This window comes from Hemitrygon akajei, chromosome 14 (assembly GCF_048418815.1).
Source record: "Hemitrygon akajei chromosome 14, sHemAka1.3, whole genome shotgun sequence".
Taxonomy (NCBI): domain Eukaryota; kingdom Metazoa; phylum Chordata; class Chondrichthyes; order Myliobatiformes; family Dasyatidae; genus Hemitrygon; species Hemitrygon akajei.
In genome coordinates, this window is record NC_133137.1 from 46,212,915 (window position 1) to 47,366,347 (window position 1,153,433).

Here is a 1,153,433-nt window from a genome sequence, read left to right on the forward strand (position 1 = left end):
GTACACCTCTATCATGTCTCCTCTCATCCTCCTGCTCTCCAAAGAGTAAAGCCCTAGCTCCTGTCCCGTCCCTCAGCCCAGATAATGAAACTGGAACTACTATCACTTCACACAACAATAACTACAACGTTTTAAAAATCTGCCGAAGCTGGAAATCTTAAATAAAAGAAGAAAACGTTAGAAACACTCAACGGGGCAGACAGTATCAGTGGAGAGAGAATAAATATTTATTTACCATAAACACCCGAGATTCTGCAGATGCTGGAAAGCCAGCCTATCACACTCAAAATGCTGAAGGAACTCAGTAGGTCAGGCAGCATTTATGGAGAAGATTTAAACAACTGACCTTTCGGGCCAAGACCCTCAGAATTTTCCCCCACTTCCCAACTCACTCCTCTGCCCCAAACAACAATAAAAGGTTTCACAACTCGCTAGGCATTGAGAGAACTACTCACGTCCGAGCAAGCGTCCTTGGTAACCTTTGATTTTCTTGCAGGGATACCTAAGCTTGCAGCAGCTGTAGAAGCGTTTCATGAACATCATCAGGTGCCAGAGTGGGAAAACTTTCCAAGGGGGCTCGGTGGGGGCGGTGGTAACAGTGACCCGGTACTGGACGCTTCCGGAGAACGGCGTATAGGTGCTGGGCGCCGCCGACCAGGTCTCACTTGGCTTGGAGCAGTGAAGGTGACTCCGACCGTCGACGGTCTCCCGCCTACCCATCCGCTTGCCTTCCTCCACGTCCATCTCCAGGCTGCCGCTGAGGAAATTGTAGAATATGTCCTCGTCTTCCAACGAGGAGGATCTGGAATGCCTTCTGGAGCTGCGGGGGAGCGCACAGAGGACATGTAGGAGGGTAAACAGGAGACAGAGGGTGATGGTAGATCGGTGCATGGTTGTAAATCGATCCGGAGCCGCTCCTGGAACTGAAGCCTTTGTGTGGTCCTTGAGTCTTAAGGGGCAGGCTGCCGTCTGCGGTCTTCAAGCAGCACATTAATTCTGGTGCCAGCTGGGGCTCCGAGGGTATGCCTCGCTTTGTGCTTTATTCACCCTTGTGAAAAGAGATTTGCCTATGAATGGGAAGAGAAAACTCCAATGAGATTAAAGCGCCACAATGACACGGACATGAGGCAGGTCCAACATGCGCCATCGGGCCACCTTAAAACGGGTCTTTATAAATAAACTGGGCAGTTAAGGAATAATTTTCTTGACTTTTAGGATTTGAGGAAGACTCTGAGGAGCTGATTCGGTTCCGACTGAGGTTAGTTTATTGCCACCACATACACCGGCTGCAATGAAATTCCCTATTCGTGTGAATTCATGGTAATAATAAATACCCCCTGCAACGAACCAAAAGCAACCAAACTGCAGGAAACATACAAATATAGTTTGAGGTATTGCAAATAGAAATGTTAAGGAGGCAATAATGGATGAGGTAGAACTAAAGAAATGAATCCGAATTTAAGGTTCCCAAGTGTGGCAGCGCCACTGGGAAGGCGATAGGAGCAGAATTAGGCCATTTGTGTCAGGTCTATCCACGGTCCTTGTTCCCCCCATTGAGCCAGTTACCTTGTTCTATGTTCAGTTAAGTATCTGTTCTCTCCCTGTTCTGTGGCTCCTCCTGACACATTGTTAATAAAGTTATCGCTCACTGATATATTGTCGCCACTGTTCTGCACTTGGGTCAGACCTCCTCTACGTTATCTGACCATTCAGCCCATCGAGTCTGCCCCAGTAATAACGTGAAAGAGATAGTTGGTTCAGGAATCTGATTAGCAGTGAGGATGAAGCTGTCCTTGATTCTGGTCATCCAGGCTTCATGAGAGAACATGAAGAAGGGCCAGGGTGTTGGCATTCTTGATGACACCATTACCCTTCCTAAGGGCCAGGGTGTTGGCATTCTTGATGACACCATTACCCTTCCTAAGGGCCAGGGTGTTGGCATTCTTGATGATACCATTACCCTTCCTAAGGGCCAGGGTGTTGGCATTCTTGATGATACCATTATCCACAGGGCACCACTGAACGCCACAGGAGATCCTTTCTCCCTGTGGCCATAAGACTCTACAACTCCTCCTCTGAGTATAGAAGTATCTGGTTTTATTGCACGAATGTATTTTGCACTATTTCTCTTTAATGCACATTGTGTATTTTTTCATACACCAATGCTTTCATTTTGTATTTAAAAGTATATATTTCTGACTGAGCAACCTTGCAACAATAATTTCCTTTGGTATAAATAGAAGTTTTATCTTATCTTGTCCTTCCTGGTGCAGGTTGACTGGATGGAAGAAACTTGTTAACATGTGATGTGATGTAAATAATTAAGTTATTTACCACTCGTTGCATGTTTTGCTTTCCAGTTGCCACACCAGGCAGAGATAGAGCCCAACAGGATACTTCCTATAGTGCACCTGTCGAGGTTTGAGAGCTAAGCGGTCTGAGAAGGTGTCACATCAGTGTGGAGGGAGCAGGAGAGGCTGCTGGCGATGTGGGAACTTGATGCTGTTGACCATGTCTACAGCAGTACTGTTAATGAGGACAGCATTGTGTTCACCTACCTCCATCCCCCCACCCGCCATCCTAACATTGAATGTCAGACTCTCCCATAAAAGGCCAGGAGGTGGCTGGTGGGATGGATGTACAGGGTGGGATGTTGCTGCTGCTATTATGCTGGGATGTTTAGTGCTTCAGAAACACACATCAGTCCTCATCAAGCAGTCAGCAAAAGGATGAGTAACATGGTAGTGTAGCATAACATTCGATGCCAGCGATCTGGGTTCAATTCTCACAGCTGCCTCTAAGGAGTTTGTATGTTCTCCCCATCATTGTGTACTCTGGTTTCCTCCCACATTCTAAAGACATATGGGTTAGCTGGTCATTAAGTCACATGGATGTAACTGGGTGGAAGAGCCTGTTTTGGTACTATATCACTAACTTCAAATTCCTGGGTGTCAGCATCTCTGAAGATCCATCCTGAGCCCAACATATTGAAGCCGTCATGAAGAGGTCATGCCAGCAGCTGTATTTCATTTGGAGTTTGAGATTTGGTATGTCACCAAAGACTTGCACATTTCTGCAGATGTACCATGTATCACTCTTGGAGTTGCATCACTGTCTGGTACGGAGCTGATACACAAGAAAATCTGCAGCTGCTGGTAAATGAGGAATGCAGGATCAGCAAAAGCTACAGAAAGTTGTAAAATTAGTCAGCTCCATCATGGCTATGAGCGTCCTCACAATTGAAGGCATCTTCAAAGGGCGATGTCTCATCAAGTCAAGTCAAGTCACTTTTTATTGTCATTTCAACCATAACTGCTGGTACAGTACACAATAAAAACAAGACAATGTTTTTCAGGACCATGGTGCTACATGAACAATACAAAAACTACATTGAACTATGTAAACCAACACAAAAACTACACTAGACTACAGACCTACCCAGGACTGCATAAAGTACACAGAACAGTGCAGGCATTACAATAAATAATAAACAAGACAATAGGCACAGCAGAGTTTGGTAAACCGATGGCTTGGGGGAAAATCTGTTACATAAATAAACAGCTGAATGGCGGTGTCCAGGATTCCGTTGGTTTTTGTACTCCCGCCGAGTATTTCGTTGCCACAGATGTAGTCCAACTTAATGTCCATTAGAGAGCAGAATGGACGGGACAGCTAGCCGGCTAGGGCCTGCTTTACTCCTGGCACAGACTCCTACTTGCTTGCTGCGCTTCTGCTTCCTTGCACACTGCTTACGACGTCCCCAACTCTGGCCACCAGCATCAGGCAACTCTGAGGACTGCAGGCCGGATTCCTTCAGCAAGCCGAGGTCATGCAATCTAACCAGCAGATTTTCATGAAGGTTTGTTTTTGGGCGATCTCTGTATTGTACCAGTATCTGGCGACGGTAGTCACTCTGTTATCCACTGCCCTAAACCCTAATTGTACCTTAAAATTAAATTTAAAAAACTAAATTAAAGTAGCACTAGGTCAGAAAGGCCACTACTGTCATGTGCCACGCTGCCTGCTGGCCTCATGAAGGTGGGCGTTCATTCTTAAGGACCCTCACCATCCAGGACATGCCCTCTTCTCATTACTACCATCAGGGAGGAGGTGCAAGAGTCTGAAGAGACACATTCAACATTTGAGGAACAGCTTTTCCCCTTTGCTATCAGATTTCTAAATAGACCAGAAGCTCATGAATGCTACCTCACTATGCTGCTCTCTTTTTCACTACTACTTACTTTTTATATGTCTCATTGTAATGTATAGTAATGGTTTTATTTATTGCACTGTACTTCTGCTGCAAAACACAGGGTTAGATGTGACTGTAGAGTGAAGGACTCTCTCTCTCTCTCTCTCTCTAGCAGTCAGTATTGTTCTGTGCTCCTGCTGCTGCAAAAATAAATGAATAGTCTCACTCAACTCAACACTGAACTGGTTCTATAACCTATCAACTCCCATTCAAGGACTTTACAACTCATGTTCTCAGTATTATTTATGTTATTACTGATGTTGGCGTAGAGATGCGTCTCTACCAAAGGAGTTGTAAGGCGCTCCTCCCCTTCACTAACCTGCAGGTCACGCTTGGGCAAGGTGTAGCACCTGCTTATTCTTATCCTCATCACCTGTTCAGGGTCATGTGAAGCCATGGGAGCTAGTGGTAGACATCACAAGTCCTGGTTACGTGACCAGGCAGACAATCTCTGAAGTGTATTGATAATGGCTGTGGTCACCCGTCTTGTAAAGACTCTGCCCAGAAGAAGGCACTGGCAAACCACTTCTGTAGAAAAATTTGCCAAGAATGATCATGGTCACGAGACCATGATCGCCTGCGTCATATGACATGGCATATAACGATAATTATTATTTGCTTTTTTGTTTGCAGTTTGTTGTCTTTTGCACAGTGGTTGCTTGTCAGTATTTTGATGTGTGTAGTTTTTCATTGATTCTATTATATTTCTTTATTCTTCTGTGAATGCCTGCAAGAAAATGAATCTCAGGGTAGTATATGCTAACATATGCAAACTTTTAATATAAATTTACTTGGATCTTTTTGAACTTTTGAAAACTCATTTTCATAGTATTTCTGATACACAAGAAAATCTGCAGCTGCTGGTAAACGAGGAATGCAGACAAAATTATGCAGGAACTCAGCAGGTCAGGCAGCATCTGTGGAAAGAAGTAAGCAGTCGACTTTTTGGGGTCCAGACCCTTCATCAGGACTGGAAAAAAACCTCTCATGTTTTACTTACAGCCCTGATGAATGGTCTCGGCACAAAACATTGACTGCTTACTCTTTTCCATAGATGCTGCCTGGCCTGCTGAGTTCCTTCAGCACTTTGTGTGTGTTCCAGAGATTGCTGAGCACTGGGGCAGTAAAGCAATTGCACTAAATGTTTTTACACAGATGCACTACTGGGGGTGCTGTTAGAAGTGGATGCATTAGGGATAATTAAAAGACTCTTAGAGGGGTATGTGGATGAAAGAAAAATGGGGCATTATATGGGAGTGAAGTGTTAGATTGATCCTGGAGTACATTAAAAGGATCTGTATTCTGTTATATCCTGGTGAAGCCCAGAATGAACATTAGGTTTAGGTGTCAGCTGATCATCCTGCCAGTGACACCTTCTGTCACTTTACTTGCTGTTTAAAAAGAGACTACTGTGATGTTAATTGAGTGGATTGTATGGTCCCACCTTTTCAAATGAAACAAGAATGAAGTATGATGAACAATAACCCTACAGGACTTAATGTCATGTAATTGAGAACTGTTAAACTAATTGCCTCTTCAGTCACGGTAATACACCTCTGTTACTTCTAAGAACAGGTTTGTACAGTATCACATTTGAAGGTCTCAATCATGTTTTGGAGCCTCGTCCACAATATGTCCCAGCTCGAGATATCCTGGATCCCATTCTAATTATTTTATCAAGCACACTTCAGAATAAAAGTCCACATGTGCAGTCATTGAGCGAAATCTGACCCTGGCCTTGCTGTTGAAACATAGACAAACACTGAAGGTGGAGGAGGCCATTCACCCAATCAGTCCATGCTGGCCACTTTATTACGTACACCTGTACGTTAATGCAAATATCTAATTAACCAATCATGTGGTAGCAACTCAATGCATAAAAGCATGTAGATAAAAGGTTCAGGCCAAACATCAGAATAGGGAAGAAATGTGATCTAAGTGACTTTGATCACGGAATGATAGTTGGTGCCAGAAACTGCTGGTTTCCTGGGTTTTTCCACACAACAGTGTTTAGAGTTTACCGACAATGGTGTAAGAAACAAAAACATCCAGTGAGTGGCAGATCTGCAGGCAAAAATGCCTTGTTAATGACAGAGGTCAGAGGAGAATGGCCAGGCTGGCTCAAACTGACAGGAAGGTGATAGTAAATCAAATAACCACATGTTACAACAGTGGTGTGCAGGAAAGCATCTCTGAATGTACAACAAGTTGAACCTTGAAGTGGATGGGCTACAGTAGCAGAAGACCACAAACTTACACTCAGTGGCCACTTTATTGGGTGTGGGAGGTACGGGATGTGGGAAGTACAGAAGGTATGGGGGTATAGGAAGTACAGGGGGTAGTGGAGGTACAGGGGGTATAGGGGGTACGGGGAGGTACAGGATGTACGGGAGATACAGGGAGTAGGGGAGGTACAGGGGGTACGGGGAGCTACAGGGGGTATGGAGAGGTACAGGGGGTATGGGAAGTATGAGAGTTACAGGAGGTACAGGGGGTAGGGGAAGTATGGGAGGTCTAATAAAATGATCACTGAGTTGAGGTGATATTTCGCCCTTAAGGTGGTAAACCCAGCATCAGTGCCAGGTAAAACAAACATGGTAGGATGGTTGAGTAGTATCTGTAGGAATAAAAGGAAGTATTAAAGATTTGCATTGAGACCCTATGTTAGGGTGTCAGTGTGGGGGAATGTTGAGACTGACTGACAGAAGCTGTACATAACTGAATCACCAAGGCTATGAACCTATTGCAGGCAGGTGGGATCAGTATATAGTCAATGAGTGGAATGACTGTGGTGACAGGTTTGTATGATTATTTCACTATAATGTGACTCTGGATGTCGTCTAGGACACATTCTCCACAAGCTTCTCAGTCCTGTGTTTCAGCAGTGCCTTTTCAATGGTGCTGTGACCCCTTTGGTCACAAAGGTGTTGGTCTCGTAGACTCCAGTGTGCTCTGGATTCAAAATATTTACTCCTTGAGAAACCAATCCAAGTGGACAAAGAAGCGGAGATTAATTGTCACGGTGTTACTTGGGTGGAGTGACATTAGTTATCATTTGTGACAGACTGGGAATGAAGATGAACTCTATTAGATTTTAGCTGTAATTTATGGAGAGATGTCCAGCAGCTAATACAAACTTCTACAGGTGTCCTGTAGAAAGTATCCAGAATGGTTACATCAATTCAAGTGCACAGTAAGCAAAAGAACTTCAGAGTGTAGTGGACTCAGCCCAATACATCACAGGTACATCCCTCCCCAACAGCACTAGTGTCTAGAGGATGTGCTGGCTCAGAAGGCTACATCTGTCCTGAAAGATCCCCACACCTGGACCATGCCATCTTCTTGTGGTTAGCATTGGGTGGGAGATACAGAAGCCTTAAGTTCCACGCAGTCAGGCTCAAGAAAAGAACTAACACGAGGAAATCTGCAGATGCTGGAAATTCAAACAACAACACACACAAAATGCTGGTAGAACATAGCAGGCTAGGCAGCATCTATAGGGAGAAGCGCTGTTGACGTTTCGGGCCGAAATATCGACAGCGCTTCTCCCTATAGATGCTGCCTGGCCTGCTGTGTTCTACCAGCATTTTGTGTGTGTTGTTGTTTCAAGAAAAGAACCATTTGGTTCTTGAATCAAACTGCATAATCCTAATTATTTCCTCAGAATGTTAACATCATGACCACTTCGCACTACAATGGACTTTGATTTTTTTTTATAGTTCTGATTTTATAGTGTGTAATTTATGTTTTTATTATGAATGTTGTTTCCTGGGATTGTGTCCTGTGAATTTTTCATTACACCCAAGCTTGTAAATATAATAATAAACCCGATTTTGGACTTAGATGCACCCTCAAGGCAGTTTAGACAAGTTTTGAAAGGGCTAATGAGATATTAATCCAGAATTAGGAACCTTCATTGATGTTTTATTTCTGAAGGCTCTCAAGCTCCTCCATAAATTGCATGTAGGTGAGCCAGTCCTGGCTAGAATCCAAAGGATTTTGACAGTCAAAGGGAACTGGCTGACATGGGATGAGTTCTGCATGTTCATATTGACCAGGATAAGAAAGAGTCTTCCAAACCAATATTTAGCTCTTGCTTATCTTTAAAATATGTTCTTAAATGCAGATGCTGGAAATTAGAAAATAAAAAGAAAATATTGGAAATACTCAGCAGGTTAGGCAGCATCAAGAAAGGGAGTAGAGATAGCCCAGGAAATGATAGGCCAGCGAGTCTTACTTCAGTGGTTGGTAAATTGATGGAGAAGATCCTGAGAGGCAGGATTTATGTGGTACAGGGGGTACGGGGAGGTATAGGGGGTATGAGAGGTATGGGAGATGTCTAATAAAGTGGTCACTGAGTTGAGAAGATGTTTTGCCCTTAAGTGCTAAACCCAGCATCAGTGCAGGTAAAGCAAACATGGTAGGATGGTTAAGTAGCATCTGTAGGGATCCCCTATTCCTGCGGAGGATCAGAGGGATCTTGGGGTCTGAGTCCATAGGACGCTGAAAGCAGGTTGACCCTGAGGTTAAGAAAGCATATAGTGCATTGGCCTTCATCAACCATGGGACTGAGCTTAGGAGCCGAGAGGTAATGTTGCAGCTATATAGGACCCTGGTCAGACCCCACTTGGAGAACTGTGCTCAGTTCTGGTCACCTCACTACAGGAAGGACATGGAAACCATAGAAAGGGTTCAAAGGAGATTTACATGGATGTTGCCTGGATTGGGGAGCATGCCTTATGAGAATAGATTGAGTGAACTTGGCCTTTTTTTCTTTGAGCAGCGGAGGATGAGAAGTGACCTATAGAGATGTATTGTATAAGGTGTTCAGAGGCATTGATCATGTGGATAGCCAGAGGCTTTTTCCCAGGGCTGAAATGGCTAACATGAGGGGGCATAGTTTTAAGGTGCTTGGAAGTAGGTACAGAGGAGATGTCAAGGGTAAGTTTCTTTACGCAGAGAGTGGTGAGTGCGTGAAATGAGCTGCTGGTGATGGTGGTGGAGGCAGATACAATAGGGTCTTTTAAGAGGCTCCTGGATAGGTACATGGAGCTCAGAAAAATAGAGGGCTATGGGTAACCCTAGGTAATTTCTAATGTAAGGACATGTTCGGCACAGCATTGTGGGCTGAAGGGCCTGTATTGTGCTGTAGGTTTTCTATGTTCTATGTTTTTAACTAGTTCTGGTGAGGGAAAACTCATTGATGTGAAATATTTCTCTCTCTCTCTCCCCCCCCCCCACCCCCAGTAACCTCCTGACCTGCTGAGAACATTTTTAACATTAAATTCAGTGTTCTAGCAGCTTTTTTGCTTCCATTTAGCACAGTACAGCAGAAACTGTTCTTCTCAAGTATGTCTATGACTGTAAAGCACTCCAAAAAATCCAGAGGCCAGCCAGTTGCTAGTTAATGCAAGTCATTCTCTCTCGGAGATAATTAGGCAGGTACTGGAAATCTGCAGAGAAACAAAAAAAAACAAGAAAAAGAGGAGAGATTTGACAAAAGTAGACAAAATTATGATGAGTATAGATAGGGTAAATGGAAACAGCCTTTTTCCACCGAGGCTGAGTGAGACTACAACTAGAGGTCATGGGTTAAGGGTGAGAAGTGAATAATTAAAGGGAATCTGAAAGGTTGTGAGAGCATGGAACAGGCTAGTGGAAGAGGTCGATGCGGGTTTGATTGCAACATTTAAGAGAGGTTTGCATGAGTACACAGATGGGAGGAATATGGTCCAGGTATGGGTTGATGGAATTAGGCAGAATAACAGTTCAGCATGGACTAGATGGGCCAAAAGGCCTGCTTACATGCTGTAGTGCTTTAAAACTCGCATGTTTTCAGCATCCAAAAATTTTGTGCTTAGGGTTACAGTTATATAGCAAATAGCATAGAAACAGGCCCTTCAGTCCATCACTTCTATGCTAATAACACATAGGGTTAGAATCATACAGCTACAGCACCTATAAAAAGTATTTGCCCACCTTGGAGGTTTACTTGTTTTATTGTTTTCCCACATCGAATCACAGTGGATTTAATTTGGCTTTTTTGACACTGAGCAACAGATTCTTTCGTGACAAAATGAAACCAGATCTCTACAAAGTGATCTAAATTAATTACAAATATAAAACACAATACAATTGATCGCATAAGTATTCACCTCCACCCCCCCCCCCTTAATATGACACAGCAAATCATCATCACTGGTGCAGCCATCCTAGACTTCCTATAGGATTTCCAACAGGTGGTCAGGATGGGCTCCCTCCCCAGGGTTGAGTTTTGAGTCCCCTCCTCCACTCCCTTTACACCCACAACTGTACTGCCACACACAGCTCCAATCTGCTGATCAAATTTGCAGAAGACATGACTTTGATCGGCCTTATTTCTAGCAGTGATGAGACAGCCTACAGAGGAGAGGTTGACAGCCTGACACAGTGGTGCCAAGATAACAACCTCTCCCTCAGTGTCCAAAAAACAAAAGAGCTGATTGTGGATTACAGGAGGAATGGAGACAGGTCCTCCCCGATCAACATCAAGGAAGTTCCTTGGTATACACATTGCCGATGATCTCACCTGGACCGTACACACTGGCTTTGTGGCAAGTAAAGCACAACAGTGTCTGTTCCACCTGAGGTACTGAAGAAGTTCAGCATGAGCCCCCAAATCCTGCAGACCTTCAACAGGGCCACCACTGAGAGCATCCTGACTGGCTGTATCACTGCCTGATACAAGAACTGCACCAACCTTGATCGCTGGACACTGCAAAGAGTGGTACAGACAGCTCAGTGCATCTGTGGATGTGAACTTCCCTCTATTGAGGACATTTACAGCAGCAGGTACTTAAAGAAGGCCTGGAAGATCATTGGGGACACCAGTCACCCCAACAATCAACTGTTTCATCTGCTTCTGTCTGGCAAATAGTACCACAGCATTAAAGCCAGGACCAACAGGCTATGGGACAGCTTCTTTCTACAAGCCAGTAGACATAAATTCACATGTCTGTACAGTCATAACAGAAAGAATTTTACCCCTTCATGTTGTGGGATGGATGTAAGATTTAAATAAATAAATTCCAAATTCAATTGGTATTAAAAGTCACTTAATTAGTTAAATGGAGATCACCTGTGTGCAGTCAAGGTGTTTCAATTGATTGTAGTAAAAATACACCTGTACCTGGAAGGTCCAACTGCTTGAGTCAATATCCTACCAAAAACTACACCATGAAGACAAAAGAACACTCTGAACAACTCAACAAAAAGGTTATTGGAAATCACAAGTCAGGAGATGGTACAAGAAAATTTCCAAGTCACTGAATATCCCTTAGAAACACAGTTAAGTTAATTATCAAGAAATGGAAAGAATATGGCGCAGCTGTAAATCTGCCTCGAGCAGGCCATCCTCAAAAACTAAGACCATAAAACATAGGAGCAGAATCAGGCTATCTGGTCCATTGAGTCTGCTCCACCATTCAATCAGATCCAGCTTATCAAATTTCTCCTGTGACGGGGTACTGAATTACCCCTATGAACTGTGCTTCTGAAAAGAGAGAGGGAGTTGTTGTTCAACACCAGACACGTTATTAAGAGAGAGAGAAGCGAAGACTGCTCGGAGATGGTGTTGTGGTTTCTCTGCAAGCATGTTTACACTTTTGCAAGGCCACTGTCAGCTTCTGTATTCTTACAGAGAGAGAAGGGAGGAACTGTTCAATGGACAGCTGGTGTTCAGCATGGTGAGATAAATAGGTCAGCTGATGGACCTACAGACACATGGTTTTAGACACTGAATGAGCTTTGTTGTGCCCACAGAAAAAGTGGGTTTTGGTGGATCGATCAGGCAGATTGATCAGTGGGTCTCGCAGTGTGAAAGGGTGTGACCGGTGGGGAGTTTGTCGTGTGTCCAACCCTCACCTGGGTTGATAATTCCACCATGGAAGAACTGTCCTCTTACAGTTGGTGACTGTAAGTTTTGGGAACAGGAGGATGACATGGAGGATCGGCATCAGCATCGACATTGGCATTGGAAGATAAACCAACATTCTAACTCTCCATCTCTCTCTCTCCAACTCTACTCAAACCACATTCCAGAACTGAACTATATATATACACATATATAATGGAAGACTCAGACTCCAGGTGTGTCCATTTTTGCTGGTTCTTTTTTCTTTTTTAACCTGTTACGGGGTACGTAACACTCATAATAACACCGGCCTTCCCATCCGGGCTACATCCTTGTGATAAACTAAATAAAGTCTGCAGGTGCTGAAAATCCAAAGCAAAACACACAAAATGCTGGAAGAACTTATGTGGTCAGGCAGCCTCTATGGAAATGAATAAGCAGTGAGCAGTTTCAAGTTCCTGGGTGACAATATCTCAGAGGGATCTATCCTGGACTCAACATTTTGAAGCAGCTCCAAAGAAGGCATGGCAGTGGCTATATTTCATTAGGAGTTTGAGGAGTTTGGTATGTCACCAAAGACACTTTCAAACTTCTACAGATGTACCGTGGAGAGCATTCTAACTGTCTGCATCACCGTCTGGTATGGGTGGGGGTGGGGCTACTACTTGGGATTGAAATAAACTACAGAGAGTAGTAAACTCAGTCAGCACCACCATGTGCACTAGCCTCTGTAGTACAGAAACATAGAAAACTTACAGCAATACAGGTCATTCTGTATTGTGCCGAAAGCTGTGCCGAACATGTCCCTACCTTAGAAATCACTAGGCTAACCCATAGCCCTCTATTTTTCTAAGCTCCATGTACCTATCCAAAAGTCTCTTAGAAGACCCTATCATATCCACCTCCACCACCGTTGCCAGCAGCCCATTCCACGCATTTACCACTCTCTGAGTAAAAAACTTACCCCTGACATCTCCTCTGTACCTACTCCCCAGCACCTTAAACCTGTGTCCACTTGTGGCAACCATTTTAGCCCTGGGAAAAAGCCTCTGACTATCCACACGATCAATGCCTCTCATCATCTTATACACCTTTATCAAGTCACCTCTCATCTTCCATCACTCCAAGGAGAAAAGGCTGAGTTCACTCAACCTGTTTTCATAAGGCATGCTCCCCAATCCAGGCAACATCCTTGTAAATCTCCTCTGCACCCTTTCTATGGCTTCTACATCCTTCCTGTAGGCATCCTTCCTGTGAGGCAACCGGAACTGAACACAGTACTCCAAGTGGGGTCTGACCAGGGTCCTATATAGCTGCAACATTACATCTCGGCTCCTAAATTCAATTCCACGATTGATGAAGGCCAATACACCGTACATCTTCTTAACCACAGAGTCAACCTGTGCAGCTGCTTTGAGCGTCCTATGGACTCGGACCCCAAGATCCCTCTGATCCTCCACACTGCCAAGAGTCTTACCATTAATACTATATTCTGTCATCATATTTGACCTACAAAAATGAACCACTTCACACTTAACTGGGTTGAACTCCTTCTGCCACTTCTCAGCCCAGTTTTGCATCCTATCAATGTCCCACTGTAACCTCTGACAGCCCTCCACACTATCCACAACACCTCCAACCTTTGTGTCATCAGCAAACTAACTAACCCATCCCTCCACTTCCTCATCTAGGTCATTTATAAAAATCACAAAGAGTAAGGGTCCCAGAAGAGATCCCTGAGGCACACCACTGGTGACCGACCTCCATGCAGAATATGACCCGCCTACAACCACTCTTTGCCTTTTGTGGGCAAGCCATTTCTGGATCCACAAAGCAATGTCTCCTTGGATCCCATGCCTCCTTACTTTCTCAATAAGCCTTGCATAGAGTACCTTATCAAATGCTTGCTGAAATCCATATACACTACATCTACTGCTCTACCTTCATCAATGTGTTTAGTCACTTCCTCAGAAAAATTCTATCAGGCTCGTAAGGCACAACCTGCTCTTGAAAAAGCCATGCTGACTATTCTTAATCATATTATACCTCTCCAAATGTTCATAAATCCTGCCTCTCAGGATCTTCTCCATAAACTTACCAACCACTGAAGTAAGACTCACTGGTCTATAATTTCCTGGGCTATCTCTACACACTTTCTTGAATAAAGGAACAACATCTGCAACTCTCCAATCCTCCGGAACCTCTCCCATTGATGATTTAAAGGGAGGAGGCTTTTCTGTGCATTACTTCTCAGAATCAAATCACTCAATTGGGTGACATGAAAATCAATCTTCTGGAATTTATTTGATTATATGTTAATTTATTTGTGGGAATATTACTTTGTGTTGTGTGTGAGTTATATGTATGGTGTTGTGCATCTTGCTCCGAAGGAATATTGTTTCATTTGGCAGTATACGTGTATGTGGTTGATGATAATGAACTTGATGAAAATTTTGTTTTGCAGCAGCAATACAGTACAAAAACATAAAATTACCATAAATTACAATAAATAAACAAAAATAAATCGTGCAATAAAAAGAATCCAAATCAGATTTAATATCAGACAGCAGTACTTGCAAAGCATAATAATAAAAAATGTAAATTACAGTAAATATTTATATTAAATTAAATAAGTAGTGCAAAAAGAGAAAAAAGAAAACAAAAGGTAGTGAGATAATGTTCATGGATTCAATGTCCATTCAGAAATCAGATGACAGAAGGGAAGAAGCTGTTCCTGAATCATTGAGTGTGTGCCTTCAGGCTCCTGTACCTCCTCTTTGATGGTAACAATGAGAAGAGGGCATGTCCTGGGTGATGGGGGTCCTTAATGATGGATGCCACCTTTTTGAGGCATTGTGCTTTGAAGATGTCCTGGATGCTTGGATTAATGGTAGTGTGTCCAGACGTTCATGTATCTGAGGATGGAGGGGAAGAAGCTGTTTCTGAGGCACTGAGTGTGGATCTTCAAGCTGCTGTACCTCCACCCTAGGTAAGTCCATAAGATATAGGAGCAGAATTAGGCCATTTGTCCCATCAAGTCTGCTCCATGGCTGATCCATTTCCCTCTCAGCCCCAGTCTTCTGCCTTCTCCCCATATCCCTTCATGCCCTGACTAATCGAGAATCTATCAACCTCTGCCTTAAATATACCCACTGAATTGATCTCTACTGCCACCTGTGGCAACAAATTCCACTCTCTGGCTAAATAAATTCAATAGTTTCAAGAGTTTCATTTAATATCATAGAAATGTATACAATATAAATCCTGAAATTCTTATTCTTTGCAGACATTCTCCTTATCTCCATTCTAAAAGGATGTTCCTCTGTTCTGTGGCTGTGTCCTCTGGTCTTGGTCTCTCCCACCCTCGGAAGCATCCTCTTCACATCCACTCTGTCGAGGCTTTTCAACATTTGATAGGTTTCAATGAGGTCACACCTCATTCTTCTGAATTCTAGTGAATTCAGTCCCAGAGCCATCAAACGCTCTTTCTATACAAACCTTTCAATATGGAATCAATTTCGTGAACCTTCTTTGTACTCTCTCCAATGTCAGCACATCCCTTCTTAGATAAGGGGCCCCAAACTGCTCACAATACTCCAAGTGAGGCATCACCAGTGCTTTATAAAAAGCACATGACATCTTTACTTTTTTATTCTAGTCCTCTGAAATAATTTAATAAATAATTTGTTTCAATTTAATTTAATAATTTAATTTAATAAATAATATTTTAGCCTTCTCACCACTCTGCAAATTAACCTTTAGAGAATCCTGCATGAGGATTTGTACCTCAGATTTTTGAATTTTCTCTCCATTTAGAAAAGTGCATGACTATGTACTTCTTGACACTGTATTCAGTCTGCCTCTTCTTTGCCCATTCTCCTAATCAGTCTCCTTTTGCAGCCTCTCTACTTCCTCAAAACTACCTGTCCTCCACCTATCTTTATATTGTCTACAATCTTGGCAACAAAGCCATCAATTTCATCATCCAAATCATCGACATACAATGTAAAAAGAATCCGTTCCAACACAAACCCCTCTGGAACACCATTAGTCACCAGCAGCCAATCAGAAAAAGCTCCCTTTATTCCCACTTTTTACCTCCTGCCAATCAGCCACTGCTTTATCCATGCTAGAATCTTTCCTGTAAAACCATGGGTTAAGCAGCCTCATGTGTGTCACCTTGTCAACGGCCTTCTGAAAATCCAAGTACACAACATTAGCCTTTGTCTATCCTGCTTGTTATTTCTTCAAAGAATTCCAACAAACTTGTCAGGGAAGATTTTGCCTTGAGGAAACCATGCTGACTACTGCCTATTTTACCATGTGTCTCCCAGTATCCTAAAACTACATCCTTAACAATTGACTCCAGCATCTTCCCAACCACTGAGGTCAGACTAATTGGCCTATAATTTCCTTTCCTCTACTTTTCTCCCTTCTTGAAGAGTAGAGTGACATTTGCTATTTTCCGGTCTTCTTGAATGTTTCTTGAAAGATCATTACTAATGCCTCCACAATCTCTTCAGCCACTTCAATCAGAACCCTAGGGTATACACCATCTGGTCCAGTTGACTACCTACCTTCAGATCTTTCAGTTTCCCAAGAACGTTCTCTCTAGTAAAGGTAACTTCACACAGTTCATGAACCCTGACACCTGGCACTTCCATCATACCGCTAGTGTCTTCCACATCTCCTTGCTAGGAGTTTCACTACATATGCCTCTATTTGTAACCCAGCTACAACATTTTCAGCACTATCACTCTGGCTCCCATCCCCCTGCTGAATTAGTTTAAACCTACCTGAACAATTCTAGCCAACCTGCCCGTGAGGATATTGGACCCCCTCAGGTCTGTCATAGTACATATGTCATATATACAACCCTGAGATTGATTTTCTTCCAGACATTCACAGTAGATACAAGGAAGTTCAACGTTCAAACTAAATTTATTATCAAAGTACATATATGTCACCATGTACAACCCCGAGACACATTTCCTCATGCATAAGATGATGAGAGGCATTGATCGTGTGGATAGTGTCATGACCTCAGCCCCCTCCTTCAAAAGAATCGCAAGATCGCTATTAATTCAGGTCTTGGACCCAGGAAATGAGAGACAATGCCACGGAGTTGACCATTGTTCTCAGAGGCACCTGTGTGAATTGCAACTCTATAGTACGTGCTAGATATCAGGGACAGGGACACCCTCAGGCAATGTGGTGTGGGGATGGCCTCACCCTACCTTGATTGACATTTACAAATCTTGCCAGCCATGATAAAAAGGAGACTGCTGGAGGCGGTACTCCAGCGACGCACCAGACGGAGACACCATCGCTCATCGCTCCCGTAAGGACGGGAAGCTGTTCGGGAGCCACGTGTGTTCTGGTTCCCCTAGCTAGGGAATTGAGTGGCTGATAACCCCGAAAAGGATTTCGGACTGACAACGAGGAACTCCTGTTCTCGATCTCACGCTTTGAATCCAGAAGGCTGGCAAGTTTATTTTCTCTATCCAACCCGTGAACACGCAGCGGTCCCTCAAGCGGCAAAAAGCATCCATGAACTGGCGAGACTTTTATATTTCAATTGGACAAATCGTTCAACCCCTAGACAATGATAGAGCTCATTTTTGATTGATTATTACTACACCTATGCTTTAGATTGAGTTTTGACGATGTATATGATCTGAATGTTTTGTATTAACCATACGTTTGTGCCCCTTTATAAATAAAACGGTTGAAAATAGTAGCACCAGGCTCAGCAGACCCATCTATCTTTGCTGATAAGTCACCCGGTTACTGGGGAACGTAACAATAGTCAGAGGCTTTTCCCCAGGGCTGAAGTGGCTGCCACAAGAGGACACAGGTTTAAGGTGCTGGGGAGTAGGTGCAGAGGAGATGTCAGGGGTAAGTTTTTTACTCAGAGAGTGGTAAGTGCGTGGAATGGGCTGCCGGCAATGGTGGTGGAGGCGGATACGATAGGGTCTTTTAAGAGACTTTTGTATAAGTACATGGAGCTTAGAAAAACAGAGGGCTATGGGTAAGCCTAGTAATTTCTAAGGTAGGAACATGTTCGGCACAACTTTGTGGGCCAAAGGGCCTGTATTGTGCTGTAGGTTTTCTATGTTCTATGTTTCTATGAAACTCATTTTCATGTGGGCATTCACAGCAAATACAAGAAACACAATAAAATCAATGAAAGGCCACACAACAGGACAGACAAACAACCAATGTAGAAAAGTCAATAAACTGTGCAAATAAAACAGGAAGTACAAAATAATAAATAAAATAAGCAATAAATATTGAGAACATGAGATTAAAATTCCTTGATAGCGAGTCCATAAGGTGTGAGGACAGTTCAGTGATGGGGACTGGTTGAGTGGAATTATCCCCTCTGACCAAGAGCCTGATGGTTGAGGGGTAACTGTTCCTGAACCTAGTGGTCTGAGTCTGGAGGTCCCTGCAACTTCTTCCTGATGGCAACACAACAGAATATAGTCAATGATAAAATAAACACAAAGATGGATAAACAAAAATGTTCAAAAGAAGGCAAAAAAAGATAATTTGCTTGCTTTTATTGTTTGAATGATTTGTTTTTTTCCCCAGCATGTTTGCTGTTTGACAGTCTTTTTTTAGCAGATTCTATTGTGTTTCTTTGTTTTGTGCTGCCTGTAAGGAGATGAATCACAAGGTTGTATAAAGTATGCATACTTTGATAATAAATTTTCTTTGAACTTAATAAAAAGAGATGAAGAGTCCTTGAAAGTGAGTCAATTGGTTGTGGGAGCATTTCAAAGTGAAGTTCAGTGAAGTTATTTCCTTTGGGTCAAGAGCTTGAGGTTCTTGTACCTTTTTCCTGATGGCAGCAGCTAGAAGAGAGCATATCCTGGGTGGTGGAGTTCCTGATGATGGATGCTTTCCTGCAACATAGTTTCATGCAGATGTGCTCAGTGGTTCGGAGGGCTTTAACCATGATGGACTGGGTTGTATCCACTACTTTTTGCAGGATTTTCTGTTCAAGGGCATTGGTTCTTCCGTAGCAGGCTATGATGCAGCCAGCTAATTTACCCTCCACTACTCTATAGAAGTTTGTCAAAGTTTTAGATGTCATGCCGAATCTGCACAAACTCCTAAGGAAGTAGAGGTGCTCCTGTGCTTTCTTTGTAATTGCTCATACGTGCTGGGCCCAGGACAGATCCTCCGAAGTAATAACACATAGGAATTTAAAGTTGCCGACCCTCTCCACCTCTGATCCTCTGATGAGGACTCTCTTGTGGTCCTCTGGTTTCCTTCTTCTGAAGTCTACAATCAGTTTGTTGGTGTTGCTGACACTGAGACTACAGCCTACTTTATCATGTGCCTCCAAGTACCTGTGACCTCATCCTTCATTATCGACTCCAACATCTTCCCAACCACTGAGGTCAGACTAACTGGCCTATAATTTCCTTTCTTCTGCCTCTCTCCCTTCTTGAAGAGTGAAGGGACATCTGCAATTTTCCAGTCTTCCAGAACCATTCCAGAATCTAGTGATTCTTGAAAGATCACTATTAATGTCTCCATGATCTCTTCAGACAGCTCTTCAGAACCCTGAGGTGTAGTCTATCTGGCCCAGGTGACTTATCTACCTTCAGACCTATTAGGTTCTCAAGCAACTTCTCCGTCGTAATGGCAACGTCATACATTTCCGACCCCGACACTCTTGAACCTCTGGCATACAGTTAGTGTCTTCCACAGTGAAGATTGGTGCAAATTAGTTATTCAGTTTTTCCACCGTTTGTCCCAACAGCATTGTTTTCCAGCTGTCCAATGTCTCCTCTTACCTCTTACACTCTATGTATCCTCTTTAATATCATTGGCTAACTTACCTCTGTATTTCCTCTTTTCCTTCTTAATTACTTTATTAGTTGCCTTCTGTTGGTTTTTAAAAGCTTCCCAAAACTCCAACTTCCCACTAATTTTTGCTCTGTTGTATGTCCCCTCTTTGGCTTTTATGTAGTTGATTTCTCTAGTCAGCCACAGTTGTGTCATCCTGTCTTTGGAATGCTTCTTCCTCTTTGGGATAGATATATCCTGTGCCTTCCAAATTACTCCCAGAAACTTCAGCCATTACTACTCTGCCATCATTCCTGCCAATGTTCTTTTCCAATCAATTTTTACCAGCTCCACTCTCATTCCTCTGTAATTACTATATGGAATCCTAGGTAATTTCTAAAGTAAGTACATGTTCGGCACAGCATTGTATTATGCTGTAGGTTTTCTGTGTTTCTATGTTTTTATTATCTTTACTCCGCTCTAGTACTGATACATCTGACTTTAACTTCTCCTTCTCAAATTTCAGGGTGAAGTCAATCATATTATGATTACACATTCACCAATTCTGGTTCATTGCACAACAACAAATCCAGAATAGCTGATCCCCTAGTGGGCTCGTCCATGAGCTGCTCTAAAAAGCCATTTCCTAAGCATTCTAGAAACTCCCCCTCTTGTGATCCAGCACCAACCTTATTTTCTCACCCTACCCACACACTGACATCTCCTACGACTATCATAACATTGTGCTTTTGGCATACATGTTCTATCTTTTGTTGTAATTTGTAGAGCACTGTTTGGGAGTCTGTATATAACTCATCAGACTCTTTTTACCTTTAGCACTACCCACAACAATTCAACATCTTTCAACCCTATGTCACCTCTTTCTAAAGATTTGATTTCAATTTTACCAATCCCCTCTGCATGTCCTTTCGATACAATGTACATTAAGCTCCCAACAATAATCTTCTTTCAGCCACAATACAGTGTTGCCCACAATGTCATACTGTAACTGTGCTACATCTACCTTATTCCATATACTGTGCACATTCAAATATAATACTTTCAGTCCTGTATGTGCTCCTTTTGATTTTGTCCACCTTTTCCATTGCAACTCATCCTGTTGACTGCAGTTTTGCCCTGTTGTCAGCTTCTCCTTGCTGGTATTCTCACTACACACTCCCTCTGTAAACCAACTACCCCATCCTCAGCACTATCACTAGCCACGTGAGGACAATATGAGTGAGGTTGATGTTCTAGAGCATGTTGATATTAAGGGAAAAGAGGTGTTAAAATACATTAAGACAGATAAGTCCCCTTATAGAATATTCCTCAGGCTGCTCCACGAAGTGAGGGAAGACATTGCTGAGCCTCTGACTGGGATCTTTATGTCCTCGTTGTCCATGGGAATGGTACCGGAGGATTGGAGGGAAGCGAATGTTGCCCCTTGTTCAAAAAAGGTTGTAGTGACAGTCCAGGTAATTATAGACCAGTGAGCCTTACGTCTGTGGTGGGAAAGCTTTTGGAAAAGATTCTTAGAGATAGGATCTATGGGCATTTAGAGAATCATGGACTGATCAGGGACAGTCAGCATGGCTTTGTGAAGGGCAGATCGTGTTTAACAAACCTGATAGAGTTCTTTGAGGAGGTGACCAGGCATATAGATGAGGGTAGTGTAGTGGATATGATTTACATGGATTTTAGTAAGGCATTTGACAAGGTTCCACATGGTAGGCTTTTCAGAAAGTCAAGAAGACATGAGATCCAGGGAAGTTTGGCCAGGTGGGTTCAGAATTGGCTTGCCTGCAGAAAGCAGAGGCTCATGATGGAGGGAGTACATTTAGGCCAGTTAGAAGAGTGGGCTGAAAGATGGCAGATGGAGTTTAATGCTGTGAGGTGCTACATTTTGGTAGGACTAATCAAAATAGGACATACATGGTAGGGCATTGAAGAATGCAGTAGAACAGAGTGATCTAGGAATAATAGTGCATAGTTCCCTGAAGGTGGAATCTCATGTGGATAGAGTGGTGAAGAAAGCTTTTGGTATGCTGGCCTTTATAAATCAGAGCATTGAGTACAGGAGTTGGGATGTAATGTTAAAATTGTATAAGCCATTGGTAAGGCCGAATTTGGAGTATTGTGTACAGTTCTGGTCACCGAATTACAGGAAAGATGTCAACCAAATAGAGAGAGTACAGAGAAGATTTACTAGAATGTTACCTGGGTTTCAGCACCTAAGTTACAGAGAAAGGTTGAACAAGTTAGGTCTTTATTCTTTGGAGTGTAGAAGGTTGAGGGGGGACTTGATAGAGGTATTTAAAATTATGAGGGGGATAGATAGAGTTGTCGTGGATAGGTTTTTTCCATTGAGAGTAGGGGAGATTCAAACAAGAGGACATGAGTTGAGAGTTAAGGGGCAAAAGTTTAAGGGGGAACTTCTTTACTCAGAGAGTGGTAGACGTGTGGAATGAGCTTCCAGTAGAAGTGGTAGAGGCAGGTTCGATCCTGTCATTTAAAGTAAAATTGGATAGGTATATGGACAGGAAAGGAATGGAGGGTTATGGGCTGAGTGCAGGTCAGTGGGACTAGGTGAGAGTAAGAGTTCAGCACGGACTAGAAGGGCTGAGATGGCCTGTTTCTGTGCTGTAATTGTTATATGTTTGTATGGTTATATGGATGGGACGGTTGTGACTACTGGTGATCCACAAGGATCGGTTCTGGGACCTCTACTTTTTGTGATTTTTATTAATGACCTGGATGTGGAGATAGAAGGGTGGGTTGGCAAGTTTGCAGATGACACAAAGGTTGGTGGTGTTGTGGATAGTGTAGAGGATTGTCGAAGATTGCAGAGAGACATTGATAGGATGAAGAAGTGGGCTGAGAAGTGGCAGATGAAGTTCAACCCGGAGAAGTGTGAGGTGGTACACTTTGGAAGGACAAACTCCAAGGCAGAGTACAAAGTAAATGGCAGGATACTTGGTAACATGGAGGAGCAGAGGGATCTGGGGGTACATGTCCACAGATCCCTGAAAGTTGCCTCACAGGTAGATAGGGTAGTTAAGAAAGCTTATGGGGTGTTAGCTTTCATAAGTCGAGGGATAGAGTTTAAGAGTCGTGAGGTAATGATGCATCTCTATAAAACTCTAGTTAGGCCACACTTGGAATACTGTGTCCATTTCTGGTCACCTCACTATAGGAAGGAAGTGGAAGCTTTGGAAAGGGAACAAAGGAGATTTACCAGGATGCTGCCTGGTTTAGAGAGTATGCATTAACATCAGAGATTAAGGGAGCTAGGGCTTTACTCTTTGGAGAGAAGGAGGATGAGAGGAGACATGATAGAGGTATACAAGATATTAAGAGGAATAGATAGTGTGAACAGCCAGTGCCTCTTCCCCAGGGCACCACTGCTCAATACAAGAGAACATGGCTTTAAGGTAAGGGGAGGGAAGTTCAAGGGGGATATTAGAGGAAGGCTTTTTACTCAGAGAGTGGTTGGTGCATGGAATGCACTGCCTGAGTCACTGGTGGAGGCAGGTACACTAGTGAAATTTAAGATACTAGACAGGTAAATGGAGGAATTTAAGGTGGGGGGTTATATGGGAGGCAGGGTTTAAGTGTTGGTACAACATTGTGGGCCGAAGGGCCTGTACTGTTCTATGTTTTATGTCTCAGATGGTGATGGTCCTTCTGGGGGCACCATCTCTTGAGGTTTGCCTCACTGATGTGGTGGGGTGTTCCCAGTATAGAGCTGGCTGTGTCTACAACTCTCTGCAATGTCCTTGGCATTACATTGAAAATGACCACAGAATGCCGGAAGGAAAAGGAGGTTGTTGGAAAAATTTCCCATACATTTTTTTGTCAAGAACATAAGCACACTCATTAGAAGGCTCCTGGTGTGTGGTATTGTCGTCTAAGTAGTCATTCGCACTCTGTTTGAGGCCTAATGGGCCATTCACACCAGTGTCTGTTTGAATAACCTGGTATTGTGCTGCAATTTCAACAGCAAAGGCAATGGTATGTACTTACAGAATGCTTCTTGCAAAGTCGCACCAAGATCACATTAAATCCCTCAACCCACAGGGTAAAGGCAGCTCTGTAGAAGTCAACAGGCCCAATAAGAAAAAAAGTTTATCTGGTGCATTCTGTGGTCATGCTGCAAATTATTTTTCCCTTGTTCACTGTGACCAAAGAGAAAAAACTAAAATTAAATACAAAGGAACTCACATTTCTAGAGAAAGAGAAAATCCTGGAAGCCATAATCACAGGGGATTCTGTAGAAGCTAAATGCAGAGTTATAGAACACAAAGGCACAGAAACAGGCCCTTCAGCCCATCTAGTCCATGCAAAATATACAATTTTGAGCAACACAGACTAAATGCCAAAGGAACACAACAGTGATGGAGGGGTAAAAAAGAACTGCCAATACTCCTGAACCTGATGAAGGGTGTTGACCTGAAACGTCAACTGTTTATATCGCTCTATCAATGCTACCTAACTTGGTGAATTCCTTCAGGGTTTTGTGTGTGCTGAATCTGGGAAATGATTTGCAGATTACGCACAATTTTCAATATTTAAAAAAAATGATCACAGTGAAAAAATGCTGCAAGCAATTAACATAACAGAAATGTGTGGGAAGAAAGTAAGTTATAATTTCTACTCTTACTTAAAAGGATGACTCCCAAATGTACACAGAAGAGAATTGGAAACTGAGCTGAGTCCAGTGACATTCGACTAGATGGCAAGCAAGAATGCAGTTTAAAACTAACAGCATCTATTAACACAAAATAAAAAGTCTTCAAAAGCATTTTAAATTAATTGTATCTAAGAAAAGAATCCAACTAGCCTTGTATTTTTGGGTGGGGCAGAGAGTTGTCACTGATCACAGAGTCACAAAGTCTGGAATTCTCACCAGCAGGTTTGAAAAGAGGAATGCACAGAAAACTTCCCTTAAATACCTGCTCAGATTCCAAGAATCAGAATCAATTTATTGTCACTGACATATGTTGTGAAATTTGTTGTGTTCTTTTCAGCAGCAGTACAGTGCAATGCGTATAAAATTAGTATAAGTTAATATAGCACTATTGAATTTTTGTATTAAATATAGTAATATAAATTGTCACAAAATTAATGTAAATGAATAAATAGACAAGCAAACAACCAAATAAATAAATAGTGCATAAAGAGAACAAAATAGTGATTTAGTGTTGTTTATTGTTCATTCAGTAATCTGATGGCAAAGGGTAAGGAACCTCCCCCCAATGGTAGGAACGAGAAGAGGGCATGACCTGGATGGTGAGGGCTCCTCATGATAGATGCCACCTTCATGAACCATTGCTCCCCATGGTCTGTCCATTCACAAATTCCTAAACAGTGCAAAAGGCCTAAATTAACTGGGCAAACACGAGGAAATCTGCAGATGCTGGAAATTCAAGCAATACACTCAAAATACTGGTGGAACACAGCAGGTCAGAAAGCATCTATAAGGAGAAGCACTGTCAACGTTTTGGGCCGAGACCCTTCGTCAGGACTAACTGAAAGGAAAGATAGTAAGAGATTTTGAAAGTAGTAGGGGGAGGGGAAATGCAAAATTAACTGTTATCAGTTTCAACCTCTAATCACTACTTTACTGAAAATATCATAACAATTTTCTCCCCTTTCCTGAGGGCACTGCTTCCTAATTCAGATATGAATCCATGGACTGTTATCCCTCTGGCTGTCACATGTGTTCATAGTTCATGAAAGAGCAAAGTTAGACATTTACTGTTCTGAGCAAAATTGAACATATGATGCGTGATTGATAAGTTTGTGGCCTAGCATAAAAGGAGATGAGTTATACAGCTCTCGTTACATGCATGTGCAGCTCAACTCTTTGAGTGATTATGCAGAAAGTTTGAAGTTAATAACTTTTGTGGTATTTCTGTTTCAGATAATTGAAAATTGCAAGTAAGCACTGTCTGAGAAAATGGACCATAGGCCACGAATCAATCACCCCTCGTATTTGCAATATTGTGTGTGGCTCTGGCTGCCTTATCTAAGAAAGGATGTGCTGGCACAAGATTGATCACAGGAATGAAAGGGTTAATGTATGAGGAGCAGCTGATGGTTCTGGCTATGTACTTATTGGAGTTTAGAAGGAGAAGAGGGGGGAATCTCATTGAAACCTATCAAGTATTGAAAGGCCTTGATAGAGTGTATGTGGAGACAATATTTACTATAGTGGGACAGTGGTCTAGGATCAGGTTGCACAGCCTCATAATAAAAAGAAGTCCATTTAGAACAGAGGTGAGGAGGAATTTCTTTAGCCAGAGGTGGTGAATCTTTGGAATTCATTGACACAGACAGCCGTGGAGGCCAAGCCATTGGATATATTTAAAATGGAAGTTGATAGGTTCTTGATCAGTCAGAGAGTCAAAAGTCAAGGGAAGAAGGCAGAGGGATGGTGTTGAGAGGGATAATCAAATGGTAGAGCAGACTTATATAACCATATAACAACTACAGCATGGAAACAGGCCATCTCGGCCCTTCTAGTGTTATGATCCCAGCCCCCTCCTTTGTGAGAATTGCAAGAGCCCTAGTGAAGGGGGGGGGGTCAATGACCCAAGAGAAGAGAGAGATACGTGCGGTGTCCCTCGTTTCACGGCAAGGCAAAAGCTGGCGACTGTGGTCATTGTCTCGTGGAGACACCTTTGTGAATTGGGAACTGTACTACGTGTATACCCTCGGGGCAATGTGGGTGGAGAGATGGAGAGAGATTGCATCATCCAAACCTGATTGACATCTGAGACCCCGTGAGCTCAGATAAAAGAGGGGTTGTAAAGACGGCCCCCCAGACGCACCAGAAGACACGCTAGAAATCCTGTGACAGCGTTTAATAGCGACAGCCGGTGAGGAGGTTCGTGTGCGTCTTTTCCTTGCCTGGGATTGGCGACTTCACCACGAAGTAACGGCTTTAGCTACAGGAGAGGCCACGAGTGAACGGCCACCCCCCAACGAGACTCCGACGGATCGAACTCCTAAAGGTTGGAAAAAACCCGCCGGGTAACTGTTTCATTCAAGCTCTATCTCTCTCTCTCTAACAAATGTGCACCACCGCGACCCCCCAAAAGACGGCAGCTGGTGGAACTGCAGTGAACACAAGAGACTTTTAGATATACAGCGGACAATATATATATTACCCCTAGACAACGATAGAGCTTATTTCTTATTGATTATTACTATACCTGCGCTTTAGATTGAGTATTGATGACGTATGTTATCTGAATGTTTGTATTAACCTTACTTTTGTGCCCCTTTATAAATAAAAACGTTTAAAAATGGTACCATCAGACTTCAGCGGACCTCTCTATCTTTGCTGGTAAGTGATCCAGTTACGGGATACGTAACAATGTGGGGCCTTGTCTCAAGATTTAAAACCAAATTGGGAGGGCAGTGAATTGGGTTTGTAAGTAAAAAAAAAATTTGGATCTGGTACGCGGGTAGCCAGATAGGAAACCAGCAAAGATGAACGTGGATGATTTTATGAAAAACCCGACTGTGGAGGCGCTAGAGGCGGCCACCAAATCAGACTTGTTAAATTTGGCGAAGGGATTGGACCTCACAGAAGTGAGGTCGTCCATGAAAAAGCGGTAGGTGCGAGGGGCCATAACTTGGTATTACATTGGGAAGAATGTGTTCGAAGCTGAGGTATTGGAAAATATCCCTGAAAAAGTACCAGCTAGTGGGATGGATCAGCTAGAGTTGGAGAAATTAAGGTTGGAACATGAATTTAAAATAAAGCAGCTGGAAGCGGCTGAGAGAGAGAAAGAATGGGCTGAGAGAGAGAAAGAACGGGCTGAGAGAGAGAAAGAAAGGGAGCAGGCGTTCCAACTAAAGGGGTTAGAGGTGAAAAAAGAGCAGGACCAAACTGAAAAGCAAAGACAGCATGAAATTCAGCTAAAAGAGCTAGAAGTAGCCGAGAAAGAGAGGGAACGAGCCAAGAACGAGAGGGAACGAGCTGAAAAACAAAGAGAGTATGAGGAGAAACGAGAACAGAGGGAACATGACTTGGAGATGGAGAAGTTAAAGAAAGAGCGAAGAGATCTAGGGTTAGATCGAGACGAGAGGTTTAATGTTAGTCGGGAGTTGAGGGTAGTACCTCCATTCGAAGAGTCGGATGTTGATAGTTATTTCTTGCTTTTTGAAAAGGTGGCAGTAAATCAAAAGTGGCCCAAAGAGCAGTGGGTGGCGTTGTTACAAAGTGTGTTAAAGGGGAAGGCACAACGAGCATATGCGGCATTGGCCGTCGAGGAAGGGGAAGCGGAGAATTATGCCAAAGTAAAGGAGGCCATTCTCCGGAGTTACGAGCTAGTACCTGAAGCTTATAGACAAAGGTTCAGAAATTTACGGAAAGGGTGGAATCAAACGTATACCGAGCTAGCCTAAGAAAAGGGTGTGCTCTTAGACCATTGGTGCACCGCGGAACAGGTGGACGGGGATTATGGGCATATCAGGGAGTTATTTCTGATTGAGGAATTAAAAGGGTGTGTTCCGGAGGAGATCCGGATGTATTTGAATGAGAAGGCGAATAAGTCCATCTCAGAAATTGCTAGGTTCGCAGATGAATATGCCCTAACCCACAGGACAAAGTTTTCCTCGCCACATGGTTACCCGAGAGACCATGGGAACGACCGAGGAAGTCCGCCGGCTGAGGCAGAGGTCCCGCCGGGAGCTAGTGGTAAGGTTGAGGGGGAAAGGCCAGGCAGCCCGAGATTTCCGGGCTTGACCTGTTTTAATTGTGGGAAGGGAGGACATATTGCCTCTAGGTGCTTTGCTCCGAGAAAGGAGCCAGAAAAAGGGAAAGCAGCGGTCCCTATCGGGTGTGCCGTGGTAATCAGAAAATCGACAAGAGGGTCCCGGGTAGACAGAGTACGAGAGGGGTCAGAGACTTGGCTGTCACCCGGAACCGTGTCCGTGAAGGGGGGAGACCCACCCATTCCCGTCCGAATCTGGCGAGACACCGGGGCGGAGCTGTCGTTGATCCGCCGTGAGATACTAGATTTCGGTCAGAGAAGGGGAATGGTCGCCGTGAAGGGGATAGGTACAAGCATAGAAATGGTGCCCCTACATCAGGTAATTATGGATTGTGAGCTAGTATCTGGACCAGTCGAAATGGGGGTGCCATCAGAGTTCCCGAGAACTGACACGGACGTCCTCCTCGGAAATGATTTAGCCGGGGGGCAGGTTTGGACAAGGCTGACACGGCCCAAACAGCCTGTGAGGATTGCAGCCCCGCCCCTCGCATCTCCAGCCTGTACCACAGGCGCGAGCACGTGGTACTGAACCTAGTAAGGGAGCTCAGAAAACGTCTGAGGTATTTGATTCAGTTGAAAAGTAATGCAGTCCCTGTGGGTCAGATGGACTGGGTTCAGTGAAGACAGGGTTAACCCTGGTAATTGGGGGAAGGGAGGGTTCCCAGGTGTTGGTACACAAAAGGGGTGGTGAACCTTAAAGTGGAACTCGACCCTGGGGGAATAAACATTATTACTGAAGGGAACGGGAAGTTTGTAGTTCTCAAATCGAATGAAGAAAATTTAAAGTTTAGATTGGTGTCAGAAGAAGCAACCAAGCTACAGAAACGAGGGCTTGGGAACGTGGTGCCTGTGCATCGATTACAGGTTGATTTGGAATGTAAAGGTGCCCCACACGCTGTTGTTATTCAAGAGAGCGCTGTGAAAAAGCCGAAATTTAAATGCAGCCTGAGGGAAAGGTTCGAATTGAAACCCATCAGCCTGCATGGTCTTGACAAAAGGGCTAGCTACCTGTGTAACATTAAAGAATTGGGTGGAAATTCACACGATGATTTAAGTTTGGGACACGGTGTTGAGAGAATAACCCTTATGGAATGGAAAGGCGGGAGAGTACCTCGCCAAATTACCCAGGTCCCCCACGTAGGAACTCACCGGAAAAGAGGTGACGGCTAATGGGGGCGCCATTTTTTAAATAGAAAAACCAGCTGTACGGGATTTTGACAAAGCATGTGAATAACAAAGACAACCCCCTTAGAACCCTGCCTGTTGAAATCTGATGCTACCAGCCTTTAGTCAGGGACAAGATGTTACCACATTAAAGGAAGTGCCACTGTAATCGTTAACTGTTTAGACGCTGAAAAATGTATGACGGTACAGCTCTGTAGTTAAAAGCAAAGCTTTTGTACTATGTTAAATCCTAAAACCCTGTAAGACTCTGTACCACTCCGTTTTAACCGCTGGTAAAAACGTTTTTAAGAGGGGAGGTGTTATGATCCCAGCCCCCTCCTTTGTGAGAATCGCAAGAGCCCTAGTGAAGGGGGGTTCAATGACCCAAGAGAAGAGAGAGATACGTGCGGTGTCTCTCGTTTCACGGCAAGGCAAAAGCTGGCGACTGTGGTCATTGTCTCGTGGAGACACCTTTGTGAATTGGGAACTGTACTACGTGTATACCCTCGGGGCAACGTGGGTGGAGAGATGGAGAGAGATTGCATCATCCCAACCTGATTGACATCTGAGACCCCGTGAGCTCAGATAAAAGAGGGGTTGTAAAGACGGCCCCCCAGACGCACCAGAAGACACGCTAGAAATCCTGTGACAGCGTTTAATAGCGACAGCCGGTGAGGAGGTTTGTGTGCGCCTTTTCCTTGCCTGGGATTGGCGACTTCACCACGAAGTAACGGCTTTAGCTACAGGAGAGGCCACGAGTGAACGGCCACCCCCCAACGAGACTCCGACGGATCGAACTCCTAAAGGTTGGAAAAAACCCGCCGGGTAACTGTTTCATTCAAGCTCTATCTCTCTCTCTCTAACAAATGTGCACCACCGCGACCCCCCAAAAGACGGCAGCTGGTGGAACTGCAGTGAACACAAGAGACTTTTAGATATACAGCAGACAATATATATATTACCCCTAGACAACGATAGAGCTTATTTCTTATTGATTATTACTATACCTGCGCTTTAGATTGAGTATTGACGACGTATGTTATCTGAATGTTTGTATTAACCTTACTTTTGTGCCCCTTTATAAATAAAAACGTTTAAAAATGGTACCATCAGACTTCAGCGGACCTCTCTATCTTTGCTGGTAAGTGATCCAGTTACGGGATACGTAACACTAGTCCATGCCGAATGCTTACTCTCACCTAGTTCCACTGACCCGCACTCAGCCCATAACCCTCCATTCCTTTCCTGTCCATATACCTATCCAATTTTTCTTTAAATGACAGTACCGAACCTGCCTCTACCACTTCTACTGGAAGCTCATTCCACATTCCACACAGCTACCACTCTCTGAGTAAAGAAATTCCCCCTTGTGTTACCCTAAAATTTTGCCCCCTAACTCTCAACTCATGTCCTCTTGTTTGAAACTTGATGGGCTGAATGGCCTAATTCGGCTGCCATGTCTTATGGCTTCATGGTTTGACAGAGAGCAAGTTAAACCTGAAATTGCAAACTTGGCAAAGTAAAATCATTCGAGACAGATCTTAGTAAAGTGGGAAAGTTAAGCCTTTAGCCTTGGTACATTCAGTATTGTCTTTTTTCTATGTTTTAATAAGCACCACTTTAATTTGCAAATAGAATCGATTTTGTATTTCTTATTCAGACAATTTTGCTTTCTTCTGCTGTATTGAGATTGTAATGAGGAGTCATGAGTGGATAACGTGATCTCGAGTTACTCACTACCTTGATTACAGACACAAGAGAGTTCAGATGCTGGAATCTGGAGCAACAACCAATCTGCTGGAGGAAATCAACAGGTCAAGCAGCATTTCTGAGAGGAGAAGTTTTACCAATGCTTTGGGTGAAAAGGCAGAAACTTGAATGAAGTGGGAGGAGATGATCTAATCCAGAATTTGGTTAGGTTGGGTTTTGATTCTGAATGTTCAGTGTGAATTTGTGTTTGGAGAGAAGATGCAGTTTCAAATCTATAGCATTTTAATTAAAAAATGGTCCAGGGGTCCAGGAGCCTGAGGACACACACTCAAAATTTAAGGACAGGACAGCTCCACCATTCTGAATGGTCCATGAACACTACCCCGTTAATCCTATTTTGAATAATTATTTTGTAATTTTTATGTCTTGCGCTGTAATGCTGACACAACAAATTAAGTTCACCGATGACACAACTATTGTCAGAATTTAGATGGTGATGAGGAGACATACAGGAGTGAGGCAGATCAGCTGGTTGAGTGGAATCACACAGTAACCTTGCTCTCAGTGTTAGGTAGACTGGAGGGTAATGTAACTGGGAGAAATGTACATAATTCACAACCACTGACATTGAGTTAGGGTTTCACTTTAAGAGGCTGCCTGATGTGATGACGTTATTACATAAAGGGTTTTAGTATGTTTTTGTTGTGTAGGTTTTGGAGTTTAATAAACTGTGTTACGGGTTTCATTAAATATAAAACGCCTCACTTGATTTTATTTGCTAAAACTTACATTGGTGACCCTGGTTCTTCAGGACGATTCCTGAGTTATTGAACATATCGGCCAACACAGTTGCTTTGAAACTGCTGGAATTTGGGGAACAAAATGCCGTTCCTCGGTTTGTACAAGCTGAGGGCCAGTTTGCTCTGCGAGGAATCACTACTGATGATACCAAATTCTACTATGTGGTAACATTGCTCGGCAATTCCATGGCTGTGAAGGTGGTGAGTCTACTTGAACACCCACCTACCGATCGCTGAAAAGTCACCTTTTACAGACAGTTGGACTATCAGAGTCTGAGTGTGTCAAATAGTTGCTCTCCTTACATGTCATTGGCGATGCTAGGTCTTCAGAACTAATGGACCACATGCAGTCTCTTCTGGGAAATCACCATCCTTGTTTTATTTTTACTCTTCATATTGCAAATGTCTGATCAAGTTCACATAGCCTTCACTAATGCACCTATGAAGTACTATAGGGAGCTTGCTAAAATGGCTCATAGTTAGCCAGGGAGCAGTGTATCATTCTTCCTCCTTTCTCTACCTCAATAAGCCTGGTCAGCAAGGCCCTCACCATAAGGACATCTGCAGCTGCGGAACAGACAGCACTGGGTCTGATTTTACCACGCTTGCTTTGATATGAATGCTAGGAAATGCCAACTGTCTTGCAACTTTGACCATGCCAGGGTATTAAGACATCAGAGGTCTGTGAACACCATGGGTTCCAGCTGCCAGGGTCGTCTACTGTTCATTACAGACACCCTTTCAAGGCGACATTTCCCGTGTGACACAGGTGCTCAAATGAGTGTGCTACCAGCATCACCTATTGATGAAAAAGTAGAGAGTGACAAAGCCTCACTGGAAGTTGCCAATGGCAGCAGGATCCAGACTTAGGGACATGATGGGTTACACTCTGCTTCAGTGGGCGATGTTACACATGGGACTTCCTCCTGGCTAAAGTGGCTAGAGCTCTGCCCAGTGAAGACTTCCTGTGTGCCCAAGGACTGTGAGTCGATCTTAAGACTTGCTGGCTTGTGGATGTCAAGGACTTTGGGTCGTTACCCTGCCTCCCCAGTAAGATGCCCACAATGACTGTCAAGTGCATGCACCACCACATGTGAGCTTACTCGACTGCTGAGTGAATTCCCAAGCCAACATTCTCCACTACAATCATAAACAATCAAGCACCACATTCCCACAACTGGCTCACAGTTCCATGCCTGCGCGTGTAGACTGGACTCAGAAAACCGCGAAGGCTGAGTTTACCAACATGGAAAGATTCAGAATGGGAAAAGGGAACCAGCCCACCAAGATTTGAAGTATTCTATTGCTGTCATGACATGACCACGAGTATGTCAATACACCTCTGGACAAGCCAGAGATACCTGCTGTTTCTCCAACCATGGAACACAGGAGCCGAGCCAGGCTCCGAGCTCTTGACAGGCTCACAATGCCAGTTTTAGTGAATGCTGGGGGAGGGGGGGGGGGCTGTGTAGGGTAATGTAATCAGGAGAAATGTACATAATTTACAGATATCGACATTGAATTGGGGTGTCACTCTAAGAGGCTGGTCTATGTGATGACATTATTACATAAACAGTTTTAGTACATTTTTGTGTTTAGGTTTTGGAGTTCAATAAAACAAAAGGTTTCATCAAACAAAATATACCTCACTTTGTTTTATTTGCAAAAAACCTACAAGACCAAAGAATTGATTGTGGTCTTCAGGAAGGGGAAGACGAGGGAACACACACCAGTCCTCATGGAGGGATCGGAAGAGGAAAGGGTGAGCAGTTTCAAGTTCCTGGGTGTCAACATCTCTTAAGATCTATCCAGGGCCCAACATATTGATGTACTTACATCAATGGTTATACTTGAATAGGAGTTTGAAGAGATGCTGGAGGAACTCTGCAGGTCGGATATCATCTATGCAAAGGAGTAAACAGTTGACATTTCAGGTTGAAACCCTTCATCAGGATTCCAACTGATCACCTTTACTGACTTTGAAATTTATACATATCTTCACCCATCTCAATGTGTAGACCCGATTCCCTGCTAAACAAAAATAAAACTAAATGATAACAAAATTAGATCCAGATAAACTATGGGGAGAAACATTCAGGGGAGCTTAAATAGACTGATGAAAGGAAAATATAGCTGCAGATAGGTTAATCAAAGGTTCGTGTAGGTGGAACTGCCCATGCAAACCTGGGGGTGATTGGCTAATTTCACTGTCAATCAAATCAGAAGGCCACATTCCTGCAAGCAACAGATATATTTTATTAACACAAGAGATTCTGCAGATGCTGGAAATTCAGAGTAACACACACAGAATGCCTGAGGAACTCAGCAGGCCAGGCAACAACTCAGAATCAGATTTATTATCACCAAATTGTGTTGTGAAATTTGTTACAGCAGCAGCAGTTCAATGCAATACATAATATAGAAGAAAATAAATAAATCAATTGCAGTATATGTATATTGAATAGATTAAAAATCATGCAAAAACAGAAATAATATATATTTAAAAAGTGAGGCAGTGTTCATGGGTTCAATGTCCATTTAGGAATTGGATGGCAGAGGGGAAGAAGCTGCTCCTGAATCGCTGAGTGTGTGCCTTCAGGCTTCTGTACCTCCTACCTGATGGTAACAGTGAGAAAAGGGCATGCTCTGGGTGCTGGAAGTCCTTAATAATGGACGCTGCCTTTCTGAGACACTGCTACTTGAAGATGTCCTGGGTACTTAGTAGGCTAGTACCTAAGAAAGAGAACAGTCAATGTTTCAGGCCGAGACCCTTCAGCAGGACTGTACTCCTTTATATACCGGTAGATGCTGTCTGGCCTGCTGAGTTCCTCCAGCAATTTGTGTGTCCAAAGTGCATGTCTTCCCTCTGCACAGGTTTCTGAGGCACAGAGCTCCCTCTGCACAGGTTTCTGAGGCACAGAGCTCCCTCTGCACAGGTTTCTGAGGCACAGCTCCCTCTGCACAGGTTTCCAAAGCACAGAGCTTCTTCCCTCTGCACAGGTTTCCAAAACGCATAGCTCCCTCTGCATAGGGTTCTGAAGCACACAGCTTTTTTCTGAACAGTAGGTTTCCAAAGTGCTTCATTTCACTCTGCACAGATTTCTGAAGCACATAGCTTCTTTCTGCACAGTTTTCCAAAGTACATAGCTTCCCTCTGCACAGCAGGTTTCTGAAATGCACAGCTTCTCTCAGCACAGTTTTCCCAAGGGCAGTTTCCTCTGCACAGGAAATTGCTGAAACAAATAGCTCCCTCTGCACAGCAGGTTTCTGAAGTGCATGGTTTCCCTCTGCAGGTTTCTGAAGCACACAGCTTCCCTCAGCATAGTTTTCTGAAGCGCATTGTTCCCTCGGCACCGGAGTTTACTGAACCACATAGCTTCTCTCTGCACAACAGCTATTCAAAGCACATACCTTTCCTCTACAGGTTTCTGAAGCACAATGCTTCCATTAGCACCATTTTCCAAAGCTTATCGTTTCCCTCTGCAGAGCAGGTTTCGAAGAGCATGTCTTCTCTCTGCACAGGAGGTTGCTGAAGTCCATCGTTTCCCTCTGCAGAGGAGTTCGCTGAAGTACGTAGATTCCCTCTGCACAGGTTTCTAAAGCACATAGCTTCTTTCTACACAGCAGGTTTCCAATGTGCATTGGTTTCTTCTGAAGTGCATAGATTCCCTCTGCACAAGGCATTTCTGAAGTGCAAGACATCCCTTGCACAGATTTCCAAAGCACATGACTTCTGTCTGCACAGCAGTTTCTCAAAGCGCATAGCTTTGCTCTGCTCAGCAGGTTTCCAAGGCACATAGATTCCTCTTGTACAGGTTTCCAGAGCACATGGCTGCCCTCTGCATAGCAGGGTTCTGAAGTGCACGGCAGCCCTCACACAGCTTGTTTGTGAAGTGTATAGGTTTCCTCTGCACAGGTTTCCAAAGCGTAAGGCTGCTGTCTGCACAGCAGGTATACAAAGCGCATAGCTTCCTCCTGCTCTGCACATTTCCAAGGTGCAGAACCTCCCTCTGCACAGCAAGTATCCAAAACAATTTTGCATTTTTGAGATAAAAATGTAATGGAAATATTCAGGGAACACACACCAAATGCAGGACAATTTGTTTGCTAAATTCAATGTCTCATTGCCTGTCAGCTTGTAGTTTCCATTGACTTTTAAAGCCTGTATTATGAATGGCAATTGATATTGCAAGTAAGGAATTCAAACATACTCAGTTTGTTAAATAGTCAATATCTGTACCTGCTTGTCAATTCTGTACAAAAATGGCATTTCATTTCTCTGTTCAGACTCCAAAACAATGGGGTGATTGGGTCAGGCTATTCTTGTGCCTGATTGAGATTGTGTGATTGAGGAATGGGACCAAGCTTTCAAAGTCCAGTTAATCAGCAAAGACATTCTTATGCTACCGCTGTCTGCTTCATTCAATACTTTCCCATTAACAGATGTGAAAATCCTGAACTGTTTAGTGACTACAATGAGGATTCCTTGTTAACAGTTGATAATAATACCATACTTCTGCCCACCTGACTGTGCAGTGGAAACACTCCAACTGGAGCTCAACACATTCATATTATTTTCTGTCTTGTCATGTAGACATATATTCCTTGCTGGGTCAGTGCACTGGCCTTCCTGTCTCAGGCTGATATTAGAACATTAAGCAGAATACAGACCCTTCGGCCCTCAATGTTATGTATGCCTATATAAACCTGTTCAAAGTTCACAGCAAATTTATCATAAGACCATAAGACATAGGGAATAATCTGGCCCATCGAGTCTGCTCCATTATTTCATCATGGCTGAAACATTTCTCCTCTCAGCCCTAATCTCCTACCTTCTCCACATATCCTTTCATTCCCTGACCAATCAAGAATCTATCAACCTTTGCCTTAATATATGTACAGACTTGGCCTCCACAGCTGCCTTTGGCAACAAATTCCACAGATTCACCACTCTCTGGCTAAAGAAATTCCTCCTCATCTCTATTCTAAAAGAACGCCCCCCTCTATTCTGAGGCTATGTCCTCTAATCTTAGGCTCTCCCACCATAGGAAACATCCTCTCCACATCCAGTCTATCAAGACCATTCATCATTTGATCGGTTTCAGTGAGGCCACCTCTCATTCTTCTCAATACAAGCCCAGAGCCATCAAACACTCTCCATGTGACAAACCATTCAATCCTGGAATCATTTCCATGAACCTCCTTTGAAACCCTCTCCAGTTTCAGCACACCCTTTCTAAGATAGGGGGCCCAAACCTGCTCACAATACTCCAAGCGAGGCCTCACCAGTGCTTTATAAAGTCTCAACATTACATCCTTGCTTTCATTCCTCTTGAAATGAATGCTAATATCTTATTTGCCTTCCTCACCAAAGACTCAACCTGCAAATTTTAGCAAATAATCAACCCTTTCATTTCTTCTAACAAAGTGCATGACCATGCACTTCCCAACACCGTATTTCATCTGCCATTTCTTTGCCTATTCTCCTAATCTGTCTAGGTCCATAAGACATAGGAGCAGAATTAGGCCATTCAGCCCATCGAGTCTGCACTGCCATTCCATCACAGCTATTCCTAGATCCCACTCAACCTCATATACCTGCCTTCTCATCATGTCCTTTTATGCCCTGACTGATCAGGATATGGTCAACTTCTGCCTTAAATATACCCAAGGACTTAGGCTCCACCGCAGTCTGTGGCAGAGCATTCCACAGATTCACCACTCCAACATAGGAACTATCCTCTCCACATCCACATCCACCCATCTAGTCCTTTCAATATTCAACATTTAGAAGAATGAGATCCACCTGCATTCTTTTAAATTCCACTGAGAACAGGCCTAAAGCTGCCAAACGCTCCTCACATGTTAACCCTTTCATCCCCAGAATCATCCTCGTGAACTTACTCTGGACTTCTGGACTCTCCCCAATAACAGCACATCCTTCTGAGATATGGGGCCAAAACTATTGACAATACTCTGTGTGGCCTGACTAGTGTCTTAAAAAGACTCAGCATTATCTCCTTGTTTTCATATTCTATTCCCCTTGAAATAAATGCCAACATTGCATTTGGCATCTTTACCAGAGACTCAACCTGTAAATTAACCTTCTGGGAGACTTGCACAAGGACCCTGAAGTCCCTCTGCACCTCTGATGTTTGAACCTTCTCCACTTTTAAATAACATCCGCACCATTGTTCCTTTTACCAAAATGCATTCTCATACATTTCCCAACACTGTATTACCATAAGACACTATTTTGGTCATTCTTCCAATTTGTCTAAGTCCTGCTGCAATCTCATTGCTTCCTTAACACTACCTACTCCTCCACCTATCTTTGTAATTTATTTTTTATTGAAGTTCATCATCAAACAAACATTTCCATAAGATGTATTTCAGACATTGTACATATATATCATATAATCATATATATCACAAATCTCCACATAGTAGTTATCTGAGGTATACACTTATAGAAAAGAGTGGAAAGAAAAAACAAGCAAAAGGAAAGAACTATGTACAAGTAGGGAGTGATCTTTTTTTTTAACAACAGATTCATTGATTTGTGAGAATAAAATCAGGCCTATGAGGCATTATGTAGTTAAACCATTTTTCCCAGTATGAATCAAATTGTTCCAGCTTATGGTTAACAGATGCTGTTATCTTATCCATTTTGTTAATGTCCATTGTAATTTCCATCCATGTATTTAAAGTTGGGCTCTCCTGTGATAACCATTTCCTAGTAAGAGTCTTTTTACCAGCCACCAGCAGTATATTCATTAAATGTTTATCTCTTTTCAACCATTCTTGGGGTATATATCCAAAATATATGGTCTTACTCTCCAAGGGTATTTCACATTTAAAGATGTCTTGTAGGGCCTTGTGTATCCCCCTCCAATAGTTTTTGATAACAGGGCAGTCCCAAAAAATATGATAATGATTTGCATTTTGATTTCCACAATTTCTCCAGCAAACAGGGAGGTTACTATCATAATGGGATTTTTGAGAGGGTGTAATAAAATATCTTATCAAGTTTTTCCATCCAAACTCCCTCCATTTCTGTGAACTGGTACACTTCCATTGATATCTCCATATTGTTGTCCATTCTTCCTCAGATATAATTATCCCTTTTTCCTTCTCCCATTTTGTTTTAATGTATGAAGTCGAATGTGTTTTAAGATTTGACAACCCGTCATACATGCTTGAAATGATTCTACTACCATTATCTGAATTATATGCTTTTCCAAAGAGCTCTATCAAGCATGTATTTGCCTTGGTTACATTTTTAAGCGTCTTATTAACATATTGTCGCATCTGTAAATACCGATAAAAATCTTGTATCATACGCAAAACCATCAATTCCATTATCCAAGTCATTGTCAAATACCTTCATATCATCAGCAAACTTTGCAACAAGGGCATCAATTCCATTATTCAAATCATTGGCATATAACATAAAAAGAATCGGTTCCAACATGGACCCCTGTGGAATACCAGCAGCCAGCCCGATAAGGCTCTCTTTATTGCCACTCTTTGCCTCCTGCCAAGCAGCTACTGCTTTATCCATGCTAGAATTTTTCCTGTAGTATCATGGGCTCATAGCTTGCTTGGCAGCCTCAGGTGTGGCACTTTATCAAAGGGTTTCTGAAAATCTAACTACCTAACATCAATGAATTCTCCTTTGTCTATCCTGCTTGTTATTTCATCAAATAATTCCTAGATTTGTCAGGGAAGATTTTCCCTTGAGGAAACTGACTATGCTGACTATGGCCTATTTTATTATGTGTCTATGTTAAAACCACATCCTTAATAATCAACTCTGGTACCTTCCCAACCACTGAGGTCAGACTAGCCGTCTCATAGTTTCCTTTCTTCTGCCTCTCCCTCTTCTTGAAAAGTGGAGTGACATTTGCAATTTTCCAGTCTTCCAGAATCAGATGTTTCTTGAAAGACCATTACTAATGCCTCCACAATCTCTTCAGCCACCTCTTACAGAACTCTGGGGTGTACACCATCTGGTCCAGCTGACTACCTACCTTCAGATCTTTCAGATTCCCAAGAACTTTCTCTGTAGTGATGGTAACTTCACACACTTCATTTCTGTCTTTAATATCTCTTTTTTTCCTTTTAGGGTTTTTTTTGAAAACCCTGACCTGGAGCTACATGCTGACTTCAGTTCTTTGCAGAAATGGGACCCGCTCTCAGGGCCTCACAACCAGCTGCTTTTTGATTGCCAAGAATGAGGCCTGGAAGAATGGCACACCTTCAGGTTGTCGGATTTTCGTGGCTCTGGAGGCGGACACGTTCAAGGTTGGTGCTGCGGCCTGATGCGTTGTGGGAGATTGAAGATTGAAAGCAGTGAGCTGGCTGCTGGCTGTGTGCCCAGAGACCCGAGTTCTTTGGGCACAGATCTTGGAAAAAAGATGCAACAGACTGTTAACACCATAAAATGGCAATTTGTTTTGTTATGTCTACCCTCTTGCTGTGAAACAGGAACACTTTTTTTCCCATATAAGGGAGAGAAAGCCTGTGGTATGCAGAATTACCAGGTGAACGAGTAGTCTTTGGGGTACTGCAAGTCTTATTGATGCTCGGTGGAGGGTGCAGATGCTTTTTTGCTGGTGGTGGGGGAGGGGGTCATCACTTTGCTGCTGCCTACGAATGGGAGGGGGGAACTGGGGGTGTCTTTGGGGTTCTAACATTTAACTGTCATTCATTTTTTGGGGCACTCTGTTTTTGTGGATGTTTGCGAAGAAAAAGCATTTCATGATGTATACATTTCTCTGACATTAAATGTACCTATTGAAATCTACCTATTGATTCATGCCCCTAACACCTGGAACTTCCACCAGACTGCTAGTGTCTTCCACAGTCTCCTTGCTAGGAGGTGCACTCCGAAATAATAACACCTAGAAATTTAAAGCTGCTGACCCTCTCCACCTCTGTTCTTCTGATGAGGACTGGCTCATCGTCCTCTGATTTCCTTTTCCTGAAGTCTGCAATCAGTTCATTGGTCTTGCTGACACTGAGTAAAATTCTTTTACCTGAAGAAATTAACCTACACCCTGAGAGTGGCCTCATCTTTACACAAAAGGAGGCCATGGACCACTCAACACATTGAATGGTAATGGGAATTGGTACTAACCTGGATGTTCTGCTTTTGCTGGTTGGAACAAAGCTGCTCGACGAAGCGGTCCCCAAGTTATGAAAGGTCTCACCAGTGTAGAGAGGCCACACCGGGAGCACCGGACACTAGACAACCCCAGCAGATTCGCAAGTGAAACGTGGTCTCACCTGGGAGGACTGTTAGGGGCCCTGAATAGAGGTGAGGGAAGAGGTGAATGGACACTTAGTCTGCTTACAGGAATAACTGCTGAGAGGGACAAATGGACAAGGGAATCCTGGAGGGAGCAATCCCTGCGGAAAGTGAGCGGGGGGGGGGGGAGGTGGAGGTAAAAATATGTTTAGCAGTAGGATCCTTTTGGAGATGGCGTAAGTTGTGCAGAATAATGTGTTGGATGCAGAGGCTGATGGATTGGTAGGTAAGGACAAGAGGAAATCTATCACTGTTTAGGAAGCAGGAAGATGGGGTGAGGGTGGATGTTCCAGAACTGGAGGAGGTGCATGTGAGGGCAGCATCAATAGTAAGGGAGGGAAACCCCATTCTTTGGAACAGGAAGCCCGTCCTCAGAACAGATGTAGCAGAGTCAAAGGAACTGAGAAAATGGAACAGCAATTTTACAGGAGACAGGGTGGGAAGAGGTATTGTCAAAACAACCTTGGGACTCAGTAGATTATAAAAGATGTTGGTTGACAGTTTGTTTTCAGAGATGGAGAAAGCAAGATAGAGAAAGGGCAGGGAGTCCCCAGAGATGGACCAAGTGAATTTAAGGGCAGGGAGGAAGGTGGGGGCAAAATTAATAAGCTTGCTGATGGAGATTGTAGAGATGTTGTTGCCTAAAGATAGCAAAAAGGAAGAAAAAAGTCAGGTAGTTCATTGTCCATTCAAAAATCTGATGGCAGAGGGGAAGAAGCTATTCCTGAAATGTTATGTAGCTTCAGGCTCCTGTACCTCCTCTTTGATGGTAGCAATGAGAAAAGGGCCTGTCCTAGGTGATGGGGGTCCTTAATGACAGATGTTGCCTTTTGAAGATCTCCATGTCATGCTGGGATGGCTGGTGCTTTTAATGGAGTTGGCTGAGTTTACAACTTCCTGCAGCTTTTTCCAATCATGTGCAGTGGCCCCTCCATACCAGATGGTGATAGTCTTCACAGTACATCCGTAGAAATTTGAGACCCTTTGGTGACATACCAAGTCTCCTAATGAAATATACGCACTGTCATCAATATGTTGGGCGCAGGATAGATCCTCAGAGATGTTGACATTCAGGACTTGACACTATTCACCTTTTCTGCCACTGATCCCTTGATGTTAGTTTTTGCATTGGAGGAAGTAATGGCCTGCAAGCCCTGCATGACCTGACATGCATCTCCAGCTTCAATTAGAATGAGTTTGTTGCTCTTAAAACGGCCTGCTCTATATCATACCTGGACATATAGTTCTGGATCATTTGTCTTGAATGCCATAGATCTACCCTATCCTGGGTCCAACATATTGACCTATCCTTTAGCAGACAATGAATCTCCTGGTTCATCTGCAGCTTTTGGTCTGAAAGTGAGTTCATAGATTGTGGAATCAGTTCAGAATTGAGGTGAGTGAAGTTATCCCCGCTGATTTGGGAGGCTGATGGTTGATGGGTAATAAGTGTTCCTGAACCTCATAGAGTGGGATCTAAGGCTCTCACAACCAATCTAACCCTTCACTTCCTACACAGCCATAACCTTCCATTTTTTTCTTACATCCTTGTGCTTATCTAAGAGTCTTTTAGATGTCCCTATGGTATCAACATCTATACCACCCTTTGCAGTGCAGTCTAAGCACCCACCATTCTCTGTAAAAAAAAAACCTGTGACATCTCCCCTAAACTTTCCTCCACTCACCTTCAATGGATGTTCTCTGGTATTGGCCATTACTGCCCTGGGAAAAAGTTGTTGGTGTCCACTCTATCTATGCCTCTCATAATCTTGTACGCCTCTCATCTTTGGTCACTCAAAAGAGAAAATCCCTAGCTCACTCGAACTTTTACCATAAAACATACTCTCTAATCCAGGCAGCATCCTAGTAAACCAAACACAATATTCCAAGGGAAGACAATATTCAAAGTGAGGCCTAACTAGAGATTTTTAGAGCTATTACCTCGCGGCTCTTGAACTCAGCCTCTGACCAATGAAAGCCACCTCATCAATTTGCGTGCTGACTTTGTGAGGGAGCTATGGATGTGGACCCCAAGATCCCTCTGTTCACCCCATTAAAAAGCCTGTACTGTGCCTCCAAGTTCAACCTTACAAAGTGTATCGCTTCACTCTGGATTGTACCCCATTTGCCAGTTCTCTGCCTGACTCTTGTCTACATCCTGTCTACATCCCACTGTAACCTACACTCTATGACCACTTTATTAGGTACACTTGCTTGTTAATACAAATATTTAATCAGCCAATCATATGGCAGCAATTCAATGTATAAAAAACATGCAGAGATGGTCAGGAGGTTCAGTTGTTGTTCAGACCAAACAGAGTGGAATCTAAGTGACTTTGACTGTGGAATGATTGTTGATGCCGGAAGGGGTGGTTTACTAAAGTTGTTGTGGGCAGGTTTACTAGAGCTGTTTGGAGTGATTTAAACTAATATGGCAGGGGTTTGGGAACAAGGATGATAGAGATGAGGATGAGCCAGCAGGTTTACAAGTAGATGATGGATGTAAAATGAATATAAGGAAGGACAACCCAATGACTGGGCACAACTGCAGACAGAGCAAAGAGTTAAGTTGTACCACAGAGGCAAGATTCATTAGGGTGAAGAATGCAGGACTGAAAGTGCTGTATTTAAATATACGTAGCATTTGGAATAAGGTGGATGAACTTGTGGCACAATTAAAGATTGGTCAGTATGATGTTGTGGGCATCACTGAGTCATGGCTGAAAGAAGGCCATATTTGGGAGCTTAACCTCAAAGGATACACTCAGATTTGAAAGGACAGGCAGGAATGCATAGGCAATGGTGTTGCTCTGTTGCCAAGAGATGGAATTACATCTTTACAAAGATGACATAGGATCAGAGAATGTTGAATTTTTGAGGGTGGAGTTAACATACTGCAAGGGTGAAAAACCATTGTGGGAATCATATAGTATATAGGCATCTAAATAGCAGCCAAGATGTGGGGTTGAGATTGCAAAGGGATTTGGAAAAAGCATGTAATAAGGATAATGGCACAATTGTAATGGGGACTTCAATATGCAAGAGGATTGGGAAAATCAGGTTAGTGTCTGATCGCAGGAGAGGGAGATTGTTGAATGCCTAAGAGATAGCTTTTTAGAGCGATGGGTCTATTCAGGGAAAGGCCATCTTAGACTGGGTGTTGTGTAATAATCCAGATCTTATTAGGGAGCTTAACATAAAGGAACCCTGAGGAACCCTGATCATAATATGGCAGAATTCATACTTCAATTTGAAAGGAAGAAGCACAAGACCATTGGAATTTGGCTATTCAGCCTATCAAGTCTGCTCCACCATTCCATCATGGCTGATCCTGGATCTCACTCAACACCATACACCTGCCTTCTTGCCATATCCTCTGATGCCCTGACTGATCAGGAAATGATCAACTTCTGCCTTAAAGATACCCACAGACTTGGCCTCCACTGCAGTCTGTGGCAGAGCACTCCCTGGCTAAAAAAAAATTCTCCTTACCTCTGTTCTCTCAATATTGAGGCTATGGCCTCTAGTTCTAGATACTCCACCACAGGAAACATTTTCTTCACATCCACCCTATCTAGTCCTTTCAACGTTCAGTAGGTTTGAATGAGATCCCCACTGCATGCCCAGGTGGATTGGAGGGGGATACCGGTGGTGATGACAGCACAGCAGAAATGGCTGAAGTCCCTGGGAATAGTTCACAAGGCACAGGATAGATATGTCCCACAGATGTTGAGTTAAGGGGCAAAAATTTAGGGGTAACACGAGGGGGAACTTCTTTACTCTGACAGTGGTAGCTGTGTGGAACGAGCTTCCAGTAGCAGTGGTAGAGGCAGGTTCGATTTTGTCATTTTAAAAAAAATTGATAGGTACATGGACAGGAAAGGAATGGAAGGTTATAGGTTGAGTGCAGGTCGGTGGGACTAGGTGAGAGTAAGCGTTTGGCACGGACTAGAAGGGCTGAGATGGCCTGTTTCCGTGCTGTAATTGTTATATGTTATATGGAAATAGGTTGTTCTTAAATGGCAGGGATAGGCAACTGTGGCTGTCTAGGGAAGTTAAAGATGACAAAAAAGCCAAGGAGAGGGCATATAAGATAGCAAAAGTGAGTGGGAAGTTGGATGATGGGGAAGCTTTAAAATTCCAACAATTGGCAACTAAAATAGCTATAAGAAGGGAAAAGATGAAATATGAGGGCAAATCATCCAATAATATAAAGTAGATACTAAAAGTTTTTTCAGTTATATAAAGAGTAAGAGGGAGGTGAGAGTTGATATTGAACCACTGGAAAATGATGATGGTGAGGTAGTAATTGGGGACGAAGAAATGGCAGATTACCTTCATGGGTACTTTGCATCTGTCTTCACTGTGGAAGACACTAGCAGTGTGCCAGAGGTCCGTGAGTGTCAGGGAGCAGGAGTGAGTGCCTTTGCTATTACAAAGGAAAAGGTGCTGGGCAAGCTCAAAAGGTCTTGAAGTGGATAAGTCACCTGGACCAGATGGACAACATCCCAGAGTTCAGAGAGAGGTTACTGAAGAGATAACTTTTGCATTGGTCATGAACTTTCAAGAATCACTTGATTCTGGCATGTTCTCAGAGGACTGGAAAATTGCAAATGTCACTCCACTCTTTAAGAAGGAAGGCAACAGAAAGGAAATTATAGGCCAGTTAATGTAACCTCAGTAGTTGGGAAAGTGTTGGAGTCTATTATGAAGGATGAGATTTTGGGGTGCTTGGAGACTAATGATAAAATAAATCAAAGTCAGCATGGTTTCAGTGAATGGAAATTTTGCCTGTTAAATCTATTAGAGTTATTTGAGAAAATACCAAACAGGGTGGACAAAGGAGAGGCAGTGATTGTCATTTATTTGGATTTTCAGAAGGCGTTTGATAAGGTGCCATACATGAGGCTGCTTAACAAGGTGAAATCCTATGGCGTTATAGGAAAGATACTGTTATAGATAGCGGAATGGCTGATAGGCAGGAGGCAGTGAGTGGGAATAAAAGGGGCCTTTTCTGTTTGGCTGCCAGTGACTAGTGGTGTTCCTCAGGGGTCAGTATTGGGACCGCTACTTTTCACATTGTTTGTCAATGATTTAGGTAATGGAATTGATGAGTTCGTGGCAAAGTTTACAAATGATACAAAGATAGGTGAAGGGGCTGAGGAGGCAATGCATTTGCAGCAGGACTGAGACAAATTGGAAGAATGGGTGAAAAACTGGCAGATGGAATATAGTGTTGGGAAATGTATAATACATTCTGGTAAAAGAAACAATAGTGTAAACTATTATCTGAATGGGGAGAAAATTCAAACATTAGAGGTGCAGAGGGACTTGCGAGCCCTCGTACATGTCTCCCAGAAGGTTAATTTACAGGTTAGTCTGTTGTAAGGAAGGCAAATGTAATGTTAGCATTTATTTCAAGGTGAATAAAATACAAAAGCAAGGAGATAATTTTGAGGCTTTATAAGACACTAGTCAGGCTGCACTTGGAGTATTGTCAACAGTTTTGGGCTCCATATCTCAGAAAGGATGTGTTGTCATTGGAGAGAGTCCAGAGGAGGTTCACAAAGATGATTTTAGGAATGAAGGGGTTAACATAAGAGGAGCATTTGGCAGGTTTGGGCCTGTTCTCACTGGAATTTAGAAGAATGCAGGTGGATCTCATTGAAACCTACCAAATGTTGTAAGGACTAGATAAGGTGGATGTGGAAAGGATGTTTCCTATGGTGGGGTATCCAGAACTAGAGGACACAGCCTCAAAATTGAAGGGCGACCTTTTAGAACAGAGGTAAAGAGGCTCACACATGAAACGCTACAGGAACTCAGCTGACCAGGCAGTATCTATGGAAAAACGTACAGTCAGCGTTTCGAGCTGTACTTTTTTCCATAGATGATGCTTGGCTTGCTGAGTTCCTGCCGTATTTTGTGTGTGTTGCTTGGATGTCCAGCATCTGCAGATTTTCTCGTTTGTGAGAGGTAAGGAGGAATATTTTTAGCCAGAGAGTAGTTAATTTGTGGAATGCTCCACCACAGACTACAGTGGAGACCAAGTCTGCGGGTATATTTAAAGTGGAAGCTGATCGGTCAGGGAATCAAAGGATATGGTGAGAAGGGAGGTGCATGAGGTTGAGTGGGATCTGGGATTAGTCATGATGGAATGCTGCGGCAGATTTGATGGGCTGGATGGCCTAATTCTGCTTCAGTGTGAAAAGGGGCGGTTTGAGCATCTCAGATACTGCTGATCCTCTGGGATTTTCGTGCATAAAAGTCTCTAGACTTTACGAAGAATGATGAGAGAACCAAAAAAAAAATCCAGTGAGTGCAGTTCAGTGGATAAAAATTCCTTGTGAATGAGAAAGACCAGAGGAGAATGTGTTACGTACCCCATAACTGGGTCACTTACCAGCAAAGATAGAGAGGTCCGTTGAAGTCTGATATTTTTAACAGTATTTATTGATAGAAATACACAAAAATAATATCAATGCAAACACACAGATAATATACGTCGTCAATACTAAATCTAAAAGCGCAGGTATAATAATAATCAATAAGAAATAGCTCTATCGTTGTCTAGGGGATAATGTATTGTCCGATGGAAATATAAAAGTCACTTTAGTTCAGTCAAGCTGTAGGCTGCAGCCTTTGGTTGGAGAGAAAGATGGGCTAAAACTTGCCCATTCCTTTTATGATGTCAATCCTTCGAGAGTCGTTGGGAGTTGATTTCCCCGTTGTTAGCAAAAAACCGTTCTTCCGTGGTAAAGGCCACCGATTCCGGGGCAAATGGAAATGGACACACGTGGCCTTCCACTGGTTTTTGCTATTACGGGATCGCTAGCATTTCTTCTGGTGCGTCTGAGGGGCTGTTCCCCCAGACCCTCTTTTTATCCTGACTCACAGGGTCGCAGATGTCAATCAGGTTGGGATGATGCAATCCCTCCACCAACCTCCCCCTCGGTTCATTGCCTGGGGGGGGGGGGGCTTTGATGCATCGTGCTGGATGCAATACACAAGTCCGTCTCCAAGAGACAATAGCTGGTATCAATGGGTCCGCCTTTCGGAGGCCAGGACACATTCCAACCCTTTTGTGGATTCTGCATGTCTTTCTCTCATTTCCTGTGTCCCCTGAACTGACTTAATAGTGATCTTGCGATTCTCACAAAGGAGGGGGCTACCCCGCACCCTTCGGCCCCTCAGAGCTGTGGCACATTCGTAACAAATGGCCAGTCTGGTTCAAGCGGACAGGAAAAGTGTCTGCAACCCAGATAATCACATTACAACAGTGGTGTGCAGAAGAGCATCACACAACACATCAAACCTTGAAGTGGATGCGCTACAGCGACAGGAGACCAGGAATTCAGTAGCGACTTAGGAGATAGCTCATAAAGTAGCCACCAAGTGTCTAACGACCAGCTGCAATATCCACAACCCCTGCGACCTTCATGCCATCTTCTGATGTACTAACCTCAACTTTGACCATAGCTTGTCTTTCAAAAATATCATTCCCTCCAAACTTATCACCAAGTTCCAATCCCTGTGGCACACCACTGAAAACAGGCCAGTGTTGTTTTCTTCTTAGCAAAAGGAGCCGAAGGGAAGTCTGAGCTAAGGTATATAAGATATACAAGAGACCTAGACAAGGCAAACAGAAAGGACCTGCTTCCCTTAACAGACTAGCTATGAGAGTGACACTGGGTCAATTAGTATGACTAAAAGGAATGCATGGAATTTTTTTCCAATCCAAAATCTATGACCAGTATGAAAGGATGGTAGATGAAGAGTAGCTTTATGAGCCATAACTTACAGGTCTCTGAATGGAGAACTTGGAAACAGGTTTAACCTAATTAGTTTTTTTTTTTGGCTGCATAAAATGTTTGGCTAAATGAACTCTCCTCTGTGCCATAAGTTAACAGAATTAGAAAACTACAACTCAAATAGCTTTTGCATAGGTGGAGGGGACACCCAGAACATTGACATGCCAACTCTTCTAGAACTGCTCATCTGCTTTATGATAGGGAAGAAAACGCCAGTACACAGGCTCTCAACAGGCTGCAGAGGGTTGTGGACTCAGCCAGCTCCATCATGGGCACATCTCTCTCCACTATTGAGAACTTCAAGAGATGGTATCTCAAAAATATGGCATCCATTACTAATTCTCTCATCATCTGGGGCATGTCCTCTTGTTGTTACCACCATCAGGCAGGAGCCTGAAGACCTACACCCAATGATTCAAATACAGCTTTTTCCCCTCTGCCATTAGATTTGATGAACATTTCCTCATTATTCCTTTTTCTTGTTCTATTTATTTGGCAATTGTTAATAATGTTATGTGTTTACATTGTACTGCTGCTGCAAACCAAGAAGTTTCAAGTTGAGTCACTGATAATAAACCTGACTGATTCTAAAAGTTGAAATTGGCTCCATAAAAACTTGCTAGTTCTTTTTCAGAAACTTTTCAATGCATACAATTAATTTCAGAATAAATATTTCAGAAGTGTGAATGTGGGACAGAACACTTACCTTTGAAATGACACAAGTAAATGAAGACCACATCTTGTATATTCCTTTGTGAAGGTCGCATCTTTGAAACATCTCAAGATATTCTCCATTCTCCTCATTCTAAAGTGTGATCCGCTCTCACAAAACCCATTTCTAACTTGTGAGTCAGTAAATCTCATACTCTCTCAATCAGAAAAACACTTTCTTTTTTCTCCTGTGAGTTGTTTCAGATTCAGATTAGTTTTCAGATGTACATTGAAATGTGTTAATTTATGTAAACAACCAACAGAAAGGGGGCAGCCCTCAAATGTCATCACACATTCTGTGTCAACAGCATAGCCACAATGCTCAGCTGAACAACACAGAACACCCCAAACAACAACAAAATAAGCCCCTTTCCTCCCTCCCTCCCACATAAATGGTCAGTTGTTCAGTGTCCAGCCTCCAAGACTCCAGGCTTTGGTCATCGGACTTCGATTGACCTTCTGGCTCTGATGTTCGGTACTACCATTTCTTATTGTAAATTGTTATCGTAATCATTACTTTTGTCCCTGCATCTTGGGAACAAGTGAAAACAATGAACTGTCCACACAAGCAACAATGAATGGGATGCTTGCCAAGGCAAGAGTCAGGAGGTTACGTTACAACTTTGTGAAACTTTGGTTAGAGTACATCTGCATTAATTTCAGGCCGTCGCATTCTAGAAAAGATGTGGAGGCTTTGGGCAAGGCACAGAAAGATGCTGCCTGGAGAAAAGGGCATGTGCTCGAAGAGATTGCACAAACTAGGATTGTTTTCACTGAAGTAGTGGAGCTAAGGGGAGACCTGAGAGAACTTTATAAACTTATTGAAGACAGAGATATGTAGGAGCCATTTTTTCAAAATGTCTAAGGATGGTGGGGGGAGGGTGATGTGGGTATGCACTTAAAGTGAAAGGAGAAAAGTTGAAAGGAGATGGGTAGGGGGAAGTTCCCTATGACAGTGAAAGCTCAACTGACCAACACAAAACTGGACAGCAAGTATAACTTTCATCCCTAATAAATGCAAGACAGAGGAATATTAACCTTAGGCTAAGGTAAACCTTGACTGAGAGAAAGAAAGACACAGCAATAAAACTTAATGTCTGATTTATTTCTTCAGATCTTGCACCAGCACAATTCCATGTGTACACATGCAACACATTAGCTATCATATATAGTAAAGTGCATCAATAGAAGTAATTTACCCCAAGGTTTGGGGCAATCTTATGGCCAGATTGCACAACCAAAATGACTAGGCCAGTGGAGGTAAGCATACTTACGAAAATAACAGTTCGTCATATGGAAATGTCAGACTCACAGGAGTAGGCAAGCATCACATTGCATTGTGAAGAGCACAGATGTTAAACTGAATTCTGTGGCATTGCATTAATTCCTTTTAGACGCAAGTTCACATAATGCTAATTCACTGGTGGCACAAATAGAAAAGTAATACTTTACTACATTTGTAATCGAAGTAGATAACTGCAGCACTACAAGTTAAGTTCACGTGGTACAAAGAGCCTAGGCTTGGTTACAGCTGAATTAAGAAGATAGTTTCTCCTTATCAGGCAGCTCTTTAAAGTTCCAATCAAATTCAATTAAGTTTCATTCAAGCATAAATCTCCCATTCACAGCTGCCAAAAATTCAGTACAGCAGTTGACCTCTTTACTATCTTTTGATGGGACAATCTTGTTCAGAGTTCACTAGGACAGGCAAAGCTCTAAGTATTTAACATGGACATGGTGATGGGAAGTTGTTTGCAGTTCTTCTCTATACTTGCACAGGGTTCTGTGCTTTACAGTGATAGCGTGAAACCTGAAGCTGGTATCAAGCTCCTTTCACTACAGTCTCAACTTCTTCGCGCACTGCTCACAAGTGGAAAAGTAATCTTCCAAATTCTGTAAACCATTTAGCTCCTTTGATTATACAAAAGGAATAAAAACATAATTCTGGATTACTCATTTAATCCCAACGTACATTGATAAATAAAAATATAATGGCCCCAAATGAGTATTCTTCAGATCCAAGAAGCAAGTTTTGTTTCATTAATTAATTAGTTAAAAAAATAAATGTAAACCTGTTGAATTTTTGAAACTCAATGATGATCTTTTTGTTCATTCCTATTACTGTGGCAATGCATTTAATAATTTTCCAATCAATAAATAGGTCAATGAGAATATAGTTATTTTCTCATGAAGCATTTGCATTGCAAAAATAATTGTGATAATCTCAATACTTTCTAATGACGTCCCTTCTTTTATACCTAGGATTCTCTGTATGACCTATTCATCTGTCATTTTCCCTGATGAAAACAGTTTTGTGTGTTATTTTCCTTTAATCCATTCAATTTTTTTGAATATAAAACTAATACTTTATAATTTATATGTTGTTTTTCACTGCAAAATACATTAAAATTGCTGAGGTACAGAAGCGAGACAGTAAGCAGTCTGTGAGAAATGGCAAACTGATCTAGAAACTCCGAATCAGAGGAGTTTTTAACATGCTCAATAAGGTTTCTAATCCACTCAACCCACAATCCCAGGAATTTCTTTGGAAAATTCTTGTACAGCTGTTGTGTTTTTCCAACTCAATACCCACCCACTCCCACCCAACCCTGCCAAAATGAACACTGACAACCAGACGAATTGGGCCAGAAAACCCTTCACAGTGCCTAACCTGGATTATGTCTGTTAGAGGAGACAGCTTAAAATCAAGATAATACACAGCTCAGAAAACACCGTGCTACTGGCTGCAACCCAGTGTGACAGAAATCAAATCGGCTGCACACCCTACCTCACTGACTGGTGGAAAGAAAAGGAATTTGAGGGTGATTTACTTTGTTAAAAAAAATAAATCCGAAGCAATACACAAATAAATCTTGGACTTTTGTTTCTCCATCTAACCATTAACACGACAATGCGTGCAATTTCAGCAAATAAAGCTTATATTTTCCTTATTTTGCCCACTTATTTCTTTCTAATGAAATGAGAAGGGGCAGCAGGTCCAATGATCCAAAAGCCCTCATTCTGTCCAGTGCTCCGTTCCTTCCGAGGTCTGCCACTCAGGAGGAAGAATAAAACAGGGTTGAGTGGAGTCAGCGGGCCGGAGAGAAGATGAAGTCTAGAGCTTGGCGCTCGGTGGCTGCAACATTCGGGTGCCACAAGTCAATCATGAAGACAACCCGTGGACCATCTTCAGCTGAACCTGCAACCACAAAGAACGCTGTCAGGACTAGGTCTGACATTTCTTGGTTTGTCAGAAGATAAAGTATGGCGGCTGTCCAATGAGCTCTCATTTTGTACAACCAAAAGACTTTAGACCATATACATAGATAAAGAAGCAGAATCAGGCCATTTGGCCCATTGAGTACGGGCCTCCATCCCATCTTGGATGATTTTATTATCCCTGACAACTCCATTCTCCTGCCATCTCCCAGTAACCTTCGACACCCTGACTGCTCAAGAATCTATTAATCTCCACTTTAAATTGTTGGCGAGAAAGAACTACAGTCTACAAATTAGTGAATTCAAATGAGTCAAGGACAGTGGAAGCAGATAGACCAATTGTCTTTATTATTGCCATGAGGGAGGAGATGGAGGCTGCCATTTTATGAAGATACTGTGTTCTCCATTTTGTGAGTCAGTCACTTGGCTTGATCAGTGTTTGAAATTTGACACAGTGATGCCTCAGATAATCTACTGAACTTGGGATCATTTCCAAATAAGAAGTTATTTATGAGGTGTTCTTTGATTAGATATAACATTCAGGTTTATGAATGCTGGTCTGTGTGATTCAAGCTGGTTGCTAAGTGAGAACAAAGAGCCATAAATTACAGATTGTCATTTGCTGGGAAGAAGATAATAACTGGATGCTGGCCTGGACCAGTGCCAATAAAAAGGTGTTAATGGTCAGACAACTGACCTGTAGCCAATGACACTAGTATGCACTACTTGAAATTATATAAAAGTAGATGCTTCAAGTGTGCTGGCAGCAGTAACTCTGTAGGAGACCAACTACTGTGGATGTGAGGTGCCCCACAGATATATGGAGATTCAAAAATAAACTATGAGGAACATGTGGCCAGCAGCAGGAACCCCTTTTTAACTTGTATTATATTTTCTGTTAGAAAGATAGAAAACCTACAATACAATACAGGCCCTTTGGCCCACAAAGTTGTACCAAACATGTCCCTACCTTAGACATTACTAGACTTCTCCATAGCCCTCTATTTTTCTAAGCTCTATGTATCTATCCAAAAGTCTCTTAAAAGACCCTATCGTATCTGCCTCCACCACTGTTGCCGGCAGCCCATTCTGCGCATTCACCACTCTGTGCGTAAAAAACTTAACCCTGACATTTCCTCTGTACCTACTCCCAAGCACCTTAAACCTGTGCCCTCTTATGGCAGCCATTTCAGCCCTGGGAAAAAGCCTCTGACTATCCGCACAGTCAATGCCTCTCATCATCTTATACACCTCTATCGGGTCACCTCTCATCCTCTGTCGCTCCAAGGAGAAAAGGCCGAGTTCACTCAACCTATTCTCATAAGGCATGCTCCCCAATCCAGGCAACATCCTTGTAAATCTCCTCTGCACCCTTTCTATGGTTTCCATATCCTTCCTGTACTGAGGCGACCAGAACTGAGCACAGTACTCCAAGTGGGGTCTGACCAGGGTCCTATTACCTGCAATATTACCTCTCAGCTCCTAAATTCAGTTCCATGATTGATGAAGGCCAATACACCATATGCTTTCTTAACCACAGAGTCAACCTGCGCAGTTGCTTTGAGCGTCCTATGGACTCGGACCCCAAGATCCCTCTGATCCCCCACACTGCCATGAGTCTTACCATTAATACTATATTCTGTCATCATATTTGACCTACCAAAATGAACCACTTCACACTTATCTGGGTTGAACTCCATCTGTTCTTTGATTGTTCGTGGAAGGTCATCACACAGGTATTGGTTGTGTAAGTTCAGGTGTTCTTCCATCGGTAAGTACAGATTCTCTCTGTGCTTCACTGATCATTATTACAAGGAGTGATTCTTGTAACAAAATATACCCAGTGGCTTGGCCTCCACAGGCATCTGTGACAATGAATTCTGTAGATTCACCACACTTTGGCTAAAGTAATCTTCTTCATCTCTATTGTAAAGGGACATCCCTATATTCTGAGACTGTACCCTCTGGTCCACTCTGCCTACGACTTTCAATATTCAATTAGTTTCATTGAGACACCCTCTCATTCTTCTTAACTCCAGCAAGTACAAGCCCAAAGCCATCAAATGTTCTTCATATGGCAACCCTTTCACTCCCAGATTCATTCTCCTGAATCTCCTCTGGATCTTCTCCAATGCCAGCACATCCTTTGTTAGACAAGGGGCTCAAAACTGCTCACACTGCTCCAAGTGTGGTCTGACCAATGCCTTATTGACCCAAGCAGCTACAGTAAACAGGATCCCACTTCCAATCATTACCCAGAAACTTGTATTGGGAAGTATGCTTGTGTTAATGAGGAGGCAGGAAAGGATGAGAGAACGTATATAATGAGGAAAGCCTCTTACTATATAGGTGGACCCTGGTATATTTCTCAAATGAATCTCAAGGGGTAAAGGTAAAGACATTCAATAATTCAGATTTATTCCATATCCCATTTAAACACTTTTTTTCTGGATTGAAGTTTGGAAAGTCCTCTTGTCCTTTATGTCTTTATCTTAATTATTTATAACATAGAGCACAGAAACAACCCATTTACCAATTATATTCCACCTGAGATTCCTCCAACTCTGTCAGATGGATTAAGAACATAGAACATTACGTATAGATCCTTCGGCTCATGATGTTATGCTGACCTTCTACCCTGCTTTAAGATCAATCTAACCCTCCCTCCTACATAGCCCTCCATTTTTCTATCATCCATGTGCCTATCTAAAGACTGTCTTAAATGTCCCTAATGTACCTGCTGCTACTACCACCCTGGCATCCAAGCACCCACAGTTCTCTGTATATAAAAAAACTCAACGATACTAAATTTACTGAAAATTCACTGAACAATTACACACATGCAGGTGATTATAAAAATTATAAGTAGACACAGGAAAATTAAACTACAAGAAAAATACTAATTCTACACTGTACTCCAAAGGCTCTTTGCACAGATTGTCCCTGTGGGATAAGAGCCAGATGATGACTAAACCCCACTTCTCACTCACTCCAACATGGAACTGGCACTCAACAGCCATCAGCACAGAGACCCTAGCGGGTTTGAAATACGAGAGGGTGAATTTAAGTATGAGAAGTTAGTGAAACTGTGATCTTTAACTACAGTCTTACCTCCATGGAATGCTGTGTGAAGGAAGGAATCATCAAATAGCAAACATCGCCCTTCTGCCCAGCACTGGGGCTCTCCCCCTACCACCAGTTCACAGTTGCTGGGAACCTTCAAACCTGGAACAGCAGGAGACCACACTTACAATGAACATTCAGACAAGCATTGCCAAGGAAAACAAGACATAATCTTAAATCTGTTAAGTATGGTAGGTGCTGCCTGCTAACCAACACTATACCTGAATATACACGTTGCTTTATTGCTTACATGCACCGTACTTATTGGTACACTTTATTAATTCTACAGTGTTTCATTAAATCATGAACATGCTGCAAGAAAATGAATCGGAAGGTAGTGTTCAAAGGTTCATTTTATTATCATAGTGTGTATGCACAATACAACTCTGAGATTTGTCTTCTCCAGATAGCCATAAAAATACAGAAAACCATAGAAGTAGCTGAAAGAAAGACAAATCCCTTTCACCCTCTAGTTGCAATCCCAGCGCCACATGAAAAGAAAAAGAAACAGAAACATGCAACCTTCCCCCACCTGCCCCCCCCATCCCTGTCTCACACAAAAACTAAAAAATCACCCACATGGAGAAACAACAGCAAAAACATGTGTATATGTACTTTAATAAACTTACTTTCCTGTAATGTGACTTCTATCTCAATGCACTGAGTAATGATTTGATCTGCATGAACAGTAGGCAAGACAAGCAGTTTATTGTAATTTGGGACACGTGACAAGAATAAACCAGTACCATTAGGTTCTTAATAGAATCTGTGTTTGTGACATACTGAACAAAATAATCAAATTTAAAACCAGGAAATGTGTAATGCTTGGCACATGAGCATCATCAAACACCCAAGGTCCTTGAATGATTTTCTTCTGTTTCCCTGCAGAAACTGTGTACAGTAAGTCCCAGGTTATAACAACACTGTTCCTGAGTATTGTTCATAATATGAAGTCAGCCAGTTGGAAATGAACAAACACAGTGTGAAGGAGACGATTGTGGAAACTGTGGTGAAGGGAGAGAACACGAGTCCAGCAAGAGAGATCACTAGCCGGTCTCACTGACTCAGTGCATGAGCAAATGACTCAGCTCCACATGGCCTCATCCAGCCCTTGATTGCTGCGACTCTGGGGAGCTGGTGTGGAGGGAGGGCAAGGAAGAAATGCCCTGTTCTCACCCAGCACAAGATTCCCCCACAAGCAGTTGTCAAATCCATTCCGATCTATTCCATGGTGTCCCAGGCGCTTGTTCATGGGTAGGGGGCACTTATTACCTGTGCCTCCAGTATTGTTTGTCTTTATTTCAAATTTCCAGCATCAATAGCTTTTAAGTCTGTACCGTGATTAGAATCCTCAGTCAGTTTACCAAAAACCAAGATTTACAGCAGTGATCCATGGCAAAGTATTGCGTCTACTACAAAACTTCTAAATCTACCTGTTCTGAATTACTGCCACTGTAATCTGCAGCCTGTAATTTCCCTTTAACTAATGAACTGTGTTAATGAACTAGTGATTTCAAGACCTTCTGAAGAACTTGGCAGATGTAACTCTCAAGCATGCAGGTATGGGAACTTTAAGCAGACCTTTAGTACAGCTCCATGGCTAGAAGAAAGGAGGAGGGGAGGACTCCAAGCTAGGCTGAGACGCAGAGGATTGAGACTCCTTCTACCCAGCATCTTATTAGCAAATGTACAGTCGCTGGAGAACAAGACTGAAGGCCCAAGAGCAAGATTGCTGTATCACAGAGAAATGAGAAATTGCTGTGTTTGATGTTTTGCAGAGAAAAACTCCAAACATGCTGGATTTGGCGATCAGACCCGAGGGCTTCTCAATACATCAGATAGACTGGACTGGTGATTTGGAGAAAGCAAAAGATGGGGGTTTGCGTTTCATGATAAAGTCTCAGTGGTGCTTGGACACAGTGGTCTTGGTCTTGTCACAGTCTTCTTCCCCCAACTTTAAATCTAATGATTAAGTACTGACCGTTCTACTTACCAACAGAGTTCTCTTCAGTGATCCTGATTGCAGCTTACATATGGTGATGTTAACTAGTTATTCGAGACATTGAATGCTGCCATCACCAAACTAGAAACAGCCCACCTGATGCATTTTAAATCATAGTCGGCCACTTCAATCAAGCTTGTTTGAAGAAATCTCCGCCCAGTTATCATCAGTATATAACCTGCAGCACCAGAGGTCCCAACATGCTAGACCGCATACTACCGTTCCATGCTTGGACTGCAATTTAGTAAATCTGATCACTTGGCTGTCCTTTTCCTAGCTGCATACAGTATAGGGAGAGGCTAAAGAGCAAGGCTCCAAAGTTGAGGACAACAATGAGGTGGTCACGGAAGGCAAAGGAGCGGCTACAGGATTGCCTTGCGTCAGTGGACTGGGTTGTGTTCAAGCACCCAGAGGACCTTAAGAAATACCCCATGATTGTCACTGATTTCATTAAAATGGTCATGGATGAGTGTGGCCCCACAAAATCATTCAGTCTTCCTGAACCAGAAGCTGTGGATGAACCATGAAATTCACAATCTGCTGAGGGCCAGAACAGTGACATTCAGGTCTGGTGACTTAAGTAAGGTAAAAGAGGTCAAAGTGTGACCTCCAGAAAGCCATTTCATACTCAAAGTGGTAATTCCAGACCAAACATGAGTCACTGGGGGATACTCACCCCCAGGGCTTGAACGCTATTACTTCTTACAAAGTAACATCAAGCAAAATAGATGACAACAAGTCTTCACTCCCATATGAGCTCAATACCTCCTAAGCTTGCTTTGACTGCCAAAACATGGAGGAACCTTCATGAACTTCCACAGCCCCCGATGACCCGGTGATTTCAGTATTCAAGGCTAACATGTGAGCATCCTTCATTCAGGAGGGTGAACCCATAGAAAACAATCAGCTCACATGGGGTACCTGGCTGAGTACTAAAGAACTGTGCTAATCAACTGGCTGGAGTGCTTACTAGTATCTTTAACCTCTTACTTTAGTAGTCTGAGGTACCTGCCTGCTTCAAGCAAGCTTCAGTTATACAGGTGCCTGTGAAGAACGTGGTAACCTGCCTCAATGACTATTGCCCAGTAGCACTTACATCCACTGTGAAGAAGTGCTTTGAGAGGTTGGCGAAAACACATCAACTCCTGTCTAAGAAGTGACTTGGATCTGCTCCTGTTTGCCTATTGGCACAGCAGATGCTATTTCATTGGATCTTCACTCAACCCTAGAACACCTGGACAGCGCAGATCAGGATGCTTTTTATTAACTACAATTTGGCGTTCAATACCATCATCCCCTCAAAACCAATTGATAAGCTTCAAGACTTGGATTGGGAACATCATCTCCTCCACAATCTACATCAGTATAGGAGCATCACAAGGCTGTGTGCTTAGCCCCATGCTCTACTCACGTTATATTTATGACCGTGCAGTTAAGCACAGCTCCAATACCATATTTAAGTGTGCCGACGACACCACTGAGCTGATCTATTGGTTTCAGGAGGAGGAAACTGGAGGACAATGAGCCAGTCCTCACTAAGCATTCAGAGGTAGAGAGTGTCATCAGCTTTAAATTCCTTGGTGTTATCATTTCAGAGGATTTGAACTGGGCTTAGCACGGCGGCACCTGTACTTCCTTAGAAGTTTGTGAAGATTCAGCATGACAAACATCTATAGATGTGTGTCAGGTATATTGAATGGTTGTATCATGGGCCAGTAGAGAAACACCAAAGCACTTGAATGGAAAATCCTACAAGTAGTGGATACTCCAAAAATAAGCCTGTTATAGTGATAAAGGCCTTTGTGAGTGATTATGGTGAGAAACACTTTGGATTCTTCTTCCATCTCCATCTGTAGGTAGGCCTCCACTAAGTCTACTGTGCTGAGGTGCGTCCCTCCAGAAAGGTTTGCAAAGGTATCCTCTACCCTGGGCAATAAGGTATTGACCTACTTCCAGTAAAATCACCACAGATCCTGACAGATACATTTCTTTTGGCTACTGAGACCACATGGCTCCACTCAACCTTGGAAAGAATTCCTTCGGCCTCCATGCAATCTAGTTCACTGGCTACTTTATCACAAATGGTATAAGGAACTGAACTGGCTTTGTAAAACTTTGATGTGGCATTTTCCTTTATCACTATTTTATCCTTGATATATTTGAGTTTTATGGTGGCATCCTTGAACACTGTTGTGGCATTATCCAGTATCTTTCTTAATTCACTTCCAGTTGACTCTATTTGTGGCATGCAAATGATGGATGGATCTCCAATCAAGTTGTAGTTGTCTCCGCCAATCGTGACCCCACAATGCTGGCCCTCTTGCTTTTACCACGTAAAAACTCAATGTGCCCTGTCAGTTGCTGTTATGAATGTCATTCCCACAGCAGTTATCTTTTCTCCAGTATAAGTTCTCTGTTGTATATCAGCAGTGCTTCAGTTAGGAGACATTTTTGAATGTACTCCTGTAGAATTTCACAAACTAAATAATCTCACAGTGCAACATTAATAAGCCCGTTACTGAACTGGCAATGCTTGGACAATCTCTTTAATTCAGCCACACAAACAAAAGGACTCCCTTTCCTTTTGATTCTACTTAGGAAACCTAAAGCATTCTGCAATCAACAATGGTTTCAGTTCTAACTGTTTGTGCATTACTTTCATGATATCAGCAAAATTTATTTCAGCTGTTTTGGTTGAAACAGTTAAACTTCTAAGCAAACTATATATTTTCCCACTAATTACACTTAACAACACTGGCACTTACTTCGTATTAGCTATTTCATTTGCTTCAAAATGCTGCTCAGTTTGTTCAGTATACATAAACAGTTATCCCTTGTGCAATCAAATGTGTCTATCTTCCTGATGTAGTCAGCCATTTCTGCTTTGTTTTGTTATTTATTATCATTATTGTCACTCAGAACTCACTGTTTATGAACCCGTGAATTTTTTTCAACAATATTTTTATTTTTAAAAATAAACAGAGCATGGTATAAAAGAGGATTGTACAGTGTATAACAAATGTATCAAATGTACAGTTCACATTTATGAAAGAGATGCACCCATAGTACAAACATGCTTTATTGCCCCACCACTCCCAGTCCCCAACTCCAAGCCATCAATGCACTGGCAAAAAGGTTTAAACAGAACCTTTGTGTTCCCACAAAGCTGCATTGGTATAGAGAAGGTGTATTTTACTAATACATAGGCTGTTGTATGATAACAAATTTGAGTCCGAAGAGTTTTACCGGAAAATGCTGAAAGTCAGGGATTTATGTACTGAGAAAAGGGAGAAAGAATGGACCTTTAGTCTGGCTGGGAATTTTGGAAATATTTAAGAAAGGGTCCCCACACCTTTTGGAACTTCATTTCCAAATTGAGGATTGAATAGTGGATCTTCTCAAGGTATAGACTGGACATGATGTCCCTGAGCCACTGAGCGTGGGTGGGTGGGGCAGCATCCCTCCACCTGAGCAAAACTGCATGCCTGGCCAGCAGAGAAGCAAAAGACAGTGTGTGACGTTTAGTCGGACTTAGGTGCATGTCCCCCTCTCCGGAGGTGCCAAAAAGAGCAATCAAAGTGTTGGGTTCCAAATTATAATTAAGTATTTGGGATAGAGTTTGGAAAAAATCTTTTCAGTATTTTTCCAAACTAGGGCATGTCCAGTACATATGAATAAGGGAAGCCTCGCCCCTTTTGCATTTGTCGCAACAGGGATTAACATCTGGGTAAATGCGAAATAATTTAGTTTTAGACATATGTGTACGACCTTGAACTGTAACAGGCAGTGGCGGGCACATAAACAGGTTGAGTTAACTAATTTGAGGACTTCATCCCATACCTCAACCGACATTGAAAAGTTTAAATCTTGCTCCCAGGCAGTTTTAATTTTGTCAAGAGAGGCTTACCTCAGAGCCACCAGCTTGTCGCAGATAAAAGATATTAGACCTTTGTGCAATGGATTCATACAGAGAAAACATATCAATGACGTTTGTGCCGGGTGTCTCAGGGAAGTTTGGTATCAGAGGGAGGATAAAATGTCTAATTTGCAAATATCTAAAGAAATGAGTGTTGGGTAGATTAAACTTTGCAGACAGATGTTCAAATGATGCAAAGCAGTTGTCTAAAAAAAATCTTTAAAAGTGTTTGATGTCCTTTCTGTACTAGTCTTGAAATGTTGAATCATGTATAGAAGGCTGGAAGAGATGATTATGTAGAATAGGACTTGAAAGGCCATGGAGGCCACTATGCTTTCTTAACTGAGCCCACACTCTCTGGGTGTGCCTGATAACAGGATTAACAATTGGTTCAGACATGTGAAAAGGGAGTGCAGATCCAAGAAGTGCAGAGATGGAAACATTCTTAGTAGAGTTCAGCTCCATTGTCACCCATATTGGGTAGTCGGATTGATTATAAAAATGAGACAAAAAGATGAGACAATGAATGTTAGCCTCCCAGTAGTATAGGTGGAAATTGGGCAGAACCATGCCCCCAACGCTTCTACATTTTTGAAGATGAACTTTATTCAGTCAAGGATGCTTGCCCTTCTATAGGTAGGATGATATGACTGAGTCTAGCGAGTCAAAAAAGGCTTTAGGAATGAAAATTGGTATAGATTGAAAAAAGTATAAAAACTTAGGAAAGATGTTCATTTTGACAATGTTGATTTGGCCCATCAGGGTCATGGATAGGGGTGATCACTGTGCTAGACTGTTTTGCTTGATTTAACAAATTAATAAAGTTTTGAACCCATGAATTTCATCCATTTTCTGCCTTCCTTTTAAACTCAACCATCTCTTTCCTCCTTCTGAAGAAAAACAACATACTGTGCTTTTTTAAAAAACTTAAACATCATCACTGTGCTTCAACAAGTAGGGTTCATTTTAAAATTTACTCTTCACTACTGGTATGTTTTGTAACTCCAAAACATAAAACTATATGTAAAAAAAACATGGGACCCCAGGGATAAACGTATTTATACCATTTAGTGAGGTGCAGAAATATGTGGTGGAATATTGATGTAAGCCATTCATGCACTTACATATAACCCATAACGGATTATGTAAACATTAGGCTTTACAATTCTACCGCCAGGACTTAAGAACTTTTTAAAAGCTATTATTAATGCTTTTTGAGATAGTGATTTAGATGCATATCATATTTTTTACTGAGTTAAGTATTGTATGTAATTAGTTTTGCTACAACAAGTGTATGGGACATTGGAAAAAAAGTTGAATTTCCCCATGGGGATGAATAAAGTATCTATCTATCTATCTATCTATCAAATAAAGAATGCTTAATCAAACTGTATAATATAGACACACACACACACGTACAATATTACTCAAATATTAGTGAACTATTAAAATACACAACACTATACAGCCCAGTCCATCATGGATGAAGCCCTCTCTTCCATAGCTGGCTGGTGGCACAGTGGCATCAGCGCCGGACTTTGGAGTGAAGGCTCCCAAGTTCGAATCCAGCTGGCTCCCTTGCATGCTTTCCATCCATGCTGGATTGAGCGTCGAGCTAGCAACTCGGCCTCGTAAAAACAAGAAAGCCTGCTAAAAAAACGCTGTCATGATGGCACCCTGATAACTCCACTCGGAGTTAAGGGCTTTCTTCTTCTTCTTCTCTACTATCACACCTACATGGAGCGTTGTCACAGGAAAACAGCATCCATCATCAAGGACCCCAACTATCCAGACAATCCTCTCTTTTCACTGTCATCAGGAAGGAGGTACAGGAGCCTCGAGACCCATATCATCAGGTTCAGGAATAGTTACGACCCCTCAACCATCAGGCTCTTGAACCAAAGGGGATAACTTCACTCGCTGCATCACTGAACTATTCCCATAAGCTATAGATTCACTTTCAAGCACTCTTCATCTCAAGTTCTCAATATTTATCACTTATTTTTTCTCTTTATCTAGTTTTAGGATTTAAGAGAAGATCTGATGACATTTTAGGTCATAGTTATGCAGAAATAGAGAAAACTCTACAGCGTTCACAAACTTCCTTGCACCACTTTATGTCACCTTATACTACCCTGAGGTTAATTTCTTTTGCAGGTTTTCACAGTAGAATGTAGAAATACAAGAAAATCAATGAAAAACTATACACAACCAATGTGGAAAAGACAAACTGTGTAAATATGAAAAAAACTATTGATATTATTCTAATACGACAAATTTTAGAAAATACTACGTACACTCAAACACTTTGATTAACACTACCTAGGACAGAAGGAAGAGCAATAATAGACATAAAATTACAAACAGTCAGATAAAACTTCTAAGGATATATTTTCATCAACGAAAATAGAATTTACCATGACATGTGATCATATGCAATTCTGATAAGAAGTTCACACCACCAAACTTAACTGAAAGCAGAACCCAGAAAAATGAAGAAATTATTATTATGGAAGGAAAAGTTAACCAATGGAAGAGTATGACCCTCCATGTAAGACACCCCAACAATCTGAGCAGATGTTAACAAGGAAGCGTCAAACGCCTGGCTCAGAGTTGAAGACTTCTTCCAAGAAACAGAGGGGTTCCTTGTGGCAATATAGGGCCAAGCGGTTAACACAAAAAAATTATCAAAAATAAATAATAAAAGACCAACAAATTCAATACAATAAATGCAGAAAATGCCAAGAGAAACCAGAAACAATCCAACACATTACAGGCTCCTGCAGCAGTTTAACTCAATCTGATCACTTACACAGGCACAATCAAGTGGCAAGCACTGAAGGGCCTGTATTGTGCTGTAGGTTTTCCATTCACCAAAATCTTGCTTTAAAACAAAACTCATAAAAGACAACACACACAAAATGCTGGAGGAACTCAGCAGGCCAGGGAGTATCTACGGAAAAGAGTACAGTTGACATTTTGGGCTGAAACCCTTCGGCAAGACTGCAGAAAAAAAGCTGAAGAGTAGATTTTTGTATTGCTCAATTTCCAGCATCACCAGATTTTTTCTTTTTTGTACATGTTTGTACTCTTAAAAGACACCATACTTACTATAAATACAAGCCTGATGCAGTTTTAGTGTCAGAATCCCACAAATTATATTACAACATCCATTATTACAGATAGGACAATCCATAATAACCGCACAGATATAATAATACAGGATAAACAAGTATACAAGGATACAGCTTAATTAATAGATATTGCCATTCCAAACACATACAGAAATTGATGTGAAAAATACCAGAAGTATGCTGAATTAAAGGAGGATTTTGAAAGACTCTGGAACATGAACAGGGTATACATTGGGCCTATACAGCAACATTTATGTAAATCTTGAGAAAGTCACAATTAAACAGCACCAGAACAGTCAGAAAGTCCTTAGCAACTGAAAAATGAGTGTGCTTGGCTATGTCCATACCTCAGGTTTTAACAGCCTGAGCTGAGAAAAAAAATAATATTGAGAACATGAGTTGCAAAGTCTTTGAAAGCGAGTCTATAGGTTGTGGAGCCAGTTCAGGACAAGGTGTGAAGTTATTCACAACGGTTCAGAGGCCTGATGGTTAAGGGGTAATATCTGTTCCTGAACCTGGTAGTCTGGGACCTAGGACTCCTGTACTGCCTGAAGACACAAATTCAATGTTTCAGCAACAGCTTCTGCTCCTCTGCCATCAGATTTCTGAATGGACAGTGAGTCTATCCATGAATACTATTTCAGTATTTCTGCTCTCTTATTGCATTATTTCTTTATTTTTTGCAGCATTTCTTATTGTAATTTATAGTTTTTTTTGTTACGTATTGCATTGTACTGCTGTCTCAAAACAACAAATTTCACAACATATGTCAGTGGTATTAAATAAAAACACAAAATGCTGGCAGAACTCAGCAGGCCAGACAGCATCTATGGGAGGAGGTAGTTACGACGTTTTGGGCCGAAACCCTTAATCAGGAGTGAAGTAACATGGGATGGTCAAGGGGGGGATAAGAAGTGGGGGGAGGGATAAAGTAGAGAGCTAGGAAGTGATAGGTTGGAGGGAAATGAGCTAGGGGGAAGGTGGAGAATTATGGGTAATAAAAGAGAAAGAAAGGTAGGGCTGGGGGGAGATTATAATGAGGGGGGAAAAAAGAGAGAGAAAGAGAACCAGACTAAAATAATAGATAGGGATGGGGTAAGGGGGGGGGGCAGGGGTATCAACGGAGGTCTGTGAGTTGGATGTTCATACCAGCAGGTAGGAGGCTACCCAGGCGGGAGATAAGGTATTGCTCCATTGACCTGCGTGTGGCCTCATCTTGACGGTAGAGGAGGCCATGGACTGACATGTCGGAGTGGGAGTGGTCTGTGGAATTGAAGCGTGTGGCCACAGGGAGATCCCGCCACTGCTGGAGGACCGAGCGCCGGTGTTCGGCGAAACGGTCTCCCAGTCTGCGGCGGGTCTCCCCAATGTATAAATGGCCACATCGGGAGCACCGGATACAGTATATCACCCCAGATGACTCGCAGGTGAAGTGGTGCCTCACCTGAAAGGACTGTCGGGGGCCTGGGATGGGGGCTACACCTGCCCCCACACTTCTTCCCTCACTACCATCCTAGGCCCCAGACAGTCCTTTCAGGTGAGGCACCACTTCACCTGCGAGTCATCTGGGGTGATATACTGTATCCGGTGCTCCCGATGTGGCCATTTATACATTGGGGAGACCCGCCGCAGACTGGGAGACCGTTTCGCCGAACACCGGCGCTCTGTCCTCCAGCAGTGGCGGGATCTCCCTGTGGCCACACGCTTCAATTCCACAGACCACTCCCACTCCGACATGTCTGTCCATGGCCTCCTCTACTGTCAAGATGAGGCCGCGCGCAGGTCAATGGAGCAATACCTTATCTCCCGCCTGGGTAGCCTCCTACCTGCCGGCATGAACATCCAACTCACAGACCTCCGTTGATACCCCTGCCCCTCCCCTTACCCCCATCCCTATCTATTATTTCTGTCTGGTTCTCTTTCTCTCTCTTTTTCCCCCCTCACTATAATCTGCCCCCAGCCCTACCTTTCTTTCTCTTTTATTTCCCATAATTCTCCATCTTCCCCCCTAGCCCATTTCCCTCCAACCTATCACTTCCTAGCTCTCTACTTTATCCCTCCCCCCACTTCTTATCCCCCCTTGACCATCCCATGTTACTTCGCTCCTGATGAAGGGTTTTGGCCCGAAACGTCGTCACTACCTCCTCCCATTGATGCCGTCTGGCCTGCTGAGTTCTGCCAGCATTTTGTGTTTTTATTTATTTCTAGCATCTGCAGATTCACTCGTGCTGTCAGTGGTATTAAACTTGATTCTGGTTCATTCTGCAGGCCTTTTGTCCCCTCACCTTCACGCTAACCACTCTGCTTTATTTCCAGCCTTCCATAACATTTTTAAAAATGATTCAAAGATTAGCTCTTTTTGTCACATGTACATCAAAGTATTCAACTGCACATTAAAGTGTGTTGGTTGCATCAAATCAGTGAGGATTGTATAAAGGGCTGTCCACCAGCGTCAGCACGCTTCTAGTGCCAATGTAACATGCTCGCTTAACATAGCACTTTAAATGCTGATTTAGAAGTTGTGAGGGTACCTGGCCCACCCTGCACCCAGAGCAGTGTGATTTAATCTCCCACCAACCCTGGTGAAAATATTTAACCCCTCACTCAACATCTCCAGAATTGCTCCAAAAGTCCCCATTCTAATCCCGTCTCTCATCTGAAGACTCTGCAGTCTGGTTTTTATACTCCTCTGCCAAATCTTTGGGTTGAACTCCTGTTTGAAGTATGACCAAATATTGGGCCAAGTCCGGGAGATTTTCTAAAGGCCTATCTTGATTTCTCAGAGCAGTTCTACGGAAATTCTCACCAGTCATAGGCCAACTCACTTGGTTTCCATCAATCCTTGGAGAACTACATAAATTCCAGAGAAGTGCCCATATCTAGATCCTTTTCCTTTCTTTTTCAATCTCTTTATTATTATTAATAATATTATGAGCAAAATACAATTGATATATTAATAAAGGGATTACAAACATACAAATTCCCATTACACATGAAAGAATACATAAGCAATGATTACAGTATAAATGAGTTTTCCCAAAACATGGACCATACAGTATATGTATGAACAAGGTAAATCTAGGTATTTCATAATATATGATATAAAAAAACAGAAAAAAGAAAAAGAAAATGATTGCAAAATTGACTTAACTACTAATCTAATAACTAATGAAGAAGAAAAAAGAAGCAAAAAAAAGAAAAAAAAGAAAAACTAAAAAGGAAAAAAAAGGGCTGTTTATAATATCTCACAAGAATACATAATCATCAGTGTCGTCAACTCCGATCCTCTCAACATAAATAAGATTAAAGCTGGAAAATCCAATAAGCTTGGAACAGGGTCATATTACATCATATGAAAATATTGAATAAATGGTCTCCATATCTCTTCAAATTTAATAGAAGTATCGAATACACCACTTCTAATTTTTTCTAAATTTAAACATAACAGTTTGAGAAAGCCAATGAAATACAGTGGGAGGATTAATTTCCTTCCAATTCAACAAAATAGATCTTCTAGCCATCAAAGTGAGAAATGCAATCATTCGACAGGCGGAAGAAGATAAATGAAGTGAGTCCATCATTGGTAAACCAAAAATTGCGGTAATAGGATGGGGTTGTAAATCGATGTTCAATACCGCAGAGATAATATTAAAAATATCTTTCCAATATTTTTTCAAAAGTGGATATGACCAAAACATATGAGTTGAAGACGCGATTTCAAATTGACATCTATCACAAATAGGGTTTATATAAGAATAAAAATGAGCTAATTTATCCTTGGACATATGTACGACCTTAAATTGTATTAATGAATGTTTAGCACATATAGATGATGTATTAACTAATTGAAGAATTCTATCCCAATTCTCAATAGGAATAATAAGATTAAGCTCTCTTTCCCAATCATTTTTTGTCTTATAAAGGGGTTCTGAACATATCTTCATAATTATATTATAAAGTTTTGATATAAGCCCTTTTTGAAAAGGGTTTAATTCGAACAAACTCTCCAAAATATCTGAAGAGACAAGATTTGGAAACGTGGGAAGTACCGTACTTAAAAAATGCCTAACCTGTAAATATCTAAAAAAATGAAATCTAGGCAAATTATATTTATTAGATAATTGCTCAAAAGACATAAAACAATTGTCCGAAAATAAATCAGAAAATCTTAGTAAACCCTTAGTTTTCCAAGCCAAAAAAGCTTGATCTATAATTGAAGGGTGGAAAAAACAATTAGATACAATAGGAATATTTAAAACGAATTGAGTCAACCCGAAAAATTTCTGAAATTGAAACCATATACGTAAGGAATATTTAACTATCGGGTTGTCAATTCGTTTCGGCAATTTAGAAAGAGCAAAAGGGAGAGAAGTCCCTAAAATAGAACCCAGAGCATAACCTGGTACTGATTTAATTTCCAAACTCACCCAATGAGGGCCAAAAGAACCATCCCAGTCTTTCAACCAACATAACAAATATCTAATATTAACTGCCCAATAATAAAATCTGAAATTACGTAATGCCAACCCACCTTTCTTCTTTGTCTTCTGTAAGTATATTTTACCTAACCTGGGATTTTTATTCTGCCATATATATGAGGAAATTTTTGAATCAACATTAGTAAAAAAAGATTTCGGAATAAAAATTGGTACCGCTTGAAAAATATATAAAAACTTAGGTAAAATAACCATCTTAATAGCATTAATCCTACCTATCAGAGATAAAGATAATGGTGACCACTTAGTAAACAAGCCTTTAATCTGATCAATTAAGGGTAAAAAATTAAACCTAAATAATTCTTTATGGTTTTTTGTGATTTTAATCCCTAAGTAAGTAAAAGAGTCATTAACTAATTTAAAAGGTAAATTTCCATAACTTGGGACCTGTCTATTCAAAGGAAACAATTCACTCTTATTAAGATTTAACTTATACCCAGAAAACTCACTAAATTGAGCCAACAATGATAGAACTGCTGGAATAGATTTCTCAGGGTTAGAAATGAATAATAATAAATCATCTGCATACAAAGATACCTTATGAATATCTGTCCCACGATTAATACCCAAAATATCCTGTGATTCTCTGATAGCAATTGCCAAAGGTTCTAAAGCAATGTTAAATAGTAATGGGCTAAGAGGACAACCTTGTCTAGTGTCCCGAAATAAACGAAAAAAGGGAGATCTTTGATTATTAGTAAACACCGAGGCTACTGGAGTGTGATAAATCAGTTTAATCCAAAAAATGAATGTCGGACTAAAATTAAACTTCTCCAACACATAAAATAAGTAAGGCCATTCAACTCTATCAAATGCTTTCTCCGCATCTAATGAAATAACACATTCTGAAGTGCTATGTGAAGGAGTATAAACAATATTCAGTAATCTCCTAACATTGAAAAAAGAATAGCGATTTTTAATAAAACCGGTTTGATCTTCCGAAATAATTTGGGGTAATACCTTCTCCAGCCTGGAAGCCAGTAACTCGGAAAAGATCTTGGAGTCCACATTCAATAAAGATATTGGTCTATAGGATGCACAGTCAGTAAGGTCTTTATCTTTCTTCAGTATTAAAGAAATGGAAGCTCTATAAAAAGATTGTGGCAAATTCCCCAATCTAATTGCTTCTTCAAAAACCCTGCATAACCAAGGAGAAAGAGTAGCGGAAAAACATTTAAAAAATTCTACTGTATACCCATCTGGACCTGGTGCTTTCCCAGAATTCATTGAGGAAATAACCCCTTTAATTTCTGCATCCGTAATCGAAGTATCTAATATTGAAAGATCATCGGATGATAATTTTGGAAAATTCTATTTCCCAAGGAAATCACACATGGTATTATGATCCTGAGGGAATTCAGATTGATACAGGGAGGTATAAAAGTCTTGAAATGGCTTATTTTTCTCATCATGGTTAACTGTCAAATCCCCATTCTGCTGACGAATCTTAGTGATTTGACGTTTAACCAAAACATTCTTCAACTGACTAGCTAACAGTTTATCTGATTTATCACTATGTATATAAAAATCAGATCTGGTTTTCATTAATTGATTTTCAATCGGAGATGTAAGTAATAAACTATGTTCCATTTGAAGTTCAACCCTTTATTTATAAAGCTCCTTACTAGGAGTGATCGAATATTTCTTGTCAATCTCTTTAATTTTATCAACCAATAAAAGAGTTTCCTTCTTAATGCGTTTTCTCAGACCAACAGAGTAAGAAATAATCTGTCCACGTATATACGCTTTAAAAGTGTCCCAAAGTGTTCCGCAAGAAATATCATCCGTGGAATTAGTTGAAAAGAAGAAATCGATCTGCTCCTTCATAAATTTAATAAAGTCCGGACCTTGCAATAAGGTAGAGTGAAATCGCCATTGTCTAACATTAGAAGCTGTATCCATAAATTTAATAGAAAGTTTTAATGGAGCATGGTCAGAGAGAGCTATAATATCATAATTACAACCAATTACCGAAGGAATAAAACAAGAGTCAATAAAAAAATAATCAATTCTCGAATAGGAATGATAAACATGTGAGAAAAAAGAAAACTCTTTGTCGTTAGGATGCCGAAATCTCCAAATGTCAAAAATTCCATTATCAGTCAAAAAGGAGTTAATACAAGTGGCTGACTTATTGGGTAAAGTCTGAATAGATATAGATTTGTCCATCAAAGGATTTAAACAACAATTAAAGTCACCACCCATTATTAACTTATATTCATTTAGATTAGGTAAAGAAGTAAATAAGGACTTAAAAAAATCAGGACAATCCACATTTGGAGCATAAACATTAACCATAGCAACCTTTTTATTACAAAGTAAACCCGTAATTAACAAAAATCTACCATTCGGATCTGAAAAGATATCGTGTTGAACAAATGCAATAGAGGAGTCAATAAAAATTGAAACTCCCTTAACTTTGGCATTCGAATTTGAATGATACTGTTGACCCCGCCAAGACCTAAAAAAGCGATATTTGTCCTCCTTCCTCACATGAGTTTCTTGTACAAAAATGATATGAGCATTAAGTCTTTGGAATACTTTGAAAATCTTCTTTCGTTTAATCGGATGGTTTAAACCATTAGTATTCCAAGACACAAAATTAATGGTCTGAGCCATGCTTCTAAAGTCAACCCTTTGGTATAGAAAAGGTTAACCAAATTATAAACTCATGCACCCGGAAGAGGAACAAAAATAAAGAGCGGACCCGGAAGTGACGACATCGTAGACATATTTGTAGTTCAGAAACAGCCCAAATGAAAAAACTAAAACAAACTGGTAAAAGAAAAATAAAATTAGAAAACAGACCATCCCCCACCCCCACAAGAAAAAGAAAAAAAAGCCAAAATATGGCTAGAAAAAGGAAAAAATGAGACTAATTCTACCCCCATATCAGCGGAAGACCACTCTGTATATAAAGGATATATATTAAAAAAACCACCCCGACTTTAAAATTATAATCACTAAACTAAAAACCACGCTTCTTAATATACTTAGTTGTAAAAAAAAAGAATATAATCACTAAAAGCTTATAAATCGGGTTATAACCCAAACAAATCAAGAAATATTTAAACTATGATAAGCGATGCATTATAGGAAGAAGACGAGAAAAGAAAAAATAACACCATCTTAAACAAAACCAAGAATATTTTTCCAAAAAACCACCATCTTAATAAAAAAAAGAATTTCCCTTCGAAAGGTTAAAAATATACCTTCGAGGGAACAAAAATAATAGTCAAAAATATAGTATAATGGTTAAAGTGTATAAAACAGAGCGATTAATATATCGAAAACACACTTTAACTTAAATATAAAGTATAGGATAAACCTACACCAATAACCAGAGACTAACCCTGGTTTAAGGAATCAAAAACCATCTTACACGATCAGAATCACTCATTTATTAGGGATTAGTGTCTATGGCTGTAGGGAAGTTCTCCTCCAGATACTTTCTCGCTTCAGATGTTGAAAGGAAAACCTGGCGTGGAGCATTCGACGGAGAGATTCTAAGCTTCGCAGGGTATAAGAGCACAGGTTTTAGATTTTTCTCATAACATTCAGACATCAGAGGTTTAAAAAGAAGCCTTTTCTTCATAACTTCAGGACTAAAATCTTCAACCAAACGGAAGTGGTACTCTTGAAATTTAATCATTCCAGCCCGCCGAGCCACACGAATAAGTTGTTCTTTGTCGTGTACACAGTGAAACCGGACAATTACAACCGAGGGTTTAGCTGGAGCACTTGATGAACGATGCCAAATTCTATGTGCTCGATCGAGTAACGGGGGATTCTCTGGGAAAACCGACGGGAACGCATCTTTTAAAAGATGAGCAAAATATTTTGAAGGATCGCCTTTTTCTATGCCGTCTGGGAGACCAAGTATACGTAGGTTCTGTCTTCTGGACCGATTCTCAAAGTCGACACTCTTGGCTTTAAGTGTTTCCACCAGCTTAATGGTCGAAATTAAATCCTGTTGCAATTTTTCAATTGTCAAATCTCGTTTCCGAGCTTCTTCTTGCAGAGACGCAATAAGAACTTGCTGCTGGTTAATTACTGAATCCGTCTTAACCATATAATCTTGAAAGGCCTTTATATCTTGTTTAAAAACTTGTTGTAGTTCATCGAATTTTTTATCCAAAACCTCCATAAACAGTTCATAAGTTAATTCAGTGCGTTGCGGTTGAGCTTGCTTCTTTCCATTACCGTTCGGGTTACGCCCCGGTTCTCGTCCTTTAGATCTAAGAGCCATTTCTGTTTGCATATCTTCAAAAATTCACAATAAACTCTTAACGATAAGCCCAAGAAAATAGCAAGAATCTTTTGGTGTAGGTAAAAATAAGTTGAATAAGGGTGATCAAAGGTTAAAAAAAGTAAAGGTTATGGAGCGAATCTAAAACAGTACTCACTCCATGAGCATCTCCCGCTGAATCTCTAGATACTTTTCCCCATCCCATTTTTACCTCGTTGGTGTGGACAGTATGTTACTGACAGTTGCAGAGATTAAGTCATTGTACATACTTAAAGTGGAGGTTGATTAGTTCTTGATTAGTCAAAGGTTACAGGGAGAAGACAGGAGAATGGGGTGTGAGAGAAAATGTATTAGTCATGATTAAATGGCAGAACAGACTTGATGGGCCAAATGATCCAGTTCACTCCTATCACATACATGGTAAATGGTAGGGGATTGAAGAATGCAGAGTGATCTAGGAATAATGGTGCATAGTTCCCTGAAGGTGGAATCTCATGTGGATAGGGTGGTGGAGAAAGCTTTTGGTACGCTGGCCTTTATAAATCAGAGCATTGAGTACAGGAGCTGGGATGTAATGTTAAAATTGTACAAGCCATTGGTAAGGCCAAATTTGGAGTATTGTGTACAGTTCTGGTCACTGAATTATAGGAAAGATGTCAACAAAATAGAGAGAGTACAGAGAAGATTTACTAGAATGTTACCTGGGTTTCCGCACCTAAGTTACAGGGAAAGGTTGAACAAGTTAGGTCTTTATTCTTTGAAGCGTAGAAGGTTGAGGGGGGTCTTGATAGAGGTATTTAAAATTATGAAGGGGATAGATAGAGTTGACGTGGATAGGCTTTTTCCATTGAGAGTAGAGGAGATTCAAACAAGAGGACATGAGTTGAGAGTTAGGGGGCAAAAGTTTAAGGGTAACACGAGGGGGAATTTCTTTACTCGGAGAGTGGTAGCTGTGTGGAACAAGCTTCCAGTAGAAGTGGTAGAGGCAGGTTTGGGATTGTCATTTAAAGTAAAATTGGATAGGTATATGGACAGGAAAGGAATGGAGGGTTATGGGCTGAGTGCGGGCCAGTGGGACTAGGTGAGAGTAAGCGTTCGGCACAGACTAGAAGGGCCGAGATGGCCTGTTTCCGTGCTGTAATTGTTATATGGTCTTATGGTCATAAAAGTTATTATTAGTATTCAGAAAGGCACAAATTGACCAAGGGAAGTCAGTGTGATTTAATTAACAGAAAGTTGGGCCTGACTAGCTGAAGGATTATTTTTAAGAAGAGTTTTAATGAGGGTTGTGCTTACAGGAATTTTAGCAAGGCATTTGTCCAAACATATCAAAAAGTAACTGGCCATAGGATTCAAGGGAAAATGGAAATTGGGTTAAAACTGGACTCAGGGATGAAAATCAAAAATACTGGTTGAAAAGCATTTTATTGACTGGAAAGCTATAAGGAGTGGGGTTCAGAAGTTTGAACTTAGTATATGAATGTTTTGAATTGAAATACAAGATTAGAATTAAGAAGGTTGTCACTGATAACAAAAGCTGCAGTGTGGTTAACTGTGAAGAGGAAGACATCAATGAACTGGGTGTAGCAGGCACACAAGCGGCAAACAACAGTGCAAGGTCATACATTTAGAGAGAGCAACAAAGCAAAGGAATACACAATAAATGCCAGGTCACTCAGAAATCTAAATGAAGAGAGGATCATTGATGTACAAGCTTACACATCCTTGCAGGACAAGGCTAAAGCAGATACTTGCATGCTCTATCTCAACCAACAAGAGTTGAGAGGGGAAATGTTAGGCTTGAAGTACCAAAAGCATTAGACAGCCTGTCTGTGATACTGGTCACCATGCTCCCTCTGAGGATGTTGATGAAACAGTACCCGGTGGAGAACCTGAACAGCAGGGTCACAAAGCAAAAAGATTTTTTATTCTCCATAATGACTTACATAATTGGTTAGAAATGTGCTTGGTGGTCAGTTAAAAAGACTTAATTGAAATGATAAAGTCAAAATGCTTGAAATGAATGGTGAAAATCGTTGGATGCCATCTTAGTTATCTTTGTGAAGGAAAGCATCCCATTCCCTCCCAATATTACATGGAGAATGTGCAGACCAACAAGTCACAATTGATAAGGCTTTTCGTCACTGCACATTTAAATTACAACTTCTTAATCCAAGATACAAGGTTGTTTATGGTCTTTCTTCAGTACACAGGTATAAAGGAGAACAAAATGATTGTTAGTCCAGATCTAATTCAGCATAAAATAAAACACAATAAGCATAAAGTACACAACAAATATAAAAGCAATCCTGTAAAACACTATGCATTGAGTGTGGCCATATTTAAATAAGACTAGCTTATATACATACGGAGCCCACTTCTTCGGCAAGAATTCCCCACCCTGAACCAGTTATCCCTTTTCCCGTCTCCAACCCTCCTCCTCTTTTGGATATCCCGTGCTGATTCCCTGCCTGCCCTGGATCTTTTCATCTCTAATTGCAAATGAGACATCAAATGGCTCAACTTCAGTACTCCTCTCTCCTCGAACTTTACTCTCTCTGAATGCACGGCCCTCCATTCTCTCTGCACCAATCTCACCTCTCTATCGAACCCACAGACAAAGGGGATGCTGCTGCAGTGTGGCAGACTGACCTCTACCTTGCTTTACCTTACTCTCTGACACCTCCTCATACTTACCCCTCAAAGAAAACTGAAGACCATCAGAAAACTGTCTACGACACCATCACTGACCACATCAACTCTGGAGAACTCCCACTGATTGCCATCAAACTTATAGCTCCCTTACCCCACACTGCTTACTTTTACTGTTACGTACCAGCAGCAACAGATCACAAAATGAGTCAGGCTTTAATGTTAAAACCAGTATCTTTATTAGTATCTACTCATAATTTAGAAAATTAAACAAAATAAACAGAAGGTGTGTGTGTGTGTGTCCCAAACAGTTAAGCTTAGGAATAGTTCTGAAAGTCATAAGATGGCAAACTAGAAAAAGTCCAGTAATCCACAGAATAAATGAAGGGAGAGATTTGTAAATCCACGTTAAAATGTAGAGAGGAGACAATTACGAAGAATTCCACAGATTCCACGCTGGAACTATCCCAACAGTGAGTCATGGAATATCCCTTCGCACAAGTGGTTACCACTTAACACATCCGAATTCAGGTAAGAGTTAACGAAAGTGGCCACCACAGGATACTCCAACAAAATCCACGTATGGATCATACGAAGTGACAGTCATACATCCAATGTGCACCATGTGCTGTTAATCAACCCAATCTTGGGCATGGTAAAGTATCAGACTTTACCCATTGTTGCAGCAAACTACTGCCAGCAGCTTGCAGTCCAAACTTCCACTCTCTCTCTCTACTGAAAATATCAGTGGTCTGTCACAGCGTGTTATACTGATGTCATAGTCTCGCATCATCCAAGTGTCTTAAAGTGACACCCACAGTATGAAACCGTGGTCACGTAACACATCCCCCCAAAAAGGGAAAATTTTGATCAGTAAGAGCAAAAATTTAACTGCAAACTACAGTATGTGGAACAACACATATACAGTTACCATACAGCATACTACAAACTAATACAACATATTGCAGAAGCGTATACAAATAGTAAATTCCACTGCACTATTAAAACAATACATAGCAAGCTTAACATCTGGAATGACAATCGGCAATGATTGCCTTTAATATGAGTTATCATGCGATCATACTCCTGAAAAATCAAGCCCTATTGTTGAATTGGAGCTTCCTTAACCATTTTTCTTAACCATGCCCTGACCTACAACATAATCAAGACATGTCACAGTAGCATGGCCAAATTCACTCTTAGCTAAGTTAACTGTAAGGCTGGCCTTTAAAAGCCTGTCAAATAGGTTTTCCCATGGGTTTCCCATGTGTCATTTCCTTTGACCAAATCATCAATATAGGCATCTGTGTGTTCTAACCCTTGAATTATAGAATTAATCATTTTCTGGAATGTTTCGGCACCATTTTTCATTCCAAATGGCAAAACATTGCATTCATACAATCCAGAAGATGTTACAAATGCAGAAATTTCTCTACCTCTATCTGTCAATACCAATACCCTTATAACAGATCAATCTTTGTAAGAAACTTAAGCCTTTCCAACTTTGTCTACACAATAATCCACTCTGGGGATGGGGTAAGCATCTGTTTTTGTTACAGCATTCACCTTCCTGTAATCAGTGCAAAACCTGATACTACCATCTGGTTTAGGCACTATAACACAAGGTGAGCTCCAACCTGAAGCAGAATGCTTAATAATACCATTTTCCAACATATACTCAATTTCTTGTTCAACGAGTCTACATTTTTCAATATTCATGCATTATGGATGTTGTTTTATAGGTTTGGCATCATACTCCAACAAAATCCATGTATGAATCATACGAAGTGACAGTCACACATCTAATGTGCACCATGTGCCGTTAATCAACGCAATCTTGGGCATGGGGAAGTATCAGACTTTACCCATTGTTGCAGCAAACTACTGCCAGCAGCTTGCAGTCCAAACTTCCACTCTCTCTCTCAACTGAAAATCTCAGCGGTCTGTCGCAGCTTGTTATACTGGCATCATAGTCCTGCCTCATCCAAGCATTTTAAAGTGACACCCACAGTACAAAACCATGGTCACGTAACATTAACTCCTACCAAAGATCCATAAAATAGACTTGCTGGGTAAACCCATTGTCTGACTGCTCCTTGCTCCCCTGAACTTGTGTCCTCCTATCTCAATTCCTTTCTATTTCTCTTGGTTCTGTCCCTTCCCATTTATATCCACAATACTTCTCATATTCTCAATCTCCTCACTAACTTTTAATTCCCTGCCCCTGACTGCCTTATTTTCACCCTGGATGTCCAGTCCCTAAACACCTCTACCCCCATCAAGAAGGACTTAAAGCTCTTCATTTCTTTCTCAATAAAAACAACCAACCAGTTCCCTCCACCACCCCGCTTCCATCTGGCAAAACTAGTCCTCACCCTCAATAATCTCTCCTTCAGCTCCTCCCACTTTTTCCAGATTTGAGGGGTAGACATGGGCACCCATATGCCTGCCTTTTCATTGCCTATGTAGAACAGTCCATGTTCCAAGCCTTTCCTGGTAATGCTCCTCCACTATTCCTCCATTACATCAACAACTGCACTGGTGCAGCTCATTAATTTCATCAACTTTGCCCCCAACTTCTGCCCTGTGCTTAAATTTTGATCCATTTCTGACACCTCCATCCCCTTTCTCAGTCTCTCTGTATCCATCTCTGGAGACAAACTTTCACCTAAAGTTATTTATAAATCTACCCATTCCTACAGCTATCTTGACTATACCTGAACAAGATAGCAGTAGAAATTGTGGTGGCATTAGGAATAATCTTTCAAAAATCATTGGACTCTGGCTTGGTGCCAGAGGACTAGAAAATTGCAAATGTCACTCCACATTTTAAGAAAGGAGGAAGGCAGCAGAAAGGAAATTAAACACCAGTTAGCCTGACTTCAGTGGTTGGGAATATGTTGGAGTCAGTTGTTAAGGATGAGGTTATGGAGTATTGTTGATACAAGACAAGATAGGACAAAGTCAGCATGGTTTCCTTAAAGGAAAATCTTGTCTGACAAACCTGCTGGAATTGTTTGAGGAGATTACACATAGGACAGATAAAGGAGGAGTAGTGGATTTTGTATAATTGGACTTTTAGAAGGCCTTTGACAAGGTGCCACACATGAGGTTGCTTACCAAGTTAAGAGCCCAAGGTATTACAGGAAAGTTACCTGTCAAGTCTGGTTAGAGCATTGGCTGATTAGTAGGAGGCAGCGAGTGGGAATAAAAGGATCCCTTTCTGATTGGCTGCCAGTGACTAGCGGTTTTCCACAGAGGTTGGGACTGCTTTTTATACTGTACATAAATGATTTAGATGATGGAATAGATGGCTTTGGTGCCAAGCTTTCAAATGATATGAAGACTGATGGAGGGGCAGCTGGAATTGAGGATACAGGTAGGCTGCAGAAGGACTCAGATAGATTAGGAGAATGGGCAAGAAAATGGCAAATGAAATGCAATGTTGGAAAATACATGCTCATGCATTTTGGTAGAAGAAATAAATGTGCAGAGTATTTTCTTAATGGGGAGAAAATCCAAAAATTTGAGGTGCAAAGAGACTTGGGAATCCTTGTGCAGAACACCCTAGAGGTTAACCTGCAGGTAGAGTCAGTGGTGAGGAAGGCAAATGCAATGATAGTGTTTATTTCAAGCGGTCTAGAATACAAGAGCAGGGATGTGATGTTGAGGCTTTATAAAGCACTGGTGAGGCCTCACCTTGAGTACTGTGATCAGTTCTGGGCTCCACAACTAAGAAAAGATGTGTTGGCTTGCAAAGTGTCAGAGGGCGTTCACAAGGATGATTCTGGGACGGAAAGGTTTATCACACGAGGAATGTTTGATAGCTCTGTGTATGTACTCGCTGGAATTTAGAAGGATGAGGGAGGACTTACTGAAAGCTTTTGAATGTTGAAAAGCCTAGACAGAGTAGGTATGGAAAGGATGTTTCCTATGGTGGGGGACAAGAGGGCATGTCATCAGGATAAAGGAGCTTCCATTTAAGATAGAGATGTGGAGAAATAGCTTTATCCAGAGGGTGGTGAATTTATGGAATTTATTAACAGAAGCAGCTGTGGAGGCCAGGCCGTTGGGTGAATTTAAGGCAGAGTTTGATAGGTTCTTGATTGGGCATAGATCCTATCTGGGGAGAAGGTGGGGAGTGGGGCTGAGGAGTGGGAAAAAAAGGAACAGCCATGATTGAATGGCGGAGCAGACTCAAAGCGCCAAATGGCCTAATTCTACTCCTGTCTTATGGTCTATACCTCTTCCCACCCTGTCTCCTGTAAAAATGTTATTCTGTTTTTGCAGTTCCTTCTTCTCCACATCTGTTCCCAGGATGAGGCTTTCCTTACCAGGACATCAGAGATGTCCTCCTTCTTCAAAGAACAGGATTTCCCTTCCTCCACTGTTGATGCTGCCCTCACCCACATCTCCTCAATTTCCTGGACATCAGCACTCACCCCATCTTCCCCCTGCCATAGCCAGCAATAGAGTTCCCTTTGTCCTTACTACCACCTTATGAGCCTCCGCATCCAATATATTATTCTCTGTAACTTTCATCGTCTCTGAAAGAATCCTACTACCAAACACATCTTTTCATCCCCATCTCCACTCAATGCTTTCTGCAGAGATCACTCCCTCCGCGATTCCCTTATCTGTTCATCCTTCCTGGCACATATTCCTGCAAGCAACCAAAGTACAGGTTGACCTTCACTAATCCGCCTACCTGTTCGGGTTCTGACTAATCCGGTTCCTTCGATAATCCGGCACTGATTTCAAATTTCCCAGGCCACCGTACCAATCTGTTGCTCATTGTTTTGGTTGTGCTAGATCTGTTCACATGTTGGTGTGTTCTGTAAGCACAGACAGGCGATTCCTGCTTGTTTTCCTGCATTTATTAATATCATTTGTGTGAGGCGCGGCTGCCCGGCACCTGTCCATCTCACCCACCAGTGGCGGGGGAACTGTCACGCACTGGGTCACGCCTTCTCGCCTGCATGCCGGCCGGCAGTTGTGTACTTCCCTTCGGTGTTGCCTGGCCGGCACTCTGTTCTCTTCTGCCCACGATCTCAGATCAGATGTGGCGACCCGCTGAATTTAAGCATATTACTAAGCGGAGGTAAACAAACTAATGAGGATTTCCTCAGCAACTGCAAGTGAAGAGGGAAGAGCCCAGTGCCAAATCCCCGGCCGCCTGGCATCTGCGTGAACTGTGGCATATAGAAGACCTCCTTTTTCTGACTTCTGCTTCTGCTCACCCAGCTGTGTTGCCACCATCAACAGTTCTTGAAGTTCTTGTTGTGCCAGTTTCAGCACCAGTTCCTGATGCTTCACTCGTTTTTCAAGATGAAGATGTTGATGATCCTGACAACCCCACACTTGCAGATATGTAACTTTGCCTGAAGGTATATTAAACATCTCACTTTAGAAGCAGAAGTGCTCTACTAAGTTAATTCCTGTACATTTACCTGTACCTTTTATTTTATCTGTGCTGTACAGTATTTTACTTTATTAAAATTTCACTTGCTATTGATTTAATATTTTTGTTTCATTATTATCTAACTTGTACTGATTTACATGATATTTTATAGGTATGATGAGGCCGTTAGCTATTGCTTAATGTAATCCTTCTGTAATTCTGCATTTTCACTAATCTAGCACTCATCAGGTCCCAATGGTGCCGGATTATAGAAGGTTGACCTGTATTACACCTGCCCATTCAACTCCATTCAGGGCCCTAAACGTCCTGATGAAGCGTCTCAGCCTGAAACGTTGACTGTTTGTTTCCACGGATGCTGCCCGACCTGCTGAGTTCCTCCAGCAGGTACGTGTTGCTTTGACCCCAGCATCTACAGAGTATTTTGTGTTTAGGACCCTCAACAGTCCTTCCAGGTGAAGCAACACTTCTGGCTGTGAATCTGCAAGCATTGCTGATTGTACCCACTGCCCCCGGTGTGGCCTGCTCTACATTGCTGAACACCTTCGTTCCATCCACTGCAAGTGGGACTTGCTGGTAGCCAAACATTTTAATTCCGATTCCGATTCCAACATGTCGGTCCATGGCCTCCTTTTGTGCCACCCTCAGGGTGGAGGAGTAACACCTTATATTCTGTCTGGGTAGCCTCCAACCTGATGTCACAAATATTGATTTCTCCTTCTGGTAAAAGAAAATTGCCTCTCCTTCCCATCTTTGGGGCAAAGTTAAGATGGCACTAAATGATGCCACTGATTACATCTTCGGAGACAGTTTTATTTCTATCTTTAATATCTCTTCTTTTCCTTTTCAGGTTGTGGGGGTCCTTTTGAAGTCCCTGACCTGGCGTTCCACTCTGACTTTGTTTTTTTGTGGAAGTAGGACCTGCTCTTAGGGCCTCACGACCGGCTGCTTTTTGATATCCCAAGGACATGGCCTAGAAGACTAGCATGCCTTCAGGGTTCTGGGATTTGGTGGCTCAGAGGATGTGGTGATTCTAGGCCAGTGTCCCTGTCTGACATATCGCGGGAGAACACAGAACATCAGTGAGCTAGCTGCTGCTGGGGATTGTGTGACCGGAGAGCTGTGCCTTTTTGGTGCCGACTCTCTGGGCGCAGAGCTCAGAATAAGTGACGCAACAGACTTTTAACATCGTAATTCAGTGAGTTGTTTGTTATGTCTCCCCTTTCGCTGTGAAACGGGGACACTTCTTTTTCCCTATTAGGTATGTTATTGGGTGAATGAGTAGTGTTTGGAGTACTGCAAGTCTGTGTCTTTATTGATGCTTTGCTGCATGCTTGAGTGCTCAGTGGAGGGTGCTGATGCTTTTTTGCTGGGGGGGGGTTATTGCTTTGCTGCTGCTTGTGCGGGGAGGGGGAATGTTGGGGGAAGGTTTGGGGCTCTAACATTTTAACTGTCATTCATTCTTTGGGGCACTCCTCTTTTTTTATGGATGTCTGCAAAGAAAAAGAATTTTAGGATGTATATTGCATAAATTTCTCTGACATTAAATGCACCGATTGAAACCTATTCCCTGCTCTGGCCTCTAACCTCTTCTCACCTGCCTGTCATCTCTCCCTGGGTCCCCTCCTCCTTCCCGTTCTCCAGTGGTCCACTCTCCTCTCCTATCAGATTCTTTCTTCTTCAGCCCTTGTCCTTTCCTACCCTCCTGGCTGCCTTCCTTCCTCTCTCCCCCCCCCCCACCCCAACCTTTTTACTCTGGCAACTTCCTCTTCCCTTTCCAGATCTGAAGAAAGGATCTCAGCTGGAAACGTCAACTGTTTGTTCATTTCCACAGATGCTGCCTGACCTGCTGAGTTCCTCCAGTACTTTGTGTGTGTGGCTTATGTACACAGACTGATTGTACGTACATACTGATGGTAGATACAGGAGCATCTGTACACAAGGTGACTCTGTGGAAATGATAACATGACAAAGTGACTCTTGGCAAGAGGAATTCTTCTAGTTAGCAGCAGGGCGTGTGAAAATAGCACAGTGACTGTATCAGAGTAGTACGAGGTGTGGAGTGGAGTGTCTGGTGCCACCCTCTCCTTCACCATTCCCCATTCCCATTTCCCTCTTTCACCTTATCTCCTTACCAGCCCTCTGGCACTCCTACCCCTTCCTTTTCTTCCACGGACTTCTATCCTCTCCTATCAGATTCCCCCTCCTCCAGCCCTTTATCTCTTTCACCAATCAATTTCCCAGTTGTTCACTTCACTCCTCCCTCTCTCCCGGTTTCACCTATCTTGTATTTCTTCCTCCCCTTCTCCCACCTTCTTACTCTGACCTCATCTCTTTCTCCAGTCCTGACAAAGGGTCTTGGCCCAAAACATTGACTGTTTACTCTTTTCAACAGATGCTGCCTGGCCTGCTGAGTACCTCCAGCATTTTGTGTGTGTTACTTGGATTTCCAACATCTCCAGATTTTTCTCTTGTTCGTGATGTAGATGGTGGTGGGTTAGAAAGTGGAGATACTGCTTGGGGAAAGTAACTGGTTTTGAGTCTGGTGGTCCTGATGTGGATGCTGCGTAGCCTCCTACCTAATGGGAGTCAGACAAACAGTCCATAAACAGGATGTGTGGGATCCTTGCTGGCTTTTAACAGCACATTCCGATGTATACTGTTTGTCCTTGATGAACTCTGATTCACAATTACTTGTCCATTCAGTAATCCAGAATGATACCTCATTGCTTCAGGGATCAGCCAACAGCTGATACCAGCACAGCAGTGAAAATTCAGAGGTCACCAAGCCTCAATCAATAGTTCAAAAAAAGCAGATAAACACAAAGATAAAATATTGACACAAACAGGTTTATACACAAAGTAGACACAATTGATCCTGACAAATGCAGATAACAGTTTGGTTCAATATTAGACTTCTGTTAAAGTATATGGATTTAAATCCATGAGGTGAAAAAAAGAAAGTTTCCACTGGATGAAAGTTTGACACAACATTTAGCTTGCTCCTTGTGAAATTCAGCAGCTATCAGCCCAACACTAATAAGTAGTTTCAGTCAGAAACAATACAGAAGACAGCTGAGATGAATGAGAAATGGAAAGATAATAGATTTTTGCTCTGAACACAGTGGGAGTATGTGTGAAGGCACTAGATTCCTGTTTTGAACACGGTGGGAGTACATGGGAAGACACTAGACTCTTGTTCTGGACATGGTGGGAGTATGTGGGAAGACACTAGATTGCTGTTCTGAACATGGTGGGAGTACGTGGGAAGTCACTAAATTCTTGTTCTGAACATGGTGGGAGTACTTGGGAAGACTCTAGATTCCTGTTCTCAACACAGTGGGAGTACGTGCGAAGACACTAGATTCCTGTTCTGAACACGGTGGGAGTGCGTGGGAAGGTATTAGATTCTTGTTCTGGACATGGTGGGAGTACGTGGGAAGACATTAGATTCTTGTTCTGGACACAGTGGCAGTACATGGGAAGAATTTTGTTGTGGTGATTACCTTATCTCAATAAAGGGAGACTCTACACCAACAGTTCAACCCCTCCCCCCCCCACACACACACACCCTGCACCCTCAATGCACACTTTGTACCATTGGTTGGGGAAGAAATGGAGTGGATGACTTAAGAAGTCTCTAATGAAGAATGCATATAAAGGCTTGAGCTGAGGAAAGAAAGTGCCACAATTACAATGGCTGCCAATATTCATTACCAAAACCCACCACGCGAAGACTAACCCAGTCCTTTTAAAGCCTGTTGATTCTGGGTCAGATGAATTTTCACAGAAACCAGTGCAGGTAAAGGGTCCCTGGCTCACTACATCTGTGCCAAATTAAACAAATCCCATCTGCATATACGAAGTCTATGTTCCTTCACCCCCCAGCCTGTTTATATGTATGTCTAAATATCTCTTAAATGCTGCCACCAGCTCTCCTTGCAGCAGTTTCTGGGCACCTGCCACTTTGGGTAAAGAGAAAAAATTGCCTTGCATACCTCCTTTAAACTTGTCACCTCTCATCTTAAATCTATGCCCACTGGTACTTGCATCTCCAGCCTGGGAAAAAGATGCTTTCTACCCATTTTATATACATCGAATAAGTCACCTTTCAGCCTTTGATGCTCCAGAGAAAATAGCTTGAGTTTGTCCAACCTGATAGCACATATACTCTATCCAGACAGCATCATGGAGAAGCTCTTTTGTACCCCCTTAAAAACTTGCTCATCCTTTCCGTAATGTGGTGATCAGAACTGTTCAGATTGAAGTTGTTTGCTGGTAATGATATTATGAAATAAATGATAAATGCTGGAAAATGGAAATGAGGCAAAACTGGCCACAATCGAATTGGCATAATATACTCAATGGGATGATTAGGCTCCATCGGACCGGGGGACCAGACTTGCAGAAAAGGCTCTATTGGACTATAAGGCTCTATTTATATAGAATCAATAGTGAATACTCTTGTGAGCAGAAATATTCTTAAAGCTTTAAATGTTTAGCTTTATTTGTCACATGTACATCAAAACATACAGTGAAATGCACTGTGGGTCATATCAAATCAGTGAGCAGTGAGGATAGTGCTGGGCAGCCCACAAGCATTGCCACGCTTCTGATGTCAATACAGCAAACACACATTCTGTGGAGCCCGATGGAGCCTGTGCTCCGATCCAATTGGGCCCGTTCCCCCAGTCCGATAAGGCCTATTCCCCCAGTCCAATAGAACCTGTTTGAATAGTCTGATTGAGCCTAAGCAGTATGTGAAAGGAAACCAAAGCACTCAGAAGAAACCATGTGATCAGAGATCGATTCCCGCTGCAGTCTGACCATTCACCCCATGACCACAAGGGTTTCCTTTGGTGCTCTGGTTTCTTCTCACATTCCAAAGACATATGGGTTAAGGTTAGCAAGTTACGGGCACGCTACGTTAGTACTGAAAGCATGACAATGCGGTTTCCGGTGACGTCATCGTCGAGAATGGCAGCTTAAGTCACTAGCTCCTCCGGAAAAACGCGTATTAAGCCCCATTAACCCGTCAAATATAATATTTTTCAAAAAATATTTGAACTGAAAAGAGGGGCAAGAATGGGGAAAAAGAATGGAAATTTAAAAAATGACACTGTGGAGCCTCGTCTGAGAGGAGTGCAGCGAGCGGCTCTCCGACTTGACTGCGTGCTAGCGAGGCGGCTGCTGGGCCTCGTTCAGATGAATCGGCGAATATCTTCGAAATTCTGAAAGAGATAAGGGAGTTCCGGAAAGAAATAGAGCAGCAGCTCCGTGATATTAAGGCAGAGCTCGCCAGTGTTAATCAAAAAATAGTGGTGGCAGAGACTCGCATTGAGAAGGTGGAAGATCACGTTCAAAACGTGGAACGGATATTAAGCAAGACAATAAAAATAATACATCACCAAGAAGGTAAACTGCTTGACCTGGAGGGAAGATCACGGCGGAAAAATATCAGAATCTACAACGTTCCCAAAAGAGCGGAGGGCTCATCAATGATGGAGTTTGTCGGAAAGTTACTGCGGGACATGCTGGAGCTTCCCCCGGCTATGAAGCTGGAAGTCGAAAGAGCCCACCGCGCGTTAGTCCCAAAACCTACCCAGGATAGAAAGCCACGCTCAATAATAATTAAATTCCTTCGGTACAGCACCAAGGCGGAGATTCTACAAAGGGCCTGGGGTAAGAAGAGAGTGTTTTTAGAGGATAAATTAATATACTTCGACCAAGATTACCCCCCCCGCGGTCCTCCAGAAATGCAAAGAATACTCCGAAGTAAAGCGAGTATTAAAGCAAAATAAAATTAGATTTCAAACTCCGTACCCTGCTAAACTTCGAGTGTTATATGACAACGGGACGCGGTTGTACCAGACAGTGGAAGAGGTGACTACAGACATGAAGGCCAGAGGGTTGCCCATCAGCATGACCAAAACGAAGGAAAGCCTGGCTGAGGATTTGTCCCGCTCAGCTTGGGAAATAGTGCGAGAAACGAGAAGGCAGGAGATGGGAGGAGGCTGAGAGAAACATATCAGGAAGAGACCGGGAGTTTCCCAAAGACAGTCCTCACCCCCTTCAGAAGAGTCATAAGGTTTGGCTAACTTTAAAAATATTGAGAACCCAAACAGAAGCAAAAGTACACAGTGATATACCTATCTCGTGAAATACTTATTATAATGTGGATTTTATATTACTTAGTTGTTATTCTTTCTTTGCTCACTTACTCCTTTTCCCCCAAAATGGGAATATATGTGTGTGTGTGTGTGTGTGTGTGTGTGTGTGTGTGTGTGTGTGTGTGTGTGTGTGTGTGTGTGTGTGTGTGTGTGTGTGTGTGTGTGTGTGTGTGTGTGTGTGTGTGTGTGTGTGTGTGTGTGTGTATATATGAGGAGTACACAGGGAAATCTTTTCTGTGTAATGGATTTGTTCACTGACTTTTATGAATACTGCAATGGGGGTCCTCAACTCACAAGTAGGAGGGGTTATCCCCCACAGCTAGACATTTCCTCTAGCTCAACGCAGGGTCATTTACTAGAGACCTCAGCCTTGGAATCACACGTTCGTTGCCATTTTGTTATTATTTGAGTTTCTTGGTTCTTATTTGTTCAGGGATTAGATCGATTAAGTTTTATTCTAATTTCAATGATACATTGACAGATAAATACAGATGACTAAGGACAAGATAAAATTCATTTCTTTTAATGTAAATGGACTATTAAATCCAATCAAACATAAGAGAATTTTATCCAAAATGAAAAAAGAACAAGCCCATGTAGTATATTTACAGGAAACTCATTTAATGAGCATAAAAAACTAAAGAGAATGGGCTTCACTAATCTGCTTTTCTCTTCATATAAATCAGGACATAGGAGAGGAGTTGCTATTCTTATCTCAAGTAAGCTAAATTTTGAAAAAATATTCAAAATGGGAGATAAAGAAGGCAGATATATTCTGGTAAGGGGGAATATAGACGGCAATTTAGTTACTCTGTTGAATATATATGCACACCCGGGAAGTGATATTGGTTTCTTTCAGAAAATTACTGATATTATGGTAACGGAAACAGAAGGTCTCCTGATATGTGGGGGAGACTTAAATTTACAATTACAACCAAAGTTAGACTCTTCCAATAGAAAAACCTATGAAACAAAATCTTTACATAAGGAAGTTAATACACTTTTTGAGGATGTTGGTTTAATTGATATATGGAGGGACCTTTTCCCTGACAGAAGGGATTACACTCATTATTCTGCTCCCCATTCTGTATATACAAGAATAGACTATTTCATAACATTTGGAAAAGACAAAGACAAAATAAACACCTGTGGAATTGGGACAATAGATGTAAGTGACCATGCACCTATATATTTATCTGTTGATTTTGACCTACAACCAAAGAATACTATTTGGAAACTAAATTCAAGTCTACTCAATGATCCGTACTTTAAGGAACAAATTAAAAAAAGAAATTGGTCTCTACTTAGAATTCAATGATAATGGAGAGGTTTCACCAGGGATACTCTGAAGGCGGTCTTAAGAGGGAAAATTATAGCAATATCTTCATATAAGAAAAAAATAAGGAATAAAACATTAGAGGAATTACAAAATAGGCTGAAGGAACTAGAGAAAAAAACACAAATTGAATTTGGTACAGGATACATTAGGGGAAATTAAAAGAATTAGGAATGAAATAAATAATTTGGCGACACAAGAAATCAGGAAAAACGTAATGTTTCTGAAACAGAGACATTATGAAAGTGGATCGAAATCTATGAAAATACTGGCGTGGAAACTGAAAAAAAAGATAGCAGAAAATACAATTCATAGAATTAGGGACCCAGAACGAAAATGATAAAAAATAAGCTAAGTGAAATTCAAGAAGCTTTTGAAGTGTTTTACAAAACGCTATATTCCAAAGTTCCAGGGGGAAGCATAACCCAAATTGACACCTTCTTGAATTCTCTAGAGTTACCCACTTTAAGCAAAGAACAAAATAGAACGATGACTGCTGACATAACTGAAGTTGAATTAAAAACTGCAATTAGTAGGCTTAAATTAAGCAAGTCACCAGGATCAAATGGGTATATGGCAGAGTGGTACAAAGAATTTAAAAATGAGTTAATTCCTGTTTTACTCCCCACACTGAACTGGGCTCTAAAAAAGGCACAAATGCCACCCAGCTGGAAGGAAGTGATAATCTCAGCTATACCGAAAGAAGGCAAGGATAAAATGGAATGCGGGTCATTTAGACCAATATCCGTTCTTAATCTAGGTTATAGGTTACTTACCTCCATCATGGCCAAACGATTAGAGGAGTTTCTACCCATACTGATACATAACGATCAGACAGGTTTTATACGACAACGCCAGACTCAAGACAATATACAAAGGACACTTCACATTATGGATCATATACAAAAAAATAAAATCGAAGCAATAGTGATAAGCGTGGACATTGAAAAAGCATTTGATTCGGTTAACTGGAATTTTCTTTACAGAGTTTTACATAGATTTGGTTTCCAAGACACAATTATTAAAACTATACAGACACTATATGACAATCCTACTGCTAGGATTAAAATAAATGGATATTTATCAAATAGTCTTACCCTAGAAAGGGGCATGAGACAGGGTTGTGCATGGTCATCACTACTCTTCGCGTTATATCTGGAACCATTAGCTCAATACATCAGACAAAATAAAGATATCAGGGGAATGACTATTAAAGGGACAAAGCATAAATTGGCTTGTTATGCGGATGACATTTTAATCTATCTAGGGCAACCAACATACTCTTTACCTAAGTTGATGCAAGACTTTGAACAATATGGTCAATTATCAGGATACAAGATCAACACAGATGAAACCCAATTATTTTCATATTACTATAGCCCACCAAAAGAAATTGAAAGTCGGTACCCCTGGGCATGGCACACAGCGAGTCTTTCAAATATTTGGGCATCATTATGCCAAAAGATTTGGCAAAATTATCAGAATGTAATTATCAGCCTTTATATAAAAAAAATTAAGGAAGATGTGGCAAGATGGAGCCTGATTCCTTTTTTCAGTCTCAGTTCAAGGATCGAGTCTATTAAAATGAATATACTGCCCAGAGTGTTATATCTCTTTCAGACCCTACCAATAGAGATTAATCAAAATCAATTCAATGAATGGAACGAGATGCTATCAAGGTATATTTGGCAGGGTAAAAGGCCTAAAGTTCGTCTCAAAACTTTGCAATTAGCAAAGGAAAAGGGGGGGATGGGGCTTGCCTTCTCTTAGAGATTATTATTTTGTAGCACAGTTGAGAGCTGTGATATGTTGGTGCAACGCATCATATGACGCTCAATTGAAAAACATTAAGGAGCAGGTACTTCCCATCCCCATACAAGCAATTTTGGCTGATAACAACCTGCAAAGGTACATAAATACTATTGATAACCCATGGGTGAAATTGACTCTTAAAATATGGAAAACTACTATAAAAGAATGTAATCTAGAGCAGGGGTTCCCAACCTGGGGTGCCCACACCCCCTGGGGGTGCGAGACAGTATTTCAGGGGGTGAGACAAAGAGTGGCTTGTGACCTTGAGTGACAAGTCACGAGTCACACTCAGCCAGCTGCCAGTGTGCCTTGAGAAGTGGTAGTAACGTTTGTCCCAAGCACACTCCAATCTCCCGCTGCCCGAGTCAGCGTTGAGGATTCTCATCAGTGTTACCTGGGAAGTTATACATCAGAGTTGAGGAGTCTCATCAATGTTAGCTGGAAGGTTACATCTCAGAGTTAAAAATCATCTCATAATGCCAAAATCTTTATACATCCCGAATCAACCATCGAGTAACGTTAAAACCAAACCCACAGACAGTAGGTAAATTATTCAATTATAACATTTAAAAAAGCTGCATTTTGATAAAAAGCAGCTGAAGTCATTCATTCGTATTTGTCTCAATCCACTAAAGAAGTTTTTGAATTTCAAAGATTTTTTTTCTTGAATCGTTGATAATTTTGAATTGTGTTAGTTGAGGAGGTATCATGGTTAGCACTGAGGACTTTGAATCGTGTGATGGGAGTTCATATCTCCGGTAATCATCGGAAATAGGTGTGTAAATTCAGTAGAGAGTAGCCTAATAAGTCGCGTCGCGTCCCCATAGCATTTCTACCTGACGATTTATCTTGACGTAACCGCAGATAATATCATAATATAATATTCTAAAGTGTACTTCTCACGATATTTTGCTATAGGCGTATCTGGTTGAGTAAAGCGGTCATCCCTGACTTAGTCAGATAGTTTTTCTCATATTAGCTCATATTTTTCTCTTTACCCTTAACCCTTCATCATGTCAAAAAGAAGGAAATGGAATGATGACTATGTGTGCTTTGGTTTCACTTGCACAACAGGAAATGATGGCTTGCAAAAACCCCAGTGCATTCTTTGTAGAGTTGTGTTTTCCAATTCAAATCTGAAACCATCCAAGCTTCAAGAGCACTTCAAGAACAAGCATGGTGTTGACGGACATGATGTTGGGTCATTGAAAATCAAAAGAGCTCGTTTTAATTCACAAAGAACTCTTCCAAAATTGTTAAAAAAAACCCACTACTTCTTGCTTCATACTAAGTGGCATACAAAGTGGCCAAATCCAAGAAGCCCAATACATTTCAAGCCACGTGCACTGGAAATGGCAACAATTATCCTGGGCAAAGAAGCAAGAAAAAAAATTTGAACAGGTGCCTATCAAATAATGTCATTCACAACCGAATCAGTGGTTTGAGTGAAGATATTTTGGACCAAGTCATCTCAGATGTCAGAGCTAGTCCTCTTAAAATCTCTATTCAGCTGGATGAATCAACTGATGTCTCCATTTGTAGTCAACTCATCACATTAGTGAGGTATGTCAATGATGGTGCTGTGAAGGAAGATTTCCTGTTTTATAAAGATCTGAAAACAAACAACTGCAAAGGATGTGATGCAGCTGGTGAAAGACTTTTTTTGCCAAACATGATTTAGATATCAAAGTCATTAGTTCTGTGTGCATTGACGGGCACCTGCAATGTTTAGAAATAAATCTGGTTTTTCTGCATTGATGAAAAAGGAGATTCCAGACTTGCAAGTTACCCATTGTTTTCTTCATCGGCATGCTTTGGCATCAGAAACACTGCCTCCAAATTTGAAGAAAGTCCTTGATACTTGTGTGAAGACCATCAACTGGATCAGGGGGCGTGCTTTGAACCATCGTATCTTCAAATCATTTTGTGAGGATCTGGGAAGCGAGCATTCAGTTTTGCTTTTCCACACAGAAGTCTGTTGGTTGTCACGAGGACAAGCTTTAACCCGCTTCTTTGAACTGCGGGAAGAAATCAAAGATTTTCTGGAAGAGTGTGAATGTGATCTGGTTGGGGCAATGGAATCACAGGAATTCACCCAAATGCTGGCTTACTTGGTTGATATTTTCACTCGTATGAATGACCTGAGTGTTTCTCTTCAAGGAAAAGGGATAAACATATTGAAGGCTTGTGAAAAGTTGACTGCCTTCAAAGAAAAGTTACGTCTTTGGTGTTGAAGGATGGAAAGAGGCAGTCTTTCAAATTTTCCTACTGTGCGTGAAGAAATTGTGGCTCATTTGGAAATGCTGTCAGAATCGTTTGATGGATATTTTGCTGCTAGAGACCTGAAGAATTCAGAAGAATGGATCATGAATCCATATTCCTACAATTTGCAGAAAATGTCAGATGATGAAGAGCCGAAGGAAGATCTTACTGATTTGCGGACAAATCGAGCTCTTGAAATGTAATTTGAAAGCAAGACTTTGGAGGAGTTTTAGTGTGCAGCACTGGATATGTTCCCAAGACTTGGTGGAAAAGCACTCCGTGTCCTCATTCCATTTGCAACAAAATACTTGTGTAAATCTGGATTCAGTTCTCTTTTGTCAATCAAGACAAAATCTAGGAATCGCCTGAATCCACAGGCAGACCTGCGGATCGCAGTCAGCAAGGAAGTTCCACGTTTTGACAGAATCATGAATGAGAAGCAAGAGCAAAGAAGTCATTGAATTTTACATTCACATTTGGGATTGATTTTACTGTTTACAAATTTTTCTGAATAAATTAGAATCTAATTGCTCAATTTATATTTGCATTTTATGCACTGAGTTAAAAGCTTATTTTTTAAGTTCAATTTGTTCACCCGCAGTATTGTATGTGGATCAATTTGTGGTTCAAAAATTAGAAAATAGACTTCTTCATCTTCAAATGTGGTATACTTTTGTAGGGGGTGCGAACATTAATCAAATATTTCCTAGGGGTGTGGGGCATAGAAAAGGTTGGGAACCACTGATCTAGAGGGAGATATTGCTATTCTTAAAAGCAAAGAGATAATGCTGAGCCCTTATAAGACACTAGTCAAACCACACTTAGAACATTATCAACAGTTTTGCGCCCCATATCTCAGAAACAATGTGTTGTCTTTGGACAGAGTCCAGAGGAGGTTCATGAGGATGATTTCAGGAATGAAGGGGTTAACCTATGAGGAGCATTTGGTAGCTTTGGACCTGTACTCACTGGAAATTAGAGGAATGCATGGGGATCTCATTGAAACCTACTGAATGTTGAAAGGACTAGATAAGGTGGATGTGGAGAGGTTATTTCCTATGGCGGGGTATCCAGAACTGGAAGGAACAATCTCAAAATTGAGGGGTGACCTTTTCGAACAGAGGTAAGAAGGAATTCTTTTAGCCAGAATGCACTGAATCTGTGGAATTCTCTGCCACAGACTGCGGCCAAGTCTGTCGGTATATTTAAAATGGAAGTTGATAGTTTCCTGATTGGTCAGGGCATCAAAGGATGTGGCGAGAATCATCCTGGTGTATGCAGTTGAGTGGGATCTTGGATCAGTCATGATGGAACGGTGAAGCAGACTCGATGAGCTGAATGGCCAAAATCTGCTCCTATGTTTTATGGTCTCATGGGGGGTGGGGGTTGAAGTAAGAAGCGGGAAGGGGGTAGGTGGAAGAGGTAAAAGGCTAAAGAAGAAGGACAGTGGACCATGGAATAAAGAGGAGGAGGAGAACTATAATTCCTTTATAGCATGGTAGCATAGTGGTTAGTACACTTTGCAGTATCCTGGTTTAAATCCCTCCACTGATGTACGTTCTCCCTGTGACCACATGGGTTTCCACCCACATTCCAAAGATTACCAGTTGGTAGATTAATTGGTTATTGTAAATTGTCTTGTGATTAGGCTAGGATTTAATTGGGGGATTGCTAGAAGGCTCGGCTCAATGGGTCAGTAGCCTATTCAGTACTCTATAATATAAAACATATAAACTTGACGGAGATGATAGATAGGTGAGGGGAAGAGAAGAGCAACCAGAGAGGAGAGTTGGAGAAATCGATGTTCATGCCATCAGTCTGGAGGCTACTCAGACGTTTTATGAGATGCTAGTCCTCCAGACTGAGTTTGGGTGCTATGGCCAGATATGCCATTCCCATTTAAAATGGGAACGGGAAGCTAAATTGAAATGGGCAGCCCCAGATGATCCTGTTGTTTGTTGTGGCAGACGGAGCAAAGGTACTTGATAGAGGAGACCTCAATCACCAAAGTACAGAAGACTACACTGAGAGCTCTGGATGCAGTAGACAGCGACAGACTCGCAGGTGAATTGTTGCTTCAACTGGAAGGACTGTTTCAGGCCCTGAATGACAGCAAGGGAGGGGGGAGGTGTAGGGAGACTTGTCATGCTTGCAGGGTTAAGTGCCAGAAGGGAGATCAATGGGGAGGGATGTATGGACAAGGGTGTCACGCCCAGACAGATTCCTACAGAAAGTGGGTCATCGAGCACGTCTTTCCCTCTCCAATATATTCTGTCTGTTGTTTAAGATTTCCAGTATCTGCAGAATTTCTTGTGTTTAAGTCTAAATTCCATTAAGTAGTAATAATAAAACAGCCCTGTAGCTCAGCAGATAGTGTTGCTGCATCATTGTTCAAACAACCTGGGTTTGATTCATTTCTGTTGGTGTCTCCATAGAGTTTGAAAGTTCTCCCTGTAACTATGTGGGTTTTCCCTGGATACCCTACTGTTCTCCCACATCCTTAGAGAAGGTGGATGATGGGAGAGATGGTGCGCATGTGAGATAAACGGGATCCAGGGAAAACGCTCGGCATGTGAGACAATGACAGGGTGATGGTGGGCAGGTGAGACGAATGGGTGACGGTGGGCTGGTGAGACGGTGATAGGGTGATGATGGGCAGGTAAGACGACAGGGTGATGGTGGGCAGGTGAGACGACAGGGTAATGATGGGCAGGTGAGACGGTGACAGGGTGATGGTGGGCAGGTGAGGCAAAGACAGGGTAGTGGGTACATATGATGTGTGACAGGGTGGTGAAGAGACAGATGAGATGCTGGGGAATGACAGAGTGGGGAGAAATGTAATTTCTAGACTGTTTGGAGAGTGAGCACAGATCAATAGAAAAAAGTATTATGAAGTGGAGGTCTGCAGAATTGGAAGCAGTATTTTGGCTTGGGCAGGATCTCAAAATGTTAAAATGCCAAAAATATTAAGCAAGTCAGGTGTCAGAACTGTATTAATAAAAGCTCATCAAATTGAAGCATTAACATTAGCCAAAAGATACTGCCTAAACTGCTCAGAATCTCCAGCATTTTTCTGTTTTCATTACGGAGATTTTATAAGGTGTTGGTCAGATCTCACTCAGAGTATTATAGAACATAGAATAGTACAGCACATTACAAACCCTTCTGCCCACAATGCTGTGCCGACCCTCAAACCCTGCCTCCCATATAACCCCCACCTTAAATTCCTCCATATACCTGTCTAGTAGTCTCTTAAACTTCACTAGTGTATCTGCCTCCACCACTGACTCAGGCAGTGCATTCCACGCACCAACCACTCTCTGAGTGAAAAACCTTCCTCTAATATCCCCCTTGAACTTCCCTCCCCTTACCTTAAAGCCATGTCCTCTTGTATTGAGCAGTGGTGCCCTGGGGAAGAAGCGCTGGCTGTTCACGCTATCTATTCCTCTCAATGTCTTGTACACCTCTATCATGTCTCCTCTCATCCTCCTTCTCTCCAAAGAGTAAAGCCCTAGCTCCCTTAATCTCTGATCATAATCCATACTCTCTAAACCTGGCAGTATCCTGGTAAATCTCCTCTGTACCCTTTCCAATGCTTCCACATCCTTCCTATAGTGAGGCGACCAGAACTAGACACAGTACTACAAGTGTGGCCTAACCAGAGTTTTATAGAGCTGCATCATTACCTTGTGACTCTTAAACTCTATCCCTCGACTTATGAAAGCTAACACCCCATAAGCTTTCTTAACTACCCTATCTACCTGTGAGGCAACTTACAGGGATCTGTGGATATGTACCCCCAGATCCCTCTGCTCCTCCATACTACCAAGTATCCTGCCATTTACTTTGTACTCTGCCTTGGAGTTTGTCCTTCCAAAGTGTACCACCTCACACTTCTCCTGGTTGAACTCCATCTGCCACTTCTCAGCCCACTTCTGGATCCTATCAATGTCTCTCTGCAATCTTTGACAATCCTCTACACTATCTACAACACCGCCAACCTTTGTGTCATCTGCAAACTTGCCAACCCAACCTTCTACCCCCACATCCAGGTCGTTAATAAAAATCACGAAAAGTAGATGTCCCAGAACAGATCCTTGTGGGACACCACTCCAATATGAATGTACTCCCTCCACCATGGCCTCTGCCTTCTGCAGGCAAGCCAATTCTGAATCCACCTGGCCAAACTTCCCTGGATCCCATGCCTTCTGACTTTCTGAATAAGCCTACTGTGTGGAACCTTGTCAAATGCCTTACTAAAATCCATGTAGATCACATCCACTGCACTACCCTCATCTATATGCCTGGTCACCTCCTCAAAGAACTCTATCAGGCTTGTTTGACACGATCTGCCCTTCACAAAGCCATGCTGACTGTCCCTGATCAGACCATGATTCTCTGAATGCCCATAGATCCTATCTCTAAGAATCTTTTCCAACATCTTTCTCACCACAGACGTAAGGCTCACTGGTCTATAATTACCTGGACTATCCCTACTACCTTTTTTGAACAAGGGGACAACATTTGCCTCCCTCCAACCCTCCGGTACCATTCCCGTAGACATCGAGGACATAAGGATCCTAGCCAGAGGCTCAGCAATCTCTTCCCTCGCCTCGTGGAGCAGTCTGGGGAATATTCCATCAGGTCCTGGGGGCTTATCCATCGTAATGTATTTTAACAACTCCAACACCTCCTCTCCCTTAATTACAACATGGTCCAGAATATCAACCTCACTCATATTGTCCTCATCGTCATCAAGTTCCCTCTCATTGGTGAATACCAAAGAGAAGTACTCATTGAGGACCTCGCTCACTTCCACAGCCTCCAGGCACATCTTACCACCTTTATCTCTAATCGGTCCTACCTTCACTCCTGTCATCCTTTTGTTCTTCACATAATTGAAGAATGCCTTGGGGTTTTCCCTTACCCTATTCGCCAAGGCCTTCTCATGCCCATTTCTTGCTCTTCTCAGCCCCTTCTTAAGCTCCTTTCTTGCTACCCTATATTCCTCAATAGACCCATCTGATCCTTGCTTCATAAACCTCATGTATGCTGCATTCTTCCACCTGACTAGATTTTCCACCTCACTTGTCACCCATGGTTCCTTCACCCTACCATTCCTTATCTTCCTCACTGGGACAAATTTATCTCTAACATCCTGCAAGAGATCCTTAAACAATGACCACATGTCCATAGTACATTTCCCTGCAAAAACATCATCCCAATTCACACCCACAAGTTCTAGCCTTATAGCCTCATAATTTGTCCTTCCCCAATTAAAAATTTACCTGTCCTCTCTCATTCTATCCTTTTCCATGATAATGCTAAAGGCCAGTGAGCAGTAGTCACTGTCCCCCAGATGCTCACCCACTGAGAGATCTGTGACCTGACCCAGTTTGTTACCCAATACTAGATCTAGTATGGCATTCCCCCTAGATACTGTGACAGGAATCCGTCCTGGACACACTTAACAAACTCTGCTCCATCCAAACCCTTGGAACTAATCAGGTGCCAATCAATATTAGGGAAGTTAAAGTCACCCATGATAACAACCCTGTTATTTTTGCACTTTTCCAAAATCTGCCTCCCAATCTGCTCCTCGGTATCTCTGCTGCTACCAGGGGGCCTATAGAATACCCCCAGTAGAGTAACTGCTCACTTCCTGTTCCTGACTTCCAAGTCCTGCTACATTACCCACCCTTTCTGTAGCTGTAATAGTATCCCTGATCAGTAATGCCACCCCTCCTCCCCTTCCCCACCTCTCTATCCCTTTTAAAGCACTGAAATCCAGGAATATTGAGAATCCATTCCTGCCCTGGTGCCAGCTAAGTCTCTGTAATGGCCACTACATCATAATTCCATGTATATATCCAAGCTCTCAGTTCATCACCTTTGTTCCTGATACTTCTTGCATTGAAGTACATACACTTTAGCCCTTCTACCTTACTACCCTTCATTCTGCTTCTCTTTCCTCAAAGCCTCTCTATATGTTAGATCTGGCTTTACTCCATGCACTCCTTTCACTGCTCTATCGCTCCGGGTCCCATCCCCCTTGCAAATTAGTTTAAACCCTCCCGAACCATGTTTGCAAACCTACCTGCAAAGATATTGATCCCCCTCGAGTTCAGGTGCAACCCATCCAATCTGTACAGGTCCCACCTTCCCCAGAAGAGATCCCAATGGTTCAAAAATCTAAAACCCTGCCCCCTGCACCAACTCCTCAGCCACGCATTCAACTGCCATCTCCTCCAATTCCTACCATCGCTATCACGTAGCGATCCTGAGATCCAGGATTCCACGCAGCAATCCTGAGAACGCCACCCTTGAGGTCCTGTTCTTCAGCCTTCTGCCTAGTTCCTGAAACTCACACTTCAGGACTTCATCCCTCTTCCTGCCTATGTCGTTGGTACCAACATGTATCATGACTTCTGGTTGCTTTCCCTCTCATACCAGGATGTTGTGCACCTGGTCAGAGACATCCTGGACCCTGGCACCCAGGAGGGTGTCCTTCTCACATCCACAGAATCTCCTATCTGCTCCCCTGACTAGAGTCTCTAATGACGACAGTTCTCCAATTCTCTGTCCCACCCTTCTGCACCACAGGGTCAGACTCAGTGCCAGAGGCCCTGCCACCATGGCTCACAGCTGGTTGGTCATCCCCGCCAACATTATCCAGGACAGTAAACTTATTATTCAGGGGAATGGCTACGGGGTGCTCTGCACTACCTCTCCTCTCCTTTGCTTTCTCCCCTCTGACTGTCACCCAACGACCCGCTTCAGGCAGCCTAGGTATGACTACCTCCCTGTAGCTCTCATCTATGATTGCCTCATTCTTTTTATTTATTTATTAAATTTTTAGAAAATTACAAAGAATAAATGTAATGATAAGATAGTAAGAGAGAGAAAAAATAATATTAACCCTCCCCCCTTCCCCTTAACCCTTATCTAAAGAAAGAAAAGAAAGAAAGAAAGAAAGAAGAGAAAGATTGCCTGGATATCGGAGGATCCCCACATGCTCCATGGAGTTCAAAATAATTTTAATTTTAATTTTTACTTTCCCCAATTACTTTATAATTTTATCTTCAAAGGACCTATGTATTTAATCCTATCTTTTGTAGGTATGGGAGCCAAATTTTCAAAAATATATCATATTCATTTCTTAGATTGTATGTAATTTTTTCAAGTGGAATACAACTATATATTTCATTATTCCAACGATCCATAGTTAAATATAAATCAGATTTCCAAGTAACTGCGATAACTTTTTTGGCTACTGCCAATGCAATTTTTATAAATTTTTTCTGATACTTATTCAATTTAAGTTTCGGTATTGTCCCTTCAATGTCTCCTAATAAAAATAATATTGGACTACGTGGGAGTTGTACTCCAGTAATTTGTTCCAATAAAAGTCTTAGATTTATCCAAAATGATTGAATTTTAAAACAAGACCAAGTAGAATGTAAAAAAGTACCAATTTCTTGATTACATTGAAAACATTGGTCAGACATATTTGAATTTAGTCTATTTATTTTCTGTGGTGTTATATATAACTGATGAAAAAAATCAATTTCCATCAATTTTAATATTCAGATCAGATTCCCATTTTTTTCTTGATTTATGAATTCCTGATTTAATTGTCTGTTTTTGAATCAAATTGTACATACAGGATGTAAATTTTTAAATTTTTCCTTTTTGAATTAATATTTCTATTTCATTAGGTTTTGGCATCAACATTGTTTGACCCAGCTTTTCTCGTAAATAAGCCTTTAATTGAAAATAACAGAAAAGAGAGTTGTTTGATATTTTATATTTATTTTTTAATTGATCAAACGACATCAATATACCTCCTTCAAAACAATCACCTATATATTTAATCCCCTTTTGGAACCAATTATGTAAAAGTTTATTATCCATTGTAAAAGGAATAAGCCTATTTTGAATTAAAGTTCTTTTTGCTAATAAAGATTTCTTTATCTCATCGTCCATATTTACCTTATTCCATAAATCAATCAAGTGTCTTAATATAGGAGATTCTTTTTTTTTTCCGTATCCATTTGGAATCCCATTTATATATAAAATCTTCTGGTATGTTTTCTCCTATCTTATCTAATTCTATTCTAATCCATGCCGGTTTTTCTTCATCAAAAAAAGACGGAATAAATCTAAGTTGATTTGCTTTATAATAATTCTTAAAATTTGGAAGTTGTAACCCTCCTAAATCAAATTTACATGTCAATTTTTCCAATGATATTCTTGACATCTTTCCTTTCCAAAGAAATTTCCTTACATATTTATTCAGTTCTTGAAAAAACTTCTGAGGCAATTGTATTGGTAAAGTTTGGAATAAATATTGCAATCTAGGAAATATATTCATTTTTACAGCATTAACTCTACCTATTAATGTTATTGGTAACATCATCCATTTATCAAGATCCTCTTTTTTTTAATAATGGCAAATAATTTTGTTTATATAAATTTTTTACATCATTATCAACTCTCATACCTAAATATGTTATCCCATTTATTGACCATCGAAATTGAGTTACTAATTGACATTGATTATAATTTCCTTTGGTAAGGGGTAAAATTTCACTTTTATCCCTATTTACTTTATACCCTGATACTTTCCCATATTCTTCCAATCTAAAAGATAGTCTTTGCAAAGATTGCAATGGGTTTGTTAAATAAATCAAAACATCATCAGCAAATAAATTAATCTTATATTCTTCTTGATTAACTCTAAAGCCCCCAATGTCTGAATCTGTTCTAATTAATTCAGCTAAAGGTTCTATTGCCGATACAAATAAAGCAGGTGATAATGGGTAGCCTTGTCTGGTTGACCTCGTTAAGCAAAATGGTGTTGAAATCTGACCATTTGTAACTACTTTAGCTTGAGGATTAGTATTTAAGGTTTTAATCCATTGTATAAAAGATTTTCCTAACTCATATTTTTCCAATACCTTAAATAAAAAATCCCATTCCAATCTATCAAATGCTTTTTCTGCATCCAAAGCAACTGCCACACTCATTTCCTCTCTTTTTTGTGCCAAATGAATTATACTAAGTAACCGGGTTATATTATCCACTGATTGATTGTTTTTAACAAAACCTGTTTGATCCATATGTATTAATTTTGGTCAATATTTAGATATTCTATTAGATAAAATTTTTGTTATTATTTTATAATCTGTATTCAACAAAGAAATAGGCCTATATGATGTTGGTTTTAAAGGATCTCTATCTTTTTTTGGCAATACAGTTATGATCGCTGTTAAAAAAGACTGTGGGAGTTTATGCATTCTTTCCACTTGATATATTAAGTCCATAAAAGGAGGAATTAATAAATCTTTAAATTTTTTTATAAAATTCAGGAGGAAAACCATCTTCTTCTGGGGATTTATTACTCTGAAGTGATCCTAAAGCTTCTTCAACCTCTTTTAATGTAAAGGGCATATCTAATCCTTTCTGTTCTTCCAAATTTAATTTTGGAAGGGTTATTTGTGATAAAAATTTATCTATCTCAGCAATCTTATTTTGTGATTCTGATTGATATAGTTCAGTATAAAAAATTTTTAAAGTTTCATTAATTTCTAAAGGTTTATAAGTAACCTTATTTGCACTTGTTCTCATTGCATTTATTGTTTTAGAAGCCTGTTCTGTTTTCAGCTGCCAAGCAAGAATCTTATGTGATCTTTCACCTAATTCATAATATTTCTGTTTAGTTCTCATAATTACTTTTTCTGTACGATATGTCTGGAGTGTATTATATTGTAATTTTTTATTAACAAGTTGTCTTCGTTTTTCTTCTGTCATATATCTTTGAGATTCTTTTTCTAACTTTATGATATCTTTTTCCAATTGATCTATTTCTGCCATGTATTCCTTCTTAATTTTAGATGTATAACTTATAATCTGACCCCTTAAATATGCTTTCATCGCTTCCCATAATACAATTTTATCCTCAACTGAATGTAAATTTATATCCAAAAAAAATTGAATCTTTTTTCATAAAATCACAAAAATCTTGACGTTTTAATAACATTTATGCCATTAGGCTTTACAATTCTACCGCCAGGACTTAAGAACTTTTTAAAAGCTATTATTAATGCTTTTTGAGATTGTGATTTAGATGCATATCATATTTTTTACTGAGTTAAGTATTGTATGTAATTAGTTTTGCTACAACAAGTGTATGGGACATTGGAAAAAGTTGAATTTCCCCATGGGGATGAATAAAGTATCTATCTATCTATCTATCTATCTATCATTGAATTAAATCTCCATCTATAGATCGATTCCTCCTTATCCATCATTATCATTGTCATTATCAAGGGGGAATGATCTGACAGTATTCTTGCTTTATATTCCACACTTTTCACTCTATCCTGAATATTTTTTGATAATAAAAAAAATCAATCCTTGAGTAAGTTTTATGTCTATTTGAATAAAATGAATAGTCTCTTTCTCTTGGATTAATTTTTCTCCATACATCAATCAGGTTTAAATCTTACATTAATGATAAAGTTAGTTTTATTACTTTTGATTTTGTAGCAACTTTAGTTGACCTATCCAAAACTGGATCTAAACAAAAATTAAAGTCTCCACCTATTAATATTTTATCATGTGCATCAGCCAAGTTCAAAAAAACTTCTTGTATGAATTTTGCAACATTTTCATTTGGTGCATAAATGTTCATAAGAGTCCATAATTCTGAAAAAATTTGACAATGTATAATCACATATCTCCCCACAGAATCAATTACTACATTTTGTATTTTAATTGGTAAAGTTTTATTAACCAAAATTGCAACTCCTCTCGATTTTGAATTAAATGAAGCTGCAATGACATTTCCAACCCAATCTCTCTTTAATTTCTTATGTTCTGTTTCTGTTAAATGTGTTTCTTGTAGAAAAGCTATATCTCCTTTCATTTTCTTAATATGTGTTAAAACTCTTTTTCTTTTCACAGGTCCATTAAGTCCATTAACATTAAAACTTTAAAAATTAAGTAAATTAATCATTCATAATAATTAAACTCCTTCCGCCTCTTCAGAAGATCGTAACTTATGTCTGGATAAAAAAAAAACTCTTTTCCCCTTCTATCATCAATGGCCCATTTCTCTTTTTAGCACCTTGAGTAGCTGCCTTCAAGATCATTTCTTTATCTTGGTACCTTAAGCATTTGATCAAAATTGATCTTGGATTTTGATCTTGTTGAGGTTTTGGTCTTAAAGCTCTGTGTACTCTTTCAATTTCAATTACTTGACTTCCTTCTTTCATTTCCAAAATTTTCGGAATCCATTCTTGGAAGAATTTTATTGGATTTTCTCCCTCTGTACCTTCTATAAGACCAACGATTTTAATATTATTTTGTCTACTAGAGTTTTCAAGCGCATCTATTTTTTCCAACATCCGTTTTCTTTCTGTTGTCCAGGCAAGATTATTGTCTTCTATTTTATCTATTCATTCAGTGTTTTCTTCCATTTTTACTTCCATCTCTTTAACTTTATTATCCATCTTCTTTTGTTTTTCCACATTATCGAATGTAATCTGCATCCTTCTTATATCTGTTCTTATAGCTTTTAATTAATTTATCATATATATCAGGATATCTCTTATGTCTCCTTTAATCTCCTCCTTTTCCTCTCCTTCTTCTTCATCTGTGTTTCCCAAAGAATCTGATTCCACTTCCAATTCACTTCCAATTTCACTTCCAGCTGTAGTTGGGATTTGTAGTTTTGTTAATATCTGTTCATGCATACTTGTTTCTTCGCACATGCGTTGTTCTTGCCGTTTCTTCTTAGAGACTGCTGACATTGCCGCAACTTCCTGTCCCGCACCATCAGAAGTGCCATGCACTTCTCCAGGAGGAGATCCAATTTGAGTACGAGGCTTCGCCGAGACGGTTAGGCCTTTTTCCCCGCCGACTTGCGCAGTCTTCGAAGTAGTAGCTTTCTTTTTTTTCGGTTTTGGAGCCATATCTAAAAATAATCCTGAGTTGCTTATAAATAGTTTCTAGTAGGTATTTGTTAACTCTTCTTCACTTAAACCCTATTTCAATACTTTTTACGAGGGAGCTGGATTCTCAACGTCTCGACCCTACGTCATCACGTGGTGCCCCCCCGACTGCCTCATTCTTATGAGTTGAAGGTCATCCAGCTGCTACTCCAGATTCCTCACACAGTCTTCCAGATTGCCCAGCCGCATGCACTTCTGGTAGATGTGACTCTGCAGGAGAGGGGAGTTCCCCCAAGACTGCCACATCTCACAGGAGAGGCACATCACCGTCTCAGGAGGCATTGTAAAGACTAACTGGGAACAAGCTCGTCCACCGCCTCTTCTCGTCAAAGCCTCAAATCTCCACTCCTTCACTGGCCGCTTTCCAAAGCTGAGTGGTTTATGAGTGGTTTTGTCTCTTTATCTGAGAAAGGGTCTGCTGGCACTGGAGACGGTCCAACGGAGGATCACAAGAATGATCCCAGAGGAAAAGGGTTAACATAAGAGAAGTTTTTGGAGGCTCTGGGCCTGTACTCACAGGATTTTGGAAAAATGAGGAGGGATCTCACTGAAACCTATTGAATATTGAAAGACCCAGATAGAGTGAATGTTTCCTATAGTGGGGGGGGGGGGGTCTAGCACCAGTGGGCACAACCTCAGAATGGAGGAACATCCATTCAGATGAGGAGGAATTTCTTTAGCCAGAGGGTGATGAATCTGTGGAATTCATTGCCAGAGACGGCTGTGGAGGCCAAGTCATTGGGTGTATTTTTAAGTGAAGGTTGATAGTTTCTTGATTAATAAGGCTGTCAAAAATTAAGGGAAGGAGACAGGAAAATGGGGTTGAGAGGGAAAATCAAGCAGCCACAATTGAATGGAAGTACAGACTCGACAGGCTAAATGGTCTAATTCTGCTCTTACATCTTGATTTCTATCATCTGCAACAGTTTATTTTATTAGGTTATTTAGGAGATTGGTTAGAATAGAGGTCGAGTTGAAGTAGGATTATTTGGGATGTTCTCTGAAATCAAGGATGTACTGGAATTTTCACCAGTAGCTTTGACAGAAGAGAAATCTGTGACTGCTGAGCACACCAAATAATTCTAAAGATGGATGCAGGAGATGGGTATTGACTAAATTAGATCAAGAAACGAAGTTCCTGAGGCAAATATTATTTAATGTAGGAAACTAAGAATTTATTCGTTCTGTACAGAAGGAAGGTTGGTCAAAGTATTATATAAAAATGCTAAGTAGGTGAATATGCACAAAGATATAAGGAGCTATAGTACAGAAATCAAGTGCTGGCCTATAAATAGCTTTATAGACAGAAATAAATAGCTTGCCCAACATTGTACCTTTTTACTAGAGGGTTAGAAGCCAAAGGACATCGTTACTGCTGGACAGAGCTCTTGTTAGATCCCATCTATGGAGATTCATGCCTGTGCAGTGCTGCTCAGGGAGGATGTATTTATTATTGCCTCTTCTCATTACTATGACAATGTAGGAGGTACAGGAGCCTGAAGAAGTGCACTCAACATTTTAGGAACAGTTTCTTCCCCTCAGCAATCAGATCACTGTTCAGTCCATGACTTGTGATTTTGCTCTCGCTTTGCACTATTTTATATATACTTTACTGTAACTTACAGGAAGTTTTTAATGCATTGCACTGTATTTCAGGAAATATGTCAGTGATAATAAACCTGATTCTGAAGTATTAGCCCTGGACAAAGTGCAGTGCAGATTCACCAGAATGATCATCAGCCTGAAAAGGTATGAATGAGACCAATGGCAGTTTGCATTAACGGAGTATAAAGGTTCAGGGGGTGGGGGGAAATCCACTGAAGTGCTCAGTATGAACAAGTTTTGATATGGTTGATAAAGACTACTTCCTTTGGTGAGAGGTTCATAAACAAAAGTGAACAAAGCTCAGAATTAAAGCTAAGCAGTTGAAGGGTGATTAAACATAGTGTAATGAAAATGTAGAATTTTTGTTAATATCAGTGGAGATTAAGTCAAATGAAAATTTCTGGATGAGGGAGAGGATTCAGTTAGACAAGGGTAACAAGGTAACAAAAACCAAGGTGAGTAGATGGGAGCACAAAGATGTAGATGGGAGTACATGCTCTAACTCAGGGGTTCCCAGTGGACCAATACCAGTAAGCAAGGGGTCTGTTGACCTGAAGTTGGGAAACCCTGCTCTAACTGAATGACAAAGTACTCATGTCTGAAAACACAGATTGTTTTGCCTTACAAAACAAAAAACTTGAAGGGTTGGAGCAAATGTAGAGTATGTTGTAGGGAGCCTGTACGTACTGAAAACTGAAATCATCTGGAGTGAACAATTCTGTGTGTGCTTCAAACACAATTCTGCACACCTTACATAACTGTAAACATTTATTATAAATAATCTTATTTATTTTACATGTTACATCAGAATAGTTATTCAGTATTCAAAATGCTTATCTCGTTGTTCTAATGCCATGGTCTTTTGAGATCATTGGGTCCACTTTTGTTTTCTATGGTAACTTGTACTGCAGATCTATCTTTGCAACCATAAGATCACAAGAGCAGAAATAAGCCACTTGGCCATTCCATCATGGCTGCTTTATTACCCCTCTCAACCCCATTCTCCTTCCTTCTCCCTGTAACCTTTGACGACTTTATGAATCAAGAATCTATCAACCTCCACTTTAAACATACCCAATGATTTGGCCCCCACAGCCGTTCATGACAATGAATTCCACAGATACACTACTCTCTGGCTTAAGAATTCCTCCTCATCTCTGTTCTAAAGGAATGCCCATGTATTCTGAGACTGTGGCTCCTGGTGCTAGACTCCCCCACTGTAGGAAACATCATCTCCACATCCACTCTATCTAGACTTTTCAATATTTGATAGGTTTCAACGAGGTTCCCCCCTCATTTTATTAAACTATAGTGAGTACAGGCCCAGAACCATCAAAAGTTCCTCATTCATTAATCCTTTCACTCCCAGGATCATTCTCGTGAACCTCCTTTGGACCCGTTCCACTGCCAGCATATTCTTCTTTAGGATAAGGGGCCGAAAACCTCATGAGGTAGCATAGTTAGTGCTGTCATCACACAACCCCAGAAATACTTGTACTATCTGGGTGAAGCTTTTCATTGCACCTTGGCCTCACTTGACTTATGTATAAGATAATAAATTCAACTCAGTTTGAGGTTACACATTCTCTCTGTGAATCCATGCTTCGTTTCCTCCCACATCCCAAAACTGTGTCTGCAAATTGCATCTAGTGTAGGTGGGTGGCAAGAGAATCACAGACTGGCACGAGAAAGGGAATCAGTTACAGGCAAAACAAACAGCAGAAGAGGGATTATGTAACCAGGCATTACTCGATGTGGCAAACAGATTCCTTCTGTCATTTGAAAATATGCGGAATAAAATGCAAGCATTTTTGCTGAACTAATGGCAATAAATTATTGCCACTGCACAGTTGATGCAGAATGGCCAGGTTAATTTTAACTATTACTGACAACAAGAGAAGTAAATAAATTAGAGGTTGAACAGAGAAGAAAGCAAAGAGCAAAGGAGAATGAGAGAAATCAATGGTTCAGTTTAATATCAGAGAATGTATCCACTATACAACCCGAAATTCTTACTGTTCATGGACATCCACAAAACAAGAAACCCCATAGAATGAATGACAGAAACATGAGAACCCCAAACCCAGTGACACAGAGGGTAAAAGGAATGTAAGTGAATGAATGGGATGGAAGGATACATGGAATGTGAGTAGAAAGAGGGTAAAAGACAGAGGATAAAAGGAATGTAGGTGAATGAATGGGGATGGAAGGATACATACACTGTGAATATAAAGAGGAAAACAAAAGAAAGAACCTCATGCATAGTGCTTAACATAACACTATTACAGGCCCAATGATCCAGGTTCAATTCCTACTGCTGTCTGAAAGGAGTTTCTACATTCTCCCCTTCACCATACGGGAGGGTGGGTTAATTGGTCACTTGGCTGTAATTGAGCAACAGGGGCATGTCGAGCTGGAAGGGCTGGTTACTGTGCTGCATCTTTAAAGAAAATAAAACCCTGAAGGAATACAAGAAGATGAGAGCAAAAAAGAAAAAACAGAGGAGCACACAAATGGACATATTCTTCTACAAAGAGAGGAAGGCAAGATGGTGACACCAGAGGATAAAAGAGTTGAGGTGGCACAGGTTATGAGAAAATGAGGGAGGGGGACACAGGAATGTGCACATAGATGAAGAAGCAACTGCATCCAGTTCAAACATCATGAGAAAAGAAAGATATAGAATGATATAGACTGAAGATGGAGAGGAAAGAAAATGTCCAGAAAGAAAATAAACATATAGTAACAGCCTACTGACAGACACAGCACCTGCACAAAGGACTATGCACGAGGATGGATAAGAAAGGTTTAGGAAGATCAAGTCAAAGAAGATTTGATAAAAGAGATAGAAAAGGTTAAAAATGGGTTACAAAGTAGCAGATATGTAAAATAAAGTGGGATACGGAAGATAAAGAGAGAGGCAGAGTGTCACAACCCAGGTAGTGCAGTGGTTAATGTAAAACTATTACAGTGCCAGCAATCCACCACTGTAAGGAGTTCGTACTTTCTCTCCGTGGCTCCAGGTACTCCGGTTTCCTTCCATAGTCCAAAGACGTATGGGTTATTCATTGATCACGTGTGTAATTGGGCAGCATGGGGGAGTCCGGTTTCCTCCCACAGTCCAAAGACGTACGGGTTAGTCATTGATCACGTGTGTAATTGGGCAGCATGGGCTTGTTGGACTGGAAGGGCCTGTTATCAGGCAGTATCTAAAATTAAATAATATATTGGTAATGATCTCCTGGGAAAGCTCAACTGAGGTTAGGCAGGTTAAGATTATTGGACTGCCACTCACCTCTCAGATCATTTCCCATTGGTGTAATTAAACAGGACAGCCAATACTACAGAATGCATTTCCTGATGGCAGTTCTCAGAGTAGGAAGGGACAGATTCAGACTGCTGCAGGTTTGTGATATGAGCAACATTTTCACAAGGTCTGGCTGCAATGTCTTCCTTTGTATTTCACTTAAACAGTGATAGGACTGCTGGCACAGAAAGTGAATAACTGTAAACAAGTAGCACGTTTTAGCCAATATCCTCCAACTCGAGTGCTGAACAGCAGGTCTCATAGGAACTGCCTTTTGCTACTTCACCCACATCAGAGATTTTAGCAGTCCTTTCAACTAACTTCAAACTTATACTCATCTGACATCACTAATTTCCTTTCAAGAATCCATATTGGCCAAGGTTGCCCTCTTCACCCTAACATGAGTCATCATCATCATCAGATGAGCTTTGACTACCATGGCCCACACACTCCTGTTTCAGGTCAAGTGGATCAATTCATTGGTATTCATTTCCAGTTCTGTGGCTGCTGTCTCCATCATCATTTGTCTTTGCCTTCCACTTGCTTTCTTCCATTCAATCTTTCCCATAATTACCGTGCATTCTAACTCCTCTTTCCTAATCACATGTCCAATGAAGTTACGTTGCCTTTTCATAATCTCATACATTATTTCTCTTTTTGTGCTTGCTCCGTTCATGACATCATCGCTCAATATTCATTTTGTCCATGATATTCTTTGCATCCTCCTCAAAAACCACATCTCTGCTGCTTCAATTAGTTTCCTCATGTTACTAGATATTGCCCAACATTCTGAGCCATATAACATAACTGGATAAATGTAACATTTCGGTACTCTGAGCGGGTTGTTGTGCCTAGTTTAGCATTGCTCAGTATACTCTTCATTCTCTTTTGTCATCCCTATTCTTTTTTGATGCCCATGTCGCATCTGCCATCTGATGTCATCCAGCTTCCTAAGTAGCAAAAGTTCTGTACTTGTTTTATGTCTTCCCCATTTATTCTCAGCCTGCAGATAGGATTCTCCTTTTTGGATCTGTCTTTTTGCAATTGATAGACAGACCCATTTTTGCACTTTCTTCAACAACTATATCAATTAAGTTTTGTACTTCTTCCTCCGTACTTGCAATTAACACAGTGTCACCAGCATATCTGAAATTACTGATGTTTTCACAGCCAATTTTGATTCCCAATTACTCTTATGTTTTGTAATATTGTTTCACTATACACATTCAACCAACTGCGAATCGGGAAAACCCGGAAGTTCTCTCTCCAGCACTCGTTGTTTGAGCATTGTTCACCTTGAGTCTTGTGTTGTGAGCAGGAGGAAGGAGTTTAAGGCTAGTAAGAGATGGCTAGCTAGCTATGTAAAGCGCTACAGCCTCAAGAACTTAAAGATCACGGGAGAATCCCAGAAGAGCTACAATGGTTGTGTCTGTACTGAACGTGTGTAGGCTTTTTTTAATTGTCATTATTCCCTAAACAATACAGCATAACAACTATTTACATAGCATTTACATTGTATTAGGTATTACAAGTAATCTAGAGATGATTTAAAGTATACAGGAGGATGTGCGTAGGTTATATGCAAATACTATGCCATTTTATATAAGGGACTTGTGGATCCGCATTTTTTGGTATCCACGGGGGGGGGGGGGGGGTCCTGGAACCAGTCCCCCATGGATAAGGAGGGCCAACTGTATCCCATTTCTTGTACCTTTGTCTTTCACAAAACCACATTGTTCATCACCTATTTCAGCTTGTATCTTACTTTTAGCTCTTGTCATCAAAATTCTTAGAAGTATCTTGGTGATATGACTCATTAAACTTATGGTCCTATGTAATTCATATTCTATTGCTCCAGGTTTCTTAGGAAGAGTGATAAATATAGATTTTTTTCATCTCTTCTGGTATTATTCCAGTCTCATAAATGTCATTGATTAAATCAGTAAGTTTTTCAATTCCATAATCTTCAAGGGTGATAATTTGTTCTATTACTAATTCATCAGGACCTTTCCTTTCTTCATCTTATTTATTGCATTACGAACTTCAGATTTTAAAATACTTGGACCTTTAATGCTTTTCTTAATTTCTGGTTTTTCGCCTTGATCATCTTTAAAAAAATTCCTGAATATACTCAGTACATCTGTTCATAATCTCATCTTTTTCCATGATAATGGTACTGTCCTTTGCTTTCAAACATCCACCTGAAGAACAGAGGAGCTTTTTACCAGTGATATTCTTGATTTGTTGATGTAACTTTTTTGGATCAGTAATAGGGATTCTTTCTAGTTGCTCATATTCCTGGTTTAACCATTCTTCTTTGGCTTTTTGACATAAGCTTTTAACTTTTTTTTATCTAAGGACTCATATGCTATAGGATTTGCTTTCTTCCATTAGATTTTTGATTTCATCTGTCATCCATTTGTTCTTTGTACTTCTTAAAAACAAGATTATAGGGTGCAGTGTTGTTCCAGCTGCTATCCCGAGTCGTCCCTGAGGCGATGGCATGAACTGCAGCAGGTCGAGGTTGTTCATCACCAAGTACTGGATGGTGGAACAGGTTAACGTTAAGATGGAGTGTCAATTAAGCTCCTGATCGCTATTATTTAGTAGATCACTGTATAAAACATTAACTCAGTGAGCTACTGAACACACCAGCTTCTTGTTTCTAGCATAAATCCCTTCAAATTTGCTGTCACGCAAATTATTGAATGACTTTCACCTGATATTTTGTTCTGAACGTGTCTACCAATGATATAACTATTTGGTACTCATTTTCAAGACTATTATTTTATAAATTGTGACAATTACATTACGAACATTATTCTTTAAGCAAAGGTATAAACATATATCAACAAACAAGAAACAAAGCCCATGAGATCATAAGACATGGGAGCCGAATTAGGCCATTCGACCTATTGAGTCTGATCCATTCCATCATGACTGATTTATTATCCCTCTCAACCCCATTCTCCTACTAACACTCCGTAACCTTTGACACTTTTACTAATCAAGAACCTATCAACCTTCTCTGCTTTAAATATACCCAATGACTTGGTTTCCACTGCTGTCCGTGACAATGAATTCCATAGAATCCCCACCATCTGGCTAAAGAAATTCCTCCTCATCTCTGTTCTAAATGGATGTTCCTCTGAGATTATGACCTCAGGTCCCAGACTCCTCCACTATAGGAAACATCCTCTTCATGTCCCCCCTATCTGGGCCTTTCAATACTCAATAGGTTTCAATGAGATCCCGCCTGCATTTTTCTAAACTCCAGTGAGTAAAGGCGCAGGGCCTTAAGCTCTCTACAGATTAACCCTTTCATTCCCAGGATCATTCTTGTGCACCTTCTCTGAACCCTCTCCAATGCCAGCACATCTATTTTTCAGATAAGGGGCCCAAAACTGTTAACAATGCTCCGTGTGGTTGAACCAATGCCTTATAAAGCCTCAGTATTATATCCTTGTTTTCATATTCTAATTCTCTTAAAATGAATGCAAGTAGTTCTATATCTTTGTAATAGGTAGCATAAGGCACTTCAGAATACCCAGACTAGATGGTGACCCTGGTAAATCGCTCCAACACTTTATTCACGGAAGACCAGAGCTGCATTATTACAATTACATGACCACTAGCCTCCTGAATTCAATTAACCTTTACTAACGAGAGGAAGTTGCTACACTATATAGTAGCTGGCTTGTACATGGTAAGTTCTCACAACCAGAAATTGGTAATGAGCAGACGAGATAAATACTGATCCTGAATGAGTCCCAATGCGTCAGCCCAGAATTTATAACAAGGGGGTCAGGAAAACAGGCAAGTCAAGCAGATGGAAATAGATGACTGATACTTCAATGTGGGACCCTTCACCTGGAGTGAAAGCATATGATCTCCTTCTACCTTTTGATCCAGATGCAAGACCTGGAGTGGAAGCATATGATCTCCCCTCTACCTTTTGGTCCAGATGAAGGATCTTGACCCAAAATGTCCCTCCATGGATTCTGCCTGACCTGCTAAACTCCTCCAACAACATGTTTTCGTTCGTTCCAAATTTCAGCATCTGCAGTCTCTTGTCTTCCATGACACCCCCTTTGATATTGAAGAAGGCGTTAAAGAGAAAAGAGAAGCCATACCAGTACTGCCCGCCACACAAAGCAACAATTACGTCAAAAATCGAGTACTCACACACCTAAATGGCAGCGGATCCGGACGTTTGTGGGTCCGTAGTGTTCGGTGATGAGTGTTTCTGGACTCAAAACAGAGAAACAGGCATTCCCAAAGACATTATTACTGATGAAAGTGCGAAGACTGCCTAGTAATCGATACGTCCGAGGGCACCTTCTGCAATTACTGGGAAGGCAGATGCCCTGGTTAACCAGATAGAAGGTGAACCAATCGCCTCTTGGGGTGGTATTAACCTTCCAGCCCTGTGGAAGGCTGCAGTTTGAGAATGCCTTGAAAATCAATTCAAATTCAGCCAGGATGGTTTGGTAGTTCCGCTCCAGTAGCTCTACGTCATGCTTCTGGGCGTCTCGTGAAAAATATGGAGTCGTGGGTAGGTCAGGCAGGAAGAAAACTTCTGGTTTCTGGATGGAAGGTCTAGTGTTCAAGTATCGGCTCTGCTCCCGAATTCCCTTGTGGATCCGTCCCATTCCTGACCACGAGTAGTGCTTGGCATACTCCTGTAGATTGTGATACAGTTTCTGATTGCGTCCCTCGTTATGGGTGCACCTTATGCAATCGGCGGATTGACAGCATGTGTAACCATTCTGCAACCCATTTATGTCAGCATTCTGCATGATGGCATTCACTGGTGTGTGACTGCGGGGCTGCTCACTGCCTACATGGTAGCAATACCACACAAAGAGCCCCAAAACACAGGCAAAGGTGGTCACAGCCGTTACGTCACACTCCCGCACTGCGTACAAGCTTGCCAGCACCAAATCTTTAATGCGGTCCAGTGTCAGGTCCCAGTCTGTCAACCACTCAACGAACATGTTCATAAGATTCGTATTAGATCGGTGTAGCAAGGCAATGTTGTCAGCCTTCGACTTGTGCACAGGCACCCACACCATGCAGTGTTAGGAAGTGGAAGAAAAGCAGCTGTGGTCTAATCGACAGGCAAAGATGGCATTTTGGCTCCCAAGCACTGTACTGGCAGCCTGGACACATTTAGTCTGTCTGCTCGTCTCACAGAACAAACACATAACCACAATCCTCTTGCTGCATAGGAGAGGAACCAGCTAGCCTCGATTTAGATTGCTGTATTGGAGCATCTGGATATAAATCAGCATTGCTAAAGCCTCAGGTCCTACAAACAAGAGCACAGAGACAAGACATGTACTCATTAGTTCTGTAATATACTGGATTCAGAGAATATTACAAACAATTCTGGCATTTAAACATTGTTTTATGTCAACCTTTTGCCAGTGCATGTCTGGAATGATTTTGCAAAAATGGAATGCCGAGCAAGAGAAAATAAATAACAGAACAACCCAGTAAAACAAAATCATCTTTGTGAAGCAGTATCTTGAAAACGAAGTATAAGAAAGGATGTAAAGTTGGCTAAAATAGTATGTAGGTAAAGAATTAACAAATTCATTTTGTCTTGTTTGAAATTAACTAAAAACTGAAAGCTTCAAACACAAGAGGGCAATTTGAAAGACCATTAGTATACAGGTTAAGACAATGAATCACAAGTAGACTCCAATACTATTCAGTTTTTTCAAAAGGCATCAGATTACTTTTTCAGGAAGATTCTTGTATAATTTGCATTCTAACAACTTAATGTTAAACTTAAAGACGCAAGTTTGTTAAGTGTCATTTAAATGTAAAGGAGAACAAAATAATTGTTACTCTGGATTGGACGCAGCATAAAAAAAATAAAGAACAAACTAATTAAAAAACATGATAAATATAAATGCACATGTAACGCTCTGTAAAGTTTCCCTGCCAATGGAATGGTTTCTCTGTAGCAGCAGTGTATAGGTTATGACTAGAGATAACAGGGCTTTGGAATGCGCACCATCAAAATGAGAAACATGTTGCTTCTTTCTTGTGCGTCTGAGAGAAGGTTTTCGGGGGCTTTTGGTCAGCGGAAGATGGAGAGAAGATGCCAGAATGGAGAGGTCGTAGACTGCAGGACTGAGTGGATGTGGAATGGGGTTGAGACTTGACTATGCCCGGGGGGAAATTGATGGAGAACAAATGGACAGGAAATTGTGAGCTTCAACATGCGCAATAGACTATTTAATTAAAATGGGCCCTTTTCTTTTGTTTTCTTTACTAACCCTCTTGTCAAATTAAGAACTATAAAGCTAAACTGTTTAATTGCATAAGGTGTACTGTTTGTTATTTTGTGCTACTGATTTGTAACAGGGGAAAACATCACACAGCATCCACACAAAGAGATTTCACAAGTTTGGAGGGCCGGAGAGTGTCTTTCCCTAGACTAAGGCAGTGCACCAAACCTGGGGGTTACACACAAAATAGCTTACATACACAAAGTGATGCTAGGTACAGGAGTATCTGTACATAAAGTGACTAAGAGGAGTGGTGGTGGGGTGGGATATGCTGAGGCGGGTTAGTGGGTGGAGGTGTTGATTAGCCTTACTAATATGGTGGTAATGGAGGGGTGGTGGTGGAGGGGTGGGTTACACTTTGATGAGAAAAAAATATACCAGTGAAATAACCATCAAGAGAAAGCCTCTCTAAAGAATGACAAAGATGCCTTATATCAAGAACTTTAAAATTAGGAAGGAGGAGTGAACCCAAATGAAGTGAATGTACAAACATATGTGCTCAACCCACTGAGTTCCTATAGCAGTGTGTTATTTTGTGCAGCATCAGATCTGGAGTAAGTAACAATTATTTCACTCTCTTTTATGCTACAGACTGTTTTTCACTCCAGACTGCAGCATCTGCAGTTTTGTGTGTAACTGTATGTGCAGTTAGAAGGATTGTAACTCGAACTCCAGATTCTCTCCTTCACCCCCTTATAACCATATAACTATTATAGCATGGAAACAGGCCATCTTGGCCCTTCTAGTCTGTGCCAAACACTTACTCTCACCTAATCCCACTGACCCGCACTCAGCCCATAACCCTCCATTCTTTTCCTGTCCATATACCTATCTAATTTTGCTTTAAATGACAATACCGAACCTGCCTCTACCACTTCTACTGGAAGCTCATTCTACACAGCTACCACTCTCTGAGTAAAGAAATTCCCCCTCATGTTATCCTTAAACTTTTGCCCCCTAACTCTCAACTCATGTCCTCTTGTTTGATCTCCCCTACTCTCAATGGAAAAAGCCGATCCACGTCAACTCTATCTATCCCCTTCATAATTTTAATTACCTCTATCAAGTCCCCCTCAGCCTTCTACGCTCCAAAGAATAAAGACCTAACTTGTTCAATCTTTCCCTGTAACTTAGGTGCTGAAACCCAGCACCTTCTAGTAAATCTTCTCTGTACTCTCTCTATTTTGTTGACATCTTTCCTGTAATTTGGTGACCACAACTGTACACAATACTCCAAATTCGGCCTTACCAATGCCTTGTACAATTTTAACATTACATCCCAACTCCTATACTCAATGCTCTGATTTATAAAGGCCAACATACCAAAAGCACCACCCTATCCACATGAGATTCCACCTTCAGGGAACTACGCACCATTATTCCTAGATCACTTTGTTCTACTGCATTCTTCAATGCCCTACCATTTACCATGTATGTCCTATTTGGATTATTCCTACCAAAATGTAGCACCTCACACTTATCAGCATTAAACTCCATCTGCCATCATTCAGCCCACTCTTCTAACTGGCCTAAATCTCTCCGCAAGCTTTGAAAACCTACTTCATTATCCACACCACCACCTACCTTAGTATCATCTGCATACTTACTAATCCAATTTACCACCCCATCATCCAGATCATTAATGTATATGACAAACAACATTGGACCCAGTACAGATCCTGGAGGCACACCATTAGTCACCGGCCTCCAACCTGACAAACAGTTATCCACCACTACTCTCTGGCATCTTCCATCCAGCCACTGTTGAATCCATTTTACTACTTCAATATTAATACCTAACGATTGACACACACAAAATGCTGGTGGAACACAGCAGGCTAGGCAGCATCTGTAGGGAGAAGCGCTGTTGATGTTTTGGGCTGAGACCCTCTGTCAGGACTAACCGAAAGGAAAGATAGTAAGAGATTTGAAAGAAGTGGGGGGAGGGGGAAATGCGAAATGATAGGAGAAGACCGGAAGGGGTGGGATGAAGCTAGAGCTGGAAAGGTGATTGGCGAAAGTGATACAGAGCTGGAGAAGGGAAAGGATCATGGGACGGGATGGCCTCGGAGAAATAAAGGAGGGGGGGAGGAAACACCAGAGGGAGATGGTAGAACAGGCAAACAACTACCGGTAAATATGTAAGGGATGGGGTAAGAAGGGGAGGGGGGGCATTAACGGAAGCTAGAGAAGTCAAATGTTCATGCCATCAGGTTGGAGGCTACCCAAGTCGGTATATAAGGTGCTGTTCCTCCAACCTGAGTTTGGATTCATTTTGACAGTAGAGAATGCCATGGATAGACATATCAGAATGGGAACGGGATGGTGGAATTAAAATGTGTGGCCACTGGGAGATCCCTGCTTTTTCTGGCGGACCAAGCGGTAGGTGTTCAGTGGAAACGGTCTCCCAGTCTGCATCGAGTCCTCACCAATATATAAAAGGCCACACCGGGAGCACCGGACGCAGTATACCACACCAGCCGACTCACTGGCGAAGTGTCGCCTCACCTGGAAGGACTGTCTGGGGCCCTGAATGGTGGTGAGGGATGGAAGTGTAAGGGGCAGGTGTAGCACTTGTTCCGTTTACAAGGATAAGTGCCAGGAGGGGAGGTCGGTGGGAAGGGATGGGGGGGGGGGGGAACGAGTGGACAAGGGAGATGTGTAGGGAGCAAATCCCTGCGAGAACCAGAAGGGGGGGGGGGGGAGGGAAAAATGTGCTTGGTAGTGGGATCCCGTTGGAGGTGGCGGAAGTTACGGAGAATTATATGTTGGACCTGGAGGCTGGTGGGGTGTGGTAGGTAAGGACAAGGGGAACCCTATCCCGAGTGGGGTGGCGGGTGGATGGGGGTGGAGGGCAGATGTGCGGGAAATGGGAGAGATGCGTTTGAGAGCAGAGTTGATGGTGGACGAAGGGAAGCCCCTTTGTTAAAAAAGGAAGACATCCTCCTTCGTCCTGGAATGAAAAGGCCTCATCCTGAGAGCAGATGCGGCGGAGACGGAGGAATTGTGAGAAGGGGATAGCATTTTTGCAAGAGACAGGGTGGGAAGAGGAATAGTCCAGGTAGCTGTGAGAGTCTGTAGGCTTATAGTAGATATCAGTAGATAGGCCGTCTCTAGAGATGGAGACAGAAAGATCAAGAAAGGGGAGGGAGGTGTTGGAAATGGACCAGGTAAATTTGAGGGCAGGGTGAAAGTTGGCGGCAAAGTTAATGAAAGTCGACGAGCTCAGCATGCATGCAGGAGGGCAGCGCCAATGTAGTCATCGATGTAGCGAAGGAAAAGAGGGGGATGGATACCCGTATAGACTTGGAACATGGCCTGCTTCCACAAAGCCAACAAAAAGGCAGGCATAACTGGGACCCATACAGGTGCCCATGACTACACCCTTGGTTTGGAGGAAGTGGGGAGGAGCCAAAGGAGAAATTATTGAGAGTAAGAACTAATTCCGCTAGACGGAGGAGAGTGGTGGTAGAGGGGAATTGGTTAGGTCTGGAATCCAAAAAATCCATGTTGTCTGATTAGGAACAGTCAACATGGATTTGTGTGTGGAAAGTCATGTTTGACAAAATCTTATTGAATTCTTTGAAGAGGGTAACTAGGAAAGTTAACGAGGGTAAAGCAGTGGATGTTGTCTATATGGACTTTCAGTAAGGCCTTTGACAAGGTTCCACACAGAAGTTTTAGCTAGGAAGGTTCAATTGTTAGGTATTAATATTGAAGTAGTAAAATGGATTCAACAGTGGCTGGATGGGAGATGCCAGAGAGTAGTGGTGGATAACTGTTTGTCAGGTGGAGGCCGGGTGACTAGTGGTGTGCCTCAGGGATCTGTACTGGGTCCAATGTTGTTTGTCATATACATTAATGATCTGGATGATGGGGTGGTAAATTGGATTAGTAAGTGGTACAGATGATACTAAGATAGGTGGCGTTGTGGATAATGAAGTAGGGTTTCAAAGCTTGCAGAGAGATTTAGGCCAGTTAGAAGAGTGGGCTGAAAGATGACAGATGGAGTTTAATGCTGATAAGTGTGAGTTCCTACATTTTGGTAGGACTAATTAAAATAGGACATACATGGTAAATGGTAGGGCATTGAAGAATGCAGTAGAACAGAGTGATCTAGGAATAATGGTGCATAGTTCCCTGAAGGTGGAATCTCATGTGGATAGGGTGGGTGAAGAAAGCTTTTGGTATGCTGGCCTTTACAAATCAGAGCATTGAGCCTCCTCTACTGTCAGGTTGAAGCCACACTCAGGTTGGAGGAACAACACCTTATATACCGGCTCCAACCTGATGGCATGAAACATTGACTTCTCTAACTTCCGTTAATGCCCCTCCTCCCTTCTTACCCCCATCCCTGATATATTTAGATTTTTCCCCCTCCTTTTTTTCTCTCTCTCTGCCCATCACTATCTGCCTGTTCTCCCATCTCCCTCTGGTGTCCCCTCCCCCTTTCTTTCTCCCAAGGCCTCCCGTCCCATGTCCTTTCCCTTCTCCAGCTCTGGTATCCCTTTTGCCAATCACCTTTCCAGCTCTCAGCTTCACCCCTACCACCTCCGGTCTTCTCCTATCAGTTCACATTTTCCCCTCCCCCTCCTACTTTCAAATCTACTTACTATCTTTCCTTGTGGTTAGTCCTGACAAAGAGTCTTGGCCCGAAACGTCGACAGCGCTTCTCCCTATAGATGCTGCCTGGCCTGCTGTGTTCCACCAGCATTTTGTGTGTGTTTGTTGTTTGAATTTCCAGCAGCTGCAGATTTCCTCGTGTTTGACCTAACGATTGAACCTTCCTAAACTAACCTTCCGTGCGGAACCTTGTCAAAGGCCTTACTGAAGTACATATAGACAACATCCACTGCTTTACTCTCGTCAACTTCCTCGTAACCTCTTCAAAAATTCAATAAGATCTGTCAAGCATGACCTTCCACGCACAAATCCATGTTGACTGTTTCCTAATCAGACCCTGTCTATCCAAATATATATACCATCTCTAAGAATACTTTCCATTAATTTATCCACCACTGACGTCAAACTTACAGGCTATAATTGCTAGGTTTACTCTTAGAACCCTTTTTTAACAATGGAACCACATGAACAATATGCCAATCCCTCCGGCACCATCCCCGTTTCTAATGACATTTGAAATATTTCTGTCAGAGCCCCTGCTATTTCTACACTAACCTCCCTCAAAGGTCCTAGGGAATATCCTGTTAGGACCCGGGTGATTTATACAATCTTTATATTCCTTAAAAGTGCTATATACACTTTTATATTCCTTAAAAGTGCTAGTACTTCCTCCTCTTTAATCATCATAGTTTCCATAACTTCCCTACTCATTTCCCTTACCTTACACAATTCAATATCCTTCTCCTTTGTGAATACCGAAGAAAAGAAATTGTTCAAAATCTCCCCCATCTCTTTTGGCTCCACACATAGCTGTCCACTCTGATTCTCTAAGGGACCAATTTTATCCCTCACTATCCTTTTGCTATTAATACAACCCTTCGGATTTATTTTCACCTTACTTGCCAAAGCAACCTCGTATCTTCTTTTAGCTTGTCTAATTCTTTCTTAAGATTCTTCTTACATTCTTTATATTCCTCAAGCACCTCATTTACTCTATGCTGCCTATATTTATTGCAGATATCTCTCTTTTTCCTAACCAAGTTTCCAATATCCCTTGAAAACCATGGCTTTCTCAAACTTTTAACCTTTCCTTTCAACCTAACAGGAACATAAAGATTCTGTACCCTCAAAATTTCACCTTTAAATGACTGCCATTTCTTTATTACATCCTTCCCCATAAAACAAATTGTCCCAATCCACTCCTTCTAAATCCTTTCGTAACTCCTCAAAGTTAGCCTTTCTCCAATCAAAAAATCTCAACCCTGGGTCCAGTCCTATCCTTCTCCATGATTATATTTAAACTAATGGCATTGTGATCACTGGACCCGAAGTGCTCCCCAACACATACTTCCGTCACCTGACCTATTTCATTCCCTAACAGAAGATCCAATACTACCCCTTCTCTAGTTGGTACCTCTATGTATTGCTGCAAAATACTATCCTGCACACATTTTACAAACTCCAAACCATCTATCCCTTTTACAGTATGGGCTTCCCAGTCTATGTGTGGAAAATTAAAATTAAAATCTCCCACAATGCCTTGTCTATCTTAAATGGATGCCCTCTTAATTTTAAACACTGACCCCCAAGTTCTATATTCTCCCACTAGAGGAAACATCCTCTCCACATCCACTCTATCAAAAACCCTGAGGATTAAGTCTGCTCTCACTCTTCCAAAGTCTATAGATACAAATCCAAACCTTCCCTGTGAAACAACAAGCTCATTTCAGATACCACTGAGTAAAGGTTATTTTCTGCTGGAGCATCTTATCAAATTGCTTCTTGAAATTTAGGTATGGTACATCCACTAGTTCCCTCTTTATCCACAGCCTTGATGAAGGGTCTTGGCCCGAAATGCCAACTCTTTATTCTTTTCCTGACCTGCTGAGTTCCTCCAGCATTTTGTGTGCTGCTCTAGATTTCCAGCATCTGCAGAATCTCTTGTGTTTACCTCATTATGCACAGCATGTTATCTCTTCACAAAACTCTTGAAATGAGTCAGAAGTTTTCCTTTTCACATATTAAGTCAACTCTGCTGGAGTAGGTTGAATTTTTTTTTAGCTACTCTGTTATAATGTTTTTTAATAATAGCTTTTAACATTTTCCCTTTGACAAATATTAAGCTAAATAACCTGAAGTTTCCTGTTTTTCTCACTCCCTCTTTTCAAGAGATTATATACCAATTTGTCACTAACAGCTCACCCAATGCTCAGGGAAGCCCCATCCAGCTCAAAACAGATCACTTCATCTCCAATCTAAACATTCACTCCTCCCACCACTTTTTGCAGTATAGCTCGAGCAAACACAATCTGCAAAATACAACAGAACTTGCCATGGCTTCTTTCGCACTGTCTTTCAAACCTGTGATCTAGAAGGGAGCACTATTACCTACAGATTCCAAGTCACAACCTCATAACATTGCTTTTCCTTAATTGCTGGGATAAAAATCCTGAAGCCCTTAACTAATTGTTCTTTAGATATAGATAAGCAGCATTTCAGATGTATAAAGAATGGATCAGATCTTTGAAGAAGCCCAAAAGGAAAATACTTGGATGCATAAACAGAGTTTATACTTATTGATTTATAACAGCCATTTTAAAATTTCTGTTCCTGAGGTGTAAATCAACTGTTGGACACACAATATCAAAACAGAAAGTGCTGGAATGCTTAGAAAGTCAGCACTATTACAGGCAATGATTCCACTTCCAAAACCAATGATCAGTATTTTCCTGGTTTAATTTACACGAGCATCACTTGAAGTGTCACTTTCAGTTCTGAAAGGTCACCTGAAACACTACATCTGTTTCTCTTTCTGCATGTTATTTTTCAACATGCTATCCCATCCTCCTCACACCCTGATGAAATGGGTTAATTCATCAGAGGCCATAGATCACACTATGCTAAGTAGAATGAACGCTGTGAACTTGACCCTTTCCTTTATTAAAAGCAGAAAAATCTTACAGTCCAGAAAATTTTCCTTATTTATAGACAGCAAGTGTAGTATGAAACTATGCAGACAATAATCCAACATAAGCATTCAAAAATCAGAAAGAATAATTCTTGGCCCAGTTACAATTGGCACTTGAGAACAAATTTGGCCTGTTTTGAAAATGTGTTGATATCCACATAACCCTGTCTTGGTAATGTTGAATATGGACTATTCTTGACAAGAGAAAATCTACAGATGCTGGAAATTCAAGCAACACACACAAAATACTGGAGCAACTCAGCAGGCCAGGCAGCGTTTATGGAAAGGAGTATAGTTGATGTTTCGAGCCAAGCCCTGAAGGATTCTGGCCTGAAATATCAACTCTATTCTTTTTCCACAGATTCTGCCTGGCCTTCTAAGATCCTCCAGCATTTTGTGTGTGTGGCAAGGACTATTATTGGCTAGGATGGTGGGAAGAACTTCAAAATAGCTATCATGGAATCCTTCATGTCCCCTTACTTAATGTTATTGGTCCATGGCATAAAAAAGGTTGGGAATTCCTGCTCTAGCAGTTTGTTTTTTTTTGCTGCCAGTTTAAAATATTGATCCCTCAAACTTCTGAGAATATTACCCACTGGGCTATGGCCATCACTAGTTTGGACAGTGTGCAACTTGGAGAAGTTCCCATATATAGTGACATTCCCAGACATTTGCTGTCTTCTGGGAAATGCAGATTGTTAGATTAGGGCTTGGTGCAAGATAAACAATTGCAGTAAGAGCTTGCTAATTTGATGTACTGCTGAAGGAAGGGATGTATTTTTTTCAAGCCTTGCTAGGCTTCCAATCATGACAGCTGCTTTATCACAGGTAGCCTTAAGCTTCTTTGAATTTGTTTAATCTGAACTCATAACCTGATTTATACCTCAAACAACAGGCAGGATTTGAGGAGTCAGAAGATACACCTTTTCCAGGAAAATCAGTTGGAAATACCTAAGGTTACATCAATAAAGATACCTAATTCTTTACATTCTGAATCTGAAAACCGTACACTCGCTGACTTCAAAAATTCGTTATAGAACAGAATTCTCAAAATGTATCTGTTTAGGGAGGCTTACAAGATAATCACACTTGAGAAAGAGGGGATTAAAGAGATCTGGGGAAACTGTAGCACCAGATAACTAGTATGGGAGGAGACCAGCAAAGAGACTAACATTCACTATGATTTATTTGGGCTCAACAGTCTAGTTCAGCAGAGTGGGTTCCATGTAAACCTAGCTACTATTCATCCAGTTTTTGAACTTTGATGAACCAGCTGATCATGTTTTGGTTACAGAGGACTGAAAACTCCAAAATCTCCACCCAGTTTGGAAACCCAAGTAACTGTTGGAAACTGGATTCAAGAACTGCCTTGTTTCATATTTTAATTTCTACCACTATAATATGTAAATATTTACTGAGCCAATGAAGTACTTTGTCTCCCATCTGAACATTTTATATAGCTTTGCATTTCATATTTTTAATACCTGTATCATCCCCAATTCTTTCCTTTGCTTCTCCTTCAGATACCGATTCAGATTCCCATTTATTTACCACACGTACATTGAAAGACATAGTGAAACGCATTGTGTGTGTTAAGGATCTGCTGGGAGCAGCTGCAAGTGTCTCCACACATTCCAGCGCCAACATAACATGTCCACAATGTTCAGCAGAACAACACATTCAGCAACAACAAGCCTCTTTTCCACTCTCCCAACCCTATGCTCCTTTCTATAAAATGCTTCTGATTATATGCAATTTCTACTGCTTCTGGCAATGAGTTAGGTTATGAACTTCACAGGATAAGCACTGTTCTCACTTAACACTGGAACAGGCTCAAGGAGTTTGATGTCTTAAACCTGTTTCTATTTCTTCTCTTCCAATTCACTCATTTTATTGGTTCTCAGATGTTACTGATGTGATGAGCATTTTCCACCTTACAAGCACATTATTTGTTCACAGAACAGCAGAGGGTATGTCCTGACAAAATATGACAGGATGCCTTTCCAAAAACTCTGACTTGGCACCACTCACTGTCATGAAATGAGGCACATCTCTTTTCAGCCCTCACAGGATATATGCTAATAAGCTTCAAATTCATTGAAAGAATAAAGTTGAAAACTTAAGGTGATTGGACCTAAATGGATCATACTGAAGCTTATTTTCTTCACAGGTCTCCTTATTATAGGAAGGAAGTGGAAGCTTTAGAGAGGGTGTAGAGGAGATTTACCAGGATGCTGCCTGGGTTAGAGAACATGTCTTATGAGAAAAAGTTGAGCGAGCTAGGACAAAGGAAGGAGAGATGACTTGATAGAGGTGCAGAAGACAAGAGGCATTGACGGAATGTAGAGCCTGTGCCTTTTTCCCAGGGTGCACTGGCAAATACGAGATGACATAATTTTGAGTGTTTGGAGTAAAGTACAGGGTGGACATTAGAGGTTTTTTTGTTCTGCACAGTGGTGAGTGCACGGAAAGCTCTGCCGGGGTAGAGGTACAGACAATAGGGAGGTTTAACAGACTCTTAGATAGTCACATGGATCACAGAAAAATGGACAGCTATGTGGAAGGAAAGCATTTAATTGAATTTGAAATAGAAAGGAAGAAAGATTGGCTTTATTTGTCACATGTACATCAAAACATCAGAATATACAATGAAATGCATCGTTTACTTCAATGACCAAAACAGTTTGATGAGGTGTCAGGGCAGCCCACAAGCTTCACCACACTTTTGGCACCAACAGTACACGCCCTCAATTTACTAATCCTAACTTGTACTTCTCTTGAAATGTGGGAGGAAACCAAAGCATTCAGAGGAAACCCACAGTCACGGGGAGGTTTAAAGGTCGGCACAACATCATGGGCCGAAGGGCTTGAACAGCACTGTAAAAAAACATACTATTTAACAACAGGATGACACTTTGAAGATCGTAACACTGACTGCTTGTGCAAATTAAAACATCAATTATTGTGAATGAAGACGGGCTGTTCTAATTTGTCTTGCGGTACTGCAATACCCAGTACTTATAGTGGCAGTATGTAATCTGCGAAGGTAAAAAAACAAAAGATACCTCATCTTTAAAGATACAGATTGCTGACTAGTTAATAACCTCTTATGAGAACAAAGAAAGACTGTCTGGAGTCTCTGGGCATCACTGGTTCATAAGAATACTTAGCAAGTCCTGTGAATACAGGATCATCTTGAATGGCGAACATTCTATTTTGTTAAGACAAATAATGGACCATATATCTATACAGGCAGTCCCTGAGTTATGAACGTCCGACTTACGAACAACTCGTACTTACGAATGGAGGGAGGAGAACATCATCCGCCATTTTAAGTCCAATCACGACGCCTTCCACCATTTTAAGTCGTTGCCGTTAACACTGTTGAGTGTGTAACTTTGCATTTGGCTTAAATATTTCTTAGCAAGATTCACTCTGATTCCCCCCCCCCCCCCACTTTCCAGTCAGCACAGCCCCTACTTGTCCCATTTAATCTGTCTCAGTGTGCGTGAACTTTAGGACCCAGGGTAGCAGAGGACCTGCCGCCCACTGCTGCTGCTGCTGAATCCGCAGTTTTCTGTTCCGTTGACGGAAAACGATTGCGATTGAAAATAAAGTGGAAATAATAAAGCGATCGGAAAGAGGTGAAACGCCATCAGTCATTGGAAAAGCGTTAGGCTACAGTCCGTCAACGATTGGAACAATTTTAAAGGATATAGGTAAAGGTTAAAGTGGGAATAATGGAGCATGTGAAAGGCCCTGCCCTGTTGAAAGCTACAATTATTACTAGGCAATGCAGTGGTTTAATTATTGAAATACATACATTTCTTATATGCATAGAAAGGTAAAATATATACTATATACTAAGACAAACGTTTGACTAACTGACACTAAATAATACCGGATTACCTGTTCCGACTTACGTACAAATCCGACTTAAAGACGGACTCAGGAACGGAACTCGTTCGTAACCCGGGGACTGCCTGTATGCACCTCAGCTCCACCTGAGGAATTATATGCAGACTTAAAAGGGCTAGAACCTAACTGACTTCTTGGCAGCTTGACAAGTCGTTCTGTGAGAATAATGTATAAACAAAGAAGTGTTTGTTCCATGAGAAGCTTCTTAGGCTATGTCCATACTAGACCGGATAATTTTGAAAAAGTCAGTTTTGCATAAAAAAATAGGCGTCCACACTATGCGTTTAAAAAAATATCTCTGTCAACATTAAAATGGATATTTCTGCTAATCTCCTCCGACTGTGCATGCGCAGGACACATCTACCGAAAACAAGAGATGTTTGGTGTCGAATCTTGCTGTGAAAGTGCGCGTTTGTGCAGTTACAGACTAGAAAAACTTAAACAACGGACAGCTGTTGGCTCTCGCGCAGGAGGACTTAAAAGTAAAAAAAAACAAATACTGGAGCGTATGGAGGCAACCGACAGGGAGGTCACGGACAGTATGACCTGGTTGACAACGAACACTGAAAAACTGATGAACTCTGTTGATTTAATAAAGCCCCTTGTTAAATGTATAAAGCATGTCTGCATCAGTATTATCTTGTATTTCCACACAATGTTACATTAGGCTGCTACACATCTATTGTCAGAGAAGTACTTGCATAAATAGGTAAACCACCCTCATACGAGCAAGGACAGAAAGTAGGGCAAAGTGAGTATACTTATTTATTCAGTAAGTTATGGGTCAAAGTATTTGGTGAGTACATTTCTAACTCTTCTGGCTTCAGTCTTGTTGTCATCTGTTCTGAAATTGTTAGGTTGTGTTCAAGAAAACAATGAAATGGTGCGCTGCTGTCACCATCTGTTCTGGCACGTCATGACAGTGTTTTTAGATTTCTCCGCTTACCCTGTCCACACTGCTCCAGCCAAGCGGTGTTTTTAAAATTACACACTCTGGAGAGCATTTCTGAAAATCTCGAGTTTCGGGGGACAAAAACGCCGTTTTAGTGTGGATGGAGGGTAAAAACAAAGAGAAAAAGCTTCGGTTATGGATTTATCCAGTGTAGTGTGAACATAGCCTGAGTCTACCCTTATCTGTATGTGGTAACAATGTACATCAATAGCTCCAAACATCTTCTGGGCTCACTTGACTGCATATTTTCTCAAACTCGGTGAGCAGAGGCTCTGTGTTGCCAACTGAGAACACAAGCTTGCTAATAAACAGTATGTACTTTTAAGTAAACTGTGTTTGACAGTTATTCTCTGGGTCTGAACCTAAATAGTTTCCGGTAGAGAGGCAGATTAACATCTTGGTGCTGTGAGCAGGGTCCCAGTATATGGTAGACCCCTCGCCAAAACAGAATAAGTTAGGGTGAATCAGAGACGAACAGGCCCACAAGGTAAGGTTTAACGTTGGTTCCTTTCTGCTCTCTGACGACTCTGTTCGATCTCTCATTTTGGCGGTTAACAACCACTAACAGGACCCAAAGGGAATAGCAAATCAAGACAGTCAGTTCATGTCCCCTGGAATAGTGAATCAAGACGGACAGTGTGAGTCCTCCAGAATAGTGAATCAAGACTGGCGGTTCATGTCCCCCAAAAGAGATTAAAAAGATTTTGAACAATTTCTTTTCTTCAGTATTCACTAAGGAGAAGGATTCTGAATTGTGTAAGGTAAGGGAAACAAGTAGAGAAGTTATGGAAACTATGATGATTAAAGAGGAGGAAGTACTAGCACTTTTAAGGAATATAAAAGTGAATAAATCACCGGGTCCTGACAGGATATTCCCTAGGACCTTGAGTGAAGTTAGTGTAGAAATAGCAGGGGCTCTGACAGAAATATTTCAAATGTAATTAGAAACAGGGATGGTGCCGGAGGATTGGCATATTGCTCATGTGGTTCCATTATTTAAAAAGGGTTCTAAGAGTAAACCTAGCAATTATAGGCCTGTAAGTTTGACGTCAGTGGTGGGTAAATTAATGGAAAGTATTCTAAGAGACGGTATATATAATTACCTGGATAGACAGGGTCTGATTAGGAACAGTCAACATGGATTTGTGCGTGGAAGGTCATGTTTGACAAATCTTATTGAATTTTTTGAAGAGGTAATGAGGAAAGTTGACAAGGGTAAAGCAGTGGATGTTGTCTATATGGACTTCAGTAAGGCCTTTGACAAGGTTCCATATGGAAGATTAGTTAGGAAGGCTCAATCGTTAGGTATTAATATTGAAGTAGTAAAATAGATTCAACAGTGGCTGGATGGGAGATGCCAGAGAGTAGTGGCGGATAACTGTTTGTCAGGTTGGAGGCCGGTGACTAGTGGTGTGCCTCAGGGATCTGTACTGGGTCCAATGTTGATTGTCATATACATTAATGATCTGGATGATGGGGTGGTAAATTGGATTAGTAAGTATGCAGATGATACTAAGACAGGTGGCGTTGTGGATAATGAAGTAGGCTTTCAAAGCTTGCAGTGAGATTTAGGCCAGTTAGAAGAGTTGGCTGAAAGATGGCAGATGGAGTTTAATGCTGATAAGTGTGAGATGCTACATTTTGGTAGGAATAATCAAAATAGGATATACATGGTAAATGGTAGAGCATTGAAGAATGTAGTAGAACCGAATGATCTAGGAATAATGTTGCATAGTTCCCTGAAGGTGGAATCTCATGTGGATAGGGTCGTGAAGAAAGCTTTTGGTATGCTGGCCTTTATAAATCAGAGCATTGAGTATCAGAGTTGGGATGTAATGTTGAAATTGTATAAGACATTGGTAAGGCCAAATTTGGAGTATTGTGTACAGTTCTGGTCACCGAATTATAGGAAAGATGTCAACAAAATAGAGAGAGTACACAAAAGATTTACTAGAATGTTACCTGGGTTTCCGCACCTAAGTTACAGGGAAAGGTTGAACAAGTTAGGTCTTTATTCTTTGAAGCGTAGAAGGTTGAGGGGGGACTTGATAAAGGTATTTAAAATTATGAAGGGGATAGATAGAGTTGACGTGGATAGGCTTTTTCCATTGAGAGTAGGGGAAATTCAAATAAGAGTTCATGAGTTGAGAGTTGAGGGCAAAAGTTTAGGGGTAACACGAGGGGGAATTTCTTTACTCGGAGAGTGGTAGCTATGTGGAACGAGCTTTCAATAGAAGTGATAGAGGTAGGTTTGATATTGTCATTTAAAGTAAAATTGGATAGGTCTATGGACAGGAAAGGAATGGAATGGAGGGTTATGGGCTGAGTGTAGGTCGGTGGGACTAGGTGAGAGTAAGCATTCGGTACAGACTAGAAAGGCTAAGATGGCCTGTTTCCGTGCTGTAATTGTTATATGGCTATATGGTTAATGGTGAATCAAGACAGGTGGTTCAAGTCCCCCGGAATAGTGAATCAAGATGGGTGGTTCTTGTCCCCCAGAATAGTAAATCAAGACGGGCAGTTCGAGTCCCCCAGAACAGTGAATCAAGATGGGTGGTTCGAGTCTCCCGGAATAATTGGGAAGTTTGAGTCTTCTCGTAAGTGAAGATGGGTGGTTCGAATCCCCCAGAATATGATGGGTGCGTGCTTAGACAAAGTGGGGGGGAATAGACCGTTACAGAAAATAATAGATGAATATCCAGACAATGAAAAGAAACTGAGACTATTGTCTAAACATTTGGGAAAAGACTACTGGCCTGCAGGAGGTACATTTGATTAAAATTTAATACAGCAGGTGGAAGAGAGAATATGGAAAGGGAAGGCAGGGAAAGAGTATGGTCGGCTGATTGGCCTACGGCAACAAGAGGCAGAAATAAAAGATAGACATAAACTAAATTGTTGGACTGATAACGCTAAGCAAAGAGGGTTAGACGTACATGATAAAAGAGGCAATCCTAGGGGTTGGCAAGAGTTGAGACTGATTTGTGAAGAATGGGATTAGGGACAGAAACAGACAAAGGAGACAGAGAAAGAAACTGTATCAGAGACAAAACATACTGGTCCTGGAAGTATAAATAAAGGGAAAATGGAAACTGAAAATAAAAATAATTCTGGGGTACCCCACCTCTATCCAGACATTACAACCGATTCCCTAAATGATACTGATAATTAGTAATGGGTAAGGCAACCTAATAATCCCGCCGTACTACCCACAACTGTGTCGGCACCTGTTTAACCACGGTCCAGTTCCCCAACCCCATATGGTTCTCGCCCTGGTGCCTCAATCACCATCTCGACAGCCATTGCATCACCACTGACCAATGCAGTTCCTGCAGAACAGTTGGGAAGCCCAATACCTGTTTCTGACCACACGCACAGTCAGACTGGACCTCTCCTGCAGTGGACCCCTGAGCAAGGGTCATTGGTTTTACCAGGACCAATACAGACTCAGTATCAATTGCCCATGAGGACTGTTCCTAACCCACAAGCCAGAATGGCGGAACAAGAACCTACTATGCAAATCCATAAACCCTGGACCCCTTCCAAACTCTGTGGTACACTGAATGCCGCCACTGACAAGAAGGTCAACCCCCAAGGGTTCTGTAGTTATTTAAGAACTGTCCTGACTATTTATTCCGCTAACTCCTGAGATTTATTCCCTTTGGCTATAGCCATCCTTACTCCTACTAATCAGACACAATTCACCATTTGACCTGGACATGGCAACTACGACCAGTTAATCGCGACCAGGCAAACCGAACCGCGGACGATTGAAAATACATTGAACGTCTTGTCCCACATTCTGGCCCCCTCCACAGATGTAACGAAGGTCTTAGAGTGTAAACCGGGGAAAGATGAGACCTCGATGATTTCCTAGAACACTTTAATGACATTTATTCTGCACGATCGGGAGATCCACTGTATGCAGCAGGGAACCAGCCCCCACAGTACTGTGCTCTCCTCCTCCATGCCTCACCCAGCAAGGTGGCCGACAAGGTTAAATCCAACAATATGAACTGGTCAGAATCCACTTAAGCTTCAGAAAGCCATTTTAAATTAGATAGTAGTTTGCAAAGACAAAGTATTTCTAAGAAAGCATTATATCAGATAAAGAAGTACGTTATTTATCATTGTAGCTGTATGAACAATTTGTGGCCTTGTCAGAAAGAAGTGTCTCATTCAGTCTTTCAAAACAAACCACAGAGGTCATCTAAAGGGAAAAAGTTCACTTAAATTTTAGTACATAACATTTCAGTGGGTGGCAAGAGCAATCTTCTATATTTAAATGTTTGTTTTTTTCACTTGTGAGGAAAGGTTGATTTTTGATTTTGTCCAATTCTGAACAAATATAAGGACACTACATGAGGTCCTGCTTCAGAACCCCCTTCTCCATTTTTTCCCCTGTTCTACTGTGAACCCAGCTACCTTTTTAGAATGCCCTCCTGAGAGTCCAGAGTGACCACCCCATGATTGTGCAACAATAAATCACCAACTGACAGAAGTCTGACCTGACATGACTGACATCCCCCTTGCTAATCCAGACTTAGTCTTCTATGTAGATGGGAGCTTCTTTATAGACAACCAAGGCCGGTGTTATACAGGCTATGCTGTTGTTTCCGACATAGAAACTGTGGAGTCTGCTTCCTTTCTTTCTCCTCACTCAGCGCAGCAAACTGAACTCTTTGCACTCACTAGAGCATGCATCCTAGCTACTGGGAAATCAGCCAACATTTTAACAGACTCTAGATATGCCTTTGGAGTCACTCATGACTTCAGGCAACTTTGAAAAGCTAGGGCTTATGTCACCTCCTCTGGTACGGCCATGACTTGAACAATTTACATCGACAACCTCTTGTCTGCCATCTGTCTTCCTTCACAATTGGCCATTATTAAATACCCTGCACACACTAAAGGTACTACTGAGATTGATCATGGAAACAACAGAGCTGATTCAGCTGTGAAACAAGCTGCCCTTAGTGCAGCACTGATTGTTCCCCAAATGACAAATTGCCGGGGAAAAACTGAACCCCCATTTCCGAATCGAAGGGTATGCCTGGAATTGAAGATACAAACATAGAAAACCTACAGCACAATACAGGCCCTTTGGCTCACAAAGCTGTGCTGAATGTGTCCTTACCTGAGAAATTGCCTAGGGTTACCCATAGCCCTGTATTTTTCTGAGCTCCATATCCCTGTCCAGGAGTCCTAAAAGACTCTATCTTATCCGCCTCCACCACTGTTGCTGGCAGCCCATTCCAAGCACTCACCACTCTGTGTAAAAAACTTACTCCTGAAGTAGTACCTACTTCCAAGCCCCTTAAACCTGTGTCCTCTCATGCTAGCCATTTCAGCCCTGGGAAAAAGCCTCTGACTATCCACACGATCAATGCCTCTCATCATCTTATACACCTCTATCAGGTCACCTCTCATCCTCTGTCGCTCCAAGGAAAAAAAGGCTGAGTTCACTTAACCTATTCTCATAAGGCATGCTTCCCAATCCAAGCAACATCCTTGTAAATCTCCTCTGCACCCTTTCTATGGTTTCCACATCCTTCCTATAGTGAAGCGACCAGAACTGAGCACAGTACTCCAAGTGGGGTCTGACCAAGGTCCTACATAGCTGAAACATTACCTCTTGGCCCTTAAACTCAATCCCATGTTTGATGAAGGCCAATGCACCATATGCTTTCTTAACCACAGGGTCAACCTGCACAGCAGCCTTGAGCCTTTATTTTGAAACTTTGAGCAGGTTAGCAATGTTATGAACATTGATCACATTGCACTAAAATGGACTTCCGAGTTTTGTTCTAATTGTGATGTTCTTGTAAAAATTTATATTATTTACGTGTATAGTTTACGCTTTTCTTGTGAATACTGCCTACATGATGTTTTGTTGCTATGATGCCGTGACAAGTTAGTTTTTCATTGCACCTGTGCATTCATGTACTTGTGCAGATGACAATAAACTTGACTTTGATCAGAAGACAATCCAGAATACCCTTTCTTGCTTATTTTAATGTAGCTACATTTGGCGTCAATGTTATTCCTAGCCAGAGCACAACAACTTATATAATTACCACCATTATACTTGAGCCTAGTGACAACCTGTAACCTGCATGGCTTTATGAAAATCAAACAGCATGTAATTATCCTTCACTCACTGCATTTTCTGCAGAAGTCAGCCTATTCTTACTAATGAAGGCTGCTGTCATTTTGGTTTTCAGTCTACTTCCTTCAGTTTTTCAAGACTCCTGAGCAAACTGTTTCATGTGACACAGGCATATGCTCGGTCCTGATTGTCGATAGGCTGAAAAAAAATTGTCAATAAGAACAGAAGCCCTCTGTTGGTTGTGGTCAACTATGGATGTTACCATGGTTGTCTACATTGTTGGTGCAGTGTCACAAGGCAGTATGCAAGCCAGAACAGTACAATATTGAGAGCAAGCTGTTACCCATGCAGCAGACTTCTCCTCTCCATGCAATGGCATCACCACGATCACACAGATCACAGATCAGATCATCAGTAATGCCCTGACTAGAAGCAAAGAGAGGTGTTCTTGACATGATTTCCTGCTATCGAGAACTGCTTCAAGAGAGGAGCAAAGGGAGACAAATCTTGATGTCCACTTGAAGAAAAAGCCAAAGGCTAAAGAGTTCTCATAGTTGGTCTCTCTAAGATTTAATCACCATCTGCTTCCCTCCACTGATGCTGCGGTGTTAATGCTATGATGGGGTGTTGCTCCACTGACGTACAGGTTACTCCACAAATTAATGTGTATACATAAAATATCATACATCTTGGGTTTGATTTTATAAAATCAGGCACCTATGTCCATTTACCTCCTCAGCATTAAGCTTGGTCTGAGTGCATCTACCACTTTCTCTGGCATCTTGGTACTGCAGCATTATAACTATTAGCCATTCTTAGAGTACATCTATTATAATTGTTCCATGCACTTAAATCTAAATTGTCTAACTTATTGAATTCTCTGATTTCCTATCAATTTTATAAAGACAACCCTTTGATCTCACAGTCTACATTTTCATTGCCCTTGGATCTCATATCTACCTGCACTGCACTTTCTCTGTACGTGTAGCATCTGTTATTGCTTTTACCTTTGTACAACATTGATGAACACCATAAGACCATAAGATATAGGAGCAGAATTAGGCTATTTTGGCTCATCAAGTCTACTCCACCGTGGCATCATGGCTGATCCAATTTTCCTCTCAGCCCCAATCTCCTGCGTTCCCCATGATTCCCTTCATGCCCTGACCAATCAAGGATCTATCCATCTCGCCCTTAAATATACTTAAGACTCAGCCTTCACAGCTGCCTGTGGCAATGAATACCACAGATATATTGCACTCTGGCTAAAGAAATTCCTCCTCAGTTCTATTCTAAAAGGACACCCCTCTGTTCTGAGACTGTGTCCTCTGTTCATAGACACTCGCACCATAGAAAACATCCTCTCTATCAAGGCCTTTCACCATCTGATAGGTTTCAGTTAGGACACACCTCATTCTCCCAAATTCCAGTGAATACAGGCCCAGAGCCACCAAACATATGACAAGCCGTTTAATCTTCTAATCATTTTCGTGAACCTCCTTTGAACCCCCTCCAGTTTTAGTACATTATTTCTAAGGTAATGGGACCAAAATTGCTCACAATATACCAAGTAAGATCTCACAGTGCTTTATAAAGTCTCAATATTTTGTCCTTGCTTTTAGATTCTAGTCCTCTTGAAATGAATGCTAACATCGCATTTGCCTTCCTCACCACTGACTCAAACTGCAAATTAACCTTTAGGGAATCCTGCATAAGGACTCCCAAATCCCTTTTTGCCTCAGATTTTTGTATTTCCTTTCCACTTAGACAAAAACCAACCCGTTCATTTCTTCTACCAAAGTGCATGACCATACACATCCCGACACTGTATTCCATCTGCCACTTCTTTGCCCATTCTCCTAATCTGTCTAAGTCCTTCTGTAGCCTCCCTATTTCCTCAAAGATACCTGCCCCTCCACCCATCTTCATATCGTCTGCTAACTTTGCAACAAAGCCATCAATTCCATTACCCAAATCATTGGCATATAATGTAAAAAGAGTCAATCCCAACACAGACACCTATGGAACACCACTAGACACTGGCATCCACCTGGCAGCTCCCTTTATTCCCACTCTTTGTCTCCAGCCAATTGACCACTGCTTTATCCACGCTGGAATCTTCCCTGTAATACCATGGGCTCATAGAGGCTTAATGTGTGGTACCTTGTCAAAGGCCTTCTGAACTGTCCAAGTGTACAACATCAACAAATTCCCCTTTGTCTATCCTGTTTGTTATTTTTTCAAAGAATTCCAACAGATTTGTCAGGCAAGATTTTCCTTTGAGGAAACCATGCTCACTATGGCCTATTTTAGCATGTGCCTCCAAGTAACCTGAAACCACATCCTTAATAATCGACTCCAACATCCTCCCAACTATGGAGGTCAGACTAACTGGCCTACAATTTCCTTTCTTCTGCCTCTCTCCCTTCTTGAAGAGTGGAATGACATTTGCAATTTTCCAGTCTTCCTAAACCATTCCAGAATCTAGTGATTTTTGAAAGATCATTACTAATGCCTCCACAATGTCATCAGCCACCTCATTCACCATCTGATCCAGGTGACTTAAGTACCTTCAGACCTTTTAGCTTCACAAGAATCTTGTCTCTAGTTATGGTAACTTCAAACCTTCATGATCTCTGACACCTGGAACTTCCACCATACTGCTAGTGTCTTCCACAGTGAAGACTGATACAAAATATTTATTCAGTTCATCAGCCATTTCGTTGTCCCCCATTACCACCTGTCCAGCATCATTTTCCAGCGGTCTGATATCCACTCTTGCCTCTCTTTTACACTTTATGTATCTGAAGAAACTATTGGTATCATCTTTAATATTATTGGTTAGCTTACAATTCATATTCCATCTTTACCTTCTTAATGATTTTTTTAGTTATCTTCTGTTGGTATTTAAAAACTTCCCAATCCTCTAACTTCCCACAAATTTTTCCTTTATTCTATGCCCTCTCTTAGGCTTTAATGTTGGCTTTGACTTCCTTTGTTAGCCATGGTTGTGCCATCTTACTTTCAGAATACTTCTTCCTTTTTGGGATGTATATTCAGTCCCTTCCGAATTGCTTCCATAAATTCCAGTCACTGCTGCTTTGCCATCATCTCCGCCAATGTTCTTTTCCAATCAATTCTGGCCAACTCCTCTCTCATGCCTCTGTAATTCCCTTTACTCCACTGTAATACTGATACATCTGACAAATTTCAGGGTGAATTCAATCATGTGATCACTTGCCCCGAAGGGTTCTTTTACCATATTCTCTCTAATCAATTCTGGTTAATTGCAAAACATCCAATCCAAAACAGCTGATCCCCTAGTGGGCTCAACCACAAGCTGCTCTAAAAAGCAATCTCGTAGGGATTCTAGAAATTATCCCTCTTGTGATCTCCCAGCAACTGGATTTTCCCAATCAACCTGCATATTGAAATCCTCCATTAGCATTGCAATATTGTCTTTTTGGCATGCATTTATTTCCCATTGTAACTTTAGAGTACAGTCGGCCTTCCTTATCTGCAGGGGATTTGTTCCGGGACCCCTCGTGGATACCAAAATTCACGGATCCTCAAGTCCCTTATTCAACCTGTCTCAATCTGGTGGACCTTAGGACCCAGCGGAACCCCAGACCTTATTTAACCTGTCTCAGAGCGGTGGACATTAGGACCCGGCGTCAGAGCTCTGAATGTGCAGTGTTTCTGTTCACAAAAATAATCACGATCACGATTGAAAATAAAGTGGAAATAATAAAGCGATCGGAAAGAGGTGAAACGCCATCGGTCATTGGAAAAGCGTTAGGCTAGGTTGGTCAACGATCGGAACAATTTTAAAGGATAAAGTGAGAAAGGCTCTGCCCCGATGAAAGCTACAATTATTACTAAGCAACGCAGTGGTTTAATTATTAGGTTTTGGGGTTTTGAGTTTTAGATCATCCACATCAACCCAGCATGGTGGAGAGTGCACTAGGGAGCGATCTGTCCCGAGTCCTGAGAATTTCCGTTCCCAAGCCTGGCGCTGAAACATACGTTCTTAAGTGCTTTATATGCATAGAAAGATAAAATATATACTATATACTAAGACAAACGTTTGACTAACTGATGCTAAATAATACCAAATGTACCTGTTCCGACTTACTTAGTAAGAGAACTTCCGATTTTTTTCGATTCAGATGCACGATAACCCACACACATCCTCCCATATACTTTAAATCATCTCTAGATTACTTATAATACCTAATACAATGTAAATGCTATGTAAAATGGTTGTTATACTGCATTGTTTAGGAAATAATGACAAGAAAAAAAAGACTGTACATGCTTGAACAACAAGTGCTGCAAGAGCACTTCCGGGTTTTCACGATTCGCAGTTGGTTGAATTCGCGCATGTGGAATCCGCGGATAAGGAGGGCCGACTGTATATACTATTGCTTGGGGGTCTGTATACAACTCCCATCAGGAGTTCTTTAGCTTTATCCACAACAATTTAACACCTATAAGTCACCTCTTTCTAATGATTTAATTTCATTTTTTTTAACCACTGAAGCCACGCTACCCCTCTGCCTTCCTGCCTATCCTTTCAATACAATGTGTACCCTTGGACATAAAGGTCCCAGCTATAGTCTTCTTTCATCCATGATTCAGTGATGCCTATTTCACACATGTCAATCTGCAACTGTGCTACAAGTTCATCTAACTTATTCTATATGCATTCAAATATAACACCTTCAGTCTTGTACTTACCCTTTTCAATTTTGTCTGCATCTTACATTGCAAATCATCTTATTGACTGCAATTTTGCCCTATCATCAGCCTCTCCTTGCTAGGAGCCTCACTACATGTTGATTCGAATATTGCGCAGATGTAATAGGAGCATAGGGCTCTCAGATTATTAACAGTAATGTTAACTGTCAACTGCATATATAAAATTGCTTCTCTGTAGTGTTAATAATGAAATAGCTTCTCTGTATGTTAACTGATGAAGTAACGCTCTGTTTAGCCGAAATGTTTGGGTCATAATTATAGATAACGGAGGAACTAACCAATGGAAGCTATGTTATTCTATCTGTATGTGTGGGAACCTGAGTCAGTGTGTGGGCTTTTCGGGAGGAGATCCGAAGAGGAAGGATGTGCTGGACGCACCCTGGTCGACCACCATGGTTGGTCCCAGGTGGCGGGTCAAGGAGGTCAGAGGAGATCGAAGGGTGGAAAGAAGACTCCGTTAATTGAGCTCCAATGGTTGTGCACAAATTGGTTGAACTCTGATAAGTTTGGCGCCTTTTTCTTTCCTTTTATATTGTATCTCTATTAATTACATAGTTCCAGTTAAGATTTATAAAGTGTAATCTGTAAATCATACATTATGTGCTGTCTGATATTTTATGTGTGAGTTTGTACCAGTGTGCATTACACAGCCTCTACGCAAATGTGAGACACGGTTTGGTGGGCGGACAGGGTTTCCCATAGACAAACATGAGCTGATCATTGAGCATTACAGAAGCATTCCTGGGCAGGTCCAGCAAAGATATTTAAAAACCCAGTCTCTATAAAAGAGAGGTACTGCCTAGTGGAGCAGTCATCGTCGGTGTAGTCTGAGGCAGCGAAATAAGGCTTTGAATAGGGGGAATGTCTACATCAGACAGTGGAGAGCATCCTTATGGCCGTCCCCCTGAACAATAAGTACTCCATTTTGAGTACTGGAAGCAACAGCAATCATGCCTCTCACACTGTGTCTGGCCCTGCGGTTCAGAATGGGATGGAACGGAAGAGGATGGCAGCAGAAAGTCTATAGTCAGGGTGGCAGACAGGCAATTCTGTGGATGCAAAAAGGAAACACAGATGGTAGTTTGCCTCCTAGATGCCAGGGTCCACGATGTTTCCGGACACGTCCACAATATCCTGAAAAGGGAGGGTGAGCAGCCAGAAGTCGTGGTACGCATTGGTACCGACGACACAGGTAGAAAAGGGGAGGAGGTCCTGATTAAGGAATCCAGGGAGTTAGGAAAGAAACTGAGAAGCAGGACCTCATAGGTAGTAACCTTGGGATTGCTGTGCCATGCAACAGTGAGGAAGAATAGAATGAGCTGGCAGTTAAATGTGTGGCTCAAGAATTGGAGCAGGGGCAGTGATTCAGAATTCCAGATAACTGGGATCTCTTCTGGGGCAGGTGGGACCTGTACAAAAGGGATCATTTGCACTTGAATCCGAGGGTTACCAATATTCTTGTGGGCAGGTTTACTAGAGCTGTTGGGAGTGATTTAAACTAATATGGTGTGGATGGGAATCAGTATGATAGGGCTGAGGATGAGCCAGCAGGTTTACAAATACATGATGGGTGTAACATGAATGAAAGGAAGGACAAACCAATGACTGGGTATAAATGCAGACAGAGCAGAGTTAAATTGTACCACAGAGGCAAAATTCAAAAGGGCAAAGAATGCAGGACTGCAAGTGATGTATTTAAATGCACATCACATTTGGAATAAGGTGGACAAACTCGTGGCACAATTACAGATTGGTCAGTATGACGTTTGGGCGTCACTGAGTTGTGACTGAAAGAAGGCCATAGTTGGGAATTTAACATCAAAGAATATACTTTGTATTGAAAGGGCAGGCAGGAAGGCCTAGGTGGTGGTGTGGGTCTGTTGGTAAGAGATGGAATTACATCTTTAGAAAGAAGTGACATAGTGTCAGAGAACGCTGAATCTTCGTGGGTGGAGTTAAGAAAATGCAAGGGGGAAAAAAACATTATGGGATTCATATATAGGCCGCCAAATAGTAGCCACTATGTGGGGGTGATATTGCAAAGCGAGCTGGAAAAGGCATTTAATAAGGGTAATGACACAATTGTAATGGGGGACTTTAGTATGGAAGCAGATTGGGAAAATCTAGTTGGTGTCAGATCGCAAGCGAGGGAATGTGTTGAATGCCTATGAGACGGCTTTTTAGAGCAGTTTATTGTTTGAGCCTACGCAGGGAAAGGATATCTTAGATTGGGTGTTGTGTAGTAACCCATATCTTATTAGGGAGCTTAATGTAAAGGAACCTTAAGACAGTGACAACAATATGATAAAATTCATACTGCAATTTGAGAGGGAGAAGCAAAACTCACACGTATCAGTATTGCAATGGGATAAAGGGAATTACAGAGGTATGAGAGAGGAGCTTGCCTGGGTGGATTAGAGGAGGATACTGGCAGGGATGAAGGCAGAATAGAGATGGCTGAAGTTTCTTGGAATAGTTCACAAGACACAGGATAGATATGTCCCACAGAAGAAGTTGTTCTGAAATGGCAGGGATAGGCAACTATGGTTAACAAGGAAAGTTACAACTACGTCGACTCAGGCCTGGAGGGCCGGCGTTGGGCATGATGATGGACTTCCTCTCCCTCTCCCTCATCAGTGTGTTCAGTTCATCTACATTAACCGCGCTGTTATCTTCTAGGAACGTGTTGACCATGGTCTTGGGAGGGCACCCAGGGTTCACCCTCCCATGTGATGACTAGGTTGGCAGGTAGCTCAGGGTGATGTAGACAGTGTCCCGCTAATTGCAGTCTTCTCGCCTCAGTAGGTCGTCATGGAGCTTGTCGTTCATCATGTGCTGTTGCCAACTCATGTCAAGAGCCACCCAGAGCATTCGTTTATAACAACCATCTAGTGACTTTCACATGGTCTTGGTGAGTGTTCACGTCTCGCATCCGTATGTGAGAATGGACTCTATGACTGCTATGAAGATCATCTCTTTGAGCCCTCTGGTCAGGTTTGACCTCCAGACTTCCTTCATGTCATTTACAGCCCTCCACACCAGCACCTTCTGTATCTTTATGTCCTTCTCTGAACTCATCATTCTTGATCTGAGGTACTTGAAGTCTAAGACTTTCTTAATGGTATCATTCATTTCGGTCTTGAGAATATCTTCGTCGTAGTTGAACGCCATGTACTCTGTCTTCTTAGAGTTTAGGTGAAGTCCAACTTTATTGCACTCAATTTCCACTTTTGTCAGTAGCTGCTGTGCTTCCTCCATCTAGTCAGAGAGCAGGACTATGTCATCTGCAAAATTGAGATCTGTGAGCATAACTAGTCTGACCCTTTTGGTTTGTCCTGGTTTCATGGTAAAACCAAGCTTGTTATGATCTTTGGTAGCTTGACGTAGAGTGTAATCAAGGATGATTATAAAGATGTAGGGTGCCAGAGTGTCTCCTTGCAGCACACCAGCTAGGAGCTCAAACACTGTTGTTTCTCCTTCTGGTGACACAACTTTCGCCATGGTCTTGGTATAGATAGACTCTATTGCTCTCAGTGGACGGTCTGGCACTCTGTAAGCTTTCAGGATCTTCAGCATTTTAACTTGGTGAATGGAGTCAAAAGCTTTGCAAAAATCGATAAAAGTAAGCACAGCTGGTAGGTTGTTCTTCTTGACTTCCTTGACGATTCTGCGGAGAGCAAGTATTTGCATTATTGTTGTGAGCTTCTGCCGAAAACCATTCTGATTGAATCTTAGCTTAGGGTCAATGGTGGTACAGGGATTTGGGGACAGGGACGATGTTTGAGAGTTCTGGTTTGACGCCTTTCATCAGTGCCGTATTAAACATGTCCAGCAAGATGTCATCCAGGTCGCAGTTCTTACGGACATCTGGTGGTACCCCATCTGGTCCAGTGCTTCTGCCCTGTTTGAGTGCATATTTGACCTTCTTCAGTTCGTCAATGGTGAATGGGCCATCATTGATGTCGACTTGCGTTAGTCGTGGGTATATCCTCTTCTTCTTCCGTGATTGTTGGAGGGCTTCCCAGAAGGTTTTTGAAGTGGGTAAAACATGTCTGGACACAGTCCTCTACTGCTTTACCACTTATTTGACCTGATGGGGACTTCTTCCATCTGCTGATCTCGTTGACCAGGCGCCATACTTCTCTGTGCTGCTTGTCTTCATTAGCAGCTTCTACCCCTCTAATCCTCTCAGCTAGTTCCTCTTCCTTCAGTCCGTCGTAGGTGGCAAAAAGATTCTTCTTTGCTGTTTTGAACTGGTCTCTTAGCTCTTCTGTTTTGCTCCTTCTAAGTTCAGCATGACACGCATTGACCACACTCCTTGCTGCGACGTCAGGATGTTTCGAGATCCGGCTTTTTTTGATTCACTTCACAGTACGCAGACTCTTTGTTGCATCTATGTGTGCGTCTATGAGCTGTTGATAGCGGTCGGTGGCAGTCTCTTCCTCCTCCCTCTCCAGTGGGCCGAAGCGAATTCTCACTTCCACAGTGTACTGGGCTTGAAGAATAGGTTGTGAGGAGAATGCCTTCCAGTCTATCTTCTCCTTGGGACCTGTGGCTTTGGGTTGCTGCAGGCTCAGTCTCACTTGCATTGACACTACTCTGTGGTCAGAACTGACTGAGTTGAAGGTGCTGTAGGCTTCTGTGTTGATCACACAATTACGCCATTTTGTTCTAATGAGGATGTAGTCCTGGGGATCCAAAAACACCGTCATGTACACCCAGACAAAGAGATAAGGTTCGCAGAGGTAGAGGGGATGCACCTCATCACCTTGTCCGCGTGGAGAGAGTCAACGATGATGTCAGCACAAGGCAGAGTAGAGCTGATGTTGAACCGCAAGGCGAAGAAGGCACTAAGGGGCGTAGTTTCAGTCAGTGACAGAATCCTTATTGCGGTTTAATGATCACTCATCAATATCGTGAAAATCCTCTGGTGCAGGTTCGAGGAGTTCGGTGGCCTCGACGGTTGCCTGTACTACCATCAGTGGCTTAGCCGGCAGCAGATCCCCTAACGAGGCCATCATGCGGTTCAAAATATATTTGACAATGGCAATACAGACAAAAATCGCTATAATGGCCGTCAGCGCGTAGATAGCCCCATTGATCAACCAGTCCTTCCAAGCGCTTAGTACCCAATCCCCCCATCTTGCCCAACCTGTTTCTTCCTTAATGGATCCTAACTGTTCATCTATTTTGTTCATGTACCGTGTTATGTTGGCAGTAGTATCGTCTAGCCCCATTATGCATTTGTCCTTTACGATAGCACAGAGCCCTCCCTCCCTGGTGAGGAGGTAATCAAGTACATAGCGGTTTTGCTTGGAGAAGAGCCGCAGTTGGTTAAGGCTGTCAGTTATGAGTCTTAATGCTCTCCTGGTGGCGTTCCCAAGGCTCATGAGACTACAGGCCAGATAGTTCCGATTGTGGGCTGCCATAGTGGCTCCTGATGCTCCCAAAGAGAAAAAGCCAGCTGCCCCGTATCCGGCCACCTGACCTGCGGTGAGGGTAGTCAGGACTTGGTAATCTGCACAAAATTCTTGGGAGACCTCTCTCTTGTACCTCCCAGACGGGCAGGACAAGGGACCACGGTGGGGAGGAAGGTGCCATAGGCCACCAAGGAAGGGTAAGGGTACTCCAGGAAGTTGGTAGCAATGCCGTTATAGAAGAAAAAAAATACCCTGGGAGGGTATACATGGTCTCAGTGCAACCTTTACCCTTTAGGTTTTTGTCGTCGCTCCACTGCCCCACACCGGCAGAGGGGTACACTCATTTGGTACCCCTGCAATAGTCAGGTAGTGGGAATACATGATCATTGATCAGGAGGTGGGTGCGGTTCCCCTCCCCACAAAGGAGTTGCACCCCCTGGGTCAGGGGCTGGCACTTTGTCTCATGGCAAGAGCAAGATATCCTTAAGGGGTCCTTGGTGGGGCGACACTCCCTTTTCCTACAGGGCTTGGAGAGGCAGGTGACATTATTCGAGACATACACGTCTGAACATCCCCACCCTGTTCCAAAGTAGCAGTTCTCATATACTCGGTCACCCTTCGGGGGTTTGGGATTCCCCTCCCACCAGAGATCTTCTTTCATCCACGGGAGGAGTCGAATGGCCCTTATATGATCTGACCACTTAATGATGGACAGGGGAACTAGGCAGTCCACGACAGGGGCCTTGGAAGAGTCATAGCTGAGTTCCACCCTCTTTCCCACAAGCAATGTTTCACTGACGGGGGCGCATCAGAAGGGTTGATCGGCACGATCCCAGTGCGGGAAAATGGTGAACAGCGAGGAGACACTGGCAGGGTGGGGATAGCAAACAATGGCTGTAGTTCCATACAGTTGTTTGTGCACGTTTTGGAAATAGTTCTCACTTATAAATCCCGAGGGAGGTCTTCCAAGGGTGGGGCCTTTGGGGAAAATCCAATCCCTTTTCCGCCTTAAAATGTCCTCCTTCGATCTCTTTAGGGGGTGTTGTTCCTCGTCTAGAGTGTCCCGCAAACACTTCCCCTTGTGTAACAGGCCCCTTAATCGACCCTCTGCCCGATTTCTCTTGCAAGTAAAGTTGAACCTGCAATTCTGGTCCCCACAGGGACGGGCCCAATAGTTCCTTTTGCCTAGGACCAGTTGACGGTCCGGGTGTGTAAGTCTCCCAGTACAATAATTAACCCTGGTTACATTCCATTTCTCCAATTGGCCTTCATCATCGTCACAGACCAGGACATCTTGGCTGCAAAGATGGTATACTCTACTGTTCTTCCCCGAATGGCATCAATAGACCCGTCCCTCGACCTTTACCCTATACTCCACTATCCCTAAAAGAATATAGATAACCAACAGCATCCTACCTTCCATTACCAGAGTACAATTTCAAGGACGTGGCACCACAAGGAAGAAAAGGAATTTAAACACACAACAGTTCAATCAAGTCCGTTTATCAGTCCCTTCATTTATCTGTGGTTTCTAGCGAGTCCGGGGTCCAGCGCTTGCAGTCGCTCAGATGAATCCAACGTTCTTGTCCTTTCACTTTGACAGCAGAGGGGGTCTGCAGGAGGACCTGGTATGGTCCTTTCCACCGGGGTCCCAGCTTGGGTTGATCCCAGTTCCTTATCAGCACCCAGTCTCCTGGTTCTGCTCCCTGCCACTCGCCTTCTCTGTCAGGGACAGGTCTTGAGGCTTCCTTCACCTGAGTGTGTAGAGACTTAAGAGACAAAGTTAAAAGCTGAAGGTAACACTGCAATTTCTCGCCCATCATTTGTAAATCTACTTGCACTGGCGGGGGGGTTTTGGTCACTGCCCCACGGGGTTCCATTTGGGTGTCCGTAAACTATTTCAGCAGCAGTTAACCCGGTACCGGTTTGAGGTGTAATGCGCATGTGATACAGTGCCAGGGGAAGGACTTTAAGCCAATTTAGTCCTGTTTCAAGGGTCAATTTAGTTAATTTATCCTTCAGGATGCCGTTTGTACGTTCCAAGATTCCTGCGGCTCGGAGGTGATGGGCACAGTGGAATTGTTGTTCAATCTTTAGTATTTCACAAAGTTCTTTGTTTACTTTCCCAATGAAGTGCAGACCTTTATCAGATGAGAGTCTTTGTGGGATACCAAAACGAGGAATAACTTCTTTCAGCAGTATTCACACTACCGTGGAAGCCTTGTTCGTTGTAGGGAAGGCTTCAATCCATTTACTGAAGACGTCAATTATAACAGTACCTGTAACAATTCACCTTAGGTAACTCAATAAAGTCTCGTCCCCCCCTTCTACACGTACCCCTTACCCTCTCCACATGTGGGGTAAATGTAGCAAAATATATAGACAGGACCAGGGAGAGAATACGTCATTGGGGAAGTGTAGCAGGACAGAGAACAGGTAACTAAAATAGAATGCCAGACAGGACATGGAAACCACAAGGAAAGGGGAACCTTGCCACCACAAGACAATGTGTTTGGCAAAGTATCTGAGCTATATACCTATTTCGAGTGTTTTGCTTGTGTCTGTACTTTTTCCAAGTATTTCGCTTGCGTCTATGCTCATTCCGAGTATTTCGCGTGCTTAGCTATGCAATAGCCAATCAATCGATGAATTTGAATCGGTAACCATATTGGCGAATGTAGTACCCCGCTTTTGACCTTTATAAACCGACAAATTGGGAGTTGGCTATCTTACGCCTGAAGTGCGTGTGGCTGCGAACTCCTCTCTGAATAAAAACCGCTTCAGAGGTAATTTCGTGTCTCTGGTGTTTTTCCTCAACTGAGCAGGTTAATAATTTCAATTGAACAGCGGAATTTGACTGAAACCTGGCGACCTCTGTCATCATCTGTTACTCCCTGCACAACTGCAGCAAAGAGAAGGAGGTGGAGACCTTCTACAGTAAACTTCACGAAGCTGTTACTTCACCAATAACTTGCTGGCTGTGCACGGCAATTTTAAGGCCCAGGTCGGACTGGAAAATGTTCCATACTCATACCACGACTTTACCAACAGAAATGGACAATACCTAGTTGATTTCATCCAGGAACACAGTCTCATTGCCGCCAACACTCAATTCAAGAAGCGAGCTGGTAAACTGTGGACATACGAAAATAGAGCTTCCCTCAACAGGAAATATCTCGACTACGTCCTCGTAAGGAAAGTTAAGGACTGCATAAAAGACAAGGAAAGGGCATATAAGGCAGCAAAGGTGAGTGGGAAGTTGGATGATTTGAAAGTTTTTAAAATCCAACAAAAGGCAACTAAAAAAGCTCTAAAAAGGGAAAAGATGAAAGATGAGGTAGACTAGCCAATAATATAAAGTAGGATAACAAAAGTTTTTTTCAGTTCTATAAAGAGTAAAAGGGAGGACAGTTGATATTGGACCACTGAAAGATGATGCTGGTGAGGTAGTAATAGGGGACAAAGAAACGGCAGGTGAATTTATTAAGTTCTTTACATCAGTTTTCACTGTGGAAGACACTAGCAGTGTGCCAAAGGTCCGTGAGTGTCAGGGAGCAGGAGTGAGCACCTTTGCTATTACAAACAAAAAGTGCTAGACAAATTCAAAGATCTTAAGGTAGATAAGTCACCTTGACCAGATAAACTACATCCTAGCGTCCTGAGAGAGGTTGCTGAAGAGATAATGGATGTATTAGTCATGATCTTTCAAGAATCACTTGATTCTGACATGGTCATGGAGGACTGGAAGATTGCAAACGGCACTCCACTCTAGGGGAGGAAGGCAAAAGAAAGGAAATTACAGGCCAGTTAGCCTAACCTCAGTGGTTGGGAAATTGTTGGAGTCTATTGTTTAAAGGATGAGGTTTTGGGGTACTTGGAGACTAATGATAAAATATGTCAAAGTCAGCATGGTTTCTGTCAAGGGAAATCTTGCCTGATAAATCTGTTAAGAGTTCTTTGAGGAAGTAACAAGCGGGGTGGACAAAGCAGAGGCAGTGGATGTCATTCACTTGGATTTTCAGAAGTCATTTGATAAAGTGCCACACGTGAGGCTGCTTAACAAGACAAAACCCTATGGCATTACAGGAAAGATACTGGCAAGGACAGTGGAATGGCTGACAGGCACGAGGTAGCGGGTAGGAATAAAAACAGCCTTTTTTGAGTCTGTGGTAACAAAGGCAAATTCAATGTTAGCATTTATTTCAAGGGCAATAGAATATAAAATTGAGGAGATAATGCTGTGCCTTTATAAGACACTAGTCAGGCCTCACTTGGAGTACTGTCAAGGAAGTGTTGTCAATGGAGAGAGTCCAGAGAAGGTTCACGAGGATGATTCCGGGAATGAAGAGATTAACATACGAGGAACGTTTAGCAGCTTTGGACCTGTACTCACTGGAATTCATTGAAACCTACTGAATGTTAAAAGGATGAGATAGGGTGGATGTGGAGAGGATGCTTCCTCTGGTGGGGATATCCAGAACTAGAAGTCACAGCTTCAAAATTGGCGTGGCCAAGTGGTTAAGGCTTTCGACTAGCGATCTGAAGGTCGTTAGTTCAAGCCTCAGCCAAGGCAGCTTGTGTGTCCTTGAACAAAGCACTTAACCACACACTGCTGTTGCATGTTTATAGCCCAGTGGTGGCAGTTGGTGCAGTAAGAGGGGTCACCTTTTAGAACAGAAGTAAGGAGGAATGTTTTTAGCCAGAGGGTAGTGAATCTGTGGAATGCTCTGCTACAGACTGCGGTGGAGGCCAAGTCCATGGGTATATTTAAGGTGGAAGTTAACTATTTCCTGATCAGTTAGGGCATCAAAAGATATGGCGAGAAGGCAGGTGTATGGAGTAGAGTGGCATCCGGGATCAGCCATGATCGAATGGTGGGGCAGACTTGATGGGCTGAATGGCCTAATTCTGCTCCTATGTTTTGTGGTCTAGTCTCCCCACAATGCCTCTGTTTGTGAGCCAAGTACCTGATCTTCAGCACTATCACTCCAGTTCCCATCCCCCTGACAAATTAGTTTAAAACCAACCCAAACAAGTCCAGCCAACCTGCCCACAAGGATATTGTACCCCCTTGGGTTCAGCTGTAACTCATCCCTTTTGTACAGGTTGCACCTTCCCCAAAAGAGATCCAAATGATCCATAAATCTGAGCTCCTGCCCCTGCACCAGTTCCTCAGCCACATATTCACCTGCTGAACCATCCTATTCTTACTCTCAGTGGCAGGTGGAACCAGCAGAAATCTAGAGATTACTACCTTGGATGGAAGTCTTGTACCCTGGAGGTCCTGTTTCTCAGCTTTCTACCTAGCTCCCTAACATCTCTCTTCTCTGTCCACCAATGTCATTGGTGCCAATATGTACCAAAACTTCTGGCTGCTCACCCTCACCCTTGAGAATGCCATGGATCAGAGGCATCCCTGATCCTGGCGCTTGAGAGACAACATACCCTCCGGGTGTCTCTATCCTGCCCACAGAACCTCATCTCTGTCCCTCTGATTAAATAATCTCCTATCAACACTGCAGTCCACTTCACCTTCACTTCACCTTCACTTCACCTCAGACCCAGTCACTGTGGCTCCTCCCTGGTAGGTTATCCCCCTCAATAGTATTTAAACATGTATACTTATTGAGGGGAACAGCCACAGATGTACTCTGGACTGCCTGTGCATTTCCCCTCCTTCTCCTGACAATCACCCAGTTAACAATCTCCTGTAACCCAGGGGTGACTACCTCCCTGTAGCACCTGTCTATCACCTCCTCATTCTCCCATATGAGTTGAAGGTTATTGAGCTGCAGCTCCAGTTCCTTAATACTTTCTCTCAGAAGCTGTAGTTCAGTGCACTTGGAACAGATTTGTTTATCTGAGAGACTGGAAGTGTCCCAGACTTCTCACATCCCACACACAGTACAGGACACTGCCCCTGGAACCATTCTGACTATACTCTGCACTGATCAATGAGGAATAAACAAATAAGAACAGAGAGAGCTACTTAGAAGACAATCTACCTCATCCAACCTGATGAGCCAAGGCCGCTCTAAAGACTGGCACACTCACAAAAATGTCCACTCCACTTGCACCTGTATTACTTGTATTTCCCCTTCCTAATCAATCCATCCCTTTTGCTCACGAACGAGAGAAGGGGCAGATGCTGGAAATCCGAACAGCACACACAAAACGCTGGAGGAACTCAGCAGGCCAGACAGCATCTAGGAAAAGTGTACAGTTGATGCTTTGGGCATGACTATTTTTAAAATTTTAAGCGTTGACCTGACTGAAAGGTATCGCTTTTTATGCAATGCTTCTTGCTGATTGGTCGCTCCTCATCTCAGCAAGGCTGCCGCAAAACTCTGCCTTTGAAATGTCAATCACCCCGTGCATTGTCCAATTTACAGGCACTTTGAAATAATCCCTATGGATAGCATGCAAAGCAAAGTTCTTTACTGTACACTGGACACTTGGGATGTCACCATAGACTCTTGCAAATTTCTACAGATGTACCGTGAAGAGCATTCTAACAGGTTGCATCATCTATATGGGGAGCAGGGGGCACTGCAAGGATTGGTAAAAGCAGCAGAGTGTTGCAAAATTAGCTCCATCACAGGCACCAGCCATCCCCCCGCACTATTGAAAGCAATGTCTCAAAAAAGCAGAATCCATCATTAAGGACCCCACCACCAAGGGTTTCTCACTGATACCATCAAGCAGGTGGTACAGGAGCCTGCAGACATACTCTCAATATTTTAAAACAACTTCTTTCCCTCCAACAGATTTCTACCTCACTTATTTTTTTTCTTCTTTTCTCTTTTTGCACTATTATTTTTAATATATATTTCTTATTATAATTTATAGCTTTTTATTGTGTATTGCAGTGTGCTGCTGCCACAAAACAACATATTTCACGGCATATGACAGTGATATCAAACCTGATTCTGATAATAAACAAATGGCTAAGTATGTGGGCACTTGACGATGACTGATACACATTCCATTCACAGTTCACGTGGGCATATGACCACGACAGATACACAATTCATTCACAGTTCACGTGGGCCTTTGACCATGACAGATACACACTTTAATCACAGTTCACGTGGGCACCTGATCATCATGACAGATACCCACTTCAATCATAGTTCATGACAAGAGTCAACTCAACAATGAAGATCGAATTTAAAAATCAAATTCCAGTTAAGCAGTGTAAGTTTAAATATTACTCAATGGATAATACATTGCTATTCACATTTCTGTGGTAATTTTGCTGTCATGTTGTCTTTCCTTTAATTTTTTTTCTCTCCTCCCCAGTGGATTCAGATTTTACCCCGACAGCCCTTAGAATCTCAGCTATGTGGCTAATCCTCAACTGTAATTTCAGACAAATAATATTGACAGAGTTCAGCAACACAAGTTGGAACTAGTTCGCAAACCAGGCATCATAAACAGACAGAAAGGCTGTTCACTTTTCCGGCCACTGACTTTTTAAATATATATCAGATTTGTAGACCCGCTGATGTCATAAAAAAATGTTTTATTTCACACATCCACAGTATTTTGGTTTTGACCTTTGATCAGAATAGCATCTTTTGAGGAATGAAAGGTCATTGATCTAAAAACATTATCTCTCTCTAGATACTGACTGTCCTATCCCCGCTGAGGATTTCAACACATACACCAGCTGCAGTATTTTCCTTTAATTTTGGTAGAGCAAGGTGGTGGGGATAGGGAAGTGGGGCAGGAGTTATTCACAACCCTAATGCTTTTCAAGCATGACTAAAGAGGGTTCTGAACAAGAATCCTAGGCAGAAATCCCCTTTGCGTCAACTACCCGTCAAGGAATGCACTGATACAGGCGATCCCAACAAAAAACACTAGAGACATATCAACATTTAATATCGACATCTATAAAACTCTCTACAGTAGATCTGCAAATTGAATTCATTCCTGCATAATAAGCCATTCTAAAAGAGGCTTGATAATTTGAAAATTAATATCACACGCTTTTCTGCAAATAAACTGTTATTCATTTGCACAACGCTTTAACGGCCCACTGGTCTGTTGGCAGCATTGCACCTGCCCCAGTAGCAAGTCTAGCCAAACACTGCCAAGGGGGAATAAAACACGCACCTGGTTCCCTCTGACACACTCATAATACACGGGGAATTAAAATAATAAAGCGCAACGTCATGCTCAACCCCCTTTTGCAGGTGAGGTGACCGATCAGGCCCGAGTTTGCAGTCTCTGACCCTGCATTAACGTGACACAAGCAGAACAGCAAATATCAAAGCAAACTCAGTCATCGCTCGGCTGCCGCTACACGTCTCCAACAAGTCCCGGTCCACCTTCCCTCCCCGATGCAGAGACACGATGCCCACCTGAACAATGCCAACGACCCGATTCATTAATCTGCAGCTTCCTCTCGCCAGCCAGCCAGCCAGCCAGCCGTGACGTCATGGCGCCGCTCGGCCCATCCGACCAGATCCCCGTGATGTAAACGCGTCGTTCGCACCACCCAGCGGCTTCGCTTGACGCGGTGACGTCAGGCAGGTTTCCTCGACTACGTGATGAAGTCCTCCCTGGAGATTCACGGCCAGACTCCCTCTCTCCCGTAGCCATTTATCAGATTTCCCTCAAAAACCTCTACAAGTTTGGTTAGATACCAAGCTGTGCTAATCAGTCCATGTCTATCCACTCCCTTAGAATAACTTATAATAACTTCCCACTACTGATATTAGGCTCACTGGCCTATAATTTCCTGGTTTATTTTTAAAGCCTTTTTTAAACAGCAGAACAACTTCAGATGTCTGATTGCCTGGCACCTCACCTGTGGCTAATATCTCTGCTAGGTCCCCAGACATCCCACCCTGCAAAACTTCATTTCAGGGAAGTAGCACCACCACCCCTGCCCCCCGCAACCCCGCCCGGTCGACCTCCAAGGGTGTATGTGTAGAAGACATTTAATTATGAAAGAACACAACAATTTATTTGATCAGATATTGAAACTATTTACACACACACACATTCCTTGTTGAGTATTTTGCTAGCAGTCTCAATGCTAATAGCTAAATGCTAATGCAAATTGCTTTTCTATTTCTTTTACAAACTTTCCTTGTACTGTGGCTTGCAAGGACTTCCAGGACTTCCAAGTGGAGCTGTTCTCTTGCATCTGCCTTGATCATATTTGGAAATCTCTCTGCCAAAGTCAAAGTCTGCTCTGGATTCACCTCATCTTGGCTCTCTGTATTGATCACTGACAGATTTTTCAAGATCTGGTCTCTCATTGGGAACTTCTCCAAGATTTTTTGAAAGATCCTGACGTAGAATGTTCTGGCATCTTTGAAGAACTGCTTTGTCTTGTAAGGGGGGTGGGGGGATCTCTTGTGCTTCCTCGCTTAGCAACTGCCTCTTTGCCAGGTGTCCAATAAAAAGCTCTTCATCTAGGCAGTGAATTTCAGAGTTGCTCACATCTATCTCCTGAACGTTCTGTTCCCTCAATACTCAAATGAACGAATGACACTTGCCTGTTAAACTCACCTCAACATGTCTTTTACAGTCATTTAACCCACCATGGGCAATAGAAAAGTCACAGTTACAAACAGTGCAGCAAGAAACACTGTCATTATTTTTGACCCCTATTAGGCAGGGGTACACCTTAGTGTAGTCTGGGGTGAAGTACATTTTATAATTTCTTTGTTTGGAACAGTCTGCCATGGCGCTGTAGGACACTAAACTGAACTGATGGACAATGAAGGAGAGAGAGCGAGAGGTTGACTGTAAAGCCCACCACAGAGAAAACTGATAGGTCTACTCAGCACAAAGAGAGACCAATTAGGATGCTCTCCCTGTCACCCTCTCGCTACGTCTGTCACTCGCTCTATCTGTCTCTGTCTCTGTCTCTCTCCTTCTTGCTCACTTGCTCTCAAAAAATCAATTTCTGGGATATTGTATATAATTTGTGGGCATCAGGGAGCCCGCTATCAGTATGAGGGAGACTCCCGGAACTTCTGGGAGAGGTGGGATGTCTGGGTCCCTGGCAACTTCTTCACTTGTCAAGCTCTGGGGATTTATCCACTGTAATTTACAGCAAACACTGCTGTAATCGGTACAGAATTCATGAAGTTGATGCTGTTTTGCCTTACTTCTGTAGATACTTTGTCCACTGTCCAATACTGATGCAAAAAAAAAACTGTATTTAAGAGCTTTTAGTTCCACACATGGATTACCATTCTGATCTTCCAGAGGACAAATTTTGTCCCTTGCAATCCTTTTGCTCATAGAAGCCCTTAGGATTCTCATTAGATGGTTGCCTCTCTGATTGGAGGGCTGTTGACAAGTGCTGTGCCGCAGGGATCGTTGCTGGGCTCTTTGTTGTTTGACATCTATATCAATGATGTGGATGATAATGTGGTTAACTGAATCAGCAAATCTGCACATGACACCAAGATTGAGGGTGTAGTGGACAGTAAGAAAGGCTCTCAGGGCTTGCAGCTGGATCTGGATCAGCTGAAAAAATGAACTTAAAATGTCGGATGTAATTTAATGCAGACAAGTGAGAGGTGTTGCATTTTGGGAAGACCTACCAGAATAGGTTTTACACTGTGAGTGGTTGGGCACTGAGGAGTGTGATAGAACAAAGGGATCTGCGAATACACATTCATAATTTATTGAAAGTGATGTCACAGGTAGATAGGGTTGTAAAGAAAGCTTTAGGCACATTGGCCTTCATAGATCAAAGTACTGAGTACAGAGTTGGGATGTTATGTTGAAGTTGTATAAGACATTGGTGAGGGCTAATTTGGAGTATTGTGTATATTTTAGGAAAGATGTAAATATGGTTGAAAGAGCACAGAGAAATTTTTCAAGGATGTTGCCAGGTCTGGAGGACCTGAGTTAAAAGGAAAGATTGAATAGTTTAGAACTTAATTTCCTAGAATTAGAGGAGTGAGAAGAGATTTGAAAGAGGTATACAAAATTATGAGGTAAATGCAAGCAGGCTTTTTCCACTGAGATTGGGTGGGACTACAACTAGAAGTCATGGGTTAAGAGTGAAAGGTGATTGGCTAATAAAAAAAAAGAAAGAGTGAAAGGTGAAATATTTAAGGGAAACATGAGAGGAAACTTCTTCACTCAGAGGGTGGTGAAAATGTGGAATGAGTGGTGGATGCCATTTTAATTTCAATGTTTCAGAGGTGGTAGGGGAATGGAGGGCTATGGTTCCATTGCAGGTCAATGGGAATAGGCAGTTTAAATGGTCTAGCACTGACTAGATGGGCCAAGGGGGCTGTTTCTGTGCTGTAGCTTTCTATGATTCTATCCAGGGACAGGAAGCCAAATGGAATGCTGGCTTTACTACAAGCAGACAAGAATAGGGATGAAATTCTATAGTGTCATGGTAAGACCACACTTGGGATTTTACCCCAGAGCTTCCATCACCTTGCCTAAAGATGAACATTTACTAAGTGTGCTTCTGGGATTACAGATGTGATTTGAAGAGCTATTAAGTAAGGTGAGAGTAGAAGGCAGCTGGTGACCTAATGATGTCTCTGGAATTGTACTTGATGTAGTTCAGAAGGATGAGGGATTGCAACTACTCAATGCTAAAGCACCTGGATAGAGTGAATGTGGAGAGGAAGTTTCACAATCGTTTAATGCCATTTCCAGTTCACAAATGTAAAGGGGAATGGATCACCATAATAAAAAACACAATAAATATGAACACACACATATATATAATGCTGGACATTAAGCACTTCAAGAACTGCAGGTCTACTCCATCAGTGAACTGCTCATTGGCGGAGGAGCTAGAAGAGCTGGTATTGGTGTGACCATATTATTGCCTGCTACAGGAAGGCACTGTAGAGTGTGTGACTGCAAGATCCTGTCGGATCCTTTATATTACGTAAAATGCTGTAAGCCCGTTTCCCTTGTTTACTGGTGAAACAGACAGTGGTGAAGCTGTGTGGTCTCAGTTGTACTTAGGACTAGGCCTCAAGCCGTGGGGTTTCCTGTTGTAGCAGTCCAGGAGAGGAGGTGCCAGAGAAGATGTAGCACAGTGTTTATGCTGAGTTGGGGGCAATCCCCTCCCGTTGATGCTGCCCTCCTGTGTTTGATTGGTGGAATAATAATCTGGATTGCGTGCATACAGACATTCGTCTATGGACTAGTGAGAACTGCTGGTTCTTGCTGATAACACACATGCGCCATCAACTTCCATCATGTCAATCAGGGACTTGGGCTATATATGTGTTTTTGTGTGTTACTGTATGTTTACTTGCTATCTTAAATGTGCTATGTGTGCCTCGTGCTGTGTTTGACTGTTGATACTCTATTTTGCCCCTTGGCCCCAGAGTAACACTGTTCAGTTTGGCTGTATTCATTGGTATTCATGTATGGTTCAATGACAATTAAACTTGAACCTGATTGTATGCCCATAAAGTGGCACTAGACATTAGTGGTCCTGGCAGAGATGCTACATAGGCTCCTCCCTGGTAGGAGTGGGCCAAACAGTCTGTGATCAGTGTGGGTGGGACCTTTATGATGCTATTGGCCCATATTTGGGAATTTTCTCTATATGTGTCCTTGATGGCAGGTAGGCTGGTGCCAGTGATGCATTGGGCAGTTTTGACTACCAGTTGTAGAGCTTTGCTGTGCACTGCAGAGCAATTTGCGTACTATGCAGTTTGTTAGGATGCTCTCTACTGTGCATCTGTAGAATGATGTGAGTATGGATATGCGTAGCCCGGCTCTCCTCAGCCTTCTCAGAAAGTAGAGGTGTTGGTGAGCTTTCCTGATTATGTAGGATGTGTTCTGCGACCATGAGAGTAGAGTCCAGGGTCTGAGGAAATGGCCGCAGAATAAAGGGACATCCCTTTAACTGAGATGGGGAAAAATTTCTTCAACCAGGCAGTTAATGTTATCTATTATTCTGGTTAGCCCACCCAACCTCCCTCTATAGAGTCATAGAAAAGTACAGCACAAAACAGGCCCTTTGGCCCATTTAGTATATGCCAAAACCATTTAAATTGCCTACTCCAATCAACCTGCATGGGGACCATAGCTCTCCATATCCCTACTATCCATGTACCTATCTAAACTTTGCTTAAATATTGAAATCAAGCTCGCATTACCACTTGTGCTGGCAACTCATTTCACACTCTCATGACTCTCTGAGTGAAGCAGTTTCTCCTTATTCCCCTTAAAGTTTTTACTTTTCATCCTTAATCCATGACCTCTGGTTGTCATCCTACCCAACCTCCTTGGAAAAAGTCTGTTTGCAGTTACCCTATCTATATCTCTCATAATTTTGTATTTCTCTATCAAATCTCCTCTGAACCTTCTATATTCTAAGGAATAAAGTCCTCATCTATTCAATCTTTCCTTATAACTCAAGTCTCCAGACCGAGCACTGTCCTTGTAAATTTTCTCTGTATTAAATCCCTTCCGTACCAGATGCAGCAATCCAGATTGACAGGTTTACTATACACCGTCAGGATAGATCTATAGAAGCTCTCAAAAGCAGAGGTGGAGGAGTATGCCTCATAATCAGCTCCCCTTGATGCACAAATATATCAGTGCTGTCCCAATTCTGCTCACCAGACCTGGAATATCTTGCCCTCAATTTTACCTACCACGGGAGTTTACCGGGATCATTTTGGTAGCAGTATACATTTCACTGCAGGCCAATGTCAATCAGGCTTTAGATTGTCTGAGCAATGGGATCAACATACATGAAACAACCTTCACCATTATTTTGGGGGATTTTAACCAGGCCAGTCTGAAAAAAATCACTGAACAATTACCATCAACAGATCACTTACAATACCAGAGGAAACAACACCCTGGACCATTGCTACACCACCATCAAGAATCATCTGATGACCCTGTGATCTCTGACTCAGAGGCTGATGTCAGACTGTCTTTAAAGAGAGTGAACCCTCGCAAAGCAGAAGATCCCGATGGAGTACCTGGTAAGGCACTGAAAACTTGTACCAACCAACTGATGGGAGTATTCAAGGACATTTTCAACCTCTCACTGCTATGGGCAGAAGCTCCCACTTGCTTCAAAATGGAACAATTATACCAGTGCCTAAGAAGAATAATGTGAGCTGCCTTAATGACTACTGCCCGGTAGCACTCACATCTACAGTGATGAAATGCTTTGAGAGGTTGGTCATGACTAGACTGAACTCCTGCCTCGGCAAGGACCTGGACCCATTGCAATTTACCTATTACCACAATAGGTCAACAGCAGATGCAATCTCAATGGATCTCCACGTGGCTTTAGACCACCTGGACAATACAAACACCTATGTCAGGATGCTGTTCATCAACTATAGCTCAACATTTAACGTCATCATTCCCACAATCTTGATTAATGTTACAGAAACTGGGTCTCTGTAGCTCCCTCTGCAATAGGATCCTCGACTTTCTAACTGGAAGACTACAATCTGTGGGATTAGTGATAATATCTCCTCCTCACTGATGATCAACACTGGCGCACCTCAGGGATATGTGATTAGCCCACTGCCTATACCCGTGACTGTATAGCTATACTCTCTATACCCGTGACTGTATGGCTAGGCATAGCTCAAATACCATCTATAAATTTGCTGATGATACAACCATTGTTGGTAGAATCTCAGATGGAGGTGAGATATGCCAACTGGTGGAGTGGCTTACAGGAGCAAGATATGTCAACTAGTGGAGTGGTGTTGCAGCAACAACCTTGCACTCAGTGTCAGTAAGATGAAAGAGCTGCTTGTGGACTTCAGGAAAGGTAAGATGAAGGAGCACATACCAATCCTCATAGAGGGATCAGAAGTGGAGAGAGTGAACAGTTTCAAGTTTCTGGGTGTCAAGATCTCTGAGGACCTAACCTGATCCCAACATATTGATGTAGTCATAAAGAAGGCAAGACAGCAGCTATACTTCATTAGGAGTTTGAAGAGATTTGGAATGTCAACAATTCACTCAAAAATTTCTATAGATGTAATGTGGAGCATTCTGACAGGCTGCATCACTGTCTGGTATGGGGGGGGGGGGTGGTTGGGGGGGGCTACTGCACAGAACCAAAAGAAGCTGCAGAGAGTTGTAAATTTAGTTGGCTCTATCTTGGGTGCTAGCCTACAAAGTACCCAGGACATCTTCAAGGTGCGGTGTCTCACATAGGCAGCATCCATTATTAAAGACCTCCAGCACCCAGGGCATGCCCTTTTCTGATTATTACCATCAGGTAGGAGATACAGAAGCCTGAAGGCACACACTCAGCGATTCAGGAACAGCTTCTTCCCCTCTGCCATTTGTTTTCCTCAGGGATTGCTCCCTCCATGATTCTGCTGTACATCCATTCCTCCCTACTAATCTAACACTAAAGAGGTAATGCTGAGCAAACTTGTGGGTCTGAAGATAGGAAAGTCCCCTGGTCCTGATGGAATGCATCAGGATGAAAGAAATGGCAGAAGTTATAGTAGAGCCTTTGGTGATAATTTACAAAAATTCTTTGGACTCTGGGCAGGTCCCAGCAGACTGAAAGATGGTGAATATCACGCCACTGTTCAAAAAAGGATGTAGGCAAAAGGCAGGTAACTATAGGCCAGTTAGTTTAACATCTGTAGTTGGGAAAATACTTGAAACTATCATTAAAGAAGAAATAGCGAGGCATCTGGAAAGAAATGGATCCGTCAGGCAGACACAGCATGGGTTCAGCAAAGGCAGGTCCTGTTTGACAAACTTGATGAAATTATTTGAGGATATAACGAGTGCAGTAGATAGAGGGGAACAGATGGACGTTATTTACTTGGATTTCCAGAAGGCGTTCGATGAGGTGTACATAAAAGACTTATCTTTAAGATAAGGACACATAGAGTTGGGGATGATGTATTAGCGTAGATAGAGGATTGGTTAACTAATAGAAAGCAGCGAGTTGGGATACATGGGTATACTCTGGTTGGCAATCAGTGGTGAGTGGTGTGCCGCAGGGGTTGGTGCTGGGCCTACAACTGTTCATGATATACATTAATGATCTGGAAGAGGAAACTGAGTGTAGTTTATCTAAGTTTGCTAATGACACTAAATTGAGTGAACAAGCAAATTGACAAGCAGAAGATATGGAGAGTCTGCAGAGAGATATAGATAGGTTAAGTGAGTGGGCAAGAGTCTGGCAAATGGAGTACAATGTTGGTAAATGCGAGATCATCTACTTTGGAAGGAAAAATGGAAGATCAGATTATTATTTAAATGGTTATGCTGCAACTGTACAGGGTACTGCTGAGGCCACACCTGGAGTACTGCATGCAGTTCTGGTCTCCTTACTTGAAGAAGGATATACTGGCTTTAGATGCAGTGCAGAGGAGGTTCATCAGGTTGATTCCAAAGATGAGGGGTTAGACTATGACGAGAGATTGAGTCGCCTGGGACTGTACTCAGAGAGAGGAGATCTTATAGAAGCATACAAAATTACAAAAAGGTATAGATAAGATTGAGGCAGGAAAGTTGTTTCCACTGGTAGGTGAGGCTAGAACTAAAGGACATAGCCCTAAGATTCATGGGAGTAGATTTTGGATGGAGATGAGGAGGAATTGCTTTTCCCAGAGAGTGGTGAATCTGTGGAATTCTCTGCACAATGAAGTGGTGGAGGCTACCTCAGTAAATATATTTCAGACAAGATTGGGGATATACTTTTGCATAGTAGGAGTATTAAGGGTTATGGGGAAAAGGCAGGTGGGTGGAAATGAGTCCACGGCCAGATCAGCCATAATCTTATTGAATGGCAGAGCAGGTGCAATGGGCCAGATGGCCTACTCCTGCTCATATTTCTTATGTTCTTATCTCCCTCCCGGCATTTATCCCCATGAGCAGCCCAAGTGCTACACTGCCCATTCATCTCCTTCAGGGATCCCTCACCTCCATTCAGGGATCCAAACAGTCCTTCCAGGTGAGGCAGCACTTCACCTGTGAATCTGCTGGGGTTGTATATTGTGTCCAGTGCTCTTGATGTGACATCCGATGAGACCTGCCATAAATTGGGCGACCAATTTTTCGAGTATCTCCATGCTATCCACCAAAAGCGGAGCTTCCCGGTGGCCAAACATTTTAATTCTGATCCCCATTCCTGTACCAACTTGTTGGTCCATGGCCTCCCCTCGTGCCAGGATAAGGCTACCTTCAGGATGGAAGAACAACACTTTATATCCTGTCTGGGTAGCCTCTTACCTGATGACATGAATATCATTTTCTCCTTCCGGTAAATTTTTTTCCCTCCCCCTCCTCTTTTCTTCTATTTCCCACTCTGGCCTTTTACCTCTTCTCACTTCCCCTTGGGTCCCATCCTCTTTCCCTTTCTCCTCTGGTCTGCTCTCATCTCTATCAAATTCCTTCTTCTCCAGCCCTTGATCTTTCCCTCCTACCTGGCCTCCCCTTTCACCTTCTAGCTTGTCCTCCTTTCCCAACCCTCACCTTTTTATTCTGGCGTCTTTCCCCTTCCTTCTCAATCCTGATGAAGAGTCTCTACCTGAAATGTCAACTGTACTCATTCCCATAGATGCTGCCTGATCTGCTGAGTTCCTCCAGCATTTAGTGTGTGTTACTTTGGATTTCCAGCATCTGCAGAATCTCCCGTGTTTATAATTAGCTATGTTTGTATATTTTCATAATCTTTTGCACTGTTTTCAGATTCAAGTCTTTCCCTGTCAAGTTTCACACAACAGACAGGTCAACACCAACCTGTAAGCTTCTGCCTCTTTCCTGGTTGCAGAAGACTACTGAGTTTACACTATTCTCTGACAATTCTCAAATGTTTTTATTTGAACATCTTTCCAAGTAATTTAGAAACAGGCCACAATGCAATTTAAAATTGAATTCAGGGATAGTAAGTTGACTCACTCATTAGTTGGGACTGAGGACCTTTATAATAACTTTTTATTTTTATTTAGTTAGAGATTAAACAGGATAAGAGGCCCTCCTGGCCCAATGAGCCTGTGCTGGACAATTACACCCATGTGACCAATTAACCCACTAATTTGTGCATCTTTGGAATGTGACAGGAAAGCCACTTGGTCCTTACAGAGAGCAACAGAACTGAACCTGTGTTGCTGACACTGTAGTGGTGTTACACTAACCACTATGCTTATTAATCCCATTTTCAATCAGATTAAAGGAACTGCATCAGGCAATTATCCAATACTGTATAAGCCACACTTGGAGTATAAAGTCCAGTTCTAGTTTCTAACATCTGGAAGAGTTTGAAGATCTTACAGAGGATGCACAGAAATGAAGGATCTTAGACATGAGGTTAGAGTGGAGAACCTGCAGTTACTTTCCCCTGGAAAATTGAAAAGCAATACTGAAATAAGTTATGTAGGCAGAAGCTGTTTGCACTGACAGGGCACTACAAACAGACCTTTTGGCCCATCAAGTCCAAGTTGAATTATTATGCTGCCTAGTCCCACTGATTGGCACTCGGAATATACTCTTCCCATCCATGTACTGACCTAAATTGATCTTAAATGTTGCAATCAAACCCTTATCCATCACTTTCACTGGCAGCTTGTGTATCACTCTCAACACTCTCTAAGTGAAGATGTTCTCCCTCATGTTCTCCCTAAAGAAGAAATTTGCAGACGACACAAAGGTTGATGGTGTTGTAGGGGAAGACAATGCTCTCTTCTCCAGGATCAGGAACAGTTATCCTACAACCATCAGGTATGAAACTTCACTCATCCAAACACTGAACTGATTCTGCAACCTACAGACTCACTTTCAAGGACTCGACAACTCATGTTCTCTGTATTATTTTTATTTTATTTGCACAGTTTGTCTTCTTTTGCACATTGGTTGTTTGTGTAAAGTTTTTGTGAATTCTATGGGGTTCTTTATTTTTCTGTAAGTGCCTGCGAGAAAGTAAACCTCAATGTTGTATGCAGTGACATATATGGGCTTAAGACCATAAGACCATGAGACATAGGAGGAGAATTAGGCCATTCAGCCCATCAAGTCAGCTCCACCATTTCACCATGGCTGATCTTGGCTCTGCCTTCTCAAATATCCATTGATGCCCTGACCGATCTGGGCACTGATAATAAATTTACTTTGACTTTGATAATGCTACCTGTTGGTGCTGGTTCATATAGACTAAATTTCCATTTCACTGCTGGAGGACTGCCTCGGAGAGGGCGTAAAAGATCCCTGACATTACTTTGAAGAAGAGTTCAATTTTTTCACCTGGTCCTATATTTATTACCAAACCAGGGGTATCATTATAATAATTTGTGATAATTGCTGTACTTTATTCTTTGGCATGTAGGAGAATAAGAGGTAATGTTGAAGAGGTGTAAAAAGTCATGAAGGGCATACATACCAGCTTTTCCCCAGGGTTGAGGATTCAAGAACTGGAGAGGTAGAGTGGAGAGATTTACTGGGAACCTGAGGGGGCAACCTCTTCACGTAGACAGTGGTCTGTACGTGGAAGGAGTTGCCAGAGGCTGGCTTATTAACAACATTTAACAGACACTTGGATTTGTGCATGGATAACAAAGATCTTGGGGTCCACGTCTATAGATAACTCAAAGCTGTCATGTGTGCAAGTTGATAGGGTGGTTAAGGAGGGTATTAAAGTTGGCTTGCATTAGTCAGCAATTGAGTTCAATGACCTTGAGGTAATGTTGCAGCTCTATAAGACTCTGATTAGACCTGAAGGACTGTTAGCTTCCAGTTGCCTCATTATAGGAAGGATTTGGAAGCTCTAGAGAGGGTGCAGAGGAGATTTACCAGGATACTGTTTGGATTAGAGAGCATGTCCTACCAGGAAAGGTTGAGTGATCTAGAACTTTTCTCTTTGGTGCAAAGGAGGATGACAGGTGTCCAAGATAATAAGAGGCATAAATAGAGTGGACAGCCAGAGACTTTAATCGAGGGCATTCTTGTAAAGTGATTGGAAGAGAGTATAGAGGGGGTGTCAAAAGTTTGTCTTTTACACAGAGAGTGGTGGGTGCGTGGAGCACGCTGCCAAGAGTGGCGATGAAGGTGGATATATTAGGGACATTCAAGAGACTCTTAGGTAGGCGTATTGGTGAAAGAAAGATGGAGGGCTGTGTGGGGAGGATAGCTTTAGACTGATTTAGAAGTAGGTTAAGAGGTCAGCAACGCACCTTGGTCAAGCCCTTTTTTGGGAAACAGAGAGTCAAATGAAATTAACCTCAGTGTAAGTACGTATAACCCATTTATCATTACGCAGATTGGTAAAGGGATGGATATCTTGCTGACTGCAGACTAAATACTATGGCCAATATCTTTGAGATGACACCTTAATCAAATGGAGGATTGATGCACATGAGGGGTACCAGATCTGTAAGTTAGGTTCCAGTGGACTAGAACTACAACACACCGATAACATAGAACAGTACAGCAGAGTACAGATGCTTCAGCCACCATGTTGTGCTGATCGCTAAACCTACTCCAGGATCAATCTAATATTTCCCACCTGTCTGGTCCTCTATTTTTCATTCATCCATGTGCATAAATGTCCCTAATATATTTGTCTCTTCCACCATCCATGGTTGTGCACTTGCAATCTCTGTATAACATAACATTCAGTACTGCTAGTATCACACCATATACTTTCCTCCAGCCACCTTAGAATTATGTCCTTGCATATTAGCGATTTCCACCCTGGGAGAAAGGTGCTGGCTGTCACATCTGTCTATGCTTCTCATTATCTTGTACACCTCTATTGAGTCACCTCTCATCCTCCTTCACTCCAAAGAGAAAATACCTAGCTCAACCCTTCCTCATAAGACATGCTCTCTAACCTAGGCAGCATTCTGGTAAATCTCCTTTGCTTGTTCCCTAAGGCTTCCATATTTTTCCTGTAAAGGGGCAACGAGTGTGGTCTAACTCGGATACTATTTTGAGAATGGCCCTTTACCCTGACTGTCAGATATCACAACCTCAGCAAATTAATTCTCCACCAGAGCATCATCACATCCACTTCTGGCAGTGGATCCTGAATAACGTCCAGCTACAGGACTGCCAATTGCTTTGCTTTCCATAACTCAGCAATTTAGGTTAATTGCCAGTCATACAAAGAGCAAAAATACTGTATAGGCAAGATAAATGTAAGAGATTCTGCAAAAGCTGGAAATCCAGTATAACAGACACAAAATACTGGAGGAACACAGCTTTGGCCTGAAATGTTGACTGTTTCTCCACAGAATCCTGATGAAGGGTCTCAACTTAGAATTTTGACTGTTTCCCTTCATAGATACTTGAACAGCTGAGTTTTTTCAGCATTTTGTGTGTGTTATACAAGAATAAATCATGCAAAGCCTTTTCATTTGTAGGCAATGCTTTAAGCAGTGTACACTTACATTATTAAAACCAATATCACTGTTGCTACTCAGGGGGCCATCTGTGGTGATACACTAATATAATATTTAAGGAGGTTCCTCACTTGGCACAACCCATCTTAGTCCATTAGCAGAAGAAACATAGAAAACATGGAAACATAGAAATCCTACAGCACAATACAGGTCCTTCGGCCCACAATATTGTGTCAAACATGTACTTACCTTAGAAATTACTTTAGGTTACCCATAGACCTCTATTTTACTAAGCTCCATGTACCCATTCAGGAGTGTCTTAAAAGAGCCTATCGTACCTGCTTCCACCATAGTCGCCGGCAGCCCATTCCACGCACTCACCATTCTCTGCAGAAAACCTTACCCCTGACGTCTCCTCTGTACCTACTTCCAAGCATCTTAAAACTGTACCCTCTCGTGTTGGCCATTTCACCCTGGGAAAAAGCCTATCCACACAATCAATGCGTCTCATCATCTTATACACCTCTATCAAGTCACCTGGCATCCTCCACTTCTGTAAGGAAAAAGGCCAAGTACACTCAACCTATTCTCATAAAGCATGCTCTCCAATCCAGGTAACATCCTTGTAAATCTCCTCTGTACCCTTTCTGCAGTTTCCACATTCTTCCTGTAGTGAGGTGACCAGAACTGAGCACAGTACTCCAAGTGAGGTCTGACCAGGGTCCTATATAGCTGTAACATTATCTCTTGGCTCCTAAATTCAATCCCACAATTGAAGAAGGCCAATGCACCATATGCCTTCTTAACCACAGAGTCAACCTGCATAGCAGCTTTGAGTGTCCTATAGACTCAGACCCCAAGATCCCTCTGATCCTCCACACTGCCAAGAGTCTTACCATTAATACTATATATTCTGCCATCATATTTGACCTACCAAAATGAACCACCTCACACTTATCTGGGTTGAACTCCATCTGCCACTTCTCAGCCCATTTTTGCATCCTATCAATGTCCCACTGTAACGTCTGACAGCCTTCAACACTATCCACAACACCACCAACCTTTGTGTCATCAGCAAATTTACTAACACATCCTTCCACTTCCTCATCCAGGTCATTAAAAAAAATCATGAAAAGAAGGTGTCCCAGAACAGATCCTTGAGGCACACCACTGGTCACCGACCTCCATGCAGAATATGACCTGACTATAACCACCCTTTGCCTTCTGTGGGCAAGCCAGTTCTGAATCCACAAAGCAATGTCCCCTTGGATCCTATGCCTCCTTACTTTCTCAATAAGCCCTGCATGGGGTACCTTATCAAATGCCTTGCTAAAAGCCATATACACTACATCTACTGCTCTAACTTCATCAATGTGTTGAGTCACATCCTCAAAAAATTCTATCGGGCTCATAAGGCACGACCTGCCTTTGACAAAACCATGCTGACTATTCCTAATCATATTATGCCTCTCCAAATGTTCATAAATCCTGCCTCCCAGAATCTTTTCTGTCATGGTCCTGACCATTAATTCCCCATATTCTCCTAATTCCCTTTGATTGCAGCACACCTGATTCTCATCTAAACCTGCAGCATAAATTTCCCAGCTTTGTATCCACTCATTGCCAGATCATTGTTTTAGCCAGTGTGGTAATTCATGTTCCCGGCCCCTTAGGATTGTGTATTCTGTATCAAGGTTTACCTGTGTAACTCAGTGTCTCCGTGTCAAGATAAGTATTGCCTGCCGTTTGCCTTTCTATTTGCCGTTCAGTTCAACAACGCTCTGTGTCAAGATAAGTGTTGCCTGCCTTTCTGGTTGCTGTTCAACTCCAGCAATGCTTCGTGTCAAGTTCCAGCCACGCTCATGCCCTTGTCTGCATCCTAACTCTATCTCCGTGCCAGTGTCCTGCGTTTGGGTTTGCCCGGTCCGTGCAACAGAGCGATCTGGCCACCATGGACCCAGCGGACGCAAACACCCTTCAACAAACCCTCGTCAGCCAGGTTACTCTACTGGGACAGCATAACAAACTCCTCCGGGAGGTCATCTGTTCTCTGTCTGCTCACGTCACACAGATCGGTAACCAGGTGGACCGTGTTTCACCGTGTTTCATTTCACTGAAACCACTCCTGGAACCCAGCCTAGCCAGCCCAGACGTAGCGGCAACTCCCCAGGTGTCACCAGCACCCCCGCCCAGAGAGCCTCACGTACTTGAGCCGGAGCACTACGTTGGAGATGTGGGGAAGTGCCAGGTCTTCCTCCTTCAGTACTCCCTAGTGTTTGAACAGCCGTTGTCAACCTACTCCACAGATAAGTCAAAGATTGCTTGTATCATGGAGTTGCAGCGGAGAAGTGCATTAGTGTGGGCCAAAGCAGTTTGAGACAACCAGCCGGGTATCTGGTCTTTTTTCGCCACTTTTATCGCAGAAATGAGAAAGATTTTTGACCACCCAGTCGCTGGTAAAGACGCCACCAAACGCCTACTCATTCTCCACCAGGGTTCCCGCAGTGTTACCGAATATTCTGTAGAGTTCCAGACGTTAGCGGCCGACTCGGTGTGGAACGATGAGGCACTACAGGGGTTTTTTGGGAATTGGCTCAGTGACCTGGTGAAGGACGAGTTGGCGGCAAGAGACAACACCGACAGCCTGGATTCCCTGATCTCCCTAGCCACCAGGTTGGACAATCGCCTCCGAGAACGCCATAGAGAAATAACTAGTCGCCCACCACCTTTGGCCACTTCTCGGCACTCATTACCACCTCCCGCCAGAACAAGCCTCTCTCCTCCTCCTGCACTCCGAGTAGCTCCCAGCCCTGCCGTTTCCACCGCCCCGGGAGAGGAACTCATGCAGCTGGGACCGCCTTTCTCCCGCTGAACAACTCCGGAGACTGAGAGCGGGTGAGTGTCTACATTGCAACCAGTCCGGCCACTTCCTTGCTACCTGCCCCCTTCGGCCAAAAAGGGAAGGCTCACCAGTAGCAGGGATCCCTGGTGAGCCAGACAAACAACATTCCCTTTCGTCCCCCGACCCCGGATGCAGCTTCAAGCCACTCTGTTACAACCAACAGTCCTTGCCTCTGTTAGCACTAGTGGACTCTGGAAAAGAGGGAAACTTCTTGGATTAAAACTTGGCCTTCCAAGCCGGAATTCCTCGAGAGCCATTGTGTACCCCCCTGGACACCCGGGCACTGGACTGTAGACTCCTGGCCCGAGTCACGCACCGCACGGAACCCCTGCTTCTCCTTCTCTCCGGAAACCATCGGGAACAAGTATGATTCAATTTAATTTCCTCTCCTCAAGCCCCTATAGTTCTCGGCCACCTCTGGTTAAGCCGTCATAACCCCCACATCGACTGGGCCACCAGGAAGATGGTCAGCTGGAGCTTGTTCTACCATTCCTCTTGCCTGCAATCAGCCCTTCCCCCAGTGTGACCTCATCCGCCTCTGAGCCCCCTGACTTGTCCACGGTTCCCGTGTAGGGGATCACGCTCTGGGAGAAGTGTTTAGCAAGCAACGGGCCCTTTATCTCTACATCGCCCTTACGATTGCACAATTGACCTTCTTCCCGGAGCCTCATTACCCACCAGTTGGCTGTACAACCTGTCGCTACCCGAAATAGAAGCTATGGAGACGTACAGTACATAAATGACTCCCTCGCGGATGACACCTCATCTTCCCCTGTAGGTGTTGGTTTCTTCTTTATGGGGAAGAAAGACGGCTCTCTGTGCCCATGCATCGACTACCGTGGCCTGAACAACATTACCATAAAGAATAAGTATCCGCTGCCCCTTATCAACTCCGTATTCGAGCCCCTTCATGGAGCCACAGTTTTTTCTAAATTGGACTTGTGGAATGCTTATCACCTGGTCAGGATAAGAGAGGGAGATGAATGGAAGACAGCTTTTAACACTCCCCTCAGTCATTTTGAATACCTGGTGATGCCTTTTGGCTTGACCAATGCTCCGCAGTGTTCCAGGCTCTGGTCAATGACGTCCTTAGGGACTTTATTAACCATTTTGATTTTGTTTATTTGGACGACATCCTAATCTTCTCCCATAATCTCCAGGAGCACACCCATGTCCGCCAGGTTCTTCAGAGGCTTTTGGAGAACAAGCTATTTGTTAAGGCAGAAAAGTGCGAGTTCCATGCCTGTTCCGTCAGTTTCCTGTGGTACATCATTCAGAGCGGGCAGGTGAGGGCGGATCCCGAAAAGATCTGGGCGGTGGCTGAGTGGCCCAAACCCACGATGCTTAAACAACTCCAGGGATTTCTGGGGTTCGCCAGCTTCTACTGTCGCTTCATTAAGGACTACAGCCCCTCACTCAGCTCCCCTCTCCTGCGACCCCCCTTCCACTGGACCCCGGAAGCAGACTCGGCCTTCTCGGAGCTGAAGAGGCGTTTCACCTCTGCTCCCATCCTGGTCCAACCTGACCTCTCTCGCCAGTTCATTGTGGAGGTAGATGCCTCCGACTCTGGGGTGGGAGCAGTTCTCTTTCAACGTTCCGTCCCAGACCGAAAGCTCCGTCTCTGCGCCGCCTTCTCTTGCCGTCAATCCCATGCTGAACGGAACTACGACGTTGGGAACCGGGAGTTGCTGGCTGTCAAACTCACCTTGGAGGAGTGGAGGCACTGGCTGGAGGGAGCAGAACACCCATTCATTGTCTGGACAGACCATAAGAACCTGGCATACATTCAGACAGCTCAACGCCTTAACTCTTGCCAAGCCCATTGGGCACTTTTTTTTGGCCATTTCAATTTCACTCTTGCCTACCGTCCTGGTTCCAAGAACGTGAAGTCAGATGCTCTCTCTTGTCAATACGTCTCTGACGAGGACCCTTCCAATCCTGATACCATCCTTCTACCATACTGCGTTGTGGCTGTCCTCACCTGGGGAGATCGCATCCATAGTTAGAGGCTCAACGGACTCAATCTGACCCAGGCAATGGACACCCCAGTCGCCTCTTCGTGCCTGACTCTTTCCGTTCTCAGGTTCTCCAGTGGGGGCTTACTTCTTGGTTGGCCTGCCAACCTGGAATCAGTCGAACTCTGTCCCTTCTGAAGTGACATTTCTGGTGGCCCACCATGGATACAGACACTTGCTCCTTCGTCTCTGCCCGTACTGTGTGTGCCCACGGAAAAGCCTCCCATCGGCTACCTGCTGGGCTGCTTCATCCCGTACATGTCCCTGGCCGCGCTTGGTCCCACATTGCTCTGGATTTCGTCACTGGACTACCCCTTTCACATGATAACAGCTGTACTCACCGTGGTGGACCGTTTCTCTAAAGCCGTGCGCTTCATAGCCCTTCCCAAGCTCCCTACAGCCTGTGAAACAGCCGATCTCCTTGTCCATCACGTCTTCTGCCTTCACGGAATTCCCTCTGACATTGTTTCTGACCGGGGCCCCCAGTTCATCTCCCAAGTCTGGAACTTTTTCTGTCAAGCCCTCAGAGCTTAGTAAGTCCGTCTTCCGGTTTCCATCCGCAGACTAATGGCCAAACGAAGCGAGCAAATCAGGATTTGGAAGCAGCACTGCGCTGCATTTCCACCAGTAACCTGTCATCCTGGAGCACCCATCTCACTTGGGTGGAGTATGCCTACAATTCCCTGGTCAGCGCCGCCACCAGAATGTCTCCATTCGAATGCTCCCTAGGCTATCAACCCCCTCTGTTTCCCGCCCACGAAGACAACATCGCTGTGCCTTCATTTCAGGCCCATCTCCGCTGGTGGCGCAAGGTCTGGAAGGTTGCATGCTCGGCCCTGCTCCACTCTGCTGACCGCAACCAGAGTACCGCCGATCGCCACCGCATTCCAGCACCTGACTATCAGCCTGGTCAGAAGGTTTGGCTCTCTTAAAGAGACATAGAGGGATGTCTCTTTAACTGAAACCAAGAAACTCGCCCCTTGTTACATTGGACCATTTGAATTCGAGAGCATCATCAACCCCTCGGTGGTCAAACTCAAACTACTCAGATCCATGCACGTTCATCCCATGTTCCACGTCTCTCAACTGAAACCTGTATCTGTCAGCGCTTTGTGCCCTCCTGCTGAGCCTCCTCCACCTGCCCGGGTCATTGACGATTACTCAGCTTACACCGTCCAGTGAATACTGGATGTGCGCCGCCGAGGCAGGAGTCTTCAGTACCTCGTCGATTGAGGGATACGGTCCTGAGGCTCCATCTTGGACTTTTCCATCATTGGAGATTTCCATCGCGACAATCCGGGCAAGGCTGGAGGCTCCTGTTTGGGGGGGGGGGGGGGTTACTATCACATTCCCGATTGTTAATTCCCCATATTCTCCTAATTCCCTTTGATTGCGGCACCTGCTTCTCATCTAAACCTGCAGCATAAATTTCCCAGCTTTGCATCCACTCATCGCCAGATCATTGTTTTAGCCAGTATGGTAATTCACGTTCCCTGCTGCTTAGGATTGTGTATTTTAAGTTTTACTTCTGTACCGAGGTTTACCTGTGCAACTCTGTCTTTCCGTGTCAAGATAATTATTGCCTGCCGTTTGCCTTTCCATTTGCCGTTCAACTCCAGCAAAGCTTCGTGTGAGCTCCAGCCACGCTCATGCCCTCGTGTGTATCCTAACTCTATCTCCGTGCCAGTGCCTGCGTTTGTATTCGCCTGTTCCGTGCAACACTTTTCCATCAACTTACCAACCACTGAAGTAAGACTCACTGGTCTATAATTTCCTGGGCTATTTCTACTTCCTTTCTTGAATAACAGAACAACATCTGCAATCCTCTAATCCTCTGGAACCTCTCCCATCCCCATTGATGATGCAAAGATCACTGTCAGAGGCTCAGCAATCTTCTCCCTCCTCTCCCAAGGTAGCCAAGGTACATCTCGTCTGGCTTTGGTGACTTATCCAACTTGATATTTTCCAAAAGTTCCAGCACATCCTCTTTATGTCAAAATGCTCAACTTTTCAATCTGCTGTAAATCATCCCTACAATCGCCAAGGTCCTTTTCTGTAGCAAAGTATTCATTAAGTATCTCTGCTATCTCCTCTGGTTTCATACACACTTTTCCACTGTCACACTTGATTGGTCCTATTCTGTCATGTCTTATCCTCTTGCTCTTCACATACTTGTAGAATGCCTTGAGGCTTAATCTTGTTCGCCAAGGCCTTCTCATGGCCCCTTCTGGCTCTCCTAATTTCATTTTTAAGCTCCTTCCTGCTAACCTTATAATCTTCTAGATCTCTATCATTACCTAGTTTTTTGAACCTTTCATAAGCTTTTCTTTTCTCCTTGACTAGATTTTCAAAGGCCTTTGTACAGCATGGTTCCTGTACCTTACCATCCTTTCCCTATCTCATTGGAACGTACCTATGCAGTACGCCACACAAATATTCCCTGAACATTTGCCACATTTCTGCCATACATTTCCCTGAGAACATCTGTTCCCAATTTATGCTTCCAAGTTCCTGCATGATAGCTTCATATTTCCCCTTACTCCAATTAAACGTTTTCCTAACTTGTCTGTTCCTATTCCTCTCCAATACTATGGTAAAGGAGATAGAACTGTGATCACTACCTCCAAAATGCTCTCCCACTGAGACTTGACATCTGACCAGGTTCATTTCCCAATACCAGATCAAGTACAGCCTCTCCTCTTGTAGGTTTATCAACATACTGTGTCAAGAAACCTTCCTGAACACATCTAACAAACTCCACCCCATCTAAACCCCACTCTAGGGAGATGCCAAATCAACATTTGGGAAATTAAAATCTCCCACCCCAACCCTGTTATTATTACTCCTTTCCAGAATGTGTCTCCCTATCTGCTTCTTGATGTCCCTGTTACTATTGGGTGGTCTATTAAAAGACACCCAGTAGAGTTATTAACCCCTTCCTGTTCCTAACTTCCACCCATAGGGTCTAGACTGATCTTTTTTAACTGGTTAGAGGAAGAAGCCATCTTACCAGATATTAACGTTCATACCTCTCTGGACTCCTGGCCTTCATAACACACTGAGTAGTATCACGTGAGCACTTTCTGATAAACTGAACCCTTGAACCATTGATATATGTTGAGATTCCAAACAGAGTCCATGAATGTGTTTAAGAATAACTTCAATTGAATCTTGGTCAATTGTGTTTCACATGTAACATAAATATTGGAATTTCACTTTGTTCTCTTTGTAAAAGACTTAGCTATTAAACTTTGGGTGACATCAGGAATCCAAAAGTAATTTGTAGTGAACCATTGACTATATTGTTTCTTACAGAGGGATAATGAATCAGCCATGATGGAATGGTGGAACAGAGTTGATGGGCTGAATGGCTCAATTCTGCTCCAGTGTCCTGTGGTCTTATTACACCAATGACTGGATTCTAATGCTCTGGAAGGGTGTTCAATAATTTAGTGTAGAAAACCTGCCCTAACAGCCTACCTATTCTCAGCTAACCCCACTGTTGCTCACATTATGTGGGGAAATAGCAGCAAAGTTCCACAGAAATGACGACTTGGGATTGCTCTGTAAGCACAGAGGTCTTGAAGATGCTATCCATGAATTGCAATAATCTCCCGATTGTGCTCAAGTGTTGGCCAGGAGTTGGGAAAATCTCCCAACAGTTGGGGTGTTCAACACAAACTCTGCCAAGAGTAATTGTGCTGCAGGTAAAACATTTTTGCTCATTGGAACTTGGAAAGAAAATGCTGCATGAGAGGCAAGTCTGAAGTGACTGCCATTTTTTGTGTTGCCCTTTTAAATATCTTTAATTGGGGTTTTCCCACCAGTGAGATTAGCTTTATGTGTCACATGTACATCAAGACATACAGTGAAATGCATCATTTGCGTCAATGACCAATACAGTCTGAGGTTTGTGCTGGGGCAACCCACAAGTGTTGCTCGCCTTCCGGCGTTAACATAGCATTATGGTAATGTTGAAAATTTTGGTTGAGTAACATTTCTAATTTTTCTAATAACATGTTCTTAAGAGTTTAATTTTAGTAGTTTGGAATGTTTCTAGATGTCACAGACAATTGGGAACCTTCATAGTTTTCAACAGTGACAACTGGTTAAGATAGTTCAAAGTAAAATATATTATCAGAGTACATACAGAGATTCTTTTCCTGCTGGCATACTTAACAAATTTTATAGAACAGTAACTGTATACTGTAAACATCAGGAACTATGAACAAACTGTGGACATGCAGATATAAATAAATAATGAAAATGAAGTAATAATATAGCAGAGACCTTAAATGACCCTTTTTTTCAAGAGCCTGATGGTTGAGGGGTAGTAACTGTTCTTGAACCTGGTGGTGTGAGTTCTGAGGAACCTGTACCTCCTAACTGATGGCAGCAGTGAGAAAAGTGCATGATCTAGGTGGTGAGGATCTTTGATGATGGATGCTAAGCTTCTATGGCAAGGTTTCATATGGATATGCTCAAAGATTGAGAGGGTTTTACCTGTGATGTACTGAGCTGATTCCACTACCTTTTGTAGGATTTTCCGTTCAAAGGTATTGGTGTTCCCATACTAGGCTGTAATGCAGCCAGTCAGCACACTTTCCCACCACACGTCAATAGAAGATTGCCGAGGTGTCAGGGCAAGTGTAGTACTTGTTCCTCCTCAGTGATAAGTGCCAGGAGGAAGATCAGTGGGGAGGGATGAATGGACGTGGGTGTCACGTAGGGAGCAGAAAGTGGGGGGAGGGAAAGATGTGTTTGGTGTTGGGATCCTGTTGCAGATAGCAGAAGTTCTGGAGAATTATCTGCTGGATGTGGAAGCTGGTGGCACCATTCATCCCTCCCTACTCTCCCTGCTGGCACTTACCCTTGCAAGCAGAACAAATACCCTTACACCTGCCCCTACACCTCCTCCCTCACTTCCACTAAGGGCCCCAAACAGTCCTTCCAGGTGAGGTGACACTTCACCTGTCAGTCTATTGGGGACATATACTGTGTCCAGTGCTCATGGTGTATCCTGTTGTATGTCTGTGAGACCCAACATAGATTGGGAGACCACTCTGCCGAGCATCTACACTCCGTGCACCAGAAAAAGCGGGATCTCCCAGCGGCCACCCATTTTAATTCCACTTCCCATTCCCATTCCAATATGTCAATCCATGGCCTCCTCTACTGTCATGATGAGGCAACACTCAGGTTGGAGGAACAACACCTTACATTCCGTCTGGATAGCCTTCATCCTGATGGCATGAACATCGATTTCTCAAACTTCTGGTAATGCCCTCTGCCCTCCTTCACCATTTTCCATCCCCTTTTCCCTCTTTCACCTTATCTCCTTGCCTGCCCGTCTTCCATGGCCTTCTGTTCTCTCTTATCAGACTCCCCCCTTCTCCAGCCCTGTATCTCTTTCACCAATCAATTTCTCAGCTCTTTACTTCACCCCTCCATTTCCTGGTTTCACCTATCATCTTGTTACTCTCTCCCCTCCCTCACCTTTAAAATCTGCTCATCCTTTTTTCTCCAATCCTTCCGAAGCAACTCAGCCTGAAATGTCGACTCTACTTTATTCCATTGATGCTGCCCAGCTTGCTGAGACCCTCCAGCAGTTTGGATGTAATTTTGCAGTCCGTTGTTAAGAGGAAATTTACATACTGCAGATTGCAATGAAAATAGTTCAAAAGGAGTATACTTAAGAGGAAAACTGGTACAATTTCCTGCTGCCCGCAGAGAGTTGTCAATGTTCACTGGTGCTAAGAGGACTTAAACTGGCCAGCTGACAACATGTTTTGCCGAGTAAGCAGGCTTGTTTTTGCATCTCGCATGAATATCACCAGAATTGAGAAAGAGATCCTGTTGTCCTTGCCCAACCCTGTGCGACTTCAGACCGCCCAACGTGGTTCATGCTTAATTGCCTATACAGTTCAGAGGCAATTAGCGATGGTCAATAAATTCTGACGTCAAGAATGCCACAACCTCCTGACTTGATAATGAGTTTAAAACATTGTGGCCCAGTGCCAAAGTCCAAGGGTGAACATTTGGAGAATTGGATTTTATGAAGAAACCATCTTTTTGACACGTCTAGCCGTTCTGTACAAACTTTACTGTATCACCTCTAAAACTATGGTGGAGGGACATAAGGAGAGAAGTGGTTCATGCTTATCATTTTCCTGTTATATGTTATTCATTCTTATCTTGACAGTTGACTTGTGATGGTGAGGATAGTGCTGACAATGATAGAGAAGTCCTCCAAATCTGCCCCCACTGTCCTGGGGATGTCTTGCTATCAGGAAGTTTAGCTGCCTTTGATGCAGTAAGCACCTGATAGCAGGTTAAGAGCTGGAGATAGCTCTTTTCTGTAAATCCAATCAACACCACAGACACCGGAAGTGTGAAATAGGAAACAGCAAATTCTGGAAATGCTCAGCCCCACTCTCCCACATAACATTTCAATTGAACTTGTAGCACAGCCTCAGAATTTGTGTGTCAGTGCTCAAGCTTCTGAAACAGGAACATACAAAATGCAGATTCAGAAGCAAGGGAGAGAGAACTTATTATAAAAAAAGGTGTCTGTTCATAGAGTTTTACAGCAAGGAAACAGACCATCGGCCCAATTCATTCATGCTGATTAATGGGCATTCCTAAGCTTGAATCATTTGCCTGCATTTGGCCTATTCTCTCTAAACCAGGGGTTCCCAACCTGGGATCCATGGACCTCTTGCTTAATGATATTGGTCCATAAAAGGCTGGGAACCCCTGTACTAAACCTTTCCTATTCAAGAACCTGCCCTATGTCTTTAAAATGTTGTTGAGGTATCCACCTCTGTCAGCTACTCCATATCCCCATCACCATCTGCATGGAAAATCTTACCTCTTAGGTCCCGTTTAAATCTGTTCCCTCCCACCTTAAACCTATGCCCCCAAGTTTTAGATTCCACTTAGCTGGAGAAAATGATACCGACAGTCTACCATTTCTATGACCCTCATGATTTTATAAACCTATGTAAGAGTACTCCTCAGCTTTTGCCCTGGGAAAACACCCTGAGCCTTGTGAATCCTTTCTCAAGTTAATCACATTTCTTCACAACAGCACATGATCTTCAAGCACGGTCTCGCCAGCATCCTATACAGCTGTAATGTGATGTCTCAGCTCTTGTACTGATGCCTCATTCAATTAAGTCAAGCATAGCTACACTTACTCTTGTAGCCTTAGGCAACCTTCTATCACATCATCATTTTTGTTGTCATCTGCAAAATTACTAATCATGCTCTCTAATTTCTTATCCAAATAGTTAATATATGCGACAGACAGTAGGAAACCCAGCACAGATCCCTATGGCACACCACGGTCACAGGCCTCCTATTTGAAAAATTATTCCCCTTTGATTTTTACCACCAAACCAATTCTATATCCAACTGGCTAGCTCACCCTGGATCCCGTGTGATCTCAACTTTCAGAACATCTACCAAGTAGACCTTGTCTAAAACATTGGTAAAGGCTCCAGAGACACTCCTCACCAAACCTCCAGGTCACGAATTCAAAAACATGAAATGATGAAAAGAGGCGGAAGTTCATTCAATTAGGCCCTTTTGACCAAACACCTATATTAAATTTGTAATGAATTTCCAATAAAATGTATACTGAATTTTGATAGCTGATCATTGTGGAGATGAAGACAGTCGCTCTCTCAGTTGTAATGTAGTGTAACTCACCCAGTGTCATCATGAACATCGATGAAGACAGTCACTCTCTCTATGGTTGTGAGATGTAACTGACCCTGTGTCCATCAGTTACATCGATGACGACAGTAGCTCTCTCTGTGACTAGCGAGGTAACTCACACTGTGTCCATCACTAACATCGATGAAGACAGTAACATTCTCTCTGTGACTAGCGAGTTAACTCACCCTGTGCCCATCACTAACATCGATGAAGACAATAACTGTCTCTGGGACTTTTAGATGTAACTCACCTTGTGACTATGACTAACATTGATGAAGACAGTAACTCTCACTGTGGTTGTGGGAAATAATTCAGTCTCTGTCCATCTGTAACAACGATGAAGATTGTAACTCTATGTGTTTTTAGGGTGTAACTTGCCCTGTGTCCATTATTAACATCGATGAAGAATGTAACCTTCTCTGTGGATATCCGGTGTAACTCATCCTCTGTGCATCACAAATGTCGATTAAGACAGTAACTCTCTCTGTAGTTGTGGGATGTAACTCACTGGGTGTCCATCACTTACATCAATGAAAACAATAACTTCCCCTCTGGTTGTGGGATGTAACTCACCATGTGTCCATCACTTACATTGATGTCAACAGTAGATCTCTCTTGTGACTATGTGAGCTAACTCACCCTGTGTCCATCACTAACGTCGATGAAGACATTAAACCTCTGGGTTTGTGGGATGTAACTCACCCTGTGTCCATCACTAACATCGATGAAGACACTATCTCTCTCTTTGGTTGTGTGATGTAACTCACCCTGTGTCTACAACTAACTTCGATGAAGACAGTAACTTTCACTGTGGTTGTAGGATATAACTCACTCTCTGTCCATCACTAACATTGATGAAGACTGTAACTCTTTTTGTTGTTGTGGGGTGTAACCCACCCTATGTGCATCACAAATGTCGATGAAGACAGTAACTCTGCCTCTGGTTGTGGGATGTAACTCACCATGTGTCCATCACATACATTGATGTCGACAGTAGTTCCCTCTGTGACTATGGGAGGTACCAGACACTGTATCTATCACAAATATCGATAAAGACAGTAACTCTCTCTCTGGTTGTGGGACGTAACTCACCCTATGGCCATCACTAACGTCGATGAAGACAGTCGCTGTCTCAGTCGTACTGTGGTGTAACTCACTCAGTGTCCATCACGAACATCGATGAAGTCAGTAACTCTCTCTGTAACCATGGGATGTAACTCACCCAGTGTCTATCACGTACATTGATGAAGACAGTCACTCTCTCTGTGATTTTGAGATGTAACTCACTTTGTGTCCATCACTTACATCGGAGTGGACAGTAGCTCTCTCTTTGACTATGGGAGGAAACACACACAAATATCGATAAAGACAGTAACTCTCTTTCTGATTGTGGGATGTAACTCACCGTATGGCCATCACTAACGTCAATGAAGACAGTCGCTCTCTCAGTCATACTGTGGTGTAACTCACCCAGTGTCCATCATGAACATCGATGTAGAAAGTCACTCTCTGTGTGGTTGTGAGATGTAACTTACCCTGTGTCTACAACTAACTTTGATGATAGCAATAACTTTCACTGTGGTTGTAGGATATTGCTCACTCTCTGTCCATCACTAACACTGATGAAGACTAACTCTTTTTGTGGTTGTGGGGTGTAATTCACCCTGTGTGCATCACAAATGTTGAATAAGACAGTAACTCTATCTGTAGTTGTGGGATGTAACTCACCATGTGTCTATCACTTACATCGATGTCGACAGTAGCTCTCTCTGTGACTATGGGAGGTACCAGACACTGTATCTATCACAAAATCGATAAAGACAGTAACTCCCTCTGGTTTTGGGACGTAACTCACCGTATGGCCATCACTAACGTTGATGAAGACAGTCGCTGTCTCAGTCGTACTGTGGTGTAACTCACTCAGTGTCCATCATGAACATCGATGAAGACAGTCACTCTTTCTGTGAATTTGAGATATAACTCACCTTGTGTCCATCACTTACGTCAATGTCAACAGTAGCTCTCTCTGTGACCATGGGAGGTAACTCACCCTGTAACCATCACTAACACCGATGAAGACAGTAAACATCTGGGATTGTGGGATATAACTCATCCTGTGTCCATCACTAATATTGATGAAGACAATAACTGTCTTTGTGGTTGAGGGATATAACTCACTCTCTGTCCATCACTAACATTGAAGAAGACGGTAACTTTCTCTGTGATTGTGGAATATAACTCACCATGTGTCCATCACTAATATTGCTGAAGTCACTAACTCTCTCTGTGACCATGGGATGTAACTCACCCTGTGTCCATCACTAACATCGATGAAGACAGCAACACTCTCTCTGGTTGTGGGATTTAACTCACCCTGTGTCCATCAGTAACATCGATGAAGACAATAACTGTCTCTGTGGTTGAGGGATTCATACAGTCCAGAAGGTGTTACAAATGCAGAGATTCTTCGGGCTCTCTCAGTCAATAGAACACACCAATACCCTTTTAACTGGTCAATTTTTGTAAGGAATTTAGCCTCTCTAACCTTATCAATATAATCATCCACTCATGGGATAGGGTAACCATCTGTATTTGTCACTGCATTTACTTTCGTATAATTGGTAGAAAATCTCACATTACTATCAGACTTGGGCATGATAACACAAGGTGAGGCCCAATCAGATGTTGATGGCCTAATAATACCATTTTCCAGCATGTATTCAATCTCTTGCTCAGCCAATTTACTCTTTTCTAAATTTATCCTGTAGGCGTGTGCTTAATTGGGTCAGCTTGACCTCCATTCACATCATGCACAGTGGCGGTGGTTTGTTTGGGCACATCGGGAAATAAATCCTCATACTCAAGAAGTAACCTTTTCAATTGTTTTCAATTGTTCATGGCTGAAGACATGGTGCAGGAACGAGGGCTTCAGATTTATAGATAATTGGGCAGTTTTCCAGAGAAGGTGGGACCTGTTCCGGCAGGATGGTTTACATCTGAATTGGAGGGGGACAAGTATTCTTGCAGGTAGATTTGCTAGAGAGGCTCCAGTGGATTTAAACTAGATATGAGGGGGGAGAGGAACCAGAGTGTAGGGACAGATATATGGGAGAAGGAAGAAAAAGAAGACAGTAAAGCTCTATAGACTGTTAGAGATAAACAGAGAGGAAGAGGTAAAGAATTTCTTAAATGCATTTACTTAAATTCTTAATTCTTAGCATTCTTAAATGCAATGCTAGGAGCATTGTAAGAAAGGTGGATGAGCTTAGAGCATGGATTGATACCTGGAAATATGATGTTGTAGCTATTAGTGAAACATGGTTGCAGGAGGGGTGTGATTGGCAACTAAATATTCCTGGATTTTGTTGCTTCAGGTTTGATAGAATCGGAGGGACAAGAGGGGGAGTTGTTGCATTGCTTGTCAGAGAAAATATTACAGCGGTGCTCTGGCAGGATAGATTAGAGAGCTCATCTAGGGAGGCTATTTGGGTGGAATTGAGGAATGGGAAATGTGTAGTAACACTTATAGGGGTGTATTATAGACCACCTAATGGGGAGCGAGAATTGGAGGGGCAAATTTGCAAGGAGATAGCAGATAGTTGTAGTAAGCACAGGTTGTGATTGTAGGAGATATTAATTTTCCACATAGACTGGGAAGCCCATACTGTAAAAGGGCTGGATGGTTTGGAGTTTGTAAAAAGTGTGCAGGATAGTTTTTTGCAGCAATACATAGAGGTACCAACTAGAGAAGGGCAGTGTTGGATCTTCTGTTAGGGAATGAAATAGATCAGGTGACGGAGGTATGTGTTGGGGAGCACTTCAGATCCAGTGATCACAATGCCATTAGTTTCAATATAATTATGGAGAAGGATAGGACTGGACCCAGGGTTGAGATTTTTGATTGGAGAAAGGCTAACTTTGAGGAGGTGCAAAAGGATTTAGAAAGAGTGGATTGGGACAATTTGTTTTATGGGAAGGATGTCATAGAAAATGGCAGTTATTTAAAGGTGAAATTTTGAGGGTACAGAATCTTTATGTTCTTGTTAGGTTGAAAGGAAAGATTAAAAGTTTGAGAGAGCCATGGTTTTCAAGGGATATTGGAAACTTGGTTAGGAAAAAGAGAGATATCTATAATAAATATAGGCAGCATGGAGTAAATGAGGTTCTCGAGGAATATAAAGAATGTAAAAAGAATCTTAAGAAAGAAATTAGAAAAGCTAAAAGAAGATATGAGGTTGCTTTGGCAAGTAAGGTGAAAATAAACCCAAAGGGTTTCTACAGTTATATTAATAGCAAAAGGATAGTGAGGGATAAAATTGGCCCCTTAGAGAATCAAAGTGGACAGCTATGTGTGGAGCCGTAAGAGATGGGGGAGATTTTGAACAATTTCTTTTCTTCAGTATTCACAAAGGAGAAGGATATTGAATTGTGTAAGGTAAGGGAAACAAGTAGGGAAGTTATGGAAACTATGGTGATTAAAGAGGAGGAAGTACTGGTGCTTTTAAGGAATATAAAAGTGGATAAATCTCCGGGTCCTGACAATATATTCCCTAGGACCTTGAGGGAGATTGGTGTAGAAATAGCAGGGGCTCTGACAGAAATATTTCAAATGTCATTAGAAATGGGGATGGTGCCGGAGGATTGGCGTATTGCTCATGTGGTTCCATTGTTTAAAAAGGGTTCTAAGAGTAAACCCAACAATTATAGGCCTGTCAGCTTGACATCAGTGGTGGGTAAGTTAATGGAAAGTATTCTAAGAGATGGTATATATAATTATCTGGATAGACAGGGTCTGATTAGGAACAGTCAACATGGATTTGTGCGTGGAAGGTCATGTTTGACAAATCTTACTGAATTTTTTGAAGAGTTTGAGAGGAAAGTTGACGAGGGTAAAGCAGTGGATGTTGTCTATATGGACTTCAGTATGTCCTTTGACAAGCTTCCACATGGAAGGTTAGTTTGGTAGGTTCAATCATTAGGTATTAATATTGAAGTAGAAGTAGTAAAATGGATTCAACAATGGCTTGATAGGAGATGTCAGAGATTAGTGGTGGATAACTGTTTGCCAGGTTGCAGGCTGGTGACTAGTGGTGTGCCTCAGGGATCTGTACTGGGTCCAATGTTGTTTGTCATATACGTTAATGATCTGGATGATGGGGTGGTAAATTGGATTAGTAAGTATGCAGATGATACTAAGGTTGTGGACAATGAAGTAGGTTTTCAAAGTTTGCAGAGAGATTTAGGCCAGTTAGAAGAGTGGGCTGTACGATGGCAGATGGCGTTTAATGCTGATAAGTGTGAGGTTCTACATTTTGGTAGGACTAATCAAAATAGGATATACATGGTAAATGGTAGGGCATTGAAGAATGCAGTAGAACAGAGTGATCTAGGAATAATGGTGCGTAGTTCCCTGAAGGTGGAATCTCATGTGGATAGGGTGGTGCTTTTGGTATGTTGGCCTTTATAAATCAGAGCATTGAGTATAGGAGTTGGGATGTGATGTTAAAATTGTACAAGGCATTGGTAAGGCTGAATTTGGAGTATTGTGTACAGTTCTGGTCACCAAATTATAGGAAAGAGGTCAACAAAATAGAGAGAGTACAGAGAAGATTTACTAGAAGGTGCTGGGTGCCACTTCACCTACTCATACTCATTGGTTACATGATGTTATGTCTTGCTTAAATTTAGAGAAGTCTCGCTGTTCAATTTCTGAACCTAGACAAGATTTTCCAACATTATGGGGACCATTTTTGAATTACTTTCAAAATCTTTGATTTGCTATTAGGCACAGATGTTGGCTAATAATATGTTTTACTATATGTTAATGATCTTTTCCTTTTCTTTTTTTTAACCAGACGGCTGTTTTTTGTTTCTGGTAGTGGGTTTAGAACTTTAGATTTTTTGTGTAATAAAATTATTTCTTTTCAATTTTATGTTTAAATTTAATAATTACACCTCATATGTGATTTTAAAATATTGTAATCGATATATATTATATATCTTACTGTACCCTGTATTCTTTTATGTAAGAAACTAATAAAAATATTGAAAAAGAAAAGAAAAAACACTGTTTATTAGTAACTACTTAATATAGTGACTTAAACCAGGTAAGTTAAAAGTTAGTAGGGTTATGCATATATATGTGGGTGAATATAGTTCCCAAACTCATTCAAGCTCAAGTGGTAAGATTTAAAGTCTTACGATGATTCTGTAAGAAAGTTCAGTTCAATGCATGGAGTTGGTGGGGGGGAGAGAGAGAGGTATTTGTAAGCAAGGTGAAATCCACAATAGGAAAAGGACAAATAAACAGGTGTCAACAACACACACAAAATGCTGGTAGAACACAGCAGGCCAGGCAGCATCTATAGGGAGAAGCGCTGTCGACTTTTCGGGCCGAGACCCTTCGTCAGGACTCAGGTGTCATTGGTCTTCCATCTTCGGACTCCGAATCCACTCTCAAATTAACCAAAAGTAGCTTATCACATAAGAGTATTGTCTTCGAGGGAAAAGTACCACCCAGGCAAGGGTAAACACACCGGTAGCCTCCACAGGGTCAGTACTTCTACACACAGTGATAACAACTGATCGATTTCCCTGATTGATCCGCAATCCACCCTTGTGGGCATTCGAAAGTTTCACCCAGTGACTTTTCTATTACTGGCTTCGTTTTCATTGACCATTTGTCTTAATCGATGTTCCACTCTGTGTGCTCGCGAGAGTCATCTGACCTTGCTTAAATAAACATGCTGCGAAGCATCTGTAAACATCAACTGCCCATCATATAACTCCACCTCTCTCACCATAGCAACCCAGAAGCAGGCAGCAGTACTGTAGGCAGCTTCTCTCTCTCTCTTTTAAAGGCACAGTCCATGTCCGTCAGAAGACAGAACTCCCTCTGTGACTATGGGATGTAACTCACCATTTGTCAATCACTAACATCAATGAAGACAATAACTCTCTCTGTGGTTGTGGGATGTAATTCACTCTGTGTCCATCACTAACATCGATGAAGACAGTAGGTCTCTCTGTGGTTGTGGAATGTAACTCACCTTGTGTCCATCACTAACCGATGAAGACAGTAGGTCTCTCTGTGGTTGTGGAATGTAACTCACCTTGTGCCCATCACTAACATCGATGAAGACAGTAAGTCTCTCTGTGGTTGTGGAATGTAACTCACCTTGTGCCCATCACTAACATCGATGAAGACAGTAGGTCTCTCTGTGGTTGTGGAATGTAACTCACCTTGTGCCCATCACTAACACTAACAAAGATAATAGCTAAATGCTGGGTAAAATGAGTTCATTCTATTGTACATCACTTGCTGTCAACCATGGCAAATCACAAAGCCAAAGGTTTTAGCTGTAAGATGCTATCCAAACTGATGCAATGTTACCAGGAAAAGGTCATTTCTGGAGAAATTTCAATAAGAAGAGCTTTTTGAGTTGCAAGGATTTGAGAAAATAAGGAAAAGACAGAGTGGGGAGAGCAGAAATCTGTTAAAGGCAATTGGTTAATTGGGCTTCCAGTCTACCCCTATTGCTTGAAACATAGAAAACGTCAGTATAATACAGGCCTTTTGGTTCACAAAGTTGTGCCGAACATGTCCCTACATGTATTACCATAATATATAGATAATCGTGGATTCATTCCGTGTTTTGGAGCATGATGTACGGTCAATGTATGCTTTATTTTTTATTTCAATCAGCGATATATACATCCATATTACAGGCCATGCATGGAGAAACCCTTGCTATGACACATCCATTGATTCCGATTAATGCATAAAGCTAAATTGCTGCTAAGCCCTTTAGGATTTATAGAAAACACATGTACTGGAACACACAGTAAAATTCTCACACTAGGAATGGAAAGTCATACCCACAGAAAGTGAATCGCATTCGTGCAGAAATTCAAGTTCCACTTCCATCCAATCTTAATTTATGTTTGCTCTTATGCTGTAAGGAATATAACATAAACTAGCAAAGGTTGAATAATTATGTTTCAGTAAAAGAAACACTCTCAGGCAAGGATATCACACAATTTATTGCCCAATTAGAAAAGTGTCAATCATCGGAACTTTATAAATGATCATGGCAAAATGTGGCAGCCGTAAAAGGAGAGAGGCTGGTCGTGTTAACAGAAGGCATGAATAACAACAGCAAGACAACAATTATGAAACAGAACTTGCATTTACTGTATATGGCACTTTTCACATTAGATCAAAGCACTTTACAGACAACAAAGTACTTTTTAAAGTATAATCCTCTGTAGGAAACACAGCAGCTGATTTGCACACAGCAAGCTCCCACAGATTTCAATGTGTTAATCTAATTTGAAAGAGTGTAGGAATTTGCTTCTATGAAATAATTTGGCATCCTTAAACTTATTGAACTTCACAGGCTCCCATGTGTGTAAAATTCTGCTTGAGTAAACTGTTACCAATAATTGGTCTAATCCACGTTATATTGTGGTCTTCCTGGTTCCTAGAAATCTAAGCAACTCACTTTCTTTACATCAAGTGTTCTGGCCATTCCCGTACAAGGTAGGATGGTTGGATTCAAAACTCCTGTTACTTTAAGATGTGGAATTGTATTGTGCTGAAACACATAGATCTTTTTGAGAGGTGTGCACCTCCATATGTCTTTTTACTGCATTAGAGCAGGATGAACATGGTCAACATGCATCTTGGCAGCACTTTGATAACTAACCCATTTTTCACACAAGTGGGGAATTATGTTGGAACATAGATGGATCATAAACCATCCTGACCTCTGCTGCTTGATATTAGGCAATTATAGAGCCTGGATTTATTTTCCTGCTTATAAAGGGCAGTGACCCAGTATCAGGTAGGAGGAACCTTTATACCCAAGTACAGTATGATGTAGAAGGGGGGGCTTTAGGAAAGAGTCACCCATAATTGAAGTGAGTGGTGGGAGATTCAGGATCAGAGAACACATTGTGGGAGTGCTATTGCTGCATCTGGACCCTCCCCAGATGCGGAGTCACTGGAACGTATGGCAGGCAAGGGTGGACGTTGGGCCAATTGCACCTGTGACAGCCAAAAATGGACCTTAATAATCCCAGTTCCCAGCTTTTAGTCCCTAGCTCATAGGTTTTGACTCTTCAAATATTCTTTTGGTAACAAAGTAAAAAACAACAATCAAAACTATAACATGAGGAAATCTGCAGATGCTGGAAATTCAAGCAACACACACAAAATGCTGTTGGAATGCAGCAGGCCAGGCAGCATATAGGAAGAAGTACAGTTGACGTTTCGAGCCGAGACCCTTCGTCAGGACTAACTGAAAGAAAAGATAGTAAGAGATTTGAAAGTAGGAAGGGGAGGGAGAGATCCGAAATGATAGGAGAAGACAGGAGGGGGTGGAGTGAAGCTAAGAGCTGGAAAGATGATTGGCAAAAGGGACACAGAGCTGGAGAAGGCAAAGGATCATGGGATGGGAGGCCTAGGGAGAAAGCAAGGGGGAGGGGAGTACCAGAGGGACATGGAGAACAGAGAGAGGAAAAAAAGGGGGTGGGGGAAAATAAGGAATGGGATAAGAAGAGGAGGAGGGGCATTAATAGAAGCTAGAGAAATTAATGTTCATGCCATCAGGTTGGAGGCTACCCAGACGGAATATAAGGTGTTATTCCTCCAACCTGAATGTGGCTTCATCTTAACAGTAGAGGAGGCCATGGATAGACATATCAGAATGGGAATAGGACGTGGGATTAAAATGTGTGGCCACTGGGAGATCCTGCTTTCTTTGGTGGACAGAGCGTAGGTGTTCAGTGAAATGGTCTCCCAGTCTACGTCGGGTCTCACCAATATGTAAAAGGTGCACTAGGAGCACCGGACGCAGTATACCACACCAGCCGACTCACAGGTGAAATGATGCCTCACCTGGAAGGACTGTCTGGGGCCCTTAATGGTGTTGAGGGAGGAAGTATACAGGCAGGTGTAGCACTTGTTCTGCTTACAAGGATAAGTGCCAGGAGGGAGATCGGTGGGAAGGGATGGGGGGGATGTATGGACAAGGGAGTTGCATAGGGAGCGATCCCTGCGGAAAGCAGGAAGGCGGGGGAGGGAAAGATGTGCTTGGGAGTGGGATCCCATTGGAGGTGGTGGAAGTTACAGAAAATTATATGTTGGACCCAGAGGCTGGTGGGGTGGTAGGTGAGGACAAGGGGAACCCTATCCCGAGTGGGGTGGCGGGCGGATGGGGTGAGAGCAGATGTGTGTAGGGAGAGATGCATTTGAGATCAAAGTTGATGGTGGAAGAAGGGAAGCCCCTTTGTTTAAAAAAGGAAGACATCTCCTTTGTCCTGGAATGAAAACTATTTTGGGCAACACACACAAAATGCTGCAGTAACTCAGCAGGCCAGGCAATATCGATGGAAAAAAGTGCAGTTGATGTTTCGGGCCAAAACCCTTCAGCAGGAAGCCTTCATCAGATACCCTCCAACTTGATGGCAACTATTTTGGAATACTTCTCAACCCTGTTGATGGGTAATATGGAGATTAGGCCTTAATGACTCCTTGAGAAGTTAATATACACATTTAAAGGACTCTTTAACTCTTTAAAGGACTAAGGACCAGGCAGGTGAAAACTCTGTTTAGGTTGCATTTGGAATATTCATTCAGTTCTGGTCTTCCTATTTAGGAAAGATTTGAGGGCTCTGGAGAGAATGCAGAAAAGGTTCAACAAGACACTACCTGGATTAGAGGGCGGATGGAATGAGCTAGGATTGGACAAACTATGATGTTTCATCTAGAGTGGTGAAGTTATACAATTATTGGAGGCATATCTTTTTTAAGACAAGCAGTATCTTTTTTTCCGATGGTTGAAATGGCCAATAATAAAGGCCATTTAAAGTGAAAGGGGTAAAGTTCAAAGTTGGCAAGTTTTTCAAAGTAGAGAACTGACCAATCAAAAAAGTCTACTGAAGACAGTTTAAACTGTCAACATTTCTGGTGAGCCCACATAGAAACATAGAAAACCTACAGCACAATACAGGCCCTTCAGCTCACAAAGCTGTGTTGAACATGTCGATACCTTAGAAATTACCTAGGGTTACCCATAGCCCTCTATTTTTCTGAGATCCATGTACCTGTCCAGGAGTCTCTTAAAAGACCCTATCGTATCCGCCTCAACCATTGTTGCCGGTAGCCCATTCCATACACTCACTACTCTCTGAGTAAAAAACTTACCCCTGACATCTCCTCTGTGTGTACTTCCAAGCACCTTAAACCTGTGCCCTCTCGTGTTAGCCATTTCAGTCCTGGGAAAAAGCCATATCTGACTGTAAATTGGATTAGACATTGGCTCAATGGAAGAAGCCAGAGAGTGGTAGTGGAGGATTGCTTCTCTGAGTGGAGGCCTGTGACTAGTGGTGTGCCACAGCGATCAGTGCTGGGTTCATTGTTATTGGTCATCTACATGAATGATCTGGATGATAATGCGGTAAATTGGATCAGCAAATTTGCTGATGATACAAAGGTTGGAGGTGTAATGGACAGTGAGGAAGGTTTTCAAAGCTTGCAGAGGGATTTGGACCAGCTGGAAAAATAGGCTGACAAATGACAGATGGAGTTTAATACAGACAACTGTAAGGTATTGCACTTTGGAAGGACAAACCAAGGTAGAACATACAAGTAAATGGTAGGGCACTGAGAAGTGCAGTAGAACAGAGGGATCTGGGAGTACAGATACGTAATTCCCTAAAAGTGGCGTCACAGGTAGATAGAGTTGTAAAGAGAGCTTTTGGCACATTGGCCTTTATAAATCAAAGTACTGAGTATAAGAGTTGGAATGTTATGGTGAGGTTGTATAAGACATTGATGAGGCTGAATTTGGAGTATTGTGTGCAGTTTTGGTCATCTAGTTACAGGAAGGATATTAATAAGGTTGAAAGAGTGCAGAGAAGGTTTACAAGGATGTTGCCGGGACTTGAGAAACTGAGATACAGAGAAAGGTTGAATAGGTTAGGACTTTATTAGACTTTATTAGCGTAGAAGAATGAGGGGAGATTTGATAGAGGTGTATAAAATTATGATCGGTATAGATAAAGCATGCAGGCTTTTTCCACTGAGTCTAGAGGAGAAAAAAAAACAGAGGACATGGGTTAAGGGTGAAAAGGGAAAAGTTTAAAGGGAACATTGGGGGAGCTTCTTCACGCAGAGAGTAGTGGGAGTGTGGATGAGCTGCCAGTTGAAGTGGTGAACGCAGGCTCACTTTTAACATTTAAGAAAAACGGGCAGGTACATGGATGAGAGGGGTATGGAGGGATATGGTCTAGGTGCAGGTCTGTGGGACTAGGCAGAAAAATGGTCTGGCACAGCCAAGAAGGGCCAAAAGTCCTGTTTCTGTGCTGTAATGTTCTGTGGTTCTATGGTTCTAACAGGGAATTATTTTAACAATATCGATCCCGGTGTTTTATTCAGTTGTGGAAGGTTAACCCATCTTTCTAAGCAGAGCTCTCTGATTCTTCCTTTAACTATACATTTCTTGAGGAGTCTCTCATGCCATGTTACAACATCTAGAGGTCTAATCTCACAGTAAAACCTGTAAGTGTTAGTCAGCAGGATGAATTGAACAATACTGCTGTGCCTGTTCCAATCCTCGGCTACCTACCTTTATGGGCACAGTCTGCAAGTGAGAATGGGGCTGATGCCACTCCACCTCCCCAGTGTAGAGACCCTAACTCATGCCTACTCTCAGCTCATTAGAACCTGGATCAAAATCAAACCCGTTTCTCAACTGTACGGTTCCTCTTACAGCATAAACTTGCTTCCTCGACAATGCATGTCAAACTGCATTGCTTTAATACCAATACCACTCAACATGAGGAGAAATTTATTTTGTGAAAGGATGCTGAGTGGAATTCATTGCCTCAGATGGTTTTGGAGGCCAAGGAATTGAGTATATTTAATACAGAGATTGATAGATTCTTGACGACTCAGGGTATCAGTGGTTATGGGGAGAAGGCAGGAGAATAGGGTTAAGTTGGAAAATAAATCAGCCATGATGGAATGGCAGAGTATACTTGATGGGCTGAATGGCTTAATTCTGCTTCTATATCTTATTACAAGAACTATCAATGCATTTTGTAACAGACCACAATACTTTATCGGAGCAGAATTCTCCAAGGTGAAACTTTATCTGCAGAATAAAACTCTTCCACAGCAAATAGTGGAGGCAAGTTTGAAAAATCTTTCCCTATTTAGGTCTGCTGGTGGTATGTGTGTTGCTTATGTTTGGAGCACGTATGAAAACAGAGTTGCCAATGCTACGGGCATGTACAGCAAGAATATACATGCACAGATGCACATCACATCATATCACATCAGATGCCTTTTCATTAATAAACATACACAGATATACAGTACATGCATGTGTACACATGTATGTGCCTGTACATACATAAATATATATACAGGGAAACTACGTACACCAATGGTGTACAGTTAGGCATAAAGGAGACATCTGGAAAATATTTGTCAAGCAATTCTCCCATTAGAAAGACCATGTAGCAATGTAGGGGCTGACATAGCTCAGTCAGTTCCTCTATTTTTGTCATTTAATCTGATCATGTGTGATCTGTGACCTAACTCTATAACACCAGCCTTCCCCTTTCCTTGAATGCCTTTGGTTTGCAAAATGCCTTGAATCACAGATTTAACAATTCAATCAACAAAGACAAACGGAAGCACAAGGGATTTTGCGATGCTGGAAACCTTATACAACATGCACAGAATGCTGGAAGAACTCAGCAAGTTGGGCAGCACCTGTGGAGAGGAAATTAACAATCAAAGGTTTGGTCTTGATGAATGATCTTGGCCTGAAAGATTGAATGTTTATAGATGCTGCCTGACCTATTGAGTTCCTCCAGCGTTTGTGTGTGTTGAATAAAGTCAAATAGATGTCTGTTCTCAATTTGAACATTAATAGAGACAAATGTTCGCATCCAGTACCTGAAACAGAATATGTTATCAAAATATTCACGGAAGAAATAAATGGATTAAAATTTCCTAGTTTCCTTTGTAATGGTGAACTATTGACTTGGATCATCTCCATTCAAAGCCACTCTTGTGACATTAAGTGCAGCTTCCATGTGTCTGGAGTGTCATATTACCCAAAGGCTGGTTTGTATAGATCAAGGATTCCCAAACTGGGTCCACGGACCCTTTGCTTAATGGCATTGGTCCATGGCTTAAAGAAGGTTGGGAACTCCTGGTATAGATTCATTCCACATCACACCCAACCCCCACCTCGATTTCAACATCTCCAATCATTGCTATTAAACTCAACAGAACTTCTCCAGAACAGAGGAAAGCTACAGGAGCCACACACAGTATTTTTACATAGTACCTGTGGCCGTTTGGTAGCACTAACCTTGTTATATAGTAAGTGTCAATATGTTGAACTGTGCTTCCAAAATTAAAGTCAATGTAATGAACGTCAGTGGCAAGGTATAATGCATTAATGCTATTTATTTATGTTGAGGTTTAGCACAGTAACTGGCCCTTTTGGACCAATGAGCCCGCAGTGTCCAGTTGCACCCATGGGACCAATTAACCTAGTGCTCTATATGACTTAGAATGTGACCCAGACAGTCACGAGGAGGACATACAAACTCCTTACAGACAACAGCTGAATTGAACCTGGGTCACCGGCACTGTAAGGCGTAATGCTACGGTGCTGTTTTGAATACCAAGCTACTTATACAGTGCGCTTAGTGTGACCAAATAGACAGTAATATCAATGAAACTGATATTTTAAGTGGACGTGGAGGGAATTGCTTTGTCCAAAAATAAATTGCTGAACATTATTTTGGTCTAGTCTGGTTTGATTCTGAATAATTTGAGGAGTTGTCCCACGCTGAGATGCAAGGCTTATTTACAGATGGATACATTACGCTTAGGGGAGCATCCCGGTCGAGAAGGTCAGTGATTGCTACTCTGGATTGGAAAGCATGGAGAAGTGCCATTCTCTGGGTCAGTACTGGCGAGGTTCTGGCAGTTTTGTAGAATCTCATCCTCTGGCCTCCCGTTCTGGTTCATATGGAAACTTCATATTCTCTAGTGTCCTGGAATGAGAAGAAGGAACAAGGATAGGACAATGAGAATGGTGCTCTTTTCATCTTTCTCAGCCACAATGACAAAAGTTGTCAAAGGTTCAAAGTTCAAAGTAAACAAGGTTGTCAAAGTATGTGTACCACATACAACATTGAGATTCATTTTCTTGCAGGCACCACAGGAAAGTAAAGAAGTACACTGGAATCTATGAAAAACCATACATAACAAATGCAGAGTCCCTGACAGTGAGTTCAGTGCTGAGGCAAGAGAAGCCACCTACACATGTCCAGGAGCCTGATGGTTACAGGGCACAACTGTTCCTGAACCTGGTGCCATGGGACCCAAGACTCCTGCAGCTCTCTCCTGACAGTTGTAGTGAGATGAAAGGGAGACGGGTCAAATGCAGGCAGACAGGATGAGCTCAGGTGGATGATCTTGCCTGGCATGGAGTAATGGTCTGAGCACTGGTTTATTTTCTGCTCTCAGGCCTTGATACTTTAGAACCATAGAACATTACAGCACAGAAACAGGCCTTTTGGCCCTTCTTGGCTGTGCCGAACCATTTTTCTGCCTAGTCCCACTGACCTGCACCTGGGCCATATCCCTCCAAACCCCTCTCATCCATATACCTGTCCAAGTTTTTCTTAAATGTCAAAAGTGAGCCCGCATTCACCACTTCATCTGGCAGCTCATTCCACACTCCCACCACTCTCTGTGTGAAGAAGTCCCCCCAATGTTCCCTTTAAATTTTTCCCCCTTCACCCTTAACCCATGACCTCTGGTTTTTTTCTCCCCTGGCCTCAGTGGAAAAAGCCTATTCACTCTATCTATACCCATCATAATTTTATACACCTCTATCAAATCACCCCTCATTCTCCTACGCTCCCGGGAATGAAGTCTTAACCTATTCAACCTTTGTCTGTAACTCAGTTTTTCAAGTCCCGGCAACATCCTTGTAAACCTTCTCTGCACTCTTTCAACCTTATTAATATCCTTCCTGTAATTAGGTGACCAAAACTGCACACAATACTCCAAATTCGGTCTCACCAATGTCTTATACAACCTCACCATTATATTCCAACTCTTATACTCAATACTTTGATTTATAAAGGCCAATGTACCAAAAGCTCTCTTTACAACCCTATCTACTTGTGAAGCCACTTTTAGGGAATTATGTATCTGTACTCCCAGATCCCTCTGTTCTACTGCACTCCTCAGTGTCCTACCATTTACCTTGTATGTTCCACCTTGGTTTGACCTTCCGAAGTGCAATACCTTACACTTGTCTGCATTAAACTCCATCTGCCATTTTTCAGCCCATTTCTCCAACTGGTCCAAATCCCTCTGCAAGCTTTGAAAACCTTCCTCACTGTCCACTACACCTCCAATCTCTGTATCATCAGCACATTTGCTGATCAAATTTGCCACATTATCATCCAGATCATTGATATAGATGACAAATAACAATGGACCCAGCACTGATCCCTGTGGCACACCAGTAGTCACAGGCCTCCACTCAGAGTAGCAATCCTCCACTACCACTCTCTGGCTTCTTCCATTGAGCCAATGTCTAATCCAATTTACTACCTCTCCATGTATACCTAGAGAATGAATCTTCCTAACTAACCTCCCATGCGGGACTTTGTCAAAGGCCTTACTGAAGTCCATGTATACAACTTCCACTGTCTTCCCTTCATCCACTTTCCTGGTAACTTCCTTGAAAAACTCTAATAGATTGGTTAAACCTGACCTACCACGCACAAAGCCTGGTTTAATCTGGCTTAAGTCCACCCTGGTGCTCTCTCTTCCAGTAATGGCCATACAAGCACTCCTGAGAGAATGCTATACCAACCTCAAACTATTGATGTAACTACCGTTAAGGCAATGGCCAAAGAAAAACAGAGGTGAGATGAAGAGATCTTACTTTACATGGCAAGTTGTTTTGATCTAGAATACACTGAACAAGAGTTTTGGTAATAGACTCTAAAATGATTTCAAAGTATACTGTGCAGAGAAGATTTACTAGAATATTGTCTGGATTAGTGGACTTTAGTTAGATGAATGTTGGTAACAGACCTTAAAATGATTTGAAAGTATACTGTGCAGATGAAATTTACCAAAATATTGCCTGGGTTAGTGGACTTTAGTTAGATGAGTGTTGGTAACAGACCTTAAAATGATTTGAAAGTATACTGTGCAGATGAAATTTACCAAAATATTGCCTGGATTAGTGGACTTTAGTTAGATGAAGAGATGTGACAGAGTATACTTGATTTTCTCAGGAACATCTGGTAAATTTGAAGAGCTTGAGAAGCAAAGGAGGCTGAGGGGTGATCTAACTGAGATCTATAAAAATTGTGAAGCATAGATAGTCAGAGTCTTTTTCCCATGATGGAGGTACTAAAAATAAGAGTGCAAAGATTTAAAGTGAGAGGAAGGAATTTTTGAAGTTTACTTTTTACACAGTGGCTGATGTTGGAGGATATGCTCAAGTCAGATACAACCACTGTGTTTAAGAGGCATATTGAGTGGGACTTGGACAAGGAAGGATACATATCTAATATAGGCAAATTGGATCAATGGAGATTGGTAAAAAGGATGCACCATGGAATGATGGGCTGAAAGGCCTTTTCCTGTGCTATCCAGCTCAGCACTGTATGGCAAAAGCAAGCTGGATGAAGTGGGGAGATTCTCTAACCTCTGAGGAAGGAACAGGGGAAATCATTGGGTAGCTACAACACAGAGCTGGCACAGACATATTAGCCAAATGACTTGCTCCTGTGCTGTATCCAGTGTGATTCAGAGTTATTAATGAAATGGAACTTACTGTGCTCACATGTTCTGCCCTTATGTGTACTATGTGTAACATTGTAGAAGGTGGTCATCCTTTTAGAATGGTTAATCAAGGTGCTTGTCCAGGTGGAATCTTCCATGTTCGAAACTGTTCGATGAGAACCTGGGGACTCTATGAGCACAACATTGGCAGTAATGTTTGGAACCTGTTTCATTATTCAGTCAGATCACATCTTCTAGTTCCCTGAATATCCAAAATCCTGTCAATCTCTGTCTTAAATATACTCAGTGATTGAGCATCCCCAACTCTTGGTGTCAAGCAATGCCTCCTTAGCCCAGTCCTACATAGATATCCCACGATTTTGAGACTCTTTTGATCCTGACACTTCTCAAGCTGAAGTCTATCACGACTGACCACAATCCCATTCTCACAGTGTTGAAGAATGTACATGTTCTCATAATCTAGTCAGGTGCAATGTGTTTTCTTTCTCTAGCTAAGAGTATCATGATAGATGACCCTAAATCATCTTCTTGTTTCACTTAGCTCAGAGCAGATGCTGGAATGGGGACTTTCTCCAAGCTTTATAATTGATGATGGCCTTGGAATTGTATTTAACCACTAAGCCATTCAAGGATCGTTATGAAATGAATTTGCAACATTGTCAAAGTCAAAGTATGTAGATGTCACCACATACTACTTTAAGATTCATTCACTTACAGACATTTACAGGAAATTAAAGAAATACAATAGAATATATAACCATATAACAATTACAGCATGGAAACAGGCCATCCTGGCCCTTCTAGTCTGTGCTGAACGTTTACTCTCACCTAGTCCCACCTACCTGCACTCAGCCCATAACCCTCCATTCCTCTCTTGTCCAAATACCTATCCAATTTTTTTTTAAATGACAAAATCAAACCTACCTCTACCACTTTTACTGGAAGCTCATTCCACACAGCTACCACTCTCTGAGTAAAGAAATTCCCCCTCCTGTTACCCCTAAACTTTTGCCCCTTATGAAAACCTACGTAAACAAAGACTGACAAACAGCCAACATGGAAAAGAAGACATTATGCAAAAATAAATAATTAATACTGAGAACATGAATTCTTGAAAAAGTCCATTGGTTCTGGAATCAGTTCACTGTTGAGGTGAGTGAAGTTCAGGAGCCTGAAGGCTGACGGGTAGTTTCTGCTCCTGTAACTATTGCTGTGGGACCCAAGGCTCTTGCTTGATGGTATAGTGAGAAGACAGCGTGGCCTGAATTGTGGGCTCCTCGATGATGGATGCTGCTTCCTTGTGGCAGCGTTCCTTGTAGATTTGCACACTGGAGGGGAGGGCTTTGCCTTTGATGGACTGGGCCCTAACAACCACTTTCTCTTGACTTTTTCATGCCTGGGCATTGGCATCAAAGTGACATTGATTAATTGGGTGGAGAGATTTACCTTTGCCTGCTGGCTGTAAATGGGCACAAGAGTTTTGGCCAATGGTCATATTCATTTCTGTGGACTTCAGTGAAATCAAATGAGGCATTGAATGTAACTGATGGTGAATAATCTTGCATCCATCAGCAAAATGACCAAAGATAAATTACTCTCCATAATCTCCTGCTGTCGTTTCTTGTGAAATACTGGTAGACAACTGACCAACTGGTTCATGTTCATTCTTGAGTGAATCAGAGCCACCACTGTTATTATCGACAGGAATAAACAGTTGACATTTTGTGCCAAGGTCCTTCATCAGGACTAGCCTGAAATGTTCACTGTTTGTTCCTCTTCATAGATACTGCCTGACCTGCTGAGTTCCTCCAGCATTTTATGTGTGTTGCTCTGGATTTCCAGTGACATAGATACTGTCTGACCTTCTGAGTTCTCCCAGTATTTTGCATTTGTTACTCTGAATTTCCAGTATATAGATACTGTCTGATGAGCTGAGATCCTCCAGAATTTTGTGTGTGTTACTCTAGATTTCCAGCTACCGATACTGCATGATCTGCTGAGATCTGACAGAATTTTGTGTTTGTTACTCTGCATTTCCAGCATCTGCAGAATTTCTTGTGTTTATGATTTACTGCTCCACTTTTCTGGCTCTTATTTTCTTGGAAAAACTTCTTAACTTATTTGCACATGTTGTTATGAAACTGTCCATCATAAAAGCAATCAATTTGGGCCATTCCTGTTGTTTTATTAAGATAATTGCTTTAATTTCTTTAATTGCATATGTAGGTTTCTCAGTACCAGTAACTGTAGTATTAACTGTTCAGGCTAACAAAATAGCTTCTCTGTATTGTTATAATGAAATGGCTTCTCTGTAACGTTACTTAATGTTGTAATGGGTTTCTGTATCTGGAATGTTTGGGTTATAATTGCAGATAAGGGGGGAACTAACCGATGGAGAATTGTTATGCTATCTTGTATGTGTGAGTTGAGCGGGAGTTTGTGGTCCTTTTCGGGAGGCGAGCGAGGAGGACAGATGTGTGAGGAGTAGACAGCGGTTCCAGGGTGGCGGATACTGGACTTCGGTGGTTTGGATGGTGGCCAAAGGCTTGGAAGGTCGTTGTGGATGGAACCGGAGGCGTGAGCGTATTAAAATATTATGTGCACAAACTGATAAACTTAATGATTTGCCACCGTTAGGTTATCTGTTTCTACTAACCCATCACTAAGACATAACTAAGGAGAACTATAAAGTTGCAATTGTTTACTCACCTTTGGTGTATTGTCTGATATTTGTGTTGCGAGCGTGTACTGGGGGGGGCATTACATTGTATTTACACCGAAGTATTGCACTATTGGCGGAGCGACGGCAGTTCACCCTAGGCAAACGGATGCTACACATACAACATCTGGCCACTTGACTTGCCCATTGCCAGCCCACCAACCTTTTCCATCTCCAAATCTTCTTCCACATTCCCCATTTAGAATATAGACTCAAACAATTCTTGAACCAACCCCTCCCCCACGTAAGTGGTAGAAACAGGTTACATACTCCTGTCTCATAGATGGGATTGTCAAAGGCCGTTTCCACAGTAATTTGACTGTAGGGGTGAGAGGACATCAGAGGCAGACGCAGGTTTGAGTGATATCTGCACCTAGAATAGAGTGAGAGAAAGAAAAGTTGAATGATGATAGTTGTAAATGCAACTATATGCCTGGTCTTTGGTGATGTGTAGAGCAGTATGAGAGAGCACCATTGTTTGCAGTTTCATTCTCCAGAGAACAAGTTACCACAGACTGCATGAAAAAAAATGATTCTGTACTCATCAGTCTTTACAGTAAACAGTATGACAGATTTATGCTCAATCTCCTGACAACAATTATGATTCATTCATCCTTCATGAATTGATTATGGGATTAGAAAAATCAGGTTGGTATCAGATTTCAAGGGAGGGAATTTGTTGAGTGCCTATGAGATGGCTTTTTAGAGCAGCTTGAGTCTACTTGGGGAAAGGTTATTTTAGCCTTGGTGTTGTGGAATAAGGCACATCTAATTAGGTGTTGGCGTGTGGCCAAGTGGTTAAGGCATTGGTGATCTGGTGATCTGTAGGTCGCTAGTTCGAGCCTCAGCTAAGGCAGAGTGTTGTGTCCTTGAGCAAGGCACTTAACTACACATTGCTCTGCGACGATACCAGTGCCAAGCTGTATCGGTCCTTGCCCTTCCCTTGGACAACATCGGTAGCATGGAGAGGGGAGACTTGCAGCATGGGCAACTGCCGGTCTCCCATACAACCCTGCCCAGGCCTGCACCCTGGAAACTTTACAAGGTGCAAATCCAGAGATTAATGGATGTCTATAAGGAGCTGAACGTAAAGAAACCCCTCAGAGGCAGTGTTTGAGTGTTCTCCCTCTCTGCATTTGAGAGGGAGAAGCATGTCACATGTAGGTGATTTGGAGGGGGATAAGTCACATCCAGGTGAATTGGAGGGGGATACCAAGAGGGGATGATGGCAGAGTAGAGATTGGTGAAGTTTCTGAGAATAGCTCACAAGGCGCAGGATAGATATGTCCCACAGAAGAATTCATTCTCAAATGGCAGGGGGAGACAACCATGGCTGACAAGGAAAGGGCATATAAGAGTGGGAAGGTGGATGATAGGGAAGCTTTTGAAATATAAAAAAGGCAACTAAAGAAGCTATAAGAAGGGAAAAGATGAAATATGAGGGCAGACTAGCCAATAAAATAGAGCAGGATAACAAAGGCTTTTTCAGTTATATAAAGACTAAAAGGGAGGTGGGAGTTGATATTGGACCACTGGAAAATGATGCTTGTGAGGTAGTAATGGGGGACAAGGAAATAGCATATGAACTTAATAGGTACTTTGCATCTGTCTTTACTGTGGAAGATACTAGCAGTGTGCCAGAGGTCCATGAGTGTCAGGGAGCAGGAGTGAGTGCCATTGCTATTATAAAGGAAAAAAGTACTAGGCAAACTCAAATGTCTTAAGGTGGATAAGTCACCTGGATCAGATGGACTACATCCCAGAGTCCTGAGAGAGGTTGCTGAATAAATAATGGATGCATTAGACCATAAAACACAGGAGCAGAATTAGGCCATTCAGCCCATCGAGTCTGCTCTACCTTTCCATCTTGGCTGATCCTGGATCCCACTCAACTGCCATACACCTGCTTTCTCACTATATCTGATGCCCTGACCAACCAGGAAACGATCAACTTCCACCTTAAATATACCCATGGACTTGGCCTCCACCATAGTCTGTGGCAGAGCATTTCACAGATTCACTACTCTGGCTGAAAAAAAACCTTCCTTAACTCTGTTTTAAAAGATCACCCCTCAGATTTGAGACAGTGCCCTCTAGTTCTGGATACCTCCAACATAGGAAACATCCTCTCCACATCCACCCTACCTAGTCTTTTCAATATTCATTAGGTTTCAATGAGATTCCCCCTGCATTCTTCTAAATTCCAGTGAGTACAGGCCCAAAGCTGCCAAATGATCCTCATATGTTAACCCCTTCATTCCCAGAATAATCCTTGTGAACCTCATCTGGACTCTCTCCAATGACAACACATTCTTTCTGAGATATGGACCACAAAACTGTTGACAATACTCCAAGTATGGCCTGACTAGTGTCCTATAAAGTCTCAGCATTATCTCCCTGTTTTTATATTCAATTCCCCTTGAAATAAATGCCAACATTGCATTTGCCATCTTTAGCACAGACTCAACCTGTAAATTAACTTTCTGAGAGTCTTGCATAAAGACTTCTAAGTCCTTCTGCACCTCTGATGTTTGAATTTTCTTCCCATTTAGATAATAGTCTGCACTATTGTTCTCTTTACCAAGATGCATTATTGTACATTTCCTAACACTGTATTCCATCTGCCACTTTTCTGCCCATTCTTCCAATTTGTCTAAATCCTGCTACAAACACATTGCTTCCTCAGCAGTACCTACACCTCCACCTATCTTTGTATCATCCACAAACTTTGCCACAAAGCCACTGATTCTACTATCTAAATCAGTGACACATAATGTGAAAAGTAGCGGTCCCAATACTGACCCGAGGAACACTACTGGTCACTGACAACCAACCAGAAAAGGCCCCTTTTATTTGCACTCACTGCCTCCTACCTGCCAGGCATTGCTCTATCCATGCCAGTATCTTTCCTGTAACACCATAGGATTTTATCTAATTATAGTGACATTTGCAATTTTCCAGTCCTCCTCGGCCTTGCCAGTATCAATTGATTCTCAAAAGATCAAGCAGGATTCCTGTTTGCGTTTTCTAGAGAGTTCCAAAGGATTACAGTTGCTTACCTGGTGACGTAAATGTAGGTGCTTCCCAACAGAATGGAGATGATGAGGATTGGGATGAATATTGCCAGAGCCATGTTTCCACCATCCATTGGTCTTTCAGCAGCTTCCTCTGCTGCTGAGAGTGGGAAAAGGTAACAGGAAAATAACTTTTTATCTTAAAGCTCCCTCAGCCCGATGCCTATGCAGTGATGGCCCTTCCACCTCCCCGATTTTCCTTCCCTCTTTTCCTGAAGATGCTGAGTCCCCTCTTTGTCAGTCAAATTGCCCTTTTTAATGAACAAGCTCTGAATATGACACTTCTCACTTTGAAGGAAGATGACCTCAGTGTGACTTTAAGTACACAAAATGCTGGAAGAACTCAACTGGCCAGGTAGCATCAGGTCAGAAATGGACATTTTGGGCCAGGACCTTTCTTCAGGACTGTTTTTCTCTAAGTGTCCTTTGCTATTTTATTTCCCTTTTCACAGAAAAAATTGTTTAAGATACATAAACGTGAGATTCTGCAGATGCTTGAACCTTAATGAATTTAACTAATATTATTTTCTGCTAGTATCAGCCAATGGAGATATTGACCAATATATGTACTGTCCAGTTTTCTATTCTGTCAATTTGATTGGACAAAAGCACCACATTTGGCCAAGCAGTTTTCCCAACTCCGCACAGAAAGTACATCAAAACGAGGTCTTGTCTGCACTTAACTAAATACCCAGTAAACCATTAGCTCCTTTCCAACTCAACCATGTTACCACTGAGTTCAAGTGCAACATGGGGGCAAAAAGAAAATGGGGTAATATATACTGGATTGAAGGTACTATATTTGAATAAACATGATATACAGAATAAGGTAGATGATCTTGTAGGACAGTTAGGAGATTGTAAGGTATTATGTTGTGAGAATCACTGAGTTGTGTGAAAGAAGATCATAGTTGGGAGCTTAACATCCAAGGATACACACTTCGTTGATAGGACAGACAGGTTGGGATGGCTGTTGGTAAAAAATTAAATCATATCCTTATAAAGAGGTGACATAGGATCGAAAGATGTAGAATCCTTGTGGGTAGAGTTAAGAAACTGCAAAGGAAAGAAGACCATGATGGGAGTTATATACAGATCTCCAAACAATAGCCAAGATGTGGGGTATAAATTACAAGGCAAGTGAACAAGGGCAATTTTGCAATCATCACTGGGGATTTCAATATGCAGGCAGATTGGAAAAATGAGGTTGGAGGTAATTTTTAGAATGCCCACAAGATGCTTTTTAGAGCAGCTTGTGGTTGAGTTCACTGGGGAAAGACAATTCTGGATTGGATGTTATGTAATGAACCAAATTTAATTAGAGAGCTTAAAATAAAGGAACTCTTAAGAGAGAGTGGTCATAATATGATAAAATTCACCTGTAGTTTGAGAAGAAGCTAAAAATAGATGTATCAGTATTACAGTGGAGTAAGGGGAATTACAGAGGCATAAGAGAGGAGCTGACCAAAGTTGATTGGAAGGGGACACTAGAAGGGATGATGTCACAAAAGCAATGGCTGGAGTTTCTGGGAGTAATTTGGAAGGCGCAGGATAGTTACATCCCAAAGATGAAGTATTCTAAAGGGAAGATGAAGTAACCGTAGCTAACAAGAGAAGTCAAAGCCAACATAAAAGCCTAAAAGAGGGCATATAACATAGCAAAAAAAAAGGGAATTTAGAGGATTGAGAAGCTTTTAGAAACCAACAGAAGCCAACTAGAAAAAACAATAAAGAGAGAAAAGATTAAATATAAAGGTAAACTAGTCAATAATATAAACAAGGATACAAAAAGATTTTTTAGATATATCAAGAGTAGAAGAGGGTTGAGAGTGGATATTGGATCACTGGAAAATGACACTAGAGTGGCAATATTGGGGGACAATGAAAGAGCAGATAGACTTAATTAGATTTTTTTGTGTCAGTTTTCATTGTGGAAGACACTACTAAGGAGAAGGTTCTTGAGAAGCTGAAAGGTCTGAAGTCCATAAGACCACAGGACTTTTATGGAAAGTCAATTATGGAAAACTCTGAACATCCTCTACATAGCACCATCCAGAGACAGAGAAGCAGTTTCAGCGACAGGTTACTATCGATGCAATGCTCCTCAGACAGGATGAAGAGGTCAATACTCCCCAATGCCATTAGGCTTTACAATTCAACCGCCAGGACTTAAGAACTTTTTAAAAGCTATTATTAATGCTTTTTGAGATAGTGATTTAGATGCATATCATATTTTTTTACTGAGTTAAGTATTGTATGTAATTAGTTTTGCTACAACAAGTGTATGGGACATTGGAAAAAAGTTGAATTTCCCCATGGGGATGAATAAAGTATCTATCTATCTAGGACATAGCAGCAGAATTAAGCAATCTGGCCCATTGATTTTGCTCCACCATTGGAACATGTCCGATTTATTGTCCCTCTCAACCCCATTGTCCTGCCTTCTTCCTGTAAACTTTGACACCCTGACTATCAATCTCCACTTTATATACACACAATGATGGCCTCCATAGCTATCTGTTGCAAAAAATTCCACAGATTCACCACCCTCTGACCAAAGAAATTCCTCCTCATCACTGTTCTACATGGACATTGCTCTTTTAAAAGCTATTTATTAATGCTTTTTGAGAGGGTGATTTTAGATGCATATTTATATTGAGTTAAGTATTGTATGTAATTAGTTTTGCTACAATAAGTGTATGGGACATTGGAAAAATGTTGAATTTCCCCATGGGGATGAATAAAGTATCTATCTATCTATCTATCTATCTATTCTGAAGCTGTGCACTCTGGCCCTAGACTCCCTGACTATAGGAAATGTCCTCCCCACATTCACTCTGTCTAGACCTTTCAATATTCAATAGATTTCAATGAGATTCCCTCTTATTCTTCTAAACTGCAGTGAGTACAGGCCCAGAGCCATCAAACACTTCTCAAATGATAAATGTTTCAACCTGGAATCATTTTCGTGATCTTCCATTGGACCCTCTCCAATGCCAGCACATTTTTCTTAGATAAAGGGCTTAAAACTGCTCACAATACTCCAAGTGCAGTCTGACCAGTGCTTTATAAAACCTCAGTATCACATCCTTGCTCTCCTATTCTACTCCTCTCAAAGTGAATGCTAACATTGCATTTGCCTTCCTTACTACCAATTCAACCTGCAAATTAACCTTTATGGAAAGCTGCACGAGGACTCCCAAGTCCTTTTGCACCTTAGATTTTTGAATGTTCTCTCCATTTAGAAAATAATCTGCCTTGTTCTGTATACTGTGTTCATTCAAATATAACTTGTTCAGTCCTGTATTCATCACCCTTTTTGACTTTGCCCCCCTGTTTCACTTCAAATCATCCCACTGACTGTAATGTTTCCTGTCATCTGCCTGTTCTTCCTCACAGTCTCAAGACACATTGCATCTACTTGTATATCAAGTGCTCCATCCTCAGCCCTATCAATTCGGTTTCCATCCCCTTGTCGTTAGTTTAAACTCTCCTCAACAGCTCTAGCTAACAAGCCCTCAAGTCATGCTTCTTCCCATGGTTCCAAAAGAGGCAGTTGAAGATTGTGGAAGCATTTGGAATGATTTTTCAAGAATCACTAGATTCTGGAATGGTTCTGGAGGACTGGAAAATTGCAGATGTCACTTTACTCTTTAAGAAGGGAGGGGACAAAATAAAGGAAATTTTTGGCCAATTAGCAAATGTCAGTGGTTGAGAAGATGTTGGAGTCCATTACTAAGGATGAGATTTCAGGGTACTTGGAAGAAGATGATAAAATAGTCCAAAGTCAGCATGGTTTCCTGAAGGGAGGGAACCTAGTGGATGAATTGTGTGTAATTGGGTGGTGCAGTCTCAATGGGCTGGAAGGGCCACTTACTGTGCTGAACCTCTAAATAAAATAAAATATTTCTTTCATCCACAACTTTTTGATCAACACATACACGCACCAAAAAGAAAATGCAGGAGGAACTCAGCAGGCCAGCCAGCAACTGTGGAAAAGAGTAAACAGTTGATGTTTTGGGCCAAAACACATGATTTCCAGCATCTGCAGTTTTTCCTCTTGATTGTCATGTTGTACCAGTCTTGAGAGACCTTGATATGAGCACCAAATTTCCATTGGTTGGGAACAGGAGTAGGGCAATTGAACTCTTAAGCCTGATCTGCCTTTCAGTCAGATCCTGGGAGATCAACTCTGCATTTCTCTCTACCCTTGCGTGCTCGCTGTCTCTGCCTCTCTCAGATATATTAAAAGAATCAAGTTCCAGCACCCTTTGAGGAAGAGCATTCTATAGACTCACAATCCACTGAGAGATTAAAAAATCAGTTCATCTCTGTATTAACTCATCATCATTAAGTAGCTCTGATTCTAGACTCTATCACAAGGAAGATAAGTTCTGCTGGTCAATTGTCTGATCTAGAAGTAGTTCTGGAGTAGCACCGAGAGGCCTTTACTCTGGGTCCAGTAACTGAAGTGTGTGATCCTGGTGTCACCTTAGAAAGCTCCAATCTCCATCCAAACCATTTTGTATTTCCTCACAACCATTCCTAGATTGTTGGCCTTAATCTGTTGTTGAACCTTCTCATTGTCATCCAACATTTGCAGTTTAAACACTGCCATCAACTCACCTTCCAAAGAGTGCTCGAAGCCATACTGAGCAGCTGAAAATAAAGAAAAAGAGTTTTCTTTTGCAAATGAATGTTCTTAAAGTAGTTGTACAAATTAGTACTCATCAGAATAATCATGTAAATTTAATATTGCGGAGTTAGACAAGATTGTGGTCATATACAATTCTCCAGTTTTACCTGAGGGTCCAGTATAGTGATAGAATCATACAGCACTATAGCTCAGAAACAGGCCCTTCAGTCCATCTAGTGTTGGCCTTCTGCCTATTCCTATCGACCTAAAATCTATCGAGGCTTTTCAATATTCAGTAGGTTTCAATGAGACCCTCCTCCCTTATTCTTCTAAACTCCAGTGATTACAGGCCCAGAGCCTTCAAGCCTTGTTTATGTTAACCCTTTCATTCCTGGGATCATTCTCAAGAACCTCCTCTGGATCCTCTCCAATGCCAATAAATCCTTTCTTAAACATGGGACCCAAAATTGCTCACAATACACCAATATGGTCCGACCAATGTCTTATAAAGCCTCAGCATCACATCCTTGTTTTTGCGTTCTAGTTCTTTCGAACTGAATGCTAACAGTGCATTTGCCTTCCTTACTAACTACTCAACCTGCAAATTAGCTTTCAGGGAATCCTGCACAAAGATTCCCAAGTCCCTTTGCACCCTAAGTGTAGTGGAACTATACCTGGATTTTCTTGGAGCCTACAGTAGTTCTCCAGTCCCACTAGACATTAACTTTCCAGCCACTTTAGAAATTGAAATGCAGTACCTTGTCAAAAGCCACTTAGCTTTTGATTTATTGTGGATATATTAGTGTAGGGAACTTACGATGAGAATGAACAACATCACAGATTATATACATTATAATGAAATACAAGATTATATACATTATAATGCAGGGCACTGATGTTGTATATAATTTGTGCCAGGCAAGAGAATGGACAGTGCAATGCAGGACATTGTAGAAGAAAGAATGGGGCCAGGAAATGAAAGTGTTGTAGGGAACTTACGATGAGAATGAACAACATCACAGATTATATACATTATAATGCAGGGCACTGATGTTGTATATAATTTGTGCCAGGCAAGAGAATGGACAGTGCAATACAGGACATTGTAGAAGAAAGAATGGGGCCAGGAAATGAAAGTGTTAAGAACACTTAGATTAGTACAGCACAGGAACAGTTAATTTGGGGTCCTGGGATTGCTGAGGCAGCGTGGATCAAAGGACCAAATAAGCCTACTCTGTGTTCTATCACTACGTAAATAAATAAAGTCCCGGATATACTTGCCTTTACTACCACCCCAGGCACCCGCCATTCTCTGTGTAAAAACCTTGCCCCTCACACCTCCTTCAAAATGACCCATCTCAGCTTAAATGCATGCCCTCTGCTATTAACACATTACCACCCTGGGAAAAAGATACTGCCTGTCTCCTCGATCTATGCCTCTTATAAACCTCTATCAGATCTCCCCTCGGCTTCTGCCATCCCGGAGGAAACAACCCAAGCTTTTTCAACCTTTCATTATAGCACATGCCCTCTAATCCAGGTAATATCCTGGTAAACCTCTCTCTCTCGGAAGCCTCAATATCACCATATAACCATATAACAATCACAGCACGGAAACAGGCCATTCCGGCCCTCCTAGTCCGTGCCGAACTCTTAATCTCACCTAGTCCCACCTACCCGCACTCAGCCCATAACCCTCCACTCCTTTCCTATCCATATACCTATCCAATTTTACCTTAAATGACACAACTGAACTGGCCTCTACTACTTCTACAGGAAGCTCATTCCACACAGCTATCACTCTCTGAGTAAAGAAATACCCCCTCGTGTTTCCCTTAAACTTTTGCCCCCTAACTCTCAAATCATGTCCTCTCGTTTGAATCTCCCCTACTCTCAATGGAAACAGCCTATTCACGTCAACTCTATCTATCCCTCTCAACATTTTAAATACCTCGATCAAATCCCCCCTCAACCTTCTACGCTCCAATGAATAGAGACCTAACTTGTTCAACCTTTCTCTGTAACTTAAGTGCTGAAACCCTGGTAACATCCTAGTAAATCGTCTCTGCACTCTCTCTAATTTATTGATATCTTTCCTATAATTCGGTGACCAGAACTGTACACAATATTCCAAATTTGGCCTTACCAATGCCTTGTACAATTTTAACATTACATCCCAACTTCTGTACTCAATGCTCTGATTTATAAAGGCCAGCGTTCCAAAAGCCTTCTTCACCACCCTATCTACATGAGACTCCACCTTCAGGGAACTATGCACTGTTATTCCTAGATCTCTCTGTTCCACTGCATTCCTCAATGCCCTACCATTTACCCTGTATGTTCTATTTGGATTATTCCTGCCAAAATGTAGAACCTCACACTTCTCAGCATTAAACTCCATCTGCCAACGTTCAGCCCATTCTTCTAACCGGCATAAATCTCCCTGCAAGCTTTGAAAACCCACCTCATTATCCACAACACCTCCTACCTTAGTATCATCAGCATACTTACTAATCCAATTTACCACCCCATCATCCAGATCATTTATGTATATTACAAACAACATTGGGCCCAAAACAGATCCCTGAGGCACCCCGCTAGTCACCGGCCTCCATCCCGATAAACAATTATCCACCACTACTCTCTGGCATCTCCCATCTAGCCACTGTTGAATCCATTTTATTACTCCAGCATTAATACCTAACGACTGAACCTTCTTAACTAACCTTCCATGTGGAACTTTGTCAAAGGCCTTGCTGAAGTCCATATAGACTACATCCACTGCCTTACCCTCGTCAACATTCCTCGTAACTACTTCAAAAAATTCAATAAGGTTTGTCAAACATGACCTTCCACGCACAAATCCATGCTGGCTACTCCTAATCAGATCCTGTCTATCCAGATAATTATAAATACTATCTCTAAGAATACTTTCCATTAATTTACCCACCACTGATGTCAAACTGACAGGTCTATAATTGCCAGGCTTACTTCTAGAACCCTTTTTAAACAATGGAACCACATGAGCAATACGCCAATCCTCCGGCACAATCCCTGTTTCTAATGACATCTGAAAGATCTCCGTCAGAGCTCCTGCTATCTCTACACAAACTTCCCTCAAGGTCCTGGGGAATATCCGGTCAGGACCCGGAGATTTATCCACTTTTAAATTTCTTAAAAGCGCCAGTACTTCCACCTCTTTAATTGTCATAGGTTCCATAACTTCCTTACTTGTTTCCCACACCTTACACCATTCAATATCCTTCTCCTTAGTGAATACCGAAGAGAAGAAATCGTTCAAAATCTCTCCCATCTCCCTCGGCTCCACACATAGCTGACCACCCTGATTCTCTAAGGGACCAATTTTATCCCTCACTATCCTCTTGCTTTTAATATAACTGTAGAAGCCTTTCGGATTTACTTCCACCTTATTTGCCAAACCAAACTCGTAACTTCCCATAATGGAGTGAACACCTATACTGGGGTGACCAGAACTGCATGCAATACTCCAGATGCAGCCTAACTAGAGTTTAAAAACAAATGAAGTGAAAAATGTACTGACTAGAAATATCTCTAATTAAAGGTTGGAAAGCTCTTGCAAGAGGTGCAGAATATAAAGTATGATTTTGGCATTATTGTGTAGCTTTGAGGAACAGTAAATGGAAGTTATCGAGGCAACAGTAAAGGTGCAACTTGAATTATGAATGGACATGGGCTCATCACTCACTAAAGCCAAGAAGTTTGTATTTGCCCAAGAACACTTCAGAGTTATGAAGGAATTCAATAGCACAAATGTGTTATGGAGTCACAGAGTTACAGAACACTGCAGCATAGAACAGGCCCTTTGGCCCATCTGGTCCATGCCGGATTGTTATTCTGCTTTCTCCCATTGACCCACATCTGGACTGTAGCCTTCCATACCCCTTCCATCCATGTACTTATCCAAACTTCTCTTAAATGTTAAAATGGAACCCACATCGGAGTGAAGAAGACCCCTTGTGTTGCCCTTAAACATTTCACTTCTCATCCACAACCCATGACCTCTAGGTGTAGCCTGCTTGCATTTACCCTCTCTATAACCTTCATAATTTCAGATACCTCTATCAAATCTTCCCCCTTTCTCCCTAGCGTCCATTCTCTGTGCTGTGTGTGTATACAAGAGAATGGACCGTTCAATGTCAATACAAAACAAAAAAATCATATTTCCACACAAATATATTCTGTTTATTTCCTTTCATGGTTATCTTGCAGTTTGCCAGTAATAATGGCAAAGCAAAATGTAAGCTAACCTTGTAATGAAATAAACAGAAAAACTTTAAGCCTCTTTAAGTGAAGGATGATGAGCACTTGGAATTCACTGGCATACAGCTGCTGATGTAGGGCCTTTCAATCCTTTCATAAGGCACTCGTGCTGAAACGTTCTCAGATAATGTAGTGTTGCTGGCAGTTACTCAAGGGAGCAGTTTTTGGAAAACTGGTTATACATATAAAACGTTATTGAGCATCAGTGAGGTTCCCAGTGAGTGCAGAACCAGGACATATAAAGTGTGGCTAAACAGACTGAGCTTAGAAAGAGCTAAAACCTTTACTACTAAAAATGCAATGCCACAATTAACATTAAAAACCTGAGGAGGAATTGTAGGATAGAGAGAGTAGCGTAGCGGTTAGTGCCAGTGACCTGGGTTCAATTCCCTGTAAAGGATTTATACACTCTCCCCATGACTATATGGGTTTCTCCACATGCTCCATTTGCTCCCACATTCCAAAGGCATGAGTATAATTGGGCGGTGGGGGTTGGTGGGACCGGAAGAGCCTGTTACCATGCTGTATCTCAGTAAAATGAACACATAAATAAGGTAAGAAGGAGGTAAGTTCAAGCTTTACATTGTAAAGGTTGTGGGACTTGAAATCCTGGATGATCAAACTCAAGAACTGGAATGAAGAGGGATGAAAGGAGACTTGATAGCGGTGCACAAGTTGTACAAGAAGATAGAGTGGACAGTCAGAGACATTTTCCCAGGACAGACATGGATAATACAAGAGGGCATAATTTAAGGTGAATGGAGGAAAGTATAGGGGGAGGGAACCGTCAGAGGTAGTTTTTTTCACAGAAATGTGGGTGTGTGGAAGATACTGGCAAGGGAAGTAGTAGAGGCAGATACATTAGGTGCATTTAAGAAATTCTTAGGCATATGATGATAGCAAAATGGAGAACTATGTAGTAGGGAAGAGTGAGATTGATCTTAGAGTAGGTATAAGTTTGGCACAACATCATAGGCTGAAGGGCCTGTACTGTGCTATAAAGTTCTATATTCTAGTTTAAGAACAGCTTCATCCCCACTGCTATCAGACTTGTGAATCTGTCACCTCTTTGACCTCCCCTTCCTGCTAGCACTGTAACATTCTCAAACCTTTAATTCTATCTCTCTTGGTTGCTCTCTATTTTGTACTGCCTCACTTTGCTCTGTTCCTTTGTTTTGTGATTATCGCTGACTCTCAAATCAATTGTGATTATCAAAAAACATTGAATTTGTTTATCGGCATGTTATCTGCACCCCGTTACTCTGTGGGCTTCAGGCCAGTAAGGAATTTCTTTGCATCACTAGTGGATAAGATAAGAAACTAATCTAAATGTGATATTCATATAGTTCTCCAGGCTCTGCACAGAGTCCCAGACTGATCTAGACATCCCATTCCTGGGATCTCACACAGCCACACCTCCCACCACTCCAAAATCTCTGGGGAACATGGATCACTCCATTCACCTGGGGAAGAACCATCTTTGCCAGCAAGAGGTCCTACAACTTCACTAACTCAAAAAATGTTAAGGAAATTTACCCCTTTAAGATGAACATCAGACATAGGAGCAGAATTAGGTTATTCAGCTCATTGAGCTGGCTCTGCCATTTGATCACGGCTGGTTTATTTTCCCTCCCAATTCCAGTAATACTACACTACTTGGGGGATAAAAATTGGTCAGGATATCAGAAAGAACTTCCAGGCTTTTCTTGGATAAAGTTTTACATCTGAGAGAAGACAAAGAGCCCAAGTTTAATGTCTTGACTGTAAGATTGTACCTCTGGCAGTGAATTACACCTGCAGTACACAGTGAACTAGATGGTCTGCCCACATACTTGTATGGTTTTATTGTCCGCAGTGTAATGTTAGGGACATTATCTGCACCTAAGCAGTGAATTGCAATCTCAGGTATTTCCAGTGTAATAACTTCTTACACTGTTTAAAGATGTTTTTAAGAAAACATTCTTTTAGACCATAAGATATAGGAGCAGAACTAGGCCATTTGGCCCATCAAGTCTGCTCTGCCATTTCATCATGGCTGATCCAGTTTTTCTCTCAGCCCCAATCTCCTGCTTTCTCCCAGTATCCTTTCATGCCCTGACCAATCAAGAATTTATCAACCTCTGCCTTAATAAAAATTTGTCCTCCACAGCCACCTGTGGCAATGAATTCCACAGATTCACCACTCTCTGGCTAAAGAATTTTTTCCTCATCTCCATTCTAAAAGGATGTCCCTCTATTCTGTGGCTCTGTCCTCTGGTCTTAGACTCTCCCACCACAGGAAACATCCTCTCCACATCCACTCTATCAAGGAATTTCACTGTTCAATAGGTTTAAATGAGGTCACTGTCTCATTCTTCTGAATTCCAGTGAATACAGGCCCAGAGCTATCAAACACTCTTCATATGACAAGCCATTCAATCCTGGAATCATTTTTGTGAACCTCCTTTGAACCCCCTCCAGTGTCAAGATGAGGAGCCCAAAACTGCTCACAATACTCCAAATGAGGCCTCACTAGTGCTTTATAAAGTCTCAACATTACATCCTTGCTTTCATATTCTGGTTATCTTGAAATGAAAGCATTTGCCTGCCTCACCACAGACTCAACCTGCAAATAAACCTTTAGGGAATCCTACAGAAGGACACCAGGGCCCTTTGTGCCTCAGGTTTTTGAATTTTCTCTCCATTTAGAAAATAGAAACATAGAAAACCTACAGAACAATACAGGTCCTTCAGCTCACAAAGCTGTGCTGAACAGGTCCTTACCTGAGAAATTACCTAGGATTAACCATAGCCCTCTATTTTTCTGAGCTCCATGTACCTGTCCAGGAGTCTCTTAAAAGATCCTATCGTATCTGCCTCCACCACCATTCCTGGCAGCCTATTCCACGCACTCACCACTTTTTGCGTAAAAAACTTACCCCTGACATCTCCTCTGTACCTAATTCCAAGCATCTTAAAACTGTGCCCTCTCGTGTTAGCCATTTCAGCCCTGGGAAAAAGCCTCTGACTACCCACACAATAAATGCCTCTCATCATCTTGTACATCTCTATCAGGTCATCTCTCAACCTTCGTCACTCCAAGGAAAAAAGGTTGAGTTTGCTCAACCTATTCTCATAAGGCATGCTCCCCAATCCAGGCAACATCCTTGTGAATCTCCTTTGCACCCTTTCTATGGTTTCCACATCCTTCCTATAGTGAGGTGACCATAGATAAAATATTCAACCATTTCATTTCTTCTACCAAAGTGCATGGTCATACACTTTTTGATACTGTATTCCATCTGCCATTTCTTTGCCCATTCAGGAGAATCTGTATAAGTCCTTCTGTAGCCTCTCTACTTCCTCAGAATTAAATGCCCCCATGCCTATCTTCATATTGTCTGCAAATTTTGTAACAAAGCCATCAATTCCAGCATCCAAATCATTGGCATATGATAGAAAAAGAATCGGTCCCAACACAGACCCCTATGGAACGCCACTAGTTACTGGTGTCCAACCAGAAAAGTCTCACTTTATTCCCACTCTTTGTCTCCTGCCATGCTTTATCCATGCTGGAATCTTCCCTGTAATACCATGGGCTCAAAACTTGTTAAGCAGCCTCAGATATGGTTGATGCAAGTGCACAACATCAACTGATTCTCCTTTGTCTATCCTGCTTTTTATTTCTTCAAAGAATTCCAACGGATTTGTCAGGCAAGATTTTCCCTTGAGGAGACCACGCTGACTGGGGCTTATTTTATGAGACCTCATCCTTTATAATTGACTCCAATATCTTCCCAGCCACTGAGATCAGACAATCTGGCCTATAATTTCCTTTCTTCTGCCTCTCTCCCTTCTTGAAGAGTGGAGAGATATTTGCAATTTTCCAGTCTTACAGAACTGTTCTAGAATCTAGTTATTTTTGAAAGATCATTACTAATGCATAATCATTAATGATTAATGAGTTAATCATAACTTTACTGGGTGTTTTTTATAGGCCACCCAATAGTAACTGGGATATCAAGGAACAGATAGGAAAACAGATCCTAGAAAGGTGTAATAATAACAGAGTTGTTGTGATGGGAGATTTTAATTTCCCAAATATCGATTGGCATCTCCCTAGAGCAAGGGATTTAGATGGGGTGGAGTTTGTTAGGTGTGTTCAGGAAGGTTTCTTGTCACAATATGTAGATAAGTCTACAAGAGAAGAGGCTGTACTTGATTTGGTATTGGGAAATGAACCTGGTCAGGTGTCAGATTTCTCAGTGGGAAAACATTTTGGAGATAGTGATCATTATTCTGTCTCCTTTACAATAGCATTAGAAAGAGATAGGAACAGACAAACAGCCTTTTCTCCTTGGAGCGAAGGAGGATGAGAGGTGACCTGATAGAGGTGTATAAGATGATGAAAGGCATTGATCGTGTGGATAGTCAGAGGCTTTTTCCCAGGGCTGAAATGGTTGTCACAAGAGGACACAGGTTTAATGTGCTGGGGAGTAGGTACAGAGGAGATGTCAGGGGTAAGTTTTTTACTCAGAGAGTGGTGAATGTGTGGAATGGGCTGCCAGCAATGGTGGTGGAGTCAGATATGATAGGGTCTTTTAAGAGGCTTTTGGATAGGTACATGGAGCTTAGTAAAATAGAGGGTTATAGGTAAGCTTAGTAATTTCTAAGGTAGTGACATGTTCAGAGGCACTTTGGCCCACAAAGAAACTTCTAGTATCCTCTTTAATATTATTGGCTAATTTACTTTTGTATTCCAGCTTTACCTTCTTAATGACTTTTTAGTTGCCTTCTGTTCATATTTAAAAGCTTCCCAGTCTTCCAGCTTCCCATTATTTTTGCTCTATTTATGCACTCTCTTTGGCTTTTATGTTGGCTTTGACTTCTCTTGTTAGCCATGGCTGTGTCATCTTGCTTTTAGAATATACCTTCTTCTCTGGGATGTATATATCCTGTGCCTTGTGAATTCCTTTCAGAAATTTCAGTCTCTGCTGTCATCCCTGCTAGTGTCCTTTTCCAATCAATTCTGGCCAGCTCCTCTCTCATGCCTCTGAAATCCCCTTTATCCCACTATAATACTGATACATCTGAGTTTAGTTTCTTCTTCTCAAATTTCAGCGTGAATTCTATCATATTATGATCACTTTTCCCTGAGGGTTCTTTTACCTTAAGCTCTCTAATCAATGTTGGTTCATTGCAAAACACCCAATCCAGAATAGTTGATCCTGTAGTGGGCTCAATCATGAGCTGCTCTAAAAACCCATCTTGTAGGCACTCTAGAAATCTGCGCCCCCCCCCCCCCCCCCCTGCCCCCTGGAATCCAGCACCAACCCGATTTTCCCAAATCTACCTGCATATCAAAATCCTTCATGACTATTGTAACTTTGCCCTTTTGTCATGCACTTTCTATCTCCCATTGTAATTTGTAGACCTCATCCTTACTACTGTTACCCTTGCAGTTCCTTAGCTCTATCCACAATGATCCAACTCCTTCCGACCATGTCACCTTTTTCTAATAATTTGATATAATTTTTTACCAACAGAGCAATGTCACCCCCTCTGCCTTCCTGCCTCTTCTTTCGATACAATGTGTAAGGAGAAACTTGGACATTAAGCTCCCAGCTATAATCTTCTTTCAGTGATGTCTACAACATCATACCTGCCAATCTGTAACCATGTTCATCTACATTATTCCTTATACTGTGTGCATTCATATATCACATTTTCAGTCCTGTGTTCACCCTTTTCAATTTTGTTCATCTTTTATGTTGCAACTCATCCTGTTGACTGCAATTTTGCCCTGTCAACAACTTCTCCTCACTACACATTGCCTGTTTGTAAACCAGCTACCTCATCTTCAGCACTATTATCCACCTTTTCTACAATATTTCTTGCATTGAAATGTATGCACCTCAGGACACTAGTCACACCTTTTGATTCATATCTTTGTCTGAGGTCTTACCAACATCTGCCTCCACTAACTGTTCTGGCACTCTGGTTCGAATACCCCTACAACTTTAGTTTAAACCCAACTGCTCAGCATTAACAAACTTTCCCACTAGGATATTAGTCCCCCCTCCAGTTCAGGTGCAAACCGTCCCTTCTGTACAGGGCCACCTTCCCTGGAAGAGAGCCTAATGATCTAAAAATCTTATGCCCTCTCTCCTCCACCAACTCCTTAGCCACATGTTAAACTGCATAATCTTCCTAGTTCTGGCCTCACTGGCACGTGGCATGGGTAGCAATCCTGAGATCACAACACTGGAGGTCCTGCCATTTAACTTAGAACCTAATTCCTTGAACTTTCTATGCAGAACCTTGTCACTCATCCTACCCATGTCATTGGTACCGACATGGACCATGACTTCTGGCTGTTCATCCTCCCACATAAGAATGCCGAGGACACAGTCTGAGATATCCCAGGCCCTGGCACCCAAGAGGCAACATACCATCCAGGAATCTCATTCTTGCCCACAGAACCTCCTGTTCACTGCCCTAACTAACAAATTGCCTCTCACTACGGTGTGCCTCTTCTCCCCGCCTTCCCTTCTGAGTCGTAGAGACAGACTCAGTGCCAGAAACCTGGCTGCTGTGACTTTCTCTTTTGGGTCAACCCCTCCCCCCTCCAACAGTGGGGTACCTGGATAGAGCTAACTGTTTGTGAGGTTTAAAGGCTCTCATCCATTTCCCTAAGCTGCAGGCTCTTCAGAGTTGGCTGCTGGGGTGTATTACACACCCTTCAGCTTGGTGGGTTGGTTTAGAAGGAGCACAGTTCACATTGGCTTCTGCATGAATTAACATTGAGTTATCACCATGAACAGCATGCCAGCTTCCTTCCACTGGCACAGATCAAAGGTGTGTAGTAGTTGGCGTAACACTATTACAGCACCAGTGACCTGTGTATGGAGTTTGTATATTCTCACTGTAACTACATGAGTATCCTCATGGCTGCACACTGGTTTCCTCCCACATTCCAAAGACATGGCTTAACTGGTCACCAGGGTACAACTGGGCTTGTTTGGGCCTGAAGGGCCTATTACTGTGCTGTATCTCTACAGGAAATAAATAGACTCATGCTCAGAATAAATACTCACCTCCTTTCCACCCACATACAGTGAAGCACCAGTTTGTACGCTGCATATAGTGCCTGATTTCTGTGCAGACTCTCGGAGCTGTGGGGCAAATCTGCTGATCTCACTTCTTGTGGTGCAAAGGCTGGCATCCACAGCCAGCTGGGAATATGCTGGAACTTCCCAGCATTGCTCTGAGGGTGGTTCAAAATTTGGACCTTACCTTTACATGAAGGCAGTGGCCCACTCCAGTGGGATGGGTGGGCAATGATGCACCTGATAGTAACCTCTCCAACCAGTTCAAAGCCTTCGTAACACATGAAAGTCAACGTCTCGCCTGGCAGATACAGACGCTTATATAGAATCTGGTAGCCATTTTCTGGTAGTCCTGGGTTTTCACATGCTACTGACTCCTCAGCTGAAAGAAATCAGAAATCAGACATTACGGGGAAGGAGAATATTAACCTGCATTTAGACAGCAGTTTTCAGGTCAACACTATTAAGCTCAAAAATGATCTGATGTTCTGGAACAGATACCAGTACAGCGCAGTCCACGATGTTGTGCTGACCTTTTCACCTGCCCTAAGATCGATCTAACACTTCCCTCCATGTGCGTAAGAGTCTCTTAAATATCCCTAATCTACAGTATCTACCTCTACCACCATTCCTGGCAGTGTGTTCCACGCACCCACCATCATCTATGTAACAAAACTTACTTCTGGCATCCCCTCCACACTTTACTCCTACCTCTTCAAAATCGCCAATCTCTGGGTGCTGCAGTAGTGCTGCACTACTCTGCTACCTCTCAGAATGTATGTCTGAAGATTATTCATTTCTTGTTTGGGATTTGTGTGTCACTGGCAAAACCATCAATTATTTCCTCCCCTTAATCGTTCTCAGGAAGCTCCCTTTTTGACTTGTAGCATTCCCTCTGGGGAAGATGCCCCCACAGAGACGTTAGAGAGGGAGCTCCGAATATAAGCCTAACAACAATGAAGGAACAATGATATATTTGGAAGTCAGAACGGTGTGCAACTTATTTCATTACAACGTAGAAGGAGGCTATTCAGCCCATTGAGTCCCTACTGGTTCTCAGAAGAGAGCTATTAACCAATTTCCCAACTTGCTTACCTTATGCCCTAATACTTTCAACACCCACAAGAAAAGGCTAAGTCACCTTGGCCATTTATCCTACATCTTTGGGATGTGGGAGGGCAGTCACAGGGAAAGTGTGCACAGGCCACGCACGCAGTACCCAGGGTCAGGATTGAACTGGGTCACTGGAGCTTGCTGTACTAGGGTTATTCCTGTGCCATGCTGTACTAGGGTTATTCCTGAAGGTGTTGTTTCCTTGCATCTGAGGACCTTGTTCTTTTGTGACATTATGGAAATTTATATGTACAAATGAACAAAGGAATCTTGAGGACCATGTCCATACCCCCCTCAAAATTGCCATGCAAGTTGATACGGTGGTTAAGTAGATGTGTGGTGTGTTGGCTTTTGTACATCAGGGGATTGAGTTCAAGAGCTGTAAGGTCATTTTGCAGCTCCATAAAATCCTGGTTAGACCACACTTGGAATATTGTGTTCAATTCTGGTCACCTCTTTATAGGAAGAATGTGAAAGCTTACGAGAGAATGCAGAGGAGATTTACCAGGATGCACCTGGATTAGAGAGCATGTCTTATGGGATAGTTTGAGTAGCTAGAGCTTTTCTCTTTGGAATGAAGGAGCATGAGAACTGACAGCCAGGGACATTTTCCCAGGGTGGAAATAGTTAATATAAGATGATTGAAGGAAACTATAGGGGGGATAGTAGAAGTAGATACATTAGGGAAAGTTAAGACAGTTTCAGATAGTCACATGGATGAAAGAAAAATGAAGGGCTATTTGAGAGGGAAAGGTTAGATAGATCTTGGAGTACATTAAGAGGTCTGAGTCCATTGGACGCTCAAAGCAGCTGCACAGGTTGACTCTGTGGTTAAGAGGGCGTATGGTGTATCGGCCTTCATCGATCGTGGAATTGCATTTAGGAGCTGAGAGGTAATGATGTAGGACCCTGGTCAGACCACACTTGGAGTACTGTGCTCATTTCTGGTCACCTTACTACAGGAAGGATGTGGAAGCCATAGAAAGGGTGCAGAGGAAATTTACAAGGATGTTGCCTGGATTGGGGAGCATGCCTTATGAGACTAGGTTGAGTGAACTTGGCCTTTTCTGCTTGGAGTGAAGGAGGATGAGAGGTGACCTGATAAAGGTGTACAAGATGATGAGAGGCATTGATCATGTGGATAGTCAGAGGCTTTTTCCCAGGGCTGAAATGGTTGCCACAGGAGGACACAGGTTTAAGGTGCTGGGGAGTAGGTACAGAGGAGATGTCAGGGGTAAGTATTTTAACTCAGAGAGTGGTGAGTGCATGGAATGGGCTGCCAGCAACAGTGGTGGAGGTGGATACGATAGAGGCTTTTAAGATAGGTACATGGAGCTTAGTAAAATTGACGGCTATAGGTAAGCCTAGTAATTTCTAAGGTAGTGACATGTTCAGCACAACCTTGTGGGCTGTAGGGCCTGTATTGTGCTGTAGGTTTTCTATGTTTCTATGTAAGAGGTTGGCATAACATTGTGGGCCAAAGGGCCTGTTCTATGTTCTATTGATTTGCTTCGCACTTCACTGGTTATTGTGGATGATCCATCAATCACTGCGAAAAGTTACACCCTTTCAGTTTCAAAGACCTTAACTCATTTAGAAAGGAATATGTTTAGATCTCTGATCCAGCAACCTCCTAGTCTACTATCCAAATTTGAGGTGAAGTGAGTCATTCCATAGCCCCTCAAATCCAAAGGCTTCACAACATTAGCTATCAGGAATGACAGGGAATAACAAGACCCTTGTCTACTTCACTCACCACAATCTGCTCTGCCATCTGGACACTCCCATCACAACTATGGGTGTGAAATCTGAATAACGGGGCTGAGCCACAGCACTGAGAGCACGATGCCACCTGGCGGTAAAAGCTACCTCCCTGCTGCTCTGTCTGATCGAGAGCTGAATCTGCTGTGTACAGGGGTCAGAGTAGTGATCTTTGCACTCATTTTTCATTTTTGTTTCATGATTGGGTAAATGAGTTTCAGTAAAGATGTAGAGGAAAAGGCTGATGATGGTAAGAAGGGGTTTTGGTAATGAACAGACTAAAGTATTGAGAGATGTCCAGCTGTGTCTAACTATCATCCTCTTTTACTTCCATTAGGGCTTAAGGTTCTTTTGCTATCTGATGTGCAGAGGAGTGGCTGCCAAAGAACAGTGTAGAACAATGTAGAACAGTGTAGAATTGTGTAGAACAGTGCAGAACAGTGTAGAACAGTGCAGAACAGTGTAGAACAGTGTAGAATTGTGTAGAACAGTGCAGAACAGTGTAGAATTGTGCAGAACAGTGCAGAACAGTGTAGAACAGTGCAGAACAGTGTAGAATTGTGTAGAACAGTGCAGAACAGTGTAGAATTGTGTAGAACCGTGTAGAACAGTGCAGAACAGTGTAGACCAGTGTAGAATTGTGTAGAACAGTGTAGAACAGTGTGAAACAGCGTGGAACTGTGTAGAACATTGTAGAACAGGGTAGAACAATGTAGAAAAATGCACAATCTAAGTGAGTGTTCCATATCAAAGACTCCTTAGATACAGTGCAGAACAGCCCCTTCCAGGATAATGAGCCGTTTCACCCAGCAACCCATCTATTTAACCCAAGCCTAATCACAGGGCAATTTACAATTTCACTCTTAAATTTGAGAAGGAGAAACTAAAGTCAGATGTATCAGTATTACAGTGGAGTAAAGGGAACTACAGAGGCATGAGAATGGTTCTGGACGTCTGGAAAATTGCAAATGTCACCTCACTTTTCAAGAAGGGAGCGAGGCAGAGGGAAGGAAATTATAGGCCAGTTAGTCTGACCTCAGTGGTTGGGAATATATTGGGGTCAATTGTTAAGGATGTAATTTCAGGGTACTTGGAGGCACATGGTAAAAAAGTCTGTAGTTAGAATGGTTTCCTCAAGGGAAAATTGGGAGGAGGACTATTCAGCTGTGACCGTGGGGAAATGTGTATGGAACTGGAGGAAATAGCAGAGGTCTTAATGAATACTTTACTTCAGTATTCACTATGGAAAAGGATCTTGGTGATTGTAGTGATGAATAGCAGGGGACTGAAAAGCTTGAGCACATAGATATTAAGAAAGAGGATGTGCTGGAGCTTTGAGAAAGCATCAAGTTGGATAAGTCACCGGGACCAGATGAGATGTACCCAGGGCTACAGTGGGAGGCAAGGGAAGAGATTGCTGAGCCTCTGGCGATGATCTTTACATCATCAGTGGAGACGGGAGAGGTTCCCGAGGATTGAAGGGTTGCGGATGTTGTTCTCTTATTCAAGAAAGAGAGTAGAGATAGCCCAGGAAATTATAGACCAGTGAGTCTTACTTCAGTGGTTGGTAAGTTGATGGAGAAGATTCTGAGAGGTAGGATTTATGAGCATTTGAAGAGGTATAATAGTCAGCATGGCTTTCTAAAGGGCAGGTCATGCCTTATGAGCCTGATTGAATTTTTTGAGGATGTGACTAAACACATTGATGAAGGAAGAGCAGTAGATGTAATGTATATGGATCTCAGCAAGGCATTTGATAAGGTACACCATGCAAGGCTTATTGAGAAAGTAAGGAGGCATGGGATCCAAGGGGACATTGCTTTGTGGATCCAGAACTGGCTTGCCCACAGAAGGCAAAGAGTGGATGTAGACGGGTCATATTTTGCATGGAGGTTGGTGACTAGTGGTGTGGCTCAGGGATCTGTTCTGGGACCCTTACTCTTCATGATTTTTATAAATGACCTGGATGAGGAAGTGGTGGGATGGGTTAGTAAGTTTGCTGATGACACAAAGGTTGGGGGTGTTGTGGATAGTGTGGAGGGCTGTCAGAGTTTACAGCGGCACATTGATAGGATTCAAAACTGGGCTGAGAAGTGGCAGATGGAGTTCAACCCAGATAAGTGTGAAGTGGTTCATTTTGGTAGGTCAAATATGATGACAGAATATAGTATTAATGGTAAGACTCTTGGCAGAGTGGAGGATCAGAGGGATCTTGGGGTCCAAGTCCACAGGTCAAAGCAGCTGTGCACGTTGACTCTGTGGTTAAGAAGACATATGGTGTATTGGCCTTCTTAGTCGTGGAATTGAATTTAGGATCTGAGAGGTAATGTTGCAGCTGGTCAGACCCCACTTGGAGTACTGTGCTCAGTTCTGGTCGCCTCACTACAGGAAGGATGTGAAAATCATAGAAAGGGTGCAGAGGAGATTTACAAGGATGTTGCCTGGATTGGGGAGCATGCCTTATGAAAACAGGTTGAGTGAACTCAGCCTTTTCTCCTTGGAGTAACGGAGAATGAGATAGAGGTGTACAAGATGATGAGAGGCATTGATCATGTGGATAGTCAGAGGCTTTTTCCCAGGGCTGAAATGGCTGCCACAAGAGGGTACAGGTTTAAGATACTTGGCAGTAGGTACAGAGGAGATGTCAGGGGTAAGTTTTTTAACGCAGAGATTGGCGAGTGCGTGGAATGGGCTGCCAGCAATGGCGGTGGAGGCGGATATGGTAGGGTCTTTTAAGAGACTTTTGGATCGGTACATGGAGCTTAGAAAAATAGAGGGCTATGGGTAACCCTATTAATTTCTAGGGTAGGGACATGTTCGGCACAACTTTGTGGGCTGAAAGGCCTGTATTGTGCTGTAGGTTTTATATGTTTCTTTGTAAAATGCGGGAATAAAGGAAGCCTTTTCTGGTTGGTTGCCACTTACCAGCAATGCTACCATTCATTTCAAGAGGACTAGAATATAAAAACAAAGATGTAATGTTGAGACTTTATACAGCACTGGTGAGGCCTCATTTGGAGTATTGTGAGCAGATTTGGGGCCCTTATCTTAAAAAGGATATGCTGAAACTGGAGATGGTTTAAAGGAGGTTCACGAAAATTATTCTGGGTCACATGAAGAACATTTGTTGGCTCTGGGCCTGTACTCACTGGAATTCAGAAGAATGAGGAGTGACCTCATTGAAACCTATCGTATCATGAAAGGATGTGGATGTGAAGAGGATGTTTCCTATGGTGGGACAGTGTAAGACCAGAGGACACAGCTTGAGAATAGAGTGGCATCCTTTTAGAATGGAGATGAAGAGGAATTGTTTTAGCCAGACAGAGGTGAATCTGTGGAATTTGTTGCCACAGGCAGCTGTGGAGGTCAAGTCTTTATGCATATTTAAGGCAGAGGCTGATAGATTCTTGATTGTTCAGGACATGAAGGGATATGGGGAGAAGGCAGGAGACTGGGGCTGAGAGGAACTTTGGATCAGCCATGATAGAATGGCGGAACAGACTGGCCTCATTCCACTCCTATATCTTATGGATTAATCACTATGTTATGTGTAGGTCTGGTATCCATTAGACCATAAGATATAGAAGCAGAATTAGGCCATTCAGCCCATCGAGTCTGCTCCACTATTCCATCATGGATGATATATATTCCTCTCAACCTCTTCCTCCTGCCCTCTCTCCATTACCTTTGGCAACCTTATTAACCAAGAACTTAACAACGTCCACTTTAAATATACCCAATTACTTGTCCCCTACAACACACACAAAATGCTGGTGGAACACAGCAGGCCAGGCAGCATCTATAGGGAGAAACGTCGACAGCGCTTCTCCCTATAGATGCTGCCTGGCCTGCTGTGTTCCTCCAGCTTCTCTGTATAGATGCTGCCTGGCCTGCTGTGTTCCACCAGCATTTTGTGTGTGTTGTTTGAATTTCCAGCATCTGCAGATTTCCTTGTGTTTACTTGTCCCCCACAGCTGTTTGTGGCAATGAATTCCACAGATTCACCACTCTCTGGCTAAAGAAATTCCTTCTAAGTGCTGGTCTAAAGGGATGTCCCTCTATTCTGAGGATGTGCCCTCTGGTCCTAGTCTCCCCCATTATATGCAACCTTCTCTTCACGTCCACTCTATCTAGGCCTTTCAATATTCAATAGGTTTCAATGAAATGCCCCCTCATTCTTCCAAACTCCAGCTAGTACAAGCCCAGAAACATCAAACGCTCCTCATACGTTATGCACCTCATTCCCAGGATCATACTTGAGATCCTCCTCTGGACCCTCTCTGATGCCAGGGCATTCTTTCTTAGATAAGGGGCCCCAAAATGCTTGCAATGCCCCAAATGCCATCTGAACAATGCCTCATAAAGCCTTAGCATTACGTCCTTGTTTTTATATTCTAGTCCTCTCAAAATTAATGCTAACATTGCACTTGCATCTCACTAGCTAAGGAAAATATACCTATCACCAGGTGTGCATTATTGGTGAATTCCTGCAATGGGCATTGGCCTGTGAGAAAAAGGTTAACCAGACTAGGCATCTATACAGTACTCTGGAATTTAGAGGAATGAGGAATGAGTTCATCGAAAGATGCAACATTCTCACAACCCTGACAGATGGAATGGGCTGGCTGGGGTGTCAGGAATCAAGGGGTCACTCTCAAGTAAAGGGGTCTGTTGTTCAGGGATGAGAAGAAATTTCTACGTCCAGAGGGTGGCAAATTTTCTTGGATTAAGTTGCTTAGTATATTCATGTTAGAAGCTGATGGAGATTGAGGAAATCAAGTAAAGTGGAACAAAATGGTAGAATTTTCAAGAAGGGCTGAATGGCCTCCTGTTTCTAGCCCTTATGGTGCAGTTGTTTTAGGTGATTGCAGAAAACATGAGAGATTCTGCAGGTGCTGGAAATCTTCAGCAACTCACAAAAATTCAGCAAGTCAGGCAGCATCTATGGAGGGGCATAAACAGTCAATGTTTTGAGCTGGGGTGCTGAAATGTTTCAGACTGTTTGGGGACCTGAATGGTGATGAAGGAGGTTCTGTAGGGGCAAGTTGCCCCGCTTGCAGGGATAAGTGCCTTCCTTGCTTTCTGAATTCGTCTGAACAATACAGTATTAGGTCTCCCTCTAACGACCTTTTAACATGCAATTCTATTCAGGCGCCAGGAGATGGCAGCAAGTAGCTTTTCAGGAACAGCAACTGCATCAAAAGCATCACTTCCTGCTCATTCCATAATTGTCTATTTCTAGTTGCTGCGGCTTAATCCTTGGTTATTGCTGGATTCTTTTGTGCTGGGCACACATCACAGGCATTTGTATGAGAAAGAGGGGCAAGCTTGCAGTTATACAACACAGATCACATTCTTTCCTGAAGTCATCACAGTGTTGTAATATAAGAATCTTGTTTATGTACAGCAGGTCCCCAAACAGAGGTGTGATAATGAGCTGTCAATTTGCCTTTTGTGGTGATTTTCAATGATTAAAAAGTATTGACTGGCCGACAGGATAGAGCACCCTGTTCCCCTCCCAATCTTTGTACCCATTTGACACAAGAGACTCGATCTCCCCTTAACATCCCCTCTGCCTGTGGGTCCTTCCAGCAGTGAGCACTCCCTCACAATGGAATTGGACTGCCAGACTCAGGCCCAGATCTCCTAGCTATTGACTGAATCCAGCGTATATCCATTTGATGTTCTGGTCTCAGATACCACTTCCCAATGGAGAGGAGAAGGGAAGATGATAAAATGACACACACGACATGCAAAAGAAACTCAACAAGTCAGGCAGTTTATATAGAGGGGAATAAACAGTTGATGTTCTGGGTCAAACCCCTTCATCAGGACTGGAAAGGAATTCACATTTCACCCCCCTCCCCCACACACCCATCTTTCCCCCCACCTTGTCTCACCTATTACCTGCCAGCTTGTACTCATTCCCTCCCCCACCTTCTCATTCTGGCTTCTTCCCACTTCTTTTCCAGTCCTTATGAAGGGTCTCAGACCAAAATGTCAACTACGGTACTTATTCATTTCCATGATGCTGTCTGACCTGCTGAGTTTCTCCTGCACTATGTGTGTGTTGCTTAGGATTTAGCATCTGCAAAATCCTTTGTGTTTATGAAATGAAACACGAATTGAAATGATCTTAATACCAATTAACCCAATAGCAAGAACGGAGGTGATGTTTCACTACCAGATGAACTCAATGCCTTCTATGCCCACTTTGAAAGGGAGAACTCAACTACAGCTGTAAAGATCCCTAAGCACCTGATGACCCTGTGATCTCTGTCTCAGAGGCTGATGTTGGGCTGTCTTTAAAGAGGGTGAACCTTCGCAAGGCAGAAGGTCCCAATGGAGTACCTGGTAAGGCTCTGAAAACCAGTGCCAACCAACTGGCGGGAGTATTCAAGGACATTTTCAACCTCTCACTGCTGTGGGTGGAAGTTCCCACTTGCTTCAAAAAGACAACAATTATACCAGTGCTTAAGAAGAGTAATGTGAGCTGCCTTAATCACTATCACCCAGTAGCACTCACACCTACAGTGATGAAATGCTTTGAGACGTTGTTCATGACTAGAATGAACTCCTGTCTCAGCAAGAACCTGGACCCATTGCAATTTGCCTATCACCACAATAGGTAAATGGTAGATGCAATCTCAATGTCACTTCTCAGCCTTAGATTAGACTATAGCTCAGCATTTAATACCATCATTCCCACAATCTCGACTGAGAAGTTACAGAACCTGGGCCTCTATACCTCCCTCTGCAATTGGATCCTTGACTTCCTAACCAGAAAACCACAATCTGTGCTGATTGGTGATAATATCTCCTCCTTGCTAATGATCAACACTGGTGCACCTCAGGGGTGTGTGCTTAGCCCACTGCTCTACTCTCTCTATACCCATGACTGTGTGGCTAGGCATAGCTCAAATACCATCTATAAATTTGCTGATGATTCAACCATTGTTGGTAGAATCTCAGGTGGTGACGAGAGGGCGTACAAGAGTGAGATATGCCAGCTAGTGGAGTGGTGCCACAGAAACAACCTTGTATTCAACATCAGTAAGATGAAAGACTGATTGTGGACTTCAGGAAGGGTAAGATGAAGGAACACATATCAATCCTTATAGAGGGATCAGAAGTGGAGAGAGTGAGCAGTTTCAAGTTCCTGGGTGTCAAGATCTCTGAGGATCTAACCTGGTCCCAACATATCGATGCAGTTATAAAGAAGGCAAAACAGCGACTATACTTCATTAGGAGTTTGAAGAGATTTGGTATGACAATGAATACACTCAAAAACTTCTATAGATGTACCATGGAGAGCATTCTGACAGGCTGCATCACTGTCTGTTAAGTGGGGGGGGGGGGGCTACTGCACAGGACTGAAAGAAGCTGAAGAGGGCTGTAAATTTAGTTGGCTCTTTCTTGGGTACTAGCCTACAAAGTGCCAAGGGCATCTTCAAGGAGTGGTGTCTCAGAAAGGCAGTGTCCATTATTAAGGACCTCCAGCACCCAGGGCTGTTACTGTTACTGTTACTTTTCTCACTGTTACCATCAGGTAGGAGGTACAGAAGCCTGAAGGCACACACTCAGCGATTCAGGAACTGCTTCTTCCCATCTGCCATCAGATTCCTAAATGGACATTGAACCTATGAACACTACCTCACTTTTTTATATATATTTTTTTGTTTTTTTTTGCATGAGTTTTAATCAGTTCAATATACGTATACTGTAAATGATTTACTTATTTATTGTTATTTTTTCCTCTTCTATGTTATGTATTGCATTGAATTGTTGCTGCTAAGTTAACAGATTTCACAACACATGCCTGTGATAAACCTGATTCTGATTCTGGTACAGTTGACCCTCCTTATCCGGGGGGGTGGGGGATTGGTTCTGGGACCCCTCGCGGATACCAAAATTCGCAGATGCTTAAGACCCTTATTCAACCTGTCTCAATGCGTTGGGCCTTAGGACCCAGCGGAACCCCAGACCTGTCACAGTGCGGTGGACATTAAGACCTGGCGGTAGAGATCTGAATCTGCAGTGTTTTTGTTCGTGAAAATAATCACGATTGAAAATAAAGTGGAAATAATAAAGCGATTTGAACAATTTTAAAGGATAAAGTGAGAAAGGCTCTGCCTCGATGAAAGCTACAATTATTACTAAGCAACGCAGTGGTTTAATTATTGGGTTTTGGGTTTTTGATCCTCCACATCAACCCGGCATGGTAGAGAACGCACTGGGGAGTGGTCTGTCCCGAGTTCCGAGAAATTCCGTTCCCGAGCCTGGCGCTGAAACATACGTTCTTAAGTGTTTTATATGCATAGAAAGGTAAAATATATACTATACACTAAGGCAAACGTTTGACTAACTGACGCTAAATACCGGATGTACCTGTTCCGACTTACTTAGTAAGAGAACTTCCGATTTTTTCCGACCCTGATCCACGATAACCCATGCACATCCTCCCGTATACTTCAAGTCATCACTAGATTACTTATAATACCTAATACAATGTAAATGCTATGTAAAATGGTTGTTATACTGCATTGTTTAGGGAAGAATGACAAGAAAAAAAAGTTTGTACATGCTCGAACAACAAATGCTGGAAGAGCATTTCTGGGTTTTCGCGATTTGCGGTTGGTTGAATTCGCGCATGCGGAATTCGCAGATAAGGAGGGCCGACTGTATGTTTATGTATCCTATCATTCTTCTACCTTTGTGTCTAGAAAGATTTAGTTAACATATCAGACTTCTGAATGTAATATCTTGTCTTGTTTATTGTACTGTCATAGGACCATAAAATACAGGGACATAATTAGGCCATTCAGCCCATCAATTCTGCTCTGCTGTTCGATCTTTGCCGATTTATTTTCCCCTTCAACTTCATTCTCCTGCCTTCTCCTTGTAACCTTTGACACCCTGACTAATTAAGAAATTAGGTGTCTCTGCTTCAATTATACCTAATGATTTGGCCTCTGCAACCACTGTGGCAATGCATTTCACAGCCCTCTGGTCCTTGACTCTCCCACTATTGGAAACATCCTCTCCACATCCACTCTATCTGGACCTTTTAATATTAGGTAGGTTTCAATGAGATTCTCCTTCATTCTTCTAAACTCCAGTGAGCCCTACTGTAATCTCTTCATACACTAACTCTTCTGGACTCTTTCCAAAGGCAGCACATCCTTTCCTAGATATGGAGCCCAAAACTGCTCACACTACTCCAGGTGCTATCTGACCAGTGCCTTATAAAGCCTCAGCATTACATTCTTGCTTTTACATTCTAGTCCTCTGGAAATGAATGCTAACATTGTGTTTGCCTCCCTTACCACAGACTCAACCTTTAGGGAATCCTACACTAGTGCCTTTGCACTTCCGATTTCTGAATTTACTTTCTGTTTAGGAAATAGTCTACGCCTTTATTCCTTCTACTGAAGTGCAGACACATGCACTTTCCTACACTGTATTCAATCTGCCACTTCTTTGCCCATTCTGCTAATCTATTCAAGTCCTTCTGCAAACTCCCTGCTCCTCCACCTATCTTTGTACCATCCACAAATCTCTTCCCCTCTCTGGTCTCATGTTCTGCACACATATAGCTTTCAGGGCTGAAAATGTTCTTGCTGTCAGAGAAATGGTACAACTCTAGTCTGCCTGCCCTCTAAACACCCAGTTCACCAGAAGTTCAGGCCAAAAAGTGACATTGTTTGCATAATACTAACCAGTTGACTTAGAATCTTTTAAAAATTTAACGACACAGATTTAGAGTTGTAATCCTAAATCATCTGGTTTACATACCAGTGGGCGACTATAATCAATCGCTTGTGATACTGCATGATGCCATCTCCGAACAAGAAACAGTCCATCCCGAAGCATTTCGGATCATAGTCTGAGTCTTCAATCAAGTTTGTTTGAAGAAAACCCAGCACAATGACCACCAGCATATAACCTGTGGCACCAGAGGTCCCAATACACTAGACCACTGTTACACTAAGACCACTGTTACCATTCCTTTCCCAGACCACATTTTGGTAAATCAGGTTGTCCTTTCCTATCTGCATACAGGCAGAGACTAAAGTACAAAGCTCCAGACATTAAGACAACAAAGAGGTGGTTGCGGGAGGCAGGGAAGTGGTTACAGGATTGCTGTGAGTCAATGGACTGGGCCACGTTCAAGCACTAATCTAGAGATCGGAATGAATACACCAGGGTTGTAATGGACTTCATTAAAACAGCTGTAGATGTGCTTGTCCCCACTAAGTCACTCAGAATCTTCCCCAATCAGAAACCCTGGATGAACCATGAGATCAGAAATCTGCTGAGCACCAGATCAGAGGTATTCAAGTCTGGAAACTAAGAAAGTTACAAGAGGGACAGGTTCGATCTCCAAAAAGCCATCTCATGGGTGAGGTGGAAATTCCGTAGCAAACTTGAATCAATGAGGGACGCTCCACAGTTGTGGCAGGGCTTCGATGCCATCACCTCTTCTAAAGTTAAATCAATCGACGTGGGAAACAGCAGGGCTTTGCTTCAATTCCTTCTACAGTCACTTTAACCACCAGAAACCATTGCAAACTCCCACATTCCCCAATGATTCTATGATTTTAGTCTCTGAAGCCAAAGAGCAGGCTGCCTCCAGAATCCATAGAGGGCATCTGGATGGGATGGAGTACTTGGCCAGTATTAAAGACCTGTGCTGATGAACTGGTTGCTGTGTTCACTGAGATCTTTACCCTCTCACTTCGGCAGTGTGGGGTACCCACCTACTTCAGGTGCCCAAGAAGAGATTGGTTACCGGCCTCAATGACTATTGTCCAGTTGCACTTACATCCACAGTGATGAAGTGTTTGGGAGGTAGCTGATGAAACATATCAGCTCCTGCCTGAGAGGCGACTTCAATCTGCTCCAATTTGCCTAGCAGGGCAACAGGTCTACCATCTCTTTGGCTCTTCACTCAACCCTGGAACATCTGGACAGCAAAGTTGCATACACCAGGATGCTTGGTATTCAATATCATCGTCCCCTTAAAACTAATCAATAAGCTCTAAGACCTTGGCCTCAATGCCTCCTTGTGTAATTGGATCCTCAATTTCCTTTCTTATAGATCCCAGTCAGTTTAGATTGGCAAAAACATCTCCTATATGATTTCCACAGCACAGGAGCACCATAAGGCTGTGTGCATGGCCTCCCGCTCTACTTGTTTTACACCTGTGACTGCGTGGCTAAGTACAGCTCTAATGACATATATGTTTGCTGATGACATCACTGCTGTGGGTTGAATCAATGGTGGTGATGAATCAGCATAGAGGTGGGTGATTGAAAATCTGGCAGAGTGGTGTCATAACAACAATCTCTCACTCAATGTCAGCAAGTCCAAGGAACTGATCGTAGACTTCAGGAGAAGGAAACCAGAGGTCCATGAGCCATTTCTCATTGGAGGATCAGAGGTAGAGAGGACGAGCAACTTTAAATTCCTAAGTGTTTCTATTTTAGAAGACTTGTGCTGGGCTCAGTTTCAAGCACAATTACGAAGAAAGGACGGCAGCACCTCTACTTCCTTAAGAGTTTTCAGAGATTCAGCATGACGTCTAAAACTTTGACAAACTTCTATAGGTGTGGAGTGGAGAGTATACTGACTGGCTGCATCATAGCCTGGTATGGAAACACCGATGCCCTTGAATGGAAAAGCCTTCAAAAGATAGTAGATATAGCCCAGATCATCACAGGGAAATCCGTCCCAACTACTGAGCATATCAACATGAAACACTGTTGTAGGAAAACAGCGTCCATCATTCGGGACCCCCTCCACTCAGGACATGTTCTCTTCTCACTGCTGCCATCAGGTAGAAAGTACAAGAACCTCAGGACTCACGCCACCAGGTTCAAGAACAGTTACTAATCCTTAACCATCAGGCTCTTGAATAAAAGCGGTTAACTTTACTCAATTTTGCTTGCCCCATCATTGAAATGTTCCCATAACCTATAATCTAACTTCCAAGAATTTAACTTCAAGAATTCAAGAATTTATGATTTAACTTCCATAGAAGCTAGGTTATTTATCCAGTCTTTATAGACTTAATTTATAGAACAGCAGTATAATAAAGATTGGATATAGTTTGTGCAGAGCATAAATTCTTGTAGAGACCAGACTTTCCCAGTGCAATGGCTATGTAATTAGCACACTGGCAAATGGGTGCTTAGTCTTTAGCGTGACACTGTTACAGCTCAGGTGCTCCATAGTTCAGAGTTCAAATCTGGCTTAGTCTATAAGGAGTTTGTGTGCTCTCCCGTGACAGAGTGGGTTTCCTCCAAGTGCTCTAGTTTCCTCTCAGAGTCCAAAGGTGTGCCGGTTAGTGGGCTAATTGTCCAGTGGCTAGGGTACAATAGGTGGGCGGCTGGGTAGAAGGGGCTTTTTCTGCACTGAATCTCTAAATAAAGAAAGTCAACTGTCTGTAAGCTTGCCACGGGCACATTGACAGTTACATTTTTACCAAAAGGCTCTGAAGAAGAGCTCTGTTGCCTTTGGGAGCATCCTCAGTAGTGAAAAGTACAACAGTTTCCCTTTTAAATGAGTAAAGGTGAGAGGCCCAGTAGTTACTTCACACTGCACATTCTGATACCATATATATCGTGATGCTGGTTGTCTCACAGCACTTCAATTCACCAATAATTTCTGTATTATCTTTGCCACATCATGTGAGTAAATGCTTCATGAGTAACACACACAGTATGGAGGAACCCAGCAGGTCAGGTAACGTCTGTGGAGAGGAATGAACAGCTCAAATTTCAGTCAAAGGAATTGACTGAAGAAGACCAATTCTGACGAAGGGTCTCGGCCAAAAATATTGACTGTTTATTCTTTTCCATAGATACTGTGTGATCTGCTGGGTTCCTCCAGCACTCTGAGTGTGTTACTCAAGGTATCCGGCATGAAAGATTTATGAATGCTCTCTCTGGGGGTGTTAAGTGATTTTATGTATCGATGCTGTAACGTACACCAGTTTCCTGTGAGTCTCCAGCTAGGGTCTCAGTGCTATTGAGCATTAAGCAGTGTGTGAGATCAATCTAGCTATGAGTCTGTCCATCAACGTGCACAGGTTACAAAACATACAATCTCTTTGTTTCCTAGAGTACCAGGAAATCAACAAGATCTTAATGATAAGAATCATTGTAAAAAGAGATGCTGAAAGGCATAAATAAAGCTCTTGATTCTTGTCATAGTCCTGGACTTGCTCAACTCCTTGAGCTAATTAAATACTTTAGACAGGTAGTCACTGCTGCAAATTTATCAACCTGTTGAAAGAGGCAGTATCTACCTGACACAGATTATCAGCGTCTACCCGACACAGATTATCATTGAATACCTAACAGAGATTATCAGTGCTATAGAAAAGAATTGCAGCAAGTATAGAGGTTCATTGAAACCTCAGACAAAATTGTTGAGGTGGCTGCAGTTTCAGACAGAGTGGGGTGGGGTTTTTTAAAAAGTTCAAAGCTTTTGTGCTAGGAATGGTGAAGAATGCTTTGTTGAACAGGATGGATGGCATTTTCTCCATTTATGTAATAACTTTAATGTAGCCTGAAGCACCTGAATGGAGCAACATCAATCACCATCATATTGGCTGTGAGGTACAGCAACAAAAGACTGCTTGTAAAAGTGAATGCGAGGACCAATGCCCAGCTGGATGAATGGAAGACCAAAAAGAAAAGAGCTAATGGGGATATGTAAACAGAATGAGAAAAGCAAGAGGGGAGATTAGATTGTAAAGGGGGCAATAGAAGGATCATTAAGAGAATACCCCAGAGAATTAAATGCACCTTCCCAGGATTAAGATGCACGAACTAGAGAGAAGGAAAAGAGAAAAGAATGAGGAGCATGATATAAGTGCCACAGGAAAGGAAAAGGATTAACGGCATCCAATTTTCTGAGAAAGAAGCAAATTCAGAAACAAGAAGAAGAAAGTGGAAAGCAAGAAAAAGAAAGACACAAAGCTTTAAGAGGAGCAGATAGAGAGAAAGAACTTGAGTGAGAATGAGAAAGGTGTGAAAGAGAAAAGGAACATGAGAAAGAAAAAGAGTGGGAACGAGAGTGTTGGCAGGATCAAGGCCATGAGCGAGACTGAGAAAGGAATTGTATGTGGAATAATGCAAGACAAAAAAGCCAGGACTGGGAGAGAAGCAAGGATTGATATCGATCCAGAGAGAAAAGCTGACAAAAGGAGAAGAAAGGTGTTCCCAGCTGTCAGAACTACTTCAAGCAGTCTCACAGTCAACTCCTACAACATAAGGTCAAAGAATGTTGAATCTTTGTGGGTGGAGTTACAAAACTGCAAGGGTGAAAAACCATTATGGGAATCATATATAGGCTTCCAAATAGTAGCCACTATGTGGAGTTGAGATTGCAAAAGGAGCTGGAAAAGGCACGTAATAATAATACTGACACAATTGTGATGTGGGACTTCAGGTTGGTGTCAGATTGCAAGAGAGTGTATTTATTGCATGCCTATGAGATGGCTATTTAGGGCAGCTTATGCGTGACCCTATCAGGGAAAGGCCATCTTAGATTGGGTGTTGCCTAGTAACCCAGACCTTATTATGGAGCTTAATGTAAAGGAACCTTTAGGAGACTGTAATCATAACATGATTAAATTCATACTGCAGTTTGAGAGGGAGAAGCATAACTCATATGTATTTGTATCACAATGGAATAAAGGGAATTACAGAGGCATGAGAGAGGAGCTTGCCCAGGTGGATTGGAGGAGAATGCTGGCGGGGATGATGGCAGAACAAAAATGGCTAAAGTTTCTGGAAATAGTTCATATGTCACAAGGGGATGTGGAGACTGGACCCAAATGCAGGACACAGGCACTGAAGTACTAGGGGCAGGACAGGAAAAACTAAAAGATAGAACAAGATGGGGAGACCGTGGTATGCAAAGGTGATCCTGGGGTTCAGAGAGATCATGGCAAAGGCAGGACCCGGGAGTTCATTGTAAAGGCAGGACCTAGGAGTTCATGGCAAAGGCAGGTCCTTGGCTAGGATAAAGGATGGGTCTATGGGACAAGGAATGCTGGGAGGATAGCCCCCTGGGCGGGCCGCATTACTTCTGGGCAGGGCCCAGCCTCCCTGGCAGGAACACAGTGGCCTGGGCAGGTCGCAGGGCACCTGGGCAGGATGCAGGGCACAACCCACCAGAAGCAAGGGGTAGGAAAGGGTCAGAGTCCCCCGCCGGGCAACGGCAGTCCGGCCTGCTTACCCAACAGAGGCAAGGGATTGGAAGGGAAATCGGTCCAGGGTGACTACAAGAATAGACTTACAGAACTAGATGATTAACAGTGGGTACTCCAAGCTGGGGTCAAAACAGGATAGCCAGGCAAACAGTATAATAGCGTGAACAGGACAACCTCCCCAACTAGACTCAGTCCCAGAGCCCCTTATATATACCTGCCAGCTGATAGGCATCAGGTGCGCCTCCTTAAGCCAAGTTGATCCTATTTGGGCTTAAGGGTGAAAGGAGGAACGGCTACAAGACCTGAAGTCCGGAGTCCGTGGACCCGATCAAGTCCCGGAATGCGGGCTCCAGACCGGACCATAACATCATAAGACACAGAAGAAGTTGTTCTCAAATGGCAGGGGTAGACAACCGTGGCTGACAAGGGAAGTTAAGGACTGCATAAAAGCCAAGGAAAGGACATATAAGGTTGCAAAAGTGAGTGGGAAGTTGGATGATTGGGGAGCTTTTAAAATCCAACAAAAGGCAATTGAAAAAGCTGTAAGAGGGGAAAAGATGCAATATGAGGGCAATCTAGTCAATAATATAAAGCAGGATACTAATAGTTTTCTTCTGTTATATAAAGAGTAAAAGACAGGTACTGTAATTGTAGTTGATATTGGACCACTGGAAAATGCTGCTGGTGAAGTAGTAATGGGGGACAATGAAATGGCAGTGTGCCAAAGGTCCATAGGTGTCAGGGAGCAGGAGTGAGTGTCATTGCTATTACAAAGGATGAAGTGCGAGGAAAACACAAAGGTCTTAAGTCACCTGGGTCAGATGGACTACATCCCAGAGTCCTGAGAGAGGTTGTTGAACAGATAACAGAGTCATTGGTCATGATCTTTCAAGAATCACTTGACTCTGGCATGGTCCCAGAGGACTGGAAGATTGCAAATATTACTCCAAGCAAATGTTACTCGAAGCAAGAGGCTGAGAGTGAAGGAGTAAAGGAATCTTGGAGAGAAGTCATTTTTTTTTACACTGCTCGGGGAGAAGAGGCTAGACTGCACAGGCGCGTGACATAGAGTGCCAAAGGTTTTAAAAAAAGGCCACCATATACAGTGGGTAGCGGAGTGAGAGGGAGCAGAAAGGGACGGCTTTGGCTCAACCGACTTTGGAGTGAACAGGCAGAGGCGAGAGTAGAGAGAATGCCAGGCAGGATGTTGGAATGCTCCTCTTGCAGGATGTGTAAAGTCAGGGAGACCTCCGGTCTTCCTGACAACGACACCTGCAAGAAGTGTATCCAGCTGCAGCTCCTAACAAACCACGTTAAGGAACTGGAGCAGGAGCTGGATGACCTCCAGATCATTTGGAAGAACGAGGAGTTTATAGACAGTAGTTTCAGGGAGGTGGTTACGCCAAAGGAGCAGGGAACAGGTAATTGAGTTACCATCAGGCGAGGGAAGGAGAAAGGGCAGGCAGAGCAGGGTTCCCCTGAGGCCATTCCCCTCAACAACAAGTATACTGATTTGGATACTGTTGGAGGGGATGACTTACTTGGGCACTGAGTCTGGTTCTGCAGTGCAGAAGGGAGGGGGGAAGAAGAGGAGAGTGGTAGTGATATGGGACTCAATAGTTAAAGGTACAGACAGGAGGTTGTGTGATCGTGACAGAGACTCCCAGATGGTTTGTTGCCTCCCGGGTGCCTGGGCCAGGGATGTCTCTGATCATGTGCACAGCATTCAGAAGTGGGAGGGTGATCAGCCAGATGTCAAAGTACACATCAGTACCAATGATGTAGGAAGATAGAGTGAAGAGGTCCTGAAGAGTGAGTATAGAGAGCTTGGTAGGAAGTTAAAAAGCAGGACCTCAAGGTTGGTAATCTCAGGACTGCTACCTCTGCCACGTGCCAGTGAGGGTAAGAATAGGATGCTCTGGAGGATGAACACATGGCTGAGGAACTGGTACAGGGGGCAGGGTTTCAGATTTCAGGATCATTGGGACCTCTTCTGGGGAAGATGGGACCTATATAAGAGAGACGGGTTACACCTGAACTATAAGGGGACCAATATCCTTGCAGGGAGGTTTGTTAGTGCTATTTAAGCTAGATTTGCAGGGGGATGGGAACCAGAGTGCCAGAGCAGATAGTGGATCAGGGGTGAAAATAAATGATATTAAAAGTTCATGCAAAGTCACAAATAGAAGCGTTGTGTGTGGTGGTAATAATCTTCTGAGGTGTGTCTATTTCAATGCGAGGAGTATTGTGGGGAAGGCTGATGAGCTGAGGGTGTGGATTGACACATGGAATTACGATATTATAGCCATTAGTGAAATTTGTTTATAGGAAGGTCAGGACTGGCAGCTTAATGTTCCAGGTTTCCGATGTTTCAGACATGATAGAGGCAGAGGAATGAAGGGTTGGGGGGGGGGGGGGGGTGGCATTGCTAGTCAGGGAAAATGTTACAGCAGTGCTCAGGCAGGATAGATTAGAGGGCTTGTCCACCAAGGCCATATGGGTGGAGCTGAGAAACAGGAAAGGTATGACCACATTAATGGGGTTGTATTATAGACCACCCAAGTCAGTGAGAATTGGAGGAGCAAATCTGCAGAGAGATAGCAGACAACTGCAGGAAACATAAAGTTGTGATAGTAGGGAATTTTAATTTTCCACATATTGTTTGGGACTCCCATACTGTTAAAGGTCTAGATGGGTTAGAGTTTGTAAAATGTGTTCAGGAAAGTTTTCTAAATCAATATTCCCTGAAGGTGGAATCTCATGTGGATAGGGTGGTGAAGAAAGCTTAGGTATATGGACAGGAAAGGAATGGAGGGTTATGGGCTGAGTGCGGGTCAGTGGTGAGAGTAAGCGTTCGGCATGGACTAGAAGGGCTGAGGTGGCCTGTTTCCGTGCTGTAATTGTTATATGGTTATAATATATAGAGGGACCAACTAGAGAGGATGCAATATTAGATCTTCTATTAGGAAATGAGTTAGGACAGGTGACGGAAGTGTGTGTAGGGGAACACTTTGGTTCCGGTGATCATAACACCAATAGTTTCAAATTGATCATGGATAAAGATAGATCTGGTCCTTAGGTTGAGGTACTAAACTGGAAAAAGGCCAAATTTGAAGAAATGAAAAAGGATGCGTGGATTGGGACAGGTTGTTCTCTGGCAAGGATGTGATTGGTAAGTGGGAGGATTTCAAAGGAGAAATTTTGAGAGTGCAGAGTTTGTATGTTTCTGTCAGGATTAAAGGCAAAGTGAATAAGAATAAGGAACCTTGGTTCTCAAGGGATATTGGAACTGTGACAAAGAAGAAGAGAGAGATGTATAACATGTATAGGAAACAGTGAGCAAATAAGGTGCTTGACTAGTATAAAAAGTGCAAAAAAATACTTAAGAAAGAAATCAGGAGGGCTAAAAGAAGACATGAGGTAGCTTTGGCAGTGAAGGTAAAGGATAATTCAAAGAGCTTCTACAGGTATATTAAGAGCAAAAGGATAGTAAGGGATAAAATTGGTCCTCTTGAAGATCAGAGTGGTCGGCTATGTATGGAACCAAAAGAAATGGGGGAGATCTTAAATGTTTTTTTTGCGTCTGTATTTACTAAGGAAACTGGCATGGAGTCAATGGAAATAAGGCAAACAAGTAGTGAGGTCATGGAACCTATACAGATTGAAGAGGAGGAGGTGCTTACTATCTTAAGGCAAATCAGAGTAGATAAACCCCCAGGACCTGACAGGGTATTCCTGTGGACCTTGAAGGAGACTAGTGTTGAAATTGCAGGGGCCTTGGCAGATATATTTAAAATGTCGGTATCCATGTGTGAGGTGACGGAGGATTGGAGGATAGCTCATGTTGTTCCGTTGTTTAAAAAAGGCTCTAAAAGTAATCTGGGAAATTATAGGATGGTAAATTTGATGTCAGTAGTAGGTAAATTATTGGAAGGAGTACTAACAGTTAGGATCTACAAGTATTTGGATAGACAGGGACTTAACAGGGAGAGTCAACATGGCTTTGTGCGTGGTAGGTCATGTTTAACAAATCTATTAGAGGTTTTTGAGGTTACCTGGAAAGTGGATGAAAAGAAGGCAGTGAATGTTGTCTACATGGACTTCAGTAAGGCCTTTGACAAGGTCCCGCATGGGAGGTTAGCTAGGAAGATTCAGTCGCTATGGTGAGGTAGTAAATTGGATTAGATATTGGCTCAATGGGAGAAGCCAGAGTATGGTAGTGGAGGATTGCTTGTCTGAGTGGAGGCCTGTGACTAGTGACTGAGCCTTACGTCTGTGGTGGGAAAGCTGTTGGAAAAGATTCTTAGAGATAGGATCTATGGGCATTTAGAGAATCATGGTCTGATCAGGGACAGTCAGCATTGCTTTGTGAAGGGCAGATCATGCCTAACAAGCCTGATAGAGTTCTTTGAGGAGGTGACCAGGCAGATAGATGAGGGTAGTGCAGTGGATGTGATCTACATGGATTTTAGTAAGGCATTTGACAAGGTTCCACACGGTAGGCTTATTCAGAAAGTCAGAAGGCATGGGATCCAGGGAAGTTTAGCCAGGTGGATTCAGAATTGGCTTGCCTGCAGAAGGCAGAGGGTCGTGGTGGAGGCAGTACATTCAGATTGGAGGGTTGTGACTAGTGGTGTCTCACAAGGATCTGTTCTGGGACCTCTACTTTTTGTGATTTTTATTAATGACCTGGATGTGGGGGTAGAAGGGTGGGTTGGCAAGTTTGTAGACAACACAAAGGTTGGTGGTGTTGTAGATAGTCTAGAGGATTATCGAAGATTGCAGAGAGACATTGATAGGATGCAGAAGTGGGCTGAGAGGTGGCAGATGGAGTTCAACATGGAGAAGTGTGAGGTGGTACATTTTGGAAGGACAAACTCTAAGGCAGAGTACAAAGTAAATGGCAGGATACTTGGAAGTGTGGAGGAGCAGAGGGATCTGGGGGTACATGTCCACAGATCCCTGAAAGTTGCCTCACAGGTAGATAGGGTAGTTAAGAAAGCTTATGGGGTGTTAGCTTTTATAAGTCGAGGGATAGCGTTTAAGAGACGCGATGTAATGATGCAGCTCTATAAAACTTTAGTTAGGCCACACTTGGAGTACTGTGTCCAGTTCTGGTTGCCTCACTATAGGAAGGATATGGAAGCATTGGAAAGGGTACAGAGGAGATTTACCAGGATGCTGCCTGGTTTAGAGAGTATGGATTATGATCAGAGATTAAGGGAGCTAGGGCTTTACTCTTTGGAGAGAAGGAGGATGAGAGGAGACATGATAGAGGTGTACAAGATATTAAGAGGAATAGACAGAATGGACAGCCAACACCTCTTCCCCAGGGCACCACTGCTCAGTACAAGAGGACATGGCTTTAAGGTAAGGGGAGGGAAGTTCAAGGGGGATATTAGAGGAAGGTTTTTCAGTCAGAGAGTGGTTGGTGCATGGAATGCACTACCTGAGTCAGTGGTGGAGGCAGATACACTAGTGAAGTTTAAGAGACTACTAGACAAGTATACTGAGGAATTTAAGGTGGGGGGTTATATGGGAGGCAGGGTTTGAGGGTCGGCACAACATTGTGGGCCGAAGGGCCTGTAATGTGCTGTACTATTCTATGTTCTAGTGGTGTGCCACAGTGATCAGTGCTGGGTCTATTGTTATTTGTCATCTTTATCAATGATCTGGATGATAATGTGGTGAACTGGATCAGCAAATTTGCTGTTGATACAAAAATTGGAGGTGTAGTGGCCAGTGAGGAAGGTTTTCAAAGCTTGCAGAGGGATCTGGACCAGCTGGAAAAGTGGGCTGAAAAATGGCAGATGGAGTTTAATACAGACAAGTGTGAGGTATTGCCCTTTGGAAGGTCAAACCAAGGTAGAACATACAAGGTAAATGGTAGGGCACTGAGGAGTGCAGTAGAACAGAGGGATCTGGGAGTACAGATACATAATTCCCTAAAAGTTGTGTCACAGGTAGATAGGGTCGTAAAGAGAGCTTTTGGTACATTGGCCTTTATAAATCAAAGTATTGAGTATAAGAGTTGGAATGTTATGGTGAGCTTGTATAAAGGATTGGTGAGGCTGAATTTGGAGTATTGTGTGCAGTTTTGGTTACCAAATTACAGGAAGGATATTAATAATGTTGAAAAAGTGCAGAGAAGGTTTACAAGGATGTTGCCGGGACTTGAGAAACTGAGTTACAGAGAAAATTTAAATAGGTTAGGACTTTACTGTCTGGAGCGCAGAAGAATGAGGGGAGATTTGATAGAGATATATAACATTATGATGGGTATAGATAGAGTGAATGTAAGCAGTCTTTTTCCACTGAGGCTAGGGGAGAAAAAAAACAGAGGTCATGGGTTAAAGGTGAAGGGGGAAAAGTTTAAAGGGAGCATTAGGGGGGGCTTCTTCACACAGAGAGTGGTGGGAGTGTGGAATGAGCTGCCAGATGAACTGGTAAATGCAGGCTCAATTTTAACATTTAAGAAACACTTGGACAGGTACATGGATGAGAGGTGTATGGAGGGATACGGGCTAGGTGCAGGTCAGTGGGACTAGGCAGAAAAATGGTTCAGCACAGTCAAGAAGGGTCAAAAGGCCTGTTTCTGTGCTCTAATGTTCTATGGTTCACTTTTTAAGAAGGGAGGAAGGGAAAAGAAAGCCTAACCTCAGTGGTTGGGAAAGTGTTGGAGTCTATTATTAAGGAAAAAGTCAGCATGGTTTCTGGAAAGGGAAATCTTGCCTGACAAATCTGTTAGAGTTCTTTGAGGAAGTAACAAGCAGGGTGGACAAAGGAGAGGCAGTGATTGTCATTTACTTGGATTTTCAGAAGGCATTTGATAAGGTGCCTGTTGTTACAGGAAAGATACTGGCATGGATAGTGGAATGGCTGACAGGCAAAGAGGGCCTTTTCTGGTTGGTTGCCAGTGATGTGGTGTTCCTCAAGGGTCAGTATTGGGATCACTACTTTTCACATTGTTTGTTAATGATTTGTTAATGATTTAGATAATGGAATTGATGAGTTTGTGGCAAAGTTTTCAGATGATACTGTTATGAGTGATGAACAGACCTGATGGTCAATGGGGTGCAGAGTTAACCCTTCCTAACCCCCCTCCTGAGAACTATGAACTATTGATGTTGCTATGCTGCTCATGAGAGAGAGAGATGAAACACAGGCAAGAACATCTGCTACAGATAAGAGGGACTGTTGATTTACTGTATTTTGACTCTTCCTGGATTATTTACCTTCCACTACAAGGACTGTACTTTGCTTGTTAACATTCCTCAGGAGATAGCAGGAGTGACCTGATTTGATGGACACGGTCATTCAGAGTTGATGGATAGCTGAGTGGGGATAAAAAGACAGGTCTGGAGAGACACCTTCAGACACACCAGTGGACACTGACCGAGTGTTGGGAACCCACAGGAAGGTGGGGGCTTCGGAGACCGAATCAGGAGATCGGTCAGTAAAGCTCACAGTGTTACAGCAGGGTCGGTGGGGACTTGTGTGTGTGTCCACTCATGCCAGAGTGACGAGTCCACCACAGAAGAACGGTCTAGCTGAAGACCACTGGGGTCATAACTGAATGGCCACAACGACACGACGGATTAAGAAAGCCACAAAAGGTTTGCCTGCCGCAGCTGTTGCTGTTACATCTCGCTCGCTCGCTCTCTCTCTCTCCAATGATTTCAATACAACAACCATAACCACCTCAGCATTTTTGAACTGAACTCTGTACTTTCCTATGACAATTCATTTTCCCCTAGACATCGATAGAGCTTGTTTATTATTGATTATTATTATTCCTACACTTTTAGGTTTATTACTGCTAACTTGTTTTATATGTATATTTGCATTTTTGATATTGTATGGTGTAGTTTACTAATAAACAGCTTTAGTTTGGTACCACCAGACTCCAACGGATTCTTCTTTCTCTGTTGGTCAGACACCCAGTTACGGGGTATGTAACAATACAAAGATAGGTGGAGAGGTAGGTAGTGCTGAGGAAGCAATGTGATTGCAGCAGGACTTAGACAGATTGGAAGAATGGGCAAAAAAGTGGCATATGGAATACAGTGTTCGGAAATGTATGATAATGCATTTTGTTAACAGGAACAATAGTGCACAGTATTATCTAAATGGGGAGAAGGTTCAAACCTCAGAGGTGCAGAGGGACTTAGGAGTCCTTGTGCAAGACTCCAAGAAGGTTAATTTACAGATTGAGTCTGTGGCAAATGCAATGTTGCCATTTATTTCAAGGGGAATAGAATATAAAAGTAAGGAGATAATGTTGAGACTTCATAAGATGCTAGACAGTCCGCGCTTGGAGTATTGTGTCCTGATGAAGCTCTCAGCCCAAAACTTCGACTGTACTCTTTTTCATAGATACTGTCTGGTCTGCTGAGTTCCTCCACCATTTTCTGTGTGTTTCTTGGATTAACAGCATCTGCAGATTTTCTCTTATTTGTACTTAAGAGTATTGTGAACAGTTTTGGGCCCCAAACCTCAGAAAAGAAGTGTTGTTATTGGAGAGAGTCCAGAGGAAGTTCACAAGGATGATTCTGGGAATGAAGGGTTTAACATATGAGGAGCATTTGGCAGCTTTGGGCTTGTACTCACTGGAACTTAGAAGAATGTGGGAGGATCTCACTGAAATCTACTGAATTTTGAAAGGACTAAATAGAGAGAATGTGGAGAGGATGTTTCCTCTGGTGGGGGTATCCAGAACTAGAGGGCACAGCCTCAATATTGAGTGGTGACCTTTTAGAACAGAGATAAGGAGGAATATTTTGAGCCAGGGAGTAGTGAATCTGTGGAATACTCTGCCACAGACTGCAATGGAGGCCAGTCCATGTGTATATTTAAGGTGGAAGTTATTCATTTTCCGATCTGTCAGGGCATCAAAGGATATGGTGAGAAGGGGTTGAGTGGCATCTGGGATCAGCCATGATGGAATGGCAGAGCAGACTTGATGGGCTGAATGGCCTAATTCTGCTCCCGTATCTTATGGTTTTACCATGGAGGAGGCCCCAGACCATGAGATTGTTTCACAGCCGCAAGTCTCACCCGCCAAACAGAGTGACCTTCCTTGCCTGGAAAGATGTTATCCCACAGGAAGCTGCAGAGAGCAGTTGACTCAGCCCAATGCATTATGGACATGTCCATTCCCATTACTGGCAGTATCAACAGGAGACACTGCCTCAGGAAGGTGACACCTACCATGAAAGATCCTCACTATGCCACTGCTCACTGCTAGCATTGGGCAGGAGGTACAAAGCCTGAAGTCCCACACCACCAGGTTTAAGGACAACTATTTTCCTTCAACCAGTTGGTTCTTGAACTTGCTGTTAAAACTCTAAACCCCAGTGCAGTTTAGCATCACTTACCACTGATCACTTTGCTCTGAAATTGACTGGTTTTGTTCTAATTGTGTTTTTTTTGTAAAAATTTGAGTATGATTTTTGTTCAAATTGTGCTTATTGTGAATGTTGCTTCTATGACGTTGTGTGCCTGTGATGCAGCTGGAAGGTTTTCATTGCACACAAAGACTTTTCCAGATCATAATAGACTTGACTTCGACCTTGAAATTTTTTCATTCCATGTGTTAGATGCTACTTCTGAAAGTCTTCCTGAACCTCCTTTGACTTACGTGCACAGTGTGGTAGTTTTGATGTCCATAACGGGGTGCCTGTCTCTCGGCTGTAGCAGGTCACCAGTGCGTTTCCATCCAATATATATCCTGGATCACAGCTGAACTGTATTGTGGACCCCACCAGTAACTTGGTGTCTGAAATCGTACGACTGGCATGTTTCACTTCTCCAGGGTCTGTGCAGTACATTACTAGAGAGAGAGAGAGAGAGAGAGAGAGAGTGAGAGAGAGAGAGAGAGAGAGAGAGAGAGAGAGAGAGAGAGAGAGAGAGAGAGAGAGAGAAGGGGAGAAAGAGAGAAGGGGAGAAAAGGAGAGGGAGACGTGGGAGAAAGAGAGAGAGGGGGGAGAGAGAAGCAGAGAGAGAAGGGGAGAGAGAGAGGGAAGGGGAGAGAGTGGAAACAAGTGTCAGAGGGAGGATGAGAGAAACAGAGTGGGCAAGTATTGGAGAGGAAGAGGGAGGGAGAGGGAGTGATGGAGAGGGAAAAAAAGTAGAGTGTGTGAGACAAAAATAGAGAGAGAGAGAGAGAGAGAGAGAGAGAGCGAGTGCAATGGAGAGGAAAATAGAGGAGAGATTAGAGGTAAAGATATTATTCCATGCAGTACTGTTTGCATTTTTATGGCAATCTTCATACTGTCAGAACAAAAGGATCTTTGTGCTTCACAATAAACAAGGCAGGTTTTTATACCATCTTTGTTGTAGGAAGCATGGTAGCCGAATTTAAACAGAACAAATGAAGGGCTTAAGACCATAAGATATCGGAGCAGAATTAGGCTATTTGGCCCATGACTGATCCAATTTTCCTCTCAGCCCAAACTTAATGCCTTCTCCCCATATCCCTTCATGCCCTGACTGATCAAGAATCTATCAACCTCTGCCTTAAACATACATAAAACTCCACAGTTGCCTGTGGCAATTGAATTCCACAGATTAACCACTCTCTGGCTAAAGAAATTTCTCCTCATTTCCATTCTGAAAGGACATCCCACTATTCTGAAGCTGTGTTCTCTGGTTTTAGACTCTCCCACCATAGCAAGCATCTTCTCCACATCCACTCCATCAAGGTCTTTCACTATTTGATAGGTTTCAATGAGGTCACCCCTCATTCTTCTGAATACTAGTGAATACAGGCCCAGAGAATCAGCATTGTTGCAGTGTGTAGAGTGGGCAGCATTGACCTGGGTCAGAGCTATCCTTCAGCTGATCTCAGATTTTTTAACTATCACCATATTGTTGTTCATGGTGGCATGTAGAGTCATCGAGAAGTACAGCACAGAAACAGGCCCAGCCCATTTAGTCCATGCTGAAAACCTACTCCTGATGACCTGCACCAGGAACATATTCCTCCATATCCCTACTATGCATATACCTTTCTAAACTTCCTTACACCTTGAAATCGAGCTCCCATGGACCACACTCTCACAGCACTCTGAGTGAAGAAGTTTCCCTTCATGTTCCCCTTAAACTTCTCACCTTTCACCCTTAACTGTGATCACTATTACAGTGGAGTAAAGAGAAATACAGAGGCATGAGAGAGAAGTGGTCAGAATTGACTGGACAACAACACTGGCAGGGATGACAGCAGAGCAGCAATGGCTGGAATTTCTGGAAGCAACTCGGTAGGCACAGGATATATACATCCCAAAGAGAAAGAAGTACTCTGAAGGAAAGCTTACATAATGGGGGCTAACAAGAGAAATCAAAGCCAACATAAAAGCCAAAGAGAGGGCATATAATAGAGCAAAAATTAGTGAGAAGTTAGGGTATTGGGAAGCTTTTAAAAAACAGCAGGAGGCAACTAAAAAGAGTCATTAAGAAGGTAAAGATGGAATTTGAAAATAAGCTAGCCAATAATATTAAAGAGGATTTCTGAAGTTTCTTCAGATACATGAAGTGTAAAAGAGAGGCGAGAGTAGATATCGGACCACTGGAAAACGATGCTGGAGAAGTAGTAATGGAGGACAAGGATATGGTGGATGAACTAACTAAGTATTTTATGTCAGTCTTCACTGTGGAAGACACTAGCAGTATGGTGGAAGTTACAGGAGTCAGAGATCATGAAGTTATCATTTCTAGGGAGATGGTTCTTGGGAAACTGAAAGGTCTGAAGGTAGATAAGTCACCTGGACCAGATGGTGTACACCCCAGAGTTCTGAAAGAGGTGGCTGTAGAGATAGTGTTGGCATTAGTAATGATCTTTCAAGTAACACTTAATTCTGGTATGGTTCTGGAATACTGGAAAATTGCAAAATGATAAAGTAGGCAATAATCAGAATGGTTTCCTCAAGGGAAAATCTTGCCTGACAACTCTGTGTCACACAAAGCTGCCTAATTAGCTATGAGCCCATGGCTTTTCAGGTAAGATTCTAGCATGAATAAAGAGTGGGAAATAAGGGAGGTTTTTCATGTTGGCTGCTGGTGACTGGTGGTGTTCCACAGGGGTCTGTGTTGGTACCATTTCTCAATGATTTGGATGATAGAATTGATGGCTTTGCTGCAAAGTTTGCAGACAATATGAAGATAGGCTGAGGAACAGGTAGTTTTGAGGAAGTAGAGAAGCTACAGAAGGACAGACAGATTAGGAGAATGGGCAAAGAAGTGGCAGGTGGAATACAATGTCCGGAAGTGTATGGTCATGCATTTCAGTAGAAGAAATGAAAGAGCTGACTATTTTCTAAATGGAGGCAAAATACAAAAAAAACTGAGGTGCAAAGGGTCTTGGGAGTTCTTGTGCAGGATTCCCTGAAGGTTAATTTTCATGTTGAGTTTGTAGTGAGGAAGGCAAATGCAATGTTAGCATTCATTTCAAGAGGACTAGAATATAAAAACAAGGATGTAATGTTGAGAATTTATAAAGCAGTGGTGAGGCCTCACTTTGGAGTATTGTGAGCAGCTTTGGGCCCCTCATCTTTAGAAAGGATGTCCTAATACTGGAGAGGGTTCAAAGGAGTTTCACAAAAAAGATTCCAGGATTGAATGTCTTGTCTGATGGCTCCAGGCCTGTATTCACTGGAATTCAGAAGAATGTAAGGATGACCTCATTGAAACCTATTGAACGGTGAAAGGCCTTGATAGAGTGGATGTGGAGAGGATGTTTCCTTTGATAGGAGAGTCAAAGACTAGAGAACACAGCCTCAGAATAAATGGATGTCCATTTAGAATGGAGATGAGGAGGAATTTCTTTAGCCAGAGAATGATGAATCTGGAATTTGTTGCTACGCGTTGCTGTGGAGGCTAAGTAACTGGGCATGCCTAAGGCAGAAGTTGATCGATTCTTGATAGGTCAGGCATGACAGGATATGGTGAGAAGGCAGGAGATTGGGGCTGAGAAGGAAAATGGATTAGCCATGATGAAGTGGCCAAGCAGACTGGATGGGCCAAATGGCCTAATACAGCTCTTTTGTCTTATTCTAGGCTGAAGAGCCTTTTTTGTTGCATCACTCCCTGACCTCAGCTGCAGACATGGTGTAATTCTATCTTCCCACCCAATTCAGAGTCAATTATGAAGTTCTCTTTGTAGTGCTTGTCTTTCCCTAAGCTTAGACCATATGACCATATGCAAAGGAGCAGAATTAGCCTTTTTGGCCCATCAGCTCTGCTCTCCCATTCCAGCACGGCTAACTTATTTCCCATTCAACCCCATTCTCCTCCCTTCTCACCATATTCTTTGATGCCATAACTACTTAAGAACCTATCAACCACTTTAAATATACCCAATGACATGGCCTCTGCAGCTGCCTGTGGCAATGACTTCTGGATATTCACAGTCATCTGGCTAAGGAAATCCCTCCTCATCACTGTTCTAAGGGACGTCCTTCTGTACTTCTTATTTGAGTCTGTTCCCTCTGGTCCTAGACTCTCCCACTATGGAATACCACAGAATTACCATCCCCTGGCTAAAGAAAGTCCTCCTTATCTCTGTTCTAAATGTATTTTAGTTTATTCAGAGGCTATGCCCTCTGGTTCTAGTCTCCCTCACTACTGGAAACATCCTCTTCATATACATTCTTTCAACATTCAATAGGCTGCAATGAGAAAACTCCTCATTATTCTAAACTCCAGGAAGTACATCAATCTCTCCTCATACATTAACCACTTCATTCCCAGGATCAATTTCGTGAACCTCCTCTGAACTCTTTCATCTACTCCCACCCAGACCTATCCATGGCTTCCCGCACTCTCCCAACAAGGTGCAATGTCAGCCTGAGGGCCAACATCTTCAGTCTGAGCATTTTGCACTTTCTGGACTCAATATTGAATTCAACAATTTCAGGTAACTGCTTCTGTTTGTATCCATACTGGCCAGCTCTACTGTAGTTTATTCATCTGTAAGATTTACCCAGTTATCTCTCTCTACAGGTACTGCTTGACATGTTGAGCATTTATGACTGTAAAATGAATTTCAGAGCTTTTACTTGTCTGTTTGTGTGTCTCTCTCCCTTGTGTCTTACTCTGTTTCTCTGCCTGTCTCTGTTTCTTTCTCAGTCTCTGTCTCTCTCTCTTTCTCTCTGTATCTCTCTGTCTGTGTGTGTGTCTCCTTTTCTGTCTCTAGGTGTCTCCATGTCTCACTGTGCCTCTCTTTCTCTGTGTGTCTCTCTTTTTCTCTCTTCTTCGTATCTCTCTGTTTGTCTCTGTCTCTGTGCCCCTCATTCTCGCTCTCTCTCTTTCTCTCTATCTCTCTCTTTATCTGTATCTCTCTCCGTTTGTCTCTGTCTCTGTGTCTCTCACTCACTTTCTCTTTCTCTCTCTCTCTGCTTGTCTCTGTCTCTGTGCCCCTCATTCCCTTTGTCTTTCTTTCTCTTTCTGTCTCTATCTCTCTCTACCTGTATCTCCCTTTCCTGACCTGCAGAGTGTTTTTAACATTTTCTGCTTTTATTTCAGATTTCCACCATTAGCATTGTTATTCATTTTCAGTCTCTTTAGAGTCTACTCCAACAATCCATTTCATTACTGTCCAAGTCTCAGTCATGTCACCTTTAAATCCCAGGGTGCTGAGACCTATTTAACTCAATCTTTCCTCAAATGACAATTTCCCCATCAAATTATAGTATGAGATACATCCATTTGCAAGCAAGTCAAGGGTAAAACATCCTGGCAGGGGGCAATTCACTCAGTAAAAGCCCATCTCTGCATGTTATTAACATACATTGTTATTTCCTTATGACTTCCTAGATTGGCTGTAGTCTGTGAATGCGAAAAACCAGCTGGAACGGTTTTCATAGACATTATCTGTTTTCATTTTCTTTCGTTTAGAGATACATTGTGGAACAGCCTCTGACGGCCCAACAAGCCATGCCGCCTAGCAACCCAACTATTTAACTCTAATCTAATCTCAGGAAATTTACAATGACCAAAGACTGGTACATCTTTGGACTGTAGGAGGAAACCGGAGCAACCAGAGGAAACCTACACAGTCACGGAAAGAACATACAAACTCCTGATGTCAGAACTGAACTCAGAACTGTGATGCACCAAGCTATAATAATGTCATGCAAACTGCGCCAGCTCCACAATGCCTTCAACATCACGGTATGTTGAAAGATTGGAGAGACTGCGCTTGTATACACTGGAATTTAGAAGGATGAGAGGGGATCGGATTGAAACATATAAGATTATTAAGGGATTGGACACGCTAGAGGCAGGAAACATGTTCCCGATGTTGGGGGAGTCCAAAACCAGAGGCCACAGTTTAAGAATAAAGGGTAGGCCATTTAGAACAGAGTTCAGGTAAAACCTTTTCACCCAGAGAGTTGTGGATCTATGGAATGCTCTGCCTCAGAAGGCAATGTAGGCCAATACTCTGGATGCTTTCAAAAAAGAGTTAGATAGAGCTCTTATAGATAGTGGAGTCAAGGGATATGGGGAGGAGGCAAGAATGGGGTACTGATTGTGGATGATCAGCCGTAATCATATTCGAAGGTCCGACTAGCCTACTCCTGCACCTATTGTCTATGGTCTATTGTCTATTGTCACACTGACCGTGACACCATCATGATCCCTTCAACGTCACACAGTCCGCAACACTGCCAAAATGCCTTCAACGACACACTAACCATGACAACGCCATAATACCTTCAAAGTCACAGTAACCGTGACACCACCATGATCCCTTCAACATCAGAGTAACCATGACACTGCCATGATGCCTGCAATTTTATACCGACCATGACACCGTCAGGATGCCTTCAATGTTATACTGACCGTGACACCGTCATGATGCCTTCAATGTTATACTGACCGTGACACCACAATGATGCCTTCAATGTTATATTGACCGTGACATCGCCATGATGCCTTCAATGTCATACTGACCGTGACATGGCCATGATGTCTTCAATGTCATACTGACCGTGACGTGGCCATGATGCCTGCAATGTCATACTGACCGTGACACAGTCATGATGCCTTCAATGTTATACTGACCGTGACATGGCCATGATGTCTTCAATGTCATACTGACCGTGACACTGCCATGATATCTTCAATGTGATACTGACCGTGACACCGTCATGATGCGTTCAATGTCATACTGACCGTGACACCGTCATGATGCCTTCAATGTCATACTGACCGTGACATGGCCATGATGCCCTCAATGTCATACTGACCGTGACACCATCATGATGCCTCCAATGTCATACAGACATTGACACCGTCATGATGCCTTCAATGTCATACTGACTGTGACACCACTATGACGCCTTCAATGTTATACTGACCGTGACACCGTCATGATGCCTTCAATGTCATACTGACCGTGACATGGCTATGATGCCTTCAATGTCATACTGACCGTGACATGGCCATGATGTCTTCAATGTTATACTGACTGCGACAACGCCATGATGCCTACAACGTCGTGGTAACCATGACACCGACATGATGTCTTCAACGTCACACTGACTGTGACCCACCACGATGCCTTCAACATCATACTGACCGTGACATGGCCATGATGCCTTCAACATCACACTGACCACGACACCACCATGATGCCAACAATGTTATACTGACAGTGACACCGTCATGATGCCTACAATGCTATACTGAGTGTGACACCGCCAAGATGCCTACAATATTATATTGACCGTGACACTGCCATGATGAGTTCAATGTCATACTGAATGTGACACCACCATGATGCCTTCAACATCATACTGACCGTGACACCGTCATGATGAGTTCAATGTCATACTGAATGTGACACCACCATGATGCCTTCAACATCATACTGACCGTGACATGGCCATGATGCCTTCAACATCACACTGACCACGACACCACCATGATGCCGTCGATGTCATACTGAACGTGAAACCACCATGATGCCTTCAATGTTATACAAACCGTGACACCAGCATGATGCCTACAATGTTATACTGACCGTGACACCGTCATGATGCCTACAATGTTATACAGACCGTGACACCACCTTGATGCCTACAATGTTATACTGACCGTGACACCGTCATGATGCCTACAATGTTATACTGACCGTGACACCACCATGATGCCTACAATGTTATACTGACCGTGACACCACCATGATGCCTTCAATGTCATACTGACCATGACACCGTCAGGATGCCTTCAATGTCATACTGACCGTGACATGGCCATGATGTCTTCAATGTCATACTGACCGTGACACCATCATGATGCCTTCAATGTCATACTGACCGTGACACCGCCATGATGCCTTCAATGTCATACTGACCGTGACACCGCCATGATGCCTTCAATGTTATACAGACCGTGACACCAGCATGATGCCTACAATGTTATACTGACCGTGACACCACCTTGATGCCTACAACGTTATACTGACCGTGACACCGTCATGATGCCTTCAATGTCATACTGACCGTGACACCGCCATGATGCCTTCAATGTTATACTGACCGTGACACCAGCATGATGCCTACAATGTTATACTGACCGTGACACCGTCATGATGCCTACAATGTTATACAGACCGTGACACCACCTTGATGCCTACAACGTTATACTGACCGTGACACCACCATGATGCCTACAATGTTATACTGACCGTGACACCGTCATGATGCCTACAATGTTATACTGACCGTGACACCACCATGATGCCTCAATGTCATACTGACCATGACACCGTCAGGATGCCTTCAATGTCATACTGACCGTGACACCATCATGATGCCTTCAATGTCATACTGACCGTGACACCGCCATGATGCCTTCAATGTCATACTGACCGTGACATGGCCATGATGTCTTCAATGTCATACTGACCGTGACACCATCATGATGCCTTCAATGTCATACTGACATTGACACCGTCATGATGCCTTCACTGTCATACTGACCGTGACACCGTCATGATGCCTTCAATGTCATACTGACATTGACACCGTCATGATGCCTTCAATGTCATACTGACCGTGACACCATCATGATGCCTTCAATGTCATACTGACCGTGACACCATCATGATGCCTTCAATGTCATACTGACATTGACACCGTCATGATGCCTTCAATGTTATACTGACCGTGACACCACCATGATGCCTACAATGTTATACTGACCGTGACACCACCATGATGCCTACAATGTTATACTGACCGTGACACTGCCATGATGTCTTCAATGTGATACTGACCGTGACACCGTCATGATGCCTACAATGTTATACTGACCGTGACATGGCCATGATGCCTTCAATGTCATACTGACCGTGACACCATCATGATGCCGTCAATGTTATACTGACCGTGACACCATCATGATGCCTTCAATGTCATACTGACCGTGACATGGCTATGATGCCTTCAATGTCATACTGACCGTGACACCGTCATGATGCCTTCAATGTTATACTGACCGTGACACCGTCATGATGCCTTCGATGTCATACTGACCGTGACATGGCCATGATGCCTTCAATGTTATACTGACCGTGACACCGTCATGATGCCTTCAATGTCATACTGACCGTGACATGGCTATGATGCCTTCAATGTCATACTGACCGTGACACCGTCATGATGCCTTCAATGTTATACTGACCGTGACACCGTCATGATGCCTTCGATGTCATACTGACCGTGACACCATCATGATGCCTACAATGTTATACTGACCGTGACACCGTCATGATGCCTTCAATGTTATACTGACCATGACACCACCATGATGCCTACAATGTCATACTGACCGTGACATGGCCATGATGCCTTCAATGTTATACTGACCGTGACACCACCATGATGCCTACAATGTTATACTGACCGTGACACCGCCATGATGCCTTCAATGTCATACTGACCGTGACACCGTCATGATGCCTTCAATGTCATACTGACATTGACACCGTCATGATGCCTTCAATGTCATACTGACCGTGACACCGTCATGATGCCTTCAATGTCATACTGACCGTGACACCATCATGATGCCTTCAATGTCATACTGACATTGACACCGTCATGATGCCTTCAATGTCATACTGACCGTGACACCATCATGATGCCTTCAATGTCATACTGTCCGTGACACCATCATGATGCCTACAATGTTATACTGACCGTGACACCACCATGATGCCTACAATGTTATACTGACCGTGACACCACCAAGTTGCCTATAATATTATACTGACCGAGACACTGACATGAAGTCTTCAATGTGATACTGACCGTGACACCACCAAGATGCCTACAATGTTATACTGACCGTGACACCGTCATGATGCCTACAATGTTATACAGACCGTGACACCACCTTGATGCCTACAACGTTATACTGACTGTGACACCATCATGATGCCTTCAATGTTATACTGACCGTGACACCATCATGATGCCTTCAATGTCATACTGACCGTGACATGGCTATGATGCCTTCAATGTCATACTGACTGTGACACCGTCATGATGCCTTCAATGTTATACTGACCGTGACACCGTCATGATGCCTTCGATGTCATACTGACCATGACATGGCCATGATGCCTTCAATGTTACACTGACCGTGACACCACCATGATGCCTACAATGTTATACTGACATTGACACCGTCATGATGCCTTCAATGTCATACTGACCGTGACACCATCATGATGCCTTCAATGTCATACTGACCGTGACACCGTCATGATGCCTTCAATGTTATACTGACCGTGACACCACCATGATGCCTACAATGTTATACTGACCGTGACACCACCATGATGCCTACAATGTTATACTGACCGTGACACCACCAAGTTGCCTACAATATTATACTGACCGTGACACTGCCATGATGTCTTCAATGTGATACTGACCGTGACACCGTCATGATGCCTACAATGTTATACTGACCGTGACATGGCCATGATGCCTTCAATGTCATACTGACCGTGACACCATCATGATGCCGTCAATGTTATACTGACCGTGACACCATCATGATGCCTTCAATGTCATACTGACCGTGACATGGCTATGATGCCTTCAATGTCATACTGACCGTGACACCGTCATGATGCCTTCAATGTTATACTGACCGTGACACCGTCATGATGCCTTCGATGTCATACTGACCGTGACATGGCCATGATGCCTTCAATGTTATACTGACCGTGACACCACCATGATGCCTACAATGTTATACTGACCGTGACACAGCCATGATGCCTTCAATGTTATACTGACCGTGACACCATCATGATGCCTACAATGTTATACTGACCGTGACACCGTCATGATGCCTTCAATGTTATACTGACCATGACACCACCATGATGCCTACAATGTCATACTGACCGTGACATGGCCATGATGCCTTCAATGTTATACTGACCGTGACACCACCATGATGCCTACAATGTTATACTGACCGTGACACCGCCATGATGCCTTCAATGTCATACTGACCGTGACACCGTCATGATGCCTTCAATGTCATACTGACATTGACACCGTCATGATGCCTTCAATGTCATACTGACCGTGACACCGTCATGATGCCTTCAATGTCATACTGACCGTGACACCATCATGATGCCTTCAATGTCATACTGACCGTGACACCATCATGATGCCTTCAATGTCATACTGACATTGACACCGTCATGATGCCTTCAATGTCATACTGACCGTGACACCATCATGATGCCTTCAATGTCATACTGTCCGTGACACCGTCATGATGCCTACAATGTTATACTGACCGTGACACCACCATGATGCCTACAATGTTATACTGACCGTGACACCACCAAGTTGCCTATAATATTATACTGACCGAGACACTGACATGAAGTCTTCAATGTGATACTGACCGTGACACCACCAAGATGCCTACAATGTTATACTGACCGTGACACCGTCATGATGCCTACAATGTTATACAGACCGTGACACCACCATGATGCCTTCAATGTTATACTGACTGTGACACCATCATGATGCCTTCAATGTTATACTGACCGTGACACCATCATGATGCCTTCAATGTCATACTGACCGTGACATGGCTATGATGCCTTCAATGTCATACTGACTGTGACACCGTCATGATGCCTTCAATGTTATACTGACCGTGACACCGTCATGATGCCTTCTATGTCATACTGACCGTGACATGGCCATGATGCCTTCAATGTTACACTGACCGTGACACCACCATGATGCCTACAATGTTATACTGACCGTGACACAGCCATGATGCCTTCAATGTTATACTGACCGTGACACCATCATGATGCCTACAATGTTATACTGACCGTGACACCGTCATGATGCCTTCAATGTTATACTGACCGTGACACCACCATGATTTCTACAATGTCATACCGACCGTGACATGGCCATGATGCCTTCAATGTTATACTGACCGTGACACCACCATGATGCCTACAATTTTATACTGACCGTGACACCGCCATGATGCCTTCAATGTCATACTGACCGTGACACCGTCATGATGCCTTCGATGTCATACTGACCGTGACATGGCCATGATGCCTTCAATGTTGTACTGACTGTGACACCACCATGATGCCTACAATGTTATACTGACCGTGACACAGCCATGATGCCTTCAATGTTATACTGACCGTGACACCATCATGATGCCTACAATGTTATACTGACCGTGACACCGTCATGATGCCTTCAATGTTATACTGACCGTGACACCACCATGATGCCTACAATGTTATACTGAGCTTGACACCGTCATGATGCCTACAATGTTAAACTGACTGTGACACCACCATGATGCCTACAATGTTATACTGACCGTGAAACCGCCATGATGCCTACAATGTTATACTGACCGTGACACCGTCATGATGCCTTCAATGTCATACTGACCGTGACACCGTCATGATGCCTTCAATGTCATACTGACCGTGACACCGCCATGATGCCTTCAATGTTATACTAACCGTGACACCAGCATGATGCCTACAATGTTATACTGACCGTGACACCAACATGATGCCTACAATGTTATACAGACCGTGACACCACCTTGATGCCTACAACGTTATACTGACCGTGACACCGTCATGATGCCTTCAATGTCATACTGACCGTGACACCGCCATGATGCCTTCAATGTTATACTGACCGTGACACCAGCATGATGCCTACAATGTTATACTGACCGTGACACCGTCATGATGCCTACAATGTTATACAGACCGTGACACCACCTTGATGCCTACAACGTTATACTGACCGTGACACCACCATGATGCCTACAATGTTATACTGACCGTGACACCGTCATGATGCCTACAATGTTATACTGACCGTGACACCACCATGATGCCTTCAATGTCATACTGACCATGACACCGTCAGGATGCCTTCAATGTTATACTGACCGTGACACCGCCATGATGCCTTCAATGTCATACTGACCGTGACATGGCCATGATGTCTTCAATGTCATACTGACCGTGACACCATCATGATGCCTTCAATGTCATACTGACATTGACACCGTCATGATGCCTTCACTGTCATACTGACCGTGACACCGTCATGATGCCTTCAATGTCATACTGACCGTGACACCAGCATGATGCCTACAATGTTATACTGACCGTGACACCGTCATGATGCCTACAACGTTATACTGACCGTGACACCACCATGATGCCTACAATGTTATACTGACCGTGACACCGTCATGATGCCTACAATGTTATACTGACCGTGACACCACCATGATGCCTTCAATGTCATACTGACCATGACACCGTCAGGATGCCTTCAATGTCATACTGACCGTGACATGGCCATGATGTCTTCAATGTCATACTGACCGTGACATGGCTATGATGCCTTCAATGTCATACTGACCGTGACACCGTCATGATGCCTTCAATGTTATACTGACCGTGACACCGTCATGATGCCTTCGATGTCATACTGACCGTGACATGGCCATGATGCCTTCCATGTTATACTGACCGTGACACCACCATGATGCCTACAATGTTATACTGACCGTGACACCACCATGATGCCTTCAATGTCATACTGACCATGACACCGTCAGGATGCCTTCAATGTTATACTGACCGTGACACCGCCATGATGCCTTCAATGTCATACTGACCGTGACACCGCCATGATGCCTTCAATGTCATACTGACCGTGACATGGCCATGATGTCTTCAATGTCATACTGACCGTGACACCATCATGATGCCTTCAATGTCATACTGACATTGACACCGTCATGATGCCTTCACTGTCATACTGACCGTGACACCGTCATGATGCCTTCAATGTCATACTGACCGTGACACCAGCATGATGCCTACAATGTTATACTGACCGTGACACCGTCATGATGCCTACAATGTTATACAGACCGTGACACCACCTTGATGCCTACAACGTTATACTGACCGTGACACCACCATGATGCCTACAATGTTATACTGACCGTGACACCGTCATGATGCCTACAATGTTATACTGACCGTGACACCACCATGATGCCTTCAATGTCATACTGACCATGACACCGTCAGGATGCCTTCAATGTCATACTGACCGTGACACCATCATGATGCCGTCAATGTTATACTGACCGTGACACCATCATGATGCCGTCAATGTTATACTGACATTGACACCGTCATGATGCCTTCACTGTCATACTGACCGTGACACCGTCATGATGCCTTCAATGTCATACTGACATTGACACCGTCATGATGCCTTCAATGTCATACTGACCGTGACACCATCATGATGCCTTCAATGTCATACTGACCATGACACCATCATGATGCCTTCAATGTCATACTGACATTGACACCGTCATGATGCCTTCAATGTTATACTGACCGTGACACCACCATGATGCCTACAATGTTATACTGACCGTGACACCACCATGATGCCTACAATGTTATACTGACCGTGACACCACCAAGTTGCCTACAATATTATACTGACCGTGACACTGCCATGATGTCTTCAATGTGATACTGACCGTGACACCGTCATGATGCCTACAATGTTATACTGACCGTGACATGGCCATGATGCCCTCAATGTCATACTGACCGTGACACCATCATGATGCCGTCAATGTTATACTGACCGTGACACCATCATGATGCCTTCAATGTCATACTGACCGTGACATGGCTATGATGCCTTCAATGTCATACTGACCGTGACACCGTCATGATGCCTTCAATGTTATACTGACCGTGACACCGTCATGATGCCTTCGATGTCATACTGACCGTGACATGGCCATGATGCCTTCCATGTTATACTGACCGTGACACCACCATGATGCCTACAATGTTATACTGACCGTGACACAGCCATGATGCCTTCAATGTTATACTGACCGTGACACCATCATGATGCCTACAATGTTATACTGACCGTGACACCGTCATGATGCCTTCAATGTTATACTGACCGTGACACCGTCATGATGCCTTCAATGTCATACTGACATTGACACCGTCATGATGCCTTCAATGTCATACTGACCGTGACACCGTCATGATGCCTTCAATGTCATACTGACCGTGACACCGTCATGATGCCTTCAATGTCATACTGACCGTGACACCATCATGATGCCTTCAATGTCATACTGACCGTGACACCATCATGATGCCTTCAATGTCATACTGACATTGACACCGTCATGATGCCTTCAATGTCATACTGACCGTGACACCATCATGATGCCTTCAATGTCATACTGTCCGTGACACCATCATGATGCCTACAATGTTATACTGACCGTGACACCACCATGATGCCTACAATGTTATACTGACCGTGACACCACCAAGTTGCCTATAATATTTTACTGACCGAGACACGGACATGAAGTCTTCAATGTGATACTGACCGTGACACCACCATGATGCCTACAATGTTATACTGACCGTGACACCTCCATGATGCCTTCAATGTCATACTGACCGTGACACCGTCATGATGCCTTCAATGTCATACTGACATTGACACCGTCATGATGCCTTCAATGTCATACTGACCGTGACACCGTCATGATGCCTTCAATGTCATACTGACCGTGACACCATCATGATGCCTTCAATGTCATACTGACCGTGACACCATCATGATGCCTTCAATGTCATACTGACATTGACACCGTCATGATGCCTTCAATGTCATACTGACCGTGACACCATCATGATGCCTTCAATGTCATACTGTCCGTGACACCATCATGATGCCTACAATGTTATACTGACCGTGACACCACCATGATGCCTACAATGTTATACTGACCGTGACACCACCAAGTTGCCTATAATATTATACTGACCGAGACACTGACATGAAGTCTTCAATGTGATACTGACCGTGACACCACCAAGATGCCTACAATGTTATACTGACCGTGACACCGTCATGATGCCTACAATGTTATACAGACCGTGACACCACCATGATGCCTTCAATGTTATACTGACTGTGACACCATCATGATGCCCTCAATGTCATACTGACCGTGACACCATCATGATGCCGTCAATGTTATACTGACCGTGACACCATCATGATGCCTTCAATGTCATACTGACCGTGACATGGCTATGATGCCTTCAATGTCATACTGACCGTGACACCGTCATGATGCCTTCAATGTTATACTGACCGTGACACCGTCATGATGCCTTCGATGTCATACTGACCGTGACATGGCCATGATGCCTTCCATGTTATACTGACCGTGACACCACCATGATGCCTACAATGTTATACTGACCGTGACACAGCCATGATGCCTTCAATGTTATACTGACCGTGACACCATCATGATGCCTACAATGTTATACTGACCGTGACACCGTCATGATGCCTTCAATGTTATACTGACCATGACACCACCATGATGCCTACAATGTCATACTGACCGTGACATGGCCATGATGCCTTCAATGTTGTACTGACCGTGACACCACCATGATGCCTACAATGTTATACTGACCGTGACACCGCCATGATGCCTTCAATGTCATACTGACCGTGACACCGTCATGATGCCTTCAATGTCATACTGACATTGACACCGTCATGATGCCTTCAATGTCATACTGACCGTGACACCGTCATGATGCCTTCAATGTCATACTGACCGTGACACCGTCATGATGCCTTCAATGTCATACTGACCGTGACACCATCATGATGCCTTCAATGTCATACTGACCGTGACACCATCATGATGCCTTCAATGTCATACTGACATTGACACCGTCATGAAGCCTTCAATGTCATACTGACCGTGACACCATCATGATGCCTTCAATGTCATACTGTCCGTGACACCATCATGATGCCTACAATGTTATACAGACCGTGACACCACCATGATGCCTACAATGTTATACTGACCGTGACACCACCAAGTTGCCTATAATATTATACTGACCGAGACACGGACATGAAGTCTTCAATGTGATACTGACCGTGACACCACCAGGATGCCTACAATGTTATACTGACCGTGACACCGTCATGATGCCTACAATGTTATACAGACCGTGTCACCACCATGATGCCTTCAATGTTATACTGACTGTGACACCATCATGATGCCTTCAATGTTATACTGACCGTGACACCATCATGATGCCTTCAATGTCATACTGACCGTGACATGGCTATGATGCCTTCAATGTCATACTGACTGTGACACCGTCATGATGCCTTCAATGTTATACTGACCGTGACACCGTCATGATGCCTTCGATGTCATACTGACCGTGACATGGCCATGATGCCTTCAATGTTACACTGACCGTGACACCACCATGATGCCTACAATGTTATACTGACCGTGACACAGCCATGATTCCTTCAATGTTATACTGACCGTGACACCATCATGATGCCTACAATGTTATACTGACCGTGACACCGTCATGATGCCTTCAATGTTATACTGACCGTGACACCACCATGATGCCTACAATGTCATACTGACCGTGACATGGCCATGATGCCTACAATTTTATACTGACCGTGACACCGCCATGATGTCTTCAATGTCATACTGACCGTGACACCGTCATGATGCCTTCGATGTCATACTGACCGTGACATGGCCATGATGCCTTCAATGTTATACTGACCGTGACACCACCATGATGCCTACAATGTTATACTGACCGTGACACAGCCATGATGCCTTCAATGTTATACTGACCGTGACACCATCATGATGCCTACAATGTTATACTGACCGTGACACCGTCATGATGCCTTCAATGTTATACTGACCGTGACACCACCATGATGCCTACAATGTTATACTGAGCGTGACACCGTCATGATGCCTACAATGTTAAACTGACCGTGACACCACCATGATGCCTACAATGTTATACTGACCGTGAAACCGCCATGATGCCTACAATGTTATACTGACCGTGACACCGTCATGATGCCTTCAATGTCATACTGACCGTGACACCGTCATGATGCCTTCAATGTCATACTGACCATGACATGGCAATGATGCCTTCAATGTCATACTGACCGTGACACCATCATGATGCCTTCAATGTCATACTGACATTGACACCGTCATGATGCCTTCAATGTCATACTGACCGTGACACCGTCATGATGCCTTCAATGTTATACTGACCGTGACACCACCATGATGCCTACAATGTTATACTGACCGTGACACCACCATGATGCCTACAATGTTATACTGACCATGACACCGTCATGATGCCGACAATATTATACTGACCGTGACACTGCCATGATGTCTTCAATGTGATAATGACCGTGACACCGTCATGATGCCTTCAATGTCATACTCATCGTTACACCGTCATGATGCCTTCAATGTCATACTGACCGTGACATGGCCATGATGCCTTCAATGTCATACTGACCGTGACACCATCATGATGCCGTCAATGTCATACTGACATTGACACCGTCATGATGCCTTCAATGTCATACTGACCGTGACACCACCATGATGCCTTCAAAGTCATACTGACCGTGACACCGTCATGATGTGTACAATGTTATACTGAACGTGACACCGTCATGATGCCTTTGATGTCATACTGACCGTGACATGGCCATGATGCCTTCAATGTTATACTGACTGTGACACCACCATGATGCCTACAATGTTATACTGACCGTGACACCACCAAGTTGCCTACAATATTATACTGACCGAGACACTGCCATGATGTCTTCAATGTGATACTGACTGTGACACTATCATGATGCCTTCAATGTTATACTGACCGTGACACCGTCATGATGCCTTCAATGTCATACTGACCGTGACATGGCCATGATGCCTTCAATGTTATACTGACCATGACACCGCCATGATGCCTTCAATGTTATACTGACCATGACACCGTCATGATGCCTTCAATGTCATACTGACCGTGACACCGTCATGATGCCTTCGATGTCATACTGACCATGACATGGCCATGATGACTTCAATGTTATACTGACCGTGACACCATCATGATGCCTTCAATGTCATACTGACCGTGACACCATCATGATGCCTTCAATGTCATACTGACCGTGACATGGCTATGATGCCTTCAATGTCATACTGACTGTGACACCGTCATGATACCTTCAATGTTATACTGACCATGACACCGTCATGATGCCTTCGATGTCATACTGACCGTGACATGGCCATGATGCCTTCAATGTTACACTGACCGTGACACCACCATGATGCCTACAATGTTATACTGACCGTGACACAGCCATGATGCCTTCAATGTTATACTGACCGTGACACCATCATGATGCCTACAATGTTATACTGACCGTGACACCGTCATGATGCCTTCAATGTTATACTGACCGTGACACCACCATGATGCCTACAATGTCATACTGACCGTGACATGGCCATGATGCCTACAATTTTATACTGACCGTGACACCGCCATGATGCCTTCAATGTCATACTGACCGTGACACCGTCATGATGCCTTCGATGTCATACTGACCGTGACATGGCCATGATGCCTTCAATGTTATACTGACCGTGACACCACCATGATGCCTACAATGTTATACTGACCGTGACACAGCCATGATGCCTTCAATGTTATACTGACCGTGACACCATCATGATGCCTACAATGTTATACTGACCGTGACACCGTCATGATGCCTTCAATGTTATACTGACCGTGACACCACCATGATGCCTACAATGTTATACTGAGCGTGACACCGTCATGATGCCTACAATGTTAAACTGACCGTGACACCACCATGATGCCTACAATGTTATACTGACCGTGAAACCGCCATGATGCCTACAATGTTATACTGACCGTGACACCGTCATGATGCCTTCAATGTCATACTGACCGTGACACCGTCATGATGCCTTCAATGTCATACTGACCATGAGATGGCAATGATGCCTTCAATGTCATACTGACCGTGACACCATCATGATGCCTTCAATGTCATACTGACATTGACACCGTCATGATGCCTTCAATGTCATATTGACCGTGACACCGTCATGATGCCTTCAATGTTATACTGACCGTGACACCACCATGATGCCTACAATGTTATACTGACCGTGACACCACCATGATGCCTACAATGTTATACTGACCATGACACCGTCATGATGCCGACAATATTATACTGACCGTGACACTGCCATGATGTCTTCAATGTGATAATGACCGTGACACCGTCATGATGCCTTCAATGTCATACTCATCGTTACACCGTCATGATGCCTTCAATGTCATACTGACCGTGACACCATCATGATGCCGTCAATGTCATACTGACATTGACACCGTCATGATGCCTTCAATGTCATACTGACCGTGACACCACCATGATGCCTTCAAAGTCATACTGACCGTGACACCGTCATGATTTGTACAATGTTATACTGAACGTGACACCGTCATGATGCCTTTGATGTCATACTGACCGTGACATGGCCATGATGCCTTCAATGTTATACTGACCGTGACACCACCATGATGCCTACAATGTTATACTGACCGTGACACCACCAAGTTGCCTACAATATTATACTGACCGAGACACTGCCATGATGTCTTCAATGTGATACTGACTGTGACACTATCATGATGCCTTCAATGTTATACTGACCGTGACACCGTCATGATGCCTTCAATGTCATACTGACCGTGACATGGCCATGATGCCTTCAATGTTATACTGAACATGACACCGCCATGATGCCTTCAATGTTATACTGACCGTGACACCGTCATGATGCCTTCAATGTCATACTGACCGTGACACCGTCATGATGCCTTCGATGTCATACTGACCATGACATGGCCATGATGACTTCAATGTTATACTGTCCGTGACACCGCCATGATGCCTTCAATGTTATACTGACCGTGACACCAGCATGATGCCTACAATGTTATACTGACCGTGACACCGTCATGATGCCTACAATGTTATACACACCGTGACACCACCTGGATGCCTACAACGTTATACTGACCGTGACACCGTCATGATGCCTTCAATGTCATACTGACCGTGACACCGTCATGCTGCCTTCAATGTTATACTGACCGTGACACCAGCATGATGCCTACAATGTTATACTGACAGTGACACCGTCATGATGCCTACAATGTTATATAGACCGTGACACCACCTTGATGCCTACAACGTTATACTGACCGTGACACTGTCATGATGCCTACAATGTTATACTGACCGTGACACCACCATGATGCCTACAATGTTATACTGACCGTGACACCACCATGATGCCTTCAATGTCATACTGACCATGACACCGTCAGGATGCCTTCAATGTCATACTGACCGTGACATGGCCATGATGTCTTCAATGTTATACTGACCGTGACACCATCATGATGCCTTCAATATCATACTGACCGTGACACCGCCATGATGCCTTCAATGTCATACTGACCGTGACATGGCCATGATGTCTTCAATGTCATACTGACCGTGACACCATCATGATGCCTTCAATGTCATACTGACCGTGACACCATCATGATGCCTTCAATGTCATACTGACATTGACACCGTCATGATGCGTTCACTGTCATACTGACCGTGACACCGTCATGATGCCTACAATGTTATACTGACCGTGACACCATCATGATGCCTTCAATGTCATACTGACATTGACAGCGTCATGATGCCTTCAATGTTATACTGACCGTGACACCACCATGATGCCTACAATATTATACTGACCATGACACCACCATGATGCCTACAATGGTATACTGACCGTGACACCGTCATGATGCCTACAATGTTATACTGACCGTGACACCACCAAGTTGCCTACAATATTATACTGACCGTGTCACTGCCATGATGTCTTCAATGTGATACTGACCGTGACACCGTCATGATGCCTTCGATGTCATACTGACCGTGACATGGCCATGATGCCTTCAATGTTACACTGACCGTGACACCACCATGATGCCTTCAATGTCATACTGACCGTGACACCATCATGATGCCTTCAATGTCATACTGACATTGACACCGTCATGATGCCTTCAATGTCATACTGACCTTGACACCATCATGATGCCTTCAATGTCATACTGTCCGTTACACCATCATGATGCCTACAATGTTATACTGACCGTGACACCACCATGATGCCTACAATGTTATACTGACCGTGACACCACCAAGTTGCCTATAATATTATACTGACCGAGACACTGACATGAAGTCTTCAATGTGATACTGACCGTGACACCACCTTGATGCCTACAATGTTATACTGACCGTGACACCACCATGATGCCTACAATGTTATACTGACCGTGACACCACCATGATGCCTTCAATGTCATACTGACCATGACACCGTCAGGATGCCTTCAATGTCATACTGACCGTGACATGGCCATGATGTCTTCAATGTTATACTGACCGTGACACCATCATGATGCCTTCAATATCATACTGACCGTGACACCGCCATGATGCCTTCAATGTCATACTGACCGTGACATGGCCATGATGTCTTCAATGTCATACTGACCGTGACACCATCATGATGCCTTCAATGTCATACTGACCGTGACACCATCATGATGCCTTCAATGTCATACTGACATTGACACCGTCATGATGCGTTCACTGTCATACTGACCGTGACACCGTCATGATGCCTACAATGTTATACTGACCGTGACACCATCATGATGCCTTCAATGTCATACTGACATTGACAGCGTCATGATGCCTTCAATGTTATACTGACCGTGACACCACCATGAAGCCTACAATGTTATACTGACCATGACACCACCATGATGCCTACAATGGTATACTGACCGTGACACCGTCATGATGCCTACAATGTTATACTGACCGTGACACCACCAAGTTGCCTACAATATTATACTGACCGTGACACTGCCATGATGTCTTCAATGTGATACTGACCGTGACACCGTCATGATGCCTTCGATGTCATACTGACCGTGACACCACCATGATGCCTTCAATGTCATACTGACCGTGACACCATCATGATTCCTTCAATGTCATACTGACCGTGACACCATCATGATGCCTTCAATGTCATACTGACATTGACACCGTCATGATGCCTTCAATGTCATACTGACCGTGACACCATCATGATGCCTTCAATGTCATACTGTCCGTGACACCATCATGATGCCTACAATGTTATACTGACCGTGACACCACCATGATGCCTACAATGTTATACTGACCGTGACACCACCAAGTTGCCTATAATATTATACTGACCGAGACACTGACATGAAGTCTTCAATGTGATACTGACCGTGACACCACCTTGATGCCTACAATGTTATACTGACCGTGACACCGTAATGATGCCTACAATGTTATACAGACCGTGACACCACCATGATGCCTTCAATGTTATACTGACTGTGACACCATCATGATGCCTTCAATGTTATACTGACCGTGACACCATCATGATGCCTTCAATGTCATACTGACCGTGACATGGCTATGATGCCTTCAATGTCATACTGACTGTGACACCGTCATGATGCCTTCAATGTTATACTGACCGTGACACCGTCATGATGCCTTCGATGTCATACTGACCGTGACATGGCCATGATGCCTTCAATGTTACACTGACCGTGACACCACCATGATGCCTACAATGTTATACTGACCGTGACACAGCCATGATGCCTTCAATGTTATACTGACCGTGACACCATCATGATGCCTACAATGTTATACTGACCGTGACACCGTCATGATGCCTTCGATGTCATACTGACCGTGACATGGCCATGATGCCTTCAATGTTACACTGACCGTGACACCACCATGATGCCTTCAATGTCATACTGACCGTGACACCATCATGATGCCTTCAATGTCATACTGACATTGACACCGTCATGATGCCTTCAATGTCATACTGACCTTGACACCATCATGATGCCTTCAATGTCATACTGTCCGTTACACCATCATGATGCCTACAATGTTATACTGACCGTGACACCACCATGATGCCTACAATGTTATACTGACCGTGACACCACCAAGTTGCCTATAATATTATACTGACCGAGACACTGACATGAAGTCTTCAATGTGATACTGACCGTGACACCACCTTGATGCCTACAATGTTATACTGACCGTGACACCACCATGATGCCTACAATGTTATACTGACCGTGACACCACCATGATGCCTTCAATGTCATACTGACCATGACACCGTCAGGATGCCTTCAATGTCATACTGACCGTGACATGGCCATGATGTCTTCAATGTTATACTGACCGTGACACCATGATGATGCCTTCAATATCATACTGACCGTGACACCGCCATGATGCCTTCAATGTCATACTGACCGTGACATGGCCATGATGTCTTCAATGTCATACTGACCGTGACACCATCATGATGCCTTCAATGTCATACTGACCGTGACACCATCATGATGCCTTCAATGTCATACTGACATTGACACCGTCATGATGCGTTCACTGTCATACTGACCGTGACACCGTCATGATGCCTACAATGTTATACTGACCGTGACACCATCATGATGCCTTCAATGTCATACTGACATTGACAGCGTCATGATGCCTTCAATGTTATACTGACCGTGACACCACCATGAAGCCTACAATGTTATACTGACCATGACACCACCATGATGCCTACAATGGTATACTGACCGTGACACCGTCATGATGCCTACAATGTTATACTGACCGTGACACCACCAAGTTGCCTACAATATTATACTGACCGTGACACTGCCATGATGTCTTCAATGTGATACTGACCGTGACACCGTCATGATGCCTTCGATGTCATACTGACCGTGACACCACCATGATGCCTTCAATGTCATACTGACCGTGACACCATCATGATTCCTTCAATGTCATACTGACCGTGACACCATCATGATGCCTTCAATGTCATACTGACATTGACACCGTCATGATGCCTTCAATGTCATACTGACCGTGACACCATCATGATGCCTTCAATGTCATACTGTCCGTGACACCATCATGATGCCTACAATGTTATACTGACCGTGACACCACCATGATGCCTACAATGTTATACTGACCGTGACACCACCAAGTTGCCTATAATATTATACTGACCGAGACACTGACATGAAGTCTTCAATGTGATACTGACCGTGACACCACCTTGATGCCTACAATGTTATACTGACCGTGACACCGTAATGATGCCTACAATGTTATACAGACCGTGACACCACCATGATGCCTTCAATGTTATACTGACTGTGACACCATCATGATGCCTTCAATGTTATACTGACCGTGACACCATCATGATGCCTTCAATGTCATACTGACCGTGACATGGCTATGATGCCTTCAATGTCATACTGACTGTGACACCGTCATGATGCCTTCAATGTTATACTGACCGTGACACCGTCATGATGCCTTCGATGTCATACTGACCGTGACATGGCCATGATGCCTTCAATGTTACACTGACCGTGACACCACCATGATGCCTACAATGTTATACTGACCGTGACACAGCCATGATGCCTTCAATGTTATACTGACCGTGACACCATCATGATGCCTACAATGTTATACTGACCGTGACACCGTCATGATGCCTTCAATGTTATACTGACCGTGACACCACCATGATGCCTACAATGTTATACTGAGCGTGACACCGTCATGATGCCTACAATGTTAAACTGACCGTGACACCACCATGATGCCTACAATGTTATACTGACCGTGAAACCGCCATGATGCCTACAATGTTATACTGACCGTGACACCGTCATGATGCCTTCAATGTCATACTGACCGTGACACCGTCATGATGCCTTCAATGTCATACTGACCGTGACACCGCCATGATGCCTTCAATGTTATACTGACCGTGACACCAGCATGATGCCTACAATGTTATACTGACCGTGACACCACCATGATGCCTACAATGTTATACAGACCGTGACACCACCTTGATGCCTACAACGTTATACTGACCGTGACACCGTCATGATGCCTTCAATGTCATACTGACCGTGACACCGCCATGATGCCTTCAATGTTATACTGTCCGTGACACCAGCATGATGCCTACAATGTTATACTGACCGTGACACCGTCATGATGCCTACAATGTTATACAGACCGTGACACCACCTTGATGCCTACAAAGTTATACTGACCGTGACACCACCATGATGCCTACAATGTTATACTGACCATGACACCGTCAGGATGCCTTCAATGTCATACTGACCGTGACATGGCCATGATGTCTTCAATGTCATACTGACCGTGACACCATCATGATGCCTTCAATGTCATACTGACCGTGACACCGCCATGATGCCTTCAATGTCATACTGACCGTGACACCGCCATGATGCCTTCAATGTCATACTGACCGTGACATGGCCATGATGTCTTCAATGTCATACTGACCGTGACACCATCATGATGCCTTCAATGTCATACTGACATTGACACCGTCATGATGCCTTCACTGTCATACTGACCGTGACACCGTCATGATGCCTTCAATGTCATACTGACATTGACACCGTCATGATGCCTTCAATGTCATACTGACCGTGACACCATCATGATGCCTTCAATGTCATACTGACCATGACACCATCATGATGCCTTCAATGTCATACTGACATTGACACCGTCATGATGCCTTCAATGTTATACTGACCGTGACACCACCATGATGCCTACAATGTTATACTGACCGTGACACCACCATGATGCCTACAATGTTATACTGACCGTGACACCACCAAGTTGCCTACAATATTATACTGACCGTGACACTGCCATGATGTCTTCAATGTGATACTGACCGTGACACCGTCATGATGCCTACAATGTTATACTGACCGTGACATGGCCATGATGCCCTCAATGTCATACTGACCGTGACACCATCATGATGCCGTCAATGTTATACTGACCGTGACACCATCATGATGCCTTCAATGTCATACTGACCGTGACATGGCTATGATGCCTTCAATGTCATACTGACCGTGACACCGTCATCATGCCTTCAATGTTATACTGACCGTGACACCGTCATGATGCCTTCGATGTCATACTGACCGTGACATGGCCATGATGCCTTCAATGTTATACTGACCGTGACACCACCATGATGCCTACAATGTTATACTGACCGTGACACAGCCATGATGCCTTCAATGTTATACTGACCGTGACACCATCATGATGCCTACAATGTTATACTGACCGTGACACCGTCATGATGCCTTCAATGTTATACTGACCATGACACCACCATGATGCCTACAATGTCATACTGACCGTGACATGGCCATGATGCCTTCAATGTTATACTGACCGTGACACCACCATGATGCCTACAATGTTATACTGACCGTGACACCGCCATGATGCCTTCAATGTCATACTGACCGTGACACCGTCATGATGCCTTCAATGTCATACTGACCGTGACACCATCATGATGCCTTCAATGTCATACTGACCGTGACACCATCATGATGCCTTCAATGTCATACTGACATTGACACCGTCATGATGCCTTCAATGTCATACTGACCGTGACACCATCATGATGCCTTCAATGTTATACTGACCGTGACACCATCATGATGCCTTCAATGTCATACTGACATTGACACCGTCATGATGCCTTCAATGTCATACTGACCGTGACACCATCATGATGCCTTCAATGTCATACTGACATTGACACCGTCATGATGCCTTCAATGTCATACTGACCGTGACACCACCATGATGCCTACAATGTTATACAGACCGTGACACCACCTTGATGCCTACAACGTTATACTGACCGTGACACCGTCATGATGCCTTCAATGTCATACTGACCGTGACACCGCCATGATGCCTTCAATGTTATACTGACCGTGACACCAGCATGATGCCTACAATGTTATACTGACCGTGACACCGTCATGATGCCTACAATGTTATACAGACCGTGACACCACCTTGATGCCTACAACGTTATACTGACCGTGACACCACCATGATGCCTACAATGTTATACTGACCATGACACCGTCAGGATGCCTTCAATGTCATACTGACCGTGACATGGCCATGATGTCTTCAATGTCATACTGACCGTGACACCATCATGATGCCTTCAATGTCATACTGACCGTGACACCGCCATGATGCCTTCAATGTCATACTGACCGTGACACCGCCATGATGCCTTCAATGTCATACTGACCGTGACATGGCCATGATGTCTTCAATGTCATACTGACCGTGACACCATCATGATGCCTTCAATGTCATACTGACATTGACACCGTCATGATGCCTTCACTGTCATACTGACCGTGACACCGTCATGATGCCTTCAATGTCATACTGACATTGACACCGTCATGATGCCTTCAATGTCATACTGACCGTGACACCATCATGATGCCTTCAATGTCATACTGACCATGACACCATCATGATGCCTTCAATGTCATACTGACATTGACACCGTCATGATGCCTTCAATGTTATACTGACCGTGACACCACCATGATGCCTACAATGTTATACTGACCGTGACACCACCATGATGCCTACAATGTTATACAGACCGTGACACCACCTTGATGCCTACAACGTTATACTGACCGTGACACCGTCATGATGCCTTCAATGTCATACTGACCGTGACACCGCCATGATGCCTTCAATGTTATACTGTCCGTGACACCAGCATGATGCCTACAATGTTATACTGACCGTGACACCGTCATGATGCCTACAATGTTATACAGACCGTGACACCACCTTGATGCCTACAAAGTTATACTGACCGTGACACCACCATGATGCCTACAATGTTATACTGACCATGACACCGTCAGGATGCCTTCAATGTCATACTGACCGTGACATGGCCATGATGTCTTCAATGTCATACTGACCGTGACACCATCATGATGCCTTCAATGTCATACTGACCGTGACACCGCCATGATGCCTTCAATGTCATACTGACCGTGACACCGCCATGATGCCTTCAATGTCATACTGACCGTGACATGGCCATGATGTCTTCAATGTCATACTGACCGTGACACCATCATGATGCCTTCAATGTCATACTGACATTGACACCGTCATGATGCCTTCACTGTCATACTGACCGTGACACCGTCATGATGCCTTCAATGTCATACTGACATTGACACCGTCATGATGCCTTCAATGTCATACTGACCGTGACACCATCATGATGCCTTCAATGTCATACTGACCATGACACCATCATGATGCCTTCAATGTCATACTGACATTGACACCGTCATGATGCCTTCAATGTTATACTGACCGTGACACCACCATGATGCCTACAATGTTATACTGACCGTGACACCACCATGATGCCTACAATGTTATACTGACCGTGACACCACCAAGTTGCCTACAATATTATACTGACCGTGACACTGCCATGATGTCTTCAATGTGATACTGACCGTGACACCGTCATGATGCCTACAATGTTATACTGACCGTGACATGGCCATGATGCCCTCAATGTCATACTGACCGTGACACCATCATGATGCCGTCAATGTTATACTGACCGTGACACCATCATGATGCCTTCAATGTCATACTGACCGTGACATGGCTATGATGCCTTCAATGTCATACTGACCGTGACACCGTCATCATGCCTTCAATGTTATACTGACCGTGACACCGTCATGATGCCTTCGATGTCATACTGACCGTGACATGGCCATGATGCCTTCAATGTTATACTGACCGTGACACCACCATGATGCCTACAATGTTATACTGACCGTGACACAGCCATGATGCCTTCAATGTTATACTGACCGTGACACCATCATGATGCCTACAATGTTATACTGACCGTGACACCGTCATGATGCCTTCAATGTTATACTGACCATGACACCACCATGATGCCTACAATGTCATACTGACCGTGACATGGCCATGATGCCTTCAATGTTATACTGACCGTGACACCACCATGATGCCTACAATGTTATACTGACCGTGACACCGCCATGATGCCTTCAATGTCATACTGACCGTGACACCGTCATGATGCCTTCAATGTCATACTGACCGTGACACCATCATGATGCCTTCAATGTCATACTGACCGTGACACCATCATGATGCCTTCAATGTCATACTGACATTGACACCGTCATGATGCCTTCAATGTCATACTGACCGTGACACCATCATGATGCCTTCAATGTTATACTGACCGTGACACCATCATGATGCCTTCAATGTCATACTGACATTGACACCGTCATGATGCCTTCAATGTCATACTGACCGTGACACCATCATGATGCCTTCAATGTCATACTGACATTGACACCGTCATGATGCCTTCAATGTCATACTGACCGTGACACCACCATGATGCCTACAATGTTATACAGACCGTGACACCACCTTGATGCCTACAACGTTATACTGACCGTGACACCGTCATGATGCCTTCAATGTCATACTGACCGTGACACCGCCATGATGCCTTCAATGTTATACTGACCGTGACACCAGCATGATGCCTACAATGTTATACTGACCGTGACACCGTCATGATGCCTACAATGTTATACAGACCGTGACACCACCTTGATGCCTACAACGTTATACTGACCGTGACACCACCATGATGCCTACAATGTTATACTGACCATGACACCGTCAGGATGCCTTCAATGTCATACTGACCGTGACATGGCCATGATGTCTTCAATGTCATACTGACCGTGACACCATCATGATGCCTTCAATGTCATACTGACCGTGACACCGCCATGATGCCTTCAATGTCATACTGACCGTGACACCGCCATGATGCCTTCAATGTCATACTGACCGTGACATGGCCATGATGTCTTCAATGTCATACTGACCGTGACACCATCATGATGCCTTCAATGTCATACTGACATTGACACCGTCATGATGCCTTCACTGTCATACTGACCGTGACACCGTCATGATGCCTTCAATGTCATACTGACATTGACACCGTCATGATGCCTTCAATGTCATACTGACCGTGACACCATCATGATGCCTTCAATGTCATACTGACCATGACACCATCATGATGCCTTCAATGTCATACTGACATTGACACCGTCATGATGCCTTCAATGTTATACTGACCGTGACACCACCATGATGCCTACAATGTTATACTGACCGTGACACCACCATGATGCCTACAATGTTATACTGACCGTGACACCACCAAGTTGCCTACAATATTATACTGACCGTGACACTGCCATGATGTCTTCAATGTGATACTGACCGTGACACCGTCATGATGCCTACAATGTTATACTGACCGTGACATGGCCATGATGCCCTCAATGTCATACTGACCGTGACACCATCATGATGCCGTCAATGTTATACTGACCGTGACACCATCATGATGCCTTCAATGTCATACTGACCGTGACATGGCTATGATGCCTTCAATGTCATACTGACCGTGACACCGTCATCATGCCTTCAATGTTATACTGACCGTGACACCGTCATGATGCCTTCGATGTCATACTGACCGTGACATGGCCATGATGCCTTCAATGTTATACTGACCGTGACACCACCATGATGCCTACAATGTTATACTGACCGTGACACAGCCATGATGCCTTCAATGTTATACTGACCGTGACACCATCATGATGCCTACAATGTTATACTGACCGTGACACCGTCATGATGCCTTCAATGTTATACTGACCATGACACCACCATGATGCCTACAATGTCATACTGACCGTGACATGGCCATGATGCCTTCAATGTTATACTGACCGTGACACCACCATGATGCCTACAATGTTATACTGACCGTGACACCGCCATGATGCCTTCAATGTCATACTGACCGTGACACCGTCATGATGCCTTCAATGTCATACTGACCGTGACACCATCATGATGCCTTCAATGTCATACTGACCGTGACACCATCATGATGCCTTCAATGTCATACTGACATTGACACCGTCATGATGCCTTCAATGTCATACTGACCGTGACACCATCATGATGCCTTCAATGTTATACTGACCGTGACACCATCATGATGCCTTCAATGTCATACTGACATTGACACCGTCATGATGCCTTCAATGTCATACTGACCGTGACACCATCATGATGCCTTCAATGTCATACTGACATTGACACCGTCATGATGCCTTCAATGTCATACTGACCGTGACACCATCATGATGCCTTCAATGTCATACTGACCGTGACACCATCATGATGCCTTCAATGTCATACTGACATTGACACCGTCATGATGCCTTCAATGTCATACTGACCGTGACACCATCATGATGCCTACAATGTTATACTGACCGTGACACCACCATGATGCCTACAATGTTATACTGACCGTGACACCACCAAGTTGCCTATAATATTATACTGACCGAGACACTGACATGAAGTCTTCAATGTGATACTGACCGTGACACCGTCATGATGCCTACAATGTTATACTGACCGTGACACCGTCATGATGCCTACAATGTTATACAGACCGTGACACCACCATGATGCCTTCAATGTTATACTGACTGTGACACCATCATGATGCCTTCAATGTTATACTGACCGTGACACCATCATGATGCCTTCAATGTCATACTGACCGTGACACCGCCATGATGCCTTCAATGTTATACTGACCGTGACACCAGCATGATGCCTACAATGTTATACTGACCGTGACACCACCATGATGCCTACAATGTTATACAGACCGTGACACCACCTTGATGCCTACAACGTTATACTGACCGTGACACCGTCATGATGCCTTCAATGTCATACTGACCGTGACACCGCCATGATGCCTTCAATGTTATACTGTCCGTGACACCAGCATGATGCCTACAATGTTATACTGACCGTGACACCGTCATGATGCCTACAATGTTATACAGACCGTGACACCACCTTGATGCCTACAAAGTTATACTGACCGTGACACCACCATGATGCCTACAATGTTATACTGACCATGACACCGTCAGGATGCCTTCAATGTCATACTGACCGTGACATGGCCATGATGTCTTCAATGTCATACTGACCGTGACACCATCATGATGCCTTCAATGTCATACTGACCGTGACACCGCCATGATGCCTTCAATGTCATACTGACCGTGACACCGCCATGATGCCTTCAATGTCATACTGACCGTGACATGGCCATGATGTCTTCAATGTCATACTGACCGTGACACCATCATGATGCCTTCAATGTCATACTGACATTGACACCGTCATGATGCCTTCACTGTCATACTGACCGTGACACCGTCATGATGCCTTCAATGTCATACTGACATTGACACCGTCATGATGCCTTCAATGTCATACTGACCGTGACACCATCATGATGCCTTCAATGTCATACTGACCATGACACCATCATGATGCCTTCAATGTCATACTGACATTGACACCGTCATGATGCCTTCAATGTTATACTGACCGTGACACCACCATGATGCCTACAATGTTATACTGACCGTGACACCACCATGATGCCTACAATGTTATACTGACCGTGACACCACCAAGTTGCCTACAATATTATACTGACCGTGACACTGCCATGATGTCTTCAATGTGATACTGACCGTGACACCGTCATGATGCCTACAATGTTATACTGACCGTGACATGGCCATGATGCCCTCAATGTCATACTGACCGTGACACCATCATGATGCCGTCAATGTTATACTGACCGTGACACCATCATGATGCCTTCAATGTCATACTGACCGTGACATGGCTATGATGCCTTCAATGTCATACTGACCGTGACACCGTCATCATGCCTTCAATGTTATACTGACCGTGACACCGTCATGATGCCTTCGATGTCATACTGACCGTGACATGGCCATGATGCCTTCAATGTTATACTGACCGTGACACCACCATGATGCCTACAATGTTATACTGACCGTGACACAGCCATGATGCCTTCAATGTTATACTGACCGTGACACCATCATGATGCCTACAATGTTATACTGACCGTGACACCGTCATGATGCCTTCAATGTTATACTGACCATGACACCACCATGATGCCTACAATGTCATACTGACCGTGACATGGCCATGATGCCTTCAATGTTATACTGACCGTGACACCACCATGATGCCTACAATGTTATACTGACCGTGACACCGCCATGATGCCTTCAATGTCATACTGACCGTGACACCGTCATGATGCCTTCAATGTCATACTGACCGTGACACCATCATGATGCCTTCAATGTCATACTGACCGTGACACCATCATGATGCCTTCAATGTCATACTGACATTGACACCGTCATGATGCCTTCAATGTCATACTGACCGTGACACCATCATGATGCCTTCAATGTTATACTGACCGTGACACCATCATGATGCCTTCAATGTCATACTGACATTGACACCGTCATGATGCCTTCAATGTCATACTGACCGTGACACCATCATGATGCCTTCAATGTCATACTGACATTGACACCGTCATGATGCCTTCAATGTCATACTGACCGTGACACCACCATGATGCCTACAATGTTATACAGACCGTGACACCACCTTGATGCCTACAACGTTATACTGACCGTGACACCGTCATGATGCCTTCAATGTCATACTGACCGTGACACCGCCATGATGCCTTCAATGTTATACTGACCGTGACACCAGCATGATGCCTACAATGTTATACTGACCGTGACACCGTCATGATGCCTACAATGTTATACAGACCGTGACACCACCTTGATGCCTACAACGTTATACTGACCGTGACACCACCATGATGCCTACAATGTTATACTGACCATGACACCGTCAGGATGCCTTCAATGTCATACTGACCGTGACATGGCCATGATGTCTTCAATGTCATACTGACCGTGACACCATCATGATGCCTTCAATGTCATACTGACCGTGACACCGCCATGATGCCTTCAATGTCATACTGACCGTGACACCGCCATGATGCCTTCAATGTCATACTGACCGTGACATGGCCATGATGTCTTCAATGTCATACTGACCGTGACACCATCATGATGCCTTCAATGTCATACTGACATTGACACCGTCATGATGCCTTCACTGTCATACTGACCGTGACACCGTCATGATGCCTTCAATGTCATACTGACATTGACACCGTCATGATGCCTTCAATGTCATACTGACCGTGACACCATCATGATGCCTTCAATGTCATACTGACCATGACACCATCATGATGCCTTCAATGTCATACTGACATTGACACCGTCATGATGCCTTCAATGTTATACTGACCGTGACACCACCATGATGCCTACAATGTTATACAGACCGTGACACCACCATGATGCCTACAATGTTATACAGACCGTGACACCACCTTGATGCCTACAACGTTATACTGACCGTGACACCGTCATGATGCCTTCAATGTCATACTGACCGTGACACCGCCATGATGCCTTCAATGTTATACTGTCCGTGACACCAGCATGATGCCTACAATGTTATACTGACCGTGACACCGTCATGATGCCTACAATGTTATACAGACCGTGACACCACCTTGATGCCTACAAAGTTATACTGACCGTGACACCACCATGATGCCTACAATGTTATACTGACCATGACACCGTCAGGATGCCTTCAATGTCATACTGACCGTGACATGGCCATGATGTCTTCAATGTCATACTGACCGTGACACCATCATGATGCCTTCAATGTCATACTGACCGTGACACCGCCATGATGCCTTCAATGTCATACTGACCGTGACACCGCCATGATGCCTTCAATGTCATACTGACCGTGACATGGCCATGATGTCTTCAATGTCATACTGACCGTGACACCATCATGATGCCTTCAATGTCATACTGACATTGACACCGTCATGATGCCTTCACTGTCATACTGACCGTGACACCGTCATGATGCCTTCAATGTCATACTGACATTGACACCGTCATGATGCCTTCAATGTCATACTGACCGTGACACCATCATGATGCCTTCAATGTCATACTGACCATGACACCATCATGATGCCTTCAATGTCATACTGACATTGACACCGTCATGATGCCTTCAATGTTATACTGACCGTGACACCACCATGATGCCTACAATGTTATACTGACCGTGACACCACCATGATGCCTACAATGTTATACTGACCGTGACACCACCAAGTTGCCTACAATATTATACTGACCGTGACACTGCCATGATGTCTTCAATGTGATACTGACCGTGACACCGTCATGATGCCTACAATGTTATACTGACCGTGACATGGCCATGATGCCCTCAATGTCATACTGACCGTGACACCATCATGATGCCGTCAATGTTATACTGACCGTGACACCATCATGATGCCTTCAATGTCATACTGACCGTGACATGGCTATGATGCCTTCAATGTCATACTGACCGTGACACCGTCATCATGCCTTCAATGTTATACTGACCGTGACATCGTCATGATGCCTTCGATGTCATACTGACCGTGACATGGCCATGATGCCTTCAATGTTATACTGACCGTGACACCACCATGATGCCTACAATGTTATACTGACCGTGACACAGCCATGATGCCTTCAATGTTATACTGACCGTGACACCATCATGATGCCTACAATGTTATACTGACCGTGACACCGTCATGATGCCTTCAATGTTATACTGACCATGACACCACCATGATGCCTACAATGTCATACTGACCGTGACATGGCCATGATGCCTTCAATGTTATACTGACCGTGACACCACCATGATGCCTACAATGTTATACTGACCGTGACACCGCCATGATGCCTTCAATGTCATACTGACCGTGACACCGTCATGATGCCTTCAATGTCATACTGACCGTGACACCATCATGATGCCTTCAATGTCATACTGACCGTGACACCATCATGATGCCTTCAATGTCATACTGACATTGACACCGTCATGATGCCTTCAATGTCATACTGACCGTGACACCATCATGATGCCTTCAATGTTATACTGACCGTGACACCATCATGATGCCTTCAATGTCATACTGACATTGACACCGTCATGATGCCTTCAATGTCATACTGACCGTGACACCATCATGATGCCTTCAATGTCATACTGACATTGACACCGTCATGATGCCTTCAATGTCATACTGACCGTGACACCACCATGATGCCTACAATGTTATACAGACCGTGACACCACCTTGATGCCTACAACGTTATACTGACCGTGACACCGTCATGATGCCTTCAATGTCATACTGACCGTGACACCGCCATGATGCCTTCAATGTTATACTGACCGTGACACCAGCATGATGCCTACAATGTTATACTGACCGTGACACCGTCATGATGCCTACAATGTTATACAGACCGTGACACCACCTTGATGCCTACAACGTTATACTGACCGTGACACCACCATGATGCCTACAATGTTATACTGACCATGACACCGTCAGGATGCCTTCAATGTCATACTGACCGTGACATGGCCATGATGTCTTCAATGTCATACTGACCGTGACACCATCATGATGCCTTCAATGTCATACTGACCGTGACACCGCCATGATGCCTTCAATGTCATACTGACCGTGACACCATCATGATGCCTTCAATGTCATACTGACCGTGACACCATCATGATGCCTTCAATGTCATACTGACATTGACACCGTCATGATGCGTTCACTGTCATACTGACCGTGACACCGCCATGATGCCTTCAATGTTATACTGACCGTGACACCAGCATGATGCCTACAATGTTATACTGACCGTGACACCACCATGATGCCTACAATGTTATACAGACCGTGACACCACCTTGATGCCTACAACGTTATACTGACCGTGACACCGTCATGATGCCTTCAATGTCATACTGACCGTGACACCGCCATGATGCCTTCAATGTTATACTGACCGTGACACCAGCATGATGCCTACAATGTTATACTGACCGTGACACCGTCATGATGCCTACAATGTTATACAGATCGTGACACCACCTTGATGCCTACAACGTTATACTGACCGTGACACCACCATGATGCCTACAATGTTATACTGACCGTGACACCGTCATGATGCCTACAATGTTATACTGACCGTGACACCACCATGATGCCTTCAATGTCATACTGACCATGACACCGTCAGGATGCCTTCAATGTCATACTGACCGTGACATGGCCATGATGTCTTCAATGTCATACTGACCGTGACACCATCATGATGCCTTCAATGTCATACTGACCGTGACACCGCCATGATGCCTTCAATGTCATACTGACCGTGACACCGCCATGATGCCTTCAATGTCATACTGACCGTGACATGGCCATGATGTCTTCAATGTCATACTGACCGTGACACCATCATGATGCCTTCAATGTCATACTGACATTGACACCGTCATGATGCCTTCACTGTCATACTGACCGTGACACCGTCATGATGCCTTCAATGTCATACTGACATTGACACCGTCATGATGCCTTCAATGTCATACTGACCGTGACACCATCATGATGCCTTCAATGTCATACTGACCATGACACCATCATGATGCCTTCAATGTCATACTGACATTGACACCGTCATGATGCCTTCAATGTTATACTGACCGTGACACCACCATGATGCCTACAATGTTATACTGACCGTGACACCACCATGATGCCTACAATGTTATACTGACCGTGACACCACCAAGTTGCCTACAATATTATACTGACCGTGACACTGCCATGATGTCTTCAATGTGATACTGACCGTGACACCGTCATGATGCCTACAATGTTATACTGACCGTGACATGGCCATGATGCCCTCAATGTCATACTGACCGTGACACCATCATGATGCCGTCAATGTTATACTGACCGTGACACCATCATGATGCCTTCAATGTCATACTGACCGTGACATGGCTATGATGCCTTCAATGTCATACTGACCGTGACACCGTCATCATGCCTTCAATGTTATACTGACCGTGACACCGTCATGATGCCTTCGATGTCATACTGACCGTGACATGGCCATGATGCCTTCAATGTTATACTGACCGTGACACCACCATGATGCCTACAATGTTATACTGACCGTGGCACAGCCATGATGCCTTCAATGTTATACTGACCGTGACACCATCATGATGCCTACAATGTTATACTGACCGTGACACCGTCATGATGCCTTCAATGTTATACTGACCATGACACCACCATGATGCCTACAATGTCATACTGACCGTGACATGGCCATGATGCCTTCAATGTTATACTGACCGTGACACCACCATGATGCCTACAATGTTATACTGACCGTGACACCGCCATGATGCCTTCAATGTCATACTGACCGTGACACCGTCATGATGCCTTCAATGTCATACTGACCGTGACACCATCATGATGCCTTCAATGTCATACTGACCGTGACACCATCATGATGCCTTCAATGTCATACTGACATTGACACCGTCATGATGCCTTCAATGTCATACTGACCGTGACACCATCATGATGCCTTCAATGTCATACTGACCGTGACACCATCATGATGCCTTCAATGTCATACTGACATTGACACCATCATGATGCCTTCGATGTCATATTGACATTGACGCCGCCATGGTGCCTACAATGTCATACTGACCGTGACACCGTCATGATGCCTTCAATGTTATACTGACCGTGACACCGTCATGATGCCTTCAATGTTATACTGACCGTGACACCGTCATGATGCCTTCAAAGTTATACTGACCATGACACCATCATGATGCCTTCAATGTTATACTGACCGTGACACCGTCATGATGCCTTCAATGTCATACTGACCATGACATGGCCATGATGCCTTCAATGTTATACTGACCATGACACCACCATGATGCCTACAATGTTATACTGACCGTGACACCGTCATGATGCCTACAATATTATACTGACCGTGACACTGCCATGATGTCTTCAATGTGATAATGACCGTGACACCGTCATGATGCCTTTAATGTCATACTCATCGTTACACCGTCATGATGCCTTCAATGTCATACTGACCGTGACATGGCCATGATGTCTTCAATGTAATACTGACCGTGACACCGTCATGATGCCTTCAAAGTGATACTGACCGTGACACCGTCATGATGTGTACAATGTTATACTGACCGTGACACCAGCATGATGCCTACAATGTTATACTGACCGTGACACCGTCATGATGCCTACAATGTTATACAGACCGTGACACCACCTTGATGCCTACAACGTTATACTGACCGTGACACTGTCATGATGCCTACAATGTTATACTGACCGTGACACCACCATGATGCCTACAATGTTATACTGACCGTGACACCATCATGATGCCTTCAATGTCATACTGACCGTGACACCACCTTGATGCCTACAATGTTATACTGACCGTGACACCGTAATGATGCCTACAATGTTATACAGACCGTGACACCACCATGATGCCTTCAATGTTATACTGACCGTGACACCATCATGATGCCTTCAATGTCATACTGACCGTGACATGGCTATGATGCCTTCAATGTCATACTGACTGTGACACCGTCATGATGCCTTCAATGTTATACTGACCGTGACACCGTCATGATGCCTTCGATGTCATACTGACCGTGACATGGCCATGATGCCTTCAATGTTACACTGACCGTGACACCACCATGATGCCTACAATGTTATACTGACCGTGACACAGCCATGATGCCTTCAATGTTATACTGACCGTGACACCATCATGATGCCTACAATGTTATACTGACCGTGACACCGTCATGATGCCTTCAATGTTATACTGACCGTGACACCACCATGATTTCTACAATGTCATACTGACCGTGACATGGCCATGATGCCTTCAATGTTATACTGACCGTGACACCGTCATGATGTGTACAATGTTATACTGAACGTGACACCGTCATGATGCCTTTGATGTCATACTGACCGTGACATGGCCATGATGCCTTCAATGTTATACTGACCGTGACACCACCATGATGCCTTCAATGTTATACTGACCCTGACATCGTCATGATGCCTTCAATGTCATACTGACCGTGACACCACCATGATGCCTTCAATGTTATACTGACCGTGACACCGTCATGATGCCTTCAATGTTATACTGACCGTGACACCGTCGTGATGCCTTCAGTGTCATACTGATCGTGACATGGCTATGATGCCTTCAATGTTATACTGACCATGACACCATCATGATGCCTTCAATGTCATATTGACATTGACACCGTCATGATGCCTTCAATGTCATACTGACCGTGACACCGTCATGATGCCTTCAATGTTATACTGACCGTGACACCGTCATGATGCCTTCAATGTTATACTGACCGTGACACCGTCATGAAGCCTTCAATGTTATACTGACCATGACACCGTCGTGATGCCTTCATTGTCATACTGATCGTGACATGGCTATGATGCCTTCAATGTTATACTGACCGTGACACCATCATGATGCCTTCGATGTCATATTGACATTGACGCCGCCATGGTGCCTACAATGTCATACTGACCGTGACACCGTCATGATGCCTTCAATGTTATACTGACCGTGACACCGTCATGATGCCTTCAATGTTATACTGACCGTGACACCGTCATGATGCCTTCAAAGTTATACTGACCATGACACCATCATGATGCCTTCAATGTTATACTGACCGTGACACCGTCATGATGCCTTCAATGTCATACTGACCATGACATGGCCATGATGCCTTCAATGTTATACTGACCATGACACCACCATGATGCCTACAATGTTATACTGACCGTGACACCGTCATGATGCCTACAATATTATACTGACCGTGACACTGCCATGATGTCTTCAATGTGATAATGACCGTGACACCGTCATGATGCCTTTAATGTCATACTCATCGTTACACCGTCATGATGCCTTCAATGTCATACTGACCGTGACATGGCCATGATGTCTTCAATGTAATACTGACCGTGACACCGTCATGATGCCTTCAAAGTCATACTGACCGTGACACCGTCATGATGTGTACAATGTTATACTGACCGTGACACCAGCATGATGCCTACAATGTTATACTGACCGTGACACCGTCATGATGCCTACAATGTTATACAGACCGTGACACCACCTTGATGCCTACAACGTTATACTGACTGTGACACTGTCATGATGCCTACAATGTTATACTGACCGTGACACCACCATGATGCCTACAATGTTATACTGACCGTGACACCACCATGATGCCTTCAATGTCATACTGACCGTGACATGGCCATGATGTCTTCAATGTCATACTGACCGTGACACCATCATGATGCCTTCAATGTCATACTGACCGTGACACCATCATGATGCCTTCAATGTCATACTGACATTGACACCGTCATGATGCGTTCACTGTCATACTGACCGTGACACCGCCATGATGCCTTCAATGTTATACTGACCGTGACACCAGCATGATGCCTACAATGTTATACTGACCGTGACACCACCATGATGCCTACAATGTTATACAGACCGTGACACCACCTTGATGCCTACAACGTTATACTGACCGTGACACCGTCATGATGCCTTCAATGTCATACTGACCGTGACACCGCCATGATGCCTTCAATGTTATACTGACCGTGACACCAGCATGATGCCTACAATGTTATACTGACCGTGACACCGTCATGATGCCTACAATGTTATACAGACCGTGACACCACCTTGATGCCTACAACGTTATACTGACCGTGACACCACCATGATGCCTACAATGTTATACTGACCGTGACACCGTCATGATGCCTACAATGTTATTCTGACCGTGACACCACCATGATGCCTTCAATGTCATACTGACCATGACACCGTCAGGATGCCTTCAATGTCATACTGACCGTGACATGGCCATGATGTCTTCAATGTCATACTGACCGTGACACCATCATGATGCCTTCAATGTCATACTGACCGTGACACCGCCATGATGCCTTCAATGTCATACTGACCGTGACACCGCCATGATGCCTTCAATGTCATACTGACCGTGACATGGCCATGATGTCTTCAATGTCATACTGACCGTGACACCATCATGATGCCTTCAATGTCATACTGACATTGACACCGTCATGATGCCTTCACTGTCATACTGACCGTGACACCGTCATGATGCCTTCAATGTCATACTGACATTGACACCGTCATGATGCCTTCAATGTCATACTGACCGTGACACCATCATGATGCCTTCAATGTCATACTGACCATGACACCATCATGATGCCTTCAATGTCATACTGACATTGACACCGTCATGATGCCTTCAATGTTATACTGACCGTGACACCACCATGATGCCTACAATGTTATACTGACCGTGACACCACCATGATGCCTACAATGTTATACTGACCGTGACACCACCAAGTTGCCTACAATATTATACTGACCGTGACATTGCCATGATGTCTTCAATGTGATACTGACCGTGACACCGTCATGATGCCTACAATGTTATACTGACCGTGACATGGCCATGATGCCCTCAATGTCATACTGACCGTGACACCATCATGATGCCGTCAATGTTATACTGACCGTGACACCATCATGATGCCTTCAATGTCATACTGACCGTGACATGGCTATGATGCCTTCAATGTCATACTGACCGTGACACCGTCATCATGCCTTCAATGTTATACTGACCGTGACACCGTCATGATGCCTTCGATGTCATACTGACCGTGACATGGCCATGATGCCTTCAATGTTATACTGACCGTGACACCACCATGATGCCTACAATGTTATACTGACCGTGGCACAGCCATGATGCCTTCAATGTTATACTGACCGTGACACCATCATGATGCCTACAATGTTATACTGACCGTGACACCGTCATGATGCCTTCAATGTTATACTGACCATGACACCACCATGATGCCTACAATGTCATACTGACCGTGACATGGCCATGATGCCTTCAATGTTATACTGACCGTGACACCACCATGATGCCTACAATGTTATACTGACCGTGACACCGCCATGATGCCTTCAATGTCATACTGACCGTGACACCGTCATGATGCCTTCAATGTCATACTGACCGTGACACCATCATGATGCCTTCAATGTCATACTGACCGTGACACCATCATGATGCCTTCAATGTCATACTGACATTGACACCGTCATGATGCCTTCAATGTCATACTGACCGTGACACCATCATGATGCCTTCAATGTCATACTGACCGTGACACCATCATGATGCCTTCAATGTCATACTGACATTGACACCATCATGATGCCTTCGATGTCATATTGACATTGACGCCGCCATGGTGCCTACAATGTCATACTGACCGTGACACCGTCATGATGCCTTCAATGTTATACTGACCGTGACACCGTCATGATGCCTTCAAAGTTATACTGACCATGACACCATCATGATGTCTTCAATGTTATACTGACCGTGACACCGTCATGATGCCTTCAATGTCATACTGACCATGACATGGCCATGATGCCTTCAATGTTATACTGACCATGACACCACCATGATGCCTACAATGTTATACTGACCGTGACACCGTCATGATGCCTACAATATTATACTGACCGTGACACTGCCATGATGTCTTCAATGTGATAATGACCGTGACACCGTCATGATGCCTTTAATGTCATACTCATCGTTACACCGTCATGATGCCTTCAATGTCATACTGACCGTGACATGGCCATGATGTCTTCAATGTAATACTGACCGTGACACCGTCATGATGCCTTCAAAGTCATACTGACCGTGACACCGTCATGATGTGTACAATGTTATACTGACCGTGACACCAGCATGATGCCTACAATGTTATACTGACCGTGACACCGTCATGATGCCTACAATGTTATACAGACCGTGACACCACCTTGATGCCTACAACGTTATACTGACCGTGACACTGTCATGATGCCTACAATGTTATACTGACCGTGACACCACCATGATGCCTACAATGTTATACTGACCGTGACACCACCATGATGCCTTCAATGTCATACTGACCGTGACATGGCCATGATGTCTTCAATGTCATACTGACCGTGACACCATCATGATGCCTTCAATGTCATACTGACCGTGACACCATCATGATGCCTTCAATGTCATACTGACATTGACACCGTCATGATGCGTTCACTGTCATACTGACCGTGACACCGTCATGATGCCTACAATGTTATACTGACCGTGACACCATCATGATGCCTTCAATGTCATACTGACATTGACAGCGTCATGATGCCTTCAATGTTATACTGACCGTGACACCACCATGATGCCTACAATGTTATACTGACCATGACACCACCATGATGCCTACAATGTTATACTGACCGTGACACCGTCATGATGCCTACAATGTTATACTGACCGTGACACCACCAAGTTGCCTACAATATTATACTGACCGTGACACTGCCATGATGTCTTCAATGTGATACTGACCGTGACACCGTCATGATGCCTTCGATGTCATACTGACCGTGACATGGCCATGATGCCTTCAATGTTACACTGACCGTGACACCACCATGATGCCTTCAATGTCATACTGACCGTGACACCATCATGATGCCTTCAATGTCATACTGACCGTGACACCATCATGATGCCTTCAATGTCATACTGACATTGACACCGTCATGATGCCTTCAATGTCATACTGACCGTGACACCATCATGATGCCTTCAATGTCATACTGACATTGACACCGTCATGATGCCTTCAATGTTATACTGACCGTGACACCACCATGATGCCTACAATGTTATACTGACCGTGACACCACCAAGTTGCCTACAATATTATACTGACCGTGACACTGCCATGATGTCTTCAATGTGATACTGACCGTGACACCGTCATGATGCCTACAATGTTATACTGACCGTGACATGGCCATGATGCCCTCAATGTCATACTGACCGTGACACCATCATGATGCCGTCAATGTTATACTGACCGTGACACCATCATGATGCCTTCAATGTCATACTGACCGTGACATGGCTATGATGCCTTCAATGTCATACTGACCGTGACACCGTCATCATGCCTTCAATGTTATACTGACCGTGACACCGTCATGATGCCTTCGATGTCATACTGACCGTGACATGGCCATGATGCCTTCAATGTTATACTGACCGTGACACCACCATGATGCCTACAATGTTATACTGACCGTGGCACAGCCATGATGCCTTCAATGTTATACTGACCGTGACACCATCATGATGCCTACAATGTTATACTGACCGTGACACCGTCATGATGCCTTCAATGTTATACTGACCATGACACCACCATGATGCCTACAATGTCATACTGACCGTGACATGGCCATGATGCCTTCAATGTTATACTGACCGTGACACCACCATGATGCCTACAATGTTATACTGACCGTGACACCGCCATGATGCCTTCAATGTCATACTGACCGTGACACCGTCATGATGCCTTCAATGTCATACTGACCGTGACACCATCATGATGCCTTCAATGTCATACTGACCGTGACACCATCATGATGCCTTCAATGTCATACTGACATTGACACCGTCATGATGCCTTCAATGTCATACTGACCGTGACACCATCATGATGCCTTCAATGTCATACTGACCGTGACACCATCATGATGCCTTCAATGTCATACTGACATTGACACCATCATGATGCCTTCGATGTCATATTGACATTGACGCCGCCATGGTGCCTACAATGTCATACTGACCGTGACACCGTCATGATGCCTTCAATGTTATACTGACCGTGACACCGTCATGATGCCTTCAAAGTTATACTGACCATGACACCATCATGATGCCTTCAATGTTATACTGACCGTGACACCGTCATGATGCCTTCAATGTCATACTGACCATGACATGGCCATGATGCCTTCAATGTTATACTGACCATGACACCACCATGATGCCTACAATGTTATACTGACCGTGACACCGTCATGATGCCTACAATATTATACTGACCGTGACACTGCCATGATGTCTTCAATGTGATAATGACCGTGACACCGTCATGATGCCTTTAATGTCATACTCATCGTTACACTGTCATGATGCCTTCAATGTCATACTGACCGTGACATGGCCATGATGTCTTCAATGTAATACTGACCGTGACACCGTCATGATGCCTTCAAAGTCATACTGACCGTGACACCGTCATGATGTGTACAATGTTATACTGACCGTGACACCAGCATGATGCCTACAATGTTATACTGACCGTGACACCGTCATGATGCCTACAATGTTATACAGACCGTGACACCACCTTGATGCCTACAACGTTATACTGACCGTGACACTGTCATGATGCCTACAATGTTATACTGACCGTGACACCACCATGATGCCTACAATGTTATACTGACCGTGACACCACCATGATGCCTTCAATGTCATACTGACCGTGACATGGCCATGATGTCTTCAATGTCATACTGACCGTGACACCATCATGATGCCTTCAATGTCATACTGACCGTGACACCATCATGATGCCTTCAATGTCATACTGACATTGACACCGTCATGATTCGTTCACTGTCATACTGACCGTGACACCGTCATGATGCCTACAATGTTATACTGACCGTGACACCATCATGATGTCTTCAATGTCATACTGACATTGACAGCGTCATGATGCCTTCAATGTTATACTGACCGTGACACCACCATGATGCCTACAATGTTATACTGACCATGACACCACCATGATGCCTACAATGTTATACTGACCGTGACACCGTCATGATGCCTACAATGTTATACTGACCGTGACACCACCAAGTTGCCTACAATATTATACTGACCGTGACACTGCCATGATGTCTTCAATGTGATACTGACCGTGACACCGTCATGATGCCTTCGATGTCATACTGACCGTGACATGGCCATGATGCCTTCAATGTTACACTGACCGTGACACCACCATGATGCCTTCAATGTCATACTGACCGTGACACCATCATGATGCCTTCAATGTCATACTGACCGTGACACCATCATGATGCCTTCAATGTCATACTGACATTGACACCGTCATGATGCCTTCAATGTCATACTGACCGTGACACCATCATGATGCCTTCAATGTCATACTGTCCGTGACACCATCATGATGCCTACAATGTTATACTGACCGTGACACCACCATGATGCCTACAATGTTATACTGACCGTGACACCACCAAGTTGCCTATAATATTATACTGACCGAGACACTGACATGAATTCTTCAATGTGATACTGACCGTGACACCACCTTGATGCCTACAATGTTATACTGACCGTGACACCGTAATGATGCCTACAATGTTATACAGACCGTGACACCACCATGATGCCTTCAATGTTATACTGACCGTGACACCATCATGATGCCTTCAATGTCATACTGACCGTGACATGGCTATGATGCCTTCAATGTCATACTGACTGTGACACCGTCATGATGCCTTCAATGTTATACTGACCGTGACACCGTCATGATGCCTTCGATGTCATACTGACCGTGACATGGCCATGATGCCTTCAATGTTACACTGACCGAGACACCACCATGATGCCTACAATGTTATACTGACCGTGACACAGCCATGATGCCTTCAATGTTATACTGACCGTGACACCATCATGATGCCTACAATGTTATACTGACCGTGACACCGTCATGATGCCTTCAATGTTATACTGACCGTGACACCACCATGATTTCTACAATGTCATACTGACCGTGACATGGCCATGATGCCTTCAATGTTATACTGACCGTGACACCACCATGATGCCTACAATTTTATACTGACCGTGACACCGCCATGATGCCTTCAATGTCATACTGACCGTGACACCGTCATGATGCCTTCGATGTCATACTGACCGTGACATGGCCATGATGCCTTCAATGTTATACTGACCGTGACACCACCATGATGCCTACAATGTTATACTGACCGTGACACAGCCATGATGCCTTCAATGTTATACTGACCGTGACACCATCATGATGCCTACAATGTTATACTGACCGTGACACAGTCATGATGCCTTCAATGTTATACTGACCGTGACACCAGCATGATGCCTACAATGTTATACTGACCGTGACACCACCATGATGCCTACAATGTTATACAGACCGTGACACCACCTTGATGCCTACAACGTTATACTGACCGTGACACCGTCATGATGCCTTCAATGTCATACTGACCGTGACACCGCCATGATGCCTTCAATGTTATACTGACCGTGACACCAGCATGATGCCTACAATGTTATACTGACCGTGACACCGTCATGATGCCTACAATGTTATACAGACCGTGACACCACCTTGATGCCTACAACGTTATACTGACCGTGACACCACCATGATGCCTACAATGTTATACTGACCGTGACACCGTCATGATGCCTACAATGTTATACTGACCGTGACACCACCATGATGCCTTCAATGTCATACTGACCATGACACCGTCAGGATGCCTTCAATGTCATACTGACCGTGACATGGCCATGATGTCTTCAATGTCATACTGACCGTGACACCATCATGATGCCTTCAATGTCATACTGACCGTGACACCGCCATGATGCCTTCAATGTCATACTGACCGTGACACCGCCATGATGCCTTCAATGTCATACTGACATTGACACCGTCATGATGCCTTCAATGTCATACTGACCGTGACACCGTCATGATGCCTTCAATGTTATACTGACCGTGACACCACCATGATGCCTACAATGTTATACTGACCATGACACCGTCATGATGCCGACAATATTATACTGACCGTGACACTGCCATGATGTCTTCAATGTGATAATGACCGTGACACCGTCATGATGCCTTCAATGTCATACTCATCGTTACACCGTCATGATGCCTTCAATGTCATACTGACCGTGACATGGCCATGATGCCTTCAATGTCATACTGACCGTGACACCATCATGATGCCGTCAATGTCATACTGACATTGACACCGTCATGATGCCTTCAATGTCATACTGACCGTGACACCACCATGATGCCTTCAAAGTCATACTGACCGTGACACCGTCATGATGTGTACAATGTTATACTGAACGTGACACCGTCATGATGCCTTTGATGTCATACTGACCGTGACATGGCCATGATGCCTTCAATGTTATACTGACCGTGACACCACCATGATGCCTTCAATGTTATACTGACCCTGACATCGTCATGATGCCTTCAATGTCATACTGACCGTGACACCACCATGATGCCTTCAATGTCATACTGACCGTGACACCTCCATGATGCCTTCAATGTTATACTGACCGTGACACCGTCATGATGCCTTCAATGTTATACTGACCGTGACACCGTCGTGATGCCTTCAGTGTCATACTGATCGTGACATAGCTATGATGCCTTCAATGTTATACTGACCGTGACACCATCATGATGCCTTCAATGTCATATTGACATTGACACCGTCATGATGCCTTCAATGTCATACTGACCGTGACACCGTCATGATGCCTTCAATGTTATACTGACCGTGACACCGTCATGATGCCTTCAATGTTATACTGACCGTGACACCGTCATGATGCCTTCAATGTTATACTGACCATGACACCGTCGTGATGCCTTCATTGTCATACTGATCGTGACATGGCTATGATGCCTTCAATGTTATACTGACCGTGACACCATCATGATGCCTTTGATGTCATATTGACATTGACGCCGCCATGGTGCCTACAATGTCATACTGACCGTGACACCGTCATGATGCCTTCAATGTTATACTGACCGTGACACCGTCATGATGCCTTCAAAGTTATACTGACCATGACACCATCCTGATGCCTTCAATGTTATACTGACCGTGACACCGTCATGATGCCTTCAATGTCATACTGACCATGACATGGCCATGATGCCTTCAATGTTATACTGACCATGACACCGCCATGATGCCTTCAATGTCATACTGACCGTGACACCGTCATGATGCCTTCAATGTCATACTGACCGTGACACCGTCATGATGCCTTCGATGTCATACTGACCATGACATGGCCATGATGACTTCAATGTTATACTGACCGTGACACCGCCATGATGCCTTCAATGTTATACTGACCGTGACACCAGCATGATGCCTACAATGTTATACTGACCGTGACACCGTCATGATGCCTACAATGTTATACAGACCGTGACACCACCTGGATGCCTACAACGTTATACTGACCGTGACACCGTCATGATGCCTTCAATGTCATACTGACCGTGACACCGTCATGCTGCCTTCAATGTTATACTGACTGTGACACCACCATGATGCCTACAATGTTATACTGACCGTGACACCACCATGATGCCTACAATGTTATACTGACCGTGACACCGTCATGATGCCTACAATATTATACTGACCGTGACACTGCCATGATGTCTTCAATGTGATAATGACCGTGACACCGTCATGATGCCTTCAATGTCATACTCATCGTTACACCGTCATGATGCCTTCAATGTCATACTGACCGTGACATGGCCATGATGTCTTCAATGTTATACTGACCGTGACACCGTCATGATGTGTACAATGTTATACTGACCGTGACACCAGCATGATGCCTACAATGTTATACTGACCGTGACACCGTCATGATGCCTACAATGTTATACAGACCGTGACACCACCTTGATGCCTACAACGTTATACTGACCGTGACACTGTCATGATGCCTACAATGTTATACTGACCGTGACACCACCATGATGCCTACAATGTTATACTGACCGTGACACCACCATGATGCCTTCAATGTCATACTGACCATGACACCGTCAGGATGCCTTCAATGTCATACTGACCGTGACATGGCCATGATGTCTTCAATGTTATACTGACTGTGACACCATCATGATGCCTTCAATGTCATACTGACCGTGACACCGCCATGATGCCTTCAATGTCATACTGACCGTGACACCGTCATGATGCCTTCAATGTCATACTGACCGTGACATGGCCATGATGTCTTCAATGTTATACTGACCGTGACACCATCATGATGCCTTCAATGTCATACTGACCGTGACACCGCCATGATGCCTTCAATGTCATACTGACCGTGACACCGCCATGATGCCTTCAATGTCATACTGACCGTGACATGGCCATGATGTCTTCAATGTTATACTGACCGTGACACCGTCATGATGTGTACAATGTTATACTGACCGTGACACCAGCATGATGCCTACAATGTTATACTGACCGTGACACCGTCATGATGCCTACAATGTTATACAGACCGTGACACCACCTTGATGCCTACAACGTTATACTGACCGTGACACTGTCATGATGCCTACAATGTTATACTGACCGTGACACCACCATGATGCCTACAATGTTATACTGACCGTGACACCACCATTATGCCTTCAATGTCATACTGACCATGACACCGTCAGGATGCCTTCAATGTCATACTGACCGTGACATGGCCATGATGTCTTCAATGTTATACTGACCGTGACACCATCATGATGCCTTCAATGTCATACTGACCGTGACACCGCCATGATGCCTTCAATGTCATACTGACCGTGACATGGCCATGATGTCTTCAATGTCATACTGACCGTGACACCATCATGATGCCTTCAATGTCATACTGACCGTGACACCATCATGATGCCTTCAATGTCATACTGACATTGACACCGTCATGATGCGTTCACTGTCATACTGACCGTGACACCGTCATGATGCCTACAATGTTATACTGACCGTGACACCATCATGATGCCTTCAATGTCATACTGACATTGACAGCGTCATGATGCCTTCAATGTTATACTGACCGTGACACCACCATGATGCCTACAATGTTATACTGACCATGACACCACCATGATGCCTACAATGTTATACTGACCGTGACACCGTCATGATGCCTACAATGTTATACTGACCGTGACACCACCAAGTTGCCTACAATATTATACTGACCGTGACACTGCCATGATGTCTTCAATGTGATACTGACCGTGACACCGTCATGATGCCTACAATGTTATACTGACCGTGACATGGCCATGATGCCTTCAATGTCATACTGACCGTGACACCATCATGATGCCGTCAATGTTATACTGACCGTGACACCATCATGATGCCTTCAATGTCATACTGACCGTGACATGGCTATGATGCCTTCAATGTCATACTGACCGTGACACCATCATGATGCCTTCAATGTTATACTGACCGTGACACCGTCCTGATGTGTACAATGTTATACTGAACGTGACACCGTCATGATGCCTTTGATGTCATACTGACCGTGACATGGCCATGATGCCTTCAATGTTATACTGACCGTGACACCACCATGATGCCTACAATGTTATACTGACCGTGACACCACCAAGTTGCCTACAATATTATACTGACCGAGACACTGCCATGATGTCTTCAATGTGATACTGACTGTGACACTATCATGATGCCTTCAATGTCATACTGACCCTGACATCGTCATGATGCATTCAATGTCATACTGACCGTGACACCACCATGATGCCTTCAATGTTATACTGACCGTAACACCGTCATGATGCCTTCAATGTCATACTGACCGTAACACCGTCATGATGCCTTTAATGTTATACTGACCGTGACACCGTCGTGATGCCTTCAGTGTCATACTGATCGTGACATGGCCATGATGCCTTCAATGTTATACTGACCGTGACACCACCATGATGCCTTCAATGTTATACTGACCCTGACATCGTCATGATGCCTTCAATGTCATACTGACCGTGACACCTCCATGATGCCTTCAATGTTATACTGACCGTGACACCTCCATGATGCCTTCAATGTTATACTGACCGTGACACCGTCATGATGCCTTCAATGTTATACTGACCGTGACACCGTCGTGATGCCTTCAGTGTCATACTGATCGTGACATGGCTATGATGCCTTCAATGTTTTACTGACCGTGACACCATCATGATGCCTTCAATGTCATATTGACATTGACACCGTCATGATGCCTTCAATGTCATACTGACCGTGACACCGTCATGATGCCTTCAATGTTATACTGACCGTGACACCGTCATGATGCCTTCAATGTTATACTGACCGTGACACTGTCATGATGCCTTCAATGTTATACTGACCATGACACCGTCGTGATGCCTTCATTGTCATACTGATCGTGACATGGCTATGATGCCTTCAATGTTATACTGACCGTGACACCATCATGATGCCTTCGATGTCATATTGACATTGACGCCGCCATGGTGCCTACAATGTCATACTGACCGTGACACCGTCATGATGCCTTCACTGTTATACTGACCGTGACACCGTCATGATGCCTTCAATGTTATTCTGACCGTGACACCGTCATGATGCCTTCAAAGTTATACTGACCATGACACCATCATGATGCCTTCAATGTTATACTGACCGTGACACCGTCATGATGCCTTCAATGTCATACTGACCATGACATGGCCATGATGCCTTCAATGTTATACTGACCATGACACCGCCATGATGCCTTCAATGTCATACTGACCGTGACACCGTCATGATGCCTTCAATGTCATACTGACCGTGACACCGTCATGATGCCTTTGATGTCATACTGACCATGACATGGCCATGATGACTTCAATGTTATACTGACCGTGACACCGCCATGATGCCTTCAATGTTATACTGACCGTGACACCAGCATGATGCCTACAATGTTATACTGACCGCGACACCGTCATGATGCCTACAATGTTATACAGACCGTGACACCACCTGGATGCCTACAACGTTATACTGACCGTGACACCGTCATGATGCCTTCAATGTCATACTGACCGTGACACCGTCATGCTGCCTTCAATGTTATACTGACTGTGACACCACCATGATGCCTACAATGTTATACTGACCGTGACACCACCATGATGCCTACAATGTTATACTGACCGTGACACCGTCATGATGCCTACAATATTATACTGACCGTGACACTGCCATGATGTCTTCAATGTGATAATGACCGTGACACCGTCATGATGCCTTCAATGTCATACTCATCGTTACACCGTCAGGATGCCTTCAATGTCATACTGACCGTGACATGGCCATGATGTCTTCAATGTTATACTGACCGTGACACCATCATGATGCCTTCAATGTCATACTGACCGTGACACCGCCATGATGCCTTCAATGTCATACTGACCGTGACATGGCCATGATGTCTTCAATGTCATACTGACCGTGACACCATCATGATGCCTTCAATGTCATACTGACCGTGACACCATCATGATGCCTTCAATGTCATACTGACATTGACACCGTCATGATGCGTTCACTGTCATACTGACCGTGACACCGTCATGATGCCTACAATGTTATACTGACCGTGACACCATCATGATGCCTTCAATGTCATACTGACATTGACAGCGTCATGATGCCTTCAATGTTATACTGACCGTGACACCACCATGATGCCTACAATGTTATACTGACCATGACACCACCATGATGCCTACAATGTTATACTGACCGTGACACCGTCATGATGCCTACAATGTTATACTGACCGTGACACCACCAAGTTGCCTACAATATTATACTGACCGTGACACTGCCATGATGTCTTCAATGTGATACTGACCGTGACACCGTCATGATGCCTACAATGTTATACTGACCGTGACATGGCCATGATGCCTTCAATGTCATACTGACCGTGACACCATCATGATGCCGTCAATGTTATACTGACCGTGACACCATCATGATGCCTTCAATGTCATACTGACCGTGACATGGCTATGATGCCTTCAATGTCATACTGACCGTGACACCATCATGATGCCTTCAATGTTATACTGACCGTGACACCGTCCTGATGTGTACAATGTTATACTGAACGTGACACCGTCATGATGCCTTTGATGTCATACTGACCGTGACATGGCCATGATGCCTTCAATGTTATACTGACCGTGACACCACCATGATGCCTACAATGTTATACTGACCGTGACACCACCAAGTTGCCTACAATATTATACTGACCGAGACACTGCCATGATGTCTTCAATGTGATACTGACTGTGACACTATCATGATGCCTTCAATGTCATACTGACCCTGACATCGTCATGATGCATTCAATGTCATACTGACCGTGACACCACCATGATGCCTTCAATGTTATACTGACCGTAACACCGTCATGATGCCTTCAATGTCATACTGACCGTAACACCGTCATGATGCCTTTAATGTTATACTGACCGTGACACCGTCGTGATGCCTTCAGTGTCATACTGATCGTGACATGGCCATGATGCCTTCAATGTTATACTGACCGTGACACCACCATGATGCCTTCAATGTTATACTGACCCTGACATCGTCATGATGCCTTCAATGTCATACTGACCGTGACACCTCCATGATGCCTTCAATGTTATACTGACCGTGACACCTCCATGATGCCTTCAATGTTATACTGACCGTGACACCGTCATGATGCCTTCAATGTTATACTGACCGTGACACCGTCGTGATGCCTTCAGTGTCATACTGATCGTGACATGGCTATGATGCCTTCAATGTTTTACTGACCGTGACACCATCATGATGCCTTCAATGTCATATTGACATTGACACCGTCATGATGCCTTCAATGTCATACTGACCGTGACACCGTCATGATGCCTTCAATGTTATACTGACCGTGACACCGTCATGATGCCTTCAATGTTATACTGACCGTGACACTGTCATGATGCCTTCAATGTTATACTGACCATGACACCGTCGTGATGCCTTCATTGTCATACTGATCGTGACATGGCTATGATGCCTTCAATGTTATACTGACCGTGACACCATCATGATGCCTTCGATGTCATATTGACATTGACGCCGCCATGGTGCCTACAATGTCATACTGACCGTGACACCGTCATGATGCCTTCACTGTTATACTGACCGTGACACCGTCATGATGCCTTCAATGTTATTCTGACCGTGACACCGTCATGATGCCTTCAAAGTTATACTGACCATGACACCATCATGATGCCTTCAATGTTATACTGACCGTGACACCGTCATGATGCCTTCAATGTCATACTGACCATGACATGGCCATGATGCCTTCAATGTTATACTGACCATGACACCGCCATGATGCCTTCAATGTCATACTGACCGTGACACCGTCATGATGCCTTCAATGTCATACTGACCGTGACACCGTCATGATGCCTTTGATGTCATACTGACCATGACATGGCCATGATGACTTCAATGTTATACTGACCGTGACACCGCCATGATGCCTTCAATGTTATACTGACCGTGACACCAGCATGATGCCTACAATGTTATACTGACCGCGACACCGTCATGATGCCTACAATGTTATACAGACCGTGACACCACCTGGATGCCTACAACGTTATACTGACCGTGACACCGTCATGATGCCTTCAATGTCATACTGACCGTGACACCGTCATGCTGCCTTCAATGTTATACTGACTGTGACACCACCATGATGCCTACAATGTTATACTGACCGTGACACCACCATGATGCCTACAATGTTATACTGACCGTGACACCGTCATGATGCCTACAATATTATACTGACCGTGACACTGCCATGATGTCTTCAATGTGATAATGACCGTGACACCGTCATGATGCCTTCAATGTCATACTCATCGTTACACCGTCATGATGCCTTCAATGTCATACTGACCGTGACACTGTCATGATGCCTACAATGTTATACTGACCGTGACACCACCATGATGCCTACAATGTTATACTGACCGTGACACCACCATGATGCCTTCAATGTCATACTGACCATGACACCGTCAGGATGCCTTCAATGTCATACTGACCGTGACATGGCCATGATGTCTTCAATGTTATACTGACCGTGACACCATCATGATGCCTTCAATGTCATACTGACCGTGACACCGCCATGATGCCTTCAATGTCATACTGACCGTGACACCGTCATGATGCCTTCAATGTCATACTGACCGTGACATGGCCATGATGTCTTCAATGTTATACTGACCGTGACACCATCATGATGCCTTCAATGTCATACTCACCGTGACACCGCCATGATGCCTTCAATGTCATACTGACCGTGACACCGCCATGATGCCTTCAATGTCATACTGACCGTGACATGGCCATGATGTCTTCAATGTTATACTGACCGTGACACCGTCATGATGTGTACAATGTTATACTGACCGTGACACCAGCATGATGCCTACAATGTTATACTGACCGTGACACCGTCATGATGCCTACAATGTTATACAGACCGTGACACCACCTTGATGCCTACAACGTTATACTGACCGTGACACTGTCATGATGCCTACAATGTTATACTGACCGTGACACCACCATGATGCCTACAATGTTATACTGACCGTGACACCACCATTATGCCTTCAATGTCATACTGACCATGACACCGTCAGGATGCCTTCAATGTCATACTGACCGTGACATGGCCATGATGTCTTCAATGTTATACTGACCGTGACACCATCATGATGCCTTCAATGTCATACTGACCGTGACACCGCCATGATGCCTTCAATGTCATACTGACCGTGACATGGCCATGATGTCTTCAATGTCATACTGACCGTGACACCATCATGATGCCTTCAATGTCATACTGACCGTGACACCATCATGATGCCTTCAATGTCATACTGACATTGACACCGTCATGATGCGTTCACTGTCATACTGACCGTGACACCGTCATGATGCCTACAATGTTATACTGACCGTGACACCATCATGATGCCTTCAATGTCATACTGACATTGACAGCGTCATGATGCCTTCAATGTTATACTGACCGTGACACCACCATGATGCCTACAATGTTATACTGACCATGACACCACCATGATGCCTACAATGTTATACTGACCGTGACACCGTCATGATGCCTACAATGTTATACTGACCGTGACACCGTCATGATGCCTACAATGTTATACTGACCGTGACATGGCCATGATGCCTTCAATGTCATACTGACCGTGACACCATCATGATGCCGTCAATGTTATACTGACCGTGACACCATCATGATGCCTTCAATGTCATACTGACCGTGACATGGCTATGATGCCTTCAATGTCATACTGACCGTGACACCGTCATGATGCCTTCAATGTTATACTGACCGTGACACCGTCCTGATGTGTACAATGTTATACTGAACGTGACACCGTCATGATGCCTTTGATGTCATACTGACCGTGACATGGCCATGATGCCTTCAATGTTATACTGACCGTGACACCACCATGATGCCTACAATGTTATACTGACCGTGACACCACCAAGTTGCCTACAATATTATACTGACCGAGACACTGCCATGATGTCTTCAATGTGATACTGACTGTGACACTATCATGATGCCTTCAATGTCATACTGACCCTGACATCGTCATGATGCATTCAATGTCATACTGACCGTGACACCACCATGATGCCTTCAATGTTATACTGACCGTAACACCGTCATGATGCCTTCAATGTCATACTGACCGTAACACCGTCATGATGCCTTTAATGTTATACTGACCGTGACACCGTCGTGATGCCTTCAGTGTCATACTGATCGTGACATGGCCATGATGCCTTCAATGTTATACTGACCGTGACACCACCATGATGCCTTCAATGTTATACTGACCCTGACATCGTCATGATGCCTTCAATGTCATACTGACCGTGACACCTCCATGATGCCTTCAATGTTATACTGACCGTGACACCTCCATGATGCCTTCAATGTTATACTGACCGTGACACCGTCATGATGCCTTCAATGTTATACTGACCGTGACACCGTCGTGATGCCTTCAGTGTCATACTGATCGTGACATGGCTATGATGCCTTCAATGTTTTACTGACCGTGACACCATCATGATGCCTTCAATGTCATATTGACATTGACACCGTCATGATGCCTTCAATGTCATACTGACCGTGACACCGTCATGATGCCTTCAATGTTATACTGACCGTGACACCGTCATGATGCCTTCAATGTTATACTGACCGTGACACCGTCATGATGCCTTCAATGTTATACTGACCATGACACCGTCGTGATGCCTTCATTGTCATACTGATCGTGACATGGCTATGATGCCTTCAATGTTATACTGACCGTGACACCATCATGATGCCTTCGATGTCATATTGACATTGACGCCGCCATGGTGCCTACAATGTCATACTGACCGTGACACCGTCATGATGCCTTCACTGTTATACTGACCGTGACACCGTCATGATGCCTTCAATGTTATACTGACCGTGACACCGTCATGATGCCTTCAAAGTTATACTGACCATGACACCATCATGATGCCTTCAATGTTATACTGACCGTGACACCGTCATGATGCCTTCAATGTCATACTGACCATGACATGGCCATGATGCCTTCAATGTTATACTGACCATGACACCGCCATGATGCCTTCAATGTCATACTGACCGTGACACCGTCATGATGCCTTCAATGTCATACTGACCGTGACACCGTCATGATGCCTTTGATGTCATACTGACCATGACATGGCCATGATGACTTCAATGTTATACTGACCGTGACACCGCCATGATGCCTTCAATGTTATACTGACCGTGACACCAGCATGATGCCTACAATGTTATACTGACCGCGACACCGTCATGATGCCTACAATGTTATACAGACCGTGACACCACCTGGATGCCTACAACGTTATACTGACCGTGACACCGTCATGATGCCTTCAATGTCATACTGACCGTGACACCGTCATGCTGCCTTCAATGTTATACTGACTGTGACACCACCATGATGCCTACAATGTTATACTGACCGTGACACCACCATGATGCCTACAATGTTATACTGACCGTGACACCGTCATGATGCCTAAAATATTATACTGACCGTGACACTGCCATGATGTCTTCAATGTGATAATGACCGTGACACCGTCATGATGCCTTCAATGTCATACTCATCGTTACACCGTCATGATGCCTTCAATGTCATACTGACCGTGACATGGCCATGATGTCTTCAATGTTATACTGACCGTGACACCGTCATGATGCCTTCAAAGTCATACTGACCGTGACACCGTCATGATGTGTACAATGTTATACTGACCGTGACACCAGCATGATGCCTACAATGTTATACTGACCGTGACACCGTCATGATGCCTACAATGTTATACAGACCGTGACACCACCTTGATGCCTACAACGTTATACTGACCGTGACACTGTCATGATGCCTACAATGTTATACTGACCGTGACACCACCATGATGCCTACAATGTTATACTGACCGTGACACCACCATGATGCCTTCAACGTCATTCTGACCATGACACCATCAGGATGCCTTCAATGTCATACTGACCGTGACATGGCCATGATGTCTTCAATGTTATACTGACCGTGACACCATCATGATGCCTTCAATGTCATACTGACCGTGACAGCGCCATGATGCCTTCAATGTCATACTGACCGTGACATGGCCATGATGTCTTCAATGTCATACTGACCGTGACACCATCATGATGCCTTCAATGTCATACTGACCGTGACACCATCATGATGCCTTCAATGTCATACTGACATTGACACCGTCATGATGCGTTCACTGTCATACTGACCGTGACACCGTCATGATGCCTACAATGTTATACTGACCGTGACACCATCATGATGCCTTCAATGTCATACTGACATTGACAGCGTCATGATGCCTTCAATGTTATACTGACCGTGACACCACCATGATGCCTACAATGTTATACTGACCATGACACCACCATGATGCCTACAATGTTATACTGACCGTGACACCGTCATGATGCCTACAATGTTATACTGACCGTGACACCACCAAGTTGCCTACAATATTATACTGACCGTGACACTGCCATGATGTCTTCAATGTGATACTGACCGTGACACCGTCATGATGCCTACAATGTTATACTGACCGTGACATGGCCATGATGCCTTCAATGTCATACTGACCGTGACACCATCATGATGCCGTCAATGTTATACTGACCGTGACACCATCATGATGCCTTCAATGTCATACTGACCGTGACATGGCTATGATGCCTTCAATGTCATACTGACCTTGACACCGTCATGATGCCTTCAAAGTCATACTGACCGTGACACCGTCCTGATGTGTACAATGTTATACTGAACGTGACACCGTCATGATGCCTTTGATGTCATACTGACCGTGACATGGCCATGAGGCCTTCAATGTTATACTGACCGTGACACCACCATGATGCCTACAATGTTATACTGACCGTGACACCACCAAGTTGCCTACAATATTATACTGACCGAGACACTGCCATGATGTCTTCAATGTGATACTGACTGTGACACTATCATGATGCCTTCAATGTCATACTGACCCTGACATCGTCATGATGCATTCAATGTCATACTGACCGTGACACCACCATGATGCCTTCAATGTTATACTGACCGTGACACCGTCATGATGCCTTCAATGTCATACTGACCGTGACACCGTCATGATGCCTTCAATGTCATACTGACCGTAACACCGTCATGATGCCTTTAATGTTATACTGACCGTGACACCGTCGTGATGCCTTCAGTGTCATACTGATCGTGACATGGCTATGATGCCTTCAATGTTATACTGACTGTGACACCATCATGATGCCTTCAATGTCATACTGACCGTGACACCGCCATGATGCCTTCAATGTTATACTGACCGTGACACCGCCATGATTCCTTCAATGTTATACTGACCGTGACACCATCATGATGCCTTCAATGCCATACTGACCGTGACATGGCCATGATGTCTTCAATGTCATACTGACTGCGACATGGCCAGGCCTTCAATGTTATATTGATCGTGACAGCATCATGATGCCTTCAATGTCATACTGACCGCGACATGGCCACGATGCCTTCAATGTTATATTGACTGTGACACCGTCATGATGCCTTCGATGTCATACTGACCGCGACACCACCATGATGCCTTCAACACTACGGTAACTGCGACACCGCCATGATGTCTCCAAAGTCACGGTATCCGTGAAACCACCATGATGCCTGCAATGTCATACTGACCCCAACACTGCCATGTCGTCTTCAACATCATATGGTAACGGTGACACCGTCATGTCGCCTTCAACTTCATACTGACCCTAACACCGTCATGTCGCCTTCAACATCATACTGACCCCAACACGGCCATGTCGCCTTCAACATCATACTGACCCCAACACGGCCATGATGCCTTCAACATTACACTAACCGCGACACCGTCATGTCGCCTTCAACTTCATACTGACCCTAACACAGCCATGATGCCTTCAACATCATACTGACCCCAACACGGCCATGATGCCTTCAACATTACACTAACCGCGACACCGTCATGTCGCCTTCAACTTCATACTGACCCCAACACCGTCATGTTGCCTTCAGCATCATACTGACCGCGACACAGCCACGATGACTTCAATTTCATACTGACTGTGACATGGCCATAATGTCTTCAATGTTATACTGACTGCGACACCGTCATGATGCCTTCAATGTTATACTGACCGTGACATGGCCATGATGTCTTCAATGTTATACTGACTGCGACACCGTCATGATGCCTTCAATGTTATACTGACCCTGACATCGTCATGATGCCTTCAATGTCATACTGACCGTGACACCACCATGATGCCTTCAATGTCATACTGACCGTGACACCTCCATGATGCCTTCAATGTTATACTGACCGTGACACCGTCATGATGCCTTCAATGTTATACTGACCGTGACACCGTCGTGATGCCTTCAGTGTCATACTGATCGTGACATGGCTATGATGCCTTCAATGTTATACTGACCGTGACACCATCATGATGCCTTCAATGTCATATTGACATTGACACCGTCATTATGCCTTCAATGTCATACTGACCGTGACACCGTCATGATGCCTTCAATGTTATACTGACCGTGACACCGTCGTGATGCCTTCAGTGTCATACTGATCGTGACATGGCTATGATGCCTTCAATGTTATACTGACCGTCACACCATCATGATGCCTTCAATGTAATATTGACATTGACACCGTCATGATGCCTTCAATGTCATACTGACCGTGACACCGTCATGATGCCTTCAATGTTATACTGACCGTGACACCGTCATGATGCCTTCAATGTTATACTGACCGTGACACCATCATGATGCCTTCAATGTCATATTGACATTGACACCGTCATGATGCCTTCAATGTCATACTGACCGTGACACCGTCATGATGCCTTCAATGTTATACTGACCGTGACACCGTCATGATGCCTTCAATGTTATACTGACCATGACACCGTCGTGATGCCTTCATTGTCATACTGATCGTGACATGGCTATGATGCCTTCAATGTTATACTGACCGTGACACCATCATGATGCCTTCAATGTCATATTGACATTGACGCCGCCATGGTGCCTACAATGTCATACTGACCGTGACACCGTCATGATGCCTTCAATGCCATACTGACCGTGAGATGGCCATGATGTCTTCAATGTTATACTGACTGCGACACCGCCATGATGCCTACAACGTCTTAGTAACCATGACACCATCATGATGCCTTCAATGTCATACTGACCGTGACATGGCTATGATGCCTTCAATGTCATACTGACGGTGACACCACCACGATGCCTTCAATGTCATACTGACCATGACACTGTCATGATGCCTTCAATGTCATACTGACTGTGACACCACCATGATGCCTTCAATGTCATACTGACCGTGACACCACCACGATGCCTTCAATGTCATACTGACCGTGACGCCACCATGATGCCTACAATGTTATACTGACCGTGACACCGTCATGATGCTTTCAATGTCATACTGACAACGACATTGCCACGATGCCTTCAACGTCATACTGACCGCGACACCGCCATGATGCCTTCAATGTCATACTGACCACGAAATTGCCACGATGCCTTCAATGTCATATTGACCGCGACACTGTCATGATGCCTTCAATGTCATACGGACCATGTCACCGTCATGATGCCTTCAATGTCATACTGACTGCGACATGGCCAGGCCTTCAATGTTATATTGATCGTGACAGCGTCATGATGCCTTCAATGTCATACTGACCGCGACATGGCCACGATGCCTTCAATGTTATATTGACTGTGACACCGTCATGATGCCTTCGATGTCATACTGACCGCGACACCACCATGATGCCTTCAACACTACGGTAACTGCGACACCGCCATGATGTCTCCAAAGTCACGGTATCCGTGAAACCACCATGATGCCTGCAATGTCATACTGACCCCGACACTGCCATGTCGTCTTCAACATCATATGGTAACGGTGACACCGTCATGTCGCCTTCAACATCATACTGACCCCAACACGGCCATGTCGCCTTCAACATCATACTGACCCCAACACGGCCATGATGCCTTCAACATTACACTAACCGCGACACCGTCATGTCGCCTTCAACTTCATACTGACCCTAACACAGTCATGATGCCTTCAACATCATACTGACCCCAACACGGCCATGATGCCTTCAACATTACACTAACTGCGACACCGTCATGTCGCCTTCAACTTCATACTGACCCTAACACAGCCATGATGCCTTCAACATCATACTGACCCCAACACGGCCATGATGCCTTCAACATTACACTAACCGCGACACCGTCATGTCGCCTTCAACTTCATACTGACCGCGACACAGCCACGATGCCTTCAATTTCATACTGACCGTGACATGGCCATGATGCCTTCAATGTTATACTGACCCTGACATCGTCATGATGCCTTCAATGTCATACTGACCGTGACACCACCATGATGCCTTCAATGTTATACTGACCGTAACACCGTCATGATGCCTTTAATGTTATACTGACCGTGACACCACCATGATGCCTTCAATGTTATACTGACCCTGACATCGTCATGATGCCTTCAATGTCATACTGACCATGACACCACCATGATGCCTTCAATGTTATACTGACCGTAACAACGTCATGATGCCTTCAATGTCATACTGACCATAACACCGTCATGATGCCTTTAATGTTATACTGACCGTGACACCGTCGTGATGCCTTCAGTGTCATACTGATCGTGACATGGGTATGATGCCTTCAATGTTATACTGACTGTGACACCATCATGATGCCTTCAATGTCATATTGACATTGACACCGTCATGATGCCTTCAATGTCATACTGACCGTAACACCGTCATGATGCCTTTAATGTTATACTGACCGTGACACCGTCGTGATGCCTTCAGTGTCATACTGATCGTGACATGGGTATGATGCCTTCAATGTTATACTGACTGTGACACCATCATGATGCCTTCAATGTCATACTGACCGTGACACCGTCATGATGCCTTCAATGTTATACTGACCGTGACGGCATCATGATGCCTTCAATGTCATACTGACCGTGACATGGCTATGATGCCTTCAATGTCATACTGACGGTGACACCACCACGATGCCTTCAATGTCATACTGACCGTGACACCACCACGATGCCTTCAATGTCATACTGACCGTGACACCACCATGATGCCTACAATGTTATACTGACCGTGACGGCATCATGATGCCTTCAATGTCATACTGACCGTGACATGGCTATGATGCCTTCAATGTCATACTGATGGTGACACCACCACGATGCCTTCAATGTCATACTGACCGTGACGCCACCATGATGCCTACAATGTTATACTGACCGTGATACCGTCATGATGCCTTCAATGTCATACTGACCGTGACACCGTCATGATGTGTACAATGTTATACTGACCGTGACAGCATCATGATGCCTTCAATGTCATACTGACATTGACACCGTCATGATGCGTTCAATGTCATACTGACCGTGACACCGTCATGATGCCTTCAATGTTATACTGACCGTGACACCGCCATGGTGCCTACAATGTCATACTGACCGTGACACCGTCATGATGCCTTCAATGTCATACTGACCGTGACACCGTCATGATGCCTTCAATGCCATACTGACCGTGACATGGCCATGATGTCTTCAATGTTATACTGACTGCGACACCGCCATGATGCCTACAACGTCTTGGTAACCATGACACCGACATGATGTCTTCAACGTCACACTGAATGTGACACCACCATGATGCCTTCAACATCATACTCACCGTGACATGGCCATGATGCCTTCAACATCACACTGATCACGACACAACCATTATGCCTTCAATGTCATACTGACCGTGACATGGCCATGATGCCTTCAACATTACACTAACTGCGACACCGTCATGTCGCCTTCAACTTCATACTGACCCTAACACAGCCATGATGCCTTCAACATCATACTGACCCCAACACCGTCATGTCGCCTTCAACATCATACTGACCCCAACACGGCCATGATGTCTTCAACATTACACTAACCGCGACACCGTCATGTCGCCTTCAACTTCATACTGACCCTAACACAGCCATGATGCCTTCAACATCATACTGACCCCAACACCGTCATGATGTCTTCAACGTCATACTGACCGCAACACCGCCATGATGCCTTCAACATCATACTGACCGCGACACCGCCATGATGTGTTCAACATCATACTGACCGCGACACCGCCATGATGTCTTCAACGTCATACTGACCGCGACACCGTCATGATGCCTTCAACATCATACTGACCGCGACACCGCCATGATGTCTTCAACGTCATACTGACCGCAACACCGCCATGATGCCTTCAACATCATACTGACCGCGACACCGTCATGATGCCTTCAACATCATACTGACCGTGACACCACCATGATGCCTACAATGTTATACTGACCGTGACACCACCAAGTTGCCTACAATATTATACTGACCGAGACACTGCCATGATGTCTTCAATGTGATACTGACTGTGACACTATCATGATGCCTTCAATGTCATACTGACCCTGACATCGTCATGATGCATTCAATGTCATACTGACCGTGACACCACCATGATGCCTTCAATGTTATACTGACCGTGACACCGTCATGATGCCTTCAATGTCATACTGACCGTGACACCGTCATGATGCCTTCAATGTCATACTGACCGTAACACCGTCATGATGCCTTTAATGTTATACTGACCGTGACACCGTCGTGATGCCTTCAGTGTCATACTGATCGTGACATGGCTATGATGCCTTCAATGTTATACTGACTGTGACACCATCATGATGCCTTCAATGTCATACTGACCGTGACACCGCCATGATGCCTTCAATGTTATACTGACCGTGACACCGCCATGATTCCTTCAATGTTATACTGACCGTGACACCATCATGATGCCTTCAATGCCATACTGACCGTGACATGGCCATGATGTCTTCAATGTCATACTGACTGCGACATGGCCAGGCCTTCAATGTTATATTGATCGTGACAGCATCATGATGCCTTCAATGTCATACTGACCGCGACATGGCCACGATGCCTTCAATGTTATATTGACTGTGACACCGTCATGATGCCTTCGATGTCATACTGACCGCGACACCACCATGATGCCTTCAACACTACGGTAACTGCGACACCGCCATGATGTCTCCAAAGTCACGGTATCCGTGAAACCACCATGATGCCTGCAATGTCATACTGACCCCAACACTGCCATGTCGTCTTCAACATCATATGGTAACGGTGACACCGTCATGTCGCCTTCAACTTCATACTGACCCTAACACCGTCATGTCGCCTTCAACATCATACTGACCCCAACACGGCCATGTCGCCTTCAACATCATACTGACCCCAACACGGCCATGATGCCTTCAACATTACACTAACCGCGACACCGTCATGTCGCCTTCAACTTCATACTGACCCTAACACAGCCATGATGCCTTCAACATCATACTGACCCCAACACGGCCATGATGCCTTCAACATTACACTAACCGCGACACCGTCATGTCGCCTTCAACTTCATACTGACCCCAACACCGTCATGTTGCCTTCAGCATCATACTGACCGCGACACAGCCACGATGACTTCAATTTCATACTGACTGTGACATGGCCATAATGTCTTCAATGTTATACTGACTGCGACACCGTCATGATGCCTTCAATGTTATACTGACCGTGACATGGCCATGATGTCTTCAATGTTATACTGACTGCGACACCGTCATGATGCCTTCAATGTTATACTGACCCTGACATCGTCATGATGCCTTCAATGTCATACTGACCGTGACACCACCATGATGCCTTCAATGTCATACTGACCGTGACACCTCCATGATGCCTTCAATGTTATACTGACCGTGACACCGTCATGATGCCTTCAATGTTATACTGACCGTGACACCGTCGTGATGCCTTCAGTGTCATACTGATCGTGACATGGCTATGATGCCTTCAATGTTATACTGACCGTGACACCATCATGATGCCTTCAATGTCATATTGACATTGACACCGTCATTATGCCTTCAATGTCATACTGACCGTGACACCGTCATGATGCCTTCAATGTTATACTGACCGTGACACCGTCGTGATGCCTTCAGTGTCATACTGATCGTGACATGGCTATGATGCCTTCAATGTTATACTGACCGTCACACCATCATGATGCCTTCAATGTAATATTGACATTGACACCGTCATGATGCCTTCAATGTCATACTGACCGTGACACCGTCATGATGCCTTCAATGTTATACTGACCGTGACACCGTCATGATGCCTTCAATGTTATACTGACCGTGACACCATCATGATGCCTTCAATGTCATATTGACATTGACACCGTCATGATGCCTTCAATGTCATACTGACCGTGACACCGTCATGATGCCTTCAATGTTATACTGACCGTGACACCGTCATGATGCCTTCAATGTTATACTGACCATGACACCGTCGTGATGCCTTCATTGTCATACTGATCGTGACATGGCTATGATGCCTTCAATGTTATACTGACCGTGACACCATCATGATGCCTTCAATGTCATATTGACATTGACGCCGCCATGGTGCCTACAATGTCATACTGACCGTGACACCGTCATGATGCCTTCAATGCCATACTGACCGTGAGATGGCCATGATGTCTTCAATGTTATACTGACTGCGACACCGCCATGATGCCTACAACGTCTTAGTAACCATGACACCATCATGATGCCTTCAATGTCATACTGACCGTGACATGGCTATGATGCCTTCAATGTCATACTGACGGTGACACCACCACGATGCCTTCAATGTCATACTGACCATGACACTGTCATGATGCCTTCAATGTCATACTGACTGTGACACCACCATGATGCCTTCAATGTCATACTGACCGTGACACCACCACGATGCCTTCAATGTCATACTGACCGTGACGCCACCATGATGCCTACAATGTTATACTGACCGTGACACCGTCATGATGCTTTCAATGTCATACTGACAATGACATTGCCACGATGCCTTCAACGTCATACTGACCGCGACACCGCCATGATGCCTTCAATGTCATACTGACCACGAAATTGCCACGATGCCTTCAATGTCATATTGACCGCGACACTGTCATGATGCCTTCAATGTCATACGGACCATGTCACCGTCATGATGCCTTCAATGTCATACTGACTGCGACATGGCCAGGCCTTCAATGTTATATTGATCGTGACAGCGTCATGATGCCTTCAATGTCATACTGACCGCGACATGGCCACGATGCCTTCAATTTTATATTGACTGTGACACCGTCATGATGCCTTCGATGTCATACTGACCGCGACACCACCATGATGCCTTCAACACTACGGTAACTGCGACACCGCCATGATGTCTCCAAAGTCACGGTATCCGTGAAACCACCATGATGCCTGCAATGTCATACTGACCCCGACACTGCCATGTCGTCTTCAACATCATATGGTAACGGTGACACCGTCATGTCGCCTTCAACATCATACTGACCCCAACACGGCCATGTCGCCTTCAACATCATACTGACCCCAACACGGCCATGATGCCTTCAACATTACACTAACCGCGACACCGTCATGTCGCCTTCAACTTCATACTGACCCTAACACAGTCATGATGCCTTCAACATCATACTGACCCCAACACGGCCATGATGCCTTCAACATTACACTAACTGCGACACCGTCATGTCGCCTTCAACTTCATACTGACCCTAACACAGCCATGATGCCTTCAACATCATACTGACCCCAACACGGCCATGATGCCTTCAACATTACACTAACCGCGACACCGTCATGTCGCCTTCAACTTCATACTGACCGCGACACAGCCACGATGCCTTCAATTTCATACTGACCGTGACATGGCCATGATGCCTTCAATGTTATACTGACCCTGACATCGTCATGATGCCTTCAATGTCATACTGACCGTGACACCACCATGATGCCTTCAATGTTATACTGACCGTAACACCGTCATGATGCCTTTAATGTTATACTGACCGTGACACCACCATGATGCCTTCAATGTTATACTGACCCTGACATCGTCATGATGCCTTCAATGTCATACTGACCATGACACCACCATGATGCCTTCAATGTTATACTGACCGTAACAACGTCATGATGCCTTCAATGTCATACTGACCATAACACCGTCATGATGCCTTTAATGTTATACTGACCGTGACACCGTCGTGATGCCTTCAGTGTCATACTGATCGTGACATGGGTATGATGCCTTCAATGTTATACTGACTGTGACACCATCATGATGCCTTCAATGTCATATTGACATTGACACCGTCATGATGCCTTCAATGTCATACTGACCGTAACACCGTCATGATGCCTTTAATGTTATACTGACCGTGACACCGTCGTGATGCCTTCAGTGTCATACTGATCGTGACATGGGTATGATGCCTTCAATGTTATACTGACTGTGACACCATCATGATGCCTTCAATGTCATACTGACCGTGACACCGTCATGATGCCTTCAATGTTATACTGACCGTGACGGCATCATGATGCCTTCAATGTCATACTGACCGTGACATGGCTATGATGCCTTCAATGTCATACTGACGGTGACACCACCACGATGCCTTCAATGTCATACTGACCGTGACACCACCACGATGCCTTCAATGTCATACTGACCGTGACACCACCATGATGCCTACAATGTTATACTGACCGTGACGGCATCATGATGCCTTCAATGTCATACTGACCGTGACATGGCTATGATGCCTTCAATGTCATACTGATGGTGACACCACCACGATGCCTTCAATGTCATACTGACCGTGACGCCACCATGATGCCTACAATGTTATACTGACCGTGATACCGTCATGATGCCTTCAATGTCATACTGACCGTGACACCGTCATGATGTGTACAATGTTATACTGACCGTGACAGCATCATGATGCCTTCAATGTCATACTGACATTGACACCGTCATGATGCGTTCAATGTCATACTGACCGTGACACCGTCATGATGCCTTCAATGTTATACTGACCGTGACACCGCCATGGTGCCTACAATGTCATACTGACCGTGACACCGTCATGATGCCTTCAATGTCATACTGACCGTGACACCGTCATGATGCCTTCAATGCCATACTGACCGTGACATGGCCATGATGTCTTCAATGTTATACTGACTGCGACACCGCCATGATGCCTACAACGTCTTGGTAACCATGACACCGACATGATGTCTTCAACGTCACACTGAATGTGACACCACCATGATGCCTTCAACATCATACTCACCGTGACATGGCCATGATGCCTTCAACATCACACTGATCACGACACAACCATTATGCCTTCAATGTCATACTGACCGTGACATGGCCATGATGCCTTCAACATTACACTAACTGCGACACCGTCATGTCGCCTTCAACTTCATACTGACCCTAACACAGCCATGATGCCTTCAACATCATACTGACCCCAACACCGTCATGTCGCCTTCAACATCATACTGACCCCAACACGGCCATGATGTCTTCAACATTACACTAACCGCGACACCGTCATGTCGCCTTCAACTTCATACTGACCCTAACACAGCCATGATGCCTTCAACATCATACTGACCCCAACACCGTCATGATGTCTTCAACGTCATACTGACCGCAACACCGCCATGATGCCTTCAACATCATACTGACCGCGACACCGCCATGATGTGTTCAACATCATACTGACCGCGACACCGCCATGATGTCTTCAACGTCATACTGACCGCGACACCGTCATGATGCCTTCAACATCATACTGACCGCGACACCGCCATGATGTCTTCAACGTCATACTGACCGCAACACCGCCATGATGCCTTCAACATCATACTGACCGCGACACCGTCATGATGCCTTCAACATCATACTGACCGCGACACCGCCATGATGTCTTCAACGTCATACTGACCTCGACACCGTCATGATGCCTTCAACATCATACTGACCGCGACACCGCCATGATGTCTTCAACGTCATACTGACCGCGACACCGTCATGATGCCTTCAACGTCATACTGACAACGACATTGCCACGATGCCTTGAATTTCATACTGACCGTGACATGGCCATGATGTCTTCAATGTTATACTGACCCTGACATCGTCATGATGCCTTCAATGTTATACTGACCGTGACACCGTCGTGATGCCTTCAGTGTCATACTGACCCTAACACAGCCATGATGCCTTCAACATCATACTGACCCCAACACCGTCATGTCGCCTTCAACATCATACTGACCCCAACACGGCCATCATGCCTTCAACATTACACTAACTGCGACACCGTCATGTCGCCTTCAACTTCATACTGACCCTAACACAGCCATGATGCCTTCAACATCATACTGACTCCAACACGGCCATGATGCCTTCAACATTACACTAACTGCGACAACGCCATGATGCCTTCGTTAATTTATACTGAACCATGTAATATTTCAAAATGACTGTTGGCAGCGCCAGTAGACACATCTACAGCCATTCTAGACTCATCAGTCCAGTGTGCCATTGTGATGGGCACAGGACTTGCCTTCTAGATAGAGACACAGGGTCATACAGCAAGGAAACAGACACTTCAGTACTAATGCTCCATTTTGGCTAAGATAGTCCCATCTGCCAGTGTTCGACAGAATAGTGGTTAGTGTAATGCTTTACAGTGTCAGCTCTAAGATCAGGGTTTGATTCCTGCTGCTATCTGTAAGGTAATTGTACATTCTCCCCATGATTGTGTGACTTTCCTCTGGGGGCTCTGGCTTCCTCCCATTTTCGAAACACATATGGTTAGGGTCAGTGAACTGTGGACATGCTGTATTGGTGCCGGATGTGTAACCACCCTTGTGGGCTGCCCAGCACAATCCTCGCTGATTTTACCAGACTCAGATGGTGCATTTCACTGTATCTCTTGACGTACATGTGACAAATAAAGCCAATCTTTAATCTTTTGCTATTTTGCTATAATACCATTTTGCTATTCAGGTACGTGACCAAAGGGAAAGACATAAAGATTATCATTGTTTGTTACGTGCACAGCGAAACATCGAATGACACAATGAAATGTGTCACTTACATCATCGACCAGCTCCATCCCACGGTTGTTCTGGGCAGCCTGCGAGTGTCACCACACTTCTGGTGCCAACATAGCATGCCCATAACTTACTAATATGAACCCTACATCTTTTGGAATGTGGGAAGAAACAGGGGCACCCGGAGAAAACCCACAATGTACAAACTCCTAATAATCAGCAGCAGGAATAGAACCTTGATCTTTCAGCTGCCACTGCAGAGCGTTGTGCTAACCACTACGCTACCATGCCACCCAAATGTTGTAATACCATTTACTGGCCTGTGTCATACTAACTAGGCTGGTGGGGTGGAGATAAGTCTCTACCAAAGGAGATGTAAGGTGTTCCTTCCCTCTGCTAGCCTGCAGGTCTCCCTTGGGCAACGTGGAGCACCTGTATAGCCCCTACCCCCAAAAAGGGTCACGTGAACCCATGAGAGCAGGTGGTGGATGGTCATAGAGAGGCTGGTAATAATCACAAGTCCTGGTTATGCGACCACTGATGCCGGCAGAAAATCTCTGAGGAGTATCGATCTTGGCTGGCGTCACCCGTCTTGTAAAGACACTGCCCAGAAGAAGGCAATGGCAAACCACTTCTGTTGAAAAATTTTCCAAGACCAATCAAGGCCAGGAAAGACCTGATCGTACACATCATATGACACAGCACATAATGAATTGACCCTTTTCATAAAGGATCTATCCTTCTCATTCTTGGATGTTCTGCCAGGTCTACCAACTGGAAGCCACGCACTGTATGAGCAGTTCACATTAAACTTGCTGAAACATATGCTTGTGTTATCAATCACATTTACATTGGCTGTCTCCATGTCAGAATGATGGATTGCTTGTGGAGTCTGAATAATAATTCAGTGTGGATATGGCTCAAATCATACCTTCTTGGCACAGAAATTAGTTTTGTTTGGAAAGAAAAAGGGAGCAGGAGATAATATCTGTGATGATTCTTCTGTCAAAAACCTTTCCAGTTTTGGTCTGAAATGTATCTCTACCCAATGATCCGTAAAGTATTTGTCATAAGCCTAACGCTGGGTTACAGTTCGCAGCACTGCACACCTTATTTTAAAAATGTGCATCCACCTACGCTCTGATAAAAATACAGATGTGTAAGTTGCCCTTGATCCATGATTGTGTAAATGAACATGAAGGTGATTATTTATTCAGGAGCTTTAACTGTACTGTTACTACATTGGAAATAAAAATACGGTCAAGATTGCAGTGTGTAGCAAATCTGTGCACTTTTCCACGTCACAATCAGATTATATTATAGCACTGAAGGAGGCTATTTGGCCCATTGTGTCCTTACTGACTAAAAGAGACAGTTTCCCACTTCCCTGCTCAGTTCATAACCCAGCAGGTTACTGATCTAGAAGTGAAGAGGGCTTCTGCCTCTAACACTCTTTCAATACAGAGGTTTTGTAGCCCTCACTGTTCATTGAGGTGAAACTCAATTTACCTCAACAGCCCATTTAACTCTGCGACTTGGCTATTTCTGCTTCCAATAGGGTCATTCCCTATTGAGGGAAATTTATCTTTCCAGTTCATCCGATCCAAGCCAAGCCTAATCTGTAGGAGTCCATTGATGGAGATAGATGGGAATGCAGTGGATGAGTTATTGATCATTAGAAATCTGGACCATTGATCCCAGGACTTGAGCCCAATCCTTGCAATGGCAACAAATTCAAGTAATTGGATAACTTTATAATGTGCTGCCAGGGATGGTGCTAGAACCAGATACATTAGGGATATTTAAGAGACTCTTAGAAAGGTGTGTGGATGAATGGAGGGCTATGTGGGAGGAAAGGGTTGGATTGATCTTAGAAACATAGAAAACATACAGCACAATTTAGGCCCTTCGGCCCACAAAGCTGTGCCGAACATGTCCCTACCTTAGACCTACCTAGTCTTTACCCGTAGTCCTCTGTTTTTCTAAACTCTGTGTAGCCATCCAGGAGTCTCTTAAAAGACCCTATTGTTTCCGCCTCCACCACCTCTGCCAGCAGCCCATTCCACGCACTCACCATTCTCTGCGTAAAAAACTTACCCCTGACACCTCTTCTGTATCTACTTCCAAGTACCTTCAAACTATGCCTTCTCGTGCTAGCATCGCTGTACTGTTCTACATTTAAAAACTTTGGCTGGTGCTCCAGCAACTTAACCACTATGTCAATGTACAGTTCTGTTAATGGACTTGTATAGAGTATCTCATGCTAGATAAGGAAACAGCAGTACAAGTTGGCCAGCAGCCCATCAAGCCTGCCTTGTCATTCAATACAATCATGGTTGATCTCTGCTGGGTCTCAACTCCTCTTCAGCACCAGTTCACCATAACACTCAGTTTCCCCAGCATTCAAATATTTATCTGTCTCTACCGTAAATACATTAAATCATTCAGACCCCAGCAGAGAACTCTCGAGACTGACGACCGTCTGAGAGAAATTGTTTCAACAAACCACAGTTCATGGCTTGTTATTTTGCAGCTGTGTCCTCTTGTTCATGACTCTCCCAACACAGAGCTGAGCCACAGAGCACTACAGCATGAAACAGACCCATTTAGCCCATGCTGACCTGACCTACTACCCGGACTATATCCCTCCAAACTCTCCCATACATGTACCTATCCAAGTTTCTCTTAAATGTTACAATTGAACCCATATCTAGCACATCTGCTGTCAACTAGTTCCACACTCAGTCCACTTTCTGCATGGAAAAACTGCCCCTCTTATTGCCCTTAGATATTTCACCTTCCACCCTAAACCTATGTCCTCTAGCTCTAATCTCACCAGTGGAAACATCTCACCATCCGTCCTAACAAGCTGCCTCAGGATCTTTTATGTTTAACTAAACGCTCTCGTCTTTCTCAGGGATCGAACCCAATACAGATATTCTCTACTGGTTCTCCTTTCCTGACAAATATATCTATGGCTGATGCCGAGCAGATTGTATTCAGTCTTAACAGTAGAATATTCAATTCACTTTGAATATAAAATTGACATTGTATTCAAAATGAATTGAATACTCTACTGACATTATATTCAAAATGAACAATGTACCTCACTGACATTGCATTCAAAATGACTGTATACTCTGCTGACATTGTATTCAAAATGACTTTTGTAACACCCTGGGAAAAGTTTCACTGCTAACGTAATAGTCTTTCTGTAGAAGCAGTATTTGGGTTATGGTTAGAGATAACGGGTGCTTTGGAATGTGAGCTGTCCAATGACAGGAGGGTGTTTTCATGCTGTGTGCCTGACACTAGGTTGATCTGGGTCCTTTCTTTGGCAGGAGAGGAAGAGAGAAGATACTGGGGGGAGGAGATTATAAGTCTCAATCCAGAGCAGAGCCATGATCCGACGAAGGGCAGAGAGATTGAATGAGGATCGGCGAAGGGGAAACCGTGAGATCCAACTTGTGCACATTAGACAGTCACATTAAAATGGACCCTTTTCTTTGTTTGCTTTTTCTTCACTAACCCAGTAGACAATTAAGAATTATAAAATTAAATTGTTTAATTGTACGTGGTGTTCTGTATGTTATTTCCTTGTACTGATTTGTAACAGGAAATTTGTAAGAGGATAACAAATCACACATTATCCACACAAGCAGGAGGTATTGCACTGATGTTGTACTCAGAATGGCTGTGTAATGTACTGACATTGTATTCAGAATGACTGTATACTGTACTGACACTGTATTCAGAACAACTGTACTGACGTTGAATTCAGAATGAGTGTACTGTACTGACATTGTGTTCAGAATAACTGTGTACTTTACTGACATTATATTCTAAGTGACTGTATACTGTATTGACATTGTATTCAAAATGACTTTACTGTACTGACTTAGTATTCAGAATGACTGTATACTGTACTGACATTATATTCTGAATGACTGTACTGTACTGTTGTTTTATTCAGAATGACTGTACTGTACTAAAGTTGTATTCAGAATGACTGTGTACTGTACTGACATTCTATTCAAAATGAACTATATACTGTGCTGACATTGTATTCAGAATGACTGTACTGTACTGACATTGTATTCAGAATGAGTATACTGTACTCATGTTGCATTCAGAATGACTGTGTACTGTTATGACATAGTATTCAGAACGACTGTACTGCACTAACATTGTATTCAGAATGACTGTATACTGTACTGACATTGTATTTGGAAAGACTGTGTACTGTACTGACTTTATATTCAAAATGACAGTATACTGTATTGACATTGTATTCAGAATGACTTTACTATACTGACCTATTCAGAATGACTGTATACTGTACTGACATTGTATTCAAACTGAACTCTCTACTGTATTGATATTGTATTCAGAATGACTGCACTGTACAGCTACTACATTCAGAATGACTGTATTCTGTACTGACATTGTATTAAGAATTTCTGTACTGTACCGACGTTGTAGTCAGAATGACTGTACTGACATTGTATTCAGAACAACTGTGTACTGTATTGATGTTATATTCAGAATGACTGTAATGTACTGACATTGTATTCAGAATGACTGTATACTGTACTGACATTGTATTTCGAATGACTGTGTACTGTACTGACTTCATATTTAAAATAACTATACTGTATTGACATTGTATTCAGAATGACTGTATACTGTCTTGACATTGTAATCAGAATGACTGTATACTGCACTGATTTTGTATTCAGAATGACTGTATACTGTACTGACACTGTATTCAGAATGACTGTATTGTCCTGACATTGTATTCAGAATGTCTGTGTACTGTACTCATGTTGTATTCAGAATGACTGTATTGTACTGACATTGTATTCAGAAAGACTGGACTGTACTGACTTTGTATTCAGAATGACTGTGCAGTGTACTGACTGTATTCAGAATGACTGTATACTGTACTGACATTGTATTCAGAATGACTCTAGTGTACTTAATTTGTTTTCAAAATGAACTGTACTTTAGACTCCATAAGCAATTCATAATTTTTTGTACATGATCAAGAGGTGCACTCAGTGTGGATCCTGTACCTAATAAAATGGCCACTGAAGGTATGTTTCTGGTCTTCTGCTGCTGAAGCCTATCCACTTCAAGGTATGACATCTTGTGCATTTGGAGATGCTCTTCTGCACAGCATGGTTATCTGTGCTGCTGTCACCTTAATGGCAGGTTGAACGGGCCTGGCCATCCCACTCTCACCTCTCACATTAACACTTCCAGTTGGGCGGCATGTATATCACTGAGAGATGATCTGAGAGCCTTCTCCATTGCTCCTCCTCTATGATTTTATCTGATCTGCTGGAGACTCACAACTGCTTGATAGGTCAGATGATATTGCAGAGGGAGAGTGGTGAGAGGAGGGCCTCACAGACCAGCTGTTTATGAATCTTGATTGGTCAGGGCAGGAAGAGATACGGGGAGAGGGCAGGAAGAGATATGGGGAGAGGGCAGGGTGGGATATGGGGAGAGGGCTGGAAGGGATACGGGGAGAGGGTTGAAAGAGATACGAGTGAGGGCAGGGTGGGATACGGGGAGAGGGCAGGAAGAGATGCGGGGAGAGGGTAGGGTGGGATATTGGGAGAGGGCAGGGTGGGATATGGGGCGAGGGCAGGATGGGATATGAGGAGAGGGCAGTATGGGATCTGGGATACATCTCAGCTTGAATATGTACCGGGGCAATCTGCACATGTCATTGTGCTTCTGGCTCCAAAAGAGCAGGCCCACAACCTACTAACCCTAATCCGTACATCTTTGGAATGTGGGAGAAAAGTAGAGCACCCAGCAGGAAACCCACGCAGTCACAGAGAGAACATGCACAGTACAGGCCATTCAGCCCACAATGTTGTGCCAGCCTCTTAACCTACTCCAGGAACCCTTCATGGAAACCTTGCTTAATGGTACTGGTCCCTGGCATAAAAAAAAGAATGGAACCCCTGATCTAACCCTTCCCTCCCATATCGTCCTCCACTTTCTTTCATCCACGTTTCCTAAATGTCCTGAACATAACTGCCTCTACCACCCCACTCCCACATCATCTTCCATGGTCTAGCACTCTCTGTGCAAAGGACCTACATATGACATTCTCCCTGTACATTCCTTATAATTATTCGCTCTTGTATTAGCTATTTTCATCCTAGGAAAAATGCACTGGCTGCTCACTTGATCTATGCTCCTTATCATCTTGTACATCTCTATCGTCACCTCTCATCCTCCTTCATTCCCAAGAGAAAAACCCTAGCTCACTAAACCTCTCCTCATAAGACATGCTCTCTAATTCAGACAGTATCCTGGTAAATCTCCTCTGCACCCTCTCTAAATCTTCCACACCCTTCCTATAATGAAGCAACTAAAATTATATTTCTACATTACTTTAACTAACCTTTACCTTAACAATAGATCACTTACTTTTCTCACAGAAAGGAGGATCATTGCTCCAAGTGAGATCCCACTGGCAGGTGAGGGTGTCGCTTCCTAGGATGTCATACCCTGGGTCACACTGATAAGTTATCAAGGTTCCTCGGACCATTTCTCTGTGGGAAGTGGTTTTCCAGCCATTGGGAATCTCAGGAAGGTCTGAGCAGGTGTCATTCCGTGAGACCTCTGTAAGAAGAGAAAACAAAGATTAGAATTGGAACCCAAAAGGCTTAGTCATTGAAGAAACCATCCTTACACAATACAGCACAGTAAGATGACATTTGGCCCATCTGGTTCAGACCAGAACAGTCCTATTGCTCATGTTCCTCCTCTCATTGTTTGAACACAGCACATTACAGCACAATACAGGCCCTTTGGCCCATCATGTTGTGCTGACCTCTTAACCTACTGGAAGATCAATTTAACTGTTCCCCACACAGCTCTCCATTTTTCTTTCATTGTTTTGCCTGTAGCCTTGTATTGATATTCCCTCTCACACACATCAATTCCCCTTTGATTCTTTGGTTACTACTTACGCTCAGGAGTGACTTAGAGCAGCCATTTAGCTTACCACTACGTCTTTCTGGGAGAGGACTGGAGCACCCATTGGAAAGAAACACCATCACAAGAACAGCATGCAAACTGCACGGGGCGGACCCGGATCAAACCTGGTCTTTGGAACATAGAGCCTGCAGTGCTAACATCTGGGTGGTGTCATAGTCCAGATAGACCACCCTCCTTGTCCCTTTGCCAATTTCCTGTGTTAACAACTGGACTATCACACCACCTGGCCTGTCCCATCGACAATAGCCAGTGCTAACATTGGCCTATCACACCACCCTTCCTGTCCCATTGCCAATGTTGCTGAGGTTCTGTACTGGGATGTGAATGTGGATGGACTATGTACCATCCCATTAACACCACCTCACCACTTTTGCTCTCTTTTTTGCACTGATTATTTAATTTGATTTTAATCTATATTTATCATAGAAAACCTACAGCACAATGCAGGTCCTTCAGCCCACAAACGTACATTGTAACATACAACATTTTTATGTCTTGTCCTATATTGCTGCCACAGAACAACCGATTTTATGACATACTGCACGCCAGTGATCAGCAGCCTGATTCTGTACCCGCACTGTGTCAGTACCAGGGATTGATCCCCGATGGTTGAGGTGTAATAAGTGATGTTTCTGAATGTGGTGGTGTGGGTCCTGAGGCTCCTGTACCTCCTTTCTAATGACAGCAGCAAGAAGAGAGCATCGCCCAGATAATAGATGCTGCTTTCCTGTGACAACAGCCCTTATAGATGAGCAGTGTGCTGGGGAGGGCTTTTCCTGTAATGGGCTGGGCTACATTCATCACTTTTCCTGCACAGGACTTTAAAGGCTGTCCTTTAAATGAACCATAGAACCATAGAACACTACAGCACAGTACAGGCCCTTCAGCCCTCCATGTTGTGCTGACCCATATAATCCTTAAAAAAAGTACTAAACCCTTTGTGTAAAAAACTTGCTCCTGATGTCTCCTCTAAACTTCCTTCCCTTAATTTTGTATATATGCCCTCTGGTGTTTGCTATTGGTGCCCTGGGAAACAGGTACTGACTATCCACCCTATCTATGCCTCTCATAATCTTGTAGACCTCTATCAAGTCCCCTCTCATTCTTCTACGTTCCAAAGAGAAAAGTCCAAGCTCTGCTAACTTTGCTTCATATGACTTGTTCTCCAAACCAGGCAACATCCTGGTAAATCTCCTCTGCACCCTCTCCATAGCTTACACATCCTTCTTATAATGTGACCAGAATTGAACACAATTGAAGGTCACATTCTGGGGTAACTTGTACATAGTCCGTGCAAAGCAAGGCAACTTGACTGAGAAAGGGAGTGAGATAAAGAACTGGCAGGGTGCTTTCCTGCTGATTACCATTTTCTGTCAGGAAAGGGTTGTACCAAGTCTCGTGTGAAGTTCAGTGAAGCAAACCACACGTGGAAGTGGCGGAGAGCCAACACGCCTGCTGGATCTTTCTCCAGCAGTGTCTCCAGGAGAGGAGGGAAGGAAAACAAGGATGCTATAGGAAGGGCAATGCAAAGCAGCGGGTGTCTGGCTGTGTTTCTGAAGCTGTAATTTAGTCCTCTGGCTTCATTCCTTCTCATTCATCACTCAGAATTCACTGCGCATGTTTATATCAGAGAAGCCAAGGCTAAATTAGAATCTTACTCATCATTGCCAACAAATTCACTGTCCTGTAATTATCCCGTTTAAAAATCTGCATCAATTATTTAATTTAATTGAAGCCCTAAGATGTGTTTATATACTGTATTTAGGTTATTGCTGCTGCGATTGTGTTAAAATACTCAGCTGACAGGAAAACGGACAGTTCCAATTACTAAGTGAGGAAAATCTCTCAGGGAACCACATATTATACACAAACGACAGTCTCAACAAAGAAATAATTTTGTTTTCTGCAGTCTTCTCCCTGACGTCTTTTGGAAGAAGCAACACAGAAGAGGACAATGTCCATGTGTGGGGATCTTTGGAAGTACAGAGAAAATACAAGCAGTAATGGAAGGAGGTCATTCAGCCCATCAAACTGGCCTCACAATTCAGCATCAGGTTGCTCTGAACACAGGAGACACTGCAGATGCTGGAAATTTGGGGCAATGCACACACAAATGCTGGAGGGACTCAGCAGGCCGGATAGTGTTGATGGAGGGGAATAATTTGTTCACATTTCGGGCCAAGGCCCTTCATCAGGACTCAGCTTGGAGCTTGAAATAGCCTTATTTGTCACATGTATATCAATACATACAGTGAAATGCATTGTTTGCATCCACAACCAACACAGTCTGAGGATTGTGCTGGGGGCAGCCTGCAAATGTTGCCATGCTTAAGGCTCCAACATAGCATGCCCACAACTTACAGACCTTAACCTATACATCTTTGGAATGTGGAAGGATACCCACATGGTCACAGGGAAAATGTATAAACTCCTACAGACAGAGTTGGAAACTGAATTCCAATTGCTGGTATAGTAAAGTGTAATGCTAGCCACTACACTACCGTGGCCACCCACTATGCCACAGCTCCACTTTCCTCTAGGTATTCAATTTTCTCCAAAAGGCTCCAACACTCTCTCCTGCCTCTAACACACCAAAACTCTTATATTCAAATGCCTTCCAATTCCTTTCTATAGCTTGAAGAAGGAAAGACAAACAGCTGAGGGACCTCAGTGAGTCAGGCTGTGACTATGGAGACAAAGGAATAGTCAGCTCGTGCCTATCTGTCAATAATCTTTCTGATCATCTTCCGATCACACACACACACACACAAGACAAAGGAGCAGAAGTAGGCCATTTGGCCCATCAAGTCTGCTCCGCCACTCCACCATGAGCTAAAGTATTCTCCCATCTAGTTCCAATTTCTGGCTTTTTTCCCACATCCCTTGATACCCTGACTAATTAGATACCTGTCAATCTCCTCCTTAAAAACCCTCAATGATTGGGTCTCCACAGCTGTATGTGGCAACGAATTCCATAAATCCATGACCCTCTGGCTGAAAAAAATTCTCCTCATCTCTATTTTAAATGGGTACCCTCTAATTCTAAGACTGTGACCTCTTGTCCTGGACTCACCCATCAAGGGAAACAGCCTTTCCACATCTACTCTGTCCAACCCTTTCAACATTTGAAATGTTTCTATGCGATCCCCTCTCATTCTTCTATACAATCCAAGAGCCAACAAATGCTCCTCATATGTTAGTCCCTGCATTCCAGGAATCATCCTTGTGAATCTTCTCTGAACTCTCTCCAACATCATTACATTCCATCTAAGATAGGGGGCCCAAAACTGCACACAGTATTCCAAATGGGGTCTCACCAGTGCCCCATAGAGCCTCATCAACACCTCCTTACTCTTGTACACTATTCCTCTTGAAATAAATGCCAACATAGCATTCGCTTTCCTTACTGCCGATCCAACCTGGTGGTTAACCTTTAGGGTATCCTGCACGAGGACCCCCAAGTCCCTTTGCACTTCTGATTTTTGAATTTTCTCCCCATCTAACCTGCTGCCTAACTTGTTCAGTTCTTCCGGCAGTTTGATTTTTTTTAGCTCTGGATTCCAGCATTAGCAATGTCTGTGTCCCTCGTTTATAATTATATCTGCCCTAACACAGGAGATTCTGTGGATGTGAATGGAACACCCGGATAGCATATTGCCTCCCAGGTGCCAGGGTCAGGGATGTCTCGGATCATGTCCACAACATTTTGGAGGGTGGGGGGGGGGCGCTGCCAGATGTCTTGGTACACATTGGTACCAATGGAATAGGAAGGAAAAGCAAAGAGGCCCGAAAAGAAAATCTAGAGAGCTAGGTAGAAAACTGAGAAGTGCTACCTTCCGGGTAGTAACTTCTGGCTTGCTGCCTGTGCCACACGCCAGTGAGGGTAGCAACAGGATGATTTGGCAGATAAATGCGTGGCTGAGAAGCTGGTGCAGGGGGCAGGGCTTCAGGTTCTTGGATTATTGGGATCTCTTCTGGGCGATGTATGACCTGTTCCACCTGACGTGTTGCACCTGAACTCGAGGGGAACCAATATTCTCACGGGCAGGTTTGTTAGAGTTGTAGGGAGGGTTTAAACTAATTTGGCAGGGGGATGGGAACCAGAGTGAAGGGACTCAGGATAGGCCAGATTGTAAAAAAACAAAGATAGCATGCAATCAGACTGTCAGGAAAGGCAGGCAGATGATAGAAAATAATTGCAGCCAACAGGGTGAGCATCAGTGCATTAGGGATGCAGAATCAAAAAGGGTGGCAAACACAATACTCAAAGTGTTATATCTCAATGCACAGAGTATAAGAAATAAAGTGGGTGATCTTGTTGCACTTTGTACAGATTATTGGCTATGATGTTGTGGCCATCACTGGAACATGGCTGAAGGATGGTTGTAGTCAGTAGCTGAATGTCCAAGGTTACACAGTGTATTGAAGGGATAGGAAGGTAGGCAGAGGGGATGATGTGGCTCTACTGGTAAAGAAAGTCATCATATCAGTAGAAAGATGTGACATCGGATCGGAAGATGTTGAATCCTTGTGGCTTGAGTTAAGAAACTGCAAGGGTAGAAGGACCCTGATGGCAGTTATATACAGGCCTCGAAACAGTTGCTGGGATGTAGACCACAGATTACAGAGGGAAATAGAAAAGGCGTGTCAAAAGAGCAATGTTATGATAGTCATGGAAGATGAAATTAAATCATTAGAAAGAGGTGACATATGGTCAGAAGGTAATGAATCATAACAAGGAAATGGCTGATGAACTGAATCAGTCTTCACTGTGGAAAATACTGGCAGTATGGTGGAATTCTAAGGTATCAGGGATCATGAAGTCTGTGAAGTTGCTTTACAAAGAAGGTTAGAAACATAGAAAACCTACAGCATAATACAGGTCCTTCAGCCCACAAAGCTGTGCCGAACATTTCAGGTTCTTGGGAAACTGAAAGGTCTGAAGGTAGATAAGTCATATGGGAGAGATGGTCTGTACCCCAAAGATCTAAAAGAGGTGGCTGAAGAGATTGTGGAGGCATTAGTCATGACCTTTCAAGAATCACTAGATTCTGGAATGGTTCTAAAAGACCGGAAAATTGCAAATGTCACTCCATTCTTCAAGAAGGGACAGAGGCAGAAGAAAGGAAATTCTAGGCCAGTTAGTCTGACCTCAGTAGTTGAGAAGACATTGGAGTCAATTTTTAAGGATGTGGTTTCGGGGTACTTGGAGGCACATGATAAAATCAGCTGTAGTCAGCATGGTTTCCTCAAGGGAGAATCTTGCCTGACAAATCTGTTGGAATTCTTTGAAGAAATAACAAGCAGGATAGACAAAGGACAATTGACTGATGTTCTATACTTGGTTTTTTAGAAGGCCTTTGACAAGGTGCCATGCATGAGATGCTTAACAAGTTATGAGCCCATGATATTACAGGGAAGATTCTAGCATGGATAAAACAAAGAGTGGAAACAAAGGGAGCATTTTCTGGTTGGCTACTGGTGACTAGTGGTGTTCCACAAGGGTCTGTATTGGGATAGCTTCTTTTCATGTTATATGCTTATGATTTGCATGCTGGAATTGATGGGTTTGTTGCAAAGTTTGAAGATGATAGAAAAATAGTTTGAGGGGCAGGTAGCTTTGAGGAAGCAGAGCGGTTACAGAAGAACTTGGACAGGTTAAGAGAATGGGCAAAGAAATGGCAGATGGAATGTAGTGTCCAGAAGTGTATGGTCATGCACTTTGATAGAAGAAATGAAAGGGTTGACTATTTTCTAAATGGAGAGAAAATACAAAAAACTGAAGTGCAAAGGGATTTGGGGTCCTTGTGCAGGATTCCCTAAAGGTTAACTTGCAAGTTGAGTCTGTGGTGAGGAAGGCAAATGTGATTTTCGAAAAAGACTAGGATGTAAAAGTAAGGATGTATTGTTGAGACTGGTGAAGCCTCACTTGCAGTATTGTGAGTAGTTTTGGGCCCCTTATCTTAGAAAGGATGCACCAAAACTAGAGAAGGTCAAAGGAGGCTCACAGAAATTATTCCATGTCTGAATGAAGAGCAATTGATGGCCCTGGGCTGGTATTAACTGGAATTCTGAAGAATGAGGGGTGACCTCATTTGAAATATTCCAAATGGTGAAAGGCCTCGATAAAGTGGATGCGGAGAGGACATTTTCTATGGTGGGAGAGTGTAACGAGGACACTGCCTCAGAATAGAAGAAAGAAATCCTCATCCTTGTGAACCTCCCCTGGACTCCCTCCAATGAGAACACATCCATTCTGAGATAAGGGGCCCAAAACTGTTGACAAGACTCCAAGTGCAGCCTGATTAGTGTTTTATAAAGCTTCAGATATCTCATTGTTGTATTCTATTCCCCTCAAAATAAATGCCAACATTGCATTTGTCTTCTTTACCAGACTCAACCTGTGAATTAACCTTCTGAGAATCTTGCATGAGGATTCCTTCATCCCTTTGCATCTCTAATGTTTGAATTTTCTCCCCATTTAGATAATAACCTGCACTATTGTTTCTTTTATCAAATGTATTTTATATATCCCAACACTGTGTCATAAGGGGAAAGGAGGCTGGACCCAAGTGCAGGACACAGGCACTAGGGGCAGGACAGGAACAACTAAACAATAGACAAGATGTGGTGACCACAGTGTGCACGAGGGATGTGACATTTAAGGTGATTCTGGGGTTCTGGAAGAATCTTAGAGTTCAGGCAAGGCAGGATCTCAGAGTTCACTGGGCAGGCCACATAACTCCTAGGCAGGGCCCAGGCCTTCCAGGCAGGAACACAGAGGCCAGAGCAGGTCACAGGGCACCTGGGTAGGTTGCAGAGCACAACCCACCAGCAAGGGATGGAAAGATGGAAAGGGGCAGAGTCCCTCACCAGACAACAGCAAAAGGGGCAGAGTCCCTCACCAGACAACAGCAGTCCAGCCAGGCTTGCCTGACAGAGACAAGGGATAGGAAGGAAACTAGGTCCAGGGTGACTGCCAGACTTACTCAAAGAACTCATCTTTAACCAGGGGCACTCCAAACCAGAGGATCAAGATAAGCAGAACAACCCCCAACTCCACTCAGTCCCAGAGCCCCCTATATACACCGCCAGCCGATGGGCATCAGGTGCGCCTCCTTGAGCCCCAACAAGCCACGATGATCCACAGGTGTGACTACTTGGGCTCAAGGGTGAAAGGAGGGACGGCTACAAGACCCGGTGTCCGGAGTCTGTGGACCGGATCAAGAACCGGAATGCGGGCTCCAGACCCGACCATAACACACTGTATTCCATCTGCCACATTTTTGCCCATTCTTCCAATCTAAGTCCTGCTGCAATCACATTGCTTCCTCAGCCTTACCTATCCCTCCACCTATCTTGGTATCATCCATAAACTTTGCCACAAACCCATCAACGCCATTATCTAAATCATTGACAAACAATGTGAAAAGTAGCGATCCCAGTACTGACCCCTGAGGAACACAACTAGTCACTGGCAGTCAAGCAGAAAAGGCCCCCTATATTCCCACTCGATGCCCCCTGCCTGTCAGCCATTCTGTTACCCATGTCAGTATCTTCCTGTAACGCCATAGGATTTTATCTTGTTAAGCAGCTTCATGTGAGGCACCTTATTAAATACCTCCTGAAAATCTAAGTAAATGACATCCACTGCCTCTCCTTTGTCTACCCTGCTTGTTACTTCCTCGAAGAACTCTAACAGATTTGTCAGGCAAGATTTCCCTTCACAGAAACCATGCTGACTTTGACTTATTTTATAATTAGTCTCCAAGTACCCTGAAACCTCATCTTTAATATTGGACTGCAACACTTTCCCAGCCACTGAGGTTAGGCTATTTGGCCTATAATTTCCCTCCTTTTGTTTCTCCCTTCTTAAAAACTGGAGTGACATTTGCAATCTTCCAGTCCTCTGGGAGCAAATCAGAATCAAATGATTCTTGAAAGATCATGACCAATGCATCTGCTATTTCTTCAGCAACCTCTCTCAGGACTTTGGGATGTGGTCCATCTGGTTCAGGTGACTTATCCACCTTAGGACCTTTAATTTTGCCAAGCACTTTTTCCTTAGTAATAGCAATGGGATTCACTCCTGCTCCCTGACACCCACAGACCTCTGGCACACAGCTAGTGTCTTCCACAGTAAAGACTAAATCAAAATACTTATTAAGTTCATCTGCCATTTCTTTGTCCCACATTACTACCTCACCAGCATAATTTTCCAGTGGTCCAATATCAACTCTCAGCTCCCTTTTATTCTTTATATAACTGGAAAACTTTTAGTATCATGCTCTACATTATCTGTCGTGGTCCGCGTTCCGGTTTGCGGTCCGCGGGCTCCGGACTCCGGGTCCTCCGGCTGTCCCTTGTTTCGGTTGGACTAAACCATAAACACCTGATGCTCATCTTGTTGGCTGGGAATATAAGTGGCCATAATATAATTGACTGTGGTGGTGGGTTGTTGTCTTGTCAAGTTTCCCTGGTGAGAGTCTTATGGAGTAAATGGCTGGTATGACCACTTGTCATCTTTAGGCTGTATTGGAGAACCATTGCTTCTTGGAGCCTTGCTATCAGTAGTTGGAGTTGTCATTGTGGTATGGATTTGGCCATTTCCTGTGCCAGCTGGGTGGCTATCAGTTACTCTGAACTAGGTAGGGACTTGGACTGTAGCCAACCAAGGTTGTTGGCTGTAATGGTTACTTGGAGCAGCCCTGATGCAGAGGTGAAACTGTCTGTCATTCTTTGGTGTTTATCTCTTCCTGCCCTTGCTCTGTGGGGAAAGTCAGGCTGCACTGCTGTTGCCCTGTGGGGGGAATCTGTCTTGTATTTGCCTCCATTAGGTAAGTCTGGCTGTTCTGCTGTTGTCCTGTCCCACCTTGGTGTGGAGTGAAAGTTGAGTCCTGGCTTGTTGAAGGAGAAGTCCTGGCTTTATGTTTATGTATAGTTGCTAGTCTGCCTCAAGACCCCAGGTCCCTAGCCAAGCCTAGTCATGTCTTTGCCTGGTTTTGGGGGTCCAAGCCTGAGGCAAGACCCAGGTTCTGGGTCCTTGTCCAGTCTTGGGCTTGGAGTCCACCCCAGGCTCCTTACTCCCAGTCCCTTGTCCTGGTCATACTTCCCTAGCCAAGTTCTGTCTTGTTCCTAGTACTGCAGTGTCTGCATACTGCATTTGGGTCCTGATACAACACTCCTGTATGACATTATTGGCTAATTTGCCCTGATGTTTCATCTTTTAGCTTTTTTAGTTGCCTCTAAAAATTCAGTAATTTTAAAAGTTACTGAATTATCCAACTTCCCACTAACTTTTGCTTCCTTAGCTTTTATGCAGTCCTTTACTTCCTTTGTCAGCCACACTTGCCTAGCCCTGCCATTTGAGAACAACTATTTCCTGTGCCTTGTGAAAAATTCCCAGAAATTTCAGCCACGTCTGTTCTGCCATCAGCCTCACCAGTGTCCCCTCCTATCCATATAACAATTACAGCACGGAAACAGGCTATCTCAGCCCTTCTAGTCTGTGCTGAACACTTACTTTCACCTAGTCCCACCGACCTGCACTCAACCCATAACCCTCCATTCCTTTCTTGTCCATATAACTATCCAATTTTACTTTAAATGACAATATCGAACCTGCCTCTACCACTTCTACTGGAAGCTTGTTCCACACAGCTACTCTCTGAGTAAAGAAGTTCCCCCTTGTGTTACCCCTAAACTTTTGCCCCCTAACTCTCAACTCGTCCTCTTGTTTGAATCTCCCCTGCTCTCAGTGGAAAAAGCCTATTCACGTCAACTCTATCTATCCCCCTCATAATTTTAAATACCTCTATCGTCCCCCCTCAACCTTCTGTGCTCCAAAGAATAAAGACCTAACTTGTTCAACCTTTCTCTGTAACTCAGATGCTGAAACCTAGGTTAACATTCTAGTAAGTCTTCTCTGTACTCTATTTTGTTGACATCTTTCCTGTAATTCTGTGACCAGAATTGTACACAGTACTCCAAATTCGGCCTTACCAATGCCTTGTACAATTTGAATATTACATCCCAACTCCTATACTCAATGCTCTGATTTATAAAGGCCAACATACCAAAAGCTTTCTTCACCACCCTATCCACATGAGATTCCACCTTCAGGGAACTATGCACCATTATTCCTAGATCACTCTGTTCTACTGCATTCTTCAATGCCCTACCATTTACCATGTATGTCCTATTTTGATTAGTCCTACCAAAATGTAGCATCTCACATTTATCAGCATTGAACTCCATTTGCCATCGTTCAGCCCACTCTTCTAACTGGTCTAAATCTCGCTGCAAGCTTTGAAAACCTACTTCATTATCCATAACACCACCTATCTTGGTATCATCTGCATACTTACTAATCCAATTTACCACCCCATCATCCAGATCATTAATGTATATGACAAACAACATTGGACCCAGTACAGATCCCTGAGGCACACTACTAGTCACCGACAAACAGTTATCCACCATTACTCTCTGGCATCTCCCATCCAGCCACTGTTGAATCCATTTTACTACTTCAATAATAATACCTAACGATTGAACCTTCCTAACTAACCTTCCGTGTGGAACCTTGTCAAAAGCCTTACTGAAGTCCATATAGACAACATCCACTGCTTTACCCTTGGCAACTTTCCACGTAAGCTCTTCAAAAAATTCAATAAGATTTGTCAAACATGACCTTCCACGCACAAATCCATGTTGACTATTCCTAATCAGACCCTGTCTATCCAGATAATTATATATACCATCTCTAAGAATACTTTCCATTAATTTACCCACCACTGACGTCAAACTGACAGGCCTATAATTGCTAGGTTTACTCTTAGAATCCTTTTTAAACAATGAAACCACATGAGCAATATGCCAATCCTCCAGCACCATCCCTGTTTCTAATGACATTTGAAATATTTCTGTCAGAGCCCCTGCTATTTCTACACTAACTTCCCTTAAGGTCCTAGGGAATATCCTGTCAGGACCTGGAGATTTATCTACTTTTATATTCCTTAAAAGCACCAGTACTAATTCCTCTTTAATCGTCATAGTTTCCATAACTTCCCTACTTGTTTCCCTTACTTTACACAATTCAATATCCTTCTTGGTGAATACAGAAGAAAAGAAATTGTTCAAAATTTCCCCCATCTCTTTCGGCTCCACACATAGCTGTCCACTCTGATTCTCTAAGGGACCAATTTTATCCCTCACTATCTTTTTGTTATTAATATAACTGTAGAAACCCTTTGGATTTATTTTCACCTTACTTGCCAAAGCAACCTTGTATTGTTTAGCTTTTCTAATTAAGATTCTTCTTACATTCTTTATGTTCCTTGAGCACCTCATTTACTCCATGCTGCCTATATTTATTGTAGATATCTTTTCCTAACCAAGTTTCCAATATCCCTTGAAACCCATGGCTCTCTCAAACTGTTAACCTTTCCTTTCAACCTAACAGGAACATAAAGATTCTGTACCCTCAAAATTTCACCTTTAAATGACATCCATTTCTCTATTACATCCTTCCCATAAAACAAATTATCCCAATCCTATTACAAACGTAATACTTCACATCATTATTCCCCTTGTATTATTTTCAAAACCAAATATTGTTTCAAGGTTAGCACATTCAACTACAGATTCTCCTCACAAACCGGGCTAATTGGAATCTGTCAATAAACCTAAAACTAGGTGTGGCTCTGTTGGTAAAGAATGGCATCAGATCAGTAGAAAGATGTGACATCGGATCAGAAGATGTTGAATCCTTGTGGGTTGAGTTAAGAAATGGCAAGGGTAAAAGAACCCTCATGGCAGTTATATACAGGCCTCAAAACAGTAGTTGGGATGTGGACCACAGATTACAACAGGAAATAGAAAAGGCTTGTTGAAAGGGCAATGTTATGATAGTCATGGGAGATTTTAACATGCTGGCCGATTGGGAAAATCAGGTTTGGAATGGATCTCAAGAGTGAATTTGTTGAATGCCTACAAGATGGCTTTTTAGAGCAGTTTGTCATTGAGCCTACTAGGGGATCAGCTGTAATGGATTGGGTGTTAGATAAAGAACTGGAAGCAATTAGGGAGCTTGAGGTAATGGAACCCTTAGGAGTCAGTGAACACAATATGATTGAGCTCAAGTTAAAATTTGATGGCTAGGATGTAAAGTTTGATGCAGCTATATTTCAGTGGAGTAAAGTAAATTACAGTGGCATGAGAGAGGAGTTGGCAAAAGTAGATTGGAAGGAGATGTTGGCAGGGATGACAGCAGAGCAGCAATGGCTTGAGTTTCTGGGACAAATGAGGAAGGTGCAGGATAGATGTATTCCAAAAACAAAGAAATATTCAAATGGTGAAATAGTACATCAATGGCTGACAAGGAAAGTCAAAGCTAATGTAAAAGCAAAAGAGGGCATACAACAAAGCAAAAATTAGTGGGAAGATAGAGGATTGAGAAGCTTTTAAAAACCTACAGAAAGCAACTAAAAGAATCATTAGGAGGCAAAAGATGAAATATGAAAGCAAGTAAATATGTGAGGGAAGAGAAGTGAGACCAGTTACTATTACAAGGGAGAAGGTGCACAAAAAGCAGAAAGACCTAAAGGTAATTAAGTCAATGGGACCAAATGAACTGCACCTTTGGGTTCTAAAAGAGGTAGCAGTAGAGATTGTGGAGACATTAGTAATGATCTTTCAAGAATTATTGGACTCTGACATGGTTCTTGAGGACTGGAAAATTGCAAAGGTCATTCCATTCTTTAAGAAAGGAGGGACGCAGCAGAAAGGAAATTATAGACCAATTAGCCTGACTTCAGTGGCTGGGAAGATGTTTGAGCCAGTTAAGGATAAGGTTATGGAGTACTTTGTGACAAAGGACAAGATAGGACAAAGTCGGTATGGTTTCCTTAAGTTTTGTCTGATGAACCTGTTGGAATTCTTTGAGGAGTTTACAAGTAGTTTAGATAAAGGGAATGGAGTGGATGTTGTATATTTGGACTTTCAAATGGCCTTTGACAAGATGCCACACATGAGGCTGCTTATGAAGTTAAGAGCCCATAGTATTACAGGAAGGTTACTAACATGGTTAGAACATTGGCTGATTGTTAGGAGGCAATGAGTGAGAATAAAAGGATCATTTTCTAGTTGGCTGCCAGTGACTAGTGGTGTTCTACAGGGATCAGTGTTGGGACTGCTTTTTATGCTGTATATCAATGATTTAGATGATAGAATAGATGGCTTTGTTGCCAAGTTTGCAGATATGAAGATTGGTGGAGGGGCAGGTAGTGTTGAAGAAATAGGAAAGCTGCAGAAGGACTTCGACAGATTAGGAGAATGGGCAAGAAAGTGGTAAATGAAATATAATGTTGGAAAATGCATGGTCATGCACTTTGGTTGTAGAAATAAATGTGCAGACTATTTTCTAAATTGGGAGACAATCCAAAAATCTGAGATGCAAGTGGACTTGGGAGTCATTGTGCAGAACACACTGAAGGTTAACTTGCAGGTTGAGTTGGTGGTGAGGAAGGCAAATGCAATGTTAGCATTCATTTCAAGGGGTCTAGATTACAAGAGTAGGGATGTAATGCTGAGGCTTTATAAGGCACTGGTGAGGCCTCACCTTGAGTATTGTGAATAGTTTTGGGTTCCATATCTTAAAAAAAGGATGTGCTGGCATTGGAAAAGGTTCAGAGGAGGTTCACAAGTATGATTCTGTGAATGTAAGGGTATCATACGAGGGACGTTTAATGGCTCTGTAGCTGTGCTCACTGGAATTTAGGAGGATAAGGGGGGATTTCATTGAAACTTTTTGAATGTTGCAAGGCTTAGACGGAGTCAATGTAGAAATTCCCAAGGTGGGAGATTCTAGGACAAGAGGGCACAGCCTCAGGATGGAGGGGCATTCATTTACAACAGAGATGCAAAGAAATTTCTTTAGCCAGAGGGTGGTGATGTTGAGGAATTTTTTGCCACTGGCAGCTGTGGAGGCCAGGTTGTTGGGTCTATTTAAGGCAGAGATCGAAAGGTTGTTGATAGGTCGTGACATCAAACGTTACAGGGAGAAGTCCAGGGAGTGGGGCTGAGGAGGAGAAAAAAGGATCAGCCATAATTGAATGGTGGTGTAGACTTGATGGGCCAAATGGCCTAATTCTGCTCTTGTATCTTATGATCATATATGTTACAATAATAATGCAATTTATGCATTTTTGCTGGTGGGGGGGAGTTGTTGCTTTGCTGCTGCTCATGTGTGGGAGGAGGGAGCTGGAAGGGCTTTGGAGTTCTAACATTTAACTGTCATTCATTCTTTGGGGCACTGCTCTGTTTTCGTGGATGTTTGTGAAGAAAAAGAATTTCAGGATGTATATTGTATACATTTCTCTGACATTAAATGTACCGATTGACCTATTGAATTCACTGTAAAATTTCTTTGGCCATTCTTCTTCCTCAAATACCTTGGCTAAGTTTAGTTAAACAATTAATAAACAATGCACCGTTGCACCCTTTCATACCAAAAAGTCTTTTGATATAATCTGAATTTTAACACTGTAGTTTGACAATGCTGTGTAATTGCTCTGCAGTCAGTAGTCCTAAACACCATAGTATAGTGGTTAGCACAATGCTTTACAGTATCAATGACCCAAGTTCATTGTACATTCTCCCTTTGACTGCACAGGTTTCTTCTGGGTGCTCCAGTTTCCTCCCACAGTTCAAAGATGTACCAGTTGGTAGGTTAATTGGTCATTGTAAATAGTCCTGTGATAAGGCTCGGGTTAAATTGGAGATTGCTGGGAGGTGCAGCTCGAAGGGCCAGAAGTGCTTCTTCTGTATCTTAATAAATAAATCAACACGCACAAGTGACTTACAAAATCATTTAGAGGGTTGAACTTTAAGGCAAAGTACAAGGTTAACGGTAGGGTTCTTGGCAGTGTGGAGAAAGTGATCTTGGGGTCCATGTTCATTGATCCACAAAGTTGCCATGCAAGTTGATAAGGTGGTCAAGAGGGTTAATAGTGTGTTGGCCTTCATTAGTCAGAGGATTGAGTTCAAGAGCCATGAGATAATGTTGCAGCTCAATAAAACCCTGGTTAGACCACTCTTAGAGTATTGTGTTCAGTACTTGTTACCTTACTGTATGATGTGGAACCTTTAGAGAGGGTGTAGAGGAGATTTGGATTAGAGATCATGGAAAGGTTGAGTGAGCTAGGACTTTTCAATTTGGAGTGAGAGGATGAAAGGTGACTCAATAGAAGTGTATTCGATTAAAAGAGGCATAGATAGAATGGACAACAGAGACTTTTGTCCCAGGGCAGTGATGGCTAATATTAGGGTGCATTAATTTTAAGGTGATTGGAGGAAAATATTGGTGAAGGAGGGAATGCAGAGGTAGATCTTTCACACAGTGCAGTGGGTGCATGGTGATGGTAGAGGAAGATACATTAGGGACATTTATGTGATTCTTGGATAGATAGGTGGATAAAACAAATATGGAGGGTTACATGGGGGGGAAGGGTTAGATTGATCTTGGAGTAGGTTAAAAGGCTGACACAATATTGTGGGCCAAAGGAGCTGTACTGTTTTGTGTTCTCTACATCTGAAATATATTCCACTAATTTCAATCTGTAAATTCAGAGGCAGTCACTTTGTGTGATAGAGCTCAGATACGAGAACTCAATTTCTCTACAATCTTTTCCCTGACTTTGCCTCCTGTTATAACCCATCTTGCTTCGTACACCATCAGCGGTCTACCCTTCCTTCAGTACCACTTCTCATCCCTTAGTATTCCCTGCATGACCTTTGGGTTCATTTTGTAATGAAGCAACATAGGCCATTTAGCCAAAACTGGAGTCCTCACTTACAATGCAGTTATTGTGCCAAAATTAATTTCTGTTTCTCCAAAAGCAGCTTTTTACGCACCATAGTAATTCATGATAAATCCTTGGCCCTTCCCAAAAATCAAGCCAGCTGGATCGGAATGGAATCGGACGGTGAGATCGGAAGTGGTGGAGTAAACCTTCAACGGGGCATTGCTACCGACGAATTGACCGAGAATCCTCATGGTTAAGTCGTCTCCGTCGTAAAGGGATAATATGTCACTGTTGGTGAGGTTCAGGCTGTATAATGGGATGGAAAGAAAACAATAATTAATATTCCTCATTCTGTTAGATCAATTATTTATTTAGTGTTTTTTTAGAGATATCTTGGAACAGGCCCTCCTGGCCCAAAGAACTGCACCGCCCAGCGGGAACAGGCCCTTCCGGCCCAATAAACCACACCGCCCAGCGGGAACAGGCCCTTCCAGCCCAATAAACCACTCCGCCCAGCAGGAACAGGCCCTTCCAGCCCAATAAACCACACCACCCAGCGGGAACCAGTCCTCCCAGCCCATTAAATCACACCACCCAGTGGGAACAGGCCCTCCGAGCCCAATAAACCACACAGCCCAGCGGGAACAGGCGTTTCCAGCACAATAAATCACACTGGCCAGCAGTAACTGGCTCTTCTGGCCCAATAAATCTCACTGCCCAGCCTGGGAACAAGCCCTTCCGGTTTAATAAACCACACTGTACAGCAGGAACAAGACTTTCTGGCCCAACGTGCCACACCGGCCAGCAACTCGCCTATTAAACACTAGCCTAATTCAATTCAATCACAGGTCAATTTACAATGGCCAATTAATCTACCAACCAGAACATTTTTGGAATGTAGGAGGAAACCCATATGGTTCACAGGGAGAACATACCTTGAAGATTTCTTACAGATGGTGCCAGAACTGAACTCCAAACTCCACTGCAATATCATTGTATTAGCTGCTATGCTACCATGGCAACCCAGTAAATGATTTCCCTGAAATTGTTGCAGCTCACCAGGGTGTTGTCCTATGCCCAGACCTCAGGCCTTTTGCCCAGTGTAGCACATCCTAAGCTGCAGTTTGTATTTTGGTGTTGCCAAGACAGCAATATTGTATTACAAAATCTCCTAAAAGTGTAACTCTTGAGGGTGTAATATTAGTTTGATTATTGTTCCTAACACCAGCATACAGCATTTGTGAATTTAGCATAAGTTCTGAATGAATCATTTGGATAACCAGGGGTTTTTTGCTGGGGCTGAGATGACTAACAAGATGGGGCATAGTTTTAAGTTACTTGGAAGTAGGTTCAAGGGGTATGTCAGAGGTAAATTTTTCACATAGAGAGTGGTGGGTGCGTGGAGTGCTCTGCCAGTGAAGGTGGTAGAGGCGGATACAATAGGGCTTTTGAAGAGACTATGGATAAGTGCACGTAGCTTAGAAAAATAGAGGGCTGTGCTGTAGGGAAATTCTAGACAGTTTCTAGAGTAGGTTATATGGTCAGCACAACATTGTGGGCCGAAGGGCCTGCAGTGTGCTGTAGATTTCTGTTTCTATAAATCAGTTTATTGATAATTTAAAGAGCACACATTGGTATTGTAACAGATTCACACTAAGTAGAGAAATGCTGTTTGGAAGGAGCCCTTGTTGTCTTAGTATCTGTGTAGACGTAAGGCTAGTCTCATTGTACAGAAGCTGGGCAGACAGTAATAATATTAAAGCATCATGGCTAAAGGAGGAGGAATCTGATGGGAGGGGACAGAGGCTATGGAAGAAAGGGAAAGAGGAGGGGGATGAGAGGGAGGTAATGGGCAGGAGAGACAGAGAGAAGGGGTAAAAGGGGTAACCAAACCTATCAGATTCCTTCGTCTTCAGCCCTTTACCCCTTTAACTTATCCACTTATAGCTTCTTTCCTCATTCCCCCCCACCTGATCTCACCTATCACTTGTCAGCTTGTAATCGGTTCCCTTGTCTCCCCCCAACCCCTTCTGCTTCTGCTCCCTTCCCTTGCAGTCCTGATGAAGGTCTCGCCTGAATGTTGACTCTTTATTCCCCTTCATTGACGCTGCCTGACTTGCTGAGTCAGAAACATAGAAAACCTACAGTACAATACAGGCCCTTTGGCCCACAATGCTGTGCTGAACATGTCCTCACTTTAGCTGGAGTTCCTCCAGCATCCTGTGCATGTTGCTCGAGTCTTCCAGCAGCTGCAGAATCTCTTGTGTTTCTGAGTGCTGAGACACAGTGCTTTGCAAATAGGGAGCCTGGAATGGGAAGTTAGTGGGCCCAACACCAGGTTATATGAAAGCTGTTTGGGAAGATAAAACCATAAGATACAGGAGCAGAACTAGGCCATTTGGCCCATCATGTCTGCTCCACCATTTCATCATGGCTGATCCAACTTTCCTCTCAGCCCCAATCTCCTGCCTTCTCCCTGTAACCCTTCATGCCCCGACCAATCAAGAATCTATCAACCTCTGCCTTAATATACATGAAGACACTGCCTCCACAGCTTCCTGTGGTAACAAATTCCACAGATTCACCACTCTCTGGCTGGAGATCCCTGAGGCATAACAGCGAGGTTGGGAATCAGTGGGTGACAAGCCCAGGGATAGGGATGATAGCTAATCAGACATTTGTGGGTGTTGGGGTGGTTGGGCTGAGGAAGGATTAGCATTCAGCTGTTAGAGGTTTGTATTGATTTGGAGTGGTGAGTTGAGGCAGGTGAGGCCGTGTTCATGGGCCAGAGTCACAGAGTCAGCGGGGGGCGGGGGGGGGGTTGCCCGAGTGAGAACAAGACAAATACATTACTTAAAGCCTTAAGGTGGACCTTAGATGCTGCCTGGGACCTGTTGAAGAAATGTTGAGTCAGAAACATTGAGAAGGCAGATGTCTGTCAACAAGGCCATGTTAATCTCAACATTACACATGTGCAGGCAGAAATCCCAATGATCTAAAGCACAGGATAGCAAAAGGCTGCAGAGAGCTACAGACTCAGTCCTCCCCATCATAGGCACAACCTTCCCCACCATGGGCACAACCCTCTCCACCATTGAGGACATCTTCAAAAGATGGTGCCTTGGGGAGGAGGTATCTGTTATTAAGGACATTCACTTTCTGGAACTTGCCTACTTCCTGTAACTACCATCAAGAATGAGGTACAGGAGGCTGAAGACCCACACAAAATATTTTAGAAACCACATCTTCCTCACGAACATCAGATTTCTGAACAGTCCATGAATTCATGAACAGTACCTCGATATTCCTCTTTACGCTATTGATTTACTTTAGTTTTTATTGTAACTTAGTCATTTTTGTGCTGCAATATACTGCTACCACAAAACAAATTTCATGAGATACATCAGGACTGATGCATATGATGTACAGTATGTGTGTGAGTAGGCCAGTGTTGTAGTAGGAAAGTAAGGTTTTGGTTCATTGAGGCCTTCGTGAGGAGAGATGTAGGCCATGGGTAGATTATTATTAATTTCTTTCTTTCTCGTTGCATGTATAGGGCAGTGGGGCTGCCAGACAGGATACTAGAGCTCTCCTCTTGCAAGATGTCAAGGTCACTGGACATCTCCCTGACTTCCCACATCTTCCCAAATGATCTGGAGTACCTCTAGTTCCAGCTCTACTTCCTTAATGAGTTCTGTTAAAAACTGAAGCTGGATGCATTTCTTACTAACAGAACTCATTAAGGAAGTAGAGCTAGAACTAGAGGTACTCCAGATCATTTGGGTGGCTGAGGGATTGACGGACATAGAGTCTGAGAGTTTTTATCACATTGGCCTTCACAATCAATTTACTGAATACAGGAGCAGATGTTATGTTAAAATTTACAAATCATTGGTGAGGACTAACTTGGAGTATTGTGTCCAGTTTTGGTAACCTACCTAAAGGAAAGATGTAAATAATATTGAAAGAGTATAAGAACATTTACAAAGATGATGCCCGGACTTGAGGTCCTGAATTATAAGAAAAAGTTGAATAAGTTAGGACTTTATTCCTTAGAACATAGAAAATTTAGAGGAAACTTGATAAAGGTATTCAAAATTATGAGAGGTATAGATGGGGCAAATGTGGGCAGGCTTTTTCTTGAGGTTGGGTGAGATTAGAATCAGAGTTCAAGGGTTATGGGTGAAAGGTGAAATGTTTAAGGGGAACATGAGAAGGAACTTGTCACTCAGAGGGTTATGAGAGTGTGGAATGAGCTGCCAGCAGAAGTAGTGAATGCAGGATTGATTTCAACATTTAGTGAAATTTTGACAGGTACATGGAGGGAGAGGTATGGTGAACTATGGTCCAGGTGCAGGTGGATGGGACGAGGTAGATTAATATTTCAACACAGACTAGATGAGCCAAAGGGCTTGCTTTTATGCTGTAATGTTCTATGACTCTAATAAACCTGATACTGTTTCTGATCACTGGGTATGTTTGGGCTGTGTTAACTTTGAGGCTGATCAAAAGATCAAAAAGGAAAAAATATTGACTTTGGAACCAGTTCAAGGAAATCACTGATTTGTCCTGACATTTGTTTTTTTATTGAGTTAATTTAATGATACTCTGCATATTGTGGCTTTCTGTGGTCCAATTTCATGGCGATGAACAATGAGGCAAAATTTACAGTCTTCATCATGAGATAGGATCACAAGGAAAATACTGTAATCATAATTCCTTTCCTAAATACACTCAGACTAAAAATCAGGATAGAAATCTGAATTCCCACATTGCTTTAATTAATTTCAGCATCATTTCTCATCTCAGCCGACAAAGTTTCGGACTGTGTTAATATAATGGAATGCAGTGTTGATTGATAGGAGAGAGAACTTCTGTATTTGTCAGTTTTCTTATCAACACAGTTCTCTATCAAAGATGGCACTGTTGCTCAACAGATCATGCACAACTCCTTACAACATTGGATGTAAGAACAAAGTCAACGTAAGGAGCTCGTATGTTCTTCCCATGACTGTTAAATGGCTGTATTAAGGCCTGGTATGGGAACACCAATGCCTTTGAATGGAATATCCTACAAAAAATGAAGGATTTGCACCAGTACATGGGTAAAGCCCTCCCAACCGTAGAGCACATCTAACTGAAACTGTGAAACTGAAACCATGATCAGAGATCCCCACTGGCCAGGCAGTCTTCTCACTGCTCCCATCAGATAGAAGGTACAAGAGCCTCAGGACTCACACAACCAGGTTCAAGAACAGTTACTACCCCCTCAACCATCAGGCTCTTGAACAAAAGGGGGTAACTACACTCATTCTTTGCCTGGTGCTCCCACAACCGATGTCTTTTTAAGGACCCTTTAGCTTGTTACGCCATACTTGTTGCTTATTGCTATCTATCTATATTTGCATTTGCACAGGTTTTCGTTTTTTGATCAGAATCAGGTTTATTATCAGTGGCATGTGACGTGAAACTTGTTAACTTAGCAGCAGCAGCAGTTCAATGCAATACATAATCTAGCAGAGAGAGAAAAAATAATTAAAAAAAAACATAATAAATAAGTAAATCAATTATGTATATTGAATAGTTTTTTAAAAAATGTGCAAAAAACAGATACTGTATATTAAAAAAGTGAGGTGTCCAAGGGTTCAATGTCTATTTAGGAATTAGATGGCAGAGGGGAAGAATCTGTTCCTGAATCGCTGAGTGTGTGCCTTCAGACTTCTGTATCTCCTACCTGATGGTTAACAGTGAGAAAAAGGCATGCCCTGGGTGCTGGAGGTCCTTAATAATAGATGCTGCCTTTCTGAAACACTGCTCCCTAAAAATGTTGTGGGTACTTTGTAGGCTTGTGCCCAAGATGGAGCTGACTAAATTTACAACCTTCTGCAGCTTCTTTCGGTCCTGCGCAGTAACCCCTCCATACCAGACAGTGATGCAGCCTGTCAGAATGCTCTCCATGGTACAACTATCGAAATTTTTGGGTGTATTTGTTGACATGCCAAATGTCTTCAAACTCCTAATAAAGTGTAGCCATTGTCTTGCCTTCTTTATGACTACATCAATATGATGGGACCAGGTTAGATCCTCAGATTTTGACACCGAGTTGCTCACTCTCTCTACTTCTGATCCCTCTGAGGATTTGGTATGTGTTCCTTCATCTTACTTTTCCTAAAGTCCACAATCAACTCTTTTGTCTCATTGATGTTGAGTGCCAGGTTGTTGCTGCAGCACTATTCAACTAGTTAGCATATCTCACTCCTGTACACCCTCTCGTCATGACCTGAGATTCTACCAACAATGGTTGTATCATCAGCAAATTTGTAGATGGTATTTGAGCAATGGCTAGCCACAGCTCAAATGCATATACAGAGAGTAGAGCAGTGGGCTAAGCACACACCTGAGGTGCGCCAGTATTGATGGTCAGCGAAGAGGATATGTTATCACCAATCTGCACAGACTGTGGTCTTCCGGTTAGGAAGTCGAGGATCCAATTGCAGAGTGAGGTACGGAGGCCCAGGTTCTGCAACTTCTCAATCAGGGTTGTGGGAATGATGATATTAAATGCTGAGCTATAGTTGATGAACAGCATCCTGATGTAGGTGTTTGTGTTGTCTAGGTGATCTAAAGCTGTGTGGAGAGCCATTGAGATTGCTCCTGCCATTGACCTATTGTGGTGATAGGTAAATTACAATGGGTCCAGGTCCTTGCTGAAGCAGGAGTTCAGTCTAGTCCTAACCAACCTCTCAAAGCATTTCATCACCATTGATGTGAGTGCTACCAGGTGATAGTCATTAAGGCAGCCCATATTATTCTTCTTTGGCACTGGTGTAATGGTTGCCTTTTTGAAGCAAGTGGGAACTTCTGCCCTGTAGCAGTGAGTGGTTGAAAATGTCCTTGAATACTCCTGCTAGTTGGTTGGCACGTTTTCAGAGCCTTACCAGGTACTCCATCGGGACCTTCCACCTTTGAGGGTGCAAAGACAGCCTAACATCGGCCTCTGAGATGGAGATCACAGGGTCATCAGGTGCAGCAGGGATCTTCACAGCTGTAGTTGTGTTCTCCCTTTCAAAGCATGCATAGAAGGTGTTGAGCTTATCTGGTAGTGAAGCATCGCTGCCATTCATACTATTAGGTTTTGCTTTGTAGGAATTAATGTCTTGCAGACCCTGCCAGAGTTGCTGTGCATCTGGTATCACCTCCAACCTTGTTCAAAATTGTCCTTTCACACTTGAAATAGCCCTCTGCAAATCATAGCTGGTTTTCTGGTACAGGCCTGGGTTGCCAGACTTGAATGTCACAGATCTAGCCTTCAGCAGATGACGTACTTCCTGGTTCATCAACGTCTTTTGGTTTGGGAATGTACAGTAAGTCTTTGTAGCTGCACACTCATCTACACAGGTTTTAATGAAGTCGGTAACAACTGCATCATACTCATCCAGCTTCGAAGATGAATCCCTGAATACAGTCCAGTCTATTGATTCAAAGCAGTCCTGTAAGTGCTCCTGTGCCTCCCTGGTTCATACTTCCGTGGTCCTCACTGCTGGTGCTGGTGCTGGTCCTCACTTCAGTCTCTGCCTATACTCAGGGAGTAAAGTACAGCCAGGTGTTCAGACTTCTGGAAGTGAGGGCGTGGAATAGCACGGTAGGCATTCTTCATGGGGTGTAACAATGGTCCAGTGTGTTGTTTCCTCTGGTATTGCAAGTAATCTGTGGATGGTAATTGCTTAGTGATTTTTTCACACTGGCCTTGTTAAAATTGCCCAAAATGATGGTGAAGACGTTAGGGTGCGCTGTTTCATGCATGTTGATCCCATTACTCAGATCATTTAAAGCCTGATTGGCATTGGCCTGAGGTGGAATGTATACTGCTACCAGAATGACCCTGAGAACTCCCGTGGTAGGTAAAAAGGACAACACTTTACTACAAGATATTCCAGGTCTGGTGAGCAGAATTGGGACAGCACTGATATATTTGTTCACCCGTCAATCCCATCAATCTGAATCGCTGCATCTGGTACAGAAGGGGTTAACCAGGATTCTGTGAAACAAAGGATACATGTGGTCCTAATGTCCCTCTGATTCAGCACCCTGGCTCTGAAATCATCGATTTCATTCATCAGAGGCTGCACATTCGCCAGCAAGATAGTCAGTATTGGAAGTTTAAAACCCTGTTTCCTTAAATGCACTAGTAATTCTGATCTTCACCCATGCTTCCACCAAGGTGTCCTCCAAGGGCACTTCCAACCACAATCAGTGTTGTTTCCGTCGGTTTTAAGTAGCCATAGTTTGTTTAAATGCATTAAGACATCTTTGTTGACTGTACTGACCTTGGAAGCAGTTGTGCTTTTTAGCTGTAAGAGGCTGAAAAGGGAATATTTAATTGTATCCATTGAGATTACTGCTGCTACTCAAGTCGCACCTAGGTGCCCCGGCTCCTGTTTATAGTTACTGCTCTATAGATTTGCTAAGTATGCCTGCAGAAAAAAGAATCTCAGGCTTGTATGTGGTGACATGTACGTACACTGATAATAAATTTTACTTTGAACTTTGACTCTCACACTCCAGTACCCTTCGCTCTGGGTCTCGCGCCCCAGTACCCTTCGCTCTGGGTCTCGCGCCCCAGTACCCTTCGCTCTGGGTCTCGCGCCCCAGTACCCTTCACTCTGGGTCTCTAACACTTTGGCTCTTTATTAAGAATTTATTTCTTTATTTCTGCTTACCATTTGGTCGTGTTCTAAGGTATTTATCTTCAAGGACAAGCACCTTTTCTCACCAAGCTGGAGTAAAATTTCATTGAATTGTCTCTTGCTTGTTTCCTGAGCTTTAATTCTGTTCCTCATTCTTTCCAAATGCTCACATGGAAGAACAATTTCCCTGCTACTCGCCCTGAAGTTATTACCTGTCGGTTTGAATGCATGTGATCCACTTCTGATCTCAGAGGATATCATGGTAGCCAGTGGTTAGTGTGACACTGTTACAGCTTGAGGCATTCCAGTGCTTGTGGTTCAATTCTGACCATAAGATATAGGAGCAGAATTAGGCCATTCAGCCCATTGAGTCTGTTCTGCTGTTCTATCATGGCTGATTTCGGATCCCACTCAGCTCCAGACACCTGCCTTCTCACCATAACCTTTGATGCCCTGACTGATCAGGAAACTATCAACTTCCACCTTAAATATACCCATGGACTTGGCCTCCACTGCAGTCTGTGGCAGAGCATTCCACAGACTCACTACTCTCTGGCTAAAAAAAAAAATCTCCTTACCTCTGTCCTGAAAGGTCACCACTCAATTTTGAGGCTGTGCCCTCTAGTTCTGAATACCCCCACCAGAGGAAACATCCTCTCCACATCCACCCTATCTCGTCCTTTCAACATTCGGTAGGTTTCAATGAGATACCCACGCATTCTTCTAGATTCCAGTGAGTATATAGCACCTCTGATGTTTGAACCTTCTCCTCATTTAGATGATAGTCTGCACTTTTGTTCCTGTTAACAAAATGTATTATCATACATTTCCCAACATTATTCCATCTGCCACTTTTTTGCCCATTCTTCCAATTTGTCTTGCTGCAATTGCATTGCTTCCTCAGCACTACCTACGTCTCCATCTATCTTTGTATCATCCGCAAACTTTGCCACAAACCCATCAGTTCCATTATCTAAATCATTTTCAATTTGAAAAGCAGTAGTTACAATACTGACCCCTGAAGAACACTACTAGTCATTGGCAGCCGACCAGAAAAGGCCCCCTTTATTCCCACTCGTTGCATCCTGCCTGTCAGCCACTTCTCTATCCATGCCAGTATCTTTCCTTTAACGCCATAGGATTTTATCTTGTTAAGCAGCCTCAAGTGCAGCACCTTATCAAATGCCTTCTGAAAATCCAAGTAAATGACATCCACTGCAGGGACACTGACCTTCGATCCACTCATCTCCAGAGCCCCGAGATCCTAGGCAAGCTGAACTCTTAGGCTGAGCCCTTGGCATGCCACTTGTGAAAGCCCGAGAGTGGGTCCCATAGTAAGCCACAGGAATTCAACACCATCATAATCATCCCTTTGCAGTAACACTGCTCCTGCAGCTTCATCACTGGCATCCACAGCTATGGAAAATGGCTTTGTGAAGTCAGCTGACCTGAGCACAGGTTGGTGACATAAGATGGCCTTCAATTGATCAAATACCTCCTGACAAGGCTCCGTCCAAACAAATTTTTCACCCTTCTACGGGAGGTTAGTCAATGGGAGAGCAACATCAGCAAAGTTCTTACAGAAGTTGCGGTAATATCTGACCATTCCCAGGAATCTTCTAAGAGCCTTTCTACCGGTTGGAATGGGAACCTCAGAAATTGCCTGAAATTTTGCCTGAACAGGAGCCAACCTGCCTTGACCTACATAACCAAGATAGGTCACAGTGGCATGGCCAAATTCACTCTTAGCTAAGTTAACAGTAAGGTTGGCCTTTGAGAGCCTGTCAAACAGCTTCTCCACTGCAGAGATATGGGTTTCCCATGTGTCATTTCCTGTGATTAAATGATCAAAATATGCATCTGTGTGTTTTAATCCTTAATTTACAGAATTACTCATTCTCTGGAATGTTCCTGGAGCATTTTTCATTCTGAATGGCAAAACATTGTACTCATACAACCCAGAAGGGTTTATAAATGCAGAAATTTTTCTATCTCTATCTGTTAATGGAATACCCTTTTAACAGATTGATCTTTGTAAGAAACTAAACCTTTTCAACCTAGTCTACACAGTCATCCACTCTGGGGATGGGATAAGCATCTGTTTTTGTTATAGCACTCACCTTCCTGCAATCAGTGCAAAACCTGATACTACCATCTGGTTTAGGTACACAAGGTGAACTCCAATCTGAAGCAGAATGCTTAATGTTACGTACCTGTGACACGTGACAGTGGTGTACTTGTCACGTGACAGGTGTTGAAGCTATACTGGACTTGAGGTAATGGTCTTGTGATGGTGGAGTGATGTCATTTTCCCACCAGTAGAGATCATGTGACAGTTTTTTTTAACAGGGTATAAAAGGAGGAGCCCTCCCTGTGAGGAGGGGCAGTTCGTGGCTGGATTTGCCATGTTGACTTCATGCCACTGCGTGCTTTAATGTTATGACGCAGCTTAGTTGGAAGATGAAGTTTTATTTAATGCCTAAAGTTTAAAAGGTCATTGCCAGCAGCTTCTGTATAATACTGCTAGTTGAGAATCAGTGGAGAGTGAAGATCGGAGTTCGGGAGTTAAAAGATCGAGGAGAATCGATTTCGACGGTGAAGCAGGTTCGACCTTGTTTGATTCCTATTCGGAAGGAATTCATTGACTGTTCTCATGTTAATCCCTGTGAAATAGCAGAAAGGATTGGGAACAGTTCTGTAAAGGAAAGGTCAGTGCCTTTAAGCCGTTTCATTTGTCCATCTACGTAAATTCTACGTGGGAAAAGTTCGATTTTGGGAACCGAAGCAACACGACGTGAAAGAGAATTTAAATCGTCTTAAAAAGTCTCTCCCTTAAATGGACTGTGAGCATTTTGAACTTTTGCAATACTACTTTGAAGAACTGTTTTTGCAACATCGCTTTAAGAACTGTTTAAGCTTCATTGCTTCAAGAACTGTTTAAGCTGCTGCACAGCAGCTGATTTTCGGTTACGTTAGTGATTTGTTTACTTTTGGGGGGTTTGTTTTCAGTGTTTAATAAACGTGTTATTTGTTATAAAAACCCCTGCCTAACTCATATATCTATTGTTGCTGAATCCGTAACATTAATAATACCATTTTCCAACATATACTCAATTTCTTGTTTAGCAAGTTCACATTTTTCAATATTCATGCAATATGGATGCTGCTTTATGGACTTAGCATTTCCGACATCTACATCATGTGAGGCGACCATGGTTCTTTTTGGGACAGCAGGGAACAAATCCCTAAATTTAATGATCAACTGCTTCATCTGCTGCCACTGCTGTGGCTGTAAATGAGCCAATTTCTTATTAAGGTTTTCCAAAACAGTTGAATTTGTCAGTCTAGTTGAAATAATGTTTGGTTTAAAATAAACCTCAGGTGAATCAGCTACTCCGTTCCCAGCAAGGTCAGACTCATTGTTACTGACAACAATGGTCACAATTGCTGTTTGCTTTTCAAAATATGGTTTTGACATGTTTATGTAACAGAGCTGTGTTGATCTTTGTTGATCCAGTATTTTGACTACATAATCCACATCATTAACTTTAGACACAATCTCAAAAGGACCATAGCTTGTAGTGGATTTGTCTGCATTGGAAACAAAACAACCACTTTATCACCCACCTGGAATGATCTCATTCTAGCTTGTTTATCATACCAACTCTTCATTCTGTTCTGAGCAAATTGTAAATTTTCCCTTGCTAAACTGCAGGCTTTTTGCAATCTGTTCTTGAATTTTAGAACATAGTCTATTAAACTAATATGCATATCATTGTTACGCCACTGTCCCTTTAATAATGCCAAAGGTCCTCAGACAAAGGGGCTTAAGCCTAGGGACACTTGTACTGACTCCCTTACTGCAAATAAAAGCAAGTGAACTCCCTCATCCCAATCCTTCTCATTTTCAATACAGTATGTCTTAATCATGGTTTTGAGGGTAGAATGAAATCTCTAAGACCCCTTGTGATTCTGGATGGTACGCAGATGACATAATCTGTTTGGCGCCCAGCTCATAAACTACTCGCTGAAATAATCCTGACATAAAATTACTTCCTTGATCAGATTGAATTTCTTTAGGCAAACCAAATAAAGTGAAAAATTTCATGAGAGCCTTTGACACAGTTTTAGCCTTTATATTCCTGAGAGGTATGGCTTCTGGAAATCTAGATGTGGTACACATGATGGTTAGTAAATACTAATAGTTAGCCAACACAATCTACAATAACTTTAGAAAAGGGTTCATCAAATAAAGGAATAGGCTGCAGTGGGGCCACAGGGGTGACTTGATTAGGTTTACCCACAACCTGACAAGTGTGACAAGTTCTGCAAAATGTCGCAACAACTTTCCTCAAACCAGGCCAGAAGAGTTGTTTCAAAATATTATTCACAGTTTTATTCACACCTAGATGATGTTGTTGTTGTTCGTCCTTCGGATTCGAAGACGACCACGACTTCTGTCAGGTGGAGGGTTTGTGACTGTGAGGTGACTGGTGAGGCCAATCTGGGCCCTGAAAACTTGCCCACATGTGGGACACATGAGGGTAGGTGCTGCAGTGGAAGTGGAGGTACCTCGAGCCTTGCGTGCGGCGCGTTTCCTCTGAGCCTCTGTGGTGCGTCTGATTTCTGCTGCATACGCTCCTTTAGTGGTCCTGCTCCACCAGGTTGGGCAGTCCAGAGCAAGCGATTCCCAGCTACTGGGATTGATGTTGAGGTCATTGAGGGACACTTTGAGGCAGTCTTTGAAACGTTTCTTCTGCCCTCCAACTGAGCGCTTGCCCTGGCTCAGCTCTCCATACAGCAGCTGTTTTGGTAGTCGACTGTCAGACATCCTGACGACATGGCCAGCCCATCTGGCTTGGGCTTTCTGTAGGAGGGTGTAGACGCTGTGGGTGCTAGCCCGCTCCAGGACCTCCGTGTCTGGGACTTTGTCCTGCCATCGTACGTGGAGAAGTCTGCGGAGGCAGCTCAAGTGGAAGTGGTTGAGCTGTTTAGCGTGTCTGCTGTAGACAGTCCAGGTCTTGTTGGCAAAGAGGAGGGTGGTGAGAACCACTGCTCAGTAGACCTTCAGCTTGGTGGTAAGGCTGAGTCCTCTCCGCTCCCATACATTCTCATGGAGTCTCCCAAAGGCGGCACTGGCTTTGGCAGTTCTGTTGCTGATCTCTGCATCTATGCTCACCACTCGTGATAGAGTACTGCCCAGATAAGTAAAGCTGCTGACTGCCATTAGCCTCTGCCCCTTTACTGTGATGTGTGGTTCCTGGTAGTGCTTTCCGGGTGCGGGCTGGTACATAACTTTGGTCTTTTTGGTGCTGATTGTAAGTCCAAAGTTGTCACAGGCTTGTGAGAAGCAGTCCATTTCTCGCTGCATCTTCTGCTCTGTGCTGGCGTTGAGGGCGCAATCATCAGCGAATAAGAGGTCTCTGACGACGGTCTCCTTTACCTTTGTAACAGCCTGTAGATGCCGGAGGTTGAATAGCCCACCGCCGGTCCTGTATCTGACGTGTATACCATCCTGACAATCGCGGAAGGCATCATTCAGCATAGCAGAGAAGACCATGCTAAAGAGTGTAGGGGCGAGAACGCATCCTTGCTTCACACCGTTCATCACTGGGAAGGCTTCTGACTCATCACCATCATCCAAAACTTTCACCATCATGCCATCGTGGAACTGCCGAACAATCGTGATGAACTTGCTAGGGCAGCCAGACTTCTCCATTATCTTCCATAAGCCATCTCTGCTGACCGTAGCAAATGCTGTCGTCAGATCGACGAAGGTCATAAAGAGGTCGCTGTGCTGCTCCTGACATTTTTCCTAGAGTTGGCGTGCAGCAAATATCATGTTGACAGTTCCTTGCCCTGCACGGAAGCCACACTGGCTTTCTGGGAGGAGACTTTGCTCAAGGTGTTGGAGAAGGCGATTAAGCAGGATGCGAGCCAAGATCTTCCCAGCTATGGACAGGAGGGAGATGCCTCGGTGATTGTCACAAGACTGGTGGTTGCCTTTCCTCTTATAGATGTGGACTATGCTGGCATCTTTCAACTGTTGCGGGACCTTTCCTTCGTTCCACATAGACTGGAAGAGCTCAGTCAGCTTCTACATCATGAATGTGCCTCCTGCTTTGTAGACTTCAGCAGGGATTGCATCTGATCCTGGTGCTTTGCTACAAGAAAGTTGCCTGATGGCTTTTCTGACTTCTTCTTCTGTGGGGAGGTTGTCAAGGTCCAGGTTGATCTCCACCCGAGGTAGGCGAGCAATGGCCTCATCATTGATTTCGGCAGGGCGGTTGAGGACCTGGTTGAAGTGTTCAGCCCATCTCTCCAAAATCTGCTTTTTCTCTGTCAGCAGCCGAGTCCCATCTGCACTGAGGAGGGGGGAGGAGCCAGAGGAATGAGGTCCATACATAGCCTTCAAAGCGTCGTAGAAACACTTGGTGTCATGACTGTCTGCGTAGCCCTGGATCTCATCGGCCTTATTGCTGAAACAGACATCCTGCATCTCACGGAGTTTCTTCTGCACTTTCTGTCTTGCACTGGTGAAGGCATCTATCTTTGCTTGTGATGTGGGATTGTTCTAGTGCGCTCTGAACAGTTGGTGTTTCTCTGACAACAGTGCCTGTATCTCCTCGTCATTCTCATTGAACCAGTCTTGATGTCTACGGATCGCTGGTCTGAGATGTTCGACAGCGGTAGAGTAGACAGCATCTCTGAAAGCCGTCCATTGCTCTTCATTGCTGGTGTGGTCATCCTGGGGTGTGTCAAGCAGCCTGCTATCTAGGTCTTCACGAAATTCTTCTGCAACTACGCTGCTCTTCAGCTTGGAGACATTGAGCCTCTTTGCAGTCTTCTGACCTTGGGGTCTTCTCACAGGCAGGATGCGAAGTTTAAACTTGGACACTATGAGTCGATGATCTGTCCAGCAGTCAGCACCGCACATGGCCTTTGTCACTCTCACATCTTCCCAGTCCGTCTTTCTGGTGATGACATAGTCGATCAGATGCCAGTGCCTAGAGTGTGGATGCATCTAAGATGTCTTGTTACGGGTAGGGAGGCGGAATAGGGTGTTGGTGATGACAAGGTCATGGAAAGCACATGTCTTGAGGAGCAGCAGGCCATTGCTGTTACTCTTGCCAATACCATGTCTTCCAATAATCCTTTCCCAGGTCTGGTAATCTGTCCCCACTGTGGCGTTAAAGTCCCTGAGGACAATAAACTTCTCTGACTGTGGGACTGCTGCTATGAGGGCGTCAAGTTCTTCATAGAATTTATCTTTGATGTCATCTGGGTTGGTCATTGTTGGGGCATATGCACTGATCAGCGTTGCACTCCTCTTATTGCCAAGTGGGAGCCGAAGCGTCATCAGGCGATCATTCATGCCCTCTGGAAGCTTGGCAAGTTTACGAGCGAGGTGGGATTGGATGGCAAATCCAACACCATCCTCTCGTCATTCAGTGCTGCTGCGACTGCTCCAGAAGAAGGTGTACCCACCACCATGTTCTGTAAGCTGGCCCTTGTCTGCTAGGCGTGTTTCGCTGAGTGCTGCAATGTCCACGTTATAGCGGGCTAGTTCTTTGGCGACCAGTGCTGTTCTTCTTTCTGGTCTGACAGCCTTGGTGATGTCAAGCAGAGTTCGCACGTTCCACGTGCTAAGGTTGAGCACCTTCACTTTCATCTTCTTTGTAGTTCGACCGCTGACTGGGATCCCTGCCAGCCGCGGTGTGCTGGCCAGGGTAAGATGAAGCAGGCTATGTTTGAGGCACCTTTTCTAGCCCCTTCCTCCATGGAGGTGAGCAGAGCGATTCCTAAAGAGGACTGGTCAGACACTCGGGAGCTGCCAAACTCCACTGCTGCTTCATTCCAGTGGAGAACGACCCAATGCCCTGGGCCGCCTGTGTGCAGGTTTGTGACTACAGCTTCCAGTGTATCCATACCTGCTGCTTTGCCACTCGCCCATTGCCACAGGACTTGAAGTTTTTAGCGGAATGGGTTTGGAGTCGTGACTTGCGTTTGACTTGGATTAAAGTGAGGGAGAGTTGCGCAAATCGTCAGCCTCACTCTCTCATCCCGACCCATCTGTATCCAGTTGCAAGACAGAGTCGAGACGGCTGGAGATAAGTCGGGATGCAGTGGATGGCCAGCAGTGCCCTACATGTCTCACTGTGCCCTGATTGCGCTCCACAACGCTTTGCTGGGTCCGCCTTTCTACTCGTTGGACCGCCAAGTGGTGGTCTCTTCCACGTAGTCCGCCAAATTCAGACTTTGCATGTATAGGTAGACAAGCCCTAACTCACCGAGGGTTTGAGGCCCATCGACTACCCTTACCAGGTTTTGCCGGCCAGTCGATGCCGTTGCCCGGGGTATGGGCGCAGTTGCATGCAAACAGCTACGAGGAACCACTGGTGAGAGCTGAGTGTCAGGTGAGGATCAATGCAGATGAACTACTCAGAAGAGTATGACATGTTCCCCATCAGAGGTACTACCTCTCCCTGACACCCCATACACACCTAGATAGCCACCCAAAGGCATACTATGGGCCAAAGTTAAAATTTCATTCCTGTAGACTTTAGGAACTACAACCTGGTGAACAATTGTCCACTCCTCACGTGCAGGAGTATCAGATGGTCTCCACTTCCTCATTAACACTTCATCTTTGAAATAATATTGTACTGGTACTTTCTCAATCTCATCACCTGGGAAAGCTTTTTCTCTCCAAGTTGCAATTTCAGTGTCTCTGGTCTGTTCTGCTATAAACTCCTTCCTGGACAAAGACAAATTTTTAGAGTCAGACCTAATACAAGGATCCTGCTCAACAGTGAAGGCAGGAAAGTCCCTGACAAATCATCAAAACCTAAATCCTGTCTCGGGCCATCATGGGTAGCAGAACCATGCTGCACAGAACCATCCACATTGGCAAGTTTCTTGGCCATACCTCGAGTTACTGCTCAGGATGGATACATTTTAGAATCCATCTTTAGATCATCAGTGATTGGCTTAGTCATCAGCTGCACTGCAAGGACAACTCTGCCACCTGCTAGGTCATTCCCTAACAACAAAGAAATACTTTCCATAGGTAACCTGGGTCGTAGTCCTATTTTAACAGATCCTGAAACTACTCTGACTTTAAAATTACCTTGTGCAGAGGCACAGAAACAATGTCGTCCCCAATACCTTTAATAAGATTTACCTCACTGGTGGCAGTCTCATCACTAGACCTTAAAACATTGCCTAACAAAAGTGACTGAGATGCCCCAGCATCTCAAAGAATTTTCACTGTTACTGGATGTGACCCCTCATTCCCTGACACAAACCCATCTGACATAAAAAGAAGGAATTCTTTTCTAACCAGGCCAGATGTCTCAGCCTTTGACAGAACTTCATCAGAATGTTCGGAAACCTGTGGGTTCACAGGTGTATCAAAGTGCTGAATACAGGCAACTGGAACTGCCTCCTTTTCCTCCTTCTTCAGGAGGAAACAATTAGCCATAACATGACCGGGTTTCCTGCAATAGTGACAAGTACGACCAGAATGCTTCTCCTTTAATTGCTTCCCTTCATCCTTACTTTTGTCACTCATCCCAGATTTAATTTCTGGTTTACCCTGACTATCCATGCTACTCTTTTGGAAGGTCTTACTTGGGGTAAACTTAACCTTGTGGGTTAGGGCAAACTCATATGCTGATCTAGCAGATTCTTGCAATGTGGCAGCATCCTTCTCATCTAAGTATGTCGTTATGTCATTATGGACACACCTTTTAAATTCCTCAATTAAAACCAATTCTTTCATGTTGTTAAAATCACCATCCATATTTTTAGATGTGCACCATCGCTCAAAACACACAGACTTCTCATTAGCAAATTCCACAAGTCTGGTTCACAGATTTCTTAATGATTCTAAACCTTTGCCTATAGGCTTCTGGAGCCAATTCATAGGCTTTAAGCACAGCCTGCTTCACTGTCTCATAATTAGCTGCTTCATCAACTGATAAGGCAGAATAAGCCTGTTGAGCCTTACCCTTAATTACACTTTGTAAGAGAAGAGACCAACCCTTTTTCACCACTGTAGACTCTGAGTAACTTTCTCAAAATGCTGGAAGTATTTATCAACATCAGCCTCATCAAATGGAGGGACCAGTTTAACTTCACGACTGGCAACAAATGGTACAAACAGTTCCCTAGAGCCAGAAGTTTGCCTCTCGAGCCTTAACCTCTCTATCTCTATCTCAAACTGTCTTTGTTTGTCTCTTTCTCTTTTCACAGCCTCTAATTTAAATCTCTCTAACTTCATTTGTTCCAGTCATAACTGGATTTCAAGTTTACTTTCAGGAAACCTCTCTAACACCTCCTCCAACACCTCCTCCTCAAATTCCTCCTTAGCTATATAGTGCTCAGTTATTTTCCTCTGAATCTCTGGCATTCTCAAAGACCGCATTACCTCAGTAAGGTCCAGCTCTTTAGCAATGGCCAACAAGTCATCCGTTTTGGCATTCTCTAATGCCCAAATGGCTGGTGATGCCAGAAATCCCCGTACATCCATTGCTGCTGGTTTCCTCACATAAGTCAATCAAAAGGGAAATACCCAATCAGATCAATAATTAATCAATCAATAAGCTCTGATCTTGTTCATGTCGCAAACAAGCCCCCAATCTTGTTATGATTTTGTAATGCACCAGCAGCAATGGATCACAAACTGAGTCAGGTTTTGATGTTCAAACCATTATCTTTATTGGTGTCTACTCAATATGTAAAAGATTAAACTGAATAAACAGAAGTTAACAGTGTTTGTGTGGTTCCCAAACTGTCAAGCTCAAGAATAATTCTTAAAGTCTTAAGATGGTAAAGTAGAAAGGTCCAGTAATCCACAAATAAATGACAGGCGAGAGATTTTTAATCCAGGGTAAAATGTAGAGTGAAGGTGATTATGTCGAATTCCACAAGTTCCCCACTGGATAAACAGAATAACAGTCGCCAATAATCTTATCTGCCAAATCCTTCCAAAATCCATGTCGAAATATCACCAGGTGACAGTCACAGGAATATCACTTCTTCAAATGGCTACCACATAACACCCCAAAACACCCTAATTCCAGGTAAGAGCCAACAACAGTGGTACCACAGGATACTCCAACAAATCGACACATATGGATTATATGAAGTGACAGTCACACATCCACTGTGCACTGTGTGCCAATGAACAATCCAATCTTTTGGGCATTGGAGAGTTCCAAACCATGGCAGTGACAAGCTGAAGTTCCAACAGCCTGTCTCTCTCTCGCTCTCTCTCTCCTTACTGAGCAGCAGCAGTTGGCCGCAGCTTGTCATACTGACAGCATAGTCCCGCCTTATCCAAGCGTCTCTTAAAGTGGCAGTCCACAGTGAACGAAACCTGTGGTCTCGTAACAAGAGTATTGGAATAGAATGAGATGTAGGATAAATGTGTGGCTGAGGGATTGGAGCAGGGGACAGGGATTCTGGATCATTGGGACCTCTTTTGGGGCAGGAGTGACCTGTACAAAAAGGACGGGTTGCACCTGAATCCCAGGGGGACCAATATCCTGGCAGGGAGGTTTAAACTAGGTTTGTTGGGGGGTGGGAACCAAACTGAAGAGACAGATGAAGAGGCGGTTGGCTCACAAATAGAGAAAGCTTGGAGACATTGTGAGAGGGAGGATAGGCAGGTGATAGAGAAGGGATGCACTCAGACGGATGGTTTGAGATGAAAGGAGTATTATGAACGAAGCGGATGAGCTTAGAGTGTGGATCAGTACTTGGAGCTATGATGTTGTGGCCATTACAGAGACTTGGATGGCTCAGGGGCAGGAATGGTTACTTTGAGTGCCAGGCTTTAGATGTTTCAGAAAGGAAAGGGAGGAAGGCAAAAGAGCTGGGGACGTGGCACTGTTGATCAGAGAAAGTGTCATTGCTGCAGAAAAGGAGGAAGGCATGGAGGGATTGTCTACGGAGTGGGTGGAGATTAGGAACAGGAAGTGGCCAATAATTCTAATGGGTGGTTTTTATAGACCACCCAATAGTAACAGGGAAATTGAGGAGCAGATAGGGAGACAGATTCTGAAAAGTCGTAATAATAACATGGTTGTTGTGGTGGGAGATTCTAATTTCCCAATATTAGACCATAAGACCATAAGACTAAGAAGCAGAAGCTGGTCATTCAGCCCATTGAGTCTGCTCTGCCATTTTATCATGCGCTGATCCATTCTCCCATTTAGTCCCACTCCCCCGCCATCTCACCATAACCTTTGATGCCCTGGCTACTCAGATACCTATCAATCTCTGCCTTAAATACATCCAATGACTTGGCATCCGCTGCTGCCCGTGGCAACAAATTCCATAGATTCACCACCCTCTGGCTAAAAAATTTCTTCGCATCTCTGTTCTGAATGGGCGCCCTTCAATCCTTAAGTCACGTCCTCTCGTAAAAGACTCCCCCACCATGGGAAACAACTTTGCCACATCCACTCTGTCCCTGCCTTTCAACATTCAAAATGTTTCAATGAGCTGACCCCTCATTCTTCTAAACTCCAAGGAGTACAGTCCAAGAGCAGTCAAACATTCCTCATATGTTAATCCTTTAATTCCCAGAATCATTCTAGTGAATGTTCTCTGAACCGTCTCCAACGTCAGTACATCGCTTCTTAAATAAAGAGCCCAAAACTGCACACAATACTCCAAGTGAGGTCTTACCAGTGCCTTATAGAGCCTCAACATCACAAACCTGCTTCTATACTCTATTCCTCTAGAAATGAATGCCAACATTGCATTCGCCTTTTTCACCCCTGACTCAACCTGGAGGTTAACATTAAGGGTATCCTGCACGAAGACTCCTGAGTCCTGTTGCATCTCAGAACTTTGAATTATCTCCCTATTTAAATAATAGTCTGCCCATTTATTTCTTCTACTAAAGTGCATGAACATACACTTTCCAACATTATATTTCTTTTGCCACTTCTTTGCCCATTCTCCCAATCTATCCAAGTCTGTCTGCACACTTTCTGTTTCCCCAGCACTACTGGCCCCTCCACTTATCTTTGTATCATCAGCAAACCTAGCCACAAAGCTATCAATTCCATAATCAGAACTGTTGATATATAACGTAAAAAGAAGCCGCCACAACACGAGCCCCTGTGGAACACCACTGGTAACTGGCAGCCAACCAGAATGGGATTCCTTTATTCCCACTCTCTGTTTCCTGCCAATCAACCAACACTCTGTCCGTGCATGTAACTTTCCCTTAATTCCATGGGCTCTTATCTTGTTTAGCAGCCTCATGTGCGGCACCTTGTCAAAGGCCTTCTGAAAATCCAAATACACAATAACCACTGCATCTCCCTTGTCTAGCCTACTTGTAATTTCCTCAAAAAATCACAATAGGTTTGTCAGGCAGGATTTTCCTTCAAGGAAACCATGCTGAGTTCTGCTTATCTTGTCATATGCCTCCAGGTACTCAATAACCTCATCCTTGACAATCGACTCCAACAACTTCCCAACCATCGATGTCAAGTTAACAAGTCTATAATTTCCTTTTTGCTTCCTTGCCCCCTTCTTAAATAGCGGAGTGACATTTGCAATCTTCCAGTCCTCTGGAACCATGCCAGAATCTATTGACTTTTGAAAGATCATTGCTAATGCCTCTGCAATCTCCACAGCTACTTCCTTCAGAACACAAGGGTGCATTCCATCTGGTCTGGGAGATTTATCTACCCTTAGAATATTCAGCTTCCTGAGTACTTTCTCTGTCGTAATTTTGACTGCACACACTCCTCTTCCCTGACACCCTTGAGTGTCCAGTATACTGCTGATGTCTTCCTCAGTGAAGACTGATGCAAAATATTTGTTCAGTTCCTCCGCCATCTCCTTATCTCCCATTACAATTTCTCTAGCATCATTTTCTATCGGTCCTATATCTACTCTCACCTGTCTTTTATTCTTTATATACTTGAAAAAGCTTTTAGTATCCTCTTTGATATTATTTGCTAGTTTCCTTTCATAGTTCATCTTTTCCCTCTTAATGACCTTCTTAGTTTCCTTTTGTAAGCTTTTAAAAACTTCCCAATCCTCTGTCTTCCCTCTAATTTTTGCTTCCTTGTATGCCCTCTCCTTTGCTTTTACTTTGGCTTTGGCTTCTCTTGTTAGCCACGGTTGCATCCTTTTTCCATTTGAAAATTTCTTCTTTTTTGGAATATATCTGTCTTGCACCTTCCTCACTTCTCGCATAAACTCCAGCCACTGCTGCCCTGCCATCCTTCCCGCTAATGTCCCTTTCTAGTCAACTTTGGCCAGTTCCTCTTTCATGCCACTGTAATTTCCTTTACTCCACTGAAATACCGACACATCGGATTTCGGCTTCCCTTTCTCAAATTTTACAGTGAACTCAATCATGTTATGATCACTGCCTCCTAAGGGTTCCTTCACCTCAATCTCTCTAATCACCTCTGGTTCATTACACAATACCCAATCCAGTACAGCTGATCCCCTAGTGGGCTCAACAACAAGCTGTTCTAAAAAGTCATCTCATAAACATTCTACAAATTCTCTCTCTTGAGATCCAGTGCTGACCTGATTTTCCCAATCCACTCTCATGTTAAAATCCCCCACAATTATCAAACCATAGAACCATAGAACATTACAGCAGAGAAACAGGCCCTTCTTGGCTGTGCCGAAACATTTTTCTGCCTAGTCCCACTGACCTGCACCTGGCCCATATCCCTCCATACACTTCTCATCCATGTACCTGCCCAAGTTTTTCTTAAATGTTAAAAGTGAGCCTGCGTTGACCACTTCAACTGGCAGCTCATTTCACACTCCCACTACTCTATGTGTGAAGAAGCTCCCCTAATGTTCCCTTTAAACTTTTTCCTTTTCATCTTTAACCCATGTCCTCTGTTTTTTTTTTTCTCCCCTAGCCTCAGTGGAAAAAGCCTGCTTGCATTTACTCTATCTATACCCATCATAATTTTATACACCTCTATCAAATCTCCCCTCATTCTTCTATGCTCCAGGGAATAAAATCTTAACCTATTGAACCTTTCTCTGTAACTCAGTTTCTCAAGTCCTGGCAACTTCCTTTTAAACCTTCTCTGCACTCCTTCAACTTTATTAGATAGATAGATAGATAGATAGATAGATAGATAGATAGATAGATAGATACTTTATTCATCCCCATGGGGAAATTCAACTTTTTTCCGATGTCCCATACACTTGTTGTAGCAAAACTAATTACATACAATACTTAACTCAGTAAAAAATATGATATGCATCTAAATCACTATCTCAAAAAGCATTAATAATAGCTTTTAAAAAGTTCTTAAGTCCTGGCGGTTGAATTGTAAAGCCTAATGGCATTGGGGAGTATTGACCTCTTCATCCTGTCTGAGGAGCATTGCATCGATAGTAACCTGTCGCTGAAACTGCTTCTCTGTCTCTGGATGGTGCTATGTAGAGGATGTTCAGAGTTTTCCATAATTGACCGTAGCCTACTCAGCGCCCTTTGCTCAGCTACCGATGTTAAACTCTCCAGTACTTTGCCCACGACAGAGCCCGCCTTCCTTACCAGCTTATTAAGACGTGAGGCGTCCCTCTTCTTAATGCTTCCTCCCCAACACGCCACCACAAAGAAGAGGGCGCTCTCCACAACTGACCTATAGAACATCTTCAGCATCTCACTACAGACATTGAATGACGCCAACCTTCTAAGGAAGTACAGTCGACTCTGTGCCTTCCTGCACAAGGCATCTGTGTTGGCAGTCCAGTCTAGCTTCTCGTCTAACTGTACTCCCAGATACTTGTAGGTCTTAACCTGCTCCACACATTCTCCATTAATGATCACTGGCTCCATATGAGGCCTAGATCTCCTAAAGTCCACCACCATCTCCTTGGTCTTGGTGATATTGAGACGCAGGTAGTTTGAGTTGCACCATATCACAAAGTCCTGTATCAGTTTCCTATACTCCTCCTCCTGTCCATTCCTGACACACCCCACTATGGCCGTGTCATCAGCGAACTTCTGCACATGGCAGGACTCCGAGTTATATTGGAAGTCTGATGTGTACAGGGTGAACAGGACCGGAGAGAGTACGGTTCCCTGCGGCGCTCCTGTGCTGCTGACCACCGTGTCAGACCTTCCTGTAATTCGATGACCAAAACTAAACACAATACTCCAAATTCCGCCTTACCAATGTCTTATACAATCTCACCATAACATTCCAACTCTTATACTCAAATGAGTTCTTATACATCAAGTGAGCCATCCAGGTTCTCCGAATAAATAACTTTGAAACTAATTGTCTGTGGAGGTGGCCATCTGATGAGAATAACACTGTCCTTCTGGCAAGCCTTTTCTATTTCCTGTTGTAATTTGTAGTCCACATCACTGCAGCTGTTAGGAGGCCTGTATATAACTGCCATCAGGTTCCTTTTACCCCTGATTCTGCACCTTCCGATCGTATGTCACCTCTTTCTAATGATTTAATATAATTTCTTACCAATAAATCCAAACCACCTCCTCTGCCTACCTGCCTATCCTTCCGATACATCGTGTATCCTTGGACATTCAGCTCCCTGAGACATGCATCCTTTAGCCATGTCTCAGTGATGGCCACAATATCATACCTGCCAATCTGTAGCTGTATGACAAGATCATCCACCTTATTCCTTATGTTGCATGCTTTTAAGTATAATACCTTAAGTTCAGTATTTGGTACTTTTTTGCTTTGATTGCACTGCAACTTTATTGCACTGCAACTCATCCCAATGGCTGCAAATTTGCCCCATCACCTCCCTGTCCTTCCTGACATCTTTACTGCTCACTATCTTAGGTTTATTTCTGTTTTCCCCACTGTTATTGATTGGCATCTCCCTAGGGTGAGGGGCTTAGATGGGGTGGAGTTTGTTAGGTGTGTTCAGGAAAGTTTCTTGACACAATATGCAGATAAGACTACAAGAGGAGAGACTGGAGTTGATCTGGAATTGGGAAATGAACCTAGTCAGGTATCAGGTCTCTCAGTGAGAGAGCATTTTGGAGATAGTGATCACAATTCTATCTCCTTTACCATAGCGTTGCAGAGGGATAGGAACAGACAATTTAGGAAAGTGTTTAATTGTAGTAAGGGAGAATAAGAGGCTATCAGGCAGGAACTTGGAAGCATAAACTGGGAACAGATGTTCTCAGGGAAATGTACAGAAGAAATGTTGCAGATGTTCAGAGGATATTTGTGTGGGGTTCTGAATAGATACGTTCCAATGAGACAGGGAAAGGATGATAGGGTACAGGAACCGTGGTGTACAAAGGCTATTGTAAATCTAGACAAGAATAAAAGAAGATCTTACAAAAGGTTCAAAAAACTAGGCAATGATTGAGATCAAGAAGATTATAGACTATCAGGAAGGACCTTAAGAATGAAATAAGGAGAGCCAGAAGGGGTCATGAGAAGGCCTTTGTGAACAGGATTAAGAAAAATCCCAAGGCATTCTGCAAGTATGTGAAGAACAAGAGGTTAAGATGTGAGAGAATAGGACCAATTCAGTGTGACAGTGGCAAAGTGTGTATGGAACCAGTGGAGACAACTGAGGTATTTAATGAATACTTTGCTTCACTATTCACTATGGAAAAGAATCTTGGCAATTGTAGGGATGACTTGCAGTGGACTGAAAAGCTTGAGCATATAGATATTAAAAAAGAGGATGTGCTGGAGCTTTTGGAAAGCATCAAGTTGGATAAGTTACTGGAACTGGATGAGATGTACCCCAGGTTACTATGGGAAGCGGGGTGGAGATTGCTGAGCCTCTGGCGATGATCTTTGCATCATCAGGACAGGTTCCGGAGGATTGGAGCGCTGTGGATGTTGTTCCATTATTCAAGAACGGGAGTAGGGATAGCCCAGGAAATTATAGACCAGTGAGTCTTACTTCAGCAGTTGGTAAGTTGATGGAGAAGATCCTGAGAGGCAGGATTTATGAACATTTGGAAAGCAAATGTAAAGCAAAGGCAGGTTGTGCTTTACGATCCTGATTGAATTTTTTGAGGATGTGACGAAACACATCAATGAAAGTAGAGCAGTAGATGTAGTGTATATGGATTTCAGCAAGGCATTTGATAAGATACCCCATGCAAGGCTTATTGAGAAAGTAATGAGGCATGAGATCCAAGGGGACATTGCATTGTGGATCCAGAACTGGTTTGCCCACAGAAGGCAAAGAGTGGTTGTAAATGGGTCATATTCTGCATTGAGGCCTGTCACCAATGGTGTGCCTCAGGGATCTGTTCTGGGAGCCCTGTTCTTTGTGATTTTTATAAATGACCTGGATGAAGAAATGGGAGGGATGGGTTAGTAAATTTTCTGATGACATAAAGGTTGGGGGTGTTGTGGTTAGTGCAGAGGGCTGTCAGAGGTTATAGTGGGACATTGACAGGATGCAAAACTGGGCTGAGAAATGGCAGATGGAGTTCAATCCAGGTAATTGTGAAGTGGTTCATTTTTGTAGGTCAAATATGATGGCAGAATATAGTATTAATGGTAAGTGTGGAGGATCAGAGGGATCTTGGGGTCCGAGTCCATAGGACACTCAAAGCAGGTTGACTCTGTGGTTAAGAAGGCATACGGTGCATTGGCCTTCATCGACCGTGGCTTTGAGTTTAGGAACCAAGAGATAATGTTGCAGCTGTACAGGAGCCAGGTCAGAACCCACTTGGAGTACTGTGCTCAGTACTGGTCGCCTCACTACAGGAAGGATGTGGAGACCTTAGAAAGGGTGCAAAGGAGATTTCCAAAGATGTTGCCTGGATTGGGGAGCATGCCTTATGAGAATAGGTTGAGTGAACTTGGTGTTTTTTCCTTGGAGCGACGGAGGATGAGAGGCGACCTGTTATAGGTGTGTAAGATTATGAGAGGCATTGATTGTGTGAATAGTCAGAGGTTTTATCCCAGGGCTGAAATGGCTAGCATGAGAGGTCACAGTTTTAAGGTGCTTGGAAGTAGGTACAGAGGAGATATTAGGGGTAAGGTTTTTATGCAGAGAGTGGTGAGTGTGTGGAATGGGCTGCTGGCAACGATGGTAGAGGCAGATGCGATAGGGTCTTTAACGAGACTCATGGAGCTTAGAAAAATAGAAGGCTTTGGGTAACCCTAGGCAATTTCTAAGGTAAGGACATGTTCAGCACAGCTTTGTAGGCCAAAGGGCCTGTATTGTGCTGTAGGTTTTCTATGTTTCTATATTTCTATGAATTTTGGGATGATACGGCACAGATTGACAGGTGAATTCAGCTGAGTGAAGTGACTTCCTAACAACCTGGCTTCTTCATCATCAGGCTGAATGACCAACCAGGTCGAAATCTGTCTTTCTGTGTGCAATAATCTGTGTGTCTGTCCTTCTCTGGAACTCACCATATTTTGTTTCCAATTTTGAGTACTGATGTTGAGGAGGCAAACACCAGCAAACACCCTGATGCTAGTCTATTTTTTATTTCCAATTTTCTGCCTCTGTTCTTTGGTTTCTAATACCTGCAGGAAAATGAGAGTAAATTTTTTGAAAATGCCGTGTATACATTTGGAACTGTGACAGCTGGCCTCAGTATGATCTTTCAGTGGGAGTGATCTTTGCAGATTCTGAGTGAATGGAAACCCTCATGAACAGTGATAGATTGCTGTGCTACAGCTTCCTGTTAGACTGAATAGCCAGTGAAACACAACACAGGGCAGAAATAAAAACTGAAAATACAGCAAACACTCAGCAGGCCAGACAGCAACAGAGTCAAAGACCTTTTGTTCATTCTGTTTCTTTCCACAGATACTGCCTGACCCACTGAGTTTTTCCTGCGTTTTCTGTTTTTTTTACCTCAGATTTCAAGCATCTGCAATTTTTTTCTGATTTCCATTTTAATTATCAGAAGCAACAATCATCTAACAAAACAATTATAGCTGAAGAACTCATTTCAACAATTTCCAATACAGCCTTCTTACCCGAGGGAACCTGAAATTCTATATTTTCAAATGCATTATGACATTATTCTGTAATCTTTGCTGAGTAGAAAAATGTAAACTCTAGGGGCTGCAGATGGTGGAATCGGGAGTGAAAAAATCAAGTTGCTGGAGGAACTCAGTAAGACAGGCAGCATCTGTGGAGGGAAGTGGACAGTGGAAGTTTCAGGCTGAGGCCCTTCATCTGAATTGTCTATTTCCCTCTGTGGATACTGGCTGACCTGCTATATTCCTCCAGTGTCTTGTTTTTTTTTGCTGTCATCTCCCCTGGTTTATAAACCTTCCCAGATATCTGTGCTTCTCCAATTCTGACACATTTAACACCTCATTGGGTCCACCAATGGATGCTAAATCCCATATCTTTATAAACAGATGTCATTGCAGCACTTTGAGGAAGAGCTGGGAGGAATAATATTTGTTCCTTGGTCAGAGTCAATATTACTACTAAGTTTATATGGTCACTGTAACACCGGTCACATTTCCACATAATGCAGTGGTGATGCCACAGGATAATTCTCCCAATGGCACCAAACTGCTTTGAGGCTTCCTTACTTATGATAGGTGAGCTCATTGCAGGAAATACTCACAGCTGAACATCAAGCAGTATACGCTTGTCCTCGCCAACGTGAATCCTCCAGATGCAGTCTTCCCCTTCATCGTACGGCTGTGGCCAGTTTGGTGAGAGAATGACTCCGCTCTGGGTGCTCAGTTCTCCACCACACAGAGCTAAAGAAAGGCAGAGGAGAGTGGAACTAGAACTGAGAACGGACTCATCCACCGACCAACCAATTCACAGACAACCCGATAATACAAAGCTGCTTACAAAGTCGAATACACCTAAGTGACACTGCCCCAATGTCACTTTATGTACATAGAATGACTCTTTGTATATATGCTAGTCTTATGTATATACAGCCACATTCAAACATTGTGTTTATAGGATTGCTCTTCTATTAGTTGTGCTTTTTATATTACATTGAATCTGAAGCAAGAATCATTTCATTCTGACTTACACATGTGCTGAAGAAGATTATAAGACTATAGATCAATAAGATATAGGAGATGAATTAGGCTACTTGGAGAGTCTACACTGTCATTCCATCATGGCTGATTTATTATCCCTCTCAAATCCATTCTCCTTGTAACCTTTGACACCTGACTAACCAAGAATCACCAATTTAATATACCCAACAACTTGGCCTCCACAGCCATCTGTGCCAATGAATTCCACAGATTCACCACCCTCTGGCTAAAGAAATATCTTCTCATCTCTGTTCTAAATAGATGTCCTCCAATTCTGAGGCTGTGCCCTCTGGTCCTAGACTCACCCACTATAAGAAACATCCTCACTCCATCCACTCTATCTAGTCCTTTCAATATTCAATAGGTTTCAATGAAATCCCCCTCATTCTTCTGAATTTGAGTGAATACTAGCCCAGAGCCTTCAATCACAACTCATTTCAAACTTGGCCACAAAGCTGTCAATTCTGTCATCCGCGCAACACACACAAAATGCTGGAGGAACTTAGCAGGCCCGTCGATGTATCGGGCCGACACTGTTCTATCATCTTAATCATTGACATACAACGTCAAAAGAAACAGTCTCAAAACCAAACCCTGCAGAACGCCACTAGTCATTGGCAGCCATTCCCAATAGACCCCCTTTAGTCATACGCTTTGCCTCCTGCCAGTCAGTCCATCTTCTATCCATGTTAGCATCTTTCCAGTTTTCATCCTCGCCATATACAAATTATTTGTTGAGTAACGTGTAGAGTCATATAATCTGAGACCAGGACCTTCAGCCGAGCTAATCCATGCTTATGTTTGCTTGCTGTGAGTCTAATCACTATGTCATAGGCGGAAGCAGCATGATGGTAAACACATGGGGGCTTCCACTTACCTCTACAGAGTGGTTCTGTCCCATTCCAGTAGGGTTCCCTGATGTCGATGCACTCAATGACGGGTGAGCCATGTTCCATGGTGTAACCAGGATCACAGGAGAACTCCACCACTGCCCCGACACTATACGAGGGATTAGTTGTTGTGAAGTTCCCATTCTGCATGTATGGCTCAAAGCAGTGTCCACGCTCAAAGGCTGAGCAAATGCAAAGCACGACACATTCAAAGTAAATTCATTACCAAAATAAGTATTATTACCATGAGATACATTTTCTTGCAGTCAAATACAGGGAAAAATACAATAGAATGTTACATATAGGACATAAACCAACTAAGACCATTGTGCAAAAGAAAACAAACTACAAATAAAAACTGTATGGAAAATAAGAGTTGCAAAGACTTCTTGAAAGTGAGTCTGTAGGTTGTGGAATCGGTTCAGTGCTGAGGTGAGTGAAGTTATCCAGGCTGGTTCAGGAGTCTGATGGTTGAAGGGTAGTAACTGTTGCTGAACCTGGTGGTGAGGAACCTGAGGCTCCTGTACCTCATGCCCAATGGAAGTAGTGAGACAAGGGCATGGCATGGATGGTGGGAAACTTTGATGATGGATGCTGCTTTCTTGTGGCAGTGCTTCGTGTAAGTGCACTCAGTGGTGGGGAGGGCTTTGCCTGTGATGGACTGGACTGCATCCACCACTTTCTGCTGGAGTTGATGCAACCCATTACGATTCTTTCCATGGTGCATCTATAGCAGTTTGTCAAAGTTTTTGGTGTCTTACTTAGTTTAAGAGAAGAATAGTTACAATTATCAAGAATCTCAAATAAAAAGCACAGGAAAAGGACGACTTGCCCATTAATAGCACCTGCACAAATTCAAAATGTCCAAGAATACTTGAGTGGCACAGAACAGAAGTCTCCTCGGCAGCAAAAGAAGTGAGCCTGGTAATTTATGCACAGTTAGCTTCCAAATGCAGCAGTGTAATGATCTGCTTTTCAGTCATATTAATCAAGGAATAAGTAATTGATTGAGGAATAAATGTCAGCTGGAATATCAGAGGGAACAAACTTTTGTCCTATCTGAACCTCATGATCAGCTCCAAATTTTCATGCTGATAGAATTCCTTCTGATGAGGAATGGTGTCAGGCAGAGGTCCTGGTATTGGTCTCTGCAGATCAAGAAATTAAACGAGCAAAGAATCACAGTGCTGTACTGTTGGATGTGTCACCTTTGTTCCAGACCAAGTTTTCTGCCCTCTCTGGGCAGTATGTTAATTTAGAACACAAGAGATTCTGCAGATGCTGTAAATCTGTAGTAACACACACGAAATGCTGGAGGAACTCAGCAAGTCAGAAAGCATCTATAGAGTGGAATAAACAGACAAAGTTTTGGGCCAAAACCCTTGATCAGGACCTCTACAAGTTATACTACAATGGTTTCAAATACATTTATTTCATTTTTCAAGACTTAGTGACATTGTAGTAATATTTTCACACTGTTATTCCAACAGGGGGGTGAAGCTTAGGAGATGATGGCACCTAATGGCGACTCCTTTGCTTGCATCTTTGGAAACAGCTCTACTTCTACCTTTAATATCTCAATTTTTCCCTTTCAGGGTTCTTCTGAAGACCCTGACCTGGAGTTATATGCTGACTTTGGTTCTTTGCAGGAATGGGACCCACTCTCGGAGTCTCACGACTGGCCGCTTTTCGATGTAGAAAGGATGTGACCCAGAAGACTAGCATGCCTTCAGGGTTTTGGGATTTTGTGGCTCTGGAGGCAGGCAGGAAATTGGTGTGTCATGGGAGATGGAAGATCGTAAGCAGTGAGCTGGCTGCTGGTTGTGTGCACAGAGACCCAAGTTCTTTGGGCACAGAGCTCGGAAAAAGTGACACAACGGACTTCTAACATTGTAAATCAGCAAGTTGTTATATCTCCCCCCCGTCGTGAAATGGAGACACCTCTTTTTCCCTTATTAGGGAGGGAGAGAGCCTGTGGTATGTTGAATACCAGAAGAACCAGTAGTCTTTGAGAAACTGCAAGTCTGTGTCTTTGCTGTTGCTTTGCTGCACGCTTGAGTGCTCGGTGGCGGGCGCTGATGCTTCTTTTGCTGGTGGGGGAGGGGGGATCATTGCTTTGCTGCTGCTTGTGTGTGGGAGGAGGGAGCTGAGGACGGCTTTGGGGTTCTAACATTTAACTGGCATTCATTCTTTGGGGTACTCCTTTATTTTCGTGGATGTTTGTGAGGAAAAAGAATTTCAGGATGTATATTGTATACATTTCTCTGACATTAAATGTACCTATTGAAACCTTGGGATGACTCTGAATCCCATCTCTTACACTACACTACACTACACCATCCACTTTTGCACCCATCTCCCCAGATGTAATGAAGGGTTGGTGGAAGGCAGAGAGAAACTTTTCTCCCATTTGCTGGATTCCTTCCTTACCCTATTAACATAGGATTTAAACTGGAAGATTATGAAATACCTTCGTATCGAATGTTGAAACCACCTGCTGTCAGCATTTCATCAGAGGTGAACTCAACCTGGACAAGGTGGCCATTCGTAATCAAACCTTCGATTGGGAAGTACTCATTCCTTAGGGAATCATACAACACTGTCGAGGAGGTACTGTCTCCACTGTGTCTACTGTGTCCACTCGCGATGACAAGCCTAATCAGAAACAGAGAAAACAAAGCAAATGTCCAATGAAATGGAATCAAGAAGAAGCTGGAGTTATTCTGCAAAGATCAGTTCAAAATTCAAAGTTGAACGTAAGATTATTATCATAGAACACTCATGTCACCACATTCTACCCTGAGATTCATTTTCTTGTGGCATCCACAGTTGAATCAATGGCAAAAATAGAATCAATGAAAAACTACACACAAAGACAGACAAACAACCAACGTGCAAAAGACAAACTGTGCAAATACAAAAAACACAATTAATAACAAATAAATAATACTGAGAACATGATTGGTAGAGTCCTTGAAAGTAAGCTCATAGATTGTGGAATCAGTTCAGAGTTGAGGTCAGTGAAGTTACCTGATAAAGAAAGTTAGAAACATAGAAAACCTACAGCACAATACAGGCCCTTCGGCCCACAATGCTGTGCCGAACATGTACTTACTTTAGAAATTATCTAGGGTTAACCATAGCCCTCTATTTTTCCAAGCTCCATGTACCTATCTAAAAGTCTCTTAAAAGATCCTATCGTATTCGCCTCCACCACCGTCGCCTGCAACTCATTCCACACACTCACCACTCTCTGAGTAAAAGACTTACCCCTGACATCTCCTCTGTACCTACTTCCAAGCACCTTAAACCCATGTCCTCTTGTGGCAACCATTTCAGCCCTGGAAAAAAGCCTCTGACTATCCACACGATCAATGCCTCTCATCATCTTGTACACCTTTATCATGTCACCTCTAATCATCCATCACTCCAAGGAGAAAACGCCAAATTCACTCAACCTATTCTCATAGGGCATGCTCCCCAATCCAGGCAACATCCCTATAAATCTCCTCTGCACACTTTCTATTGTTTCCACATCCTTCCTGTAGTGAGGTGACCAGAACTGAGCACAGTACTCCAAGTGGGGTCTGGCCAGGGTCCTATATAGCTGCAACATTACCTCTTGCCTCCTAAACTCAATCACATGGTTGATGAAGGCCAGTGCACCATATGTCTTCTTAACCACGGAGTCAACCTGCGTAGCAGCTTTGAGTGTCCTATAGACTCGGACCCCAAGATCCCTCTGATCCTCCACACTGCCAAGAGTCTTACCATTAATGCTATATTTTGCCATCATATTTGACCTACCAAAAACAGCGACTTCACACTTATCTGGTTGAACCCCATCTGCCACTTCTCAGCGCTGTTTTGCATCCTATTGATATCCCGTTGTAACCTCTGACAGCCCTCCACACTATCCACAACACCCCCAACCTTTGTGTCATCAGCAAACTTACTAACCCATCCCTCTACTTCCTCATCCAGGTCATTTATAAAAGTCACGAAGAGAAGGGGTCCCAGAACTGATCCCTGAGGCACACCACTGGTCACCGACCTCCATGCAGAATATGACCCGTCTATAACCAGTCTTTGCCTTCTGTTGACAAGCCAGTTCTGGATCCATAAAGCAATGTCCCCTTGGATCCCATGCCTCCTTACTTTCTCAATAAGCCTTGCATGGTGTACCTTATCAAATGCCTTGCTGAAATGCATATACACTACATCTACTGCTCTACCTTCATCAATGTGTTTAGTCACATCCTCAAATAATTCAATCAGGCTCGTGAGGCTCGACCTGTCTTTGATAAAGTGATACTGACTATTCCTAATCGTATTATACCTCTCCAAATGTTCATAAATCCTGCCTCTCAGAATCTTCTCCATCAACTTACCAACCACTGAAGTAAGACTCATTGGTTTATAATTTCCTGGGCTTTCTCTACTTCCTTTCTTGACTAAGGGAACAACATCCAGAACCTCTTCCATCCCCATTGATGATGTAAAGATCATCACCAGAGGCTCAGCAATCTCCTCTCTCTCCTCCACAGTAGCCTGGGGTATATCTTGTCCAGTCCCGGTGACTTACCCAGCTAGATGCTTTCCAAAAGCTCCAGCACATCCTCTTTCTTAATATCTACATGCTCAAGCTTTTCAATCTGCTGCAAGTCATCACTACAATCACTAAGATCCTTTTCCATAGTAAATACTGAAGTAAAGTATTCATTAAGTACCTCTGCTGCTTCCTCTGGTTCCATACACTGTTTCCCACTGTCACACATGATCGGTCCTATTCTTTCACGTATTATCCTCTTGCTCTTCACATACTTATAGAATGCCTTGGGGTTTTCCTTATTCCTGCCCGCCAAGGCCTTCTCATGGCCCCTACTAGCTCTCCTAGTTTCCTTTTTAAGCTTCTTCCTATTAGCCTTATAATCTTTTAGATCTCTAACATTTCCTAGCTCTCTGAACCTTTCGTAAGCTTTTCTTTTCTTCTTGACTAGATTTATTACAGCTTTTGTATACCATGGTTCCTGTACCCTACCATAACTTCCCTTCTCATTGGAATGTACCTATGCAGAACTCCACACAAATATCCCTTGAACATTTGTCACATTTCCTCCATACTTTTCCCTGAGAACATCTGTTCCCAATTTAAGCTTCCAATTCCCTGTCTGACAGCCTCATAATTCCCCTTACTCCAATTAAACACGTTTTCTAACTTGTCTGTTCCTATCGCTCTCCAATGTTCTTGTAAAGGAGATAGAATTGTGATCACTATCTCCAAAATGCTCTCCCACTGAGAGATTTGACAGCTGACCAGGTTCATTTCCCAATACCAAATCAAGTACAGTCTCTCCTCTTGTAGGCTTATCTACATATTGTGTCAAAAAACCTTCCTGAACACACCTAATAAACTCCACCCCATCTAAACCCCTTGCTTTAAGGAGATGTCAATCGATATTTGGGAAATTAAAATCTCCCATCATGACAACTCTGTTATTTTCAGGATCTGTTTCTCTATCTGCTCCTCGATATCCCTGTTACTATTGGGCGGCCTATAAAAAACACCCAATGGAGTTATTGACCCCTTCCTGTTCCTAACCTCCACCCACAGAGACTGCAGACAATCCCTCCATGAAATCCACCTTTTCTGCAGCCATGACACTATCTCTGATCAATAGTGCCACGGACCCACCTCTTTTGCCTCCCTCCCTGTCCTTTCTGAAACATCTAAAGCCCGACACTTGAAGTAACCATTCCTGTTCTGAGCCATCCAAGTCTCTGTAATGGCCACCACATCATAGCTCCAAGTACTGATCCTGATATTAATCATTCTGTTCTGTCCTGGTTCCAAAATTGGTGTCCTCTGATTATAAAACGTGAAACTATTTCTCCTTATTTAACATATCAGACATTTAATATTCTTCTCTAGGTTCTCCAGCCTTTCCAGGGAATTGATGTCTTTGATGCCATCTAGCAAACTCCTGCTGAGATCCTTACCCTTTTTTCGGTGATCAACTGCGCTCTCCTATCAGATTCCTTCTTCTTCAGTCTTTTACCTCTTCCACCTATCAGCTCCCACATTCTTACTTCCACCCATACCCCATCAAACTGCTTTCACCTTTCACATGCCGGCTTGCACTCTTTCACCTCCAGCCCAACCCCACCTTCCTATTCTGGCTTCTGACCCTTTCCATTTCAGTTCTAGTGAAGGGTCTTCGCCTGAAACATTGACTGTTTATTACTGTCTATAGAAGATGCCTGACCTGCTGAGTTACTTCACTATGTTGTGTGTGTATAATGCACCAGATTTCCAGCATCTGGAGAATCACACGTGTTTCTGAGGTTTCCTACTGGGTGAAATTAGGCTAGTGGCTGGTGAGGGTTGCGGTGAGTGTTGTCTATGGCCAACTGTTTTATTCATCATTTCCTGTGCGTGGCAACACGTTTTGTCCTCTGTCGCCTGTCTGTGGCAAAACGTTTTTTCCTCTGTCTCCTCTGTGTGGCAACACGTTTGGTCCTCTGTCTCCTGTCTGTGGCAACACATTTGGTCCTCTGTCTCCTGTGTGTGGCACCACTTTTTGTACTCTGTCGCCTGTCTGTGGCAACACGTTTTGTCCTCTGTCGCCTGTCTGTGGCAACATGTTTTGTACTCTCTCTGTGGCAACACGTTTTGACCTCTGTCGCCTGTCTGTGGCAACACATTTTGTACTCTGTCTCCTGTCTGTGGCAACACGTTTTGTCCTCTGTCGCATGTCTGTGGCGACACATTTTGTCCTCTGTCGCCTGTCTGTGGCAACATGTTTTGTACTCTGTCTCCTGTCTGTGGCAACACGTTTTGACCTCTGTCGCCTGTCTGTGGCAACACATTTTGTACTCTGTCTCCTGTCTGTGGCAACACGTTTTGTACTCTGTCTCCTGTCAGTGGCAACATGTTTTGTCCTCTGTCTCCTGTCTGTGGCAACACGTTTTGTCCTCTGTCGCCTGTCTGTGGCAACACATTTGGTCCTCTGTCTCCTGTCTGTGGCAAAACGTTTTGTACTCTGTCTCCTGTCTGTGGCAACACGTTTTGTCCTCTGTCGCCTGTCTGTGGCAACACATTTGGTCCTCTGTCTCCTGTCTGTGGCAACACGTTTTGTACTCTGTCTCCTGTCTGTGGCAACACGTTTTGTCCTCTGTCTCCTGTCTGTGGCAACACATTTGGTCCTCTGTCTCCTGTCTGTGGCAACATGTTTTGTACTCTGTCGACTGTCTGTGGCAACACGTTTTGTCCTCTGCCGCCTGTCTGTGGCAACACGTTTTGTCCTCTGTCTCCTGTCTGTGGCAACACGTTTTGTACTCTGTCTCTTGTGTGTGGCAATACATTTTGTCCTCTGTTGCCTGTCTGTGGCGACACGTTTTGAACTCTGTCTCATCTGTGGCAACACGTTTTGTCCTCTGTTGCCTGTCTGTGGCAACACATTTTGTACTCTGTCTCCAGTCTGTGGCAACACGTTTTGTCCTCTGTCGCCTGTCTGTGGCAAGACGTTTTGTCCTCTGTCTCCTGTCTGTGGCAACACATTTGGTCCTCTGTCTCCAGTCTGTGGCAAGACGTTTTGTCCTCTGTTGCCTGTCTGTGGCAACACGTTTTGTACTCTGTCTCCTGTCTGTGGCAACACGTTTTGTCCTCTGTCGCCTGTCTGTGGCAACACGTTTTGTCCTCTGTCTCCTGTCTGTGGCAACACATTTGGTCCTCTGTCTCCAGTCTGTGGCAAGACGTTTTGTCCTCTGTTGCCTGTCTGTGGCAACACGTTTTGTACTCTGTCTCCTGTCTGTGGCAATACATTTTGTCCTCTGTTGCCTGTCTGTGGCAACACGTTTTGTACTCTGTCTCCTGTCTGAGGCAACAGGTTTTGTACTCTGTCGCCTGTCTGTGGCAACACGTTTTGTACTCTGTCTCCTGTCTGTGGCAACACGTTTTGTCCTCTGTCGCCTGTCTGTGGCAACACATTTGGTCCTCTGTCTCCTGTGTGTGGCAACACGTTTTGTCCTCTGTCGCCTGTCTGTGGCACCATGTTTTGTCCTCTGTCGCCTGTCTGTGGCAACACATTTGGTCCTCTGTCTCCTGTGTGTGGCAACACGTTTTGTACTCTGTCTCCTGACTGTGGCAACACATTTTGTCCTCTGTCGCCTGTCTGTGGCAACACATTTGGTCCTCTGTCTCCTGTGTGTGGCAACACATTTTGTCCTCTGTCGCCTGTCTGTGGCACCATGTTTTGTACTCTGTCTCCTGTGTGTGGCACCACGTTTTGTACTCTGTCGCCTGTCTGTGGCAACACGTTTTGTACTCTATCTCCTGTCTGTGGCAACACGTTTTGTCCTCTGTCGCCTGTGTGTGGCAACACGTTTTGTCCTCTGTCGCCTGTCTGTGGCAACACATTTTGTCCTCTGTCGCCTGTCTGTGGCTACACGTTTTGTACTCTGTCTCCTGTCTGTGGCAACACGTTTTGTCCTCTGTCGCCTGTCTGTGGCAACACATTGTGTACTCTGTCTCCTGTCTGTGGCAACACGTTTTGTACTCTGTCTCCTGTGTGTGGCACCACGTTTTGTACTCCGTCGCCTGTCTGTGGCAACATGTTTTGTACTCTGTCTCCTGACTGTGGCAACACGTTTTGACCTCAGTCGCCTGTGTGTGGCAACACATTTTGTACTCTGTCTCCTGTCTGTGGCAACACGTTTTGTCCTCTGTCGCATGTCTGTGGCGACACATTTTGTCCTCTGTCGCCTGTCTGTGGCAACATGTTTTGTACTCTGTCTCCTGTCTGTGGCAACACGTTTTGACCTCTGTCGCCTGTCTGTGGCAACACATTTTGTACTCTGTCTCCTGTCTGTGGCAACACGTTTTGTACTCTGTCTCCTGTCAGTGGCAACATGTTTTGTCCTCTGTCTCCTGTCTGTGGCAACACGTTTTGTCCTCTGTCGCCTGTCTGTGACAACACATTTGGTCCTCTGTCTCCTGTCTGTGGCAAAACGTTTTGTACTCTGTCTCCTGTCTGTGGCAACACGTTTTGTCCTCTGTCGCCTGTCTGTGGCAACACATTTGGTCCTCTGTCTCCTGTCTGTGGCAACACGTTTTGTACTCTGTCTCCTGTCTGTGGCAACACGTTTTGTCCTCTGTCTCCTGTCTGTGGCAACACATTTGGTCCTCTGTCTCCTGTCTGTGGCAACATGTTTTGTAGTCTGTCGACTGTCTGTGGCAACACGTTTTGTCCTCTGCCGCCTGTCTGTGGCAACCCGTTTTGTCCTCTGTCTCCTGTCTGTGGCAACATGTTTTGTCCTCTGTTGCCTGTCTGTGTCAACACGTTTTGTACTCTGTCTCTTGTGTGTGGCAATACATTTTGTCCTCTGTCGCCTGTCTGTGGCAACACATTTGGTCCTCTGTCTCCTGTCTGTGGCAACACGTTTTGTACTCTGTCGACTGACTGTGGCAACACATTTTGTACTCTGTCTCCAGTGTGTGGCAACACGTTTTGTCCTCTGTCGCCTGTCTGTGGCAAGACGTTTTGTCCTCTGTCTCCTGTCTGTGGCAACACATTTGGTCCTCTGTCTCCAGTCTGTGGCAAGACGTTTTGTCCTCTGTTGCCTGTCTGTGGCAACACGTTTTGTCCTCTGTCTCCTGTCTGTGGCAACACATTTGGTCCTCTGTCGCCTGTCTGTGGCAACACGTTTTGTCCTCTGTCTCCTGTCTGTGGCAACACATTTGGTCCTCTGTCTCCAGTCTGTGGCAAGACGTTTTGTCCTCTGTTGCCTGTCTGTGGCAACACGTTTTGTACTCTGTCTCCTGTCTGTGGCAACACATTTTGTCCTCTGTCGCCTGTCTGTGGCAACACATTTGGTCCTCTGTCTCCTGTGTGTGGCAACACATTTTGTCCTCTGTCGCCTGTCTGTGGCACCATGTTTTGTACTCTGTCGCCTGTCTGTGGCAACACGTTTTGTACTCTATCTCCTGTCTGTGGCAACACGTTTTGTCCTCTGTCGCCTGTCTGTGGCAACACATTTTGTCCTCTGTTGCCTGTCTGTGGCAACACGTTTTGTACTCTGTCTCCTGTCTGTGGCAACACGTTTTGTCCTCTGTCGCATGTCTGTGGCGACACATTTTGTCCTCTGTCGCCTGTCTGTGGCAACATGTTTTGTACTCTGTCTCCTGTCTGTGGCAACACGTTTTGACCTCTGTCGCCTGTCTGTGGCAACACATTTTGTACTCTGTCTCCTGTCTGTGGCAAAACGTTTTGTACTCTGTCTCCTGTCAGTGGCAACATGTTTTGTCCTCTGTCTCCTGTCTGTGGCAACACGTTTTGTCCTCTGTCGCCTGTCTGTGGCAACACATTTGGTCCTCTGTCTCCTGTCTGTGGCAAAACGTTTTGTACTCTGTCTCCTGTCTGTGGCAACACGTTTTGTCCTCTGTCGCCTGTCTGTGGCAACACATTTGGTCCTCTGTCTCCTGTCTGTGGCAACATGTTTTGTACTCTGTCGACTGTCTGTGGCAACACGTTTTGTCCTCTGCCGCCTGTCTGTGGCAACACGTTTTGTCCTCTGTCTCCTGTCTGTGGCAACACGTTTTGTACTCTGTCTCTTGTGTGTGGCAATACATTTTGTCCTCTGTTGCCTGTCTGTGGCGACACGTTTTGTACTCTGTCTCATCTGTGGCAACACGTTTTGTCCTCTGTTGCCTGTCTGTGGCAACACATTTTGTACTCTGTCTCCAGTCTGTGGCAACACGTTTTGTCCTCTGTCGCCTGTCTGTGGCAAGACGTTTTGTCCTCTGTCTCCTGTCTGTGGCAACACATTTGGTCCTCTGTCTCCAGTCTGTGGCAAGACGTTTTGTCCTCTGTTGCCTGTCTGTGGCAACACGTTTTGTACTCTGTCTCCTGTCTGTGGCAACACGTTTTGTCCTCTGTCGCCTGTCTGTGGCAACACGTTTTGTCCTCTGTCTCCTGTCTGTGGCAACACATTTGGTCCTCTGTCTCCAGTCTGTGGCAAGACGTTTTGTCCTCTGTTGCCTGTCTGTGGCAACACGTTTTGTACTCTGTCTCCTGTCTGTGGCAACACATTTGGTCCTCTGTCTCCTGTGTGTGGCAACACGTTTTGTCCTCTGTCGCCTGTCTGTGGCACCATGTTTTGTCCTCTGTCGCCTGTCTGTGGCAACACATTTGGTCCTCTGTCTCCTGTGTGTGGCAACACGTTTTGTACTCTGTCTCCTGTCTGTGGCAACACATTTTGTCCTCTGTCGCCTGTCTGTGGCAACACATTTGGTCCTCTGTCTCCTGTGTGTGGCAACACATTTTGTCCTCTGTCGCCTGTCTGTGGCACCATGTTTTGTACTCTGTCTCCTGTGTGTGGCACCATGTTTTGTGCTCTGTCGCCTGTCTGTGGCAACACGTTTTGTACTCTATCTCCTGTCTGTGGCAACACGTTTTGTCCTCTGTTGCCTGTCTGTGGCAACACGTTTTGTCCTCTGTCGCCTGTCTGTGGCAACACCTTTTTGTACTCTATCTCCTGTCTGTGGCAACACGTTTTGTCCTCTGTCGCCTGTCTGTGGCAACACATTTTGTCCTCTGTCGCCTGTCTGTGGCAACACGTTTTGTACTCTGTCTCCTGTCTGTGGCAACACGTTTTGTCCTCTGTCGCCTGTCTGTGGCAACACATTGTGTACTCTGTCTCCTGTCTGTGGCAACACGTTTTGTACTCTGTCTCCTGTGTGTGGCACCACGTTTTGTACTCCGTCGCCTGTCTGTGGCAACATGTTTTGTACTCTGTCTCCTGTCTGTGGCAACACGTTTTGACCTCTGTCGCCTGTCTGTGGCAACACATTTTGTACTCTGTCTCCTGTCTGTGGCAACACGTTTTGTCCTCTGTCGCATGTCTGTGGCGACACATTTTGTCCTCTGTCGCCTGTCTGTGGCAACATGTTTTGTACTCTGTCTCCTGTCTGTGGCAACACGTTTTGACCTCTGTCGCCTGTCTGTGGCAACACATTTTGTACTCTGTCTCCTGTCTGTGGCAACACGTTTTGTACTCTGTCTCCTGTCAGTGGCAACATGTTTTGTCCTCTGTCTCCTGTCTGTGGCAACACGTTTTGTCCTCTGTCGCCTGTCTGTGGCAACACATTTGGTCCTCTGTCTCCTGTCTGTGGCAAAACGTTTTGTACTCTGTCTCCTGTCTGTGGCAACACGTTTTGTCCTCTGTCGCCTGTCTGTGGCAACACATTTGGTCCTCTGTCTCCTGTCTGTGGCAACACGTTTTGTACTCTGTCTCCTGTCTGTGGCAACACGTTTTGTCCTCTGTCTCCTGTCTGTGGCAACACATTTGGTCCTCTGTCTCCTGTCTGTGGCAACATGTTTTGTAGTCTGTCGACTGTCTGTGGCAACACGTTTTGTCCTCTGCCGCCTGTCTGTGGCAACCCGTTTTGTCCTCTGTCTCCTGTCTGTGGCAACATGTTTTGTCCTCTGTTGCCTGTCTGTGGCAACACGTTTTGTACTCTGTCTCTTGTGTGTGGCAATACATTTTGTCCTCTGTCGCCTGTCTGTGGCAACACATTTGGTCCTCTGTCTCCTGTCTGTGGCAACACGTTTTGTACTCTGTCGACTGTCTGTGGCAACACATTTTGTACTCTGTCTCCAGTGTGTGGCAACACGTTTTGTCCTCTGTCGCCTGTCTGTGGCAACACATTTGGTCCTCTGTCTCCAGTCTGTGGCAAGACGTTTTGTCCTCTGTTGCCTGTCTGTGGCAACACGTTTTGTACTCTGTCTCCTGTCTGTGGCAACACGTTTTGTCCTCTGTCGCCTGTCTGTGGCAACACGTTTTGTCCTCTGTCTCCTGTCTGTGGCAACACATTTGGTCCTCTGTCTCCAGTCTGTGGCAAGACGTTTTGTCCTCTGTTGCCTGTCTGTGGCACCATGTTTTGTACTCTGTCGCCTGTCTGTGGCAACACGTTTTGTACTCTATCTCCTGTCTGTGGCAACACGTTTTGTCCTCTGTCGCCTGTCTGTGGCAACACATTTTGTCCTCTGTTGCCTGTCTGTGGCAACACGTTTTGTACTCTGTCTCTTGTCTGAGGCAACAGGTTTTGTACTCTGTCACCTGTCTGTGGCAACACGTTTTGTACTCTGTCTCCTGTCTGTGGCAACACGTTTTGTCCTCTGTCGCCTGTCTGTGGCAACAGATTTGGTCCTCTGTCTCCTGTGTGTGGCAACACGTTTTGTCCTCTGTCGCCTGTCTGTGGCACCACGTTTTGTACTCTGTCGCCTGTCTGTGGCAACACGTTTTGTACTCTATCTCCTGTCTGTGGCAACACGTTTTGTCCTCTGTCGCCTGTCTGTGGCAACACATTTTGTCCTCTGTCGCCTGTCTGTGGCAACACGTTTTGTACTCTGTCTCCTGTCTGTGGCAACACGTTTTGTCCTCTGTCGCCTGTCTGTGGCAACACATTGTGTACTCTGTCTCCTGTCTGTGGCAACACGTTTTGTACTCTGTCTCCTGTCTGTGGCAACATGTTTTGTCCTCTGTCGCCTGTCTGTGGCAACACCTTTTTGTACTCTATCTCCTGTCTGTGGCAACACGTTTTGTCCTCTGTCGCCTGTCTGTGGCAACACATTTTGTCCTCTGTCGCCTGTCTGTGGCTACACGTTTTGTACTCTGTCTCCTGTCTGTGGCAACACGTTTTGTCCTCTGTCGCCAGTCTGTGGCAACACATTGTGTACTCTGTCTCCTGTCTGTGGCAACACGTTTTGTACTCTGTCTCCTGTGTGTGGCACCACGTTTTGTACTCCGTCGCCTGTCTGTGGCAACATGTTTTGTACTCTGTCTCCTGTCTGTGGCAACACGTTTTGACCTCTGTCGCCTGTCTGTGGCAACACATTTTGTACTCTGTCTCCTGTCTGTGGCAACACGTTTTGTCCTCTGTCGCATGTCTGTGGCGACACATTTTGTCCTCTGTCGCCTGTCTGTGGCAACATGTTTTGTACTCTGTCTCCTGTCTGTGGCAACACGTTTTGACCTCTGTCGCCTGTCTGTGGCAACACATTTTGTACTCTGTCTCCTGTCTGTGGCAACACGTTTTGTACTCTGTCTCCTGTCAGTGGCAACATGTTTTGTCCTCTGTCTCCTGTCTGTGGCAACACGTTTTGTCCTCTGTCGCCTGTCTGTGGCAACACATTTGGTCCTCTGTCTCCTGTCTGTGGCAAAACGTTTTGTACTCTGTCTCCTGTCTGTGGCAACACGTTTTGTCCTCTGTCGCCTGTCTGTGGCAACACATTTGGTCCTCTGTCTCCTGTCTGTGGCAACACGTTTTGTACTCTGTCTCCTGTCTGTGGCAACACGTTTTGTCCTCTGTCTCCTGTCTGTGGCAACACATTTGGTCCTCTGTCTCCTGTCTGTGGCAACATGTTTTGTAGTCTGTCGACTGTCTGTGGCAACACGTTTTGTCCTCTGCCGCCTGTCTGTGGCAACCCGTTTTGTCCTCTGTCTCCTGTCTGTGGCAACATGTTTTGTCCTCTGTTGCCTGTCTGTGGCAACACGTTTTGTACTCTGTCTCTTGTGTGTGGCAATACATTTTGTCCTCTGTCGCCTGTCTGTGGCAACACATTTGGTCCTCTGTCTCCTGTCTGTGGCAACACGTTTTGTACTCTGTCGACTGTCTGTGGCAACACATTTTGTACTCTGTCTCCAGTGTGTGGCAACACGTTTTGTCCTCTGTCGCCTGTCTGTGGCAAGACGTTTTGTCCTCTGTCTCCTGTCTGTGGCAACACATTTGGTCCTCTGTCTCCAGTCTGTGGCAAGACGTTTTGTCCTCTGTTGCCTGTATGTGGCAACACGTTTTGTACTCTGTCTCCTGTCTGTGGCAACACGTTTTGTCCTCTGTCGCCTGTCTGTGGCAACACGTTTTGTCCTCTGTCTCCTGTCTGTGGCAACACATTTGGTCCTCTGTCTCCAGTCTGTGGCAAGACGTTTTGTCCTCTGTTGCCTGTCTGTGGCAACACGTTTTGTACTCTGTCTCCTGTCTGTGGCAACACATTTTGTCCTCTGTCGCCTGTCTGTGGCAACACATTTGGTCCTCTGTCTCCTGTGTGTGGCAACACATTTTGTCCTCTGTCGCCTGTCTGTGGCACCATGTTTTGTACTCTGTCGCCTGTCTGTGGCAACACGTTTTGTACTCTATCTCCTGTCTGTGGCAACACGTTTTGTCCTCTGTCGCCTGTCTGTGGCAACACATTTTGTCCTCTGTTGCCTGTCTGTGGCAACAAGTTTTGTACTCTGTCTCCTGTCTGTGGCAACACGTTTTGTCCTCTGTCGCATGTCTGTGGCGACACATTTTGTCCTCTGTCGCCTGTCTGTGGCAACATGTTTTGTACTCTGTCTCCTGTCTGTGGCAACACGTTTTGACCTCTGTCGCCTGTCTGTGGCAACACATTTTGTACTCTGTCTCCTGTCAGTGGCAACATGTTTTGTCCTCTGTCTCCTGTCTGTGGCAACACGTTTTGTCCTCTGTCGCCTGTCTGTGGCAACACATTTGGTCCTCTGTCTCCTGTCTGTGGCAAAACGTTTTGTACTCTGTCTCCAGTCTGTGGCAAGACGTTTTGTCCTCTGTTTCCTGTCTGTGGCAACACGTTTTGTACTCTGTCTCCTGTCTGTGGCAACACGTTTTGTCCTCTGTCGCCTGTCTGTGGCAACACGTTTTGTCCTCTGTCTCCTGTCTGTGGCAACACATTTGGTCCTCTGTCTCCAGTCTGTGGCAAGACGTTTTGTCCTCTGTTGCCTGTCTGTGGCAACACGTTTTGTACTCTGTCTCCTGTCTGTGGCAACACATTTTGTCCTCTGTCGCCTGTCTGTGGCAACACATTTGGTCCTCTGTCTCCTGTGTGTGGCAACACATTTTGTCCTCTGTCGCCTGTCTGTGGCACCATGTTTTGTACTCTGTCGCCTGTCTGTGGCAACACGTTTTGTACTCTATCTCCTGTCTGTGGCAACACGTTTTGTCCTCTGTCGCCTGTCTGTGGCAACACATTTTGTCCTCTGTTGCCTGTCTGTGGCAACACGTTTTGTACTCTGTCTCCTGTCTGTGGCAACACGTTTTGTCCTCTGTCGCATGTCTGTGGCGACACATTTTGTCCTCTGTCGCCTGTCTGTGGCAACATGTTTTGTACTCTGTCTCCTGTCTGTGGCAACACGTTTTGACCTCTGTCGCCTGTCTGTGGCAACACATTTTGTACTCTGTCTCCTGTCTGTGGCAACACGTTTTGTACTCTGTCTCCTGTCAGTGGCAACATGTTTTGTCCTCTGTCTCCTGTCTGTGGCAACACGTTTTGTCCTCTGTCGCCTGTCTGTGGCAACACATTTGGTCCTCTGTCTCCTGTCTGTGGCAAAACGTTTTGTACTCTGTCTCCTGTCTGTGGCAACACGTTTTGTCCTCTGTCGCCTGTCTGTGGCAACACATTTGGTCCTCTGTCTCCTGTCTGTGGCAACACGTTTTGTACTCTGTCACCTGTCTGTGGCAACACGTTTTGTCCTCTGTCTCCTGTCTGTGGCAACACAGTTGGTGCTCTGTCTCCTGTCTGTGGCAACATGTTTTGTACTCTGTCGACTGTCTGTGGCAACACGTTTTGTCCTCTGCCGCCTGTCTGTGGCAACACGTTTTGTCCTCTGTCTCCTGTCTGTGGCAACACGTTTTGTACTCTGTCTCTTGTGTGTGGCAATACATTTTGTCCTCTGTTGCCTGTCTGTGGCGACACGTTTTGTACTCTGTCTCATCTGTGGCAACACGTTTTGTCCTCTGTTGCCTGTCTGTGGCAACACATTTTGTACTCTGTCTCCAGTCTGTGGCAACACGTTTTGTCCTCTGTCGCCTGTCTGTGGCAAGACGTTTTGTCCTCTGTCTCCTGTCTGTGGCAACACATTTGGTCCTCTGTCTCCAGTCTGTGGCAAGACGTTTTGTCCTCTGTTGCCTGTCTGTGGCAACACGTTTTGTACTCTGTCTCCTGTCTGTGGCAACACGTTTTGTCCTCTGTCGCCTGTCTGTGGCAACACGTTTTGTCCTCTGTTGCCTGTCTGTGGCAACACGTTTTGTACTCTGTCTCCTGTCTGTGGCAACACATTTTGTCCTCTGTCGCCTGTCTGTGGCAACACATTTGGTCCTCTGTCTCCTGTGTGTGGCAACACATTTTGTCCTCTGTCGCCTGTCTGTGGCACCATGTTTTGTACTCTGTCTCCTGTGTGTGGCAACACGTTTTGTCCTCTGTCGCCTGTCTGTGGCAATACATTTTGTCCTCTGTTGCCTGTCTGTGGCAACACGTTTTGTACTCTGTCTCCTGTCTGAGGCAACAGGTTTTGTACTCTGTCGCCTGTCTGTGGCAACACGTTTTGTACTCTGTCTCCTGTCTGAGGCAACACGTTTTGTCCTCTGTCGCCTGTCTGTGGCAACACATTTGGTCCTCTGTCTCCTGTGTGTGGCAACACGTTTTGTCCTCTGTCGCCTGTCTGTGGCACCATGTTTTGTCCTCTGTCGCCTGTCTGTGGCAACATGTTTTGTACTCTGTCTCCTGTGTGTGGCAACACGTTTTGTACTCTGTCTCCTGTCTGTGGCAACACATTTTGTCCTCTGTCGCCTGTCTGTGGCAACACATTTGGTCCTCTGTCTCCTGTGTGTGGCAACACATTTTGTCCTCTGTCGCCTGTCTGTGGCACCATGTTTTGTACTCTGTCTCCTGTGTGTGGCACCACGTTTTGTACTCTGTCGCCTGTCTGTGGCAACACGTTTTGTACTCTATCTCCTGTCTGTGGCAACACGTTTTGTCCTCTGTCGCCTGTCTGTGGCAACACGTTTTGTCCTCTGTCGCCTGTCTGTGGCAACACCTTTTTGTACTCTATCTCCTGTCTGTGGCAACACGTTTTGTCCTCTGTCGCCTGTCTGTGGCAACACATTTTGTCCTCTGTCGCCTGTCTGTGGCAACACGTTTTGTACTCTGTCTCCTGTCTGTGGCAACACGTTTTGTCCTCTGTCGCCTGTCTGTGGCAACACATTGTGTACTCTGTCTCCTGTCTGTGGCAACACGTTTTGTACTCTGTCTCCTGTGTGTGGCACCACGTTTTGTACTCCGTCGCCTGTCTGTGGCAACATGTTTTGTACTCTGTCTCCTGTCTGTGGCAACACGTTTTGACCTCTGTCGGCTGTCTGTGGCAACACATTTTGTACTCTGTCTCCTGTCTGTGGCAACACGTTTTGTCCTCTGTCGCATGTCTGTGGCGACACATTTTGTCCTCTGTCGCCTGTCTGTGGCAACATGTTTTGTACTCTGTCTCCTGTCTGTGGCAACACGTTTTGACCTCTGTCGCCTGTCTGTGGCAACACATTTTGTACTCTGTCTCCTGTCTGTGGCAACACGTTTTGTACTCTGTCTCCTGTCAGTGGCAACATGTTTTGTCCTCTGTCTCCTGTCTGTGGCAACACGTTTTGTCCTCTGTCGCCTGTCTGTGGCAACACATTTGGTCCTCTGTCTCCTGTCTGTGGCAAAACGTTTTGTACTCTGTCTCCTGTCTGTGGCAACACGTTTTGTCCTGTGTCGCCTGTCTGTGGCAACACATTTGGTCCTCTGTCTCCTGTCTGTGGCAACACGTTTTGTACTCTGTCTCCTGTCTGTGGCAACACGTTTTGTCCTCTGTCTCCTGTCTGTGGCAACACATTTGGTCCTCTGTCTCCTGTCTGTGGCAACACGTTTTGTACTCTGTCGACTGTCTGTGGCAACACATTTTGTACTCTGTCTCCAGTGTGTGGCAACACGTTTTGTCCTCTGTCGCCTGTCTGTGGCAAGACGTTTTGTCCTCTGTCTCCTGTCTGTGGCAACACATTTGGTCCTCTGTCTCCAGTCTGTGGCAAGACGTTTTGTCCTCTGTTGCCTGTCTGTGGCAACACGTTTTGTACTCTGTCTCCTGTCTGTGGCAACACGTTTTGTCCTCTGTCGCCTGTCTGTGGCAACACGTTTTGTCCTCTGTCTCCTGTCTGTGGCAACACATTTGGTCCTCTGTCTCCAGTCTGTGGCAAGACGTTTTGTCCTCTGTTGCCTGTCTGTGGCAACACGTTTTGTACTCTGTCTCCTGTCTGTGGCAACACATTTTGTCCTCTGTCGCCTGTCTGTGGCAACACATTTGGTCCTCTGTCTCCTGTGTGTGGCAACACATTTTGTCCTCTGTCGCCTGTCTGTGGCACCATGTTTTGTACTCTGTCGCCTGTCTGTGGCAACACGTTTTGTACTCTATCTCCTGTCTGTGGCAACACGTTTTGTCCTCTGTCGCCTGTCTGTGGCAACACATTTTGTCCTCTGTTGCCTGTCTGTGGCAACACGTTTTGTACTCTGTCTCCTGTCTGAGGCAACAGGTTTTGTACTCTGTCACCTGTCTGTGGCAACACGTTTTGTACTCTGTCTCCTGTCTGTGGCAACACGTTTTGTCCTCTGTCGCCTGTCTGTGGCAACACATTTGGTCCTCTGTCTCCTGTGTGTGGCAACACGTTTTGTCCTCTGTCGCCTGTCTGTGGCACCACGTTTTGTACTCTGTCGCCTGTCTGTGGCAACACGTTTTGTACTCTATCTCCTGTCTGTGGCAACACGTTTTGTCCTCTGTCGCCTGTCTGTGGCAACACATTTTGTCCTCTGTCGCCTGTCTGTGGCAACACGTTTTGTACTCTGTCTCCTGTCTGTGGCAACACGTTTTGTCCTCTGTCGCCTGTCTGTGGCAACACATTGTGTACTCTGTCTCCTGTCTGTGGCAACACGTTTTGACCTCTGTCGCCTGTCTGTGGCAACACATTTTGTACTCTGTCTCCTGTCTGTGGCAACACGTTTTGTCCTCTGTCGCATGTCTGTGGCGACACATTTTGTCCTCTGTCGCCTGTCTGTGGCAACATGTTTTGTACTCTGTCTCCTGTCTGTGGCAACACGTTTTGACCTCTGTCGCCTGTCTGTGGCAACACATTTTGTACTCTGTCTCCTGTCTGTGGCAACACGTTTTGTACTCTGTCTCCTGTCAGTGGCAACATGTTTTGTCCTCTGTCTCCTGTCTGTGGCAACACGTTTTGTCCTCTGTCGCCTGTCTGTGGCAACACATTTGGTCCTCTGTCTCCTGTCTGTGGCAAAACGTTTTGTACTCTGTCTCCTGTCTGTGGCAACACGTTTTGTCCTCTGTCGCCTGTCTGTGGCAACACATTTGGTCCTCTGTCTCCTGTCTGTGGCAACATGTTTTGTCCTCTGTCGCCTGTCTGTGGCAACACCTTTTTGTACTCTATCTCCTGTCTGTGGCAACACGTTTTGTCCTCTGTCGCCTGTCTGTGGCAACACATTTTGTCCTCTGTCGCCTGTCTGTGGCTACACGTTTTGTACTCTGTCTCCTGTCTGTGGCAACACGTTTTGTCCTCTGTCGCCAGTCTGTGGCAACACATTGTGTACTCTGTCTCCTGTCTGTGGCAACACGTTTTGTACTCTGTCTCCTGTGTGTGGCACCACGTTTTGTACTCCGTCGCCTGTCTGTGGCAACATGTTTTGTACTCTGTCTCCTGTCTGTGGCAACACGTTTTGACCTCTGTCGCCTGTCTGTGGCAACACATTTTGTACTCTGTCTCCTGTCTGTGGCAACACGTTTTGTCCTCTGTCGCATGTCTGTGGCGACACATTTTGTCCTCTGTCGCCTGTCTGTGGCAACATGTTTTGTACTCTGTCTCCTGTCTGTGGCAACACGTTTTGACCTCTGTCGCCTGTCTGTGGCAACACATTTTGTACTCTGTCTCCTGTCTGTGGCAACACGTTTTGTACTCTGTCTCCTGTCAGTGGCAACATGTTTTGTCCTCTGTCTCCTGTCTGTGGCAACACGTTTTGTCCTCTGTCGCCTGTCTGTGGCAACACATTTGGTCCTCTGTCTCCTGTCTGTGGCAAAACGTTTTGTACTCTGTCTCCTGTCTGTGGCAACACGTTTTGTCCTCTGTCGCCTGTCTGTGGCAACACATTTGGTCCTCTGTCTCCTGTCTGTGGCAACACGTTTTGTACTCTGTCTCCTGTCTGTGGCAACACGTTTTGTCCTCTGTCTCCTGTCTGTGGCAACACATTTGGTCCTCTGTCTCCTGTCTGTGGCAACATGTTTTGTAGTCTGTCGACTGTCTGTGGCAACACGTTTTGTCCTCTGCCGCCTGTCTGTGGCAACCCGTTTTGTCCTCTGTCTCCTGTCTGTGGCAACATGTTTTGTCCTCTGTTGCCTGTCTGTGGCAACACGTTTTGTACTCTGTCTCTTGTGTGTGGCAATACATTTTGTCCTCTGTCGCCTGTCTGTGGCAACACATTTGGTCCTCTGTCTCCTGTCTGTGGCAACACGTTTTGTACTCTGTCGACTGTCTGTGGCAACACATTTTGTACTCTGTCTCCAGTGTGTGGCAACACGTTTTGTCCTCTGTCGCCTGTCTGTGGCAAGACGTTTTGTCCTCTGTCTCCTGTCTGTGGCAACACATTTGGTCCTCTGTCTCCAGTCTGTGGCAAGACGTTTTGTCCTCTGTTGCCTGTCTGTGGCAACACGTTTTGTAATCTGTCTCCTGTCTGTGGCAACACGTTTTGTCCTCTGTCGCCTGTCTGTGGCAACACGTTTTGTCCTCTGTCTCCTGTCTGTGGCAACACATTTGGTCCTCTGTCTCCAGTCTGTGGCAAGACGTTTTGTCCTCTGTTGCCTGTCTGTGGCAACACGTTTTGTACTCTGTCTCCTGTCTGTGGCAACACATTTTGTCCTCTGTCGCCTGTCTGTGGCAACACATTTGGTCCTCTGTCTCCTGTGTGTGGCAACACATTTTGTCCTCTGTCGCCTGTCTGTGGCACCATGTTTTGTACTCTGTCGCCTGTCTGTGGCAACACGTTTTGTACTCTATCTCCTGTCTGTGGCAACACGTTTTGTCCTCTGTCGCCTGTCTGTGGCAACACATTTTGTCCTCTGTTGCCTGTCTGTGGCAACAAGTTTTGTACTCTGTCTCCTGTCTGTGGCAACACGTTTTGTCCTCTGTCGCATGTCTGTGGCGACACATTTTGTCCTCTGTCGCCTGTCTGTGGCAACATGTTTTGTACTCTGTCTCCTGTCTGTGGCAACACGTTTTGTCCTCTGTCGCCTGTCTGTGGCAACACATTTGGTCCTCTGTCTCCTGTGTGTGGCAACACGTTTTGTCCTCTGTCGCCTGTCTGTGGCACCATGTTTTGTCCTCTGTCGCCTGTCTGTGGCAACACATTTGGTCCTCTGTCTCCTGTGTGTGGCAACACGTTTTGTACTCTGTCTCCTGTCTGTGGCAACACATTTTGTCCTCTGTCGCCTGTCTGTGGCAACACATTTGGTCCTCTGTCTCCTGTGTGTGGCAACACATTTTGTCCTCTGTCGCCTGTCTGTGGCACCATGTTTTGTACTCTGTCTCCTGTGTGTGGCACCATGTTTTGTGCTCTGTCGCCTGTCTGTGGCAACACGTTTTGTACTCTATCTCCTGTCTGTGGCAACACGTTTTGTCCTCTGTTGCCTGTCTGTGGCAACACGTTTTGTCCTCTGTCGCCTGTCTGTGGCAACACCTTTTTGTACTCTATCTCCTGTCTGTGGCAACACGTTTTGTCCTCTGTCGCCTGTCTGTGGCAACACATTTTGTCCTCTGTCGCCTGTCTGTGGCAACACGTTTTGTACTCTGTCTCCTGTCTGTGGCAACACGTTTTGTCCTCTGTCGCCTGTCTGTGGCAACACATTGTGTACTCTGTCTCCTGTCTGTGGCAACACGTTTTGTACTCTGTCTCCTGTGTGTGGCACCACGTTTTGTACTCCGTCGCCTGTCTGTGGCAACATGTTTTGTACTCTGTCTCCTGTCTGTGGCAACACGTTTTGACCTCTGTCGCCTGTCTGTGGCAACACATTTTGTACTCTGTCTCCTGTCTGTGGCAACACGTTTTGTCCTCTGTCGCATGTCTGTGGCGACACATTTTGTCCTCTGTCGCCTGTCTGTGGCAACATGTTTTGTACTCTGTCTCCTGTCTGTGGCAACACGTTTTGACCTCTGTCGCCTGTCTGTGGCAACACATTTTGTACTCTGTCTCCTGTCTGTGGCAACACGTTTTGTACTCTGTCTCCTGTCAGTGGCAACATGTTTTGTCCTCTGTCTCCTGTCTGTGGCAACACGTTTTGTCCTCTGTCGCCTGTCTGTGGCAACACATTTGGTCCTCTGTCTCCTGTCTGTGGCAAAACGTTTTGTACTCTGTCTCCTGTCTGTGGCAACACGTTTTGTCCTCTGTCGCCTGTCTGTGGCAACACATTTGGTCCTCTGTCTCCTGTCTGTGGCAACACGTTTTGTACTCTGTCTCCTGTCTGTGGCAACACGTTTTGTCCTCTGTCTCCTGTCTGTGGCAACACATTTGGTCCTCTGTCTCCTGTCTGTGGCAACATGTTTTGTAGTCTGTCGACTGTCTGTGGCAACACGTTTTGTCCTCTGCCGCCTGTCTGTGGCAACCCGTTTTGTCCTCTGTCTCCTGTCTGTGGCAACATGTTTTGTCCTCTGTTGCCTGTCTGTGGCAACACGTTTTGTACTCTGTCTCTTGTGTGTGGCAATACATTTTGTCCTCTGTCGCCTGTCTGTGGCAACACATTTGGTCCTCTGTCTCCTGTCTGTGGCAACACGTTTTGTACTCTGTCGACTGTCTGTGGCAACACATTTTGTACTCTGTCTCCAGTGTGTGGCAACACGTTTTGTCCTCTGTCGCCTGTCTGTGGCAACACATTTGGTCCTCTGTCTCCAGTCTGTGGCAAGACGTTTTGTCCTCTGTTGCCTGTCTGTGGCAACACGTTTTGTACTCTGTCTCCTGTCTGTGGCAACACGTTTTGTCCTCTGTCGCCTGTCTGTGGCAACACGTTTTGTCCTCTGTCTCCTGTCTGTGGCAACACATTTGGTCCTCTGTCTCCAGTCTGTGGCAAGACGTTTTGTCCTCTGTTGCCTGTCTGTGGCACCATGTTTTGTACTCTGTCGCCTGTCTGTGGCAACACGTTTTGTACTCTATCTCCTGTCTGTGGCAACACGTTTTGTCCTCTGTCGCCTGTCTGTGGCAACACATTTTGTCCTCTGTTGCCTGTCTGTGGGAACACGTTTTGTACTCTGTCTCTTGTCTGAGGCAACAGGTTTTGTACTCTGTCACCTGTCTGTGGCAACACGTTTTGTACTCTGTCTCCTGTCTGTGGCAACACGTTTTGTCCTCTGTCGCCTGTCTGTGGCAACACATTTGGTCCTCTGTCTCCTGTGTGTGGCAACACGTTTTGTCCTCTGTCGCCTGTCTGTGGCACCACGTTTTGTACTCTGTCGCCTGTCTGTGGCAACACGTTTTGTACTCTATCTCCTGTCTGTGGCAACACGTTTTGTCCTCTGTCGCCTGTCTGTGGCAACACATTTTGTCCTCTGTCGCCTGTCTGTGGCAACACGTTTTGTACTCTGTCTCCTGTCTGTGGCAACACGTTTTGTCCTCTGTCGCCTGTCTGTGGCAACACATTGTGTACTCTGTCTCCTGTCTGTGGCAACACGTTTTGTACTCTGTCTCCTGTCTGTGGCAACATGTTTTGTCCTCTGTCGCCTGTCTGTGGCAACACCTTTTTGTACTCTATCTCCTGTCTGTGGCAACACGTTTTGTCCTCTGTCGCCTGTCTGTGGCAACACATTTTGTCCTCTGTCGCCTGTCTGTGGCTACACGTTTTGTACTCTGTCTCCTGTCTGTGGCAACACGTTTTGTCCTCTGTCGCCAGTCTGTGGCAACACATTGTGTACTCTGTCTCCTGTCTGTGGCAACACGTTTTGTACTCTGTCTCCTGTGTGTGGCACCACGTTTTGTACTCCGTCGCCTGTCTGTGGCAACAAGTTTTGTACTCTGTCTCCTGTCTGTGGCAACACGTTTTGTCCTCTGTCGCATGTCTGTGGCGACACATTTTGTCCTCTGTCGCCTGTCTGTGGCAACATGTTTTGTACTCTGTCTCCTGTCTGTGGCAACACGTTTTGACCTCTGTCGCCTGTCTGTGGCAACACATTTTGTACTCTGTCTCCTGTCAGTGGCAACATGTTTTGTCCTCTGTCTCCTGTCTGTGGCAACACGTTTTGTCCTCTGTCGCCTGTCTGTGGCAACACATTTGGTCCTCTGTCTCCTGTCTGTGGCAAAACGTTTTGTACTCTGTCTCCAGTCTGTGGCAAGACGTTTTGTCCTCTGTTTCCTGTCTGTGGCAACACGTTTTGTACTCTGTCTCCTGTCTGTGGCAACACGTTTTGTCCTCTGTCGCCTGTCTGTGGCAACACGTTTTGTCCTCTGTCTCCTGTCTGTGGCAACACATTTGGTCCTCTGTCTCCAGTCTGTGGCAAGACGTTTTGTCCTCTGTTGCCTGTCTGTGGCAACACGTTTTGTACTCTGTCTCCTGTCTGTGGCAACACATTTTGTCCTCTGTCGCCTGTCTGTGGCAACACATTTGGTCCTCTGTCTCCTGTGTGTGGCAACACATTTTGTCCTCTGTCGCCTGTCTGTGGCACCATGTTTTGTACTCTGTCGCCTGTCTGTGGCAACACGTTTTGTACTCTATCTCCTGTCTGTGGCAACACGTTTTGTCCTCTGTCGCCTGTCTGTGGCAACACATTTTGTCCTCTGTTGCCTGTCTGTGGCAACACGTTTTGTACTCTGTCTCCTGTCTGTGGCAACACGTTTTGTCCTCTGTCGCATGTCTGTGGCGACACATTTTGTCCTCTGTCGCCTGTCTGTGGCAACATGTTTTGTACTCTGTCTCCTGTCTGTGGCAACACGTTTTGACCTCTGTCGCCTGTCTGTGGCAACACATTTTGTACTCTGTCTCCTGTCTGTGGCAACACGTTTTGTACTCTGTCTCCTGTCTGTGGCAACATGTTTTGTCCTCTGTCGCCTGTCTGTGGCAACACCTTTTTGTACTCTATCTCCTGTCTGTGGCAACACGTTTTGTCCTCTGTCGCCTGTCTGTGGCAACACATTTTGTCCTCTGTCGCCTGTCTGTGGCTACACGTTTTGTACTCTGTCTCCTGTCTGTGGCAACACGTTTTGTCCTCTGTCGCCAGTCTGTGGCAACACATTGTGTACTCTGTCTCCTGTCTGTGGCAACACGTTTTGTACTCTGTCTCCTGTGTGTGGCACCACGTTTTGTACTCCGTCGCCTGTCTGTGGCAACAAGTTTTGTACTCTGTCTCCTGTCTGTGGCAACACGTTTTGTCCTCTGTCGCATGTCTGTGGCGACACATTTTGTCCTCTGTCGCCTGTCTGTGGCAACATGTTTTGTACTCTGTCTCCTGTCTGTGGCAACACGTTTTGACCTCTGTCGCCTGTCTGTGGCAACACATTTTGTACTCTGTCTCCTGTCAGTGGCAACATGTTTTGTCCTCTGTCTCCTGTCTGTGGCAACACGTTTTGTCCTCTGTCGCCTGTCTGTGGCAACACATTTGGTCCTCTGTCTCCTGTCTGTGGCAAAACGTTTTGTACTCTGTCTCCAGTCTGTGGCAAGACGTTTTGTCCTCTGTTTCCTGTCTGTGGCAACACGTTTTGTACTCTGTCTCCTGTCTGTGGCAACACGTTTTGTCCTCTGTCGCCTGTCTGTGGCAACACGTTTTGTCCTCTGTCTCCTGTCTGTGGCAACACATTTGGTCCTCTGTCTCCAGTCTGTGGCAAGACGTTTTGTCCTCTGTTGCCTGTCTGTGGCAACACGTTTTGTACTCTGTCTCCTGTCTGTGGCAACACATTTTGTCCTCTGTCGCCTGTCTGTGGCAACACATTTGGTCCTCTGTCTCCTGTGTGTGGCAACACATTTTGTCCTCTGTCGCCTGTCTGTGGCACCATGTTTTGTACTCTGTCGCCTGTCTGTGGCAACACGTTTTGTACTCTATCTCCTGTCTGTGGCAACACGTTTTGTCCTCTGTCGCCTGTCTGTGGCAACACATTTTGTCCTCTGTTGCCTGTCTGTGGCAACACGTTTTGTACTCTGTCTCCTGTCTGTGGCAACACGTTTTGTCCTCTGTCGCATGTCTGTGGCGACACATTTTGTCCTCTGTCGCCTGTCTGTGGCAACATGTTTTGTACTCTGTCTCCTGTCTGTGGCAACACGTTTTGACCTCTGTCGCCTGTCTGTGGCAACACATTTTGTACTCTGTCTCCTGTCTGTGGCAACACGTTTTGTACTCTGTCTCCTGTCAGTGGCAACATGTTTTGTCCTCTGTCTCCTGTCTGTGGCAACACGTTTTGTCCTCTGTCGCCTGTCTGTGGCAACACATTTGGTCCTCTGTCTCCTGTCTGTGGCAAAACGTTTTGTACTCTGTCTCCTGTCTGTGGCAACACGTTTTGTCCTCTGTCGCCTGTCTGTGGCAACACATTTGGTCCTCTGTCTCCTGTCTGTGGCAACACGTTTTGTACTCTGTCACCTGTCTGTGGCAACACGTTTTGTCCTCTGTCTCCTGTCTGTGGCAACACAGTTGGTGCTCTGTCTCCTGTCTGTGGCAACATGTTTTGTACTCTGTCGACTGTCTGTGGCAACACGTTTTGTCCTCTGCCGCCTGTCTGTGGCAACACGTTTTGTCCTCTGTCTCCTGTCTGTGGCAACACGTTTTGTACTCTGTCTCTTGTGTGTGGCAATACATTTTGTCCTCTGTTGCCTGTCTGTGGCGACACGTTTTGTACTCTGTCTCATCTGTGGCAACACGTTTTGTCCTCTGTTGCCTGTCTGTGGCAACACATTTTGTACTCTGTCTCCAGTCTGTGGCAACACGTTTTGTCCTCTGTCGCCTGTCTGTGGCAAGACGTTTTGTCCTCTGTCTCCTGTCTGTGGCAACACATTTGGTCCTCTGTCTCCAGTCTGTGGCAAGACGTTTTGTCCTCTGTTGCCTGTCTGTGGCAACACGTTTTGTACTCTGTCTCCTGTCTGTGGCAACACGTTTTGTCCTCTGTCGCCTGTCTGTGGCAACACGTTTTGTCCTCTGTTGCCTGTCTGTGGCAACACGTTTTGTACTCTGTCTCCTGTCTGTGGCAACACATTTTGTCCTCTGTCGCCTGTCTGTGGCAACACATTTGGTCCTCTGTCTCCTGTGTGTGGCAACACATTTTGTCCTCTGTCGCCTGTCTGTGGCACCATGTTTTGTACTCTGTCTCCTGTGTGTGGCAACACGTTTTGTCCTCTGTCGCCTGTCTGTGGCAATACATTTTGTCCTCTGTTGCCTGTCTGTGGCAACACGTTTTGTACTCTGTCTCCTGTCTGAGGCAACAGGTTTTGTACTCTGTCGCCTGTCTGTGGCAACACGTTTTGTACTCTGTCTCCTGTCTGAGGCAACACGTTTTGTCCTCTGTCGCCTGTCTGTGGCAACACATTTGGTCCTCTGTCTCCTGTGTGTGGCAACACGTTTTGTCCTCTGTCGCCTGTCTGTGGCACCTTGTTTTGTCCTCTGTCGCCTGTCTGTGGCAACATGTTTTGTACTCTGTCTCCTGTGTGTGGCAACACGTTTTGTACTCTGTCTCCTGTCTGTGGCAACACATTTTGTCCTCTGTCGCCTGTCTGTGGCAACACATTTGGTCCTCTGTCTCCTGTGTGTGGCAACACATTTTGTCCTCTGTCGCCTGTCTGTGGCACCATGTTTTGTACTCTGTCTCCTGTGTGTGGCACCACGTTTTGTACTCTGTCGCCTGTCTGTGGCAACACGTTTTGTACTCTATCTCCTGTCTGTGGCAACACGTTTTGTCCTCTGTCGCCTGTCTGTGGCAACACGTTTTGTCCTCTGTCGCCTGTCTGTGGCAACACCTTTTTGTACTCTATCTCCTGTCTGTGGCAACACGTTTTGTCCTCTGTCGCCTGTCTGTGGCAACACATTTTGTCCTCTGTCGCCTGTCTGTGGCAACACGTTTTGTACTCTGTCTCCTGTCTGTGGCAACACGTTTTGTCCTCTGTCGCCTGTCTGTGGCAACACATTGTGTACTCTGTCTCCTGTCTGTGGCAACACGTTTTGTACTCTGTCTCCTGTGTGTGGCACCACGTTTTGTACTCCGTCGCCTGTCTGTGGCAACATGTTTTGTACTCTGTCTCCTGTCTGTGGCAACACGTTTTGACCTCTGTCGCCTGTCTGTGGCAACACATTTTGTACTCTGTCTCCTGTCTGTGGCAACACGTTTTGTCCTCTGTCGCATGTCTGTGGCGACACATTTTGTCCTCTGTCGCCTGTCTGTGGCAACATGTTTTGTACTCTGTCTCCTGTCTGTGGCAACACGTTTTGACCTCTGTCGCCTGTCTGTGGCAACACATTTTGTACTCTGTCTCCTGTCTGTGGCAACACGTTTTGTACTCTGTCTCCTGTCAGTGGCAACATGTTTTGTCCTCTGTCTCCTGTCTGTGGCAACACGTTTTGTCCTCTGTCGCCTGTCTGTGGCAACACATTTGGTCCTCTGTCTCCTGTCTGTGGCAAAACGTTTTGTACTCTGTCTCCTGTCTGTGGCAACACGTTTTGTCCTGTGTCGCCTGTCTGTGGCAACACATTTGGTCCTCTGTCTCCTGTCTGTGGCAACACGTTTTGTACTCTGTCTCCTGTCTGTGGCAACACGTTTTGTCCTCTGTCTCCTGTCTGTGGCAACACATTTGGTCCTCTGTCTCCTGTCTGTGGCAACACGTTTTGTACTCTGTCGACTGTCTGTGGCAACACATTTTGTACTCTGTCTCCAGTGTGTGGCAACACGTTTTGTCCTCTGTCGCCTGTCTGTGGCAAGACGTTTTGTCCTCTGTCTCCTGTCTGTGGCAACACATTTGGTCCTCTGTCTCCAGTCTGTGGCAAGACGTTTTGTCCTCTGTTGCCTGTCTGTGGCAACACGTTTTGTACTCTGTCTCCTGTCTGTGGCAACACGTTTTGTCCTCTGTCGCCTGTCTGTGGCAACACGTTTTGTCCTCTGTCTCCTGTCTGTGGCAACACATTTGGTCCTCTGTCTCCAGTCTGTGGCAAGACGTTTTGTCCTCTGTTGCCTGTCTGTGGCAACACGTTTTGTACTCTGTCTCCTGTCTGTGGCAACACATTTTGTCCTCTGTCGCCTGTCTGTGGCAACACATTTGGTCCTCTGTCTCCTGTGTGTGGCAACACATTTTGTCCTCTGTCGCCTGTCTGTGGCACCATGTTTTGTACTCTGTCGCCTGTCTGTGGCAACACGTTTTGTACTCTATCTCCTGTCTGTGGCAACACGTTTTGTCCTCTGTCGCCTGTCTGTGGCAACACATTTTGTCCTCTGTTGCCTGTCTGTGGCAACACGTTTTGTACTCTGTCTCCTGTCTGAGGCAACAGGTTTTGTACTCTGTCACCTGTCTGTGGCAACACGTTTTGTACTCTGTCTCCTGTCTGTGGCAACACGTTTTGTCCTCTGTCGCCTGTCTGTGGCAACACATTTGGTCCTCTGTCTCCTGTGTGTGGCAACACGTTTTGTCCTCTGTCGCCTGTCTGTGGCACCACGTTTTGTACTCTGTCGCCTGTCTGTGGCAACACGTTTTGTACTCTATCTCCTGTCTGTGGCAACACGTTTTGTCCTCTGTCGCCTGTCTGTGGCAACACATTTTGTCCTCTGTCGCCTGTCTGTGGCAACACGTTTTGTACTCTGTCTCCTGTCTGTGGCAACACGTTTTGTCCTCTGTCGCCTGTCTGTGGCAACACATTGTGTACTCTGTCTCCTGTCTGTGGCAACACGTTTTGACCTCTGTCGCCTGTCTGTGGCAACACATTTTGTACTCTGTCTCCTGTCTGTGGCAACACGTTTTGTCCTCTGTCGCATGTCTGTGGCGACACATTTTGTCCTCTGTCGCCTGTCTGTGGCAACATGTTTTGTACTCTGTCTCCTGTCTGTGGCAACACGTTTTGACCTCTGTCGCCTGTCTGTGGCAACACATTTTGTACTCTGTCTCCTGTCTGTGGCAACACGTTTTGTACTCTGTCTCCTGTCAGTGGCAACATGTTTTGTCCTCTGTCTCCTGTCTGTGGCAACACGTTTTGTCCTCTGTCGCCTGTCTGTGGCAACACATTTGGTCCTCTGTCTCCTGTCTGTGGCAAAACGTTTTGTACTCTGTCTCCTGTCTGTGGCAACACGTTTTGTCCTCTGTCGCCTGTCTGTGGCAACACATTTGGTCCTCTGTCTCCTGTCTGTGGCAACATGTTTTGTCCTCTGTCGCCTGTCTGTGGCAACACCTTTTTGTACTCTATCTCCTGTCTGTGGCAACACGTTTTGTCCTCTGTCGCCTGTCTGTGGCAACACATTTTGTCCTCTGTCGCCTGTCTGTGGCTACACGTTTTGTACTCTGTCTCCTGTCTGTGGCAACACGTTTTGTCCTCTGTCGCCAGTCTGTGGCAACACATTGTGTACTCTGTCTCCTGTCTGTGGCAACACGTTTTGTACTCTGTCTCCTGTGTGTGGCACCACGTTTTGTACTCCGTCGCCTGTCTGTGGCAACATGTTTTGTACTCTGTCTCCTGTCTGTGGCAACACGTTTTGACCTCTGTCGCCTGTCTGTGGCAACACATTTTGTACTCTGTCTCCTGTCTGTGGCAACACGTTTTGTCCTCTGTCGCATGTCTGTGGCGACACATTTTGTCCTCTGTCGCCTGTCTGTGGCAACATGTTTTGTACTCTGTCTCCTGTCTGTGGCAACACGTTTTGACCTCTGTCGCCTGTCTGTGGCAACACATTTTGTACTCTGTCTCCTGTCTGTGGCAACACGTTTTGTACTCTGTCTCCTGTCAGTGGCAACATGTTTTGTCCTCTGTCTCCTGTCTGTGGCAACACGTTTTGTCCTCTGTCGCCTGTCTGTGGCAACACATTTGGTCCTCTGTCTCCTGTCTGTGGCAAAACGTTTTGTACTCTGTCTCCTGTCTGTGGCAACACGTTTTGTCCTCTGTCGCCTGTCTGTGGCAACACATTTGGTCCTCTGTCTCCTGTCTGTGGCAACACGTTTTGTACTCTGTCTCCTGTCTGTGGCAACACGTTTTGTCCTCTGTCTCCTGTCTGTGGCAACACATTTGGTCCTCTGTCTCCTGTCTGTGGCAACATGTTTTGTAGTCTGTCGACTGTCTGTGGCAACACGTTTTGTCCTCTGCCGCCTGTCTGTGGCAACCCGTTTTGTCCTCTGTCTCCTGTCTGTGGCAACATGTTTTGTCCTCTGTTGCCTGTCTGTGGCAACACGTTTTGTACTCTGTCGCCTGTCTGTGGCAACACGTTTTGTACTCTATCTCCTGTCTGTGGCAACACGTTTTGTCCTCTGTCTCCTGTCTGTGGCAACACGTTTTGACCTCTGTCGCCTGTCTGTGGCAACACATTTTGTACTCTGTCTCCTGTCTGTGGCAACACGTTTTGTCCTCTGTCGCATGTCTGTGGCGACACATTTTGTCCTCTGTCGCCTGTCTGTGGCAACATGTTTTGTACTCTGTCTCCTGTCTGTGGCAACACGTTTTGACCTCTGTCGCCTGTCTGTGGCAACACATTTTGTACTCTGTCTCCTGTCTGTGGCAACACGTTTTGTACTCTGTCTCCTGTCAGTGGCAACATGTTTTGTCCTCTGTCTCCTGTCTGTGGCAACACGTTTTGTCCTCTGTCGCCTGTCTGTGGCAACACATTTGGTCCTCTGTCTCCTGTCTGTGGCAAAACGTTTTGTACTCTGTCTCCTGTCTGTGGCAACACGTTTTGTCCTCTGTCGCCTGTCTGTGGCAACACATTTGGTCCTCTGTCTCCTGTCTGTGGCAACACGTTTTGTACTCTGTCTCCTGTCTGTGGCAACACGTTTTGTCCTCTGTCTCCTGTCTGTGGCAACACATTTGGTCCTCTGTCTCCTGTCTGTGGCAACATGTTTTGTAGTCTGTCGACTGTCTGTGGCAACACGTTTTGTCCTCTGCCGCCTGTCTGTGGCAACCCGTTTTGTCCTCTGTCTCCTGTCTGTGGCAACATGTTTTGTCCTCTGTTGCCTGTCTGTGGCAACACGTTTTGTACTCTGTCTCTTGTGTGTGGCAATACATTTTGTCCTCTGTCGCCTGTCTGTGGCAACACATTTGGTCCTCTGTCTCCTGTCTGTGGCAACACGTTTTGTACTCTGTCGACTGTCTGTGGCAACACATTTTGTACTCTGTCTCCAGTGTGTGGCAACACGTTTTGTCCTCTGTCGCCTGTCTGTGGCAAGACGTTTTGTCCTCTGTCTCCTGTCTGTGGCAACACATTTGGTCCTCTGTCTCCAGTCTGTGGCAAGACGTTTTGTCCTCTGTTGCCTGTCTGTGGCAACACGTTTTGTAATCTGTCTCCTGTCTGTGGCAACACGTTTTGTCCTCTGTCGCCTGTCTGTGGCAACACGTTTTGTCCTCTGTCTCCTGTCTGTGGCAACACATTTGGTCCTCTGTCTCCAGTCTGTGGCAAGACGTTTTGTCCTCTGTTGCCTGTCTGTGGCAACACGTTTTGTACTCTGTCTCCTGTCTGTGGCAACACATTTTGTCCTCTGTCGCCTGTCTGTGGCAACACATTTGGTCCTCTGTCTCCTGTGTGTGGCAACACATTTTGTCCTCTGTCGCCTGTCTGTGGCACCATGTTTTGTACTCTGTCGCCTGTCTGTGGCAACACGTTTTGTACTCTATCTCCTGTCTGTGGCAACACGTTTTGTCCTCTGTCGCCTGTCTGTGGCAACACATTTTGTCCTCTGTTGCCTGTCTGTGGCAACAAGTTTTGTACTCTGTCTCCTGTCTGTGGCAACACGTTTTGTCCTCTGTCGCATGTCTGTGGCGACACATTTTGTCCTCTGTCGCCTGTCTGTGGCAACATGTTTTGTACTCTGTCTCCTGTCTGTGGCAACACGTTTTGACCTCTGTCGCCTGTCTGTGGCAACACATTTTGTACTCTGTCTCCTGTCAGTGGCAACATGTTTTGTCCTCTGTCTCCTGTCTGTGGCAACACGTTTTGTCCTCTGTCGCCTGTCTGTGGCAACACATTTGGTCCTCTGTCTCCTGTCTGTGGCAAAACGTTTTGTACTCTGTCTCCAGTCTGTGGCAAGACGTTTTGTCCTCTGTTTCCTGTCTGTGGCAACACGTTTTGTACTCTGTCTCCTGTCTGTGGCAACACGTTTTGTCCTCTGTCGCCTGTCTGTGGCAACACGTTTTGTCCTCTGTCTCCTGTCTGTGGCAACACATTTGGTCCTCTGTCTCCAGTCTGTGGCAAGACGTTTTGTCCTCTGTTGCCTGTCTGTGGCAACACGTTTTGTACTCTGTCTCCTGTCTGTGGCAACACATTTTGTCCTCTGTCGCCTGTCTGTGGCAACACATTTGGTCCTCTGTCTCCTGTGTGTGGCAACACATTTTGTCCTCTGTCGCCTGTCTGTGGCACCATGTTTTGTACTCTGTCGCCTGTCTGTGGCAACACGTTTTGTACTCTATCTCCTGTCTGTGGCAACACGTTTTGTCCTCTGTCGCCTGTCTGTGGCAACACATTTTGACCTCTGTTGCCTGTCTGTGGCAACACGTTTTGTACTCTGTCTCCTGTCTGTGGCAACACGTTTTGTCCTCTGTCGCATGTCTGTGGCGACACATTTTGTCCTCTGTCGCCTGTCTGTGGCAACATGTTTTGTACTCTGTCTCCTGTCTGTGGCAACACGTTTTGACCTCTGTCGCCTGTCTGTGGCAACACATTTTGTACTCTGTCTCCTGTCTGTGGCAACACGTTTTGTACTCTGTCTCCTGTCAGTGGCAACATGTTTTGTCCTCTGTCTCCTGTCTGTGGCAACACGTTTTGTCCTCTGTCGCCTGTCTGTGGCAACACATTTGGTCCTCTGTCTCCTGTCTGTGGCAAAACGTTTTGTACTCTGTCTCCTGTCTGTGGCAACACGTTTTGTCCTCTGTCGCCTGTCTGTGGCAACACATTTGGTCCTCTGTCTCCTGTCTGTGGCAACACGTTTTGTACTCTGTCACCTGTCTGTGGCAACACGTTTTGTCCTCTGTCTCCTGTCTGTGGCAACACAGTTGGTGCTCTGTCTCCTGTCTGTGGCAACATGTTTTGTACTCTGTCGACTGTCTGTGGCAACACGTTTTGTCCTCTGCCGCCTGTCTGTGGCAACACGTTTTGTCCTCTGTCTCCTGTCTGTGGCAACACGTTTTGTACTCTGTCTCTTGTGTGTGGCAATACATTTTGTCCTCTGTTGCCTGTCTGTGGCGACACGTTTTGTACTCTGTCTCATCTGTGGCAACACGTTTTGTCCTCTGTTGCCTGTCTGTGGCAACACATTTTGTACTCTGTCTCCAGTCTGTGGCAACACGTTTTGTCCTCTGTCGCCTGTCTGTGGCAAGACGTTTTGTCCTCTGTCTCCTGTCTGTGGCAACACATTTGGTCCTCTGTCTCCAGTCTGTGGCAAGACGTTTTGTCCTCTGTTGCCTGTCTGTGGCAACACGTTTTGTACTCTGTCTCCTGTCTGTGGCAACACGTTTTGTCCTCTGTCGCCTGTCTGTGGCAACACGTTTTGTCCTCTGTCTCCTGTCTGTGGCAACACATTTGGTCCTCTGTCTCCAGTCTGTGGCAAGACGTTTTGTCCTCTGTTGCCTGTCTGTGGCAACACGTTTTGTACTCTGTCTCCTGTCTGTGGCAACACATTTTGTCCTCTGTCGCCTGTCTGTGGCAACACATTTGGTCCTCTGTCTCCTGTGTGTGGCAACACATTTTGTCCTCTGTCGCCTGTCTGTGGCACCATGTTTTGTACTCTGTCTCCTGTGTGTGGCAACACGTTTTGTCCTCTGTCGCCTGTCTGTGGCAATACATTTTGTCCTCTGTTGCCTGTCTGTGGCAACACGTTTTGTACTCTGTCTCCTGTCTGAGGCAACAGGTTTTGTACTCTGTCGCCTGTCTGTGGCAACACGTTTTGTACTCTGTCTCCTGTCTGAGGCAACACGTTTTGTCCTCTGTCGCCTGTCTGTGGCAACACATTTGGTCCTCTGTCTCCTGTGTGTGGCAACACGTTTTGTCCTCTGTCGCCTGTCTGTGGCACCATGTTTTGTCCTCTGTCGCCTGTCTGTGGCAACATGTTTTGTACTCTGTCTCCTGTGTGTGGCAACACGTTTTGTACTCTGTCTCCTGTCTGTGGCAACACATTTTGTCCTCTGTCGCCTGTCTGTGGCAACACATTTGGTCCTCTGTCTCCTGTGTGTGGCAACACATTTTGTCCTCTGTCGCCTGTCTGTGGCACCATGTTTTGTACTCTGTCTCCTGTGTGTGGCACCACGTTTTGTACTCTGTCGCCTGTCTGTGGCAACACGTTTTGTACTCTATCTCCTGTCTGTGGCAACACGTTTTGTCCTCTGTCGCCTGTCTGTGGCAACACGTTTTGTCCTCTGTCGCCTGTCTGTGGCAACACCTTTTTGTACTCTATCTCCTGTCTGTGGCAACACGTTTTGTCCTCTGTCGCCTGTCTGTGGCAACACATTTTGTCCTCTGTCGCCTGTCTGTGGCAACACGTTTTGTACTCTGTCTCCTGTCTGTGGCAACACGTTTTGTCCTCTGTCGCCTGTCTGTGGCAACACATTGTGTACTCTGTCTCCTGTCTGTGGCAACACGTTTTGTACTCTGTCTCCTGTGTGTGGCACCACGTTTTGTACTCCGTCGCCTGTCTGTGGCAACATGTTTTGTACTCTGTCTCCTGTCTGTGGCAACACGTTTTGACCTCTGTCGCCTGTCTGTGGCAACACATTTTGTACTCTGTCTCCTGTCTGTGGCAACACGTTTTGTCCTCTGTCGCATGTCTGTGGCGACACATTTTGTCCTCTGTCGCCTGTCTGTGGCAACATGTTTTGTACTCTGTCTCCTGTCTGTGGCAACACGTTTTGACCTCTGTCGCCTGTCTGTGGCAACACATTTTGTACTCTGTCTCCTGTCTGTGGCAACACGTTTTGTACTCTGTCTCCTGTCAGTGGCAACATGTTTTGTCCTCTGTCTCCTGTCTGTGGCAACACGTTTTGTCCTCTGTCGCCTGTCTGTGGCAACACATTTGGTCCTCTGTCTCCTGTCTGTGGCAAAACGTTTTGTACTCTGTCTCCTGTCTGTGGCAACACGTTTTGTCCTGTGTCGCCTGTCTGTGGCAACACATTTGGTCCTCTGTCTCCTGTCTGTGGCAACACGTTTTGTACTCTGTCTCCTGTCTGTGGCAACACGTTTTGTCCTCTGTCTCCTGTCTGTGGCAACACATTTGGTCCTCTGTCTCCTGTCTGTGGCAACACGTTTTGTACTCTGTCGACTGTCTGTGGCAACACATTTTGTACTCTGTCTCCAGTGTGTGGCAACACGTTTTGTCCTCTGTCGCCTGTCTGTGGCAAGACGTTTTGTCCTCTGTCTCCTGTCTGTGGCAACACATTTGGTCCTCTGTCTCCAGTCTGTGGCAAGACGTTTTGTCCTCTGTTGCCTGTCTGTGGCAACACGTTTTGTACTCTGTCTCCTGTCTGTGGCAACACGTTTTGTCCTCTGTCGCCTGTCTGTGGCAACACGTTTTGTCCTCTGTCTCCTGTCTGTGGCAACACATTTGGTCCTCTGTCTCCAGTCTGTGGCAAGACGTTTTGTCCTCTGTTGCCTGTCTGTGGCAACACGTTTTGTACTCTGTCTCCTGTCTGTGGCAACACATTTTGTCCTCTGTCGCCTGTCTGTGGCAACACATTTGGTCCTCTGTCTCCTGTGTGTGGCAACACATTTTGTCCTCTGTCGCCTGTCTGTGGCACCATGTTTTGTACTCTGTCGCCTGTCTGTGGCAACACGTTTTGTACTCTATCTCCTGTCTGTGGCAACACGTTTTGTCCTCTGTCGCCTGTCTGTGGCAACACATTTTGTCCTCTGTTGCCTGTCTGTGGCAACACGTTTTGTACTCTGTCTCCTGTCTGAGGCAACAGGTTTTGTACTCTGTCACCTGTCTGTGGCAACACGTTTTGTACTCTGTCTCCTGTCTGTGGCAACACGTTTTGTCCTCTGTCGCCTGTCTGTGGCAACACATTTGGTCCTCTGTCTCCTGTGTGTGGCAACACGTTTTGTCCTCTGTCGCCTGTCTGTGGCACCACGTTTTGTACTCTGTCGCCTGTCTGTGGCAACACGTTTTGTACTCTATCTCCTGTCTGTGGCAACACGTTTTGTCCTCTGTCGCCTGTCTGTGGCAACACATTTTGTCCTCTGTCGCCTGTCTGTGGCAACACGTTTTGTACTCTGTCTCCTGTCTGTGGCAACACGTTTTGTCCTCTGTCGCCTGTCTGTGGCAACACATTGTGTACTCTGTCTCCTGTCTGTGGCAACACGTTTTGACCTCTGTCGCCTGTCTGTGGCAACACATTTTGTACTCTGTCTCCTGTCTGTGGCAACACGTTTTGTCCTCTGTCGCATGTCTGTGGCGACACATTTTGTCCTCTGTCGCCTGTCTGTGGCAACACATTTTGTACTCTGTCTCCTGTCTGTGGCAACACGTTTTGTACTCTGTCTCCTGTCAGTGGCAACATGTTTTGTCCTCTGTCTCCTGTCTGTGGCAACACGTTTTGTCCTCTGTCGCCTGTCTGTGGCAACACATTTGGTCCTCTGTCTCCTGTCTGTGGCAAAACGTTTTGTACTCTGTCTCCTGTCTGTGGCAACATGTTTTGTCCTCTGTCGCCTGTCTGTGGCAACACATTTGGTCCTCTGTCTCCTGTCTGTGGCAACACGTTTTGTACTCTGTCTCCTGTCTGTGGCAACGCGTTTTGTCCTCTGTCTCCTGTCTGTGGCAACACATTTGGTCCTCTGTCTCCTGTCTGTGGCAACATGTTTTGTAGTCTGTCGACTGTCTGTGGCAACACGTTTTGTCCTCTGCCGCCTGTCTGTGGCAACCCGTTTTGTCCTCTGTCTCCTGTCTGTGGCAACATGTTTTGTCCTCTGTTGCCTGTCTGTGGCAACACGTTTTGTACTCTGTCTCTTGTGTGTGGCAATACATTTTGTCCTCTGTCGCCTGTCTGTGGCAACACATTTGGTCCTCTGTCTCCTGTCTGTGGCAACACGTTTTGTACTCTGTCGACTGTCTGTGGCAACACATTTTGTACTCTGTCTCCAGTGTGTGGCAACACGTTTTGACCTCTGTCGCCTGTCTGTGGCAAGACGTTTTGTCCTCTGTCTCCTGTCTGTGGCAACACATTTGGTCCTCTGTCTCCAGTCTGTGGCAAGACGTTTTGTCCTCTGTTGCCTGTCTGTGGCAACACGTTTTGTACTCTGTCTCCTGTCTGTGGCAACACGTTTTGTCCTCTGTCGCCTGTCTGTGGCAACACGTTTTGTCCTCTGTCTCCTGTCTGTGGCAACACATTTGGTCCTCTGTCTCCAGTCTGTGGCAAGACGTTTTGTCCTCCGTTGCCTGTCTGTGGCAACACGTTTTGTACTCTGTCTCCTGTCTGTGGCAACACATTTTGTCCTCTGTCGCCTGTCTGTGGCAACACATTTGGTCCTCTGTCTCCTGTGTGTGGCAACACATTTTGTCCTCCGTCGTCTGTCTGTGGCAACACGTTTTGTACTCTGTCTCCTGTCTGTGGCAACACGTTTTGTCCTCTGTCGCCTGTCTGTGGCAACACGTTTTGTCCTCTGTCTCCTGTCTGTGGCAACACATTTGGTCCTCTGTCTCCAGTCTGTGGCAAGACGTTTTGTCCTCTGTTGCCTGTCTGTGGCAACACGTTTTGTACTCTGTCTCCTGTCTGTGGCAACACATTTTGTCCTCTGTCGCCGGTCTGTGGCAACACATTTGGTCCTCTGTCTCCTGTGTGTGGCAACACATTTTGTCCTCTGTCGCCTGTCTGTGGCACCATGTTTTGTCCTCTGTCGCCTGTCTGTGGCAACATGTTTTGTACTCTGTCTCCTGTGTGTGGCAACACGTTTTGTACTCTGTCTCCTGTCTGTGGCAACAAATTTTGTCCTCTGTCGCCTGTCTGTGGCAACACATTTGGTCCTCTGTCTCCTGTGTGTGGCAACACATTTTGTCCTCTGTCGCCTGTCTGTGGCACCATGTTTTGTACTCTGTCTCCTGTGTGTGGCACCACGTTTTGTACTCTGTCGCCTGTCTGTGGCAACACGTTTTGTACTCTATCTCCTGTCTGTGGCAACACGTTTTGTCCTCTGTCGCCTGTCTGTGGCAACACGTTTTGTCCTCTGTCGCCTGTCTGTGGCAACACCTTTTTGTACTCTATCTCCTGTCTGTGGCAACACGTTTTGTCCTCTGTCGCCTGTCTGTGGCAACACATTTTGTCCTCTGTCGCCTGTCTGTGGCAACACGTTTTGTACTCTGTCTCCTGTCTGTGGCAACACGTTTTGTCCTCTGTCGCCTGTCTGTGGCAACACATTGTGTACTCTGTCTCCTGTCTGTGGCAACACGTTTTGTACTCTGTCTCCTGTGTGTGGCACCACGTTTTGTACTCCGTCGCCTGTCTGTGGCAACATGTTTTGTACTCTGTCTCCTGTCTGTGGCAACACGTTTTGACCTCTGTCGCCTGTCTGTGGCAACACATTTTGTACTCTGTCTCCTGTCTGTGGCAACACGTTTTGTCCTCTGTCGCATGTCTGTGGCGACACATTTTGTCCTCTGTCGCCTGTCTGTGGCAACATGTTTTGTACTCTGTCTCCTGTCTGTGGCAACACGTTTTGACCTCTGTCGCCTGTCTGTGGCAACACATTTTGTACTCTGTCTCCTGTCTGTGGCAACACGTTTTGTACTCTGTCTCCTGTCAGTGGCAACATGTTTTGTCCTCTGTCTTCTGTCTGTGGCAACACGTTTTGTCCTCTGTCGCCTGTCTGTGGCAACACATTTGGTCCTCTGTCTCCTGTCTGTGGCAAAACGTTTTGTACTCTGTCTCCTGTCTGTGGCAACACGTTTTGTCCTCTGTCGCCTGTCTGTGGCAACACATTTGGTCCTCTGTCTCCTGTCTGTGGCAACACGTTTTGTACTCTGTCTCCTGTCTGTGGCAACACGTTTTGTCCTCTGTCTCCTGTCTGTGGCAACACATTTGGTCCTCTGTCTCCTGTCTGTGGCAACACGTTTTGTACTCTGTCGACTGTCTGTGGCAACACATTTTGTACTCTGTCTCCAGTGTGTGGCAACACGTTTTGTCCTCTGTCGCCTGTCTGTGGCAAGACGTTTTGTCCTCTGTCTCCTGTCTGTGGCAACACATTTGGTCCTCTGTCTCCAGTCTGTGGCAAGACGTTTTGTCCTCTGTTGCCTGTCTGTGGCAACACGTTTTGTACTCTGTCTCCTGTCTGTGGCAACACGTTTTGTCCTCTGTCGCCTGTCTGTGGCAACACGTTTTGTCCTCTGTCTCCTGTCTGTGGCAACACATTTGGTCCTCTGTCTCCAGTCTGTGGCAAGACGTTTTGTCCTCTGTTGCCTGTCTGTGGCAACACGTTTTGTACTCTGTCTCCTGTCTGTGGCAACACATTTTGTCCTCTGTCGCCTGTCTGTGGCAACACATTTGGTCCTCTGTCTCCTGTGTGTGGCAACACATTTTGTCCTCTGTCGCCTGTCTGTGGCACCATGTTTTGTACTCTGTCGCCTGTCTGTGGCAACACGTTTTGTACTCTATCTCCTGTCTGTGGCAACACGTTTTGTCCTCTGTCGCCTGTCTGTGGCAACACATTTTGTCCTCTGTTGCCTGTCTGTGGCAACACGTTTTGTACTCTGTCTCCTGTCTGAGGCAACAGGTTTTGTACTCTGTCACCTGTCTGTGGCAACACGTTTTGTACTCTGTCTCCTGTCTGTGGCAACACGTTTTGTCCTCTGTCGCCTGTCTGTGGCAACACATTTGGTCCTCTGTCTCCTGTGTGTGGCAACACGTTTTGTCCTCTGTCGCCTGTCTGTGGCACCACGTTTTGTACTCTGTCGCCTGTCTGTGGCAACACGTTTTGTACTCTATCTCCTGTCTGTGGCAACACGTTTTGTCCTCTGTCGCCTGTCTGTGGCAACACATTTTGTCCTCTGTCGCCTGTCTGTGGCAACACGTTTTGTACTCTGTCTCCTGTCTGTGGCAACACGTTTTGTCCTCTGTCGCCTGTCTGTGGCAACACATTGTGTACTCTGTCTCCTGTCTGTGGCAACACGTTTTGACCTCTGTCGCCTGTCTGTGGCAACACATTTTGTACTCTGTCTCCTGTCTGTGGCAACACGTTTTGTCCTCTGTCGCATGTCTGTGGCGACACATTTTGTCCTCTGTCGCCTGTCTGTGGCAACATGTTTTGTACTCTGTCTCCTGTCTGTGGCAACACGTTTTGACCTCTGTCGCCTGTCTGTGGCAACACATTTTGTACTCTGTCTCCTGTCTGTGGCAACACGTTTTGTACTCTGTCTCCTGTCAGTGGCAACATGTTTTGTCCTCTGTCTCCTGTCTGTGGCAACACGTTTTGTCCTCTGTCGCCTGTCTGTGGCAACACATTTGGTCCTCTGTCTCCTGTCTGTGGCAAAACGTTTTGTACTCTGTCTCCTGTCTGTGGCAACACGTTTTGTCCTCTGTCGCCTGTCTGTGGCAACACATTTGGTCCTCTGTCTCCTGTCTGTGGCAACACGTTTTGTACTCTGTCTCCTGTCTGTGGCAACGCGTTTTGTCCTCTGTCTCCTGTCTGTGGCAACACATTTGGTCCTCTGTCTCCTGTCTGTGGCAACATGTTTTGTAGTCTGTCGACTGTCTGTGGCAACACGTTTTGTCCTCTGCCGCCTGTCTGTGGCAACCCGTTTTGTCCTCTGTCTCCTGTCTGTGGCAACATGTTTTGTCCTCTGTTGCCTGTCTGTGGCAACACGTTTTGTACTCTGTCTCTTGTGTGTGGCAATACATTTTGTCCTCTGTCGCCTGTCTGTGGCAACACATTTGGTCCTCTGTCTCCTGTCTGTGGCAACACGTTTTGTACTCTGTCGACTGTCTGTGGCAACACATTTTGTACTCTGTCTCCAGTGTGTGGCAACACGTTTTGACCTCTGTCGCCTGTCTGTGGCAAGACGTTTTGTCCTCTGTCTCCTGTCTGTGGCAACACATTTGGTCCTCTGTCTCCAGTCTGTGGCAAGACGTTTTGTCCTCTGTTGCCTGTCTGTGGCAACACGTTTTGTACTCTGTCTCCTGTCTGTGGCAACACGTTTTGTCCTCTGTCGCCTGTCTGTGGCAACACGTTTTGTCCTCTGTCTCCTGTCTGTGGCAACACATTTGGTCCTCTGTCTCCAGTCTGTGGCAAGACGTTTTGTCCTCTGTTGCCTGTCTGTGGCAACACGTTTTGTACTCTGTCTCCTGTCTGTGGCAACACATTTTGTCCTCTGTCGCCTGTCTGTGGCAACACATTTGGTCCTCTGTCTCCTGTGTGTGGCAACACATTTTGTCCTCCGTCGTCTGTCTGTGGCAACACGTTTTGTACTCTGTCTCCTGTCTGTGGCAACACGTTTTGTCCTCTGTCGCCTGTCTGTGGCAACACGTTTTGTCCTCTGTCTCCTGTCTGTGGCAACACATTTGGTCCTCTGTCTCCAGTCTGTGGCAAGACGTTTTGTCCTCTGTTGCCTGTCTGTGGCAACACGTTTTGTACTCTGTCTCCTGTCTGTGGCAACACATTTTGTCCTCTGTCGCCGGTCTGTGGCAACACATTTGGTCCTCTGTCTCCTGTGTGTGGCAACACATTTTGTCCTCTGTCGCCTGTCTGTGGCACCATGTTTTTGTACTCTGTCGCCTGTCTGTGGCAACACGTTTTGTACTCTATCTCCTGTCTGTGGCAACACGTTTTGTCCTCTGTCGCCTGTCTGTGGCAACACATTTTGTCCTCTGTTGCCTGTCTGTGGCAACACGTTTTGTACTCTGTCTCCTGTCTGTGGCAACACGTTTTGTCCTCTGTCGCATGTCTGTGGCGACACATTTTGTCCTCTGTCGCCTGTCTGTGGCAACATGTTTTGTACTCTGTCTCCTGTCTGTGGCAACACATTTTGTACTCTGTCTCCTGTCTGTGGCAACACGTTTTGTACTCTGTCTCCTGTCAGTGGCAACATGTTTTGTCCTCTGTCTCCTGTCTGTGGCAACACGTTTTGTCCTCTGTCGCCTGTCTGTGGCAACACATTTGGTCCTCTGTCTCCTGTCTGTGGCAAAACGTTTTGTACTCTGTCTCCTGTCCTGTGGCAACACGTTTTGTCCTCTGTCGCCTGTCTGTGGCAACACATTTGGTCCTCTGTCTCCTGTCTGTGGCAACACGTTTTGTACTCTGTCTCCTGTCTGTGGCAACACGTTTTGTCCTCTGTCTCCTGTCTGTGGCAACACATTTGGTCCTCTGTCTCCTGTCTGTGGCAACATGTTTTGTACTCTGTCGACTGTCTGTGGCAACACGTTTTGTCCTCTGCCGCCTGTCTGTGGCAACACGTTTTGTCCTCTGTCTCCTGTCTGTGGCAACACGTTTTGTACTCTGTCTCTTGTGTGTGGCAATACATTTTGTCCTCTGTTGCCTGTCTGTGGCGACACGTTTTGTACTCTGTCTCATCTGTGGCAACACGTTTTGTCCTCTGTTGCCTGTCTGTGGCAACACATTTTGTACTCTGTCTCCAGTCTGTGGCAACACGTTTTGTCCTCTGTCGCCTGTCTGTGGCAAGACGTTTTGTCCTCTGTCTCCTGTCTGTGGCAACACATTTGGTCCTCTGTCTCCAGTCTGTGGCAAGACGTTTTGTCCTCTGTTGCCTGTCTGTGGCAACACGTTTTGTACTCTGTCTCCTGTCTGTGGCAACACGTTTTGTCCTCTGTCGCCTGTCTGTGGCAGCACGTTTTGTCCTCTGTCTCCTGTCTGTGGCAACACATTTGGTCCTCTGTCTCCAGTCTGTGGCAAGAAGTTTTGTCCTCTGTTGCCTGTCTGTGGCAACACGTTTTGTACTCTGTCTCCTGTCTGTGGCAACACATTTTGTCCTCTGTCGCCTGTCTGTGGCAACACATTTGGTCCTCTGTCTCCTGTGTGTGGCAACACATTTTGTCCTCTGTCGCCTGTCTGTGGCACCATGTTTTGTACTCTGTCTCCTGTGTGTGGCAACACGTTTTGTCCTCTGTCGCCTGTCTGTGGCAATACATTTTGTCCTCTGTTGCCTGTCTGTGGCAACACGTTTTGTACTCTGTCTCCTGTCTGAGGCAACAGGTTTTGTACTCTGTCGCCTGTCTGTGGCAACACGTTTTGTACTCTGTCTCCTGTCTGTGGCAACACGTTTTGTCCTCTGTCGCCTGTCTGTGGCAACACATTTGGTCCTCTGTCTCCTGTGTGTGGCAACACGTTTTGTCCTCTGTCGCCTGTCTGTGGCACCATGTTTTGTCCTCTGTCGCCTGTCTGTGGCAACATGTTTTGTACTCTGTCTCCTGTGTGTGGCAACACGTTTTGTACTCTATCTCCTGTCTGTGGCAACACGTTTTGTCCTCTGTCGCCTGTCTGTGGCAACACATTTTGTCCTCTGTCGCCTGTCTGTGGCAACACGTTTTGTACTCTGTCTCCTGTCTGTGGCAACACGTTTTGTCCTCTGTCGCCTGTCTGTGGCAACACATTGTGTACTCTGTCTCCTGTCTGTGGCAACACGTTTTGTACTCTGTCTCCTGTGTGTGGCACCACGTTTTGTACTCCGTCGCCTGTCTGTGGCAACATGTTTTGTACTCTGTCTCCTGTCTGTGGCAACACGTTTTGACCTCTGTCGCCTGTCTGTGGCAACACATTTTGTACTCTGTCTCCTGTCTGTGGCAACACGTTTTGTCCTCTGTCGCATGTCTGTGGCGACACATTTTGTCCTCTGTCGCCTGTCTGTGGCAACATGTTTTGTACTCTGTCTCCTGTCTGTGGCAACACGTTTTGACCTCTGTCGCCTGTCTGTGGCAACACATTTTGTACTCTGTCTCCTGTCTGTGGCAACACGTTTTGTACTCTGTCTCCTGTCAGTGGCAACATGTTTTGTCCACTGTCTCCTGTCTGTGGCAACACGTTTTGTCCTCTGTCGCCTGTCTGTGGCAACACATTTGGTCCTCTGTCTCCTGTCTGTGGCAAAACGTTTTGTACTCTGTCTCCTGTCTGTGGCAACACGTTTTGTCCTCTGTCGCCTGTCTGTGGCAACACATTTGGTCCTCTGTCTCCTGTCTGTGGCAACACGTTTTGTACTCTGTCTCCTGTCTGTGGCAACACGTTTTGTCCTCTGTCTCCTGTCTGTGGCAACACATTTGGTCCTCTGTCTCCTGTCTGTGGCAACACGTTTTGTACTCTGTCGACTGTCTGTGGCAACACATTTTGTACTCTGTCTCCAGTGTGTGGCAACACGTTTTGTCCTCTGTCGCCTGTCTGTGGCAAGACGTTTTGTCCTCTGTCTCCTGTCTGTGGCAACACATTTGGTCCTCTGTCTCCAGTCTGTGGCAAGACGTTTTGTCCTCTGTTGCCTGTCTGTGGCAACACGTTTTGTACTCTGTCTCCTGTCTGTGGCAACACGTTTTGTCCTCTGTCGCCTGTCTGTGGCAACATGTTTTGTCCTCTGTCTCCTGTCTGTGGCAACACATTTGGTCCTCTGTCTCCAGTCTGTGGCAAGACGTTTTGTCCTCTGTTGCCTGTCTGTGGCAACACGTTTTGTACTCTGTCTCCTGTCTGTGGCAACACATTTTGTCCTCTGTCGCCTGTCTGTGGCAACACATTTGGTCCTCTGTCTCCTGTGTGTGGCAACACATTTTGTCCTCTGTCGCCTGTCTGTGGCACCATGTTTTGTACTCTGTCGCCTGTCTGTGGCAACACGTTTTGTACTCTATCTCCTGTCTGTGGCAACACGTTTTGTCCTCTGTCGCCTGTCTGTGGCAACACATTTTGTCCTCTGTTGCCTGTCTGTGGCAACACGTTTTGTACTCTGTCTCCTGTCTGAGGCAACAGGTTTTGTACTCTGTCACCTGTCTGTGGCAACACGTTTTGTACTCTGTCTCCTGTCTGTGGCAACACGTTTTGTCCTCTGTCGCCTGTCTGTGGCAACACATTTGGTCCTCTGTCTCCTGTGTGTGGCAACACGTTTTGTCCTCTGTCGCCTGTCTGTGGCACCACGTTTTGTACTCTGTCGCCTGTCTGTGGCAACACGTTTTGTACTCTATCTCCTGTCTGTGGCAACACGTTTTGTCCTCTGTCGCCTGTCTGTGGCAACACATTTTGTCCTCTGTCGCCTGTCTGTGGCAACACGTTTTGTACTCTGTCTCCTGTCTGTGGCAACACGTTTTGTCCTCTGTCGCCTCTCTGTGGCAACACATTGTGTACTCTGTCTCCTGTCTGTGGCAACACGTTTTGACCTCTGTCGCCTGTCTGTGGCAACACATTTTGTACTCTGTCTCCTGTCTGTGGCAACACGTTTTGTCCTCTGTCGCATGTCTGTGGCGACACTTTTTGTCCTCTGTCGCCTGTCTGTGGCAACATGTTTTGTACTCTGTCTCCTGTCTGTGGCAACACGTTTTGACCTCTGTCGCCTGTCTGTGGCAACACATTTTGTACTCTGTCTCCTGTCTGTGGCAACACGTTTTGTACTCTGTCTCCTGTCAGTGGCAACATGTTTTGTCCTCTGTCTCCTGTCTGTGGCAACACGTTTTGTCCTCTGTCGCCTGTCTGTGGCAACACGTTTTGTCCTCTGTCTCCTGTCTGTGGCAACACATTTGGTCCTCTTTCTCCAGTCTGTGGCAAGAAGTTTTGTCCTCTGTTGCCTGTCTGTGGCAACACGTTTTGTACTCTGTCTCCTGTCTGTGGCAACACATTTTGTCCTCTGTCGCCTGTCTGTGGCAACACATTTGGTCCTCTGTCTCCTGTGTGTGGCAACACATTTTGTCCTCTGTCGCCTGTCTGTGGCACCATGTTTTGTACTCTGTCTCCTGTGTGTGGCAACACGTTTTGTCCTCTGTCGCCTGTCTGTGGCAATACATTTTGTCCTCTGTTGCCTGTCTGTGGCAACACGTTTTGTACTCTGTCTCCTGTCTGAGGCAACAGGTTTTGTACTCTGTCGCCTGTCTGTGGCAACACGTTTTGTACTCTGTCTCCTGTCTGTGGCAACACGTTTTGTCCTCTGTCGCCTGTCTGTGGCAACACATTTGGTCCTCTGTCTCCTGTGTGTGGCAACACGTTTTGTCCTCTGTCGCCTGTCTGTGGCACCATGTTTTGTCCTCTGTCGCCTGTCTGTGGCAACATGTTTTGTACTCTGTCTCCTGTGTGTGGCAACACGTTTTGTACTCTATCTCCTGTCTGTGGCAACATGTTTTGTCCTCTGTCGCCTGTCTGTGGCAACACATTTTGTCCTCTGTCGCCTGTCTGTGGCAACACGTTTTGTACTCTGTCTCCTGTCTGTGGCAACACGTTTTGTCCTCTGTCGCCTGTCTGTGGCAACACATTGTGTACTCTGTCTCCTGTCTGTGGCAACACGTTTTGTACTCTGTCTCCTGTGTGTGGCACCACGTTTTGTACTCCGTCGCCTGTCTGTGGCAACATGTTTTGTACTCTGTCTCCTGTCTGTGGCAACACGTTTTGACCTCTGTCGCCTGTCTGTGGCAACACATTTTGTACTCTGTCTCCTGTCTGTGGCAACACGTTTTGTCCTCTGTCGCATGTCTGTGGCGACACATTTTGTCCTCTGTCGCCTGTCTGTGGCAACATGTTTTGTACTCTGTCTCCTGTCTGTGGCAACACGTTTTGACCTCTGTCGCCTGTCTGTGGCAACACATTTTGTACTCTGTCTCCTGTCTGTGGCAACACGTTTTGTACTCTGTCTCCTGTCAGTGGCAACATGTTTTGTCCACTGTCTCCTGTCTGTGGCAACACGTTTTGTCCTCTGTCGCCTGTCTGTGGCAACACATTTGGTCCTCTGTCTCCTGTCTGTGGCAAAACGTTTTGTACTCTGTCTCCTGTCTGTGGCAACACGTTTTGTCCTCTGTCGCCTGTCTGTGGCAACACATTTGGTCCTCTGTCTCCTGTCTGTGGCAACACGTTTTGTACTCTGTCTCCTGTCTGTGGCAACACGTTTTGTCCTCTGTCTCCTGTCTGTGGCAACACATTTGGTCCTCTGTCTCCTGTCTGTGGCAACACGTTTTGTACTCTGTCGACTGTCTGTGGCAACACATTTTGTACTCTGTCTCCAGTGTGTGGCAACACGTTTTGTCCTCTGTCGCCTGTCTGTGGCAAGACGTTTTGTCCTCTGTCTCCTGTCTGTGGCAACACATTTGGTCCTCTGTCTCCAGTCTGTGGCAAGACGTTTTGTCCTCTGTTGCCTGTCTGTGGCAACACGTTTTGTACTCTGTCTCCTGTCTGTGGCAACACGTTTTGTCCTCTGTCGCCTGTCTGTGGCAACATGTTTTGTCCTCTGTCTCCTGTCTGTGGCAACACATTTGGTCCTCTGTCTCCAGTCTGTGGCAAGACGTTTTGTCCTCTGTTGCCTGTCTGTGGCAACACGTTTTGTACTCTGTCTCCTGTCTGTGGCAAAACATTTTGTCCTCTGTCGCCTGTCTGTGGCAACACATTTGGTCCTCTGTCTCCTGTGTGTGGCAACACATTTTGTCCTCTGTCGCCTGTCTGTGGCACCATGTTTTGTACTCTGACGCCTGTCTGTGGCAACACGTTTTGTACTCTATCTCCTGTCTGTGGCAACACGTTTTGTCCTCTGTCGCCTGTCTGTGGCAACACATTTTGTCCTCTGTTGCCTGTCTGTGGCAACACGTTTTGTACTCTGTCTCCTGTCTGAGGCAACAGGTTTTGTACTCTGTCACCTGTCTGTGGCAACACGTTTTGTACTCTGTCTCCTGTCTGTGGCAACACGTTTTGTCCTCTGTCGCCTGTCTGTGGCAACACATTTGGTCCTCTGTCTCCTGTGTGTGGCAACACGTTTTGTCCTCTGTCGCCTGTCTGTGGCACCACGTTTTGTACTCTGTCGCCTGTCTGTGGCAACACGTTTTGTACTCTATCTCCTGTCTGTGGCAACACGTTTTGTCCTCTGTCGCCTGTCTGTGGCAACACATTTTGTCCTCTGTCGCCTGTCTGTGGCAACACGTTTTGTACTCTGTCTCCTGTCTGTGGCAACACGTTTTGTCCTCTGTCGCCTCTCTGTGGGCAACACATTGTGTACTCTGTCTCCTGTCTGTGGCAACACGTTTTGACCTCTGTCGCCTGTCTGTGGCAACACATTTTGTACTCTGTCTCCTGTCTGTGGCAACACGTTTTGTCCTCTGTCGCATGTCTGTGGCGACACATTTTGTCCTCTGTCGCCTGTCTGTGGCAACATGTTTTGTACTCTGTCTCCTGTCTGTGGCAACACGTTTTGACCTCTGTCGCCTGTCTGTGGCAACACATTTTGTACTCTGTCTCCTGTCTGTGGCAACACGTTTTGTACTCTGTCTCCTGTCAGTGGCAACATGTTTTGTCCTCTGTCTCCTGTCTGTGGCAACACGTTTTGTCCTCTGTCGCCTGTCTGTGGCAACACATTTGGTCCTCTGTCTCCTGTCTGTGGCAAAACGTTTTGTACTCTGTCTCCTGTCTGTGGCAACACGTTTTGTCCTCTGTCGCCTGTCTGTGGCAACACATTTGGTCCTCTGTCTCCTGTCTGTGGCAACACGTTTTGTACTCTGTCTCCTGTCTGTGGCAACGCGTTTTGTCCTCTGTCTCCTGTCTGTGGCAACACATTTGGTCCTCTGTCTCCTGTCTGTGGCAACATGTTTTGTAGTCTGTCGACTGTCTGTGGCAACACGTTTTGTCCTCTGCCGCCTGTCTGTGGCAACCCGTTTTGTCCTCTGTCTCCTGTCTGTGGCAACATGTTTTGTCCTCTGTTGCCTGTCTGTGGCAACACGTTTTGTACTCTGTCTCTTGTGTGTGGCAATACATTTTGTCCTCTGTCGCCTGTCTGTGGCAACACATTTGGTCCTCTGTCTCCTGTCTGTGGCAACACGTTTTGTACTCTGTCGACTGTCTGTGGCAACACATTTTGTACTCTGTCTCCAGTGTGTGGCAACACGTTTTGACCTCTGTCGCCTGTCTGTGGCAAGACGTTTTGTCCTCTGTCTCCTGTCTGTGGCAACACATTTGGTCCTCTGTCTCCAGTCTGTGGCAAGACGTTTTGTCCTCTGTTGCCTGTCTGTGGCAACACGTTTTGTACTCTGTCTCCTGTCTGTGGCAACACGTTATGTCCTCTGTCGCCTGTCTGTGGCAACACGTTTTGTCCTCTGTCTCCTGTCTGTGGCAACACATTTGGTCCTCTGTCTCCAGTCTGTGGCAAGACGTTTTGTCCTCTGTTGCCTGTCTGTGGCAACACGTTTTGTACTCTGTCTCCTGTCTGTGGCAACACATTTTGTCCTCTGTCGCCTGTCTGTGGCAACACATTTGGTCCTCTGTCTCCTGTGTGTGGCAACACATTTTGTCCTCCGTCGTCTGTCTGTGGCAACACGTTTTGTACTCTGTCTCCTGTCTGTGGCAACACGTTTTGTCCTCTGTCGCCTGTCTGTGGCAACACGTTTTGTCCTCTGTCTCCTGTCTGTGGCAACACATTTGGTCCTCTGTCTCCAGTCTGTGGCAAGACGTTTTGTCCTCTGTTGCCTGTCTGTGGCAACACGTTTTGTACTCTGTCTCCTGTCTGTGGCAACACATTTTGTCCTCTGTCGCCGGTCTGTGGCAACACATTTGGTCCTCTGTCTCCTGTGTGTGGCAACACATTTTGTCCTCTGTCGCCTGTCTGTGGCACCATGTTTTGTACTCTGTCGCCTGTCTGTGGCAACACGTTTTGTACTCTATCTCCTGTCTGTGGCAACACGTTTTGTCCTCTGTCGCCTGTCTGTGGCAACACATTTTGTCCTCTGTTGCCTGTCTGTGGCAACACGTTTTGTACTCTGTCTCCTGTCTGTGGCAACACGTTTTGTCCTCTGTCGCATGTCTGTGGCGACACATTTTGTCCTCTGTCGCCTGTCTGTGGCAACATGTTTTGTACTCTGTCTCCTGTCTGTGGCAACACATTTTGTACTCTGTCTCCTGTCTGTGGCAACACGTTTTGTACTCTGTCTCCTGTCAGTGGCAACATGTTTTGTCCTCTGTCTCCTGTCTGTGGCAACACGTTTTGTCCTCTGTCGCCTGTCTGTGGCAACACATTTGGTCCTCTGTCTCCTGTCTGTGGCAAAACGTTTTGTACTCTGTCTCCTGTCTGTGGCAACACGTTTTGTCCTCTGTCGCCTGTCTGTGGCAACACATTTGGTCCTCTGTCTCCTGTCTGTGGCAACACGTTTTGTACTCTGTCTCCTGTCTGTGGCAACACGTTTTGTCCTCTGTCTCCTGTCTGTGGCAACACATTTGGTCCTCTGTCTCCTGTCTGTGGCAACATGTTTTGTACTCTGTCGACTGTCTGTGGCAACACGTTTTGTCCTCTGCCGCCTGTCTGTGGCAACACGTTTTGTCCTCTGTCTCCTGTCTGTGGCAACACGTTTTGTACTCTGTCTCTTGTGTGTGGCAATACATTTTGTCCTCTGTTGCCTGTCTGTGGCGACACGTTTTGTACTCTGTCTCATCTGTGGCAACACGTTTTGTCCTCTGTTGCCTGTCTGTGGCAACACATTTTGTACTCTGTCTCCAGTCTGTGGCAACACGTTTTGTCCTCTGTCGCCTGTCTGTGGCAAGACGTTTTGTCCTCTGTCTCCTGTCTGTGGCAACACATTTGGTCCTCTGTCTCCAGTCTGTGGCAAGACGTTTTGTCCTCTGTTGCCTGTCTGTGGCAACACGTTTTGTACTCTGTCTCCTGTCTGTGGCAACACGTTTTGTCCTCTGTCGCCTGTCTGTGGCAACACGTTTTGTCCACTGTCTCCTGTCTGTGGCAACACATTTGGTCCTCTGTCTCCAGTCTGTGGCAAGACGTTTTGTCCTCTGTTGCCTGTCTGTGGCAACACGTTTTGTACTCTGTCTCCTGTCTGTGGCAACACATTTTGTCCTCTGTCGCCTGTCTGTGGCAACACATTTGGTCCTCTGTCTCCTGTGTGTGGCAACACATTTTGTCCTCTGTCGCCTGTCTGTGGCACCATGTTTTGTACTCTGTCTCCTGTGTGTGGCAACACGTTTTGTCCTCTGTCGCCTGTCTGTGGCAATACATTTTGTCCTCTGTTGCCTGTCTGTGGCAACACGTTTTGTACTCTGTCTCCTGTCTGAGGCAACAGGTTTTGTACTCTGTCGCCTGTCTGTGGCAACACGTTTTGTACTCTGTCTCCTGTCTGTGGCAACACGTTTTGTCCTCTGTCGCCTGTCTGTGGCAACACATTTGGTCCTCTGTCTCCTGTGTGTGGCAACACGTTTTGTCCTCTGTCGCCTGTCTGTGGCACCATGTTTTGTCCTCTGTCGCCTGTCTGTGGCAACATGTTTTGTACTCTGTCTCCTGTGTGTGGCAACACGTTTTGTACTCTGTCTCCTGTCTGTGGCAACACATTTTGTCCTCTGTCGCCTGTCTGTGGCAACACATTTGGTCCTCTGTCTCCTGTGTGTGGCAACACATTTTGTCCTCTGTCGCCTGTCTGTGGCACCATGTTTTGTACTCTGTCTCCTGTGTGTGGCACCACGTTTTGTACTCTGTCGCCTGTCTGTGGCAACACGTTTTGTACTCTATCTCCTGTCTGTGGCAACACGTTTTGTCCTCTGTCGCCTGTCTGTGGCAACACGTTTTGTCCTCTGTCGCCTGTCTGTGGCAACACCTTTTTGTACTCTATCTCCTGTCTGTGGCAACACGTTTTGTCCTCTGTCGCCTGTCTGTGGCAACACATTTTGTCCTCTGTCGCCTGTCTGTGGCAACACGTTTTGTACTCTGTCTCCTGTCTGTGGCAACACGTTTTGTCCTCTGTCGCCTGTCTGTGGCAACACATTGTGTACTCTGTCTCCTGTCTGTGGCAACACGTTTTGTACTCTGTCTCCTGTGTGTGGCACCACGTTTTGTACTCCGTCGCCTGTCTGTGGCAACATGTTTTGTACTCTGTCTCCTGTCTGTGGCAACACGTTTTGACCTCTGTCGCCTGTCTGTGGCAACACATTTTGTACTCTGTCTCCTGTCTGTGGCAACACGTTTTGTCCTCTGTCGCATGTCTGTGGCGACACATTTTGTCCTCTGTCGCCTGTCTGTGGCAACATGTTTTGTACTCTGTCTCCTGTCTGTGGGAACACGTTTTGACCTCTGTCGCCTGTCTGTGGCAACACATTTTGTACTCTGTCTCCTGTCTGTGGCAACACGTTTTGTACTCTGTCTCCTGTCAGTGGCAACATGTTTTGTCCTCTGTCTCCTGTCTGTGGCAACACGTTTTGTCCTCTGTCGCCTGTCTGTGGCAACACATTTGGTCCTCTGTCTCCTGTCTGTGGCAAAACGTTTTGTACTCTGTCTCCTGTCTGTGGCAACACGTTTTGTCCTCTGTCGCCTGTCTGTGGCAACACATTTGGTCCTCTGTCTCCTGTCTGTGGCAACACGTTTTGTACTCTGTCTCCTGTCTGTGGCAACACGTTTTGTCCTCTGTCTCCTGTCTGTGGCAACACATTTGGTCCTCTGTCTCTTGTCTGTGGCAACATGTTTTGTAGTCTGTCGACTGTCTGTGGCAACACGTTTTGTCCTCTGCCGCCTGTCTGTGGCAACCCGTTTTGTCCTCTGTCTCCTGTCTGTGGCAACATGTTTTGTCCTCTGTTGCCTGTCTGTGGCAACACGTTTTGTACTCTGTCTCTTGTGTGTGGCAATACATTTTGTCCTCTGTCGCCTGTCTGTGGCAACACATTTGGTCCTCTGTCTCCTGTCTGTGGCAACACGTTTTGTACTCTGTCGACTGTCTGTGGCAACACATTTTGTACTCTGTCTCCAGTGTGTGGCAACACGTTTTGTCCTCTGTCGCCTGTCTGTGGCAAGACGTTTTGTCCTCTGTCTCCTGTCTGTGGCAACACATTTGGTCCTCTGTCTCCAGTCTGTGGCAAGACGTTTTGTCCTCTGTTGCCTGTCTGTGGCAACACGTTTTGTACTCTGTCTCCTGTCTGTGGCAACACGTTTTGTCCTCTGTCGCCTGTCTGTGGCAACACGTTTTGTCCTCTGTCTCCTGTCTGTGGCAACACATTTGGTCCTCTGTCTCCAGTCTGTGGCAAGACGTTTTGTCCTCTGTTGCCTGTCTGTGGCAACACGTTTTGTACTCTGTCTCCTGTCTGTGGCAACACATTTTGTCCTCTGTCGCCTGTCTGTGGCAACACATTTGGTCCTCTGTCTCCTGTGTGTGGCAACACATTTTGTCCTCTGTCGCCTGTCTGTGGCACCATGTTTTGTACTCTGTCGCCTGTCTGTGGCAACACGTTTTGTACTCTATCTCCTGTCTGTGGCAACACGTTTTGTCCTCTGTCGCCTGTCTGTGGCAACACATTTTGTCCTCTGTTGCCTGTCTGTGGCAACACGTTTTGTACTCTGTCTCCTGTCTGAGGCAACAGGTTTTGTACTCTGTCACCTGTCTGTGGCAACACGTTTTGTACTCTGTCTCCTGTCTGTGGCAACACGTTTTGTCCTCTGTCGCCTGTCTGTGGCAACACGTTTTGTCCTCTGTCTCCTGTCTGTGGCAACACATTTGGTCCTCTGTCTCCAGTCTGTGGCAAGACGTTTTGTCCTCTGTTGCCTGTCTGTGGCAACACGTTTTGTACTCTGTCTCCTGTCTGTGGCAACACATTTTGTCCTCTGTCGCCTGTCTGTGGCAACACATTTGGTCCTCTGTCTCCTGTGTGTGGCAACACATTTTGTCCTCCGTCGTCTGTCTGTGGCAACACGTTTTGTACTCTGTCTCCTGTCTGTGGCAACACGTTTTGTCCTCTGTCGCCTGTCTGTGGCAACACGTTTTGTCCTCTGTCTCCTGTCTGTGGCAACACATTTGGTCCTCTGTCTCCAGTCTGTGGCAAGACGTTTTGTCCTCTGTTGCCTGTCTGTGGCAACACGTTTTGTACTCTGTCTCCTGTCTGTGGCAACACATTTTGTCCTCTGTCGCCGGTCTGTGGCAACACATTTGGTCCTCTGTCTCCTGTGTGTGGCAACACATTTTGTCCTCTGTCGCCTGTCTGTGGCACCATGTTTTGTACTCTGTCGCCTGTCTGTGGCAACACGTTTTGTACTCTATCTCCTGTCTGTGGCAACACGTTTTGTCCTCTGTCGCCTGTCTGTGGCAACACATTTTGTCCTCTGTTGCCTGTCTGTGGCAACACGTTTTGTACTCTGTCTCCTGTCTGTGGCAACACGTTTTGTCCTCTGTCGCATGTCTGTGGCGACACATTTTGTCCTCTGTCGCCTGTCTGTGGCAACATGTTTTGTACTCTGTCTCCTGTCTGTGGCAACACATTTTGTACTCTGTCTCCTGTCTGTGGCAACACGTTTTGTACTCTGTCTCCTGTCAGTGGCAACATGTTTTGTCCTCTGTCTCCTGTCTGTGGCAACACGTTTTGTCCTCTGTCGCCTGTCTGTGGCAACACATTTGGTCCTCTGTCTCCTGTCTGTGGCAAAACGTTTTGTACTCTGTCTCCTGTCTGTGGCAACACGTTTTGTCCTCTGTCGCCTGTCTGTGGCAACACATTTGGTCCTCTGTCTCCTGTCTGTGGCAACACGTTTTGTACTCTGTCTCCTGTCTGTGGCAACACGTTTTGTCCTCTGTCTCCTGTCTGTGGCAACACATTTGGTCCTCTGTCTCCTGTCTGTGGCAACATGTTTTGTACTCTGTCGACTGTCTGTGGCAACACGTTTTGTCCTCTGCCGCCTGTCTGTGGCAACACGTTTTGTCCTCTGTCTCCTGTCTGTGGCAACACGTTTTGTACTCTGTCTCTTGTGTGTGGCAATACATTTTGTCCTCTGTTGCCTGTCTGTGGCGACACGTTTTGTACTCTGTCTCATCTGTGGCAACACGTTTTGTCCTCTGTTGCCTGTCTGTGGCAACACATTTTGTACTCTGTCTCCAGTCTGTGGCAACACGTTTTGTCCTCTGTCGCCTGTCTGTGGCAAGACGTTTTGTCCTCTGTCTCCTGTCTGTGGCAACACATTTGGTCCTCTGTCTCCAGTCTGTGGCAAGACGTTTTGTCCTCTGTTGCCTGTCTGTGGCAACACGTTTTGTACTCTGTCTCCTGTCTGTGGCAACACGTTTTGTCCTCTGTCGCCTGTCTGTGGCAACACGTTTTGTCCTCTGTCTCCTGTCTGTGGCAACACATTTGGTCCTCTGTCTCCAGTCTGTGGCAAGACGTTTTGTCCTCTGTTGCCTGTCTGTGGCAACACGTTTTGTACTCTGTCTCCTGTCTGTGGCAACACATTTTGTCCTCTGTCGCCTGTCTGTGGCAACACATTTGGTCCTCTGTCTCCTGTGTGTGGCAACACATTTTGTCCTCTGTCGCCTGTCTGTGGCACCATGTTTTGTACTCTGTCTCCTGTGTGTGGCAACACGTTTTGTCCTCTGTCGCCTGTCTGTGGCAATACATTTTGTCCTCTGTTGCCTGTCTGTGGCAACACGTTTTGTACTCTGTCTCCTGTCTGAGGCAACAGGTTTTGTACTCTGTCGCCTGTCTGTGGCAACACGTTTTGTACTCTGTCTCCTGTCTGTGGCAACACGTTTTGTCCTCTGTCGCCTGTCTGTGGCAACACATTTGGTCCTCTGTCTCCTGTGTGTGGCAACACGTTTTGTCCTCTGTCGCCTGTCTGTGGCACCATGTTTTGTCCTCTGTCGCCTGTCTGTGGCAACATGTTTTGTACTCTGTCTCCTGTGTGTGGCAACACGTTTTGTACTCTATCTCCTGTCTGTGGCAACACGTTTTGTCCTCTGTCGCCTGTCTGTGGCAACACATTTTGTCCTCTGTCGCCTGTCTGTGGCAACACGTTTTGTACTCTGTCTCCTGTCAGTGGCAACATGTTTTGTCCTCTGTCTCCTGTCTGTGGCAACACGTTTTGTCCTCTGTCGCCTGTCTGTGGCAACACATTTGGTCCTCTGTCTCCTGTCTGTGGCAAAACGTTTTGTACTCTGTCTCCTGTCTGTGGCAACACGTTTTGTCCTCTGTCGCCTGTCTGTGGCAACACATTTGGTCCTCTGTCTCCTGTCTGTGGCAACACGTTTTGTACTCTGTCTCCTGTCTGTGGCAACACGTTTTGTCCTCTGTCTCCTGTCTGTGGCAACACATTTGGTCCTCTGTCTCCTGTCTGTGGCAACACGTTTTGTACTCTGTCGACTGTCTGTGGCAACACATTTTGTACTCTGTCTCCAGTGTGTGGCAACACGTTTTGTCCTCTGTCGCCTGTCTGTGGCAAGACGTTTTGTCCTCTGTTTCCTGTCTGTGGCAACACATTTGGTCCTCTGTCTCCAGTCTGTGGCAAGACGTTTTGTCCTCTGTTGCCTGTCTGTGGCAACACGTTTTGTACTCTGTCTCCTGTCTGTGGCAACACGTTTTGTCCTCTGTCGCCTGTCTGTGGCAACACGTTTTGTCCTCTGTCTCCTGTCTGTGGCAACACATTTGGTCCTCTGTCTCCAGTCTGTGGCAAGACGTTTTGTCCTCTGTTGCCTGTCTGTGGCAACACGTTTTGTACTCTGTCTCCTGTCTGTGGCAACACATTTTGTCCTCTGTCGCCTGTCTGTGGCAACACATTTGGTCCTCTGTCTCCTGTGTGTGGCAACACATTTTGTCCTCTGTCGCCTGTCTGTGGCACCATGTTTTGTACTCTGTCGCCTGTCTGTGGCAACACGTTTTGTACTCTATCTCCTGTCTGTGGCAACACGTTTTGTCCTCTGTCGCCTGTCTGTGGCAACACATTTTGTCCTCTGTTGCCTGTCTGTGGCAACACGTTTTGTACTCTGTCTCCTGTCTGAGGCAACAGGTTTTGTACTCTGTCACCTGTCTGTGGCAACACGTTTTGTACTCTGTCTCCTGTCTGTGGCAACACGTTTTGTCCTCTGTCGCCTGTCTGTGGCAACACATTTGGTCCTCTGTCTCCTGTGTGTGGCAACACGTTTTGTCCTCTGTCGCCTGTCTGTGGCACCACGTTTTGTACTCTGTCGCCTGTCTGTGGCAACACGTTTTGTACTCTATCTCCTGTCTGTGGCAACACGTTTTGTCCTCTGTCTCCTGTCTGTGGCAACACATTTGGTCCTCTGTCTCCAGTCTGTGGCAAGACGTTTTGTCCTCTGTTGCCTGTCTGTGGCAACACGTTTTGTACTCTGTCTCCTGTCTGTGGCAACACATTTTGTCCTCTGTCGCCTGTCTGTGGCAACACATTTGGTCCTCTGTCTCCTGTGTGTGGCAACACATTTTGTCCTCCGTCGTCTGTCTGTGGCAACACGTTTTGTACTCTGTCTCCTGTCTGTGGCAACACGTTTTGTCCTCTGTCGCCTGTCTGTGGCAACACGTTTTGTCCTCTGTCTCCTGTCTGTGGCAACACATTTGGTCCTCTGTCTCCAGTCTGTGGCAAGACGTTTTGTCCTCTGTTGCCTGTCTGTGGCAACACGTTTTGTACTCTGTCTCCTGTCTGTGGCAACACATTTTGTCCTCTGTCGCCGGTCTGTGGCAACACATTTGGTCCTCTGTCTCCTGTGTGTGGCAACACATTTTGTCCTCTGTCGCCTGTCTGTGGCACCATGTTTTGTACTCTGTCGCCTGTCTGTGGCAACACGTTTTGTACTCTATCTCCTGTCTGTGGCAACACGTTTTGTCCTCTGTCGCCTGTCTGTGGCAACACATTTTGTCCTCTGTTGCCTGTCTGTGGCAACACGTTTTGTACTCTGTCTCCTGTCTGTGGCAACACGTTTTGTCCTCTGTCGCATGTCTGTGGCGACACATTTTGTCCTCTGTCGCCTGTCTGTGGCAACATGTTTTGTACTCTGTCTCCTGTCTGTGGCAACACATTTTGTACTCTGTCTCCTGTCTGTGGCTACACGTTTTGTACTCTGTCTCCTGTCAGTGGCAACATGTTTTGTCCTCTGTCTCCTGTCTGTGGCAACACGTTTTGTCCTCTGTCGCCTGTCTGTGGCAACACATTTGGTCCTCTGTCTCCTGTCTGTGGCAAAACGTTTTGTACTCTGTCTCCTGTCTGTGGCAACACGTTTTGTCCTCTGTCGCCTGTCTGTGGCAACACATTTGGTCCTCTGTCTCCTGTCTGTGGCAACACGTTTTGTACTCTGTCTCCTGTCTGTGGCAACACGTTTTGTCCTCTGTCTCCTGTCTGTGGCAACACATTTGGTCCTCTGTCTCCTGTCTGTGGCAACATGTTTTGTACCCTGTCGACTGTCTGTGGCAACACGTTTTGTCCTCTGCCGCCTGTCTGTGGCAACACGTTTTGTCCTCTGTCTCCTGTCTGTGGCAACACGTTTTGTACTCTGTCTCTTGTGTGTGGCAATACATTTTGTCCTCTGTTGCCTGTCTGTGGCGACACGTTTTGTACTCTGTCTCATCTGTGGCAACACGTTTTGTCCTCTGTTGCCTGTCTGTGGCAACACATTTTGTACTCTGTCTCCAGTCTGTGGCAACACGTTTTGTCCTCTGTCGCCTGTCTGTGGCAAGACGTTTTGTCCTCTGTCTCCTGTCTGTGGCAACACATTTGGTCCTCTGTCTCCAGTCTGTGGCAAGACGTTTTGTCCTCTGTTGCCTGTCTGTGGCAACACGTTTTGTACTCTGTCTCCTGTCTGTGGCAACACGTTTTGTCCTCTGTCGCCTGTCTGTGGCAACACGTTTTGTCCTCTGTCTCCTGTCTGTGGCAACACATTTGGTCCTCTGTCGCCTGTCTGTGGCACCATGTTTTGTCCTCTGTCGCCTGTCTGTGGCAACATGTTTTGTACTCTGTCTCCTGTGTGTGGCAACACGTTTTGTACTCTATCTCCTGTCTGTGGCAACACGTTTTGTCCTCTGTCGCCTGTCTGTGGCAACACATTTTGTCCTCTGTCGCCTGTCTGTGGCAACACGTTTTGTACTCTGTCTCCTGTCTGTGGCAACACGTTTTGTCCTCTGTCGCCTGTCTGTGGCAACACATTGTGTACTCTGTCTCCTGTCTGTGGCAACACGTTTTGTACTCTGTCTCCTGTGTGTGGCACCACGTTTTGTACTCCGTCGCCTGTCTGTGGCAACATGTTTTGTACTCTGTCTCCTGTCTGTGGCAACACGTTTTGACCTCTGTCGCCTGTCTGTGGCAACACATTTTGTACTCTGTCTCCTGTCTGTGGCAACACGTTTTGTCCTCTGTCGCATGTCTGTGGCGACACATTTTGTCCTCTGTCGCCTGTCTGTGGCAACATGTTTTGTACTCTGTCTCCTGTCTGTGGCAACACGTTTTGACCTCTGTCGCCTGTCTGTGGCAACACATTTTGTACTCTGTCTCCTGTCTGTGGCAACACGTTTTGTACTCTGTCTCCTGTCAGTGGCAACATGTTTTGTCCTCTGTCTCCTGTCTGTGGCAACACGTTTTGTCCTCTGTCGCCTGTCTGTGGCAACACATTTGGTCCTCTGTCTCCTGTCTGTGGCAAAACGTTTTGTACTCTGTCTCCTGTCTGTGGCAACACGTTTTGTCCTCTGTCGCCTGTCTGTGGCAACACATTTGGTCCTCTGTCTCCTGTCTGTGGCAACACGTTTTGTACTCTGTCTCCTGTCTGTGGCAACACGTTTTGTCCTCTGTCTCCTGTCTGTGGCAACACATTTGGTCCTCTGTCTCCTGTCTGTGGCAACACGTTTTGTACTCTGTCGACTGTCTGTGGCAACACATTTTGTACTCTGTCTCCAGTGTGTGGCAACACGTTTTGTCCTCTGTCGCCTGTCTGTGGCAAGACGTTTTGTCCTCTGTTTCCTGTCTGTGGCAACACATTTGGTCCTCTGTCTCCAGTCTGTGGCAAGACGTTTTGTCCTCTGTTGCCTGTCTGTGGCAACACGTTTTGTACTCTGTCTCCTGTCTGTGGCAACACGTTTTGTCCTCTGTCGCCTGTCTGTGGCAACACGTTTTGTCCTCTGTCTCCTGTCTGTGGCAACACATTTGGTCCTCTGTCTCCAGTCTGTGGCAAGACGTTTTGTCCTCTGTTGCCTGTCTGTGGCAACACGTTTTGTACTCTGTCTCCTGTCTGTGGCAACACATTTTGTCCTCTGTCGCCTGTCTGTGGCAACACATTTGGTCCTCTGTCTCCTGTGTGTGGCAACACATTTTGTCCTCTGTCGCCTGTCTGTGGCACCATGTTTTGTACTCTGTCTCCTGTGTGTGGCAACACGTTTTGTCCTCTGTCGCCTGTCTGTGGCAATACATTTTGTCCTCTGTTGCCTGTCTGTGGCAACACGTTTTGTACTCTGTCTCCTGTCTGAGGCAACATGTTTTGTACTCTGTCGCCTGTCTGTGGCAACACGTTTTGTACTCTGTCTCCTGTCTGTGGCAACACGTTTTGTCCTCTGTCGCCTGTCTGTGGCAACACATTTGGTCCTCTGTCTCCTGTGTGTGGCAACACGTTTTGTCCTCTGTCGCCTGTCTGTGGCACCATGTTTTGTCCTCTGTCGCCTGTCTGTGGCAACATGTTTTGTACTCTGTCTCCTGTGTGTGGCAACACGTTTTGTACTCTATCTCCTGTCTGTGGCAACACGTTTTGTCCTCTGTCGCCTGTCTGTGGCAACACATTTTGTCCTCTGTCGCCTGTCTGTGGCAACACGTTTTGTACTCTGTCTCCTGTCAGTGGCAACATGTTTTGTCCTCTGTCTCCTGTCTGTGGCAACACGTTTTGTCCTCTGTCGCCTGTCTGTGGCAACACATTTGGTCCTCTGTCTCCTGTCTGTGGCAAAACGTTTTGTACTCTGTCTCCTGTCTGTGGCAACACGTTTTGTCCTCTGTCGCCTGTCTGTGGCAACACATTTGGTCCTCTGTCTCCTGTCTGTGGCAACACGTTTTGTACTCTGTCTCCTGTCTGTGGCAACACGTTTTGTCCTCTGTCTCCTGTCTGTGGCAACACATTTGGTCCTCTGTCTCCTGTCTGTGGCAACACGTTTTGTACTCTGTCGACTGTCTGTGGCAACACATTTTGTACTCTGTCTCCAGTGTGTGGCAACACGTTTTGTCCTCTGTCGCCTGTCTGTGGCAAGACGTTTTGTCCTCTGTTTCCTGTCTGTGGCAACACATTTGGTCCTCTGTCTCCAGTCTGTGGCAAGACGTTTTGTCCTCTGTTGCCTGTCTGTGGCAACACGTTTTGTACTCTGTCTCCTGTCTGTGGCAACACGTTTTGTCCTCTGTCGCCTGTCTGTGGCAACACGTTTTGTCCTCTGTCTCCTGTCTGTGGCAACACATTTGGTCCTCTGTCTCCAGTCTGTGGCAAGACGTTTTGTCCTCTGTTGCCTGTCTGTGGCAACACGTTTTGTACTCTGTCTCCTGTCTGTGGCAACACATTTTGTCCTCTGTCGCCTGTCTGTGGCAACACATTTGGTCCTCTGTCTCCTGTGTGTGGCAACACATTTTGTCCTCTGTCGCCTGTCTGTGGCACCATGTTTTGTACTCTGTCGCCTGTCTGTGGCAACACGTTTTGTACTCTATCTCCTGTCTGTGGCAACACGTTTTGTCCTCTGTCGCCTGTCTGTGGCAACACATTTTGTCCTCTGTTGCCTGTCTGTGGCAACACGTTTTGTACTCTGTCTCCTGTCTGAGGCAACAGGTTTTGTACTCTGTCACCTGTCTGTGGCAACACGTTTTGTACTCTGTCTCCTGTCTGTGGCAACACGTTTTGTCCTCTGTCGCCTGTCTGTGGCAACACATTTGGTCCTCTGTCTCCTGTGTGTGGCAACACGTTTTGTCCTCTGTCGCCTGTCTGTGGCACCACGTTTTGTACTCTGTCGCCTGTCTGTGGCAACACGTTTTGTACTCTATCTCCTGTCTGTGGCAACACGTTTTGTCCTCTGTCTCCTGTCTGTGGCAACACATTTGGTCCTCTGTCTCCAGTCTGTGGCAAGACGTTTTGTCCTCTGTTGCCTGTCTGTGGCAACACGTTTTGTACTCTGTCTCCTGTCTGTGGCAACACATTTTGTCCTCTGTCGCCTGTCTGTGGCAACACATTTGGTCCTCTGTCTCCTGTGTGTGGCAACACATTTTGTCCTCCGTCGTCTGTCTGTGGCAACACGTTTTGTACTCTGTCTCCTGTCTGTGGCAACACGTTTTGTCCTCTGTCGCCTGTCTGTGGCAACACGTTTTGTCCTCTGTCTCCTGTCTGTGGCAACACATTTGGTCCTCTGTCTCCAGTCTGTGGCAAGACGTTTTGTCCTCTGTTGCCTGTCTGTGGCAACACGTTTTGTACTCTGTCTCCTGTCTGTGGCAACACATTTTGTCCTCTGTCGCCGGTCTGTGGCAACACATTTGGTCCTCTGTCTCCTGTGTGTGGCAACACATTTTGTCCTCTGTCGCCTGTCTGTGGCACCATGTTTTGTACTCTGTCGCCTGTCTGTGGCAACACGTTTTGTACTCTATCTCCTGTCTGTGGCAACACGTTTTGTCCTCTGTCGCCTGTCTGTGGCAACACATTTTGTCCTCTGTTGCCTGTCTGTGGCAACACGTTTTGTACTCTGTCTCCTGTCTGTGGCAACACGTTTTGTCCTCTGTCGCATGTCTGTGGCGACACATTTTGTCCTCTGTCGCCTGTCTGTGGCAACATGTTTTGTACTCTGTCTCCTGTCTGTGGCAACACATTTTGTACTCTGTCTCCTGTCTGTGGCTACACGTTTTGTACTCTGTCTCCTGTCAGTGGCAACATGTTTTGTCCTCTGTCTCCTGTCTGTGGCAACACGTTTTGTCCTCTGTCGCCTGTCTGTGGCAACACATTTGGTCCTCTGTCTCCTGTCTGTGGCAAAACGTTTTGTACTCTGTCTCCTGTCTGTGGCAACACGTTTTGTCCTCTGTCGCCTGTCTGTGGCAACACATTTGGTCCTCTGTCTCCTGTCTGTGGCAACACGTTTTGTACTCTGTCTCCTGTCTGTGGCAACACGTTTTGTCCTCTGTCTCCTGTCTGTGGCAACACATTTGGTCCTCTGTCTCCTGTCTGTGGCAACATGTTTTGTACCCTGTCGACTGTCTGTGGCAACACGTTTTGTCCTCTGCCGCCTGTCTGTGGCAACACGTTTTGTCCTCTGTCTCCTGTCTGTGGCAACACGTTTTGTACTCTGTCTCTTGTGTGTGGCAATACATTTTGTCCTCTGTTGCCTGTCTGTGGCGACACGTTTTGTACTCTGTCTCATCTGTGGCAACACGTTTTGTCCTCTGTTGCCTGTCTGTGGCAACACATTTTGTACTCTGTCTCCAGTCTGTGGCAACACGTTTTGTCCTCTGTCGCCTGTCTGTGGCAAGACGTTTTGTCCTCTGTCTCCTGTCTGTGGCAACACATTTGGTCCTCTGTCTCCAGTCTGTGGCAAGACGTTTTGTCCTCTGTTGCCTGTCTGTGGCAACACGTTTTGTACTCTGTCTCCTGTCTGTGGCAACACGTTTTGTCCTCTGTCGCCTGTCTGTGGCAACACGTTTTGTCCTCTGTCTCCTGTCTGTGGCAACACATTTGGTCCTCTGTCGCCTGTCTGTGGCACCATGTTTTGTCCTCTGTCGCCTGTCTGTGGCAACATGTTTTGTACTCTGTCTCCTGTGTGTGGCAACACGTTTTGTACTCTATCTCCTGTCTGTGGCAACACGTTTTGTCCTCTGTCGCCTGTCTGTGGCAACACATTTTGTCCTCTGTCGCCTGTCTGTGGCAACACGTTTTGTACTCTGTCTCCTGTCTGTGGCAACACGTTTTGTCCTCTGTCGCCTGTCTGTGGCAACACATTGTGTACTCTGTCTCCTGTCTGTGGCAACACGTTTTGTACTCTGTCTCCTGTGTGTGGCACCACGTTTTGTACTCCGTCGCCTGTCTGTGGCAACATGTTTTGTACTCTGTCTCCTGTCTGTGGCAACACGTTTTGACCTCTGTCGCCTGTCTGTGGCAACACATTTTGTACTCTGTCTCCTGTCTGTGGCAACACGTTTTGTCCTCTGTCGCATGTCTGTGGCGACACATTTTGTCCTCTGTCGCCTGTCTGTGGCAACATGTTTTGTACTCTGTCTCCTGTCTGTGGCAACACGTTTTGACCTCTGTCGCCTGTCTGTGGCAACACATTTTGTACTCTGTCTCCTGTCTGTGGCAACACGTTTTGTACTCTGTCTCCTGTCAGTGGCAACATGTTTTGTCCTCTGTCTCCTGTCTGTGGCAACACGTTTTGTCCTCTGTCGCCTGTCTGTGGCAACACATTTGGTCCTCTGTCTCCTGTCTGTGGCAAAACGTTTTGTACTCTGTCTCCTGTCTGTGGCAACACGTTTTGTCCTCTGTCGCCTGTCTGTGGCAACACATTTGGTCCTCTGTCTCCTGTCTGTGGCAACACGTTTTGTACTCTGTCTCCTGTCTGTGGCAACACGTTTTGTCCTCTGTCTCCTGTCTGTGGCAACACATTTGGTCCTCTGTCTCCTGTCTGTGGCAACACGTTTTGTACTCTGTCGACTGTCTGTGGCAACACATTTTGTACTCTGTCTCCAGTGTGTGGCAACACGTTTTGTCCTCTGTCGCCTGTCTGTGGCAAGACGTTTTGTCCTCTGTTTCCTGTCTGTGGCAACACATTTGGTCCTCTGTCTCCAGTCTGTGGCAAGACGTTTTGTCCTCTGTTGCCTGTCTGTGGCAACACGTTTTGTACTCTGTCTCCTGTCTGTGGCAACACGTTTTGTCCTCTGTCGCCTGTCTGTGGCAACACGTTTTGTCCTCTGTCTCCTGTCTGTGGCAACACATTTGGTCCTCTGTCTCCAGTCTGTGGCAAGACGTTTTGTCCTCTGTTGCCTGTCTGTGGCAACACGTTTTGTACTCTGTCTCCTGTCTGTGGCAACACATTTTGTCCTCTGTCGCCTGTCTGTGGCAACACATTTGGTCCTCTGTCTCCTGTGTGTGGCAACACATTTTGTCCTCTGTCGCCTGTCTGTGGCACCATGTTTTGTACTCTGTCGCCTGTCTGTGGCAACACGTTTTGTACTCTATCTCCTGTCTGTGGCAACACGTTTTGTCCTCTGTCGCCTGTCTGTGGCAACACATTTTGTCCTCTGTTGCCTGTCTGTGGCAACACGTTTTGTACTCTGTCTCCTGTCTGAGGCAACAGGTTTTGTACTCTGTCACCTGTCTGTGGCAACACGTTTTGTACTCTGTCTCCTGTCTGTGGCAACACGTTTTGTCCTCTGTCGCCTGTCTGTGGCAACACATTTGGTCCTCTGTCTCCTGTGTGTGGCAACACGTTTTGTCCTCTGTCGCCTGTCTGTGGCACCACGTTTTGTACTCTGTCGCCTGTCTGTGGCAACACGTTTTGTACTCTATCTCCTGTCTGTGGCAACACGTTTTGTCCTCTGTCGCCTGTCTGTGGCAACACATTTTGTCCTCTGTCGCCTGTCTGTGGCAACACGTTTTGTACTCTGTCTCCTGTCTGTGGCAACACGTTTTGTCCTCTGTCGCCTCTCTGTGGCAACACATTGTGTACTCTGTCTCCTGTCTGTGGCAACACGTTTTGACCTCTGTCGCCTGTCTGTGGCAACACATTTTGTACTCTGTCTCCTGTCTGTGGCAACACGTTTTGTCCTCTGTCGCATGTCTGTGGCGACACATTTTGTCCTCTGTCGCCTGTCTGTGGCAACATGTTTTGTACTCTGTCTCCTGTCTGTGGCAACACGTTTTGACCTCTGTCGCCTGTCTGTGGCAACACATTTTGTACTCTGTCTCCTGTCTGTGGCAACACGTTTTGTACTCTGTCTCCTGTCAGTGGCAACATGTTTTGTCCTCTGTCTCCTGTCTGTGGCAACACGTTTTGTCCTCTGTCGCCTGTCTGTGGCAACACATTTGGTCCTCTGTCTCCTGTCTGTGGCAAAACGTTTTGTACTCTGTCTCCTGTCTGTGGCAACACGTTTTGTCCTCTGTCGCCTGTCTGTGGCAACACATTTGGTCCTCTGTCTCCTGTCTGTGGCAACACGTTTTGTACTCTGTCTCCTGTCTGTGGCAACGCGTTTTGTCCTCTGTCTCCTGTCTGTGGCAACACATTTGGTCCTCTGTCTCCTGTCTGTGGCAACATGTTTTGTAGTCTGTCGACTGTCTGTGGCAACACGTTTTGTCCTCTGCCGCCTGTCTGTGGCAACCCGTTTTGTCCTCTGTCTCCTGTCTGTGGCAACATGTTTTGTCCTCTGTTGCCTGTCTGTGGCAACACGTTTTGTACTCTGTCTCTTGTGTGTGGCAATACATTTTGTCCTCTGTCGCCTGTCTGTGGCAACACATTTGGTCCTCTGTCTCCTGTCTGTGGCAACACGTTTTGTACTCTGTCGACTGTCTGTGGCAACACATTTGGTCCTCTGTCTCCAGTCTGTGGCAAGACGTTTTGTCCTCTGTTGCCTGTCTGTGGCAACACGTTTTGTACTCTGTCTCCTGTCTGTGGCAACACGTTATGTCCTCTGTCGCCTGTCTGTGGCAACACGTTTTGTCCTCTGTCTCCTGTCTGTGGCAACACATTTGGTCCTCTGTCTCCAGTCTGTGGCAAGACGTTTTGTCCTCTGTTGCCTGTCTGTGGCAACACGTTTTGTACTCTGTCTCCTGTCTGTGGCAACACATTTTGTCCTCTGTCGCCTGTCTGTGGCAACACATTTGGTCCTCTGTCTCCTGTGTGTGGCAACACATTTTGTCCTCCGTCGTCTGTCTGTGGCAACACGTTTTGTACTCTGTCTCCTGTCTGTGGCAACACGTTTTGTCCTCTGTCGCCTGTCTGTGGCAACACGTTTTGTCCTCTGTCTCCTGTCTGTGGCAACACATTTGGTCCTCTGTCTCCAGTCTGTGGCAAGACGTTTTGTCCTCTGTTGCCTGTCTGTGGCAACACGTTTTGTACTCTGTCTCCTGTCTGTGGCAACACATTTTGTCCTCTGTCGCCGGTCTGTGGCAACACATTTGGTCCTCTGTCTCCTGTGTGTGGCAACACATTTTGTCCTCTGTCGCCTGTCTGTGGCACCATGTTTTGTACTCTGTCGCCTGTCTGTGGCAACACGTTTTGTACTCTATCTCCTGTCTGTGGCAACACGTTTTGTCCTCTGTCGCCTGTCTGTGGCAACACATTTTGTCCTCTGTTGCCTGTCTGTGGCAACACGTTTTGTACTCTGTCTCCTGTCTGTGGCAACACGTTTTGTCCTCTGTCGCATGTCTGTGGCGACACATTTTGTCCTCTGTCGCCTGTCTGTGGCAACATGTTTTGTACTCTGTCTCCTGTCTGTGGCAACACATTTTGTACTCTGTCTCCTGTCTGTGGCAACACGTTTTGTACTCTGTCTCCAGTCAGTGGCAACATGTTTTGTCCTCTGTCTCCTGTCTGTGGCAACACGTTTTGTCCTCTGTCGCCTGTCTGTGGCAACACATTTGGTCCTCTGTCTCCTGTCTGTGGCAAAACGTTTTGTACTCTGTCTCCTGTCTGTGGCAACACGTTTTGTCCTCTGTCGCCTGTCTGTGGCAACACATTTGGTCCTCTGTCTCCTGTCTGTGGCAACACGTTTTGTACTCTGTCTCCTGTCTGTGGCAACACGTTTTGTCCTCTGTCTCCTGTCTGTGGCAACACATTTGGTCCTCTGTCTCCTGTCTGTGGCAACATGTTTTGTACTCTGTCGACTGTCTGTGGCAACACGTTTTGTCCTCTGCCGCCTGTCTGTGGCAACACGTTTTGTCCTCTGTCTCCTGTCTGTGGCAACACGTTTTGTACTCTGTCTCTTGTGTGTGGCAATACATTTTGTCCTCTGTTGCCTGTCTGTGGCGACACGTTTTGTACTCTGTCTCATCTGTGGCAACACGTTTTGTCCTCTGTTGCCTGTCTGTGGCAACACATTTTGTACTCTGTCTCCAGTCTGTGGCAACACGTTTTGTCCTCTGTCGCCTGTCTGTGGCAAGACGTTTTGTCCTCTGTCTCCTGTCTGTGGCAACACATCTGGTCCTCTGTCTCCAGTCTGTGGCAAGATGTTTTGTCCTCTGTTGCCTGTCTGTGGCAACACGTTTTGTACTCTGTCTCCTGTCTGTGGCAACACGTTTTGTCCTCTGTCGCCTGTCTGTGGCAACACGTTTTGTCCTCTGTCTCCTGTCTGTGGCAACACATTTGGTCCTCTGTCTCCAGTCTGTGGCAAGACGTTTTGTCCTCTGTTGCCTGTCTGTGGCAACACGTTTTGTACTCTGTCTCCTGTCTGTGGCAACACATTTTGTCCTCTGTCGCCTGTCTGTGGCAACACATTTGGTCCTCTGTCTCCTGTGTGTGGCAACACATTTTGTCCTCTGTCGCCTGTCTGTGGCACCATGTTTTGTACTCTGTCTCCTGTGTGTGGCAACACGTTTTGTCCTCTGTCGCCTGTCTGTGGCAATACATTTTGTCCTCTGTTGCCTGTCTGTGGCAACACGTTTTGTACTCTGTCTCCTGTCTGAGGCAACAGGTTTTGTACTCTGTCGCCTGTCTGTGGCAACACGTTTTGTACTCTGTCTCCTGTCTGTGGCAACACGTTTTGTCCTCTGTCGCCTGTCTGTGGCAACACATTTGGTCCTCTGTCTCCTGTGTGTGGCAACACGTTTTGTCCTCTGTCGCCTGTCTGTGGCACCATGTTTTGTCCTCTGTCGCCTGTCTGTGGCAACATGTTTTGTACTCTGTCTCCTGTGTGTGGCAACACGTTTTGTACTCTGTCTCCTGTCTGTGGCAACACATTTTGTCCTCTGTCGCCTGTCTGTGGCAACACATTTGGTCCTCTGTCTCCTGTGTGTGGCAACACATTTTGTCCTCTGTCGCCTGTCTGTGGCACCATGTTTTGTACTCTGTCTCCTGTGTGTGGCACCACGTTTTGTACTCTGTCGCCTGTCTGTGGCAACACGTTTTGTACTCTATCTCCTGTCTGTGGCAACACGTTTTGTCCTCTGTCGCCTGTCTGTGGCAACACGTTTTGTCCTCTGTCGCCTGTCTGTGGCAACACCTTTTTGTACTCTATCTCCTGTCTGTGGCAACACGTTTTGTCCTCTGTCGCCTGTCTGTGGCAACACATTTTGTCCTCTGTCGCCTGTCTGTGGCAACACGTTTTGTACTCTGTCTCCTGTCTGTGGCAACACGTTTTGTCCTCTGTCGCCTGTCTGTGGCAACACATTGTGTACTCTGTCTCCTGTCTGTGGCAACACGTTTTGTACTCTGTCTCCTGTGTGTGGCACCACGTTTTGTACTCCGTCGCCTGTCTGTGGCAACATGTTTTGTACTCTGTCTCCTGTCTGTGGCAACACGTTTTGACCTCTGTCGCCTGTCTGTGGCAACACATTTTGTACTCTGTCTCCTGTCTGTGGCAACACGTTTTGTCCTCTGTCGCATGTCTGTGGCGACACATTTTGTCCTCTGTCGCCTGTCTGTGGCAACATGTTTTGTACTCTGTCTCCTGTCTGTGGGAACACGTTTTGACCTCTGTCGCCTGTCTGTGGCAACACATTTTGTACTCTGTCTCCTGTCTGTGGCAACACGTTTTGTACTCTGTCTCCTGTCAGTGGCAACATGTTTTGTCCTCTGTCTCCTGTCTGTGGCAACACGTTTTGTCCTCTGTCGCCTGTCTGTGGCAACACATTTGGTCCTCTGTCTCCTGTCTGTGGCAAAACGTTTTGTACTCTGTCTCCTGTCTGTGGCAACACGTTTTGTCCTCTGTCGCCTGTCTGTGGCAACACATTTGGTCCTCTGTCTCCTGTCTGTGGCAACACGTTTTGTACTCTGTCTCCTGTCTGTGGCAACACGTTTTGTCCTCTGTCTCCTGTCTGTGGCAACACATTTGGTCCTCTGTCTCCTGTCTGTGGCAACATGTTTTGTAGTCTGTCGACTGTCTGTGGCAACACGTTTTGTCCTCTGCCGCCTGTCTGTGGCAACCCGTTTTGTCCTCTGTCTCCTGTCTGTGGCAACATGTTTTGTCCTCTGTTGCCTGTCTGTGGCAACACGTTTTGTACTCTGTCTCTTGTGTGTGGCAATACATTTTGTCCTCTGTCGCCTGTCTGTGGCAACACATTTGGTCCTCTGTCTCCTGTCTGTGGCAACACGTTTTGTACTCTGTCGACTGTCTGTGGCAACACATTTTGTACTCTGTCTCCAGTGTGTGGCAACACGTTTTGTCCTCTGTCGCCTGTCTGTGGCAAGACGTTTTGTCCTCTGTCTCCTGTCTGTGGCAACACATTTGGTCCTCTGTCTCCAGTCTGTGGCAAGACGTTTTGTCCTCTGTTGCCTGTCTGTGGCAACACGTTTTGTACTCTGTCTCCTGTCTGTGGCAACACGTTTTGTCCTCTGTCGCCTGTCTGTGGCAACACGTTTTGTCCTCTGTCTCCTGTCTGTGGCAACACATTTGGTCCTCTGTCTCCAGTCTGTGGCAAGACGTTTTGTCCTCTGTTGCCTGTCTGTGGCAACACGTTTTGTACTCTGTCTCCTGTCTGTGGCAACACATTTTGTCCTCTGTCGCCTGTCTGTGGCAACACATTTGGTCCTCTGTCTCCTGTGTGTGGCAACACATTTTGTCCTCTGTCGCCTGTCTGTGGCACCATGTTTTGTACTCTGTCGCCTGTCTGTGGCAACACGTTTTGTACTCTATCTCCTGTCTGTGGCAACACGTTTTGTCCTCTGTCGCCTGTCTGTGGCAACACATTTTGTCCTCTGTTGCCTGTCTGTGGCAACACGTTTTGTACTCTGTCTCCTGTCTGAGGCAACAGGTTTTGTACTCTGTCACCTGTCTGTGGCAACACGTTTTGTACTCTGTCTCCTGTCTGTGGCAACACGTTTTGTCCTCTGTCGCCTGTCTGTGGCAACACATTTGGTCCTCTGTCTCCTGTGTGTGGCAACACGTTTTGTCCTCTGTCGCCTGTCTGTGGCACCACGTTTTGTACTCTGTCGCCTGTCTGTGGCAACACGTTTTGTACTCTATCTCCTGTCTGTGGCAACACGTTTTGTCCTCTGTCGCCTGTCTGTGGCAACACATTTTGTCCTCTGTCGCCTGTCTGTGGCAACACGTTTTGTACTCTGTCTCCTGTCTGTGGCAACACGTTTTGTCCTCTGTCGCCTGTCTGTGGCAACACATTGTGTACTCTGTCTCCTGTCTGTGGCAACACGTTTTGACCTCTGTCGCCTGTCTGTGGCAACACATTTTGTACTCTGTCTCCTGTCTGTGGCAACACGTTTTGTCCTCTGTCGCATGTCTGTGGCGACACATTTTGTCCTCTGTCGCCTGTCTGTGGCAACATGTTTTGTACTCTGTCTCCTGTCTGTGGCAACACGTTTTGACCTCTGTCGCCTGTCTGTGGCAACACATTTTGTACTCTGTCTCCTGTCTGTGGCAACACGTTTTGTACTCTGTCTCCTGTCAGTGGCAACATGTTTTGTCCTCTGTCTCCTGTCTGTGGCAACACGTTTTGTCCTCTGTCGCCTGTCTGTGGCAACACATTTGGTCCTCAGTCTCCTGTCTGTGGCAAAACGTTTTGTACTCTGTCTCCTGTCTGTGGCAACACGTTTTGTCCTCTGTCGCCTGTCTGTGGCAACACATTTGGTCCTCTGTCTCCTGTCTGTGGCAACACGTTTTGTACTCTGTCTCCTGTCTGTGGCAACGCGTTTTGTCCTCTGTCTCCTGTCTGTGGCAACACATTTGGTCCTCTGTCTCCTGTCTGTGGCAACATGTTTTGTAGTCTGTCGACTGTCTGTGGCAACACGTTTTGTCCTCTGCCGCCTGTCTGTGGCAACCCGTTTTGTCCTCTGTCTCCTGTCTGTGGCAACATGTTTTGTCCTCTGTTGCCTGTCTGTGGCAACACGTTTTGTACTCTGTCTCTTGTGTGTGGCAATACATTTTGTCCTCTGTTGCCTGTCTGTGGCAACACATTTGGTCCTCTGTCTCCTGTCTGTGGCAACACGTTTTGTACTCTGTCGACTGTCTGTGGCAACACATTTTGTACTCTGTCTCCAGTGTGTGGCAACACGTTTTGACCTCTGTCGCCTGTCTGTGGCAAGACGTTTTGTCCTCTGTCTCCTGTCTGTGGCAACACATTTGGTCCTCTGTCTCCAGTCTGTGGCAAGACGTTTTGTCCTCTGTTGCCTGTCTGTGGCAACACGTTTTGTACTCTGTCTCCTGTCTGTGGCAACACGTTTTGTCCTCTGTCGCCTGTCTGTGGCAACACGTTTTGTCCTCTGTCTCCTGTCTGTGGCAACACATTTGGTCCTCTGTCTCCTGTCTGTGGCAACACGTTTTGTCCTGTGTCGCCTGTCTGTGGCAACACGTTTTGTCCTCTGTCTCCTGTCTGTGGCAACACATTTGGTCCTCTGTCTCCAGTCTGTGGCAAGACGTTTTGTCCTCTGTTGCCTGTCTGTGGCAACACGTTTTGTACTCTGTCTCCTGTCTGTGGCAACACGTTATGTCCTCTGTCGCCTGTCTGTGGCAACACGTTTTGTCCTCTGTCTCCTGTCTGTGGCAACACATTTGGTCCTCAGTCTCCAGTCTGTGGCAAGACGTTTTGTCCTCTGTTGCCTGTCTGTGGCAACACGTTTTGTACTCTGTCTCCTGTCTGTGGCAACACATTTTGTCCTCTGTCGCCTGTCTGTGGCAACACATTTGGTCCTCTGTCTCCTGTGTGTGGCAACACATTTTGTCCTCCGTCGTCTGTCTGTGGCAACACGTTTTGTACTCTGTCTCCTGTCTGTGGCAACACGTTTTGTCCTCTGTCGCCTGTCTGTGGCAACACGTTTTGTCCTCTGTCTCCTGTCTGTGGCAACACATTTGGTCCTCTGTCTCCAGTCTGTGGCAAGACGTTTTGTCCTCTGTTGCCTGTCTGTGGCAACACGTTTTGTACTCTGTCTCCTGTCTGTGGCAACACATTTTGTCCTCTGTCGCCGGTCTGTGGCAACACATTTGGTCCTCTGTCTCCTGTGTGTGGCAACACATTTTGTCCTCTGTCGCCTGTCTGTGGCACCATGTTTTGTACTCTGTCGCCTGTCTGTGGCAACACGTTTTGTACTCTATCTCCTGTCTGTGGCAACACGTTTTGTCCTCTGTCGCCTGTCTGTGGCAACACATTTTGTCCTCTGTTGCCTGTCTGTGGCAACACGTTTTGTACTCTGTCTCCTGTCTGTGGCAACACGTTTTGTCCTCTGTCGCATGTCTGTGGCGACACATTTTGTCCTCTGTCGCCTGTCTGTGGCAACATGTTTTGTACTCTGTCTCCTGTCTGTGGCAACACATTTTGTACTCTGTCTCCTGTCTGTGGCAACACGTTTTGTACTCTGTCTCCTGTCAGTGGAAACATGTTTTGTCCTCTGTCTCCTGTCTGTGGCAACACGTTTTGTCCTCTGTCGCCTGTCTGTGGCAACACATTTGGTCCTCTGTCTCCTGTCTGTGGCAAAACGTTTTGTACTCTGTCTCCTGTCTGTGGCAACACGTTTTGTCCTCTGTCGCCTGTCTGTGGCAACACATTTGGTCCTCTGTCTCCTGTCTGTGGCAACACGTTTTGTACTCTGTCTCCTGTCTGTGGCAACACGTTTTGTCCTCTGTCTCCTGTCTGTGGCAACACATTTGGTCCTCTGTCTCCTGTCTGTGGCAACATGTTTTGTACTCTGTCGACTGTCTGTGGCAACACGTTTTGTCCTCTGCCGCCTGTCTGTGGCAACACGTTTTGTCCTCTGTCTCCTGTCTGTGGCAACACGTTTTGTACTCTGTCTCTTGTGTGTGGCAATACATTTTGTCCTCTGTTGCCTGTCTGTGGCGACACGTTTTGTACTCTGTCTCATCTGTGGCAACACGTTTTGTCCTCTGTTGCCTGTCTGTGGCAACACATTTTGTACTCTGTCTCCAGTCTGTGGCAACACGTTTTGTCCTCTGTCGCCTGTCTGTGGCAAGACGTTTTGTCCTCTGTCTCCTGTCTGTGGCAACACATTTGGTCCTCTGTCTCCAGTCTGTGGCAAGACGTTTTGTCCTCTGTTGCCTGTCTGTGGCAACACGTTTTGTACTCTGTCTCCTGTCTGTGGCAACACGTTTTGTCCTCTGTCGCCTGTCTGTGGCAACACGTTTTGTCCTCTGTCTCCTGTCTGTGGCAACACATTTGGTCCTCTGTCTCCAGTCTGTGGCAAGACGTTTTGTCCTCTGTTGCCTGTCTGTGGCAACACGTTTTGTACTCTGTCTCCTGTCTGTGGCAACACATTTTGTCCTCTGTCGCCTGTCTGTGGCAACACATTTGGTCCTCTGTCTCCTGTGTGTGGCAACACATTTTGTCCTCTGTCGCCTGTCTGTGGCACCATGTTTTGTACTCTGTCTCCTGTGTGTGGCAACACGTTTTGTCCTCTGTCGCCTGTCTGTGGCAATACATTTTGTCCTCTGTTGCCTGTCTGTGGCAACACGTTTTGTACTCTGTCTCCTGTCTGAGGCAACAGGTTTTGTACTCTGTCGCCTGTCTGTGGCAACACGTTTTGTACTCTGTCTCCTGTCTGTGGCAACACGTTTTGTCCTCTGTCGCCTGTCTGTGGCAACACATTTGGTCCTCTGTCTCCTGTGTGTGGCAACACGTTTTGTCCTCTGTCGCCTGTCTGTGGCACCATGTTTTGTCCTCTGTCGCCTGTCTGTGGCAACATGTTTTGTACTCTGTCTCCTGTGTGTGGCAACACGTTTTGTACTCTGTCTCCTGTCTGTGGCAACACATTTTGTCCTCTGTCGCCTGTCTGTGGCAACACATTTGGTCCTCTGTCTCCTGTGTGTGGCAACACATTTTGTCCTCTGTCGCCTGTCTGTGGCACCATGTTTTGTACTCTGTCTCCTGTGTGTGGCACCACGTTTTGTACTCTGTCGCCTGTCTGTGGCAACACGTTTTGTACTCTATCTCCTGTCTGTGGCAACACGTTTTGTCCTCTGTCGCCTGTCTGTGGCAACACGTTTTGTCCTCTGTCGCCTGTCTGTGGCAACACCTTTTTGTACTCTATCTCCTGACTGTGGCAACACGTTTTGTCCTCTGTCGCCTGTCTGTGGCAACACATTTTGTCCTCTGTCGCCTGTCTGTGGCAACACGTTTTGTACTCTGTCTCCTGTCTGTGGCAACACGTTTTGTCCTCTGTCGCCTGTCTGTGGCAACACATTGTGTACTCTGTCTCCTGTCTGTGGCAACACGTTTTGTACTCTGTCTCCTGTGTGTGGCACCACTTTTTGTACTCCGTCGCCTGTCTGTGGCAACATGTTTTGTACTCTGTCTCCTGTCTGTGGCAACACATTTTGTCCTCTGTCGCCTGTCTGTGGCAACACATTTGGTCCTCTGTCTCCTGTGTGTGGCAACACATTTTGTCCTCCGTCGTCTGTCTGTGGCAACACGTTTTGTACTCTGTCTCCTGTCTGTGGCAACACGTTTTGTCCTCTGTCGCCTGTCTGTGGCAACACGTTTTGTCCTCTGTCTCCTGTCTGTGGCAACACATTTGGTCCTCTGTCTCCAGTCTGTGGCAAGACGTTTTGTCCTCTGTTGCCTGTCTGTGGCAACACGTTTTGTACTCTGTCTCCTGTCTGTGGCAACACATTTTGTCCTCTGTCGCCGGTCTGTGGCAACACATTTGGTCCTCTGTCTCCTGTGTGTGGCAACACATTTTGTCCTCTGTCGCCTGTCTGTGGCACCATGTTTTGTACTCTGTCGCCTGTCTGTGGCAACACGTTTTGTACTCTATCTCCTGTCTGTGGCAACACGTTTTGTCCTCTGTCGCCTGTCTGTGGCAACACATTTTGTCCTCTGTTGCCTGTCTGTGGCAACACGTTTTGTACTCTGTCTCCTGTCTGTGGCAACACGTTTTGTCCTCTGTCGCATGTCTGTGGCGACACATTTTGTCCTCTGTCGCCTGTCTGTGGCAACATGTTTTGTACTCTGTCTCCTGTCTGTGGCAACACATTTTGTACTCTGTCTCCTGTCTGTGGCAACACGTTTTGTACTCTGTCTCCTGTCAGTGGAAACATGTTTTGTCCTCTGTCTCCTGTCTGTGGCAACACGTTTTGTCCTCTGTCGCCTGTCTGTGGCAACACATTTGGTCCTCTGTCTCCTGTCTGTGGCAAAACGTTTTGTACTCTGTCTCCTGTCTGTGGCAACACGTTTTGTCCTCTGTCGCCTGTCTGTGGCAACACATTTGGTCCTCTGTCTCCTGTCTGTGGCAACACGTTTTGTACTCTGTCTCCTGTCTGTGGCAACACGTTTTGTCCTCTGTCTCCTGTCTGTGGCAACACATTTGGTCCTCTGTCGCCTGTCTGTGGCAACACGTTTTGTACTCTATCTCCTGTCTGTGGCAACACGTTTTGTCCTCTGTCGCCTGTCTGTGGCAACACATTTTGTCCTCTGTTGCCTGTCTGTGGCAACACGTTTTGTACTCTGTCTCCTGTCTGAGGCAACAGGTTTTGTACTCTGTCACCTGTCTGTGGCAACACGTTTTGTACTCTGTCTCCTGTCTGTGGCAACACGTTTTGTCCTCTGTCGCCTGTCTGTGGCAACACATTTGGTCCTCTGTCTCCTGTGTGTGGCAACACGTTTTGTCCTCTGTCGCCTGTCTGTGGCACCACGTTTTGTACACTGTCGCCTGTCTGTGGCAACACGTTTTGTACTCTATCTCCTGTCTGTGGCAACACGTTTTGTCCTCTGTCGCCTGTCTGTGGCAACACATTTTGTCCTCTGTCGCCTGTCTGTGGCAACACGTTTTGTACTCTGTCTCCTGTCTGTGGCAACACGTTTTGTCCTCTGTCGCCTGTCTGTGGCAACACATTGTGTACTCTGTCTCCTGTCTGTGGCAACACGTTTTGACCTCTGTCGCCTGTCTGTGGCAACACATTTTGTACTCTGTCTCCTGTCTGTGGCAACACGTTTTGTCCTCTGTCGCATGTCTGTGGCGACACATTTTGTCCTCTGTCGCCTGTCTGTGGCAACATGTTTTGTACTCTGTCTCCTGTCTGTGGCAACACGTTTTGACCTCTGTCGCCTGTCTGTGGCAACACATTTTGTACTCTGTCTCCTGTCTGTGGCAACACGTTTTGTACTCTGTCTCCTGTCAGTGGCAACATGTTTTGTCCTCTGTCTCCTGTCTGTGGCAACACGTTTTGTCCTCTGTCGCCTGTCTGTGGCAACACATTTGGTCCTCAGTCTCCTGTCTGTGGCAAAACGTTTTGTACTCTGTCTCCTGTCTGTGGCAACACGTTTTGTCCTCTGTCGCCTGTCTGTGGCAACACATTTGGTCCTCTGTCTCCTGTCTGTGGCAACACGTTTTGTACTCTGTCTCCTGTCTGTGGCAACGCGTTTTGTCCTCTGTCTCCTGTCTGTGGCAACACATTTGGTCCTCTGTCTCCTGTCTGTGGCAACATGTTTTGTAGTCTGTCGACTGTCTGTGGCAACACGTTTTGTCCTCTGCCGCCTGTCTGTGGCAACCCGTTTTGTCCTCTGTCTCCTGTCTGTGGCAACATGTTTTGTCCTCTGTTGCCTGTCTGTGGCAACACGTTTTGTACTCTGTCTCTTGTGTGTGGCAATACATTTTGTCCTCTGTCGCCTGTCTGTGGCAACACATTTGGTCCTCTGTCTCCTGTCTGTGGCAACACGTTTTGTACTCTGTCGACTGTCTGTGGCAACACATTTTGTACTCTGTCTCCAGTGTGTGGCAACACGTTTTGACCTCTGTCGCCTGTCTGTGGCAAGACGTTTTGTCCTCTGTCTCCTGTCTGTGGCAACACATTTGGTCCTCTGTCTCCAGTCTGTGGCAAGACGTTTTGTCCTCTGTTGCCTGTCTGTGGCAACACGTTTTGTACTCTGTCTCCTGTCTGTGGCAACACGTTTTGTCCTCTGTCGCCTGTCTGTGGCAACACGTTTTGTCCTCTGTCTCCTGTCTGTGGCAACACATTTGGTCCTCTGTCTCCTGTCTGTGGCAACACGTTTTGTCCTGTGTCGCCTGTCTGTGGCAACACGTTTTGTCCTCTGTCTCCTGTCTGTGGCAACACATTTGGTCCTCTGTCTCCAGTCTGTGGCAAGACGTTTTGTCCTCTGTTGCCTGTCTGTGGCAACACGTTTTGTACTCTGTCTCCTGTCTGTGGCAACACGTTATGTCCTCTGTCGCCTGTCTGTGGCAACACGTTTTGTCCTCTGTCTCCTGTCTGTGGCAACACATTTGGTCCTCTGTCTCCAGTCTGTGGCAAGACGTTTTGTCCTCTGTTGCCTGTCTGTGGCAACACGTTTTGTACTCTGTCTCCTGTCTGTGGCAACACATTTTGTCCTCTGTCGCCTGTCTGTGGCAACACATTTGGTCCTCTGTCTCCTGTGTGTGGCAACACATTTTGTCCTCCGTCGTCTGTCTGTGGCAACACGTTTTGTACTCTGTCTCCTGTCTGTGGCAACACGTTTTGTCCTCTGTCGCCTGTCTGTGGCAACACGTTTTGTCCTCTGTCTCCTGTCTGTGGCAACACATTTGGTCCTCTGTCTCCAGTCTGTGGCAAGACGTTTTGTCCTCTGTTGCCTGTCTGTGGCAACACGTTTTGTACTCTGTCTCCTGTCTGTGGCAACACATTTTGTCCTCTGTCGCCGGTCTGTGGCAACACATTTGGTCCTCTGTCTCCTGTGTGTGGCAACACATTTTGTCCTCTGTCGCCTGTCTGTGGCACCATGTTTTGTACTCTGTCGCCTGTCTGTGGCAACACGTTTTGTACTCTATCTCCTGTCTGTGGCAACACGTTTTGTCCTCTGTCGCCTGTCTGTGGCAACACATTTTGTCCTCTGTTGCCTGTCTGTGGCAACACGTTTTGTACTCTGTCTCCTGTCTGTGGCAACACGTTTTGTCCTCTGTCGCATGTCTGTGGCGACACATTTTGTCCTCTGTCGCCTGTCTGTGGCAACATGTTTTGTACTCTGTCTCCTGTCTGTGGCAACACATTTTGTACTCTGTCTCCTGTCTGTGGCAACACGTTTTGTACTCTGTCTCCTGTCAGTGGAAACATGTTTTGTCCTCTGTCTCCTGTCTGTGGCAACACGTTTTGTCCTCTGTCGCCTGTCTGTGGCAACACATTTGGTCCTCTGTCTCCTGTCTGTGGCAAAACGTTTTGTACTCTGTCTCCTGTCTGTGGCAACACGTTTTGTCCTCTGTCGCCTGTCTGTGGCAACACATTTGGTCCTCTGTCTCCTGTCTGTGGCAACACGTTTTGTACTCTGTCTCCTGTCTGTGGCAACACGTTTTGTCCTCTGTCTCCTGTCTGTGGCAACACATTTGGTCCTCTGTCTCCTGTCTGTGGCAACATGTTTTGTACTCTGTCGACTGTCTGTGGCAACACGTTTTGTCCTCTGCCGCCTGTCTGTGGCAACACGTTTTGTCCTCTGTCTCCTGTCTGTGGCAACACGTTTTGTACTCTGTCTCTTGTGTGTGGCAATACATTTTGTCCTCTGTTGCCTGTCTGTGGCGACACGTTTTGTACTCTGTCTCATCTGTGGCAACACGTTTTGTCCTCTGTTGCCTGTCTGTGGCAACACATTTTGTACTCTGTCTCCAGTCTGTGGCAACACGTTTTGTCCTCTGTCGCCTGTCTGTGGCAAGACGTTTTGTCCTCTGTCTCCTGTCTGTGGCAACACATTTGGTCCTCTGTCTCCAGTCTGTGGCAAGACGTTTTGTCCTCTGTTGCCTGTCTGTGGCAACACGTTTTGTACTCTGTCTCCTGTCTGTGGCAACACGTTTTGTCCTCTGTCTCCTGTCTGTGGCAACACATTTGGTCCTCTGTCTCCAGTCTGTGGCAAGACGTTTTGTCCTCTGTTGCCTGTCTGTGGCAACACGTTTTGTACTCTGTCTCCTGTCTGTGGCAACACATTTTGTCCTCTGTCGCCTGTCTGTGGCAACACATTTGGTCCTCTGTCTCCTGTGTGTGGCAACACATTTTGTCCTCTGTCGCCTGTCTGTGGCACCATGTTTTGTACTCTGTCTCCTGTGTGTGGCAACACGTTTTGTCCTCTGTCGCCTGTCTGTGGCAATACATTTTGTCCTCTGTTGCCTGTCTGTGGCAACACGTTTTGTACTCTGTCTCCTGTCTGAGGCAACAGGTTTTGTACTCTGTCGCCTGTCTGTGGCAACACGTTTTGTACTCTGTCTCCTGTCTGTGGCAACACGTTTTGTCCTCTGTCGCCTGTCTGTGGCAACACATTTGGTCCTCTGTCTCCTGTGTGTGGCAACACGTTTTGTCCTCTGTCGCCTGTCTGTGGCACCATGTTTTGTCCTCTGTCGCCTGTCTGTGGCAACATGTTTTGTACTCTGTCTCCTGTGTGTGGCAACACGTTTTGTACTCTGTCTCCTGTCTGTGGCAACACATTTTGTCCTCTGTCGCCTGTCTGTGGCAACACATTTGGTCCTCTGTCTCCTGTGTGTGGCAACACATTTTGTCCTCTGTCGCCTGTCTGTGGCACCATGTTTTGTACTCTGTCTCCTGTGTGTGGCACCACGTTTTGTACTCTGTCGCCTGTCTGTGGCAACACGTTTTGTACTCTATCTCCTGTCTGTGGCAACACGTTTTGTCCTCTGTCGCCTGTCTGTGGCAACACGTTTTGTCCTCTGTCGCCTGTCTGTGGCAACACCTTTTTGTACTCTATCTCCTGTCTGTGGCAACACGTTTTGTCCTCTGTCGCCTGTCTGTGGCAACACATTTTGTCCTCTGTCGCCTGTCTGTGGCAACACGTTTTGTACTCTGTCTCCTGTCTGTGGCAACACGTTTTGTCCTCTGTCGCCTGTCTGTGGCAACACATTGTGTACTCTGTCTCCTGTCTGTGGCAACACGTTTTGTACTCTGTCTCCTGTGTGTGGCACCACTTTTTGTACTCCGTCGCCTGTCTGTGGCAACATGTTTTGTACTCTGTCTCCTGTCTGTGGCAACACATTTTGTCCTCTGTCGCCTGTCTGTGGCAACACATTTGGTCCTCTGTCTCCTGTGTGTGGCAACACATTTTGTCCTCCGTCGTCTGTCTGTGGCAACACGTTTTGTACTCTGTCTCCTGTCTGTGGCAACACGTTTTGTCCTCTGTCGCCTGTCTGTGGCAACACGTTTTGTCCTCTGTCTCCTGTCTGTGGCAACACATTTGGTCCTCTGTCTCCAGTCTGTGGCAAGACGTTTTGTCCTCTGTTGCCTGTCTGTGGCAACACGTTTTGTACTCTGTCTCCTGTCTGTGGCAACACATTTTGTCCTCTGTCGCCGGTCTGTGGCAACACATTTGGTCCTCTGTCTCCTGTGTGTGGCAACACATTTTGTCCTCTGTCGCCTGTCTGTGGCACCATGTTTTGTACTCTGTCGCCTGTCTGTGGCAACACGTTTTGTACTCTATCTCCTGTCTGTGGCAACACGTTTTGTCCTCTGTCGCCTGTCTGTGGCAACACATTTTGTCCTCTGTTGCCTGTCTGTGGCAACACGTTTTGTACTCTGTCTCCTGTCTGTGGCAACACGTTTTGTCCTCTGTCGCATGTCTGTGGCGACACATTTTGTCCTCTGTCGCCTGTCTGTGGCAACATGTTTTGTACTCTGTCTCCTGTCTGTGGCAACACATTTTGTACTCTGTCTCCTGTCTGTGGCAACACGTTTTGTACTCTGTCTCCTGTCAGTGGAAACATGTTTTGTCCTCTGTCTCCTGTCTGTGGCAACACGTTTTGTCCTCTGTCGCCTGTCTGTGGCAACACATTTGGTCCTCTGTCTCCTGTCTGTGGCAAAACGTTTTGTACTCTGTCTCCTGTCTGTGGCAACACGTTTTGTCCTCTGTCGCCTGTCTGTGGCAACACATTTGGTCCTCTGTCTCCTGTCTGTGGCAACACGTTTTGTACTCTGTCTCCTGTCTGTGGCAACACGTTTTGTCCTCTGTCTCCTGTCTGTGGCAACACATTTGGTCCTCTGTCTCCTGTCTGTGGCAACATGTTTTGTACTCTGTCGACTGTCTGTGGCAACACGTTTTGTCCTCTGCCGCCTGTCTGTGGCAACACGTTTTGTCCTCTGTCTCCTGTCTGTGGCAACACGTTTTGTACTCTGTCTCTTGTGTGTGGCAATACATTTTGTCCTCTGTTGCCTGTCTGTGGCGACACGTTTTGTACTCTGTCTCATCTGTGGCAACACGTTTTGTCCTCTGTTGCCTGTCTGTGGCAACACATTTTGTACTCTGTCTCCAGTCTGTGGCAACACGTTTTGTCCTCTGTCGCCTGTCTGTGGCAAGACGTTTTGTCCTCTGTCTCCTGTCTGTGGCAACACATTTGGTCCTCTGTCTCCAGTCTGTGGCAAGACGTTTTGTCCTCTGTTGCCTGTCTGTGGCAACACGTTTTGTACTCTGTCTCCTGTCTGTGGCAACACGTTTTGTCCTCTGTCGCCTGTCTGTGGCAACACGTTTTGTCCTCTGTCTCCTGTCTGTGGCAACACATTTGGTCCTCTGTCTCCAGTCTGTGGCAAGACGTTTTGTCCTCTGTTGCCTGTCTGTGGCAACACGTTTTGTACTCTGTCTCCTGTCTGTGGCAACACATTTTGTCCTCTGTCGCCTGTCTGTGGCAACACATTTGGTCCTCTGTCTCCTGTGTGTGGCAACACATTTTGTCCTCTGTCGCCTGTCTGTGGCACCATGTTTTGTACTCTGTCTCCTGTGTGTGGCAACACGTTTTGTCCTCTGTCGCCTGTCTGTGGCAATACATTTTGTCCTCTGTTGCCTGTCTGTGGCAACACGTTTTGTACTCTGTCTCCTGTCTGAGGCAACAGGTTTTGTACTCTGTCGCCTGTCTGTGGCAACACGTTTTGTACTCTGTCTCCTGTCTGTGGCAACACGTTTTGCCCTCTGTCGCCTGTCTGTGGCAACACATTTGGTCCTCTGTCTCCTGTGTGTGGCAACACGTTTTGTCCTCTGTCGCCTGTCTGTGGCACCATGTTTTGTCCTCTGTCGCCTGTCTGTGGCAACATGTTTTGTACTCTGTCTCCTGTGTGTGGCAACACGTTTTGTACTCTGTCTCCTGTCTGTGGCAACACATTTTGTCCTCTGTCGCCTGTCTGTGGCAACACATTTGGTCCTCTGTCTCCTGTGTGTGGCAACACATTTTGTCCTCTGTCGCCTGTCTGTGGCACCATGTTTTGTACTCTGTCTCCTGTGTGTGGCACCACGTTTTGTACTCTGTCGCCTGTCTGTGGCAACACGTTTTGTACTCTATCTCCTGTCTGTGGCAACACGTTTTGTCCTCTGTCGCCTGTCTGTGGCAACACGTTTTGTCCTCTGTCGCCTGTCTGTGGCAACACCTTTTTGTACTCTATCTCCTGTCTGTGGCAACACGTTTTGTCCTCTGTCGCCTGTCTGTGGCAACACATTTTGTCCTCTGTCGCCTGTCTGTGGCAACACGTTTCGTACTCTGTCTCCTGTCTGTGGCAACACGTTTTGTCCTCTGTCGCCTGTCTGTGGCAACACATTGTGTACTCTGTCTCCTGTCTGTGGCAACACGTTTTGTACTCTGTCTCCTGTGTGTGGCACCACTTTTTGTACTCCGTCGCCTGTCTGTGGCAACATGTTTTGTACTCTGTCTCCTGTCTGTGGCAACACGTTTTGACCTCTGTCGCCTGTCTGTGGCAACACATTTTGTACTCTGTCTCCTGTCTGTGGCAACACGTTTTGTCCTCTGTCGCATGTCTGTGGCGACACATTTTGTCCTCTGTCGCCTGTCTGTGGCAACATGTTTTGTACTCTGTCTCCTGTCTGTGGGAACACGTTTTGACCTCTGTCGCCTGTCTGTGGCAACACATTTTGTACTCTGTCTCCTGTCTGTGGCAACACGTTTTGTACTCTGTCTCCTGTCAGTGGCAACATGTTTTGTCCTCTGTCTCCTGTCTGTGGCAACACGTTTTGTCCTCTGTCGCCTGTCTGTGGCAACACATTTGGTCCTCTGTCTCCTGTCTGTGGCAAAACGTTTTGTACTCTGTCTCCTGTCTGTGGCAACACGTTTTGTCCTCTGTCGCCTGTCTGTGGCAACACATTTGGTCCTCTGTCTCCTGTCTGTGGCAACACGTTTTGTACTCTGTCTCCTGTCTGTGGCAACACGTTTTGTCCTCTGTCTCCTGTCTGTGGCAACACATTTGGTCCTCTGTCTCCTGTCTGTGGCAACATGTTTTGTAGTCTGTCGACTGTCTGTGGCAACACGTTTTGTCCTCTGCCGCCTGTCTGTGGCAACCCGTTTTGTCCTCTGTCTCCTGTCTGTGGCAACATGTTTTGTCCTCTGTTGCCTGTCTGTGGCAACACGTTTTGTACTCTGTCTCTTGTGTGTGGCAATACATTCTGTCCTCTGTCGCCTGTCTGTGGCAACACATTTGGTCCTCTGTCTCCTGTCTGTGGCAACACGTTTTGTACTCTGTCGACTGTCTGTGGCAACACATTTTGTACTCTGTCTCCAGTGTGTGGCAACACGTTTTGTCCTCTGTCGCCTGTCTGTGGCAAGACGTTTTGTCCTCTGTCTCCTGTCTGTGGCAACACATTTGGTCCTCTGTCTCCAGTCTGTGGCAAGACGTTTTGTCCTCTGTTGCCTGTCTGTGGCAACACGTTTTGTACTCTGTCTCCTGTCTGTGGCAACACGTTTTGTCCTCTGTCGCCTGTCTGTGGCAACACGTTTTGTCCTCTGTCTCCTGTCTGTGGCAACACATTTGGTCCTCTGTCTCCAGTCTGTGGCAAGACGTTTTGTCCTCTGTTGCCTGTCTGTGGCAACACGTTTTGTACTCTGTCTCCTGTCTGTGGCAACACATTTTGTCCTCTGTCGCCTGTCTGTGGCAACACATTTGGTCCTCTGTCTCCTGTGTGTGGCAACACATTTTGTCCTCTGTCGCCTGTCTGTGGCACCATGTTTTGTACTCTGTCGCCTGTCTGTGGCAACACGTTTTGTACTCTATCTCCTGTCTGTGGCAACACGTTTTGTCCTCTGTCGCCTGTCTGTGGCAACACATTTTGTCCTCTGTTGCCTGTCTGTGGCAACACGTTTTGTACTCTGTCTCCTGTCTGAGGCAACAGGTTTTGTACTCTGTCACCTGTCTGTGGCAACACGTTTTGTACTCTGTCTCCTGTCTGTGGCAACACGTTTTGTCCTCTGTCGCCTGTCTGTGGCAACACATTTGGTCCTCTGTCTCCTGTGTGTGGCAACACGTTTTGTCCTCTGTCGCCTGTCTGTGGCACCACGTTTTGTACTCTGTCGCCTGTCTGTGGCAACACGTTTTGTACTCTATCTCCTGTCTGTGGCAACACGTTTTGTCCTCTGTCGCCTGTCTGTGGCAACACATTTTGTCCTCTGTCGCCTGTCTGTGGCAACACGTTTTGTACTCTGTCTCCTGTCTGTGGCAACACGTTTTGTCCTCTGTCGCCTGTCTGTGGCAACACATTGTGTACTCTGTCTCCTGTCTGTGGCAACACGTTTTGACCTCTGTCGCCTGTCTGTGGCAACACATTTTGTACTCTGTCTCCTGTCTGTGGCAACACGTTTTGTCCTCTGTCGCATGTCTGTGGCGACACATTTTGTCCTCTGTCGCCTGTCTGTGGCAACATGTTTTGTACTCTGTCTCCTGTCTGTGGCAACACGTTTTGACCTCTGTCGCCTGTCTGTGGCAACACATTTTGTACTCTGTCTCCTGTCTGTGGCAACACGTTTTGTACTCTGTCTCCTGTCAGTGGCAACATGTTTTGTCCTCTGTCTCCTGTCTGTGGCAACACGTTTTGTCCTCTGTCGCCTGTCTGTGGCAACACATTTGGTCCTCTGTCTCCTGTCTGTGGCAAAACGTTTTGTACTCTGTCTCCTGTCTGTGGCAACACGTTTTGTCCTCTGTCGCCTGTCTGTGGCAACACATTTGGTCCTCTGTCTCCTGTCTGTGGCAACACGTTTTGTACTCTGTCTCCTGTCTGTGGCAACGCGTTTTGTCCTCTGTCTCCTGTCTGTGGCAACACATTTGGTCCTCTGTCTCCTGTCTGTGGCAACATGTTTTGTAGTCTGTCGACTGTCTGTGGCAACACGTTTTGTCCTCTGCCGCCTGTCTGTGGCAACCCGTTTTGTCCTCTGTCTCCTGTCTGTGGCAACATGATTTGTCCTCTGTTGCCTGTCTGTGGCAACACGTTTTGTACTCTGTCTCTTGTGTGTGGCAATACATTTTGTCCTCTGTCGCCTGTCTGTGGCAACACATTTGGTCCTCTGTCTCCTGTCTGTGGCAACACGTTTTGTACTCTGTCGACTGTCTGTGGCAACACATTTTGTACTCTGTCTCCAGTGTGTGGCAACACGTTTTGACCTCTGTCGCCTGTCTGTGGCAAGACGTTTTGTCCTCTGTCTCCTGTCTGTGGCAACACATTTGGTCCTCTGTCTCCAGTCTGTGGCAAGACGTTTTGTCCTCTGTTGCCTGTCTGTGGCAACACGTTTTGTACTCTGTCTCCTGTCTGTGGCAACACGTTATGTCCTCTGTCGCCTGTCTGTGGCAACACGTTTTGTCCTCTGTCTCCTGTCTGTGGCAACACATTTGGTCCTCTGTCTCCAGTCTGTGGCAAGACGTTTTGTCCTCTGTTGCCTGTCTGTGGCAACACGTTTTGTACTCTGTCTCCTGTCTGTGGCAACACATTTTGTCCTCTGTCGCCTGTCTGTGGCAACACATTTGGTCCTCTGTCTCCTGTGTGTGGCAACACATTTTGTCCTCCGTCGTCTGTCTGTGGCAACACGTTTTGTACTCTGTCTCCTGTCTGTGGCAACACGTTTTGTCCTCTGTCGCCTGTCTGTGGCAACACGTTTTGTCCTCTGTCTCCTGTCTGTGGCAACACATTTGGTCCTCTGTCTCCAGTCTGTGGCAAGACGTTTTGTCCTCTGTTGCCTGTCTGTGGCAACACGTTTTGTACTCTGTCTCCTGTCTGTGGCAACACATTTTGTCCTCTGTCGCCGGTCTGTGGCAACACATTTGGTCCTCTGTCTCCTGTGTGTGGCAACACATTTTGTCCTCTGTCGCCTGTCTGTGGCACCATGTTTTGTACTCTGTCGCCTGTCTGTGGCAACACGTTTTGTACTCTATCTCCTGTCTGTGGCAACACGTTTTGTCCTCTGTCGCCTGTCTGTGGCAACACATTTTGTCCTCTGTTGCCTGTCTGTGGCAACACGTTTTGTACTCTGTCTCCTGTCTGTGGCAACACGTTTTGTCCTCTGTCGCATGTCTGTGGCGACACATTTTGTCCTCTGTCGCCTGTCTGTGGCAACATGTTTTGTACTCTGTCTCCTGTCTGTGGCAACACATTTTGTACTCTGTCTCCTGTCTGTGGCAACACGTTTTGTACTCTGTCTCCTGTCAGTGGCAACATGTTTTGTCCTCTGTCTCCTGTCTGTGGCAACACGTTTTGTCCTCTGTCGCCTGTCTGTGGCAACACATTTGGTCCTCTGTCTCCTGTCTGTGGCAAAACGTTTTGTACTCTTTCTCCTGTCTGTGGCAACACGTTTTGTCCTCTGTCGCCTGTCTGTGGCAACACATTTGGTCCTCTGTCTCCTGTCTGTGGCAACACGTTTTGTACTCTGTCTCCTGTCTGTGGCAACACGTTTTGTCCTCTGTCTCCTGTCTGTGGCAACACATTTGGTCCTCTGTCTCCTGTCTGTGGCAACATGTTTTGTACTCTGTCGACTGTCTGTGGCAACACGTTTTGTCCTCTGCCGCCTGTCTGTGGCAACACGTTTTGTCCTCTGTCTCCTGTCTGTGGCAACACGTTTTGTACTCTGTCTCTTGTGTGTGGCAATACATTTTGTCCTCTGTTGCCTGTCTGTGGCGACACGTTTTGTACTCTGTCTCATCTGTGGCAACACGTTTTGTCCTCTGTTGCCTGTCTGTGGCAACACATTTTGTACTCTGTCTCCAGTCTGTGGCAACACGTTTTGTCCTCTGTCGCCTGTCTGTGGCAAGACGTTTTGTCCTCTGTCTCCTGTCTGTGGCAACACATTTGGTCCTCTGTCTCCAGTCTGTGGCAAGACGTTTTGTCCTCTGTTGCCTGTCTGTGGCAACACGTTTTGTACTCTGTCTCCTGTCTGTGGCAACACGTTTTGTCCTCTGTCGCCTGTCTGTGGCAACACGTTTTGTCCACTGTCTCCTGTCTGTGGCAACACATTTGGTCCTCTGTCTCCAGTCTGTGGCAAGACGTTTTGTCCTCTGTTGCCTGTCTGTGGCAACACGTTTTGTACTCTGTCTCCTGTCTGTGGCAACACATTTTGTCCTCTGTCGCCTGTCTGTGGCAACACATTTGGTCCTCTGTCTCCTGTGTGTGGCAACACATTTTGTCCTCTGTCGCCTGTCTGTGGCACCATGTTTTGTACTCTGTCTCCTGTGTGTGGCAACACGTTTTGTCCTCTGTCGCCTGTCTGTGGCAATACATTTTGTCCTCTGTTGCCTGTCTGTGGCAACACGTTTTGTACTCTGTCTCCTGTCTGAGGCAACAGGTTTTGTACTCTGTCGCCTGTCTGTGGCAACACGTTTTGTACTCTGTCTCCTGTCTGTGGCAACACGTTTTGTCCTCTGTCGCCTGTCTGTGGCAACACATTTGGTCCTCTGTCTCCTGTGTGTGGCAACACGTTTTGTCCTCTGTCGCCTGTCTGTGGCACCATGTTTTGTCCTCTGTCGCCTGTCTGTGGCAACATGTTTTGTACTCTGTCTCCTGTGTGTGGCAACACGTTTTGTACTCTGTCTCCTGTCTGTGGCAACACATTTTGTCCTCTGTCGCCTGTCTGTGGCAACACATTTGGTCCTCTGTCTCCTGTGTGTGGCAACACATTTTGTCCTCTGTCGCCTGTCTGTGGCACCATGTTTTGTACTCTGTCTCCTGTGTGTGGCACCACGTTTTGTACTCTGTCGCCTGTCTGTGGCAACACGTTTTGTACTCTATCTCCTGTCTGTGGCAACACGTTTTGTCCTCTGTCGCCTGTCTGTGGCAACACGTTTTGTCCTCTGTCGCCTGTCTGTGGCAACACCTTTTTGTACTCTATCTCCTGTCTGTGGCAACACGTTTTGTCCTCTGTCGCCTGTCTGTGGCAACACATTTTGTCCTCTGTCGCCTGTCTGTGGCAACACGTTTTGTACTCTGTCTCCTGTCTGTGGCAACACGTTTTGTCCTCTGTCGCCTGTCTGTGGCAACACATTGTGTACTCTGTCTCCTGTCTGTGGCAACACGTTTTGTACTCTGTCTCCTGTGTGTGGCACCACGTTTTGTACTCCGTCGCCTGTCTGTGGCAACATGTTTTGTACTCTGTCTCCTGTCTGTGGCAACACGTTTTGACCTCTGTCGCCTGTCTGTGGCAACACATTTTGTACTCTGTCTCCTGTCTGTGGCAACACGTTTTGTCCTCTGTCGCATGTCTGTGGCGACACATTTTGTCCTCTGTCGCCTGTCTGTGGCAACATGTTTTGTACTCTGTCTCCTGTCTGTGGGAACACGTTTTGACCTCTGTCGCCTGTCTGTGGCAACACATTTTGTACTCTGTCTCCTGTCTGTGGCAACACGTTTTGTACTCTGTCTCCTGTCAGTGGCAACATGTTTTGTCCTCTGTCTCCTGTCTGTGGCAACACGTTTTGTCCTCTGTCGCCTGTCTGTGGCAACACATTTGGTCCTCTGTCTCCTGTCTGTGGCAAAACGTTTTGTACTCTGTCTCCTGTCTGTGGCAACACGTTTTGTCCTCTGTCGCCTGTCTGTGGCAACACATTTGGTCCTCTGTCTCCTGTCTGTGGCAACACGTTTTGTACTCTGTCTCCTGTCTGTGGCAACACGTTTTGTCCTCTGTCTCCTGTCTGTGGCAACACATTTGGTCCTCTGTCTCTTGTCTGTGGCAACATGTTTTGTAGTCTGTCGACTGTCTGTGGCAACACGTTTTGTCCTCTGCCGCCTGTCTGTGGCAACCCGTTTTGTCCTCTGTCTCCTGTCTGTGGCAACATGTTTTGTCCTCTGTTGCCTGTCTGTGGCAACACGTTTTGTACTCTGTCTCTTGTGTGTGGCAATACATTTTGTCCTCTGTCGCCTGTCTGTGGCAACACATTTGGTCCTCTGTCTCCTGTCTGTGGCAACACGTTTTGTACTCTGTCGACTGTCTGTGGCAACACATTTTGTACTCTGTCTCCAGTGTGTGGCAACACGTTTTGTCCTCTGTCGCCTGTCTGTGGCAAGACGTTTTGTCCTCTGTCTCCTGTCTGTGGCAACACATTTGGTCCTCTGTCTCCAGTCTGTGGCAAGACGTTTTGTCCTCTGTTGCCTGTCTGTGGCAACACGTTTTGTACTCTGTCTCCTGTCTGTGGCAACACGTTTTGTCCTCTGTCGCCTGTCTGTGGCAACACGTTTTGTCCTCTGTCTCCTGTCTGTGGCAACACATTTGGTCCTCTGTCTCCAGTCTGTGGCAAGACGTTTTGTCCTCTGTTGCCTGTCTGTGGCAACACGTTTTGTACTCTGTCTCCTGTCTGTGGCAACACATTTTGTCCTCTGTCGCCTGTCTGTGGCAACACATTTGGTCCTCTGTCTCCTGTGTGTGGCAACACATTTTGTCCTCTGTCGCCTGTCTGTGGCACCATGTTTTGTACTCTGTCGCCTGTCTGTGGCAACACGTTTTGTACTCTATCTCCTGTCTGTGGCAACACGTTTTGTCCTCTGTCGCCTGTCTGTGGCAACACATTTTGTCCTCTGTTGCCTGTCTGTGGCAACACGTTTTGTACTCTGTCTCCTGTCTGAGGCAACAGGTTTTGTACTCTGTCACCTGTCTGTGGCAACACGTTTTGTACTCTGTCTCCTGTCTGTGGCAACACGTTTTGTCCTCTGTCGCCTGTCTGTGGCAACACGTTTTGTCCTCTGTCTCCTGTCTGTGGCAACACATTTGGTCCTCTGTCTCCAGTCTGTGGCAAGACGTTTTGTCCTCTGTTGCCTGTCTGTGGCAACACGTTTTGTACTCTGTCTCCTGTCTGTGGCAACACATTTTGTCCTCTGTCGCCTGTCTGTGGCAACACATTTGGTCCTCTGTCTCCTGTGTGTGGCAACACATTTTGTCCTCCGTCGTCTGTCTGTGGCAACACGTTTTGTACTCTGTCTCCTGTCTGTGGCAACACGTTTTGTCCTCTGTCGCCTGTCTGTGGCAACACGTTTTGTCCTCTGTCTCCTGTCTGTGGCAACACATTTGGTCCTCTGTCTCCAGTCTGTGGCAAGACGTTTTGTCCTCTGTTGCCTGTCTGTGGCAACACGTTTTGTACTCTGTCTCCTGTCTGTGGCAACACATTTTGTCCTCTGTCGCCGGTCTGTGGCAACACATTTGGTCCTCTGTCTCCTGTGTGTGGCAACACATTTTGTCCTCTGTCGCCTGTCTGTGGCACCATGTTTTGTACTCTGTCGCCTGTCTGTGGCAACACGTTTTGTACTCTATCTCCTGTCTGTGGCAACACGTTTTGTCCTCTGTCGCCTGTCTGTGGCAACACATTTTGTCCTCTGTTGCCTGTCTGTGGCAACACGTTTTGTACTCTGTCTCCTGTCTGTGGCAACACGTTTTGTCCTCTGTCGCATGTCTGTGGCGACACATTTTGTCCTCTGTCGCCTGTCTGTGGCAACATGTTTTGTACTCTGTCTCCTGTCTGTGGCAACACATTTTGTACTCTGTCTCCTGTCTGTGGCAACACGTTTTGTACTCTGTCTCCTGTCAGTGGCAACATGTTTTGTCCTCTGTCTCCTGTCTGTGGCAACACGTTTTGTCCTCTGTCGCCTGTCTGTGGCAACACATTTGGTCCTCTGTCTCCTGTCTGTGGCAAAACGTTTTGTACTCTGTCTCCTGTCTGTGGCAACACGTTTTGTCCTCTGTCGCCTGTCTGTGGCAACACATTTGGTCCTCTGTCTCCTGTCTGTGGCAACACGTTTTGTACTCTGTCTCCTGTCTGTGGCAACACGTTTTGTCCTCTGTCTCCTGTCTGTGGCAACACATTTGGTCCTCTGTCTCCTGTCTGTGGCAACATGTTTTGTACTCTGTCGACTGTCTGTGGCAACACGTTTTGTCCTCTGCCGCCTGTCTGTGGCAACACGTTTTGTCCTCTGTCTCCTGTCTGTGGCAACACGTTTTGTACTCTGTCTCTTGTGTGTGGCAATACATTTTGTCCTCTGTTGCCTGTCTGTGGCGACACGTTTTGTACTCTGTCTCATCTGTGGCAACACGTTTTGTCCTCTGTTGCCTGTCTGTGGCAACACATTTTGTACTCTGTCTCCAGTCTGTGGCAACACGTTTTGTCCTCTGTCGCCTGTCTGTGGCAAGACGTTTTGTCCTCTGTCTCCTGTCTGTGGCAACACATTTGGTCCTCTGTCTCCAGTCTGTGGCAAGACGTTTTGTCCTCTGTTGCCTGTCTGTGGCAACACGTTTTGTACTCTGTCTCCTGTCTGTGGCAACACGTTTTGTCCTCTGTCGCCTGTCTGTGGCAACACGTTTTGTCCTCTGTCTCCTGTCTGTGGCAACACATTTGGTCCTCTGTCTCCAGTCTGTGGCAAGACGTTTTGTCCTCTGTTGCCTGTCTGTGGCAACACGTTTTGTACTCTGTCTCCTGTCTGTGGCAACACATTTGGTCCTCTGTCTCCTGTCTGTGGCAACATGTTTTGTAGTCTGTCGACTGTCTGTGGCAACACGTTTTGTCCTCTGCCGCCTGTCTGTGGCAACCCGTTTTGTCCTCTGTCTCCTGTCTGTGGCAACATGTTTTGTCCTCTGTTGCCTGTCTGTGGCAACACGTTTTGTACTCTGTCTCTTGTGTGTGGCAATACATTCTGTCCTCTGTCGCCTGTCTGTGGCAACACATTTGGTCCTCTGTCTCCTGTCTGTGGCAACACGTTTTGTACTCTGTCGACTGTCTGTGGCAACACATTTTGTACTCTGTCTCCAGTGTGTGGCAACACGTTTTGTCCTCTGTCGCCTGTCTGTGGCAAGACGTTTTGTCCTCTGTCTCCTGTCTGTGGCAACACATTTGGTCCTCTGTCTCCAGTCTGTGGCAAGACGTTTTGTCCTCTGTTGCCTGTCTGTGGCAACACGTTTTGTACTCTGTCTCCTGTCTGTGGCAACACGTTTTGTCCTCTGTCGCCTGTCTGTGGCAACACGTTTTGTCCTCTGTCTCCTGTCTGTGGCAACACATTTGGTCCTCTGTCTCCAGTCTGTGGCAAGACGTTTTGTCCTCTGTTGCCTGTCTGTGGCAACACGTTTTGTACTCTGTCTCCTGTCTGTGGCAACACATTTTGTCCTCTGTCGCCTGTCTGTGGCAACACATTTGGTCCTCTGTCTCCTGTGTGTGGCAACACATTTTGTCCTCTGTCGCCTGTCTGTGGCACCATGTTTTGTACTCTGTCGCCTGTCTGTGGCAACACGTTTTGTACTCTATCTCCTGTCTGTGGCAACACGTTTTGTCCTCTGTCGCCTGTCTGTGGCAACACATTTTGTCCTCTGTTGCCTGTCTGTGGCAACACGTTTTGTACTCTGTCTCCTGTCTGAGGCAACAGGTTTTGTACTCTGTCACCTGTCTGTGGCAACACGTTTTGTACTCTGTCTCCTGTCTGTGGCAACACGTTTTGTCCTCTGTCGCCTGTCTGTGGCAACACATTTGGTCCTCTGTCTCCTGTGTGTGGCAACACGTTTTGTCCTCTGTCGCCTGTCTGTGGCACCACGTTTTGTACTCTGTCGCCTGTCTGTGGCAACACGTTTTGTACTCTATCTCCTGTCTGTGGCAACACGTTTTGTCCTCTGTCGCCTGTCTGTGGCAACACATTTTGTCCTCTGTCGCCTGTCTGTGGCAACACGTTTTGTACTCTGTCTCCTGTCTGTGGCAACACGTTTTGTCCTCTGTCGCCTGTCTGTGGCAACACATTGTGTACTCTGTCTCCTGTCTGTGGCAACACGTTTTGACCTCTGTCGCCTGTCTGTGGCAACACATTTTGTACTCTGTCTCCTGTCTGTGGCAACACGTTTTGTCCTCTGTCGCATGTCTGTGGCGACACATTTTGTCCTCTGTCGCCTGTCTGTGGCAACATGTTTTGTACTCTGTCTCCTGTCTGTGGCAACACGTTTTGACCTCTGTCGCCTGTCTGTGGCAACACATTTTGTACTCTGTCTCCTGTCTGTGGCAACACGTTTTGTACTCTGTCTCCTGTCAGTGGCAACATGTTTTGTCCTCTGTCTCCTGTCTGTGGCAACACGTTTTGTCCTCTGTCGCCTGTCTGTGGCAACACATTTGGTCCTCTGTCTCCTGTCTGTGGCAAAACGTTTTGTACTCTGTCTCCTGTCTGTGGCAACACGTTTTGTCCTCTGTCGCCTGTCTGTGGCAACACATTTGGTCCTCTGTCTCCTGTCTGTGGCAACACGTTTTGTACTCTGTCTCCTGTCTGTGGCAACGCGTTTTGTCCTCTGTCTCCTGTCTGTGGCAACACATTTGGTCCTCTGTCTCCTGTCTCTGGCAACATGTTTTGTAGTCTGTCGACTGTCTGTGGCAACACGTTTTGTCCTCTGCCGCCTGTCTGTGGCAACCCGTTTTGTCCTCTGTCTCCTGTCTGTGGCAACATGTTTTGTCCTCTGTTGCCTGTCTGTGGCAACACGTTTTGTACTCTGTCTCTTGTGTGTGGCAATACATTTTGTCCTCTGTCGCCTGTCTGTGGCAACACATTTGGTCCTCTGTCTCCTGTCTGTGGCAACACGTTTTGTACTCTGTCGACTGTCTGTGGCAACACATTTTGTACTCTGTCTCCAGTGTGTGGCAACACGTTTTGACCTCTGTCGCCTGTCTGTGGCAAGACGTTTTGTCCTCTGTCTCCTGTCTGTGGCAACACATTTGGTCCTCTGTCTCCAGTCTGTGGCAAGACGTTTTGTCCTCTGTTGCCTGTCTGTGGCAACACGTTTTGTACTCTGTCTCCTGTCTGTGGCAACACGTTATGTCCTCTGTCGCCTGTCTGTGGCAACACGTTTTGTCCTCTGTCTCCTGTCTGTGGCAACACATTTGGTCCTCTGTCTCCAGTCTGTGGCAAGACGTTTTGTCCTCTGTTGCCTGTCTGTGGCAACACGTTTTGTACTCTGTCTCCTGTCTGTGGCAACACATTTTGTCCTCTGTCGCCTGTCTGTGGCAACACATTTGGTCCTCTGTCTCCTGTGTGTGGCAACACATTTTGTCCTCCGTCGTCTGTCTGTGGCAACACGTTTTGTACTCTGTCTCCTGTCTGTGGCAACACGTTTTGTCCTCTGTCGCCTGTCTGTGGCAACACGTTTTGTCCTCTGTCTCCTGTCTGTGGCAACACATTTGGTCCTCTGTCTCCAGTCTGTGGCAAGACGTTTTGTCCTCTGTTGCCTGTCTGTGGCAACACGTTTTGTACTCTGTCTCCTGTCTGTGGCAACACATTTTGTCCTCTGTCGCCGGTCTGTGGCAACACATTTGGTCCTCTGTCTCCTGTGTGTGGCAACACATTTTGTCCTCTGTCGCCTGTCTGTGGCACCATGTTTTGTACTCTGTCGCCTGTCTGTGGCAACACGTTTTGTACTCTATCTCCTGTCTGTGGCAACACGTTTTGTCCTCTGTCGCCTGTCTGTGGCAACACATTTTGTCCTCTGTTGCCTGTCTGTGGCAACACGTTTTGTACTCTGTCTCCTGTCTGTGGCAACACGTTTTGTCCTCTGTCGCATGTCTGTGGCGACACATTTTGTCCTCTGTCGCCTGTCTGTGGCAACATGTTTTGTACTCTGTCTCCTGTCTGTGGCAACACATTTTGTACTCTGTCTCCTGTCTGTGGCAACACGTTTTGTACTCTGTCTCCTGTCAGTGGCAACATGTTTTGTCCTCTGTCTCCTGTCTGTGGCAACACGTTTTGTCCTCTGTCGCCTGTCTGTGGCAACACATTTGGTCCTCTGTCTCCTGTCTGTGGCAAAACGTTTTGTACTCTTTCTCCTGTCTGTGGCAACACGTTTTGTCCTCTGTCGCCTGTCTGTGGCAACACATTTGGTCCTCTGTCTCCTGTCTGTGGCAACACGTTTTGTACTCTGTCTCCTGTCTGTGGCAACACGTTTTGTCCTCTGTCTCCTGTCTGTGGCAACACATTTGGTCCTCTGTCTCCTGTCTGTGGCAACATGTTTTGTACTCTGTCGACTGTCTGTGGCAACACGTTTTGTCCTCTGCCGCCTGTCTGTGGCAACACGTTTTGTCCTCTGTCTCCTGTCTGTGGCAACACGTTTTGTACTCTGTCTCTTGTGTGTGGCAATACATTTTGTCCTCTGTTGCCTGTCTGTGGCGACACGTTTTGTACTCTGTCTCATCTGTGGCAACACGTTTTGTCCTCTGTTGCCTGTCTGTGGCAACACATTTTGTACTCTGTCTCCAGTCTGTGGCAACACGTTTTGTCCTCTGTCGCCTGTCTGTGGCAAGACGTTTTGTCCTCTGTCTCCTGTCTGTGGCAACACATTTGGTCCTCTGTCTCCAGTCTGTGGCAAGACGTTTTGTCCTCTGTTGCCTGTCTGTGGCAACACGTTTTGTACTCTGTCTCCTGTCTGTGGCAACACGTTTTGTCCTCTGTCGCCTGTCTGTGGCAACACGTTTTGTCCACTGTCTCCTGTCTGTGGCAACACATTTGGTCCTCTGTCTCCAGTCTGTGGCAAGACGTTTTGTCCTCTGTTGCCTGTCTGTGGCAACACGTTTTGTACTCTGTCTCCTGTCTGTGGCAACACATTTTGTCCTCTGTCGCCTGTCTGTGGCAACACATTTGGTCCTCTGTCTCCTGTGTGTGGCAACACATTTTGTCCTCTGTCGCCTGTCTGTGGCACCATGTTTTGTACTCTGTCTCCTGTGTGTGGCAACACGTTTTGTCCTCTGTCGCCTGTCTGTGGCAATACATTTTGTCCTCTGTTGCCTGTCTGTGGCAACACGTTTTGTACTCTGTCTCCTGTCTGAGGCAACAGGTTTTGTACTCTGTCGCCTGTCTGTGGCAACACGTTTTGTACTCTGTCTCCTGTCTGTGGCAACACGTTTTGTCCTCTGTCGCCTGTCTGTGGCAACACATTTGGTCCTCTGTCTCCTGTGTGTGGCAACACGTTTTGTCCTCTGTCGCCTGTCTGTGGCACCATGTTTTGTCCTCTGTCGCCTGTCTGTGGCAACATGTTTTGTACTCTGTCTCCTGTGTGTGGCAACACGTTTTGTACTCTGTCTCCTGTCTGTGGCAACACATTTTGTCCTCTGTCGCCTGTCTGTGGCAACACATTTGGTCCTCTGTCTCCTGTGTGTGGCAACACATTTTGTCCTCTGTCGCCTGTCTGTGGCACCATGTTTTGTACTCTGTCTCCTGTGTGTGGCACCACGTTTTGTACTCTGTCGCCTGTCTGTGGCAACACGTTTTGTACTCTATCTCCTGTCTGTGGCAACACGTTTTGTCCTCTGTCGCCTGTCTGTGGCAACACGTTTTGTCCTCTGTCGCCTGTCTGTGGCAACACCTTTTTGTACTCTATCTCCTGTCTGTGGCAACACGTTTTGTCCTCTGTCGCCTGTCTGTGGCAACACATTTTGTCCTCTGTCGCCTGTCTGTGGCAACACGTTTTGTACTCTGTCTCCTGTCTGTGGCAACACGTTTTGTCCTCTGTCGCCTGTCTGTGGCAACACATTGTGTACTCTGTCTCCTGTCTGTGGCAACACGTTTTGTACTCTGTCTCCTGTGTGTGGCACCACGTTTTGTACTCCGTCGCCTGTCTGTGGCAACATGTTTTGTACTCTGTCTCCTGTCTGTGGCAACACGTTTTGACCTCTGTCGCCTGTCTGTGGCAACACATTTTGTACTCTGTCTCCTGTCTGTGGCAACACGTTTTGTCCTCTGTCGCATGTCTGTGGCGACACATTTTGTCCTCTGTCGCCTGTCTGTGGCAACATGTTTTGTACTCTGTCTCCTGTCTGTGGGAACACGTTTTGACCTCTGTCGCCTGTCTGTGGCAACACATTTTGTACTCTGTCTCCTGTCTGTGGCAACACGTTTTGTACTCTGTCTCCTGTCAGTGGCAACATGTTTTGTCCTCTGTCTCCTGTCTGTGGCAACACGTTTTGTCCTCTGTCGCCTGTCTGTGGCAACACATTTGGTCCTCTGTCTCCTGTCTGTGGCAAAACGTTTTGTACTCTGTCTCCTGTCTGTGGCAACACGTTTTGTCCTCTGTCGCCTGTCTGTGGCAACACATTTGGTCCTCTGTCTCCTGTCTGTGGCAACACGTTTTGTACTCTGTCTCCTGTCTGTGGCAACACGTTTTGTCCTCTGTCTCCTGTCTGTGGCAACACATTTGGTCCTCTGTCTCTTGTCTGTGGCAACATGTTTTGTAGTCTGTCGACTGTCTGTGGCAACACGTTTTGTCCTCTGCCGCCTGTCTGTGGCAACCCGTTTTGTCCTCTGTCTCCTGTCTGTGGCAACATGTTTTGTCCTCTGTTGCCTGTCTGTGGCAACACGTTTTGTACTCTGTCTCTTGTGTGTGGCAATACATTTTGTCCTCTGTCGCCTGTCTGTGGCAACACATTTGGTCCTCTGTCTCCTGTCTGTGGCAACACGTTTTGTACTCTGTCGACTGTCTGTGGCAACACATTTTGTACTCTGTCTCCAGTGTGTGGCAACACGTTTTGTCCTCTGTCGCCTGTCTGTGGCAAGACGTTTTGTCCTCTGTCTCCTGTCTGTGGCAACACATTTGGTCCTCTGTCTCCAGTCTGTGGCAAGACGTTTTGTCCTCTGTTGCCTGTCTGTGGCAACACGTTTTGTACTCTGTCTCCTGTCTGTGGCAACACGTTTTGTCCTCTGTCGCCTGTCTGTGGCAACACGTTTTGTCCTCTGTCTCCTGTCTGTGGCAACACATTTGGTCCTCTGTCTCCAGTCTGTGGCAAGACGTTTTGTCCTCTGTTGCCTGTCTGTGGCAACACGTTTTGTACTCTGTCTCCTGTCTGTGGCAACACATTTTGTCCTCTGTCGCCTGTCTGTGGCAACACATTTGGTCCTCTGTCTCCTGTGTGTGGCAACACATTTTGTCCTCTGTCGCCTGTCTGTGGCACCATGTTTTGTACTCTGTCGCCTGTCTGTGGCAACACGTTTTGTACTCTATCTCCTGTCTGTGGCAACACGTTTTGTCCTCTGTCGCCTGTCTGTGGCAACACATTTTGTCCTCTGTTGCCTGTCTGTGGCAACACGTTTTGTACTCTGTCTCCTGTCTGAGGCAACAGGTTTTGTACTCTGTCACCTGTCTGTGGCAACACGTTTTGTACTCTGTCTCCTGTCTGTGGCAACACGTTTTGTCCTCTGTCGCCTGTCTGTGGCAACACGTTTTGTCCTCTGTCTCCTGTCTGTGGCAACACATTTGGTCCTCTGTCTCCAGTCTGTGGCAAGACGTTTTGTCCTCTGTTGCCTGTCTGTGGCAACACGTTTTGTACTCTGTCTCCTGTCTGTGGCAACACATTTTGTCCTCTGTCGCCTGTCTGTGGCAACACATTTGGTCCTCTGTCTCCTGTGTGTGGCAACACATTTTGTCCTCCGTCGTCTGTCTGTGGCAACACGTTTTGTACTCTGTCTCCTGTCTGTGGCAACACGTTTTGTCCTCTGTCGCCTGTCTGTGGCAACACGTTTTGTCCTCTGTCTCCTGTCTGTGGCAACACATTTGGTCCTCTGTCTCCAGTCTGTGGCAAGACGTTTTGTCCTCTGTTGCCTGTCTGTGGCAACACGTTTTGTACTCTGTCTCCTGTCTGTGGCAACACATTTTGTCCTCTGTCGCCGGTCTGTGGCAACACATTTGGTCCTCTGTCTCCTGTGTGTGGCAACACATTTTGTCCTCTGTCGCCTGTCTGTGGCACCATGTTTTGTACTCTGTCGCCTGTCTGTGGCAACACGTTTTGTACTCTATCTCCTGTCTGTGGCAACACGTTTTGTCCTCTGTCGCCTGTCTGTGGCAACACATTTTGTCCTCTGTTGCCTGTCTGTGGCAACACGTTTTGTACTCTGTCTCCTGTCTGTGGCAACACGTTTTGTCCTCTGTCGCATGTCTGTGGCGACACATTTTGTCCTCTGTCGCCTGTCTGTGGCAACATGTTTTGTACTCTGTCTCCTGTCTGTGGCAACACATTTTGTACTCTGTCTCCTGTCTGTGGCAACACGTTTTGTACTCTGTCTCCTGTCAGTGGCAACATGTTTTGTCCTCTGTCTCCTGTCTGTGGCAACACGTTTTGTCCTCTGTCGCCTGTCTGTGGCAACACATTTGGTCCTCTGTCTCCTGTCTGTGGCAAAACGTTTTGTACTCTGTCTCCTGTCTGTGGCAACACGTTTTGTCCTCTGTCGCCTGTCTGTGGCAACACATTTGGTCCTCTGTCTCCTGTCTGTGGCAACACGTTTTGTACTCTGTCTCCTGTCTGTGGCAACACGTTTTGTCCTCTGTCTCCTGTCTGTGGCAACACATTTGGTCCTCTGTCTCCTGTCTGTGGCAACATGTTTTGTACTCTGTCGACTGTCTGTGGCAACACGTTTTGTCCTCTGCCGCCTGTCTGTGGCAACACGTTTTGTCCTCTGTCTCCTGTCTGTGGCAACACGTTTTGTACTCTGTCTCTTGTGTGTGGCAATACATTTTGTCCTCTGTTGCCTGTCTGTGGCGACACGTTTTGTACTCTGTCTCATCTGTGGCAACACGTTTTGTCCTCTGTTGCCTGTCTGTGGCAACACATTTTGTACTCTGTCTCCAGTCTGTGGCAACACGTTTTGTCCTCTGTCGCCTGTCTGTGGCAAGACGTTTTGTCCTCTGTCTCCTGTCTGTGGCAACACATTTGGTCCTCTGTCTCCAGTCTGTGGCAAGACGTTTTGTCCTCTGTTGCCTGTCTGTGGCAACACGTTTTGTACTCTGTCTCCTGTCTGTGGCAACACGTTTTGTCCTCTGTCGCCTGTCTGTGGCAACACGTTTTGTCCTCTGTCTCCTGTCTGTGGCAACACATTTGGTCCTCTGTCTCCAGTCTGTGGCAAGACGTTTTGTCCTCTGTTGCCTGTCTGTGGCAACACGTTTTGTACTCTGTCTCCTGTCTGTGGCAACACATTTTGTCCTCTGTCGCCTGTCTGTGGCAACACATTTGGTCCTCTGTCTCCTGTGTGTGGCAACACATTTTGTCCTCTGTCGCCTGTCTGTGGCACCATGTTTTGTACTCTGTCTCCTGTGTGTGGCAACACGTTTTGTCCTCTGTCGCCTGTCTGTGGCAATACATTTTGTCCTCTGTTGCCTGTCTGTGGCAACACGTTTTGTACTCTGTCTCCTGTCTGAGGCAACAGGTTTTGTACTCTGTCGCCTGTCTGTGGCAACACGTTTTGTACTCTGTCTCCTGTCTGTGGCAACACGTTTTGTCCTCTGTCGCCTGTCTGTGGCAACACATTTGGTCCTCTGTCTCCTGTGTGTGGCAACACGTTTTGTCCTCTGTCGCCTGTCTGTGGCACCATGTTTTGTCCTCTGTCGCCTGTCTGTGGCAACATGTTTTGTACTCTGTCTCCTGTGTGTGGCAACACGTTTTGTACTCTATCTCCTGTCTGTGGCAACACGTTTTGTCCTCTGTCGCCTGTCTGTGGCAACACATTTTGTCCTCTGTCGCCTGTCTGTGGCAACACGTTTTGTACTCTGTCTCCTGTCAGTGGCAACATGTTTTGTCCTCTGTCTCCTGTCTGTGGCAACACGTTTTGTCCTCTGTCGCCTGTCTGTGGCAACACATTTGGTCCTCTGTCTCCTGTCTGTGGCAAAACGTTTTGTACTCTGTCTCCTGTCTGTGGCAACACGTTTTGTCCTCTGTCGCCTGTCTGTGGCAACACATTTGGTCCTCTGTCTCCTGTCTGTGGTAACACGTTTTGTACTCTGTCTCCTGTCTGTGGCAACACGTTTTGTCCTCTGTCTCCTGTCTGTGGCAACACATTTGGTCCTCTGTCTCCTGTCTGTGGCAACACGTTTTGTACTCTGTCGACTGTCTGTGGCAACACATTTTGTACTCTGTCTCCAGTGTGTGGCAACACGTTTTGTCCTCTGTCGCCTGTCTGTGGCAAGACGTTTTGTCCTCTGTTTCCTGTCTGTGGCAACACATTTGGTCCTCTGTCTCCAGTCTGTGGCAAGACGTTTTGTCCTCTGTTGCCTGTCTGTGGCAACACGTTTTGTACTCTGTCTCCTGTCTGTGGCAACACGTTTTGTCCTCTGTCGCCTGTCTGTGGCAACACGTTTTGTCCTCTGTCTCCTGTCTGTGGCAACACATTTGGTCCTCTGTCTCCAGTCTGTGGCAAGACGTTTTGTCCTCTGTTGCCTGTCTGTGGCAACACGTTTTGTACTCTGTCTCCTGTCTGTGGCAACACATTTTGTCCTCTGTCGCCTGTCTGTGGCAACACATTTGGTCCTCTGTCTCCTGTGTGTGGCAACACATTTTGTCCTCTGTCGCCTGTCTGTGGCACCATGTTTTGTACTCTGTCGCCTGTCTGTGGCAACACGTTTTGTACTCTATCTCCTGTCTGTGGCAACACGTTTTGTCCTCTGTCGCCTGTCTGTGGCAACACATTTTGTCCTCTGTTGCCTGTCTGTGGCAACACGTTTTGTACTCTGTCTCCTGTCTGAGGCAACAGGTTTTGTACTCTGTCACCTGTCTGTGGCAACACGTTTTGTACTCTGTCTCCTGTCTGTGGCAACACGTTTTGTCCTCTGTCGCCTGTCTGTGGCAACACATTTGGTCCTCTGTCTCCTGTGTGTGGCAACACGTTTTGTCCTCTGTCGCCTGTCTGTGGCACCACGTTTTGTACTCTGTCGCCTGTCTGTGGCAACACGTTTTGTACTCTATCTCCTGTCTGTGGCAACACGTTTTGTCCTCTGTCTCCTGTCTGTGGCAACACATTTGGTCCTCTGTCTCCAGTCTGTGGCAAGACGTTTTGTCCTCTGTTGCCTGTCTGTGGCAACACGTTTTGTACTCTGTCTCCTGTCTGTGGCAACACATTTTGTCCTCTGTCGCCTGTCTGTGGCAACACATTTGGTCCTCTGTCTCCTGTGTGTGGCAACACATTTTGTCCTCCGTCGTCTGTCTGTGGCAACACGTTTTGTACTCTGTCTCCTGTCTGTGGCAACACGTTTTGTCCTCTGTCGCCTGTCTGTGGCAACACGTTTTGTCCTCTGTCTCCTGTCTGTGGCAACACATTTGGTCCTCTGTCTCCAGTCTGTGGCAAGACGTTTTGTCCTCTGTTGCCTGTCTGTGGCAACACGTTTTGTACTCTGTCTCCTGTCTGTGGCAACACATTTTGTCCTCTGTCGCCGGTCTGTGGCAACACATTTGGTCCTCTGTCTCCTGTGTGTGGCAACACATTTTGTCCTCTGTCGCCTGTCTGTGGCACCATGTTTTGTACTCTGTCGCCTGTCTGTGGCAACACGTTTTGTACTCTATCTCCTGTCTGTGGCAACACGTTTTGTCCTCTGTCGCCTGTCTGTGGCAACACATTTTGTCCTCTGTTGCCTGTCTGTGGCAACACGTTTTGTACTCTGTCTCCTGTCTGTGGCAACACGTTTTGTCCTCTGTCGCATGTCTGTGGCGACACATTTTGTCCTCTGTCGCCTGTCTGTGGCAACATGTTTTGTACTCTGTCTCCTGTCTGTGGCAACACATTTTGTACTCTGTCTCCTGTCTGTGGCTACACGTTTTGTACTCTGTCTCCTGTCAGTGGCAACATGTTTTGTCCTCTGTCTCCTGTCTGTGGCAACACGTTTTGTCCTCTGTCGCCTGTCTGTGGCAACACATTTGGTCCTCTGTCTCCTGTCTGTGGCAAAACGTTTTGTACTCTGTCTCCTGTCTGTGGCAACACGTTTTGTCCTCTGTCGCCTGTCTGTGGCAACACATTTGGTCCTCTGTCTCCTGTCTGTGGCAACACGTTTTGTACTCTGTCTCCTGTCTGTGGCAACACGTTTTGTCCTCTGTCTCCTGTCTGTGGCAACACATTTGGTCCTCTGTCTCCTGTCTGTGGCAACATGTTTTGTACCCTGTCGACTGTCTGTGGCAACACGTTTTGTCCTCTGCCGCCTGTCTGTGGCAACACGTTTTGTCCTCTGTCTCCTGTCTGTGGCAACACGTTTTGTACTCTGTCTCTTGTGTGTGGCAATACATTTTGTCCTCTGTTGCCTGTCTGTGGCGACACGTTTTGTACTCTGTCTCATCTGTGGCAACACGTTTTGTCCTCTGTTGCCTGTCTGTGGCAACACATTTTGTACTCTGTCTCCAGTCTGTGGCAACACGTTTTGTCCTCTGTCGCCTGTCTGTGGCAAGACGTTTTGTCCTCTGTCTCCTGTCTGTGGCAACACATTTGGTCCTCTGTCTCCAGTCTGTGGCAAGACGTTTTGTCCTCTGTTGCCTGTCTGTGGCAACACGTTTTGTACTCTGTCTCCTGTCTGTGGCAACACGTTTTGTCCTCTGTCGCCTGTCTGTGGCAACACGTTTTGTCCTCTGTCTCCTGTCTGTGGCAACACATTTGGTCCTCTGTCGCCTGTCTGTGGCACCATGTTTTGTCCTCTGTCGCCTGTCTGTGGCAACATGTTTTGTACTCTGTCTCCTGTGTGTGGCAACACGTTTTGTACTCTATCTCCTGTCTGTGGCAACACGTTTTGTCCTCTGTCGCCTGTCTGTGGCAACACATTTTGTCCTCTGTCGCCTGTCTGTGGCAACACGTTTTGTACTCTGTCTCCTGTCTGTGGCAACACGTTTTGTCCTCTGTCGCCTGTCTGTGGCAACACATTGTGTACTCTGTCTCCTGTCTGTGGCAACACGTTTTGTACTCTGTCTCCTGTGTGTGGCACCACGTTTTGTACTCCGTCGCCTGTCTGTGGCAACATGTTTTGTACTCTGTCTCCTGTCTGTGGCAACACGTTTTGACCTCTGTCGCCTGTCTGTGGCAACACATTTTGTACTCTGTCTCCTGTCTGTGGCAACACGTTTTGTCCTCTGTCGCATGTCTGTGGCGACACATTTTGTCCTCTGTCGCCTGTCTGTGGCAACATGTTTTGTACTCTGTCTCCTGTCTGTGGCAACACGTTTTGACCTCTGTCGCCTGTCTGTGGCAACACATTTTGTACTCTGTCTCCTGTCTGTGGCAACACGTTTTGTACTCTGTCTCCTGTCAGTGGCAACATGTTTTGTCCTCTGTCTCCTGTCTGTGGCAACACGTTTTGTCCTCTGTCGCCTGTCTGTGGCAACACATTTGGTCCTCTGTCTCCTGTCTGTGGCAAAACGTTTTGTACTCTGTCTCCTGTCTGTGGCAACACGTTTTGTCCTCTGTCGCCTGTCTGTGGCAACACATTTGGTCCTCTGTCTCCTGTCTGTGGCAACACGTTTTGTACTCTGTCTCCTGTCTGTGGCAACACGTTTTGTCCTCTGTCTCCTGTCTGTGGCAACACATTTGGTCCTCTGTCTCCTGTCTGTGGCAACACGTTTTGTACTCTGTCGACTGTCTGTGGCAACACATTTTGTACTCTGTCTCCAGTGTGTGGCAACACGTTTTGTCCTCTGTCGCCTGTCTGTGGCAAGACGTTTTGTCCTCTGTTTCCTGTCTGTGGCAACACATTTGGTCCTCTGTCTCCAGTCTGTGGCAAGACGTTTTGTCCTCTGTTGCCTGTCTGTGGCAACACGTTTTGTACTCTGTCTCCTGTCTGTGGCAACACGTTTTGTCCTCTGTCGCCTGTCTGTGGCAACACGTTTTGTCCTCTGTCTCCTGTCTGTGGCAACACATTTGGTCCTCTGTCTCCAGTCTGTGGCAAGACGTTTTGTCCTCTGTTGCCTGTCTGTGGCAACACGTTTTGTACTCTGTCTCCTGTCTGTGGCAACACATTTTGTCCTCTGTCGCCTGTCTGTGGCAACACATTTGGTCCTCTGTCTCCTGTGTGTGGCAACACATTTTGTCCTCTGTCGCCTGTCTGTGGCACCATGTTTTGTACTCTGTCGCCTGTCTGTGGCAACACGTTTTGTACTCTATCTCCTGTCTGTGGCAACACGTTTTGTCCTCTGTCGCCTGTCTGTGGCAACACATTTTGTCCTCTGTTGCCTGTCTGTGGCAACACGTTTTGTACTCTGTCTCCTGTCTGAGGCAACAGGTTTTGTACTCTGTCACCTGTCTGTGGCAACACGTTTTGTACTCTGTCTCCTGTCTGTGGCAACACGTTTTGTCCTCTGTCGCCTGTCTGTGGCAACACATTTGGTCCTCTGTCTCCTGTGTGTGGCAACACGTTTTGTCCTCTGTCGCCTGTCTGTGGCACCACGTTTTGTACTCTGTCGCCTGTCTGTGGCAACACGTTTTGTACTCTATCTCCTGTCTGTGGCAACACGTTTTGTCCTCTGTCGCCTGTCTGTGGCAACACATTTTGTCCTCTGTCGCCTGTCTGTGGCAACACGTTTTGTACTCTGTCTCCTGTCTGTGGCAACACGTTTTGTCCTCTGTCGCCTCTCTGTGGCAACACATTGTGTACTCTGTCTCCTGTCTGTGGCAACACGTTTTGACCTCTGTCGCCTGTCTGTGGCAACACATTTTGTACTCTGTCTCCTGTCTGTGGCAACACGTTTTGTCCTCTGTCGCATGTCTGTGGCGACACATTTTGTCCTCTGTCGCCTGTCTGTGGCAACATGTTTTGTACTCTGTCTCCTGTCTGTGGCAACACGTTTTGACCTCTGTCGCCTGTCTGTGGCAACACATTTTGTACTCTGTCTCCTGTCTGTGGCAACACGTTTTGTACTCTGTCTCCTGTCAGTGGCAACATGTTTTGTCCTCTGTCTCCTGTCTGTGGCAACACGTTTTGTCCTCTGTCGCCTGTCTGTGGCAACACATTTGGTCCTCTGTCTCCTGTCTGTGGCAAAACGTTTTGTACTCTGTCTCCTGTCTGTGGCAACACGTTTTGTCCTCTGTCGCCTGTCTGTGGCAACACATTTGGTCCTCTGTCTCCTGTCTGTGGCAACACGTTTTGTACTCTGTCTCCTGTCTGTGGCAACGCGTTTTGTCCTCTGTCTCCTGTCTGTGGCAACACATTTGGTCCTCTGTCTCCTGTCTGTGGCAACATGTTTTGTAGTCTGTCGACTGTCTGTGGCAACACGTTTTGTCCTCTGCCGCCTGTCTGTGGCAACCCGTTTTGTCCTCTGTCTCCTGTCTGTGGCAACATGTTTTGTCCTCTGTTGCCTGTCTGTGGCAACACGTTTTGTACTCTGTCTCTTGTGTGTGGCAATACATTTTGTCCTCTGTCGCCTGTCTGTGGCAACACATTTGGTCCTCTGTCTCCTGTCTGTGGCAACACGTTTTGTACTCTGTCGACTGTCTGTGGCAACACATTTGGTCCTCTGTCTCCAGTCTGTGGCAAGACGTTTTGTCCTCTGTTGCCTGTCTGTGGCAACACGTTTTGTACTCTGTCTCCTGTCTGTGGCAACACGTTATGTCCTCTGTCGCCTGTCTGTGGCAACACGTTTTGTCCTCTGTCTCCTGTCTGTGGCAACACATTTGGTCCTCTGTCTCCAGTCTGTGGCAAGACGTTTTGTCCTCTGTTGCCTGTCTGTGGCAACACGTTTTGTACTCTGTCTCCTGTCTGTGGCAACACATTTTGTCCTCTGTCGCCTGTCTGTGGCAACACATTTGGTCCTCTGTCTCCTGTGTGTGGCAACACATTTTGTCCTCCGTCGTCTGTCTGTGGCAACACGTTTTGTACTCTGTCTCCTGTCTGTGGCAACACGTTTTGTCCTCTGTCGCCTGTCTGTGGCAACACGTTTTGTCCTCTGTCTCCTGTCTGTGGCAACACATTTGGTCCTCTGTCTCCAGTCTGTGGCAAGACGTTTTGTCCTCTGTTGCCTGTCTGTGGCAACACGTTTTGTACTCTGTCTCCTGTCTGTGGCAACACATTTTGTCCTCTGTCGCCGGTCTGTGGCAACACATTTGGTCCTCTGTCTCCTGTGTGTGGCAACACATTTTGTCCTCTGTCGCCTGTCTGTGGCACCATGTTTTGTACTCTGTCGCCTGTCTGTGGCAACACGTTTTGTACTCTATCTCCTGTCTGTGGCAACACGTTTTGTCCTCTGTCGCCTGTCTGTGGCAACACATTTTGTCCTCTGTTGCCTGTCTGTGGCAACACGTTTTGTACTCTGTCTCCTGTCTGTGGCAACACGTTTTGTCCTCTGTCGCATGTCTGTGGCGACACATTTTGTCCTCTGTCGCCTGTCTGTGGCAACATGTTTTGTACTCTGTCTCCTGTCTGTGGCAACACATTTTGTACTCTGTCTCCTGTCTGTGGCAACACGTTTTGTACTCTGTCTCCAGTCAGTGGCAACATGTTTTGTCCTCTGTCTCCTGTCTGTGGCAACACGTTTTGTCCTCTGTCGCCTGTCTGTGGCAACACATTTGGTCCTCTGTCTCCTGTCTGTGGCAAAACGTTTTGTACTCTGTCTCCTGTCTGTGGCAACACGTTTTGTCCTCTGTCGCCTGTCTGTGGCAACACATTTGGTCCTCTGTCTCCTGTCTGTGGCAACACGTTTTGTACTCTGTCTCCTGTCTGTGGCAACACGTTTTGTCCTCTGTCTCCTGTCTGTGGCAACACATTTGGTCCTCTGTCTCCTGTCTGTGGCAACATGTTTTGTACTCTGTCGACTGTCTGTGGCAACACGTTTTGTCCTCTGCCGCCTGTCTGTGGCAACACGTTTTGTCCTCTGTCTCCTGTCTGTGGCAACACGTTTTGTACTCTGTCTCTTGTGTGTGGCAATACATTTTGTCCTCTGTTGCCTGTCTGTGGCGACACGTTTTGTACTCTGTCTCATCTGTGGCAACACGTTTTGTCCTCTGTTGCCTGTCTGTGGCAACACATTTTGTACTCTGTCTCCAGTCTGTGGCAACACGTTTTGTCCTCTGTCGCCTGTCTGTGGCAAGACGTTTTGTCCTCTGTCTCCTGTCTGTGGCAACACATCTGGTCCTCTGTCTCCAGTCTGTGGCAAGATGTTTTGTCCTCTGTTGCCTGTCTGTGGCAACACGTTTTGTACTCTGTCTCCTGTCTGTGGCAACACGTTTTGTCCTCTGTCGCCTGTCTGTGGCAACACGTTTTGTCCTCTGTCTCCTGTCTGTGGCAACACATTTGGTCCTCTGTCTCCAGTCTGTGGCAAGACGTTTTGTCCTCTGTTGCCTGTCTGTGGCAACACGTTTTGTACTCTGTCTCCTGTCTGTGGCAACACATTTTGTCCTCTGTCGCCTGTCTGTGGCAACACATTTGGTCCTCTGTCTCCTGTGTGTGGCAACACATTTTGTCCTCTGTCGCCTGTCTGTGGCACCATGTTTTGTACTCTGTCTCCTGTGTGTGGCAACACGTTTTGTCCTCTGTCGCCTGTCTGTGGCAATACATTTTGTCCTCTGTTGCCTGTCTGTGGCAACACGTTTTGTACTCTGTCTCCTGTCTGAGGCAACAGGTTTTGTACTCTGTCGCCTGTCTGTGGCAACACGTTTTGTACTCTGTCTCCTGTCTGTGGCAACACGTTTTGTCCTCTGTCGTCTGTCTGTGGCAACACATTTGGTCCTCTGTCTCCTGTGTGTGGCAACACGTTTTGTCCTCTGTCGCCTGTCTGTGGCACCATGTTTTGTCCTCTGTCGCCTGTCTGTGGCAACATGTTTTGTACTCTGTCTCCTGTGTGTGGCAACACGTTTTGTACTCTGTCTCCTGTCTGTGGCAACACATTTTGTCCTCTGTCGCCTGTCTGTGGCAACACATTTGGTCCTCTGTCTCCTGTGTGTGGCAACACATTTTGTCCTCTGTCGCCTGTCTGTGGCACCATGTTTTGTACTCTGTCTCCTGTGTGTGGCACCACGTTTTGTACTCTGTCGCCTGTCTGTGGCAACACGTTTTGTACTCTATCTCCTGTCTGTGGCAACACGTTTTGTCCTCTGTCGCCTGTCTGTGGCAACACGTTTTGTCCTCTGTCGCCTGTCTGTGGCAACACCTTTTTGTACTCTATCTCCTGTCTGTGGCAACACGTTTTGTCCTCTGTCGCCTGTCTGTGGCAACACATTTTGTCCTCTGTCGCCTGTCTGTGGCAACACGTTTTGTACTCTGTCTCCTGTCTGTGGCAACACGTTTTGTCCTCTGTCGCCTGTCTGTGGCAACACATTGTGTACTCTGTCTCCTGTCTGTGGCAACACGTTTTGTACTCTGTCTCCTGTGTGTGGCACCACGTTTTGTACTCCGTCGCCTGTCTGTGGCAACATGTTTTGTACTCTGTCTCCTGTCTGTGGCAACACGTTTTGACCTCTGTCGCCTGTCTGTGGCAACACATTTTGTACTCTGTCTCCTGTCTGTGGCAACACGTTTTGTCCTCTGTCGCATGTCTGTGGCGACACATTTTGTCCTCTGTCGCCTGTCTGTGGCAACATGTTTTGTACTCTGTCTCCTGTCTGTGGGAACACGTTTTGACCTCTGTCGCCTGTCTGTGGCAACACATTTTGTACTCTGTCTCCTGTCTGTGGCAACACGTTTTGTACTCTGTCTCCTGTCAGTGGCAACATGTTTTGTCCTCTGTCTCCTGTCTGTGGCAACACGTTTTGTCCTCTGTCGCCTGTCTGTGGCAACACATTTGGTCCTCTGTCTCCTGTCTGTGGCAAAACGTTTTGTACTCTGTCTCCTGTCTGTGGCAACACGTTTTGTCCTCTGTCGCCTGTCTGTGGCAACACATTTGGTCCTCTGTCTCCTGTCTGTGGCAACACGTTTTGTACTCTGTCTCCTGTCTGTGGCAACACGTTTTGTCCTCTGTCTCCTGTCTGTGGCAACACATTTGGTCCTCTGTCTCCTGTCTGTGGCAACATGTTTTGTAGTCTGTCGACTGTCTGTGGCAACACGTTTTGTCCTCTGCCGCCTGTCTGTGGCAACCCGTTTTGTCCTCTGTCTCCTGTCTGTGGCAACATGTTTTGTCCTCTGTTGCCTGTCTGTGGCAACACGTTTTGTACTCTGTCTCTTGTGTGTGGCAATACATTTTGTCCTCTGTCGCCTGTCTGTGGCAACACATTTGGTCCTCTGTCTCCTGTCTGTGGCAACACGTTTTGTACTCTGTCGACTGTCTGTGGCAACACATTTTGTACTCTGTCTCCAGTGTGTGGCAACACGTTTTGTCCTCTGTCGCCTGTCTGTGGCAAGACGTTTTGTCCTCTGTCTCCTGTCTGTGGCAACACATTTGGTCCTCTGTCTCCAGTCTGTGGCAAGACGTTTTGTCCTCTGTTGCCTGTCTGTGGCAACACGTTTTGTACTCTGTCTCCTGTCTGTGGCAACACGTTTTGTCCTCTGTCGCCTGTCTGTGGCAACACGTTTTGTCCTCTGTCTCCTGTCTGTGGCAACACATTTGGTCCTCTGTCTCCAGTCTGTGGCAAGACGTTTTGTCCTCTGTTGCCTGTCTGTGGCAACACGTTTTGTACTCTGTCTCCTGTCTGTGGCAACACATTTTGTCCTCTGTCGCCTGTCTGTGGCAACACATTTGGTCCTCTGTCTCCTGTGTGTGGCAACACATTTTGTCCTCTGTCGCCTGTCTGTGGCACCATGTTTTGTACTCTGTCGCCTGTCTGTGGCAACACGTTTTGTACTCTATCTCCTGTCTGTGGCAACACGTTTTGTCCTCTGTCGCCTGTCTGTGGCAACACATTTTGTCCTCTGTTGCCTGTCTGTGGCAACACGTTTTGTACTCTGTCTCCTGTCTGAGGCAACAGGTTTTGTACTCTGTCACCTGTCTGTGGCAACACGTTTTGTACTCTGTCTCCTGTCTGTGGCAACACGTTTTGTCCTCTGTCGCCTGTCTGTGGCAACACATTTGGTCCTCTGTCTCCTGTGTGTGGCAACACGTTTTGTCCTCTGTCGCCTGTCTGTGGCACCACGTTTTGTACTCTGTCGCCTGTCTGTGGCAACACGTTTTGTACTCTATCTCCTGTCTGTGGCAACACGTTTTGTCCTCTGTCGCCTGTCTGTGGCAACACATTTTGTCCTCTGTCGCCTGTCTGTGGCAACACGTTTTGTACTCTGTCTCCTGTCTGTGGCAACACGTTTTGTCCTCTGTCGCCTGTCTGTGGCAACACATTGTGTACTCTGTCTCCTGTCTGTGGCAACACGTTTTGACCTCTGTCGCCTGTCTGTGGCAACACATTTTGTACTCTGTCTCCTGTCTGTGGCAACACGTTTTGTCCTCTGTCGCATGTCTGTGGCGACACATTTTGTCCTCTGTCGCCTGTCTGTGGCAACATGTTTTGTACTCTGTCTCCTGTCTGTGGCAACACGTTTTGACCTCTGTCGCCTGTCTGTGGCAACACATTTTGTACTCTGTCTCCTGTCTGTGGCAACACGTTTTGTACTCTGTCTCCTGTCAGTGGCAACATGTTTTGTCCTCTGTCTCCTGTCTGTGGCAACACGTTTTGTCCTCTGTCGCCTGTCTGTGGCAACACATTTGGTCCTCAGTCTCCTGTCTGTGGCAAAACGTTTTGTACTCTGTCTCCTGTCTGTGGCAACACGTTTTGTCCTCTGTCGCCTGTCTGTGGCAACACATTTGGTCCTCTGTCTCCTGTCTGTGGCAACACGTTTTGTACTCTGTCTCCTGTCTGTGGCAACGCGTTTTGTCCTCTGTCTCCTGTCTGTGGCAACACATTTGGTCCTCTGTCTCCTGTCTGTGGCAACATGTTTTGTAGTCTGTCGACTGTCTGTGGCAACACGTTTTGTCCTCTGCCGCCTGTCTGTGGCAACCCGTTTTGTCCTCTGTCTCCTGTCTGTGGCAACATGTTTTGTCCTCTGTTGCCTGTCTGTGGCAACACGTTTTGTACTCTGTCTCTTGTGTGTGGCAATACATTTTGTCCTCTGTTGCCTGTCTGTGGCAACACATTTGGTCCTCTGTCTCCTGTCTGTGGCAACACGTTTTGTACTCTGTCGACTGTCTGTGGCAACACATTTTGTACTCTGTCTCCAGTGTGTGGCAACACGTTTTGACCTCTGTCGCCTGTCTGTGGCAAGACGTTTTGTCCTCTGTCTCCTGTCTGTGGCAACACATTTGGTCCTCTGTCTCCAGTCTGTGGCAAGACGTTTTGTCCTCTGTTGCCTGTCTGTGGCAACACGTTTTGTACTCTGTCTCCTGTCTGTGGCAACACGTTTTGTCCTCTGTCGCCTGTCTGTGGCAACACGTTTTGTCCTCTGTCTCCTGTCTGTGGCAACACATTTGGTCCTCTGTCTCCTGTCTGTGGCAACACGTTTTGTCCTGTGTCGCCTGTCTGTGGCAACACGTTTTGTCCTCTGTCTCCTGTCTGTGGCAACACATTTGGTCCTCTGTCTCCAGTCTGTGGCAAGACGTTTTGTCCTCTGTTGCCTGTCTGTGGCAACACGTTTTGTACTCTGTCTCCTGTCTGTGGCAACACGTTATGTCCTCTGTCGCCTGTCTGTGGCAACACGTTTTGTCCTCTGTCTCCTGTCTGTGGCAACACATTTGGTCCTCAGTCTCCAGTCTGTGGCAAGACGTTTTGTCCTCTGTTGCCTGTCTGTGGCAACACGTTTTGTACTCTGTCTCCTGTCTGTGGCAACACATTTTGTCCTCTGTCGCCTGTCTGTGGCAACACATTTGGTCCTCTGTCTCCTGTGTGTGGCAACACATTTTGTCCTCCGTCGTCTGTCTGTGGCAACACGTTTTGTACTCTGTCTCCTGTCTGTGGCAACACGTTTTGTCCTCTGTCGCCTGTCTGTGGCAACACGTTTTGTCCTCTGTCTCCTGTCTGTGGCAACACATTTGGTCCTCTGTCTCCAGTCTGTGGCAAGACGTTTTGTCCTCTGTTGCCTGTCTGTGGCAACACGTTTTGTACTCTGTCTCCTGTCTGTGGCAACACATTTTGTCCTCTGTCGCCGGTCTGTGGCAACACATTTGGTCCTCTGTCTCCTGTGTGTGGCAACACATTTTGTCCTCTGTCGCCTGTCTGTGGCACCATGTTTTGTACTCTGTCGCCTGTCTGTGGCAACACGTTTTGTACTCTATCTCCTGTCTGTGGCAACACGTTTTGTCCTCTGTCGCCTGTCTGTGGCAACACATTTTGTCCTCTGTTGCCTGTCTGTGGCAACACGTTTTGTACTCTGTCTCCTGTCTGTGGCAACACGTTTTGTCCTCTGTCGCATGTCTGTGGCGACACATTTTGTCCTCTGTCGCCTGTCTGTGGCAACATGTTTTGTACTCTGTCTCCTGTCTGTGGCAACACATTTTGTACTCTGTCTCCTGTCTGTGGCAACACGTTTTGTACTCTGTCTCCTGTCAGTGGAAACATGTTTTGTCCTCTGTCTCCTGTCTGTGGCAACACGTTTTGTCCTCTGTCGCCTGTCTGTGGCAACACATTTGGTCCTCTGTCTCCTGTCTGTGGCAAAACGTTTTGTACTCTGTCTCCTGTCTGTGGCAACACGTTTTGTCCTCTGTCGCCTGTCTGTGGCAACACATTTGGTCCTCTGTCTCCTGTCTGTGGCAACACGTTTTGTACTCTGTCTCCTGTCTGTGGCAACACGTTTTGTCCTCTGTCTCCTGTCTGTGGCAACACATTTGGTCCTCTGTCTCCTGTCTGTGGCAACATGTTTTGTACTCTGTCGACTGTCTGTGGCAACACGTTTTGTCCTCTGCCGCCTGTCTGTGGCAACACGTTTTGTCCTCTGTCTCCTGTCTGTGGCAACACGTTTTGTACTCTGTCTCTTGTGTGTGGCAATACATTTTGTCCTCTGTTGCCTGTCTGTGGCGACACGTTTTGTACTCTGTCTCATCTGTGGCAACACGTTTTGTCCTCTGTTGCCTGTCTGTGGCAACACATTTTGTACTCTGTCTCCAGTCTGTGGCAACACGTTTTGTCCTCTGTCGCCTGTCTGTGGCAAGACGTTTTGTCCTCTGTCTCCTGTCTGTGGCAACACATTTGGTCCTCTGTCTCCAGTCTGTGGCAAGACGTTTTGTCCTCTGTTGCCTGTCTGTGGCAACACGTTTTGTACTCTGTCTCCTGTCTGTGGCAACACGTTTTGTCCTCTGTCGCCTGTCTGTGGCAACACGTTTTGTCCTCTGTCTCCTGTCTGTGGCAACACATTTGGTCCTCTGTCTCCAGTCTGTGGCAAGACGTTTTGTCCTCTGTTGCCTGTCTGTGGCAACACGTTTTGTACTCTGTCTCCTGTCTGTGGCAACACATTTTGTCCTCTGTCGCCTGTCTGTGGCAACACATTTGGTCCTCTGTCTCCTGTGTGTGGCAACACATTTTGTCCTCTGTCGCCTGTCTGTGGCACCATGTTTTGTACTCTGTCTCCTGTGTGTGGCAACACGTTTTGTCCTCTGTCGCCTGTCTGTGGCAATACATTTTGTCCTCTGTTGCCTGTCTGTGGCAACACGTTTTGTACTCTGTCTCCTGTCTGAGGCAACAGGTTTTGTACTCTGTCGCCTGTCTGTGGCAACACGTTTTGTACTCTGTCTCCTGTCTGTGGCAACACGTTTTGTCCTCTGTCGCCTGTCTGTGGCAACACATTTGGTCCTCTGTCTCCTGTGTGTGGCAACACGTTTTGTCCTCTGTCGCCTGTCTGTGGCACCATGTTTTGTCCTCTGTCGCCTGTCTGTGGCAACATGTTTTGTACTCTGTCTCCTGTGTGTGGCAACACGTTTTGTACTCTGTCTCCTGTCTGTGGCAACACATTTTGTCCTCTGTCGCCTGTCTGTGGCAACACATTTGGTCCTCTGTCTCCTGTGTGTGGCAACACATTTTGTCCTCTGTCGCCTGTCTGTGGCACCATGTTTTGTACTCTGTCTCCTGTGTGTGGCACCACGTTTTGTACTCTGTCGCCTGTCTGTGGCAACACGTTTTGTACTCTATCTCCTGTCTGTGGCAACACGTTTTGTCCTCTGTCGCCTGTCTGTGGCAACACGTTTTGTCCTCTGTCGCCTGTCTGTGGCAACACCTTTTTGTACTCTATCTCCTGACTGTGGCAACACGTTTTGTCCTCTGTCGCCTGTCTGTGGCAACACATTTTGTCCTCTGTCGCCTGTCTGTGGCAACACGTTTTGTACTCTGTCTCCTGTCTGTGGCAACACGTTTTGTCCTCTGTCGCCTGTCTGTGGCAACACATTGTGTACTCTGTCTCCTGTCTGTGGCAACACGTTTTGTACTCTGTCTCCTGTGTGTGGCACCACTTTTTGTACTCCGTCGCCTGTCTGTGGCAACATGTTTTGTACTCTGTCTCCTGTCTGTGGCAACACATTTTGTCCTCTGTCGCCTGTCTGTGGCAACACATTTGGTCCTCTGTCTCCTGTGTGTGGCAACACATTTTGTCCTCCGTCGTCTGTCTGTGGCAACACGTTTTGTACTCTGTCTCCTGTCTGTGGCAACACGTTTTGTCCTCTGTCGCCTGTCTGTGGCAACACGTTTTGTCCTCTGTCTCCTGTCTGTGGCAACACATTTGGTCCTCTGTCTCCAGTCTGTGGCAAGACGTTTTGTCCTCTGTTGCCTGTCTGTGGCAACACGTTTTGTACTCTGTCTCCTGTCTGTGGCAACACATTTTGTCCTCTGTCGCCGGTCTGTGGCAACACATTTGGTCCTCTGTCTCCTGTGTGTGGCAACACATTTTGTCCTCTGTCGCCTGTCTGTGGCACCATGTTTTGTACTCTGTCGCCTGTCTGTGGCAACACGTTTTGTACTCTATCTCCTGTCTGTGGCAACACGTTTTGTCCTCTGTCGCCTGTCTGTGGCAACACATTTTGTCCTCTGTTGCCTGTCTGTGGCAACACGTTTTGTACTCTGTCTCCTGTCTGTGGCAACACGTTTTGTCCTCTGTCGCATGTCTGTGGCGACACATTTTGTCCTCTGTCGCCTGTCTGTGGCAACATGTTTTGTACTCTGTCTCCTGTCTGTGGCAACACATTTTGTACTCTGTCTCCTGTCTGTGGCAACACGTTTTGTACTCTGTCTCCTGTCAGTGGAAACATGTTTTGTCCTCTGTCTCCTGTCTGTGGCAACACGTTTTGTCCTCTGTCGCCTGTCTGTGGCAACACATTTGGTCCTCTGTCTCCTGTCTGTGGCAAAACGTTTTGTACTCTGTCTCCTGTCTGTGGCAACACGTTTTGTCCTCTGTCGCCTGTCTGTGGCAACACATTTGGTCCTCTGTCTCCTGTCTGTGGCAACACGTTTTGTACTCTGTCTCCTGTCTGTGGCAACACGTTTTGTCCTCTGTCTCCTGTCTGTGGCAACACATTTGGTCCTCTGTCGCCTGTCTGTGGCAACACGTTTTGTACTCTATCTCCTGTCTGTGGCAACACGTTTTGTCCTCTGTCGCCTGTCTGTGGCAACACATTTTGTCCTCTGTTGCCTGTCTGTGGCAACACGTTTTGTACTCTGTCTCCTGTCTGAGGCAACAGGTTTTGTACTCTGTCACCTGTCTGTGGCAACACGTTTTGTACTCTGTCTCCTGTCTGTGGCAACACGTTTTGTCCTCTGTCGCCTGTCTGTGGCAACACATTTGGTCCTCTGTCTCCTGTGTGTGGCAACACGTTTTGTCCTCTGTCGCCTGTCTGTGGCACCACGTTTTGTACTCTGTCGCCTGTCTGTGGCAACACGTTTTGTACTCTATCTCCTGTCTGTGGCAACACGTTTTGTCCTCTGTCGCCTGTCTGTGGCAACACATTTTGTCCTCTGTCGCCTGTCTGTGGCAACACGTTTTGTACTCTGTCTCCTGTCTGTGGCAACACGTTTTGTCCTCTGTCGCCTGTCTGTGGCAACACATTGTGTACTCTGTCTCCTGTCTGTGGCAACACGTTTTGACCTCTGTCGCCTGTCTGTGGCAACACATTTTGTACTCTGTCTCCTGTCTGTGGCAACACGTTTTGTCCTCTGTCGCATGTCTGTGGCGACACATTTTGTCCTCTGTCGCCTGTCTGTGGCAACATGTTTTGTACTCTGTCTCCTGTCTGTGGCAACACGTTTTGACCTCTGTCGCCTGTCTGTGGCAACACATTTTGTACTCTGTCTCCTGTCTGTGGCAACACGTTTTGTACTCTGTCTCCTGTCAGTGGCAACATGTTTTGTCCTCTGTCTCCTGTCTGTGGCAACACGTTTTGTCCTCTGTCGCCTGTCTGTGGCAACACATTTGGTCCTCAGTCTCCTGTCTGTGGCAAAACGTTTTGTACTCTGTCTCCTGTCTGTGGCAACACGTTTTGTCCTCTGTCGCCTGTCTGTGGCAACACATTTGGTCCTCTGTCTCCTGTCTGTGGCAACACGTTTTGTACTCTGTCTCCTGTCTGTGGCAACGCGTTTTGTCCTCTGTCTCCTGTCTGTGGCAACACATTTGGTCCTCTGTCTCCTGTCTGTGGCAACATGTTTTGTAGTCTGTCGACTGTCTGTGGCAACACGTTTTGTCCTCTGCCGCATGTCTGTGGCAACCCGTTTTGTCCTCTGTCTCCTGTCTGTGGCAACATGTTTTGTCCTCTGTTGCCTGTCTGTGGCAACACGTTTTGTACTCTGTCTCTTGTGTGTGGCAATACATTTTGTCCTCTGTCGCCTGTCTGTGGCAACACATTTGGTCCTCTGTCTCCTGTCTGTGGCAACACGTTTTGTACTCTGTCGACTGTCTGTGGCAACACATTTTGTACTCTGTCTCCAGTGTGTGGCAACACGTTTTGACCTCTGTCGCCTGTCTGTGGCAAGACGTTTTGTCCTCTGTCTCCTGTCTGTGGCAACACATTTGGTCCTCTGTCTCCAGTCTGTGGCAAGACGTTTTGTCCTCTGTTGCCTGTCTGTGGCAACACGTTTTGTACTCTGTCTCCTGTCTGTGGCAACACGTTTTGTCCTCTGTCGCCTGTCTGTGGCAACACGTTTTGTCCTCTGTCTCCTGTCTGTGGCAACACATTTGGTCCTCTGTCTCCTGTCTGTGGCAACACGTTTTGTCCTGTGTCGCCTGTCTGTGGCAACACGTTTTGTCCTCTGTCTCCTGTCTGTGGCAACACATTTGGTCCTCTGTCTCCAGTCTGTGGCAAGACGTTTTGTCCTCTGTTGCCTGTCTGTGGCAACACGTTTTGTACTCTGTCTCCTGTCTGTGGCAACACGTTATGTCCTCTGTCGCCTGTCTGTGGCAACACGTTTTGTCCTCTGTCTCCTGTCTGTGGCAACACATTTGGTCCTCTGTCTCCAGTCTGTGGCAAGACGTTTTGTCCTCTGTTGCCTGTCTGTGGCAACACGTTTTGTACTCTGTCTCCTGTCTGTGGCAACACATTTTGTCCTCTGTCGCCTGTCTGTGGCAACACATTTGGTCCTCTGTCTCCTGTGTGTGGCAACACATTTTGTCCTCCGTCGTCTGTCTGTGGCAACACGTTTTGTACTCTGTCTCCTGTCTGTGGCAACACGTTTTGTCCTCTGTCGCCTGTCTGTGGCAACACGTTTTGTCCTCTGTCTCCTGTCTGTGGCAACACATTTGGTCCTCTGTCTCCAGTCTGTGGCAAGACGTTTTGTCCTCTGTTGCCTGTCTGTGGCAACACGTTTTGTACTCTGTCTCCTGTCTGTGGCAACACATTTTGTCCTCTGTCGCCGGTCTGTGGCAACACATTTGGTCCTCTGTCTCCTGTGTGTGGCAACACATTTTGTCCTCTGTCGCCTGTCTGTGGCACCATGTTTTGTACTCTGTCGCCTGTCTGTGGCAACACGTTTTGTACTCTATCTCCTGTCTGTGGCAACACGTTTTGTCCTCTGTCGCCTGTCTGTGGCAACACATTTTGTCCTCTGTTGCCTGTCTGTGGCAACACGTTTTGTACTCTGTCTCCTGTCTGTGGCAACACGTTTTGTCCTCTGTCGCATGTCTGTGGCGACACATTTTGTCCTCTGTCGCCTGTCTGTGGCAACATGTTTTGTACTCTGTCTCCTGTCTGTGGCAACACATTTTGTACTCTGTCTCCTGTCTGTGGCAACACGTTTTGTACTCTGTCTCCTGTCAGTGGAAACATGTTTTGTCCTCTGTCTCCTGTCTGTGGCAACACGTTTTGTCCTCTGTCGCCTGTCTGTGGCAACACATTTGGTCCTCTGTCTCCTGTCTGTGGCAAAACGTTTTGTACTCTGTCTCCTGTCTGTGGCAACACGTTTTGTCCTCTGTCGCCTGTCTGTGGCAACACATTTGGTCCTCTGTCTCCTGTCTGTGGCAACACGTTTTGTACTCTGTCTCCTGTCTGTGGCAACACGTTTTGTCCTCTGTCTCCTGTCTGTGGCAACACATTTGGTCCTCTGTCTCCTGTCTGTGGCAACATGTTTTGTACTCTGTCGACTGTCTGTGGCAACACGTTTTGTCCTCTGCCGCCTGTCTGTGGCAACACGTTTTGTCCTCTGTCTCCTGTCTGTGGCAACACGTTTTGTACTCTGTCTCTTGTGTGTGGCAATACATTTTGTCCTCTGTTGCCTGTCTGTGGCGACACGTTTTGTACTCTGTCTCATCTGTGGCAACACGTTTTGTCCTCTGTTGCCTGTCTGTGGCAACACATTTTGTACTCTGTCTCCAGTCTGTGGCAACACGTTTTGTCCTCTGTCGCCTGTCTGTGGCAAGACGTTTTGTCCTCTGTCTCCTGTCTGTGGCAACACATTTGGTCCTCTGTCTCCAGTCTGTGGCAAGACGTTTTGTCCTCTGTTGCCTGTCTGTGGCAACACGTTTTGTACTCTGTCTCCTGTCTGTGGCAACACGTTTTGTCCTCTGTCGCCTGTCTGTGGCAACACGTTTTGTCCTCTGTCTCCTGTCTGTGGCAACACATTTGGTCCTCTGTCTCCAGTCTGTGGCAAGACGTTTTGTCCTCTGTTGCCTGTCTGTGGCAACACGTTTTGTACTCTGTCTCCTGTCTGTGGCAACACATTTTGTCCTCTGTCGCCTGTCTGTGGCAACACATTTGGTCCTCTGTCTCCTGTGTGTGGCAACACATTTTGTCCTCTGTCGCCTGTCTGTGGCACCATGTTTTGTACTCTGTCTCCTGTGTGTGGCAACACGTTTTGTCCTCTGTCGCCTGTCTGTGGCAATACATTTTGTCCTCTGTTGCCTGTCTGTGGCAACACGTTTTGTACTCTGTCTCCTGTCTGAGGCAACAGGTTTTGTACTCTGTCGCCTGTCTGTGGCAACACGTTTTGTACTCTGTCTCCTGTCTGTGGCAACACGTTTTGTCCTCTGTCGCCTGTCTGTGGCAACACATTTGGTCCTCTGTCTCCTGTGTGTGGCAACACGTTTTGTCCTCTGTCGCCTGTCTGTGGCACCATGTTTTGTCCTCTGTCGCCTGTCTGTGGCAACATGTTTTGTACTCTGTCTCCTGTGTGTGGCAACACGTTTTGTACTCTGTCTCCTGTCTGTGGCAACACATTTTGTCCTCTGTCGCCTGTCTGTGGCAACACATTTGGTCCTCTGTCTCCTGTGTGTGGCAACACATTTTGTCCTCTGTCGCCTGTCTGTGGCACCATGTTTTGTACTCTGTCTCCTGTGTGTGGCACCACGTTTTGTACTCTGTCGCCTGTCTGTGGCAACACGTTTTGTACTCTATCTCCTGTCTGTGGCAACACGTTTTGTCCTCTGTCGCCTGTCTGTGGCAACACGTTTTGTCCTCTGTCGCCTGTCTGTGGCAACACCTTTTTGTACTCTATCTCCTGTCTGTGGCAACACGTTTTGTCCTCTGTCGCCTGTCTGTGGCAACACATTTTGTCCTCTGTCGCCTGTCTGTGGCAACACGTTTTGTACTCTGTCTCCTGTCTGTGGCAACACGTTTTGTCCTCTGTCGCCTGTCTGTGGCAACACATTGTGTACTCTGTCTCCTGTCTGTGGCAACACGTTTTGTACTCTGTCTCCTGTGTGTGGCACCACTTTTTGTACTCCGTCGCCTGTCTGTGGCAACATGTTTTGTACTCTGTCTCCTGTCTGTGGCAACACATTTTGTCCTCTGTCGCCTGTCTGTGGCAACACATTTGGTCCTCTGTCTCCTGTGTGTGGCAACACATTTTGTCCTCCGTCGTCTGTCTGTGGCAACACGTTTTGTACTCTGTCTCCTGTCTGTGGCAACACGTTTTGTCCTCTGTCGCCTGTCTGTGGCAACACGTTTTGTCCTCTGTCTCCTGTCTGTGGCAACACATTTGGTCCTCTGTCTCCAGTCTGTGGCAAGACGTTTTGTCCTCTGTTGCCTGTCTGTGGCAACACGTTTTGTACTCTGTCTCCTGTCTGTGGCAACACATTTTGTCCTCTGTCGCCGGTCTGTGGCAACACATTTGGTCCTCTGTCTCCTGTGTGTGGCAACACATTTTGTCCTCTGTCGCCTGTCTGTGGCACCATGTTTTGTACTCTGTCGCCTGTCTGTGGCAACACGTTTTGTACTCTATCTCCTGTCTGTGGCAACACGTTTTGTCCTCTGTCGCCTGTCTGTGGCAACACATTTTGTCCTCTGTTGCCTGTTTGTGGCAACACGTTTTGTACTCTGTCTCCTGTCTGTGGCAACACGTTTTGTCCTCTGTCGCATGTCTGTGGCGACACATTTTGTCCTCTGTCGCCTGTCTGTGGCAACATGTTTTGTACTCTGTCTCCTGTCTGTGGCAACACATTTTGTACTCTGTCTCCTGTCTGTGGCAACACGTTTTGTACTCTGTCTCCTGTCAGTGGAAACATGTTTTGTCCTCTGTCTCCTGTCTGTGGCAACACGTTTTGTCCTCTGTCGCCTGTCTGTGGCAACACATTTGGTCCTCTGTCTCCTGTCTGTGGCAAAACGTTTTGTACTCTGTCTCCTGTCTGTGGCAACACGTTTTGTCCTCTGTCGCCTGTCTGTGGCAACACATTTGGTCCTCTGTCTCCTGTCTGTGGCAACACGTTTTGTACTCTGTCTCCTGTCTGTGGCAACACGTTTTGTCCTCTGTCTCCTGTCTGTGGCAACACATTTGGTCCTCTGTCTCCTGTCTGTGGCAACATGTTTTGTACTCTGTCGACTGTCTGTGGCAACACGTTTTGTCCTCTGCCGCCTGTCTGTGGCAACACGTTTTGTCCTCTGTCTCCTGTCTGTGGCAACACGTTTTGTACTCTGTCTCTTGTGTGTGGCAATACATTTTGTCCTCTGTTGCCTGTCTGTGGCGACACGTTTTGTACTCTGTCTCATCTGTGGCAACACGTTTTGTCCTCTGTTGCCTGTCTGTGGCAACACATTTTGTACTCTGTCTCCAGTCTGTGGCAACACGTTTTGTCCTCTGTCGCCTGTCTGTGGCAAGACGTTTTGTCCTCTGTCTCCTGTCTGTGGCAACACATTTGGTCCTCTGTCTCCAGTCTGTGGCAAGACGTTTTGTCCTCTGTTGCCTGTCTGTGGCAACACGTTTTGTACTCTGTCTCCTGTCTGTGGCAACACGTTTTGTCCTCTGTCGCCTGTCTGTGGCAACACGTTTTGTCCTCTGTCTCCTGTCTGTGGCAACACATTTGGTCCTCTGTCTCCAGTCTGTGGCAAGACGTTTTGTCCTCTGTTGCCTGTCTGTGGCAACACGTTTTGTACTCTGTCTCCTGTCTGTGGCAACACATTTTGTCCTCTGTCGCCTGTCTGTGGCAACACATTTGGTCCTCTGTCTCCTGTGTGTGGCAACACATTTTGTCCTCTGTCGCCTGTCTGTGGCACCATGTTTTGTACTCTGTCTCCTGTGTGTGGCAACACGTTTTGTCCTCTGTCGCCTGTCTGTGGCAATACATTTTGTCCTCTGTTGCCTGTCTGTGGCAACACGTTTTGTACTCTGTCTCCTGTCTGAGGCAACAGGTTTTGTACTCTGTCGCCTGTCTGTGGCAACACGTTTTGTACTCTGTCTCCTGTCTGTGGCAACACGTTTTGCCCTCTGTCGCCTGTCTGTGGCAACACATTTGGTCCTCTGTCTCCTGTGTGTGGCAACACGTTTTGTCCTCTGTCGCCTGTCTGTGGCACCATGTTTTGTCCTCTGTCGCCTGTCTGTGGCAACATGTTTTGTACTCTGTCTCCTGTGTGTGGCAACACGTTTTGTACTCTGTCTCCTGTCTGTGGCAACACATTTTGTCCTCTGTCGCCTGTCTGTGGCAACACATTTGGTCCTCTGTCTCCTGTGTGTGGCAACACATTTTGTCCTCTGTCGCCTGTCTGTGGCACCATGTTTTGTACTCTGTCTCCTGTGTGTGGCACCACGTTTTGTACTCTGTCGCCTGTCTGTGGCAACACGTTTTGTACTCTATCTCCTGTCTGTGGCAACACGTTTTGTCCTCTGTCGCCTGTCTGTGGCAACACGTTTTGTCCTCTGTCGCCTGTCTGTGGCAACACCTTTTTGTACTCTATCTCCTGTCTGTGGCAACACGTTTTGTCCTCTGTCGCCTGTCTGTGGCAACACATTTTGTCCTCTGTCGCCTGTCTGTGGCAACACGTTTTGTACTCTGTCTCCTGTCTGTGGCAACACGTTTTGTCCTCTGTCGCCTGTCTGTGGCAACACATTGTGTACTCTGTCTCCTGTCTGTGGCAACACGTTTTGTACTCTGTCTCCTGTGTGTGGCACCACTTTTTGTACTCCGTCGCCTGTCTGTGGCAACATGTTTTGTACTCTGTCTCCTGTCTGTGGCAACACGTTTTGACCTCTGTCGCCTGTCTGTGGCAACACATTTTGTACTCTGTCTCCTGTCTGTGGCAACACGTTTTGTCCTCTGTCGCATGTCTGTGGCGACACATTTTGTCCTCTGTCGCCTGTCTGTGGCAACATGTTTTGTACTCTGTCTCCTGTCTGTGGGAACACGTTTTGACCTCTGTCGCCTGTCTGTGGCAACACATTTTGTACTCTGTCTCCTGTCTGTGGCAACACGTTTTGTACTCTGTCTCCTGTCAGTGGCAACATGTTTTGTCCTCTGTCTCCTGTCTGTGGCAACACGTTTTGTCCTCTGTCGCCTGTCTGTGGCAACACATTTGGTCCTCTGTCTCCTGTCTGTGGCAAAACGTTTTGTACTCTGTCTCGTGTCTGTGGCAACACGTTTTGTCCTCTGTCGCCTGTCTGTGGCAACACATTTGGTCCTCTGTCTCCTGTCTGTGGCAACACGTTTTGTACTCTGTCTCCTGTCTGTGGCAACACGTTTTGTCCTCTGTCTCCTGTCTGTGGCAACACATTTGGTCCTCTGTCTCCTGTCTGTGGCAACATGTTTTGTAGTCTGTCGACTGTCTGTGGCAACACGTTTTGTCCTCTGCCGCCTGTCTGTGGCAACCCGTTTTGTCCTCTGTCTCCTGTCTGTGGCAACATGTTTTGTCCTCTGTTGCCTGTCTGTGGCAACACGTTTTGTACTCTGTCTCTTGTGTGTGGCAATACATTCTGTCCTCTGTCGCCTGTCTGTGGCAACACATTTGGTCCTCTGTCTCCTGTCTGTGGCAACACGTTTTGTACTCTGTCGACTGTCTGTGGCAACACATTTTGTACTCTGTCTCCAGTGTGTGGCAACACGTTTTGTCCTCTGTCGCCTGTCTGTGGCAAGACGTTTTGTCCTCTGTCTCCTGTCTGTGGCAACACATTTGGTCCTCTGTCTCCAGTCTGTGGCAAGACGTTTTGTCCTCTGTTGCCTGTCTGTGGCAACACGTTTTGTACTCTGTCTCCTGTCTGTGGCAACACGTTTTGTCCTCTGTCGCCTGTCTGTGGCAACACGTTTTGTCCTCTGTCTCCTGTCTGTGGCAACACATTTGGTCCTCTGTCTCCAGTCTGTGGCAAGACGTTTTGTCCTCTGTTGCCTGTCTGTGGCAACACGTTTTGTACTCTGTCTCCTGTCTGTGGCAACACATTTTGTCCTCTGTCGCCTGTCTGTGGCAACACATTTGGTCCTCTGTCTCCTGTGTGTGGCAACACATTTTGTCCTCTGTCGCCTGTCTGTGGCACCATGTTTTGTACTCTGTCGCCTGTCTGTGGCAACACGTTTTGTACTCTATCTCCTGTCTGTGGCAACACGTTTTGTCCTCTGTCGCCTGTCTGTGGCAACACATTTTGTCCTCTGTTGCCTGTCTGTGGCAACACGTTTTGTACTCTGTCTCCTGTCTGAGGCAACAGGTTTTGTACTCTGTCACCTGTCTGTGGCAACACGTTTTGTACTCTGTCTCCTGTCTGTGGCAACACGTTTTGTCCTCTGTCGCCTGTCTGTGGCAACACATTTGGTCCTCTGTCTCCTGTGTGTGGCAACACGTTTTGTCCTCTGTCGCCTGTCTGTGGCACCACGTTTTGTACTCTGTCGCCTGTCTGTGGCAACACGTTTTGTACTCTATCTCCTGTCTGTGGCAACACGTTTTGTCCTCTGTCGCCTGTCTGTGGCAACACATTTTGTCCTCTGTCGCCTGTCTGTGGCAACACGTTTTGTACTCTGTCTCCTGTCTGTGGCAACACGTTTTGTCCTCTGTCGCCTGTCTGTGGCAACACATTGTGTACTCTGTCTCCTGTCTGTGGCAACACGTTTTGACCTCTGTCGCCTGTCTGTGGCAACACATTTTGTACTCTGTCTCCTGTATGTGGCAACACGTTTTGTCCTCTGTCGCATGTCTGTGGCGACACATTTTGTCCTCTGTCGCCTGTCTGTGGCAACATGTTTTGTACTCTGTCTCCTGTCTGTGGCAACACGTTTTGACCTCTGTCGCCTGTCTGTGGCAACACATTTTGTACTCTGTCTCCTGTCTGTGGCAACACGTTTTGTACTCTGTCTCCTGTCAGTGGCAACATGTTTTGTCCTCTGTCTCCTGTCTGTGGCAACACGTTTTGTCCTCTGTCGCCTGTCTGTGGCAACACATTTGGTCCTCAGTCTCCTGTCTGTGGCAAAACGTTTTGTACTCTGTCTCCTGTCTGTGGCAACACGTTTTGTCCTCTGTCGCCTGTCTGTGGCAACACATTTGGTCCTCTGTCTCCTGTCTGTGGCAACACGTTTTGTACTCTGTCTCCTGTCTGTGGCAACGCGTTTTGTCCTCTGTCTCCTGTCTGTGGCAACACATTTGGTCCTCTGTCTCCTGTCTGTGGCAACATGTTTTGTAGTCTGTCGACTGTCTGTGGCAACACGTTTTGTCCTCTGCCGCCTGTCTGTGGCAACCCGTTTTGTCCTCTGTCTCCTGTCTGTGGCAACATGTTTTGTCCTCTGTTGCCTGTCTGTGGCAACACGTTTTGTACTCTGTCTCTTGTGTGTGGCAATACATTTTCTCCTCTGTCGCCTGTCTGTGGCAACACATTTGGTCCTCTGTCTCCTGTCTGTGGCAACACGTTTTGTACTCTGTCGACTGTCTGTGGCAACACATTTTGTACTCTGTCTCCAGTGTGTGGCAACACGTTTTGACCTCTGTCGCCTGTCTGTGGCAAGACGTTTTGTCCTCTGTCTCCTGTCTGTGGCAACACATTTGGTCCTCTGTCTCCAGTCTGTGGCAAGACGTTTTGTCCTCTGTTGCCTGTCTGTGGCAACACGTTTTGTACTCTGTCTCCTGTCTGTGGCAACACGTTTTGTCCTCTGTCGCCTGTCTGTGGCAACACGTTTTGTCCTCTGTCTCCTGTCTGTGGCAACACATTTGGTCCTCTGTCTCCTGTCTGTGGCAACACGTTTTGTCCTCTGTCTCCTGTCTGTGGCAACACATTTGGTCCTCTGTCTCCAGTCTGTGGCAAGACGTTTTGTCCTCTGTTGCCTGTCTGTGGCAACACGTTTTGTACTCTGTCTCCTGTCTGTGGCAACACATTTTGTCCTCTGTCGCCTGTCTGTGGCAACACATTTGGTCCTCTGTCTCCTGTGTGTGGCAACACATTTTGTCCTCTGTCGCCTGTCTGTGGCACCATGTTTTGTACTCTGTCACCTATCTGTGGCAACACGTTTTGTACTCTGTCTCCTGTCTGTGGCAACACGTTTTGTCCTCTGTCGCCTGTCTGTGGCAACACATTTGGTCCTCTGTCTCCTGTGTGTGGCAACACGTTTTGTCCTCTGTCGCCTGTCTGTGGCACCACGTTTTGTACTCTGTCGCCTGTCTGTGGCAACACGTTTTGTACTCTATCTCCTGTCTGTGGCAACACGTTTTGTCCTCTGTCGCCTGTCTGTGGCAACACATTTTGTCCTCTGTCGCCTGTCTGTGGCAACACGTTTTGTACTCTGTCTCCTGTCTGTGGCAACACGTTTTGTCCTCTGTCGCCTGTCTGTGGCAACACATTGTGTACTCTGTCTCCTGTCTGTGGCAACACGTTTTGACCTCTGTCGCCTGTCTGTGGCAACACATTTTGTACTCTGTCTCCTGTCTGTGGCAACACGTTTTGTCCTCTGTCGCATGTCTGTGGCGACACATTTTGTCCTCTGTCGCCTGTCTGTGGCAACGTGTTTTGTACTCTGTCTCCTGTCTGTGGCAACACGTTTTGACCTCTGTCGCCTGTCTGTGGCAACACATTTTGTACTCTGTCTCCTGTCTGTGGCAACACGTTTTGTACTCTGTCTCCTGTCAGTGGCAACATGTTTTGTCCTCTGTCTCCTGTCTGTGGCAACACGTTTTGTCCTCTGTCGCCTGTCTGTGGCAACACATTTGGTCCTCAGTCTCCTGTCTGTGGCAAAACGTTTTGTACTCTGTCTCCTGTCTGTGGCAACACGTTTTGTCCTCTGTCGCCTGTCTGTGGCAACACATTTGGTCCTCTGTCTCCTGTCTGTGGCAGCACGTTTTGTACTCTGTCTCCTGTCTGTGGCAACGCGTTTTGTCCTCTGTCTCCTGTCTGTGGCAACACATTTGGTCCTCTGTCTCCTGTCTGTGGCAACATGTTTTGTAGTCTGTCGACTGTCTGTGGCAACACGTTTTGTCCTCTGCCGCCTGTCTGTGGCAACCCGTTTTGTCCTCTGTCTCCTGTCTGTGGCAACATGTTTTGTCCTCTGTTGCCTGTCTGTGGCAACACGTTTTGTACTCTGTCTCTTGTGTGTGGCAATACATTTTGTCCTCTGTCTCCTGTCTGTGGCAACACGTTTTGTCCTCTGTCTCCTGTCTGTGGCAACACATTTGGTCCTCTGTCTCCAGTCTGTGGCAAGACGTTTTGTCCTCTGTTGCCTGTCTGTGGCAACACGTTTTGTACTCTGTCTCCTGTCTGTGGCAACACATTTTGTCCTCTGTCGCCTGTCTGTGGCAACACATTTGGTCCTCTGTCTCCTGTGTGTGGCAACACATTTTGTCCTCTGTCGCCTGTCTGTGGCACCATGTTTTGTACTCTGTCACCTATCTGTGGCAACACGTTTTGTACTCTGTCTCCTGTCTGTGGCAACACGTTTTGTCCTCTGTCGCCTGTCTGTGGCAACACATTTGGTCCTCTGTCTCCTGTGTGTGGCAACACGTTTTGTCCTCTGTCGCCTGTCTGTGGCACCACGTTTTGTACTCTGTCGCCTGTCTGTGGCAACACGTTTTGTACTCTATCTCCTGTCTGTGGCAACACGTTTTGTCCTCTGTCGCCTGTCTGTGGCAACACATTTTGTCCTCTGTCGCCTGTCTGTGGCAACACGTTTTGTACTCTGTCTCCTGTCTGTGGCAACACGTTTTGTCCTCTGTCGCCTGTCTGTGGCAACACATTGTGTACTCTGTCTCCTGTCTGTGGCAACACGTTTTGACCTCTGTCGCCTGTCTGTGGCAACACATTTTGTACTCTGTCTCCTGTCTGTGGCAACACGTTTTGTCCTCTGTCGCATGTCTGTGGCGACACATTTTGTCCTCTGTCGCCTGTCTGTGGCAACATGTTTTGTACTCTGTCTCCTGTCTGTGGCAACACGTTTTGACCTCTGTCGCCTGTCTGTGGCAACACATTTTGTACTCTGTCTCCTGTCTGTGGCTACACGTTTTGTACTCTGTCTCCTGTCAGTGGCAACATGTTTTGTCCTCTGTCTCCTGTCTGTGGCAACACGTTTTGTCCTCTGTCGCCTGTCTGTGGCAACACATTTGGTCCTCAGTCTCCTGTCTGTGGCAAAACGTTTTGTACTCTGTCTCCTGTCTGTGGCAACACGTTTTGTCCTCTGTCGCCTGTCTGTGGCAACACATTTGGTCCTCTGTCTCCTGTCTGTGGCAACACGTTTTGTACTCTGTCTCCTGTCTGTGGCAACGCGTTTTGTCCTCTGTCTCCTGTCTGTGACAACACATTTGGTCCTCTGTCTCCTGTCTGTGGCAACATGTTTTGTAGTCTGTCGACTGTCTGTGGCAACACGTTTTGTCCTCTGCCGCCTGTCTGTGGCAACCCGTTTTGTCCTCTGTCTCCTGTCTGTGGCAACATGTTTTGTCCTCTGTTGCCTGTCTGTGGCAACACGTTTTGTACTCTGTCTCTTGTGTGTGGCAATACATTTTGTCCTCTGTCGCCTGTCTGTGGCAACACATTTGGTCCTCTGTCTCCTGTCTGTGGCAACACGTTTTGTACTCTGTCGACTGTCTGTGGCAACACATTTTGTACTCTGTCTCCAGTGTGTGGCAACACGTTTTGACCTCTGTCGCCTGTCTGTGGCAAGACGTTTTGTCCTCTGTCTCCTGTCTGTGGCAACACATTTGGTCCTCTGTCTCCAGTCTGTGGCAAGACGTTTTGTCCTCTGTTGCCTGTCTGTGGCAACACGTTTTGTACTCTGTCTCCTGTCTGTGGCAACACGTTTTGTCCTCTGTCGCCTGTCTGTGGCAACACGTTTTGTCCTCTGTCTCCTGTCTGTGGCAACACATTTGGTCCTCTGTCTCCAGTCTGTGGCAAGACGTTTTGTCCTCTGTTGCCTGTCTGTGGCAACACGTTTTGTACTCTGTCTCCTGTCTGTGGCAACACATTTTGTCCTCTGTCGCCTGTCTGTGGCAACACATTTGGTCCTCTGTCTCCTGTGTGTGGCAACACATTTTGTCCTCTGTCGGCTGTCTGTGGCACCATGTTTTGTACTCTGTCGCCTGTCTGTGGCAACACGTTTTGTACTCTATCTCCTGTCTGTGGCAACACGTTTTGTCCTCTGTCGCCTGTCTGTGGCAACACATTTTGTCCTCTGTTGCCTGTCTGTGGCAACACGTTTTGTACTCTGTCTCCTGTCTGTGGCAACACGTTTTGTCCTCTGTCGCATGTCTGTGGCGACACATTTTGTCCTCTGTCGCCTGTCTGTGGCAACATGTTTTGTACTCTGTCTCCTGTCTGTGGCAACACGTTTTGACCTCTGTCGCCTGTCTGTGGCAACACATTTTGTACTCTGTCTCCTGTCTGTGGCAACACGTTTTGTACTCTGTCTCCTGTCAGTGGCAACATGTTTTGTCCTCTGTCTCCTGTCTGTGGCAACACGTTTTGTCCTCTGTCGCCTGTCTGTGGCAACACATTTGGTCCTCTGTCTCCTGTCTGTGGCAAAACGTTTTGTACTCTGTCTCCTGTCTGTGGCAACACGTTTTGTCCTCTGTCGCCTGTCTGTGGCAACACATTTGGTCCTCTGTCTCCTGTCTGTGGCAACACGTTTTGTACTCTGTCTCCTGTCTGTGGCAACACGTTTTGTCCTCTGTCTCCTGTCTGTGGCAACACATTTGGTCCTCTGTCTCCTGTCTGTGGCAACATGTTTTGTACTCTGTCGACTGTCTGTGGCAACACGTTTTGTCCTCTGCCGCCTGTCTGTGGCAACACGTTTTGTCCTCTGTCTCCTGTCTGTGGCAACACGTTTTGTACTCTGTCTCTTGTGTGTGGCAATACATTTTGTCCTCTGTTGCCTGTCTGTGGCGACACGTTTTGTACTCTGTCTCATCTGTGGCAATACGTTTTGTCCTCTGTTGCCTGTCTGTGGCATCACATTTTGTACTCTGTCTCCAGTCTGTGGCAACACGTTTTGTCCTCTGTCGCCTGTCTGTGGCAAGACGTTTTGTCCTCTGTCTCCTGTCTGTGGCAACACATTTGGTCCTCTGTCTCCAGTCTGTGGCAAGACGTTTTGTCCTCTGTTGCCTGTCTGTGGCAACACGTTTTGTACTCTGTCTCCTGTCTGTGGCAACACGTTTTGTCCTCTGTCGCCTGTCTGTGGCAACACGTTTTGTCCTCTGTCTGCTGTCTGTGGCAACACATTTGGTCCTCTGTCTCCAGTCTGTGGCAAGACGTTTTGTCCTCTGTTGCCTGTCTGTGGCAACACGTTTTGTACTCTGTCTCCTGTCTGTGGCAACACATTTTGTCCTCTGTCGCCTGTCTGTGGCAACACATTTGGTCCTCTGTCTCCTGTGTGTGGCAACACATTTTGTCCTCTGTCGCCTGTCTGTGGCACCATGTTTTGTACTCTGTCTCCTGTGTGTGGCAACATGTTTTGTCCTCTGTCGCCTGTCTGTGGCAATACATTTTGTCCTCTGTTGCCTGTCTGTGGCAACACGTTTTGTACTCTGTCTCATGTCTGAGGCAACAGGTTTTGTACTCTGTCGCCTGTCTGTGGCAACACGTTTTGTACTCTGTCTCCTGTCTGTGGCAACACGTTTTGTCCTCTGTCGCCTGTCTGTGGCAACACATTTGGTCCTCTGTTTCCTGTGTGTGGCAACACGTTTTGTCCTCTGTCGCCTGTCTGTGGCACCATGTTTTGTCCTCTGTCGCCTGTCTGTGGCAACACATTTGGTCCTCTGTCTCCTGTGTGTGGCAACACGTTTTGTACTCTGTCTCCTGTCTGTGGCAACACATTTTGTCCTCTGTCGCCTGTCTGTGGCAACACATTTGGTCCTCTGTCTCCTGTGTGTGGCAACACATTTTGTCCTCTGTCGCCTGTCTGTGGCACCATGTTTTGTACTCTGTCTCCTGTGTGTGGCACCACGTTTTGTACTCTGTCGCCTGTCTGTGGCAACACGTTTTGTACTCTATCTCCTGTCTGTGGCAACACGTTTTGTCCTCTGTCGCCTGTCTGTGGCAACACGTTTTGTCCTCTGTCGCCTGTCTGTGGCAACACCTTTTTGTACTCTATCTCCTGTCTGTGGCAACACGTTTTGTCCTCTGTCGCCTGTCTGTGGCAACACATTTGGTCCTCTGTCTCCTGTCTGTGGCAACATGTTTTGTAGTCTGTCGACTGTCTGTGGCAACACGTTTTGTCCTCTGCCGCCTGTCTGTGGCAACCCGTTTTGTCCTCTGTCTCCTGTCTGTGGCAACATGTTTTGTCCTCTGTTGCCTGTCTGTGGCAACACGTTTTGTACTCTGTCTCTTGTGTGTGGCAATACATTTTGTCCTCTGTCGCCTGTCTGTGGCAACACATTTGGTCCTCTGTCTCCTGTCTGTGGCAACACGTTTTGTACTCTGTCGACTGTCTGTGGCAACACATTTTGTACTCTGTCTCCAGTGTGTGGCAACACGTTTTGACCTCTGTCGCCTGTCTGTGGCAAGACGTTTTGTCCTCTGTCTCCTGTCTGTGGCAACACATTTGGTCCTCTGTCTCCAGTCTGTGGCAAGACGTTTTGTCCTCTGTTGCCTGTCTGTGGCAACACGTTTTGTACTCTGTCTCCTGTCTGTGGCAACACGTTTTGTCCTCTGTCGCCTGTCTGTGGCAACACGTTTTGTCCTCTGTCTCCTGTCTGTGGCAACACATTTGGTCCTCTGTCTCCAGTCTGTGGCAAGACGTTTTGTCCTCTGTTGCCTGTCTGTGGCAACACGTTTTGTACTCTGTCTCCTGTCTGTGGCAACACATTTTGTCCTCTGTCGCCTGTCTGTGGCAACACATTTGGTCCTCTGTCTCCTGTGTGTGGCAACACATTTTGTCCTCTGTCGGCTGTCTGTGGCACCATGTTTTGTACTCTGTCGCCTGTCTGTGGCAACACGTTTTGTACTCTATCTCCTGTCTGTGGCAACACGTTTTGTCCTCTGTCGCCTGTCTGTGGCAACACATTTTGTCCTCTGTTGCCTGTCTGTGGCAACACGTTTTGTACTCTGTCTCCTGTCTGTGGCAACACGTTTTGTCCTCTGTCGCATGTCTGTGGCGACACATTTTGTCCTCTGTCGCCTGTCTGTGGCAACATGTTTTGTACTCTGTCTCCTGTCTGTGGCAACACGTTTTGACCTCTGTCGCCTGTCTGTGGCAACACATTTTGTACTCTGTCTCCTGTCTGTGGCAACACGTTTTGTACTCTGTCTCCTGTCAGTGGCAACATGTTTTGTCCTCTGTCTCCTGTCTGTGGCAACACGTTTTGTCCTCTGTCGCCTGTCTGTGGCAACACATTTGGTCCTCTGTCTCCTGTCTGTGGCAAAACGTTTTGTACTCTGTCTCCTGTCTGTGGCAACACGTTTTGTCCTCTGTCGCCTGTCTGTGGCAACACATTTGGTCCTCTGTCTCCTGTCTGTGGCAACACGTTTTGTACTCTGTCTCCTGTCTGTGGCAACACGTTTTGTCCTCTGTCTCCTGTCTGTGGCAACACATTTGGTCCTCTGTCTCCTGTCTGTGGCAACATGTTTTGTACTCTGTCGACTGTCTGTGGCAACACGTTTTGTCCTCTGCCGCCTGTCTGTGGCAACACGTTTTGTCCTCTGTCTCCTGTCTGTGGCAACACGTTTTGTACTCTGTCTCTTGTGTGTGGCAATACATTTTGTCCTCTGTTGCCTGTCTGTGGCGACACGTTTTGTACTCTGTCTCATCTGTGGCAATACGTTTTGTCCTCTGTTGCCTGTCTGTGGCAACACATTTTGTACTCTGTCTCCAGTCTGTGGCAACACGTTTTGTCCTCTGTCGCCTGTCTGTGGCAAGACGTTTTGTCCTCTGTCTCCTGTCTGTGGCAACACATTTGGTCCTCTGTCTCCAGTCTGTGGCAAGACGTTTTGTCCTCTGTTGCCTGTCTGTGGCAACACGTTTTGTACTCTGTCTCCTGTCTGTGGCAACACGTTTTGTCCTCTGTCGCCTGTCTGTGGCAACACGTTTTGTCCTCTGTCTGCTGTCTGTGGCAACACATTTGGTCCTCTGTCTCCAGTCTGTGGCAAGACGTTTTGTCCTCTGTTGCCTGTCTGTGGCAACACGTTTTGTACTCTGTCTCCTGTCTGTGGCAACACATTTTGTCCTCTGTCGCCTGTCTGTGGCAACACATTTGGTCCTCTGTCTCCTGTGTGTGGCAACACATTTTGTCCTCTGTCGCCTGTCTGTGGCACCATGTTTTGTACTCTGTCTCCTGTGTGTGGCAACATGTTTTGTCCTCTGTCGCCTGTCTGTGGCAATACATTTTGTCCTCTGTTGCCTGTCTGTGGCAACACGTTTTGTACTCTGTCTCATGTCTGAGGCAACAGGTTTTGTACTCTGTCGCCTGTCTGTGGCAACACGTTTTGTACTCTGTCTCCTGTCTGTGGCAACACGTTTTGTCCTCTGTCGCCTGTCTGTGGCAACACATTTGGTCCTCTGTTTCCTGTGTGTGGCAACACGTTTTGTCCTCTGTCTGCTGTCTGTGGCACCATGTTTTGTCCTCTGTCGCCTGTCTGTGGCAACACATTTGGTCCTCTGTCTCCTGTGTGTGGCAACACGTTTTGTACTCTGTCTCCTGTCTGTGGCAACACATTTTGTCCTCTGTCGCCTGTCTGTGGCAACACATTTGGTCCTCTGTCTCCTGTGTGTGGCAACACATTTTGTCCTCTGTCGCCTGTCTGTGGCACCATGTTTTGTACTCTGTCTCCTGTGTGTGGCACCACGTTTTGTACTCTGTCGCCTGTCTGTGGCAACACGTTTTGTACTCTATCTCCTGTCTGTGGCAACACGTTTTGTCCTCTGTCGCCTGTCTGTGGCAACACGTTTTGTCCTCTGTCGCCTGTCTGTGGCAACACCTTTTTGTACTCTATCTCCTGTCTGTGGCAACACGTTTTGTCCTCTGTCGCCTGTCTGTGGCAACACATTTTGTCCTCTGTCGCCTTTCTGTGGCAACACGTTTTGTACTCTGTCTCCTGTCTGTGGCAACACGTTTTGTCCTCTGTCGCCTGTCTGTGGCAACACATTGTGTACTCTGTCTCCTGTCTGTGGCAACACGTTTTGTACTCTGTCTCCTGTGTGTGGCACCACGTTTTGTACTCCGTCACCTGTCTGTGGCAACATGTTTTGTACTCTGTCTCCTGTCTGTGGCAACACGTTTTGACCTCTGTCGCCTGTCTGTGGCAACACATTTTGTACTCTGTCTCCTGTCTGTGGCAACACGTTTTGTCCTCTGTCGCATGTCTGTGGCGACACATTTTGTCCTCTGTCGCCTGTCTGTGGCAACATGTTTTGTACTCTGTCTCCTGTCTGTGGCAACACGTTTTGACCTCTGTCGCCTGTCTGTGGCAACACATTTTGTACTCTGTCTCCTGTCTGTGGCAACACGTTTTGTACTCTGTCTCCTGTCAGTGGCAACATGTTTTGTCCTCTGTCTCCTGTCTGTGGCAACACGTTTTGTCCTCTGTCGCCTGTCTGTGGCAACACATTTGGTCCTCTGTCTCCTGTCTGTGGCAAAACGTTTTGTACTCTGTCTCCTGTCTGTGGCAACACGTTTTGTCCTCTGTCGCCTGTCTGTGGCAACACATTTTGTCCTCTGTTGCCTGTCTGTGGCAACACGTTTTGTACTCTGTCTCCTGTCTGAGGCAACAGGTTTTGTACTCTGTCACCTGTCTGTGGCAACACGTTTTGTCTGCTGTCGCCTGTCTGTGGCAACACATTTGGTCCTCTGTCTCCTGTGTGTGGCAACACGTTTTGTCCTCTGTCGCCTGTCTGTGGCACCACGTTTTGTACTCTGTCGCCTGTCTGTGGCAACACGTTTTGTACTCTATCTCCTGTCTGTGGCAACACGTTTTGTCCTCTGTCTCCTGTCTGTGGCAACACATTTGGTCCTCTGTCTCCAGTCTGTGGCAAGACGTTTTGTCCTCTGTTGCCTGTCTGTGGCAACACGTTTTGTACTCTGTCTCCTGTCTGTGGCAACACATTTTGTCCTCTGTCGCCTGTCTGTGGCAACACATTTGGTCCTCTGTCTCCTGTGTGTGGCAACACATTTTGTCCTCTGTCGCCTGTCTGTGGCACCATGTTTTGTACTCTGTCGCCTGTCTGTGGCAACACGTTTTGTACTCTATCTCCTGTCTGTGGCAACACGTTTTGTCCTCTGTCGCCTGTCTGTGGCAACACATTTTGTCCTCTGTTGCCTGTCTGTGGCAACACGTTTTGTACTCTGTCTCCTGTCTGAGGCAACAGGTTTTGTACTCTGTCACCTGTCTGTGGCAACACGTTTTGTACTCTGTCTCCTGTCTGTGGCAACACGTTTTGTCCTCTGTCGCCTGTCTGTGGCAACACATTTGGTCCTCTGTCTCCTGTGTGTGGCAACACGTTTTGTCCTCTGTCGCCTGTCTGTGGCACCACGTTTTGTACTCTGTCGCCTGTCTGTGGCAACACGTTTTGTACTCTATCTCCTGTCTGTGGCAACACGTTTTGTCCTCTGTCGCCTGTCTGTGGCAACACATTTTGTCCTCTGTCGCCTGTCTGTGGCAACACGTTTTGTACTCTGTCTCCTGTCTGTGGCAACACGTTTTGTCCTCTGTCGCCTGTCTGTGGCAACACATTGTGTACTCTGTCTCCTGTCTGTGGCAACACGTTTTGACCTCTGTCGCCTGTCTGTGGCAACACATTTTGTACTCTGTCTCCTGTCTGTGGCAACACGTTTTGTCCTCTGTCGCATGTCTGTGGCGACACATTTTGTCCTCTGTCGCCTGTCTGTGGCAACATGTTTTGTACTCTGTCTCCTGTCTGTGGCAACACGTTTTGACCTCTGTCGCCTGTCTGTGGCAACACATTTTGTACTCTGTCTCCTGTCTGTGGCAACACGTTTTGTACTCTGTCTCCTGTCAGTGGCAACATGTTTTGTCCTCTGTCTCCTGTCTGTGGCAACACGTTTTGTCCTCTGTCGCCTGTCTGTGGCAACACATTTGGTCCTCTGTCTGCTGTCTGTGGCAAAACGTTTTGTACTCTGTCTCCTGTCTGTGGCAACACGTTTTGTCCTCTGTCGCCTGTCTGTGGCAACACATTTGGTCCTCTGTCTCCTGTCTGTGGCAACACGTTTTGTACTCTGTCTCCTGTCTGTGGCAACGCGTTTTGTCCTCTGTCTCCTGTCTGTGGCAACACATTTGGTCCTCTGTCTCCTGTCTGTGGCAACATGTTTTGTAGTCTGTCGACTGTCTGTGGCAACACGTTTTGTCCTCTGCCGCCTGTCTGTGGCAACCCGTTTTGTCCTCTGTCTCCTGTCTGTGGCAACATGTTTTGTCCTCTGTTGCCTGTCTGTGGCAACACGTTTTGTACTCTGTCTCTTGTGTGTGGCAATACATTTTGTCCTCTGTTGCCTGTCTGTGGCAACACATTTGGTCCTCTGTCTCCTGTCTGTGGCAACACGTTTTGTACTCTGTCGACTGTCTGTGGCAACACATTTTGTACTCTGTCTCCAGTGTGTGGCAACACGTTTTGACCTCTGTCGCCTGTCTGTGGCAAGACGTTTTGTCCTCTGTCTCCTGTCTGTGGCAACACATTTGGTCCTCTGTCTCCAGTCTGTGGCAAGACGTTTTGTCCTCTGTTGCCTGTCTGTGGCAACACGTTTTGTACTCTGTCTCCTGTCTGTGGCAACACGTTTTGTCCTCTGTCGCCTGTCTGTGGCAACACGTTTTGTCCTCTGTCTCCTGTCTGTGGCAACACATTTGGTCCTCTGTCTCCAGTCTGTGGCAAGACGTTTTGTCCTCTGTTGCCTGTCTGTGGCAACACGTTTTGTACTCTGTCTCCTGTCTGTGGCAACACATTTTGTCCTCTGTCGCCTGTCTGTGGCAACACATTTGGTCCTCTGTCTCCTGTGTGTGGCAACACATTTTGTCCTCCGTCGTCTGTCTGTGGCAACACGTTTTGTACTCTGTCTCCTGTCTGTGGCAACACGTTTTGTCCTCTGTCGCCTGTCTGTGGCAACACGTTTTGTCCTCTGTCTCCTGTCTGTGGCAACACATTTGGTCCTCTGTCTCCAGTCTGTGGCAAGACGTTTTGTCCTCTGTTGCCTGTCTGTGGCAACACGTTTTGTACTCTGTCTCCTGTCTGTGGCAACACATTTTGTCCTCTGTCGCCGGTCTGTGGCAACACATTTGGTCCTCTGTCTCCTGTGTGTGGCAACACATTTTGTCCTCTGTCGCCTGTCTGTGGCACCATGTTTTGTACTCTGTCGCCTGTCTGTGGCAACACGTTTTGTACTCTATCTCCTGTCTGTGGCAACACGTTTTGTCCTCTGTCGCCTGTCTGTGGCAACACATTTTGTCCTCTGTTGCCTGTCTGTGGCAACACGTTTTGTACTCTGTCTCCTGTCTGTGGCAACACGTTTTGTCCTCTGTCGCATGTCTGTGGCGACACATTTTGTCCTCTGTCGCCTGTCTGTGGCAACATGTTTTGTACTCTGTCTCCTGTCTGTGGCAACACATTTTGTACTCTGTCTCCTGTCTGTGGCAACACGTTTTGTACTCTGTCTCCTGTCAGTGGCAACATGTTTTGTCCTCTGTCTCCTGTCTGTGGCAACACGTTTTGTCCTCTGTCGCCTGTCTGTGGCAACACATTTGGTCCTCTGTCTCCTGTCTGTGGCAAAACGTTTTGTACTCTGTCTCCTGTCTGTGGCAACACGTTTTGTCCTCTGTCGCCTGTCTGTGGCAACACATTTGGTCCTCTGTCTCCTGTCTGTGGCAACACGTTTTGTACTCTGTCTCCTGTCTGTGGCAACACGTTTTGTCCTCTGTCTCCTGTCTGTGGCAACACATTTGGTCCTCTGTCTCCTGTCTGTGGCAACATGTTTTGTACTCTGTCGACTGTCTGTGGCAACACGTTTTGTCCTCTGCCGCCTGTCTGTGGCAACACGTTTTGTCCTCTGTCTCCTGTCTGTGGCAACACGTTTTGTACTCTGTCTCTTGTGTGTGGCAATACATTTTGTCCTCTGTTGCCTGTCTGTGGCGACACGTTTTGTACTCTGTCTCATCTGTGGCAACACGTTTTGTCCTCTGTTGCCTGTCTGTGGCAACACATTTTGTACTCTGTCTCCAGTCTGTGGCAACACGTTTTGTCCTCTGTCGCCTGTCTGTGGCAAGACGTTTTGTCCTCTGTCTCCTGTCTGTGGCAACACATTTGGTCCTCTGTCTCCAGTCTGTGGCAAGACGTTTTGTCCTCTGTTGCCTGTCTGTGGCAACACGTTTTGTACTCTGTCTCCTGTCTGTGGCAACACGTTTTGTCCTCTGTCGCCTGTCTGTGGCAACACGTTTTGTCCTCTGTCTCCTGTCTGTGGCAACACATTTGGTCCTCTGTCTCCAGTCTGTGGCAAGACGTTTTGTCCTCTGTTGCCTGTCTGTGGCAACACGTTTTGTACTCTGTCTCCTGTCTGTGGCAACACATTTTGTCCTCTGTCGCCTGTCTGTGGCAACACATTTGGTCCTCTGTCTCCTGTGTGTGGCAACACATTTTGTCCTCTGTCGCCTGTCTGTGGCACCATGTTTTGTACTCTGTCTCCTGTGTGTGGCAACATGTTTTGTCCTCTGTCGCCTGTCTGTGGCAATACATTTTGTCCTCTGTTGCCTGTCTGTGGCAACACGTTTTGTACTCTGTCTCATGTCTGAGGCAACAGGTTTTGTACTCTGTCGCCTGTCTGTGGCAACACGTTTTGTACTCTGTCTCCTGTCTGTGGCAACACGTTTTGTCCTCTGTCGCCTGTCTGTGGCAACACATTTGGTCCTCTGTCTCCTGTGTGTGGCAACACATTTGGTCCTCTGTCTCCTGTGTGTGGCAACACATTTTGTCCTCTGTCGCCTGTCTGTGGCACCATGTTTTGTACTCTGTCTCCTGTGTGTGGCAACACGTTTTGTCCTCTGTCGCCTGTCTGTGGCAATACATTTTGTCCTCTGTTGCCTGTCTGTGGCAACACGTTTTGTACTCTGTCTCCTGTCTGAGGCAACAGGTTTTGTACTCTGTCGCCTGTCTGTGGCAACACGTTTTGTACTCTGTCTCCTGTCTGTGGCAACACGTTTTGTCCTCTGTCGCCTGTCTGTGGCAACACATTTGGTCCTCTGTCTCCTGTGTGTGGCAACACGTTTTGTCCTCTGTCGCCTGTCTGTGGCACCATGTTTTGTCCTCTGTCGCCTGTCTGTGGCAACATGTTTTGTACTCTGTCTCCTGTGTGTGGCAACACGTTTTGTACTCTGTCTCCTGTCTGTGGCAACACATTTTGTCCTCTGTCGCCTGTCTGTGGCAACACATTTGGTCCTCTGTCTCCTGTGTGTGGCAACACATTTTGTCCTCTGTCGCCTGTCTGTGGCACCATGTTTTGTACTCTGTCTCCTGTGTGTGGCACCACGTTTTGTACTCTGTCGCCTGTCTGTGGCAACACGTTTTGTCCTCTGTCGCCTGTCTGTGGCAACACGTTTTGTCCTCTGTCGCCTGTCTGTGGCAACACCTTTTTGTACTCTATCTCCTGTCTGTGGCAACACGTTTTGTCCTCTGTCGCCTGTCTGTGGCAACACATTTTGTCCTCTGTCGCCTGTCTGTGGCAACACGTTTTGTACTCTGTCTCCTGTCTGTGGCAACACGTTTTGTCCTCTGTCGCCTGTCTGTGGCAACACATTGTGTACTCTGTCTCCTGTCTGTGGCAACACGTTTTGTACTCTGTCTCCTGTGTGTGGCACCACGTTTTGTACTCCGTCGCCTGTCTGTGGCAACATGTTTTGTACTCTGTCTCCTGTCTGTGGCAACACGTTTTGACCTCTGTCGCCTGTCTGTGGCAACACATTTTGTACTCTGTCTCCTGTCTGTGGCAACACGTTTTGTCCTCTGTCGCATGTCTGTGGCGACACATTTTGTCCTCTGTCGCCTGTCTGTGGCAACATGTTTTGTACTCTGTCTCCTGTCTGTGGGAACACGTTTTGACCTCTGTCGCCTGTCTGTGGCAACACATTTTGTACTCTGTCTCCTGTCTGTGGCAACACGTTTTGTACTCTGTCTCCTGTCAGTGGCAACATGTTTTGTCCTCTGTCTCCTGTCTGTGGCAACACGTTTTGTCCTCTGTCGCCTGTCTGTGGCAACACATTTGGTCCTCTGTCTCCTGTCTGTGGCAAAACGTTTTGTACTCTGTCTCCTGTCTGTGGCAACACGTTTTGTCCTCTGTCGCCTGTCTGTGGCAACACATTTGGTCCTCTGTCTCCTGTCTGTGGCAACACGTTTTGTACTCTGTCTCCTGTCTGTGGCAACACGTTTTGTCCTCTGTCTCCTGTCTGTGGCAACACATTTGGTCCTCTGTCTCCTGTCTGTGGCAACATGTTTTTTAGTCTGTCGACTGTCTGTGGCAACACGTTTTGTCCTCTGCCGCCTGTCTGTGGCAACCCGTTTTGTCCTCTGTCTCCTGTCTGTGGCAACATGTTTTGTCCTCTGTTGCCTGTCTGTGGCAACACGTTTTGTACTCTGTCTCTTGTGTGTGGCAATACATTTTGTCCTCTGTCGCCTGTCTGTGGCAACACATTTGGTCCTCTGTCTCCTGTCTGTGGCAACACGTTTTGTACTCTGTCGACTGTCTGTGGCAACACATTTTGTACTCTGTCTCCAGTGTGTGGCAACACGTTTTGTCCTCTGTCGCCTGTCTGTGGCAAGACGTTTTGTCCTCTGTCTCCTGTCTGTGGCAACACATTTGGTCCTCTGTCTCCAGTCTGTGGCAAGACGTTTTGTCCTCTGTTGCCTGTCTGTGGCAACACGTTTTGTACTCTGTCTCCTGTCTGTGGCAACACGTTTTGTCCTCTGTCGCCTGTCTGTGGCAACACGTTTTGTCCTCTGTCTCCTGTCTGTGGCAACACATTTGGTCCTCTGTCTCCAGTCTGTGGCAAGACGTTTTGTCCTCTGTTGCCTGTCTGTGGCAACACGTTTTGTACTCTGTCTCCTGTCTGTGGCAACACATTTTGTCCTCTGTCGCCTGTCTGTGGCAACACATTTGGTCCTCTGTCTCCTGTGTGTGGCAACACATTTTGTCCTCTGTCGCCTGTCTGTGGCACCATGTTTTGTACTCTGTCGCCTGTCTGTGGCAACACGTTTTGTACTCTATCCCCTGTCTGTGGCAACACGTTTTGTCCTCTGTCGCCTGTCTGTGGCAACACATTTTGTCCTCTGTTGCCTGTCTGTGGCAACACGTTTTGTACTCTGTCTCCTGTCTGAGGCAACAGGTTTTGTACTCTGTCACCTGTCTGTGGCACCACGTTTTGTACTCTGTCGCCTGTCTGTGGCAACACGTTTTGTACTCTATCTCCTGTCTGTGGCAACACGTTTTGTCCTCTGTCGCCTGTCTGTGGCAACACATTTTGTCCTCTGTCGCCTGTCTGTGGCAACACGTTTTGTACTCTGTCTCCTGTCTGTGGCAACACGTTTTGTCCTCTGTCGCCTGTCTGTGGCAACACATTGTGTACTCTGTCTCCTGTCTGTGGCAACACGTTTTGACCTCTGTCGCCTGTCTGTGGCAACACATTTTGTACTCTGTCTCCTGTCTGTGGCAACACGTTTTGTCCTCTGTCGCATATCTGTGGCGACACATTTTGTCCTCTGTCGCATGTCTGTGGCAACATGTTTTGTACTCTGTCTCCTGTCTGTGGCAACACGTTTTGACCTCTGTCGCCTGTCTGTGGCAACACATTTTGTACTCTGTCTCCTGTCTGTGGCAACACGTTTTGTACTCTGTCTCCTGTCAGTGGCAACATGTTTTGTCCTCTGTCTCCTGTCTGTGGCAACACGTTTTGTCCTCTGTCGCCTGTCTGTGGCAACACATTTGGTCCTCAGTCTCCTGTCTGTGGCAAAACGTTTTGTACTCTGTCTCCTGTCTGTGGCAACACGTTTTGTCCTCTGTCGCCTGTCTGTGGCAACACATTTGGTCCTCTGTCTCCTGTCTGTGGCAACACGTTTTGTACTCTGTCTCCTGTCTGTGGCAACGCGTTTTGTCCTCTGTCTCCTGTCTGTGGCAACACATTTGGTCCTCTGTCTCCTGTCTGTGGCAACATGTTTTGTAGTCTGTCGACTGTCTGTGGCAACACGTTTTGTCCTCTGCCGCCTGTCTGTGGCAACCCGTTTTGTCCTCTGTCTCCTGTCTGTGGCAACATGTTTTGTCCTCTGTTGCCTGTCTGTGGCAACACGTTTTGTACTCTGTCTCTTGTGTGTGGCAATACATTTTGTCCTCTGTCGCCTGTCTGTGGCAACACATTTGGTCCTCTGTCTCCTGTCTGTGGCAACACGTTTTGTACTCTGTCGACTGTCTGTGGCAACACATTTTGTACTCTGTCTCCAGTGTGTGGCAACACGTTTTGACCTCTGTCGCCTGTCTGTGGCAAGACGTTTTGTCCTCTGTCTCCTGTCTGTGGCAACACATTTGGTCCTCTGTCTCCAGTCTGTGGCAAGACGTTTTGTCCTCTGTTGCCTGTCTGTGGCAACACGTTTTGTACTCTGTCTCCTGTCTGTGGCAACACGTTTTGTCCTCTGTCGCCTGTCTGTGGCAACACGTTTTGTCCTCTGTCTCCTGTCTGTGGCAACACATTTGGTCCTCTGTCTCCAGTCTGTGGCAAGACGTTTTGTCCTCTGTTGCCTGTCTGTGGCAACACGTTTTGTACTCTGTCTCCTGTCTGTGGCAACACATTTTGTCCTCTGTCGCCTGTCTGTGGCAACACATTTGGTCCACTGTCTCCTGTGTGTGGCAACACATTTTGTCCTCTGTCGGCTGTCTGTGGCACCATGTTTTGTACTCTGTCGCCTGTCTGTGGCAACACGTTTTGTACTCTATCTCCTGTCTGTGGCAACACGTTTTGTCCTCTGTCGCCTGTCTGTGGCAACACATTTTGTCCTCTGTTGCCTGTCTGTGGCAACACGTTTTGTACTCTGGCTCCTGTCTGTGGCAACACGTTTTGTCCTCTGTCGCATGTCTGTGGCGACACATTTTGTCGTCTGTCGCCTGTCTGTGGCAACATGTTTTGTACTCTGTCTCCTGTCTGTGGCAACACGTTTTGACCTCTGTCGCCTGTCTGTGGCAACACATTTTGTACTCTGTCTCCTGTCTGTGGCAACACGTTTTGTACTCTGTCTCCTGTCAGTGGCAACATGTTTTGTCCTCTGTCTCCTGTCTGTGGCAACACGTTTTGTCCTCTGTCGCCTGTCTGTGGCAACACATTTGGTCCTCTGTCTCCTGTCTGTGGCAAAACGTTTTGTACTCTGTCTCCTGTCTGTGGCAACACGTTTTGTCCTCTGTCGCCTGTCTGTGGCAACACATTTGGTCCTCTGTCTCCTGTCTGTGGCAACACGTTTTGTACTCTGTCTCCTGTCTGTGGCAACACGTTTTGTCCTCTGTCTCCTGTCTGTGGCAACACATTTGGTCCTCTGTCTCCTGTCTGTGGCAACATGTTTTGTACTCTGTCGACTGTCTGTGGCAACACGTTTTGTCCTCTGCCGCCTGTCTGTGGCAACACGTTTTGTCCTCTGTCTCCTGTCTGTGGCAACACGTTTTGTACTCTGTCTCTTGTGTGTGGCAATACATTTTGTCCTCTGTTGCCTGTCTGTGGCGACACGTTTTGTACTCTGTCTCATCTGTGGCAATACGTTTTGTCCTCTGTTGCCTGTCTGTGGCAACACATTTTGTACTCTGTCTCCAGTCTGTGGCAACACGTTTTGTCCTCTGTCGCCTGTCTGTGGCAAGACGTTTTGTCCTCTGTCTCCTGTCTGTGGCAACACATTTGGTCCTCTGTCTCCAGTCTGTGGCAAGACGTTTTGTCCTCTGTTGCCTGTCTGTGGCAACACGTTTTGTACTCTGTCTCCTGTCTGTGGCAACACATTTGGTCCTCTGTCTCCAGTCTGTGGCAAGACGTTTTGTCCTCTGTTGCCTGTCTGTGGCAACACGTTTTGTACTCTGTCTCCTGTCTGTGGCAACACATTTTGTCCTCTGTCGCCTGTCTGTGGCAACACATTTGGTCCTCTGTCTCCTGTGTGTGGCAACACATTTTGTCCTCTGTCGCCTGTCTGTGGCACCATGTTTTGTACTCTGTCTCCTGTGTGTGGCAACATGTTTTGTCCTCTGTCGCCTGTCTGTGGCAATACATTTTGTCCTCTGTTGCCTGTCTGTGGCAACACGTTTTGTACTCTGTCTCATGTCTGAGGCAACAGGTTTTGTACTCTGTCGCCTGTCTGTGGCAACACGTTTTGTACTCTGTCTCCTGTCTGTGGCAACACGTTTTGTCCTCTGTCGCCTGTCTGTGGCAACACATTTGGTCCTCTGTTTCCTGTGTGTGGCAACACGTTTTGTCCTCTGTCGCCTGTCTGTGGCACCATGTTTTGTCCTCTGTCGCCTGTCTGTGGCAACACATTTGGTCCTCTGTCTCCTGTGTGTGGCAACACGTTTTGTACTCTGTCTCCTGTCTGTGGCAACACATTTTGTCCTCTGTCGCCTGTCTGTGGCAACACATTTGGTCCTCTGTCTCCTGTGTGTGGCAACACATTTTGTCCTCTGTCGCCTGTCTGTGGCACCATGTTTTGTACTCTGTCTCCTGTGTGTGGCACCACGTTTTGTACTCTGTCGCCTGTCTGTGGCAACACGTTTTGTACTCTATCTCCTGTCTGTGGCAACACGTTTTGTCCTCTGTCGCCTGTCTGTGGCAACACGTTTTGTCCTCTGTCGCCTGTCTGTGGCAACACCTTTTTGTACTCTATCTCCTGTCTGTGGCAACACGTTTTGTCCTCTGTCGCCTGTCTGTGGCAACACATTTTGTCCTCTGTCGCCTTTCTGTGGCAACACGTTTTGTACTCTGTCTCCTGTCTGTGGCAACACGTTTTGTCCTCTGTCGCCTGTCTGTGGCAACACATTGTGTACTCTGTCTCCTGTCTGTGGCAACACGTTTTGTACTCTGTCTCCTGTGTGTGGCACCACGTTTTGTACTCCGTCACCTGTCTGTGGCAACATGTTTTGTACTCTGTCTCCTGTCTGTGGCAACACGTTTTGACCTCTGTCGCCTGTCTGTGGCAACACATTTTGTACTCTGTCTCCTGTCTGTGGCAACACGTTTTGTCCTCTGTCGCATGTCTGTGGCGACACATTTTGTCCTCTGTCGCCTGTCTGTGGCAACATGTTTTGTACTCTGTCTCCTGTCTGTGGCAACACGTTTTGACCTCTGTCGCCTGTCTGTGGCAACACATTTTGTACTCTGTCTCCTGTCTGTGGCAACACGTTTTGTACTCTGTCTCCTGTCAGTGGCAACATGTTTTGTCCTCTGTCTCCTGTCTGTGGCAACACGTTTTGTCCTCTGTCGCCTGTCTGTGGCAACACATTTGGTCCTCTGTCTCCTGTCTGTGGCAAAACGTTTTGTACTCTGTCTCCTGTCTGTGGCAACACGTTTTGTCCTCTGTCGCCTGTCTGTGGCAACACATTTTGTCCTCTGTTGCCTGTCTGTGGCAACACGTTTTGTACTCTGTCTCCTGTCTGAGGCAACAGGTTTTGTACTCTGTCACCTGTCTGTGGCAACACGTTTTGTCCTCTGTCGCCTGTCTGTGGCAACACATTTGGTCCTCTGTCTCCTGTGTGTGGCAACACGTTTTGTCCTCTGTCGCCTGTCTGTGGCACCACGTTTTGTACTCTGTCGCCTGTCTGTGGCAACACGTTTTGTACTCTATCTCCTGTCTGTGGCAACACGTTTTGTCCTCTGCCGCCTGTCTGTGGCAACACATTTTGTCCTCTGTCGCCTGTCTGTGGCAACACGTTTTGTACTCTGTCTCCTGTCTGTGGCAACACGTTTTGTCCTCTGTCGCCTGTCTGTGGCAACACATTGTGTACTCTGTCTCCTGTCTGTGGCAACACGTTTTGTACTCTGTCTCCTGTCTGTGGCAACATGTTTTGTCCTCTGTCTCCTGTCTGTGGCAACACGTTTTGTCCTCTGTCGCCTGTCTGTGGCAACACATTTGGTCCTCTGTCTCCTGTCTGTGGCAACACGTTTTGTACTCTGTCACCTGTCTGTGGCAACACATTTGGTCCTCTGTCTCCTGTCTGTGGCATCATGTTTTGTAATCTGTCGACTGTCTGTGGCGACACGTTTTGTCCTCTGCCGCCTGTCTGTGGCAACACGTTTTGTCCTCTGTCTCCTGTCTGTGGCAACATGTTTTGTCCTCTGTTGCCTGTCTGTGGCAACACGTTTTGTACTCTGTCTCTTGTGTGTGGCAATACGTTTTGTCCTCTGTTGCCTGTCTGTGGCGACACGTTTTGTACTCTGTCTCATCTGTGGCAACAAGTTTTGTCCTCTTTTGCCTGTCTGTGGCAACACATTTTGTACTCTGTCTCCAGTCTGTGGCAACACGTTTTGTCCTCTGTCGCCTGTCTGTGGCAAGACGTTTTGTCCTCTGTCTCCTGTCTGTGGCAACACATTTGGTCCTCTGTCTCCAGTCTGTGGCAAGACGTTTTGTCCTCTGTTGCCTGTCTGTGGCAACACGTTTTGTACTCTGTCTCCTGTCTGTGGCAACACGTTTTGTCCTCTGTCGCCTGTCTGTGGCAACACGTTTTGTCCTCTGTCTCCTGTCTGTGGCAACACATTTGGTCCTCTGTCTCCAGTCTGTGGCAAGACGTTTTGTCCTGTGTTGCCTGTCTGTGGCAACACGTTTTGTACTCTGTCTCCTGTCTGTGTCAACACGTTTTGTCCTCTGTCGCCTGTCTGTGGCAACATGTTTTGTCCTCTGTTGCCTGTCTGTGGCAACACGTTTTGTACTCTGTCTCTTGTGTGTGGCAATATGTTTTGTCCTCTGTTGCCTGTCTGTGGCGACACGTTTTGTACTCTGTCTCATCTGTGGCAACACGTTTTGTCCTCTTTTGCCTGTCTGTGGCAACACATTTTGTACTCTGTCTCCAGTCTGTGGCAACACGTTTTGTCCTCTGTCGCCTGTCTGTGGCAAGACGTTTTGTCCTCTGTCTCCTGTCTGTGGCAACACATTTGGTCCTCTGTCTCCAGTCTGTGGCAAGACGTTTTGTCCTCTGTTGCCTGTCTGTGGCAACACGTTTTGTACTCTGTCTCCTGTCTGTGGCAACACGTTTTGTCCTCTGTCGCCTGTCTGTGGCAACACGTTTTGTCCTCTGTCTCCTGTCTGTGGCAACACATTTGGTCCTCTGTCTCCAGTCTGTGGCAAGACGTTTTGTCTTGTGTTGCCTGTCTGTGGCAACACGTTTTGTACTCTGTCTCCTGTCTGTGTCAACACGTTTTGTCCTCTGTCGCCTGTCTGTGGCAACACATTTGGTCCTCTGTCTCCTGTGTGTGGCAACACATTTTGTCCTCTGTCGCCTGTCTGTGGCACCAAGTTTTGTACTCTGTCTCCTGTGTGTGGCACCACGTTTTGTACTCTGTCGCCTGTCTGTGGCAACACGTTTTGTACTCTATCTCCTGTCTGTGGCAACACGTTTTGTCCTCTGTCGCCTGTCTGTGGCAACACATTTTGTCCTCTGTCGCCTGTCTGTGGCAACACGTTTTGTACTCTGTCTCCTGTCTGAGGCAACAGGTTTTGTACTCTGTCGCCTGTCTGTGGCAACACATTGTGTACTCTGTCTCCTGTCTGTGGCAACACGTTTTGTACTCTGTCTCCTGTCTGTGGCAACATGTTTTGTCCTCTGTCTCCTGTCTGTGGCAACACGTTTTGTCCTCTGTCGCCTGTCTGTGGCAACACATTTGGTCCTCTGTCTCCTGTCTGTGGCAACACGTTTTGTACTCTGTCACCTGTCTGTGGCAACACATTTGGTCCTCTGTCTCCTGTCTGTGGCAACATGTTTTGTAATCTGTCGACTGTCTGTGGCGACACGTTTTGTCCTCTGCCGCCTGTCTGTGGCAACACGTTTTGTCCTCTGTCTCCTGTCTGTGGCAACATGTTTTGTCCTCTGTTGCCTGTCTGTGGCAACACGTTTTGTACTCTGTCTCTTGTGTGTGGCAATACGTTTTGTCCTCTGTTGCCTGTCTGTGGCGATACGTTTTGTACTCTGTCTCATCTGTGGCAACACGTTTTGTCCTCTGTTGCCTGTCTGTGGCAACACATTTTGTACTCTGTCTCCAGTCTGTGGCAACACGTTTTGTCCTCTGTCGCCTGTCTGTGGCAAGACGTTTTGTCCTCTGTCTCCTGTCTGTGGCAACACATTTGATCCTCTGTCTCCAGTCTGTGGCAAGACGTTTTGTCCTCTGTTGCCTGTCTGTGGCAACACGTTTTGTACTCTGTCTCCTGTCTGTGGCAACACGTTTTGTCCTCTGTCGCCTGTCTGTGGCAACACGTTTTGTCCTCTGCCTCCTGTCTGTGGCAACACGTTTTGTCCTCTGTCGCCTGTCTGTGGCAACACGTTTTGTCCTCTGTCTCCTGTCTGTGGCAACACGTTTTGTACTCTGTCTCCTGTGTGTGGCACCACGTTTTGTACTCCGTCACCTGTCTGTGGCAACATGTTTTGTACTCTGTCTCCTGTCTGTGGCAACACGTTTTGACCTCTGTCGCCTGTCTGTGGCAACACATTTTGTACTCTGTCTCCTGTCTGTGGCAACACGTTTTGTCCTCTGTCGCATGTCTGTGGCGACACATTTTGTCCTCTGTCGCCTGTCTGTGGCAACATGTTTTGTACTCTGTCTCCTGTCTGTGGCAACACGTTTTGACCTCTGTCGCCTGTCTGTGGCAACACATTTTGTACTCTGTCTCCTGTCTGTGGCAACACGTTTTGTACTCTGTCTCCTGTCAGTGGCAACATGTTTTGTCCTCTGTCTCCTGTCTGTGGCAACACGTTTTGTCCTCTGTCGCCTGTCTGTGGCAACACATTTGGTCCTCTGTCTCCTGTCTGTGGCAAAACGTTTTGTACTCTGTCTCCTGTCTGTGGCAACACGTTTTGTCCTCTGTCGCCTGTCTGTGGCAACACATTTTGTCCTCTGTTGCCTGTCTGTGGCAACACGTTTTGTACTCTGTCTCCTGTCTGAGGCAACAGGTTTTGTACTCTGTCACCTGTCTGTGGCAACACGTTTTGTCCTCTGTCGCCTGTCTGTGGCAACACATTTGGTCCTCTGTCTCCTGTGTGTGGCAACACGTTTTGTCCTCTGTCGCCTGTCTGTGGCACCACGTTTTGTACTCTGTCGCCTGTCTGTGGCAACACGTTTTGTACTCTATCTCCTGTCTGTGGCAACACGTTTTGTCCTCTGTCGCCTGTCTGTGGCAACACATTTTGTCCTCTGTCGCCTGTCTGTGGCAACACGTTTTGTACTCTGTCTCCTGTCTGTGGCAACACGTTTTGTCCTCTGTCGCCTGTCTGTGGCAACACATTGTGTACTCTGTCTCCTGTCTGTGGCAACACGTTTTGTACTCTGTCTCCTGTCTGTGGCAACATGTTTTGTCCTCTGTCTCCTGTCTGTGGCAACACGTTTTGTCCTCTGTCGCCTGTCTGTGGCAACACATTTGGTCCTCTGTCTCCTGTCTGTGGCAACACGTTTTGTACTCTGTCACCTGTCTGTGGCAACACATTTGGTCCTCTGTCTCCTGTCTGTGGCATCATGTTTTGTAATCTGTCGACTGTCTGTGGCGACACGTTTTGTCCTCTGCCGCCTGTCTGTGGCAACACGTTTTGTCCTCTGTCTCCTGTCTGTGGCAACATGTTTTGTCCTCTGTTGCCTGTCTGTGGCAACACGTTTTGTACTCTGTCTCTTGTGTGTGGCAATACGTTTTGTCCTCTGTTGCCTGTCTGTGGCGACACGTTTTGTACTCTGTCTCATCTGTGGCAACAAGTTTTGTCCTCTTTTGCCTGTCTGTGGCAACACATTTTGTACTCTGTCTCCAGTCTGTGGCAACACGTTTTGTCCTCTGTCGCCTGTCTGTGGCAAGACGTTTTGTCCTCTGTTGCCTGTCTGTGGCAACACGTTTTGTACTCTGTCTCCTGTCTGTGGCAACACATTTTGTCCTCTGTCGCCTGTCTGTGGCAACACATTTGGTCCTCTGTCTCCTGTGTGTGGCAACACATTTTGTCCTCTGTCGCCTGTCTGTGGCACCATGTTTTGTACTCTGTCTCCTGTGTGTGGCAACATGTTTTGTCCTCTGTCGCCTGTCTGTGGCAATACATTTTGTCCTCTGTTGCCTGTCTGTGGCAACACGTTTTGTACTCTGTCTCATGTCTGAGGCAACAGGTTTTGTACTCTGTCGCCTGTCTGTGGCAACACGTTTTGTACTCTGTCTCCTGTCTGTGGCAACACGTTTTGTCCTCTGTCGCCTGTCTGTGGCAACACATTTGGTCCTCTGTTTCCTGTGTGTGGCAACACGTTTTGTCCTCTGTCGCCTGTCTGTGGCACCATGTTTTGTCCTCTGTCGCCTGTCTGTGGCAACACATTTGGTCCTCTGTCTCCTGTGTGTGGCAACACGTTTTGTACTCTGTCTCCTGTCTGTGGCAACACATTTTGTCCTCTGTCGCCTGTCTGTGGCAACACATTTGGTCCTCTGTCTCCTGTGTGTGGCAACACATTTTGTCCTCTGTCGCCTGTCTGTGGCACCATGTTTTGTACTCTGTCTCCTGTGTGTGGCACCACGTTTTGTACTCTGTCGCCTGTCTGTGGCAACACGTTTTGTACTCTATCTCCTGTCTGTGGCAACACGTTTTGTCCTCTGTCGCCTGTCTGTGGCAACACGTTTTGTCCTCTGTCGCCTGTCTGTGGCAACACCTTTTTGTACTCTATCTCCTGTCTGTGGCAACACGTTTTGTCCTCTGTCGCCTGTCTGTGGCAACACATTTTGTCCTCTGTCGCCTTTCTGTGGCAACACGTTTTGTACTCTGTCTCCTGTCTGTGGCAACACGTTTTGTCCTCTGTCGCCTGTCTGTGGCAACACATTGTGTACTCTGTCTCCTGTCTGTGGCAACACGTTTTGTACTCTGTCTCCTGTGTGTGGCACCACGTTTTGTACTCCGTCACCTGTCTGTGGCAACATGTTTTGTACTCTGTCTCCTGTCTGTGGCAACACGTTTTGACCTCTGTCGCCTGTCTGTGGCAACACATTTTGTACTCTGTCTCCTGTCTGTGGCAACACGTTTTGTCCTCTGTCGCATGTCTGTGGCGACACATTTTGTCCTCTGTCGCCTGTCTGTGGCAACATGTTTTGTACTCTGTCTCCTGTCTGTGGCAACACGTTTTGACCTCTGTCGCCTGTCTGTGGCAACACATTTTGTACTCTGTCTCCTGTCTGTGGCAACACGTTTTGTACTCTGTCTCCTGTCAGTGGCAACATGTTTTGTCCTCTGTCTCCTGTCTGTGGCAACACGTTTTGTCCTCTGTCGCCTGTCTGTGGCAACACATTTGGTCCTCTGTCTCCTGTCTGTGGCAAAACGTTTTGTACTCTGTCTCCTGTCTGTGGCAACACGTTTTGTCCTCTGTCGCCTGTCTGTGGCAACACATTTTGTCCTCTGTTGCCTGTCTGTGGCAACACGTTTTGTACTCTGTCTCCTGTCTGAGGCAACAGGTTTTGTACTCTGTCACCTGTCTGTGGCAACACGTTTTGTCCTCTGTCGCCTGTCTGTGGCAACACATTTGGTCCTCTGTCTCCTGTGTGTGGCAACACGTTTTGTCCTCTGTCGCCTGTCTGTGGCACCACGTTTTGTACTCTGTCGCCTGTCTGTGGCAACACGTTTTGTACTCTATCTCCTGTCTGTGGCAACACGTTTTGTCCTCTGCCGCCTGTCTGTGGCAACACATTTTGTCCTCTGTCGCCTGTCTGTGGCAACACGTTTTGTACTCTGTCTCCTGTCTGTGGCAACACGTTTTGTCCTCTGTCGCCTGTCTGTGGCAACACATTGTGTACTCTGTCTCCTGTCTGTGGCACCACGTTTTGTACTCTGTCTCCTGTCTGTGGCAACATGTTTTGTCCTCTGTCTCCTGTCTGTGGCAACACGTTTTGTCCTCTGTCGCCTGTCTGTGGCAACACATTTGGTCCTCTGTCTCCTGTCTGTGGCAACACGTTTTGTACTCTGTCACCTGTCTGTGGCAACACATTTGGTCCTCTGTCTCCTGTCTGTGGCATCATGTTTTGTAATCTGTCGACTGTCTGTGGCGACACGTTTTGTCCTCTGCCGCCTGTCTGTGGCAACACGTTTTGTCCTCTGTCTCCTGTCTGTGGCAACACGTTTTGTCCTCTGTCGCCTGTCTGTGGCAACACATTTGGTCCTCTGTCTCCTGTCTGTGGCAAAACGTTTTGTACTCTGTCTCCTGTCTGTGGCAACACGTTTTGTCCTCTGTCGCCTGTCTGTGGCAACACATTTTGTCCTCTGTTGCCTGTCTGTGGCAACACGTTTTGTACTCTGTCTCCTGTCTGAGGCAACAGGTTTTGTACTCTGTCACCTGTCTGTGGCAACACGTTTTGTCCTCTGTCGCCTGTCTGTGGCAACACATTTGGTCCTCTGTCTCCTGTGTGTGGCAACACGTTTTGTCCTCTGTCGCCTGTCTGTGGCACCACGTTTTGTACTCTGTCGCCTGTCTGTGGCAACACGTTTTGTACTCTATCTCCTGTCTGTGGCAACACGTTTTGTCCTCTGTCGCCTGTCTGTGGCAACACATTTTGTCCTCTGTCGCCTGTCTGTGGCAACACGTTTTGTACTCTGTCTCCTGTCTGTGGCAACACGTTTTGTCCTCTGTCGCCTGTCTGTGGCAACACATTGTGTACTCTGTCTCCTGTCTGTGGCAACACGTTTTGTACTCTGTCTCCTGTCTGTGGCAACATGTTTTGTCCTCTGTCTCCTGTCTGTGGCAACACGTTTTGTCCTCTGTCGCCTGTCTGTGGCAACACATTTGGTCCTCTGTCTCCTGTCTGTGGCAACACGTTTTGTACTCTGTCACCTGTCTGTGGCAACACATTTGGTCCTCTGTCTCCTGTCTGTGGCATCATGTTTTGTAATCTGTCGACTGTCTGTGGCGACACGTTTTGTCCTCTGCCGCCTGTCTGTGGCAACACGTTTTGTCCTCTGTCTCCTGTCTGTGGCAACATGTTTTGTCCTCTGTTGCCTGTCTGTGGCAACACGTTTTGTACTCTGTCTCTTGTGTGTGGCAATACGTTTTGTCCTCTGTTGCCTGTCTGTGGCGACACGTTTTGTACTCTGTCTCATCTGTGGCAACAAGTTTTGTCCTCTTTTGCCTGTCTGTGGCAACACATTTTGTACTCTGTCTCCAGTCTGTGGCAACACGTTTTGTCCTCTGTCGCCTGTCTGTGGCAAGACGTTTTGTCCTCTGTCTCCTGTCTGTGGCAACACATTTGGTCCTCTGTCTCCAGTCTGTGGCAAGACGTTTTGTCCTCTGTTGCCTGTCTGTGGCAACACGTTTTGTACTCTGTCTCCTGTCTGTGGCAACACGTTTTGTCCTCTGTCGCCTGTCTGTGGCAACACGTTTTGTCCTCTGTCTCCTGTCTGTGGCAACACATTTGGTCCTCTGTCTCCAGTCTGTGGCAAGACGTTTTGTCCTGTGTTGCCTGTCTGTGGCAACACGTTTTGTACTCTGTCTCCTGTCTGTGTCAACACGTTTTGTCCTCTGTCGCCTGTCTGTGGCAACATGTTTTGTCCTCTGTTGCCTGTCTGTGGCAACACGTTTTGTACTCTGTCTCTTGTGTGTGGCAATATGTTTTGTCCTCTGTTGCCTGTCTGTGGCGACACGTTTTGTACTCTGTCTCATCTGTGGCAACACGTTTTGTCCTCTTTTGCCTGTCTGTGGCAACACATTTTGTACTCTGTCTCCAGTCTGTGGCAAGACGTTTTGTCCTCTGTCGCCTGTCTGTGGCAAGACGTTTTGTCCTCTGTCTCCTGTCTGTGGCAACACATTTGGTCCTCTGTCTCCAGTCTGTGGCAAGACGTTTTGTCCTCTGTTGCCTGTCTGTGGCAACACGTTTTGTACTCTGTCTCCTGTCTGTGGCAACACGTTTTGTCCTCTGTCGCCTGTCTGTGGCAACACGTTTTGTCCTCTGTCTCCTGTCTGTGGCAACACATTTGGTCCTCTGTCTCCAGTCTGTGGCAAGACGTTTTGTCCTGTGTTGCCTGTCTGTGGCAACACGTTTTGTACTCTGTCTCCTGTCTGTGTCAACACGTTTTGTCCTCTGTCGCCTGTCTGTGGCAACACATTTGGTCCTCTGTCTCCTGTGTGTGGCAACACATTTTGTCCTCTGTCGCCTGTCTGTGGCACCAAGTTTTGTACTCTGTCTCCTGTGTGTGGCACCACGTTTTGTACTCTGTCGCCTGTCTGTGGCAACACGTTTTGTACTCTATCTCCTGTCTGTGGCAACACGTTTTGTCCTCTGTCGCCTGTCTGTGGCAACACATTTTGTCCTCTGTCGCCTGTCTGTGGCAACACGTTTTGTACTCTGTCTCCTGTCTGAGGCAACAGGTTTTGTACTCTGTCGCCTGTCTGTGGCAACACATTGTGTACTCTGTCTCCTGTCTGTGGCAACACGTTTTGTACTCTGTCTCCTGTCTGTGGCAACATGTTTTGTCCTCTGTCTCCTGTCTGTGGCAACACGTTTTGTCCTCTGTCGCCTGTCTGTGGCAACACATTTGGTCCTCTGTCTCCTGTCTGTGGCAACACGTTTTGTACTCTGTCACCTGTCTGTGGCAACACATTTGGTCCTCTGTCTCCTGTCTGTGGCAACATGTTTTGTAATCTGTCGACTGTCTGTGGCGACACGTTTTGTCCTCTGCCGCCTGTCTGTGGCAACACGTTTTGTCCTCTGTCTCCTGTCTGTGGCAACATGTTTTGTCCTCTGTTGCCTGTCTGTGGCAACACGTTTTGTACTCTGTCTCTTGTGTGTGGCAATACGTTTTGTCCTCTGTTGCCTGTCTGTGGCGACACGTTTTGTACTCTGTCTCATCTGTGGCAACACGTTTTGTCCTCTGTTGCCTGTCTGTGGCAACACATTTTGTACTCTGTCTCCAGTCTGTGGCAACACGTTTTGTCCTCTGTCGCCTGTCTGTGGCAAGACGTTTTGTCCTCTGTCTCCTGTCTGTGGCAACACATTTGATCCTCTGTCTCCAGTCTGTGGCAAGACGTTTTGTCCTCTGTTGCCTGTCTGTGGCAACACGTTTTGTACTCTGTCTCCTGTCTGTGGCAACACGTTTTGTCCTCTGTCGCCTGTCTGTGGCAACACGTTTTGTCCTCTGTCTCCTGTCTGTGGCAACACATTTGGTCCTCTGTCTCCAGTCTGTGGCAAGACGTTTTGTCCTGTGTTGCCTGTCTGTGGCAACACGTTTTGTACTCTGTCTCCTGTCTGTGTCAACACGTTTTGTCCTCTGTCGCCTGTCTGTGGCAACACATTTGGTCCTCTGTCTCCTGTGTGTGGCAACACATTTTGTCCTCTGTCGCCTGTCTGTGGCACCAAGTTTTGTACTCTGTCTCCTGTGTGTGGCACCACGTTTTGTACTCTGTCGCCTGTCTGTGGCACCACGTTTTGTACTCTGTCGCCTGTCTGTGGCAACACGTTTTGTACTCTATCTCCTGTCTGTGGCAACACGTTTTGTCCTCTGTCGCCTGTCTGTGGCAACACATTTTGTCCTCTGTCGCCTGTCTGTGGCAACACGTTTTGTACTCTGTCTCCTGTCTGTGGCAACACGTTTTGTCCTCTGTCGCCTGTCTGTGGCAACACATTGTGTACTCTGTCTCCTGTCTGTGGCAACACGTTTTGTACTCTGTCTCCTGTCTGTGGGAACATGTTTTGTCCTCTGTCTCCTGTCTGTGGCAACACGTTTTGTCCTCTGTCGCCTGTCTGTGGCAACACATTTGGTCCTCTGTCTCCTGTCTGTGGCAACACGTTTTGTACTCTGTCACCTGTCTGTGGCAACACATTTGGTCCTCTGTCTCCTGTCTGTGGCAACACGTTTTGTACACTGTCTCCTGTCTGTGGCAACACGTTTTGTCCTCTGTCTCCAGTCTGTGGCAACACATTTGGTCCTCTGTCTCCTGTCTGTGGCAACATGTTTTGTACTCTGTCGCCTGTCTGTGGCAACACGTTTTGTACTCTGTCTCCTGTCTGTGGCAACACGTTTTGTCCTCTGTCGCCTGTCTGTGGCAACACGTTTTGTCCTCTGTCTCCTGTCTGTGGCAACATGTTTTGTCCTCTGTTGCCTGTCTGTGGCAACACGTTTTGTCCTCTATCTCCTGTCTGTGGCAACACGTTTTGTCCTCTGTCGCCTGTCTGTGGCAACACGTTTTGTACTCTATCTCCTGTCTGTGGCAACACGTTTTGTCCTCTGTCGCCTGTCTGTGGTAACATGTTTTGTACTCTGTCTCCTGTCTGTGGCAACACATTTTGTACTCTGTCTCCTGTCTGTGGCAACACATTTGGTCCTCTGTCTCCTGTCTGTGGCAAAACGTTTTGTACTCTGTCTCCTGTCTGTGGCAACACGTTTTGTCCTCTGTCGCCTGTCTGTGGCAACACATTTGGTCCTCTGTCTCCTGTCTGTGGCAACACGTTTTGTACTCTGTCCCCTGTCTGTGGCAACACGTTTTGTCCTCTGCCTCCTGTCTGTGGCAACACATTTGGTCCTCTGTCTCCTGTCTGTGGCAACATGTTTTGTACTCTGTCGACTGTCTGTGGCAACACGTTTTGTCCTCTGCCGCCTGTCTGTGGCAACACGTTTTGTCCTCTGTCTCCTGTCTGTGGCAACATGTTTTGTCCTCTGTTGCCTGTCTGTGGCAACACGTTTTGTACTCTGTCTCTTGTGTGTGGCAATACATTTTGTCCTCTGTTGCCTGTCTGTGGCAACACGTTTTGTCCTCTGTTGCCTGTCTGTGGCAACACATTTTGTACTCTGTCTCCAGTCTGTGGCAACACGTTTTGTCCTCTGTCGCATGTCTGTGGCAACACATTTTGTCCTCTGTCGCCTGTCTGTGGCAACACATTTGGTCCTCTGTCTCCTGTGTGTGGCAACACATTTTGTCCTCTGTCGCCTGTCTGTGGCACCATGTTTTGTACTCTGTCTCCTGTGTGTGGCACCACGTTTTGTACTCTGTCGCCTGTCTGTGGCAACACGTTTTGTCCTCTGTCGCCTGTCTGTGGCAACACATTTTGTCCTCTGTTGCCTGTCTGTGGCAACACGTTTTGTACTCTGTCTCCTGTCTGAGGCAACAGGTTTTGTACTCTGTCACCTGTCTGTGGCAACACGTTTTGTACTCTGTCTCCTGTCTGTGGCAACACGTTTTGTCCTCTGTCGCCTGTCTGTGGCAACACATTTGGTCCTCTGTCTCCTGTGTGTGGCAACACGTTTTGTCCTCTGTCGCCTGTCTGTGGCACCACGTTTTGTACTCTGTCGCCTGTCTGTGGCAACATGTTTTGTACTCTATCTCCTGTCGGTGGCAACATGTTCTGTACTCTGTCGCCTGTCTGTGGCAACACGTTTTGTACTCTGTCTCCTGTCTGTGGCAACACGTTTTGTCCTCTGTCGCCTGTCTGTGGCAACACATTGTGTACTCTGTCTCCTGTCTGTGGCAACACGTTTTGTACTCTGTCTCCTGTCTGTGGCAACATGTTTTGTCCTCTGTCTCCTGTCTGTGGCAACAGGTTTTGTCCTCTGTCGCCTGTCTGTGGCAACACATTTGGTCCTCTGTCTCCTGTCTGTGGCAACACGTTTTGTACTCTGTCACCTGTCTGTGGCAACACATTTGGTCCTCTGTCTCCTGTCTGTGGCAACATGTTTTGTAATCTGTCGACTGTCTGTGGCAACACGTTTTGTCCTCTGCCGCCTGTCTGTGGCAACACGTTTTGTCCTCTGTCTCCTGTCTGTGGCAACATGTTTTGTCCTCTGTTGCCTGTCTGTGGCAACACGTTTTGTACTCTGTCTGATCTGTGGCAACACGTTTTGTCCTCTGTTGCCTGTCTGTGGCGACACGTTTTGTACTCTGTCTGATCTGTGGCAACACGTTTTGTCCTCTGTTGCCTGTCTGTGGCAACAGATTTTGTACTCTGTCTCCAGTCTGTGGCAACATGTTTTGTCCTCTGTCGCCTGTCTGTGGCAAGACGTTTTGTCCTCTGTCTCCTGTCTGTGGCAACACATTTGGTCCTCTGTCTCCAGTCTGTGGCAAGACGTTTTGTCCTCTGTTGCCTGTCTGTGGCAACACGTTTTGTACTCTGTCTCCTGTCAGTGGCAACACGTTTTGTCCTCTGTCGCCTGTCTGTGGCAACACGTTTTGTCCTCTGTCTCCTGTCTGTGGCAACACATTTGGTCCTCTGTCTCCAGTCTGTGGCAAGACGTTTTCTCCTGTGTTGCCTGTCTGTGGCAACACGTTTTGTACTCTGTCTCCTGTCTGTGACAACACGTTTTGTCCTCTGTCGCCTGTCTGTGGCAACACATTTGGTCCTCTGTCTCCTGTGTGTGGCAACACATTTTGTCCTCTGTCGCCTGTCTGTGGCACCAAGTTTTGTACTCTGTCTCCTGTGTGTGGCACCACGTTTTGTACTCTGTCGCCTGTCTGTGGCAACACGTTTTGTACTCTATCTCCTGTCTGTGGCAACACGTTTTGTCCTCTGTCGCCTGTCTATGGCAACACATTTTGTCCTCTGTCGCCTGTCTGTGGCAACACGTTTTGTACTCTGTCTCCTGTCTGTGGCAACACGTTTTGTCCTCTGTCACATGTCTGTGGCAACACATTGTGTACTCTGTCTCCTGTCTGTGGCAACACGTTTTGTACTCTGTCTCCTGTCTGTGGGAACATGTTTTGTCCTCTGTCTCCTGTCTGTGGCAACACGTTTTGTCCTCTGTCGCCTGTCTGTGGCAACACATTTGGTCCTCTGTCTCCTGTCTGTGGCAACACGTTTTGTACTCTGTCACCTGTCTGTGGCAACACATTTGGTGCTCTGTCTCCTGTCTGTGGCAACACGTTTTGTACTCTGTCTCCTGTCTGTGGCAACACGTTTTGCCTCTGTCTCCAGTCTGTGGCAACACATTTGGTCCTCTGTCTCCTGTCTGTGGCAACATGTTTTGTACTCTGTCGCCTGTCTGTGGCAACACGTTTTGTACTCTGTCTCCTGTCTGTGGCAACACGTTTTGTCCTCTGTCGCCTGTCTGTGGCAACACGTTTTGTCCTCTGTCTCCTGTCTGTGGCAACATGTTTTGTCCTCTGTTGCCTGTCTGTGGCAACACGTTTTGTCCTCTATCTCCTGTCTGTGGCAACACGTTTTGTCCTCTGTCGCCTGTCTGTGGCAACACGTTTTGTACTCTGTCTCCTGTCTGTGGCAACACGTTTTGTCCTCTGTCGCCTGTCTGTGGCAACATGTTTTGTACTCTGTCTCCTGTCTGTGGCAACACATTTTGTACTCTGTCTCCTGTCTGTGGCAACACATTTGGTCCTCTGTCTCCTGTCTGTGGCAAAACGTTTTGTACTCTGTCTCCTGTCTGTGGCAACACGTTTTGTCCTCTGTCGCCTGTCTGTGGCAACACATTTGGTCCTCTGTCTCCTGTCTGTGGCAACACGTTTTGTCCTCTGCCTCCTGTCTGTGGCAACACATTTGGTCCTCTGTCTCCTGTCTGTGGCAACATGTTTTGTACTCTGTCGACTGTCTGTGGCAACAGGTTTTGTCCTCTGCCGCCTGTCTGTGGCAACACGTTTTGTCCTCTGTCTCCTGACTGTGGCAACATGTTTTGTCCTCTGTTGCCTGTCTGTGGCAACACGTTTTGTACTCTGTCTCTTGTGTGTGGCAATACATTTTGTCCTCTGTTGCCTGTCTGTGGCAACACGTTTTGTACTCTGTCTCATCTGTGGCAACACGTTTTGTCCTCTGTTGCCTGTCTGTGGCAACACACTTTGTACTCTGTCTCCAGTCTGTGGCAACACGTTTTGTCCTCTGTCGCATGTCTGTGGCAAGACGTTTTGTCCTCTGTCTCCTGTCTGTGGCAACACATTTGGTCCTCTGTCTCCAGTCTGTGGCAAGACGTTTTGTCCTCTGTTGCCTGTCTGTGGCAACACGTTTTGTACTCTGTCTCCTGTCTGTGGCAACACGTTTTGTCCTCTGTCGCCTGTCTGTGGCAACACGTTTTGTCCTCTGTCTCCTGTCTGTGGCAACACATTTGGTCCTCTGTCTCCAGTCTGTGGCAAGACGTTTTGTCCTCTGTTGCCTGTCTGTGGCAACACGTTTTGTACTCTGTCTCCTGTCTGTGGCAACACATTTTGTCCTCTGTCGCCTGTCTGTGGCAACACATTTGGTCCTCTGTCTCCTGTGTGTGGCAACACATTTTGTCCTCTGTCGCCTGTCTGTGGCACCATGTTTTGTACTCTGTCTCCTGTGTGTGGCACCACGTTTTGTACTCTGTCGCCTGTCTGTGGCAACACGTTTTGTACTCTATCTCCTGTCTGTGGCAACACGTTTTGTCCTCTGTCGCCTGTCTGTGGCAATACATTTTGTCCTCTGTTGCCTGTCTGTGGCACCATGTTTTGTACTCTGTCTCCTGTGTGTGGCACCACGTTTTGTACTCTGTCGCCTGTCTGTGGCAACACGTTTTGTACTCTATCTCCTGTCTGTGGCAACACGTTTTGTCCTCTGTCGCCTGTCTGTGGCAATACATTTTGTCCTCTGTTGCCTGTCTGTGGCAACACGTTTTGTACTCTGTCTCCTGTCTGAGGCAACAGGTTTTGTACTCTGTCGCCTGTCTGTGGCAACACGTTTTGTACTCTGTCTCCTGTCTGTGGCAACACGTTTTGTCCTCTGTCGCCTGTCTGTGGCAACACATTTGGTCCTCTGTCTCCTGTGTGTGGCAACACGTTTTGTCCTCTGTCGCCTGTCTGTGGCACCATGTTTTGTCCTCTGTCGCCTGTCTGTGGCAACACATTTGGTCCTCTGTCTCCTGTGTGTGGCACCACGTTTTGTACTCTGTCGCCTGTCTGTGGCAACACGTTTTGTACTCTATCTCCTGTCTGTGGCAACACGTTTTGTCCTCTGTCGCCGGTCTGTGGCAACACATTTTGTCCTCTGTCGCCTGTCTGTGGCAACACGTTTTGTACTCTGTCTCCTGTCTGTGGCAACACGTTTTGTCCTCTGTCGCCTGTCTGTGGCAACACATTGTGTACTCTGTCTCCTGTCTGTGGCAACACGTTTTGTACTCTGTCTCCTGTGTGTGGCACCACGTTTTGTACTCCATCGCCTGTCTGTGGCAACATGTTTTGTACTCTGTCTCCTGTCTGTGGCAACACGTTTTGACCTCTGTCGCCTGTCTGCGGCAATACATTTTGTACTCTGTCTCCTGTCTGTGGCAACACGTTTTGTCCTCTGTCGCATGTCTGTGGCGACACATTTTGTCCTCTGTCGCCTGTCTGTGGCAACATGTTTTGTACTCTGTCTCCTGTCTGTGGCACCATGTTTTGTCCTCTGTCTCCTGTCTGTGGCAACACGTTTTGTCCTCTGTCGCCTGTCTGTGGCAACACATTTGGTCCTCTGTCTCCTGTCTGTGGCAAAACGTTTTGTACTCTGTCTCCTGTCTGTGGCAACACGTTTTGTCCTCTGTCGCCTGTCTGTGGCAACACATTTGGTCCTCTGTCTCCTGTCTGTGGCAACACGTTTTGTACTCTGTCTCCTGTCTGTGGCAACACGTTTTGTCCTCTGTCTCCTGTCTGTGGCAACACATTTGGTCCTCTGTCTCCTGTCTGTGGCAACATGTTTTGTACTCTGTCGACTGTCTGTGGCAACACGTTTTGTCCTCTGCCGCCTGTCTGTGGCAACCCGTTTTGTCCTCTGTCTCCTGTCTGTGGCAACATGTTTTGTCCTCTGTTGCCTGTCTGTGGCAACACTTTTTGTACTCTGTCTCTTGTGTGTGGCAATACATTTTGTCCTCTGTCGCCTGTCTGTGGCAACACATTTGGTCCTCTGTCTCCTGTCTGTGGCAACACGTTTTGTACTCTGTCGACTGTCTGTGGCAACACATTTTGTACTCTGTCTCCAGTCTGTGGCAACACGTTTTGTCCTCTGTCTCCTGTCTGTGGCAAGACGTTTTGTCCTCTGTCTCCTGTCTGTGGCAACACATTTTGTCCTCTGTCGCCTGTCTGTGGCAACACATTTGGTCCTCTGTCGCCTGTCTGTGGCAACACGTTTTGTCCTCTGTCGCCTGTCTGTGGCAACACATTTTGTCCTCTGTCGCATGTCTGTGGCAACACGTTTTGTACTCTGTCTCCTGTCTGTGGCAACACGTTTTGTCCTCTGTCGCCTGTCTGTGGCAACACATTGTGTACTCTGTCTCCTGTCTGTGGCAACACGTTTTGTACTCTGTCTCCTGTCTGTGGCAACATGTTTTGTCCTCTGTCTCCTGTCTGTGGCAACACGTTTTGTCCTCTGTCGCCTGTCTGTGGCAACACATTTGGTCCTCTGTCTCCTGTCTGTGGCAACACGTTTTGTACTCTGTCACCTGTCTGTGGCAACACATTTGGTCCTCTGTCTCCTGTCTGTGGCAACATGTTTTGTAATCTGTCGACTGTCTGTGGCAACACGTTTTGTCCTCTGCCGCCTGTCTGTGGCAACACGTTTTGTCCTCTGTCTCCTGTCTGTGGCAACATGTTTTGTCCTCTGTTGCCTGTCTGTGGCAACACGTTTTGTACTCTGTCTCTTGTGTGTGGCAATACGTTTTGTCCTCTGTTGCCTGTCTGTGGCGACACGTTTTGTACTCTGTCTCATCTGTGGCAACACGTTTTGTCCTCTGTTGCCTGTCTGTGGCAACACATTTTGTACTCTGTCTCCAGTCTGTGGCAACACGTTTTGTCCTCTGTCGCCTGACTGTGGCAAGACGTTTTGTCCTCTTGTCTCCTGTCTGTGGCAACACATTTGGTCCTCTGTCTCCAGTCTGTGGCAAGACGTTTTGTCCTCTGTTGCCTGTCTGTGGCAACACGTTTTGTACTCTGTCTCCTGTCTGTGGCAACACGTTTTGTCCTCTGTCGCCTGTCTGTGGCAACACGTTTTGTCCTCTGTCTCCTGTCTGTGGCAACACATTTGGTCCTCTGTCTCCAGTCTGTGGCAAGACGTTTTGTCCTCTGTTGCCTGTCTGTGGCAACACGTTTTGTACTCTGTCTCCTGTCTGTGTCAACACGTTTTGTCCTCTGTCGCCTGTCTGTGGCAACACATTTTGTCCTCTGTCGCCTGTCTGTGGCACCAAGTTTTGTACTCTGTCTCCTGTGTGTGGCACCACGTTTTGTACTCTGTCGCCTGTCTGTGGCAACACGTTTTGTACTCTATCTCCTGTCTGTGGCAACACGTTTTGTCCTCTGTCGCCTGTCTGTGGCAACACATTTTGTCCTCTGTCGCCTGTCTGTGGCAACACGTTTTGTACTCTGTCTCCTGTCTGTGGCAACACATTTTGTACTCTGTCTCCTGTCTGTGGCAACACGTTTTGTACTCTGTCTCCTGTCTGTGGCAACATGTTTTGTCCTCTGTCTCCTGTCTGTGGCAACACGATTTGTCCTCTGACGCCTGTCTGTGGCAACACATTTGGTCCTCTGTCTCCTGTCTGTGGCAAAACGTTTTGTACTCTGTCTCCTGTATATGGCAACACGTTTTGTCCTCTGTCGCCTGTCTGTGGCAACACGTTTTGTACTCTGTCTCCTGTCTGTGGCAACACGTTTTGTCCTCTGTCGCCTGTCTGTGGCAACATGTTTTGTACTCTGTCTCCTGTCTGTGGCAACACATTTTGTACTCTGTCTCCTGTCTGTGGCAACACATTTGGTCCTCTGTCTCCTGTCTGTGGCAAAACGTTTTGTACTCTGTCTCCTGTCTGTGGCAACACGTTTTGTCCTCTGTCGCCTGTCTGTGGCAACACATTTGGTCCTCTGTCTCCTGTCTGTGGCAACACGTTTTGTCCTCTGCCTCCTGTCTGTGGCAACACATTTGGTCCTCTGTCTCCTGTCTGTGGCAACATGTTTTGTACTCTGTCGACTGTCTGTGGCAACAGGTTTTGTCCTCTGCCGCCTGTCTGTGGCAACACGTTTTGTCCTCTGTCTCCTGTCTGTGGCAACATGTTTTGTCCTCTGTTGCCTGTCTGTGGCAACACGTTTTGTACTCTGTCTCTTGTGTGTGGCAATACATTTTGTCCTCTGTTGCCTGTCTGTGGCAACACGTTTTGTACTCTGTCTCATCTGTGGCAACACGTTTTGTCCTCTGTTGCCTGTCTGTGGCAACACACTTTGTACTCTGTCTCCAGTCTGTGGCAACACGTTTTGTCCTCTGTCGCATGTCTGTGGCAAGACGTTTTGTCCTCTGTCTCCTGTCTGTGGCAACACATTTGGTCCTCTGTCTCCAGTCTGTGGCAAGACGTTTTGTCCTCTGTTGCCTGTCTGTGGCAACACGTTTTGTACTCTGTCTCCTGTCTGTGGCAACACGTTTTGTCCTCTGTCGCCTGTCTGTGGCAACACGTTTTGTCCTCTGTCTCCTGTCTGTGGCAACACATTTGGTCCTCTGTCTCCAGTCTGTGGCAAGACGTTTTGTCCTCTGTTGCCTGTCTGTGGCAACACGTTTTGTACTCTGTCTCCTGTCTGTGGCAACACATTTTGTCCTCTGTCGCCTGTCTGTGGCAACACATTTGGTCCTCTGTCTCCTGTGTGTGGCAACACATTTTGTCCTCTGTCGCCTGTCTGTGGCACCATGTTTTGTACTCTGTCTCCTGTGTGTGGCACCACGTTTTGTACTCTGTCGCCTGTCTGTGGCAACACGTTTTGTACTCTATCTCCTGTCTGTGGCAACACGTTTTGTCCTCTGTCGCCTGTCTGTGGCAATACATTTTGTCCTCTGTTGCCTGTCTGTGGCACCATGTTTTGTACTCTGTCTCCTGTGTGTGGCACCACGTTTTGTACTCTGTCGCCTGTCTGTGGCAACACGTTTTGTACTCTATCTCCTGTCTGTGGCAACACGTTTTGTCCTCTGTCGCCTGTCTGTGGCAATACATTTTGTCCTCTGTTGCCTGTCTGTGGCAACACGTTTTGTACTCTGTCTCCTGTCTGAGGCAACAGGTTTTGTACTCTGTCGCCTGTCTGTGGCAACACGTTTTGTACTCTGTCTCCTGTCTGTGGCAACACGTTTTGTCCTCTGTCGCCTGTCTGTGGCAACACATTTGGTCCTCTGTCTCCTGTGTGTGGCAACACGTTTTGTCCTCTGTCGCCTGTCTGTGGCACCATGTTTTGTCCTCTGTCGCCTGTCTGTGGCAACACATTTGGTCCTCTGTCTCCTGTGTGTGGCACCACGTTTTGTACTCTGTCGCCTGTCTGTGGCAACACGTTTTGTACTCTATCTCCTGTCTGTGGCAACACGTTTTGTCCTCTGTCGCCTGTCTGTGGCAACACATTTTGTCCTCTGTCGCCTGTCTGTGGCAACACGTTTTGTACTCTGTCTCCTGTCTGTGGCAACACGTTTTGTCCTCTGTCGCCTGTCTGTGGCAACACATTGTGTACTCTGTCTCCTGTCTGTGGCAACACGTTTTGTACTCTGTCTCCTGTGTGTGGCACCACGTTTTGTACTCCATCGCCTGTCTGTGGCAACATGTTTTGTACTCTGTCTCCTGTCTGTGGCAACACGTTTTGACCTCTGTCGCCTGTCTGCGGCAATACATTTTGTACTCTGTCTCCTGTCTGTGGCAACACGTTTTGTCCTCTGTCGCATGTCTGTGGCGACACATTTTGTCCTCTGTCGCCTGTCTGTGGCAACATGTTTTGTACTCTGTCTCCTGTCTGTGGCACCATGTTTTGTCCTCTGTCTCCTGTCTGTGGCAACACGTTTTGTCCTCTGTCGCCTGTCTGTGGCAACACATTTGGTCCTCTGTCTCCTGTCTGTGGCAAAACGTTTTGTACTCTGTCTCCTGTCTGTGGCAACACGTTTTGTCCTCTGTCGCCTGTCTGTGGCAACACATTTGGTCCTCTGTCTCCTGTCTGTGGCAACACGTTTTGTACTCTGTCTCCTGTCTGTGGCAACACGTTTTGTCCTCTGTCTCCTGTCTGTGGCAACACATTTGGTCCTCTGTCTCCTGTCTGTGGCAACATGTTTTGTACTCTGTCGACTGTCTGTGGCAACACGTTTTGTCCTCTGCCGCCTGTCTGTGGCAACCCGTTTTGTCCTCTGTCTCCTGTCTGTGGCAACATGTTTTGTCCTCTGTTGCCTGTCTGTGGCAACACTTTTTGTACTCTGTCTCTTGTGTGTGGCAATACATTTTGTCCTCTGTCGCCTGTCTGTGGCAACACATTTGGTCCTCTGTCTCCTGTCTGTGGCAACACGTTTTGTACTCTGTCGACTGTCTGTAGCAACACATTTTGTACTCTGTCTCCAGTCTGTGGCAACACGTTTTGTCCTCTGTCTCCTGTCTGTGGCAAGACGTTTTGTCCTCTGTCTCCTGTCTGTGGCAACACATTTTGTCCTCTGTCGCCTGTCTGTGGCAACACATTTGGTCCTCTGTCGCCTGTCTGTGGCAACACGTTTTGTCCTCTGTCGCCTGTCTGTGGCAACACATTTTGTCCTCTGTCGCATGTCTGTGGCAACACGTTTTGTACTCTGTCTCCTGTCTGTGGCAACACGTTTTGTCCTCTGTCGCCTGTCTGTGGCAACACATTGTGTACTCTGTCTCCTGTCTGTGGCAACACGTTTTGTACTCTGTCTCCTGTCTGTGGCAACATGTTTTGTCCTCTGTCTCCTGTCTGTGGCAACACGTTTTGTCCTCTGTCGCCTGTCTGTGGCAACACATTTGGTCCTCTGTCTCCTGTCTGTGGCAACACGTTTTGTACTCTGTCACCTGTCTGTGGCAACACATTTGGTCCTCTGTCTCCTGTCTGTGGCAACATGTTTTGTAATCTGTCGACTGTCTGTGGCAACACGTTTTGTCCTCTGCCGCCTGTCTGTGGCAACACGTTTTGTCCTCTGTCTCCTGTCTGTGGCAACATGTTTTGTCCTCTGTTGCCTGTCTGTGGCAACACGTTTTGTACTCTGTCTCTTGTGTGTGGCAATACGTTTTTTCCTCTGTTGCCTGTCTGTGGCGACACGTTTTGTACTCTGTCTCATCTGTGGCAACACGTTTTGTCCTCTGTTGCCTGTCTGTGGCAACACATTTTGTACTCTGTCTCCAGTCTGTGGCAACACGTTTTGTCCTCTGTCGCCTGACTGTGGCAAGACGTTTTGTCCTCTTGTCTCCTGTCTGTGGCAACACATTTGGTCCTCTGTCTCCAGTCTGTGGCAAGACGTTTTGTCCTCTGTTGCCTGTCTGTGGCAACACGTTTTGTACTCTGTCTCCTGTCTGTGGCAACACGTTTTGTCCTCTGTCGCCTGTCTGTGGCAACACGTTTTGTCCTCTGTCTCCTGTCTGTGGCAACACATTTGGTCCTCTGTCTCCAGTCTGTGGCAAGACGTTTTGTCCTCTGTTGCCTGTCTGTGGCAACACGTTTTGTACTCTGTCTCCTGTCTGTGTCAACACGTTTTGTCCTCTGTCGCCTGTCTGTGGCAACACATTTTGTCCTCTGTCGCCTGTCTGTGGCACCAAGTTTTGTACTCTGTCTCCTGTGTGTGGCACCACGTTTTGTACTCTGTCGCCTGTCTGTGGCAACACGTTTTGTACTCTATCTCCTGTCTGTGGCAACACGTTTTGTCCTCTGTCGCCTGTCTGTGGCAACACATTTTGTCCTCTGTCGCCTGTCTGTGGCAACACGTTTTGTACTCTGTCTCCTGTCTGTGGCAACACATTTTGTACTCTGTCTCCTGTCTGTGGCAACACGTTTTGTACTCTGTCTCCTGTCTGTGGCAACATGTTTTGTCCTCTGTCTCCTGTCTGTGGCAACACGATTTGTCCTCTGACGCCTGTCTGTGGCAACACATTTGGTCCTCTGTCTCCTGTCTGTGGCAAAACGTTTTGTACTCTGTCTCCTGTATATGGCAACACGTTTTGTCCTCTGTCGCCTGTCTGTGGCAACACATTTGGTCCTCTGTCGCCTGTCTGTGGCAAAACGTTTTGTACTCTGTCTCCTGTCTGTGGCAACACGTTTTGTCCTCTGTCGCCTGTCTGTGGCAACACATTTGGTCCTCTGTCTCCTGTCTGTGGCAACACGTTTTGTCCTCTGTCGCCTGTCTGTGGCAACACATTTGGTCCTCTGTCGACTGTCTGTGGCAACACGTTTTGTATTCTCTCTCCTGTCTGTGGCAACACGTTTTGTCCTCTGTCGCCTGTCTGTGGCAACACGTTTTGTCCTCTGTCTCCTGTCTGTGGCAACACATTTGGTCCTCTGTCTCCAGTCTGTGGCAAGACGTTTTGTCCTCTGTTGCCTGTCTGTGGCAACACGTTTTGTACTCTGTCTCCTGTCTGTGGCAACACGTTTTGTCCTCTGTCGCCTGTCTGTGGCAACACATTTGGTCCTCTGTCTCCTGTGTGTGGCAACACGTTTTGTTCTCTGTCGCCTGTCTGTGGCACCATGTTTTGTACTCTGTCTCCTGTGTGTGGCACCACGTTTTGTACTCTGTCGCCTGTCTGTGGCAACACGTTTTGTACTCTATCTCCTGTCTGTGGCAACACGTTTTGTCCTCTGTCGCCTGTCTGTGGCAACACATTTTGTCCTCTGTCGCCTGTCTGTGGCAACACATTTGGTCCTCTGTCTCCTGTGTGTGGCAACACGTTTTGTCCTCTGTCGCCTGTCTGTGGCACCATGTTTTGTCCTCTGTCGCCTGTCTGTGGCAACACATTTGGTCCTCTGTCTCCTGTGTGTGGCACCACGTTTTGTACTCTGTCGCCTGTCTGTGGCAACACGTTTTGTCCTCTGTCGCCTGTCTGTGGCAACACATTTTGTCCTCTGTCGCCTGTCTGTGGCAACACGTTTTGTACTCTGTCTCCTGTCTGTGGCAACAGGTTTTGTCCTCTGTCGCCTGTCTGTGGCAACACATTGTGTACTCTGTCTCCTGTCTGTGGCAACACGTTTTGTACTCTGTCTCCTGTGTGTGGCACCACGTTTTGTACTCCATCGCCTGTCTGTGGCAACATGTTTTGTACTCTGTCTCCTGTCTGTGGCAACACGTTTTGACCTCTGTCGCCTGTCTGTGGCAATACATTTTGTACTCTGTCTCCTGTCTGTGGCAACACGTTTTGTCCTCTGTCGCATGTCTGTGGCGACACATTTTGTCCTCTGTCGCCTGTCTGTGGCAACATGTTTTGTACTCTGTCTCCTGTCTGTGGCAACATGTTTTGTCCTCTGTCTCCTGTCTGTGGCAACACGTTTTGTCCTCTTTCGCCTGTCTGTGGCAACACATTTGGTCCTCTGTCTCCTGTCTGTGGCAAAACGTTTTGTACTCTGTCTCCTGTCTGTGGCAACACGTTTTGTCCTCTGTCGCCTGTCTGTGGCAACACATTTGGTCCTCTGTCTCCTGTCTGTGGCAACACGTTTTGTACTCTGTCTCCTGTCTGTGGCAACACGTTTTGTCCTCTGTCTCCTGTCTGTGGCAACACATTTGGTCCTCTGTCTCCTGTCTGTGGCAACATGTTTTGTACTCTGTCGACTGTCTGTGGCAACACGTTTTGTCCTCTGCCGCCTGTCTGTGGCAACCCGTTTTGTCCTCTGTCTCCTGTCTGTGGCAACATGTTTTGTCCTCTGTTGCCTGTCTGTGGCAACACGTTTTGTACTCTGTCTCTTGTGTGTGGCAATACATTTTGTCCTCTGTCGCCTGTCTGTGGCAACACATTTGGTCCTCTGTCTCCTGTCTGTGGCAACACGTTTTGTACTCTGTCGACTGTCTGTGGCAACACATTTTGTACTCTGTCTCCAGTCTGTGGCAACACGTTTTGTACTCTATCTCCTGTCTGTGGCAACACGTTTTGTCCTCTGTCGCCTGTCTGTGGCAACACATTTTGTCCTCTGTCGCCTGTCTGTGGCAACACGTTTTGTACTCTGTCTCCTGTCTGTGGCAACACATTTTGTACTCTGTCTCCTGTCTGTGGCAACACGTTTTGTACTCTGTCTCCTGTCTGTGGCAACATGTTTTGTCCTCTGTCTCCTGTCTGTGGCAACACGATTTGTCCTCTGACGCCTGTCTGTGGCAACACATTTGGTCCTCTGTCTCCTGTCTGTGGCAAAACGTTTTGTACTCTGTCTCCTGTATGTGGCAACACGTTTTGTCCTCTGTCGCCTGTCTGTGGCAACACATTTGGTCCTCTGTCGCCTGTCTGTGGCAAAACGTTTTGTACTCTGTCTCCTGTCTGTGGCAACACGTTTTGTCCTCTGTCGCCTGTCTGTGGCAACACATTTGGTCCTCTGTCTCCTGTCTGTGGCAACACGTTTTGTCCTCTGTCGCCTGTCTGTGGCAACACATTTGGTCCTCTGTCGACTGTCTGTGGCAACACGTTTTGTACTCTCTCTCCTGTCTGTGGCAACACGTTTTGTCCTCTGTCGCCTGTCTGTGGCAACACGTTTTGTCCTCTGTCTCCTGTCTGTGGCAACACATTTGGTCCTCTGTCTCCAGTCTGTGGCAAGACGTTTTGTCCTCTGTTGCCTGTCTGTGGCAACACGTTTTGTACTCTGTCTCCTGTCTGTGGCAACACGTTTTGTCCTCTGTCGCCTGTCTGTGGCAACACATTTGGTCCTCTGTCTCCTGTGTGTGGCAACACGTTTTGTTCTCTGTCGCCTGTCTGTGGCACCATGTTTTGTACTCTGTCTCCTGTGTGTGGCACCACGTTTTGTACTCTGTCGCCTGTCTGTGGCAACACGTTTTGTACTCTATCTCCTGTCTGTGGCAACACGTTTTGTCCTCTGTCGCCTGTCTGTGGCAACACATTTTGTCCTCTGTCGCCTGTCTGTGGCAACACATTTGGTCCTCTGTCTCCTGTGTGTGGCAACACGTTTTGTCCTCTCTCTCCTGTCTGTGGCAACACGTTTTGTCCTCTGTCGCCTGTCTGTGGCAACACGTTTTGTCCTCTGTCTCCTGTCTGTGGCAACACATTTGGTCCTCTGTCTCCAGTCTGTGGCAAGACGTTTTGTCCTCTGTTGCCTGTCTGTGGCAACACGTTTTGTACTCTGTCTCCTGTCTGTGGCAACACGTTTTGTCCTCTGTCGCCTGTCTGTGGCAACACATTTGGTCCTCTGTCTCCTGTGTGTGGCAACACGTTTTGTTCTCTGTCGCCTGTCTGTGGCACCATGTTTTGTACTCTGTCTCCTGTGTGTGGCACCACGTTTTGTACTCTGTCGCCTGTCTGTGGCAACACGTTTTGTACTCTATCTCCTGTCTGTGGCAACACGTTTTGTCCTCTGTCGCCTGTCTGTGGCAACACATTTTGTCCTCTGTCGCCTGTCTGTGGCAACACATTTGGTCCTCTGTCTCCTGTGTGTGGCAACACGTTTTGTCCTCTGTCGCCTGTCTGTGGCACCATGTTTTGTCCTCTGTCGCCTGTCTGTGGCAACACATTTGGTCCTCTGTCTCCTGTGTGTGGCACCACGTTTTGTACTCTGTCGCCTGTCTGTGGCAACACGTTTTGTCCTCTGTCGCCTGTCTGTGGCAACACATTTTGTCCTCTGTCGCCTGTCTGTGGCAACACGTTTTGTACTCTGTCTCCTGTCTGTGGCAACAGGTTTTGTCCTCTGTCGCCTGTCTGTGGCAACACATTGTGTACTCTGTCTCCTGTCTGTGGCAACACGTTTTGTACTCTGTCTCCTGTGTGTGGCACCACGTTTTGTACTCCATCGCCTGTCTGTGGCAACATGTTTTGTACTCTGTCTCCTGTCTGTGGCAACACGTTTTGACCTCTGTCGCCTGTCTGTGGCAATACATTTTGTACTCTGTCTCCTGTCTGTGGCAACACGTTTTGTCCTCTGTCGCATGTCTGTGGCGACACATTTTGTCCTCTGTCGCCTGTCTGTGGCAACATGTTTTGTACTCTGTCTCCTGTCTGTGGCAACATGTTTTGTCCTCTGTCTCCTGTCTGTGGCAACACGTTTTGTCCTCTGTCGCCTGTCTGTGGCAACACATTTGGTCCTCTGTCTCCTGTCTGTGGCAAAACGTTTTGTACTCTGTCTCCTGTCTGTGGCAACACGTTTTGTCCTCTGTCGCCTGTCTGTGGCAACACATTTGGTCCTCTGTCTCCTGTCTGTGGCAACACGTTTTGTACTCTGTCTCCTGTCTGTGGCAACACGTTTTGTCCTCTGTCTCCTGTCTGTGGCAACACATTTGGTCCTCTGTCTCCTGTCTGTGGCAACATGTTTTGTACTCTGTCGACTGTCTGTGGCAACACGTTTTGTCCTCTGCCGCCTGTCTGTGGCAACCCGTTTTGTCCTCTGTCTCCTGTCTGTGGCAACATGTTTTGTCCTCTGTTGCCTGTCTGTGGCAACACGTTTTGTACTCTGTCTCTTGTGTGTGGCAATACATTTTGTCCTCTGTCGCCTGTCTGTGGCAACACATTTGGTCCTCTGTCTCCTGTCTGTGGCAACACGTTTTGTACTCTGTCGACTGTCTGTGGCAACACATTTTGTACTCTGTCTCCAGTCTGTGGCAACACGTTTTGTCCTCCGTCGCCTGTCTGTGGCAAGACGTTTTGTCCTCTGTCTCCTGTCTGTGGCAACACATTTGGTCCTCTGTCTCCAGTCTGTGGCAAGACGTTTTGTCCTCTGTTGCCTGTCTGTGGCAACACGTTTTGTACTCTGTCTCCTGTCTGTGGCAACACGTTTTGTCCTCTGTCGCCTGTCTGTGGCAACACGTTTTGTCCTCTGTCTCCTGTCTGTGGCAACACATTTGGTCCTCTGTCTCCAGTCTGTGGCAAGACGTTTTGTCCTCTGTTGCCTGTCTGTGGCAACACGTTTTGTACTCTGTCTCCTGTCTGTGGCAACACATTTTGTCCTCAGTCGCCTGTCTGTGGCAACACATTTGGTCCTCTGTCGCCTGTCTGTGGCAACACGTTTTGTACTCTGTCTCCTGTCTGTGGCAACACGTTTTGTCCTCTGTCGCCTGTCTGTGGCAACACATTTGGTCCTCTGTCTCCTGTCTGTGGCAACACCTTTTGTACTCTGTCTCCTGTCTGTGGCAACACGTTTTGTCCTCTGTCTCCTGTCTGTGGCAACACATTTGGTCCTCTGTCTCCTGTCTGTGGCAACATGTTTTGTACTCTGTCGACTGTCTGTGGCAACACGTTTTGTCCTCTGCCGCCTGTCTGTGGCAACCCGTTTTGTCCTCTGTCTCCTGTCTGTGGCAACATGTTTTGTCCTCTGTTGCCTGTCTGTGGCAACACGTTTTGTACTCTGTCTCTTGTGTGTGGCAATACATTTTGTCCTCTGTCGCCTGTCTGTGGCAACACATTTGGTCCTCTGTCTCCTGTCTGTGGCAACACGTTTTGTACTCTGTCGACTGTCTGTGGCAACACATTTTGTACTCTGTCTCCAGTCTGTGGCAACACGTTTTGTCCTCTGTCGCCTGTCTGTGGCAAGACGTTTTGTCCTCTGTCTCCTGTCTGTGGCAACACATTTGGTCCTCTGTCTCCAGTCTGTGGCAAGACGTTTTGTCCTCTGTTGCCTGTCTGTGGCAACACGTTTTGTACTCTGTCTCCTGTCTGTGGCAACACGTTTTGTCCTCTGTCTCCTGTCTGTGGCAACACATTTGGTCCTCTGTCTCCAGTCTGTGGCAAGACGTTTTGTCCTCTGTTGCCTGTCTGTGGCAACACGTTTTGTACTCTGTCTCCTGTCTGTGGCAACACATTTTGTCCTCTGTCGCCTGTCTGTGGCAACACATTTGGTCCTCTGTCGCCTGTCTGTGGCAACACGTTTTGTCCTCTGTCGCCTGTCTGTGGCAACACATTTTGTCCTCTGTCGCCTGTCTGTGGCAACACGTTTTGTACTCTGTCTCCTGTCTGTGGCAACACGTTTTGTCCTCTGTCGCCTGTCTGTGGCAACACATTGTGTACTCTGTCTCCTGTCTGTGGCAACACGTTTTGTACTCTGTCTCCTGTCTGTGGCAACATGTTTTGTCCTCTGTCTCCTGTCTGTGGCAACACGTTTTGTCCTCTGTCGCCTGTCTGTGGCAACACATTTGGTCCTCTGTCTCCTGTCTGTGGCAACACGTTTTGTACTCTGTCACCTGTCTGTGGCAACACATTTGATCCTCTGTCTCCTGTCTGTGGCAACATGTTTTGTAATCTGTCGACTGTCTGTGGCAACACCTTTTGTCCTCTGCCGCCTGTCTGTGGCAACACGTTTTGTCCTCTGTCTCCTGTCTGTGGCAACATGTTTTGTCCTCTGTTGCCTGTCTGTGGCAACACGTTTTGTACTCTGTCTCTTGTGTGTGACAATACGTTTTGTCCTCTGTTGCCTGTCTGTGGCGACACGTTTTGTACTCTGTCTCATCTGTGGCAACTCGTTTTGTCCTCTGTTGCCTGTCTGTGGCAACACATTTTGTACTCTGTCTCCAGTCTGTGGCAACACGTTTTGTCCTCTGTCGCCTGACTGTGGCAAGACGTTTTGTCCTCTTGTCTCCTGTCTGTGGCAACACGTTTTGTCCTCTGTCGCCTGTCTGTGGCAACACGTTTTGTCCTCTGTCTCCTGTCTGTGGCAACACATTTGGTCCTCTGTCTCCAGTCTGTGGCAAGACGTTTTGTCCTCTGTTGCCTGTCTGTGGCAACACGTTTTGTACTCTGTCTCCTGTCTGTGTCAACACGTTTTGTCCTCTGTCGCCTGTCTGTGGCAACACATTTTGTCCTCTGTCGCCTGTCTGTGGCACCAAGTTTTGTACTCTGTCTCCTGTGTGTGGCACCACGTTTTGTACTCTGTCGCCTGTCTGTGGCAACACGTTTTGTACTCTATCTCCTGTCTGTGGCAACACGTTTTGTCCTCTGTCGCCTGTCTGTGGCAACACATTTTGTCCTCTGTCGCCTGTCTGTGGCAACACGTTTTGTACTCTGTCTCCTGTCTGTGGCAACACATTTTGTACTCTGTCTCCTGTCTGTGGCAACACGTTTTGTACTCTGTCTCCTGTCTGTGGCAACATGTTTTGTCCTCTGTCTCCTGTCTGTGGCAACACGATTTGTCCTCTGACGCCTGTCTGTGGCAACACATTTGGTCCTCTGTCTCCTGTCTGTGGCAAAACGTTTTGTACTCTGTCTCCTGTCTGTGGCAACACGTTTTGTCCTCTGTCGCCTGTCTGTGGCAACACATTTGGTCCTCTGTCGCCTGTCTGTGGCAAAACGTGTTGTACTCTGTCTCCTGTCTGTGGCAACACGTTTTGTCCTCTGTCGCCTGTCTGTGGCAACACATTTGGTCCTCTGTCTCCTGTCTGTGGCAACACGTTTTGTCCTCTGTCGCCTGTCTGTGGCAACACATTTGGTCCTCTGTCGACTGTCTGTGGCAACACGTTTTGTACTCTGTCTCCTGTCTGTGGCAACACGTTTTGTCCTCTGTCGCCTGTCTGTGGCAACACGTTTTGTCCTCTGTCTCCTGTCTGTGGCAACACATTTGGTCCTCTGTCTCCAGTCTGTGGCAAGACGTTTTGTCCTCTGTTGCCTGTCTGTGGCAACACGTTTTGTACTCTGTCTCCTGTCTGTGGCAACACGTTTTGTCCTCTGTCGCCTGTCTGTGGCAACACATTTGGTCCTCTGTCTCCTGTGTGTGGCAACACGTTTTGTTCTCTGTCGCCTGTCTGTGGCACCATGTTTTGTACTCTGTCTCCTGTGTGTGGCACCACGTTTGGTCCTCTGTCTCCTGTGTGTGGCAACACGTTTTGTCCTCTGTCGCCTGTCTGTGGCAACACGTTTTGTACTCTGTCTCCTGTCTGTGGCAACACGTTTTGTCCTCTGTCGCCTGTCTGTGGCAACATGTTTTGTACTCTGTCTCCTGTCTGTGGCAACACATTTTGTACTCTGTCTCCTGTCTGTGGCAACACATTTGGTCCTCTGTCTCCTGTCTGTGGCAAAACGTTTTGTACTCTGTCTCCTGTCTGTGGCAACACGTTTTGTCCTCTGTCGCCTGTCTGTGGCAACACATTTGGTCCTCTGTCTCCTGTCTGTGGCAACACGTTTTGTCCTCTGCCTCCTGTCTGTGGCAACATGTTTTGTACTCTGTCGACTGTCTGTGGCAACAGGTTTTGTCCTCTGCCGCCTGTCTGTGGCAACACGTTTTGTCCTCTGTCTCCTGTCTGTGGCAACATGTTTTGTCCTCTGTTGCCTGTCTGTGGCAACACGTTTTGTACTCTGTCTCTTGTGTGTGGCAATACATTTTGTCCTCTGTTGCCTGTCTGTGGCAACACGTTTTGTACTCTGTCTCATCTGTGGCAACACGTTTTGTCCTCTGTTGCCTGTCTGTGGCAACACATTTTGTACTCTGTCTCCAGTCTGTGGCAACACGTTTTGTCCTCTGTCGCATGTCTGTGGCAAGACGTTTTGTCCTCTGTCTCCTGTCTGTGGCAACACATTTGGTCCTCTGTCTCCAGTCTGTGGCAAGACGTTTTGTCCTCTGTTGCCTGTCTGTGGCAACACGTTTTGTACTCTGTCTCCTGTCTGTGGCAACACATTTTGTCCTCTGTCGCCTGTCTGTGGCAACACATTTGGTCCTCTGTCTCCTGTGTGTGGCAACACATTTTGTCCTCTGTCGCCTGTCTGTGGCACCATGTTTTGTACTCTGTCTCCTGTGTGTGGCACCACGTTTTGTACTCTGTCGCCTGTCTGTGGCAACACGTTTTGTACTCTATCTCCTGTCTGTGGCAACACGTTTTGTCCTCTGTCGCCTGTCTGTGGCAATACATTTTGTCCTCTGTTGCCTGTCTGTGGCACCATGTTTTGTACTCTGTCTCCTGTGTGTGGCACCACGTTTTGTACTCTGTCGCCTGTCTGTGGCAACACGTTTTGTACTCTATCTCCTGTCTGTGGCAACACGTTTTGTCCTCTGTCGCCTGTCTGTGGCAATACATTTTGTCCTCTGTTGCCTGTCTGTGGCAACACGTTTTGTACTCTGTCTCCTGTCTGAGGCAACAGGTTTTGTACTCTGTCGCCTGTCTGTGGCAACACGTTTTGTACTCTGTCTCCTGTCTGTGGCAACACGTTTTGTCCTCTGTCGCCTGTCTGTGGCAACACATTTGGTCCTCTGTCTCCTGTGTGTGGCAACACGTTTTGTCCTCTGTCGCCTGTCTGTGGCACCATGTTTTGTCCTCTGTCGCCTGTCTGTGGCAACACATTTGGTCCTCTGTCTCCTGTGTGTGGCACCACGTTTTGTACTCTGTCGCCTGTCTGTGGCAACACGTTTTGTACTCTATCTCCTGTCTGTGGCAACACGTTTTGTCCTCTGTCGCCTGTCTGTGGCAACACATTTTGTCCTCTGTCGCCTGTCTGTGGCAACACGTTTTGTACTCTGTCTCCTGTCTGTGGCAACACGTTTTGTCCTCTGTCGCCTGTCTGTGGCAACACATTGTGTACTCTGTCTCCTGTCTGTGGCAACACGTTTTGTACTCTGTCTCCTGTGTGTGGCACCACGTTTTGTACTCCATCGCCTGTCTGTGGCAACATGTTTTGTACTCTGTCTCCTGTCTGTGGCAACACGTTTTGACCTCTGTCGCCTGTCTGTGGCAATACATTTTGTACTCTGTCTCCTGTCTGTGGCAACACGTTTTGTCCTCTGTCGCATGTCTGTGGCGACACATTTTGTCCTCTGTCGCCTGTCTGTGGCAACATGTTTTGTACTCTGTCTCCTGTCTGTGGCAACATGTTTTGTCCTCTGTCTCCTGTCTGTGGCAACACGTTTTGTCCTCTGTCGCCTGTCTGTGGCAACACATTTGGTCCTCTGTCTCCTGTCTGTGGCAAAACGTTTTGTACTCTGTCTCCTGTCTGTGGCAACACGTTTTGTCCTCTGTCGCCTGTCTGTGGCAACACATTTGGTCCTCTGTCTCCTGTCTGTGGCAACACGTTTTGTACTCTGTCTCCTGTCTGTGGCAACACGTTTTGTCCTCTGTCTCCTGTCTGTGGCAACACATTTGGTCCTCTGTCTCCTGTCTGTGGCAACATGTTTTGTAGTCTGTCGCCTGTCTGTGGCAACCCGTTTTGTCCTCTGTCTCCTGTCTGTGGCAACATGTTTTGTCCTCTGTTGCCTGTCTGTGGCAACACGTTTTGTACTCTGTCTCTTGTGTGTGGCAATACATTTTGTCCTCTGTCGCCTGTCTGTGGCAACACATTTGGTCCTCTGTCTCCTGTCTGTGGCAACACGTTTTGTACTCTGTCGACTGTCTGTGGCAACACATTTTGTACTCTGTCTCCAGTCTGTGGCAACACGTTTTGTCCTCTGTCTCCTGTCTGTGGCAAGACGTTTTGTCCTCTGTCTCCTGTCTGTGGCAACACATTTGGTCCTCTGTCTCCAGTCTGTGGCAAGACGTTTTGTCCTCTGTTGCCTGTCTGTGGCAACACGTTTTGTACTCTGTCTCCTGTCTGTGGCAACACGTTTTGTCCTCTGTCGCCTGTCTGTGGCAACACGTTTTGTCCTCTGTCTCCTGTCTGTGGCAACACATTTGGTCCTCTGTCTCCAGTCTGTGGCAAGACGTTTTGTCCTCTGTTGCCTGTCTGTGGCAACACGTTTTGTACTCTGTCTCCTGTCTGTGGCAACACATTTTGTCCTCTGTCGCCTGTCTGTGGCAACACATTTGGTCCTCTGTCGCCTGTCTGTGGCAACACGTTTTGTCCTCTGTCGCCTGACTGTGGCAACACATTTTGTCCTCTGTCGCATGTCTGTGGCAACACGTTTTGTACTCTGTCTCCTGTCTGTGGCAACACGTTTTGTACTCTGTCGCCTGTCTGTGGCAACACATTGTGTACTCTGTCTCCTGTATGTGGCAACACGTTTTGTACTCTGTCTCCTGTCTGTGGCAACATGTTTTGTCCTCTGTCTCCTGTCTGTGGCAACACGTTTTGTCCTCTGTCGCCTGTCTGTGGCAACACATTTGGTCCTCTGTCTCCTGTCTGTGGCAACACGTTTTGTACTCTGTCACCTGTCTGTGGCAACACATTTGGTCCTCTGTCTCCTGTCTGTGGCAACATGTTTTGTAAACTGTCGACTGTCTGTGGCAACACGTTTTGTCCTCTGCCGCCTGTCTGTGGCAACACGTTTTGTCCTCTGTCTCCTGTCTGTGGCAACATGTTTTGTCCTCTGTTGCCTGTCTGTGGCAACACGTTTTGTACTCTGTCTCTTGTGTGTGGCAATACGTTTTGTCCTCTGTTGCCTGTCGGTGGCGACACGTTTTGTACTCTGTCTCATCTGTGGCAACACGTTTTGTCCTCTGTTGCCTGTCTGTGGCAACACATTTTGTACTCTGTCTCCAGTCTGTGGCAACACGTTTTGTCCTCTGTCGCCTGACTGTGGCAAGACGTTTTGTCCTCTTGTCTCCTGTCTGTGGCAACACATTTGGTCCTCTGTCTCCAGTCTGTGGCAAGACGTTTTGTCCTCTGTTGCCTGTCTGTGGCAACACGTTTTGTACTCTGTCTCCTGTCTGTGGCAACACGTTTTGTCCTCTGTCGCCTGTCTGTGGCAACACGTTTTGTCCTCTGTCTCCTGTCTGTGGCAACACATTTGGTCCTCTGTCTCCAGTCTGAGGCAAGACGTTTTGTCCTCTGTTGCCTGTCTGTGGCAACACGTTTTGTACTCTGTCTCCTGTCTGTGTCAACACGTTTTGTCCTCTGTCGCCTGTCTGTGGCAACACATTTTGTCCTCTGTCGCCTGTCTGTGGCACCAAGTTTTGTACTCTGTCTCCTGTGTGTGGCACCACGTTTTGTACTCTGTCGCCTGTCTGTGGCAACACGTTTTGTACTCTATCTCCTGTCTGTGGCAACACGTTTTGTCCTCTGTCGCCTGTCTGTGGCAACACATTTTGTCCTCTGTCGCCTGTCTGTGGCAACACGTTTCGTACTCTGTCTCCTGTCTGTGGCAACACATTTTGTACTCTGTCTCCTGTCTGTGGCAACACGTTTTGTACTCTGTCTCCTGTCTGTGGCAACATGTTTTGTCCTCTGTCTCCTGTCTGTGGCAACACGATTTGTCCTCTGACGCCTGTCTGTGGCAACACATTTGGTCCTCTGTCTCCTGTCTGTGGCAAAACGTTTTGTACTCTGTCTCCTGTCTGTGGCAACACGTTTTGTCCTCGTTCGCCTGTCTGTGGCAACACATTTGGTCCTCTGTCGCCTGTCTGTGGCAACACGTTTTGTCCTCTGTCGCCTGTCTGTGGCAACACATTTGGTCCTCTGTCGCCTGTCTGTGGCAACACATTTGGTCCTCTGTCGACTGTCTGTGGCAACACGTTTTGTACTCTCTCTCCTGTCTGTGGCAACACGTTTTGTCCTCTGTCGCCTGTCTGTGGCAACACGTTTTGTCCTCTGTCTCCTGTCTGTGGCAACACATTTGGTCCTCTGTCTCCAGTCTGTGGCAAGACGTTTTGTACTCTGTCTCCTGTCTGTGGCAACACGTTTTGTCCTCTGTCGCCTGTCTGTGGCAACACATTTGGTCCTCTGTCTCCTGTGTGTGGCAACACGTTTTGTTCTCTGTCGCCTGTCTGTGGCACCATGTTTTGTACTCTGTCTCCTGTGTGTGGCACCACGTTTTGTACTCTGTCGCCTGTCTGTGGCAACACGTTTTGTACTCTATCTCCTGTCTGTGGCAACACGTTTTGTCCTCTGTCGCCTGTCTGTGGCAACACATTTTGTCCTCTGTCGCCTGTCTGTGGCAACACATTTGGTCCTCTGTCTCCTGTGTGTGGCAACACGTTTTGTCCTCTGTCGCCTGTCTGTGGCACCATGTTTTGTCCTCTGTCGCCTGTCTGTGGCAACACATTTGGTCCTCTGTCTCCTGTGTGTGGCACCACGTTTTGTACTCTGTCGCCTGTCTGTGGCAACACGTTTTGTCCTCTGTCGCCTGTCTGTGGCAACACATTTTGTCCTCTGTCGCCTGTCTGTGGCAACACGTTTTGTACTCTGTCTCCTGTCTGTGGCAACACGTTTTGTCCTCTGTCGCCTGTCTGTGGCAACACATTGTGTACTCTGTCTCCTGTCTGTGGCAACACGTTTTGTACTCTGTCTCCTGTGTGTGGCACCACGTTTTGTACTCCATCGCCTGTCTGTGGCAACATGTTTTGTACTCTGTCTCCTGTCTGTGGCAACACGTTTTGACCTCTGTCGCCTGTCTGTGGCAATACATTTTGTACTCTGTCTCCTGTCTGTGGCAACACGTTTTGTCCTCTGTCTCCTGTCTGTGGCAACATGTTTTGTCCTCTGTTGCCTGTCTGTGGCAACACGTTTTGTACTCTGTCTCTTGTGTGTGGCAATATGTTTTGTCCTCTGTTGCCTGTCTGTGGCGACACGTTTTGTACTCTGTCTCATCTGTGGCAACACGTTTTGTCCTCTTTTGCCTGTCTGTGGCAACACATTTTGTACTCTGTCTCCAGTCTGTGGCAACACGTTTTGTCCTCTGTCGCCTGTCTGTGGCAAGACGTTTTGTCCTCTGTCTCCTGTCTGTGGCAACACATTTGGTCCTCTGTCTCCAGTCTGTGGCAAGACGTTTTGTCCTCTGTTGCCTGTCTGTGGCAACACGTTTTGTACTCTGTCTCCTGTCTGTGGCAACACGTTTTGTCCTCTGTCGCCTGTCTGTGGCAACACGTTTTGTCCTCTGTCTCCTGTCTGTGGCAACACATTTGGTCCTCTGTCTCCAGTCTGTGGCAAGACGTTTTGTCCTGTGTTGCCTGTCTGTGGCAACACGTTTTGTACTCTGTCTCCTGTCTGTGTCAACACGTTTTGTCCTCTGTCGCCTGTCTGTGGCAACACATTTGGTCCTCTGTCTCCTGTGTGTGGCAACACATTTTGTCCTCTGTCGCCTGTCTGTGGCACCAAGTTTTGTACTCTGTCTCCTGTGTGTGGCACCACGTTTTGTACTCTGTCGCCTGTCTGTGGCAACACGTTTTGTACTCTATCTCCTGTCTGTGGCAACACGTTTTGTCCTCTGTCGCCTGTCTGTGGCAACACATTTTGTCCTCTGTCGCCTGTCTGTGGCAACACGTTTTGTACTCTGTCTCCTGTCTGAGGCAACAGGTTTTGTACTCTGTCGCCTGTCTGTGGCAACACATTGTGTACTCTGTCTCCTGTCTGTGGCAACACGTTTTGTACTCTGTCTCCTGTCTGTGGCAACATGTTTTGTCCTCTGTCTCCTGTCTGTGGCAACACGTTTTGTCCTCTGTCACCTGTCTGTGGCAACACATTTGGTCCTCTGTCTCCTGTCTGTGGCAACACATTTGGTCCTCTGTCTCCTGTCTGTGGCAACATGTTTTGTAATCTGTCGACTGTCTGTGGCGACACGTTTTGTCCTCTGCCGCCTGTCTGTGGCAACACGTTTTGTCCTCTGTCTCCTGTCTGTGGCAACATGTTTTGTCCTCTGTTGCCTGTCTGTGGCAACACGTTTTGTACTCTGTCTCTTGTGTGTGGCAATACGTTTTGTCCTCTGTTGCCTGTCTGTGGCGACACGTTTTGTACTCTGTCTCATCTGTGGCAACACGTTTTGTCCTCTGTTGCCTGTCTGTGGCAACACATTTTGTACTCTGTCTCCAGTCTGTGGCAACACGTTTTGTCCTCTGTCGCCTGTCTGTGGCAAGACGTTTTGTCCTCTGTCTCCTGTCTGTGGCAACACATTTGATCCTCTGTCTCCAGTCTGTGGCAAGACGTTTTGTCCTCTGTTGCCTGTCTGTGGCAACACGTTTTGTACTCTGTCTCCTGTCTGTGGCAACACGTTTTGTCCTCTGTCGCCTGTCTGTGGCAACACGTTTTGTCCTCTGTCTCCTGTCTGTGGCAACACATTTGGTCCTCTGTCTCCAGTCTGTGGCAAGACGTTTTGTCCTGTGTTGCCTGTCTGTGGCAACACGTTTTGTACTCTGTCTCCTGTCTGTGTCAACACGTTTTGTCCTCTGTCGCCTGTCTGTGGCAACACATTTGGTCCTCTGTCTCCTGTGTGTGGCAACACATTTTGTCCTCTGTCGCCTGTCTGTGGCACCAAGTTTTGTACTCTGTCTCCTGTGTGTGGCACCACGTTTTGTACTCTGTCGCCTGTCTGTGGCACCACGTTTTGTACTCTGTCGCCTGTCTGTGGCAACACGTTTTGTACTCTATCTCCTGTCTGTGGCAACACGTTTTGTCCTCTGTCGCCTGTCTGTGGCAACACATTTTGTCCTCTGTCGCCTGTCTGTGGCAACACGTTTTGTACTCTGTCTCCTGTCTGTGGCAACACGTTTTGTCCTCTGTCGCCTGTCTGTGGCAACACATTGTGTACTCTGTCTCCTGTCTGTGGCAACACGTTTTGTACTCTGTCTCCTGTCTGTGGGAACATGTTTTGTCCTCTGTCTCCTGTCTGTGGCAACACGTTTTGTCCTCTGTCGCCTGTCTGTGGCAACACATTTGGTCCTCTGTCTCCTGTCTGTGGCAACACGTTTTGTACTCTGTCACCTGTCTGTGGCAACACATTTGGTCCTCTGTCTCCTGTCTGTGGCAACACGTTTTGTACACTGTCTCCTGTCTGTGGCAACACGTTTTGTCCTCTGTCTCCAGTCTGTGGCAACACATTTGGTCCTCTGTCTCCTGTCTGTGGCAACATGTTTTGTACTCTGTCGCCTGTCTGTGGCAACACGTTTTGTACTCTGTCTCCTGTCTGTGGCAACACGTTTTGTCCTCTGTCGCCTGTCTGTGGCAACACGTTTTGTCCTCTGTCTCCTGTCTGTGGCAACATGTTTTGTCCTCTGTTGCCTGTCTGTGGCAACACGTTTTGTCCTCTATCTCCTGTCTGTGGCAACACGTTTTGTCCTCTGTCGCCTGTCTGTGGCAACACGTTTTGTACTCTATCTCCTGTCTGTGGCAACACGTTTTGTCCTCTGTCGCCTGTCTGTGGTAACATGTTTTGTACTCTGTCTCCTGTCTGTGGCAACACATTTTGTACTCTGTCTCCTGTCTGTGGCAACACATTTGGTCCTCTGTCTCCTGTCTGTGGCAAAACGTTTTGTACTCTGTCTCCTGTCTGTGGCAACACGTTTTGTCCTCTGTCGCCTGTCTGTGGCAACACATTTGGTCCTCTGTCTCCTGTCTGTGGCAACACGTTTTGTACTCTGTCCCCTGTCTGTGGCAACACGTTTTGTCCTCTGCCTCCTGTCTGTGGCAACACATTTGGTCCTCTGTCTCCTGTCTGTGGCAACATGTTTTGTACTCTGTCGACTGTCTGTGGCAACACGTTTTGTCCTCTGCCGCCTGTCTGTGGCAACACGTTTTGTCCTCTGTCTCCTGTCTGTGGCAACATGTTTTGTCCTCTGTTGCCTGTCTGTGGCAACACGTTTTGTACTCTGTCTCTTGTGTGTGGCAATTCATTTTGTCCTCTGTTGCCTGTCTGTGGCAACACGTTTTGTACTCTGTCTCATCTGTGGCAACACGTTTTGTCCTCTGTTGCCTGTCTGTGGCAACACATTTTGTACTCTGTCTCCAGTCTGTGGCAACACGTTTTGTCCTCTGTCGCATGTCTGTGGCAACACATTTTGTCCTCTGTCGCCTGTCTGTGGCAACACATTTGGTCCTCTGTCTCCTGTGTGTGGCAACACATTTTGTCCTCTGTCGCCTGTCTGTGGCACCATGTTTTGTACTCTGTCTCCTGTGTGTGGCACCACGTTTTGTACTCTGTCGCCTGTCTGTGGCAACACGTTTTGTCCTCTGTCGCCTGTCTGTGGCAACACATTTTGTCCTCTGTTGCCTGTCTGTGGCAACACGTTTTGTACTCTGTCTCCTGTCTGAGGCAACAGGTTTTGTACTCTGTCACCTGTCTGTGGCAACACGTTTTGTACTCTGTCTCCTGTCTGTGGCAACACGTTTTGTCCTCTGTCGCCTGTCTGTGGCAACACATTTGGTCCTCTGTCTCCTGTGTGTGGCAACACGTTTTGTCCTCTGTCGCCTGTCTGTGGCACCACGTTTTGTACTCTGTCGCCTGTCTGTGGCAACATGTTTTGTACTCTATCTCCTGTCGGTGGCAACATGTTCTGTACTCTGTCGCCTGTCTGTGGCAACACGTTTTGTACTCTGTCTCCTGTCTGTGGCAACACGTTTTGTCCTCTGTCGCCTGTCTGTGGCAACACATTGTGTACTCTGTCTCCTGTCTGTGGCAACACGTTTTGTACTCTGTCTCCTGTCTGTGGCAACATGTTTTGTCCTCTGTCTCCTGTCTGTGGCAACAGGTTTTGTCCTCTGTCGCCTGTCTGTGGCAACACATTTGGTCCTCTGTCTCCTGTCTGTGGCAACACGTTTTGTACTCTGTCACCTGTCTGTGGCAACACATTTGGTCCTCTGTCTCCTGTCTGTGGCAACATGTTTTGTAATCTGTCGACTGTCTGTGGCAACACGTTTTGTCCTCTGCCGCCTGTCTGTGGCAACACGTTTTGTCCTCTGTCTCCTGTCTGTGGCAACATGTTTTGTCCTCTGTTGCCTGTCTGTGGCAACACGTTTTGTACTCTGTCTCTTGTGTGTGGCAATACGTTTTGTCCTCTGTTGCCTGTCTGTGGCGACACGTTTTGTACTCTGTCTCATCTGTGGCAACACGTTTTGTCCTCTGTTGCCTGTCTGTGGCAACAGATTTTGTACTCTGTCTCCAGTCTGTGGCAACATGTTTTGTCCTCTGTCGCCTGTCTGTGGCAAGACGTTTTGTCCTCTGTCTCCTGTCTGTGGCAACACATTTGGTCCTCTGTCTCCAGTCTGTGGCAAGACGTTTTGTCCTCTGTTGCCTGTCTGTGGCAACACGTTTTGTACTCTGTCTCCTGTCAGTGGCAACACATTTTGTCCTCTGTCGCCTGTCTGTGGCAACACGTTTTGTCCTCTGTCTCCTGTCTGTGGCAACACATTTGGTCCTCTGTCTCCAGTCTGTGGCAAGACGTTTTCTCCTGTGTTGCCTGTCTGTGGCAACACGTTTTGTACTCTGTCTCCTGTCTGTGTCAACACGTTTTGTCCTCTGTCGCCTGTCTGTGGCAACACATTTGGTCCTCTGTCTCCTGTGTGTGGCAACACATTTTGTCCTCTGTCGCCTGTCTGTGGCACCAAGTTTTGTACTCTGTCTCCTGTGTGTGGCACCACGTTTTGTACTCTGTCGCCTGTCTGTGGCAACACGTTTTGTACTCTATCTCCTGTCTGTGGCAACACGTTTTGTCCTCTGTCGCCTGTCTATGGCAACACATTTTGTCCTCTGTCGCCTGTCTGTGGCAACACGTTTTGTACTCTGTCTCCTGTCTGTGGCAACACGTTTTGTCCTCTGTCGCCTGTCTGTGGCAACACATTGTGTACTCTGTCTCCTGTCTGTGGCAACACGTTTTGTACTCTGTCTCCTGTCTGTGGGAACATGTTTTGTCCTCTGTCTCCTGTCTGTGGCAACACGTTTTGTCCTCTGTCGCCTGTCTGTGGCAACACATTTGGTCCTCTGTCTCCTGTCTGTGGCAACACGTTTTGTACTCTGTCACCTGTCTGTGGCAACACATTTGGTGCTCTGTCTCCTGTCTGTGGCAACACGTTTTGTACACTGTCTCCTGTCTGTGGCAACACGTTTTGTCCTCTGTCTCCAGTCTGTGGCAACACATTTGGTCCTCTGTCTCCTGTCTGTGGCAACATGTTTTGTACTCTGTCGCCTGTCTGTGGCAACACGTTTTGTACTCTGTCTCCTGTCTGTGGCAACACGTTTTGTCCTCTGTCGCCTGTCTGTGGCAACACGTTTTGTCCTCTGTCTCCTGTCTGTGGCAACATGTTTTGTCCTCTGTTGCCTGTCTGTGGCAACACGTTTTGTCCTCTATCTCCTGTCTGTGGCAACACGTTTTGTCCTCTGTCGCCTGTCTGTGGCAACACGTTTTGTACTCTGTCTCCTGTCTGTGGCAACACGTTTTGTCCTCTGTCGCCTGTCTGTGGCAACATGTTTTGTACTCTGTCTCCTGTCTGTGGCAACACATTTTGTACTCTGTCTCCTGTCTGTGGCAACACATTTGGTCCTCTGTCTCCTGTCTGTGGCAAAACGTTTTGTACTCTGTCTCCTGTCTGTGGCAACACGTTTTGTCCTCTGTCGCCTGTCTGTGGCAACACATTTGGTCCTCTGTCTCCTGTCTGTGGCAACACGTTTTGTCCTCTGCCTCCTGTCTGTGGCAACACATTTGGTCCTCTGTCTCCTGTCTGTGGCAACATGTTTTGTACTCTGTCGACTGTCTGTGGCAACAGGTTTTGTCCTCTGCCGCCTGTCTGTGGCAACACGTTTTGTCCTCTGTCTCCTGTCTGTGGCAACATGTTTTGTCCTCTGTTGCCTGTCTGTGGCAACACGTTTTGTACTCTGTCTCTTGTGTGTGGCAATACATTTTGTCCTCTGTTGCCTGTCTGTGGCAACACGTTTTGTACTCTGTCTCATCTGTGGCAACACGTTTTGTCCTCTGTTGCCTGTCTGTGGCAACACATTTTGTACTCTGTCTCCAGTCTGTGGCAACACGTTTTGTCCTCTGTCGCATGTCTGTGGCAAGACGTTTTGTCCTCTGTCTCCTGTCTGTGGCAACACATTTGGTCCTCTGTCTCCAGTCTGTGGCAAGACGTTTTGTCCTCTGTTGCCTGTCTGTGGCAACACGTTTTGTACTCTGTCTCCTGTCTGTGGCAACACGTTTTGTCCTCTGTCGCCTGTCTGTGGCAACACGTTTTGTCCTCTGTCTCCTGTCTGTGGCAACACATTTTGTCCTCTGTCGCCTGTCTGTGGCACCATGTTTTGTACTCTGTCTCCTGTGTGTGGCACCACGTTTTGTACTCTGTCGCCTGTCTGTGGCAACACGTTTTGTACTCTATCTCCTGTCTGTGGCAACACGTTTTGTCCTCTGTCGCCTGTCTATGGCAATACATTTTGTCCTCTGTTCCCTGTCTGTGGCACCATGTTTTGTACTCTGTCTCCTGTGTGTGGCACCACGTTTTGTACTCTGTCGCCTGTCTGTGGCAACACGTTTTGTACTCTATCTCCTGTCTGTGGCAACACGTTTTGTCCTCTGTCGCCTGTCTGTGGCAATACATTTTGTCCTCTGTTGCCTGTCTGTGGCAACACGTTTTGTACTCTGTCTCCTGTCTGAGGCAACAGGTTTTGTACTCTGTCGCCTGTCTGTGGCAACACGTTTTGTACTCTGTCTCCTGTCTGTGGCAACACGTTTTGTCCTCTGTCGCCTGTCTGTGGCAACACATTTGGTCCTCTGTCTCCTGTGTGTGGCAACACGTTTTGTCCTCTGTCGCCTGTCTGTGGCACCATGTTTTGTCCTCTGTCGCCTGTCTGTGGCAACACATTTGGTCCTCTGTCTCCTGTGTGTGGCACCACGTTTTGTACTCTGTCGCCTGTCTGTGGCAACACGTTTTGTACTCTATCTCCTGTCTGTGGCAACACGTTTTGTCCTCTGTCGCCTGTCTGTGGCAACACATTTTGTCCTCTGTCGCCTGTCTGTGGCAACACGTTTTGTACTCTGTCTCCTGTCTGTGGCAACACGTTTTGTCCTCTGTCGCCTGTCTGTGGCAACACATTGTGTACTCTGTCTCCTGTCTGTGGCAACACGTTTTGTACTCTGTCTCCTGTGTGTGGCACCACGTTTTGTACTCCATCGCCTGTCTGTGGCAACATGTTTTGTACTCTGTCTCCTGTCTGTGGCAACACGTTTTGACCTGTGTCGCCTGTCTGTGGCAATACATTTTGTACTCTGTCTCCTGTCTGTGGCAACACGTTTTGTCCTCTGTCGCATGTCTGTGGCGACACATTTTGTCCTCTGATGCCTGTCTGTGGCAACATGTTTTGTACTCTGTCTCCTGTCTGTGGCACCATGTTTTGTCCTCTGTCTCCTGTCTGTGGCAACACGTTTTGTCCTGTGTCGCCTCTCTGTGGCAACACGTTTTGTCCTCTGTCTCCTGTCTGTGGCAACACATTTGGTCCTCTGTCTCCAGTCTGTGGCAAGACGTTTTGTCCTCTGTTGCCTGTCTGTGGCAACAAGTTTTGTACTCTGTCTCCTGTCTGTGTCAACACGTTTTGTCCTCTGTCGCCTGTCTGTGGCAACACATTTTGTCCTCTGTCGCCTGTCTGTGGCACCAAGTTTTGTACTCTGTCTCCTGTGTGTGGCACCACGTTTTGTACTCTGTCGCCTGTCTGTGGCAACACGTTTTGTACTCTATCTCCTGTCTGTGGCAACACGTTTTGTCCTCTGTCGCCTGTCTGTGGCAACACATTTTGTCCTCTGTCGCCTGTCTGTGGCAACACGTTTTGTACTCTGTCTCCTGTCTGTGGCAACACATTTTGTACTCTGTCTCCTGTCTGTGGCAACACGTTTTGTACTCTGTCTCCTGTCTGTGGCAACATGTTTTGTCCTCTGTCTCCTGTCTGTGGCAACACGATTTGTCCTCTGACGCCTGTCTGTGGCAACACATTTGGTCCTCTGTCTCCTGTCTGTGGCAAAACGTTTTGTACTCTGTCTCCTGTCTGTGGCAACACGTTTTGTCCTCTGTCGCCTGTCTGTGGCAACACATTTGGTCCTCTGTCGCCTGTCTGTGGCAAAACGTTTTGTACTCTGTCTCCTGTCTGTGGCAACACGTTTTGTCCTCTGTCGCCTGTCTGTGGCAACACATTTGGTCCTCTGTCTCCTGTCTGTGGCAACACGTTTTGTCCTCTGTCGCCTGTCTGTGGCAACACATTTGGTCCTCTGTCGACTGTCTGTGGCAACACGTTTTGTACTCTCTCTCCTGTCTGTGGCAACACGTTTTGTCATCTGTCGCCTGTCTGTGGCAACACGTTTTGTCCTCTGTCTCCTGTCTGTGGCAACACATTTGGTCCTCTGTCTCCAGTCTGTGGCAAGACGTTTTGTCCTCTGTTGCCTGTCTGTGGCAACACGTTTTGTACTCTGTCTCCTGTCTGTGGCAACACGTTTTGTCCTCTGTCGCCTGTCTGTGGCAACACATTTGGTCCTCTGTCTCCTGTGTGTGGCAACACGTTTTGTTCTCTGTCGCCTGTCTGTGGCACCATGTTTTGTACTCTGTCTCCTGTGTGTGGCACCACGTTTTGTACTCTGTCGCCTGTCTGTGGCAACACGTTTTGTACTCTATCTCCTGTCTGTGGCAACACGTTTTGTCCTCTGTCGCCTGTCTGTGGCAACACATTTTGTCCTCTGTCGCCTGTCTGTGGCAACACATTTGGTCCTCTGTCTCCTGTGTGTGGCAACACGTTTTGTCCTCTGTCGCCTGTCTGTGGCACCATGTTTTGTCCTCTGTCGCCTGTCTGTGGCAACACATTTGGTCCTCTGTCTCCTGTGTGTGGCACCACGTTTTGTACTCTGTCGCCTGTCTGTGGCAACACGTTTTGTCCTGTGTCGCCTGTCTGTGGCAACACATTTTGTCCTCTGTCGCCTGTCTGTGGCAACACGTTTTGTACTCTGTCTCCTGTCTGTGGCAACACGTTTTGTCCTCTGTCGCCTGTCTGTGGCAACACATTGTGTACTCTGTCTCCTGTCTGTGGCAACACGTTTTGTACTCTGTCTCCTGTGTGTGGCACCACGTTTTGTACTCCATCGCCTGTCTGTGGCAACATGTTTTGTACTCTGTCTCCTGTCTGTGGCAACACGTTTTGACCTCTGTCGCCTGTCTGTGGCAATACATTTTGCACTCTGTCTCCTGTCTGTGGCAACACGTTTTGTCCTCTGTCGCATGTCTGTGGCGACACATTTTGTCCTCTGTCGCCTGTCTGTGGCAACACATTTGGTCCTCTGTCTCCTGTCTGTGGCAAAACGTTTTGTACTCTGTCTCCTGTCTGTGGCAACACGTTTTGTCCTCTGTCGCCTGTCTGTGGCTACACATTTGGTCCTCTGTCTCCTGTCTGTGGCAACACGTTTTGTCCTCTGTCTCCTGTCTGTGGCAACACATTTGGTCCTCTGTCTCCTGTCTGTGGCAACATGTTTTGTACTCTGTCGACTGTCTGTGGCAACACGTTTTGTCCTCTGCCGCCTGTCTGTGGCAACCCGTTTTGTCCTCTGTCTCCTGTCTGTGGCAACATGTTTTGTCCTCTGTTGCCTGTCTGTGGCAACACGTTTTGTACTCTGTCTCTTGTGTGTGGCAATACATTTTGTCCTCTGTCGCCTGTCTGTGGCAACACATTTGGTCCTCTGTCTCCTGTCTGTGGCAACACGTTTTGTACTCTGTCGACTGTCTGTGGCAACACATTTTGTACTCTGTCTCCAGTCTGTGGCAACACGTTTTGTCCTCCGTCGCCTGTCTGTGGCAAGACGTTTTGTCCTCTGTCTCCTGTCTGTGGCAACACATTTGGTCCTCTGTCTCCAGTCTGTGGCAAGACGTTTTGTCCTCTGTTGCCTGTCTGTGGCAACACGTTTTGTACTCTGTCTCCTGTCTGTGGCAACACGTTTTGTCCTCTGTCGCCTGTCTGTGGCAACACGTTTTGTCCTCTGTCTCCTGTCTGTGGCAACACATTTGGTCCTCTGTCTCCAGTCTGTGGCAAGACGTTTTGTCCTCTGTTGCCTGTCTGTGGCAACACGTTTTGTACTCTGTCTCCTGTCTGTGGCAACACATTTTGTCCTCTGTCGCCTGTCTGTGGCAACACATTTGGTCCTCTGTCGCCTGTCTGTGGCAACACGTTTTGTCCTCTGTCGCCTGTCTGTGGCAACACATTTTGTCCTCTGTCGCCTGTCTGTGGCAACACGTTTTGTACTCTGTCTCCTGTCTGTGGCAACACGTTTTGTCCTCTGTCGCCTGTCTGTGGCAACACATTGTGTACTCTGTCTCCTGTCTGTGGCAACACGTTTTGTACTCTGTCTCCTGTCTGTGGCAACATGTTTTGTCCTCTGTCTCCAGTCTGTGGCAAGACGTTTTGTCCTCTGTTGCCTGTCTGTGGCAACACGTTTTGTACTCTGTCTCCTGTCTGTGGCAACACGTTTTGTCCTCTGTCGCCTGTCTGTGGCAACACATTTGGTCCTCTGTCTCCTGTGTGTGGCAACACGTTTTGTTCTCTGTCGCCTGTCTGTGGCACCATGTTTTGTACTCTGTCTCCTGTGTGTGGCACCACGTTTTGTACTCTGTCGCCTGTCTGTGGCAACACGTTTTGTACTCTATCTCCTGTCTGTGGCAACACGTTTTGTCCTCTGTCGCCTGTCTGTGGCAACACATTTTGTCCTCTGTCGCCTGTCTGTGGCAACACGTTTTGTACTCTGTCTCCTGTCTGTGGCAACACGTTTTGTCCTCTGTCGCCTGTCTGTGGCAACACATTGTGTACTCTGTCTCCTGTCTGTGGCAACACGTTTTGTACTCTGTCTCCTGTCTGTGGGAACATGTTTTGTCCTCTGTCTCCTGTCTGTGGCAACACGTTTTGTCCTCTGTCGCCTGTCTGTGGCAACACATTTGGTCCTCTGTCTCCTGTCTGTGGCAACACGTTTTGTACTCTGTCACCTGTCTGTGGCAACACATTTGGTCCTCTGTCTCCTGTCTGTGGCAACACGTTTTGTACACAGTCTCCTGTCTGTGGCAACACGTTTTGTTCTCTGTCTCCAGTCTGTGGCAACACATTTGGTCCTCTGTCTCCTGTCTGTGGCAACATGTTTTGTACTCTGTCTCCTGTCTGTGGCAACACGTTTTGTACTCTATCTCCTGTCTGTGGCAACACGTTTTGTCCTCTGTCGCCTGTCTGTGGCAACACATTTTGTCCTCTGTCGCCTGTCTGTGGCAACACGTTTTGTACTCTGTCTCCTGTCTGTGGCAACACGTTTTGTCCTCTGTCGCCTGTCTGTGGCAACACATTGTGTACTCTGTCTCCTGTCTGTGGCAACACGTTTTGTCCTCTGTCGCCTGTCTGTGGCAACACATTGTGTACTCTGTCTCCTGTCTGTGGCAACACGTTTTGTACTCTGTCTCCTGTGTGTGGCACCACGTTTTGTACTCCATCGCCTGTCTGTGGCAACACGTTTTGTACTCTGTCTCCTGTCTGTGGCAACACGTTTTGACCTCTGTCGCCTGTCTGTGGCAATACATTTTGCACTCTGTCTCCTGTCTGTGGCAACACGTTTTGTCCTCTGTCGCATGTCTGTGGCGACACATTTTGTCCTCTGTCGCCTGTCTGTGGCAACACATTTGGTCCTCTGTCTCCTGTCTGTGGCAAAACGTTTTGTACTCTGTCTCCTGTCTGTGGCAACACGTTTTGTCCTCTGTCGCCTGTCTGTGGCTACACATTTGGTCCTCTGTCTCCTGTCTGTGGCAACACGTTTTGTCCTCTGTCTCCTGTCTGTGGCAACACATTTGGTCCTCTGTCTCCTGTCTGTGGCAACACGTTTTGTCCTCTGTCGCCTGTCTGTGGCAACACATTTGGTCCTCTGTCTCCTGTCTGTGGCAAAACGTTTTGTACTCTGTCTCCTGTCTGTGGCAACACGTTTTGTCCTCTGTCGCCTGTCTGTGGCAACACATTTGGTCCTCTGTCTCCTGTCTGTGGCAGCACGTTTTGTACTCTGTATCCTGTCTGTGGCAACACGTTTTGTCCTCTGTCTCCTGTCTGTGGCAACACATTTGGTCCTCTGTCTCCTGTCTGTGGCAACATGTTTTGTACTCTGTCGACTGTCTGTGGCAACACGTTTTGTCCTCTGCCGCCTGTCTGTGGCAACCCGTTTTGTCCTCTGTCTCCTGTCTGTGGCAACATGTTTTGTCCTCTGTTGCCTGTCTGTGGCAACACGTTTTGTACTCTGTCTCTTGTGTGTGGCAATACATTTTGTCCTCTGTCGCCTGTCTGTGGCAACACATTTGGTCCTCTGTCTCCTGTCTGTGGCAACACGTTTTGTACTCTGTCGACTGTCTGTGGCAACACATTTTGTACTCTGTCTCCAGTCTGTGGCAACACGTTTTGTCCTCTGTCTCCTGTCTGTGGCAAGACGTTTTGTCCTCTGTCTCCTGTCTGTGGCAACACATTTGGTCCTCTGTCTCCAGTCTGTGGCAAGACGTTTTGTCCTCTGTTGCCTGTCTGTGGCAACACGTTTTGTACTCTGTCTCCTGTCTGTGGCAACACGTTTTGTCCTCTGTCGCCTGTCTGTGGCAACACGTTTTGTCCTCTGTCTCCTGTCTGTGGCAACACATTTGGTCCTCTGTCTCCAGTCTGTGGCAAGACGTTTTGTCCTCTGTTGCCTGTCTGTGGCAACACGTTTTGTACTCTGTCTCCTGTCTGTGGCAACACATTTTGTCCTCTGTCGCCTGTCTGTGGCAACACATTTGGTCCTCTGTCGCCTGTCTGTGGCAACACGTTTTGTCCTCTGTCGCCTGTCTGTGGCAACACATTTTGTCCTCTGTCGCATGTCTGTGGCAACACGTTTTGTACTCTGTCTCCTGTCTGTGCCAACACGTTTTGTCCTCTGTCGCCTGTCTGTGGCAACACATTGTGTACTCTGTCTCCTGTCTGTGGCAACACGTTTTGTACTCTGTCTCCTGTCTGTGGCAACATGTTTTGTCCTCTGTCTCCTGTCTGTGGCAACACGTTTTGTCCTCTGTCGCCTGTCTGTGGCAACACATTTGGTCCTCTGTCTCCTGTCTGTGGCAACACGTTTTGTACTCTGTCACCTGTCTGTGGCAACACATTTGGTCCTCTGTCTCCTGTCTGTGGCAACATGTTTTGTAATCTGTCGACTGTCTGTGGCAACACGTTTTGTCCTCTGCCGCCTGTCTGTGGCAACACGTTTTGTCCTCTGTCTCCTGTCTGTGGCAACATGTTTTGTCCTCTGTTGCCTGTCTGTGGCAACACGTTTTGTACTCTGTCTCTTGTGTGTGGCAATACGTTTTGTCCTCTGTTGCCTGTCTGTGGCGACACGTTTTGTACTCTGTCTCATCTGTGGCAACACGTTTTGTCCTCTGTTGCCTGTCTGTGGCAACACATTTTGTACTCTGTCTCCAGTCTGTGGCAACACGTTTTGTCCTCTGTCGCCTGACTGTGGCAAGACGTTTTGTCCTCTTGTCTCCTGTCTGTGGCAACACATTTGGTCCTCTGTCTCCAGTCTGTGGCAAGACGTTTTGTCCTCTGTTGCCTGTCTGTGGCAACACGTTTTGTACTCTGTCTCCTGTCTGTGGCAACACGTTTTGTCCTCTGTCGCCTGTCTGTGGCAACACGTTTTGTCCTCTGTCTCCTGTCTGTGGCAACACATTTGGTCCTCTGTCTCCAGTCTGTGGCAAGACGTTTTGTCCTCTGTTGCCTGTCTGTGGCAACAAGTTTTGTACTCTGTCTCCTGTCTGTGTCAACACGTTTTGTTCTCTGTCGCCTGTCTGTGGCAACACATTTTGTCCTCTGTCGCCTGTCTGTGGCACCAAGTTTTGTACTCTGTCTCCTGTGTGTGGCACCACGTTTTGTACTCTGTCACCTGTCTGTGGCAACACGTTTTGTACTCTATCTCCTGTCTGTGGCAACACGTTTTGTCCTCTGTCGCCTGTCTGTGGCAACACATTTTGTCCTCTGTCGCCTGTCTGTGGCAACACGTTTTGTACTCTGTCTCCTGTCTGTGGCAACACATTTTGTACTCTGTCTCCTGTCTGTGGCAACACGTTTTGTACTCTGTCTCCTGTCTGTGGCAACATGTTTTGTCCTCTGTCTCCTGTCTGTGGCAACACGATTTGTCCTCTGACGCCTGTCTGTGGCAACACATTTGGTCCTCTGTCTCCTGTCTGTGGCAAAACGTTTTGTACTCTGTCTCCTGTCTGTGGCAACACGTTTTGTCCTCTGTCGCCTGTCTGTGGCAACACATTTGGTCCTCTGTCGCCTGTCTGTGGCAAAACGTTTTGTACTCTGTCTCCTGTCTGTGGCAACACGTTTTGTCCTCTGTCGCCTGTCTGTGGCAACACATTTGGTCCTCTGTCTCCTGTCTGTGGCAACACGTTTTGTCCTCTGTCGCCTGTCTGTGGCAACACATTTGGTCCTCTGTCGACTGTCTGTGGCAACACGTTTTGTACTCTCTCTCCTGTCTGTGGCAACACGTTTTGTCCTCTGTCGCCTGTCTGTGGCAACACGTTTTGTCCTCTGTCTCCTGTCTGTGGCAACACATTTGGTCCTCTGTCTCCAGTCTGTGGCAAGACGTTTTGTCCTCTGTAGCCTGTCTGTGGCAACACGTTTTGTACTCTGTCTCCTGTCTGTGGCAACACGTTTTGTCCTCTGTCGCCTGTCTGTGGCAACACATTTGGTCCTCTGTCTCCTGTGTGTGGCAACACGTTTTGTTCTCTGTCGCCTGTCTGTGGCACCATGTTTTGTACTCTGTCTCCTGTGTGTGGCACCACGTTTTGTACTCTGTCGCCTGTCTGTGGCAACACGTTTTGTACTCTATCTCCTGTCTGTGGCAACACGTTTTGTCCTCTGTCGCCTGTCTGTGGCAACACATTTTGTCCTCTGTCGCCTGTCTGTGGCAACACATTTGGTCCTCTGTCTCCTGTGTGTGGCAACACGTTTTGTCCTCTGTCGCCTGTCTGTGGCACCATGTTTTGTCCTCTGTCGCCTGTCTGTGGCAACACATTTGGTCCTCTGTCTCCTGTGTGTGGCACCACGTTTTGTACTCTGTCGCCTGTCTGTGGCAACACGTTTTGTCCTCTGTTGCCTGTCTGTGGCAACACATTTTGTCCTCTGTCGCCTGTCTGTGGCAACACGTTTTGTACTCTGTCTCCTGTCTGTGGCAACACGTTTTGTCCTCTGTCGCCTGTCTGTGGCAACACATTGTGTACTCTGTCTCCTGTCTGTGGCAACACGTTTTGTACTCTGTCTCCTGTGTGTGGCACCACGTTTTGTACTCCATCGCCTGTCTGTGGCAACATGTTTTGTACTCTGTCTCCTGTCTGCGGCAACACGTTTTGACCTCTGTCGCCTGTCTGTGGCAATACATTTTGTACTCTGTCTCCTGTCTGTGGCAACACGTTTTGTCCTCTGTCGCATGTCTGTGGCGACACATTTTGTCCTCTGTCGCCTGTCTGTGGCAACATGTTTTGTACTCTGTCTCCTGTCTGTGGCAACATGTTTTGTCCTCTGTCTCCTGTCTGTGGCAACACGTTTTGTCCTCTGTCGCCTGTCTGTGGCAACACATTTGGTCCTCTGTCTCCTGTCTGTGGCAAAACGTTTTGTACTCTGTCTCCTGTCTGTGGCAACACGTTTTGTCCTCTGTCGCCTGTCTGTGGCAACACATTTGGTCCTCTGTCTCCTGTCTGTGGCAACACGTTTTGTACTCTGTCTCCTGTCTGTGGCAACACGTTTTGTCCTCTGTCTCCTGTCTGTGGCAACACATTTGGTCCTCTGTCTCCTGTCTGTGGCAACATGTTTTGTACTCTGTCGACTGTCTGTGGCAACACGTTTTGTCCTCTGCCGCCTGTCTGTGGCAACCCGTTTTGTCCTCTGTCTCCTGTCTGTGGCAACATGTTTTGTCCTCAGTTGCCTGTCTGTGGCAACACGTTTTGTACTCTGTCTCTTGTGTGTGGCAATACATTTTGTCCTCTGTCGCCTGTCTGTGGCAACACATTTGGTCCTCTGTCTCCTGTCTGTGGCAACACGTTTTGTACTCTGTCGACTGTCTGTGGCAACACATTTTGTACTCTGTCTCCAGTCTGTGGCAACACGTTTTGTCCTCCGTCGCCTGTCTGTGGCAAGACGTTTTGTCCTCTGTCTCCTGTCTGTGGCAACACATTTGGTCCTCTGTCTCCAGTCTGTGGCAAGACGTTTTGTCCTCTGTTGCCTGTCTGTGGCAACACGTTTTGTACTCTGTCTCCTGTCTGTGGCAACACGTTTTGTCCTCTGTCGCCTGTCTGTGGCAACACGTTTTGTCCTCTGTCTCCTGTCTGTGGCAACACATTTGGTCCTCTGTCTCCAGTCTGTGGCAAGACGTTTTGTCCTCTGTTGCCTGTCTGTGGCAACACGTTTTGTACTCTGTCTCCTGTCTGTGGCAACACATTTTGTCCTCTGTCGCCTGTCTGTGGCAACACATTTGGTCCTCTGTCGCCTGTCTGTGGCAACACGTTTTGTCCTCTGTCGCCTGTCTGTGGCAACACATTTTGTCCTCTGTCGCCTGTCTGTGGCAACACGTTTTGTACTCTGTCTCCTGTCTGTGGCAACACGTTTTGTCCTCTGTCGCCTGTCTGTGGCAACACATTGTGTACTCTGTCTCCTGTCTGTGGCAACACGTTTTGTACTCTGTCTCCTGTCTGTGGCAACATGTTTTGTCCTCTGTCTCCAGTCTGTGGCAAGACGTTTTGTCCTCTGTTGCCTGTCTGTGGCAACACGTTTTGTACTCTGTCTCCTGTCTGTGGCAACACGTTTTGTCCTCTGTCGCCTGTCTGTGGCAACACATTTGGTCCTCTGTCTCCTGTGTGTGGCAACACGTTTTGTTCTCTGTCGCCTGTCTGTGGCACCATGTTTTGTACTCTGTCTCCTGTGTGTGGCACCACGTTTTGTACTCTGTCGCCTGTCTGTGGCAACACGTTTTGTACTCTATCTCCTGTCTGTGGCAACACGTTTTGTCCTCTGTCGCCTGTCTGTGGCAACACATTTTGTCCTCTGTCGCCTGTCTGTGGCAAGACGTTTTGTACTCTGTCTCCTGTCTGTGGCAACACGTTTTGTCCTCTGTCGCCTGTCTGTGGCAACACATTGTGTACTCTGTCTCCTGTCTGTGGCAACACGTTTTGTACTCTGTCTCCTGTCTGTGGGAACATGTTTTGTCCTCTGTCTCCTGTCTGTGGCAACACGTTTTGTCCTCTGTCGCCTGTCTGTGGCAACACATTTGGTCCTCTGTCTCCTGTCTGTGGCAACACGTTTTGTACTCTGTCACCTGTCTGTGGCAACACATTTGGTCCTCTGTCTCCTGTCTGTGGCAACACGTTTTGTACACTGTCTCCTGTCTGTGGCAACACGTTTTGTTCTCTGTCTCCAGTCTGTGGCAACACATTTGGTCCTCTGTCTCCTGTCTGTGGCAACATGTTTTGTACTCTGTCTCCTGTCTGTGGCAACACGTTTTGACCTCTGTCGCCTGTCTGTGGCAATACATTTTGTACTCTGTCTCCTGTCTGTGGCAACACGTTTTGTCCTCTGTCGCATGTCTGTGGCGACACGTTTTGTCCTCTGTCGCCTGTCTGTGGCAACATGTTTTGTACTCTGTCTCCTGTCTGTGGCAACATGTTTTGTCCTCTGTCTCCTGTCTGTGGCAACACGTTTTGTCCTCTGTCGCCTGTCTGTGGCAACACATTTGGTCCTCTGTCTCCTGTCTGTGGCAAAACGTTTTGTACTCTGTCTCCTGTCTGTGGCAACACGTTTTGTCCTCTGTCGCCTGTCTGTGGCAACACATTTGGTCCTCTGTCTCCTGTCTGTGGCAACACGTTTTGTACTCTGTCTCCTGTCTGTGGCAACACGTTTTGTCCTCTGTCTCCTGTCTGTGGCAACACATTTGGTCCTCTGTCTCCTGTCTGTGGCAACATGTTTTGTACTCTGTCGACTGTCTGTGGCAACACGTTTTGTCCTCTGCCGCCTGTCTGTGGCAACCCGTTTTGTCCTCTGTCTCCTGTCTGTGGCAACATGTTTTGTCCTCTGTTGCCTGTCTGTGGCAACACGTTTTGTACTCTGTCTCTTGTGTGTGGCAATACATTTTGTCCTCTGTCGCCTGTCTGTGGCAACACATTTGGTCCTCTGTCTCCTGTCTGTGGCAACACGTTTTGTACTCTGTCGACTGTCTGTGGCAACACATTTTGTACTCTGTCTCCAGTCTGTGGCAACACGTTTTGTCCTCTGTCGCCTGTCTGTGGCAAGACGTTTTGTCCTCTGTCTCCTGTCTGTGGCAACACATTTGGTCCTCTGTCTCCAGTCTGTGGCAAGACGTTTTGTCCTCTGTTGCCTGTCTGTGGCAACACGTTTTGTACTCTGTCTCCTGTCTGTGGCAACACGTTTTGTCCTCTGTCGCCTGTCTGTGGCAACATGTTTTGTCCTCTGTCTCCTGTCTGTGGCAACACATTTGGTCCTCTGTCTCCAGTCTGTGGCAAGACGTTTTGTCCTCTGTTGCCTGTCTGTGGCAACACGTTTTGTACTCTGTCTCCTGTCTGTGGCAACACATTTTGTCCTCTGTCGCCTGTCTGTGGCAACACATTTGGTCCTCTGTCGCCTGTCTGTGGCAACACGTTTTGTCCTCTGTCGCCTGTCTGTGGCAACACATTTTGTCCTCTGTCGCCTGTCTGTGGCAACACGTTTTGTACTCTGTCTCCTGTCTGTGGCAACACGTTTTGTCCTCTGTCGCCTGTCTGTGGCAACACATTGTGTACTCTGTCTCCTGTCTGTGGCAACACGTTTTGTACTCTGTCTCCTGTCTGTGGCAACATGTTTTGTCCTCTGTCTCCTGTCTGTGGCAACACGTTTTGTCCTCTGTCGCCTGTCTGTGGCAACACATTTGGTCCTCTGTCTCCTGTCTGTGGCAACACGTTTTGTACTCTGTCACCTGTCTGTGGCAACACATTTGGTCCTCTGTCTCCTGTCTGTGGCAACATGTTTTGTAATCTGTCTCCTGTCTGTGGCAACACGTTTTGTACACTGTCTCCTGTCTGTGGCAACACGTTTTGTTCTCTGTCTCCAGTCTGTGGCAACACATTTGGTCCTCTGTCTCCTGTCTGTGGCAACATGTTTTGTACTCTGTCTCCTGTCTGTGGCAACACGTTTTGACCTCTGTCGCCTGTCTGTGGCAATACATTTTGTACTCTGTCTCCTGTCTGTGGCAACACGTTTTGTCCTCTGTCGCATGTCTGTGGCGACACGTTTTGTCCTCTGTCGCCTGTCTGTGGCAACACGTTTTGTCCTCTGTCGCCTGTCTGTGGCAACACATTTTGTCCTCTGTCGCCTGTCTGTGGCAACACGTTTTGTACTCTGTCTCCTGTCTGTGGCAACACGTTTTGTCCTCTGTCGCCTGTCTGTGGCAACACATTGTGTACTCTGTCTCCTGTCTGTGGCAACACGTTTTGTACTCTGTCTCCTGTGTGTGGCACCACGTTTTGTACTCCATCGCCTGTCTGTGGCAACATGTTTTGTACTCTGTCTCCTGTCTGCGGCAACACGTTTTGACCTCTGTCGCCTGTCTGTGGCAATACATTTTGTACTCTGTCTCCTGTCTGTGGCAACACGTTTTGTCCTCTGTCGCATGTCTGTGGCGACACATTTTGTCCTCTGTCGCCTGTCTGTGGCAACATGTTTTGTACTCTGTCTCCTGTCTGTGGCAACATGTTTTGTCCTCTGTCTCCTGTCTGTGGCAACACGTTTTGTCCTCTGTCGCCTGTCTGTGGCAACACATTTGGTCCTCTGTCTCCTGTCTGTGGCAAAACGTTTTGTACTCTGTCTCCTGTCTGTGGCAACACGTTTTGTCCTCTGTCGCCTGTCTGTGGCAACACATTTGGTCCTCTGTCTCCTGTCTGTGGCAACACGTTTTGTACTCTGTCTCCTGTCTGTGGCAACACGTTTTGTCCTCTGTCTCCTGTCTGTGGCAACACATTTGGTCCTCTGTCTCCTGTCTGAGGCAACATGTTTTGTACTCTGTCGACTGTCTGTGGCAACACGTTTTGTCCTCTGCCGCCTGTCTGTGGCAACCCGTTTTGTCCTCTGTCTCCTGTCTGTGGCAACATGTTTTGTCCTCAGTTGCCTGTCTGTGGCAACACGTTTTGTACTCTGTCTCTTGTGTGTGGCAATACATTTTGTCCTCTGTCGCCTGTCTGTGGCAACACATTTGGTCCTCTGTCTCCTGTCTGTGGCAACACGTTTTGTACTCTGTCGACTGTCTGTGGCAACACATTTTGTACTCTGTCTCCAGTCTGTGGCAACACGTTTTGTCCTCCGTCGCCTGTCTGTGGCAAGACGTTTTGTCCTCTGTCTCCTGTCTGTGGCAACACATTTGGTCCTCTGTCTCCAGTCTGTGGCAAGACGTTTTGTCCTCTGTTGCCTGTCTGTGGCAACACGTTTTGTACTCTGTATCCTGTCTGTGGCAACACGTTTTGTCCTCTGTCGCCTGTCTGTGGCAACACGTTTTGTCCTCTGTCTCCTGTCTGTGGCAACACATTTGGTCCTCTGTCTCCAGTCTGTGGCAAGACGTTTTGTCCTCTGTTGCCTGTCTGTGGCAACACGTTTTGTACTCTGTCTCCTGTCTGTGGCAACACATTTTGTCCTCTGTCGCCTGTCTGTGGCAACACATTTGGTCCTCTGTCGCCTGTCTGTGGCAACACGTTTTGTCCTCTGTCGCCTGTCTGTGGCAACACATTTTGTCCTCTGTCGCCTGTCTGTGGCAACACGTTTTGTACTCTGTCTCCTGTCTGTGGCAACACGTTTTGTCCTCTGTCGCCTGTCTGTGGCAACACATTGTGTACTCTGTCTCCTGTCTGTGGCAACACGTTTTGTACTCTGTCTCCTGTCTGTGGCAACATGTTTTGTCCTCTGTCTCCAGTCTGTGGCAAGACGTTTTGTCCTCTGTTGCCTGTCTGTGGCAACACGTTTTGTACTCTGTCTCCTGTCTGTGGCAACACGTTTTGTCCTCTGTCGCCTGTCTGTGGCAACACATTTGGTCCTCTGTCTCCTGTGTGTGGCAACACGTTTTGTTCTCTGTCGCCTGTCTGTGGCACCATGTTTTGTACTCTGTCTCCTGTGTGTGGCACCACGTTTTGTACTCTGTCGCCTGTCTGTGGCAACACGTTTTGTACTCTATCTCCTGTCTGTGGCAACACGTTTTGTCCTCTGTCGCCTGTCTGTGGCAACACATTTTGTCCTCTGTCGCCTGTCTGTGGCAACACGTTTTGTACTCTGTCTCCTGTCTGTGGCAACACGTTTTGTCCTCTGTCGCCTGTCTGTGGCAACACATTGTGTACTCTGTCTCCTGTCTGTGGCAACACGTTTTGTACTCTGTCTCCTGTCTGTGGGAACATGTTTTGTCCTCTGTCTCCTGTCTGTGGCAACACGTTTTGTCCTCTGTCGCCTGTCTGTGGCAACACATTTGGTCCTCTGTCTCCTGTCTGTGGCAACACGTTTTGTACTCTGTCACCTGTCTGTGGCAACACATTTGGTCCTCTGTCTCCTGTCTGTGGCAACACGTTTTGTACACTGTCTCCTGTCTGTGGCAACACGTTTTGTTCTCTGTCTCCAGTCTGTGGCAACACATTTGGTCCTCTGTCTCCTGTCTGTGGCAACATGTTTTGTACTCTGTCTCCTGTCTGTGGCAACACGTTTTGACCTCTGTCGCCTGTCTGTGGCAATACATTTTGTACTCTGTCTCCTGTCTGTGGCAACACGTTTTGTCCTCTGTCGCATGTCTGTGGCGACACGTTTTGTCCTCTGTCGCCTGTCTGTGGCAACATGTTTTGTACTCTGTCTCCTGTCTGTGGCAACATGTTTTGTCCTCTGTCTCCTGTCTGTGGCAACACGTTTTGTCCTCTGTCGCCTGTCTGTGGCAACACATTTGGTCCTCTGTCTCCTGTCTGTGGCAAAACGTTTTGTACTCTGTCTCCTGTCTGTGGCAACACGTTTTGTCCTCTGTCGCCTGTCTGTGGCAACACATTTGGTCCTCTGTCTCCTGTCTGTGGCAACACGTTTTGTACTCTGTCTCCTGTCTGTGGCAACACGTTTTGTCCTCTGTCTCCTGTCTGTGGCAACACATTTGGTCCTCTGTCTCCTGTCTGTGGCAACATGTTTTGTACTCTGTCGACTGTCTGTGGCAACACGTTTTGTCCTCTGCCGCCTGTCTGTGGCAACCCGTTTTGTCCTCTGTCTCCTGTCTGTGGCAACATGTTTTGTCCTCTGTTGCCTGTCTGTGGCAACACGTTTTGTACTCTGTCTCTTGTGTGTGGCAATACATTTTGTCCTCTGTCGCCTGTCTGTGGCAACACATTTGGTCCTCTGTCTCCTGTCTGTGGCAACACGTTTTGTACTCTGTCGACTGTCTGTGGCAACACATTTTGTACTCTGTCTCCAGTCTGTGGCAACACGTTTTGTCCTCTGTCGCCTGTCTGTGGCAAGACGTTTTGTCCTCTGTCTCCTGTCTGTGGCAACACATTTGGTCCTCTGTCTCCAGTCTGTGGCAAGACGTTTTGTCCTCTGTTGCCTGTCTGTGGCAACACGTTTTGTACTCTGTCTCCTGTCTGTGGCAACACGTTTTGTCCTCTGTCGCCTGTCTGTGGCAACACGTTTTGTCCTCTGTCTCCTGTCTGTGGCAACACATTTGGTCCTCTGTCTCCAGTCTGTGGCAAGACGTTTTGTCCTCTGTTGCCTGTCTGTGGCAACACGTTTTGTACTCTGTCTCCTGTCTGTGGCAACACATTTTGTCCTCTGTCGCCTGTCTGTGGCAACACATTTGGTCCTCTGTCGCCTGTCTGTGGCAACACGTTTTGTCCTCTGTCGCCTGTCTGTGGCAACACATTTTGTCCTCTGTCGCCTGTCTGTGGCAACACGTTTTGTACTCTGTCTCCTGTCTGTGGCAACACGTTTTGTCCTCTGTCGCCTGTCTGTGGCAACACATTGTGTACTCTGTCTCCTGTCTGTGGCAACACGTTTTGTACTCTGTCTCCTGTCTGTGGCAACATGTTTTGTCCTCTGTCTCCTGTCTGTGGCAACACGTTTTGTCCTCTGTCGCCTGTCTGTGGCAACACATTTGGTCCTCTGTCTCCTGTCTGTGGCAACACGTTTTGTACTCTGTCACCTGTCTGTGGCAACACATTTGGTCCTCTGTCTCCTGTCTGTGGCAACATGTTTTGTAATCTGTCTCCTGTCTGTGGCAACACGTTTTGTACACTGTCTCCTGTCTGTGGCAACACGTTTTGTTCTCTGTCTCCAGTCTGTGGCAACACATTTGGTCCTCTGTCTCCTGTCTGTGGCAACATGTTTTGTACTCTGTCTCCTGTCTGTGGCAACACGTTTTGACCTCTGTCGCCTGTCTGTGGCAATACATTTTGTACTCTGTCTCCTGTCTGTGGCAACACGTTTTGTCCTCTGTCGCATGTCTGTGGCGACACGTTTTGTCCTCTGTTGCCTGTCTGTGGCAACATGTTTTGTACTCTGTCTCCTGTCTGTGGCAACATGTTTTGTCCTCTGTCTCCTGTCTGTGGCAACACGTTTTGTCCTCTGTCGCCTGTCTGTGGCAACACATTTGGTCCTCTGTCTCCTGTCTGTGGCAAAACGTTTTGTACTCTGTCTCCTGTCTGTGGCAACACGTTTTGTCCTCTGTCGCCTGTCTGTGGCAACACATTTGGTCCTCTGTCTCCTGTCTGTGGCAACACGTTTTGTACTCTGTCTCCTGTCTGTGGCAACACGTTTTGTCCTCTGTCTCCTGTCTGTGGCAACACATTTGGTCCTCTGTCTCCTGTCTGTGGCAACATGTTTTGTACTCTGTCGACTGTCTGTGGCAACACGTTTTGTCCTCTGCCGCCTGTCTGTGGCAACCCGTTTTGTCCTCTGTCTCCTGTCTGTGGCAACATGTTTTGTCCTCTGTTGCCTGTCTGTGGCAACACGTTTTGTACTCTGTCTCTTGTGTGTGGCAATACATTTTGTCCTCTGTCGCCTGACTGTGGCAACACATTTGGTCCTCTGTCTCCTGTCTGTGGCAACACGTTTTGTACTCTGTCGAATGTCTGTGGCAACACATTTTGTACTCTGTCTCCAGTCTGTGGCAACACGTTTTGTCCTCTGTCGCCTGTCTGTGGCAAGACGTTTTGTCCTCTGTCTCCTGTCTGTGGCAACACATTTGGTCCTCTGTCTCCAGTCTGTGGCAAGACGTTTTGTCCTCTGTTGCCTGTCTGTGGCAACACGTTTTGTACTCTGTCTCCTGTCTGTGGCAACACGTTTTGTCCTCTGTCGCCTGTCTGTGGCAACACGTTTTGTCCTCTGTCTCCTGTCTGTGGCAACACATTTGGTCCTCTGTCTCCAGTCTGTGGCAAGACGTTTTGTCCTCTGTTGCCTGTCTGTGGCAACACGTTTTGTACTCTGTCTCCTGTCTGTGGCAACACATTTTGTCCTCTGTCGCCTGTCTGTGGCAACACATTTGGTCCTCTGTCGCCTGTCTGTGGCAACACGTTTTGTCCTCTGTCGCCTGTCTGTGGCAACACATTTTGTCCTCTGTCGCCTGTCTGTGGCAACACGTTTTGTACTCTGTCTCCTGTCTGTGGCAACACGTTTTGTCCTCTGTCGCCTGTCTGTGGCAACACATTGTGTACTCTGTCTCCTGTCTGTGGCAACACGTTTTGTACTCTGTCTCCTGTCTGTGGCAACATGTTTTGTCCTCTGTCTCCTGTCTGTGGCAACACGTTTTGTCCTCTGTCGCCTGTCTGTGGCAACACATTTGGTCCTCTGTCTCCTGTCTGTGGCAACACGTTTTGTACTCTGTCACCTGTCTGTGGCAACACATTTGGTCCTCTGTCTCCTGTCTGTGGCAACATGTTTTGTAATCTGTCGACTGTCTGTGGCAACACGTTTTGTCCTCTGCCGCCTGTCTGTGGCAACACGTTTTGTCCTCTGTCTCCTGTCTGTGGCAACATGTTTTGTCCTCTGTTGCCTGTCTGTGGCAACACGTTTTGTACTCTGTCTCTTGTGTGTGACAATACGTTTTGTCCTCTGTTGCCTGTCTGTGGCGACACGTTTTGTACTCTGTCTCATCTGTGGCAACACGTTTTGTCCTCTGTTGCCTGTCTGTGGCAACACATTTTGTACTCTGTCTCCAGTCTGTGGCAACACGTTTTGTCCTCTGTCGCCTGACTGTGGCAAGACGATTTGTCCTCTTGTCTCCTGTCTGTGGCAACACGTTTTGTCCTCTGTCGCCTGTCTGTGGCAACACGTTTTGTCCTCTGTCTCCTGTCTGTGGCAACACATTTGGTCCTCTGTCTCCAGTCTGTGGCAAGACGTTTTGTCCTCTGTTGCCTGTCTGTGGCAACACGTTTTGTACTCTGTCTCCTGTCTGTGTCAACACGTTTTGTCCTCTGTCGCCTGTCTGTGGCAACACATTTTGTCCTCTGTCGCCTGTCTGTGGCACCAAGTTTTGTACTCTGTCTCCTGTGTGTGGCACCACGTTTTGTACTCTGTCGCCTGTCTGTGGCAACACGTTTTGTACTCTATCTCCTGTCTGTGGCAACACGTTTTGTCCTCTGTCGCCTGTCTGTGGCAACACATTTTGTCCTCTGTCGCCTGTCTGTGGCAACACGTTTTGTACTCTGTCTCCTGTCTGTGGCAACACATTTTGTACTCTGTCTCCTGTCTGTGGCAACACGTTTTGTACTCTGTCTCCTGTCTGTGGCAACATGTTTTGTCCTCTGTCTCCTGTCTGTGGCAACACGATTTGTCCTCTGACGCCTGTCTGTGGCAACACATTTGGTCCTCTGTCTCCTGTCTGTGGCAAAACGTTTTGTACTCTGTCTCCTGTCTGTGGCAACACGTTTTGTCCTCTGTCGCCTGTCTGTGGCAACACATTTGGTCCTCTGTCGCCTGTCTGTGGCAAAACGTGTTGTACTCTGTCTCCTGTCTGTGGCAACACGTTTTGTCCTCTGTCGCCTGTCTGTGGCAACACATTTGGTCCTCTGTCTCCTGTCTGTGGCAACACGTTTTGTCCTCTGTCGCCTGTCTGTGGCAACACATTTGGTCCTCTGTCGACTGTCTGTGGCAACACGTTTTGTACTCTGTCTCCTGTCTGTGGCAACACGTTTTGTCCTCTGTCGCCTGTCTGTGGCAACACGTTTTGTCCTCTGTCTCCTGTCTGTGGCAACACATTTGGTCCTCTGTCTCCAGTCTGTGGCAAGACGTTTTGTCCTCTGTTGCCTGTCTGTGGCAACACGTTTTGTACTCTGTCTCCTGTCTGTGGCAACACGTTTTGTCCTCTGTCGCCTGTCTGTGGCAACACATTTGGTCCTCTGTCTCCTGTGTGTGGCAACACGTTTTGTTCTCTGTCGCCTGTCTGTGGCACCATGTTTAGTACTCTGTCTCCTGTGTGTGGCACCACGTTTGGTCCTCTGTCTCCTGTGTGTGGCAACACGTTTTGTCCTCTGTCGCCTGTCTGTGGCAACACGTTTTGTACTCTGTCTCCTGTCTGTGGCAACACGTTTTGTCCTCTGTCGCCTGTCTGTGGCAACATGTTTTGTACTCTGTCTCCTGTCTGTGGCAACACATTTTGTACTCTGTCTCCTGTCTGTGGCAACACATTTGGTCCTCTGTCTCCTGTCTGTGGCAAAACGTTTTGTACTCTGTCTCCTGTCTGTGGCAACACGTTTTGTCCTCTGTCGCCTGTCTGTGGCAACACATTTGGTCCTCTGTCTCCTGTCTGTGGTAACACGTTTTGTCCTCTGCCTCCTGTCTGTGGCAACACATTTGGTCCTCTGTCTCCTGTCTGTGGCAACATGTTTTGTACTCTGTCGACTGTCTGTGGCAACAGGTTTTGTCCTCTGCCGCCTGTCTGTGGCAACACGTTTTGTCCTCTGTCTCCTGTCTGTGGCAACATGTTTTGTCCTCTGTTGCCTGTCTGTGGCAACACGTTTTGTACTCTGTCTCTTGTGTGTGGCAATACATTTTGTCCTCTGTTGCCTGTCTGTGGCAACACGTTTTGTACTCTGTCTCATCTGTGGCAACACGTTTTGTCCTCTGTTGCCTGTCTGTGGCAACACATTTTGTACTCTGTCTCCAGTCTGTGGCAACACGTTTTGTCCTCTGTCGCATGTCTGTGGCAAGACGTTTTGTCCTCTGTCTCCTGTCTGTGGCAACACATTTGGTCCTCTGTCTCCAGTCTGTGGCAAGACGTTTTGTCCTCTGTTGCCTGTCTGTGGCAACACGTTTTGTACTCTGTCTCCTGTCTGTGGCAACACGTTTTGTCCTCTGTCGCCTGTCTGTGGCAACACGTTTTGTCCTCTGTCTCCTGTCTGTGGCAACACATTTGGTCCTCTGTCTCCAGTCTGTGGCAAGACGTTTTGTCCTCTGTTGCCTGTCTGTGGCAACACGTTTTGTACTCTGTCGCCTGTCTGTGGCAACACATTTGGTCCTCTGTCTCCTGTGTGTGGCAACACATTTTGTCCTCTGTCGCCTGTCTGTGGCACCATGTTTTGTACTCTGTCTCCTGTGTGTGGCACCACGTTTTGTACTCTGTCGCCTGTCTGTGGCAACACGTTTTGTACTCTATCTCCTGTCTGTGGCAACACGTTTTGTCCTCTGTCGCCTGTCTGTGGCAATACATTTTGTCCTCTGTTGCCTGTCTGTGGCACCATGTTTTGTACTCTGTCTCCTGTGTGTGGCACCACGTTTTGTACTCTGTCGCCTGTCTGTGGCAACACGTTTTGTACTCTATCTCCTGTCTGTGGCAACACGTTTTGTCCTCTGTCGCCTGTCTGTGGCAATACATTTTGTCCTCTGTTGCCTGTCTGTGGCAACACGTTTTGTACTCTGTCTCCTGTCTGAGGCAACAGGTTTTGTACTCTGTCGCCTGTCTGTGGCAACACGTTTTGTACTCTGTCTCCTGTCTGTGGCAACACGTTTTGTCCTCTGTCGCCTGTCTGTGGCAACACATTTGGTCCTCTGTCTCCTGTGTGTGGCAACACGTTTTGTCCTCTGTCGCCTGTCTGTGGCACCATGTTTTGTCCTCTGTCGCCTGTCTGTGGCAACACATTTGGTCCTCTGTCTCCTGTGTGTGGCACCACGTTTTGTACTCTGTCGCCTGTCTGTGGCAACACGTTTTGTACTCTATCTCCTGTCTGTGGCAACACGTTTTGTCCTCTGTCGCCTGTCTGTGGCAACACATTTTGTCCTCTGTCGCCTGTCTGTGGCAACACGTTTTGTACTCTGTCTCCTGTCTGTGGCAACACGTTTTGTCCTCTGTCGCCTGTCTGTGGCAACACATTGTGTACTCTGTCTCCTGTCTGTGGCAACACGTTTTGTACTCTGTCTCCTGTGTGTGGCACCACGTTTTGTACTCCATCGCCTGTCTGTGGCAACATGTTTTGTACTCTGTCTCCTGTCTGTGGCAACACGTTTTGACCTCTGTCGCCTGTCTGTGGCAATACATTTTGTACTCTGTCTCCTGTCTGTGGCAACACGTTTTGTCCTCTGTCGCATGTCTGTGGCGACACATTTTGTCCTCTGTCGCCTGTCTGTGGCAACATGTTTTGTACTCTGTCTCCTGTCTGTGGCAACATGTTTTGTCCTCTGTCTCCTGTCTGTGGCAACACGTTTTGTCCTCTGTCGCCTGTCTGTGGCAACACATTTGGTCCTCTGTCTCCTGTCTGTGGCAAAACGTTTTGTACTCTGTCTCCTGTCTGTGGCAACACGTTTTGTCCTCTGTCGCCTGTCTGTGGCAACACATTTGGTCCTCTGTCTCCTGTCTGTGGCAACACGTTTTGTACTCTGTCTCCTGTCTGTGGCAACACGTTTTGTCCTCTGTCTCCTGTCTGTGGCAACACATTTGGTCCTCTGTCTCCTGTCTGTGGCAACATGTTTTGTAGTCTGTCGACTGTCTGTGGCAACACGTTTTGTCCTCTGCCGCCTGTCTGTGGCAACCCGTTTTGTCCTCTGTCTCCTGTCTGTGGCAACATGTTTTGTCCTCTGTTGCCTGTCTGTGGCAACACGTTTTGTACTCTGTCTCTTGTGTGTGGCAATACATTTTGTCCTCTGTCGCCTGTCTGTGGCAACACATTTGGTCCTCTGTCTCCTGTCTGTGGCAACACGTTTTGTACTCTGTCGACTGTCTGTGGCAACACATTTTGTACTCTGTCTCCAGTCTGTGGCAACACGTTTTGTCCTCTGTCTCCTGTCTGTGGCAAGACGTTTTGTCCTCTGTCTCCTGTCTGTGGCAACACATTTGGTCCTCTGTCTCCAGTCTGTGGCAAGACATTTTGTCCTCTGTTGCCTGTCTGTGGCAACACGTTTTGTACTCTGTCTCCTGTCTGTGGCAACACGTTTTGTCCTCTGTCGCCTGTCTGTGGCAACACGTTTTGTCCTCTGTCTCCTGTCTGTGGCAACACATTTGGTCCTCTGTCTCCAGTCTGTGGCAAGACGTTTTGTCCTCTGTTGCCTGTCTGTGGCAACACGTTTTGTACTCTGTCTCCTGTCTGTGGCAACACATTTTGTCCTCTGTCGCCTGTCTGTGGCAACACATTTGGTCCTCTGTCGCCTGTCTGTGGCAACACGTTTTGTCCTCTGTCGCCTGTCTGTGGCAACACATTTTGTCCTCTGTCGCATGTCTGTGGCAACACGTTTTGTACTCTGTCTCCTGTCTGTGGCAACACGTTTTGTCCTCTGTCGCCTGTCTGTGGCAACACGTTTTGTACTCTGTCTCCTGTCTGTGGCAACACGTTTTGTCCTCTGTCGCCTGTCTGTGGCAACATGTTTTGTACTCTGTCTCCTGTCTGTGGCAACACATTTTGTACTCTGTCTCCTGTCTGTGGCAACACATTTGGTCCTCTGTCTCCTGTCTGTGGCAAAACGTTTTGTACTCTGTCTCCTGTCTGTGGCAACACGTTTTGTCCTCTGTCGCCTGTCTGTGGCAACACATTTGGTCCTCTGTCTCCTGTCTGTGGTAACACGTTTTGTCCTCTGCCTCCTGTCTGTGGCAACACATTTGGTCCTCTGTCTCCTGTCTGTGGCAACATGTTTTGTACTCTGTCGACTGTCTGTGGCAACAGGTTTTGTCCTCTGCCGCCTGTCTGTGGCAACACGTTTTGTCCTCTGTCTCCTGTCTGTGGCAACATGTTTTGTCCTCTGTTGCCTGTCTGTGGCAACACGTTTTGTACTCTGTCTCTTGTGTGTGGCAATACATTTTGTCCTCTGTTGCCTGTCTGTGGCAACACGTTTTGTACTCTGTCTCATCTGTGGCAACACGTTTTGTCCTCTGTTGCCTGTCTGTGGCAACACATTTTGTACTCTGTCTCCAGTCTGTGGCAACACGTTTTGTCCTCTGTCGCATGTCTGTGGCAAGACGTTTTGTCCTCTGTCTCCTGTCTGTGGCAACACATTTGGTCCTCTGTCTCCAGTCTGTGGCAAGACGTTTTGTCCTCTGTTGCCTGTCTGTGGCAACACGTTTTGTACTCTGTCTCCTGTCTGTGGCAACACGTTTTGTCCTCTGTCGCCTGTCTGTGGCAACACGTTTTGTCCTCTGTCTCCTGTCTGTGGCAACACATTTGGTCCTCTGTCTCCAGTCTGTGGCAAGACGTTTTGTCCTCTGTTGCCTGTCTGTGGCAACACGTTTTGTACTCTGTCGCCTGTCTGTGGCAACACATTTGGTCCTCTGTCTCCTGTGTGTGGCAACACATTTTGTCCTCTGTCGCCTGTCTGTGGCACCATGTTTTGTACTCTGTCTCCTGTGTGTGGCACCACGTTTTGTACTCTGTCGCCTGTCTGTGGCAACACGTTTTGTACTCTATCTCCTGTCTGTGGCAACACGTTTTGTCCTCTGTCGCCTGTCTGTGGCAATACATTTTGTCCTCTGTTGCCTGTCTGTGGCACCATGTTTTGTACTCTGTCTCCTGTGTGTGGCACCACGTTTTGTACTCTGTCGCCTGTCTGTGGCAACACGTTTTGTACTCTATCTCCTGTCTGTGGCAACACGTTTTGTCCTCTGTCGCCTGTCTGTGGCAATACATTTTGTCCTCTGTTGCCTGTCTGTGGCAACACGTTTTGTACTCTGTCTCCTGTCTGAGGCAACAGGTTTTGTACTCTGTCGCCTGTCTGTGGCAACACGTTTTGTACTCTGTCTCCTGTCTGTGGCAACACGTTTTGTCCTCTGTCGCCTGTCTGTGGCAACACATTTGGTCCTCTGTCTCCTGTGTGTGGCAACACGTTTTGTCCTCTGTCGCCTGTCTGTGGCACCATGTTTTGTCCTCTGTCGCCTGTCTGTGGCAACACATTTGGTCCTCTGTCTCCTGTGTGTGGCACCACGTTTTGTACTCTGTCGCCTGTCTGTGGCAACACGTTTTGTACTCTATCTCCTGTCTGTGGCAACACGTTTTGTCCTCTGTCGCCTGTCTGTGGCAACACATTTTGTCCTCTGTCGCCTGTCTGTGGCAACACGTTTTGTACTCTGTCTCCTGTCTGTGGCAACACGTTTTGTCCTCTGTCGCCTGTCTGTGGCAACACATTGTGTACTCTGTCTCCTGTCTGTGGCAACACGTTTTGTACTCTGTCTCCTGTGTGTGGCACCACGTTTTGTACTCCATCGCCTGTCTGTGGCAACATGTTTTGTACTCTGTCTCCTGTCTGTGGCAACACGTTTTGACCTCTGTCGCCTGTCTGTGGCAATACATTTTGTACTCTGTCTCCTGTCTGTGGCAACACGTTTTGTCCTCTGTCGCATGTCTGTGGCGACACATTTTGTCCTCTGTCGCCTGTCTGTGGCAACATGTTTTGTACTCTGTCTCCTGTCTGTGGCAACATGTTTTGTCCTCTGTCTCCTGTCTGTGGCAACACGTTTTGTCCTCTGTCGCCTGTCTGTGGCAACACATTTGGTCCTCTGTCTCCTGTCTGTGGCAAAACGTTTTGTACTCTGTCTCCTGTCTGTGGCAACACGTTTTGTCCTCTGTCGCCTGTCTGTGGCAACACATTTGGTCCTCTGTCTCCTGTCTGTGGCAACACGTTTTGTACTCTGTCTCCTGTCTGTGGCAACACGTTTTGTCCTCTGTCTCCTGTCTGTGGCAACACATTTGGTCCTCTGTCTCCTGTCTGTGGCAACATGTTTTGTAGTCTGTCGACTGTCTGTGGCAACACGTTTTGTCCTCTGCCGCCTGTCTGTGGCAACCCGTTTTGTCCTCTGTCTCCTGTCTGTGGCAACATGTTTTGTCCTCTGTTGCCTGTCTGTGGCAACACGTTTTGTACTCTGTCTCTTGTGTGTGGCAATACATTTTGTCCTCTGTCGCCTGTCTGTGGCAACACATTTGGTCCTCTGTCTCCTGTCTGTGGCAACACGTTTTGTACTCTGTCGACTGTCTGTGGCAACACATTTTGTACTCTGTCTCCAGTCTGTGGCAACACGTTTTGTCCTCTGTCTCCTGTCTGTGGCAAGACGTTTTGTCCTCTGTCTCCTGTCTGTGGCAACACATTTGGTCCTCTGTCTCCAGTCTGTGGCAAGACATTTTGTCCTCTGTTGCCTGTCTGTGGCAACACGTTTTGTACTCTGTCTCCTGTCTGTGGCAACACGTTTTGTCCTCTGTCGCCTGTCTGTGGCAACACGTTTTGTCCTCTGTCTCCTGTCTGTGGCAACACATTTGGTCCTCTGTCTCCAGTCTGTGGCAAGACGTTTTGTCCTCTGTTGCCTGTCTGTGGCAACACGTTTTGTACTCTGTCTCCTGTCTGTGGCAACACATTTTGTCCTCTGTCGCCTGTCTGTGGCAACACATTTGGTCCTCTGTCGCCTGTCTGTGGCAACACGTTTTGTCCTCTGTCGCCTGTCTGTGGCAACACATTTTGTCCTCTGTCGCATGTCTGTGGCAACACGTTTTGTACTCTGTCTCCTGTCTGTGGCAACACGTTTTGTCCTCTGTCGCCTGTCTGTGGCAACACATTGTGTACTCTGTCTCCTGTCTGTGGCAACACGTTTTGTACTCTGTCTCCTGTCTGTGGCAACATGTTTTGTCCTCTGTCTCCTGTCTGTGGCAACACGTTTTGTCCTCTGTCGCCTGTCTGTGGCAACACATTTGGTCCTCTGTCTCCTGTCTGTGGCAACACGTTTTGTACTCTGTCACCTGTCTGTGGCAACACATTTGGTCCTCTGTCTCCTGTCTGTGGCAACATGTTTTGTAATCTGTCGACTGTCTGTGGCAACACGTTTTGTCCTCTGCCGCCTGTCTGTGGCAACACGTTTTGTCCTCTGTCTCCTGTCTGTGGCAACATGTTTTGTCCTCTGTTGCCTGTCTGTGGCAACACGTTTTGTACTCTGTCTCTTGTGTGTGGCAATACGTTTTGTCCTCTGTTGCCTGTCGGTGGCGACACGTTTTGTACTCTGTCTCATCTGTGGCAACACGTTTTGTCCTCTGTTGCCTGTCTGTGGCAACACATTTTGTACTCTGTCTCCAGTCTGTGGCAACACGTTTTGTCCTCTGTCGCCTGACTGTGGCAAGACGCTTTGTCCTCTTGTCTCCTGTCTGTGGCAACACATTTGGTCCTCTGTCTCCAGTCTGTGGCAAGACGTTTTGTCCTCTGTTGCCTGTCTGTGGCAACACGTTTTGTACTCTGTCTCCTGTCTGTGGCAACACGTTTTGTCCTCTGTCGCCTGTCTGTGGCAACACGTTTTGTCCTCTGTCTCCTGTCTGTGGCAACACATTTGGTCCTCTGTCTCCAGTCTGAGGCAAGACGTTTTGTCCTCTGTTGCCTGTCTGTGGCAACACGTTTTGTACTCTGTCTCCTGTCTGTGTCAACACGTTTTGTCCTCTGTCGCCTGTCTGTGGCAACACATTTTGTCCTCTGTCGCCTGTCTGTGGCACCAAGTTTTGTACTCTGTCTCCTGTGTGTGGCACCACGTTTTGTACTCTGTCGCCTGTCTGTGGCAACACGTTTTGTACTCTATCTCCTGTCTGTGGCAACACGTTTTGTCCTCTGTCGCCTGTCTGTGGCAACACATTTTGTCCTCTGTCGCCTGTCTGTGGCAACACGTTTTGTACTCTGTCTCCTGTCTGTGGCAACACATTTTGTACTCTGTCTCCTGTCTGTGGCAACACGTTTTGTACTCTGTCTCCTGTCTGTGGCAACATGTTTTGTCCTCTGTCTCCTGTCTGTGGCAACACGATTTGTCCTCTGACGCCTGTCTGTGGCAACACATTTGGTCCTCTGTCTCCTGTCTGTGGCAAAACGTTTTGTACTCTGTCTCCTGTCTGTGGCAACACGTTTTGTCCTCTGTCGCCTGTCTGTGGCAACACATTTGGTCCTCTGTCGCCTGTCTGTGGCAAAACGTTTTGTACTCTGTCTCCTGTCTGTGGCAACACGTTTTGTCCTCTGTCGCCTGTCTGTGGCAACACATTTGGTCCTCTGTCTCCTGTCTGTGGCAACACGTTTTGTCCTCTGTCGCCTGTCTGTGGCAACACATTTGGTCCTCTGTCGACTGTCTGTGGCAACACGTTTTGTACTCTCTCTCCTGTCTGTGGCAACACGTTTTGTCCTCTGTCGCCTGTCTGTGGCAACACGTTTTGTCCTCTGTCTCCTGTCTGTGGCAACACATTTGGTCCTCTGTCTCCAGTCTGTGGCAAGACGTTTTGTCCTCTGTTGCCTGTCTGTGGCAACACGTTTTGTACTCTGTCTCCTGTCTGTGGCAACACGTTTTGTCCTCTGTCGCCTGTCTGTGGCAACACATTTGGTCCTCTGTCTCCTGTGTGTGGCAACACGTTTTGTTCTCTGTCGCCTGTCTGTGGCACCATGTTTTGTACTCTGTCTCCTGTGTGTGGCACCACGTTTTGTACTCTGTCGCCTGTCTGTGGCAACACGTTTTGTACTCTATCTCCTGTCTGTGGCAACACGTTTTGTCCTCTGTCGCCTGTCTGTGGCAACACATTTTGTCCTCTGTCGCCTGTCTGTGGCAACACATTTGGTCCTCTGTCTCCTGTGTGTGGCAACACGTTTTGTCCTCTGTCGCCTGTCTGTGGCACCATGTTTTGTCCTCTGTCGCCTGTCTGTGGCAACACATTTGGTCCTCTGTCTCCTGTGTGTGGCACCACGTTTTGTACTCTGTCGCCTGTCTGTGGCAACACGTTTTGTCCTCTGTCGCCTGTCTGTGGCAACACATTTTGTCCTCTGTCGCCTGTCTGTGGCAACACGTTTTGTACTCTGTCTCCTGTCTGTGGCAACACGTTTTGTCCTCTGTCGCCTGTCTGTGGCAACACATTGTGTACTCTGTCTCCTGTCTGTGGCAACACGTTTTGTACTCTGTCTCCTGTGTGTGGCACCACGTTTTGTACTCCATCGCCTGTCTGTGGCAACATGTTTTGTACTCTGTCTCCTGTCTGTGGCAACACGTTTTGACCTCTGTCGCCTGTCTGTGGCAATACATTTTGTACTCTGTCTCCTGTCTGTGGCAACACGTTTTGTCCTCTGTCGCATGTCTGTGGCGACACATTTTGTCCTCTGTCGCCTGTCTGTGGCAACATGTTTTGTACTCTGTCTCCTGTCTGTGGCAACATGTTTTGTCCTCTGTCTCCTGTCTGTGGCAACACGTTTTGTCCTCTGTCGCCTGTCTGTGGCAACACATTTGGTCCTCTGTCTCCTGTCTGTGGCAAAACGTTTTGTACTCTGTCTCCTGTCTGTGGCAACACGTTTTGTCCTCTGTCGCCTGTCTGTGGCAACACATTTGGTCCTCTGTCTCCTGTCTGTGGCAACACGTTTTGTACTCTGTCTCCTGTCTGTGGCAACACGTTTTGTCCTCTGTCTCCTGTCTGTGGCAACACATTTGGTCCTCTGTCTCCTGTCTGTGGCAACATGTTTTGTACTCTGTCGACTGTCTGTGGCAACACGTTTTGTCCTCTGCCGCCTGTCTGTGGCAACCCGTTTTGTCCTCTGTCTCCTGTCTGTGGCAACATGTTTTGTCCTCTGTTGCCTGTCTGTGGCAACACGTTTTGTACTCTGTCTCTTGTGTGTGGCAATACATTTTGTCCTCTGTCGCCTGTCTGTGGCAACACATTTGGTCCTCTGTCTCCTGTCTGTGGCAACACGTTTTGTACTCTGTCGACTGTCTGTGGCAACACATTTTGTACTCTGTCTCCAGTCTGTGGCAACACGTTTTGTCCTCCGTCGCCTGTCTGTGGCAAGACGTTTTGTCCTCTGTCTCCTGTCTGTGGCAACACATTTGGTCCTCTGTCTCCAGTCTGTGGCAAGACGTTTTGTCCTCTGTTGCCTGTCTGTGGCAACACGTTTTGTACTCTGTCTCCTGTCTGTGGCAACACGTTTTGTCCTCTGTCGCCTGTCTGTGGCAACACGTTTTGTCCTCTGTCTCCTGTCTGTGGCAACACATTTGGTCCTCTGTCTCCAGTCTGTGGCAAGACGTTTTGTCCTCTGTTGCCTGTCTGTGGCAACACGTTTTGTACTCTGTCTCCTGTCTGTGGCAACACATTTGGTCCTCTGTCGCCTGTCTGTGGCAACACGTTTTGTCCTCTGTCGCCTGTCTGTGGCAACACATTTTGTCCTCTGTCGCCTGTCTGTGGCAACACGTTTTGTACTCTGTCTCCTGTCTGTGGCAACACGTTTTGTCCTCTGTCGCCTGTCTGTGGCAACACATAGTGTACTCTGTCTCCTGTCTGTGGCAACACGTTTTGTACTCTGTCTCCTGTCTGTGGCAACATGTTTTGTCCTCTGTCTCCTGTCTGTGGCAACACGTTTTGTCCTCTGTCGCCTGTCTGTGGCAACACATTTGGTCCTCTGTCTCCTGTCTGTGGCAACACGTTTTGTACTCTGTCACCTGTCTGTGGCAACACATTTGGTCCTCTGTCTCCTGTCTGTGGCAACATGTTTTGTAATCTGTCGACTGTCTGTGGCAACACGTTTTGTCCTCTGCCGCCTGTCTGTGGCAACCCGTTTTGTCCTCTGTCTCCTGTCTGTGGCAATATGTTTTGTCCTCTGTTGCCTGTCTGTGGCAACACGTTTTGTACTCTGTCTCTTGTGTGTGGCAATACATTTTGTCCTCTGTCGCCTGTCTGTGGCAACACATTTGGTCCTCTGTCTCCTGTCTGTGGCAACACGTTTTGTACTCTGTCGACTGTCTGTGGCAACACATTTTGTACTCTGTCTCCAGTCTGTGGCAACACGTTTTGTCCTCCGTCGCCTGTCTGTGGCAAGACGTTTTGTCCTCTGTCTCCTGTCTGTGGCAACACATTTGGTCCTCTGTCTCCAGTCTGTGGCAAGACGTTTTGTCCTCTGTTGCCTGTCTGTGGCAACACGTTTTGTACTCTGTCTCCTGTCTGTGGCAACACGTTTTGTCCTCTGTCGCCTGTCTGTGGCAACACGTTTTGTCCTCTGTCTCCTGTCTGTGGCAACACATTTGGTCCTCTGTTTCCAGTCTGTGGCAAGACGTTTTGTCCTCTGTTGCCTGTCTGTGGCAACACGTTTTGTACTCTGTCTCCTGTCTGTGGCAACACATTTGGTCCTCTGTCGCCTGTCTGTGGCAACACGTTTTGTCCTCTGTCGCCTGTCTGTGGCAACACATTTTGTCCTCTGTCGCCTGTCTGTGGCAACACGTTTTGTACTCTGTCTCCTGTCTGTGGCAACACGTTTTGTCCTCTGTCGCCTGTCTGTGGCAACACATTGTGTACTCTGTCTCCTGTCTGTGGCAACACGTTTTGTACTCTGTCTCCTGTCTGTGGCAACATGTTTTGTCCTCTGTCTCCTGTCTGTGGCAACACGTTTTGTCCTCTGTCGCCTGTCTGTGGCAACACATTTGGTCCTCTGTCTCCTGTCTGTGGCAACACGTTTTGTACTCTGTCACCTGTCTGTGGCAACACATTTGGTCCTCTGTCTCCTGTCTGTGGCAACATGTTTTGTAATCTGTCGACTGTCTGTGGCAACACGTTTTGTCCTCTGCCGCCTGTCTGTGGCAACACGTTTTGTCCTCTGTCTCCTGTCTGTGGCAACATGTTTTGTCCTCTGTTGCCTGTCTGTGGCAACACGTTTTGTACTCTGTCTCTTGTGTGTGGCAATACGTTTTGTCCTCTGTTGCCTGTCTGTGGCGACACATTTTGTACTCTGTCTCATCTGTGGCAACACGTTTTGTCCTCTGTTGCCTGTCTGTGGCAACACATTTTGTACTCTGTCTCCAGTCTGTGGCAACACGTTTTGTCCTCTGTCGCCTGACTGTGGCAAGACGTTTTGTCCTCTTGTCTCCTGTCTGTGGCAACACATTTGGTCCTCTGTCTCCAGTCTGTGGCAAGACGTTTTGTCCTCTGTTGCCTGTCTGTGGCAACACGTTTTGTACTCTGTCTCCTGTCTGTGGCAACACGTTTTGTCCTCTGTCGCCTGTCTGTGGCAACACGTTTTGTCCTCTGTCTCCTGTCTGTGGCAACACATTTGGTCCTCTGTCTCCAGTCTGTGGCAAGACGTTTTGTCCTCTGTTGCCTGTCTGTGGCAACACGTTTTGTACTCTGTCTCCTGTCTGTGTCAACACGTTTTGTCCTCTGTCGCCTGTCTGTGGCAACACATTTTGTCCTCTGTCGCCTGTCTGTGGCAACACGTTTTGTACTCTGTCTCCTGTCTGTGGCAACACATTTTGTACTCTGTCTCCTGTCTGTGGCAACACGTTTTGTACTCTGTCTCCTGTCTGTGGCAACATGTTTTGTCCTCTGTCTCCTGTCTGTGGCAACACGATTTGTCCTCTGACGCCTGTCTGTGGCAACACATTTGGTCCTCTGTCTCCTGTCTGTGGCAAAACGTTTTGTACTCTGTCTCCTGTCTGTGGCAACACGTTTTGTCCTCTGTCGCCTGTCTGTGGCAACACATTTGGTCCTCTGTCGCCTGTCTGTGGCAAAACGTGTTGTACTCTGTCTCCTGTCTGTGGCAACACGTTTTGTCCTCTGTCGCCTGTCTGTGGCAACACATTTGGTCCTCTGTCTCCTGTCTGTGGCAACACGTTTTGTCCTCTGTCGCCTGTCTGTGGCAACACATTTGGTCCTCTGTCGACTGTCTGTGGCAACACGTTTTGTACTCTGTCTCCTGTCTGTGGCAACACGTTTTGTCCTCTGTCGCCTGTCTGTGGCAACACGTTTTGTCCTCTGTCGCCTGTCTGTGGCAACACATTTTGTCCTCTGTCGCCTGTCTGTGGCAACACATTTGGTCCTCTGTCTCCTGTGTGTGGCAACACGTTTTGTCCTCTGTCGCCTGTCTGTGGCACCATGTTTTGTCCTCTGTCGCCTGTCTGTGGCAACACATTTGGTCCTCTGTCTCCTGTGTGTGGCACCACGTTTTGTACTCTGTCGCCTGTCTGTGGCAACACGTTTTGTCCTCTGTCGCCTGTCTGTGGCAACACATTTTGTCCTCTGTCGCCTGTCTGTGGCAACACGTTTTGTACTCTGTCTCCTGTCTGTGGCAACACGTTTTGTCCTCTGTCGCCTGTCTGTGGCAACACATTGTGTACTCTGTCTCCTGTCTGTGGCAACACGTTTTGTACTCTGTCTCCTGTGTGTGGCACCACGTTTTGTACTCCATCGCCTGTCTGTGGCAACATGTTTTGTACTCTGTCTCCTGTCTGTGGCAACACGTTTTGACCTCTGTCGCCTGTCTGTGGCAATACATTTTGTACTCTGTCTCCTGTCTGTGGCAACACGTTTTGTCCTCTGTCGCATGTCTGTGGCGACACATTTTGTCCTCTGTCGCCTGTCTGTGGCAACATGTTTTGTACTCTGTCTCCTGTCTGTGGCAACATGTTTTGTCCTCTGTCTCCTGTCTGTGGCAACACGTTTTGTCCTCTGTCGCCTGTCTGTGGCAACACATTTGGTCCTCTGTCTCCTGTCTGTGGCAAAACGTTTTGTACTCTGTCTCCTGTCTGTGGCAACACGTTTTGTCCTCTGTCGCCTGTCTGTGGCAACACATTTGGTCCTCTGTCTCCTGTCTGTGGCAACACGTTTTGTACTCTGTCTCCTGTCTGTGGCAACACGTTTTGTCCTCTGTCTCCTGTCTGTGGCAACACATTTGGTCCTCTGTCTCCTGTCTGTGGCAACATGTTTTGTACTCTGTCGACTGTCTGTGGCAACACGTTTTGTCCTCTGCCGCCTGTCTGTGGCAACCCGTTTTGTCCTCTGTCTCCTGTCTGTGGCAACATGTTTTGTCCTCTGTTGCCTGTCTGTGGCAACACGTTTTGTACTCTGTCTCTTGTGTGTGGCAATACATTTTGTCCTCTGTCGCCTGTCTGTGGCAACACATTTGGTCCTCTGTCTCCTGTCTGTGGCAACACGTTTTGTACTCTGTCGACTGTCTGTGGCAACACATTTTGTACTCTGTCTCCAGTCTGTGGCAACACGTTTTGTCCTCCGTCGCCTGTCTGTGGCAAGACGTTTTGTCCTCTGTCTCCTGTCTGTGGCAACACATTTGGTCCTCTGTCTCCAGTCTGTGGCAAGACGTTTTGTCCTCTGTTGCCTGTCTGTGGCAACACGTTTTGTACTCTGTCTCCTGTCTGTGGCAACACGTTTTGTCCTCTGTCGCCTGTCTGTGGCAACACGTTTTGTCCTCTGTCTCCTGTCTGTGGCAACACATTTGGTCCTCTGTCGCCTGTCTGTGGCAACACATTTTGTCCTCTGTCGCCTGTCTGTGGCAACACGTTTTGTACTCTGTCTCCTGTCTGTGGCAACACGTTTTGTCCTCTGTCGCCTGTCTGTGGCAACACATAGTGTACTCTGTCTCCTGTCTGTGGCAACACGTTTTGTACTCTGTCTCCTGTCTGTGGCAACATGTTTTGTCCTCTGTCTCCTGTCTGTGGCAACACGTTTTGTCCTCTGTCGCCTGTCTGTGGCAACACATTTGGTCCTCTGTCTCCTGTCTGTGGCAACACGTTTTGTACTCTGTCACCTGTCTGTGGCAACACATTTGGTCCTCTGTCTCCTGTCTGTGGCAACATGTTTTGTAATCTGTCGACTGTCTGTGGCAACACGTTTTGTCCTCTGCCGCCTGTCTGTGGCAACCCGTTTTGTCCTCTGTCTCCTGTGTGTGGCACCACGTTTTGTACTCTGTCGCCTGTCTGTGGCAACACGTTTTGTCCTCTGTCGCCTGTCTGTGGCAACACATTTTGTCCTCTGTCGCCTGTCTGTGGCAACACGTTTTGTACTCTGTCTCCTGTCTGTGGCAACACGTTTTGTCCTCTGTCGCCTGTCTGTGGCAACACATTGTGTACTCTGTCTCCTGTCTGTGGCAACACGTTTTGTACTCTGTCTCCTGTGTGTGGCACCACGTTTTGTACTCCATCGCCTGTCTGTGGCAACATGTTTTGTACTCTGTCTCCTGTCTGTGGCAACACGTTTTGACCTCTGTCGCCTGTCTGTGGCAATACATTTTGTACTCTGTCTCCTGTCTGTGGCAACACGTTTTGTCCTCTGTCGCATGTCTGTGGCGACACATTTTGTCCTCTGTCGCCTGTCTGTGGCAACATGTTTTGTACTCTGTCTCCTGTCTGTGGCAACATGTTTTGTCCTCTGTCTCCTGTCTGTGGCAACACGTTTTGTCCTCTGTCGCCTGTCTGTGGCAACACATTTGGTCCTCTGTCTCCTGTCTGTGGCAAAACGTTTTGTACTCTGTCTCCTGTCTGTGGCAACACGTTTTGTCCTCTGTCGCCTGTCTGTGGCAACACATTTGGTCCTCTGTCTCCTGTCTGTGGCAACACGTTTTGTACTCTGTCTCCTGTCTGTGGCAACACGTTTTGTCCTCTGTCTCCTGTCTGTGGCAACACATTTGGTCCTCTGTCTCCTGTCTGTGGCAACATGTTTTGTACTCTGTCGACTGTCTGTGGCAACACGTTTTGTCCTCTGCCGCCTGTCTGTGGCAACCCGTTTTGTCCTCTGTCTCCTGTCTGTGGCAACATGTTTTGTCCTCTGTTGCCTGTCTGTGGCAACACGTTTTGTACTCTGTCTCTTGTGTGTGGCAATACATTTTGTCCTCTGTCGCCTGTCTGTGGCAACACATTTGGTCCTCTGTCTCCTGTCTGTGGCAACACGTTTTGTACTCTGTCGTCTGTCTGTGGCAACACATTTTGTACTCTGTCTCCAGTCTGTGGCAACACGTTTTGTCCTCCGTCGCCTGTCTGTGGCAAGACGTTTTGTCCTCTGTCTCCTGTCTGTGGCAACACATTTGGTCCTCTGTCTCCAGTCTGTGGCAAGACGTTTTGTCCTCTGTTGCCTGTCTGTGGCAACACGTTTTGTACTCTGTCTCCTGTCTGTGGCAACACGTTTTGTCCTCTGTCGCCTGTCTGTGGCAACACGTTTTGTCCTCTGTCTCCTGTCTGTGGCAACACATTTGGTCCTCTGTCTCCAGTCTGTGGCAAGACGTTTTGTCCTCTGTTGCCTGTCTGTGGCAACACGTTTTGTACTCTGTCTCCTGTCTGTGGCAACACATTTGGTCCTCTGTCGCCTGTCTGTGGCAACACGTTTTGTCCTCTGTCGCCTGTCTGTGGCAACACATTTTGTCCTCTGTCGCCTGTCTGTGGCAACACGTTTTGTACTCTGTCTCCTGTCTGTGGCAACACGTTTTGTCCTCTGTCGCCTGTCTGTGGCAACACATAGTGTACTCTGTCTCCTGTCTGTGGCAACACGTTTTGTACTCTGTCTCCTGTCTGTGGCAACATGTTTTGTCCTCTGTCTCCTGTCTGTGGCAACACGTTTTGTCCTCTGTCGCCTGTCTGTGGCAACACATTTGGTCCTCTGTCTCCTGTCTGTGGCAACACGTTTTGTACTCTGTCACCTGTCTGTGGCAACACATTTGGTCCTCTGTCTCCTGTCTGTGGCAACATGTTTTGTAATCTGTCGACTGTCTGTGGCAACACGTTTTGTCCTCTGCCGCCTGTCTGTGGCAACCCGTTTTGTCCTCTGTCTCCTGTCTGTGGCAACATGTTTTGTCCTCTGTTGCCTGTCTGTGGCAACACGTTTTGTACTCTGTCTCTTGTGTGTGGCAATACATTTTGTCCTCTGTCGCCTGTCTGTGGCAACACATTTGGTCCTCTGTCTCCTGTCTGTGGCAACACGTTTTGTACTCTGTCGACTGTCTGTGGCAACACATTTTGTACTCTGTCTCCAGTCTGTGGCAACACGTTTTGTCCTCCGTCGCCTGTCTGTGGCAAGACGTTTTGTCCTCTGTCTCCTGTCTGTGGCAACACATTTGGTCCTCTGTCTCCAGTCTGTGGCAAGACGTTTTGTCCTCTGTTGCCTGTCTGTGGCAACACGTTTTGTACTCTGTCTCCTGTCTGTGGCAACACGTTTTGTCCTCTGTCGCCTGTCTGTGGCAACACGTTTTGTCCTCTGTCTCCTGTCTGTGGCAACACATTTGGTCCTCTGTCTCCAGTCTGTGGCAAGACGTTTTGTCCTCTGTTGCCTGTCTGTGGCAACACGTTTTGTACTCTGTCTCCTGTCTGTGGCAACACATTTGGTCCTCTGTCGCCTGTCTGTGGCAACACGTTTTGTCCTCTGTCGCCTGTCTGTGGCAACACATTTTGTCCTCTGTCGCCTGTCTGTGGCAACACGTTTTGTACTCTGTCTCCTGTCTGTGGCAACACGTTTTGTCCTCTGTCGCCTGTCTGTGGCAACACATTGTGTACTCTGTCTCCTGTCTGTGGCAACACGTTTTGTACTCTGTCTCCTGTCTGTGGCAACATGTTTTGTCCTCTGTCTCCTGTCTGTGGCAACACGTTTTGTCCTCTGTCGCCTGTCTGTGGCAACACATTTGGTCCTCTGTCTCCTGTCTGTGGCAACACGTTTTGTACTCTGTCACCTGTCTGTGGCAACACATTTGGTCCTCCGTCTCCTGTCTGTGGCAACATGTTTTGTAATCTGTCGACTGTCTGTGGCAACACATTTGGTCCTCTGTCGCCTGTCTGTGGCAAAACGTTTTGTACTCTGTCTCCTGTCTGTGGCAACACGTTTTGTCCTCTGTCGCCTGACTGTGGCAAGACGCTTTGTCCTCTTGTCTCCTGTCTGTGGCAACACATTTGGTCCTCTGTCTCCAGTCTGTGGCAAGACGTTTTGTCCTCTGTTGCCTGTCTGTGGCAACACGTTTTGTACTCTGTCTCCTGTCTGTGGCAACACGTTTTGTCCTCTGTCGCCTGTCTGTGGCAACACGTTTTGTCCTCTGTCTCCTGTCTGTGGCAACACATTTGGTCCTCTGTCTCCAGTCTGAGGCAAGACGTTTTGTCCTCTGTTGCCTGTCTGTGGCAACACGTTTTGTACTCTGTCTCCTGTCTGTGTCAACACGTTTTGTCCTCTGTCGCCTGTCTGTGGCAACACATTTTGTCCTCTGTCGCCTGTCTGTGGCACCAAGTTTTGTACTCTGTCTCCTGTGTGTGGCACCACGTTTTGTACTCTGTCGCCTGTCTGTGGCAACACGTTTTGTACTCTATCTCCTGTCTGTGGCAACACGTTTTGTCCTCTGTCGCCTGTCTGTGGCAACACATTTTGTCCTCTGTCGCCTGTCTGTGGCAACACGTTTTGTACTCTGTCTCCTGTCTGTGGCAACACATTTTGTACTCTGTCTCCTGTCTGTGGCAACACGTTTTGTACTCTGTCTCCTGTCTGTGGCAACATGTTTTGTCCTCTGTCTCCTGTCTGTGGCAACACGATTTGTCCTCTGACGCCTGTCTGTGGCAACACATTTGGTCCTCTGTCTCCTGTCTGTGGCAAAACGTTTTGTACTCTGTCTCCTGTCTGTGGCAACACGTTTTGTCCTCTGTCGCCTGTCTGTGGCAACACATTTGGTCCTCTGTCGCCTGTCTGTGGCAAAACGTTTTGTACTCTGTCTCCTGTCTGTGGCAACACGTTTTGTCCTCTGTCGCCTGTCTGTGGCAACACATTTGGTCCTCTGTCTCCTGTCTGTGGCAACACGTTTTGTCCTCTGTCGCCTGTCTGTGGCAACACATTTGGTCCTCTGTCGACTGTCTGTGGCAACACGTTTTGTACTCTCTCTCCTGTCTGTGGCAACACGTTTTGTCCTCTGTCGCCTGTCTGTGGCAACACGTTTTGTCCTCTGTCTCCTGTCTGTGGCAACACATTTGGTCCTCTGTCTCCAGTCTGTGGCAAGACGTTTTGTCCTCTGTTGCCTGTCTGTGGCAACACGTTTTGTACTCTGTCTCCTGTCTGTGGCAACACGTTTTGTCCTCTGTCGCCTGTCTGTGGCAACACATTTGGTCCTCTGTCTCCTGTGTGTGGCAACACGTTTTGTTCTCTGTCGCCTGTCTGTGGCACCATGTTTTGTACTCTGTCTCCTGTGTGTGGCACCACGTTTTGTACTCTGTCGCCTGTCTGTGGCAACACGTTTTGTACTCTATCTCCTGTCTGTGGCAACACGTTTTGTCCTCTGTCGCCTGTCTGTGGCAACACATTTTGTCCTCTGTCGCCTGTCTGTGGCAACACATTTGGTCCTCTGTCTCCTGTGTGTGGCAACACGTTTTGTCCTCTGTCGCCTGTCTGTGGCACCATGTTTTGTCCTCTGTCGCCTGTCTGTGGCAACACATTTGGTCCTCTGTCTCCTGTGTGTGGCACCACGTTTTGTACTCTGTCGCCTGTCTGTGGCAACACGTTTTGTCCTCTGTCGCCTGTCTGTGGCAACACATTTTGTCCTCTGTCGCCTGTCTGTGGCAACACGTTTTGTACTCTGTCTCCTGTCTGTGGCAACACGTTTTGTCCTCTGTCGCCTGTCTGTGGCAACACATTGTGTACTCTGTCTCCTGTCTGTGGCAACACGTTTTGTACTCTGTCTCCTGTGTGTGGCACCACGTTTTGTACTCCATCGCCTGTCTGTGGCAACATGTTTTGTACTCTGTCTCCTGTCTGTGGCAACACGTTTTGACCTCTGTCGCCTGTCTGTGGCAATACATTTTGTACTCTGTCTCCTGTCTGTGGCAACACGTTTTGTCCTCTGTCGCATGTCTGTGGCGACACATTTTGTCCTCTGTCGCCTGTCTGTGGCAACATGTTTTGTACTCTGTCTCCTGTCTGTGGCAACATGTTTTGTCCTCTGTCTCCTGTCTGTGGCAACACGTTTTGTCCTCTGTCGCCTGTCTGTGGCAACACATTTGGTCCTCTGTCTCCTGTCTGTGGCAAAACGTTTTGTACTCTGTCTCCTGTCTGTGGCAACACGTTTTGTCCTCTGTCGCCTGTCTGTGGCAACACATTTGGTCCTCTGTCTCCTGTCTGTGGCAACACGTTTTGTACTCTGTCTCCTGTCTGTGGCAACACGTTTTGTCCTCTGTCTCCTGTCTGTGGCAACACATTTGGTCCTCTGTCTCCTGTCTGTGGCAACATGTTTTGTACTCTGTCGACTGTCTGTGGCAACACGTTTTGTCCTCTGCCGCCTGTCTGTGGCAACCCGTTTTGTCCTCTGTCTCCTGTCTGTGGCAACATGTTTTGTCCTCTGTTGCCTGTCTGTGGCAACACGTTTTGTACTCTGTCTCTTGTGTGTGGCAATACATTTTGTCCTCTGTCGCCTGTCTGTGGCAACACATTTGGTCCTCTGTCTCCTGTCTGTGGCAACACGTTTTGTACTCTGTCGACTGTCTGTGGCAACACATTTTGTACTCTGTCTCCAGTCTGTGGCAACACGTTTTGTCCTCCGTCGCCTGTCTGTGGCAAGACGTTTTGTCCTCTGTCTCCTGTCTGTGGCAACACATTTGGTCCTCTGTCTCCAGTCTGTGGCAAGACGTTTTGTCCTCTGTTGCCTGTCTGTGGCAACACGTTTTGTACTCTGTCTCCTGTCTGTGGCAACACGTTTTGTCCTCTGTCGCCTGTCTGTGGCAACACGTTTTGTCCTCTGTCTCCTGTCTGTGGCAACACATTTGGTCCTCTGTCTCCAGTCTGTGGCAAGACGTTTTGTCCTCTGTTGCCTGTCTGTGGCAACACGTTTTGTACTCTGTCTCCTGTCTGTGGCAACACATTTGGTCCTCTGTCGCCTGTCTGTGGCAACACGTTTTGTCCTCTGTCGCCTGTCTGTGGCAACACATTTTGTCCTCTGTCGCCTGTCTGTGGCAACACGTTTTGTACTCTGTCTCCTGTCTGTGGCAACACGTTTTGTCCTCTGTCGCCTGTCTGTGGCAACACATAGTGTACTCTGTCTCCTGTCTGTGGCAACACGTTTTGTACTCTGTCTCCTGTCTGTGGCAACATGTTTTGTCCTCTGTCTCCTGTCTGTGGCAACACGTTTTGTCCTCTGTCGCCTGTCTGTGGCAACACATTTGGTCCTCTGTCTCCTGTCTGTGGCAACACGTTTTGTACTCTGTCACCTGTCTGTGGCAACACATTTGGTCCTCTGTCTCCTGTCTGTGGCAACATGTTTTGTAATCTGTCGACTGTCTGTGGCAACACGTTTTGTCCTCTGCCGCCTGTCTGTGGCAACCCGTTTTGTCCTCTGTCTCCTGTCTGTGGCAATATGTTTTGTCCTCTGTTGCCTGTCTGTGGCAACACGTTTTGTACTCTGTCTCTTGTGTGTGGCAATACATTTTGTCCTCTGTCGCCTGTCTGTGGCAACACATTTGGTCCTCTGTCTCCTGTCTGTGGCAACACGTTTTGTACTCTGTCGACTGTCTGTGGCAACACATTTTGTACTCTGTCTCCAGTCTGTGGCAACACGTTTTGTCCTCCGTCGCCTGTCTGTGGCAAGACGTTTTGTCCTCTGTCTCCTGTCTGTGGCAACACATTTGGTCCTCTGTCTCCAGTCTGTGGCAAGACGTTTTGTCCTCTGTTGCCTGTCTGTGGCAACACGTTTTGTACTCTGTCTCCTGTCTGTGGCAACACGTTTTGTCCTCTGTCGCCTGTCTGTGGCAACACGTTTTGTCCTCTGTCTCCTGTCTGTGGCAACACATTTGGTCCTCTGTTTCCAGTCTGTGGCAAGACGTTTTGTCCTCTGTTGCCTGTCTGTGGCAACACGTTTTGTACTCTGTCTCCTGTCTGTGGCAACACATTTGGTCCTCTGTCGCCTGTCTGTGGCAACACGTTTTGTCCTCTGTCGCCTGTCTGTGGCAACACATTTTGTCCTCTGTCGCCTGTCTGTGGCAACACGTTTTGTACTCTGTCTCCTGTCTGTGGCAACACGTTTTGTCCTCTGTCGCCTGTCTGTGGCAACACATTGTGTACTCTGTCTCCTGTCTGTGGCAACACGTTTTGTACTCTGTCTCCTGTCTGTGGCAACATGTTTTGTCCTCTGTCTCCTGTCTGTGGCAACACGTTTTGTCCTCTGTCGCCTGTCTGTGGCAACACATTTGGTCCTCTGTCTCCTGTCTGTGGCAACACGTTTTGTACTCTGTCACCTGTCTGTGGCAACACATTTGGTCCTCTGTCTCCTGTCTGTGGCAACATGTTTTGTAATCTGTCGACTGTCTGTGGCAACACGTTTTGTCCTCTGCCGCCTGTCTGTGGCAACACGTTTTGTCCTCTGTCTCCTGTCTGTGGCAACATGTTTTGTCCTCTGTTGCCTGTCTGTGGCAACACGTTTTGTACTCTGTCTCTTGTGTGTGGCAATACGTTTTGTCCTCTGTTGCCTGTCTGTGGCGACACATTTTGTACTCTGTCTCATCTGTGGCAACACGTTTTGTCCTCTGTTGCCTGTCTGTGGCAACACATTTTGTACTCTGTCTCCAGTCTGTGGCAACACGTTTTGTCCTCTGTCGCCTGACTGTGGCAAGACGTTTTGTCCTCTTGTCTCCTGTCTGTGGCAACACATTTGGTCCTCTGTCTCCAGTCTGTGGCAAGACGTTTTGTCCTCTGTTGCCTGTCTGTGGCAACACGTTTTGTACTCTGTCTCCTGTCTGTGGCAACACGTTTTGTCCTCTGTCGCCTGTCTGTGGCAACACGTTTTGTCCTCTGTCTCCTGTCTGTGGCAACACATTTGGTCCTCTGTCTCCAGTCTGTGGCAAGACGTTTTGTCCTCTGTTGCCTGTCTGTGGCAACACGTTTTGTACTCTGTCTCCTGTCTGTGTCAACACGTTTTGTCCTCTGTCGCCTGTCTGTGGCAACACATTTTGTCCTCTGTCGCCTGTCTGTGGCAACACGTTTTGTACTCTGTCTCCTGTCTGTGGCAACACATTTTGTACTCTGTCTCCTGTCTGTGGCAACACGTTTTGTACTCTGTCTCCTGTCTGTGGCAACATGTTTTGTCCTCTGTCTCCTGTCTGTGGCAACACGATTTGTCCTCTGACGCCTGTCTGTGGCAACACATTTGGTCCTCTGTCTCCTGTCTGTGGCAAAACGTTTTGTACTCTGTCTCCTGTCTGTGGCAACACGTTTTGTCCTCTGTCGCCTGTCTGTGGCAACACATTTGGTCCTCTGTCGCCTGTCTGTGGCAAAACGTGTTGTACTCTGTCTCCTGTCTGTGGCAACACGTTTTGTCCTCTGTCGCCTGTCTGTGGCAACACATTTGGTCCTCTGTCTCCTGTCTGTGGCAACACGTTTTGTCCTCTGTCGCCTGTCTGTGGCAACACATTTGGTCCTCTGTCGACTGTCTGTGGCAACACGTTTTGTACTCTGTCTCCTGTCTGTGGCAACACGTTTTGTCCTCTGTCGCCTGTCTGTGGCAACACGTTTTGTCCTCTGTCGCCTGTCTGTGGCAACACATTTTGTCCTCTGTCGCCTGTCTGTGGCAACACATTTGGTCCTCTGTCTCCTGTGTGTGGCAACACGTTTTGTCCTCTGTCGCCTGTCTGTGGCACCATGTTTTGTCCTCTGTCGCCTGTCTGTGGCAACACATTTGGTCCTCTGTCTCCTGTGTGTGGCACCACGTTTTGTACTCTGTCGCCTGTCTGTGGCAACACGTTTTGTCCTCTGTCGCCTGTCTGTGGCAACACATTTTGTCCTCTGTCGCCTGTCTGTGGCAACACGTTTTGTACTCTGTCTCCTGTCTGTGGCAACACGTTTTGTCCTCTGTCGCCTGTCTGTGGCAACACATTGTGTACTCTGTCTCCTGTCTGTGGCAACACGTTTTGTACTCTGTCTCCTGTGTGTGGCACCACGTTTTGTACTCCATCGCCTGTCTGTGGCAACATGTTTTGTACTCTGTCTCCTGTCTGTGGCAACACGTTTTGACCTCTGTCGCCTGTCTGTGGCAATACATTTTGTACTCTGTCTCCTGTCTGTGGCAACACGTTTTGTCCTCTGTCGCATGTCTGTGGCGACACATTTTGTCCTCTGTCGCCTGTCTGTGGCAACATGTTTTGTACTCTGTCTCCTGTCTGTGGCAACATGTTTTGTCCTCTGTCTCCTGTCTGTGGCAACACGTTTTGTCCTCTGTCGCCTGTCTGTGGCAACACATTTGGTCCTCTGTCTCCTGTCTGTGGCAAAACGTTTTGTACTCTGTCTCCTGTCTGTGGCAACACGTTTTGTCCTCTGTCGCCTGTCTGTGGCAACACATTTGGTCCTCTGTCTCCTGTCTGTGGCAACACGTTTTGTACTCTGTCTCCTGTCTGTGGCAACACGTTTTGTCCTCTGTCTCCTGTCTGTGGCAACACATTTGGTCCTCTGTCTCCTGTCTGTGGCAACATGTTTTGTACTCTGTCGACTGTCTGTGGCAACACGTTTTGTCCTCTGCCGCCTGTCTGTGGCAACCCGTTTTGTCCTCTGTCTCCTGTCTGTGGCAACATGTTTTGTCCTCTGTTGCCTGTCTGTGGCAACACGTTTTGTACTCTGTCTCTTGTGTGTGGCAATACATTTTGTCCTCTGTCGCCTGTCTGTGGCAACACATTTGGTCCTCTGTCTCCTGTCTGTGGCAACACGTTTTGTACTCTGTCGACTGTCTGTGGCAACACATTTTGTACTCTGTCTCCAGTCTGTGGCAACACGTTTTGTCCTCCGTCGCCTGTCTGTGGCAAGACGTTTTGTCCTCTGTCTCCTGTCTGTGGCAACACATTTGGTCCTCTGTCTCCAGTCTGTGGCAAGACGTTTTGTCCTCTGTTGCCTGTCTGTGGCAACACGTTTTGTACTCTGTCTCCTGTCTGTGGCAACACGTTTTGTCCTCTGTCGCCTGTCTGTGGCAACACGTTTTGTCCTCTGTCTCCTGTCTGTGGCAACACATTTGGTCCTCTGTCGCCTGTCTGTGGCAACACATTTTGTCCTCTGTCGCCTGTCTGTGGCAACACGTTTTGTACTCTGTCTCCTGTCTGTGGCAACACGTTTTGTCCTCTGTCGCCTGTCTGTGGCAACACATAGTGTACTCTGTCTCCTGTCTGTGGCAACACGTTTTGTACTCTGTCTCCTGTCTGTGGCAACATGTTTTGTCCTCTGTCTCCTGTCTGTGGCAACACGTTTTGTCCTCTGTCGCCTGTCTGTGGCAACACATTTGGTCCTCTGTCTCCTGTCTGTGGCAACACGTTTTGTACTCTGTCACCTGTCTGTGGCAACACATTTGGTCCTCTGTCTCCTGTCTGTGGCAACATGTTTTGTAATCTGTCGACTGTCTGTGGCAACACGTTTTGTCCTCTGCCGCCTGTCTGTGGCAACCCGTTTTGTCCTCTGTCTCCTGTGTGTGGCACCACGTTTTGTACTCTGTCGCCTGTCTGTGGCAACACGTTTTGTCCTCTGTCGCCTGTCTGTGGCAACACATTTTGTCCTCTGTCGCCTGTCTGTGGCAACACGTTTTGTACTCTGTCTCCTGTCTGTGGCAACACGTTTTGTCCTCTGTCGCCTGTCTGTGGCAACACATTGTGTACTCTGTCTCCTGTCTGTGGCAACACGTTTTGTACTCTGTCTCCTGTGTGTGGCACCACGTTTTGTACTCCATCGCCTGTCTGTGGCAACATGTTTTGTACTCTGTCTCCTGTCTGTGGCAACACGTTTTGACCTCTGTCGCCTGTCTGTGGCAATACATTTTGTACTCTGTCTCCTGTCTGTGGCAACACGTTTTGTCCTCTGTCGCATGTCTGTGGCGACACATTTTGTCCTCTGTCGCCTGTCTGTGGCAACATGTTTTGTACTCTGTCTCCTGTCTGTGGCAACATGTTTTGTCCTCTGTCTCCTGTCTGTGGCAACACGTTTTGTCCTCTGTCGCCTGTCTGTGGCAACACATTTGGTCCTCTGTCTCCTGTCTGTGGCAAAACGTTTTGTACTCTGTCTCCTGTCTGTGGCAACACGTTTTGTCCTCTGTCGCCTGTCTGTGGCAACACATTTGGTCCTCTGTCTCCTGTCTGTGGCAACACGTTTTGTACTCTGTCTCCTGTCTGTGGCAACACGTTTTGTCCTCTGTCTCCTGTCTGTGGCAACACATTTGGTCCTCTGTCTCCTGTCTGTGGCAACATGTTTTGTACTCTGTCGACTGTCTGTGGCAACACGTTTTGTCCTCTGCCGCCTGTCTGTGGCAACCCGTTTTGTCCTCTGTCTCCTGTCTGTGGCAACATGTTTTGTCCTCTGTTGCCTGTCTGTGGCAACACGTTTTGTACTCTGTCTCTTGTGTGTGGCAATACATTTTGTCCTCTGTCGCCTGTCTGTGGCAACACATTTGGTCCTCTGTCTCCTGTCTGTGGCAACACGTTTTGTACTCTGTCGTCTGTCTGTGGCAACACATTTTGTACTCTGTCTCCAGTCTGTGGCAACACGTTTTGTCCTCCGTCGCCTGTCTGTGGCAAGACGTTTTGTCCTCTGTCTCCTGTCTGTGGCAACACATTTGGTCCTCTGTCTCCAGTCTGTGGCAAGACGTTTTGTCCTCTGTTGCCTGTCTGTGGCAACACGTTTTGTACTCTGTCTCCTGTCTGTGGCAACACGTTTTGTCCTCTGTCGCCTGTCTGTGGCAACACGTTTTGTCCTCTGTCTCCTGTCTGTGGCAACACATTTGGTCCTCTGTCTCCAGTCTGTGGCAAGACGTTTTGTCCTCTGTTGCCTGTCTGTGGCAACACGTTTTGTACTCTGTCTCCTGTCTGTGGCAACACATTTGGTCCTCTGTCGCCTGTCTGTGGCAACACGTTTTGTCCTCTGTCGCCTGTCTGTGGCAACACATTTTGTCCTCTGTCGCCTGTCTGTGGCAACACGTTTTGTACTCTGTCTCCTGTCTGTGGCAACACGTTTTGTCCTCTGTCGCCTGTCTGTGGCAACACATAGTGTACTCTGTCTCCTGTCTGTGGCAACACGTTTTGTACTCTGTCTCCTGTCTGTGGCAACATGTTTTGTCCTCTGTCTCCTGTCTGTGGCAACACGTTTTGTCCTCTGTCGCCTGTCTGTGGCAACACATTTGGTCCTCTGTCTCCTGTCTGTGGCAACACGTTTTGTACTCTGTCACCTGTCTGTGGCAACACATTTGGTCCTCTGTCTCCTGTCTGTGGCAACATGTTTTGTAATCTGTCGACTGTCTGTGGCAACACGTTTTGTCCTCTGCCGCCTGTCTGTGGCAACCCGTTTTGTCCTCTGTCTCCTGTCTGTGGCAACATGTTTTGTCCTCTGTTGCCTGTCTGTGGCAACACGTTTTGTACTCTGTCTCTTGTGTGTGGCAATACATTTTGTCCTCTGTCGCCTGTCTGTGGCAACACATTTGGTCCTCTGTCTCCTGTCTGTGGCAACACGTTTTGTACTCTGTCGACTGTCTGTGGCAACACATTTTGTACTCTGTCTCCAGTCTGTGGCAACACGTTTTGTCCTCCGTCGCCTGTCTGTGGCAAGACGTTTTGTCCTCTGTCTCCTGTCTGTGGCAACACATTTGGTCCTCTGTCTCCAGTCTGTGGCAAGACGTTTTGTCCTCTGTTGCCTGTCTGTGGCAACACGTTTTGTACTCTGTCTCCTGTCTGTGGCAACACGTTTTGTCCTCTGTCGCCTGTCTGTGGCAACACGTTTTGTCCTCTGTCTCCTGTCTGTGGCAACACATTTGGTCCTCTGTCTCCAGTCTGTGGCAAGACGTTTTGTCCTCTGTTGCCTGTCTGTGGCAACACGTTTTGTACTCTGTCTCCTGTCTGTGGCAACACATTTGGTCCTCTGTCGCCTGTCTGTGGCAACACGTTTTGTCCTCTGTCGCCTGTCTGTGGCAACACATTTTGTCCTCTGTCGCCTGTCTGTGGCAACACGTTTTGTACTCTGTCTCCTGTCTGTGGCAACACGTTTTGTCCTCTGTCGCCTGTCTGTGGCAACACATTGTGTACTCTGTCTCCTGTCTGTGGCAACACGTTTTGTACTCTGTCTCCTGTCTGTGGCAACATGTTTTGTCCTCTGTCTCCTGTCTGTGGCAACACGTTTTGTCCTCTGTCGCCTGTCTGTGGCAACACATTTGGTCCTCTGTCTCCTGTCTGTGGCAACACGTTTTGTACTCTGTCACCTGTCTGTGGCAACACATTTGGTCCTCCGTCTCCTGTCTGTGGCAACATGTTTTGTAATCTGTCGACTGTCTGTGGCAACACGTTTTGTCCTCTGCCGCCTGTCTGTGGCAACACGTTTTGTCCTCTGTCTCCTGTCTGTGGCAACATGTTTTGTCCTCTGTTGCCTGTCTGTGGCAACACGTTTTGTACTCTGTCTCTTGTGTGTGGCAATAGGTTTTGTCCTCTGTTGCCTGTCTGTGGCGACACGTTTTGTACTCTGTCTCATCTGTGGCAACACGTTTTGTCCTCTGTTGCCTGTCTGTGGCAACACATTTTGTACTCTGTCTCCAGTCTGTGGCAACACGTTTTGTCCTCTGTCGCCTGACTGTGGCAAGACGTTTTGTCCTCTTGTCTCCTGTCTGTGGCAACACATTTGGTCCTCTGTCTCCAGTCTGTGGCAAGACGTTTTGTCCTCTGTTGCCTGTCTGTGGCAACACGTTTTGTACTCTGTCTCCTGTCTGTGGCAACACGTTTTGTCCTCTGTCGCCTGTCTGTGGCAACACGTTTTGTCCTCTGTCTCCTGTCTGTGGCAACACATTTGGTCCTCTGTCTCCAGTCTGTGGCAAGACGTTTTGTCCTCTGTTGCCTGTCTGTGGCAACACGTTTTGTACTCTGTCTCCTGTCTGTGTCAACACGTTTTGTCCTCTGTCGCCTGTCTGTGGCAACACATTTTGTCCTCTGTCGCCTGTCTGTGGCAACACGTTTTGTACTCTGTCTCCTGTCTGTGGCAACACATTTTGTACTCTGTCTCCTGTCTGTGGCAACACGTTTTGTACTCTGTCTCCTGTCTGTGGCAAAACGTTTTGTACTCTGTCTCCTGTCTGTGGCAACACGTTTTGTCCTCTGTCGCCTGTCTGTGGCAACACATTTGGTCCTCTGTCGCCTGTCTGTGGCAAAACGTGTTGTACTCTGTCTCCTGTCTGTGGCAACACGTTTTGTCCTCTGTCGCCTGTCTGTGGCAACACATTTGGTCCTCTGTCTCCTGTCTGTGGCAACACGTTTTGTCCTCTGTCGCCTGTCTGTGGCAACACATTTGGTCCTCTGTCGACTGTCTGTGGCAACACGTTTTGTACTCTGTCTCCTGTCTGTGGCAACACGTTTTGTCCTCTGTCGCCTGTCTGTGGCAACACGTTTTGTCCTCTGTCTCCTGTCTGTGGCAACACATTTGGTCCTCTGTCTCCAGTCTGTGGCAAGACGTTTTGTCCTCTGTTGCCTGTCTGTGGCAACACGTTTTGTACTCTGTCTCCTGTCTGTGGCAACACGTTTTGTCCTCTGTCGCCTGTCTGTGGCAACACATTTGGTCCTCTGTCTCCTGTGTGTGGCAACACGTTTTGTACTCTGTCTCCTGTCTGTGGCAACACATTTGGTCCTCTGTCTCCTGTCTGTGGCAACATGTTTTGTAATCTGTCGACTGTCTGTGGCAACACGTTTTGTCCTCTGCCGCCTGTCTGTGGCAACCCGTTTTGTCCTCTGTCTCCTGTCTGTGGCAACATGTTTTGTCCTCTGTCGACTGTCTGTGGCAACACGTTTTGTACTCTGTCTCCTGTCTGTGGCAACACGTTTTGTCCTCTGTCGCCTGTCTGTGGCAACACGTTTTGTCCTCTGTCTCCTGTCTGTGGCAACACATTTGGTCCTCTGTCTCCAGTCTGTGGCAAGACGTTTTGTCCTGTGTTGCCTGTCTGTGGCAACACGTTTTGTACTCTGTCTCCTGTCTGTGGCAACACGTTTTGTCCTCTGTCGCCTGTCTGTGGCAACACATTTGGTCCTCTGTCTCCTGTGTGTGGCAACACGTTTTGTTCTCTGTCGCCTGTCTGTGGCACCATGTTTTGTACTCTGTCTCCTGTGTGTGGCACCACGTTTTGTACTCTGTCGCCTGTCTGTGGCAACACGTTTTGTACTCTATCTCCTGTCTGTGGCAACACGTTTTGTCCTCTGTCTCCTGTCTGTGGCAACACGTTTTGTACTCTGTCTCCTGTCTGTGGCAACATGTTTTGTCCTCTGTCTCCTGTCTGTGGCAACACGTTTTGTCCTCTGTCGCCTGTCTGTGGCAACACATTTGGTCCTCTGTCTCCTGTCTGTGGCAACACGTTTTGTACTCTGTCACCTGTCTGTGGCAACACATTTGGTCCTCTGTCTCCTGTCTGTGGCAACATGTTTTGTAATCTGTCGACTGTCTGTGGCAACACGTTTTGTCCTCTGCCGCCTGTCTGTGGCAACCCGTTTTGTCCTCTGTCTCCTGTGTGTGGCACCACGTTTTGTACTCTGTCGCCTGTCTGTGGCAACACGTTTTGTCCTCTGTCGCCTGTCTGTGGCAACACATTTTGTCCTCTGTCGCCTGTCTGTGGCAACACGTTTTGTACTCTGTCTCCTGTCTGTGGCAACACGTTTTGTCCTCTGTCGCCTGTCTGTGGCAACACATTGTGTACTCTGTCTCCTGTCTGTGGCAACACGTTTTGTACTCTGTCTCCTGTGTGTGGCACCACGTTTTGTACTCCATCGCCTGTCTGTGGCAACATGTTTTGTACTCTGTCTCCTGTCTGTGGCAACACGTTTTGACCTCTGTCGCCTGTCTGTGGCAATACATTTTGTACTCTGTCTCCTGTCTGTGGCAACACGTTTTGTCCTCTGTCGCATGTCTGTGGCGACACATTTTGTCCTCTGTCGCCTGTCTGTGGCAACATGTTTTGTACTCTGTCTCCTGTCTGTGGCAACATGTTTTGTCCTCTGTCTCCTGTCTGTGGCAACACGTTTTGTCCTCTGTCGCCTGTCTGTGGCAACACATTTGGTCCTCTGTCTCCTGTCTGTGGCAAAACGTTTTGTACTCTGTCTCCTGTCTGTGGCAACACGTTTTGTCCTCTGTCGCCTGTCTGTGGCAACACATTTGGTCCTCTGTCTCCTGTCTGTGGCAACACGTTTTGTACTCTGTCTCCTGTCTGTGGCAACACGTTTTGTCCTCTGTCTCCTGTCTGTGGCAACACATTTGGTCCTCTGTCTCCTGTCTGTGGCAACATGTTTTGTACTCTGTCGACTGTCTGTGGCAACACGTTTTGTCCTCTGCCGCCTGTCTGTGGCAACCCGTTTTGTCCTCTGTCTCCTGTCTGTGGCAACATGTTTTGTCCTCTGTTGCCTGTCTGTGGCAACACGTTTTGTACTCTGTCTCTTGTGTGTGGCAATACATTTTGTCCTCTGTCGCCTGTCTGTGGCAACACATTTGGTCCTCTGTCTCCTGTCTGTGGCAACACGTTTTGTACTCTGTCGTCTGTCTGTGGCAACACATTTTGTACTCTGTCTCCAGTCTGTGGCAACACGTTTTGTCCTCCGTCGCCTGTCTGTGGCAAGACGTTTTGTCCTCTGTCTCCTGTCTGTGGCAACACATTTGGTCCTCTGTCTCCAGTCTGTGGCAAGACGTTTTGTCCTCTGTTGCCTGTCTGTGGCAACACGTTTTGTACTCTGTCTCCTGTCTGTGGCAACACGTTTTGTCCTCTGTCGCCTGTCTGTGGCAACACGTTTTGTCCTCTGTCTCCTGTCTGTGGCAACACATTTGGTCCTCTGTCTCCAGTCTGTGGCAAGACGTTTTGTCCTCTGTTGCCTGTCTGTGGCAACACGTTTTGTACTCTGTCTCCTGTCTGTGGCAACACATTTGGTCCTCTGTCGCCTGTCTGTGGCAACACGTTTTGTCCTCTGTCGCCTGTCTGTGGCAACACATTTTGTCCTCTGTCGCCTGTCTGTGGCAACACGTTTTGTACTCTGTCTCCTGTCTGTGGCAACACGTTTTGTCCTCTGTCGCCTGTCTGTGGCAACACATAGTGTACTCTGTCTCCTGTCTGTGGCAACACGTTTTGTACTCTGTCTCCTGTCTGTGGCAACATGTTTTGTCCTCTGTCTCCTGTCTGTGGCAACACGTTTTGTCCTCTGTCGCCTGTCTGTGGCAACACATTTGGTCCTCTGTCTCCTGTCTGTGGCAACACGTTTTGTACTCTGTCACCTGTCTGTGGCAACACATTTGGTCCTCTGTCTCCTGTCTGTGGCAACATGTTTTGTAATCTGTCGACTGTCTGTGGCAACACGTTTTGTCCTCTGCCGCCTGTCTGTGGCAACCCGTTTTGTCCTCTGTCTCCTGTCTGTGGCAACATGTTTTGTCCTCTGTTGCCTGTCTGTGGCAACACGTTTTGTACTCTGTCTCTTGTGTGTGGCAATACATTTTGTCCTCTGTCGCCTGTCTGTGGCAACACATTTGGTCCTCTGTCTCCTGTCTGTGGCAACACGTTTTGTACTCTGTCGACTGTCTGTGGCAACACATTTTGTACTCTGTCTCCAGTCTGTGGCAACACGTTTTGTCCTCCGTCGCCTGTCTGTGGCAAGACGTTTTGTCCTCTGTCTCCTGTCTGTGGCAACACATTTGGTCCTCTGTCTCCAGTCTGTGGCAAGACGTTTTGTCCTCTGTTGCCTGTCTGTGGCAACACGTTTTGTACTCTGTCTCCTGTCTGTGGCAACACGTTTTGTCCTCTGTCGCCTGTCTGTGGCAACACGTTTTGTCCTCTGTCTCCTGTCTGTGGCAACACATTTGGTCCTCTGTCTCCAGTCTGTGGCAAGACGTTTTGTCCTCTGTTGCCTGTCTGTGGCAACACGTTTTGTACTCTGTCTCCTGTCTGTGGCAACACATTTGGTCCTCTGTCGCCTGTCTGTGGCAACACGTTTTGTCCTCTGTCGCCTGTCTGTGGCAACACATTTTGTCCTCTGTCGCCTGTCTGTGGCAACACGTTTTGTACTCTGTCTCCTGTCTGTGGCAACACGTTTTGTCCTCTGTCGCCTGTCTGTGGCAACACATTGTGTACTCTGTCTCCTGTCTGTGGCAACACGTTTTGTACTCTGTCTCCTGTCTGTGGCAACATGTTTTGTCCTCTGTCTCCTGTCTGTGGCAACACGTTTTGTCCTCTGTCGCCTGTCTGTGGCAACACATTTGGTCCTCTGTCTCCTGTCTGTGGCAACACGTTTTGTACTCTGTCACCTGTCTGTGGCAACACATTTGGTCCTCCGTCTCCTGTCTGTGGCAACATGTTTTGTAATCTGTCGACTGTCTGTGGCAACACGTTTTGTCCTCTGCCGCCTGTCTGTGGCAACACGTTTTGTCCTCTGTCTCCTGTCTGTGGCAACATGTTTTGTCCTCTGTTGCCTGTCTGTGGCAACACGTTTTGTACTCTGTCTCTTGTGTGTGGCAATAGGTTTTGTCCTCTGTTGCCTGTCTGTGGCGACACGTTTTGTACTCTGTCTCATCTGTGGCAACACGTTTTGTCCTCTGTTGCCTGTCTGTGGCAACACATTTTGTACTCTGTCTCCAGTCTGTGGCAACACGTTTTGTCCTCTGTCGCCTGACTGTGGCAAGACGTTTTGTCCTCTTGTCTCCTGTCTGTGGCAACACATTTGGTCCTCTGTCTCCAGTCTGTGGCAAGACGTTTTGTCCTCTGTTGCCTGTCTGTGGCAACACGTTTTGTACTCTGTCTCCTGTCTGTGGCAACACGTTTTGTCCTCTGTCGCCTGTCTGTGGCAACACGTTTTGTCCTCTGTCTCCTGTCTGTGGCAACACATTTGGTCCTCTGTCTCCAGTCTGTGGCAAGACGTTTTGTCCTCTGTTGCCTGTCTGTGGCAACACGTTTTGTACTCTGTCTCCTGTCTGTGTCAACACGTTTTGTCCTCTGTCGCCTGTCTGTGGCAACACATTTTGTCCTCTGTCGCCTGTCTGTGGCAACACGTTTTGTACTCTGTCTCCTGTCTGTGGCAACACATTTTGTACTCTGTCTCCTGTCTGTGGCAACACGTTTTGTACTCTGTCTCCTGTCTGTGGCAAAACGTTTTGTACTCTGTCTCCTGTCTGTGGCAACACGTTTTGTCCTCTGTCGCCTGTCTGTGGCAACACATTTGGTCCTCTGTCGCCTGTCTGTGGCAAAACGTGTTGTACTCTGTCTCCTGTCTGTGGCAACACGTTTTGTCCTCTGTCGCCTGTCTGTGGCAACACATTTGGTCCTCTGTCTCCTGTCTGTGGCAACACGTTTTGTCCTCTGTCGCCTGTCTGTGGCAACACATTTGGTCCTCTGTCGACTGTCTGTGGCAACACGTTTTGTACTCTGTCTCCTGTCTGTGGCAACACGTTTTGTCCTCTGTCGCCTGTCTGTGGCAACACGTTTTGTCCTCTGTCTCCTGTCTGTGGCAACACATTTGGTCCTCTGTCTCCAGTCTGTGGCAAGACGTTTTGTCCTCTGTTGCCTGTCTGTGGCAACACGTTTTGTACTCTGTCTCCTGTCTGTGGCAACACGTTTTGTCCTCTGTCGCCTGTCTGTGGCAACACATTTGGTCCTCTGTCTCCTGTGTGTGGCAACACGTTTTGTACTCTGTCTCCTGTCTGTGGCAACACATTTGGTCCTCTGTCTCCTGTCTGTGGCAACATGTTTTGTAATCTGTCGACTGTCTGTGGCAACACGTTTTGTCCTCTGCCGCCTGTCTGTGGCAACCCGTTTTGTCCTCTGTCTCCTGTCTGTGGCAACATGTTTTGTCCTCTGTCGACTGTCTGTGGCAACACGTTTTGTACTCTGTCTCCTGTCTGTGGCAACACGTTTTGTCCTCTGTCGCCTGTCTGTGGCAACACGTTTTGTCCTCTGTCTCCTGTCTGTGGCAACACATTTGGTCCTCTGTCTCCAGTCTGTGGCAAGACGTTTTGTCCTGTGTTGCCTGTCTGTGGCAACACGTTTTGTACTCTGTCTCCTGTCTGTGGCAACACGTTTTGTCCTCTGTCGCCTGTCTGTGGCAACACATTTGGTCCTCTGTCTCCTGTGTGTGGCAACACGTTTTGTTCTCTGTCGCCTGTCTGTGGCACCATGTTTTGTACTCTGTCTCCTGTGTGTGGCACCACGTTTTGTACTCTGTCGCCTGTCTGTGGCAACACGTTTTGTACTCTATCTCCTGTCTGTGGCAACACGTTTTGTCCTCTGTCGCCTGTCTGTGGCAACACATTTTGTCCTCTGTCGCCTGTCTGTGGCAACACGTTTTGTACTCTGTCTCCTGTCTGTGGCAACACGTTTTGTCCTCTGTCGCCTGTCTGTGGCAACACATTGTGTACTCTGTCTCCTGTCTGTGGCAACACGTTTTGTACTCTGTCTCCTGTCTGTGGGAACATGTTTTGTCCTCTGTCTCCTGTCTGTGGCAACACGTTTTGTCCTCTGTCGCCTGTCTGTGGCAACACATTTGGTCCTCTGTCTCCTGTCTGTGGCAACACATTTGGTCCTCTGTCTCCTGTCTGTGGCAACACGTTTTGTACACTGTCTCCTGTCTGTGGCAACACGTTTTGTTCTCTGTCTCCAGTCTGTGGCAACACATTTGGTCCTCTGTCTCCTGTCTGTGGCAACATGTTTTGTACTCTGTCTCCTGTCTGTGGCAACACGTTTTGACCTCTGTCGCCTGTCTGTGGCAATACATTTTGTACTCTGTCTCCTGTCTGTGGCAACACGTTTTGTCCTCTGTCGCATGTCTGTGGCGACACGTTTTGTCCTCTGTCGCCTGTCTGTGGCAACATGTTTTGTACTCTGTCTCCTGTCTGTGGCAACATGATTTGTCCTCTGTCTCCTGTCTGTGGCAACACGTTTTGTCCTCTGTCGCCTGTCTGTGGCAACACATTTGGTCCTCTGTCTCCTGTCTGTGGCAAAACGTTTTGTACTCTGTCTCCTGTCTGTGGCAACAAGTTTTGTCCTCTGTCGCCTGTCTGTGGCAACACATTTGGTCCTCTGTCTCCTGTCTGTGGCAACACGTTTTGTACTCTGTCTCCTGTCTGTGGCAACACGTTTTGTCCTCTGTCTCCTGTCTGTGGCAACACATTTGGTCCTCTGTCTCCTGTCTGTGGCAACATGTTTTGTACTCTGTCGACTGTCTGTGGCAACACGTTTTGTCCTCTGCCGCCTGTCTGTGGCAACCCGTTTTGTCCTCTGTCTCCTGTCTGTGGCAACATGTTTTGTCCTCTGTTGCCTGTCTGTGGCAACACGTTTTGTACTCTGTCTCTTGTGTGTGGCAATACATTTTGTCCTCTGTCGCCTGTCTGTGGCAACACATTTGGTCCTCTGTCTCCTGTCTGTGGCAACACGTTTTGTACTCTGTCTCCTGTCTGTGGCAACACGTTTTGTCCTCTGTCTCCTGTCTGTGGCAACACATTTGGTCCTCTGTCTCCTGTCTGTGGCAACATGTTTTGTACTCTGTCGACTGTCTGTGGCAACACGTTTTGTCCTCTGCCGCCTGTCTGTGGCAACCCGTTTTGTCCTCTGTCTCCTGTCTGTGGCAACATGTTTTGTCCTCTGTTGCCTGTCTGTGGCAACATGTTTTGTACTCTGTCGACTGTCTGTGGCAACACGTTTTGTCCTCTGCCGCCTGTCTGTGGCAACCCGTTTTGTCCTCTGTCTCCTGTCTGTGGCAACATGTTTTGTCCTCTGTTGCCTGTCTGTGGCAACACGTTTTGTACTCTGTCTCTTGTGTGTGGCAATACATTTTGTCCTCTGTCGCCTGTCTGTGGCAACACATTTGGTCCTCTGTCTCCTGTCTGTGGCAACACGTTTTGTACTCTGTCTCCTGTCTGTGGCAACACGTTTTGTCCTCTGTCTCCTGTCTGTGGCAACACATTTGGTCCTCTGTCTCCTGTCTGTGGCAACATGTTTTGTACTCTGTCGACTGTCTGTGGCAACACGTTTTGTCCTCTGCCGCCTGTCTGTGGCAACCCGTTTTGTCCTCTGTCTCCTGTCTGTGGCAACATGTTTTGTCCTCTGTTGCCTGTCTGTGGCAACATGTTTTGTACTCTGTCGACTGTCTGTGGCAACACGTTTTGTCCTCTGCCGCCTGTCTGTGGCAACCCGTTTTGTCCTCTGTCTCCTGTCTGTGGCAACATGTTTTGTCCTCTGTTGCCTGTCTGTGGCAACACGTTTTGTACTCTGTCTCTTGTGTGTGGCAATACATTTTGTCCTCTGTCGCCTGTCTGTGGCAACACATTTGGTCCTCTGTCTCCTGTCTGTGGCAACACGTTTTGTACTCTGTCTCCTGTCTGTGGCAACACGTTTTGTCCTCTGTCTCCTGTCTGTGGCAACACATTTGGTCCTCTGTCTCCTGTCTGTGGCAACATGTTTTGTACTCTGTCGACTGTCTGTGGCAACACGTTTTGTCCTCTGCCGCCTGTCTGTGGCAACCCGTTTTGTCCTCTGTCTCCTGTCTGTGGCAACATGTTTTGTCCTCTGTTGCCTGTCTGTGGCAACACGTTTTGTACTCTGTCTCTTGTGTGTGGCAATACATTTTGTCCTCTGTCGCCTGTCTGTGGCAACACATTTGGTCCTCTGTCTCCTGTCTGTGGCAACACGTTTTGTACTCTGTCGACTGTCTGTGGCAACACATTTTGTACTCTGTCTCCAGTCTGTGGCAACACGTTTTGTCCTCCGTCGCCTGTCTGTGGCAAGACGTTTTGTCCTCTGTCTCCTGTCTGTGGCAACACATTTGGTCCTCTGTCTCCAGTCTGTGGCAAGACGTTTTGTCCTCTGTTGCCTGTCTGTGGCAACACGTTTTGTACTCTGTCTCCTGTCTGTGGCAACACGTTTTGTCCTCTGTCGCCTGTCTGTGGCAACACGTTTTGTCCTCTGTCTCCTGTCTGTGGCAACACATTTGGTCCTCTGTCTCCAGTCTGTGGCAAGACGTTTTGTCCTCTGTTGCCTGTCTGTGGCAACACGTTTTGTACTCTGTCTCCTGTCTGTGGCAACACATTTGGTCCTCTGTCGCCTGTCTGTGGCAACACGTTTTGTCCTCTGTCGCCTGTCTGTGGCAACACATTTTGTCCTCTGTCGCCTGTCTGTGGCAACACGTTTTGTACTCTGTCTCCTGTCTGTGGCAACACGTTTTGTCCTCTGTCGCCTGTCTGTGGCAACACATAGTGTACTCTGTCTCCTGTCTGTGGCAACACGTTTTGTACTCTGTCTCCTGTCTGTGGCAACATGTTTTGTCCTCTGTCTCCTGTCTGTGGCAACACGTTTTGTCCTCTGTCGCCTGTCTGTGGCAACACATTTGGTCCTCTGTCTCCTGTCTGTGGCAACACGTTTTGTACTCTGTCACCTGTCTGTGGCAACACATTTGGTCCTCTGTCTCCTGTCTGTGGCAACATGTTTTGTAATCTGTCGACTGTCTGTGGCAACACGTTTTGTCCTCTGCCGCCTGTCTGTGGCAACCCGTTTTGTCCTCTGTCTCCTGTCTGTGGCAACATGTTTTGTCCTCTGTTGCCTGTCTGTGGCAACACGTTTTGTACTCTGTCTCTTGTGTGTGGCAATACATTTTGTCCTCTGTCGCCTGTCTGTGGCAACACATTTGGTCCTCTGTCTCCTGTCTGTGGCAACACGTTTTGTACTCTGTCGACTGTCTGTGGCAACACATTTTGTACTCTGTCTCCAGTCTGTGGCAACACGTTTTGTCCTCCGTCGCCTGTCTGTGGCAAGACGTTTTGTCCTCTGTCTCCTGTCTGTGGCAACACATTTGGTCCTCTGTCTCCAGTCTGTGGCAAGACGTTTTGTCCTCTGTTGCCTGTCTGTGGCAACACGTTTTGTACTCTGTCTCCTGTCTGTGGCAACACGTTTTGTCCTCTGTCGCCTGTCTGTGGCAACACGTTTTGTCCTCTGTCTCCTGTCTGTGGCAACACATTTGGTCCTCTGTCTCCAGTCTGTGGCAAGACGTTTTGTCCTCTGTTGCCTGTCTGTGGCAACACGTTTTGTCCTCTGTCGCCTGTCTGTGGCAACACGTTTTGTACTCTGTCTCCTGTCTGTGGCAACACGTTTTGTCCTCTGTCGCCTGTCTGTGGCAACACATTGTGTACTCTGTCTCCTGTCTGTGGCAACACGTTTTGTACTCTGTCTCCTGTCTGTGGCAACATGTTTTGTCCTCTGTCTCCTGTCTGTGGCAACACGTTTTGTCCTCTGTCGCCTGTCTGTGGCAACACATTTGGTCCTCTGTCTCCTGTCTGTGGCAACACGTTTTGTACTCTGTCACCTGTCTGTGGCAACACATTTGGTCCTCTGTCTCCTGTCTGTGGCAACATGTTTTGTAATCTGTCGACTGTCTGTGGCAACACGTTTTGTCCTCTGCCGCCTGTCTGTGGCAACACGTTTTGTCCTCTGTCTCCTGTCTGTGGCAACATGTTTTGTCCTCTGTTGCCTGTCTGTGGCAACACGTTTTGTACTCTGTCTCTTGTGTGTGGCAATACGTTTTGTCCTCTGTTGCCTGTCTGTGGCGACACATTTTGTACTCTGTCTCATCTGTGGCAACACGTTTTGTCCTCTGTTGCCTGTCTGTGGCAACACATTTTGTACTCTGTCTCCAGTCTGTGGCAACACGTTTTGTCCTCTGTCGCCTGACTGTGGCAAGACGTTTTGTCCTCTTGTCTCCTGTCTGTGGCAACACATTTGGTCCTCTGTCTCCAGTCTGTGGCAAGACGTTTTGTCCTCTGTTGCCTGTCTGTGGCAACACGTTTTGTACTCTGTCTCCTGTCTGTGGCAACACGTTTTGTCCTCTGTCGCCTGTCTGTGGCAACACGTTTTGTCCTCTGTCTCCTGTCTGTGGCAACACATTTGGTCCTCTGTCTCCAGTCTGTGGCAAGACGTTTTGTCCTCTGTTGCCTGTCTGTGGCAACACGTTTTGTACTCTGTCTCCTGTCTGTGTCAACACGTTTTGTCCTCTGTCGCCTGTCTGTGGCAACACATTTTGTCCTCTGTCGCCTGTCTGTGGCAACACGTTTTGTACTCTGTCTCCTGTCTGTGGCAACACATTTTGTACTCTGTCTCCTGTCTGTGGCAACACGTTTTGTACTCTGTCTCCTGTCTGTGGCAACATGTTTTGTCCTCTGTCTCCTGTCTGTGGCAACACGATTTGTCCTCTGACGCCTGTCTGTGGCAACACATTTGGTCCTCTGTCTCCTGTCTGTGGCAAAACGTTTTGTACTCTGTCTCCTGTCTGTGGCAACACGTTTTGTCCTCTGTCGCCTGTCTGTGGCAACACATTTGGTCCTCTGTCGCCTGTCTGTGGCAAAACGTGTTGTACTCTGTCTCCTGTCTGTGGCAACACGTTTTGTCCTCTGTCGCCTGTCTGTGGCAACACATTTGGTCCTCTGTCTCCTGTCTGTGGCAACACGTTTTGTCCTCTGTCGCCTGTCTGTGGCAACACATTTGGTCCTCTGTCGACTGTCTGTGGCAACACGTTTTGTACTCTGTCTCCTGTCTGTGGCAACACGTTTTGTCCTCTGTCGCCTGTCTGTGGCAACACGTTTTGTCCTCTGTCGCCTGTCTGTGGCAACACATTTTGTCCTCTGTCGCCTGTCTGTGGCAACACATTTGGTCCTCTGTCTCCTGTGTGTGGCAACACGTTTTGTCCTCTGTCGCCTGTCTGTGGCACCATGTTTTGTCCTCTGTCGCCTGTCTGTGGCAACACATTTGGTCCTCTGTCTCCTGTGTGTGGCACCACGTTTTGTACTCTGTCGCCTGTCTGTGGCAACACGTTTTGTCCTCTGTCGCCTGTCTGTGGCAACACATTTTGTCCTCTGTCGCCTGTCTGTGGCAACACGTTTTGTACTCTGTCTCCTGTCTGTGGCAACACGTTTTGTCCTCTGTCGCCTGTCTGTGGCAACACATTGTGTACTCTGTCTCCTGTCTGTGGCAACACGTTTTGTACTCTGTCTCCTGTGTGTGGCACCACGTTTTGTACTCCATCGCCTGTCTGTGGCAACATGTTTTGTACTCTGTCTCCTGTCTGTGGCAACACGTTTTGACCTCTGTCGCCTGTCTGTGGCAATACATTTTGTACTCTGTCTCCTGTCTGTGGCAACACGTTTTGTCCTCTGTCGCATGTCTGTGGCGACACATTTTGTCCTCTGTCGCCTGTCTGTGGCAACATGTTTTGTACTCTGTCTCCTGTCTGTGGCAACATGTTTTGTCCTCTGTCTCCTGTCTGTGGCAACACGTTTTGTCCTCTGTCGCCTGTCTGTGGCAACACATTTGGTCCTCTGTCTCCTGTCTGTGGCAAAACGTTTTGTACTCTGTCTCCTGTCTGTGGCAACACGTTTTGTCCTCTGTCGCCTGTCTGTGGCAACACATTTGGTCCTCTGTCTCCTGTCTGTGGCAACACGTTTTGTACTCTGTCTCCTGTCTGTGGCAACACGTTTTGTCCTCTGTCTCCTGTCTGTGGCAACACATTTGGTCCTCTGTCTCCTGTCTGTGGCAACATGTTTTGTACTCTGTCGACTGTCTGTGGCAACACGTTTTGTCCTCTGCCGCCTGTCTGTGGCAACCCGTTTTGTCCTCTGTCTCCTGTCTGTGGCAACATGTTTTGTCCTCTGTTGCCTGTCTGTGGCAACACGTTTTGTACTCTGTCTCTTGTGTGTGGCAATACATTTTGTCCTCTGTCGCCTGTCTGTGGCAACACATTTGGTCCTCTGTCTCCTGTCTGTGGCAACACGTTTTGTACTCTGTCGACTGTCTGTGGCAACACATTTTGTACTCTGTCTCCAGTCTGTGGCAACACGTTTTGTCCTCCGTCGCCTGTCTGTGGCAAGACGTTTTGTCCTCTGTCTCCTGTCTGTGGCAACACATTTGGTCCTCTGTCTCCAGTCTGTGGCAAGACGTTTTGTCCTCTGTTGCCTGTCTGTGGCAACACGTTTTGTCCTCTGTCTCCTGTCTGTGGCAACACATTTGGTCCTCTGTCGCCTGTCTGTGGCAACACATTTTGTCCTCTGTCGCCTGTCTGTGGCAACACGTTTTGTACTCTGTCTCCTGTCTGTGGCAACACGTTTTGTCCTCTGTCGCCTGTCTGTGGCAACACATAGTGTACTCTGTCTCCTGTCTGTGGCAACACGTTTTGTACTCTGTCTCCTGTCTGTGGCAACATGTTTTGTCCTCTGTCTCCTGTCTGTGGCAACACGTTTTGTCCTCTGTCGCCTGTCTGTGGCAACACATTTGGTCCTCTGTCTCCTGTCTGTGGCAACACGTTTTGTACTCTGTCACCTGTCTGTGGCAACACATTTGGTCCTCTGTCTCCTGTCTGTGGCAACATGTTTTGTAATCTGTCGACTGTCTGTGGCAACACGTTTTGTCCTCTGCCGCCTGTCTGTGGCAACCCGTTTTGTCCTCTGTCTCCTGTGTGTGGCACCACGTTTTGTACTCTGTCGCCTGTCTGTGGCAACACGTTTTGTCCTCTGTCGCCTGTCTGTGGCAACACATTTTGTCCTCTGTCGCCTGTCTGTGGCAACACGTTTTGTACTCTGTCTCCTGTCTGTGGCAACACGTTTTGTCCTCTGTCGCCTGTCTGTGGCAACACATTGTGTACTCTGTCTCCTGTCTGTGGCAACACGTTTTGTACTCTGTCTCCTGTGTGTGGCACCACGTTTTGTACTCCATCGCCTGTCTGTGGCAACATGTTTTGTACTCTGTCTCCTGTCTGTGGCAACACGTTTTGACCTCTGTCGCCTGTCTGTGGCAATACATTTTGTACTCTGTCTCCTGTCTGTGGCAACACGTTTTGTCCTCTGTCGCATGTCTGTGGCGACACATTTTGTCCTCTGTCGCCTGTCTGTGGCAACATGTTTTGTACTCTGTCTCCTGTCTGTGGCAACATGTTTTGTCCTCTGTCTCCTGTCTGTGGCAACACGTTTTGTCCTCTGTCGCCTGTCTGTGGCAACACATTTGGTCCTCTGTCTCCTGTCTGTGGCAAAACGTTTTGTACTCTGTCTCCTGTCTGTGGCAACACGTTTTGTCCTCTGTCGCCTGTCTGTGGCAACACATTTGGTCCTCTGTCTCCTGTCTGTGGCAACATGTTTTGTACTCTGTCTCCTGTCTGTGGCAACACGTTTTGACCTCTGTCGCCTGTCTGTGGCAATACATTTTGTACTCTGTCTCCTGTCTGTGGCAACACGTTTTGTCCTCTGTCGCATGTCTGTGGCGACACATTTTGTCCTCTGTCGCCTGTCTGTGGCAACATGTTTTGTACTCTGTCTCCTGTCTGTGGCAACATGTTTTGTCCTCTGTCTCCTGTCTGTGGCAACACGTTTTGTCCTCTGTCGCCTGTCTGTGGCAACACATTTGGTCCTCTGTCTCCTGTCTGTGGCAAAACGTTTTGTACTCTGTCTCCTGTCTGTGGCAACACGTTTTGTCCTCTGTCGCCTGTCTGTGGCAACACATTTGGTCCTCTGTCTCCTGTCTGTGGCAACACGTTTTGTACTCTGTCTCCTGTCTGTGGCAACACGTTTTGTCCTCTGTCTCCTGTCTGTGGCAACACATTTGGTCCTCTGTCTCCTGTCTGTGGCAACATGTTTTGTACTCTGTCGACTGTCTGTGGCAACACGTTTTGTCCTCTGCCGCCTGTCTGTGGCAACCCGTTTTGTCCTCTGTCTCCTGTCTGTGGCAACATGTTTTGTCCTCTGTTGCCTGTCTGTGGCAACACGTTTTGTACTCTGTCTCTTGTGTGTGGCAATACATTTTGTCCTCTGTCGCCTGTCTGTGGCAACACATTTGGTCCTCTGTCTCCTGTCTGTGGCAACACGTTTTGTACTCTGTCGACTGTCTGTGGCAACACATTTTGTACTCTGTCTCCAGTCTGTGGCAACACGTTTTGTCCTCCGTCGCCTGTCTGTGGCAAGACGTTTTGTCCTCTGTCTCCTGTCTGTGGCAACACATTTGGTCCTCTGTCTCCAGTCTGTGGCAAGACGTTTTGTCCTCTGTTGCCTGTCTGTGGCAACACGTTTTGTCCTCTGTCTCCTGTCTGTGGCAACACATTTGGTCCTCTGTCGCCTGTCTGTGGCAACACATTTTGTCCTCTGTCGCCTGTCTGTGGCAACACGTTTTGTACTCTGTCTCCTGTCTGTGGCAACACGTTTTGTCCTCTGTCGCCTGTCTGTGGCAACACATAGTGTACTCTGTCTCCTGTCTGTGGCAACACGTTTTGTACTCTGTCTCCTGTCTGTGGCAACATGTTTTGTCCTCTGTCTCCTGTCTGTGGCAACACGTTTTGTCCTCTGTCGCCTGTCTGTGGCAACACATTTGGTCCTCTGTCTCCTGTCTGTGGCAACACGTTTTGTACTCTGTCACCTGTCTGTGGCAACACATTTGGTCCTCTGTCTCCTGTCTGTGGCAACATGTTTTGTAATCTGTCGACTGTCTGTGGCAACACGTTTTGTCCTCTGCCGCCTGTCTGTGGCAACCCGTTTTGTCCTCTGTCTCCTGTGTGTGGCACCACGTTTTGTACTCTGTCGCCTGTCTGTGGCAACACGTTTTGTCCTCTGTCGCCTGTCTGTGGCAACACATTTTGTCCTCTGTCGCCTGTCTGTGGCAACACGTTTTGTACTCTGTCTCCTGTCTGTGGCAACACGTTTTGTCCTCTGTCGCCTGTCTGTGGCAACACATTGTGTACTCTGTCTCCTGTCTGTGGCAACACGTTTTGTACTCTGTCTCCTGTGTGTGGCACCACGTTTTGTACTCCATCGCCTGTCTGTGGCAACATGTTTTGTACTCTGTCTCCTGTCTGTGGCAACACGTTTTGACCTCTGTCGCCTGTCTGTGGCAATACATTTTGTACTCTGTCTCCTGTCTGTGGCAACACGTTTTGTCCTCTGTCGCATGTCTGTGGCGACACATTTTGTCCTCTGTCGCCTGTCTGTGGCAACATGTTTTGTACTCTGTCTCCTGTCTGTGGCAACATGTTTTGTCCTCTGTCTCCTGTCTGTGGCAACACGTTTTGTCCTCTGTCGCCTGTCTGTGGCAACACATTTGGTCCTCTGTCTCCTGTCTGTGGCAAAACGTTTTGTACTCTGTCTCCTGTCTGTGGCAACACGTTTTGTCCTCTGTCGCCTGTCTGTGGCAACACATTTGGTCCTCTGTCTCCTGTCTGTGGCAACACGTTTTGTACTCTGTCTCCTGTCTGTGGCAACACGTTTTGTCCTCTGTCTCCTGTCTGTGGCAACACATTTGGTCCTCTGTCTCCTGTCTGTGGCAACATGTTTTGTACTCTGTCGACTGTCTGTGGCAACACGTTTTGTCCTCTGCCGCCTGTCTGTGGCAACCCGTTTTGTCCTCTGTCTCCTGTCTGTGGCAACATGTTTTGTCCTCTGTTGCCTGTCTGTGGCAACACGTTTTGTACTCTGTCTCTTGTGTGTGGCAATACATTTTGTCCTCTGTCGCCTGTCTGTGGCAACACATTTGGTCCTCTGTCTCCTGTCTGTGGCAACACGTTTTGTACTCTGTCGACTGTCTGTGGCAACACATTTTGTACTCTGTCTCCAGTCTGTGGCAACACGTTTTGTCCTCCGTCGCCTGTCTGTGGCAAGACGTTTTGTCCTCTGTCTCCTGTCTGTGGCAACACATTTGGTCCTCTGTCTCCAGTCTGTGGCAAGACGTTTTGTCCTCTGTTGCCTGTCTGTGGCAACACGTTTTGTACTCTGTCTCCTGTCTGTGGCAACACGTTTTGTCCTCTGTCGCCTGTCTGTGGCAACACGTTTTGTCCTCTGTCTCCTGTCTGTGGCAACACATTTGGTCCTCTGTCTCCAGTCTGTGGCAAGACGTTTTGTCCTCTGTTGCCTGTCTGTGGCAACACGTTTTGTACTCTGTCTCCTGTCTGTGGCAACACATTTGGTCCTCTGTCGCCTGTCTGTGGCAACACGTTTTGTCCTCTGTCGCCTGTCTGTGGCAACACATTTTGTCCTCTGTCGCCTGTCTGTGGCAACACGTTTTGTACTCTGTCTCCTGTCTGTGGCAACACGTTTTGTCCTCTGTCGCCTGTCTGTGGCAACACATTGTGTACTCTGTCTCCTGTCTGTGGCAACACGTTTTGTACTCTGTCTCCTGTCTGTGGCAACATGTTTTGTCCTCTGTCTCCTGTCTGTGGCAACACGTTTTGTCCTCTGTCGCCTGTCTGTGGCAACACATTTGGTCCTCTGTCTCCTGTCTGTGGCAACACGTTTTGTACTCTGTCACCTGTCTGTGGCAACACATTTGGTCCTCCGTCTCCTGTCTGTGGCAACATGTTTTGTAATCTGTCGACTGTCTGTGGCAACACGTTTTGTCCTCTGCCGCCTGTCTGTGGCAACACGTTTTGTCCTCTGTCTCCTGTCTGTGGCAACATGTTTTGTCCTCTGTTGCCTGTCTGTGGCAACACGTTTTGTACTCTGTCTCTTGTGTGTGGCAATACGTTTTGTCCTCTGTTGCCTGTCTGTGGCGACACGTTTTGTACTCTGTCTCATCTGTGGCAACACGTTTTGTCCTCTGTTGCCTGTCTGTGGCAACACATTTTGTACTCTGTCTCCAGTCTGTGGCAACACGTTTTGTCCTCTGTCGCCTGACTGTGGCAAGACGTTTTGTCCTCTTGTCTCCTGTCTGTGGCAACACATTTGGTCCTCTGTCTCCAGTCTGTGGCAAGACGTTTTGTCCTCTGTTGCCTGTCTGTGGCAACACGTTTTGTACTCTGTCTCCTGTCTGTGGCAACACGTTTTGTCCTCTGTCGCCTGTCTGTGGCGACACGTTTTGTCCTCTGTCGCCTGTCTGTGGCAACATGTTTTGTACTCTGTCTCCTGTCTGTGGCAACATGATTTGTCCTCTGTCTCCTGTCTGTGGCAACACGTTTTGTCCTCTGTCGCCTGTCTGTGGCAACACATTTGGTCCTCTGTCTCCTGTCTGTGGCAAAACGTTTTGTACTCTGTCTCCTGTCTGTGGCAACAAGTTTTGTCCTCTGTCGCCTGTCTGTGGCAACACATTTGGTCCTCTGTCTCCTGTCTGTGGCAACACGTTTTGTACTCTGTCTCCTGTCTGTGGCAACACGTTTTGTCCTCTGTCTCCTGTCTGTGGCAACACATTTGGTCCTCTGTCTCCTGTCTGTGGCAACATGTTTTGTACTCTGTCGACTGTCTGTGGCAACACGTTTTGTCCTCTGCCGCCTGTCTGTGGCAACCCGTTTTGTCCTCTGTCTCCTGTCTGTGGCAACATGTTTTGTCCTCTGTTGCCTGTCTGTGGCAACACGTTTTGTACTCTGTCTCTTGTGTGTGGCAATACATTTTGTCCTCTGTCGCCTGTCTGTGGCAACACATTTGGTCCTCTGTCTCCTGTCTGTGGCAACACGTTTTGTACTCTGTCGACTGTCTGCGGCAACACATTTTGTACTCTGTCTCCAGTCTGTGGCAACACGTTTTGTCCTCTGTCGCCTGTCTGTGGCAAGACGTTTTGTCCTCTGTCTCCTGTCTGTGGCAACACATTTGGTCCTCTGTCTCCAGTCTGTGGCAAGACGTTTTGTCCTCTGTTGCCTGTCTGTGGCAACACGTTTTGTACTCTGTCTCCTGTCTGTGGCAACACGTTTTGTCCTCTGTCGCCTGTCTGTGGCAACACGTTTTGTCCTCTGTCTCCTGTCTGTGGCAACACATTTGGTCCTCTGTCTCCAGTCTGTGGCAAGACGTTTTGTCCTCTGTTGCCTGTCTGTGGCAACACGTTTTGTACTCTGTCTCCTGTCTGTGGCAACACATTTTGTCCTCTGTCGCCTGTCTGTGGCAACACATTTGGTCCTCTGTCGCCTGTCTGTGGCAACACGTTTTGTCCTCTGTCGCCTGTCTGTGGCAACACATTTTGTCCTCTGTCGCCTGTCTGTGGCAACACGTTTTGTACTCTGTCTCCTGTCTGTGGCAACACGTTTTGTCCTCTGTCGCCTGTCTGTGGCAACACATTGTGTACTCTGTCTCCTGTCTGTGGCAACACGTTTTGTACTCTGTCTCCTGTCTGTGGCAACATGTTTTGTCCTCTGTCTCCTGTCTGTGGCAACACGTTTTGTCCTCTGTCGCCTGTATGTGGCAACACATTTGGTCCTCTGTCTCCTGTCTGTGGCAACACGTTTTGTACTCTGTCACCTGTCTGTGGCAACACATTTGGTCCTCTGTCTCCTGTCTGTGGCAACATGTTTTGTAATCTGTCGACTGTCTGTGGCAACACGTTTTGTCCTCTGCCGCCTGTCTGTGGCAACACGTTTTGTCCTCTGTCTCCTGTCTGTGGCAACATGTTTTGTCCTCTGTTGCCTGTCTGTGGCAACACGTTTTGTACTCTGTCTCTTGTGTGTGGCAATACGTTTTGTCCTCTGTTGCCTGTCTGTGGCGACACGTTTTGTACTCTGTCTCATCTGTGGCAACACGTTTTGTCCTCTGTTGCCTGTCTGTGGCAACACATTTTGTACTCTGTCTCCAGTCTGTGGCAACACGTTTTGTCCTCTGTCGCCTGACTGTGGCAAGACGTTTTGTCCTCTTGTCTCCTGTCTGTGGCAACACGTTTTGTCCTATGTCGCCTGTCTGTGGCAACACGTTTTGTCCTCTGTCTCCTGTCTGTGGCAACACATTTGGTCCTCTGTCTCCAGTCTGTGGCAAGACGTTTTGTCCTCTGTTGCCTGTCTGTGGCAACACGTTTTGTACTCTGTCTCCTGTCTGTGTCAACACGTTTTGTCCTCTGTCGCCTGTCTGTGGCAACACATTTTGTCCTCTGTCGCCTGTCTGTGGCACCAAGTTTTGTACTCTGTCTCCTGTGTGTGGCACCACGTTTTGTACTCTGTCGCCTGTCTGTGGCAACACGTTTTGTACTCTATCTCCAGTCTGTGGCAACACGTTTTGTCCTCTGTCGCCTGTCTGTGGCAACACATTTTGTCCTCTGTCGCCTGTCTGTGGCAACACGTTTTGTACTCTGTCTCCTGTCTGTGGCAACACATCTTGTACTCTGTCTCCTGTCTGTGGCAACACGTTTTGTACTCTGTCTCCTGTCTGTGGCAACATGTTTTGTCCTCTGTCTCCTGTCTGTGGCAACACGATTTGTCCTCTGACGCCTGTCTGTGGCAACACATTTGGTCCTCTGTCTCCTGTCTGTGGCAAAACGTTTTGTACTCTGTCTCCTGTCTGTGGCAACACGTTTTGTCCTCTGTCGCCTGTCTGTGGCAACACATTTGGTCCTCTGTCGCCTGTCTGTGGCAAAACGTGTTGTACTCTGTCTCCTGTCTGTGGCAACACGTTTTGTCCTCTGTCGCCTGTCTGTGGCAACACATTTGGTCCTCTGTCTCCTGTCTGTGGCAACACGTTTTGTCCTCTGTCGCCTGTCTGTGGCAACACATTTGGTCCTCTGTCGACTGTCTGTGGCAACACGTTTTGTACTCTGTCTCCTGTCTGTGGCAACACGTTTTGTCCTCTGTCGCCTGTCTGTGGCAACACGTTTTGTCCTCTGTCTCCTGTCTGTGGCAACACATTTGGTCCTCTGTCTCCAGTCTGTGGCAAGACGTTTTGTCCTCTGTTGCCTGTCTGTGGCAACACGTTTTGTACTCTGTCTCCTGTCTGTGGCAACACGTTTTGTCCTCTGTCGCCTGTCTGTGGCAACACATTTGGTCCTCTGTCTCCTGTGTGTGGCAACACGTTTTGTTCTCTGTCGCCTGTCTGTGGCACCATGTTTTGTACTCTGTCTCCTGTGTGTGGCACCACGTTTTGTACTCTGTCGCCTGTCTGTGGCAACACGTTTTGTACTCTATCTCCTGTCTGTGGCAACACGTTTTGTCCTCTGTCGCCTGTCTGTGGCAACACATTTTGTCCTCTGTCGCCTGTCTGTGGCAACACGTTTTGTACTCTGTCTCCTGTCTGTGGCAACGCGTTTTGTTCTCTGTCGCCTGTCTGTGGCAACACATTGTGTACTCTGTCTCCTGTCTGTGGCAACACGTTTTGTACTCTGTCTCCTGTCTGTGGGAACATGTTTTGTCCTCTGTCTCCTGTCTGTGGCAACACATTTGGTCCTCTGTCTCCTGTCTGTGGCAACACGTTTTGTACTCTGTCGACTGTCTGTGGCAACACATTTTGTACTCTGACTCCAGTCTGTGGCAACACGTTTTGTCCTCTGTCGCCTGTCTGTGGCAAGACGTTTTGTCCTCTGTCTCCTGTCTGTGGCAAAACATTTGGTCCTCTGTCTCCAGTCTGTGGCAAGACGTTTTGTCCTCTGTTGCCTGTCTGTGGCAACACGTTTTGTACTCTGTCTCCTGTCTGTGGCAACACGTTTTGTCCTCTGTCGCCTGTCTGTGGCAACACGTTTTGTCCTCTGTCTCCTGTCTGTGGCAACACATTTGGTCCTCTGTCTCCAGTCTGTGGCAAGACGTTTTGTCCTCTGTTGCCTGTCTGTGGCAACACGTTTTGTACTCTGTCTCCTGTCTGTGGCAACACATTTTGTCCTCTGTCGCCTGTCTGTGGCAACACATTTGGTCCTCTGTCGCCTGTCTGTGGCAACACGTTTTGTCCTCTGTCGCCTGTCTGTGGCAACACATTTTGCCCTCTGTCGCCTGTCTGTGGCAACACGTTTTGTACTCTGTCTCCTGTCTGTGGCAACACGTTTTGTCCTCTGTCGCCTGTCTGTGGCAACACATTGTGTACTCTGTCTCCTGTCTGTGGCAACACGTTTTGTACTCTGTCTCCTGTCTGTGGCAACATGTTTTGTCCTCTGTCTCCTGTCTGTGGCATCACGTTTTGTCCTCTGTCGCCTGTCTGTGGCAACACATTTGGTCCTCTGTCTCCTGTCTGTGGCAACACGTTTTGTACTCTGTCACCTGTCTGTGGCAACACATTTGGTCCTCTGTCTCCTGTCTGTGGCAACATGTTTTGTAATCTGTCGACTGTCTGTGGCAACACGTTTTGTCCTCTGCCGCCTGTCTGTGGCAACACGTTTTGTCCTCTGTCTCCTGTCTGTGGCAACATGTTTTGTCCTCTGTTGCCTGTCTGTGGCAACACGTTTTGTACTCTGTCTCTTGTGTGTGGCAATACGTTTTGTCCTCTGTTGCCTGTCTGTGGCGACACGTTTTGTACTCTGTCTCATCTGTGGCAACACGTTTTGTCCTCTGTTGCCTGTCTGTGGCAACACATTTTGTACTCTGTCTCCAGTCTGTGGCAACACGTTTTGTCCTCTGTCGCCTGACTGTGGCAAGACGTTTTGTCCTCTTGTCTCCTGTCTGTGGCAACACGTTTTGTCCTCTGTCGCCTGTCTGTGGCAACACGTTTTGTCCTCTGTCTCCTGTCTGTGGCAACACATTTGGTCCTCTGTCTCCAGTCTGTGGCAAGACGTTTTGTCCTCTGTTGCCTGTCTGTGGCAACACGTTTTGTACTCTGTCTCCTGTCTGTGTCAACACGTTTTGTCCTCTGTCGCCTGTCTGTGGCAACACATTTTGTCCTCTGTCGCCTGTCTGTGGCACCAAGTTTTGTACTCTGTCTCCTGTCTGTGGCAACACGTTTTGTACTCTATCTCCAGTCTGTGGCAACACGTTTTGTCCTCTGTCGCCTGTCTGTGGCAACACATTTTGTCCTCTGTCGCCTGTCTGTGGCAACACGTTTTGTACTCTGTCTCCTGTCTGTGGCAACACATCTTGTACTCTGTCTCCTGTCTGTGGCAACACGTTTTGTACTCTGTCTCCTGTCTGTGGCAACATGTTTTGTCCTCTGTCTCCTGTCTGTGGCAACACGATTTGTCCTCTGACGCCTGTCTGTGGCAACACATTTGGTCCTCTGTCTCCTGTCTGTGGCAAAACGTTTTGTACTCTGTCTCCTGTCTGTGGCAACACGTTTTGTCCTCTGTCGCCTGTCTGTGGCAACACATTTGGTCCTCTGTCGCCTGTCTGTGGCAAAACGTGTTGTACTCTGTCTCCTGTCTGTGGCAACACGTTTTGTCCTCTGTCGCCTGTCTGTGGCAACACATTTGGTCCTCTGTCTCCTGTCTGTGGCAACACGTTTTGTCCTCTGTCGCCTGTCTGTGGCAACACATTTGGTCCTCTGTCGACTGTCTGTGGCAACACGTTTTGTACTCTGTCTCCTGTCTGTGGCAACACGTTTTGTCCTCTGTCGCCTGTCTGTGGCAACACGTTTTGTCCTCTGTCTCCTGTCTGTGGCAACACATTTGGTCCTCTGTCTCCAGTCTGTGGCAAGACGTTTTGTCCTCTGTTGCCTGTCTGTGGCAACACGTTTTGTACTCTGTCTCCTGTCTGTGGCAACACGTTTTGTCCTCTGTCGCCTGTCTGTGGCAACACATTTGGTCCTCTGTCTCCTGTGTGTGGCAACACGTTTTGTTCTCTGTCGCCTGTCTGTGGCACCATGTTTTGTACTCTGTCTCCTGTGTGTGGCACCACGTTTTGTACTCTGTCGCCTGTCTGTGGCAACACGTTTTGTACTCTATCTCCTGTCTGTGGCAACACGTTTTGTCCTCTGTCGCCTGTCTGTGGCAACACATTTTGTCCTCTGTCGCCTGTCTGTGGCAACACGTTTTGTACTCTGTCTCCTGTCTGTGGCAACGCGTTTTGTTCTCTGTCGCCTGTCTGTGGCAACACATTGTGTACTCTGTCTCCTGTCTGTGGCAACACGTTTTGTACTCTGTCTCCTGTCTGTGGGAACATGTTTTGTCCTCTGTCTCCTGTCTGTGGCAACACATTTGGTCCTCTGTCTCCTGTCTGTGGCAACACGTTTTGTACTCTGTCGACTGTCTGTGGCAACACGTTTTGTCCTCTGTCGCCTGTCTGTGGCAACACATTTGGTCCTCTGTCGCCTGTCTGTGGCAAAACGTGTTGTACTCTGTCTCCTGTCTGTGGCAACACGTTTTGTCCTCTGTCGCCTGTCTGTGGCAACACATTTGGTCCTCTGTCTCCTGTCTGTGGCAACACGTTTTGTCCTCTGTCGCCTGTCTGTGGCAACACATTTGGTCCTCTGTCGACTGTCTGTGGCAACACGTTTTGTACTCTGTCTCCTGTCTGTGGCAACACGTTTTGTCCTCTGTCGCCTGTCTGTGGCAACACGTTTTGTCCTCTGTCTCCTGTCTGTGGCAACACATTTGGTCCTCTGTCTCCAGTCTGTGGCAAGACGTTTTGTCCTCTGTTGCCTGTCTGTGGCAACACGTTTTGTACTCTGTCTCCTGTCTGTGGCAACACGTTTTGTCCTCTGTCGCCTGTCTGTGGCAACACATTTGGTCCTCTGTCTCCTGTGTGTGGCAACACGTTTTGTTCTCTGTCGCCTGTCTGTGGCACCATGTTTTGTACTCTGTCTCCTGTGTGTGGCACCACGTTTTGTACTCTGTCGCCTGTCTGTGGCAACACGTTTTGTACTCTATCTCCTGTCTGTGGCAACACGTTTTGTCCTCTGTCGCCTGTCTGTGGCAACACATTTTGTCCTCTGTCGCCTGTCTGTGGCAACACGTTTTGTACTCTGTCTCCTGTCTGTGGCAACGCGTTTTGTTCTCTGTCGCCTGTCTGTGGCAACACATTGTGTACTCTGTCTCCTGTCTGTGGCAACACGTTTTGTACTCTGTCTCCTGTCTGTGGGAACATGTTTTGTCCTCTGTCTCCTGTCTGTGGCAACACATTTGGTCCTCTGTCTCCTGTCTGTGGCAACACGTTTTGTACTCTGTCGACTGTCTGTGGCAACACATTTTGTACTCTGACTCCAGTCTGTGGCAACACGTTTTGTCCTCTGTCGCCTGTCTGTGGCAAGACGTTTTGTCCTCTGTCTCCTGTCTGTGGCAAAATATTTGGTCCTCTGTCTCCAGTCTGTGGCAAGACGTTTTGTCCTCTGTTGCCTGTCTGTGGCAACACGTTTTGTACTCTGTCTCCTGTCTGTGGCAACACGTTTTGTCCTCTGTCGCCTGTCTGTGGCAACACGTTTTGTCCTCTGTCTCCTGTCTGTGGCAACACATTTGGTCCTCTGTCTCCAGTCTGTGGCAAGACGTTTTGTCCTCTGTTGCCTGTCTGTGGCAACACGTTTTGTACTCTGTCTCCTGTCTGTGGCAACACATTTTGTCCTCTGTCGCCTGTCTGTGGCAACACATTTGGTCCTCTGTCGCCTGTCTGTGGCAACACGTTTTGTCCTCTGTCGCCTGTCTGTGGCAACACATTTTGCCCTCTGTCGCCTGTCTGTGGCAACACGTTTTGTACTCTGTCTCCTGTCTGTGGCAACACGTTTTGTCCTCTGTCGCCTGTCTGTGGCAACACATTGTGTACTCTGTCTCCTGTCTGTGGCAACACGTTTTGTACTCTGTCTCCTGTCTGTGGCAACATGTTTTGTCCTCTGTCTCCTGTCTGTGGCATCACGTTTTGTCCTCTGTCGCCTGTCTGTGGCAACACATTTGGTCCTCTGTCTCCTGTCTGTGGCAACACGTTTTGTACTCTGTCACCTGTCTGTGGCAACACATTTGGTCCTCTGTCTCCTGTCTGTGGCAACATGTTTTGTAATCTGTCGACTGTCTGTGGCAACACGTTTTGTCCTCTGCCGCCTGTCTGTGGCAACACGTTTTGTCCTCTGTCTCCTGTCTGTGGCAACATGTTTTGTCCTCTGTTGCCTGTCTGTGGCAACACGTTTTGTACTCTGTCTCTTGTGTGTGGCAATACGTTTTGTCCTCTGTTGCCTGTCTGTGGCGACACGTTTTGTACTCTGTCTCATCTGTGGCAACACGTTTTGTCCTCTGTTCCCTGTCTGTGGCAACACATTTTGTACTCTGTCTCCAGTCTGTGGCAACACGTTTTGTCCTCTGTCGCCTGACTGTGGCAAGACGTTTTGTCCTCTTGTCTCCTGTCTGTGGCAACACGTTTTGTCCTCTGTCGCCTCTCTGTGGCAACACGTTTTGTCCTCTGTCTCCTGTCTGTGGCAACACATTTGGTCCTCTGTCTCCAGTCTGTGGCAAGACGTTTTGTCCTCTGTTGCCTGTCTGTGGCAACACGTTTTGTACTCTGTCTCCTGTCTGTGTCAACACGTTTTGTCCTCTGTCGCCTGTCTGTGGCAACACATTTTGTCCTCTGTCGCCTGTCTGTGGCACCAAGTTTTGTACTCTGTCTCCTGTCTGTGGCAACACGTTTTGTACTCTATCTCCAGTCTGTGGCAACACGTTTTGTCCTCTGTCGCCTGTCTGTGGCAACACATTTTGTCCTCTGTCGCCTGTCTGTGGCAACACGTTTTGTACTCTGTCTCCTGTCTGTGGCAACACATCTTGTACTCTGTCTCCTGTCTGTGGCAACACGTTTTGTACTCTGTCTCCTGTCTGTGGCAACATGTTTTGTCCTCTGTCTCCTGTCTGTGGCAACACGATTTGTCCTCTGACGCCTGTCTGTGGCAACACATTTGGTCCTCTGTCTCCTGTCTGTGGCAAAACGTTTTGTACTCTGTCTCCTGTCTGTGGCAACACGTTTTGTCCTCTGTCGCCTGTCTGTGGCAACACATTTGGTCCTCTGTCGCCTGTCTGTGGCAAAACGTGTTGTACTCTGTCTCCTGTCTGTGGCAACACGTTTTGTCCTCTGTCGCCTGTCTGTGGCAACACATTTGGTCCTCTGTCTCCTGTCTGTGGCAACACGTTTTGTCCTCTGTCGCCTGTCTGTGGCAACACATTTGGTCCTCTGTCGACTGTCTGTGGCAACACGTTTTGTACTCTGTCTCCTGTCTGTGGCAACACGTTTTGTCCTCTGTCGCCTGTCTGTGGCAACACGTTTTGTCCTCTGTCTCCTGTCTGTGGCAACACATTTGGTCCTCTGTCTCCAGTCTGTGGCAAGACGTTTTGTCCTCTGTTGCCTGTCTGTGGCAACACGTTTTGTACTCTGTCTCCTGTCTGTGGCAACACGTTTTGTCCTCTGTCGCCTGTCTGTGGCAACACATTTGGTCCTCTGTCTCCTGTGTGTGGCAACACGTTTTGTTCTCTGTCGCCTGTCTGTGGCACCATGTTTTGTACTCTGTCTCCTGTGTGTGGCACCACGTTTTGTACTCTGTCGCCTGTCTGTGGCAACACGTTTTGTACTCTATCTCCTGTCTGTGGCAACACGTTTTGTCCTCTGTCGCCTGTCTGTGGCAACACATTTTGTCCTCTGTCGCCTGTCTGTGGCAACACGTTTTGTACTCTGTCTCCTGTCTGTGGCAACGCGTTTTGTTCTCTGTCGCCTGTCTGTGGCAACACATTGTGTACTCTGTCTCCTGTCTGTGGCAACACGTTTTGTACTCTGTCTCCTGTCTGTGGGAACATGTTTTGTCCTCTGTCTCCTGTCTGTGGCAACACATTTGGTCCTCTGTCTCCTGTCTGTGGCAACACGTTTTGTACTCTGTCGACTGTCTGTGGCAACACATTTGGTCCTCTGTCGACTGTCTGTGGCAACACGTTTTGTACTCTGTCTCCTGTCTGTGGCAACACGTTTTGTCCTCTGTCGCCTGTCTGTGGCAACACGTTTTGTCCTCTGTCTCCTGTCTGTGGCAACACATTTGGTCCTCTGTCTCCAGTCTGTGGCAAGACGTTTTGTCCTCTGTTGCCTGTCTGTGGCAACACGTTTTGTACTCTGTCTCCTGTCTGTGGCAACACGTTTTGTCCTCTGTCGCCTGTCTGTGGCAACACATTTGGTCCTCTGTCGCCTGTCTGTGGCAACACATTGTGTACTCTGTCTCCTGTCTGTGGCAACACGTTTTGTACTCTGTCTCCTGTCTGTGGCAACACGTTTTGTCCTCTGTCTCCTGTCTGTGGCAACACATTTGGTCCTCTGTCTCCAGTCTGTGGCAAGACGTTTTGTCCTCTGTTGCCTGTCTGTGGCAACACGTTTTGTACTCTGTCTCCTGTCTGTGGCAACACGTTTTGTACTCTATCTCCAGTCTGTGGCAACACGTTTTGTCCTCTGTCGCCTGTCTGTGGCAACACATTTTGTCCTCTGTCGCCTGTCTGTGGCAACACGTTTTGTACTCTGTCTCCTGTCTGTGGCAACACATCTTGTACTCTGTCTCCTGTCTGTGGCAACACGTTTTGTACTCTGTCTCCTGTCTGTGGCAACATGTTTTGTCCTCTGTCTCCTGTCTGTGGCAACACGATTTGTCCTCTGACGCCTGTCTGTGGCAACACATTTGGTCCTCTGTCTCCTGTCTGTGGCAAAACGTTTTGTACTCTGTCTCCTGTCTGTGGCAACACGTTTTGTCCTCTGTCGCCTGTCTGTGGCAACACATTTGGTCCTCTGTCGCCTGTCTGTGGCAAAACGTGTTGTACTCTGTCTCCTGTCTGTGGCAACACGTTTTGTCCTCTGTCGCCTGTCTGTGGCAACACATTTGGTCCTCTGTCTCCTGTCTGTGGCAACACGTTTTGTCCTCTGTCGCCTGTCTGTGGCAACACATTTGGTCCTCTGTCGACTGTCTGTGGCAACACGTTTTGTACTCTGTCTCCTGTCTGTGGCAACACGTTTTGTCCTCTGTCGCCTGTCTGTGGCAACACGTTTTGTCCTCTGTCTCCTGTCTGTGGCAACACATTTGGTCCTCTGTCTCCAGTCTGTGGCAAGACGTTTTGTCCTCTGTTGCCTGTCTGTGGCAACACGTTTTGTACTCTGTCTCCTGTCTGTGGCAACACGTTTTGTCCTCTGTCGCCTGTCTGTGGCAACACATTTGGTCCTCTGTCTCCTGTGTGTGGCAACACGTTTTGTTCTCTGTCGCCTGTCTGTGGCACCATGTTTTGTACTCTGTCTCCTGTGTGTGGCACCACGTTTTGTACTCTGTCGCCTGTCTGTGGCAACACGTTTTGTACTCTATCTCCTGTCTGTGGCAACACGTTTTGTCCTCTGTCGCCTGTCTGTGGCAACACATTTTGTCCTCTGTCGCCTGTCTGTGGCAACACGTTTTGTACTCTGTCTCCTGTCTGTGGCAACGCGTTTTGTTCTCTGTCGCCTGTCTGTGGCAACACATTGTGTACTCTGTCTCCTGTCTGTGGCAACACGTTTTGTACTCTGTCTCCTGTCTGTGGGAACATGTTTTGTCCTCTGTCTCCTGTCTGTGGCAACACATTTGGTCCTCTGTCTCCTGTCTGTGGCAACACGTTTTGTACTCTGTCGACTGTCTGTGGCAACACGTTTTGTCCTCTGTCGCCTGTCTGTGGCAACACATTTGGTCCTCTGTCGCCTGTCTGTGGCAAAACGTGTTGTACTCTGTCTCCTGTCTGTGGCAACACGTTTTGTCCTCTGTCGCCTGTCTGTGGCAACACATTTGGTCCTCTGTCTCCTGTCTGTGGCAACACGTTTTGTCCTCTGTCGCCTGTCTGTGGCAACACATTTGGTCCTCTGTCGACTGTCTGTGGCAACACGTTTTGTACTCTGTCTCCTGTCTGTGGCAACACGTTTTGTCCTCTGTCGCCTGTCTGTGGCAACACGTTTTGTCCTCTGTCTCCTGTCTGTGGCAACACATTTGGTCCTCTGTCTCCAGTCTGTGGCAAGACGTTTTGTCCTCTGTTGCCTGTCTGTGGCAACACGTTTTGTACTCTGTCTCCTGTCTGTGGCAACACGTTTTGTCCTCTGTCGCCTGTCTGTGGCAACACATTTGGTCCTCTGTCTCCTGTGTGTGGCAACACGTTTTGTTCTCTGTCGCCTGTCTGTGGCACCATGTTTTGTACTCTGTCTCCTGTGTGTGGCACCACGTTTTGTACTCTGTCGCCTGTCTGTGGCAACACGTTTTGTACTCTATCTCCTGTCTGTGGCAACACGTTTTGTCCTCTGTCGCCTGTCTGTGGCAACACATTTTGTCCTCTGTCGCCTGTCTGTGGCAACACGTTTTGTACTCTGTCTCCTGTCTGTGGCAACGCGTTTTGTTCTCTGTCGCCTGTCTGTGGCAACACATTGTGTACTCTGTCTCCTGTCTGTGGCAACACGTTTTGTACTCTGTCTCCTGTCTGTGGGAACATGTTTTGTCCTCTGTCTCCTGTCTGTGGCAACACATTTGGTCCTCTGTCTCCTGTCTGTGGCAACACGTTTTGTACTCTGTCGACTGTCTGTGGCAACACATTTTGTACTCTGACTCCAGTCTGTGGCAACACGTTTTGTCCTCTGTCGCCTGTCTGTGGCAAGACGTTTTGTCCTCTGTCTCCTGTCTGTGGCAAAATATTTGGTCCTCTGTCTCCAGTCTGTGGCAAGACGTTTTGTCCTCTGTTGCCTGTCTGTGGCAACACGTTTTGTACTCTGTCTCCTGTCTGTGGCAACACGTTTTGTCCTCTGTCGCCTGTCTGTGGCAACACGTTTTGTCCTCTGTCTCCTGTCTGTGGCAACACATTTGGTCCTCTGTCTCCAGTCTGTGGCAAGACGTTTTGTCCTCTGTTGCCTGTCTGTGGCAACACGTTTTGTACTCTGTCTCCTGTCTGTGGCAACACATTTTGTCCTCTGTCGCCTGTCTGTGGCAACACATTTGGTCCTCTGTCGCCTGTCTGTGGCAACACGTTTTGTCCTCTGTCGCCTGTCTGTGGCAACACATTTTGCCCTCTGTCGCCTGTCTGTGGCAACACGTTTTGTACTCTGTCTCCTGTCTGTGGCAACACGTTTTGTCCTCTGTCGCCTGTCTGTGGCAACACATTGTGTACTCTGTCTCCTGTCTGTGGCAACACGTTTTGTACTCTGTCTCCTGTCTGTGGCAACATGTTTTGTCCTCTGTCTCCTGTCTGTGGCATCACGTTTTGTCCTCTGTCGCCTGTCTGTGGCAACACATTTGGTCCTCTGTCTCCTGTCTGTGGCAACACGTTTTGTACTCTGTCACCTGTCTGTGGCAACACATTTGGTCCTCTGTCTCCTGTCTGTGGCAACATGTTTTGTAATCTGTCGACTGTCTGTGGCAACACGTTTTGTCCTCTGCCGCCTGTCTGTGGCAACACGTTTTGTCCTCTGTCTCCTGTCTGTGGCAACATGTTTTGTCCTCTGTTGCCTGTCTGTGGCAACACGTTTTGTACTCTGTCTCTTGTGTGTGGCAATACGTTTTGTCCTCTGTTGCCTGTCTGTGGCGACACGTTTTGTACTCTGTCTCATCTGTGGCAACACGTTTTGTCCTCTGTTGCCTGTCTGTGGCAACACATTTTGTACTCTGTCTCCAGTCTGTGGCAACACGTTTTGTCCTCTGTCGCCTGACTGTGGCAAGACGTTTTGTCCTCTTGTCTCCTGTCTGTGGCAACACGTTTTGTCCTCTGTCGCCTCTCTGTGGCAACACGTTTTGTCCTCTGTCTCCTGTCTGTGGCAACACATTTGGTCCTCTGTCTCCAGTCTGTGGCAAGACGTTTTGTCCTCTGTTGCCTGTCTGTGGCAACACGTTTTGTACTCTGTCTCCTGTCTGTGTCAACACGTTTTGTCCTCTGTCGCCTGTCTGTGGCAACACATTTTGTCCTCTGTCGCCTGTCTGTGGCACCAAGTTTTGTACTCTGTCTCCTGTCTGTGGCAACACGTTTTGTACTCTATCTCCAGTCTGTGGCAACACGTTTTGTCCTCTGTCGCCTGTCTGTGGCAACACATTTTGTCCTCTGTCGCCTGTCTGTGGCAACACGTTTTGTACTCTGTCTCCTGTCTGTGGCAACACATCTTGTACTCTGTCTCCTGTCTGTGGCAACACGTTTTGTACTCTGTCTCCTGTCTGTGGCAACATGTTTTGTCCTCTGTCTCCTGTCTGTGGCAACACGATTTGTCCTCTGACGCCTGTCTGTGGCAACACATTTGGTCCTCTGTCTCCTGTCTGTGGCAAAACGTTTTGTACTCTGTCTCCTGTCTGTGGCAACACGTTTTGTCCTCTGTCGCCTGTCTGTGGCAACACATTTGGTCCTCTGTCGCCTGTCTGTGGCAAAACGTGTTGTACTCTGTCTCCTGTCTGTGGCAACACGTTTTGTCCTCTGTCGCCTGTCTGTGGCAACACATTTGGTCCTCTGTCTCCTGTCTGTGGCAACACGTTTTGTCCTCTGTCGCCTGTCTGTGGCAACACATTTGGTCCTCTGTCGACTGTCTGTGGCAACACGTTTTGTACTCTGTCTCCTGTCTGTGGCAACACGTTTTGTCCTCTGTCGCCTGTCTGTGGCAACACGTTTTGTCCTCTGTCTCCTGTCTGTGGCAACACATTTGGTCCTCTGTCTCCAGTCTGTGGCAAGACGTTTTGTCCTCTGTTGCCTGTCTGTGGCAACACGTTTTGTACTCTGTCTCCTGTCTGTGGCAACACGTTTTGTCCTCTGTCGCCTGTCTGTGGCAACACATTTGGTCCTCTGTCTCCTGTGTGTGGCAACACGTTTTGTTCTCTGTCGCCTGTCTGTGGCACCATGTTTTGTACTCTGTCTCCTGTGTGTGGCACCACGTTTTGTACTCTGTCGCCTGTCTGTGGCAACACGTTTTGTACTCTATCTCCTGTCTGTGGCAACACGTTTTGTCCTCTGTCGCCTGTCTGTGGCAACACATTTTGTCCTCTGTCGCCTGTCTGTGGCAACACGTTTTGTACTCTGTCTCCTGTCTGTGGCAACGCGTTTTGTTCTCTGTCGCCTGTCTGTGGCAACACATTGTGTACTCTGTCTCCTGTCTGTGGCAACACGTTTTGTACTCTGTCTCCTGTCTGTGGGAACATGTTTTGTCCTCTGTCTCCTGTCTGTGGCAACACATTTGGTCCTCTGTCTCCTGTCTGTGGCAACACGTTTTGTACTCTGTCGACTGTCTGTGGCAACACATTTGGTCCTCTGTCGACTGTCTGTGGCAACACGTTTTGTACTCTGTCTCCTGTCTGTGGCAACACGTTTTGTCCTCTGTCGCCTGTCTGTGGCAACACGTTTTGTCCTCTGTCTCCTGTCTGTGGCAACACATTTGGTCCTCTGTCTCCAGTCTGTGGCAAGACGTTTTGTCCTCTGTTGCCTGTCTGTGGCAACACGTTTTGTACTCTGTCTCCTGTCTGTGGCAACACGTTTTGTCCTCTGTCGCCTGTCTGTGGCAACACATTTGGTCCTCTGTCTCCTGTGTGTGGCAACACGTTTTGTTCTCTGTCGCCTGTCTGTGGCACCATGTTTTGTACTCTGTCTCCTGTGTGTGGCACCACGTTTTGTACTCTGTCGCCTGTCTGTGGCAACACGTTTTGTACTCTATCTCCTGTCTGTGGCAACACGTTTTGTCCTCTGTCGCCTGTCTGTGGCAACACATTTTGTCCTCTGTCGCCTGTCTGTGGCAACACGTTTTGTACTCTGTCTCCTGTCTGTGGCAACGCGTTTTGTTCTCTGTCGCCTGTCTGTGGCAACACATTGTGTACTCTGTCTCCTGTCTGTGGCAACACGTTTTGTACTCTGTCTCCTGTCTGTGGGAACATGTTTTGTCCTCTGTCTCCTGTCTGTGGCAACACATTTGGTCCTCTGTCTCCTGTCTGTGGCAACACGTTTTGTACTCTGTCGACTGTCTGTGGCAACACATTTTGTACTCTGACTCCAGTCTGTGGCAACACGTTTTGTCCTCTGTCGCCTGTCTGTGGCAAGACGTTTTGTCCTCTGTCTCCTGTCTGTGGCAAAATATTTGGTCCTCTGTCTCCAGTCTGTGGCAAGACGTTTTGTCCTCTGTTGCCTGTCTGTGGCAACACGTTTTGTACTCTGTCTCCTGTCTGTGGCAACACGTTTTGTCCTCTGTCGCCTGTCTGTGGCAACACGTTTTGTCCTCTGTCTCCTGTCTGTGGCAACACATTTGGTCCTCTGTCTCCAGTCTGTGGCAAGACGTTTTGTCCTCTGTTGCCTGTCTGTGGCAACACGTTTTGTACTCTGTCTCCTGTCTGTGGCAACACATTTTGTCCTCTGTCGCCTGTCTGTGGCAACACATTTGGTCCTCTGTCGCCTGTCTGTGGCAACACGTTTTGTCCTCTGTCGCCTGTCTGTGGCAACACATTTTGCCCTCTGTCGCCTGTCTGTGGCAACACGTTTTGTACTCTGTCTCCTGTCTGTGGCAACACGTTTTGTCCTCTGTCGCCTGTCTGTGGCAACACATTGTGTACTCTGTCTCCTGTCTGTGGCAACACGTTTTGTACTCTGTCTCCTGTCTGTGGCAACATGTTTTGTCCTCTGTCTCCTGTCTGTGGCATCACGTTTTGTCCTCTGTCGCCTGTCTGTGGCAACACATTTGGTCCTCTGTCTCCTGTCTGTGGCAACACGTTTTGTACTCTGTCACCTGTCTGTGGCAACACATTTGGTCCTCTGTCTCCTGTCTGTGGCAACATGTTTTGTAATCTGTCGACTGTCTGTGGCAACACGTTTTGTCCTCTGCCGCCTGTCTGTGGCAACACGTTTTGTCCTCTGTCTCCTGTCTGTGGCAACATGTTTTGTCCTCTGTTGCCTGTCTGTGGCAACACGTTTTTTACTCTGTCTCTTGTGTGTGGCAATACGTTTTGTCCTCTGTTGCCTGTCTGTGGCGACACGTTTTGTACTCTGTCTCATCTGTGGCAACACGTTTTGTCCTCTGTTGCCTGTCTGTGGCAACACATTTTGTACTCTGTCTCCAGTCTGTGGCAACACGTTTTGTCCTCTGTCGCCTGACTGTGGCAAGACGTTTTGTCCTCTTGTCTCCTGTCTGTGGCAACACGTTTTGTCCTCTGTCGCCTCTCTGTGGCAACACGTTTTGTCCTCTGTCTCCTGTCTGTGGCAACACATTTGGTCCTCTGTCTCCAGTCTGTGGCAAGACGTTTTGTCCTCTGTTGCCTGTCTGTGGCAACACGTTTTGTACTCTGTCTCCTGTCTGTGTCAACACGTTTTGTCCTCTGTCGCCTGTCTGTGGCAACACATTTTGTCCTCTGTCGCCTGTCTGTGGCACCAAGTTTTGTACTCTGTCTCCTGTCTGTGGCAACACGTTTTGTACTCTATCTCCAGTCTGTGGCAACACGTTTTGTCCTCTGTCGCCTGTCTGTGGCAACACATTTTGTCCTCTGTCGCCTGTCTGTGGCAACACGTTTTGTACTCTGTCTCCTGTCTGTGGCAACACATCTTGTACTCTGTCTCCTGTCTGTGGCAACACGTTTTGTACTCTGTCTCCTGTCTGTGGCAACATGTTTTGTCCTCTGTCTCCTGTCTGTGGCAACACGATTTGTCCTCTGACGCCTGTCTGTGGCAACACATTTGGTCCTCTGTCTCCTGTCTGTGGCAAAACGTTTTGTACTCTGTCTCCTGTCTGTGGCAACACGTTTTGTCCTCTGTCGCCTGTCTGTGGCAACACATTTGGTCCTCTGTCGCCTGTCTGTGGCAAAACGTGTTGTACTCTGTCTCCTGTCTGTGGCAACACGTTTTGTCCTCTGTCGCCTGTCTGTGGCAACACATTTGGTCCTCTGTCTCCTGTCTGTGGCAACACGTTTTGTCCTCTGTCGCCTGTCTGTGGCAACACATTTGGTCCTCTGTCGACTGTCTGTGGCAACACGTTTTGTACTCTGTCTCCTGTCTGTGGCAACACGTTTTGTCCTCTGTCGCCTGTCTGTGGCAACACGTTTTGTCCTCTGTCTCCTGTCTGTGGCAACACATTTGGTCCTCTGTCTCCAGTCTGTGGCAAGACGTTTTGTCCTCTGTTGCCTGTCTGTGGCAACACGTTTTGTACTCTGTCTCCTGTCTGTGGCAACACGTTTTGTCCTCTGTCGCCTGTCTGTGGCAACACATTTGGTCCTCTGTCTCCTGTGTGTGGCAACACGTTTTGTTCTCTGTCGCCTGTCTGTGGCACCATGTTTTGTACTCTGTCTCCTGTGTGTGGCACCACGTTTTGTACTCTGTCGCCTGTCTGTGGCAACACGTTTTGTACTCTATCTCCTGTCTGTGGCAACACGTTTTGTCCTCTGTCGCCTGTCTGTGGCAACACATTTTGTCCTCTGTCGCCTGTCTGTGGCAACACGTTTTGTACTCTGTCTCCTGTCTGTGGCAACGCGTTTTGTTCTCTGTCGCCTGTCTGTGGCAACACATTGTGTACTCTGTCTCCTGTCTGTGGCAACACGTTTTGTACTCTGTCTCCTGTCTGTGGGAACATGTTTTGTCCTCTGTCTCCTGTCTGTGGCAACACATTTGGTCCTCTGTCTCCTGTCTGTGGCAACACGTTTTGTACTCTGTCGACTGTCTGTGGCAACACATTTTGTACTCTGACTCCAGTCTGTGGCAACACGTTTTGTCCTCTGTCGCCTGTCTGTGGCAAGACGTTTTGTCCTCTGTCTCCTGTCTGTGGCAAAACATTTGGTCCTCTGTCTCCAGTCTGTGGCAAGACGTTTTGTCCTCTGTTGCCTGTCTGTGGCAACACGTTTTGTTCTCTGTCTCCTGTCTGTGGCAACACGTTTTGTCCTCTGTCGCCTGTCTGTGGCAACACGTTTTGTCCTCTGTCTCCTGTCTGTGGCAACACATTTGGTCCTCTGTCTCCAGTCTGTGGCAAGACGTTTTGTCCTCTGTTGCCTGTCTGTGGCAACACGTTTTGTACTCTGTCTCCTGTCTGTGGCAACACATTTTGTCCTCTGTCGCCTGTCTGTGGCAACACATTTGGTCCTCTGTCGCCTGTCTGTGGCAACACGTTTTGTCCTCTGTCGCCTGTCTGTGGCAACACATTTTGCCCTCTGTCGCCTGTCTGTGGCAACACGTTTTGTACTCTGTCTCCTGTCTGTGGCAACACGTTTTGTCCTCTGTCGCCTGTCTGTGGCAACACATTGTGTACTCTGTCTCCTGTCTGTGGCAACACGTTTTGTACTCTGTCTCCTGTCTGTGGCAACATGTTTTGTCCTCTGTCTCCTGTCTGTGGCATCACGTTTTGTCCTCTGTCGCCTGTCTGTGGCAACACATTTGGTCCTCTGTCTCCTGTCTGTGGCAACACGTTTTGTACTCTGTCACCTGTCTGTGGCAACACATTTGGTCCTCTGTCTCCTGTCTGTGGCAACATGTTTTGTAATCTGTCGACTGTCTGTGGCAACACGTTTTGTCCTCTGCCGCCTGTCTGTGGCAACACGTTTTGTCCTCTGTCTCCTGTCTGTGGCAACATGTTTTGTCCTCTGTTGCCTGTCTGTGGCAACACGTTTTGTACTCTGTCTCTTGTGTGTGGCAATACGTTTTGTCCTCTGTTGCCTGTCTGTGGCGACACGTTTTGTACTCTGTCTCATCTGTGGCAACACGTTTTGTCCTCTGTTGCCTGTCTGTGGCAACACATTTTGTACTCTGTCTCCAGTCTGTGGCAACACGTTTTGTCCTCTGTCGCCTGACTGTGGCAAGACGTTTTGTCCTCTTGTCTCCTGTCTGTGGCAACACGTTTTGTCCTCTGTCGCCTGTCTGTGGCAACACGTTTTGTCCTCTGTCTCCTGTCTGTGGCAACACATTTGGTCCTCTGTCTCCAGTCTGTGGCAAGACGTTTTGTCCTCTGTTGCCTGTCTGTGGCAACACGTTTTGTACTCTGTCTCCTGTCTGTGTCAACACGTTTTGTCCTCTGTCGCCTGTCTGTGGCAACACATTTTGTCCTCTGTCGCCTGTCTGTGGCACCAAGTTTTGTACTCTGTCTCCTGTGTGTGGCACCACGTTTTGTACTCTGTCGCCTGTCTGTGGCAACACGTTTTGTACTCTATCTCCTGTCTGTGGCAACACGTTTTGTCCTCTGTCGCCTGTCTGTGGCAACACATTTTGTCCTCTGTCGCCTGTCTGTGGCAACACGTTTTGTACTCTGTCTCCTGTCTGTGGCAACACATTTTGTACTCTGTCTCCTGTCTGTGGCAACACGTTTTGTACTCTGTCTCCTGTCTGTGGCAACATGTTTTGTCCTCTGTCTCCTGTCTGTGGCAACACGATTTGTCCTCTGACGCCTGTCTGTGGCAACACATTTGGTCCTCTGTCTCCTGTCTGTGGCAAAACGTTTTGTACTCTGTCTCCTGTCTGTGGCAACACGTTTTGTCCTCTGTCGCCTGTCTGTGGCAACACATTTGGTCCTCTGTCGCCTGTCTGTGGCAAAACGTGTTGTACTCTGTCTCCTGTCTGTGGCAACACGTTTTGTCCTCTGTCGCCTGTCTGTGGCAACACATTTGGTCCTCTGTCTCCTGTCTGTGGCAACACGTTTTGTCCTCTGTCGCCTGTCTGTGGCAACACATTTGGTCCTCTGTCGACTGTCTGTGGCAACACGTTTTGTACTCTGTCTCCTGTCTGTGGCAACACGTTTTGTCCTCTGTCGCCTGTCTGTGGCAACACGTTTTGTCCTTTGTCTCCTGTCTGTGGCAACACATTTGGTCCTCTGTCTCCAGTCTGTGGCAAGACGTTTTGTCCTCTGTTGCCTGTCTGTGGCAACACGTTTTGTACTCTGTCTCCTGTCTGTGGCAACACGTTTTGTCCTCTGTCGCCTGTCTGTGGCAACACATTTGGTCCTCTGTCTCCTGTGTGTGGCAACACGTTTTGTTCTCTGTCGCCTGTCTGTGGCACCATGTTTTGTACTCTGTCTCCTGTGTGTGGCACCACGTTTTGTACTCTGTCGCCTGTCTGTGGCAACACGTTTTGTACTCTATCTCCTGTCTGTGGCAACACGTTTTGTCCTCTGTCGCCTGTCTGTGGCAACACATTTTGTCCTCTGTCGCCTGTCTGTGGCAACACGTTTTGTACTCTGTCTCCTGTCTGTGGCAACACGTTTTGTCCTCTGTCGCCTGTCTGTGGCAACACATTGTGTACTCTGTCTCCTGTCTGTGGCAACACGTTTTGTACTCTGTCTCCTGTCTGTGGGAACATGTTTTGTCCTCTGTCTCCTGTCTGTGGCAACACGTTTTGTCCTCTGTCGCCTGTCTGTGGCAACACATTTGGTCCTCTGTCTCCTGTCTGTGGCAACACGTTTTGTACTCTGTCACCTGTCTGTGGCAACACATTTGGTCCTCTGTCTCCTGTCTGTGGCAACACGTTTTGTACACTGTCTCCTGTCTGTGGCAACACGTTTTGTTCTCTGTCTCCAGTCTGTGGCAACACATTTGGTCCTCTGTCTCCTGTCTGTGGCAACATGTTTTGTACTCTGTCGCCTGTCTGTGGCAACACGTTTTGTACTCTGTCTCCTGTCTGTGGCAACACATTTTGTCCTCTGTCGCCTGTCTGTGGCAACACGTTTTGTCCTCTGTCTCCTGTCTGTGGCAACATGTTTTGTCCTCTGTTGCCTGTCTGTGGCAACACGTTTTGTCCTCTATCTCCTGTCTGTGGCAACACGTTTTGTCCTCTGTCGCCTGTCTGTGGCAACACGTTTTGTACTCTGTCTCCTGTCTGTGGCAACACGTTTTGTCCTCTGTCGCCTGTCTGTGGCAACATGTTTTGTACTCTGTCTCCTGTCTGTGGCAACACATTTTGTACTCTGTCTCCTGTCTGTGGCAACACGTTTTGTACTCTGTCTCCTGTCTGTGGCAACATGTTTTGTCCTCTGTCTCCTGTCTGTGGCAACACGATTTGTCCTCTGACGCCTGTCTGTGGCAACACATTTGGTCCTCTGTCTCCTGTCTGTGGCAAAACGTTTTGTACTCTGTCTCCTGTCTGTGGCAACACGTTTTGTCCTCTGTCGCCTGTCTGTGGCAACACATTTGGTCCTCTGTCTCCTGTCTGTGGCAACACGTTTTGATCTCTGTCGACTGTCTGTGGCAACACGTTTGGTACTCTGTCTCCTGTCTGTGGCAACACGTTTTGTCATCTGTCGCCTGTCTGTGGCAACACGTTTTGTCCTCTGTCTCCTGTCTGTGGCAACATGTTTTGTCCTCTGTTGCCTGTCTGTGGCAACACATTTTGTACTCTGTCTCTTGTGTGTGGCAACACGTTTTGTCCTCTGTTGCCTGTCTGTGGCGACACGTTTTGTACTCTGTTGCCTGTCTGTGGCAACACATTTTGTACTCTGTCTCCAGTCTGTGGCAACACGTTTTGTCCTCTGTCGCCTGTCTGTGGCAACACGTTTTGTCCTCTGTCGCCTGTCTGTGGCAACACGTTTTGTACTCTGTCTCCTGTCTGAGGCAACACGTTTTGTACTCTGTCGCCTGTCTGTGGCAACACATTTGGTCCTCTGTCTCCTGTGTGTGGCAACACGTTTTGTCCTCTGTCGCCTGTCTGTGGCAACACATTTGGTCCTCTGTCTCCTGTGTGTGGCAACACGTTTTGTCCTCTGTCGACTGTCTGTGGCACCATGTTTTGTACTCTGTCTCCTGTGTGTGGCACCACGTTTTGTACTCTGTCGCCTGTCTGTGGCAACACGTTTTGTACTCTATCTCCTGTCTGTGGCAACACGTTTTGTCCTCTGTCGCCTGTCTGTGGCAACACATTTTGTCCTCTGTCGCCTGTCTGTGGCAACACGTTTTGTACTCTGTCTCCTGTCTGTGGCAACACGTTTTGTCCTCTGTCGCCTGTCTGTGGCAACACATTGTGTACTCTGTCTCCTGTCTGTGGCAACACGTTTTGTACTCTGTCTCCTGTCTGTGGCAACATGTTTTGTCCTCTGTCTCCTGTCTGTGGCAACACGTTTTGTCCTCTGTCGCCTGTCTGTGGCAACACATTTGGTCCTCTATCTCCTGTCTGTGGCAACACGTTTTGTACTCTGTCACCTGTCTGTGGCAACACATTTGGTCCTCTGTCTCCTGTCTGTGGCAACACGTTTTGAACACTGTCTCCATTCTGTGGGAACACGTTTTGTCCTCTGTCTCCTGTCTGTGGCAACACATTTGGTCCTCTGTCTCCTGTCTGTGGCAACATGTTTTGTAATCTGTCGACTATCTGTGGCAACACGTTTTGTCCTCTGCCGCCTGTCTGTGGCAACACGTTTTGTCCTCTGTCTCCTGTCTGTGGCAACATGTTTTGTCCTCTGTTGCCAGTCTGTGGCAACACGTTTTGTACTCTGTCTCTTGTGTGTGGCAATACGTTTTGTCCTCTGTTGCCTGTCTGTGGCGACACGTTTTGTACTCTGTCTCATCTGTGGCAACACGTTTTGTCCTCTGTTGCCTGTCTGTGGCAACACATTTTGTACTCTGTCTCCAGTCTGTGGCAACACGTTTTGTCCTCTGTCGCCTGACTGTGGCAAGACGTTTTGTCCTCTGTCTCCTGTCTGTGGCAACACATTTGGTCCTCTGTCTCCAGTCTGTGGCAAGACGTTTTGTCCTCTGTTGCCTGTCTGTGGCAACACGTTTTGTACTCTGTCTCCTGTCTGTGGCAACACGTTTTGTCCTCTGTCGCATGTCTGTGGCAACACGTTTTGTCCTCTGTCTCCTGTCTGTGGCAACACATTTGGTCCTCTGTCTCCAGTCTGTGGCAAGACGTTTTGTCCTCTGTTGCCTGTCTGTGGCAACACGTTTTGTACTCTGTCTCCTGTCTGTGTCAACACGTTTTGTCCTCTGTCGCCTGTCTGTGGCAACACATTTGGTCCTCTGTCTCCTGTGTGTGGCAACACATTTTGTCCTCTGTCGCCTGTCTGTGGCACCATGTTTTGTACTCTGTCTCCTGTGTGTGGCACCACGTTTTGTACTCTGTCGCCTGTCTGTGGCAACACGTTTTGTCCTCTGTCGCCTGTCTGTGGCAACACATTTTGTCCTCTGTCGCCTGTCTGTGGCAACACGTTTTGTACTCTGTCTCCTGTCTGTGGCAACACATTTTGTACTCTGTCTCCTGTCTGTGGCAACACGTTTTGTACTCTGTCTCCTGTCTGTGGCAACATGTTTTGTCCTCTGTCTCCTGTCTGTGGCAACACGATTTGTCCTCTGACGCCTGTCTGTGGCAACACATTTGGTCCTCTGTCTCCTGTCTGTGGCAAAACGTTTTGTACTCTGTCTCCTGTCTGTGGCAACACGTTTTGTCCTCTGTCGCCTGTCTGTGGCAACACATTTGGTCCTCTGTCTCCAGTCTGTGGCAAGACGTTTTGTCCTCTGTTGCCTGTCTGTGGCAACACGTTTTGTACTCTGTCTCCTGTCTGTGGCAACACGTTTTGTCCTCTGTCGCCTGTCTGTGGCAACACATTTGGTCCTCTGTCTCCTGTGTGTGGCAACACGTTTTGTTCTCTGTCGCCTGTCTGTGGCACCAAGTTTTGTACTCTGTCGCCTGTCTGTGGCAACACGTTTTGTACTCTATCTCCTGTCTGTGGCAACACGTTTTGTCCTCTGTCGCCTGTCTGTGGCAACACATTTTGTCCTCTGTCGCCTGTCTGTGGCAACACGTTTTGTACTCTGTCTCCTGTCTGTGGCAACACGTTTTGTCCTCTGTCGCCTGTCTGTGGCAACACATTGTGTACTCTGTCTCCTGTCTGTGGCAACACGTTTTGTACTCTGTCTCCTGTCTGTGGGAACATGTTTTGTCCTCTGTCTCCTGTCTGTGGCAACACGTTTTGTCCTCTGTCGCCTGTCTGTGGCAACACATTTGGTCCTCTGTCTCCTGTCTGTGGCAACACGTTTTGTACTCTGTCACCTGTCTGTGGCAACACATTTGGTCCTCTGTCTCCTGTCTGTGGCAACACGTTTTGTACACTGTCTCCTGTCTGTGGCAACACGTTTTGTTCTCTGTCTCCAGTCTGTGGCAACACATTTGGTCCTCTGTCTCCTGTCTGTGGCAACATGTTTTGTACTCTGTCGCCTGTCTGTGGCAACACGTTTTGTACTCTGTCTCCTGTCTGTGGCAACACGTTTTGTCCTCTGTCGCCTGTCTGTGGCAACACGTTTTGTCCTCTGTCTCCTGTCTGTGGCAACATGTTTTGTCCTCTGTTGCCTGTCTGTGGCAACACGTTTTGTCCTCTATCTCCTGTCTGTGGCAACACGTTTTGTCCACTGTCGCCTGTCTGTGGCAACACGTTTTGTACTCTGTCACCTGTCTGTGGCAACACATTTGGTCCTCTGTCTCCTGTCTGTGGCAACACGTTTTGTACACTGTCTCCTGTCTGTGGCAACACGTTTTGTTCTCTGTCTCCAGTCTGTGGCAACACATTTGGTCCTCTGTCTCCTGTCTGTGGCAACATGTTTTGTACTCTGTCGCCTGTCTGTGGCAACACGTTTTGTACTCTGTCTCCTGTCTGTGGCAACACATTTTGTCCTCTGTCGCCTGTCTGTGGCAACACGTTTTGTCCTCTGTCTCCTGTCTGTGGCAACATGTTTTGTCCTCTGTTGCCTGTCTGTGGCAACACGTTTTGTCCTCTATCTCCTGTCTGTGGCAACACGTTTTGTCCTCTGTCGCCTGTCTGTGGCAACACGTTTTGTACTCTGTCTCCTGTCTGTGGCAACACGTTTTGTCCTCTGTCGCCTGTCTGTGGCAACATGTTTTGTACTCTGTCTCCTGTCTGTGGCAACACATTTTGTACTCTGTCTCCTGTCTGTGGCAACACGTTTTGTACTCTGTCTCCTGTCTGTGGCAACATGTTTTGTCCTCTGTCTCCTGTCTGTGGCAACACGATTTGTCCTCTGACGCCTGTCTGTGGCAAAACGTTTTGTACTCTGTCTCCTGTCTGTGGCAACACGTTTTGTCCTCTGTCGCCTGTCTGTGGCAACACATTTGGTCCTCTGTCTCCTGTCTGTGGCAACACGTTTTGATCTCTGTCGACTGTCTGTGGCAACACGTTTGGTACTCTGTCTCCTGTCTGTGGCAACACGTTTTGTCATCTGTCGCCTGTCTGTGGCAACACGTTTTGTCCTCTGTCTCCTGTCTGTGGCAACATGTTTTGTCCTCTGTTGCCTGTCTGTGGCAACACATTTTGTACTCTGTCTCTTGTGTGTGGCAACACGTTTTGTCCTCTGTTGCCTGTCTGTGGCGACACGTTTTGTACTCTGTTGCCTGTCTGTGGCAACACATTTTGTACTCTGTCTCCAGTCTGTGGCAACACGTTTTGTCCTCTGTCGCCTGTCTGTGGCAACACGTTTTGTCCTCTGTCGCCTGTCTGTGGCAACACGTTTTGTACTCTGTCTCCTGTCTGAGGCAACACGTTTTGTACTCTGTCGCCTGTCTGTGGCAACACATTTGGTCCTCTGTCTCCTGTGTGTGGCAACACGTTTTGTCCTCTGTCGCCTGTCTGTGGCAACACATTTGGTCCTCTGTCTCCTGTGTGTGGCAACACGTTTTGTCCTCTGTCGACTGTCTGTGGCACCATGTTTTGTACTCTGTCTCCTGTGTGTGGCACCACGTTTTGTACTCTGTCGCCTGTCTGTGGCAACACGTTTTGTACTCTATCTCCTGTCTGTGGCAACACGTTTTGTCCTCTGTCGCCTGTCTGTGGCAACACATTTTGTCCTCTGTCGCCTGTCTGTGGCAACACGTTTTGTACTCTGTCTCCTGTCTGTGGCAACACGTTTTGTCCTCTGTCGCCTGTCTGTGGCAACACATTGTGTACTCTGTCTCCTGTCTGTGGCAACACGTTTTGTACTCTGTCTCCTGTCTGTGGCAACATGTTTTGTCCTCTGTCTCCTGTCTGTGGCAACACGTTTTGTCCTCTGTCGCCTGTCTGTGGCAACACATTTGGTCCTCTATCTCCTGTCTGTGGCAACACGTTTTGTACTCTGTCACCTGTCTGTGGCAACACATTTGGTCCTCTGTCTCCTGTCTGTGGCAACACGTTTTGAACACTGTCTCCATTCTGTGGGAACACGTTTTGTCCTCTGTCTCCTGTCTGTGGCAACACATTTGGTCCTCTGTCTCCTGTCTGTGGCAACATGTTTTGTAATCTGTCGACTATCTGTGGCAACACGTTTTGTCCTCTGCCGCCTGTCTGTGGCAACACGTTTTGTCCTCTGTCTCCTGTCTGTGGCAACATGTTTTGTCCTCTGTTGCCAGTCTGTGGCAACACGTTTTGTACTCTGTCTCTTGTGTGTGGCAATACGTTTTGTCCTCTGTTGCCTGTCTGTGGCGACACGTTTTGTACTCTGTCTCATCTGTGGCAACACGTTTTGTCCTCTGTTGCCTGTCTGTGGCAACACATTTTGTACTCTGTCTCCAGTCTGTGGCAACACGTTTTGTCCTCTGTCGCCTGACTGTGGCAAGACGTTTTGTCCTCTGTCTCCTGTCTGTGGCAACACATTTGGTCCTCTGTCTCCAGTCTGTGGCAAGACGTTTTGTCCTCTGTTGCCTGTCTGTGGCAACACGTTTTGTACTCTGTCTCCTGTCTGTGGCAACACGTTTTGTCCTCTGTCGCATGTCTGTGGCAACACGTTTTGTCCTCTGTCTCCTGTCTGTGGCAACACATTTGGTCCTCTGTCTCCAGTCTGTGGCAAGACGTTTTGTCCTCTGTTGCCTGTCTGTGGCAACACGTTTTGTACTCTGTCTCCTGTCTGTGTCAACACGTTTTGTCCTCTGTCGCCTGTCTGTGGCAACACATTTGGTCCTCTGTCTCCTGTGTGTGGCAACACATTTTGTCCTCTGTCGCCTGTTGTGGCACCATGTTTTGTACTCTGTCTCCTGTGTGTGGCACCACGTTTTGTACTCTGTCGCCTGTCTGTGGCAACACGTTTTGTCCTCTGTCGCCTGTCTGTGGCAACACATTTTGTCCTCTGTCGCCTGTCTGTGGCAACACGTTTTGTACTCTGTCTCCTGTCTGTGGCAACACATTTTGTACTCTGTCTCCTGTCTGTGGCAACACGTTTTGTACTCTGTCTCCTGTCTGTGGCAACATGTTTTGTCCTCTGTCTCCTGTCTGTGGCAACACGATTTGTCCTCTGACGCCTGTCTGTGGCAACACATTTGGTCCTCTGTCTCCTGTCTGTGGCAAAACGTTTTGTACTCTGTCTCCTGTCTGTGGCAACACGTTTTGTCCTCTGTCGCCTGTCTGTGGCAACACATTTGGTCCTCTGTCTCCAGTCTGTGGCAAGACGTTTTGTCCTCTGTTGCCTGTCTGTGGCAACACGTTTTGTACTCTGTCTCCTGTCTGTGGCAACACGTTTTGTCCTCTGTCGCCTGTCTGTGGCAACACATTTGGTCCTCTGTCTCCTGTGTGTGGCAACACGTTTTGTTCTCTGTCGCCTGTCTGTGGCACCAAGTTTTGTACTCTGTCGCCTGTCTGTGGCAACACGTTTTGTACTCTATCTCCTGTCTGTGGCAACACGTTTTGTCCTCTGTCGCCTGTCTGTGGCAACACATTTTGTCCTCTGTCGCCTGTCTGTGGCAACACGTTTTGTACTCTGTCTCCTGTCTGTGGCAACACGTTTTGTCCTCTGTCGCCTGTCTGTGGCAACACATTGTGTACTCTGTCTCCTGTCTGTGGCAACACGTTTTGTACTCTGTCTCCTGTCTGTGGGAACATGTTTTGTCCTCTGTCTCCTGTCTGTGGCAACACGTTTTGTCCTCTGTCGCCTGTCTGTGGCAACACATTTGGTCCTCTGTCTCCTGTCTGTGGCAACACGTTTTGTACTCTGTCACCTGTCTGTGGCAACACATTTGGTCCTCTGTCTCCTGTCTGTGGCAACACGTTTTGTACACTGTCTCCTGTCTGTGGCAACACGTTTTGTTCTCTGTCTCCAGTCTGTGGCAACACATTTGGTCCTCTGTCTCCTGTCTGTGGCAACATGTTTTGTACTCTGTCGCCTGTCTGTGGCAACACGTTTTGTACTCTGTCTCCTGTCTGTGGCAACACGTTTTGTCCTCTGTCGCCTGTCTGTGGCAACACGTTTTGTCCTCTGTCTCCTGTCTGTGGCAACATGTTTTGTCCTCTGTTGCCTGTCTGTGGCAACACGTTTTGTCCTCTATCTCCTGTCTGTGGCAACACGTTTTGTCCTCTGTCGCCTGTCTGTGGCAACACGTTTTGTACTCTGTCTCCTGTCTGTGGCAACACGTTTTGTCCTCTGTCGCCTGTCTGTGGCAACATGTTTTGTACTCTGTCTCCTGTCTGTGGCAACACATTTTGTACTCTGTCTCCTGTCTGTGGCAACACGTTTTGTACTCTGTCTCCTGTCTGTGGCAACATGTTTTGTCCTCTGTCTCCTGTCTGTGGCAACACGATTTGTCCTCTGACGCCTGTCTGTGGCAACACATTTGGTCCTCTGTCTCCTGTGTGTGGCAACACGTTTTGTCCTCTGTCGCCTGTCTGTGGCACCAAGTTTTGATCTCTGTCGACTGTCTGTGGCAACACGTTTTGTACACTATCTCCTGTCTGTGGCAACACGTTTTGTCCTCTGTCTCCTGTCTGTGGCAACACATTTTGATCTCTGTCGACTGTCTGTGGCAACACGTTTTGTACTCTGTCTCCTGTCTGTGGTAACACGTTTTGTCATCTGTCGCCTGTCTGTGGCAACACGTTTTGTCCTCTGTCTCCTGTCTGTGGCAACATGTTTTGTCCTCTGTTGCCTGTCTGTGGCAACACGTTTTGTACTCTGTCTCTTGTGTGTGGCAACACGTTTTGTCCTCTGTTGCCTGTCTGTGGCGACACGTTTTGTACTCTGTTGCCTGTCTGTGGCAACACATTTTGTACTCTGTCTCCAGTCTGTGGCAACACGTTTTGTCCTCTGTCGCCTGTCTGTGGCAACACGTTTTGTCCTCTGTCGCCTGTCTGTGGCACCATGATTTGTAGTCTGTCTCCTGTCTGAGGCAACAGGTTTTGTACTCTGTCGCCTGTCTGTGGCATCACGTTTTGTACTCTGTCTCCTGTCTGAGGCAACACGTTTTGTCCTCTGTTGCCTGTCTGTGGCAACACGATTTGTCCTCTGACGCCTGTCTGTGGCAACACATTTGGTCCTCTGTCTCCTGTCTGTGGCAAAACGTTTTGTACTCTGTCTCCTGTCTGTGGCAACACGTTTTGTCCTCTGTCGCCTGTCTGTGGCAACACATTTGGTCCTCTGTCTCCAGTCTGTGGCAAGACGTTTTGTCCTCTGTTGCCTGTCTGTGGCAACACGTTTTGTACTCTGTCTCCTGTCTGTGGCAACACGTTTTGTCCTCTGTCGCCTGTCTGTGGCAACACATTTGGTCCTCTGTCTCCTGTGTGTGGCAACACGTTTTGTTCTCTGTCGCCTGTCTGTGGCACCAAGTTTTGTACTCTGTCGCCTGTCTGTGGCAACACTTTTTGTACTCTATCTCCTGTCTGTGGCAACACGTTTTGTCCTCTGTCGCCTGTCTGTGGCAACACATTTTGTCCTCTGTCGCCTGTCTGTGGCAACACGTTTTGTACTCTGTCTCCTGTCTGTGGCAACACGTTTTGTCCTCTGTCGCCTGTCTGTGGCAACACATTGTGTACTCTGTCTCCTGTCTGTGGCAACACGTTTTGTACTCTGTCTCCTGTCTGTGGGAACATGTTTTGTCCTCTGTCTCCTGTCTGTGGCAACACGTTTTGTCCTCTGTCGCCTGTCTGTGGCAACACATTTGGTCCTCTGTCTCCTGTCTGTGGCAACACGTTTTGTACTCTGTCACCTGTCTGTGGCAACACATTTGGTCCTCTGTCTCCTGTCTGTGGCAACACGTTTTGTACACTGTCTCCTGTCTGTGGCAACACGTTTTGTTCTCTGTCTCCAGTCTGTGGCAACACATTTGGTCCTCTGTCTCCTGTCTGTGGCAACATGTTTTGTACTCTGTCGCCTGTCTGTGGCAACACGTTTTGTACTCTGTCTCCTGTCTGTGGCAACACGTTTTGTCCTCTGTCGCCTGTCTGTGGCAACACGTTTTGTCCTCTGTCTCCTGTCTGTGGCAACATGTTTTGTCCTCTGTTGCCTGTCTGTGGCAACACGTTTTGTCCTCTATCTCCTGTCTGTGGCAACACGTTTTGTCCTCTGTCGCCTGTCTGTGGCAACACGTTTTGTACTCTGTCTCCTGTCTGTGGCAACACGTTTTGTCCTCTGTCGCCTGTCTGTGGCAACATGTTTTGTACTCTGTCTCCTGTCTGTGGCAACACATTTTGTACTCTGTCTCCTGTCTGTGGCAACACGTTTTGTACTCTGTCTCCTGTCTGTGGCAACATGTTTTGTCCTCTGTCTCCTGTCTGTGGCAACACGATTTGTCCTCTGACGCCTGTCTGTGGCAACACATTTGGTCCTCTGTCTCCTGTGTGTGGCAACACGTTTTGTCCTCTGTCGCCTGTCTGTGGCACCAAGTTTTGATCTCTGTCGACTGTCTGTGGCAACACGTTTTGTACACTATCTCCTGTCTGTGGCAACACGTTTTGTCCTCTGTCTCCTGTCTGTGGCAACACGTTTTGATCTCTGTCGACTGTCTGTGGCAACACGTTTTGTACTCTGTCTCCTGTCTGTGGCAACACGTTTTGTCATCTGTCGCCTGTCTGTGGCAACACGTTTTGTCCTCTGTCTCCTGTCTGTGGCAACATGTTTTGTCCTCTGTTGCCTGTCTGTGGCAACACGTTTTGTACTCTGTCTCTTGTGTGTGGCAACACGTTTTGTCCTCTGTTGCCTGTCTGTGGCGACACGTTTTGTACTCTGTTGCCTGTCTGTGGCAACACATTTTGTACTCTGTCTCCAGTCTGTGGCAACACGTTTTGTCCTCTGTCGCCTGTCTGTGGCAACACGTTTTGTCCTCTGTCGCCTGTCTGTGGCACCATGTTTTGTAGTCTGTCTCCTGTCTGAGGCAACAGGTTTTGTACTCTGTCGCCTGTCTGTGGCAACACGTTTTGTACTCTGTCTCCTGTCTGAGGCAACACGTTTTGTCCTCTGTCGCCTGTCTGTGGCACCATGTTTTGTACTCTGTCTCCTGTGTGTGGCACCACGTTTTGTACTCTGTCGCCTGTCTGTGGCAACACGTTTTGTACTCTATCTCCTGTCTGTGGCAACACGTTTTGTCCTCTGTCGCCTGTCTGTGGCAACACATTTTGTCCTCTGTCGCCTGTCTGTGGCAACACGTTTTGTACTCTGTCGCCTGTCTGTGGCAACACGTTTTGTACTCTGTCTCCTGTGTGTGGCAACACATTTTGTCCCCTGTCGCCTGTCTGTTTCACCATGTTTTGTACTCTGTCTCCTGTGTGTGGCACCACGTTTTGTACTCTGTCGCCTGTCTGTGGCAACACGTTTTGTACTCTATCTCCTGTCTGTGGCAACACGTTTTGTCCTCTGTCGCCTGTCTGTGGCAACACATTTTGTCCTCTGTCGCCTGTCTGTGGCAACACGTTTTGTACTCTGTCTCCTGTCTGTGGCAACACATTTTGTCCTCTGTCGCCTGTCTGTGGCAACACATTGTGTACTCTGTCTCCTGTCTGTGGCAACACGTTTTGTACTCTGTCTCCTATCTGTGGCAACATGTTTTGTCCTCTGTCTCCTGTCTGTGGCAACACGTTTTGTCCTCTGTCGCCTGTCTGTGGCAACACATTTGGTCCTCTATCTCCTGTCTGTGGCAACACGTTTTGTACTCTGTCACCTGTCTGTGGCAACACGTTTTGTCATCTGTCGCCTGTCTGTGGCAACACGTTTTGTCCTCTGTCTCCTGTCTGTGGCAACATGTTTTGTCCTCTGTTGCCTGTCTGTGGCAACACGTTTTGTACTCTGTCTCTTGTGTGTGGCAACACGTTTTGTCCTCTGTTGCCTGTCTGTGGCGACACGTTTTGTACTCTGTTGCCTGTCTGTGGCAACACATTTTGTACTCTGTCTCCAGTCTGTGGCAACACGTTTTGTCCTCTGTCGCCTGTCTGTGGCAACACGTTTTGTCCTCTGTCGCCTGTCTGTGGCACCATGTTTTGTAGTCTGTCTCCTGTCTGAGGCAACAGGTTTTGTACTCTGTCGCCTGTCTGTGGCAACACGTTTTGTACTCTGTCTCCTGTCTGAGGCAACACGTTTTGTCCTCTGTCGCCTGTCTGTGGCACCATGTTTTGTACTCTGTCTCCTGTGTGTGGCACCACGTTTTGTACTCTGTCGCCTGTCTGTGGCAACACGTTTTGTACTCTATCTCCTGTCTGTGGCAACACGTTTTGTCCTCTGTCGCCTGTCTGTGGCAACACATTTTGTCCTCTGTCGCCTGTCTGTGGCAACACGTTTTGTACTCTGTCGCCTGTCTGTGGCAACACGTTTTGTACTCTGTCTCCTGTGTGTGGCAACACATTTTGTCCCCTGTCGCCTGTCTGTTTCACCATGTTTTGTACTCTGTCTCCTGTGTGTGGCACCACGTTTTGTACTCTGTCGCCTGTCTGTGGCAACACGTTTTGTACTCTATCTCCTGTCTGTGGCAACACGTTTTGTCCTCTGTCGCCTGTCTGTGGCAACACATTTTGTCCTCTGTCGCCTGTCTGTGGCAACACGTTTTGTACTCTGTCTCCTGTCTGTGGCAACACATTTTGTCCTCTGTCGCCTGTCTGTGGCAACACATTGTGTACTCTGTCTCCTGTCTGTGGCAACACGTTTTGTACTCTGTCTCCTATCTGTGGCAACATGTTTTGTCCTCTGTCTCCTGTCTGTGGCAACACGTTTTGTCCTCTGTCGCCTGTCTGTGGCAACACATTTGGTCCTCTATCTCCTGTCTGTGGCAACACGTTTTGTACTCTGTCACCTGTCTGTGGCAACACCTTTGGTCCTCTGTCTCCTGTCTGTGGCAACACGTTTTGTACACGGTCTCCTGTCTGTGGCAACACGTTTTGTCCTCTGTCTCCTGTCTGTGGCAACACATTTGGTCCTCTGTCTCCTGTCTGTGGCAACATGTTTTGTACTCTGTCGCCTGTCTGTGGCAACACGTTTTGTACTCTGTCTCCTGTCTGTGGCAACACGTTTTGTCCTCTGTCGCCTGTCTGTGGCAACACGTTTTGTCCTCTGTCTCCTGTCTGTGGCAACATGTTTTGTCCTCTGTTGCCTGTCTGTGGCAACACGTTTTGTCCTCTATCTCCTGTCTGTGGCAACACGTTTTGTCCTCTGTCGCCTGTCTGTGGCAACACGTTTTGTACTCTGTCTCCTGTCTGTGGCAACACGTTTTGTCCTCTGTCGCCTGTCTGTGGCAACACATTGTGTACTCTGTCTCCTGTCTGTGGCAACACGTTTTGTACTCTGTCTCCTGTCTGTGGCAACATGTTTTGTCCTCTGTCTCCTGTCTGTGGCAGCACGTTTTGTCCTCTGTTGCCTGTCTGTGGCAACACGTTTTGTACTCTGTCTCCTGTCTGTGTCAACACGTTTTGTCCTCTGTCGCCTGTCTGTGGCAACACATTTGGTCCTCTGTCTCCTGTGTGTGGCAACACATTTTGTCCTCTGTCGCCTGTCTGTGGCAACACATTTGGTCCTCTGTCTCCTGTCTGTGGCAACACGTTTTGTACTCTGTCTCCTGTCTGTGGCAACACGTTTTGTCCTCTGTCTCCTGTCTGTGGCAACACATTTGGTCCTCTGTCTCCTGTCTGTGGCAACATGTTTTGTACTCTGTCGACTGTCTGTGGCAACACGTTTTGTCCTCTGCCGCCTGTCTGTGTTAACCCGTTTTGTCCTCTGTCTCCTGTCTGTGGCAACATGTTTTGTCCTCTGTTGCCTGTCTGTGGCAACACGTTTTGTACTCTGTCTCTTGTGTGTGGCAATACATTTTGTCCTCTGTCGCCTGTCTGTGGCAACACATTTGGTCCTCTGTCTCCTGTCTGTGGCAACACGTTTTGTACTCTGTCGACTGTCTGTGGCAACACATTTTCTACTCTGTCTCCAGTCTGTGGCAACACGTTTTGTCCTCTGTCGCCTGTCTGTGGCAAGACGTTTTGTCCTCTGTCTCCTGTCTGTGGCAACACATTTGGTCCTCTGTCTCCAGTCTGTGGCAAGACGTTTTGTCCTCTGTTGCCTGTCTGTGGCAACACGTTTTGTACTCTGTCTCCTGTCTGTGGCAACACGTTTTGTCCTCTGTCGCCTGTCTGTGGCAACACGTTTTGTCCTCTGTCTCCTGTCTGTGGCAACACATTTGGTCCTCTGTCTCCAGTCTGTGGCAAGACGTTTTGTCCTCTGTTGCCTGTCTGTGGCAACACGTTTTGTACTCTGTCTCCTGTCTGTGGCAACACATTTTGTCCTCTGTCGCCTGTCTGTGGCAACACATTTGGTCCTCTGTCTCCTGTGTGTGGCAACACATTTTGTCCTCTGTCGCCTGTCTGTGGCACCATGTTTTGTACTCTGTCTCCTGTGTGTGGCACCACGTTTTGTACTCTGTCGCCTGTCTGTGGCAACACGTTTTGTACTCTATCTCCTGTCTGTGGCAACACGTTTTGTCCTCTGTCGCCTGTCTGTGGCAACACATTTTGTCCTCTGTTGCCTGTCTGTGGCAACACGTTTTGTACTCTGTCTCCTGTCTGAGGCAACAGGTTTTGTACTCTGTCACCTGTCTGTGGCAACACGTTTTGTACTCTGTCTCCTGTCTGTGGCAACACGTTTTGTCCTCTGTCGCCGGTCTGTGGCAACACATTTGGTCCTCTGTCTCCTGTGTGTGGTAACACGTTTTGTCCTCTGTCGCCTGTCTGTGGCACCATGTTTTGTACTCTGTCTCCTGTGTGTGGCACCACGTTTTGTATTCTGTCGCCTGTCTGTGGCAACACGTTTTGTACTCTATCTCCTGTCTGTGGCAACACGTTTTGTCCTCTGTCGCCTGTCTGTGGCAACACATTTTGTCCTCTGTCGCCTGTCTGTGGCAACACGTTTTGTACTCTGTCTCCTGTCTGTGGCAACACGTTTTGTCCTCTGTCGCCTGTCTGTGGCAACACATTGTGTACTCTGTCTCCTGTCTGTGGCAACACGTTTTGTACTCTGTCTCCTGTCTGTGGCAACATGTTTTGTCCTCTGTCTCCTGTCTGTGGCAACACGTTTTGTCCTCTGTCGCCTGTCTGTGGCAACACATTTGGTCCTCTGTCTCCTGTCTGTGGCAACACGTTTTGTACTCTGTCACCTGTCTGTGGCAACACATTTGGTCCTCTGTCTCCTGTCTGTGGCAACATGTTTTGTAATCTGTCGACTGTCTGTGGCAACACGTTTTGTCCTCTGCCGCCTGTCTGTGGCAACACGTTTTGTCCTCTGTCTCCTGTCTGTGGCAACATGTTTTGTCCTCTGTTGCCTGTCTGTGGCAACACGTTTTGTACTCTGTCTCCTGTCTGTGGCAACACGTTTTGTCCTCTGTCACCTGTCTGTGGCAACATGTTTTGTAATCTGTCGACTGTCTGTGGCAACACGTTTTGTCCTCTGCCGCCTGTCTGTGGCAACACGTTTTGTCCTCTGTCTCCTGTCTGTGGCAACATGTTTTGTCCTCTGTTGCCTGTCTGTGGCAACACGTTTTGTACTCTGTCTCCTGTCTGTGGCAACACGTTTTGTCCTCTGTCACCTGTCTGTGGCAACACATTTGGTCCTCTGTCTCCTGTGTGTGGCACCATGTTTTGTACTCTGTCGCCTGTCTGTGGCAACACGTTTTGTACTCTATCTCCTGTCTGTGGCAACACGTTTTGTCCTCTGTCGCCTGTCTGTGGCAACACATTTTGTCCTCTGTCGCCTGTCTGTGGCAACACGTTTTGTACTCTGTCTCCTGTCTGTGGCAACACGTTTTGTCCTCTGTCGCCTGTCTGTGGCAACACATTGTGTACTCTGTCTCCTGTCTGTGGCAACACGTTTTGTACTCTGTCTCCTGTGTGTGGCACCACGTTTTGTACTCTGTCGCCTGTCTGTGGCAACACGTTTTGTCCTCTGTCGCCTGTCTGTGGCAACATGTTTTGTACTCTGTCTCCTGTCTGTGGAAACACATTTTGACCTCTGTCGCCTGTCTGTGGCAACACATTTTGTACTCTGTCTCCTGTCTGTGGCAACACGTTTTGTCCTCTGTCTCCTGTCTGTGGCAACACATTTGGTCCTCTGTCTCAAGTCTGTGGCAAGACGTTTTGTCCTCTGTTGCCTGTCTGTGGCAACACGTTTTGTACTCTGTCTCCTGTCTGTGGCAACACGTTTTGTCCTCTGTCGCCTGTCTGTGGCAACACGTTTTGTCCTCTGTCTCCTGTCTGTGGCAACACATTTGGTCCTCTGTCTCCAGTCTGTGGCAAGACGTTTTGTCCTCTGCTGCCTGTCTGTGGCAACACGTTTTGTACTCTGTCTCCTGTCTGTGGCAACACATTTTGTCCTCTGTCGCCTGTCTGTGGCAACACATTTGGTCCTCTGTCTCCTGTGTGTGGCAACACATTTTGTCCTCTGTCGCCTGTCTGTGGCACCATGTTTTGTACTCTGTCTCCTGTGTGTGGCACCACGTTTTGTACTCTGTCGCCTGTCTGTGGCAACACGTTTTGTACTCTATCTCCTGTCTGTGGCAACACGTTTTGTCCTCTGTCGCCTGTCTGTGGCAACACATTTTGTCCTCTGTTGCCTGTCTGTGGCAACACGTTTTGTACTCTGTCTCCTGTCTGAGGCAACAGGTTTTGTACTCTGTCACCTGTCTGTGGCAACACGTTTTGTACTCTGTCTCCTGTCTGTGGCAACACGTTTTGTCCTCTGTCGCCGGTCTGTGGCAACACATTTGGTCCTCTGTCTCCTGTGTGTGGTAACACGTTTTGTCCTCTGTCGCCTGTCTGTGGCACCATGTTTTGTACTCTGTCTCCTGTGTGTGGCACCACGTTTTGTACTCTGTCGCCTGTCTGTGGCAACACGTTTTGTACTCTATCTCCTGTCTGTGGCAACACGTTTTGTCCTCTGTCGCCTGTCTGTGGCAACACATTTTGTCCTCTGTCGCCTGTCTGTGGCAACACGTTTTGTACTCTGTCTCCTGTCTGTGGCAACACGTTTTGTCCTCTGTCGCCTGTCTGTGGCAACACATTGTGTACTCTGTCTCCTGTCTGTGGCAACACGTTTTGTACTCTGTCTCCTGTCTGTGGCAACATGTTTTGTCCTCTGTCTCCTGTCTGTGGCAACACGTTTTGTCCTCTGTCGCCTGTCTGTGGCAACACATTTGGTCCTCTGTCTCCTGTCTGTGGCAACACGTTTTGTACTCTGTCACCTGTCTGTGGCAACACATTTGGTCCTCTGTCTCCTGTCTGTGGCAACATGTTTTGTAATCTGTCGACTGTCTGTGGCAACACGTTTTGTCCTCTGCCGCCTGTCTGTGGCAACACGTTTTGTCCTCTGTCTCCTGTCTGTGGCAACATGTTTTGTCCTCTGTTGCCTGTCTGTGGCAACACGTTTTGTACTCTGTCTCCTGTCTGAGGCAACAGGTTTTGTACTCTGTCGCCTGTCTGTGGCAACACGTTTTGTACTCTGTCTCCTGTCTGTGGCAACACGTTTTGTCCTCTGTCACCTGTCTGTGGCAACACATTTGGTCCTCTGTCTCCTATGTGTGGCACCACGTTTTGTACTCTGTCGCCTGTCTGTGGCAACACGTTTTGTACTCTATCTCCTGTCTGTGGCAACACGTTTTGTCCTCTGTCGCCTGTCTGTGGCAACACATTTTGTCCTCTGTCGCCTGTCTGTGGCAACACGTTTTGTACTCTGTCTCCTGTCTGTGGCAACACGTTTTGTCCTCTGTCGCCTGTCTGTGGCAACACATTGTGTACTCTGTCTCCTGTCTGTGGCAACACGTTTTGTACTCTGTCTCCTGTGTGTGGCACCACGTTTTGTACTCTGTCGCCTGTCTGTGGCAACACGTTTTGTCCTCTGTCGCCTGTCTGTGGCAACATGTTTTGTACTCTGTCTCCTGTCTGTGGAAACACATTTTGACCTCTGTCGCCTGTCTGTGGCAACACATTTTGTACTCTGTCTCCTGTCTGTGGCAACACGTTTTGTCCTCTGTCGCATGTCTGTGGCGACACATTTTGTCCTCTGTCGCCTGTCTGTGGCAGCATGTTTTGTACTCTGTCTCCTGTCTGTGGCAACACGTTTTGACCTCTGTCGCCTGTCTGTGGCAACACATTTTGTACTCTGTCTCCTTTCTGTGGCAACACGTTTTGTACTCTGTCTCCTGTCAGTGGCAACATGTTTTGTCCTCTGTCTCCTGTCTGTGGCAACACGTTTTGTCCTCTGTCGCCTGTCTGTGGCAACACATTTGGTCCTCTGTCTCCTGTCTGTGGCAACACGTTTTGTACTCTGTCTCCTGTCTGTGGCAACACGTTTTGTCCTCTGTCTCCTGTCTGTGGCAAAACGTTTTGTACTCTGTCTCCTGTCTGTGGCAACACGTTTTGTCCTCTGTCGCCTGTCTGTGGCAACACATTTGGTCCTCTGTCTCCTGTCTGTGGCAACACGTTTTGTACTCTGTCTCCTGTCTGTGGCAACACGTTTTGTCCTCTGTCTCCTGTCTGTGGCAACACATTTGGTCCTCTGTCTCCTGTCTGTGGCAACATGTTTTGTACTCTGTCGACTGTCTGTGGCAACACGTTTTGTCCTCTGCCGCCTGTCTGTGGTAACCCGTTTTGTCCTCTGTCTCCTGTCTGTGGCAACATGTTTTGTCCTCTGTTGCCTGTCTGTGGCAACACGTTTTGTACTCTGTCTCTTGTGTGTGGCAATACATTTTGTCCTCTGTCGCCTGTCTGTGGCAACACATTTGGTCCTCTGTCTCCTGTCTGTGGCAACACGTTTTGTACTCTGTCGACTGTCTGTGGCAACACATTTTCTACTCTGTCTCCAGTCTGTGGCAACACGTTTTGTCCTCTGTCGCCTGTCTGTGGCAAGACGTTTTGTCCTCTGTCTCCTGTCTGTGGCAACACATTTGGTCCTCTGTCTCCAGTCTGTGGCAAGACGTTTTGTCCTCTGTTGCCTGTCTGTGGCAACACGTTTTGTACTCTGTCTCCTGTCTGTGGCAACACGTTTTGTCCTCTGTCGCCTGTCTGTGGCAACACGTTTTGTCCTCTGTCTCCTGTCTGTGGCAACACATTTGGTCCTCTGTCTCCAGTCTGTGGCAAGACGTTTTGTCCTCTGTTGCCTGTCTGTGGCAACACGTTTTGTACTCTGTCTCCTGTCTGTGGCAACACATTTTGTCCTCTGTCGCCTGTCTGTGGCAACACATTTGGTCCTCTGTCTCCTGTGTGTGGCAACACATTTTGTCCTCTGTCGCCTGTCTGTGGCACCATGTTTTGTACTCTGTCTCCTGTGTGTGGCACCACGTTTTGTACTCTGTCGCCTGTCTGTGGCAACACGTTTTGTACTCTATCTCCTGTCTGTGGCAACACGTTTTGTCCTCTGTCGCCTGTCTGTGGCAACACATTTTGTCCTCTGTTGCCTGTCTGTGGCAACACGTTTTGTACTCTGTCTCCTGTCTGAGGCAACAGGTTTTGTACTCTGTCGCCTGTCTGTGGCAACACGTTTTGTACTCTGTCTCCTGTCTGTGGCAACACGTTTTGTCCTCTGTCACCTGTCTGTGGCAACACATTTGGTCCTCTGTCTCCTGTGTGTGGCACCACGTTTTGTACTCTGTCGCCTGTCTGTGGCAACACGTTTTGTACTCTATCTCCTGTCTGTGGCAACACGTTTTGTCCTCTGTCGCCTGTCTGTGGCAACACATTTTGTCCTCTGTCGCCTGTCTGTGGCAACACGTTTTGTACTCTGTCTCCTGTCTGTGGCAACACGTTTTGTCCTCTGTCGCCTGTCTGTGGCAACACATTGTGTACTCAGTCTCCTGTCTGTGTCAACACGTTTTGTACTCTGTCTCCTGTGTGTGGCACCACGTTTTGTACTCTGTCGCCTGTCTGTGGCAACACGTTTTGTCCTCTGTCGCCTGTCTGTGGCAACATGTTTTGTACTCTGTCTCCTGTCTGTGGAAACACATTTTGACCTCTGTCGCCTGTCTGTGGCAACACATTTTGTACTCTGTCTCCTGTCTGTGGCAACACGTTTTGTCCTCTGTCGCATGTCTGTGGCGACACATTTTGTCCTCTGTCGCCTGTCTGTGGCAGCATGTTTTGTACTCTGTCTCCTGTCTGTGGCAACACGTTTTGACCTCTGTCGCCTGTCTGTGGCAACACATTTTGTACTCTGTCTCCTTTCTGTGGCAACACGTTTTGTACTCTGTCTCCTGTCAGTGGCAACATGTTTTGTCCTCTGTCTCCTGTCTGTGGCAACACGTTTTGTCCTCTGTCGCCTGTCTGTGGCAACACATTTGGTCCTCTGTCTCCTGTCTGTGGCAACACGTTTTGTACTCTGTCTCCTGTCTGTGGCAACACGTTTTGTCCTCTGTCTCCTGTCTGTGGCAAAACGTTTTGTACTCTGTCTCCTGTCTGTGGCAACACGTTTTGTCCTCTGTCGCCTGTCTGTGGCAACACATTTGGTCCTCTGTCTCCTGTCTGTGGCAACACGTTTTGTACTCTGTCTCCTGTCTGTGGCAACACGTTTTGTCCTCTGTCTCCTGTCTGTGGCAACACATTTGGTCCTCTGTCTCCTGTCTGTGGCAACATGTTTTGTACTCTGTCGACTGTCTGTGGCAACACGTTTTGTCCTCTGCCGCCTGTCTGTGGTAACCCGTTTTGTCCTCTGTCTCCTGTCTGTGGCAACATGTTTTGTCCTCTGTTGCCTGTCTGTGGCAACACGTTTTGTACTCTGTCTCTTGTGTGTGGCAATACATTTTGTCCTCTGTCGCCTGTCTGTGGCAACACATTTGGTCCTCTGTCTCCTGTCTGTGGCAACACGTTTTGTACTCTGTCGACTGTCTGTGGCAACACATTTTCTACTCTGTCTCCAGTCTGTGGCAACACGTTTTGTCCTCTGTTGCCTGTCTGTGGCAACACGTTTTGTCCTCTGTCGCCTGTCTGTGGCAACACGTTTTGTCCTCTGTCTCCTGTCTGTGGCAACACATTTGGTCCTCTGTCTCCAGTCTGTGGCAAGACGTTTTGTCCTCTGTTGCCTGTCTGTGGCAACACGTTTTGTACTCTGTCTCCTGTCTGTGGCAACACATTTTGTCCTCTGTCGCCTGTCTGTGGCAACACATTTGGTCCTCTGTCTCCTGTGTGTGGCAACACATTTTGTCCTCTGTCGCCTGTCTGTGGCAACACATTTTGTCCTCTGTTGCCTGTCTGTGGCAACACGTTTTGTACTCTGTCTCCTGTCTGAGGCAACAGGTTTTGTACTCTGTCACCTGTCTGTGGCAACACGTTTTGTACTCTGTCTCCTGTCTGTGGCAACACGTTTTGTCCTCTGTCGCCTGTCTGTGGCAACACATTTTGTCCTCTGTTGCCTGTCTGTGGCAACACGTTTTGTACTCTGTCTCCTGTCTGAGGCAACAGGTTTTGTACTCTGTCACCTGTCTGTGGCAACACGTTTTGTACTCTGTCTCCTGTCTGTGGCAACACGTTTTGTCCTCTGTCGCCGGTCTGTGGCAACACATTTGGTCCTCTGTCTCCTGTGTGTGGCAACACGTTTTGTCCTCTGTCGCCTGTCTGTGGCACCCTGTTTTGTACTCTGTCTCCTGTGTGTGGCACCACGTTTTGTACTCTGTCGCCTGTCTGTGGCAACACGTTTTGTACTCTATCTCCTGTCTGTGGCAACACGTTTTGTCCTCTGTCGCCTGTCTGTGGCAACACATTTTGTCCTCTGTCGCCTGTCTGTGGCAACACGTTTTGTACTCTGTCTCCTGTCTGTGGCAACACGTTTTGTCCTCTGTCGCCTGTCTGTGGCAACACATTGTGTACTCTGTCTCCTGTCTGTGGCAACACGTTTTGTACTCTGTCTCCTGTCTGTGGCAACATGTTTTGTCCTCTGTCTCCTGTCTGTGGCAACACGTTTTGTCCTCTGTCGCCTGTCTGTGGCAACACATTTGGTCCTCTGTCTCCTGTCTGTGGCAACACGTTTTGTACTCTGTCACCTGTCTGTGGCAACACATTTGGTCCTCTGTCTCCTGTCTGTGGCAACATGTTTTGTAATCTGTCGACTGTCTGTGGCAACACGTTTTGTCCTCTGCCGCCTGTCTGTGGCAACACGTTTTGTCCTCTGTCTCCTGTCTGTGGCAACATGTTTTGTCCTCTGTTGCCTGTCTGTGGCAACACGTTTTGTACTCTGTCTCTTGTGTGTGGCAATACGTTTTGTCCTCTGTTGCCTGTCTGTGGCGACACGTTTTGTACTCTGTCTCATCTGTGGCAACACGTTTTGTCCTCTGTTGCCTGTCTGTGGCAACACATTTTGTACTCTGTCGCCTGTCTGTGGCAAGACGTTTTGTCCTCTGTCTCCTGTCTGTGGCAACACATTTGGTCCTCTGTCTCCAGTCTGTGGCAAGACGTTTTGTCCTCTGTTGCCTGTCTGTGGCAACACGTTTTGTACTCTGTCTCCTGTCTGTGTCAACACGTTTTGTCCTCTGTCGCCTGTCTGTGGCAACACATTTGGTCCTCTGTCTCCTGTGTGTGGCAACACATTTTGTCCTCTGTCGCCTGTCTGTGGCACCAAGTTTTGTACTCTGTCTCCTGTGTGTGGCACCACGTTTTGTACTCTGTCGCCTGTCTGTGGCAACACGTTTTGTACTCTATCTCCTGTCTGTGGCAACACGTTTTGTCCTCTGTCGCCTGTCTGTGGCAACACATTTTGTCCTCTGTCGCCTGTCTGTGGCAACACGTTTTGTACTCTGTCTCCTGTCTGAGGCAACAGGTTTTGTACTCTGTCGCATGTCTGTGGCAACACGTTTTGTACTCTGTCTCCTGTCTGTGGCAACACGTTTTGTCCTCTGTCGCCTGTCTGTGGCAACACATTTGGTCCTCTGTCTCCTGTGTGTGGCAACACATTTTGTTCTCTGTCGCCTGTCTGTGGCACCATGTTTTGTACTCTGTCTCCTGTGTGTGGCACCACGTTTTGTACTCTGTCGCCTGTCTGTGGCAACACGTTTTGTACTCTATCTCCTGTCAGTGGCAACACGTTTTGTCCTCTGTCGTCTGTCTGTGGCAACACATTTTGTCCTCTGTCGCCTGTCTGTGGCAACACGTTTTGTACTCTGTCTCCTGTCTGTGGCAACACGTTTTGTCCTCTGTCGCCTGTCTGTGGCAACACATTGTGTACTCTGTCTCCTGTCTGTGGCAACACGTTTTGTACTCTGTCTCCTGTCTGTGGGAACATGTTTTGTCCTCTGTCTCCTGTCTGTGGCAACACGTTTTGTCCTCTGTCGCCTGTCTATGGCAACACATTTGGTCCTCTGTCTCCTGTCTGTGGCAACACGTTTTGTACTCTGTCACCTGTCTGTGGCAACACATTTGGTCCTCTGTCTCCTGTCTGTGGCAACACGTTTTGTACACTGTCTCCTGTCTGTGGCAACACGTTTTGTCCTCTGTCTCCAGTCTGTGGCAACACATTTGGTCCTCTGTCTCCTCTCTGTGGCAACATGTTTTGTACTCTGTCGCCTGTCTGTGGCAACACGTTTTGTACTCTGTCTCCTGTCTGTGGCTACACGTTTTGTCCTCTGTCGCCTGTCTGTGGCAACACGTTTTGTCCTCTGTCTCCTGTCTGTGGCAACATGTTTTGTCCTCTGTTGCCTGTCTGTGGCAACACGTTTTGTCCTCTATCTCCTGTCTGTGGCAACACGTTTTGTCCTCTGTCGACTGTCTGTGGCAACACGTTTTGTACTCTGTCTCCTGTCTGTGGCAACACGTTTTGTCCTCTGTCGCCTGTCTGTGGCAACACATTGTGTACTCTGTCTCCTGTCTGTGGCAACACTTTTTGTACTCTGTCTCCTGTCTGTGGCAACATGTTTTGTCCTCTGTCTCCTGTCTGTGGCAGCACGTTTTGTCCTCTGTCGCCTGTCTGTGGCAACACATTTGGACCTCTGTCTCCTGTCTGTGGCAGCACGTTTTGTCCTCTGTCGCCTGTCTGTGGCAACACATTTGGTCCTCTATCTCCTGTGTGTGGCAACACGTTTTGTCCTCTGTCGCCTGTCTGTGGCACCATGTTTTGTACTCTGTCTCCTGTGTGTGGCACCACGTTTTGTACTCTGTCGCCTGTCTGTGGCAACACGTTTTGTCCTCTGTCGCCTGTCTGTGGCAACATGTTTTGTACTCTGTCTCCTGTCTGTGGCAACACGTTTTGTACTCTGTCTCCTGTCTGTGGCAACATGTTTTGTCCGCTGTCTCCTGTCTGTGGCAACACGTTTTGTCCTCTGACGCCTGTCTGTGGCAACACATTTGGTCCTCTGTCTCCTGTCTGTGGCAAAACGTTTTGTACTCTGTCTCCTGTCTGTGGCAACACGTTTTGTCCTCTGTCGCCTGTCTGTGGCAACACATTTGGTCCTCTGTCTCCTGTCTGTGGCAACACGTTTTGTCCTCTGTCGCCTGTCTGTGGCAACACGTTTTGTCCTCTGTCTCCTGACTGTGGCAACATGTTTTGTCCTCTGTCGCCTGTCTGTGGCAACACATTTGGTCCTCTGTCTGCTGTCTGTGGCAACATGTTTTGTACTCTGTCTCCTGTCTGTGGCAACACGTTTTGTACTCTGTCTCCTGTCTGTGGGAACATGTTTTGTCCTCTGTCTCCTGTCTGTGGCAACACGTTTTGTCCTCTGTCGCCTGTCTATGGCAACACATTTGGTCCTCTGTCTCCTGTCTGTGGCAACACGTTTTGTACTCTGTCACCTGTCTGTGGCAACACATTTGGTCCTCTGTCTCCTGTCTGTGGCAACACGTTTTGTACACTGTCTCCTGTCTGTGGCAACACGTTTTGTCCTCTGTCTCCAGTCTGTGGCAACACATTTGGTCCTCTGTCTCCTCTCTGTGGCAACATGTTTTGTACTCTGTCGCCTGTCTGTGGCAACACGTTTTGTACTCTGTCTCCTGTCTGTGGCTACACGTTTTGTCCTCTGTCGCCTGTCTGTGGCAACACGTTTTGTCCTCTGTCTCCTGTCTGTGGCAACATGTTTTGTCCTCTGTTGCCTGTCTGTGGCAACACGTTTTGTCGTCTATCTCCTGTCTGTGGCAACACGTTTTGTCCTCTGTCGACTGTCTGTGGCAACACGTTTTGTACTCTGTCTCCTGTCTGTGGCAACACGTTTTGTCCTCTGTCGCCTGTCTGTGGCAACACATTGTGTACTCTGTCTCCTGTCTGTGGCAACACTTTTTGTACTCTGTCTCCTGTCTGTGGCAACATGTTTTGTCCTCTGTCTCCTGTCTGTGGCAGCACGTTTTGTCCTCTGTCGCCTGTCTGTGGCAACACATTTGGACCTCTGTCTCCTGTCTGTGGCAGCACGTTTTGTCCTCTGTCGCCTGTCTGTGGCAACACATTTGGTCCTCTATCTCCTGTGTGTGGCAACACGTTTTGTCCTCTGTCGCCTGTCTGTGGCACCATGTTTTGTACTCTGTCTCCTGTGTGTGGCACCACGTTTTGTACTCTGTCGCCTGTCTGTGGCAACACGTTTTGTCCTCTGTCGCCTGTCTGTGGCAACATGTTTTGTACTCTGTCTCCTGTCTGTGGCAACACGTTTTGTACTCTGTCTCCTGTCTGTGGCAACATGTTTTGTCCGCTGTCTCCTGTCTGTGGCAACACGTTTTGTCCTCTGACGCCTGTCTGTGGCAACACATTTGGTCCTCTGTCTCCTGTCTGTGGCAAAACGTTTTGTACTCTGTCTCCTGTCTGTGGCAACACGTTTTGTCCTCTGTCGCCTGTCTGTGGCAACACATTTGGTCCTCTGTCTCCTGTCTGTGGCAACACGTTTTGTCCTCTGTCGCCTGTCTGTGGCAACACGTTTTGTCCTCTGTCTCCTGACTGTGGCAACATGTTTTGTCCTCTGTCGCCTGTCTGTGGCAACACATTTGGTCCTCTGTCTGCTGTCTGTGGCAACATGTTTTGTACTCTGTCGACTGTCTGTGGCAACACGTTTTGTACTCTGTCTCCTGTCTGTGGCAACACGTTTTGTCCTCTGTCGCCTGTCTGTGGCAACACGTTTTGTCCTCTGTCTCCTGTCTGTGGCAACATGTTTTGTCCTCTGTTGCCTGTCTGTGGCAACACGTTTTGTACTCTGTCTCTTGTGTGTGGCAACACGTTTTGTCCTCTGTTGCCTGTCTGTGGCGACACGTTTTGTACTCTGTCTCATCTGTGGCAACACGTTTTGTCCTCTGTTGCCTGTCTGTGGCAACACATTTTGTACTCTGTCTCCTGTGTGTGGCAACACATTTGGTCCTCTGTCTCCAGTCTGTGGCAACACGTTTTGTCCTCTGTCGCCTGTCTGTGGCAACACGTTTTGTCCTCTGTCTCCTGTCTGTGGCAACACATTTGGTCCTCTGTCTCCAGTCTGTGGCAACACGTTTTGTCCTCTGTCGCCTGTCTGTGGCAACACGTTTTGTCCTCTGTCTCCTGTCTGTGGCAACACATTTGGTCCTCTGTCTCCAGTCTGTGGCAAGACGTTTTGTCCTCTGTTGCCTGTCTGTGGCAACACGTTTTGTACTCTGTCTCCTGTCTGTGGCAACACGTTTCGTCCTCAGTCGCCTGTCTGTGGCAACACATTTGGTCCTCTGTCTCCTGTGTGTGGCAACACGTTTTGTCCTCTGTCGCCTGTCTGTGGCACCATGTTTTGTACTCTGTCTCCTGTGTGTGGCACCACGTTTTGTACTCTGTCGCCTGTCTGTGGCAACACGTTTTGTACTCTATCTCCTGTCTGTGGCAACACGTTTTGTACTTTGTCTCCTGTCTGTGGCAACACGTTTTGTCCTCTGTCGCCTGTCTGTGGCAACACATTTGGTCCTCTGTCTCCTGTCTGTGGCAACACGTTTTGTACTCTGTCACCTGTCTGTGGCAACACATTTGGTCCTCTGTCTCCTGTCTGTGGCAACACGTTTTGTACAATGTCTCCGGTCTGTGGCAACACGTTTTGTCCTCTGTCTCCTGTCTGTGGCAACACATTTGGTCCTCTGTCTCCTGTCTGTGGCAACATGTTTTGTACTCTGTCGCCTGTCTGTGGCAACACGTTTTGTACTCTGTCTCCTGTCTGTGGCAACACGTTTTGTCCTCTGTCGCCTGTCTGTGGCAACACGTTTTGTCCTCTATCTCCTGTCTGTGGCAACACGTTTTGTACTCTATCTCCTGTCTGTGGCAACACGTTTTGTCCTCTGTCGCCTGTCTGTGGCAACACATTTTGTCCTCTGTCGCCTGTCTGTGGCAACACATTTCGTCCTCAGTCGCCTGTCTGTGGCAACACATTTGGTCCTCTGTCTCCTGTCTGTGGCAACACGTTTTGTACTCTGTCTCCTGTCTGTGGCAACAGGTTTTGTACTCTGTCGCCTGTCTGTGGCAACACGTTTTGTACTCTGTCTCCTGTCTGTGGCAACACGTTTTGTCCTCTGTCGCCGGTTGTGGCAACACATTTGGTCCTCTGTCTCCTGTGTGTGGCACCACGTTTTGTCCTCTGTCGCCTGTCTGTGGCAACATGTTTTGTACTCTGTCTCCTGTCTGTGGCAACACGTTTTGTACTCTGTCTCCTGTCTGTGGCAACATGTTTTGTCCGCTGTCTCCTGTCTGTGGCAACACGTTTTGTCCTCTGACGCCTGTCTGTGGCTACACATTTGGTCCTCTGTCTCCTGTCTGTGGCAAAACGTTTTGTACTCTGTCTCCTGTCTGTGGCAACACGTTTTGTCCTCTGTCGCCTGTCTGTGGCAACACATTTTGTCCTCTGTCTCCTGTCTGTGGCAACATGTTTTGTCCTCTGTTGCCTGTCTGTGGCAACACGTTTTGTACTCTATCTCCTGTCTGTGGCAACACGTTTTGTCCTCTATATCCTGTCTGTGGCAACACGTTTTGTCCTCTGTCTCCTGTCTGTGGCAACACGTTTTGTCCTCTGACGCCTGTCTGTGGCAACACGTTTTGTCCTCTGTCTCCTGTCTGTGGCAACATGTTTTGTCCTCTGTTGCCTGTCTGTGGCAACACGTTTTGTACTCTATCTCCTGTCTGTGGCAACACGTTTTGTCCTCTATATCCTGTCTGTGGCAACACGTTTTGTCCTCTGTCTCCTGTCTGTGGCAACACGTTTTGTCCTCTGACGCCTGTCTGTGGCAACACATTTGGTCCTCTGTCTCCTGTCTGTGGCAAAACGTTTTGTACTCTGTCTCCTGTCTGTGGCAACACGTTTTGTCCTCTGTCGCCTGTCTGTGGCAACACATTTGGTCCTCTGTCTCCTGTCTGTGGCAACACGTTTTGTCCTCTGTCGCCTGTCTGTGGCAACACTTTTGGTCCTCTGTCTCCTGTCTGTGGCAACATGTTTTGTACTCTGTCGACTGTCTGTGGCAACACGTTTTGTACTCTGTCTCCTGTCTGTGGCAACACGTTTTGTCCTCTGTCGCCTGTCTGTGGCAACACGTTTTGTCCTCTGTCTCCTGTCTGTGGCAACATGTTTTGTCCTCTGTTGCCTGTCTGTGGCAACACGTTTTGTACTCTGTCTCTTGTGTGTGGCAACACGTTTTGTCCTCTGTTGCCTGTCTGTGGCGACACGTTTTGTACTCTGTCTCATCTGTGGCAACACGTTTTGTCCTCTGTTGCCTGTCTGTGGCAACACATTTTGTACTCTGTCTCCAGTCTGTGGCAACACGTTTTGTCCTCTGTCGCCTGTCTGTGGCAACACGTTTTGTCCTCTGTCTCCTGTCTGTGGCAACACATTTGGTCCTCTGTCTCCAGTCTGTGGCAAGACGTTTTGTCCTCTGTTGCCTGTCTGTGGCAACACGTTTTGTACTCTGTCTCCTGTCTGTGGCAACACGTTTCGTCCTCAGTCGCCTGTCTGTGGCAACACAATTGGTCCTCTGTCTCCTGTGTGTGGCACCACGTTTTGTACTCTGTCGCCTGTCTGTGGCAACACGTTTTGTACTCTATCTCCTGTCTGTGGCAACACGTTTTGTCCTCTGTCGCCTGTCTGTGGCAACACATTTTGTCCTCTGTCACCTGTCTGTGGCAACACGTTTTGTACTCTGTCTCCTGTCTGAGGCAACAGGTTTTGTACTCTGTCGCCTGTCTGTGGCAACACGTTTTGTACTCTGTCTTCTGTCTGTGGCAACACGTTTTGTCCTCTGTCGCCTGTCTGTGGCAACACATTTGGTCCTCTGTCTCCTGTCTGTGGCAACACGTTTTGTACTCTGTCACCTGTCTGTGGCAACACATTTGGTCCTCTGTCTCCTGTCTGTGGCAACACGTTTTGTACACTGTCACCGGTCTGTGGCAACACGTTTTGTCCTCTGTCTCCTGTCTGTGGCAACACATTTGGTCCTCTGTCTCCTGTCTGTGGCAACATGTTTTGTACTCCGTCGCCTGTCTGTGGCAACACGTTTTGTACTCTGTCTCCTGTCTGTGGCAACACATTTTGTCCTCTGTCGCCTGTCTGTGGGAACACGTTTTGTCCTCTATCTCCTGTCTGTGGCAACACGTTTTGTACTCTATCTCCTGTCTGTGGCAACACGTTTTGTCCTCTGTCGCCTGTCTGTGGCAACACATTTTGTACTCTGTCGCCTGTCTGTGGCAACACATTTCGTCCTCAGTCGCCTGTCTGTGGCAACACATTTGGTCCTCTGTCTCCTGTCTGTGGCAACACGTTTTGTACTCTGTCTCCTGTCTGTGGCAACAGGTTTTGTACTCTGTCGCCTGTCTGTGGCAACACGTTTTGTACTCTGTCTCCTGTCTGTGGCAACACGTTTTGTCCTCTGTCGCCTGTCTGTGGCAACACATTTGGTCCTCTGTCTCCTGTGTGTGGCAACGCGTTTTGTCCTCTGTCGCCTGTCTGTGGCACCATGTTTTGTACTCTGTCTCCTGTGTGTGGCAACACGTTTTGTACTCTGTCGCCTGTCTGTGGCAACACGTTTTGTACACTATCTCCTGTCTGTGGCAACACGTTTTGTCCTCTGTCGCCTGTCTGTGGCAACACATTTTGTCCTCTGACGCCTGTCTGTGGCAACACGTTTTGTACTCTGTCTCCTGTCTGTGGCAACACGTTTTGTACTCTGTCGCCTGTCTGTGGCAACACGTTTTGTACACTATCTCCTGTCTGTGGCAACACGTTTTGTCCTCTGTCGCCTGTCTGTGGCAACACATTTTGTCCTCTGACGCCTGTCTGTGGCAACACGTTTTGTACTCTATCTCCTGTCTGTGGCAACACGTTTTGTCCTCTGTCGCCTGTCTGTGGCAACACATTTTGTCCTCTGTCGCCTGTCTGTGGCAACACGCTTTGTACTCTGTCTCCTGTCTGTGGCAACACGTTTTGTCCTCTGTCGCCTTTCTGTGGCAACACTTTGTGTACTCTGTCTCCTGTGTGTGGCAACACGTTTTGTACACTGTCTCCTGTCTGTGGCAACACGTTTTGTCCTCTGTCTCCTGTCTGTGGCAACATGTTTTGTCCTCTGTTGCCTGTCTGTGGCAACACGTTTTGTACTCTGTCTCTTGTGTGTGGCAACACGTTTTGTCCTCTGTTGCCTGTCTGTGGCGACACGTTTTGTACTCTGTCTCATCTGTGGCAACACGTTTTGTCCTCTGTTGCCTGTCTGTGGCAACACATTTTGTACTCTGTCTCCAGTCTGTGGCAACACGTTTTGTCCTCTGTCGCCTGTCTGTGGCAACACGTTTTGTCCTCTGTCTCCTGTCTGTGGCAACACATTTGGTCCTCTGTCTCCAGTCTGTGGCAAGACGTTTTGTCCTCTGTTGCCTGTCTGTGGCAACACGTTTTGTACTCTGTCTCCTGTCTGTGGCAACACGTTTCGTCCTCAGTCGCCTGTCTGTGGCAACACATTTGGTCCTCTGTCTCCTGTCTGTGGCAACATGTTTTGTACTCTGTCGACTGTCTGTGGCAACACGTTTTGCACTCTGTCTCCTGTCTGTGGCAACACGTTTTGTCCTCTGTCGCCTGTCTGTGGCAACACGTTTTGTCCTCTGTCTCTTGTCTGTGGCAACATGTTTTGTCCTCTGTTGCCTGTCTGTGGCAACACGTTTTGTACTCTGTCTCTTGTGTGTGGCAACACGTTTTGTCCTCTGTTGCCTGTCTGTGGCGACACGTTTTGTACTCTGTCTCATCTGTGGCAACACGTTTTGTCCTCTGTTGCCTGTCTGTGGCAACACATTTTGTACTCTGTCTCCAGTCTGTGGCAACACGTTTTGTCCTCTGTCGCCTGTCTGTGGCAACACGTTTTGTCCTCTGTCTCCTGTCTGTGGCAACACATTTGGTCCTCTGTCTCCAGTCTGTGGCAAGACGTTTTGTCCTCTGTTGCCTGTCTGTGGCAACACGTTTTGTACTCTGTCTCCTGTCTGTGGCAACACGTTTCGTCCTCAGTCGCCTGTCTGTGGCAACACAATTGGTCCTCTGTCTCCTGTGTGTGGCACCACGTTTTGTACTCTGTCGCCTGTCTGTGGCAACACGTTTTGTACTCTATCTCCTGTCTGTGGCAACACGTTTTGTCCTCTGTCGCCTGTCTGTGGCAACACATTTTGTCCTCTGTCACCTGTCTGTGGCAACACGTTTTGTACTCTGTCTCCTGTCTGAGGCAACAGGTTTTGTACTCTGTCGCCTGTCTGTGGCAACACGTTTTGTACTCTGTGTTCTGTCTGTGGCAACACGTTTTGTCCTCTGTCGCCTGTCTGTGGCAACACATTTGGTCCTCTGTCTCCTGTCTGTGGCAACACGTTTTGTACTCTGTCACCTGTCTGTGGCAACACATTTAGTCCTCTGTCTCCTGTCTGTGGCAACACGTTTTGTACACTGTCTCCGGTCTGTGGCAACACGTTTTGTCCTCTGTCTCCTGTCTGTGGCAACACATTTGGTCCTCTGTCTCCTGTCTGTGGCAACATGTTTTGTACTCCGTCGCCTGTCTGTGGCAACACGTTTTGTACTCTGTCTCCTGTCTGTGGCAACACGTTTTGTCCTCTGTCGCCTGTCTGTGGCAACACGTTTTGTCCTCTATCTCCTGTCTGTGGCAACACGTTTTGTACTCTATCTCCTGTCTGTGGCAACACGTTTTGTCCTCTGTCGCCTGTCTGTGGCAACACATTTTGTACTCTGTCGCCTGTCTGTGGCAACACATTTCGTCCTCAGTCGCCTGTCTGTGGCAACACATTTGGTCCTCTGTCTCCTGTCTGTGGCAACACGTTTTGTACTCTGTCTCCTGTCTGTGGCAACAGGTTTTGTACTCTGTCACCTGTCTGTGGCAACACGTTTTGTACTCTGTCTCCTGTCTGTGGCAACACGTTTTGTCCTCTGTCGCCTGTCTGTGGCAACACATTTGGTCCTCTGTCTCCTGTGTGTGGCAACGCGTTTTGTCCTCTGTCGCCTGTCTGTGGCACCATGTTTTGTACTCTGTCTCCTGTGTGTGGCAACACGTTTTGTACTCTGTCGCCTGTCTGTGGCAACACGTTTTGTACACTATCTCCTGTCTGTGGCAACACATTTTGTCCTCTGTCGCCTGTCTGTGGCAACACATTTTGTCCTCTGACGCCTGTCTGTGGCAACACGTTTTGTACTCTGTCTCCTGTCTGTGGCAACACGTTTTGTACTCTGTCGCCTGTCTGTGGCAACACGTTTTGTACACTATCTACTGTCTGTGGCAACACGTTTTGTCCTCTGTCGCCTGTCTGTGGCAACACATTTTGTCCTCTGACGCCTGTCTGTGGCAACACGTTTTGTACTCTGTCTCCTGTCTGTGGCAACACGTTTTGTCCTCTGTCGCCTGTCTGTGGCAACACTTTATGTACTCTGTCTCCTGTCTGTGGCAACACGTTTTGTACTCTGTCTCCTGTCTGTGGCAACATGTTTTGTCCTCTGTCTCCTGTCTGTGGCAACACGTTTTGTCCTCTGTCGCCTGTCTGTGGCAACACATTTGGTCCTCTGTCTCCTGTCTGTGGCAACACGTTTTGTACTCTGTCTCCTGTCTGTGGCAACACGTTTTGTCCTCTGTCGCCTGTCTGTGGCAACACGTTTTGTCCTCTATCTCCTGTCTGTGGCAACACGTTTTGTACTCTATCCCCTGTCTGTGGCAACACGTTTTGTCCTCTGTCGCCTGTCTGTGGCAACACATTTTGTACTCTGTCGCCTGTCTGTGGCAACACATTTCGTCCTCAGTCGCCTGTCTGTGGCAACACATTTGGTCCTCTGTCTCCTGTCTGTGGCAACACGTTTTGTACTCTGTCTCCTGTCTGTGGCAACAGGTTTTGTACTCTGTCACCTGTCTGTGGCAACACGTTTTGTACTCTGTCTCCTGTCTGTGGCAACACGTTTTGTCCTCTGTCGCCTGTCTGTGGCAACACATTTGGTCCTCTGTCTCCTGTGTGTGGCAACGCGTTTTGTCCTCTGTCGCCTGTCTGTGGCACCATGTTTTGTACTCTGTCTCCTGTGTGTGGCAACACGTTTTGTACTCTGTCGCCTGTCTGTGGCAACACGTTTTGTACACTATCTCCTGTCTGTGGCAACACGTTTTGTCCTCTGTCGCCTGTCTGTGGCAACACATTTTGTCCTCTGACGCCTGTCTGTGGCAACACGTTTTGTACTCTGTCTCCTGTCTGTGGCAACACGTTTTGTACTCTGTCGCCTGTCTGTGGCAACACGTTTTGTACACTATCTACTGTCTGTGGCAACACGTTTTGTCCTCTGTCGCCTGTCTGTGGCAACACATTTTGTCCTCTGACGCCTGTCTGTGGCAACACGTTTTGTACTCTGTCTCCTGTCTGTGGCAACACGTTTTGTCCTCTGTCGCCTGTCTGTGGCAACACTTTATGTACTCTGTCTCCTGTCTGTGGCAACACGTTTTGTACTCTGTCTCCTGTCTGTGGCAACATGTTTTGTCCTCTGTCTCCTGTCTGTGGCAACACGTTTTGTCCTCTGTCGCCTGTCTGTGGCAACACATTTGGTCCTCTGTCTCCTGTCTGTGGCAACACGTTTTGGACTCTGTCACCTGTCTGTGGCACCATGTTTTGTACTCTGTCTCCTGTGTGTGGCACCACGTTTTGTACTCTGTCGCCTGTCTGTGGCAACACGTTTTGTACTCTATCTCCTGTCTGTGGCAACACGTTTTGTCCTCTGTCGCCTGTCTGTGGCAACACATTTTGTCCTCTGTCGCCTGTCTGTGGCAACACGCTTTGTACTCTGTCTCCTGTCTGTGGCAACACGTTTTGTCCTCTGTCGCCTTTCTGTGGCAACACTTTGTGTACTCTGTCTCCTGTGTGTGGCAACACGTTTTGTACACTGTCTCCTGTCTGTGGCAACACATTTTGTCCTCTGTCTCCTGTCTGTGGCAACACATTTGGTCCTCTGTCTCCTGTCTGTGGCAACATGTTTTGTACTCTGTCGCCTGTCTGTGGCAGCACGTTTTGTCCTCTGTCTCCTGTCTGTGGCAACATGTTTTGTCCTCTGTTGCCTGTCTGTGGCAACACGTTTTGTACTCTGTCTCTTGTGTGTGGCAACACGTTTTGTCCTCTGTTGCCTGTCTGTGGCGACACGTTTTGTACTCTGTCTCATCTGTGGCAACACGTTTTGTCCTCTGTTGCCTGTCTGTGGCAACACATTTTGTACTCTGTCTCCAGTCTGTGGCAACACGTTTTGTCCTCTGTCGCCTGTCTGTGGCAACACGTTTTGTCCTCTGTCTCCTGTCTGTGGCAACACATTTGGTCCTCTGTCTCCAGTCTGTGGCAAGACGTTTTGTCCTCTGTTGCCTGTCTGTGGCAACACGTTTTGTACTCTGTCTCCTGTCTGTGGCAACACGTTTCGTCCTCAGTCGCCTGTCTGTGGCAACACAATTGGTCCTCTGTCTCCTGTGTGTGGCACCACGTTTTGTACTCTGTCGCCTGTCTGTGGCAACACGTTTTGTACTCTATCTCCTGTCTGTGGCAACACGTTTTGTCCTCTGTCGCCTGTCTGTGGCAACACATTTTGTCCTCTGTCACCTGTCTGTGGCAACACGTTTTGTACTCTGTCTCCTGTCTGAGGCAACAGGTTTTGTACTCTGTCGCCTGTCTGTGGCAACACGTTTTGTACTCTGTCTTCTGTCTGTGGCAACACGTTTTGTCCTCTGTCGCCTGTCTGTGGCAACACATTTGGTCCTCTGTCTCCTGTCTGTGGCAACACGTTTTCTACTCTGTCACCTGTCTGTGGCAACACATTTGGTCCTCTGTCTCCTGTCTGTGGCAACACGTTTTGTACACTGTCTCCGGTCTGTGGCAACACGTTTTGTCCTCTGTCTCCTGTCTGTGGCAACACATTTGGTCCTCTGTCTCCTGTCTGTGGCAACATGTTTTGTACTCCGTCGCCTGTCTGTGGCAACACGTTTTGTACTCTGTCTCCTGTCTGTGGCAACACGTTTTGTCCTCTGTCGCCTGTCTGTGGCAACACGTTTTGTCCTCTATCTCCTGTCTGTGGCAACACGTTTTGTACTCTATCTCCTGTCTGTGGCAACACGTTTTGTACTCTGTCTTCTGTCTGTGGCAACACGTTTTGTCCTCTGTCGCCTGTCTGTGGCAACACATTTGGTCCTCTGTCTCCTGTCTGTGGCAACACGTTTTGTACTCTGTCACCTGTCTGTGGCAACACATTTGGTCCTCTGTCTCCTGTCTGTGGCAACACGTTTTGTACACTGTCTCCGGTCTGTGGCAACACGTTTTGTCCTCTGTCTCCTGTCTGTGGCAACACATTTGGTCCTCTGTCTCCTGTCTGTGGCAACACATTTGGTCCTCTGTCTCCTGTCTGTGGCAACACGTTTTGTACACTGTCTCCGGTCTGTGGCAACACGTTTTGTCCTCTGTCTCCTGTCTGTGGCAACACATTTGGTCCTCTGTCTCCTGTCTGTGGCAACATGTTTTGTACTCCGTCGCCTGTCTGTGGCAACACGTTTTGTACTCTGTCTCCTGTCTGTGGCAACACGTTTTGTCCTCTGTCGCCTGTCTGTGGCAACACGTTTTGTCCTCTATCTCCTGTCTGTGGCAACACGTTTTGTACTCTATCTCCTGTCTGTGGCAACACGTTTTGTCCTCTGTCGCCTGTCTGTGGCAACACATTTTGTACTCTGTCGCCTGTCTGTGGCAACACATTTCGTCCTCAGTCGCCTGTCTGTGGCAACACATTTGGTCCTCTGTCTCCTGTCTGTGGCAACACGTTTTGTACTCTGTCTCCTGTCTGTGGCAACAGGTTTTGTACTCTGTCACCTGTCTGTGGCAACACGTTTTGTACTCTGTCTCCTGTCTGTGGCAACACGTTTTGTCCTCTGTCGCCTGTCTGTGGCAACACATTTGGTCCTCTGTCTCCTGTGTGTGGCAACGCGTTTTGTCCTCTGTCGCCTGTCTGTGGCACCATGTTTTGTACTCTGTCTCCTGTGTGTGGCAACACGTTTTGTACTCTGTCGCCTGTCTGTGGCAACACGTTTTGTACACTATCTCCTGTCTGTGGCAACACGTTTTGTCCTCTGTCGCCTGTCTGTGGCAACACATTTTGTCCTCTGACGCCTGTCTGTGGCAACACGTTTTGTACTCTGTCTCCTGTCTGTGGCAACACGTTTTGTACTCTGTCGCCTGTCTGTGGCAACACGTTTTGTACACTATCTACTGTCTGTGGCAACACGTTTTGTCCTCTGTCGCCTGTCTGTGGCAACACATTTTGTCCTCTGACGCCTGTCTGTGGCAACACGTTTTGTACTCTGTCTCCTGTCTGTGGCAACACGTTTTGTCCTCTGTCGCCTGTCTGTGGCAACACTTTATGTACTCTGTCTCCTGTCTGTGGCAACACGTTTTGTACTCTGTCTCCTGTCTGTGGCAACATGTTTTGTCCTCTGTCTCCTGTCTGTGGCAACACGTTTTGTCCTCTGTCGCCTGTCTGTGGCAACACATTTGGTCCTCTGTCTCCTGTCTGTGGCAACACGTTTTGGACTCTGTCACCTGTCTGTGGCACCATGTTTTGTACTCTGTCTCCTGTGTGTGGCACCACGTTTTGTACTCTGTCGCCTGTCTGTGGCAACACGTTTTGTACTCTATCTCCTGTCTGTGGCAACACGTTTTGTCCTCTGTCGCCTGTCTGTGGCAACACATTTTGTCCTCTGTCGCCTGTCTGTGGCAACACGCTTTGTACTCTGTCTCCTGTCTGTGGCAACACGTTTTGTCCTCTGTCGCCTTTCTGTGGCAACACTTTGTGTACTCTGTCTCCTGTGTGTGGCAACACGTTTTGTACACTGTCTCCTGTCTGTGGCAACACATTTTGTCCTCTGTCTCCTGTCTGTGGCAACACATTTGGTCCTCTGTCTCCTGTCTGTGGCAACATGTTTTGTACTCTGTCGCCTGTCTGTGGCAGCACGTTTTGTCCTCTGTCTCCTGTCTGTGGCAACATGTTTTGTCCTCTGTTGCCTGTCTGTGGCAACACGTTTTGTACTCTGTCTCTTGTGTGTGGCAACACGTTTTGTCCTCTGTTGCCTGTCTGTGGCGACACGTTTTGTACTCTGTCTCATCTGTGGCAACACGTTTTGTCCTCTGTTGCCTGTCTGTGGCAACACATTTTGTACTCTGTCTCCAGTCTGTGGCAACACGTTTTGTCCTCTGTCGCCTGTCTGTGGCAACACGTTTTGTCCTCTGTCTCCTGTCTGTGGCAACACATTTGGTCCTCTGTCTCCAGTCAGTGGCAAGACGTTTTGTACTCTGTCGCCTGTCTGTGGCAACACGTTTTGTACTCTATCTCCTGTCTGTGGCAACACGTTTTGTCCTCTGTCGCCTGTCTGTGGCAACACATTTTGTCCTCTGTCACCTGTCTGTGGCAACACGTTTTGTACTCTGTCTCCTGTCTGAGGCAACAGGTTTTGTACTCTGTCGCCTGTCTGTGGCAACACGTTTTGTACTCTGTCTTCTGTCTGTGGCAACACGTTTTGTCCTCTGTCGCCTGTCTGTGGCAACACATTTGGTCCTCTGTCTCCTGTCTGTGGCAACACGTTTTGTACTCTGTCACCTGTCTGTGGCAACACATTTGGTCCTCTGTCTCCTGTCTGTGGCAACACGTTTTGTACACTGTCTCCGGTCTGTGGCAACACGTTTTGTCCTCTGTCTCCTGTCTGTGGCAACACATTTGGTCCTCTGTCTCCTGTCTGTGGCAACATGTTTTGTACTCCGTCGCCTGTCTGTGGCAACACGTTTTGTACTCTGTCTCCTGTCTGTGGCAACACGTTTTGTCCTCTGTCGCCTGTCTGTGGCAACACGTTTTGTCCTCTATCTCCTGTCTGTGGCAACACGTTTTGTACTCTATCTCCTGTCTGTGGCAACACGTTTTGTCCTCTGTCGCCTGTCTGTGGCAACACATTTTGTACTCTGTCGCCTGTCTGTGGCAACACATTTCGTCCTCAGTCGCCTGTCTGTTGCAACACATTTGGTCCTCTGTCTCCTGTCTGTGGCAAGACGTTTTGTCCTCTGTTGCCTGTCTGTGGCAACACGTTTTGTACTCTGTCTCCTGTCTGTGGCAACACGTTTCGTCCTCAGTCGCCTGTCTGTGGCAACACAATTGGTCCTCTGTCTCCTGTGTGTGGCACCACGTTTTGTACTCTGTCGCCTGTCTGTGGCAACACGTTTTGTACTCTATCTCCTGTCTGTGGCAACACGTTTTGTCCTCTGTCGCCTGTCTGTGGCAACACATTTTGTCCTCTGTCACCTGTCTGTGGCAACACGTTTTGTACTCTGTCTCCTGTCTGAGGCAACAGGTTTTGTACTCTGTCGCCTGTCTGTGGCAACACGTTTTGTACTCTGTCTTCTGTCTGTGCGCACACGTTTTGTCCTCTGTCGCCTGTCTGTGGCAACACATTTGGTCCTCTGTCTCCTGTCTGTGGCAACACGTTTTGTACTCTGTCACCTGTCTGTGGCAACACATTTGGTCCTCTGTCTCCTGTCTGTGGCAACACGTTTTGTACACTGTCTCCGGTCTGTGGCAACACGTTTTGTCCTCTGTCTCCTGTCTGTGGCAACACATTTGGTCCTCTGTCTCCTGTCTGTGGCAACATGTTTTGTACTCCGTCGCCTGTCTGTGGCAACACGTTTTGTACTCTGTCTCCTGTCTGTGGCAACACGTTTTGTCCTCTGTCGCCTGTCCGTGGCAACACGTTTTGTCCTCTATCTCCTGTCTGTGGCAACACGTTTTGTACTCTATCTCCTGTCTGTGGCAACACGTTTTGTACTCTGTCTTCTGTCTGTGGCAACACGTTTTGTCCTCTGTCGCCTGTCTGTGGCAACACATTTGGTCCTCTGTCTCCTGTCTGTGGCAACACGTTTTGTACTCTGTCACCTGTCTGTGGCAACACATTTGGTCCTCTGTCTCCTGTCTGTGGCAACACGTTTTGTACACTGTCTCCGGTCTGTGGCAACACGTTTTGTCCTCTGTCTCCTGTCTGTGGCAACACATTTGGTCCTCTGTCTCCTGTCTGTGGCAACACATTTGGTCCTCTGTCTCCTGTCTGTGGCAACACGTTTTGTACACTGTCTCCGGTCTGTGGCAACACGTTTTGTCCTCTGTCTCCTGTCTGTGGCAACACATTTGGTCCTCTGTCTCCTGTCTGTGGCAACATGTTTTGTACTCCGTCGCCTGTCTGTGGCAACACGTTTTGTACTCTGTCTCCTGTCTGTGGCAACACGTTTTGTCCTCTGTCGCCTGTCTGTGGCAACACGTTTTGTCCTCTATCTCCTGTCTGTGGCAACACGTTTTGTACTCTATCTCCTGTCTGTGGCAACACGTTTTGTCCTCTGTCGCCTGTCTGTGGCAACACATTTTGTACTCTGTCGCCTGTCTGTGGCAACACATTTCGTCCTCAGTCGCCTGTCTGTGGCAACACATTTGGTCCTCTGTCTCCTGTCTGTGGCAACACGTTTTGTACTCTGTCTCCTGTCTGTGGCAACAGGTTTTCTACTCTGTCACCTGTCTGTGGCAACACGTTTTGTACTCTGTCTCCTGTCTGTGGCAACACGTTTTGTCCTCTGTCGCCTGTCTGTGGCAACACATTTGGTCCTCTGTCTCCTGTGTGTGGCAACGCGTTTTGTCCTCTGTCGCCTGTCTGTGGCACCATGTTTTGTACTCTGTCTCCTGTGTGTGGCAACACGTTTTGTACTCTGTCGCCTGTCTGTGGCAACACGTTTTGTACACTATCTCCTGTCTGTGGCAACACGTTTTGTCCTCTGTCGCCTGTCTGTGGCAACACATTTTGTCCTCTGACGCCTGTCTGTGGCAACACGTTTTGTACTCTGTCTCCTGTCTGTGGCAACACGTTTTGTACTCTGTCGCCTGTCTGTGGCAACACGTTTTGTACACTATCTACTGTCTGTGGCAACACGTTTTGTCCTCTGTCGCCTGTCTGTGGCAACACATTTTGTCCTCTGACGCCTGTCTGTGGCAACACGTTTTGTACTCTGTCTCCTGTCTGTGGCAACACGTTTTGTCCTCTGTCGCCTGTCTGTGGCAACACTTTATGTACTCTGTCTCCTGTCTGTGGCAACACGTTTTGTACTCTGTCTCCTGTCTGTGGCAACATGTTTTGTCCTCTGTCTCCTGTCTGTGGCAACACGTTTTGTCCTCTGTCGCCTGTCTGTGGCAACACATTTGGTCCTCTGTCTCCTGTCTGTGGCAACACGTTTTGGACTCTGTCACCTGTCTGTGGCACCATGTTTTGTACTCTGTCTCCTGTGTGTGGCACCACGTTTTGTACTCTGTCGCCTGTCTGTGGCAACACGTTTTGTACTCTATCTCCTGTCTGTGGCAACACGTTTTGTCCTCTGTCGCCTGTCTGTGGCAACACATTTTGTCCTCTGTCGCCTGTCTGTGGCAACACGCTTTGTACTCTGTCTCCTGTCTGTGGCAACACGTTTTGTCCTCTGTCGCCTTTCTGTGGCAACACTTTGTGTACTCTGTCTCCTGTGTGTGGCAACACGTTTTGTACACTGTCTCCTGTCTGTGGCAACACATTTTGTCCTCTGTCTCCTGTCTGTGGCAACACATTTGGTCCTCTGTCTCCTGTCTGTGGCAACATGTTTTGTACTCTGTCGCCTGTCTGTGGCAGCACGTTTTGTCCTCTGTCTCCTGTCTGTGGCAACATGTTTTGTCCTCTGTTGCCTGTCTGTGGCAACACGTTTTGTACTCTGTCTCTTGTGTGTGGCAACACGTTTTGTCCTCTGTTGCCTGTCTGTGGCGACACGTTTTGTACTCTGTCTCATCTGTGGCAACACGTTTTGTCCTCTGTTGCCTGTCTGTGGCAACACATTTTGTACTCTGTCTCCAGTCTGTGGCAACACGTTTTGTCCTCTGTCGCCTGTCTGTGGCAACACGTTTTGTCCTCTGTCTCCTGTCTGTGGCAACACATTTGGTCCTCTGTCTCCAGTCTGTGGCAAGACGTTTTGTCCTCTGTTGCCTGTCTGTGGCAACACGTTTTGTACTCTGTCTCCTGTCTGTGGCAACACGTTTCGTCCTCAGTCGCCTGTCTGTGGCAACACAATTGGTCCTCTGTCTCCTGTGTGTGGCACCACGTTTTGTACTCTGTCGCCTGTCTGTGGCAACACGTTTTGTACTCTATCTCCTGTCTGTGGCAACACGTTTTGTCCTCTGTCGCCTGTCTGTGGCAACACATTTTGTCCTCTGTCACCTGTCTGTGGCAACACGTTTTGTACTCTGTCTCCTGTCTGAGGCAACAGGTTTTGTACTCTGTCGCCTGTCTGTGGCAACACGTTTTGTACTCTGTCTTCTGTCTGTGGCAACACGTTTTGTCCTCTGTCGCCTGTCTGTGGCAACACATTTGGTCCTCTGTCTCCTGTCTGTGGCAACACGTTTTGTACTCTGTCACCTGTCTGTGGCAACACATTTGGTCCTCTGTCTCCTGTCTGTGGCAACACGTTTTGTACACTGTCTCCGGTCTGTGGCAACACGTTTTGTCCTCTGTCTCCTGTCTGTGGCAACACATTTGGTCCTCTGTCTCCTGTCTGTGGCAACATGTTTTGTACTCCGTCGCCTGTCTGTGGCAACACGTTTTGTACTCTGTCTCCTGTCTGTGGCAACACGTTTTGTCCTCTGTCGCCTGTCTGTGGCAACACGTTTTGTCCTCTATCTCCTGTCTGTGGCAACACGTTTTGTACTCTATCTCCTGTCTGTGGCAACACGTTTTGTCCTCTGTCGCCTGTCTGTGGCAACACATTTTCTACTCTGTCGCCTGTCTGTGGCAACACATTTCGTCCTCAGTCGCCTGTCTGTTGCAACACATTTGGTCCTCTGTCTCCTGTCTGTGGCAACACGTTTTGTACTCTGTCTCCTGTCTGTGGCAACAGGTTTTGTACTCTGTCGCCTGTCTGTGGCAACACGTTTTGTACTCTGTCTCCTGTCTGTGGCAACACGTTTTGTCCTCTGTTGCCTGTCTGTGGCAACACATTTGGTCCTCTGTCTCCTGTGTGTGGCAACGCGTTTTGTCCTCTGTCGCCTGTCTGTGGCACCATGTTTTGTACTCTGTCTCCTGTGTGTGGCAACACGTTTTGTACTCTGTCGCCTGTCTGTGGCAACACGTTTTGTACACTATCTCCTGTCTGTGGCAACACGTTTTGTCCTCTGTCGCCTGTCTGTGGCAACACATTTTGTCCTCTGACGCCTGTCTGTGGCAACACGTTTTGTACTCTGTCTCCTGTCTGTGGCAACACGTTTTGTACTCTGTCGCCTGTCTGTGGCAACACGTTTTGTACACTATCTCCTGTCTGTGGCAACACGTTTTGTCCTCTGTCGCCTGTCTGTGGCAACACATTTTGTCCTCTGACGCCTGTCTGTGGCAACACGTTTTGTACTCTGTCTCCTGTCTGTGGCAACACGTTTTGTCCTCTGTCGCCTGTCTGTGGCAACACTTTATGTACTCTGTCTCCTGTCTGTGGCAACACGTTTTGTACTCTGTCTCCTGTCTGTGGCAACATGTTTTGTCCTCTGTCTCCTGTCTGTGGCAACACGTTTTGTCCTCTGTCGCCTGTCTGTGGCAACACATTTGGTCCTCTGTCTCCTGTCTGTGGCAACACGTTTTGGACTCTGTCACCTGTCTGTGGCACCATGTTTTGTACTCTGTCGCCTGTCTGTGGCAACACGTTTTGTACTCTGTCGCCTGTCTGTGGCAACACGTTTTGTACTCTATCTCCTGTCTGTGGCAACACGTTTTGTCCTCTGTCGCCTGTCTGTGGCAACACATTTTGTCCTCTGTCGCCTGTCTGTGGCAACACGCTTTGTACTCTGTCTCCTGTCTGTGGCAACACGTTTTGTCCTCTGTCGCCTTTCTGTGGCAACACTTTGGGTACTCTGTCTCCTGTGTGTGGCAACACGTTTTGTACACTGTCTCCTGTCTGTGGCAACACGTTTTGTCCTCTGTCTCCTGTCTGTGGCAACACATTTGGTCCTCTGTCTCCTGTCTGTGGCAACATGTTTTGTACTCTGTCGCCTGTCTGTGGCAGCACGTTTTGTACTCTGTCTCCTGTCTGTGGCAACACGTTTTGTCCTCTGTCGCCTGTCTGTGGCAACACGTTTTGTCCTCTATCTCCTGTCTGTGGCAACACGTTTTGTACTCTATCTCCTGTCTGTGGCAACACGTTTTGTCCTCTGTCGCCTGTCTGTGGCAACACATTTTGTCCTCTGTCGCCTGTCTGTGGCAATACATTTTGTACTCTGTGTCCTGTCTGTGGCAACACGTTTTGTACTCTGTCTCCTGTCTGTGGCAACACGTTTTGTCCTCTGTCGCCTGTCTGTGGCAACACATTTGGTCCTCTGTCTCCTGTCTGTGACAAAACGTTTTGTACTCTGTCTCCTTTCTGTGGCAACACGTTTTGTCCTCTGTCGCCTGTCTGTGGCAACACATTTGGTCCTCTGTCTCCTGTCTGTGGCAACACGTTTTGTACTCTGTCTCCTGTCTGTGGCAACACGTTTTGTCCTCTGTCTCCTGTCTGTGGCAACACATTTGGTCCTCTGTCTCCTGTCTGTGGCAACATGTTTTGTACTCTGTCGACTGTCTGTGGCAACACGTTTTGTACTCTGTCTCCTGTCTGTGGCAACACGTTTTGTCCTCTGTCGTCTGTCTGTGGCAACACGTTTTGTCCTCTGTCTCCTGTCTGTGGCAACATGTTTTGTCCTCTGTTGCCTGTCTGTGGCAACACGTTTTGTACTCTGTCTCCTGTCTGTGGCAACACGTTTTGTCCTCTGTCGCCTGTCTGTGGGAACACGTTTTGTCCTCTGTCTCCTGTCTGTGGCAACATGTTTTGTCCTCTGTTGCCTGTCTGTGGCAACACGTTTTGTCCTCTATCTCCTGTCTGTGGCAACACGTTTTGTCCTCTGTCGCCTGTCTGTGGCAACACGTTTTGTACTCTGTCTCCTGTCTGTGGCAACACGTTTTGTCCTCTGTCGCCTGTCTGTGGCAACACATTTTGTCCCCTGTCTCCTGTCTGTGGCAACACGTTTTGTACTCTGTCACCTGTCTGTGGCAACACATTGTGTACTCTGTCTCCTGTCTGTGGCAACACGTTTTGTACTCTGTCTCCTGTCTGTGGCAACATGTTTTGTCCTCTGTCTCCTGTCTGTGGCAGCACGTTTTGTCCTCTGTCGCCTGTCTGTGGCAACACATTTGGACCTCTGTCTCCTGTCTGTGGCAGCACGTTTTGTCCTCTGTCGCCTGTCTGTGGCAACACATTTGGTCCTCTATCTCCTGTGTGTGGCAACACGTTTTGTCCTCTGTCGCCTGTCTGTGGCAACACATTTTGTCCTCTGACGCCTGTCTGTGGCAACACGTTTTGTACTCTGTCTCCTGTCTGTGGCAACACGTTTTGTACTCTGTCGCCTGTCTGTGGCAACACGTTTTGTACACTATCTCCTGTCTGTGGCAACACGTTTTGTCCTCTGTCGCCTGTCTGTGGCAACACATTTTGTCCTCTGTCGCCTGTCTGTGGCAACACTTTATGTACTCTGTCTCCTGTCTGTGGCAACACGTTTTGTCCTCTGTCGCCTGTCTGTGGCAACACATTTGGTCCTCTGTCTCCTGTCTGTGGCAACACGTTTTGGACTCTGTCACCTGTCTGTGGCACCATGTTTTGTACTCTGTCGCCTGTCTGTGGCAACACGTTTTGTACTCTGTCGCCTGTCTGTGGCAACACGTTTTGTACTCTATCTCCTGTCTGTGGCAACACGTTTTGTCCTCTGTCGCCTGTCTGTGGCAACACATTTTGTCCTCTGTCGCCTGTCTGTGGCAACACGCTTTGTACTCTGTCTCCTGTCTGTGGCAACACGTTTTGTCCTCTGTCGCCTTTCTGTGGCAACACTTTGTGTACTCTGTCTCCTGTGTGTGGCAACACTTTTTGTACACTGTCTCCTGTCTGTGGCAACACGTTTTGTCCTCTGTCTCCTGTCTGTGGCAACACATTTGGTCCTCTGTCTCCTGTCTGTGGCAACATGTTTTGTACTCTGTCGCCTGTCTGTGGCAGCACGTTTTGTACTCTGTCTCCTGTCTGTGGCAACACGTTTTGTCCTCTGTCGCCTGTCTGTGGCAACACGTTTTGTCCTCTATCTCCTGTCTGTGGCAACACGTTTTGTACTCTATCTCCTGTCTGTGGCAACACGTTTTGTCCTCTGTCGCCTGTCTGTGGCAACACATTTTGTCCTCTGTCGCCTGTCTGTGGCAATACATTTTGTACTCTGTGTCCTGTCTGTGGCAACACGTTTTGTACTCTGTCTCCTGTCTGTGGCAACACGTTTTGTCCTCTGTCGCCTGTCTGTGGCAACACATTTGGTCCTCTGTCTCCTGTCTGTGACAAAACGTTTTGTACTCTGTCTCCTTTCTGTGGCAACACGTTTTGTCCTCTGTCTCCTGTCTGTGGCAACATGTTTTGTACTCTGTCGACTGTCTGTGGCAACACGTTTTGTACTCTGTCTCCTGTCTGTGGCAACACGTTTTGTCCTCTGTCGCCTGTCTGTGGCAACACGTTTTGTCCTCTGTCTCCTGTCTGTGGCAACATGTTTTGTCCTCTGTTGCCTGTCTGTGGCAACACGTTTTGTACTCTGTCTCCTGTCTGTGGCAACACGTTTTGTCCTCTGTCGCCTGTCTGTGGCAACACGTTTTGTCCTCTGTCTCCTGTCTGTGGCAACATGTTTTGTCCTCTGTTGCCTGTCTGTGGCAACACGTTTTGTCCTCTATCTCCTGTCTGTGGCAACACGTTTTGTCCTCTGTCGCCTGTCTGTGGCAACACGTTTTGTACTCTGTCTCCTGTCTGTGGCAACACGTTTTGTCCTCTGTCGCCTGTCTGTGGCAACACATTGTGTACTCTGTCTCCTGTCTGTGGCAACACGTTTTGTACTCTGTCTCCTGTCTGTGGCAACATGTTTTGTCCTCTGTCTCCTGTCTGTGGCAGCACGTTTTGTCCTCTGTCGCCTGTCTGTGGCAACACATTTGGACCTCTGTCTCCTGTCTGTGGCAGCACGTTTTGTCCTCTGTCGCCTGTCTGTGGCAACACATTTGGTCCTCTATCTCCTGTGTGTGGCAACACGTTTTGTCCTCTGTCGCCTGTCTGTGGCACCATGTTTTGTACTCTGTCTCCTGTGTGTGGCACCACGTTTTGTACTCTGTCGCCTGTCTGTGGCAACACGTTTTGTCCTCTGTCGCCTGTCTGTGGCAACATGTTTTGTACTCTGTCTCCTGTCTGTGGCAACACGTTTTGTACTCTGTCTCCTGTCTGTGGCAACATGTTTTGTCCGCTGTCCCCTGTCTGTGGCAACACGTTTTGTCCTCTGACGCCTGTCTGTGGCAACACATTTGGTCCTCTGTCTCCTGTCTGTGGCAAAACGTTTTGTACTCTGTCTCCTGTCTGTGGCAACACGTTTTGTCCTCTGTCGCCTGTCTGTGGCAACACATTTGGTCCTCTGTCTCCTGTCTGTGGCAACACGTTTTGTCCTCTGTCGCCTGTCTGTGGCAACACGTTTTGTCCTCTGTCTCCTGACTGTGGCAACATGTTTTGTCCTCTGTTGCCTGTCTGTGGCAACACGTTTTGTACTCTATCTCCTGTCTGTGGCAACACGTTTTGTCCTCTATATCCTGTCTGTGGCAACACGTTTTGTCCTCTGTCGCCTGTCTGTGGCAACACATTTGGTCCTCTGTCTGCTGTCTGTGGCAACATGTTTTGTACTCTGTCGACTGTCTGTGGCAACACGTTTTGTACTCTGTCTCCTGTCTGTGGCAACACGTTTTGTCCTCTGTCGCCTGTCTGTGGCAACACGTTTTGTCCTCTGTCTCCTGTCTGTGGCAACATGTTTTGTCCTCTGTTGCCTGTCTGTGGCAACACGTTTTGTACTCTGTCTCTTGTGTGTGGCAACACGTTTTGTCCTCTGTTGCTTGTCTGTGGCGACACGTTTTGGACTCTGTGTCATCTGTGGCAACACGTTTTGTCCTCTGTCGCCTGTCTGTGGCAACACGTTTTGTCCTCTGTCTCCTGTCTGTGGCAACACATTTGGTCCTCTGTCTCCAGTCTGTGGCAACACGTTTTGTCCTCTGTCGCCTGTCTGTGGCAACACGTTTTTTCCTCTGTCTCCTGTCTGTGGCAACACATTTGGTCCTCTGTCTCCAGTCTGTGGCAAGACGTTTTGTCCTCTGTTGCCTGTCTGTGGCAACACGTTTTGTACTCTGTCTCCTGTCTGTGGCAACACGTTTCGTCCTCAGTCGCCTGTCTGTGGCAACACATTTGGTCCTCTGTCTCCTGTGTGTGGCAACACGTTTTGTCCTCTGTCGCCTGTCTGTGGCACCATGTTTTGTACTCTGTCTCCTGTGTGTGGCACCACGTTTTGTACTCTGTCGCCTGTCTGTGGCAACACGTTTTGTACTCTATCTCCTGTCTGTGGCAACACGTTTTGTCCTCTGTCGCCTGTCTGTGGCAACACATTTTGTCCTCTGTCACCTGTCTGTGGCAACACGTTTTGTACTCTGTCTCCTGTCTGAGGCAACAGGTTTTGTACTCTGTCGCCTGTCTGTGGCAACACGTTTTGTACTCTGTCTCCTGTCTGTGGCAACACGTTTTGTCCTCTGTCGCCTGTCTGTGGCAACACATTTGGTCCTCTGTCTCCTGTCTGTGGCAACACGTTTTGTACTCTGTCACCTGTCTGTGGCAACACATTTGGTCCTCTGTCTCCTGTCTGTGGCAACATGTTTTGTACTCTGTCGCCTGTCTGTGGCAACACGTTTTGTACTCTGTCTCCTGTCTGTGGCAACACGTTTTGTCCTCTGTCGCCTGTCTGTGGCAACACGTTTTGTCCTCTATCTCCAGTCTGTGGCAACACGTTTTGTACTCTATCTCCTGTCTGTGGCAACACGTTTTGTCCTCTGTCGCCTGTCTGTGGCAACACATTTTGTCCTCTGTCGCCTGTCTGTGGCAACACATTTCGTCCTCAGTCGCCTGTCTGTGGCAACACATTTGGTCCTCTGTCTCCTGTCTGTGGCAACACGTTTTGTACTCTGTCTCCTGTCTGTGGCAACAGGTTTTGTACTCTGTCGCCTGTCTGTGGCAACACGTTTTGTACTCTGTCTCCTGTCTGTGGCACCACGTTTTGTACTCTGTCGCCTGTCTGTGGCAACACGTTTTGTACACTATCTCCTGTCTGTGGCAACACGTTTTGTCCTCTGTCGCCTGTCTGTGGCAACACATTTTGTCCTCTGACGCCTGTCTGTGGCAACACGTTTTGTACTCTGTCTCCTGTCTGTGGCAACACGTTTTGTCCTCTGTCGCCTGTCTGTGGCAACACTTTATGTACTCTGTCTCCTGTCTGTGGCAACACGTTTTGTACTCTGTCTCCTGTCTGTGGCAACATGTTTTGTCCTCTGTCTCCTGTCTGTGGCAACACATTTGGTCCTCTGTCTCCTGTCTGTGGCAACACGTTTTGGACTCTGTCACCTGTCTGTGGCACCATGTTTTGTCCTCTGTCTCCTGTTTGTGGCAACACATTTTGTACTCTGTCGCCTGTCTGTGGCAACACGTTTTGTACTCTATCTCCTGTCTGTGGCAACACGTTTTGTCCTCTGTCGCCTGTCTGTGGCAACACATTTTGTCCTCTGTCGCCTGTCTGTGGCAACACGTTTTGTACTCTGTCTCCTGTCTGTGGCAACACGTTTTGTCCTCTGTCGCCTTTCTGTGGCAACACTTTGTGTACTCTGTCTCCTGTGTGTGGCAACACGTTTTGTACACTGTCTCCTGTCTGTGACAAAACGTTTTGTACTCTGTCTCCTTTCTGTGGCAACACGTTTTGTCCTCTGTCGCCTGTCTGTGGCAACACATTTGGTCCTCTGTCTCCTGTCTGTGGCAACACGTTTTGTACTCTGTCTCCTGTCTGTGGCAACACGTTTTGTCCTCTGTCTCCTGTCTGTGGCAACACATTTGGTCCTCTGTCTCCTGTCTGTGGCAACATGTTTTGTACTCTGTCGACTGTCTGTGGCAACACGTTTTGTACTCTGTCTCCTGTCTGTGGCAACACGTTTTGTCCTCTGTCGCCTGTCTGTGGCAACACGTTTTGTCCTCTGTCTCCTGTCTGTGGCAACATGTTTTGTCCTCTGTTGCCTGTCTGTGGCAACACGTTTTGTACTCTGTCTCTTGAGTGTGGCAACACGTTTTGTCCTCTGTTGCCTGTCTGTGGCAACATGTTTTGTACTCTGTCGCCTGTCTGTGGCAACACATTTGGTCCTCTGTCGCCTGTCTGTGGCAACACGTTTTGTCCTCTATCTCCTATCTGTGGCAACACGTTTTGTACTCTATCTCCTGTCTGTGGCAACACGTTTTGTCCTCTGTCGCCTGTCTGTGGCAACACATTTTGTCCTCTGTCGCCTGTCTGTGGCAATACATTTTGTACTCTGTGTCCTGTCTGTGGCAACACGTTTTGTACTCTGTCTCCTGTCTGTTGCAACACGTTTTGTCCTCTGTCGCCTGTCTGTGGCAACACATTTGGTCCTCTGTCTCCTGTCTGTGACAAAACGTTTTGTACTCTGTCTCCTTTCTGTGGCAACACGTTTTGTCCTCTGTCGCCTGTCTGTGGCAACACATTTGGTCCTCTGTCTCCTGTCTGTGGCAACACGTTTTGTACTCTGTCTCCTGTCTGTGGCAACACGTTTTGTCCTCTGTCTCCTGTCTGTGGCAACACATTTGGTCCTCTGTCTCCTGTCTGTGGCAACATGTTTTGTACTCTGTCGACTGTCTGTGGCAACACGTTTTGTACTCTGTCTCCTGTCTGTGGCAACACGTTTTGTCCTCTGTCGCCTGTCTGTGGCAACACGTTTTGTCCTCTGTCTCCTGTCTGTGGCAACACGTTTTGTCCTCTGTCGCCTGTCTGTGGCAACACGTTTTGTACTCTGTCTCCTGTCTGTGGCAACACGTTTTGTCCTCTGTCGCCTGTCTGTGGCAACACATTGTGTACTCTGTCTCCTGTCTGTGGCAACAAGTTTTGTACTCTATCTCCTGTCTGTGGCAACACGTTTTGTCCTCTGTCGCCTGTCTGTGGCAACACATTTTGTCCTCTGTCGCCTGTCTGTGGCAACACATTTCGTCCTCAGTCGCCTGTCTGTGGCAACACATTTGGTCCTCTGTCTCCTGTCTGTGGCAACACGTTTTTGTACTCTGTCTCCTGTCTGTGGCAACAGGTTTTGTACTCTGTCGCCTGTCTGTGGCAACACGTTTTGTACTCTGTCTCCTGTCTGTGGCAACACGTTTTGTCCTCTGTCGCCTGTCTGTGGCAACACATTTGGTTCTCTGTCTCCTGTGTGTGGCACCACGTTTTGTACTCTGTCGCCTGTCTGTGGCAACACGTTTTGTACACTATCTCCTGTCTGTGGCAACACGTTTTGTCCTCTGTCGCCTGTCTGTGGCAACACATTTTGTCCTCTGACGCCTGTCTGTGGCAACACGTTTTGTACTCTGTCTCCTGTCTGTGGCAACACGTTTTGTCCTCTGTCGCCTGTCTGTGGCAACACTTTATGTACTCTGTCTCCTGTCTGTGGCAACACGTTTTGTACTCTGTCTCCTGTCTGTGGCAACATGTTTTGTCCTCTGTCTCCTGTCTGTGGCAACACATTTGGTCCTCTGTCTCCTGTCTGTGGCAACACGTTTTGGACTCTGTCACCTGTCTGTGGCACCATGTTTTGTCCTCTGTCTCCTGTTTGTGGCAACACATTTTGTACTCTGTCGCCTGTCTGTGGCAACACGTTTTGTACTCTAACTCCTGTCTGTGGCAACACGTTTTGTCCTCTGTCGCCTGTCTGTGGCAACACATTTTGTCCTCTGTCGCCTGTCTGTGGCAACACGTTTTGTACTCTGTCTCCTGTCTGTGGCAACACGTTTTGTCCTCTGTCGCCTTTCTGTGGCAACACTTTGTGTACTCTGTCTCCTGTGTGTGGCAACACGTTTTGTACACTGTCTCCTTTCTGTGACAAAACGTTTTGTCCTCTGTCTCCTGTCTGTGGCAACACATTTGGTCCTCTGTCTCCTGTCTGTGGCAACATGTTTTGTACTCTGTCGCCTGTCTGTGGCAACACGTTTTGTACTCTGTCTCCTGTCTGTGGCAACACCTTTTGTCCTCTGTCGCCTGTCTGTGGCAACACGTTTTGTCCTCTATCTCCTGTCTGTGGCAACACGTTTTGTACTCTATCTCCTGTCTGTGGCAACACGTTTTGTCCTCTGTCGCCTGTCTGTGGCAACACATTTGGTCCTCTGTCTCCTGTCTGTGGCAAAACGTTTTGTACTCTGTCTCCTTTCTGCTGCAACACGTTTTGTCCTCTGTCGCCTGTCTGTGGCAACACATTTGGTCCTCTGTCTCCTGTCTGTGGCAACACGTTTTGTACTCTGTCTCCTGTCTGTGGCAACACGTTTTGTCCTCTGTCTCCTGTCTGTGGCAACACATTTGGTCCTCTGTCTCCTGTCTGTGGCAACATGTTTTGTACTCTGTCGACTGTCTGTGGTAACATGTTTTGTACTCTGTCTCCTGTCTGTGGCAACACGTTTTGACCTCTGTCGCCTGTCTGTGGCAACACGTTTTGTCCTCTGTCTCCTGTCTGTGGCAACACGTTTTGTCCTCTGTCTCCTGTCTGTGGCAACATGTTTTGTCCTCTGTTGCCTGTCTGTGGCAACACGTTTTGTACTCTGTCTCTTGTGAGTGGCAACACGTTTTGTCCTCTGTTGCCTGTCTGTGGCGACACGTTTTGTCCTCTGTTGCCTGTCTGTGGCGACACGTTTTGTACTCTGTCTCATCTGTGGCAACACGTTTTGTCCTCTGTTGCCTGTCTGTGGCAACACATTTTGTACTCTTTCTCCAGTCTGTGGCAACACGTTTTGTCCTCTGTCGCCTGTCTGTGGCAACACGTTTTGTCCTCTGTCTCCTGTCTGTGGCAACACATTTGGTCCTCTGTCTCCAGTCTGTGGCAAGACGTTTTGTCCTCTGTTGCCTGTCTGTGGCAACACGTTTTGTACTCTGTCTCCTGTCTGTGGCAACACGTTTCGTCCTCTGTCTCCTGTGTGTGGCAACACGTTTTGTCCTCTGTCGCCTGTCTGTGGCACCATGTTTCGTCCTCTGTCTCCTGTGTGTGGCAACACGTTTTGTACTCTGTCGCCTGTCTGTGGCACCATGTTTTGTACTCTGTCTCCTGTCTGTGGCAACACGTTTTGTACTCTGTCGCCTGTCTGTGGCAACATGTTTTGTACTCTGTCGCCTGTCTGTGGCAACACGTTTTGTCCTCTGTCGCCTGTCTGTGGCAACACATTTTGTCCTCTGTCTCCTGTGTGTGGCAACACGTTTTGTCCTCTGTCGCCTGTCTGTGGCAACACGTTTTGTACTCTGTCTCCTGTCTGAGGCAACAGGTTTTGTACTCTGTCGCCTGTCTGTGGCAACACGTTTTCTACTCTGTCTCCTGTCTGTGGCAACACGTTTTGTACTCTGTCGCCTGTCTGTGGCAACACGTTTTGTCCTCTGTCGCCTGTCTGTGGCAACACATTTTGTCCTCTGTCTCCTGTGTGTGGCAACACGTTTTGTCCTCTGTCGCCTGTCTGTGGCAACACGTTTTGTACTCTGTCTCCTGTCTGAGGCAACAGGTTTTGTACTCTGTCGCCTGTCTGTGGCAACACGTTTTGTACTCTGTCTCCTGTCTGTGGCAACACGTTTTGTCCTCTGTCGCCTGTCTGTGGCAACACGTTTTGTCCTCTGTCTCCTGTCTGTGGCAACATGTTTTGTCCTCTGTTGCCTGTCTGTGGCAACACGTTTTGTACTCTGTCTCTTGTGTGTGGCAACACGTTTTGTCCTCTGTTGCCTGTCTGTGGCGACACGTTTTGTACTCTGTCTCATCTGTGGCAACACGTTTTGTCCTCTGTTGCCTGTCTGTGGCAACACATTTTGTACTCTTTCTCCAGTCTGTGGCAACACGTTTTGTCCTCTGTCGCCTGTCTGTGGCAACACGTTTTGTCCTCTGTCTCCTGTCTGTGGCAACACATTTGGTCCTCTGTCTCCAGTCTGTGGCAAGACGTTTTGTCCTCTGTTGCCTGTCTGTGGCAACACGTTTTGTACTCTGTCTCCTGTCTGTGGCAACACGTTTCGTCCTCTGTCTCCTGTGTGTGGCAACACGTTTTGTCCTCTGTCGCCTGTCTGTGGCACCATGTTTCGTCCTCTGTCTCCTGTGTGTGGCAACACGTTTTGTACTCTGTCGCCTGTCTGTGGCACCATGTTTTGTACTCTGTCTCCTGTCTGTGGCAACACGTTTTGTACTCTGTCGCCTGTCTGTGGCAACATGTTTTGTCCTCTGTCGCCTGTCTGTGGCAACACATTTTGTCCTCTGTCTCCTGTGTGTGGCAACACGTTTTGTCCTCTGTCGCCTGTCTGTGGCAACACGTTTTGTACTCTGTCTCCTGTCTGAGGCAACAGGTTTTGTACTCTGTCGCCTGTCTGTGGCAACACGTTTTCTACTCTGTCTCCTGTCTGTGGCAACACTTTTTGTCCTCTGTCGCCTGTCTGTGGCAACACATTTGGTCCTCTGTCTGCTGTCTGTGGCAACACGTTTTGTACTCTGTCACCTGTCTGTGGCAACACATTTGGTCCTCTGTCTCCTGTCTGTGGCAACACATTTTGTACACTGTCTCCGGTCTGTGGCAACACGTTTTGTCCTCTGTCTCCTGTCTGTGGCAACACATTTGGTCCTCTGTCTCCTGTCTGTGGCAACATGTTTTGTACTCTGTCGCCTGTCTGTGGCAACACGTTTTGTACTCTGTCTCCTCTCTGTGGCAACACGTTTTGTCCTCTGTCGCCTGTCTGTGGCAACACATTTTGTCCTCTGTCGCCTGTCTGTGGCAACATGTTTTGTACTCTGTCTCCTGTCTGTGGCAACACGTTTTGTACTCTGTCGCCTGTCTGTGGCAACATGTTTTGTACTCTGTCGCCTGTCTGTGGCAACACGTTTTGTCCTCTGTCGCCTGTCTGTGGCAACACATTTTGTCCTCTGTCTCCTGTGTGTGGCAACACGTTTTGTCCTCTGTCGCCTGTCTGTGGCAACACGTTTTGTACTCTGTCTCCTGTCTGAGGCAACAGGTTTTGTACTCTGTCGCCTGTCTGTGGCAACACGTTTTCTACTCTGTCTCCTGTCTGTGGCAACACGTTTTGTACTCTGTCGCCTGTCTGTGGCACCATGTTTTGTACTCTGTCTCCTGTCTGTGGCAACACGTTTTGTACTCTGTCGCCTGTCTGTGGCAACATGTTTTGTACTCTGTCGCCTGTCTGTGGCAACACGTTTTGTCCTCTGTCGCCTGTCTGTGGCAACACATTTTGTCCTCTGTCTCCTGTGTGTGGCAACACGTTTTGTCCTCTGTCGCCTGTCTGTGGCAACACGTTTTGTACTCTGTCTCCTGTCTGAGGCAACAGGTTTTGTACTCTGTCGCCTGTCTGTGGCAACACGTTTTCTACTCTGTCTCCTGTCTGTGGCAACACGTTTTGTCCTCTGTCGCCTGTCTGTGGCAACACATTTGGTCCTCTGTCTGCTGTCTGTGGCAACACGTTTTGTACTCTGTCACCTGTCTGTGGCAACACATTTGGTCCTCTGTCTCCTGTCTGTGGCAACACATTTTGTACACTGTCTCCGGTCTGTGGCAACACGTTTTGTCCTCTGTCTCCTGTCTGTGGCAACACATTTGGTCCTCTGTCTCCTGTCTGTGGCAACATGTTTTGTACTCTGTCGCCTGTCTGTGGCAACACGTTTTGTACTCTGTCTCCTCTCTGTGGCAACACGTTTTGTCCTCTGTCGCCTGTCTGTGGCAACACATTTTGTCCTCTGTCGCCTGTCTGTGGCAACATGTTTTGTACTCTGTCTCCTGTCTGTGGCAACACGTTTTGTACTCTGTCGCCTGTCTGTGGCAACATGTTTTGTACTCTGTCGCCTGTCTGTGGCAACACGTTTTGTCCTCTGTCGCCTGTCTGTGGCAACACATTTTGTCCTCTGTCTCCTGTGTGTGGCAACACGTTTTGTCCTCTGTCGCCTGTCTGTGGCAACACGTTTTGTACTCTGTCTCCTGTCTGAGGCAACAGGTTTTGTACTCTGTCGCCTGTCTGTGGCAACACGTTTTCTACTCTGTCTCCTGTCTGTGGCAACACGTTTTGTCCTCTGTCGCCTGTCTGTGGCAACACGTTTTGTCCTCTGTCTCCTGTCTGTGGCAACATGTTTTGTCCTCTGTTGCCTGTCTGTGGCAACACGTTTTGTACTCTGTCTCTTGTGTGTGGCAACACGTTTTGTCCTCTGTTGCCTGTCTGTGGCGACACGTTTTGTACTCTGTCTCATCTGTGGCAACACGTTTTGTCCTCTGTTGCCTGTCTGTGGCAACACATTTTGTACTCTTTCTCCAGTCTGTGGCAACACGTTTTGTCCTCTGTCGCCTGTCTGTGGCAACACGTTTTGTCCTCTGTCTCCTGTCTGTGGCAACACATTTGGTCCTCTGTCTCCAGTCTGTGGCAAGACGTTTTGTCCTCTGTTGCCTGTCTGTGGCAACACGTTTTGTACTCTGTCTCCTGTCTGTGGCAACACGTTTCGTCCTCTGTCTCCTGTGTGTGGCAACACGTTTTGTCCTCTGTCGCCTGTCTGTGGCACCATGTTTCGTCCTCTGTCTCCTGTGTGTGGCAACACGTTTTGTACTCTGTCGCCTGTCTGTGGCACCATGTTTTGTACTCTGTCTCCTGTCTGTGGCAACACGTTTTGTACTCTGTCGCCTGTCTGTGGCAACATGTTTTGTCCTCTGTCGCCTGTCTGTGGCAACACATTTTGTCCTCTGTCTCCTGTGTGTGGCAACACGTTTTGTCCTCTGTCGCCTGTCTGTGGCAACACGTTTTGTACTCTGTCTCCTGTCTGAGGCAACAGGTTTTGTACTCTGTCGCCTGTCTGTGGCAACACGTTTTCTACTCTGTCTCCTGTGTGTGGCAACACGTTTTGTCCTCTGTCGCCTGTCTGTGGCACCATGTTTCGTCCTCTGTCTCCTGTGTGTGGCAACACGTTTTGTACTCTGTCGCCTGTCTGTGGCACCATGTTTTGTACTCTGTCTCCTGTCTGTGGCAACACGTTTTGTACTCTGTCGCCTGTCTGTGGCAACATGTTTTGTACTCTGTCGCCTGTCTGTGGCAACACGTTTTGTCCTCTGTCGCCTGTCTGTGGCAACACATTTTGTCCTCTGTCTCCTGTGTGTGGCAACACGTTTTGTCCTCTGTCGCCTGTCTGTGGCAACACGTTTTGTACTCTGTCTCCTGTCTGAGGCAACAGGTTTTGTACTCTGTCGCCTGTCTGTGGCAACACGTTTTCTACTCTGTCTCCTGTCTGTGGCAACACGTTTTGTCCTCTGTCGCCTGTCTGTGGCAACACATTTGGTCCTCTGTCTGCTGTCTGTGGCAACACGTTTTGTACTCTGTCACCTGTCTGTGGCAACACATTTGGTCCTCTGTCTCCTGTCTGTGGCAACACATTTTGTACACTGTCTCCGGTCTGTGGCAACACGTTTTGTCCTCTGTCTCCTGTCTGTGGCAACACATTTGGTCCTCTGTCTCCTGTCTGTGGCAACATGTTTTGTACTCTGTCGCCTGTCTGTGGCAACACGTTTTGTACTCTGTCTCCTCTCTGTGGCAACACGTTTTGTCCTCTGTCGCCTGTCTGTGGCAACACATTTTGTCCTCTGTCGCCTGTCTGTGGCAACATGTTTTGTACTCTGTCTCCTGTCTGTGGCAACACGTTTTGTACTCTGTCGCCTGTCTGTGGCAACATGTTTTGTACTCTGTCGCCTGTCTGTGGCAACACGTTTTGTCCTCTGTCGCCTGTCTGTGGCAACACATTTTGTCCTCTGTCTCCTGTGTGTGGCAACACGTTTTGTCCTCTGTCGCCTGTCTGTGGCAACACGTTTTGTACTCTGTCTCCTGTCTGAGGCAACAGGTTTTGTACTCTGTCGCCTGTCTGTGGCAACACGTTTTCTACTCTGTCTCCTGTCTGTGGCAACACGTTTTGTCCTCTGTCGCCTGTCTGTGGCAACACGTTTTGTCCTCTGTCTCCTGTCTGTGGCAACATGTTTTGTCCTCTGTTGCCTGTCTGTGGCAACACGTTTTGTACTCTGTCTCTTGTGTGTGGCAACACGTTTTGTCCTCTGTTGCCTGTCTGTGGCGACACGTTTTGTACTCTGTCTCATCTGTGGCAACACGTTTTGTCCTCTGTTGCCTGTCTGTGGCAACACATTTTGTACTCTTTCTCCAGTCTGTGGCAACACGTTTTGTCCTCTGTCGCCTGTCTGTGGCAACACGTTTTGTCCTCTGTCTCCTGTCTGTGGCAACACATTTGGTCCTCTGTCTCCAGTCTGTGGCAAGACGTTTTGTCCTCTGTTGCCTGTCTGTGGCAACACGTTTTGTACTCTGTCTCCTGTCTGTGGCAACACGTTTCGTCCTCTGTCTCCTGTGTGTGGCAACACGTTTTGTCCTCTGTCGCCTGTCTGTGGCACCATGTTTCGTCCTCTGTCTCCTGTGTGTGGCAACACGTTTTGTACTCTGTCGCCTGTCTGTGGCACCATGTTTTGTACTCTGTCTCCTGTCTGTGGCAACACGTTTTGTACTCTGTCGCCTGTCTGTGGCAACATGTTTTGTACTCTGTCGCCTGTCTGTGGCAACACGTTTTGTCCTCTGTCGCCTGTCTGTGGCAACACATTTTGTCCTCTGTCTCCTGTGTGTGGCAACACGTTTTGTCCTCTGTCGCCTGTCTGTGGCAACACGTTTTTTACTCTGTCTCCTGTCTGAGGCAACAGGTTTTGTACTCTGTCGCCTGTCTGTGGCAACACGTTTTCTACTCTGTCTCCTGTCTGTGGCAACACGTTTTGTACTCTGTCGCCTGTCTGTGGCAACACGTTTTGTCCTCTGTCGCCTGTCTGTGGCAACACATTTTGTCCTCTGTCTCCTGTGTGTGGCAACACGTTTTGTCCTCTGTCGCCTGTCTGTGGCAACACGTTTTGTACTCTGTCTCCTGTCTGAGGCAACAGGTTTTGTACTCTGTCGCCTGTCTGTGGCAACACGTTTTGTACTCTGTCTCCTGTCTGTGGCAACACGTTTTGTCCTCTGTCGCCTGTCTGTGGCAACACGTTTTGTCCTCTGTCTCCTGTCTGTGGCAACATGTTTTGTCCTCTGTTGCCTGTCTGTGGCAACACGTTTTGTACTCTGTCTCTTGTGTGTGGCAACACGTTTTGTCCTCTGTTGCCTGTCTGTGGCGACACGTTTTGTACTCTGTCTCATCTGTGGCAACACGTTTTGTCCTCTGTTGCCTGTCTGTGGCAACACATTTTGTACTCTTTCTCCAGTCTGTGGCAACACGTTTTGTCCTCTGTCGCCTGTCTGTGGCAACACGTTTTGTCCTCTGTCTCCTGTCTGTGGCAACACATTTGGTCCTCTGTCTCCAGTCTGTGGCAAGACGTTTTGTCCTCTGTTGCCTGTCTGTGGCAACACGTTTTGTACTCTGTCTCCTGTCTGTGGCAACACGTTTCGTCCTCTGTCTCCTGTGTGTGGCAACACGTTTTGTCCTCTGTCGCCTGTCTGTGGCACCATGTTTCGTCCTCTGTCTCCTGTGTGTGGCAACACGTTTTGTACTCTGTCGCCTGTCTGTGGCACCATGTTTTGTACTCTGTCTCCTGTCTGTGGCAACACGTTTTGTACTCTGTCGCCTGTCTGTGGCAACATGTTTTGTCCTCTGTCGCCTGTCTGTGGCAACACATTTTGTCCTCTGTCTCCTGTGTGTGGCAACACGTTTTGTCCTCTGTCGCCTGTCTGTGGCAACACGTTTTGTACTCTGTCTCCTGTCTGAGGCAACAGGTTTTGTACTCTGTCGCCTGTCTGTGGCAACACGTTTTCTACTCTGTCTCCTGTCTGTGGCAACACTTTTTGTCCTCTGTCGCCTGTCTGTGGCAACACATTTGGTCCTCTGTCTGCTGTCTGTGGCAACACGTTTTGTACTCTGTCACCTGTCTGTGGCAACACATTTGGTCCTCTGTCTCCTGTCTGTGGCAACACATTTTGTACACTGTCTCCGGTCTGTGGCAACACGTTTTGTCCTCTGTCTCCTGTCTGTGGCAACACATTTGGTCCTCTGTCTCCTGTCTGTGGCAACATGTTTTGTACTCTGTCGCCTGTCTGTGGCAACACGTTTTGTACTCTGTCTCCTCTCTGTGGCAACACGTTTTGTCCTCTGTCGCCTGTCTGTGGCAACACATTTTGTCCTCTGTCGCCTGTCTGTGGCAACATGTTTTGTACTCTGTCTCCTGTCTGTGGCAACACGTTTTGTACTCTGTCGCCTGTCTGTGGCAACATGTTTTGTACTCTGTCGCCTGTCTGTGGCAACACGTTTTGTCCTCTGTCGCCTGTCTGTGGCAACACATTTTGTCCTCTGTCTCCTGTGTGTGGCAACACGTTTTGTCCTCTGTCGCCTGTCTGTGGCAACACGTTTTGTACTCTGTCTCCTGTCTGAGGCAACAGGTTTTGTACTCTGTCGCCTGTCTGTGGCAACACGTTTTCTACTCTGTCTCCTGTCTGTGGCAACACGTTTTGTACTCTGTCGCCTGTCTGTGGCACCATGTTTTGTACTCTGTCTCCTGTCTGTGGCAACACGTTTTGTACTCTGTCGCCTGTCTGTGGCAACATGTTTTGTACTCTGTCGCCTGTCTGTGGCAACACGTAGTGTCCTCTGTCGCCTGTCTGTGGCAACACATTTTGTCCTCTGTCTCCTGTGTGTGGCAACACGTTTTGTCCTCTGTCGCCTGTCTGTGGCAACACGTTTTGTACTCTGTCTCCTGTCTGAGGCAACAGGTTTTGTACTCTGTCGCCTGTCTGTGGCAACACGTTTTCTACTCTGTCTCCTGTCTGTGGCAACACGTTTTGTCCTCTGTCGCCTGTCTGTGGCAACACATTTGGTCCTCTGTCTGCTGTCTGTGGCAACACGTTTTGTACTCTGTCACCTGTCTGTGGCAACACATTTGGTCCTCTGTCTCCTGTCTGTGGCAACACATTTTGTACACTGTCTCCGGTCTGTGGCAACACGTTTTGTCCTCTGTCTCCTGTCTGTGGCAACACATTTGGTCCTCTGTCTCCTGTCTGTGGCAACATGTTTTGTACTCTGTCGCCTGTCTGTGGCAACACGTTTTGTACTCTGTCTCCTCTCTGTGGCAACACGTTTTGTCCTCTGTCGCCTGTCTGTGGCAACACATTTTGTCCTCTGTCGCCTGTCTGTGGCAACATGTTTTGTACTCTGTCTCCTGTCTGTGGCAACACGTTTTGTACTCTGTCGCCTGTCTGTGGCAACATGTTTTGTACTCTGTCGCCTGTCTGTGGCAACACGTTTTGTCCTCTGTCGCCTGTCTGTGGCAACACATTTTGTCCTCTGTCTCCTGTGTGTGGCAACACGTTTTGTCCTCTGTCGCCTGTCTGTGGCAACACGTTTTGTACTCTGTCTCCTGTCTGAGGCAACAGGTTTTGTACTCTGTCGCCTGTCTGTGGCAACACGTTTTCTACTCTGTCTCCTGTCTGTGGCAACACGTTTTGTCCTCTGTCGCCTGTCTGTGGCAACACGTTTTGTCCTCTGTCTCCTGTCTGTGGCAACATGTTTTGTCCTCTGTTGCCTGTCTGTGGCAACACGTTTTGTACTCTGTCTCTTGTGTGTGGCAACACGTTTTGTCCTCTGTTGCCTGTCTGTGGCGACACGTTTTGTACTCTGTCTCATCTGTGGCAACACGTTTTGTCCTCTGTTGCCTGTCTGTGGCAACACATTTTGTACTCTTTCTCCAGTCTGTGGCAACACGTTTTGTCCTCTGTCGCCTGTCTGTGGCAACACGTTTTGTCCTCTGTCTCCTGTCTGTGGCAACACATTTGGTCCTCTGTCTCCAGTCTGTGGCAAGACGTTTTGTCCTCTGTTGCCTGTCTGTGGCAACACGTTTTGTACTCTGTCTCCTGTCTGTGGCAACACGTTTCGTCCTCTGTCTCCTGTGTGTGGCAACACGTTTTGTCCTCTGTCGCCTGTCTGTGGCACCATGTTTCGTCCTCTGTCTCCTGTGTGTGGCAACACGTTTTGTACTCTGTCGCCTGTCTGTGGCACCATGTTTTGTACTCTGTCTCCTGTCTGTGGCAACACGTTTTGTACTCTGTCGCCTGTCTGTGGCAACATGTTTTGTACTCTGTCGCCTGTCTGTGGCAACACGTTTTGTCCTCTGTCGCCTGTCTGTGGCAACACATTTTGTCCTCTGTCTCCTGTGTGTGGCAACACGTTTTGTCCTCTGTCGCCTGTCTGTGGCAACACGTTTTGTACTCTGTCTCCTGTCTGAGGCAACAGGTTTTGTACTCTGTCGCCTGTCTGTGGCAACACGTTTTCTACTCTGTCTCCTGTCTGTGGCAACACGTTTTGTACTCTGTCGCCTGTCTGTGGCAACACGTTTTGTCCTCTGTCGCCTGTCTGTGGCAACACATTTTGTCCTCTGTCTCCTGTGTGTGGCAACACGTTTTGTCCTCTGTCGCCTGTCTGTGGCAACACGTTTTGTACTCTGTCTCCTGTCTGAGGCAACAGGTTTTGTACTCTGTCGCCTGTCTGTGGCAACACGTTTTGTACTCTGTCTCCTGTCTGTGGCAACACGTTTTGTCCTCTGTCGCCTGTCTGTGGCAACACGTTTTGTCCTCTGTCTCCTGTCTGTGGCAACATGTTTTGTCCTCTGTTGCCTGTCTGTGGCAACACGTTTTGTACTCTGTCTCATCTGTGGCAACACGTTTTGTCCTCTGTTGCCTGTCTGTGGCAACACATTTTGTACTCTTTCTCCAGTCTGTGGCAACACGTTTTGTCCTCTGTCGCCTGTCTGTGGCAACACGTTTTGTCCTCTGTCTCCTGTCTGTGGCAACACATTTGGTCCTCTGTCTCCAGTCTGTGGCAAGACGTTTTGTCCTCTGTTGCCTGTCTGTGGCAACACGTTTTGTACTCTGTCTCCTGTCTGTGGCAACACGTTTCGTCCTCTGTCTCCTGTGTGTGGCAACACGTTTTGTCCTCTGTCGCCTGTCTGTGGCACCATGTTTCGTCCTCTGTCTCCTGTGTGTGGCAACACGTTTTGTACTCTGTCGCCTGTCTGTGGCACCATGTTTTGTACTCTGTCTCCTGTCTGTGGCAACACGTTTTGTACTCTGTCGCCTGTCTGTGGCAACATGTTTTGTACTCTGTCGCCTGTCTGTGGCAACACGTTTTGTCCTCTGTCGCCTGTCTGTGGCAACACATTTTGTCCTCTGTCTCCTGTGTGTGGCAACACGTTTTGTCCTCTGTCGCCTGTCTGTGGCAACACGTTTTGTACTCTGTCTCCTGTCTGAGGCAACAGGTTTTGTACTCTGTCGCCTGTCTGTGGCAACACGTTTTCTACTCTGTCTCCTGTCTGTGGCAACACGTTTTGTCCTCTGTCGCCTGTCTGTGGCAACACATTTGGTCCTCTGTCTGCTGTCTGTGGCAACACGTTTTGTACTCTGTCACCTGTCTGTGGCAACACATTTGGTCCTCTGTCTCCTGTCTGTGGCAACACATTTTGTACACTGTCTCCGGTCTGTGGCAACACGTTTTGTCCTCTGTCTCCTGTCTGTGGCAACACATTTGGTCCTCTGTCTCCTGTCTGTGGCAACATGTTTTGTACTCTGTCGCCTGTCTGTGGCAACACGTTTTGTACTCTGTCTCCTCTCTGTGGCAACACGTTTTGTCCTCTGTCGCCTGTCTGTGGCAACACATTTTGTCCTCTGTCGCCTGTCTGTGGCAACATGTTTTGTACTCTGTCTCCTGTCTGTGGCAACACGTTTTGTACTCTGTCGCCTGTCTGTGGCAACATGTTTTGTACTCTGTCGCCTGTCTGTGGCAACACGTTTTGTCCTCTGTCGCCTGTCTGTGGCAACACATTTTGTCCTCTGTCTCCTGTGTGTGGCAACACGTTTTGTCCTCTGTCGCCTGTCTGTGGCAACACGTTTTGTACTCTGTCTCCTGTCTGAGGCAACAGGTTTTGTACTCTGTCGCCTGTCTGTGGCAACACGTTTTCTACTCTGTCTCCTGTCTGTGGCAACACGTTTTGTCCTCTGTCGCCTGTCTGTGGCAACACATTTGGTCCTCTGTCTGCTGTCTGTGGCAACACGTTTTGTACTCTGTCACCTGTCTGTGGCAACACATTTGGTCCTCTGTCTCCTGTCTGTGGCAACACATTTTGTACACTGTCTCCGGTCTGTGGCAACACGTTTTGTCCTCTGTCTCCTGTCTGTGGCAACACATTTGGTCCTCTGTCTCCTGTCTGTGGCAACATGTTTTGTACTCTGTCGCCTGTCTGTGGCAACACGTTTTGTACTCTGTCTCCTCTCTGTGGCAACACGTTTTGTCCTCTGTCGCCTGTCTGTGGCAACACATTTTGTCCTCTGTCGCCTGTCTGTGGCAACACGTTTTGTACTCTGTCTCCTCTCTGTGGCAACACGTTTTGTCCTCTGTCGCCTGTCTGTGGCAACACATTTTGTCCTCTGTCGCCTGTCTGTGGCAACATGTTTTGTACTCTGTCTCCTGTCTGTGGCAACACGTTTTGTACTCTGTCGCCTGTCTGTGGCAACATGTTTTGTACTCTGTCGCCTGTCTGTGGCAACACGTTTTGTCCTCTGTCGCCTGTCTGTGGCAACACATTTTGTCCTCTGACTCCTGTGTGTGGCAACACGTTTTGTCCTCTGTCGCCTGTCTGTGGCAACACGTTTTGTACTCTGTCTCCTGTCTGAGGCAACAGGTTTTGTACTCTGTCGCCTGTCTGTGGCAACACGTTTTCTACTCTGTCTCCTGTGTGTGGCAACACGTTTTGTCCTCTGTCGCCTGTCTGTGGCACCATGTTTCGTCCTCTGTCTCCTGTGTGTGGCAACACGTTTTGTACTCTGTCGCCTGTCTGTGGCACCATGTTTTGTACTCTGTCTCCTGTCTGTGGCAACACGTTTTGTACTCTGTCGCCTGTCTGTGGCAACATGTTTTGTACTCTGTCGCCTGTCTGTGGCAACACGTTTTGTCCTCTGTCGCCTGTCTGTGGCAACACATTTTGTCCTCTGTCTCCTGTGTGTGGCAACACGTTTTGTCCTCTGTCGCCTGTCTGTGGCAACACGTTTTGTACTCTGTCTCCTGTCTGAGGCAACAGGTTTTGTACTCTGTCGCCTGTCTGTGGCAACACGTTTTCTACTCTGTCTCCTGTCTGTGGCAACACGTTTTGTCCTCTGTCGCCTGTCTGTGGCAACACATTTGGTCCTCTGTCTGCTGTCTGTGGCAACACGTTTTGTACTCTGTCACCTGTCTGTGGCAACACATTTGGTCCTCTGTCTCCTGTCTGTGGCAACACATTTGGTCCTCTGTCTCCTGTCTGTGGCAACACATTTTGTACACTGTCTCCGGTCTGTGGCAACACGTTTTGTCCTCTGTCTCCTGTCTGTGGCAACACATTTGGTCCTCTGTCTCCTGTCTGTGGCAACATGTTTTGTACTCTGTCGCCTGTCTGTGGCAACACGTTTTGTACTCTGTCTCCTCTCTGTGGCAACACGTTTTGTCCTCTGTCGCCTGTCTGTGGCAACACATTTTGTCCTCTGTCGCCTGTCTGTGGCAACATGTTTTGTACTCTGTCTCCTGTCTGTGGCAACACGTTTTGTACTCTGTCGCCTGTCTGTGGCAACATGTTTTGTACTCTGTCGCCTGTCTGTGGCAACACGTTTTGTCCTCTGTCGCCTGTCTGTGGCAACACATTTTGTCCTCTGTCTCCTGTGTGTGGCAACACGTTTTGTCCTCTGTCGCCTGTCTGTGGCAACACGTTTTGTACTCTGTCTCCTGACTGAGGCAACAGGTTTTGTACTCTGTCGCCTGTCTGTGGCAACACGTTTTCTACTCTGTCTCCTGTCTGTGGCAACACGTTTTGTCCTCTGTCGCCTGTCTGTGGCAACACATTTGGTCCTCTGTCTGCTGTCTGTGGCAACACGTTTTGTACTCTGTCACCTGTCTGTGGCAACACATTTGGTCCTCTGTCTCCTGTCTGTGGCAACACATTTTGTACACTGTCTCCGGTCTGTGGCAACACGTTTTGTCCTCTGTCTCCTGTCTGTGGCAACACATTTGGTCCTCTGTCTCCTGTCTGTGGCAACATGTTTTGTACTCTGTCGCCTGTCTGTGGCAACACGTTTTGTACTCTGTCTCCTCTCTGTGGCAACACGTTTTGTCCTCTGTCGCCTGTCTGTGGCAACACATTTTGTCCTCTGTCGCCTGTCTGTGGCAACACGTTTTGTACTCTGTCTCCTGTCTGTGGCAACACGTTTTGTCCTCTGTCGCCTTTCTGTGGCAACACATTTTGTCCTCTGTCTCCTGTGTGTGGCAACACGTTTTGTACTCTGTCTCCTGTCTGTGGCAACACGTTTTGTCCTCTGTCGCCTGTCTGTGGCAAAACTTTATGTACTCTGTCTCCTGTCTGTGGCAACACGTTTTGTACTCTATCTCCTGTCTGTGGCAACACGTTTTGTCCTCCGTCGCCTGTCTGTGGCAACACATTTTGTCCTCTGTCGCCTGTCTGTGGCAACACATTTCGTCCTCAGTCGCCTGTCTGTGGCAACACATTTGGTCCTCTGTCTCCTGTCTGTGGCAACACGTTTTGTACTCTGTCTCCTGTCTGTGGCAACAGGTTTTGTACTCTGTCGCCTGTCTGTGGCAACACGTTTTGTAATCTGTCTCCTGTCTGTGGCAACACGTTTTGTCCTCTGTCGCCTGTCTGTGGCAACACATTTGGTCCTCTGTCTCCTGTGTGTGGCAACGCGTTTTGTCCTCTGTCGCCTGTCTGTGGCACCATGTTTTGTACTCTGTCTCCTGTGTGTGGCACCACGTTTTGTACTCTGTCGCCTGTCTGTGGCAACACGTTTTGTACACTATCTCCTGTCTGTGGCAACACGTTTTGTCCTCTGTCGCCTGTCTGTGGCAACACATTTTGTCCTCTGACGCCTGTCTGTGGCAACACGTTTTGTACTCTGTCTCCTGTCTGTGGCAACACGTTTTGTCCTCTGTCGCCTGTCTGTGGCAACACTTTATGTACTCTGTCTCCTGTCTGTGGCAACACGTTTTGTACTCTGTCTCCTGTCTGTGGCAACATGTTTTGTCCTCTGTCTCCTGTCTGTGGCAACACGTTTTGTCCTCTGTCGCCTGTCTGTGGCAACACATTTGGTCCTCTGTCTCCTGTCTGTGGCAACACGTTTTTGTACTCTGTCACCTGTCTGTGGCAACACGTTTTGTACTCTGTCTCCTGTCTGTGGCAACACGTTTTGTCCTCTGTCGCCTGTCTGTGGCAACACGTTTTGTCCTCTATCTCCTGTCTGTGGCAACACGTTTTGTACTCTATCTCCTGTCTGTGGCAACACGTTTTGTCCTCTGTCGCCTGTCTGTGGCAACACATTTTGTCCTCTGTCGCCTGTCTGTGGCAACACATTTCGTCCTCAGTCGCCTGTCTGTGGCAACACATTTGGTCCTCTGTCTCCTGTCTGTGGCAACACGTTTTGTACTCTGTCTCCTGTCTGTGGCAACAGGTTTTGTACTCTATCTCCTGTCTGTGGCAACACGTTTTGTACTCTATCTCCTGTCTGTGGCAACACGTTTTGTCCTCTGTCGCCTGTCTGTGGCAACACATTTTGTCCTCTGTCGCCTGTCTGTGGCAACACGTTTTGTACTCTGTCTCCTGTCTGTGGCAACACGTTTTGTCCTCTGTCGCCTGTCTGTGGCAACACTTTGTGTACTCTGTCTCCTGTCTGTGGCAACATGTTTTGTCCTCTGTCTCCTGTCTGTGGCAACACGTTTTGTCCTCTGTCGCCTGTCTGTGGCAACACATTTGGTCCTCTGTCTCCTGTCTGTGGCAACACGTTTTGTACTCTGTCACCTGTCTGTGGCAACACATTTGGTCCTCAGTCTCCTGTCTGTGGCAACACGTTTTGTACACTGTCTCCTGTCTGTGGCAGCACGCTTTGTCCTCTGTCTCCTGTCTGTGGCAACACATTTGGTCCTCTGTCTCCTGTCTGTGGCAGCACGCTTTGTCCTCTGTCTCCTGTCTGTGGCAACACGTTTTGTACTCTGTCTCCTGTCTGTGGCAACACGTTTTGTCCTCTGTCGCCTGTCTGTGGCAAAACTTTATGTACTCTGTCTCCTGTCTGTGGCAACACGTTTTGTACTCTATCTCCTGTCTGTGGCAACACGTTTTGTCCTCCGTCGCCTGTCTGTGGCAACACATTTTGTCCTCTGTCGCCTGTCTGTGGCAACACATTTCGTCCTCAGTCGCCTGTCTGTGGCAACACATTTGGTCCTCTGTCTCCTGTCTGTGGCAACACGTTTTGTACTCTGTCTCCTGTCTGTGGCAACAGGTTTTGTACTCTGTCGCCTGTCTGTGGCAACACGTTTTGTAATCTGTCTCCTGTCTGTGGCAACACGTTTTGTCCTCTGTCGCCTGTCTGTGGCAACACATTTGGTCCTCTGTCTCCTGTGTGTGGCAACGCGTTTTGTCCTCTGTCGCCTGTCTGTGGCACCATGTTTTGTACTCTGTCTCCTGTGTGTGGCACCACGTTTTGTACTCTGTCGCCTGTCTGTGGCAACACGTTTTGTACACTATCTCCTGTCTGTGGCAACACGTTTTGTCCTCTGTCGCCTGTCTGTGGCAACACATTTTGTCCTCTGACGCCTGTCTGTGGCAACACGTTTTGTACTCTGTCTCCTGTCTGTGGCAACACGTTTTGTCCTCTGTCGCCTGTCTGTGGCAACACTTTATGTACTCTGTCTCCTGTCTGTGGCAACACGTTTTGTACTCTGTCTCCTGTCTGTGGCAACATGTTTTGTCCTCTGTCTCCTGTCTGTGGCAACACGTTTTGTCCTCTGTCGCCTGTCTGTGGCAACACATTTGGTCCTCTGTCTCCTGTCTGTGGCAACACGTTTTGTACTCTGTCACCTGTCTGTGGCAACACGTTTTGTACTCTGTCTCCTGTCTGTGGCAACACGTTTTGTCCTCTGTCGCCTGTCTGTGGCAACACGTTTTGTCCTCTATCTCCTGTCTGTGGCAACACGTTTTGTACTCTATCTCCTGTCTGTGGCAACACGTTTTGTCCTCTGTCGCCTGTCTGTGGCAACACATTTTGTCCTCTGTCGCCTGTCTGTGGCAACACATTTCGTCCTCAGTCGCCTGTCTGTGGCAACACATTTGGTCCTCTGTCTCCTGTCTGTGGCAACACGTTTTGTACTCTGTCTCCTGTCTGTGGCAACAGGTTTTGTACTCTATCTCCTGTCTGTGGCAACACGTTTTGTACTCTATCTCCTGTCTGTGGCAACACGTTTTGTCCTCTGTCGCCTGTCTGTGGCAACACATTTTGTCCTCTGTCGCCTGTCTGTGGCAACACGTTTTGTACTCTGTCTCCTGTCTGTGGCAACACGTTTTGTCCTCTGTCGCCTGTCTGTGGCAACACTTTGTGTACTCTGTCTCCTGTCTGTGGCAACATGTTTTGTCCTCTGTCTCCTGTCTGTGGCAACACGTTTTGTCCTCTGTCGCCTGTCTGTGGCAACACATTTGGTCCTCTGTCTCCTGTCTGTGGCAACACGTTTTGTACTCTGTCACCTGTCTGTGGCAACACATTTGGTCCTCAGTCTCCTGTCTGTGGCAACACGTTTTGTACACTGTCTCCTGTCTGTGGCAGCACGCTTTGTCCTCTGTCTCCTGTCTGTGGCAACACATTTGGTCCTCTGTCTCCTGTCTGTGGCAACATGTTTTGTACTCTGTCGCCTGTCTGTGGCAACACGTTTTGTACTCTGTCTCCTGTCTGTGGCAACACGTTTTGTCCTCTGTCGCCTGTCTGTGGCAACATGTTTTGTCCTCTGTCGCCTGTCTGTGGCAACATGTTTTGTCCTCTGTTGCCTGTCTGTGGCAACACGTTTTGTACTCTATCTCCTGTCTGTGGCAACACGTTTTGTCCTCTGTCGCCTGTCTGTGGCAACACATTTTGTCCTCTGTCGCCTGTCTGTGGTAACATGTTTTGTACTCTGTCTCCTGTCTGTGGCAACACGTTTTGACCTCTGTCGCCTGTCTGTGGCAACACGTTTTGTCCTCTGTCTCCTGTCTGTGGCAACACGTTTTGTCCTCTGTCTCCTGTCTGTGGCAACATGTTTTGTCCTCTGTTGCCTGTCTGTGGCAACACGTTTTGTACTCTATCTCCTGTCTGTGGCAACACGTTTTGTCCTCTATATCCTGTCTGTTGCAACACGTTTTGTCCTCTGTCGCCTGTCTGTGGCAACACATTTGGTCCTCTGTCTCCTGTCTGTGGCAACATGTTTTGTACTCTGTCGACTGTCTGTGGCAACACGTTTTGTACTCTGTCTCCTGTCTGTGGCAACACGTTTTGTCCTCTGTCGCCTGTCTGTGGCAACACGTTTTGTCCTCTGTCTCCTGTCTGTGGCAACATGTTTTGTCCTCTGTTGCCTGTCTGTGGCAACACGTTTTGTACTCTGTCTCTTGTGTGTGGCAACACGTTTTGTCCTCTGTTGCCTGTCTGTGGCGACACGTTTGGTCCTCTGTCTCATCTGTGGCAACATGTTTTGTCCTCTGTCTCCTGTCTGTGGCAACACGTTTTGTCCTCTGTCGCCTGTCTGTGGCAACACATTTGGTCCTCTGTCTCCTGTCTGTGGCAACACGTTTTGTACTCTGTCACCTGTCTGTGGCAACACATTTGGTCCTCAGTCTCCTGTCTGTGGCAACACGTTTTGTACACTGTCTCCTGTCTGTGGCAACACGCTTTGTCCTCTGTCTCCTGTCTGTGGCAACACATTTGGTCCTCTGTCTCCTGTCTGTGGTAACATGTTTTGTACTCTGTCTCCTGTCTGTGGCAACACGTTTTGACCTCTGTCGCCTGTCTGTGGCAACACGTTTTGTCCTCTGTCTCCTGTCTGTGGCAACACGTTTTGACCTCTGTCTCCTGTCTGTGGCAACATGTTTTGTCCTCTGTTGCCTGTCTGTGGCAACACGTTTTGTACTCTATCTCCTGTCTGTGGCAACACGTTTTGTCCTCTATATCCTGTCTGTTGCAACACGTTTTGTCCTCTGTCGCCTGTCTGTGGCAACACATTTGGTCCTCTGTCTCCTGTCTGTGGCAACATGTTTTGTACTCTGTCGACTGTCTGTGGCAACACGTTTTGTACTCTGTCTCCTGTCTGTGGCAACACGTTTTGTCCTCTGTCGCCTGTCTGTGGCAACACGTTTTGTCCTCTGTCTCCTGTCTGTGGCAACATGTTTTGTCCTCTGTTGCCTGTCTGTGGCAACACGTTTTGTACTCTGTCTCTTGTGTGTGGCAACACGTTTTGTCCTCTGTTGCCTGTCTGTGGCGACACGTTTTGTACTCTGTCTCATCTGTGGCAACACGTTTTGTCCTCTGTTGCCTGTCTGTGGCAACACAATTTGTACTCTGTCTCCAGTCTGTGGCAACACGTTTTGTCCTCTGTCGCCTGTCTGTGGCAACACGTTTTGTCCTCTGTCTCCTGTCTGTGGCAACACATTTGGTCCTCTGTCTCCAGTCTGTGGCAAGACGTTTTGTCCTCTGTTGCCTGTCTGTGGCAACACGTTTTGTACTCTGTCTCCTGTCTGTGGCAACACATTTTGTCCTCTGTCTCCTGTCTGTGGCAACACGTTTTGTACTCTGTCTCCTGTCTGAGGCAACAGGTTTTGTACTCTGTCGCCTGTCTGTGGCAACACGTTTTGTCCTCTGTCGCCTGTCTGTGTCAACACATTTGGTCCTCTGTCTCCTGTCTGTGGCAACACGTTTTGTACTCTGTCACCTGTCTGTGGCAACACATTTGGTCCTCTGTCTCCTGTCTGTGGCAACACGTTTTGTACACTGTCTCCGGTCTGTGGCAACACGTTTTGTCCTCTGTCTCCTGTCTGTGGCAACACATTTGGTCCTCTGTCTCCTGTCTGTGGCAACATGTTTTGTACTCTGTCGACTGTCTGTGGCAACACGTTTTGTACTCTGTCTCCTGTCTGTGGCAACACGTTTTGTCCTCTGTCGCCTGTCTGTGGCAACACGTTTTGTCCTCTATCTCCTGTCTGTGGCAACACGTTTTGTACTCTATCTCCTGTCTGTGGCAACACGTTTTGTCCTCTGTCGCCTGTCTGTGGCAACACATTTCGTCCTCAGTCGCCTGTCTGTGGCAACACATTTGGTCCTCTGTCTCCTGTCTGTGGCAACACGTTTTGTACTCTGTCTCCTGTCTGTGGCAACAGGTTTTGTACTCTGTCGCCTGTCTGTGGCAACACGTTTTGTAATCTGTCTCCTGTCTGTGGCAACACGTTTTGTCCTCTGTCGCCTGTCTGTGGCAACACATTTGGTCCTCTGTCTCCTGTGTGTGGCAACGCGTTTTGTCCTCTGTCGCCTGTCTGTGGCACCATGTTTTGTACTCTGTCTCCTGTGTGTGGCACCACGTTTTGTACTCTGTCGCCTGTCTGTGGCAACACGTTTTGTACACTATCTCCTGTCTGTGGCAACACGTTTTGTCCTCTGTCGCCTGTCTGTGGCAACACATTTTGTCCTCTGACGCCTGTCTGTGGCAACACGTTTTGTACTCTGTCTCCTGTCTGTGGCAACACGTTTTGTCCTCTGTCGCCTGTCTGTGGCAACACTTTATGTACTCTGTCTCCTGTCTGTGGCAACACGTTTTGTACTCTGTCTCCTGTCTGTGGCAACATGTTTTGTCCTCTGTCTCCTGTCTGTGGCAACACGTTTTGTCCTCTGTCGCCTGTCTGTGGCAACACATTTGGTCCTCTGTCTCCTGTCTGTGGCAACACGTTTTGTACTCTGTCACCTGTCTGTGGCAACACGTTTTGTACTCTGTCTCCTGTCTGTGGCAACACGTTTTGTCCTCTGTCGCCTGTCTGTGGCAACACGTTTTGTCCTCTATCTCCTGTCTGTGGCAACACGTTTTGTACTCTATCTCCTGTCTGTGGCAACACGTTTTGTCCTCTGTCGCCTGTCTGTGGCAACACATTTTGTCCTCTGTCGCCTGTCTGTGGCAACACATTTCGTCCTCAGTCGCCTGTCTGTGGCAACACATTTGGTCCTCTGTCTCCTGTCTGTGGCAACACGTTTTGTACTCTGTCTCCTGTCTGTGGCAACAGGTTTTGTACTCTATCTCCTGTCTGTGGCAACACGTTTTGTACTCTATCTCCTGTCTGTGGCAACACGTTTTGTCCTCTGTCGCCTGTCTGTGGCAACACATTTTGTCCTCTGTCGCCTGTCTGTGGCAACACGTTTTGTACTCTGTCTCCTGTCTGTGGCAACACGTTTTGTCCTCTGTCGCCTGTCTGTGGCAACACTTTGTGTACTCTGTCTCCTGTCTGTGGCAACATGTTTTGTCCTCTGTCTCCTGTCTGTGGCAACACGTTTTGTCCTCTGTCGCCTGTCTGTGGCAACACATTTGGTCCTCTGTCTCCTGTCTGTGGCAACACGTTTTGTACTCTGTCACCTGTCTGTGGCAACACATTTGGTCCTCAGTCTCCTGTCTGTGGCAACACGTTTTGTACACTGTCTCCTGTCTGTGGCAGCACGCTTTGTCCTCTGTCTCCTGTCTGTGGCAACACATTTGGTCCTCTGTCTCCTGTCTGTGGCAACATGTTTTGTACTCTGTCGCCTGTCTGTGGCAACACGTTTTGTACTCTGTCTCCTGTCTGTGGCAACACGTTTTGTCCTCTGTCGCCTGTCTGTGGCAACATGTTTTGTCCTCTGTCGCCTGTCTGTGGCAACATGTTTTGTCCTCTGTTGCCTGTCTGTGGCAACACGTTTTGTACTCTATCTCCTGTCTGTGGCAACACGTTTTGTCCTCTGTCGCCTGTCTGTGGCAACACATTTTGTCCTCTGTCGCCTGTCTGTGGTAACATGTTTTGTACTCTGTCTCCTGTCTGTGGCAACACGTTTTGACCTCTGTCGCCTGTCTGTGGCAACACGTTTTGTCCTCTGTCTCCTGTCTGTGGCAACACGTTTTGTCCTCTGTCTCCTGTCTGTGGCAACATGTTTTGTCCTCTGTTGCCTGTCTGTGGCAACACGTTTTGTACTCTATCTCCTGTCTGTGGCAACACGTTTTGTCCTCTATATCCTGTCTGTTGCAACACGTTTTGTCCTCTGTCGCCTGTCTGTGGCAACACATTTGGTCCTCTGTCTCCTGTCTGTGGCAACATGTTTTGTACTCTGTCGACTGTCTGTGGCAACACGTTTTGTACTCTGTCTCCTGTCTGTGGCAACACGTTTTGTCCTCTGTCGCCTGTCTGTGGCAACACGTTTTGTCCTCTGTCTCCTGTCTGTGGCAACATGTTTTGTCCTCTGTTGCCTGTCTGTGGCAACACGTTTTGTACTCTGTCTCTTGTGTGTGGCAACACGTTTTGTCCTCTGTTGCCTGTCTGTGGCGACACGTTTGGTCCTCTGTCTCATCTGTGGCAACATGTTTTGTCCTCTGTCTCCTGTCTGTGGCAACACGTTTTGTCCTCTGTCGCCTGTCTGTGGCAACACATTTGGTCCTCTGTCTCCTGTCTGTGGCAACACGTTTTGTACTCTGTCACCTGTCTGTGGCAACACATTTGGTCCTCAGTCTCCTGTCTGTGGCAACACGTTTTGTACACTGTCTCCTGTCTGTGGCAACACGCTTTGTCCTCTGTCTCCTGTCTGTGGCAACACATTTGGTCCTCTGTCTCCTGTCTGTGGTAACATGTTTTGTACTCTGTCTCCTGTCTGTGGCAACACGTTTTGACCTCTGTCGCCTGTCTGTGGCAACACGTTTTGTCCTCTGTCTCCTGTCTGTGGCAACACGTTTTGACCTCTGTCTCCTGTCTGTGGCAACATGTTTTGTCCTCTGTTGCCTGTCTGTGGCAACACGTTTTGTACTCTATCTCCTGTCTGTGGCAACACGTTTTGTCCTCTATATCCTGTCTGTTGCAACACGTTTTGTCCTCTGTCGCCTGTCTGTGGCAACACATTTGGTCCTCTGTCTCCTGTCTGTGGCAACATGTTTTGTACTCTGTCGACTGTCTGTGGCAACACGTTTTGTACTCTGTCTCCTGTCTGTGGCAACACGTTTTGTCCTCTGTCGCCTGTCTGTGGCAACACGTTTTGTCCTCTGTCTCCTGTCTGTGGCAACATGTTTTGTCCTCTGTTGCCTGTCTGTGGCAACACGTTTTGTACTCTGTCTCTTGTGTGTGGCAACACGTTTTGTCCTCTGTTGCCTGTCTGTGGCGACACGTTTTGTACTCTGTCTCATCTGTGGCAACACGTTTTGTCCTCTGTTGCCTGTCTGTGGCAACACAATTTGTACTCTGTCTCCAGTCTGTGGCAACACGTTTTGTCCTCTGTCGCCTGTCTGTGGCAACACGTTTTGTCCTCTGTCTCCTGTCTGTGGCAACACATTTGGTCCTCTGTCTCCAGTCTGTGGCAAGACGTTTTGTCCTCTGTTGCCTGTCTGTGGCAACACGTTTTGTACTCTGTCTCCTGTCTGTGGCAACACATTTTGTCCTCTGTCTCCTGTCTGTGGCAACACGTTTTGTACTCTGTCTCCTGTCTGAGGCAACAGGTTTTGTACTCTGTCGCCTGTCTGTGGCAACACGTTTTGTCCTCTGTCGCCTGTCTGTGTCAACACATTTGGTCCTCTGTCTCCTGTCTGTGGCAACACGTTTTGTACTCTGTCACCTGTCTGTGGCAACACATTTGGTCCTCTGTCTCCTGTCTGTGGCAACACGTTTTGTACACTGTCTCCGGTCTGTGGCAACACGTTTTGTCCTCTGTCTCCTGTCTGTGGCAACACATTTGGTCCTCTGTCTCCTGTCTGTGGCAACATGTTTTGTACTCTGTCGACTGTCTGTGGCAACACGTTTTGTACTCTGTCTCCTGTCTGTGGCAACACGTTTTGTCCTCTGTCGCCTGTCTGTGGCAACACGTTTTGTCCTCTATCTCCTGTCTGTGGCAACACGTTTTGTACTCTATCTCCTGTCTGTGGCAACACGTTTTGTCCTCTGTCGCCTGTCTGTGGCAACACATTTTGTCCTCTGTCGCCTGTCTGTGGCAACACATTTCGTCCTCAGTCGCCTGTCTGTGGCAACACATTTGGTCCTCTGTCTCCTGTCTGTGGCAACACGTTTTGTACTCTGTCTCCTTTCTGTGGCAACAGGTTTTGTACTCTATCTCCTGTCTGTGGCAACACGTTTTGTACTCTATCTCCTGTCTGTGGCAACACGTTTTGTCCTCTGTCGCCTGTCTGTGGCAACACATTTTGTCCTCTGTCGCCTGTCTGTGGCAACACATTTCGTCCTCAGTCGCCTGTCTGTGGCAACACATTTGGTCCTCTGTCTCCTGTCTGTGGCAACACGTTTTGTACTCTGTCTCCTGTCTGTGGCAACAGGTTTTGTACTCTGTCGCCTGTCTGTGGCAACACGTTTTGTACTCTGTCTCCTGTCTGTGGCAACACGTTTTGTCCTCTGTCGCCTGTCTGTGGCAACACATTTGGTCCTCTGTCTCCTGTGTGTGGCAACGCGTTTTGTCCTCTGTCTCCTGTGTGTGGCACCACGTTTTGTACTCTGTCGCCTGTCTGTGGAAACACGTTTTGTACACTATCTCCTGTCTGTGGCAACACGTTTTGTCCTCTGTCTCCTGTCTGTGGCAACATGTTTTGTCCTCTGTTGCCTGTCTGTGGCAACACGTTTTGTCCTCTATATCCTGTCTGTTGCAACACGTTTTGTCCTCTGTCGCCTGTCTGTGGCAACACATTTGGTCCTCTGTCTCCTGTCTGTGGCAACATGTTTTGTACTCTGTCGACTGTCTGTGGCAACACGTTTTGTACTCTGTCTCCTGTCTGTGGCAACACGTTTTGTCCTCTGTCGCCTGTCTGTGGCAACACGTTTTGTCCTCTGTCTCCTGTCTGTGGCAACATGTTTTGTCCTCTGTTGCCTGTCTGTGGCAACACGTTTTGTACTCTGTCTCTTGTGAGTGGCAACACGTTTTGTCCTCTGTTGCCTGTCTGTGGCGACACGTTTTGTACTCTGTCTCATCTGTGGCAACACGTTTTGTCCTCTGTTGCCTGTCTGTGGCAACACATTTTGTACTCTGTCTCCTGTCTGTGGCAACAGGTTTTGTACTCTGTCGCCTGTCTGTGGCAACACGTTTTGTAATCTGTCTCCTGTCTGTGGCAACACGTTTTGTCCTCTGTCGCCTGTCTGTGGCAACACATTTGGTCCTCTGTCTCCTGTGTGTGGCAACGCGTTTTGTCCTCTGTCGCCTGTCTGTGGCACCATGTTTTGTACTCTGTCTCCTGTGTGTGGCACCACGTTTTGTACTCTGTCGCCTGTCTGTGGCAACACGTTTTGTACACTATCTCCTGTCTGTGGCAACACGTTTTGTCCTCTGTCGCCTGTCTGTGGCAACACATTTTGTCCTCTGACGCCTGTCTGTGGCAACACGTTTTGTACTCTGTCTCCTGTCTGTGGCAACACGTTTTGTCCTCTGTCGCCTGTCTGTGGCAACACTTTATGTACTCTGTCTCCTGTCTGTGGCAACACGTTTTGTACTCTGTCTCCTGTCTGTGGCAACATGTTTTGTCCTCTGTCTCCTGTCTGTGGCAACACGTTTTGTCCTCTGTCGCCTGTCTGTGGCAACACATTTGGTCCTCTGTCTCCTGTCTGTGGCAACACGTTTTGTACTCTGTCACCTGTCTGTGGCAACACGTTTTGTACTCTGTCTCCTGTCTGTGGCAACACGTTTTGTCCTCTGTCGCCTGTCTGTGGCAACACGTTTTGTCCTCTATCTCCTGTCTGTGGCAACACGTTTTGTACTCTATCTCCTGTCTGTGGCAACACGTTTTGTCCTCTGTCGCCTGTCTGTGGCAACACATTTTGTCCTCTGTCGCCTGTCTGTGGCAACACATTTCGTCCTCAGTCGCCTGTCTGTGGCAACACATTTGGTCCTCTGTCTCCTGTCTGTGGCAACACGTTTTGTACTCTGTCTCCTGTCTGTGGCAACAGGTTTTGTACTCTATCTCCTGTCTGTGGCAACACGTTTTGTACTCTATCTCCTGTCTGTGGCAACACGTTTTGTACTCTGTCGCCTGTCTGTGGCAACACATTTTGTCCTCTGTCGCCTGTCTGTGGCAACACGTTTTGTACTCTGTCTCCTGTCTGTGGCAACACGTTTTGTCCTCTGTCGCCTGTCTGTGGCAACACTTTGTGTACTCTGTCTCCTGTCTGTGGCAACATGTTTTGTCCTCTGTCTCCTGTCTGTGGCAACACGTTTTGTCCTCTGTCGCCTGTCTGTGGCAACACATTTGGTCCTCTGTCTCCTGTCTGTGGCAACACGTTTTGTACTCTGTCACCTGTCTGTGGCAACACATTTGGTCCTCAGTCTCCTGTCTGTGGCAACACGTTTTGTACACTGTCTCCTGTCTGTGGCAACACGCTTTGTCCTCTGTCTCCTGTCTGTGGCAACACATTTGGTCCTCTGTCTCCTGTCTGTGGCAACATGTTTTGTACTCTGTCGCCTGTCTGTGGCAACACGTTTTGTACTCTGTCTCCTGTCTGTGGCAACACGTTTTGTCCTCTGTCGCCTGTCTGTGGCAACATGTTTTGTCCTCTGTCGCCTGTCTGTGGCAACATGTTTTGTCCTCTGTTGCCTGTCTGTGGCAACACGTTTTGTACTCTATCTCCTGTCTGTGGCAACACGTTTTGTCCTCTGTCGCCTGTCTGTGGCAACACATTTTGTCCTCTGTCGCCTGTCTGTGGTAACATGTTTTGTACTCTGTCTCCTGTCTGTGGCAACACGTTTTGACCTCTGTCGCCTGTCTGTGGCAACACGTTTTGTCCTCTGTCTCCTGTCTGTGGCAACACGTTTTGTCCTCTGTCTCCTGTCTGTGGCAACATGTTTTGTCCTCTGTTGCCTGTCTGTGGCAACACGTTTTGTACTCTATCTCCTGTCTGTGGCAACACGTTTTGTCCTCTATATCCTGTCTGTTGCAACACGTTTTGTCCTCTGTCGCCTGTCTGTGGCAACACATTTGGTCCTCTGTCTCCTGTCTGTGGCAACATGTTTTGTACTCTGTCGACTGTCTGTGGCAACACGTTTTGTACTCTGTCTCCTGTCTGTGGCAACACGTTTTGTCCTCTGTCGCCTGTCTGTGGCAACACGTTTTGTCCTCTGTCTCCTGTCTGTGGCAACATGTTTTGTCCTCTGTTGCCTGTCTGTGGCAACACGTTTTGTACTCTGTCTCTTGTGTGTGGCAACACGTTTTGTCCTCTGTTGCCTGTCTGTGGCGACACGTTTGGTCCTCTGTCTCATCTGTGGCAACATGTTTTGTCCTCTGTCTCCTGTCTGTGGCAACACGTTTTGTCCTCTGTCGCCTGTCTGTGGCAACACATTTGGTCCTCTGTCTCCTGTCTGTGGCAACACGTTTTGTACTCTGTCACCTGTCTGTGGCAACACATTTGGTCCTCAGTCTCCTGTCTGTGGCAACACGTTTTGTACACTGTCTCCTGTCTGTGGCAACACGCTTTGTCCTCTGTCTCCTGTCTGTGGCAACACATTTGGTCCTCTGTCTCCTGTCTGTGGTAACATGTTTTGTACTCTGTCTCCTGTCTGTGGCAACACGTTTTGACCTCTGTCGCCTGTCTGTGGCAACACGTTTTGTCCTCTGTCTCCTGTCTGTGGCAACACGTTTTGACCTCTGTCTCCTGTCTGTGGCAACATGTTTTGTCCTCTGTTGCCTGTCTGTGGCAACACGTTTTGTACTCTATCTCCTGTCTGTGGCAACACGTTTTGTCCTCTATATCCTGTCTGTTGCAACAGGTTTTGTCCTCTGTCGCCTGTCTGTGGCAACACATTTGGTCCTCTGTCTCCTGTCTGTGGCAACATGTTTTGTACTCTGTCGACTGTCTGTGGCAACACGTTTTGTACTCTGTCTCCTGTCTGTGGCAACACGTTTTGTCCTCTGTCGCCTGTCTGTGGCAACACGTTTTGTCCTCTGTCTCCTGTCTGTGGCAACATGTTTTGTCCTCTGTTGCCTGTCTGTGGCAACACGTTTTGTACTCTGTCTCTTGTGTGTGGCAACACGTTTTGTCCTCTGTTGCCTGTCTGTGGCGACACGTTTTGTACTCTGTCTCATCTGTGGCAACACGTTTTGTCCTCTGTTGCCTGTCTGTGGCAACACAATTTGTACTCTGTCTCCAGTCTGTGGCAACACGTTTTGTCCTCTGTCGCCTGTCTGTGGCAACACGTTTTGTCCTCTGTCTCCTGTCTGTGGCAACACATTTGGTCCTCTGTCTCCAGTCTGTGGCAAGACGTTTTGTCCTCTGTTGCCTGTCTGTGGCAACACGTTTTGTACTCTGTCTCCTGTCTGTGGCAACACATTTTGTCCTCTGTCTCCTGTCTGTGGCAACACGTTTTGTACTCTGTCTCCTGTCTGAGGCAACAGGTTTTGTACTCTGTCGCCTGTCTGTGGCAACACGTTTTGTCCTCTGTCGCCTGTCTGTGTCAACACATTTGGTCCTCTGTCTCCTGTCTGTGGCAACACGTTTTGTACTCTGTCACCTGTCTGTGGCAACACATTTGGTCCTCTGTCTCCTGTCTGTGGCAACACGTTTTGTACACTGTCTCCGGTCTGTGGCAACACGTTTTGTCCTCTGTCTCCTGTCTGTGGCAACACATTTGGTCCTCTGTCTCCTGTCTGTGGCAACATGTTTTGTACTCTGTCGCCTGTCTGTGGCAACACGTTTTGTACTCTGTCTCCTGTCTGTGGCAACACGTTTTGTCCTCTGTCGCCTGTCTGTGGCAACACGTTTTGTCCTCTATCTCCTGTCTGTGGCAACACGTTTTGTACTCTATCTCCTGTCTGTGGCAACACGTTTTGTCCTCTGTCGCCTGTCTGTGGCAACACATTTTGTCCTCTGTCGCCTGTCTGTGGCAACACATTTCGTCCTCAGTCGCCTGTCTGTGGCAACACATTTGGTCCTCTGTCTCCTGTCTGTGGCAACACGTTTTGTACTCTGTCTCCTTTCTGTGGCAACAGGTTTTGTACTCTATCTCCTGTCTGTGGCAACACGTTTTGTACTCTATCTCCTGTCTGTGGCAACACGTTTTGTCCTCTGTCGCCTGTCTGTGGCAACACATTTTGTCCTCTGTCGCCTGTCTGTGGCAACACATTTCGTCCTCAGTCGCCTGTCTGTGGCAACACATTTGGTCCTCTGTCTCCTGTCTGTGGCAACACGTTTTGTACTCTGTCTCCTGTCTGTGGCAACAGGTTTTGTACTCTGTCGCCTGTCTGTGGCAACACGTTTTGTACTCTGTCTCCTGTCTGTGGCAACACGTTTTGTCCTCTGTCGCCTGTCTGTGGCAACACATTTGGTCCTCTGTCTCCTGTGTGTGGCAACGCGTTTTGTCCTCTGTCGCCTGTCTGTGGCACCATGTTTTGTACTCTGTCTCCTGTGTGTGGCACCACGTTTTGTACTCTGTCGCCTGTCTGTGGAAACACGTTTTGTACACTATCTCCTGTCTGTGGCAACACGTTTTGTCCTCTGTCTCCTGTCTGTGGCAACATGTTTTGTCCTCTGTTGCCTGTCTGTGGCAACACGTTTTGTCCTCTATATCCTGTCTGTTGCAACACGTTTTGTCCTCTGTCGCCTGTCTGTGGCAACACATTTGGTCCTCTGTCTCCTGTCTGTGGCAACATGTTTTGTACTCTGTCGACTGTCTGTGGCAACACGTTTTGTACTCTGTCTCCTGTCTGTGGCAACACGTTTTGTCCTCTGTCGCCTGTCTGTGGCAACACGTTTTGTCCTCTGTCTCCTGTCTGTGGCAACATGTTTTGTCCTCTGTTGCCTGTCTGTGGCAACACATTTTGTACTCTGTCTCTTGTGAGTGGCAACACGTTTTGTCCTCTGTTGCCTGTCTGTGGCGACACGTTTTGTACTCTGTCTCATCTGTGGCAACACGTTTTGTCCTCTGTTGCCTGTCTGTGGCAACACATTTTGTACTCTTTCTCCAGTCTGTGGCAACACGTTTTGTCCTCTGTCGCCTGTCTGTGGCAACACGTTTTGTCCTCTGTCTCCTGTCTGTGGCAACACATTTGGTCCTCTGTCTCCAGTCTGTGGCAAGACGTTTTGTCCTCTGTTGCCTGTCTGTGGCAACACGTTTTGTACTCTGTCTCCTGTCTGTGGCAACACGTTTCGTCCTCTGTCTCCTGTGTGTGGCAACACGTTTTGTCCTCTGTCGCCTGTCTGTGGCACCATGTTTCGTCCTCTGTCTCCTGTGTGTGGCAACACGTTTTGTACTCTGTCGCCTGTCTGTGGCACCATGTTTTGTACTCTGTCTCCTGTCTCTGGCAACACGTTTTGTACTCTGTCGCCTGTCTGTGGCAACATGTTTTGTACTCTGTCGCCTGTCTGTGGCAACACGTTTTGTACTCTATCTCCTGTCTGTGGCAACACGTTTTGTCCTCTGTCGCCTGTCTGTGGCAACACATTTTGTCCTCTGTCTCCTGTGTGTGGCAACACGTTTTGTCCTCTGTCGCCTGTCTGTGGCAACACGTTTTGTACTCCGTCTCCTGTCTGAGGCAACAGGTTTTGTACTCTGTCGCCTGTCTGTGGCAACACGTTTTCTACTCTGTCTCCTGTCTGTGGCAACACGTTTTGTCCTCTGTCGCCTGTCTGTGGCAACACATTTGGTCCTCTGTCTCCTGTCTGTGGCAACACGTTTTGTACTCTGTCACCTGTCTGTGGCAACACATTTGGTCCTCTGTCTCCTGTCTGTGGCAACACGTTTTGTACACTGTCTCCGGTCTGTGGCAACACGTTTTGTCCTCTGTCTCCTGTCTGTGGCAACACATTTGGTCCTCTGTCTCCTGTCTGTGGCAACATGTTTTGTACTCTGTCGCCTGTCTGTGGCAACACGTTTTGTACTCTGTCTCCTGTCTGTGGCAACACGTTTTGTCCTCTCTCGCCTGTCTGTGGCAACACGTTTTGTCCTCTGTCGCCTGTCTGTGGCAACACATTTTGTCCTCTGTCGCCTGTCTGTGGCAACACATTTCGTCCTCAGTCGCCTGTCTGTGGCAACACATTTGGTCCTCTGTCTCCTGTCTGTGGCAACACGTTTTGTACTCTGTCTCCTTTCTGTGGCAACAGGTTTTGTACTCTATCTCCTGTCTGTGGCAACACGTTTTGTACTCTATCTCCTGTCTGTGGCAACACGTTTTGTCCTCTGTCGCCTGTCTGTGGCAACACATTTTGTCCTCTGTCGCCTGTCTGTGGCAACACATTTCGTCCTCAGTCGCCTGTCTGTGGCAACACATTTGGTCCTCTGTCTCCTGTCTGTGGCAACACGTTTTGTACTCTGTCTCCTGTCTGTGGCAACAGGTTTTGTACTCTGTCGCCTGTCTGTGGCAACACGTTTTGTACTCTGTCTCCTGTCTGTGGCAACACGTTTTGTCCTCTGTCGCCTGTCTGTGGCAACACATTTGGTCCTCTGTCTCCTGTGTGTGGCAACGCGTTTTGTCCTCTGTCGCCTGTCTGTGGCACCATGTTTTGTACTCTGTCTCCTGTGTGTGGCACCACGTTTTGTACTCTGTCGCCTGTCTGTGGAAACACGTTTTGTACACTATCTCCTGTCTGTGGCAACACGTTTTGTCCTCTGTCTCCTGTCTGTGGCAACATGTTTTGTCCTCTGTTGCCTGTCTGTGGCAACACGTTTTGTCCTCTATATCCTGTCTGTTGCAACACGTTTTGTCCTCTGTCGCCTGTCTGTGGCAACACATTTGGTCCTCTGTCTCCTGTCTGTGGCAACATGTTTTGTACTCTGTCGACTGTCTGTGGCAACACGTTTTGTACTCTGTCTCCTGTCTGTGGCAACACGTTTTGTCCTCTGTCGCCTGTCTGTGGCAACACGTTTTGTCCTCTGTCTCCTGTCTGTGGCAACATGTTTTGTCCTCTGTTGCCTGTCTGTGGCAACACGTTTTGTACTCTGTCTCTTGTGAGTGGCAACACGTTTTGTCCTCTGTTGCCTGTCTGTGGCGACACGTTTTGTACTCTGTCTCATCTGTGGCAACACGTTTTGTCCTCTGTTGCCTGTCTGTGGCAACACATTTTGTACTCTTTCTCCAGTCTGTGGCAACACGTTTTGTCCTCTGTCGCCTGTCTGTGGCAACACGTTTTGTCCTCTGTCTCCTGTCTGTGGCAACACATTTGGTCCTCTGTCTCCAGTCTGTGGCAAGACGTTTTGTCCTCTGTTGCCTGTCTGTGGCAACACGTTTTGTACTCTGTCTCCTGTCTGTGGCAACACGTTTCGTCCTCTGTCTCCTGTGTGTGGCAACACGTTTTGTCCTCTGTCGCCTGTCTGTGGCACCATGTTTCGTCCTCTGTCTCCTGTGTGTGGCAACACGTTTTGTACTCTGTCGCCTGTCTGTGGCACCATGTTTTGTACTCTGTCTCCTGTCTGTGGCAACACGTTTTGTACTCTGTCGCCTGTCTGTGGCAACATGTTTTGTACTCTGTCGCCTGTCTGTGGCAACACGTTTTGTACTCTATCTCCTGTCTGTGGCAACACGTTTTGTCCTCTGTCGCCTGTCTGTGGCAACACATTTTGTCCTCTGTCTCCTGTGTGTGGCAACACGTTTTGTCCTCTGTCGCCTGTCTGTGGCAACACGTTTTGTACTCCGTCTCCTGTCTGAGGCAACAGGTTTTGTACTCTGTCGCCTGTCTGTGGCAACACGTTTTCTACTCTGTCTCCTGTCTGTGGCAACACGTTTTGTCCTCTGTCGCCTGTCTGTGGCAACACATTTGGTCCTCTGTCTCCTGTCTGTGGCAACACGTTTTGTACTCTGTCACCTGTCTGTGGCAACACATTTGGTCCTCTGTCTCCTGTCTGTGGCAACACGTTTTGTACACTGTCTCCGGTCTGTGGCAACACGTTTTGTCCTCTGTCTCCTGTCTGTGGCAACACATTTGGTCCTCTGTCTCCTGTCTGTGGCAACATGTTTTGTACTCTGTCGCCTGTCTGTGGCAACACGTTTTGTACTCTGTCTCCTGTCTGTGGCAACACGTTTTGTCCTCTCTCGCCTGTCTGTGGCAACACGTTTTGTCCTCTGTCGCCTGTCTGTGGCAACACATTTTGTCCTCTGTCGCCTGTCTGTGGCAACACATTTCGTCCTCAGTCGCCTGTCTGTGGCAACACATTTGGTCCTCTGTCTCCTGTCTGTGGCAACACGTTTTGTACTCTGTCTCCTTTCTGTGGCAACAGGTTTTGTACTCTATCTCCTGTCTGTGGCAACACGTTTTGTACTCTATCTCCTGTCTGTGGCAACACGTTTTGTCCTCTGTCGCCTGTCTGTGGCAACACATTTTGTACTCTGTTTCCTGTCTGTGGCAACACATTTTGTCCTCTGTTGCCTGTCTGTGGCAAAACTTTATGTACTCTGTCTCCAGTCTGTGGCAACACTTTTTGTACTCTATCTCCTGTCTGTGGCAACACGTTTTGTCCTCTGTCGCCTGTCTGTGGCAACACATTATGTCCTCTGTCGCCTGTCTGTGGCAACACATTTCGTCCTCAGTCGCCTGTCTGTGGCAACACATTTGGTCCTCTGTCTCCTGTCTGTGGCAACACGTTTTGTACTCTGTCTCCTGTCTGTGGCAACAGGTTTTGTACTCTGTCGCCTGTCTGTGGCAACACGTTTTGTACTCTGTCTCCTGTCTGTGGCAACACGTTTTGTCCTCTGTCGCCTGTCTGTGGCAACACATTTGGTCCTCTGTCTCCTGTGTGTGGCAACGCGTTTTGTCCTCTGTCGCCTGTCTGTGGCACCATGTTTTGTACTCTGTCTCCTGTGTGTGGCACCACGTTTTGTACTCTGTCGCCTGTCTGTGGAAACACGTTTTGTACACTATCTCCTGTCTGTGGCAACACGTTTTGTCCTCTGTCTCCTGTCTGTGGCAACATGTTTTGTCCTCTGTTGCCTGTCTGTGGCAACACGTTTTGTCCTCTATATCCTGTCTGTTGCAACACGTTTTGTCCTCTGTCGCCTGTCTGTGGCAACACATTTGGTCCTCTGTCTCCTGTCTGTGGCAACATGTTTTGTACTCTGTCGACTGTCTGTGGCAACACGTTTTGTACTCTGTCTCCTGTCTGTGGCAACACGTTTTGTCCTCTGTCGCCTGTCTGTGGCAACACGTTTTGTCCTCTGTCTCCTGTCTGTGGCAACATGTTTTGTCCTCTGTTGCCTGTCTGTGGCAACACATTTTGTACTCTGTCTCTTGTGAGTGGCAACACGTTTTGTCCTCTGTTGCCTGTCTGTGGCGACACGTTTTGTACTCTGTCTCATCTGTGGCAACACGTTTTGTCCTCTGTTGCCTGTCTGTGGCAACACATTTTGTACTCTTTCTCCAGTCTGTGGCAACACGTTTTGTCCTCTGTCGCCTGTCTGTGGCAACACGTTTTGTCCTCTGTCTCCTGTCTGTGGCAACACATTTGGTCCTCTGTCTCCAGTCTGTGGCAAGACGTTTTGTCCTCTGTTGCCTGTCTGTGGCAACACGTTTTGTCCTCTGTCTCCTGTCTGTGGCAACACATTTGGTCCTCTGTCTCCTGTCTGTGGCAACACGTTTCGTCCTCTGTCTCCTGTGTGTGGCAACACGTTTTGTCCTCTGTCGCCTGTCTGTGGCACCATGTTTCGTCCTCTGTCTCCTGTGTGTGGCAACACGTTTTGTACTCTGTCGCCTGTCTGTGGCACCATGTTTTGTACTCTGTCTCCTGTCTGTGGCAACACGTTTTGTACTCTGTCGCCTGTCTGTGGCAACATGTTTTGTACTCTGTCGCCTGTCTGTGGCAACACGTTTTGTACTCTATCTCCTGTCTGTGGCAACACGTTTTGTCCTCTGTCGCCTGTCTGTGGCAACACATTTTGTCCTCTGTCTCCTGTGTGTGGCAACACGTTTTGTCCTCTGTCGCCTGTCTGTGGCAACACGTTTTGTACTCCGTCTCCTGTCTGAGGCAACAGGTTTTGTACTCTGTCGCCTGTCTGTGGCAACACGTTTTCTACTCTGTCTCCTGTCTGTGGCAACACGTTTTGTCCTCTGTCGCCTGTCTGTGGCAACACATTTGGTCCTCTGTCTCCTGTCTGTGGCAACACGTTTTGTACTCTGTCACCTGTCTGTGGCAACACATTTGGTCCTCTGTCTCCTGTCTGTGGCAACACGTTTTGTACACTGTCTCCGGTCTGTGGCAACACGTTTTGTCCTCTGTCTCCTGTCTGTGGCAACACATTTGGTCCTCTGTCTCCTGTCTGTGGCAACATGTTTTGTACTCTGTCGCCTGTCTGTGGCAACACGTTTTGTACTCTGTCTCCTGTCTGTGGCAACACGTTTTGTCCTCTGTCACCTGTCTGTGGCAACACATTTTGTCCTCTATCTCCTGTCTGTGGCCACACGTTTTGTACTCTATCTCCTGTCTGTGGCAACACGTTTTGTCCTCTGTCGCCTGTCTGTGGCAACACATTATGTCCTCTGTCGCCTGTCTGTGGCAACACATTTCGTCCTCAGTCGCCTGTCTGTGGCAACACATTTGGTCCTCTGTCTCCTGTCTGTGGCAACACGTTTTGTACTCTGTCTCCTGTCTGTGGCAACAGGTTTTATACTCTGTCGCCTGTCTGTGGCAACACGTTTTGTAATCTGTCTCCTGTCTGTGGCAACACGTTTTGTCCTCTGTCGCCTGTCTGTGGCAACACATTTGGTCCTCTGTCTCCTGTGTGTGGCAACGCGTTTTGTCCTCTGTCGCCTGTCTGTGGCACCATGTTTTGTACTCTGTCTCCTGTGTGTGGCACCACGTTTTGTACTCTGTCGCCTGTCTGTGGCAACACGTTTTGTACACTATCTCCTGTCTGTGGCAACACGTTTTGTCCTCTGTTGCCTGTCTGTGGCAACACATTTTGTCCTCTGACGCCTGTCTGTGGCAACACGTTTTGTACTCTGTCTCCTGTGTGTGGCAACACGTTTTGTCCTCTGTCGCCTGTCTGTGGCAACACTTTATGTACTCTGTCTCCTGTCTGTGGCAACACGTTTTGTACTCTGTCTCCTGTCTGTGGCAACATGTTTTGTCCTCTGTCTCCTGTCTGTGGCAACACGTTTTGTCCTCTGTCGCCTGTCTGTGGCAACACATTTGGTCCTCTGTCTCCTGTCTGTGGCAACACGTTTTGGACTCTGTCACCTGTCTGTGGCACCATGTTTTGTACTCTGTCTCCTATGTGTGGCAACACGTTTTGTACTCTATCTCCTGTCTGTGGCAACACGTTTTGTCCTCTGTCGCCTGTCTGTGGCAACACGTTTTGTACTCTGTCGCCTGTCTGTGGCAACACGTTTTGTACTCTATCTCCTGTCTGTGGCAACACGTTTTGTCCTCTGTCGCCTGTCTGTGGCAACACATTTTGTCCTCTGTCGCCTGTCTGTGGCAACACGTTTTGTACTCTGTCTCCTGTCTGTGGCAACACGTTTTGTCCTCTGTCGCCTTTCTGTGGCAACACATTTTGTCCTCTGTCTCCTGTGTGTGGCAACACGTTTTGTACTCTGTCTCCTGTCTGTGGCAACACGTTTTGTCCTCTGTCGCCTGTCTGTGGCAAAACTTTATGTACTCTGTCTCCTGTCTGTGGCAACACGTTTTGTACTCTGTCTCCTGTCTGTGGCAACATGTTTTGTCCTCTGTCTCCTGTCTGTGGCAACACGTTTTGTCCTCTGTCGCCTGTCTGTGGCAACACATTTGGTCCTCTGTCTCCTGTCTGTGGCAACACGTTTTGGACTCTGTCACCTGTCTGTGGCACCATGTTTTGTACTCTGTCTCCTGTGTGTGGCAACACGTTTTGTACTCTATCTCCTGTCTGTTGCAACACGTTTTGTCCTCTGTCGCCTGTCTGTGGCAACACATTTGGTCCTCTGTCTCCTGTCTGTGGCAACATGTTTTGTACTCTGTCGACTGTCTGTGGCAACACGTTTTGTACTCTGTCTCCTGTCTGTGGCAACACGTTTTGTCCTCTGTCGCCTGTCTGTGGCAACACGTTTTGTCCTCTGTCTCCTGTCTGTGGCAACATGTTTTGTCCTCTGTTGCCTGTCTGTGGCAACACGTTTTGTACTCTGTCTCTTGTGTGTGGCAACACGTTTTGTCCTCTGTTGCCTGTCTGTGGCGACACGTTTTGTACTCTGTCTCATCTGTGGCAACACGTTTTGTCCTCTGTTGCCTGTCTGTGGCAACACATTTTGTACTCTTTCTCCAGTCTGTGGCAACACGTTTTGTCCTCTGTCGCCTGTCTGTGGCAACACGTTTTGTCCTCTGTCTCCTGTCTGTGGCAACACATTTGGTCCTCTGTCTCCAGTCTGTGGCAAGACGTTTTGTCCTCTGTTGCCTGTCTGTGGCAACACGTTTTGTACTCTGTCTCCTGTCTGTGGCAACACGTTTCGTCCTCTGTCTCCTGTGTGTGGCAACACGTTTTGTCCTCTGTCGCCTGTCTGTGGCACCATGTTTCGTCCTCTGTCTCCTGTGTGTGGCAACACGTTTTGTACTCTGTCTCCTGTCTGTGGCAACACGTTTTGTACTCTGTCGCCTGTCTGTGGCAACATGTTTTGTACTCTGTCGCCTGTCTGTGGCAACACGTTTTGTCCTCTGTCGCCTGTCTGTGGCAACACATTTTGTCCTCTGTCTCCTGTGTGTGGCAACACGTATTGTCCTCTGTCGCCTGTCTGTGGCAACACGTTTTGTACTCTGTCTCCTGTCTGAGGCAACAGGTTTTGTACTCTGTCGCCTGTCTGTGGCAACACGTTTTCTACTCTGTCTCCTGTCTGTGGCAACACGTTTTGTCCTCTGTCGCCTGTCTGTGGCAACACATTTGGTCCTCTGTCTGCTGTCTGTGGCAACACGTTTTGTACTCTGTCACCTGTCTGTGGCAACACATTTGGTCCTCTGTCTCCTGTCTGTGGCAACACATTTTGTACACTGTCTCCGGTCTGTGGCAACACGTTTTGTCCTCTGTCTCCTGTCTGTGGCAACACATTTGGTCCTCTGTCTCCTGTCTGTGGCAACATGTTTTGTACTCTGTCGCCTGTCTGTGGCAACACGTTTTGTACTCTGTCTCCTCTCTGTGGCAACACGTTTTGTCCTCTGTCGCCTGTCTGTGGCAACACATTTTGTCCTCTGTCGCCTGTCTGTGGCAACACGTTTTGTACTCTGTCTCCTGTCTGTGGCAACACGTTTTGTCCTCTGTCGCCTTTCTGTGGCAACACATTTTGTCCTCTGTCTCCTGTGTGTGGCAACACGTTTTGTACTCTGTCTCCTGTCTGTGGCAACACGTTTTGTCCTCTGTCGCCTGTCTGTGGCAAAACTTTATGTACTCTGTCTCCAGTCTGTGGCAACACGTTTTGTACTCTATCTCCTGTCTGTGGCAACACGTTTTGTCCTCTGTCGCCTGTCTGTGGCAACACATTATGTCCTCTGTCGCCTGTCTGTGGCAACACATTTCGTCCTCAGTCGCCTGTCTGTGGCAACACATTTGGTCCTCTGTCTCCTGTCTGTGGCAACACGTTTTGTACTCTGTCTCCTGTCTGTGGCAACAGGTTTTGTACTCTGTCGCCTGTCTGTGGCAACACGTTTTGTAATCTGTCTCCTGTCTGTGGCAACACGTTTTGTCCTCTGTCGCCTGTCTGTGGCAACACATTTGGTCCTCTGTCTCCTGTGTGTGGCAACGCGTTTTGTCATCTGTCGCCTGTCTGTGGCACCATGTTTTGTACTCTGTCTCCTGTGTGTGGCACCACGTTTTGTACTCTGTCGCCTGTCTGTGGCAACACGTTTTGTACACTATCTCCTGTCTGTGGCAACACGTTTTGTCCTCTGTCGCCTGTCTGTGGCAACACATTTTGTCCTCTGACGCCTGTCTGTGGCAACACGTTTTGTACTCTGTCTCCTGTGTGTGGCAACACGTTTTGTCCTCTGTCGCCTGTCTGTGGCAACACTTTATGTACTCTGTCTCCTGTCTGTGGCAACACGTTTTGTACTCTGTCTCCTGTCTGTGGCAACATGTTTTGTCCTCTGTCTCCTGTCTGTGGCAACACGTTTTGTCCTCTGTCGCCTGTCTGTGGCAACACATTTGGTCCTCTGTCTCCTGTCTGTGGCAACACGTTTTGGACTCTGTCACCTGTCTGTGGCACCATGTTTTGTACTCTGTCTCCTGTGTGTGGCAACACGTTTTGTACTCTATCTCCTGTCTGTGGCAACACGTTTTGTCCTCTGTCGCCTGTCTGTGGCAAAACGTTTTGTACTCTGTCGCCTGTCTGTGGCAACACGTTTTGTACTCTATCTCCTGTCTGTGGCAACACGTTTTGTCCTCTGTCGCCTGTCTGTGGCAACACATTTTGTCCTCTGTCGCCTGTCTGTGGCAACACGTTTTGTACTCTGTCTCCTGTCTGTGGCAACACGTTTTGTCCTCTGTCGCCTTTCTGTGGCAACACATTTTGTCCTCTGTCTCCTGTGTGTGGCAACACATTTTGTACTCTGTCTCCTGTCTGTGGCAACACGTTTTGTCCTCTGTCGCCTGTCTGTGGCAAAACCTTATGTACTCTGTCTCCTGTCTGTGGCAACACGTTTTGTACTCTGTCTCCTGTCTGTGGCAACATGTTTTGTCCTCTGTCTCCTGTCTGTGGCAACACGTTTTGTCCTCTGTCGCCTGTCTGTGGCAACACATTTTGTCCTCTGTCGCCTGTCTGTGGCAACACGTTTTGTACTCTGTCTCCTGTCTGTGGCAACACGTTTTGTCCTCTGTCGCCTTTCTGTGGCAACACTTTGTGTACTCTGTCTCCTGTGTGTGGCAACACGTTTTGTACACTGTCTCCTGTCTGTGGCAACACGTTTTGTCCTCTGTCTCCTGTCTGTGGCAACACATTTGGTCCTCTGTCTCCTGTCTGTGGCAACACATTTTGTACACTGTCTCCGGTCTGTGGCAACACGTTTTGTCCTCTGTCTCCTGTCTGTGGCAACACATTTGGTCCTCTGTCTCCTGTCTGTGGCAACATGTTTTGTACTCTGTCGCCTGTCTGTGGCAACACGTTTTGTACTCTGTCTCCTCTCTGTGGCAACACGTTTTGTCCTCTGTCGCCTGTCTGTGGCAACACATTTTGTCCTCTGTCGCCTGTCTGTGGCAACACGTTTTGTACTCTGTCTCCTGTCTGTGGCAACACGTTTTGTCCTCTGTCGCCTTTCTGTGGCAACACATTTTGTCCTCTGTCTCCTGTGTGTGGCAACACGTTTTGTACTCTGTCTCCTGTCTGTGGCAACACGTTTTGTCCTCTGTCGCCTGTCTGTGGCAAAACTTTATGTACTCTGTCTCCAGTCTGTGGCAACACGTTTTGTACTCTATCTCCTGTCTGTGGCAACACGTTTTGTCCTCTGTCGCCTGTCTGTGGCAACACATTATGTCCTCTGTCGCCTGTCTGTGGCAACACATTTCGTCCTCAGTCGCCTGTCTGTGGCAACACATTTGGTCCTCTGTCTCCTGTCTGTGGCAACACGTTTTGTACTCTGTCTCCTGTCTGTGGCAACAGGTTTTGTACTCTGTCGCCTGTCTGTGGCAACACGTTTTGTAATCTGTCTCCTGTCTGTGGCAACACGTTTTGTCCTCTGTCGCCTGTCTGTGGCAACACATTTGGTCCTCTGTCTCCTGTGTGTGGCAACGCGTTTTGTCCTCTGTCGCCTGTCTGTGGCACCATGTTTTGTACTCTGTCTCCTGTGTGTGGCACCACGTTTTGTACTCTGTCGCCTGTCTGTGGCAACACGTTTTGTACACTATCTCCTGTCTGTGGCAACACGTTTTGTCCTCTGTCGCCTGTCTGTGGCAACACATTTTGTCCTCTGACGCCTGTCTGTGGCAACACGTTTTGTACTCTGTCTCCTGTCTGTGGCAACACGTTTTGTCCTCTGTCGCCTGTCTGTGGCAACACTTTATGTACTCTGTCTCCTGTCTGTGGCAACACGTTTTGTACTCTGTCTCCTGTCTGTGGCAACATGTTTTGTCCTCTGTCTCCTGTCTGTGGCAACACGTTTTGTCCTCTGTCGCCTGTCTGTGGCAACACATTTTGTCCTCTGTCTCCTGTCTGTGGCAACACGTTTTGGACTCTGTCACCTGTCTGTGGCACCATGTTTTGTACTCTGTCTCCTGTGTGTGGCAACACGTTTTGTACTCTATCTCCTGTCTGTGGCAACACGTTTTGTCCTCTGTCGCCTGTCTGTGGCAACACGTTTTGTACTCTGTCGCCTGTCTGTGGCAACACGTTTTGTACTCTATCTCCTGTCTGTGGCAAAACGTTTTGTCCTCTGTCGCCTGTCTGTGGCAACACATTTTGTCCTCTGTCGCCTGTCTGTGGCAACACGTTTTGTACTCTGTCTCCTGTCTGTGGCAACACGTTTTGTCCTCTGTCGCCTTTCTGTGGCAACACATTTTGTCCTCTGTCTCCTGTGTGTGGCAACACATTTTGTACTCTGTCTCCTGTCTGTGGCAACACGTTTTGTCCTCTGTCGCCTGTCTGTGGCAAAACCTTATGTACTCTGTCTCCTGTCTGTGGCAACACGTTTTGTACTCTGTCTCCTGTCTGTGGCAACATGTTTTGTCCTCTGTCTCCTGTCTGTGGCAACACGTTTTGTCCTCTGTCGCCTGTCTGTGGCAACACATTTGGTCCTCGGTCTCCTGTCCGTGGCAACACGTTTTGGACACTGTCACCTGTCTGTGGCACCATGTTTTGTACTCTGTCTCCTGTGTGTGGCAACACGTTTTGTACTCTATCTCCTGTCTGTGGCCACACGTTTTGTCCTCTGTCGCCTGTCTGTGGCAACACGTTTTGTACTCTGTCGCCTGTCTGTGGCAACACGTTTTGTACTCTATCTCCTGTCTGTGGCAACACGTTTTGTCCTCTGTCGCCTGTCTGTGGCAACACATTTTGTCCTCTGTCGCCTGTCTGTGGCAACACGTTTTGTACTCTGTCTCCTGTCTGTGGCAACACGTTTTGTCCTCTGTCGCCTTTCTGTGGCAACACTTTGTGTACTCTGTCTCCTGTGTGTGGCAACACGTTTTGTACACTGTCTCCTGTCTGTGGCAACACGTTTTGTCCTCTGTCTCCTGTCTGTGGCAACACGTTTTGTCCTCTGTCGCCTGTCTGTGGCAACACATTTGGTCCTCTGTCTCCTGTCTGTGGCAACACTTTTTGGACTCTGTCACCTGTCTGTGGCACCATGTTTTGTACTCTGTCTCCTGTGTGTGGCAACACGTTTTGTACTCTATCTCCTGTCTGTGGCAACACGTTTTGTCCTCTGTCGCCTGTCTGTGGCAAAACGTTTTGTACTCTGTCGCCTGTCTGTGGCAACACGTTTTGTACTCTATCTCCTGTCTGTGGCAACACGTTTTGTCCTCTGTCGCCTGTCTGTGGCAACACATTTTGTCCTCTGTCGCCTGTCTGTGGCAACACGTTTTGTACTCTGTCTCCTGTCTGTGGCAACACGTTTTGTCCTCTGTCGCCTTTCTGTGGCAACACATTTTGTCCTCTGTCTCCTGTGTGTGGCAACACATTTTGTACTCTGTCTCCTGTCTGTGGCAACACGTTTTGTCCTCTGTCGCCTGTCTGTGGCAAAACCTTATGTACTCTGTCTCCTGTCTGTGGCAACACGTTTTGTACTCTGTCTCCTGTCTGTGGCAACATGTTTTGTCCTCTGTCTCCTGTCTGTGGCAACACGTTTTGTCCTCTGTCGCCTGTCTGTGGCAACACATTTTGTCCTCTGTCGCCTGTCTGTGGCAACACGTTTTGTACTCTGTCTCCTGTCTGTGGCAACACGTTTTGTCCTCTGTCGCCTTTCTGTGGCAACACTTTGTGTACTCTGTCTCCTGTGTGTGGCAACACGTTTTGTACACTGTCTCCTGTCTGTGGCAACACGTTTTGTCCTCTGTCTCCTGTCTGTGGCAACACATTTGGTCCTCTGTCTCCTGTCTGTGGCAACACATTTTGTACACTGTCTCCGGTCTGTGGCAACACGTTTTGTCCTCTGTCTCCTGTCTGTGGCAACACATTTGGTCCTCTGTCTCCTGTCTGTGGCAACATGTTTTGTACTCTGTCGCCTGTCTGTGGCAACACGTTTTGTACTCTGTCTCCTCTCTGTGGCAACACGTTTTGTCCTCTGTCGCCTGTCTGTGGCAACACATTTTGTCCTCTGTCGCCTGTCTGTGGCAACACGTTTTGTACTCTGTCTCCTGTCTGTGGCAACACGTTTTGTCCTCTGTCGCCTTTCTGTGGCAACACATTTTGTCCTCTGTCTCCTGTGTGTGGCAACACGTTTTGTACTCTGTCTCCTGTCTGTGGCAACACGTTTTGTCCTCTGTCGCCTGTCTGTGGCAAAACTTTATGTACTCTGTCTCCAGTCTGTGGCAACACTTTTTGTACTCTATCTCCTGTCTGTGGCAACACGTTTTGTCCTCTGTCGCCTGTCTGTGGCAACACATTATGTCCTCTGTCGCCTGTCTGTGGCAACACATTTCGTCCTCAGTCGCCTGTCTGTGGCAACACATTTGGTCCTCTGTCTCCTGTCTGTGGCAACACGTTTTGTACTCTGTCTCCTGTCTGTGGCAACAGGTTTTGTACTCTGTCGCCTGTCTGTGGCAACACGTTTTGTAATCTGTCTCCTGTCTGTGGCAACACGTTTTGTCCTCTGTCGCCTGTCTGTGGCAACACATTTGGTCCTCTGTCTCCTGTGTGTGGCAACGCGTTTTGTCCTCTGTCGCCTGTCTGTGGCACCATGTTTTGTACTCTGTCTCCTGTGTGTGGCACCACGTTTTGTACTCTGTCGCCTGTCTGTGGCAACACGTTTTGTACACTATCTCCTGTCTGTGGCAACACGTTTTGTCCTCTGTCGCCTGTCTGTGGCAACACATTTTGTCCTCTGACGCCTGTCTGTGGCAACACGTTTTGTACTCTGTCTCCTGTCTGTGGCAACACGTTTTGTCCTCTGTCGCCTGTCTGTGGCAACACTTTATGTACTCTGTCTCCTGTCTGTGGCAACACGTTTTGTACTCTGTCTCCTGTCTGTGGCAACATGTTTTGTCCTCTGTCTCCTGTCTGTGGCAACACGTTTTGTCCTCTGTCGCCTGTCTGTGGCAACACATTTTGTCCTCTGTCTCCTGTCTGTGGCAACACGTTTTGGACTCTGTCACCTGTCTGTGGCACCATGTTTTGTACTCTGTCTCCTGTGTGTGGCAACACGTTTTGTACTCTATCTCCTGTCTGTGGCAACACGTTTTGTCCTCTGTCGCCTGTCTGTGGCAACACGTTTTGTACTCTGTCGCCTGTCTGTGGCAACACGTTTTGTACTCTATCTCCTGTCTGTGGCAAAACGTTTTGTCCTCTGTCGCCTGTCTGTGGCAACACATTTTGTCCTCTGTCGCCTGTCTGTGGCAACACGTTTTGTACTCTGTCTCCTGTCTGTGGCAACACGTTTTGTCCTCTGTCGCCTTTCTGTGGCAACACATTTTGTCCTCTGTCTCCTGTGTGTGGCAACACATTTTGTACTCTGTCTCCTGTCTGTGGCAACACGTTTTGTCCTCTGTCGCCTGTCTGTGGCAAAACCTTATGTACTCTGTCTCCTGTCTGTGGCAACACGTTTTGTACTCTGTCTCCTGTCTGTGGCAACATGTTTTGTCCTCTGTCTCCTGTCTGTGGCAACACGTTTTGTCCTCTGTCGCCTGTCTGTGGCAACACATTTGGTCCTCGGTCTCCTGTCCGTGGCAACACGTTTTGGACACTGTCACCTGTCTGTGGCACCATGTTTTGTACTCTGTCTCCTGTGTGTGGCAACACGTTTTGTACTCTATCTCCTGTCTGTGGCCACACGTTTTGTCCTCTGTCGCCTGTCTGTGGCAACACGTTTTGTACTCTGTCGCCTGTCTGTGGCAACACGTTTTGTACTCTATCTCCTGTCTGTGGCAACACGTTTTGTCCTCTGTCGCCTGTCTGTGGCAACACATTTTGTCCTCTGTCGCCTGTCTGTGGCAACACGTTTTGTACTCTGTCTCCTGTCTGTGGCAACACGTTTTGTCCTCTGTCGCCTTTCTGTGGCAACACTTTGTGTACTCTGTCTCCTGTGTGTGGCAACACGTTTTGTACACTGTCTCCTGTCTGTGGCAACACGTTTTGTCCTCTGTCTCCTGTCTGTGGCAACACATTTGTTCCTCTGTCTCCTGTCTGTGGCAACATGTTTTGTACTCTGTCGACTGTCTGTGGCCACATGTTTTGTCCTCTGTCTCCTGTCTGTGGCAACACATTTGGTCCTCTGTCTCCTGTCTGTGGCAACACGTTTTGTACTCTGTCTCCTGTCTGTGGCAACACATTTTGTCCTCTGTCTCCTGTCTGTGGCAACACATTTGGTCCTCTGTCTCCTGTCTGTGGCAACATGTTTTGTACTCTGTCGACTGTCTGTGGCAACACGTTTTGTACTCTGTCTCCTGTCTGTGGCAACACGTTTTGTACTCTGTCTCCTGTCTGTGGCAACACGTTTTGTCCTCTGTCGCCTGTCTGTGGCAACACGTTTTGTCCTCTGTCTCCTGTCTGTGGCAACATGTTTTGTCCTCTGTTGCCTGTCTGTGGCAACATGTTTTGTACTCTGTCTCTTGTGTGTGGCAACACGTTTTGTCCTCTGTTGCCTGTCTGTGGCAACACATTTTGTACTCTGTCTCCAGTCTGTGGCAACACGTTTTGTCCTCTGTCTCCTGTCTGTGGCAACACATTTGGTCCTCTGTCTCCAGTCTGTGGCAAGACGTTTTGTCCTCTGTTGCCTGTCTGTGGCAACACGTTTTGTACTCTGTCTCCTGTCTGTGGCAACAAGTTTTGTCCTCAGTCGCCTGTCTGTGGCAACACATTTGGTCCTCTGTCTCCTGTGTGTGGCAACACATTTTGTCCTCTGTCGCCTGTCTGTGGCACCACGTTTTGTACTCTGTCGCCTGTGTGTGGCAACACGTTTTGTACTCTATCTCCTGTCTGTTGCAACACGTTTTGTCCTCTGTCGCCTGTCTGTGGCAACAGGTTTTGTACTCTGTCGCCTGTCTGTGGCAACACGTTTTGTAATCTGTCTCCTGTCTGTGGCAACACGTTTTGTCCTCTGTCGCCTGTCTGTGGCAACACATTTGGTCCTCTGTCTCCTGTGTGTGGCAACGCGTTTTGTCCTCTGTCGCCTGTCTGTGGCACCATGTTTTGTACTCTGTCTCCTGTGTGTGGCACCACGTTTTGTACTCTGTCGCCTGTCTGTGGCAACACGTTTTGTACACTATCTCCTGTCTGTGGCAACACGTTTTGTCCTCTGTCGCCTGTCTGTGGCAACACATTTTGTCCTCTGACGCCTGTCTGTGGCAACACGTTTTGTACTCTGTCTCCTGTCTGTGGCAACACGTTTTGTCCTCTGTCGCCTGTCTGTGGCAACACTTTATGTACTCTGTCTCCTGTCTGTGGCAACACGTTTTGTACTCTGTCTCCTGTCTGTGGCAACATGTTTTGTCCTCTGTCTCCTGTCTGTGGCAACACGTTTTGTCCTCTGTCGCCTGTCTGTGGCAACACATTTTGTCCTCTGTCTCCTGTCTGTGGCAACACGTTTTGGACTCTGTCACCTGTCTGTGGCACCATGTTTTGTACTCTGTCTCCTGTGTGTGGCAACACGTTTTGTACTCTATCTCCTGTCTGTGGCAACACGTTTTGTCCTCTGTCGCCTGTCTGTGGCAACACGTTTTGTACTCTGTCGCCTGTCTGTGGCAACACGTTTTGTACTCTATCTCCTGTCTGTGGCAAAACGTTTTGTCCTCTGTCGCCTGTCTGTGGCAACACATTTTGTCCTCTGTCGCCTGTCTGTGGCAACACGTTTTGTACTCTGTCTCCTGTCTGTGGCAACACGTTTTGTCCTCTGTCGCCTTTCTGTGGCAACACATTTTGTCCTCTGTCTCCTGTGTGTGGCAACACATTTTGTACTCTGTCTCCTGTCTGTGGCAACACGTTTTGTCCTCTGTCGCCTGTCTGTGGCAAAACCTTATGTACTCTGTCTCCTGTCTGTGGCAACACGTTTTGTACTCTGTCTCCTGTCTGTGGCAACATGTTTTGTCCTCTGTCTCCTGTCTGTGGCAACACGTTTTGTCCTCTGTCGCCTGTCTGTGGCAACACATTTGGTCCTCGGTCTCCTGTCCGTGGCAACACGTTTTGGACACTGTCACCTGTCTGTGGCACCATGTTTTGTACTCTGTCTCCTGTGTGTGGCAACACGTTTTGTACTCTATCTCCTGTCTGTGGCCACACGTTTTGTCCTCTGTCGCCTGTCTGTGGCAACACGTTTTGTACTCTGTCGCCTGTCTGTGGCAACACGTTTTGTACTCTATCTCCTGTCTGTGGCAACACGTTTTGTCCTCTGTCGCCTGTCTGTGGCAACACATTTTGTCCTCTGTCGCCTGTCTGTGGCAACACGTTTTGTACTCTGTCTCCTGTCTGTGGCAACACGTTTTGTCCTCTGTCGCCTTTCTGTGGCAACACTTTGTGTACTCTGTCTCCTGTGTGTGGCAACACGTTTTGTACACTGTCTCCTGTCTGTGGCAACACGTTTTGTCCTCTGTCTCCTGTCTGTGGCAACACATTTGTTCCTCTGTCTCCTGTCTGTGGCAACATGTTTTGTACTCTGTCGACTGTCTGTGGCCACATGTTTTGTCCTCTGTCTCCTGTCTGTGGCAACACATTTGGTCCTCTGTCTCCTGTCTGTGGCAACACGTTTTGTACTCTGTCTCCTGTCTGTGGCAACACATTTTGTCCTCTGTCTCCTGTCTGTGGCAACACATTTGGTCCTCTGTCTCCTGTCTGTGGCAACATGTTTTGTACTCTGTCGACTGTCTGTGGCAACACGTTTTGTACTCTGTCTCCTGTCTGTGGCAACACGTTTTGTACTCTGTCTCCTGTCTGTGGCAACACGTTTTGTCCTCTGTCGCCTGTCTGTGGCAACACGTTTTGTCCTCTGTCTCCTGTCTGTGGCAACATGTTTTGTCCTCTGTTGCCTGTCTGTGGCAACACGTTTTGTACTCTGTCTCTTGTGTGTGGCAACACGTTTTGTCCTCTGTTGCCTGTCTGTGGCAACACATTTTGTACTCTGTCTCCAGTCTGTGGCAACACGTTTTGTCCTCTGTCTCCTGTCTGTGGCAACACATTTGGTCCTCTGTCTCCAGTCTGTGGCAAGACGTTTTGTCCTCTGTTGCCTGTCTGTGGCAACACGTTTTGTACTCTGTCTCCTGTCTGTGGCAACAAGTTTTGTCCTCAGTCGCCTGTCTGTGGCAACACATTTGGTCCTCTGTCTCCTGTGTGTGGCAACACATTTTGTCCTCTGTCGCCTGTCTGTGGCACCACGTTTTGTACTCTGTCGCCTGTGTGTGGCAACACGTTTTGTACTCTGTCTCCTGTGTGTGGCACCACGTTTTGTACTCTGTCGCCTGTCTGTGGCAACACGTTTTGTCCTCTGTCGCCTATCTGTGGCAACACTTTGTGTACTCTGTCTCCTGTCTGTGGCAACACGTTTTGTACTCTGTCTCCTGTCTGTGGCAACACGTTTTGTTCTCTGTCGCCTATCTGTGGCAACACTTTGTGTACTCTGTCTCCTGTCTGTGGCAACACGTTTTGTACTCTATCTCCTGTCTGTGGCAACACGTTTTGTCCTCTGTCGCCTGTCTGTGGCAACACATTTTGTCCTCTGTCTCCTGTGTGTGGCAACACGTTTTGTCCTCTGTCGCCTGTCTGTGGCAACACGTTTTGTACTCTGTCTCCTGTCTGAGGCAACAGGTTTTGTACTCTGTCGCCTGTCTGTGGCAACACGTTTTCTACTCTGTCTCCTGTCTGTGGCAACACGTTTTGTCCTCTGTCGCCTGTCTGTGGCAACACATTTGGTCCTCTGTCTCCTGTCTGTGGCAACACGTTTTGTACTCTGTCACCTGTCTGTGGCAACACATTTGGTCCTCTGTCTCCTGTCTGTGGCAACACGTTTTGTACACTGTCTCCGGTCTGTGGCAACACGTTTTGTCCTCTGTCTCCTGTCTGTGGCAACACATTTGGTCCTCTGTCTCCTGTCTGTGGCAACATGTTTTGTACTCTGTCGCCTGTCTGTGGCAACACGTTTTGTACTCTGTCTCCTCTCTGTGGCAACACGTTTTGTCCTCTGTCGCCTGTCTGTGGCAACACATTTTGTCCTCTGTCGCCTGTCTGTGGCAACACGTTTTGTACTCTGTCTCCTGTCTGTGGCAACACGTTTTGTCCTCTGTCGCCTTTCTGTGGCAACACATTTTGTCCTCTGTCTCCTGTGTGTGGCAACACGTTTTGTACTCTGTCTCCTGTCTGTGGCAACACGTTTTGTCCTCTGTCGCCTGTCTGTGGCAAAACTTTATGTACTCTGTCTCCTGTCTGTGGCAACACATTTTGTACTCTATCTCCTGTCTGTGGCAACACGTTTTGTCCTCTGTCGCCTGTCTGTGGCAACACATTATGTCCTCTGTCGCCTGTCTGTGGCAACACATTTCGTCCTCAGTCGCCTGTCTGTGGCAACACATTTGGTCCTCTGTCTCCTGTCTGTGGCAACACGTTTTGTACTCTGTCTCCTGTCTGTGGCAACAGGTTTTGTACTCTGTCTCCTGTCTGTGGCAACACGTTTTGTCCTCTGTCGCCTGTCTGTGGCAACACTTTATGTACTCTGTCTCCTGTCTGTGGCAACACATTTTGTACTCTGTCTCCAGTCTGTGGCAACACGTTTTGTCCTCTGTCTCCTGTCTGTGGCAACACATTTGGTCCTCTGTCTCCAGTCTGTGGCAAGACGTTTTGTCCTCTGTTGCCTGTCTGTGGCAACACGTTTTGTACTCTGTCTCCTGTCTGTGGCAACAAGTTTTGTCCTCAGTCGCCTGTCTGTGGCAACACATTTGGTCCTCTGTCTCCTGTGTGTGGCAACACATTTTGTCCTCTGTCGCCTGTCTGTGGCACCACGTTTTGTACTCTGTCGCCTGTGTGTGGCAACACGTTTTGTACTCTGTCTCCTGTGTGTGGCACCACGTTTTGTACTCTGTCGCCTGTCTGTGGCAACACGTTTTGTACTCTATCTCCTGTCTGTGGCAACACATTTTGTCCTCTGTCGCCTGTCTGTGGCAACACGTTTTGTACTCTGTCTCCTGTCTGTGGCAACACATTTTGTCCTCTGTCGCCTGTCTGTGGCAACACGTTTTGTCCTCTGTCGCCTATCTGTGGCAACACTTTGTGTACTCTGTCTCCTGTCTGTGGCAACACGTTTTGTACTCTGTCTCCTGTCTGTGGCAACACGTTTTGTTCTCTGTCGCCTATCTGTGGCAACACTTTGTGTACTCTGTCTCCTGTCTGTGGCAACACGTTTTGTACTCTATCTCCTGTCTGTGGCAACACGTTTTGTCCTCTGTCGCCTGTCTGTGGCAACACATTTTGTCCTCTGTCTCCTGTGTGTGGCAACACGTTTTGTCCTCTGTCGCCTGTCTGTGGCAACACGTTTTGTACTCTGTCTCCTGTCTGAGGCAACAGGTTTTGTACTCTGTCGCCTGTCTGTGGCAACACGTTTTCTACTCTGTCTCCTGTCTGTGGCAACACGTTTTGTCCTCTGTCGCCTGTCTGTGGCAACACATTTGGTCCTCTGTCTCCTGTCTGTGGCAACACGTTTTGTACTCTGTCACCTGTCTGTGGCAACACATTTGGTCCTCTGTCTCCTGTCTGTGGCAACACGTTTTGTACACTGTCTCCGGTCTGTGGCAACACGTTTTGTCCTCTGTCTCCTGTCTGTGGCAACACATTTGGTCCTCTGTCTCCTGTCTGTGGCAACATGTTTTGTACTCTGTCGCCTGTCTGTGGCAACACGTTTTGTACTCTGTCTCCTCTCTGTGGCAACACGTTTTGTCCTCTGTCGCCTGTCTGTGGCAACACATTTTGTCCTCTGTCGCCTGTCTGTGGCAACACGTTTTGTACTCTGTCTCCTGTCTGTGGCAACACGTTTTGTCCTCTGTCGCCTTTCTGTGGCAACACATTTTGTCCTCTGTCTCCTGTGTGTGGCAACACGTTTTGTACTCTGTCTCCTGTCTGTGGCAACACGTTTTGTCCTCTGTCGCCTGTCTGTAGCAAAACTTTATGTACTCTGTCTCCTGTCTGTGGCAACACGTTTTGTACTCTATCTCCTGTCTGTGGCAACACGTTTTGTCCTCTGTCGCCTGTCTGTGGCAACACATTATGTCCTCTGTCGCCTGTCTGTGGCAACACATTTCGTCCTCAGTCGCCTGTCTGTGGCAACACATTTGGTCCTCTGTCTCCTGTCTGTGGCAACACGTTTTGTACTCTGTCTCCTGTCTGTGGCAACAGGTTTTGTACTCTGTCGCCTGTCTGTGGCAACACGTTTTGTAATCTGTCTCCTGTCTGTGGCAACACGTTTTGTCCTCTGTCGCCTGTCTGTGGCAACACATTTGGTCCTCTGTCTCCTGTGTGTGGCAACGCGTTTTGTCCTCTGTCGCCTGTCTGTGGCACCATGTTTTGTACTCTGTCTCCTGTGTGTGGCACCACGTTTTGTACTCTGTCGCCTGTCTGTGGCAACACGTTTTGTACACTATCTCCTGTCTGTGGCAACACGTTTTGTCCTCTGTCGCCTGTCTGTGGCAACACATTTTGTCCTCTGACGCCTGTCTGTGGCAACACGTTTTGTACTCTGTCTCCTGTCTGTGGCAACACGTTTTGTCCTCTGTCGCCTGTCTGTGGCAACACTTTATGTACTCTGTCTCCTGTCTGTGGCAACACGTTTTGTACTCTGTCTCCTGTCTGTGGCAACATGTTTTGTCCTCTGTCTCCTGTCTGTGGCAACACGTTTTGTCCTCTGTCGCCTGTCTGTGGCAACACATTTGGTCCTCTGTCTCCTGTCTGTGGCAACACGTTTTGGACTCTGTCACCTGTCTGTGGCACCATGTTTTGTACTCTGTCTCCTGTGTGTGGCAACACGTTTTGTACTCTATCTCCTGTCTGTGGCAACACGTTTTGTCCTCTGTCGCCTGTCTGTGGCAACACGTTTTGTACTCTGTCGCCTGTCTGTGGCAACACGTTTTGTACTCTATCTCCTGTCTGTGGCAACAGGTTTTGTCCTCTGTCGCCTGTCTGTGGCAACACATTTTGTTCTCTGTCGCCTATCTGTGGCAACACTTTGTGTACTCTGTCTCCTGTCTGTGGCAACACGTTTTGTACTCTATCTCCTGTCTGTGGCAACACGTTTTGTCCTCTGTCGCCTGTCTGTGGCAACACATTTTGTCCTCTGTCTCCTGTGTGTGGCAACACGTTTTGTCCTCTGTCGCCTGTCTGTGGCAACACGTTTTGTACTCTGTCTCCTGTCTGAGGCAACAGGTTTTGTACTCTGTCGCCTGTCTGTGGCAACACGTTTTCTACTCTGTCTCCTGTCTGTGGCAACACGTTTTGTCCTCTGTCGCCTGTCTGTGGCAACACATTTGGTCCTCTGTCTCCTGTCTGTGGCAACACGTTTTGTACTCTGTCACCTGTCTGTGGCAACACATTTGGTCCTCTGTCTCCTGTCTGTGGCAACACATTTTGTACACTGTCTCCGGTCTGTGGCAACACGTTTTGTCCTCTGTCTCCTGTCTGTGGCAACACATTTGGTCCTCTGTCTCCTGTCTGTGGCAACATGTTTTGTACTCTGTCGCCTGTCTGTGGCAACACGTTTTGTACTCTGTCTCCTCTCTGTGGCAACACGTTTTGTCCTCTGTCGCCTGTCTGTGGCAACACATTTTGTCCTCTGTCGCCTGTCTGTGGCAACACGTTTTGTACTCTGTCTCCTGTCTGTGGCAACACGTTTTGTCCTCTGTCGCCTTTCTGTGGCAACACATTTTGTCCTCTGTCTCCTGTGTGTGGCAACACGTTTTGTACTCTGTCTCCTGTCTGTGGCAACACGTTTTGTCCTCTGTCGCCTGTCTGTGGCAAAACTTTATGTACTCTGTCTCCTGTCTGTGGCAACACGTTTTGTACTCTATCTCCTGTCTGTGGCAACACGTTTTGTCCTCTGTCGCCTGTCTGTGGCAACACATTATGTCCTCTGTCGCCTGTCTGTGGCAACACATTTCGTCCTCAGTCGCCTGTCTGTGGCAACACATTTGGTCCTCTGTCTCCTGTCTGTGGCAACACGTTTTGTACTCTGTCTCCTGTCTGTGGCAACAGGTTTTGTACTCTGTCGCCTGTCTGTGGCAACACGTTTTGTAATCTGTCTCCTGTCTGTGGCAACACGTTTTGTCCTCTGTCGCCTGTCTGTGGCAACACTTTATGTACTCTGTCTCCTGTCTGTGGCAACACATTTTGTACTCTGTCTCCAGTCTGTGGCAACACGTTTTGTCCTCTGTCTCCTGTCTGTGGCAACACATTTGGTCCTCTGTCTCCAGTCTGTGGCAAGACGTTTTGTCCTCTGTTGCCTGTCTGTGGCAACACGTTTTGTACTCTGTCTCCTGTCTGTGGCAACAAGTTTTGTCCTCAGTCGCCTGTCTGTGGCAACACATTTGGTCCTCTGTCTCCTGTGTGTGGCAACACATTTTGTCCTCTGTCGCCTGTCTGTGGCACCACGTTTTGTACTCTGTCGCCTGTGTGTGGCAACACGTTTTGTACTCTGTCTCCTGTGTGTGGCACCACATTTTGTACTCTGTCGCCTGTCTGTGGCAACACGTTTTGTACTCTATCTCCTGTCTGTGGCAACACATTTTGTCCTCTGTCGCCTGTCTGTGGCAACACGTTTTGTACTCTGTCTCCTGTCTGTGGCAACACATTTTGTCCTCTGTCGCCTGTCTGTGGCAACACGTTTTGTCCTCTGTCGCCTATCTGTGGCAACACTTTGTGTACTCTGTCTCCTGTCTGTGGCAACACGTTTTGTACTCTGTCTCCTGTCTGTGGCAACACGTTTTGTTCTCTGTCGCCTATCTGTGGCAACACTTTGTGTACTCTGTCTCCTGTCTGTGGCAACACGTTTTGTACTCTATCTCCTGTCTGTGGCAACACGTTTTGTCCTCTGTCGCCTGTCTGTGGCAACACATTTTGTCCTCTGTCTCCTGTGTGTGGCAACACGTTTTGTCCTCTGTCGCCTGTGTGTGGCAACACATTTGGTCCTCTGTCTCCTGTGTGTGGCAACGCGTTTTGTCCTCTGTCGCCTGTCTGTGGCACCATGTTTTGTACTCTGTCTCCTGTGTGTGGCACCACGTTTTGTACTCTGTCGCCTGTCTGTGGCAACACGTTTTGTACACTATCTCCTGTCTGTGGCAACACGTTTTGTCCTCTGTCGCCTGTCTGTGGCAACACATTTTGTCCTCTGACGCCTGTCTGTGGCAACACGTTTTGTACTCTGTCTCCTGTCTGTGGCAACACGTTTTGTCCTCTGTCGCCTGTCTGTGGCAACACTTTATGTACTCTGTCTCCTGTCTGTGGCAACACGTTTTGTACTCTGTCTCCTGTCTGTGGCAACATGTTTTGTCCTCTGTCTCCTGTCTGTGGCAACACGTTTTGTCCTCTGTCGCCTGTCTGTGGCAACACATTTGGTCCTCTGTCTCCTGTCTGTGGCAACACGTTTTGGACTCTGTCACCTGTCTGTGGCACCATGTTTTGTACTCTGTCTCCTGTGTGTGGCAACACGTTTTGTACTCTATCTCCTGTCTGTGGCAACACGTTTTGTCCTCTGTCGCCTGTCTGTGGCAACACGTTTTGTACTCTGTCGCCTGTCTGTGGCAACACGTTTTGTACTCTATCTCCTGTCTGTGGCAACAGGTTTTGTCCTCTGTCGCCTGTCTGTGGCAACACATTTTGTTCTCTGTCGCCTATCTGTGGCAACACTTTGTGTACTCTGTCTCCTGTCTGTGGCAACACGTTTTGTACTCTATCTCCTGTCTGTGGCAACACGTTTTGTCCTCTGTCGCCTGTCTGTGGCAACACATTTTGTCCTCTGTCTCCTGTGTGTGGCAACACGTTTTGTCCTCTGTCGCCTGTCTGTGGCAACACGTTTTGTACTCTGTCTCCTGTCTGAGGCAACAGGTTTTGTACTCTGTCGCCTGTCTGTGGCAACACGTTTTCTACTCTGTCTCCTGTCTGTGGCAACACGTTTTGTCCTCTGTCGCCTGTCTGTGGCAACACATTTGGTCCTCTGTCTCCTGTCTGTGGCAACACGTTTTGTACTCTGTCACCTGTCTGTGGCAACACATTTGGTCCTCTGTCTCCTGTCTGTGGCAACACATTTTGTACACTGTCTCCGGTCTGTGGCAACACGTTTTGTCCTCTGTCTCCTGTCTGTGGCAACACATTTGGTCCTCTGTCTCCTGTCTGTGGCAACATGTTTTGTACTCTGTCGCCTGTCTGTGGCAACACGTTTTGTACTCTGTCTCCTCTCTGTGGCAACACGTTTTGTCCTCTGTCGCCTGTCTGTGGCAACACATTTTGTCCTCTGTCGCCTGTCTGTGGCAACACGTTTTGTACTCTGTCTCCTGTCTGTGGCAACACGTTTTGTCCTCTGTCGCCTTTCTGTGGCAACACATTTTGTCCTCTGTCTCCTGTGTGTGGCAACACGTTTTGTACTCTGTCTCCTGTCTGTGGCAACACGTTTTGTCCTCTGTCGCCTGTCTGTGGCAAAACTTTATGTACTCTGTCTCCTGTCTGTGGCAACACGTTTTGTACTCTATCTCCTGTCTGTGGCAACACGTTTTGTCCTCTGTCGCCTGTCTGTGGCAACACATTATGTCCTCTGTCGCCTGTCTGTGGCAACACATTTCGTCCTCAGTCGCCTGTCTGTGGCAACACATTTGGTCCTCTGTCTCCTGTCTGTGGCAACACGTTTTGTACTCTGTCTCCTGTCTGTGGCAACAGGTTTTGTACTCTGTCGCCTGTCTGTGGCAACACGTTTTGTAATCTGTCTCCTGTCTGTGGCAACACGTTTTGTCCTCTGTCGCCTGTCTGTGGCAACACTTTATGTACTCTGTCTCCTGTCTGTGGCAACACATTTTGTACTCTGTCTCCAGTCTGTGGCAACACGTTTTGTCCTCTGTCTCCTGTCTGTGGCAACACATTTGGTCCTCTGTCTCCAGTCTGTGGCAAGACGTTTTGTCCTCTGTTGCCTGTCTGTGGCAACACGTTTTGTACTCTGTCTCCTGTCTGTGGCAACAAGTTTTGTCCTCAGTCGCCTGTCTGTGGCAACACATTTGGTCCTCTGTCTCCTGTGTGTGGCAACACATTTTGTCCTCTGTCGCCTGTCTGTGGCACCACGTTTTGTACTCTGTCGCCTGTGTGTGGCAACACGTTTTGTACTCTGTCTCCTGTGTGTGGCACCACATTTTGTACTCTGTCGCCTGTCTGTGGCAACACGTTTTGTACTCTATCTCCTGTCTGTGGCAACACATTTTGTCCTCTGTCGCCTGTCTGTGGCAACACGTTTTGTACTCTGTCTCCTGTCTGTGGCAACACATTTTGTCCTCTGTCGCCTGTCTGTGGCAACACGTTTTGTCCTCTGTCGCCTATCTGTGGCAACACTTTGTGTACTCTGTCTCCTGTCTGTGGCAACACGTTTTGTACTCTGTCTCCTGTCTGTGGCAACACGTTTTGTTCTCTGTCGCCTATCTGTGGCAACACTTTGTGTACTCTGTCTCCTGTCTGTGGCAACACGTTTTGTACTCTATCTCCTGTCTGTGGCAACACGTTTTGTCCTCTGTCGCCTGTCTGTGGCAACACATTTTGTCCTCTGTCTCCTGTGTGTGGCAACACGTTTTGTCCTCTGTCGCCTGTCTGTGGCAACACGTTTTGTACTCTGTCTACTGTCTGAGGCAACAGGTTTTGTACTCTGTCGCCTGTCTGTGGCAACACGTTTTCTACTCTGTCTCCTGTCTGTGGCAACACGTTTTGTCCTCTGTCGCCTGTCTGTGGCAACACATTTGGTCCTCTGTCTCCTGTCTGTGGCAACACGTTTTGTACTCTGTCACCTGTCTGTGGCAACACATTTGGTCCTCTGTCTCCTGTCTGTGGCAACACGTTTTGTACACTGTCTCCGGTCTGTGGCAACACGTTTTGTCCTCTGTCTCCTGTCTGTGGCAACACATTTGGTCCTCTGTCTCCTGTCTGTGGCAACATGTTTTGTACTCTGTCGCCTGTCTGTGGCAACACGTTTTGTACTCTGTCTCCTCTCTGTGGCAACACGTTTTGTCCTCTGTCGCCTGTCTGTGGCAACACATTTTGTCCTCTGTCGCCTGTCTGTGGCAACACGTTTTGTACTCTGTCTCCTGTCTGTGGCAACACGTTTTGTCCTCTGTCGCCTTTCTGTGGCAACACATTTTGTCCTCTGTCTCCTGTGTGTGGCAACACGTTTTGTACTCTGTCTCCTGTCTGTGGCAACACGTTTTGTCCTCTGTCGCCTGTCTGTGGCAAAACTTTATGTACTCTGTCTCCTGTCTGTGGCAACACGTTTTGTACTCTATCTCCTGTCTGTGGCAACACGTTTTGTCCTCTGTCGCCTGTCTGTGGCAACACATTATGTCCTCTGTCGCCTGTCTGTGGCAACACATTTCGTCCTCAGTCGCCTGTCTGTGGCAACACATTTGGTCCTCTGTCTCCTGTCTGTGGCAACACGTTTTGTACTCTGTCTCCTGTCTGTGGCAACAGGTTTTGTACTCTGTCGCCTGTCTGTGGCAACACGTTTTGTAATCTGTCTCCTGTCTGTGGCAACACGTTTTGTCCTCTGTCGCCTGTCTGTGGCAACACATTTGGTCCTCTGTCTCCTGTGTGTGGCAACGCGTTTTGTCCTCTGTCGCCTGTCTGTGGCACCATGTTTTGTACTCTGTCTCCTGTGTGTGGCACCACGTTTTGTACTCTGTCGCCTGTCTGTGGCAACACGTTTTGTACACTATCTCCTGTCTGTGGCAACACGTTTTGTCCTCTGTCGCCTGTCTGTGGCAACACATTTTGTCCTCTGACGCCTGTCTGTGGCAACACGTTTTGTACTCTGTCTCCTGTCTGTGGCAACACGTTTTGTCCTCTGTCGCCTGTCTGTGGCAACACTTTATGTACTCTGTCTCCTGTCTGTGGCAACACGTTTTGTACTCTGTCTCCTGTCTGTGGCAACATGTTTTGTCCTCTGTCTCCTGTCTGTGGCAACACGTTTTGTCCTCTGTCGCCTGTCTGTGGCAACACATTTGGTCCTCTGTCTCCTGTCTGTGGCAACACGTTTTGGACTCTGTCTCCTCTCTGTGGCAACACGTTTTGTCCTCTGTCGCCTGTCTGTGGCAACACATTTTGTCCTCTGTCGCCTGTCTGTGGCAACACGTTTTGTACTCTGTCTCCTGTCTGTGGCAACACGTTTTGTCCTCTGTCGCCTTTCTGTGGCAACACATTTTGTCCTCTGTCTCCTGTGTGTGGCAACACGTTTTGTACTCTGTCTCCTGTCTGTGGCAACACGTTTTGTCCTCTGTCGCCTGTCTGTGGCAAAACTTTATGTACTCTGTCTCCTGTCTGTGGCAACACGTTTTGTACTCTATCTCCTGTCTGTGGCAACACGTTTTGTCCTCTGTCGCCTGTCTGTGGCAACACATTATGTCCTCTGTCGCCTGTCTGTGGCAACACATTTCGTCCTCAGTCGCCTGTCTGTGGCAACACATTTGGTCCTCTGTCTCCTGTCTGTGGCAACACGTTTTGTACTCTGTCTCCTGTCTGTGGCAACAGGTTTTGTACTCTGTCGCCTGTCTGTGGCAACACGTTTTGTAATCTGTCTCCTGTCTGTGGCAACACGTTTTGTCCTCTGTCGCCTGTCTGTGGCAACACATTTGGTCCTCTGTCTCCTGTGTGTGGCAACGCGTTTTGTCCTCTGTCGCCTGTCTGTGGCACCATGTTTTGTACTCTGTCTCCTGTGTGTGGCACCACGTTTTGTACTCTGTCGCCTGTCTGTGGCAACACGTTTTGTACACTATCTCCTGTCTGTGGCAACACGTTTTGTCCTCTGTCGCCTGTCTGTGGCAACACATTTTGTCCTCTGACGCCTGTCTGTGGCAACACGTTTTGTACTCTGTCTCCTGTCTGTGGCAACACGTTTTGTCCTCTGTCGCCTGTCTGTGGCAACACTTTATGTACTCTGTCTCCTGTCTGTGGCAACACGTTTTGTACTCTGTCTCCTGTCTGTGGCAACATGTTTTGTCCTCTGTCTCCTGTCTGTGGCAACACGTTTTGTCCTCTGTCGCCTGTCTGTGGCAACACATTTGGTCCTCTGTCTCCTGTCTGTGGCAACACGTTTTGGACTCTGTCACCTGTCTGTGGCACCATGTTTTGTACTCTGTCTCCTGTGTGTGGCAACACGTTTTGTACTCTATCTCCTGTCTGTGGCAACACGTTTTGTCCTCTGTCGCCTGTCTGTGGCAACACGTTTTGTACTCTGTCGCCTGTCTGTGGCAACACGTTTTGTACTCTATCTCCTGTCTGTGGCAACACGTTTTGTCCTCTGTCGCCTGTCTGTGGCAACACATTTTGTCCTCTGTCGCCTGTCTGTGGCAACACGTTTTGTACTCTGTCTCCTGTCTGTGGCAACACGTTTTGTCCTCTGTCGCCTTTCTGTGGCAACACATTTTGTCCTCTGTCTCCTGTGTGTGGCAACACATTTTGTACTCTGTCTCCTGTCTGTGGCAACACGTTTTGTCCTCTGTCGCCTGTCTGTGGCAAAACCTTATGTACTCTGTCTCCTGTCTGTGGCAACACGTTTTGTACTCTGTCTCCTGTCTGTGGCAACATGTTTTGTCCTCTGTCTCCTGTCTGTGGCAACACGTTTTGTCCTCTGTCGCCTGTCTGTGGCAACACATTTGGTCCTCTGTCTCCTGTCCGTGGCAACACGTTTTGGACTCTGTCACCTGTCTGTGGCACCATGTTTTGTACTCTGTCTCCTGGGTGTGGCAACACGTTTTGTACTCTATCTCCTGTCTGTGGCCACACGTTTTGTCCTCTGTCGCCTGTCTGTGGCAACACGTTTTGTACTCTGTCGCCTGTCTGTGGCAACACGTTTTGTACTCTATCTCCTGTCTGTGGCAACACGTTTTGTCCTCTGTCGCCTGTCTGTGGCAACACATTTTGTCCTCTGTCGCCTGTCTGTGGCAACACGTTTTGTACTCTGTCTCCTGTCTGTGGCAACACGTTTTGTCCTCTGTCGCCTTTCTGTGGCAACACTTTGTGTACTCTGTCTCCTGTGTGTGGCAACACGTTTTGTACACTGTCTCCTGTCTTTGGCAACACGTTTTGTCCTCTGTCTCCTGTCTGTGGCAACACATTTGTTCCTCTGTCTCCTGTCTGTGGCAACATGTTTTGTACTCTGTCGACTGTCTGTGGCAACACGTTTTGTACTCTGTCTCCTGTCTGTGGCCACATGTTTTGTCCTCTGTCTCCTGTCTGTGGCAACACATTTGGTCCTCTGTCTCCTGTCTGTGGCAACACGTTTTGTACTCTGTCTCCTGTCTGTGGCAACACATTTTGTCCTCTGTCTCCTGTCTGTGGCAACACATTTGGTCCTCTGTCTCCTGTCTGTGGCAACATGTTTTGTACTCTGTCGACTGTCTGTGGCAACACGTTTTGTACTCTGTCTCCTGTCTGTGGCAACACGTTTTGTACTCTGTCTCCTGTCTGTGGCAACACGTTTTGTCCTCTGTCGCCTGTCTGTGGCAACACGTTTTGTCCTCTGTCTCCTGTCTGTGGCAACATGTTTTGTCCTCTGTTGCCTGTCTGTGGCAACACGTTTTGTACTCTGTCTCTTGTGTGTGGCAACACGTTTTGTCCTCTGTTGCCTGTCTGTGGCAACACATTTTGTACTCTGTCTCCAGTCTGTGGCAACACGTTTTGTCCTCTGTCTCCTGTCTGTGGCAACACATTTGGTCCTCTGTCTCCAGTCTGTGGCAAGACGTTTTGTCCTCTGTTGCCTGTCTGTGGCAACAAGTTTTGTCCTCAGTCGCCTGTCTGTGGCAACACATTTGGTCCTCTGTCTCCTGTGTGTGGCAACACATTTTGTCCTCTGTCGCCTGTCTGTGGCACCACGTTTTGTACTCTGTCGCCTGTGTGTGGCAACACGTTTTGTACTCTGTCTCCTGTGTGTGGCACCACGTTTTGTACTCTGTCGCCTGTCTGTGGCAACACGTTTTGTACTCTATCTCCTGTCTGTGGCAACACATTTTGTCCTCTGTCGCCTGTCTGTGGCAACACGTTTTGTCCTCTGTCGCCTGTCTGTGGTAACATGTTTTGTACTCTGTCTCCTGTCTGTGGCAACACGTTTTGACCTCTGTCGCCTGTCTGTGGCAACACGTTTTGTCCTCTGTCTCCTGTCTGTGGCAACACATTTGGTCCTCTGTCTCCTGTCTGTGGCAACACTTTGTGTACTCTGTCTCCTGTCTGTGGCAACACGTTTTGTACTCTGTCTCCTGTCTGTGGCAACATGTTTTGTCCTCTGTCTCCTGTCTGTGGCAACACGTTTTGTCCTGTGTCGCCTGTCTGTGGCAACACATTTGGTCCTCTGTCTCCTGTCTGTGGCAACACGTTTTGTACACTGTCTCCTGTCTGTGGCAACACGTTTTGTCCTCTGTCTCCTGTCTGTGGCAACACGTTTTGTACTCTGTCGCCTGTCTGTGGCAACACGTTTTGTCCTCTGTCGTCTGTTTGTGGCAACACGTTTTGTCCTCTGTCTCCTGTCTGTGGCAACACATTTTGTCCTCTGTATCCTGTTTGTGGCAACACATTTTGTCCTCTGTTGCCTCTCTGTGGCAACACGTTTTGACCTCTGTCTCCTGTTTGTGGCAACACATTTTGTACTCTGTCTCCTGTCTGTGGCAACACGTTTTGTCCTCTGTTGCCTGTCTGTGGCAACACATTTTGTCCTCTGTTGCCTGTCTGTGGCAACACATTTTGTACTCTGTCTCCTGTCTGTGGCAACACGTTTTGTCCTCTGTTGCCTGTCTGTGGCAACACGTTTTGTCCTCTGTCTCCTGTTTGTGGCAACACATTTTGTCCTCTGTCTCCTGTCTGTGGCAACACGTTTTGTACTCTCTCGCCTGTCTGTGGCAACACGTTTTGTACTCTGTCTCCTGTCTGTGGCAACACGTTTTGTACTCTGTCTCCTGTGTGTGGCAACATGTTTTGTCCTCTTTCTCCTGTGTGTGGCAAAACGTTTTGTACTTTGTCTCCTGTCTGTGGCAACACGTTTTGTCCTCTGTTGCCTGTCTGTGGCAACACATTTTGTACTCTGTCTCCTGTTTGTGGCAACATGTTTTGTCCTCTGTTGCCTGTCTGTGGCAACACGTTTTGTCCTCTGTCGACTGTCTGTGGCAACACATTTTGTCCTCTGTCGCCTGTCTGTGGTAACATGTTTTGTCCTCTGTCTCCTGTCTGTGGCAACACATTTGGTCCTCTGTCTCCTGTCTGTGGCAACACTTTGTGTACTCTGTCTCCTGTCTGTGGCAACACGTTTTGTACTCTGTCTCCTGTCTGTGGCAACATGTTTTGTCCTCTGTCTCCTGTCTGTGGCAACACGTTTTGTCCTGTGTCGCCTGTCTGTGGCAACACATTTGGTCCTCTGTCTCCTGTCTGTGGCAACACGTTTTGTACTCTGTCACCTGTCTGTGGCAACACATTTGGTCCTCTGTCTCCTGTCTGTGGCAACACGTTTTGTACACTGTCTCCTGTCTGTGGCAACACGTTTTGTCCTCTGTCTCCTGTCTGTGGCAACACGTTTTGTACTCTGTCACCTGTCTGTGGCAACACGTTTTGTCCTCTGTCGTCTGTTTGTGGCAACACGTTTTGTCCTCTGTCTCCTGTCTGTGGCAACACGTTTTGTCCTCTGTCGCCTGTCTGTGGCAACACATTTGGTCCTCGGTCTCCTGTCCGTGGCAACATGTTTTGTACTCTGTCGACTGTCTGTGGCAACACGTTTTGTACTCTGTCTCCTGTCTGTGGCAACACGTTTTGTACTCTGTCTCCTGTCTGTGGCAACACGTTTTGTCCTCTGTCGCCTGTCTGTGGCAACACGTTTTGTCCTCTGTCTCCTGTCTGTGGCAACATGTTTTGTCCTCTGTTGCCTGTCTGTGGCAACACGTTTTGTACTCTGTCTCTTGTGTGTGGCAACACGTTTTGTCCTCTGTTGCCTGTCTGTGGCAACACATTTTGTACTCTGTCTCCAGTCTGTGGCAACACGTTTTGTCCTCTGTCTCCTGTCTGTGGCAACACATTTGGTCCTCTGTCTCCAGTCTGTGGCAAGACGTTTTGTCCTCTGTTGCCTGTCTGTGGCAACAAGTTTTGTCCTCAGTCGCCTGTCTGTGGCAACACATTTGGTCCTCTGTCTCCTGTGTGTGGCAACACATTTTGTCCTCTGTCGCCTGTCTGTGGCACCACGTTTTGTACTCTGTCGCCTGTGTGTGGCAACACGTTTTGTACTCTGTCTCCTGTGTGTGGCACCACGTTTTGTACTCTGTCGCCTGTCTGTGGCAACACGTTTTGTACTCTATCTCCTGTCTGTGGCAACACATTTTGTCCTCTGTCGCCTGTCTGTGGCAACACGTTTTGTCCTCTGTCGCCTGTCTGTGGTAACATGTTTTGTACTCTGTCTCCTGTCTGTGGCAACACGTTTTGACCTCTGTCGCCTGTCTGTGGCAACACGTTTTGTCCTCTGTCTCCTGTCTGTGGCAACACATTTGGTCCTCTGTCTCCTGTCTGTGGCAACACTTTGTGTACTCTGTCTCCTGTCTGTGGCAACACGTTTTGTACTCTGTCTCCTGTCTGTGGCAACATGTTTTGTCCTCTGTCTCCTGTCTGTGGCAACACGTTTTGTCCTGTGTCGCCTGTCTGTGGCAACACATTTGGTCCTCTGTCTCCTGTCTGTGGCAACACGTTTTGTACACTGTCTCCTGTCTGTGGCAACACGTTTTGTCCTCTGTCTCCTGTCTGTGGCAACACGTTTTGTACTCTGTCGCCTGTCTGTGGCAACACGTTTTGTCCTCTGTCGTCTGTTTGTGGCAACACGTTTTGTCCTCTGTCTCCTGTCTGTGGCAACACATTTTGTCCTCTGTATCCTGTTTGTGGCAACACATTTTGTCCTCTGTTGCCTCTCTGTGGCAACACGTTTTGACCTCTGTCTCCTGTTTGTGGCAACACATTTTGTACTCTGTCTCCTGTCTGTGGCAACACGTTTTGTCCTCTGTTGCCTGTCTGTGGCAACACATTTTGTCCTCTGTTGCCTGTCTGTGGCAACACATTTTGTACTCTGTCTCCTGTCTGTGGCAACACGTTTTGTCCTCTGTTGCCTGTCTGTGGCAACACGTTTTGTCCTCTGTCTCCTGTTTGTGGCAACACATTTTGTCCTCTGTCTCCTGTCTGTGGCAACACGTTTTGTACTCTCTCGCCTGTCTGTGGCAACACGTTTTGTACTCTGTCTCCTGTCTGTGGCAACACGTTTTGTACTCTGTCTCCTGTGTGTGGCAACATGTTTTGTCCTCTTTCTCCTGTGTGTGGCAAAACGTTTTGTACTTTGTCTCCTGTCTGTGGCAACACGTTTTGTCCTCTGTTGCCTGTCTGTGGCAACACATTTTGTACTCTGTCTCCTGTTTGTGGCAACATGTTTTGTCCTCTGTTGCCTGTCTGTGGCAACACGTTTTGTCCTCTGTCGACTGTCTGTGGCAACACATTTTGTCCTCTGTCGCCTGTCTGTGGTAACATGTTTTGTCCTCTGTCTCCTGTCTGTGGCAACACATTTGGTCCTCTGTCTCCTGTCTGTGGCAACACTTTGTGTACTCTGTCTCCTGTCTGTGGCAACACGTTTTGTACTCTGTCTCCTGTCTGTGGCAACATGTTTTGTCCTCTGTCTCCTGTCTGTGGCAACACGTTTTGTCCTGTGTCGCCTGTCTGTGGCAACACATTTGGTCCTCTGTCTCCTGTCTGTGGCAACACGTTTTGTACTCTGTCACCTGTCTGTGGCAACACATTTGGTCCTCTGTCTCCTGTCTGTGGCAACACGTTTTGTACACTGTCTCCTGTCTGTGGCAACACGTTTTGTCCTCTGTCTCCTGTCTGTGGCAACACGTTTTGTACTCTGTCACCTGTCTGTGGCAACACGTTTTGTCCTCTGTCGTCTGTTTGTGGCAACACGTTTTGTCCTCTGTCTCCTGTCTGTGGCAACACATTTTGTCCTCTGTATCCTGTTTGTGGCAACACATTTTGTCCTCTGTTGCCTCTCTGTGGCAACACGTTTTGTCCTCTGTCGCCTGTCTGTGGCAAAACCTTATGTACTCTGTCTCCTGTCTGTGGCAACACGTTTTGTACTCTGTCTCCTGTCTGTGGCAACATGTTTTGTCCTCTGTCTCCTGTCTGTGGCAACACGTTTTGTCCTCTGTCGCCTGTCTGTGGCAACACATTTGGTCCTCGGTCTCCTATCCGTGGCAACACGTTTTGGACTCTGTCACCTGTCTGTGGCACCATGTTTTGTACTCTGTCTCCTGTGTGTGGCAACACGTTTTGTACTCTATCTCCTGTCTGTGGCCACACGTTTTGTCCTCTGTCGCCTGTCTGTGGCAACACGTTTTGTACTCTGTCGCCTGTCTGTGGCAACACGTTTTGTACTCTATCTCCTGTCTGTGGCAACACGTTTTGTCCTCTGTCGCCTGTCTGTGGCAACACATTTTGTCCTCTGTCGCCTGTCTGTGGCAACACGTTTTGTACTCTGTCTCCTGTCTGTGGCAACACGTTTTGTCCTCTGTCGCCTTTCTGTGGCAACACTTTGTGTACTCTGTCTCCTGTGTGTGGCAACACGTTTTGTACACTGTCTCCTGTCTGTGGCAACACGTTTTGTCCTCTGTCTCCTGTCTGTGGCAACACATTTGTTCCTCTGTCTCCTGTCTGTGGCAACATGTTTTGTACTCTGTCGACTGTCTGTGGCAACACGTTTTGTACTCTGTCTCCTGTCTGTGGCCACATGTTTTGTCCTCTGTCTCCTGTCTGTGGCAACACATTTGGTCCTCTGTCTCCTGTCTGTGGCAACACGTTTTGTACTCTGTCTCCTGTCTGTGGCAACACATTTTGTCCTCTGTCTCCTGTCTGTGGCAACACATTTGGTCCTCTGTCTCCTGTCTGTGGCAACATGTTTTGTACTCTGTCGACTGTCTGTGGCAACACGTTTTGTACTCTGTCTCCTGTCTGTGGCAACACGTTTTGTACTCTGTCTCCTGTCTGTGGCAACACGTTTTGTCCTCTGTCGCCTGTCTGTGGCAACACGTTTTGTCCTCTGTCTCCTGTCTGTGGCAACATGTTTTGTCCTCTGTTGCCTGTCTGTGGCAACACGTTTTGTACTCTGTCTCTTGTGTGTGGCAACACGTTTTGTCCTCTGTTGCCTGTCTGTGGCAACACATTTTGTACTCTGTCTCCAGTCTGTGGCAACACGTTTTGTCCTCTGTCTCCTGTCTGTGGCAACACATTTGGTCCTCTGTCTCCAGTCTGTGGCAAGACGTTTTGTCCTCTGTTGCCTGTCTGTGGCAACACGTTTTGTACTCTGTCTCCTGTCTGTGGCAACAAGTTTTGTCCTCAGTCGCCTGTCTGTGGCAACACATTTGGTCCTCTGTCTCCTGTGTGTGGCAACACATTTTGTCCTCTGTCGCCTGTCTGTGGCACCACGTTTTGTACTCCGTCGCCTGTGTGTGGCAACACGTTTTGTACTCTGTCTCCTGTGTGTGGCACCACGTTTTGTACTCTGTCGCCTGTCTGTGGCAACACGTTTTGTACTCTATCTCCTGTCTGTGGCAACACATTTTGTCCTCTGTCGCCTGTCTGTGGCAACACGTTTTGTACTCTGTCTCCTGTCTGTGGCAACACATTTTGTCCTCTGTCGCCTGTCTGTGGCAACACGTTTTGTCCTCTGTCGCCTATCTGTGGCAACACTTTGTGTACTCTGTCTCCTGTCTGTGGCAACACGTTTTGTACTCTGTCTCCTGTCTGTGGCAACACGTTTTGTTCTCTGTCGCCTATCTGTGGCAACACTTTGTGTACTCTGTCTCCTGTCTGTGGCAACACGTTTTGTACTCTATCTCCTGTCTGTGGCAACACGTTTTGTCCTCTGTCGCCTGTCTGTGGCAACACATTTTGTCCTCTGTCTCCTGTGTGTGGCAACACGTTTTGTCCTCTGTCGCCTGTCTGTGGCAACACGTTTTGTACTCTGTCTCCTGTCTGAGGCAACAGGTTTTGTACTCTGTCGCCTGTCTGTGGCAACACGTTTTCTACTCTGTCTCCTGTCTGTGGCAACACGTTTTGTCCTCTGTCGCCTGTCTGTGGCAACACATTTGGTCCTCTGTCTCCTGTCTGTGGCAACACGTTTTGTACTCTGTCACCTGTCTGTGGCAACACATTTGGTCCTCTGTCTCCTGTCTGTGGCAACACGTTTTGTACACTGTCTCCGGTCTGTGGCAACACGTTTTGTCCTCTGTCTCCTGTCTGTGGCAACACATTTGGTCCTCTGTCTCCTGTCTGTGGCAACATGTTTTGTACTCTGTCGCCTGTCTGTGGCAACACGTTTTGTACTCTGTCTCCTCTCTGTGGCAACACGTTTTGTCCTCTGTCGCCTGTCTGTGGCAACACATTTTGTCCTCTGTCGCCTGTCTGTGGCAACACGTTTTGTACTCTGTCTCCTGTCTGTGGCAACACGTTTTGTCCTCTGTCGCCTTTCTGTGGCAACACATTTTGTCCTCTGTCTCCTGTGTGTGGCAACACGTTTTGTACTCTGTCTCCTGTCTGTGGCAACACGTTTTGTCCTCTGTCGCCTGTCTGTGGCAAAACTTTATGTACTCTGTCTCCTGTCTGTGGCAACACGTTTTGTACTCTATCTCCTGTCTGTGGCAACACGTTTTGTCCTCTGTCGCCTGTCTGTGGCAACACATTATGTCCTCTGTCGCCTGTCTGTGGCAACACATTTCGTCCTCAGTCGCCTGTCTGTGGCAACACATTTGGTCCTCTGTCTCCTGTCTGTGGCAACACGTTTTGTACTCTGTCTCCTGTCTGTGGCAACAGGTTTTGTACTCTGTCGCCTGTCTGTGGCAACACGTTTTGTAATCTGTCTCCTGTCTGTGGCAACACGTTTTGTCCTCTGTCGCCTGTCTGTGGCAACACTTTATGTACTCTGTCTCCTGTCTGTGGCAACACATTTTGTACTCTGTCTCCAGTCTGTGGCAACACGTTTTGTCCTCTGTCTCCTGTCTGTGGCAACACATTTGGTCCTCTGTCTCCAGTCTGTGGCAAGACGTTTTGTCCTCTGTTGCCTGTCTGTGGCAACACGTTTTGTACTCTGTCTCCTGTCTGTGGCAACAAGTTTTGTCCTCAGTCGCCTGTCTGTGGCAACACATTTGGTCCTCTGTCTCCTGTGTGTGGCAACACATTTTGTCCTCTGTCGCCTGTCTGTGGCACCACGTTTTGTACTCTGTCGCCTGTGTGTGGCAACACGTTTTGTACTCTGTCTCCTGTGTGTGGCACCACGTTTTGTACTCTGTCGCCTGTCTGTGGCAACACGTTTTGTACTCTATCTCCTGTCTGTGGCAACACATTTTGTCCTCTGTCGCCTGTCTGTGGCAACACGTTTTGTACTCTGTCTCCTGTCTGTGGCAACACATTTTGTCCTCTGTCGCCTGTCTGTGGCAACACGTTTTGTCCTCTGTCGCCTATCTGTGGCAACACGTTTTGTACTCTGTCTCCTGTCTGTGGCAACACGTTTTGTCCTCTGTCGCCTGTCTGTGGCAACACGTTTTGTCCTCTGTCTCCTGTCTGTGGCAACATGTTTTGTCCTCTGTTGCCTGTCTGTGGCAACACGTTTTGTCCTCTGTCTCCTGTCTGTGGCAACATGTTTTGTCCTCTGTTGCCTGTCTGTGGCAACACGTTTTGTACTCTGTCTCTTGTGTGTGGCAACACGTTTTGTCCTCTGTTGCCTGTCTGTGGCAACACATTTTGTACTCTGTCTCCAGTCTGTGGCAACACGTTTTGTCCTCTGTCTCCTGTCTGTGGCAACACATTTGGTCCTCTGTCTCCAGTCTGTGGCAAGACGTTTTGTCCTCTGTTGCCTGTCTGTGGCAACACGTTTTGTACTCTGTCTCCTGTCTGTGGCAACAAGTTTTGTCCTCAGTCGCCTGTCTGTGGCAACACATTTGGTCCTCTGTCTCCTGTGTGTGGCAACACATTTTGTCCTCTGTCGCCTGTCTGTGGCACCACGTTTTGTACTCTGTCGCCTGTGTGTGGCAACACGTTTTGTACTCTGTCTCCTGTGTGTGGCACCACGTTTTGTACTCTGTCGCCTGTCTGTGGCAACACGTTTTGTACTCTATCTCCTGTCTGTGGCAACACATTTTGTCCTCTGTCGCCTGTCTGTGGCAACACGTTTTGTACTCTGTCTCCTGTCTGTGGCAACACATTTTGTCCTCTGTCGCCTGTCTGTGGCAACACGTTTTGTCCTCTGTCGCCTATCTGTGGCAACACTTTGTGTACTCTGTCTCCTGTCTGTGGCAACACGTTTTGTACTCTGTCTCCTGTCTGTGGCAACACGTTTTGTTCTCTGTCGCCTATCTGTGGCAACACTTTGTGTACTCTGTCTCCTGTCTGTGGCAACACGTTTTGTACTCTATCTCCTGTCTGTGGCAACACGTTTTGTCCTCTGTCGCCTGTCTGTGGCAACACATTTTGTCCTCTGTCTCCTGTGTGTGGCAACACGTTTTGTCCTCTGTCGCCTGTCTGTGGCAACACGTTTTGTACTCTGTCTCCTGTCTGAGGCAACAGGTTTTGTACTCTGTCGCCTGTCTGTGGCAACACGTTTTCTACTCTGTCTCCTGTCTGTGGCAACACGTTTTGTCCTCTGTCGCCTGTCTGTGGCAACACATTTGGTCCTCTGTCTCCTGTCTGTGGCAACACGTTTTGTACTCTGTCACCTGTCTGTGGCAACACATTTGGTCCTCTGTCTCCTGTCTGTGGCAACACGTTTTGTACACTGTCTCCGGTCTGTGGCAACACGTTTTGTCCTCTGTCTCCTGTCTGTGGCAACACATTTGGTCCTCTGTCTCCTGTCTGTGGCAACATGTTTTGTACTCTGTCGCCTGTCTGTGGCAACACGTTTTGTACTCTGTCTCCTCTCTGTGGCAACACGTTTTGTCCTCTGTCGCCTGTCTGTGGCAACACATTTTGTCCTCTGTCGCCTGTCTGTGGCAACACGTTTTGTACTCTGTCTCCTGTCTGTGGCAACACGTTTTGTCCTCTGTCGCCTTTCTGTGGCAACACATTTTGTCCTCTGTCTCCTGTGTGTGGCAACACGTTTTGTACTCTGTCTCCTGTCTGTGGCAACACGTTTTGTCCTCTGTCGCCTGTCTGTGGCAAAACTTTATGTACTCTGTCTCCTGTCTGTGGCAACACGTTTTGTACTCTATCTCCTGTCTGTGGCAACACGTTTTGTCCTCTGTCGCCTGTCTGTGGCAACACATTATGTCCTCTGTCGCCTGTCTGTGGCAACACATTTCGTCCTCAGTCGCCTGTCTGTGGCAACACATTTGGTCCTCTGTCTCCTGTCTGTGGCAACACGTTTTGTACTCTGTCTCCTGTCTGTGGCAACAGGTTTTGTACTCTGTCGCCTGTCTGTGGCAACACGTTTTGTAATCTGTCTCCTGTCTGTGGCAACACGTTTTGTCCTCTGTCGCCTGTCTGTGGCAACACTTTATGTACTCTGTCTCCTGTCTGTGGCAACACATTTTGTACTCTGTCTCCAGTCTGTGGCAACACGTTTTGTCCTCTGTCTCCTGTCTGTGGCAACACATTTGGTCCTCTGTCTCCAGTCTGTGGCAAGACGTTTTGTCCTCTGTTGCCTGTCTGTGGCAACACGTTTTGTACTCTGTCTCCTGTCTGTGGCAACAAGTTTTGTCCTCAGTCGCCTGTCTGTGGCAACACATTTGGTCCTCTGTCTCCTGTGTGTGGCAACACATTTTGTCCTCTGTCGCCTGTCTGTGGCACCACGTTTTGTACTCTGTCGCCTGTGTGTGGCAACACGTTTTGTACTCTGTCTCCTGTGTGTGGCACCACGTTTTGTACTCTGTCGCCTGTCTGTGGCAACACGTTTTGTACTCTATCTCCTGTCTGTGGCAACACATTTTGTCCTCTGTCGCCTGTCTGTGGCAACACGTTTTGTACTCTGTCTCCTGTCTGTGGCAACACATTTTGTCCTCTGTCGCCTGTCTGTGGCAACACGTTTTGTCCTCTGTCGCCTATCTGTGGCAACACGTTTTGTACTCTGTCTCCTGTCTGTGGCAACACGTTTTGTCCTCTGTCGCCTGTCTGTGGCAACACGTTTTGTCCTCTGTCTCCTGTCTGTGGCAACATGTTTTGTCCTCTGTTGCCTGTCTGTGGCAACACGTTTTGTACTCTGTCTCTTGTGTGTGGCAACACGTTTTGTCCTCTGTTGCCTGTCTGTGGCAACACATTTTGTACTCTGTCTCCAGTCTGTGGCAACACGTTTTGTCCTCTGTCTCCTGTCTGTGGCAACACATTTGGTCCTCTGTCTCCAGTCTGTGGCAAGACGTTTTGTCCTCTGTTGCCTGTCTGTGGCAACACGTTTTGTACTCTGTCTCCTGTCTGTGGCAACAAGTTTTGTCCTCAGTCGCCTGTCTGTGGCAACACATTTGGTCCTCTGTCTCCTGTGTGTGGCAACACATTTTGTCCTCTGTCGCCTGTCTGTGGCACCACGTTTTGTACTCTGTCGCCTGTGTGTGGCAACACGTTTTGTACTCTGTCTCCTGTGTGTGGCACCACGTTTTGTACTCTGTCGCCTGTCTGTGGCAACACGTTTTGTACTCTATCTCCTGTCTGTGGCAACACATTTTGTCCTCTGTCGCCTGTCTGTGGCAACACGTTTTGTACTCTGTCTCCTGTCTGTGGCAACACATTTTGTCCTCTGTCGCCTGTCTGTGGCAACACGTTTTGTCCTCTGTCGCCTATCTGTGGCAACACTTTGTGTACTCTGTCTCCTGTCTGTGGCAACACGTTTTGTACTCTGTCTCCTGTCTGTGGCAACACGTTTTGTTCTCTGTCGCCTATCTGTGGCAACACTTTGTGTACTCTGTCTCCTGTCTGTGGCAACACGTTTTGTACTCTATCTCCTGTCTGTGGCAACACGTTTTGTCCTCTGTCGCCTGTCTGTGGCAACACATTTTGTCCTCTGTCTCCTGTGTGTGGCAACACGTTTTGTCCTCTGTCGCCTGTCTGTGGCAACACGTTTTGTACTCTGTCTCCTGTCTGAGGCAACAGGTTTTGTACTCTGTCGCCTGTCTGTGGCAACACGTTTTCTACTCTGTCTCCTGTCTGTGGCAACACGTTTTGTCCTCTGTCGCCTGTCTGTGGCAACACATTTGGTCCTCTGTCTCCTGTCTGTGGCAACACGTTTTGTACTCTGTCACCTGTCTGTGGCAACACATTTGGTCCTCTGTCTCCTGTCTGTGGCAACACGTTTTGTACACTGTCTCCGGTCTGTGGCAACACGTTTTGTCCTCTGTCTCCTGTCTGTGGCAACACATTTGGTCCTCTGTCTCCTGTCTGTGGCAACATGTTTTGTACTCTGTCGCCTGTCTGTGGCAACACGTTTTGTACTCTGTCTCCTCTCTGTGGCAACACGTTTTGTCCTCTGTCGCCTGTCTGTGGCAACACATTTTGTCCTCTGTCGCCTGTCTGTGGCAACACGTTTTGTACTCTGTCTCCTGTCTGTGGCAACACGTTTTGTCCTCTGTCGCCTTTCTGTGGCAACACATTTTGTCCTCTGTCTCCTGTGTGTGGCAACACGTTTTGTACTCTGTCTCCTGTCTGTGGCAACACGTTTTGTCCTCTGTCGCCTGTCTGTGGCAAAACTTTATGTACTCTGTCTCCTGTCTGTGGCAACACGTTTTGTACTCTATCTCCTGTCTGTGGCAACACGTTTTGTCCTCTGTCGCCTGTCTGTGGCAACACATTATGTCCTCTGTCGCCTGTCTGTGGCAACACATTTCGTCCTCAGTCGCCTGTCTGTGGCAACACATTTGGTCCTCTGTCTCCTGTCTGTGGCAACACGTTTTGTTCTCTGTCTCCTGTCTGTGGCAACAGGTTTTGTACTCTGTCGCCTGTCTGTGGCAACACGTTTTGTAATCTGTCTCCTGTCTGTGGCAACACGTTTTGTCCTCTGTCGCCTGTCTGTGGCAACACTTTATGTACTCTGTCTCCTGTCTGTGGCAACACATTTTGTACTCTGTCTCCAGTCTGTGGCAACACGTTTTGTCCTCTGTCTCCTGTCTGTGGCAACACATTTGGTCCTCTGTCTCCAGTCTGTGGCAAGACGTTTTGTCCTCTGTTGCCTGTCTGTGGCAACACGTTTTGTACTCTGTCTCCTGTCTGTGGCAACAAGTTTTGTCCTCAGTCGCCTGTCTGTGGCAACACATTTGGTCCTCTGTCTCCTGTGTGTGGCAACACATTTTGTCCTCTGTCGCCTGTCTGTGGCACCACGTTTTGTACTCTGTCGCCTGTGTGTGGCAACACGTTTTGTACTCTGTCTCCTGTGTGTGGCACCACGTTTTGTACTCTGTCGCCTGTCTGTGGCAACACGTTTTGTACTCTATCTCCTGTCTGTGGCAACACATTTTGTCCTCTGTCGCCTGTCTGTGGCAACACATTGTGTACTCTGTCTCCTGTCTGTGGCAACACGTTTTGTACTCTGTCTCCTGTCTGTGGCAACATGTTTTGTCCTCTGTCTCCTGTCTGTGGCAACACGTTTTGTCCTCTGTCGCCTGTCTGTGGCAACACTTTGTGTACTCTGTCTCCTGTCTGTGGCAACACGTTTTGTACTCTGTCTCCTGTCTGTGGCAACACGTTTTGTTCTCTGTCGCCTATCTGTGGCAACACTTTGTGTACTCTGTCTCCTGTCTGTGGCAACACGTTTTGTACTCTATCTCCTGTCTGTGGCAACACGTTTTGTCCTCTGTCGCCTGTCTGTGGCAACACATTTTGTCCTCTGTCTCCTGTGTGTGGCAACACGTTTTGTCCTCTGTCGCCTGTCTGTGGCAACACGTTTTGTACTCTGTCTCCTGTCTGAGGCAACAGGTTTTGTACTCTGTCGCCTGTCTGTGGCAACACGTTTTCTACTCTGTCTCCTGTCTGTGGCAACACGTTTTGTCCTCTGTCGCCTGTCTGTGGCAACACATTTGGTCCTCTGTCTCCTGTCTGTGGCAACACGTTTTGTACTCTGTCACCTGTCTGTGGCAACACATTTGGTCCTCTGTCTCCTGTCTGTGGCAACACGTTTTGTACACTGTCTCCGGTCTGTGGCAACACGTTTTGTCCTCTGTCTCCTGTCTGTGGCAACACATTTGGTCCTCTGTCTCCTGTCTGTGGCAACATGTTTTGTACTCTGTCGCCTGTCTGTGGCAACACGTTTTGTACTCTGTCTCCTCTCTGTGGCAACACGTTTTGTCCTCTGTCGCCTGTCTGTGGCAACACATTTTGTCCTCTGTCGCCTGTCTGTGGCAACACGTTTTGTACTCTGTCTCCTGTCTGTGGCAACACGTTTTGTCCTCTGTCGCCTTTCTGTGGCAACACATTTTGTCCTCTGTCTCCTGTGTGTGGCAACACGTTTTGTACTCTGTCTCCTGTCTGTGGCAACACGTTTTGTCCTCTGTCGCCTGTCTGTGGCAAAACTTTATGTACTCTGTCTCCTGTCTGTGGCAACACGTTTTGTACTCTATCTCCTGTCTGTGGCAACACGTTTTGTCCTCTGTCGCCTGTCTGTGGCAACACATTATGTCCTCTGTCGCCTGTCTGTGGCAACACATTTCGTCCTCAGTCGCCTGTCTGTGGCAACACATTTGGTCCTCTGTCTCCTGTCTGTGGCAACACGTTTTGTACTCTGTCTCCTGTCTGTGGCAACAGGTTTTGTACTCTGTCGCCTGTCTGTGGCAACACGTTTTGTAATCTGTCTCCTGTCTGTGGCAACACGTTTTGTCCTCTGTCGCCTGTCTGTGGCAACACTTTATGTACTCTGTCTCCTGTCTGTGGCAACACATTTTGTACTCTGTCTCCAGTCTGTGGCAACACGTTTTGTCCTCTGTCTCCTGTCTGTGGCAACACATTTGGTCCTCTGTCTCCAGTCTGTGGCAAGACGTTTTGTCCTCTGTTGCCTGTCTGTGGCAACACGTTTTGTACTCTGTCTCCTGTCTGTGGCAACAAGTTTTGTCCTCAGTCGCCTGTCTGTGGCAACACATTTGGTCCTCTGTCTCCTGTGTGTGGCAACACATTTTGTCCTCTGTCGCCTGTCTGTGGCACCACGTTTTGTACTCTGTCGCCTGTGTGTGGCAACACGTTTTGTACTCTGTCTCCTGTGTGTGGCACCACGTTTTGTACTCTGTCGCCTGTCTGTGGCAACACGTTTTGTACTCTATCTCCTGTCTGTGGCAACACATTTTGTCCTCTGTCGCCTGTCTGTGGCAACACGTTTTGTACTCTGTCTCCTGTCTGTGGCAACACATTTTGTCCTCTGTCGCCTGTCTGTGGCAACACGTTTTGTCCTCTGTCGCCTATCTGTGGCAACACGTTTTGTACTCTGTCTCCTGTCTGTGGCAACACGTTTTGTCCTCTGTCGCCTGTCTGTGGCAACACGTTTTGTCCTCTGTCTCCTGTCTGTGGCAACATGTTTTGTCCTCTGTTGCCTGTCTGTGGCAACACGTTTTGTACTCTGTCTCTTGTGTGTGGCAACACGTTTTGTCCTCTGTTGCCTGTCTGTGGCAACACATTTTGTACTCTGTCTCCAGTCTGTGGCAACACGTTTTGTCCTCTGTCTCCTGTCTGTGGCAACACATTTGGTCCTCTGTCTCCAGTCTGTGGCAAGACGTTTTGTCCTCTGTTGCCTGTCTGTGGCAACACGTTTTGTACTCTGTCTCCTGTCTGTGGCAACAAGTTTTGTCCTCAGTCGCCTGTCTGTGGCAACACATTTGGTCCTCTGTCTCCTGTGTGTGGCAACACATTTTGTCCTCTGTCGCCTGTCTGTGGCACCACGTTTTGTACTCTGTCGCCTGTGTGTGGCAACACGTTTTGTACTCTGTCTCCTGTGTGTGGCACCACGTTTTGTACTCTGTCGCCTGTCTGTGGCAACACGTTTTGTACTCTATCTCCTGTCTGTGGCAACACATTTTGTCCTCTGTCGCCTGTCTGTGGCAACACGTTTTGTACTCTGTCTCCTGTCTGTGGCAACACATTTTGTCCTCTGTTGCCTGTCTGTGGCAACACGTTTTGTCCTCTGTCGCCTATCTGTGGCAACACTTTGTGTACTCTGTCTCCTGTCTGTGGCAACACGTTTTGTACTCTGTCTCCTGTCTGTGGCAACACGTTTTGTTCTCTGTCGCCTATCTGTGGCAACACTTTGTGTACTCTGTCTCCTGTCTGTGGCAACACGTTTTGTACTCTATCTCCTGTCTGTGGCAACACGTTTTGTCCTCTGTCGCCTGTCTGTGGCAACACATTTTGTCCTCTGTCTCCTGTGTGTGGCAACACGTTTTGTCCTCTGTCGCCTGTCTGTGGCAACACGTTTTGTACTCTGTCTCCTGTCTGAGGCAACAGGTTTTGTACTCTGTCGCCTGTCTGTGGCAACACGTTTTCTACTCTGTCTCCTGTCTGTGGCAACACGTTTTGTCCTCTGTCGCCTGTCTGTGGCAACACATTTGGTCCTCTGTCTCCTGTCTGTGGCAACACGTTTTGTACTCTGTCACCTGTCTGTGGCAACACATTTGGTCCTCTGTCTCCTGTCTGTGGCAACACGTTTTGTACACTGTCTCCGGTCTGTGGCAACACGTTTTGTCCTCTGTCTCCTGTCTGTGGCAACACATTTGGTCCTCTGTCTCCTGTCTGTGGCAACATGTTTTGTACTCTGTCGCCTGTCTGTGGCAACACGTTTTGTACTCTGTCTCCTCTCTGTGGCAACACGTTTTGTCCTCTGTCGCCTGTCTGTGGCAACACATTTTGTCCTCTGTCGCCTGTCTGTGGCAACACGTTTTGTACTCTGTCTCCTGTCTGTGGCAACACGTTTTGTCCTCTGTCGCCTTTCTGTGGCAACACATTTTGTCCTCTGTCTCCTGTGTGTGGCAACACGTTTTGTACTCTGTCTCCTGTCTGTGGCAACACGTTTTGTCCTCTGTCGCCTGTCTGTGGCAAAACTTTATGTACTCTGTCTCCTGTCTGTGGCAACACGTTTTGTACTCTATCTCCTGTCTGTGGCAACACGTTTTGTCCTCTGTCGCCTGTCTGTGGCAACACATTATGTCCTCTGTCGCCTGTCTGTGGCAACACATTTCGTCCTCAGTCGCCTGTCTGTGGCAACACATTTGGTCCTCTGTCTCCTGTCTGTGGCAACACGTTTTGTACTCTGTCTCCTGTCTGTGGCAACAGGTTTTGTACTCTGTCGCCTGTCTGTGGCAACACGTTTTGTAATCTGTCTCCTGTCTGTGGCAACACGTTTTGTCCTCTGTCGCCTGTCTGTGGCAACACTTTATGTACTCTGTCTCCTGTCTGTGGCAACACATTTTGTACTCTGTCTCCAGTCTGTGGCAACACGTTTTGTCCTCTGTCTCCTGTCTGTGGCAACACATTTGGTCCTCTGTCTCCAGTCTGTGGCAAGACGTTTTGTCCTCTGTTGCCTGTCTGTGGCAACACGTTTTGTACTCTGTCTCCTGTCTGTGGCAACAAGTTTTGTCCTCAGTCGCCTGTCTGTGGCAACACATTTGGTCCTCTGTCTCCTGTGTGTGGCAACACATTTTGTCCTCTGTCGCCTGTCTGTGGCACCACGTTTTGTACTCTGTCGCCTGTGTGTGGCAACACGTTTTGTACTCTGTCTCCTGTGTGTGGCACCACGTTTTGTACTCTGTCGCCTGTCTGTGGCAACACGTTTTGTACTCTATCTCCTGTCTGTGGCAACACATTTTGTCCTCTGTCGCCTGTCTGTGGCAACACATTGTGTACTCTGTCTCCTGTCTGTGGCAACACGTTTTGTACTCTGTCTCCTGTCTGTGGCAACATGTTTTGTCCTCTGTCTCCTGTCTGTGGCAACACGTTTTGTCCTCTGTCGCCTGTCTGTGGCAACACTTTGTGTACTCTGTCTCCTGTCTGTGGCAACACGTTTTGTACTCTGTCTCCTGTCTGTGGCAACACGTTTTGTTCTCTGTCGCCTATCTGTGGCAACACTTTGTGTACTCTGTCTCCTGTCTGTGGCAACACGTTTTGTACTCTATCTCCTGTCTGTGGCAACACGTTTTGTCCTCTGTCGCCTGTCTGTGGCAACACATTTTGTCCTCTGTCTCCTGTGTGTGGCAACACGTTTTGTCCTCTGTCGCCTGTCTGTGGCAACACGTTTTGTACTCTGTCTCCTGTCTGAGGCAACAGGTTTTGTACTCTGTCGCCTGTCTGTGGCAACACGTTTTCTACTCTGTCTCCTGTCTGTGGCAACACGTTTTGTCCTCTGTCGCCTGTCTGTGGCAACACATTTGGTCCTCTGTCTCCTGTCTGTGGCAACACGTTTTGTACTCTGTCACCTGTCTGTGGCAACACATTTGGTCCTCTGTCTCCTGTCTGTGGCAACACGTTTTGTACACTGTCTCCGGTCTGTGGCAACACGTTTTGTCCTCTGTCTCCTGTCTGTGGCAACACATTTGGTCCTCTGTCTCCTGTCTGTGGCAACATGTTTTGTACTCTGTCGCCTGTCTGTGGCAACACGTTTTGTACTCTGTCTCCTCTCTGTGGCAACACGTTTTGTCCTCTGTCGCCTGTCTGTGGCAACACATTTTGTCCTCTGTCGCCTGTCTGTGGCAACACGTTTTGTACTCTGTCTCCTGTCTGTGGCAACACGTTTTGTCCTCTGTCGCCTTTCTGTGGCAACACATTTTGTCCTCTGTCTCCTGTGTGTGGCAACACGTTTTGTACTCTGTCTCCTGTCTGTGGCAACACGTTTTGTCCTCTGTCGCCTGTCTGTGGCAAAACTTTATGTACTCTGTCTCCTGTCTGTGGCAACACGTTTTGTACTCTATCTCCTGTCTGTGGCAACACGTTTTGTCCTCTGTCGCCTGTCTGTGGCAACACATTATGTCCTCTGTCGCCTGTCTGTGGCAACACATTTCGTCCTCAGTCGCCTGTCTGTGGCAACACATTTGGTCCTCTGTCTCCTGTCTGTGGCAACACGTTTTGTACTCTGTCTCCTGTCTGTGGCAACAGGTTTTGTACTCTGTCGCCTGTCTGTGGCAACACGTTTTGTAATCTGTCTCCTGTCTGTGGCAACATGTTTTGTCCTCTGTCGCCTGTCTGTGGCAACACATTTGGTCCTCTGTCTCCTGTGTGTGGCAACGCGTTTTGTCCTCTGTCGCCTGTCTGTGGCACCATGTTTTGTACTCTGTCTCCTGTGTGTGGCACCACGTTTTGTACTCTGTCGCCTGTCTGTGGCAACACGTTTTGTACACTATCTCCTGTCTGTGGCAACACGTTTTGTCCTCTGTCGCCTGTCTGTGGCAACACATTTTGTCCTCTGACGCCTGTCTGTGGCAACACGTTTTGTACTCTGACTCCTGTCTGTGGCAACACGTTTTGTCCTCTGTCGCCTGTCTGTGGCAACACTTTATGTACTCTGTCTCCTGTCTGTGGCAACACGTTTTGTACTCTGTCTCCTGTCTGTGGCAACATGTTTTGTCCTCTGTCTCCTGTCTGTGGCAACACGTTTTGTCCTCTGTCGCCTGTCTGTGGCAACACATTTGGTCCTCTGTCTCCTGTCTGTGGCAACACGTTTTGGACTCTGTCACCTGTCTGTGGCACCATGTTTTGTACTCTGTCTCCTGTGTGTGGCAACACGTTTTGTACTCTATCTCCTGTCTGTGGCAACACGTTTTGTCCTCTGTCGCCTGTCTGTGGCAACACGTTTTGTACTCTGTCGCCTGTCTGTGGCAACACGTTTTGTACTCTATCTCCTGTCTGTGGCAACACGTTTTGTCCTCTGTCGCCTGTCTGTGGCAACACATTTTGTCCTCTGTTGCCTGTCTGTGGCAACACGTTTTGTACTCTGTCTCCTGTCTGTGGCAACACGTTTTGTCCTCTGTCGCCTTTCTGTGGCAACACATTTTGTCCTCTGTCTCCTGTGTGTGGCAACACATTTTGTACTCTGTCTCCTGTCTGTGGCAACACGTTTTGTCCTCTGTCGCCTGTCTGTGGCAAAACCTTATGTACTCTGTCTCCTGTCTGTGGCAACACGTTTTGTACTCTGTCTCCTGTCTGTGGCAACATGTTTTGTCCTCTGTCTCCTGTCTGTGGCAACACGTTTTGTCCTCTGTCGCCTGTCTGTGGCAACACATTTGGTCCTCTGTCTCCTGTCCGTGGCAACACGTTTTGGACTCTGTCACCTGTCTGTGGCACCATGTTTTGTACTCTGTCTCCTGTGTGTGGCAACACGTTTTGTACTCTATCTCCTGTCTGTGGCCACACGTTTTGTCCTCTGTCGCCTGTCTGTGGCAACACGTTTTGTACTCTGTCGCCTGTCTGTGGCAACACGTTTTGTACTCTATCTCCTGTCTGTGGCAACACGTTTTGTCCTCTGTCGCCTGTCTGTGGCAACACATTTTGTCCTCTGTCGCCTGTCTGTGGCAACACGTTTTGTACTCTGTCTCCTGTCTGTGGCAACACGTTTTGTCCTCTGTCGCCTTTCTGTGGCAACACTTTGTGTACTCTGTCTCCTGTGTGTGGCAACACGTTTTGTACACTGTCTCCTGTCTTTGGCAACACGTTTTGTCCTCGGTCTCCTGTCTGTGGCAACACATTTGTTCCTCTGTCTCCTGTCTGTGGCAACATGTTTTGTACTCTGTCGACTGTCTGTGGCAACACGTTTTGTACTCTGTCTCCTGTCTGTGGCCACATGTTTTGTCCTCTGTCTCCTGTCTGTGGCAACACATTTGGTCCTCTGTCTCCTGTCTGTGGCAACACGTTTTGTACTCTGTCTCCTGTCTGTGGCAACACATTTTGTCCTCTGTCTCCTGTCTGTGGCAACACATTTGGTCCTCTGTCTCCTGTCTGTGGCAACATGTTTTGTACTCTGTCGACTGTCTGTGGCAACACGTTTTGTACTCTGTCTCCTGTCTGTGGCAACACGTTTTGTACTCTGTCTCCTGTCTGTGGCAACACGTTTTGTCCTCTGTCGCCTGTCTGTGGCAACACGTTTTGTCCTCTGTCTCCTGTCTGTGGCAACATGTTTTGTCCTCTGTTGCCTGTCTGTGGCAACACGTTTTGTACTCTGTCTCTTGTGTGTGGCAACACGTTTTGTCCTCTGTTGCCTGTCTGTGGCAACACATTTTGTACTCTGTCTCCAGTCTGTGGCAACACGTTTTGTCCTCTGTCTCCTGTCTGTGGCAACACATTTGGTCCTCAGTCTCCAGTCTGTGGCAAGACGTTTTGTCCTCTGTTGCCTGTCTGTGGCAACAAGTTTTGTCCTCAGTCGCCTGTCTGTGGCAACACGTTTTGTACTCTGTCTCCTGTCTGTGGCAACACGTTTTGTTCTCTGTCGCCTATCTGTGGCAACACTTTGTGTACTCTGTCTCCTGTCTGTGGCAACACGTTTTGTACTCTATCTCCTGTCTGTGGCAACACGTTTTGTCCTCTGTCGCCTGTCTGTGGCAACACATTTTGTCCTCTGTCTCCTGTGTGTGGCAACACGTTTTGTCCTCTGTCGCCTGTCTGTGGCAACACGTTTTGTACTCTGTCTCCTGTCTGAGGCAACAGGTTTTGTACTCTGTCGCCTGTCTGTGGCAACACGTTTTCTACTCTGTCTCCTGTCTGTGGCAACACGTTTTGTCCTCTGTCGCCTGTCTGTGGCAACACATTTGGTCCTCTGTCTCCTGTCTGTGGCAACACGTTTTGTACTCTGTCACCTGTCTGTGGCAACACATTTGGTCCTCTGTCTCCTGTCTGTGGCAACACGTTTTGTACACTGTCTCCGGTCTGTGGCAACACGTTTTGTCCTCTGTCTCCTGTCTGTGGCAACACATTTGGTCCTCTGTCTCCTGTCTGTGGCAACATGTTTTGTACTCTGTCGCCTGTCTGTGGCAACACGTTTTGTACTCTGTCTCCTCTCTGTGGCAACACGTTTTGTCCTCTGTCGCCTGTCTGTGGCAACACATTTTGTCCTCTGTCGCCTGTCTGTGGCAACACGTTTTGTACTCTGTCTCCTGTCTGTGGCAACACGTTTTGTCCTCTGTCGCCTTTCTGTGGCAACACATTTTGTCCTCTGTCTCCTGTGTGTGGCAACACGTTTTGTACTCTGTCTCCTGTCTGTGGCAACACGTTTTGTCCTCTGTCGCCTGTCTGTGGCAAAACTTTATGTACTCTGTCTCCTGTCTGTGGCAACACGTTTTGTACTCTATCTCCTGTCTGTGGCAACACGTTTTGTCCTCTGTCGCCTGTCTGTGGCAACACATTATGTCCTCTGTCGCCTGTCTGTGGCAACACATTTCGTCCTCAGTCGCCTGTCTGTGGCAACACATTTGGTCCTCTGTCTCCTGTCTGTGGCAACACGTTTTGTACTCTGTCTCCTGTCTGTGGCAACAGGTTTTGTACTCTGTCGCCTGTCTGTGGCAACACGTTTTGTAATCTGTCTCCTGTCTGTGGCAACATGTTTTGTCCTCTGTCGCCTGTCTGTGGCAACACATTTGGTCCTCTGTCTCCTGTGTGTGGCAACGCGTTTTGTCCTCTGTCGCCTGTCTGTGGCACCATGTTTTGTACTCTGTCTCCTGTGTGTGGCACCACGTTTTGTACTCTGTCGCCTGTCTGTGGCAACACGTTTTGTACACTATCTCCTGTCTGTGGCAACACGTTTTGTCCTCTGTCGCCTGTCTGTGGCAACACATTTTGTCCTCTGACGCCTGTCTGTGGCAACACGTTTTGTACTCTGACTCCTGTCTGTGGCAACACGTTTTGTCCTCTGTCGCCTGTCTGTGGCAACACTTTATGTACTCTGTCTCCTGTCTGTGGCAACACGTTTTGTACTCTGTCTCCTGTCTGTGGCAACATGTTTTGTCCTCTGTCTCCTGTCTGTGGCAACACGTTTTGTCCTCTGTCGCCTGTCTGTGGCAACACATTTGGTCCTCTGTCTCCTGTCTGTGGCAACACGTTTTGGACTCTGTCACCTGTCTGTGGCACCATGTTTTGTACTCTGTCTCCTGTGTGTGGCAACACGTTTTGTACTCTATCTCCTGTCTGTGGCAACACGTTTTGTCCTCTGTCGCCTGTCTGTGGCAACACGTTTTGTACTCTGTCGCCTGTCTGTGGCAACACGTTTTGTACTCTATCTCCTGTCTGTGGCAACACGTTTTGTCCTCTGTCGCCTGTCTGTGGCAACACATTTTGTCCTCTGTTGCCTGTCTGTGGCAACACGTTTTGTACTCTGTCTCCTGTCTGTGGCAACACGTTTTGTCCTCTGTCGCCTTTCTGTGGCAACACATTTTGTCCTCTGTCTCCTGTGTGTGGCAACACATTTTGTACTCTGTCTCCTGTCTGTGGCAACACGTTTTGTCCTCTGTCGCCTGTCTGTGGCAAAACCTTATGTACTCTGTCTCCTGTCTGTGGCAACACGTTTTGTACTCTGTCTCCTGTCTGTGGCAACATGTTTTGTCCTCTGTCTCCTGTCTGTGGCAACACGTTTTGTCCTCTGTCGCCTGTCTGTGGCAACACATTTGGTCCTCTGTCTCCTGTCCGTGGCAACACGTTTTGGACTCTGTCACCTGTCTGTGGCACCATGTTTTGTACTCTGTCTCCTGTGTGTGGCAACACGTTTTGTACTCTATCTCCTGTCTGTGGCCACACGTTTTGTCCTCTGTCGCCTGTCTGTGGCAACACGTTTTGTACTCTGTCGCCTGTCTGTGGCAACACGTTTTGTACTCTATCTCCTGTCTGTGGCAACACGTTTTGTCCTCTGTCGCCTGTCTGTGGCAACACATTTTGTCCTCTGTCGCCTGTCTGTGGCAACACGTTTTGTACTCTGTCTCCTGTCTGTGGCAACACGTTTTGTCCTCTGTCGCCTTTCTGTGGCAACACTTTGTGTACTCTGTCTCCTGTGTGTGGCAACACGTTTTGTACACTGTCTCCTGTCTTTGGCCACACGTTTTGTCCTCGGTCTCCTGTCTGTGTCAACACATTTGTTCCTCTGTCTCCTGTCTGTGGCAACATGTTTTGTACTCTGTCGACTGTCTGTGGCAACACGTTTTGTACTCTGTCTCCTGTCTGTGGCCACATGTTTTGTCCTCTGTCTCCTGTCTGTGGCAACACATTTGGTCCTCTGTCTCCTGTCTGTGGCAACACGTTTTGTACTCTGTCTCCTGTCTGTGGCAACACATTTTGTCCTCTGTCTCCTGTCTGTGGCAACACATTTGGTCCTCTGTCTCCTGTCTGTGGCAACATGTTTTGTACTCTGTCGACTGTCTGTGGCAACACGTTTTGTACTCTGTCTCCTGTCTGTGGCAACACGTTTTGTACTCTGTCTCCTGTCTGTGGCAACACGTTTTGTCCTCTGTCGCCTGTCTGTGGCAACACGTTTTGTCCTCTGTCTCCTGTCTGTGGCAACATGTTTTGTCCTCTGTTGCCTGTCTGTGGCAACACGTTTTGTACTCTGTCTCTTGTGTGTGGCAACACGTTTTGTCCTCTGTTGCCTGTCTGTGGCAACACATTTTGTACTCTGTCTCCAGTCTGTGGCAACACGTTTTGTCCTCTGTCTCCTGTCTGTGGCAACACATTTGGTCCTCAGTCTCCAGTCTGTGGCAAGACGTTTTGTCCTCTGTTGCCTGTCTGTGGCAACAAGTTTTGTCCTCAGTCGCCTGTCTGTGGCAACACATTTGGTCCTCTGTCTCCTGTGTGTGGCAACACATTTTGTCCTCTGTCGCCTGTCTGTGGCACCACGTTTTGTACTCTGTCGCCTGTGTGTGGCAACACGTTTTGTACTCTGTCTCCTGTGTGTGGCACCACGTTTTGTACTCTGTCGCCTGTCTGTGGCAACACGTTTTGTACTCTATCTCCTGTCTGTGGCAACACATTTTGTCCTCTGTCGCCTGTCTGTGGCAACACGTTTTGTCCTCTGTCGCCTGTCTGTGGTAACATGTTTTGTACTCTGTCTCCTGTCTGTGGCAACACGTTTTGACCTCTGTCGCCTGTCTGTGGCAACACGTTTTGTCCTCTGTCTCCTGTCTGTGGCAACACATTTGGTCCTCTGTCTCCTGTCTGTGGCAACACTTTGTGTACTCTGTCTCCTGTCTGTGGCAACACGTTTTGTACTCTGTCTCCTGTCTGTGGCAACATGTTTTGTCCTCTGTCTCCTGTCTGTGGCAACACGTTTTGTCCTGTGTCGCCTGTCTGTGGCAACACATTTGGTCCTCTGTCTCCTGTCTGTGGCAACACGTTTTGTACACTGTCTCCTGTCTGTGGCAACACGTTTTGTCCTCTGTCTCCTGTCTGTGGCAACACGTTTTGTACTCTGTCGCCTGTCTGTGGCAACACGTTTTGTCCTCTGTCGTCTGTTTGTGGCAACACGTTTTGTCCTCTGTCTCCTGTCTGTGGCAACACATTTTGTCCTCTGTATCCTGTTTGTGGCAACACATTTTGTCCTCTGTTGCCTCTCTGTGGCAACACGTTTTGACCTCTGTCTCCTGTTTGTGGCAACACATTTTGTACTCTGTCTCCTGTCTGTGGCAACACGTTTTGTCCTCTGTTGCCTGTCTGTGGCAACACATTTTGTCCTCTGTTGCCTGTCTGTGGCAACACATTTTGTACTCTGTCTCCTGTCTGTGGCAACACGTTTTGTCCTCTGTTGCCTGTCTGTGGCAACACGTTTTGTCCTCTGTCTCCTGTTTGTGGCAACACATTTTGTCCTCTGTCTCCTGTCTGTGGCAACACGTTTTGTACTCTCTCGCCTGTCTGTGGCAACACGTTTTGTACTCTGTCTCCTGTCTGTGGCAACACGTTTTGTACTCTGTCTCCTGTGTGTGGCAACATGTTTTGTCCTCTTTCTCCTGTGTGTGGCAAAACGTTTTGTACTTTGTCTCCTGTCTGTGGCAACACGTTTTGTCCTCTGTTGCCTGTCTGTGGCAACACGTTTTGTACTCTGTCTCCTGTCTGTGGCAACAGGTTTTGTACTCTGTCGCCTGTCTGTGGCAACACGTTTTGTAATCTGTCTCCTGTCTGTGGCAACACGTTTTGTCCTCTGTCGCCTGTCTGTGGCAACACATTTGGTCCTCTGTCTCCTGTGTGTGGCAACGCGTTTTGTCCTCTGTCGCCTGTCTGTGGCACCATGTTTTGTACTCTGTCTCCTGTGTGTGGCACCACGTTTTGTACTCTGTCGCCTGTCTGTGGCAACACGTTTTGTACACTATCTCCTGTCTGTGGCAACACGTTTTGTCCTCTGTCGCCTGTCTGTGGCAACACATTTTGTCCTCTGACGCCTGTCTGTGGCAACACGTTTTGTACTCTGTCTCCTGTCTGTGGCAACACGTTTTGTCCTCTGTCGCCTGTCTGTGGCAACACTTTATGTACTCTGTCTCCTGTCTGTGGCAACACGTTTTGTACTCTGTCTCCTGTCTGTGGCAACATGTTTTGTCCTCTGTCTCCTGTCTGTGGCAACACGTTTTGTCCTCTGTCGCCTGTCTGTGGCAACACATTTGGTCCTCTGTCTCCTGTCTGTGGCAACACGTTTTGGACTCTGTCACCTGTCTGTGGCACCATGTTTTGTACTCTGTCTCCTGTGTGTGGCAACACGTTTTGTACTCTATCTCCTGTCTGTGGCAACACGTTTTGTCCTCTGTCGCCTGTCTGTGGCAACACGTTTTGTACTCTGTCGCCTGTCTGTGGCAACACGTTTTGTACTCTATCTCCTGTCTGTGGCAACACGTTTTGTCCTCTGTCGCCTGTCTGTGGCAACACATTTTGTCCTCTGTCGCCTGTCTGTGGCAACACGTTTTGTACTCTGTCTCCTGTCTGTGGCAACACGTTTTGTCCTCTGTCGCCTTTCTGTGGCAACACATTTTGTCCTCTGTCTCCTGTGTGTGGCAACACATTTTGTACTCTGTCTCCTGTCTGTGGCAACACGTTTTGTCCTCTGTCGCCTGTCTGTGGCAAAACCTTATGTACTCTGTCTCCTGTCTGTGGCAACACGTTTTGTACTCTGTCTCCTGTCTGTGGCAACATGTTTTGTCCTCTGTCTCCTGTCTGTGGCAACACGTTTTGTCCTCTGTCGCCTGTCTGTGGCAACACATTTGGTCCTCTGTCTCCTGTCCGTGGCAACACGTTTTGGACTCTGTCACCTGTCTGTGGCACCATGTTTTGTACTCTGTCTCCTGTGTGTGGCAACACGTTTTGTACTCTATCTCCTGTCTGTGGCCACACGTTTTGTCCTCTGTCGCCTGTCTGTGGCAACACGTTTTGTACTCTGTCGCCTGTCTGTGGCAACACGTTTTGTACTCTATCTCCTGTCTGTGGCAACACGTTTTGTCCTCTGTCGCCTGTCTGTGGCAACACATTTTGTCCTCTGTCGCCTGTCTGTGGCAACACGTTTTGTACTCTGTCTCCTGTCTGTGGCAACACGTTTTGTCCTCTGTCGCCTTTCTGTGGCAACACTTTGTGAACTCTGTCTCCTGTGTGTGGCAACACGTTTTGTACACTGTCTCCTGTCTTTGGCAACACGTTTTGTCCTCTGTCTCCTGTCTGTGGCAACACATTTGTTCCTCTGTCTCCTGTCTGTGGCAACATGTTTTGTACTCTGTCGACTGTCTGTGGCAACACGTTTTGTACTCTGTCTCCTGTCTGTGGCCACATGTTTTGTCCTCTGTCTCCTGTCTGTGGCAACACATTTGGTCCTCTGTCTCCTGTCTGTGGCAACACGTTTTGTACTCTGTCTCCTGTCTGTGGCAACACATTTTGTCCTCTGTCTCCTGTCTGTGGCAACACATTTGGTCCTCTGTCTCCTGTCTGTGGCAACATGTTTTGTACTCTGTCGACTGTCTGTGGCAACACGTTTTGTACTCTGTCTCCTGTCTGTGGCAACACGTTTTGTCCTCTGTCGCCTGTCTGTGGCAACACGTTTTGTCCTCTGTCTCCTGTCTGTGGCAACATGTTTTGTCCTCTGTTGCCTGTCTGTGGCAACACGTTTTGTACTCTGTCTCTTGTGTGTGGCAACACGTTTTGTCCTCTGTTGCCTGTCTGTGGCAACACATTTTGTACTCTGTCTCCAGTCTGTGGCAACACGTTTTGTCCTCTGTCTCCTGTCTGTGGCAACACATTTGGTCCTCTGTCTCCAGTCTGTGGCAAGACGTTTTGTCCTCTGTTGCCTGTCTGTGGCAACAAGTTTTGTCCTCAGTCGCCTGTCTGTGGCAACACATTTGGTCCTCTGTCTCCTGTGTGTGGCAACACATTTTGTCCTCTGTCGCCTGTCTGTGGCACCACGTTTTGTACTCTGTCGCCTGTGTGTGGCAACACGTTTTGTACTCTGTCTCCTGTGTGTGGCACCACGTTTTGTACTCTGTCGCCTGTCTGTGGCAACACGTTTTGTACTCTATCTCCTGTCTGTGGCAACACATTTTGTCCTCTGTCGCCTGTCTGTGGCAACACGTTTTGTCCTCTGTCGCCTGTCTGTGGTAACATGTTTTGTACTCTGTCTCCTGTCTGTGGCAACACGTTTTGACCTCTGTCGCCTGTCTGTGGCAACACGTTTTGTCCTCTGTCTCCTGTCTGTGGCAACACATTTGGTCCTCTGTCTCCTGTCTGTGGCAACACTTGGGTGGTGGTACTCTGTCTCCTGTCTGTGGCAACACGTTTTGTACTCTGTCTCCTGTCTGTGGCAACATGTTTTGTCCTCTGTCTCCTGTCTGTGGCAACACGTTTTGTCCTGTGTCGCCTGTCTGTGGCAACACATTTGGTCCTCTGTCTCCTGTCTGTGGCAACACGTTTTGTACACTGTCTCCTGTCTGTGGCAACACGTTTTGTCCTCTGTCTCCTGTCTGTGGCAACACGTTTTGTACTCTGTCGCCTGTCTGTGGCAACACGTTTTGTCCTCTGTCGTCTGTTTGTGGCAACACGTTTTGTCCTCTGTCTCCTGTCTGTGGCAACACATTTTGTCCTCTGTATCCTGTTTGTGGCAACACATTTTGTCCTCTGTTGCCTCTCTGTGGCAACACGTTTTGACCTCTGTCTCCTGTTTGTGGCAACACATTTTGTACTCTGTCTCCTGTCTGTGGCAACACGTTTTGTCCTCTGTTGCCTGTCTGTGGCAACACATTTTGTCCTCTGTTGCCTGTCTGTGGCAACACATTTTGTACTCTGTCTCCTGTCTGTGGCAACACGTTTTGTCCTCTGTTGCCTGTCTGTGGCAACACGTTTTGTCCTCTGTCTCCTGTTTGTGGCAACACATTTTGTCCTCTGTCTCCTGTCTGTGGCAACACGTTTTGTACTCTCTCGCCTGTCTGTGGCAACACGTTTTGTACTCTGTCTCCTGTCTGTGGCAACACGTTTTGTACTCTGTCTCCTGTGTGTGGCAACATGTTTTGTCCTCTTTCTCCTGTGTGTGGCAAAACGTTTTGTACTTTGTCTCCTGTCTGTGGCAACACGTTTTGTCCTCTGTTGCCTGTCTGTGGCAACACATTTTGTACTCTGTCTCCTGTTTGTGGCAACATGTTTTGTCCTCTGTTGCCTGTCTGTGGCAACACGTTTTGTCCTCTGTCGACTGTCTGTGGCAACACATTTTGTCCTCTGTCGCCTGTCTGTGGTAACATGTTTTGTCCTCTGTCTCCTGTCTGTGGCAACACATTTGGTCCTCTTTCTCCTGTCTGTGGCAACACTTTGTGTACTCTGTCTCCTGTCTGTGGCAACACGTTTTGTACTCTGTCTCCTGTCTGTGGCAACATGTTTTGTCCTCTGTCTCCTGTCTGTGGCAACACGTTTTGTCCTGTGTCGCCTGTCTGTGGCAACACATTTGGTCCTCTGTCTCCTGTCTGTGGCAACACGTTTTGTACTCTGTCACCTGTCTGTGGCAACACATTTGGTCCTCTGTCTCCTGTCTGTGGCAACACGTTTTGTACGCTGTCTCCTGTCTGTGGCAACACGTTTTGTCCTCTGTCTCCTGTCTGTGGCAACACGTTTTGTACTCTGTCACCTGTCTGTGGCAACACGTTTTGTCCTCTGTCGTCTGTTTGTGGCAACACGTTTTGTCCTCTGTCTCCTGTCTGTGGCAACACATTTTGTCCTCTGTATCCTGTTTGTGGCAACACATTTTGTCCTCTGTTGCCTCTCTGTGGCAACACGTTTTGTCCTCTGTCTCCTGTTTGTGGCAACACATTTTGTACTCTGTCTCCTGTCTGTGGCAACACGTTTTGTCCTCTGTTGCCTGTCTGTGGCAACACATTTTGTCCTCTGTTGCCTGTCTGTGGCAACACATTTTGTACTCTGTCTCCTGTCTGTGGCAACACGTTTTGTCCTCTGTTGCCTGTCTGTGGCAACACGTTTTGTCCTCTGTCTCCTGTTTGTGGCAACACATTTTGTCCTCTGTCTCCTGTCTGTGGCAACACGTTTTGTACTCTGTCGCCTGTCTGTGGCAACACGTTTTGTACTCTGTCTCCTGTGTGTGGCAACATGTTTTGTCCTCTTTCTCCTGTGTGTGGCAAAACGTTTTGTACTTTGTCTCCTGTCTGTGGCAACACGTTTTGTCCTCTGTTGCCTGTCTGTGGCAACACATTTTGTCCTCTGTTGCCTGTCTGTGGCAACACATTTTGTACTCTGTCTCCTGTCTGTGGCAACACGTTTTGTCCTCTGTTGCCTGTCTGTGGCAACACGTTTTGTCCTCTGTCTCCTGTTTGTGGCAACACATTTTGTCCTCTGTCTCCTGTCTGTGGCAACACGTTTTGTACTCTGTCGCCTGTCTGTGGCAACACGTTTTGTCCTCTGTCGCCTGTCTGTGGCACCATGTTTTGTACTCTGTCTCCTGTGTGTGACACCACGTTTTGTACTCTGTCGCCTGTCTGTGGCAACACGTTTTGTACTCTGTCTCCTGTTTGTGGCAACACATTTTGTACTCTGTCTCCTGTCTGTGGCAACACGTTTTGTCCTCTGTCTCCTGTCTGTGGCAACACATTTTGTACTCTGTCTCCTGTGTGTGGCAACACGTTTTGTCCTCTGTCTCCTGTCTGTGGCAAAACGTTTTGTACTCTGTCTCCTGTCTGTGGCAACACGTTTTGTCCTCTGTCGCCTGTCTGTGGCAACACGTTTTGTACTCTGTCTCCTGTCTGTGGCAACATGTTTTGTCCTCTGTCTCCTGTCTGTGGCAACACGTTTTGTACTCTGTCTCCTGTCTGTGGCAACATGTTTTGTCCTCTGTCTCCTGTCTGTGGCAACACGTTTTGTCCTGTGTCGCCTGTCTGTGGCAACACATTTGGTCCTCTGTCTCCTGTCTGTGGCAACACGTTTTGTACTCTGTCACCTGTCTGTGGCAACACATTTGGTCCTCTGTCTCCTGTCTGTGGCAACACGTTTTGTACACTGTCTCCTGTCTGTGGCAACACGTTTTGTCCTCTGTCTCCTGTCTGTGGCAACACATTTTGTACTCTGTCGCCTGTCTGTGGCAACACGTTTTGTCCTCTGTCGTCTGTCTGTGGCAACACGTTTTGTCCTCTGTCTCCTGTCTGTGGCAACACATTTTGTCCTCTGTATCCTGTTTGTGGCAACACATTTTGTCCTCTGTTGCCTCTCTGGGGCAACACGTTTTGTCCTCTGTCTCCTGTTTGTGGCAACACATTTTGTACTCTGTCTCCTGTCTGTGGCAACACGTTTTGTCCTCTGTTGCCTGTCTGTGGCAACACATTTTGTCCTCTGTTGCCTGTCTGTGGCAACACATTTTGTACTCTGTCTCCTGTCTGTGGCAACACGTTTTGTCCTCTGTTGCCTGTCTGTGGCAACACGTTTTGTCCTCTGTCTCCTGTTTGTGGCAACACATTTTGTCCTCTGTCTCCTGTCTGTGGCAACACGTTTTGTACTCTGTCTCCTGTCTGTGGCAACACGTTTTGTACTCTGTCTCCTGTGTGTGGCAACATGTTTTGTCCTCTTTCTCCTGTGTGTGGCAAAACGTTTTGTACTTTGTCTCCTGTCTGTGGCAACACGTTTTGTCCTCTGTTGCCTGTCTGTGGCAACACGTTTTGTCCTCTGTCTCCTGTTTTTGGCAACACATTTTGTACTCTGTCTCCTGTGTGTGGCAACACGTTTTGTCCTCTGTCGCCTGTCTGTGGCACCATGTTTTGTACTCTGTCTCCTGTGTGTGACACCACGTTTTGTACTCTGTCGCCTGTCTGTGGCAACACGTTTTGTACTCTGTCTCCTGTCTGTGGCAACACATTTTGTACTCTGTCTCCTGTCTGTGGCAACACGTTTTGTCCTCTGTCTCCTGTCTGTGGCAACACATTTTGTACTCTGTCTCCTGTGTGTGGCAACACGTTTTGTCCTCTGTATCCTGTCTGTGGCAAAACGTTTTGTACTCTGTCTCCTGTCTGTGGCAACACGTTTTGTCCTCTGTTGCCTGTCTGTGGTAACACGTTTTGTCCTCTGTCGCCTGTCTGTGGCAACACATTTTGTCCTCTGTCTCCTGTCTATGGCAACATGTTTTGTCCTCTGTTGCCTGTCTGTGGCAACACGTTTTGTACTCTGTCTCTTGTGTGTGGCAACACATTTTGTCCTCTGTTGCCTGTCTGTGGCAACACATTTTGTACTCTGTCTCCAGTCTGTGGCAACACGTTTTGTCCTCTGTCTCCTGTCTGTGGCAACACATTTGGTCCTCTGTCTCCTGTCTGTGGCAAGACGTTTTGTCCTCTGTTGCCTGTCTGTGGCAACACGTTTTGTACTCTGTCTCCTGTCTGTGGCAACACGTTTTGTCCTCAGTCGCCTGTCTGTGGCAACACATTTGGTCCTCTGTCTCCTGTGTGTGGCAACACGTTTTGTCCTCTGTCGCCTGTCTGTGGCACCATGTTTTGTACTCTGTCTCCTGTGTGTGGCACCACGTTTTGTACTCTGTCGCCTGTCTGTGGCAACACGTTTTGTACTCTATCTCCTGTCTGTGGCAACACGTTTTGTCCTCTGTCGCCTGTCTGTCGCAAAACATTTTGTCCTCTGTCGCCTGTCTGTGGCAACACGTTTTGTACTCTGTCTCCTGTCTGTGGGAACATGTTTTGTACTCTGTCTCCTGTGTGTGGCAACACGTTTTGTCCTCTGTCTCCTGTCTGTGGCAAAACGTTTTGTACTCTGTCTCCTGTCTGTGGCAACACGTTTTGTCCTCTGTCGCCTGTCTGTGGCAACACGTTTTGTACTCTGTCTCCTGTCTGTGGCAACATGTTTTGTCCTCTGTCTCCTGTCTGTGGCAACACGTTTTGTACTCTGTCTCCTGTCTGTGGCAACATGTTTTGTCCTCTGTCTCCTGTCTGTGGCAACACGTTTTGTCCTGTGTCGCCTGTCTGTGGCAACACATTTGGTCCTCTGTCTCCTGTCTGTGGCAACACGTTTTGTACTCTGTCACCTGTCTGTGGCAACACATTTGGTCCTCTGTCTCCTGTCTGTGGCAACACGTTTTGTACACTGTCTCCTGTCTGTGGCAACACGTTTTGTCCTCTGTCTCCTGTCTGTGGCAACACGTTTTGTACTCTGTCGCCTGTCTGTGGCAACACGTTTTGTCCTCTGTCGTCTGTCTGTGGCAACACGTTTTGTCCTCTGTCTCCTGTCTGTGGCAACACATTTTGTCCTCTGTATCCTGTTTGTGGCAACACATTTTGTCCTCTGTTGCCTCTCTGTGGCAACACGTTTTGTCCTCTGTCTCCTGTTTGTGGCAACACATTTTGTACTCTGTCTCCTGTCTGTGGCAACACGTTTTGTCCTCTGTTGCCTGTCTGTGGCAACACATTTTGTCCTCTGTTGCCTGTCTGTGGCAACACATTTTGTACTCTGTCTCCTGTCTGTGGCAACACGTTTTGTCCTCTGTTGCCTGTCTGTGGCAACACGTTTTGTCCTCTGTCTCCTGTTTGTGGCAACACATTTTGTCCTCTGTCTCCTGTCTGTGGCAACACGTTTTGTACTCTGTCTCCTGTCTGTGGCAACACGTTTTGTACTCTGTCTCCTGTGTGTGGCAACATGTTTTGTCCTCTTTCTCCTGTGTGTGGCAAAACGTTTTTTACTTTGTCTCCTGTCTGTGGCAACACGTTTTGTCCTCTGTTGCCTGTCTGTGGCAACACGTTTTGTCCTCTGTCTCCTGTTTTTGGCAACACATTTTGTACTCTGTCTCCTGTGTGTGGCAACACGTTTTGTCCTCTGTCGCCTGTCTGTGGCACCATGTTTTGTACTCTGTCTCCTGTGTGTGACACCACGTTTTGTACTCTGTCGCCTGTCTGTGGCAACACGTTTTGTACTCTGTCTCCTGTCTGTGGCAACACATTTTGTACTCTGTCTCCTGTCTGTGGCAACACGTTTTGTCCTCTGTCTCCTGTCTGTGGCAACACATTTTGTACTCTGTCTCCTGTGTGTGGCAACACGTTTTGTCCTCTGTCTCCTGTCTGTGGCAAAACGTTTTGTACTCTGTCTCCTGTCTGTGGCAACACGTTTTGTCCTCTGTTGCCTGTCTGTGGTAACACGTTTTGTCCTCTGTCGCCTGTCTGTGGCAACACATTTTGTCCTCTGTCTCCTGTCTGTGGCAACATGTTTTGTCCTCTGTTGCCTGTCTGTGGCAACACGTTTTGTACTCTGTCTCTTGTGTGTGGCAACACATTTTGTCCTCTGTTGCCTGTCTGTGGCAACACATTTTGTACTCTGTCTCCAGTCTGTGGCAACACGTTTTGTCCTCTGTCTCCTGTCTGTGGCAACACATTTGGTCCTCTGTCTCCTGTCTGTGGCAAGACGTTTTGTCCTCTGTTGCCTGTCTGTGGCAACACGTTTTGTACTCTGTCTCCTGTCTGTGGCAACACGTTTTGTCCTCAGTCGCCTGTCTGTGGCAACACATTTGGTCCTCTGTCTCCTGTGTGTGGCAACACGTTTTGTCCTCTGTCGCCTGTCTGTGGCACCATGTTTTGTACTCTGTCTCCTGTGTGTGGCACCACGTTTTGTACTCTGTCGCCTGTCTGTGGCAACACGTTTTGTACTCTATCTCCTGTCTGTGGCAACACGTTTTGTCCTCTGTCGCCTGTCTGTGGCAACACATTTTGTCCTCTGTCGCCTGTCTGTGGCAACACGTTTTGTACTCTGTCTCCTGTCTGTGGGAACATGTTTTGTCCTCTGTCTCCTGTCTGTGGCAACACGTTTTGTCCTCTGTCGCCTGTCTGTGGCAACACATTTGGTCCTCTGTCTCCTGTCTGTGGCAACACGTTTTGTACTCTGTCACCTGTCTGTGGCAACACATTTGGTCCTCAGTCTCCTGTCTGTGGCAACACGTTTTGTACACTGTCTCCTGTCTGTGGCAACACGCTTTGTCCTCTGTCTCCTGTCTGTGGCAACACATTTGGTCCTCTGTCTCCTGTCTGTGGCAACATGTTTTGTACTCTGTCGCCTGTCTGTGGCAACACGTTTTGTACTCTGTCTCCTGTCTGTGGCAACACGTTTTGTCCTCTGTCGCCTGTCTGTGGCAACATGTTTTGTCCTCTGTCGCCTGTCTGTGGCAACATGTTTTGTCCTCTGTTGCCTGTCTGTGGCAACACGTTTTGTACTCTATCTCCTGTCTGTGGCAACACGTTTTGACCTCTGTCGCCTGTCTGTGGCAACACATTTTGTCCTCTGTCGCCTGTCTGTGGTAACATGTTCTGTACTCTGTCTCCTGTCTGTGGCAACACGTTTTGACCTCTGTCGCCTGTCTGTGGCAACACGTTTTGTCCTCTGTCTCCTGTCTGTGGCAACACATTTGGTCCTCTGTCTCCAGTCTGTGGCAACACGTTTTGTCCTCTGTCTCCAGTCTGTGGCGACACATTTTGTCCTCTGTCTCCTTTCTGTGGCAACACATTTTGTACTCTGTCGCCTGTCTGTGGCAACACGTTTTGTCCTCTGTCGCCTGTCTGTGGCAACACGTTTTGTCCTCTGTCTCCTTTCTGTGGCAACACATTTTGTACTCTGTCTCCTGTCTGTGGCAACATGTTTTGTCCTCTGTTGCCTGTCTGTGGCAACACGTTTTGTACTCTGTCTCTTGTGTGTGGCAACACGTTTTGTCCTCTGTTGCCTGTCTGTGGCGACACGTTTTGTACTCTGTCTCATCTGTGGCAACACGTTTTGTCCTCTGTCGCCTGTCTGTGGCAACACATTTTGTCCTCTGTCGCCTGTCTGTGGTAACATGTTTTGTACTCTGTCTCCTGTCTGTGGCAACACGTTTTGACCTCTTTTTTTCCTGTCTGTGGCAACACGTTTTGTCCTCTGTCTCCTGTCTGTGGCAACACATTTGGTCCTCTGTCTCCTGTCTGTGGCAACACTTTGTGTACTCTGTCTCCTGTCTGTGGCAACACGTTTTGTACTCTGTCTCCTGTCTGTGGCAACATGTTTTGTCCTCTGTCTCCTGTCTGTGGCAACACGTTTTGTCCTGTTTCGCCTGTCTGTGGCAACACATTTGGTCCTCTGTCTCCTGTCTGTGGCAACACGTTTTGTACTCTGTCACCTGTCTGTGGCAACACATTTGGTCCTCTGTCTCCTGTCTGTGGCAACACGTTTTGTACTCTGTCTCCTGTCTGTGGCAACACGTTTTGTCCTCTGTCTCCTGTCTGTGGCAACACGTTTTGTACACTGTCTCCTGTCTGTGGCAACACGTTTTGTCCTCTGTCTCCTGTCTGTGGCAACACGTTTTGTACTCTGTCGCCTGTCTGTGGCAACACGTTTTGTCCTCTGTCGTCTGTTTGTGGCAACACGTTTTGTCCTCTGTCTCCTGTCTGTGGCAACACATTTTGTCCTCTGTATCCTGTTTGTGGCAACACATTTTGTCCTCTGTTGCCTCTCTGTGGCAACACGTTTTGTCCTCTGTCTCCTGTTTGTGGCAACACATTTTGTACTCTGTCTCCTGTCTGTGGCAACACGTTTTGTCCTCTGTTGCCTGTCTGTGGCAACACATTTTGTCCTCTGTTGCCTGTCTGTGACAACACATTTTGTACTCTGCCTCCTGTCTGTGGCAACACGTTTTGTCCTCTGTTGCCTGTCTGTGGCAACACGTTTTGTCCTCTGTCTCCTGTTTGTGGCAACACATTTTGTCCTCTGTCTCCTGTCTGTGGCAACACGTTTTGTACTCTGTCGCCTGTCTGTGGCAACACGTTTTGTACTCTGTCTCCTGTCTGTGGCAACACGTTTTGTCCTCTGTCTCCTGTCTGTGGCAACACATTTTGTACTCTGTCTCCTGTCTGTGGCAACACGTTTTGTCCTCTGTCTCCTGTTTGTGGCAACACATTTTGTCCTCTGTCTCCTGTCTGTGCAACACGTTTTGTACTCTGTCGCCTGCCTGTGGCAACACGTTTTGTACTCTGTCTCCTGTCTGTGGCAACACGTTTTGTCCTCTGTCTCCTGTCTGTGGCAACACATTTTGTACTCTGTCTCCTGTCTGTGGCAACACGTTTTGTCCTCTGTCTCCTGTGTGTGGCAACACGTTTTGTTCCTCTTTTCTCCTGTGTGTGCAAAACGTTTTGTACTTTGTCTCCTGTCTGTGGCAACACGTTTTGTCCTCTGTTGCCTGTCTGTGGCAACATGTTTTGTCCTCTGTTGCCTGTCTGTGGCAACACGTTTTGTACTCTGTCTCCTGTCTGTGGCAACACATTTTGTCCTCTGGCTCCTGTTTGTGGCAACACATTTTGTCCTCTGTTGCCTGTCTGTGGCAACCACGTTTTGTACTCTGTCTCCTGTCTGTGGCAACACATTTTGTCCTCTCTCTCCTGTTTGTGGCAACACATTTTGTCCTCTGTTGCCTGTCTGTGGCAACACGTTTTCTCCTCTGTCTCCTGTTTTGTGGCAACACATTTTGTACTCTGTCTCCTGTTTGTGGCAACACGTTTTGTCCTCTGTCTCCTGTCTGTGGCAACACATTTTGTCCTCTGTTGCCTGTCTGTGGCAACACATTTTGTACTCTGTTTCCTGTCTGTGGCAACACGTTTTTGTCCTCTGTTGCCTGTCTGTGGCAACACGTTTTGTACTCTGTCTCCTGTCTGTGGCAACACATTTTTGTCCTCTGTCTCCTGTCTGTGGCAACACGTTTTGTCCTCTGTTGCCTGTCTGTGGCAACACGTTTTGTCCTCTGTCTCCTGTTTGTGGCAACACATTTTGTACTCTGTCTCCTGTGTGTGGCAACACGTTTTGTCCTCTGTCGCCTGTCTGTGGCACCATGTTTTGTACTCTGTCTCCTGTGTGTGGCACCACGTTTTGTACTCTGTCGCCTGTCTGTGGCAAACACGTTTTGTACTCTATCTCCTGTCCTGTGGCAACACGTTTTGTCCTCTGTCGCCTGTCTGTGGCAAAACATTTTGTCCTCTGTCGCCTGTCTGTGGCAACACGTTTTGTACTCTGTCTCCTGTCTGTGGGAACATGTTTTGTACTCTGTCTCCTGTGTGTGGCAACACGTTTTGTCCTCTGTCGCCTGTCTGTGGCAACACGTTTTGTACTCTGTCTCCTGTCTGTGGGAACATGTTTTGTACTCTGTCTCCTGTGTGTGGCAACACGTTTTGTCCTCTGTCTCCTGTCTGTGGCAAAACGTTTTGTACTCTGTCTCCTGTCTGTGGCAACACATTTTGTCCTCTGTCGCCTGTCTGTGGCAACACGTTTTGTCCTCTGTTGCCTGTCTGTGGCAACACGTTTTGTACTCTGTCTCCTGTCTGTGGCAACACGTTTTGTACTCTGTCTCCTGTCTGTGACATGTTTTGTCCTCTGTCTCCTGTCTGTGGCAACACGTTTTGTCCTGTGTCGCCTGTCTGTGGCAACACATTTGTCCTCTGTCTCCTGTCTGTGGCAACACGTTTTGTACTCTGTCACCTGTCTGTGGCAACACATTTGGTCCTCTGTCTCCTGTCTGTGGCAACACGTTTTGTACCACTGTCTCCTGTCTGTGGCAACCACGTTTTGTCCTCTGTCTCCTGTCTGTGGCAACACGTTTTGTACTCTGTCGCCTGTCTGTGGCAACACGTTTTGTCCTCTGTCGTCTGTCTGTGGCAACACGTTTTGTCCTCTGTCTCCTGTCCTGTGGCAACACATTTTGTCCTCTGTATCCTGTTTGTGGCAACACATTTTGTCCTCTGTTGCCTCTCTGTGGCACACACGTTTTGTCCTCTGTCTCCTGTTTGTGGCAACACATTTTGTACTCTGTCTCCTGTCTGTGGCAACACGTTTTGTCCTCTGTTGCCTGTCTGTGGCAACACATTTTGTCCTCTGTTGCCTGTCTGTGGCAACACATTTTGTACTCTGTCTCCTGTCTGTGGCCAACACGTTTTGTCCTCTGTTGCCTGTCTGTGGCAACACGTTTTGTCCTCTGTCTCCTGTTTGTGGCAACACATTTTGTCCTCTGTCTCCTGTCTGGGGCAACACGTTTTGTACTCTGTCTCCTGTCTGTGGCAACACGTTTTGTACTCTGTCTCCTGTGTGTGGCAACATGTTTTGTCCTCTTTCTCCTGTGTGTGGCAAAACGTTTTGTACTTTGTCTCCTGTCTGTGGCAACACGTTTTGTCCTCTGTTGCCTGTCTGTGGCAATACGTTTTGTCCTCTGTCTCCTGTTTTTGGCAACACATTTTGTACTCTGTCTCCTGTGTGTGGCAACACGTTTTGTCCTCTGTCGCCTGTCTGTGGCACCATGTTTTGTACTCTGTCTCCTGTGTGTGACACCACGTTTTGTACTCTGTCGCCTGTCTGTGGCAACACGTTTTGTACTCTGTCTCCTGTCTGTGGCAACACATTTGTACTCTGTCTCCTGTCTGTGGCAACCGTTTTGTCCTCTGTCTCCTGTCTGTGGCAACACATTTTGTACTCTGTCTCCTGTGTGTGGCAACCACGTTTTGTCCTCTGTCTCCTGTCTGTGGCAAAACGTTTTGTACTCTGTCTCCTGTCTGTGGCAACACGTTTTGTCCTCTGTTGCCTGTCTGTGGTAACACGTTTTTGTCCTCTGTCCCCTGTCTGTGGCAAACACATTTTGTCCTCTGTCTCCTGTCTGTGGCAACATGTTTTGTCCTCTGTTGCCTGTCTGTGGCAACACGTTTTGTACTCTGTCCTCTTGTGTGTGGCAACACATTTTGTCCTCTGTTGCCTGTCTGTGGCAACACATTTTGTACTCTGTCTCCAGTCTGTGGCAACACGTTTTGTCCTCTGTCTCCTGTCTGTGGCAACACATTTTGGTCCTCTGTCTCCTGTCTGTGGCAAGACGTTTTGTCCTCTGTTGCCTGTCTGTGGCAACACGTTTTGTACTCTGTCTCCTGTCTGTGGCAACACGTTTTGTCCTCAGTCGCCTGTCTGTGGCAACACATTTGGTCCTCTGTCTCCTGTGTGTGGCAACACGTTTTGTCCTCTGTCGCCTGTCTGTGGCACCTTGTTTTGTACTCTGTCTCATGTGTGTGGCACCACGTTTTGTACTCTGTCGCCTGTCTGTGGCAACACGTTTGTACTCTATCTCCTGTCTGTGGCAACACGTTTTGTCCTCTGTCGCCTGTCTGTGGCAAACACATTTTGTCCTCTGTCGCCTGTCTGTGCAAACACGTTTTGTACTCTGTCTCCTGTCTGTGGGAACATGTTTTGTCCTCTGTCTCCTGTCTGTGGCAACACGTTTTGTCCTCTGTTGCCTGTCTGTGGCAACACATTTGGTCCTCTGTCTCCTGTCTGTGGCAACACGTTTTGTACTCTGTCACCTGTCTGTGGCAACACATTTGGTCCTCAGTCTCCTGTCTGTGCAACACGTTTTGTACACTGTCTCCTGTCTGTGGCAACACGCTTTGTCCTCTGTCTCCTGTCTGTGGCAACACATTTGGTCCTCTGTCTCCTGTCTGTGGCAACATGTTTTGTACTCTGTCGCCTGTCTGTGGCAACACGTTTTGTACTCTGTCTCCTGTCTGTGGCAACACGTTTTGTCCTCTGTCGCCTGTCTGTGGCAAAATGTTTTGTCCTCTGTCGCCTGTCCTGTGGCAACATGTTTTGTCCTCTGTTGCCTGTCTGTGGCAACACGTTTTGTACTCTGTCTCCTGTCTGTGGCAACACATTTTGTCCTCTGTCTCCTGTTTGTGGCAACACATTTTGTCCTCTGTTGCCTGTCTGTGGCAACACGTTTTTCCTCCTCTGTCTCCTGTTTGTGGCAACACATTTTGTACTCTGTCTCCTGTTTGTGTGCAACACGTTTTGTCCTCTGTCTCCTGTCTGTGGGCAACACATTTTGTCCTCTGTTGCCTGTCTGTGCAACACATTTTGTACTCTGTTTCCTGTCTGTGGCAACACGTTTTGTCCTCTGTTGCCTGTCTGTGGCAACACGTTTTGTACTCTGTCTCCTGTCTGTGGCAACACATTTTGTCCTCTGTCTCCTGTCTGTGGCAACACGTTTTGTCCTCTGTTGCCTGTCTGTGGCAACACGTTTTGTCCTCTGTCTCCTGTTTGTGGCAACACATTTTGTACTCTGTCTCCTGTGTGTGGCAACACGTTTTGTCCTCTGTCGCCTGTCTGTGGCACCATGTTTTGTACTCTGTCTCCTGTGTGTGGCACCACGTTTTGTACTCTGTCGCCTGTCTGTGGCAACACGTTTTGTACTCCGATCTCCTGTCTGTGGCAACACGTTTTGTCCTCTGTCGCCTGTCTGTGGCAAAACATTTTGTCCTCTGTCGCCTGTCTGTGGCAACACGTTTTGTACTCTGTCTCCTGTCTGTGGGAACATGTTTTGTACTCTGTCTCCTGTGTGTGGCAACACGTTTTGTCCTCTGTCTCCTGTCCTGTGGCAAAACGTTTTGTACTCTGTCTCCTGTCCTGTGGCAACACGTTTTGTCCTCTGTCGCCTGTCTGTGGCAAACGTTCTTGTACTCTGTCTCCTGTCTGTGGCAACATGTTTGTCCTCTGTCTCCTGTCTGTGGCAACACATTTGGTCCTCTGTCTCCAGTCTGTGGCACACGTTTTGTCCTCTGTCTCCTGTCTGTGGCAACACATTTGGTCCTCTGTCTCCTGTCTGTGGCAAGACGTTTTGTCCTCTGTTGCCTGTCTGTGGGCAACACGTTTTGTACTCTGTCCTCCTGTCTGTGGCAACACGTTTTGTCCTCAGTCGCCTGTCTGTGGCAACACATTTGGTCCTCCTGTCTCCTGTGTGTGGCAAACACGTTTTGTCCTCTGTCGCCTGGCTGTGGCACCTTGTTTTGTACTCTGTCTCATGTGTGTGGCACCACGTTTTGTACTCTGTCGCCTGTCTGTGGCAACACCGTTTTGTACTCTATCTCCTGTCTGTGGCAACACGTTTTGTCCTCTGTCGCCTGTCTGTGGCAACACATTTTGTCCTCTGTCGCCTGTCTGTGGCAACACGTTTTGTACTCTGTCTCCTGTCTGTGGGAACATGTTTTGTCCTCTGTCTCCTGTCTGTGGCAACACGTTTTGTCCTCTGTTGCCTGTCTGTGGCAACACATTTGGTCCTCTGTCTCCTGTCTGTGGCAACACGTTTTGTACTCTGTCACCTGTCTGTGGCAAACACATTTGGTCCTCAGTCCTCCTGTCTGTGGCAAACACGTTTTGTACACTGTCTCCTGTCTGTGGCAACACGCTTTGTCCTCTGTCTCCTGTCTGTGGCAACACATTTGGTCCTCTGTCTCCTGTCTGTGGCAACATGTTTTGTACTCTGTCGCCTGTCTGTGGCAACACGTTTTTGTACTCTGTCTCCTGTCTGTGGCAACACGTTTTGTCCTCTGTCGCCTGTCTGTGGCAAAATGTTTTGTCCCTCTGTCGCCTGTCTGTGGCAACATGTTTTGTCCTCTGTTGCCTGTCTGTGGAAAAACACGTTTTGTACTCTGTCTCCTGTCTGTGGCAACACATTTTGTCCTCTGTCTCCTGTTTGTGGCAACACATTTTGTCCTCTGTTGCCTGTCTGTGGCAAACACGTTTTCTCCTCTGTCTCCTGTTTGTGGCAACACATTTTGTACTCTGTCTCCTGTTTGTGGCAACACGTTTTGTCCTCTGTCTCCTGTCTGTGGCAACACATTTTGTCCTCTGTTGCCTGTCTGTGGCAACACATTTTTGTACTCTGTTTCCTGTCTGTGGCAACACGTTTTGTCCTCTGTTGCCTGTCTGTGGCAACACGTTTTGTACTCTGTCTCCTGTCTGTGGCAACACATTTTGTCCTCTGTCTCCTGTCTGTGGCAACACGTTTTGTCCTCTGTTGCCTGTCTGTGGCAACACGTTTTGTCCTCTGTCTCCTGTTTGTGGCAACACATTTTGTACTCTGTCTCCTGTGTGTGGCAACACGTTTTGTCCTCTGTCGCCTGTCTGTGGCACCATGTTTTGTACTCTGTCTCCTGTGAGTGGCACCCACGTTTTGTACTCTGTCGCCTGTCTGTGGGCAACACGTTTTGTACTCTATCTCCTGTCTGTGGCAACACGTTTTGTCCTCTGTCGCCTGTCTGTGGGAAAACATTTTGTCCTCTGTCGCCTGTCTGTGGCAACACGTTTTGTACTCTGTCTCCTGTCTGTGGGGAACATGTTTTGTACTCTGTCTCCTGTGTGTGGCAACACGTTTTGTCCTCTGTCTCCTGTCTGTGGCAAAACGTTTTGTACTCTGTCTCCTGTCTGTGGCAACACGTTTTGTCCTCTGTCGCCTGTCTGTGGCAACACGTTTTGTACTCTGTCTCCTGTCTGTGGCAACATGTTTTGTCCTCTGTCTCCTGTCTGTGGCAACACGTTTTGTACTCTGTCTCCTTGTCTGCGGCAACATGTTTTGTCCTCTGTCTCCTGTCTGTGGCAACACGTTTTGTCCTGTGTCGCCTGTCTGTGGCAACACCTTTTGGTCCTCTGTCTCCCTGTCTGTGGCAACACGTTTTTGTACTCTGTCACCTGTCTGTGGCAACACATTTGGTCCTCTGTCTCCTGTCTGTGGCAACACGTTTTGTACACTGTCTCCTGTCTGTGGCAACACGTTTTGTCCTCTGTCTCCTGTCTGTGGCAACACGTTTTGTACTCTGTCGCCTGTCTGTGGCAACACGTTTTTGTCCTCTGTCGTCTGTCTGTGGCAACACGTTTTGTCCTCTGTCTCCTGTCTGTGGCAACACCATTTGTCCTCTGTATCCTGTTTGTGGCAACACATTTTGTCCTCTGTTGCCTCTCTGTGGCAACACGTTTTGTCCTCTGTCTCCTGTTTGTGGCAACACATTTTTGTACTCTGTCTCCTGTCTGTGGCAACACGTTTTGTCCTCTGTTGCCTGTCTGTGGCAACACATTTTGTCCTCTGTTGCCTGTCTGTGGCAACACATTTTGTACTCTGTCTCCTGTCTGTGGCAACACGTTTTGTCCTCTGTTGCCTGTCTGTGGCAACACGTTTTGTCCTCTGTCTCCTGTTTGTGGCAACACATTTTGTCCTCTGTCTCCTGTCTGTGGCAACACGTTTTGTACTCTGTCTCCTGTCTGTGGCAACACGTTTTGTACTCTGTCTCCTGTGTGTGGCAACATGTTTTGTCCTCTTTCTCCTGTGTGTGGCAAAACGTTTTGTACTTTGTCTCCTGTCTGTGCAACACGTTTTGTCCTCTGTTTGCCTGTCTGTGGCAATCCGTTTTGTCCTCTGTCTCCTGTTTTTGGCAACACATTTTGTACTCTGTCTCCTGTGTGTGGCAACACGTTTTGTCCTCTGTCGCCTGTCTGTGGCACCATGTTTTGTACTCTGTCTCCTGTGTGTGACACCACGTTTTGTACTCTGTCGCCTGTCTGTGGCAAACACGTTTTGTACTCTGTCTCCTGTCTGTGGCAACACATTTTGTACTCTGTCTCCTGTCTGTGGCAACACGTTTTGTCCTCTGTCTCCTGTCTGTGGCACACATTTTGTACTCTGTCTCCTGTGTGTGGCAACACGTTTTGTCCTCTGTCTCCTGTCTGTGGCAAAACGTTTTGTACTCTGTCTCCTGTCTGTGGCAACACGTTTGTCCTCTGTTGCCTGTCTGTGGTAACACGTTTTGTCCTCTGTCGCCTGTCTGTGGCAACACATTTTGTCCTCTGTCTCCTGTCTGTGGCAACATGTTTTGTCCTCTGTTGCCTGTCTGTGGCAACACGTTTTGTACTCTGTCTCTTGTGTGTGGCAACACTTTTGTCCTCTGTTGCCTGTCTGTGGCAACACATTTTGTACTCTGTCTCCAGTCTGTGGCAACACGTTTTGTCCTCTGTCTCCTGTCTGTGGCAACACATTTGGTCCTCTGTCTCCTGTCTGTGGCAAGACGTTTTGTCCTCTGTTGCCTGTCTGTGGGCAACACGTTTTGTACTCTGTCTCCTGTCTGTGGCAACACGTTTTGTCCTCAGTCGCCTGTCTGTGGCAACACATTTGGTCCTCTGTCTCCTGTGTGTGGCAACACGTTTTGTTCCTCTGTCGCCTGTCTGTGGCACCATGTTTTTGTACTCTGTCTCATGTGTGTGGCACCACGTTTTGTACTCTGTCGCCTGTCTGTGGCAACACGTTTTGTACTCTATCTCCTGTCTGTGGCAACACGTTTTGTCCTCTGTCGGCCTGTCTGTGGCAACACATTTTGTCCTCTGTCGCCTGTCTGTGGCAACACGTTTTGTACTCTGTCTCCTTCTGTGGGAACATGTTTTGTCCTCTGTCTCCTGTCTGTGGCAACACGTTTTGTCCTCTGTTGCCTGTCTGTGCAACACATTTGGTCCTCTGTCTCCTGTCTGTGGCAACACGTTTTGTCTCTGGTCACCTGTCTGTGGCAACACTTTGGTCCTCAGTCTCCTTCTGTGGCAACACGTTTTGTACACTGTCTCCTGTCTGTGGCAACACGCTTTGTCCTCTGTCTCCTGTCTGTGGCAAACACATTTGGTCCTCTGTCTCCTGTCTGTGGCAACATGTTTTGTACTCTGTCGCCTGTCTGTGGCAACACGTTTTGTACTCTGTCTCCTGTCTGTGGCAAACACGTTTTGTCCTCTGTCGCCTGTCTGTGGCAAAATGTTTTGTCCTCTGTCGCCTGTCTGTGGCAACATGTTTTGTCCTCTGTTGCCTGTCTGTGGCAACACGTTTTGTACTCTGTCTCCTGTCTGTGGCAACACATTTTGTCCTCTGTCTCCTGTTTGTGGCAACACATTTTGTCCTCTGTTGCCTGTCTGTGGCAACACGTTTTCTCCTCTGTCTCCTGTTTGTGGCAACACATTTTGTACTCTGTCTCCTGTTTGTGGCAACACGTTTTGTCCTCTGTCTCCTGTCTGTGGCAACACATTTTGTCCTCTGTTGCCTGTCTGTGGCAACACATTTTGTACTCTGTTTCCTGTCTGTGGCAACATGTTTTGTCCTCTGTTGCCTGTCTGTGGCAACACGTTTTGTACTCTGTCTCCTGTCTGTGGCAACACATTTTGTCCTCTGTCTCCTGTCTGTGGCAACACGTTTTGTCCTCTGTTGCCTGTCTGTGGCAACACGTTTTGTCCTCTGTCTCCTGTTTGTGGCAACACATTTTGTACTCTGTCTCCTGTGTGTGGCAACACGTTTTGTCCTCTGTCGCCTGTCTGTGGCACCATGTTTTGTACTCTGTCTCCTGTGTGTGGCACCACGTTTTGTACTCTGTCGCCTGTCTGTGGCAACACGTTTTGTACTCTATCTCCTGTCTGTGGCAACACGTTTTGTCCTCTGTCGCCTGTCTGTGGCAAAACATTTTGTCTTCTGTCGCCTGTCTGTGGCAACACGTTTTGTACTCTGTCTCCTGTCTGTGGGAACATGTTTTGTACTCTGTCTCCTGTGTGTGGCAACACGTTTTGTCCTCTGTCTCCTGTCTGTGGCAAAACGTTTTGTACTCTGTCTCCTGTCTGTGGCAACACGTTTTGTCCTCTGTCGCCTGTCTGTGGCAACACGTTTTGTACTCTGTCTCCTGTCTGTGGCAACATGTTTTGTCCTCTGTCTCCTGTCTGTGGCAACACGTTTTGTACTCTGTCTCCTGTCTGCGGCAACATGTTTTGTCCTCTGTCTCCTGTCTGTGGCAACACGTTTTGTCCTGTGTCGCCTGTCTGTGGCAACACATTTGGTCCTCTGTCTCCTGTCTGTGGCAACACGTTTTGTACTCTGTCACCTGTCTGTGGCAACACATTTGGTCCTCTGTCTCCTGTCTGTGGCAACACGTTTTGTACACTGTCTCCTGTCTGTGGCAACACGTTTTGTCCTCTGTCTCCTGTCTGTGGCAACACGTTTTGTACTCTGTCGCCTGTCTGTGGCAACACGTTTTGTCCTCTGTCGTCTGTCTGTGGCAACACGTTTTGTCCTCTGTCTCCTGTCTGTGGCAACACATTTTGTCCTCTGTATCCTGTTTGTGGCAACACATTTTGTCCTCTGTTGCCTCTCTGTGGCAACACGTTTTGTCCTCTGTCTCCAGTTTGTGGCAACACATTTTGTACTCTGTCTCCTGTCTGTGGAAACACGTTTTGTCCTCTGTTGCCTGTCTGTGGCAACACATTTTGTCCTCTGTTGCCTGTCTGTGGCAACACATTTTGTACTCTGTCTCCTGTCTGTGGCAACACGTTTTGTCCCTGTTGCCTGTCTGTGGCAACACGTTTTGTCCTCTGTCTCCTGTTTGTGGCAACACATTTTGTCCTCTGTCTCCTGTCTGTGGCAACACGTTTTGTACTCTGTCTCCTGTCTGTGGCAACACGTTTTGTACTCTGTCTCCTGTGTGTGGCAACATGTTTTGTCCTCTTTCTCCTGTGTGTGGCAAAACGTTTTGTACTTTGTCTCCTGTCTGTGGCAACACGTTTTGTCCTCTGTTGCCTGTCTGTGGCAATACGTTTTGTCCTCTGTCTCCTGTTTTTGGCAACACATTTTGTACTCTGTCTCCTGTGTGTGGCAACACGTTTTGTCCTCTGTCGCCTGTCTGTGGCAACACATTTTGTCCTCTGTCTCCTGTTTGTGGCAACACATTTTGTCCTCTGTTGCCTGTCTGTGGCAACACGTTTTCTCCTCTGTCTCCTGTTTGTGGCAACACATTTTGTACTCTGTCTCCTGTTTGTGGCAACACGTTTTGTCCTCTGTCTCCTGTCTGTGGCAACACATTTTGTCCTCTGTTGCCTGTCTGTGGCAACACATTTTGTACTCTGTTTCCTGTCTGTGGCAACACGTTTTGTCCTCTGTTGCCTGTCTGTGGCAACACGTTTTGTACTCTGTCTCCTGTCTGTGGCAACACATTTTGTCCTCTGTCTCCTGTCTGTGGCAACACGTTTTGTCCTCTGTTGCCTGTCTGTGGCAACACGTTTTGTCCTCTGTCTCCTGTTTGTGGCAACACATTTTGTACTCTGTCTCCTGTGTGTGGCAACACGTTTTGTCCTCTGTCGCCTGTCTGTGGCACCATGTTTTGTACTCTGTCTCCTGTGTGTGGCACCACGTTTTGTACTCTGTCGCCTGTCTGTGGCAACACGTTTTGTACTCTATCTCCTGTCTGTGGCAACACGTTTTGTCCTCTGTCGCCTGTCTGTGGCAAAACATTTTGTCCTCTGTCGCCTGTCTGTGGCAACACGTTTTGTACTCTGTCTCCTGTCTGTGGGGAACATGTTTTGTACTCTGTCTCCTGTGTGTGGCAACACGTTTTGTCCTCTGTCTCCTGTCTGTGGCAAAACGTTTTGTACTCTGTCTCCTGTCTGTGGCAACACGTTTTGTCCTCTGTCGCCTGTCTGTGGCAACACGTTTTGTACTCTGTCTCCTGTCTGTGGCAACATGTTTTGTCCTCTGTCTCCTGTCTGTGGCAACACATTTGGTCCTCTGTCTCCAGTCTGTGGCAACACGTTTTGTCCTCTGTCTCCTGTCTGTGGCAACACATTTGGTCCTCTGTCTCCTGTCTGTGGCAAGACGTTTTGTCCTCTGTTGCCTGTCTGTGGCAACACGTTTTGTACTCTGTCTCCTGTCTGTGGCAACACGTTTTGTCCTCAGTCGCCTGTCTGTGGCAACACATTTGGTCCTCTGTCTCCTGTGTGTGGCAACACGTTTTGTACTCTGTCGCCTGTCTGTGGCAACACGTTTTGTACTCTATCTCCTGTCTGTGGCAACACGTTTTGTCCTCTGTCGCCTGTCTGTGGCAACACATTTTGTCCTCTGTCGCCTGTCTGTGGCAACACGTTTTGTACTCTGTCTCCTGTCTGTGGGAACATGTTTTGTCCTCTGTCTCCTGTCTGTGGCAACACGTTTTGTCCTCTGTTGCCTGTCTGTGGCAACACATTTGGTCCTCTGTCTCCTGTCTGTGGCAACACGTTTTGTACTCTGTCACCTGTCTGTGGCAACACATTTGGTCCTCAGTCTCCTGTCTGTGGCAACACGTTTTGTACACTGTCTCCTGTCTGTGGCAACACGCTTTGTCCTCTGTCTCCTGTCTGTGGCAACACATTTGGTCCTCTGTCTCCTGTCTGTGGCAACATGTTTTGTACTCTGTCGCCTGTCTGTGGCAACACGTTTTGTACTCTGTCTCCTGTCTGTGGCAACACGTTTTGTCCTCTGTCGCCTGTCTGTGGCAAAATGTTTTGTCCTCTGTCGCCTGTCTGTGGCAACATGTTTTGTCCTCTGTTGCCTGTCTGTGGCAACACGTTTTGTACTCTGTCTCCTGTCTGTGGCAACACATTTTGTCCTCTGTCTCCTGTTTGTGGCAACACATTTTGTCCTCTGTTGCCTGTCTGTGGCAACACGTTTTCTCCTCTGTCTCCTGTTTGTGGCAACACATTTTGTACTCTGTCTCCTGTTTGTGGCAACACGTTTTGTCCTCTGTCTCCTGTCTGTGGCAACACATTTTGTCCTCTGTTGCCTGTCTGTGGCAACACATTTTGTACTCTGTTTCCTGTCTGTGGCAACACGTTTTGTCCTCTGTTGCCTGTCTGTGGCAACACGTTTTGTACTCTGTCTCCTGTCTGTGGCAACACATTTTGTCCTCTGTCTCCTGTCTGTGGCAACACGTTTTGTCCTCTGTTGCCTGTCTGTGGCAACACGTTTTGTCCTCTGTCTCCTGTTTGTGGCAACACATTTTGTACTCTGTCTCCTGTGTGTGGCAACACGTTTTGTCCTCTGTCGCCTGTCTGTGGCACCATGTTTTGTACTCTGTCTCCTGTGTGTGGCACCACGTTTTGTACTCTGTCGCCTGTCTGTGGCAACACGTTTTGTACTCTATCTCCTGTCTGTGGCAACACGTTTTGTCCTCTGTCGCCTGTCTGTGGGAAAACATTTTGTCCTCTGTCGCCTGTCTGTGGCAACACGTTTTGTACTCTGTCTCCTGTCTGTGGGAACATGTTTTGTACTCTGTCTCCTGTGTGTGGCAACACGTTTTGTCCTCTGTCTCCTGTCTGTGGCAAAACGTTTTGTACTCTGTCTCCTGTCTGTGGCAACACGTTTTGTCCTCTGTCGCCTATCTGTGGCAACACGTTTTGTACTCTGTCTCCTGTCTGTGGCAACATGTTTTGTCCTCTGTCTCCTGTCTGTGGCAACACGTTTTGTACTCTGTCTCCTGTCTGCGGCAACATGTTTTGTCCTCTGTCTCCTGTCTGTGGCAACACGTTTTGTCCTGTGTCGCCTGTCTGTGGCAACACATTTGGTCCTCTGTCTCCTGTCTGTGGCAACACGTTTTGTACTCTGTCACCTGTCTGTGGCAACACATTTGGTCCTCTGTCTCCTGTCTGTGGCAACACGTTTTGTACACTGTCTCCTGTCTGTGGCAACACGTTTTGTCCTCTGTCTCCTGTCTGTGGCAACACGTTTTGTACTCTGTCGCCTGTCTGTGGCAACACGTTTTGTCCTCTGTCGTCTGTCTGTGGCAACACGTTTTGTCCTCTGTCTCCTGTCTGTGGCAACACATTTTGTCCTCTGTATCCTGTTTGTGGCAACACATTTTGTCCTCTGTTGCCTCTCTGTGGCAACACGTTTTGTCCTCTGTCTCCTGTTTGTGGCAACACATTTTGTACTCTGTCTCCTGTCTGTGGCAACACGTTTTGTCCTCTGTTGCCTGTCTGTGGCAACACATTTTGTCCTCTGTTGCCTGTCTGTGGCAACACATTTTGTACTCTGTCTCCTGTCTGTGGCAACACGTTTTGTCCTCTGTTGCCTGTCTGTGGCAACACGTTTTGTCCTCTGTCTCCTGTTTGTGGCAACACATTTTGTCCTCTGTCTCCTGTCTGTGGCAACACGTTTTGTACTCTGTCTCCTGTCTGTGGCAACACGTTTTGTACTCTGTCTCCTGTGTGTGGCAACATGTTTTGTCCTCTTTCTCCTGTGTGTGGCAAAACGTTTTGTACTTTGTCTCCTGTCTGTGGCAACACGTTTTGTCCTCTGTTGCCTGTCTGTGGCAATACGTTTTGTCCTCTGTCTCCTGTTTTTGGCAACACATTTTGTACTCTGTCTCCTGTGTGTGGCAACACGTTTTGTCCTCTGTCGCCTGTCTGTGGCACCATGTTTTGTACTCTGTCTCCTGTGTGTGACACCACGTTTTGTACTCTGTCGCCTGTCTGTGGCAACACGTTTTGTACTCTGTCTCCTGTCTGTGGCAACACATTTTGTACTCTGTCTCCTGTCTGTGGCAACACGTTTTGTCCTCTGTCTCCTGTCTGTGGCAACACATTTTGTACTCTGTCTCCTGTGTGTGGCAACACGTTTTGTCCTCTGTCTCCTGTCTGTGGCAAAACGTTTTGTACTCTGTCTCCTGTCTGTGGCAACTCGTTTTGTCCTCTGTTGCCTGTCTGTGGTAACACGTTTTGTCCTCTGTCGCCTGTCTGTGGCAACACATTTTGTCCTCTGTCTCCTGTCTGTGGCAACATGTTTTGTCCTCTGTTGCCTGTCTGTGGCAACACGTTTTGTACTCTGTCTCTTGTGTGTGGCAACACATTTTGTCCTCTGTTGCCTGTCTGTGGCAACACATTTTGTACTCTGTCTCCAGTCTGTGGCAACACGTTTTGTCCTCTGTCTCCTGTCTGTGGCAACACATTTGGTCCTCTGTCTCCTGTCTGTGGCAAGACGTTTTGTCCTCTGTTGCCTGTCTGTGGCAACACGTTTTGTACTCTGTCTCCTGTCTGTGGCAACACGTTTTGTCCTCAGTCGCCTGTCTGTGGCAACACATTTGGTCCTCTGTCTCCTGTGTGTGGCAACACGTTTTGTCCTCTGTCGCCTGTCTGTGGCACCATGTTTTGTACTCTGTCTCATGTGTGTGGCACCACGTTTTGTACTCTGTCGCCTGTCTGTGGCAACACGTTTTGTACTCTATCTCCTGTCTGTAGCAACACGTTTTGTCCTCTGTCGCCTGTCTGTGGCAACACATTTTGTCCTCTGTCGCCTGTCTGTGGCAACACGTTTTGTACTCTGTCTCCTGTCTGTGGGAACATGTTTTGTCCTCTGTCTCCTGTCTGTGGCAACACGTTTTGTCCTCTGTTGCCTGTCTGTGGCAACACATTTGGTCCTCTGTCTCCTGTCTGTGGCAACACGTTTTGTACTCTGTCACCTGTCTGTGGCAACACATTTGGTCCTCAGTCTCCTGTCTGTGGCAACACGTTTTGTACACTGTCTCCTGTCTGTGGCAACACGCTTTGTCCTCTGTCTCCTGTCTGTGGCAACACATTTGGTCCTCTGTCTCCTGTCTGTGGCAACATGTTTTGTACTCTGTCGCCTGTCTGTGGCAACACGTTTTGTACTCTGTCTCCTGTCTGTGGCAACACGTTTTGTCCTCTGTCGCCTGTCTGTGGCAAAATGTTTTGTCCTCTGTCGCCTGTCTGTGGCAACATGTTTTGTCCTCTGTTGCCTGTCTGTGGCAACACGTTTTGTACTCTGTCTCCTGTCTGTGGCAACACATTTTGTCCTCTGTCTCCTGTTTGTGGCAACACATTTTGTCCTCTGTTGCCTGTCTGTGGCAACACGTTTTCTCCTCTGTCTCCTGTTTGTGGCAACACATTTTGTACTCTGTCTCCTGTTTGTGGCAACACGTTTTGTCCTCTGTCTCCTGTCTGTGGCAACACATTTTGTCCTCTGTTGCCTGTCTGTGGCAACACATTTTGTACTCTGTTTCCTGTCTGTGGCAACACGTTTTGTCCTCTGTTGCCTGTCTGTGGCAACACGTTTTGTACTCTGTCTCCTGTCTGTGGCAACACATTTTGTCCTCTGTCTCCTGTCTGTGGCAACACGTTTTGTCCTCTGTTGCCTGTCTGTGGCAACACGTTTTGTCCTCTGTCTCCTGTTTGTGGCAACACATTTTGTACTCTGTCTCCTGTGTGTGGCAACACGTTTTGTCCTCTGTCGCCTGTCTGTGGCACCATGTTTTGTACTCTGTCTCCTGTGTGTGGCACCACGTTTTGTACTCTGTCGCCTGTCTGTGGCAACACGTTTTGTACTCTATCTCCTGTCTGTGGCAACACGTTTTGTCCTCTGTCGCCTGTCTGTGGCAAAACATTTTGTCTTCTGTCGCCTGTCTGTGGCAACACGTTTTGTACTCTGTCTCCTGTCTGTGGGAACATGTTTTGTACTCTGTCTCCTGTGTGTGGCAACACGTTTTGTCCTCTGTCTCCTGTCTGTGGCAAAACGTTTTGTACTCTGTCTCCTGTCTGTGGCAACACGTTTTGTCCTCTGTCGCCTGTCTGTGGCAACACGTTTTGTACTCTGTCTCCTGTCTGTGGCAACATGTTTTGTCCTCTGTCTCCTGTCTGTGGCAACACGTTTTGTACTCTGTCTCCTGTCTGCGGCAACATGTTTTGTCCTCTGTCTCCTGTCTGTGGCAACACGTTTTGTCCTGTGTCGCCTGTCTGTGGCAACACATTTGGTCCTCTGTCTCCTGTCTGTGGCAACACGTTTTGTACTCTGTCACCTGTCTGTGGCAACACATTTGGTCCTCTGTCTCCTGTCTGTGGCAACACGTTTTGTACACTGTCTCCTGTCTGTGGCAACACGTTTTGTCCTCTGTCTCCTGTCTGTGGCAACACGTTTTGTACTCTGTCGCCTGTCTGTGGCAACACGTTTTGTCCTCTGTCGTCTGTCTGTGGCAACACGTTTTGTCCTCTGTCTCCTGTCTGTGGCAACACATTTTGTCCTCTGTATCCTGTTTGTGGCAACACATTTTGTCCTCTGTTGCCTCTCTGTGGCAACACGTTTTGTCCTCTGTCTCCAGTTTGTGGCAACACATTTTGTACTCTGTCTCCTGTCTGTGGAAACACGTTTTGTCCTCTGTTGCCTGTCTGTGGCAACACATTTTGTCCTCTGTTGCCTGTCTGTGGCAACACATTTTGTACTCTGTCTCCTGTCTGTGGCAACACGTTTTGTCCTCTGTTGCCTGTCTGTGGCAACACGTTTTGTCCTCTGTCTCCTGTTTGTGGCAACACATTTTGTCCTCTGTCTCCTGTCTGTGGCAACACGTTTTGTACTCTGTCTCCTGTCTGTGGCAACACGTTTTGTACTCTGTCTCCTGTGTGTGGCAACATGTTTTGTCCTCTTTCTCCTGTGTGTGGCAAAACGTTTTGTACTTTGTCTCCTGTCTGTGGCAACACGTTTTGTCCTCTGTTGCCTGTCTGTGGCAATACGTTTTGTCCTCTGTCTCCTGTTTTTGGCAACACATTTTGTACTCTGTCTCCTGTGTGTGGCAACACGTTTTGTACTCTGTCGCCTGTCTGTGGCAACACGTTTTGTCCTCTGTCGTCTGTCTGTGGCAACACGTTTTGTCCTCTGTCTCCTGTCTGTGGCAACACATTTTGTCCTCTGTATCCTGTTTGTGGCAACACATTTTGTCCTCTGTTGCCTCTCTGTGGCAACACGTTTTGTCCTCTGTCTCCTGTTTGTGGCAACACATTTTGTACTCTGTCTCCTGTCTGTGGCAACACGTTTTGTCCTCTGTTGCCTGTCTGTGGCAACACATTTTGTCCTCTGTTGCCTGTCTGTGGCAACACATTTTGTACTCTGTCTCCTGTCTGTGGCAACACGTTTTGTCCTCTGTTGCCTGTCTGTGGCAACACGTTTTGTCCTCTGTCTCCTGTTTGTGGCAACACATTTTGTCCTCTGTCTCCTGTCTGTGGCAACACGTTTTGTACTCTGTCTCCTGTCTGTGGCAACACGTTTTGTACTCTGTCTCCTGTGTGTGGCAACATGTTTTGTCCTCTTTCTCCTGTGTGTGGCAAAACGTTTTGTACTTTGTCTCCTGTCTGTGGCAACACGTTTTGTCCTCTGTTGCCTGTCTGTGGCAATACGTTTTGTCCTCTGTCTCCTGTTTTTGGCAACACATTTTGTACTCTGTCTCCTGTGTGTGGCAACACGTTTTGTCCTCTGTCGCCTGTCTGTGGCACCATGTTTTGTACTCTGTCTCCTGTGTGTGACACCACGTTTTGTACTCTGTCGCCTGTCTGTGGCAACACGTTTTGTACTCTGTCTCCTGTCTGTGGCAACACATTTTGTACTCTGTCTCCTGTCTGTGGCAACACGTTTTGTCCTCTGTCTCCTGTCTGTGGCAACACATTTTGTACTCTGTCTCCTGTGTGTGGCAACACGTTTTGTCCTCTGTCTCCTGTCTGTGGCAAAACGTTTTGTACTCTGTCTCCTGTCTGTGGCAACTCGTTTTGTCCTCTGTTGCCTGTCTGTGGTAACACGTTTTGTCCTCTGTCGCCTGTCTGTGGCAACACATTTTGTCCTCTGTCTCCTGTCTGTGGCAACATGTTTTGTCCTCTGTTGCCTGTCTGTGGCAACACGTTTTGTACTCTGTCTCTTGTGTGTGGCAACACATTTTGTCCTCTGTTGCCTGTCTGTGGCAACACATTTTGTACTCTGTCTCCAGTCTGTGGCAACACGTTTTGTCCTCTGTCTCCTGTCTGTGGCAACACATTTGGTCCTCTGTCTCCTGTCTGTGGCAAGACGTTTTGTCCTCTGTTGCCTGTCTGTGGCAACACGTTTTGTACTCTGTCTCCTGTCTGTGGCAACACGTTTTGTCCTCAGTCGCCTGTCTGTGGCAACACATTTGGTCCTCTGTCTCCTGTGTGTGGCAACACGTTTTGTCCTCTGTCGCCTGTCTGTGGCACCATGTTTTGTACTCTGTCTCATGTGTGTGGCACCACGTTTTGTACTCTGTCGCCTGTCTGTGGCAACACGTTTTGTACTCTATCTCCTGTCTGTAGCAACACGTTTTGTCCTCTGTCGCCTGTCTGTGGCAACACATTTTGTCCTCTGTCGCCTGTCTGTGGCAACACGTTTTGTACTCTGTCTCCTGTCTGTGGGAACATGTTTTGTCCTCTGTCTCCTGTCTGTGGCAACACGTTTTGTCCTCTGTTGCCTGTCTGTGGCAACACATTTGGTCCTCTGTCTCCTGTCTGTGGCAACACGTTTTGTACTCTGTCACCTGTCTGTGGCAACACATTTGGTCCTCAGTCTCCTGTCTGTGGCAACACGTTTTGTACACTGTCTCCTGTCTGTGGCAACACGCTTTGTCCTCTGTCTCCTGTCTGTGGCAACACATTTGGTCCTCTGTCTCCTGTCTGTGGCAACATGTTTTGTACTCTGTCGCCTGTCTGTGGCAACACGTTTTGTACTCTGTCTCCTGTCTGTGGCAACACGTTTTGTCCTCTGTCGCCTGTCTGTGGCAAAATGTTTTGTCCTCTGTCGCCTGTCTGTGGCAACATGTTTTGTCCTCTGTTGCCTGTCTGTGGCAACACGTTTTGTACTCTGTCTCCTGTCTGTGGCAACACATTTTGTCCTCTGTCTCCTGTTTGTGGCAACACATTTTGTCCTCTGTTGCCTGTCTGTGGCAACACGTTTTCTCCTCTGTCTCCTGTTTGTGGCAACACATTTTGTACTCTGTCTCCTGTTTGTGGCAACACGTTTTGTCCTCTGTCTCCTGTCTGTGGCAACACATTTTGTCCTCTGTTGCCTGTCTGTGGCAACACATTTTGTACTCTGTTTCCTGTCTGTGGCAACACGTTTTGTCCTCTGTTGCCTGTCTGTGGCAACACGTTTTGTACTCTGTCTCCTGTCTGTGGCAACACATTTTGTCCTCTGTCTCCTGTCTGTGGCAACACGTTTTGTCCTCTGTTGCCTGTCTGTGGCAACACGTTTTGTCCTCTGTCTCCTGTTTGTGGCAACACATTTTGTACTCTGTCTCCTGTGTGTGGCAACACGTTTTGTCCTCTGTCGCCTGTCTGTGGCACCATGTTTTGTACTCTGTCTCCTGTGTGTGGCACCACGTTTTGTACTCTGTCGCCTGTCTGTGGCAACACGTTTTGTACTCTATCTCCTGTCTGTGGCAACACGTTTTGTCCTCTGTCGCCTGTCTGTGGCAAAACATTTTGTCTTCTGTCGCCTGTCTGTGGCAACACGTTTTGTACTCTGTCTCCTGTCTGTGGGAACATGTTTTGTACTCTGTCTCCTGTGTGTGGCAACACGTTTTGTCCTCTGTCTCCTGTCTGTGGCAAAACGTTTTGTACTCTGTCTCCTGTCTGTGGCAACACGTTTTGTCCTCTGTCGCCTGTCTGTGGCAACACGTTTTGTACTCTGTCTCCTGTCTGTGGCAACATGTTTTGTCCTCTGTCTCCTGTCTGTGGCAACACGTTTTGTACTCTGTCTCCTGTCTGCGGCAACATGTTTTGTCCTCTGTCTCCTGTCTGTGGCAACACGTTTTGTCCTGTGTCGCCTGTCTGTGGCAACACATTTGGTCCTCTGTCTCCTGTCTGTGGCAACACGTTTTGTACTCTGTCACCTGTCTGTGGCAACACATTTGGTCCTCTGTCTCCTGTCTGTGGCAACACGTTTTGTACACTGTCTCCTGTCTGTGGCAACACGTTTTGTCCTCTGTCTCCTGTCTGTGGCAACACGTTTTGTACTCTGTCGCCTGTCTGTGGCAACACGTTTTGTCCTCTGTCGTCTGTCTGTGGCAACACGTTTTGTCCTCTGTCTCCTGTCTGTGGCAACACATTTTGTCCTCTGTATCCTGTTTGTGGCAACACATTTTGTCCTCTGTTGCCTCTCTGTGGCAACACGTTTTGTCCTCTGTCTCCAGTTTGTGGCAACACATTTTGTACTCTGTCTCCTGTCTGTGGAAACACGTTTTGTCCTCTGTTGCCTGTCTGTGGCAACACATTTTGTCCTCTGTTGCCTGTCTGTGGCAACACATTTTGTACTCTGTCTCCTGTCTGTGGCAACACGTTTTGTCCTCTGTTGCCTGTCTGTGGCAACACGTTTTGTCCTCTGTCTCCTGTTTGTGGCAACACATTTGGTCCTCTGTCTCCTGTCTGTGGCAACACGTTTTGTACTCTGTCTCCTGTCTGTGGCAACACGTTTTGTACTCTGTCTCCTGTGTGTGGCAACATGTTTTGTCCTCTTTCTCCTGTGTGTGGCAAAACGTTTTGTACTTTGTCTCCTGTCTGTGGCAACACGTTTTGTCCTCTGTTGCCTGTCTGTGGCAATACGTTTTGTCCTCTGTCTCCTGTTTTTGGCAACACATTTTGTACTCTGTCTCCTGTGTGTGGCAACACGTTTTGTCCTCTGTCGCCTGTCTGTGGCACCATGTTTTGTACTCTGTCTCCTGTGTGTGACACCACGTTTTGTACTCTGTCGCCTGTCTGTGGCAACACGTTTTGTACTCTGTCTCCTGTCTGTGGCAACACGTTTTGTCCTCTGTTGCCTGTCTGTGGTAACACGTTTTGTCCTCTGTCGCCTGTCTGTGGCAACACATTTTGTCCTCTGTCTCCTGTCTGTGGCAACATGTTTTGTCCTCTGTTGCCTGTCTGTGGCAACACGTTTTGTACTCTGTCTCTTGTGTGTGGCAACACATTTTGTCCTCTGTTGCCTGTCTGTGGCAACACATTTTGTACTCTGTCTCCAGTCTGTGGCAACACGTTTTGTCCTCTGTCTCCTGTCTGTGGCAACACATTTGGTCCTCTGTCTCCTGTCTGTGGCAAGACGTTTTGTCCTCTGTTGCCTGTCTGTGGCAACACGTTTTGTACTCTGTCTCATGTCTGTGGCAACACGTTTTGTCCTCAGTCGCCTGTCTGTGGCAACACATTTGGTCCTCTGTCTCCTGTGTGTGGCAACACGTTTTGTCCTCTGTCGCCTGTCTGTGGCACCATGTTTTGTACTCTGTCTTATGTGTGTGGCACCACGTTTTGTACTCTGTCGCCTGTCTGTGGCAACACGTTTTGTACTCTATCTCCTGTCTGTGGCAACACGTTTTGTCCTCTGTCGCCTGTCTGTGGCAACACATTTTGTCCTCTGTCGCCTGTCTGTGGCAACACGTTTTGTACTCTGTCTCCTGTCTGTGGGAACATGTTTTGTCCTCTGTCTCCTGTCTGTGGCAACACGTTTTGTCCTCTGTCGCCTGTCTGTGGCAACACATTTGGTCCTCTGTCTCCTGTCTGTGGCAACACGTTTTGTACTCTGTCACCTGTCTGTGGCAACACATTTGGTCCTCAGTCTCCTGTCTGTGGCAACACGTTTTGTACACTGTCTCCTGTCTGTGGCAACACGCTTTGTCCTCTGTCTCCTGTCTGTGGCAACACATTTGGTCCTCTGTCTCCTGTCTGTGGCAACATGTTTTGTACTCTGTCGCCTGTCTGTGGCAACACGTTTTGTACTCTGTCTCCTGTCTGTGGCAACACGTTTTGTCCTCTGTCGCCTGTCTGTGGCAACATGTTTTGTCCTCTGTCGCCTGTCTGTGGCAACATGTTTTGTCCTCTGTTACCTGTCTGTGGCAACACGTTTTGTACTCTATCTCCTGTCTGTGGCAACACGTTTTGTCCTCTGTCGCCTGTCTGTGGCAACACATTTTGTCCTCTGTCGCCTGTCTGTGGTAACATGTTCTGTACTCTGTCTCCTGTCTGTGGCAACACGTTTTGATCTCTGTCGCCTGTCTGTGGCAACACGTTTTGTCCTCTGTCTCCTGTCTGTGGCAACACATTTGGTCCTCTGTCTCCAGTCTGTGGCAACACGTTTTGTCCTCTGTCGCCTGTCTGTGGCAACACGTTTTGTCCTCTGTCGCCTGTCTGTGGCAACACGTTTTGTCCTCTGTCTCCTTTCTGTGGCAACACATTTTGTACTCTGTCTCCTGTATGTGGCAACATGTTTTGTCCTCTGTTGCCTGTCTGTGGCAACACGTTTTGTACTCTGTCTCTTGTGTGTGGCAACACGTTTTGTCCTCTGTTGCCTGTCTGTGGCGACACGTTTTGTACTCTGTCTCATCTGTGGCAACACGTTTTGTCCTCTGTCGCCTGTCTGTGGCAACACATTTTGTCCTCTGTCGCCTGTCTGTGGCAACACATTTGGTCTTCTGTCTCCTGTCTGTGGCAACACGTTTTGTACTCTGTCACCTGTCTGTGGCAACACATTTGGTCCTCTGTCTCCTGTCTGTGGCAACACGTTTTGTACTCTGTCTCCTGTCTGTGGCAACACGTTTTGTCCTCTGTCTCCTGTCTGTGGCAACACGTTTTGTACACTGTCTAATGTCTGTGGCAACACGTTTTGTCCTCTGTCTCCTGTCTGTGGCAACACGTTTTGTACTCTGTCGCCTGTCTGTGGCAACACGTTTTGTCCTCTGTCGTCTGTTTGTGGCAACACGTTTTGTCCTCTGTCTCCTGTCTGTGGCAACACATTTTGTCCTCTGTATCCTGTTTGTGGCAACACATTTTGTCCTCTGTTGCCTCTCTGTGGCAACACGTTTTGTCCTCTGTCTCCTGTTTGTGGCAACACATTTTGTACTCTGTCTCCTGTCTGTGGCAACACGTTTTGTCCTCTGTTGCCTGTCTGTGGCAACACATTTTGTCCTCTGTTGCCTGTCTGTGACAACACATTTTGTACTCTGTCTCCTGTCTGTGGCAACACGTTTTGTCCTCTGTTGCCTGTCTGTGGCAACACGTTTTGTCCTCTGTCTCCTGTTTGTGGCAACACATTTTGTACTCTGTCTCCTGTCTGTGGCAACACGTTTTGTACTCTGTCGCCTGTCTGTGGCAACACGTTTTGTACTCTGTCTCCTGTCTGTGGCAACACGTTTTGTCCTCTGTCGCCTGTCTGTGGCAAAATGTTTTGTCCTCTGTCGCCTGTCTGTGGCAACATGTTTTGTCCTCTGTTGCCTGTCTGTGGCAACACGTTTTGTACTCTGTCTCCTGTCTGTGGCAACACATTTTGTCCTCTGTCTCCTGTTTGTGGCAACACATTTTGTCCTCTGTTGCCTGTCTGTGGCAACACGTTTTCTCCTCTGTCTCCTGTTTGTGGCAACACATTTTGTACTCTGTCTCCTGTTTGTGGCAACACGTTTTGTCCTCTGTCTCCTGTCTGTGGCAACACATTTTGTCCTCTGTTGCCTGTCTGTGGCAACACATTTTGTACTCTGTTTCCTGTCTGTGGCAACACGTTTTGTCCTCTGTTGCCTGTCTGTGGCAACACGTTTTCTACTCTGTCTCCTGTCTGTGGCAACACATTTTGTCCTCTGTCTCCTGTCTGTGGCAACACGTTTTGTCCTCTGTTGCCTGTCTGTGGCAACACGTTTTGTCCTCTGTCTCCTGTTTGTGGCAACACATTTTGTACTCTGTCTCCTGTGTGTGGCAACACGTTTTGTCCTCTGTCGCCTGTCTGTGGCACCATGTTTTGTACTCTGTCTCCTGTGTGTGGCACCACGTTTTGTACTCTGTCGCCTGTCTGTGGCAACACGTTTTGTACTCTATCTCCTGTCTGTGGCAACACGTTTTGTCCTCTGTCGCCTGTCTGTGGCAAAACATTTTGTCCTCTGTCGCCTGTCTGTGGCAACACGTTTTGTACTCTGTCTCCTGTCTGTGGGAACATGTTTTGTACTCTGTCTCTTGTGTGTGGCAACACGTTTTGTCCTCTGTCTCCTGTCTGTGGCAAAACGTTTTGTACTCTGTCTCCTGTCTGTGGCAACACGTTTTGTCCTCTGTCGCCTGTCTGTGGCAACACGTTTTGTACTCTGTCTCCTGTCTGTGGCAACATGTTTTGTCCTCTGTCTCCTGTCTGTGGCAACACGTTTTGTACTCTGTCTCCTGTCTGCGGCAACATGTTTTGTCCTCTGTCTCCTGTCTGTGGCAACACGTTTTGTCCTGTGTCGCCTGTCTGTGGCAACACATTTTGTCCTCTGTCTCCTGTCTGTGGCAACACGTTTTGTACTCTGTCACCTGTCTGTGGCAACACATTTGGTCCTCTGTCTCCTGTCTGTGGCAACACGTTTTGTACACTGTCTCCTGTCTGTGGCAACACGTTTTGTCCTCTGTCTCCTGTCTGTGGCAACACGTTTTGTACTCTGTCGCCTGTCTGTGGCAACACGTTTTGTCCTCTGTCGTCTGTCTGTGGCAACACGTTTTGTCCTCTGTCTCCTGTCTGTGGCAACACATTTTGTCCTCTGTATCCTGTTTGTGGCAACACATTTTGTCCTCTGTTGCCTCTCTGTGGCAACACGTTTTGTCCTCTGTCTCCAGTTTGTGGCAACACATTTTGTACTCTGTCTCCTGTCTGTGGAAACACGTTTTGTCCTCTGTTGCCTGTCTGTGGCAACACATTTTGTCCTCTGTTGCCTGTCTGTGGCAACACATTTTGTACTCTGTCTCCTGTCTGTGGCAACACGTTTTGTCCTCTGTTGCCTGTCTGTGGCAACACGTTTTGTCCTCTGTCTCCTGTTTGTGGCAACACATTTTGTCCTCTGTCTCCTGTCTGTGGCAACACGTTTTGTACTCTGTCTCCTGTCTGTGGCAACACGTTTTGTACTCTGTCTCCTGTGTGTGGCAACATGTTTTGTCCTCTTTCTCCTGTGTGTGGCAAAACGTTTTGTACTTTGTCTCCTGTCTGTGGCAACACGTTTTGTCCTCTGTTGCCTGTCTGTGGCAATACGTTTTGTCCTCTGTCTCCTGTTTTTGGCAACACATTTTGTACTCTGTCTCCTGTGTGTGGCAACACGTTTTGTCCTCTGTCGCCTGTCTGTGGCACCATGTTTTGTACTCTGTCTCCTGTGTGTGACACCACGTTTTGTACTCTGTCGCCTGTCTGTGGCAACACGTTTTGTACTCTGTCTCCTGTCTGTGGCAACACATTTTGTACTCTGTCTCCTGTCTGTGGCAACACGTTTTGTCCTCTGTCTCCTGTCTGTGGCAACACATTTTGTACTCTGTCTCCTGTGTGTGGCAACACGTTTTGTCCTCTGTCTCCTGTCTGTGGCAAAACGTTTTGTACTCTGTCTCCTGTCTGTGGCAACACGTTTTGTCCTCTGTTGCCTGTCTGTGGTAACACGTTTTGTCCTCTGTCGCCTGTCTGTGGCAACACATTTTGTCCTCTGTCTCCTGTCTGTGGCAACATGTTTTGTCCTCTGTTGCCTGTCTGTGGCAACACGTTTTGTACTCTGTCTCTTGTGTGTGGCAACACATTTTGTCCTCTGTTGCCTGTCTGTGGCAACACATTTTGTACTCTGTCTCCAGTCTGTGGCAACACGTTTTGTCCTCTGTCTCCTGTCTGTGGCAACACATTTGGTCCTCTGTCTCCTGTCTGTGGCAAGACGTTTTGTCCTCTGTTGCCTGTCTGTGGCAACACGTTTTGTACTCTGTCTCCTGTCTGTGGCAACACGTTTTGTCCTCAGTCGCCTGTCTGTGGCAACTCATTTGGTCCTCTGTCTCCTGTGTGTGGCAACACGTTTTGTCCTCTGTCGCCTGTCTGTGGCACCATGTTTTGTACTCTGTCTCATGTGTGTGGCACCACGTTTTGTACTCTGTCGCCTGTCTGTGGCAACACGTTTTGTACTCTATCTCCTGTCTGTGGCAACACGTTTTGTCCTCTGTCGCCTGTCTGTGGCAACACATTTTGTCCTCTGTCGCCTGTCTGTGGCAACACGTTTTGTACTCTGTCTCCTGTCTGTGGGAACATGTTTTGTCCTCTGTCTCCTGTCTGTGGCAACACGTTTTGTCCTCTGTCGCCTGTCTGTGGCAACACATTTGGTCCTCTGTCTCCTGTCTGTGGCAACACGTTTTGTACTCTGTCACCTGTCTGTGGCAACACATTTGGTCCTCAGTCTCCTGTCTGTGGCAACACGTTTTGTACACTGTCTCCTGTCTGTGGCAACACGCTTTGTCCTCTGTCTCCTGTCTGTGGCAACACATTTGGTCCTCTGTCTCCTGTCTGTGGCAACATGTTTTGTACTCTGTCGCCTGTCTGTGGCAACACGTTTTGTACTCTGTCTCCTGTCTGTGGCAACACGTTTTGTCCTCTGTCGCCTGTCTGTGGCAACATGTTTTGTCCTCTGTCGCCTGTCTGTGGCAACATGTTTTGTCCTCTGTTACCTGTCTGTGGCAACACGTTTTGTACTCTATCTCCTGTCTGTGGCAACACGTTTTGTCCTCTGTCGCCTGTCTGTGGCAACACATTTTGTCCTCTGTCGCCTGTCTGTGGTAACATGTTCTGTACTCTGTCTCCTGTCTGTGGCAACACGTTTTGATCTCTGTCGCCTGTCTGTGGCAACACGTTTTGTCCTCTGTCTCCTGTCTGTGGCAACACATTTGGTCCTCTGTCTCCAGTCTGTGGCAACACGTTTTGTCCTCTGTCGCCTGTCTGTGGCAACACGTTTTGTCCTCTGTCGCCTGTCTGTGGCAACACGTTTTGTCCTCTGTCTCCTTTCTGTGGCAACACATTTTGTACTCTGTCTCCTGTATGTGGCAACATGTTTTGTCCTCTGTTGCCTGTCTGTGGCAACACGTTTTGTACTCTGTCTCTTGTGTGTGGCAACACGTTTTGTCCTCTGTTGCCTGTCTGTGGCGACACGTTTTGTACTCTGTCTCATCTGTGGCAACACGTTTTGTCCTCTGTCGCCTGTCTGTGGCAACACATTTTGTCCTCTGTCGCCTGTCTGTGGCAACACATTTGGTCTTCTGTCTCCTGTCTGTGGCAACACGTTTTGTACTCTGTCACCTGTCTGTGGCAACACATTTGGTCCTCTGTCTCCTGTCTGTGGCAACACGTTTTGTACTCTGTCTCCTGTCTGTGGCAACACGTTTTGTCCTCTGTCTCCTGTCTGTGGCAACACGTTTTGTACACTGTCTAATGTCTGTGGCAACACGTTTTGTCCTCTGTCTCCTGTCTGTGGCAACACGTTTTGTACTCTGTCGCCTGTCTGTGGCAACACGTTTTGTCCTCTGTCGTCTGTTTGTGGCAACACGTTTTGTCCTCTGTCTCCTGTCTGTGGCAACACATTTTGTCCTCTGTATCCTGTTTGTGGCAACACATTTTGTCCTCTGTTGCCTCTCTGTGGCAACACGTTTTGTCCTCTGTCTCCTGTCTGTGGCAACACATTTTGTCCTCTGTATCCTGTTTGTGGCAACACATTTTGTCCTCTGTTGCCTCTCTGTGGCAACACGTTTTGTCCTCTGTCTCCAGTTTGTGGCAACACATTTTGTACTCTGTCTCCTGTCTGTGGAAACACGTTTTGTCCTCTGTTGCCTGTCTGTGGCAACACATTTTGTCCTCTGTTGCCTGTCTGTGGCAACACATTTTGTACTCTGTCTCCTGTCTGTGGCAACACGTTTTGTCCTCTGTTGCCTGTCTGTGGCAACACGTTTTGTCCTCTGTCTCCTGTTTGTGGCAACACATTTTGTCCTCTGTCTCCTGTCTGTGGCAACACGTTTTGTACTCTGTCTCCTGTCTGTGGCAACACGTTTTGTACTCTGTCTCCTGTGTGTGGCAACATGTTTTGTCCTCTTTCTCCTGTGTGTGGCAAAACGTTTTGTACTTTGTCTCCTGTCTGTGGCAACACGTTTTGTCCTCTGTTGCCTGTCTGTGGCAATACGTTTTGTCCTCTGTCTCCTGTTTTTGGCAACACATTTTGTACTCTGTCTCCTGTGTGTGGCAACACGTTTTGTCCTCTGTCGCCTGTCTGTGGCACCATGTTTTGTACTCTGTCTCCTGTGTGTGACACCACGTTTTGTACTCTGTCGCCTGTCTGTGGCAACACGTTTTGTACTCTGTCTCCTGTCTGTGGCAACACATTTTGTACTCTGTCTCCTGTCTGTGGCAACACGTTTTGTCCTCTGTCTCCTGTCTGTGGCAACACATTTTGTACTCTGTCTCCTGTGTGTGGCAACACGTTTTGTCCTCTGTCTCCTGTCTGTGGCAAAACGTTTTGTACTCTGTCTCCTGTCTGTGGCAACACGTTTTGTCCTCTGTTGCCTGTCTGTGGTAACACGTTTTGTCCTCTGTCGCCTGTCTGTGGCAACACATTTTGTCCTCTGTCTCCTGTCTGTGGCAACATGTTTTGTCCTCTGTTGCCTGTCTGTGGCAACACGTTTTGTACTCTGTCTCTTGTGTGTGGCAACACATTTTGTCCTCTGTTGCCTGTCTGTGGCAACACATTTTGTACTCTGTCTCCAGTCTGTGGCAACACGTTTTGTCCTCTGTCTCCTGTCTGTGGCAACACATTTGGTCCTCTGTCTCCTGTCTGTGGCAAGACGTTTTGTCCTCTGTTGCCTGTCTGTGGCAACACGTTTTGTACTCTGTCTCCTGTCTGTGGCAACACGTTTTGTCCTCAGTCGCCTGTCTGTGGCAACTCATTTGGTCCTCTGTCTCCTGTGTGTGGCAACACGTTTTGTCCTCTGTCGCCTGTCTGTGGCACCATGTTTTGTACTCTGTCTCATGTGTGTGGCACCACGTTTTGTACTCTGTCGCCTGTCTGTGGCAACACGTTTTGTACTCTATCTCCTGTCTGTGGCAACACGTTTTGTCCTCTGTCGCCTGTCTGTGGCAACACATTTTGTCCTCTGTCGCCTGTCTGTGGCAACACGTTTTGTACTCTGTCTCCTGTCTGTGGGAACATGTTTTGTCCTCTGTCTCCTGTCTGTGGCAACACGTTTTGTCCTCTGTCGCCTGTCTGTGGCAACACATTTGGTCCTCTGTCTCCTGTCTGTGGCAACACGTTTTGTACTCTGTCACCTGTCTGTGGCAACACATTTGGTCCTCAGTCTCCTGTCTGTGGCAACACGTTTTGTACACTGTCTCCTGTCTGTGGCAACACGCTTTGTCCTCTGTCTCCTGTCTGTGGCAACACATTTGGTCCTCTGTCTCCTGTCTGTGGCAACATGTTTTGTACTCTGTCGCCTGTCTGTGGCAACACGTTTTGTACTCTGTCTCCTGTCTGTGGCAACACGTTTTGTCCTCTGTCGCCTGTCTGTGGCAACATGTTTTGTCCTCTGTCGCCTGTCTGTGGCAACATGTTTTGTCCTCTGTTACCTGTCTGTGGCAACACGTTTTGTACTCTATCTCCTGTCTGTGGCAACACGTTTTGTCCTCTGTCGCCTGTCTGTGGCAACACATTTTGTCCTCTGTCGCCTGTCTGTGGTAACATGTTCTGTACTCTGTCTCCTGTCTGTGGCAACACGTTTTGATCTCTGTCGCCTGTCTGTGGCAACACGTTTTGTCCTCTGTCTCCTGTCTGTGGCAACACATTTGGTCCTCTGTCTCCAGTCTGTGGCAACACGTTTTGTCCTCTGTCGCCTGTCTGTGGCAACACGTTTTGTCCTCTGTCGCCTGTCTGTGGCAACACGTTTTGTCCTCTGTCTCCTTTCTGTGGCAACACATTTTGTACTCTGTCTCCTGTATGTGGCAACATGTTTTGTCCTCTGTTGCCTGTCTGTGGCAACACGTTTTGTACTCTGTCTCTTGTGTGTGGCAACACGTTTTGTCCTCTGTTGCCTGTCTGTGGCGACACGTTTTGTACTCTGTCTCATCTGTGGCAACACGTTTTGTCCTCTGTCGCCTGTCTGTGGCAACACATTTTGTCCTCTGTCGCCTGTCTGTGGCAACACATTTGGTCTTCTGTCTCCTGTCTGTGGCAACACGTTTTGTACTCTGTCACCTGTCTGTGGCAACACATTTGGTCCTCTGTCTCCTGTCTGTGGCAACACGTTTTGTACTCTGTCTCCTGTCTGTGGCAACACGTTTTGTCCTCTGTCTCCTGTCTGTGGCAACACGTTTTGTACACTGTCTAATGTCTGTGGCAACACGTTTTGTCCTCTGTCTCCTGTCTGTGGCAACACGTTTTGTACTCTGTCGCCTGTCTGTGGCAACACGTTTTGTCCTCTGTCGTCTGTTTGTGGCAACACGTTTTGTCCTCTGTCTCCTGTCTGTGGCAACACATTTTGTCCTCTGTATCCTGTTTGTGGCAACACATTTTGTCCTCTGTTGCCTCTCTGTGGCAACACGTTTTGTCCTCTGTCTCCTGTTTGTGGCAACACATTTTGTACTCTGTCTCCTGTCTGTGGCAACACGTTTTGTCCTCTGTTGCCTGTCTGTGGCAACACATTTTGTCCTCTGTTGCCTGTCTGTGACAACACATTTTGTACTCTGTCTCCTGTCTGTGGCAACACGTTTTGTCCTCTGTTGCCTGTCTGTGGCAACACGTTTTGTCCTCTGTCTCCTGTTTGTGGCAACACATTTTGTACTCTGTCTCCTGTCTGTGGCAACACGTTTTGTACTCTGTCGCCTGTCTGTGGCAACACGTTTTGTACTCTGTCTCCTGTCTGTGGCAACACATTTTGTACTCTGTCTCCTGTCTGTGGCAACACGTTTTGTTCTCTGTCTCCTGTTTGTGGCAACACATTTTGTCCTCTGTCTCCTGTCTGTGGCAACACGTTTTGTACTCTGTCGCCTGCCTGTGGCAACACGTTTTGTACTCTGTCTCCTGTCTGTGGCAACACGTTTTGTCCTCTGTCTCCTGTCTGTGGCAACACATTTTGTACTCTGTCTCCTGTCTGTGGCAACACGTTTTGTCCTCTGTCTCCTGTGTGTGGCAACACGTTTTGTCCTCTTTCTCCTGTGTGTGGCAAAACGTTTTGTACTTTGTCTCCTGTCTGTGGCAACACGTTTTGTCCTCTGTTGCCTGTCTGTGGCAACATGTTTTGTCCTCTGTTGCCTGTCTGTGGCAACACGTTTTGTACTCTGTCTCCTGTCTGTGGCAACACATTTTGTCCTCTGTCTCCTGTTTGTGGCAACACATTTTGTCCTCTGTTGCCTGTCTGTGGCAACACGTTTTGTACTCTGTCTCCTGTCTGTGGCAACACATTTTGTCCTCTGTCTCCTGTTTGTGGCAACACATTTTGTCCTCTGTTGCCTGTCTGTGGCAACACGTTTTCTCCTCTGTCTCCTGTTTGTGGCAACACATTTTGTACTCTGTCTCCTGTTTGTGGCAACACGTTTTGTCCTCTGTCTCCTGTCTGTGGCAAAACGTTTTGTACTCTGTCTCCTGTCTGTGGCAACACGTTTTGTCCTCTGTTGCCTGTCTGTGGTAACACGTTTTGTCCTCTGTCGCCTGTCTGTGGCAACACATTTTGTCCTCTGTCTCCTGTCTGTGGCAACATGTTTTGTCCTCTGTTGCCTGTCTGTGGCAACACGTTTTGTACTCTGTCTCTTGTGTGTGGCAACACATTTTGTCCTCTGTTGCCTGTCTGTGGCAACACATTTTGTACTCTGTCTCCAGTCTGTGGCAACACGTTTTGTCCTCTGTCTCCTGTCTGTGGCAACACATTTGGTCCTCTGTCTCCTGTCTGTGGCAAGACGTTTTGTCCTCTGTTGCCTGTCTGTGGCAACACGTTTTGTACTCTGTCTCCTGTCTGTGGCAACACGTTTTGTCCTCAGTCGCCTGTCTGTGGCAACACATTTGGTCCTCTGTCTCCTGTGTGTGGCAACACGTTTTGTCCTCTGTCGCCTGTCTGTGGCACCATGTTTTGTACTCTGTCTCCTGTGTGTGGCACCACGTTTTGTACTCTGTCGCCTGTCTGTGGCAACACGTTTTGTACTCTATCTCCTGTCTGTGGCAACACGTTTTGTCCTCTGTCGCCTGTCTGTGGCAACACATTTTGTCCTCTGTCGCCTGTCTGTGGCAACACGTTTTGTACTCTGTCTCCTGTCTGTGGGAACATGTTTTGTCCTCTGTCTCCTGTCTGTGGCAACACGTTTTGTCCTCTGTCGCCTGTCTGTGGCAACACATTTGGTCCTCTGTCTCCTGTCTGTGGCAACACGTTTTGTACTCTGTCACCTGTCTGTGGCAACACATTTGGTCCTCAGTCTCCTGTCTGTGGCAACACGTTTTGTACACTGTCTCCTGTCTGTGGCAACACGCTTTGTCCTCTGTCTCCTGTCTGTGGCAACACATTTGGTCCTCTGTCTCCTGTCTGTGGCAACATGTTTTGTACTCTGTCGCCTGTCTGTGGCAACACGTTTTGTACTCTGTCTCCTGTCTGTGGCAACACGTTTTGTCCTCTGTCGCCTGTCTGTGGCAACATGTTTTGTCCTCTGTCGCCTGTCTGTGGCAACATGTTTTGTCCTCTGTTACCTGTCTGTGGCAACACGTTTTGTACTCTATCTCCTGTCTGTGGCAACACGTTTTGTCCTCTGTCGCCTGTCTGTGGCAACACATTTTGTCCTCTGTCGCCTGTCTGTGGTAACATGTTCTGTACTCTGTCTCCTGTCTGTGGCAACACGTTTTGACCTCTGTCGCCTGTCTGTGGCAACACGTTTTGTCCTCTGTCTCCTGTCTGTGGCAACACATTTGGTCCTCTGTCTCCAGTCTGTGGCAACACGTTTTGTCCTCTGTCGCCTGTCTGTGGCAACACGTTTTGTCCTCTGTCGCCTGTCTGTGGCAACACGTTTTGTCCTCTGTCTCCTTTCTGTGGCAACACATTTTGTACTCTGTCTCCTGTATGTGGCAACATGTTTTGTCCTCTGTTGCCTGTCTGTGGCAACACGTTTTGTACTCTGTCTCTTGTGTGTGGCAACACGTTTTGTCCTCTGTTGCCTGTCTGTGGCGACACGTTTTGTACTCTGTCTCATCTGTGGCAACACGTTTTGTCCTCTGTCGCCTGTCTGTGGCAACACATTTTGTCCTCTGTCGCCTGTCTGTGGCAACACATTTGGTCCTCTGTCTCCTGTCTGTGGCAACACGTTTTGTACTCTGTCACCTGTCTGTGGCAACACATTTGGTCCTCTGTCTCCTGTCTGTGGCAACACGTTTTGTACTCTGTCTCCTGTCTGTGGCAACACGTTTTGTCCTCTGTCTCCTGTCTGTGGCAACACGTTTTGTACACTGTCTAATGTCTGTGGCAACACGTTTTGTCCTCTGTCTCCTGTCTGTGGCAACACGTTTTGTACTCTGTCGCCTGTCTGTGGCAACACGTTTTGTCCTCTGTCGTCTGTTTGTGGCAACACGTTTTGTCCTCTGTCTCCTGTCTGTGGCAACACATTTTGTCCTCTGTATCCTGTTTGTGGCAACACATTTTGTCCTCTGTTGCCTCTCTGTGGCAACACGTTTTGTCCTCTGTCTCCTGTTTGTGGCAACACATTTTGTACTCTGTCTCCTGTCTGTGGCAACACGTTTTGTCCTCTGTTGCCTGTCTGTGGCAACACATTTTGTCCTCTGTTGCCTGTCTGTGACAACACATTTTGTACTCTGTCTCCTGTCTGTGGCAACACGTTTTGTCCTCTGTTGCCTGTCTGTGGCAACACGTTTTGTCCTCTGTCTCCTGTTTGTGGCAACACATTTTGTACTCTGTCTCCTGTCTGTGGCAACACGTTTTGTACTCTGTCGCCTGTCTGTGGCAACACGTTTTGTACTCTGTCTCCTGTCTGTGGCAACACGTTTTGTCCTCTGTCTCCTGTCTGTGGCAACACATTTTGTACTCTGTCTCCTGTCTGTGGCAACACGTTTTGTTCTCTGTCTCCTGTTTGTGGCAACACATTTTGTCCTCTGTCTCCTGTCTGTGGCAACACGTTTTGTACTCTGTCGCCTGCCTGTGGCAACACGTTTTGTACTCTGTCTCCTGTCTGTGGCAACACGTTTTGTCCTCTGTCTCCTGTCTGTGGCAACACATTTTGTACTCTGTCTCCTGTCTGTGGCAACACGTTTTGTCCTCTGTCTCCTGTGTGTGGCAACACGTTTTGTCCTCTTTCTCCTGTGTGTGGCAAAACGTTTTGTACTTTGTCTCCTGTCTGTGGCAACACGTTTTGTCCTCTGTTCCCTGTCTGTGGCAACATGTTTTGTCCTCTGTTGCCTGTCTGTGGCAACACGTTTTGTACTCTGTCTCCTGTCTGTGGCAACACATTTTGTCCTCTGTCTCCTGTTTGTGGCAACACATTTTGTCCTCTGTTGCCTGTCTGTGGCAACACGTTTTGTACTCTGTCTCCTGTCTGTGGCAACACATTTTGTCCTCTGTCTCCTGTTTGTGGCAACACATTTTGTCCTCTGTTGCCTGTCTGTGGCAACACGTTTTCTCCTCTGTCTCCTGTTTGTGGCAACACATTTTGTACTCTGTCTCCTGTTTGTGGCAACACGTTTTGTCCTCTGTCTCCTGTCTGTGGCAAAACGTTTTGTACTCTGTCTCCTGTCTGTGGCAACACGTTTTGTCCTCTGTTGCCTGTCTGTGGTAACACGTTTTGTCCTCTGTCGCCTGTCTGTGGCAACACATTTTGTCCTCTGTCTCCTGTCTGTGGCAACATGTTTTGTCCTCTGTTGCCTGTCTGTGGCAACACGTTTTGTACTCTGTCTCTTGTGTGTGGCAACACATTTTGTCCTCTGTTGCCTGTCTGTGGCAACACATTTTGTACTCTGTCTCCAGTCTGTGGCAACACGTTTTGTCCTCTGTCTCCTGTCTGTGGCAACACATTTGGTCCTCTGTCTCCTGTCTGTGGCAAGACGTTTTGTCCTCTGTTGCCTGTCTGTGGCAACACGTTTTGTACTCTGTCTCCTGTCTGTGGCAACACGTTTTGTCCTCAGTCGCCTGTCTGTGGCAACACATTTGGTCCTCTGTCTCCTGTGTGTGGCAACACGTTTTGTCCTCTGTCGCCTGTCTGTGGCACTATGTTTTGTACTCTGTCTCCTGTGTGTGGCACCACGTTTTGTACTCTGTCGCCTGTCTGTGGCAACACGTTTTGTACTCTATCTCCTGTCTGTGGCAACACGTTTTGTCCTCTGTCGCCTGTCTGTGGCAACACATTTTGTCCTCTGTCGCCTGTCTGTGGCAACACGTTTTGTACTCTGTCTCCTGTCTGTGGGAACATGTTTTGTCCTCTGTCTCCTGTCTGTGGCAACACGTTTTGTCCTCTGTCGCCTGTCTGTGGCAACACATTTGGTCCTCTGTCTCCTGTATGTGGAAACACGTTTTGTACTCTGTCACCTGTCTGTGGCAACACATTTGGTCCTCAGTCTCCTGTCTGTGGCAACACGTTTTGTACACTGTCTCCTGTCTGTGGCAACACGCTTTGTCCTCTGTCTCCTGTCTGTGGCAACACATTTGGTCCTCTGTCTCCTGTCTGTGGCAACATGTTTTGTACTCTGTCGCCTGTCTGTGGCAACACGTTTTGTACTCTGTCTCCTGTCTGTGGCAACACGTTTTGTCCTCTGTCGCCTGTCTGTGGCAACATGTTTTGTCCTCTGTCGCCTGTCTGTGGCAACAAGTTTTGTCCTCTGTTGCCTGTCTGTGGCAACACGTTTTGTACTCTATCTCCTGTCTGTGGCAACACGTTTTGTCCTCTGTCGCCTGTCTGTGGCAACACATTTTGTACTCTGTCTCCTGTCTGTGGCAACACGTTTTGTCCTCTGTCTCCTGTGTGTGGCAACACGTTTTGTCCTCTTTCTCCTGTGTGTGGCAAAACGTTTTGTACTTTGTCTCCTGTCTGTGGCAACACGTTTTGTCCTCTGTTGCCTGTCTGTGGCAACATGTTTTGTCCTCTGTTGCCTGTCTGTGGCAACACGTTTTGTACTCTGTCTCCTGTCTGTGGCAACACATTTTGTCCTCTGTCTCCTGTTTGTGGCAACACATTTTGTCCTCTGTTGCCTGTCTGTGGCAACACGTTTTGTACTCTGTCTCCTGTCTGTGGCAACACATTTTGTCCTCTGTCTCCTGTTTGTGGCAACACATTTTGTCCTCTGTTGCCTGTCTGTGGCAACACGTTTTCTCCTCTGTCTCCTGTTTGTGGCAACACATTTTGTACTCTGTCTCCTGTTTGTGGCAACACGTTTTGTCCTCTGTCTCCTGTCTGTGGCAAAACGTTTTGTACTCTGTCTCCTGTCTGTGGCAACACGTTTTGTCCTCTGTTGCCTGTCTGTGGTAACACGTTTTGTCCTCTGTCGCCTGTCTGTGGCAACACATTTTGTCCTCTGTCTCCTGTCTGTGGCAACATGTTTTGTCCTCTGTTGCCTGTCTGTGGCAACACGTTTTGTACTCTGTCTCTTGTGTGTGGCAACACATTTTGTCCTCTGTTGCCTGTCTGTGGCAACACATTTTGTACTCTGTCTCCAGTCTGTGGCAACACGTTTTGTCCTCTGTCTCCTGTCTGTGGCAACACATTTGGTCCTCTGTCTCCTGTCTGTGGCAAGACGTTTTGTCCTCTGTTGCCTGTCTGTGGCAACACGTTTTGTACTCTGTCTCCTGTCTGTGGCAACACGTTTTGTCCTCTGTCGCCTGTCTGTGGCAACACATTTTGTCCTCTGTCGCCTGTCTGTGGCAACACGTTTTGTACTCTGTCTCCTGTCTGTGGGAACATGTTTTGTCCTCTGTCTCCTGTCTGTGGCAACACGTTTTGTCCTCTGTCGCCTGTCTGTGGCAACACATTTGGTCCTCTGTCTCCTGTCTGTGGCAACACGTTTTGTACTCTGTCACCTGTCTGTGGCAACACATTTGGTCCTCAGTCTCCTGTCTGTGGCAACACGTTTTGTACACTGTCTCCTGTCTGTGGCAACACGCTTTGTCCTCTGTCTCCTGTCTGTGGCAACACATTTGGTCCTCTGTCTCCTGTCTGTGGCAACATGTTTTGTACTCTGTCGCCTGTCTGTGGCAACACGTTTTGTACTCTGTCTCCTGTCTGTGGCAACACGTTTTGTCCTCTGTCGCCTGTCTGTGGCAACATGTTTTGTCCTCTGTCGCCTGTCTGTGGCAACATGTTTTGTCCTCTGTTACCTGTCTGTGGCAACACGTTTTGTACTCTATCTCCTGTCTGTGGCAACACGTTTTGTCCTCTGTCGCCTGTCTGTGGCAACACATTTTGTCCTCTGTCGCCTGTCTGTGGTAACATGTTCTGTACTCTGTCTCCTGTCTGTGGCAACACGTTTTGACCTCTGTCGCCTGTCTGTGGCAACACGTTTTGTCCTCTGTCTCCTGTCTGTGGCAACACATTTGGTCCTCTGTCTCCAGTCTGTGGCAACACGTTTTGTCCTCTGTCGCCTGTCTGTGGCAACACGTTTTGTCCTCTGTCTCCTTTCTGTGGCAACACATTTTGTACTCTGTCTCCTGTATGTGGCAACATGTTTTGTCCTCTGTTGCCTGTCTGTGGCAACACGTTTTGTACTCTGTCTCTTGTGTGTGGCAACACGTTTTGTCCTCTGTTGCCTGTCTGTGGCGACACGTTTTGTACTCTGTCTCATCTGTGGCAACACGTTTTGTCCTCTGTCGCCTGTCTGTGGCAACACATTTTGTCCTCTGTCGCCTGTCTGTGGCAACACATTTGGTCCTCTGTCTCCTGTCTGTGGCAACACGTTTTGTACTCTGTCACCTGTCTGTGGCAACACATTTGGTCCTCTGTCTCCTGTCTGTGGCAACACGTTTTGTACTCTGTCTCCTGTCTGTGGCAACACGTTTTGTCCTCTGTCTCCTGTCTGTGGCAACACGTTTTGTACACTGTCTAATGTCTGTGGCAACACGTTTTGTCCTCTGTCTCCTGTCTGTGGCAACACGTTTTGTACTCTGTCGCCTCTCTGTGGCAACACGTTTTGTCCTCTGTCGTCTGTTTGTGGCAACACGTTTTGTCCTCTGTCTCCTGTCTGTGGCAACACATTTTGTCCTCTGTATCCTGTTTGTGGCAACACATTTTGTCCTCTGTTGCCTCTCTGTGGCAACACGTTTTGTCCTCTGTCTCCTGTTTGTGGCAACACATTTTGTACTCTGTCTCCTGTCTGTGGCAACACGTTTTGTCCTCTGTTGCCTGTCTGTGGCAACACATTTTGTCCTCTGTTGCCTGTCTGTGACAACACATTTTGTACTCTGTCTCCTGTCTGTGGCAACACGTTTTGTCCTCTGTTGCCTGTCTGTGGCAACACGTTTTGTCCTCTGTCTCCTGTTTGTGGCAACACATTTTGTACTCTGTCTCCTGTCTGTGGCAACACGTTTTGTACTCTGTCGCCTGTCTGTGGCAACACGTTTTGTACTCTGTCTCCTGTCTGTGGCAACACGTTTTGTCCTCTGTCTCCTGTCTGTGGCAACACATTTTGTACTCTGTCTCCTGTCTGTGGCAACACGTTTTGTTCTCTGTCTCCTGTTTGTGGCAACACATTTTGTCCTCTGTCTCCTGTCTGTGGCAACACGTTTTGTACTCTGTCGCCTGCCTGTGGCAACACGTTTTGTACTCTGTCTCCTGTCTGTGGCAACACGTTTTGTCCTCTGTCTCCTGTCTGTGGCAACACATTTTGTACTCTGTCTCCTGTCTGTGGCAACACGTTTTGTCCTCTGTCTCCTGTGTGTGGCAACACGTTTTGTCCTCTTTCTCCTGTGTGTGGCAAAACGTTTTGTACTTTGTCTCCTGTCTGTGGCAACACGTTTTGTCCTCTGTTGCCTGTCTGTGGCAACATGTTTTGTCCTCTGTTGCCTGTCTGTGGCAACACGTTTTGTACTCTGTCTCCTGTCTGTGGCAACACATTTTGTCCTCTGTCTCCTGTTTGTGGCAACACATTTTGTCCTCTGTTGCCTGTCTGTGGCAACACGTTTTGTACTCTGTCTCCTGTCTGTGGCAACACATTTTGTCCTCTGTCTCCTGTTTGTGGCAACACATTTTGTCCTCTGTTGCCTGTCTGTGGCAACACGTTTTCTCCTCTGTCTCCTGTTTGTGGCAACACATTTTGTACTCTGTCTCCTGTTTGTGGCAACACGTTTTGTCCTCTGTCTCCTGTCTGTGGCAAAACGTTTTGTACTCTGTCTCCTGTCTGTGGCAACACGTTTTGTCCTCTGTTGCCTGTCTGTGGTAACACGTTTTGTCCTCTGTCGCCTGTCTGTGGCAACACATTTTGTCCTCTGTCTCCTGTCTGTGGCAACATGTTTTGTCCTCTGTTGCCTGTCTGTGGCAACACGTTTTGTACTCTGTCTCTTGTGTGTGGCAACACATTTTGTCCTCTGTTGCCTGTCTGTGGCAACACATTTTGTACTCTGTCTCCAGTCTGTGGCAACACGTTTTGTCCTCTGTCTCCTGTCTGTGGCAACACATTTGGTCCTCTGTCTCCTGTCTGTGGCAAGACGTTTTGTCCTCTGTTGCCTGTCTGTGGCAACACGTTTTGTACTCTGTCTCCTGTCTGTGGCAACACGTTTTGTCCTCAGTCGCCTGTCTGTGGCAACACATTTGGTCCTCTGTCTCCTGTGTGTGGCAACACGTTTTGTCCTCTGTCGCCTGTCTGTGGCACCATGTTTTGTACTCTGTCTCCTGTGTGTGGCACCACGTTTTGTTCTCTGTCGCCTGTCTGTGGCAACACGTTTTGTACTCTATCTCCTGTCTGTGGCAACACGTTTTGTCCTCTGTCGCCTGTCTGTGGCAACACATTTTGTCCTCTGTCGCCTGTCTGTGGCAACACGTTTTGTACTCTGTCTCCTGTCTGTGGGAACATGTTTTGTCCTCTGTCTCCTGTCTGTGGCAACACGTTTTGTCCTCTGTCGCCTGTCTGTGGCAACACATTTGGTCCTCTGTCTCCTGTCTGTGGCAACACGTTTTGTACTCTGTCACCTGTCTGTGGCAACACATTTGGTCCTCAGTCTCCTGTCTGTGGCAACACGTTTTGTACACTGTCTCCTGTCTGTGGCAACACGCTTTGTCCTCTGTCTCCTGTCTGTGGCAACACATTTGGTCCTCTGTCTCCTGTCTGTGGCAACATGTTTTGTACTCTGTCGCCTGTCTGTGGCAACACGTTTTGTACTCTGTCTCCTGTCTGTGGCAACACGTTTTGTCCTCTGTCGCCTGTCTGTGGCAACATGTTTTGTCCTCTGTCGCCTGTCTGTGGCAACACGTTTTGTACTCTATCTCCTGTCTGTGGCAACACGTTTTGTCCTCTGTCGCCTGTCTGTGGCAACACATTTTGTCCTCTGTCGCCTGTCTGTGGTAACATGTTCTGTACTCTGTCTCCTGTCTGTGGCAACACGTTTTGACCTCTGTCGCCTGTCTGTGGCAACACGTTTTGTCCTCTGTCTCCTGTCTGTGGCAACACATTTGGTCCTCTGTCTCCAGTCTGTGGCAACACGTTTTGTCCTCTGTCGCCTGTCTGTGGCAACACGTTTTGTCCTCTGTCTCCTTTCTGTGGCAACACATTTTGTACTCTGTCTCCTGTCTGTGGCAACATGTTTTGTCCTCTGTTGCCTGTCTGTGGCAACACGTTTTGTACTCTGTCTCTTGTGTGTGGCAACACGTTTTGTCCTCTGTTGACTGTCTGTGGCGACACGTTTTGTACTCTGTCTCATCTGTGGCAACACGTTTTGTCCTCTGTCGCCTGTCTGTGGCAACACATTTTGTCCTCTGTCGCCTGTCTGTGGTAACATGTTTTGTACTCTGTCTCCTGTCTGTGGCAACACGTTTTGACCTCTTTTTTTCCTGTCTGTGGCAACACGTTTTGTCCTCTGTCTCCTGTCTGTGGCAACACATTTGGTCCTCTGTCTCCTGTCTGTGGCAACACTTTGTGTACTCTGTCTCCTGTCTGTGGCAACACGTTTTGTACTCTGTCTCCTGTCTGTGGCAACATGTTTTGTCCTCTGTCTCCTGTCTGTGGCAACACGTTTTGTCCTGTGTCACCTGTCTGTGGCAACACATTTGGTCCTCTGTCTCCTGTCTGTGGCAACACGTTTTGTCCTGTGTCACCTGTCTGTGGCAACACATTTGGTCCTCTGTCTCCTGTCTGTGGCAACACGTTTTGTACTCTGTCTCCTGTCTGTGGCAACACGTTTTGTCCTCTGTCTCCTGTCTGTGGCAACACGTTTTGTACACTGTCTCCTGTCTGTGGCAACACGTTTTTGTCCTCTGTCTCCTGTCTGTGGCAACACGTTTTGTACTCTGTCGCCTGTCTGTGGCAACACGTTTTGTCCTCTGTCGTCTGTTTGTGGCAACACGTTTTGTCCTCTGTCTCCTGTCTGTGGCAACACATTTTGTCCTCTGTATCCTGTTTGTGGCAACACATTTTGTCCTCTGTTGCCTCTCTGTGGCAACACGTTTTGTCCTCTGTCTCCTGTTTGTGGCAACACATTTTGTACTCTGTCTCCTGTCTGTGGCAACACGTTTTGTCCTCTGTTGCCTGTCTGTGGCAACACATTTTGTCCTCTGTTGCCTGTCTGTGACAACACATTTTGTACTCTGTCTCCTGTCTGTGGCAACACGTTTTGTCCTCTGTTGCCTGTCTGTGGCAACACGTTTTGTCCTCTGTCTCCTGTTTGTGGCAACACATTTTGTCCTCTGTCTCCTGTCTGTGGCAACACGTTTTGTACTCTGTCGCCTGTCTGTGGCAACACGTTTTGTACTCTGTCTCCTGTCTGTGGCAACACGTTTTGTCCTCTGTCTCCTGTCTGTGGCAACACATTTTGTACTCTGTCTCCTGTCTGTGGCAACACGTTTTGTCCTCTGTCTCCTGTTTGTGGCAACACATTTTGTCCTCTGTCTCCTGTCTGTGGCAACACGTTTTGTACTCTGTCGCCTGCCTGTGGCAACACGTTTTGTACTCTGTCTCCTGTCTGTGGCAACACGTTTTGTCCTCTGTCTCCTGTCTGTGGCAACACATTTTGTACTCTGTCTCCTGTCTGTGGCAACACGTTTTGTCCTCTGTCTCCTGTGTGTGGCAACACGTTTTGTCCTCTTTCTCCTGTGTGTGGCAAAACGTTTTGTACTTTGTCTCCTGTCTGTGGCAACACGTTTTGTCCTCTGTTGCCTGTCTGTGGCAACATGTTTTGTCCTCTGTTGCCTGTCTGTGGCAACACGTTTTGTACTCTGTCTCCTGTCTGTGGCAACACATTTTGTCCTCTGTCTCCTGTTTGTGGCAACACATTTTGTCCTCTGTTGCCTGTCTGTGGCAACACGTTTTGTACTCTGTCTCCTGTCTGTGGCAACACATTTTGTCCTCTGTCTCCTGTTTGTGGCAACACATTTTGTCCTCTGTTGCCTGTCTGTGGCAACACGTTTTCTCCTCTGTCTCCTGTTTGTGGCAACACATTTTGTACTCTGTCTCCTGTTTGTGGCAACACGTTTTGTCCTCTGTCTCCTGTCTGTGGCAACACATTTTGTCCTCTGTTGCCTGTCTGTGGCAACACATTTTGTACTCTGTTTCCTGTCTGTGGCAACACGTTTTGTCCTCTGTTGCCTGTCTGTGGCAACACGTTTTGTACTCTGTCTCCTGTCTGTGGCAACACGTTTTGTCCTCTGTCTCCTGTGTGTGACACCACGTTTTGTACTCTGTCGCCTGTCTGTGGCAACACGTTTTGTACTCTGTCTCCTTTCTGTGGCAACACATTTTGTACTCTGTCTCCTGTCTGTGGCAACACATTTTGTCCTCTGTCTCCTGTCTGTGGCAACACATTTTGTACTCTGTCTCCTGTGTGTGGCAACACGTTTTGTCCTCTGTCTCCTGTCTGTGGCAAAACGTTTTGTACTCTGTCTCCTGTCTGTGGCAACACGTTTTGTCCTCTGTTGCCTGTCTGTGGTAACACATTTTGTACTCTGTCTCCTGTTTGTGGCAACATGTTTTGTCCTCTGTTGCCTGTCTGTGGCAACACGTTTTGTACTCTGTCTCCTGTCTGTGGCAACACATTTTGTCCTCTGTCTCCTGTTTGTGGCAACACATTTTGTCCTCTGTTGCATGCCTGTGGCAACACGTTTTGTCCTCTGTCTCCTGTTTGTGGCAACACATTTTGTACTCTGTCTCCTGTCTGTGGCAACACATTTTGTCCTCTGTTGCCTGTCTGTGGCAACACATTTTGTCCTCTGTTGCCTGTCTGTGGCAACACATTTTGTACTCTGTCTCCTGTCTGTGGCAACACGTTTTGTCCTCTGTTGCCTGTCTGTGGCAACACGTTTTGTCCTCTGTCTCCTGTTTGTGGCAACACATTTTGTCCTCTGTCTCCTGTCTGTGGCAACACGTTTTGTACTCTGTCTCCTGTCTGTGGCATCACATTTTGTCCTCTGTCGCCTGTCTGTGGCAACACGTTTTGTCCTCTGTCTCCTGTCTGTGGCAACATGTTTTGTTCTCTGTCTCCTGTGTGTGGCAACACGTTTTGTACTCTGTCTCCTGTCTGTGGCATCACATTTTGTCCTCTGTCGCCTGTCTGTGGCAACACGTTTTGTCCTCTGTCTCCTGTCTGTGGCAACACATTTTGTACTCTGTCTCCTGTCTGTGGCAACACATTTGGTCCTCTGTCACCTGTCTGTGGCAACATGTTTTGTCCTCTGTTGCCTGTCTGTGGCAACATGTTTTGTACTCTGTCTCCTGTCTGTGGCAACACGTTTTGTACTCTGTCTCCTGTGTGTGGCAACACGTTTTGTCCTCTGTTGCCTGTCTGTGGCAACACGTTTGGTCCTCTGTCTCCTGTGTGTGGCAACACGTTTTGTACTCTGTCGCCTGTCTGTTGCAACACGTTTTGTACTCTGTCTCCTGTCTGTGGCAACATGTTTTGTACTCTGTCTCCTATCTGTGGCAACACGTTTTGTCCTGTCGCCTGTCTGTGGCAACACATTTGGTCCTCTGTCTCCTGTGTGTGGCAACACGTTTTGTACTCTGTCGCCTGTCTGTTGCAACACGTTTTGTACTCTGTCGCCTGTCTGTGGCAACATGTTTTGTACTTTTTCTCCTGTGTGTGGCAACACGTTTTGTCCTCTGTTGCCTGTCTGTGGCAACACGTTTTGTACTCTGTCTCTTGTGTGTGGCAACACGTTTTGTCCTCTGTTGCCTGTCTGTGGCAAAACGTTTTGTTCTCTGTCTCATCTGTGGCAACACGTTTTGTCCTCTGTTCCCTGTCTGTTCCAACACATTTGGTGCTCTGTCTCCTGTCTGTGGCAACACGTTTTGTCCTCTGTCTCCTGTGTGTGGCAACACATTTTGTACTCTGTCTCCTGTCTGTGGCAACATGTTTTGTCCTCTGTCGCCTGTCTGTGGCAACACGTTTTGTACTCTGTCTCCTGTCTGTGGCAACACGTTTTGTCCTCTTTCGCCTGTCTGTGGCAACACGTTTTGTACTCTGTTGCCTGTCTGTGGCAACACATTTGGTCCTCTGTCTCCTGTGTGTGGCAACACATATGGTCCTCTGTCTCCTGTCTGTGGCAACACGTTTTGTCCTCTGTCGCCTTTCTGTGGCAACACGTTTTGTACTCTGTCTCCTGTCTGTGGCAACACGTTTTGTACTCTGTCGCCTGTCTGTGGCAACACGTTTTGTCCTCTGTCGTCTGTTTGTGGCAACACGTTTTGTCCTCTGTCTCCTGTCTGTGGCAAAATATTTTGTCCTCTGTCGCCTGTCTGTGGCAACACATTTGGTCCTCTGTCTCCTGTGTGTGGCAAAATATTTTGTCCTCTGTCGCCTGTCTGTGGCAATACATTTTGTACTCTGTTTCCTGTCTGTGGCAACACTTTTTGTACTCTGTCTCCTGTGTGTGGCAACATGTTTTGTCCTCTGTCGCCTGTCTGTGGCAACATGTTTTGTCCTCTGTCTCCTGTGTGTGGCAACACGTTTTGTCCTCTGTCTCCTCTGTGTGGCAACACGTTTTGTACTCTGTCTCCTGTCTGTGGCAACACGTTTTGACCTCTGTCGCCTGTCTGTGGCAACACGTTTTGTCCTCTGTCTCCTGTCTGTGGCAACACATTTGGTCCTCTGTCTCCAGTCTGTGGCAACACGTTTTGTCCTCTGTCGCCTGTCTGTGGCAACACGTTTTGTCCTCTGTCTCCTTTCTGTGGCAACACATTTTGTACTCTGTCTCCTGTCTGTGGCAACATGTTTTGTCCTCTGTTGCCTGTCTGTGGCAACACGTTTTGTACTCTGTCTCTTGTGTGTGGCAACACGTTTTGTCCTCTGTTGCCTGTCTGTGGCGACACGTTTTGTACTCTGTCTCATCTGTGGCAACACGTTTTGTCCTCTGTCGCCTGTCTGTGGCAACACATTTTGTCCTCTGTCGCCTGTCTGTGGTAACATGTTTTGTACTCTGTCTCCTGTCTGTGGCAACACGTTTTGACCTCTTTTTTTCCTGTCTGTGGCAACACGTTTTGTCCTCTGTCTCCTGTCTGTGGCAACACATTTGGTCCTCTGTCTCCTGTCTGTGGCAACACTTTGTGTACTCTGTCTCCTGTCTGTGGCAACACGTTTTGTACTCTGTCTCCTGTCTGTGGCAACATGTTTTGTCCTCTGTCTCCTGTCTGTGGCAACACGTTTTGTCCTGTGTCGCCTGTCTGTGGCAACACATTTGGTCCTCTGTCTCCTGTCTGTGGCAACACGTTTTGTACTCTGTCACCTGTCTGTGGCAACACATTTGGTCCTCTGTCTCCTGTCTGTGGCAACACGTTTTGTACTCTGTCTCCTGTCTGTGGCAACACGTTTTGTCCTCTGTCTCCTATCTGTGGCAACACGTTTTGTACACTGTCTCCTGTCTGTGGCAACACGTTTTGTCCTCTGTCTCCTGTCTGTGGCAACACGTTTTGTACTCTGTCGCCTGTCTGTGGCAACACGTTTTGTACTCTGTCTCCTTTCTGTGGCAACACATTTTGTACTCTGTCTCCTGTCTGTGGCAACACATTTTGTCCTCTGTCTCCTGTCTGTGGCAACACATTTTGTACTCTGTCTCCTGTGTGTGGCAACACGTTTTGTCCTCTGTCTCCTGTCTGTGGCAAAACGTTTTGTACTCTGTCTCCTGTCTGTGGCAACACGTTTTGTCCTCTGTTGCCTGTCTGTGGTAACACATTTTGTACTCTGTCTCCTGTTTGTGGCAACATGTTTTGTCCTCTGTTGCCTGTCTGTGGCAACACGTTTTGTACTCTGTCTCCTGTCTGTGGCAACACATTTTGTCCTCTGTCTCCTGTTTGTGGCAACACATTTTGTCCTCTGTTGCATGTCTGTGGCAACACGTTTTGTCCTCTGTCTCCTGTTTGTGGCAACACATTTTGTACTCTGTCTCCTGTCTGTGGCAACACATTTTGTCCTCTGTTGCCTGTCTGTGGCAACACATTTTGTCCTCTGTTGCCTGTCTGTGGCAACACATTTTGTACTCTGTCTCCTGTCTGTGGCAACACGTTTTGTCCTCTGTTGCCTGTCTGTGGCAACACGTTTTGTCCTCTGTCTCCTGTTTGTGGCAACACATTTTGTCCTCTGTCTCCTGTCTGTGGCAACACGTTTTGTACTCTGTCTCCTGTCTGTGGCATCACATTTTGTCCTCTGTCGCCTGTCTGTGGCAACACGTTTTGTCCTCTGTCTCCTGTCTGTGGCAACATGTTTTGTTCTCTGTCTCCTGTGTGTGGCAACACGTTTTGTACTCTGTCTCCTGTCTGTGGCATCACATTTTGTCCTCTGTCGCCTGTCTGTGGCAACACGTTTTGTCCTCTGTCTCCTGTCTGTGGCAACACATTTTGTACTCTGTCTCCTGTCTGTGGCAACACATTTGGTCCTCTGTCACCTGTCTGTGGCAACATGTTTTGTCCTCTGTTGCCTGTCTGTGGCAACATGTTTTGTACTCTGTCTCCTGTCTGTGGCAACACGTTTTGTACTCTGTCTCCTGTGTGTGGCAACACGTTTTGTCCTCTGTTGCCTGTCTGTGGCAACACGTTTGGTCCTCTGTCTCCTGTGTGTGGCAACACGTTTTGTACTCTGTCGCCTGTCTGTTGCAACACGTTTTGTACTCTGTCTCCTGTCTGTGGCAACATGTTTTGTACTCTGTCTCCTATCTGTGGCAACACGTTTTGTCCTGTCGCCTGTCTGTGGCAACACATTTGGTCCTCTGTCTCCTGTGTGTGGCAACACGTTTTGTACTCTGTCGCCTGTCTGTTGCAACACGTTTTGTACTCTGTCGCCTGTCTGTGGCAACATGTTTTGTACTTTTTCTCCTGTGTGTGGCAACACGTTTTGTCCTCTGTTGCCTGTCTGTGGCAACACGTTTTGTACTCTGTCTCTTGTGTGTGGCAACACGTTTTGTCCTCTGTTGCCTGTCTGTGGCAACACGTTTTGTTCTCTGTCTCATCTGTGGCAACACGTTTTGTCCTCTGTTCCCTGTCTGTTCCAACACATTTGGTGCTCTGTCTCCTGTCTGTGGCAACACGTTTTGTCCTCTGTCTCCTGTGTGTGGCAACACATTTTGTACTCTGTCTCCTGTCTGTGGCAACATGTTTTGTCCTCTGTCGCCTGTCTGTGGCAACACGTTTTGTACTCTGTCTCCTGTCTGTGGCAACACGTTTTGTCCTCTTTCGCCTGTCTGTGGCAACACGTTTTGTACTCTGTTGCCTGTCTGTGGCAACACATTTGGTCCTCTGTCTCCTGTGTGTGGCAACACATATGGTCCTCTGTCTCCTGTCTGTGGCAACACGTTTTGTCCTCTGTCGCCTTTCTGTGGCAACACGTTTTGTACTCTGTCTCCTGTCTGTGGCAACACGTTTTGTACTCTGTCGCCTGTCTGTGGCAACACGTTTTGTCCTCTGTCGTCTGTTTGTGGCAACACGTTTTGTCCTCTGTCTCCTGTCTGTGGCAAAATATTTTGTCCTCTGTCGCCTGTCTGTGGCAACACATTTGGTCCTCTGTCTCCTGTGTGTGGCAAAATATTTTGTCCTCTGTCGCCTGTCTGTGGCAATACATTTTGTACTCTGTTTCCTGTCTGTGGCAACACTTTTTGTACTCTGTCTCCTGTGTGTGGCAACATGTTTTGTCCTCTGTCGCCTGTCTGTGGCAACATGTTTTGTCCTCTGTCTCCTGTGTGTGGCAACACGTTTTGTCCTCTGTCTCCTCTGTGTGGCAACACGTTTTGTACTCTGTCTCCTGTCTGTGGCAACACGTTTTGACCTCTGTCGCCTGTCTGTGGCAACACGTTTTGTCCTCTGTCTCCTGTCTGTGGCAACACATTTGGTCCTCTGTCTCCAGTCTGTGGCAACACGTTTTGTCCTCTGTCGCCTGTCTGTGGCAACACGTTTTGTCCTCTGTCTCCTTTCTGTGGCAACACATTTTGTACTCTGTCTCCTGTCTGTGGCAACATGTTTTGTCCTCTGTTGCCTGTCTGTGGCAACACGTTTTGTACTCTGTCTCTTGTGTGTGGCAACACGTTTTGTCCTCTGTTGCCTGTCTGTGGCGACACGTTTTGTACTCTGTCTCATCTGTGGCAACACGTTTTGTCCTCTGTCGCCTGTCTGTGGCAACACATTTTGTCCTCTGTCGCCTGTCTGTGGTAACATGTTTTGTACTCTGTCTCCTGTCTGTGGCAACACGTTTTGACCTCTTTTTTTCCTGTCTGTGGCAACACGTTTTGTCCTCTGTCTCCTGTCTGTGGCAACACATTTGGTCCTCTGTCTCCTGTCTGTGGCAACACTTTGTGTACTCTGTCTCCTGTCTGTGGCAACACGTTTTGTACTCTGTCTCCTGTCTGTGGCAACATGTTTTGTCCTCTGTCTCCTGTCTGTGGCAACACGTTTTGTCCTGTGTCGCCTGTCTGTGGCAACACATTTGGTCCTCTGTCTCCTGTCTGTGGCAACACGTTTTGTACTCTGTCACCTGTCTGTGGCAACACATTTGGTCCTCTGTCTCCTGTCTGTGGCAACACGTTTTGTACTCTGTCTCCTGTCTGTGGCAACACGTTTTGTCCTCTGTCTCCTATCTGTGGCAACACGTTTTGTACACTGTCTCCTGTCTGTGGCAACACGTTTTGTCCTCTGTCTCCTGTCTGTGGCAACACGTTTTGTACTCTGTCGCCTGTCTGTGGCAACACGTTTTGTCCTCTGTCGTCTGTTTGTGGCAACACGTTTTGTCCTCTGTCTCCTGTCTGTGGCAACACATTTTGTCCTCTGTATCCTGTTTGTGGCAACACATTTTGTCCTCTGTTGCCTCTCTGTGGCAACACGTTTTGTCCTCTGTCTCCTGTTTGTGGCAACACATTTTGTACTCTGTCTCCTGTCTGTGGCAACACGTTTTGTCCTCTGTTGCCTGTCTGTGGCAACACATTTTGTCCTCTGTTGCCTGTCTGTGACAACACATTTTGTACTCTGTCTCCTGTCTGTGGCAACACGTTTTGTCCTCTGTTGCCTGTCTGTGGCAACACGTTTTGTCCTCTGTCTCCTGTTTGTGGCAACACATTTTGTCCTCTGTCTCCTGTCTGTGGCAACACGTTTTGTACTCTGTCGCCTGTCTGTGGCAACACGTTTTGTACTCTGTCTCCTGTCTGTGGCAACACGTTTTGTACTCTGTCTCCTGTCTGTGGCAACACGTTTTGTCCTCTGTCTCCTGTTTGTGGCAACACATTTTGTCCTCTGTCTCCTGTCTGTGGCAACACGTTTTGTACTCTGTCGCCTGCCTGTGGCAACACGTTTTGTACTCTGTCTCCTGTCTGTGGCAACACGTTTTGTCCTCTGTCTCCTGTCTGTGGCAACACATTTTGTACTCTGTCTCCTGTCTGTGGCAACACGTTTTGTCCTCTGTCTCCTGTGTGTGGCAACACGTTTTGTCCTCTTTCTCCTGTGTGTGGCAAAACGTTTTGTACTTTGTCTCCTGTCTGTGGCAACACGTTTTGTCCTCTGTTGCCTGTCTGTGGCAACATGTTTTGTCCTCTGTTGCCTGTCTGTGGCAACACGTTTTGTACTCTGTCTCCTGTCTGTGGCAACACATTTTGTCCTCTGTCTCCTGTTTGTGGCAACACATTTTGTCCTCTGTTGCCTGTCTGTGGCAACACGTTTTGTACTCTGTCTCCTGTCTGTGGCAACACATTTTGTCCTCTGTCTCCTGTTTGTGGCAACACATTTTGTCCTCTGTTGCCTGTCTGTGGCAACACGTTTTCTCCTCTGTCTCCTGTTTGTGGCAACACATTTTGTACTCTGTCTCCTGTTTGTGGCAACACGTTTTGTCCTCTGTCTCCTGTCTGTGGCAACACATTTTGTCCTCTGTTGCCTGTCTGTGGCAACACATTTTGTACTCTGTTTCCTGTCTGTGGCAACACGTTTTGTCCTCTGTTGCCTGTCTGTGGCAACACGTTTTGTACTCTGTCTCCTGTCTGTGGCAACACGTTTTGTCCTCTGTCTCCTGTGTGTGACACCACGTTTTGTACTCTGTCGCCTGTCTGTGGCAACACGTTTTGTACTCTGTCTCCTTTCTGTGGCAACACATTTTGTACTCTGTCTCCTGTCTGTGGCAACACGTTTTGTCCTCTGTCTCCTGTCTGTGGCAACACATTTTGTACTCTGTCTCCTGTGTGTGGCAACACGTTTTGTCCTCTGTCTCCTGTCTGTGGCAAAACGTTTTGTACTCTGTCTCCTGTCTGTGGCAACACGTTTTGTCCTCTGTTGCCTGTCTGTGGTAACACATTTTGTACTCTGTCTCCTGTTTGTGGCAACATGTTTTGTCCTCTGTTGCCTGTCTGTGGCAACACGTTTTGTACTCTGTCTCCTGTCTGTGGCAACACGCTTTGTCCTCTGTCTCCTGTCTGTGGCAACACATTTGGTCCTCTGTCTCCTGTCTGTGGCAACATGTTTTGTACTCTGTCGCCTGTCTGTGGCAACACATTTTGTACTCTGTCTCCTGTCTGTGGCAACACGTTTTGTCCTCTGTCGCCTGTCTGTGGCAACATGTTTTGTCCTCTGTCGCCTGTCTGTGGCAACAAGTTTTGTCCTCTGTTGCCTGTCTGTGGCAACACGTTTTGTACTCTATCTCCTGTCTGTGGCAACGCGTTTTGAACTCTGTCGCCTGTCTGTGGCAACACATTTTGTCCTCTGTCGCCTGTCTGTGGTAACATGTTCTGTACTCTGTCTCCTGTCTGTGGCAACACGTTTTGACCTCTGTCGCCTGTCTGTGGCAACACGTTTTGTCCTCTGTCTCCTGTCTGTGGCAACACATTTGGTCCTCTGTCTCCAGTCTGTGGCAACACGTTTTGTCCTCTGTCGCCTGTCTGTGGCAACACGTTTTGTCCTCTGTCTCCTTTCTGTGGCAACACATTTTGTACTCTGTCTCCTGTCTGTGGCAACATGTTTTGTCCTCTGTTGCCTGTCTGTGGCAACACGTTTTGTACTCTGTCTCTTGTGTGTGGCAACACGTTTTGTCCTCTGTTGCCTGTCTGTGGCGACACGTTTTGTACTCTGTCTCATCTGTGGCAACACGTTTTGTCCTCTGTCGCCTGTCTGTGGCAACACATTTTGTCCTCTGTCGCCTGTCTGTGGTAACATGTTTTGTACTCTGTCTCCTGTCTGTGGCAACACGTTTTGTCCTCTGTCGCCTGTCTGTGGCAACACATTTTGTCCTCTGTCGCCTGTCTGTGGTAACATGTTTTGTACTCTGTCTCCTGTCTGTGGCAACACGTTTTGACCTCTTTTTTTCCTGTCTGTGGCAACACGTTTTGTCCTCTGTCTCCTGTCTGTGGCAACACATTTGGTCCTCTGTCTCCTGTCTGTGGCAACACTTTGTGTACTCTGTCTCCTGTCTGTGGCAACACGTTTTGTACTCTGTCTCCTGTCTGTGGCAACATGTTTTGTCCTCTGTCTCCTGTCTGTGGCAACACGTTTTGTCCTGTGTCGCCTGTCTGTGGCAACACATTTGGTCCTCTGTCTCCTGTCTGTGGCAACACGTTTTGTACTCTGTCACCTGTCTGTGGCAACACATTTGGTCCTCTGTCTCCTGTCTGTGGCAACACGTTTTGTACTCTGTCTCCTGTCTGTGGCAACACGTTTTGTCCTCTGTCTCCTGTCTGTGGCAACACGTTTTGTACACTGTCTCCTGTCTGTGGCAACACGTTTTGTCCTCTGTCTCCTGTCTGTGGCAACACGTTTTGTACTCTGTCGCCTGTCTGTGGCAACACGTTTTGTCCTCTGTCGTCTGTTTGTGGCAACACGTTTTGTCCTCTGTCTCCTGTCTGTGGCAACACATTTTGTCCTCTGTATCCTGTTTGTGGCAACACATTTTGTCCTCTGTTGCCTCTCTGTGGCAACACGTTTTGTCCTCTGTCTCCTGTTTCTGGCAACACATTTTGTACTCTGTCTCCTGTCTGTGGCAACACGTTTTGTCCTCTGTTGCCTGTCTGTGGCAACACATTTTGTCCTCTGTTGCCTGTCTGTGACAACACATTTTGTACTCTGTCTCCTGTCTGTGGCAACACGTTTTGTCCTCTGTTGCCTGTCTGTGGCAACACGTTTTGTCCTCTGTCTCCTGTTTGTGGCAACACATTTTGTCCTCTGTCTCCTGTCTGTGGCAACACGTTTTGTACTCTGTCGCCTGTCTGTGGCAACACGTTTTGTACTCTGTCTCCTGTCTGTGGCAACACGTTTTGTCCTCTGTCTCCTGTCTGTGGCAACACATTTTGTACTCTGTCTCCTGTCTGTGGCAACACGTTTTGTCCTCTGTCTCCTGTTTGTGGCAACACATTTTGTCCTCTGTCTCCTGTCTGTGGCAACACGTTTTGTACTCTGTCGCCTGCCTGTGGCAACACGTTTTGTACTCTGTCTCCTGTCTGTGGCAACACGTTTTGTCCTCTGTCTCCTGTCTGTGGCAACACATTTTGAACTCTGTCTCCTGTCTGTGGCAACACGTTTTGTCCTCTGTCTCCTGTGTGTGGCAACACGTTTTGTCCTCTTTCTCCTGTGTGTGGCAAAACGTTTTGTACTTTGTCTCCTGTCTGTGGCAACACGTTTTGTCCTCTGTTGCCTGTCTGTGGCAACATGTTTTGTCCTCTGTTGCCTGTCTGTGGCAACACGTTTTGTACTCTGTCTCCTGTCTGTGGCAACACATTTTGTCCTCTGTCTCCTGTTTGTGGCAACACATTTTGTCCTCTGTTGCCTGTCTGTGGCAACACGTTTTGTACTCTGTCTCCTGTCTGTGGCAACACATTTTGTCCTCTGTCTCCTGTTTGTGGCAACACATTTTGTCCTCTGTTGCCTGTCTGTGGCAACACGTTTTCTCCTCTGTCTCCTGTTTGTGGCAACACATTTTGTACTCTGTCTCCTGTTTGTGGCAACACGTTTTGTCCTCTGTCTCCTGTCTGTGGCAACACATTTTGTCCTCTGTTGCCTGTCTGTGGCAACACATTTTGTACTCTGTTTCCTGTCTGTGGCAACACGTTTTGTCCTCTGTTGCCTGTCTGTGGCAACACGTTTTGTACTCTGTCTCCTGTCTGTGGCAACACGTTTTGTCCTCTGTCTCCTGTGTGTGACACCACGTTTTGTACTCTGTCGCCTGTCTGTGGCAACACGTTTTGTACTCTGTCTCCTTTCTGTGGCAACACATTTTGTACTCTGTCTCCTGTCTGTGGCAACACGTTTTGTCCTCTGTCTCCTGTCTGTGGCAACACATTTTGTACTCTGTCTCCTGTGTGTGGCAACACGTTTTGTCCTCTGTCTCCTGTCTGTGGCAAAACGTTTTGTACTCTGTCTCCTGTCTGTGGCAACACGTTTTGTCCTCTGTTGCCTGTCTGTGGTAACACATTTTGTACTCTGTCTCCTGTTTGTGGCAACATGTTTTGTCCTCTGTTGCCTGTCTGTGGCAACACGTTTTGTACTCTGTCTCCTGTCTGTGGCAACACATTTTGTCCTCTGTCTCCTGTTTGTGGCAACACATTTTGTCCTCTGTTGCATGTCTGTGGCAACACGTTTTGTCCTCTGTCTCCTGTTTGTGGCAACACATTTTGTACTCTGTCTCCTGTCTGTGGCAACACATTTTGTCCTCTGTTGCCTGTCTGTGGCAACACATTTTGTCCTCTGTTGCCTGTCTGTGGCAACACATTTTGTACTCTGTCTCCTGTCTGTGGCAACACGTTTTGTCCTCTGTTGCCTGTCTGTGGCAACACGTTTTGTCCTCTGTCTCCTGTTTGTGGCAACACATTTTGTCCTCTGTCTCCTGTCTGTGGCAACACGTTTTGTACTCTGTCTCCTGTCTGTGGCATCACATTTTGTCCTCTGTCGCCTGTCTGTGGCAACACGTTTGGTCCTCTGTCTCCTGTCTGTGGCAACATGTTTTGTTCTCTGTCTCCTGTGTGTGGCAACACGTTTTGTACTCTGTCTCCTGTCTGTGGCATCACATTTTGTCCTCTGTCGCCTGTCTATGGCAACACGTTTTGTCCTCTGTCTCCTGTCTGTGGCAACACATTTTGTACTCTGTCTCCTGTCTGTGGCAACACATTTGGTCCTCTGTCACCTGTCTGTGGCAACATGTTTTGTCCTCTGTTGCCTGTCTGTGGCAACATGTTTTGTACTCTGTCTCCTGTCTGTGGCAACACGTTTTGTACTCTGTCTCCTGTGTGTGGCAACACGTTTTGTCCTCTGTTGCCTGTCTGTGGCAACACGTTTGGTCCTCTGTCTCCTGTGTGTGGCAACACGTTTTGTACTCTGTCGCCTGTCTGTTGCAACACGTTTTGTACTCTGTCTCCTGTCTGTGGCAACATGTTTTGTACTCTGTCTCCTATCTGTGGCAACACGTTTTGTCCTGTCGCCTGTCTGTGGCAACACATTTGGTCCTCTGTCTCCTGTGTGTGGCAACATGTTTTGTAGTCTGTCGCCTGTCTGTTGCAACACGTTTTGTACTCTGTCGCCTGTCTCTGGCAACATGTTTTGTACTTTTTCTCCTGTGTGTGGCAACACGTTTTGTCCTCTGTTGCCTGTCTGTGGCAACACGTTTTGTACTCTGTCTCTTGTGTGTGGCAACACGTTTTGTCCTCTGTTGCCTGTCTGTGGCAACACGTTTTGTTCTCTGTCTCATCTGTGGCAACACGTTTTGTCCTCTGTTCCCTGTCTGTTCCAACACATTTGGTGCTCTGTCTCCTGTCTGTGGCAACACGTTTTGTCCTCTGTCTCCTGTGTGTGGCAACACATTTTGTACTCTGTCTCCTGTCTGTGGCAACATGTTTTGTCCTCTGTCGCCTGTCTGTGGCAACACGTTTTGTACTCTGTCTCCTGTCTGTGGCAACACGTTTTGTCCTCTTTCGCCTGTCTGTGGCAACACGTTTTGTACTCTGTTGCCTGTCTGTGGCAACACATTTGGTCCTCTGTCTCCTGTGTGTGGCAACACATATGGTCCTCTGTCTCCTGTCTGTGGCAACACGTTTTGTCCTCTGTCGCCTTTCTGTGGCAACACGTTTTGTACTCTGTCTCCTGTCTGTGGCAACACGTTTTGTACTCTGTCGCCTGTCTGTGGCAACACGTTTTGTCCTCTGTCGTCTGTTTGTGGCAACACGTTTTGTCCTCTGTCTCCTGTCTGTGGCAAAATATTTTGTCCTCTGTCGCCTGTCTGTGGCAACACATTTGGTCCTCTGTCTCCTGTGTGTGGCAAAATATTTTGTCCTCTGTCGCCTGTCTGTGGCAATACATTTTGTACTCTGTTTCCTGTCTGTGGCAACACTTTTTGTACTCTGTCTCCTGTGTGTGGCAACATGTTTTGTCCTCTGTCGCCTGTCTGTGGCAACATGTTTTGTCCTCTGTCTCCTGTGTGTGGCAACACGTTTTGTCCTCTGTCTCCTCTGTGTGGCAACACGTTTTGTACTCTGTCTCCTGTCTGTGGCAACACGTTTTGACCTCTGTCGCCTGTCTGTGGCAACACGTTTTGTCCTCTGTCTCCTGTCTGTGGCAACACATTTGGTCCTCTGTCTCCAGTCTGTGGCAACACGTTTTGTCCTCTGTCGCCTGTCTGTGGCAACACGTTTTGTCCTCTGTTGCCTGTCTGTGGCAACACGTTTTGTACTCTGTCTCTTGTGTGTGGCAACACGTTTTGTCCTCTGTTGCCTGTCTGTGGCGACACGTTTTGTACTCTGTCTCATCTGTGGCAACACGTTTTGTCCTCTGTCGCCTGTCTGTGGCAACACATTTTGTCCTCTGTCGCCTGTCTGTGGTAACATGTTTTGTACTCTGTCTCCTGTCTGTGGCAACACGTTTTGACCTCTTTTTTTCCTGTCTGTGGCAACACGTTTTGTCCTCTGTCTCCTGTCTGTGGCAACACATTTGGTCCTCTGTCTCCTGTCTGTGGCAACACTTTGTGTACTCTGTCTCCTGTCTGTGGCAACACGTTTTGTACTCTGTCTCCTGTCTGTGGCAACATGTTTTGTCCTCTGTCTCCTGTCTGTGGCAACACGTTTTGTCCTGTGTCGCCTGTCTGTGGCAACACATTTGGTCCTCTGTCTCCTGTCTGTGGCAACACGTTTTGTACTCTGTCACCTGTCTGTGGCAACACATTTGGTCCTCTGTCTCCTGTCTGTGGCAACACGTTTTGTACTCTGTCTCCTGTCTGTGGCAACACGTTTTGTCCTCTGTCTCCTGTCTGTGGCAACACGTTTTGTACACTGTCTCCTGTCTGTGGCAACACGTTTTGTCCTCTGTCTCCTGTCTGTGGCAACACGTTTTGTACTCTGTCGCCTGTCTGTGGCAACACGTTTTGTCCTCTGTCGTCTGTTTGTGGCAACACGTTTTGTCCTCTGTCTCCTGTCTGTGGCAACACATTTTGTCCTCTGTATCCTGTTTGTGGCAACACATTTTGTCCTCTGTTGCCTCTCTGTGGCAACACGTTTTGTCCTCTGTCTCCTGTTTGTGGCAACACATTTTGTACTCTGTCTCCTGTCTGTGGCAACACGTTTTGTCCTCTGTTGCCTGTCTGTGGCAACACATTTTGTCCTCTGTTGCCTGTCTGTGACAACACATTTTGTACTCTGTCTCCTGTCTGTGGCAACACGTTTGTCCTCTGTTGCCTGTCTGTGGCAACACGTTTTGTCCTCTGTCTCCTGTTTGTGACAACACATTTTGTCCTCTGTCTCCTGTCTGTGGCAACACGTTTTCTACTCTGTCGCCTGTCTGTGGCAACACGTTTGGTACTCTGTCTCCTGTCTGTGGCAACACGTTTTGTCCTCTGTCTCCTGTCTGTGGCAACACATTTTGTACTCTGTCTCCTGTCTGTGGCAACACGTTTTGTCCTCTGTCTCCTGTTTGTGGCAACACATTTTGTCCTCTGTCTCCTGTCTGTGGCAACACGTTTTGTACTCTGTCGCCTGCCTGTGGCAACACGTTTTGTACTCTGTCTCCTGTCTGTGGCAACACGTTTTGTCTTCTGTCTCCTGTCTGTGGCAACACATTTTGTACTCTGTCTCCTGTCTGTGGCAACACGTTTTGTCCTCTGTCTCCTGTGTGTGGCAACACGTTTTGTCCTCTTTCTCCTGTGTGTGGCAAAACGTTTTGTACTTTGTCTCCTGTCTGTGGCAACACGTTTTGTCCTCTGTTGCCTGTCTGTGGCAACATGTTTTGTCCTCTGTTGCCTGTCTGTGGCAACACGTTTTGTACTCTGTCTCCTGTCTGTGGCAACACATTTTGTCCTCTGTCTCCTGTTTGTGGCAACACATTTTGTCCTCTGTTGCCTGTCTGTGGCAACACGTTTTGTACTCTGTCTCCTGTCTGTGGCAACACATTTTGTCCTCTGTCTCCTGTTTGTGGCAACACATTTTGTCCTCTGTTGCCTGTCTGTGGCAACACGTTTTCTCCTCTGTCTCCTGTTTGTGGCAACACATTTTGTACTCTGTCTCCTGTTTGTGGCAACACGTTTTGTCCTCTGTCTCCTGTCTGTGGCAACACATTTTGTCCTCTGTTGCCTGTCTGTGGCAACACATTTTGTACTCTGTTTCCTGTCTGTGGCAACACGTTTTGTCCTCTGTTGCCTGTCTGTGGCAACACGTTTTGTACTCTGTCTCCTGTCTGTGGCAACACGTTTTGTCCTCTGTCTCCTGTGTGTGACACCACGTTTTGTACTCTGTCGCCTGTCTGTGGCAACACGTTTTGTACTCTGTCTCCTTTCTGTGGCAACACATTTTGTACTCTGTCTCCTGTCTGTGGCAACACGTTTTGTCCTCTGTCTCCTGTCTGTGGCAACACATTTTGTACTCTGTCTCCTGTGTGTGGCAACACGTTTTGTCCTCTGTCTCCTGTCTGTGGCAAAACGTTTTGTACTCTGTCTCCTGTCTGTGGCAACACGTTTTGTCCTCTGTTGCCTGTCTGTGGTAACACATTTTGTACTCTGTCTCCTGTTTGTGGCAACATGTTTTGTCCTCTGTTGCCTGTCTGTGGCAACACGTTTTGTACTCTGTCTCCTGTCTGTGGCAACACATTTTGTCCTCTGTCTCCTGTTTGTGGCAACACATTTTGTCCTCTGTTGCATGTCTGTGGCAACACGTTTTGTCCTCTGTCTCCTGTTTGTGGCAACACATTTTGTACTCTGTCTCCTGTCTGTGGCAACACATTTTGTCCTCTGTTGCCTGTCTGTGGCAACACATTTTGTCCTCTGTTGCCTGTCTGTGGCAACACATTTTGTACTCTGTCTCCTGTCTGTGGCAACACGTTTTGTCCTCTGTTGCCTGTCTGTGGCAACACGTTTTGTCCTCTGTCTCCTGTTTGTGGCAACACATTTTGTCCTCTGTCTCCTGTCTTTGGCAACACGTTTTGTACTCTGTCTCCTGTCTGTGGCATCACATTTTGTCCTCTGTCGCCTGTCTGTGGCAACACGTTTTGTCCTCTGTCTCCTGTCTGTGGCAACATGTTTTGTTCTCTGTCTCCTGTGTGTGGCAACACGTTTTGTACTCTGTCTCCTGTCTGTGGCATCACATTTTGTCCTCTGTCGCCTGTCTGTGGCAACACGTTTTGTCCTCTGTCTCCTGTCTGTGGCAACACATTTTGTACTCTGTCTCCTGTCTGTGGCAACACATTTGGTCCTCTGTCACCTGTCTGTGGCAACATGTTTTGTCCTCTGTTGCCTGTCTGTGGCAACATGTTTTGTACTCTGTCTCCTGTCTGTGGCAACACGTTTTGTACTCTGTCTCCTGTGTGTGGCAACACGTTTTGTCCTCTGTTGCCTGTCTGTGGCAACACGTTTGGTCCTCTGTCTCCTGTGTGTGGCAACACGTTTTGTACTCTGTCGCCTGTCTGTTGCAACACGTTTTGTACTCTGTCTCCTGTCTGTGGCAACATGTTTTGTACTCTGTCTCCTATCTGTGGCAACACGTTTTGTCCTGTCGCCTGTCTGTGGCAACACATTTGGTCCTCTGTCTCCTGTGTGTGGCAACACGTTTTGTACTCTGTCGCCTGTCTGTTGCAACACGTTTTGTACTCTGTCGCCTGTCTGTGGCAACATGTTTTGTACTTTTTCTCCTGTGTGTGGCAACACGTTTTGTCCTCTGTTGCCTGTCTGTGGCAACACGTTTTGTACTCTGTCTCTTGTGTGTGGCAACACGTTTTGTCCTCTGTTGCCTGTCTGTGGCAACACGTTTTGTTCTCTGTCTCATCTGTGGCAACACGTTTTGTCCTCTGTTCCCTGTCTGTTCCAACACATTTGGTGCTCTGTCTCCTGTCTGTGGCAACACGTTTTGTCCTCTGTCTCCTGTGTGTGGCAACACATTTTGTACTCTGTCTCCTGTCTGTGGCAACATGTTTTGTCCTCTGTCGCCTGTCTGTGGCAACACGTTTTGTACTCTGTCTCCTGTCTGTGGCAACACGTTTTGTCCTCTTTCGCCTGTCTGTGGCAACACGTTTTGTACTCTGTTGCCTGTCTGTGGCAACACATTTGGTCCTCTGTCTCCTGTGTGTGGCAACACATATGGTCCTCTGTCTCCTGTCTGTGGCAACACGTTTTGTCCTCTGTCGCCTTTCTGTGGCAACACGTTTTGTACTCTGTCTCCTGTCTGTGGCAACACGTTTTGTACTCTGTCGCCTGTCTGTGGCAACACGTTTTGTCCTCTGTCGTCTGTTTGTGGCAACACGTTTTGTCCTCTGTCTCCTGTCTGTGGCAAAATATTTTGTCCTCTGTCGCCTGTCTGTGGCAACACATTTGGTCCTCTGTCTCCTGTGTGTGGCAAAATATTTTGTCCTCTGTCGCCTGTCTGTGGCAATACATTTTGTACTCTGTTTCCTGTCTGTGGCAACACTTTTTGTACTCTGTCTCCTGTGTGTGGCAACATGTTTTGTCCTCTGTCTCCTGTGTGTGGCAACACGTTTTGTCCTTTGTCTCCTGTGTGTGGCAACACGTTTTGTACTCTGTCTCCTGTCTGTGGCAACACGTTTTGTCCTCTGTCTCCTGTGTGTGTCAACACGTTTTGTACTCTGTCTCCTCTGTGTGGCAACACGTTTTGTACTCTGTCTCCTGTCTGTGGCAACACGTTTTGTCCTCTGTCTCCTGTCTGAGGCAACATGTTTTGTCCTCTGTCGCCTGTCTGTGGCAACATGTTTTGTCCTATGTCTCCTGTCTGTGGCAACACATATGGTCCTCTGTCTCCTGTCTGTGGCAACACGTTTTGTCCTCTGTCTCCTGTGTGTGGCAACATGTTTTGTCCTCTGTCTCCTGTCTGTGGCAACACATATGGTCCTCTGTCTCCTGTCTGTGGCAATACGTTTTGTACTCTGTCTCCAGTCTGTGTCAACACGTTTTGTAGTCTGTCTCCTGTCTGTGGCAACATGTTTTGTCCTCTGCCTTCTGTCTGTGGCAACACAGTTGTACAGAACACACTGGAGACCTGATACCAACATCTGGCCTTGTTCCAGCTCTAGACTTTACTGAGGCTTTCCATATTCCAAAGATGTACTGGTTAGTCAGTCACATGGGTGTAATGGGGTGGGCTGGGATCATTAGTCTAGAACCTCCTGTTACCATGCATTATCTCTAAATACAAATAAATAAATCGAATAATAAAAAACTAAGCTGACACATGTCATATCTGACTCATGTCTGGAACAGACAATATTCTTCGTAGAGTGCCTAGAGGATGTGCAGACCAGCTAGCAGATGTTCTCACTGACATCTTCAACATCTCCCTGAGCAGTGCCATCATTACAATGTGCCTTCAAGGCTGACACCATCGTTCCCGTGCCGAAGAAGTCTTCAGTGTCCTGCCTCAATGACTACTGACCCACTGCACTCACATCCATCAACATGAAGTGCTTCGAGAGGCTTGTCATGAGGCACATCAAGAGCCTGCTGCCCCCCTCACTGGACCCTCTGCAGTTTGCATACCGTCCCAACCATTCAACAGACGATGCCATAGCCAACACTCTCCACCTGGCCCTAACCCACCTGGACTAAAAAGACACGTACGTTCAAATGCTGTTCATAGACTTCAGTTCAGTGTTCAACACAATCATACCTCAGAAACTGACTGGAAAGCTGAGCCTACTGGGCCATAACACCTCCCTCTGCAACTGGATACTTGACTTTCTGACTGGGAGACCTCAGTCAGTCCGGATCAGAGGCAGCATCTTCAACACCATCACACTGAGCACGGGGGCCTCCCAGGGCTGTGTGCTCAGTTCACTGCTGTTTACTCTGCTGCAACACATCATCAAGTTTGCCGATGACACGACCATGGTGGGTCTCATCAGCAAGAATGACGAGTCAGCATACAGAGAGGAGGTGCAGCGGCTAATTTACTGGTGCAGAGTCAACAACCTGTCTCTGAATGTGAATGAAACAAAAGAGATGCTTGTTGTCTTCAGGAAGGCACGGAGCGACCGCTCCCCGCTGAACATCGATGGCTCCTCGGTAGAGATAGTTAAAAGCACCAAATTTTTTGGTGTTCACCTTGCAGAGGTTCTCAACTGGTCCCTCAACACCAGCTCCATAGCAAAGAAAGCCCAGCAGCATCTCTACTTTCTGCAAAGCCTGAGGAAAGTCCATCTCCCACCCCCCCATTCTCATTGCATTCTACAGGGGTTATATTGAGAGCATCCTGAGCAGCCGCATCACTGCCTTGTTCGGAAATTGCACCATCTTGGATCGCAAAACCCTGCAGCGGATAGTGAGGTCAGCTGAGAAGATCATTGGTGTCTCTCTTCCCACCATTACAGACATTTACACTACACACTGCATCCGCAAAGCGAACAGCATTATGAAGGACCCATGCACCCCTCATACAAACTCTTCTCCCTCCTGCCATCTGGGAAAAGGCCTTGAAGCGTTTGGGTTCTCATGACCAGACTATGTAACAGTTTCTTCCCCCAAGCCACCAGACTCCTCAATACCCAGAGACTGGACTAACACCAACTTACTGCCCTCTACCATGCCTATTGTCTTGTTTATTGTTTATTATTCATTGTAATGCCCACACTTTTGTGCACTTTATGCAGTCCTGGGTAGGTTTGCAGTCTAGTGTCATGTTTTTTTTTCTGTTGTTTTTACGTAGTTCAGTATAGTTTTTGTACTGTTTCATGTAGCACCATGGTCCTGAAAAACGTCTCATTTTTACTGTATACTGTACTAGCAGTTATGGTCGAAATAACAATAAAAAGTGACTTGACTTGACTAACATCTTACATGACCCTACTCATTTGTAAAGGGTTCCCAAATTTCATATAAAGAAGGTGGTTTGTGTTTTTTAATACTTTATTTTAGTCCATAATTATGTTCTTACTTAACTCCGAAAAGTTGAGTGTGATGTTAAATGAATGCATAATTTCAAAATTATTTAAATTTATTTTAATTATTTGAAGTATTTCATCTTCTTCTTAATGTCTGGGATTGTAGACAAATGTTACTTTTCTGAGAAAGCCTTCTTTTGTTATCCAGAGTTTGTTATCCCATTTAGTTTGGTCTGAGGGAAAGTTGTGTAGAATGAAACAGGAATGCACAGTGGGGCAGATAATCCTCTTTGCTATAAAATATTCATATCCCCTTGACTAATTTTACACTTGTCATATGCATCATTTCACAACTATTTAACTACAATATATTACTTAGATAGAAGGATTTCAGAAGGAAAATCTCTCTGACTGGTAGGTATATTAACAAGTAATTATGTTCTGTTACAACCTTCCTAAGAAGGTTGGCGTCATTCAATGTCTGTAGTGAGATGCTGAAGATGTTCTATAGGTCAGTTGTGGAGAGCGCCCTCTTCTTTGTGGTGTCGTGTTGGGGAGGAAGCATTAAGAAGAGGGACGCCTCACGTCTTAATAAGCTGGTAAGGAAGGCGGGCTCTGTCGTGGGCAAAGTACTGGAGAGTTTAACATCGGTAGCTGAGCGAAGGGCGCTGAGTAGGCTACGGTCAATTATGGATAACTCTGAACATCCTCTACATAGCACCATCCAGAGACAGAGAAGCAGTTTCAGCGACAGGTTACTATCGATGCAATGCTCCTCAGACAGGATGAAGAGGTCAATACTCCCCAATGCCATTAGGCTTTACAATTCTACCGCCAGGACTTAAGAACTTTTTAAAAGCTATTATTAATGCTTTTTGAGATAGTGATTTAGATGCATATCATATTTTTTTACTGAGTTAAGTATTGTATGTAATTAGTTTTGCTACAACAAGTGTATGGGACATTGGAAAAAAAGTTGAATTTCCCCATGGGGATGAATAAAGTATCTATCTATCTATCTATCTATCTATCTTCATACTCAGTCTCTTAGCATATAGAACAGTATGTATGTGCTTTAGTGGCAGATACCAGCCAAGGAAATCACTGAGGTACAGTAAATTGAATACTAATTTTTGACATTGGGTTACTTGCACTGACTATTAATCAGGCATTGCTTACTTAGTTTTGTTATTTATAACAGTACAGGCAGTTTGCTGGAAGGAGCAAGCCTTGTCTGAGTGAAGATACCTCTTGGGTAATTGTGATCAGATTAGAAGATCAGGGGCATCGTAGACGAGACCATGGGGACCAAGGTGGACAAGTTCTGGTCATTACACTTTAGGAACAATGTCAGAGTACTGCAGAAGGTGCAGGAGCAATTTGCAAGAGTGGTTCAGGGTATGAGAGATTTCAGCCAGGAAGTTAGTCTAAACAAGCTGGGATTGGTTTCCCTGGAAGAAGAGATTTGATAGAGGTGTACTTAATATTTCCACAGTACTTATGGGCAGTGAGCTCCCCTTGTATCCTTTTGGTCATCATTTTAAACTTGGTCCTCAAACCAATGGGATCAGCTTCTTTCTACTTAGATGATCTAAACTATTCATGACGAGACTTGAACTCTCCTCTAAACCTTCTTTGTTACAAGGAGGATCAAACTCTGCTATTTCAATAAATGTTTAACATTGGGCAGAGGGCTGCTACCATCAGGCTTTCTCCCCCTATCCCTTCATGCCTTGACTATTAATCTATTAATTTCCGCCTTAAATATACCCAATGACTTGGTCTCCACAGCTGGCTGTGGCAATAAATTCCACAGATTCACCACTCTCTGGCTAAAATAATTCTTCCTCATCTCCTTTCAAAATAGACATCCCTAGAAAACATCTCCTCCACATCCACTCTTTTGAGGCCTTTCAACATTCAATTGGTTTCAATGAGATCCCACCCTACCCCCACCCCCCAATATTCTTCTGAATTCCAGTGAGTACTGGCCCAGAGTCTTCAATAACAACATATGATTACTTTGTCATTCCTGGAATCATTCTTGTGAACCTCCTCCGAGCTCTCTCCAATGTCAGCAACGTTAGATAAGGGGCCCAGAACTGCTCACATTATTCCAAATGAGGCCTTACCAGTGCCTTATAAAGCTTCAATATTATATTCTTGCTTTTATATTCTAGTCCTCTCAAAATGATTGCTAACATCACATTTGCTTTCCTGATCACTGACTCAACCTGCAAGTTAACCTTTAGGGAATCTTGCACAAGCACTCCAAAATCCCCTTGCACTTTGGATTTTTGAACTTTCTTTCCACTTAGAAAATAGTCTACATTTTTATTTCTCCTACCAAAGTACATGCATTTCCTGACCCGGTATTCCATCTGCCATGTCTTTGTCTATTCTTCTAATTTGTGTAAGTCCTTCTGCAGTATCCCTACTTCCTCAAAACTATCTGCCCCTCTACCCATCTTTGTACCATCTGCAAACTTTGCAACAAAGCCATCAGTTCCATCATCCAAAGCATTAACATATAACGTAAAAAGAAGCAGTCCCAACAATGACCCCTGTTGAACACCACTGGTTACTGGTAGCCAACCAGAAGAGGCTCCCTTCATTCCAATTCTGCCAATCAGCCTCTGCTTTATCCATGCTAGTATCTTTCCTGTAATGCCATGGCCTCTTAGCTTGTTAAGCTTCCTCATGTGTGGCATCTTATCAAAGGCATTCTTAAAATCCAAGAACAAGGATGCTCTCAATACAACCCCTGTAGAATGTGATGAGAATGGGGGGGGGGGGGGGGGTGGGAGATGGACTTTCCTCAGGCTTTGCAGGGAGTAGAGATGCTGCTGGGCTTTCTTTGGTATGGAGCTGGTGTTGAGGGACCAGCTGAGATTCTCTGCCAGGTGAACACCAAAAAATTTGGTGCTCTTAACGATCTCTACCGAGGAGCCGTCGATATTCAGCGGGGAGCGGTCGCTCCATGCCTTCCTGAAGACAACAAGCATCTCTTTTGTTTCGTTCACATTCGGAGACAGGTTGTTGGCTCTGCACCAGTCCATTAGCCGCTGCACCTCCTCTCTGTATGCTGACTCATCGTTCTTGCTGATGAGACCCACCATGGTTGTGTCATCGGCGAACTTGATGATGTATTGCAGCAGAGTAAACAGCAGTGAACTGAGCACACAGCCCTGGGAGGCCCCCGTGTTCAGTGTGATGGTATTGGAGATGCTGCCTCCTATCTGGACTGACTGAGGTCTCCCAGCCAGAAAGTCAAGTATCTTTGTTTATGCTGCTTGTTATTTCTTCAAAGAATTCCAACAGGCTCGTCAGTCAAGATTTTCCCTTCAGGAAATCATGCTGACTTTGAGCTATTTTATCATATGCCTGCAAGTACTCCAAAACATCACCCTTAACAATTGACTCTAACATCTTCCCAACCACTGAGGTCGGAGTAACTGGCCTATAGTTTCCTTTCTTCTGCCTCTCTCCCATCTTGAAGACTAGAGTGACATTTGCAATTTTCCAGTCTTCTGGAACCATTCCAGAATCCAGTGATTCTTGAAAGATCATTACTAATGCATCCACAATTCATCTGGTCCAGGAGACTTATCTACCTTCAGACCTTTCAGTTTCCCAAGCACCTTCTCCCTAGTTATAGCAACTATACTAATTTCTGTCTCCTGACACTCTCAAACTTCCAGTGTACTGCTAGTGTCTTATACAATGAAGACTGATGCAGAATTCTGGTTTTCACAAGGAGGAGGTTAACAAAGATGATTGTGGGAATGAAAGGGTTATCATACAAGGAGCATTTGATAGCTCTGGGTCTGTACTCGCTGGAATTTAGAAGAATGAGGGGGGATCTCATTGAAATCTTTTGAATGTTGATAGGCTTGGATAGTGTGGATGTGGAAAGTATGTTTCCCATGGTGGGGGAGTCTAGGACAAGAGGGCATAGCCTCAGGATAGAGGGGAGTCCATTTAAAGCAGAGATGCAGAGAAATTTCTTCAGCCAGAGGGTGGTGAATTTGTGGAATTTGTTACCACAAGCAGCTGTGGAGGCCAGGTCGTTGAGTGTACTTAAGGCAGAGCTTGATAGGTTCTTGATTGGACACTGCATCAGAGGTTATGGGGAGAAAGCTGGGGAGTGGGGCTAAGGCGGGGAGAAAGGATCAGCCATAATTGAATGGCGGAGCAGACTTGATGGGCCAAATCTGCTCCTATGTCTTACGGTCTAACATACTTATTCAGTACATCCGCTATTTCCTAGTCCCCGATTACTACCTGTCCAGCATCATTTTCCAGTGGTCCAAAATCTACTCTCACCCCTCTTTTATTCTGAATATATCTGAAAAAAAACTTAGTATCCTATTTGATATTATTGGTTAACTTACCTTCATATTTCATCTTTTCGCTCCTTATGGTATTTTTAGTTGCCTTCTGTTAGTTTTTATAAGATTCCAATCCCCTAATTTTTGCTTTATTATATGCCCTTTCTTTGGCTCTTATGTTGGCTTTGACTTCCCTTTTCAGCCATGGATGTGTCATCCTGACTTTAGAATATCTCTTCTTCTTTGGGATGTATCCGTCCTGTGTCTTTCGAATTGCTCCCAGAAACTCCAGCCGTTGCTGCTGTGCCGTCATCCCTACTAATGTTCCCTTCCAATCAACTTTGGTCAGCTCCTCTCGCATGCATCTGTAATTCCCCTTACAGCACTGATGTTATCAGAATTTTTTTACAGTATTTGCACTATTTGTCTTTATTTACAAATAGTTTTTCATAAATTCTATTGTATTTATTTATTTTTTGTGTTAATGCCTCCAAGAAAATTAATCTCAAGGCCATTTAGCATTCATGATATGTAGGCACCTTTGTAACATGTTAAAGACAAGAGAGGAATGCAGATTTCCTGAAATCCAGAGTAACACAGATTGCTGGAGAAATTCAGCAGGTTAGGCAGCATCTACGGAAAGGAACAATCAATGTTTCATGATGAAGGGTCTCGGCCTAGGTCACAGAGTGGACTTTGTGCACAGCAAGGAGATAACGGCCACATCCTTGGTCTCAGCATTGATGTAAATATTGGGAATTTTGTCTATGTGAGAGGATGTCTCCTTTAAAATGCCTGACCACTGATGGTGTCAACACTCATTGGAATGTTGGGCAGTGTGTGCAAGTTGATAATGATCACAGCAACAACAACTTGAACAAGATTGATAATGAACAATGGTCTTACACTCACTCTTACCTGTCTCCTTTTCCAGCAAGGGAGATCTTTTCAAAGTGCATATGGAATTTCTGCCCCTTGGTGCCTTCGATTATCCAAGTGCAGGTTAAGTTGTTGCTGTAATTTGCGGGATAATTGGGAGACAATACTCTTCCAATGGTAGCATTTGATATTGTACCACCACAGAGGGCTAAAGAAGGAACAGGAAAGTGCATGTTATTTAGGGAGTCCGTTAACATTCTCACCCACCTCCGCCTCTCCATCTTGTTTCTTACTTCAATAGCTTCCTCCACTACTCCATCTCTCCTCCCCACCTTTCCATCTCTCCATCTCCCCTCCTAACTTCTCCATCTCTCCTCTCCATTCTCCATCTCTCCTCCACACTTCTCCACTCTCCATCTCCCCTCCTAACTTCTCCATCTCTCCTCTTCACTCTCCATCTCTCCTCTCCACCTCTCCATTTCTCCATCCCACCTCCCTACCTTTCCACCTTTCCTCCCCACCTCTCCATCTCTCCTTCTCACCTTTCCATCTCTCCATTTCCCCTCCCCACTTCTCCATCTCTCCTCCCCACTTCTCCATCTCTCCTCTCCACTCTCCATCTCTCCTCCCCACCTCTCTATTTCTCCTCTCTACTCTCCATCTCTCCTCCCCACTCTCCATCACTCCTCTCCACTGTCCATCTCTCCTCCTACCTCTCCATCTCTCCTCCCACCTCTCTATTTCTCCATCCCACCTCCCTACCTTTCCACCTTTCCATCTCTCCTCCCCCTCTCCATTTCCTCTCCCCACTTCTCCATCTCCCCTCCCCACCTAATCCACACTGTATCTCAATTAAAGATAGGATAAATGCAAGCAGGCTTTTCCCCTTAGGTTGGGTGAGACCTAGAGGTCATAGGTTTAGGTGAAATACTTAAGGGGAATCTGAGGGGGAAACTCCTTCACTTGGAGGGTGGTGTGAGTGTGGACAAGATGCCAGTGGAAGTAGTTCAATTGTAACGTTTAAGCGAAGTTTGGATAAGACATGGATGGGGGCTTGGAGGGGTATAGTCTTTGTGTAAAATAAGTAGAGGAAAAGAGAGCAAAAGATAGTGCAGTAACATAAATGGATTCATTGCCCGTTCAGATGGGATTGGGTTGGCAAGGACGAGATGGGCCAAAGGACCTCTTTCTGGGCACAATTCTCTATGACTCTATACAGACTGATGCACTTTTAATGAAGGTATGAGGCATGTGACAGTGAGCAGGATGTTGAAGTCGCCAGATTTAAACATGGGGAGGTAGTATACAACACTTCCAGTTCTCTGTTGCTTATTTTACAGAATCAAACAAAGTGAATATTATTTCCGCACATTCACAGCCTATAATATTTTGCAACGTGGTGAAACAATCCAGTGACCAGAGCTGATTTATTAACCCTTCCAAATACAGTGCTCCCAATGGAATAAAGAGAATTACAGAGGTATGAGAGAGGAGCTTGCCCAGGTGTATTGGAGGAGGATACTGGCCAGGATGGTGGCAGAGCAGAGATGGCTGAAATTTCTGGGAATAGTTCATGTCCCACAGAAGAATAAATTCTCAAATGGCAAGGGGTAGACAACTGTAGCCAACAAATGAAGTTAAGGACTCCATAAAAGTGAAGAAAAGAGCATATAAGGTAGCAAAAGTGAGTGGGAAGATGGATGACAAATAATGAAAAGTCTGCAGATGCTGGAAATCTAAGCAACACAAACAAAATGCTGGAGGAACTCAGCAGGCCAGGCAGCATTTATGGAAAGAAGTACAGCCAACATTTCAGGCTGAAACCCTTTGGCAGGAATGGGGAAAAAAAGCTGGGGAGTAGATTTAAAAGGTGGGGGGCGGGGAGAGAGAAGCACAAGCTGATAGACGAAACCTTGGGGAGGAAGGATGAAGTAAAGAGCTGGGAAGCTGATTGGTGAAAGAGACAGAAGGCCATAGAAGAAATAAAAGGGGGAAGGAGCACCAGAGGGAAGTGATCAGCGGGCAAGGAGATGAGGTGAGAGAAGGATAAGGAGATGACAAATGGTGAAGAGGCTGGGGTGGGGGCATTACCAGAAGTTTGAGAAATCAATGTTCATGCCATCAGGTTAGAGGCTACCCAAACGGAATATGAGGTCTTGTTCCTCCAACCCAAGTATGGCCTCATCCCGCATTCCAACAGAGGAGGAGGTCATGGATATCGGAATGGGAATGGGAAGTGGAATTAAAATGGGTGGAGGAGCCATGGATGGACATATCAGAATGGGAATGGGAAGACAATCAAAGGAGAATTAGTGGATGTCACTCACTTGGATTTTCAGAAGGCCATACATGAGGTTGCTTAACAAGATAAAATCCTATGGCGTTACAGGAAAGATACTGACATGGATAGAGCAATGGCTAACAGACAGGAGGCAGCATGTGGGAATAAAATGGGCCTTTTCTGGCTGGCTACCAGTGACTTGTGGCGTTCCTCAGGGGTCCATATTGGGACGGCTACTTTTCACATTGTTTGTCAATGGAATTGATGGCTCCGTGGCAAAGTTTGCGGATGATATGAAGATAGGTGGAGGGGTTGGTAGTGCTGAGGAAGCAATGTGATTGCAGCAGGACAGACAAATTGCAAGAATGCGCAAAAAAGTGGCAGATGGAATACAGTGTTGGGAGATGTATGATAACGCATTTTGGTAAAAGGAACAATAGTGCAGATTAAGTGGGGAGAAAATTCAAACATCAGAGGTGTAGAGGGACTTAGGAGTCCTCATGCAAGACTCCCAGAAGGTTAATTTACAGGTTGAGTCTGTGGTAAAGAAGGCAAACGCAATGTTGGCATTTACTTCAAGGGGAATAGAATTTAAAAGCATGGAGATAATGCTGAGGCTTTATAAGACACTAGTCAGGTTGCACTTGAGCATTGTCAACAGTTTGGGGCCCTATCTCTCAGAAAAAATGTGTTGTCATTGGGGAGAGTCCAGAGGAGGTTCACAAGGACGATTCCAGGAATGAAGGGGTTAACATATGAAGAATGTTTGTCAGCTTTGGGCCTGTACTCACTGGAATCTAGAAGAATGTGGGGGTGGGGATCTCATTGAAAACTGCCGAATGTAGAAAGGACTAAGTAGGGTGGTTGTGGAGGGGATGTTTCCTATGGTGGGTGTATCCAATCCTAGAGGGCACAGCCTCAAACTCGAGGGGTGGTCCTTTAGAACAGAGGTAAGGATGAATTTTTTTAGCCAGAGAGTAGTAAACCTGTGGAATGGTCTGCCACAGACAGCAGTGGAGGCCAAGTTTGCGGGTATATTTAAAGCAGAAGTTGATTGGTTCCTGATCAATCAGGGCGTCAAAGGATATGGTGAGAAGGCAGGTGTATGGGGGTGAGTCGGATCCAGGATCAGCCATGATGAATGGCAGAGTATGAATCCAGGAATGGCAGAATAGGCTCGATGGGGTGAATGGCCTAATTCTGCTCCTTGGTCTCATGGTCTACCATAGAAGTAGAACTCTCACACTAGTGCCGCAGGTGAGCTGAATCCACATTTTTAATCACTCATCTAAATCTGCAGACCCAGCGGGTGGGGTAGTGGCATCAGCACTGGACTGCGGGGCGGAAGGTCTCGAGTTCGGATCCAGCCGGCTCCCCTGCACACTTTCTGTGCTGGGTTAAGAGCTGGTAATCTCTTTGAAAAACTCATCTGGCAGAAGGCAATGGCAAACCACTGATGTAACTTGCCTATGACCGAGCGTCGTGGGAGTAAGTCATCTGCTAACTGGAAGAATTCCGGATGCAACATACCTTTCCTTTCCTAAATCTGCACTTTCCTAAAGTAACACAGAATCTAAGGTTTTCTCCTGAAGTCCCCAGGGAGCTCACTCTTGCAGCTCCACTCCTGTCAACAAGGTGATCTTCCTTCACGGAGTACGGTGCACCAAAGTAACACAGCAGTTAGCACAGCATCATTACAGCTCAGAGAGTGGAATTCAAAGCTCAAATCTGACATCATCTGTCAGCAGTCTGTACATCTTCCTGTGGATTGCATGGGTTTTCCCCAGCTGCTCCCCACACTCCCAAAAATGTACTGGTTAGTAGGTTAATCGGTCATTGTAAATTGTCCTATTATTAGGTAAGGGCAGGATTTCCCAACCTGGGGTCCACGGACTCCTTGGTAAATGAAATAATTCCATGGCTAAAGGAGGATGGGAAGGCCTCCATTTGGATTACATCAGGGGTTGCTGGTCAACATGGCTCATAGGGCCTCAACTGCTTATTCTGCGCTATATCACAGAAAGTTTGGTACTTAGTCACAGTGAAACAGGCTGAGAATGGGCTGTCAGTTTGATACTTGGTCACAGGCCGAGAATGGACTGTCAGTTTGATACTTGGTCACAGGCCGAGAATGGGCTGTCAGTTTGATACTTGGTCACAGGCTGAGAATGGGCTGGCAGTTTGGTAGTTGGTCACAGTGAAACAGGCCGAGAACGGTCTGACAGTTTTGTACTTCATCACAGGCCAAGAATGGGCTGACAGTCTGATAATTGGGCACAGGCCGAGAACGGGCTGACAGTCTGATAATTGGGCACAGGCCGAGAACGGGCTGACAGTTTGCTAATTGGTCACAGGCCGAGAATGGGCTGGCAGTTTGGTAGTTGGTCACAGTGAAACAGGCCGAGAATGTCTGACAGTTTGATACCTGGTCACAGTGAAACAGGCCAAGAACGGGCTGTCAGTTTTGTACTTCATCACAGGCCGAGAATGGGCTGACAGTCTGATAATTGGGCACAGGCCGAGAACGGGCTGACAGTTTGCTAATTGGGCACAGACCGAGAACGGGCTGACAGTTTGGTACTTGGTCACAGTGAAACAGGCCAAGAACGGACTGACAGTTTGGTAGTTGGTTACAGTGAAACAGGCCGAGAACAGGTTGTCAGTTTGACACTTGGTCACAGGCCGAGAATGGGCTAACAGTTTGGTAACACACACAAAACGCTGGTGGAATGCAGCAGGCCAGGCAGCATCTATAGGAAGAAGTACAGTCGACGTTTCAGGCTGAGACCCTTTGTCAGGACCAACTGAAAGAAGAGATAGTAAGAGATTTGAAAGTGGGAGGGGGAGGGGGAAATGCCAAATGATAGGAGAAGATGAAGATGATGACAGGTGGGATGAAGCTGAGAGCCGGAAAGGTGATTGGCAAAAGGGATACAGAGCTGGAGAAGGGAGAGGATCATGGGATGGGAGACCTAGGGAGAAAGAAAGGGGGAGGGGAGCACCAGAGGGAGATGGTGAGTAGGCAAGGAGTGATTGTGAGAGGAATAGAGAGAGAAAGAAAAAAGGGGGAAATAATAAATAAAATAAATGAATGAATGAATAAATAAATAAGGGATGGGGTAAGAAGGGGAGGAGGGGCATTAACGGAAGTTAGAGAAATCAATGTTCATGCCATCAGGTTGGAGGCTACCCAGACGGAATATAAGGTGTTGTTCCTCCAATCTGAGTGTGGCTTCATCTTGACATTAGAGGAAGTCATGGATAGACATATCAGAATGGGAATGGGACGTGTGGCCACTGGGAGATCCTGCTTTCTCTGGTGGACAGAGCATAGGTGTTCAGCGAAATGGTAGTTGGTCACAGTGAAACAGGCCGAGAACGGGTTGTCAGTTTGATAATTGGTCACAGGCTGAGAACGGGCTGGCAGTTTGCTATTACTTTCTCCATTCATTATTACTTAGTTTGGTAAGTACTTGATTGGTTTCTCCCAATCGTTAGGAAGTTTATATATTGAAATATTCGGAACTATATTTTATGGATTCTCAAGTTAGATGGGAAACTGTAAATGAGATATTCAGATTGTGAGTCACACCCAAAATGCTGAAGGAATTGGGTGAATGTTTTGCGCTGAGACCCATCTGCAGGACAGGGTCTTGGGCTGAAACATTGACTCTTTATTCCTCTCCATAGATGCTGACTGATCTGTAGTGTTCCTCCAGCATCTCTCTGGATTTCCAGCATCTGCAGAATCTCTTGTACTTAAGATTGCTGTGGTTTCTAGGAGACATAGTTTAATACAGTTTCTCCCTTTGGTAAAATTCATTGCTTTCTGAAGTTTACCTTGACAGCTTGGCTCCTTGTTGTTCCAGTGTGGCTGTGATGCATTCATACAGGTCAGTGTGTCTGGCCCCTGGAGCTGGTAACCAGGGTTACAGCGGAAGTGTGCAGTACCATCGGCATGCAAATCCAACACAGACACATCTCCATAATTGGGTCGCCGTGGAAAGTTACAACTCAGCATGAAAACTGTGGGAGAAAATGATAGGAGTTACAGCAAAATCTTATATCTATTCTCTATGAATAAACGAAGGAGGAGGTTGGTGCCCAGAGAGTATTGATGTTGGTTCATCATTGTCACGTGTGCCAAGATACAATGAAAAGCTTGCCTTTCCTAGTGTTCATACAGATCAGATCATTACACAGCGCACTGAGGTAGAACAAGGTCAACCAATAACAATGTAGAATAAAGTGTAATAGCTACAGAGAGAGCACAATGCAGGTAGACAAGAAAGTGTAAAATCATAATGAGGTAGATTCTGAGGCCATGTCCATCTTATCATCCAAGAGTTTGATAACAGCTGTCCTTCAATGTGGTGGTATGTGCTTTCAGGCTTTTGTATCTTCTGCTGGATGGGAGAGGGGAGAAGAGAGAATGTCTGGGATGGATGGGGGCTTTGATTACGCTGGCTGCTTTACTGAGGCAGCGAGAGGTATAGACAGAGTCATTGGAGGTGAGGGGAGGCTGATTTCTGTGATGTGCGGAGATGGGTTTGAAACTCTCTGTGGGTCAGGTGCAGAGAAATTGCTCTACCAAGACATGATGCATCCAGTTTGGATGCTTTCCTTGGTGAACAAGTGTCAATTATGAACATTAAAGAAATGTTTTAATATAGGGTTACATGCTGCATCTTAGACCAAGCTGAATCTGCTGTAGAGTTAAAGGCTACATTCAAACAAAGCTCCAACTATTGGTCCAAATGAGCCTTCCTTATTAGTAAGAATTTTACTGGTTTATAATTTGGGTGGTGGAGTGGAGGTATGCTTTTATTAAAGTAGGTATAAGGTGCTCCTTCCCTCCGCTGGCCTGCAGGTCACCGTGGGCAAGGTGTAGACCCCCCTCCCCCGATCAGGGTCACATGAAGCCACGGGAGTAGGTGGCTGATGGTCGTAGAGAAGCTGGTGCAAATCACAAGTCCTGGTCATGTGACCACTGAGACACCAGGCAGACAATATTTGAAGAGTATTGATAATGGCTGGGGTCACCTGCCTTGTGAAGACACTGCCTAGAAGAAGGCAATGGCCAAATTACCTCTGTAGAAAATTTGCCAAAAACAATTATGGTCATGGAAAGACCATGATTGCTCACGTCATGGACAAGGCACATAATGATGATGTCATAGACATTGCAGATGATGATGATCTCATAGACAGGCACATAATGATGGTGGCATAGACACAGCACATGATGATGGTGATGATAGCTAAAGGCCAATGAGCCAGTCATTCCCAGCCCTGATAGAAGCATTCAGCCTTTCTAAGTTGGGACTATTTCATCTGTCATTAATAGAGAGTGACAGCTGCACACTGAATCTGCCTAGCAGTGTTGGAGTACTACCATGCAGTCGGTTAATCCGATTCCTAATTTAATCAGTTTGACACAAACTTGTGGACCAAACTCTCTGTTCCAGTGCTGTAGTGTTCTAAAAATCCTCCAATAACTTTAGCTACAGAGATCTACCCCCTTCAGATGGACCAACATTACCTTTTCTTGTCTTGCTGACAGTCAACGGCCTGATGTTGTAGTTGGGACCCAAGGGCTTCTCAATACAGATAAAAAACAAAGCCGGCCTTTGGGGAACCATTTCATCGAGAACCTGCACTCTGTTCATGGCAAGTGGCAGGATCTCTCATAGTTACGTATTTCAATTTATTTTCCCATTCTGACATGTCAGTCCAAGGCCAAACTCAGGCTGAAGGGGCAGCACCTCATATTCCATCTTAGTAGCCTCCAATTTGATGGTAGGAACATCTATTTCTTAAATTTCTGGTAATTCTCTCCCCATCCCCCACTACTTTTTCTCTTTGCTCTCTGAATTATTAGTCTGAATAATGTAGTCACCTCTTTAAAGACAGAGATACAGTACGGTAACTGGTCCTTCCAACCAAGAGCCTGTGCGACCCAGTTGCACCATGTGACCAATTAACCTACTAACCCTGTATGTATGTGGGTGGAAACTGAAGGAAAGGCACATGGTCACAGGGAGAACTTACAAACTCCTTACAGAGGACAGTGTAAGTGACTGGCACTGAAAGAGCATCATCTAATCTCTACACAACTGTGCTGTCACTACCATAGCCAGCTAGAATGAGGACAATTTGGTAATTTCCTCGTCAGTCCAACTTAGAGACCACCCTGCTGAAAATCACTTTACCTTATACACAATATTAATGGATAAACTATCCTCCAGCTACTGTATTGTCTGGGAAGATTTATTTGCCTGGTTTAAACTTTCCCACATGCTTTAAATGGAAGGTTCTCAGAGCCTTCTTTACTGTTTGATGTCTGTCATACCATTTTCATTGTTTGATGTAGATGGTAACTGATTAAAACATCAAGGTACAACTTTTGCTTCCTTATTTCCATGATTGGAAGCCTTACAAATAGAACAGCAGTGCAGCAGGGAGAAGGCCTTTGGCCCATGATGTCTGCATTAACCACAATCCAAATTCTTCTACCTGTACATGATGCATATTCCTCCATTCCTCGCAGATTCACATGTCTGTCTAGCGGCTTCTTAAACACCATGTCGTATCAGCTTCCACCGCTAACTCTGGCAGTTTGTTCCAGTCACTCACCCGCACATCTCCTTTAAACTATCCCTCTCTCAACTTAATGCATGAACTCTGCTATCTGACATTCCTATCCAGAGACTGTCTACCCTATCGATGCCACTTATAATTTTATTAATTTCTATCAGGTCTCCCCTCAACCTCCGACACCAGAGAAAACAATTCTTATTACACACATACTGTATTCCAGAGAGCACACGGGAAAGCCTCAAATACAGTTTTTCCAAATCCTCCACAGTCTTCCCGTAATGGGCAACCAGAATTTCATACAATACTTCTGGTTCAGCTTAACCAAAGTTTTAGATAGTGTCAACATGACTTTCTGCCTTGACCAATGAAAGCAAGCAGGCAGGCCATGTGCTGCCTTGACTACCCTGTCTACATGCATAGTTACTTTCAAATGTTATGGACTTGGATCACAAGATCCTTCTTTACATTAATGTTGTTAAGGCCCCAAGCCTTTAACTATATATATCCTCCTGACATTCATCATCACCATTATGCGCTGTCATATGACATCATTATGTGCTGTTATATGATATCATCGCTTTATGCCGTGCCATATGACGTCATCATTTTGTGCTGTGTCATACGACATAATCATTATGTGCTGTGTTATGTGACATCATTTTGCGCTATGTCATATGACATGGGTGATCATTACACGGCCTTGATTTTTCTTGGCAAATTTTTCTACAGAGGTGGTTTGCCACCTTTTGGGCAGCGTCTTTACAAGATAGGTGACTCCACCCATTATCAATACTCTCCAGAGATTGTCTGCCTGATGCCAGTGGTCATATAACCTGGACTTGTGATATGCTCATACGACCATCCACCACCTGCTCCCATGGCTTCACATGACCCTGATCAGTGCTGCACTTTGCCCAACGGTGACCTGCAGGCTAGCAGAAAGGAGTGCTTTGCAACTCTTTTGATAGACATATCTCCACCAGCATCCTAACGTTAGACCTCCTTAAGTGCAACAGCTTACAGGAGCTCGAATTAAACTCCATCTGCCTTTTCTGCACATAGCTGTAACTGATCTATATATTATTTTCAATACATTCCTATAGTATTTGGAGTGGTTCAGAGGATTGACCCTAAGCTTGTATGACTGGAATCTGAAGAAATATCCAGCCTGCATCAGGATTATACTTGTGTCAAGAATTCTCTATATAAAGCAGTGAGAGGCTGTAAGCAGATAATGGAATTTATAATGGGATTGAAAGTGTGTTCATCCATGTATCATTCCCTAAGCAGTCTTGTACATTCAGTCAACCAAAAGTTCTGAGAATTTATTTTTAAAGATCCCTAAAAAAACGGAGACATATGAATTAGATGCAGATTTGCACCTTTCTATTTTAAATGTTAGTGTCTGACATAAAAGTAAAAGCGGCTAAGAACTGCAATAAATTTTCAAATTTCAATCCAGAATATTGAATTACAGTTAATTTCAAAGACAACCTGTGTGACTGATAGTGAGGTGAAGGGCCTGTCTATTTCTGCTGCATTTTTCTATGACTCATTGTTACCTTATTGTGTTGTAGAGGAGAACTCAATTGGGAGCAAATTACTCATCTTATCAAAACCGATCCACCATGCTCAACAGAATTATATTTAAACATGTGCTGTATAGGTGTGCATTCTAACATAATAACATTTAAAAAATCTTTTTTATTCCTCCCCATAGATGTTGCCTGACCTGCTGCGTTCCATGAGCATTTTGTGAGTGCTGCTCTCAGACAATAGATTACTCAGATGTAACAACCGAAATTGATGGAGATATACAGTAGGTCAGGCAGCGTCAATGGCCAGATCTCCACCCCCCCCCCCCCACGATTGCTGACTGACCTGCTGAGCATTTCCAACAACTACTGGATTTCAGGTTTCTCGCATCTGTATTTTCTCACTTATTCATGGAATGCAGGCAGATTTGAAAGGACGAAGAGATGAGAAGATGACTAAACTGACTCCAGATTATTTATAGCCATCCGTAAGTGTTGAGAGACCACGGATTTGCACCTTGGAAAGGTTCCAGGGTGCAGGCCTGGGCAGGGTTGTATGGGAGACCGGCAGTTGCCCATGCTGCAAGTCTCCCCTCTCCACGCCACCGGTGTTGTCCAAGGGAAGGGCAAGGGCCAATACAGCATGGCACCAGTATTGTCGCAGAGCAATGTGTGGTTAAGTGCCTTGCTCAAGGACACAACACACTACCTTAGCTGAGGCTCGAACTAGCGACCTTCAGATCACTAGACCAATGCCTTAACAACTTGGCCACGCGCCAACACGTGGATTGTTTAATTATTACTTATCTCTACAAGAGATTCTGCAGATGCTGGAAATCTTGATCAGCACACAGACAGAATGCTGGAGAAACTCAGTAAGTCAGGCAGAGTCTATGCAGGGGAATAAATAGCCAAGGCCCTTCATCAGTCCTGTTAATTTCCCTCCATGGATGCTGCCTGACTTGATGAGCTGCTCCAGCATTTTGTATGTGTTTTGCACCTGAACATCTTTTCTCACTCTTGACTTTATCATTGGCCTGAAATATTAACACAGTTCCATTCTCCACAGATTCCAGATTCTACAGTTTATTTCAGATTTCCAACATCTGCAATATTTCTCCTTTTGGACTTTGGATTTATCTCACCTCCATTGCTTTCCATAATGCTGAAGGGTTTTGGCCTGAAATGCTGACTGCCTATTTCTCTCCACAGATCCTGCCTGTCAGCGTTGCTCCAGACTGCAGCAGCTGCAGTCTCTGTCTCCACGACTCTCGATGGGTTTAGCTCCTCAGCTCATTTGCGGAATTGAAGTTCCTTTCAATGCACAGAGTGTTGTGTTGAATGTTTGCACTTTGGAATAGAAGAAGGTGCTGTTATGTGCTGAGTCTGGACCCACCACAGGTTTTGGTCCATTCTCGCTACTCACAATTGAAAAAAAAAGTATACACCTTCACAGTATGCAAATCACACGAACTTTAATATGCAGTAAGCTCGGAGAGAAATAGCTGGGACGTGAAGTAGCAAAGTAAACTCTGCAGTCAGAGGGCAGATGAAATTCAACCCGGAGTGATATTAGTTTGGCTGTAAGATTGTGAGGACACCTCACACAGTATATGATCCAGCTTTTAAAGAGTGCTTATGCACTAGTTAGATACCTGCATCCCTGATGTGTCTGATAATTAAAATACAGTCCTACTTGTCTCTCTCTTATAGTCACTTCACAGGAACTACAAATATGAACAACACTGTCTTTGTTCCCAGTTTTCCAATGCCATGCCCACTGCTTACTCTGATAGTGAAGCCGAAACGATCCAATGCCTCCATACTGGAATGAACGGAAATGCACTGAAATGGTATTGGTCGGGCTTCGGATCACCTGACCTTCAACTAGCAGCACCTGGTTGGCCAGAACGATCCAGCTGCCACCTTCCAGCCCAAGGATGGAGAGCTGCTCTCCTTCAGACAGGTTCAGAGTTTTAACCTGAAATCAAGCACAGCACAACGACTCAGCAGCGATCGTCCTACAGGAGCAATTAAACATACAAGGTTAGAAAACGTGTTTTATATTCCCTAATATTGATTGGCACCTCCTTAATTCAAAAGGTTTAGATGGGGCAGAGTTTATTAAGTGTATCCAGGAAGATTTTCTCACACGTACAGTACTGCGCAAGAGTCTGAGGCACATATATACAAGGAGGGAGCCTAAGACTTTTGCACAGCACTGTAGTAATTTTATATATTGCATTGTACTGCTGTCACAAAAAGAAACAATTATGACATATGTGAGTGATGATAAACCTGATTCTGATACTGTTGTAGACTGAGAATGGGAAGGGGGCAGAGAGAGGTGAATCATGGTTGGGAAAAGGGGAAGAAGGAGGGCAGGGAGCGGCAAGGACCAGAGGTCCTTTCTACACTAATCAATAAAACAAATGACTTTGCACTCTCAGGGCTGGGTGTGTCTGCCCCTGAACCACCCCCGCCCAGCACCTTGCACTGTTTCTCTGCCACCCGTCCCACACCCCTCCCATGACAGGCATTTCATCCTCACCTGATCCTGCTCCAGGTTTACTAACTGGCTCTCCGCTCCACATTGATAAATACAGTACTGTGCAGAGTCTTAGGCACCCTAGCTATATACTGTATTGTATATGTGCCTAAGACTGTTGCAGAGCACTGTGTGTGGACAGGCTGAGCAGAGGAGAAGCCACACTGGATTTAGAACTAGGTAATACACCTGGATTACAGAACACTTTCAAGTGATCTGGAGCTTTTCTCTTTAGAACAAAAGGGAGATGACTTAATAGGTGTATAAGATTGTAAGAAGCTTAGATAGAGTGGGCAGCCAGCACCTTTTTCTCAGGGTGCTGAGAACCAGGCTTAAACCAGGACATCCTTTTAAGGTGAATGGAGGAACATTTAGGACAGATGTCAGAGGTAGTTTTTTTTTTACACAGAGAGAAGTAAGTGGTTAGGTGAATATTTTGAACTTGAATGTCTGGGCACTTTTTTAAGGAAGACAAGATGTGCATGATTATATCATCTTTACCTTGATATCCCAAAGGAGTTTATATCTAAAGATGCACCTTTGAACTGAATTGAATTGACTTTATTACTTACATCCTTCATACACATGAGAAGTAAAAATCTGCAATGTGCAATTTATAGTCATTTATAATAAATAGTATGTACAACAGGACAGTCAATATAACACAGAAATACAATTGTATCAGTGTGAATTAATCAGTCTGATGGCCTGGTGGAAGAAGCTGTCTCGGAGCCTGTTGGTCCTGGCTTTTATGCTGCAGTACTGTTTCCTGGATGGTAGCAACTGAAACAGTTTGTGGTTGGGGTAACTCGGGTCCCCAATGATCCTTTGGGCCTTTTTGACACACCTGTCTTTGTAAATGTCCTGAATAGTGGGAAGTTCACATCTACAGATACGTTAGGCATCACTCTGCAGAGTCCTGCAATTGAGATAAATACAGTTCTCATACCAGACGGTGATGCAGCCTGTCAAGATGCTCTCACCTGTGCCCCTGTACTTAGGATGTGGGGGCCATACCAAACTTCTTCAACAGTCTGAGGTGAAAGAGGCACTGTTGTGCCTTTTTCACCACACAGCCAGTAGGTACAGACCACGTGAGGTCCTCAGTGATGTTTATGCTGAGGAACTTGAAGCTGTTTACCCTCTCAGTCCAAGATGCATTTATGTCTATAGAAGTTAGTCCATCTCCATTCCTCCTGTAATCCACAACCAGCTCCTTTGTTTTTGCAACATTGAGGGAGAGGTTGTTTTCTTGACACCACTGTGTCAGGGTGATGACTTCTTCTCTGTAGGCTGCATCGTTATTGTTTGAGATTCCGCCAATCAGTGTAGTATCGTCAGCAAATTTAGTTAGCAGATTGGAATGTCTCTGCTGATATAACATGAGGTACTTGTTGGAATCCTGCTCCCTTGTTAGTTTTGTAAAGATTAAATTTGTCATGTGTATGTACAGTAGAGTACAGTACACCTACAGTGCAATGCATTGTTTGTGTCAGATCAGATCAGTGAAGGTTGTGGTGGGGGCAGCTTGCAGTGTCTTCACGTGTACCCACAACTTACTAACCCTGACCTGTACATCATTGGAATGCGGGAGGAAGCTGGAACACCAAGAGAAAACCCATGTGGCAAATAATTGACAGAGGCAAGAATTGAATCCCAATTGGTGACTGCTGGCACTGTTAACCACTAACTAAAGTGCCACCCTTCTGCACTGGGAGGACCTGATGTTTCAGTGGATGGCAGCACAAATAAACCATCCCCTGTCAATGTCACACTTCAGTTTAATGAGGAAAGAAGCCAGTTATTTCTGTGAACTCGGTGCATTGCACCTTGAAATCTTTTGCTAGATCTCGTGAGCTTCTTCTGAGTCACAATAGTCTAGCTAACAGCTCAAAGTCATGCCCAATGATCCAAGAAAAGTCATTTCATTAATTGTCATCCTAGAGCAGGGAAATTCAATTTCCATGCAATCTAATTTAATTTAATTCTGCACTGTGCCATTTATCTCCTGCAGTAATTGTCAAGGCCAATCAAAGCAAACAGACTATTTTAATTGCACAAAAAAAATTATTTAGGTTCCTGGAACTCAATCTTTCCAAGTGACAGGGAGCCAGAAACAAGCTTCAACAGAAATACCATGACTGTTATTCTACAATTTTTCAACCGTGTAAAATGCTTCACCCAAAGCTGTAAGACTACTACCTCCTTTCTTACTAATGGGGAATCAAAGTTCCGCTCTGCTGTAGAAATCAGGATTCCATGTCCAGAGTCAAAGTTCAAAGTAAGTTCAGTATCAAAGTACATTCCATATATACTATCACAAAATTTATTTTCTTGCAGACATACACAGTAGAACAAAGAAATGTAATAGAATCAATGAAAAACTGTATTCAAATACTGACAAACAACCAATATGCAAAAAAAACAAACTCTACAAATACAAAAGAAAAAAAGATAAAAATAATAATAAATAAGTAAGTAATAGTTGAGAAAAAAGGAGCTTGGAAAAGTAGAGGGTTATGGGTAACTTTAAGTACTTTCTAAGGTAGGGACATGCTCAGCACGGCTTTGTGGGCCAAAGGGCCTGTATTGTGCTGTAGGTTTTTTATGTTTCCAAAGTCTTTAGGAAGGGTGTGCATAATAGCAGCACAGCCTGTGGTGCGTGCCAGTAAGCAAAAATCAGCTGTCATGTTCGGGTGCCTTTGACACTTTTGAGTTCTCGGAGTGACAGTTTGACCATGTCAATGTGGACTTGGTCCTCTCCCACCCCTGTGGTTTCACACACTTCCTTACCGTGGTGGACCATACTACCATGTGGCTAGAGGTCATCCAGCCAGCATTGGTGACATCCGTGGCTGAGTTGGTGTACAGGCAGCCATTATGAATGCCAGGTGGTTTTATTCCTGACATCACAACTGCCTGGCTGGTCTCTCAAGAGCTTTCCACCCTCCTCAGTAAATTCAATTCCTTTTCACCTATTCCTACCTCCCATTGTGGCGTACAGCACTCTTGGGTTCCTATTGACCTACATTCCATCTTGTTTGTTTTCGTCCACCAAGACACACACCAAAATCTCCTTAAGCTTCCTTACAATGGCCTATTCCGCATCTCAGAATGGAGAGAAAAGACTTTTACTATAGATTGGGGGGGGGGGGGGGGTAAACCTGACCATATTTTGGTGGATTGCCTTAAGCTGACCCACCAAGATTTGGAGGATTCTGCTGCCGTGCCCCTGGCATGGAGACATGACCGTGAGCACGTCAACACACCTCTGGAGGAGCCAGAGGCCCCCGCAGTTCCTCTACACATAGAATATAGGATCCATCTGGGCTCCTTGTCTGAGCTCCGGAAAGGCTCACTACACCAGTTTTAGTGAATTCTGGGGAGGGGACTTTGTAGAGAAATGTAATGGGAGGAAACGTACATAATTTACAACTGCAGATATGAATTTGGGGTTCTCTTTAAGCGGCTGGATTGCCATGATGACTTAATTACATGAAGTTTTTTTTAACGCGCTTTCCCTCAAGTCCCCTCCATCCCCAGCCTCACTCTCCCAACAGCCTACAGGTTCCAACCTTCCCGCTCCATGCCGACCTCCCGTCTGCTCGCTGTCATTCACTGAAATACACTCCCTTCCACGGGCTCATGACTCAACCCAGCTCACCTTCGCCAATCCACCAATCACACACTTTTGTCTCCTCTGTGACCTCTGGCCGTCGAGCGCCAGGATAGTGTGGACCAGCAGAGGGAATTCATTATGTCCGGGGAGAGGCCATCATGTACCCCCCCCCCCCCCTCAGTCAGTCCAGATGGAAGTAAAGGGATGGCAAAAAAGGAGCCAATTTTTTTGTTTACTTGAGAAAGGAATGCATCCCAACGACTACATCAGAAAAAAACAGACCATAAAGGTAATATTCTCTGGATGACTGCATAACCATGTGAATATTGGGAGAAGAGGATAAAATCAGTGAGTTATATGGCTGGGTCAGAGGTTAAAGTGGGAATAATTGGTTTCATATCAAGGTTTCATATTGACATTATAATAACATACCTGCAAAAGGAGACAGAGCAAGGAAAGTGGTTAAAAAGACAAATAGATCTAATGATCAGAATTGGATTCAATAGTCTTTATGGCAATACCTTTACAAGAATGAAGAATATACTGACCAACACTAAACTAGGCATGACAACCCGCCTCAGAGTACTGAAACGTTTATCCAGTTATATTATATGGTTCAGAATGTTGGACAATATCTAGTAACATGAGGAAAGGAATTGAAGCAGCAGAGATGTGGTTTTTGAGGAGGATGCAAAGAATATCATGGATGAAAAAATATCTAACGAGGATGTCATGAACAGAGCAAGCATAAAAAGAGAAATAATGTATGCGGTCATGAAAAGGCAATGTAACTTCATTGGACATGTGATTAGGAAAGAGGAGTTAGAATGCACTGTAATTATGGGAAAGATTGAAGGGAAGAAAGCAAGAGGAAGGCAAAGACAAATGATGATGGAGACAGCAGCCAGAGAACTGGAAATGAATGCCAATGAATTGATCCACTTGACCTGAAACAGGAGTGTGTGGGCCATGGTAGTCAAAGCTCAAACTGGGCATGGCACCTGATGATGATGAGCCTTTATGGAAATAAGGGTACAAATTGACCATAGAACATATAGAAACATAGAAAACCTACAGCACAATACAGGCCCTTCGACCCACAAAGCTGTGCCGAACATGTCCCGACCTTAGAAATTACTAGGCTTACACATAGCACTCTATTTTCCTAAGCTCCATGTAATTATCCAAAAGTCTCTTAAAAGACCCTATCCCATCCGCCTCCACCACTGTTGCTGGCAGCCCATTCTATGTACTCACCACTCTCTGAGTAAAAAACCTGCCCCTGACATCTCCTCTGTACCTACTCCCCAGCACCTTAAACCTGTGCAACCATTTCAGCCCTAGGAAAAAGCCTCTGTCTATCAACACTATCAATGCCTCTCATCATCTTATACACCTCTATCAGATCACCTCTCATCTTCTGTTGCTCTAAGGAGAAAAGGCCGAGTTCACTCAACCTATTCTCATAAGACATCCAATCCAGGCAACATCCTTGTAAGTCTCCTTTGCACCCTTTCTATGGCTCTCAGTATTTAAAAAAATACTGAGAACATGAACTGTAGAGTCCATAGGCTGTGGAATCCTTTCAGTGTTAAGGTGAGTGAAGTTACCTATGCTAATTCAGGAGTTGATTGTTATAGGGAATTGACTGTTCCTGAACTTGTTGGTGTGGGACCCGAGGCTCCTGTATCTACTTCCCGATGGCAACAGTGAGAGGAGAGCATGGCCTGGATGGTGGGGTCCAAGATGATGGATGCAGCCTGTAAAAAGGGCAATGTTACAATAGACATGGAAGATTTCAATATGCAAGTGGATTGGGAAAATCAGGTTGGTGCTGGACCCCAAGTGTGAGAATTTGAAGAATGCCTACAAAATGGCTTTCTTGAGCAGCTTGTGGTTGAGCCCACTAGGGGAATGGCAAATTGGGTGTTGTACAATAAATCATATTTAATTAGAGAGCTCAAGGTAAAGTAACCCTTGGGAGGCAGTGATCATAATATGATAGAATCCACCCTGAAGTTTCAGAAAGAGAAGCTAAAGTCAGGTGTATCAGTATTATGTGGAGTAAAGGGCATTATAGAGGCATGAGAGAGGAGCTGGCCAAAATTGATTGGAAGGGGATACTAACAGGCACAAAAGTAGAAGAGCAATGGCACGGGAAAGATACATTCCAAGGATGAAGAAATATTCTAAAGAGAGAATGAGGCAATCGTGACTGAAATGAGCAACATAAAAGACAAAGAGCATATAAGTGAGCAAAAAATACTGAGAAGGTAAAGGATTGGGAAACTTTTAAAAACTAACAAAAGCAACTAAAAATCATAAGAAGGGAAAAGATGAAATAAGCTATCTAATAATATCAAAGAGGATAACATAAGTTTTTTCAGATATATAAAGAGTAAAAGAGAGGCGAGACTAGACATTGGACTTTTGGAAAATGATGCTGGAGTGGTAGCAATGGGGGACAAACTTAATAAGTATTTTGCATCAGTCTTGACTGTGGAAGAAACTGGTAGTGTGGTGGAAGTTCCAGGTGTCGGGGGTCATGAAGTGTGTGAAGTTACCATAAATGGAGACAAGATTCTTGTGAAGCTGAAAGGTCGGAAGGTAGATAAGTCACCTGGCCCAGATGGTGTACACCCCAGGGTTCTGAAAGAGGTGGCTGTAGAGATTGTAGAGGCATAAGTAATGATCTTTCAAGAATCACTAGGTTCTGGAATGGTTTCAGAAGACTGGAAAATTGCAAATGTCAATCCACTCTTCAAGAAGGGAGAGAGGCAGAAGAAAGAAAATTATAGGTCAGTTAGTCTGACCTCAGTGGTTAGGAAGAGTTTGGAGTTAATTGTTAAGGATGAGGTATCAGGGTTCTTGGAGATATATGATAAAATAGGCCACAGTCAGCATGGTTTTCTTAAGTGAAAATCTTGCCTGACAAATCTTTTGGAATTTTTTGAGGAAATAACAGACAGGATAGAAAAAGGAGAATCAGTGGATGTTATTCGTTTGGATTTTCAGAAGGCCTTTGACCAGGTGCCACATGAGGCTGCTTAATAAGATTTGAGCCCCTGGCATTACAGGAAAGATATTATCATTGATAGCATATTTGGCTAAAGAAGATAGAAGATAAAGCTTCATCTGGCAGCTTTGGGCCTGTACTCACTGGAATTTAAAAGAATGCAAGGGGATCTCATTGAAATCAACCAAATGTTAAAAGGTCTAGATAGGGTGGATGTGGAGGGGATGTTTCCTATGGTGGGGATATCCAGAACTAGAGGGCACAGCCTCAGAATTGAGGGGTGACTTTTTAGAACAGAGATAAGGAGGAAACTTTTTAGCCAAAGGGTAGTGAATCTGTGGAACGTTCTGTCACAGACTGTGGTGGAGGCCAAGTCTGTGCGTATTTTTAAAGCGGAAGTTGATAAGATTCCTGATTGGCTGGGGCATCAAGGGATATAGTGAGAGGGCAGGTGCATGGGGTTGAATGGGGTCTGGGATCAGCTATGATGAAATGGCAGAGCAGACTCGATGGGCTGAATGGCCTAATTCTGCTCCTATGTCTGAAGGTCTTATGGTCTCTGATTGGCTAACCGGCAGGAAGCAAAGAGTGAGAATAAAGGGGACCTATTCTGGTTGGTTGCTGGTGACAAGTGATGTTCTGCAGGGGTCGGGATCAGGACCATTTCTTTACACGTTATATGTTAATGATCTGGATGATGAAATTGATGGCTTTGTGGCCAAGTTTTTGGGAGGGGCAGGTAGTGTTGAGGAAGCAGGGAGACTACAGAAGGTCTTGGATAGATTGCTTGAATGGGCAAAAAAGTGGCAGCTGGTATATAGTGTCGGGAAGTGTACGATCATGCAATTTGGCAGAAGGAATAAAGGTAAAGACTATTTTCTAAACTGGAAGAGCATTCTAAAATCAGATGTACAAAGGGATTTGGGAGTTCTTGTGCAGGATACCCTAAAGGTTAACTTGCAGGTTGAGTTGACAGTGAGGAAGGCAAATGCAATGTTAGCATTCATTTCAAGAGGACTAGAATATAAGAGAAATGGTGTGATGCTAAGGCTTTATAAGGCATTGGTCAGATCACATATGGAATATTCTGAGTAGTTTTTGGCTCCTTCCCCAAGAAAAGATGTGCTGGTATTGGAGGGCATCCAGAGGAGGTTTATGAGAATAATCCCAGGGTTAACGTATAAGGAACATTTGATAGCCCTGGGCTTGAAGTCTCTGGAGTTTAAAAGATGAGGGGAATCTCATTAAAATCTGTCAAATATTGAAAGGTCCAGACAGAGTGGATGTGGAGAGGATGTTTCCTATGGTGGGAGAATCTAGGAACAAAGGGCACAGCCTCAGAATAGAGACGTCCATTTAGAATGGAAATGAGAAGGAATTTCTTTAGCCAGAGGGTAGTGAATCTGTGGAAATCATTTCCACAGACAGCTGTGGAGGGTAAGTCATTGGGTAGGTTCTCACTTAGTCAGGGCATCACAGTTTACAGGGTGAAGGCAGGAGAAAGGGGTTGAGCAGGAAAATATATCAGCCATGATGGAATGGCGGAGTGGACTTGATGGACCAAGTCGCCTAATTCTGTTTCTATGTCTTATGGTCTTATGGTCTATCTAACTTCTCTTTAAATTCTCTTTACACCATTCACAACCACCGCCTGGTGTTAGTTCTGATACCAGTTGCAAAGCTCAGTTGTATTCTTGTAAACACGAGGAGATCTGCAGATGCTGGAAATTCAGGCAAATTTATTCTTGTAAATCTGCTATGTAATAATGTACTTCTGATTTGCAATGCAACACTGACTAAATAATTTGCCTCAGAGTAATACTGCCGGCCCTCTTGTGACCAGGTCATTGCTTTGTTATTTCTGATACACAAAATGAGGTAAGATAAGATTAGCTTGCTTTTTCACATGTACATTGAAGCATACAGTGAAATGCTCCATTTGATCAAAACAAATCAGTGAGGATTATGCAGGGCAGCCTCCCAATGTTGCCACACCTCTAGCACCAGATTAGCATGCATGTGCACAACTCTCTAACCCTAACCTAAGTTCTTTGGAACTTGGGAGGAAACTGGAGCATCCATAGGAAACTCAGGGAGGACCTACAAACTCCTGACAGGCACCAGTGGGAATCAAATCCCAATCTGAGATCACTAGTGCTGTAAAGCAACTCTGCAACTGCTACACTACTTTGTCACGCAAAATAATTGAAATATTCTTCCTGCTCTGCATACAGTATGTGATAAGACACAATAATAAAGTCCAATGGGCATTGAGGAAGGTTCAAAGTTCAAAGTGAATTATTCTTTGGCGTGTAGAAAGTTGAGGGGGACTTGATAGGGGTATTTAAAATTATGAGGGGGATAGAGTTGACGTGGATAGGCTTTTTCCATTAAGAGTAGGGGAGATTCAAACAAGAGGACATGAGTTGAGAGTTAGGGGTCAAAAGTTTAAGGGTAACATGAGGGGGAATTTCTTTACTCAGAGAGTGGTAGCTGTGTGGAATGAGCTTCCAGTAGAAGTGGTAGAGGCAGGTTCGATATTGTCATTTAAAGTAAAATTGGATAGGTATATGGACAGGAAAGGAATGGAGGGTTATGGGCTGAGTGCAGGTAGGTGGGACTAGGTGAGAGTAAGCGTTTGGCATGAACTAGAAGGGCCGAGATGGCCTGTTTCCGTGCTGTAATTGTTATATGGTTATATTATCAAAGTACATAGGTGTCACCACGTACAACCCTGAGATTCATTTTGTTGTGGGCATACTCAGTAAATCTATAATGGAATCAATGGAAGACTACACCAATCAGTGTGCAAAAGACAACAAACTGCAAATACATAAAGAATGAAATAAGAAGAAAGGTAACTATTTTATTGATGTTGGATGCTGTTGGAATTATGGGCACAAGCCTGAACTACAATGAATTAATATACCAGAAGAAAGCATTCATTTAATCCCTGACTAGTTGTGGGTGGTAATTCTGTTACAAAAATATATTGCAATGAAATTGAAACAGCTTCAATATTGCAATTTTATTGCATCCTCACCTCACTGAGACGCCTGGCAAATCATTCCTGAATGAAACATAACTAGGCTGGCGTCCGTTGCTATGGCTCCTAGGGTAGATGGCAGTCAGCTGCTCTCCATTCATCACCTTGACAGCGTGTGCAATATCGTTTCATACATTCTCCCAGTGTTTATATGGCATTGCCTCTTAAACTGACAGACCAGGCGCTTGGATAATGCATGTTGAAGAAACCTAACTCACTGAGTTTCGAGCAATATTTTTATTTAATAAGGAAACAGAAAATGTTGGGAATGCTCAGCAAATCAGGCAGATTCAACAGGGCGTCTCTCCACAGCTGCTGAGTACTTGCTCCATGTTGTTTTACTTCATGTTTACAGTATTTGCCATTCGTTGCTTGTCTTTCGATTCCTTTTGGATGTTGCGTTTGAAGTATTTCCAGACATTTTCCAATTCCCACATCTCAGAGGACCTATTCTGGCCCAACACATCAATGCAGTAGCTCTACTTCATTAGGAGTTTAGGAAATTTAGTATGTCACCAAAGACTGCGAGTGTCAAATGCATGGCAGATGGAGTATTACTTGTGAAAATATGAAGCTAGCCACGTTGGTGGGACAAGTGAATAGACTACTGGTTAAAGGGGAATAGAAAAAGAATCAGATTTGGTCTCTTCGAGTACTATGTGCAGTTTTGGGACATGTGGATATGCTGGCATTGGAACTGGTCCACAGGAAGATCATGAGAATGAGTCTGGGTTAACATATGAGGTTATTTGAGGCTATGGAGCTTGTACTCCCTGGAATTTAGAAGAACTAGGAGGGTCTCATCGAAACATTGAATATTGAAAGGCCTACTTAAAGTTTATCTGGAGAGGATGTTTCCAGCAGTGGGAGAGGCTATGAACTGAAGCAACAGCCTCAGAAGAGAAGAGCAGAGGAACATCCCTTTGGAGGAATTTCTTTAGCCAGAGTGTGGTGAATCTGTGGAATGACCTTTTCCTGTTCCTTGTTGTCTCTGTTTATATTTTATAAACAGCAACATACGAGGCTCAACTGAAGACCTGTTTGTATAGGATATGTCACAACACTATTCTCTCAAACACACTCAAAATTATCCACACTGCATTAGCTCCTGGATATGGCATAAGAATTTTGTTTTCAAAATGTCTATTCCTACCCCACGTCTGACTAACAGAGGCAGAATACAGGCAGTGACTAGCTTGTTCACACTGTCGATCCCTTTAATGTGGCAGGGGAAAGGATGCTGAGGGATATCGCAAACTTGTTTTCCACATAGAGAGCATTTTCACTAATTGAGATACAGATGAAAGTTGACACAGTAATCTTGATTTATGAAAACTAATCCTAGACTGTTTAAAACTAAACAATGGAAGTGACAAACACTCAACCAGTGTTCGCAGAAAACAAATAAATCCATCTTCTAGTGTAAACAACCTCAACAAAGAGAGAATACAGAAATCAGGCTGGAGAAAGCTATTGTCAAACCTTCTTACAATCTTAGCAAGGACAGTCTGATCTTTGGTGCCTAACTGGAAATGTTTTGCTGTTTTTATTTTCAATTTTCTTCCTACTTCCTTTATAAATGAACAAATTTTACTTGAAAAGCTACTGTGCATTCAGGTGCTGTAAATGGACCCTTTTGAGGCCTCCGTTGACAGGGGTTGACCGTGGCTGTTGCACCCAAGTACGATACAGAGAGCAAGCTGTTGCCCATGCAGCAGGCCTCCCCTCTCCATGCAGCTGATGAATTCAAAGGAACGACAGAGACAGATACAGTTTGGCACCAGCGACTTCCCAGGAGCTGCCATTCAGCACTGAACCTAACGCAGGACTGATTCCAGCACCAGGTTTCTCCCTTGAGGTTTACTCCTGAAGCCTTCCCCATTAGTGGGTGCAGCTACAAGGCAGCGGAGATTTGAGATCATAGTTTTCCTTCTCCTAGATGAGCTGCCAAGCAGGGCTGACAAGCTCCATCAGCCCAGTGATGGCCTGTTTGCAACGACTGGAACGGGGGGAATATCAGTCTCCGTTCCCATACTGTTGGATCCATTGTTTTAAAGGCAAGGTCAGTGTCCCAGCTAATGCTTATTCCACAAACACCACTGCAGCATAGCTCATTTCGTCTCTCCTCGCCTCCATCATATCACCGACCACTCTCCATCCCTTCCCACATGCACCCAAATTTCATCTCCAGCTTCTCCCAGTTCTGATGAATACCATTCTTTATTTTTCTCTCTCCATAAATGCTGCCTGGTTTGTAGGATATTTTAACCACCTTCCATCTTATTGCAAATGTCTACTATTTTCAGTATGTTGCTTTTAAGAGCAGGGAATTCAATCAATCCGTCAGCTTCAGTCAGGCTGGGGACCTCATTGTTTATCACATGGGTGCTAGCTGGAGTTTGATGTGTGTAAATTGGATCAAAATTCAAAGTAAATTTATTATCAAAATATGTACATTGTATGTTACCATACACTACTTGAGGCTGATTTTCTTGCTGGCATTTACAGGAAAAAAGGTTGCCTTATTTCTGACATTTGAAGAGTGGCAGCACTTCAGGATCAACGCATTACTGTAAGATGCTTTAAGAAATACTGAGGTGTTAAAGCAAGGGTTTCCAGTCCGGGGTTCACAGATCCCTCAGCTAAAGGTAGCGTCCATGGCATGAAAAAGGTTGGGAACCCCTGTGTTAGAGGGAATGAAGGATGAGGTTCCTTACCTTGGTGCCCCAATTTAATATAGGGGGACACTCGATACCGTCATTGGGATCTGTAGTAGCTTGCTAACACACAGATTAAACATTACCTTTATTTGTTACAAGTATATCGAAACATACAGTGAAATGTGTCATTTACACTGTCCGAGAATGTCATGGGGGCAGCCCACAAGTGTAGCTATGCTTCTGGCACTAACATAGTATTGTGGCAACCCACCTTCTACGCAGGCGACCCGGCTCACAAATAGCCAGCGTGCGGGGGCAGACTTTGGTAATGCACTTCTGATGTCATTTCTGCCCAGAGAGGGTGGGCGCTAGGGATTAAATGCCAGCGCCGCGAAGTTTGAATAAACTAGTTTCGAAACGACTTACCGACTGCGTGTCGTTATTTCAGCACTCTGTGTAGCACATCGCTACATTGGTGACCCTGACGGTCCAAACGGGATTTGGACCAAAGATGACCAACTCTTTATCTGTTCACGCAGTTTCGCAAAACTGCCGACTTTCTGGACGCTGCGACCACGCGTGTGGTTTAGCCAAGCAGAAGCCCAGTTCCAGATTCGGCAGATATCCTCTGATTCCACGCGTTACTACCATGTGGTGAGCGCCCTTGACCAGGAGACGGCCGCCCAGGTTGCGGATTTCATACAGTACCCCCGGAGGAAGGCAAATATGAAGCATTCAAAGTGCTGCTCATTGAGACCTTTGGCCTCTCACGGTGTGAGCGAGGTGCCCGCCTGCTTCACCTGGACAGTTTGGGAGACAGACTGCCGTCAGCATTGATGAACGAGATGCTGTCCCTGGCTGATGGACACAAGCCCTACCTCATGTTCGAGCAAGCGTTCCTAGAGCAACTGCCCAAGGACATACATCTGCTGCTGGTCAACGCAGATTTCAGCGACCCCTGGAAGGTGGCGGCCTAGGCAGACGTGCTGTGGAAAGCCAAGAGGGAGAGCGTGGCGTCCATCGGTCAGATTACCAGGCCACGTGTCCAATAGCGGACCAGACCAGGCCTGGCAGGGGGGGCCCAGCACACAACACAGAGGCAGGAGTGAGGAGCCAGTGAACAGTGGTGTTTCTACCACCCGCGGTGGGGCACAAAAGCCCGCTGTTGTCGCCCGCCCTGCAAGGGCCAGGGCCAGGGCCAGCTGCCGCTAATGACTATGGCAGCTGGCCACCAGGACAGCCTCCTGTACATCTGGGACAAACAGTCAGGACGCCGCTTCTTGGTCGACACCGGAACGGAGATCAGCGTCTTGCCTCCGACGGGGTACGACACCCACAACAGGAAGCCAGGACCCACCCTCAGGGCCGCAAATGGCAGCACGATACGGACCTACGGCACCCGCACAGTGCAGCTGCAGTTCGGCGCCAGCTGGTTCACGTGGGACTTCACACTGGCCGCCATGGCCCAACCACTCCGGGGGCGGACTCCTTGCGAGCTGATCGACTTGCAAGGGAAAAGACTGGTACATGCCGAGACTTTCCAGATGTTCTCCCTGGGTGAAGCCAAGTTGCCGGCCCCACGCCTGGACTCCATCACGCTGTCGGACAACGAATTCACCAGAATCCTGGCGGACTTTCCATCAATTCTAGCACCACAGTTCACGGCAGCCATGCCCAGACACGGGGTACAGCACCACATTCCGACCCAGGGACCACCCCTCCACACCTGTGCACGAAGACTCCCCCCGGAAAAGCTCCGCCTGGCGAAGGAGGAGTTCAAGAGAATGGAGGAATTGGGGATCGTACAGAGGTCCGACAGCCCATGGGCCTCCCCCCTGCACATAGTGCCCAAAGCAGCCGGGGGTTGGAGACAATGCGGCGACTACCACAGACTGAACGAGGCTACCACTCCAGACCGCTAACCTGTGCCGCACATACAGGACTTTGCAGCAAACCTGCACGGGGCAAAAATCTTTTCCAAAGTAGACCTCGTCCGGGGATACCACCAAATCCCGGTGCACCCTGAAGACATCCCCAAAACAGCACTTATCACCCCGTTCGGCCTGTTCGAGTTCCTCCGAATGTCGTTCGGCCTGAAGAATGCCGCACAGACGTTCCAGCGGCTAATGGACGCGGTGGGATGCGACCTGGACTTTGCGTTCATCTATTTGGACGACATCCTTATAGCCAGCAGTTGTTGTCAGGAGCATCTGTCCCACCTCCGCCAGCTCTACTCCCGCCTGAGTGATTTCGGCCTCACGATCAACCCGGCCAAATACCAGTTCGGTCTCGATACCATCGACTTCCTGGGCCACAGGATTACCAAAGACGGGGCAACACCTCTGCCCACCAAGGTGTGGTGAACTACATATACCTGTCTGGACACGCCCCCTGCTGACTGCTCCTGTGGCTCCTCCCACAGACCCCGGTATAAAGGCGATTGAGGCCTGAGCCCGGCCCTCATTCTCCAGGATGTAGTATGGTGGTCAACTACTGCTTGTTCTTTCTTCCAGTCAATAAAAGCCGATATCTCGACTTCACGTCTCAGAGAGAGTTATTGATGGTGCATCACAAGGTAGACGCAATCCACCACTTTGCCTGGCCCAACACGGTCAAAGGCCTGCAGGAGTTCGTTGGTATGGTGAAGTTCTACCACTGTTTCCTCCCCTCAGCAGCCCGTATCATGCGCCCTTTGTACACCTTGTTGTCGGGTAAAGGCAAGGACATTACTTGGGACGAGGAGGCTGCAGCCGCTTTCGTTAAAGCCAAGGAAGCCTTGGCAGATGCCGCAATGCTGGTGCACCCCAGAACGGACATTCTGACTGCCCTCACGGTGGACGCATCTGACACAGCAGTCGGTGGGGTACTGGAGCAGCTCATCGAGGGGTGCTGGCAACCCCTGGTGTTCTTCAGCAAGCACCTACGACCACCCAAACTCAAGTACAGTGCTTTCGACCGGGAGCTGTTGGCACTGTATCTGGCAATCCGGCATTTCAGGTACTTCTAGAAGGTGTCCGATCCCTGGTTGGCTCGCCAGCAGTGACATCTGTCCTACATCTCCGAGTACACGACGGACATCCAGCATGTCTCGGGAAAGGACAACGTCGTGGCGGACGCACTCTCCAGGCCAGCTATCCAGGCCCTGTCCCTGGGGGTGGACTATGCAGCACTGGCGGAGGCGCAGCAGGCAGACGACGAGATGCCCAGCTACAGGACCGCAGTCTCGGGTTTGCAGCTGTAGGACTTTCTCGTAGGCCCAGGTGAGAGGACCCTCCTGTGCGACGTGGCTACCGGCCAACCTCGCCCCATCGTCCCAGCAGCCTGGAGGCGGCGAGTTTTCGACTCCATACACGGTTTGGCGCACCCATCTATCAGGACGACCGTCCGGCTGGTCTCCAGCAAGTTTGCATGGCATGGACTTCGCAAGCAGGTCAGTGAATGGGCCGGAACTTGTGCGCAGTGCCAAACGGCCAAGGTGCAGCGGCACACTAAAGCCCCACCGGAGGTTCGACCACATTCATGTGGATACCGTGGGACCTCTACCAGTGTCCCGAGGAGCGTGGTACCTCCTAACGATGGTAGACCAGTTCACGAGGTGGCCAGAGGCGGTCCCGCTCACCGACACATCTGCCGATTCCTGCGCCCGAGCACTGATCGCAACCTGGGTAGCACGCTTCAGGGTAGCGGCCCACATTACCTCCGACAGAGGCGCCCAGTTCACCTCCGGCCTGTTGGGAATGCAGCTACACCACACTACTGCCTACCACCCACAGTTGAATGGACTAGTGGAACGCTTCCACCGTCACTTGAAGTCGGCTCTCATGGCCCGCCTGAGAGGACCTAACTGGGTGGACGAGCTTCCCTGGGTCCTGCTTGGAATTCATACAGCGCCCAAAGAGGATCTGCATGCCTCGTCGGCCGAGTTAGTGTACGGCGCGCCCCTGGCCGTCCCGGGAGAGTTCATACCAGCCCCAAGGGGGCAAGAGGAAGAACCCGCAGCAGTCCTGGACAGGCTATGCGAAAGGCTCGGCAACCTGGCCCCCGTACCGACTTCACAGCATGGACGGACCTCGACCCATGTACCCAAAGACCTGCAGAACTGTAAGTTTGTGTTTGTACGAAGGGGCGTACGAGGGGCCGTTCAAGGTAATCAACAACAATGGGTCCACATACATTCTGGACATTGGGGGGAGAGAGGAAGTTTTCACGGTGGACCGACTCAAACCAGCCCATGTGGACTTGGCGCAGCCGGTTGAGATTCAGGCACCGCGGCGCAGAGGCAGACCTCCCAAACAGAGGCTGATCCAGACTGTGGACATTGGGGGGTGTATCGCCGGTTCTGGGGGGGGAGGGGGTTATGTGGCGACCCACTTTCTGCGCAGGCGAACCGGCTCACAAATAGCCAGCGCGCGGGGGGAGACTTTGGTAATGCACCTCTGATGTCATTTCCGCCCGGAGAGGGTGGGCGCTAGGGATTAAAAGTCAGCGCCACGAAGTTTGAATAAACTAGTCTCGAAACGACTTACCGACTGCATGTTGTTATTTCAGCGCCGTGTGTAACACATCGCTATGGTATGCCCACAAATTACTAACCTTTTTACTGATGCATACGCATCTGGGAATGTGGAAGGAAACCAGAGCACACATAGGAAACCCATGCAGATAACGTACAGACTCACTGGCAGGGATTGAATCCCGATTGCTGGCACTGAAGAGCATTACGCTGACGCTAATTCAAATCAACTAAACCATACCTTTGCATTTTGTAAAGTTGAATTACAGTGAATATAGTTACAGTTCAATTACAGTTGAATTAACGTGGATAGGCTTTTTCCATTGAGAGTAGAGGAGATTCAAACAGGAGGACATGAGTTGAGAATTAGGGGGCAAAAGTTTAGGGGTAACACGAGGGGGAATTTCTTTACTCAGAGAGTGGTAGCTGTGTGGAACGAGCTTCTAGTAGAAGTGGTAGAGGCAAGTTCGGTATTGTCATTTAAAGTAAATTTGGATAGGTATATGTACAGGAAAGGAATGGAGGGTTATAGGCTGAGTGCAGGTTGGTGGGACTAGGTGAGAGTAAGCAGTCAGCATGGACTAGAAGGACCGAGATGGCCTGTTTTCACGCTGTAATTGTTATATGGTTATATGAATGGCAGCACCTTGCGAGTGTTGTAGAACAGAGGGACCTTGGAGTTCAGGCACCTGGTTCCCTGAATGTGAATCACAGGTGGACAAGTTGGTGAAGACAGCTTCTGGCACACTGTCAGACCATTCAGTGTAAATGCTGAGGCTGTACAAGAAACTGGCGAGGACTCACTTGGAGCATTGTCGTTAGTTTTAGTCACACAACTATAGGGAAGATGTTATGAAGCTGAAAAGAGGGCAGGAAAGAATTACAAGGATGTTACCAGGACTTGAGGACTTACAAGGAGAGGCTGGACAGATGAAGACTTCATTTCTTGGAGTGCAACAGGCTCTGGGCTGATCATACAGAGCTGGATAAAATCAGGAGGGGCTAGATGGGATGAATGCTGTCAGTGTTTTTCCAAGGGTTGGTGAATCAAGAATGGGTGGTTTTAGGTGTAAGGTGGGAGGAGAAAGATTTAATAGGAACTTTAGAGGCAACTTATTTTTACACGAAGGTTGGTACATACTTGGAATGAGCTGCCAGAGAAAGTATTTGAGGCAGACGGCATGACAACTTTTACAAGAGATTTGGATAGGTACGTCGGGTAAGAAGGTTATTGTGTAGGAGGGAGTGAGGGACTGGGTTAGAGGCTTTAGAAGGTTATTGTGTAGGAGGGATAAGGGACTGGGTAAGAGGCTTTAGAAGGTTATTGTGTAGGAGGGAGTGAGGGACTGGGTAAGAGGCTTTGGAAGGTTATTGGTGTGTAGGAAGGAGGCAGGGACCGGGTAAGAGGCTTTAGAAGGTTATTGGTGTGTAGGTGTGAGGGAAGGATGGGGTCAGTAGGTTGAAGGTGTTTAGGAGGGAGGGAGAGACTGGGTAACCTGCCTGTCATCCATTCCTCTATCCATGCCACTATCTTTCCTGTAATGTCATGTGAATTTATCTTGTTAAAGAGCCTCATGTGTGGCACCTTATCAAATTCCTTCCGAAAATTCAAATAAATGACATCCACCCTACTTATTACTTCCATGAAGATTTGTCACAGAAATCATGCTGACTTTGACTTATTTTATCATGAGCCTCCAAGTACTCCAAATCCTCATCCTCAATCATTGGCTGAAACACTTTACCAACTACTGAGGTTTGACTAAATGACCTGTAATTTCCTTTCTTTTGCCTTCCTCTCTTCTTAGAGTGGAGTGACATTTGCAATTTTTTTAGTCCTCTAGGACCATGCTAGAATCAAGTGACCCTTGAAAGGTCATGACCAATGCATCTGCTCTCTCTTCAGCAACCTCCTTCAGAACTCTGGGATCTAGTCCATCTGGTCCAGGTGACTTATCCACCTTAAGACCTTTGAGTTTGCCTAGTACCTTTTCCTTTGTAATAGCAATAGCAATCACACTCACTCCTGCTCCCTGACACTCATGGACCTCTGGCACACTACTAGTGTCTTCCACAGTAAAGGCAAATGCAAAGTACCCATTAAGTTTGGCTTTGGAAGGTTATTGGTACATAGGAGGGATTGGGAAAGGTTGCTTTCGAAGATTGTGGGCATAGGAGGGAGGAAGGTATTGGGTGAGGAGGCTTTTGAATGTTACTGCTGTGTGGGAGGGAGGGAGGTATTGGGTGAGGAGGCTTTCGAATGTTACTGGTGTGTGGGAGGGAGGAAGGCATCTTGCACTACCTTTGGTTCAGTTTGCTGCTGATTTCTTGTTTGTATTGTCCTGCTGAAGATTGTGGATATGCTGTGCTGACGTTGGATTGTATGGCGACACTTGTGGGCTGCCCCCAGCACATCCTTAGATTCGGCTGATTGTTAACACAAATACATTTCATTGTTTGCTTAAATACATGTAAGGGGTTTCCTCTTTTATGTTACCGCTAAGGCTAATAAAATGGCTTCTTTGTTACGTTAAAAAAATGCTTCTTTGCTTTTCTCTCACAGCTTGTTTGGGTTATAATTACTGATAATGAGAATTGTATTGATTTGTTAAACAATTGGGATAGATGTTATTCTTTCTTGTGGGTCTGTAAGCTATTGTTTCATGGACTTTGGGGAGAAGGCACGATGGTGATAGAGAGAGGAGACGCAATGCTGTAAGCTGGATGACAGAACGGACCCCGAGGCCCAGGGTCTTCGGCGAGGTGAGGAGACAACGACAGATCGTGTGGAGCGTCTGGTTTTCCACCATTGCTGGTCCCAGGCAGCGGATCGAGGAGGTCTGAGGGGATCGAATGGTGGCAAGAAGACTTCGTTAACTGAGCTCCAACGGTTGTGCGCGAAGTGGTTGAACTTTGATAAGTTTGGCGCCTTTTACTTTTCCTTTTATATTGTATCTCTACTAAGTACATAGTTCCAGTAAGATCTATAAAGTGTAATCATTTAATCGCATATGGTGTACTGCCTGTTATTTGACGTGGTGGGGACATCACACAGCATCTACACAAGGTGATTACCCAGTTTGGCAGGGCCGAAGGCTGCTCCCCCTAGACGGAAGCGAGCGGAGTGAGCCTGAGGCTTACCAGGGGGCTACATTGTGGAGGCTTGTCCAGGATTGGATTCTGTGGAAGCTGTGTGATCGCCCTCTTTAAATTATGCATGCTGCGGGGATGGAAAGCTGGTGTGCCTCTGTGGGATTGCTGGTTATCTCTGCATGCGTGTTGGGTGGGGTAGCTGTTGGTACCCCGGAGGTCGTTGTTCAAGTTTAGACTAGCGCTGACAAAATGGTGGTGGGACCATGGGCTGTCAATACGGTTAGGAGAGAGAGGAAAGACTGGTCGGAATGCTCCAGCTATGGTGGGCTCCGCCCGGTTGTTGGAATAATGTCCAGCCCTAAAGGGGCGGAGGCGTGGGTGGAGCGGACCTCTCAGTTGTTGGGTGAGTGGCAGTGCTTGGCTGAGGGAAAGCGACAGGGATTGGTTGGCAGTTTGAGTAGGCGGGTTAGTGATATTGTTAGAACTGTCAGGTCCAATTACCTCGAAGTGACAGCTGCCATTATCGGAAAGCGGGGGAAAATGCGTTTGGTTTGACTGGAAGTCAAATGCCACAGCTGGGGGCGCTTACCATATCTGTGGCAGGAGATTGGTGGAAAGTTTTCAGGGTATCTTCTTTGGCTAGGGGGGCACATAAATTGTTTGCGGTGCCAGGGGGATCAGTCAAGGGGATCAGCCCCTCCCTCAGTTGTTCAGCTGATCAGAGAGGTGTCGGGAAACTTAGAGGAGGCCCAGTGGGGGAACGGCTTGGGGTCTCTGGGGGAGCATGTTCCCAGCAATGTACCAAGGAACTCCCGAAAGGAACAGACCCTATTCCTGAAGGCTTAGAGGGACCACGCACTCGGGTGTTGTTATGGATGGATGGAAGCCACGCTAAAGCCATCCTCGACACCGAAGCGCAGGTCAAGTTGCTGTACAGTTCGTTTTACAACCGGTATTTGAAGCATTTACCCTTGACAACATTGAGGGCACTGGAGATTTGGGGTACCAGTGCTGATGATTATCCAGACAATGGTAATTGGTCAGTGAAACTGGAATTCTTGGAGGCCAATGTGGGGGTGACTGAGGTTCGTGAATTGTTAATGCTGATGTGTCTGGACACTGTTGAGATGGGCAGCGTTTTGATTCTGGAGGGGACTAACACCCCGCTGGTGAGGAGGCACATGGGGGCCTGCCAGGAGGAGGCAGGTGAGAGCTGTTTGGAGGCATTGACTGTTCACCCAGTATTTCAAGCTGCTTGTGAGGACGAGTGTAGCAGCATGGGGCCGGTACCGAATTTAAATGAGAGCCGGTGGTGGTACGGCCTGGACGAAGTATCTGAGGGTGAGGCCCTCGTAGTGGACGCTCAGAAATACCACAAGTGAGGGAAGTTGACTGCTGAAGACACCTCAGTGAGAGAGAGAGGTTGCAGCGACTGGCCCCTGCAGCCGTGGAAGATGTAAGCAGCGTGTGTGTGGATTATAGGACTCCGAACAGGCACACTGTCATTGACCAGAATACGGTCCTGAGGGCCAAAGAGGTGATGGCCTGTCTGAGTGGTGCAAAGTGACTTAAGGTGCTGGATCTGAGGAGTGGATGTTGCCAGATCCCAATGAGTGAGGCCGACAAGGAGAAGGCAGCTGTTATAGGTCCCCTAGGATTCTTCCGGTCCAAGAAGATGCCACAGGGCACATCTGGAGCCCTTGCAACCTTCCCACGGGGCATGGGGAAGACCATGGGGGATGTGGAGGTGTTTGGAGTTTTGGCGTATGTGGACGATCATCTACGGTTTGGATTCGCCTTGGGTGACTATGATGTGAGGCAAGTGCCGGAGCCCAGGCGACAAAGAATTAATGAAGTGGAAAACCTGAAAGTTGACCTGGAAGAAGTCATTAGGAAGAAAAAGCTGGAGATAAGTTCAGTGAACACTAAACTGGAGGCTGACTGATCTTTAACGGCTGCTTTTCAGGTCAGGGTGCAAGAAGCTGGTGGAGTAACTGCGTCCCAGATGGAGATGAACATGAAGCGTGAGTCAGAACTGCTGAGACTGTGGCGAGAGTTGGAGGGGCCAGAGAAGAAGCTGATGTCTCAATTGCAGGAGGCTGAAGAGGCTGCAGAGGCAGCCCAGGCCAAGTGCTTCAGTTTGGAGAAAATCAAACAGCAGCTACTGATCGCAGAAATGAGGAAGAATACGGATTTGAAGGATGATGTGCTGGATATGTGGTACATGCTGCCTTTTGTTAATTTCCCCTTGATTGAGGAAGAGACCTTTGGCCCTTCTCCCACTGAGTCAGGTGTAGTGGGGAGGGCTAGCTATGGACAGCCTGGGTTACTGCAGGACCCTGAAGGAAAAGAAGCGGGGCCCTGGTCACGGGACAGGAGGCTCCCAGTTGCAGTAAGGGCATGAGTGAGAGATTGAGAGAGGAGTTGGCAAGCAGACCCGAGGTATCCCCAGTTGAGTCTGAGCCTGAAGGGTTTAGGTGAGGGGGTACAGAGGTCTTGGAGGGTTAGCAAACTCCCAGATAGGTTGGCCTATGTAGCGCCTGAGGAACAGGGCGTGAGGTCAACTGCTGAGGAGAAATGTCACTGTTTGTACCTGGATTGGGTTTTGTGTCTGCAGGAGCTCTTTGGAAGTCATGAGGATATGACTAAATTTGGTGGGGGGAGAGTGTAAGGGATTTCTTCTTTTATGTTACTGCTAAGGCTAATAAAATGGCTTCTTTGTTATGTTAAAAATAAAAATGCTTCTTTGTTATGGTAACTGCTGAGAAAGTGCTTTTCTCTTGCAGCTTGTTTGGGTTATAATTACTGATAATGAGAATTGTATTCATTTGTTAACCAATTGGGATAGATGTTATTCTTTCCTGTGGGTCTGTAAGCTATTGTTTCACAGGCTTTGGGGAGAAGGCGCGATGGGGATAGAGAGAGGAGACGCAATGCTGTAAGCTGGGCGACGGAATGGACCCCGAGCGGATGTCCGACGCCGAGGGTCTTTGACGAGGAGAGGAGATGAGGACAGATTCATGTGGAGCGTCTCGTCGACCACCGTTGTTGGTCCCAGGCGGCGGGTTGAGGAGGTCTGAGGGGATCGAATGGTGACAAGAGTACTTCGTTAACTGAGCTCCAACGGTTGTGCACGAAGTGGTTGGACTTTGATAAGTTTGGCGCCTTTTACTTTTCCTTTTATATTGTATCTCTATTAAGTACATTGTTCCAGTAAGATCTATAAAGTGTAATCATTTAATCGCATATGGTGTACTGCCTGTTATTTGGCGTGGTGGGGACATCACACAGCATCTACACAAGCTGATTACCCAGTTTGGCAGGGCCAAAGGCTGCTCCCCCTAGACGGAAGCGAACTGAGCGAGCCTAAGGCTTACCAGGGGGCTACATATACATTTGGCAAATATATGAATCTGAATTTGAATTTTGTACGTCTATAATACAAAGAATGAAAATCCAAATCTTATGGAATGTTTCTGCACTCACTAGTGGAGGGTAATCACAGTGTGTGTATAAACAGCAAAACTAAAAGAGAATAGGGGTGCTGGCCAGTCTTACCTGCAGTTCCACTCCATATCCCATGAAGACAGTGACATTAACGGTACACTGCAGAGAGCCGTAGGCAGACAGCGGAAGATAGTCACTGGAATCGATATATCCTTCAGAGCTTGGGAATGTTATGCTGCATGGAGCTGTAATTGGAAGATTCCTTCATAAGCATATCTCAAAATCCTTTCTGATTAACAGTTTGAACAACCAAAGCATTTCTACTTTCAGTAACATGAGGTTCATGTCACAGAGAGTAGTGCTTCTGCCTCAAAGTTCCAGAGCAGGGGTTCCCAACCTTTTCTAGTCCATGGACCCCTACCATTAATCAAGGTGTCTGTGGACCCCAGGTTGGGAATCCCTGCTCCAGAGTCACAATCCTTTCCTCCAGCAGTATCTGTGTGGAGTTTGCATGTTCTCCATGTGGCCACAGGGGCTTCCTCCCAAAAAGCGGCTTGATGCTGGTTTGAAGTTAATAACTCATCTGGGTGATTGATAAGTTTGTGGCCTACAGTAGAAGGAGATGAGTTATTAACTTCAAACTTTCTGCATAATCACTCAAAGAGTTGGACTGCATGTGCATGTAATGAGAGCTGTATAACTCATCTCCTTCTACCTTAGGCCACAAACTTATCAATCACCCATCTGTGGACACTTTCTGGAGGTCCAAGATCCGTAAGCTTCACAACCGCTGGACTAAGTGTGTAAATGTAGGAGGGGACTATGTTGAAAATAAATGTGCTAGGTTTTCTAAAATTGATTCCTTCTACCTTAGGCCATGAACTTATCAGTCACCCCTCGTACCCTGTGGGCCAAAAGGCCTAATTCTGCTCCTCAGTCTTATGGTCTCATGGTCCTCACCTACTACCCTACCAGCCTCTGCATTCATCACACCAAGTCCTGGTTTGGTATCCCGACCTGAAATATTGACCACCCTCCACTTTGCTTCATAGACGCTGTTTGACCCATGGAGTTTCAACAGCAGTTTGTTTCTTTGCTATTCATCAACTTGATTGAATTAATATATTGGAATTAGATTATACCATGATTGGTCTGTAAGTGAATACATCAGCATCTGCTTTATTTTAGTCAACTGGAAACTTTCCTGTCACATCTAACAGCTGGTGTAGAACAATAGAACGTTGATGATGGGAATAGATCTGAGTGATGCTTTGATCATTTGATTTCCCAAAGCACGTCTATTAATCAAAGTGGAGAATAGGACTGACAAAGGATTCGTATTGGATGGTTACTGTAGCCTTGTACTCATCTGTGTGATCTGCTACAATTGAGATCCACCTCTACGGCTAGACTTTGGCCACCTCTTGTAGTAGGTTGTGCTCTGGCCTCCCTTTCATGGCCCGAGGAGCCACTGAGGATGAATGAAGGGTCAGGTCTAGGGGGGAGCCCTTTGCAATGAGAGAACCAGCTTGTCACCGAGCACTCCCCTGGGGATCAGGTGCTTGCAGAAGACATCCACCTGCCTTGGGGAAGGAAGCTGCTCTCTCTGCAGGAGTGGCTGCAATGTAGTGAGGCAGAATGGTCCTGGGAACCTGAAAGATCTGAAGGTAGATAGGTCACCGAGACCAGATGGTGTTCCTACCGAATGTTGAAAGGACTAGATAGGGTGGATATGGAGAGAATGTTTTCAATGGTGGGGGTATCCAGAACTAGAGGGAATAGCCTCAAAACTGAGGGGCGACCTTTTAAAATGGAGGTTAGGAAGAATTTCAAGAAGGCAGACATAAGTCCTATGTGTTACCGTCTTATGGTGTACATCCCAGGGTTCTGAGAGAGGTGACTGAAGAGATTGTGAAGGCATTAGTAATGATCTTTCAAGAATCACTAGATTCTGGAATGGTTGCAAAAGACTGGAAAATTGCAAATGTCACTCCATACTTCAAGAAGAGAGAGAGGCATAAGAAAGGAAACTATAGACCAGTTAGTTCATAAGATGACATGACATCAGAGCAGAATTAGGCCATTCAGCCCATCGAGTTGGCTACACTATTCCATCATGGCTGATCCTGAATCCCACTCAATCACATACACCTATCTTCTCACCATATCCTTCAATCAGAAAACTTTCAACTTCTGCCTTAAATATACCCATGGACTTGGCCTCCACTGCAGTCTGTGGCAGACCACTCCACAGATTCACTACTCTCTGGCAAAAAAAAATCCCTCTTACCTCTGTTCTAAAAGGTCACCCTTCAATTCTGAGGCTGTGCCCTCTAGTTCTGAATACCCCACCATAGGAAACATCCTCTCCACATCCACGTTATCTAGTCCTTTCAACATTCAGTAGGTTTCAATGAGATCCCCTGAATTCTTTTAAATTCCAATGAGTACAGGCCCACAGCTGCAAAATGCTCTTCATATGTTAACCCCTTCATTCCCAGAATTACCCTTGTGAACCTCCTCTGGACTCTCTCCAATGACAACACATTCTTTCTGAGATATGGGGCCCAAAACTGTTTTTTTCATAAGTTTTTTTCATTGAATTTTCAAATAGGTTACAGAAGGAAAAAAAATTATTAAAAAAAATTATCAACCCTTCCCCCCTCCCCTTAACCCTCCCCCCTAACATATCCCTATAGAAAGAGAAAAAAAAAGTGAGAAGAAAAAAGAAAGAAAGAAAGAAAGAAAGAATGCCTGGATATCGGAAGATCCCCACATGCTCCATGGAGTTCATAATAGCTTTAGTATATATATTTATTTATTTCCCCAGATAACCAATAATTTTATCTTCGGAGCACCTATATATTTAATCCTATCTTTTGTAAATAAGGGCGCCAAATTTTCAGAAATATTTCATATTTATCTCTTAAATTATAAGTAATTTTTTCAAGTGGAATGCAGCTAAAAATTTCATTCTTCCAACGATCTATACTTAAGTATGAATCCGATTTCCAAGTAACTGCAATAGCCTTTTTGGCTACTGCCAATGCAATTTTTATGAATTCTTTCTGATATTTATTCAGTTTGGATTTTGGTTTTATCCCTTCAATATTGCCTAGAGAAAATAATGTTGGATTATGTGGAAGTTGTGTTCCAATAAAATTCTTAAATTTGTCCAAAAAGGTTGAATTTTAAAACAAGAACAAGTAGAGTGTAAAAAAATACCAATTTCTTGATTACATCGGAAACATTGATCAGATAAATTTGGGTTTAATTTATTTATTTTTTGTGGTGTAACATATAATTGATGTAAAAAATTATAATGCTCTAATCTTAACCGGACATTTGTTGTATTTGTCATACTGTCAAGACATAGTCTTGACCAACTTGTTTCTTCAATTTTAATATTGAAGTTGACAATACTCCAAGTGCAGCCTGACTAGTGTTTTATAAAGCCTCAGCATTATCTCCATGTTGTTGTATTCTATTCCCCTTTGAAATAAACGTCAGCATTACATTTGCCTTCTTTACCACAGACTCAACCTGTAAATTAACCGTATGGGAGTCTTGCATGAGGGCTCACAAATCTCTCTGCACCTTTGATGTTTGACCCTTCTCCCCATTTACATAATAGTCCACACTATTGTTTCTTTTACCAAAATGAGTTACCATACATTTTCCATCACGGTATTCCATCTCTGACATTTTTGCCCATTCTTCGACTCTTAAGTCCTGCTGCAGTCGTATTGCTTCCTCAGCACTACCTACCCTTCCACATATCTTTGTATCAATTCCATTATCCAAATCATTGACAAACAATTTGAAAAGTAGCAGTCCCAATACTCTTCACTGAGGGACACCACTAGTCACCGGCATCCCAACAAAAAAGGCCCCTTTTGTTCCCACTCACTGCCATGCCAGTATCTTTCCTGTATCACCATGAGATTTTATCTTGTAATAGCAATGATATTCACTCTTGCTCCCTGACACTCATGGACCTCTGGCACACTGCTAGTGTCTTCCACAGTAAAGGCAGATGCAAAATACCCATTAAGTTCATCTGCCATTTCTTTGTCCCCCATTACTACCTCATCAGCATCATTTTCCAGTGGTCCAATATCAACTCCCACCTCCTTGTCACTCTTTAGATAATTGAAAAAGCTTTTAGTATCCTGCTTTATATTATTGGGTAGTTTGCCCTCATTTTTCATCTTTTCCCTTCTTATAGCTTTTTAGTTGCCTTTTATTGGATTTTAAAAGCTTCCCAATCATCCAACTTCCCACTCACTTTTGTTACCTTATATACCCTTTCCTTAGCTTTTATACAGTCCTCAATTCACTAGTCTGACCTCAGTGGTTGGAAAGATGTTGAGTCGATTGTTAAGGATGAGAACTCAGGTTACTTGAAGGCATACGATAAAATAGACCAGAGTTAACACGGTTTCCTCAAGGAAAACTCTTGCCTGACAAATCTGTTGGAATTCTTTGAAGAAATAACAAGCAGGATAGACAAAGGGGAATCAGTTGATGTTGTGTACTTGGATTTTCAGAGGCCTTTGACGAGGTGCTACTAACTATGAGCACATGGTATTACAGGAAAGATTCTAGCATGGATAAAGCAGTGGCTAATTAACAGGAGGCAAAGAGTGGGAATAACAGGAGCCTTTTCTGACTGGCTGCTGGTGACTAATGGTGTTTCACAGGGGTCTGTGTTGGGACCAATTCTTTTTACATTACATGTTAATGACTTGTATGATGGAATTAATGGCTTTGTTGTAAAGTTTGCAAACAATATGAAGATAGGTGGAGGAGCAGGTAGTTTCGAGGAAGTAGACAGACAGACTTGGACACTGGGCAAAGAAATGGAAGATGGAATATTGTCAGGAAGTGTATGGTCATGCACTTTGGTCAGAGAAATAAAAAGGTTGACAATTTTCTAAATGGAGAGAAAATACAAAAAACTGGGGTGCAAAGTGAATTGGAAGTTATTGTGCAGGACTCCCTGAAGGTTAACTTGCAGGTTGAGTTTGTGGTGAGGAAGGCAAATGCAATGTTTACATTCATTTCAAGAGGACTCAAATATAAAAGCAAGGATGTAATGCTGAAATTTTATAAAACATTGGTGAGGCCTCACTTGTATTGTGAGCAGGTTTGGGCCCTTTGTGCTGAAACTGGAGAGGGTTCAAAGGAGGTTCATGAAATGATTCCAGGATTGAATGTCTTGTTATATAAAGAGTGTTTGATGGTTCTGGGCCTGTATTCACTGGAATTCAGAAGAATGGTGGGGGGGGGGGCAGTGTGACCTCATTGAAACATATAGAATGGCAGAAGGCCTTGATAGAGTGGATGTGGAGAGGATGATTCCTAGGGAGGAGAGTCTAAGATCAGAGGACACAGCTTCAGAATAGAGGAATGTCCTTTTTAAACCGAGATGAGGAGGAATTTCTTTAGCCAGAGACTGGTGAATCTGTGGATTTCTTTGCCACAGGCAGCTGTGGAGGCCAAGTCTTTATGTATATTTAAGGCAGAGGTTGATAGATTCTTGATTGGTCAGGGCATGAAGGGATATGTGGAGAAGGCAGGAGACTGGGGCTGAGAGGAAAATTGGATCAACCATGATGAAATGGCAGAGCAGAATCAATTCTGCTCCTATATCTTATGTGGTCTTATGGTACGTCCACTGGGAATTATAATTGTTTTTTGCCTGCAATAGGCTCTAGTGAAGGTCTCGTGCACATTACCAAATCAAAGATGCTATGTAAATGCTGGTGATACCTGTGGTCGGCAGAGAGGTGGTCACGGTGGTGGTGACCATTGTGCTGGTACTTGCTTCTGTGCTTCCTTCCATTGTCAACACCACCCCAGCTGCTTTGGAACTCTTCCCAGGAAGAGCCATGGCCGGGGTTGCTGTCCGCTGGTCAGCGAGGGGAGTGGCCGTGTCCTCCAGTGGGATGTCCTTGCCGGGGCCAGGATTTGCCTGGGTCCTAGGCTGACTGCTGTCTGGCTTGGTTGGAACCGTGGTATGGGGCCTGAGTTGGGCGGTCACCTGGCTCTCGCCTGTCTGTGAAGTTGGCGCCGCTGATGAGGTGTGACTGGCTCTCTCTGTGATGGTTGGCAGAACCCCCTCACTTCTTGGCCTTCCTTTCACTGCCTGAAGGGCCCCCGGGGAGGAGTGAAGGGTCGGGTCAGGAGGTAGAACCTTCAGTGATGAGGGAAGTGGAATTCCCAGCTCAGCACCGAGCACTCCTGACGGCACGCCCCTGGTGCTCAGGTGCTTGCGGAAGACCTCCACCTGCCTTGGGGAAGGCAGCTGCCGCCTCTGCGGGAGTGGCTGCACTGTAAGTCCACCAGGAATAGCAGAAGGAAGGAGCAGGAACCGGTGGCGCAGCTGGCTTTTCTTCTGCAGGCTGCGCTCAGGGGGGCTGTCGCTCACAGGGTCTGTGGGCTCCTGCTTTGCCTGACGCTCCTCAGTGTCCTGAGCTGCTCGATCGAGCTCCAGCGGGTGGGTCAAGGTGGTGGGGTCGAGGCCTTCCCGAGGACCAACATCTGGGGTAAGGAAAACTAAAGAGAAACAGTCAAAATGAATCATACCACTCCATAACAAACAGATGAGTTAGACAAATTTATGAGGTTTCATCAAACAAGATTTTCACTGTATCTCTGCCTCACCGTACAATAAAGCTGAATTGGCACATTTACTTGTTTCTCCTGAAATTTAACATTGAAATAAACTCAAACACTGCAGTTAGATGCATCATAGCATTTATGTGTAAAAACATTGATACGTTTAGCTAGGGGTGGTGAATCTGTGGAATTCATTGCTGTCTGTGCATGTGAAAATCAAGTTTGAGTACATTTAAAGTGGTTGATATATTCTGGATTAGTAAGAGTCAAAATTTATGAGGGGAAGTCAGGAGAATGGGGTTGAAAGCGATAATACCTCAGCCATGATGGAATGGCAGAGCAGACTCAATGGGCTGAATGGCCCAACTTTACTCCTGTGTCTTATGGACATTCATTAAATATAAATTAGTGAGGCAGCAGATTTAATTTCCTGGGTGACATATCAGATGATCTGTCCTGGGCCCACCACACAGATGCAATAATACAGAAACCTTCTTAGGAGGTTTGTTTTGTCACTGAATGCTCTACCAATCTCCTGTAGATGTACTGTTTCAAAGTGTCAGACTGGCAGCATTATGGAGTGGTATGGCAATTCAAACACCCAGGAACATAGGAAACTGCAGAAAATAGTGTACCCCACCCAATACATCACAGGCACAGCCCCCTTTCCACTACTGGCAGTGTACCCCACCCAATACATCACGTGCATACCCCCTCCCACCACCGGTAGTGTACCCCACCCAATACATCACAGGCACAGCCCCCTTTCCACTACTGGTAGTGTACCCCACCCAATACATCACAGGCACAGCCCCCCTTCCACTACTGGTAGTGTACCCCACCCAATACATCACGTGCATACCCCCTCCCACCACCGGTAGTGTACCCCACCCAATACATCACGGGCATACCCCCTCCTACCACTGGTAGTGTACCCCACCCAATACATCACGGGCATACCCCCTCCCACCACCGGTAGTGTACCCCAGCCAATACATCACGTGCATACCCCCTCCCACCACCGGTAGTGTACCCCAGCCAATACATCACGGGCATACCCCCTCCTACCACTGGTAGTGTACCCCACCCAATACATCATGGGCATATCTCCTCCCACCACTGGTAGTGTACCCCACCCAATACATCACGGGCATACCCCCTTCCACTACTGGCAGTGTACCCCACCCAATACATCACGTGCATACCCCCTCCCACCACCGGTAGTGTACCCCAGCCAATACATCACGGGCATACCCCCTCCTACCACTGGTAGTGTACCCCACCCAATACATCATGGGCATATCTCCTCCCACCACTGGTAGTGTACCCCACCCAATACATCACGGGCATACCCCCTCCTACCACTGGTAGTGTACCCCACCCAATACATCATGGGCATACCCCCTCCTACCACTGGTAGTGTACCCCACCCAATACATCACGGGCATACCCCCTCCTACCACTGGTAGTGTACCCCACCCAATACATCACGGGCGTACCCCCTCCTACCACTGGTAGTGTACCCCACCCAATACATCACGGGCATACCCCCTCCCACCACTGGTAGTGTACCCCACCCAATACATCACGGGCATACCCCCTCCCACCACTGGTAGTGTACCCCACCCAATACATCATGGGCATATCTCCTCCCACCACTGGTAGTGTACCCCACCCAATACATCACAGGCATACCCCCTCCCACCACTGGTAGTGTACCCCACCCAATACATCACGGGCATACCCCCTCCCACCACTGGTAGTGTACCCCACCCAATACATCACGGGCATACCCCTTCCCACCACTGGTAGTGTACCCCACCCAATACATCACCGGCATACCCCCTCCCACCACTGGTAGTGTACCCCACCCAATACATCACGGGCATGCCCCCTCCTACCACTGGTAGTGTACCCCACCCAATACATCACGGACATACCCCCTCCTACCACCGGTAGTGTACCCCACCCAATACATCATGGGCATATCTCCTCCCACCACTGGTAGTGTACCCCACCCAATACATCACAGGCATACCCCCTCCCACCACTGGTAGTGTACCCCACCCAATACATCACGGGCATACCCCCTCCCACCACTGGTAGTGTACCCCACCCAATACATCACGGGCATACCCCTTCCCACCACTGGTAGTGTACCCCACCCAATACATCACCGGCATGCCCCCTCCCACCACTGGTAGTGTACCCCACCCAATACATCACGGGCATACCCCCTCCCACCACTGGTAGTGTACCCCACCCAATACATCACGGGCATGCCCCCTCCTACCACTGGTAGTGTACCCCACCCAATACATCACGGACACAACCCTCCCACTACTGGTAGTGTACCCTACCTAATACATCACGGACACAATCCCATCCCACCATTAGCAATATCTACAGGAGGCACTGTCTCAAGAAGGCAACATCCCTACTACCTGGACCATGCCATCTTCTTGCAGTTACCATCAGGGAGCAGTTACAGAAGCTTGAATTCTTACCCTATCAGGTTCAGGAACAGGTACTTCCCTTCAACCATTCATTTCCTGAACCGGCCTGCACTGCCCTAATCATTACCTCACTATGGCCACTTTGATCATATTGTACTAAAGTGAGCCTTCGCTGGTTCTGTAAGCAGGTTTTACATTGTACCTGGGCATTCTTGTACCTGTGGATATAACAACAACTCAATTAACAATAACTTGGCAATAACTTGATTAACAATAACTTGACAATAACCCAATTAACAATAACTTGATGCGACAATAACTCCATTAACAATAATTTGACAATAACTTAATATGACAATAACTCAATGATATTTAATACCCACAATCCTGATTCAGAAGTTGCAGAACCTGGGCCTCTGTACCTCCCTCTGCAATTGGATCCTCGACTTCCTAACCGGAAGACCACAATCTGTGCGGATTGGTGATAACATATCCTCCTTGCTGTTGATCAACACTGGCACACCTCAAGGGTGTGTGCTTAGCCCACTGCTCTACTCTCTATATACACATGACTAGGCATAGCTCAAATACCATCTATAAATTTGCTGACAATACAACCATTGTTGGTAGAATCTCAGGTGGTGACTAGAGGGCATATAGGAGTGACATATGCCAACTAGTAAAATGGTGCCACAGCAACAACCTGGCACGCAGTGTCAGTAAGATGAAAGAGCTGATTGTAGACTTCAGGGAGGGTATGAGAAAGGAACAAACATCAATCCTCATAGAGGGATCAGAAGTGGAGAGAGATAGCAGCTTCAAGTTCCTCGGTGTCAAGGTCTCTGAGGACTAACCTGGTTCCAACATATTGATGTAATCATAAAGAAGGCAAGACAGTGGCTATACTTTATTAGGAATTTGAAGAGATTTGGCATGTCAACAAATACACTCAAAAACTTCTATGGATGTACCGTGGAGAGCATTCTGACAGGCTGCATCACTGTCTGGTATGGAGGGTCTACTGCACAGGACTGAAAGAAGCTGCAGAACATTGTAAATCTAGTCAGCTCCATCTTGGGCACTAGCTTACAAAGTACCCAGGGTATCTTTAGGGAGCAGTGTCTCAGAAAGGCAGCGTCCATTATTAAGGGCCTCCAGCACCCAGGGCATGCCCTTTTCTCACTGTTACCATTAGGTAGGAGATACAGAAGCCTGAAGGCACACACTCAGCAATTCAGGAACAGCTTCTTCTCCTCTGCCATCCAATTCCTGAATGAACTTTGAAGCTTTGGACATTACCTCACATTTTTTAATATACAGTATTTCTTATTTTGCACATTTAAAAAAATCTATTCAATATACGTAATTGATTTATTTGTTTATTTATTATTATGTGTCATTTTATTTTTTTTCATTTTCTGCTAGATTATGTGTTACATTGAACTGCTGCTGCTAAGTTAACAAATTTCACATCACATGCCAGTGAGAATAAACCTGATTTTGATTCCTGTAGACAAGTTTCAGCTTTGCAGTTCTGCAACTGGGACATTGGCATTGACTCCACAGAAGGGGGATGTTTGAGTTATCCCCAATGATTCAAAAGCAATTGATAAGTGTGATCTTGATCAATAGCATATAGCAGGCTCAAAGAATTTGACATCTGCCTTTTCATACGCTTTGATGTATATTGCACTGTCATGTACCTGTGGAACTCTATAGTCTGGTTCACGTGTTTATTGGAGGGAACAACAGTGGGGGAGCTTGTGGCCTGGGTTGTAGTGAGGACTGGGCCTCAAGCGCAGGAGGGGAGAAGCCAGAGGCGGTGTGGCACCTTCTGTTGGTGCTACCCTTTAGTGTTTGCTCAGTGGAAGATAAGCTAGATTACGTGCATGCACAGGTTCGTCTATGGACCACTGAGAGTTTGTCTTGCTGACAACGTTCATGCTCCATCAACCTACAGGACATGTCACTTAGAAACTTGGGCTAAATATGTTTCTGTGTGACTGTATGTTTACTGTCATTTTATATGTGGATTGTGTACCTCATGCTGTTTGTGACTGTTGGTACTGTGTTTCGCACCTGGGCCCTGGAGTAACACTGTTTTGTTTGGTGTATTCATGGGTATTCATGTATGATTGAATGACAATTAAACTTCAACTTGAACTTGTTAGTTCTGTAGCCACTCAAAGCTTTTATCTGAATTTATTCAAATATAAAGGTATCTTGTAAAGGCCAGACCATCACACCAGACTTTGAAAGAATGAGAGGGGTTTATGGAGTGGATGTTTCCTATAGTGGGGACTCTAACAGCAGAAGGCACAGCCTCACAATACAAGGATGTCCAATTAGAATAGAGATGAGGAAGAATTTCTCTAGTCAGAGGGTGGTCAATCTGTGGAATTCATTGCCACATTTGTCTGTGGAGGCAAAGTCATTGAATGTATTTAGAGTGGCGATTAATAGTTCTGAATTAGTCTGGATGTCAAAGGTTATGGGAATAAGGCAGGAAAATTGGGTTTAGAGGGATGGAAGAGGGATAGAGCCATGATGGAATGGGAAAGCAGACGATGGGCCAAATGGTCCAATTCTGCTCCTATGTCTTATGGTCTCAGAGTCATATGATCATAGCTGACAGGTTAAATTAAGGTTAGATTTCATTAATATTTTTAGCCATTCTCTCCAAGCCAGGTTGAATCTTTTCATGGGGAAGTGTTAACAACCAGTGAGAGACAGTCATAACTCTGCACACCAGGCAGGAATTTTCCACGGACAGTCATAACTAGTCACTGGACAAGAAGTTTCCACGGACAGTCATAACCCTGTCACTGGCCAGGAATTTTCTACAGACAGTCAGAACTCTACACACCGGGCAGGAATTTTCCATGGACAGTCATAGCTCTGTCACCAGGCAGAATTTTTCACAGTCATAACTCTGTCACTGGGCAGGAATTATCCACAGTCAGTCACTGCATGCCTGCAGTCTACAATAGCTACCATCTGGCTGCAGTCGATCACAATAAGAGAGAAATTAGTTGCAGTCTGCACCGGTTCAGTGAATGTTAATTTAATTTCCTATGATAGTCATCTAAGTACATCTGGAGTAGAAGGAGGAGTAGGTCCAAATTCAGTACCAGAGTATTATTTAGGCATGTGACCATGAGAAATGGCAGAATAAGGCCATCCGCTCCTGTGAGGGTGCTCTTTATTGATCAGGATCATGTTTAACATGTGCTCCAGAGTATTAACTGTAACTAACTTAGACAAATCCCTTCCCTTGAGTCAAGGAAATCTATGGTTCATGCACTGGAAGAGCCATGTAATTGCCCTATATTTGCTGTGACAGATGATCGTTCACCTCAATCCTATATTGCTGCACTTATCAGAGAGTCATACAGCACAGAAACAGACCTTGCAGCCCATTTGCTCCATACTATTCCACATGCCCCATTTGCCCTTATCTCACCCATATGTCTAAATTTGCCCCTTTGAGTGGCACTGTAATGTAGCTGTTAGTAGAATGTAATTACAGTGTCAATGACCTGGGTTTAATTATGTCACTGTTTGTTAAGAGTTTGTACATCCCGTTGTAACTACATGGGTTTCCTCTGGGTGCTCCAGTTTCATCCCATGCTCCAAAAACATACATGTTCGTAGGGTAATGTGTGTAACTGGGTGTTGTGGACACGTCGAGAAGTTAATGGGTGTAATTGGGTGTTATGGACACGTCGAGAGGTTTCATGGGTGTAATTGGCTGTTTGGACACGCTGAAGGGTTAATGGGTATAATTGGGTGTTGTGGACACGTCGAGAGGTTTAATGGGTGTAATTGGGTGTTGTGGACACGTCGAGGGGTTTAATGGGTGTAATTGGGTGTTGTGGACACGTTGAGGGGGTTAATGGGTGTAATTGGGTGTTGTGGACTCATTGAGGGGTTAATGGGTGTAATTGGGTGTCATGGATACGTTGAGGGGTTAATGGGTGTAACTGGGTGTTGTGGACACGTCGAGAGGTTAATGGGTGTAATTGGGTGTTGTCGACACGCTGAGGGGTTAATGGGTGTAATTGGGTGTTGTGGACACATTGAGGGGTTAATGGGTGTAATTGGGTGTTGTGGACACGTTGGGGGTTAATGGGTGCAACTGGGTGTTGTGGATACGTCGAGAGGTTAATGGGTGTGATTGGATGTTGTTGACACATCGAGAGGTTAATGGGTGTGATTAGGTGTTGTCGACACGCTGAGGGGTTAATGGGTATAATTGGGTGTTGTGGATACGTTGGGGGTTAATGGGTGTAATTGGGTGTTGTGGACATGTTGGGGGTTAATGGTTGTAATTGGGTGTTGTGGACACGTTGGGTGTTAATGGGTGTAATTGGGTGTTGTAGACACGTCGAGAGGTTAATGGGTGTAATTGGGTGTTATGGACACGTCGAGAGGTTTAATGGGTGTAATTGGGTGTTGTGGACACGCTGAAGGGTTAATGGGTATAATTGGGTGTTGTGGACACGTCGAGAGGTTTAATGGGTGTAATTGGGTGTCGTGGACACGTTGAAGGATTAATGGGTGTAATTGGGTGTTGTGGACACGCTGAAGGGTTAATGGGTATAATTGGGTGTTGTGGACACGTCGAGAGGTTTAATGGGTGTAATTGGGTGTCGTGGACACGTTGAAGGATTAATGGGTGTAATTGGGTGTTGTGGACACGTCGAGAGGTTTAATGGGTGTAATTGGGTGTTGTGGACACGTCGAGAGTTTTAATGGGTGTAATTGGGTGTTGTGGACACGTCGAGGGGTTTAATGGGTGTAATTGGGTGTTGTGGACACGTTGAGGGGGTTAATGGGTGTAATTGGGTGTTGTGGACACGTCGAGAGGTTTAATGGGTGTAATTGGGTGTTGTGGACACGTCGAGAGTTTTAATGGGTGTAATTGGGTGTTGTGGACACGTCGAGGGGTTTAATGGGTGTAATTGGGTGTCGTGGACACGTTGAAGGATTAATGGGTGTAATTGGGTGTTGTGGACACGTCGAGAGGTTTAATGGGTGTAATTGGGTGTTGTGGACACGTCGAGAGTTTTAATGGGTGTAATTGGGTGTTGTGGACACGTCGAGGGGTTTAATGGGTGTAATTGGGTGTTGTGGACACGTTGAGGGGGTTAATGGGTGTAATTGGGTGTTGTGGACACGTCGAGAGGTTTAATGGGTGTAATTGGGTGTTGTGGACACGTCGAGAGTTTTAATGGGTGTAATTGGGTGTTGTGGACACGTCGAGGGGTTTAATGGGTGTAATTGGGTGTTGTGGACACGTTGAGGGGGTTAATGGGTGTAATTGGGTGTTGTGGACACATTGAGGGGATAATGGGTGTAATTGGGTTTCATGGATACGTTGAGGGGTTAATGGGTGTAATTTGGTGTCGTGGACACGTCGAGAGGTTAATGGGTGTAATTGGGTGTTGTCAACAGGCTGAGGGGTTAATGGGTGTAATTGGGTGTTGTGCACACGTTGGGGGTTAATGGGTGTCACTGGGTGTTGTGGACACGTCGAGAGGTTAATGGGCGTGATTGGGTGTTGTGGACATGTCGAGAGGTTTATTGGGTGTAATTGGGTGTTGTGGACACGTTGAGGGGGTTAATGGGTGTAATTGGCTGTCATGGACACGTTGAGGGGTTAATGGGTGTAACTGGGTGTTGTGGACACGTCGAGAGGTTAATGGGTGTAATTGGGTGTTGTCGACACGCTGAGGGGTTAATGGGTGTGATTGGGTATTGTGGACACATTGAGGGGTTAATGGGTGTAATTGGGTGTTGTGGACACGTTGGGGGTTAATGGGTGCAACTGGGTGTTGTGGATACGTCGAGAGGTTAATGGGTGTGATTGGATGTTGTTGACACATCAAGAGGTTAATGGGTGTGATTAGGTGTTGTCGACACGCTGAGGGGTTAATGGGTATAATTGGGTGTTGTGGATACGTTGGGGGTTAATGGGTGTAATTGGGTGTTGTGGACATGTTGGGGGTTAATGGTTGTAATTGGGTGTTGTGGACACGTTGGGTGTTAATGGGTGTAATTGGGTGTTGTAGACACGTCGAGAGGTTAATGGGTGTAATTGGGTGTTATGGACACGTCGAGAGGTTTAATGGGTGTAATTGGGTGTTGTGGACACGCTGAAGGGTTAATGGGTATAATTGGGTGTTGTGGACACGTCGAGAGGTTTAATGGGTGTAATTGGGTGTCGTGGACACGTTGAAGGATTAATGGGTGTAATTGGGTGTTGTGGACACGAGGGGTTAATAGGTGTAACTGGGTGTTGTGGACAAGTAAAGAGGTTAATGGGTGTAATTGGGTGTTGTCGACACGCTGAGGGGTTAATGAGTGTAATTGGGTGTTGTGGACACGTTGGGGGGGTTAATGGGTGTAATTGGGTGTTGTGGACACGTTGGGGGGTAAATGGGTGTAATTGGGTGTTGTGGACACGCTGAGGGGTTAATGGGTGTAACTGGGTGTTGTGGACACGTCGAGAGGTTAATGGGTGTGATTGGGTGTTGTGGACACATTGAGGGCTTAATGGGTGTAATTGGGTGTCGTGGACACATCGAGAGTTTAATGGGTATAATTGGGTGTTGTGGACACATTGAGGGGTTAATGGGTGTAACTGGGTGTCGTAGACACGTCGAGGGGTTAATGGTTGTAACTGGGTGTTGTGGACACGTGGAGGAGTTAATGGGTGTAATTGGGTGTTGTGGACACATTGAGCGGTTAATGGGTGTAATTGGGTGTTGTGGACACGTCGAGAGGTTTAATGAGTGTAATTGGGTGTTGTGAACACGTCGAGAGGTTAATGGGTATGATTGGGTGTAGTGGACACGTAGGGGGGTTAATGGGTGTAATTGGGTGTTGTGGACACATTGAGGGGTTAATGGGTGTAATTGGGTGTTGTGGACACGTTGAGTGCTTAATGGGTGTAATTGGGTGTTGTGGACACATTGAGGGGTTAATGGGTGTAATTGGGTGTTGTGGACACGTTGAGTGCTTAATGGGTGTAACTGGGCGTTTTGAACACGTCGAGAGGTTAAAGGGTGTGATTGGGTGTCGTGGACACGCTGAGGGGTTAATGGGTGTAATTGGGTGTTGTGGACACGCTGAGGGGTTAATGGGTGTAATTGGGTGTTGTGGACATGTTGAGGGGGTTAATGGGTGTAATTGGGTGTTGTGGACATGTTGAGGGGGTTAATGGGTGTAATTGGGTGTTGTGGACATGTTGAGGGGGTTAATGGGTGTAATTGGGTGTTGTGGACATGTTGAGGGGGTTAATGGGTGTAATTGGGTGTTGTGGACACGCTGAGGGGTTAATGGGTGTAATTGGGTGTTGTGGACATGTTGAGGGGGTTAATGGGTGTAATTGGGTGTTGTGGACATGTTGAGGGGGTTAATGGGTGTAATTGGGTGTTGTGGACACGCTGAGGGGTTAATGGGTGTAATTGGGTGTTGTGGACATGTTGAGGGGGTTAATGGGTGTAATTGGGTGTCGTGGACACGCTGAGGGGTTAATGGGTGTGATTGGGTGTTGTGGACACGCTGAGGGGTTAATGGGTGTAATTGGGTGTTGTGGACATGTTGAGGGGGTTAATAGGTGTAATTGGGTGTTGTGGACATGTCGAGAGGTTTAATGGGTGTAATTGGGTGTTGTAGACACTTTGAGGGGTTAATGGGTGTAACTGGGTGTTGTGGACACGTCAAGAGGTTAATGGGTGTAATTGGGTGTTGTCGACACGCTGAGGGGTTAATGGGTGTAATTGGGTGTTGTGGACACGTTGGGGGGTTAATGGGTGTAATTGGGTGTTGTGGACACGTGGAGGAGTTAATGGGTGTAATTGGGTGTCGTGGACATGTTGTGGGGTTAATGGGTGTAATTGGGTGTTGTGGACACATTGAGGGGTTAATGGGTGTAACTGGGTGTTGTGGACACGCTGAGGGGTTAATGGGTGTAATTGGGTGTTGTCGAGAGGTTAATGGGTGTGATTGGGTGTCGTGGACACGCTGAGGGGTTAGTGGGTGTAATTGGGTGTTGTGGACATGTTGAGAGGTTAATGGGTGTGATTGGGTGTTGTTGACATGTCGAGGGGGGTTAATGGGTGTAATTGGGTGTCGTGGACACGTCGAGAGGTTTAATGAGTGTAATTGGGTGTTGTGAACACGTCGAGAAGTTAATGGGTGTGATTGGGTGTCGTGGACACGTTGAGAGGTTAATGGGTGTAACTGGGTGTTGTGGACACGTAGGGGGGTTAATGTGTGTAATTGGGTGTTGTGGACACATTGAGGGGTTAATGGGTGTAATTGGGTGTTGTGGACACGCTGAGGGGTTAATGGGTGTAATTGGGTGTTGTGGACATGTTGAGGGGGTTAATAGGTGTAATTGGGGTGTTGTGGACATGTCGAGAGGTTTAATGGCTGTAATTGGGTGTTGAAGACACTTTGAGGGGTTAATGGGTGTAACTGGGTGTTGTGGACACGTCAAGAGGTTAATGGGTGTAATTGGGTGTCGTGGACACATCGAGAGTTTAATGGGTGTAATTGGGTGTTGTGGACACATTGGGGGGGTTAATGGGTGTAATTGGGTGTTGTGGACACGTGGAGGAGTTAATGGGTGTAATTGGGTGTTGTGGACACATTGAGGGGTTAATGGGTGTAATTTGGTGTAGTGGACACGTTGAGGGGGTTAATGGGTGTAACTGGGTGTTGTGAACACATTGAGAGGTTAATGGTTGTTATTTGCGTGTTGTCAAGAGGTTAATGGGTGTGATTGGGTGTTGTGGACACGCTAAGGGGTTAATGGCTGTAATTGGGTGTTGTGGATATGTCAAACGGTTAATGGGTGTGATTGGGTGTCATCGACATGTCGAGAGGTTAATGGGTGAGATTGGTGTCGTGGACACATCGAAAGGTTAATGGGTGTAATTGGGTGTTGTGGACACGTCGAGAGGTTTAATGGGTGTAATTGGGTGTTGTGGACACGTCGAGAGGTTTAATGGGTGTAATTGGGTGTTGTGGACATGTCGAGGGTGTTAATGGGTGTAATTGGGTGTTGTGGACACGTTGAGGGGTTAAGAGGTGTAATTGGGTGTTGTGGACACGTCGAGGGGGTTAAGAGGTGTAACTGGGTGTTGTGGACACATTGAGGGGTTAATGGGTGTAATTGGGTGTTGTGGACACGTTGGGTGTTAATGGGTGTAATTGGGTGTTGTGGACACGTTGAGAGGTTTAATGGGTGTAATTGGGTGTTGTGGACCTGTTGAGGGGTTAATGGGTGTAACTGGGTGTTGTGAACACGTTGAGAGGTTAATGGGTGTAATTGGGTGTTGTTGAGAGGTTAATGGGTGTGATTGGGTGTTGTAGACACGTTGAGGGGTTAATGGGTGTAATTGGGTGTTGTCGACACGCTGAGGAGTTAATGGGTGTAGTTGGGTGTTGTCGACACGCTGAGGGGTTTATGGGTGTAATTGGGTGTTGTGGACATGTTGAGGGGGTTAATAGGTGTAATTGGGTGTTGTGGACATGTCGAGAGGTTTAATGGCTGTAATTGGGTGTTGTGGACACATTGAGGGGTTAATGGGTGTAACTGGGTGTCGTAGACACGTCGAGGGGTTAATGGTTGTAACTGGGTGTTGTGGACACGTGGAGGAGTTAATGGGTGTAATTGGGTGTTGTGGACACATTGAGGGGTTAATGGGTGTAATTGGGTGTAGTGGACACGTTGAGAGGTTAATGGGTGTAATTGGGTGTCGTGGACATGTCGAGAGGTTTAATAGGTGTAATTGGGTGTTGTGGACATGTCGAGAGGTTTAATGGCTGTAATTGGGTGTTGTAGACACTTTGAGGGGTTAATGGGTGTAACTGGGTGTTGTGGACATGTTGAGGGGGTTAATGGGTGTAATTGGGTGTTGTGGACACATTGAGGGGTTAATGGGTGTAATTGGGTGTTGTGGACACATTGAGGGGTTAATGGGTGTAATTGGGTGTTGTGGACATGTCGAGAGGTTTAATAGGTGTAATTGGGTGTTGTGGACATGTCGAGAGGTTTAATGGCTGTAATTGGGTGTTGTAGACACTTTGAGGGGTTAATGGGTGTAACTGGGTGTTGTGGACATGTTGAGGGGGTTAATAGGTGTAATTGGGTGTTGTGGACATGTCGAGAGGTTTAATGGCTGTAATTGGGTGTTGTAGACACTTTGAGGGGGTTAATGGGTGTAACTGGGTGTTGTGGACACGTCAAGAGGTTAATGGGTGTAATTGGGTGTTGTGGACATGTTGGGTGTTAATGGGTGTAATTGGGTGTTGTGGACATGTCGAGAGGTTTAATGGCTGTAATTGGGTGTTGTGGACACATTGAGGGGTTAATGGGTGTAACTGGGTGTCGTAGACACGTCGAGGGGTTAATGGTTGTAACTGGGTGTTGTGGACACGTGGAGGAGTTAATGGGTGTAATTGGGTGTTGTGGACACATTGAGGGGTTAATGGGTGTAATTGGGTGTAGTGGACACGTTGAGAGGTTAATGGGTGTAATTGGGTGTCGTGGACATGTTGCGGGGTTAATGGGTGTAATTGGGTGTTGTGGACACGTTGGGGGGTTAATGGGTGTAATTGGGTGTTGTGGACACATTGAGGGGTTAATGGGTGTAATTGGGTGTTGTGGACACATTGAGGGGTTAATGGGTGTAATTGGGTGTTGTGGACATGTTGAGGGGGTTAATAGGTGTAATTGGGTGTTGTGGACATGTCGAGAGGTTTAATGGCTGTAATTGGGTGTTGTAGACACTTTGAGGGGTTAATGGGTGTAACTGGGTGTTGTGGACACATCGAGAGTTTAATGGGTGCAATTGGGTGTTGTGGACACATTGAGGGGTTAATGGGTGTAACTGGGTGTCGTAGACACGTCGAGGGGTTAATGGTTGTAACTGGGTGTTGTGGACACGTGGAGGAGTTAATGGGTGTAATTGGGTGTTGTGGACACATTGAGGGGTTAATGGGTGTAATTGGGTGTAGTGGACACGTTGAGAGGTTAATGGGTGTAATTGGGTGTCGTGGACATGTTGCGGGGTTAATGGGTGTAATTGGGTGTTGTGGACACGTTGGGGGGTTAATGGGTGTAATTGGGTGTTGTGGACACATTGAGGGGTTAATGGGTGTAATTGGGTGTTGTGGACACATTGAGGGGTTAATGGGTGTAATTGGGTGTTGTGGACATGCTGAGGGGTTATTGGGTGTAACTGGGCATTGTGAACACGTCGAGAGGTTTAATGGGTGTAATTGGGTGTTGTGGACATGTTGAGGGGGTTAATGGGTGTAATTGGGTGTTGTGGACACGTTGGGTGTTAATGGGTGTAATTGGGTGTTGTGGACACGTCGAGAGGTTTAATGGGTGTAATTGGGGTGTTGTGGACATGTTGAGAGGTTTAATGGGTGTAATTGGGTGTTGTGGACATGTTGAGGGGGTTAATGGGTGTAATTGGGTGTTGTGGACACGTTGGGTGTTAATGGGTGTAATTGGGTGTTGTGGACACGTCGAGAGGTTTAATGGGTGTAATTGAGTGTTGTGGACACGTTGAGGGGGTTAATGGGTGTAACTGGGTGTTGTGGACACGTCGAGAGGTTTAATGGGTGTAATTGGGTGTTGTGGACATGTTGAGGCGTTTAATGGGTGTAATTGGGTGTCGTGGACACGTTGAAGGATTAATGGGTGTAATTGGGTGTTGTGGACACGAGGGGTTAATAGGTGTAACTGGGTGTTGTGGACAAGTAAAGAGGTTAATGGGTGTAATTGGGTGTTGTCGACACGCTGAGGGGTTAATGGGTGTAATTGGGTGTTGTGGACACGTTGGGGGGGTTAATGGGTGTAATTGGGTGTTGTGGACACGTTGGGGGGTTAATGGGTGTAATTGGGTGTTGTGGACACGCTGAGGGGTTAATGGGTGTAACTGGGTGTTGTGGACACGTCGAGAGGTTAATGGGTGTGATTGGATGTTGTTGACACATCAAGAGGTTAATGGGTGTGATTAGGTGTTGTCGACACGCTGAGGGGTTAATGGGTGTAATTGGGTGTTGTGGACATGTTGGGGGTTAATGGTTGTAATTGGGTGTTGTGGACACGTTGGGTGTTAATGGGTGTAATTGGGTGTTGTAGACACGTCGAGAGGTTAATGGGTGTAATTGGGTGTAATGGACACGTCGAGAGGTTTAATGGGTGTAATTGGGTGTTGTGGACACGCTGAAGGGGTTAATGGGTATAATTGGGTGTTGTGGACACGTCGAGAGGTTTAATGGGTGTAATTGGGTGTCGTGGACACGTTGAAGGATTAATGGGTGTAATTGCGTGTTGTGGACACGAGGGGTTAATAGGTGTAACTGGGTGTTGTGGACAAGTAAAGAGGTTAATGGGTGTAATTGGGTGTTGTCGACACGCTGAGGGGTTAATGGGTGTAATTGGGTGTTGTGGACACGTTGGGGGGGTTAATGGGTGTAATTGGGTGTTGTGGACACGCTGAGGGGTTAATGGGTGTAACTGGGTGTTGTGGACACGTCGAGAGGTTAATGGGTGTGATTGGGTGTTGTGGGACACATTGAGGGCTTAATGGGTGTAATTGGGTGTCGTGGACACATCGAGAGTTTAATGGGTATAATTGGGTGTTGTGGACACATTGAGGGGTTAATGGGTGTAACTGGGTGTCGTAGACACGTCGAGGGGTGAATGGTTGTAACTGGGTGTTGTGGACACGTGGAGGAGTTAATGGGTGTAATTGGGTGTTGTGGACACATTGAGCGGTTAATGGGTGTAATTGGGTGTTGTGGACACGTCGAGAGGTTTAATGAGTGTAATTGGGTGTTGTGAACACGTCGAGAGGTTAATGGGTGTGATTGGGTGTCGTGGACACGTAGGGGGGTTAATGGGTGTAATTGGGTGTTGTGGACACATTGAGGGGTTAATTGGTGTAATTGGGTGTTGTGGACACGTTGAGTGCTTAATGGGTGTAACTGGGCGTTTTGAACACGTCGAGAGGTTAAAGCTTGTGATTGGGTGTCGTGGACACGCTGAGGGGTTAATGGGTGTGATTGGGTGTTGTGGACACGCTGAGGGGTTAATGGGTGTAATTGGGTGTTGTGGACATGTTGAGGGGGTTAATAGGTGTAATTGGGTGTTGTGGACATGTCGAGAGGTTTAATGGGTGTAATTGGGTGTTGTAGACACTTTGAGGGGTTAATGGGTGTAACTGGGTGTTGTGGACACGTCAAGAGGTTAATGGGTGTAATTGGGTGTTGTGGACACGTTGGGGGGTTAATGGGTGTAATTGGGTGTTGTGGACACGTGGAGGAGGTAATGGGTGTAATTGGGTGTTGTGGACACATTGAGGGGTTAATGGGTGTAATTGGGTGTAGTGGTCACGTTGAGAGGTTAATGGGTGTAATTGGGTGTCGTGGACATGTTGTGGGGTTAATGGGTGTAATTGGGTGTTGTGGACACATTGAGGGGTTAATGGGTGTAACTGGGTGTTGTGGACACGCTGAGGGGTTAATGGGTGTAATTGGGTGTTGTTGAGAGGTTAATGGGTGTGATTGGGTGTTGTAGACACGTTGAGGGGTTAATGGGTGTAATTGGGTGTTGTCGACACGCTGAGGAGTTAATGGGTGTAGTTGGGTGTTGTCGACACGCTGAGGGGTTAATGGGTGTAATTGGGTGTTGTGGACATGTTGAGGGGGTTAATAGGTGTAATTGCGTGTTGTGGACATGTCGAGAGGTTTAATGGCTGTAATTGGGTGTTGTAGACACTTTGAGGGGTTAATGGGTGTAACTGGGTGTTGTGGACACGTCAAGAGGTTAATGGGTGTAATTGGGTGTTGTGGACACGTTGGGTGTTATTGGGTGTAATTGGGTGTTGTGGACACGTCGAGAGTTTAATGGGTGCAATTGGGTGTTGTGGACACATTGAGGGGTTAATGGGTGTAACTGGGTGTCGTAGACACGTCGAGGGGTTAATGGTTGTAACTGGGTGTTGTGGACACGTGGAGGAGTTAATGGGTGTAATTGGGTGTTGTGGACACATTGAGGGGTTAATGGGTGTAATTGGGTGTAGTGGACACGTTGAGAGGTTAATGGGTGTAATTGGGTGTCGTGGACATGTTGCGGGGTTAATGGGTGTAATTGGGTGTTGTGGACACGTTGGGGGGTTAATGGGTGTAATTGGGTGTTGTGGACACATTGAGGGGTTAATGGGTGTAATTGGGTGTTGTGGACACGCTGAGGGGTTATTGGGTGTAACTGGGCATTGTGAACACGTCGAGAGGTTTAATGGGTGTAATTGGGTGTTGTGGACATGTTGAGGGGGTTAATGGGTGTAATTGGGTGTTGTGGACACGTTGGGTGTTAATGGGTGTAATTGGTTGTTGTGGACACGTCGAGAGGTTTAATGGGTGTAATTGGGTGTTGTGGACACGTCGAGAGGTTTAATGGGTGTAATTGGGTGTTGTGGACATATTGAGGGGGTTAATGGGTGTAATTGGGTGTTGTGGACACGTTGGGTGTTAATGGGTGTAATTGGGTGTTGTGGACACGTCGAGAGGTTTAATGGGTGTAATTGAGTGTTGTGGACATGTTGAGGGGGTTAATGGGTGTAACTGGGTGTTGTGGACACGAGGGGTTAATAGGTGTAACTGGGTGTTGTGGACAAGTAAAGAGGTTAATGGGTGTAATTGGGTGTTGTCGACACGCTGAGGGGTTAATGGGTGTAATTGGGTGTTGTGGACACGTTGGGGGGGTTAATGGGTGTAATTGGGTGTTGTTGACACGTTGGGGGGTTAATGGGTGTAACTGGGTGTTGTGGACACGTCAAGAGGTTAATGGGTGTAATTGGGTGTTGTGGACACGTTGGGTGTTAATGGGTGTAATTGGGTGTTGTGGACACATCGAGAGTTTAATGGGTGCAATTGGGTGTTGTGGACACATTGAGGGGTTAATGGGTGTAACTGGGTGTCGTAGACACGTCGAGGGGTTAATGGTTGTAACTGGGTGTTGTGGACACGTGGAGGAGTTAATGGGTGTAATTGGGTGTTGTGGACACATTGAGGGGTTAATGGGTGTAATTGGGTGTCGTGGACATGTTGCGGGGTTAATGGGTGTAATTGGGTGTTGTGGACACGTTGGGGGGTTAATGGGTGTAATTGGGTGTTGTGGACACATTGAGGGGTTAATGGGTGTAATTGGGTGTTGTGGACACATTGAGGGGTCAATGGGTGTAATTGGGTGTTGTGGACATGCTGAGGGGTTATTGGGTGTAACTGGGCATTGTGAACACGTCGAGAGGTTTAATGGGTGTAATTGGGTGTTGTGGACATGTTGAGGGGGTTAATGGGTGTAATTGGGTGTTGTGGACACGTTGGGTGTTAATGGGTGTAATTGGGTGTTGTGGACACGTCGAGTGGTTTAATGGGTGTAATTGGGTGTTGTGGACATGTTGAGAGGTTTAATGGGTGTAATTGGGTGTTGTGGACATGTTGAGGGGGTTAATGGGTGTAATTGGGTGTTGTGGACACGTTGGGTGTTAATGGGTGTAATTGGGTGTTGTGGACACGTCGAGAGGTTTAATGGGTGTAATTGAGTGTTGTGGACACGTTGAGGGGGTTAATGGGTGTAACTGGGTGTTGTGGACACGTCGAGAGGTTTAATGGGTGTAATTGGGTGTTTTGGACATGTTGAGGCGTTTAATGGGTGTAATTGGGTGTCGTGGACACGTTGAAGGATTAATGGGTGTAATTGGGTGTTGTGGACACGAGGGGTTAATAGGTGTAACTGGGTGTTGTGGACAAGTAAAGAGGTTAATGGGTGTAATTGGGTGTTGTCGACACGCTGAGGGGTTAATGGTTGTAATTGGGTGTTGTGGACACGTTGGGGGGGTTAATGGGTGTAATTGGATGTTGTTGACACATCAAGAGGTTAATGGGTGTGATTAGGTGTTGTCGACACGCTGAGGGGTTAATGGGTATAATTGGGTGTTGTGGATACGTTGGGCGTTAATGGGTGTAATTGGGTGTTGTGGACATGTTGGGGGTTAATGGTTGTAATTGGGTGTTGTGGAGACGTTGGGTGTTAATGGGTGTAATTGGGTGTTGTAGACACGTCGAGAGGTTAATCGGTGTAATTGGGTGTTACGGACACGTCGAGAGGTTTAATGGGTGTAATTGGGTGTTGTGGACACGCTGAAGGGTTAATGGGTATAATTGGGTGTTGTGGACACGTCGAGAGGTTTAATGGGTGTAATTGGGTGTCGTGGACACGTTGAAGGATTAATGGGTGTAATTGGGTGTTGTGGACACGAGGGGTTAATAGGTGTAACTGGGTGTTGTGGACAAGTAAAGAGGTTAATGGGTGTAATTGGGTGTTGTCGACACGCTGAGGGGTTAATGGGTGTAATTGGGTGTTGTGGACACGTTGGGGGGTTAATGGGTGTAATTGGGTGTTGTGGACACGTTGGGGGGTAAATGGGTGTAATTGGGTGTTGTGGACACGCTGAGGGGTTAATGGGTGTAACTGGGTGTTGTGGACACGTCGAGAGGTTAATGGGTGTGATTGGGTGTTGTGGACACATTGAGGGCTTAATGGGTGTAATTGGGTGTCGTGGACACATCGAGAGTTTAATGGGTATAATTGGGTGTTGTGGACACATTGAGGGGTTAATGGGTGTAACTGGGTGTCGTAGACACGTCGAGGGGTTAATGGTTGTAACTGGGTGTTGTGGACACGTGGAGGAGTTAATGGGTGTAATTGGGTGTTGTGGACACATTGAGCGGTTAATGGGTGTAATTGGGTGTTGTGGACACGTCGAGAGGTTTAATGAGTGTAATTGGGTGTTGTGAACACGTCGAGAGGTTAATGGGTGTGATTGGGTGTCGTGGACACGTAGGGGGGTTAATGGGTGTAATTGGGTGTTGTGGACACATTGAGGGGTTAATGGGTGTAATTGGGTGTTGTGGACACGTTGAGTGCTTAATGGGTGTAACTGGTCGTTTTGAACACGTCGAGAGGTTAAAGGGTGTGATTGGGTGTCGTGGACACGCTGAGGGGTTAATGGGTGTGATTGGGTGTTGTGGACACGCTGAGGGGTTAATGGGTGTAATTGGGTGTTGTGGACATGTTGAGGGGGTTAATAGGTGTAATTGGGTGTTGTGGACATGTCGAGAGGTTTAATGGGTGTAATTGGGTGTTGTAGACACTTTGAGGGGTTAATGGGTGTAACTGGGTGTTGTGGACACGTCAAGAGGTTAATGGGTGTAATTGGGTGTTGTGGACACGTTGGGGGGTTAATGGGTGTAATTGGGTGTTGTGGACACGTGGAGGAGGTAATGGGTGTAATTGGGTGTTGTGGACACATTGAGGGGTTAATGGGTGTAATTGGGTGTAGTGGTCACGTTGAGAGGTTAATGGGTGTAATTGGGTGTAGTGGTCACGTTGAGAGGTTAATGGGTGTAATTGGTTGTCGTGGACATGTTGTGGGGTTAATGGGTGTAATTGGGTGTTGTGGACACATTGAGGGGTTAATGGGTGTAACTGGGTGTTGTGGACACGCTGAGGGGTTAATGGGTGTAATTGGGTGTTGTCGAGAGGTTAATGGGTGTGATTGGGTGTCGTGGACACGCTGAGGGGTTAGTGGGTGTAATTGGGTGTTGTGGACACGTCGAGAAGTTAATGGGTGTGATTGGGTGTCGTGGACACGTCGAGAGTTTTAATGAGTGTAATTGGGTGTTGTGAACACGTCGAGAAGTTAATGGGTGTGATTGGGTGTCGTGGACACGTTGAGAGGTTAATGGGTGTAACTGGGTGTTGTGGACACGTAGGGGGGTTAATGTGTGTAATTGGGTGTTGTGTACACATTGAGGGGTTAATGGGTGTAATTGGGTGTTGTGGACACGCTGAGGGGTTAATGGGTGTAATTGGGTGTTGTGGACATGTTGAGGGGGTTAATAGGTGTAACTGGGTGTTGTGGACACGTCAAGAGGTTAATGGGTGTAATTGGGTGTCGTGGACACATCGAGAGTTTAATGGGTGTAATTGGGTGTTGTGGACACATTGGGGGTGTTAATGGGTGTAACTGGGTGTTGTGGACACGTGGAGGAGTTAATGGGTGTAATTGGGTGTTGTGGACACATTGAGGGGTTAATGGGTGTAATTGGGTGTAGTGGACACGTTGAGAGGTTAATGGGTGTAATTGGGTGTCGTGGACATGTTGCCGGGTTAATGGGTGTAATTGGGTGTTGTGGACACGTTGGGGGGTTAATGGGTGTAATTGGGTGTTGTGGACACATTGAGGGGTTAATGGGTGTAATTGGGTGTTGTGGACATGCTGAGGGGTTATTGGGTGTAACTGGGCATTGTGTACACGTCGAGAGGTTTAATGGGTGTAATTGGGTGTTGTGGAGATGTTGAGGGGGTTAATGCGTGTAATTGGGTGTTGTGGACACGTTGGGTGTTAATGGGTGTAATTGGGTGTTGTGGACACGTCGAGAGGTTTAATGGGTGTAATTGAGTGTTGTGGACACGTTGAGAGGTTTAATGGGTGTAATTGGGTGTTGTGGACACGTCGAGAGGTTTAATGGGTGTAATTGGGTGTTGTGGACACGTTGAGGGGTTAAGAGGTGTAATTGGGTGTTGTGGACACGTCGAGGGGGTTAAGAGGTGTAATTGGGTGTTGTGGACCAATTGAGGGGTTAATGGGTGTAATCGGGTGTTGTGGACATGCTGAGGGGTTAATGGGTGTAACTGGGTGTTGTGAACACGTTGAGAGGTTAATGGGTGTAATTGGGTGTTGTTGAGAGGTTAATGGGTGTGATTGGGTGTTGTAGACACGTTGAGGGTTTAATGGGTGTAATTGGGTGTTGTCGACACGCTGAGGAGTTAATGGGTGTAGTTGGGTGTTGTCGACACGCTGAGGGGTTAATGGGTGTAATTGGGTGTTGTGGACATGTTGAGGGGGTTAATAGGCGTAATTGGGTGTTGTGGACATGTCGAGAGGTTTAATGGCTGTAATTGGGTGTTGTAGACACTTTGAGGGGTTAATGGGTGTAACTGGGTGTTGTGGACACGTCAAGAGGTTAATGGGTGTAATTGGGTGTTGTGGACACGTTGGGTGTTATTAGGTGTAATTGGGTGTTGTGGACATGTCGAGAGTTTAATGGGTGCAATTGGGTGTTGTGGACACATTGAGGGGTTAATGGGTGTAACTGGGTGTCGTAGACATGTCGAGGGGTTAATGGTTGTAACTGGGTGTTGTGGACACGTGGAGGAGTTAATGGGTGTAATTGGGTGTTGTGGACACATTGAGGGGTTAATGGGTGTAATTGGGTGTAGTGGACACGTTGAGAGGTTAATGGGTGTAATTGGGTGTCGTGGACATGTTGCGGGGTTAATGGGTGTAATTGGGTGTTGTGGACACGTTGGGGGGTTAATGGGTGTAATTGGGTGTTGTGGACACATTGAGGGGTTAATGGGTGTAATTGGGTGTTGTGGACACGCTGAGGGGTTATTGGGTGTAACTGGGCATTGTGAACACGTCGAGAGGTTTAATGGGTGTAATTGGGTGTTGTGGACATGTTGAGGGGGTTAATGGGTGTAATTGGGTGTTGTGGACACGTTGGGTGTTAATGGGTGTAATTGGTTGTTGTGGACACGTCGAGAGGTTTAATGGGTGTAATTGGGTGTTGTGGACACGTCGAGAGGTTTAATGGGTGTAATTGGGTGTTGTGGACATGTTGAGGGGGTTAATGGGTGTAATTGGGTGTTGTGGACACGTTGGGTGTTAATGGGTGTAATTGGGTGTTGTGGACACGTCGAGAGGTTTAATGGGTGTAATTGAGTGTTGTGGACACGTTGAGGGGGTTAATGGGTGTAACTGGGTGTTGTGGACACGAGGGGTTAATAGGTGTAACTGGGTGTTGTGGACAAGTAAAGAGGTTAATGGGTGTAATTGGGTGTTGTCGACACGCTGAGGGGTTAATGGGTGTAATTGGGTGTTGTGGACACGTTGGGGGGGTTAATGGGTGTAATTGGGTGTTGTGGACACGTTGGGGGGTTAATGGGTGTAACTGGGTGTTGTGGACACGTCGAGAGGTTAATGGGTGTAACTGGGTGTCGTAGACACGTCGAGGGGTTAATGGTTGTAATTGGGTGTTGTGGACACGTGGAGGAGTTAATGGGTGTAATTGGGTGTTGTGGACACATTGAGGGGTTAATGGGTGTAATTGGGTGTAGTGGACACGTTGAGAGGTTAATGGGTGTAATTGGGTGTCGTGGACATGTTGCCGGGTTAATGGGTGTAATTGGGTGTTGTGGACACGTTGGGGGGTTAATGGGTGTAATTGGGTGTTGTGGACACATTGAGGGGTTAATGGGTGTAATTGGGTGTTGTGGACATGCTGAGGGGTTATTGGGTGTAACTGGGCATTGTGTACACGTCGAGAGGTTTAATGGGTGTAATTGGGTGTTGTGGACACGTCGAGAGGTTTAATGGGTGTAATTGAGTGTTGTGGACACGTTGAGGGGGTTAATGGGTGTAACTGGGTGTTGTGAACACATTGAGAGATTAATGGTTGTTATTTGCGTGTTGTCAAGAGGTTAATGGGTGTGATTGGGTGTCGTGGACACGCTAAGGGGTTAATGGCTGTAATTGGGTGTTGTGGATATGTCGAACGGTTAATGGGTGTGATTGGGTGTCATCGACATGTCGAGAGGTTAATGGGTGTGATTGGTGTCGTGGACACATCGAAAGGTTAATGGGTGTAATTGGGTGTTGTGGACACGTCGAGAGGTTTAATGGGTGTAATTGGGTGTTGTGGACACGTCGAGAGGTTTAATGGGTGTAATTGGGTGTTGTGGACATGTCGAGGGTGTTAATGGGTGTAATTGGGTGTTGTGGACACGTTGAGGGGTTAAGAGGTGTAATTGGGTGTTGTGGACACGTCGAGGGGGTTAAGAGGTGTAACTGGGTGTTGTGGACAAATTGAGGGGTTAATGGGTGTAATTGGGTGTTGTGGACACGTTGGGTGTTAATGGGTGTAATTGGGTGTTGTGGACACGTTGAGAGGTTTAATGGGTGTAATTGGGTGTTGTGGACACGTCGAGAGGTTTAATGGGTGTAATTGGGTGTTGTGGACACGTTGAGGGGTTAAGAGGTGTAATTGGGTGTTGTGGACACGTCGAGGGGGTTAAGAGGTGTAATTGGGTGTTGTGGACCAATTGAGGGGTTAATGGGTGTAATCGGGTGTTGTGGACATGCTGAGGGGTTAATGGGTGTAACTGGGTGTTGTGAACACGTTGAGAGGTTAATGGGTGTAATTGGGTGTTGTTGAGAGGTTAATGGGTGTGATTGGGTGTTGTAGACACGTTGAGGGGTTAATGGGTGTAATTGGGTGTTGTCGACACGCTGAGGAGTTAATGGGTGTAGTTGGGTGTTGTCGACACGCTGAGGGGTTAATGGGTGTAATTGGGTGTTGTGGACATGTTGAGGGGGTTAATAGGTGTAATTGGGTGTTGTGGACATGTCGAGAGGTTTAATGGCTGTAATTGGGTGTTGTAGACACTTTGAGGGGTTAATGGGTGTAACTGGGTGTTGTGGACACGTCAAGAGGTTAATGGGTGTAATTGGGTGTTGTGGACACGTTGGGTGTTATTGGGTGTAATTGGGTGTTGTGGACACGTCGAGAGTTTAATGGGTGCAATTGGGTGTCGTAGACACGTCGAGGGGTTAATGGTTGTAACTGGGTGTTGTGGACACGTGGAGGAGTTAATGGGTGTAATTGGGTGTTGTGGACACATTGAGGGGTTAATGGGTGTAATTGGGTGTAGTGGACACGTTGAGAGGTTAATGGGTGTAATTGGGTGTCGTGGACATGTTGCGGGGTTAATGGGTGTAATTGGGTGTTGTGGACACGTTGGGGGGTTAATGGGTGTAATTGGGTGTTGTGGACACATTGAGGGGTTAATGGGTGTAATTGGGTGTTGTGGACACGCTGAGGGGTTATTGGGTGTAACTGGGCATTGTGAACACGTCGAGAGGTTTAATGGGTGTAATTGGGTGTTGTGGACATGTTGAGGGGGTTAATGGGTGTAATTGGGTGTTGTGGACACGTTGGGTGTTAATGGGTGTAATTGGTTGTTGTGGACACGTCGAGAGGTTTAATGGGTGTAATTGGGTGTTGTGGACACGTCGAGAGGTTTAATGGGTGTAATTGGGTGTTGTGGACATGTTGAGGGGGTTAATGGGTGTAATTGGGTGTTGTGGACACGTTGGGTGTTAATGGGTGTAATTGGGTGTTGTGGACACGTCGAGAGGTTTAATGGGTGTAATTGAGTGTTGTGGACACGTTGAGGGGGTTAATGGGTGTAATTGGGTGTTGTGGACACGAGGGGTTAATAGGTGTAACTGGGTGTTGTGGACAAGTAAAGAGGTTAATGGGTGTAATTGGGTGTTGTCGACACGCTGAGGGGTTAATGGGTGTAATTGGGTGTTGTGGACACGTTGGGGGGGTTAATGGGTGTAATTGGGTGTTGTGGACACGTTGGGTGTTAATGGGTGTAATTGGGTGTTGTGGACACGTCGAGAGGTTTAATGGGTGTAATTGAGTGTTGTGGACACGTTGAGGGGGTTAATGGGTGTAACTGGGTGTTGTGAACACATTGAGAGATTAATGGTTGTTATTTGCGTGTTGTCAAGAGGTTAATGGGTGTGATTGGGTGTCGTGGACACGCTAAGGGGTTAATGGCTGTAATTGGGTGTTGTGGATATGTCGAACGGTTAATGGGTGTGATTGGGTGTCATCGACATGTCGAGAGGTTAATGGGTGTGATTGGTGTCGTGGACACATCGAAAGGTTAATGGGTGTAATTGGGTGTTGTGGACACGTCGAGAGGTTTAATGGGTGTAATTGGGTGTTGTGGACACGTCGAGAGGTTTAATGGGTGTAATTGGGTGTTGTGGACATGTCGAGGGTGTTAATGGGTGTAATTGGGTGTTGTGGACACGTTGAGGGGTTAAGAGGTGTAATTGGGTGTTGTGGACACGTCGAGGGGGTTAAGAGGTGTAACTGGGTGTTGTGGACAAATTGAGGGGTTTAATGGGTGTAATTGGGTGTTGTGGACACGTCGAGAGGTTTAATGGGTGTAATTGGGTGTTGTGGACACGTTGAGGGGTTAAGAGGTGTAATTGGGTGTTGTGGACACTTCGAGGGGGTTAAGAGGTGTAATTGGGTGTTGTGGACCAATTGAGGGGTTAATGGGTGTAATCGGGTGTTGTGGACATGCTGAGGGGTTAATGGGTGTAACTGGGTGTTGTGAACACGTTGAGAGGTTAATGGGTGTAATTGGGTGTTGTTGAGAGGTTAATGGGTGTGATTGGGTGTTGTAGACACGTTGAGGGGTTAATGGGTGTAATTGGGTGTTGTCGACACGCTGAGGATTTAATGGGTGTAGTTGGGTGTTGTCGACACGCTGAGGGGTTAAGAGGTGTAATTGGGTGTTGTGGACACGTCGAGGGGTTAAGAGGTGTAATTGGGTGTTGTGGACACGTCGAGGGGGTTAAGAGGTGTAATTGGGTGTTGTGGACCAATTGAGGGGTTAATGGGTGTAATCGGGTGTTGTGGACATGCTGAGCGGTTAATGGGTGTAACTGGGTGTTGTGAACACGTTGAGAGGTTAATGGGTGTAATTGGGTGTTGTTGAGAGGTTAATGGGTGTGATTGGGTGTTGTAGACACGTTGAGGGGTTAATGGGTGTAATTGGGTGTTGTCGACACGCTGAGGAGTTAATGGGTGTAGTTGGGTGTTGTCGACACGCTGAGGGGTTAATGGGTGTAATTGGGTGTTGTGGACATGTTGAGGGGGTTAATAGGTGTGATTGGGTGTCGTGGACACGTAGGGGGGTTAATGGGTGTAATTGGGTGTTGTGGACACATTGAGGGGTTAATGGGTGTAATTGGGTGTTGTGGACACGTTGAGTGCTTAATGGGTGTAACTGGGCGTTTTGAACACGTCGAGAGGTTAAAGGGTGTGATTGGGTGTCGTGGACACACTGAGGGGTTAATGGGTGTAATTGAGTGTTGTGGACACGTTGAGTGCTTAATGGGTGTAACTGGGCGTTTTGAACACGTCGAGAGGTTAAAGGGTGTAATTGGGTGTCGTGGACACGCTGAGGGGTTAATGGGTGTGATTGGGTGTTGTGGACACGCTGAGGGGTTAATGGGTGTAATTGGGTGTTGTGGACATGTTGAGGGGGTTAATAGGTGTAATTGGGTGTTGTGGACATGTCGAGAGGTTTAATGGGTGTAATTGGGTGTTGTAGACACTTTGAGGGGTTAATGGGTGTAACTGGGTGTTGTGGACACGTCAAGAGGTTCATGGGTGTAATTGGGTGTTGTCGACACGCTGAGGGGTTAATGGGTGTAATTGGGTGTTGTGGTCACGTGGAGGAGTTAATGGGTGTAATTGGGTGTTGTGGACACATTGATGGGTTAATGGGTGTAATTGGGTGTAGTGGTCACGTTGAGAGGTTAATGGGTGTAACTGGGTGTTGTGGACACGCTGAGGGGTTAATGGGTGTAATTGGGTGTTGTGGACACATTGAGGGGTTAATGGGTGTAACTGGGTGTTGTGGACACGCTGAGGGGTTATTGGGTGTAATTGGGTGTTGTCGAGAGGTTAATGGGTGTGATTGGGTGTCGTGGACACGCTGAGGGGTTAGTGGGTGTAATTGGGTGTTGTGGACATGTTGAGAGGTTAATGGGTGTGATTGGGTGTTGTGGACATGTCGAGGGGGTAAATGGGTGTAATTGGGTGTCGTGGACACGTCGAGAGGTTTAATGAGTGTAATTGGGTGTTGTGAACACGTCGAGAAGTTAATGGGTGTGATTGGGTGTCGTGGACACGTTGAGAGGTTAATGGGTGTAACTGGGTGTTGTGGACACGTAGGGGGGTTAATGTGTAATTGGGTGTTGTGGACACATTGAGGGGTTAATGGGTGTAATTGGGTGTTGTGGACACGCTGAGGGGTTAATGGGTGTAATTGGGTGTTGTGGACATGTTGAGGGCGTTAATAGGTGTAACTGGGTGTTGTGGACACGTCAAGAGGTTAATGGGTGTAATTGGGTGTTGTGGACACATTGGGGGGGTTAATGGGTGTAATTGGGTGTTGTGGACACGTGGAGGAGTTAATGGGTGTAATTGGGTGTTGTGGACACGTTGAGAGGTTAATGGGTGTAATTGGGTGTCGTGGACATGTTGCGGGGTTAATGGGTGTAATTGGGTGTTGTGGACACGTTGGGGGGTTAATGGGTGTAATTGGGTGTTGTGGACACATTGAGGGGTTAATGGGTGTAATTGTGTGTTGTGGACATGCTGAGGGGTTATTGGGTGTAACTGGGCATTGTGAACACGTCGAGAGGTTTAATGGGTGTAATTGGGTGTTGTGGACATGTTGAGGGGGTTAATGGGTGTAATTGGGTGTTGTGGACACGTTGGGTGTTAATGGGTGTAATTGGGTGTTGTGGACACGTCGAGAGGTTTAATGGGTGTAATTGAGTGTTGTGGACACGTTGAGGGGGTTAATGGGTGTAACTGGGTGTTGTGAACACATTGAGAGGTTAATGGTTGTTATTTGCGTGTTGTCAAGAGGTTAATGGGTGTGATTGGGTGTCGTGGACACGCTAAGGGGTTAATGGCTGTAATTGTGTGTTGTGGATATGTCGAACGGTTATTGGGTGTGATTGGGTGTCATCGACATGTCGAGATGTTAATGGGTGTGATTGGTGTCGTGGACACATCGAAAGGTTAATGGGTGTAATTGGGTGTTGTGGACACGTCGAGAGGTTTAATGGGTGTAATTGGGTGTTGTGGACACGTCGAGAGGTTTAATGGGTGTAATTGGGTGTTGTGGACATGTCGAGGGTGTTAATGGGTGTAATTGGGTGTTGTGGACACGTTGAGGGGTTAAGAGGTGTAATTGGGTGTTGTGGACACGTCGAGGGGGTTAAGAGGTGTAACTGGGTGTTGTGGACAAATTGAGGGGTTAATGGGTGTAATTGGGTGTTGTGGACACGTTGGGTGTTAATGGGTGTAATTGGGTGTTGTGGACACGTTGAGAGGTTTAATGGGTGTAATTGGGTGTTGTGGACACGTCGAGAGGTTTAATGGGTGTAATTGGGTGTTGTGGACACGTTGAGGGGTTAAGAGGTGTAATTGGGTGTTGTGGACACGTCGAGGGGGTTAAGAGGTGTAATTGGGTGTTGTGGACCAATTGAGGGGTTAATGGGTGTAATCGGGTGTTGTGGACATGCTGAGGGGTTAATGGGTGTAACTGGGTGTTGTGAACACGTTGAGAGATTAATGGGTGTAATTGGGTGTTGTTGAGAGGTTAATGGGTGTGTTTGGCTGTTGTAGACACGTTGAGGGGTTAATGGGTGTAATTGGGTGTTGTCGACACGCTGAGGAGTTAATGGGTGTAGTTGGGTGTTGTCGACACGCTGAGGGGTTAATGGGTGTAATTGGGTGTTGTGGACATGTTGAGGGGGTTAATAGGTGTAATTGGGTGTTGTGGACATGTCGAGAGGTTTAATGGCTGTAATTGGGTGTTGTAGACACTTTGAGGGGTTAATAGGTGTAACTGGGTGTTGTGGACACGTCAAGAGGTTAATGGGTGTAATTGGGTGTTGTGGACACGTTGGGTGTTAATGGGTGTAATTGGGTGTTGTGGACACGTCGAGAGTTTAATGGATGCAATTGGGTGTTGTGGACACATTGAGGGGTTAATGGGTGTAACTGGGTGTCGTAGACACGTCGAGGGGTTAATGGTTGTAACTGGGTGTTGTGGACACGTGGAGGAGTTAATGGGTGTAATTGGGTGTTGTGGACATGTTGAGAGGTTAATGGGTGTGATTGGGTGTTGTGGACACGTCGAGGGGTTAATGGGTGTAATTGGGTGTTGTGGACACGTCGAGAGGTTTAATGAGTGTAATTGGGTGTTGTGGACACATTGAGGGGTTAATGGGTGTAATTGGGTGTTGTGGACACGTTGAGGGGTTAATGGGTGTGATTGGGTGTTGTGGACACGCTGAGGGGTTAATGGGTGTAATTGGGTGTTGTGTACATGTTGAGGGGGTTAATAGGTGTAATTGGGTGTTGTGGACACGTTGAGGGGTTAATGGGTGTAACTGGGCGTTTTGAACACGTCAAGAGGTTAATGGGTGTGATTGGGTGTCGTGGACACTCTGAGTGGTTAATGGGTGTGATTCGGTGTTGTGGACACGCTGAGGGGTTAATGGGTGTAATTGGGTGTTGTGGACATGTTGAGGGGGTTAATACGTGTAATTGGGTGTTGTGGACATGTCGAGAGGTTTAATGGGTGTAATTGGGTGTTGTAGACACTTTGAGGGGTTAATGGGTGTAACTGGGTGTTGTGGACACGTCAAGAGGTTAATGGGTGTAATTGGGTGTTGTGGACACGCTGAGGGGTTAATGGGTGCAATTGGATGTCGTGGACACATCGAGAGTTTAATGGGTGTAATTGGGTGTTGTGGACACATTGAGGGGTTAATGGGTGTAATTGGGTGTAGTGGACACGTTGAGGGGTTAATGGGTGTAACTGGGTGTCGTAGACATGTCGAGGGGTTAATGGTTGTAACTGGGTGTTGTGGACACGTGGAGGAGTTAATGGGTGTAATTGGGTGTTGTGGACACATTGAGGGGTTAATGGGTGTAATTGGGTGTAGTGGACACGTTGAGAGGTTAATGGGTGTAATTGGGTGTCGTGGACATGTTGCGGGGTTAATGGGTGTAATTAGGTGTTGTGGACACGTTGGGGGGTTAATGGGTGTAATTGGGTGTTGTGGACACATTGAGGGGTTAATGGGTGTAATCGGGTGTTGTGGACACGCTGAGGGGTTAATGGGTGTAACTGGGTGTTGTGAACACGTTGAGAGGTTAATGGGTGTAATTGGGTGTTGTTGAGAGGTTAATGGGTGTGATTGGGTGTCGTGGACACGCTGAGGGGTTAATGGGTGTAATTGGGTGTTGTGGACATGTTGAGGGGTTTAATAGGTGTAATTGGGTGTTGTGGACATGTCGAGAGGTTTAATGGGTGTAATTGGGTGTTGTAGACACGTTGAGGGGTTAATGGGTGTTACTGGGTGTTGTGGACACGTCAAGAGGTTAATGGGTGTAATTGGGTGTTGTCGACACACTGAGGGGTTAATGGGTGTAATTGGGTGTTGTTGACACGCTGAGGGGTTAGTGGGTGTAACTGGGTGTTGTGGACACGTCGAGAGGTTAATGGGTGTGATTGGGTGTTGTGGACACATTGACGAGTTAATGGGTGTAATTAGGTGTCGTGGACACGTTGAGAGGTTAATGGGTGTAATTGGGTGTCGTGGACATGTTGCGGGGTTAATGGGTGTAATTGGGTGTTGTGGACATGTTGGGGGGTTAATGGGTGTAATTGGGTGTTGTGGACATGTTGAGGGGTTAATGGGTGTGATTGGGTGTTTTGGACACGCTGATGGGTTAATGGGTGGAATTGGGTGTTGTGGACATGTTGAGGGGGTTAATAGGTGTAATTGGGTGTTGTGGACATGTCGAGAGGTTTAATGGGTGTAATTGGATGTTGTAGACACGTTGAGGGGTTAATGGGTGTAACTGGGTGTTGTGGACATGTCAAGAGGTTAATGGGTGTAATTGGGTGTTGTCGACACGCTGTGGGGTTAATGGATGTAATTGGGTGTTGTGGACACGTTGGGGGTTAATGGGTGTAATTGGGTGTTGTGGACACGTGGAGAAGTTTAATGGGTGTAATTGGGTGTTGTCGACACGCTGAGGGGTTAATGGGTGTAACTGGGTGTTGTGGACACGTCGAGGTTAATGGGTGTAATTCGGTGTCGTGGACACGTTGAGAGTTTAATGGGTGTAATTGGGTGTTGTGGACACGTCGAGGGGTTAATGGTTGTAACTGGATGTTGTGGACACATTGAGGGATTAATCGGTGTAATTGGGTGTTGTGGACACATTGAGTGGTTAATGGGTGTAACTGGGTGTCGTGGACACGTCGAGGGGTTAATGGGTGTAATTGGGTGTTGTGGACACATTGAGGGATTAATGGGTGTAATTGGGTGTTGTGGACACATTGAGGGGTTAATGGGTGTAATTGGGTGTTGTGGACACATTGAGGGATTAATGGGTGTAATTGGGTGTTGTGGACACATTGAGGGATTAATGGGTGTAATTGGGTGTTGTGGACACACTCGGCCAGAAGGACTTGTTATCGTGCACTATTTCTAAATGAAATTAAAATAAATCTTTTGTAATCATGTATCCAACACCACTTTTACATTAACACTGATTGACACTCACCCCATATGTCCACCATAACGATATCACCTTAGCATAGCTGTTAGTGTAATGCTTTGCAGCGGAGCCTGTCCCCAACCCGGGTTCATTTCCCATCGCTGTCTGTAACGAGTTTGCATGTTCTCCCTGTGACTGCGTGGCTTTCCTTTGGGTGCTTCGGTTTCCTCCCAGAGTCCAAACATATACGGCTAGTGTACAGTTAGTGAGCTGTGTACATGCTCTGCTGGTGCTGGGAGCGTGGTGATACTTGCCTGCTGCCCCAATCACCACCCTTCCTGATCTCACCTGATGCAATCAACACATTTCACTGTATGTTTCAATGTTCCAATGTACATGTGACAAATAAAGCTAATCTTTATTTTTCATGCCCTTACTTACAAACCTATCTTTAATTTATTCACTGACTGAGCCTCCACAGCCCATTTGGACAGAGATTCCTAAAGATCGACTACCCTGTGGTTGCAGAGATTCCTTCTCATCTTTGCTGCCCCTTTACAGTAGTTTGAGACTATGGCCCATCTTACTGAGCCAATGATCCACAGGATCGATCTAGCCTCAGTCACTGTTACATGCCAGGGAGCAGGATTGAGTCATTGCCGGTCTGTCACCCAGGTGTGTATGGCCTAAACTCATGAAGGCTGCAGGTACCAGAGACTGCAGTGTAGGGATTTGCAGTCACACACTGAATGCTAGATTTGAGCAATGAGAGGAACTCAGCAGGTCAGGCAGGCCTATGGAGGGGAATGGACAATCCAGATGAAATTAATCACGTGAAGGGTCTCGAACTGAAGTGTTGACAGGCCACTGTCCTCCAATAGATCTGCCCGACCCACTGTCCTTCAGTGTTTTGTGTGAGAGTCCATGAGAACTGTGATTAGCCTCAGCTACACAAACAGACCAATGTGACCCACGCTGACTGATACCAGGACGTGGGCTGGTAGACTATGTGCAAAGGTAAGCAAAAAGCCTTGGAGGGAGTGCATGGGAGAAGCCCATAAGCACGGGCACATTAACTATTCTGACTGGTGGCATCACCACTGGAATGGACCGACAAAGGCTGTAGACAGTTGTAGACTCAGCCAGCTCCATCCAGGGCACAACTCTCCCCTCTGAAGAGACCTTTGTGAAGTGATGCCTCAAGAAGGTGGCATCCATCATTAAGGACTCTCATCTTTCGCAACATATCCTCCTATATATCTATTGAGTGATACAGTGTGGTGTAAGCCCTTCCAGTCACCGCCCTTATTGTGGAGTGGGCCCTTCCAATCACCCCCTATGGTGGAGTAGGCCCTTCCAGTCACCCCCTCCCCCCCATGGTGGAGTGGGCCCTTCCAGTCACCCCCCTCCATTGTGGAGTAGGCCCTTCCAGTCAACCCCCCCCCAATGGAGGAGTCGGCCCTTCCGACACTTTGAACACCCCCCCCACCCCCAGCAGCCCCCCAACAAATCTGAGTAACTCTAACCTAATCACGGGACAATTTACAATGACCAATTAACCTACCCGGTATGTCCTTAGACCGTGGGAGGAAACTAGAGGACCCAGAGAAAACTCACATGTACAGAGACTCCTTACAGAACTGTGCCGGAATTGGACTCTGAACTCCAAAATGCCTCGAGCTGTAAAGTTTCACACCAACCACTATGCTGCATCTCACTACTCTCATCAAGGAGGAGTACAGGAGCCTGAAGACCCACACTCAATTACTCAGGAACAGCTTCGTCCCCTCTACCACCAGATTTCTGAACGATCCATGAACACTACCTTCTTATTTCTTTGTTTTGAACTATTTATTTATTTTATATTTTATGTCTCTAAAATACCACAAATTTCATGTTATTCAAGTTAGATGGGGTTCTGACTCTGTACCTGGTCTACAGAGTGACCGACAGAAAGTTGTGGCATTAGGCTCGATTGTCCTTTTTCCAATTAACAGCCAACACAATTTTTCCAATTACAGCCAACAGTTGTGTGGCTTCTAAAAGACCTTGCTGTGAGAATGCTGTAATCTCACAGCTTCCTAACATGATAGAAATGAAATAATCAAAACAAATCTGTAAGTCTTTTTCTATTAAAGCTGCCATTGGTTAATTCTCAGGCATATTATCTCCCATTCAGTATGTAACTCGCTTCTGTTCAGTTCCACTTAACCTGTTGTTAAAGCTTCACTCCACAAAGTAACAGGCAGGGTTCAGATTAATTTGAAGATCTGCCTTTGATTTTTCTTTCATTCATCAGTAACTCTGTGCCTGCTTGCGGCTCGGACTGATGTTCCGCAGGCCAGGTGATGCTGGGTTGGGATGTCTGATCTAATGTCCCATCATCTACTGTTTGCAGCCTCTAAGTTATAAGATTTGGGTTTTAAGTTCTACTCCAGAGACTTGAGCACAGAAGTGGCAGGCCTGAGAGGGTATTGCACTGTCTATTGTGTCCTCCACTGAGGATATCTTCAAAAAGTGATGCCCCAGAAATGAGGGCCCTCATCACCCAGGACATGCTTTCTTCTCATTACTACCATCAGGGAAGAGATACAGGAGCCTGAAGACACACGCATATCTGAACAGACAATGAACCCAATGAACACTCCCTCAGTATTTTTGATCTCGTTTTGCACTACATATTTCTAATACATTTCTTGCCGTGATTTCTAGTACCTTTTATGTATGGTACTGTACTGCCGCCAGAAGCCAGAAAACAACAGATTTCATGACATACAGTCTGTCAGTGATAATAAACGAGATTCCAGTTCTGATTCTGTGAGCAAAAACATCTTGTTAATGAGAGAGGTCAGAGGAGAAAGGTCAGACTGGTTCAAGCTGACAGGAAGGTGACAATATTCACACATTACAACAGTGGTGAGCAGGAGAGCACCTCTGGACACACATGTTAAATTTTAAAGTGATTGGGCTACAGCGGCATAAGACCACACTGGGGCCCACTCCTGTACAGAATAACGTGGCCACTGAGTGTACTTTTTGCAGAATGAAGAACTTATACATCTCCTCCAACTTAAAATGCAATGTTAGCAATGTTACTTATATGTTAGGAAAGGTTTTGTGATAGGTCCCAAAATTACTGACATCATAATTCTCCCAAGAGCAGCATCTTGAGCTATGAACTCTTTTATTGAAAATGTTTTTGCTCGCATTGTTATTATTAGGGGAACAAAGATTTGCTCTTCAGTGTTGCATGATCTAACTACAAACTTTTGTAGTTAATGTAACAATGTTTATTGGGTGAAGTGATTTTACACTGATCATCGAAGGAATATTGAGAGAATAGTGTTAAGAGATGGAAAATCATTTAGAAATTGGGGCTCAAATCGCTCCGAAAGGGTAAGAGGAAATTCAATTATTTTTTGGGGGCAAACAGACTTCATTCCAGTCCAAAACAAACACACAGCCATTAAACATAGGAGCAGAATCAAGCCATTCAGCCCATCCACACTGCTCTGCCATTTCATCATGGCATATTTACTATTCCTCTCAACTCCATTCTCCTGCCTTTCACATCCTTACTAATCAACTGCCTTCGCATTAAATATACCCAGTGACTTTGCTTCCACAACTATCCGTGGCAATGAATTCCACAGATTCAACACCCTTTGGCTAAAGAAATTCCTCATTTCTGTTCTAAATAAGCATTTGATGTCCCTCTATTCCAAGGTTGTGCCCTCCCCCACGATAGGAAACATCCCCTCTATGTGCACTCTATCTAGGTGTCTGGAAGTGCAGAGGATTGACCTGAAAGTACAGCAGCAGAGACAGTTTAGCAGCAAACAAGTTTAATTATAGATGACAAAGAAGGGGCCACTAAACAAAGAGAACAGAAACACAAAGCCCAGCAGGCATCGAGGTACACCGTTGGCAGGGAGAACAAAAGCAAGTTGTGGCCAGCTGCTGAACAAGGACTGTGGCTGAGAACTGGGTCTAAGGAGGCTGCAGGCGAATCCTGATAGCTGGGTGCAATCTGAGGTGTCAGTGACAGCAGGCTAGACGGGGTATGTACAACCAGCTCCTGAACGTCAAGGATGATCTGAATCAGTCCAGTGGAATTCATCCATAAACAGTGGATCCAAGCTGTAGCTGGACAACATCCAAGACCTCCCCCAGACCCAGTCGACCAGGTATCCACGGTGACCTGAACCCAGCAAATGATGAACTGAGTAGACTGGGTCCCCTTGTACCACCCGAGGTTCCAGAGGTCCAGGCTCAGGGGCTGAGTAGCTCATGGACAATGCAGGACATATGAAAGGTAGGTGTGATCCTGAGGGGCACTGGCAGCTGGCGATGAGAGGGGAGAGTGAGAACAGAGGACCTCAGGGAGGGGTGGTGTTTCGAAGGAGATCGATCATAGAGTCGGGTGCTCTGTGAGGCAGCACGCTGCTGGTTTCCCATTTACTGAAGGCGACGGCTAAGTTGTGGTATTCCTGCTTAGAGTTCAGTGAGGTTGAGGGTTTCTTCCGGAGCAACTGGATGCTCTCTGAAGCTCATGTGCCCAAGCCTTGCGTGCAGCCTGACTGTCCCAGTCCCAAGGGAGGTTCATCAAGGGCCATGATGATGAAGGGGTGAGAGGCAGGTTTGGTAGCGAGTCCAGGTTGTACACAGACAGCCTGATCCAGGAAGTTTTCAGCTGCACCAGAATCCACCAGAGCCTCCTGTGTGAACATGGAGGCATCAGGCTGTAGAGAAGGACAGAGAATGCGGATCGGGCTACTGGAGCAAGTGGCTGGGTGGAGATTACCAGATAGAAGGCCCTTCATCTACCTGGAGCCACCTGTTTCCTGATTGCAGTGTCTATGAGACCAGATAGAGGGCCCCTATTTACCTCATCTCTGTCTGATTACCATATAGAAGGCTTCTATTTATCTTCATCTGATTAGGCATTTGATAAGGTACCCCATGCAAGGCTTATTGAGAAAGTAAGGAGGCATTGGATCCAAAGGGATCTTGCTTTGTGGATCCAGAACTGGCTTGCCCACAGTAGGCAAAGTGTGGTTGTAGACGGGTCATATTCTGCATGGAGGCCAGTGACCAGTGGAGAGCCTCAAGGATCTGTTCTGGGACCCTTTTCTTCGTGATTTTTATAAATGACCTGGATAAGGAAGTGGAGGGACGGGTTAGTAAGTTTGCTGATGACACAAAGATTGGGGATGGTGTGGGTGGTGTGGAGGGCTGTCAGAGGTTACAGCGGGACATTGATAGGATGCAGAACTAGGCTGAGAAGTGGCAAATGGAGCTCAACCCAGATAAGTGTGATGTGGTTTATTTTGGCAGGTCAAAATGATAGCAGAATATAGTATTAATAGAAACGTAGAAAACCTACGGCACAATATAGGCCCTTCAGCCCACAAATTTGTGCTGAACATGTCCCTACCTTAGAAATTACTAGGCTTACCTATAGCCCTCTGTTTTACTATGCTCCATGTACCTATCTAAAAGTCTCTTAAACGATCCTATCATATCAGACTCCACCACCATTGCTGGCAGCCCATTCCACGCACTCACCACTCTCTGAGTAAAAAACTTACCCCTGACATCTCCTCTGTGCCTACTCCCCAGCACATTAAACCTGTGTCCTTCTGTGGCAACCATTTCAGCTCTGGGAAAAAGCCTCTGACTATCCACACGATCAATGCATCTCATCATCTTATACACCTCTATCATGTCACCTCTCATCTTCCTTCGATCCAAGGAGAAAAGGCCGAGTTCACTCCATCTATTCTCATAAGGCATGCTCCCCAATCTAGGCAACATCCTTGTAAATCTCCTCTGCACCCTTTCTATGGCTTCCACATCTTTCCTGTAGTGAGGTGACCAGAACTGAGCACAGTACTCCAAGTGGGGTCTGATCAGGGTCCTATATAGCTGCAACATTACCTCTCAGCTCTTAAATGCAATTCCACGACTGATGAAGGCCGATACACCATACACCTTCTTAACCATGGAGTCAACCTGCGCAGCTGCTTTGAGCGTCCTATGGACACAGACACCAAGATCCCTCTGATCCTTCACACTGCCAAGAGTCTTACCATTAATACTATATTCTGCTATCATATTTAACTTACCAAAATGAACCATTTCACACTTACCTGGGTTGAACTCCATCTGCCACTTCTCAGCTCAGTTTTGCATCCTGTCGCTGTAACCTCTAACAGCCCTCCACACTATCCACAACACCTCCAACCTTTGTGTCATCAGCAGACTTACTGCCCCATCCCTCCACTTCCTCATCCAGGTCATTTATAAAAATCACAAAGAGTAAGGGTCCCAGAACAGATCACCGAGGCACTCCACTGGTGAACAACTTCCATGCAGAATATGACCCGTCTACAACCACACTTCGCCTTCTGTGGGCAAGCCAGTTCTGGATCCACAAAGCAATGTCCCCTTGGATCCCATACCTCTTTACTTTCTCAATAAGCCTTGCATAGGGTACCTTATCAAATGCCTTGCTGAAATCCATATACACTACATCTACTGCTCTTCCTTCATCAATGTGTTAATGGTAAGACTCTTAGCAGTGTGGAGGATCAGAGGGATCTTGGGTTCTGAGTCCATAAGACACTTAAAGCTGCTGTACAGGTTGATTCTGTGGTTAAGAAGGCACACAATGTATTGGCCTTCTTCAACCGTAGGATTGAATTTAAGAGGTAATGTTACAGCTATATAAGACAGACTCTGTGCTCAGCTCTGGTCAGCTCACTACAGGAATGATGTGGAAACTATAGAAAGGGTGCAGAGATTTACAAGGATGTTGCCTGGATTGGGGAGCATGCCTTATGAGAATAGGTTGAGTGAACTCAGCCTTTTCTCCTTGGAGCAACAGAGGATGAAATGTAACCTAATAAAGGTGTATAAGATGATGAGAGGCATTGATTGTGTGGATAGTCAGAGGCTGTTTCCCAGGGCTGTACTGGCTAGCACGAGAGGGCACAGGTTAAAGGTGCTTGGAAGTAGGTACAGAGGAGATATCAGGGGTAAGTTTATTATGGAGTGAGTGGTGAATGCGTGGAATGGGCTACTGGCGATGGTGGTGGAGACGGATACGATAGGGTCTTTTATGAGACTCCTGAATAGCTAAATGGAGCTCAGAAAAATAGGGGGCTATGGGTAACCCTAGGTAATTTCTAAGGTAAGGACATGTTCGGCACAGCTTTTTCGACACATGAAAGGCCTGTATTGTGCTGTAGGTGTTTTATGCTTTTATGTTTGTACCTGATGTTAACAATGAGAAAAGGGCATTCCCTGGGTGCTGGAGGTCCTTAATAATGGAAGCTGCCTTTCTGAGACATCACTCCTTAAAGGTGTCCTGGGTACTTTATAGGCTAGTACCCAATATGGAGCCAATTAAACTTACAACCCTCTGCAGCTTCCTTCAGTCCAGTGCAGTCGCACACCCCTCCCCCCAATACCAGACAGTGATGCAGCCTCTCAGGTTTTCTCTGCTTCCATGTTTCTATTCACCTCATCTTGTCCTGGTCCTGTCTGGCTGTCCCCCATCTTGCTCATAACTCCTTAATTATGGCATAATTCCAGTCATTAGATTCCCAATTGCTGCTAGTTCACTTAATTACAGCACACCTGGTTTCCATCAGACTGCAGGATAAGAACCCTGGCATCACAACTAATGGCTGCCAGTTCATCGGTCTATTCCCGTGTGATAACTTCGTTTCCCAACCACTTGGAACCATTAGTTCTAAGTTAGAAACATAGAAAACCTACAGCACAATATAGGCCCTTCAGCCCACAAAGTTTTGCTGAACATGTCCCTACCTTAGAAATTACTAGGCTTACCTATAGCCCTCTGTTTTACTATGCTCCATGTACCTATCTAAAAGTCTCTTATAAGATCCTATCTTATCCGACTCCACCACCGTTGCCAGCAGCCCATTCCACGCACTCACCACTCTCTGAGTAAAAAATTTACTCCTGACATCTCCTCTGTACCTACTCCCCAGCACCTTAAACCTGTGTTCTCTCGTGGCAACCATTTCAGCTCTGGGAAAAAGCCCCTGACTATCCACACGATCAACGCCTCTCATCATCTTGTACACCTCTATCAGGTCACCTCTCATCCTCCTTCGCTCCAAGGAGAAAAGGCTGAGCTCACTCAACCTATTCTCATATGGCATGCTCCCCAATCCAGGCAACATCTTTGTAAATCTCCTCTGCACCCTTTCTATGGCTTCCACATCCTTCCTGTAGTGAGGCAACCAGGACTGAGCACAGTACTCCAAGTGGGGTCTGATCAGGGTCCTATATAACTGCAACATTATCTCCCGGCTCCTAAATTCAATTCCATGATTGATGAAGGCCAATGCACCGTATGCCTTCTTAACCACAGAGTCAACCTGTGCAGCTTCTTTGAGTGTCCTATGGACTCGGGCGCCAGGATCCCTCTGATCCTCCACACCGCCAAAAGTCGTACCATTAATACTATATTCTGCCATCACATTTGATCTACCAAAGTGGACCACTTCACACTTACTTGGGTTGAACTCCATCTGCCACTTCTCAGCCCAGTTTTGCATCCTATCAATGTCCCGCTGTAACCTCTGACAACCTTCCACACTATCCACAACACCTCCAACCTTTGTGTCATCAGCAAACTTACTACTCCATCCCCCCACTTCCTCATCCAGGTTATTTATAAAAATCACAAAGAGTAAGGGTCCCAGAACAGATCCCTGAGGCACTCCACTGGTCACCGACCTCCATGCAGAGTATGACCTGTCTACAACCACTCTTTGCCTTCTGTGGGCAAGCCAGTTCTGGATCCACAAAGCAATGTCCCCTTGGATCCCATGCCTCCTTACTTTCTCAATAAGTCTTGCATACGGTACCTTATCAAATGTCTTGCTGAAATCCATATACACCCCATCTACTGCTCTACCTTCATCAATGTGTTTAGTCACATCCTCAAAAAATTCAATCAGGCTCGCCCTGTCCTTAACAAAGCCATGCTGACTACTCCTAATCACATTATACCTCTCTAAATGTTCATAAATCCTGCCTCTCAGGATCTTCTCCATTAACTTGCCAACCACTGAGTTAAGACTCACTGGTCTATAATTTCCTGGCCTATCTCTACTTCCTTTCTTGAGAAAGGGAACAATATCCGCAACCCTCCAGAAACTCTCCCATCCCCACTGATGATGCAAAGATCATCGCCAGAGTCTCAGCAATCTCCTCCCTCACCTCCCACAGTAGCCTGGGGTACATCTCATCTGGTCCTGTGACTTATCCAACTTGATGCTTTCCAAAAGCTCCAGCACATCCTCTTTCTTAATATCTACATGCTCAAGCTTTTCAGTCTGCTGCATGTCATCACTACAATCACTAAGATCCTTTTCCATAGTAAATACTGAAGTAAAGTATTCATTAAGTACCTCTGCTATTTCCTCTGGTTCCATTCACACTTTCCCACTGTCACAATTGATAGGTCCTATTCTTTCACATCTTATCCTCTTGCTCTTCACATACTTGTAGAATGCCTTGGGGTTTTCCTTTATTCTGCCCACCAAGGCCTTCTCATGGCCCCTTCTGGCTCTCCTAATTTCTTTCTTAAGCTCCTTCCTAGTAGCCTTATAATCTTCTAGCTCTCTAACATTACCTAGCTCTCTGAACCTTTTGTAAGCTTTTCTTTTCTTCTTGACTAGATTTATTACAGCCTTTGTACACCACGGTTCCTGTACCCTACCACAACTTCCCTGTCTCATTGGAACGTACCTATACAGAACTCTACACAAATATCCCCTGAATATTTCTTCCGTACCTTTCCCTGCGAACATCTGTTTCCAATTTAAGCCTCCAATTTCCTACCTGATAGCTTCATAATTCCCCTTACTCCAATTAAATGTTTTTCTAACTTGTCTGTTCCTATCTCTCTCCAATGCTATTGTAAAGGAGATAGAATTATGATCACTATCTCCAAAATTCTTTCCCACTGAGAGATCTGACACCTGACCAGGTTCATTTCCCAATACCAAATCAAGTACAGCCTCTCCTCTTGTAGTCTTATCTACATACTGTGTTACGAACCATTCCTGAACACACCTAACAAACTCCACCCCATCTAAACCCCTTGCTCTCGGGAGATGCAAATTGATCTTTGGGAAATTAAAATCTCCCATCATGGCAACTCTGTTATTATTACACCTTTCCAAGATCTGTTTCCCTATCTGCTCCTCGATATCCCTGTTACTATTAGGCGGCCTATAAAAAACACCCAGTGGAGTTATTGACCCCTATAAGCCTACAGACTCTCACAGCTACCTGGACTATTCCTCTTCCCACCCTGTCTCTTGCAAAAATGCTATCCCCTTCTCACAATTCCTCCATCTCTGCCGCATTTGCTCTCAGGATGAGGTTTTTCATTCCAGGACGAAGGAGATGCCTTCCTTTTTTAAACAATGGGGCTTCCCTTCTTCTACCATTAACTCTGCTCTCAAACGCATCTCTCCCATTTCGCGCGCATCTGCCCTCAGCCCATCCGCCTGCCACCCCACTCGGGATAGGGTTCCCCTTGTCCTCACCTACCACCCCACCAGCCTCCAGGTCCAATGTATAATTCTCCGTAACTTCCGCCACCTCCAACAGGATCCCACTACCAAGCACATCTTTCCCTCCCCTCCTCTTTCTGCTTTCCGCAGGGATTGCTCCCTACGCGACTCCCTTGTCCACTCGTCCCCCCCATCCCTTCCCACCGATCTCCCTCCTGGCACTTATCCTTGTAAGCGGAACAAGTGCTACACCTGCCCTTACACTTCCTCCCTCACCACCATTCAGGGCCCCAGACAGTCCTTCCAGGTGAGGCGACACTTCACCTGTGAGTTGGCTGGTGTGATATACTGCGTCCGGTGCTCCCGGTGTGGCCTTTTATATATTGGTGAGACCCGACACAGACTGGGAGACCGTTTTGCTGAACACCTACACTCGGTCCACCAGAGAAAGCAGGATCTCCCAGTCCACACATTTTAATTCCACATCCCATTCTAATTCTGATATGTCTATCCATGGCCTCCTCTACTGTCAAGATGAAGCCACACTCAGGTTGGAGGAACAACACCTTATATACTGGCTGGGTAGCCTCCAACCTGATGGCATGAACATTGACTTCTCTAACTTCCATTAATGCCCCTCCTCCCTTTCTTACCCCATCCCTGACATATTTAGTTGTTTGTTGTTTTTTTTCTCTCTCTCTGCCCATCACCTTGCCTGTTCTCCATCTCCCTCTGGTGCTCCCCCTCCCCCTTTCTTCCTTTCTTTCTCCCGAGGCCTCCCGTCCCATGATCCTTTCCCTTCTCCAGCTCTGTATCACTTTCGCCAATCACCTTTCCAGCTCTTAGCTTCGTCCCACCCCCTCCAGTATTCTCCTATCATTTCGCATTTCCCCCTCCCCCCACTCCTTTCAAATCTCTTAGTATCTCTCCTTTCGCTTAGTCCTGACGAAGGGTCTCAGTCCGAAACATCGACAGTGCTTCTCCTTATAGGTGCTGCCTGGCCTGCTGTGTTCCACCAGCATTTTGTGTGTGTTATTGACCCCTTCCTTTTCCTAACCTCCACCCACAGAGACTCCATAGACAAACCCTGCATGGCTTCCTCCTTTTCTGCAGCTCTAACACTATCTCTGATCAACAGTGCCACGACCCCACCTCTTTTGCCTCCCTCCCTGTCCTTCCTGAAACATCTAAAACCCAGCACTTGAAGTAACCAATCCTGTCCCTGAACCATCCAAGCCTCTGTAATGGCCACCACGTCATAGCTCCAAGTAATGATCCACGCTCTAAGCACATCTGCTTTGTTCACAACACTCCTTGCATTAAAATAGACACATCTCAAGTCTTTGGTCTGAGCGCGTCCCTTCTCTATCACCTGCCTATCCTCCCCCTCGCGCTGTCTACAAGCTTTCTCTATTTGTGAGCTAACATCCTCTTCCCCAGTCTCCAGTTCGGTTCCCACCCCCCAATAATTCTAGTTTAAACTCTCTACAGTAGCCTTAGCAAACCTCCCCGTCAGGATATTGGTCCTTCTAGGATTCAAGTGCAACCTGTCCTTTTTGTACAGGTCACACCTGCCCCAAAAGAGGTCCCAAAGATCCAGAAATCTGAATCCTTACCCCCTGCTCTAATCCCTCAGCCACGCATTTATCCTCCACCTCAATCTATTCCTATTCTCACTGTTGTGTGGCACAGGCAGTAATCCTGAGATTACTACCTTTACAGTCCTGCTTCTCAACTTCCTTCCTAAGTCCCTGTTGTCTTTTCTCAGGACCTCTTCCCTTTTCCTACCTATGTCATTCATACCAATATGTATCACGACCTTTGGCTGTTCTCCCTCCCACCGCAGGATATCTTGGACGAGTTCCAAAACATTCTGGACCCTGGCATCTGGGAGGCAAACTACCATCCGAGTTTCTTTCCTGCGTCCACAGAATCGCCTGTCTGACCCCCTAACTATAGAGTCCCCTATCACTACTGCCCTCCTCTTCCTTTCCCTACCCTTCTGAGTCATAGGGCCAGACTCTGTGCCAGAGGCCACTGCCGCTTCCCCCAGGTAGGCTGTTCCGCCCCAACAGTACTCAAACAGGAGTACTTATTGTCAAGGGGTACACCAGTCGCTAGCACCTGACTCTTCCCCTTCCCCTTCCTGACTGTGATCCACTTGTCTGTCTCTTGTGGCCCCAGTGTGACCACCTGCCTGTAACTCCTCTCTATCCCCTCCTCACTCTCCCTGACTAGGCGAAGGTCATCGAGCTACATTTCCAGTTCCCTTACTCGGTCCCTCAGGAGCTGCAGCTCAACACACCTGGTGCAGATATGGCCGTCCAGGAGGCTGGGAGACTCCAGGACAGCCTCCTCCCATCTGACACTGAGCACAGAAAACTGGCCTCACACATATGCTTCCTAACTCACCTTGTCCTGTTACCACCTAAACCCGCTGAGCCAAAGCCCTATCACTCTGCTGCCCACTCCGACGCTGCCCGCTGGATACGGCGGTCTTCTTTTCAAACCTTTCGCGCTCTACTGGTTGACGTCACGCGCCTGCGCAGTCTCACCTCTCTTTAACCCGAGTAGTAAAAAACTCCTTTCGCTCCGAAAAATCAGCCATTCACTCGCAGCTTCTTGCTCCGAATTAAAAACTGTTGAAAATTCCTTGCCTTTTTAAACCTTTTGCGCTCTACTGGCTGACATCTCACGTTATTCCATGAAAACCCCGTCTCTATGTCAAGACTTTATATCAGAGCTCCATGTCAAGATTCCTCCTGGTTATTTGTTCCATGTTCGCGACTGTGACCTCTCAACCCTGTCTCCGTGTCTGTGTCCAGCACATGGGTTCGCCCCCAGTCGCTCCGTGTAACAGAACAAACTGGCCAAGAATGAACCCAGTGGACACGAACCCCCTGCAACAGGCCCTCGTCAGCCAGGGTGCCCTACTGGGCCTACACGATCAACTGCTCAGAGACGTCATGGAGAATCTCCAAGCCCTGTCTGAGAATGTAAAGAAGGTCAGTGAGCAGGTTGACCGAGTATCCGCTCCTTTTACTCCGTCCCTTCCAAGAACCCGGTCTGACCAACCCGCACAGCTTGGGATGGCAACGCCCGATGGGCTGACCACACGATCACCAAGAGAGCTGTACGTACCTGAACTGGAACCCTACGCTGGGGACCTAGGGAAGTGTTGGGCTTTCTTACTGCAATGCTCCTTGGTTTTTGAGCAGTAGCCATGTACGTACGTCATGAACAGATCAAAGATAGCGTACATCATGGGATTGTTATGAGGGAATGCCTTAGCATGGGCTACAGCGATGTGGGATAACCAGTCAGAGACCTGCTCTTCTTTTCCACCTTTATCTCTGAAATGAGGAAGATTTTTGAACATCCCATTCGCGGTAAGGCCGCCGCTAAGCGCCTACTGACTCTCCGTCAGGGCTCACGAAGTGTAGCCGAACACTCCATAGAGTTCCGGATAATAGTGGCCAACTCGGGGTACAATGACGAGGCACTCCAGGAAGTGTTTCAACAAGGCCTCTGTGACAGGATAAAAGATGAATTGGTGGCGAGGGATGACACAAACAGCTTGGACTCTTTGGTCTCTCTAGCCACCAGGCTAGATAACAGAATCCAAGAACGTCAGAGAGAGAAAACCGGCCACCCAACTCCACGGCCCGTTTTACCATCTTCGACCAGCCCTAACCTCTCTCCCCCTTCCACTCCTAGCATAGCTCCCGCTCCAACCGTTCCCATAATGCTGGTGAGCCAGATCACACTCCCTTCAGTCCCCCAAACTCAGATGCAGATCCACGCTACTGTGAACTATCACCAACAAGTCCCTGTCTCTATCTGCCTTGGTGGACTTCAGTGCTGAGGGAAATCTGTTGGATGAGGACATTGCCTCCCAGGCTGGAATTCCTTGGGAACCGTTGAGTACCCCTCTGGAAGTCTGGGCACTGGATGGGAGACTTCTGGCCCAGGTCACCCACTGTACGCCACCCCTGACTTTGATTCTGTCTAGAAACCATTGACAGCAGGTACAAATTAATCTAATCCATTCTCCTAAAGCCTCTATAGTTCTGGGGTACCCCGGGTTGAGCGACCATAATCCCCTGACTGGTCATTGACTGGTCTACTGGGAGGATAGGCAGCTGGAGCCCATTCACTCCACCTGTCTTCAGTCGACCCTATCCCCTGGGGAGGTCACCATGACCTCGCCTGTCGTGGAAACCCCCCCGACTTGTCCAGGTTTCCAGCAGAGTACCATGACCTGGGACAGGTATTTGGTAAATAACAGGCTCTTTCCCTGCCTCCACACTGATCATACGATTGTGCAATCGACCTTCTCCCCGGGGCCTCATCACCCACCAGTCAGTTGTACAACTTGTCCCGGCCTGAGAGAGAGTTAATGGAGAAGTACATCAGTGAGTCTCTTGTGGCGGGCATTATTCAGCCCTCATCCTCCATGGTGGGTGCTGGGTTCTTCTTTGTGGGGAAGAAGGATGGGTCACTACGTCCCTGCATCGATTACTGAGGCCTTAACAACATAGCCATTAAAAACAAGTACCCACTGCCCCTCATAAATTAGGTGATTGAACCACTTCTCGAAGTTGGACCTTTGAAGCGCCTACCATCTGGTCAGAATAAGGGAGGGGGACGAGTGGAAGACAGCATTTAATACCCCTCTAGGCCACTTCAGATACTTGGTCATGCCGTTTGGCCTCACTAGAGGCCAGTGCTGAGAGATTTTATTAACCACTTTGTGTTTGTCTATCTGGATGACATCCTAATCTTCTCCAGCAATCTCCAGAAACACATTTATCATGTCCGTCAAATCCTACAGAGGCTGTGGGAGAACAAATTATTCGTGAAGGCTGAGAAGTGTGAATTCCACGTCCCCTCGGTCAGCTTCTTAGGTTACATCATCAAGAGTGGGCAAGTGAGAGTGGATCCCAAGAAGATCACGGCGGTGGTGGAGTGGCCCAGACCCGTAAGCAACTCCAGCGATTTCTGGGGTTTGCAAACTTCCATCACTGGTTTATCAGGGATTACAGTCGGATGGTGGCGCCCCTTACCTGATTTACCTCACCTTCAACACCTTTTCTTTGGGACTCCGAGGCTGACTCAGCATTCGCTGAACTGAAGAGGTGTTTCACATCCTCTCCCATCCTGGTCCAACCGGACCCCTCCTGTCAATTCATTGTGGAGGTTGATGCCTCCGACTCCAGGGTGGGAGTGGTCCTGTCCCAATGTTCAAGTTCTGATCAGAAACTTCATCCCTGTGCCTTCTTTTTCCCCCGGCTGTCTCCTGCTGAACAAAATTACAAAGTGGAGAACCAGGAGCTACTGGCGGTCAAACTGATTGGAGGGGGCGGAACACCCGTTTATCATCTGGACTGATCACAAGAACCTTGCATATATCCAAACTGCCAAACTGCCTGAATTCCTGCCAGGCCCGTTGGGCATTATTTTTTTGGTCAGTTCAGATTTACACTCACTTATCATCTGGGGTCCAAGAATGGGAAACCTAATGTGCTCTCCTGTCAATACAATTCCGGGGAAGACCTTTGCAGTCTGGAGACCATCCTTCCGCCATCCTGTGTAGTGGCTGCCCTCACCTGGGAGATTGAGGCCACAGTAAAAGAGGCCCAAAGGGCTGAACCTGACCTTGGCAACGGACCCACCAATTGCCTTTTTGTGCCCGATTCTGTTCGATCTCAGGTTCTCCAGTGGGGACACACATCTCGTTTCGCCTTACATCCCGGGAGTGATCGGACACTGTCTCTTCTGAAAAGACACTTTGGGTGGCCTTCCATGGATGCTGATACCCGTTCCTTTGCCTCTGCATGTTCCGTCTGTGCCCATGGAAAAGCCTCCCACTGGCCACTTGCTGGATTATTTCATCTCCTACCTATCCCTAGTCGTCCTTGGACTCACATAGCACTGGATTTTGTCACGGGATTACCCCCTTCACATGTGAACACCACCGTACTCACCGTGGTGGACCCTTTTTTCAAGATTGTGCACTTTGTAGCCCTCCCTGAACTCCCTTCTGCTCAGGAGACTGCAGACCTTCTTGTCCATCACGCCTTTCGCATTCACGGAATTCCTTTGGACATTATCTTCGACCCCAATTCGTGTCACAAGTCTGGAGATCCTTTTGTTGAGCCCTGGGTGCCTCAGTTAGCCTGTTTGGCTTTCATCCGCAGCCGAAGGGGCAAACGGAACAGGTCAACCAGGATTTGGAGGCGGTGCTATGTTGCATAACAGCCAACAACCCGTCTAGCTGGAGCAACCACTTCGCGTGGGTAGAGTACGCCCACAACTCTCTGGTCAGCACCTCCACCAGAAGATCTCCTTTTGAATGCTGTCTTGGTTACCAACCCCTGCTGTTTCCCAATCAGGAAGAGGATATTGCGGTGCCGTCTGTTCAGGCCCATATCGGCTGGTGCCACAAGGTCTGTGAAGACACACGTACAGTCCTGCTCCGCTCTGCTGACCGCAACCGGAGGAGTGCCGATCGCCATCAGACTCCTGCACCTGAGTATCAAGCAGGGCAGAAGGTGTGGCTCTCATCCAAAGACATTCCTCTCAAGAATGAGCCCAAGAAGCTCTCCCCTCGCTTCCTGAGACCTTTCAAGATTGAGAATATTATCAACCCCACAGCGGTTCGACTCAAACTGTCTAAATCTATGCACATCCATCCTACATTTCAAGTTTCCCAATTAAAACCGGTTTCTGTCAGCCCCTTGTGCCCTCAGACCGAACACCCTCCACCATCCAGATCATCGCCGACCACCCAGTGTACACCGTCCAGTGATTACTGGATGTGCGCTGTCGGGGCAGGGGCCTCCAGTACCTGGTCGACTGAGAAGGATATGGCCTGGAGGAACGTTCTTGGATTCCTCGCTCCTTCATCCTGGACCCTTCCCTCATCCGTGACTTCCATCGGGACCATCTGGACAAGCCTGGGGGATCGCCTGGAGACTCCCATTAAGGGGGAGTACTATCATGGTCCCATCTGGCTGTCCCCCATCTTGCTCCTATCTCCTTGATTTTGCCTTAATTCCAGTTGTTAGATTCCCAGTTGCTGCTAGTCCACTTAAATACAGCACACCTGGTTCCCATCAGAGACTACAGTATAAGAACTCTGGTGTCACAACCCCTACCGGTCGCCAGTTCGTTGGTCTATTCCTGTGTGATAACTCATTCTGCAACTGATTAGAACCGTTAGTTCTAAGTTCAGCTCTAGTTTCAAGTCATTGCATGAAAACCCCATCTCCGTGTCAAGACTCCATATCAGAGCTCCTTGTCAAGATTCCTCCTGGTCATTTGTTCCACAGTCGTGACTGTGCAAGTACCTCTCAACCCTCTCTCTGTGTCTGTGTCCAGCCCTTGGGTTCGCCCCCAGTCACTCCATGTAACACATCTCTGTCTGATTACCAGACAGAAGGCCCCTCATCTACCTGGAGCCATCTGTTTCCTGATTGCAGTAGGCATATGGTGGTCAGCTGCTCTGCAGTAAATGCACAAGTTGTTTCTCCACCTATGCTTGTGCTCACAGGGGCTAAGGAACTCTCTCTAACTGCATGGATTCTGGAGGCATTGGTGATGCATTCTGAAATGGTTCTTGGAATGGAAATGGGCATCTGGCTTATGATCTGGAGGGTGATTCCATAAGATGCTGGTCAATATGGAGAGCAAGAGTGATGAGACTCAGAGGGAGAAGGCTGGGTGATACAGAGTTGCTGCACAGGGCCAGGGAGTGGGTTGAGAGTGGTGGACTGCTGCTTCTGACTTGTGTGCTCATGGCAGTAGATGACTTCCTTTAATTGAGCACACTCTGCTGGGTCAAATGGTAGTTCACTCATCCTGTCAGAAAGTGTAAAGAACACTTGACCCAAAAGTAGAGCAGTGGAGATGATTTAGCATTAAGTGATAACTTCAGTTGTAGAACACAAAATAACAAGCCACAGGGGCCACAGAACAAGAGAGAACAGAAACTAATCACAGAGGCAACAAGGAAAACTTTAGGCAGGGAGCACAAAAGCTAGAAGCAAGTAGCTGAGGCCAGATTGTTCGATAAGTGAACAAAGACTGATGATGAGAACTGGGGTTAAATAGGTAGGCTGCAGGTGAGTGAACAAAGACTGTAGATGAAAACTAGGGTTAAGTAGGTCGCAGGTGAGTGAACAAAGGCTGTAGATGAGAACTGGGATTAAATGGGCTGCAGGTGATGAGTCTGGAATGAGCAGCAGATGAAATCTATTACCTGGGTGGAGACTGGGAGGTGTCTGTGAAAGCAGGCCTGACACTAGGACTTTCAATATTTGATAGGCTTCAATAAGATCACAGCTTATACTTCTAAACTGTAGTGAGTATAGACCCAGAGCCATCAGATGCTCCTCACACATGAAACCTTTCTTTCCTGGGATCATTTTCATTAACCCCCTCTGAACACTCTGGACAGACTCATAAAGGTTTGTGAACTTATGGCACAAATCAGTATGATTTAGTGGCCACTACAGGAATGTGGTTGCAGGGTGGAGAGGATTGGGAATTAAATATCCAAGTATAGGCAGGAAGGTAAGGGAGGTGGGGTAGCATCCTTAATTAAAGATGAGATCAGGGCAATAGTGAGAGACAATACAAGATCTAAGGAGTAGTATGTTGAATCCATTTGGGTAGAGGTTAGGAATAGTAAAGGGAAAAATAATCACTGATGGGAGTTGTCTATCGGCCAATGAAGAATAACATTACAGTGGCACAGGCAATAAACTGAGAAATATCTGAGGCATGTAAGAATGGAACAGCAGTTATCATGGGGGACTTTAACTTGCACATAGATTGGGTGAATCAAGTTGGTCGAGGCAGTCTTGAGGAGGACTTCATAGAATGCATCCATGATGGCTTTCTTAAACAGCATGTTACTGGACCTACAAGGAAATTTGCTATCTTAGATCTGGTCCTGTGCAATGAGACAAGTAAAATTAGTGACCTTGTAATTAGGGATCCTCTTGGAAAGAGTGATCATAGTACAGGTTGCATTTCTCATACAAATGGAGGGTGCAATAGTTCAATCTAAAACCAGTGTTTTATGCCTAAACAATGGAGATTACAATGGGATGAGGGAGGATTTGGCTAGTGTAGACTGGGAACACAGACTATATGGTGGGACAGTTTGAGGAACAATGGAAGACTTTCAAAGAGGTTTTTCACGGTGCTCAACAGAAGTATATTCCAGTAAAAAGCAAGGACAGTAAGGGTGGAGAGAGCTAGCCTTGGATAACTAAGGAAGTAAAAGAAGGTATCAAACTAAAAGCTTGTGCATATAAAGTTGCCAAGAGTAGTGGGAAACTGGAAGATAGGGAAAACTTAAAAAAGCAACAAAGAGCCACTATGTGAGCAATAAAGAAAGGGTAGACAGATTATGAAAATAAACTAGTGCAAAATATAAAAATGGATTGTAAAAGTTTTTATAATTATATAAAGCAGAAAAAGGTGGCTAAAGTGAATGTAGGTCTCCTGGAAAACAAGAAGGGTGAACTGATATTGGGTAATGAGGAAATGGCCGAGGATATGAATGACTATTTTGTGTCAGTCTTCATGGTGGAGGACACATCTAACATGCCAAAGAGAGATGTTATGGATGTGATGGGAGGTGTGGACCTTGACACAATAGCTATCAGTTAAGAGGTAGTGTGGGCCTGAAGATAGACAAGTCCCTTGGTGCTGATGGAATGCATCCCAGGGTACTGAAAGAAATGGCAGAAGTTATAGTAGAGGCTTTGGTGATAATTTACCAGAATTCTCTGGACTCTGGGTAGGTCCCGGCAGATGAGAAGATGGTGAATGTCACACCACTGTTCAAAAAAGGATGTGGGCAAAAGGCAAGTAACTATAGGCCAGTTAATTTAACATCTGTAGTTGGGAAAATACTTGAAGCTATTATTAAAGAAGAAATAGTGAGGCATCTGGAAAGAAATGAATCCATCAGGCAGATGCAGCATGGATTCAGCAAAGGCAGGTCCTGTTTGACAAACTTACTGGAGTTCTTTGAGGATATAATGAGCACAGAGGATAGAGAGGAAGATATGGGTATTTTTTTACCTGGATTTCCAGAAGAGGTTCGATAAGGTGCCACATAAAAGAGTTATCCATAAGATAAGGATGCACAGAGTTAGTGGTGATGTATTAGCATGGATAGAGGATTGGTTAACTAATGGAAAGCAGAGGGTTGGGATAAATGGTGTTATTTTAGTTGGCAATCAGTGGTGAGTGGTGTGCTGCAGGGATCAGTGCTGGGCCTGCAACTATTCACGATATACATTAACAATCTGGAAGAGGGGACCATGAGGGGACTAAGTTTGCTGATGACACTAAATTGAGTGGAAAAGCAAATTGTGCAAAAGATATGGAGAGTCTGCAGAGAGATCTAGATAGGTTAAGTGAGTGGGCAAGGGTCTGGCAGATGGAGTAGAATGTTGGTAAATACGAGGTTATCCACTTTGGAAGGAAAAATAGAATATCAGATTATTATTTAAATGGTAGAAACTTGGGAGTGCTTGTGCATGAATCACAAAAGGTTGGTTTGCAGGTGCAGCAGGCTATCAAGAAGGCAAATGGAATGTTGGCATTCATTGAGAGAGGGATTGAATTTAAGAGTAGGGAGGTTATGCTGCAGTTGTACAGGGTACTGGTGAGAATGCACCTGGATTACTGCATACAGTTCTGGTCTCCTTACTTGAGAAAGGACTGTACTCTCTGGAATTCAGAAGAATGAGAGGAGATCTTATAGAAACATTTAAGATTAAGAAAGGGATCGATAGGATAGAGGCAGGAAAGTTACTTCCACTGGTAGGTGAGACTAGAACTCGGGGACAGAGCCTCAAGATTCGGGGGAGTAGATTTAGGATGGAGATGAGGAGGAAATGCTTTTCTCAGAGAGTGGTGGATCTGTGGAATTCTCTGCCCAAAGAAGAAATGGAGGCTACCTCAGTAAATATATTTAAGACAAGGTTGGATAGATTTTTGCTTAGTAGGGGAATTAAAGGTTATGGGGAAAAGCCAGATAGTTGGAGATGAGTCCATGGCCAGATCAGCCATAATCTTATTGAATGGCAGAGCAGGTTCGATGGGCCAGATGGCCTACACCTGTTCCTATTTTTTATGTTCTTATAATTAATGAATTAAAGCATATCTATAGAATAGTATCTATAACAGGATCATTGAAAGATCAACCAGAGTGCAGAAGACAACAAACTGTGCAAATTCATTTATAAATAAAGAGTCCTTAAATTGAGATAACTGGTTGTGGGAACATCACAATAGATGGGCAAGTGAGTGTGGTTATCCCCCCTTTTGTTTAATAGCCTAAAGGTAGTAACTGTTCTTGAACCTGGTGGTACGAGTCCTGAGCCTCTTGTATCTTCCACCTGATGGCAGCAGCAAGAAGAGAGCCTGACCTGGGTGGTGGGGATCTCTGATGATAGATGCTTCTTTCCTATGATAGTGTTTCATGTAAACAAGCTCAATGGTTGGGAGGGCTTTACTATGATGCACGGTGCCAAATCCGCTATCTTTTGTTGGATTGTCTATTCAAAGGCATTGGTGTTTCCATACCAGGCCACAATGCAGCCAGTCTCCACTACACATCTATGGAAGTTTGTCAAGGTTTTAGATGTCATGCCAAGTCTCCACAGACTCCTAAGAAAGTAGAGGTGCAGCTGTGCTTTCTTTGCAATTGCACCTATGTGCTGGGTCCAGAACAGGTTCACTGAAATGTTAACAGCCAGGAATTTATAGTTGCTGACTTTAAATTCTCTGATGATTACTGGCTCATGGACCTTTGGTTTCCCTGTCCTGAAGTCTACACTCAGCTCGTTGGTCTTATTGCCATTGAGTGAGAGGTTATTGTTATCACACCACTCAGCCAGATTTTCAATCTCCCTCCTATATGCGGATTCATCACCAGCTTTGATGTGGTTAGTGACAGTGGTGTCATCAGCAAAAATAAATGTGGCCTTGGAACTGTACTCAGCCACAGAGTCATAGATGCAAAGTGAGTAGAGCAGGGGGCTAAGCACACAGCCTTGTGATGCACTTGCGCTGATGTTTGGTGTAATATGTAAAACAATAAGACTGAAAGATAAAAAATGACTATAATATGATTATAGACTTCAACAGAGATCAGGTAATATGTTATAAACATTATAGGCCCGACCAGACAGACAAAAAACTACACGTACAAACAAGCTGGATGAACTCAGCAGGTCAGACAGCATCCATGGAAACGAGCGGTCAACGTTTCGGGCCGAGACCCTTTGTCAGGACTCAGACATGAAGCTAAATAGTGAATTAGACACCTTTTAAATTGGGCCTTGTTTTCATAAGATGAGAGGAAGAGACTATTTCTGAACATATTTTAACCCACTGAACTCAGCGAATGAGGATTTCTGATTTCATATTTCAGAATCCACAATGCCTTGAATGAAAAATAGGTCAAACAGCTTCTGTGGAGGCAAAGTGTGAGCCAATGTTTTGGGTTGAGACCACATATTAGGCCTCTCCCAGATTTTCCTGATTATGATCAAAGGTCAAAGTTAAAACATTGACCTTTTTCTCTCTCTCTGTTTATGTTGCCTGACCTGCTGAGCATTTCCAGCATCTTCAAAATTCTTTCCAATGGTTAGGGAGTGACCGATGGATGGAATGTAATTATAAGATGTGAAAAGGTCCCTTTTGGCAGGAAAATCAGGGAGGCAAGGTATTATTTAAAGGGTGAAAGATTGGGAAATGTTGACAGGAGGGACTCGGGTGACACCATACACAAGTCAGCGTGGGTGTCACAAGGGTAAATTAGTCTTTATTACAGAAGCTAAGTATTTCTTGCTTTAACTATAAAATGCCTTCATAAGTCCATCTCTACAGCAAAATGCTCTCCTTGTCTAAGAAATGTTGTGCTTGCCAAAGAGACTGCAGCCAAGATTCAGGAGACTGCTTCCTGGGATGCCAGGATCTTTATATAATTGGGGCAACTGTATGTCTTTTCACTAGAGTGGATCACTTTAATTCATTAATTGAAGTTTAATTAATTTTGGCACTAGCTAGAACAAGAGAAGGGTCATTGATATGAACCACATTCAAACAGGTCTGCCGGTTCGATACAAGGAACAATGTTTTTTTTCCTGGCAGGTGATCCACAAGGTATAATTTTAGGATAATAGGCAATATGTTTAAAACTGAGATAGGGAGGAATTTCTTCACTCAGAGGTGCTGAACCTGTGGAATTCTGGGCCAGAGCTATCTTTGGTAACCAAGTCACTGAATTTACAATGGTGCAAGAAACAAACAAACATTAGTGAGTGGCCGTTTTGTGGGTGAAAAGGTCTTGTTAATGAGAGAGGTCAGAGGATAATGGCCGGACTGGTTCAAGCTGACAGGAAAGCGACAGTAACTCAAATAACCACGCCTTACAACAGTGGTGTGCAGAAGAGCACCTCAGAGTGCACAACATGTTGAACCTTGAAGTGGATGGGCTACAGCAGCAGAAGACCACAGACATACACTCAATGGCCACTTCATTAGGTATGGGGGTACTTAATAAGTTGGCCACTGAGTATACTTAAGAAGGACACAACTAGACTTTTCGACACAACAGACATCACATAGAGAACATAAGAATGTGGCATTGGAATGACTGATCACTCATGATCATAAAGAATGGTCGATCAGACTATAAACCAGCTACTTGCACAGCTACTCCCTATGTTTGTTTCCAAAAGTAGGAGGATTATTCTGAAGAACAGGAACATGAGGCCCTCCTTCATGCAGAGGACTGCAGGAACACGAGGCCCTAAATTATGCAGAGGGCCACAGGAACACGAGTCTCTATTTTCTGCAGAGGGGCGCAGAAAATCAGTGTGGATTGGTGATAACATGTCCTCCTCGCTGACTATCAACACTGGCGCACCTCAGGGTTGTGTGCTTAGCCCACTGCTCAACTCTCTCTATACACATGATAGTGTGACTAGGCATAGCTCAAATACCATCTATAAATTTGCTGATGATACAACCATTGTTGGTAGAATCTCAGATGGTGACGAGAGGGTGTACAGGAGTAAGATATGCCAACTGGTGGAGTGGTGTCATAGCAACAAACTGGCACTCAGCATTAGTAAAACAGAAGAGCTGATTTTGGACTTCAGGAAGGGTAAGACAAAGGAACATGTACAAATCCTCAGAGAGAGATCAGAAGTGGAGAGAGTGAGCAGTTTCAAGTTGCAGGGTGTCAACATCTCTGAGGATCTAACCTGGTCCCAACATATCAATGCAGTTATAAAGAAGGCAAGGCAGTGACTATATTTCATTAGGAGTTTAAAGAAATTTGATATATCAACAAATACACTCAAAAACTTCTATAGATGTACTGTGGACAGCATTCTGTCAGGCTGCATCACTCTCTGGTATGGAGAGGCTACTGCACTGGACTGAAGGAAGCTGCAGAGGGTTGTAAATTTAATTGGCTCCATCTTGGGTACTAGCCTACAAAGTACCCAGGCCATCTTTAATGAGTGGTGTCTCAGAAAGGCAGCACCCACTATTAAGGACCTCCAGGACCCAGGGAATGCCCTTTTCTCACTGTTACCATCAGGTACAAACATAAAAGCATAGAAAATCTACAGCACAATACAGGCCCTTCGGCCCACAAAGCTGTGCCAAATATGCCCTTACCTTAGAAATTACCTAGGGTTATCCATAGCCCTCTATTTTTCTAAGCTCCATGTACCTGTCCAGGAGTCTCTTAAAAGACCCTATCGTATCTGCCTCCACCACTGTCGCCGGCAGCCCATTCCACACACTCACCACTCTCTGTGTAAAAAACTACCCTCGACATCGCCTCTTTATCTGCTTCCAAACACATAAACCTGTGCCCTCTTGTGCTAGCCATTTCAGCCCTGGAAAAAAGCCTCTGACTATCTACACGATCAATGCCTCTCATCATCCTATACACCTCTCATCCTCTGTCGCTCCAAGGAGAAAAGGCTGAGTTCACTCAACCTATTCTCATAACACATGTTCCCCAATCCAGGCAACATCCTTGAAAATCTCCTCTGCACCCTTTCTACGGTTTCCACATCCTTCCTGTTGTGAGGCGAACAGAACTGAGCACAGTACTCCATATGGGGTCTGACCAGGGGCTTATATAGTTGCAACATTACCTCTCGGCTCCTAAATTCAATCCTACAATTGATGACGGCCAATGCACTGTATGCCTTCTTAACCACAGAGTCAACGTGCGTAGCAGCTTTGAGTGCCCTATGGACTCGGACCCCAAGATCCCTCTGATCCTCCATACTGCCAAGAGTTTTACCATTAATACTATATTCTATCATCATAGGCAACACGAGTGAATCTGCAGATGCTGGAAATAAATAAAACACAAAATGCTGGCAGAACTCAGCAGGCCAGACAGCATCTATGGGAGGAGGTAGTGACGATGTTTCGGGCTGAAATCCTTCAACACTCCTGATGAAGGGTTTCGGCCCGAAACGTCATCACTACCTCCTCCCATAGATGCTGTCTGGCCTGCTGAGTTCTGCCAGCATTTTGTGTTTTTATCTTCTGCCATCATATTTGAGCTACCAAAATGAACCACTTCACACTTACTTGGGTTGAGCTCCATCTGCCACTTCTCAGCCCAGTTTTGCATCCTATCAATATCCCTCTGACAGCCCTCCATACTATCCACAATACTCCCAACCTTTGTGTCATCAGCAAATCTACTAACCCATCCCTCCACTTTCTCATCCGGGTCATTTATAAAAATCATGAAGAGAAGGTAGCCGGTACAGAAGCATGAAGGCACACACTCAGTGATTCAGGAACATCTTCTTCCCCTCTGCCATCTGATTCCCAAGTGGACATTGATCCCATGAACACTACCTCACTTTTTAAATATATATTATTTCTGTTTTTTGCAGGATTTTTAATCTATTCAATATACGTATATAACCATATAACAATTACAGCATGGAAACAGGCCATCTCAGCCCTTCTAGTCCATGCCAAACGCTTACTCACCTAGTCCCACCGACCTGCACTCAGCCCATAACCCTCCATTCCTTTCCTGTCCATACACTTATCCAAGTATACTGCAACTGATTTATTTATTTATTTTTTTCTTCTATATTATGTATTGCATTGAACTGCTGCTGCTAAGTTAATAAATTTTATGACACATGCCAGTGATAACAAACCTGATTCTGATTCTGAGCATGGAAGGCTTTGAAAGAAAAATAATGGCTTGTATGTATACAAAGTTTTACGCATTATACTTTATAATCTTTCACAAACTCTGTTATCTTCCAAAAAATAAACAAACAGTCAACTGCCATAAGGAATAGTGGCAGGAGTGGTGATCTTTTGGGAACTGTAATTGATTTATTATTGGCACATCAACTAAGATATAGTGAAAAGTTTATCTGGCACAATGTTCATACAGATCAGATCATTACACTGAGGTAAAATGATAACAGAATGCAGAATAAAGTGTGAGATTCAGGGAAACTGCAGTGCAGGCAGACAAGGTAGAGTACAAGGTGCTCAGGGATTCACATGTACACATTAGAAAAATAAGCACACCAAAATGTAGGTACAGGATTAAAAGCCAGGTTTTACATCATGATGGCAAAGTGCCTAATTCTGTGTTTCTGTGAATGTCATTACATATGACATAGAAACACAGAAAACCTACAGCACAATACAGGCCCTTTGGCCCACAAAGCTGTGCCGAACAGTCCTTATCTTAGGAATTACCTCGGGTTACCCGTAGCCCTCTATTTTTCTAAGCTCCATGTACCTGTCCAGGGGTCTCTTAAAAGACCTTATTGTATCCACCTCCACCACCGTTGCCGGCAGTCCATTCCACGTACTCATCACTCTCCGCATAAAAAACTTACCCCTGACATCTCCTCTGTACCTACTTACAAGCACCTTAAACCTGTGCCCTCTTGTGCTAGCCAGAGGGAAAAGCCTCTGATTATCCACACAATCAATGCCTCTCATCATCTTATATACCTCTATCAGGTCACCTGTCATCCTCTTTTGCTCCAAGGAAAAAAGGCCAAGTTTACTCAACTTATTCTCATAAGGCATGCTCTCCAATCCAGGCAACATCCTTGTAAATTTCCTCTGCACTCTCTCTATAGTATCCACATCCTTCCTGTAGTGAGGCGACCAGAACTAAGCACAGTACTCCAAATGGGGTCTGACCAGGGTCCTATATTACCTCTCCGCTCTTGAACTCAGTCACATGGTTGTAGAAGGCCAATACACCATATTCCTTCTTAACCATAGAGTTAACCTGCGCAGCAGCGTTGAGTATCGTACAGACTCGGACCCCAAGATCCCTCTGATCCTCCACACTGCCAAGAGTCTTACCATTAATATTATATCCTGTTATCACATTCGACATACCAAAATGAACCACCTCACACTTATCTGGGTTGAACTCCATCTGCCACTTTTCATCTCACTTTTGCATCCTATCATTGTCCCGCTGTAACCTCTGCCATCCCTCCACACTATCCACAACACCCCCAACGTTTGTGTCATCAGCAAATTTACTAACCCATCCCTCCACTTCCTCATCCTGGTCACTTATAAAAATAAAACTAATCTTTAAATCAGTGTAGTCATTTTATGCAAACTGAGCTGAATTCCAGTCGTGTGCCTGTACGAGCTTGCAATGCCATGTACTGGTTTGAGGTTGGACATAGCTTGTCCTTTAACAGCCAGTGGATACTTCCTGATCTTGCTATTTCAGCCCCTGTCATGGTCCCTTCTGGCACCTTGCTATTTACCTCAGGAATTGGGTCTCAATCATCTCATTTAATTTCCAATTATTCCCAGGTTCCACTAAACTACACACACCTGCTTCCCATTAGAAACTGCAGGATAAAGACCCTGTGATCACAACAAGGAGCTGCCAGTTTGTTGGTCGACTTGTGTATGAGTAACCTCGTTCCATGGTTCTTAGGACTATCAGTTCTAAGCCTAGCATCATTCCTGAATTCTCTACTAAAACCAAGACTCCGGGTAAAGACTCCCTTGGCACCCATTCCACGCTCGCTATGACTGTGATGCCTCTCAACTCCGCCTCCGTGCCTGTGTTCAACACTTGGGTTCATTCCACCACCACGTCCTTGCAACAGAATGAACTGGCCACGACAAACCCAGCAGACACGGATCCCGTACAACAGGCCCTGGCTAGCCAGGGTTACCTATTGGGTGCCCACGACCAACTACTTTGGATGATCACAGAAAACCTTCAGACACTAAGCACAAATGTGCAGAAGGTCAGTGAACAAGCGGACCGGGTCTCTGCTTCTGTTTCTCCGTCCCCTCCAAGAACCCCGGCTACCCAAACTGCACCGCTCGGGATGGCTTTGCCCCTGGAATCAGCAACACAATCCCCTCGAGAGCCGTATGTACGCAAGCCTGAACCCTACCCTGGGGACCTAGGTAGGTTCCAGGTCTTCCTGTTACAATGCTCCCTAGTCTTTGAGCTGTAGCCACGTACCTACACTTCAGATAAATCGAAGATTGCGTACATCATGGGGCTGCTACGAGGGGATGCCTTGGCTTGGGCAACCGCGATATGGGATAACCAACCAGAGGTTTGTTCCTCCTTCCCCTCCTTTGTCGCTGAAATGAGGAAAGTCTTTGAACAATTCATTCGCAGTAAGGACGCCGTGAAATGGCTGCTTACTCTTCGTCAGACCTCGCTAAGTGTGGCCAGGTATTCCACTGAGTTCCGGACCTTAGCTGCAGACGCAGGGTGGAATGACGAGGTCCTATGGGAGGTGTTTTGATAGGGCTTTTCGGACAAGATAAAGGATGAGTTGGCTGTGAGGCACGACACGGACTGTCTGGACTCTCTGATCTTGCTAGCCATTCGATTAGATTATCAACTTCAGGAGCGTCAGAGAGAACCAGTCGCTCTGCTCCTCGGGGAAGCTCACAGTCCACCCCAGCCCCCCTTCCCTGGCTGCTCTCAGTATGGCTCCTGCTACAACCATTCCCACCCCCCTGGGGGAGAAACCGTCTCTCCCCAGCCGAACGAACTCGGAGGTGGAGAGCTGGGGATTGCTACTATTGTGGCCAGCCAGGACATTTCTGGGATACCTGCCCTCAATGGCCAAAAAGGGAGGGCTCACCAGTGAGACAGGGAGCTCTGGTGAGCTGAATGATACTCCCTTCAGCACCTCAGACTCGGATGCAGATCCCGGCAACCGTGAATTACCAACAACAGTCCCTGTCCCTATCCACTTTGGTGGATTCCGGTGCTGACGGCAATCTGCTGGACGAAGAGATAGCCACCCAGTTCAGAATACCTCACGAGCTGCTAACCACCCCCTTGGAGGCCCGGGTCCTAGACGGAAAACTGCTGGCTTGGGTGACCCACTGTATGACATACTGAGGGACTTTTTATCAATCAGTTCATATTTGTTAACCTTGACGATATCCTGATATTTTCTAGCAGCCCCAAAAACACATAGCCCACAAAAACACAGTCTCCAGAGACTGTGGGAAAACCAGATATTTGCAAAGGTGGAAAAATGTGAGTTCCACGTCCCTTCGGTCAGCTTCCTAGGCCATATCATAGGCAGGTGAGAGCAGACACCGAGAAGATCCGGGCAGTGGAGGAATGGCCTAGACCCACGACACGCAAACAACTTCAACGATTCCTGGTGTTTGCAAACTTCTACCGTAGATTCGTCAGGGACTACAGTCGAGTGGCAGCCCCCCTTACCCGGCTTACCTCGCCTACCACCCTGTTTTGCTGAGACTCCGAAGCGGACTCAGCATTCACCGACCTGAAGAGGCGTTTCACCACCGCTCTTATCCTGGTCCATCCGGACCCATCCCATCAATTCATCATTGAGGTGGACACCTCTGACTCCGGGGTAGGAGCAGTCCTATCCCAACGGGCAAGTTCAGACGAAAAGCTTCACCCATGCGCATTCTACTCTCGCCGACTGTGATTACGACGTGGGGAATCAGGAACTGCTGGCAGTCAAACTAGCGCTGGAAGCATGGAGGCACTGGTTGGAGGGGGCAGAACACCCATTTTTGGTGTGGACTGATCATAAGAACCTGGGGTATATTCAGACCACCAAACGATTGAACTCCCGCCAGGCCCGTTGGGCATTGTTTTTTGGATGGTTCAAGTTCACCCTCATGTACCATCCAGGATCCAAGAACAGGAAGCGGGACGCGCTATCCCGCCAGCATGACTCCAAGGATGACACTTCCAGTCCCGAGACTATCCTCCCACCATCCTGTGTGGTGGTCACCCTCACTTGGGAGATCGAGGCTAAAGTAAAGGAAGCCCAGCGGGATGACCCCAACCCTGGCAATGGACCCGGCGATCACCTGTATGTGCCCATCTCCGTCAGGTCTCAGGTTCTCCAATGAGGGCACACATCCCGGATCGCCTGCCACCCCGGGATTAATCGGATCCTGGCTCTCCTGAGGAAGCACTTTTGGTGGCCGTCCATGGAGGAGGACACCCGGTCTTATGTCTCGGCTTGTTCCATCTGTGCCTGGGGAAAGGTCTCTCATTGACCACCTGCGGGTCTTCTTCGTCCTCTACCTGTCCCTGGTCGTCCCTGGTCACACATCGCCCTAGTCTTTGTCACCGGTCTACCCTCTTCCCACAGAAACACTACTGTCCTCACCAAGGTAGACCGATTCTCCAAGGCGATGCACTTGATGGCCCTCCCTAAACTCCCTTCCTCTCAAGAAACCGCAGATCTTCTCGTCTGCCACGTCTTCCGCCTCCACAGAATCCCCGCAGACATCGTCTCCGATCGAGATCCTCAGTTCATTTCACAGGTGTGGAAGGCCTTCTGTCAAGCCTTAGCTGTATCGGTCAGCCTGTCATCCGGCTTCCACCCCCAGATGAACGGACAGACGGAACGGGTCAACCAAGACCCGGAGGCGACGCTACATTGTGTTACAGCAAACAACCCGTCGACCTGGAGCGACCACCTCCCCTGAGCTGAGTATGCCCACAACTCTGTTAAGCTCTGCCATTGGGAGGTCTCCATTCGAGTGCTCCCTTGGGTACCAACCCCCGCTGTTCCCCGAGCAAGTAGAGGAGATTGAGGTACCGTCAGTTCGGGATCATATTGATTGGTGCCTTAAGATTTGGGAGGAAACACGCACGGCCCTACTTGGATCAACAAATCGAAATAAGAAGACAGCTGACCAACACCGGACTCTGGCACCGGAGTGCCAACCTGGGCAGATGGTGTGGCTTTCCCCCAAGGACATCCCACTCAAAAATGAATGTAGGAAACTTGCCCCTCGCTTCCTGGGATCATTCAAGGTTGAAAGGGTTATCAATCCCACAACGGTCTGCCTAAAGCTGCCCTGGTCCATGCGCATCCACCCAACTTTTCATGTGTCTCAGTTAAAGCCAGTTTCCGTCAGTCCCTTGTGTCCCCCGGCTGAGACTCTCCCACTTACAACCACATAACAATTACAGCACAGAAACAGGCCATCTCGGCCCTTCTAGTCCATGCCGAAAGCTTACTCTCACCTAGTCCCAGTAGCCCACACTCAGCCCATAACCCTCCATTCCTTTCCTGTCCATATACCTATCTAATTTTACTTTAAATGACAATACCAAACCTGCCTCTATCACTTCTACTGGAAGCTTGTTCCACACAGCTACCACTTTCCGAGTAAAGAAATTACCCCTCGTGTTACCCTTAAACTTTTGCCCCCTAACTCTCAACTCATGGCCTCTTGTTTGAATCTCCCCTACTCTCAACGAAAAAAGCCTATCCAAGTCAACTCGATCTATCCCCCTCATAATTTTAAATACCTCTATCAAGTCCCCCCTCAACCTTCTATACACCAAAGAATAAAGACCCAAATTGTTCAACCTTTCCCTGTAACTTAGGTGCTGAAACCCAGGTAACATACTAGTAAATCTCCTCTGTACTCTCTCTACTTTGTTGATATCTTTCCTATAATTCGGTGACCAGAACTGTACACAATACTCCAAATTTGGCCTTACCAATGCCGTGTACAATTTTGACATTACTTTCCAGCTCCTATCCTCAATGCTCTGATTTATAAAGGCCAGCATACCAAAAGCTTTCTTTACCACCCTATCCACATGAGATTCCACCTTCAGGGAACTATGCACCATTATTCCTAGATCACTCTGTTCTACTGCATTCTTCAATGCCCTACCATTTACCACGTATGTCCTATGTGGATTATTCCTTCCAAAATGCAGCACCTCACACTTACCAGCATTAAACTCCATCTGCCATCGTTCAGCCCACTCTTCTAACTGGCCTAAATCTCTCTGCAAGCTTTGAAAACCTACTTCATTATCCACAACGCCACCTGTCTTAGTATCATCTGCATACTTACTAATCCAATTTACCATCATCCAGATCATTAATATAGATGACAAACAACATTGGACCCAGTACAGATGCCTGAGGCACACCACTAGTCACCGGCCTCCAACCTGACAAACAGTTATCCACCACTACTCTCTGGCATCTCCCATCCAGCCACTGTTAAATCCATTTTACTACACACCTGCACATATCATTGACAACCATCTGGCATACACCATCCGGCGACTACTAGATGTGCGCTGTCGGGGAAGGGGTCTCCAATATCTGGTAGACTGGGAAGAGTACAGTCCAGAAGAGTGTTCCTGGGTGCCCCACTCCTTCATCCTAAACCCTTCCCTCATCCAGGACTTATATCGGGACCATCCAGACAGGCCTGGAGGATCGCTGGGAGGCTCCCGTTGGGGGTGTGAGGGAGGGTACTGTCATGGTCCTTTCTGGCACCTTGTTATTTACCTCAGGAATTGGTCCTCAATCACTTCATTTCATTTCCAATCATTCCCAGGTTCCACTAAACTACACACACCTGCATCCCATTAGAAACTGCAGGATAAAGACCCTGTGATCACAAAAAGGAGCTGCCAGTTCGCTGGTCAACTCGTGTACGAGTATCCTTGTTCCATGGTTCTTAGGACTATCAGTTGTAAGTCTAGCATCGTTCCTGAATTCTCTACTAAAATCAAGACTCTGAGTAAAGACTCCCTTGGCACCCATTCCACGCTCACTACGACCGGACGCCTCCTGACTTGGCCTCCATGCCCGTGTTCAGCACTTGGGTTCATTCTACTGCCACGTCCTTGCAACAGCCCCTGCGTGTGCTATGCTTGCTTTTTTGGGCTGTCGTCAGCAGAGTTGAGTTTTCAGTGCATCGACACTTCATGCTCTCATAGTTTTCTTCAAAGATGTTATTTCCGCTTATGCTTTCTGGCACAAGGTTTGCCTTCTGGATCCTGGTTTCTCCTGCTCCTTGTTTTCTGGTTCCAATGTGAAAATGATAAAGTTGAGGAGAAGTTTTGTTTTGTTCTGAGGCCCGGGTGGGTAAGGCCAAGGTAGACGTGGGGAGTATGTTAATCTGAGGCTGAGCAGGGAGCTCTCCAGTACCAAAAACTGATGTTGGAAATGGCTGGAAGTGATCAGGGAGCTGCACTAGGTCTATGCATCCTCCTCTTATGGATAAGCCTTTTACGTGGCACATTTTCAAATGCCTTCTGGAAATTGAAGTAACTAACATCCATCTGTTCCCCTCTATCCACTGCCCTTGTTACATCAAAGAACTCCAGTAAGTTTGTCAAACAGGACCTACCTTTGCTGAATTCATGCTTCATCTGCCTGATGGATCCATTTCTTTCCAGATGCCTTGCTATTTCTTCTTTAATGATATTAACTGGCCTATAGTTACCTGCTTTTTAGTTACATCCTTTTTGGAACAATTGCGTGACATTCGCCATCTTCCAATCTGCCGGTACCTGCCCAGAGTCCAGAGAATTTTGGTAAATCATCACCAAAGCCTCCACTATAACTTCTGCCATTTCTTTCAGTACCCTGGGATGCATTCCATCTGGACCAGGGGACTTGTCTATCTTTAGGCCCACAAGTTTGCTTAGCACTACCTCTTTAGTGATAGCTATTGTATTGAGGTCCACACCTCCCATTGCATCCATAACATCTCATTTGGCAAGTTAGATGTGTCCTTCACTGTGAAGACTAACACAAAATAGTTATTCAAAGTCTCGGCCATTTCCTCATTACCCAATATCAATTTCCCCTTCTTGTCCTCCAAGTGACCTACATTCACTTTGGCCACCCTTTTCCACTTCATATAATTATAAAAACCTTTACTATCTGTGGTTATATTTTGAGCTAGTTTATTTTCATAATCTGTCTACCCTTTCTTTATTGCTCGCTTAGTGGCTCTTTGTTGCTTTTTAAAGTTTTCTCAATCTTACAGTTTTCCACTACCCTTGGTGACTTTGTACGCACGAGCTTTTAGTTTGATGCCTTCTTTTATTTCCTTAGTTATCCAAGGCTGGCTCTCTCCACCTTTACTGTCTTTGCTTTTAACTGGAATATATTTTTACTGAGCACCGTGAAAAATCTCTTTGAAAGTCTTCTACTGTTCCTCAACTGTCCCACCATAAAGCTTGCGTTCCCAGTCTACACTAGCCAAATCCTCCCTCATCTCATTGTAATCTCCATTGTTTAGGCATAAAACACTGGTTTTAGATTGAACTATTGCACCCTCCATTTGTATGAGAAATTCAATTGTACTGTGATCGCTAACTACAAGATCACTAATACTAGCCGTCTCATTGCACAGGACCAGATGTATGATAGCATGTTCCCTTGTTCATTCAGTAAGATGCTGTTCTAGAAAGTCATCATGGATGCATTCTATGAAGTCCTCAAGACTGCCTCGACTAACTTGATTCACCCAATCTATGTGCAAGTTAATGTCCCCCATGATAATGGATGTTCCATTTTTACATGCCTCAGATATTTCTGTTTATTGCCTGTGCCACTGTAATGTTATTATTCGGTGGCCGATAGACAACTCCCACCAGTGATTTTTTTCTCGTTACTATTCCTGGATTCAATATTCTGTTCCTTAGATCTTATACCGTCTCTCAGTGGTGGGGCTGGTGAATGCCTCGATTACACTGGTGGGGGTGGGGGTGTCTGGAATATATTGGTGAGGGTGGAGCGTCCGGATTACACTGGTGAGGGTGGGGGTGTCTGGAATATATTGGTGAGGGTGGAGCGTCCGGATTACACTGGTGAGGGTGGGGGTGTCTGGATTACACTAGAGTGAGTGGGGGTGGCAGAGGTTGATATAATATGGACATTTAAAAGACACTTTGACAGGCTTGTAGATAGGAAGGTTATGGGCTGTGCAGTAGGGAAGGGTCAGGTTGACAAGGAACAGATTTATATCGATGGGCTGAAGGGCCTATACTGTGCTGTCCTGTTCTGTTCTATATTCCTAAACTGTTTAGTCCACTGGGTGAAATTCCTCAGAAAGTAACTTCAAGAATACAGTTCTCTTTGCAGCCAAACTCTAACTTCAGATTTTACTGCAAAGCGACATTACTTCTGTGTATAATACCCACATGTGTATTCATCTGAAATTAAAGCAGAAACTGTTGGAAACACTTCAAGCTTGGCTGAATGTTCATCAGTTTACATTGCCCACAGTCCCTGATGCATCAGCCTCTAGGCACAGCCCCCAGCAGTACGATCCAAGTACCCAGCAATCTCTAACATCTCCCCTAAACGTTTCTTCTCTTAGCTTAAATTGATATCCTCTGGCATTGGCCATTGCTGGCCTGGAAAAACTCACCTCCTCCTAGCTCGCTCAACCTTTCTTCATAAGACATGCCTCTAATCCAGGCAGCATCCTGGTAATTCTCCCCTGCACCCTCTCTAAAGCTTCCATATCCTTCCTATAATGAGGTGACGAGAACTGATCACAATATTTTATTTGTGGTTTAACCATATAACCATATAACAATCACAGCATGGAAACAGGCCATTCCGGCCCTCCTAGTCCGTGCCGAACTCTTAATCTCACCTAGTCCCACCTACCCGCACTCAGCCCATAACCCTCCACTCCTTTCCTGTCCATATACCTATCCAATTTTACCTTAAATGACACAACTGAACTAGCCTCTACTACTTCTACAGGAAGCTCATTCCACACAGCTATCACTCTCTGAGTAAAGAAATACCCCCTCGTGTTTCCCTTAAACTTTTGCCCCCTAACTCTCAAATCATGTCCTCTCGTTTGAATCTCCCCTACTCTCAATGGAAACAGCCTATTCACGTCAACTCTATCTATCCCTCTCAAAATTTTAAATACCTCGATCAAATCCCCCCTCAACCTTCTACGCTCCAATGAATAGAGACCTAACTTGTTCAACCTTTCTCTGTAACTTAAGTGCTGAAACTCAGGTAACATCCTAGTAAATCGTCTCTGCACTCTCTCTAATTTTTTGATATCTTTCCTATAATTCGGTGACCAGAACTGTACACAATATTCCAAATTTGGCCTTACCAATGTCTTGTACAATTTTAACATTACATCCCAACTTCTGTACTCAATGCTCTGATTTATAAAGGCCAGCGTTCCAAAAGCCTTCTTCACCACCCTATCTACATGAGACTCCACCTTCAGGGAACTATGCACTGTTATTCCTAGATCTCTCTGTTCCACTGCATTCCTCAATGCCCTACCATTTACCCTGTATGTTCTATTTGGATTATTCCTGCCAAAATGTAGAACCTCACACTTCTCAGCATTAAACCCCATCTGCCAACGTTCAGCCCATTCTTCTAACTGGCATAAATCTCCCTGCAAGCTTTGAAAACCCACCTCATTATCCACAACACCTCCTACCTTAGTATCATCGGCATACTTACTAATCCAATTTACCACCCCATCATCCAGATCATTTATGTATATTACAAACAACATTGGGTCCAAAACAGATCCCTGAGGCACCCCGCTAGTCACCGGCCTCCATCCTGATAAACAATTATCCACCACTACTCTCTGGCATCTCCCATCTAGCCACTGTTGAATCCATTTTATTACTGCAGCATTAATACCTAACGACTGAACCTTCTTAACTAAACTTCCATGTGGAACTTTGTCAAAGGCCTTGCTGAAGTCCATATAGACTACATCCACTGCCTTACCCTCGTCAACATTCCTCGTAACTTCTTCAAAAAATTCAATAAGGTTTGTCCAACATGACCTTCCACACACAAATCCATGCTGGCTACTCCTAATCAGATCCTGTCTATCCAGATAATTATAAATACTCTCTCTAAGAATACTTTCCATTAATTTACCCACCACTGATGTCAAACTGACAGGTCTATAATTGCCAGGCTTACTTCTAGAACCCTTTTTAAACAATGGAACCACATGAGCAATACGCCAATCCTCCAGCACAATCCCCGTTTCTAATGACATCTGAAAGATCTCCGTCAGAGCTCCTGCTATCTCTACACAAACTTCCCTCAAGGTCCTGGGGAATATCCTGTCAGGACCCAGAGATTTATCCACTTTTAAATTTCTTAAAAGCGCCAGTACTTCCACCTCTTTAATTGTCATAGGTTCCATAACTTCCTTACTTGTTTCCCACACCTTACACAATTCAATATCCTTCTCCTTAGTGAATACCGAAGAGAAGAAATCGTTCAAAATCTCTCCCATCTCCCTCGGCTCCAAACATAGCTGACCACCCTGATTCTCTAAGGGACCAATTTTATCCCTCACTATCCTCTTGCGTTTAATATAACTGTAGAAACCTTTCGGATTTACTTCCACCTTATTTGCCAAACCAAACTCGTATCTTCTTTTAGCTTTTCTAATCTCTTTCTTAAGATTCCTTTCACATTCTTTATATTCCTCGAGCAATTCCTTTACTCCATGCTGCCTATATCTATTGTAGACATCCCTCTTTTCACAAACCAAGTTTCTAATATCCCTTGAAAACCATGGCGCTTTCAAACCTTTAACCTTTCCTTTCAACCTAACAGGAACATAAAGATTCTGTACCCTCATAATTTCACCCTTAAATGACCTTCATTTCTCTATTACATCCTTCCCATAAAACAACTTGACCCAATCCACTCTCTCTAATTCCCTGTGCATCTCCTCAAAGTTAGCCTTTCTCCAATCAAAAATCTCAACTCTAGGTCCTGTCCTGTCCTTCTCCATAATTATATTGAAGCTAATGCTATTGTGATCACTGGACCCGAAGTGCTTCCCAACACATACATCTGTCAGCTGACCTATCGCATTCCCTAACAGGAGATCCAACACTACCCCATCTCTAGTCGGTACTTCTATGTATTGTTGCAAAAAACTATCCTGCACACATTTCACAAACTCTAAACCATCCAGCCCTTTTACAGAATGAGCTTCCCAATCTATGTGTGGAAAATTAAAATCTCCCACAATCACCACCTTGTGTTTACTACAAATATCTGCTATCTCCTTACACATTTGCTCTTCCAACTCATGTTCCCCTTTAGGTGGCCTATAATACACTCCTATCAGTGTTACTACACCTTTCCCATTCCTCAATTCCACCCAAATAGCCTCCCTAGAGGAGCTCTCTAATCTATCCTTCCAAAGCACTGCCATAAGATTTTCTCGGACAAGCAATGCAACACCTCCTCCTCTGGCCCCTCCTACTCTATCACACCTGAAGCAACTAAATCCAGGAATATTTAGTTGCCAATCACACCCCTCCTGCAACCATGTTTCACTAATAGCCACAACATCATAATTCCAGGTATCAATCCACGCTTTAAGCTCATCCACCTTTCTTACAATGCTCCTAGCATTAAAATAGATACATTTAAGATACTCTCCACCTCCTCCTCTCTTTTCATCCCTAACAATGCATTCAAATTTATTATCCTTTTCTTTCTTCTCCCCTACATCTTCGGGCTGAGCGCATCCCTTGTAGAATTGCAACGTTACCTTGCAGCTCTTGAAGCCAATCCCCTGCCTAATGAAAGTCAATGCTCTTTACAGCTTTTTTAACCATCCTATCAGGTAATTCGTCAGCTGCCTAACGTGACTCTAACTCTGAAATGCCATTCAGTCATGCCTGGTATCCATCCCACAGTACTGCCACCTCCTTGGCTTGGAGACATGACTAGTCACCGACACTCTAATACCGAAGCAGGGTGCTGGAGGTGAGGGGATAATTGAGGCACGTGAAGAGAACAGCCTGGCTTCCACCTACATCTCTGGTGATGAGTGATCCACTCCCCAGTGAGGTGAATTATCTAAAAGTATTCCGAAAGCTTAAGAAGGGTTATTAAGAAAAGACTAGTCAACTATGTTTTCTAGAACATAGTTCATAATGACATGTTCTAGAACATATGACATGTTTTCTAGAACATATGATATCTAGAACATAGAAAATTACTTCACAGTACAGCCCAGTGCCTTTGGCCTCTGATGTTGTGCTGAACTTTAGCCTACTCTAAGATCAATCTAACACTCCTTCCTACACGGCCTCCATTGTTCAATCATCCATGTGCCTATCCAAGAGTTTCTTAAATGATCAATGTTCTGAGTTCAAATAAAGTTATTATCAAACTACATATATGCCACAATATACAGTACAACCCTGAGATCTGTTTTCTTGTGGACATTCACAGTAAATACAAGAAACACAACAGAATCAATGAAAGACTGCACTCAACGGGATGGACAAACAACCAATGTGCAAATACAAAAGAAACAAATAATAATAAATAAATAAACAATAAATATTGAGAACATGAGATGAAGAGTCCTTGATAGTGAGTTCCTAATGTATCAGCCTCTATCATCACCCTTGGCAAACAAGTCCACGCACCCACCACTCTCTGTGTAAAATAACCTACCGCTGACATCTCTCCTATACTTTCCTCCAGTCATCTTAAAATTATGCCCCCTTGTATAGCCATTTCCACCCTGGGATAAAGTCTCTGGCTGCTCTCTCAATACCCCATCATCTTGTACACCTCTGTCAAGTCACCTCTCATCCTCCTTCTCTCCAGAGTGAAAAGCCCAAGTTCACTCAGTCTGTGGGAATTAAAAGCCAAGATGAAGTACAATCTTACTTCAGTATTTACCATTCCTCATACACAATTAAACCATTCATCATGGTGACCCGTTCCCCCTGAATGAGACTGGTGTTAACGGTGTGATCCATCTGTGGTATTGATAGAAAGCCATGTGTATTTGTCTCAGTACAAATGATAAATGGCAGAGTCACATTATATCATGAAGACTACTGAGAAGCAAATACAAATCATGGTTACCGGCCTCAGGATTGAAAAGAGTTGAGTTGGCATCTGATTATCACTTCCCAATTTCCACTCCCACTCTCTCTAAGTGCAGTTCAAAGCAAGCGAGACTCACACAGGAATAGTGGAGCAGAATTGATGGGCCAAATGGCCTGATTCTGCTCCGGTGTCTTATGGTAGCACACACAAAATGCTGGTAGCAAGTCAGGCAGTATCTCTGGCGGGGAATAAGCATTCGATGTTTCGGGGTGAAACCCTTCATCATAATAGGAGTGAACTCCCAGAAAAGATACCAACCTTAAGATGATGCCAGGGAAGTAAATGAAAAGCCACACACAACCCACTGGAAGAACTTAACAATCAAGCAGCATTTGTGGGAGGAAAGACATTTTTGATGTTTCAGTCCAAAACCCTGCATCAGGACTTGCTAAGGTTTACAAGAATGAAGGGGGGTCTCACTGAAACCTATTGAATATTGAAAGGCCTAGATAGAATAGATGTGGAGAGAATGTTTCCTGTTTAGCATGAGTCTAGAAGCAGAGGTCAAAGCTACCAAGTAAAGGGAGGTTGATTTAGAACAGAGATGAGGAAGCATTCTTCATAGGGTGAGGAAGAAAAGAAAAATAGCTTTTTCTCCAGAGCTATAATTGCTCTGAACCAATCAATCAAGCACCATCCATAAATTTGTGATATTGCTACTTTTAATACTGATTTTATGGCTGTCATGCATCTGAGTTGCACTGAGTTTACTGCTGGACATTACTTGTACTGGCTGGTTACTTAATTTTATTTATTGTTTATTTATTTTATTTGTTATTTTAGCATTGAGTACGAGAGTTGCAAACTCATTTTCACTGTATTGGTGCATGACAAGTCGTACTATGCAATGACAATAAAGATATTTCTTTTTTTTTAGCCGGGGTAGTGAATCGGTGGAATTCATTGCCACAGACAGCTGTGGAGCCCATGTCACTGAGTACATTTAAAGCAGAGGTTGATTGGTTCTTGATTAGTCAGGATGTCAAAGGTTATAAGGAGAAGGCAGGAAAATGGGATTGAGAGGGATAATAAATCAGCCATGATGGATGGCGGAGCAGACTCGATGGGCCGAATGGCCTAATTCAGCTCCTGTGTCTTATGGACTGGTCAAGGGTTTGCTCCAGACTGCAGCATCTGCAGTTTCTTGTGCTTCCAAGTGGAGAGCTCTTGGACTTCTCTCTCAACAAACAACTCAATGGAATAACATCAGAGTTGAATAGCAGAAGGAGTGAGTAACCAAAGCTGAACAAAACTAACCAAACCCCAACAACGCCTTGTCTCAGGGTAGACTGAGGGCCAATAAAACATCACACAAGACCTTGATTGTAAATGGAGGAAGATACACCTTCATGATGAACAAGTGAACACTGAGTCAGTTAGCAAAGAAACCAGACAGGGGCTTCAGAAGAATCTCTTTTCCTTGTGGAGAATGTGTGTGAGAATGTGGAACTCATTACTGCTGGGAGAAGTTGGGTCAAATGCATTAGGCATTGAAAGGAGGCTGGATGAGACAACTTAGGGATAGAGGGTCAGATTGACCCTTCATGGTCACACATTCTGCCATTGTGCTAAATAACCACAGAATCGGCAGCCCAGTGTGCCAAGAGCCCGTATCTGCAATCTTAAGGCTGTACAAGTAAACTGGAAATATACACCACAGACAGTTTGATGAAATGACCCCAGGCTGGGCCAAACTATAACTATTCAACAAACTGTTTGCCCTGCACCTTTTATCAGAGGTCTTAGCAAAAGGCTATCCATTTAGGTGATTCATTCTGGCTGCAGCCAGATTTGTTTATAGAGAGAAATACAGATGGAAACATACAGAAAGACAAGAATGTCAGTGTCATGGGGTAATAGTACTATCTATGATTTGGAGAGTATTTCTGATGAACACAGAGCTCTTGTAACATCAAGCAACAAGCAACCTGCTGGAGGAAGTCAGTGGGTTGACCAGCACCTGTGGGATTATCCAATTCCTTTCCCCACACACACCGCTCAACTCACTGCGTTCCTCCAAAGAAAATTTATTACCAAAGTACCTTGTGATTGTCTGCTGCTCCAGATTCCAGGATCTGCAACCTCTTGTGCCTCTGCCTACAGTAACAATACCGAGTGATAATTGCAAAATTTGCAAAGGCCTGAGTTGGCAGAACGTTGGTGATAGATTATACTGACGAAGCTCTCCATCAGTCTGAAGGGCAAGTGGAACAAATGCTACACTTGCCCCTATGCCTCCTCCCTCACCACTATTCATGGTCCTTTGCAAGTCTGTCAAGGCTATCTACTGTGTCCGGTGCTCCTCTAGATTGGGGGACGGCTTTGTTGAGCACCTTTGCTCCTTCCACCACAAAAGGTGCAATTTCCCAGTGGCCACCCATTTTAATTTTACTTCACGTCAGTCCCTGCCCTTCTCTACTGCCACGATGAGGCCACCCTCTGTGTGGAGGAGCGATACTTCATATTCTGTCTGGGTAGCCTCCACCCTGATGGAATGAATGTTGATTTCTCTAACATCTAGCAATTTCTCTGCCCTTCTCCTCCCTCTTTTTCCATTCCCATTTTAGCTCCTCTCTCAGTATTCTCTACTGCTCACCTGCCCATCACCTCCCTCTGGAGCCCCTTCTCCCTTAGTCCATCCCCTCCCCTATCAGATTCCTCCTTTGGTCCTTTACCTTTTGAACTTATCACCTCTCGGCTCCTTACTTCACCCCTCTTCCCCATCCTATCAACTCTCAGCTCCTTAATCCCCCTTCCCCATCCTATCACCTCTCAGCTCCTTAATCCCCCTTCCCCATCCTATCACCTCTCAGCTCCTTAATCCCCCTTCCCCATCCTATCACCTCTCAGCTCCTTAATCCCCCTTCCCAATCCTATCACCTCTCAGCTCCTTAATCCCCCTTCCCCATCCTATCACCTCTCAGCTCCTTAATCCCCCTTCCCCATCCTATCACCTCTCTGCTCCTTAATCCCCTCTTCCCCATCCTATCACCTCTCAGCTCCTTAATCCCCCTTCCCCATCCTATCACCTCTCAGCTCCTTAATCCCCTCTTCCCCATCCTATCACCTCTCAGCTCCTTAATCCCCCTTCCCCATCCTATCACCTCTCAGCTCCTTAATCCCCCTTCCCCATCCTATCACCTCTCAGCTCCTTAATCCCCATTCCCCATCCTATCACCTCTCAGCTCCTTAATCCCCTCTTCCCCATCCTATCACCTCTCAGCTCCTTAATCCCCCTTCCCCATCCTATCACCTCTCAGCTCCTTAATCCCCATTCCCCATCCTATCACCTCTCAGCTCCTTAATCCCCATTCCCCATCCTATCACCTCTCAGCTCCTTAATCCCCCTTCCCCATCCTATCACCTCTCAGCTCCTTAATCCCCCTTCCCCATCCTATCACCTCTCAGCTCCTTAATCCCCATTCCCCATCCTATCACCTCTCAGCTCCTTAATCCCCCTTCCCCATCCTATCACCTCTCAGCTCCTTAATCCCCCTTCCCCATCCTATCACCTCTCAGCTCCTTAATCCCCCTTCCCCATCCTATCACCTCTCAGCTCCTTAATCCCCATTCCCCATCTTATCACCTCTCAGCTCCTTAATCCCCCTTCCCCATCCTATCTCCTCTCAGCTCCTTAATCCCCCTTCCCCATCCTATCACCTCTCAGCTTCATTTACCCCCCTCCCCCACACAGCAACCTTTCCCATCATCTATCACCTGCCAGCTTGTCCTACTTCCCATTGCCCCCACTTTCTTATTACAGCTTCTTTCCCCTTCCTTCCCAGTCCTGATGATGGGCCTCAGGCAGAAATGTTGACTCTTTATTCTTCTTCATAGATGCTGCCTGACCTGCTGAGTTGCCCCACACTCCTTTTGGGTGTGTGTTCACCTGATTCTTTAGAAGCCTTGGATGCCTCTAAGTACAACGAATATACCAGTCGGACAGTAATGATGTATCCTGATAAAGACACATTAGATATTGTGACTGCAAGCAACTCTGCAATCAATTCAGACAGAGAGAAGGTTCATTGTGAAATATGGACATGTGATTCAGAGCAGAGCCTATTACTGACTAACTTCTAAGAAGTGAACTTCAGTCTTGCAATGTAGGATTTCTGTCCACTTCACCAAAGGGTGAAATTTTTAATTGATGCCAAATATATTTTGTCAATCTATTGATAACCACTGATTCAAAATTGGCTGCTGCAATAGTATCTTAAGAAATTCTAGAAACTGCTTCACCTTAGCATCTCAGAAGTTCATTTCCATTTGATTTCAAGAACTTTGTGAATTGCAATTTAAAAATACAGCTACAACATCAAAGCAATTTGCACACCTTCAAAATGATTACCTGACCTGAATTAGTTCACTGTAACATTTGCAGACAAAATCTGGCACAGCAACATTTGAAGAATTATTACAAAAGATGGATAAAATTTTGATCAGATATGTAGCTCTTAAAGGAGGAGATAGAGAGACAGCGAGGATTAGAAAAGAGGAGACAGAGACAGTGAGGATTAGGAAAGAAGAGGCAGAGACAGAGAGGATTAGGAAAGAAGAGAGGACAGCAAGGATTAGGAAGGGAGTTCTGATGCTTTGGGTAGGTAGTTCAAGGCATAATTGACAATGTTGTCAATAAGAGATTCTGCAGATGCTGGAAATCCAGAGTAACACACATTGTGTTGCAATGAAACCCAGAATAATTCAAGGGGCCAGAATAGGTTGGGCACATCCAGATGGGTTGGAAGAAATTAGAGAGGGTGAGAGGGGAACAAGTTCTTGGAGTCTGTTGCTCCAAGAACTGACTTTATCATGCTTGTAAGGCCAATGAACATATCCATTGATCCATTACAGACAAGATGAGGAGTGCACTACAGAGAAAATGTGATGGTCTGTTCAGTTTGTCCGTAGAATTCACCACACAGTTCAGCCTTCCCTTCATTGATTTCATCCACATTTCCTACTGCCTCAGGAAAGCAGACAACAGAATCAAGAACCCCTTCCTGCCCAGTCATTCTCCCTTCTCCCCCTGCTCATTGGGCAGCAGATAGAAAATCTGAAAGCAAGTTCCACCAGACTCAAGGACAGCTGCTTCCTCACTTTAGAAGATTTCAATTCATTTCTCATACACTATAGATGAGATCCTGATCTATCAGTTCCTGTATTTTATTTGTCCACCTGTGCCACACCTTCTCTGTAAATCAACACTATTCAGCGTTTGGTTTCTTTTTACTATCTTGTTGTACCTGCAGACAGCACCCACGGACAGCACGGGGCTGGTGCACCTGCGGACAGCGTGGCATTGGCGCACCTGCGGACAGCGTGGCGTTGGCGCACCTGCGGACAGTGCTAGGTTGCCGTACCCATGGACAGCGTGGCGTTGGCATACTTATGGATAGAATACCTCATATATGTAACTATACTGATCCAATAATAACGCAATACCAGGTAGAAGGAATGAATCGCCATTGGCAGTTCCAGATCTAGTTACCTCATGTACAGCCAACCTCCCCATCTTCACACCAGTCACAATTTTTGACAAAATTTTCTTTTCCAAATTGCAAGGAATGATTATGAACAAGAGAATGGCAGAATGTAGCAACAGTTCACATAATGGTAGCATTGTTAAATTACTAGATTAGTGATTCAGGTATGAGTCAGAGACTTAGATTTCAAATCCCACTGTACTGGTGAATTTTAAAGAAATAGAATATAAAAAGAAGCATCATTAGGAAGTTATTGGACAATTACTGTATTTGGCACACATGTATTTGTCAATGTGGGGTGGAGAGTGAGTTTGTAAATCTGGCAGAGAAAAGGATGTTGGAAATAGCAAGGGTGGAGCGCCGTGGGTAGAGTGTGGGACAGGTGGCAGAGAAGGAATGGCAAGTGCGATGGTTGGCGCAGATGCAGACACACACAGCTCTGAAACATTAGGAAAGGTTATCTGATTCCAAACAATTGGCTTATTGATCATTACAGAATGTTTTTCTGGTGTGGTCCTCTTCCTTCTGCTTTTCCCAACCATGATTCCCCTCTCCCTGCCCCCTTTCCACTCTCAGTCCCCAATAGAGACCCATATCAGAATCAGGTTTATCATCACTCTCATATGTCATAAAATTTACCAGTTTTTGCTGACCACGAAGGTTCTAAACTCAAATCAAGACTTTAAACCCTATTGGATATAAATAACTACGAGTACCCCAACTTAAAGAGAGATTATACTCCAACTACCCAATCTTCAAAGATTAGTTCACTTCCCTGTTTATTCCCCACAGTGAGTTTAGCTGCCAAAACCCATTATTCAAGAAGTGGATCTCTCTCACTACCAAGGAGATCATCCAGCTAACAAAGTAGTTTAAAACATTTATTTTCAGTGATACACATTTGAATCCAAACTACATTCTTTAAATGCATTTAAAACTCAGAGGATCTCTATCTTAAACATTTCCCAATTCAGGCAGAGCTTGTATCATTGAATCATCTTGAATCTTGAAACAATATAAAACATTTACAAATTACAAATAATTTCTAAAGCCTGAAGCATTGTGCATTTCTTAAGCACAAAGTATAAAACAGAAAGCAAAAATGATAAAGGATTTCCCAAACACAGGTACAATTCCTATAAGCTTTTGTATCAAAGATTGGACTGTCATAGAAACTGCAGCTGGAGAAATGGACACTCGTTCTTTCATGTTTCTTGAAGTTACTTAACCCATTCCTGATAAGACTGAACTATTCTCTACACTTATACCCTTTCTAGGCACTTGAGTAACTTCACAAACATGTGATATTTCATCAGATATCCTTTTGACATAAATGGTTTAAAAGCATTTTTGGAGAGAAACGTAGATCTCAGCTAGCTACCATTAATGCTGTAAAGTTAACTTCTTTGTATACATAAAGCTTTCAAACTATAAATAAATCAGTTATTGATTTGCTAAATGATATTATCCAACTGTTCTATGAGCTTCCTTGAACCAAGCAACCTAAGAGTCAGCTTGTCTGTTTGAAACAATCCTTTGTCTTATACTCCACCCTTGAGAAATAATACAGCAGGTGCTGTAACTCTTTACAGTCTATTAAGATATATAAAGTCTATTTCAAAGTTCAAAAGTTCGAAGTAAATTTATTATCAAAGTACATATACAACCCTGAGATTCGTTTTCTTGTGGGCATACTCAATAAATCTAATAAGCATAATAGTATCAATAAAGACAAAAAGAAAGATAAAATAAATAATAATAGTAAATAAATAAGCAATAAATATTGAGAATGAGATGAAAGTGAATCAATAGGTCGTGGGAAAAGTTCAGAGATGGGGCAAGAGAAGCTGAGTGAAATAATCCCCTCCATTTAAAAGCCTGATGTTTGAGGGAAAATAACTGTTCCTGAACCTGGTGATGTGGGTCCTGAAGCTCCTGTACCTTCTTCCTGATGGTAGCAGCGAGAAGAGAGCATGATCTGGGTGGTGTGGGTCCCTCATGATAGATGCTGCTTTCATGTGACTATACTTCATGTAGATGTACTAAATGGTGGGGAGGCCTTTACCTCTAATGATCTGGGCCATATCCACTACTTTTTGTATGATTTTCCATTCAAGAACATTGATGTTTCCACATCAGGCTGTGATGTTGCCAGTCAATATACTCTTCAGCACATATTTTAGTAGTTTGACAAAGTTTTAGATGTCATGCTGAAATTTTGCAAACTCCTAAGGAAGAAGAGGCATTGCCTTGATTTCTTCATAATTACACTTATGTGTTAGGCCCAGAACAGGTCCTCTGAAATGATAACACCAAGGAATTTAAAGTTTCTGACCCTCTCCACTTCTCATAACCTGATGAGGACTAACTCGCGGATCCCTGGTTTCTCCATCCTGAAGTAAATAATTAGCTCCATGGTCTTGCTGACATTGAGAGAGAGGTTGTTGTTGTGGCACCAATCAACCAGATTTTCAATCTATCTCCTATATGCTGACTTGACACCACCTTTGATTCAGCCTACGACAGCGGTGTCATCAGCAAACATAAATATGGCATTGGAGCTGTGCTTAGCCATATAGTCATTACTGTAAAGTGGTGGGAGATGTTGTTACCAATCCTAATTGAATGGATCTATTAGTGAGGAAATTGAGGATCCAATTGCACAAGGAGATATTGATGCCAAAGTCTTGAAGCTTATTGATTTGTTTTGAGGGGTTGCCAAGCTGTATTGATAAAGAGCATCTTGATGCATCTATATTGCTGTCTGAATGCTCCAGGGTTGAGTGAAGAGCCAATGAAATGGCATCTGTTGTGGACCAGTTGTGCCGGTAGGCAAGTTGGAGCAGATCCAAGTCGCTTCTCAGGCAGTAGTCACTACCTTTCATCAACAACCTCTCAAAGCACTTCATCACTGTGGATGCAAGTGCTACTGGATGATAGTCATTAAGGCAGGTTGCAAAGCTGTTGTAGAAAGAGTGCTTTCAATTCATATTTTAAGAACTGAGGACTTGACTTCGATTTATGACCAAAAGTTAAGCAAACTGTTAGTTTAATCACATACCACAACATGCTGTGTTTAGAAAGCAAGGTTAGCAAAAAAAAAAACCCCAAGAGTGAATATCTATTAGAATTGGTAGTCAGTACCCAAGAGAAATCCCCTGCAGGCTCACACATCAGCTTGACTTCTTTCACCGTGGCTTGGTCACTGCGTGGCATTGAATTTCCTCCCCAGTCGCACTCTGAGGAGCACCAAGGTTGCTCTCTGGATCATCGCTCAGTGGAACTTTGTTCAATAATTGATTCATGCATTTGGCATTTGAAATCATTTTCTCAGGTTGTGTGGCCTTCCCATTCATTTCAGACTGTTGCTGGGATAAGGTAGATCAGATCAGGTACAGGTACAAGAAGTAGGTTTCTCATGAGTACATCAGAATCAGAATCAGGTTAAATATCACCAACATATGCCATGGCATTTGCTGTTATACAGCAGCAGTACATTGCAATACATAACTTTAAAAACTGTATATATATATATATATATATATATATATATATATATTTAAAATGTACAAATATTAAAATGTTAAATTAAATAAGTGGTGCAAAAAGAGAAAAAAAAGTAGAGAGGTAGTGTTCATAAGTTCAATGCCCATTCTGAAATCTGATGGCAGAGGGGAAGAAGCTGTTTCTGAATCATTGAGTGTGTGCCTTCAGTCTCCTGTACTTCCTCCTTGATGGTAACACTGAGAAGTGGGCATGTCCTGGGTGATGGGGGTCCTTAATGACGGATGCCACCTTTTTGAGGTATCGCTCATTGAAGATGTCTGGGATGCTGGGGAGGCTAGTGCCCATGATGGAGCTAACAGATTTCACGATTTTATGCAGCTTTTTGTGATCCTGTGTAATAGCTCCTCCATACCAGAAGGTGACGCAGCCAGTTAGAATGCTCTCCACGGTACATCTGAGGAAACTTGCACATCTGATAGCTTCTTACTTATTTGACCTTTAAAACAGACTTAATTTACAATCCCTATTTTGCTTTGGGATTTGAACCCAAAATCTCTGGCTCAATCATCCAAATCACTTCACAAGATCACAAGACAAAGGAGCAGAAGTAGGCCGATCTGCCCATTGAGTCTGCTCCGCCACTCCACCATGAGCTAAACTATTCTCCCATCTAGTTCCAATTTCTGCCTTTTTCCCCATATCCCTTGATACCCTGACTAATTAGATACCTATCAATCTCCTCCTTAAACACCCTCAATGATTGGGCCTCCACAGCTGTATGTGGCAACAAATTCCATAAATCCATGACCCTCTGGCTAAAAAATTTCTCCTCATCTCTGCTTTAAATGGGTACCCTCTAATTTAAGACTGTGACCTCTTGTCCTGGACTCACCCACCAAGGGAAACAGCCTTTCCACATCTATTCTGTTCAACCCTTTCAATATTCAAAATGTTTCTATGAGATCCCCTCTCATTCTGCTATACTCTACTGAATACAGTCCAAGGGCCGACAAACGTTCCTCATATGTTAGTCGCTGTATTCCAGGAATCATCCTTGTAAATCTTTTCTGAACTCTCTCCAACATCAGTACATACCTTCTAAGATAGGGGGCCCAAAACTGCACACAGTATTCCAAATGAGGTCTCACCAGTGCCCCATAGAGCCTCATCAACACCTCCTTACTCTAGTACACTATTCCTCTTGAAATAAATGCCAACATAGCATTCGCTTTCCTTACTGCCGATCCAACCTGGTGGTTAACCTTTAGGGTCCACGAGGACCCCCAAGTCTCTTTGCACTTCCGATTTTTGAATTTTCTCCCCATCTAAATAATAATCTGCCCGATTATTTCTTCTTCCAAAATGTATGACTGTACATTTCTCAACATTGTATTTCATCTGCCATTTCTTTGCCCACTCTCCTAAACTGACCAAGTCTCTCTGCAACCTTTCCAGTTTCTTCAACACTTCCTGCTCCTTCACCTATCTTGGTGTCATCCGCAAACTTAGCCACAAAACCACTTAATCCATAATCTAAATCATCGATGCACAATGTAAAAAGAAGCGGGCCCAACACCGACCCCTGCTGAACACCACTAGTAACCGGCAACTAACCAGAATAGGATCCTTTATTCCCACCTTTCGCTTCTACCTATCAGCCAATGCTCCACCCATTCCAATATCTTTTCTGTAACTCCATGGGCTCTCATCTTATTAAGCAGCCTCTTGTGTGGCACCTTATCGAAGGCCTTTGAAAATCCAAATACACAACATCCACAGCCTCTCCCTTGTCAATCTTATATGAGATTACCCCAAAAAATTCCAATAGGTTGGTGAGGCAGGATCTTCCCTTCATGAAACCATGCTGGCTTGGACCTATCTTGTCATGCACCTCGAGGTATTTCATAACCTTGTCCTCGAGGATCGACTCCAATAGCTTTCCAACTACTGATGTCAGACTAATAGGTCTGTAATTTTCTTTTTGCTGCCTCCCTCCTTTCTTAAACAGCCGAACTACATTTGCGACCTTCCAGTCCTCCAGAACCATGCCAGAGTCTATTGATTCCTAGAAGATCATTTCCAATTCCTCCACAATCTCCAAAGCCACCTCCTTCAAAACCCATGGGTGCACCTCATCTGGTCCAGGAGACTTATCTATCCTTTGTCCATTTAGCTTCCCAAGCACTTTCTCTCTAGTAATCTTGACTGTACCTAATTCTATTCCCTGAGACTTCCGGCTATCAGGTATGTTGCTAATGTCTTCCACTATGAAAACTGATGCAAAATACTTGTTCAGTTCCTCTGCCATCTCTTTGTTACCCATTATAATTTCTCCAGCATCATTTTCAATCGGTCCTATATCTACCTGTGTCACTCTTTTACTCTTCATATATTTAAAAAAAACTCTAAGTATTCTTTTTTATGTTAATTGCCAACTTCCTTTCATAATTCATCTTTTCTTTCCTAATGACTTTCTTAGTTTCCTTCTGTAAGTTTTTAAAAGGTCATCCAGTCCTCAGTTTTCCCACTAATTTTTGCTTCCTTGTACACTGTCTGTTTTGCTTTTATTTTAGCCTTAACCTCTCTCATTAGCCACATTTGTGCCATTTTTCCATTCATGATTTTCTTTTTTCTTGGAATATATTTTTCCTGCACTTTCCTTATTTCTAGTAGGAATTTCATCCAATTCTGCTCTACCATCCCTCCATCTAGCTTACTTTTCCAATCAACTTTAGTCAGTTCCTCTCTCATACCACTGTAATTTCCTTTGTTCCACTGAAATATCAATACACCTGATACCAGCTTCTCCTTTTCAGATTTGAAACTGAACTCAATCATATTATGATCACTACTTCCAAGGGGTTCCATTACCTCTAGCTCGCTGATCGCCTCAGGCTCATTACACAGCGCCCAATCCAAAACAGCCGATCCCCCGGTGGGCTTATGGACAAGCTGCTCCAAAAAGCCATCCCATAGGCATTCTACAAACTCTCTCTCCTGAGATTCAGTACCTTCCTGACTTTCCTAATCCACTTTCATATTAAAATCCCCAATAATTACACTTTGTATTTTGATATTTTCCCTCTGACACACTTTTTCTATTTCCAGCTGTAACTTGTAGTCCATATCCTGGCTGCTATTTTGAGGCCTGTATATAACTGCTATTAGTGTCTTTTTACCCTTCCCATTTCTTAACTCGACCCATAAGGATTCTACCTCTACTGGTCCTATGTCCCTTCGTTCTAGTGATTTGATATCGTTGCTTACCATCAGGGCCACGCCACCCCCTTTACCTACCTTCCTATCTTTCCTATACACTGTGTATTCCTGGACATTCAGCTCCCAATCATATCCATCATTTAGCCATGACTCAGTGATAGATAGATAGATAGATAGATAGATAGATAGATAGATAGATAGATAGATAGATAGATAGATAGATACTTTATTCATCCCCATGGGGAAATTCAACATTTTTTCCAATGTCCCATACACTTATTGTAGCAAAACTAATTACATACAATACTTAACTCAGCAAAAATATGATATGCATCTAAAATCACCCTCTCAAAAAGCAATAATAATAGCTTTTAAAAAGTTCTTAAGTAGTTTACTTAAATACATTGAGTCCTAACCCCGGCACTTTAACATATCTTACTCCTGGCGGTTGAATTGTAAAGCTGAATGGCATTGGGGAGTATTGATCTCTTCATCCTGTCTGAGGAGCATTGCATCGATAGCAACCTGTCGCTGAATGTCATATCTTTTAACCTGTAGCTGTACAACAAGGCCATCCACTTTATTTCTAATCCTGCGTGCATTTAAATACAGTACATTTAGATCAGTATCTGTTACCGATTTTGCTATATTTCTATTGCACAGCAGATTACCCTGTCTATTCACCTGCCTGTCCTTCTTGCCATCTTTGCTGCACAGTATCTTTGACTTATTTCTATTTTCCTCTTCCTCGACCCTAACATCCTGGTTTCCTTCCCCCTGCCAACTTAGTTTAAACCCTCCCTAACAGCTATATTAAATAATCCTGCCAGGATATTAGTATCCTTTGAGTTCAGGTGTAACCCATTGTTTTTATACAAGTCATACCTCCCCCAAAATAGATCCCAATGATCCAAAAATTTGAAGCCCTGCCCCCCGCACCAGTTACTTAGCCACACATTCATCTGCTTAATTCTGCTATTCTTACCTTCATTAGCGCGTGGCTCAGGCTGCAATCCTGAGATTATTACACTGGAGGTCTGGCTTTTCAATTTTCTTCCTAGCTCCCAGTAATCTTCCTTCAAGACCTCCTCTCTTTCTCTGTCTATATCATTGGTACTAACATGTACCAAGACTTCTGGCTACTCGCCCTCTCTCCTCAGAATACTCTGGACCTGATCTGAGACATCCTGTACCCTGGCACCAGGGATGCAACACACCATCCGGGTATCCTTGTCTGTCATGCAGAATCTCTTGTCTGTTCCCCTCACTATGGAATCCCCTATAACTACTGCATTTCTCCTTGCTCTCTTGATCACGGCATTGGGCAGTGTGCCAGAGCCCCGTTCATTGTGGTCTTCCTCTGTCAGGTCAACCTCTCCAATAGTATCTAAAACAATATATTGATTTCTGAGGGGGACTGTCACAGAGGTGCTGTCTACTATCTCTCTATAGGTATTATCAATAACCTCCTCACTTTCCCTAATTAGCTGAAGGTCATCAAGTTGCAGCTCCAGATCCCGAACGCGGTCCTTCAGGAGCCTCATCTCAATGCACCTGGTGCAGATGTAATCCTTGGGGAGGCTGGGAGTCTCCCAGGGTCCTCACATCTGGCACTCCAAGCACAACATAAATCCAAGATGCATACCTCTAATGCAACGGTTATTACTAAATAAATAAACCTGTAACCCCTTTACTAAAAGACTCAACGGTCGCAGGAAGCCTCTTCCTGTTTCTGCCTAAGCCCATTGAGCCAAAGCCCTATCACTCTACACCCTCTCAATCCGCTACTCTCTCCGACACCCGCTGGGTATGGCGGTGTTCTTTTTAATCCTTCTGCGCTCTGAGGTCACACGTCTGCGCAGTCATACCTCTTTTATCCCAAGTAGTTAAAAAAATCTGAATTTTTTTCCTGAAAAATGGTGACTTACTCCGCTGCCTGCTTGCTGTGAATTGAAAAAAAAATTAGTGGAAAAAGCAGCAGAGAGTTACAAACTCAGCCAGCTCCATCATGAGCACCAGCCTCCCCAACATTGAGGACATCTTCAAAAGGCAATGTCCCACAAAGGCAACATCCCTCACCACCCAGGATATGCTTTCTTCTCATGGCTACATGGCTAACATCAGGGTGGGGTTACAGGAGCCTGAAAACACAGACTCAGTGTTTCAGGAAATGCATCTGCAATAGGAGATCTAAAGAAACAATGATCACACACACACACACACACACACACACACACACACACACACACACACACACACACACACACACACACACACACACACACACACACACACACACACACACACACACACACACACACACACACACACACACACACCACTATTTATTATAACCATATAACCATATAACAATCACAGCACGGAAACAGGCCATTCCGGCCCTCCTAGTCCGCGCCGAACTCTTAATCTCACCTAGTCCCACCTACCCGCACTCAGCCCATAACCCTCCACTCCTTTCCTATCCATATACCTATCCAATTTTACCTTAAATGACACAACTGAACTGGCCTCTACTACTTCTACAGGAAGCTCATTCCACACAGCTATCACTCTCTGAGTAAAGAAATACCCCCTCGTGTTTCCCTTAAACTTTTGCCCCCTAACTCTCAAATCATGTCCTCTCGTTTGAATCTCCCCTACTCTCAATGGAAACAGCCTATTCACGTCAACTCTATCTATCCCTCTCAACATTTTAAATACCTCGATCAAATCCCCCCTCAACCTTCTACGCTCCAATGAATAGAGACCTAACTTGTTCAACCTTTCTCTGTAACTTAAGTGCTGAAACCCAGGTAACATCCTAGTAAATCGTCTCTGCACTCTCTCTAATTTATTGATATCTTTCCTATAATTCGGTGACCAGAACTGTACACAATATTCCAAATTTGGCCTTACCAATGTCTTGTACAATTTTAACATTACATCCCAACTTCTGTACTCAATGCTCTGATTTATAAAGGCCAGCGTTCCAAAAGCCTTCTTCACCACCCTATCTACATGAGACTCCACCTTCAGGGAACTATGCACTGTTATTCCTAGATCTCTCTGTTCCACTGCATTCCTCAATGCCCTACCATTTACCCTGTATGTTCTATTTGGATTATTCCTGCCAACGTTCAGCCCATTCTTCTAACCGGCATAAATCTCCCTGCAAGCTTTGAAAACCCACCTCATTATCCACAACACCTCCTACCTTAGTATCATCAGCATACTTACTAATCCAATTTACCACCCCATCATCCAGATCATTTATGTATATTACAAACAACATTGGGCCCAAAACAGATCCCTGAGGCACCCCGCTAGTCACCGGCCTCCATCCCGATAAACAATTATCCACCACTACTCTCTGGCATCTCCCATCTAGCCACTGTTGAATCCATTTTATTACTCCAGCATTAATACCTAACGACTGAACCTTCTTAACTAACCTTCCATGTGGAACTTTGTCAAAGGCCTTGCTGAAGTCCATATAGACTACATCCACTGCCTTACCCTCGTCAACATTGTTCTGGTTAAAATGGTTTTGTGGGATTATGGTGGGATGATCCAGTTAATTTCCTGTTACATTTTAGCTTGGGTTATACATGAAACTGTAGCGATATGCTAACACGCAGTCGGTAAGTCATTTCGAGACTAGTTTATTCAAGCTTCCTGGTGCTGGTATTTAAATCCCTAGCACCTGCCCTCTCCGGGCGGAATTGACGTCAGAAGTGCATTACCAAAGTCTGCCCCCGCGCGCTGGCTATTTGTGAGCCGGGTCGCCTGCGCAGAAAGTGGGTCGCCACATAACCCCCCCCCCCCCCAGAACCGGCGATACACCCCCCAATGTCCACAGTCTGGATCAGCCTCTGTTTGGGAGGTCTGCCTCTGCGCCGCGGTGCCTGAACCACGACCGACTGCGCCAAGTCCACATGGGCTGGTTTGAGTCGGTCCACCGTGAAAACCTCCTCTTTCCCCCCAATGTCCAGAACGTACGTGGACCCGTTGTTGTTGATCACTTTGAACGGCCCCTCCTACAGCCGCTGTAGCGGCGCCTGGTGTCCGCCCCTTCGTACAAACACAAACTTACAGTTTTGCAGTTCTTTGGGTACATGGGTCGGGGTCAGTCCGTTCTGTGAAGTTGGTACGGGGGCCAGGTTGCCGAGCCTTTCGCGTAGCCTGTCCAGGACTGCTGCGGGTTCTTCCTCTTGCCCCCTTGGGGCTGGTACACTAACTTGGCCGACGAGGCGTGCAGATCCTCTTTGGGCGCTGTATGAATTCCAAGCAGGACCCAGGGAAGCTCGTCCACCCAGTTAGGTCCTCTCAGGCGGGCCATGAGAGCCGACTTCAAGTGACGGTGGAAGCGTTCCACTAGTCCATTCAACTGTGGGTGGTAGGCAGTAGTGTGGTGTAGCTGCGTTTCCAACAGGCTGGCCACAGCCGACCACAAGCTGGAGGTGAACTGGGTGCCTCTGTCGGAGGTAATGTGGGCCGGGACCCCGAAGCGTGCTACCCAGGTTGCGATCAGTGCTCGGGCGCAGGCATCGGCAGGTGTGTCGGTGAGCGGGACCGCCTCTGGCCACCTCGTGAACCGGTCTACCATCGTTAGGAGGTACCGCGCTCCTCGGGACACTGGTAGGGGGCCCACGATATCCACATGAATGTAGTCGAACCTCCGGTGGGTGGGTTCAAACTGCTGTGGCGGGGCTTTAGTGTGCCGCTGTACCTTGGCTGTTTGGCACTGCGTGAACGTTCTGGCCCATTCACTGACCTGCTTGCGAAGTCCGTGCCACGCGAACTTGCTGGAGACCAGCCGGATGGTTGTCCTGATAGATGGGTGCGCCAAACTGTGTATGGAGTCGAAAACCCGCCGCCTCCAGGCTGGGGACGATGGGGCGAGGTTGGCCGGTAGCCACGTCGCACAGGAGGGTCCTATCACCTGGGCCTACGAGAAAGTCCTGCAGCTGCAAACCCGAGACTGCGGTCCTGTAGCTGGGCATCTCATCGTCTGCCTGCTGTGCCTCTGCCAGTGCTGCATAGTCCATCCCCAGGGACAGGGCCTGGACAGCTGGTCTGGAGAGTGCATCCGCCACGACGTTGTCCTTTCCCGAGACATGCTGGATGTCCGTCGTGATGTAGGACAGGATGTACTCCGAGATGTAGGACAGATGTCGCTGCTGGCGAGCCGACCAGGGATCGGACACCTTCGTGAACGTGAAGGTCAACGGTTTGTGGTCCGTGAACGCGGTGAACAGCTTCCCTTCTAGAAGTATCTGAAATGCCGGATTGCCAGATACAGTGCCAACAGCTCCCAGTCGAAAGCACTGTACTTGAGTTCGGGTGGTCGTAGGTGCTTGCTGAAAAACGCCAGAGGTTGCCAGCGACCCTTGATGAGTTGTTCCAGCACCCCACTGACTGCCGTGTTAGATGCGTCCACTGTGAGGGCGGTAGGGACGTCCATTCTGGGGTGTACTAGCATCGCGGCGTTTGCCAAGGCTTCTTTCGTTTTAATTAAAGGGGTGGTGGACTCCTCGTCCCAGGTAACGTCCTTGCCCGGACCTGACATCAGGGCGAACAGGGGGCGCATGATTTGGGCAGCTGAAGGGAGGAAATTCACCATACCCATGAATTCCTGAAGGCCTTTGATTGTGTTGGGTTGGGGGAAATGGCGGACTGCGTCTACCTTAGCGGGCAGAGGGGTTGCCCCATCTTTAGTAATCCTGTGGCCCAGGAAGTCGATGGTGTCGAGCCCGAACTGGCATTTGGCCAGGTTGATTGTCAGGCCGTATTCACTCAGTCGGGCGTAGAGTTGACGGAGGTGGGACAGATGCTCCTGACGACTGCTGCTGGCTATGAGGATGTCGTCCAAATAGATGAAAGCGAAGTCCAGGTCGTGTCCCACTGCGTCCATTAACCACTGAAACATCTGTGCGGCATTCTTCAGGCCGAACGGCATGCGGAGGAACTCGAAAAGGCCGAAAGGGGTGATGAGTGCCGTTTTGTGGACGTCATCCGGGTGCATCGGGATTTGATGGTATCCCCGGACGAGGTCCACCTTGAAGAAGATCCGTGCGCCGTGCAGGTTTGCTGCAAAATCCTGAATGTGCGGCACAGGGTAGCAGTCCGGTGTTGTAGCCTCGTTCAGCCTGCGGTAGTTGCCGCATGGTCTCCAGCCCCCTGTTGCTTTGGGCACCATGTGCAGGGGGGAGGCCCATGGGCTGTCGGACCGCCATATGATCCCCAATTCCTCCTTCACCAGGGGGAGATTTTCTGGGGGGAGCCTTCGTGCACGGGCGTGGAGAGGTGGTCCCTGGGTCGGAATGTGGTGCTGTACCCCGTGTCTGGGCATGGCTGCTGTGAACTGCGGTGTCAGAAGCCCGCCATGAGTCTGGTGAATTCGTTGTCCGACAGCGTGATGGAGTCCAGGTGTGGGGCCGGCAACTTGGCTTCACTCAGGGAGAACGTCTGGGAAGTCTCGGCATGTACCAGTCTTTTCCCTTGCAAGTTGACCAGCAGGCTGTGAGCTCGCAAGAAGTCCGCCCCCAGGAGTGGTTGGGCCACCGCAGCCAGTGTGAAGTCCCACGTGAACCGGCTGGCGCCGAACTGCAGCTGCACTGTGCGGGTGCCGTAGGTCCGTATCGTGCTGCCGTTTGCAGCCCTCAGGGTGGGTCCTGGCTTCCTGTTGCGGGTGTCGTACCCCGTCAGGGGCAAGACGCTGATCTCCGCTCTGGTGTCGACCAAGAAGCGGCGTCCCGACTGTTTGTTCCAGATGTACAAGAGGCTGTCCTGGTGGCCAGCTGCCATAGTCATTAGCGGCAGCTGGCCCTGGCCCTGGCAGGGCGGGTGACAATGGCGGGCTTTTGTGCCCCACCGCTGGTGGTAGAAACACCACTGTTCACTGGCCTCCTCACTCCTGCCTCTGTGTTGTGTGCGCCCCCCTGCCGGGCCTGGTCTGGTCTGCTGTTGGGCACGTGGCCTGGTAATCTGATTGACAGATGCCACGCTCTCCCTCTTGGCTTTCCACAGCACGTCTGCCTGGGCTGCCACCTTCCGGGGGTCGCTGAAATCTGCGTCGGCCGGCAGCAGATGTATGTCCCCGGGCAGTTGCTCTTGGAAGGCTTGCTCGAACATGAGGCAGGGCTTGTGTCCGTCAGCCAGAGCCAACATCTCGTTCATCAATGCTGACGGCAGCCTGTCTCCCAAACTGTCCAGGTGAAGCAGGCGGGCACCTCGCTCACGCCGTGAGAGGCCAAAGGTCCCAATGAGCAGCGCCTTGAATGCTTCATATTTGCCTTCTTCCAGGGGCGACTGTATGAAATCCGCAACCTGGGCGGCCGTCTCCTGGTCAAGGGCGCTCACCACGTGATAGTAACGCGTGGAATCAGAAGATATCTGCCGAATCTGGAACTGGGCTTCTGCTTGGCTAAACCACACACATGGTCGCAGCGTCCAGAAAGTCGGCAGTTGTAGCAAAACTGCATGATCAGATGAAGAGTCGGTCATCTTTGGTCCAAATCCCGTTTGGACCGTTGGGGTCACCAATGTAGCGATGTGCTACACACAGCGCTGAAATAACGACACACAGTCGGTAAGTCGTTTCGAGACTAGTTTATTCAAACTTCCTGGTGCTGGTATTTAAATCCCTAGCGCCCGCCCTCTCCGGGCGGAAATGACGTCAGAGGTGCATTACCAAAGTCTCTCCCCGTGCACTGGCTATTTGTCTGTTTGCCTGTGCAGAAAGTGGGTCGCCACAAAACCTCTTTTTATCGGCATGGGGTCAACAGAAACATGAGTACTTAGCCCCTCTCTAACAGTCACTGGACTCAGTGGTGAGAAACCCACCTTTCTCAAACTCCATGTGGCTAGAATCGATATGACCTGGGTTCCACCAAAATCAGAAAGTTGGGATGTTTCGACCACCCAAACCCCAATCTGTGCAAATACTGACCCCATGTAAAAAAAATAGATCGTACACTGCATACAATTATAAAGGAAGTATATTTACAAACGTCAAGTTTATCAAACAGTTAGTACAAAAAAGAAAAAAAAGGCCCATTTCAGTTAACCCAGTCTAAACGTGCACATAAGTTGAGCTCTGTTGGGGTCCGGTCCGGAGCCCGCCTTCCGGGTCTTGCTCCGGTCCGTGGACTCCGGGCCTTGCAGCCAGCCCTCCTGTCACCTGGAGCCATTGGATCATCTTGGCTTAAGAAGGTACACCTGTCGCCTATTAGGGGGCAGGTGTTTATAAGGGGCTTGGGGACTGAGCCTAGTTGGGGTGGTTGTTTTGCTCCTAAGCTGGTTTAACTGGTTCAGTACCTGGTTTGTTTGCTCTGAATCCTGCTCCGCTACTGGCTCTGCATTCTGCTCTGTAACCTGCTCTATACCTGTTCTGCCCGGTTCGTCTTGTTTTCCTGCTTCTCTCAGGTGCACTGGTCCTGCTGTTCTGCTGTATTCGCCTTGCCTGTGCTGTCACACTGTCTGCTCGCTTCTTCCTATTTACTGGTTGTCCTCCTGCTCACCCTGGACCCAACTCCCTTCGGTTCCCTTGCATCTGTTGGGTAAGCCAGGCTGTTGCCGTTACCTCTCGGGTGGTTCTGCCCCTTCCTGTCCCTTGCCTCCATCGGGTAAGCCAGGCCGTTGCTGTTACTCCTCGGGTGGTTCTGCCCCTTCCTGTTCCTTGCCTCCATCGGGGAAGCCTGCTGTTGCCTGGCGGAGGGACTCCGTTCCCTTCCTTACCCCTCACCTCTGATGGGTTGTGCCCTGCACCTGCCCAGGTGTCCGCACCTTGCCCAGGCCTCCGTGTTTCTGCCTGGGAGGTGGCCCTGCCTGGGATCCATGTGGCCTGCCCTGAGGACTCCGACCCTTTCCACCCATTGCTCCCTACGGGTTGTGCCCGCACCTGCCCAGGTGTTCCGTGTTGTGCCCGGGCCTCTGTGTTCCTGCCCAGGAATTATGCACCTGCCCCAGGGGGAATCCTCCTGCCTGCCTGACCTCCGGGATCCAGCCCTGCCTGCATTTCCCCTTAAATGCCATGGCATCCCTATCCTGTCCTACCCCTAGTACTTCAGTGCCTGCGTCCTGCATTTGGATCCATTCCTGTCCCTGCTCCTGACAAACTCATTTTAAACTTGTCTTTAACCCCTATTAACATCAATGGATCTAGGGTTGAGAGGGTGAACAATTTTAAGATCCTTGGCATAAACATCACTGAGGATCTCACATGTTCTGTACATACCGGCTGTGTGATGAAAAAGGCACAACAGCATCTCTTTCACCTCAGCCAGTTGAAGAAGTTTTGTACGGCCCCCCATATCCAAAGAGCTTTCTGCAGGGACACAACTGACAGCATCCTGACTGGCTGTATCATTGCCTGGTATGGTAACTGTATTTCTCTTAATTGCAGAACTCTGCAAAGAGTGGTGCGGACAGCCCAGTGCATCTGTAGATGTGAACTTACCATGATTCAAGACATTTACAAGGACAGGTGTGGAAAAAAGGCCTGAAGGATCATTGGGGGCCCAAGTCACCCCAACCGCAATCTATTCCAGCTGCTACTACCCGGGAAACAATACCGCAGTATAAAAGCCAGGATCAACAGGCTCCGAGACAGCTTCTTCCACCAGGTCATCAGACTGATTAATTCATGCTGGTACAATTGAATTTCTGTGTTATATTGACTATCCTGTTGTACGTACTACTTATTATAAATTACTATAAATTGCACATTTAGATGGAGATGAAATGTAAAGATCTTTACTCCTCATGAATGTGAAGGATGTAAGTAATAAAGTCAATTCAATTCAATTGATGGACCCATGGTCTGCGTGACAGCACGCAGCATCTTCCAAATGTCACTCGAGATCCATCTGGAACAAAGGGGCCCCCATGGGAGCATTTACCCTCTCTCCTTGAACCTTCTGCAACAGGATGGCATCCTCAGACATCTTCCCTCCCGTCTTCACCCAGTGCCCGTGACCAACTCCAGTCTCCATCACAAAATCTCTCCACCCTGCATTCTCTAGAATCTTCTCTCAATTCCACCACCCTAGCGGGCCGACCTGACATTCCTCAGCCGCTCATCACAAACCCCTTATCTTTAATGGTAACTCAAACACCATCTGCAAAGCACACTGCCATTAAATGAAATACCCTACACTATTAGCAGTGAAATCTTAACCAGAGCGTTACATACAGTTACTTGCATGTGTGTTTGTGAACCACCTTGACTGTAACCGGGGTGTGTAATAATCACCTCCCCGTCTGTATGTGACTGACTGGGTTCTCTCCCTGGGTCATAGTGCCTGGTCTGTTTTTGTGCTTGTTGCAATAAAACCAGCAGTTGAGCTGAATGAGTTTCTCTCATCTGTCATCGTGGACTGAATGCTTGCCACAATATTGTACATATCTTATTGCAATTTATCATAATATATTTATACATTGCACTGCCCTGCTGTCACAAACAGCCAATTTTACGATGTATGTCAGTGGTAATAAACCTGATTCTGATATCAGCCACAAACTTTACACCAGGCTGTGCTGACACAGTAGTGAGCAAGCATGTAAATTATACAGGATATGTGTATGAATGATGTGTGTGTGAATGAGAGAAATAAAAATTGGGTCATCCAGAAAACCAGTATTCTTCTGCACTGAACAAGTTCAATCTACTCTTCGATGGGAATTCAGTGAGACCCTTTCTCACTGTTCCCTCTCTTTGATCTCCACTGCCCTCTGACTCTTCGACCAAGTACTCACCCAGACACACTACCACAGCCAAGTATCCTTCCTGGGAACTCGCCTGTGCCTTTTACTTCATCTCCTCTCTCCCACCCACCTACTCCCATAAAACCATAAGATACAGGAGCAGAATTAGGCCATTTGGCCCATCGAGTCTGCTCCACCATTTCATCATGGTTTATCCAATTTTCTTCTCAGCTCCAATCTCCTACCTTCAACACATATCCCTTCGTGGCCTGACCAATCAAGAACCATAGAACATTACGGCACAGAAGCAGTCCTTATGGCCCTTCTTGGCTGTGCTGAACCATTTTTCTGCCTAGTCCCACTGACCTGAACCTGGCCCATATCCCTCCATACACCTCTCATCCATGTACCTGTCCAAGTTTTTCTTAAATGTTAAAAGCATTTACCACTTCATCTGACAGCTCATTCCACACTCCCACCACTCTCTGTGTGAAGAAGCCCCCCCTAATGTTCCCTTTAATCTTTTCACCCTTAACCCATGACCTCTGGGATTTTTCTCCCCTAGCCTCAGTGGAAAAAGCCTACTTGTATTCACTCTATCTATACCCATCATAATTTTATATACCTCTATCAAATTTCCCCTCATTCTTCTACGCTCCAGGGAATAAAGTCCTAACCTATTCAACCTTTCTCTGTAACTCAGTTTCTCAAGTCCTGGCAACATCCTTGTAAACCTTCTCTGCACTCTTTCAACCTTATTAATATCCTTCCTGTAATTAGGTGACCAAAACTGCTCATTATACTCCAAATTTGGCCTCACCAATACACTTACACAACCTCATCATAACATTCCAACTCTTATACTCAATACTTTGATTTATAAAGGCCAATGTACCAAAAGCTCTCTTTACGACCCTATCTACCTGTGACGCCACTTTTAGGGAATTATGTATCTGTATTCTCAGAGAAATTCCTCCTCATCTCCCTTCTAAAAGGACATCCCTATAATCTGAGTCTGTGTCCTCTGGTCTTAAACTCTCCCATCATAGGAAACATCCTCTCCCCATCCACTCTATCAAGGCCTTTCACCATTTGATTGATTTCAACTAGGTCATCCCTCTTTCCTCTGAATTCTAATGAATACAGCCCTAGAACCATCAGACGCTCTTCATATGACAAGCTGTTCAATCCTAGAATCATTTTTGTGAACCTCCTTTGAACCCTCTCCAGTTTCAGCATATCCTATCGACGATAAGGGGTCCAAACCTGCTCAAACCTCCAAGTGAGGCCTCACCACTGCTTTATAAAGATTCAACGTTACAGCCTGTCTCCAAACTTTGCAACAAAGCCATCAATTCCATTATCCAAATCACTGACATATGATTCTATCAAAAGAATTGTTCCCAACACAGACCCTAGTTGAACACCAGTAGTCATCAACAGCCAACCAGAAAAGACTCTCTTTATTCCCACTTTTTGCCTTCTGCCAATCAGCCAATCCTCTATCCTTTCTAGAATCTTACTTGTAATACCATAGGCTCATAGGTTGTTAAACAATCTCATGTGTAGCACCTTGTCAAAGGCCTTCTGAAAATCCAAGTACATAACATTAACCAAATCTCATTTGTCTATCTTGCTTGTCACTTCTTCAAAGAATTCCAACAGATTTGCCAAGCAAGATTTTCCCTTGAGAAACCATGCTGACAATGGCCTATTTTATCATGTACCTACAAGCACCCAAAACCACATCCTTAACAATCGACTCCAATGTCTTCCCAACAACTGAGGTCAGACTAACTGGCCTAGAATTTCCTTTCTTCTGCCTCTCTCCTTCTTGAAGAGTGGAGTGACATTAGCAATTTTCTAGTCTTCCAGAACCATTCCAGAATTGAGTAATTCTATAATCTCTACAGTCACTTCAGCCATCTCTTTCTGTAACCAGTGGTGTACACCATCTGGTCCAGGAGAATTATCCACCTTCATGATCCCTGACACCTAGAGCTTCCACCATACTGCTAATGTCTTCCACTGTGAAGACTGATGCAAAATACTTAACTGTTGTCCTCCATTACTACCTCTCCAGCATCGTTTTCCAGTGATTCAGTATCCAGTCTCGACTCTCTTTTACACTTTATGTATCTGAAGAAATTTTTAGTATCTTCTTTGATATTATTGGCTAGCTTACTTATGTATTCCACCTTTATGTTCTTAATGACTTTTTTAGTTGCCTCCTGTTGGTTTTTAAAAACTTCCTAATCGTCTAACCTCCCTCTAATATTTGCTCAATTATATACACTCTCTTTGGCTCTTATGTTGGCTTTGACTTCTCTTATTAGCCACGGTTGTGTTATTTTCCCTTTAGAATACTTCTTCCTCTTTGGGATGTATATATCCTGTACCTTCCGAATTGCTTCCAGAAATTCTATCTATTGCTGCTCCGCCATCATCCCTGCCAGTGTTCTTTTCCAATCAATTCTGACCAGCTCCTCCTTCATGCATCTTTAATTACTTTTACTCCACTGTAATACTGATACATCTGAGTTTGCCTTCTCCTTCTCAAATTGCAAGGTGAGTTCAATCATATTATGATCACTTACCCCTCAGGGTTCTTTTACCTTAAGCTTTCTAATCAATTCTGGTTCATTACACAACACCAAATCCAGAACAGCTGATCCTCTACTGGGCTCAACCACGAGTTGCTCTTAAAAGCAATCTCGTAGGCACTCTAAAAATTCCTCCTCCTGTAATCCAGCACCAACCAGATTTTCCCAATCTACCTGCATATTCCCCCATCACCAGGCCTCATCTAATACTTACCTGCTTGTACTTCTCCGCCTTCCTCCACCTTATGCTGGCCTCTTCCCTCTTTCTTTCCAGTCCTGAGGAAGGGTCTCAGCCCAAAACATCGACTGTTTGTTCATTTCCATTAATGCTCTCTGACCTGCTGAGTTCCTCTAGCATTTTGTGTGTGTTGCTCAAGATTTGCAGCATCTGTTGTGTTTAGAACCAGCATTGCCTCAGCCCTAATTGATCTGGGAGAGAGTAATGATAGAGCCAGGCACAGTGTCACTGGTTGACAGATGGGAAGGGTGAACTTTGCTTGCTGCATTTTATTTGGTTTCTCCTGTTTGGATGTAACCCCCCTTTTCTGTGTTCTCTTTGCTGCCAAAGCAAGTGGTAATTTGGCATGACATTGCTTCCCTGACGTCCATTTACTAAGGCTACATCCACACTAGACCAGATAATTTTGAAAACGCTGATTTTGCGTAAAAACAATACGCGTCCACACTATGCGTTTTAAAAAATATCTCCGTCCACATTGAAACAGAGATCTCGTCGAATCTCCTCCTACTGCGCATGCGCAGGACACATCTACCGAAAACAAGCGTGTTGAATCTCGCTGTGAAAGACAGTTAAACAAACTGTGTTTGTTCAGTTACAAACTAGAAAAACTTAAACAATGGGCAGCTGTTGGCTCTTGCGCAGGAAGATTTAAAAGTAAAAAAGAAACAAATACTGGAGCGTACTGGACAGGGAGTTCACAGACAGTATGACCCGGCTGACAACGAACATTGAAAAACTGACCAACTCTGTTGCATTAATAAAGCACCTTGTTAAATGTGTAAAACATGTCTGCATCAGTGTTACCTTGTATTTCTATACAATGTTACATTAGGCTGTTACACATCTATTGTCAGAGAAGTACTTGCATAAATAGGTAAACTACCTTCATACGAGCAAGGACGGAAAATAGGGCAAAGTGAGTACAGTATACTTATTTATTCAGTAAGTTATGGGTCAAAGTATTTGGTGAGTACATTTCTAACTCTTCTGGCTACAGTCTCAATTGTTGTCTGTTTTGAAATTGTTAGGTTGTGTTCAAGAAAACAATGAAATAGCGCGCTGCCGTCTGATAGCGTTTTCAGAAGTCTCCGGTTACCCTGTCCACACTGATCTGCCCGAGCAGTGTTTTCAAAAATACCCACCCTGGAAAGCGTTTCTGAAAAGCTCCGGTTTTGGGGGATGAAAATGCTGTTTTAGTGTGGACAGAAGGTAAAAACGAAGAGAAAAAGCTTTGGTTACGGATTTATCCGGCGTAGTGTGGACGTAGTCTAATATTCTTCATTTTTTAATATTCCTAATCTTATTTGCATTCCTATGTGATACCCATGTGTATGATTCAGTTTTAGAGGACGTGACTGTAGCATAACAGTTAGCATAATGCTTTACAGTTCCAGCAGTCAGGGTTCAATTCCCACTGTGACTTATAAGGAGTTTGTATGTTCTCCCTGTGATCATGTAGTCTGGGTTCAATTCCCACCATTGATTGTACTGAGTTTGGACATTCTCCTGGTGACCATGTGGGTTTCCTCTGGGGGCTCTGGTTTTCACCCACATTCGAAAGAAGTGCAGATTCATGTTTGTAAGTTGTGGGCATGCTATGCTGGCACGGGGAACGTGGTGACACATGTGGGCTGCCGCCAGCACATCTCGAACCACGTTGGGCATTGATACAAACAACACAATGCACTGTATGTTTCAATGTACGTGTGATAAATAAAATAAATCTTCTACTTTAATCTTCTGCTTTTGTGTATATGATGTGTGCTTCTAGTTCATCATAACATTCAGACTAACTCATTTTTGGGTGTGTCATGAGCCAGGTTCAAGTGGACTCCGGTCTTATTCCATGTGCCAACTTTTGTTCCATAACCTGAAGATTATGGCACGCCAAGTGTGCCTTAGCTGTGATGAGTGGGTCAGCATCTGCTGCTTTTGGCAGTGAGTTCAAATCCTGGATGGAAACACTAACCTTTATCCTCCCCTCCGATATTTCTTGGATTGTGAACTAAAACACCACAGATGTGAGAAATCCAAAACAGAAAATGCTGGAAACAGTGGTGGGGTTCAAATTGTGGGTTAGGATTGCTAAATTGTGGGTATGCTATGTTGGCAGAGGAAACATGGCGATACTTGTCAGCTGACCCCAGCACATCTCGGACTATGTTGGTGATTGATGTAAACAACGCATGTTTATACATTTTGATGTACATATGACAAATAAAGCTAATTTTAATTGTCTCTTTACATACAAGACCAAACATAAGTACAATGAATACTCTCTACTTCCCTGAGTGAGAGCAGCATCGAGGACAATGCCTTTTGGATTAGCACACCACCAACGATGCTAAACGTTAATTCCCACAGATAGCATTTGACAAAATGCACTACAGTTACTTTTCTAGGTTGGTGCTGCATCTCCAAAACACCATGACCTGCAGTTTTCCACCAACCCACCTACCATCCTGACTTGGAAATACATCACCAATCCTTCATCAATGAATCAAAAGCCAAGAGCTCCCTTCCCAACCATACTGTGAGAGCACCTTCACCAGAAGGATTGCAGCAGTTCAAACTGGCGACTCCCCCCCACTTTCTTAAGGACAATAGTGCCAGCAATCAATGCTGGTCTTACTGGCACTATCCAGAGTCCCAAAGTAATGAGTGAAAAATGGTTTGTATTCATTAATATGTGTATCTCTTCAATAATGGCAAAGTGTTCTGACAGTTCCTTCATCGGGATACTTCAGCTACAAGCCAATTTATTTCAAATGAAACCCTTTCATTAGAAAGCACCTTCTCACTGCCTGCTACTTAGCTTAAATATTATGGTTAATGCAGATACCAATATTGAGTATTTAATTAAAATGTTGATATGACATTGTGTGATTCACTATTTTAACACAGGTGTCAACTCCCTTGTTTAAATGGCTCATCGTCTCTGCAGCGAAAAAATGATTCTGGAAGGTGTTCAAAATTTTGAATTGCTGAAACAAAAATAAATGGCAGGTTTTTTTTTCTAATAATTACAGAGTACCTTTCGGCACAAGACATGTAGTTAGTTACCTTTGCAGGAATGCATGCCTTTAGATTCCCATATTATGAAGCAAAATTGAGTTGTGCGCCTGCATGTCAAACAGTGTAGCAACTTCACAGACATTCAGCTTACACCAAGAATTTCAGTGTAAATAGTCAATGTGCTATCTTGTCAATCAACTACCAAATACATCTTTGGATATACAGGATGTCGTTTCTCAGTGCATTCATGGAACTACTGCCAGCTATCTCTGTCTGTCAACATTTCTTTCCTTCTCTCTTCCCTGCCCCCTCTTTCTGTCTCTTCATGTACTTGTTTGTTTTTTGTGCTGTCTCATTTCTGATTGAATCACGCTGACAGACTTATCTGCATCAACATTCATTATAATAACCAGTGGAGCAAACTACCCCTGTCAAGGCTACAGAAAGGCAGAGGGATTGCTCTGCTGTCAGAGCACCAGACTGCACACTCAGTCCATAAGCTCATAAATCATAGCAACAGGATTAGGCCATTCGGCCTATTGAGCCTGCCCTACTATTCCATCATGGCTGATTCATTACCCCTCTTAATCCCTTCTCCTGCCTTCACCCTGTAACCTTTTTTCACCCTGATTAATTAAGAGCTTATCAACCTCCATTTTAAATTTACCCAATGTCTTAGCTTCTACAGCCATATGTGGCAATGAATTCCATAGATTCACCAAGCTGTGGCTAAAGAAATTCTCCCCAATCTCAGTTACTCTATTCAGCGGTTGTGCCCTCCAGTCATAACCTCCTCTACTATGGTAAACGTCCTCTTCACATGCTGCCTTTTTGTGGCATTACCTTTTGAAGGTGTCATGGATGCTGAGGAAGCTAGTGCCCATGAGGGAGCTGGCTCTGTAGCTTTTTCAGATCTTGTTCAGTGGCTTATACACACGGACAATAATACAGCCAGTTAGAATGCTGACCACATCTGTAGAAGAATACATCTCCCAAGTCTCATTGACAACAGGAAGCCCCTCAGCCCCTCGAGTGCATCTGGCATTCAATATGTTCATGGCTGTTCTGCCCCAGGCCACAGCTCCTTATCTGTGCCAACCCCTGTAACACTCAGTCGACTGATCTTTCAAAAAAAAGTATATATCTCCACTTCTAATGACCCAACTTGCACAACACATTCTGGGCAGCCAAATCCACAGTAAACTCACACTATGCAAACAAAACAATTACATTTACACTATCAATCATTACCATGTTCAAGGCAATAAAAAAGCAAAGCCTGGCACACAGCAGGTGAATCGGACTGTCTTATATCACATACTCTTATATAAGACTTATATAAGTCTTAGTATTCTTATATAAGACTAATAAGACTATAAGATATTGGAGCAGAATTACGCCATTTGGCCCATTGTGTCTGCACTGCCACTATGTAACTACCTTAACATCACAGAGAAGACAACGGGCTGAATGGCCTAACTCTGCTCCTCTTTCTTGCCAAGAGTATTAAGAGATGGCAAAATGCTGGTATATTTAATGGCAGGAGAGGCTTGAGGGGCCAAGTAGCCACCTCCTGCTCCAGGTTTATTGAGAGAAAAGAGATAAGCTTATGGTAGGGGGTGATTAGAGGAAGAAGCAGGGGGAAACATAAAGGCAGTGTCTGCCAGGACCAGCAACATATTTGATTTATTGAGAAGAATTTGCTTTACAACACTGCATCTTTTAAAATTTATCATAAGCCTTTATTTAGAGCACAGTATAACACAGAGGCATGGGATCCAAGGGGACCTTGCTTTGGTGATCCAGAACGTTGTGCATCATTAGACTTGAGTTGAAAAGACTTCTGGGGGTCAATAGACATCCTTGCAGCCTAAAACCAATGCATAATTAATGATATAAGGAGGAATTAATTACATTTTGGGACAATTCAGAAATAGGTGTCAGAGTCAAGTGACAATTAAAAATTAATGTTATATGTAAAATAATACATATGAAAATTGAACTGAAAGATATAAATTGACTATAGTATGATTATAAATACATTATAGTTCAAATTATAAAATGTAAAAGTTATAAGCTTTACCAAACAGAAGAAAGCTATGTAGTGATTTATCATGGATATAACAGAGAGTAAACTATTCAGTGTAAGCTTAAGAAGAATACAAAGAAACAAAGCTTTGGAAGATAGACCCAGTATTAATCAGATCCTTTAAGATTTTAAACCACATAGCATTGGAGAGGGATAGGAATAGACAAGTTAGGAAAGCATTTAAATGGAGTAAGGGGAAATATGAAGCTATCAGGCAGGAACTTGGAAGCATAAATTGGGAACAGATGTTCTCAGGGAAATGTACGGCAGAAATGTGGCAAATGTTCAGGGGATATTTGCGTGGAGTTCTGCATAGGTACGTTCCAATGAGACAGGGAAAGACTGGTAGGGTACAGGAACTATAATGTATAAAGGCTGCTGAAAATCTGGTCAAGAAGAAAAGAAAAGCTTACGAAAGGCTCAAAAAACAAGGTAATGATTGAGATCTAGAAGATTATAAGGCTAGCAGAAAGGAGCTTAAGAATGAAATTAGGAGAGCCAGAAAGGGCCGTGAGAAGGCCTTGGTGAGCAGGATTAAGGAAAAGCCCATGGCATTCTACAAGTATGTGAAGAGCAAAAGAGGTGACAGAATAGGACCAATCAAGTGTGACAGTGGAAAAGTGTGTATGGAACCGGAGGAGATAGCAGAGGTACTTAATAAGTACTTTGCTTCACTATTCACTATGGAAAAGGATCTTGGCGATTGTAGGGATGACTTATAGTGGACTGAAAAGCTTGAACATATAGACATTAAGAAAGATGATATGCTGGAGCTTTTGGAAAGCATCAATTTGAGTAAGTCACCGGAACCGGATGAGATGTACCCCAGGCTACTGTAGGAGGCGAGGGAGGAGATTGCTGAGCCTCTGGCAATGATTGTTGCATCATCAAAGGGGATGGGAGAGGTTCCAGAGGATTGGAGGGTTGCGTATGTTGTTCCCTTCCTCAAGAAAGGGAGTAGAGATAGCCCAGGAAATTATAGACCAGTGAGTCTTACTTCAGTGGTTGGTAAGTTTATGGAGAAGACCCTGAGAGGCAGGATTTATGAACATTTGGAGAGGCATAATACGATAAGGAATAGTCCCCGACTAGGGGTTGAGGATGCCATCGTCTACCTGCTGAACCGTGTCTACGCCCACCTGGACAGGCTGGCGAGCACTGTGAGGGTCATGTTTTTTGACTTCTCCAGTGCATTCAACACCATCCGCCCTGATCCGCTGGGTGAGAAGCTGACAGTGATGCAGGTGGATGCTTCCCTGGTGTCATGGATTATTGATTACCTGACTGGCAGATCTCAGTACGTGTGCTTGTAACACTGTGTGTCAAACAGAGTGGTCAGCAGCACTGGGGCTCCACAGGAGACTGTTCTGTCTCCCTTTCTCTTCACCATCTACACCTCAGACTTCAACTACAACACAGAGTCTTGCCATCTTCAGAAGTTTTCTGATGACTCTGCCATAGTTGGATACATCAACAAGGGAGATGAGGCTGAGTACAGGGCTATGGTGGGAAATGTTGTCACATGGTGCGAGCAGAATCATCTGCAGCTTAATGTGAAAAAGACTAAGGAGCTGGTGGTGGACCTGAGGAGGGCTAAGGTACCGGTGACCCCTGTTTCCATTCAAGGGGTCAGTGGGGATATGGTGGAGGATTACAAATACCTGGGGATACGAATTGACAATAAACTGGACTGGTCAAAGAACACTGAGGCTGTCTACAAGAAGGGGCAGAGCCGTCTCTATTTCCTGAGGAGACTGAGGTCCTTTAACATCTGCCGGACGATGCTGAGGATGTTCTACGAGTCTGTGGTGGCCAGTGCTATCATGTTTGCTGTTGTGTGCTGGGGCAGCAGGCTGAAGGTAGCAAACACCAACAGAATCAACAAACTCATTCGTAAGGCCAGTGATGTTGTGGGGGTGGAACTGGACTCTCTGACAGTGGTGTCTGAAAAGAGGATGCTGTCCAAGTTGCATGCCATCTTGGACAATGTCTCCCATCCACTCCATAATGTACTGGTTAGTCACAGGAGTACATTCAGCCAGAGACTCATTCCACCGAGATGTAACATTGAACGGCATAGGAAGTCATTCCTACCTGTGGCCATCAAACTTTACAACTCCTCCCTCGGAGTGCCAGTCACCCTGAGCCAATAGGCTGGTCCTGGACTTATTTCCACTTGGCATGATTAACTTATTATTATTTAATTATTTATGGTTTTATATTGCTATATTTCTTCACTATTCTTGGTGCGGCTGTAATGAAACCGTATTTCCCTCGGGATCAATAAAGTATGTCTGTCTGTCTGTCTGTCAGCATGGCTTTGTCAAAGGCAGGTTGCGCCTTAGGAGTCTAATTGAATTTTTTGAGGATGTGACAAAACATTGATGAAGGCAGAGCAGTAGAAGGAGTGTATATGGATTTCAGCAAGGCATTTGATAAGGTACCCCATGCAAGTCTTATTGAGAAAGTAAAGAGGCATGGGATCCAAGGGGATCCAGGACTGGCTTGCCCACAGAAGGTAAAGAGTGGTTGTAGATGGGTCATACTCTGCATGGAGGTCGGTGACCAGTAATGTACCTCAGGGATCTATTCTGGGACCCACTCTCTTTGTGATTTTTATAAATGACCTGGATGAGGAAGTGGAGGGATGGGTTAGTAAATTTGCTGATGACACAAAGGTTGGGAGTGTTGTGGATGGTGTGGAGAGCTGTCAGAGGTTACAGCGGGAGATTGATAGGATGGAAAACTGGGCTGAGAAGTGGCAGATGGAGTTCAACCCAGATAAGTGTGAGGTTGTTCATTTTGGTCGGTCAAATATGAGGGCAGAGTATAGTATTAATGGTGAGACACTTGGCAGTGTGGAGGATCAGAGGGATCTTGGGGTCCATGTCCACTGGACACTCAAAGCTGCAACATAGGTTGACTCTGTGTTTAAGAAGGCAAACGGTAAATTGGCCTTCATCAACTGTGGGATTGAATTTAAGAGCTGAGAGGTAATATTACAGCTATATAGGACCCTGGTCAGACCCCACTTGGAATACTGTGCTCAGTTCTGGTCGCCTCAGGATGTGGAAGCCATAGAAAGGATGCAGAGGAGATTTACAAGGATGTTGCCTAGATTGGAGAGCATGCCTTATGAGAATAAGGGTTGAGCGAACTCAACCTTTTCTTCTTGGAGCGACGGAGGATGAGAGGTGGCCACAGGAGGACACAGGTTTAAGGTGCTGGGGAGTAGGTACAGAGGAGATGTCAGGGGTAAGTTTTTTACGCAGAGAGTGGTGGGTGTGTGGAATGGGCTGCCGGCTTTTTCCCAGGGCTGAAATGGCTAACATGAGAGGGTACAGTTTTAAGGTGCTTGGAACTAGGTACAGAGGAGATGTCAGGGGTAAGCTTTTTACGCAGAGAGTGGTGAGAGTGGCTGCCGGCAATGGTGGTGGAGGCGGATACGATAGGGTCTTTTAAGAGACTCCTGTATAGGTACATGGAGCTTAGAAAAATAGAGGGCTATGGGTAACCCTAGGTACATTCTAAAGAAAGTTCATGTTCGGTATTGTGCTGTAGTTTTTCTAGGTTTCTAAACGTCTGCTTATTGTTTAAACTTCTGCTGGGTCCTTCCCTGGGCCATGAATCTGTCAAAAGTTCCTGCTTTGATTATAATAGTCACACTGTAATTCTATCCTTATATAGGCCAACCCGTCTGAAAGCCCATTGATTAAAAGACCTACTACACAGACTGTGACTAATTAAATATAAGTATTATTAGTCACTGTCCAAAAATAATAGGATCCTATTACACAGATAGGGACTTTTGAAAATAAACATGCAAATTTGTACCTTTTAACAGATTTTAAGATGAAAATTCAAGATAAAAGCAAGCAAATGTGACACCTCTTTCTTTCTGTTTTCACTCTCCCACCTCTGAAACAACCACAGTTTGATTTTGGAGTGAAAGGTTTAACATACGAAGAGCATCCGGGTCGCTCTGGGCCTACAGTCATTCAAAGTTCAAAGTCAAGTTATGATTAAAGTACACAAGCTGAGATTTATTCAGAAGGACCTGAGATTCACAACCTTTTTGAACCCTGAAAGACCTGGATAGAGTGAGCATAAAGAGGATGTTTCCGTTAGTAAGAGAGTCTAGGATCTGAGGGTACAGCCTCAGAATAAAGGACCGTGCTTTGGAACAGAGATGAGGAGGAGTTTCTTCAGTCAGAGGGAAATGAATCTGTGGCATTCATTACCTTTGAAAGCTTTGAAGGCCAGGTCATTGGGTGTATTAAAGGCAGAGATTCATAGGTTCTTGATTGCTAAGCGAATTAAAGGCTATGGAGAGAAGGTTGAAGAAAGAGGTTGAGAAAAGTTATCAGCCACGGCTCAACGGGCTGAAAGGCTCAACTCTGTTCCTGTATTTTATGGTTTTATTTACATTGCTTAATTTGTTCATCTGAACAGATCACAGGATTAGATATCAAACAAGATTTGCCACTGAAGCAAAAGGGACAGTAAACTTGCATGGGCTAGTAGAGCACCTTTCTAAGAAAGTTATATTCAATTCAAGACTGCTTATTGTCATTCTTCAGTACATGAGTGTAAAGGACAATAAAATGATTGTTACTCTAGATCTGATTCATCATAAAATCAAACACAAACGGCATAAAGAGCACAATAAATATAAATATAAAAGCAATCCTACAGAACACTATGTACACTAACCATTGAATGTACAGATGATTAGCTTATGTACACAGATGGATTGTTTGTACTTAAGGTGACGCTGGGTGCAGGAGTATCTGAACTTAAGGTGACTCAGACTGGAGATAATAACATGACAGAGTGATCTTGACAAAAAGACCTCTTCAAGGCATATGAAAACAGTGGCACAGTGACTGATAAGAAGCTTAAATAATTTTGGAGAAATATTAGACCAAATGAATAGAAGGTTTTGCCGAGATAGTAGATACTGTATGAAAGATATTTTAAAGAAGGAAAGAGTGGCACAATGTTTTGAGAGGGAATTCCAGAACTCCGGGCCACAAAATGTGCTAATGGTCGAGTATTAACCGTGGTGGACTGTCCAGCACAATCCTCACAAAGGACACATGCCACTCTTTGTTTTGATGCACAGAATATATGACAAATAAAGCTAATCTTTAAGAGAAATCTTTATCTTATCTACCATTATAGGTATGTTTGGCTGAATGGCCTTCTTCAGGATTTATAATAATTATAGTTATATAAATGGAATATAACTGTTGATAATTATTATAGGTAGAATAAATACATGTATGCATTATAGTGAGAATTATAATCTTTTAGACTTGAAAGCAGTTGTTTAACATTTTAAGGATTCTAACCTAACTAAAGAATGAAAGAGCACCATATGTGCTCTGTAGAAGTCTCACTGGTATCTGACCTAATTTTAATGGCCCTCAAGATCCCTCTGAAGTACAAGGTGATCAATACTGTACAACTATACATTTTTAAAATACTATTAATCCCCAAGACAACTATCACTCATGGCAATGAGCAGAGAAAATGCCAATTATCCTTTTCTATGTGTGGGTCTTTATGGCTAATGCCGACTGTGTGCAAAAAGGCTTATGTGCGTATGAAATAAAACAAGACAGTGAATTTTGCACTGTTTTCTGCTTTTTTTTAACTGATCATTGCCTTTGAGATCAGATCATGATTAGGAACCACAGATCGTCCAGCGCAGGTCAGATTCCATTATGACTGAGATCAGATCAGGATTAGGAACTATTGTATGTCTAGTGCAGGTCAGACTCCATGTGACTGATATTAGATCATGATTAGGAACCACAGATTGTCTAGCGTAGGTCAGACTCCATATGATTGAGATCAGATCAGGATTAGGAATCAGAGATTGCCCAGTTTAGGTAAGATTCCATATGACTGAGATTAGACAGGCAGGGGACAAAACATAATTGTAGCCAGTTAAAGGGGTTGAAATGTGTCTACTTCAATGCTAGGAGTATTAGGAACAAGGAGGATGAACTTAGAGCATGGATTAGTACGTGGAACTACGATGTTGTAGCCGTTACTGAAACTTGGTTGGAGGAAGGGCAGGATTGGATGATGCAGGTTCCGGGGTTCAGCTGTTTTAAAAGTTATAGGATGGGGGGGGTAGAAAAGGTGGGGGAGTGGCATTGCTGGTCAAGGATATTATCATGGCTATAGAAAGGGACGACGCTGCAGAGGGAGTGTCCACTGAGTCGGTCTGGGTGGAAGTCAGAAATAGGAAGGGATCAATCACTGTGCTGGGAGTAGTCTATAGGCCCCCAAATAGCCCTCAGGACATCCAGGAGCTGATGAGTAGGCAGATTTTAAAATGGTGCACAAAATACAGTAGTTACGGGTGATTTCAACTTCCCTCATATTGACTGGCACCTCCTGACTGCAAGGGGGATAGATGGGGCTGAATTTGTCAGGTGTGTTCAAGAAGGATTCCTGCACAGTATGTGGACCGGCTGACGAGAGGAGAGGCCATACTGGATCTGGTTCTGGGTAACCAACCTGGTCAGGTGGCAGACATCTTGGTTGGGAAGCATTTTGGTGAGAGTGACCACAACTCCCTTAGCTTCAGCATAGCTATGGAAAGGGATAAAATAAGATGAAATGGTAAAGTGCTTAACTGGGGAAGGGCTAACTTTGAAGGGATGAGGCAGGAACTAGCGAGAGTAAATTGGAAACAGATGTTCAAAGGGGAAAGCACAGAAGTAATGTGGGAGAAGTTTAGGGACCACTTATGCTGGGTTCAGGATAAGTTTGTCCCACTGAGGCAAGGAAAAAATGGTAGGTAAAGGGAACCGTGGCTGACGAAACACATGAGGCAACTCGTCAAGAGGGAGAAGGAAGCATATGATAGATATAAGAAGCAGGAAGGGCTCTTGAGAAATATAGGGTAGCCAGGAAGGAGCTAAAGAAAGGACTTAGGAAAGCTCAAAGGGGGCATGAGAAGGCCTTGGCATGTAGGATTAAGGAGAACCCCAAAGCATTCTATGCGTATGTGAAGAACAGGAGAATGATGAGATCGAAGGTGGGACCACTAAAGGATAAAGAGGGTGGAGGAGGTTGGGAGATCCTAAATGAATACTTTGCTTCAGTATTTACAATTGAAAAGGATCTTGATCAGGGTGAGGTCGAAATAGAGCAGGCCTGTGTGCTGGGCAATGTGGAGATTATGGAAGAAGAAGTGCTGGATCTTCTTAAAAACATCAAGATTGATAAATCCCCAGGGCCGGATATGATACACCTCAGGTTGTTGTGGGAATTGAGAGAAGAGATCGCAGGAGCATTAGCTATTATCTTTGAATCCTCTTTGGCTACAGGGGAAGTGCCAGAGGACTGGAGAACGGCAAATATAGTTCCCTTATTTAAAAAAGGTAATAGGGAGAAGCCTGGGAACTATAGACCGGTGAGTGTTATGTCAGTGGTCTGCAAACTACTGGAAAGGATTCTTAAGGATAGGATCTACGAACATTTGGAGAAGTACAGTCTACTCATGGAGTGTCAACATGGCTTTGTGAAGGGAAGGTCGTGCCTCACGAGCCTAATTGAGTTTTTTGAAGAGTTAACTGTCAGGGTCCGGTCCGTAATCCATGTTCCGGGTCTCGATCCAGTCCGAGGGCTCCGGACTCCGGGTCCTGCAGTTGTCCCTCCCGTCACCCATGATCTAGTTAGGACCCTCCTGGCTCAAGGAGGCACACCTGTAACTCATTGAGCTGCAGGTGTTTATAAAGGGCCTTGGGACTGGGACCAGGCGGGTGGTCGTTTTGTTCTGTTTCCCTGCTGGCTCCGAACTCTTCTCTGCATTCTGTTATCCCGCCCGGGCTCAGATCTACTCCTCATCGTGCTTCTCTGCCCTGTACCAGTACTGCCAGGTTGGTCCGCTCCCCCACCTTTCTTCCCATGCGCTGGTCCCGCTTCTCCACTCGTTTGTTTTGTTCGCGCGGTCGCGCTGTTTGCTGGCCGTTCCCGATTTTTCCGCTATCATGGTTGTTGTGTTGGTCACCCAGGACCTATGCCCATTCCTACCCCTTGCCCCCGTCGGGCAGGTCCGTCCGACCTGCCACTGCCCAGCGGTGGTTCTGCCCATTCCTATCCCTTGCCTCCGTTGGGCAGGCCTGGTCAGTCTGCCGCTGCCCGGCAGGGTTCTGCCCCATCCTCCTCTTCTTCCCGAACCCTGGGATTGTGCCCCACACCTGCCTAGGGGTTCGCGTCATGCCCAGGCCTCCGGTGTTTCTGCCTGGGAGGTGTCCCTACCTGGGATATATGCAGCCTGCCCAAAGAGGGCTCTCGGCCAGCTTATCTAGCCACCTAGACCTGTCTACCTGCCTGAACCCCGGGGACCCGTCTACTTGCCTGCCTGTCTAAACCCCGGGGACCTGTCTGCCTGCCTGCCTGAACCCCGGGAGCCTGTCTACCTGAACTCGAACTCTGGGAGCCCGCTCCGCTCTGCCTGCCTGACACTGTATCTAACTGAACCCCAGCTCTACCCTTAAATGCCATGGCATCCCCATCCTGCCCTCCCCCTAGTACTTCAGTGTCTGCGTCCTGTGTTTGGGTCCATCCGGCCGCGTTCCTGACAGTAACAAAAGAAATTGATGAGGGTAGGCTGGTAGATGTGGTCTACATGGATTTTAGCAAGGCATTTGACAAGGTCCCCCATGAGAGACTCATCCAGAAAGTCATGAGGCATGGGATCAGTGGAACCTTGGCTGTTTGGATAATAAATTGGCTTACAGGATGAAAGCAGAGGGTAGTAGTGGAAGGAAAGTACTCTGCCTGGAGATCAGTGACTAATGGAGTGCCGCAGGATCTGTCCTGGGGCCCCTGCTCTTTGTGATTTTTATAAATGACCTGGATGAAGAGGCAGAAGGATGGGTGAGTTAAGTTTGCAGATGACACAAAGATTGGAGGAGTTGTGGATGGAGCTGTAGGTTGTTGAAGGTTACAAGAGGATATAGACAGGCTGCAGAGTTGGGCAGGAAAATGGCAGATGGAGTTTAATCCAGATAAATGTGAGGTGATGCATTTTGGAAGGACAAACCAGAAGACTGAGTACAGGATTAATGGTCAGTTACTTAAGAGTGTGGATGAACAAAGGGACCTTGGGTTCAAATCCATACATCCCTCAAGGTCGCTGCACAGGTTGATAGGGTAGTTAAGAAGGCCTATGGGATGCTAGGCTTCATTAACAGGGGAATTGAGTTCAAGAGTAGAGAGGTCATGTTGCAACACTATAAAACTCTGGTGAGACTGCACTTAGAGTATTGTGTTCAATTCTGGTCACCTCATTGTAGGAAAGATGTGGAAGCTATGGAGATTTACCAGCATGTTGCCTGGTTTGGAGAACAAGTCATATGAAGCAAGGTTAGCAGAGCTGGGACTTTTCTCTTTGGAGCGTAGAAGAATGAGAGGGGACTTGATAGAGGTCTACAAGATTATAAGAGGCACAGATAGGGTGGACAGTCAGTACCGGTTTCCCAGGGCACCAACAGCAAACACCAGAGGGCATATGTACAAAATAAAGGGAGGGAAGTTTAGGGGAGACATCAGGGGTAAGTTTTATTACACAGAGGGTTGTGAGTGCCTGGAATGACTTGCCAGGGATGGTGGTGGAGGCTAAAACATTAGGGGTATTTAAGAGCCTCTTGGACAGGCACATGGATGAAAGGAAAATAGAGGGTTATGGGGTAGTGTGGGTTTAGTACTTTTTTTAAAGATTATATGTGTCGGTACAACATGGAGGGCTGAAGGGCCTGTACTGTGCTGTAATGTTCTATGGTTCTATGGTTCTATTTGGAACCAAAATTTGTCCAGTGTAGGTCAGATTCCATATGATTGAGATTTGATCAGGATTAGGAATCACAGATTGTCCAGTGCAGGTCAGATTCTGTATTGTTCGAGATGCTAATTTCCCAGTACATCTGTGTCAAGAATATTTCTTTCCAGTTATCAGACTGTGAATAAAGGTAGTCAGAGGGGTGAACTGTTTCACTTGTTGGGTATTGGGATTGGAACTGAATATTGTGCAATAAACACACCCACTTCTGATGGAAGGAAGATGATTGATGAACCAACTAGAGACAGTTTGGTCTGGAACACAACCCTGATGTCATAGAGTCATAGACACTACAACACAAAAAACAGGTTCTTTGGTCCATCTAGTCCATTCTGAACCATTAATCTGCCTAGTTTCATCGACCTGCACCTGGACCATATTCCTCCATACCTATCTCATCCACGTATCCATCCAAATTTCTCTTAGAATTTGAAATTGGATCCTGATCCACAACTGTCTTGGGTTTGAGATCCTTTATCTTCAGCAACCACAACCATATTCCTTTGTGCAGGACCAAGCCCCACACTATACTGAATTGGAAAATGAGAGCATGAAGGTTGATCAGAAATCTGGAGGTAGAAGTCGATATAGACTGGAATTGCAGAACCATCTGTGTGTGTGAGGGTGGGTAGGTGGGAAGGAGGAAAGGGGGATGTTTAGCTGTTATTGTTTCCTTGCTTGTCTTGTGTTTGGCTGAGCTTTGTCAGTATACTGTGTTGGCACTGGAATGTGCGCTGACCTTTGGGGGCTGCCCCCTACATGTCGGGTTGATGAAGCTCTTCACCATATACTTCAATGTACATTTGATAAATACATGTGAGTCTGAATTGAAATTCAATTGCTATTGCTAGGTGTTAATTCTGGAACACTCTTTAATTGCAGAAACTGTGGAAAAAGAGAACACTAGAAATTCCCCAGCTTCATCGGGGGATTAAAAGACAGACAATAAATGCTGATCTTATCGGACATTCCCATGAGTTAACAAAAAAACATAGACATGAGATTGACAAATGTGAGCCCTTATCAGCAATGGTACCAAGGATGGGGGACCGTAGTGATATTTCTGTGACCCAGCACAATAACAGCCCTTCCTCTCCGATGAGCCCACACTGCCCAATTACACAATGTGATCAACTAACCTGTACACCCGTAGAATGTGAAGGAAATCGGAGCATTCAGATGATACAGGGAGAACATACAGACATCTTACAGACTGCAGCAGGAATTGAACCAGGATCTCTGGTGCTAACCACTACACTACCTTGCCACCCAATAGGGAGAGATACAAATAGCTAAGATCTTTCTTAGAGCACAGAAAGTTAAAGGGGGTTTAATAAACTTCTGGGAGGCTTTGGAAGATAATAGTCAAAACTTCCAGTGTCAATATGGTTGGCTATCAGTGGACATGGTTTTACACTCAGTGGCCACCTTATTAGGTACACCTGTACAGCTGCTCGTTAATGTAAATATCTAATCAGTCAATCAAGTGGGAGCAACTCCATGCAAAATAGCATGCAGACATGGTCAAGAGGTCCAGTTGCTGTTCAGACCGAACATCAGAATGGGGAAGAAATGTGATTTAAGTGATTTTGATTGTGAAATGATTATTAGTGCCAGACTGGTTGTGTATGTTCCTCTTGGACAGCAAGTCAGCTGGGATGGTTGCTTTCTTTAACAATGTAATAATGACTCTGATTGTGAAGCAGTGTTGTGAAGCCCCAACACGTATTGATTAAGTGATCTGCCTTCCTTTAAGACAGGTATACCATGCCAGGATGTTCAGTGAAGAATTACAGCAGCTGTCTGGGTCTTTGTATCAAAGAGTTGTAACAGATGAAACAATTTTGCTCTATAGAAACAACTGTACAAGTAACTAGAGTGTACCTGGATATAATTTTCCTCGTTGTGATTCTGCCTGTCAATAAAAATGCTGACATCACTAGCCCTGTGAAGTGCATTTATAATAGGCACTCTAATCTCTTCAAATATTGATGTGTAATGATTTCACACCATTAAATAATACTGTGTTTTTCTATCGACAAACTTATTTTCAGAAAATGGACAACCTTACATAAATCCAAGAGATGCTGCAGATTCTGGAAATACTGGAAATCCAGAGTAATACACACACAAAATGCTGGAAGAACTCAGCAGATCAGGCAGCATCTGTGAAAATGAATGAACAGTAGACTTTGGGCTTGAACCCTTCATCAGGACATTACAAGTCCATGTTTGAACTTTTTCCTTGAACTGTCCCACTCACAATGTCTCCACCATCCCATCAGGCAGGGGATTTCCTTTCTTGCCCAATTGGACAGCGAATGGACAGGTTGTTTTCTACTTGGATTAATCTTGGAGCGTTTGTTCCCAGTTTCCATTTTTTTTTTGTAATGTGTAACTGTGAAGTTTAAAAATGAAGTATAAGAAATTATTTTGCTTAAACTCCTCCGACATATGGTTTTCTGGTGTGTAATTAACTATCACTTTGTGAAGATTCCAGGATAGACCTGAGCATTGGCAGCCCTCATTCTTGCACAGATGGTATTGCGTTCTCTGGTGACGAGGCAAATCAAATGCCAGTAAACTGTTCCAGTGAAGGATTGTTGCACGCTCTTTATACACTGTCAAACACATGACTGGATTGTAATTTACTGAACACGTCCCCCTGCTCCAAAGCTAATTGCATTTGAACAGTGAGAAGGTAATTAATAAACAGACTGCAATGATACAGGACACGGTTAGCAGGGTTAAATTAAATCAAATAGGATTTACCAAAGTCTACACGAGAATGAGGAGGGTGAAAGGTTAGGGTGAGAGATGGAATGGTTAAAAAGGTATATCTGACATGTGTTAAAGGGCCAAATATCAGAGTCATTTACTAAAATAGCACAGAACAGGCCCTATAAACCATTATGTCAACACTGACCAACAAGCAGTCATCTACACTGAATATCTCAATACTGACCATTGAGTTGCCATCGACACTAAAAATGTCAATAATGACCATTGATTATCTATCTATACTGAATATGTCAATACTCACCATGCTGTATCTATCTACACTGAAGATATCAACAAAGACCATCAAGTGTCGACCTACACTGAATATATCAATACTGACCATCGAGTATTCATCTTCACTGAATATATCAATACTGACCATCGAGTATTCATCTTCACTGAATATATCAATACTGACCATCGAGTATCTACACTGAATATGTCAATACTGACCATCGAGTATCTACACTGAATATGTCAATACTGACCATCGAGTATCTACACTGAATATGTCAATACTGACCACTGGGTAACCATCTATACTGATTACGTTAATGCTGACCTTCGAGTAACCATCTACATTGAAAATGTCAATACAGACCATCATGCTTCTATCTACACTGAGTATGTCAATACTAACCATCGTGTAGCCATCTAAACTGAATATGACAATACTGGCCATCGAGTAATCATCTACACTGAATATGTCAATACTGACCATTGTGTATCCATCGTCACTGACTATGTCAATAATGACTGTCATGTATCCATCAACATGGAATATGTCATTACTGACCATTGAGTAGCCGTCTACACTGAATATATCAATACTGACCACCATGGATCCATCTACACTGAATACTGTCAATACTGACCATAGAGTAGCCATCTGCACTGAATATGTCAATACTGACCATAGAGTAGCCATCTGCACTGAATATCTGAATAGTGACCATCGAGTATCTAACTACATTGAATATTCCAATACTGACCATTGAGTAGCCATCTAAACTGAATGACAATACTGACCATAGAGTAGCCATCTACACTGAATACTGTCAATACTGACCATAGAGTAGCCATCTGCACTGAATATCTGAATAGTGACCATCGAGTATCTAACTACATTGAATATTCCAATACTGACCATTGAGTAGCCATCTAAACTGAATGACAATACTGACCATAGAGTAGCCATCTGCACTGAATATCTGAATAGTGACCATCAAGTATCTAACTACATTGAATATTCCAATACTGACCATTGAGTAGCCATCTAAACTGAATGACAATACTGACCATAGAGTAGCCATCTGCACTGAATATGTCAATACTGACCATAGAGTAGCCATCTGCACTGAATATCTGAATAGTGACCATCGAGTATCTAACTACATTGAATATTCCAATACTGACCATTGAGTAGCCATCTAAACTGAATGACAATACTGACCATAGAGTAGCCATCTGCACTGAATATGTCAATACTGACCATAGAGTAGCCATCTGCACTGAATATCTGAATAGTGACCATCGAGTATCTAACTACATTGAATATTCCAATACTGACCATTGAGTAGCCATCTAAACTGAATGACAATACTGGCCATTGAGTAATCATCTACACTGAATATGTGTTGGCATGTGGCCAAGTGGTTAAGGTGTTTGTCTAGTGATCTGAAGGTCGCTAGTTCGAGCCTTGGCTGAGGCCAAGGTGTGTGTCCTTGAGCAAGGCACTTAACCACATATTGCTCTGCGACAACACTGGTGCCAAGCTGTATGGGCCCTAATGCCCTTCCCATGGACAACATCGGCGGCGTGGAGAGGGGAGACTTGCAGCTTGGGCAACTGCTGGTCTTCCATGAAAAAAAAGAATGCCCAGGCTTGCACCCTGGAAACTTTCCAAGATGCAAATCCATGGCCTATCAAGACTAACGGAGGCCTACCCACTGAATGTATCAATAATGGCCATCATGGATCCATCAACACTGAATACTGTCGAGACTGACCACCGAGTAAACATCTACCCTGAATATTTCAGCATAGACCATCGAGTATCCAACAACACTGCATAAGTCAATACTGACTACCGAGTATCTGTCTACACTGAATATGTCAATACTGACCATCGAGTATCTATCTACACTGAGTATGTCAATACTGACCATTGATTATCTATCCACACTGAGTATGTCAATACGGACCATCAAGTATTCATATTCACTGAATATGTCAATACATACAATCAAGTAATCATTTACACTGAATATATCAATACTGACCATCGAGTAAACATCTATACTGAATATTTCAATATTGACCATCGAGTATCTATCAACCCTGCATACGTCAATACTGACCATTGAGTATCCATCCACACTTAATATGCCAATACTGACCATCGATTACCTATCCACACTGAATATGACAATACTGGCCATCAAATAATCATTTACACTGAATACATCAATACTGACAATCGAGTAATCATCTACACTGAATATATTAATACTGACCATCATGGATCCATCTACACGAAATACTGTCAATACTTACTATCGAGAAAACATCTACACTGAATATTTCAATACTGACCATCCAGTATCCATCAACACTGCATACGTCAATACTGTCAACCGAGCATCTGTCTACAGTGAAAATGTCAATACTGACCATTGAGTATCCATTTACACTGAATAAGACAATACTGACCATAGAGTAGCCATCTACACTGAATATGCCAATACTGACCATCGTGTATCCATCCACACTGAATACATCAATACTGACCATCGAGTATTCATATGCACTGAATATCTCAATACTGACAATCGAGTAACCGTCTACACTAAATATATCAAAACTGACCATTGTGTTTATATCTACACTGAGTATGTCAATACTGACCATCGAGTGTCCATCTGGACTGAATAAGTGAATACTGATCATTGAGTAGCCATCTAGACTGTATAGGTCAATACTGATCATCGAGGAATATCTCAATACTGACTATTGACTATCCATCTACAGGGAATTATGAATACTGACCATCGAGTATCCATCTACACTTCTACATCAAGTCAATGCAGACTTTCGAGCATCGATCTACAGTGAATATGTCAATACTGACCATTGTGTATCTATATTGAATATGTTAATACTGACCATCGGGTATCCTTCTATACTGAATGTCTCAATACTGACCATCGAGTGTCCATCTGCACTGAATATCTCAGTACTCACAATTGAGTATCCATCTACAATTTAATATTGACCGTCGAGTAACCATCTACACTGAATCTGACAATACTGACCATCGAGTAGCAATCTACAGTAAATATTTCAATACTAACCATTGTGTGTCCATCTACACTGAATATGTCAATACTTACCATCCTGTTTCTACCTACACTGAGTATGTAAATACTGACAATTGTGTATCCAGCTAAACTGAATATGTCAATACTGACCATTGAGTAGCAATCTACACCGAATATGACAATACTGACCATCATTTAACCATCTAAACTGAATATGGCAATACTGACCACAGATTATCCATCTACACTGAATATGTCATTAGTGACCATCGTGTAGCCATCTACACTATGTCAATACTGACCATCGATGACCCATCTTTACTGAATATGGCAATACTGACCATCAAATGTCCACCTACACTGAATATGTCAATACACCCTATCCGCGTTATATGAGTCTGCAGACTATGCAGATTCAAAGTTATGCTAGTAACCTACTTCTACCAATGTCTCCTTATATGCGTCCAAATCTCACAGTTATGCGAGGAGCACTGCTTTCCCGCCAGTACAAGTCACATGCGCACGCCTCCCAGTCTCACTGTTGGGACGAGAAGCACCACTTTCCCGCCAATACAAGTCAGGTGCGCGTGCCTTACAATCTCACTTCTGCCAGTCTCGCATTGGTTTTGGCAAGCTGTGGATGTGCGATCTTGCGCTCTTAAACTTTTGTTGGTTTTACCTATGGTGTAGTGATTTTGTGCTTGAAGTATTTAACTATGCCTCCTAAGCATCCGATTTCATGTCCTGGGCCATCAGCCGAGTATCAGAGAACCGCTTTAACATTTGAAAAAAAGTTGGAAATTATAAACAGCGCAGCATCAAGTAAAGGTAACACAGCTTTAGGACTGTACTGCCGGGAACAGAATTTTTCCTTTAAAGTTCTTCTGTTGCTTGACAATGTGCCAGCCCATCCTAAACATTTGGGCAGCATTCAGTATGTTTCCTGCCGCCTAACACAACATCGCTGATTCAACCTCTCGACCAAGCTGTGATCCACATTTAAGTTTTTTTTACAGCGAACTATCTCTCAGATGCTGCAAGCAACAGACGATTGTGAAAATCCCGGGAGGTTACCAACAGTGAGGGAATGGTGGAATTCAGAACATTTGGCACAAATGGCGATGGACATGGACCCAAGTTTAGAATGGAGTCAGCATTTCAGTCGTTCCCTGCTGTCAACCCTTCTTCCCTACAAGCAAATTTATGCTGAAAAAAAATGCTGTCAAGCAAACAATCGTCACCACTTTCTTCAAACTGGTGTCATCTCCTGCTGCCATTCTGCGAGTCTTCCTTCATCCCTTGCTGTGCTCGATGTCCACCTTGTCAATGTAAAGCTGCCCGACACCACAACAACCACTCATCTCCCGGAGCGAACACACCTGCCACTGTTGGTGAGTACTGTGACACCCTAGTATGTTAACTTTCTATGATTTAATACATTGAATATTACCTTAAATTGATGAAATATAATATAAATGTTGACTTGTGGTACTGCTTTTGTGTCATATTGTTATGAAAATGTGAATAAATTGCAGATAAAACATATTTAGGAAGCCCTCTGGAACACATCCCTATTTTCTCCATTTAAACAATTATTCACATTATGCGTCAACTGTGAGGAACGTATCCCCCGCATATAACGAGGATAGGGTGTACTGACCATCGAGTATCCTTCTACATTGAATATGTCAATACTGACCATCGAGTAACCATCTACACTAAGTCAATACTGACCACTGAATAGCCATGTACACTGAATATGTCAATCCTGACCATTGAGTAATCATCTACACTGTATATGTCAATACTGCCCATTGCATATCCATCTACACTGAATATGTCAACAGTGACCATTGAGTAATCATCTACACTGTATATGTCAATACTGCCCATTGTGTATCCTTCTACACTGTATATGTCAACAGTGACGTTCGGATATCCATCTACACTGCATATGTCAATACTGACCGTCGTGTAGCCATCAACACTATGACTTTCTGTTTCAATCTTTTTATTAAGTTTCCAATTAACAAACATCAATATTGATACTGATACATAGAGATCAGGGATACATTAATAACTGTTAACATGTAAAAACACATATTCCCTGTAGCAAATGGAGTCCAACCTCCTAATCTCTTAGTAATTAACCATGAAAAAGATAATTATAAAAAGAAAAAAAAGAGAAAAAATCCCCGAACTAAAAAAAACTAAACTAAAAAATACAAACAAAGATTGGGCTGTCATATTTCGTCGGTTAAAATTATAATTTGTCGTTAACTCCGCTCCTCCATACATAAAAAATTAATGAAAAAAGGATTCAGAAAGGGTCAACTTACATCATATGGAAATACTGAATAGATAGATAGATAGATAGATAGATAGATACTTTATTCATCCCCATGGGGAAATTCAACTTTTTTCCAATGTCCCATACACTTGCTGTAGCAAAACTAATTACATACAATACTTAACTCAGTAAAAAATATGATATGCATCTAAATCACTATCTCAAAAAGCATTAATAATAGCTTTTAAAAAGTTCTTAAGTCCTGGCGGTAGAATTGTAAAGCCTAATGGCATTGGGGAGTATTGACCTCTTCATCCTGTCTGAGGAGCATTGCATCGATAGTAACCTGTCGCTGAAACTGCTTCTCTGTCTCTGGATGGTGCTATGTAGAGGATGTTCAGAGTTATCCATAATTGACCGTAGCCTACTCAGTTTCTTCAAATTTAACCGAGGGGTCCATAGTATTGTTCCTAATTTTTTCCAAATTTAGACATTAGTATCATTTGGGAAAACCATTGAAATGTGGTAGGTGGGTTGGAATCTTCCCGTTTAAGTAAAATGGACCTTCTGGCTATTAATGTCACGAAAACGATTTAACGACAAGCTGATGAGGATAAATGACTAGAGTCTATCACTGGTAGTCCAAAGATTGCAGTAATAGGATGAGCTTGTAAATCAACACGCAGAACTACTGAAATAATATCAAAAATATCTTTCCAATATTTTCCTAACAGAGGGCAAGACCAGAACATTTGTGTCAAAGAAGCTACTTCAGAATTACATCTATCACAAAAAGGGTTTATATGACGGTAAAAATGAACTAACTTATCCTTGGACATATGAGCCCTATGAACCACCTTGAATTGTATCAAAGCATGTCTGGCACACATTGAAGAAGTATTAACTAGTTTAAGAATTTTCTCCCATTTCTCTGTAGATAAAGATAGTTGAAGTTCTCTTTCCCACTCATTCTTAATTTTATCAGAAGTACCTAGATGTATTTTCGTAATCAGATCATAAATAATTGCTATTAAACTCTTCTGAAAGGGGTTTAAACCTAAAAAAAATTCTGTAACTTCGATTGGATGTGATATCAGAAAGGTAGGTAAAGTGGCATTCAGAAAGTTTCTAATCTGTAAATATCTGAAAAAATGTGATCTAGGCAAATTATATTTATTAGACAACCATTCAAAAGACATAAAACAATCATCCATAAATAAATCACGAAAACATGTTATTCCTTTGTTTTCCATAGCAAAAAAGCTTGATCAATTCTAGATGGTTCGGAAAAAAATGTCAGATATAATAGAGCTTGACAGGATAAATTTATTCAATCCAGAAAATTTATGAAATTGAAACCATATTTGTATTGTATGTTTAACTATTGGATTTATCATTTGTTTATTCAGTTTAGTAAATACAAAGGGAAGCGCAACCCCTAAAATAGAAGCCAATAAAAACCCCTGTACAGACTCCTGCTCGAGGTTCATCCATCGTGGGGATTGAGTTTCATCCAACTCTTGTGTCCAAACCGTTAAATATCAAATATTAATTTCCCAATAATAAAATCTAAGATTTGGCAAAGCCAAACCACCTTCCTTTTTTGATTTCTGTAAATATTTCTTACTTAACCTGGGATTTCTATATTGCCATATATTTGAAGAAATTTTAGAATCAATAATATCAAAATAATATCAAAAAAAAGATTTAGGAATGAAAATTGATACTGCCTGAAATAGATACAGATATTTAGATAAAAGAAGCATCTTAATAGCATTAATTCTACCGATCAAAGATAAGGACAGTTAAGGACCATAAGGACCATTTAGTAAACAGTTGTTTAACATGATCAATTAAAGGTAAAAAATTAACTTTAAATATATCCTTATACTTCTTAGTAATTTTAACCCCCAAATAAGTAAAATAAGCAGTAACCAATCTAAATGGTGATTGTCTATAAATAGGAATTTGCCTATTTAATGGGAAAAGCACACTCTTATCAAGATTCAACTTATACCCAGAAAAACTACTAAACTGGGCAAGTAGTGTTTTTTACTGCAAGAATGGATTTCTCTGGGTTAGAAATATAAAATAACAGGTTATCTGCATATAATGATATTTTATGTGTTCCGTTCCCATGAATAATGCCAAATATATTAGGTGAATCACGAATAGCAATTGCCAAGGGCTCCAGGGCAATATCAAATAATAAAGGCCCTGTCTAGTACCCCGAAAAAGCCTAAAAAAAGGGGGATCTCTGATTATTGGTAAATACAGCTGCCAAGGGTGTATGATATAACAATTAAATCCAAGATATAAAGTTTGAACTGAAATTAGATTTCTCAAGTATATTAAATAAATATTCCCATTCAAGTTAATCAAATGCCTTCTCAGTGTCAAGCCAAATAACACGTTCTGAAGTATTAGATGAAGTAGTGTAAACAATGTTCATTAACCTCCTAATGTTAAAAAGTGAATAACAATTTTTAATAAATCCTGTCTGATCCTCAGAAATAATTTGATGCACTACCTTCTCTAATCTAATTGCTAATATTTTGGAAAAGATTTTAGAATCCACATTCAACAAAGATATAAGCCGCTATGATGTACATTCAGTGGAATCTTTATCTTCTTTAGGAATTAAGGAAATAGATGCTTCATAAAAGGATTGTGATAATTTACCTACTGATAAAGCATCTTTAAAAACTTTACATAACCAGGGAGAGAGTAAATCTGAAAAGGTTTTAAAAAATTCAGCTACATAACCATCTGGACTGGGTGCTTTACCTGAATTTATCGAAAAAATTGCTTTCTCTATTTCCTCTTCAGTAATGGGTGTATCTAATATTAAACGTTCACCAACTGGTAATTCTGGAAAATTTAGTTTCCTTAAAAATTCATGCATTATAGTAGTATCATCAGGAAATTCTGATTGATATAAATTAGTATAAAATTCTTGAAAAGATTTGTTAATTTCATCATGGTTAACCATCAAAACACCATCCTGTCTTTGAACTTTATTAATCTGATGTTTCGCCAAAGCAGCTTTCAATTGATTAGCCAACAATTTATCTGATTTGTCACCATGTATATAGAATTGACTCCTAGATTTAAGTAATTGGTTTTCAATCGGAGATGTTAATAACAAACTATGTTGCATCTGAAGTTCAACTCTCTCTTTATAAAACTCCAAATTGGGAGCAATAGAATATTTTTTATCAATATCTTTAATCTTATCAGCCAATGTACATATCTCACTATTAATTCATTTTTTCAATCCAGCAGAATATGAAATAATTTGTCCATGGATATATGCTTTAAAGGTATCCCATAATATCCCACTGGAAATTTCTTCCATTGAATTAGATGAAAAGAAAAATGCAATCTGTTCTTTAATGAAATTAACAAAATTTAAATCCTGAAGCAAAATAAAGTTGAACCGCCATTGTCTAGTACTAAAAGTTACATCACTAAATTTAATTGATAATTTCAGAGGCACATGGTCGGAAATGGCGATTGCATCATAGTCACAAGTGGTGACAGATGAAACTAAATGAGAATCAATAAATAAGTAATTGATTCTAGAGTAATGATGATACACATGGGAAAAAAGGAGAACTCTTTATCATTGGGATGTAAAACCCTCCAAATTTCTAAAATTCCTGTGTCAACTAAAAAAGAATTACCAGAAGTAGCAGATTTATTTGGAAGTACCTGACTGGGCGCAGACCTATGCAAAATAGGATTCAAACAACAATTTGTCCATGGATTTTGTCATAAGGATTTGACATAAGGACCCAGGGTTGAGATTTGTGATTCGAGTAAGGCTAACTTTGAGGAGATGCAAAAGGACTTAGAAGGAGTGGATTGGGACAATTTGTTTTATGGGAAGGATGTAATAGAGAAATGGAGGTCATTTAAAGGGGAAATTTTGAGGGTACAGAATCTTTATTGAGAGCGCCATGGTTTTCAAGGGATATTGGAAACTTGGTTCGGAAAAAGAGGGAGATCTATAATAAGTATAGGCAGTATGGAGTAAATGAGGTGCTTGAGGAATATAAAGAATGTAAAAAGAATCTTAAGAAAGAAATGAGAAAAGCTAAAAGAAGATATGAGGTTGCTTTAGCAAGTAAGGTGAAAATAAATCCAAAGGGTTTCTTACAGTTATACTAATAGCAAAAAGATAGTGAAGGATAAAATTGGTCCCTTAGAGAATCAGAGTGGACAGTTATGGGTGGAGCCGAAAGAGATGGGGGAGATTCTGAACAATTTCTTTTCTTCGGTATTCACTAAGGAGAAGGATATTGAATTGTGTAAGGTAAAGGAAACAAGTAGGGAAGCTATGGAAACTATGACGATTAAAGAGGAGGAAGTACTGGCACTTTTAAGGAATATAAAAATTGATAAATCTCTGGGTCCTGACAAGATTTCCCTAGGACCTTGAGGAAAGTTGGTGTAGAAATAGCAGGGGCTCTGACAGAAATATTTCAAATGTCATTAGAAACGGGGATGGTGCCGGAGGATTGGCGTATTGCTCATGTGGTTCCATTATTTAAAAAGGGTTCTAAGAGTAAACCTAGCAATTATAGGCCTGTCAGTTTGACGTCAGTGGTGGGTAAATTAATGGGAAGTATTCTTAGAGATTGTATATATAATTATCTGGATAGACAGGGTCTGATTAGGAACAGTCAACATGGATTTGTGCGTGGAAGGTCATGCTTTACAAATCTTATTGAATTTTTTGAAGAGGTTATGAGGAAAGTTGACAAGGGTAAAGCAGTGGATGTTGTCTATGTGGACTGCAGTAAGACCTTTGATAAGGTTCCGCACAGAAGGTTAGTTAGGGATTAATATTGAAGTAGTAAAATGGATTCAACAGTGGCTAGATGGGAGATGCCAGAGAGTAGTGGTGGATAATTGTTTATCAGGTTGGAGGCCAGTGACTAGTGGTGTGCTTCAGGGATCTGTATTGGGTCCAATGTTGTTTGTCATTTACATTAATGATCTGGATGATGGGGTGGTAAATTGGATTAGTAAGTATGCAGATGATACTAAGGTAGGTGGCATTGTGGATAATGAAGTAGGTTTTCAAAGCTTACAGAGAGATTTAGGCCAGTTAGAAGAGTGGACTGAACGATGGCAGATGGAGTTTAATGCTGATAAGTGTGAGGTGCTACATTTTGGTAGGAATAATCCAAATAGGACATACATGGTAAATAGTAGGACATTGAAGAATGCAGTAGAACAGAGTGATCTAGGAATAATGGTGCATAGTTCCCTGAAGGTGGAATCTCATGTGGATAGGGTGGTGAAGAAAGCTTTTGGTATGCTGGCCTTTATAAATCAGAGCATTGAGTATAGGAGTTGGGACGTAATGTTAAAATTGTACAAGGCATTGGTAAGGCCAAATTTGGAGTATTGTGTACAGTTCTGGTCACCGAATTATAGGAAAGATATCAACAAAATAGAGAGAGTACAGAGAAGATTTACTAGAATTTTACCTGGGTTTCAGCACCTAAGTTACAGGGAAAGGTTGAACAAGTTAGGTCTATTCTTTGCAGCGTAGAAGACTGGGGGGGACTTGATAGAGGTATTTAAAATAATGAGGGGGATAGATTGAGTTGACGTGGATAGACTTTTTCCATTGAGAGTAGGGGAGATTCAAACAAGAGGACATAATTTGAGAGTTAGGGGACAAAAGTTTAAGGGTAACACGAGGGCAAATTTCTTTACGCAGAGAGTGGTAGCTGTGTGGAATGAGCTTCCAGTAGAAGTGGTAGAGGCAGGTTCGGTATTGTCATTTAAAGTAAAATTGGATAGGTATATGGACAGGAAAGGAATGGAGGGTTATGGGTTGAGTGCGGGCCAGTGGGACTAGGTGAGTGTAAGCGTCGGCACGGACTAGAAGGGCCAAGATGGCCTGTTTCCATGCTGTAATTGTTATATGGTTAACTAAAATCTCCGCCTATTATTAACCTATATTCATTTAAATTGGGAAGAGATATAAATAGCTGCTTAAAGAATTCAGTATCATCTGTATTTGGTGCAGAAGCATTAGGCAACATTACTTTTTGGTTATAAAGTAAACCAGTAATTAATAGAGATCTACCATATGGATCTGAAATCATATCATAATGAACGAATGAGATGGAAGGGTCTATAAAAATGGAAACACCTTTCACTTTGGTCAATGAATTGGAGTGAAACTGTTTTACCTTTCCAAAACCTAAAAAAACACTGATTATCCTCCTTCCTCACAGGAGTCTTCTGCGCTAATATATTCAGAGCTTTCAGTCTATGAAAACCCTTGAAAATTTTCTTCTGTTTAATTGGACGATTCAAACCATTCATGTTCCATGAAAGTTAATAATATTATCCATTTTCCTTAAATACACCATATGGTATGTGAAAGGTTAACCAAGTTGCGTAGGAAACTCATGAACCAGGAAGAGGAAAAACGTTTAAAGAAGAACCGGAAGTTATGACCATTCAGACATTTTTGTAGTTTCAAGGCAGCCCAAATGAAGAATATTAGACTAAAAAAAGACCCCACCCGCTCCCCTAAAGCCAAGAAACCTGGTAAGTCTTGATGGTAAGTCTCCAAATTTTAAGAGAAAGAAAACACCCATAGCCAAAACATTACGAAAGAATGCTAAACATAGACTAAGTGAAAAAAAACCTTCGCAGACCATTTTAAAAAACAAGGTCTTAGAAATAAAACAGAGTACATTCTTCATAGTAATTAATCACCAAGAAAAAGTCTTAATAATTTTCTAAAATGAACAATTAAAAATAAAAAAGTAAAATAATAAAGGAAAAGGAAGAATAATATAATACAACTTTAATATAAGCCAAAACAGCAGCCCAAGGACACGATTTCACGAACTTAAAATCTCCGACACTATAAGCTAATTATTAACTAATAAACCCAAAGTATACAGATATATAGAAACGGAAAATTGTTTAAACATCCGAGCTCTCTTCGAGAAATTGTTTTGCATCTTCCACTGATTTGATTTACCGGGTAAGACCACTCTTAAATGGGCGGCATGCAGCAGAGCCGGTCGAAGACTCCTTTGATATAATTGCAACACGACTTCTTTTAAATACACTCTTTCTTGCATTACCTCGGGACAATAATCTTCAACCAAACAAAACTTGAGATTCTGATATTCAATAATTCTTTTACCACGAGCAATTCGAATTAAGTGCTCCTTCGTACTCACACAGTGAAACTGAAGAATAACATGGCATGGTTTTAACTCTTTCGACGGTTTAGATTTTAATGATCTGTGCACCCAATCGAGTATCAGGGGTGAGGTAAAAACCTCCGATAACACTGACTATGTCAATATTGACCATCAAGTAGCCACCTACACTGAATATGTCAATATTGACAATTGAGTATCCATCTACACTGATTACGTTAATACTGACCATCGAGTATCAATCTACAATGAATTGTCAATACCGACCTTCCAGTAACAATCTACACTGAATATGCCAACAGTGACCATTGAGTAACAATCTACACAGATTATGTTAACACCGACTATCGAGTAACCATCTACACTGAATATGTCAATACTGACCATCGAGTATTCATCTTCACTGAATATGTCAATACTGACCATCAATTATCCATCTAAACTGAATATGTGAAAACTGACCATCAAGTAGCAATCCACACTGAATATATCAATACTGACCATCAAGCATCTACACTGAATATGTCAATACTGCCCATTGTTTATCCTTCTACACAGAATACGTCAATAGTGACCTTCGAGTATCCATCTCTACTGAATATATCAATACTGACCATCGAATATCTACATTGACTATGTCTATACTGACCGTCAAGTAAACATCTACACTGAATATGAAAATACTGACCATAGAGTAGCAATCCACACTAAATATTTCAATACTAACCATCATGTATCCATCTACACTTAATGTCAAGACTACCCATCGAGTATATATCTTCACTGAATATATCTATACTGACCATCGAGTAGCCACCTTCACTGAATATGTCACTACTGACCACCAAGTATCTATCTGCACCGAACATGTCAATCCTGGCCATACAGTATCCATCTACACTGAATATCTCAATACTGACCATCGAGTAGCCATCAACAATGAATATGTCAATACTGAAAATTAAGTATCCGTCTGCAGTGAATATGTCAATACTGATCATCGACTATCAACCTACTCTGAATTTGTCAATACAAGCCTTTGAGGCTCCATCTAAACTGAATATGTGAAAACTGACCATCAAGTAGCCATCCACACTGAATATATCAATACTGACCATCGAGCATCTATCTAAACTGCAGATGTCAATACTGACCATCGTGCATCTAATCTAAGTACACTGAAGATGTAAACACTGACAATCCAGTATCTATCTACACTAAATATGTCAATACTGATCATTGAGTATCAGACGGACTTGATGAACCAGATGGACTTGGTTCAGTGAGTAAGGGGTTAACCCTGGCACCAGTGGAAAGTGAAGCTTCTCATTCACTTGTGTTAGAAGGTGTTCTAAAAGTTAGTGATGAGATGAAAACTGGTGAGGTGAATTTTATCGAAGATATTGGGAAAAGTATTGTTCCTTGACTTTTGAATAAAGTACTTGTAAAGTCTGGATTGGTTTCAAGACCTTTGACTTTGCTGAGAGAAACAGCTCTCTCAGATGCTGAAACAGTACATGCTGATTTGTTAAACTATATTTTGGAATTTAAAGATAAACAACTTGGTGATGTTGTTCAAGTTTATGATTTGGAGGGATATTCTGCAGGTGTGTCATGGTCTGGTCCGGAGCAGCATTCCGGGTCTTGATCCGGTCCGCGGACTCTGGACTCCGGGTCTTGTAGCCGTCCCTTGAGCCCAATTGGTCACACCTGTGGATCATCGTGGCTTGTTGGGGCTCAAGAAAGTGCACCTGATGCCCATCTGCTGGCAGTGTATATAGGGGGCTTTGAGACTGAGTAGAGTTGGGGTTGCCTTGGAGATCTTCTTGTTAAAGATGAGGTCTTTGAATAAATCTGACAGTCACCCTGGACCTAGTCCCCTTCCTATCCCTCTACTGGGCAAGCCTGGCTGGACTGCTGTTGCCTGGTGGGGGACTCTGCCCCTTTCCATCCCTTGCTGCTGATGGGTTGTGCCCTGCAATCTACCCAGGTGCCCTGTGACCTGCTCAGGCTCCTGTGTTCCTGCCTGGGAGGTCTCAGCCCTGCCTAGGAGTTATGTGGCCTGCCCAGAGGTCTCTGCCCCTACCTATCTCTTGTTGTTGATGGGTTGTGCCCTGCTACCTATCCAGGTGTCCTGTGACCTGCCCAGGCCCTGCCCAGGAGTTATGCGGCCTGCCAAGTGAACTCCTAGACCCTGCCTGAACTCCGTGATCCACCTTGCCAGAACTCTAAGTCTCTCCCAGAACCCCAGAATCACCTTGAATGTCATGTCTCTCAAGCACACCATGGTCACCACATCTTGTCTATCGTTTGGTTGTTCCCGCCCTGCCCCTAGTACTTCAGTGCTTGTGTCCTGCATTTGGGTCCAGCCTCCTGTCCCCTTATGACAAGGTGTTATTATGGAAACATTTGGAATTAAAGATCTTGAAGATAAAATTAATGACTTGCTTGAAGTTAATGACTTGTTTGGAAATTTAATGAATGGACTTAGTTTGGAAAACACTGGTGATAAGCTAGCACCTGTGCAGGGGGTCTATGAAGGCCTTATCTGAGCTGGTAAGCAAGTTGATCATGTGATTGTTAATTGTTCTGTGGTGAAGTGGAAAAAGGACAATGGTTGACCAAATGCCACTTTGAATAACAGGATCTGTTTTTTCAGGAATTTGACTTTTTTTTTGTAACAAAGCATGTGAAAGATAAAGACAATATCATGGAAGATTGACTGTTTGAATGTTAAGTTTAAAAGTGAAATAGAGATTAGTATTTGTATACGCTTCTGTAATGTGCTACATGATAATCACATATGTATTGCTTTATACTCTGTAATATACATTTAAACAAAAAATTTTCCCTCGTAAAAATTTCCTTAAAAGGAAGGGGGTGTTATGTACCCCTAGGGTTCATATTTTCTGTGGACAATCACTTTAAAATGTCGGGAGACACACCACGAGACACACAGTTTCGGACACAATGAGCTTTGCTGCACCCACAGGAAGGTGGGGTTTTGGATGATCGATTTGAGGAAATCGATCAGTGGCTCACAGTGTGAAAAGGTGTGACCGGTGGGGAATTGTTCGTGTGTCCATCCTTGCCTGGGTGATAATTCCACCACTGAAGAACGATGGCCATATTCGGTGACCACAACAGGACTTTAGAATCAAACTCTCGTCTATGACGGAGTTTGTCGAAAAGTTACTGCGGGACATGCTGGATCTTCCCTTGGTTATGGAGCTGGAAGTCGAGAGAGCCCACTATGTGTTCGTTCTGAAACCTACCCAGGATAGAAAGCCATGCTCAATAATAATTAAATTCCTGCGGTACAGCACCAAGGCGCAGATTCTACAAAGAGCCTGGGATAAGAAGAGAGTGTTTTACGACGATAAATTAATATATTTTGACCAAGATTACCCCCCCCCCCGCGGTCCTGCAGAAATGCAAAGAATACTCTGAAGTAAAGCAAGTACTCAAGCAAAACAAGATTAGATTTCAAACTCCGTACCCTGCTAAACTTTGAGTGTTTTATGACGACGGGACGCGGTTGTACCAGACAGTGGAAGACGCGACTACAGACATGAAGGCCAGAGGGTTGCCCGTTAGCGTCACCAAAACGAGGGAAAGCCTGACTGAGGAATTATCCCACTCCGCTTGGGAAATAGTGCGAGAATCAAGAAGGCAGGAGACGGGAGGAGGCCGAGAGAAATATATCAGGAACAGACGGGAGTTTCCCAAAGACAGTCCTCACCCCCTTCAGAAGAGCCATAAGGTTTGGCTAACTTTAAAAATGTTGAGAAGCTAAACGGAAGCAAAAGTACACGGTGATATACCTATCTTGAGAAATACTTATAATGTGGATTTTATATTACTTAGTTGTTATTCTTTATTCTCTCACTTACTCCTTTTTCCCCACCAAAATGAGAATATATTGTTACGGATTCAAGCAACAATAAATATATGAGTTAGGCAGGGGTTTTTATAACAAATAACATGTTTATTAAACACTGAAAACAAACCCCCCAAAAGTAAACAAATCACTAACGTAACCGGAAATCAGCTGCTGTGCGGCAGCTTAAATAGTTCTTAAAGCAATGAAGCTTAAACAGTTCTTAAAGCGATGTTGCAAAAACAGTTCTTCAAAGTAGTATTGCAAAAGTTCAAAATGCTTACAGTCCATTTAAGAAGAGACTTTTTAAGACAATTTAAATTCTCTTTCACGTCGTTTTGTTTCGATTCCCAAATCGAACTTTTCCCACAAAGAATTTTACGAAACAAAATGGCTTAAAGGCACTGACCTTTCCTTTACAGAACTGTTCCCAATCCTTTCTGCTATTTCACAGGGATTAACATGAGAACAGTCAATGAATTCCTTCCGAATAAGGATCAAACAAGGTCGAACCTGTTTTACTGTCGAAATCGATTCTCCTCGATCTTTTAACTCCCGAACTCCGATCTTCACTCTCCACTGATTCTCAACTAGCAGTATTATAAAGAAACTGCTGGCAATGACCTTTTAAACTTTAGGTATTAGATAAAACTTCATCTTTCAACTAAACTGCGTCATAACATTAAATCACGCAGTGGCATGAAGTCAACATGGCAAATCCAGCCACGAACTGCCCCTCCTCACAGGGAGGGATCCTCCTTTTATACCCTGTAAAAAAAAACCTGTCACATGACCTCTACTGGCGGGAAAATGATGTCACTCCACCATCACAAGACCATTACCTCAAGTCCAGTATAGCTACAACCCCAGTCACGTGTCACGTGTACGTAACAATATATATATGTGTATGTAATGTGTGTGTGTGTATGTATGTATGTGTGTATATATAGGAGTACACAGGGAAATTTTTTCTGTGGAATGGATTTGTTCACTGACTTTTATGAATACTGCATTGGGGGTCCTCAACTCACAAGTAGGAGGGGTTATCCCCCATAGCTAGACATTTCCTCTAGCTCAACGCAGGGTCATCTACTAGAGACCTCAGACTTGGAATCACACATTTGTTGCCATTTTTGTTGCTACTTGCGTTTCTTGGTTCTTATTTGTTCAGGGAGTAGATCGAGTAGGTTTTATTCTAATTTCAATGATACATTGACAGATAAATACAGATGGCTAAGGACAAGGTAAAATTCATTTCTTTTAATGTCAATGGGCTATTAAATCCACTCAAATGTAAGAGAATTTTATCCAATTTGGAACAATTTGATGCATACTGGGAAAAATGGTTTAACTACATAATGCCTCATAGGCCTGATTTTATTCTCACAAATCAATGAATCTGTTGTAAAAAAAAACATCACTCCCTACTTGTACATAGTTCTTTCCTTTTGCTTGTTTTTTCTTTCCACTCTTTTCTATGAGTGTATACCTCAGATAAATACTATGTGGAGATTTGTGATATATATAATTATATGATATATATGTACAATGTCTGAAATACATCTTATGGAAATGTTTGTTTGATGATGAACTTCAATAAAAAATAAATTACAAAAAAAAAGTTTCAAAGTAAAGGTTCTGATACATTTGTTACCTAGAAAATTTATAGATTATATTCATTAACACATAATGAATTACAGGGTATTTCACAATTATATTAACATAATTTCAAAAATATATTGGCATTAAATAAAAGAAAATTCCACATGTGTGACAACAAAGGCAATGCATGCAGGCACCTTTCAATAACTGTCAGTTCAGGTACCAACACAGATTTGGGGGAACAGTGCAAGGGATGTGATCTCGTGACTGATGAGATGCACATCTCTACCAGGCTGACCTTGTGCCAATCAGAAAACATCTGAAGTTGCTGTATCCTGTCAGGCTTCGGATGCCGACATCTAGACAATTGCCTTCTCCCCTTAGCAAGTGTAAGTTGGATCATGATGAAGGTTTAGTGCAAATTTTTTTTAAAGAAGTTAAATAATATAAAATCAATCAAAGCTTTATTTGAACTGCAGAACAGACAGCCTGAGTGTTCCTTTTCACCCAATCAGCCACTAAACCACACAGACACCCAAATTCTGCTCACTGAAGTTCAGCATAACACAGACACAGAGACCTATACCCAGAGACTGCTTGCTGAGGGTCATTGTAACACTGACACAGAGACCTACACCCAGAGACTGCTTGCTGAGGGTCATTGTAACACTGACACAGAGACCTACACCTATACCCAGAGACTGCTCGCTGAGGGTCATTGTAACACTGACACAGAGACCTACACCTACACACAGAGACTGCTAGCTGAGGGTCATTGTAACACTGAAACAGAGACCTACACCCAAAGACTGCTCACTGAGGGTCAGTGTAAAACTGATACAGAGACCTACAACTACACCCAGAGACTGCCCACTGAGGGTCAGTCAGGGTAACACACACAGAGACCTACACCCAGAGACTGCTCACTGAGGGTCAGCGTAAAACTGACACCGAGACCTACACCTATACCCAGAGACTGCCCGCTGAGGGTCAGTCAGGGTAACACTGACACAGAGACCTACACCCAGAGACTGCTCGCTGAGGGTCAGTCAGGTAACACAGACACAGAGAACTACACCTACACCCAGAGACTGCCCGCTGAGGTTCAGTCAGGGTAACACACACAGAGACCTACACCCAGAGACTGCCCGCTGAGGGTCAGTCAGGGTAACACAGACACAGAGACCTACACCAAAAGACTGCCCGCTGAGGGTTATTGTAACACTGACACAGAGACCTACACCCAGAGACTGCTCGCTGAGGGTCAGTCAGGGTAACACAGACACAGAGACCTACACGAAAAGACTGCCCGCTGAGGGTTATTGTAACACTGACACTGAGACCTACACCCAGAGACTGCCCTCAGAGGGTCAGGGTAACAGACAGAGACCTACACCTACACCCAGAGACTGCTCGCTAAGGGACATTGTAACACTGACACAGCGACCTACACCTACACCCAGAGACTGCCCGCTGAGGGTCAGTCAGGATAACACACACAGAGACCTACACCCAGAGACTGCGCGCTGAGGGTCAGTGTAACACTGACACAGAGACCTACACCTACACCCAGAGACTGCACGCTGAGGGTCATTGTAACACTTACTCTGAGACCTACACCTACACCCAGAGACTGCCTGCTGAGGGGCATCAGGGTAACACTGACAGAGAGACCTACACCCAGAGACTGCTCGCTGAGGGTCAGTGTAACACTGACACAGAGACCTACACCTACACGCAGAGACTGCCCGCTGAGGGTCATTGTAACACTGACACAGAGACCTACACCTTCACCCAGAGACTGCCCACTGAGGGTCATTGTAACTCTGACACAGTGACCTAAACCCAGAGACTGCTTGCTGAGGGTCTGTCAGCGTAACACACACAGAGACCTACACCCAGAGACTGCTCGCTGAGTGTCATTGTAACACTGACACAGAGACCTACACCTACACCCAGAGACTGCTCGCTAAGGGTCATTATAACACTGACATTGAGACCTACACCTACACCCAGAGACTGCCCACTGAGGGTCAGTCAGGGTAACACGGACACAGAGACCTACACCCAGAGACTGCTCGCTGAGGGTCATTGTAACACTGACACAGAGCCCTACACCTACACCCAGAGACTGCCCACTGAGGTTCAGTCAGGTTAACACTGACAGAGAGACCTACACCCAGTGACTGCTCACTGAGGGTCATTGTAACACTGACACAGAGCCCTACACCTACACCCAGAGACTGCCCGCTGAGGTTCAGTCAGGTTAACACAGACACAGAGACCTACACCCAGAGACTGCTCGCTGAGTGTCATTGTAACACTGACACAGAGACTTACACCTACACCCAGAGACCGCTAGCTGAGGGTCAGTCAGGGTAACACTGACAGAGAGACCTACACCCAGAGACTGCCCGCTGAGGGTCAGTGTAACACTGACACAGAGACCTACACCGACACCCAGAGACTGCCCGCTGAGGGTCAGTGTAACACTGACACAGAGACCTACACCTACACCCAGAGACTGCCCACTGAGGGTCATTGTAACACTTACACTGAGACCTACACCTACACCCAGAGACTGCCCGCTGAGGTTCAGTCAGGTTAACACAGACACAGAGACCTACACCCAGAGACTGCTCGCTGAGGGTCATTGTAACACTGACACAGAGACCTACACCTACACCCAGAGACTGCCCGCTGAGGGTCAGTCAGGGTTACACAGACACAGAGACCTACACCCAGAGACTGCTCGCTCAGGGTAATTGTAACACTGACACAGAGACCTACACCTACACCCCGAGACTGCCCGCTGAGGAGCATTGTAACACTGACACAGAGACCTACACCAAGAGACCGCTTGCTGAGGGTCAGTCAGCGTAACACACACAGAGACCTACACCCAGAGACTGCTCGCTGAGAGTCATTGTAACACTGAGACAGAGATCTACACTTACACACAGAGACTGCCCACTGAGGGTCAGTCAGGGTAACACACACAGAGAACGACACCCAGAGACTGCCCGCTGAAGGTCAGTCAGGGTAACACAGACACAGAGACCTACACCCAGAGACTGCACGCTGAGGGTCAGTCAGGGTAACACACACAGAGAACGACACCCAGAGACTGCCCGCTGAAGGTCAGTCAGGGTAACACAGACACAGAGACCTACACCCAGAGACTGCACGCTGAGGGTCAGTCAGGGTAACACACAAAGAGACCTACACCCAGAGACTGCTCGCTGAGGGTCAGACAGGGTAACACACACAGAGAACGACACCCAGAGTGCCCGCTGAAGGTCAGTCAGGTTAACACAGACACAGAGACCTAACCCAGAGACTGCACGCTGAGGGTCAGTCAGGGTAACACAGACACAGAAACCTACTCCCAGAGACTGCTAGCTGAGGGTCAGTGTAACACTGACACAGAGACCTACACCTACACCCAGAGACTGCCCGCTGAGGGTCAGTCAGGGTAACACACACAGAGAACTACACCCAGAGACTGCACACTGAGGGTCATTGTAACACTGACACAGAGACCTGCACCTACACCCAGAGACTGCTCGCTGAGTGTCATTGTAACTCTGACACAGTGACCTACACCCAAAGACAGCACGCTGAGAGTCAGTCAGGGTAACACTGACACAGAGACCTACACCAACACACAGAGACTGCCCGCTGAGGGTCATTGTAACTCTGACACAGTGACCTACACCCAGAGACTGCTCGCTGAGGGTCAGACAGGGTAACACACAAAGAGACCACCCAGAGACTGCTCGCTGAGGGTCAGTCAGGGTAACACAGACACAGAGACCTACACCCAAAGACAGCACGCTGAGAGTCAGTCAGGGTAACACTGACACAGAGACCTACACCAACACACAGAGACTGCCCGCTGAGGGTCATTGTAACTCTGACACCGTGACCTACACCCAGAGACTGCTCGCTGAGGGTCCGTCAGGGTAACACAGACACAGAGACCTACACCCAAAGACAGCACGCTGAGAGTCAGTCAGGGTAACACAGACACAGAGACCTACACCTACACCCAGAGACTGCCCGCTGAGGTTCAGTCAGGGTAACACACACAGAGACCTACACCCAGAGACTGCCCGCTGAGGGTCAGTCAGGGTAATACACAAAGAGGCCTACACCCAGAGACTGCTAGCTGAGGGTCAGTGTAACACTGACACTGAGACCTACACCCAGAGACTGCTCGCTGAGGGTCAGACAGGGTAACAGACTCAGAGACCTACACCTACACCCAGAGACTGCTCGCTAAGGGTCATTGTAACACTGACACAGCGACCTACACCTACACCCAGAGACTGCCCGCTGAGGGTCAGTCAGGATAACACACACAGAGACCTACACCCAGAGACTGCCTGCTGAGGGGCATTGTAACACTGACACAGAGCCCTACACCTACACCCAGAGACTGCCCGCTGAGGTTCAGTCAGGTTAACACTGACAGAGAGACCTACACGCAGAGACTGCTCGCTGAGGGTCATTGTAACACTGACATTGAGACCTACACCTACACCCAGAGACTGCCCACTGAGGGTCAGTCAGGGTAACACGGACAAAGAGACCTACACCCAGAGACTGCTCGCTGAGGTTCAGTGTTATACTGACACAGAGACCTACACCTACACCCAGAGACTGCCCGCTGAGGGTCAGTCAGGGTAACACTGACACAGCGACCTACACCCAGAGACAGCACGCTGAGGGTCATTGTAACACTGACATTGAGACCTACACCCAGAGACTGGTCGCTGAGAGTCAGTCAGGGTAACACTGACACAGAGACCTACACCAACACACAGAGACTGCCCGCTGAGGGTCATTGTAACTCTGACACAGTGACCTACACCCAGAGACTGCTCGCTGAGGGTCAGTCAGGGTAACACACAAAGAGACCTACACCCAAAGACAGCACGCTGAGAGTCAGTCAGGGTAACACAGACACAGAGACCTACACCTACACCCAGAGACTGCCCGCTGAGGTTCAGTCAGGGTAACACACACAGAGACCTACACCCAGAGACTGCTAGCTGCGGGTCAGTGTAACACTGACACTGAGACCTACACGCAGAGACTGCTCCCTGAGGGTCATTGTAACACTGACACAGCGACCTACACCTACACCCAGAGACTGCCCGCTGTGGTTCAGTCAGGGTAACACACACAGAGACCTACACACAGAGACTGCCTGCTGAGGGTCAGTGTAACACTGACACTGAGACCTACACCCAGAGACTGCCCGCTGAGGTTCAGTCAGGGTAACACACACAGAGACCTACACCCAGAGACTGCCCGCTGAGGTTCAGTCAGGGTAACACACACAGAGACCTACACCCAGAGACTGCCCGCTGAGGGTCAGTCAGGGTAATACACAAAGAGGCCTACACCCAGAGACTGCTAGCTGAGCGTCAGTGTAACACTGACAATGAGACCTACACCCAGAGACTGCTCGCTGAGGGTCAGACAGGGTAACAGACTCAGAGACCTACACCTACACCCAGAGACTGCTCGCTGAGGGTCAGTCAGGATAACACACACAGAGACCTACACCCAGAGACTGCGCGCTGAGGGTCAGTGTAACACTGACACAGGGACCTACACCTACACCCAGAGACTGCCCACTGAGGGTCAGTCAGGATAACACACACAGAGACCTACACCCAGAGACTGCGCGCTGAGGGTCAGTGTAACACTGACACAGGGACCTACACCTACACCCAGAGACTGCCCGCTGAGGGTCATTGTAACACTTACACTGAGACCTACACCTACACCCAGAGACTGCCCGCTGAGGTTCAGTCAGGTTAACACAGACACAGAGACCTACACCCAGAGACTGCCCGCTGAGGTTCAGTCAGGTTAACACTGACAGAGAGACCTACACCCAGAGACTGCTCGCTGAGGGTCATTGTAACACTGACACATAGCCCTACACCTACACCCAGAGACTGCCCACAGAGGTTCAGTCAGGTTAACACTGACAGAGAGACCTACACCCAGTGACTGCCTGCTGAGGGTCATTGTAACACTGACACAGAGCCCTACACCTACACCCAGAGACTGCCAGCTGAGGTTCAGTCAGGTTAACACAGACACAGAGACCTACACCCAGAGACTGCTCGCTGAGTGTCATTGTAACACTGACACAGAGACTTACACCTACACCCAGAGACCGCTAGCTGAGGGTCAGTCAGGGTAACACTGACACAGAGACCTACACCCAGAGACTGCACGCTGAGGGTCAGTCAGGGTAACACAGACACAGAAACCTACTCCCAGAGACTGCTAGCTGAGGGTCAGTGTAACACTGACACAGAGACCTACACCTACACCCAGAGACTGCCCGCTGAGGGTCAGTCAGGGTAACACACACAGAGAACTACACCCAGAGACTGCACACTGAGGGTCATTGTAACACTGACACAGAGACCTGCACCTACACCAAGAGACCGCTTGATGAGGGTCAGTCAGAGTAACACACACAGAGACCTACACCCAGAGACTGCTCGCTGAGTGTCATTGTAACTCTGACACAGTGACCTACACCCAGAGACTGCTCGCTCAGGGTCAGTCAGGGTAACACACAAAGAGACCTACACCCAGAGACTGCTCGCTGAGGGTCAGTCAGGGTAACACAGACACAGAGACCTACACCCAAAGACAGCACGCTGAGAGTCAGTCAGGGTAGCACTGACACAGAGACCTACACCAACACACAGAGACTGCCCGCTGAGGGTCATTGTAACTCTGACACCGTGACCTACACCCAGAGACTGCTCGCTGAGGGTCAGTCAGGGTAACACAGACACAGAGACCTACACCCAAAGACAGCACGCTGAGAGTCAGTCAGGGTAACACAGACACAGAGACCTACACCTACACCCAGAAACTGCCCGCTGAGGTTCAGTCAGGGTAACACACACAGAGAGCTACACCCAGAGACTGCCCGCTGAGGGTCAGTCAGGGTAATACACAAAGAGGCCTACACCCAGAGACTGCTAGCTGAGGGTCAGTGTAACACTGACACTGAGACCTACACCTACACCCAGAGACTGCCCACTGAGGGTCAGTCAGGGTAACACGGACAAAGAGACCTACACCCAGAGACTGCTCGCTGAGGTTCAGTGTTATACTGACACAGAGACCTACACCTACACCCAGAGACTGCCCGCTGAGGGTCAGTCAGGGTAACACTGACACAGCGACATACACCCAGAGACAGCACGCTGAGAGTCAGTCAGGGTAACACTGACACAGAGACCTACACCAACACACAGAGACTGCCCGCTGAGGGTCATTGTAACTCTGACACAGTGACTTACACCCAGAGACTGCTCGCTGAGGGTCAGTCAGGGTAACACACAAAGAGACCTACACCCAAAGACAGCACGCTGAGAGTCAGTCAGGGTAACACAGACACAGAGACCTACACCTACACCCAGAGACTGCCCGCTGAGGTTCAGTCAGGGTAACACACACAGAGACCTACACCCAGAGACTGCCCGCTGAGGGTCAGTCAGGGTAACACACACAGAGACCTACACCCAGAGACTGCCCGCTGAGGGTCAGTCAGGGTAATACACAAAGAGACCTACACCCAGAGACTGCTAGCTGAGGGTCAGTGTAACACTGACACTGAGACCTACACCCAGAGACTGCTCCCTGAGGGTCAGACAGGGTAACAGACTCAGAGACCTACACCTACACCCAGAGACTGCTCGCTAAGGGTCATTGTAACACTGACACAGCGACCTACACCTACACCCAGAGACTGCCCGCTGAGGGTCAGTGTAACACTGACACAGTCCTACACCTACACCCAGAGACTGCCCGCTGAGGGTCATTGTAACACTGACACAGAGACCTACACCTACACCCAGAGACTGCCCGCTGAGGGTCAGTCAGGTTAACACAGACACAGAGACCTACACCCAGAGACTGCTCGCTGAGGGTCATTGTAACACTGACATTGAGACCTACACCTACACCCAGAGACTGCCCGCTGAGGGTCAGTCAGGGTAACACGGACACAGAGACCTACACCCAGAGACTGCTCGCTGAGGGTAAGTGTAACACTGTCACAGAGACCTACACCTACACCCAGAGACTGCCCGCTGAGGGTCATTGTAACACTGACATTGAGACCTACACCTACACCCAGAGACTGCCCACTGAGGGTCAGTCAGGGTAACACGGACACAGAGACCTACACCCAGAGACTGCTCGCTGAGGGTCTGTGTAACACTGACACAGAGACCTACACCTACACCCAGAGACTGCCCGCTGAGGGTCAGTCAGGGTAACACTGACACAGCGACCTAACCCCAGAGACTGCTTGCTGAGGGTCTGTCAGCGTAACACACACAGAGACCTACACCCAGAGACTGCTCGCTGAGTGTCATTGTAACACTGACACAGAGACCTACACCTACACCCAGAGACTGCTCGCTAAGGGTCATTGTAACACTGACATTGAGACCTACACCTACACCCAGAGACTGCCCACTGAGGGTCAGTCAGGGTAACACGGACACAGTGATCTACACCCAGAGATTGCTCGCTGAGGGTCAGTGTAACACTGACATAGAGACCTACACGTACACCCAGAGACTGCCCGCTGAGGGTCAGTCAGGGTAACACTGACACAGCGACCTACACCCAGAGACTGCTCGCTGAGGGTCAGTGTAACACTGACACAGAGACCTACACCTACACCCAGAGACTGCCCGCTGAGGGTCATTGTAACACTGATACAGAGACCTACACCTACACCCAGAGACCGCTCGCTGAGGGTCAGCCAGGGTAACACTCACAGAGACCTACACCCAGAGACTGCTCGCTGAGGGTCAGTCAGGGTAACACAGACACAGAGACCTACACCAAAAGACTGCCCACTGAGGGTCATTGTAACACTGACACAGAAACCTACACCCAGAGACTGCTCGCTGAGGGTCAGTCAGGGTAACACACACAGTGAGCTACACACAGAGACTGCTCACTAAGGGTCATTGTAACACTGACATTGAGACCTACACCTACACCCAGAGACTGCCCGCTGAAGGTCATTGTAACTCTGACACAGTGACCTACACCCAGAGACTGCTCGCTAAGGGTCATTGTAAAACTGACATTGAGACCTACATCTACACCCAGAGACTGCTCGCTAAGGGTCATTGTAACACTGACATTGAGACCTACACCTACACCCAGAGATTGCCCGCTGAGGGTCAGTGTAACACTGACACAGAGACCTACACCTACACCCAGAGACTGCCCACTGAGGGTCAGTCAGGGTAACACACACAGAGAACGACACCCAGAGACTGCCCGCTGAAGGTCAGTCAGGGTAACACAGACACAGAGACCTACACCCAGAGACTGCACGCTGAGGGTCAGTCAGGGTAACACACACAGAGAACGACACCCAGAGACTGCCCGCTGAAGGTCAGTCAGGGTAACACAGACACAGAGACCTACACCCAGAGACTGCACGCTGAGGGTCAGTCAGGGTAACACACAAAGAGACCTACACCCAGAGACTGCTCGCTGAGGGTCAGACAGGGTAACACACACAGAGAACGACACCCAGAGTGCCCGCTGAAGGTCAGTCAGGTTAACACAGACACAGAGACCTAACCCAGAGACTGCACGCTGAGGGTCAGTCAGGGTAACACAGACACAGAAACCTACTCCCAGAGACTGCTAGCTGAGGGTCAGTGTAACACTGACACAGAGACCTACACCTACACCCAGAGACTGCCCGCTGAGGGTCAGTCAGGGTAACACACACAGAGAACTACACCCAGAGACTGCACACTGAGGGTCATTGTAACACTGACACAGAGACCTGCACCTACACCCAGAGACTGCTCGCTGAGTGTCATTGTAACTCTGACACAGTGACCTACACCCAAAGACAGCACGCTGAGAGTCAGTCAGGGTAACACTGACACAGAGACCTACACCAACACACAGAGACTGCCCGCTGAGGGTCAATGTAACTCTGACACAGTGACCTACACCCAGAGACTGCTCGCTGAGGGTCAGACAGGGTAACACACAAAGAGACCACCCAGAGACTGCTCGCTGAGGGTCAGTCAGGGTAACACAGACACAGAGACCTACACCCAAAGACAGCACGCTGAGAGTCAGTCAGGGTAACACTGACACAGAGACCTACACCAACACACAGAGACTGCCCGCTGAGGGTCATTGTAACTCTGACACCGTGACCTACACCCAGAGACTGCTCGCTGAGGGTCAGTCAGGGTAACACAGACACAGAGACCTACACCCAAAGACAGCACGCTGAGAGTCAGTCAGGGTAACACAGACACAGAGACCTACACCTACACCCAGAGACTGCCCGCTGAGGTTCAGTCAGGGTAACACACACAGAGACCTACACCCAGAGACTGCCCGCTGAGGGTCAGTCAGGGTAATACACAAAGAGGCCTACACCCAGAGACTGCTAGCTGAGGGTCAGTGTAACACTGACACTGAGACCTACACCCAGAGACTGCTCGCTGAGGGTCAGACAGGGTAACAGACTCAGAGACCTACACCTACACCCAGAGACTGCTCGCTAAGGGTCATTGTAACACTGACACAGCGACCTACACCTACACCCAGAGACTGCCCGCTGAGGGTCAGTCAGGATAACACACACAGAGACCTACACCCAGAGACTGCCTGCTGAGGGGCATTGTAACACTGACACAGAGCCCTACACCTACACCCAGAGACTGCCCGCTGAGGTTCAGTCAGGTTAACACTGACAGAGAGACCTACACGCAGAGACTGCTCGCTGAGGGTCATTGTAACACTGACATTGAGACCTACACCTACACCCAGAGACTGCCCACTGAGGGTCAGTCAGGGTAACACGGACAAAGAGACCTACACCCAGAGACTGCTCGCTGAGGTTCAGTGTTATACTGACACAGAGACCTACACCTACACCCAGAGACTGCCCGCTGAGGGTCAGTCAGGGTAACACTGACACAGCGACCTACACCCAGAGACAGCACGCTGAGGGTCATTGTAACACTGACATTGAGACCTACACCCAGAGACTGGTCGCTGAGAGTCAGTCAGGGTAACACTGACACAGAGACCTACACCAACACACAGAGACTGCCCGCTGAGGGTCATTGTAACTCTGACACAGTGACCTACACCCAGAGACTGCTCGCTGAGGGTCAGTCAGGGTAACACACAAAGAGACCTACACCCAAAGACAGCACGCTGAGAGTCAGTCAGGGTAACACAGACACAGAGACCTACACCTACACCCAGAGACTGCCCGCTGAGGTTCAGTCAGGGTAACACACACAGAGACCTACACCCAGAGACTGCTAGCTGCGGGTCAGTGTAACACTGACACTGAGACCTACACGCAGAGACTGCTCCCTGAGGGTCATTGTAACACTGACACAGCGACCTACACCTACACCCAGAGACTGCCCGCTGTGGTTCAGTCAGGGTAACACACACAGAGACCTACACACAGAGACTGCCTGCTGAGGGTCAGTGTAACACTGACACTGAGACCTACACCCAGAGACTGCCCGCTGAGGTTCAGTCAGGGTAACACACACAGAGACCTACACCCAGAGACTGCCCGCTGAGGTTCAGTCAGGGTAACACACACAGAGACCTACACCCAGAGACTGCCCGCTGAGGGTCAGTCAGGGTAATACACAAAGAGGCCTACACCCAGAGACTGCTAGCTGAGCGTCAGTGTAACACTGACAATGAGACCTACACCCAGAGACTGCTCGCTGAGGGTCAGACAGGGTAACAGACTCAGAGACCTACACCTACACCCAGAGACTGCTCGCTGAGGGTCAGTCAGGATAACACACACAGAGACCTACACCCAGAGACTGCGCGCTGAGGGTCAGTGTAACACTGACACAGGGACCTACACCTACACCCAGAGACTGCCCGCTGAGGGTCAGTCAGGATAACACACACAGAGACCTACACCCAGAGACTGCGCGCTGAGGGTCAGTGTAACACTGACACAGGGACCTACACCTACACCCAGAGACTGCCCGCTGAGGGTCATTGTAACACTTACACTGAGACCTACACCTACACCCAGAGACTGCCCGCTGAGGTTCAGTCAGGTTAACACAGACACAGAGACCTACACCCAGAGACTGCCCGCTGAGGTTCAGTCAGGTTAACACTGACAGAGAGACCTACACCCAGAGACTGCTCGCTGAGGGTCATTGTAACACTGACACATAGCCCTACACCTACACCCAGAGACTGCCCACAGAGGTTCAGTCAGGTTAACACTGACAGAGAGACCTACACCCAGTGACTGCCTGCTGAGGGTCATTGTAACACTGACACAGAGCCCTACACCTACACCCAGAGACTGCCCGCTGAGGTTCAGTCAGGTTAACACAGACACAGAGACCTACACCCAGAGACTGCTCGCTGAGGGTCATTGTAACACTGACACAGAGACTTACACCTACACCCAGAGACCGCTAGCTGAGGGTCAGTCAGGGTAACACTGACACAGAGACCTACACCCAGAGACTGCACGCTGAGGGTCAGTCAGGGTAACACAGACACAGAAACCTACTCCCAGAGACTGCTAGCTGAGGGTCAGTGTAACACTGACACAGAGACCTACACCTACACCCAGAGACTGCCCGCTGAGGGTCAGTCAGGGTAACACACACAGAGAACTACACCCAGAGACTGCACACTGAGGGTCATTGTAACACTGACACAGAGACCTGCACCTACACCCAGAGACTGGTCGCTGAGGGTCATTGTAACACTGACACAGAGACCTACACCAAGAGACCGCTTGATGAGGGTCAGTCAGAGTAACACACACAGAGACCTACACCCAGAGACTGCTCGCTGAGTGTCATTGTAACTCTGACACAGTGACCTACACCCAGAGACTGCTCGCTCAGGGTCAGTCAGGGTAACACACAAAGAGACCTACACCCAGAGACTGCTCGCTGAGGGTCAGTCAGGGTAACACAGACACAGAGACCTACACCCAAAGACAGCACGCTGAGAGTCAGTCAGGGTAGCACTGACACAGAGACCTACACCAACACACAGAGACTGCCCGCTGAGGGTCATTGTAACTCTGACACCGTGACCTACACCCAGAGACTGCTCGCTGAGGGTCAGTCAGGGTAACACAGACACAGAGACCTACACCCAAAGACAGCACGCTGAGAGTCAGTCAGGGTAACACAGACACAGAGACCTACACCTACACCCAGAAACTGCCCGCTGAGGTTCAGTCAGGGTAACACACACAGAGAGCTACACCCAGAGACTGCCCGCTGAGGGTCAGTCAGGGTAATACACAAAGAGGCCTACACCCAGAGACTGCTAGCTGAGGGTCAGTGTAACACTGACACTGAGACCTACACCTACACCCAGAGACTGCCCACTGAGGGTCAGTCAGGGTAACACGGACAAAGAGACCTACACCCAGAGACTGCTCGCTGAGGTTCAGTGTTATACTGACACAGAGACCTACACCTACACCCAGAGACTGCCCGCTGAGGGTCAGTCAGGGTAACACTGACACAGCGACATACACCCAGAGACAGCACGCTGAGAGTCAGTCAGGGTAACACTGACACAGAGACCTACACCAACACACAGAGACTGCCCGCTGAGGGTCATTGTAACTCTGACACAGTGACTTACACCCAGAGACTGCTCGCTGAGGGTCAGTCAGGGTAACACACAAAGAGACCTACACCCAAAGACAGCACGCTGAGAGTCAGTCAGGGTAACACAGACACAGAGACCTACACCTACACCCAGAGACTGCCCGCTGAGGTTCAGTCAGGGTAACACACACAGAGACCTACACCCAGAGACTGCCCGCTGAGGGTCAGTCAGGGTAACACACACAGAGACCTACACCCAGAGACTGCCCGCTGAGGGTCAGTCAGGGTAATACACAAAGAGACCTACACCCAGAGACTGCTAGCTGAGGGTCAGTGTAACACTGACACTGAGACCTACACCCAGAGACTGCTCCCTGAGGGTCAGACAGGGTAACAGACTCAGAGACCTACACCTACACCCAGAGACTGCTCGCTAAGGGTCATTGTAACACTGACACAGCGACCTACACCTACACCCAGAGACTGCCCGCTGAGGGTCAGTGTAACACTGACACAGTCCTACACCTACACCCAGAGACTGCCCGCTGAGGGTCATTGTAACACTGACACAGAGACCTACACCTACACCCAGAGACTGCCCGCTGAGGGTCAGTCAGGTTAACACAGACACAGAGACCTACACCCAGAGACTGCTCGCTGAGGGTCATTGTAACACTGACATTGAGACCTACACCTACACCCAGAGACTGCCCGCTGAGGGTCAGTCAGGGTAACACGGACACAGAGACCTACACCCAGAGACTGCTCGCTGAGGGTAAGTGTAACACTGTCACAGAGACCTACACCTACACCCAGAGACTGCCCGCTGAGGGTCATTGTAACACTGACATTGAGACCTACACCTACACCCAGAGACTGCCCACTGAGGGTCAGTCAGGGTAACACGGACACAGAGACCTACACCCAGAGACTGCTCGCTGAGGGTCTGTGTAACACTGACACAGAGACCTACACCTACACCCAGAGACTGCCCGCTGAGGGTCAGTCAGGGTAACACTGACACAGCGACCTAACCCCAGAGACTGCTTGCTGAGGGTCTGTCAGCGTAACACACACAGAGACCTACACCCAGAGACTGCTCGCTGAGTGTCATTGTAACACTGACACAGAGACCTACACCTACACCCAGAGACTGCTCGCTAAGGGTCATTGTAACACTGACATTGAGACCTACACCTACACCCAGAGACTGCCCACTGAGGGTCAGTCAGGGTAACACGGACACAGTGATCTACACCCAGAGATTGCTCGCTGAGGGTCAGTGTAACACTGACATAGAGACCTACACGTACACCCAGAGACTGCCCGCTGAGGGTCAGTCAGGGTAACACTGACACAGCGACCTACACCCAGAGACTGCTCGCTGAGGGTCAGTGTAACACTGACACAGAGACCTACACCTACACCCAGAGACTGCCCGCTGAGGGTCATTGTAACACTGATACAGAGACCTACACCTACACCCAGAGACCGCTCGCTGAGGGTCAGCCAGGGTAACACTCACAGAGACCTACACCCAGAGACTGCTCGCTGAGGGTCAGTCAGGGTAACACAGACACAGAGACCTACACCAAAAGACTGCCCACTGAGGGTCATTGTAACACTGACACAGAAACCTACACCCAGAGACTGCTCGCTGAGGGTCAGTCAGGGTAACACACACAGTGAGCTACACACAGAGACTGCTCACTAAGGGTCATTGTAACACTGACATTGAGACCTACACCTACACCCAGAGACTGCCCGCTGAAGGTCATTGTAACTCTGACACAGTGACCTACACCCAGAGACTGCTCGCTAAGGGTCATTGTAAAACTGACATTGAGACCTACATCTACACCCAGAGACTGCTCGCTAAGGGTCATTGTAACGCTGACATTGAGACCTACACCTACACCCAGAGATTGCTCGCTGAGGGTCAGTGTAACACTGACACAGAGACCTACACATACACTCAGAGACTGCCCGCTGAGGGTCAGTCAGGGTATCACTGACACAGCGACCTACACCCAGAGACTGCTCGCTGAGGGTCATTGTAACACTGACATTGAGACCTACACCTACACCCAGAGACTGCCTGCTGAGGGTCTGTCAGGGTAACACTGACAGAGAGACCTACACCCAGAGACTGCTCGCTGAGGGTCAGTGTAACACTGACACAGAGACCTACACCTACACCCAGAGACTGCCCGCTGAGGTTCAGTCAGGTTAACACAGACACAGAGACCTACACCCAGAGACTGCTCGCTGAGGGTCATTGTAACACTGACAGAGAGACCTACACCCAGAGACTGCCCGCTGAGGGTCAATGTAACACTGACACAGAGACCTACACCTACACCCAGAGACTGCCCGCTGAGGTTCAGTCAGGTTAACACAGACACAGAGACCTACACCCAGAGACTGCTTGCTGAGGGTCATTGTAACACTGACACAGAGACCTGCACCTACACCCAGAGACTGCTCGCTGAGTGTCATTGTAACTCTGACACAGTGACCTACACCCAAAGACAGCACGCTGAGAGTCAGTCAGGGTAACACTGACACAGAGACCTACACCAACACACAGAGACTGCCCGCTGAGGGTCAATGTAACTCTGACACAGTGACCTACACCCAGAGACTGCTCGCTGAGGGTCAGACAGGGTAACACACAAAGAGACCACCCAGAGACTGCTCGCTGAGGGTCAGTCAGGGTAACACAGACACAGAGACCTACACCCAAAGACAGCACGCTGAGAGTCAGTCAGGGTAACACTGACACAGAGACCTACACCAACACACAGAGACTGCCCGCTGAGGGTCATTGTAACTCTGACACCGTGACCTACACCCAGAGACTGCTCGCTGAGGGTCAGTCAGGGTAACACAGACACAGAGACCTACACCCAAAGACAGCACGCTGAGAGTCAGTCAGGGTAACACAGACACAGAGACCTACACCTACACCCAGAGACTGCCCGCTGAGGTTCAGTCAGGGTAACACACACAGAGACCTACACCCAGAGACTGCCCGCTGAGGGTCAGTCAGGGTAATACACAAAGAGGCCTACACCCAGAGACTGCTAGCTGAGGGTCAGTGTAACACTGACACTGAGACCTACACCCAGAGACTGCTCGCTGAGGGTCAGACAGGGTAACAGACTCAGAGACCTACACCTACACCCAGAGACTGCTCGCTAAGGGTCATTGTAACACTGACACAGCGACCTACACCTACACCCAGAGACTGCCCGCTGAGGGTCAGTCAGGATAACACACACAGAGACCTACACCCAGAGACTGCCTGCTGAGGGGCATTGTAACACTGACACAGAGCCCTACACCTACACCCAGAGACTGCCCGCTGAGGTTCAGTCAGGTTAACACTGACAGAGAGACCTACACGCAGAGACTGCTCGCTGAGGGTCATTGTAACACTGACATTGAGACCTACACCTACACCCAGAGACTGCCCACTGAGGGTCAGTCAGGGTAACACGGACAAAGAGACCTACACCCAGAGACTGCTCGCTGAGGTTCAGTGTTATACTGACACAGAGACCTACACCTACACCCAGAGACTGCCCGCTGAGGGTCAGTCAGGGTAACACTGACACAGCGACCTACACCCAGAGACAGCACGCTGAGGGTCATTGTAACACTGACATTGAGACCTACACCCAGAGACTGGTCGCTGAGAGTCAGTCAGGGTAACACTGACACAGAGACCTACACCAACACACAGAGACTGCCCGCTGAGGGTCATTGTAACTCTGACACAGTGACCTACACCCAGAGACTGCTCGCTGAGGGTCAGTCAGGGTAACACACAAAGAGACCTACACCCAAAGACAGCACGCTGAGAGTCAGTCAGGGTAACACAGACACAGAGACCTACACCTACACCCAGAGACTGCCCGCTGAGGTTCAGTCAGGGTAACACACACAGAGACCTACACCCAGAGACTGCTAGCTGCGGGTCAGTGTAACACTGACACTGAGACCTACACGCAGAGACTGCTCCCTGAGGGTCATTGTAACACTGACACAGCGACCTACACCTACACCCAGAGACTGCCCGCTGTGGTTCAGTCAGGGTAACACACACAGAGACCTACACACAGAGACTGCCTGCTGAGGGTCAGTGTAACACTGACACTGAGACCTACACCCAGAGACTGCCCGCTGAGGTTCAGTCAGGGTAACACACACAGAGACCTACACCCAGAGACTGCCCGCTGAGGTTCAGTCAGGGTAACACACACAGAGACCTACACCCAGAGACTGCCCGCTGAGGGTCAGTCAGGGTAATACACAAAGAGGCCTACACCCAGAGACTGCTAGCTGAGCGTCAGTGTAACACTGACAATGAGACCTACACCCAGAGACTGCTCGCTGAGGGTCAGACAGGGTAACAGACTCAGAGACCTACACCTACACCCAGAGACTGCTCGCTGAGGGTCAGTCAGGATAACACACACAGAGACCTACACCCAGAGACTGCGCGCTGAGGGTCAGTGTAACACTGACACAGGGACCTACACCTACACCCAGAGACTGCCCGCTGAGGGTCAGTCAGGATAACACACACAGAGACCTACACCCAGAGACTGCGCGCTGAGGGTCAGTGTAACACTGACACAGGGACCTACACCTACACCCAGAGACTGCCCGCTGAGGGTCATTGTAACACTTACACTGAGACCTACACCTACACCCAGAGACTGCCCGCTGAGGTTCAGTCAGGTTAACACAGACACAGAGACCTACACCCAGAGACTGCCCGCTGAGGTTCAGTCAGGTTAACACTGACAGAGAGACCTACACCCAGAGACTGCTCGCTGAGGGTCATTGTAACACTGACACATAGCCCTACACCTACACCCAGAGACTGCCCACAGAGGTTCAGTCAGGTTAACACTGACAGAGAGACCTACACCCAGTGACTGCCTGCTGAGGGTCATTGTAACACTGACACAGAGCCCTACACCTACACCCAGAGACTGCCCGCTGAGGTTCAGTCAGGTTAACACAGACACAGAGACCTACACCCAGAGACTGCTCGCTGAGGGTCATTGTAACACTGACACAGAGACTTACACCTACACCCAGAGACCGCTAGCTGAGGGTCAGTCAGGGTAACACTGACACAGAGACCTACACCCAGAGACTGCACGCTGAGGGTCAGTCAGGGTAACACAGACACAGAAACCTACTCCCAGAGACTGCTAGCTGAGGGTCAGTGTAACACTGACACAGAGACCTACACCTACACCCAGAGACTGCCCGCTGAGGGTCAGTCAGGGTAACACACACAGAGAACTACACCCAGAGACTGCACACTGAGGGTCATTGTAACACTGACACAGAGACCTGCACCTACACCCAGAGACTGGTCGCTGAGGGTCATTGTAACACTGACACAGAGACCTACACCAAGAGACCGCTTGATGAGGGTCAGTCAGAGTAACACACACAGAGACCTACACCCAGAGACTGCTCGCTGAGTGTCATTGTAACTCTGACACAGTGACCTACACCCAGAGACTGCTCGCTCAGGGTCAGTCAGGGTAACACACAAAGAGACCTACACCCAGAGACTGCTCGCTGAGGGTCAGTCAGGGTAACACAGACACAGAGACCTACACCCAAAGACAGCACGCTGAGAGTCAGTCAGGGTAGCACTGACACAGAGACCTACACCAACACACAGAGACTGCCCGCTGAGGGTCATTGTAACTCTGACACCGTGACCTACACCCAGAGACTGCTCGCTGAGGGTCAGTCAGGGTAACACAGACACAGAGACCTACACCCAAAGACAGCACGCTGAGAGTCAGTCAGGGTAACACAGACACAGAGACCTACACCTACACCCAGAAACTGCCCGCTGAGGTTCAGTCAGGGTAACACACACAGAGAGCTACACCCAGAGACTGCCCGCTGAGGGTCAGTCAGGGTAATACACAAAGAGGCCTACACCCAGAGACTGCTAGCTGAGGGTCAGTGTAACACTGACACTGAGACCTACACCTACACCCAGAGACTGCCCACTGAGGGTCAGTCAGGGTAACACGGACAAAGAGACCTACACCCAGAGACTGCTCGCTGAGGTTCAGTGTTATACTGACACAGAGACCTACACCTACACCCAGAGACTGCCCGCTGAGGGTCAGTCAGGGTAACACTGACACAGCGACATACACCCAGAGACAGCACGCTGAGAGTCAGTCAGGGTAACACTGACACAGAGACCTACACCAACACACAGAGACTGCCCGCTGAGGGTCATTGTAACTCTGACACAGTGACTTACACCCAGAGACTGCTCGCTGAGGGTCAGTCAGGGTAACACACAAAGAGACCTACACCCAAAGACAGCACGCTGAGAGTCAGTCAGGGTAACACAGACACAGAGACCTACACCTACACCCAGAGACTGCCCGCTGAGGTTCAGTCAGGGTAACACACACAGAGACCTACACCCAGAGACTGCCCGCTGAGGGTCAGTCAGGGTAACACACACAGAGACCTACACCCAGAGACTGCCCGCTGAGGGTCAGTCAGGGTAATACACAAAGAGACCTACACCCAGAGACTGCTAGCTGAGGGTCAGTGTAACACTGACACTGAGACCTACACCCAGAGACTGCTCCCTGAGGGTCAGACAGGGTAACAGACTCAGAGACCTACACCTACACCCAGAGACTGCTCGCTAAGGGTCATTGTAACACTGACACAGCGACCTACACCTACACCCAGAGACTGCCCGCTGAGGGTCAGTGTAACACTGACACAGTCCTACACCTACACCCAGAGACTGCCCGCTGAGGGTCATTGTAACACTGACACAGAGACCTACACCTACACCCAGAGACTGCCCGCTGAGGGTCAGTCAGGTTAACACAGACACAGAGACCTACACCCAGAGACTGCTCGCTGAGGGTCATTGTAACACTGACATTGAGACCTACACCTACACCCAGAGACTGCCCGCTGAGGGTCAGTCAGGGTAACACGGACACAGAGACCTACACCCAGAGACTGCTCGCTGAGGGTAAGTGTAACACTGTCACAGAGACCTACACCTACACCCAGAGACTGCCCGCTGAGGGTCATTGTAACACTGACATTGAGACCTACACCTACACCCAGAGACTGCCCACTGAGGGTCAGTCAGGGTAACACGGACACAGAGACCTACACCCAGAGACTGCTCGCTGAGGGTCTGTGTAACACTGACACAGAGACCTACACCTACACCCAGAGACTGCCCGCTGAGGGTCAGTCAGGGTAACACTGACACAGCGACCTAACCCCAGAGACTGCTTGCTGAGGGTCTGTCAGCGTAACACACACAGAGACCTACACCCAGAGACTGCTCGCTGAGTGTCATTGTAACACTGACACAGAGACCTACACCTACACCCAGAGACTGCTCGCTAAGGGTCATTGTAACACTGACATTGAGACCTACACCTACACCCAGAGACTGCCCACTGAGGGTCAGTCAGGGTAACACGGACACAGTGATCTACACCCAGAGATTGCTCGCTGAGGGTCAGTGTAACACTGACATAGAGACCTACACGTACACCCAGAGACTGCCCGCTGAGGGTCAGTCAGGGTAACACTGACACAGCGACCTACACCCAGAGACTGCTCGCTGAGGGTCAGTGTAACACTGACACAGAGACCTACACCTACACCCAGAGACTGCCCGCTGAGGGTCATTGTAACACTGATACAGAGACCTACACCTACACCCAGAGACCGCTCGCTGAGGGTCAGCCAGGGTAACACTCACAGAGACCTACACCCAGAGACTGCTCGCTGAGGGTCAGTCAGGGTAACACAGACACAGAGACCTACACCAAAAGACTGCCCACTGAGGGTCATTGTAACACTGACACAGAAACCTACACCCAGAGACTGCTCGCTGAGGGTCAGTCAGGGTAACACACACAGTGAGCTACACACAGAGACTGCTCACTAAGGGTCATTGTAACACTGACATTGAGACCTACACCTACACCCAGAGACTGCCCGCTGAAGGTCATTGTAACTCTGACACAGTGACCTACACCCAGAGACTGCTCGCTAAGGGTCATTGTAAAACTGACATTGAGACCTACATCTACACCCAGAGACTGCTCGCTAAGGGTCATTGTAACGCTGACATTGAGACCTACACCTACACCCAGAGATTGCTCGCTGAGGGTCAGTGTAACACTGACACAGAGACCTACACATACACTCAGAGACTGCCCGCTGAGGGTCAGTCAGGGTATCACTGACACAGCGACCTACACCCAGAGACTGCTCGCTGAGGGTCATTGTAACACTGACATTGAGACCTACACCTACACCCAGAGACTGCCTGCTGAGGGTCTGTCAGGGTAACACTGACAGAGAGACCTACACCCAGAGACTGCTCGCTGAGGGTCAGTGTAACACTGACACAGAGACCTACACCTACACCCAGAGACTGCCCGCTGAGGTTCAGTCAGGTTAACACAGACACAGAGACCTACACCCAGAGACTGCTCGCTGAGGGTCATTGTAACACTGACAGAGAGACCTACACCCAGAGACTGCCCGCTGAGGGTCAATGTAACACTGACACAGAGACCTACACCTACACCCAGAGACTGCCCGCTGAGGTTCAGTCAGGTTAACACAGACACAGAGACCTACACCCAGAGACTGCTTGCTGAGGGTCATTGTAACACTGACACAGAGACCTACACCGACACCCAGAGACTGCCTGCTGAGGGTCAGTCAGGGTTACACAGACACAGCGACCTACACCCAGAGACTGCTCGCTGAGGGTCATTGTAACACTGACACCGAGACCTACACTGCGAGACTGCTTGCTCTGGGTCAGTCAGCGTAACACACACAGAGACCTACACCTAGAGACTTCTCACTGCGTGTCATTGTAACACTGACACAGAGACCTACACCTACACCCAGAGACCGCTAGCTGAGGGTCAGTCAGGGTAACACACACAGAGACCTACACCCAGATACCGCTCATTGAGGGTCAGCCAGGGTAACACTCACAGAGACCTACACCTAGTGACTGCTCACTGAGTGTCATTGTAACACTGACACAGAGACCTGCACCTACACCTAGAGACTGCTCGCTGAGGGTCAGTGTAACACTGACACAGAGTCCTACACCTACACCCAGAGACTGCCCGCTGAGGTTCAGTCAGGTTAACACAGACACAGAGACCTACACCTAGAGACTGCTCGCTGAGGTTCAGTCAGGTTAACACTGAAACAGCGACCTACACCCAGAGACTGCTTGCTGAGGGTCTGTCAGCGTAACACACACAGAGACCTACACCCAGAGACTGCGTGCTGAGGGTCAGTGTAACACTGACACAGAGACCTACACCTACACCCAGAGACTGCCCGCTGAGGGTCAGTCAGGGTAACACTGACACAGCGACCTACACCCAGAGACTGCTCGCTGAGGGTCATTGTAACACTGACACCGAGACCTACACCGCGAGACAGCTTGCTCTGGGTCAGTCAGCGTAACACACACAGAGACCTACACCCAGAGACTGCTCGCTGAGTGTCATTGCATCACTGACACAGAGACATACACCTACACCCAGAGACCGCTCGCTGAGGGTCAGCCAGGGTAACACTCACAGAGACCTACACCCAGAGACTGCTCGCTGAGGGTCAGTCAGGGTAACACAGACACAGAGTCCTACACCAAAAGACTGCCTGCTGAGGGTCATTGTAACAGTGACACAGAGACCTTCACCCAGATACCGCTCATTGAGGGTCAGCCAGGGTAACACTCACAGAGACTTACACCTAGTGACTGCTCACTGAGTGTCATTGTAACACTGACACAGAGACCTGCACCTACACCTAGAGACTGCTCGCTGAGGGTCAGTGTAACACTGACACAGAGACCTACACCTACACCCAGAGACTGCCCTCTGAGGGTCATTGTAACATTGACACAGAGACCTACTCCCAGAGACTGCTCGCTGAGGGTTAGTGTAACACTGACAGAGAGACCTACACCTACACGCAGAGACTGCCCTCTGAGGGACATTGTAACTCTGACACAGTGACCTAAACCCAGAGACTGCTTGCTGAGGGTCTGTCAGCGTAACACACACAGAGACCTACACCCAGAGACTGCTCGCTGAGTGTCATTGTAACACTGACACAGAGACCCACACCTACACCCAGAGACTGCTCGCTAAGGGTCATTGTAACACTGACACAGAGACCTACACCTACACCCAGAGACCGCTAGCTGAGGGTCAGTCAGGGTAACACACACAGAGACCTACACCCAGATACCGCTCATTGAGGGTCAGCCAGGGTAACACTCACAGAGACCTACACCTAGTGACTGCTCACTGAGTGTCATTGTAACATTGACACAGAGACCTACTCCCAGAGTCTGCTAGCTGAGGGTCAGTGTAACACTGACACAGCGACCTACACCTACACCCAGAGACTGCTCGTTAAGGGTCATTGTAACACTGACATTGAGACCTACACCTACACCCAGAGACTGCCCACTGAGGGTCAGTCAGGGTAACACACACAGAGACCTACACCCAGATACCGCTCATTGAGGGTCAGCCAGGGTAACACTCACAGAGACCTACACCTAGTGACTGCTCACTGAGTGTCATTGTAACACTGACACAGAGACCTGCACCTACACCTAGAGACTGCTCGCTGAGGGTCAGTGTAACACTGACACAGAGTCCTACACCTACACCCAGAGACTGCCCGCTGAGGTTCAGTCAGGTTAACACAGACACAGAGACCTACACCCAGAGACTGCTCGCTGAGGTTCAGTCAGGTTAACACTGAAACAGCGACCTACACCCAGAGACAGCACGTGGAGAGTCAGTCAGGGTAACACTGACACAGAGACCTACACCAACACACAGAAACTGCCCGCTGATGGTCATTGTAACTCTGACACAGTGACCTACACCCAGAGACTGCTCGCTGAGGGTCAGTCAGGGTAACACACAAAGAGACCTACACCCAAAGACAGCACGCTGAGAGTCAGTCAGGGTAACACAGACACAGAGACCTACACCTACACCCAGAGACTGCCCGCTGAGGTTCAGTCAGGGTAACACACACAGAGACCTACACCCAGAGACTGCCCGCTGAGGGTCAGTCAGGGTAATACACAAAGAGGCCTACACCCAGAGACTGCTAGCTGAGGGTCAGTGTAACACTGACACTGAGACCTACACCCAGAGACTGCTCGCTGAGGGTCAGACAGGGTAACAGACTCAGAGACCTACACCTACACCCAGAGACTGCTCGCTAAGGGTCATTGTAACACTGACACAGCGACCTACACCTACACCCAGAGACTGCCCGCTGAGGGTCAGTGTAACACTGACACAGAGTCCTACACCTACACCCAGAGACTGCCCTCTGAGGGTCATTGTAACACTGACACAGAGACCTACACCTACACCCAGAGACTGCCCGCTGAGGGTCAGTCAGGTTAACACAGACACAGAGACCTACACCCAGAGACTGCTCGCTGAGGGTCATTGTAACACTGACATTGAGACCTACACCTACACCCAGAGACTTCCCGCTGAGGGTCAGTCAGGGTAACACGGACACAGAGACCTACACCCAGAGACTGCTCGCTGAGGGTCAGTGTAACACTGACACAGAGACCTACACCTACACCCAGAGACTGCCCGCTGAGGGTCAGTCAGGGTAACACTGACACAGCGACCTACACCCAGAGACTGCTTGCTGAGGGTCTGTCAGCGTAACACACACAGAGACCTACACCCAGAGACTGCTCGCTGAGTGTCATTGTAACACTGACACAGAGACCTACACCTACACCCAGAGACTGCCCGCTGAGGGTCAGTCAGGGTAACACTGACACAGCGACCTACACCCAGAGACTGCTTGCTGAGGGTCATTGTAACACTGACACCGAGACCTACACCGCGAGACAGCTTGCTCTGGGTCTGTCAGCGTAACACACACACAGACCTGCACCTAGTGACTGCTCACTGAGGGTCAGTGTAACACTAACACAGAGACCTACACCTACACCCAGAGACTGCTCGCTGAGTGTCATTGTAACACTGATACAGAGACCTACACCTACACCCAGAGACCGCTCGCTGAGGGTCAGCCAGGGTAACACTCACAGAGACCTACACCCAGAGACTGCTCGCTGAGGGTCAGTCAGGGTAACACAGACACAGAGACCTACACCAAAAGACTGCCCACTGAGGGTCATTGTAACACTGACACAGAAACCTACACCCAGAGACTGCTCGCTGAGGGTCAGTCAGGGTAACACACACAGTGAGCTACACACAGAGACTGCTCACTAAGGGTCATCGTAACACTGACATTGAGACCTACACCTACACCCAGAGACTGCCCGCTGAAGGTCATTGTAACTCTGACACAGTGACCTACACCCAGAGACTGCTCGCTAAGGGTCATTGTAACACTGACATTGAGACCTACACCTACACCCAGAGACTGCTCGCTAAGGGTCATTTTAACACTGACATTGAGACCTACATCTACACCCAGAGACTGCTCGCTAAGGGTCATTGTAATACTGACTTTGAGACCTACACCTACACCCAGTGATTGCTCGCTGAGGGTCAGTGTAACACTGACACAGAGACCTACACCTACACCCAGAGACTGCCCGCTGAGGGTCATTGTAACACTGACATTGAGACCTACACCTACACCCAGAGACTGCCTGCTGAGGGTCTGTCAGGGTAACACTGACAGAGAGACCTACACCCAGAGACTGCTCGCTGAGGGTCATTGTAACACTGACACCGAGACCTACACCGCGAGACAGCTTGCTCTGGGTCTGTCAGCGTAACACACACAGAGACCTGCACCTAGTGACTGCTCACTGAGGGTCAGTGTAACACTGACACAGAGACCTACACCTACACCCAGAGACTGCTCGCTGAGTGTCATTGTAACACTGATACAGAGACCTACACCTACACCCAGAGACCGCTCGCTGAGGGTCAGCCAGGGTAACACTCACAGAGACCTACACCCAGAGACTGCTCGCTGAGGGTCAGTCAGGGTAACACAGACACAGAGACCTACACCAAAAGACTGCCCACTGAGGGTCATTGTAACACTGACACAGAAACCTACACCCAGAGACTGCTCGCTGAGGGTCAGTCAGGGTAACACACACAGTGAGCTACACACAGAGACTGCTCACTAAGGGTCATTGTAACACTGACATTGAGACCTACACCTACACCCAGAGACTGCCCGCTGAAGGTCATTGTAACTCTGACACAGTGACCTACACCCAGAGACTGCTCGCTAAGGGTCATTGTAACACTGACATTGAGACCTAGACCTACACCCAGAGACTGCTCGCTAAGGGTCATTGTAACACTGACATTGAGACCTACATCTACACCCAGAGACTGCTCCCTAAGGGTCATTGTAATACTGACTTTGAGACCTACACCTACAACCAGAGATTGCTCGCTGAGGGTCAGTGTAACACTGACACAGAGACCTACACCTACACCCAGAGACTGCCCGCTGAGGGTCATTGTAACACTGACATTGAGACCTACACCTACACCCAGAGACTGCCTGCTGAGGGTCTGTCAGGGTAACACTGACAGAGAGACCTACACCCAGAGACTGCTCGCTGAGGTTCAGTCAGGTTAACACAGACACAGAGACCTACACCCAGAGACTGCTCGCTGAGGGTCATTGTAACACTGACGGAGAGACCTACACCCAGAGACTGCTCGCTGAGGGTCAGTGTAACACTGACACAGAGACCTACACCTACACCCAGAGACTGCCCGCTGAGGTTCAGTCAGGTTAACACAGACACAGAGACCTACACCCAGAGACTGCTCGCTGAGGGTCATTGTAACACTGACACAGAGACCTACACCGACACCCAGAGACTGCCTGCTGAGGGTCAGTCAGGGTTACACAGACACAGCGACCTACACCCAGAGACTGCTCGCTGAGGGTCATTGTAACACTGACACCGAGACCTACACTGCGAGACTGCTTGCTCTGGGTCAGTCAGCGTAACACACACAGAGACGTACACCTAGAGACTTCTCACTGCGTGTCATTGTAACACTGACACAGAGACCTACACCTACACCCAGAGACCGCTAGCTGTGGGTCAGTCAGGGTAACACACACAGAGACCTACACCCAGATACCGCTCATTGAGGGTCAGCCAGGGTAACACTCACAGAGACCTACACCTAGTGACTGCTCACTGAGTGTCATTGTAACATTGACACAGAGACCTACTCCCAGAGTCTGCTGGCTGAGGGTCAGTGTAACACTGACACAGCGACCTACACCTACACCCAGAGACTGCTCGTTAAGGGTCATTGTAACACTGACATTGAGACCTACACCTACACCCAGAGACTGCCCACTGAGGGTCAGTCAGGGTAACACACACAGAGACCTACACCCAGATACCGCTCATTGAGGGTCAGCCAGGGTAACACTCACAGAGACCTACACCTAGTGACTGCTCACTGAGTGTCATTGTAACACTGACACAGAGACCTGCACCTACACCTAGAGACTGCTCGCTGAGGGTCAGTGTAACACTGACACAGAGTCCTACACCTACACCCAGAGACTGCCCGCTGAGGTTCAGTCAGGTTAACACAGACACAGAGACCTACACCCAGAGACTGCTCGCTGAGGTTCAGTCAGGTTAACACTGAAACAGCGACCTACACCCAGAGACTGCTCGCTGAGGGTCATTGTAACACTGACACAGTGACCTACACCCAGAGACTGCTCGCTGAGGGTCAGTCAGGGTAACACACAAAGAGACCTACACCCAAAGACAGCACGCTGAGAGTCAGTCAGGGTAACACAGACACAGAGACCTACACCTACACCCAGAGACTGCCCGCTGAGGTTCAGTCAGGGTAACACACACAGAGACCTACACCCAGAGACTGCCCGCTGAGGGTCAGTCAGGGTAATACACAAAGAGGCCTACACCCAGAGACTGCTAGCTGAGGGTCAGTGTAACACTGACACTGAGACCTACACCCAGAGACTGCTCGCTGAGGGTCAGACAGGGTAACAGACTCAGAGACCTACACCTACACCCAGAGACTGCTCGCTAAGGGTCATTGTAACACTGACACAGCGACCTACACCTACACCCAGAGACTGCCCGCTGAGGGTCAGTGTAACACTGACACAGAGTCCTACACCTACACCCAGAGACTGCCCTCTGAGGGTCATTGTAACACTGACACAGAGACCTACACCTACACCCAGAGACTGCCCGCTGAGGGTCAGTCAGGTTAACACAGACACAGAGACCTACACCCAGAGACTGCTCGCTGAGGGTCATTGTAACACTGACATTGAGTCCTACACCTACACCCAGAGACTTCCCGCTGAGGGTCAGTCAGGGTAACACGGACACAGAGACCTACACCCAGAGACTGCTCGCTGAGGGTCAGTGTAACACTGACACAGAGACCTACACCTACACCCAGAGACTGCCCGCTGAGGGTCAGTCAGGGTAACACTGATACAGCGACCTACACCCAGAGACTGCTTGCTGAGGGTCTGTCAGCGTAACACACACAGAGACCTGCACCTAGTGACTGCTCACTGAGGGTCAGTGTAACACTGACACAGAGACCTACACCTACACCCAGAGACTGCTCGCTGAGTGTCATTGTAACACTGATACAGAGACCTACACCTACACCCAGAGAACGCTCGCTGAGGGTCAGCCAGGGTAACACTCACAGAGACCTACACCCAGAGACTGCTCGCTGAGGGTCAGTCAGGGTAACACAGACACAGAGACCTACACCAAAAGACTGCCCACTGAGGGTCATTGTAACACTGACACAGAAACCTACACCCAGAGACTGCTCGCTGAGGGTCAGTCAGGGTAACACACACAGTGAGCTACACACAGAGACTGCTCACTAAGGGTCATCGTAACACTGACATTGAGACCTACACCTACACCCAGAGACTGCCCGCTGAAGGTCATTGTAACTCTGACACAGTGACCTACACCCAGAGACTGCTCGCTAAGGGTCATTGTAACACTGACATTGAGACCTACACCTACACCCAGAGACTGCTCGCTAAGGGTCATTGTAACACTGACATTGAGACCTACATCTACACCCAGAGACTGCTCGCTAAGGGTCATTGTAATACTGACTTTGAGACCTACACCTACACCCAGAGATTGCTCGCTGAGGGTCAGTGTAACACTGACACAGAGACCTACACCTACACCCAGAGACTGCCCGCTGAGGGTCATTGTAACACTGACATTGAGACCTACACCTACACCCAGAGACTGCCTGCTGAGGGTCTGTCAGGGTAACACTGACAGAGAGACCTACACCCAGAGACTGCTCGCTGAGGGTCATTGTAACACTGACACCGAGACCTACACCGCGAGACAGCTTGCTCTGGGTCTGTCAGCGTAACACACACAGAGACCTGCACCTAGTGACTGCTCACTGAGGGTCAGTGTAACACTGACACAGAGACCTACACCTACACCCAGAGACTGCTCGCTGAGTGTCATTGTAACACTGATACAGAGACCTACACCTACACCCAGAGACCGCTCGCTGAGGGTCAGCCAGGGTAACACTCACAGAGACCTACACCCAGAGACTGCTCGCTGAGGGTCAGTCAGGGTAACACAGACACAGAGACCTACACCAAAAGACTGCCCACTGAGGGTCATTGTAACACTGACACAGAAACCTACACCCAGAGACTGCTCGCTGAGGGTCAGTCAGGGTAACACACACAGTGAGCTACACACAGAGACTGCTCACTAAGGGTCATTGTAACACTGACATTGAGACCTACACCTACACCCAGAGACTGCCCGCTGAAGGTCATTGTAACTCTGACACAGTGACCTACACCCAGAGACTGCTCGCTAAGGGTCATTGTAACACTGACATTGAGACCTACACCTACACCCAGAGACTGCTCGCTAAGGGTCATTGTAACACTGACATTGAGACCTACATCTACACCCAGAGACTGCTCCCTAAGGGTCATTGTAATACTGACTTTGAGACCTACACCTACAACCAGAGATTGCTCGCTGAGGGTCAGTGTAACACTGACACAGAGACCTACACCTACACCCAGAGACTGCCCGCTGAGGGTCAGTGTAACACTGACATTGAGACCTACACCTACACCCAGAGACTGCTCGCTGAGGTTCAGTCAGGTTAACACAGACACAGAGACCTACACCCAGAGACTGCTCGCTGAGGGTCATTGTAACACTGACGGAGAGACCTACACCCAGAGACTGCTCGCTGAGGGTCAGTGTAACACTGACACAGAGACCTACACCTACACCCAGAGACTGCCCGCTGAGGTTCAGTCAGGTTAACACAGACACAGAGACCTACACCCAGAGACTGCTCGCTGAGGGTCATTGTAACACTGACACAGAGACCTACACCGACACCCAGAGACTGCCTGCTGAGGGTCAGTCAGGGTTACACAGACACAGCGACCTACACCCAGAGACTGCTCGCTGAGGGTCATTGTAACACTGACACCGAGACCTACACTGCGAGACTGCTTGCTCTGGGTCAGTCAGCGTAACACACACAGAGACGTACACCTAGAGACTTCTCACTGCGTGTCATTGTAACACTGACACAGAGACCTACACCTACACCCAGAGACCGCTAGCTGAGGGTCAGTCAGGGTAACACACACAGAGACCTACACCCAGATACCACTCATTGAGGGTCAGCCAGGGTAACACTCACAGAGACCTACACCTAGTGACTGCTCACTGAGTGTCATTGTAACATTGACACAGAGACCTACTCCCAGAGTCTGCTGGCTGAGGGTCAGTGTAACACTGACACAGCGACCTACACCTACACCCAGAGACTGCTCGTTAAGGGTCATTGTAACACTGACATTGAGACCTACACCTACACCCAGAGACTGCCCACTGAGGGTCAGTCAGGGTAACACGGACACAGAGACCTACACCCAGAGACTGCTCTCTGAGGGTCAGTGTAACACTGACACAGAGACCTACACCTACACCCAGAACTGCCCGCTGAGGGTCAGTCAGGGTAACACTGACACAGCGACCTACACCCAGAGACTGCTTGCTGAGGGTCTGTCAGCGTAACACACACAGAGACCTACACCCAGAGACTGCGTGCTGAGGGTCAGTGTAACACTGACACAGAGACCTACACCTACACCCAGAGACTGCCCGCTGAGGGTCAGTCAGGGTAACACTGACACAGCGACCTACACCCAGAGACTGCTCGCTGAGGGTCATTGTAACACTGACACCGAGACCTACACCGCGAGACAGCTTGCTCTGGGTCAGTCAGCGTAACACACACAGAGACCTACACCCAGAGACTGCTCGCTGAGTGTCATTGCATCACTGACACAGAGACATACACCTACACCCAGAGACCGCTCGCTGAGGGTCAGCCAGGGTAACACTCACAGAGACCTACACCCAGAGACTGCTCGCTGAGGGTCAGTCAGGGTAACACAGACACAGAGTCCTACACCAAAAGACTGCCTGCTGAGGGTCATTGTAACAGTGACACAGAGACCTTCACCCAGATACCGCTCATTGAGGGTCAGCCAGGGTAACACTCACAGAGACTTACACCTAGTGACTGCTCACTGAGTGTCATTGTAACACTGACACAGAGACCTGCACCTACACCCAGAGACTGCTCGCTGAGGGTCAGTGTAACACTGACACAGAGACCTACACCTACACCCAGAGACTGCCCTCTGAGGGTCATTGTAACATTGACACAGAGACCTACTCCCAGAGACTGCTCGCTGAGGGTTAGTGTAACACTGACAGAGAGACCTACACCTACACGCAGAGACTGCCCTCTGAGGGACATTGTAACTCTGACACAGTGACCTAAACCCAGAGACTGCTTGCTGAGGGTCTGTCAGCGTAACACACACAGAGACCTACACCCAGAGACTGCTCGCTGAGTGTCATTGTAACACTGACACAGAGACCCACACCTACACCCAGAGACTGCTCGCTAAGGGTCATTGTAACACTGACACAGAGACCTACACCTACACCCAGAGACCGCTAGCTGAGGGTCAGTCAGGGTAACACACACAGAGACCTACACCCAGATACCGCTCATTGAGGGTCAGCCAGGGTAACACTCACAGAGACCTACACCTAGTGACTGCTCACTGAGTGTCATTGTAACATTGACACAGAGACCTACTCCCAGAGTCTGCTAGCTGAGGGTCAGTGTAACACTGACACAGCGACCTACACCTACACCCAGAGACTGCTCGTTAAGGGTCATTGTAACACTGACATTGAGACCTACACCTACACCCAGAGACTGCCCACTGAGGGTCAGTCAGGGTAACACACACAGAGACCTACACCCAGATACCGCTCATTGAGGGTCAGCCAGGGTAACACTCACAGAGACCTACACCTAGTGACTGCTCACTGAGTGTCATTGTAACACTGACACAGAGACCTGCACCTACACCTAGAGACTGCTCGCTGAGGGTCAGTGTAACACTGACACAGAGTCCTACACCTACACCCAGAGACTGCCCGCTGAGGTTCAGTCAGGTTAACACAGACACAGAGACCTACACCCAGAGACTGCTCGCTGAGGTTCAGTCAGGTTAACACTGAAACAGCGACCTACACCCAGAGACAGCACGTGGAGAGTCAGTCAGGGTAACACTGACACAGAGACCTACACCAACACACAGAAACTGCCCGCTGATGGTCATTGTAACTCTGACACAGTGACCTACACCCAGAGACTGCTCGCTGAGGGTCAGTCAGGGTAACACACAAAGAGACCTACACCCAAAGACAGCACGCTGAGAGTCAGTCAGGGTAACACAGACACAGAGACCTACACCTACACCCAGAGACTGCCCGCTGAGGTTCAGTCAGGGTAACACACACAGAGACCTACACCCAGAGACTGCCCGCTGAGGGTCAGTCAGGGTAATACACAAAGAGGCCTACACCCAGAGACTGCTAGCTGAGGGTCAGTGTAACACTGACACTGAGACCTACACCCAGAGACTGCTCGCTGAGGGTCAGACAGGGTAACAGACTCAGAGACCTACACCTACACCCAGAGACTGCTCGCTAAGGGTCATTGTAACACTGACACAGCGACCTACACCTACACCCAGAGACTGCCCGCTGAGGGTCAGTGTAACACTGACACAGAGTCCTACACCTACACCCAGAGACTGCCCTCTGAGGGTCATTGTAACACTGACACAGAGACCTACACCTACACCCAGAGACTGCCCGCTGAGGGTCAGTCAGGTTAACACAGACACAGAGACCTACACCCAGAGACTGCTCGCTGAGGGTCATTGTAACACTGACATTGAGACCTACACCTACACCCAGAGACTTCCCGCTGAGGGTCAGTCAGGGTAACACGGACACAGAGACCTACACCCAGAGACTGCTCGCTGAGGGTCAGTGTAACACTGACACAGAGACCTACACCTACACCCAGAGACTGCCCGCTGAGGGTCAGTCAGGGTAACACTGACACAGCGACCTACACCCAGAGACTGCTTGCTGAGGGTCTGTCAGCGTAACACACACAGAGACCTACACCCAGAGACTGCTCGCTGAGTGTCATTGTAACACTGACACAGAGACCTACACCTACACCCAGAGACTGCCCGCTGAGGGTCAGTCAGGGTAACACTGACACAGCGACCTACACCCAGAGACTGCTTGCTGAGGGTCATTGTAACACTGACACCGAGACCTACACCGCGAGACAGCTTGCTCTGGGTCTGTCAGCGTAACACACACAGAGACCTGCACATAGTGACTGCTCACTGAGGGTCAGTGTAACACTGACACAGAGACCTACACCTACACCCAGAGACTGCTCGCTGAGTGTCATTGTAACACTGATACAGAGACCTACACCTACACCCAGAGACCGCTCGCTGAGGGTCAGCCAGGGTAACACTCACAGAGACCTACACCCAGAGACTGCTCGCTGAGGGTCAGTCAGGGTAACACAGACACAGAGACCTACACCAAAAGACTGCCCACTGAGGGTCATTGTAACACTGACACAGAAACCTACACCCAGAGACTGCTCGCTGAGGGTCAGTCAGGGTAACACACACAGTGAGCTACACACAGAGACTGCTCACTAAGGGTCATCGTAACACTGACATTGAGACCTACACCTACACCCAGAGACTGCCCGCTGAAGGTCATTGTAACTCTGACACAGTGACCTACACCCAGAGACTGCTCGCTAAGGGTCATTGTAACACTGACATTGAGACCTACACCTACACCCAGAGACTGCTCGCTAAGGGTCATTGTAACACTGACATTGAGACCTACATCTACACCCAGAGACTGCTCGCTAAGGGTCATTGTAATACTGACTTTGAGACCTACACCTACACCCAGAGATTGCTCGCTGAGGGTCAGTGTAACACTGACACAGAGACCTACACCTACACCCAGAGACTGCCCGCTGACGGTCATTGTAACACTGACATTGAGACCTACACCTACACCCAGAGACTGCCTGCTGAGGGTCTGTCAGGGTAACACTGACAGAGAGACCTACACCCAGAGACTGCTCGCTGAGGGTCATTGTAACACTGACACCGAGACCTACACCGCGAGACAGCTTGCTCTGGGTCTGTCAGCGTAACACACACAGAGACCTGCACCTAGTGACTGCTCACTGAGGGTCAGTGTAACACTGACACAGAGACCTACACCTACACCCAGAGACTGCTCGCTGAGTGTCATTGTAACACTGATACAGAGACCTACACCTACACCCAGAGACCGCTCGCTGAGGGTCAGCCAGGGTAACACTCACAGAGACCTACACCCAGAGACTGCTCGCTGAGGGTCAGTCAGGGTAACACAGACACAGAGACCTACACCAAAAGACTGCCCACTGAGGGTCATTGTAACACTGACACAGAAACCTACAACCAGAGACTGCTCGCTGAGGGTCAGTCAGGGTAACACACACAGTGAGCTACACACAGAGACTGCTCACTAAGGGTCATTGTAACACTGACATTGAGACCTACACCTACACCCAGAGACTGCCCGCTGAAGGTCATTGTAACTCTGACACAGTGACCTACACCCAGAGACTGCTCGCTAAGGGTCATTGTAACACTGACATTGAGACCTACACCTACACCCAGAGACTGCTCGCTAAGGGTCATTGTAACACTGACATTGAGACCTACATCTACACCCAGAGACTGCTCCCTAAGGGTCATTGTAATACTGACTTTGAGACCTACACCTACAACCAGAGATTGCTCGCTGAGGGTCAGTGTAACACTGACACAGAGACCTACACCTACACCCAGAGACTGCCCGCTGAGGGTCATTGTAACACTGACATTGAGACCTACACCTACACCCAGAGACTGCCTGCTGAGGGTCTGTCAGGGTAACACTGACAGAGAGACCTACACCCAGAGACTGCTCGCTGAGGTTCAGTCAGGTTAACACAGACACAGAGACCTACACCCAGAGACTGCTCGCTGAGGGTCATTGTAACACTGACAGAGAGACCTACACCCAGAGACTGCTCGCTGAGGGTCAGTGTAACACTGACACAGAGACCTACACCTACACCCAGAGACTGCCCGCTGAGGTTCAGTCAGGTTAACACAGACACAGAGACCTACACCCAGAGACTGCTCGCTGAGGGTCATTGTAACACTGACACAGAGACCTACACCGACACCCAGAGACTGCCTGCTGAGGGTCAGTCAGGGTTACACAGACACAGCGACCTACACCCAGAGACTGCTCGCTGAGGGTCATTGTAACACTGACACCGAGACCTACACTGCGAGACTGCTTGCTCTGGGTCAGTCAGCGTAACACACACAGAGACGTACACCTAGAGACTTCTCACTGCGTGTCATTGTAACACTGACACAGAGACCTACACCTACACCCAGAGACCGCTAGCTGAGGGTCAGTCAGGGTAACACACACAGAGACCTACACCCAGATACCACTCATTGAGGGTCAGCCAGGGTAACACTCACAGAGACCTACACCTAGTGACTGCTCACTGAGTGTCATTGTAACATTGACACAGAGACCTACTCCCAGAGTCTGCTGGCTGAGGGTCAGTGTAACACTGACACAGCGACCTACAGCTACACCCAGAGACTGCTCGTTAAGGGTCATTGTAACACTGACATTGAGACCTACACCTACACCCAGAGACTGCCCACTGAGGGTCAGTCAGGGTAACACGGACACAGAGACCTACACCCAGAGACTGCTCTCTGAGGGTCAGTGTAACACTGACACAGAGACCTACACCTACACCCAGAACTGCCCGCTGAGGGTCAGTCAGGGTAACACTGACACAGCGACCTACACCCAGAGACTGCTTGCTGAGGGTCTGTCAGCGTAACACACACAGAGACCTACACCCAGAGACTGCGTGCTGAGGGTCAGTGTAACACTGACACAGAGACCTACACCTACACCCAGAGACTGCCCGCTGAGGGTCAGTCAGGGTAACACTGACACAGCGACCTACACCCAGAGACTGCTCGCTGAGGGTCATTGTAACACTGACACCGAGACCTACACCGCGAGACAGCTTGCTCTAGGTCAGTCAGCGTAACACACACAGAGACCTACACCCAGAGACTGCTCGCTGAGTGTCATTGCATCACTGACACAGAGACATACACCTACACCCAGAGACCGCTCGCTGAGGGTCAGCCAGGGTAACACTCACAGAGACCTACACCCAGAGACTGCTCGCTGAGGGTCAGTCAGGGTAACACAGACACAGAGTCCTACACCAAAAGACTGCCTGCTGAGGGTCATTGTAACAGTGACACAGAGACCTTCACCCAGATACCGCTCATTGAGGGTCAGCCAGGGTAACACTCACAGAGACTTACACCTAGTGACTGCTCACTGAGTGTCATTGTAACACTGACACAGAGACCTGCACCTACACCTAGAGACTGCTCGCTGAGGGTCAGTGTAACACTGACACAGAGACCTACACCTACACCCAGAGACTGCCCTCTGAGGGTCATTGTAACATTGACACAGAGACCTACTCCCAGAGACTGCTCGCTGAGGGTTAGTGTAACACTGACAGAGAGACCTACACCTACACGCAGAGACTGCCCTCTGAGGGACATTGTAACTCTGACACAGTGACCTAAACCCAGAGACTGCTTGCTGAGGGTCTGTCAGCGTAACACACACAGAGACCTACACCCAGAGACTGCTCGCTGAGTGTCATTGTAACACTGACACAGAGACCCACACCTACACCCAGAGACTGCTCGCTAAGGGTCATTGTAACACTGAGATTGAGACCTACACCTACACCCAGAGACTGCCCACTGAGGGTCAGTCAGGGTAACACGGACACAGAGACCTACACCCAGAGACTGCTCGCTGAGGGTCAGTGTAACACTGACACAGAGACCTACACCTACACCCAGAGACTGCCCGCTGAGGGTCAGTCAGGGTAACACTGACACAGCGACCAACACCCAGAGACTGCTTGCTGAGGGTCTGTCAGCGTAACACACACAGAGACCTACACCCAGAGACTGCTCGCTGAGTGTCATTGTAACACTGACACAGAGACCTACACCTACACCCAGAGACTGCTAGCTAAGGGTCATTGTAACACTGACACAGAGACCTACACCTACACCCAGAATCTGCCCACTGAGGGTCAGTCAGGGTAACACTGACACAGAGACCTACACCTACACCCAGAGACTGCCCGCTGAGGGTCAGTCAGGGTAACACTGACACAGCGACCTACACCCGGAGACTGCTTGCTGAGGGTCTGTCAGCGTAACACACACAGAGACCTACACCCAGAGACTGCTCGCTGAGTGTCATTGTAACACTGACACAGAGACCTACACCTACACCCAGAGACTGCTCGCTAAGGGTCATTGTAACACTGACATTGAGACCTACACCTACACCCAGAGACTGCCCACTGAGGGTCAGTCAGGGTAACACGGACACAGAGACCTACACCCAGAGACTGCTCGCTGAGGGTCAGTGTAACACTGACACAGAGACCTACACCTACACCCAGAGACTGCCCGCTGAGGGTCAGTCAGGGTAACACTGACACAGCGACCTACACCCAGAGACTGCTCGCTGAGGGTCATTGTAACACTGACACCGAGACCTACACCGCGAGACAGCTTGCTCTGGGTCAGTCAGCGTAACACACACAGAGACCTACACCTAGTGACTGCTCACTGAGTGTCATTGTAACACTGACACAGAGACCTGCACCTACACCTAGAGACTGCTCGCTGAGGGTCAGTGTAACACTGACACAGAGACCTGCACCTACACCCAGAGACTGCTCGCTGAGTGTCATTGTAACACTGATACAGAGACCTACACATACACCCAGAGACCGCTCGCTGAGGGTCAGCCAGGGTAACACTCACAGAGACCTACACCCAGAGACTGCTCGCTGAGGGTCAGTCAGGGTAACACAGACACAGAGAACTACTCCAAAAGACTGCCCGCTGAGGGTCATTGTAACACTGACACAGAGAACTACACCCAGAGACTGCTCGCTGAGGGTCAGTCAGGGTAACACACACAGTGAGCTACACACAGAGACTGCTCGCTAAGGGTCATTGTAACACTGACATTGAGACCTACACCTACACCCAGAGACTGCCCGCTGAAGGTCATTGTAACACTGACATTGAGACCTACACCTACACCCAGAGACTGCTCGCTAAGTGTCATTGTAACACTGACATTGAGACCTACACCTACACCCAGATATTGCTCGCTGAGGGTCAGTGTAACACTGACACAGAGACCTACACCTACACCCAGAGACTGCCCGCTGAGGGTCAGTCCGGGTATCACTGACACAGCGACATACACCCAGAGACTGCTCGCTGAGGTTCATTTTAACACTGACACAGAGACCTACACCTACACCCAGAGACTGCCCGCTGAGGGTCATTGTAACACTTACACTGAGACCTACACCTACACCCAGAGACTGCCCGCTGAGGTTCAGTCAGGTTAACAGAGACAGAGAGACCTACACCCAGAGACTGCTCGCTGAGGGTCATTGTAACACTGACACAGAGACCTACACCTACACCCAGAGACTGCCCGCTGAGGTTCAGTCAGGTTAACACAGACACAGAGACCTACACCCAGAGACTGCTCGCTGAGGGTCATTGTAACACTGACACAGAGACCTACACCTACACCCAGAGACTGCCCGCTGAGGGTCAGTCAGGGTTACACAGACACAGCGACCTACACCCAGAGACTGCTCGCTAAGGGTCATTGTAACACTGACATTGAGACCTACACCTACACCCAGAGACTGCCCGCTGAGGGTCATTGTAACTCTGACACAGTGACCTACACCCAGAGACTGCTCGCTAAGGGTCATTGTAACACTGACATTCAGACCTACACCTACACCCAGAGACTGCCCTCTGAGGGTCATTGTAACATTAACACAGAGACCTACTCCCAGAGACTGCTCGCTGAGGGTCAGTGTAACACTGACACAGAGACCTACACCTACACCCAGAGTCTGCCCGCTGAGGGTCAGTCAGGGTAACACTGACACAGCGACCTACACCCAGAGACTGCTCGCTGAGGGTCATTGTAACACTGACACAGAGACCTACACCTGCACCCAGAGACTGCCCGCTGAGGTTCATTGTAACACTGGCACAGAGACTTACACCCAGAGATGGCCCGCTGAGGGTCATTGTAACACTGACGTTGAGACCTACATCTACACCCAGAGACTGCTCGCTGAGGGTCAGTCAGGATAACACACACAGAGACCTACACCCAGAGACTGCGCACTGAGGGTCAGTGTAACACTGACACAGAGACCTACACCTACACCCAGAGACTGCCCGCTGAGGTTCAGTCAGGGTAACACAGACACAGAGACCTACACCAAAAGACTGCCCGCTGAGGGTCATTGTAACACTGACACAGAGACCTACACCTACACCCAGAGACTGCCCGCTGAGGGTCATTGTAACACTGACACAGAGACCTACACCTACACCCAGAGACTGCCCGCTGAGGTTCAGTCAGGGTAACACAGACCCAGAGACCTACACCCAGAGACTGCTCGCTGAGGGTCATTGTAACACTGACACAGAGACCTACACCTACACCCAGAGACTGCCCGCTGAGGGTCAGTCAGGGTAACACTGACACAGCGACCTACACCCAGAGACTGCTCGCTGAGGGTCATTGTAACACTGACACAGAGACCTACACCTACACCCAGAGACTGCCCGCTGAGGGTCAGTCAGGGTAACACTGACACAGCGACCTACACCCAGAGACTGCTTGCTGAGGGTCTGTCAGCGTAACACACACAGAGACCTACACCCAGAGACTGCTCGCTGAGTGTCATTGTAACACTGACACAGAGACCTACACCTACACCCAGAGACTGCTCGCTAAGGGTCATTGTAACACTGACATTGAGACCTACACCTACACCCAGAGACTGCCCACTGAGGGTCAGTCAGGGTAACACGGACACAGAGACCTACACCCAGAGACTGCTCGCTGAGGGTCAGTGTAACACTGACACAGAGACCTACACCTACACCCAGAGACTGCCCGCTGAGGGTCAGTCAGGGTAACACTGACACAGCGACCTACACCCAGAGACTGCTCGCTGAGGGTTATTGTAACACTGACACCGAGACCTACACCGCGAGACAGCTTGCTCTGGGTCAGTCAGCGTAACACACACAGAGACCTACACCTAGTGACTGCTCACTGAGTGTCATTGTAACACTGACACAGAGACCTGCACCTACACCTAGAGACTGCTCGCTGAGGGTCAGTGTAACACTGACACAGAGACCTGCACCTACACCCAGAGACTGCTCGCTGAGTGTCATTGTAACACTGATACAGAGACCTACACCTACACCCAGAGACCGCTCGCTGAGGGTCAGCCAGGGTAACACTCACAAGACCTACACCCAGAGACTGCTCGCTGAGGGTCAGTCAGGGTAACACAGACACAGAGAACTACTCCAAAAGACTGCCCGCTGAGGGTCATTGTAACACTGACACAGAGACCTACACCCAGAGACTGCTCGCTGAGGGTCAGTCAGGGTAACACACACAGTGAGCTACACACAGAGACTGCTCGCTAAGGGTCATTGTAACACTGACATTGAGACCTACACCTACACCCAGAGACTGCCCGCTGAAGGTCATTGTAACACTGACATTGAGACCTACACCTACACCCAGAGACTGCTCGCTAAGAGTCATTGTAACACTGACATTGAGACCTACACCTACACCCAGAGATTGCTCGCTGAGGGTCAGTGTAACACTGACACAGAGACCTACACCTACACCCAGAGACTGCCCGCTGAGGGTCAGTCAGGGTATCACTGACACAGCGACCTACACCCAGAGACTGCTCGCTGAGGTTCATTTTAACACTGACACAGAGACCTACACCTACAACCAGAGACTGCCCGCTGAGGGTCATTGTAACACTTACACTGAGACCTACACCTACACCCAGAGACTGCCCGCTGAGGTTCAGTCAGGTTAACACAGACATAGAGACCTACACCCAGAGACTGCTCGCTGAGGGTCATTGTAACACTGACACAGAGACCTACACCTACACCCAGAGACTGCCCGCTGAGGTTCAGTCAGGTTAACACAGACACAGAGACCTACACCCAGAGACTGCTCGCTGAGGGTCATTGTAACACTGACACAGAGACCTACACCTACACCCAGAGACTGCCCGCTGAGGGTCAGTCAGGGTTACACAGACACAGCGACCTACACCCAGAGACTGCTCGCTAAGGGTCATTGTAACACTGACATTGAGACCTACACCTACACCCAGAGACTGCCCGCTGAGGGTCATTGTAACTCTGACACAGTGACCTACACCCAGAGACTGCTCGCTAAGGGTCATTGTAACACTGACATTGAGACCTACATCTACACCCAGAGACTGCTCGCTAAGGGTCATTGTAACACTGACATTGAGACCTACACCTACACCCAGAGACTGCCCGCTGAGGTTCAGTCAGGTTAACACAGACACAGAGACCTACACCCAGAGACTGCTCGCTGAGGGTCATTGTAACACTGACACAGAGACCTACACCTACACCCAGAGACTGCCCGCTGAGGGTCAGTCAGGGTTACACAGACACAGCGACCTACACCCAGAGACTGCTCGCTAAGGGTCATTGTAACACTGACATTGAGACCTACACCTACACCCAGAGACTGCCCGCTGAGGGTCATTGTAACTCTGACACAGTGACCTACACCCAGAGACTGCTCGCTAAGGGTCATTGTAACACTGACATTGAGACCTACATCTACACCCAGAGACTGCTCGCTAAGGGTCATTGTAACACTGACATTGAGACCTACACCTACACCCAGAGACTGCCCTCTGAGGGTCATTGTAACATTAACACAGAGACCTACTCCCAGAGACTGCTCGCTGAGGGTCAGTGTAACACTGACACAGAGACCTACACCTACACCCAGAGTCTGCCCGCTGAGGGTCAGTCAGGGTAACACTGACACAGCGACCTACACCCAGAGACTGCTCGCTGAGGGTCATTGTAACACTGACACAGAGACCTACACCTGCACCCAGAGACTGCCCGCTGAGGTTCATTGTAACACTGGCACAGAGACTTACACCCAGAGATGGCCCGCTGAGGGTCATTGTAACACTGACATTGAGACCTACATCTACACCCAGAGACTGCTCGCTAAGGGTCATTGTAACACTGGCACAGAGACTTACACCCAGAGACGGCCCGCTGAGGGTCATTGTAACACTGACGTTGAGACCTACATCTACACCCAGAGACTGCTCGCTGAGGGTCAGTCAGGATAACACACACAGAGACCTACACCCAGAGACTGCGCACTGAGGGTCAGTGTAACACTGACACAGAGACCTACACCTACACCCAGAGACTGCCCGCTGAGGTTCAGTCAGGGTAACACAGACACAGAGACCTACACCAAAAGACTGCCCGCTGAGGGTCATTGTAACACTGACACAGAGACCTACACCTACACCCAGAGACTGCCCGCTGAGGGTCATTGTAACACTGACACAGAGACCTACACCTACACCCAGAGACTGCCCGCTGAGGTTCAGTCAGGGTAACACAGACCCAGAGACCTACACCCAGAGACTGCTCGCTGAGGGTCATTGTAACACTGACACAGAGACCTACACCTACACCCAGAGACTGCCCGCTGAGGGTCAGTCAGGGTAACACTGACACAGCGACCTACACCCAGAGACTGCTCGCTGAGGGTCATTGTAACACTGACACAGAGACCTACACCTACACCCAGAGACTGCCCGCTGAGGGTCAGTCAGGGTAACACTGACACAGCGACCTACACCCAGAGACTGCTTGCTGAGGGTCTGTCAGCGTAACACACACAGAGACCTACACCCAGAGACTGCTCGCTGAGTGTCATTGTAACACTGACACAGAGACCTACACCTACACCCAGAGACTGCTCGCTAAGGGTCATTGTAACACTGACATTGAGACCTACACCTACACCCAGAGACTGCCCACTGAGGGTCAGTCAGGGTAACACGGACACAGAGACCTACACCCAGAGACTGCTCGCTGAGGGTCAGTGTAACACTGACACAGAGACCTACACCTACACCCAGAGACTGCCCGCTGAGGGTCAGTCAGGGTAACACTGACACAGCGACCTACACCCAGAGACTGCTCGCTGAGGGTTATTGTAACACTGACACCGAGACCTACACCGCGAGACAGCTTGCTCTGGGTCAGTCAGCGTAACACACACAGAGACCTACACCTAGTGACTGCTCACTGAGTGTCATTGTAACACTGACACAGAGACCTGCACCTACACCTAGAGACTGCTCGCTGAGGGTCAGTGTAACACTGACACAGAGACCTACATCTACACCCAGAGACTGCTCGCTGAGGGTCAGTGTAACACTGACACAGAGACCTGCACCTACACCCAGAGACTGCTCGCTGAGTGTCATTGTAACACTGATACAGAGACCTACACCTACACCCAGAGACCGCTCGCTGAGGGTCAGCCAGGGTAACACTCACAGAGACCTACACCCAGAGACTGCTCGCTGAGGGTCAGTCAGGGTAACACAGACACAGAGAACTACTCCAAAAGACTGCCCGCTGAGGGTCATTGTAACACTGACACAGAGACCTACACCCAGAGACTGCTCGCTGAGGGTCAGTCAGGGTAACACACACAGTGAGCTACACACAGAGACTGCTCGCTAAGGGTCATTGTAACACTGACATTGAGACCTACACCTACACCCAGAGACTGCCCGCTGAAGGTCATTGTAACACTGACATTGAGACCTACACCTACACCCAGAGACTGCTCGCTAAGAGTCATTGTAACACTGACATTGAGACCTACACCTACACCCAGAGATTGCTCGCTGAGGGTCAGTGTAACACTGACACAGAGACCTACACCTACACCCAGAGACTGCCCGCTGAGGGTCAGTCAGGGTATCACTGACACAGCGACCTACACCCAGAGACTGCTCGCTGAGGTTCATTTTAACACTGACACAGAGACCTACACCTACAACCAGAGACTGCCCGCTGAGGGTCATTGTAACACTTACACTGAGACCTACACCTACACCCAGAGACTGCCCGCTGAGGTTCAGTCAGGTTAACACAGACATAGAGACCTACACCCAGAGACTGCTCGCTGAGGGTCATTGTAACACTGACACAGAGACCTACACCTACACCCAGAGACTGCCCGCTGAGGTTCAGTCAGGTTAACACAGACACAGAGACCTACACCCAGAGACTGCTCGCTGAGGGTCATTGTAACACTGACACAGAGACCTACACCTACACCCAGAGACTGCCCGCTGAGGGTCAGTCAGGGTTACACAGACACAGCGACCTACACCCAGAGACTGCTCGCTAAGGGTCATTGTAACACTGACATTGAGACCTACACCTACACCCAGAGACTGCCCGCTGAGGGTCATTGTAACTCTGACACAGTGACCTACACCCAGAGACTGCTCGCTAAGGGTCATTGTAACACTGACATTGAGACCTACATCTACACCCAGAGACTGCTCGCTAAGGGTCATTGTAACACTGACATTGAGACCTACACCTACACCCAGAGACTGCCCTCTGAGGGTCATTGTAACATTGACACAGAGACCTACTCCCAGAGACTGCTCGCTGAGGGTCAGTGTAACACTGACACAGAGACCTACACCTACAACCAGAGTCTGCCCGCTGAGGGTCAGTCAGGGTAACACTGACACAGCGACCTACACCCAGAGACTGCTCGCTGAGGGTCATTGTAACACTGACACAGAGACCTACACCTGCACCCAGAGACTGCCCGCTGAGGTTCATTGTAACACTGGCACAGAGACTTACACCCAGAGACGGCCCGCTGAGGGTCATTGTAACACTGACATTGAGACCTACATCTACACCCAGAGACTGCTCGCTGAGGGTCAGTCAGGATAACACACACAGAGACCTACACCCAGAGACTGCGCACTGAGGGTCAGTGTAACACTGACACAGAGACCTACACCTACACCCAGAGACTGCCCGCTGAGGTTCAGTCAGGGTAACACAGACACAGAGACCTACACCAAAAGACTGCCCGCTGAGGGTCATTGTAACACTGACACAGAGACCTACACCTACACCCAGAGACTGCCCGCTGAGGGTCATTGTAACACTGACACAGAGACCTACACCTACACCCAGAGACTGCCCGCTGAGGTTCAGTCAGGGTAACACAGACACAGAGACCTACACCAAAAGACTGCCCGCTGAGGGTTATTGTAACACTGACACAGAGACCTACACCCAGAGACGGCCCTCTGAGGGTCAGGGTAACACTGACACAGAGACCTACACCTACACCCAGAGACTGCCCGCTGAGGGTCAGTCAGGGTAACACTGACACAGCGACCTACACCCAGAGACTGCTCGCTGAGGGTCATTGTAACACTGACACCGAGACCTACACCGCGAGACAGCTTGCTCTGGGTCAGTCAGCGTAACACACACAGAGACCTACACCCAGAGACTGCTCGCTGATTGTCATTGCATCACTGACACAGAGACATACACCTACACCCAGATACCGCTCGCTGAGGGTCAGCCAGGGTAACACTCACAGAGACCTACACCCAGAAACTGCTTGCTGAGGGTCAGTCAGGGTAACACAGACAAAGAGTCCTACACCAAAAGACTGCCTGCTGAGGGTCATTGTAACAGTGACACAGAGACCTTCACCCAGATTCCGCTCATTGAGGGTCAGCCAGGGTAACACTCACAGAGACTTACACCTAGTGACTGCTCACTGAGTGTCATTGTAACACTGACACAGAGACCTGCACCTACACCTAGAGACTGCTCGCTGAGGGTCAGTGTAACACTGACACAGAGACCTGCACCTACACCCAGAGACTGCTCGCTGTGTGTCATTGTAACACTGATACAGAGACCTACACCTACACCCAGAGACCGCTCGCTGAGGGTCAGCCAGGGTAACACTCACAGAGACCTACACCCAGAGACTGCTCGCTGAGGGTCAGTCAGGGTAACACAGACACAGAGAACTACTCCAAAAGACTGCCCGCTGAGGGTCATTGTAACACTGACACAGAGACCTACACCCAGAGACTGCTCGCTGAGGGTCAGTCAGGGTAACACACACAGTGAGCTACACACAGAGACTGCTCGCTAAGGGTCATTGTAACACTGACATTGAGACCTACACCTACACCCAGAGACTGCCCGCTGATGGTCATTGTAACACTGACATTGAGACCTACACCTACACCCAGAGACTGCTCGCTAAGAGTCATTGTAACACTGACATTGAGACCTACACCTACACCCAGAGATTGCTCGCTGAGGGTCAGTGTAACACTGACACAGAGACCTACACCTACACCCAGAGACTGCCCGCTGAGGGTCAGTCAGGGTATCACTGACACAGCGACCTACACCCAGAGACTGCTCGCTGAGGTTCATTTTAACACTGACACAGAGACCTACACCTAGAACCAGAGACTGCCCGCTGAGGGTCATTGTAACACTTACACTGAGACCTACACCTACACCCAGAGACTGCCCGCTGAGGTTCAGTCAGGTTAACACAGACATAGAGACCTACACCCAGAGACTGCTCGCTGAGGGTCATTGTAACACTGACACAGAGACCTACACCTACACCCAGAGACTGCCCGCTGAGGTTCAGTCAGGTTAACACAGACACAGAGACCTACACCCAGAGACTGCTCGCTGAGGGTCATTGTAACACTGACACAGAGACCTACACCTACACCCAGAGACTGCCCGCTGAGGGTCAGTCAGGGTTACACAGACACAGCGACCTACACCCAGAGACTGCTCGCTAAGGGTCATTGTAACACTGACATTGAGACCTACACCTACACCCAGAGACTGCCCGCTGAGGGTCATTGTAACTCTGACACAGTGACCTACACCCAGAGACTGCTCGCTAAGGGTCATTGTAACACTGACATTGAGACCTACATCTACACCCAGAGACTGCTCGCTAAGGGTCATTTTAACACTGACATTGAGACCTACACCTACACCCAGAGACTGCCCTCTGAGGGTCATTGTAACATTGACACAGAGACCTACTCCCAGAGACTGCTCGCTGAGGGTCAGTGTAACACTGACACAGAGACCTACACCTACACCCAGAGTCTGCCCGCTGAGGGTCAGTCAGGGTAACACTGACACAGCGACCTACACCCAGAGACTGCTCGCTGAGGGTCATTGTAACACTGACACAGAGACCTACACCTGCACCCAGAGACTGCCCGCTGAGGTTCATTGTAACACTGGCACAGAGACTTACACCCAGAGACGGCCCGCTGAGGGTCATTGTAACACTGACATTGAGACCTACATCTACACCCAGAGACTGCTCGCTGAGGGTCAGTCAGGATAACACACACAGAGACCTACACCCAGAGACTGCGCACTGAGGGTCAGTGTAACACTGACACAGAGACCTACACCTACACCCAGAAACTGCCCGCTGAGGTTCAGTCAGGGTAACACAGACACAGAGACCTACACCAAAAGACTGCCCGCTGAGGGTCATTGTAACACTGACACAGAGACCTACACCTACACCCAGAGACTGCCCGCTGAGGGTCATTGTAACACTGACACAGAGACCTACACCTACACCCAGAGACTGCCCGCTGAGGTTCAGTCAGGGTAACACAGACACAGAGACCTACACCAAAAGACTGCCCGCTGAGGGTTATTGTAACACTGACACAGAGACCTACACCCAGAGACGGCCCTCTGAGGGTCAGGGTAACACTGACACAGAGACCTACACCTACACCCAGAGACTGCCCGCTGAGGGTCAGTCAGGGTAACACTGACACAGCGACCTACACCCAGAGACTGCTCGCTGAGGGTCATTGTAACACTGACACCGAGACCTACACCGCGAGACAGCTTGCTCTGGGTCAGTCAGCGTAACACACACAGAGACCTACACCCAGAGACTGCTCGCTGAGTGTCATTGCATCACTGACACAGAGACATACACCTACACCCAGAGACCGCTCGCTGAGGGTCAGCCAGGGTAACACTCACAGAGACCTACACCCAGAAACTGCTTGCTGAGGGTCAGTCAGGGTAACACAGACAAAGAGTCCTACACCAAAAGACTGCCTGCTGAGGGTCATTGTAACAGTGACACAGAGACCTTCACCCAGATACCGCTCATTGAGGGTCAGCCAGGGTAACACTCACAGAGACTTACACCTAGTGACTGCTCACTGAGTGTCATTGTAACACTGACACAGAGACCTGCACCTACACCTAGAGACTGCTCGCTGAGGGTCAGTGTAACACTGACACAGAGACCTACACCTACACCCAGAGACTGCCCTCTGAGGGTCAGTGTAACATTGACACAGAGACCTACTCCCAGAGACTGCTCGCTGAGGGTTAGTGTAACACTGACAGAGAGACCTACACCTACACGCAGAGACTGCCCTCTGAGGGACATTGTAACTCTGACACAGTGACCTAAACCCAGAGACTGCTTGCTGAGGGTCTGTCAGCGTAACACACACAGAGACCTACACCCAGAGACTGCTCGCTGAGTGTCATTGTAACACTGACACAGAGACCCACACCTACACCCAGAGACTGCTCGCTAAGGGTCATTGTAACACTGAGATTGAGACCTACACCTACACCCAGAGACTGCCCACTGAGGGTCAGTCAGGGTAACACGGACACAGAGACCTACACCCAGAGACTGCTCGCTGAGGGTCAGTGTAACACTGACACAGAGACCTACACCTACACCCAGAGACTGCCCGCTGAGGGTCAGTCAGGGTAACACTGACACAGCGACCTACACCCAGAGACTGCTGGTGAGGGTCTGTCAGCGTAACACACACAGAGACCTACACCCAGAGACTGCGCACTGAGGGTCAGTGTAACACTGACACAGAGACCTACACCTACACCCAGAGACTGCCCGCTGAGGTTCAGTCAGGGTAACACAGACACAGAGACCTACACCAAAAGACTGCCCGCTGAGGGTCATTGTAACACTGACACAGAGACCTACACCTACACCCAGAGACTGCCCGCTGAGGGTCATTGTAACACTGACACAGAGACCTACACCTACACCCAGAGACTGCCCGCTGAGGTTCAGTCAGGGTAACACAGACACAGAGACCTACACCAAAAGACTGCCCGCTGAGGGTTATTGTAACACTGACACAGAGACCTACACCCAGAGACGGCCCTCTGAGGGTCAGGGTAACACTGACACAGAGACCTACACCTACACCCAGAGACTGCCCGCTGAGGGTCAGTCAGGGTAACACTGACACAGCGACCTACACCCAGAGACTGCTCGCTGAGGGTCATTGTAACACTGACACCGAGACCTACACCGCGAGACAGCTTGCTCTGGGTCAGTCAGCGTAACACACACAGAGACCTACACCCAGAGACTGCTCGCTGATTGTCATTGCATCACTGACACAGAGACATACACCTACACCCAGAGACCGCTCGCTGAGGGTCAGCCAGGGTAACACTCACAGAGACCTACACCCAGAAACTGCTTGCTGAGGGTCAGTCAGGGTAACACAGACAAAGAGTCCTACACCAAAAGACTGCCTGCTGAGGGTCATTGTAACAGTGACACAGAGACCTTCACCCAGATTCCGCTCATTGAGGGTCAGCCAGGGTAACACTCACAGAGACTTACACCTAGTGACTGCTCACTGAGTGTCATTGTAACACTGACACAGAGACCTGCACCTACACCTAGAGACTGCTCGCTGAGGGTCAGTGTAACACTGACACAGAGACCTGCACCTACACCCAGAGACTGCTCGCTGTGTGTCATTGTAACACTGATACAGAGACCTACACCTACACCCAGAGACCGCTCGCTGAGGGTCAGCCAGGGTAACACTCACAGAGACCTACACCCAGAGACTGCTCGCTGAGGGTCAGTCAGGGTAACACAGACACAGAGAACTACTCCAAAAGACTGCCCGCTGAGGGTCATTGTAACACTGACACAGAGACCTACACCCAGAGACTGCTCGCTGAGGGTCAGTCAGGGTAACACACACAGTGAGCTACACACAGAGACTGCTCGCTAAGGGTCATTGTAACACTGACATTGAGACCTACACCTACACCCAGAGACTGCCCGCTGATGGTCATTGTAACACTGACATTGAGACCTACACCTACACCCAGAGACTGCTCGCTAAGAGTCATTGTAACACTGACATTGAGACCTACACCTACACCCAGAGATTGCTCGCTGAGGGTAGGTGTAACACTGACACAGAGACCTACACCTACACCCAGAGACTGCCCGCTGAGGGTCAGTCAGGGTATCACTGACACAGCGACCTACACCCAGAGACTGCTCGCTGAGGTTCATTTTAACACTGACACAGAGACCTACACCTACAACCAGAGACTGCCCGCTGAGGGTCATTGTAACACTTACACTGAGACCTACACCTACACCCAGAGACTGCCCGCTGAGGTTCAGTCAGGTTAACACAGACATAGAGACCTACACCCAGAGACTGCTCGCTGAGGGTCATTGTAACACTGACACAGAGACCTACACCTACACCCAGAGACTGCCCGCTGAGGTTCAGTCAGGTTAACACAGACACAGAGACCTACACCCAGAGACTGCTCGCTGAGGGTCATTGTAACACTGACACAGAGACCTACACCTACACCCAGAGACTGCCCGCTGAGGGTCAGTCAGGGTTACACAGACACAGCGACCTACACCCAGAGACTGCTCGCTAAGGGTCATTGTAACACTGACATTGAGACCTACACCTACACCCAGAGACTGCCCGCTGAGGGTCATTGTAACTCTGACACAGTGACCAACACCCAGAGACTGCTCGCTAAGGGTCATTGTAACACTGACATTGAGACCTACATCTACACCCAGAGACTGCTCGCTAAGGGTCATTGTAACACTGACATTGAGACCTACACCTACACCCAGAGACTGCCCTCTGAGGGTCATTGTAACATTGACACAGAGACCTACTCCCAGAGACTGCTCGCTGAGGGTCAGTGTAACACTGACACAGAGACCTACACCTACACCCAGAGTCTGCCCGCTGAGGGTCAGTCAGGGTAACACTGACACAGCGACCTACACCCAGAGACTGCTCGCTGAGGGTCATTGTAACACTGACACAGAGACCTACACCTGCACCCAGAGACTGCCCGCTGAGGTTCATTGTAACACTGGCACAGAGACTTACACCCAGAGACGGCCCGCTGAGGGTCATTGTAACACTGACATTGAGACCTACATCTACACCCAGAGACTGCTCGCTGAGGGTCAGTCAGGATAACACACACAGAGACCTACACCCAGAGACTGCGCACTGAGGGTCAGTGTAACACTGACACAGAGACCTACACCTACACCCAGAGACTGCCCGCTGAGGTTCAGTCAGGGTAACACAGACACAGAGACCTACACCAAAAGACTGCCCGCTGAGGGTCATTGTAACACTGACACAGAGACCTACACCTACACCCAGAGACTGCCCGCTGAGGGTCATTGTAACACTGACACAGAGACCTACACCTACACCCAGAGACTGCCCGCTGAGGTTCAGTCAGGGTAACACAGACACAGAGACCTACACCAAAAGACTGCCCGCTGAGGGTTATTGTAACACTGACACAGAGACCTACACCCAGAGACGGCCCTCTGAGGGTCAGGGTAACACTGACACAGAGACCTACACCTACACCCAGAGACTGCCCGCTGAGGGTCAGTCAGGGTAACACTGACACAGCGACCTACACCCAGAGACTGCTCGCTGAGGGTCATTGTAACACTGACACCGAGACCTACACCGCGAGACAGCTTGCTCTGGGTCAGTCAGCGTAACACACACAGAGACCTACACCCAGAGACTGCTCGCTGAGTGTCATTGCATCACTGACACAGAGACATACACCTACACCCAGAGACCGCTCGCTGAGGGTCAGCCAGGGTAACACTCACAGAGACCTACACCCAGAAACTGCTTGCTGAGGGTCAGTCAGGGTAACACAGACAAAGAGTCCTACACCAAAAGACTGCCTGCTGAGGGTCATTGTAACAGTGACACAGAGACCTTCACCCAGATACCGCTCATTGAGGGTCAGCCAGGGTAACACTCACAGAGACTTACACCTAGTGACTGCTCACTGAGTGTCATTGTAACACTGACACAGAGACCTGCACCTACACCTAGAGACTGCTCGCTGAGGGTCAGTGTAACACTGACACAGAGACCTACACCTACACCCAGAGACTGCCCTCTGAGGGTCAGTGTAACATTGACACAGAGACCTACTCCCAGAGACTGCTCGCTGAGGGTTAGTGTAACACTGACAGAGAGACCTACACCTACACGCAGAGACTGCCCTCTGAGGGACATTGTAACTCTGACACAGTGACCTAAACCCAGAGACTGCTTGCTGAGGGTCTGTCAGCGTAACACACACAGAGACCTACACCCAGAGACTGCTCGCTGAGTGTCATTGTAACACTGACACAGAGACCCACACCTACACCCAGAGACTGCTCGCTAAGGGTCATTGTAACACTGAGATTGAGACCTACACCTACACCCAGAGACTGCCCGCTGAGGGTCAGTCAGGGTAACACTGACACAGCGACCTACACCCAGAGACTGCTCGCTGAGGGTCATTGTAACACTGACACCGAGACCTACACCGCGAGACAGCTTGCTCTGGGTCAGTCAGCGTAACACACACAGAGACCTACACCCAGAGACTGCTCGCTGATTGTCATTGCATCACTGACACAGAGACATACACCTACACCCAGAGACCGCTCGCTGAGGGTCAGCCAGGGTAACACTCACAGAGACCTACACCCAGAAACTGCTTGCTGAGGGTCAGTCAGGGTAACACAGACAAAGAGTCCTACACCAAAAGACTGCCTGCTGAGGGTCATTGTAACAGTGACACAGAGACCTTCACCCAGATTCCGCTCATTGAGGGTCAGCCAGGGTAACACTCACAGAGACTTACACCTAGTGACTGCTCACTGAGTGTCATTGTAACACTGACACAGAGACCTGCACCTACACCTAGAGACTGCTCGCTGAGGGTCAGTGTAACACTGACACAGAGACCTGCACCTACACCCAGAGACTGCTCGCTGTGTGTCATTGTAACACTGATACAGAGACCTACACCTACACCCAGAGACCGCTCGCTGAGGGTCAGCCAGGGTAACACTCACAGAGACCTACACCCAGAGACTGCTCGCTGAGGGTCAGTCAGGGTAACACAGACACAGAGAACTACTCCAAAAGACTGCCCGCTGAGGGTCATTGTAACACTGACACAGAGACCTACACCCAGAGACTGCTCGCTGAGGGTCAGTCAGGGTAACACACACAGTGAGCTACACACAGAGACTGCTCGCTAAGGGTCATTGTAACACTGACATTGAGACCTACACCTACACCCAGAGACTGCCCGCTGATGGTCATTGTAACACTGACATTGAGACCTACACCTACACCCAGAGACTGCTCGCTAAGAGTCATTGTAACACTGACATTGAGACCTACACCTACACCCAGAGATTGCTCGCTGAGGGTCAGTGTAACACTGACACAGAGACCTACACCTACACCCAGAGACTGCCCGCTGAGGGTCAGTCAGGGTATCACTGACACAGCGACCTACACCCAGAGACTGCTCGCTGAGGTTCATTTTAACACTGACACAGAGACCTACACCTACAACCAGAGACTGCCCGCTGAGGGTCATTGTAACACTTACACTGAGACCTACACCTACACCCAGAGACTGCCCGCTGAGGTTCAGTCAGGTTAACACAGACATAGAGACCTACACCCAGAGACTGCTCGCTGAGGGTCATTGTAACACTGACACAGAGACCTACACCTACACCCAGAGACTGCCCGCTGAGGTTCAGTCAGGTTAACACAGACACAGAGACCTACACCCAGAGACTGCTCGCTGAGGGTCATTGTAACACTGACACAGAGACCTACACCTACACCCAGAGACTGCCCGCTGAGGGTCAGTCAGGGTTACACAGACACAGCGACCTACACCCAGAGACTGCTCGCTAAGGGTCATTGTAACACTGACATTGAGACCTACACCTACACCCAGAGACTGCCCGCTGAGGGTCATTGTAACTCTGACACAGTGACCAACACCCAGAGACTGCTCGCTAAGGGTCATTGTAACACTGACATTGAGACCTACATCTACACCCAGAGACTGCTCGCTAAGGGTCATTGTAACACTGACATTGAGACCTACACCTACACCCAGAGACTGCCCTCTGAGGGTCATTGTAACATTGACACAGAGACCTACTCCCAGAGACTGCTCGCTGAGGGTCAGTGTAACACTGACACAGAGACCTACACCTACACCCAGAGTCTGCCCGCTGAGGGTCAGTCAGGGTAACACTGACACAGCGACCTACACCCAGAGACTGCTCGCTGAGGGTCATTGTAACACTGACACAGAGACCTACACCTGCACCCAGAGACTGCCCGCTGAGGTTCATTGTAACACTGGCACAGAGACTTACACCCAGAGACGGCCCGCTGAGGGTCATTGTAACACTGACATTGAGACCTACATCTACACCCAGAGACTGCTCGCTGAGGGTCAGTCAGGATAACACACACAGAGACCTACACCCAGAGACTGCGCACTGAGGGTCAGTGTAACACTGACACAGAGACCTACACCTACACCCAGAGACTGCCCGCTGAGGTTCAGTCAGGGTAACACAGACACAGAGACCTACACCAAAAGACTGCCCGCTGAGGGTCATTGTAACACTGACACAGAGACCTACACCTACACCCAGAGACTGCCCGCTGAGGGTCATTGTAACACTGACACAGAGACCTACACCTACACCCAGAGACTGCCCGCTGAGGTTCAGTCAGGGTAACACAGACACAGAGACCTACACCAAAAGACTGCCCGCTGAGGGTTATTGTAACACTGACACAGAGACCTACACCCAGAGACGGCCCTCTGAGGGTCAGGGTAACACTGACACAGAGACCTACACCTACACCCAGAGACTGCACGCTGAGGGTCAGTCAGGGTAACACTGACACAGCGACCTACACCCAGAGACTGCTCGCTGAGGGTCATTGTAACACTGACACCGAGACCTACACCGCGAGACAGCTTGCTCTGGGTCAGTCAGCGTAACACACACAGAGACCTACACCCAGAGACTGCTCGCTGAGTGTCATTGCATCACTGACACAGAGACATACACCTACACCCAGAGACCGCTCGCTGAGGGTCAGCCAGGGTAACACTCACAGAGACCTACACCCAGAAACTGCTTGCTGAGGGTCAGTCAGGGTAACACAGACAAAGAGTCCTACACCAAAAGACTGCCTGCTGAGGGTCATTGTAACAGTGACACAGAGACCTTCACCCAGATACCGCTCATTGAGGGTCAGCCAGGGTAACACTCACAGAGACTTACACCTAGTGACTGCTCACTGAGTGTCATTGTAACACTGACACAGAGACCTGCACCTACACCTAGAGACTGCTCGCTGAGGGTCAGTGTAACACTGACACAGAGACCTACACCTACACCCAGAGACTGCCCTCTGAGGGTCAGTGTAACATTGACACAGAGACCTACTCCCAGAGACTGCTCGCTGAGGGTTAGTGTAACACTGACAGAGAGACCTACACCTACACGCAGAGACTGCCCTCTGAGGGACATTGTAACTCTGACACAGTGACCTAAACCCAGAGACTGCTTGCTGAGGGTCTGTCAGCGTAACACACACAGAGACCTACACCCAGAGACTGCTCGCTGAGTGTCATTGTAACACTGACACAGAGACCCACACCTACACCCAGAGACTGCTCGCTAAGGGTCATTGTAACACTGAGATTGAGACCTACACCTACACCCAGAGACTGCCCACTGAGGGTCAGTCAGGGTAACACGGACACAGAGACCTACACCCAGAGACTGCTCGCTGAGGGTCAGTGTAACACTGACACAGAGACCTACACCTACACCCAGAGACTGCCCGCTGAGGGTCAGTCAGGGTAACACTGACACAGCGACCTACACCCAGAGACTGCTGGTGAGGGTCTGTCAGCGTAACACACACAGAGACCTACACCCAGAGACTGCTCGCTGAGTGTCATTGTAACACTGACACAGCGACCTACACCCAGAGACTGCTCGCTGAGGGTCATTGTAACACTGACACCGAGACCTACACCGCGAGACAGCTTGCTCTGGGTCAGTCAGCGTAACACACACAGAGACCTACACCCAGAGACTGCTCGCTGAGTGTCATTGCATCACTGACACAGAGACATACACCTACACCCAGAGACCGCTCGCTGAGGGTCAGCCAGGGTAACACTCACAGAGACCTACACCCAGAAACTGCTTGCTGAGGGTCAGTCAGGGTAACACAGACAAAGAGTCCTACACCAAAAGACTGCCTGCTGAGGGTCATTGTAACAGTGACACAGAGACCTTCACCCAGATACCGCTCATTGAGGGTCAGCCAGGGTAACACTCACAGAGACTTACATCTAGTGACTGCTCACTGAGTGTCATTGTAACACTGACACAGAGACCTGCACCTACACCTAGAGACTGCTCGCTGAGGGTCAGTGTAACACTGACACAGAGACCTGCACCTACACCCAGAGACTGCTCGCTGTGTGTCATTGTAACACTGATACAGAGACCTACACCTACACCCAGAGACCGCTCGCTGAGGGTCAGCCAGGGTAACACTCACAGAGACCTACACCCAGAGACTGCTCGCTGAGGGTCAGTCAGGGTAACACAGACACAGAGAACTACTCCAAAAGACTGCCCGCTGAGGGTCATTGTAACACTGACACAGAGACCTACACCCAGAGACTGCTCGCTGAGGGTCAGTCAGGGTAACACACACAGTGAGCTACACACAGAGACTGCTCGCTAAGGGTCATTGTAACACTGACATTGAGACCTACACCTACACCCAGAGACTGCCCGCTGATGGTCATTGTAACACTGACATTGAGACCTACACCTACACCCAGAGACTGCTCGCTAAGAGTCATTGTAACACTGACATTGAGACCTACACCTACACCCAGAGATTGCTCGCTGAGGGTCAGTGTAACACTGACACAGAGACCTACACCTACACCCAGAGACTGCCCGCTGAGGGTCAGTCAGGGTATCACTGACACAGCGACCTACACCCAGAGACTGCTCGCTGAGGTTCATTTTAACACTGACACAGAGACCTACACCTACAACCAGAGACTGCCCGCTGAGGGTCATTGTAACACTTACACTGAGACCTACACCTACACCCAGAGACTGCCCGCTGAGGGTCAGTCAGGATAACACACACAGAGACCTACACCCAGAGACTGCGCACTGAGGGTCAGTGTAACACTGACACAGAGACCTACACCTACACCCAGAGACTGCCCGCTGAGGTTCAGTCAGGGTAACACAGACACAGAGACCTACACCAAAAGACTGCCCGCTGAGGGTCATTGTAACACTGACACAGAGACCTACACCTACACCCAGAGACTGCCCGCTGAGGGTCATTGTAACACTGACACAGAGACCTACACCTACACCCAGAGACTGCCCGCTGAGGTTCAGTCAGGGTAACACAGACACAGAGACCTACACCAAAAGACTGCCCGCTGAGGGTTATTGTAACACTGACACAGAGACCTACACCCAGAGACGGCCCTCTGAGGGTCAGGGTAACACTGACACAGAGACCTACACCTACACCCAGAGACTGCCCGCTGAGGGTCAGTCAGGGTAACACTGACACAGCGACCTACACCCAGAGACTGCTCGCTGAGGGTCATTGTAACACTGACACCGAGACCTACACCGCGAGACAGCTTGCTCTGGGTCAGTCAGCGTAACACACACAGAGACCTACACCCAGAGACTGCTCGCTGAGTGTCATTGCATCACTGACACAGAGACATACACCTACACCCAGAGACCGCTCGCTGAGGGTCAGCCAGGGTAACACTCACAGAGACCTACACCCAGAAACTGCTTGCTGAGGGTCAGTCAGGGTAACACAGACAAAGAGTCCTACACCAAAAGACTGCCTGCTGAGGGTCTTTGTAACAGTGACACAGAGACCTTCACCCAGATACCGCTCATTTAGGGTCAGCCAGGGTAACACTCACAGAGACTTACACCTAGTGACTGCTCACTGAGTGTCATTGTAACACTGACACAGAGACCTGCACCTACACCTAGAGACTGCTCGCTGAGGGTCAGTGTAACACTGACACAGAGACCTACACCTACACCCAGAGACTGCCCTCTGAGGGTCAGTGTAACATTGACACAGAGACCTACTCCCAGAGACTGCTCGCTGAGGGTTAGTGTAACACTGACAGAGAGACCTACACCTACACGCAGAGACTGCCCTCTGAGGGACATTGTAACTCTGACACAGTGACCTAAACCCAGAGACTGCTTGCTGAGGGTCTGTCAGCGTAACACACACAGAGACCTACACCCAGAGACTGCTCGCTGAGTGTCATTGTAACACTGACACAGAGACCCACACCTACACCCAGAGACTGCTCGCTAAGGGTCATTGTAACACTGAGATTGAGACCTACACCTACACCCAGAGACTGCCCACTGAGGGTCAGTCAGGGTAACACGGACACAGAGACCTACACTCAGAGACTGCTCGCTGAGGGTCAGTGTAACACTGACACAGAGACCTACACCTACACCCAGAGACTGCCCGCTGAGGGTCAGTCAGGGTAACACTGACACAGCGACCTACACCCAGAGACTGCTGGTGAGGGTCTGTCAGCGTAACACACACAGAGACCTACACCCAGAGACTGCTCGCTGAGTGTCATTGTAACACTGACACAGAGACCTACACCTACACCCAGAGACTGCTCGCTAAGGGTCATTGTAACACTGACATTGAGACCTACACCTACACCCAGAGACTGCCCACTGAGGGTCAGTCAGGGTAACACGGACACAGAGACCTACACCCAGAGACTGCTCGCTGAGGGTCAGTGTAACACTGACACAGAGACCTACACCTACACCCAGAGACTGCCCGCTGAGGGTCAGTCAGGGTAACACTGACACAGCGACCTACACCCAGAGACTGCTCGCTGAGGGTCATTGTAACACTGACACCGAGACCTACACCGCGAGACAGCTTGCTCTGGGTCAGTCAGCGTAACACACACAGAGACCTACACCTAGTGACTGCTCACTGAGTGTCATTGTAACACTGACACAGAGACCTGCACCTACACCTAGAGACTGCTCGCTGAGGGTCAGTGTAACACTGACACAGAGACCTGCACCTACACCCAGAGACTGCTCGCTGAGTGTCATTGTAACACTGATACAGAGACCTACACCTACACCCAGAGACCGCTCGCTGATGGTCAGCCAGGGTAACACTCACAGAGACCTACACCCAGAGACTGCTCGCTGAGGGTCAGTCAGGGTAACTCAGACACAGAGACCTACTCCAAAAGACTGCCCGCTGAGGGTCATTGTAACACTGACACAGAGACCTACACCCAGAGACTGCTCGCTGAGGGTCAGTCAGGGTAACACACACAGTGAGCTACACACAGAGACTGCCCGCTGAAGATCTTTGTAACACTGACATTGAGACCTACACCTACACCCAGAGACTGCTCGCTAAGTGTCATTGTAACACTGACATTGAGACCTACACCTACACCCAGAGATTGCTCGCTGAGGGTCAGTGTAACACTGACACAGAGACCTACACCTACACCCAGAGACTGCCCGCTGAGGGTCAGTCAGGGTATCACTGACACAGCGACCTACACCCAGAGACTGCTCGCTGAGGTTCATTTTAACACTGACACAGAGACCTACACCTACACCCAGAGACTGCCCGCTGAGGGTCATTGTAACACTTACACTGAGACCTACACCTACACCCAGAGACTGCCCGCTGAGGTTCAGTCAGGTTAACACAGACAGAGAGACCTACACCCAGAGACTGCTCGCTGAGGGTCATTGTAAAACTGACACAGAGACCTACACCTACACCCAGAGACTGCCCGATGAGGGTCAGTCAGGGTTACACAGACACAGCGACCTACACCCAGAGACTGCTCGCTAAGGGTCATTGTAACACTGACATTGAGACCTACACCTACACCCAGAGACTGCCCGCTGAGGGTCATTGTAACTCTGACACAGTGACCTACACCCAGAGACTGCTCGCTAAGGGTCATTGTAACACTGACATTGAGACCTACATCTACACCCAGAGACTGCTCGCTAAGGGTCATTGTAACACTGACATTGAGACCTACACCTACACCCAGAGACTGCCCTCTGAGGGTCATTGTAACATTGACTCAGAGACCTACTCCCAGAGACTGCTCGCTGAGGGTCAGTGTAACACTGACACAGAGACCTACACCTACACCCAGAGTCTGCCCGCTGAGGGTCAGTCAGGGTAACACTGACACAGCGACCTACACCCAGAGACTGCTCGCTGAGGGTCATTGTAACACTGACACAGAGACCTACACCTGCACCCAGAGACGGCCCGCTGAGGGTCATTGTAACACTGACATTGAGACCTACATCTACACCCAGAGACGGCCCGCTGAGGGTCATTGTAACACTGACATTGAGACCTACATCTACACCCAGAGACTGCTCGCTGAGGGTCAGTCAGGATAACACACACAGAGACCTACACCCAGAGACTGCGCACTGAGGGTCAGTGTAACACTGACACAGAGACCTACACCTACACCCAGAGACTGCCCGCTGAGGTTCAGTCAGGGTAACACAGACACAGAGACCTACACCAAAAGACTGCCCGCTGAGGGTCATTGTAACACTGACACAGAGACCTACACCTACAACCAGAGACTGCCCGCTGAGGGTCATTGTAACACTGACACAGACACCTACACCTACACCCAGAGACTGCCCGCTGAGGGTCAGTCAGGTTAACACAGACACAGAGACCTACACCCAGAGACTGCTCGCTGAGGGTCATTGTAACACTGACACAGAGACCTACACCTACACCCAGAGACTGCCCGCTGAGGGTCATTGTAACACTGACACAGACACCTACACCTACACCCAGAGACTGCCCGCTGAGGGTCAGTCAGGGTAACACACACAGAGACCTACACCCAGAGACAGCTCGCTGAGTGAGGGTCAGTGTAACACTGACACAGAGACCTACACCTACACCAACAGACTGCCCGCTGAGGGTCAGTCAGGGTAACACTGACACAGTGACCTACACCCAGAGACTGCTCGCTGAGGGTCATTGTAACACTGACACAGAGACCTACACCTACACCCAGAGACTGCCCGCTGAGGTTCAGTCAGGGTAACACAGACACAGAGACCTACACCAAAAGACTGCCCACTGAGGGTTATTGTAACACTGACACAAAGACCTACACCCAGAGACTGCCCTCTGAGGGTCAGGGTAACAGACACAGAGACCTACACCTACACCCAGAGACTTCCCGCTGAGGTTCAGTCAGGTTAACACAGACACAGAGACCTACACCCAGAGACTGCTCGCTGAGGGTCATTGTAACACTGACACAGAGACCTACACCTACACCCAGAGACTGCCCGCTGAGGGTCATTGTAACACTGACACAGACACCTACACCTACACCCAGAGACTGCCCGCTGAGGGTCAGTCAGGGTAACACACACAGAGACCTACACCCAGAGACAGCTCGCTGAGTGAGGGTCAGTGTAACACTGACACAGAGACCTACACCTACACCAACAGACTGCCCGCTGAGGGTCAGTCAGGGTAACACTGACACAGTGACCTACACCCAGAGACTGCTCGCTGAGGGTCATTGTAACACTGACACCGAGACCTACACCGCGAGACAGCTTGCTCTGGGTCAGTCAGCGTAACACAGACAGAGACCTAAACCCAGAGACTGCTCGCTGAGTGTCATTGTAACACTGACACAGAGACCTACACCTACACCCAGAGACTGCTCGCTAAGGGTCATTGTAACACTGACATTGAGACCTACACCTACACCCAGAGACTGCCCACTGAGGGTCAGTCAGGGTAACACGGTCACAGAGACCTACACCCAGAGACTGCTCGCTGAGGGTCAGTGTAACACTGACACAGAGACCTACACCTACACCCAGAGACTGCCCGCTGAGGGTCAGTCAGGGTAACACTGACATAGCGACCTACACCCAGAGACTGCTCGCTGAGGGTCATTGTAACACTGACACCGAGACCTACACCGCGAGACAGCTTGCTCTGGGTCAGTCAGCGTAACACACACAGAGACCGACACCTAGTGACTGCTCACTGAGTGTCATTGTAACACTGACACAGAGACCTGCACCTACACCTAGAGACTGCTCGCTGAGGGTCAGTGTGACACTGACACAGAGACCTACATCTACACCCAGAGACTGCTCGCTGAGTGTCATTGTAACACTGATACAGAGACCTACACCTACACCCAGACACCGCTCGCTGAGGGTCAGCCAGGGTAACACTCACAGAGACCTACACCCAGAGACTGCTCGCTGAGGGTCAGTCAGGGTAACACAGACACAGAGACCTACTCCAAAAGACTGCCCGCTGAGGGTCATTGTAACACTGACACAGAGACCTACACTCAGAGACTGCTCGCTGAGGGTCAGTCAGGGTAACACAGACACAGAGACCTACTCCAAAAGACTGCCCGCTGAGGGTCATTGTAACACTGACACAGAGACCTACACCCAGAGACTGCTCGCTGAGGGTCAGTCAGGGTAACACACACAGTGAGCTACACACAGAGACTGCTCGCTAAGGGTCATTGTAACACTGACATTGAGACCTACACCTACACCCAGAGACTGCTCGCTAAGGGTCATTGTAACACTGACATTGAGACCTACATCTACACCCAGAGACTGCTCGCTAAGTGTCATTGTAACACTGACATTGAGACCTACACCTACACCCAGAGATTGCTCGCTGAGGGTCAGTGTAACACTGACACAGAGACCTACACCTACACCCAGAGACTGCCCGCTGAGGGTCAGTCAGGGTATCACTGACACAGCGACCTACACCCAGAGACTGCTCGCTGAGGTTCATTTTAACACTGACACAGAGACCTACACCTACACCCAGAAACTGCCCGCTGAGGGTCATTGTAACACTTACACTGAGACCTACACCTACACCCAGAGACTGCCCGCTGAGGTTCAGTCAGGTTAACACAGACAGAGAGACCTACACCCAGAGACTGCTCGCTGAGGGTCATTGTAACACTGACACAGAGACCTACACCTACACCCAGAGACTGCCCGCTGAGGTTCAGTCAGGTTAACACAGACACAGAGACCTACACCCAGAGACTGCTCGCTGAGGGTCATTGTAACACTGACACAGAGACCTACACCTACACCCAGAGACTGCCCGCTGAGGGTCAGTCAGGGTTACACAGACACAGCGACCTACACCCAGAGACTGCTCGCTAAGGGTCATTGTAACACTGACATTGAGACCTACATCTACACCCAGAGACTGCTCGCTAAGGGTCATTGTAACACTGACATTGAGACCTACACCTACACCCAGAGACTGCCCTCTGAGGGTCATTGTAACATTGACACAGAGACCTACTCCCAGAGACTGCTCGCTGAGGGTCAGTGTAACACTGACACAGAGACCTACACCTACACCCAGAGACTGCCCGCTGAGGGTCAGTCAGGGTAACACTGACACAGCGACCTACACCCAGAGACTGCTCGCTGAGGGTCATTGTAACACTGACACAGAGACCTACACCTGCACCCAGAGACTGCCCGCTGAGGTTCATTGTAACACTGGCACAGAGACTTACACCCAGAGACGGCCCGCTGAGGGTCATTGAAACACTGACATTGAGACCTACATCTACACCCAGAGACTGCTCGCTAAGGGTCATTGTAACACTGGCACAGAGACTTACACCCAGAGACGGCCCGCTGAGGGTCATTGTAACACTGACATTGAGACCTACATCTACACACAGAGACTGCTCCCTGAGGGTCAGTCAGGATAACACACACAGAGACCTACACCCAGAGACTGCGCACTGAGGGTCAGTGTAACACTGACACAGAGACCTACACCTACACCCAGAGACTGCCCGCTGAGGGTTATTGTAACCCTGACACAGAGACCTACACCTACACCCAGAGACTGCCCGCTGAGGGTTATTGTAACACTGACACAGAGACCTACACCCAGAGACTGCCCTCTGAGGGTCAGGGTAACAGACACAGAGACCTACACCTACACCCAGAGTCTGCTCGCTGAGGTTCAGTCAGGTTAACACTGACAGAGAGACCTACACCCAGAGACTGCTCGCTGAGGGTCATTGTAACACTGACACAGAGACCTACACCTACACCCAGAGACTGCCCGCTGAGGTTCAGTCAGGTTAACACTGACAGAGAGACCTACACCCAGTGACTGCTCGCTGAGGGTCATTGTAACACTGACACAGAGACCTACACCTACACCCAGAGACTGCCCGCTGAGGGTCAGTCAGGGTTACACAGACACAGCGACCTACACCCAGAGACTGCTCGCTAAGGGTCATTGTAACACTGACATTGAGACCTACACCTACACCCAGAGACTGCCCGCTGAGGGTCATTGTAACTCTGACACAGTGACCTACACCGAGAGACTGCTCGCTAAGGGTCATTGTAACACTGACATTGAGACCTACATCTACACCCAGAGACTGCTCGCTGAGGGTCATTGTAACACTGACATTGAGACCTACACCTACACCCAGAGACTGCCCTCTGAGGGTCATTGTAACATTGACACAGAGACCTACTCCCAGAGACTGCTCGCTGAGGGTCAGTGTAACACTGACACAGAGACCTACACCTACACCCAGAGACTGCCCGCTGAGGGTCAGTCAGGGTAACACTGACACAGCGACCTACACCCAGAGACTGCTCGCTGAGGTTCATTGTAACACTGGCACAGAGACTTACACCTAGAGACGGCCCGCTGAGGGTCATTGTAACACTGACATTGAGACCTACATCTACACCCAGAGACTGCTCGCTGAGGGTCAGTCAGGATAACACACACAGAGACCTACACCCAGAGACTGCGCACTGAGAGTCAGTGTAACACTGACACAGAGACCTACACCTACACCCAGAGACTGCCCGCTGAGGTTCAGTCAGGGTAACACATACAGAGACCTACACCCAGAGACTGCTCGCTGAGGGTCAGTCAGTGTAACACACACAGAGACCTACACCCAGAGACTGCTCGCTGAGTGAGGGTCAGTGTAACACTGACACAGAGACCTACACCTACACCCACAGACTGCCCGCTGAGGGTCAGTCAGGGTAACACATACAGAGACCTACACCCAGAGACTGCTCGCTGAGGGTCATTGTAACACTGACACAGAGACCTACACCTACACCCAGAGACTGCCCGCTGAGGGTCAGTCAGGGTTACACAGACACAGAGACCTACACCCAGAGACTGCTCGCTCAGGGTAATTGTAACACTGACACAGAGACCTACACCTACACCCCGAGACTGCCCGCTGAGGGTCAGTAAGCGTAACACTGCCACAGAGACCTACACCCAGAGACTGCTTGCATATGATCATTGTAACACTGACACAGAGACCTACACCTACACCCAGCGACTGCCCGCTGAGGGTCATTGTAACACGAACACAGAGACCTACACCTACACCCAGAGACTACCCGCTGAGGAGCATTGTAACACTGACACAGAGACCTACACCAAGAGACCGCTTGCTGAGGGTCAGTCAGCGTAACACACACAGAGACCTACACCCAGAGACTGCTCGCTGAGAGTCTTTGTAACACTGAGACAGAGATCTAACCTTACACACAGAGACTGCCCACTGAGGGTCAGTCAGGGTAACACACACAGAGAACGACACCCAGAGACTGCCCGCTGAAGGTCAGTCAGGGTAACACAGACACAGAGACCTACACCCAGAGACTGCACGCTGAGGGTCAGTCAGGGTAACACACAAAGAGACCTACACCCAGAGACTGCTCGCTGAGGGTCAGACAGGGTAACACACACAGAGAACGACACCCAGAGTGCCCGCTGAAGGTCAGTCAGGTTAACACAGACACAGAGACCTACACCCAGAGACTGCACGCTGAGGGTCAGTCAGGGTAACACAGACAGAGAAACCTACTCCCAGAGACTGCTAGCTGAGGGTCAGTGTAACACTGACACAGAGACCTACACCTACACCCAGAGACTGCCCGCTGAGGGTCAGTCAGGGTAACACACACAGAGAACTACACCCAGAGACTGCACACTGAGGGTCATTGTAACACTGACACAGAGACCTGCACCTACACCCAGAGACTGCCCGCTGAGGGTCATTGTAACACTGACACAGAGACCTACACCAAGAGACCGCTTGATGAGGGTCAGTCAGAGTAACACACACAGAGACCTACACCCAGAGACTGGTCGCTGAGGGTCATTGTAACACTGACACAGAGACCTACACCAAGAGACTGCTCGCTGAGTGTCATTGTAACTCTGACACAGTGACCTACACCCAGAGACTGCTCGCTGAGGGTCAGTCAGGGTAACACACAAAGAGACCTACACCCAGAGACTGCGCGCTGAGGGTCAGTCAGGGTAACACATACAGAGACCTACACCCAGAGACTGCTCGCTGAGTGTCATTGTAACTCTGACACAGTGACCTACACCCAGAGACTGCTCGCTGAGGGTCAGTCAGGGTAACACACAAAGAGACCTACACCCAGAGACTGCTCGCTGAGGGTCAGTCAGGGTAACACATACAGAGACCTACACCCAGAGACTGCTCGCTGAGGGTCATTGTAACATTGACACAGAGACCTACACCCAGAGACTGCGCACTGAGGGTCAGTGTAACACTGACACAGAGACCTACACCTACACCCAGAGACTGCCCGCTGAGGTTCAGTCAGGTTAACACTGACAGAGAGACCTACACCCAGAGACTGCTCGCTGAGGGTCATTGTAACACTGACACAGAGACCTACACCTACACCCAGAGACTGCCCGCTGAGGTTCAGTCAGGGTAACACATACAGAGACCTACACCCAGAGACTGCTCGCTGAGGGTCAGTCTGGGTAACACACCCAGAGACCTAGAGCCAGAGACTGCTCGCTGAGGGTCAGTCAGTGTAACACACACAGAGACCTACACCCAGAGACTGCTCGCTGAGTGAGGGTCAGTGTAACGCTGACACAGAGACCTACACCTACACCCTCAGACTGCCCGCTGAGGGTCAGTCAGGGTAACACATACAGAGACCTACACCCAGAGACTGCTCGCTGAGGGTCATTGTAACACTGACACAGAGACCTACACCTACACCCAGAGACTGCCCGCTGAGGGTCAGTCAGGGTTACACAGACACAGAGACCTACACCCAGAGACTGCTCGCTCAGGGTAATTGTAACACTGACACAGAGACCTACACCTACACCCCGAGACTGCCCGCTGAGTGTCAGTAAGCGTAACACTGCCACAGAGACCTACACCCAGAGACTGCTCGCATATGATCATTGTAACACTGACACAGAGACCTACACCTACACCCAGCGACTGCCCGCTGAGGGTCATTGTAACACTGACACAGAGACCTACACCAAGAGACCGCTTGCTGAGGGTCAGTCAGCGTAACACACACAGAGACCTACACCCAGAGACTGCTCGCTGAGAGTCATTGTAACACTGAGACAGAGATCTAACCTTACACACAGAGACTGCCCACTGAGGGTCAGTCAGGGTAACACACACAGAGAACGACACCCAGAGACTGCCCGCTGAAGGTCAGTCAGGGTAACACAGACACAGAGACCTACACCCAGAGACTGCACGCTGAGGGTCAGTCAGGGTAACACACAAAGAGACCTACACCCAGAGACTGCTCGCTGAGGGTCAGACAGGGTAACACACACAGAGAACGACACCCAGAGTGCCCGCTGAAGGTCAGTCAGGTTAACACAGACACAGAGACCAACACCCAGAGACTGCACGCTGAGGGTAAGTCAGGGTAACAGAGACACAGAAACCTACTCCCAGAGATTGCTAGCTGAGGGTCAGTGTAACACTGACACAGAGACCTACACCTACACCCAGAGACTGCCCGCTGAGGGTCAGTCAGGGTAACACTGACACAGCGACCTACACCCAGAGACTGCTCGCTGAGGGTCAGTCAGGGTAACACAGACACAGAGACCTACTCCAAAAGACTGCCCGCTGAGGGTCATTGTAACACTGACACAGAGACCTACACCCAGAGACTGCTCGCTGAGGGTCAGTCAGGGTAACACACACAGTGAGCTACACACAGAGACTGCTCGCTAAGGGTCATTGTAACACTGACATTGAGACCTACACCTACACCCAGAGACTGCCCGCTGAGGGTCATTGTAACACTTACACTGAGACCTACACCTACACCCAGAGACTGCCCGCTGAGGTTCAGTCAGGTTAACACAGACAGAGAGACCTACACCCAGAGACTGCTCGCTGAGGGTCATTGTAACACTGACACCGAGACCTACACCTACACCCAGAGACTGCCCGCTGAGGGTCATTGTAACACTTACACTGAGACCTACACCTACACCCAGAGACTGCTCGCTAAGTGTCATTGTAACACTGACATTGAGACCTACACCTACACCCAGAGATTGCTCGCTGAGGGTCAGTGTAACACTGACACAGACACCTACACCTACACCCAGAGTCTGCCCGCTGAGGGTCAGTCAGGGTATCACTGACACAGCGACCTACACCCAGAGACTGCTCGCTGAGGTTCATTTTAACACTGACACAGAGACCTACACCTACACCCAGAGACTGCCCGCTGAGGGTCATTGTAACACTTACACTGAGACCTACACCTACACCCAGAGACTGCCCGCTGAGGTTCAGTCAGGTTAACACAGACAGAGAGACCTACACCCAGAGACTGCTCGCTGAGGGTCATTGTAACACTGACACCGAGACCTACACCTACACCCAGAGACTGCCCGCTGAGGGTCATTGTAACACTTACACTGAGACCTACACCTACACCCAGAGACTGCCCTCTGAGGGTCATTGTAACATTGACACAGAGACCTACTCCCAGAGACTCTTCGCTGAGGGTCAGTGTAACACTGACACAGAGACCTACACCTACACCCAGAGACTGCCCGCTGAGGGTCAGTCAGGGTAACACTGACACAGCGACCTACACCCAGAGACTGCTCGCTGAGGGTCATTGTAACACTGACACAGAGACCTACACCTGCACCCAGAGACTGCCCGCTGAGGTTCATTGTAACACTGGCACAGAGACTTACACCCAGAGACGGCCCGCTGAGGGTCATTGTAACACTGACATTGAGACCTACATCTACACCCAGAGACTGCTCGCTAAGGGTCATTGTAACACTGGGACAGAGACTTACACCCAGAGACGGCCCGCTGAGGGTCATTGTAACACTGACATTGAGACCTACATCTACACCCAGAGACTGCTCGCTGAGGGTCAGTCAGGATAACACACACAGAGACCTACACCCAGAGACTGCGCACTGAGGGTCAGTGTAACACTGACACAGAGACCTACACCTACACCCAGAGACTGCCCGCTGAGGTTCAGTCAGGGTAACACAGACACAGAGACCTACACCAAAAGACTGCCCGCTGAGGGTCATTGTAACACTGACACAGAGACCTACACCTACACCCAGAGACTGCCCGCTGAGGGTCATTGTAACACTAACACAGAGACCTACACCTACACCCAGAGACTGCCCGCTGAGGTTCAGTCAGGGTAACACAGACCCAGAGACCTACACCCAGAGACTGCTCGCTGAGGGTCATTGTAACACTGACACAGAGACCTACACCTACACCCAGAGACTGCCCGCTGAGGTTCAGTCAGGGTAACACAGACACAGAGACCTACACCAAAAGACTGCCCGCTGAGGGTTATTGTAACACTGACACAGAGACCTACACCCAGAGACTGCCCTCTGAGGGTCAGGGTAACAGACACAGAGACCTACACCTACACCCAGAGACTTCCCGCTGAGGTTCAGTCAGGTTAACACAGACACAGAGACCTACACCCAGAGACTGCTCGCTGAGGGTCATTGTAACACTGACACAGAGACCTACACCTACACCCAGAGACTGCCCGCTGAGGGTCATTGTAACACTGACACAGACACCTACACCTACACCCAGAGACTGCCCGCTGAGGGTCAGTCAGGGTAACACACACAGAGACCTACACCCACAGACTGCCCGCTGAGGGTCAGTCAGGGTAACACACAAAGAGACCTACACCCAGAGACTGCTCGCTGAGGGTCAGACAGGGTAACACACACAGAGAACGACACCCAGAGTGCCCGCTGAAGGTCAGTCAGGTTAACACAGACACAGAGACCTACACCCAGAGACTGCACGCTGAGGGTCAGTCAGGGTAACACAGACACAGAAACCTACTCCCAGAGACTGCTAGCTGAGGGTCAGTGTAACACTGACACAGAGACCTACACCTACACCCAGAGACTGCCCGCTGAGGGTCAGTCAGGGTAACACTGACACAGCGACCTACACCCAGAGACTGCTCGCTGAGGGTCAGTCAGGGTAACACACACAGAGAACTACACCCAGAGACTGCTCGCTGAGGGTCAGTCAGGGTAACACTGACACAGCGACCTACACCCAGAGACTGCCCGCTGAGGGTCAGTCAGGGTAACACACACAGAGAACTACACCCAGAGACTGCACACTGAGGGTCATTGTAACACTGACACAGAGACCTGCACCTACACCCAGAGACTGGTCGCTGAGGGTCAGTCAGGGTAACACACACAGAGAACTACACCCAGAGACTGCACACTGAGGGTCATTGTAACACTGACACAGAGACCTACACCAAGAGACCGCTTGATGAGGGTCAGTCAGAGTAACACACACAGAGACCTACACCCAGAGACTGCTCGCTGAGTGTCATTGTAACTCTGACACAGTGACCTACACCCAGAGACTGCTCGCTGAGGGTCAGTCAGGGTAACACATACAGAGACCTACACCCAGAGACTGCTCGCTGAGGGTCAGTCAGGATAACACACACAGAGACCTACACCCAGAGACTGCGCACTGAGGGTCAGTGTAACACTGACACAGAGACCTACACCTACACCCAGAGACTGCCCGCTGAGGTTCAGTCAGGTTAACACTGACAGAGAGACCTACACCCAGAGACTGCTCGCTGAGGGTCATTGTAACACTGACACAGAGACCTACACCTACACCCAGAGACTGCTCGCTGAGGGTCAGTCTGGGTAACACACCCAGAGACCTACAGCCAGAGACTGCTCGCTGAGGGTCATTGTAACTCTGACACAGTGACCTACACCCAGAGACTGCTCGCTGAGGGTCAGTCAGGGTAACACACAAAGAGACCTACACCCAGAGACTGCTCGCTGAGGGTCAGTCAGGGTAACACATACAGAGACCTACACCCAGAGACTGCGCACTGAGGGTCAGTCAGGATAACACACACAGAGACCTACACCCAGAGACTGCGCACTGAGGGTCAGTGTAACACTGACACAGAGACCTACACCTACACCCAGAGACTGCTCGCTGAAGGTCAGTCAGGGTAACACACAAAGAGACCTACACCCAGAGACTGCTCGCTGAGGGTCAGTCAGGATAACACACACAGAGACCTACACCCAGAGACTGCGCACTGAGGGTCAGTGTAACACTGACACAGAGACCTACACCTACACCCAGAGACTGCCCGCTGAGGTTCAGTCAGGTTAACACTGACAGAGAGACCTACACCCAGAGACTGCTCGCTGAGGGTCATTGTAACACTGACACAGAGACCTACACCTACACCCAGAGACTGCTCGCTGAGGGTCAGTCTGGGTAACACACCCAGAGACCTACACCCAGAGACTGCTCGCTGAGGGTCAGTCTGGGTAACACACCCAGAGACCTACAGCCAGAGACTGCTCGCTGAGGGTCAGTCAGTGTAACACACACAGAGACCTACACCCAGAGACTGCTCGCTGAGTGAGGGTCAGTGTAACACTGACACAGAGACCTACACCTACACCCACAGACTGCCCGCTGAGGGTCAGTCAGGGTAACACATACAGAGACCTACACCCAGAGACTGCTCGCTGAGGGTCATTGTAACACTGACACAGAGACCTACACCTACACCCAGAGACTGCACGCTGAGGGTCAGTCAGGGTTACACAGACACAGAGACCTACACCCAGAGACTGCTCGCATATGATCATTGTAACACTGACACAGAGACCTACACCTACACCCAGCGACTGCCCGCTGAGGGTCATTGTAACACGAACACAGAGACCTACACCTACACCCAGAGACTACCCGCTGAGGAGCATTGTAACACTGACACAGAGACCTACACCAAGAGACCGCTTGCTGAGGGTCAGTCAGCGTAACACACACAGAGACCTACACCCAGAGACTGCTCGCTGAGAGTCATTGTAACACTGAGACAGAGATCTAACCTTACACACAGAGACTGCCCACTGAGGGTCAGTCAGGGTAACACACACAGAGAACGACACCCAGAGACTGCCCGCTGAAGGTCAGTCAGGGTAACACAGACACAGAGACCTACACCCAGAGACTGCACGCTGAGGGTCAGTCAGGGTAACACACAAAGAGACCTACACCCAGAGACTGCTCGCTGAGGGTCAGACAGGGTAACACACACAGAGAACGACACCCAGAGTGCCCGCTGAAGGTCAGTCAGGTTAACACAGACACAGAGACCAACACCCAGAGACTGCACGCTGAGGGTAAGTCAGGGTAACAGAGACACAGAAACCTACTCCCAGAGATTGCTAGCTGAGGGTCAGTGTAACACTGACACAGAGACCTACACCTACACCCAGAGACTGCCCGCTGAGGGTCAGTCAGGGTAACACTGACACAGCGACCTACACCCAGAGACTGCTCGCTGAGGGTCAGTCAGGGTAACACAGACACAGAGACCTACTCCAAAAGACTGCCCGCTGAGGGTCATTGTAACACTGACACAGAGACCTACACCCAGAGACTGCTCGCTGAGGGTCAGTCAGGGTAACACACACAGTGAGCTACACACAGAGACTGCTCGCTAAGGGTCATTGTAACACTGACATTGAGACCTACACCTACACCCAGAGACTGCCCGCTGAAGGTCATTGTAACACTGACATTGAGACCTACACCTACACCCAGAGACTGCTCGCTAAGTGTCATTGTAACACTGACATTGAGACCTACACCTACACCCAGAGATTGCTCGCTGAGGGTCAGTGTAACACTGACACAGACACCTACACCTACACCCAGAGACTGCCCGCTTAGGGTCAGTCAGGGTATCACTGACACAGCGACCTACACCCAGAGACTGCTCGCTGAGGTTCATTTTAACACTGACACAGAGACCTACACCTACACCCAGAGACTGCCCGCTGAGGTTCAGTCAGGTTAACACAGACAGAGAGACCTACACCCAGATACTGCTCGCTGAGGGTCATTGTAACACTGACACCGAGACCTACACCTACACCCAGAGACTGCCCGCTGAGGGTCATTGTAACACTTACACTGAGACCCACACCTACACCCAGAGACTGCTCGCTGAGGGTCATTGTAACACTGACACAGAGACCTACACCTACACCCAGAGACTGCCCGCTGAGGGTCATTGTAACACGAACACAGAGACCTACACCTACACCCAGAGACTACCCGCTGAGGAGCATTGTAACACTGACACAGAGACCTACACCAAGAGACCGCTTGCTGAGGGTCAGTCAGCGTAACACACACAGAGACCTACACCCAGAGACTGCTCGCTGAGAGTCATTGTAACACTGAGACAGAGATCTAACCTTACACACAGAGACTGCCCACTGAGGGTCAGTCAGGGTAACACACACAGAGAACGACACCCAGAGACTGCCCGCTGAAGGTCAGTCAGGGTAACACAGACACAGAGACCTACACCCAGAGACTGCACGCTGAGGGTCAGTCAGGGTAACACACAAAGAGACCTACACCCAGAGACTGCTCGCTGAGGGTCAGACAGGGTAACACACACAGAGAACGACACCCAGAGTGCCCGCTGAAGGTCAGTCAGGTTAACACAGACACAGAGACCAACACCCAGAGACTGCACGCTGAGGGTAAGTCAGGGTAACAGAGACACAGAAACCTACTCCCAGAGATTGCTAGCTGAGGGTAGGTGTAACACTGACACAGAGACCTACACCTACACCCAGAGACTGCCCGCTGAGGGTCAGTCAGGGTAACACTGACACAGCGACCTACACCCAGAGACTGCTCGCTGAGGGTCAGTCAGGGTAACACAGACACAGAGACCTACTCCAAAAGACTGCCCGCTGAGGGTCATTGTAACACTGACACAGAGACCTACACCCAGAGACTGCTCGCTGAGGGTCAGTCAGGGTAACACACACAGTGAGCTACACACAGAGACTGCTCGCTAAGGGTCATTGTAACACTGACATTGAGACCTACACCTACACCCAGAGACTGCCCGCTGAAGGTCATTGTAACACTGACATTGAGACCTACACCTACACCCAGAGACTGCTCGCTAAGTGTCATTGTAACACTGACATTGAGACCTACACCTACACCCAGAGATTGCTCGCTGAGGGTCAGTGTAACACTGACACAGACACCTACACCTACACCCAGAGACTGCCCGCTGAGGGTCAGTCAGGGTATCACTGATACAGCGACCTACACCCAGAGACTGCTCGCTGAGGTTCATTTTAACACTGACACAGAGACCTACACCTACACCCAGAGACTGCCCGCTGAGGGTCATTGTAACACTTACACTGAGACCTACACCTACACCCAGAGACTGCCCGCTGAGGTTCAGTCAGGTTAACACAGACAGAGAGACCTACACCCAGAGACTGCTCGCTGAGGGTCATTGTAACACTGACACCGAGACCTACACCTACACCCAGAGACTGCCCGCTGAGGGTCATTGTAACACTTACACTGAGACCTACACCTACACCCAGAGACTGCTCGCTGAGGGTCATTGTAACACTGACACAGAGACCTACACATACACCCAGAGACTGCCCGCTGAGGGTCAGTCAGGGTTACACAGACAGAGCGACCTACACCCAGAGACTGCTCGCTAAGGGTCATTGTAACACTGACATTGAGACCTACACCTACACCCAGAGACTGCCCGCTGAGGGTCATTGTAACTCTGACACAGTGACCTACACCCAGAGACTGCTCGCTAAGGGTCATTGTAACACTGACATTGAGACCTACATCTACACCCAGAGACTGCTCGCTAAGGGTCATTGTAACACTGACATTGAGACCTACACCTACACCCAGAGACTGCCCTCTGAGGGTCATTGTAACATTGACACAGAGACCTACTCCCAGAGACTGCTCGCTGAGGGTCAGTGTAACACTGACACAGAGACCTACACCTACACCCAGAGACTGCCCGCTGAGGGTCAGTCAGGGTAACACTGACACAGCGACCTACACCCAGAGACTGCTCGCTGAGGGTCATTGTAACACTGACACAGAGACCTACACCTGCACCCAGAGACTGCCCGCTGAGGTTCATTGTAACACTGGCACAGAGACTTACACCCAGAGACGGCCCGCTGAGGGTCATTGTAACACTGACATTGAGACCTACATCTACACCCAGAGACTGCTCGCTAAGGGTCATTGTAACACTGGGACAGAGACTTACAACCAGAGACGGCCCGCTGAGGGTCATTGTAACACTGACATTGAGACCTACATCTACACCCAGAGACTGCTCGCTGAGGGTCAGTCAGGATAACACACACAGAGCCCTACACCCAGAGACTGCGCACTGAGGGTCAGTGTAACACTGACACAGAGACCTACACCTACACCCAGAGACTGCCCGCTGAGGTTCAGTCAGGGTAACACAGACACAGAGACCTACACCAAAAGACTGCCCGCTGAGGGTCATTGTAACACTGACACAGAGACCTACACCTACACCCAGAGACTGCCCGCTGAGGGTCATTGTAACACTGACACAGAGACCTACAACTACACCCAGAGACTGCCCGCTGAGGTTCAGTCAGGGTAACACAGACCCAGAGACCTACACCCAGAGACTGCTCGCTGAGGGTCATTGTAACACTGACACAGAGACCTACACCTACACCCAGAGACTGCCCGCTGAGGTTCAGTCAGGGTAACACAGACACAGAGACCTACACCAAAAGACTGCCCGCTGAGGGTTATTGTAACACTGACACAGAGACCTACACCCAGAGACTGCCCTCTGAGGGTCAGGGTAACAGACACAGAGACCTACACCTACACCCAGAGACTTCCCGCTGAGGTTCAGTCAGGTTAACACAGACACAGAGACCTACACCCAGAGACTGCTCGCTGAGGGTCATTGTAACACTGACACAGAGACCTACACCTACACCCAGAGACTGCCCGCTGAGGGTCATTGTAACACTGACACAGACACCTACACCTACACCCTGAGACTGCCCGCTGAGGGTCAGTCAGGGTAACACACACAGAGACCTACACCCACAGACTGCCCGCTGAGGGTCAGTCAGGGTAACACACAAAGAGACCTACACCCAGAGACTGCTCGCTGAGGGTCAGACAGGGTAACACACACAGAGAACGACACCCAGAGTGCCCGCTGAAGGTCAGTCAGGTTAACACAGACACAGAGACCTACACCCAGAGACTGCACGCTGAGGGTCAGTCAGGGTAACACAGACACAGAAACCTACTCCCAGAGACTGCTAGCTGAGGGTCAGTGTAACACTGACACAGAGACCTACACCTACACCCAGAGACTGCCCGCTGAGGGTCAGTCAGGGTAACACACACAGAGAACTACACCCAGAGACTGCACACTGAGGGTCATTGTAACACTGACACAGAGACCTACACCAAGAGACCGCTTGATGAGGGTCAGTCAGAGTAACACACACAGAGACCTACACCCAGAGACTGCTCGCTGAGTGTCATTGTAACTCTGACACAGTGACCTACACCCAGAGACTGCTCGCTGAGGGTCAGTCAGGGTAACACACAAAGAGACCTACACCCAGAGACTGCTCGCTGAGGGTCAGTCAGGGTAACACATACAGAGACCTACACCCAGAGACTGCTCGCTGAGGGTCAGTCAGGATAACACACACAGAGACCTACACCCAGAGACTGCGCACTGAGGGTCAGTGTAACACTGACACAGAGACCTACACCTACACCCAGAGACTGCCCGCTGAGGTTCAGTCAGGTTAACACTGACAGAGAGACCTACACCCAGAGACTGCTGGCTGAGGGTCATTGTAACACTGACACAGAGACCTACACCTACACCCAGAGACTGCCCGCTGAGGTTCAGTCAGGGTAACACATACAGAGACCTACACCCAGAGACTGCTCGCTGAGGGTCAGTCAGTGTAACACACACAGAGACCTACACCCAGAGACTGCTCGCTGAGTGAGGGTCTGTGTAACACTGACACAGAGACCTACACCTACACCCACAGACTGCCCGCTGAGGGTCAGTCAGGGTAACACATACAGAGACCTACACCCAGAGACTGCTCGCTGAGGGTCATTGTAACACTGACACAGAGACCTACACCTACACCCAGAGACTGCCCGCTGAGGGTCAGTCAGGGTTACACAGACACAGAGACCTACACCCAGAGACTGCTCGCTCAGGGTAATTGTAACACTGACACAGAGACCTACACCTACACCCCGAGACTGCCCGCTGAGGGTCAGTAAGCGTAACACTGCCACAGAGACCTACACCCAGAGACTGCTCGCATATGATCATTGTAACACTGACACAGAGACCTACACCTACACCCAGCGACTGCCCGCTGAGGGTCATTGTAACACGAACACAGAGACCTACACCTACACCCAGAGACTACCCGCTGAGGAGCATTGTAACACTGACACAGAGACCTACACCAAGAGACCGCTTGCTGAGGGTCAGTCAGCGTAACACACACAGAGACCTACACCCAGAGACTGCTCGCTGAGAGTCATTGTAACACTGAGACAGAGATCTAACCTTACACACAGAGACTGCCCACTGAGGGTCAGTCAGGGTAACACACACAGAGAGCGACACCCAGAGACTGCCCGCTGAAGGTCAGTCAGGGTAACACAGACACAGAGACCTACACCCAGAGACTGCACGCTGAGGGTCAGTCAGGGTAACACACAAAGAGACCTACACCCAGAGACTGCTCGCTGAGGGTCAGACAGGGTAACACACACAGAGAACGACACCCAGAGTGCCCGCAGAAGGTCAGTCAGGTTAACACAGACACAGAGACCAACACCCAGAGACTGCACGCTGAGGGTAAGTCAGGGTAACAGAGACACAGAAACCTACTCCCAGAGATTGCTAGCTGAGGGTCAGTGTAACACTGACACAGAGACCTACACCTACACCCAGAGACTGCCCGCTGAGGGTCAGTCAGGGTAACACTGACACAGCGACCTACACCCAGAGACTGCTCGCTGAGGGTCAGTCAGGGTAACACAGACACAGAGACCTACTCCAAAAGACTGCCCGCTGAGGGTCATTGTAACACTGACACAGAGACCTACACCCAGAGACTGCTCGCTGAGGGTCAGTCAGGGTAACACACACAGTGAGCTACACACAGAGACTGCTCGCTAAGGGTCATTGTAACACTGACATTGAGACCTACACCTACACCCAGAGACTGCCCGCTGAGGGTCATTGTAACACTTACACTGAGACCAACACCTACACCCAGAGACTGCCCGCTGAGGTTCAGTCAGGTTAACACAGACAGAGAGACCTACACCCAGAGACTGCTCGCTGAGGGTCATTGTAACACTGACACCGAGACCTACACCTACACCCAGAGACTGCCCGCTGAGGGTCATTGTAACACTTACACTGAGACCTACACCTACACCCAGAGACTGCTCGCTGAGGTTCATTGTAACACTGACACAGAGACCTACACCTACACCCAGAGACTGCCCGCTGAGGGTCATTGTAACACGAACACAGAGACCTACACCTACACCCAGAGACTACCCGCTGAGGAGCATTGTAACACTGACACAGAGACCTACACCAAGAGACCGCTTGCTGAGGGTCAGTCAGCGTAACACACACAGAGACCTACACCCAGAGACTGCTCGCTGAGAGTCATTGTAACACTGAGACAGAGATCTAACCTTACACACAGAGACTGCCCACTGAGGGTCAGTCAGGGTAACACACACAGAGAACGACACCCAGAGACTGCCCTCTGAAGGTCAGTCAGGGTAACACAGACACAGAGACCTACACCCAGAGACTGCATGCTGAGGGTCAGTCAGGGTAACACACAAAGAGACCTACACCCAGAGACTGCTCGCTGAGGGTCAGACAGGGTAACACACACAGAGAACGAAACCCAGAGTGCCCGCTGAAGGTCAGTCAGGTTAACACAGACACAGAGACCAACACCCAGAGACTGCACGCTGAGGGTAAGTCAGGGTAACAGAGACACAGAAACCTACTCCCAGAGATTGCTAGCTGAGGGTCAGTGTAACACTGACACAGAGACCTACACCTACACCCAGAGACTGCCCGCTGAGGGTCAGTCAGGGTAACACTGACACAGCGACCTACACCCAGAGACTGCTCGCTGAGGGTCAGTCAGGGTAACACAGACACAGAGACCTACTCCAAAAGACTGACCGCTGAGGGTCATTGTAACACTGACACAGAGACCTACACCCAGAGACTGCTCGCTGAGGGTCAGTCAGGGTAACACACACAGTGAGCTACACACAGAGACTGCTCGCTAAGGGTCATTGTAACACTGACATTGAGACCTACACCTACACCCAGAGACTGCCCGCTGAAGGTCATTGTAACACTGACATTGAGACCTACACCTACACCCAGAGACTGCTCGCTAAGTGTCATTGTAACACTGACATTGAGACCTACACCTACACCCAGAGATTGCTCGCTGAGAGTCAGTGTAACACTGACACAGACACCTACACCTACACCCAGAGACTGCCCGCTGAGGGTCAGTCAGGGTATCACTGACACAGCGACCTACACCCAGAGACTGCTCGCTGAGGTTCATTTTAACACTGACACAGAGACCTACACCTACACCCAGAGACTGCCCGCTGAGGGTCATTGTAACACTTACACTGAGACCTACACCTACACCCAGAGACTGCCCGCTGAGGTTCAGTCAGGTTAACACAGACAGAGAGACCTACACCCAGAGACTGCTCGCTGAGGGTCATTGTAACACTGACACCGAGACCTACACCTACACCCAGAGACTGCCCGCTGAGGGTCATTGTAACACTTACACTGAGACCTACACCTACACCCAGAGACTGCTCGCTGAGGGTCATTGTAACACTGACACAGAGACCTACACCTACACCCAGAGACTGCCCGCTGAGGGTCAGTCAGGGTTACACAGACACAGCGACCTACACCCAGAGACTGCTCGCTAAGGGTCATTGTAACACTGACATTGAGACCTACACATACACCCAGAGACTGCCCGCTGAGGGTCATTGTAACTCTGACACAGTGACCTACACCCAGAGACTGCTCGCTAAGGGTCATTGTAACACTGACATTGAGACCTACATCTACACCCAGAGACTGCTCGCTAAGGGTCATTGTAACACTGACATTGAGACCTACACCTACACCCAGAGACTGCCCTCTGAGGGTCATTGTAACATTGACACAGAGACCTACTCCCAGAGACTGCTCGCTGAGGGTCAGTGTAACACTGACACAGAGACCTACACCTACACCCAGAGACTGCCCGCTGAGGGTCAGTCAGGGTAACACTGACACAGCGACCTACACCCAGAGACTGCTCGCTGAGGGTCATTGTAACACTGACACAGAGACCTACACCTGCACCCAGAGACTGCCCGCTGAGGTTCATTGTAACACTGGCACAGAGACTTACACCCAGAGACGGCCCGCTGAGGGTCATTGTAACACTGACATTGAGACCTACATCTACACCCAGAGACTGCTCGCTGAGGGTCAGTCAGGATAACACACACAGAGACCTACACCCAGAGACTGCGCACTGAGGGTCAGTGTAACACTGACACAGAGACCTACACCTACACCCAGAGACTGCCCGCTGAGGTTCAGTCAGGGTAACACAGACACAGAGACCTACACCAAAAGACTGCGCGCTGAGGGTCATTGTAACACTGACACAGAGACCTACACCTACACCCAGAGACTGCCCGCTGAGGGTCATTGTAACACTGACACAGAGACCTACACCTACACCCAGAGACTGCCCGCTGAGGTTCAGTCAGGGTAACACAGACCCAGAGACCTACACCCAGAGACTGCTCGCTGAGGGTCATTGTAACACTGACACAGAGACCTACACCTACACCCAGAGACTGCCCGCTGAGGTTCAGTCAGGGTAACAGAGACACAGAGACCTACACCAAAAGTCTGCCCGCTGAGGGTTATTGTAACACTGACACAGAGACCTACACCCAGAGACTGCCCTCTGAGGGTCAGGGTAACAGACACAGAGACCTACACCTACACCCAGAGACTTCCCGCTGAGGTTCAGTCAGGTTAACACAGACACAGAGACCTACACCCAGAGACTGCTCGCTGAGGGTCATTGTAACACTGACACAGAGACCTACACCTACACCCAGAGACTGCCCGCTGAGGGTCATTGTAACACTGACACAGACACCTACACCTACACCCAGAGACTGCCCGCTGAGGGTCAGTCAGGGTAACACACACAGAGACCTACACCCACAGACTGCCCGCTGAGGGTCAGTCAGGGTAACACACAAAGAGACCTACACCCAGAGACTGCTCGCTGAGGGTCAGACAGGGTAACACACACAGAGAACGACACCCAGAGTGCCCGCTGAAGGTCAGTCAGGTTAACACAGACGCAGAGACCTACACCCAGAGACTGCACGCTGAGGGTCAGTCAGGGTAACACAGACACAGAAACCTACTCCCAGAGACTGCTAGCTGAGGGTCAGTCAGGATAACACACACAGAGACCTACACCCAGAGACTGCGCACTGAGGGTCAGTGTAACACTGACACAGAGACCTACACCTACACCCAGAGACTGCCCGCTGAGGTTCAGTCAGGTTAACACTGACAGAGAGACCTACACCCAGAGACTGCTCGCTGAGGGTCATTGTAACACTGACACAGAGACCTACACCTACACCCAGAGACTGCCCGCTGAGGTTCAGTCAGGGTAACACAGACACAGAGACCTACACCAAAAGACTGCCCGCTGAGGGTCATTGTAACACTGACACAGAGACCTACACCTACACCCAGAGACTGCCCGCTGAGGGTCATTGTAACACTGACACAGAGACCTACACCTACACCCAGAGACTGCCCGCTGAGGTTCAGTCAGGGTAACACATACAGAGACCTACACCCAGAGACTGCTCGCTGAGGGTCAGTCTGGGTAACACACCCAGAGACCTACAGCCAGAGACTGCTCGCTGAGGGTCAGTCAGTGTAACACACACAGAGACCTACACCCAGAGACTGCTCGCTGAGGGTCAGTGTAACACTGACACAGAGACCTACACCTACACCCAGAGACTGCCCGCTGAGGGTCAGTCAGGGTAACACTTACACAGCGACCTACACCCAGAGACTCCTCGCTGAGGGTCATTGTAACACTGACACAGAGACCTACACCTGCACCCAGAGACTGCCCGCTGAGGTTCATTGTAACACTGGCACAGAGAATTACACCCAGAGACGGCCCGCTGAGGGTCATTGTAACACTGACATTGAGACCTACATCTACACCCAGAGACTGCTCGCTAAGGGTCATTGTAACACTGGCACAGAGACTTACACCCAGAGACGGCCCGCTGAGGGTCATTGTAACACTGACATTGAGACCTACATCTACACCCAGAGACTGCTCGCTGAGGGTCAGTCAGGATAACACACACAGAGACCTACACCCAGAGACTGCGCACTGAGGGTCAGTGTAACACTGACACAGAGACCTACACCTACACCCAGAGACTGCCCGCTGAGGTTCAGTCAGGGTAACACAGACACAGAGACCTACACCAAAAGACTGCCCGCTGAGGGTCATTGTAACACTGACACAGAGACCTACACCTACACCCAGAGACTGCCCGCTGAGGGTCACTGTAACACTGACACAGAGACGTACACCTACACCCAGAGACTGCCCGCTGAGGTTCAGTCAGGGTAACACAGACCCAGAGACCTACACCCAGAGACTGCTCGCTGAGGGTCATTGTAACACTGACACAGAGACCTACACCTACACCCAGAGACTGCCCGCTGAGGGTCATTGTAACACTTACACTGAGACCTACACCTACACCCAGAGACTGCCCGCTGAGGTTCAGTCAGGTTAACACAGACATAGAGACCTACACCCAGAGACTGCTCGCTGAGGGTCATTGTAACACTGACACAGAGACCTACACCTACACCCAGAGACTGCCCGCTGAGGTTCAGTCAGGTTAACACAGACACAGAGACCTACACCCAGAGACTGCTCGCTGAGGGTCATTGTAACACTGACACAGAGACCTACACCTACACCCAGAGACTGCCCGCTGAGGGTCAGTCAGGGTTACACAGACACAGCGACCTACACCCAGAGACTGCTCGCTAAGGGTCATTGTAACACTGACATTGAGACCTACACCTACACCCAGAGACTGCCCGCTGAGGGTCATTGTAACTCTGACACAGTGACCTACACCCAGAGACTGCTCGCTAAGGGTCATTGTAACACTGACATTGAGACCTACATCTACACCCAGAGACTGCTCGCTAAGGGTCATTGTAACACTGACATTGAGACCTACACCTACACCCAGAGACTGCCCTCTGAGGGTCATTGTAACATTGACACAGAGACCTACTCCCAGAGACTGCTCGCTGAGGGTCAGTGTAACACTGACACAGAGACCTACACCTACACCCAGAGTCTGCCCGCTGAGGGTCAGTCAGGGTAACACTGACACAGCGACCTACACCCAGAGACTGCTCGCTGAGGGTCATTGTAACACTGACACAGAGACCTACACCTGCACCCAGAGACTGCCCGCTGAGGTTCATTGTAACACTGGCACAGAGACTTACACCCAGAGACGGCCCGCTGAGGGTCATTGTAACACTGACATTGAGACCTACATCTACACCCAGAGACTGCTCGCTGAGGGTCAGTCAGGATAACACACACAGAGACCTACACCCAGAGACTGCGCACTGAGGGTCAGTGTAACACTGACACAGAGACCTACACCTACACCCAGAGACTGCCCGCTGAGGTTCAGTCAGGGTAACACAGACACAGAGACCTACACCAAAAGACTGCCCGCTGAGGGTCATTGTAACACTGACACAGAGACCTACACCTACACCCAGAGACTGCCCGCTGAGGGTCATTGTAACACTGACACAGAGACCTACACCTACACCCAGAGACTGCCCGCTGAGGTTCAGTCAGGGTAACACAGACACAGAGACCTACACCAAAAGACTGCCCGCTGAGGGTTATTGTAACACTGACACAGAGACCTACACCCAGAGACGGCCCTCTGAGGGTCAGGGTAACACTGACACAGAGACCTACACCTACACCCAGAGACTGCCCGCTGAGGGTCAGTCAGGGTAACACTGACACAGCGACCTACACCCAGAGACTGCTCGCTGAGGGTCATTGTAACACTGACACCGAGACCTACACCGCGAGACAGCTTGCTCTGGGTCAGTCAGCGTAACACACACAGAGACCAACACCCAGAGACTGCTCGCTGATTGTCATTGCATCACTGACACAGAGACATACACCTACACCCAGAGACCGCTCGCTGAGGGTCAGCCAGGGTAACACTCACAGAGACCTACACCCAGAAACTGCTTGCTGAGGGTCAGTCAGGGTAACACAGACAAAGAGTCCTACACCAAAAGACTGCCTGCTGAGGGTCATTGTAACAGTGACACAGAGACCTTCACCCAGATTCCGCTCATTGAGGGTCAGCCAGGGTAACACTCACAGAGACTTACACCTAGTGACTGCTCACTGAGTGTCATTGTAACACTGACACAGAGACCTGCACCTACACCTAGAGACTGCTCGCTGAGGGTCAGTGTAACACTGACACAGAGACCTGCACCTACACCCAGAGACTGCTCGCTGTGTGTCATTGTAACACTGATACAGAGACCTACACCTACACCCAGAGACCGCTCGCTGAGGGTCAGCCAGGGTAACACTCACAGAGACCTACACCCAGAGACTGCTCGCTGAGGGTCAGTCAGGGTAACACAGACACAGAGAACTACTCCAAAAGACTGCCCGCTGAGGGTCATTGTAACACTGACACAGAGACCTACACCCAGAGACTGCTCGCTGAGGGTCAGTCAGGGTAACACACACAGTGAGCTACACACAGAGACTGCTCGCTAAGGGTCATTGTAACACTGACATTGAGACCTACACCTACACCCAGAGACTGCCCGCTGATGGTCATTGTAACACTGACATTGAGACCTACACCTACACCCAGAGACTGCTCGCTAAGAGTCATTGTAACACTGACATTGAGACCTACACCTACACCCAGAGATTGCTCGCTGAGGGTCAGTGTAACACTGACACAGAGACCTACACCTACACCCAGAGACTGCCCGCTGAGGGTCAGTCAGGGTATCACTGACACAGCGACCTACACCCAGAGACTGCTCGCTGAGGTTCATTTTAACACTGACACAGAGACCTACACCTAGAACCAGAGACTGCCCGCTGAGGGTCATTGTAACACTTACACTGAGACCTACACCTACACCCAGAGACTGCCCGCTGAGGTTCAGTCAGGTTAACACAGACATAGAGACCTACACCCAGAGACTGCTCGCTGAGGGTCATTGTAACACTGACACAGAGACCTACACCTACACCCAGAGACTGCCCGCTGAGGTTCAGTCAGGTTAACACAGACACAGAGACCTACACCCAGAGACTGCTCGCTGAGGGTCATTGTAACACTGACACAGAGACCTACACCTACACCCAGAGACTGCCCGCTGAGGGTCAGTCAGGGTTACACAGACACAGCGACCTACACCCAGAGACTGCTCGCTAAGGGTCATTGTAACACTGACATTGAGACCTACACCTACACCCAGAGACTGCCCGCTGAGGGTCATTGTAACTCTGACACAGTGACCTACACCCAGAGACTGCTCGCTAAGGGTCATTGTAACACTGACATTGAGACCTACATCTACACCCAGAGACTGCTCGCTAAGGGTCATTTTAACACTGACATTGAGACCTACACCTACACCCAGAGACTGCCCTCTGAGGGTCATTGTAACATTGACACAGAGACCTACTCCCAGAGACTGCTCGCTGAGGGTCAGTGTAACACTGACACAGAGACCTACACCTACACCCAGAGTCTGCCCGCTGAGGGTCAGTCAGGGTAACACTGACACAGCGACCTACACCCAGAGACTGCTCGCTGAGGGTCATTGTAACACTGACACAGAGACCTACACCTGCACCCAGAGACTGCCCGCTGAGGTTCATTGTAACACTGGCACAGAGACTTACACCCAGAGACGGCCCGCTGAGGGTCATTGTAACACTGACATTGAGACCTACATCTACACCCAGAGACTGCTCGCTGAGGGTCAGTCAGGATAACACACACAGAGACCTACACCCAGAGACTGCGCACTGAGGGTCAGTGTAACACTGACACAGAGACCTACACCTACACCCAGAAACTGCCCGCTGAGGTTCAGTCAGGGTAACACAGACACAGAGACCTACACCAAAAGACTGCCCGCTGAGGGTCATTGTAACACTGACACAGAGACCTACACCTACACCCAGAGACTGCCCGCTGAGGGTCATTGTAACACTGACACAGAGACCTACACCTACACCCAGAGACTGCCCGCTGAGGTTCAGTCAGGGTTACACAGACACAGAGACCTACACCAAAAGACTGCCCGCTGAGGGTTATTGTAACACTGACACAGAGACCTACACCCAGAGACGGCCCTCTGAGGGTCAGGGTAACACTGACACAGAGACCTACACCTACACCCAGAGACTGCCCGCTGAGGGTCAGTCAGGGTAACACTGACACAGCGACCTACACCCAGAGACTGCTCGCTGAGGGTCATTGTAACACTGACACCGAGACCTACACCGCGAGACAGCTTGCTCTGGGTCAGTCAGCGTAACACACACAGAGACCTACACCCAGAGACTGCTCGCTGAGTGTCATTGCATCACTGACACAGAGACATACACCTACACCCAGAGACCGCTCGCTGAGGGTCAGCCAGGGTAACACTCACAGAGACCTACACCCAGAAACTGCTTGCTGAGGGTCAGTCAGGGTAACACAGACAAAGAGTCCTACACCAAAAGACTGCCTGCTGAGGGTCATTGTAACAGTGACACAGAGACCTTCACCCAGATACCGCTCATTGAGGGTCAGCCAGGGTAACACTCACAGAGACTTACACCTAGTGACTGCTCACTGAGTGTCATTGTAACACTGACACAGAGACCTGCACCTACACCTAGAGACTGCTCGCTGAGGGTCAGTGTAACACTGACACAGAGACCTACACCTACACCCAGAGACTGCCCTCTGAGGGTCAGTGTAACATTGACACAGAGACCTACTCCCAGAGACTGCTCGCTGAGGGTTAGTGTAACACTGACAGAGAGACCTACACCTACACGCAGAGACTGCCCTCTGAGGGACATTGTAACTCTGACACAGTGACCTAAACCCAGAGACTGCTTGCTGAGGGTCTGTCAGCGTAACACACACAGAGACCTACACCCAGAGACTGCTCGCTGAGTGTCATTGTAACACTGACACAGAGACCCACACCTACACCCAGAGACTGCTCGCTAAGGGTCATTGTAACACTGAGATTGAGACCTACACCTACACCCAGAGACTGCCCACTGAGGGTCAGTCAGGGTAACACGGACACAGAGACCTACACCCAGAGACTGCTCGCTGAGGGTCAGTGTAACACTGACACAGAGACCTACACCTACACCCAGAGACTGCCCGCTGAGGGTCAGTCAGGGTAACACTGACACAGCGACCTACACCCAGAGACTGCTGGTGAGGGTCTGTCAGCGTAACACACACAGAGACCTACACCCAGAGACTGCGCACTGAGGGTCAGTGTAACACTGACACAGAGACCTACACCTACACCCAGAGACTGCCCGCTGAGGTTCAGTCAGGGTAACACAGACACAGAGACCTACACCAAAAGACTGCCCGCTGAGGGTCATTGTAACACTGACACAGAGACCTACACCTACACCCAGAGACTGCCCGCTGAGGGTCATTGTAACACTGACACAGAGACCTACACCTACACCCAGAGACTGCCCGCTGAGGTTCAGTCAGGGTAACACAGACACAGAGACCTACACCAAAAGACTGCCCGCTGAGGGTTATTGTAACACTGACACAGAGACCTACACCCAGAGACGGCCCTCTGAGGGTCAGGGTAACACTGACACAGAGACCTACACCTACACCCAGAGACTGCCCGCTGAGGGTCAGTCAGGGTAACACTGACACAGCGACCTACACCCAGAGACTGCTCGCTGAGGGTCATTGTAACACTGACACCGAGACCTACACCGCGAGACAGCTTGCTCTGGGTCAGTCAGCGTAACACACACAGAGACCTACACCCAGAGACTGCTCGCTGATTGTCATTGCATCACTGACACAGAGACATACACCTACACCCAGAGACCGCTCGCTGAGGGTCAGCCAGGGTAACACTCACAGAGACCTACACCCAGAAACTGCTTGCTGAGGGTCAGTCAGGGTAACACAGACAAAGAGTCCTACACCAAAAGACTGCCTGCTGAGGGTCATTGTAACAGTGACACAGAGACCTTCACCCAGATTCCGCTCATTGAGGGTCAGCCAGGGTAACACTCACAGAGACTTACACCTAGTGACTGCTCACTGAGTGTCATTGTAACACTGACACAGAGACCTGCACCTACACCTAGAGACTGCTCGCTGAGGGTCAGTGTAACACTGACACAGAGACCTGCACCTACACCCAGAGACTGCTCGCTGTGTGTCATTGTAACACTGATACAGAGACCTACACCTACACCCAGAGACCGCTCGCTGAGGGTCAGCCAGGGTAACACTCACAGAGACCTACACCCAGAGACTGCTCGCTGAGGGTCAGTCAGGGTAACACAGACACAGAGAACTACTCCAAAAGACTGCCCGCTGAGGGTCATTGTAACACTGACACAGAGACCTACACCCAGAGACTGCTCGCTGAGGGTCAGTCAGGGTAACACACACAGTGAGCTACACACAGAGACTGCTCGCTAAGGGTCATTGTAACACTGACATTGAGACCTACACCTACACCCAGAGACTGCCCGCTGATGGTCATTGTAACACTGACATTGAGACCTACACCTACACCCAGAGACTGCTCGCTAAGAGTCAATGTAACACTGACATTGAGACCTACACCTACACCCAGAGATTGCTCGCTGAGGGTCAGTGTAACACTGACACAGAGACCTACACCTACACCCAGAGACTGCCCGCTGAGGGTCAGTCAGGGTATCACTGACACAGCGACCTACACCCAGAGACTGCTCGCTGAGGTTCATTTTAACACTGACACAGAGACCTACACCTACAACCAGAGACTGCCCGCTGAGGGTCATTGTAACACTTACACTGAGACCTACACCTACACCCAGAGACTGCCCGCTGAGGTTCAGTCAGGTTAACACAGACATAGAGACCTACACCCAGAGACTGCTCGCTGAGGGTCATTGTAACACTGACACAGAGACCTACACCTACACCCAGAGACTGCCCGCTGAGGTTCAGTCAGGTTAACACAGACACAGAGACCTACACCCAGAGACTGCTCGCTGAGGGTCATTGTAACACTGACACAGAGACCTACACCTACACCCAGAGACTGCCCGCTGAGGGTCAGTCAGGGTTACACAGACACAGCGACCTACACCCAGAGACTGCTCGCTAAGGGTCATTGTAACACTGACATTGAGACCTACACCTACACCCAGAGACTGCCCGCTGAGGGTCATTGTAACTCTGACACAGTGACCAACACCCAGAGACTGCTCGCTAAGGGTCATTGTAACACTGACATTGAGACCTACATCTACACCCAGAGACTGCTCGCTAAGGGTCATTGTAACACTGACATTGAGACCTACACCTACACCCAGAGACTGCCCTCTGAGGGTCATTGTAACATTGACACAGAGACCTACTCCCAGAGACTGCTCGCTGAGGGTCAGTGTAACACTGACACAGAGACCTACACCTACACCCAGAGTCTGCCCGCTGAGGGTCAGTCAGGGTAACACTGACACAGCGACCTACACCCAGAGACTGCTCGCTGAGGGTCATTGTAACACTGACACAGAGACCTACACCTGCACCCAGAGACTGCCCGCTGAGGTTCATTGTAACACTGGCACAGAGACTTACACCCAGAGACGGCCCGCTGAGGGTCATTGTAACACTGACATTGAGACCTACATCTACACCCAGAGACTGCTCGCTGAGGGTCAGTCAGGATAACACACACAGAGACCTACACCCAGAGACTGCGCACTGAGGGTCAGTGTAACACTGACACAGAGACCTACACCTACACCCAGAGACTGCCCGCTGAGGTTCAGTCAGGGTAACACAGACACAGAGACCTACACCAAAAGACTGCCCGCTGAGGGTCATTGTAACACTGACACAGAGACCTACACCTACACCCAGAGACTGCCCGCTGAGGGTCATTGTAACACTGACACAGAGACCTACACCTACACCCAGAGACTGCCCGCTGAGGTTCAGTCAGGGTAACACAGACACAGAGACCTACACCAAAAGACTGCCCGCTGAGGGTTATTGTAACACTGACACAGAGACCTACACCCAGAGACGGCCCTCTGAGGGTCAGGGTAACACTGACACAGAGACCTACACCTACACCCAGAGACTGCCCGCTGAGGGTCAGTCAGGGTAACACTGACACAGCGACCTACACCCAGAGACTGCTCGCTGAGGGTCATTGTAACACTGACACCGAGACCTACACCGCGAGACAGCTTGCTCTGGGTCAGTCAGCGTAACACACACAGAGACCTACACCCAGAGACTGCTCGCTGAGTGTCATTGCATCACTGACACAGAGACATACACCTACACCCAGAGACCGCTCGCTGAGGGTCAGCCAGGGTAACACTCACAGAGACCTACACCCAGAAACTGCTTGCTGAGGGTCAGTCAGGGTAACACAGACAAAGAGTCCTACACCAAAAGACTGCCTGCTGAGGGTCATTGTAACAGTGACACAGAGACCTTCACCCAGATACCGCTCATTGAGGGTCAGCCAGGGTAACACTCACAGAGACTTACACCTAGTGACTGCTCACTGAGTGTCATTGTAACACTGACACAGAGACCTGCACCTACACCTAGAGACTGCTCGCTGAGGGTCAGTGTAACACTGACACAGAGACCTACACCTACACCCAGAGACTGCCCTCTGAGGGTCAGTGTAACATTGACACAGAGACCTACTCCCAGAGACTGCTCGCTGAGGGTTAGTGTAACACTGACAGAGAGACCTACACCTACACGCAGAGACTGCCCTCTGAGGGACATTGTAACTCTGACACAGTGACCTAAACCCAGAGACTGCTTGCTGAGGGTCTGTCAGCGTAACACACACAGAGACCTACACCCAGAGACTGCTCGCTGAGTGTCATTGTAACACTGACACAGAGACCCACACCTACACCCAGAGACTGCTCGCTAAGGGTCATTGTAACACTGAGATTGAGACCTACACCTACACCCAGAGACTGCCCGCTGAGGGTCAGTCAGGGTAACACTGACACAGCGACCTACACCCAGAGACTGCTCGCTGAGGGTCATTGTAACACTGACACCGAGACCTACACCGCGAGACAGCTTGCTCTGGGTCAGTCAGCGTAACACACACAGAGACCTACACCCAGAGACTGCTCGCTGATTGTCATTGCATCACTGACACAGAGACATACACCTACACCCAGAGACCGCTCGCTGAGGGTCAGCCAGGGTAACACTCACAGAGACCTACACCCAGAAACTGCTTGCTGAGGGTCAGTCAGGGTAACACAGACAAAGAGTCCTACACCAAAAGACTGCCTGCTGAGGGTCATTGTAACAGTGACACAGAGACCTTCACCCAGATTCCGCTCATTGAGGGTCAGCCAGGGTAACACTCACAGAGACTTACACCTAGTGACTGCTCACTGAGTGTCATTGTAACACTGACACAGAGACCTGCACCTACACCTAGAGACTGCTCGCTGAGGGTCAGTGTAACACTGACACAGAGACCTGCACCTACACCCAGAGACTGCTCGCTGTGTGTCATTGTAACACTGATACAGAGACCTACACCTACACCCAGAGACCGCTCGCTGAGGGTCAGCCAGGGTAACACTCACAGAGACCTACACCCAGAGACTGCTCGCTGAGGGTCAGTCAGGGTAACACAGACACAGAGAACTACTCCAAAAGACTGCCCGCTGAGGGTCATTGTAACACTGACACAGAGACCTACACCCAGAGACTGCTCGCTGAGGGTCAGTCAGGGTAACACACACAGTGAGCTACACACAGAGACTGCTCGCTAAGGGTCATTGTAACACTGACATTGAGACCTACACCTACACCCAGAGACTGCCCGCTGATGGTCATTGTAACACTGACATTGAGACCTACACCTACACCCAGAGACTGCTCGCTAAGAGTCATTGTAACACTGACATTGAGACCTACACCTACACCCAGAGATTGCTCGCTGAGGGTCAGTGTAACACTGACACAGAGACCTACACCTACACCCAGAGACTGCCCGCTGAGGGTCAGTCAGGGTATCACTGACACAGCGACCTACACCCAGAGACTGCTCGCTGAGGTTCATTTTAACACTGACACAGAGACCTACACCTACAACCAGAGACTGCCCGCTGAGGGTCATTGTAACACTTACACTGAGACCTACACCTACACCCAGAGACTGCCCGCTGAGGTTCAGTCAGGTTAACACAGACATAGAGACCTACACCCAGAGACTGCTCGCTGAGGGTCATTGTAACACTGACACAGAGATCTACACCTACACCCAGAGACTGCCCGCTGAGGTTCAGTCAGGTTAACACAGACACAGAGACCTACACCCAGAGACTGCTCGCTGAGGGTCATTGTAACACTGACACAGAGACCTACACCTACACCCAGAGACTGCCCGCTGAGGGTCAGTCAGGGTTACACAGACACAGCGACCTACACCCAGAGACTGCTCGCTAAGGGTCATTGTAACACTGACATTGAGACCTACACCTACACCCAGAGACTGCCCGCTGAGGGTCATTGTAACTCTGACACAGTGACCAACACCCAGAGACTGCTCGCTAAGGGTCATTGTAACACTGACATTGAGACCTACATCTACACCCAGAGACTGCTCGCTAAGGGTCATTGTAACACTGACATTGAGACCTACACCTACACCCAGAGACTGCCCTCTGAGGGTCATTGTAACATTGACACAGAGACCTACTCCCAGAGACTGCTCGCTGAGGGTCAGTGTAACACTGACACAGAGACCTACACCTACACCCAGAGTCTGCCCGCTGAGGGTCAGTCAGGGTAACACTGACACAGCGACCTACACCCAGAGACTGCTCGCTGAGGGTCATTGTAACACTGACACAGAGACCTACACCTGCACCCAGAGACTGCCCGCTGAGGTTCATTGTAACACTGGCACAGAGACTTACACCCAGAGACGGCCCGCTGAGGGTCATTGTAACACTGACATTGAGACCTACATCTACACCCAGAGACTGCTCGCTGAGGGTCAGTCAGGATAACACACACAGAGACCTACACCCAGAGACTGCGCACTGAGGGTCAGTGTAACACTGACACAGAGACCTACACCTACACCCAGAGACTGCCCGCTGAGGTTCAGTCAGGGTAACACAGACACAGAGACCTACACCAAAAGACTGCCCGCTGAGGGTCATTGTAACACTGACACAGAGACCTACACCTACACCCAGAGACTGCCCGCTGAGGGTCATTGTAACACTGACACAGAGACCTACACCTACACCCAGAGACTGCCCGCTGAGGTTCAGTCAGGGTAACACAGACACAGAGACCTACACCAAAAGACTGCCCGCTGAGGGTTATTGTAACACTGACACAGAGACCTACACCCAGAGACGGCCCTCTGAGGGTCAGGGTAACACTGACACAGAGACCTACACCTACACCCAGAGACTGCCCGCTGAGGGTCAGTCAGGGTAACACTGACACAGCGACCTACACCCAGAGACTGCTCGCTGAGGGTCATTGTAACACTGACACCGAGACCTACACCGCGAGACAGCTTGCTCTGGGTCAGTCAGCGTAACACACACAGAGACCTACACCCAGAGACTGCTCGCTGAGTGTCATTGCATCACTGACACAGAGACATACACCTACACCCAGAGACCGCTCGCTGAGTGTCAGCCAGGGTAACACTCACAGAGACCTACACCCAGAAACTGCTTGCTGAGGGTCAGTCAGGGTAACACAGACAAAGAGTCCTACACCAAAAGACTGCCTGCTGAGGGTCATTGTAACAGTGACACAGAGACCTTCACCCAGATACCGCTCATTGAGGGTCAGCCAGGGTAACACTCACAGAGACTTACACCTAGTGACTGCTCACTGAGTGTCATTGTAACACTGACACAGAGACCTGCACCTACACCTAGAGACTGCTCGCTGAGGGTCAGTGTAACACTGACACAGAGACCTACACCTACACCCAGAGACTGCCCTCTGAGGGTCAGTGTAACATTGACACAGAGACCTACTCCCAGAGACTGCTCGCTGAGGGTTAGTGTAACACTGACAGAGAGACCTACACCTACACGCAGAGACTGCCCTCTGAGGGACATTGTAACTCTGACACAGTGACCTAAACCCAGAGACTGCTTGCTGAGGGTCTGTCAGCGTAACACACACAGAGACCTACACCCAGAGACTGCTCGCTGAGTGTCATTGTAACACTGACACAGAGACCCACACCTACACCCAGAGACTGCTCGCTAAGGGTCATTGTAACACTGAGATTGAGACCTACACCTACATCCAGAGACTGCCCACTGAGGGTCAGTCAGGGTAACACGGACACAGAGACCTACACCCAGAGACTGCTCGCTGAGGGTCAGTGTAACACTGACACAGAGACCTACACCTACACCCAGAGACTGCCCGCTGAGGGTCAGTCAGGGTAACACTGACACAGCGACCTACACCCAGAGACTGCTGGTGAGGGTCTGTCAGCGTAACACACACAGAGACCTACACCCAGAGACTGCTCGCTGAGTGTCATTGTAACACTGACACAGCGACCTACACCCAGAGACTGCTCGCTGAGGGTCATTGTAACACTGACACCGAGACCTACACCGCGAGACAGCTTGCTCTGGGTCAGTCAGCGTAACACACACAGAGACCTACACCCAGAGACGGCTCGCTGAGTGTCATTGCATCACTGACACAGAGACATACACCTACACCCAGAGACCGCTCGCTGAGGGTCAGCCAGGGTAACACTCACAGAGACCTACACCCAGAAACTGCTTGCTGAGGGTCAGTCAGGGTAACACAGACAAAGAGTCCTACACCAAAAGACTGCCTGCTGAGGGTCATTGTAACAGTGACACAGAGACCTTCACCCAGATACCGCTCATTGAGGGTCAGCCAGGGTAACACTCACAGAGACTTACATCTAGTGACTGCTCACTGAGTGTCATTGTAACACTGACACAGAGACCTGCACCTACACCTAGAGACTGCTCGCTGAGGGTCAGTGTAACACTGACACAGAGACCTGCACCTACACCCAGAGACTGCTCGCTGTGTGTCATTGTAACACTGATACAGAGACCTACACCTACACCCAGAGACCGCTCGCTGAGGGTCAGCCAGGGTAACACTCACAGAGACCTACACCCAGAGACTGCTCGCTGAGGGTCAGTCAGGGTAACACAGACACAGAGAACTACTCCAAAAGACTGCCCGCTGAGGGTCATTGTAACACTGACACAGAGACCTACACCCAGAGACTGCTCGCTGAGGGTCAGTCAGGGTAACACACACAGTGAGCTACACACAGAGACTGCTCGCTAAGGGTCATTGTAACACTGACATTGAGACCTACACCTACACCCAGAGACTGCCCGCTGATGGTCATTGTAACACTGACATTGAGACCTACACCTACACCCAGAGACTGCTCGCTAAGAGTCATTGTAACACTGACATTGAGACCTACACCTACACCCAGAGATTGCTCGCTGAGGGTCAGTGTAACACTGACACAGAGACCTACACCTACACCCAGAGACTGCCCGCTGAGGGTCAGTCAGGGTATCACTGACACAGCGACCTACACCCAGAGACTGCTCGCTGAGGTTCATTTTAACACTGACACAGAGACCTACACCTACAACCAGAGACTGCCCGCTGAGGGTCATTGTAACACTTACACTGAGACCTACACCTACACCCAGAGACTGCCCGCTGAGGGTCAGTCAGGATAACACACACAGAGACCTACACCCAGAGACTGCGCACTGAGGGTCAGTGTAACACTGACACAGAGACCTACACCTACACCCAGAGACTGCCCGCTGAGGTTCAGTCAGGGTAACACAGACACAGAGACCTACACCAAAAGACTGCCCGCTGAGGGTCATTGTAACACTGACACAGAGACCTACACCTACACCCAGAGACTGCCCGCTGAGGGTCATTGTAACACTGACACAGAGACCTACACCTACACCCAGAGACTGCCCGCTGAGGTTCAGTCAGGGTAACACAGACACAGAGACCTACACCAAAAGACTGCCCGCTGAGGGTTATTGTAACACTGACACAGAGACCTACACCCAGAGACGGCCCTCTGAGGGTCAGGGTAACACTGACACAGAGACCTACACCTACACCCAGAGACTGCCCGCTGAGGGTCAGTCAGGGTAACACTGACACAGCGACCTACACCCAGAGACTGCTCGCTGAGGGTCATTGTAACACTGACACCGAGACCTACACCGCGAGACAGCTTGCTCTGGGTCAGTCAGCGTAACACACACAGAGACCTACACCCAGAGACTGCTCGCTGAGTGTCATTGCATCACTGACACAGAGACATACACCTACACCCAGAGACCGCTCGCTGAGGGTCAGCCAGGGTAACACTCACAGAGACCTACACCCAGAAACTGCTTGCTGAGGGTCAGTCAGGGTAACACAGACAAAGAGTCCTACACCAAAAGACTGCCTGCTGAGGGTCTTTGTAACAGTGACACAGAGACCTTCACCCAGATACCGCTCATTGAGGGTCAGCCAGGGTAACACTCACAGAGACTTACACCTAGTGACTGCTCACTGAGTGTCATTGTAACACTGACACAGAGACCTGCACCTACACCTAGAGACTGCTCGCTGAGGGTCAGTGTAACACTGACACAGAGACCTACACCTACACCCAGAGACTGCCCTCTGAGGGTCAGTGTAACATTGACACAGAGACCTACTCCCAGAGACTGCTCGCTGAGGGTTAGTGTAACACTGACAGAGAGACCTACACCTACACGCAGAGACTGCCCTCTGAGGGACATTGTAACTCTGACACAGTGACCTAAACCCAGAGACTGCTTGCTGAGGGTCTGTCAGCGTAACACACACAGAGACCTACACCCAGAGACTGCTCGCTGAGTGTCATTGTAACACTGACACAGAGACCCACACCTACACCCAGAGACTGCTCGCTAAGGGTCATTGTAACACTGAGATTGAGACCTACACCTACACCCAGAGACTGCCCACTGAGGGTCAGTCAGGGTAACACGGACACAGAGACCTACACTCAGAGACTGCTCGCTGAGGGTCAGTGTAACACTGACACAGAGACCTACACCTACACCCAGAGACTGCCCGCTGAGGGTCAGTCAGGGTAACACTGACACAGCGACCTACACCCAGAGACTGCTGGTGAGGGTCTGTCAGCGTAACACACACAGAGACCTACACCCAGAGACTGCTCGCTGAGTGTCATTGTAACACTGACACAGAGACCTACACCTACACCCAGAGACTGCTCGCTAAGGGTCATTGTAACACTGACATTGAGACCTACACCTACACCCAGAGACTGCCCACTGAGGGTCAGTCAGGGTAACACGGACACAGAGACCTACACCCAGAGACTGCTCGCTGAGGGTCAGTGTAACACTGACACAGAGACCTACACCTACACCCAGAGACTGCCCGCTGAGGGTCAGTCAGGGTAACACTGACACAGCGACCTACACCCAGAGACTGCTCGCTGAGGGTCATTGTAACACTGACACCGAGACCTACACCGCGAGACAGCTTGCTCTGGGTCAGTCAGCGTAACACACACAGAGACCTACACCTAGTGACTGCTCACTGAGTGTCATTGTAACACTGACACAGAGACCTGCACCTACACCTAGAGACTGCTCGCTGAGGGTCAGTGTAACACTGACACAGAGACCTGCACCTACACCCAGAGACTGCTCGCTGAGTGTCATTGTAACACTGATACAGAGACCTACACCTACACCCAGAGACCGCTCGCTGATGGTCAGCCAGGGTAACACTCACAGAGACCTACACCCAGAGACTGCTCGCTGAGGGTCAGTCAGGGTAACTCAGACACAGAGACCTACTCCAAAAGACTGCCCGCTGAGGGTCATTGTAACACTGACACAGAGACCTACACCCAGAGACTGCTCGCTGAGGGTCAGTCAGGGTAACACACACAGTGAGCTACACACAGAGACTGCCCGCTGAAGATCTTTGTAACACTGACATTGAGACCTACACCTACACCCAGAGACTGCTCGCTAAGTGTCATTGTAACACTGACATTGAGACCTACACCTACACCCAGAGATTGCTCGCTGAGGGTCAGTGTAACACTGACACAGAGACCTACACCTACACCCAGAGACTGCCCGCTGAGGGTCAGTCAGGGTATCACTGACACAGCGACCTACACCCAGAGACTGCTCGCTGAGGTTCATTTTAACACTGACACAGAGACCTACACCTACACCCAGAGACTGCCCGCTGAGGGTCATTGTAACACTTACACTGAGACCTACACCTACACCCAGAGACTGCCCGCTGAGGTTCAGTCAGGTTAACACAGACAGAGAGACCTACACCCAGAGACTGCTCGCTGAGGGTCATTGTAAAACTGACACAGAGACCTACACCTACACCCAGAGACTGCCCGATGAGGGTCAGTCAGGGTTACACAGACACAGCGACCTACACCCAGAGACTGCTCGCTAAGGGTCATTGTAACACTGACATTGAGACCTACACCTACACCCAGAGACTGCCCGCTGAGGGTCATTGTAACTCTGACACAGTGACCTACACCCAGAGACTGCTCGCTAAGGGTCATTGTAACACTGACATTGAGACCTACATCTACACCCAGAGACTGCTCGCTAAGGGTCATTGTAACACTGACATTGAGACCTACACCTACACCCAGAGACTGCCCTCTGAGGGTCATTGTAACATTGACTCAGAGACCTACTCCCAGAGACTGCTCGCTGAGGGTCAGTGTAACACTGACACAGAGACCTACACCTACACCCAGAGTCTGCCCGCTGAGGGTCAGTCAGGGTAACACTGACACAGCGACCTACACCCAGAGACTGCTCGCTGAGGGTCATTGTAACACTGACACAGAGACCTACACCTGCACCCAGAGACGGCCCGCTGAGGGTCATTGTAACACTGACATTGAGACCTACATCTACACCCAGAGACGGCCCGCTGAGGGTCATTGTAACACTGACATTGAGACCTACATCTACACCCAGAGACTGCTCGCTGAGGGTCAGTCAGGATAACACACACAGAGACCTACACCCAGAGACTGCGCACTGAGGGTCAGTGTAACACTGACACAGAGACCTACACCTACACCCAGAGACTGCCCGCTGAGGTTCAGTCAGGGTAACACAGACACAGAGACCTACACCAAAAGACTGCCCGCTGAGGGTCATTGTAACACTGACACAGAGACCTACACCTACAACCAGAGACTGCCCGCTGAGGGTCATTGTAACACTGACACAGACACCTACACCTACACCCAGAGACTGCCCGCTGAGGGTCAGTCAGGTTAACACAGACACAGAGACCTACACCCAGAGACTGCTCGCTGAGGGTCATTGTAACACTGACACAGAGACCTACACCTACACCCAGAGACTGCCCGCTGAGGGTCATTGTAACACTGACACAGACACCTACACCTACACCCAGAGACTGCCCGCTGAGGGTCAGTCAGGGTAACACACACAGAGACCTACACCCAGAGACAGCTCGCTGAGTGAGGGTCAGTGTAACACTGACACAGAGACCTACACCTACACCAACAGACTGCCCGCTGAGGGTCAGTCAGGGTAACACTGACACAGTGACCTACACCCAGAGACTGCTCGCTGAGGGTCATTGTAACACTGACACAGAGACCTACACCTACACCCAGAGACTGCCCGCTGAGGTTCAGTCAGGGTAACACAGACACAGAGACCTACACCAAAAGACTGCCCACTGAGGGTTATTGTAACACTGACACAAAGACCTACACCCAGAGACTGCCCTCTGAGGGTCAGGGTAACAGACACAGAGACCTACACCTACACCCAGAGACTTCCCGCTGAGGTTCAGTCAGGTTAACACAGACACAGAGACCTACACCCAGAGACTGCTCGCTGAGGGTCATTGTAACACTGACACAGAGACCTACACCTACACCCAGAGACTGCCCGCTGAGGGTCATTGTAACACTGACACAGACACCTACACCTACACCCAGAGACTGCCCGCTGAGGGTCAGTCAGGGTAACACACACAGAGACCTACACCCAGAGACAGCTCGCTGAGTGAGGGTCAGTGTAACACTGACACAGAGACCTACACCTACACCAACAGACTGCCCGCTGAGGGTCAGTCAGGGTAACACTGACACAGTGACCTACACCCAGAGACTGCTCGCTGAGGGTCATTGTAACACTGACACCGAGACCTACACCGCGAGACAGCTTGCTCTGGGTCAGTCA

At 47.4% G+C, this 1,153,433-nt stretch overlaps 2 protein-coding genes across 3 annotated transcripts; both read right to left on the reverse strand.

Moving 5' to 3' along the window:
• Positions 1 to 975: 975 nt before the first annotated feature.
• asphd2 (aspartate beta-hydroxylase domain containing 2) lies at positions 976 to 154,475 on the reverse strand. 2 transcript variants are annotated; one of them, XM_073065976.1, is made up of 4 exons: positions 154,383 to 154,475; positions 115,150 to 116,271; positions 56,572 to 56,685; positions 51,326 to 53,440 (listed from the first exon to the last, which is right to left on the reverse strand). In XM_073065976.1, exons 2-4 carry the CDS (start codon positions 116,033 to 116,035, stop codon positions 53,331 to 53,333), a joined length of 1,110 nt encoding a protein of 369 aa, XP_072922077.1. In that variant the 5' UTR covers positions 116,036 to 116,271; positions 154,383 to 154,475; the 3' UTR covers positions 51,326 to 53,330. The 2 variants fall into 2 exon arrangements, with proteins under 2 accessions (XP_072922078.1, XP_072922077.1); XM_073065977.1 differs by lacking the exons at positions 51,326 to 53,440; positions 56,572 to 56,685 and adding an exon at positions 976 to 1,067.
• A 33,507-nt stretch (positions 154,476 to 187,982) lies between these two features.
• sez6l (seizure related 6 homolog (mouse)-like) lies at positions 187,983 to 950,764 on the reverse strand. Its single transcript, XM_073065299.1, has 18 exons — positions 950,759 to 950,764; positions 950,337 to 950,400; positions 914,965 to 915,750; positions 909,301 to 909,434; positions 885,036 to 885,228; positions 878,953 to 879,138; positions 872,871 to 873,039; positions 378,597 to 378,781; positions 376,114 to 376,308; positions 374,801 to 374,939; positions 345,648 to 345,844; positions 329,160 to 329,354; positions 247,393 to 247,584; positions 219,839 to 220,033; positions 208,252 to 208,284; positions 203,611 to 203,725; positions 200,822 to 200,924; positions 187,983 to 195,047 (listed from the first exon to the last, which is right to left on the reverse strand). Exons 1-18 carry the CDS (start codon positions 950,762 to 950,764, stop codon positions 195,018 to 195,020), a joined length of 3,117 nt encoding a protein of 1,038 aa, XP_072921400.1. The 3' UTR covers positions 187,983 to 195,017.
• Between the last annotated feature and the right edge of the window lie 202,669 nt (positions 950,765 to 1,153,433).

Coding starts and splice junctions, on each gene's coding strand:
- asphd2 (XM_073065976.1), bottom strand. CDS start 116,035: ATGGTGTGGGTGCCTGTGCACAAGTCGAAGGCTGACAACATTGCCTTG. Junction 56,686..115,149: donor CCGGATCCGCTGCCATTTAG/GTGTGTGAGTAC, acceptor CTGCTGTTCCAG/GTTTGAAGGTTCCCAGCAAC. Junction 53,441..56,571: donor TCACACAGCATTCCATGGAG/GTAAGACTGTAG, acceptor TTGTGGTTGCAG/GTTCAGCTGAAGATGGTCCA.
- sez6l (XM_073065299.1), bottom strand. Junction 915,751..950,336: donor TACAGTACCATACATAAAAG/GTACTAGAAATC, acceptor GTTTCTCTTTAG/TTTTCCTTACCCCAGATGTT. Junction 885,229..909,300: donor GATATGGAGTGGAACTGCAG/GTAAGACTGGCC, acceptor GCTTGATTTCAG/GTTAAAACTCTGAACCTGTC.